General features: G+C 35.5%; 2 protein-coding genes, 1 non-coding gene and 1 pseudogene across 7 annotated transcripts; 2 read left to right on the top strand and 2 right to left on the bottom strand.

Annotated features, from left to right (window-relative positions):
- Positions 1-203,565: 203,565 nt before the first annotated feature.
- On the bottom strand, positions 203,566-204,164 carry LOC141503204 (proline-rich nuclear receptor coactivator 2-like). Its single transcript, XM_074208405.1, has 2 exons — positions 204,093-204,164; positions 203,566-203,922 (listed from the first exon to the last, which is right to left on the bottom strand). Exons 1-2 carry the CDS (start codon positions 204,162-204,164, stop codon positions 203,566-203,568), a joined length of 429 nt encoding a protein of 142 aa, XP_074064506.1.
- A 64,621-nt stretch (positions 204,165-268,785) lies between these two features.
- Positions 268,786-268,913, top strand: LOC141503837 (U6atac minor spliceosomal RNA). Its single transcript, XR_012473137.1, has one exon. It is a non-coding gene; the product is annotated as a U6atac minor spliceosomal RNA (small nuclear RNA).
- A 36,361-nt stretch (positions 268,914-305,274) lies between these two features.
- LOC141499066 (elongation factor Ts, mitochondrial pseudogene) lies at positions 305,275-306,599 on the bottom strand (annotated as a pseudogene).
- A 355,477-nt stretch (positions 306,600-662,076) lies between these two features.
- Positions 662,077-1,150,166, top strand: SETBP1 (SET binding protein 1). 5 transcript variants are annotated; one of them, XM_074208185.1, is made up of 7 exons: positions 662,077-662,341; positions 682,249-682,904; positions 903,317-903,370; positions 927,271-927,381; positions 1,008,408-1,011,882; positions 1,112,860-1,113,030; positions 1,149,481-1,150,166. In XM_074208185.1, the coding sequence occupies exons 2-7, from the start codon at positions 682,419-682,421 to the stop codon at positions 1,150,101-1,150,103; spliced, it is 4,920 nt and encodes a 1,639-aa protein (XP_074064286.1). In that variant the 5' UTR covers positions 662,077-662,341; positions 682,249-682,418; the 3' UTR covers positions 1,150,104-1,150,166. The 5 variants fall into 5 exon arrangements, with proteins under 5 accessions (XP_074064286.1, XP_074064289.1, XP_074064287.1 ...); XM_074208186.1 differs by lacking the exon at positions 662,077-662,341 and adding an exon at positions 662,349-662,491; XM_074208187.1 differs by lacking the exon at positions 662,077-662,341 and adding an exon at positions 671,943-680,440.
- Positions 1,150,167-1,153,433: the final 3,267 nt, after the last annotated feature.

The raw sequence follows: 1,153,433 nt of genomic DNA, 5'->3' as shown, positions 1-1,153,433 counted from the left end.
AGCAAATAAAATTCTTTCTGAGTCTTACCTTCCTCTCAAACTAAATTATCTAGTGTAATGGAATGAACAATGATTCTGTACTCAGAGTTAAAGGGTAGAAATTATTTCTATGACTTACTGTCCAGGTAATCTATTTTAATTGATACCTTTTGCTTTTACATTACATTAATTCCTCCAATTTTTTTTTCTCTAATGAGATTTCTCTTGGTTTAGAAAGAAAAGCAAAGTTCAGCAAAACCAACTTATATAATCAAGTATAAATAACCATTTTCACCCACAATTTCCCAACTCTTCAAAAAAGAATGGGCAACCTATTTAATCACAAGAAAATTATCTCTTCTTTCTGACTTTCATTTACCTCATAAGTAAAAGCTTCGTGCTGTACTCATTCTCCCGGAGTCATCAAAATCCAGTGATAGGACAAAAGTCAGGGTGACTGGCAATGGTGCAGGATACAGTGGAAGACCCTGGTTCTTTGATGTCTGACCAAGCTCTACGTACTCCACAAAACTTGTTTCAAGTGTTCTCCCATTGAGAAGGCAAGTAACATGATATCAATTTTACTAGTGAAATCATGGAAAGTATATTTCTAGGTAAGCCATGTCGCAAAACAAAAAAGCAAGAAAAACACTAAAAATTATCCTTCGATCTGCACTTAGAATTCATCAGTTATCTCTCTAGAGGAGGATATTTTTCATCATGAGACCTTCAGAATTACTTTGGATTATTGTGTTGACCAGAGTAATTAAGTCTTTCACAGTTGATCATTGTTACAATACTATTATTACTCTATAAAGCAATCTTCTGGTTCTGCTCACTTCATTTTGCAACAATTAATATAACTGAAATGTATTGAAAATCAGAAGGTATATAGCCCTTAAACAGGCTAATCCTCTTTTACAAAATTACTAAAAAAAAAGATTAGAATTGCATTCATAACAACAAATCATAGAGTGTTAGACCTGGGAAGATATGCCTTCATATCACTGAGGAGACAAAGAGAACAAGTGATATGTTTAAGTTACATACAATTACAGGCAGATTTAAGTGAAGAATACAAGTGGCTTGGGGTGGCTAGGTGGCACAATGGATAGAGCACTGGCCCTGAAGTCAGGAGTAACTGAGTTCAAATCCAGCCTCAGACACTTAATAATTACCTAGTTGTGTGGCCTTGGGCAAACCACTTAACCCCATTGCTTTGCAAAACAAACAAACAAACAAACAAAAAAAGAATACAAGTGGCTAGTTAACTGTTTTCTACCAATTCTTTAATCATGTCTTTTGGGGTTTGTGTGTGTGTGTGTGTGTGTGTGTGTGTGTATGTGTGTGTGTGTGTGTGTGTGTGTGTGTGTGTTGTGCATTTTACATTATAATCATTTCCCAGTATTCATTTAATACCTCCTATCCTACAAAAGAAAACCAACCAAATTTTACAAGCACATGAAAATTTCCCATTCATATTCTTCCATTCCAACTCTATACAAAAATGAGAGTTGTATTTTCATCATCTGTTCTCCAGAAATAAGTGTTCGTTGCAATTAATCCGAATAAAATTGCAGGAAAATTGCAGGAATTCAGGAAAATAGACTTTAAATGAGGCAAATGGAGTTGTTTTCATTTAGATGATAACCTTTTCTTGCCATTCTTTATGTTGTTCACTTAGATTTATGCCATCCTCTCATTTATTATGGCACAATAATATTTCATTAAATGCACATGCCACTGATTTATTCATCCATTCCTTAATCAAAGGGTACAAAACTTGTTTCCAGTTATGTGCTACCACAAAGAATGTTATTATGAATATTTTGATATATAAAACCCTTCTTTCTGTCATTGACCTCTTTGCAGGACATGACCAATACCAAGATCACTGAGTCAAAGGGTATGAAGAGTTTAGTAACTTATCTCACATAATTGCAAATTGATATCATAAATGATTTGATCAATTTTGTGGTTCTACCAATAGTGCATGAGAGTTACCATCTTTCCATAAATTTTCCACAGTTAGATGCTTTTTAAATGCTCTTTCACAATTCAAAAAATACATAATTGAAACCTACTATTTTAGTTTAGATTTTCTTATTATTGAAAAAATTGAATATTGTTTTCCTAAGCTTATTGAGAATTTGCATTTTTATTCTAAAAATCATTCATAACCTTTGGCTTATCATATTTAAAAATGGCATTTGCTCTTATATATTTAAACTAATTCTTATATCTTGGTTGCTGGTTTTATAAAGTAAAATGAAGTAAATAAATAAATATATAAAATAAAGTAAATAAAGTAAAATAAAGTGGAACATGAATCTTTAGAACACAAGTGTGCAGTGATATTCCAAAACATTGGAACTGTCATGGGAAAAAATAGTATCTCAGGAAATCAAGGATAAGATTACTGAAAACACTTCAGATGACATTGTAGATATTTTGATGAGTATATGATATGAAAAGAGATAATGAAATTGATATTTTTTCATAAATTTTCCAGACCAATAAATAGACTATTGTAAAATTTCAATTGAGAAAGAAAACAGCTATGGGTCCTATATCCTGATTACCATTTCTCTCAGAATAAGAATCAAGCTATCTTTGTTAGAGTAGGGATAAACTTGATCCCAGAGAACATACATTGTCATCATCACCATCACAGTTGTCTTAATGTGGTTGTGATAGTGATTGAGACTGGGTCTCCCTAGCTCACCAATGCTAGATTACAGTGACTACTCAATAGAAGCCCCCATCAGTTTTATTTCCTACAGTGCCATTCTGTACCTCCTCTAGCAACATGGTGGCCCTTTACTTTTGGGTGCTCATCATATCATTGATAGACAATGGGGACACCCATGATTGACTTAGCCCACTGTAACGCAGAACTCCAGAGCACAAGTATATGATCACGTCAGCCACATGGGTAGTAGAAATTTCATGTGTACACCAGCATGCTCAAAAAAATTAGGAGTAGTTAATAAGGCCAATTTTATATTTCTTAGAGGATGGTCTTCACTAAAAGACTGGCATGGTTCTTAGGAGAGGACTTATGTGCTTCTGGGGAGAAGCCATTAGGATTCCAGATAGGAAATGTCACTGAAATTTTACAGCTGTGTTTTGGAACTGATATGGACACAGAAAGGTGAAATAAAGCCTTGAGATCATTTAATCTCATACTCAGTCTTAATGTATCTTGAAATCTTGGTGCAGAAAATACTAGAGATTGAATTTAAATTTAGCCAAGTCTATGGCAAATTGTTCAAGACCTTCTAGAATAAAGGTCTGCAATTTGAAGATATATATGAACAGCCTACTTTAAAGATTGGGAGGTTTAAGGGTAGTGAAAATAATGGGTAAAACCTCTTGGTTTTTTAAAAAGTGATCAAGGGGCGGGTAACTAAGAGGTGTAGTGCAATAGAACACTAGTCCCAAGATCAGAAAGACCCAAGTTCACATTTGATCTCAGACCTTTACTATCTGTTTGATCCTGGGCAAATCACTTTGTCTCCATGGTGGGAAAAGTGAACCAATGAACTACTGGATAATAAAACTAAAAATTTACCTAAATGTTAATGTAGAAGTTCTACAATGAATAATATGAACTCCTGTTTTATTGAAAACACATTAGAACACAGAGATAGACAAAAAAGAAAAATAAAACTGAATATGTTCTCAAGTTCTTATTATAGAAATAAAGTGATAACTATCAGCATCCTAGGGCTGTTGTGAACAACAAATGAGATAACATATAAAGTGCTTTGAAAAATTTAAGCATTATATAAATGACTACTATTATTTGAACCTTTGTGTTATCAATAGTAGTATTAGTATTCCCTTAGTCACCTGGACTTAAGAAAAGGTTGAAGGGAAAGAAAAACTGATGAGAAATGGAAGAAAAAGAAATTCTTTAAATTTAAATTTAAAGAAAGAGAACCATTATTTTCTGAAAGACAAAGGAAGTTGAAACCAAGATGTCACAAGCAGATGTGAACACAGCTGGCAATGTTCAGTCTAAGAGGCAAAGCTGTACTTTTAATAATTGCGGAGTAGATAGACCCATGATTTTTTTATTGTGCATAATTTTGTAAAAGTAATTTGCAAAAGATATTTCTACAGCTTATGCAGGAACCATGATTCTGGGCACTAAGAAGCTCTTTTCAAATATGCACTACATTTGTGTGAGTCTCCTATGGAAAGTAATAATATTAATAATAATAATAATAAACATTTGAGTAATGCCTGCTATAAGTCAAACACTTTGCTAAGCACTTAAAATACATACATATATATATATATATATATATGTATATATATATATTTATTTATTTATTTATTTATTTATCTTGACAACAACCCTGGGAGGTAGGTGCTATTATCACATCCCCCTATATAGATGAGAAAATAGAGTTTAAATGAAGCAAATGGAGTTTAAAAGACTTGCACAACTAACTAATGAGGTCACAATGAAACTCAGATCTTCCTGAGTCCAGACCCATCATTCTACACATTACCCCACCTGGCTTTCTAATCATGGAGATCAGAAAGAGAATGGATTCCATGGCTCTGTTATGTCTAATCATGGCAACCATTTCTGGTGTGCCAGTATTGACTGCATCAAAATCCAACCTATTCCACCTAATGACTAGATGATAAAGGAAGAAAACTGAAACAAATACCTTGGCACTTTGATCTTCCCTGTCTTCTACATGGAAATTAGAAATGAGAGGTGGCATGAAAGGACATCAAGAATGCTGAATAGTCCAAACAAAGAGATATAGAGAGAAATGACTTTACATATGCTTCAGTAACAAAGGAATGAAAGGATCAGTTGAGAAAGAACCTCAGCACCAGGAACAATTCTCCTTCATTAAACAGAATTTGAGGTGTGTCCAAATAGCAGAACTAAACACAGTAGAGTTTATCAGAAAAGTCCTTGATTAGATTAGGGAGTTTTCTTAAATAACTTCATAATAATGGAAGAAGGAATTACTTAAACAACTTAATAAGAAAATTTGAAGGAGTTTCCTAAGCATAATAGAACATTTGCTGTGGGGGAAAGGAAGTAATGGGGCACAGGAAATTTTTAGTGATTGCTTGAGGATTGGCCATGTCTCTTGAGGTTTTAGAAAGAAAATTGGTGCACTCTTAGATAGTCAGTTTTTTACTTCTAATGTCAACTCTGAAGGAAGGACTGAGTTTTTGAAACTGAATTCTAAAAACAACCTTGAAAAAAGTGAGGAGGGGATCTCTTCTCCTCTTCCCCTACAGGAATTGTGACTTGAAACAAAAGCATATGGCTGGAGGAAACTTGCTTGCATACAACCTGAGAGAATAATTCAAGGACAGTCTTCCTGATCTCCAACTTTGTAAGCCAAAAGATTTGAGAACAGGCAACTTGGTGCCTGGAGCTATTATTCTGTTGCTTTGAAAATGACAGACTTCTTCAGAAAGTCTCTATGGGAGGCTCCCCTTTGCTACCAAGAGAGAGCAGAGTTGTTTGCTCTGTCCAAAGATTTCAGCTGATCCAAAAGCTAGCAGGAACAGAGAATACTGCCAACCATAGTAGTTGGCAAAACTTGCAAAGCAATGTGACCTTCAAAAAACAAGCACAATGAATACAATGGAGCAACTCACCCAGACAAGTTATGAGCTTAGAAAAAGCATCTTGTATATATATAATAAGAAGCTATCCAGAATCTGGTAATGTTATTCCCCAGGGATAGGTCTCTTAAAATTCACAATCTCAAAACATTAGCAGTCACTCTCTCTACTCCAACCCCTCCATGATGTCTATTTGTGGGAGATGAAAAATTTCACATACATAGTCTTGATATGAATACTACTGTCTCACTGCTCATGATGTTAAATATATCTAGGAGTATTTGGCACACTACCATATTCATACTATTTCAGCAAACTCAAAGTGTATATTGACTGCTTCTGTAAAATTAAAGAACTCCCACTCAAAGGATCCCAGTTCTGAAGCCATTTTTTTTAGATATAAGGAACCTGAGGTTCAGAAAGGGAAAGTTACTTGGTCTCTTAAGCAAATGAACTCATAATTCACTGCTCTTACTCCATCACTCCAGGTTCACTGCTTAAGCATTTGTGTCAGCTTGTAGGCTCCATGAAAACTGAAATTCTACAGATGGATTCATTGACTTTATTTTCACTAGTGCTTATCTTTTAGTCCACAATGCCAATGTTATTCAGAAAAATTGCGTTTCAAGTAATTCTATCCTGGTGTTTCCCAAGCATATTGCAAAAATTGAGATCACATTTCCTCATTAAGCATCTTAGAAGACAACATATAGTTTTTCATGAAAATAAAACTCTCTTAAATAATTAACAGTTAAAATGTATTTTTTTCCTGACGGGGATTTTCAATACTTAATTCTAAACTTTTTTCAGGAATTATTAAGCATAGTACAATAATAAACATGATTCATATATTCTTATAACCATATATGCAACCATGGAACCTGAAATTCAGAGGCTTTATGGATTACTGGTTAGGAGGAACCACAGTGATGATCTTGTCAAACCCCAAAATGGATCCAGCCTTTCTATCCTGAAGATACAGATCTTCACATCATGCATGAAATCTGTCCACACTGTTTGTGATCTCTTATGATGAAATCAGAAAATGTTGCCAAGGGCTTTCTTGCTGTACAACAAGGGTGTGGCTCCCTGATGGCCATGGAGTAGATTTAAGAGATTTTATCAAACAAGGAGCATGTCAGAGTGTAGAGGAAGCTGACTGAGAATCAAGAAATCCTGAGTTAAAAATGTGCCTTTTACTCATACTGACTGTGAAACCCAAAGTATGTCATTTTGTGTTTCAGTTCCCTCAGTCAGTAGGGTCAAATAAATAGAAACAGGGCCACTAAACCAGAAGGTTCCCTAAAGGCTCATAGTTACATTAAAAAGCACATATTAACATAACCTATGCTTTATGTTATTTCTATTGATTTTGAAATATTTCCCAATTATATTTTAATATGGTTTAGGTAGCACACAGGGGTATTGCAGGGCTGTATGTTCATTGTTAACTATAATTTCCTAGGCTAAAAATTAAATAATAAAAATTAGTTTTATAAATGAAGTTTTATTCTTTAGGATTTTATCAAACCAATGGATGAGTGGTATCATTACAAATACAAACCCTAAATCAAAATTTGGGGGGCATTTTAATACAGAAAGGACAAAGAATCATAAAACTGAGTCAGGCAACAAATGACATTTCATATAGATGACATAGTTCTACATATATGTTATAATATTTACTTCAAATTCCTTATTGATATCAATCCCACTTAGGTTGGGGAGGGAATGTTTATAAAAAATAAAGGATTTCTCTCTCCTCATTCAAGATATCTATTATCTTGTGAATTGTTGACTCAAGTGAAGGATTTTATTGGGGTTATTGAAAAACTGACCAGGTAGTATTGACACAGGCCTTAACATTTAGATAAAGGAGACAAACCTTGAAATGGCAGATTGACATGACAGAGGCAACAATTAGAATTATAATTATTAGTTGGAGGCTAAGAGAACAATTTTGATCAGAAATATAGTATTAAAGACATTAAACTTTGACAATTTCCCCCATATTTATCAAAAGACAACTCTAGTATCATCTGTGGATCAATCAGATCAAGATTTAGGGAGGTGATGGGAATATTAGAGGGAAAATGACATATCTTTGGGATATAAGTTTTGTCAAGAGATATGAGCAGGCTATCTAAGATGCTTAGCAATACATTTAAGTGGGTAATACAATTACAATATCAAAATTAATTACAGAATTTAAAGGGAGAAGTCCCCTTTTGATTACATAGACCATACAGATAAGGGCAGCAAAACAGAAAAGAGAAATTCAGGTCCATTTCTTCTGGAGCTATCTGGTGCAGTACTATGGCTTTGTATGCTTGTTTCAGAGATTTATTTTCCATTCAGGTTACTTATAGAGATTTTCCTTCTGATGAAAGAACTTCTTAACAAAGAAAATAAAATTCTGAAGTCCCTTAAATCAGGATGATTTACAATTTGTTTTATCAATTGCCTCATTGGGAATGACAGAAAATTCAGTTACAAATAGAGATTAATTGACATTGTTATTATTGTTTTATTATACCCCCATTTGGAGGATTGCTATTCCACTTAATAAAAGAAACTACCATATAAAGATGAAACTACAAAGATGATGATAAAAACCACACACAATTGGATTTTAGATAAATGTGGGTCAAATTACTCAAATTTCTATACCAGATTTTAATACTAATCACCTGACATGGTTGTAGCAATTTATCATAAAGATCAGGGACATAAAAGGATATGTTCCCTTATGTATTTACATGTCTATTCCAGGCAGAGGGCATGTAGGTAGCAAATGCCTTAAGATAGACTTTAAATTTGACAGGTGAGACATTTTCCAAATGTCATTCTAGGAAGCCAAGTCAGAAAGAGTACAATCTCAAAAACTGTTGAAAAATTGGTTTCAAATCTTATTCCAATGAGCTTTTCACCTGTACATTTCCACATCCCCTTGGGTTGTATAGTTTCTATAGATTATGGCCCATCAGCATTTCTTTGATGACTGGATTTCAGACTCAAGATAGAAGGCCAATTTCCAGTCCCATGAAGTCTTTAACAGAAATTTCCTATAATCAAATAGAGATTCATCTCTAAACTTTTTAGCTAAAAGATGAGAAAAATAATACTATGTACTGATTATCTTATGGTGCTAACAGTAAGAAAAAACATTACAAGAAAAAAAAATCACAAAATTTTATCAATGTTGCACAGGTGATTTTACCACAAGAGATTTGCAACATATAACATTTATAAAAGCAATTTTTACTAAACCTATGCTCATTTATTATCCTTTTTTCAAATAACCATAATCAATATACTATTGCTTCCAGAATCCTTTTAAACCTGCTTCTTAAACACCTGAATATATTTCTACAGATGTTCTGAATTTAAAATGTAGCAAACAACACATACAATATTGATATCTACATAATTTTGGCAGAAAAATGGAGAGAGAAAAAGATTAGTAATAAAACAAAGAAATTTTTTCTTTAAATATAGTAACTCCAACTTTTATGTATCTCTCTCTCTCTCTCTCTCTCTCTCTATATATATATATATATATATGTATATGTATTGTTGAGAACATTGTCTATAATAATATGGTTAATTATCATGGAATTAATACTACCATATTTTAAAATGCAAAACAACTGTAACAAATAATGCCAAAGGTCATACTAAATCTTACAACAATCCCCCCATTTTGAATTAAATGGGGCAAATAATGCCAGCTGCAGACTAAAGGAGAAAAAAGGGTCTTTAGAAATTTATATTTCTTCAAATATTGTTCATTCAACCTAGGGTCATTCATCTCTCTCATTTAATGGGATATGACTACAGATGTCATTATTCACCAAGGAAATAGAACATTTATTGGCTACAACCAGCTCCATGTGTGCTCCACAAAGGATGAGGGCAAAAATAACCAGTATCCCAGAAGCAAACAGAAGGACAGATCTGATCTAACTGCCTGTGTTCGAGGGTAGGACACAACAAATGTCAAAAAATTTTTGCTTGATGCTTTTTCTGTCAAACACCTGGCCCAATTCTGAAACATCTCTATACTCTCCTGTTATCTCTTGGGACTGAATAACATAAAAACATCATTTTTCACCAAGGAAAACACAGACTCCTCCCTCTGCTGCTGGAAGGGAATCCAATGCCAGTCAATTTTGCAACTCCTGAGGGAGTCAACTTCACCCTTCAGATTACTGACCATTCACTGCTAATTCCTCATTTGTTTCAGTCATCTCTGTAGATAGGTACTTACAGATCTCTTGTGAATTCACAAAGGTGTTCATTCCCATTCCCACTCCATCAGCCAAAACATGATGCGGGGCAATGAAGGGGGAATGTACAGTAGGTGAATACTGGTCAGACTGCAGGATGAGGCTCCACAGTTATAAAGTCAAGTAGTGGCAAAGGTATGAGGGTATCCTCAGCAATATAGTGAAGACCAAGCACTGCCCAGACACTTGTACATAACCCTGACCACTGAGGAAGAGTCTAATTGAGATAAGAATCACACATAAGAACAACTATAGAGGGGGACAGGGTGAAGTAAAATGAAATACTTCCTGGGGTCCTAATTAAGGATTTGTTCCCTCCTGTTAAATTCAAGATTATATGGATCCCTCAAAGAATCATTATATTTAAAGTGACTTTGAGAAATAATCATTCCGATGGAAGGATTTAAATAGGGTTTATTGGATATGCCATTGGAAACAGATCCATACTCTTTCTCTGCCCAGATGTAACCTTGATAGTGATCCTAATAAGTAACTTGATCTCCTGTCTTGTCAGTCCAGAGTTTTTGGCAAGCCTCTTCAGTATAGGTACCATTGATAAAGAAAAAGTCACAAAAGCAGGGGGTAGGACCTACCCAAGCAGGCTCACCATTACAAAATCTGGAGGCAGAAGAACTCCCTTGAATTGTATCCTAAAATGAATGGATCCTAAAATCCAAGGGTAGACCAAATTTTTAAAAAATGAGTGTTCTTTTGTCTCTCTACTGTCAAGTGTCTCCCTGGATGGACTCAGATGGTATAATTACAGAGGACCAGGTAAAGGCTTTCCACAGGACCTCCAGAAGTGTAATTTGCAAAATAACTAAAAACAGCAAGGGGTGCTGCTAAGGCCCATTTAATGTCAGAAATAAACTAAACTCATCATTGTATTTGAGCCTGGAGAGAAATGACTGTCTCTTAATCTTCTTTAAGAATGGAGAACTTAGGAAAACTCATACTCTGACCTTCCTCATACTCACTCTACTTTTAGCTGTCACGTTTAGATGGTAGGTTAGGTGATGCATCTTCAGAAAACTTTAGGGCATTGCACAAATGGGCTTGTGCTGTCAAGCAAATAAATCCTCAATCAATGGCAGAGATAGGATAAGCAGCAATGATTCTGAGGGGGTTAGCACATAACCAGGTTAAACAGTTTGGCTGCCAGGGCAGGTAGGTGGCACAGTGGATAAAGCACCAACCCTGGAGTCAGGAGGACCTGAGTTCAAATGTGAGTCAGACACTTAGTAATTGCCTATGTGACCTTGGGCATGTCACTTAACCCCCTTGCCTTAAATTAAAAAAAATATTTTAAAAAAGAGTTTGGCTGCCTTCTGACTTAGCTTTCACAAAGGGCTGTTTTGATACATGAAAAGAGGTATGGAGTTAATCCCAAAATGGTGATCCTCACATATAGGCAAAAGAAGTTAAATAATCATAAACTGACACAGGGAACTACCCATGAAGGGCAAGCGAAAAAAAAAAAAAAAACATATTTAGATGTAGAAAAAAGGATTATGGCTATTGGATATGTGTGAAAACAGTATAATTAATAAGGAAAATCACAGTAATGCACACACAAATTACTTTGTACTTATTAAAAGAGAGAACAGTACAAAGTATAAAAAGACAAGAATGGAAGATAATTGAAACCTTGTACCACATCTTGGGGATGATGGCTCCCCCAGTGTCCACTTTTTCTGTTCCCTTTAGAATAGTAGGTCAAGCTCTCTAAAACACCCTGTTGTCCACTCAGGTTTAGGGACTATCTTCAGGTATGACAATAATATCCACGTATCTATACCCTGGAGTTTAGCAGCAGTGGAAGTAATAAGTAATATTTGGAAAGGTCCTTCCCAGAAAAACTCCAAGGAGTGTTTTTCAGATGTCTCTTCCAGAAAACCCAATCACCAAGGGAGATAAGAAGGTTAGCCTTTAGTAGCAAACCTAAGGAACTAGACTGAGAAACAATATTCTGGACTTGATGAATCTACTAAATTTAACACAGTATTCTTGGAGACACTGTGATGCCTGAGGAAAGATTTCAACCAGAGTAAGGGGCACAGGAGAATGGCCAGCAGTTGTGACAATAGTCACCTGCTTAGGCAGAAGCAAACACTCCAAAGGCCTGCAGATTTGTTCGCTATTTTTAATGGGCTACCCAGTGGAGGTCAAAAAATCCCCTTTGGTTCCACAACATCCCAAAATTATGTGTCAGTCCAAAACCATTCCTATTCTCTGTGAAGATGTTGATTTTCAATCCTTTTCCTAATTTGCAGACCCTAGCAACTGTTTCCAATTCAGCCTACTGGGTTGAGTGAGCAGAGAATAGCTAACCAGATTCTAATATGGCATTTATGGTGGTGATGCCATAACCTGAAACAACTTTACCTTCAGAGTGCCTCAAGCAGGAACCATCTGTGAATATTGTGAGGTCAGTATCAAGGATGGGAATTTCTATGATATATTTCTAGGAGTCAATAAATGAGAAATGAGACAAAATCATAGTCAGAAGGTTTGGGTTCAAGGTCTCTGCTCACGAACTGGTCTGTTTCTAAACTAAGAGAAATTTCTAGAAGCCATGCATTAAGCCTTTTGATGGTGATGTTGAGGTGAATAAGGAACTGGGTTTCAATTTTTGCTAGAGAACTACTTGATAAATACTGAGAGGGATGTGAGTTGAGGAGTGCCTCAACTATATGGGATATCCTAGAGAATCAAGTATAATATCTTCAGTCTGTTAAAGAATCTCAGATATAGCAATGCCACTCCTCAGGCAATGGGGGGGGGGGGGCATCTAGGTACTGTGTCCAATCATTTACTATAATATACCACTGGCCTATATCTATCCCTATCCCTGTGATTTTGAACTAAAATTCCTAATAGGTTACCTTCCATCTCCATTGTGAATAGAACAAAAGGAAGTGAGTAATTAGAAAGACCCAGGGGTGGGGTAGAGCGGGGAGAGCTTTTTAGACTTGATAGCATCACACTGTTCTTCATAGATTCAGCAGTTTAATATTGCAGAGTTTTATAAAAAAGTAAAGCTCAAACAGAAAATTCAGGTAACTGAGGCCTACAATACCCCAAAACACCCCAAGAATGCTCGTAGCAGGGGCGGTTAGGTGGCATAGTGGATAAAGTACCGGCCCTGGAGTCAGAACTACCTGGGTTCAAATCTGGTCCCAGACACTTAATAATTACCTAGCTGTATGGCCTTGGGCAAGACACTTTACCCCATTTGCCTTACAAAAACTTTAAAAAAAAAAGAATGCTCTTAGCTATCTCTTTGAAGAGGGGTGGAAAAAATATGGTTTGGCTTGAATTGGGAAGGATGGAGGGAAACAGTACTCTAGAATATTAAATGTCCTAAATGTGAAGTTTTCCTAAGTTCTCCATTCTTCTAAATGTTTCTAGGACACAGAGAACTGACAAAATTATAGTTTATCTCAAAAAGCTTTATGACAATTTAAAGCAAGGAATGTGAGAAGCTCCACAGCAATCCTATCTCCTGAGCTTAAATCAAGGGAGCACAGTAATACACCATCAACATATTGAAGGAGTACTGAAGCATGGGGGGGGGGGTTGCAGGACAAGAGAAGAGAGGGAAAATTTGACAAAAATATGAAGGACTTTCTAAAACAAATCCTTCAGTAAAGCTGTTCAAATTGCTCTCCTTTCCATGTAAGGGAAAAGATATATTGACTATTGTGATGAACAGGAATGGGGAAAATAGGCACTGCATAGATCAACTACAAAAAGGAAGAATGAGAGATAACAGGGTGTGGGTACTGGGAACACTTGGGGATTGAGGTAAAACAGTAGCATCAATAGTTCAAAAATCATGTACAAGCACAAACCTTTGTTTCCAACCTTTCTCACTGGACAAAAAGGCATGTTACATAATAAGGGACATGTAATAATTAATCCCTTGATTTTTTTTGCAAGGAAATGTTATTAAGTGACTTTCCCAAGGTCACACAGCTAAATAATTATTGAGTGTTTGAGGTAAGATTTGAACTCAGATCCATCACCTAACTGCCCTGGATATGTAACTTGGGATCAAAGATCTAGCACCTTCAATGGCAGTGGGAAGAAGTAGATATTGAGCTGTGCATGGGAGAGGAAGAGAGGTATCTATCTGAACCTTTAATGAGGTTGCTGCAGTAATTCACCCCAAATGGATCTGTGACTCATAACTGAGTTGGGACTTTGGCAAGGACAAATGACTCCTTCCTGTCTGGCTGGGTCAGCAGAATCAGGGCTGCCACAGGAGTTCAGATAGGGAATAATTGTCTAACTGACATCCAGAAGGAGTGAGTCTGAGATGGCAGATAAGTAAGACAGACTATCAAGACCAAGAAGGAGACAAGCAACTATAAAACCTAGGAGGAAAGTTTGCTGAAAGTTGAGCTGTCCCAGAATGATAGAAAGAGAACTTTTAAATGCTCAAAAAGGTTTGTTAGATACCTCTACTAGAATCATGCTTTCTTTTTTTTTTAATTCCAATGTTTATTTTAATATGTAACCAGACGAAGTACAACTTCCTGACCATTAGTATTGTCGAAGCTATTAAAGCTATTAAAGATGTTGGTTGAATTGTATTTCTGAAGTTGTGGAATAAAAGAATATGTATAATCCAACCTATTTTCAATAAACTTATTATGTGTCTACTGAATTGGTACATACTTGGTATTACCATGTATAAAATCCAGTTGTGTTCACAACCCCAAAATTTCCCACTCCTTAAAACGAAATTATGTCAGATAATTAATTGTTATGTCAGGAGACTTAGAGTTTTCTGTATATTTATTGTTTTAAAGCAGAAGCACCCTGCTTTCTGAACTCTGAGGAAGAAGGAAAGGGATTTTACTAGAATCTAGAACTCATATGATGGTTCCAATGTCAACCAGAGCAGAGATAGGTTGACCATGTATTAGCATTGGAAACTCTCCTAGTTGGGAGATGAGCAGATATGGACAAATAGTTACTGGACCCAACAAATCTATCTCAGAGCACTCTAAGGCTATGGAAAAAAGACCTTTAATTTATGTTTTTATTTTTGCTGCTCTCTAAAGGGCTCTCTGACAATGGCTTTACACTATTTTTACAAGTGGCTTGATTTCTTGCAATAATAACAAATCTTTGCTACTAGATTCTCAAACTAGTAATAAACAATGGGTGGGATTTAAATGAGAGCTGTTAATTGTTTAAATTGTATAGTAAATAGTTTATCTTTTTTGACTTGTAATTCAAAATTTTCTTGGAGATATTTCCTCAAATGAGCTGGTTAGTTAGATGAGTAGTTAGTTAGCTATGAACCAGGGATGCTTAGTTTGTCATTCTGGTTGGGTAATTTTACTATTCCATGAGAGGGAAGGATGAAGATAGCTAATAAAATAAGAGAGAAATTGAATCTCTCTTCTTCCTTCCCAATCATGTTTCAGACGAGAATTTGAATCAAAAGTATCTGCCAGATGATCAAAAATTGAAATATTATCACATCTTGTTTTTGAATAACACTTTTGATTTTTGAAAAATCTACTGGTGAGGGAAAAAACACCCCCTATATATAAACTTATTGCCTTTGCTGTTCTGTATAATCTACCCAATCTGTCTCATGAAATTCTTCAAAAGTAGCTCTAATGTCAGCCTCTCCAAATCAGTTCTTTGTCTCTCCTTTTCCAATTAAAGACTATAGTTACCTGCTAAATGGCTGGGGTCCCAAGGCAAAAGGATTGTAGAATAATTTTATTTTTAAAATTTATTTTTTCAAGTTACAACAATCATGATGGTGTAAATGTAAACATAATCCCACACACACACACACACAAAAGAGAAACTTCAAGAAAATTAAATTGAGAGGGGAAAAAAATGTGTGCTTCAATCTGTATTTAGATACCATCAGTTCCAACTTTGGGATGGATAGCAGTCTTCATCATAAGTCCATCGAAGAAATTGCTTCAATATTTGCCTCACAGTTGCTACTGCTAGTTGTATTTCCCTCTATCCTATTCCTCCCCACCCACATTTATTCTATTCTATCGCTCCTTTCAGCCTCTTCAAAAGGCTATTGTATATATTTACCCTCTCCCACAATCTTCCATCTCTGCCTTCATCTAAACACCCCCCCTGGCCTTGTCTCTTTTCTCCCATCCCTTTCCACTCTTATTTTCTTCTAGGGTAAGATAGATTTCTATACTCAATTGAGTGTCTGTTATTTTGTCTCTGAGCCACTTTCAATGAGGGTGTAGGTTCACTCATTCTCCCTTATCTTCCCCCATTTCACTCCATTGTAAAAGCTTTTTCTTGCCTCTTTTGTGTGAAGAGCCCAAACCCACTCTTCTTTCCTTCTCTCCCAGTACATGTCTTTCTCACCCTTTAGTTCCAACTTTATAATATATTATACTTTCACTTTCAGCTCCTTCCTGTTCTTTGTCTATTTATGCTCCTTCTAACTGCCCTAGTAAATGAGAAAATTCATATGATTTCTCAGTATTATCATCACATACAGGAAAATAAGCAATTCAACATAATTAAGACCCTCATGATTTGCCCTTCCTGTCCATCTTCTCTATGCTTCATCTAAGTCCTTTACTTGAAGATCAAACTTTCTGTTCAGCTCTGGTCATTTCATCAGGAAATATTGAAAGTCCCCACTTCATTAAATATCCAATTTTTCCACTGAAAGAAGTTTTGCTGTATACTTGATTCTCAATTGAAATCCAACCTCTTTTGCCTTCCAGAATATCATATCCCAAGTCCTTCGAGCCCTAAATATAGACACTGCTAAATCCTATGTAGCTTCATGATTTGAATTGTTTCAATCATGAAGCTTTGAATTGTTTCTTCCTGGCTGCTTGTAATATTTTTTGAGAGTAATTTAAAATTGATCACTAAAGTCTTTTGGATTTTAAAGGGGGGCCTGTAATTCACCTCTGTCCCATGACTTAAATTTATATTGTGGGGCAGTATAAAACTTACTATCAGGTGTAACCCTTCCTTCTTCAGCTGTAGTTGGAATGGTCTGAGGATATAGTACAGTTTTTACCTTAAAGGGAGCAATAGATCGTGACAGGATCAGGGTTTGGATATTAATCTGGAACTGAGGGAATCTCATTCAAAACAGAATCTCTTTGAGCAAGAGAAGGAGGAGAGGTAGCAGAGATAGAAGGAGAAAGAGAAGAAGAGTAGGAGGAAAGGACAATGGGATATACTGGAGAAAATGAAGAGGATATGTGGGATAGGAGGGTAGGAAGAGTAAGTGAGCTGAAATTGAATCGATGAATAAGCAGAACCATGCGAAAGAGATAACACAAAAGAGAAAGTGGAAGAAACTGAAGGACAGAGAGAAGGGGTCACAGAGAAATTGGAAAGAAGGGAAATAGGAGCAGAAAGAGAGGGATTAGCACAAGATGAGAAGATGAATGAGAAAAGAAAGGAGAAGCAGAAAAACAAGGAGGAAGACTTTCAGGAGAGGAGGAGACAGAGAGGCAAAGGTGTCATTAAGACTAGGAGGGGGTAGGGGCAGCTACAGGTGCAGTGGACAGAGCAGCAGCCCTAGATTCAGGAGGACCTGATTTCAAATTTGGCCTTAGACACTTAATAATTGCCTATCTTTGTGACCTTGGGCAAGTCACTTAACTGCACTGCCTTAAATAAATAATTTTTTTCTAAAAGACAAGGGGTAGGTGTAGGGTAAGTTGGAAAGGAACAGATGGCAGTAGAATAAGATTCAGGTTGTCAAACAGGATGGAGTCACTAAAATTCATAATCTAGAGAAGGAGGAAAAGGCACTGAATAAGGGGGAGGAAGAGAAACCGAAGGGGGAAGATAAGTTGGAATTTTAGGGGAAGGGAAAGAAGTGAGGTTTAAAAGTCCTCATGACTCAGTAGGGAGAGAGGCTAAAACCAAGGCCAGAGGAGAAGCAGAAAAGAAGTATTTAGAAACTGCTATCTTATGTGGGGAGGAGTGGTTGAGAGAGAAGAATCCTTTTTTCAAACTTGAAGTGGAAAAATATTAGGTTTTTGCTCTCTTTGCAGCATCTAACTAAATCAGTGATGGAAATATTCCCATTCCTTTTTAGAAATCATTATTTTTTTCAAAAATAATTTTGTTTTAAGATATTTCACTTTAGTTTTTTTTTTTTTTTTCAGAAGATCTCCATCTGGACAATATCATTCAGGATCATAGATTGTTTGTTTACACCAAAGCTGACAGAATGCATAGTCATTAGAATCAGAAAGTTTTGCCATATAAAAAGCAGGTATCCTGTCTACTGGATCTCTAATACTAGATGTAGATGGTCCCTTGATCAAAAACCACAATTAATTAAACAGCAATAACTATAGCCAAAACCAAACACCAAAAGACACAATAAAACACTAAACAAAACAAAGAGAAAACCAGATAATAAATACTGGATATATGACAAGGATGCCAGACAAATTCCTTGCACTTTATCAAATGAAAGTTTCAGAGATCTAACCACTAGAACACTTCACCCAAAAAATGGCACTCTTAGATCTAGGAATAAAAATCCTCAGCACCCAGACTGGTTGCTTAAACCCCAGGTAATTCTCACCAACCTGTGAGAAATTCCAAAAACAAAATGTAAAATTCCAGACAAATTTCAACTTCATAGAAATCTTAACAGTTCAAAACTAGAACAATTGAGTTGAAAATCAGCAAGCTCACTTTCAGACAAATTACTCTATTGTGGCAGGCTCAAAATCTGTCCTGATTTCCTAGGGATCCCTTCTTGTGTCATTGTCTGGAAGGAAAGTTTATTCCTTTTCAAAATCAAGCATAGATCTCATTCACGGTACCATTATTGCTCACCATAATTTTCTTAGGCTAAAAATAAAATAGCAAAAGTTAGTTTTTAAAACTAGATTCAAAATTTGGAGGGGGGGTATTTTGTACAGAAAGGACAAAGAATCATAAAACTGAGTCAGGCAATGAATAACATTTCATACAGATGATATAGTTCTATATTACGATCTTCTCAGAAGTCAAGATATTTGTTTCAAATTTTTATTGGCAAGAATACCAATAGGCCAGAGAGAGAAGGCTTACATATAACCATAAGATTGCTCTCTCATCATCTAAGATGTCTCTTATTTTGTGATTTGTTAATCTAGCTGAAGGAATTTATTGGTGCTATTACAAAGCTGACTGGTAGTATTGACACAGGTCAAGTAAACATTCCGTTGTAGAAGACATGCATTGATATGGCAGATTGACATTTATACTCATAGAGACAACATTCACATTCATAATTATTCATTGAAGGCTGAGAAACCAACTTTGATCAGAAATATAGGATTAAAGTCATTAAACTTTAATAATATATATAGGTGCCACATCTCACATCTCTGCTCTAGACAATTCTCAAAAACTTGGCAGCAGAGAAAGTGACAATCTACATACAGATAAGAGGATTTTCCTCATTTGAGGATTCCATTTAATAATGAAATTTCAGGTCCCAGAATGCTCTTAAATCAAGGGTATTATGAGAATCATGGCAATAAATAACCTGTAAATTTAGGAAAGAATGGAGGGCATCCAGCATTAGACTGCAAACTCTTCAAGGGAAGGAACTTCTTTTTTTTCCTTCTTTGTATCACCATCATGTAGCACAATAAATGATAGGTCCTTACAAAATGCTTTTCTTTTGATAGTTTTTTGACTGACTGATTGAAAGCTAATGATTGGAGAAAAGCTAATGCATGGAGAAGAATGAAAGCTCATTAATCCTGATTGTTGTTCATGAGTAGGAAAGATCATTTCTACTTCAAAGACTCAATAATCTGAAAATTCCTAAAATCCAAGATGTGAAAACTGGGATTTGTAGCCTAGAAAGTGTTGTAGGTACTTAGTGATTGAAATTATGTACAGCAGAAAATTATATTGTACAAAAAATGAGGATAATAACAGTATATACCTCCTAGGTTGTTGTAAAGCTTAAATGAGATACCACATGTAAAGTGTACTGCAATCCTTAAAGCAACATATAAATGTTAGCTATCATTATTACTTTTTGCTTTTCCCAGGAAAAAATTCATCCTGAAAACTGACATTAGAGCAGTTAAGGAGTAACTTTCTCAATTTCTAGACCATGGGTATCCAGTCTTTTAAGTCTTTTAGGTTGCATCACCCAATAAAAGCTTGTCAAGTGTTTCAAAGTGAATTTAATATTTTTATTACTACAATGTAATCTATATTACTAAAGATTATAATAGTAAAAGTAATTATATAATAAAGTACAATAATGAAAATGAGTATAATAATAATAATAATAATACATTTAATTTTTAACAAAAAATAAGTACATGACATCTGTAATGTTACACTGTGCCTTCTTTTTCAATACCAGTCCATCTGTGTCTGATTTGATAGAAATCGTAGTAATGTGAAGAATATTTACAAGACACTCATCTGAAATTTTTGTTCTACTTTTACTTTTTTTGCTTCATATTGGAAAAAAAGGTTGCTTGTAAATATAGATAGCTCCCCAAAAGACATCATAACAGGACGTGCTTGTGAAATGTCAAATGTTTTTCTTTAGATAGGTACATCTTATAAAAGTTCAATAATGTTTTCTTAGTTATATATCTGATTGCAACTCTATAATTCATTTTTCATTTGTCAGTATTGAACCTTCAGTAGGTAATGTGTTGATTTCTAGGGAACAGAAAATATATTGACATTCAGGTCTTATCTAAATTCCTGAAATCTATTCTCAAAGTCCTGTGACAAAATACGAAATGATTCTGCAAATGATCAAGTTGTCTGTTGCAATTCCTATCAGTCATTTGAAATAAAGATCCTATGTATATCTTTTATTAAACAAACTCAAGTGATATGTGAGATCCAAAAATATTAATTACATGAAAAAGTTGAGACTTGTTAATTAAAGTTTAAGCACTCTTCAGAGTTGCAACATTGGCACAAGTGCTCACCCATTCCTTCATTTCCTAGGTTACTCAACAGGGGTTGCATGAATGGGCTTTGAGGGTCACATACCATGTGACCTACTATCAGATACACCTGCTATAGTGTGAGAATTAGATATTCAGCTCTGGAATAAATTATACCCTTTGGCTGACAGATTATATTCTGTTTTTTTTTTCTAGTTTTGGATTTTTGTTATCTTCATTATCACCATGTCTATCAACCCTTGATATAACTTTTTAATTATTTTTCAATTTTTTCATTATTTTTCAAGTCAATGAGGTTAAGTGACTTTCCTAAGGTTACAGAGCTAGGTAATTATTAATTGTCTGAGGTCAAATTTGAACTCGGGTCCTCCTGACTTCAGGGCCAGTGATCTATCCACTGCGCCACCTAGCTGCCCCCCTTGATAGAATTTCTGTATATAACCTGGTATAAGTTAAGAAAAATAGATACAGTTCTTACCCTAAGACAACTCACGATTAGAACCAACCAAAAGTTTCTCTACTTGTTATGATTAGAGGAATACCAGGAATTCTATGCAATTCAACAGATTTTTTAAGAACCTATTAGAGCAAGACACTATTTAAGGCACTAAAGATACTAAGAAACAAAACAGTATCTCTGACGTTAAGGAGTTTATAATGTACTATAGCCAGGAAAGCTCCCTGACCCAAATTTTTCTTTCATTACCTGCCACAATTTCTAAAATTCTATCCTTAGCACTTGATTCCCTAATGATAGCATTGACACCTCTAGGTATTGTATTTCCTAACAATGAATCATCAAACTAGGTGCTAGAGACAAAAAATGAATAATCCCTACCCTCAAGTATCCTACATTCCACTGAGGATTAAAACAGGTCTGGTATGTGGAAAAATATAGAAATAATATTTATATATTATATACATATATATATATATATACATATATAATATCCACAATATAAACTATATGTAAAATAAATACATAGTAATTTCAAAGATGGAAGACACTGGAATGTGTGGGAATGGAGAGTGAGGAGTTGTGTGGAATCAGAGTAGACCTATAACAAATGGTATATTAAACCAAACCTTGAAGAAAACTAGAGATAGAACAAATGTCCAAGGGGAACACCAAACCTGTACCTTCATGGTTATATCCTCCTTGAATAACCTTTTCTATTTCCCACTTCCATTTCTCCTTAATGAAATTCCTAAGAAAATCTTACAAAAGGTTACTACTTACTATTTCCAGGAACCTTCACTGATTCCTCTGCCCTTCCTTTCCCCACAAAAAAAACCTAACAAACAAAAATTCTCTCTTTTTCCCCCTCAACTCCTATATCACTTTGGACTTCTGTTATGGCACTGTTCTTGTAAATTTGTTTAATTAAAACTCCTGCTTCCTATTTCAATGCTCTTTCTGCAACAATTCATTGCCTTTTGAGTATATTTAGGAATTAGCATATGTGTTCAAATAATTATAATCTTTGCCATCCAATGACCAAAGGCATACTCTCATGGATGCATTTGATTTTGGGGCAGATAGTTATAATTAGATCTAGTGACCCATCCAATATAAACACCTATTAAATTTGTAACTAGACATTCTTCAACTGGGGCTAAACAGTTTGGGTTGGAGAGTGATTCAGAGGACAATCTGAAAAAAGTTACAAGGATGTCAGGAGAGGAGACAGGTCATACCTGTCCTGCAGGGGAGTGAGAAAAGAATGAGGAAAGGAGGAGTGTCATGGAAACAGGGCAAGATGCTATATGTCCAGAGAGAGGACTTAAGAAAAAGCATGAGAATATGGGACACTATAAAGTTGTCCATAACCCTCTTTAGTATTGGTTCTCTGTCTTGTATTCATTTCTGATCTGAACCTTGCATGTCCTAAGGCAAAGGCTGTGTTTGTACCCAGAATCCATCTCTTCCCAGAGCTCACAATAACAGTACTATCTGCTGGACTTTACTACATTACAAACCAAAAACAAAATATACTTTAATGCTAGATAGATGTGTTAATTTATGTCAAAACAAAATTAAGTTGGCAATTTTAAATATTGAACAGCAGTCAGAGCGAGACTGTGTGCTGGCAAAGGTTCACTAGGACTTGGTTTCCTGCTTCATAACAATAATTGTGATTTATCCCCAACACTATTAAGCTTTTTGAATGACACTAGTCTATGCTGATCTCTAGGCCAGCATTTTATTTTTTGTCATCTCGGCTGCAGTTGTAATACCAAAGACATATTTCTTTCTTTCCCCATCCCAGGCACCCGCCAGCTTGTTAATGGTGTACTTCTGAGATGGAGGTCATGCATGGTTGGAGCATTTGGGGGGAAAATCATGTTCTCTCTGGCCTGGAAGAAAAATAGCCACATGAGAGGAGGAAGAATCTCTGTGGAGATGGTGGCTTTGAATTCTAGAAGGTCACATGTTTGAAATGTTAATGTGATTTTTATGGATGAAAATTTTACCTGCAAAATACTTCTAAAATGTGTGTCTGTCAAATATCTTCCCTGCCAGACCTAGTTCTCTCTGGACATCAAAAGCAGTCCCTCGCCAGAGGCACAGTTATACAGAGAAAGAACTGAGCCCTCCAATAGTCTATGCCTTGAAGTGAAAGAAATATTCAATTTTTTCAATTAATAGTAAGACTTGACTCTCAGTTTTCCATACCTTTGCAGGGCTATATTAGTGTTATGGATAATGCAAAAAGATAGATTATGCAAAATTAATGTCTCTTTATTTTATTGAGTGTGTTGTAGGCATATATATGTATATATACAAACAAATATGTCTATATATATAATTATTAAACAAATCACTCAGTCTTTCTGAGCCCCTTTTCCTCATCTGCATAGACTTAATCTCTAAGGTCTTTCTAAGTCTAATATTTTATAAATATATTCATGGACTCAGCAACATTACCAATTCTCTTGAATCTAGGTTTTATATATATATATATATTATATATAATATATATAATATATATACATATATATATTTGAAGCTAGAGCATATATATATTATATATATATATAATATGTATATACTTGAAGCTAGGGCATACAAATATATATACACATATATACATATATACAAATATGTATATAGATATAAATATATGTGAATATGTAACTATATTTTGGAAGTTAATAATTAATAATTCCCTCCCCTCACCCCTTCATATTACAAGGAGTGCTAGATCCATAAATCTAGTAGGAAATTTCCACAAAGTTTAAACTGTCAATCAAAATACTGAACTAAGCAGACCATAATTCAGTTCAATTAACTATCTCTTCATAAAGTGTTGAAAGGCAGTAATCTTTGTTCTGTAATTAGAAGGACACAGGTAAGAATGTAGAGTTAAAGCGTTTGCACTGTACCATTCATTTTCATTATATAAATTATATTTCATAAATGATCTCCCCAACAGCTGATCTCACAGTCCAGATCTGCATCTTATCTGGTGCTATCTTAGCAAATCAAAAGGCATGGACTTCCTTTTTCTAGCTGTGTTTTTAAAAATGCTGGCATGAGGCCCAAGTCCTGTGTAGCAAACACGTTGATGTCTAGCTAGTGTTAATTTGGTCTTTACAAAGCAATGTGTCCACCTAGGGGGAGGCTAGATTGGTCTGAAAAGTTCAAACATAGCCTGCTTTGGAAGAACTGAGACAAGAGTTCCTTGTCTCTCATGCTTCACTCTCCCATTGATTATTCTTGCTGATAGCGATATCCTACTTCCTTCTACTTAGCAGTTACCCATGCAAGATTGGATTTAATTTTATCCTAGGTATAAGTGGGTAGATTGCAGGGTCTCAGCTCAAGAAGAGTCCTCTCCCTAAGTTCAAATCTCTCTTCAGACACACTAACTGGGTGATACCTATTTATCTCCGTTTCATCAACTAAATATAAACATGTATGTATATTTGTGTATATGTATAAATAAACATGTGTATATTCTATATATTGTATATCTATTGTATTGTATTGCATATATTATAATGTATATCTAAATATACATGTGTATCTTCTATATATTTCTACACGCATAGAAAATGATGATGAATTTGACAGTGTCTACAGAGAAAGAGCTCAAAGATTAGAGTTCACTGACCACTGACCCTTGAGGGTAAAAGATCAGATTTTTATTCACAAGCTTACAGAATTCATTATAGGCCTGAAGAGTACAAGGAGTTCACAGATTAAATTTTTCTGGAGAGACAGTAAGCTGCCTAAGGACAGGTTGAATAACAATGATTGAGGAAAGAATCTGAGGGAAAGAAAGGAAGAAACCATAAGAAAAGTCTGGGTTTGACTTGAGGAAGTCCAATCTTAAGGGGAAAGGGGCCAAAATTTATCTTTCCCACTGGCTATGCAGGGGGGTGAGTCAAGGAAGAAGGTCTTAAAGCATTACCTCCACCCTCAACATGAACGGGTCAGGTTCCCACCTTGGAAGACTGAGAGGCAGGAAGCTGGAGGAAGGGTAGAGGCATGGGCTAAGGTGGTTCTTTTCTTGGTGAATTTACATGTAACAAAGGAATTACATTGAAAAATTAGAGGGAATTTACAGTTGAGAGGGCTCATGTTGAACAATCTGAGTCTGAGGCTCACAGAAGCCATCAGAAAATATCAGTCATGCACAAATAATATTTCTTAATATTAAGAACTAGATAGATAGTTCTTCATTATACATGTTTGTGTGTGCATGTGTGTGTATGAGTATGGAGGGAAGGAGGGAGGAGAGAGAGAGAGAGAGAGAGGAGAGAAAGAACTTCTAAAATGTTCAGTCTTGATGTTCGCCTTCAGAATTTTGTGGGAAAAGTATTTCCCTTTGTCAAATTTTTATCTGTTTCACTGTTAGCCTGTAGGAGTTCAATTAAAAAGTTAACAAAGGTTTATTATCTGTCTACTCCCAGAAAGTCACTGCCATAATATACTGAAGATACAAAACCAAAAATGATTCTCTCCCTTCAAAGAGCTAATATTCTCTCATGGGATAAAGCATCAAAATAAGTAAATGTGAGACAATTTTTGAAGGAGAGAGCACTAACAACTGAGGGAATCACAAGAGAGTTCCTATAGAAGGTGGCATTTAAACTGAGCACTGAAGGAGGTAAAATAACAGAGGAGATAGAAGGAAAGAAGTATATGCAGCCTTGAGGAAGGGTCAGACTGAGAAAAAGCAAAGAGGTGGGAAAGGTGGTGCTATCTCCACTCTGGGAAACAATAATTTGACCACTTCAGTTGCTACATGAGGTGTGGTAATGCCAAATAAAAAAAAACTGATTGCTAAGTTTTCATTGTGAGCATTTGTATTTCAAAATTGGCAAAGAGTACAAATTTCATCTTATTATTTGTTTATTGTTGAGACTTAAGAAGTGATATATAAACTGTTAATTATGTATAATAATTATAATGTATAATATATGTATAATAATAATAATGGTTTTATTTCATCATTCTTCTTTCTTCTTTTTTGTGGGGGGAGTATGCCAGTTTTTAAACATTTACTAGCATACCTCTGGATTGCTCTATAATCCTGTCTTGAGTTCAGCCAAATTATAATAAGCGACTCAGAGAATGAAGTCATCACTTGGAGGACTGGTGACCAGTAGCTAACCACTACCACCATCACTGTAGACCACTTCCAAATTTATAATGTACTTTTCATATGTTATTTCATTTAAGCTTCACCATATATATATACATATGGAAGGAAGTGTGTGTGTGTGGTGTGTGTGTGTGTGTGTGTGTGTGTGTGTGTGTGTGTGCAGGTGTATTTGAGTTAGTTCTAGTATTCTTCTGCTTTCCTACACTTTTATGTATGTATATTATATATGTGTATATGTATATATATATGGCATGTGTATATACATGATTTTATATACATATATGTATGTTTATGAACTACTACCAACCAACATAAAGTTCATCAGTTTGAAAATGATTTGTACATTTTGTACAACTATTGTATACATTTGACCATCATTGCTATTTGATATAGAATAAAACTTGGCATTTTCCTCTATGAAGAAGGGAAATGGAAAGTCATTTGGATTCCAAGTCAGTCTCTATCTCTATAAGATCCCAAAGTATTCCTTAGATTATTTCATTACCCTGGCTTTTTTTTTTATATTGCCCAATCAGTTTTTGAAAAATCTAGTCTGATCATCTATATTTCCGTCTTGATTCAATCTTTTTTTAGGGTTTTTTTGCAAGGCAAATGGGGTTAAGTGGCTTGCCCAAGGCCACACAGCTAGGTAATTATTAAGTGTCTGAGGTCGGATTTGAAGGTGCTCCTGACTCCAGGGCCGGTGCTCTATGCAATGTGCCACCTAGCTGCCCCTTGATTCAATCTTACAAGTCATCCTTGCTCTGGTGTTTCCTGGAGGTCGCTAGTGACAAGAATAGAATTTGAATTTGAACTTAATGCTCTATAGTCAAGATTTCATTTCATCACCCTATACCAAAATAATGGATACAGGATTGAGACATAATGGGTGCCACCATTGATAAATTAATCGACCAAGAAATACTCTATCAAATCTATGGAAAGGGATAAATTTATGACCAAACAAGAACTAGAATCTAATATAAAAATGCAAAATGAATGATTTTGACTATATTAAATTTTTTTATTGTGAAAGTTCCCTTTTATTTTTGATGAAGTTAATTACTTTTTCTTCTTTCTTTTTAAAAATCAATTTGTTTGCGAAAAACCTTTTTGCTTTAATGTAATTAAAATTATTCATTTTATAATTTATATTGCTCTCTATCTCTTCTTTTTCAATTTATTTTTCTTAAAGATATTATTTGAATTTTACAATTTTGCCTCCAATCTTGCTTCCCTCCCCCCACTCCCCCACGGAAAGCACTCTGTCAGTCTTTACTTTGTTTCCATTTTATACCTTGATCCAAATTGGGTGTGATGAGAGAGAAATCATATCCTTAAAGAAGAGAAGAGAAGTCTAAGAAGTAACAAGATCAGACAATAAGATATCTGTTTTTTCCTGAATTAAAGGGAATTGTCCTTGCATTTTGTTCAACTCCACAGCTCCTTATCTGGATACAGATGGTACTCTCCTTTGCAGACAGCCCAAAATTGTTCCCGATCGTTGCATTGATGGAATGAGCAAGGCCTTCAAGTTTGAACATCCCTCCCATGTTGTTGTTAAGATATACAGTGCTTTTCTGGTTCTGCTCATCTCACTCAGCATAAGTTCATGCAAATCCCTCCAGGCTTCCCTGAAATCCCATCCCTCCTGGTTTCTAATAGAACAATAGTGTTCCATGACATACATATACCACAGTTTGCTAAACCATTCCCCAATTGAAGGACATTTACATGATTTCAAATTCTTTGCCACCACAAACAGGGCTGCTATAAATATTTTGTACAAGTAATGTTTTTAACCTTTTTCTTAATTTCTTCAGGGTATAGACCCAGTAGAGGTATTGCTGGGTCAAAGGGTATGCACATTTTCGTTGCCCTTTGGGCATAGTTCCAAATAGCTCTCCAGAAGGGTTGGATGAGTTCACAGCTCCACCAACAGTGTAATAGTGTCCCAGATTTCCCACAACCCTTCCAACAATGATCATTATTCTTCCTGGTCATATTGGCCAATCTGAGAGGTGTGAGGTGGTACCTCAGAGAAGCTTTAATTTGCATTTTGCTAATAATTAATGATAAAGAGAATTTTTTCATATGGGTATGGATTACTTTGATCTCCTCATCTGCAAATCGCCTTTGCATATTCTTTGACCATTTGTCAATTGGGGAATGGCTTTTTGTTTTAAAAATATGTCTCAGTTCTCTGTATAGTGTGGAAATGAGTCCTTTGTCAGAATCATTAGTTGTAAAGATTGTTTCCCAATTTAGGGTATTTCTTTTGATTTTGGTTACATTGGTTTTATCTGTGCAAAAGCTTTTTAATTTGATGTAATCGAAATCATCTAATTGGTTTTTGGTGATGTTCTCCAACTCTTCCTTAGTCATAAACTGCTCCCCTTTCCATAGATCTAACAGGTAGACTAGTCCTTGATGTTCTAATTTGCTCATAGTATTGTTTTTTATGTCTATGTCCTGTAACCATTTGGATCTTACCTTGGTAAAGGGTTTGAGGTGTTGGTCTAATCTAAGTTTCTTTCATACTAACTTCCAATTGTCCCAGCAATTTTTATCAAAGAGGGAGTTTTTATCCCAATGGCCAAAATCTTTGAGTTTATCAAACAGCAGATTACTATAATCAACTCCTGCTTTTACACCTAATCTATTCCACTGGTCTACAACTTCATTTCTTAGCCAATACCAAACATTTTATGACTGATGCTTTATAATATAATTTTAGATCAGGTAGGGTCAAGACACCTTCTTTTGCACTTTTTTTCATTAAGCTCTTGGCAATTCTTGACTTTTTATTTCTCCATATGAATTTACTTACAATTTTTTTCTAACTCATTAAAGTAATTTTTTGGAATTTTGATTGGTAGGGCACAAAACAGAGAGTTTAGTTTTCGTATAATTGTCATTTTTATTATATTAGCTCTACCTCTCCATGAGCACTTGATATTTGCCCAGCTATTTAAAACTGATAATTTGTGTGAGAAGTGTTTTATACTTGTTTTCAAAAAGATTCTGAGTCTGTTTTGGCAAATAGACTCCCAAATATTTTATATTGTCTGAGGTAACTTTGAATGGCATTTCTTTTTCTAGCTCTTCCTGCTGTTTCTTGCTAGAAATATATATAGAAAAGTTGAGGATTTATAACGGTTTATTTTGTAACCTGCAACTTTGCTAAAATTGCTAATTGTTTCAAGTAGTTTTATTTGGATGATTTCTTGGGATTCTCAAAGTAGACCATCATGTCATCTGCAAAGAGTGAGAGTTTTGTCTCTTCCTTCGCAGTTCTAATTCCTTCAATTTCTTCTTCTTCTCTAATTGCTGATGCTACCATTTCTAATACAATATTGAATGGTAGTGGTGATAATGGACACACTTTTTTCACCCCGATCTTAGTGGGAATGCCTCTAGCCTCTCCCCATTGAATATAATGCTTGTTGATCGTTTCAAGTAGATACTGCTAAATAATTTAAGGAAAAGTCCATTTATTCCTACACTCTCTAGTGTTTTTAATAGGAATGGATGATGTATTTTGTCAAAAGCTTTTTCAGTATCTATTGATATGATCATATGATTTCTGATAGGTTTGTTTTTGATATAATTGAGTATACTAACAGTTTTCCTAACATTGAACCAACCCTGCATTCCTGGAAGAAATCCTACTTGATCATAATGTATTATCCTAGTGATGACTTGTAATCGTTTTGTTAAGATTTTATTTAGGATTTTTGCATCTATATTCATCAGGGAAATGGGTCTATAATTTTCTCTCTATGTTTTAATTCTTCCTGGTTTAGGTAACATTTCCATATGGGTTTCATAGAAAGAGTCAGGCAGAGTTCCATCCTTCCCTATTTTTCCAAAGAGTTTATATAGGATTGGAACCAATTGTTCCTTCAATATTTGGTAGAATTCACTTGCGAATCCATCAGGCCCTGGGGATTTTTTTTTTAGGGAGTTCAATAATGCCTTGTTGCATTTCTTTTTCTGAGACAGGGTTGTTTAGGTGTTTAATCTCTTCTTCATTTAACCTGGGCAACTTATATTTTTGTAAATATTCATCCATTTCACTTAGATTATCAAATTCATTGAAAGAGTTAAGCAAAATAATTTTGAATTATTACTTTAATTTCCTCCTCATTTTTGGTGAGTTCACCTTTTTTCATTTATGATACTAGCTATTTGGTTTTCTTCTTTTTTTTTATCAAATTGAATAGAAGTTTATCAATTTTATTGTTTTTTTCATAATACCAAGTTTTTGTTTTATTTATTAATTCAATAGTTTTTTGCTTTTGATTTTATTAATTTCTCCTTTAATTTTTAGAATTTCTAATTTGGTATTTAATTGGGGATTTTTGATTTGTTCTTTCTCTAATTTTTTTAGTTGCATGTTTAGTTCATTGATTTCTGCTTTCTCCAATTTATTCATGTAAGCATTTAGAGCTATAATATATGCCCTGAGAGTCGCTTTGAATGAATCCCATAGGTTTTGCAAAGTATGTTGTTTCATTATTATTTAGGATACAATGGTTAATTCTTTCTATAATTTGTTTTTTGGTCCACTCATTTTTTAAAATGAGGTTATTCAGTTTCCTCTTTGTCCTGCATCTATATCTCCATGGGCCAGTATTGCATATGACTTTTTTTGCATTGTGATCTGAGAAAGATGTATTCACTATTTCTGGCTTTCTGCAGTTGATCATTAGGCTTTTATGTCCTAGTCCAATTGATGATCTGAGAGATTTATTCTCCTTTTGTATTTCTCCAATTGTACTTTCTAAGGTTTTGTTTTCTTGTTGCAAGGTATTAATTGTCTCTCCCAAATTTTTTAGCTCCTTCCTTATTTCTTCAATGAAGTCTTTCTATGCTAGAGACCATATTTTATTCTCCTCAGAGGTTCCAGGTCTCTCTGAGTTGGGGTCTTTCCCCTCCAAGAATTTTTCTATGGATCCACCTTTCTGCTCACCATTCCTCATTTTGCTTGAGTTGGAGAGGGGCCTGGTTCACAGGGGCTTGGGATCACTAAAGGCTTTACTCACTGAGTGCAACTTCTCTGGCTGGCCAGTAGGAGGTATTAGTTGCTTTCTCTGGAGTGTCTGTGACCTTGACTGAGGCCTTCTCCCTTTGCTTGAAGGCAGGGGTTGGAGCTATTCAATTCTTTTGCCTTCAATCAATGGTGGGCTTTATCCTGGCCTGAGGTCATTCCTCAGCTGGGCTGGTTCTTTTGCTCACACACCTGGGCCTGAGGCAGAAGTAGTTTGCATTTGTTTGTTTGGGAGGAGTTCTGAGTTGTAATGGGTCCAGGGGAGCCCAGGTTGGTGTCTGCAGCTCTCCTGCACCAGAACTCTCCCCCCAGCCCTGTCTGCAAGCTCCCGGGGGATAGCACCAACACCAGCATCTCTGCTCCCTAGTTGATTCAAGCCCCTACCATTTAGCCCCACAACTTATCCAGGAGGTTTGGCTCTTGGGCTCTCAGATTCCTGGTTCCAATTCAACTGCTAATCTTGCTGATTGGGGCTGATCCTCCCTCTGAGCCCAGACTCACTGGCCTGAATTCGGCCAAAGCTGAGGTAGATGTTCTTTCTTCTAGCTTTTCTTTCTGGGCTTTGGGGGTCAGATTGCTTTTAAGAGGTTTGTTTCATGTGATAGATGAGGAAGAGATCAGGAGACTTTAGAACTGTGCCTCTCTTCTCTTCGCCATCTTGGCAGAAAGTCTTAACTATATTAAATTAAAAAGGTTTGGCACTAATGAAGTTCTGTCAAAATTAGAAGGAATTCAGAAAGCTGGGAAAAAAATCTTCACAACTACAAGTTACGATAAAGGTCTCATTTCTAAAATATATAGAGAATTACATCCAATTTATGATATTACAAGTCCTTTCATCTTGATAAATGGTCAGAGGATATGAATTGACACTTTTCAAATGAAGAAATTAAAGCTATATATAAATCACATGAGGAAATGCTCCAAATCATTATTGAATAGAGAAATACAAATTAAATAAACTATGAGGATCACCTTACAGCTATCAGATTGACTAAGATGAGAAAAAGGGAAAATGATCAAAGTTGGAGAGGTTGGGGGTGGGACATTGATGCATTGCTGGTGAAGTTGTGAAAGAATCCAGTCGTTCTGGAGAATAATATGGAACTATGCCCAGTGAGCAATAAAGCTGTTCATTCCCTTTGATCCAACAATTTAAATACTAGGCCTATATTCAGGCCTAGAATTGGCTTGAAAAATGGGCAAAGTCCCACATTTTCCAAAATATTCACAAAAGCTATTTTTGTAGTGGCAAAGAATTGGAAAAGGAAGGAATGCCCATTAAATGGGGAATTACTAAGCAAGTTAGGGTACATGAATGCCATAGAATATTATTGTTCTATGAGGAAACCTAAATAGTCAGACTCTAGAGAATCATAGAATGACTGATGGGATCTGATGCTGAGCAAAGGGAGCAGAACCAAGAGAACAATGTATGCATTAACAACAACATTTTGGAATGATCACCTTGATAGAAGTAGCTCTTCTCAGCAGTTCAAAGAGTTAGGACAACCCTATTAGACTGGCTATGGACAATGCTATCCCCATCCAGAGGAAGAAAAACAAAACAAAACAAAACAAGAAGCCCTTCAGAATCTGATGAACATATAACACAATTTATCTCTTAGGCATCTCTTTCCCTTAATCCTAATTCCTCATACTCAAATGATCAATCTGTATACATGTTTATTAAAAATATGTGTGTACAATGCTAACTTGACTGCTCCCCATGGAGGGGAGGGGGGGTGGGAAGGGAAGATGTATGAAAATTTTGTAACTTAAAAATATACATATGAATATGAATGAATGTTGAAAAAACTTTCATAACATGTATTTGGAAAAATAAAATATCAATAGAAAAGAAAATTGTGTAACATAAATATGCTTGTGAATGAATCTGGAAAACCTTTCATAACAAATAATTGGAAAATTAAAACAAAATGAATAAGAAAAAAGAAGATTTCATTTAATGATCCCTGCTTCAGACCAGAGCTGGTATCTTAATATTATTAGTTATGAGCCCCCTGGAGGAGCCAGGATTTCCTGGGTGAGGAGGATGAGAACTCCACAAACCACCTTTGCTGTTTTTCACCTTTACTCAGTCTTTTACCGAAACTAAACTATTAATCATTCTAGGATTCATTTTGCCCCATCTTCCTTCTCCACCCATTTATGAAGACCATGAATGACTATCTCATCTTTTGCATGTTAGAACCACAAGGTCTTTCCAGATCTATACAACTGTGCATAAAAATGATCTCTCCCTCCTCAAATTTATTATAACATTTTATGTGATACTTTCCTTTCGCCTTAATATATTTTGTCTTTAGTAATGTTTTATATGTTCAGAATATATATATATATATATATATACATATATATATGTATATATATATATATATATCTGAAAACAGAGACTATTTTTTCCTTTGACTTTATCATGTCATTCCTAACAGTTCTTTTAACATAATAGGTACTTATTTAAACTGGTGGGATTGATTTGAATTGGACTGAATTGTGGTTATGCCTAGATCCTTCTTGCTATCCCAGCTGTTGGATTTTTATCTTATTTTGTTTTGCCCTATCACAATGACCTGTGTAAAGAGCATTCTGAATATATATTCAATTGAACTGAATTTTATAAGGGAACAGAGAGCAGAATAAGACATTTGGCAGTCCAGACAAGCTTTAAACACATTGCTAGCCTTTTGTATTACTGCCACTGTTTTGCAATAATGTGGTACAACCAGGCAGTGCAGTGGAGAGTGTCCTAGATGCAGTGTTAGGGTTCAAATCTAGCCTCAAACTATTGTGTGAACCTGGATAAGTCACTTATCCCCTGTTTACCCCAGTTTCCTCACCCATGTAATAAGAATAACAGGAGTAAAAGGGATCACATTTTTAAAGCAGCTCTTAGGAAATAATAGAAGGTTAATATTTGTTTCCCTCCCCGCTCCAAACAGAGATTTGGGACCTTCACTAGAACAAAAATTTGATTTATCAGAGAATAAAGCATAGCAGCAGAGATAAGAATTACTCTTACATAAGATAAGCACATTTCTACAAATTAATGTTCTTTTAAATGTTCCTTTTTTGCATTCTGTGTAGATTTTATCCTCAATAGCTGCTTAATTTCATTGCTATCAGAGACCAAAATTTTCTGACAGAAAGAAAAGAAAATCAAATAGATGAATTTTGAGGTTTCAATGTATATACTTTTAGTAAAAGCTTGATGTAAACTTTCTAGCCTACTTCTTTTAAGGCTAAAAATCCAGCGCAACCTACTAGGCTCCCCACTAAATTCCTGGGAAGTTTTCTATTTGCCTCGTGAAAGGTCAGGATTAGACTAGAGATTCCCTGTTTATTTGAGAGACAGAATGATAACCACCATTTCCATGAAGTCACCCATCTACCAGAAATTCTCTGGAAGAAATCATGCACCACAAATTATTGATTACACACCACGCCTGGAGGCTTTGTCATTCCATTGACAGTTTATCCAAGATCATATTAAAGCTGTGTCTACTCTGAGAAATATGATATTCATTCAACATTAAGTAAATTCATATATTAAAGCCAAATGTTGATAAATAATGTAGGCCAATAACCCCAAAAAGGCAGATTTCCATATTTCCTGGAATGGTGACAGGATGCTACTTTTTTTTTTTTACTGTCTAACACTGCTACTGTCTCTGAAGTGTGAAGGATGTGTTACTAGTTTAGCTCTGATTTATTAATTAGAATACAATTTTCAATGCACTAATATTAACATGAATTGAATGATAAGCATATATTTTAATCAGGGAAAGGAGGAGTGATTGAAAAATGATTTGGGCTACAAAAAAGAAAACATGGAAATGATAAGAAGGAAGAAAGGAAGAGGAATAAGAAGAAATAGGAGGAGAAAGAAGACAAAAACTGGGAAAGAGAAAAAAGATAATGAAAATCTACCATTAGCAATTTATTTGCATAAATAACAAAAGCAACTTCATCTTTCCATCTCTAAGTCTTATGACTGCCTCATCATCAACATCATTATATTCTGGGGAGTGAAGCATTTCCCTTTCCCCATGGGCCCTTATGAAAATGGAAACACATTATGTCCCTGACATCTTAGTGTAGTTTAGTTAATTATAACTTCAATTTCCTTTGTGACAAGGGAGACCTAGACCAAATGGAGAGTACTGACTTTCTCAGTAGGAAAGGAAGGCCCCAAAGGATTGGGGGAAGGAATGAAAAAGAGTGAAGAAAAACTTTACTCATATCTCAGTTTTGGCTGTAGGATGAAGCCTTGCATATGGAACCCAAGTAAAATTGATTTAAGAACTCTACTTTTTGGGGCTTTCTCAATTTTTTCCAGGCTTGAACCCAAAGAACCAGAAAGATATGTCTTAGAAAGAACACTAAATTTAGAATCATTTACACTGGTTTCAATCAAGGCCCAGCTTTTGCCATTTGTTAATTATGAAGCAGCTTTCCCTATCTTGAAAATTCTCTTTTGAAAATAGTTATTTTTATCTGGCCTCAGACACTTACTAATTACCTAGCTGTGTGGCCTTGGGCAAGCCACTTAACCCCATTACCTTGCAAAAAAAACCCTAAAAAATTTTAAAAAAAGAAAATAGTTCTTTTTTTGGCCTGGCAATTATGTGACTTGCCCAAGGTCACACAGCTAAGCAAGTATTGGGTTGCTGAGATCAGATCTGAACTCAGATCTTCCTGAATCCAGGGAAGGTACTCTATTCATTGGGCCACCTAGCTGCCCAACAATGGTTATTTCTTTTAAAAAGTAGTTTCAGTGACTTAAGGGAGAAGCATCAGATACCTAGAATAACATGCTATGGTAATAGTCTTTTATAAAGATAAAACATAAGAATAATGGATTGATGTTATATGCTATATTCTGAAATGAAAATAATGATAATGCCAATAATTCTTAGTTGATAACAGAGACAGTTGAAGAGAGTTGCAGTTCTTTATTTAAAATTGTATGATGTGCATAGATTAATTATTATTATTATTATTATACTTATTTTATAGATGACAAAAATGAGACTCTGAAAAGTTTCCTTTAACATATAAAAAAATTGGATTTGAAACTCAGGTCTCTCTCGGGAAAATATATGGGAAGTAATATTTGCTTTCACATTCGTGATTTCAAAATTCTCATATCATGGTGGATGGAATAAAGTAAAATTGTTTTCAAGCCCAGAACAACATTGTTCTTTCAAAGAACATTCTAGTCTCCAACCACTGGGCATACATACATTATGCATATTTCACTGTATTTAGCCTCAGCACACTCCATTAAAGTAAAACCAAGGAAGCATCCTGATCCACAGGTTCTTTCACTGAAAAAAATGTTGGAGAGAAGGGACATATTTGCAAATTATAGAAAAGAAATAGGGCTCAGAATTTCTTCCCAAGTTACTGTTTTGGACCCAGCTGACCATATGTGTTGAAATGCCTCCCCAAAAGTCATTCCAAGGACATAGACAAGGATTTTTTAATTCACTTTTGCTCCTTCTTGTTCACCATTTCTTTTGTTTCAAGTGAAATGGTTCTCATCTGAGAGCAACAGGTAATTCGTTGAAAGAATAGATGGATAAATGGATGAATAGATGGGTGAATGCCAACACTTGGATATGATATATATTAGAAATCTTGCTAAATGGAAAAGATGTATGCCTTAGTCCACATTTAGGTGAGAGATTCAAGAAATATCCTCTGTAATAGAGATAGTCCCACAATGGATAAGGGGTAGGGTTTAGCTTCAAGAAATTCTGAATTTGAATTTACCTCAAACTCTTATTAGTTGGGCTACCTTGAATAATTCAACCTCACTATCTTTATCTGTAAAAACTTAGCAAAACTAATGCCTACCTCATAGGGATGTTTTGAGAATCAAATGAGATAACTAATAGTATGCTGTCTAGTGCTTTTCCATGCCTTAAAGCACTAAATAAATGCATTGTTGTTGCTGTTGCTATCAAAAAAGAGGAATAATGTATCGAGTTATTGGTTCTTGGCAATATAACCCTTACGAACCAAAGGATATTTAAGGATCAAATTATTGCAGCTAGTATTCTTTAATGTAAACATAATCAAAGTCTCTTTTTTTCTTTGAAATATTTAACCTTTTAGTAGACTCCTCTTTATAACTGATTCCTGAAAAACATGTGAAGTAGATTTTATATCATAGCTTTCAAGAGTCCTTCAAATCTAATCAAACAAAAAACCCAAGGGAATGTATGATTTGTCCAATGTCAAACATGGAGTTAATGACAGAGATAATCTTTGAACAAGGCAAAGTTGATCTTTAAGATCTTTCTACTTCTTTTTGAACCTTTTTAACCTCTTTTTATTCAGCTATTGCTCAGTGATTAGAGTATTGGAACTGAATTGAAGAAAAGTTCAAGTCAAGCTGTGTGACCCTGGGTAAGTCACTTAACCTTTGTTTGCCTCAGTATCCTCAATTCTAATGTGGATAATGACAGCATCCATCTCACAGGATTATTGTGAGGATTATATGAGATAATGATAAAACAGAGCCTGGAACATCATGTACATTTTTTAAATTAAAATTTATTTTTTTAATTTATGAAATGAAACAAACATTTCCAGAAAATGGTATGATAAAAAAAAAATGAATGCACATTTAACCACACATGCATATGAACAACTTAGTATTCCTTTGCAATTCACAGGAAAGTTTTCCCATATATTTCCTTTTCCCCCAATTTTTCTTCTTCTTCCCCTGCTCATTGACTAAGAAATACAGATATCTAGTATCACATACTTGTTCCTTAATAATCCAGATAGAGTATTCTCACCACTGCACTCTAAAATCTAGATAGTCCCCAATGCTGTCAACTGCATTCCATTCTCTGAGCCTAATGAAGAAATTTTGTATTATTATAATAGAATATAGAAATTTTATCTTAATGGGTCAGCAACATAGACTACAAAAATTTTAAGCAATTGAGTGAAATATTTTTTGGTTTGAACTTGAATGTTGTCAAATAGATTCATAACTTCAAATACCTTTTTTATATTTTTCCCTTTTTATCTCTTTCAGAAAATGTGTGAAGGAGGTTGATGATTTTGTTTGGACGCTTGGTAATAATAAGTGCCTTTATGCTCTCATTGTTAAAGTGCCCTGCCTCCCTGAGTCCCATCACAGGATTCTCTTCACTTACAGACACTGGTATCACTCACTTCTTCTGTCATCAAGAAAGGAAAGTAAATCTTGAATATATGTGCTTTCAACTACACATTTGGAAGAGTACTTTATAGATAAAATCAGCTTCTAAGAATTGTAACAGACAGCCTAATTTTAGCATTTTCATCCTTTCTTTTTCCTTATCTATTTTTTAAGGCAATCCACTTTGTATATTCCATTAATTGCAGAATAAATAAATAAACAAACAAATGAAGGAATGAACAAATGAATGAATGAATGAATGAATGAATGAATAAAGGAATGGTTCAGGTATACCTGGTATGAGGAATTTTAATGACAATTACATTGTTTCCCCAGATCATTCTCCCGACCATGTATATAAAATGGCATATCAATACATATATTCTCCAGATTCCTGTGAGAAAGAGAGAGACATTAATGGCCAATCCTGAATAGAACCCAAACAGAGAGGACCTGGTTTCAGATATTTTCTTTTTTACAAAAGTGATTGCCTTTTAACCTTTTATTCAAACCACATATACATAAAAGGGGTCTCCCTGACTTGCATACATTATACACACAATAGAGCTACTCATGGAAGGGTAGAATTCAAAAGAAACCTTAACAACAGCTGCAATACAAATAGTACTGTTCAGAGATTTCCAAATCTTGGATTGTAGACAGATGAACATCTGGAAAACTGACTTCTGTCCAAACCCCACTTTAAAAACAAAATGCACCCTTGATTGTGTCTGCGAGATTTTGTTAAGTGCTTGCTTCCGAATGTAAGTGATAAAGTTGATTTGGGGAGTGTTGTTTTTTAAAGTCTTACATTATCATGGGATTTGCATCATATGGAAAACACTTGAATGAATCTGGAGAGAGATATAAGCTTGAAGTGAACTGAATCCTTTAAACTACAAGAAGAAAAACAGGGCAACATTTGTATGGTTGAATTGATATCCACTGCTCATCTTTCTTCCTCCCATCACTGGTTGGATTCACTCCAGGCTGGCTTCTATCCATCCTTACTGTTTTTTTTACGTGCATTGGTGATGAGGGGAAAAGCGTTTGGCCTCTTGTTTCGATCATCTTTGTCTTTAGGGACCTAACAGTGGACACAGAATTGTGTAGTGGAAAAAAATCTAAGACTTAGAGAAAGAAAATTTGAGTTTTATCTATAGTTCTGATAGTTGCCAACTATAAACTTGTCACTTGACTTCCCTAAGTCTCATTTTCCCCAACTGTAAGATAGGATAAAAAATAATAATAATATTCATACCACCTAAGTCAAAGAGTTGCTGTAAGGAAAATACTTTTCAAAGTGAAAATCACTAAATTAATTTGACATATAATGATTCAGTGTTCTGTTTATTTTTTTATTTTTATTCATCAAATATTTCTCAACTAGTACCCAGAAGCCTTATCCTAGTGATCTGAAGAGAATATAGAAAATAAGTTGTGATTATTTCCACCAAGAAATTAACAGACAGTGGAGAAATGAGATTTATGCACACAAAAGAGAGAACAAAATAAGGCAATGTATATTTAAGTAATAAATCATATATTATACTGATTATAAAGATTTTCAGAATTCAGAGAAATGACTGAATGAGTTAGGATGATGGATTCAGAGAAGGATAATAATAAATAACAGTAATAGCTTACTCTTATATAGTACTATGAGGCAGGAAATATACTGTGTTTTACAATTTTCATTTCATTTAATTCTAACAATAATGTTAGGAGTTAAATTTTATTGTTTTCTCTGTTTTACAGTTAAGAAAATTCAGGCAAACCAAAGGTAAGTGACTTTATCAGTCACACAATTAATAAATGTCTGAGGCTAGATGTGAACTTAGGCTTCCTGTTTCCAGGCTCAAGAGCTTTAATCCTTTGAACCATTCAGCTAGCTCATGTTACATGGAAGAAATATTCATTGAATTTGACCTTTCAAAATATCACTGTTGAATTGTTAATATATTTTTGGAAACCTAATTTTTGATAAGGTTCCATACATTTTTAGAGATCAATCATATATACCAAATTATATGGCAGTTCCCTGTTTGGATTTCTTGCTCCTCCCATATTCCAAGTAATCAAAAGTTTATTTTTCACTGTAGTTGTTTACACAGTAAAAAGGACAGTGTTCTACATGTATCAGGAACTTAATGTTTATTAACTAATTAAACTTTGGATAATTTTGCACATATGATTTTCTTAGTTTACAAAATTCCCAGTGAGGAAACTTCCTCTACCAACAAACATTAACACCCTTTTTTTGACAACTTAGAGAGTTGCCTGAGGAAAGCATCTATAAGTTTCATGCCCAGGATCACATAGCCAATATGTTCCAGAAGAAGAATTTGAATTCACATCTTCCAAATTACAAGACTGGTACTTTACGTTACACCATGTTGTATCTTTGAATAATATTTCACCCTTTATATGATCCCTCATTGATACCTTTTGCCTCATCACTAACACTTTCTCATTTTTTGCCATTCTCTTTTTTTAACTTTCTTTTCACTTTGACTCTTACCTTACTCTGTCAGAATTATATTTATTTGCCAAATTGTATATTTTATTTCATAGATTTCTATTTCTATGGTAAATTTTATGACCTGTTGGAAGGTGCTTTTTTGTCCCTTGACTGTTCATTCCTTTTCTGGAACATATTTCTTAGAATCTAAGATTTTAATATTTAGAGCTGAAGAGAACTCAGAGCTCCCTAATGGCAGTGTTGGACTTGGATGTTGAAAGACCTAAGTTCAAAGTCAACCTCAGACACTAGCTGTGTGAACCTGACCCATCTCAGTTATTTCATCTATAAAATAGGCATAATAATAGCGCCTACTTCTCAGGATTGTTGGTGAAAATAAAGTATCTACCATGTGCTTTGAAAATCTTAAAGTACTATGTCATACATGATGATGCTGATGATTATTACATCAATAAACACAGGTGCTCCATCAGCTAGTACCCTGACATCAGAAAATTGAGAAGTTTTGAAATCTGTGAATATATTCACTTCCCTTGGTAGTATACTTTTCAGAGACACACTGATAATGAGGTTGATTCACAGATTGTCAGAGTGATCTCAGTATTTGGGAGACTCTGAAAGTGTGGAGAGAAGAGGTAATAGACTGATTGCCAAACTGAAGCTCTATAGAGTTTTTATGCTGACCTCATTGTGGCATGCCAGTGAAACCTGGACAATCTACCAATGGTAGGAAACTGAATGGCATCCATTTAAATTGTTTTACCAAGATTCTGGAGATCAGAGGGGGGCAGTGCAAAGATGGCGATAAGAAAGGAATGTGTCCTAGGCCCTCTCTCATAAAACTTATAAGCTAAGGACTCTAAATTTTCGAGAGACAGAACCCACAGAGGGATCCAATGAGGCAGTTCTCATACTCAAAGTAACCTGGAAAAGAGCAGAAAGGCTCTGCTCCATGGGGTTGGAGGGGTGGCTTGCCAAAAGGGTGGCCCACCAGAGCAAAAGAACTTCAGCCTCCCAGAGGCAGCCCTAGGGTACTGGGAGCCATGGTTCACGGCAGCAGGGGAGTTTCCTGAGTTACACACTGGGGAGCATCAGGCACAAATTGGGGGAACAGCAGGGGACCTCTGCCAGAGCGAGCCCAGCCCTCAAGGCTCACAGCAAACAGCATGGCCAGAGCAGCTGCAGCCCAATTCCAGGAAACAGAAGCAGATGGAGCAGGTAAGCAGGATACCCCAGGGCATGAGTCCATTGAACCTAGGGAGGGGAGCAGAGAGAGAGAGACTGCAGAGCTCTGCCCCTGGAACAGGACTCGTGGGGCTCTGACTACATTCAGATCCTGATCGCAGTCTAGGCCCCCCTATAGAACAGCAGTGGCCCCCTCCACCTCAGCCTCATGGCAGAGGGGGGCACATATGCTCACTCACAGAACAGGAGGGAGGACAGAGCCTCACACACTGAGAGCCTTGTGGGAGTGTCCCAAAAGCTCAGGAAGTACCCCAAAACAAGGGTCAGCCTGAGAAAATGAGCAAGCATAGAAAGAAAAGGTAAAGCATTGAGAAATATTTTGCATATGAGCCCAAGAAGGATCAAAATACTCAGTATGAAGATGAAGAAGCACCAGCTCCTGCAACTAAAGACTCCAAGAGAAACAGAAATTGGGCTCAGGCTATGACAGAGCTCAAAAAGGACTTTGAAAATCAAATGGGGGAATTAGAAGAAAAACTGGGAAAAGAAATGAGAGAGATGCAAGATAAACATGAAAATGAAGTCAGTAGCTTAGTCAAGGAAATCCAAAAAAATGCTGAAGAAAATAGCATGCTAAAAACCAGCTTAGGTCAAATGGATTAAACAGTTCAAAAAGTTATTGAGGAGAAGAATGCTTTAAAAAGCAAAATTGGCCAGATGGGAAAAGAGATAAGAAAACTCTCTGAGGAGAACAAATCCTTCAGACAAAGAATAGAATTCAGGGAGATTGATGAATTTAACAGAAATCAGGAATCAATACTTCAAAACAAAAAAATTGAAAAATTAGAAGAAAATGTGAAATATCTCATTGAAAAAACAACTGATATGGAAAACAGACTTAGGAAAGATAATTTAAAAATTATTGGGATACCTGAAAGTCATGATCAGGAAAAGAGCCTTGACATCATTTTCAAAGAATTACTACAGGAAAATTGCCCTGATATTCTAGAAGCAGAGGGCAAAATAGAAATGGAGAGAATCCACTGATCCCCCAGAGAAAGAGATCCCCAAAAACCAACCCCTAGGAATATCATAGCCAAGTTCCAGAACTCCCAAGTCAAAGAGAAAATATTACAAGCAGCCAGAAGGACACAGTTCAAATATCGTGGAGCTGCAGCCAGGATCACACAGGACTTAGCAGCAACTACATTTGAAGCTCATAGGGCTTGGAATATAATATAACGGAAGGCAAAAGAGCATGGAATGCAACCAAGAATCAACTACCCACCAAAACTGAATGTCCTCTTCCAGGGAAAAAGATGGACTTTCAGTGAACCAGGGGAATTTCAAATGTTCATGTTGGAATGGGCAGAGATGAAGGTGAAGCATGGAGATTGGAGGAGAGGGGGGAAAAATATGAGGGACTTGATGATGAACTGCATGTATTCCTGCATAGAAAAATGATACTGATAATACTCATATGAACCTTCTCCGTTAATAGAGCAGGTAGAGGGAGCTTTTATAGTTGAAGCACAGGAGAAAGCTGAATTTGAAGATAAAATATGGTGTAATAATGCAGTCAATGGGAAAAAAAACGGGGAATATAATGGCAGAAAGAAAAATGAGAGGGTGAATAGGCCAAGATATTTCATATAATAAGATTTTTCTTTATTACAATGAACTATTGCAATGATATGGAAGAGGGGAAGACAAGGGAGAATGAGGGAATCTTTGCTCTCATCAGAGGTGGCTATGAGAGGAAACAGAATATATACTCAATGGGGTATAGGCATCTGGAGTAAGAAGTGGGGGAAACAGGGGGGAAGTGGGGTTGATGTGAGTGATGGAGGAGAGGATGGACCATGGGGGGAGAGTGGTCAGATATAACACATTTTCTTTTTTACTTCTTGCAAGGGGCTGGGATTGGAAGGCCTGTCCAGGACCATAGGGCCAGGTGGATGCTGGGCCTAAGGGGTGGTATGGGGGCTCAGGGCCTCTTGGCCCCAGAGCCAGGGATCTGTCTGCTGTGCCACTCAGATACCCTACAGCAGAGTCAGTGAAAGGAGAGAGAAAATATAGTACATGGTAGTAGAGAAATATGAAAGGAGGGAGTTGCGATCAGCAATGGCAATGGTGGAAAAATATGGAAGTAACTTTTGTGATGGACTTTTCATAAAGAATGCGATGCACCCACAACAGAGTTGTTGGTGTTGGAACAAAGACTCAAGCACATTTTATTATTATTATTATTATATTATTTGGGGGTGCAGTGCAAATGTGACTGGGTGGCCTGCCTGGGGCCACATAGCAGGGTGATCGTTGGGTGTCTGAGGCCGGATTTGGATCCGGGTGCTCCTGGCTCAAGGGCCAATGCTTTGTCTTCCACCCAGCCACCCCTACTATTATTATTATTTTATTTTATTTTGGGTCTTTTTTTTCTTATTTTGGTTTTTGCAGGGCAGTGGAGTTCAGGTGGCTTGCATGTCACATGGCTGGGTGATTGTTGGGTGGATGGGGCTGGATGTGGGCTTGGGTGCTCATGGCTCCAGGGCTGGTGCTCCATCCATTGCACTACCTGGCCATACCTACAATTATTACTATTATTTTTTTAAATATTAATTTTTTCTCTCCCCTTTATTTTATCACTCAAGCAAGTCTATATTTATGGGGGAGGGGGTATTTCATTTATTCTTAAACAAGAAAATTTTATTAATGTATAAAAACATTATTTGTACAAAATGAGAATAAATATTAAATAAAAATTAAAAATATGTAAATAAAAAATTAAAAAAAATTCTGGAGATTATCTGACAGGAAAAGATACCAGACCCCGAAGTCCATTCTCAAGCTAAACTGCCAAGCATCTGGGTGTTACTGCAGAGAACACAATTATAATGGGCTGGCCATATTATTCAAAGGGCAACAATATGCTTGCTAAAAAAGACTGTTTTGCAGCAAACTCATGCAGGGAAAGAGTTCACAGGGGTAATCAGCAAAAGTGATATAAGGACATTCTGAAGGTCTCTATTAAGAACTTTGGAACTGATTGTGCAGTATGGGAGACACTGACTCAGAACTGCCAAGCATGGTGTGTCTTCATCATAGAAGGTGCAATTATCTATGAACAAGGCAGAATTGAAGGGGATCAAAGGAAACCTGAGATGAGCAAGTATATAGAGTCCACCCCAGGTGTTCACGTTAACTATTTGTACTTGCCTCTGGTAGATCATTTTGAGCGTATATTGATCTGATCAGTTACAATCAGACATACTATAAATCATCTCTAACATAGTGATTTCATTTTGGTCTTCTTTATGAATGAAGTCAAGAACCAACCAATCAGTCATTTATTATTATTATTATTATTATTATTATTGTTGTTGTTGTTGTTGTTGTTGTTGTTGTTATCATCATTGTTATTATCATTTTTGCAGAAACTAAAGAATCAATAAATGAAGTGATTTGTTCAAAAGATCTATGTTTCCTTGTGGAAAATCCATTGATCTTTCTCCCATGTTGGTGTTCTGTCAGTGAGACCCAAAGTCCCTAAATCTATGTACCAGGAATAAGATAAGCCCTTTTAGTCTAAAAAATGTTAACAATATCTCATAGGCATTTTGTGAGGTCAGATGATCTTCAAATAACTTCAAAGATTACTGACTTCCTATCATTGCTCTTCTGAGATCATAGAAACTTACTAACTCATGCATATTAACTCCTAGGGATCAAATCAAAGAATATTTGTAAAACACAATATTGTCAAAGTATAACAATTGCTATAAGTTTTTTTATAATATGAGATTATATATATAAGGTAATAAGGTTAGGTATATAAGGTTTATAAAGTTAGCAATATAAAGTACCTGGAATACAGAAAATGATTAAAAAATATCCATTCTCTTTCCCCCTTTACCACCAGTGCTGGAGAAACACTGCTTTTGGTGGGGGGAACCTTAATTGATAGTTAAATAAGCTGAGTTCTAACCCCAGAGTAGATGAAATAGGTATCACTTTGGTGAACATTTCAGTAGAAGAACCACAAATGACATTTTTGTTAAATGCACCTTTTTATGACAAGAAAAATTCAGCTTTTCATGGGTCTTCTATATTTACTTAATATTTATTTTATTTAATATTTCTATATTTATTTAATTATTTAATTATTTATTTTTATAGCAAGTGTGAAGACTCAAAACCTTGAATAATACCCAAGAGAATCAATTTTAAAAGACAGGACAGCTCTATTTTCACATTGTGTCTCAGAGACAACCCAAAACTGTCTTGGTAACATTATTTAACTCTGTGACTTAGAAGAAGTTATTATCTGGAGCTTTGTTTCTTCATCTGCAGAAAGAAGAGCCTGGAGCAAGACCCCTTCTGTCTAAAATATAATTATCAGGCTACAACTTCCCCACTCTGCTGGTCCCAAATTGATGAATCCCTGTACTACTTGCTCATGTCCAAACCTATCCTTTCTTCTTATAACAAACAACACCTTTTCTGAGGCCAATTTTCCTTGCATAATAGCGTGAAACATCTAATATTCAGGGAAATATACAAGTTAGAGAGAGTACATTTTATATAAAATGCTTTTAGTATTAAAGGAATTGTCCCCCAAACCCTCTATTTAGAAGAGGTTAGATTAGACTCTGAGTGAATTTTTTTCCCTTATCCTATGCTAGTCCCGCCCCAACCCCCAATACCTAAAGATGAACATGTAGAGATGCTATGACTTTTCTGGGTTCAACTGCCTTAGCTTATGCCTTCTTCAAGACAAATGGCTATTGCACAGAAAACAAAGGCAATTTCACATTCATGGAGCCTTGAACTCACATGTGTCTCTAACAATCTTGAAAGAGAAGAAAAAGAAAGGAGGATGAAGTTGCTCAGAAAACAAGCAAGGTGAGATGGCTAGGTGGTGCAGTGGATACAGCACCGGCCCTGGAGTCAGGAGTACCTGAGTTCAAATCCAGCCTCAGACACTTAATTATCTAGCTGTGTGGCCTTGGACAAGCCACTTAACCCCATTTGCCTTGCAAAAAAAAAATCCTAAAAAAAAAAGAAAAGAAAACAAGCAACTTAGAAAACAATTCTGAGTCTAAATAGTCTTTTGGTCATTTGCTTAAAAAATTAATAATTATACAGTGGTCTCATTGGTGCCCTAGGAACCACTCTTGGTTTCAAACAACTTAGAGCCAGATCACTTTTCCATTGCACCTTTATAAAGTTCATTTCTTATGTCAATTAATAACGTACATTTGAAACTAAATAGTAAACATATATCATTTCAGGCACTCTTCAACCAAAGACACACAATGCCTATTAGTAAAAACGATCACAGTAGCATCTCAGCATAAACCAGGACCCTGAAGAGGATCAATTTATAAATTAGACTTTGATAAAACTCCCCTGAAGTCAGGAAGACCTGAGTTTAAATCAAACACTTTCTATTTCTACCCTAATTAGGATCCTCCCACCACCATGTTACCTACACCTTGGAGATCAAGTACCCCCTAAATTTGAGGACATGACAGGAGAGAGACAGGAGAGTGTTTAGCTGAGCAAGGACCTAGTCCAGGTTAGTGTTTTGCTGGGGTCTCATCCTAAGCAAGTTAAAGAGCAGATGCCCTTGGTTAGGAGTGATCTCATTCCTCAGCCAATCCTTGGTTCCGACTTATAATTCTTTAAAATTAGACTAAGAAATGAGTCAAAATGATGGGTGACAGAGTAAAATTTTTGATCAAATTCAACATAATATTAATTTTTCTCAGAACTAAGTAACCTTTGCAGTTTAATCTAGCCCTAGCTCTATAGTCTTATGATACTAGAATGGACATTTAGCAGTATTTAAATTTAATTAATGCTTTGTGGGTTTTAATCTAGTAAGAGCTCCCCAACTTTCCTCATGTGGAATTACTCTGACTTCCCTGAAATTTTTTAGTCGGTCAGTGACAAGCATTTATTAAGTGCCATTCAGACATTGTGTAAGCTGTGAGAGTACAAAGACAAACAGAAAGAAAATCACTTCCCTGAAGGAGTTTACAATAGTTAATGGAGGAAGATATAAAAAGGAAACTAAAGGGAGGTGGGGAAGCAGGGTATCTAATGAAATATAGAGGAAAAAAGTCAACTGTTCCAAATCATGAAAAAGGAATGAAGATGTGCCTAGTTTGGACTGTCTTCTTAAATGTAGTTTCTAGGAATAGAAAACTATAAATATTCATCCAATAAGAATCACAGGTGACCAAGGGGAAAGATACTTCTAAATGTGAAATTTGCAGGTTAAAATGAGATTTCAGCAGGAAGAGATTACTGGGGCATGAGTGGAGAATATCCAAAGTATAACATGGAGAGAAGCATAGAAATCCCCTGAGACTGACATTTACCCATCCATGCTATCATTGCAAGTTTCAAAAGATAATTATTGGACATACTTTCATCTAACTAACTTAATGATAATACAGATATCAAAAAAAGAATTTAGAGAATAATCTGGTAATGATTCCAAAGCTACTGCGAATGGTAATTTATTGGTTCTGGTTTTAGCATAGGTAGTCTTAATGACAAGAAACTTAGATAGGGCCATTGGTAGAGATTTTGTTGGGACAGAAAGTCTACTAAGGTTCCCAAAGTCAGCTACTTAAGAACTTGTCTTTGTTATCTAGGTTTAGGTTTCTTATATTTTCCAGATGGGCAGGAAAGAGAGAAAAACTATTCTTCTGGGGACAGGAGCAGCACAAAATGACCACAATGTGAAAAACACATAGTGGGCCTTTGATAAACCTTTTTTTAATTGAATGGAATAAAACAGATGACAATTACTTCCATGTCAGTTCTTTCATCCAAAATCCACTGCCTTTTCCCCAGACTAAGAGCAGCCTCTGAGTGATCCTTTCCACAGTTCATTTTGAAAGCCAAACTCATTGGTTGCTACCCTACTAGCTTGTTGCTCTGCAAAGATGTTTCCCTTTGATTCGTTTGGTTTGATAGATGGAGACATCGTTATTACTGCAGCAAGCTGTCCTCATGCCTCCTTCATCATAGTTATGACCGCAGACTAACAGGAACTTCACTGGAAATGAATGTTAGAAATCATAATGGCATTTTATTTCGTGCAGTTTTATTTAGGGAAATGCTATTCAGAACATAAAACAAGGGGCTACAGTAGAAAAAATCAACAACAGAGCAGCATAATATAACGATCTTGTGTCAGGCATATTGTTTTCTGGAAGGGTCTTGATGAAATTTTTAATTTATATTTCATCCTATCTAAGTTTGGTTAAAAATTAATCTATAGCATTCATTACTACACTAAGATTGCTGGGGTGATTAAAACCTTTTTCATGTGTAAACAGAAGGAATCCTTATTACAAGAAATAATGGCAAATGTATTTTCTGTTACTATCTTGTGATTTTCATTTACTCAATTAAATCCATTTATTAGTCAACTCCTTCATAAAAGACTCATAAGCTGAGCAAAATACATAGATATAGCCTCTGCCCTCTAGTAGGTTACATTCTAGAAGATGGATTGAATGGGATATACAAATTAGAGATAGTTAATATTTTAGGAAGTATTAAGTACAATTGAGTTTTAACTGAAACACTTGCATACTTGCCCTAAAACAACAGAATTAAATCTAATTACTTTCTGAACTATAAGGGCCTCTAACTTTTCTCTGGAATCAAACTCATTGGTTTTGGTGTCAGAGTATCTGGATTCAAATGCTACCTCTTATTGATTACAACCTTTTTGACCTTGACCAAGTAATTGTACAGTATTGTGCCTCTTTTCTCTACTACAAAATAATAAGATGAAATCTGAGGTCCCTTTCAGCTTTAAATCTATGATCGCATAAGTATATATCTGGTTTGAGTTATTTATCTTGCTATAGCCACTTGGGTGGAAAGATTTCTTGCCGACATGGGATTAGGCAAGTACACAAGGTAGCAAGATAAACTACATGACCTCTGAGGGCCCTTCCAACTCTAAGAAACCATGATTCTATAAAAAGGATGCTGGAAGTCATCTGAAAATGTTTACGTCTTTTACAAATATAAGGTAAAATTTTTGGTTTTTAAATAGTACCTTTTCAAAAAAAAAAGAAGAAAATAAATTAATTAAAATTAAAATTAAAAAAATAGTAGCTTTTCCACTGGGAAGCAGATGTTATTTTATTTTAGTCTAATATTTATCTCATTTCCTAGTACATAGTTAGTATTTAATAATTAATACCTATGGATTGATTGATGGGCTAAATGAATGGAGACAATGGCATGTGGAAACATATATAAACGTACTTTCATAATAAAACTGAAAATATTAAGGAATAATATTTTTTCTCTTAAGTCATTTACAGAGAAGAAAAGAACAAAAAGCTTTTTCTTAAGGGAATGGAATAAAAGTGATAATCCTAGATAACTCTCCATAGTCTGACCTCCCCCACACCTTCTCACTATGAAGAAAAAATTGAGATAGCAATGGAAAGGGAGAGAGTACCTTTGTTTAATTTTGTTCATTTTCAGGAATGAGGAATATGATTTGGGAGAAATAGATGTTTAATTCAAGAATGTTAGCCCAGTTTGCATTTTATGATATTTTTTCCTTGATCAAAATCTCTATAAATTTTGCTTGAAATTATTTTGGGGCAGAGTAATGCACGAAATAAACAGATAATTTTACCATCTTGGATGCAAGAAATGTCATGCACATAATATTAATGTTAAATAAAATAATTTCTGCCACATTTACGTATGAACTATAGAGTATAGTGTTAGTAGTATTAATATTGTTCTACAACAAGAATAAAAAACATGTATTTCCAGAGAATATCTGCTCTACCATTTCTCAGTAAGAACAAATGAAAAAAAGCACTGTTCTTGTACAGTTCTCACTCATAAATGAAAATATCTGTTTCCCTTGGGCAAAGTAAAGGTTATCTCTGGAAGTTGAATGACCTTTGTCAGGGATGCTTGGGGGGATATTTCTGTTTCCAATATCACTTGGATGAGATCAATGATTTTCATGCCTTCTTTCAAGTCAAATTTTCTTTAATTCTAAGATTTTATGAAATTAGGAGCTATATATCCAGAAAAGAAGCCAGGGCAATTGATTGGTGAGAGTGACAAGGCAGTCTTAAGGGCTTCATGAACCTCTATCCTAACCTTGAAATACCAGTAGTCATCACATAGAAGCTATATAAAGCAAAGTTTTATATTTACAAAAGCTGAGCTATTACATGCTATTATAGAACTGATTATATTTAAAGGATAAAGAAGTAGTGAACCAAGTAATACTGTCCTTCTTCAAGGGTGGAGTTCTTTGGTATTCTAGTAGGATTTCTCTGAGGATCACTACACTCCCCATGTTTTATGTGAGTGTCCTAGAAACTTTTGTATAATGAGCTGCATCACAAGCTGCCCATAGAGATTGCTGAAGAAATAGGTGGTATTGAGTCTATGACACAAGGTCAACAGTAGATCTGTCCTAGACAATAACTTCAGAAATATTTCCTGCTCTCTCAGAAATGTGATTCTGAAAATCAAAATCCATGACCTTTTCATAGAGTTCATCTAAACCAACCTTATTGTCTTATAGATGAGGTCACTGAATTCAAGAGAAGGGAAGTGATTTTCCTAAGATCAAATAAAAGCTCTATCCTTGAAAAACTGTTTAAAGAGAAGCAGTAGATACATTAGTCTCTAATAGGCATTGAATACCTAATGAGCTAGATGGTACTAGGTTATCTTGATCTCTGAAGAGACATCCATCTAATATAAAGTTTTTAAGATCAAAATCTCAGTCAACCTATTTAGACCTAAATGAATATCTTATTATCTTTTGTTTTTATTTTGACCTTTTAGAAATTATTACCTGTATAATATCAGTTTCATGACACTCAACTTCAGTTGGAAGGCAAAAAAATAAATAAAATAAAAGTTTACCACCTAACTCAATCATGGAATATTTTGGGGCAATAAACATACTCAACAGAGGAATCTGAGGTAAGGGAGATAAACGGGAGTGTAGTGGATAAATTTTGATACAAAATAAAGAAAATTAACTTTGTTTTCATGTTGAAAAATTGCTATATCTCATTTATCACTATATATTTAAGATTATATTTAATATTTTAGAAGCAATTATTTTAGACATCAAAATTATCTTGATTCACATCAAATGGAAGACTAGATTGCTGTAAAAAACAGTTTTGGAAACTCTTTCTCAGTCCAGGAAACTGCTTACCTTCTAAATTCACCATGGAGACAAAGTTGCACTATAAACCAACACCTTCATCAACTGCTTTTCTTCAAAATGCTTTAGATAAAAACATCATCCACTAGGACAAATAAAAATAGGATCCACTAGTACATACATAAGGATCTCTGTAAGCTAAATATTTATAGCTTTAAAATGTATATCACATAAGTTTTATTTGTATTTATATATATATATATATTATATCACATTAAATTTTAATTTAATCTGGTTATATTCTATAGTGTTGTGGGTTTCACAGAGAGTGAATGCTTCATATCTCTGTTCTAGGGCCCTCAGGTTAGTTATATGTAATGAAAAACCCTTAACTTTTCCCTCTTACTTTTTGAGAATTTGTACATCCAACGTGATGGAAAAAGAATCCAACTTATACTCTGGATCAACAGTAAGTATAAAATATCTGGAAAGTATTGTAAATGTTGGTGTAATTGATGAGCAATTGTTTTTTAATGAATTAATATCCTGTTATTCAGTTTGATAAGGGTGCATATATCTATTAGAAAGGTGCTTCTGCATAGATATTATGAGGGTAAAATGAGATAATGCATGTAAAGTACTTCATAAATATTAAAGTATTACATAAATGACAGGTATTATTGTTATTATTATCATTATCATCCTCACCATCCTCACCATCATCTCCCTTCAGCATAATAATAATTATTAATCATTATAAACCTACAATCACTAGGCTTGCAGTCTGGTGATGACTTTATATCTGAGCTTTCTATTAGAATCCTATAGTTCAAGCAAGGTTTATAAAGAAAAGCAGGAGTATGCTGGTAGATGTTTAACAACCAGTATCTTAGGCAGAAAAAAAAAGATATTCACATACTATATGTATTACTAACACTTTTTTAAAAATCTAGACAATCAAGAAAATAATAATCAAGTCCTGATTTGTAGTAATGGCTAATTTTTGAGTGTTAATTGCTTGCCATGATAGCTAGTTAGAGCTGTCTCCAGCACACTTTTCTGTTAACATCATAATCTTAGATACTGTTTTTACTGATGTGCACGTGAAAATCAGTTAATAAAAGTTTATGTGGTTCTCCAGAACACTGAGATGACAACACAATAGAAGAAGAAGAGCAAACCAGCATGTTGCCACTAAATGACTACTTTTAGACAGAGAAGTGACATAAATTGAACTATCCTCTTGCTCCACAATTATACTATGTTCAGGGACTTCCTAAGTTTTGGACATAGGATCACAGATTTAGAATTTTTATTGATGATAGATGTCCTCAAGTCTGAATCATTCATTTTATTGTGGAAGATAAGGAATCTGCAAGAGGCTAAATTACTTACCAAGGATTGTTTTTGTCCTTCTTTCTCCAAGAAGACCAAGACATAAGGCAGAAAAAAAATCATGCCTTGTAAGTGAATTAGAGTTAAAGTGAAAGGGGACTGTGCAAATTGAACAGCTTTCTCCTCCAGAGTCATCTGGGTCACTTGCCAAAGATTACCCATCTGGTAAACATTGACGTGGGAGTTGAATGGAGGTGATCCTGACTCCAGTTCCAGTACTCTATCCACAATGCCTCCCATGAAGAAATGGAATTCCAGTTCTTCTATTTATGCCTGTATAACCTTGGGTAAGACATTTCAACTTCTGAGGTCTCAGTTTTCTAATTGTTAAAATGAGAGGGTTGGGCTAGATGACCTCAAAAGCCCATTTCAGGTTTGAATATATAATCTTGTGATTCCACTCATTGCCTTCTTCCTTGGATTCATTTATTGATAAAGTTTAGAACAATGTCTTTATCGTTGTTGTGATTATTGTTTGTTTTCTTGTTTCTTAATTTAGTACAATGATTATAGTAGACATTATATATCTGCTTATTCCCTTTCCTTCCCTCTACCAATTCTACAAAATCTCTATAACCTGGTCAACAGTATTTCTTCGTGCCTAGGATCCCTAATCTCTCATGCTTAGGAGCTTACCATATCTTTTAGGAACATATGAGAATCTTTTATTCTGCAAGTTTTCAGGTTAAAAACTTCCAGATTTTTAGCTGAGGAGCATTTCTTGGCTTGTGACTATAGATTAAATTAGTCATATCCAACAAAAAAAAGAAAAAGGAACTTTCACTTTTCACATTCAACACCCTGAGCTAGCCTAAATCAAATAATGACAATGGAGTCAGAAGTTCCCAAAGCAGCTTCATTTGCTTAGCCTCATTAATTGATGTGATATAATCATGTGCTATATCCTGGGAGCATTCTTCACAAGATTCTCATGATTTACTTCTCCTGAAATAACCAGAAGACCTTAGCTACCTCCCTTATTGTACTCCTTCCTTGTGCCTCACAATATAGTTTTGCAAGTATGTTAGTCTCAGACTACTGTACAGTATTGGTGAACTGCCCTAAATTCCAGATATCACTGACTACACACCAACAGAATTAGTGGTTACTCTGATGTTGTCTGTTGTTCACTCATTTTCAGTCATGTCTAATTCTTTGTGATACTTTTAAGGCTTTCTTGGCAAAGATACTAGAATGATTTGCCATTTCTTTCTCCAGTTCATTTTACCTAGGAAGAAACTGGGACAACTAGGGTTAAGTGACTTGTCTAGTGTCACACAACCGGTGTGGCTAGATTTGAATGCAGGAAAATGAATCTTCTTGATTCCAAGCCTAGTACTCTATCCATAGAGTATCTGTCCAAGTAAACATCTATAATTACCCCTACGTCTCTCTTAAGTGCTCATTCAGTTATCTCCAATAATAAAAAATAATAATAAAGCTAGCATTTATATAGAACTTGAAGCTTTACGAAATTCTTTTTATATCAATATTGTCTGATTTTATCCTCAGAAGATTGAGATGGAATTACCTAGGAATTGTCTAACAAAATATGAGACTTAAATCCTGGTCTTCTTGCCTCTTAGACTGGTAGGTTCTCATTCCATCATACCAGGCTATCTATCATTTTGAAGGCCCATTGAAGATCAACAATCTAGAGCCTTATCTACTCCCTAGAGATATATAAAATTTGACTATAAATAGAAAATAGATAAAGCCTTGAGTCTCTTCTGTTATGTTATTTTATGTTTATGTTTGTTTTGGTTTTGTCTTCACTTGATAAGACTAGTTGATGTTTAAAATATGTAACTTTGTACATAGTAAGTACTTATTAATGATGGATGATGATATGTCTTTGAAGCAAATAATTTGTTGCTCCATGCTTTGCCAAAAATTTACATACCCAGAACATTGGAGTTCTGTCTGCTGCTATTCCTTCTCAGTAAAGCAAAGTTTAAGTAAGAGTTTGTGCCAGAAGTTTAATTATCAGGTGGTGATTTTCTTTGTGCCACAAAAATCCAGAAATTTCATGTACTACAACTCACAGGACTTGTAATTTACCATAGAAAACTAAGAATTAAAGATGAAAGACACCATCAATCCCTTCCATACACAATCACCTTTTCACAGAATAAAAAGGCACAAAATGGCTGAATGTGTTGAGAAGTAATTCAAAATTATAAAACTTGCCTCCAACTGATAAAGGGTTAAGGGATTCAGAAGAAACCCAGGTTATCAATATATCCATTTGAAAAAACATATTGTAAATAATTGGTGATTAGAGAAATGCAATTTCAAACAACTCTGAGGTTTCACCTTACACCGCTCAGATTGGTAGAACTGACCAAAAAAAAAAAAAAAACAGAAAATGTCTAGGGCAGAAAAAACAAAACCGTGGGGAAACATGTACTAAGGAACTAGTGTTGGAGTAATGAACTGGTCTAGTCATTCTGGAAAACAATTTGGAATTATAATCCAAAAGCCATTTAATTGTGTATAACCTTTTTGTAGCAACATACATACTACCTCTATACCCCCTAAAAAATCATAAAAAAAAATCTCTTTTGAGTACTAAAGCATTAATAGCATCTTTTTTGATAATGATAAACCAAAACTGAGAAGGTACTCCTAAATTTAAAATTGTTGAATAAGTTCCATATATATATTTGATGAAATAGCCTTGGGCTATAAGAATTAATGGAGACAATCTGAGCGAAATATGAAAAGATTTGTATAAACTGATGCAGAATGAAGTGAGCAGAACCAGTAGAATGATTTATGCAGCAATTACATAATTAACGACAAACAATTTTGAAAGACTTACGAACACTAATCAACTCAAGGTCCAACTGTGATTATAGATGCCTCATAATGAAAAATGATACCTCTCTTCTAAAAGAATTTATGGATTCAGAATGCCTATGAAGATAGTGTAGGAATGTGTTTTGCTTCACTATGGATTATATTGGATTTGGTTTTCTTACTTTCTTAATGGTATTGGGGAGGGAGTAGGGGAGAAAGTAGGTAGATTTTCACTTGAGAAAAAAAACTTAATTAAAAAATAGAATTTCTCTGCATGCCTTTTCTCTCCAACTGATGTTGCATATGCTGCATTATTTATACAGTTATCTTTCTGTCTAAATGGTTATCCCAAGTACTGCAGCATAAGAGTCAAATGAATTATATTTCATGTTTTTGGATACACAGTAAAATAAACTATCAACTCATTTCTTCGCCTCTCCAAACAGAACCTGTAAATCATACTTCCAATTCAATTAAATAAATACTTACAAAGAACCTTCTATGGGTAATGTTATCCTAAAAGAAGGAATAAATATAAAAAAAGTTGTCCTTGCCCTCAAATAACTATAAGTAAATATAAATATAGGTAAAGTAAATTCAGAGTATTTTCTGGGTAAAGGAATGATCAAGAAAAAAGATCATAAATAGCTGAGTGGTTACGGAAATAGGCAAAAGAGGTGGCATTAAAGCAGAGCCATAAACAGAGTGAAGGATTCCAAGAAATGAAGGCTACACAAAGGCAAGTAAATAAGATGTACAATATTATATTTGGGAAACACCAATTCATTTTCCTGAAACAAAAGTATGTGAGAGGAAATAATTTGAAATCAGTCCAAAAGTTTAGGACAGGTCAGAATCAGATCAAAAGGAGCTTTAAGTGCTATACAGATATTTTGTATTTTATCCTAGACAATAGGGAGTCACAGATGTTTCTTGATGAAGAGAATAACATTGCAGCTATGTGAGAGACAGACAAGAGAAGAAGAAAAAATAGAGGTGGAATCCAATAGGAAGTTATTGCAATTGCTTAAGTGAATGATGATATCAGTCTCAACTAAATGGAGATACTAGAAATAATGAAAAGGAACTAACAGAAGTGATGTTAGAAATATGATCAAGAAAAAATAGTAAATGATTAAATTTGAAGGGGAAATAAAGGAGAATGTTTCTATTTTCTAACCCTGAAAGAAGCTTTTTTATTTATAACTGCTATATATCATACTTTTTTTATTTGTTTTAGCTGTTTATTTGGTTTTTTTAAAATGTGTCTAGTTCATCTTGAATCCTATCACATAAGGAGCTAGCTATTTCATTTATCTTTGTGTCATCTTGTTTTTGATAAACATATCTTAACATAGCACAGATATCTCAAACATTCCACTCATGTCTGACTGTTATCATATAGATACATGGAAAGCCTGAGACCCTCTGTCAAAAGGTTTGTCTAAATGTATATCAATATTATTTTCTTGGTCTATCAATCTACTCTGCTTATCAAAAATGGACAAAAGTTTCATTTGACCTAGCATGCTTTTGATGATGCAATCCTGAGTCTTTGTGATTACTACTTTTCTTTCTTTACTTTTCAGCAAAAAATCCTATTAATACAATCTTTAGAATTTTCCAGTAACCAAAGTGAATTTCACTGGCCTAGAATTTGCAGATATCACTCTTTTATACGTCTTGAATATCAGGAATACCTTTGTCATTCTCAGTCCTATAGTACCTCTCTAGTTTACCATGAGTTTAAAAATCCCATGGACAATAATTTATCATTAAAATTTCCATATAACTATTGAGGGGGAAAAGTTCCACTTTATTTAGTTTGTTATATCACACTATTCAATGTTTGTGTTCATTTGTCCATTCTTGAGCAATATTAGTATTTAATCAAAGGAGACACTGATGTCAATTAATCTTGGCATCTATCTTTTAGAGAAGGTATATATTTTATTTGCATGGTATTAATATAATGTTTTACAAGGGCTCATAGTCTCATAAAAGAAGGCTAATTTCAAATGGCAAAGGCATTAGCACTAATAACTATCTTTTACATCTTTCTTCAAGAAATCCAAAGTGAATTACCAAGAACAGGCCAAATCTTGCAGTTATAGAAGATTCTCTCAGTGCATAATGGGAGCTCCCTTTGGAACCACTGTTCCCTACAACTTTCAGGATCATTTTCCCAAAGTTACAGTCCCAATCATTTTATTCCCTTGATCATAATACTTTGGTGAGTAGAGTAGCATTATGATGAAATTGAAGGAAAATAATTTCCATTTAAATAACATTAGAAGGATTATAAAGTGCTTTTTACATCTGAAGTGACCCCCTGGGGTAACATGCCCCAATTTTAACTTTCCTAGGGGGCAAGCATTGTAGGTTCAAGGTATTCTGTGAGTCTAGACTTATAAACTGGTAACTTATACACTCACAATAATATATTTTCCTTTAGATGGTTAGCCAGAGGTCACAAATAATTCAACATAAAGTCATTTACTAAAGATATAGTGTAAGAAAAATAGTAAAAAAATCTCTTCCATAAACCCAGGTAAAACTTTTCCACAAATATAAATATGTCCAAGGAGAGGGAATACCTATAGAGTTAACAAGTGGAGAGACACACATGTATGCAATGCATGTGACCAATATAACATGTTTGGGGGACCCCAGGTTCCTGGTTTCTTTTCAAAATATCTTCTAATACATTTTGGGTTGGCCTTATATTTGTTGAGTGAGTCACTGTACTAGGTCCCCTGAGCAGGAAGAGAAGATCTAGTGGATCATATCTCCATTTTTTCTGACTTTAATAAATCAATGGACAACCATTTATTAAATACCTACTATGTATAAAGACTTTGTGCTAAGCACTGGAAGCTCAGTTGAAATCTTGATTTAGAATCCTGATGCCCAACACCAAACAGGAGTCTTGGTTTTGAGACTCTTTCTCCCAAGAAGGATCCCAAATTCAGACTCTTGCTTTAATTCTCACCAACTCAGTTCACAACATCTGTATTCCACTGATGCAAATGTGCTTCTGCAGGAAGAAACCATATTCAATCAATAGAATCAATAGAAGAGAAGAGAATGAAACCCTCTCTACCAATTTACTACCCTCTCCCAGAAACACAGTGAAAAAAGATGAAGTCTTTCCTCAGTGCTGGATCACTTTAGGGTTGAGCCAAACTGCTTTTTAAATTGTACATGGAAGACAATGGCTTACTCCATTGAACAAAGTTTTGGAATTATATAGAGATGAATGAAGAACTCCATAGTTTGTTGTCAGGTTGTTCAGCAAACTCCTCTCGATTCTATTGTTGGGATATTGATGAAAACTCCTAAATTCCTAAGAGTCAAGGAGGAAGCCTGAAGTTAGAATGCTCCTGGAGCTTTTCACAACACAATAAATAAAGCCTCTGCACAGACACTAAAGCCATATAGCCCAGAAAAAAAGACAAGATTGAACCAATTTTCAATTGTAATCATCATGGGAGACCTTCAGTGAAGATCTATCTATTTGGAGAAAAAAGGATGTAAAACCCAGCTATGTGAGAGAGGGGGAAAGTCAGTGGGAAGCTTTTAGCCACAGTGCAGTCCAGGTCAAAGCGACTAGAAAACAGCACAGGTCCCAACAGCTAGATGGTAAACCCGCAAGAAGGATCCTAAGCCCAAACAAATTCTATACCCTGGGAACACTGGGGAAAAAGGCAAGACAGGTTTGGGAATAAAACACTGCATAGACAATGCCTGTGGCATAGGCAACATCTTGGTCAGAATCCCCAGAACAAAAAGCTTGGTTCTATAGTCACTATACACCAGGAGCAGAGCTCAAACAATCAAAATGAGCAAAAAAACTAAGAGTGCTAACCAAAGAAAGCTACTATGTAGATAGAGGTGATAAAATATCACCACAGAAGAAAACAGTGAAAAATGTCCTACATGGGAAGTCTCATAGGAATCTTTGAATTAGACTCAAAGCCAAAACCTCATAGAACAGATTAAACAATAATTTAAAAACCAAAGAAGTGAGGGGAAAAAATGGAAAAAAAGAAATGAAACCCATGGAGGAAAATTATGAGAAAAATTGACTAAAGTCAGCAAAGCAAAAATAACCAATTGGATAAAGAATAGTAATTCTTCAAAAAAATAAAATCTACTTATTGGAAAAGGAATGAAAGTCATATAAAACATAAATCACGAACTACAAAGGAAACACAACTCAGCAAAAAAGTAAAATTAATCAACTAGAAAAGGAAACACACAAATTGAAGAAAATAAAGCCCTAAAAATTATAATGGAAAAATAGCAACCAATGAATCTATTAAGACACCAAGATTCCACCAAACAAAGTAAAAAGGCTCAAAAAAAAAACCAAAGAAAATGTATATTTTACCTATTAGGGAAAACAACCTTGGAAAATAGATACAGAAGAGATAATTTCTGAGTTATTTGTCTACCAGAAAGCCTAGATTAAAATAAGAATCTGGAAAATATATTTCAGGAAATTATCAGGGAAAACTGATCAAATATGCTAGATCCAGAAGACTTTCACAGGAATTATCAGATTCATAAAAAGGTAAAAGAAAATGGTTAAAAAAAAAGAAATATTAGTCAAGCACAATAGATTTTATATATCTCTATAGGCAAAACTAACGCATAACTCTTGGAAATTTTATTTCTCTTAGGATAGTTAAAAATCTATCCTACTCTACAGGGAAGTGGGGGGTTAGGGAGGAAAGAAAAGGGAAGAAGGGATGGATAAAAGGGTAGGTGAAAGCATAAGTGAAAATGTAAAAGTTAAAATTCAAAAGAAAATTTAAAGGGGAAAGGGAACAAAACATTGGTGGGGCGAAACAAGAGGATAGGAAACAGAAACATATAAATGGGAAAAGAAAACATGGAGGGAAATACAGAATTAAAAATCTTAAAAGTAACTGTGAATGGGATGAACGCTCTCACAAAACAGAAACAAATAGTGGAATGAATTGAAAACTAGAATTCTACAGTACATTATTTATAAGAAACCCATTTGAAGCATAGTGATGCACACAGGGTAAAGGTAAAAGACTAGAGCCAAATATAATATGTTTCAGTCAAAGCAAAAGAATCAGTGGTAATGATTCTGATCTCATGACAAAACAAAAGCAAAAATAGATCTCATTAAAAGGGATAAGGAAGGAAATTACACCTTCTTAAAAAACACTGTAGTGGGGCCACTAGGTGGTGCAATGGATAGAGCATGGCCCTGGAGTCAGGAATACCTGTTCAAATCCGACCTCAGACATTTAATAATTACCTAGCTGTGTGGCCTTGGACAAGCCACTTAACCCCATTTGTCTTGCAAAAAAAAAAAAAAAAAAAAAAAACCTAAGAAATTTTTTTTTTTAATTTTAAAAAGGCACCAGAGGGAGTGAAGTTATATGATCATTAAACATATTTGCACCTAGTGGTATACCATCCAAATTCTTACAGGAAAAGCTGCATAAATTACAAGAAGAAAAGGAGAGCAAAACTGTAATAATGAGGGACCTCAATCTCTCTCTCTCTCTCTCAGAACTAAATAAATCTTACCACAAAATAAATAAGAAGGAAGTTAAGGTGAATAAAATCTTAGAAAATTTATATATCATATGTTGTGGTCCACTTTGGGCAGCCGGGTCTCAGTTTAATTCACACAACTCTTCAGGGAGCTCCGCCGGACATGTCCCGCATGTTCAATAATGAAAGTCAGCCAGTGAGAGATAAGCAAGGAGTTTATTGCAGGTATATGCTACATCTCTGACTCACATAGTTGAAATAAGGGTATATATAAGCCTAGTCCCCTTGTATCAGCATCCCTCATCTCCAGGCCTGTGGAAGTATAATGGGTATGCCACAAAAGGTCTGTATCCTGGAAAAATGTGGAATCTTCAACAAGATAAAGATGAAAGGTAGAGAGATAAGAACCAGAACTCCTTCCTGGGACACTTGAACAAGATGAGGATGAAAGGCAGAGGGATAAGGACAAAAGGTCCTTCCTGAGAATATTCAACAAGATAAGGATGAAAGGCAGGAGAATGAAGAGAGAGAAGGGCCAGAGCTCCTTCCTGAGTTCAGAGCACTCTGGTATGGACATTCCTGTTGTCCCAGGTCTCAATGACTCTCAGGATGAACTCCTCATGGCCACATACTCTGTCTTTTATCCCCTTACAATTCCCCTTTCTTGTTTAAGCACAAAGCGCCCTAAAGATTCCCAGAAAAGCTTTGTCTTGGAAGATCAACAAAAACATCAATCAGAACCTTTCTTATTCATGAGATGAGGACTTGCATCACAAGGGGCACACACAAGCAAAATAATAAAAGTCCAAAACCAAACAATATATAAGGTAAAAATATATGCAACAGACCACCAGATTGAGCATGAAAGAACTAATCAGAATCTGCTGCCTGGTCAATATAATCAGCTATTTGGGCTAATTTTGACAATTCTAATGTAACATTTTCCATACTCAATCCATGCAGCTGAGCTCTAATAACATTCCATTCTACTTGAGATTCATTATATTGCTCTTTGGTCAAACAATATTGATTATATCTATAATCACATTGTAACCTTTGTTGTAATTCCAAATATTGTACTTCTTTTCCCAAAAACATAGTGGCTTTATGCAATTGATATTATGCTTTATAAAATTGCTCATCTACCTGAAGCTGGTGTTTAAATCCCACTGAAACATTCTGCATTAATTCTTGTAATCCCTGTGCTTCAACTATCCAATTCTGAGTATTAGATATTGACATAGCAAGGGCTGTAGAAGCCACAATGGCTTCTACCAGTAATGTAATGCGCAAAATAACACAAAAAATATATATCTTCTGTTTCTCTGTTGAAAGGATAATATTTTCTCATTAATTTTCTCAAAAATATGATCACTATGTGTTCTATAACAATTTTTTTGTTTTTACAATAGTAAATGCATAATGTGGTCATGTTACTTTGAAAACTTTTCTACCTACAGCAAATTTAGGGCCTAGGCAGGTTCTTACTAAACAATTCATAAAGGTTAAATTGAACACCGCATCAGAATATTTAGTTAATGTAATATTAGATTTTCCTTCTACTAAAAATGCATATTCCTCACCCAAGCATACCCTGGCACTAATAGTGATATTACTAGTTATATTATTCCTTATATCAATATTAACCAATTCAGGCATTCCTTGCACAGTATGTCCCCCAACCAAGGCAACAAATGTTTCTATCCCTTTAACCTCTATTCCAGATCCATACACACACACACACACACACACACACACACACACACACACACATATATATATATATATATATTTATATATATAATATATATATATGTATACATATATATATATATATATATATATATATATATATATATATTGCAGTCAAGGATCATTTACTGCTCCTCTATCTTGCATGTCTCTTGTGGTATTATGACAGGATATTAAATATTCTGTATAATTCATAAAGTCTAAAGGTACTTTGATGCACTGATGAGTATGGCAATATTTAAAGGGCATGAAACCAGGATCATAATACATAAGTAAATAGAATTACAAGAACTTAACCTGTTTCCTTGATATTGTTTAGTTTCATTCAAAGGTATCTCAGTGCCATTTAATCTCCATGTATATAAGTGATATTTCCTGGTGTCAATTTGTATAGAATTCTTATTTGTTTTTACAGCAATATCCCACAAATATATCCTTCCATCCACAATTTGAGTACACCATCTATCAGCAGGTACAATACTTTTAGTGTAATTCCATTCAGTGCTCAAACAGATTCCTCCCATTTGTTTCTGGAAGTATACAGGAAATCCTTTAATCAATCCCATGAAAGTCATTTTTTGTTAAAGTTCTGTATGGATTCATTACTTGTTATTTCTTCAACACTCCCTTCATTGTACATGCAAGAAAGATTTCCATGTAAAATAAATTCTAGCATGGTATCTGTCCAGGATAGTGTTTTCAACCATGGTGGAGATGGAATGAGAGCCCATCAATGATCAGTCATATTAGCCTTTCCTACAGTTAACAAGTGCATCATCATAAATGTTCTTATGAGTATCTTTGTCTTTTATGAGCATGATTCTTTCTTCCTCTTTTGCCTTGCCTTCTCTTTTGTCGATTCTTCCTGAGTATCCACATTTCTTATTCTTTTTGCAGAAACCCATTTGTCTCCATGATTTGTGGAAACACAAAGAAAACCTGGACCCCATATTAATACTCTGTAAGGTCCATACCATGAGCCATCGAGCTCCTTTAACAATACCATAGATTTTATTTTCAGAATTATTTTCAAAGTATTTTCTTTCCAACTTTTTCTTAATTTGTATAAAATGTCTCATGGCTGGAGACAAATTGTCCAATTTAGAAATTTGTAAAAAATTATACGTATATATTGCTTTGTCTAGAATTCCTTGTGATAGATGTCCTCTTCCCCTTTCTTGTTTAGTGAGGATCGCCTTAATATTTCTGTTAGCATGTTCCACTATGGCCTGACATGTAGGATTGTAAGGAATTCCAGTGACATGCTTTATTCCCTAAAACTTTTAAATTACAAAGATTTCTTAAGACCAATTGTTGCTAAAAAATCCCTTCTTATGACTATAAGATTTTCTTCATACTTCTCTTAAATTCCAGAAGTCATATTCAAATTAGTTTTAAATCATCTTCTTTTCAAAAGCCTAAAAACTTTGCAAATTCTTATCTTTATCAGTGCAATACTAACTTCTCAATGCTTTCATTTATAAAAACTTTCTATCCTTACTGACCAACATTTCTTAATATTAAATTCTTATTATTAAATTAAATTCTTAATATTAAAACATTCTATATTCTAGGAATGAGAGATTCCCCACAATTGGAGATATCAAAGTGATATGTACTAATTCTTTACTTTTATTGTTTATCATTACTCACTCATTCCAGATTCTTCCCAGATACATGATCCACATTCCAATCAGTGTAAAATATTAACTTCCTCTTAGTTATTCTAAAGCTAACTCACAAGTCTGTCCTGACTCCCATAACTCTGGAGGAGCCATAAAACATCAGAATCCAAACTCAAACATATTCTTTGCAAACCCCTTAATTCAATTTACATGTATCTTTAGATTAGCATACTATAGGATCAATAATAACATAATTAACATTTACCTTACAATTGCTTTCATATCAAACTTTTTACTTTATGGGGTTTACTATTTTTCTAATCAATTCATTGCCAAACATTGCAAAAAATTACCAATTTAATGCAATTTTAAATGAGCCCAACCTCATATAAACCCATATGTCCCTATAGACTTACAGTTCTATGCTTTCTTCTTTTCTTATAATGATTTGTACACCATTTTCCAAAGTTCCCAAAATCCATTTTTTGTATACAAAGTCAACCCTGTTCAAACCTTTCCATACTTAACAAATGTTACAAAAGAAACCCCAATTGTCTCTAAGTCTGGATTTTCTTTCCAGTACTTTCAGAATCTCTTACTCAAAGTGTACCTCTCACATTTTTCCACCATTCCTTTTCTTTAGCTCTTCTTGACTTTAATTCATACTATTCCGAACTAGAGTCACATAACTTATACAGCTATACAACTACAGATATGATTCCACTTTCACAATGCATTTTTCCTTCCAAGGTTTTAATATTTAACATTTCTTGATTACAACTGCTAAAATCCTGGAGAAGGCAGTCATTCAAAAATCCCTTAGCCTAATTAGAATATTCCCTTCCCCCTTCTTCAAACAGAGTAAACTAAATAACTTTTATAGAGAGAGACCATCCTAGATTCTTTTTGGGGGTGATGGTCTTCTATTCTTCAACCCTTACATGTCCCATAATTTTCTGTAATAACTAACAATATCTGAATCTATATTGATAAACTCCTGAAGCTCTAATGATGCCATATCATTCTGGAAATAAATTAATTATTTAGTTTCCCCTATATGGGCATTTTGGTAACCACATTATACACTTTAGAATTAACCTGACTCTCTTGTCTTTCTGAAATTTATTTTCCCTATTTTCAAATTAAAATAGCATTTCTTTCTATGATTTCTTTGTTTAACATATTTGGTAATATTTGCTGTTTCGTTAACTTCAATGCCCTTTTTAACACTTACTTTACTAATTCTTCCTGAAGTAGCTCTCCCTCCTGAAAGTGGGAGGGAGGGGGAAACACTCCGGCAGCACAGAATCAAGGAGAATGGGACAGAGAAGGGAACATAAAAAGGAATGGGGGGGGGCCTCCTCATAATAGTAAAATAACAGGGTGAGTAGTTCAGCCTCAGTCAATTTAACATCAGAATCCATTCCTTTTTTAAAAATAAAAACAAAAAAATCCTGGAAGAGGAGGGGGATCAGATTACTCACAGAAAGCAGGCTCAAGGGGAGAGCCAGTGAGGGCATTAGATGTCAGAATAACAAAGAGCAGCAAAATGAGGCAACCCAAGGACAATTTTAGAGGAACTTTTCTCCCCATCTAGCAAATCAATAGAAGAACCCGAACACACAAGTAAACAGACAATCTAAACACATAAAGACAGACAAGGCACAAGCACAGCTTACACAAACACAATAGAATTTTCCAAACTGACAATCTCAACACATATCCACAAACACAGAACGATGGCAAATTCCTGACGTCTCAGGAATGCCGTGAGGGGAGATTCTCTCTTAAACTAGTAAGAAGGAGCTGGAAGGGGAGGAGGAGGCCAAATTTCATCCTCCTGTGCAACTTTATTTCTTTTCTTTCTTTTCTTTTCTTTTCTTTTTTTTATATATAGTTTTACTGTCTGTTTGGCTTTCTATAGAGAAATGTCAAGCCATTCCCTCAAAAGCATTCTTCACTATACTAATTATCAAGAAATCTAGTTCTTTAAGATAATCAGGGCATTCTTGTTCATAGCTAGTCATCTGTTCTCCTATTACCTGCCATTTATCTTTAGTTATTTCTATATTCTGGGCCCATGGTGATATAGTCTATATTTTTTCAATGAATGTCCATAAATCTTTTAGTTGTATAGTAATCCCTTGTTTCTTGATAACTTTGTATAACTGTCTGGCCCAAATTTCACTTTCCTCTGGCTTAACCATGGGAACCTATTCCCCATCTTCCCCGCCTACTCAAGTAGCGAAGGTACTTTCACTATCTTCTTGTCCTACTGACAAGGTCCTGGTTCTCTTTCCTGCCCTTACCTTTAGTCCCTTTTCAGGCACCAATTCTGTTGTGGTCCACTTTGGGCAGCTGGGTCTCAGTTTAATTCACACAAATCTTCGGGGAGCTCTGCTGGACATGTCCCTCGTGTTCAATAATGAAAGTCAGCCAGTGAGAGATAAGCAATGAGTTTATTGCAGGTATATGCTACATCACCGACTCACATAGTTGAAATAAGGGTATATATAAGCCTAGTCCCCTTGTATCAGCATCCCTCATCTCCAGGCCTGTGGAAGTATAATGGGTATGCCACAAAAGGTCTGTATCCTGGAAAAATGTGGAATCTTCAACAAGATAAAGATGAAAGGTAGAGAGATAAGAACCAGAACTCCTTCCTGGGACATTTGAACAAGATGAGGATGAAAGGCAGAGGGATAAGGACAAAAGGTCCTTCCTGAGAATATTCAACAAGATAAGGATGAAAGGCAGGAGAATGAAGAGAGAGAAGGGCCAGAGCTCCTTCCTGAGTTCAGAGCACTCTGGTATGGACATTCCTGTTGTCCCAGGTCTCAATGACTCTCAGGATGAACTCCTCATGGCCACATACTCTGTCTTTTATCCCCTTACATCATAGACCTCTGGAAACAAATGTATGGGAATAGAAAAGATTATACCTTTTTTTTTGCAGAACCTGTCACCTACACCAAAACTGACATGTACTAGGATATTAAAATGTTACAATCAAATGCAGAAAATTAGAAATAACAAATACATACTTTTCATATTCTCATGCGATAAAAATCAAGATCCATGGAAAGATAAACTTAATTTTAATGACTATGTGGATCAAACAAAAAATCATAGAATCAAACAGCAAATCATTTCATCCAACAAAAGGAAAGTAATGAGACATCATACCAAAATTTATGGAATTCAGCCAAAGTAGTTTTTAGGAGAAATTTCATTTCTCTAAATGCTGATATGAATAAAATAGAGAAAGAAGATATCAAAGAACTGGTTATGAAATTTAAAAAAGCAAGGAAAAAAAGCAAGTTAAAGATCCCCAAGAAAAAAACAAAATGAAAACTCTGAAAAATCACAGGAGAGATAAATAAAATTGAAAGCAAGAAAACCATTGCCTTAATAAATAAAAATAAAAGTTGGTTTTATGAAAAAAATAATAAAATAGATAAAAATTTGATTAATCTGATTTTAAAAAAAAGAAAACTAAATTTTCAGTATCAAGAATGAACTCACCACCAAAAGGGAGGAAGTTAAAGAGATAATTCAGAGCTATTTTACCCAACTATATGCCAATAAATTTGATGACCTTAATGAAATTGATGAATATTTACAAAAAATACAAACTGCTTAGCAAGAGGAAAGAAAAATACTTAAGTAGCCCCATTTTAGAAAAAGAAATGGAAAAACTATCACTGAACACCCTAAGAAAAGTTCTTCAGGTCCAGATGGATTAGCAAGTGTATTCTACCAAACATTTAAGGAACAATTAATTCCAATTCTACATAAGCTATTTTTAAAAATGAAGGAGTTTTGCCAAATTCCTTTTATAACACCAGTATGGTGATAATACCTAAATCAGAAAGATCCAAGACAGACAAAGAAAATTATAGACCAATCTCTTCAATGAATATTGATGCAAAAATTCATAAATAAAATTTTAGCAAAGGCAGCAAGTTACTACAAGGATAAGACACCATGATCAGATAGAATTTATACCAGGTAGGCAGGGACAGTTTTTAATAATAGGAAAACACTCAATATAATTGAATCTATCAATAATAAAAATGATGATTTGAATAGATGTTGAAAAAAGCTTTAATAAAATATTAACAAAATACAATATTAATTCCCAGAGGACAAGAATAAATGGTGCGTTCTTTAAAAATAAGCAATATCTACCTCAGCAAATATTATGTGTAATGGGGATAAACTAGGAAAATTTCCAATAAGATTAGGGGTGAAACAAGTATGCCTATTTTCACAATTACTATTCAATATAGTTTTAGACATATTACCCTTAGCAATAAGAGAAGAAAAAGAAATTGAAGACATTAAGATTGGCAATGAGGAAGCAAAATTCTCCTCTTTGAAGATGACATGATAGTATACTTAGAGAAGCCAAGATCATTGAAATAAATAATAACTTCAACAAAGCAGAAGGATATAAAATAAACCAACAGGATATCTATATATGAGCAACAAAACCAAGAGTAAGAGATAGAAAGAGAAATTCCATTTAAAATAACTGCAGACAACAAAAATACTTGGGAATTTACTTCCCAAGACATACCCCAAAACTGTATTAACACAATTACAAAGCACTTTTCACACAAATAAAGTCAGATCTAAACAACTGGAAAAATGTCAATTACACATGGTTAGTTCTAACTAGTATAATAAAAATGACAATTCTACCCAATCAAACTACCAAATATCTATTTTACTGAACTAGAAAAATTTTTTTAAAAAATTCATATGAACAACAAAAGGTCAAGAATATCAAGGAAACTGATGAAAAAATGTAAAGGAAGGTGGCTTTCTCTACCAGATCTAGAACTGTTCTATTAAACAGCAGTCATCAAAACTGCCTGCTACTGGTTAAGAAATAATGTAGCAATGGATTAGGATACGTTCAAAAGAAACAGTAGCAAATGATTACAGTAATCTACTATTTGACAAACACAAAGGTATTAGTTTCTATGATAAGAACACACTATTTGACATATATTCTTGGAAAAACTGAAAAATCATATGGCAAAAACTAGACATAGATCTACATTTCACATACTGTAACCAAAATAAGGGGAAAATGGGTAGTAAAGGATTTAGGCATAAGATATCATGGACCAATTCACAAGTTAAGAAATACTCTGTTGTTTTGATCAAACAAGATAGACAATACTTTACAAATTGCAAAATGTATGATTTTGACTATATTATATTAAAAATATTTTGCACTAATTAAACAAGTGCCCCCAGGATTAGAAGGAAAACAGAAAACTGGGAAACAATTTCCACGGCTAGGGGTTCTGATAAATGTCTCATTTCTAAAATATATAGAGAATCGAATCAAATTTACAAGTTATAAGTTGGTCCCCAACTGATAAATTGTCTAAGAATGTAAACAGGTAGTTATCAAATGAATTAAGTCAACTATGCATAATCAAATGAAAAAAATGGTACAAATCATTATTGATTAGAGAAATGTAAATTAAAACAACCATGAGCTATCAGATTACCTAAGATAATAAAAAGGAAAAACAATCAATCTTGGAGAAGTTGTGGGAGGCCTGGGACATTAATGCACTCTTGGCGGAATTATAGACTGATCCAACCATTTTGGAGAACAATATGGAACTTAGCTCAAAGAGCATATAATTGATCATACCATCATACCTTGTGATCCAGCACTACCAGTACTAGACCTATATCCAGAAGAAATCACAAAAAACAAGAAAATTCCCGAATGTTCCAAAATATTCATAGCCACTCTTTTTTCTAGTAACAAAGGACTGGAAGTTGAGGGAATATCCATCAATTGGGGAATGGCTGAAGATGTTGTGCTATACGAATATATGTCAAAGTCCTGCCTACCCTTCCCTGTTTTGCCCTGCCTTGCCCTGCCCTCTAGAAAGTGTCCTGAAGCCATTTTAGTTGAAAAGTCACTCCTGGTATCATAGATTACTTAAGAGAAATCTTTTATGTGTTTTGGCCAGATTTCACTCATAGGGTTTGAAATCTCTGTAAGCTTCTTCTGGAGATGCTTCCTAGAAAGCTATCCTTTCAACTCACCCCTGAATACCCTTTGAGCAACCAGCTGCCTCTCCTATAAGCCTGTTATTAATGGTCTCTTTTCAAAAACAGAGATAGTGCCCTGGAAAATACTGTATTGATTTTTCCCCCTACTCTCTCCCTGTTTCAATCACTGCTCGTTTGAATGGCTTTCATTTTTAGCAACAACAAGAGAATCTCCGAAGAAAAGTGGTTTATAGGATCAGCCTGAAATAAAATCACCGCTCAATTTAAGCTCTGAAAAATACTATTGATATTTTAATAGAAGTTTGGAGAGCCTATTGCTAGCTCAATAATAGCTACAAGGAGTTTATACACAGAAATCATACTTAGGGATCATTTTATTTCTTAGGCAGTACGTGTTAACAGCAAATAACAGTTTAAACCTTGACTCATCCCCATACTGTATACATCAGGAGTCTCAAAAGCATGAAAATGCATAGACCCTTCAGAAAGGAAAATGGTCTCTCAAACTATCTCAGAAATGATTCCAGCCAGTCAACTGGCTCTCCTTGAAGCAGTCTGAGACTGTTTCCTCCAAAGCACTCTCCTCACCTAAGGGAAACGGGGAAATCCAACAATCAAGAGACCAAGATCAATCAATTATTCCAAACCCCTTATTTTACAGATGAGGAAAAGAAGATGGTAAAGTAACTTGCTTGGGGTCACACAGATACTCCTTGGTAAAAGTGACACCTGTTCATTTTTTATCATTGAACTCCTTGGGGATTTCTCACATCTGTATACTCCTCTCTTGCAGTTAAAATTGATCATTGCTCTGGAGATTGGCAAAAGAAACTTTAAAAGCTGAGGAGAAATCAGAGGAAACTAGAAGGTGACGGGCCCTTCATTTCCTGGCACTGAAATATACAGAACTTCAAAGCAGCAGTGGCAGGCAAGTAAGTGAATTTCCTACCAAATAACTTGTTATAGCACTAACTTTGCTTGATTCCAGAACTTGCTTCATAAGCCCTCCAAATTTACTGTGCTCTTTGGGTGAACCCTGGCTTCTGATCTAGGTATCTCTTCACACCTTAGATCTTTTACTTCCATAACTCATCTCTCAATGACTGATGGTGACTTTGTCACACAATGTCTTCTCACCTTGCCTGAATAAATATTTCCTAATTGTCACACTCAGCCTCCTCCAGGGAAGGCTTCAAGCAGAACTATTCCATCAACCTAGTTAATTAATGCAGTTGTGAGGGAAATTTGTAGATTTCTTCCAGGCAATGGAAAGATAAAATCCTTGCCTTCTAGGGTTAGCTTTTGAACTTCTTGAAATTAATTTTCACGATAGACCTAAGACATTTTGGGAACATTAAAAAGGAGAAGGAGGAATCCCCGTATATATAGTCTCAGTATCTCTGCTAACCACTTCACAAATACTATATTTGATCCTCAGAACAACCTGAAAAAACTGAGACAGAGACAAAGAGGCTGGCTCAGAATCACAGTTTATTAAATATCAAAGGTTAAATTTAAACTCATATGTAACTCTTTATCCACTGAGCCACCAAGTTCCTTCTCACAAATTGGAGTGGGTCAAACCCATGGAGTCTAATGATTTTTCAGTCTTTCCCTCCATTAAATGAGGTCCATTAACATTCTCATCCTGAGTCATGGGGAGGCCTCTGACAGAAAAGAAGTTATTAGTTACTGACAAGTATTGTTTTAAAAAGAGATACTAGTTAGCTAGGGTGGCTCTAAGTTACAAAGAGCTTGACAACTAATGTGAGGAAATTTTCCTCTGAGATATCTAGGAAGACTTGTAGGAAATGAAACAAAGTAAAGTGTATGGAAACAGAAGAACCATTTATGCAAAAAACTGTCAAAATCAAAAAATTGTGAAAGACTTTAAAATTATTATGAATGCAGTGAGTTGTATAATTCCAGAGGACTGATGGTAAAGCTACCCATCTTCTGACAGAGGGAGACTGATAATGTATCCCACCCATCAAAACAACACCGATGGGATAATTTGTTTTGCTTGACTATGTATATTTATTATAAAGGTTTTGCTTTTGCTCCCCCACCACCAATTATAAGGGAGAAGAAAGAAGAAGGAGAAAGTGAAAAGGACAGAGTTTCTGAAAGAAAAAGAAAGAATAAATGGAAAAAGAAAGACCATTAAAGAAATTTTCTAAAATTAAGAATGGAAGGAAGGCTACAAGGAATTACAAACAAAAAGGAACACTTAGAAAGTTCCACATTGAAATTATTGTGTGTGCATAAATAAATAAATATATATGTGCAAATTATATACATGTATATGTATATACACAAAAAATAAATATTATATATATATATTATAAAGAGAAAGTTATACATCAGAGAAATTCATAGTTTTAGGAATAATTCTATTTAATTTTTGCATTATTCATGTGAAATTGATTGTCTTACTTTGTTTTTTAAGTTCTGAATAAAAGTAAATAAAATTTTAAAAGATTCTCATCCAAGAAATAAGCTATCCATTGCAGCTAATGAAAAAATAGACAGACTCATCTCAGAGAAAAGACATTCAGAGTTTGACTCTTTGTTTTGCTAATCTGATGACAGGAGATCTTTTCTAGAAAAAATAAGAGAAAAAAATAAATGGAACCAAAAAAATAGAAGAAGTGAAAATCGCTGAGCTTGGAGCTAAAAAAAAAAAAAACATTATGAGGAACATGTAGTCAACCTGAGGAATCTAGTTGGAGTCAAAAGCTGAAAATAAAACTTCATTTAGCGTACAAATGCATGTAGTAGACCAGGTAAGCACTACCAAATAGTCAGCCATCGTAGACCAGGGAGCAGAACTAATATCATTAGAAGACATTGGGGGCAGCTAGGTGGCACAGTGGATAGAGCACCATCCCTGGAATCAGGAGGACCTGAGTTCAAATCCAATCTCAGACATTTAATAATTATCCAGCTGTGTGACCTTTGGCAAGTCACTTAATAGCACTGCCTTGCAAAACTAAAAAAAAAAAATGACAAGACTAGAGCATCCTGCAATGACAGAAATGGGAGTCATATTCAGAGTAGATCCATAAGATGCTACAATCTCTTATGTTTCTTTAAGAAAGTCATATATCCACAGTAGGAAAAATGTATTCCTTCACAAAGTACTCTTCATTGGTCATACCAAAAGGAATATTTTTTCATTCAGTGACACATTTTAGGAACTGAATATTCCACTTTTCTTCAGCTGGGAAAGGTATTTATAAATTGGAAACTATCCCGAGAAAAGGGCTACTGAAAGGCATAAATATAATAAGGAGATATAAAAATAGTGGGCATGTATTGTCTAGACAATTGAAGACATCATGAAGATAAATAAATACCTGTATTCAAATAGTAAATGAAGTGTAAAGAATGAAATGTGCTCACAGTTAAGGAGGTGAAATTAGGCTTAAGAGGTGGTAGATGTAGGGAAACAAGATTAGGTCTAATAAAAGGAAAGGAAATAAAAGGGGAAAAATTTCCTGACAATGAGAACTCTCCAAAAATAGAAGTAACTGCCTCAGGAGGGAGAAGATGCTCACTCATTTGGTAGAAAGAATAGGTGACTCTTTATCAGGTCTGTCATTGAAGTGATTGTAACTCAGATAAGAAATTGACCTATATAACCTCTGAAATCCCTTTCAACAATGATATTCTTAGATTCTGGGCTTTTTTGTTTGTTTTATGTTTTTGATAGTGGTACTTATCTAATTCTTGGCACAATGATAATCAGGAAGTATTCTATCAAACTCTACCAAGGTATACATAATGATGAGTTTTGACTAGCTCTGCAGTCTGTTCAAAGACACAGTATTGTCTTCTTAGCACATAAGTAATACATACATACATAAGAATCCTTAGTTCCACTTTTGTTTAGGGATATCAAAAGAGTATTGGTTTCATAGTTGATTAGTCCAAGTGAATAAAAAAATTAGATCTGCCTTCCTTCCCTTTTCCACCCCTCCAATAGGTTTCAATTCTAGTAGTGTTCACTCATTGATACATGGAACTATTTCTGTAAACAGAGGACTAGCATCAGCACAATTGTACATAATTATTTAATTCTTTCCCAGGATAATATTTCTAAACTTCACTCTTTCCATTGATGCTTACTCACTGTATGACCTTGAACAAGTTACTTGCCCAAGTGATTGAACCTCCCTGAACCCCAATTTATAACAAAATAAGATCAAATTCAATGTAATTTTTACTTTCCTTCCAATTCTAGATCCATAATCCTGTGTTATCTATTTTTTTTTCTGTTTTGAAAGTTTCAACATTCCAAATGGTGAAGAGATGTTTCTTCTTATACTCAAATTACTTTTTAAACTCAAATCTTCTGTGATTGATAAGTTAAGAGGTGAACTATGAAGAAATCACAGTTCAACTACAAACAAATTCTTGGTGTCATTCAAATCATACCATATATACATTGCCTGTCATGTCACCTAACCTAGTCTAAATTTCAACCTAATTTGTTCCTAATTCTATGAAATGGGTTCCTTAGTGAAGAGGTGTGCTACTTATATGTGTATATACATTAATAAATCAGTTGTAAGTATGTAAAATCTTTTGGTTGAATTATATCATTTTTAGTAGAACAATATAATATTCATACATTGAAGAGAAAATTAGGATGACTTTACTCTCAGAAGCTGTTTCCTAAGTAAATGTAATGTTGCAATATATGATTCTATCTTCCTGATGGCAGCTAGGAAGTACAGTGGATAGAGCACTGACCTTGGAGTCAGGAGGATCAAAATTTGAACTTACTAGCTGTGTGACCTTGCACAAGTCACTTAACTCTGATTGCTTCACATGCAAGACCATCTCCAGGTATCCTGATTCATATCTGACTCTTGGACCCTGATGACTCTGGAAAAGAATGTGAGGTTCATGACTTTGCATTCAAAATCCCTCACTCAAATCTAATTCATGTTTTTGCTATGGTATCACTTTCCTGGTGTCATGGACTTCTTCAAGAATGAAGGACAAACATCATCATCATTATCTTCCTAATGCTACTTAATCAAGTCCATATTCCTCAACTTGGCATTTAAGGCCTTCTACTATTTGAGACTAATTTATCTTTCTTTTGTCCCATTTAGTCCATTTGCTAAAGTCAAAATGGTTCCACCATCTCCTTAAGATGTCTTCCTCTTTCCTGCTTCTACCATTTTGTCTAGTTGTCCTTCTCATCCAGAATGTCTTCTCTTTTTCTCTCTACCTCTACCTTTCTCTACTTCAAACCATACTTTATTTTATTTTATTTTATTTTTAGGTTTTTACAATGTAAATGGGGTTAAGTGGCTTGCCTAAGGCCACACAGCTAGGTAATTACTAAGTGTCTGAGACTGGATTTAAACCCAGGTACTCCTGACTCCAGGGCCGCTACTTTATCCACTTTGCCACCTAGCCACCCCTCAAACCATACTTTAAAAGACAACTGAGTTGTATAATCTCTGACTCTCCATAAATTCTTCATTACTCATTAATGTACCACTTTCTATTCATTGTTGTATTGTGTGGCTTAACTTTTTACTTATTTTAGGTTTCTGTCTCCAACTGAATTAATTGCAATATCCAAGAAGTATCAATTCTGATACTTCTTCAAAACTTAAACACAGACTAGAATCTTGGTAAGCAAATTGTAAATACTAAGGTGCTTTTTATGTGAAATATATATGAGTGCCCAAAGCTTTTTATCACATCTTTTGGTATATATCCACTACATTTCTCATCAGTCAACAATAACAACAATGATAATAATAGCTATCTTACTACTTCTAAACATTTTCTGTCTTGAGGGATTAGTGTCTGGATCTTTTTTCTTTTTCTGCCTCTGGTTCTCTCACTTCATACAAATAAGTGACAAAAGAACACATAAAGATAAAGCTGATTTTCCTGCCAGAAAATATTTCTTCCACTCACCATGTGCTCTGTGACTTCTTTCATTTGAGACCTTCTTTCCTAGTGGAGAGATTTTCAATGCTGCATCATAAAACCTTCACCTCAATATCATGCTTTAACCAAATTAGCTTAATGCTCCTAGAATATATCATATATTTGGGTACTGAATAAAATCCTATTAACATTTTGTTAGAACTCAACTAATCAAATTTTGACACCTATTATTATTCAGCTACTCAGCTTATGATTTTTCAAAATTATCTTCATACTTGATTGAGGGCACACCTATGACCATGCATTTAATTTGATGAATTTATAGATGAAAAACACATTTACAGAATGAATAAAATAATCAAAATATGGGGCATCTAGGTGGTACAGTGGATAGAGCACTAGCCCTGGAGTCAGGAGGACCTGAGTTCAAATTAGACTCAGACACTTAATAATTACCTAGCTGTGTGACCTTGGGCAAGTCACTTAACCTCATTGAGTTAAATAAAAAATTTTTTTAAATGATCAGATTAATCAAGCTATGTCCTCCTATGGAATTTAAAACATAATACTACAAATTCAAGATTTTTATATTAATTCAATAAATATTTAAGCAACAATTATGTGTGAGGAACTATACTGTTAAGATTAGAAAGATATGTGAAGCAGTCTTCAAACTCCAGGAGGTAAACTAATTTTTAGGAACAAGCTTTTGTTATTGTTGAGTCATTTTCTGTCATGTCCAATATTTTTAAGACCCCTATTTAAAATTTCTTTTGCTAAGATGCTGGAATGATTTTCCATTTCCTTCTCCAGGCCATTTTACAGATGAAGAAACTAAGGCAAAATTAAGTGACTTACTCCAGGTTTCATAACTAGTTAGTATCTGAGGTTAGATTCAAACTCAGAAAGATGAGTCTTCCTGATTCCATGTCTGGTACTCTTTCTATTACTATACCACCTAGCTCCTAGGCGGGATAATCAAAAGGACATAAATTGTATTCCCTTAAGAAAATTACTTAACTCAATTTACCTTTTATTTTTACAATTCCAGGTTTGTGGTCATGGTCTCTGTACTATGAACCACGATTAGTTTTACTATTTCTGATCATTCCTTCACTCCATAGAAGACTTAATCCATCATCTCATTATGACATAAAAGTGATACTGAATGTTGGACCAATTAACCTTGTTGAACTCTATTCACTTCTGATGATTCCTATAGGAGCAGATGATACTCCTCATAGAAACCTAGAAAATATTAAAAGTTTTCACATCTTACTCAGGAACTTGAAGATATGGATTCTTTATTTCCTCTGCTGGGATCTGAAAAGTGATAAAATGATTCAGATGATATAATCTGAGAATGTGATTTCTGGATCACATTATAAAAGATATAAGAATGCGAGACTCTTAGGGATGGAATATATCTAATACGAAAAAGTAAAAATATATTTTCTTGGATACTAGATCATCAGATGAAGAAATTTAAAATGGGAATAAAAGGGGAAAAATCTTTATATATAAGTAGCAAGTTAAATAGCACTGAGAGTAATAGGTACAGTATACACAGTCATATGAATGAATGAATGAATGAATGAATGAAGCATTTATTAATCAATTAGTAGAAGTCAAATACATTAAGAAACAAAAAGTCCCATAATTAAAATATTGTCTCATATGCACAGACATAAAACATAAATGAAAATTTTATTCAATAAGAAAAGAAAAATTTACTTGTGGACATTATGGGATGAGTCTTTTAAATGTAATATGACTATTAAAGGAAATAATGAAAAGATCACAATGAACATGGCAATTAGTCTAGGAAGGAACATAATACAATTTCAGAATTTTAAATATAAGAAAAGTAAGGCTGTGAAAGATTAAATGTTTTGCCAACAATCATGTAGTTAGTTAATTGGCGAACTTTCCTTTTTATTGGTACTATAAATTAAGAAAGACTTCTTTGAAACAAACTCATTAACTGGATAAATGAACTAGTGTAGAAATAAAGGGAAAAAATGGAAGAAGAGATAAAAATTTATTTTTGATGGCAAAAACATTTTATCTCTAATAATTCTATAAAAACAATGGATTGAATCCACTCAGAATAAATTTATTAATGATAAATGCAAAGTTCTATACTTAAGTTCAAAAATAATAATACAAACACAGGATAAAGACATATGACGTAACAGCCCATGTGGGAAAGGATCTGGGAGTATTAGTAAATTTCCAAGTTCAATAGTGGAAGACTTCAGTGGAAGTAGTCAACTCCAAAAGTCAACATTATCAGAGGCAACACTGCAAGAGGTTTACTGACTAGGGCAGGGATAGAGCCTCTATGTTTCCTTAGTCAGATTTAACTGGAGCATCACTTTCTGTTCTCTAAAAACTGAACTTAAGTTGGAAAAATATAAACACAAAAAGAAGAACATTATTAAGAAGAAGAAAAGGATAGCATATCACAAAATAAAAAGTTTAATAAAACAGAAAAATAGATATTTAATATGGAAAAGAGAAAAAGTAGGTATGGGAATGGAGAGAAGGAATATACTGTCTTTTAGTTATTAAAGGATTATCATCAAGGATGTGCTAATAAATGGTTAACAACAATGTGTCCAAAAGAAAATGTATTCAGGCACAGTTGTAAATTTAATCTTCAGCATTAGCATCTTCTGTATTTATTTAGTTCTAGACAAAAACAAAACAATAAATCAGGTTCTATTTTGTAGCATTTGGGATTCCCAATATACAAACTCTTATGCTGAAAATTTAACAATTTCTTCTAAACTGGTTCAAGTTACCTGGAGATGACTTTTTTAAAATTAAACTTTCCCCTCAATTTGAGTTAATCAGATATGTCCAAAAATGCTCACCAAGAATTAGTTTAAATTTGATAAGGACTTGTCACCTCACACTAAATCATTTCTTTTTTAATTATCTAAATAATTTTAATTTTTATATATTTTTTCTTAAAATCGCCTCATTTCCAAAAATACTCTAGGTAAATACCCACCCTTTGTAGCAAAGAAATGTTCAGAGAAAATTTAACCAACACAACAATCAAGTTTGACAAAACACGCAGTATCCCATACCCACAGTTCCCATAGTGCCTCACCTCTGCAAAGTGGAGAAGCATCTATATTTTCCTCATTTTCTTGAAAGCAAACTTGATATAATCGTTATGTAGAATAAATTTGTGTTAATTTTTTGAAATTTCTGTGTGTGTTTGTGTATATGTATGTGTGCATAATGGCTAATGAATTGATAAATTAGGAAAAACTAGTAGATAATATATCTAGATTACAATGCTTGACAAAGCATCTCACCTATTCTTATTAGCAAAGTAAAAAAAGATAAAAAGTTGAAAGAACAATTACATGGATGTGGGTTTAGTTGAATCATCAATTGAATGAATAGATATCAATGGGTTGATGTTGAATTGATGACTTCCTATTGCTTCTCTCTTCAATCAATCCCCTATACAACTCCCAATGTGATATTTCTCGGGATTGACTAGAACTTATGAATAAATGAATGGGTCTCTAGTAGTAGAGTATATCATTGCTCTCTCCTTGTACCTGTTCTATTCAATAACTTAAAATATAGTTGAAAGATCATTGAATTGTCATAAAAATGTTGACTAATATGGTTAAAACACTGAGTAACAAACAGGATTTTTTTTAAAAGTTGAACAGATTGCAATGGTGGTCTAAATCTGCATGATAAAACTTCATGAAGATAAATGCAAAATTCTATACCTGAATTCAAGTAACCAGCTTCCCCAATTTCACAAATAGAAGATGAGGGAGGTGTGGCCATTTCCCAGTTCACATAAAAGAGATTTGAAAAGATGGAGAATGAATAATTCTATTCCTTCATCCCGTATGGATTCGTGGTTTCTGTGTTATTTGTTCACAGGTAGATATCCATGACCTTGTTCTGTAAGGACAATGGTATAATATGCTAGGGGCTATGCAGCTCCTTATAGGACTAAAATGGAGAACAAATGGATTTCTGATTCCTTGTTGAGCAAAGACCATTCATTCTTGCAGCATCAATTGTATATTTGGTATTCTGTTATAATAAATAATAACCAACTGAATAATAATAATAATAATAATAATGATAGGAGCTTGCCTGGAGAAATGAACAAGAGAATTAATGGGGCAGGGCCAAGGCATAAGTTCTAGTTAGCTCTCTCTTTAAAGGGAGAATCGAAAGAGATATTTTCCACTTTTTTTGAAAGGTTGTATTCAGTCTTTTACAAGTGTCTTCCATTCATGACATGCCTATGAACTACTCAGATCTCACTGATTCCCTCTCCCTTAACAACTTCCTCTCTCAAATCTCAATATCTAATTATGCATGTGATGCAAAGATAAGCTGAAAACTCTGGAGCAAGATGGATTTAAGTGGGGACACTGGATGAAGGGGAACCTCTATCTCTCTTATCATATCATTTCAAGAATTATTACAACTTTGGTTTACCCACTTTTGAAAAAAAAAGCATGATAATAGCCTTGGCATCCAATTCTGACTTGTTTCCCTTTATACTTTACATATTCTATAACTTGCAAAAAATGAAAGTGTATTCTTTCTTCTGGCCAGGTTAGACTATATCTGACTTGTCCAGAGGAGAAAAGCAGTGTGCTGCCCAAGGGAAATACATTAATTCCGTGACAGAATCCATCAATTTGGACAAATAAAGATGAAGTTTCCACCTTGAGCCCTATGACCTGGCTTCAAGAATATCTGTGGAAATTTTTGTATTCTATGTTCTAGGCCTGTCATTTGCCTAGAATCTGAACCCTTTAATCTCCAGATTATCCAGAAGAATTCTGGATAAAGAAGCTTAAAAACAGGAGAAACATTGATGGCTGACAAGGTTTATTACTAGATCAAAAATCCTGCCCCTGGCATCAAATAAGATATTTGAAAGATTACTAGGTGTTGACCTTTTTGCATCAAAGTATCCATCCATGGATGAGCTTGCATTTTCATCTGATCTCACAACAACCCTATAAGGTAGTGGTATTGAAAATTTGAATAAAAAGACACTTTAAAAGGTTGCAAATTGAGGTCACCCTGCAACTGATTACTTTCCATATAATATAAAGAATACCATCCTGGAAGTCAAGAAATTTAGGCTTGAATCCCAAATTTGTGGTGAATTTGCTGTGTTACTTTACTTAAGTCAAGTATTTTCTTTAGGTTTCAATTTTGAGGAAGAAGATTTGAACTTAACTAGATAATTGCTATGGTCTCCTCCAGCTCTGGTGACTTATCAGTTGCTCAGCATTCGATTTCTTCAGAAAAGATCCACCCAAACTATTATGGAAAGTATGTTCAAATTCTCAGGGCAAAGGATTCAATGGAAACAGTTGTATTTTTTTTTATTTTTAATTTAGTCTTACTGCAAAAGTAACATAATCTCCCAATCCCCTTCAAAGTAGAGAAACCTCAAGAAAAATACAGTGAAAAAAAAAGAAAAACATTGTGCTTCAGTCTGTGTTCAGATAATATCAATCTGTCTCTAGGGATCACATTCTTTATCATAAGTCTATCAAAGGAGTTGCTTCAATATTTTTTCCCACAGTTACTGTTGTTATTTCCCTCCATCAATTCCTCCCTACTACGATTTATTCAGTTTTCTCTCTCCTTTCACTTTTTCCCTCCTCAAAAGTGTACTGTGGGGCAGCAAAGTGGAAGAGTGGACAGAGTACTGGCCCCAGGGTCAGGAGGACCCAAGTCCAACTCCAACTCAAAACACCCAACAATCACCCACCCACATTATGCCCAGCAAGTCAACCAACCCCACCAATCTGCAAAAACAATACAAAAAAAGGAATTATATCTGACTAGCCTCTCACATGAGCTTCCCTCTTCTCTATGACCTCCCACTTCTCTATCACCTCTATCACCTCCCTGTAATCCCCCATCTGCTTTCCCTGATTCCCTGACTCACCTTTTTACTCTAAGGTAAAATAGATTTCTATACCCAATTGAGTGTGTTTGTTATTTACTCTCTGAGCCATTTCAGATAAGAGCAAATGCTCCCTCCTTTCCCCTCATCTTCCCCACTTCCACTCCAATGCAAAAGCTTTTTTTGACTCTTTTATTTCCTTAGGGTTTTGCAAGGCAAATGTGGTTAAGTGGCTTGCCCAAGGCCACATAGCTAGCTTATTATTAAGTGTCTGAGATCAGATTTGAACCCAGGTACTCCTGACTCCAGGGCCAGTGCTTTATCCAATGCACCACCTAGCCACCCCTCTTGACTCTTTTATGTGAAATAACTTAGCCTATTCTACCTCTCCTTTCCTTTTCTCCCAGCCCATTGACTCCAACTTTATGATATATTATACCTTCATATACAGCTCCCTTCTGTGCTTTGTTCATAAATGCTCCTTCTAATTGCCCTAATAAATTAGAAGTTATCAGTTTCATCTTCCAATGCAGGAATACAAGCTGTTCAATGTTATTAAATCCCTCATGATTATCCCTTCCTGTCTACCATCTCCATGCTTCACCTGAGTCCTGGACTTGAAGATAAATTTTCTGTTTAGCTCTGGTTATTTTAACAGAAAAGTTTGAAATTCCCCTATTTCACTGAATATTCAGCTTTTCCCCTGAAAGAAGATGTCTAGTTTTGTATAACCCAAGCTCTTTTGCTTTCTGAAATATTATATTACATGTTCTACAAGCCCTTAATGTAGATGTTGCTACGTCCTATGCAATCATGATTGTAACACCATGATATTTGAGTTGTTTCTTTCCAACTGAATGTAATATTTTCTCTTTGATTTGGGAGTTCTGGAATTTGATTAAATATTCCTGGGAGTTTTACTGGGGTGATCTCTTTCAACACATGATCGATGGAGTCCCTCAATTTCTATTTTTCCCTATAATTGTAGGATATCAGGGAAATTTTCCTGAAGAAATTATTTTTTTCTTTTTTAATTTATTTTTATTAAAGATTTTTTTTGAGTTTTAAAATTTTTGCCCCAATCTTTCATCCCTCCCCCCACACCCCCACAGAAAGCACTCTGTCAGTCTTTACTTGTTTCCATGTTGTACCTTGATCCAAATTGGGTGTGATGAGAGAGAAATCATATCCTTAAAGATGAGAAGAGAAGTCTAAGAGGTAACAAGATCAGACAATAAGATATCTGTTTTTTCCTAAATTAAATGGAATAGTCCTTGCACTTTGATCAAAGTCCACAGCTCCTTATCTGGATACAGATGGCACACTCCTTTACAGAGAGCCCAAAGTTGTTCCAAATTGTTGCACTGATGGAGTGAGCGAGTCCTTCAAGATTGAACATCACTCCCATGTTGCTATTACGGTGTACAGTGTTTTTCTGGTTCTGCTCATGTCACTCAGCATCAGTTCATGCAAATCCCTCCAGGCTTTCCTGAAATCCCATCTCTCCTGGTTTCTAATAGAACAATAGTGTTCACTGACATACATATACCACGGTTTGCTAAGCCATTCCCCAATTGAAGGACATTTACTTCATTTCCAATTCTTTGCCACCACAAAGAAGGCTACTATAAATATTTTTGTACAAGTAATGTTTTTACCCTCTTTCATCATCTCTTCAGGGTATAGACCCAGTAATGGTATTTCTGGGTCAAAGGGTATGCACATTTTTGTTGCCCTTTGGGAATAGTTCCAAATACCTCTCCAGAAAGGTTGGATGAGTTCACAGTTCCACCAACAGTGTAATAGTGTCCCGGATTTCCCACAACCCTACCAACAATGATCATTATCCTTCCTGGTCATGTTGGCGAATCTGAGAGGTATGAGGTGGTATCTCAGGGAAGTTTTAATTTGCATTTCTCTTATAATTAATCATTTAAAGAATTTTTTCATATGGCTATGGATTGCTTTGATCTCCTCATCTGTAAATGGCCTTTGCATATCCTTTGACCATTTGTCGATTGGGGAATGGCTTTTTGTTTTAAAAATATGACTCGGTTCTCTGTATAGTTTAGAAATGAGTCCTTTGTCAGAATAATTAGTTGTAAAGATTGTTTCCCAATTTACTATATTTCTATTGATCTTGGTTACATTGGTTTTATCTGTGCAAAAGCTTTTTAATTTGATGTAATTGAAATCATCTAATAGGTTTTTGGTGATGTTCTCCAACTCTTCCTTAGTCATAAACTGCTCCCCTTTCCATAGATCTGACAGGTAGACTAGTGCTTGATCTTCTAATTTGCTTATAGTATAGATTTTTATGTCTACATCCTGTAACCATTTGGATCTTATCTTTGAAAAGGGTGTGAGGTGTTGGTCTAATCTAAGTTTCTTCTATACTAACTTCCAATTATCCCAGCAATTTTTATCAAAGAGGGAGATTTTATCCCAATGGTCAGACTCTTTGGGTTTATCAAACAGCAGATTACTATAATCATCTCCTGCTTTTACACCTAGTCTATTCCACTGGTCCACCATGCTATTTTTTCTCCAATACCTAACAGTTTTGATAACTGATGCTTTATAAAATAATTTTAGATCAGGTAAGACTAAGCCTCCTTTTGCACTTTTTTTTCATTAAGCTCCTGGCAGTTCTTGACTTTTTATTTCTCCAAATGAATTTACTTACAATATTTGGAATTTTGATTGGTAGGGCACTAAACAGATAGTTTGGTTTTGGTAGAATTGTCATTTTTATTATATTAGCTCTACCTATCCATGAGCAGCCGATATTTCCCTAGTTATTTAAATCTGATTTAATTTGTGTGAGAAGTGTTTTATAATTGTTTTCAAAAAGATTCTGAGTCTGTCTTGGCAAATAGACTCCCAAATATTTTATATTGTCTGAGGTTACTTTGAATGGGATTTCTCTTTCTAGCTCTTCCTGCTGTTTCTTGCTAGACATATATAGAAAAGTTGATGATTTATGAGGGTTTATTTTATAACCTGCAACTTTGCTAAAATTGCTAATTGTTTCCAGTAGTTTTTTGGATGATTTCTTGGGATTCTTTAGGTAGACCATCATGTTATCTGCAAAGAGTGAGAGTTTTGTCTCTTCCTTCCCAAATCTAATTCCTTCAATTTCTTTTTCTTCTCTAATTGCTAATGCCAACATTTCTAATACAAAATTGAATAGTAGTGGTGATAATGGGCACCCTTGTTTCACCCCTGATCTTATTGGGAATGCTTCTAGCCTCTCCCCATTGAATATAATGCTTGTTGATGATTTCAAATAGATACTGCTAATTATTTTAAGGAACAGTCCATTTATTCCTACACTCTCTAGTGTTTTTACTATGAATGGATGATGTATTTTGTCAAAAGCTTTTTCAGCATCTATTGATATGATTGTATGATTTCTGATAGGATTACTGTTGATATAATTGAGTATACTAACAGTTTTCCTAATATTGAATGAACCCTGCATTCCTGGAAGAAATCCTACTTGATCATAATATATTATCCTAGTGATGACTTGTAATCATTTTGCTAAGATTTTATTTAGGGTTTTTGCTTCTATATTCATCAGGGAAATAGGTCTATAATTTTCTTTCTCTGTTTTAACTCTTTCTGGTTTGCATAATAGTATCATATTGGTTTCATAGAAAGAGTTAGGCAGAGATCCAATGTTTCCCTATTTTTCCAAAGAGTTTATATAGGATTGGAACCAACTGTTACTTAAATGTTTAGTAGAATTCACTAGTGAATCCATCAGGGCATGGAGATTTTTTTTAGGGAGTTCAATAATGGCTTGTTGAATTTCTTTTTCTTAGATAGGGTTGTTTAGGTATTTAATCTCTTCTTCATTTAACCTGGGCAACTTATATTTTTGTAAATATTCATCCGTCACTTAGATTATCATATTTATTGGCATAGAGTTGGGCAAAATAATTTAGTATTACTTTAATTTCCTCCTCTTTGGTGGTGAACTCACCTTTTTCAGTTATGATACTAGCAATTTGGATTTATTCATTATTTTTTTAATCAAATTGACCAGAGGTTTATCAATTTTATTGGTTTTTTCATAATACCAACTTTTGGTATTATTTAGTAATTCAATAGTTTTTTGCTTTTAATTTTATTAATTTCTCCTTTAATTTTTAGAATTTCTAATTTGGTATTTAATTGGGGATTTTTGATTTGTTCTTTCTCTAATTTTTTTAGTTGCATGTTTAGTTCGTTGATTTCCTCTTTCTCCAATTTATTCATATAAGAATTTAGATCTATAATATATCCCCTGAGAGTCACTTTGAATGAATCCCATAGGTTTTGGTATGGTAGTACATTATTATCATTATCTAGGATAAAATGGTTAATTCTTTCTATAATTTATTTTTTGGTCCACTCATTTTTTAAAATGAGGTTATTTAGTTTCCATTTTGTTCTAGGTCTATATCTCCTTGGCCCAGTATTGCTTATGACTTTTATTGCATTGTGATCTGAGAAAGATGTATTCACTATTTCTGTCTTTCTGCAGTGGATCATTAGGTTTTTATGTCCTAGTACATGCTAAGTTTTTGTATCATGTACTGCAGAGAAAAAGGTATATTCCTTTCTATCCCCATTCAGTTTCTTCCATAAGTCTATCATATCTAATTTTTCTAACAATCTATTTACCTCCTTAACTTCTTTCTTGTTTATTTTATGATTTGATTTATCTAGATCTGAAAGCGGGAGGGTGAGGTCTCCCACTAGTAGGGTTTTGCTGTCTATGTCTTCCTGTAGTTCTTTCAGCTTCTCCTCTAAGAATTTGGGTGCTGTCATACTGGGTGCATATATATTCAATACTGAAATGACTTTATTGGCTATGGGACCTTTTAAGAGGATAAAATTTCCTTCCTTTTACCTTTACTCTATATGTATCTCTCTGCATCAAATGAGTTTCTTGTAAGCAGCATATTGTAGAATTCTGGTTTTTGATCCACTCTGCTATTTACTTTCATTTTAAGGGATAATTCATCCCATTCACATTCAAGGTTATGATTAATAATTCTTTATTGCCCTCCATGCTATCTTCCCTCTGTTTGTATTTTTCCCCCTTTCCCCCCTTTATCCATATTCCCCAGTATTTTATTTCTGTATACCACCCCCTTCAGTGTGTTTGCCCTCCTATATCACATCCTCCCCTTTCTTTCCCCTTTCCCTTTTTCCCTTTACCCTGAACTTCCTTTTGTTGTTTCCCCTTCCCCCCCCCCCACCAATCCCCTTTCCTTCCTCTGTCCCCCCGGCCCTTTTCTCCTTTTAATACTTGAAAGGTTAGATGTTTTATAAGTTAACTGAGTATGTGTAGGTTGACTTTAAGCCAAGTCTGATGAGAAGAAGATTCAGGTGCTTCTCCTCTGCTCCTTTCTTCCCCTCTATTACCATATGTTTTTTAGTACCCTTATTGTAATGAGATTTACCCCAGTCAATCCCCTCCCTCCTCCAGTCTCTTTCCTATCCCCCTTTTTAAGGAGGTAGTGATTTTTAGATCATTCTATCTAAGTCATAGAAAATTCTGAGTGTCTGTCTCTTCTAGTTCACTATATTCTATCGAATAGAGTAAAAATTCCTGAGAGTTATGAGAGTCTTTCTCCCAAGTGGGGTTAAAGCCAGTTACATCCCATTAGATAGCAGTCTCATGGTTAGGTCATGAATGTCCATCATTTCTGGCTAGGTGTATTCTCTCTTTTAGAGTTCCAATTCTCAACATTTATGAGAATCTTTTTTCCCCCAATGCTGGGATATAGCCAGTTTCAACTTACTGGATTGCATTTTTTTTCCTTTTACCACCCCCCCTTTTTTTTACCTTTTCATGTGTCTCACGAACCTCCTCTTTGATGTCCAAATTTTCTGTTTAGCTCTGGTCTTTTCATCAGAAATTTTTGGAATTCTTCCATTTTGTTAAATGTCCATCTTTTTCCTTGGAAGAGAAAGCTCAGCTTTGCAGGAAAGTAGATTCTTGGCTGCATTCCAAGCTCCCTTGCTCTTCAAAATATCTCATTCCAGGACCTTCAATCCCATAATGTTGATGCAGCCAGGTCTTGTGTGATCCTTAAAGTGGCTCCTTGATATTTAAATTGTTTCTTTCTGAATGCTTGCAAAATTTTCACTTTTATCTAATAGTTCTGGAGTTTGGCCACAATATTCCTTGGTGTTTTCATTTTAGGATCTTTTTCTGGTGGGGATCGATGTACTCTTACAATAACTACTTTGTCCTTTGATTCCATGATATCAGGGCAGTTTTCCATCACTAGATCCTGTAATATTAAGTCCAGGCTCTTTTTCTCTTCAATGTTTTCAGGAAGTCCTATAATTTTCAACTTGCCCCTTCTTGATCTATTCTTGAGGTCAGTGGTTTTGTTGATGAGGTATTTTACATTTGCTTCTATTTTTTCTATTTTTTGATTTTGTTTAACTGACTTTTGCTGTCTCATGGAGTCATTAGTTTCTTTAGACTACATTCTTTTTGGGGGAATGAGTTTTCTTCATTAACCTTTTGCAACTCCTTTTCCAATTACTCAATTCTATTTTTGAAAGAGCTTTCCATTTGACCAATTGAGGTTTTGAGAGAATTAATTTCTTTTTGCATTTGCTCATTTGAGGATCTGAGAGAATTATTCTCCTTTTGCATTTGTCCAATTGTACTTTCTAAGGTTTTGTTTTCTTGTTGCAAAGTATTAATTGTCTCTCCCAAATTTTTAAGCTCCTTCCTTATTTCTTCAAGGAAGTATTCCTGTGCTGGAGACAAGATTTTATTCTCCTCAGAGGTTACATGTCTCTCTGAGTGGGGGTCTTTCCCTTCCAAGTATTTTTCTATGGATCTACCTTTCTGCTGACCATTCATTTTCCTAAGACCTTGAGTTGGGGGGGGGGGGGGCTGGTTCACAGGGGCTTGGATGCTAAAGGCTTTACTCACTGAGTTCAGTTTCTCTGGCTGGCCAGTAGGAGGTGTTGTTGGCTTTCTCTGGAGTGTCTGTGACCTTGACTGGGGCCTTCTCCCTTTGCTTGAAGGGAGGGGTTGGAGCTATTCAATTCTTTTGCCTTCAATCAATGATGGGCTTTACCCTGCCCTGAAGTCATTCTTCAGCTGGGCTGGTTCTTCTGCTCACAAACCTGGTCCTGAGGCAGAAGTAGTTTGAATTTGTTTGTTTGGGAGGAGTTCTGAGTTGTAATGGGTCCAGAGGAGCCCAGGATGGTGTCCGCAGCTCTCCTGCACCAGAACTCTCCCCCTAGCACTGTCTGCAAGCTCCCGGGGGACAGTACCAACACCAGCATCTCTGCTCCCTAGATGATTCAAGCCCCTGCCATTTAGCCCCACAACTTATCCAGCAGATTCGGCTCTCGGGCCCTCAGACTCCTGGTTCCAATTCAGCTGCTAATCTTGCTGATTGGGGCTGATCCTCCCTCTGAGCCCAGACTCACCTGCCCAAATTCGGCCAATGCTGCTGCTGAAGACAAATCCCAAGGTAGATGTTTTTTCTTCCAGCTTTTCTTTCTGGGTTTTGTGGGTCATATTGTTTTTAAGAGGTTTGTTTCATGTGATAGATGGGGAAGAGATCAGGAGACTTTAGAACTGTGCCTGTCTTTTCTCTGTCATCTTGTCCCGAAGTGAAGAAATTCTTGAAAAATGAAGTCAGGACTCTTTTCCTGATCATGATTTTCAGGTAGCAAAATATTTTTTTTAATCTCTCCTGGATTTCCAGGTCAGTTGTTTTTCCAATGAGATCACATTTTCTTCTAGTTTTTCATTCTTTTGGTTTTGTTTTATTGTTTTGTGATTTCTCACAAAGTCATCAGCTTCCTTTGGCTCCATTCTACTTTTGAAGGAGTTACATTTTCTTCAGAGTGTTTTTGAATCTCACCTTCTATCTGGCCAATGCTGCTTCTAAAGGAATTATTCTCCTCATTGAGGACTGCTATTTCCATTTGACCTTAACTGTTTTTTCCCTATTTATTCATTCATTTATATTCATATATACATGTATATTCTTTAATTACAAAATAAAGGAATTATTCTCCTCATTGTGGACTGCTTTTTCCACTTGACCTTAACTGTTTTTTCCCTATTCATTCATTCATTCATTCATTCATTTATATTCATATACACATGTATATTCTTAAATTATAAAAATTTCTAAAGGAATTATTCTCCTCATTGTGGACTGCTTTTTCCATTTGACGTTAACTGTTTTTTCCCTATTCATTCATTCATTCATTCATTCATTTATATTCATATACACATATATATTCTTAAATTACAAAATTTTCTTCCACCCTCCCTTCCCAACCTGTTGCCCTGATCTCAATCAGGTTAACAACATACATAGAATTGTATATATTTTTATAAACCTGTTTATAGATTAGTAATTTTCATATGAGTAATTAGGATTAAGGGAAAGAGATATATAAAGGGAAAATTTTTATAAAGTATCCATCAGATTTTGAAAAAGATTGTGTGTTTGTGTGTGTGTGTGTGTGTGTGTGTTTTGTTTTGTTTTGTTTTTTTCCTCTGGATGGGGATAACATTGTCCATAGCTGGACTAATATAGTTGTTCTAGCTCTCTGGAATGCTAAGAGGAACTGCATACATCAAAGTTGTTCATCTGGCAAAGTTGTTGTTAATGTTTACATTGTTCTCTTGGTTCTGCTCCTTTTGCTCAGCATCAGATAATCTAAGTCTTTCTGTACTTCTCTAGAGTCTAACCATTTACGGTTTCATATAGAGCAATAGTATTCCATAGTATTCATGTAACCTATAATGTTTAACCATTTCTCAACTGATGAGTATCCCCTCAATTTCCAGTTCTTTGCCACAAAAAAAGCTGTTATGAATATTTGGAACATGGAGGTATTTTTCCCTTTTTTTTTAATGACTTCTTCTGCTATGTACACCTGGATTTGGAATTGCTAGATCAAAAGGTATGAACAGTTTTATTGCTCTTTGGGCAAAGTTATATATTGTTCTCCAGAAAGTTTGGATCAGTTCACAGTTCTACCAGCAATGCAACCCTCCTACAACCTCTCCAACATTGAACATTTTTCCTTTTTCTCATCTTGGACAATCTGATAGGTGTGAGATGATAACTCATTGTTGTTTGAATTTTCATTTCTCTAATCAATATTGATTTGGAGAATTTTTTAAATATATGACTTTAATTTTTTAATCTGAAAATGGTTTGTTTTTTTGATCATTTATGAACTGGGGAATGAGTTACAACCTTAAAAATTTGATGCAGTTCTCTATATATTTTAGAAAACATCAGAACTCCTAGTTGTGAAGATTGTTCCCCAGTTTTCTGCTTTCTTTCCAATTTTGGCAGCATTGATTTGATTAATGTAAAATCTTTATAATTTAATAACCACAAAATCATTCATTTTTGCATTTTATAATATGCTCTAATACTTGTTTGGTCATAAATTTAACTCCTTTCCATAGATCTGATAGATATTTTGTTCTATTAATTTATCTATGGTGTAGCTCTTTATGAATAAGTCCTGTACCCATTTTGAACTCATTTTGGTATAAGGTGTGAGTTGGGAATTTATGCCTAGTTTTTGGTCACACTATTTTCAAATTTTCCCAACAATTTTCATCAAATAGTGAGTTCCTATCCCCAGAAGTTGATATCTTTGGGTTTGTCAAATAGTGAGTTGCTATTATCATTTATTGCAGTTTCTTTTGAAGCTATCCTAATTTACTAATACATTATTCTATTTCTTAACCATTACCAGGCAGTTTTCATGACTGCCATTTTTGGTATAGTTTTAGATCTAGGAGAGTTGCATCATCTTCCTTTACATCGTGTTTTCATCATTTTCCATGCTATTCTCCCCTCTTGTCATTCCACAAGAATTTTGTTAATCTCTTTCATAGCTCAATATAGCAATTACTTGGTAGTTTGATTAGTATGGCACTGAATAATAATTTAATTTGGGTAGAATTGTCATTTTATTACATTAGTGTGACCTAACCATGAGAATTTCATGTTTTTCCTACCATGAGCATTTCACATTTTTCCAATTATTTAGATCTGATTTTATTTGATTGAGAAGTGCTTTATAATTGTTTTCATAAGATTTCTGGGTTTGTATTGGGAGGTAGATTCTCAAGTATTTAATGATTTATTTTTCTTTGTTTTAGATTTTTTCAAGGCAATGAGGTTAAGTGGCTTGCCCAAAGCCACACAGCTAGGTAATTATTAGGCGTTTGAGGCTTGATTTGAACTCAGGTACTCTTGCCTCCAGGGCCAGTGCTCTATCCACTGTGCCGCCTAGCCACCCTTATTTAATGATTTCTAAAATTATATTTTTAGGGTTGTTTTTTTTGCAAGACAATTGGGTTAAGTGGTAATTATTAAGTGTCTGAGGCTGTTTTGGAACTTAGGTACTCCTAACTTCAGGGCTGGTACACTATCCACTGTGCCACCTAGCCTCCCTTATTTAATGATTTCTAAAATTATTTATATCTTTAGGGTTGTTTTTTTTTTGCAAGACAATTGGGTTAAGTGGTTTGCCCAAAGCCACAAAGGTAGGTAATTATTAAGTGTCTGAGGCTGTGTTTGAACTTAGGTACTCCTGACTCCAGGGCTGGTACTCTATCCACTGTGCCACCTAGCTGTCCCTTCTATAGTTATTTTAAAAGAAATTTCTCTGGGCAGCTAGGCAGCACAGTATATAGATCACTGGCCCTGGAGTCAGGTGTACCTGAGTTCAGGTCTGGCCTCAGACGCTTAATAATTACCTAACTGTGTGGCCTTGGGCAAGCCACTTAAACCCATTGCCTTGCAAAAACATAAAAAAAAAATTTTTTTTTTAAAGAAATTTGTCTTTCTGTCTCTCGCTCTTGGGCTTTGTTGTTCATATATAGAAATGCTGATGATTTAAGGGAGTTTGTTTTAGATCCTGCTTATTTGCTGAATTTGGTATTTCAAAGAGTTTCCTAGATTATTTTCTCAGATCCTCCAAGTATACCATCATATCATCTTCAAGGAGTGAAAGTTCTTTTTTTCTCATTGCTAATTCTGATTCCTTCAATTTCTTTTTCTTCCCTAATTGCTACAGCTAACATTTCTAAAACTATATTGAATAATAATAGACATAGTGGGAGTCCTTGTTGACCCCTGATTTTATTGGAAATGTCACAAATTTATTCTCCTTACCTATAATATTTGTTGATAGTTTTAGATAGACACTATTTATTATTTTGAGGAAAACTCCATTTATTCCTAAACTTTCTGTTTTTAATGGGAATGGATTTTGTATTTTCTCAAAGGTTTTTTCAGTATCTCTTTTTCAGCATATGATTTCTGCTTATTTTGCCATTGATATGTTCAATTATGTTGAATATTTTCCTAATATTGAACCATTCCTCCCTCTCTGGTAAAAATCCAACCTGATCATGGTGTATTTTTCAAGTAATACGTTGTTATAGTCTCATTGCTAACATTTTATTTAGGATTTTTGCCTCAACATTCATTAGGGAAATGTCTATAATTTTCTTTGTCTGTTTTTGTTTTAGATCTTCCAGGTTTATGTATCAGCACCATGTTTGTGTCATAAAAGAAGTTTGTCAGAACTCTTTCCTCTCCTATTTTTTAAATAGTTTATGTAAAATCAGAATTAATTATTCCTTAAGTGTTTGGTAGAATTCATTTGTAAATCCATCTTGACCTGGAGAATTTTGATTAAGGAGTTTATTGAGGTTTCTTCAATTTTTTTCAGAAATGGGGGTTATTTAAGTAATTTATTTCCTCTTGAGCTAATCTGAGGATTTTGTATTTTTTAAATATTCATTCATTTCACTCAAATTATCCAATATATTGGCATGCAGTTTGGCAAAGTAGCTCCAAATTATCTCTTTAATTTCCCTCTTGTTGGTGGTTAGATCACCCTTTTCACTTTTGATACTGGCAGTTTCGTTAGCTTCTTTCTTTTTTTAAATCAGATTAACCTAAGGCTTGTCTATTTTGTTGACTTTTTAATAAAATTAATTCTTAATTTTATTTATGAGATCAATAACTTCTTGCTTTCAATTTTATTAATCTTTACTGTGATTTTCAGAATTTCTAATTTGGTATTTAATTGGTATCTTTAAATTGATCTCTTTCAAGCTCCTCTTTCTCTATTTTATTCACATATGCATTTAGAGTTGTAAAGTTTCTTCTCAAAACTGTCTTGGCTGCATCCCATAAAATTTTGTTATGATGTATCACTATTATCTTTTTATTGGATATAATTATTGATTATTTCTATCATTTCCTGTTTGATCTATCCATTATTTAAGACAGTTATTTAATTTCCAATTAGTTCTTGTTATATCTTTCCCTGACCCTTCTTTATTTACAAGTAATTTTTATTGCATCATGGTCTGAGAAGTGTATATTCATTATTTCTGCCTTCCTGTATTTGATTATAAAATTTTTCTGCCCTAGAACATAGTCAATTTTAGTATAGGTGCCATGTACTGCCAAGAAAAAGGTATATTCTTTTCTATCCCCATTAAGCTTTATCCAGAGGTCTATTGCATCTAAGTTTTCTAAGGTTTCATTCACCTTCTTAAGTTCCTTCTTGTTTATTTTGTTGTTAGATTTATCTAGTTCTGAGAGAGGGAGATGGAAATTTCCCATTATTAAAGCTGTCTATGTCTTCTTGTAATTCACTCAGTTTTTCTACTAGGAATTTGAATGCTATATCACTATGTGCATACCTGTTTAGTAATAATCTAGCTTCATTACTAAATGGTGCCTTTTAAGAAGATGTAATTTCTGGGAGGAGCCAAGCTGGCAACATGAAAGCAGGAATTCCTGGAAACTCGTTCCCTAAAAAACTCCAAAAGCCATCAAATTGTGACTCTAGCCTAAATTTAGAGGGGCAGATCCCATAGTAAGATTGAGTGATACCGTTCGCCAGTCCAAGACAACTTAGCAGTTCCATAGGAAATGTCTGTATCTTTGAGACTGGGGGTTGGAAAAAACTGCTGCAATTACAGTCGCAACACAGCACAGTTGGGGTGGTTGTCTAGATACCTGAGAGCACCTGGGTCTGTGGCAGAGGGAGAAGTTTCCAGACCTCCTGCCCCAGAGATCATTGGGAACAGGTTGATTGAGTGGTGAGAGAACTCTGTCACACCAGAGTAAGTGCATAGAGAGTGCCATCCTCAGAGCAGCCCTGAAATGAGAACCTGCAACAGGAATCAGGGAAGCCAGCCTGCACTCCAGAGTGCAGCCCACAGATGGTAAGGTTGTTGGGAGAGCCTGTAGAAACCTCTCTGTTCTCCCTGTGGCAGGACTCAGCTGTTTGCCCACACTCAGATCCAGATTACAGTCTGTACCCCTACACTACCATACCCGAGCAGGGACCATCCTCACAGCTTCAGAGCGGGGGGGGGGGGGGGGAGGGCTTATAGTCATCCACATACCAAAGCACAGGAAAGAGAGCAGTCAGAGACTCTCATAACACCTTGGAGGAATTAAGGTACCTGTGGGTTCTCCCAAAAAAAAAAAAAAAAAAAAAAACCAAAGCCTTGGAAGTGCAGTAAATCAATCATACGCTGAGGAAAGAAGAAAACAAAAGAAAAAGAAGAAACAGCATAGAAAATTACTTTTGTTCCATGGAAAATTCAGAAGATGAAAAAAATCAAAGCTTCTGTATCGAAAATCTCCAAGAGAAATAGAAAATTGGCTCAGGCTATGGATGAACTCAAAAAATACTTTGAAAAGCAATTAAGAGAGGTAGCGAAATAGGAGCAATGCAAATAAATCATGAAAACCAAATCAGCAATTTGGTGAAATAAATACAAAAAATACTGAAGAAAATAATACATTAAAAACTAGTTTAGGCCAAATGGAAAGAAGCAAGACAAAAGGCAAATGAGGAGAAGAATGCCTTAAAAAGCAGAATAGGCCAGCTGGAAAAGGAGATAAAAAAAGCTCTCTGAAGAAAATTACTCCTTCAAAAGCAAAATGGAATTAAAGGAAATTGATTGTTTTGCAAGAAAGCAGGAATAATCCAAAAAAATGGAAGAAAATGTTAAATATCTCATTGGAAAAACAACAGACCTGGAAAACATATACAAGAGATCATTTTAAAATTAGTGGGCTATGTGAATGTCACAACCAGGAAAAGAGCCTAGACTTCATTTTTTTTTAGGTTTTGAGGCAAATGGCATTAAGTGGCTTGCCCAAGGCCACACAGCTAGGTAATCATTAAGTGTCTGAGACCGGATTTGAATCCAGGTACTCCTGACTCCAGGGCCAGTGCTTTATCTACTGTGCCACCTAGCTGCCCCTAGACTTCATTTTTATAAGAAATAATGCAGCAAAATTAACCTAAAATCCTAGAATATGAAGGTAAAGTAGAAAACGAGTGAATTCCCAAATCACTTTCTGAAAGAAATTCCAAAATAATAAATTCCAGAAATATTACAGCCAAATTCCAAAATTCCCAAGTCAAAGAGAAAATACTAAAGTCTTCCAGAAACAAACAATTCAGCTACCATGGCTCTATAGTCAGGATTACACAGGATCTGTTAGCGTCTACATTAAGGGCTTATAAGTTTTGGAATATGATATTCCTAAAGGAAAAAGAACTTAGTTTACCACCAAGATTCAATTATTCAGCAAAACTAAACATCTTGTTTCAGGGGAAAAGATGGACTTTCAACGAAACAGAGGACTTTCAAACCTTACTATTGAAACAAACAGAGTTAAACGGAAAGTTTAATCTCCAGCTACAGGAGTCAGGTGAAACATAAAGAGGGTGGACAAGAAGGACTAACTATGAGGAACTGAATGATGTTAAACTGTTTGTATTCCTGCATGGGAAGAAGATATTAATAACTCATATGAACTTTCTCATTAATAAGAGCAGTTAGAAGGAGCATATCTAGACAAGGCACAGAAAGGAATTGAATATAATGGTATAATATAGTAAAAAGTTGGAGTCAATGAGTGATAAAGGAAAGTGCTGAGAGGAAGAGAAAGAAGAGGAAGGAGGTGCTAACATATTTCACATAAGAGTGAGGGAAAAGCCTTTTCAATGGAGTAGAATGGGGAAAATGAGGGAAAATGAGTAAGCTTTCATTCTCAACAGAAATGGCTATGAGAGGAAATAACATGCACACCTAATAGGGTATAGAAATATATCTTACCCAAGAGAACAATGAGAAGAAAGGGATGGGATAAGGGGGAATGGGGGAGGGAAGGGGAAATATGTGATAGAAGAAAGGGAAGATCGTGGAAGAGAGTACTCAAATACAACACACTTTTGAACAAGGATAGATTGAAAGGAGAGAGAGACTAGAATAAATGAGAATGGGAAGGAATAGAGTAGAAGAAAATACAGCTAGTAATAGCAACTGTGGGAAAAATACTGAAGCAACTTCTTTGGTGGACTTATGATAAAGAAGCCAACTCATCCCAGAGACAGAGACATTGGAATCTGAACACAGACTAAAGTAAATTTTGTTCTCTCTTTCTCTCATTATTCTTGAGGTTTCTCATCTTTTTTGGGGGGAGGGGGATTATGTTTACTCTCACAAGATTATTTTAATAATATAAAATAAATTTAAAAATATTTATTTTCCTTCCTTATTCCTTTTAATGAGATTGATTTTTGATTTGTGCCTCCTGTGCTTTACTTACCCTTCCCCCCCCACAAAGACACAGACCTTCACTGAAGATCCACCATAATGTCTACAAAAAGCTTCTTTGAATCATTTCTTTTACTTGGTGGAATCTGTAGCTGAATATCAGAGTGGAGGCTTCATTTATCTTTAGGAAAAAGCTCCAGGAGCACATTAATTTCACACTACCATCTTGGTTCTGCCCTGGAAATCTCTAAAATAGTTTTTAACATATTATTTCCTTTGTTACTTTTTAATATCTACTTGACCAAGCTTCTGACTTAGATTTCATGATTTTCTTGCATCTCTCTCATTTCTCTTCCCATTTTTCCTCTACCTCCTTTACTTTATTTTCAAAATATTTTTTTAAGTTCTTATGATTTTCTTGGAGACTTTGGACACAGAAGCATTGACTTTGTCATTTTGTAAGTGTATGCTTTTATCCTCTATGGGAGGAAAGTAATTATCTATGGTCAGATTCTTTTTTTTCCCTGTTTGCTCATCTCCCCAGTCTAGGACCTAGTTTTTAACATACTTCTCAAGCTTTTGAGTATTTTTGGTATATTCCCCCAAACCTCAATTCCTTCAATGTCTTATGAAAGCTCTGACTGCTCTCCTGAATTCTGCTCTGGTCTTTAGATGATTACATGAAAAAAAGAGAGGGAAAGAATAGTCTCCCTGAAAATGGGGGTCTTAAATTAATGCAGGAATGAAGTTAGTGATTTGGATCAAAAGCAGACACTGGGATACAAACTGATGTGCTGGAGTCAATTTAAACATGCTTTCAAGAGCTGATTATTAAATTTTCAGTGAATGTATATAAAACTCAGATATCAACAAATGCTATTAATCAGGAATTAATTTATTATTTTGTTGATCATCATGTTAAGAACAAGACAGAAAATATCAATAATATAGATTAAAATGTGTCATAAGTACATTTTTTTCAAAGATCAGTTTGTTTGTTAAATATATACCAACACATAGATAGTAAGATTACTTACTTAGTTAGAAAAAAATTCTGCTCTGTGATAGGTAGGTGGCAATGGATAGAGTACCAGCCCTGGAGTCAGAAGGAACTGAGTTCAAATCCAGCCTCAGACTGTGTGGTCTTAGGCAAGTCACTTGATAACATTGTCTTTCAAAAAGCCAAAATGAAAAAAAAGTCTACTCTGGTTGCCACTAGAAAAAACTGCATTCTACAGCCACCTCACCCTTTAGTGCCCAACAGCTAATCCCTGCTGATATCACAGTTTTGTCATGGATCATTCTATATCAAGGACAGTAGGAGGTATATTATAATACTGGTGTGAAATTTTCCTTTAAATATAATATCTGTATATTGTTTCTTTACATAGCATTTTGCATTTTATACCTTTTATTTCATAGTCAAATCATAACAGAATAAGAATGATCATAACCACCAACTCAACAAAACTAACTTCAAAAAAGAAATCTTACATTATATTCAGTATTCCATACAAATACCCATACCCATAGACCTATACCTACAGTTATAGGGGCAAGGGATTCTTAAATATCTTCTTTATGGGTAATTTGATCATCATGATTTTGTAAGCTTTGCTTATTTTTTTGAAATTTTATTCTAATTTTCCAAATGCATGCAAATTTATAAGTTGCACATTTTTCTAACACCCTTCCTTTCCTCTCCCTCCCCATGGCAGCAAACAGTCTGGTAAAAGTTTAGATGTATATTCCAGTTAATTAAAAGAATTAGTATGCATTGCTCTGCATTCAGGTCAAATAGTTGTTTTGCCCCTTCTGGATGTGGATGGTATTGTCCATAGCAGATCTTTCAATTGTTGAAAGGAGCTGTATCCATCATAGTTGATCTTCTCACAAAGTTGTTCTTAATGTCTACAAGGTTCTCTTGGTTCTACTCACTTCACTCAGCAACAGTCTTCTATGCTTTCTAAAGTCTAATAGCTCATGATTTCTTATAGAAAAGTGACATTCCATTAACATTCATAAACCATAACTTGTTCAGTCTTTCCTTGATTGTTGGGCATCCTCTCAATTCTCAGTTTTTTGCTACTACAAAAAATGTTTGCTATAAATATTTTTGAACAAGTGAGACCGTTCATGTTTTTTATAATTTCTTTTGGATATAAACCCAGTAGTGGTATTCCTGGATGAAAGGGTATGATCAATTTTATTACTCTTTGGGCTTCATCCCAGATTGCTCTCCCAAATTTGTGCATCAGTTCATCACTCCAACAATGTTCCAATTTTCCCTAATCCTCTCTAACAATGATCTTTTCCCTTTTTTGCTATCTTAGTCAATCTGAAATTGGTACCTGCACAGTCAAATTGCATTTCTCTAATCAGTAATGATTTGCAGAATTTTTTCACATGACCATAAATAGCTTTAATTTATTCTTCTGAAAATATCCAATCCATATCTTTTGACCATGTATAAATTGAACAATAGTTTGTAATCTTATACATTTGATTCAGTTCTCTATATATTTTAGAAATGAGTCCTTTATCAGAAACATTAGCTAGGAAAATTGTTTCCTAGCTTTCTGTTTTCCTTTCAATCTTGGCTTCATTGGTTTTATTAGTGCAAAACTTTTTTTAACTTAATATAGTCAAAATCATCTATTTTGAATTCTCTCTATAGACCCAATATCTCTATAGATCTAATAGGTCTCATCATTCTCAGTAATCACTTCTATTATTTCTTTCAGAAAGGAAAGTATCATAGAATCCATTTCCCACAATTTGTTTAACCATTGCCCAGTTGAAGAACATCTTCTTTGTTTCTAGTTTTGTGCTACCTCAAAAAGTGTTCCTATGGGGCGGCTAGGTGGCAGTATATAAAGCACTGGCCTTGGAGTCAGGAGTACCTGGGTTCAAATCCGGTCTCAGACACTTAATAATTACCTAACTGTGTGGCCTTGGGCAAGCCACTTAACCCCATTTACCTTGCAAAAAAAAACAAAACTAAAAAGTGTTCCCATGATATGTTGATACAAATAAGCCTTGACTTCTCTCAATTATATGGTTAGGAGGAGAGAAATGGACTTTTCTAAACACCTCAAATTAATTTATATTAAAATAGCCTTAAGGCTAAGGCAAATATTCATAATAATTTTCTAGTTGTAAAGATAATAACAGGGAAAATTTGTTGTCTATCTATTTCTATCTCTTACCCTTAAGTTTTAATGCTCATAGAAGACATTATTTTATATGGAGAGGAAGCTGAGCAAACTAGGGTTATGTGATTTGTCCAAAGTCACACAACTGTTTGCTGGATTTGAAATTAGACCTTCCTAAATGTAGACTCAATATACTCTATATACTATATCACCTATCTTCCTATATCAGCTTTGATAGCTATAATAACAATAACAGTAAAGTTCAATATTTCAATGACTTGTATTTGTCAATGTGGCACAATTTGGAGACTCTTGATGCATTATTTTTGGCATCAATCAATCAAGAATCTAGTAAGGGCTTATTTTATTTCAGATACTATACTAAGTGCTGGGAATAAAGATAAGATAAGGCAAATATAACCTTTATCTTCAAAGGAATATGTCATTTCTATTAGAGGCATCTATATGATATAGTGGAAGGAGCACTGGGTATGAGTTAAGGAGACAGAATTTCAGTTCTTTCCTCAGACACTTTCTTTGTGATGCTGGGCAAGAAGGCAACATCTCTGGCTGAAATTTACCTTGGTTCTAATATGAAGGTCTGCAAAATCTCTTACAATTCTAAATTAATGATGTTACAATTATTAGAAAAGAACCAACATGTTTATAAATACATAAGAAAAGGACAGAGAAGCTCAGAACGTACTAGCAGCAGGTGAAACTGAGAAAGACTTTTTGTAAAAGGTAGCCTTAGAGATAAGTCTTGAAGGAAACCAGGGATTCTAAAAGGCAGAATTTAAAGGTTAAAGCATTATAGCCAAAGATGATTATCACAAAGATTCAGAATTGGGAGATCACTATTACATTTACACAGCATTTGATAAATTTTAAAGCAATTTCTGATGTTTGATACCGATTTGACACAAATGTGCTGCAAGATAGTCAGGAAAGGGAAGCAATCAACATCCCACTTTTGCAAAGGGTATAGAAAAACTAAGGTTCAGAGAGTGTTAAACTTGTCCATAATTACATGACTAGATATCAAGTGAAATCTAGGATTTGTGAAATCTGTGCTAGGATACAGGATTCTACCCATTATGTTTGCTTGGCACCTAGGTACTCAGGTTGGCACAAATCCAAACAATTTATATGACTGTAGTGAACAGAACAGGACCCTAGCTATCAGAAGACTGATACTCTAAAATGTCTTAACTGTGTGACTTCAAGTAAGCTGCAAACTCTCTGAGCTAGATTTTATTTAATTATAAATGGGAGATGAATCTGATGATCACCCCAAGCCCTTCTAACTCAAATTTATGATTTGGTTTCTCCCAAACTTTTGTGCTTTCAATGCCCCATGTAGTCCACTGAAATGCCTGCAAACTACTGATGAGACAGTTAGATAAAAAGCTTTTTTAAATATAAAACATCATTATATCCAAATTGAATGTCTACTATATGCATGGTAGTATGTTAAACACTAAGATTTGGATGGAGGAGATGAATGCAAATACTATGTCAGATACTTACTAGCTTTGAATTCTCTGAGTTTTAATGACCTTATCTCTAAAATTAAGAGTTAGACAGGATGACCTCCAAGGTCACTACTAGTTCTCAAGCTATGATCCTTTAACTTAAAGACATGTTTTCAGCCTTCCAGGCTTTTATACTTTTACAGGGAAAATCAGATATTATGTATAATTAATGATGATACATGCAAAAATACAAATACAAAATAAGATGCATTAAGTATTACAAATTTCGATGAAGGAAACAGAAGCAACAGTATCAAATAAAATTGAATTACATTCAATGAGTATCAGTAGCACTGTGAATAGAGCACTGGCCTTGAAATCAAGAGAACAGGAGTTCAAATATGACCACAGACAATTGACTTAAACTATCTGTGTGACCTTGGGAAAGTCACTTAACCCTGTTCTCCTCACATTCAGGGTCATCTCCAGTCATCCTGATTCTTATTTGGCCACTGAACCCATGACTCTGGAGGATAAAGTGAGACAAGGGACTTAAAAACAGCATCCCCATTACTCAAGTCCAATTTGTGTGTTTGTCATGTCATCACCTTCCTGATATTGTGAACTTTTTCTAAAATGAAGGACAAAACATTATTATTTAGTGTCAGATATACATTTTTATGCTAAATGGTATGATCTATATATACATATAATCATATTTTATGCAAATGAATATAGATATATATATTATATTAATATATTTACATACATGTATGAATGTGTTCTATTTAAAATACATGTCCCTATTTCTCAAGTAACTTTCTCTCTTATTTGGGTACACTTGACAAATATATATTAAAAAGAGGACAAGAGACAAAGATACTCATACTTGATTATATGATACAGACTCCAAGGACTACAAATTCAGAAAAAAAAATGGGGGGTGGGGGAAGGTGATTTCAATGGCTTCCTTTGGAGTGAAAGATTTTATGACCCTCCCCAGGGGGAAAATTTTGACAGTCAAGAAATATATGTGGATTGAGTAGGAAGTAGACTAATGTTCTGAAACACATTTTGGCTTGAATTTCTTGTTTCCTTTTTGCCGTATCTAATTCCTCATTTCCTCAACTCCTGCTACATACCTTAGGGACCTTTAGAAGCCAGGCTAGCTGGCCTGTCTAGAAGAACTATTCACACAGTAGGGAAATATATCTCTAATTCATCCAAATTAAGAGGGAAATCAGCCTTCATGAATGACAAGCCCCTGAATTATAAACTGTGAAGAAATGGTGCTTTGTTACCTTCAGTTATATTCAATTACACCACAAAATTTGTTACACATTCAGTTGCAACAAAACAGGACAGATGAAGATGACCTTAGATTATCTGTAACTTTCCATCCTCTCTATGCTGTCCCATATACTAACCCTAGAGTTCAAGAATAACCCATGACCTCACTGCCAAGGTATTATGTCTGTGTTAGTTCTTGATTTGGTATAGTCCAGGCTCGAGAAAGCTGTCAATCAAAAGATGAAAGCAGAAGTCAGAATAAGATTACTAACGATGGAGAAAGTGAGGGAAAGTAGTTGGAAGGCCAAAATGGGGTTCAATATGTGGTCATACTAGTAACACAGGTAGACAGGCATGAAGATAGTCAATGATTATATATTAAGTATTTACTGACAGGCACCATGCTACTTGCAACAGATATAAGTATAAGAAAACAAAAGAAACTTATGCCTTCAAGGGGTTTACATTCTTTTTTTTTGTTTTTGTAAGGAAAATGGGGTTAAGTGCCTTGCCCAAGGTCACACAGCTAGATAATTATTAAGTGTCTGAGGTCAGATTTGAACTCAAATACTCCTGACTCCAGGGACAGTGCTCTATCCACTGCACCACCTAGATGCCCCAAGGAGTTTACATTCTAATGGAGGAAGACAACATAAAAGATAGAAAAGAGCCAGGAGCTAGGATCATAGTTAAAAAACTAATGATGCATAACCAGTTAAGCCTGTTTCAAAAATGTAGTCTCTGGAAGGAAATTCCCAATGGATAAAGGGACTGGTATGGTGAAGCAATGAAGTGCCAGGGTGGAGGTGCCATAATGTCAAAGAATGAAAAATCAGAAACACAGCTGGGAAGGGAATGGCAGATCAAGTCAGAACACTAAAAAAGACATTATAGCTTTAGCCACTAGGTGACGGTGGCACCTGCTAACCAGATCCTGGTCAGCAAAAAGAACCTGGTAATAGAATTGTTTTTTCTACCCCTTGGCATAGTAAATATGAAATAAAATAGAAGTACCCAGGAAATATAACCTTTCTAGGATTCTTAGGATGCCAATGGCTTTTCAGACACCAATTCTACCTCTCTCTTTGGGACAACCTAGATTCATTATCCAAGAGGGCTGTGGAAATATCCAATCAAAAATCTGCTCAAAGTCTGTTTCCCCACTCCCTTTCAAAATCTGCTTCTCCTTTGAAAGGACATATTTTCATGAGCTCTGTCATATATGTTAAACATGCTTATATACTGTATGCCATGTTTGGTGTTAGCATAGGAACAATAGAATCAATGAATAAAACATAACAGGCAAAGTAATGAATAATTAAACCCATATGTAGTCCCATCCCCTCTGCTCTTTAAGACCTCAGAAGCATTCAGACATAGAATCTATTTGAATTCAGTAGTTCTAGAAAATTTACCTTGAGTCTTCCTTGGAGGGTGCAAAAGAGTGTGAATAATACAATTTCCCAAGCATTAGTCTTTATCAAAATATTCAAACACTGAACTTGAGAACTCAGTAGTGCTCAGGATATAAAGTTTTGCATCTGGTATAAATTCAAACTTAAAATTGTTGCATTTCCTGATCTTGACTGTCCAGTTTCTGGCAGAGATCTCTGTTTCTGAATACAGATATCTTTCACAGAGTAGGGAGATAGAACAGTGCATGCTGGTCTCCTTCCCTTCTGCTATTCCCTGTTACTTTCTATCCTACTCTCCACCACCCAGACATCTCAGTGGGAGAGGCAGTTAAAGAGGGCAAAAGAAGCAAATCTTCAGGAGACAGGATAATGTCTGGAGATCCAGTTGCTGCTGGTAAGATTTTATCTATTACCTCAGTTTCCTAAAAGGTTTTGGGACTTATTGCCTTTTTCAGTTGTTGATTAATGGTCTGACAATTGAACTTCAACCAACATGGTATATCTCCTGTTCATAATAAGATGAAACTCGTTCATGTTCTTATAATTACATTTTACTGGACTTCTTTGCATAGATATTTGTTGAAGTCTCCTGCTAATATTAACATCACTTGGCTAAAGCTTGACTCAAGAAATGATAGAATTCTGAGGGAGTTTTTTTTTATGTTCTTCAGACAAAAATCTAAAAGGAAGCTTGTGGAAGATTTCTCCAGACTCTTTAGGCATTTAAATTCCCTTTCCATCAGTCCACTGTGAATTCTATGAAATTTGTAAACGTTGTTTAATCTGTAACCTGATTAAGTTTACCTAGAGTTTGTTTAACTAGACATGTTTCCTTCAGAGAAGTATGAGATTGTGATTCTGTTTAAGTTTATTCAGTCTTTATGACTGAAGGAAGTATGTGATCATGAATCTAGGGCTTTAAAAAAAAACTTTTATAGCCTAAAAGATTGCATGAGATTACAATATGTGAAAAAAATGTATTTCTTTGTCTCTCTAATGTAATTTCTCTATAAAATCTTGAGAGAAACTACAATCTGGGATGAGGGTTATTTTTCTGTCCACACCCCACCCCAGCAGCAAACCTATGTTTAAGCATAATAAAGCCTAGGTTTTTATCACTATAATTTCTGTTTTGTTGGAGATTTATTTCAGCAGCAGTAATTTACCATACAAAGTTAAGGAGATTTTTATCACCTAGTAAGATCATAGAATCTTAGAGATGGAGGGGAACTTAGAAATTAATCAATCCACACTTCTTATTTTCACTTGAGAAATTTAAAACCTAAAAGGGTTAAATGTTTTGTCCATAGTCACAGAACTTGTTACCAGCTTCATCACCTCTACTTCTTATCAATATTCTTATTTTTGCAAGATAATGGGGTTAAGTGGCTTTCCCAAGGCCATACAGCTAGGTAATTATCAAGTGTCTGAAGTCATATTTGAACTCAGGTACTCCTGACTCCAGGGCAGGTGCTCTATCTCCACTAAGCCACCTAACTGCCCCTGCAATATTCTTATCAATTAATTAGAATCAACTACAATCTGAACCTTGGTTATAATGATAACATATTTATAAAAATTCATTAACCACTACCTTGAGTGAGCAAAATATTTTTTTCATTATGTGCAAATAATGACTGGGACCATGCTTTCTTACTCAGGCAAAATATTAGTTCCTGTTATATTCTTTACACCATTAACTAATTTAGCAAATCATTTTCTCAGACATTGAACAAAGGCACATGTTCAAATCATGATAAATTTTAAATCTATGGAATCCCAAATCAAGGTTTTAATTCATATTTTCATAGTATTCAAAACCAGAGACAAGACAGAAGCATAAAAATACAATTTACCTTTCTCAAAATATCCCTCACTTAATTGGAGACAAATGGGACAAGATTAGTCAAACATCACAGTGGGCAGAGGTCTTGATGGGAGGTCTTTTAAGAAGGATTAAAATAGGAGACTGAAATACGGACTTGAAGAATGAATGGACAGATGATGGATGAGTTCCCATAAGTAAAGGATGGGTCACCTTAAATTCACTGAGTTGAAGTTCATGAAGTTTTTCACCAGACCAAAGTCATTCCCCTATTTTTCCCCAACTTCCCCTTCCCCACTCAACTCCCTTTTAATCAATGTTTATTTTATTCAGCTGGATGAAACATTTTTTTTGTTGTGTGCAGAGCTTATTGGTAAAGGTTGAAAACTGGTTTCCTCTCTGACCTTATAGAAAGTAAGATTTTTTTTTTTAATAGAATTTGGAACCACACTGAGCTAATTATAATGCCACCTGCGTATCTATTCAAATTCTTGAAATAGTAATTCCAGCACCATTTTGCTCCCAGGCTAATGGATAGACAAAATACAAACACAGGTTAGTAATGATATACAATATTAATGTTATAAATTCAAAAAAGATGTGAATTCCAGGAAGTTAAAATCTAAAGTCTTTCTACTTGACATCTAAAGTCTTTGAAAATCTAATTCCAATTTAGTTTCTTTACTCTCTTATTATATGTTTCTACTGACCACACACTTGAAGGGACAGTAAATTAGTCTTGTTTCCTTTTATACACAACATTCCATCCTTCTTTTTATCTTTGCCAAGGATTTTCCCCATGACTGAAATGCAATCTACTAATCAATTAAGAATTATTCCTTAAGGATTTATCCTGTTTCATACACTATGCTAAGCCATGAGGTTTCAAGTGCAAAGAACAAAACAATCCCTACCCTCAAGGAGTTTAGTTTCAAATTCCCTCCTTACCTCCACCCCTTAAAATTCATGCCTTCCTTAAAAGTTTAGCTCAGATGTTAACTCCTATGCAAAACATCTCTTCCTCCCAACACTGTTGTTTCTGCATTGAAAAAAATATTTTTTATTTAACTTGTAGATATTAAGTTATTCTTATTTGTACACATTATTTCCCCAAGAGCATAAATTCTTTTAAGGTCAGGGATTACTTCTTCATTTGATTTTCTATCACTAGGTACTGGAATATTATAAGCACAGGATAGATGTTTAATAAATACTTGTTGATTCATTCTCTGATTGAAAGTGTTGGTCATTATTGGGAAAGACATAAACTCTAGGATATAGGTCTCTAGGAATTTAGTATTTTAAAAATGAGTAAATGAAACCCAGATGCCTTCTGTCCAGAGCAACTGTAAGAATAAAAGTTTGGGGACAGAGGTTAGAGACAAGGATTGTTTTTATAATATCTAATTGTTTTCAAAAAAAATCTTATACAATGTAAGAAATAAATAGAGGCTTAGACTTCGAGGTAAATTCTGAAGATCATCATGGGAATGATGGTGATCACGATAGAGACAGCAGATCTGATGGAATTGGGGTGATTCAGATGCTGGTGGAAATGGAAGTGTTTAAGCTGAGATTCTGGAGTATAGATTAATTTTGTCTCTAATCCTATGTCTATATAAACCCAGGAACTCCCCTGAATATATCCTATTTAAAAGAATTCTATCTTTTTCTCCAAATTAGAAAAATTTCAACTTAGTATAAATTCCTTAGACACTTCTGACCCTAAAGTATAGTATGTTACTTCCCTTCTTTTCTTGAGAAGTTGGAATGAACCAAGAAGTAGGACTTAGCCACTTCACTTATGTTTCCCTCCTTTGCCTTTCATGTCACTTCTTTATAGCTCATGAGGAAACCACCATCTGGGAAATGTCTACAGTTTCTTTCACTCCCTTACAGGTCACCAATAAGGAGCTCCAAAGGCTTGAATCTCAGACAATTAACACAATTGGTTTCAGGTGGTTATGTTTTCCCCCTAAGAAAACTTTTTGAATTTGTGTAAAATGTGTTTGCTTAAAGAATGTAGAAACATTTTACAAGATGAATAGAAGAATTGTTAACTTTATTAACATCACAGTACAAGCAGGTAATAATCTCACAATTCTGTTTGATTTGGTCATCTCTTGACAAGGCCTATGTCTCAGTTCTAGTTTTATTTTGTCTAAAAAAAGGGCCTCCGTTCAAAGTTGTACCACTGCAACTCCTCCTTTGTCTAGACTTAATTGCTTCATATATCCTTAATTAGGAATATTGGGCCTAAAAGTCTTAATGGAGACATCATTTAAGTTTGAGGAAATATCTGATTTTGAAATTAAGCCCCAAGTCCCAGAGAATCTAGCAAAATAGTTTGGCTTTTAGAAATTTCACAGAATGGAGATAAGAGTATTCATTCCAATTTGACTTTAAACCACTTTGAATAAAATAAACTATATTAAAAATCTACTAAAAAGGGATTTCTTGGAGAAACAGATGAGAATTACAGTTACTACTTTTTATAACAGTATATTCATGACTTAACTGATTCAGAAAAGATTACATATTATGAGGAATAGAATTGGAAAGGACATTAGAGGCCATCAAGTATAATCCCTTTATGCAATGCTACTTCTTCAGTAACATTCCATACTAATGATCAACTAATACCATTTGAATACTGCCAGTGAGAATTCAATATTTCACAAGGGAGTCTTTTCCATTATTGCCTGCCTCTTCTCATTTAGAAATAACATTCAGAGGGCTTAACCCATAGAGCCTGATTTGACCAAAGAGGTCAAAAGTAGAAAGGTCACATATACTCTACAATATTCAAAGCAGTACTTTTTTATGATAACAAAGAATTGGGAAAAAAGTTGATGCTCATTGACTGGAATTGAAAAAACAGTTTGTGATAGGTGAATGTAATAGACAATCACTGTACTATAAGAAAAACAAAACTTTACTATTAACAATAGAGAAATCCAGAGAAAGAATTATGAGAACTGATATATAATGAAAAAGAACTTGGAAAAATCTCCAAAATGACTACAACAATGAAAATAGAAAGGATATCAAATAATTTCATATTGAATTTAATTTAATTTAATGTCCAAACATGACCCCACAGAAGAACTGATAAATTTATTTCATTACAAGGTTAGTGATAATGTATATTATACATTGCAAACACTGTCAAATATTGGATGTTTGGTGTGATTTTGATAAAAATATTTTTGTCCCTTTTTTATACTTTGTTATGAAATGACTTTCTGAAGAGTAGTGCTAAACTTTTAGGAAAGGTAGGAATTTTAAGGGGTAGGAAGAGGGAGTTTGAATATAAACTCCTTGAGAGTTTCTTCAGAAATAAAAGTGATATCAAAATGATGTAAAAAAACCCTAGGAAACAAAAAAATAAAAAGGTTTTCCAAACATAGAAACCCTTTCATTTTTACTGATGGATTTTAGAGCTTCTCTTTAGAATCATTAAGAATAAGTATATTCAATTCTTCATATAAATGAGTTAATTTATTTACTGAGAGGCTATATGGGATTGTAAATAAAGTGCTAAACTTTTTTTGAAAAATTTTATTTATTTTGAATTTTACAATTTTTCCCCTAATCTTGCTTCCCTGCCACCAACCCCCACAGAAGGCAGTCTGATAGTCTTTACATTGTTTCCATGGTATACATTGCTCTAAATTCAATGCAATGAGAGAGAAATCAGATCCTTAAGGAAAAAAATAAAGTATAAGATACAGCAAATGTTCATAATAAGATTTTTTTTAAATTAAAGGTAATCGTCTTTGGTCTTTGTTCAAACTCCACAGTTCTTTCTCTGGATACAGATGGTATTCTCCATCACAGATATATCAAAATTGTACCTGATAGTTGCACTGATGGAGTGAGCAAGTACATTAAGGTTGATCATCACCCCCATGTTACTATTAGGGTGTACAATGATTTTCTGGTTCTGCACATGTCACTTAGCATCAGTTCATGCAAAGCATTCCAATCTTCCCTGAATTCCCCCATCCCTCCTGGTTTCTAATAGAATAGTATTCCATCACATACATATACCACAGCCATTCCCCAATTGATGGACATTCACTTAATTTCAAATTCCTTGCCACCACAAAGAGGGGTGCTATGAATATTTTTCTACATGTGATGTTTTTACCCTTTTTCATATCCTCTTGATAGTATAGACCCAGTAGTGGTTTGATGCATCAAAGTGTATGCACATATTTGTTTCGATTTGGTCTTAATTACAAATTGCTCTCCAGAAAGGTTGGATGAGTTCACAGCTCCACCAACAATGTATTAATGTCCCAGATTTCCCACATTCCTTTCAACATTGATCATTTTCCTTTCTGGTCATAATAGCCAGTCTGAGAGGTGTGAGATGATACCTCAAAGATGCATTAATTTGCATTTTCTGTAATAAGTAATGATTTAGAGCAATTTTTCAGATGACTATGTATGTCTTTGATTTCCTCATCTGTAAATTGCCTTTGAATAGCTCTTGATCATTTTTAATTTGGGGAATGGCTTGTTGACTCAGTTTTCTGTATACTTAAGAAATGAGTCCTTTGTCAGAAATACTAGTTGTAAAAACTGTATCCCAATTTACTACATTTCTTTTGATCTCGGTTACAGTGGTTTTTGTGCAAAAGCTTTTTAATTTAATGTAAGCAAAATTATCTAGTTTATTTTTAATGATGTTCTCCATCTCTTCCTTGGTCATAAGCTGCTTCCCTTTCCATAGATTTGAAAGGTAAACTACTTCTTGATCTTCTAGTTTGCTTATAATATTGTTTTTTTATGTCTAAATCTTGTATGCATTTTGATCTTTTCTTGGTATAGGGTGTAAGGTATTGGTTACTTTGAATAGAATTTCTCTTTATAGCTCTTTCTGTTGCATCTTGCTAGTCATATATAGAAATGTTGACGATATATGAGGGTTTATATTATATCCTGTGACTTTGCTAAAGTTGAAAATTATTTCTTGTAATTTTTTGGATAGGTTTTTTTCAGATTCTCTAGGTATACCATCATGTCATCTGCAAAAGTGAGTTTTGTCTCTTACTTCCAAATTCTAATTCTTTCAATTTCTTTTTCCTTCTCTTATTACTGAAGCTAACATTTCTAATACAATATTGAATGGTAGTGGTGATAATGGGCATCATTGTTTCACCCCTGATCTTATTGGGGATTCTTCTAGCCTATCCCCATTGCATTTGATGCTTGTTGATGATTCAGATAGATATTGCTTATTATTCTAATGAACAATTCATTTATTCCTCTACTCTCTGGTGGTATATTTTTTCAAAAGCTTTTTCATCATATATTGATATAATTGATATAATCATGTAATTTCTGATAGGTTTGTTATAGATAACAATTTTCCTAATAATGAACCAACCCTGCATTCCTGGGATAAATCCTACTTGGTCGTCATGTATTTTCCTAATGATAATGTGATATAATCATTTGGCTAATATTTTATTTAAGACTTTTGCATCTATATTGATCAGGGAGATAGGTCTATGATTTTCTTTTTCTGTTTTAACTCTTCCTAGTTTAAGTATTAGCACCATATTAGTATTATAGAAAGAATTAGGCAGAGTTCAGTCTTCACCTATTTTCCAAAGAGTTTATATAGAATTCAAACCAATTGTTCCTTAAATGTTTGATAGAATTCACTTGTGAATCCATCTGGCCCTAGAAATTTTTTTTCCTTATGGAGTTCAATAATGACTTGTTGAATTTATTTTTCTGAGATAGATTTATTTAGGGATTTAATTTACTCTTCATTTAACCTGTGCAATTACTATTTCTATAAATATTCATCCATTTCACTTAGAATGTCAAATTTATTGGCATAGAGTTGGGCACAATAATTCCAAATTGTTACTTTAATTTCTTCCTCATTGGTGGTGAGTTTAACTTTTTCATTTATAATACTAGAAAATTGGTTTTCTTCTTTCTTTCATTAATCAAATTTACCAGAGGTTTATTAATTTTATTAGTTTTTTCATAAAACTAGCTCTTGATTTTATTTATTTGTTCAATAATTTCTTGATTTTGATTTTATCAGTTTCTCCTTTAATTTCTATAATTTCTAATTTGTTATTTAATTGGGGGGTTTAATTGGTTCTTTCTCTAATTTTTTTAGTTGTGGATTTAGTTCATTGATTTTCTCTTTCTTTACTTTATTCATGTAAACATTTAAAGATAAAATATATCCCCTTTCAGCCAACTTGAGTGTATCCCATAGGTATTAGTATGTTGTTTCATTATTGTCAATATCTAGGATGAAATAATTAATTCTTTCTATAATTTGCTATTTGATGAACTCATTCTTTAAAATGAGGTTATTTCATTGCCAGTATATCCATGGCCCTATATTGCATGTGACTTTTGCTACATTATGATTGGAGAAAGATGTATTCACTATTTCTGCCTTTCTGCAATTGATCATAAGGTTTTTATACTCTAGTGCGTGGTCAATTTTTGCTTAAGTGCCATGTACTGTAGAAAAAAATATATATATTCCTTTCTATCCCCATTAAATTTCCTCCATAAATCTATCCTAACTAGGTTTTCTAACAATCTATTTACCTCTTTAACTCTCTTGTTTATTTTATGGTTAGATCTATCTAAATCTGAGATTGGGAGCTTGAGGTCTCCCACTAGTAGAGTTTTGCTGTCCATGTTTTCTTGTAGTTCTTTCCACTTCTCCTCTAAGAATCTGGATGCTATACCATTGGGTGCATACATATTTAGTATTGAAATTACTTTATTGTCTATGGTACCATTTAGAAGGATATAGTTTCCTTATCTCTTTTAATGATATCTATTTTTGCAGCTGCTTTGCCTGAGATAAGGATTGTTACCCCTACTTTTTTTTTTTTTTACTTCAGCTAATGGAGGTTGCTCCAACCTTTTACCTTTACTCTATATGTATCTCTCTGCTTCAAGCTATAAATTATTAAATAAGGCTCAATGAGAATCTGGACATTACCCAAGGCAGTGCTGAAATGTATTAGAAAAAATTAAGTCATCCTGATCCTCAAACTAGTGGATCACCTAAGATGATTGATCACCCTAGGACTCTGGGGTAGCTCTGAAATTGATGCCATTTTGATTGGTCAACAGGAAGCTCTTTCCTTTATCTCTCTCTCTCTCTCTCTCTCTCTCTCTCCCTCCTTCCCCCTCCCTCCCTCCCTTTTCTTTCTCTTTCTATATTTCTCCCTTCAACTCACACATTATTACTAGAGTTGGTACAGTGGATAATGTGCCAGGCTTGGAGGCATTCATCTTCCTGAGTTCAAATCAAATCAGGTATCAAATGTGTACTAGCTATATGATTCTGGGCAAGTCACTTCACCCTGTTTGCCTCTATTCCTCATCTGTAAAGTGCGTTGGGAAGGAAAAGGCAAATCACTCCAGTAGCTTTGACAAGAAAATCAGAAATAAAGAAAAGAACTTAAATGTATAGGAATATTTATAGCAGCTTTTGTTCTGATGACAGGGACCTGGTTGGGGAATGACTTAACAAAGTGGATTATGTGAATAAGATGAAATATTATTCTATTTGGGAAATTCTGAACAGGAAGCTCTCAATAAAAAAAATAATTTTCAAGAGTGAATGCACTGTAAAGTGTACTGAATACAAAGTAAAAGCATTATTGCAAGATGTTCAGCAGTGAAAGATGTACCTTTTATCAGCAATGTTGTAAAATGGGAGAAATCTGAAGGACCTAAAATAAAGAATATAATCCATCCCAAAGACTGAGCTGATGGTGTCTCAATACAGATTGAAGCATAGTTTATTTTTTCACTTTATTTTTCTTGAGGTTTCTCTTTTTGGGAGGAGGGGGATTATGTTTACTTTTACAACATGACTATTGTGGTAATGATTTTCATGACTACATATTTTAACCTATATCAAGTAACTTTCTTTCTCAATGAGGGATGATGGGATTGCAGGAAGGGAGGGAATTTGGAGCTCAAGATCTTGGAAGTAAGGTTGAAACTAATTTTTCCATATAACTGGGAAACAAATAAAATAGAAATAAAAAAGATAAACATTAAAAAATGGGGTCAACAAGACACAGACATGACTGAAAAATGACAGGACAGAAGAAGGTTTGCTGTTTTCCCTTTAGAAGTTCTATTGTAAGACTAAGTTTATATATTTGTTAGAAATTTTGAGTGGGAATACCTCTAGCCAAGCTTTAAAGATTGCTATAAAAATACAGAAAGGGGGTCTTGAATGGTGGGAAGATTAAGTTTCATAAATAAAATAGCTCTTCTAGCTATCTGTAATATCTCATAATTTTGATGTTAAACTTTCCTATTAAGCAGGGATTTATTTCTACTGACATTTTGATTTGACTTTTAGTGAGAGATAAGGTTTTTAGAATAGGAAAAAATGAAACAAACAATTAAAAAATACAAGATATTATCTCTGTCTTCTCAAACCTGGTCAGGTTGGGACAGATAATTAAGAAAGGAATTTTTCTCCTTAATTGATAGAAATGTATGACATTATAAACTAATTAGAAATTAAATTTATAACTATAATGTCTTTACTGCAAATCTCTAAATTTTCTATTGAATATTTGATAAATTCTGAAATATCTTAGTGGATTGGGAGGAGGAAGATATTTGCAATTGCCTACAAATAAGATTGCATGCAAATAGCATTTATGGAATTTTTTCTTTATCATCTTTTCCCTAAGACAGTAACAGATTCATCATTCTGTGAATGATTCAGTATAACTTAACTGTTTGGGTAAATTGGAATAAAATTCATTTGAAATTGAAATAGACTATGCAACCCAAAAATAAATGTTTTGCAATTGATTAGAATAGTATAAATAGTATAAAGACATTTATTCAGAAGAGATTCAATTGAGTGTTAACTCATTTGTGAATACTAAATAAAGATGAGGTTGAATGAAGTGAAGTAGCAAAGGCAAAATAAAATTTTAAGTCTAAATATAATAAAAAGATGTAGTTTTGAAGGTATTCAATCAAAGTCTATTAGAATGAAAAAGAGAAGAGGTTTAATCAAGTAGAGATGAGAAGAAAATGAATTGAAATTTAAAATTGGAGTCCATTTGCAATGTAGTAGACTTCGAAAATAGGGTGTGAAATTTTGGAAAGAGAGGTTTAGAGGTATTTTTATCTTATTGAGATAAGAAGGATAGAAGAAACTTAGTGCACCTATAAAATTCTGTGGACCAGTAGGGCAAATTCCTCTTAGCAATTTAAGCTTTTCCATATTCTATCAAATGGAAACTTTAGAAATAAATTTGCAGCATGAAATTATTTGAGTAAAGTATAATAAAATGCTGACCTTAGAGGACTATTAGAAAGTTATTTTGTAAACTTTGGAGCCTTATGGGCCCCCAAAATAGAGAAATATGAGAATATGAGGTGGTCACTGTAATTCTTTGGAACTAAAATAAATGAAAAAGTGAGATGTTGGCCATTAATGACCCTTGGGAAAATTGAGCTTTTGATGAATATATTTGTATATTTCTGGATTTGATTTAATTTAATTTGTACTAAAACTAAATTATGTTGTATTTTCATTTAAAGTAAGATATGTTTTCCCATCAACATTATTGTGATGTTTGACTGCCTATAGGCAGACCAGGTATTAATGTAAAATACACATGATATCTAGCATTAAATCAATATACTTAGAAACTGCATGAATAAGAATAAAAATTGCTTTAAAATTACTCTATATTGCTTTTGTATAACATAAGAATAGACAGCCAAGTTGATCAATGGATGAAATAATTTTCTATGTAGGATAATTTGGAAATGCAATTCAATGATTTCATATTATTTAACTACAACAAGTTTTGTGTTGTATTAGAAAAATTCATAATAGATTTTGCTATCATTAGGCCCCACTTTTGTCTTATGACTTTGGGGAAATTATCGCATAAAAATTCTGTTCAGATGAAAAATAATGATACCCAGAGTGTGATACAATTGAATCATGAAATTCACTTCTCTTTTAATATGGAGACTAATAGATAATGAATTGAACTGTTAAAATATGTGATCAAGATATCTGAAAACTATTAATTGTGTTTGCTTTAAAATAAATAAAAAAAAGTTGTTTGTGGAAAGTATCACATTCCTCCTCATCAGTCAAGTTGTTTGGAAATTGATTTTTTCTCTTTTTTAATTTGGGCAAGTTCATAAAATTTTATAATTTTGTAAGATCATTTGATGAAAATAATGTTTCAAAACATTCATTATTTTAAAGGTCACTTACAATGATAGTCAAATTGGGAATTTTGAATCTTTGCTAATATATAAAGGCAATTTTTACCTCATGATAGATTGTTTAGTCATTGTTTATGAGAATTACAGAGCTGTGCCTGATTCAAATTCTATCATTGATAGTAACTACAGATCTTAGATTTAGAGATATTATTTTTGTCTTAGGGGTTAATAATGTTCATTACCTTAGCTCTGAATATTTGTTAATCTGGAGCTTTAGTAGTGAAATGTTTCAGAGTTTTGATTAAAGTATCATTTATTCACTATCTGTGAAATTACAGAATATGATTACTCAATTTCTAGGGATTGATTTCTGATTAAGGAAGCATTTAAGCTAGATATGAAGAATAAAATAAGGACTTGTATATGATTATTATTAGCTGTTATTGCAACAATCTAAAGAAATAATATAACTTTTCCTGGTTCTGGGCACTGATTAGTAAACTTTAAAATTTGAGGTAAAACCTTTTGATTTTACATGTATGTGTATATACTTATTTTCTAGAGAATATGTATATAAAAATATTTATATATATTCACATTACAAAGGAAATGAAGTGCTTCTATATAGACCTAATATTACATATAAATTCCCAGAAATAATATATAGTTTATTATATATGCATATTATATAAATTATACGACATAATTATATTTGTAAGAAATATATATGTATAGGCAATCACACCATCTTAGATTCACTAAAAATTCCCAAACCCCCAAACTAGCTCTGAAAAGCAACAGTGAGAAAAACCTTAAAGCTTAAAAAAAATTTCTTTCCTTGAAAGAAAACCCAAGAAGATATCTCAATATTAGCATAAAATTCCAAATCAAGAAATAGGATTGAAAAAAATGAAAAAAACAACAGAAAAATTTCCTGATCATAAAACTTGCTATAGTAGTCTTAAGGATAATTAAGGTGAAGTTACTACCCCAGATTCATATAGTTACTAAGTGCATGAAAACAGGTTTGAAACAAGATCCAACTTTAGGGTGAGCACTCTATCCATCATACCTTGTAACTATTTCCCCTTTTCCCTTGGCCTCAGCATTCTTTTTGGGAGCTAGGATTTTGCTGAACTCCTCCAGTCCAAATCCAAGTTCCATCTTTTTTAAATGAACTTAAAAGATAGCTTATCCTTGGAGACCTTTAAGAACTCCATGTCCTATCTCTCATAAGAAGCAAATACAGACTTCCTGGATCATATCTCTCACAAGTTTGGTATGTTTGTTTAAGCACATGTGGCAAGAGAGTGTTACAGCTTCAGAATGTTTTTGTTAACTTTGTGGCTGACCTTTACTAAAGCCTATGGCCATGGAGTAGTGGGTAGCCATGCCTGCAGTACCACTGTCAAGGGCAGCTGGGCACCACAGTGGAAAGAGCACGGGCCTTGGAGTCAGAAGGACAGGAGGTCGATTCCAGCCTCAGACACCTGCCATTTACTACACCTGGGAAAGTCACTTAAATCTTATTGCCTTGCATCTGGGGGCATCTCCAGTTGTCCTGAGACATATCTGGCCACTTGACCCAGATGCTCTGGAGGGGAAAGTGAGACTGCTGACTTAGCACAACCCCCCCCCCCACTCAAATCCAATTCATGTGCTTGTATGATGTCATCTCCCTGATGTCATTTGAGAATGAAGGACAAACAATAACAACTATTGCTGTCCCAATGGAAGCAAAAACAGAAGAAAACAATTAAGTCAAAATAGCACAAGCAAAGCCTTTAAAAAATGAATCAGATACAAATCCAAAAAAAAGTCTAGAAAAACTAAAAATTTGTTTTCAAAATCAAATAATAGCATTAAATAAATAAATGAAAGCAAAGGAAGAAAATTATGAAAAGATAATTAAAAGCTTGATAAGAGAATTATAGAAATTCTGGGGAAAATGCCAACTTAAAAAAACAAAATTGATCAAATGGAAAAAGAGCTACAGAAACTCCCCAAAGAAAGTAATTCCTTAAAAATTAAAATAAAAAGCATGAAAAGAAGTTGAAATATTTCAATTAAAAAACTAAAGTGGAAAATAGATCAATGAGATATAATTTAAGAACTATTGGATTATCCAATCAAGGGGAATATGATTCAAAGAGAGAAAATATATATTTACATACATATATTAGCACATTTACATAAGTGCATATATATGTATATAAACATACATTTACAGAGGGATGGGGGGGAGAGAGAGAGAGAGAGAGAGAGAGAGAGAGAGTGTTGTTGATTATGTTCCATTTTACCAATTAAGGAACTAGAAGAAGGAGCAGCAAGGTGGGAGAGAAAAGGGAAAGCAGATAAAATAATACAGTGGCCAGATGCAAAACATACTTAAGAGAAGGAACAGGATAAAAAGATAGAAAAAGATAAGCAGAAGAAAAATGTACAGGGAATTGCAGAGTTTTAAATCATAATTGTAAATGTAAATGAAATTAATTCATCAATAATTAAAAGCAAATAAAAAGAATTAGAAACTAGAATCCAACTTTATGTGTTTACAAGAAGCACACTTGAAACAGAGAAACCCTCAGAGATTTAAAATCAGGGGCTTACAGCAGAACATATTAAAAAACAGAAAATTAATTATGATCTCAAAAAATCCCACCAAAGTGCACATCCAAATTACCAAAGGAAAAAAGTCAACTAGAAGATAAAATATAAAATAAAATGATACTGTTGGGGAAATTCAACCTTCCCTTATCAAATTAGATAAACCTAAGCATGAAATAAAAAGATATAAATCAAGAAGGTGAGTAGAATTTTAGAAAAGTTAGACATAATAGACCTCTAGAAAAAACTGAATGGGAATAGAGAAGAGTATAAGATATTTTCAACTCTAAATGACACCATTCCAAAAACTGTGCATAAAAACCTAACAGGCAATTTCAAAAAAGCAAAAATATTAAGCAAACCATTTTCAGACACTAATGCAATAAAAATAGATATAATATAGGACTATGGAATTAGAGAATGAAAATTAATTGAAAACTATCCATCCTAATTGTAAAGAATGAATGGTCAAATAATAAACCAGGTAAATCATCAATAACTACATTGACAAGTGATACAATGAGACAATGCAGTCAAAATGTACTTGATGGAACATTTATAACTCAAGTCCAGACATCAATAAAAGAAAAAAAGAGAAGATTCATAAATTAGTTGGGCAATGCAAAAAAAATTGAGAAAGCACAAATTAAAATTTTGCTATTAAAAGAATTAAATGGAATGCTGGAAAAGCAAAAATTTTAGAAAAATTGAAAGTAAATAAAAATAACAAAAAACTAGAATAATGAATAAAACTGGTTTATTAACAGAATAGTTTAAGCATTGGTTAATTTGACTTTTGAAAAAAGAGAAATTATGAGTTAAAAAAAGAAAAAGGTGCATAGAATAGTAATAAAATTGACATTAAATTGAAATTAATGAATATTTATAAAAATATAAACTCTTCAAATTAATAAAAATATAAAAACTTAAATAACCATTTTTTTAGATTTTTTTTGCAAGACAATGGGGTTAAGTGGCTTGCCCAAGGCCACACAGCTAGGTAATTATTAAGGGTCTGAAGCTGGATTTGAACTCAGGTACTCCTAACTCCAGGGCCAATGCTCTATCCACTGCAGGACCTAGCTGCCCAACCATTTTTTTGAAAAAAAAAGAAATTGGACAAGCCGCCAATGAATTGTGTGGACAAAAAAAAACAAAAGAACCATGTAGATTTACAAATCAATTCTATCAGATTCTATCTATATAGGGAACAATTAATCCAAAAACATCATAAAGTATTTGAAGGACAATAAGTAAAGAAGGAATGTTACTTAGTTTTTATATGGAAACCTGTATTAGCTTGCTTTCTGGCAGGAAGAGAGAGAAGGGAGGAAAAGAGGGAATGAATGTCAAAAATTTCCAAAAAATATTATTGTTGAAAATTAATTTTGTAAGTAGTTGAAAAATAATTAAATAAAATATTAAAATGAAATGAATGACTGCTACCAAATTCATTTTGCAATACTGATATATTTTTTAAAATTTTAATAATTTATTTAATTATTTTTCCAAATGATATGTACATATATCAGCTATGATGCTGATATATAAATATATACCAAAGAGAGCAAGAAACAGAGGAAAAACTTATAGACAAATTACCTAAAATTATATTGTTGTAAAATTTTTTAATATACCAGAAGAGAAGTTATAAGAAAATTCCACAAGATCATGTAATATGAACAGGAGAAATTTATGCCAGGATTATAGGACTGGTTCAATATCAGGAAATCTATTAAATATCATAGAACCAGAGGGCAAAATAATTATTGAAAGAATACATTGATCCCCTCTGGAAAGACATCCTAAAATGAAAACACCAAGAAATGTTGTGGTCAAATTCCAGAACTATCTGATAAAAGATTCTGCAAGTAGCCAGAAACAATTTAAATACCAAGGAGCCACAGTGAGAATTACACATGACCTGGATACATCAACATTAAGGGATTGAAGGGCCTGAAATGTGATATTCCAAAGAGCAAGGGAGCTTGGAATGTCACCAAGAATTCACTATCTGGAAAAAACTTAGCCTTCTCTTCCAGGGGAAGAGATTGACATTTGACAACATAGGAGATTTCCACCTTTTCCAGATGAAAAGACCAGAGTTAAATAGAACATTTGAACTTCAAACAGGAGGCTCAAGAGACACATGAAAAGGTAATAAAAGGGAAAAGGGAAAAAAAAACTGCTATCCGATAAGATGAAACTAGCTATATCCCCACCTGGGAGAAAGATTCTCATAATTCTCAAGAATTCTGATTCTATTAGAGAGAATATACTTAGCCAGAAGAATAGACACTCATGCCTTATTTGTGACTCTGATAGAATGATTTAAAAACAATATCTCCTTTAAAGGGAGGGGGGAAGTAAAGAGAAGAGAAGATGGAGGAGACTGAATGGGGTAAATCATATTACATTAAAGAGGTACAACAGACATATTGCATTAGAGGGGAAGATGGGAGGAGGTGAGAACCTGCCTGAATCTTATTCTCTTCAGATTTGGGTTAAAGTTAATATACACGTACTCGATTAAGTTAAGAAATGTATCTTACCTTTCAAGTTTTAAAAAGGGAAAGGGGGAGGGAGGAGGAAAGGAAGAAATAACAAAAGGAAGGAAAGGAAGAAGGGGCAAAGTAAGGAAATAAATGGAAAGAGGTTTAGATACAAGTGGGCAAACACACTGAAGGAGGTGGTATTCAGAAGTAAAATACTGGGTAATATGGTTAAAGTGAAAAAGGGGAAAATACAAACAGAGAGAAGATAGCATGGAAGGCAATAAAGAAATAGTAATTATAATTTTGAATGCAAATGGGATGAACTCTTCCATAAAATGTCAGCAAATAGCAGAGTGGATTAAAAAGCAGAAGCCTGCATTATACTGCTTACAAGAAACTCACTTGAAGCAGAGGGATACATATAGAGTAAAGGTAAAAGTTTAGAGCAAAATATATTTTGCTTCAGCTGAAGTGAAAAAAACAAGGGTAGCAATCTTTATCTTAGATAAAGAATAATCAATTATAACAATAACAAAAATCATATGGCTATATTAATAGATGCAGAAAAAGCTTTTAACCAAATATAACACAAACTATTTAAAACACTAGAAAGCATAAGGATCAATGGAATATTTCTTAAAATAACTTGCATATTATATATATGTATACACACACATATATATTTATATATATATATACAGATATATATATATATATATATATATATATATATATATATATATATAAAACCATGAGCAAGCATTACGTTTAAAGAGGATAAGCTAGAAGCCTTCCTACTAAGATCAGAAGTAAAACAAAGATAACCACTATTATTTAATATGTACTAAAATTTTAGTTTTAGCAATAAGGTGAGAAAAATTAATTGAAGGTATAAAACATACAATGAGGAAATAAAACTACTATTCTTTGTAGATGTTATGATGTTTCACTTTGAGAATCCTGAGGAATCAACTGAAAAATAATTGAAATTATTAACAACTTCAGCAAAGTTTCAGTACAGAAGATAAACTCGTGTAAATCATCATCATGCCAATATGCTACCAACAAAAAACAGCAACATGAGATAGAAAGACTAATTCCATTTAAACAAAAATCACAAACTATATAAACTACTTGACTATCCATGTGCCAAAAGAAACTCAACAGTGAGATGAACATAATTACAAAAACCCTTTCACAGAAATAAAGCCAGGTCTATACAATTGGAAAATAATCTACTGCCTGTAAGTAGGCCAAGCCAATATAATAAAAAAATGACAGTTCTATATAAATTAATTTACTTATTCTTTGTTGTACCAAACTCCCAAAAATATTTTATAGAAACAGAAAAATTACCAACAAAATTTGCCCAGAGAGAAAAAGATCAAGTATATAATGGGAATCAGTAGAAAAAATAGAAAGGATGATAGATTAGAAATTCTAGAATTCAAACTATATTAAAATTTAGTAATCATCAAAAAATTTTATTGACTATGAAATATAGTGGTTTATTCATTGAATATATTAAGTACACCATACATAGGAGTAAATGACCACTGAAAATTAGTTTTTGATAAATCTGCAGACCCAAGCTTTTAGGATGAAAAATCAAACTGTTTGGAAAACTGAAAAGCACTTTGGCAGAAACTGTGCAAAGAACAATATCTCACACTACCTGCTATGATAAGATCAAAACGGAAAAATTATTTAGACATAAAGGATGAAAAAAATTAAGAATGATGGAAAAATGTACTTGTCAAATATAAGGGAAGTTAGTTTTATTTTGTTTTGTTTTGTATAAATCAAACAAGAGATAGAGAGCATCACCAGATGTAAAAAAAGATGATTTTGATTAAATTTAAAAAGCATTCACAAATAAAATCAATGCAGTGAAAATAAGAAGAAAAGTGGAAAGCTGGGAGAAATTTCTTTGGAGCCAGTGTCTCAGATAAAGGCCTAATTTCATAAATATAGAGAAAACTGAATCAAGTATAGAAGAATACATGTCATTCCCCATTTGATCAATGGTCAAAAGATATTAACAGGCAATTTTTCTAATGAAGAAATCAAAGCTACCTGTAATCATATGAATCATTATTGATTTAGATAATCAATTAGAGATTGCAATTTAGAAAAATGCAAATGAAAGCAACTCTGGTACTATCTCACTCTAATCATATTGGTTAAAATTTCAGGGGAAAAATGAAAATGTTGAAGGGAATACAGGAAAACTGGGAAGTCCTGGTGGCGAAATTGTGCATTGATCCAACCATGCTGGAGAGTAAATTATAACTATGCTCAAATGACTATAAAACTGCATACATTTTGATTCAACAATACCACTTCCAGATCTGTATCCTAAAGAAACAGAAAAATGGAAAAGAACTTATTTATACAAAATTATTTATAGTAGCTCTTTTTGTGTTGTCAGAGAATTAGAAAGCAAAATGTTGCTTATCAATTGGGGCATGACTAAGCAAATTCATCATATAATTATGATGAAATACTATTGATCTATAAGAAATGATAAGCAAGATGATTTTGGAAAAATATAGGAAGATTTATATTAACTCATACAAAGTGAAGTGAGAAGAATGAGGAAAACAATGAGCACATTAGTAGCAATACTTTTAGGATGATTCAACAGTGAAAAACAGCAACTCTGATCAAGACAATTGAAAACAATTCCAAATACCTATCATGAAAAATGCTATCTACTTCCTGAAAGGGAAATGACAAATTTTGCATGCAGATTGAAGCATACTTTTTAAAAAGTTTTTTTATTGTTTTCTTTTGCTCATGTTTAACTTTGCAATGTGGCTACTATGGAAACATATTTTACATGATTTCATGTGTTGAATCAATATCAGATTACTTGACTACTCAAAGGAGGGAAAACTGGAGAGATTATAGAATTTTAAATAATTTATATGATTTTTAATATTGGGGAATAATTTAATGAAAGAAGTTAAATTTGTAAAAATTAAAGAAAATGTATCTGAAAATTACATAGCTACATGGGACAGCTAGGACTCATGAAAAAATATGCTATTTAATGTTACTAATGATTAACATATTACTCTTGATTAATGGTTTTCTTGTGCTTAGGTTTGCCTGCAGAGGTATTTGCCCAAATTCCTTTTATTAATTTTTATTGTTTGAGTCTCAGGTTTGTTTCTGCACAAGTTTTGTTTAACTGAATACCTATATTCTATTATTAATAATCTCAACTGACCCAAAACTGACTCATGAAATAATAATAATCTCATTTCTCAATATGTCCATTGTGAACCATCAAAATGTAGTTTAATCTGAAACTTGATTAAGTTTAATTATAGTCTTTTTAAATTATAATTATTTTTATAGGGAATATGAGATTATGACATATCTGAATTCAATTTGCTCAACTTTTACATCAAAGAAGGAAGCATGAAATTTTCTAACTCTTTCTTGGTGTCTGTGTGTGTGTGTGTTTGTGTGTGTGTGTGTTTAACTTGGGACTATTTGTATTCTTTCCTTACTTTTTAAAAATTTATTTATTTTCATATATATATATATATATATATATATATTTCCAACTTACAAAATTTCCCTCCACCCTCCCTTCTCATCCCCCCCTCTCCTCAGCATGGAACAGCGAGGTCATCATTTTACATATATATTCTGTTAAATATGCTTAGAAATTAGTAATTTTTGACATGAGGAATTAGGATTAAGGGGAAAAGATGCATAAGAGATCATTTTTATAAAATTTTAATCAGATTCAGAAGGGTTTTTTTTTCCCTGTGTATTTTTTGTTTTGTTTTTCTTCCTCTGGCTGGGGATAATATAGTCCATAACCAGTCAGATACATTTTTCCTAACATTCTGGTCTGCTAAGAGGAGCTGCTTTATCAAGGTTGTACATCTCACAATGTTGTTATTTTGTGTACATTGTTCTCTTGGTTCTACCCCATTCACTCAACATAAGATTCCATAAATCATTCCATGTTTCTCTAGAGTCTGCCCTTTTATGGTTTCTCATAGAACAATTGTATTCCATAGAATTCATGGACCATAACTTGTTTAGCCATTTCTCAGTTGATTGGCATCCCCTCACTTTCCAACTCTATTCCAGTACAAATAGAGCTACTATGAAATTTTGGAACATGTAGGACTTTGCACATTTTTTTTTTTATAATTTCTTCTGGATACAGTTTTATTGCTCTTTGGACGTAGTTCCACATTGCTTTCCTGAAAGATGGAATCAGAAGATGGCAGAAAGAAAAAAAGCTCTCTGCTAAGGTCTCCTTATCTTCCCTCATATATAATATGAAACAAACCTCTTAACAGAAATTTAATCAATATAGCCCAGAAAAAAAGCTAGGAAAAGGCCATCTACTTCAGGGTTTGTCTTTGGGGATCATGGGTGAACTGGGCACAGAGAGAAGAGAGCCTGCCAGTAGGGGTGAGAGGTGGACTAGCCTAGGATCAGTCATGGAGGCATTGAATGTGCGAGCCACAGTCAATCCATCAAGGCTGGAGGTTGAGTCAAACCATGGAGAGTTGCAGACATTGAACCACTGGGCTCCTCTGGTCTGGAGGACATCCGAATCCATACCTTCATTTCAATGGTGTTCTTTTCCCAGAAAAAATACTGTAACAGCTCCCCTCCCATTCCCCCCCCCCCAGCCTCCACTCAGGCATGGGCAGAAGAGCTCCTTTAGCTGTGAATAGGGAGAGCAATTGCCTTGCCCCAGGGCATAGTCCACAATGTTCAAAGACAAAAGTATCCAGCAATGCAACCCACACCCTCCTGGCCACAGGAAAGGGACTCAAATCAAAGTCACCCACACTCCAGAGAAAGCAATCAGCACCTGCTCCTGGCTAGCCCACTTGGAATAAACTCAGTGAGTAGAGCCTCTAGTGATCTTACCACCAAATCTCTGTGAACCAATACTTCCCACAACACAAGATCTTAGGAAAATGAAGAAAGGCCATTGAGAGGGGGGTCCATAGATAAATACCTTGAAGGTAAAGACCTTAACTCAAAGAGATCTAGAACCTCTGAAGAGAATATAATTTGGTCACCAGTCCACAAATACTTCCTTGAAGAAATCAGGAAGGACTTTAAAAATTAATTGGAAAATTTGGAAGAGAAAATTAACACCTTGCAACAAGAAAACTCATCCTTGGAAAATATAATTTGACAAATGCATAAAGAAAATAATTCTCTGAAAATCTCAATTGGACTAATGGAAAAATATTTCAAAACTGGAATTGACCAATTGGAAAAGGCCTTGCAAAAGGTTAATGAAGAAAATTCTTCTCTTAAAAAAACGGAGTTGATGAAAACTAATGACTTCATGAGACAAGAATCTGTTAAACAAAACCAAAAAATTGAAAAACATAGAAAATGCCTCATCAGCAAAATTACTGACCTAGAGAACAGAAGTAGGAGAGATAACTTAAGAATATTTGGTCTCTCTGAAAATATTGAAGGAAAAAAAGCCCAGACTTAATATTACAGGACTTAGTGATAGAAAATTTCCCTCACATCATGGACCCAAAGGGCAAAATAGTGATTGAAAGAATACATTGATCCTGGGGTGGGGAGGGCAGAGCCAAGATCTTGATAGGAGAGGATCATCTCTCAGGGGATCTCTCTCAAAACTAATAAACTAAGGTCTCTAACTAAATGTTTGAGAGACAGAATCCACAGAGGGATCCAGTGAGGCAGTTTTCCAACCCAAAGTAATCTGGGAAAGAGTAGAAAGGCTTTGCTCCATGGGGTTGAAGGGGCAGCCCACCAGAACGAATGAACTTCAGCCTTCTGGAGGCAGCCCCAGTGTGCTAGGAGCTGTAGCTCATGGCAGCAGGAGCAGTTTCCTGACTTACACCCCAGGGAGCACTGAGCACAACTTGGGGGATCAGCGGAGTGACCTCCGCCAGAGAGAGCATGTGAAACACAAGCCTCAGGGCACTCAGTGAGCAACCTGGCCAGGCAGCCCAGATCCAGGAACTGAAAGCAGGCAGAGTGGGTAAGCAGGAGCCCCCAGGCGTGAATGCTTAGCCTAGGGAGGGGAGCAGAGAGAGAATGCTGAGTTCTGTCCTCTGTCCCTGGAATATGACTCTGCGACACTGACCACACTCAGATCCTGATCGCAATCTAGTCCCCCCCCATAGAAGACCAGACACCCAGCACCTCAACCCCAGGGAAGACAGGTGCGCATATGTTCATTCACAGACTAGGAGTTAAGACAGAGCCTCACACACAGAGATCCTTGTGTGGTATGTCCTAATTATACTCAAAATTTCAGGAAGCACTCTAAAACCAGGCACAGGCTGGAGAAATGAGTAAGAAAAGAAAAAAGAGGAGCACCACTGAGAAATACTTAGCCTGTGATCCCAAGAAGGATAAAACACTCAATCTGAAGATGAGGAGGTATAAGCTCCTGCATCTAAAGACTCCAAGAAAAACAGAAATTGGACTCAGGCTATAACAAAGGTCAAAAAGTCTTTGAAAATCAAGTGAGGGAGAGAGAAGAAAAATTAGAAAAAGAAATGAGAGAGATGCAGGAAAAACACAAAAATGAAGTCTTCAGCTTAGTTAAGGAGATCCAAAAAAATGCTGAAGAAAATAACATATTAAAAACCAGCATAGGTCAAATGGATAAAACATTCCAAAGAGTTATTGAGGAGACAAATACATTAAAAATCAGAATTGCCCAGATGGAAAGAGAGATAAGAAAGTTCTTTGAGGAAAACAAATCCTTCAGAAGTAGAATGGAAGTGAGAGACGCTGCTGATTTTATGAGAAATCAAGACACAATACTTCAAAAGCAAAAGAATGAACAATTAGTGGAAAATGTGAAGCATCTCATTGGAAACAAACAACTGATATTGAAAACACATTTAAGAAAGATATTCTAAAAATTATTGGAATACCTGAAAGTCATGAGCAGGAAAAGAGCCTTGACATCATTTTCAAAGAATTACTATAGGAACATTACCCTGATATCCTAGAAGCAGAAGGCAAAATAGAAATGGAGAGAATTCACCAATCTCCCTGAAAAAGAGATCCAAAATAACAAACCCCAGGAATATTATAGACAAGTTCCAGAACTCCAAATTCAAAGAGAAAAATGTTACAAGCAGCCAGAAGGACACAATTCAAATATTGTGGAGCTTCAGTCAGGATCACCCAGGACTTAACAGCAACTATATTAAAAGCTCATAGTGCTTGGAATATAATATTTTGGAAAGCAAAAGAGCTCAGAATGCAACCAAGAATCAACTACCCAGCAAAACTGAACATCATCTTCCAGGGAAAAGATGGACTTTCAATGAGCCAAGGGAATTTTAAATGTTCCTTTTGAAATGGACAGGGCTGAACAAAAGGTTTGATCTTCAAATATGGACTCAGGTGAAGGACAGAGAGTGGAGGAGAAGGGTGAAATATGAGAGACTTAAAGATGATGAACTACATGTATTCCTGCACAGAGGAATGATACTGATAATACTCATATGAACCTTCTCATTTAATAGAGCAGGTAGAAGGGGCTTTTATAATTGAAACACAGGAGAGAGCTGAATTTGAAGATGTAATGGTGTGTAAAAATGGAGACAATGGGTAAAAGGGAAATGTAATGGGAGAAAGAAAAAGGAGAGGTAGAATAGGCTAAGATATTTCATATCATAAGATTTTTTTATTACAATGAGCTATTGCAATGATATGTAAGGGGGAAGGCAAAGGGGAATGAGGGAATCTTTGCTCTCATCACAGGTGTCTAGGAGTGGAAACAGCATATATATTCAATGGGGTATAGACATCTGGAGTAAGAAGGAGAGAAGGGGGACAGGGGAAGGGGGATATGAGAGATAGAGGAGAGGATAGACAGGGGGGGGAGAGTGTTCAGATATAACACATTTTCTCTTTTACTTCTTGAAAGGGGCTGGGATTGAATGGCCTATCTGGAAACATAGGGCAGGGTGGATCCTGGGCAAAAGGAGTGGTATGTGGGCTTGGGTCCTCTTGGACTGGGCATCTGTGTACTGTACCACTCAGTTACTCTGTAGCAGAGACAGAGTGAAAGGAGAGAGAAAATATAGTATATGTTAGTAGAGAATTATGAATGGAGGGATTTGCAATCAGCAATGACAATGGTGGAAAAATATGGAAGTAGTTTTGTGTTGGACCTATCATAAAGAATGTGATCCATCCATGACAGAGCTGGAGGTGTTGGAACACAGACTGAAGCAAATTTTTTATTACATTATTTTGGGGGGGTTGCAGGGCAAATGGGGCTTGGTGGCTTGCCTGGGGCCACACAGTTGGATGACTCTTAGGTGTCTGAGGCTGGATTTGGAACTGGGTGCTGCTGGCTCTCTGTCTGCCATCTGGCCACCCCCACTATTATTATTATTATTATTATTATTATTATTGTCATTATTTTTTATTTTATTTTATTTTAGGTCTTTTTTTTTTGTTTTTGCAGGGTAATTGGGTTGGGCTGGCTTACCCAGGGTCACATATCTGGGTGATTCCTGGGTGTCTGTGGCTGGATTTGGGCTTGGGTTCTCCTGGATCCAGGCCAGTGCTCCATCAATTGTGCCACCTGGCTACAGCTATTATCATTATTATTATTTTTTTTAATTTTAATTTTTTCTCTTTACTTTATTGCTCATGCAGTTCTATAGTTTTTGGGTGGGAAGAGGTATTATGTTTACTCTTAAACAAGAATATTTTATTAATGTATAAAAAACATCATTTGAACAAAATAAGAATAAATAAATAAATAAATTTAAAAAGAAAAAAGAATACATTGATCCCTTCTGGAAAGGGATCCAAAAATGAAAACACCAAGGAATGTTGTGGACAAAATACAGAAATATGAGATAAAGGAGAAAATCCTTTAAGCAGCCAGAAAGAAACAAATTAGAGACCAAGGAACCACAGTAAGGATTACATAGGACCAGGTTGCATCAATATCAAGGGATGAAAGGGCATGAAATGTGATCTTCTAAAGAGAAAAGGAGATTAGAATGCAACTAAGAATTCACTATGCAGCAAAATTGAGCCTTCTCTTCCAGGAGAAGAGATGGACGTTTAAAAAAAAGCAAGAGACTTCCAACTTTTCCTGATGAAAAGACAGAGCTAAATCAAAAACTGGAATTCAAACAGGAGACTCAAGAGACACATGAAAAGGTTAAATGAAAGGGTAAAGAAAAAGAACTGCTATCCAATCAGATGAAACTGACTATAGCCTTACCTGGAGGAAATATTTTAATAACTCTCAAGAATTGTAACTCTATTAGAGAGAATATACTTAGCCAGAAGTGATGGACATTCACGATTCATCCCTGACTTTTATAGAATGATTTAAAAACAAAACTTCCTTAAAAGGGGGACAGTAAAGAGATGGGAGGATGGAGGAGCTTGAATGGGTTAAATCTCATTACATTAAGAGACACAAAGGACCTATTGCAATGAGAGGGTAAGAAGGGAGGACGTTAGAACTGCCTGAATCTTCCTCTCATCAGACCTGGCTTAAAGTTAATTTACATAAACACTCAGGTAAATTAAGAAACTTTTCTTACCTTTCAAGTATTAAAAGGCTAAAAGGGGAGGGGGGAATAAAAGGGGAGAGGAGGGAAGGGAACAAGACAGGGAAAAGGGAAAGAGGAAAGAAAGGGGAAAGGGTTTGGATATAGGAGGGCAAACAACACTGAACCCGGTGGTATTCAGAAAGTAAATATTGGGGAATATGGATAAATTGGAAAAAATGGGAAAAATACAAACAGAGGGAAGATAGCATGGAGGGCAATAAAGAGTAAGACTTTATAACTTTGAATGTGAATGGGATGAACTCTCCCATATACTGTAAGTGAATAGCTGTGTGGACTAAAAAACAGAATCTTACAATATGCTGCTTATAAGAAACTCATTTGAAGCAGAGAAATACAGATAGAGTAAAGGCAAAAAGGTTGCAGAAAAAATATATTTTGCTTCAGCTAAGGTAAAAAAAGCAGGCGTAGGAATACTAATCTCAGACAATGCATCTGCAAAAATGATATTGTTGAAGAGATAAGGAAGGAAACTAGATCCTTCTAAACTGTACCAATAAAGTAATTTCAATAATAAATTTGTATGCACCAAATGGTATAGCATCCAAATTCTTAGAGGAGAAGTTGAAAGGGTTACAGGAAGACACAGACATTAAAACTCTATTGGTGGAAGACAACAACCTCCCACTCTCAGATTTAGATAAATCTAACTATAAAATAAACAAGAAGGAATTTGAAGTGGTAAATAGATTGTTAGAAAACCTAGACATGATAGACCTATGGAGGAAATTGGGGATAGAAAGGAATATGGGGATAGAAAGGAATATACTTCATTTTTTACAGCACATGACACACAAAAAAAATGACTATGTACTAGGGCATAAAAACCTAATGATCAATTGTGAAAGGCAGAAATAGTGAATACATTTTTATAAGATCATAATGCAATAAAAATCATATTTAATACTGGGCCTGGGAGATATAGAACCAAAACTAATTGGAGACTAAATAACCTCATATTGAAGAATGAGTGGATCACGCAACAAATTATAGAAAGAATTAATTATTTCATCCTAGATAATGACAAAAATGAATCAACATACCAAAACTTATGGGATGCACTCAATGTAGCTGTCAGGAGATGTATTATATCTTTAAATGCTTACATGAATAAATTAGAGAAAGAGAAAATCAATGAACTAAATATGCAACTAAAAATTAAAGACCAAATTAAAAACTTCCAATTAAATGCCAAATTAGAAATCCTAAAAATTAAAAGAGAAATTAATACAATTGAAAGCAAACTTTTGAACTAATAAATAAAACCAAAAGTTGTTTTATGCAAAAGCCAATAAAATTGATAAATCTCCAGTCAATATGATTAAAAAAAGAAAGAAGAAAACCAAATTCCTGGTATCATAAATGAAAAAGATGAACTCACCACCAATGAGGAGGAAATTACAATAATAATTTGGAATTATTTTGCCCAACTCTATGCCAATAAGTTTGAACATCTGAATGAAATGGCTGAATATTTACAAAGATATGAGCTGCACAGATGAAATGAAGAGAAAATTAAATACTTAAATAGTGATTTGTAGCATTTATTCATATGACTATATATAGCTTTCATTTCTTCACTTGAAACCTGTCTGTTCATATCCTTTTACCATTTATCAGTTGCGGAATGACTTGTGATCTTTTAAGTTTGATGAAATTCTCTATATATTTTAGAAATGAGACTTTTATCAGAACTCCTGTTTGTGAATATTGTTTCCCAGCTTTCTGCTTTTCTTCTAATTTTGGCAGCATTGATTTTGATTGTGCAAAATCTTTTAATTTAACATAGTTAAAATCATTCGTTTTGTAGTTCATAATTCCTGTTTGGTCATAAATTTATTCCTTTTCTATAGATCTGATAAATGAGTATTTTTTGGTTTTAATTTATCTATGGTATTGCTCTTTATGTCTGAATTCTGTACCCATTTTCATCTTATTTTGGTATAGGGTGTGAGTTGTGAATCTATGCTAGATATTTTCCATGCTATTTTCCAGTTTTCCTAAGAATTTATATTAAATAGTGAATTCTTATCCCAGAGGCTAGAGTCTTTGGGTTTGTCAAATAGTAGATTTCTGTAGTCATTTACTGCAGTTTTTTTAACCTGTCCTAGTCCACTGATCCCTTACTTTGTTTCTTAACCAGTGCCAGATAGCTTTTATGCCTGCTGCTTTATAACATAGTTTTAGTTCTGGTAGAGCTAGACTACCTTCCTTTACACTTTTTTTCATTAGTTCCCTTACTATTCTTGCCCTTTTGTTGCTCCAGATTAATTCTGTTACTATTTTTTCTAACTTTGTAAAGTAGTTAATTGCTAATTTGATTCTATTGCACTGAATAAGTAATTTAATTTGTGTAGAATTGTCATTTTTATTATAATAGCTCACCCTAATCATGAGCATTTAATATTTTGCTCATTATTTAGCTCTGAATTTATTTGGGTGAGGAACACTATATCATTGTGTTCATACAGTTTCTGGCATTCTCTTGGGTGGGTAGATTCCCAGGTATTTAATGTTGTCTACAGATATTTTCAATGGAATTTCTCTTTCCATCTCTTGATCCTGGGCTTTCTTGTTCATATATAGAAATGCTGATTATTTATGTGGGTTTTATTTTATATCCTTCTACTTTGCTGAATTTGTTAATTTTTCCAAGATATTTTTAGATGATTTTCTCAGGATCTCTTGGTATACCATCACATGATCTGCAAAGAATGAAAGTTTTGCTTCCTCTTGCCAATTCTGATTCCTTCAATTTATTTTCCTTCATAATGCTACTGCTAGAATTTTTAATATTATATTGAATAGTAATAATGATAATGGGCATCCCTGTTTCACCTCTGATTTTATTGGAAATGTTCTGAATTTATTCCCAGTAAATAATATTTGTTGATGGCTTTATATAGATACTATTTATTATTTTAAGGAAAACTCTATTTGTTCCTAAACTTTCTACTGTTTTTAAAATGAATGGATATTGTATTTTTTCAGAAGCTATTGAGATAATTATATGATTTCTGTTAGTTTTTGCTATTGATATATATTCAATTATGTTGAGTGTTTTCCTAAAGCTGAACCATCCCTGCCTGTCTGGTATAAATCCAACCTGATCATGGTGTATTATCCTGGTAATAACTTGCTGTAGTCTCATTGCTAAAATTTTATGTAGGATTTTTGAACCAAATTCATTAGGGAGATTGGTCTATATGTTTTTGTCGTTTTGGGGTGTTCCTGGTTTAGATATCAGCACCATGTTGGTGTCATAAAAGGAGTCTGACAGAATTCTTTGCTCTACTCTTTTTTTAAAATGGTTTATGTAGATAGGAATTAATTGTTCCTTAATGTTTGGTAGAATTCACTTGTAAATCCACCTGTTACTGAAGCCTTTTTTTTAAGGAGTTTATTGAGGGTTTCTTCAATTTCTTTTTCTGGAATAACATTAAGTAATTTATTACCTTTTCTGCTAATCTGGCCAGTTTGTATTTTTGTAAATATCCATCTTTTTCACTCAAGTTATCCAATTTATTGGCATTCAGTTGAACAAAGTAGCTCCAAATTATCTCTTTAATTTTCTCCTCATTGGTCATTAGTTCACCTTTTCATTTTTGATATTGGTAATTTGGTTAACTTCTTTCTTTTTTTGAATCAGATTAACCAAAATTTTGTCTATTTTATTGACTTTTTCATAAAACCAACTCTTGGTTTTATTTATGAGATCAATGGTTTTCTTGATTTCCATGTTCTTAATCTCTCCCTTGCTTTTCAGTATTTCTAATTTTTGATTAATTGGGATTCTAATTGGGGATGTTCAATTTGTTCTTTTTTCAAGATTATTTAGTTGCAGGCCTAATTCATTGTTCTCCTCTTTCTCTATTTTAGTCATATAGACATTTAAAGATATAAAGTTTCCCCTCAAAACTGCCTGGGCTAAATTTTGGTATAATGTCTCATTATTATCATTTTTGGACATAATTATTGATTATTTCTATTATTTGCTGTTTGATCATTATTTAAGATAAAGTTGTTTAATTTCCAATTTGTTCTTGGTTTATTTTTCTGGGACACTTTATTACATGTAATTTTTATTGCATCATGTTCTGAGAAGTGTGTATTTATTATTTCTGCTTTTCTGCATTTGATTATAACATTTTTGTGCCCTATCATATGGTCAGTTTTGGTTAATATGCCATGTACTGTTGAGAAAAAGGCATATTATTTTATATCCCCATTAAGTTTTCTCCAGAAGTCTATCATATCTAAGGTTTCTAACATTTCATTCACCTTCTTTACTTCCTTCTTGTTCATTTTGTTACTCAATTTATCTAGCTTTCAGAGAGGAAGTTTGAGTTCTCCCATTATTAAAATTTTGCTGTCTATGTATCCTTATAATTCACTCAACTTTTCCTCTAGGAATCTGGATGCTATTCCACTAGGTGCATACATGTTTAGCAATGCTATAGTTTCGTTACCAAAGGTGCCTTTTAAGATGATGTAGTTTCCTTCTTTATCCCTTTTAATAAGATTGAATTTTGCTTTTAGATTAGGATCACTACCCCAGAATTTTTTGCTTCAGCTGAGGCACAATATATTTTGCTCCAACCTTTTACCTTTACCCTGTAGATATATCTCTGCTTCAAATGTGTTTTTTGTAACAAAAAAAGTATTGTTTTTTAATCCATTCAGCTATCTGTTCCCATTTTATGAGACAGTTCATCTCATACACATTTAAAGTTAAGATTACTAATTCTGTATTTCCTTCCATGATATTCTTCTCCATTTTTGTTTATCTCTTTCCTTTTCTTTTATTCTTTCTCATCAAAATTTTACTACCTTTCCACTTTGACGTTTCTTTTAAAAAGTTAGCTTTCAATTAATTTTCACTTATACCTTCCCTTCTCTTTTATCAGTCCCTTTTCCCTTTTTTTTCCCTTTCCCAGTCCCTGCCTTACCTGTACATTAAGTTAGATTTTTAAGCCCAAGTGGGAATATATCTTATTACCTCACTGGGTTAAATTTGTTGAATAGAATTTACTCAGAATTCACATGCTCCCTTCTTTCCCTCTAAAATTACAAATCTTTGTACCTCTTCCCTTGGTGTTATTTATCACTCTAATATTACTAATCAAGCATCATCAGCCATAATTTGATTATTTCTTTTCTTGATAAGCTCCTATTGTTATCAAGATATTATCACAGATTATTTACTTGATTGCTTGATAAGCAGAATTGATTCAAACTGCATCAAATTTTAATTATAATTGTATTCTTTTATGCTGTAGCGTTCAATGCCTGGAAAATATTTCTTTCCAAAAATTTACTCAATTTGATTCCTCTGACTATGAGATGTTGGGAGAAATTTGTCATCATATGATCCTATATCATTAAAGTAATTCTAGGAAGCTCTAGGTAAGATTAATAATGAAGAAGGCTTATCCACTGACTCCAGTTATTACGATGAACTTCCTTTGAAATCTTAACCTAATTCTCTCTTTCTATAATTATGCTTTCACTAGCATAAGAATGTTGAACTTTAAAAGTCCAAAACAAAGGTATTGGTTGTTGAGGGAGGACTAGAAATCTTATTATAATAACCTGTATCATAGTAACCTTTATTATGGAGAGAAATTGGGACTGAACCTTATTGAGGTAGTTTGGCTCTTCCTCAGATCTTGTTGGAATGTTTGGAGTTACATTTTGATATACATCTCATAACGTATGTGCCTTATCTGGAAATTTCTTACATGCAGGTCAATCACTGGTCATTCCTTGTGCCTTTGTCCAGTTCCATATAATATGATATAATACTTATAGAGATTCAAGGGGGCAGGACACATCTTTTTTTTTTCTTTTTTACTCTCCTTTATAGCAAATGATTTTAACAACTCCTTTTTAAAACTGTTTTTAAGTTTGAGTTTATTCTTAACTTATAATAAAAAATATTAATGAATCAAAGGCCATATTGAAAGAGAGAGATAGAAAGTGGCAAGGAGTAAGGGAGAGAAAGAGCTTTTCAAATACTATATACAGAAGGAAAAATCTTAACCAAAAGAGATAAGTAAACTTGAAATATAAACTAGGCAATATCTATTATATCAAATTAAGGAACTTTATACCAACAAAGAAATAAAGTTATGATAAGAGGAAAGGCTGTCAAAAATTACTGATAAAGATCTGATGTTTAAGAGGCACAGGGTACTGATACACAAATACAAGTTAAAGAACTAATCAACAAATAAATTAATGTTCATGAGTCATAATTAGGTAGATTTTTTTACAGAAAAAATAAAACCTGTCAACAATCAAGAAGAGGAAGATTTCCCAATAATAGTATTAATAGTAATAAAGAGTAAAAAGCAATACTGTGTTTATCTCACAACCATAATATTATCCAAGATGACATATGATAAAAAATAGGGTATGATTGAAAATGTATAGAGACATCAACACAAAAATGAATGTTAATAAATAGGTGTTTATTAATTACTTAGTCTGTTCAAAGTACACACTTAAAGAAAGGCAAGATACCCTCAACCATCCTAACTCTTCAGATACCCAGTAGGTCACTTCCCATGACCTATTCTTTCATTCAGTCTCACACAGAAATTGTAAGCTCTGGTCCATTAAAAATACTACATTTAGAGTGAGGAAACCTGAATTCTCATTACTTCTCAGATATTATTCTGACAATATTCAAGTTGTGTCAGTTTACTCATCCAAATAGATTTAAGATCAGTACCTGCTTCAAAATGATACTGTGGAGATACAGTGAAATAATAATCTAAATAGAGTGAAATAATAAATGCATAAAACTTCTCAATATTTACATCATTGTGTGTTTATGTATATATATACATATATATATATATATATATATATATATATATGGGGTTATATTTTTATCATCCTATAACCCACATATTCATATTCATGAATTATAAAATGCCCTTTAGCTGATCATAATGTTTTAGTATTGTATCTGTCCCTTTGCCTTGCTGCCCTTAATGCTATTCTTTATCTTCACCTTGATATCCAGTACCTCTAGCACTCATTTATTTTTCAGGCCATTCATCACTGAATACCCCCCTTCTCTTTTCCTGCCTTGACTTCATCATGAATGACAACATAACACAATGCAACCTCTCAACTCTTGCCAGAGATGTGCTGGGCAATATGTGAAGGATGAGCAATATATTTTGAGACATGATATTTATTTGCTTTGCAGAGCAATTTTTTAAAAGCATAAACAATTTTTAACAAAAATCTTCAGAATGTTAGACAAAGAGGGACCATTAGCTTTGTTTTGGTTTGTTTTTTGATGAGGAAATAACATGGTCAAAACTGTACATTCAAAGTACATTTCAGTAACTGAATGGAAAATAAATCCAAAGGAGAGAGGAAATCTAGAAGAAAAGAGATTAACAAGGTGTCTATTGTGAGTCTAAGTGAGCATCAATAAAGGACTTAAATTAGGTAGTTATATATGAAAAGAGAATGGGATGGATATAAGATATTTGGTAGAGATAGAATTGACAACATTTTGCAACTGCTTGTTTGGCTTAGAAAGAGAAAGAAAATAGTTGAGAATGCCTCTTGAGTTTTCCAATTTCTGTTCATGGTAGAAATGCCATTTATTTCCAATTCGGTGCATTTCCTCAAAAAAATCTAAGAAGTTCAAAAGAATTGGAGTAAGAGAAGAGGGTAATATAATGTATTTTATTTTTTCATTGAGATTTTGGCATACTGATAAAATTGCTCAATGGATGACTAGGAAGGAAGCTTGTGTTAGGACACTGTTGTTCAGAAAATAGAACTTGTAAGAACTGATGAGATCACTGAATGAGGATATATATAATGAGAGAAGAGGATCCAGGTTTTGAAATCATCCACACATAATGAATTAAAATTTTTTGATTTTCTACTAGACAAAACTGAAAAGGTAGTATTACAGGGATGGGAAATAGCAAATTATATTGCTATATAAGTGTAAGAGACTTCTTTCTTTCTATTTTAGCAGTTTTGTTGGGGAAAGAGAGAAAATGAAGTCATCGGACTAAAAATTAAGTTTTGTGTAAAGAAAGAAGTAAACCTATTTGTAAAGGAAAAGAAGCATAGTCACTTTTCATTATAATGGTTTCTGAAAAAAAGCCAGAAAATTAACTTTTTTAACAAGAAATTTTAAGTTGATATATGAAGAAACAATATGACAGATTTTTTAGAAGGACCAAAGAGAAAAAAAAAAGATCTGTTTGAGAGCAATGAAATGGCATTAAGGTGTTAAAGAAGTCAAGGAAGGAGAAAAATAACCAAAAAGGAGAGTTCTTAAATGTATCTTAAAAATTATAGAGAAGTGAATAGGATTAGGACTGCAAAGGAGCCATTGAATTTAAGATTTAAGAGAAGTTACAGTAAGTCTACTGCTAGAAACAATATTGCCATAAGCTGAGAAAAGAAATGGAATCAATGACTAATTTTAAGAGTGTGACAGATGAAAAAGACATATAAGATTATACCTTAAAGGGATGGCAGAGTCAAGTGAGGCTTTTCTAGGTATGTTTCTAGGCAATAGAGAAAGAGCCAATGAGTTAAAGATGAGAGAGAAAAGGGATAATTAAAGGGGCAAGTTCCAAGATGAAATAAAAGGTATCAACAATATGTTGAGGAATTGACTTTTGTTACCCCCGTCCTCAAATACTAGAGCAAAAATAGAGAGAAAAAGCAATAAAATATAGGACTTTTAAGATAATGAGTAAGGTAGAAGGGGGAGCACATGTCACGTGAAGTAGTTAATGTTTTCTTCAGCATATGGGGGGGAGGGATAAAGGAGGAGTAAGACTAAAAAAAAAGAGAAAGTTATGGAAAGTGTGGAAGGGAGTTAATAAGGAATTAGCCTAGATCACAGAAATTTCTAATAGGTCTAACCATCACAGTTGAATGGGTTTTTTCTAGTAGTATTCAGCATCATTCAAATAAGAATGGAGGAGTATGTTAATGACAAACCAGAAATAGAGCTTTGCAAGGTATGAATGACTTAAAAATAGAATATGAGATTATATTATAAATAGTTCATCTGGTCAACCAAAAGTCAAAACTGTGAATGGAGAAAAATTAGGTCATAGTACTAGGAGGAGAAAATAGAGGGATGAAAGTACTGGATGTCATGGTAAGGACAAAACATAGAAAGAAAGAAAAAAAGAATAGGGAAGCAAAGATAAGAATTTCAGATATCACAAATACTCAAAAAGAACAGGTATGGTTGATGTCAAGATCTATATAAGATGTGTCCATCTCTAAATGTGACTGAAATGGAATGAACTTATTATGAATAAAATTGACAGTGTTGATGAATTAGCACAGCAGAAGAAAAATTTGGAGTAGAAAAATGCCTATGATCTCAATATTTAATTATTTGAGAAAGAAAATAGAATGATGCCTAATACATTTTTAAGTTATCAAGATTAGGTAATATGCATGGTCACCTATCTATAACTGAGGGCAAATTTGAACTCCTGTCTCCAAGGCTAGGGTACTATCCACTTCACAAATATATTTTAGCCACTACGAATTAGACCAGATGATATAAATGGTTGGAGTGAATTTGAAAAGATTGGATTCTGGGGAATGGAGGTAAATGGATGGTCTAGAAATAACTGGAAAGATCATATAATATAAGTCCTTCTTCTATTGGCTAATTGTGTTGGGGTGGAGAGGGAATATGGAAGCATGAGAGAAAAACTATATTACATTGTAGTACCAATCATTTAGGAAGAGAGACAGATTTTCTGTGAGAACTCCCAAAAATGAGCAAAGCAAAGAATGAAGACTTTAAAATGAAATGGAGATTATTAACAACAGAGGAGCTGTACAGAACACACAGAGGAAGGTGTTGTGGTAGATCTAAAGTAGATAAGGATAATTATTGGGAGAGATTGAAAGGGAAGATTCGTTTTTTTGACAGCAGACAAGAACAGTGTGATGACTGAATTCCAGCCAAAATATACCCATCACCTTTACAAAATCATCTGAAATGTTAATGATATTATTGTCATCCTTTTTGTTAAAACATATAATTTTTGGAGTATGCATTAAATGAAGAATTTCAATGACCTTAGAATTTTCAACTTTTCTATCTCCAGATTTTTGATAGTTACTAAATTTTGTCTATTTTCCCTCTGATCTAGCCTAGGGATATAGGGTTTTTCATTTCTTTTGTTTTGTTATTTTTGTTTTGAAGGAGGATTTGTTTGTTTGTTTTAATTCCCTGCACTAGTAAAAAAATACATTATTGTTTGACTTAGAATTGAGGGTACCATTAACAATAAACACGATAAAACCCTTGCCTAAAACTGGTGAGATATGTTTCCAAATATAATACTTGCCATTAATGATAGTATTCATTTATTCAGTCCATTTCATGCAGAGTTGTGGTTTATGCATGTTAATAGTACCCACCATCTGCACCAAAGTTTGTTTTTCCCCCACAATGTGGGGTATTGGCATTTCTGATTTGCTTTCTTATGATACCAGAACACAGAATATCATTTGTTCCCTTGAAATACATGCCAAACTGATTATTATGATGGTTTTTAAATTGGGTTGGCCTATAGCCCTTTATCACCCCATCAAAATTTTTAGAGTGATAGGAATAGTTTCATCACACTGGTGGAATATAGTAATCAAATGACCAGCATTTCAAGGTTCTTATGAAGCTTTCACAATATAGCAGCAGTCTCAGGGCACACATTAACCTGATTATATTTAACTCAAGCTAACCCCTGGCCTCTTTACAGTTGAGGCAAACCTCAGGTTACAGGAAATTCTGTGGTAAAGAAACAATTCAAGCATGTTAGTACCTATTAAGGGATAGGCATGGGGAAGAGAAGCTGAAGAAAGAACACATCTTTTTTTTAAACATCCCTGTATTCATGAATTGGGGAGCAAATCTGTGAGCTTTAACCTTCTGTTTGAGTTAATTGTGAGAATCAAGTTCTCAGTGTCTCCTTTCTTCACCACAGCTCATTCCTTCTTTGAAACTACTCTTTTTCCTGTTGCCCCCATACAGCTGACTTATTTTTCTGGTTCAGCTCATTAAGCTCTGGTTGTGAGTAGAGGAAAACAAACCCTGTTGTTGCTGCTGTTCAGTAATTCAGATCTCATGTCTATTTCTTGCATTTTAAATCTATTTCTGTCTCTGCCTCTGACTGTCACTCTGTTTCTCTTTCTTTTTCTCTTTCTCTTTTCTTTTCTTTCACTACAGTTCCTTTTCCAGAGAAAATCAGACTTTCATCAAACATAAAACACTCTGGCCTCTACTTCTGATCCAAAGATAAGCACTCCCAAGAGCTTTATTTTTCTCAAAAGGCAGCCAAACATAGCCTTTCCAAATTATTTTCCATTCATTTAACAAACATTTATTTACAGTTTAATAACTGCCTTTGTATAGTAATAGATGTTAAGGATACAAAGAAAAAAAAGAATCAAATGATTCCTGCTCTCAAGGACTTTATTATCACTTTTGTCCATAGGACATGTACCAAAGTTAGAAGATGAGAAAGGAATTAAGAGATCCAAACATAGATAACTTGAAAATTTAAAGAAAAGTTCACTTTCAAGTAAGAGATCAAAGAAAGTGTTTGGAGAGAAATTATATCTAAGACTCTTAAGGTGGTAATAAAAAGGGAGTGCCCAAGGCCTGACAATAATGACTTAAACAAATATAAGAAGACCTGAGAGTAAAGGACAAGAAAAAAAATAAAAAGAAGGAAATGGCAATCTATTTAACTTTCTTTAAAGAAAAAACAAAACAGGGGCAGCTAGGTGGCGCAGTGGATAAAGCATGGGCCCTGGAGTCTGGAGTACCTGGGTTCAAATCCAGTCTCAGACACTTAATAATTACCTAGCTGTGTGGCCTTGGGCAAGCCACTTAACCCCATTTGCCTTGCAAAAACCTAAAAGAAATAGGCCAAAAAAAAGTTGAGCATGTCAATGTTGTCACGAACTATGATTTTTTATTGATTATGTATATGATAATTTAATTTTTAGAGTTCCTTTTCACAAGTAGACATTGAACCTGGGAAAACACTGAAAACAAAGTAGCCAAAGGGACACAGGTCCCTCGACTCTGCTTGCCTATATTAAGAGAAGTGAATCAGTATAAACTGTCCTATACAATAATAATGCACACTCAAAACTATACAATAATCTTAGCCATTTCCACAGGAATCCTTCTTGGATGGTCAATACAGTGGGACTTGTCCTGTAAGATTACTCAAGCCCCAAATTTGATTGTTCTTTCATTTATAAATTTCTGCCTGAACTGTATAGTTAAGACAGAGCTTCAAGGATGGAGTAATCCTATGATTTGAAAATCAATTCAGTACAAAGAAAAAAATTAATAAACTCAGTTCAGCACTCTGTCTCTGGCCTGCTCTGTCATGCACAGATTAGGAATTATTCAGTAAAAACTCACTTAACAATGTGTAATAAGTTTGGAAAGATAAACTGTAGCCAGATTTTTTTAAGGGAGTTGGATTACTTGTTGAAGAAATATTTATGATACTTCTTTTGTCAGAAATTTGGTTTAAGTGAAGGATACAATGAGAAGGCTCAAAGTAGATGGAAATATATTTAAAAAATCTTTTTCTTTTAAAAAATGTAAATGAAATTTCCCTATAGCAAATTCTACAACCTGAACCATGGTTGAGGCTTGGTAACCAGAGACCCTGCTGTCTAACAGGTTAGCTTAGCTGTTCCAAGTATTTAATGACAATAATTTATTTAATAAATAGCTTAAGACACTAACTTAATGACAATGAGAAATGAACTACCTAAACAACTTTTGATTGGATTCATTATTTCCAGGGGGAAAATGATTATTATATTTGACAATATTTGCATATGTAAACTACCATAATTTAATTTTTAGAAAAATCTCTTCATCCTAAAGGGCATTCATTGAAATTATTAAAAATTTCTATTAGCCATAATAAGATAAGATATTAGCTACAATAAAAATAAATGTGAATAATGAAGTTCACAATTTTAATTTGAGGGAGCAATAGAAATATTTTACCATGGTTAATATTAGACTCAAAGGCACTTTCTAAGTAATATCTTAAAAATGAAAAGAAGGCTACAGAATATCAATTAACTGTTAACTATTAACTAAGATAGGGGGGAAAAGGAAGAAAAGAAAATAATGGATTATAGGTATGAAAAGGAAAGGAGAACAAATTTGCAAAGCAGAAAAGTAAAAGAGAAAGAAAGGAAAGCCTGCCCATGTACTGACCTCTTGATTGAAAAGGAGTATGGGAAGAAAGGGCAAAGAGTAAGTACTGAAGCATTCAAATCAAGAATTCAAAAAAATGGTACAGAATTTGTTCCAGACTTAGAATGTAAACTTTAAACTTGTGGTCAGAGCACACCCATAATTCAGAAAGTAAAAGAGCAGGTAAAGATGAGCTTTACACACTCACAAAATAATAGAAATAGAGCCAAGATGATGAGTGAGAGAATGATTTTTTTTCTAACCTTAATACCCAAGTACACCTTCTAGGCAATAACTTAGGAAACACTCCAGACCAACGTCTGAAGAAAAAAAATAAGGATTAAAAATCACAAGGCGTCATTTTTCCAGATCACAGGCAGCTTAGAAAAGCAACCAGAAAGTTCAATGAATAATGATGTGAGAGAATATTAGGTACCTGGGGCAGAAGGAGAGACAACAGCAGGGAGTCCCAGGAAAGGAAAATGGTAGGGACTAAACACCAGGGCAGGGAGTATTGGGACAGAAAAAGAACCTAGGGATACCTGAAACACCATTGGGAGCAAGAACTGGTAGGTTTGTTGCTCATTATCCAATTCTGGGTCATTGATTGAGGATAGAAAGCAGTAGCCATGAGCTAATAAAGGATCCACTTAGTTCTGGGAATAGGATAAATTCCAGCAATTTAGCTACTTGGTTCTGAGTCTATGGACAGAATGGAAACTCAATTCTAACTTTTAGCCCAGAATATAAAACTGAAACAAAATAACAATGACAGGAGATGAATATCAAGGGAGAATTAACAGTTCAATCTCGCGGTACCTGCAGATCCTATCATCAGAATAAAATTAACTGTAGTGTTTTTGAAATTCAGCTAATGGATCCAATCTTCAGAATTCAAGAGGGTAAATGCACAGATCTCTCCCCAAATCACACCACGCTGAAAATACTGAAATCTTGCAAGTTTGCAAACTGAGCTGTGAAAGTAACAGAAGTAAATAACTAGACAGAAACTGAGGTCACATATCTCACCCACCCTGTCCCCAGAAGTAAAGATAATCCAATATAAACAAAGTACAAAGTAAAAAAAGTAGACTTGAATGATGAATAAACAAAAAAAAAGAACATGACTATTATGAGATAGGGTGACAGAGAACTTCAAGACTCAAACAGAGAAGGTAACAATTTGACATCTATGAACATATCTTTATCAAGAAAAATATTAAGACTGGACAATTAGAACAAGAATCCCTACATGAATTGAAGAAACTAGGTTCTATGAATATAATGGAGTAGTATTATAATATTAGCAGTGATGAAAAGGATAGTTTCAGAAAAACTTGGAAAAGTGTATTTGAAATAAGCAGAATAAATTACAAAGTATCCAAAATATTATAAAGTTAATGAACTTGAAAAGATTTAATTATTTCATCAGCACAATGCCCTATTACAATATCCACATATTTTCATGTTTTTCCTTTCTTTTCCTTACTTTTTTGAATGAACTCAGCTACTGAAGTGATTTGCTTTTTGTAACTATACATATCTGTAATGAGTCATGCTTTTCTTGACTTCTCAGTGTATGAGGAAGAGATAGTTGGAAGGAGCAAATTTGGAATTGCATGGAAAATAAAATTGATTTCTTGAATGGAAAAAAATATAAATAAAAGTGCAAAGTTCTTCAATTCCAGACATAGAAGGCACCTCAGAAGATATCTTTATCAACCAGTGTATTAAGTATGCTGACCATCTACACACTTTCAGAAAAGAAGTCATGAAATTTGTATTTGGAAATCTCAAATGAATCTAAAGTGTAACCCATTCTATTTTGAGGCAATTTTGGTTCTTATAGAATTCATTTGTAAATGGTTCTAAAAGATTAGCACCCTTATAATTTCAATCCATTTGTTCTACTTTTGCCCTTTTGATGATAAGTATGATGCTGACAAATACATTAAATTTTAAAGAATTTTTTAAAAGATAGTTCTTTTTTTGATTGATATTTTATTTTTCCAATTATGCTATAAAAGTTCAACATTCATCCACTTGCATATTTATGTTACACATTTTTCTACCACCCACCCTTTCCATCTCCCTCCCCTTAAAAGCAGTCCAGTAAAAGTTGTACATGTTCATTTGTATTTAACATGTTTACATATTCATCATTTTGTATAAGAATTATGCCTAAGGAGAAAGAAAGAAAACCCTAGGATAGAAGGGAAAACATGAAGAGAAGTTTATAAAAAAGTAAACATCAGATTCTGTGGGGCTTTTGTTTTGTTTTGTTTTGTTTTCCTCTAGATGTAGATGGTATTGTCCATAACAGGTCTTCCAGGGTTATCCTAGATCTCTGAACTGCTGAGAGGAGCTGCATCCATCAGTTGGCCAGTTATTATTAATACGTACAACCTTATCTTGGTTCTGCTCCCTTCAAAAAGCATCAGGACCTATAATTCTTTCTATGCTGCTCTGAAGTCCAGTTATTCATTTTTTTAGAATAATAGTACTTCAAAACATTCATATATCATAATTTGTTCAGTCATTCCCCAATTGATGGACATCCCCTAAATTTCCAATTCTTTGCCACTACAACAATGCTGCAATAAATAATTTTGAACATGTGGTACTTTCCCCAAGCTTTATGATTTCTTTTGGATATAGGCCTAGTAATGGTATTTCTGCGTTAATGGATATGACCAATTTTATTGCTATTTCATCATACCTCCATATTGCTCTCCGGAATGGTTGGATTGGTTCACAACTCCAACTTCAATGTATTTAATATCCCAATCTCGCCCATAACTTCTCCAACACTGATAATTTTCCCTTTTAGACATCTTAGCCAATCTCTTAGGTGTGAGGTGGTACCTCATAGCTGTTTTAATTTGCATTTCTCTAATCAGTAATGATTTGAAATATTTATTCATATGATTATATATATGTATATAGTTTTAATTACATTTGAAAACTACCTTTTCATATTCTTTGACCATTAATCATTTGAGGAGTGATTTATAATCTTATAAATTTGTTTCACTTTCCTACATATTTTAGAAATAAGACCTTTATTGGAACCCTAAGCTATGAAAATTATTTTCTAGCTTTCTGTTTTCCTTTGAATCTTGGAAACATTGGTTTTATTATTGCAAAGACTTTTCAATTTAATATAGTCAAAATCATCCCTTTTGCAATTTACGTTTAAATTCTGAACCTATTTTGACCTTATTTTAGTATAGTGTATGAGATGTTGAAAAAAAAAGTCTTAATCATGTGAGAAACATTGTATTAGTATTTTTATATCCATTTAACAGAAGAAGGAAATAAGTTATAAAGTTATAAAGTACCAGCACTGGGATCTATCCTCAGGAATTCTGATACCACAAATTTGGTTTTTATTAATATAATGTACTTTATAATTCCTCTTAAACATTGTAAAAGATATTGATAATATAGTCACCTTACTTTAGTATAGAAGAATTTTCTTTTCCAGGTTCAGCATCTTCATTCACTCCATTAACTGATGAGCATATGCCATAATTCTGATAACTTTTTCTATTCTGTTACCTTCCTCTGTACATGCTATGGTTTGCGAATCCCTGCAGAGTACAATATTAAGAACACATCCCTTGTTCTGAATATTTTTCCTCTTAATATAATTTTAAATGCAATTAAGTTTTTTGGCAGTTATATCAAAATGATGAGTCATATCAAACATAAAGTCCACTAAAATCTTTAGGTCTTTTCACATAAATTGCTAGCTTGCCCAATCTTTCTTTTCAAGTACTAGTATCAATGTTTTTTTTTAATACAGTGGATGAACTTTACATTTATCTCTATCTCTATAATTATATATATTTATCTTATAATATTTGACCCAATATTCTAGTCTATAAATTTTTTAAGATACTTATCTTTTAATTCAATATATCAACTAATCTTTCCATTTTCATGTCAAATGAAAATTTGTTGCACAGTATTAGAGAAGTCAGAAAAAAATAGTCAGTCAAAGCTAAGCTGGTAAGTTGAAATCAGAGTAATTGCAAATAGATATTGGAGAACAGGTAAGATAGAGCTTCTATTCTTATAGTCCTATCCCCGTAAACAAATCTTATCAGACAAATTGAACTGAGCAAAAGCATCAGATTTAAAGCTCAATGGAACTTTAAAAATCATTTAGCTCAAAATCCTCATTTTACAGAATAATAAATCAATTAAAGTGTGAGCAATGGCCTTTTAGTGGTGGTTCCTCATGAAAACATTCTTATACATAGATGAGGAGAATCACCTTTAAGTTCCTTGTTGTTCATTGGGGAAGTAAAAACACTATCTGGATTCTATAGCACCTGTGATTCTTGGAAGTTGAGGTAATTTTAAGAAGAATCAGACTGACTTTCTTTCTTATTGGATAGCTCCAAATCTGGTCAGAGGAAATATATAATGAGTTTTGTAAAACATCACTTTTAATAGGGTATATATTAGCTATGAATAATTATGGTAATAGGGATTGAAAACTGTAACTTTCTAATAGGTTAAAATTAGTTATGTATGATTATGATAATGAGGATTGAATTTGGTTTGCTCTAATTGGGTAATACTAGTAAAAAGATTGTGAGCTTATCTTACCAGCCAACAATGAAAATTTAGAGATTTTTTTTGTTACTATAAAAAACGTCCTATGCTTTTCCATCTTTGACACTTCCTGATTAATGCTATTTTGCAACAAGAGTATGTCCTTTTCCTCATGAGAAAAATAAACCCTTTCCTGCTCTCTGACTCAGGCTCCAGATTCTTGATTCCTGTCGTTGTTATCCCACACAAAAATTCTATTTATTAAAGACCTATTATATGCTTGTCCATGTTTTAGAACCATAAAGAAAAAAATGTCAGTCCCTAGAAATTTGCATTTCATCAAGTATAAAGAAAAGAGAAAGGGTGGGAACAACATGTTCAGATACAAATACCTAAAAATCAATATAAAGCCATTTTAGTAGGGAAAATACAATTGGAGGAATAAGAGAAAGTTTCAAACATTGGTCAATATTTTAAATACATACAAAACTGATAATTGAAGGAAGCTAGAGGTGTTGAAAGGAAAGAATATAGAGGGCATGCATTAGAGACAGAGGAGACAGTCTTTTTTCAAAGCCATAGAAATGGATGGAGTATTGTTTCTATGGAGCAAGAAGGCACTTTTGGCTGGACTATAAAACATATGAAATGGACTAATGTTTAATAAAGCTTTAAAGGAAGAATCAGACAAGTAATTTAAATGCTCAACAAAGATAAAGGTATTTGAAATTAGTGGCAATAGGGAGCCCCTAGAATTTCTGAGCAGTGGTAGGGAAAGAGAAGGAAAGGAATATGCATGCATTTTTGTAGTTACTCCTATGTTCTAATCACTATGTTAAATGATTATTTTTTTAAGAAATATGGTCTTATTTGGTGCTCAAAACAATCCTACAAAGTAGATACTATCCACTGAGAAAACTGAAGCAAATAGAGGTTGAATGACTTGCTCATAGAAGATGTTTATGAAGAGATTTGAACTTCCTGACTTCAGGCTCAGCACACTAGACCTATGCTTTTTTTTTTCTTAATTGAAATTTTATTTGATTTTTCTAATTATATACAATAGTAAATTTTCAACAACCATCCATTTGCAAATTCATGAGCTTCATATTTTTCTGTCATCCTCTTTTCCCTGTCTCCCTCCCCACAGCGGGAAAGTGTGGAAAAAGTTGTGCATGTACATTTGTATTTAGCATAATTACATATTAGTCATTTTGAGAAACAGGAATTAGAAACCATGAGAAAAGAAAGAAAAACACAAGGGAAGTTTTAAAAAATAAACACATTTTCATTCAAATACCATGGTTTTTCCCCTCTTTATGTGAACAGCCTTGTCAATAACAGGTTTCTCAGGGTTATCCTTGATCTCTGTATTGTTGAGAGGAGTTACTTCCATCATAGTTGATCATAGTTCTTAATAGTTCTACTCCCTATACTCAGCATCAGTTCACATGATTCTTTCAATGTTTCTCTAATATCCAATCACTTGTTATTTCTTACAGAACAATAATAGTACTTCATAGCATTCATATATCATACTTGTTCAGCTATTCCCTAATTGATTGGCATTTTCTCAATTGCCAGTTCTTCGCCTCTGCAGAAAGAGATGCTTTAAATATTTTTGAACATGTGAGACTTTTCATATTTAATAATTTCCTCCGGATATAGACCTAGCATTGGTATTGCTGGGGCAAAGGGAATGACCAATTTTATTGCTCTTTGGGCATAGTTACAGATTGCTCTCCAGAATAACTGGATCAGTTTATAATTCCACCAACAGTACCCAATTTTTCCAATTGCCTCCCCAACTTTGCTTTTTTTTTTATCATTTTAGCCAATCTTATAATTGTGATGTGTTGCCTCATAGTTGTTTTAATTTGCATTTTTCTAATCAATAATGATTTGGAGCATTCTTTCATATGACTACATAGTTTTAATTTCTTCATCTAAAAATTGATGTGTTCATATCCTTTGACCTTGTATCAATTTGGAAATGACTTTTAATTTTTTTCTAAATTTTATCAGTTCACTATACATTTTATTTTATTTTATTTTTAGGTTTTTGCAAGGCAAATGGGGTTAAGTGGCTTACCCAAGGCCACATAGCTAGGTAATTAGTAAGTGTCTGAGACCGGATTTGAACCCAGGTACTCCTGACTCCAGGGCCGGTGCTTTACCCACTGGCGTCACCTAGCCGCCCCTCACTACACATTTTAGAAATGAATTCTTTATTTGAAAGAGGAGCTGTGAAAAATTTTCCTCAGCTTTCTGCCTTTCTTCTAGTCTTGGATTCATTAGTTTTATTAGTGCAAAAACATATTAATCTAATATATACTATAAATATAAATGTATTATAGATAAATATATTAATTTTATAATTAATATAGATAATTTCATATATATTATATATTCATTCATTTTGAAAGTCGTAAATGTTCTCTAGCTCTTGTTGATCATAAATTTCTTCCATTTCCATGGATCCAACAGATAGAGAATTTCTTGTTCTCTTAATTGGTCTATGGCATCACCCTTTATGTCTAAATCCTGTGCCCACTTTGACCTCATTTTGATATAGAATAGGGGTGTGGTCTATTCCTAGTTTTTGCCTTACTATTTTCCAATTTTCCTAGCAGTTTTGTGGGATTTTGGGGGGGGAATATGAGTTCTTATCCCACAAGGTAATATCTTTTGGCTTTGTCAAACAGAAGAATACTGTAGCCATTTACTCCTGTTCTTTAAATTCTAATCCACTGATCCATTACTCTATTTCTTAACCAGAACCAGCTAATATAATAAAAATGACTGTTGCTTTCCTATATAGTTTTAGATCTGTTACAACCAGGCCAACCTTCTTTTTTTTTCTTCTTTCTAGCAATTCACTTGATATTTTGACATTTTTTGCTGATGAATTTGTTACTTTTTTCCTAGCTCTATAAGAGAGTTTTTGGTAGTTTGATTCGTATGGAACTGAATAAGTAATTTAATTTGGGTAGAATTGTCATTTTTATTATATTAGCTTGGCCTAACCATGAGCAGTTGACATCTTTCCAGTTGTTTAGATCTGACTTTATTTGTGTGAAAAATATTATGTAATTATGTTTATGTCGTTTCTGGATTAAATGGAATTTCTATTTCTATCTCTTGCCCTTGTGCTTTATTATTCATATATAAAAATGCTGATGATATATGTGGACTTATTTTATATTCTGCTCTTTGCTGAAGTTGTTGTTTCAAGTAGTTTTTAGCTGGTTTTCTAGGGTTACCTAAACATACCATCATATTGTTTGCAAAGAGTGAAAGTTTTACCTTCTCATTGACAATTTTAATTTCTTCTATTTATTTTCCATTTTTGTTGTTAAAAGTATTATATTTAACATGATACTGAATAGTAGTAGTGATAAGGGCATCCTTACTTCACCCCTGATCTTACTGAAAATGCTCCTAGTCTAACACTTTTACATATAATTCTTATTGGTGGTTTTAAAGAGATATTGTTTATTATTTTAAGGAAAACTTCATTTATTCCCATACTCTCTGGTGTTTTTAATAAGAATGAGCATTGCATTTTATCAGACTTTTTCATCATCTATTGAGATATTCATATGATTTCAGTTAGTTTTTTTATTGATGTGGTCGATTATGTTGATAGTATTCCAAATATTAAGGCAACCTTACACATACTAACTGACCATGGTATATTACGCAAGTAATAACTTGTAAAATCTTTACTAAAATTTTATTTAATATTTGCGTATCAATGTTAATTTGTCTGTTATGACTTCTGAGTTTAAGTATCAGCACAATATTGGTATCATTAAAAGGATTTGGTAGAACTTCTCCTATTTTTTAAAACAGCGCATGTAGAATTATGGAGAACTGTTCCTTAAAGGTTTTCTAGAATTCATTTGTAATATAAATTAAAGCATATCTGAGGTATTCACCTCACACCTCTCTGACTGGCCAATATGACCAAAAGAGCCAGTGATAAGTGCTGGAAGCAGTTGTGAGAAATCTAGGACAATTATACATTTTTGGTGGAGTTGTGAACTCACTTAACTTTTCTGAATAGCAATCTGGAATTATGCCCAAAGGGCAATAAAATGTGCATTCCCTTTGATCCAGCAATACTACTACTCACCCTAAACCCTGGAGAGATCATGACAAAGGTTAAAAACATAATTTATACAAAAATATTTAGTAAACCTGTTTGTGGAGGCAAAGAATTGGAAATTGAGTGAATGCCTAACAATTGGGGAATGGCTGAATAAATTGTGGTATGTGTATTGTATGGAACACTATTGTTCTATTGGAAACTGGGGGGGGGGGGTGAGAATTCAGAGAAGCCTGGAAGGATTTGCATGAAATGATGCTGAGCAAGATAAGAAGAACAAGAACATTGTACAACCTAAACAACATGGGGTTGATGATCAATATTGATGGACTTGCTCATTTCATCAATGCAACAATCAGAGACAATTTTCAAGTATCTGCAATGGAGAATACCATCTGTATCCAAAGAGGGAATTGTGGGGTTTGGAACAAAGACCAAAGACTTTATAAAAAATAGGTATCTTATTATGTAACTTTGATATCTGTTATAGGATATGATTTCTCTCTCAATACATTCAATTTTGATCAATGTATAGCATGGAAACAATGTAAAGACTTTCAGACTACCTTCTGGGGAGGGTGGGGGTGGGAACCAAAATTGGGAGAAAAAATGTAAAATTCAAAAGACAATTTAAAAAAGGATTCATTTGTGAATCCACCTGGACCTACAGACTTTTTCTTAGGGAAATTTTTGATGGCTTCTTCAATTGCTTTTTCTAAAATGGGAATACCTATGTATTTTATTCATCTTCCATTAATCTAGGTAGCTTATATTTTTTTGTAAATATTCATCAATTTCACTTACATTGTCAAATTTAGTGGCATACAGTTGGGCAAAATATCTTCAAATTATCAATGTAATTTTCTCCTCCTTGGTGGTAGTTTCATTTTTGATTACTGTAATTTGATTTTCTTTATGTTTTTAAATCAGATTAAATAGTTTTATCTCTCTTATGGGCTTATTCATAAAACCAACTCAATTTCATTTATTAAATCAATGGCTCTCTTTCATTTTTATCAATTTTATCTTTGATTTTCAGAATTTCTAACTTGGTATTTAAATGTAGATTTTAAATTTATTATTTTTCTAACTTTAAGTTGCATGCCTAACTCATTGATTTCCTCTTTCTCTGTTTCTTTCATATAAGCATTTAGAGATATAAAATTTCCCCAGAAATTCTTTGAATACATTCAATAAATTTTAGTATGTTGTCTCATCAATGGCATTGTCTTGGATTAAATTGTTATTTCTATGATTTGTGGATTGATACACTCATTCTTTAAAATTAGATTATTTTGTTTCCAATTTATATTGGTTTATCCTTCCATGGTCCTTTATTACATGTAATTTTATTCCAATATGGGCTGAAAAGCATGCATTTAATATTTCTGCCTTTCTGCATTTAATTGTAAGGTTTTTTGCACTAGTACATGGTCAATTTGGTATCAGTGCCATACGCTATAAAGAAAAAGGTATATTTGTTCATTTCACTTATATTGTCAAATTTATTGCAATAGAGTTGGGCAGAATAATTCCAAATTATTGTTTAATTTATTCCTCATTGGTGGTGAATTCACATTTTTCATTTAAGATACTAGTAATTTGTTTTTCTTCTTTCTTTTTTTTAATCAAATTGACCAGAGCTCTATCAATTTTACTGCTTTTTTATAAACCAGGTTTTGGTTTTATTTATTAGATTCAATAGATATCTTGCTTTTGATTTAATTAATCTCTCTTTTTATTTTTAGAATTTCTAATTTGGTATTTAATTGGGGGTTTTTAATTTGTTCTTTCTCTAAATTTTTTTAGTTGCATATATCATTCATTGCTTTCTTTTTTTTCTAATTTATTCATGTAAGCAATTAACGATATAATATATCCCCTGACAGCCACCTTGAATATATCCCATAGATTTTGGCATGTCGTATCATTATTGTCATTATCTAGGATGAAATTTTTAATTCTTTCTATAATTTGTTGTTTTATCCACTCATTCTTTAAAATGAGGCTATTTTGTTTCCAATTAGTTCTGCATCTATATCTCCCTGGCACAGTATTGCATATGATTTCTATTGTGTAATGATCTGAGAAAGATTTATTTACTATTTCTGCCTTTCTGCAATTGATCATTAGGTTTTTAAGTCCTAGTACATGGTCAATTTTTGTATAAGTGCTATATAGTGCAGAAAAAATTATATTCTTTCCTATCCCCATTCAATTTCCACCATAGATCTATCATTTCTAGGTTTTTTTAAAAATCTATTTGCCTCCTTAACTTCCTTCTTATTTATTTTGTGATTGGATTTATCTAAATCTGAGAATGGGAGGTTGAGGTCTCCCACTAATAGAGTTTTGCTCTCTATGTCTTTCTGTAGCTCTTTCAATTTCTCCTCTAAGAATTTCGATGCTGTTCCATTGGGTGGATACATATTTAGTATTGAAATTGCTTTATTTTCTATGGTACCTTTTAGGAAGATATAGTTTCCTTACTTATCTCTTTTAAAGCTATCTATTTTTGCAACTGCTTTGTCTGAGATAAGGATTGGTACCCCTGTTTTTTTTTTTACTTTAGCTGAAGGAAAAAATAAATACACACAGACACACTATATATATATATGTGTGTGTATATATATATATATATATATATATATATATATATAAATATATATATATTCTGGTTTTTAACCCACTCCACTATTCACTTATGTTTTTATGTTTTATGGGACAGTTCTTCCTAATCACATTCAAAGTTATAATTACTTACTCTTTATTGTCCTCCATGCTATCTTCCTTCCGTTTATATTTTTCCCTTTTTTTCCTTTATCCATATTCTCCAGTGTTTTGTCTCTGAATACAGCCACCTTCAGTGTGTTTGCCCTCTTAAATCTACCCCCTCTCCTTTTTCCCTTTTCCATTTACCCATTCTTCCCTTTCTTCTGTTAGTTCTTTTTTTCTCCCCTCCCCATCCCCCTCCCCTTTTCTGTTTTTAATACTTGAAAGGTATGATAAGTTTCTTAACTTGATTAAATATGTCTAACTTAACTTTTAGCCAAATCTGATGAAAGGAACTCTCAGGTGTTTTTCACCTCCTCCCTTCTTCCAGTCAATTACAATAGGTCTTTTGTACCTCTTGATGTAATGAGATTTACCCCATTCAGTCTCCCTCCAATCTCCCTTTTCCTGAATGCCCCCCCCCCTTTAAGGAGGCATCATTTTTTAATCATTCTATCTGAGTCACAGAAAAGTTATGAATGTCCATGACTTCTGGTTATGTATATTCTAATAGAGTTACAATTCTCAAGAGTTATGAGACTCTTTCTCCCAAGTGGATATATAGCCAGTTTCATCTTATTGTATAGCAGGTTTTTTTTTTATTTTTTTTAGGTTTTTTTCAAGGCCAACAGGGTTAAGTGGCTTGCCCAAGGCCGCACAGCAAGGTAATTATTAAGTGTCTGAGACCGGACTTGAACCCAGGTACTCCTGACTCTGAGGCTGGTGCTTTATCCATTACGCCACCTAGCTACCCCTATAGCAGTTTTTTTATGTGTATCTTGAGCCTCTTGTTTGATGTCTAAATTTTCTATTTAGCTCTGGTCTTTTTGTGATGAAATCTTTCCCTGGAAGAGAAAGCTCAGCTTTGCCCAGTAGTGGATTCTTGGCTACATTCCAAGCTCCCTTGCTCATTCAAGGCCCTTCTATCCTTTATGTTGCTGTTGCCAGGTCCTGCGTAATCCTTACTGTGACTCCTTGGTCTTTAATTTTTTTTCTTTCTTGATGCTAACAGGATTTTTTCTTTTATCTTATAGTTCTGGAATTTGGCCACAGCATTCCTTGATGTTTTCCTTTTAGGATCTCTTTCCAGAAGGGTTCAATGTATTCTTTCAATAACTATTTTGCCCTCTAGTTCTATGATATCAGGGTAATTTTCCATCACTAAGTCCTGTAATATTAATTCCAAGCTTTTTTTTTTCCTCTTCAATGTTCTGAGGAAGGCAGATAATTCTCAGATTCTCACTTATTGATTCATTCTCCAGGTCAGTGGTATTGCTGATGAGATATTTTACATTTTTTTTCTATTTTTTCAATATTTTGGTTTTGTTTATTGCAATCTTGTTGTGTTGAAGGCATTAGTATCCATCAATTCCATTCTTTTTTTAGAGAATATTTTTCTTCCTTTATCTTTTGCAACACCTATTTGTCCAAATGTAGTTTTGAGACAATCATTTTCTTTTTTGCATTTTCCCAGTTGAAGATGTGAGAGTTATCTCATTTTATATTTGTCCAATTATTTTTTCTAAGAATTTGTTTTCTTATTGTGAGATGTGTTTCTCTTAAAACATGTTAATTGTCTCTTGAGTTTATTTTCCAAATTTTTCCCATTGATTTTTAAACTCCTTCCTGATTTCATCAAGGAAGTCTTTTTGGGCTGGAGACCAAATTCATATTCTCCTCAGCAGTGCTAGATCTCTCTGGGTTATGATCTGTTCTCTTCTAAACATTTCTCCATGGGCCCCCCTTTTCTCTGGCCTTTTTTCCTCTTGCATTGGGGGCAGGTAAGCTGGCTCTCAGAGGTTTGCTTTTAAGGATCCTAGAGGCTTTGTTCACTTGGTTTAGTAATTCCAAGAGACAGCCAGTAGCGGGTGCTGGTTGCTTTCTGTGGAATGAGGTCCTCAGCAGCAGGGTCTGAGTTGACCTTGAAAACTGGGTTGGGCCCTGGGGGAGGGAGTTAATCTCTTTCTCTTGAGTGAGCTCTGACACCTTGAGGAGGTGGTGGTGGGGTTGTTTATTTGTTCTGGGCAAAGGGCTATATGGAAACTATGGAGTCCAGTCCCTGGCCCAGCTGGTTGTTCTCCAGTCCTGCTCTGAGATTCTGTACTGGAACTGACCCTCCCCTAGCTCCTCTCCCTGGCCAAAGACTCTAGCTAAAATTGGATCTTGCGCTTGCCACTCACTGAAGTCTCTGCAGCTGAGGCTGACACTGGCCTCCCCCAGCTGCCTTCCCCAGCATTGATCCTTTGCTCTCATCTCCCAGTTCACCCATGGTCCCCTGAGACAGACCTTCTTGGTAGGTGTTCTTGTCCTAGCTTCTCTTTCTGCATTTTTTTATCAAATTTCTATTAAGAGGTTTCTCTCATGTTATTTCTGAAGGGAAAGAGAGAGCACCCATCACAATGTCTGTCTTCTCTCCAGCATCTTGGCCAGAAGTCCCTTTTCACTTTTAACAATATCTATTTTTGCTTTTGCTTTGCTGAGATCTCAGTTTTCACCCCTAATTTTTTTAAATTCCACTGAAGCATAATATATTTTTTTCTGTACTTTTACCTCTACCTTGTGTGCATCTCTGTTTCAAATGTGTTTTTTGTAAACAACATAGTGTAGGTTTCTGGATTTTTAATCCTTTCTTCTGTGTTTCTGTTTCATGGAAGATTCCATTTCATTCAGATTTATGGTTAAGATTACTAATGCTGTATTTCCCTCCATGCTATCTTCCCCCTTTCTTTTCTCCTTAACCCTCCTCACCAATGTTTTCTCCCTTTACCCTTAAACATTTCTTTTTTAATTTTGACTTTAACTTTACTTTTACATTGGCTTTCACTTTGATCATTTCTTTTCTCCTTTACTTCTCTGTAGGGTAGGATATATTTTTAAACTGGGAATATATGTTATTCCTTCTTTGAGTCAAATCTGTAGAGAGTAGGATTTACTCATGTTCACACCCTCCCTTCTTTCTCTCTACTGTAATAGGTCCTTGTGTTTTATCATGTGGTATTATTTACCCTCTAATGCCTTACCTTCTCCTAGGATACTCCTTCTTTTCATGGTTTTATTGTTCTAAATCTGTCTTATCACACAACACCTCTGCTAAAATATACTCCTTCTACCTGTCCTGGTAGAAGTATAATTCTCATTGGTTGACTGATTGATTGATTGATTGATTGATTAATGTAGCAACATTGCCTCATAGTTCCTTCAAAGCTCAACCTCTTTTCAAATATACTTCCCTTCTGTACTGTTAGAAATATACACTTCCCAAGTTATAAATGACATCAAATTATAATCAATTTATACCACACTCTTTTTTCAAATACTCACTATGGACATACAATGCTTAAGAACTTAAATACCATGTAAAGCAAAATCATTTCATGAACCATTTACACCCTTCCCTTCTAAGTAGATTTCCTCTAACTGTAGCTAAAGGATCAAAACCAAATCATGATCTGTCTGTCCTGTTCCTTTAAAAAAATTCTCTTCCTCTTTTCCTATATTGCTCCAGATTTAACACTGCAACCCTAGTTAACTTAAGCATAGAGTACACTGTATCTTTTTATCCCTATGGTATTGCAATTATAGTACTACAACCCTTTTTTAACTAATGTATGGAATAAGGCAAGATAATTTCATGATCCTTTTTATGTCCAGCCCTTCTAACTATATTCTCTCCCTCTGTCCTGATTGTAGAACAATCCTCATTTAATAAAGTTTCTAGTAAAGTAAGATCATTTCATGATTTAATTATGTATTGACCTTCCAAGTATTCTGTTCATTTCTGACCTTTTTTATCAGAAAATTTTGGAAGTCCTCTATGTCATTGTAAATCTATCTTTCCCCCTGAAGTATATGCTGAATTTTGCAGGGAACTTAATTATTGTAAATGACCAATAGGTAATTTGAGTACAGAAACCAGAAATTCAGATTAATGGTAAATATGTGAATCTCAGACTTTTCTATATAAAGGTAATAATTGAAGCCATTGGAACTGATAAAATCAGAGTAAGAGATAGTGTGCAAGGACCAGAAAAGAGCCTTGGGATTAATCTGTAATTAGGGAACCTAACAAAAGAAACTGAGAAAGATATATGAGGCAGATGATGAAACTGAGGTCCAAAAATTTAGTTAGGATCCAAACCTACAGCTTCTGGCTCTAAATATACTGTCCTTCCTACTAGAATAGCTGGTGGCAACTTCAGAAACTAACACATTAGTTATTAATAATAAAACCATTTATATAGTTCTTAAAAGTTTGTAAAATACTGTACATTTTTGTTAACTCATATGATCCTTTCATTTCATGTAGGATTTACATTTTTTTTTTACAATTGAGATGAAATTAAGGAGGAAAGAAATGAAGTAACTTGCTTAGGTTTACAGTGAATGTCTGAAATGAATGTGAACCAAGTCTTCCTGACTCTAAAAGTAGCTCTACCCAGTTGCCTTTAAAAAGAACTATAGAATTTATTTTTTAAAAAAGGTCACATCAAAACATAGGATTGTTTTTCTACTATAGCTCTGAAATTCTAATCTATGATCTGAGGTAATAAACTATCTTCAAAAACATTTAAGGACCAAGATGTGTATTGGAACAAAAAGAAAAGCTTATCAAAGAGGCTTGAGATCAGAGAGAGAAGACACAAGACATAGCAAAGAAAATATAATTGTTGGATCAACCATCTCAGCTAACCGTATCTACTTCTTTCTGCAACAAGAACTGAACTCAAGACATTGAGCATCCAGAGTCCCCTAGGTTATATTATTAAAGTTAAGAAGAAGTCATTGAGAGATCAGATCCTGACAAAGAAAAAAAGGCAATGTTTATTAGGTTATGTATGGAAAAGAAATAGGGAAGAAAGAAAAGGGTTAAATAGAAGAAAAAAGAAATGAGGAATGAAGCTGATGGGGAAGAAAAGCAGTAAGGATGGGAGAGAGAAATGTAGGAGGAATGGCAAGTAGAAGATGAAAAAAATTAAGAAATTAAGAAAGAAAAAAAGAAAGAAGGAAGGAAGGAAAGGAAGGAAGGAAGGAAAGAAGCAAGGAAGCAAGGAAGGAGGGAAAAAAAGAAAGTTATAAGTATTCTACTATTCATTAATAGAATGGAGATCTCTCCCTTGCTAGATTGGCTGCCCACATGAAGGATTTTAAAACATTGGGGAACTGATTTGGGAGGAATTTTAAAACATTAGGAAAGTTGATTCATGGACATCCTGCATTGGCCTAGGACGTGATTTGGAGGGATCTTCATTGATAAAATAGTCAGGACTATTGATATCTTCAAAACTCCTTGAGTTCAAAATACCTACCTAAGGTGTTCAATACATTCCTATCACTCATATCTAGTCAGATCATGTGGTCTCCCACTCTCAGCCACACACTTTCCCAGGCTATATGAGTCAAACTAACAGGTTTGGATATTTTTATCTTTTTTTTTTAGTTTTTGCAAGGCAATGGGGTTAAGTGGCTTGCCCAAGGCCACACAGCTAGGTAATTATTAAGTGTCTGAGGCTGGATTTGAACTCAGGTACTTCCTGACTCCAAGGCCAGTGTTCGATCCATTTCACTACCTAGCTGCCCCAATCTTTTCATCTTTTAATTCATCTTTTCCATTCTAGGCACAGGATGTAGAATATTAACTGTGGGGTAGGAGTGATAGCCTATCAATTTAGGAGTTCAATCTAGGCTGATTATTACAGCCAATCCAAGTAATCAATAAATTAGTTGCCAAGGTCTTACACTTCCATCAAGTAAAAACCCTTAGCAGTACCAGTTTTGGCCATGTATATCGTAGAACTACTACTGTGTAGGGGATAAGTTGTGAGTCTTTTCCTTCCTGCTATATGAACACAAATAAGTTAATGAAAAGATTATTCCCCAAGATGATATATGAGTGAGGAAATTCTTCATGTTCTTACTAAACTGTAAAGAATCTATCCCTGAGTAAAAATATTGTTATCTAGTGGGTAAATGAAATTGAAAATAGTAGTCACAGTTTCTTTTAAAATGTGGATGGGATTGATAGGAGGGGAACAGAGTTGCAAGATGCTAATTCTGATAGTAAAAAAAGAGAGATACTCCAATTTTTTTTTAAATACCTGAGAACTCTGAGGGAGGGTGATGTGAAAGGGACAGAGAATGACCATTGCCTTTAATAATTTTTCTCTCCTATAACTTTATCCATGACTGTACCTTGAGAGGTATATCCTTTAGGGAAAGTATGAGTTTATATAGATAGGAAGGAAGTGTGAAAGAGGCTAAAAATTGAAATGATGCTTTAGGTAATTCTTTTGTGCACTAATCTGAAGAGAAAATTCTTATGTTTGTTTTAAGTGAAAAGGAATTCTTAGTATCCCCTGTCTGGTAGCAGTTGAACCTGGGCACTGAGACTGACCTGGCAAATTAAACAAGAAGGTCTGCTTTCTGTAAGGAGCGTGAGGTGCTGAAGGAGAGAGGAAAAGAAAAAAAAAGAAACAGCAATTACATTTTTATCTCATGTAAAATCTGTAATAATCACTGTAATCAAAAAGCTTTTAGGTCCAACTTTTGTTTGATGGTTGGATTTGCATTGACACTTGTGAAGAAATGAAGAGTAATATACCCTCCTTTGTGGTAATGGCTAGATGCAGTATAAAACTCTAAAGCAATTTTTACACTTCTGGTGCTTAGGCCTTGGGTAAATTAGTTGCAATATCTTAGACCATTAGAATGATTATAGGCGACTATAATATACAGTAATAGTCTGCATTGAGCTGTAAAATTCCTTGATAATGTTTAGTTATGTGCCATATTATAGTCCCTAGAAATAATTAAAGGAGTTGGTGAGAAATGGTATCTAACAGTTGCCTAGACATGTCTATTTCAATAAATTGGGGGGGGGGGTATCAAATTCCAATTGTCTTAACATTTTCTTGCAGAGACACCAAGCTGTGTTTGACACTAGCATTCATTAGCTTGTATATTCTTGAGTACAGTAGAAGAAGATTAAAGACTTATAGCTTCCTCACCATCACTAACCCAGGTTTTCACAGAGTTATATCCTTTTATTCTTTCCTTCCTTTTTATTTCCCTTATACACAAAGGAGAAAGAAAGAAAGAGCAAGAGAAAGAAAGGAAGGAAGGAAGGAAGGAAGGAAGGAAGGAAGGAAGGAAGGAAGGAAGGAAGGAAGGAAGGAAGGAAGGAAGGAAGGAAGGAAGGAAAGAGAAGGAAAAGAGGAAAGAAGGAAGGAAAGGAGGGAGAAAACTCGTAAAGGAGGAAAGGAAGGAAAGAAGAAAGGTTGGAAGGATGAACATATATACCTATAATACATACATAAATATCCATACATACATACGTACAAGGGATGATGAAGAGTTAGAACTGAAATGATTGATCACAGATTATCTATGTGGGAGGAGATAAATAACAGAGTCAGAAATGACCCTTTGTTTGTAAATCTCAGTGACTGAAACAACTGAGGTGGCCATAATAGAATTAGGGCAGTTTGGAGGAGGGGTGGAATTAGGGGGTATGATAATAAGACCCAAAGTGGACATGTTGAGTTTGAGTTGTTCATGGTACTATGATTTGGAAATGTTCATCAAATAGATGCTGATGCTAACAATTGACAAGGGACTAAAGCGCAAGAGAGATTAGAACTGAATATTTAGAGCTAGGAGTCATATGTAGAGAGATGGCAAATAGGCAATGAGACCTAAATCAGTGAACTTTAATTTGACTAGAAGAGGAGCACTGTAAAACACAAGGTGCCCTGGATTTGGCATTCAAAGATTTGGATTTAAATCTTCAATAGTTACCCATGTGACTTTGAGTATGCCTCAAATGATTTTCCTTCACACTTTCTCTCTACTAAGACCTCTCTGGATTTCCATTTCCTTGTTCAAAAAAATGAGAAGGCTATATCAGATGATCACTATATAAATATGAAAAAATAGCAATAAACTCAGTGGGTACACACACACACACACACATGCACACATATATGCATCCATTTAACACACGTGAAAATGAGTTACATAAAAGCCATCACTTTCTGAAGGTCCCAAAATGAATTAGTAACACAGTAAAATTCTCTTTGAGTATCACTAAACTATGTGGGTTTGGGGGATTACATAGAAGAAAAGTATGTCCTATCCTTCAGAGCCTTCCAGCTGCCTTTTTTTCCCTGCAGGCCAAGGAGAGAAAAGAATCTATTGTCTCTTTCCTAAGTACCCATTTTGTTAAACAATTAATTGAAACCATATATATTCTTAATGCACTGAACCAATTATCCTCTCAAAATAACCTTTGCTTAGTGAAAAAAGTGCAATTTCAGTGATCTTAAAACCAATTACTTCTAACAATTTGTTCTCATGATGTATTCCCTTTGAAAATCCTCATACACACAATGCAAAATGCAATTTTCTCCCCGCAGCATATCTCAAGATTCTCTATGTGCCAATGACTTCATATGAATTTTATTCCTATCGATTTACCTTCACCACATATCATCAGGTTCAACAAAAAGGGGTCAAGAAAAACAAAGGTATTCACATTTGCTTATGCCCTTCTATTCCAAATTTGAAATAGAAATAAGGAGGAACTGAAGATCATCAAAGATTATCTCTTACAACTCCCTTATTTTATAGATGAAAAAGGTGCAGATGAATTAAGATGAAAAAGCCAATGCTGAAGATGATCATTTTTTTCTATTTGCCAGGATTTGGTAAGAAACACAGGTACTTCTGAAAGAGATTTGGGCTGGAAATTGTGTTAGTTATTCCTTATTAAACATTTCCATATTGATATGTACCTTGATATCAGTCCATTCATTCAACTATACCAATGTGCCAAGACTCATAGAGATAAAACTGGAAGTGGCCACATAGACCATCAAGTCCAAGTCCTTCATTTCATACATAAGGAAGCTGAGAACAGGGGGGTTCAGTAATTTGCCCAGAGTCTCATATGTGACAAGTATCAAAGACACTGTTCTTTCGACTTGGTGTCTTAAAATACCTATCATAAATATGATTGCTAAGTCACCAAAGTAATATTTTAATGACTATGGAGAATTGTAAAGAGAAGTGCAAATATTCTTCAGGTGTTCAAAACAGGTAAGAGATGAGCCTTCATGGATACTCATGTATAAACCATGGACTGGTTGGAACAGTGACTTGATTTTGATTCCTGAAAAAAAAAAATCTAAAACTGATTATTGAGGAGATAGCTGGTTATTGCTAAAGGCCAACATTATGCCATAAAGAAACAGTCATACTAGACTACTCTTATTTGCATTTTTTATAGATTTCCTAAATTAGGAGGCCTTGGGAAAGGTTTAGCTAGATTTTTTTCAAACAATATTTTTTTAAATTTCCAAACTATTCTTGTTAATGAGATGAGATCATGTGTACTATATATATTCAGAACTGTCAAATGGCCAAACTTGATTGAAAGGAGTAGTTATTGATCAATTTGATATAAACTAGTCTGGATGCTTCCAGGGAAAAATTCCCAGGCATCTCTCTATGACACAGAACTAATGTTTTTTTATCAATGACCTGGACAAAGGTATGTGTGTTCATATATACATATGTGTATATACATACATATATAATATCTAAAGAGAATATGTATATATATATTTGTGTATGTATACACATATATGTGAGCCTTTACATAATACGTGCATGCAATAAATACATGGCTGAGTCTATGCACATGTTGTATGCATTATATGTGTGTGGATACATAAATACTATACTTTTAAGATTTATTTATGACTCAAGACCAGGAAGAATTGTGAACAAAGAAAATGACAAAGGCAATATTTTATAAAGTTTATGACAGGTTTAAAACTAGATCTGCTCTCCTGCTCTCCACTATTCACTTCTAGTACTCCTGAGCCCAGGATCTGATGGATGAATATTTCACTCTTATCTCGGCTCTACAATATCACTTCATTCATAAACTGGATGATTACTTTTTTGGATATATTATAATGGAAAAAACATGGGGATATAATTTTACCCATATTTTTGCAGGTAACCTCAGAGAAAGATGGTTGCCAAGATGTCTTCCAAACTTTCAAATTTTTTAGTTTTGATTTTGTTAATTGTCATCAATATTTGCAACAAGAAGATTCAATTTGTTTTTTGCCTGAAAACTGCAGTGGCTCATCAGTGGCTGATACTGGATAAACTAAAACTATAATATGATTTATTATTTTCATATTAAGATACACTGTAATATCACTAGTACAGTATTTATCTTTGGCACAAACTTGGAATAGCTTTTCCTTTTTGGGACTCTAATTAGTTGTATATCAGGTATTCATATGTCTGTGTGTGTGTGTATATATATATATATATACATATATATATATATAAGCTATAGTGTATATATAATATATACATATATATATATATATATATAGAGAGAGAGAGAGAGAGAGAGAGAGAGAGCCTATAGAGTACCATAAATTACAGAAGGTATACACACACACAGACACATATGCATGTAAAAAGTACAGTCATTTTCAGTCATAAGTGACTCTTTGTGACCCCATTTGGGGTTTTCTTGTCAGAGATACAGGAATGAGTTGCCATTTCCTTCTCTAACTCATTTTACTGATAAGTAAAATTTCTAAGGCTGGATTTTTTTAATTTTTTTAATTCTCCTTTTGTACAAATGTTTTTTTTACATTAATAAAATATTCTTGTTTACAAGTAAACAAAATACCCCTCCTCCCCCATGAATTTAGATAGACTTGCTTCGGTGAAAAAAGTAAAGGAGAGAGAAAAAAATTAAAATAAAAAAATAATAGTAATAATTGTAGGTATGGCCAGGTGGCGCAATGGACAAAGCACCAGCCCTGGAGCCACGAGCACCCGAGTCCATATCCAGCCTTGTAAACCCAACAATCACCCAGTCGTGTGATATGCAAGCCACCCGATCCCCACTGCCCTGCAAAAACCAAAAAAAAAGAAAGAAAAAAAAAAGACCCAAAATAAAATAAAATAGTAATAATAGTAGGGGTGGCTGGGTGGCAGGCAGAGCATTGGCCCTTGAGCCAGTAGCACCTGGGTCCAAATCCGGTCCCAGACACCCAAAGATCACCCCGCTATGTGGCCCCAGGCTGGCCATCCAGCCCCGCTTGCCCTGCACCCTCCCCCAAATAATAATAACAAAAAAATGTGCTTGAGTCTTTGTTCCAACACAACTCTGTCATGGGTGGATCTCATTCTTTATGATAAGTCCATCACAAAAGTTATTTCCATATTTTTCCACCCTTGCCATTGCTGATTGCAACTCCCTCCTTTCTTATTTCTCCCATGCACTATATTTTTTCTCTCCTTTCACTCTAACTCTGCTGTAGGGTCACTGAGTGGCGCAGCAGACAGATTCCTGGTCCTGGGGCCAAGAAGCCCTGAGCCCCCATACCATCCCTTAGGCCCAGAATCCACCTGGCCCTGTGGTCCTGGGCAGGCCTTCCAATCCCAGCCCCTTGCAAGAAGTAAGAAAGAAAATGTGTTATATCTGGCCACTCTCCCCCCATGGTCCATCCTCTCCTCCTTTATTCACATCTCCACCCCTTCCCCTGCTCCCCGCTCCTTCTTACTCCAGATGTCTATACCCCATTGAGTATATATGCTGTTTCCTCTCCTAGCCATCTCTGATGAGAGCAAAGCTTCCCTTATTCCCCCTTGCCTCCCCACTTCCATATCAATGCAATAGCTCATTGTAATAAAAAAAATCTTATGTGAAATATCTTGGACTATTCCCGCTCTCCTTTTTCTTTCTCCCATTATATTTCCCTTTTTTTCTATTGACTCCATTTTTACACCATATATTGTCTTCGAATTCAGCTTTCTCCTGTGCTTCAACTATAAAAGCTCTCTCTACCTGCTCTATTAACTGAGAAGGTTCAAATGAGAATTATCAGTGTCATTTTTCTATGCAGGAATACATACAGTTCATCCTCATTAAGTCCCTCATATTTCCCCCCTCTCCTCCAATCTCCATGCTTCACCTGAGTCCTGTATCTGAAGATCAAACCTTCTGTTCAGCTCTGGCCATTCCAAAAGGAACATTTGAAATTCCCCTGGTTCATTGAAAGTCCATCTTTTTCCCTGGGAGAGGACATTCAGCCTTGCTGGGTAGTTCATTGTTGGCTGCATTCTAAGCTCTTTTGCCTTCTAGTATATTGTGCTCCAAGCCCTACGAGATTCCATTGTAGTTGCTGCTAAGTCCTGTGTGATCCCGACTGCAGCTCCACGATATTTGAACTGTGTCCTTCTGGCTGCTTGTAATATTTTCTCTTTGACTTGGGAGTTCTAGAACTTGGCTATAATATTCCTAGGGTTTCGTTTTTGGGAATCTCTTTCTCTGGGGGATCGATGGCTTCTCTCGATTTCTATTTTGCCCTGTGCTTCTAGAATATCAGGGCAATTTTCCTGTAGTAATTCTTTGAAAATGATGTCAAGGCTCTTTTCCTGATCATGACTTTCAGGTATTCCAATAATTCTTAAATTAACTTTCCTAAGTCTGTTTTCCATATCAGTTGTTTTTTCAATGAGATATTTCACATTTTCTTCTAATTTTTCATTTTTTTTTGTTTTGAAGTATTGATTCCTGATTTCAGTTAAATTCATCAATCTGCCTGAATTCTATTCTTTGTCTGAAGGATTTGTTCTCCTCAGAGAGTTTTCTTATCTCTTTTTTTTCCATCTGGCCAATTTTGCTTTTTAAAGAATTCTTTTCCTCAATAACATTTTGAACTGTTTTATCCATTTGACCTAAGCTGGTTTTTAGCATGCTATTGTGTTCAGCATTTTTTTGGATTTCCTTGACTAAGCTGCTCACTTCATTTTCATGTTTTTCCTGCATCTCTCTCTTTTCTTTTCCCAGTTTTTCTTCCAACTCCCTCATTTGATTTTCAAAGTCTTTTTTGAGCTCTGTCATAGCCTGAGACCAATTTCTGTTTTTCTTGGAGTCTTTAGATGCAGGAGCTTGTCCTTCCTCATCTTCAGACTAAGTATTTTGATCCTTCTTGGACTCATTTGCAAAATATTTCTCAATAGTCTTCCTTTTGTTTCTTTGCTTCCTCATTTTCCTGGCCTGGGCCTGGTTTGGGGGTGCTTCCTGAGCTTTTGGGACTCTCCCACCAGGGTCTCAGTGTGTGAGGCTCTACCCTCCCTCCTGATCTGTGAATGACCATAAGCACCTCCCTCTGCCACGGGCTGAGGTGGGGGGGCCCTACTGTTCTATGGGTGGGCCTAGACTGCGATCAGTCAGATCTGGTCAGAGCCCCAGAGTCCTGTTCCAGGGGAAGAGGACAGAGCTCAGCAGTCTCTTTCTCTTCACTCCCCTCCCTCAGCTCAAAGGGCTCATGCCCTGGGGGCTCCTGCTTACCTGCTCTGCCTGCTTCTGTTTCTTGGATCAGGGCTGGGGAGAAACCATGCTGCTTGCTGTGTGCCCTGAGGGCTGGGCTCCACGTTCTAGCTCTGGCAGTGGTCCCCCGCTGTTCCCCCACTTTGTGCCCGGTGATCCTCAGGGTGCAGCTCAGGAGACTCCCTTGCTGCTGTGAGCTGAGACTCCCAGTGCCCTGGGGCTGCCTCCGGGAGGCTGAGGTTCTTTGGCTCTGGAGAGCCACCACTCTGGCAGGCTGCCTCTCTGATCCCGGGGAGCAGAGCCTTTCTGCTCTTTTCCAGGTTACTTTGAGTAGGAGCACTGCCTCACTGGGTCTCTTTGTGGATTCTGTCTCTTGAAAGTTTAGAGTCCTTAGCTGATGAATTTTATCAGAGAGCTCCTAAGACTAGATCCCTTCTTGTTGCCATCTTGCCCCCCCCCCCAAGGCTGGATTTCAATTCAAGTGTTCTTGATTCTAGGGATGATGCTCTATCCTTGTGCTACATAGCTACATAGATTGATAGATCAATAGAAAAAACAGTTAGAAAGGTAGAAATGCATGTATATGTATATATCAATATATGCACAAAAATGTGTATCTGTGTATATATGATCAAAAAAGCTTGAGTATCCAACAGTGTTTAGTTTAGGCAAGTAAGATTTTTGGCTTGTCCCAGCAATATAAGATGCACACAGATAAGAGAAAAATAACCTGCTACTTGGGGAAGCAAGAAGACCCTTACAGGATCTATCCCATAAGGTCCCTCTGGCCAAGATGGTTGTGAAAAACCCTTACAAAACTTTAAAAAGAAAAGCAGTTACTTAGTAGTTGCCATTTTGGTGGTGATGCCGCAATGGTTATGCCATTGATGTAGAAGGTATTTTTAAAAAGTTTGTTTAATCTCCTCAAAACCATTAAATTTAGAATCAAAAATCACAGTCTTCTGAAATTCTTTTCTGATGTGTTTCTGTATTTCTTTGTGTTTTTAAAATGTTAATAATGTTAAAGTCTTGGATTTACATAGGAGTTTATTCGATTTTGTCTTTGATCTTTTTTTAAAGTTTTTAGTTTTTGCAAGGCAATGGGATTAAATGGCTTGCCCACACAGCTAGGCAATTATTAAGTGTCTGAGGGCGGATTTGAACTCATGTACTCCTGACTCTAGAGCCAGTACTCTATCCACTGCACCACCTATCCACCCCTATCTTCTATCTTAATGAGGAAGATGAGTAGCATAGTGGACCTGGAAGCAATAAGACTTGAGTTCAAATCTAATCTAACAAGTTTACTAGCCATTTGACCCTAAGCAAGTTACTTAACCACTACTTGAATTTCCTTACCTATGAAGTGTGAACAATAATAAGATCCACCTACCAATGTAGCAATGAAGATCTAATGATTTAATATTTATGTAGCCCTTTGCAAGCCCTTATAAATCATGGCTGCTATTCCTATGATTTGATACTAAAGCAGGGCTATGAAGAATATAGAACACATCATGTTCCCAATTTATAATGATTTCCCCAGTACTTAAATGATTTACCCAAGGTCACAGAAAAAGTTCTTAATGGAATCCCAACTAGAAATTGGATTCCCTGATTATTACTTCAATGTGCTTTGCATGTAATATAAAGCCTATGTCAGACTGCTTTACAGGGGAGGATAGAAGGGGGGGGGAGAAAATTTGTAAATCTCAAAATCTTGCAAAAAATTATTTAAAAACTATCATTGTACGTAGTTGGAAAAACAAATAAAATATTTACATGAAAATGGACTTTACATAATTAATTAAAGGAATTTTGACAAATTAGGGAATTAATTCTTTTTTATATTTTACCAAACTACATGCATAGTTTTCAAAAATATTTTTTTGTAATTTTTTATGTTCACATTTTTCCAATTTGCTCAATTCTAGTTTTTAAGGTTTTATTTTCCTCAGTATGCTTTTGTTTCTTTTTTTCCAGCTGGCCAATTTTACTTTGAAAATTATTGTTTTCATCGATTAATTTTTCATAATTATCCTGCCTGCCTTTCATTTCATTTCCCTATTTTTCTTTCTTCTCTCTTCTTTGAATTTTAAAAATCCTTTTTTGATCTCTTGCAAGAGTTGGAATTGAGACCAGTTCATCAGTCCCTTAGAGACTTCACATTTTGTAGTATTTTGTCACTGCTTTCCTCTTTTGGGATGGTATTTTTGTCATTCCCTAACAGAAGAGTAGTTTTCAATGGTTAGTGAGATTTTTGTTGTTGGTGGACCTTAACTGCATTACGGCTAAAATTAAGAGCTGACTATCCAGCTCTCCCATCTGTACTGGGCTATATTACTAACCTTCTACCCACCTGACAAATCTTTTTCTGAAGTTGTTTGTATTGTTGGTGGATTTTGTGGCTTTATGATTGATCAGTTTAGAGGCTTCATTCAAAGTTGTTTTGGGAGCTTCCTAGTTTTACACCACCATCATGGCTTCTTTTGTGAAGGAATTCTTGATGTCAATACAAAATAATTAGAATTGGAACTAATAGTTAATAGGAAAAAAAAGTAATCAAAATATGGTTTTGAAGTTCAATACAAGTAAGGAGGTTTTCTAAAACTTCCAAGAAAAGGAAAATTGTTAAGGTTTTCTTTATTTTAAAAACATGATTTTGACATCTTAGTTTAAAAGAAAATCACATAATGCAAACCCAAAGAGATATTATTCTTTGCATTTTGTGTATCTATATGCATATGCAAGTGTATGTGTTTGAAAGAGAAATGTGGTTGCACTAAGGATGTATTATTAGCCACAAATTGTCAAATAACATGCCATGCACTACCTGCACCTTTAAAGTCTTAAAAAAATTAGATAACAAACTGAACTTCCTGTTTCTTAGCTTTCTCTGTAGTAGGGCATCTAATATGAAGACATACTAACTCCAAAGAGAGAAGGGAGGGATAGTAGAAGAGAGGAAATAGGAGACTGGGTAATTTTCCAAGTCTAGATTGTTTTAAAAGTTGTTTGCTTATGCCCTCTTTTATCATTCTTATATTTCAATATGATAATCAGAAAAGAGAAGGAGCAATACTTTTCATGTTCAATTTGAACTAAAATAACTCATCGTCAAATAGACATCTTTCCAAATCTATACTATTGTGTTTTACTAAATAATTCTTGATAGGGATTTGGGAAAATGCTGGATTTTCTATTTTTCCTAAAAAAAGGAGCATTGAATTCTATATATGGAAGAAATCTTAAGAATTCATCTAATTCATATTCTTTATCCTACCAATGAAAAAAGTCTTAGAGAAGGGAGGTGAGTTAGTATATAGGTTCAAACAAAGCAAGAAAACAACTTGTATCCTCTCCAGGGCAATATCCTTTACCATCACCACAGTCCTTTTACTTTGCTGATCCCCATGGAGATGACTTTACTGTTCAGATTGCCCATTGAATACAATCTTGAATGTCTTTCCCTACTTCAGAATTATGTGATTGTGTGATTCTAGTAGTAGCACTGGGTTTTTGCTAAGATTTCTAAATGGGCATTTTCCTGATCAGGTCTCTCTTTCTTCACACCTTTGAGTTCAATTTTTTATTATTTCTGATGTCTTTAACTCACAAGAGGCTATTGTTTTAAATCAAGGGTGGGGAAGGCCATTTGGATATTTATATCACATTATTCAACTGCTCAATGTGACCAAATATTTAATTAATTCACTTCTAAAAAAGCTTCTAGATTTATTGAATTTCAAGTTCCCTCCCCTGTTCTACCTGCAGTTGTCATGGCAATGCCAGACCAGTATGAACTGCAAGCCAGAGGTTACCTGCCCCATCTAAACCAAGAGATTTTATCTTTATTTTGCATTAAGGACTCATTTCACAGTCTTGATGAAGCCTATGAGACCCTTCTCAGAAAAATGTTGGGTTTATTAAAAATAATTTAATGCAATGCTAATTTTCTAGTTTGAAATTAATAAAAGAAAATATGCATTTTTCCCATCCAATTTTATGATTTCCTGAAATCTATCAATGGATGGCTGGTTAAGAATTTCTCCTCTAAACTATCATATATAGATAATTAATTCAGCCATTATTAATGAAAATAACTACATTACGCATAAGAGCATAGTGATCTCAAAGAGCTTGCAATTAAGTTGGAAAGGGAGAAATAAGCATAAATACTTCTAAATCATATAAAATGTGAAAATTCCTAAAATGAGTAGAAGGTTCTATGAAATCAGAAGAGGGAAAAATCATTTCTAGTTTAGAGTTGAGAGAAGGGTTATAGCATCATACAGAACTTCAAGGAAAAAAAGGAACATTTTGGATTAGATCCTGAAGGCAAGGTAGATTTTCATGTCACTTCTCTTTTGATTCACCTCCTATCTATCCAACCAATCCACTTTTACTGGATTTTCCTTCAGATTGAACCCTCTAGCATTAATCCTGGGTTCTGTCTTGGGTCATCTTTTCCTCTCCTGCTATTCTATTTCCATGAGTGATCTAATCAGCTTCCATGGAGTCAATGATTCTCTCTAAACAGGTGATTCTCAAATCTATTTCTTTATCCTTCAACTTTAAGCCAATTTAAATTCTCATATGCTTATTGAACTACCTAATCAACATTTGAAGCTTCATGTCATATAGAATCTTAAATGTAACATGTCCAAAACTGATCTCTTCATCTTTCTACCAGTCCTTTGTACTTTTAAATTTATATACTTATAATGGCACTAACATAAGCTCAAGCTCAACACGGGGAGGAGGTCCCCCCTCTATCACACTTATCAAGAAGCAGGTTCACTCAGCATCCCAATGGATATTGTACTTTTTCTGAAGCACTAAGATCTCCTTGACCAGTTCTATTTTTTTTGTATGTATTGCCACACACATAATATGAAGATGAATCTATTCTAGGGACTGTATATCGAAGAAGAAAAAATGAGGTCAAGGGCCAGAAATCAGAGCTAAAATTCATTCTCAGGTAACAGCTTATCTGAAACCACTTATAATTTATGAAACTTAGAGCATATGAAACATTTACCTAAGAATCACATGATAGATAAATTGATATATGTATATTATACCCATTATAGAGAAGGTGATTTAGATCGGTATATTATACCCATTGTACAGAGGGTAAAAACATACTGAACATGATGAATTGACTTGATTAGGGCTATAAAGCTGGAAATTTCATGTTAATCAATTATAGACAATCAGACTCTTCTCATTTCCTTCCTATTATCAAAGGTCAATATTTAAAATGGCTACTGGACTTAAAAATAAAATGTTTAAGCTGGGTTAAGAACTAGCTCTAATAGCAACAGTAGAAAGCAGACATTATAAAGCAACAATGGAGGAGAAAAACAAAAAATGAACCTGGAGTTAAAAAAAAAACTTAGTTGAGTACAAACTCTGCCTCCTGACACTTGATAGGATATGTACAGTCATAAGCAAGACTTTTTACTTCCCAGTCTCTGCTTCATCAACTATGAAATAGATATAATCATAGCTCACATGAGTAATGCACACAAAGTTCTTTACAAACCTGAAAAATATCAATTATTATTATTTATGGAACTAGTATAACCTATAAAGTCAGAGGTATATTGTAGAGTCCATCACTTTTTGGAGAGGCCCAACAAATGACCAAGTACTTGGCTACATTCAGCCTAGGCGACAAGTCAGGATTGATACAAGATTTATACCAGTTTCATGGGGTTAAGTGGCCAGAGAGGAAGGTACAATCATGGAAGGATCCCTGGAAGACATCATAAAATAATGGAATTTTGGAGCTGAAAAGGAATTAGAAATTATGTTTGTTCCCTTATTTGATTAGTGAAGAAAACAAGGCCCAAAATAAGATAATCAAATAATTTACCCAAGGTTACTGAATAAGTGTCAGAGAAAGAACAAGAATGAATTCTTACTTAGCTCACAGAGCATTTCACTTATACCATGCCATCTATTCCTCAAATAAAGATAAATAATAAGAACAATTTAGCGACAGCTACAAAGCACTTATAGTATATTAAGCACTTCCCCCACAATCACCTAATATGTACATTATGCCTATTGTACAGATAGTTAAAGCAGACTGAGAGAGATGAATTGACTTGATTAATGTTATAATCCTGGAAAGTTATGGAGTTATATGTATGACAGACAACCAACCTCTCCTAAATAGCTGAACCAATACGCCCCAAATATAGAATCCCTTTCTTTCTATCACATTGAGCTTTAGGTAATGATGGATCAAAGACATGATAATGGTATGACCCAGTTTCAGAAGAAATAAGACAAAAGATGTCAACAAAAAGAAAATCAGAACTTTGCAAAACCTAGAAAACCCATACAAATTAGACGTCAGGTAAAGTAAATACCAAACAAATAAATGCTTAGAGGTTAGAGACCTCAGAGAAACTAGAGGAGGAGAGAATAAGCAAGAGTTCTGGGAAGGAATGAGAAAGGGTGAGAAGAGTGTGCACAGGAAAAAAAGGAATGCTTACAATTAAAAGTGAAAGCTCTCACACAAGCCCTTTGATTCTTTCTCTTATAGAAAAAAATGAGGAGCTTTATAAGGACAAGTTGAAACAGGAATTGAGTTTGACAGCCTACCATTGGGCAACAGTTGCCATTTCTGATGTTAAACTGCAAAGAATACAACTCAACTCAATATAATGCAATCCAAGACAAGAATCAATTATGGCCCCTTCCAACCCCATGGAACAAAACCTTCCCACTAATTTCCAGGTTACCTTGGGATGGAGAAATGACTCACTGGATCTTCCTGTGGGTTCTGTCTCTCAAAAATTTAGTTAGAATCATAATTTTAAGGTTTTTTGAAATATTTTGGAGACAGCTCCTGGGAAAGGCTGCTACAATCTTGGCTTTGCCCTCAAGAAATTTCAGAAACTTGCTACATGATCGAATGTAAAAAACATTGACTTCATCTTTACAGAATTCTGTATTTGTAAATCTATATAGAGTTTCAGTCATATTTCTCATTGCAAATAATTTAGCCAATGATACTTTAATTCACAGTCTAAGCCATAACACCTTGGTTAACCAAAACTTATTTGACCCAGCCTAGTAAAATCTCTTATCAGTATATCCCCCCAGAATCTAATGTTGCTGGTTACAAACAGAGAACTTGAAACTCAAATAATGTTTTCAATTCTATTGCAGGCCAATTCATTGTAATTAAAGAATATTTTGGATAGGACCTTTTGATAACTATGTGTAGTTTATGAGCTAATGTCCATAGTGGTTTGTGGCTTCTTTGTTATGCTGGGTGTTCCTTTAACCATAGCACGGAAGGAGGAAATGACTTTAACCCTGCTTACCCACTTCCTGAACAAATAACAAACCCTGAAGGTCTTCCCCCAGCAGATAAACTTCATTACATTGTTCACAGGGACTTGAGGATTTACTAGGGTCTAGAGAATATTTTCTCTACATTAAAACCTTGGTAAGGACTCAGAAAATGCCAGAGTTGAGCAGAATAAAGAAGTCACCTAGATGGGGCCCCTTTAAGACTCCAACAAGGCCCCTACACCAGATTGTAAAGATATCTTGCTAAATAGAAGTTTTTATGGAGAACCTTTGTCTCTCCTCTGGAAGCTTCTTCTTATAAGTAACTGCCAAGCCATCAACTTATACTGAAAATCTCCTTGGTAACCAAGATATTTATTTATTCCTCTACAGTATTCATTCATTCAAATTTTTATTAAGTACTTGCTATGTATGATTATGCTGGGTACTAAGGATTCAAAAACAAAAAGCATAAGACTGTCTTTAATTTAACTTTACTTTCCTCATGAATTTCATTGGGAACAATTGACTTGTAGACCAAAAAAAATAAATCTGTAAGAACTATGTAGAACACCATCAATAAATAATGACTTTGTTTAAAAGTGAGTTTAACTGAAAGGTTAAATAAGAGATTATTGCCATATTTTAGGCATGAGATGTTTAGGGCCTTCATTAGAGAGCTGAGTAGGAGCTGAAAGAAGGAGGTGTGTGCTGGAGCATGTAGAATAGACAAAAATTGATAATTGATTAAATATTAGGGATAAGGGAGAGGAAAGGTCAGGGGTAACTTGGAGATTGTGAACCTAATTTATTAGAAGAATAGAGAGGGGGAAGAGAGAGAGAGAGAGGAGAAGAGAAGAGAAAGAGAGAGAAAGAGAGGAAGAGAGAGAGAAAGAAAGAAAGAAAGAAAGAAAGAAAGAAAGAAAGAAAGGAAGGAAGGAAGGAAGGAAGGAAGGAAGGAAGGAAGGAAGGAAGGAAGGAAGGAAGGAAGAAAGAAAGAAAGAAAGAAAGAAAGAAAGAAAGAAAGAAAGAAAGAAAGAAAGAAAGAAAGAAAGAAAGAAAGAAAGAAAGAGAAGGAAGCTTGGAAAATAAATTGGCTTCCATTTTAGACATGTTGAAGTTTCCAGAGTCCTGGAAAAAACATTGTCCTGGAAATCGTAAGCCCTAAATTTGAGTCCCCCATGTGATACTATTTGTAATACAACCTGTTCGATTTTTGACAAGTTAGTGGTGAGGGAGAATGATTAGCAATTTCAACATAACAACCCTGTGAGTTAGGTAATTATATGGTCATAATTATCCCCATTTTCTAAATAATGTAATTAAGTTTCAAAATGGTTAAATGAAATTCTTGTAGATGTCAATGGCAAGATTTAAATCTGCAATGCCAGCGCTCTTTCACCTATCCCATGCTACTCCATAGTCATCTTATTTATTGAAGAAAAGTTCACTTTAGAAATGCTGACAGATCTATTCCTTATCAGACTCTTTACTAGCTTCCTTCCAATTTAAGCTATAAATGCAATTGGGAAGATCAAAAGTTTAGCTACAGTCCACACCAGGCTTTCTATAAGCATATTTTCTATTCCTTTCCATTTTTGCAATTTCATATATTCATCATCTTCATAAATAATGTTTACCAAAAACTGTGTTTTATGAACTATTGCAAAGCAGCAGCATAGAGGCAAGAAAATCGAAGTCTAAATCTCATCTAAGATACTGAATGTTTTTTTGACCTTGAACAAGTTGATAATTCTTGGTAATTCACCTTTAGTAATTCTTTGAGACTACAAGTTACAGAGAAAGTACATTGGTAAAGGTAGTAACTACTATTGTATATAATTTGAAAACAAATATAATATTCATATAATAACAAAAAAATAAGTACATTGGTGAAGTGAATTTCCTCAAGTGAGGTTTCTATAAACATATGAAATCAATGGTCTCTAGACATCTTTAAATCCAACAAGGATAATCCTTTATGGACCCATTCTTTGCATTTCTAAGAGGAATAATTTTTGCTGATAGATGCTGTTTGTGGGATATTTGGCCTCCTCATTATACTGACTATTTTGCATTAGTTAAACTTCTTTAAGAAGTTTCAACATTTGTCAAATGAGCTATTCTCATCAAAGTAGGACTGCCCCATTTGGACTCAATACCCCATTATACTATGTGTGCTGAAGGAGGAATTTTAAAATGGAACTTAAGAAATCAATTTGGGAAGAAAAGTCATATAAAGAAAATTTTGCTGGAGGCAACACAATTTAATAGACAATCAGAGACTGAATTTCATGCTTTCTCAAAGGGGAATCACAAAGATTCAAAATTGATATATATTACAGATGAAAATATTAACACAACAAAGGCAACCAAGAAAACATCAGAAATTAGGTATTAATCAGCAATAATATAATAGCCTGGTTTTCTTCCTACCTGCTTTAATGTTCCCCATTTCCTTTGCAGAGTCTTCTTCTAGATCAGCTCAGTAGCTACGGGTATCCCTCACTCTATCCACCAAGTTACCTCCAAATGGTTGCTTTTTTTCAACTCTCATCCTCCTTGACCTTTCTGACATCTTTGATACTATTCATCACTTGCTCCTCCTTGATAATTTCTTCTCCCTAGGTTTTTAAGACACCACTTCTCCTAGTTCTCCTACTACAGAAGCAACACTTGTCTTCTGTTTCTTCCTCTATAAACAATATGAGTCCCTCAGAATTTTTTTCTGAACCCTCTACTCTTCTCCTTTTACTACTTCAATTAGTGATCTCATAAGCTCCCATGGATTCAATGACCATCTCTGCTAATGATTCTCAGATCTACCTATCCTGACCCAATTTTCTCCTGATCTCCAATCTTGTATTCTACATTGCTTTCAGATATCTCAAACTGGATGTCTACCAGTTGTCTGCTTTAAGTCTCTCCCCATTCTAATCCATCCTCCATTCTGACACTAAATTGATTTACCTAAAAGGCAGATCCAATCATATCAGCACCCTACTTAATACATTCTTATGACACCTTGTTGCCTCCAGGAACAAATACAAAATTTGCATTCAAAGTTCTTCATACTATAGTAGCTCCCTTTACTTTTCCTTCTTGAAGTCTTCCTTCACCTTATTCCCTTATATAAACTCTTCCATCCAGTGACACTAACCTCCTTGTTTTTTGAACAAGACATTCCATCTCTCTACTCTGGGAATTTTCTCTCTGGCTATGCACCATGACTGACTGTAATGCTCTCCCTCTTCTGCTGCAACTATTGACTTTCTTGGCTTCCTATAACCCTCAACTAAAATTCCACCTTCACTCTCCCAACCCTTCTTAATTGTAGTCCCTTTACTTCATTAATTATTCCCTTTTTGTCCTGTATATAGTTTGCTATGAATTAATTTGTTTGACTGTCATTTACCACCACTGGATCAAAAGTTCCTTGAAGACAAGAACTGTCTTTTGCCTCTTTTTGGATCTCTAGGAATTAGAACATTGTCTGCCTCATAAAAGGAATATCATAAATATTGATTGATTGATTAATTGATTGATTTAAAAAGTTCTTTGAGAGACAAATCATTATGTTTGCCTTTTTTTTAATCTCCAGACATTACCATGTTTGTTACAAAAATGTTATTAATAAATGTTTATTGACTGACATTAACTTCACACAATTTGTAAAAATCTTTGAGAGAACTTTCTATTTACTTACATACTTACTGACAATACAATGAAGGTTATAAACTTTGATAAAAACTTGCTCATCCACTTCAGAAAGATTGAAAAGGATAGTTAATTGTTAATAAAATGGTGATTCTGAGGAGATTTTTCTCAGGTATCAGTACTACCTAGATGGATAGGGAAAGCAATCCTGCACATTTGAATGTCTGGGGACTTAAACAATGGGAAAGAGTTTACCCAGTGGTAGACTTTCCAACATTAATACTACAGTTGTAGAGGTATCTAAGTAACAGCAGGAACCCCAAGAACATGTCAATTATCATATATAAGCTTAGGACTGGAATTTCAGAGCACAGGTCAATGGATGTTGATAGACATTCTGATTGAGCTATCCACAAACTCAGAAGCTGAATGTAAAAAGTATCTGGCCTATTTAACCAGTAACCAAACTCTTTCATGATTTCAGAAAATGAGAGAAAAAAATAATCATCTTGACAGATGAAGTTTTTTTGTTAGTAATGTATCAAAATACTAGTTATTTTGTGGTTCAATTTAAATTATACTTTGTTGAAGCTATTTGGTTTTTGTTATTTCAAAATTACTAGCTATTAATCATATCATCTGCAGTGGCACTTTTGCTCCTTCTTCGAAAACATTTGCTCTTTTAATTATTTTTCTTCTTATTATACCATAACAAGCATATCTAGAATTATGTTGAACAATAATGACAATATTAGGCATCCTTAATTTATAACCTAAATTTAAAAGGAGAGAGTTTAAAATCTCTCCATTATGGGGGGTGGTTAGGTGGTGCAGTGGATAGAGCAGTAGTCCTGAAGTCAGAAGTACCTGAGTTCAAATCCGGCCTCAGACAGTTAATAATTGCCTAGCTATGTGGCCTTGAGCAAGCCAGTTAACCCCATTGCCTTGCAAAAAACAAAAACCTAAAAAAAAATCTCTCCATTAAAAACAATGCTAACTTTTCATTTCAGAGAAATATTTTAACCATTTAGAGGAAAAATATTCACAGTCTCAGTCATATAGAATTTTAATAATGATGGTGATAATAATAATTAACTAATATGTCACATAAAACTTTAAGGTTTTCAAGATTTTTTTCCCTTTTTTAAGCTACCTCTCTACCATCACAATTTGTTGGGGGCAATCACATATTTTTCATATTTAATTCTCTTTCCAAAATTGATTTCTTTAGATTTCTTTGGTAGCTCAAAAAATATTCTGATTGAGGAGTCTACATGACATAAACTTAAGGTCTATAATTCTATGCCTTTTTGGATAGTATGGGTCTTTTTAAAAACATTCTTTAAGTACCAACATTGTTTTAACAGAATGGAAGAGTTACAAATAGGATGATTATTTATTTCCTGTTGCATCTAAGAAAAGTAAGTATTTTATTGCATGTATTTTAGTGCATATGCATCTATTTCTTTTCTATGTTATTTTGTTAGTAAAGAACTATATTTTAAATATTTTAAAATATTTAAATTAAATAAAATATTTGAATTAAAAATACTTAAATATTAAATATTTTAAATATAATTGTCTTTCATTTCTCTCACTTTGTTGTAATTTCCCCTATCTCTTTTTTATTTTTGTTGTTTGATCTTCCTCTATATGTTAAAAAAAATAAATTATCTCATGCTTTACCAATTTTATCTATATTCTTAGAAGTACAGTTTTTTTATTTTTTGAATTCATTTTGTTTTCAATTCTGTTTATTTTATCTACAAATTTTTCAAAATTCTAATTTATTGTGAAGATTTGGTATCATTAATCTTTTGATTTTCTAAGTTTTAAATTGCTTGTACAAATCACTGATTTTTTCTCTCAACTAAATGTTTCACATTTATACGTTTTTGTTTTGGTATTGTGTAAGGCCAGAAGGATGACTATTGAAAATTCATTTGATAGGGTCATAATTATACTTCAATTTTCTGAGAACAGTTTTAGAAGTTCTGAACTAAGTATTTCTTTTTTTTAATTAGTTAATGATCTGCAAATGTCAGGAAAATTGCTCATTACTTATGCCTTACTGATAAGAATGAGTGAAAAAATGATGAGACTTTTTTTTCTATCCATACCCATATATTGCATTACTTCAATTAAAGACATCATTTAAGCCTGAAAAGTGAAAATGATGGTTACTATAGTTGCTCAGGAGAGTAAATTCAGCTAAGCAGTAGATAAGCACAGAGGCATCAGAGAAATAGCCCAGAGGTCTGTTTCCTCCAGCTGAGATGTCATACCTATTGAAGTGTTATTCCAGCACATCAAGAAAATAATTTCTCATAGCAAAAGAAGAATTTGTTCAAACACAAGCTATACTGATTAGAAAACTCTTATGTATAGTTTCTGAAACAAAATGAGAATAATTAACACTATTTGTCCAGATTTGTGAGGTCCCCCAATCACATGTATTCCCTCTTTATGTCTAATTTATTTCCTTGGGTAATAGTACACAATCCCAATCTCTTCATGGGCATTATTTTGATTGGTGGAAGAGTATTTCCCAAATTTATGAGTGGTATGTTATGTAAATGTTATGCTTAATCGATTGTTACTTGAGTATTATTTGATTCTTAATTGAATATTAATGGTCAAATTATTCATGAGTAAGACACTACTGGGGCTCATGAGCTACAATAGTCACAAAGGTATCCCTGGGAGTTCTGAGGCTGGTGAAATGTAGCAACCACTCTCTCTTTAGGGAAATCTTAACATGACAGTAAGAAAAAAGACTAAGGGGAAGAGAGACACAGAGAAAGAGTGAGTGTTCTAGGAGGGAAGAAGAGAGATTGATAGTAAACTCAATACATAGTGACTTGGCTTTACTAAGCAAGTACTATAGTACACATGCCTTAACTGCCAAAGTCTTTAAAATTTCTGCTCCCTTAGGAGTCAGAAAGAGGAACTGAGCTCCTCCTGCCCAGACCCCGACCTTTGTTTTAGAGATGTTTCATCTTTTTCCCTTCAGAAACCCTGTCAGTGTAAAATGAACTGGAACTGTGCCCACTCCAGGCTCCTGACTGTTCTCAGAGATTGACTGTCCAGAATGTGTCATCCTGAAGCTACAAAGGCAATGTTATATGGTGGCCATTCTTCCATGCCTGTCAGAAAAAAAAAATGATCTACTCACCTCAGGAGACTGAAGCCCTCAGATTATGGCATTCAAATACAATTACATAAATGAGCACTTTAACGGGTCCTAGTCCTCATTACCAACAGAGCTATCAAAGTTTATCTACTGCCCTCCTCAAAAATTTAGAAATGACTTATGGCAGCTAAAGTTGTTGCTTAGGAATTGCAGGTTAAAACAAGTACCTGCCCTGTCAAGTACAAATTCAAGTACAGACAAAGAGACCAAAAGACAAAGACCCTTTAATCATCATGTGAACAATAATTCTGGAAGGAGACGAGAATAGAAAGCAATGCAAAATGGGCTCTTATTCCTTCCCATACAAAGAGAAATTATTTTGTCATACATCCCCTGGAGATGCTCAAATTATAATCAGCAAGCAAAAGTCTTTAGTTTGGGGACAAGAGATGGGCTGATAATCTAGAATCTTCTTTGCTGGCACATCTGGAAGATCTGAATTGGCATTCACTAGCAAGGGTTTATAAAATTAATTACATTCTCATGGCTTGTCACAAACAATAACGTGGTGTGCCAAACCCTGATCCTTCGTACTCTGCCAAATGTAGTGCATCTGCTTCTTTTTATGGTCTTTAATCTCATTTGATCAAAAATTTCTTGGAAAAATGGGGCTGGGGTGCAGGGGGCAGGTAATGGCAAAAGAGATATTAGTTTGGGGTAGATATGTTATCAGTGAGGTGTTTAGAAGCTGGCAAAGGGATTTTTATAAGTAAAAACACAAATATGTCCAAGAGAAGCGAAAAAGATGTGATTAAAATTAATTATCAAAGTAGTGATAGAGCCAGGACTAGAATTTAGGTCTGCTGGGTTGAAGTTTCCAGAAATATATAAATATATTTTAGATGGGGCTCGATACCATCATGGCATAGAATACTGAATTTCAGAGACCAAAATCAACCAAATGTTAGATTGGGCTTTCTAAGGACTGATTGTGGCCCACTGTAAATCTCTATTTAGTAATTGGTTGGTTCTGTAGGAGAAATACCTGTCTAGTTTTTAATATTAAGAAAATGTTAATTGTACCTATCTCTATTTTCTATAAGTGCAATCAATTATAATTTCCTCCTGTAGTTCAATATAACTTCATTTTTAAATGTAAATTTGCCAAGATAAGAGCAAGATCAGTCCATCTCTCACCTCTCCTCCAACTTACTGCCTTTCAGTCTTCCAAAAATCTGACCCCAGTCATGTAGAGGGAGTGGGGTCCCCCTTTTTATCCAATTTTCCCTGACTCTTCCCTGCACAGGAAGTAAGAAAGACTATAAAAGTTTGACCTACACTCTACCCTAAGGAGGACTCACTAAATCTAGACCCAGCCACTTATGGCTGTTTTCCTTTCTTTCCCACAGCTTTCTCACCCAGAACTTTGTTTTTCAGTCTGTTCTCAAGCAAATTACTGTCCCTCCAGGAAAAAAGTTTGCAGACTTGTGAAATTTGTGAAATAAAAAAAAAAAATCCTGAGCTTTCTCCCTTCAGGGCTAGTCATGAGTTTTTCACTTTCTAGAACTGACATCTTTGTGTGGACACCACGCATTTTCCTGTCATAAGATCCTCAAACTCAATATAGCTCAAATTGAACCTTCCTCCCCACACCCAGACCTTTCCTCTTCTCCCTGACTTCAATAATCCTGCTGATGGCACTGATAGGAAATTTGTAATTAGAAACAAATTTGTAATCCTTTATGTAGTTAAATTATGTAAAAGTGTATCTTTACTCCTGAGATGTATATTGACTCATTGTTTAATTGTTAAATATAAAATTTGTACCATTCTTCTCATTCCCAATCCCCAGCTTCCAACTTTTTACCTGATTCTGGTCCAGTTAAGCAGGGTGGAAATTTCCCTTTGCCCTGAGTAGTCAGAGAATGAGCAAGACTATAAAAACCTGGCCTAAACTACTGTCCTTGTGGGCATTGCCTTCACTGACTCTCCTTGGCTGTCTCTCTCTCTCTCTCTCTCTCTCTCTCTCTCTCTCTCTCTCTCTCTCTCTCTCTCTCTCTCTCTCTCTCTCTCCCAAAACAACCTTGCCTAGCCTTTTGTTATTCATTTCTATTTTCAAAGTTCTTCCTGTTTTTCTAGAAGGAGAACAGTTTTTAATCTCCACACTTTGTAACCTTCTTTAATAAATCCTGAACAGTTTCAAACCCCAGGAATTACATAAATTCATTCACTTTTTACTAACTCTCAATCTCTATTGGAGATATTGAATTTCCCACAACTGAAATGATTCTAAGCACCAAGATCCAAAACTTCAAATTTCTCCTTTGTTGTCATTTCCTCATCCCCACAACCATCCAACTGGTAAATTTTTTCTAATTCTAGTGGAATAGATAATTTCCACATTTATCTGTTGCTCTCAAATTATACAGTTACCAGCTTCATTCTGCCTTTCACCATTTCTTATCAAAATTATGGCAGCAACCTTTTACTTCACCTCTCTGTCTCCAGACTCTTGCCTCCCAATCCAGTTTTCAAGAGTCTGCTAAAATACACAGTTTTGATGATCTCACCCCCCTTATTAAAAAAATGGGGGTGCTCTCCATTTAGGCTTTGTACAAGATCAAAATCTTCAACCAGCTTTTAAATTTTAGTATCATCTGCCTCCAATTTAGGTCTATAGCTATATTTTGCACCATTTCCACTGGTAAATTGCACATTCCTATGAATCTAGAATATCTCATTCTACTCTTATTACATTTTCATGTATTCCTGTCAATCATTCTTATTCCTCTACCTCTTTTTCTCCTTTCAGGGACCTTCTCAGATAAATTTTCTCTCTTCACATCTGTTGAAAGTATTCTCTCCTCCTGAAGCTGCCTTGAGTCACTTGATCTGGATCTTTCCTTGCCCCTGACTCTTTTTCCTTACTATTGCATTTATTTGTATGTTGTTTGTGTCTCCTTATTGGGAGAATCCATTGACATTTTCAGTTTTCAATACATAGTGACAAACCCAGGACCCAGCATATAATTGGTGCTTAATACTTATGTTCAATTTTGATTTGAATACATATTACTGCTTTCAAAAAATGTTTCAATGTTTTCATCCATTTTTCAAAAGAGAATCATTCTGTAATTGTATGCTTTCAGCCAGACCAGTTCTTGGCAAAACTGTGGAGCAGATTAAATTTATTTCCTCTTTTCCTGCCCTTTGTCTCTTCACCTACTGATAAGGGACCTCCAGGTCCCTAGTGTTCTCATACCATTCCCTGAATCCCAATCCAATGTACTCATCCATTCTCCTTATCTACCTCCATATCCCCCAAACCTTAACATTAGAGAGTTATCTGTATTCCAAACCAAAACTTCCTCTTCCTTATCAAATTTCACCTAATTTTCAAGAGGGATGAGAAACCTATTCATATTGAAGTTACAACAAAATATAATAATTTAATATTTTATCTCACTCAGAAGAATGTGCATTTATTTCACTGTGGCCTTCTCCAAATACTTCTGTTTTACCTCCAAGGAGCGAATCTTTCATGGTACAATTTGATATATTGGGACAGGGCAAAGTACAACAGCCCTGGAAAAGGAGAGGGTTAGGGAGACAACAGGTCTTAGGCAAGTCATTAACCCCTCTGAATATGACTACTGATTTTTAAAATGATGCATTTGTTTTAGGTTACTTGGGTCTTTTTCCTCCTCTGAGAGTCTTCCAAGTCTATTGAGCTATTTGGAGATTAGTGAGACTTTCCCTTTACCACATAACCCTCCTTCTTCACAAGAAATCATCCCTTGTGGGGAAGTTTTATTAAACATAGTTATATTTTTGCTAAGCCAAGCTCTTCCATATTGAAAGCACTAAAGCCCAAAAGTCAATATTGGTATTAATCTGAGGATTAGTGATCTCCTGAGAGATGTGGATGTAATACAGTAATTAAACATGATCTCACCAGGCCCTTTTCCTTTTCCCATCCAATCTTAATGTTGGGAATCTACAGTGTCTCCCAGCCAGGACACACCCCCAAATCCCCCAAGCCCTAAGGCTCAGAGTTTTCCACTTCATCTCAGGGCTCCCCAGAGATATTTACACATGAAATAAACAAGGGCAGAAATATACTCGTTCTTTTATGTGCAAAATATCTATGAAATTGGGGCCAAATGCTACACTAAGACATCCTCTGCCTCCCCCGCCTAAGTGTCCATCAAGTCACAAAAACTGGAAATGTGCAATTGAGTCTTACATTTATATCTACATGACATTTAGGAAAATTGAAGACTGGAAACTTCACATACAAGTAAAACTGGTGATTAGAAACAATGAGATGCAGTCTGAGGAAAACAGTGATATTATTAAAGAGACACTGTCAAGTCCTGTGGGCCCCAAATATAGATTCCACCAAAAATGAAACAGTTTTAGAACTCATCAGAAATGTTAGCATGAATGTTATTAATCAACCAAAACATGTTTTCTTCTTTCCCGATTCCATTTTCTCACAAAAGCATTTATAACTCAAAAACTTGAAAATATAATTTAGAATTTCTCCTCAGTGCCTAATTCATGTATATTCCAGGGGAAGGAGGGGCTCTATATAACTGAATTTTCTGTAAAACTGAAGTTTATCTCTTCAAGGGAAAGTATTCTGTTTTTCTTTAAATGATGAGCACTTTTCAAAAGGCATTAGTCCTTTACCTGACTTCTTAAAAGACAAAAGCCATAATTTTTTTTTAAAAAATAATAATTCCAGGTCATAATTATGGGTCTTTAGTTTACACTAGAGAAGTTTAAGCACTAGTACAATTCAAACCAGATTAAAAATATTTAGAATAGTTTAACAAGATAAATAAAAATATAATAAAACATAGCTAATGTTAACCTGTGGTTATCTCTTTTTGTTTATGCAAAGCAATGGTACTGTAATGCAAGTGACTTGCACAAGGTCACACAGATAGGTAAACACTATGTGTCTGAGGTAAGATTTGAACTCAATCCTGACTCCAGGGCCAATGCTCAATCTACTGCCACCTAGATGCCCCAACATGTGGTTTTCTAAGTCAATATGCAACCCATGTCTTTTGGGGCTGAACATCACTGTCCTAAACTATAGATTTGGTTAGTTTATAATTCATGATATCCCTAATGATCATCAAAAATGATAATACCCTTTGTTCATACAGATCCCATACTATTGCTGTTTTATTCTTCCTATGTCTTCCTATGACTTTCTGTGTCCTTCCTTGTAGTGAAGCTATTTACTTACTATTTTCAGGGAATCTACTTCTGCCTTTTTAGTGCACCTTCTAAAAGGTAATTCTAAGTTTATATAGGCTAGTATATCTAATAACCAAGACTATTAGAGTTAGGGAAAGTAAAATCAAAATGACTGACAAAAGGATCTCCCATGGAATAGACAGATGATAGATAGATAGATAGATAGATAGATACATAGATAATAGATAAGTAGATCTAGATATATAGATAAATAGATATATAGATATATAAAACATATATATGTACATACATACATTTATTTTTTTTAGGTTTTTGTAAGGCAAATGGGGTTAAGTGACTTGCCCAAGGACACACAGCTAGGTAATTTTTAAGTGCCTGAGGCCGAATTTGAACTCAGGCACTCCTGACTCCAGGGTCGGTGCTCTATCCACTGCACTACCTAGCAGCCTCAATACATACAGTTTAGATTGCAAAACACAAATCTGTCTGTTTGAAAGACAATGATTCCCAAGACAAACCCAGAAATTGTATGAAAACAATGTTAAAGCGCTTCTCACCCAAATAAAATCAGATCTAAATAATTGGAAAAATGTCAATTGCTCATGGTTAGGTCGAGTTAATATAATAAAAATAATTCTATCAAAATTATATTACTTATTCAGTGCCATAACAATCAAACTACCAGGTAACCATATTACTGAGGTAGTTTTGCTACTATATGTAACCAAATTCATCTGGAGCACCAAAGGGGCAAGGATAGCAAGTGGACTGATGAAAAAAATATAAAGGAAGGTGACCTAGCTCTATCAAGTCTAGAACTATAATATAATATAAAGGGGCAGTCATCAAAACTGCCTGGTATTGGTTAAGAAATATAGTAATAGATCAGTGGATTAGGATAATATCAAAAGAAACTGCAATCAATCACTATAGCAATCTACTGCTTGACAAACCCAAAGATATCAGATTCTGCAATAAGAACTCACTATTTGACAAAAATTGTCAGGAAAACTGGAAAAGAATATTGCAAAAATTAGGCATAGACCCACATCTCACACTCTATACCAAAATAAGGTGAAAATGGGTACAGGATTTAGATATAAAGGGAAACACGATACATAAATTCATAGAACAAGAAATATTTTACCTACCAGATCTATGGAAACAAGATAAATTTATGACCCAATAATAATTATATTATAAAATGCAAAATGAATGATTTTGATTATATTTAATTAAAAAGGTTTTGCACTAATAAAATCAATGCTGCCAAAATTAGAAGGAAAACAAAAAGGCTGGGAAACAATCTTCATAGCTAGGAGTTTTGATAAAGGTCCCATTTCTAAAATATACAGAGAATTGTATCAAATTTATAAGGTTACAATTCATTCCATAGTTGATAAATGGTCAAAGGCTATGAATAGATAGTTTCAATTAAAGAAATCGAAGCTATATATAATCATGTGAAAAAAATTCTTGAAATCATTATTGATTGGATAAATGCAAATTAAAACAAATATCAAGTATCATTTCACACCTAAGAGACTGGGCAAGGTGAGAAAAAGGAAAAATTGATCTAAGTTGGAGAAGTTGTGGGAAGACTGGAACACTGACGCATTCATTATTGGTGGAGCTGTAAATGAATTCATCCATTCTGGAGAGAAATATGGAACTATGCCCAAAGAGCAATAAAAATGTTCATTCCCTTTGATCTAGCAATTTCACTAGATCCAGAAGAAATCATAAAAAAAATGGGAAAAGCCCACATGTTCCAAAATATTCATAGCAGCTCTTTTTATAGTGGCAAAGGACTGAAAATTGAGGGGATGCCCATCAATTGGGAAATGGCTAAACAAGTTATGGTACATGAATACTATGGACTATTATTATTCTATAAGAAACCATAAATTCCATGCCCAAAGAAAAGGATGGAATGACTTACAGAATCTGATGTTGAGTAAAAAGGAGAAGAATCAAAAGAACAATGTACACATAAAGAACAAAATTATGAGATGATCAACCTTGATAGAAGCATCTCCTTTCAGCAGTTCAGAGAGCTAGGCCAACAGTCTTAAACTGACTACTATGGACAACATTATCCCAATACAGAGAAAGAAAAACAAACAAAGCGAAAATAAAAAAAAAAAAAACCCTTCAGAATCTGATGAACACTTTATAAAATAATCTCTTATTTATCTTTTTCCCTTTATGGTAATTCTTCATACAAAAATGACTAATCTGTAAACATATTCAACACAAACATGTATGTACAATACTAACCTGATGATTTGTTACTGCGGGGAGGAGGTGGGAAAGGAGAGTGGAATGAATTTTTGTAACTTAAAAATATACATACGGGGGGCAGAGACAATATGGCAACAGGAGAAGATCCTCTCTTAGGTGTTCTCTCTCAAAATTTATGAAATAAGGACTCTAAATTTTCAAGAGACAGATCCCGCAGAGAGATCAGTAATGCAGTTCTCCAGCCCAAGGTAAGCTGGAAAACAGCAGAAGGGCTCTGCTCCACGGGGTTGTAGGGGCAACCCATCAGAGTGAAGGAACTTCAGCCTCCCGGAAGCAGCCCAAGGATGCTGGAAGCCCAGGCTCATGGCATCAAGGGCAGTTTCCTAACCTACACCCCAGGGAGTACCAGGCACAACTTGTAAGATCTATGGAGGGGGGCACTCTGCCAGAGCAAGTGCCAGAAGCCCAGCCCTCAAGGCATTCCATGAGCAGTGTGACCATGGCAGCCCAGATCCAGGAATGGGAAGCAGGTGGAGCCAATAAGCAGGAGCCCCCAGGCAACTCAGCCTTGAGTACTCAGCCTAGGTAGGGAAGTGGAGAGAGACTTCCAAGGTATGTCCTCTGTACCTGGAACAGTACTCTGGAGCTCTGACCACATTCATATCCTGATTGCAATCTAGACCCCCCATAGAACAGCAGCCCCCCCCCCACCTCAGCCCCGTGGCAGAGGTTTGTGCTTATAGTCATTCACAGACCAGGAGAGCAGTCAGAGCCTCACACATTAAGGTCCTTCTGGGGGTGTCCCAATAATACTCAAAAGATTAGGAAGCACTCCAAGCACAGGCTAGGGAAATGAGTAAACAGAGAAAAAAGAAGAACACCATTGAGAAATACTTTATCTATGATCCCAGGAAGGATCAAAATATTCAGTCAGAAGATGAGTAAATCCAAGCTCCTGCATCTAAAGACTCCAATAAAAATGGAAATTGGGCTCAGGCTATGGCAAAGCTCAAAAAAAAAGATTTTGCAAGTCAAGTGAGGGAGATAGAAGAAAAATTGGGAAAAGAAATAAGAGAGATGCAAGAAAAATATGAAAAAGATGTCAGCAGGTTAGTCAAGGAGATCCAAAAAATGCTGAAGAAAATAGCATGTTAAAAACCAGCTTAGGCCAAATGGATAAAACAGTTCAAAAAGTTATTGAGGAGAAGAATGCTTTAAAAAGCAGAATTGGGGGCAGCTAGTTAATAGTGAATAGACCACTGGTCCTAGAGTCAGGAGTACATGAGTTCAAATCCAGCCTCAGACATTTAATAATTACCTTTCTGTGTGGCCTTGGATGAAACACTTAACCCCATTGCCTTCCAAAAAAAAAAAAAAAAAAACAGAATTGGCCAGATGGAAAAAGAGATAAGAAAACTCTCTGAGGAAAACAAATCCTTCAGTTCTAGAACAGAGCTGAAGGAAGTAGCTGACTTTACGAGAAGTCAGGACACAATACTTCAAAACCAAAACAATGAAAAATTAGAAAACAATGTGAAACATCGCATTGCCAAAACAACTGATCTGGAAAACCAATTCAGAAAAGATAATTTAAAAATTTTTGGATACCTGAAAGTCATGATCAGGAAAAGAGCCTTGACATCATCTTTAAAGAATTCCTACTGGAAAATTTCCCAGATATCCTAGAAGCAGAGGGCAAAGTAGAAATTGAGAGAATCCACCAATCCCCTCTGGAAAGAGATAAAAAAAAGGAATATTATAACCAAGTTCCAGAACTCCCAAGTTAAAGAGAAAATAATGCAGCCAGAAGTACACAATTCAAATATCATGGAGCAGCAGTCAGGATCACACAGGACTTAGCAGCAAATATATTAAAGTCTCATAGGGCTTGGAATATAATATTCTGGAAGAAAAAAGAACTTAGAATGCAACGAAGAATCAACTACCCAGAAAAACTGAACATCTTCTGGGAAAAAGATGGACATTCAATGAACCAGGGGGATTTCAAATGTTCCTCTTAAAATGGTCAGAGCTGAACAGAAAGTTTGATCTTCAAATACAGGATTCAGGTGAAGGATAGAGAGTATAGGAGAAGGATAAAATATGAGGGACTTAATGGTGGTGAACTACATGTATTCCTGCATAAAAATGATACTGATAATACTCATAAGAAACTTCTCCTTAAATAGAGCAGGTAGAAGGAGCTTGTAGAAGGAGCTTTTATAGTTGAAGTACAGGAGAGAACTGAATTTGACGATATAACATATTGTAAAAATGGAGTCAATGGCTAAAAGTGAAATGTAATGGGAATAAGAGAAAGGAGAGGTAAAGTAGGCTAAGATATTTCATATAATAAATTTTTTTATTACAATGAGCTATTGCAATGATATGGAAGGGGGGAAGGTAAGGGGGAATGTGGGAAACTTTGCTCTCATCAGAGGTGACTAGGAGAGGAAACAGCATATATACTCAATGGGGTATAGACGTCTAGAATAAGCAGGAGAGAAGGGGGACAGGGGGATGGGGAGATTTTGAGTGATGGAGGAGAAGGTAGACCTCAGGGGACAGGGGTCAGATATAACACATTTTCTTTTTTACTTCTTGAAAGGGTCTGGGATTGGATGACTTATCTGGCACCACAGGGCAAGGTGATTGCTGGGCCTTAGGACTGGTCTAAGGTGGGCCCGGGTCCTCTTGGCCCCAGGGCCTGTGATCAGGCTGCTGTGCCACTCAGCTACCCTACAGCACATTTAGAAAGAGTGAAATGAGAGAGAAAATATAGTGTATGGTAGTGGGGAAATATGAATGGAGGGAGTTGAGATCAGCAATGGGAAACAGTGGAAAATTTTGGAAATAGCTTTTGTGATGGACTTATCCTAAAGAATGTGATACACCTGCAACGGAGCTGGTAGTGTTGGAACACAGCCTGAAATACATTTATTATTATTATTATTATTATTTTGGCGGGGGAGTGCTGTGGGGAGAATGGGTTTGGGTGGTTTGCCCAGGAAGGACGGATTTAGACCTGGGTGCTCCTGACTCCAGGGCTGGTGCTTTGTCCACTGCACCACCTGGCTGCCTCTACTATTATTATCATCATCATTATTATTATTATCATCATCATCATCATCATTTTATTTTTTTCTGTTTTCTGTTTTTGTTTTTTGCAGGTCGGTGGGGTTGGGGTGGCTTGCCCAGGGTCCCAGAGCTGGGTGATTGGTGGGCATCCGGGGCTGGATTTGGGCTTAGGTGCTCCTGACTCCAGGGCTGGTGCTCCATCCTAAGTGGCATTATATGCCACTTAGTTGACCCTATTATTATTATTATTTTGTTATTTTAATTTTAAATTTTTCTTCTTTCTTTTACTTTATTGCTCATGAGGGTCTATATTTTTTAGGGGCAGGGGGTATTATGTTTTCTCTTAAAGAAGAATATTTTAATAATGTATAAAACATCATTTGTACAAAAATAAACTAAATATAAAAGATTAAAAATATACATATGCATAAAGATGAAAAAATAAATAAATAAAGCAAAATTTCTATTTATGATCTTAAAAAAGAAAGATAATGTTTCTCAAAATTTTGTCCAGAGATAATTAGTGCTCTGAGAGTTTATGTCAAAAATGTACATTTGTCTCTTGCTAATTATATCAATCAATCACTGAACAAACATATTAATTATTAAGTAGGGGCCAGACACTTTGATGGGTACTAAGTATACAAATGTGAAACAGGACATCCTCCAAGTAATTTAGTCTACTACATAAATAATTGGGCAAAGAAAGGGAGGGAAGGTCATTAGCTTCTGAAGGGATCATAAAATGTTTTATGTAAGAGATAGTATTTGAGATAAACTTTGAAGCATTGCAAAGAGAAGTGAAGAGAGTGAATTTTAAGCATTATAAAGCTATGAAAAAGCACTGAGTTTGGAGACAGAAAGTCATTAATAGGTAACATCCACTAGGCATGTCTGAACTCTAGAATATACAAAGTGGACTATATTTAATAAGTCCAGAATGTGATGGAGTCAGATTTTGAAAGGCTGAAGATGCCAAACATGGCAATTGATATTGATCCTCAGGTCAACAGGGAGTTACTGAAGCTTTTTGAATAGAAAACAATGCGGTTATTACTGTTTTTTACGAAACTCAATTTGGCAGTATAGATAGCAAAGGCTTGAAACTGGGAAGGCAATTAGAAAGCTGTTGAAATAGTACAGATGAATGTTTTTGTTAGTTTCTATCATTAATTATTAGTACAATTATTCTACTGGAAAAATTAATTGGATAAGTATATCAGCATGAATCTAGCAATCGGTTTTACATCTGTCACCCAAGAATTATAACTCAAAAATATTCAGTCTCATTACCAGATGATTGACCATTAGGCATGAGTTTTTTAGTTCTTTTTTTTCCTTTAATATATCATCAACACAATCATTCAGCCTGTTATAGTGTACAGGATTTCCAATTTCTGTCAGCAAGGGAAATACTTGATCTTGGAGCCTTCAAATTCTAAAGTTTAACAGGTTGATTATATTTTAGTTTTTTCAAACAATTCATGAGACCATAAGAATTTATGAAGTTTTCTAAGTTTCCTTTTGAAACAGTTCTTTACCCCATTTAGAAGTCAAAATTCCGGTCTATATCACCAAATTCCTGTTCCTGATTCTTAATAGTCCAAGGAAAGGACTGCCAACTTAAAATGAGCAGAGGAAAAAGTCAGTCTGGAACTTTGACATATATCACAAGTGTGGTCTCACCTTGTCCAATCAGTCCTTGCAAGACTCCATTTGGTGATCTCAATTCTTTATCCTTGATTACCTTCTAGAGCAGAGCCTTTAAACACTGATTTCCAAAAAGCATACTATCATGCATAACCTTCTTCCATGTTCTAATAATTAGTCATTTAGTTCACTTCTCAGTTGTTTTCCAGAAAGGGCATATATATATATATATATATATATATATATATATATATATATATATATATATATGTGTGTAGAAACATATATAGGCATATAGCTATGAAGATTTTTCATTTGCCACTTGGATGTACTCCCCTGCTCTAGGAACCTTTTCACCCTATAGGATCAACCAAGCCCTGGAACTTGTAACTTGTCAGTGCATTCTGCTCCTGAGGCTCTTCTTTCTCTTTGATTGTAGGTTGGAAAGCAGAGATCTCCACATAGAATTCCATTTAACAACAATGCCCAGTTCATCATTTCTTCACTTTCTTCTTAGAGACAGCTCTCCAGGTTTCTCAAACATGCCCCCAAGAATAGCTTTGTCCTTCCCCAACTGTTTTTCAATCTCTTTTTCATATATTATCTTTCCCTATTGAATTCTAATCTTCTTAAAGGAAAGACCCTCTTTTGTATCCTTAGTTCTTAGCAGTGTCTGGCACATGATAGTCAATTAATAAATGTTTAATTGCCTTTCTGACCCAGTTCAAATATTACTTTCTGCAAGAAGTTATCATTTATCCATCCAGCCTTATAGAAATAATTTCTCTCTCCTTAGAGTCTCATACCTCTTTGTTTGTTATACTAATAACAGTTGATATTTTTGCAAGCTTACAAAATGTTTACCCACAAAAATCTGGGATATGGATATTTCAAGTACTATTTCATAAAAAATATTTTTGGATGAAAAAAGTGAGACTTCAAGAGGTTAAATAACTTGTGCAAAATTATTAAGCCAAAAATATCAGATCCGAGACTCAAGGTCAGACCTTCTATGTTTGAGTCCAACACCTATTCCTGTACTCTAAATGATTGCTCATATTTCTTTTATTTTTAAATAATTAATTTATTATCCAAGTACATGTACAGTAGTTTTCTTTTTTCTTTTTTAATATTTTATGTATTTTCCAATTATATAAAATAGTAGTTTCTACCTATCATTTCTATAAGGTTTTTAATTTTATAATTTTTCCCCCACCCACCCTTTCTTCTCCCAACTCCCCACAGAATGCATTCTGGTAATCTTTATATTGTTTCCATGCATTATACATTGATCAAGATGGAATGTGTTGGGAGAGAAATCATATCCTTGAGGAGAAAAAAAAAACTAGTAGAGATAGCAAAATTATGTAGTACATAAAGATACTTTAAAAAAAAGTAAAGGTAATAGACTTGGGTCTTTGTTTAAACTCCACAGTTCTTTCTCTAGATGGTATTCTCCATTGCAGGCACTTCAAAATTGTCCCTGATTATTGTATTGATGAAATAAGCAAGTCCATTAAGGTTGATTATCACCCCCATGTTGCTATTAGAGTATACAATGTTCTTCCTCTCCCCCAACATCAATTGATGAAAATCTCTCCAGGCTTCTCTGAAATTCCATCACTCTTGGTTTCTAATAGAACAATAGTGTTCCATAACATACAATACCATAATTTGTTCACCCATTCCCAAATTGATGGACATTTACTCAATTTCCATTTCTTTGTTACCACAAACAGAGCTTCTGTGAATATTTTTGTAGAAGTGATGTTTTTAGCCCTTTTCATGAACTCTTCAGGTATAGACCTAGTAGTAGTATTGTTGAATCAAAGGGTGTGCACATTTTTATTGCCCTTTGGGAATAATTCCAGATTGCTGTCCAGAAAGGTTAGATGAGTTCACAGCTCCACCAACAATGTATTAGTGTCCCAGATTTCCCACATCCCTTACAGCATTGAACATTGTCTTTTCTGATCATACTGGGCAACCTGATAGGTATGAGATGGTATCTCAAGAGCTGCTTTAATTTGCATTTATCTAATCGGTAATGATTTAGAGTAATTTTTGCTTTCTTAAAATTAATATTATATTTGTTTTCCAATTATATCCAATAGTAGTTTCTAACCATCATTTTCTGTATGGTTTTGAATTTTGCAATCTTTCCTCCACCATCCCTCCCCTCCTCCATCTCCCCATAGAAGGCAGTCTGGTACCCTTTACATAGTTTCCATGCTATACATTGATAAAAATGGAATGTGTTGGGAAAGAAATCATATCCTTGAGCAGAAAATAAAATGTTAGAGATAGCAAAATTATGTAGTATAAAAAGATACTTTTTAAAAAAAATGAAGATAATAGACTTGGGTCTTTTTTTTAAACTCCACAGTTCTTTCTCTGGATACAGATGGTATTCTCCATTGCAGGTGCTCTAAAATTGTCCCTGGTTATTGCATTGATGGAATGAGCAAGTCCAATTAGATTGTTTATCACCTGAAAAAGGGTAAAAACATTACTTGTGCAAAAATATTCATAGCAGCCCTGTTTGTGGTGGCAAAGAATTGGAAATCAAGTAAATATCCTTCAATTGAGGAATGTCTTAGCAAACTGTGTTATATGTATATCATGGAACACTATTGTTCTATAAGAAACCAGGAGGGATGGGAAATCAGGGAAGACTGTAGGGATTTGCATGGACTGATGTTGAGTGAGATAAGCAGATCCAAAAAAACACTGTATACACTAACAGCAACATGGGGAAAATGATCAACCTTGATGGACTTGCTTATTCCATCAGTGCAACAATCAGGGACAATTTGGGGCTGTCTGTAATGGAGGATACCATCTGTATCCAGAGAAATAACTATGGAGTTTGAACAAAGAGCAACGATTATTAACTTAAATTTAGGAAAAAACGATATCTTATTGTCTGATCTTGCTATCTCTTATACTTTATTTTTCTTCCTTAAGGATATGATTTCTCTCTCATCACACTCAATTTGGATCAATGTATACCATGGAAACAATGTAAAATTGCCTTCTGTGGGGGGACGCAAGTAAGATTAGGGCAAAAATTGTAAAACTCAAAATAAATAAAATCTTTAAAAAATTAAAAATATTAAAAAAAGATTGTCATCACTTCCATGTTGCCATTAGGCATAGGTGTGATTTAGAGCAATTTTTCAAATGAATATGGATAGCTTCAATTTCCTCATCTGTAAATTGCCTTTGCATATCCTCTAACTATTTGTCAATAGGGGAATGGCTTTTTTTTAAATTGAATCTGTTCTCTGTATATTTTAGAGATGAGTCCTTTGTCAGAAATACTAGTTGTAAAAATTGTTTCACAATTTACTACATTTCTTTTGATCTTGTTTACAGTGGTTTTGTTTGTGCAAAAACTTTTTTAATTTAATGTAATCAAAATTATCTAATTTGTTTTAATGATGTTCTCCATCTCTTCCTTGGTCATAAAATGTTTCACTTTCCATAAATCTGATAATTAAACTATTCCTTGATCTCCTGGTTTGCTTATATTTTCTTTTATGTCTAAATCCTGTACCCATTTTAATCTTATCTTGGTATAGGGTGTGAGGTGTTGGTCTAATCCAAGTTTCTGCCATACTAATTTCCAATTTTCCCAACAGATTTTAACAGAGAGTGTTCTTGTCCCAGAAGCTGGACTATTTGGGTTTATCAAACAGCAGATTACTATAATTGTTTGCTGATGTCTCTTTTACACCTAATCTATTCCACTGATCCACCACTCTGTTTCTTAGTCAACTCCAAACTTTTTTGGGGGGAGGGGAGCAATTTTTTATTTTCAATTTTGGTTCAAATTCATATACGTATTTAAGTATTTCACAAAAATTGATTAATTACCAAATATATTTGGACATCAGTTCTTAAGGATTTTCTTTGGGGGGGGAAAGTAAAATGCCAATCAGTTTTATAAAGATAGCTATCAACATAGAGGGAGCTATTGCTTTTGTATAAACAGTTTCTCAGACAAATTACTGCTTTAATATCCTAATTTTTTCCCTTTTTACTAAAATTGCTATTTAAAATTTTAAAAATCAGTGTTTCTATACATGTAATTACATTCATAATCTTACCAAATGATGCACCTATATTTAAAGGGGAAAAATGTTCATCATTTTGTGAATGATCTTTAGTTTGAAGGATTGAAGGAAAACAAAGCCAAAGGGAGTACCATGTTTTGTTTGAAAAGGGACCCTTTGGTAAAAAGATTTTCATTCAATTAAAATCACCTTGTTGACCCCTTTTTTGGAAAAAAAAATTATTAGGCCTGTTTTAATAGTATTCTTATCCAAACATCCCTTTAGGTGTTCAAAATAAGAGTACTACTCTGAACCCTAGCAGCTTTTCACAGTTCTGTTTTTTTTTTTCCCTATTAGCCCTAAGATAGAAGTCTCTGGCAATACAGTTTAGAACTGAATCAAGCATGTATATGCAATCAGGCAAGCAACTTAGGGCAAAGATACTGCTTCCTTTTAAAAAACATATTTTGAGGGGCAGCTCGGTGGCGTAGTGGATAAAGCACCCACCCTGGAGTCAGGAGTACCTGGGTTCAAATCTGGTCTCAGACACTTGATAATTACCTAGCTGTGTGGCCTTGGGCAAGCCACTTAACCCCATTTGCCTTAAAAAAACAAAAACCTAAAAAAAAATATTTTGATCACTTTAAAACCAAGCCATTATCTCAGTTCAATCCATGGTCTACATTATATTCAGCAATTTTGCATTAAAAATACTGTTTTTGAAGGAAAGGCCAACAAATATTGACATATGCTCACAAATTTTACATGTATTTACATGGCTTTTTCTTTTCCTAGGTCACTGACAACCTTACCCTACTTTAGAACTCCCATAGGAGTCTACTATTTGAGGTCAGAACAATTTTTTCAGCTTGTTTTCAGTCCCTTGATGCATTTTGAAAACTGTAACATGACAAATACTGAATAAAGAACTTTTAAGAAGATTTCTGGTACAATCTCCTGATAAAAAAAAAAAAACAGTACTTTTGTCTGTCCTTATGTATGTTCCTAAGGATATGCCTCATGTAGTTTTTTCAACATGGAGCAATTGAGATGGGTGTTCCTTAGAAAATCTGGCATATCTCCTCTACTAAAGCCAGGAACCCCTAAGGGATGGGGTAGAAATAGGGCAATGTTCTCTGCCCTACCAATCTCAATCCTTTCCTGTACTTGTCCCTTGTTGATTAACATTGCCCTCTTTATCCAACCTTTAACTTATTCATTGACGAAAGTTTCTTATCACCCATGCATTCCAGACAGCTCAAATTCTATTTGAAGTATATTTTGCTATTCCATTACAAGTGACGAGGGTTCAACCAATTCTTTTTCCCAGCCACAGTGAAATAGAAATGATTTTAGCTTGTTCTCCAAAAGTGACAAGTCTGCTGTTGTCTACATTATTGTTTTAGCCTAGAAATATGTTAATACATCATACATTTCTTTCCCCAATTAAGAAGAACCCCATAGATCTATACCATAAATCCTTTACAATTCAAACCTTGATTTGAAGTTCAAACTTAAAAGAGCAGTTGCTCAATTTAGGACAATTGACATGAAGTCCAAATAATCTGAATAATTGATTTCAAACAGCCATCTAATGCTACCATACATTTCCTTGGTCACAAGTTAAATGTACACAAACACAAATACATAAACATGATGAAATTTTACATCAAGTATTACCCATTATTATTATCATTCAGCTTGCCTATGTAGATGAAAGACAAATTACTTGCTGTAAAGTTCTTATGTTTAGGAAAAAAGATTGATTGGCTCCTCTCAAACAACAAAAACTTAGACATCAGCAATCTGATTATCTCACATCACAGTTGGACTTTAAGTAAGGTTTTCAGTTGAAAGATAATGATTTCTTTATCAGAAGGTTTCAGGGAAACTGGAACCCAGGGACTACAAGGTTTAGGTAGAACACTTGGTGATGGGAGCTCATTAAATTTGGCTGCTGCATAGTTCTGATTAGTTTGGGATTTCAACAATAAATTGGAATTTGCTAAAATGGAATTCCAATTTTGATTTTTTGAGAAATGCCCATTCTTTGTCCCACTTTGTATAACTTGCCTCACAGCTGGAGAGGAATTATAGCAACGTCCCCTTTCTTTTTTCATGTGAACAACAATCTTTATCTGGGGATATTGATCCTTGTTCTTTTGTCTATTAAGTTGCTGTTGCTGATTTTTTTTTCTTTTTTCTTTTTAGTTTTTGAAAAGCAATGGGGTTAAGAGGCTTGCCCAAGACCACACAGCTAGGTAATTATTAAGTGTCTGAGGCCAGATTTGAACTCAGTTACTCCAACTTCAGGGCGGGTGCTCTATCCACTGCGGCACCTAGCTGCCCCATGTTGTTGATTCTTACTAACATTTACAGATTGGGAAATTGGAATATTGAATTCTTCTGCCCCACCCATCTTCAGCTTCTACTTCAGCTTTCAGTCTGCTTTGCAGACTGTAAGATTTCCACCACCTGTCTTCTTCCCTGCTGCCAGGCCCAAGATAACAAGTGTTGTTTTTCTGCCAGACCTGTTTATCTGTCTGAGTATGGTAGTTTTCATGGGCTGATCTGCTGAGTCCATTATCAAAGTCTCCTCAGCACCCAGAGTGGGGGCAAAGTCCCAGCAACTCTGAGCTCTGTGAGACTGGGCAACCCCCTCCTCAAGAAAGGACAATGCTAGATGTTGAATTTCTTTTGTCATCTATTTTTGCAATGTTTCTATTTGATTTTTAAAATCCTTTTTCAGCTCTTCCAAGAAATCATTTTGGACTGGAAACCAATTCATATTCCTTTCACATTTAGTAATCTTTCTGCCATATACTTCTGTGATGTTCTTGTGCTCTTCCTTATCTCCATGGAAATTTTCTCTCATCAGGGCTTTTCTTTGACTTTTCTTACTCATTTTAGCTCTGTCCCTGTGCCATAGGAGCACTATCCCAAGTTTCTTATGTTGGAAGTGGGGTCCACTGGCAGAACTTCATTGTTGAGACCACTAGTGACTTGCTCACTGAGTGGGGTCTGTCCAGAACCCAACCCTCTGCATTGAGAATGCTAATGGTTTGCTCACTGGTCTGGGGCCACCCAAATATATACATTCCATGTTGAGAATGTTAGCAGTTTGCTCACTGGATGGGGATGCCCCGGCCAGTCATGCCCCATAACAGGTGTTCTGGAGTATCTGTATTGGCGCCTTCCCAGTTGACATACTGTGCTGCTGGTCTGCTGAGCTGGGATCAAGTGGCTTCGACTACAGACCTCTGCTGTGTTTGCTAGCTAGCTTCCTCCAGAACTTGCCCGTGCTGCTTTCAGCTCCTTGCACTGAGTTTGGCTCCCTCCACCCAAGACGGACTTTGCTGGAAAATGCTGCACTATTGTTCTTTTGTGAGTTCTGTCACTCCAGAATCTGTTTAGAAACTTGATTCATGTTATTTCTAAGGCAAGCCTGGGAGACTTTAAGAAAGTTCCTGGCTTCTGTCTGTTATTTTGGTTCTACCCCCAATCTCTCATATTTCTTATTGATATAAATATTTACACTGCGAACCTATCTATTCATCTGTCTATGTATCTTTACATCTGCCTCCCTATCCAGTTAAGGGTTTAATGTTACCTACTTTTTTTTACTAGAGTAATTTTTCTTTTAATCCCCTATTTCTTCCACTACAATTTTGAACAAACGTCGAATACTTCCTTGGAAAATAAAAAAAAAAAATTAAGCAAAGCTGATATGTCTATTGTCTCCAGCCTTATTTTTAAAAGTTTTTTATTGTACCAATAAACAATATATTTTGATTTGCCATTTTAGTGAGAGCTTTGCAATGGCTCAGCTTTATTTACGAAAGCATTTAGTAAACCCACAGGGGGCTGCATAAAATCACATTAAGGGCAGCATTTTGGACAGCCCTGCTCTGGCAGTATACACCACGTTTTACATTCATACTCCCCAGAATTATACTGTGAGATATGTCTTCTAATCAGTTTTCTGGTTATAAAATTTCTTACATTGATTTAGGGCATCACTATTTTTTTAGTATTGTTACTATTTACATTATTGTGTGTGTTGTTATACAGATTCTATTTACTTCACTCTACATCACTTCACATATGTTTCCCCAAATTCATCATGAGGTATCTAAGGGTACTCTTTCATTCATTCCATACCCACTCCAGACTCATTAGCCCAGATCAAAAATATACTGTGGGCTCATATTTTTGTTCAAAATTCCTTTCTCTTGAATCTCCAACAATGTGTTCAGATATCTGTTAATATAGTAAGGGCTAAAACAATATTGTTTAACTTCTGGTATGGTATATGGTATTTTTAAAAGACAAATTTCTCTAAAAGACTTGTAGGTCATAAAGTAAACTGTCCAGTATTTCTTTGTCTTAGGAAAATGATACTTTTTATAGATGCTTAAAAAGCAAAACAAAGAACTTGAGTTATTTTTATCAAGTCACAGTAATTTTAACAAAACAACAGGTATCAAAGTTTAGAGTACTCCCATGCCTTCATTTATCCTGTCCATTAATGAAAACTCAAAAATAATAGCACAATATACATAGATTTTATCTATCCTGGAGAAATGATTAGAAGGAATGAGCTTATAAAATATTAAACCACAAATATTCAGAGAGAAAAAGACATAGCTATGAAAGCATCACAATGCTTTCTTTTTCTTTTTTTTCTTTATTCATTAGAAGTTTTTTGTAAAGGATCAAATCTAGCCTACATAGCATAAATGGGATTCCCGTTTTCTTTGCTCTCTGCTTCCTTAAGAGGAAGATCTTAGAAATAATAACAAAGACAATGGGGTATTATGTGATCCAATTCCATGTTTGGGGGCCTATAAACATTTATCAGTTTCTCAGCATAATATCAGAAAAATCTTATTTTGTTTTGTACAAGAAGAATAAACAGGTTTAGGAGGAAAGGGATCCCTTCCCTCTGTAAAACATCAAGACAGGCAGTAGTTATTTTACCAAAAAGATGGAGTGAGACCATTTCCAAATTTTATGACCAGTTTTTAATTTTTTGTCACTCAGCTCTGATTAGGAAGCTATCCCATAAGATCTTAGGATCTATAGCTGAAAGGGGCCTTGGAGATCATTTATCAACACCGTCATTCCATTAATGAAGAAACTGAAACTCACAAATCAAGATTTTTTATAAAAATAATGTACAAATGTACATTATCAGATGAATAATTGAAACATTGGATCTGTAATTGTTTCTATTATGCATCACATTCTTGGAAAAGCTAAGATGGAAAATCAACTTAATCAAGGGGTAAAGTCCTTGAAGACCAATTTTAAGACATTTTGTTTCGTTTCATTTTTAAAGCATCAAATTCCCAGCCTTGGAAATAGTTGTTTCTTGATAAATGATTGTTAATTTGAACAAAATAGAACCTATGTGAAATAAGTATCATATGAGTCCATGACAATATATTTTATATTTGGCATTAACTCTTCAAATGCGGGAGCATGTTATGTTAAAAAAAATACTTGGAAGTTTTAATTTGTTTTCTAGTTGTTTAAAATCATTTATAGGGTAGTTAGAAAATAACAAACTGCAACTTTAATTGATCCCTTGTGAAATTCATATTTTGGTCTATATTTGACATCAAATCATCACTGGGACAAAAAAGGAAAAAAATTTCTCAGTACTGAATAATCTAAAAAGAAAAATAAAAACTAATTGAATAAATAATTCCGAGAGTAAGCTTCTAAGAGCACAGGATTTAGATCAGAAAAGAACCATATGGATTATTTATATTCCATATCTATAGGTCATCAGTATTAATTCAGTCATTTAAAACATTAGAAAAATGAGATTCCCTATTTCTCTTTCCTCAGAATTTTTTCCATTTGCAATCATACATTTTCACATATGACTTCTTCACATGGAACAGAAGTTATAGGAATGGGTAAGGGGACTATCTGAGAAAGTTTCTTTTACTTATAACTACTTCTCAGTCAGGGAACATGTTGAAGGTCTCTTGAGAAAGAAGGAAACCCACTGCTACCTTGCTGGCTCTTCCTTCCAGGTATAAACTCTTATTCCTCCTAGCTGTTGGATAATTGACTCACCCCCAAAAGAAATGTTTAAATAGCAACCAAAAAGGGAAAAAAGACAAAGGGATTTCAAATGCTAAAAGGATTCATTCCAGATCTAGGACTGTGAATTGTGCATGACCATACAGGTGGTGTCCAGGAAGTGAGATACTATATCTTCACCCAATTACAAATTACAGAGAACAAAAAGACTGATTAAAATTATAGAGTAGAGTTGTGCTAGGGGAAATTAAATTCAAATATGTTAAAGACCTAATGAGGTATATAGTAGGAAGATCATCATTTAATACAGATTTTTCACATTGTTGTTTTCCTGAGTCCAGTCAGCAGACTGGGGGTGGAGGCGGGGAAATAATGAAAGATGGCAAGAAGGTTAGGCAAAGGGATGTGGAAGAGTGAATTCTTTGGATTGACAGGAAGTACTAAAAAATAGTATTTGAGAATAATTGATTCATTCAAGTCTCATTATTTTGCTTTAAATAAAGGAGCTAATTATTTGTAGACTTATTGTAAATTTTTAAGGTAGCATTCAACATCAGCATCTCTATAAGAAGAAATGGTCAAAAAAGTTTGATATTGAAACTTTGATTGGCTTAAAGGATAGTAAATGGAGTAAAAACCCTGAGCAAATCTATGTGGAATGATCAGAGTTCACCTGTGGAGAGATAATTTGGTGTAAGCTATAACCTCTACAGTGGGAATAAGGGAGACAAGGATCTGAAAATTATCTTCAGTCCTTCCTTCCTGCTTAACTTTGCACAAGACAGTCACACAGAGTGCAAGTTAACTTCACGTGATCTCCATATCTTCATCTTTAGTTTGAAGATACCTATAATACCTCTTTTAAAGGAGTATTATGGTTCAGGTGACTTAAGTTATTTAAAATGTCTTATAAAACTCAATGGGTATTTGAATGTCATTTATTAGTCCATTTTCATTGCATATAACATGCCCATCAGGTTCAAAACCATGAACTTTTGGAGCAGAAAATTCATGATGACTACCTAGTAAGGAGCAGATGAATTTACAATCTACCTTGATGATAAGATATTGGTGGATTTATATCTCTATGTGTGACGATGTGCTCAGAATAGTATAAGAAAAAAGATTTCTAGACTAAGAAATTTTAATTTTAGTTCCCAATCTAATCATAAAACTGGTCATGAGATGCCATTTCAGCTGTCCAGATATGAACCTCTTAATTTCTTCATGAGCTTTTAAACCTCTTAGAATTGCTGTAAAGAACCAAAATTACTTCAAGGCCTTAAAATATGTATTTTAAAATCTATCCACTGTACACCTAGATTGAAGAACTAATTATCTCACATAATCAGAGTATATAAGACTTTGAAAATAATAATAATAACAATTTTTGTCTTTCATTCTCGAAGAAGATGCCAACATTAAGGAGGGGATGCCACGATAAGAACCTGAATTGGATTTGAGTGTGTGGGGGGGGTACTGGACTAAATCATCAGCCTCACTTTCTCCTCCAGAGTCATATGGAACAGATGGACTAGTGGAGATGGCCCTGGATGTGAGACAATCAGGATTAAATAACTTGTCCAAGGTCAGACAGCTAATAAATATCAAGTGTCTGAGGCCAGATTCGACTGAGTCCTCCTGACATCAAGACTAGGAAAAATGGAGATGCAAGAAAGTGGTAAAAAGAGAAAGGATTGACTTCAGAGAGGGATTAGTTGTGAGTCAAAAAAACTCAAAACTTGAAATGGGTAACATGGAAAGGAAAGGAAAACAGAAACAGAAAACAGAAAAGGTAAGAACAGTGATTCAGTTCTGTTTTGAGGGAAAGTTGTTGTTTACAAGAAATACACAAACTGTAAACAGTCATAAAATAAATAGCTGAGCAAATCTATTATGCTTCAACTGAACTAAAAACATGGAAAAATTGCAATCATGATTTCAGAAAAGTCAACAGTTTAAAGACTACTTAAAAGGGATAAAACAAAAAATATGGTGAAAGGTACCAGAGATACTAAATTAACCTTCATATATATGGCAGAAAATTTAAAAAGTTATATGAGCTATAGGAAGAAAAAGACAATGAAGATATCAGGGTATACCTTTCAGACAAATATAACAACAAAACTAACAAAACTAAAACAAAAAACCGAACAGCTTGACTGAAATTTAAAAAATAATATTGGCATTCAGTAGATCTGTGGCCATTACTGAATGGAAATAAGAAGGAGCATACTTATCTCTTAGCTATGTATTGTATGTAGATAAAACCTGGTCCTTTCTTAGAGTATTTAAAAAAAAGTTAAATTAAATTAAATCATGGGAGCAGCTAGATGGCACAGTGGATAGAGAACCAGCCCTGGAGTCAGGAGGACATGATTTCAAATCTGGACTTAGACACTTATTAATTGCCTAACTGTATGACCTTGGGCAAGTCAGTTAACACATTATCTTGCAAAAACCTATAAAAAAGAAATCATAAATAGCAGATATGCTAAACACATTATTCAATATATTTACATAAAACTCATAACAATAATTAGATTATTAATTGGATTGTAATCTTTTTGAAGAGCAGCTAGATGGCACAATGGATAGAATATCAGCCCTGAAATTAGGAAGATTCATCTTTGAGCATTGAGATCTGGCCTCAGATACTTACTATGTGGTCTTGTACATGCTATTTGCCTCATTTTCCCCATCTATAAAATAAGAAAAGGAAACTCCAAATGGGATCATAAAGATTCAGACACAATTGAAATGACTGAATAGGAACAAAGATTTTTTGAGAGAAGAGACTGTCTTTTACCTATATTTTTAATTTTTTTATATTCCCCAGGACTTATCCCAGTGCCTGGCATATGGTAGTCATTTAATTTTTTTTTAAATCAAAATGAGATTAACAAAATTCCTATAAAAAGCATCAAATTGATAAATAAAACTAGTTGGTCCTAAAAATCTAACAAAATAGAAAAATATTAGCTAAGTTGACATTTTCAAAAAATAAAAAGAAGAAAATTAAATTATTATTATTATCCAAAAATTTAAAAGGAAAAAATAGCAAATGGAAAAATGAAGTGATTAAAAATTATTTGGCACAATAATATGCCAATAAAATGAACAACTTAAATGAAATGAATTAATATTTACCAAAAATAATTTTCCCAGATTAAAAGAACAAGAAATTGTGAATATTTTGATAATATATGTGTGTGTATGTGTGTGTGTGTGTACACACTATAAATGAATTCACCCCTTCCCTCTATGCATTCCTCAAATTAACCAGAAACAAAAAAAGTAAATTCTCTCAAAAATTCAAGGAATCTTAAATTCTTCTTCAAACAAACAGTTGGAAATTTAGGAAAATACAGTATTCTACTAACTTCATATTTTGGTCTTGACAACTAAAATTGGATGAACCAAAACAGAAAATAACCTCCAGTTCATGATCACTAATTAGGATCCACACAAAATATTTAAATACAAATTTTTAAAAATAAAATAACATAGCACAAATGATCATATACCACAAAAATGGGATTCATAACTGAAATAAAAACCTGGTTAAATATTATTAAAACTAAAAGCATAAATATACCATATTAATTTAAGGACAAGGGATATAGGTTTATATAATGATAAAAAAGCTATTAAAATACAAATTTTTTATAGAAATACTAAAAACTGAGCAATGAATAGACCTCTCTTTAAACAAATATTTATTTAAATTCAAGATCCAGAATTATCTGTAATTCATATAAAGGCATATCCAATAAAATCAGAGGTAAAGCAAATATTTACATTATTACAACTACCATATTATATAATGCTTTACATTTTTCTATAGCAATAAGCAAAAGAACTTGAGAGTATAAATATATATATATATATATGTAAAAAGAAAAACATATTAACTCCTTTTGAAAATATAAGGCTTTACTTAACTCTTTTAGTGCTGAAAAAATTTCCTTTCATTCCAGTGCTAAATATTTTGTGCCAAATTTGGGCAAAATACACATTTCACAAGGGATCAATTATAGTTACAATTTAGGTTAGTTTTTTCCTAAATGTCATATAAATGAACCAGCAAACATGAATCTTTTCATTAAAAAAAGTTCCTATACTGAAAGAGTTAATGATTAAACTACAAATTAATATAAACATTAAAACTGTTAGAAAAATTATAACAAAATGGTGTAATATAAAATTAGTGAAGTTGCAGAATATAAAATAAATCCACATATGTCATCATTTCTTTTTATAACCAGCTATACCAAATAAAATGAAATAAAAAGTAAAATTCCATTTTAAATAAATATAAAATATATATTAAATACTTGGGATTCTACCTGCCAAGACAAATACAAGAACCATATGAATAAAACTAAGAAGCCCTTTATAATAATTAAAACATATCTAAATCATTAATCAGAAATAAATTGCTCATGGAAAGGATAAATCAATAAAAATATTATCAAATAAATTTACTTATCCAGTATATTACTAATTAAATTGTCAAAGAACTGTTTTATTAAACTGTATTTTTTAATTTCAAAAATAATTAAATTCTCAAGAACATCAAAGAAAAAAAAGAATGAAAATTCTGTAAAGGAAGGAAGCACATATACCAAAAATATATACCTAAATACCATAAAAACTATAATGATAAATATAATTTGGTACCAGCTTTAAAAATTAGTGCTTTTTTAATTAAGGGATATTGATCAATGAATCCAATTAACCATACAACTTGTAGAAAAGAACAAACTTGTTACATTAGAATTTGATAAGCCCAAAGACCCCATTTAAGGATTTAAGACAAAATTATCATAGTAGTGATATTACCTTGTAGTAGTTCATAAAGCTACTGTTGTGAAAAACCTGGAAAAAAATCTGTTTAATAAGTGAGTTACTTAATTTTAGAGCAAAATCTCATGCTGTATGTCAAGGTAAAATCCAGACAGTTACATGAATTAGATATATAAATATCAGCTCAAACAAGAGGTTATTTTCTGATCTGTGGATGGGAAGAAGTTCATGACTAAACAAGAGATTGATAAGATCACAGAAGATAGAATAGTTGAGTCTGACTACTTAAAATTATTGTTCTACACAAACAGACCAATTTAGTTAAAATTGGAAGGAAGGGACTTCCAGGCAATATGGCAGAAAGAAGCCAGGCACTGCTTTAAACTCACCTGACTTTCCTTCAGAACCAACATGAACCACAAATCTAAAGAGAATTTGGATCCACAAAACCTAGAGAAGAATATTGTAAAAGAATGTATCAATAAGTTCTGTCTCAGGGGAGCATGGGTGAGCTGGGGAAAGAGAACAGAGAAGCATCACAGGGGTAGTGAGGTGAGGTCCAAGGATTAACCTGAGAACAGAGGTGGAAGCATTTGTTGTGAACAAGGCAGCAGGGAGAGCTCCAGCCCAGAAGCATTAACTATGTTCTGGCAAGAAAACTCCAGTGTGGTAGAGTTCAGTCAAATCATCAAACATCATTCAAAACAGTTCAACTGGTCTGGAACATCAATCAAATCAGTTCTACTGGTCTGGAAGACCAGGGTTGTGAGCCCCAATGTTTTCAACAAATTCCCTTATTTCCAAGTTGAGTCCCCTATCCCCCATTTATGTGGGATAAAGTGATTCTTCCCAGAACACACACAGTAACAGTACCCCCAATAACCCAGACTCAGGTGTGGGCAGCAGATCTCCACCAGTGTTGATTAAGGATTAAGCATATTAACTATATTGACAGAGGACCCAGCTCACTATATTTGAACATATCCCAAACCCTGCTGCTATCCCCACCATCCCTGGGTCAATAATGAAGGTCACAGACACTCCAGAGAAAGTATCTAGCATCCCTTAATGAACAGCCCACTTGGAGTTACTAAGCCCAGTGATCAGAGACTGTAGGGATCTCAAAACCAAACATTTGTGAACCAGCCCTTCCCCAATATAAGACACCAGGATAATGATGAAAGGCCAGGGAGAAGCAGGGAACATAAAATGCTACCTTGAAGACAAGGATCCTAACTCAGTGAGAACTAGAATTACAGAGGAGAATATGAATTGATCCCCAACCAAGAAAGAGTTCTTGGAAGAGATCAGGAAGGAGTTTAAAAATCAATGGGGGGGGGTGGTTAGGTGGCACAGTGGATAAAGCGCCAGCCCTGAAGTCAGGAGTACCTGGGTTCAAATTTGGTCTCAGACACTTAATAATTACCTAGCTGTGTGGCCTTGGGCAAGCTACTTAACCCCATTTGCCTTGCAAAAAGCTAAAAAAAATCAATTGGTGTGGCAGCTAGGTGGTGCAGTGGATAGAACACTGACCATGGACTCAGGAGGACCTGAGTTCAAATCTGACCTCAGATATTTAATAGTTACCTAGCTGTGTTACCTTGGGCAAGTCACTTAACTCCATTGCCTTGAAAAAAATCAAGTGGAAAAACTGGGAAAAGAAACACAAGAAAAAATTAACACTTTGCAAAACAAAATTACCATCTTGGAACAAGAAAAAAAAATACAATTGGACAAGTGCAAAAATAAAATAATACTCTCAAAACCATGCAAATGGAAAACTCCTTCAAAAATAGAATTAACCAATTGGAAAAGGAGTGTCAAAAGGTAAATGAATAAAATACTTCTCTAAAACATGATTGTGGAAACCAATGACTTCATGAGACAACAAGAATCTGTCAAACAAAACAAAAAATTAGAAGAAAACATAAAATACATCATTGACAAAATGACTAACCTGGAGAATAGATCCAGCAGAAATAATTTAAGAATCTTTGGGCTTCCTGAAGACATTGAGGGAAAAAAAGCGAGGGCTCCATACTTCAAAATATAGTGAAGGAGAATTGCCCTGAAATCATGTAAGCAGAGGACAAAATAGTTATTGAAAGAATATGTCAATCCCTTCCTGAAAGGGATCCCAAAATGAATACAGCAAGTAATATTGTGATCAAACTCAAGAACTATCAGATAAAAGAGAAAATTCTGCAAGCAACCAGAAAGAAACAATTTAAAAACAAAGAAGTTATGGTAAGGATCACACAGGACCTGACTGTATCAATGTTAAGGGATCAAAGTGTCTGGAATATGATATTCTGAAGAGCAAGGGGGCTTGCCAAGTATTCAGTATCTGCAAAATTGAGCCTTCCCTTACAGGGGAAAAGATGGACATTTGCCAGAAATATATGTATTGCAGCAGAATATATTATGCTTCAGCTAGAGTGAAAAAGGCATGGATAACAATCCTTATCTCAGATAAAGCAACTGCAAAAATAGATCTCATTAAAAGAGATAAAGAAGGAAACCATATCCTCATAAAAGGAGGATAGACAATGAATAAATTCAATACTAAATATATATATGCCACATGGTATAGCATCCAAACTCTTCAAGAAGAAACTGCATGATCTACAGGAAGAAAGAGAAAGCAAAACTCTACTGGGGGAAAACCTCAACCACCCTCTCTCAGAACTAGATAAATCTAAGTACAAAATAAACAAGATGGAAATTAAGGAGATAAACAGAATGTTGAAAATCTAGACATGAAAGACCTTTGGAGAAAACTGAACAGGTATAGAAAGAAATATACCTTATTTTTCCTGCATTACATGGCACCAACACAAAAACTGACCATATACTAGGCCATAAATACCTCCTAATCAATTTTTTTTAGAAAGGCAGAAATAGTTATTCCTTCCTTTTCAGATCATAATGTAATAAAACCTACCTGCAATAATGGGCCATGGAGAGATAGACCTAAACTAGTTGGATGATAACTAAACTCATCTTGATAAATGAGTGGAACAAACAACAAATTATAGCTAGAATTAATGATTTCATCTATACAATAGCAATAACAAATTTATGGGAAACATCCAAAGCAGTTATTAGGGACTTTATTATATGTCTAAATGCTTACATGAAAAAAATAAAGAGGAAAAAAATTGAGCTAAGCATACAACTAAAAAATTAGAGGAAAAACAAATTAAAAACTCCCAATTAAATACCAAATTATATATTCTAAAATTTAAAGGAGAAATAAATAAAATCATAAGCAAGGAAAGTAGTGAACTAATAAATAAAACCAAAAGTTTGTTTTATGGGGAAAAATAAATTAGATATATCTTTGGTTAATTTGATTAAAAAAAAGGAAGATGAAAATGAAATTACTAGTATCAAAAATGAAAAAAGATGAACTCATCACCAATAAGGAGGAATTTAAAATAATACTTTGGAAATTGTTTGCCCAACTGTATGGTAATAAATTTGATAATCTAAGTGAAATTGATGAATATGTAAAAGAATATAGTGGCCCAGGTTAAATGAAGAGAAAATTTAATACCTAAATAACCCTATTTCAGAAAAAGAAATTCAACAAGACAACAATGAACTCCCTAAGAAAAAATCTCCCGGGTCACATGAATTTACAAGTGAATTATATCAAAGATTTAAGGAATAATTCTTTCCTATTCAATATAAACTCTTTGGAAAAAATACATGAAGATGGAACTCTATCTCATTCCTTCTATAACACCAATATGGTGCTTGTACCTAAACCATGATTAGTCAGAGAAAAAAAATATAGACTAATTTCCCTAATGAATATGGATGCAAAAAGCTTAAATAAAATATTAGCAAAGTGATTACAGCAAGTTATCACCTCGATAATACACCATGCCCAAGCAGGATTTATTCCAAGAATGCAGGGTTAGTCCAATATTAAGAATTAACTATATTAATAACAAACCTAATAGAAATCATATTATTATTATCTCTATAGATGTTGAAAAAGCCTTTGACAAAATACACACCCATTCCTACTAAATACATGGGAGAGTGTAGGAATAAATGGATTCTTCCTTGCAATGATAAGCAGTATCTATCTGAAATCATCAACAAGCATTATATGCAATAGGGATAAGCTAGAGGCATTGCCAATAAGATCAGGGATGAAATTAGGATGCCCATTATCACCACTACTATTCAATATTTTATTAGAAATGTTATTTTCAGTAATAAAAAAAGAAAAAGAAACTAAAGGAAATAGAATTGAGAGTGAAGAAACAAAACTCTTGCTCTTTGTAAATGACCTAGAGAACCCTTAAAAAATCATCCATGAAAACTACTGGAAAAATATATATCAAATTTATCAAAGTTACAACATATAAAATAAACCCATCTAAGTCCTCAGCATTTCTGTATATTACCAGTAAGATACAGTAATGAGAGCTAGAAAAAGAAATCTCATTTAAAATAACTTCAAAATAATTTTATAAAAATAACTTCAGACAACTTAAAGCATTTGGGTGTCTACCTGCCAAGACAGATTCAGAAACTCTATGAAAATAACTATAAAGGGACAGGTAGATGGTGCAGTGGAAAGATCGCCAGCCCTGAATTCAGGAGTCCCTGCGTTCAAATCCAGCCTCAGACACTTAATAATTACCTAGCTGTGTGGCCTTGGGCAAGCCACTTAACCCCGTTGCCTTGCAAAAGAAAAAAAACCTAAAAAAAATACTATAAAACACTTTTCACACAAATAAAATCAGATTTAAATAACAATAAATTTCAACTGTTCATGCATATGCTGAGCTAATATATTAAAAATGGCAACTTTACCTAAATTAAACTACATATTTAGTCCCATAGCAATCAAACTTCTAAAAAATTAATGTAATGATCTAGAAAAATTGTAACTAAATTCATATGGAAAAACAAAAAGACAAGAATAACAAGGGATATAATGCAAAAGGTACAAAGGAAGATGGTTTAGCCTTTCCAGATCTAAAATTACATTATGAAGCATCAGTCATCAAAATTGTCTGGTACTGGCTAAGAAACAGAATGGTGGATCAGTGGAATAGGCAGAGTGCAAAATGAATGTAGTAATCTGCTGCTTGATAAATTCAAACAGTCCAGTTTCTCGGATAGGAACTCTCTCTTCAATAAAAACTGTTGGGAAAATTGTAAGATAGTATGTCAGAAATTTGAGTTAGACCAACATCTCACACCTTATACCAAGATGAGATCAAAATGAGTACAGGATTTAGACATAAAAGGCAATAAAATAAGCAAACCAGGAGACTAAGGAAAAGTTTACCTGTCAGATATATGGAAATGGGCATAGGTTATGAGCAAGGAAGAGATAGAGAACATCATAACAAACAAACTGAATAATTTTGATTATATTAAATTAAAAAAACTTTTTCATAAACAATGTAGTAAACTGGGAATCAATTTTTACAACTAATGTTTCTGACAATGGACTCATTTCTAAAATATAGAGAGAACTGACTCAAATTAATTAAAAAAAAAACAAGCCATTTCCCCAATTGATAAATCAAGCATATACAAAGGTAATATGCAGATAAGGAAATCAAAACTATCTATAGCCTATGAAAAATTGCTCTAAATTATTACTAATTAGAGAAATGCAAATTAAAGCATCTCTGAGGTACAACCTCACACCTCTCAGATTGACCAATATGTCTAGCAAGGACAATAATCAATGTTAGAAGGGATGTGAGAAATCTGGGGCACTAATGCATTGTTGATGGAGCTTTGAACTTATCCAAACTTTCTGGAGATCAATTTGGAATTATACCCCAAGGGCAACAAAATTTGCATACCTTTAGATCCAGCAATACCACTCCTGGGTCTATTCCCTGAAGAGATACTGAAAAAGGGTAAAAATATCACTTGTACAAAAATATACATAGTAACACTGTTTGTAGTGGCAAAGAATTGGAAATTGAGGTGATGTCCATCAATTGGGGAATGGTTAAACAAATTTTGGTATATGTATGTTATGGAACGCTATTGTCATATTAGCAACCAGGAGGTATGGGATTTCAGAGAAGCCACAAAAGACTTGCATAAACTGATGCTAAGCAAAATGAGCTGAACCAGAAGAACATTGTGCATCCAAACAGCAAATGAAGCTGATGATCAACCTTAATGGACTTGGTCATACCATCAGTGCAATAAACAGGGAAAATTTTAGGGTATCTGTGATGGAGAATAATACCATCTGTATCAAAGAAAGAACTGGGGAATTTAAACAAAGGCCAAAGATTATTATCTTCAATTTCTCAAAAAAAGTTGTCTTACATACTACATAATTTTGCTATCTCTCACATTGTATTTCATCCTCAAGTATATTTTTTTCTCTAAACATATTCAATTTTGATCAATGCATAGTATGGAAACAATGTAAAGATTATTATATTGCCTTCTGTCAGGGTAAGGGGGAAGAGAAGGGAGGGTGGAAGAAAATTGTAAAACTCAAAACTTTACAAAAATGATAGCTAGAAACTACTATTATTTATAATTGGAAAGCAAATAAAATATTTATATAAAAATAAAATAAAATTAGAAGGAAAAAAGTAACTGAAAAGAACTTTGCATTAAAGACCTCTGATAAATTTTTATATCACTATATTCATATATAGAGGGGGGAGGGAAAGAGAGAGATGAAACTTATCAGAGGTATTTGCTATAGATAAAAGTATATATATATATAATATATATTTACATATATTTGTATATGTATTTGACTTATAATAATGAGCCACTCACCAATTGATAAAGTCAATAAATATTAAGAAAAAATTCTCAAAGAAAGATATCCAAATATCAATATCTATATTTTAAAAGTGTTACAAATCACTACTAAAGAAATACAAATTATAGTAAATGAAGCTAGTGGTAAAATAGATAGAGTGCTGATTTCAAATATTTTCTTAGACATTTATTATCTGTATGACTATGCAAATCACTTAACCTTGTCTGCCTCAGGTCGTTATCTTTAAAATGAAGTGCAGCAAAAAAATGGAAACCCCTCTGGTATCCTTACAAGGAAACCTCATGTGAGGTCACAAAGAGTGAGACATGACTGAAATTATTCAACAATAACAACAGCAAAATTAAAACAACTGTGAGGGTTTATGTCCCATCAAGTTGATAAAGGTAAGAAAAAAAGAAGAAACTTCCAAATATTGATAGAATTGTGGGAAATCAAGAACACATTATGAATTTGCCCAGTCATTCTAAAAAGCATGTTGGAAGTATTCCTCTATGTTTATTAAACTGTTTACCTCCTTTGACCAAGCAAGAAAATAATTTTGTCCTCACTTTCCACAAAGAGAAGAATGAATAGGAGGAGGAGAAGGAGGAGAAGGAGGAGTGGAAGGAAGAGGAGGAGGAGGAGGATGAGCAGAAGCAGAAGAAGGAGTCAGAGGAGGGGGAGAGGGAGGCCAAGGAGAAGAAAAAGAAAATGTTCTATGTTTACATTATTCTTTCTTACTTATGGCTAATAATTTAAGTCTCTGAATATTAGTTTTTGTATTGTTGTTATAGTACAAATTATTCTCCTGATTCTTTCATTTCATTCTGCCTTAGATTATATATGCCTTCCCAAGTTTCTCTGATTTCATTATTTCTTATTATGTTGTAATTTTTTCATTGTAGTAACATATTCTCCTTTGTTTAGTCATTTCATAAGTGATACCTCCTCCCACCCCAGCAGTTTCCAATTCGTTATCACTGAAAAAGAGTTATGATATGTATTTTTGCACATTTTCTTCCTTCTTTGGTCTCTTTGGGGGTATTGACCTAGTAGATTGTTTTATTTCTGTGTAAAATAGTATGCGCATTTTAATAAAATTATAGATGTAGCTATTTATATGTATTATATATATATATGTATATATAAACACAAATATATTATTGAGCTTGATGACCTGGGATGGAGCAGAGAGAAAGAGAGACAATGACTTAAAATTAAAATTATTGAACAAAGGCAAGGTTATAGTAGTGGTCTGGAATTAACAAGGAGGAACATTATACCAATACTTCCTCTTGACCTTGCAGATTAAGAGAAGTGGAAATAGGGATGACTTCCTATAGAACAGGGATAACTTATTTAGGGTTCACAGGGGGAAAAAAGTTATCATTTATAGAACTGAACTACAAGGAGTAAGATCAACTGTCAAAAGTATTTCAAATACATAGAGGAATTTGTTGAGAAAAGATCTGGGTATTCAAATGATTCTGTAAGGAGTGACTTTATAGATAGGCAAACCTAATTGTAGTGATTATTGGGAAGAACAATGCTAATTTCAAAAATTATAACTAATTAAGAGGAAAGAGTTAGGACAAACAGTATATCACACTGTAAGCCTGTAGTTAATATGGGCAGTAAATGGGTAATATTATGACCTTCATAGGGAGGTGAAGTTCTTGAATGAAGACAACAATGAGCTCATCTGGATATAGGTTTTGATGATCACTTCCTCTCAGATTTTGAGTATGGAAGAGTGGATGAAGGAGAAATCCTCATTGTAGCACTATGTGGAAATGTATTGTAATTGTGGGAAATATGAGTTTTAGTTAAGATAAAGAGTTAAAAAATAGTTCAAAAAAACACACAGTTAAGCAAAGTTAATGCTAAAATGAATGCAAACTGTTCAAAACTGGGCTCAGACACTTTCTAATGGTACAAACTTCAGCAAATCAATATTGACTTGTCTCAGTTTCCTTGACTATAATATGGGGATAATAATAGCATCTACCTCTAGGCATCATTGTAAGGATAGAATAAAATAATATTTGTAATATGCTAAGCACAATGCTTGGAACATTAAAAGTGCTTTATAAATACTCACTCCCTTCACTTCCCCTCTTACAAAGAAAGCAGTAAGAGGAGCTGGTAGAAGGGTGTACAAAATTTAAAAATATTGATTATATATTATATATTGTATGTTGAATGTAAGAGATAAAATGTTTAGCCAAATTTCTGTTTCCTACCCTGATAGAGCTTATTGTTTAATAGGAAGAGAGAAATTGAGTGGATTGGGGATAGTGGTAGCTAAACTAGTTCCACTTGAAAATACTGGAGAAGGTGGAGAATGAATTGTTTTTGCCTAGGGCATTGTCTTATTTGATGGAATTTGGAGGTGAAGGAAGATATAGGAAATTAAGTCAACATAGTAGCAAGAGTGGAGGAAGTGAACAAAAGAAGAAAAAAGCAGAATATAATCTTTTGCATTTTCCAAATAGAATTACAATAGAATTTTGGGAAAAGATACATCAACTTCAAAATTCACTAGATAAAAAGTTTTAGGGAATCACCCTCTAGAAAGATCTGTATTGAAATCAGAACTAAGCTTACCCCAGTAAAGATCCCAATAAAGAAAGATCTTTACCAAATTTCTCTAACTAGCACTACTTTTAGAACTCTAAATTAAGTCCCAGAACTTTAGTTCCCAACTCTATTTATTGCAAAAATGATCTTTGCCCTGTCATTTAACCTTGATGACTATCAAAAGGGAGCTTTGAATTTGGTGATTTCTTGTGTTCCTTTCAGCTCTTTATTTATGAGTCTTTCAGTTTGGAAAAGATTTGCACCAAAATATTTATCCACTATTTAATTTCTGGTAGGTGATTATTAAATCTTCAACTGAAATCACATAGGAATTTACAATATCTCAAAGAGGCCCATTTAGATTTTTCTTATTTCTGGAAAAATATTTGCATAACTTTAATGCAAAATTTCCTATAATTTCTATCCATTAAGCCTAATTGTTACTTTTGGGGATCAAGTAAAAAATACCCTAAATTTTCTTTCATGTAACAACATCTCAAACACATTAAGACAAACTTTCCCCAATTCTTCTATAGGTTCAACATTTCTAGTTTCTTCTTTCAGTTACATTTTGCATAGTACTCCAGTTCTCTCACCTGTCAGCCAACTTCTGAAGCTTTTCCAGTCAATTCCCCTTCAAAAATTTGGTGCCCAAACCTGAAGGTAGATTTGATTAATGCAGACAACAGTGGAAATATAATTTCCTTACTCTAGATACCACTCTTCTATTAAGGCATCCTAAGATCTATGTGAACTACAATATCACACTGTAGATTCATATGAATTTTAAAAACATGATATGTGCAAGTTTTCAGTAATAGGTGACTATTTCTGTGGCTATTTACACCTCCATTCCTCCCAAGGACTCCCTGCTATGTCTGGCAATCTGAGACTACTCTATCTTTAAAATCACCCAGAATATAAGTTTGTCTTCTTTTGGTGGATTTATGATAAGGGTCTCCAGTTCTTCATAAAATTTTTCTTAGATTTCATCAGGGTTCATCATGGTGGGAGAATAGATACTGATGATGGTAGCATGGCATTTTCCTATAAGTGGCAATTTCATTGTAATAAGTCTTTCATTCATTCCTTTTGGTGGGCATAAAAGCTTGTTAACAAGTTAAGTTTTGATTATAAAACCTATCCCAGCTTCAAGGCATACCTCTTCACTGTAGCCACCCAAGAACAAGTATTTCCCTCTAATTTCAGAAAGCCTGCCTTTATTTACCAACCCTACAGAGTTGAATTTTGGATATGATTTCTGCTGAATTCTCTTGCAAAAAGATCTATTCTTCTTTCAGATCTATTGTTATCTATTGGATCTTGCCATGAGTATACATATATTCTATACACTGATGATGAGTAGAATCTTCTTTGAAGAAGTTTTTGTACATTTTATTGTTTTTCAACCACAGGTTGGGATCCTCATCTGTTGCAGTAATCAGGTCAGGGTTGGATAAGCAGACAATTTTAGGACACATTTTCTAGTCCATTCTTCACACCAGGAGGTGAACAGTGTAATTCGTAAAAAGTTGCTAAGACACCTAAGACTGCCGAATCCCACTGCTGTTTCCAGTGTGTAGTTACCCTATAACCTGGGCTGCCTGTGGGCAGAGTTGTGACTACAGCATCCACTGCTTCAACACTTGCCTGTCATCATAGAACTTTAAGATAGAAATGGTAAAGTAATATGGGTGATGTCTTTTGATTCATATATAAACTGTATTTAAATGAGGCAGAGTTGCTCGAAAGTCCAAAACTCTCTCTAATCCAAAGTCATCATTGTCCAATGTCAAGACAACATCAAGATAACTGGTGATGGCTCCAGATACAGGAAATGGTATCTTCAACGTCTAACCAAACTCTAAGTGCTCCACAGCATCTGCTTCAGTTGCTTTCATGGAACAAGTACTCATAGACCCATTCCACCAGTGGAAGAATGCAGATGCTTGGAGAAGACAACACCCCTCCCCCAACTAACCAATGGGTTTGAGACTCCTCAGTTACTCTCAGCCTAGTTTAGCCTATTTGCCCAGTTTGCCCAAACAGAGTGTGGTGGCTTGGCATGCAAAACTTATTGGGGCCACAGGTGAGAGTTACTTGATTCAGGTGAAAATCAAAGGTAGAACATAACCCTGAAAAGGACTTGGCAGCCATCACAACAGAAGTACTAGTCTTCCTTGAGTTCACCCTATACCACTATATGTATAAATGGAAAAGTTTCTTCACAGACAATATTAATGCATCTAGAATTGGAAGGTAGTAGCCAAATGGAAAAAATATATTTGAATCAAATTTACAATTTTTTTCCCATTTGGCTATATAACTTGTTATTCTAGATACATTAATGTTGTCTGTGCAGAAGCTTTTCCATTTCAAGTAATCAAAGTTATTCAACTTAACTTTTCTCATTGTCTCTATCTCCTGTTTGGTAAAAAATATATCATCTACTACTGTGAAAAGTATCTGAATTGTCCTTTAATTTTTATTATGATTTTAATAGGTCACTTAAATGTTTAAAGTGCATTGTTATGTTGGTGTAAGATTAGCTTCTGTCAGGTTACTTTCTAGTTTTCCTAGCATTTTCATCAAATAGGGCATAAGAATTTCCTTTAATTATTTGTATATTACTATAGCTAAGTAATGTAATAATATTATGCAATAATTAAATTATTATTTATTATTAATGTTCCCTCTTTATTCTTTAAGTTTTACTATTATTGAATTCTATTGATTTTTAATCTCCCTAGTCTAGTCTGTTACATTGATCTCTATTTTTAACCAATATCAAATGGTTTAGATGTTTGCTATTTTTATAGTATAAGTCTGAAGTCTGGGAGAATTAATTCTTCTTCATCTACTTCTTTTCATCATGTCTCTTGAAGTTTATTTTTCTTTTGCAAATGAATTTTGTAATTATTTTTTCAAGCTCTCTAAAATGTTCTTTTGGAAATTTGATTGAATAGATTTGAAAGTGTAAAGTAATTTTGGTAGTATTGTAATTTTTATTTTATTGGCCTGGCCTACATTTTAGTACTTTATATTACTCTATGTTGGTTGTTTTTTAATCCTTTAGGGAATGATTTCTAATTGAAACATTATAAGTCTTTTTTGTGCTTTGGAAATTTGATCCCCACAAATTTTATGGATATTATAATCATTTAGAATAGCATTTTCATTTCTATTATTGCTCCCAGTGTGTGTGTGTGTATATGTGTTTGTGTGTGTATGTGCATGTGTGTGTGTGTGTGTGTGTGTGTGTGTATATATGTTTTATATATAACAGGTTAATTTTTTGTGGCTTTATTTTATAGCCTATAACTTTACTAAAAGCTATTCATTGTCTTTATTTGTAGCATTGTTGATTTACTGGGGGTTTCCAAATGAACTATTGTACCATCAGTATATAGGAATAGTTTTATTTCCTCCTTATCTTTATTCCTTTAATTCCTTTCTCTAGTCTTATTGATATTGCAGGCACTTCCAAAGTGATATCAAATAATAATGGGCTGAGCTGGCATTCTTGTTTCAAATTCCTATTTATTGGAAAAATTTCAGTGTATCCCAATTTTCTCTGATACTGCTACAACCCTACTATAATCCCTCATATCTTCATTCCTGAACTATTTTGGTAGCCTGGGGTGGATCTTCCTTATCTTCCACTAAGCTACCAAAGTAAATTTCCTAAAGCACAGAACTGACCATCACTTTTTTTATTAAATAAATTTCAATAATTCCTTATCATGTCCAACATAAAATATAAAATCTTTTGGTATTTAAAACTATTCAAAACTAGCATTCTTCCCTCATCAACCTCCTTAGTCTTCTCATTACTTCTACCTAAAAGCTCTTTGACACAGTGACACTGCACTCCTTGTTGTTTCATCAACAGAACTTTCCATCTCTCAGCTCTATCCATGTTCACTGGTTGTCCTTCATGACTAGAATACATTATCCCACCTCATCTCCACTCCTAGCTTTCTTTAAGTCTTTAAAAAATTCTACCATCTATTGGAAGCCTTTCTTGACTCCCCTTAATTCTAGCTAATTTCCCTATTTTGATCATTTCCTATTCATACTGTCTATAACTTGTATTCCCCAATAGATAGTGAGTTCTTTGAGGGCAAGACCCCATGCTCAACCAGTGCCTAACAGAGAGAAGGTTCTTAATCAATGCTTATTGACTGTCTTGTTTTAGTGGTTTTTGTATCTATAACCATGAAACCTCTTTTGAATCCCTAGGCAAAATTCCCTAGCATTTCCTATTTTGGAAATGCCTATTCTACTACTACTTTTATATTCTTTTTGGAAGACCAAAGTTCATTTATAATATTTTTCCAAGAAATCTGCACTGAAGTCACCATTGTAATATAATTGTAATTGTAATTGTAATTGTAATATAATTGCTAAAGAAAAATGAATCAAATTTTTCCCCTACTAGCCTCTCTAAACAAATAAACAAATAAAGGGCACTTGAAAAGCATTCCTTAAAGCTAGGCTGTCCAAAATGCAGTAGCAGTGTGCTTTTATGTAGCCCCCTGTGGGTTTAGTAAATGCTTTAGTAAACGAAGCCGAACTACCACAGAGCTCTCATTAAAATGGCAAATCAAAATATATTGTCTATTGTTTCAATAAAAAAAAAACCTTATAAAAGTAAGGTTGTATAGCCCTGCCTTAAAGCATTGTCTTTTGTCATTAGTAGTAGTAGTAATAATGAATAGTATTTTATATTATATCTACTATTTGTCAGATACTGTGCTAGGCACTTTATAAATATAATCTTAAATGATCACATATATCATTCCCATGCATTTTTCCTTAAAAAGAAAATCCAGCTCCAAAGAATTCTTTGTGAAAAATTTCCCCTCAGTGCATGCACTGAGAGATTGTTGCTCATGCTTTCTGCGTATGTGTTTTTGAGAGTTGTTAGTGGTTCAAGAGTTGCTGACAAACACTGTCATGAATTAAGCATGGGATGTTTCCTTGCCTTTTAGTCTAACTTTGTGATATTCTTTATTCTATCCCACTTATTTACAAAATCTCTTTGGATGAAAAAATCCAGAACAAGAGAGGAAGAGACAAGCTTTGCCATTTGTTCCATAATGACTTAATACTCTCACAAGGGTTGTGGGCACCTCAGTGGACAGAGGAATTTCTCCAAGCAAGCTCTACTCTTAGGGAAGTGCCATTGCTCCACCATGAATTATTGATCAACTCACTGTGCAGGAAAACAACAGATGTGATAAACAATGCAACCAATGTGAAAAAAGGGAGTTTATAGTTTATTATTTTACTGACTATTATTTCCCTATTTGTGAAGATGCCAAAAGCACAGTTATCCAATCTCAGCTTGGGGATATAAACATTGTGACAGGCAAAAAAAATAATTAAACAATTTAACACTAACTGCATATTTCTGAAATGGCCCCTTTGGATCCTGCAGAAAATCTGAGTTTCCAAAAGAATACACAATCCTTGTTCTCTAATGAAAATAATCTCCAGTGTTCTGTTCTGCAAACCTCATTTTCACAATTCTATTCATCTCCATTCCCCATGCTTTAAAGGGAGATTTAGAGAGCTACCAAGTGTCCAGCATAGAACAATTAGAATTGAGAGTGAGTTCCAAAATATGTCAAAGGAGAAGCGTTTGAAGAAGGTATTTAGGAAAGAATTAACGGGAGGGAGACTGCATAGGGAGGGGGAGGATTCATGATAACTGACTTCAAATATTCCAGTTTTTATGTTAGTTGGTTTTACCATTAAAGAAAAAAAGGTTATAGTTTGATCTTGTGCATCATTTAAAGTCTTTAGTTTGACCAGTTATAAATACCCTCCCATTCCAATGACTAGATATTGTTTTGTTTCTGATTTTATTTTTTTCTCCCAGGAAGAGCCAGAATGGTTTATCTCTTCTCCTGCATCCTTCCTAGAAAATTTTTCAAAGAATTCAGTTTCATTTTGAGTCTTAGAACAACCAAGCTTCTTTCTCCCTGGATCTCTAATAGGCAGACACAAAAGAGCAACTAAACAACCAAAGATTTCAGTGCTGCTGAATGTATTCTAGGTTGGAAACATTTGACTTCTAACTAAGAGAAAGCTAGGTGGTTAGGAATATCTGAGTTCAAAATCTGCCTCAGAAACTTATAGCATATGTGATCCTATACAATTTAATTACATATACAATTGGCTTTCATATTTAGAAATTAAAGTCTCCTTGGAGTTGAAGAATGTGTTATAAATTCATCATCTTGCCTGGGGAAGGAAGACTATCTTCCACTTTCCATTGGAGATCATAATCTGGCTCAGTTTGGTACCCTGGTCATTATTCTTTAGACCAGAGCTTTCCAAACTACAAAGCCACTATGTGTTATTGCTGCAGATATATAGATCCCGAGAAAGACCATCCAGCTATTCAGTCTTAAAGAGGAAGAGCAACTTCCTCCTATGTGCACTGACCATCTTTCTAGGTAAAACAATGACAAAGGAATCTTGTACCTATATAGGTAGCTACCAGATCATTCTTCCCAGTACAGTTACTTTCATGGTGTAATTCTCCTATTCAAAGACATTCAATGACATTTCATTATTTAAATGATGATATCCTCACATTTCTGGAGTTCAATTGCATTCTGCAGTCTGGAATTCAAGACCATACACAATCCAACAGCAAAAGTAAACATTTTAATGTTAACTACAACTCCTCCCTTAAATGATATTTCCATTCCAGTCAGATTGTTGTATTGACAGAAATCCCAGTTCATAGCTTTTGCTTTCCCATTTTAATGGCCATACTGTCTCCTTCTCTATCCCCTCCATTTCTGCCCATTTTATTCTTAGTTTATAGTATTTAGACCTGAGAGGTACCTCAGAAGTCATCTTACTTAATTTTCAGAAAAGAAAAATGAGGCTTGAAATGACTTGCTTGGGTTTACACAGGATAAGAAAGATTTTAACTCATGTCCTCTGATCCCAAATCCAATATTTTTCAAGTATACAATGCTACTCTCTCTAGCAAGGTTCAATTCAAGATTTCACCTCTTCTGTGAAAGTTTAATACCTACTTTGAATGGAAGTGATTGCTCCTTCCTCTGAACTCTGAGATCATTTAAAATCTTTACCATTCATCTAAAATATGATGAACTGCTTTAGGTAAATATACATATATATATATATATATATATATATATATATTTATATTTATATGTATGTATATGTAAGTATATGTGTATTATAGTTCTGTGTTTATATATATATACATACATACATACATACATAAATGAGTATATTGTATATATGGTATAGAAATTTCTTGAGGGAGAAGGTCTAAGTCTTAGAATTCATTGTTATCTAAAGAGTACTCAAAAGGTCCTTTACATACACAGTGGTCACTTAATAAATATTTTTAATTATATTCATAGCAGAAATAAACATTCATTCCCCCTCCCTTTCCCACCTAGAGAGATGAATGCAAAAGCAGGGACAGATCACAGAAGCTCTGGGGGCACCTTTGGCAGGAAACCCAGTACTAGAGCTAGCAAGATGATTAGTAAAACATACTTGTTCCCTTTACAAGATGTGTGTGCATCCTGATTGTAATAAGTGAGCTTGGAAGGCTAGATAGACTCTTTAATCTTGGGAATGACAATATGAACTCCAGTTCACCTGCTTGATTTATTTACATTGCTTTTGCCCACTAACAAATCCAACTCTCTATCAGATTAATCAACATCTATCAGCCAGCGGCTGGAGCATCATTTCATAATGTAAGTAAAATAGAGCAGGAGTGAAATGGAATGGAGAGAGAATAAAACTCCCATTACTCTCTGGCTATTTTATTTTAAATGTATTTTATTCACATAATGAATGATGTACTTCTGAATTTAACAGCATAGCAACTCTAAGTTGTATTTGGTGTCTCCCTCCTCCCCTCCCCAAGGACAGATGCAATCCAATAATATGCATAGGAAGAGAAAATCTAGGAGAATGAGGTAGCCTGGGTTCTTTGACCCAGCTATAACTCAGTGACTGGAACTTTAAAATTGATCAAGCAGATCAAAAGTAATGTAAGCTGTTTATTTATATTCAATGATCACTTTCTGAGAATATACTTTCTACAAAGCGCTATGTGTACATGAGGTGGGCGGTTAAGAATTCCATATCATATAAGATATCCATACAAATAATTACAGGTATTGGAGTTTACTGGAAAGTATAAAGGACTTCCAAAGAAATGGTCATTATGAGGTCCTAGCTTTGTGACCTGGAGCAAGTTACTTAACCTTACTAAGTCTCAATTTCCTAATCTATAAATTAGGGATAGTGATACCCACAGTATTTACATCATAGGGATCATGTAAAGAAAGTTCTTGGTATAAAGTATAAAGTAATATGTTATTATCATTTATTATAATATATATTGGACTATAAATATATAATCTATAATCAGCACTCTAGTGCTAAAAGGTGCTTCATAGGCCATCTGTACTTCACTTTACATTGAGGAAACAGATTCAGCAAGTTGAATTAACAGCATTAGTATGTGACAGGAGTAGGATTTTCCCCCAAATCCTCCTAGTTAGAATTTATATAGCACTTTAACATTTACAAAACACTTCATTAACATTTTCTCATCTGATCCTCACAACAACCCTGGATAGTAGGTATTATTATTATTATCCATAGTTGACAGGGAAACTAAGGCATTGGAGATCACAAAACTAAGGCAAAAACTATTTTATTAAGTGTCTGAGACTGTATTTGAACTCTGCTTTTCATGACTTCAGGGCCAGCACTTTATCTACTAAGTCACCTAGCTGCTTTCACTCTCTTTACTCTATAGAGTGATATCTTTTGACATAACTCTTGCATCATGGAATTTCAGAGGAAGGGAAAGATCCTTTCTACTGAAGAAGATGAGAGAAGGTTTCATAGAGGAAATGATATTGATCAAAACTTAAATCATAGGTTGGATTTCAATAGAGAATAGTAAGAGCTTGAGAAAAAGTCTTTTAAGCCCTGGGAATAACATGAAAATAATATGTGGAGGTAGGATAGTTTGAGGGAGGCAAGAAATTGATTTTAGCTAGAAAAATGAGCTTGGGTCATTATAATTGTTTTCCTTTTTGTGTTGGTATAAATGTCTTGATCAAACAAACAACCAAGATTCAAGCAAAATTTGATTAGGCAAGCATGAAAATTGATTATAAAGATCAGAAGGATTCACTATGATCTCACTCTCCAAATCCTGGAGCTGGTTCCTGGAGGCAGAGAATTCAGATGGAGTCTCTCAGGAGGCACTTCTTTCCTGTACTTCAGTAACTATTCTGAGGAGATATGTGTCATGGTACTGAACAATCCATACTATGATCAAGCTATAAAGTATCAGTGGCCGCTATTTTTATAAAACTTCTAACTACATTATATTATAGTTTCTTCATACAGTATCTACTTTAGGGCAATCAGAATTGTGTTACGCAAGTCACTTTGTGTCTCTAGGTCTTTGTTATTGCTATTGTAAAATGAGAAGTGTGGTCTATGTGATATCTAAGATTCTCTACAATTCTAGCATCCTATGATTTTTTTGTTAGGTACTGTTAAGCCTAAATCCTAAAATCATTGTCCAGAGATTTGGATTAGGGTAATCTTAAACATAAAAAAGTAAAGGAAAACAAAAATAACAAAAAATAATAAAGATAGAGTTGATTGGATGATATGAATGATTGTGGGGAAAAGGTAAAGTGAAAGAAAGAAGAAAAAAGAGATAATTGGGTTTACAAATAGAGTGACCCAGTGAAAGGTGGTAAAGTGAGTAGAGTCTTAGTGGAGAAGAGAACACAACAGCTTCTTTTTTTCTTTTAAACTGAGTTTTGGATAAACTGGGAGGTTTTATAAGTAGGTCAGTGTTAGGGCAGAAGGAGGGATTGATGAATGAATGAAAAGTATTATTTAAGCATATTTACTGAATTTTAAGGATGTAAAAATGTGCCCTGTAGGTGAATTTCACTTTATTCTTAAGAACTTTACAATCTAATAGAAAGAGATAATCCATGAAGAACATGTGCCAATGAAGGGTATTTTGCTCTGAGAATACACAAAAAATTTTAGTAGAATAATGGGGCAATCCATTGGCATAGCCTTTCTAAAGTCAATAGTATAACACTCTGGATAAGAGTATAAAGGGAAAAACTTTGCCAAGTGGACTAAAATGGTTGGGATGAAGATGAGGATCCCTGGTTTCTGGGATTTTCAAGCTCAGAACATTGGTTCCTCCAAGACATAGTCTCTCATAGTTCCATTGGAGAAATATAGTGCAGAACAGAAAAATCAGAAATAGCTTTTTTTAAGGTTAGAGATGAAGCACTATCATAAAGGTAAAAACAACCTCAGCCTCTCTTATACTCTGGCACTCTTGCATTGATCACCACTGTGTTTTTCATCAGTAGAGATACTACTTACTGATTTAAAAATTATCTGCACAAATGTGATCATTAAAACCATGGGTGATAATTAAAACCATGGGTCACCAAGGCAGGCGCCAATTTGCCAACATTAAGCCCAAATGAATTACTTGTAACAAAACAATTAGAACACACCCAGTCACTTGACTCTTAAAACGAGAGAATCCATTTTCTTTCTCTCCTGCCCAATGTCACCCAATAAGATTGCAAATTCTTCCAGAGCAAGAACTATATATTAAAGCTCTTCTTATCTTTAGTTTCTTTAATAGAGTCTTACTCTAGATGTTTGTAGATGGAACCATTTAGCACATGCCAGGGTACTCTTCACTCAGACAGCAACTGAAAGACATTATATGAACCCATAAGAGACAAAAACTCATAGAAGAGGCTACTTAATGGTTTTAAAAATTTGGCTAATGTGTTGAGTCCTCAATTTCACTATCTTCAAAAAAAGGTGACAATTATCTGAGCATTGACAATCCCATTTTGTCAGGAATAATTTGGTTATCATATATTACCTAGTTTGACTTCTGCTAACAAAAGAAATATAAAATCATAGAATTGTAGTTTTTAATATAATATTTTATTTTTCCCCATTATATTTTACAAGCAACAATAATGGGTTTATTAAGCACCAACTATCAGTTAGATAATGTACAAAGTCCTGGCAATTGTTGCTATTTGGTTGTTTCAAAAGTATCCAACTCTTTGTGATCTCATTTGGGTTTTCTTGACAAAGATGCTGGAATAGTTTGCCATTTCCTTTTTCAATGCATTTAACAGATGAGGAAACTACAGCAAACAAGGTTAAATGACTTGTCTAGGATAACACAACACGTAAGTGCTGAGAGCTGATTTGAACTCAGGAAGATGCTATGCCCAGCACTCTGTCTATTGTGCTAACTAGCTGCTCCATGTTCTGAGAATACAAAGATAAAAATGAAATATTGCTAACTTTCAAGAACCTTATATTCTACTGGAGGAGATAATTCATACATGTATATATCATTATAAGTCTTCATATATATATATATATATATATATATATATATATATATATACATATATATAAATATTGCCCACATGCAAGAAATTCAATGTCCTACATTGAGGGGACATCAATATAGATTTCAGGTTGAAGAAGGTACTTGGGGTAAACTTTGGTTTTAATCAATTACAATGTTGTCATGGTTTAATAGTGTTATGTGGGAACTAAAAAAATCTCCTGTAATCTTAATCTGAATTTATTAAGAGAAATAAAACAACAGAATGATGGAGATATTTCATATATACTTAGCCCTGATTAGGTCACATACAGAGTTCTATTTCAGTCTAGGATTCTTCATTTCAGAAAGTATATTTACAAAAGGGAAAATACCCAGAAACAGATAACCAAAAGGGTAAAGGTCAAAAATGAACTGGTTGAAGGACCTGAGATATTTTACCTAGCATCCCCTTTATCTCCTCATATAATTATATTGCCATATAGTATTGCCCACTTTCTTCCTATTCCATTTTTACAAGGTGAATTGATGTCCATGAATTCAAATGATTTCCAAAGAAATGGAAGGAGAAAAGTTGTTGACTTTTGAAGAAGATGGAGCCCTAAAGTAGTAGAAATCAAGCTATATGTAAGATTTCTTTGCCATTATCTATCTATCCATCTGTCTGTCTGTCTATCTGTCTGTCTGTCTGTCTGTTTGTCTGTCTGTTTAATGCCCTGGTTATAACTCAGATCACCTTCTTCCTTCCCAGGTCACCAAATCAATCACCAGACTGGGCTATGTGACTCTTTGGCTTTATACCCTTGGTAATTTTGGATCTCTGATTCAGTTTTTTTTCATTTATAAAATAAATGAAATGAAATTTGCCTAGACGACTCCTGATGTCCCTTGATGTGTTGCTTATGTCCTGAGTTGCACCAAATGATCATAATGAATTCTTGTAGATCAAATGAATATGTGTAAAATACTTGGCACGGTGGTTGGCACATAATAGACACTCCCTAAATGAATATTCCTTCCTCATTTATATACTTACAAAGTTCTGAGATCTTGATTTATGAGATTATGAGCTTGAAAAGACCTTTGAGATGAGGAGACTGAGGTTTAAGGAAGTTGAAATGAGCAGGCAGAGTACCCTAGCTAGGAAGTAATAGGTTCAGGATTTTAATATAAGCCTTTAGAATATGCAGTGCTCTTCCCACTACCCCATAGACTATTTGGACCTATTAGTATATAGATAGATAGATAGATAGATAGATAGATAGATAGATAGATAGATAGATAGATATAGATGATATAGATAGATATAGAGATAGAGATAGAGATAGATATATAGATAGAGATGGAGATAGAGATGATAGAGATAGAGATAGAGATAGAGATAGAGATAGAGATAGAGATAGAGATAGAGATAGAGATAGAGATAGAGGTAGAGGTAGAGGTAGAGATAGAGGATAGACATAGACATAGACATAGACATAGACATAGACATAGACATAGACATAGACATAGACATAGACATAGACATAGACATAGAGATTATATATATATATATATATATATATATATATATATATATATATATATATATATATATATATATTATTGGGACCTTGACCTTGATTAGCCTGGTGTACTGCTGCTGAGAAGTGATCCATCAGGTGACATTCAAGTATGCCAAACAGGGGAGCTGATCATAATTGCTAATTGTACACCAATGAAAAAAATGCTGGATAAATGAATCTGATGGAATTAGTATGAGGCTGAAAGCCAAGGCCAAGCTACCAAGGAGAAGGAAATAAATGGTCACTAATATGTTGTAATGAAACAAACTGCATGGCCCCACCTCAAACTCCTGGTATGAGAACTGTTTTGTTCATTGTTACTGAAGCTTTCATTGTGAGCAGCCACTTTGGCCCATTGGCATAATGGACAGTGGAAGGAATTACATATTACATTTAATTGTCACACTTAGCAGCCCAGCAGTGCAGACTTTCTGGAATTTAAATAGAGTGACCTGCCAAGCTTGCCAGTTAATATACAAGCAATTTCCTAACTATTTTCTTTACTGCTGTCTTGATGACCTCAAATGATAAACTCATATGACCCTTCTCCCTTTAATTTAATTTGTTAGACATTTTAAATTGAAATAAACTCTCCCCCCCCCCCCCACAAATTGATGGCAAATGGAGGGAGAGGGTGTTTCCCCCTCCCCTTTTTTCCTCCAGGAAATATTAGCATGCAATGAACTGGAAAATGACTGGCTTAAACTGCATGGGTTTCAGCCTTTACTCAGAGAAGGAAGTGAGCAATGACACAAAATAGTACCCTAAAATGTTTGTGAGTCTGACTCAGAGGAACACAGATGTAGGGCTGGAAGGAACCTTAGAGGCCATCTAGTCCAAACTTTTCATTTAACAAATGGGTCTACTAAGTCTTAATTTAACTGATTTGATCACATAGATCATTTTATCAAAGACCGAATTAGAGTAACCATTCATGGTTTGTTATGGAACAATAATACTACATATCATTCATATACCACAACTCGTTCAACCATTCCCCAAGTAATAAATATTTCCTCAATTTCCAATTCTTTGTCACTACAAAAAAGCTGCTGTAAATATTTGGGAACATGTGGAACTTTTTACATTTTTAATGATATCTTCTGGATATATTAGTATTGATATCACTGGATCAAAAGGTATGATCAGGTTTATTGCTCTTTGGCATAGTTCCATATTGCTCTCCAAAATGTTTAAATCAGTTCACAACTCCACCAACAGGGCATTAATGTCCTAATCTTCCCACAATCTCTTCAACATTGATCATTTTCTCTTTTTGTCTCTTAGTCAATCTGATAGGTGTGAAATGGGTCCTCATTTTCATCTGCACTTCTCTAATAACTAATAGTTTGGAGCGTTATTTTATATGATTATATTTAGTTTTAATTTTTTCATTTGAAAACTGTGTATTCATATCATTTTAATTGGGGATTGATATATAGCCTAATAAATTTGATACAATTCTCTATATATCTTGAAATGAGACCTTTATCAGAAACCCTAGCTATGAAAATTGTTTCTCAACATTCTGTTTTTTCCTCTAATCATTGCATCATTGGTTTTTTAGTGCAAAAATTCTTTAATTTAAAATAGTCAAAATCATCCATTTTGCAATTTATAGCTATATTTCCTGTTTGATCATAGATTTTTTGGCTCTCCATAGATCTGACAGATGGAAAATTTCTTGATCTGTGGCATCACCCTTTATATCTTAATCCTGTACCTATTTTGACATTATTTTGGTATGAGGTAGGAGATGTGAGTCTATAACTAGTTTTTGCCAGAGTATTTTTCGGTTTTCCAAAAAATTGTTGTCAAATAATGAGTTCTTATCGTAGAAGCTAATATTATTTGTCAAACAATAGATTATTATAGTCATTTAATATTGTTTCTTTTTGTATCCATCCTAATCCACTGGTCCATTATTCTATTTCTTAACCAGTACTAGGCAGTTTTGATGACTGCTCCTTTATAGCATAATAATAGATCTTGTAGAGCCAGGCTACCTTCCTTTACATTTTTTTCATCACTTCCCTTGATATTCTTGACCTTTTGTTGCTCCAGATGAATTTTGTTGCTATTTTTTCTAGATCAGTAAAGTAGCTATTTGGTAGATTGATTGGTGTGACACTGAATAAGTTATTTACTTTGAGTAGAATTGCCATTTTTATTATATTAGCTTGACCTAACCATTAGCAATTGACATTTTCCCAATTATTTAGATCTGACTTTACTTGGGTGAGAAGTGCTTTATAATTGTTTTCATACAGTTTCTGGGTTTGTATTGGGAAGCAGATTTCCAAGTATTTAATGTCTATAGTTACTTTAAATGGAATTTCTCTTTCTATCTCTTGCTCATGGGTTTGTTCATATATAGAAATGCTGATGATTTATGTGAGTTTATTTTATATCCTACTTTGCTGAATTTGTTAATTATTTTAAATAGTTTTAGATGATTTTCTAGGGTTCTCAAATTATGCTGTCTGATCATCTGCAAAGAGTAAAAGTTTTGCCTCCACATTGTCAATTTTAATTTTGTCGATTTCTTTTTCTTTTCTTATTAGTGAGTAGTAGTAATAGTGATAATGGGCATATATATGTTTCATCCCTGATGTTGCTGGAAATGCTCTCAGTTTATCCCTATTACATATAATATTTGTTGATGATTTTAGTTATATATTGCTTATTATTTTAAGGAAAACATCATTTCTTTTTTATTTATCTTCATCCATTTGTATGTACATATTTCCAAGTTACAGAATTTCTCTCCACCCTTCCTTGCCCTGCCCACCTCCCCTCAGTAACAAAACAGTCAGGTTAGCATTGTACATACATATTTTGTTAAACATGTTTGCCAATTGCTAATTTTCAACATGAGGAATTAGGATTAAGTGAAAGAGATATATAAAAGATAATTTTTATAAAGTTTCCATCAGATTCGTTTAGGGGTGGGTTTTTTTCTGTTTTGCTCTGTTTTTCTTCCTCTGATTGAAGATAATATAGACTATTACCGGTCTAATACAGTTGTCCTAGCTTTCTGTGCTGTCAAGAGGCGTTGCTTCCATCAAGGTTGTTCACCTCACAATATTGTTGATGTGTACATTGTTCTCTTGGCTCTACTTCCTTCACTCAGCATCAGATCTTGTAAGTCATTCCATGCTTTTCTAGAGTCCCCTGCATTTATGGTTTCTTTTTTAGGTAACTCTTCAGTTGTTTATCCAGTGATTGAATTTTCTGTTCAGTTCTGATCTTTGTGTCAGGAAATTCTGGAAGTCCTGTATTTCATTGAACATCCATCTTTTTACCATTTATTTCTATACTCAATTTTTTTTAAATAGGAATGGATGTTTTATCTTGTCAAAGATTTTTTCGGCATCTATTGAGATAATCATATGAACTCTGTTGGTTTTGTTGTTGATATGTTCAATTTTTTTGAGTGTTTTCCTAATATTGACCCATTCCTGCCTACTTGGTATAAAGCCTATGTGATCAAGGTATATTATTCTAGTAATAACTTGCTATAATTCTTTGCTAAAATTTTATTTAATATTTTTGCATCAACATTCATTAGGGAAATTGGCCTATAAATTTGTTTTTTGTTTTTGACTCTTCCTCATTTAGGTATCAGTGCCATACTGCTGTCATAAAAGTAATATGACAGAACTCCTTCTTTCTCCTATTTTTTTTAAAAAAATTGTTTATGTAGAACTGGAATCAATTGTTTCTTAAATGTTTGATAGAATTCACTTGTAAATCCATCTGAACCTGGAGACTTTTTCTTAGAGAGTTCATTGATGGGTTCTTCAATTTCTTTTTTCCCAAAATGAAAATATTTAAATATTTTATTTCCTGTTCTGGTGACATGGATAGTTTCTATTTTTGTAAATATTCATCCCTTTTACTCAGTTTATCAAAAATTTTGGCATACAATTCAACAAAATAGCACCAAAATATCTCTTTAATTTTCTCCTCTTTGGTGATGTTCACTCTTTTCATTCTTGATGCTAAAAAGTTAATATTCTTCCTTTTTTTAAAAATAGGGAAATCAAATGCTTGTTATTTTTGAATTTTTCCATAAAAATCCAATCTTAGTTTTATTTATTTTTTAGGTCAACTTTTCTTGATTTCAATTTTATTAACCTAATCAAATCCTTGCATTTTCAGAATTTCTAACTTGGTATTTAATTGGGGATCTTTAATTTGTTCTTTTTTCTGGCTTTTTTAGTTGTATACCCTACTCATTGACCTCTTCTTTCTCTATTCAATTTATATAAACTTTTAGAGAAATAAAAGTTCCCATAAAATTGTTTTGGCTACATCCCATAAATTTTGGTATGATGTTATCATTTTCTTGGAAAAATGATTGATTATTTCTACGATTTATTGTTTGATAAACTCATTTTATAGAATAAAATTATTTAGTTCCAAATAATTACTGATTTTATTTTTTTAATTTGGTTTGATTTTACCTTTTTTGATTTATCTTTCCATGTAAGTTTTTATTGCATGAGAATCTAATAAGTATATATTTTTTATTTCTGTTTTTATGTATTTGATTGTAAGGGTTTTATGCACTAGTACATGGTCGATTTTGGTATTGGTGCCATGCACTGCAGATTAATAAAAAGAATATTCATTTCGATCCTCATTCAGTTTTCTCCAGAGGTTTAAGATTTTCTGAGTTTTCTAAGATTCTCTTCACCTTTTTAACTTCCTTCTTGTTTATTTTGTAGTTAGATTTATGTGGTTCTGAAAGAGCAAAATTGAGGTCCCCAACTATTACTGTTTTGTTGTCTATGTTTTGTTGTAATTCATTCAACACTCTAAAAATGTGGTTCTATACCATAAGTTCATATATTTACATAATGTTATAACTACATTTCCTATGGTACCTTTAAAGAAACTGTGGTTTTCTTATCCATTTTAATGAGATCTATTTTTGCATATAAATCTAGATCACTACACCTGATTTTCATTACTTCTGATGAAGCATAATATATTTTTCTCCAGTCTTTTACCTTTACCTATGTATATTGCTTTGCCTTCAAATGTGTTTCTTGTAAGCAATATATTGTAAGATTATGGTTTTTAATCCCTTCTGCTCTCCACTTCTGAATTATGGGGAAAGCTAATCCCATTCACATTTACAGTTATGATTACTAATTTTGTATTTCCCTCCATGCTATTTTTCCCTATTTGTGTTTTTCTCTTTCATTTCCTCTTATTCCTTGTCATAAATATTTTGCTCCCTTTTTCTTTTAACTTTTCTTTTAATTTTAGCTTAACATTTACCTTTGTTTTTTTTTACCTTCCCTTTTATCAATCCATTGTTGTTGTTTGTTTCCTTTTTTCCAACTCTTGTTCCCTGTTGGGTAGGATAGATTTTTAAAACAAATTGGGAATGTATGTTATTTCCTCTCTGGACCAATTCATTAGCATTTATTCAGTGTTCATACCCTCCCTTCTTTCCTCCTACTATAAAAGGGTTTTTTTTTCCCTCTTCACTTATGTTATTTATCCAATAATTCCTAGCCTTCTCCTGGTATAATCCTGCTTTTATGTTTTTATTGTTCTAATCCTGTCTGGAAAGTAATCTTCTTCATCAAAATATAATCTTTTTATCTGACCTAATAGTATTAACTTCAAATGTTGATTGATTGATAAGCAATATTGTTTTATAGTTACTAAGTATCCTCCCTGCTTCTATTTCATTACAAATTTATTTTCAAGAGTCATGAGAATCACATAAAATTATAATCACTTTATACTTACCCCATGTTTTCATGTCTAGTCTCTCTAAGTATACTCTTCTCCCTCTATCTTTAAAGTAGTCCAACTCTAGCCCTATAACCCTCTTTACCCAAAGTATCAGGTGCAAATATATCTGTTCCTCTATGCCTTTAGCACTAAACCCTGCTACTGAAAACCTTGTTAACTGAAAAATAAATTAAGATAAAATAGCTTCCTAATCTCTCTATGTCCAACCCTTCTAAGTAGTTCCCAACCTCTGCTATCTTGTACAACAATCCTCTAAGTGTCTAGTAAAGTCACTTCTGATTTAATTGTGTATAGAGGTTCTAAGTACTCTAAGTACTGGGAATACCTGAAGGTCTCTCTTAAGAAACTTAGAACTGATTGTAAATCATAGCAGACACCAGCACAGGACTGCCCAGAATAGGGTGTCCTCATGAAAGAAAGTATTAAGTTCTGAGCAAGGTAAAATGATAGTAGCTCAAAGGAAATGTGAAATACATAATTTTAGAGTACCCACCCCAGGTATTCACCTATTTGTGCCAGATCTGTGATAGAACATTCTGAACTCACATTGGTCTAATAATTTATCTCAAATATAGTGATGGCATTTTGTTCTTCAATAACGAAGTAGAAGAATTATATATGTATCCTGTAAGTACTATCTCTTCAACTATATTCAACCCTTTAACTATCCTAAGAAAAATAGAATTTTCAAGAGTTACAAGCATTAATTTACCTTGTAGATTTGTGTACAATTTAGTGTTCTTTTATAAAACATGTTGTTTTTACCCCTTTCCATTTACCTTTTCATGCATCTCTTGAGTTTTGTATTTAAAAACTAAATTCTCTGTTCAGTTCTGGTCTTTTTTATCAGGAAATTTTGCAAGTCTTCTATTTTATTGAACATCCATCTTTTCCTCTGACAGAACACTATGAATTTTGCATGGCAGTAAATTCTTCAATGTAATCCAAGGTCCTTTGCCCTCTAAAATATTGTATTTCTGGCCATCCAATCCTTTAATGTTGAACCTCATAAGTCCAGTGTGATTCTGATTTTGCTTCCTTTGTTAATAAATTGAATCTTTTTTTGTTTTTATGAAGTATTTTCTCCTTTACTTTGGAATTCTGGAATTTGGCTATAATAGTCCTTGAAGTTTTGATCCTGGAGTTTCTTTCTGGAGGTCTTCTGTGTATTCTTTCAAGGACTATTTTTCCATCTTTATCTAGTATTGAAAAAGTTTACCCTGATAATTTCCTGGAAGATATTTTCCAGGCCCATTTTTTAATCTAGATTTTCTGGTAGATGAATAATCCATACATTATCTCTCCTGGATCTATTTTCCAGGAAATTTGTTTTTACTAAAAAATACTTGTGTTTTCTTCAATGATTGTCATTTCTTTTTTTCCCTTTTCTTCTTCCTCTCCTCTTTGGCTTTTAAATTCTTTTTCAAGCTCTTCTCTTAGGTTTTGGATCTGAATTCAATTTATAGATTGACTTTAGACTTCTTATGTAATTTGTCACTTCTGAGATGGCATTTTTATCATCTCTATCTGCATAGTAGCTTTCTATGGTGAGCACTCTTTTACTTTTGGGGGGTTTTTTAGCTCATTTTGATTGTTGAGCTCTACTTCTGGATTGCAAGGAATATAGTACTGAGTTTTTTTGTGCAGGGGCTAGGATCTGATCCTTGACTTATCGCTGGCCAGGATGTTCATCACAGAGCCCAAGTGGTGCCTATACAGGGATTTGTTCCTAATCCTATCCTGTCTTTACCCTAGTATTCCCAGGGTTCAGACTTTCTTTGGGTATGGAGCCCTCCCTGTTGGCTTGCTATCTAGCTATCTGAACCTGGGTTGCACTGTGGTTAAAAACTTCTCACTGGGGCAGCTAGGTGGCATAGTAGATAAAGCACCAGCTTTGGAGTCAGGAGTAACTGGGTTCAAATCTGGTCTCAGACACTTAATAATTACCTAGCTGTGTGGCCTTGGGCAAGCCACTTAACCCCGTTGCCTTGCAAAAAAAAAACCTAAAAAAAAAACTTCTCACTGACTTTCTCACTTTCCCACCTGGCTGGGCTTTATTTCCCTTCTTCTACCCCCACCTCCAAGACATGAACCTTCATCAAAAATCCTCCATGATGTCTTCAATTGAAAATTTGTTTTGATCTTTGTTTGTTTCTGTGGGATCTAGTAGCTTTAATGTCTGTATACAGGCTTCATTGTTGTGTAGGGAAAAGCTCCAGGAGCATTCTAGCTTCATTCCACCATTTTGGCTCCACATCAGAAATCTCAGGGATAGTATTCCTATGGATACTGTTCTAACATCTTGAACTTGTTTACTAGCATTCAGGGGACCTTAGCAATAAATACTCAAAGGATTATGGCAATTTTATATCAATAAAATAGAACAATATTCCCCTCATCATTCCAGAAGATTTAGGAGGGATTATAGAGTCTAGGGTAAGAATTGAAAGAATTATACTAGTAGAAGATGATGGCAAGAGGAATGACTTGATAGTCTCTCTCATATCTTTCTCATTAGCACTTCTGTTATGATTATACCATTTTGATACTATCCTTCTCACTTTCTGGAAAAACTGGGGAAAAATGAATTATTAGCTTCCCTTGGACAATGTAACATTTTCTTTGAAGAAAGACTTATCACTAGGAAATTTTTGAAGGACTACATCTGATAGGGCTGACCTTCCTGGAGCATTATCAGCATAATACAGTTGAATGGTTGATAAATATTCTCAGAAGAACTGTTAAGTCACATTATTATTTTTAGGGTGACAGCAGGAATGACACTCCTGTCCCTATATGTTAACAAGTTATGGTATCTGAGGACTATTTTGAGATATAGTTAATGTTGGTAGAATTCTTTATGAAAATTTAAGAGGGGTTATAAGAACTTCCAGGATCCATTTGACTCCAACAATCCAATTCTATTTTATGAGGCAAGGCTGAAAGACATACTTGTCTACCATGAATTATTATTTAGAATACTGAGTGCATAAGGAAATGGGCTCATGATCAAGGGAAGTAGAGGCAGGTCAGAAATCTCTGAGTTCACTAAAAAGCAGCTATGCTTATGATTTCTGGCCCCTGCCTTTTCAGCATCAAAGAGTGGTTGTTTAAAAATCAACTGAAAATATATACGGAAAGGTACTTCGGAAAATATAGTCAAATTACACAACTCCCAAATTTCTTCCTGCAGTCAGTCATTAAGGCACTTTGTTTATACTCCTTCTAATCACATTATCATAAGATTAGAGATTTAGACAGAAGGAACCCTGGAAAATCATCTCATTTGACAGTTCAAAAAATGATGTACAGTGGGAATAAGTAACTTACTTACTCAAGAAAATAGCACCTTGAAAACCCACATTCTACAGCTCTAGGAGCTAGTACTGTTTCCATAAAACCATAACATCTACTATGTATTATAGTTACATATACATATGTATATATATATATATATATATGTATATACACACACATATATCTATATATACATATATAGAGAGAATTATAAGATCATTGATTTGGAGCTGAAAAGGAGCTTTATGGTCACTGAATGCATTTTACAGATGAGGAATATAAGTAAGTGACATATCCATGATTATAAGTACTAAGTGGCAGAGCTGAAATTGTGATCCAGGACTTCTAACTCTAATCTGACAATTTTCTACAATTCAAAACTGCCTTTTTAATTAAGTGATTCAAAGAATCAGGCAGAGACAAAAATTCATTAGAAATGTATAAGGGGTGGAGGGGTGCAGCTAGGTGGTGCAGTGGATAGAACACCAGTGCTGGAGTCAGGAGTACCTGAGTTCAAATCCAGCCTCAGACACTTAAGAATTACCTAGCTGTTTGGCCTTAGGCAAGCCACTTAACTATTGCCTTGCAAAAAAACCCACTTAACTCTATTGCCTTGCAAAACAAAACCCGACAAAAATAAAGAAATTTATAAGGTACAGAAGGGACAATACTGGTGGGGCTTTCTTTCCTAGAGGTCAGTTGAATTACTGGTAAATATCCTCAGAAGAAATGAAAAATCATATCATCATTTGTAAAGTTATAGCTAATATTGATACTGTTTTTCCTATATGTTAACAAGTTAAGGCAGCTGAGGGACACACCCCCTTTGGGTATGAATCATATTTTATTTATCCTTTCATCTGAATAAAAGACATGGCAGGCAATACCTGAAGAATGACAGATCTCAGAATGAGTAAAATACAAATCCCACCTATGCAATTTATTCCAGTGGTTCTCTATTACCTCTAGCATCAAATGCAATCACCCTTTGATATTCAAAATCCTTTCTGATCTGATTCCCCCTATTATTCTAGACTCATTTCACATTTCATGTTACTCTCCTTTAACAGTATTTGACCAATCAAAGTGATCTTATTGTTCCTCACATGTGATATTCCATCTCCTATCTCTCACCATGGAATGTATTCCCTTCTAACTTTTACCTTGTAGAATCCTTATTTTTCCTTAAAAGTTCTGCACAATCACCACTCCCAACATTAGACAACTTGATCTTCTAACTAATTTTTCATGTCCCCCTCCCTCTATTTATTTAGTATATGTAATGTGTGATACAAATCCTCCACAAAGAAGAATATAGGGGAGTCTGCTTCAAGAGAAGCATGATACTATTTCACAGAATTTCCTTGTCTACATTCAGATAAATTGAAGAAATTATGTGACTTATTCTGTTCTGCTAACCATATACTTATGAGAAGCATTTTCAATTGACTCTGTAGCTGGAACTGGGGTATATTTCAAAGGATAGTAGTCAATCGGGACCTTTGGGTCTGACTCTTTCATCACTGATTGCAGTCTTGTGAGATAAGAGAGATGGTGCTGTGATGGGAGAGATCTTGAATTTTCCTAATCTGAGGCAGGCAAGTAGTCCATGAGTATCCTTGTTTTAGTGTTTGCTATTTGTGGTTTCGGCAAAAGATTAGAAATAACTATATAACTATGATCTTGTGAACTTTGTAGGGAGAAAGAGCTAGAGAGACAGATAGATACAGACATAGACAGAAAGACACACAAGGACAGAGAGAGAGAGAGAGAGAGAGAGAGAGACAGAGAGACAGAGAGACAGAGACAGAGAGACAGAGAGAGATGGAAACAGAGATACAGAGACAGACACAGAGACAATGACAGAGAGACATAGGTAGAGATAGAGACAAAGAGTCAATAGGGAGATGGAGGTGAAGTCTATGTTGGACTTTGCAGCCAGCAAATCTAGTATCTCCAATCCATCAGCAGTTGGTAGGTGTAGAAGATTTAGCTATAGGAGAGTAAGGTCAGAGAATCACTACATTGTGTTTTAAATATGCTTGCATGTGTACAATATTGTTTACCTCAATAGAATGCAAGTATCTTAAATACTGGGGCAATTTCATTTTTGAGGGCCTAGAATATAGTAGTTAGTAGCTTAATAAATGTTTAAATGATTGATTGATTTGATTGACTTAACTTTTTTGGTGACTAAAGTTCAGCAACCAGTGCTCTAAGAGTTTAAATTGAAAAGATGTCTCCAATCTTGGTTTTTAGAGAAAAATTTATTTACTGACTTCCCTATGATTATAAAGTTTCTCATTTGAACATCCTACTAGTAATAACAGATTATTTTAGTGTCAAAAGATAATATAGTACAGCAGATGAAGACACTGATACTTAGGAAATGATTTTCCTAAGATCATAAAATTAGCCATTTGACAGTGTTGAATCAGGAATCCAGTATCCCTATTTCTAGAGCTATGTTCCTTCTTTTATTTTATATTTCCTTACCCCCTCAGTACTTTAACATAGTGTCTTGTACATGGAATGTACTACATAAATGTTTTTTGAAAGATAAATCAAGTGCTGTGGAAACGTTTATTGTCATTGCTATTAAAACTGTTCCCCCTCACCCACATTTCCTTTCTTATGGTTACTATTGTTATTCCCCAAATGGAAGCTGAGATGACTGTTATAATCCCTCTGTGTTTCCCTCCTGAAGATAGCAGACACATAAACTATCTAATTCCCCATTGCTGCTAATGGAATTCCAGCTTCACAAAGTTTAACAGTTATCAGATGGGCTAGCCAAGTCACTGAAATGTCTCCTGCTTAGCCAGTCCAGAGTTCCATTATCTAGGAAATATTATAGCTCAACATATTTTTCCAGTTGTTTGCTTTTTTTATTTGCAGTTCAGCAGCCATTAAGCTCTGTGGTCACAAAAAGCAACAACAACAACAACAACAAAAAAGAGCAGCTTAATAACCAAACTTAAAAACTAAACTACTCAGCAGTGAATAATGCCATGTCAACATTTCTAAATGGAGCAGAAAAATGGCAAGCCAAAAGGACAGAAGAGAGGGCAGATGTGAGGAAGGGATGGTTTCTGATGGATGAGTGTACATAAGCTTTACATGTAATGGCTAAGAATTACAGAGTTGCTGTGTACTAAAGAGGAAAAAGAGAAGAAAAACTTTGTAGATAAGATGTGCAATACTATGAGTCTAAACTTTGCAAAGTAGAGAAGGTCTTGAAGTTTGTCTCTGGGGCATTCCATCTTTTCTTTTTGTGTTCCTTATCTTCCTGGTCTGTGTCTGATTCATTTTATCTAAATTTTAAAATTGTAACAAGAATCTTAATAGTTCCTGTCTCTCATCAAATGAGTCAATGTTTGTGAAGTACTTAACACAGCGTCTAGCACAGAATAGGCTGTAAATAAATGATTTCCCCATTTCTCCTTGCTTCCCTTGTCTTTCCCTAAGCAAAGAATTTGTACTTCATTTCTGCACTTCCTTAATATCATCTCAATAGCGTTATCTCTTCTCTACTGTGCCAAGCCATGGTACTTGTTATGCCCCAAATCCTTTGGGTTTTGAAAGCTTTTCTACTTCCAAAGGTGTTCTTTAACAATGAAAATACATCTCTTTCAGTAAACAATTTCAGAGCACAACCATCATTGTGCAGATTTCAGGCATTAAAGGACAACTAGCATAACGAGTTGATAAACATAATTCTTCCATGGTACTTTAGGATTTTCAAAACACTTTCAATACCCCTCTAAAATATTATTTCCACGTTATAGAGGACAAGCCTCAAATGGGCATGAGATATGGAATTTAGAGCTGAGAGATATCTTAGCAAATAAGTTCTATCCTCTCAACTTCCAAATGAAAAAATGAGGTTCAGTGAATGAAAAGAGTTTGTAAAGGGTCATGTCACTGATTACTGGCAGAGGATTAAATACAGAATTGATGACTCCAGATCTATTTTCTTTCTACTAGACCCAGTTTTGCCCATGGTCCCATATAAAAGACAAAACCATAACCCGAACTGAGATCATTGTACTTCAAGAATAAATCTAATGTTCTTTGTTTTTAAATATATTTAATTCATTTAAAGCTTAAATAATACAAAATAAGAAAAGGACATCTTCATGTGTACAGAACAAAGGCAAGATTCAATATTTCAAACTTTACTTTTTTTTGAAAAACTTTATAATAAATACAAGTTATTGTTTTCAGAGCTATGTAGCTTTTCTGTACTCCCTAAGTTTCCTTTTGTTTTCTGCTATACATTTTTATTTCATTTTTCCTCCCTTCCTTCCTATACTAACAAAGGCTGCGATTACACATGAATATACATATCTGTGAAACCATACTACATATATATATATATATATATATATATATGTGTGTGTGTGTGTGTGTGTGTGTATTTCTATTTGTCACTTCTTTCTCTAGAGGCACATAGCACCTTCCTTTGTATAGCTAAGTTTTTTGATGGTTTTTCTTTCTAAAATCAATCAGCTCATCTTTTCTTACATCAGAATAACATTCTACCACAAAAATTTACCACAATTTGTTTAGCCATTCTCCAGTTAAAGGGTATCTATCATTTTAGCCAATCTGACAGAATTAAGATGATATCTCAAAGTTGTTTTAATCTGCATTTGTCTTATCGATGATTATTTAGAGTATTTTACATGATTATACATATGTGGAGAGAAAGCATATTAATCCTTGGGGATGGGTAGGGAGAAACAGAAGGAGGCACTTGAACTCAGTCATGAAGAAAACCATGATTCCAAATGTCATAGGTAAGAAGAATTATCCCAGGCTTAAGGGGATAACAAATACAAAATCATAAAGATGGAGAGTTATGTATGAGGACCAGTATGCATGAGATTATGATTCCTGGTTATGATATGGCTAGAGGTCAGTAATATTAAAGGAGTAAAGAGAAGCATGAAGGGGCCAGAATGTGAATGCCAGAACAGTAAGTTTCATTTGATAATAGAGATAAGAGGGAATCACTAGAATTTAAGGAATTTTAAGTAGAGAATTAAAATTGTAAAATGGATAGGATCTTTTAATTATTTACATTGAAAAAAATTAGTGGCATAACTCTTTTTCATGACAACAAAAACTTTAATAATCTCTCTCTCTCTCTCTCTCTCTCTCTCTCTCTCTCTCTCTCTCTCCATTTCTTCCTCATTCTTCCTCAGTCACCAAGGATATGCACCATATATAACAAAAAAAGACAGAATATAGAATCAACCACCAAATTCTGTCTGTCTTGGACTATTACAGAAAAACAGTAATTCACAAAGAAAATGTTATCCAGGAAGTGATGATCACATATATTTTGAATTCTTTCATTGAAAAGACATAGAAGGTGATACTTCTAATCCATCCTCAGTAGAGCATTAATTTTGAGTTGTTTCTCCACTTTTGGATTTATTTTTTACTGAGTCATCCATATGTTCTGAAACAGCTCTCCTTTGTCCATCTACTCCATGTAACATGTATGACTATGATGTGCTATGCAGGTAGATGGCATCATGAATAAAGTACTGGACATAGAGTCTAGAAGACTTGAGTCTTCAGATATTGACTATCTGTGTAACCCTGAGCAAGTTATTTATGCACCATCTACCTCACTTACATCTCAGTATTATTGTGAGAATAAAGCAAGAAAATGTATATGAAATAAATTATTTTCAAACCATAAATTACCATATAAATGCTAGCAATGTTTCATAGCAAAGGATTTTAGAACTCTGAACTTTTTTTTGAGATGTTCTGATCTAAGCTCTATATTTTGCCAAAGAGAAAATTGAGTCTCAAAGCACTGAAGTAACTTATCCAAGGTCACACTAGCTTGTAGAAGAGATGGGAAAAGAACCTAGAACTCCTGACAACCACCTATGTGATATCCCAGGAGCCATTTGTGACTACAGGGCTTTGCACATAGTAGATGCTTATTAAATATCAATTAAATTGATTTTATTGAATTTGGAAGAGAGAAAAGGATCTTGTCTAAGAAGAGATCCAAGCTATGAAGTTATATCTTTACACCCAGTCAGCAGCCAAAACTAGGCTTATGTCTGTACACAGCTAATTACTAATCCCAATTTGAACTCGTGTGATTTTGATACTGATAATAAAAAAGTCCAAGTATTTATGGCCTGTACTATCTGACAACACCAGTAGGTGGAGCGCTGGTACCTAAATCTACAAGTAGCAATTTTTCATAGAGATGGAAGAGGGCTTGGAGATCATCAAATTTCAGGTTTTTCAAAATGAGAAGGAACTTTAAAGAACCCCATTCATAACTACACTGATAATTTAGTCCAAAGTTCCCATTTCATATATAGGGAAATTGAGAACCTACATTTAAAAGTGATACCACATTAACCTTTTTTTTATATTTACTTCTACTAATTTAAGTGAATCAATATTTACTAAACAGTAAATTGTGTGGCAGTGCGCTGTGCTAAATTATGGGGAATATGCAAAAATTCAATAGTCTATATATTAAATGCTTAAAATCCATAACAAGCCAAGGGCAAGTGCCCAAAGAAGACAAAAGCAACATATTTAGAAGTAATTGGGTGGGTAAGATTAGAAACAATATCAAGAACTAAGGGATTAAGGGGTATCACATAGTCAGGCATAGGGAAAAAGTGGAGGAGGTTTCAAAACTAGAAAGTAGGATAAAAATATCATCAAAGTGGCAAAGCTCAGGACATTTATGAAAGACTATGATTAATCTAGTTTGGCATTCAAAGGAATTCGTCTCAGTGTATAGTTACCTCCCATGAGAGAAGACTCATAGATTAACTGGAATCCCAAGTAATTCAATAGTCATTTCTTTGGCTTAATGTATTTGTGGGTTTATAGTCAACATAAATGTATATAATAGGGGAATATTATTATACTTCAAATCTGGCTTATTTGATAGAATTTTTCTAGTGACCCAAGGAAAGTACATAAAAAATATAAACTCATATTTGTTAAATTGTAGAGTTTAGAATTTTAAAAATAAAACAATGTTTTGCCATATCTACCCAAAGCAGTTTCTGGAACTAAGTAGCCTCACCACCATCTAAAAAGAATTTGGATCTATCCAGTTCTACCATGAAAGCAATCACTATTGCTGCCTAGTGTGAGCCTTTCCTTATGTGCCTCCAAAGAGCACTCCTGGCTCTTTTTCACTTCATAACAGGTACCTTCTACAGGGTTTCTAGACATCACATAACATCCTATTTGGAAGGTTCCACTCATCTACTACTCCAAGTTGAGATTGATGAAAATGATTCCTGTCTCCCCAACCAAGGAAAGGTTCATTCAGGGACCCTTATAAATGGCAGTGAGTGCTGTCAATATAGTAAACACACAGGATCAACCATGTATTGTGCCACTGACACATTTAAATGATAATTTCATCAGAAATGAGTTGGATTGGAATAGACAGAAGTAGAGAGGAGTTTTCATTCTGATGAAGTAAAAGTGCAATGCATGCTCAGTAAAGAGTGTGAAAAAAACATTTAGATTAGAGTGGCATGTCTTAGCAGAAAAACAGAGAAAACTCAGGATGGTAGATCGTCCCCAGATTAAAGAATAGGATATTATAATATGGCCTGATGGTAAGGGAGTCATTGAAGCAGCATGGGGGGGGGGGGGAGTGGAAGGGAATCCCTGAACTTTAAGTCAAAAGACCTGAATAAGAATTCTAGTTCTGCCACTTAAATACCTGTTTGACCTTGAAAAGTTATTGAAACACTGGAGCTCACAATTTCCTCATCTGTAAAATAAAATATCTGTAAAATAACTGTAAAATAAGGGGAATGGAGAAAGATGATCCCCATTGTCCCTTCCAATTCTACATAGGTGATCCAATAATTCTGTTTACCTCTGATCTCAGGAACATAGAAAGATTACGTAAGATACAGAATATAAACCTAGAATATTGAGCAAAGTTAATTGCAATCAATTTTGTAAGTAAGAAAGTAAAAAAAGGGTAGAAGAACAACTTCTGCATGTGGGGAGAGAGTTAAAGGGAAATCAGGGGTTCTGCTTATATTGAGATGCAGATCATGGAGCCTCTAGGATATCTGGTGCATATTAAATAGTGACAAATGAATAATCACCTTCATCATCATTGTCTCAGGAGGAAATGTAACTTTGTTTGAATAAATTTGAATTAAAATGGTCATGGGTAATACATTCTACGTAAATCTATTCTGGTACTAATTATGAAGGTTGCAGAATTTCCTTTTCTGGAAATTGAAAGAAAATGGGTAATGGAAAAACCACTGTACAGTTAATTCAACAGATTAAAAGATGTATGAACTTGGACAAGTCAAGTGACTTTTATAAATTTCATTTTCCTTATATATGAAATGAGGTGAGTGAAGGAGAAATTAGTTTTAAAAATATTTATTCATTCATTCATTCATTTATTTTCATAAGTATTATTTCTCTCCCCCATTAAAACTGAATGATTAAAAAGAAGAAAGTTCTCATGATAATTCTCAAATACCTCAATAAAATAACTCCCTACATTGGTCATATTTTTTTTTAAAAATCTCATTTCTTAATTTAAAGTCCATTATCTCCCTAGAATGAAACAGATAATTTCCAATTCTCTAGATAGTAGCTTATTATTGTACTTATCAAATTTCTTAAGTTGTTCAAATTTGTTTTTCTCCATAATACATTTCAGTACAGTACAACATTCTCTACATGTTTTCCTGTGTGAATGTATTTCTGAATGTGAACAAGAGCATCCCTTATGTCCCCCCTTACTTTGAAATGTGTTGAACTTTTGCAAATGGCTTGAAGCAGCATGGTGGAGGGGGGGAGAAGTGGAAGGGAATACCTGAACTTTAAGTCAAAAGAACTGAATTAGAATTCTAACTGCCACTTAAATACCTGCTTGACCTTGAACAGTTATTGAACCTCACTGGAACTAACAAACATACCTTGAACCGGAAGTATGTATGATCTCATCAATTTTCCTAAGGAAATAAAAATAATATACCTAATTTTTCTATAATAGACCAATCATCTCTTTCCTTGTAACCTTATAACGTTGGTTTTAATATACTTTTTGTTGGCTTTTTTGGTAGGATGAAGAGCTGGAAAACAGGCAGAAAGGCGAGACACAGAATTCAGGAAGGGAGGATTTTTGTTATCATTTATTGGTTTGTTTTTTGTAGTTTAGAGGTATAAGTCATTTAAAACAAGTACTTGGAAACAAAATGATAGTTGAGTTAAAATTGTACAGTTAGGGAGTCCTCTTAGGGAGGAAAGTTGCAAATATGTGATAGGTTATAATATATTAATATTTACAGTGTTATTTAGTTTTTATGTAGTCGAGATATTATTGCAATGTCATTGATTAGATCATCAAGTGGTGAGAGCTTTTATATATACAGAGACAGATAGACAGATATGTTGGGTTTTGCAAGGAAATGGGATTAAGTGGCTTGCCCAAAGTGTCACATAGCTAAGGAATTATTAGTGTCTGAATTTGGATTTGAACTCAGGTCCTCCTGACTCCAAAGCTGGTGCTCTATCCACTGTACCACTTAGATGCCCCCATCTATATATAAGTTAACTGCAATAGAAAAAGTGCTACAGAATGGTAAATATACTATAAACTCATGTTCTACAGATGGATGTTTCAGAAATACTGCATCTGATGACTTTTGGAAACTCTGAGAACTACACACAATGAAAAGCTAGAATTGACTCAAATGGGCATATGAGGATTTGTTTTGAAATTTTCATTGTGAACATGGGAACCTCATAAATTGGTAAAGACCACGTATCAAAGCTAGAGCTATTGTTTTGTTGATTGTAAGAAGGTGATGAAGAAAACATTAATAATTAAAATTAAACTTTAAAATGTGCTGCATATATTTTTATTTCCAGAGTCAGTTGTTAAACATTTACCCACTATCAACCTGACTACCCGGAGATTTTTTGTAATTTGTGTCTCATGTTATACAGCATTCATTCATCCAATGAATGAATGCTGGACAACATTCATTCATTGGATGTTCCTTCAAAGATAAGTGTTTATAATTTCTTTTTAAGCAAGGGAAAGATGAAGATACTTTTGTAAAAGAAGATCATTTTTCAATGTCAAAATAGCTGTGATTTTCTATGTTACAACCCCTCTACATTTAAAAAAAAAAGATGGTTTCATGAATTGTTCTTGCCAAATACATATATACATATATACACAAAGATACATATGTCCATATTGTATGCATAGTGTATATGTATTTAAGTGTATATATTATATATATATATATATATATATAATATTATCTTAATATATATAAAGATATGTCTTAGATACATATATGGGTATATACACATACACATAATATATATCATCTTCTTTTTAGGAGCTATTCTAATGACAAAAAATATTTCCTACTTTAATTTTCTGAGGTTATTTCACCAGTAAAGGAGATAAATAAGTTTCAGAATTAAATGTATGTAATTTCTGGGCTTTAGGATCAATATATTCATCTTTAAGTTTCAAGTGTTAAAAAAAAAGATTTGAAGAACATTAACATTCCCAGTCTTGTTAAAGACTACCACTTTATTCTCCAGTGTTTCCCTTTGCATGGTTTGAAGGTTCTGTAAGTTGTAGTGAGAGTCTGTAAAGCTAGGATGAAGAAGAGACGGAATGTTGGACAATTTTCTATAAATGCTCTAATACTCCCCACCCTTGCATTTTGGTCTTGACTGTAAATTCCAAGTCTCCTGAGAGCATATATGGTTCTTCTTCTGTGTTTCTTTTTTTCCTAGAATTCAATCATACTTGATTAAGTACTTAATAAATATTTGATTTCACCTAAAGGATTTAGAGCTTAAAAGGACCTTAACTATCATGTAGTCCAATATTTTCATTTTACAGAAGAGGAAACAAAAATCCAGAGAACTGACATTGCTTGCTCAAAATAGAAGGAAATAAACATCTATTATATCATCTGTTATATGCCAGTCACTATACTAAATATTTTGCAAATATTGTGTTATCCTCACAACAACCCTGTAATATAGATACTGTCATCACCATCATCATCATCAACATCATTTTATAGTTGATGAAACTGAGATAGGGAGAGTTTCAGTGACTTGCACAAGGTCTCAAAGTGAAGAATTTGAGGTCTGATTTGCACTCAAGACTTCTTGACTCATATCTAGGAGTTTTACCACTGTATCAACTAGCTGCAGCTGAGATATGAAACTCAAACCCAAATACTATATACAATATACAAAATATACAATATACAAAATACAACTCAAACCTAAAATACCATTTCCGATATTATTGCTCTACTTAGTAACTTCTCTCATTTTTATACCATGCTTTAGAAAGTTCATTCCTAGAAAAATCTCATTAACCTACAAGATCCAGTCAACTTTGGTACTCATATCTAATCAATAATCTCTGCACCTCTGAATAAAGAATGGAAACATGAATTCCAAAAACTTTATAAAAGGAGATTCAGAACAGACATCTCATTGTCTATTTACACCACTTTAGTACTTCTCTGGCTTCTTTACCCTCCATCTACATTCTATATTCCCAACTTAAATTATTCCCCTACTCATATCTCTCCTCCCATAAACTTACTCCCGTATCATCTTGCCCCTTAAATTGTTAACTTTAAGGAAGAGTCAGTTTTTTCGTTCCATATTTGTTTCCCCAGTGCTTAACATAGTACCTGAGACACAGGAGGAAATTTCTAAATATTTATTTACAGATTGACTCTCACTTCATCTATTTTCAGAATTATATACTGCCTCATTGGAGGACAAGTTCATATAGATATGGTCCTTTGAGTAGGAAGTAATTTGGTAGGAGGTACTTTTAAAAGAAAATGTGAAATGAGAAAGCAATGGTTATTTTGTTCACTTGATGTTAAGCCCTTCTAAGTCTCTCTCTATTGAATTATCCTGGAGTGAAGATGAGCCTGAGTTCTTGAAGGTCATGCCCTACTGGGCACTGAATCAAAACTCTGGCAGTTTCTCCTTAGCTGTCTGGATTTCAAGTATTATCCTAGTGTTTCTCTTCTGATGACTGATCTAGTTAATTTGGAAAGTCTTATCATGGACTGATTAGGTACATTGTGTTGATTTTATTTGTTTATTTGTTCATTTATAAGTATCATTATTGTGGGAAAATGGGAGAAGATGGGCATAGAAATTCATAGAACTCCCAAGACATGGAAAGATTGTAGTGCAACAATTGCAAAGTAATATCATAGATGTCATACAGCTGCTATAACTGCTTTCACTGGACTGGATGACTCATTTGATATCCTAGATAACCCCAATAGATTGAATTCACAACTGAACAGAGAAGCAAAATAAAACTTGCCTATTTAGATGACTGGTGTTAAATAGTGGTTTAATGAATGGCAGGAAGAAATAACTCCAAAATAATTGATTCCATGGTTATCTACAAATCTGGCTCAAGTAATTGTCTCAGGTTCTTATATTTTGACTTATACTAGACATCTCACAGAATTGATATGACATAGTAGATAGATATCCTCAAACCTAGATAAACCTAGGAGCAGTTCCTATCTCTGCTTTATTCAGATTGGATGATCCTGCTCAAGTTGCTCAACTTCTCTACACAATTCTTTATGACTATAAGTTCCAGAGAAGGTACCTACTTCCATTGGCAGTTTCTGCAGAAAAGCATTTTATATTCCCATAAAATAGTATGTTCAATTTCTATCCCTATTCCCATGCCTTTATATAGGCATCCCTCCAGGATGAATTTGTAAATAAATTTTCCTATATGTGACTGGGCTATTCAATCTCGTTCAAATCAGAAAAATATCAAATATTTTTTGAAACCACCTTAAATATTTACTCTTTGAAAGAGGACCTTCCACAAAGCAAATATGGAGTTGGAGATGATAATAACAAATTAAAAAGCAAAACAGATGCCTAAAATACCAAAAACTATTTAAAGGGGAAATTTTTGAGTACCTATGGTCATAACATCTTGAAATCATTGAAATAAGGTAACATTCAAGAGGGCATCTAATTCCCTCCATTTCTTGCTTCAGCAGTGATTACATTAACCCAATACGCAAAATATCTGCAGAATTACAGAAAGATAGGTAGATGGCTGGATAGATAATTAACCTTGCATGAAATCTTAAAACATCATCTCTTCTAGACCTAAATCTTCAGATAGAGAAACAATTATATAAATTTTATAAAATAAGCCACCAAAACTGAGTGAGGACAAGAATCTTTCCAAAAGTGAGATATTGTTCTTGGAGACCTTTGCTTTGATCTCCCAGAAAGGCAGGAAGAATCAATCAGTAGAACCAGTTTTCATTTGGTCAAAAATTTGTATAGCCTACTTATCTGAAGCAATGAAGTAATGTGGTAATGAGAGCTTAGACAGGGTGGTGGCAGTGGGAATGGATAGGAGGGAACAGATCTGAGAAGATATTACAGAGACATGATTTGACAAGTAGAAATAGAAAAAAGTGAGGGCATGGAAGGAATCAAAGCTGAGTCTGAGATTACCAGCATTAGTGACTGAGAAGATAATAGTGTTGTAAGAGAAATAAACAAGAAGAAAAAGGAACTATATTGAGTTCAGTTCAAGAAATGTGAATTTGTCATTCAACTTTGTATAAAGCAATATATTTGGCCACTTGGCTATAAAATGAAAAATAACAAAACCTATTGTTAATACCTTGCACTATAATAAGTGGGATGACACCTGAATAAATTTCAGAGAAAAGTTCATAGAACAATATAATTTAATAATTGGTAAACTCCTCAGTGTTTGCCTTATTCAGAAATTCTTAATCATTTTTTGGAAGAAAGGTTTCCGGGGGGGTGGGGGGGTAGAGGTCAACACTTTTGCCAGCCTAGTGAAGCTAAAGAACTTATTTCTGGAATAATATTTTAAATGAATTTAATAGAATGTATAAGATTACAAAGAAAACCAATCATTATCATTATCAAATATAGTTGTAATTTTTTTAAGTTCACAAGCCACAATTTAAAAGCCCTTGTTTGACTAGTCAGATAATACTAAAAAAATATCTGCTACAATATGCCCTATAAATTATTAATCACCCTTTGATTGGTGATCTCCAATAAGGGGGAAATCATCAATTTCTCAAGCAGATCATCCACTTTTATAGAAGAAAAAAAGGAGAAAAAGAAGAAAGGAAGGAGCAGCAGCAGCAGCAGCAGCAGCAGCAGCAGCAGCAGCAGCAGAAGAAGAAGAAGAAGAAGAAGAAGAAGAAGAAGAAGAAGAAGAAAAGAATGAAAGAAAAGAAAGAAAGAAGAAAGGAAAAAAGAAGGAAGGAGAAGGAGGAAGAAAGAAGAAGTAGGAGAAAAGGAGAAAAAAGAACAAAGAAGAAAAGAAAGAAGAAAGAGGAGAAAGAGGAGGAGAAGAAAGAGAATGAAGAGATAAAGAAGTGTTTTTAACTTGTTTCATTAGATTCTCACAAAACCCAGAATGTTAGATGAAATCACTATCCTAGTTTTTAAGGATGAAAAAAATTGAGATGCAGGGAGGTTAAGTCACTTGCCCAGGGTCACACAAAGAGCTATTATCTAAAAGAGTATTTGAACCTGGATTTTCCTGACTCCAAATTCAGCTCTAATTGTTAGGAAGTTTTTTTCTGACATGAGTTCAAAATTGCCTGTTTGATAAATCTATACAGTGCTCTAATTTCTGCACTATGAAACTTTAAGTAACATTTGCAAAACAAATGGATAGTTTTGGCATATTAAATTTAAAAAAAATTTGCACAAACAAAATCAATTCAACCAAGATTAGGAGAAAAGCAGAAAGCTGGGAAGGAATTTTTACAACATATGTCTTGACAAAGACCTCATTGCTCTAACACATAGAGAACTGAGTTGAATTTAAAAGCATACAAGTCTTTCCCCAAATGATAAATGGTCAAAAGAGATGAACAGGCAGTTTTCAGATGAAAACAAAGCTATCTATAGTCTTATAAGATTGCTCTAAAGCACTACTAATTAGAGAAAAGAATTATAACAACTCAGACTAATTAGATTGATTAACATGACAGAAAAGGAAAATGAAGGGATGTGGGAGAATTGGAATACGTGTATATTGCTGGTTGAGTCATGAACTAATCCAACCTTTGGGGAGAGCAATTTAGAACTGTGCCCATAGGGCAATCAAATTGTGCATACTCGTTGAACTAAGTATACCACTACTAAGTCAATATATCAAAGACATCATAAATAAAGCTAAAAAGGTCATAACACTATTTATGGCAGTTCTTATTATGGTGGAAAACTATTGGGAATTGAGGACATGCCCAATCAATTAGGGAATGGCTAAGCAAGTTTTGGCATATGATAATAATGGCATGCTATTGTGCCATAAGAAATGACAGAAAAATCTGGAAAGGCTTATAGAAACTGATGCTGAGTGAATAGAAACAGAACATTGTACACTAATATTGTGTAAAAAAAGAATTGTGAATGACTTAGCTTTTCTCAGCATTACAGTAGTTCAAGAAAATCACAAAGTATTGATGATGAAAAATGCTATCTCCAAAGAAAGAATTGATGGAGTTGATTAAAACTAAATACAGATCAAAGTATACTATTTTCCACATGCTTTATTATGTTCATATTTTCCATGTTTTCATATTTTTTATTTTGATCAATTTCTTCTTTTATAACATGACTGAAATGCAAATATGCTTTACATGATTACACTCATATATCCAATATCAAATTACCTACCATCTAATGGAAGGGGAAATTAAGCAAAAAAAGAAAATTTAGAACTCAAAATTTTAAAAACTTATTCAAAATTTTTTGCATTTAATTGAGCAAAATAAAATATTATTCTAAAAATAAATTAAGTAAAAAAGATTTGCAAAGGAATTTAAATGTATTATCTCTTCTGATCCTCACTACATGTGAGACACTTGCCATTGTTATCTCCATTTTAAAGATCTGACAACTGAGACTAAGAGATACATGATTTGCTCAGTCACATGACTACTAAGTGCATGAAGCAAGATTTAAACCCAGGTTTTCCTCAATCCAAGTTCAGTGCATTATTCAACATAGTAAAATATCTCTATGCTGAGTAGAAGACTTTTTTTGAATTGTTGAGAACAAGAAAATAATTCCATTTTATTAAAAAATTAAAGAAACCATGGTATAGTGGATAAGTAGTCTAAGCTCAGATCCTGGAAAAAAACTGGGTTAAGTACTTTTTTATGTATGCAGGTTATATAACCCTGGACAAGTCATGTAACCTTTCATTTCTCTAAGCAATTATTTTAAGAGAAAACCTGCATTGTTCTTTTTTTTGCAAGGCAAATGGGGTTAAGTAGCTTGCCTAAGGCCACACAGCTAGGTAATTATTAAGTGTCTGAAGGCAGATTTGAACTCAGGTACTCCTGACTACAGGGCTGGTGCTTTCTCCACTGCACCACCTAGTTGCCCCAAAAACCTGCATTGTTAAAAGGAGTTCCCTTCTGTGGAAGTTTCTGGTATCAAATCCAAAGATCCAATCTCTATCCCTAAAAAAAACTATTTTCACTCTAAAAGTATATCAGTTAAATGCTCTTATAAATTTCTATGTAAAAATTTGCAACCTACTCATGGTCAGATATAGATGATTTTTTTTTTAAAATGGTTAACTGCTCATATTATAAATGAGAAAATTGAAGCCCAGACATGGTTCTTTAGTCCAAGGTCACACAATTCATCAGTATCTGAGGCAAAATTAGATTCTTAAATTTTAATGACTTCAAATGGAGTACCCATATTAGGGAAGGAAAAGAGAACCATAACTTGAGGAAGAGAAGCATGAATTGACTCCAATATTTGGGAAAATGGGGGAGGAGGGGAACTGCTTCACATAGTTATCTGCTTCATTTATGTAAAAATAAAAGCAAACACATTTTCTAAGGTGTCTCTGATAAGCTGAATTTCCTCCATAATAAGCTACATTTGCTAGCAAAAAAAAATGGTGAATTTAATTTCCATAGTTGTTCAATTCAGAGAAAAATTCAGTCAATTTATTTATTTGACAACAAAACAATCACTGCATTTACTGACCAAAGTGTTTTGTTTTTCCAAAAAACTACATTGATGATCATAATGGTCATGGTGAACCTCTCTCCTCAAAGCCATTCTTTGTTGTGTAATTCCTAAATATTTTTCTTATCTCATTAAAGTGGATGGAAGATTATTGAATGAAAGCATAAAATAGTATGTACTAAGCATTTACTATATGATAACCTCTGTGCTAAGAGATAAACAAAAAAAGTAAATGAGATATCCCTTGCCCTTAAAATATTTTCATTCTAATAGAAGTAAATAATACAAAACATGGAATAGAAATGAAAAGCAGGGTGAAATGGGAGAATGAATTGTATGGTTTGTAGTTGGCTGGGAAGTCAGGGAGATTTGGCTCCATAAGATGAAGCTCACCTTCCAGAACTCAGGGGCCCAGGGGCAGGAATCTGCATTCTGGTGGGAGATGAAGGGCGGAGTACTGCCAGCCTGGAAGATAGATGGGAACTGGTACCTAAGGATACCTTATGATATCAAAAGTTATGAAACATCTCTATCTTTGGTAGATAATTTTCCCAGAGTTTCTATTCAAGTTTCCAACAATAACTCTGCACTAGGTTCCATGAGAATCACTTTCATTGTAGTTCTACCTTCTTCAGTTTCCAGGTCCCATGTATTTCAATCTTTCACTTCAAAACTCCATACCTTCTTTCAGAAATAATGATTATCTCTATGTGTTTCCAAGTTACCATAAAAGAAGACCAGGAGTTAAAATAGTATATTATCTTCTATGTTCTGATTCCAATTTAGAAAAAATTCAAAGAAAAAAAAGAAACTGATGGTTGACTATGACTGCATACAATCCTGTCTTACATTAAGTAACATAATAAAATAATCCAATATTATATTAAGTAAAAAGAGAAAAATAATATTTCAGTGAACTAATCTTTCAATATATTGTGTTGATTTAAACTTTGCCAAAAAAATTGATGACTGAATATTCCATTTTTCAAAAAGTCTTTTTGACCTGTCCTAGAAGTAGCTATTAACTTCCAAAATAGATTCCTGGGTATTAACTATGAATGAAACCTCAAGAGATCATCATCATTATCATCATCATCATCATCATCATTATCATAATCATCATCATCATTATCACCATTCCCATCATCATTACAGCTAGTTAATCTTAGAATGAGGAATATAAAGAAAGACTATAATTGATATATCCTGATTTTCAAGGAACTGCTTTTTTTCTCAACCAAATTATCCTGAATTGATTGTCTTTCTGGAAAAGTGTTATACTGTGTTTGAGTGGGGAAGCAGGTCTTTCTTTTCCTTTTCTTCATTGATGTTCCTTTTGAGAGGTCTAATGTAGTAATTCTTAGTCATAGACTTTTGACATTTACCCCTCATTCCCTTTTTAAAAAGATACAACCTAACAACAACAAAGTATCCAATTATATCAGTGTGGGGTGACCAATATCTCCCCAACAAAAATAATAACTATAAGATGTACTATTGAATAATTTATAGGAGAAAAGATAGTATAACATTTTGATACTACAGTGATGTAAGATTCACATCCATATTATCCTTTAATATATAAATATTCTTCTGAGATAGAAAAGACTAATATTATTAACCTTATTATGGAGATAAGAAGTTAACTGATGTAATATCATACAGGTGACAGAAAAAGACTAGAAGATAAGTTTATGAATTCCTAGTTAAGATTTCATTCATTAACCATGATGAATCTATTGATTCTCAGGTCATAATATAACCCACCAGAGACCTGGAATATTAATTTAATAATCTACCATTTCCTTTGTCTTCTAAGGTTTTGAATAATATTTGCTTCCCTCTGCTTCACTTCTTTGCCTTTTTCCTTTATTTAAACTCTATTTATGCTTAAAGCACAAATTTACCTAGAAACAGGTATCCTCAAAAGCAAGGCAAAAAAAAAAAATAGAGGACCGTAAGTCTCTAGACATATTCTGTTGGAGGTGTTAGGCCCAGATACCACAAAAACATTTTATTAGTTGTTGTTATGGTGTTGGCTGTTTCTGCTATTCTTGAGGCTTGTCATATACTGGGTATACAGTGAAAGTTTATAACCTCTAGCATCTATCCAATTCTAATCTACCTTTCCTACTCTTTAAAAACTCCCTCCCTGTGTCAACGGGCTTCAACTTTACTTTTCTTTTAGTTGACCATCCTTATTTGCATGAGAAATCAGTTAAAATGTTCCTCAGAAGCATCAAGTAAGCCAAAGAACTTTGGTGAGATTCATGGGGCAGAAAGGAGTGAGTAGTGAGAGAGACAGACACGGATATAGAGAAACAGAAACTAAGAGACAGAGAGAAAGACTTGCTGATGCTTCAGTGGATTGGAGTCCCCTCAAACCAGTCTCTGAAACTGATAATATCAAAACTCTTTACTGATTGAGCTGGGGGCGGGGATAGGAGGCAAGAAAAGTTATTTCTGGAGTCCTTTGAATGTAGTGCTATGAAAAGAAGGTAAGTGAAAAAGGTCGCTTGGTGGGTCAGCTTAATTTATAAGGTTTATTTGTATCCTATAACATTCAGCAGGAAACCTAGTAAATGATGTTTGCATGCACTAAACTGTGATAACTGAACTGATGAGTTAAAGACTTGACTGAACATTTAATGTTGCTTATTAAATAATTATGACTAGGTTTGATGAATAGCCCTGATTCCCTAAACTTCCAACTGAGCTTTTCAGCATGAGTTTCATTAGACAGACGTGGATGGAGCCTGCTATAACCCAGCTGCAAATGAGTTTACAAGTCTTCCGAACTGGAAACCTTCAAATGTGAATAATTCAGGTGTCTTGGCCCATTTTTGTTGGTCCCCAAACTAACATTTCATTTATGTTTTGAAGTCAGACTAGAGAAAATTATCCCATGTCGATTGTATTTTAAAAGTATTATTTCAAGAGAGCTCTATATAGGAAGAATAAAAATTTAATTTTATGGATGAGGAAAATTTTCTGTACAGTTTGAAAGAAATAATAGGCATAAGCTTCAGAGGTTAAAAAAGAAAGATTTTCCAGATCATATAGTCCAGTCTTCTCATTTTACAAAGAAAGGGAAGCCCCCAAAGCAGAAGACAGACACAGCTAGGTAGTAGAGTGGATGGTATTAGACCTGGAGTCAGGAGGATTTGATTTCAAGTAGTCTCAGAAATTTAATAATTGTGTCATCCTTGGCAAGTCATTGAACTTCTGTTTTCCTTAAGTTTCCTTTTGTGTAAATTGGTGAAAATAATAAATACCTCCCATAGTTGTGAGGATCAAATGAGATTATATTTGAAAAGTTTTTTATAAGCCTTAAAGTATGATGCAAATATCATTAGTATTATCATTATCTTTAAAATTATTATCATGGGTAGTAAGTTTTGTAGACAGGACCATACCTAGCACTTCTACTTATATAGTAAGCATTTTTTCCATGATTCTCTATTTCCCTTTTCTGAGAAATGGATTGCTTTTTCCATGAAATCAAAAACCTATTTTCACTCAAAGTAGTTAAGAGATTAGAAATACTAAAATTTGGGGGCAACTAGGTGGCACAGTAGATAGAGCACTAGTCCTGGAGTCAGGGGGACCTGAATTCAAATCCAGCCTCATACACTTAATAATTGCCTAGCCGTGTAAACTTGGGCAAGTCGCTTAACCCCATTGCCTTGCAAAAACCAAAAATACAAAAAGAAATACTATGATCTATGAGTGAGAAGTTATATTTGATAATAGGATCATCAACTTGTAAGTAGAAGCAACTCAGGCACCACTGAGCCAGAGATTCAATGAGATGAATAAATTTATACTCTTATGTTACTTATGTCCTCTGAAATATCCATCATTTGCTGGTCCAAGTGGTATTCAAATATGTTTTTTGCAAGGCAAATGGGGTTAAATGGCTTGGCCAAGGCCACACGGCTAGGTAATTATTAAGTGTCTGAGGCTGGATTTGAACTCATGTACTCCTGACTCCAGGGCTTGTGCTCTATCCACTGCACCACCTAGCCGCCCCTGTATTCAAATATCTTAGTAGTGACTACAGTTTAACTGCTAAAACAAAGATGGAGATATTGTCTGACAGCTTGCAAAACAACTTGTCTGCCTTGGATGACAGAATCAATTTGAGTACCCAAACGCAGTACACTGTCGCTTATCTGTTCATTTCTCCTTTGTGGATGAAGGTAAAGAAAATGGTATAAGTATTGTATGTAAACCCAATTAGTTAATCAATCATAAAAAACTATTTATTGATGATGCTCATTGATTTACCAGTTTTAGTATAGAGAACTTAGGTCATACAAAGACAAAATAAGACCTATAAAAGAATATATTCACAATTTTACTGTAAGGCAAGTAATATTATCTATTACTTCATAGTGGGAAAAGTGTGAAATGATTTGCCCATGGTAACATATGACAGTATTGTACTATCCCCTCTTCTCTATTTCATGCATGGGTCCACACCTCTAGACATTTTAGTAATATGAACACATCCTTTATTAATCAAAGTGAAAGAAAAATATATTTGACACATTTTCAACAAATTAAGGAAAGCATTAAAAATAACTACAGAATAAATAACTGACCTTTGGGTTCACAAAGGAAAATCTAAAATGATAATTTCTATAGAAATAAATACATAATGAACCAACTAATAAGGGTTTTTTTGGATGTAGCCAATACAAGCCTTAGGTAAAATTTAACATTTCTCAAAACTTTCATTCACAAAGGAAAAAGAACAACACATTGCATTTTTCATGCAATTAGAAAAAACTTAGAAAATCAAAAAATTTAAAAAATAAATATAACAATATAAATTCTGAAATTAAAAGCAGAGATTAAAAAAATTTAAAGCCAAGAAGCAAAGGTTCATTCCTAAAATAAGAAATTATCAGTTACTTTAAAAGAGAAAGACAAAGGCCAAATGAACTGATTAAGAACAATTTGATTGAACTATAGAATTTGTGGAGAAAATTCAAAGATCCTGGAAACATAAAATGGAAACAAATCATAAAGGAATTTAAATGCCACAAAGGGAAGGTTATATTTGATGCTAGAAGTAATGGGGAAGCCCTATAATTTACTGAGGAAGAGAATACATGGTCCCATTAGTGGATCTGAGTGAAAAGAAACTTAAGCTAGTGCTATTTGGAGGCTATTTCAACAGGTCAAGTGAGGGATGATGGCCTGAAATAAGATGAGAGAGTGAAGAGAAAGATAATATACAAGAGATGTATAGTTATATGTTTAATTGACTGAGGTTCATTGAGGTTGTTGATTGAGGTAGAAAAGACATGATTTGGCAGCTAATTAGATATATAGATTAAGTGATAGGTGTCAGGAGGAGAGGAAGTCATTGAGTATGACACAAAATTATGAATTTGGAGTAGTGGAAAGATGAGTATTTCCCCAACTGAAATATTCAGAATAGAAATAATATTGAATTCTGTTTTATTTAATAGTAGAAATAGAAGATATAAATATAAATAAGATTCATATATAAAATAAATATATATTTCAGAGAGCTTTTGCTCTCCTCCAACTGGCCAATTCTGCTTTTTAAGGCATCCTTCTCATTTGTCTTTTGGACTGTTTTTTTTTTCTATTTGATCTAAACTGGTTTTTAACATCTTCTTTTCTTCAGGTTTTTTTTATATCTTCTTCACCAAGCTGCTGATGACATATAAATAATAAGATTCATATAAAAATTTAGTTTGAAATATAGATAACTAGTGCTGTAAGACTCAAATTCTTGAAAAAGACTATACTTGGAGATGAATAACTTGCCATCAACACAGAACTAATAATTAAAACTGATAAGTTCATCTAAAGAGTGCTTGTAGAGAAAAAAAGGGGGGGGGGGCAGTGGAGCCATAGTATTATGTCTCTATAACCATATTTTTAGAGGGGTAGACCCAACAGAAACACTGAGTAAAATAATTTCCCAATCCAAGACAACTTGGTAGTTCTTCAGTAGGTGTACCTAGGATTGTTAAAAGACCCAGCACATCCAGGGTCTCCGTGTACTGGAGCAAACCAGCTCCAAGCTTCCAGGAACAGTCTCCAAGGTGCCTGGGTCCCCAGGGCACAGGAGTAGTTTCCAGACCTCTTGGCCAGGAGATCTCTGGGGATGGCTTAGAAGGTTTATGACACTAGAGTAAGTACAGAGTCTAAGTCAGCACTGGCCTCAGGGCAGCCCCACATTAGAGAAACTGTGGAGCAAACAAGCAGCTTCTTCCAGATTGCTCAGTCCACAAACAGTAAGGGAATGGGGAGAGACTGCAAAGATTTCTCTGCTATGCCTGGAGTAAGACTCTGCTTTGTATATATTCAGGTACAGGTGACAGTCTGGGCCCCATACTACCAGAGAGGAGCAGGGACCCTCCAGTCCAGAACACAGGCCAGAGGGTCGTCAGATGTTCTCAAAAGACCTTGAAGAAATTAAGGTCAGGAAGAGGGTTCCCAAAAACCCCTCAAAATTTGGAAATCGGGTAAAGCAGATCATAGGATGAGGAAATGAGCAAGCAACAAAAAAGCATAATGTGACCATAGAAAATTACTTTGGTCCCATGGAGGATGAAAATATATACTCACAAGGTGACAAATATCAAAAATTCTGTATCCATAGCTTCCAATACAAATAGGAATTTTCTCAGGCTATGAAAGAGTTGAAAAAAGACTATAAAAAGCATGTAAAGGAGGTAGAGTAAAAATTGGGAAGAGAAATGAGAGAGAAGGAAAATCATGAAAATCAAGACAGCAGCTTGGTGATGGAAACACAAAAAATACTAAAGAAAATGACATGTTAAAAACCAGATTAAGTCAAGTGGAAAAAGGAGTTCAAAAGACAAACAAGGAGAAGAATACCTTAAAAAGCAGAATTGGTCAGGTGGAAAGGAGAGAAGAAAGCTCTCTGAAGAAAATAACTCCTTCAAATGTGGAATGGAGCTACAGGAATATGATGACTTTATGACAAATCAAGAAACAATAAAACAAACTAAATGAATTAAAACCTAAAAGAAAATGTGAAATATTTCATTGGAGGAAAAACAGCTGACCTAGAACAAAGATCCACAAGAGACAATTTTAAAATTATTGGGCTAGCTGAAAGTCATGACCAGGAAAAGAGTTTAGACATCATTTTTCAAAAAGCAAAAGTTGCTCTGACAACCTTGATGGACTTGTTCATTTCATCAATGCAACAATCAGGGACAATTTTGGGATGCCTGCAACAGAGAATACCATTTGTATCCAGATAAAGAACAATGGAGTTTGAACAAAGTTCAAGGACTATTCCCTTAAATTTAAAAAAAAAAACTGATATCTTATTGTCTGATCTTATTATCTCTTATTACTTTATGTTTCTGAAGGATGTGATTTCTCTCTCATCTCACTCAATTTGGATCAATGTACAACATGGAAACAATGTAAAGACTAACAAATTGCTTTCTGTGGGGGGTCGGGGAGGGAAGTAAGATTCAGGGAAAAATTGTAAAGCACAAAATAAATAAAATCTTTCATAAAAAAAGAATAAAAGTGACAAATATCTGGAAATTGCATGGAAATAGCAAAAAACTTGCTCTGAGTGTTGTATGAAAGGAGAGAAGGTTAGCACTCCCCTTGATAAGGATGAAAGAGTTCCTAGTGGCCTTTATAACACATATACAGTTAAGGCATTGCCACCTACTCTGTGGCATCTAACCATGATTTAAAAAAAGCTTTTCACAGATAAAAACACTGTAACCAAGATCAAAAGAAATGTAGTAAATTGGGAAACAATCTTTACAACTAATGATTCTGACAAAGGACTCATTTCTAAAATATACAGAGAACTGAGTCATATTAAAAAAGCTATTTCCCAATTGACAAATGGTCAAAGGATATGCAAAGACAATTTAGAGATGAGGAGATCAAAGCAATCCATAGCCATATGAAAAATTGCTCTAAATCATTAATTCTTAGAAAAATGTAAATTAAAGCTTCTCTGAGGTACCACCTCACAACTCTCAGACTGGCCAATATGACCAGAAAGGATAATCATCATTGTTGGAAGGGTTGTGGGAAATCTGGGATACTATTACACTGTTGGTGGAGCTGTGAACTCATCCAACCTTTCTGGAGATAAATTTGGAACTATACCCAAAGAGCAACAAAAATGAGCATACCCTTTGATCCAGCAATACCACTACTGGGTATATACCCTGAATAGTTGATGAGAAAAGGTAAAAACATCACTTGTACAAAAATACTCATAGCAGCCCTATTTGTGGTAGAAAAAAATTACAAATCAAGTAAATGTCCTTCAATTGAGGAATGGCTTAGCAAACTGTGGTATATGTATGTCATGGAACACTATTGTTCTATTAAAAACCAGGAGGGATGGGAATTCAGGGAAACCTGGAGGGATTTGCATGAACTGATGCTGAGTGAGATGAGCAGAACCAGAAAAACACTGTACACCATAACAGCAACATGGAGGTGATGTTCAACCTTGATGGACTTGCACATTCCATCAGTGCAACAATAAGGGACACTTTTGGGCTGTCTGCAATAGAGAATACCATCAGTATCCAGATAAAGAACTGTGGAGTTTGAACAAAGTTCAAGGACTATTCCCTTTAATTTAGGGGAAAAACTCAGATATTTTATTGTCTGATCTTGTTATCTCTTATACTTTTTGTTTCTTCCTTAAGGATATAATTTCTCTCTCATCACACTCAAATTGGCTCAATGTACAACATGAAAACAAAGTAAAGACTGACAGATTGCTTTCTGTGGGGGGATAGGGGGGAAAGTAAGATTGGGCAAAAAATTATAACACTCAAATAAAATCTTTAATAAAAAAAATTGCTCTGAGTTCCTAGAAGCAGAGGGTACAATAGAAATTGAGGTGAACCACTGACCACCTCCTGAAAGAGATCCCTACAAAATACCCCAAGAATGTTATAGCCAAATTCCAAAACACAAACACACAAGTCAAACAGAAAATACTACAAGCAGACAAAAAAAGAAACAATTGAATTACTGTGGTGCTACAGTCAGAATTACATAGGATTTGGCAGTGTCAACATTAAGGTTTCATAGGACTTGGAATATGATATTTTGGAAGGCAAAAGACCTTGGAATAAAACAGAGAATCAACTACCCAGCAAAACTGAACATTCACAGGAACAGCTAGGTGGTATAGTGGATAGAGCACTGGCCCTGGAATCAGGAGGACATGAGTTCAAATCCAGTCTCAGACACATGATAATTGCCTAGCTGTGTGATCTTAGGCAAATCTATTAATCCTATTGCCTTAGATAAATAGAAAAATATTTTTTTAAAAAAACTGAAATCCATTTTCAGGGGAAAAGATGAAGATTCAATGAAACAGGATGACTTTCAAACTTTCCTGGTGAAATGACCACAGCTGAACAGAAAGGTTGATTTCCAAGTACAGGACTCAGGTGAAGCAAAGAGAGGGTGGACAGGAAGGACTAATTTTGAGGAATTTAATGATATTGAATTGTATGTGTTCCTGTATGGGAAAAAGATATCGGTAACTCATATGAACCTTCTTATTTAATAGAGCAGTTAGATGGAGCATGTGTAGAAAAAGCACAGGAGTGAGTTGAATATAAAGATATAATATAGTATAAAGATAGAGTCACTGGGGGATTAAGGAAAGCGATGAGAGAAAGGGAAAATAGAGGTAGAGTGGCCTAAGGTATTTCACATAAAGGAGTCAATAAAAAGCTTTTGCAATGCAATGGAAGGGAAGAAAATGAGGGAGAATGTGTGAGCCTTCATTCTTATCAGAAATAGCTCAGAAAGGAAATAGAATACACACTAGATAGGGTTTAGACAGCTATCTTACCCTAGAGGAAAAATGTAAGGAAAGAAATGAGAGAAAGGGAGCAAAGGGAGGGGAGGGTGGAATAGGTGATAGAAGAAAGGGAAAATCATGGGAGACAGTGGTTCAGATACAACACAGTTTTGAGGAGGTAAAGGATTAGAATAAATTCTGAAAGGAGAAAGGGAATAGAATAAATGGGAGAAGAGAGGAATAGAATGGAAGATAATTCAATTAACTATAACAACTGTGTGAAAAAATATTGAAGTAATTTCTCTCATGGACTTATGATAAAGAATGTAATGTATCCCAAAGACAGAATTGATGGTATCTGAACAGACTGAAGTATACTTTTTTTCTCTTACTTCATTTCTCTTGAGGTTTCTCTATCTTTTTGGAAGGTATGGGATTATGTTAACTTTCACAATAAAATCAATGTAATAATGTGAAAATAAATTAAAAATAGGACGCAGATAGAAGTTTAGAGTATAACTTTTTACTTAAGTATATAGTGTTATAATTATCCAGCAGAGGAGATTGTGCAGACCAGCAAGTAATTGTTAAATGTTTAATATGTACCAAGCATTGTGCAAAAACATTAGAGATGCAAAAAAATGGATTACAAAAAAAAAAAAAAACAAGAAGCTAACATTCTATTAGAGGGTTCACACATAAATACCTATGTATAAATAAGATAGGTACAGGAAAAATTGAAGATAACCTCAGAGTAATCATATGGCATTAAAAGGAAACTAGGTAAGATTTGTCATGTGATGAACAAAAAGGAGTTCCATACCACTGAGTCATGGAATAGTTTGTCAGGAGAATTGGACAAATTGGATAAAATTGGATAGATAAGAAGGGACCAGGTTATCATAGGTTTTACAAATCAAATCAAAAACTTTATATCTAACCTAGAAGATAACAGAAAGACACTGAAATTGATTAATAGGAAGTGGAATAAAAAAGTAATATCTGCACTTTAGAAAGAGATAGGTCTTATATTTACATGAAAAAATAAACTATTCTTTTGGGTAGTCAAGTACTGATACTAGAAGACCAACTAGAAAGCTAGTCCAGTAGTCCAGGTGTGAGTTGATGAGAGCTGGCACCAGGGTGGTTAAAGTGTCAAAAGAAAGAAATGTGAGATGTTTTGAAGGATGAATTTGAAAAACCTAGCAATTAATTGAATATATATGTGGAATCACAGACAATACCTAGGTCAAGACCCCATGTGACTGTAAGGTTTGTGGTACCTTCAACAATAATACAGAAGTTCAGAAGAGACAACTGTTGACAGGGAAAGGTAATGAATTCAGTTTGGGCATGGTGAGTTTCCGATATCTAATTCAAGATGTCTGATAGGAAGTTTGACACATGAGACTAAAGAACAGGGGAGAAAACTGAATAAATAGTACTGAGAATCCTGTAGATAGTGATGCTCTTTCACTCAATAGGAGTTTATGAGATCACCAAATGAAATATTATAAAGGGAGTTCCGGATCACATGAGCAATAAGATAGTAGATCTCTGATCCTTCAGACCTCTCAAAATTCACTAAAAGAGAAATTATGTGCCAAATAAAAAGCAAATTCAGGTATTTGCATGGTCTAGGACACCAAAAATATAAAAAGGAAAAGTTTGAACAAATTGAAACCTAAAAACCATTACTCACTAACCCTGATTTCACTCACCAATTCTCCTTTACCTCCCATGCAACTAGCAGCAAGATTATACAAGTAGTAACCATCCAGACCTGCTCCAAAATCCATACCTATATTCCTATCCATATTCCCCCTTTCCATTACCAAGAGACTGTCACACCAGTCTGTGGAAATTTCCTCATTTCTCAACAACCGGCCTAACAAGAGTACTTTGGGAGTAAACTGGGGCTCCAACTCCATAGAAGCAATGCTGCAAAGTTCTGACCTTCTACCAACTCTGAACTGGAAGTGGTGAATACAGAGGAGTAGGGAAAGATCCATATGGAATTATGTAAAGTGCAGTAAGCAAGGTCAAGAAAACAGTATGCAGTATAAGTGGAAAGAACAGCCAGGCCCTAAAAAAATAAAGCAAATATAATAAAATTCAAAAGATCAAGTGGGGGGGGTGGCTAGGTGGTACAGTGGATAGAGCACTGGCCCTGGAGTCAGGAGTACGTGAGTTCAAATCCTGCCTCAGACACTTAATAATTACCTAGCTGTGTGGCCTTGGGCAAGCCACTTAACCCCATTGCCTTGCCAAATAAATAAATAAATGAAAGTTCAAGAGGGACTCAAATAGAAATATGACAAGATATCCTTAATCTACCCCTTGGTGGAAGTTGGTGATTCACAGGTGTTACCCAATACCCAAGTTGAAAGACTTTCCTAATTGTATTTATTGATAAGTTATACTTATTATTTCCCTCTATTTAAAACATACACTATTTGTTATATGGGATAGATATTGGGGGGTGTTATATAGGATACAATGATGATGGAAAAAAGAAACATCAATAAAATCAATTTTAAAGTAAAATCAATTGAATAATGTATGTAAAGAGAAATTTTCCCCACAATACTGGTTTGGGTGTTATGAGAAACAGTAAATATCCATAAAAACTATTTTAAAAGGAGAAAGAACATAGAGAAAGAAAAGAAGACAGTCCAGAATGGAGCCTGAGGGACACTACCATTAGTGGACATTGTCTGGAGGAAGATCTAGCAAAGTAGACTGAGTACTGATCTTGTAGATAGAAGCAGAACCAGGAGAATGGTATTCTGAAAACCTAGAGACAAGAGAGTATCAAGGAAAAGATAGTAATCAATAGTGCCAAAGTTTGCAGAGAGATGAATGAATCATGAGTATTGATAAATGACCATTAGATTTCCGTCAATTAAGAAATCAGTGGTACCTTTGGAGAAAGCAGTTTCAGTTGAATGATGAGATTTGAAATGATAAAGTTAATAAGAGAGTAAGAGAAAAGAAAGTGGAGATATCTATTGTAAATTCTCTTCTTCAGAAGTTTAGCCACAATAGGGAAGAGAGATATGGACAATATCTTACATGAATGAATAGAATAAATCAGGACATAAATGGATAGAATAAATTTGATGATGAAGGAGATAAGGACATAATTGTAGGTGGGATAGTAGTCAGTAGGACTAGAGTGCCTGATGATTAATGCAAGGATAGATGATAGAGCACTCAATTTTCTAACCAGCACCATAGAACAGGATCATTGTGCAGGTAAAGGGTTTTGCGTTGGCAAGAGAAGGGAATCCCTCTTCATTTGAGACAGGGATAAAGGACATAATGGAGAAAAGTTTTGATTTTTGCATAGCTGATTTGCAGTTTCATATGCAATCATCTTTTTATTATGCTATTTTGGGAATGCTTATTTTATTCCATAAATTAAAAATAAAATAATTTTTTTTTAAATTAGGAGGAGGGGAAAATAGAGAGCTCTCAGAGAATGGCTTCAACTTTGTTCTATGAAGCATAAACAAGATTCCCAGCTTGGGTGGGAGGGGATGGGGAGAAGGGAGAGCTAATGGAATGTTTAAGGTGCTATATATTTTATACTATTATTGTGTTAATATGCTGTCAGCGATTTATGTTCACTATCTCCTTCCTTGTCCCGTTTTCCAAGTAATTTTTATTATCTCATCATCTGGAAAAGAGACATTTAAATATTTCTGCCTTCCTTCAGTGAATTTTGATACCTTTTGTCCCATTTGACAATTCTTCTTTTCTAAGGTTTGCCTCAATGGTCTTTCTGTGTCTCTTTCAGGAGATAATGATGGAGTCTTTCAATGCCTATTTTATCTTCTGATTCGAGGATATAAGGGCAGTTTTCCTTGATGATATTTTGAAAGATGTTGTCCAGGCCCTTTTTTGACCATGACTTTCAGGTAGTTCAATAAATTTTAAATTTTCTCCTGTGGATCTATTTTCCAGGTCAGCTGTTTTTCCAATGAGATATTTTACATTTTCTTCCATTTTTCATTTTTTTTTAAATTTTGCTTGACTGTTTCTTACAGTCTCATAGAGTCATTAACTTCCATTTGCTCAGTTCTAGTTCTTAAGCAACTATTTTCTTCAGTTGCTCTCTTTATATTTGGCCAATCATATTTTTATATTTTTAATTTTTTTGACAAGGCAATGTGATTAAGTGACTTGCTCGAGGTCACACAGCTAAGTAATTCTTAAGTGTCTGAGGTGAAATTTGAACTCATGTTCTCCTGACTCTAGGGCTGGTGCTCTATCCACTATATCACCTAGCTGCCCCACCAATTGTATTTTTAAAGAGTTATTTTCTTCAGCGCTTTTTTTTTAATTTGGTCAATTATATTTTTAAAAGCTGTTTCCTTTTGCATTTGTCCAATTCTATTTTTCAAAGATTTCCTTTCCTTTTTCATTTGTCTAATTGTATATTTAATGGAGTTGTTTTCTTCAGTTTTTCAGTTTCCTTTTTAAAATGTTGGATTTCTCTTTCATCTCTTTTCCAAATTTTTTACTTGACTTTTAAAATCCTTTATGAGCTCTTCCAAGAAGTATTTTTGAGCTAGAAACCAAGTCATATTCCCCTCTGGGGTTTAATGGTAGTACTTTTTCTGCTATTCTCCTCTTCCTTGCCACCAAAGGAGGGCTGTACTTTCCCTTTTTTTTTTTTTTTTTTTGCTCATTTTGAACTTTGCTCCTGGTCCACAGTCCCAAGCAGCAAGGATGAATTCTCACTATTGATCTTTGCTGTAGCTGAGAACCTCCATCTGTCCTCCCCTCTACCACATGTAAGTTGGTCTCTGTACCCTACATTGAGCCAACCTCCCCCTCCACATGTGTGAGATAAATGTTTCCCAGTATCCTTCCAAGGAATCCTCTGCTGGAAAATATTCCAATCTATCTTTTCCTGGTTTCTATGACTTTAAAATCTATTTAGATCCTTGATTACCATTGTTTCTAAGGGAAACTGAGGAGAACTTCAGGAAGTTCCTGGTGTCTCTTCCACCATCTTGGCTCTGCAACTCATAAAGTCTCAATTCTAATTTTTAAGGAATTATTTTCTTCAGTGAGCTTTTCTACCTCCTTTTCTGTTTAGCCAATTCTACTTTTTCAATTTTTTTTCTTCAGTGAATTTTTCTGATTCTTTTCCTATTTTGCTAATTCTTGTTTTTAAGGTATTCTTCTCCTCACTGGCTTTTTATATCTCTTTTATGATTTGGCCTTCTCTGATTCATGGGGGGGGGGGTGTTTGTTTTGATTTTTTATCATTGCGTGAGTCTTTTACCAAGTGGTTGACTCTTTTTCACTTGGATTTTTTGCATCCCTCTCATTTCTCTTCCAAATGTTTCTTCTACTTCTTAGTTGACTTTTAAAATCATCCTCTTTGAGATTTTCCATGGCCTGAGACTAATTCATATTTTACTTAAAGACTTTAAATATATGAACTTTGAGTTTGTTATGTTCCTTATATTGGTCAAATGCACAAATATTTGTCTCCCTCTATACCCCTAGTACATTACCTCTCCTTAAATATGTGGGGAAGCATGCTTCCTCAGTGAAATTTGAAATCTAGAAGTTATGATCCATGCAAAATAAACATAGCTAAGTGATATAGTGTCTAGGGAGTTGACCAAGTCAGAAGAACTTGACATCAGATCCTGTCCTAGGCAAGTCATCAAACTACTTTGTCTCAGTTTCTTCATCTCTTTTTATCCAAGAGCATGTCTGCGTGGAGACCAAGTATCTATTACTCCTCAAAATTCTAATCCATAATCAAAAAGTCCTGGGAAGAGCCAGAGCTAAGATGGTAGCATGAAGGCAGGAATTCCAAGAAACTCATTCCCCAAAAGTCATCAAATTATGACTCTAGCCAAAATTTAGAGGGGGCAGAATCCACAGAAAGCCTGGGTGATACAATTTCACAGTTCAAGACAACTTAGAAATTCTGGAAAGGTCTGTTTCACTGGGACCGTGGGCTGGAAAGAACCACAGCTGTAGCACAGTGCAGTACAGCTGGGTGAGGCACCTGAGTCCATGGCAGAGGGATGGTTTCCAGGCCTCTTGGCCCAGGGATCACTGGGTACATTTGGAAGGGGAGGTGAGAGAACTCTGCTGCAGCAGAATGGAGCTCCAACCTCAGAACAGCTCTGTGGTAAGAACCTACAGTGAAAATCAGCAAAGACACCCAGCACTTCCAGAGATCTCAGGCAACAAATGGTAAGGGGGTTGTGGGAGACTACGGAGGTCTCTTTGCTCTCCCTGGAGCAGGACTCTGCTATTTGCCCACCCTCAGATCCAGATCCAGGTTGCAGTTTGGGCTCCCATACTACCATAGCCCATGCAGGCCTCATATGTGGTCATCCATGTCGCAAAGCACAGACAAGAGAGCAGTCAGAGGCTCTCATAAGACCTTGGAGGATTTAAGGTCTCTGTAGGGTGTTCCAAAATCCTCCCAAAGCATTGGAAGTATGGTAAATCAGTCATAGCTGAGGAAATGAGCAAACAACAGAAAAAGAAGAATCTGACCATAGAAAATTACTTTAGTCCCATGGAGGACCAAAACACATTTTTAGAAGATGACAAAGTTAAAGCTTCTGTATCCAAAACATCCAAGAGAAATAGAAAATGAGCTCAGTCTATGTATGAACTCAAAAATACTTTGAAAAGCAATGAAGGGTGGTAAAGGAAAAATTGGGAGAAGAAATGATTGCAATACAGATTAATCATGAAAACCAAATCAGCAACTTGATGAAAGAAATGCAAAAAAAAATATTGAAGAAAATTACATATTAAAAACCAGTTTAGATAAGATGGGAAAAGGAATACCAAAGGCAAATAAGGAGAATAATGCCTTAAAAAGCAGAATTGGGCAGCCAAAAAAGGAGATAAAAAAGCTCTCTGAAGAAAATAATTCATTCAAATGCAAAACGGAATTAAACGAAGTCGATGACTTTGTGAGAAATCAGGAAGAAATAAAACTATACCAGAAAAAAATTAGAAGAAATTATGAAATATCTCATTGAAAAAACAACCAACCATGAAAACAAATCCAGAAGAAATCATTTAAAAATTACTGGGCTACCTGAAAGTCAGGATCAAGAAAAGAGCCTATACTTCATTTTTCAAGAAATAATACAGCAAAATTACCCTTGGAAATCCTAGAATCAGAGGGTAAAATGGAAACTGAAGGAATTACTTAATCACCTCCTGAAAGAAATTCCAAAACTCCCAAGATAAAAATAATACTAAATGCTGACAGAAACAAACAATTCAACTACCGTGGTTCTATAATCAGAATTACACAGGATCTGGCAGCATCTACATTAAGGGCTCATAGGACTTGAAATATGATATTACAGAAGGCAAAAGTTCTTGGTTTGCAACTGAGAATGAACTACCCAGCAAAAGTGAACATTCTCTTTCATGGGAAAAGACAGAATTTCAATGAAATAGAGGAATTTCAAACTTTCCTATTAAAACAACCAGAGCTGAATAGTAAGTTTGATCTCCAAATTCAGGACTCGAGTGAACCATAGAGAGGGTGGACAAGAAGGGCTAATTATGAATAACTTAATGATGTTGAACTGTTTGTATTCCTGCATAGGAAGAAGATACTGATAACACATATGAACTTTCTCATTTATAAGAGCAGTTAGAAGGAGCATATATAGACAAGGCACAGGAAGGAGCTGAATATAATGATATAATATAGTAAAAAGATGGAGTCAGGAGTCAATATGTGATAAAGGAAAGTACTGCGAGGAAGAGAAAGGTGAAGAAGAAGGGGCTATTTCAAAAAAAGAGTCAAGGAAAAGCTTTTACAATGGTGAAACAGGGGAAGGCTAGGGGGAATGAGTGAGCCTTCATTCTCATCAGAAATGGCTCAGAGAGGAAATAACATACACACTTAATAGGGTATAGAACTCTATCTTACTCTAGAGAAAATGAGAGGAAAGGGATGGGATAAGAGGGAATAGGGGGAGAGAAGTAGGGAGAAGAGAGGGAAGATCATAGGAGAGGGTACTCAGATACAACACACTTCTGAACAGGGACAGGGATGAAAGGAGAGAGCATGGAATAAATAAGAATGGGGAGGAATACAGTGGAGGGAAATACAATTAGAATTAGCAACTGTCGGAAAAATATTGAAGCAACTTCTATGATAAAGAAGGCAACTTATCCCAGAGACAGAGCAATTGTAATCTGAACACAGACTGAAGTACACTTATTTTTCTCTTTCACTATTCTTGAGGTTACTCATCTTTTTGGGGGGGTGGGGAGAGAGGTTTAGGTTTACTCTCACAAGATTATTGAAATAATATAAAATTTTAAAAATTCTCATCCATATTTGAGTCATGGCACAAATAGCTGTGAACACTAAAACTGTAAACCTTAAAGCTTAGGATTAAAATAAAACAATAGGAAATATAAGTTAGAAATAAAGTTTTATTCTCTGGGATTTACCGTTAACCTATAGGTAGAGGTCATCTGTCAAGGTGACCACCCCTTTGCCTTTTTTTTTTGTTTTTGCAAGGCAAATGGGGCTAAGTGGCTTGCCCAAGGCCACACAGCTAGGTAATTATTAAGTGTCTGGGACCAGATTTGAACCCAGGTACTCCTGACTCCAAGGCCAGTGCTTTATCCACTACGCCACCTAGCTACCCCTCTTTGTCTTTTTGATAACCTGCTATTTTGTTTCTTTGAAAGGTGGTACAATGATAAATTTAAACACAGAAGGGATGACAGAAATTATCTTCCAATTCTGTGTTCCTATCCTACACCCTATTTTTTTCAGACACTGAAACGAGCGTCAAAGAAAGATTACATGATTTGCTCAAGGTCACAGAGGCAATAAGCAACATAGCAGATCTGGGATTTGAATTCAGTTTCTTTGATTCCAAAAAATCCATTGTTTTTCCGCACTATATCATAAGAACCCAAGAGCTCTTGAATATATTCATTGTCAGATAATAAAAATGTTTATGTGTAAGTGATATATAGATACATATATGTATCTATATGTCATTCACATACACACATATATATATATATTTTTTACAAAGTAAATATGAGACATTTTTTGAAAGGTAAACATTATTATGTATACTTAACTTATATCACTTCTGCTTAAAGCATGTAATTACATTTTGATCAAGGCCTTTATTTTCTTTTCTCATTTTCATATAAACTGTACCTCACACTTAATAAATGCTTAATGATCAACTGATTATTAACTGATAATAACTAGGTAAGTTAAATGATTTAAAATGTTCCAAAGTCTCAAAGAAATTAGAAAAACGGGAATTACAGAATGCTAGTGCTATAAAATTTTCCTCTTGTTTAGTAGTCTTTCATTTGTTACTAACTCTTTAGGATTCCATTTGGAGTTTTCTTGTAAAGATCATGGAATTGTTTGCCATTTCCTTCTCATTTCCCAAAAAAAAAAAAGAAAATTGAGGCAAACTGGATTTAAGTGATTAGGCCAGAGTCACACAGGTAGAAAATGTCTATGGCCAGATTTGAACTCATGAAAATGAAGCTTTCTGATTCTAGCAATCCATCCACTGTGCCATCTAGTTGCCCAAATAAGCAAGCTAAGAGGTTTTTCTAATTCAATTTCTCCTTTTTTATAGATGAAAAATGGGAGCCAGGAAATGAAAAGTGACCTGCTCAATTCTCATAACTGGTAAGTGGTGGAACTGGAATTCACAACTAGGTCTCCTTAACCCATTCTTTCTTCCTCAGTATCATCAGCCTCACACAGACAAATACAAGCTCAGTAAATGCATCTGTAGGAATTGGTCTATTGATATTCTGCCCTTAGAACATAACTGACTCCTCATCTCCCATCCCAATAAATAGAATGGCCAGGAAGTAAAGTACTTAATTTAAATTATGTTCTCATCTCACTGAGTATGGGACACAATTCTCTTGTATTTTCTGATAAGGCTGATAATGAAGTGATCAGTCTATAGGATTCCCATGTGGCAGTGGACCTGCATTTGCATAATGATATTATAGTGTCTGTTGAACATGCTAGCAGTGACCCATCTGTATTCGAGAAATATAGGTCAGCAGAAAAGAGTAGCAATGAGGAAAGCAAGGCCAGTCAATTGTTAGAGACAAAAAAAAATCTTCTCTTAGCTAGGCAACACAGAAATAAATGCAGCAAAATGTCTCTGGCAATTGTGAGAGAATTTGTCCCAAAAGGTGGCATAATTCTATCTAAGGGTTCAGATGCCATTTTCAATCTATGGAGCCCTTTCATTTCTTCTACTTGGGTATGCCCACTTTGCTCTTTTTCTGCTACTCATTTCAAATGCTGTTTTTACCAGAAGTAGCAGCATTTTGTAATGGAAATAATATTGCCATAGGAGTCAGAAAAGTTATTCTCCATGAGCAGCTTAGATACAGTTGACTGCAAGTAACTGACTAAATATCCTTGGTTCTCATTTTCTTCATTTGATCCCTAAGGTCTTAAGTAGATGAAAATACCCCCATGGTTTTCTTCTTGTTGGCCTTATTGCTTGTGCCAGTCATAATGGCCTATGATAATAGTCACCATTTATATAGTACTTACCATGTGCCAGGTACTCTGATATGCACTTATAATCATTATCTCATTAGATCCTCACAAGAAATCTCTGTAGGTACTATTATTATTGTTATTATCTCTATTTTACATATGAGGAAATGGTGGCAAATTGAGGTTAAGTAGCTTGCCCAGAATCACACACAATGAGTAAGTAAGCAAATAGATTTGAACTGGGGTCTTCCCTATTCCATGACTGGTGCACTACACATTCTGTTCTTTTATTTAATTATTTTATATGTGTGATCCTTTTGTCCTCCAAATATTTCAAACTCCTTGAAGAGAGGGACCTTTTTTGACTTTTTCTTTTCCTCTACCCCTAGCAACTAAGATAGATCCTTTACAAATACTAGGTGAATATTTGCTAAATCAAATTGAATTGAATACCTTATTGCCATCATAGTTAAAGTTTTAAGAGGCCACAAAAATAAATTCATCTAACCTCTGTGACTGGAGAAAATAATTTTTCAATAACCTCAGAAACATATATCATACCAAAAGCTTTCAAGTGAAGATTTTATGTTCTTTCACAACATAATGTATCACATTAATGTTTACTGAATTCTAGCATCAGTCAACAACTATTTGTTAATATTTGTTATAAGCATTAAATTTCTTTTTTAATGTTTTATTTTACTCTAGTTTTTCAAATTACATGCCAAGATAGTTTTCAACATTCATCTTTTTGTAAGGTTTTGAATTCCACATTTTTCTACCTCTCTTCCATCCTTCCCTCCTCCCCACAATAGCAAGTAATCTAATATAGGTTACACAAGTACAATAATGTTTAACATATTTGTAATTAGTCATGTTATGGAAGAATAATCAGAACTAAAGGGAGAAAAACCCATAAGAAAAAAATAGTACCAAAAACAAGTTTTAAAAAGTGAAAACAGCATGATTTGATCTTGCATTCAGACTCCAATTTTTTTCCCTGGCTGTGGATGACATTTTCCATCACAAGTCTTTTAGAATTGTCCTTGATCACTTAACTATAAGTATTCTATTTCATTAATTGCTGTATATGTGCAAAGATACATAAGTAGCTTATATAATGGATAAAAAAATTCCAGGTCTAGAGTCAGGAGAACCTGAAGTAATATCTGAGCTTAGATACATACTATGTGACCCTGGGTCATCTATAAGATGAGCTGGAGAAGGAAGCATCAAGCCACTCCAGTATTTTTTTCTATGAAAACCCTAAATGAAGTCACAGAGTCAGGCAACTGAAAAATGATTGTAATGCACCAGTCATAACAAGCACTGAATATGATCACATAATCTTAAGGAGTGTTTAGTTTATAATGATCAACTAGAGAGTTGTATTAAAGCCTGTGTGTATGGGGATGTGAAAAGTGAAGAGAGGGAAGAGAAATTGGGGACACTGCAGAAAAGAACAGTTAACATACACTGTCACCATTCCACCTTAATTCATAGTGACAAACTACTCTGAAAAGGAATGAGTAGGGGAAGTTACACTCTTTAAACTAAAGTTAACTTGAAGATGAAGGGAAAACTTGGGGTTAACTTCAGATGAAGCTTTTTATTGCCTGCAAGTGATTTCACTGTAATGGTTTTGTGGGAGAGACTGGAATGAGGATCATTGTTTAGCAACAGGGTTGATTTCAAAGGTAATGAACTAACCATAAAAACCCAGGTCTTGGCTCTAAGCTACAGTACCACTCAGACTTAACTAGCTCAACTTGTGGCAAAGAAAAGGAAATTGAGGTTTAGATCAGTTCCTGGGAACTCTGAAAGCTTGCTTATTTCAAATGAAAGAGAGTGGAGCTTTAAAGGGAAAAAAAATAAAATCAGGAGCTCATTTCTCTTCTGGTTTAGATACCAACATCCATCCATTCTTTCTTCTTGATCTCTGATCTCAAGTTTTGGACCCATCTTCTACAGTCTTGTAATAGCTTTCTCCAAACTGGGCCTTGTCAGTAGCTGAAGTCAATAAAGCAAATTCAGAGCTGTTGGGATGGGATTCCAATGCCAGTGTAATCTAAATCACCTCCATTGAAGGAAATTGTTTTTTTCCCCTTTCTTTCTTATGATTGGAGATTCTGTTGTTGCATGTCCTTCTGAACAAACTCACTGTCCTGAAATTTTGCCATTAGGAATTTACCTGCCGACCCATTTTTTTTCTGCCATAGTGGTAAAAGCATTTTGCACATATGTCCACCATGAAGTCCTTCCTCATTTGTCCACCATGAAGTCCTTGTCAAAAGGAACCACAGGGGCAGCTATGTGACTCAGTGGATAGAGCACAGAACCTGGAGTCAGGAGAACTGAGTTCACATCCAGCCTCAGACACTCAATAATTACCTAGCTGTGTGACCTTGTACAAGTCACTTAACCCCATTGCCTAAAAATAAATTTTTAAAAAGATAGAATTACAAAAGGAACCACATACCATTGAAAATGAACACCAGCAAGATACCAGGTCAAATATTTTGAGATGTAGCTGGGTTCGGGAAAAGGGGAAATACTGTGGAAAACAGTTCATCTTTCAAAGGAACATGTTTTCAGATTATCTTGAAAATCACAGTATATAATCTAAATGACTATTATTACTGTTTGAGTGCCTTGTTTCAGAAAACAAATAAAAAATGGGATTGGAATGAGCATATAACTTCCATTCATTGATTATCTACAAAATAAAAGCATTTGACTCAGAAACTTGGAGCTTCAGAAATGGAACCTGAAGCTTTCCTATGAAACACTTCCTTGGGTTTTATCTATTGTGTGTCAAAATCATTGAAGCAACTTAAATTCTACCCACCATTTTCCTTAGAGTAACATCAGTTGCTATGGTCATCTGGTTCTGTTGTTTATTATTGCTGTTATTGTTGCTTTCTTTCCTCTGATGTTCTTTATTTCTCAATTTTATATTGCCATTTCAGAAAATTTTTTATGATCTTGATGATAACAGCAAGTGAAAATACTTTGTTATTGAAACTTACTCTTAGAACACCTTTTCTGGCCTTTCTCCTTTCTTTACCTTATCCACTCATCTCAAAACCATTTGAAAACTGCTTCCATAGTTCCTTCAAGGCTTGTTCTGATTTTGCCATGACAATAATGATACGTTGGGCTAATATTTATGTAGCACTTGACAGTTCATAACTATGCAGCAATGTCCAACAAAGGTTCATTTGTTAAGAAGGAAGAAATGAAGAAAGGAGAAGAAGGGAGGAAGGGGAGGAAGGAGGAAGGAAGGGAGGGAGGGAGGGAGAAAGGAAATTATATATTGAATAGCTGCTATATGCGCTGTGTTAATCACTTTAAATATTATATCTTTTGATCTTCATAGGAACCCTGAGAAGTAGATGGTATTATTCTTAATTTGACAGATGTATAAATTGAGGCACACAATGATTAAGTGACTTGCCCCATATCTAATGTTGAATTTGAATTCAAGTCTCACTACCTCTAGATGATGTGCTCTATCCATAGACTCAACTAGCTGCTTTTAATTAACCCCAAGAGTAATGGGGAGAAAGGATGGGGATATGTATTAGATTTGTATGTATATTTGTTTATATATATATATATATATATATATATACACACACACACAAACTTTTCTGTGATGATAGTGCAGTCAATGCAACCTCTGCAGCTGAGATGCAACAAATCATGGATCAATTCTCCGCTGCTTGGCCTAATTTTGGCATATATATTAGGTTTGGGTTTTTTTGCAAGGCAATGGGGCTAAATGGCTTGCCCAAGGCCACATAGCTAGGTAATTATTAAGTGTCTGAGGTCAGATTTGAGCTCAGATACTCCTGACTCCAGGGCCAGTGATCTATCCACTGCACCACCTAGATGCCCCTAATTTTGGCCTATACATTAATACCAAGAAAACATAGGATCTCCATCAACCAACACCACATCATCCAAATGTGGAGGCATTGACCTTTGCAAATGGAGAAGTTTGGAATACTGTATCTAAGTTCAGTTCCTTTGGCAGTGTACCTAACAAGGAGATACACATTGACAATGAAGTTGATACACTGATTGCCAGAAGTAGCTAAGTATTGGGGGGGGGGGGCTCTAAAAGAAAGTGTGGGAGAAAAAGGGTATTGGATTGACTACTAAACTAAACATCTATAGAGCCATTGTGCTGACCTCATTGCTGGATGCCTGTGAAAACTGGACTGTCTATAAGTGTCATGCCAAGACACTTAATCACTTCCATTTAAATTGTCTTAGGAAGTTTCTGAAGATCCTCTGGCAGGATAAGAAACCAGACACAGAGGACCTTTCTTGAGTTAAACTGCCAAGCATTCAAATTTTACTACAGACTGTGCTACATCCCACCTCACCACATGCAGTTTCTCTTCCTATTTCCAACCCTTCCCTTCCCACATAATACCATTTCTTTTTTAAAAAACTCAGATTACTTACCCCTTCAAATATCTGACTTTCTCAGATCCATGAGTTGTTTTTTTTAAGTCAGAAACCAGATTCTTCATGACTTCTTTTTAAATCCAATAGTTATTATCTTTCTACCACCATGTCAATCAATTAATATTTAAGTTATTTCTATTTGTAGCTTACTGTGATTTCAAGCTTTATCTCTTTCATTTATTTCCTATACATTATATATAATATATGTATATTATATATATATATATATTTCTTTACATGTGTCTCTCCCTTTGGATTGTAACCTGCATGAGGGCAGACATTGTCTTTTGTTTCTTTTTGAATTCCCAATGCTTTGAAAAGTTTTTGACACTTAATAGGCACTTAATAAATGTTTATTGATTGACTATATGATGAATAATTGAGATTCAAATACAAAACTGAAGAGTCTCTGTGCCACATATATGTATATATGTGTGTGTGTATTATATATATACATATACATATATATAGCCATTCTAAGCAGTTTATGAGGAGCAAAGAGGAGGGGAGCAGCAGAGAAAGAGAAATATTTCTGGCATAGGGGTCAGATCAATACCATGTGCAATCAATTCATAAAGATGAGCTAGAACCTTTAAAAATCAGATAGAAAAGTTTGTTTTTCATCCAAAATCATTGTTGAATTTCACTGAAACTTCTTGAATAAAAGAGTAGTATGGTCAGATGTGGCCTAGAAGAAGCACTGACAATTTGGAAGTTACTACAATATTTCAGCAAAGGGGATGAGGACCCAGAGTAGAGTATTGGTGATATAAGCAGAAAGGAGAAGTGATTCAGAGATGTTGAACAGAGTGAATTAGAAAGATTTAGTAATTGGTTGGAGATGGGGATGGGGAGATGTGAAAGCAGAGTCAAGAATGAATTCTGGGTTGCAAAATAAATGAAAATTTAAAAAAGCAGGAGGGATAGGTTTAGGAGGAAAGTGGATATTAGATTGATTTTGGAAATGCTGACTTTCAGATGCTTCTGAAATATCCAAATGCACATGTTCAATAGACAGATGTCTGGAGAAGACAGATTACCTTAAGAGCTCAAATGAAGATTTTTTTTAATTAGCCAAGGCATGTTTCACAGGAATTATTTCATTATTGGTAAAAGAAATATAAAAAAGTCATCTCTTCTCCAAATGATAATACACCAAAACCAACCAAAAATCATTTTTCATCTTTCATTCTCACTTTTTGTGGTCTTATATAAGCAGCAAGAAACTTTGTCTAAACTCTAAAGCAAAGAGTCACGGAAAACAAGGCAGTCACATGATTCAGCATAATAGAAAGAAAGGAGTGTTACATTTGGATGTCAAGAAACTCAGACTTTCATCCTAGTTCTACTATTTAATAGTTTTGTGGCCTTGGGTAAGTTCCTTTGCCTTCTGGGGGCATCAATTATTTTATTGTACAAATGAAATGATTGGACTAGATGCTCTCAAAGGTCTATCTCAAGTGTAAACATCTGTGGCTCTACTTTGGTCTCTCCATTTCTACAGACTGGTTTTGAAGGAGAGATGTGAATTTTACACAAAAAAGAACAAATCATTATTAGCTATGTGTCATTTTTTAGGTAGATTTGCTAAATCTTCTTGCCCCAACTAGTCTGCATGTGTAATTATTACTGCTTCTGAGATATTTATCATTTTGCCTTCTTTCATGGAAATACATTCAAATACGTATGTAACTTGTTTTTCAGTGACAGAAGGGAGATATAATATTAGAGCTATTTACTAAGGATTTTTTTCCATTCTTAATCTTGAATAAGTCTCTTCCAGTAACACTCAATAGTAAGTGTTGAATGTAAATGGACTATAATCAATATTCTAGCTAAGATCTTGCATTTTTATATGTCATATTTAACAACTTCATTGGAGTACTCCAGGCATATGAGGTTAACCTTGTGCTATTTCACATTTTTATCAATTTGTGGATGAAGACATCCACAGATTCTCCATTGGTCAGAATCTAATAAAATGAAATACAATAGGATGAAAATATACTTGGATGCAAAACTCAATGCAACATAAAGGAGGCAGGGACAGACAGTAATTTTTCTGAAAAAGATCCAGAGAGGTTGCTGAGGGGTAAAATTTATACTGGTGTGGAGGAAGCAACTATAGAAGGACCAAAACTAGTATTTCATTACTAGGAAGCTTCAAATGAAAAAAAAAAAAAAGATTCGCTTAACAATTCAGCCCAGCACCTTCTCTTCCACTTTTCTTGGAGAAATTATGATCATGCTTAAAGCACTAGGAGGTTAAGTGACTTGCCTACATGGCTGGTATGTGTTGAATATGGAATTTGAAAATAGGTCTTCCTGACTTTGAGACCAGTCCTTCTTGTGGCAACCAAACAAAATAGTTCTATCTTGAGTTGCAATAAAGAAATAATTTTCTTTGAGTGAATATCCATCAATTGGGAAATGACTGAACAAATTGTGGTATATGTACATTGTGGACACTATTGTTCTATTAGAAACCAGGAGGGATGGGAATTCAGAGAAGCCTAGAAGGATTTACATGAACTGATGCCGAGCTAGATGAGCAGAAGCAGAAGAACATTGCACACCATAACAAAAACATGGGGTTGATGATAAACCTTAATGGACTTGCTCATTTAACCATTGCAACAATTAGGGACAATTTGGGGGTATCTGTGATGGAGAATAGCATCTGTATCCAGAGAAAAATTATGGAGTTTGAACAAAGTCCAAAGACCATTATGTCTAATTTTAAAAAAACCCATTATCTTATATAATTTTGCTATCTCTTATATTTTATTTCTTCCTTAATGATATGCTTTCTTTCTCAGCACATTCAATTTGGATCAATGTATAGTATGGAAACAATGTAAAGACTATCAAACTGCCTATTGTGGGGTGTAAGGAGGGAGAAGTGAGATTGGGGGAGGAAATTGTAAAATTGAAAAATAAATAATTAAAAAAAAATAATTTCTAGAATGCGGAGGTGAGATACCAGAATTTATTTTCACAATAATTGAAACTAAAGAAGCTTATGTGATCATGTTTGTCCTGTCCTTCATCCTCGAAGAATACCATGACATCAGGGAGGTGATGCCATGACAAGCACATGATTTGAATTTGAGTGACAGACTTCTGTACTAAGTCATCAACTTCATTTTCTCCTTCAGAGTCATCTGTGTCCAGTGGCCAGATATGAATCAGGATGACTGAAGATGACTCAGAATTGAAATAAATCAGAGTAAAGTGACTTTCCCAAAGTCACACAGCTAATAAGTGGCAAGTGTCTGAGGTGGGAATCAAACTACCATCCTCCTGACTCATGGATCAGTGTTCTATCCACTGTACCACCTAGCTACCCCATATTAGATAAGAATCAGTTGAAAGAAGTAGAGATGTCAGCCTAGTTTAAAAAAAAGAGGAGGGGGTAAAGATAATACCTAGTTTGAGGTTTTATAAGGGCTCTCCTATGAATTATGGGGCATTATGTTTTCTTGGAGGTCTTTAAGGAGATTCGAATTGACTACCTATCAGTACATTATAAAAGGAAGTCCTTTTGAGGTATCTCTCAAAGTTTTCTTTAAATAAAATGTAATTATCAAGCTATTTCTATTTATGTCCTTAACTACAATTCTAATTGTTTGCTTCTCCCTTAAATAAAGATCCACTCAGGTAAAATTACTTGTCCAAAATTACAAAGTTATTGCTAGAACCAGAAGGTACATTCAAGTCTCCATGCTCTGTAGATTGCTTCATTTCTTAAACATGAGCTCTCCTCACTGAAAGATCTGCTAACCTGAGTATAGTATCATACACAGATTGATTTTAGTTGTCTCTAATTACCTAATGAGCTTTGTCCTTTATGTCAGTCCTCAATGTAAAATGAACAAAGGTTCAGAAAACCTCAGCAAACACTTTCAAATGTTAGCAGCTGATTTCCTATTATGGGCAGATTTTATTTAAATAATTGGTTCAGAATTGTAAGGAGCAAAATAATTCCAGAGGCAGGAATATGCTTTTGCTTCCTCTAGAAGAAATCAATGTGTCTTGAGGTAATTGAGGTAATAAGTACTACTTCTAGAACCTGGAACTTTCAGAACCAGAATTTTAAATTCTGAACCTTCATCCAAATGTAAAAATCGATATTGCACATACAAATTAATGAATAGATGAATAAATGAACAAATGAATGAATATCATATGTAAATATTCCAATGGAAAAATGAATAAGTGATCTCACCAATTTGGGTGTTCTCTCCAATGATGAAGAGAGTAGTCCATCCATCCCTAACCAGTCTATGAAACTCATATGTATATATTCCCATGAATTTACTACAGCGAATCCATCCAACATATTTGAGACTTTCCTCTATTTCTCCTGACATTTTGGGGTTAACAATATAGCACATTGATTGTCTTTCTGACACACTGACATTTTTTTGTTTCAAATGATAGGGATGTTTGTAGTTATGTATATATAACATATGTATAGTACTTTTAACTCAAACTTACAAAGCAATTATTAACTATTATGGAGATTATAGTTAAAGGTTCCAAATTTTCAGTGATCCTTGGAGATAACAAGTCTTGATCTGCATACCGAAATTAATAAAATATTTGGATTGGCAGAGTGAAGAATCTAAGGTATAAGGAGTTACCTTTATGGTGTTGTCAGACCTAGAAGGTGCAAGGAAGTCATCCAGGGAAATGAATTTTGAACTTGAAAAAAAAAGGAATAAAAACAAAAAGTGAATCCAGGAATATGGAATTACTGAAGGTACTGGTCTTGTGGAATGAGAAACTATACAAATTCTTTTCAATTCAAAATATGTCACCAACCCATAGTCTCTGAAATTCATATGATCTCAAAAGCAGAAGAGACATTAGAGACCATCATTTAGTTCTGTACTTTTGCTTTACAAACTGGGTTTAAGAAATGTGAATGGACTTGACTGAGGTCTCACAACTACTAAGCAACAGAATTAAGATTCTGGGTTTTCTCTCTCTAAATATGTTTTTTCCTATATCAAAATACATTTTTATCCTCCTCCTCCTCTCTCCCTTCCATCTCACTAGCAAATTCAGTTCAATTCAACTCTTTTTTCTTTTTTTGGGGGGAGGGGGGCGTTGCAAGGCAATGGGTTTAAGTGATTTACAACTAGGTAATTATTAAGTGTCTGAGTTCACATTTGAACTCAGGACCTCCTGACTCCAGGGCCAGTACCCTATCCATTGTGCCACCTAGCTACCCCCAATTCAACCCTTACTAAATACCAACTCACTAGTGCATAGTGCTAAGTAATAAAGGAGATACAAAATATGCATGCACATATACATATATACATATATTATATGTGTATTATCATGGAGCTTTTAATCTGCCTTAACATATAACATTTATCTAGTGCTCAAAGTTTACAAAGTACTTCATATTTGGTTTCTGATTTGATTTTCACAACAAAGATTCTGTCCTGAAGAAGGACATTCCTCATGACTATTGTTTGTTCTTCATTCTCAAAGAGGATCAAAGTATGAGGAGGGTGATACTATGACTTGCGAGATCATTTTCCAAGTCAGGAAAATCTGAGGTCAAGAACTGCCTTTGACATATTTCTATGAGGACTTAGGGCCCCAAGTAATTCCTTATAACTGTATCCAGAGAAAGAAATGATAAATAGAAGTATGTATAGAATAATTTTACACACACACACACACACACACACACACACACACACACAAACAAGGTTTATTTTGTTGACCTTTACTATATATTTAACAGGAATAGTAAGTTATACATAATAAATTTGCAAATTCATATTAAAAAGACTATACAGATAATTTATCATAAAGCCAATAGGTTCCAGGGATGATGTGGGCAAATAAAAATGTATCAAAGGCTATATCTTTTTATGTAGTGCTATGGAATATCATGATTTTACTTCTAATTAGTTCTATCAGGAATGTCAAAATGACACTACAAATCCCCAGCAAAGTGGGACTGAGTTAAGTGGAGAGGAATGGGGGTGGCAGTAGGAGGTAGAGGTAGGGAGGCAGGGAGGAGGCAGAGAGGGAAATTTCATCAAGCATCAATCTCTTTCTTCTAAGGATGACTTCAGATGTTCCAGGAGTTACCTGATTTCTTCCCTGTGTGAGATTGTACTCTTCTATGAATTTTTTCTCTGAATGGAAAACTCCTAACCTAATATTTAAGACTCTAAACTCAACCATCAAGTTAGGAATCCACATGGGGACCTCTAAAACCTATGGAGAGATCAGGATAGACAAGAAGCAAGTTGACAATGAAGCCAGAGCATAGGTAGCCACCCCTGGGGAATTGGAATTGTTACAGACCTCCTTGATGGTTGCCTCTTATATCAGGCCAAACCAGGCTGAAGCTTCCCCAAAACCATGGCTTGCTGTTTTAACTCAACTCAAAAAGAGAGAAGTTTTGGGATTTCTAGTGAATCACTCTACCATGGAACTCTTGGAAACATAGTTTTCAATCTTCCCTTCTTTCAGGTATTTTGCTTTCAGTTGGATAAAACATAAGGCATAGTAAAAACATTCCTTCTCTCAGACAAATATACACAGAAATACTGGTCAACCAGGGTTTTGGGTGGGTTTTTTTGTTTGTTTATTTTTTTTATTTTGGCTAGGCAATGGGTTAAGTGACTTGCCCGAGGTCATACAGCTAGGTAATTATTAAATGTGTGAGGCTGGATTTGAACTCAGGTCCTCTTAACTCCAGGGCTGGTGCTCTATCCACTATACTACCTAGTTGTCCCATCAAACATGGTTTTGACCCTAATAAGGCAAGTTTTGGTAGCCTTTACTGAGGGGGAGGAATGACCACGGAGGAAGGAATGTTTTCTTCATTGAAGTGCTTAGGGAGGCTCAAATTAATATGGAATAATGTCCTTGTACACAAAGAATCTAAGAATCCTTGATGGGCAAAGAAAAGACTTGTGTTAGGTTAAACAGCATGAGCAAGACAGATTTTGTCAATAATGCAATGCAGTAGTAGTTAACCTTTTTTAGGTTTTTGCAAGGCAAATGGGGTTAAGTGGCTTCCCCATGGCTGCACAACTAGGTAATTATTAAGTGTCTGAGACCGGATTTGAACCCAGGTACACCTGACTCCAGGGCTGGTGCTTTATCTACTATGCCACCTAGCAACCCCCAGTTAACCTTTTTAAAAAAAAAAAATCTAATATTATGGACCCCTTTGGCATCCGAGTGTAGTTGATGGATCGATTCTCCCAATCGTTATTTTAAATGCATAAAGTAAATTTGCATAAAATTACAAAATAAACCAATTGTATTGGAATACATATTATCAAAATCAGTTTAAAAATCAAGATCAAAGTCTACAGGTTAAGACCACCTAAAATGATACAAAGTCATCTGGAGACAGTGCTGTACAGTACAGAGCACTGGGTTTAAATTCAAAGAATATGACTTCAAATCCTTTCTCAGCTACTTGATGCTATTGATCCCTGGCCAAGCCATTTCACTTTTAATATGTCAGTGTCTTCTTTGTTGGTAACAAGGTGATACAATGGATAGAGATGGAGTCAGGAAGATGTGAGTTCAAATCCAACTATGTGCTTCTAGGTCAAGTAATAATGTCTGGTTGACTCAGTTTCCTCATCTGAAAAGGAGGAACAATAATAGCACCTATCTTACAAGGTTCAAATGAAATAATATTTATAAAGCACAAGGAACAGGACCTGGCATATAACAGGTACAATATAAATATTATTTTATCATTATTATTATTGATGTTATTTTTTAAAATGAAGACATTTTACTTGATCATATCTAAAGTCCTAACTATAAATCATAGGATTGAATCCTGTGTTGAAATCTACATGTCCTATGATGCTTTTCCTTAGTCTCTTCTAGATTCCAGCTGTCATTACCAGGTCAGGAGAGAAAAAGAAAATTTAAAAACAATTACATTCAATCTAAAGTCCAGGTGGAAACAATGTCAGTTATAATTAGTGGCAAATTATGCATCTTTGTCCTATACAAAAAACTTCCAAAGTTTTTTACATACACTTAAGGAGAAATGGGATTTTAATGATTTAACTGATCTGAATATAGCAGTCAGAAGCTCAGTCCAAGTCAAATCTTTTAGTTCTGAATTGATGAGCCTATGATTGGAACTGGATTAAATTAGATCAAGTTCCACAACAAGTTAAACCTAAATGAACTGTCACAAACATCCACATATTTGGAACCCCTTAGGATCCTAATAAAAAATGTGATTCTTGAAAGTCAAAATTATTTCAATCTGCCTCAAGAATGTACTCGCTATATTATTATTTACAAGTCATTGTGGCAAGTAAAATGTCTTGGCCAGGGATCAATAGTAATAAGTAGCGGAGAAAGGATTTGAAGTCATATTCTTTAACTTTAAACCCAGGGTTCTGTACTATACAGCACTATCTCCAGATGATTTTGTATATTTTAGGTGGCCTGGTCTTAAACTTGATTTCTGATCTTGATTTTTACATCAATTTTAATAATATATATTTCAACCCAATTGATTTATTTTGTAATACCCTTTGCTTCTGCCTCTTGACCTCCACTCCTTCCTCATAGATTCACAGTTTGAGGCAGGAGTATCCTAGAGATGATCAACTCCAATTCCTTTGTTTAATTGATGTAACTTTATTTTATGCATTTAAAAACCATTATGGGGGGGGGGTGGAGCCAAGATGGCAACAAGAGAGGACTTGACTTAGGTGCTCTTTCATAAATCTTCAAAACTAAGGACGCCAGAGCAGTGGCCCACCAGAGCAGTGGCCCGCCAGAGCGAAAGAACTTCAGCCTCCTGGAGGCAGCCCCAGGGTGCTGGGAGCCATGGCTCACAGCAGTGGGGGAGTTTCCTGACCTACTCCCCAGGGAGCACTGAGCACAAATTGGGGGAACAGTGGGGGACCTCTGCCAGAGCAAGCACATGGAGCCCAGCCCTCAGGGCACACAGCAAGCAGCATAGCCACAGCAGCCCAGATCCAGGAAACAAAAGCAGGCAGAGCCAATAAGCCAATAAGCAGTAGACCCCAGGGCATGAGCCCATTGAATGTAGGGAGGGGAGTGAAGAGACAGAGACTGCAGAGCTCTTTCCTCTGCCCCTGGAACAGGACTCTGGGGCTCTGACCACATTCAGATCCTGATCGCAGTCTAGCTCCCCCCCATAGAATAGCAAGGACACCCTCCACCTCAGCCCCGTGGCAGAGGGGGTTGCATATGGTCATTCGCAGACCAGGAGGGAGGACAGAGCCTCACACACTGAGATCCTTGTGGGAGTGTCCCAAAAGCTCAGGAAGCACCCCCAAAAACAGGCTTAGGCTGGAAAAATGAGCAAGCAGAGAAAAAAGAGGTGAAGGAAATCTAAAAAACTGCTGAAGAAAATAGCATGCTAAAACCCAGGTTAATTCAAATGGATAAAACAGTTCAAAAAGTTATTGAGGAGAAGAATGCTTTAAAAAGCAAAATTGGCCAGATGGAAAAAGAGATAAAAAAATTTCTCTGAGGAAAACAAATCCTTCAGACAAAGAATAGAACTCAGGGAGATTGATGAATTTATGAGAAATCAGGACACAATACTTCAAAACCAAAAAATGAAAAATTAGAAGAAAATGTGAAACATCTCATTGAAAAAACAACTGATATGGAAAACAGATTTAGCAAAGATAATTTAAAAATTATTGGACTACATGAAAGTCATGATCCGGAAAAGATCCTTGATATCACTTTCAAAGAATTACTACAGCAAAATTGCCCTGATATCCTAGAAGCAGAGGGCAAAATAGAAATGGAGAGAATCCACCGATCCCCTTGAGAATGAGATCCCAAAAAACCAACCCCTAGGAATATTATAGCCAAGTTCTAGAACTCCCAAGTCAAAGAGAAAATATTACAAGCAGCCAGAAGGACACAATTCAAATACCGTGGAGCTGCAGTCAGGATCACACAGGATTTAGCAGCAACTACATTAAAAGCTCGTAGGGCTTGGAATATAATATACCAGAAGGCAAAAGAGCTTAGAATGCAACTGAGAATCAACTACCCAGCAAAACTGAATGTCCTCTTCCAGGGAAAAAGATGGACTTTCAATGAACCAGGGGAATTTCAAATGTTCCTGTTGGAATGGCCAGAGCTGAACAGAAGGTTTGATCTTCAAATACAGGACTCAGGTGAAGCATAGAGATTGGAAGAGAAGGGGAAAATATGAAGGACTTAATGATGATGAACTGCATGTATTCCTGCATAGAAAAATGACACTGATAATACTCATATGAACCTTCTCAGTTAATAGAGCAGGTGGAAGGAGCTTTTATAGTTGAAGCACAGGAGAAAGATGAATTTGAAGACAAATTGTATAAAAGTGGAGTCAAAAGAAAAAAAAAGGGAAATTTAATGGGAGAAAGAAAAAGGAGGGGGAGAATAGGCCAAGATATTTCATATAATAAGATTTTTCTTTATTGCAATTAGCTATTGCAATGATATGGAAGGGGGGAGGCAAGGGGGAATGAGGGAATCTTTGCTCTCATCAGAGGTGGCTAGGAGATGAAACAGCATATATACTCAATGGGGTATAGGCATCTGGAGTCAGAAGGAGAGGGGGTGGACAGGGAGAAGGGGAGTGATGTGAGTGATGGAGAAGATGGACCATAGGGGGAGAGTGGTCAGATATAACGCATTTTCTTTTTTACTTCTTGCAAGGTGCTGGGATTTGAAGGCCTGTCCGGGACCATAGGGCCAGGTGGATGCTGGGCCTAAGGGGTGGTATGGGGGCTCTGGCCTTCTTGGCCCCAGGGCCAGGGATCTGTCTGCTGTGCCACTCGGTGACCCTACAGCAGAGTCAGAGTGAAAGGAGAGAGAGAAAATATAGTACATGGTAGTGGAGAAATACAATAGGAGGGAGTTGCGATCAGCAATGGCAATGGTGGAAAAATATGCAAGTAACTTTTGCGAGGGACTTATCATAAAGAATGTGATTCACCCATGACAGAGCTGTTGGTGTTGCAACAAAGACTAAAGCACATTTTTTATTCTTTGTATGGGGGGGGGGGATACAGGTCAAATGGTGCTGAGTGGCCTGCCTGGGGCCACATAGCAGGGTGACCGTTGGGAGTCTCAGGCTGGATTTGGACCCAGGTGCTCTGGGCTCAAGGGCCAGTGCTCTGTCCACCACCCCTGCCCCTACTATTATTACTATTTCATTTTATTTTGGGTCGTTTTTTTCTTTTTTTTGGTTTTTGCAGGACAGTGGGGTTGGGGTGGCTTGCATGTCACATGGCTGGTTGATTGTTGGGTGTATGGGGCCGGATGTAGACTCAGGTGCTCATGGCTCCAGGGCTGGTGTTCCGTCCATTGCACCACCTGGCCATACCTACAATTATTACCATTATTTTTTTAATTTTAATTTTTTCTCTCCCCTTTACTTTATTGCTCAAGCGAGTCAATAGTTTGGGGGGCAGGGGGTATTCGGTTTACTCTTAAAGAAGAATATTTTATTAATGTATAAAAACATTATTTGTACAAAATGAGAATAAATAAATATTAAATATAAAAAACATGATTTGTAGAATAATCAGTTATGAAAGGAATACTATCTCAAAGTGCTATGAAAATCAAATGGGATGGAGCAGGTAAGATATTTTGTGATTTTTCAAATTGCTACAAAAATATCAACTATTTTAATTATGTTAGATGTCAAGGCAATGTTTGTGGTGATCTGAAAGGGTTCTTCATGTTCCCTTTTTTAAATGAACTGGCCAATATGCTGTCATTGTACCTCTCAAGTTTATCTTAAACCTTGTCAATCTCTGACCATTTCATGGATTATTTGAATGATGCTATTGAATTATGGACAACTGGAGACTACTACCATAGTTTTTTGTATAAATGAAATAAATTTAAAAGATAAAATACCAAAATTCCTAGTCATTCTGTTTAATAGGAAAAAAATTTGAAAAACTCTTACTTCCAATCTTCTTTAGAATAATTCCATTTCACTTTAGCAAAGTTCATTCTTATTCTATAATTTCTTTTATTCAAAATAAATGTTACTGATTTTTTCATTTTATACCCCTTGTATCATCCACTATACTGCATACCCTCCTCCTTTCAAAGAGTCATCATTTTTAATAAAGAATAAAAGAAAGGACAAAAAATAAAGGCTATACACTCTGTCATATGGCAAAGGGTAACTTGACCTTTAGTTGAAAAACTGTACAGAACATTCCCATTCTACTAATTGCATGAACAATCCTGTTTTTGATGAACAACTCTGGTTGAAGGGCATAGGGGAGGTGGTCAGAATAATTTACTCAGCCTCAGATTTCTAAGGATTGGTTGTGGGGAAAAGAGTAAAGAAAGAAGTTTCTCACTTGATTCAGTATACTCTTACCTGGCCTATATCCCCTTTCCCACCCTTTATCCCTGCCTCCTGACCTAAACTCCTTCCTCACAGACTCACAGTTTGAGGCGCAGGTACCATAGAGATCATCAGCTGAAAGCAGCTGAGGTCAAGTACAGGATGCATTCCCAGGGGACTGAAGGACAGAAAGGAAAATTGGAACCATGAGGATTTAGGGTGTTCCGAGGGCCCCAGCCTATTTTGAGTTACTCCCAGGACCCACTATTACTATGGGAATCGCTGGGATGGGCTTGAAGCAGATCAATTTTGGTAAGGCTCTCCATGATTGGTCCCTTCACTCCCAGACATGTGGGCTTCAGGTGCTGTCCAGGCAGATTTAGGGAGATAATAGTAGGGGCAGGAGAGAGAAAGAGAGAAAGGGGCTCCAACATGTAGCTGCTACCAGTCACAAAAAAAAATTGCTTCAATAGACTCTCCTTGTCTCTGATCTTCCTTGACTCTTCACTCAAGACTGTTGCTGGTCAACAGGCCCTGGGACTCCCAGAAGGAGCATAAGTCTCAGGTAAGCTCCCCCATAGAGAGCTGGGGTTATGGGACCCCAACAATCAATTCCAATTCCTTTATTTAATTGATGGAAAAAAAGTGAATCCAAAAACATGGGCATCAAAGAGGTGAAGTATTTGGCCCAAGGTCACAGAATATTCATAACTAAAAATAGACACAGATCTTTCTTGACAATAAAGCTAAACAATCTTTCTACTACATCATTTCAGAAAATGCAAGTCTATTAGGGGTTACACTTGAAATCATAATGAACTTTTTCACACTCAGCTTCCACTGACCATGTAACTTTGTGACCATAGACTTCTCTGAACCTCAATTTCCCCATCTGTTGTACTTACCTTACTGGGTTATTGTGAGATAATGTAAATAAATCTATATAAATAAAGATTTCTATATACATATATTGCTATAGTATCTATATAAATATAATTATAAATCTATATAATATGTATAGATATTTATAGATATTGCTATGAAATAGAATATAATAAATTTTCAGCTTGCTACTTTTCTTTTAAATATGTTATATATTATTTATAATGTATATATAGTACTATATAAATATGAGCTATTATTATTACTTGCTGCCAACTGCTTCTCTGAATAGCCAGTCATGAATCATTGTTATTTGTTGTTGTTTCCTTGTTTTTTAGAATTTCACTGCTTTATCTCACCTACCCCTTCAAAATCCACAGGTTATCACACATCTTTATTATTGTTGTTGTTGTTATTATTATTATTATTATTATTATCATTATAAATTCTATGAATTAGTGTTCATTATATTGTGAACTCCTGGAAGGTAAGAAGTATCTTTTGCTTCCTTTTGTTTTCCTAGAAATTTACACATTGCCTAGGTCATAGCAGATGCTTAATACATGTTTATTTTATTAATTTTTGATAATATACTCTTAGCAACAACTAATATCAAATTTTTCATTTAGATATAGCTCATGGACTCAATATTCAATTCACTTCAACTATACTTTATTTCGCATTTAGCATATCCAAAACACTATTCTAAGTGATAAATAATATTAAAAAGATAGCCCCTGCCCTCAAAGATCTTATATTTTATAGAGAAGATAATATAGCTACATTGAAATATAGAGTACATAAAAATTACAAGAAATATTTTCAAAAATAAGAGAGAATTATTAACTGGAGGTTACAGGTGATGGCCTCCTATAAAAGGTGGCCCTGAGTGTGCTTTGAAAGAAGCAATGGAGGGGCAGTAGGTAGTACAGTGGATAGAGCACCAACTCTGGATTCAGAAGGACCTTTGTTCAAATCTGATCTCAGACACTTAATAACTACCTAGTTGTGTGAACTTGGGTAAGTCTCTTATCCCCATTGTCTTGCAAAAAACCCAAAATAAATAAATGAATGAATGAATGAATGAATAAATAAATAAATAAATAAATAAATGGAGTAATGGATCTTAAAAGTTGGAGGCAAAGAAGGAGTGCATTTGAGATATTGGAGAGTATATTTCCTAATGCAAAGAGGCAGGATAGGATGTCTTTGTGAAGGGAAATAGCTAGCAGAGTATGCATGGATTATGGCTAGAACCTTGAATTCTGTCTCAAAAGTAAGCTATTCTTTAGTCTTTTAAATCGGGTGTGGGAGGAAATATCTTAGGAAATCCCTGGCTTAAGACCATTTTTTTTAGGTTTTTTGCAAGGCAAAGCGGGTTAAGTGGCTTGCCCAAGGCCACACAGCTAGGTAATTATTATGTGTCTGAGACCAGATTTGAACCCAGGTACTCCTGGCTCCAAGGCCGGTGCTTTATCCACTATGCCACCTAACCGCCCCCTACGTTTAAGACCATTCCAAGAAATGAGAAGAACGTTATTTTAGATGGGCCAACTGAAGACCTAATAAAAACTTCCTTGCATCATCCCTAGAAATGGAACAATTCAAATGGAAATATAGTTGGAAGATTGAATAAAACGCAAGACAACATAGCTTCTGTGTATATGTCTGTGCTCATGTTTGCTTTTTCGTTTTTCCAAAACTCTAGTGGTGCTAGGCAGCAGCCAGGATACTAAATTCTTACCTCAGTTAGCAAGCTAAGCAGATAGACCTTGGAAGGCATCCGGGAAATTACTCTCCAATGCTACTGCCTGCATTGTCAGATCAGTTTTGCTACTCATAAACACACTTCATTGTTCACAGTGGTTTCTTTGTATCTATAAAGCAGTTCCATTCATAATCTGGTTTTTGAAATCTCAATTTGATTTCTGTCCCCAGGTGGTTGTGTATTAGTCACCAACACTGCACAAAGAAATAACAAGCAGAAAGTAAAGGATGGGGAGATTCAATAAAGATCTGCAGCAATTATTGCCATGACCCAATTGAAAGATGGGCTCCTAGTCTAGTATTCTTTTCTCTGGATTTTCTAAATCAATCTCTATGGGATGGTGAATCTCAGGCACCATCTGACCTCCCTCTTAGCAACTTTGTCCCTCCTGCATATGTTCTCTTCCCAAGGATCAAAAGAAATCAATTTAAAAGAAAGGTCATAGAAGCACTTTGGATTGCTGCCTGTCAGGACCAGGTCAGAGGGAAAAGAAAGTTTGAAAACATTACAATCAATTCAAGGTCCAGGTGGAGACATTGTCAGTTGTGATTAATGGCAAATTATGCATCTCTGTCATAAACAAAAATACCTACAATTTCTTTTTGGATCCACTTGAGGAGAAATTGGATTTAGATGACTTGGCCACTCTGAATTTAGGAGTCAGCCCAAGAGAAATCATTTTTTTTTTTTTACCCAAACACTAGAAAGTCCACAGATTTGCAGTTGTTGAAATCATTTATTATTTGTGCTTTATAAAAATTTCCACTTTCCCTCTGTTCCTTTTAAATTTATTATTAATGTCCAATGTCCTTAACAATTAGCATTCATTCCTAAGAAAGGATTTTCGCCCATACATTTAGAGCTGAGAAGAAAACTTAGAGATCACTCTATACAATTCTTTTGATTCATAGATGAAGAAGCTGAAACACATTGGGGGAAGTATTTTTACCTTCATATTCAGGGACCCCTTAACATAGATTTCAAGGCCTCTACCGCTTGGTCCCAATCCACTTTTTCAATTTTATTTCCCATTGTTCTTTGTACATCCTATATTTCTTTTCCTTTTTATGTTTTTGCAAGGCAAATGGGGTTAAGTGGCTTGCCCGAGGCCACACAGCTAGGTAATTATTTAGTGTCTGAGGCCAGATTTGAACTCAAGTACTCCTGACTCCAGGGCGGATGTTCTATCCACTTCACCACCTAGCCACCCCTCTATATTTCAATTCATTTGAACTATTAGCTATTTTCAGATCTCATCTTATCCCTTCCTGTCTCCATGCATTCTCTATTTTTAATAATTTTGTTCTTTATTTTTAAAAATTCATTTATTTTCACAAACGTTGCTTCTCTCTCCCTCCTGCTGCCATTCCAATGAAAAAATAAAGGAGAAAAAGAAAACCCACAACTGAATAAGAAGCCCTCTAAGATCCTTCATACTTCTAAAATCTACAGCTTTCTAAATTACTCAAAGAAATACAAGACGTTAGTGGAAAGACTACATTGGAATCCAGATCCCCTGATTCCAGTCCACTTTTTCCACTGTAGCAATATTTCTTCTCTAAAAGTAGAATTTCTTCTCTAAAAGTGGAATTGGCTAGAAGTTGATACAGCAGATAGAGTTCTAAGCTTGAAATTAGAAAAATTCATCTTCCTGAAACCAAACCTGACCACAGATATTTAATAGCTGTGTGACTTTGGGCAAGTCACTTAAGATTGTTTGCCTCAGTTCTTCACCTGCAAAATGAACTGGATAAGGAAATGACAAACCACTCTAATATCTTAGCCAAGAAAACCCCAAATTCTATGACAAAGAGTAGGACACAACTGAAACAACAACCACAACAACAATAATTAACAGAATCATATTCAGGTTTCTCATATGAAAGGTGAAAATTTTCCTCCTGACCTACCAAGAACAGAACAAAGAGAATCAAAATCTCCCCAAAAAGAAACTGAATCTCCCTCCCCCACCCCTTTATGCAAAGAAAACAATAAGGACTTGCTCTTGCATTTTTCTGTCCTTAAAAAGAAATATTATCTCAAACATCAAGGGTGAGTGTGAGGAAGGTAAGTGAGAAAGTGCTATATAAATATAAGTCCATAATTGTTTTTATCATCACCAAATATTATAATCAACAGTTAATACTAGACCAAAACTAAGTCAGACCCATATAACTTTAGCTGAGCTAAAATAAGAGTGAAGGACAAAGATTCAAAAGTTCATCCTTCTCTTCATCTTCTTTTCTTGTCTTGTTCCTTCTCCTTTTCTTTCTCTATCCTTGTCACTTCCTTTTACTCTTTTTTCTTATTAATAAATATATTAATTATATATTAGCATTTGATAATATAATTGTAGATAATAATAATAATAATAATGCTTCCTCATGGAGTTTTTAATTTATTGAAATTCCAGAATGGAATCAAAAGGCACTCCACTGGTGATATCCACTTAAAGACAAGAAAAAATATGTTGACAAAGAAGCATCAAATAAGTGATTTAATCATGAGAATTTGTCTATGGAAAGTTTATTATGGTAATACAGGTAATTACCATGAGAAATTTTAAAAGTGTTTTTTAGGCATTTATGAGTTAGTGATCATTGTAAATTATGTAATAAAACAATGGAGATAGTGTAGCATATTACTGCAGGCTAGAAATATTTAGTATGTACCAAATAACTAGCAAGGTATGAACAGGTGGCTGGAACAATATGTTAAAAAAAAAACTATTTCTTATGGCATATAAACCACAAATACAGACCTCAAGATATTCTGGAAATCTCAGCCAATAAACTGCTGGAACCATGTCATTATCATAGACTGAACCTGTTCTCCACACACTGATACACAAAAATTTAAGACTATCCTTTTAATAGATGTCAGCATTCCAAATACTCATAATCTCCAAACTAAAGTGAAGGAAAAACTTTTAAAAATGTAGCTAGCAGACTGCTGAGAAAGGGATGAGGTCCATATATTGTTTCTTTTGTCCTTTTAGAACTGAACTTTGTCTATAGAGGATAAGCTTCCATCCTAACACTTTCAATCAACTAGAAAAGGCTGTTACTTTATCCGTTTGTACAATACTGCAGAGGACGCTGAATGTATAGGAATCCTGGCATGATAGTGACTTTTCCTAGCACCTTTAAAAAGAAAATGAAATGATTTTAATGATACTAATGATTTTTTAAGGTTTGCAAGGCACTTTAGATTAATTACCATATATATATATATATATATATACACATCTATATGTGTGTATATATATATATATAATATATATATATATTTTATATATATATATATATATATAAAATCTTCTTGTTTCTTCTGAGACAGGGAATGGATGAGCTATAGGGCAAAGGTTACAATGAAAAGAGTCTCTTGACTTTTCATGGTCTCAGTTTCCTCAACTATAAAATAAGGGATTTGAAGTAGATGATGCCTTAAGTTTTCTTCCCTCCCTAAAACCTATGACTCTATGAACAAAGTCCCCAAGGATTTAGCAAAATACAGGTAAGATATGGGCTGTCATTTCCAAGTTTACAGTACTAGAATCTCTATGCAGAATGAAACTGCGTAGAGAGGATCTGTGAAGGCTCTAATACTAAGGAGCTGGATCTCTTTGCTGAAGTTTTATGCAGCAAAATTTTCTGCAAGATTTAAATTTTTTTGGACAGGGAGCAAGGGGAAAGTATCTTATGATGAGTGGATTTAGAGTTAGAAGGAAAATTAAAGGTACTTCTAACATTAATTCTAACTCTCATTTTATAAACAAGGAAAATAAAGACAAAAGTTTATTATGAAAGATTATTATAATTATATATAAAATATATTAATATATGAAAAAATACCAAAAATATTATTATTATAAAAGATTAAATTATTTTGAGTCACATAGCAATTAAGTGTCAAAGTGGCTATTTGAATCCAAGTCTTGCTGACCCCAAATGACCCTATTTTCCCATACTACCTCTCAAGAAAGAGATAATCTTCTAGTCACCCTACATTTCCTTTCCATTCTGCTCTATTATTTTTTTTTACAAGGAGGAAAGCATCTTTATTTAGAGCTGCTGCATTGAATTACCTTTTCAGCTTTACTATAAACACAGAGAGAAGACAGCTCACATGTGTTACTGAAACAGTGACCAAACTAATCTCTTAGGACATAGCATGACTCAGTTACTAATTTTTTAAGGTCTAGGATATCCCTGGAATCTATTCTGCTTTTGCTGCCCCTAAATCTTCTCCACATTCAAATCTCAAAAAATCTACCACAGACACACCCTGAGGCTTTACATACTGTCCCAATGTTATGCTAGGATCCAGCAAATAAGGCTGGGCAAGCATCTTTATTTCCTCTTCTCCACTGGGCTCATCTTCCATTGAGCCTACAGACAAGGGAGCCAACATGCTGCCCGAGTCCGCGGCCAAGGTCTTCTAGGTTTGCTTTCTCTTCAGGTGCCTGGCAGATGACTAAAGCACCATATTTCCCAAGCATCAAGTGACAGAGAGAGGGGCTGTGCACTGCTCCATGGACATAGGAACCAATGTAGTATCCTTTTGGTACAGTCACCCAAGCAGCTCTCTTAAGAATCAAATTTTCTCCCAATTTGCCAATAAATAATGTCAACTGATCCTTGAGAGAGTCTTCTCTATTAGGTCCAACTCTAAGCTGAGAGAGCTCAGCTGTCTCTAGAAAACCCTTGCTATAAGTGGAGAGCTGTTGCTTCAGATTCTGACAGTACAACAAGGTTCCAAGGGCCACTTGCTGGACCAGTTGTTGAAACTTCAAATTTCTGGAAACAAAATCTGTCTCACAGTTCACCTCCACTATTAAAATTAAATTCCCTTCCCGTAACAATCCAATCAGCCCTTCCTCAGTTTTTCTTCCCTGAATTTTTGTAGCTTTGCTCCATCCTTCCTTCTGGGCCTGATTATGTAGCCAAGCTTCTGCCTGGGCCAGGTCGCCGCCGCATGTCTCCAGCGCCTTCTTGCAGTTGGTGAAGGAGTAGCCGGTCTTCCGCCGCAGCTTCTTCAGGCGCTCCTTGCTGGACGAAGCCTCGGGCCGCAGGGCCCTGGCGTGCGAGGGGTGGGAGCCCAAGGGCACCAGGTCATAGTCTTCAGGAATCACACAGTGGTCTAGATCCCAGGCCAAAGCTCGGACCTTCGCCTGTCCACCAACTGGCATATTAGCTCGTACATTTCACTGAATTTGCTCCAAAGCCAGAGGTAGATCAGTGATGGTGACATCTCCTCCTTGCAAAGCTTCCAGAATGCCCACAATTCCAGTCCCAGGGTCTAGCTCAATCACCTTCTTTCCTCGGAAGTCGAGGTTCTTCCTCTCAAAGTAACTGCACAGGCTCAAGGCCGCATCCCTCACAGGCGCAGCCACCCCGAGTGGAGCCCCTGAAGCTCTGTTTGATGCTCAGCACATGACCGCAGAAGTGGAACTGAGTCTCTTCTGTGTAAGAATCAGCGAAGACCCGGTTCTCCAGAGGGAAGACGGACTCCAACTCCAGTTGGGAGTCGGACTCCAACATCCCGGACAGGGAGCGGAGCAGCAGCCCCACAGTGGCACTGGACTCCGCTGGACTCAGGCCAGAGCGAGGGGTGGCTTCCACTTGGCCGGGCAGGAGGGAGACCCTGCTGCCTCCAACTAGGAGGAAGGGGAGGTCAGTCCCCCTGGCACCCCCCCCCCAGCCTACTAGGTTCCTGAACTCTGGGGAGCAGGAACCGAGTGGTGCTCTATTCTTTTTTTATAGTTCTGGCTCTCGTTGTCCCTTCCTTTATTAGTCTGGCTCTTACCTCTTTTTCTTCATTCTACTTTTTATTTGTAGTTGAGATTTTCTGGACAATCAAGGAGAGCTGAACTTCTGATGTTCATAAGGTCAAATATGACTGGGGATGTAAATGAAATCCAGAAAAATCAGTTGGATAGAGATTTCTTACTTGAGTCTCAGTCAGTAGTCAATTAAGTATTTATTAAGGGATTACAACATATTAATAAACACTGAGACTAAAAAGAAAGGAAATCTTAGTACCTGTCTAAAAGAGTTTACAATCTAATATGGAAAATAAATATGAAAATATATAATATATTGTATATACTTAAATAATATGTGCGCAGGTGTCTATGTGCTGTATATATGTGGGTGTGCATTCCTGTGTGTATTTTTATGCGTATATCAGAAAGAATTACCTTTCAGTAGGTAGAGGCTTCCTGCAGAATGTGAGATTAGAACTGAACGAAGAAGCCAGGAAAACTGAAAGATGAAGGTGAGGGGGAAAGTATTCCAAATACAGGCCATATTCTGGGCAAAAGTCTGCAGACAGGAAATGGAGTTGTATACAATGAATAACAAGTAACTAGATGCTGGAATTCAAGAAGGGAGCAAAGTGTGAAAAAACTAAAGAGGAAATAGATTGTAAAGAGCTTTAAATGCCAAAGAGGGGATTATATTTGCTTTTGAAAGTAATGGGGAGGGGCGGCTAGGTGGCTTAGTGGATAAAGCACCTGCCTTGGAGTCAGGAGTACCTGGGTTCAAATCCTGTCTCAGACACTTAATAATTACCTAGCTGTGTGGCCTTGGGCAAGCCACTTAACCCCATTTGCCTTGCAAAAACCTAAAAAAAAAAAAAAAAAACACCAAGAAAGTAATTGGGAGGGGCAGCTAGGTGGCAGTGGATAGAGAGCACTAGCCCTGGAGTCAGTACCTGTGTTCAAATCCAACCTCAGATACTTATAATTAACTAGTTGTGTGGTTTTGGGGAAGCCACTCAACCCCACTTGCTTGCAAAAAAAAGTAAAAAAAAAAGTAATGGGAGCCCCCAAAAATCTATCAAAATATCAGTGACTTGATCAGTCCCAGTCTTTAAGAAAATTATTTGGCAGCTGAGTGGAAGATGAATTGGAGTGGAGAGACACTTGAAGCAGAAGAAAAATCCCCCTTTATGAAACTTTAGGAATTCTCTAGAAGATCTGTTTTGAGGGTTGTGATTTTATAGTACATTTGGAGTCAACAAAGGAATGTGATCATATACTACCCACAACTTACTAACTATATGACCAAGAATAACCTACCTAAAATGTTTGAATTTAAACTTCGTTCTTTATAAAAGGGAAATAGAAATCTCTATATCTCAAAAGATTGTTGTGAGAATACTTTAAAATTATGTATATATGTTTTGTGAGTGATTTTCTTGAAGCACACAATGGACCATGCTACCCCTGTACTCAACAAACATCAACGGTTCCCTATCAATCCCCCAGGATCAAATAGAAAATCCTTTATTTGAAATTCAAATCCTTATAACCTAACCTGAGATATGTACCTCTCCAGTCCTATACCTTGAACCCCACTCCCACCTCCTCCTCTTTCATCCAGTGACATTAGACTCTTTTCTGTTCTTCTCCGAAGCATTTTCATTGACATACCCATGCCCAGAATGCTTGCCATCCTCATCTTTACCTCCCTTCTTTCAAGTCCAAAATAAAATTCCAGCTTTTACAGAAAATCTTTTCCATTCTCTCTTGTTTCAAGTTTTTTCTCTTTATTTATTATTTCCTATTTATCTTGTATCCTTGATTGTATATAGCTGTTTGCATGTCATCTCTTTCAATAGATTTTAAGTTCCTTGAGAGCAGAGACTTTCTTTTGTCTTCTTTTATACCCATCTCTTAACTCAATACTTAACATATGGTAGATATATAATAAATATGTATTGACTGAATGACATTCAATGAATGCTCATTATTCAGAATGAAACTGGAACTGCATACAAATAGAAGCTCTGGCCTCATGTTCTTAACCACCACTTTAGAAACTAGATAGAGAAATAATACCATTTCCACAGTCAGGGAACATGATATGAGACACTTCAACTTCTTTTGAGAAAATTCCTTAACTGTTGACCAAGCTCATATGATCGATAAAGCTATGAAAACTCACCGACAGAGAAGGCTCTAGGATGTCTGGTATGAGGAAAGGTGATAAAGGTACAGGTCCTCCTCCAAATATGCCCACAATATAAATGACTTATATTTATGAAATAATTATATATTTGTACACATATGGCATAAAGATAAAGGTGGGAATATTTGTGAATAAATATATATATACATACATACATATAGAAAATTATTGCAAATAAGCATCTGTAGTATTTATACATATTTAAGGTTCAAATAACTTTAAACTACATGAGACTTTTGGAATACCTTGTAGCTATCTATGTCTTCCCCTCCCTCCTTCTCCCCTCCCTCCCTCCCTACCTCTCTCTCTCTACCCCCCTCTCTCTCTACCCTCTCTAATATTCGTTAAAAGAGAAGTGTCAAACATGTGGCCTGATGCAGCCTAAGCTGAATTAAAATATAATCAGGAAATATTTAACAAAGAAATAAAAACATAATAAACTTTGATGTTGTTACATTTTAAAACTAAGTATGTGGCCTTCATGTTTAATTATGAATGGCTCAGTAGCCCCCTTTCCTATTTGAGTTTGACATCACTTCCTTAAAACCAAACTTAAAGAGCAGATACATTTTTCTTTTTTGAGTACATATACTATTGGGGCAGGTAGCATGATATAGTGAATAGAGAATCAGTCTTGAAATTTAAATGATCTTAGTTCCAGACCTACCTCTGACAAACACTGTCTATGTAATTCTGGGTTATACGCTGTTTTTATTATTAAAGATATTATTTGAGTTTTACAATTCTCCCCGCAGTCTTACTTCCCTCCCCCCACCCCCCCACCCCCACGGAAAGCAATCTGTCAGTCTTTACTTTGTTTCCATGTTGTATATTAACCTTCCTTATAACTCTTCAATTTGCTAACCTGCATGGACTAAGGGAGTTTCCTCAAAAAAGATTTTCCTAAACTAGTAAAATTCCAGTTCCCAACCCTATATTCCAAATAGTATTATATAATAAGTTTTTTTAAAAATCCATTGTATGATCTGAGGTAAAGCAAGTAGAACTCAAATTAATGTAAATAATAACAATGGTAAAGATAAACATTCTTGTAAAAATATAAGAACCCTGATTAGTGCAATAACCAACCAAGATCCAAGAGGATCAGCAATAAATAAATACTCAATGATTGAAAAATACAGGAGATAATGCATTTTCTGAAACAGCTAATGTGAAAACTTGTTTTGCTCTGCTATACATACACATACTGGTTATGTTACTATGGCCAAGTCATTAACCTCTAGGTGCCCCAGGCAAACTTTAAGATTGTAAATTATACACAAGTTTGCAATTTGCATAAGCAGAAGGGATTTTCACACTTGGGTTTCTCTGTATCAGTGAAATGATAGGTCTGGACATTGATTAATGTGCCAAGCACTGTGCCAGCATTTTGTTTTATTTTAATTTTCTTTGAGAGGGGAAGTAATAATAAGCAATAACAAAAAAGTAACTCTCCACTCTGCCTAACATCCACATAAAAAGAAAAGAGGGTCATTAAAGAATTCTTTGAAAAGTACAGATGGGAACAAAAAGGAATAACTTTGAAAGTTATATACTAAAGTTATTATATGCTATAATAGAAAAAGCAGAATCACAGTTTCATGGTTAATCTTCCTTTTTGCCTCTATACATATGGAAAAAATGTTTATTTATTTGCCTTTTGTTGTTTAGAAAAAAATCATTTTTTAAATGAAAGCAAAAAATTAAAGATCCCACATTGGCTGGTGAGTTGTCATTCGTTATTTGATATTTTCTGATGCCATTTTCATCATCACCACCATTAATATCAACAAAAAATCATCAGAAATTGGTCTAGGGTAAAATGAGTAAATAATTGTGAAGAATGGAATGACAGACACTTTTTAACATAGATTTTTACAAGAGCAGAAAAACCTGTTCCCTGTGGAATATAAGTACTTACCATGTGATATGTCAAGTTACACATCACATCATTATGGGTTAATTCTAAATTTGGTTTTGTCAAAAGGGTTCAGGGTTGCTTTTTTAATAAAATAAGATTTCTTAAATAAAATTTAATTAAAATGACTGATAATTGAATATTAAAATACAATTTAAAAATCAAAAGGATAAAAAGGTAATATAGAGTCACTGGATCAGGAATTAAAGGAAGTAACTCATAAGCAATTAGAACTTAAGAAAGGATACTTTAAAACTGTCCCTGACTTTATGCTTATTCTTTTATAGTTCATGTCACAAGGAGAATAAAATAAAGACAGGAATACTTTAAGGAGTTAAGTAGAATCCAGTTGTGACCACATTTGTAACATCTCCAAAAGCTTGCCCAAGTTCCAACTATATCCCACTCGCTTTTGACAAGATTCTAAAATTTTCTGGGGAAGTTTTCACCCCCAAAATAATCTCAAAACATCTTTAAAAACTAGGGGAAGAGCTTAAGACAAATATTTAATTTTTGAAAATCATGCAAAGCAATGTAAGCAAAATCATTTTAAAACAGTAGGGAAGTGATGCCAGAGTCAACTAATAAATATCTTTTCAAATGTACAATCATGGTGTCTAGGAATAACAGATCTCCCAAATGAATGATTATGTATCCACTAGTATCACTGATCTTTTCCATAGATCTGGTCCATTTGAATTAAAACATCTAAGAAATCAAAGACTTATTACATGCAAGCAGTCCTAGGGCTTATGTTAATCCTGCACCACACTCCATATTTCCACCCATTCAGTGTTCCCAGGTCCAGAAACCAAATCTTACCCCTCTATAGGAGCATCATCTAAGGATAAAGAAAAATTTTGACCTCTTTAAAGTCCTTATTTGAATGATTACTAATTTCTTTGATGAATTAGGTGAAGAGTTTCCATCACCTTTAGCCAGTGACAAAATCATTACGAAACTATCCAAAGTATCTTCTTTACAGCAAGTAAATTCCCAGGTACCATGAGCATAAATAATATAATTTTACATCCTTTATGTCATTAAAAGGCTATATGCTACCTCTTGGTCCCACAAAATCCTTTTGGGAGAGAACTGTCTAAACTATCCCAGAAAGACAACATGTGGTAATTAATAGTGGCAAATATTAATAATATCAAAAAATAATCAAAATAACAATAACTAGTTTTACATAATTTATATACTGTCTACAGTTTTCCTAGGTACTGTGATAAGCATTTTGCAACTTTTATCTCCTTTGATGGTCATAACAATCCTGAGGGGTACATGCTTTAATTATCTTAAATTTACAATTGAGAAGATTGAGGCAGATTTAAATGGCTTGTTCTAAGATACATTGCTAGTAAGTGTTAAAGAATGGATTTGAACTCATTTAAGGGGACTGTGCTGTGAAGCTGCTAACCTGAACTCTCAGGTTATATACATTCAAGGGTCAAGGGGGTGAACTCTATGCCCAGGATTCTAGTTGATCCAAGCCACCAACAAAGACTATTTGTAAGTTCAAACTACTCAGTGAAACAGCCCCAAGGAAATATGAGCTTATTTTGTCTCTAAGAGAATTGAACTGAATCCTAACTGGAAACTTGTTCATCAAGAAGGTTTTAAGGAGTTTTCTGATGCTAATATTTGTCCTTAGTTCTCAAAAAAGGGAGGTGATTCCATGATAAACACATGAATTAGATTTGAGTGAGCAGGTGCTGTGCTAAGAAGAGGATAAGGAGAAGAAGAAAGATGGAGGAGAAGAAAGAATAAGAAAGGTAGAAGAAGAAAGAAAAAGAAGAAAGAACAGGAGAAGAAAAAAGATGAGAAGGAGAGCAAGAAGAAAAGAAAAAAGATGAAGAAGAAATAAAAGAGGAGAAACAAAGAACAAGAAGAAAGAAAAGCTAGTATTTACATAGCATTTACATACAAGCATACCTACTATGTGCCAAACACTGTGCCAAATACTTTATATTATTTCATTTTAGGCTCACAAAAACTTTGGGGAATAAAGTTCATTATTATCCAGACGAAAAAATTATGTGATTGAAAAAACTGAGACAAATAGATTTATTTAAGATCACACAGCTAGTAAGTATCTGATGGATAATTTGATCTCAGGTCTCCCAGTTTCCAAGTTCTACACTATGTCAACTATCTTCTAGTAAAGAGAAATCTACTATCAGTCTGTTCCATACTTATATAGCTCTAGGTGCTAGTAAATATTCTATACAACATTTTTAAATTTGCTCTTAGCTCTGCCCACTGGGAAAAATCTGAGCAAGTTTATTATTTCTTTCACAAGATCATACTACAAATATTTGAAGAGGATTACTGTGTTAGTTCTCAACCACTGAATCTCCTTCATCTCTTCTTTTAAATTATCTTTTCTCCAGGCTCCATTTGTTCCTTGGCTTTAAATGCAAACACTTCTGTTAATTGATCCAGGAAATGAAATTAATACACTGATAAAAATATAGGAAGTCCACTCTATGGAGTTCAGCAAGGCCTCCACTGATTGAAATAAAAGAGAAAAGAGATCTAAGTCAAGGTTAAAGCTAAAATATCTTCCTCCTACCAACCCTCTCCAGAATTTATCCTAAGGGTTTTTTTTTTTGGTAACACTTCATTTTCTTCAGATTTTCTAGTGAATCAACTATGATTAACTCATTTGGTAATTTAGAAATATCCCTTGGAACATATTCATATTTCCTCAACCTACCCTAGTTAACTATAATCTAGTTCCAAGGACATTTTCCATTTAGTCTAAATCTTATGAATAAATGACTATTTGAACCTAGAGTCTATGATTGATATTGACTGACTCCTTTCCTTTGGTTTAAGTACCAGAGCATCTTATCATTTACTTTAAGTGGAATGATTTGACCTGATTAGGTAAATCAATCAAGTCTAGCTTAACAGGAACACTTGCATTTCTCTAAACCTTGAATAGTATCTCTCTAGTCTTGAGAGCTTCAAGATATTTGAAAGATTTGTGGTTCAGCAAATCTAACAATTAATTATTTGAGTGTCATAGATGTAATTATTAGGAGCTTGATAACTTGAGTCATCAACAATAGCCATATACTTTCCTTGAATTTTTACTCAGCATTTGTCATTTTTTCCCTTGTCCTTTCCAGTTCACGCATAATTTTCCTTGGCAGAGAAAGCAGATCCCCAATAAGCTTTTAATAGCTCTACCTATCTTCTGTCATATTTTATGATCATCCTATACAAACCAATAAGCAATTCTATTTCTCCTCTGATTCTACTTTTTTTCTCTACATAGAGGTTTTTAAAGTTTTCTTTCTTATCCTTGACTTTCCTGATCAATTTGCACTCATTCTGAACTGACACTATTCTTATATGTCTGCTCCATATTTTTCTATTCATCTTATTTCCTGTTCTTGCTTCTCTTTTTTGTATACATCTTTTAAAAATCTTAGTTGATCTTTGAGTTTATTATGTTCACATACTGGGCATTTTAGATAACTCTTCCTTTTTCTCTACATCAGAACTAGTTTTCTTTGGATCTTTAGAATTTCTTTTTTTTTTCAATCACACTTCCCATTTCTTTATCTAAATTTCACTATAGAATTGAAGTTCCCTTTGCAATTTGATGTCCCAAAATCAAGATTGCTTGCCAGACTGTGTCTTACTTCCCTTTTCTTTTCTATCATATTTTCTAAGGTGGAGTGGTCAGCTTCACCCAAATTTCCCAAAAGTTTTACATCAGCAACCACTTTCTGGTCATAGGTCATATAAATGTCATTTCTTACTACCTTTTAAAGGATGAAATTGTCATCAATTATTAAACTGGAAAACAGAATGTATAGTTTAAATTTTAAAAATTCTTCCTAAAAATATATCCCTCAAATCCCTGAAATTCAGAGTTAGAATGTATACAAGAGGCCATCTTATTCTAGCCATAATTGAACAGGAATTTCCCATATAAAATTTCTGAAAAGTTGTCAGATTTTGCTAGAAAAACTAGGGTTAGAGAATTCATTAATGAAGAAGAAACAAACTTATACTCTGCGCCAATCACTGTACTTAGCATTGTATACATATTGTTTCATTTGATTATCCTGGAGATAAGGGCTATTATTATCACCAATTTATAGTTGAGAAAAGTGAAGCAAAGGGAGATTAAGTGATGTGAACAAGATCATATAGCTAGTGTCTAAACCAAGATTAGGAAGTTTAGTTAGTTCATCAACAGCCCCAAAGCTAGGAGGTACATGGCCGGAAAGGGACACTCTGAATCCAAGATTGACAATGCTTCCAAGTCACCAAAGCTAAGTGGGGCAGATGAAGTCTAAGATCATAGGTGTTTATGCCACCTATAAAATGAATTAATTATATAATAAACAATCTTTTATTTTATGTTTATTTTGAACTGAAATCTACTGTGTAATTTTCATTCATTGTTCTTTATTCTTTTCTCTGGAGCCAAGAACAAATCTAATCTCTTTACTATATGGCTGTGCTTTATAAACCTGAAGAGAGCTTTCGTGCCTCCAATCCTCCAAGACTCCTTTTCCTTAGGCTAAATTTCTCTAATTCCTTCCACTATCATTTACAGTGGAAACCAGGTTTTCAGTTTGCCCACCATTCTGGAAGGAGATACCTCATTTTGCCATTATTCATCCTATCCTTGAATTCATGAAAAGTCGAGAGTTTAGTATAAAAAGCATTATATTAGGAGAACAGTAATCCCAGATAGTTTGTACTGGACTTGTTAACCTATGGCTCCTAGTTATCTAATTTCTAAACTTCCTTTGTAAGCTCAAGGCAGAGGAGGAGAAAGAAGAGAGAGGGCAAAAGTGAAAGTGAAAGAAATGAAGGAATAGAAAAAAGCAAGGTAATAAAGGAAAGAGTAAGATTGATAAAGAAAACAAATAAAGAAGTGAGAATGAAATCAAGATACAAAAAGAAAAAGAGATATTCATGACATATTAAAGAAATTAAATAATTTTCTCGAAGACTAGTCTGAGAAAAATCTATATTTATAATATGTGACTCATAGTAGATATTAGTCATTTTAAAAGCTAAAAGTATGAAACAAATCCAAAGAACTATTATTAGTAGTAATAAAGATTGTTATTGATATTATTATCATAATCTTTTATTTAGTTCTATGTATGAACCCTATATTACAGTTAAGCTGAACACAGTATCTTCACAGTATATTCACTAATTATTTTCCCTCTCTAGTCCCATATTCAAATAGTCCCTCTGTAATGCTGAATTATGATGAAAAGTAGAATGGAACTGAGTCTCATTTCTCCTGACCAAAATGACATTGATGTCTATGCCACATCTGGAAATAGTAGACTGCAAGCAAATTTAACAGAGTATTAGAGCTTAGGCTCTAGACACTCTGGCCCCATTGCTAACTCCCATGTGTAGGTGGGCAAGTCACTCAGCTTCTATTGAGCTCTGTACTTGTGAAAAGAAGATGCCAAAAACAGGGGAGGCATGTTCATAGACCCTAGGATCTAGATCTGACTGAAATCAAGAACAATTTCTTGGCTTGTCTTAATAATTTCATCTTTGAAAAGGTGTAAAGGAAATGTCATTCTGGACTTGATTCTGACTGATGACAAGGAAATAGTTGCTGAAATATAAATGGAGGAAAATTTGGAAGAAACTGGACACTGGGCAGTTAATAAATGCTTGTTGAATGGAATTGAAAGAAAGTAAGGTTGGCCATGTATGGAAGGCTGCAATTTCATGCATCATTAATAGAGTCTTCTGTGGTAAGGAGGGTATGACCATGCCTCTTCAATAATAGGAACCAGATGATAGGAACTTAGTGTTCATCAGTACCTTTAATGTGCACTACCTAAAATGGATTTCTGAAGGTGCCACCAGGTTGTGACTGTCAAAAACCTGACTACCTTCTCTCTTAACTTCTATCCTTTAATTGATAGCATTATTTTTCTTGTTGCTCAGGGGAAGAAGTTCTTAAAGTGTGGTCTATGAACCTTTAAGTGGGGTGCTCAAAGACAAAATAATTTTCATAATAATAAGATTTTTGCCTATTAAAATATCAATCAATATTAATTGAAAGGACCCATTATATGGCAGGCACTGTACTAAAAGCTAGAGATACAAAAAATAACAATAGGCCATTCCCTACCTTCAAGAAGCAAATAGTCTAATGGGGGAGATAACAAGTAAGCAAATAGATACAAACAAATTACCTACAGAATAAACAAAAAATAATTAAGAGGGAAGGCACTCAATTCAAGAGGTAATGAGGAAAGGATACTTGTGGAAACTGATATTTTAGGTAGAGATTAAAAAGAAGTCAGAAAAGGCAATAAGAAGAGATGAGGAGGAAGGCATCCTAGAAATGGAAGACAGAGAGAATACCCCAAAGAATCATGATAAATAATAGGTATAAGAAGGTTGGAGGAGGTATAGGAGAAGGGTAGATTATGAAGGATTTTGAATGCAGAGAATTTTGCCTTCAATCTTGGAGGTGATTAGGAGTCACTTGAGTTTACTGAGTAGGGGATGATTTAGTAGGATCTGTACTTTAGGAAAATCACTTTAATGACTAAATACAGCAGAGAAAAACTTAGGGCTAGCCTACCTATAGCCAGACCTGCACTAAAGTGATGACAGTGTCAGAGGAGAGAAGGTATATTGGAGAGATGCTGAAAAGGTGAAACTGACAGATCTTCACAACATGTGAGGGGCAAGAGATTACCCCCCATAGAAATATGGATGTTGGGAGGAGTTAGAGAAAAGATGATGACTTTCATTTGGGACACTTTTAATGTAAGGTATCAATGAGTCATCCAATTTGAAATGTCTAAAAGGCCTTTGGAGATGTAAATTAAGAGATCAGCAGAACCTAGACTTCATTTTACAAGAAATAATACAGCAAAATTGCGCTGAGATCCTATAAGCAGAGGGTAAAATAGAAATTCTCAACTCCTGAAAATGATCCCAATAGAAAAACTTCCAGGAATATTATAACCAAATTCCAAAAACTCCCAAATCAAAGAGAAAATTCTAAAAGCTGCCAGCAACAAACAATTCAACAACTGAGGCTCCATAGTCAGGATTACACAGGATCTAACAGAATCTACATTAAGGGCTTGTAGAAACTGGAATATGATATTCCAGAAGGCAAAAGATCTTGGTTTACAACTGAGAATCAACTACGCAGAAAAACTGAACATCCTCTTTCAGGGAAAAAACAGGGGACTTTCAGATTTTCCTATTGAAACAACCAGGGCCGAACAGAAAGGTTGATTTCCAATTACAGGACTCTGGTGAACCATAGAGGGAGTGGAAGCAAAGGATTAACTATGAGGAACTTAATGATATTGAACTGTTTATATTCTTGCATGAGAAAAAGATATTGATAACTCCAACTAACTTTCTCATTTATAAGAGCTGTTAGAAGGAGCATATATAGACAGGACATAGGAAAGAGCAGAATGTATTGGCATAATATAGTAAAAAGATGGAGTCAATGGATGATCAAGGAAAGTACTGGGAGGAAGGGAAAGTAGATGAAGAAGCTAAGAAATTTCACATAAGAGTCAAAAAAGCTTTTTCAATGGAGTGGAAAGGAGGAAGGCAAGAGGGAATGAGTCAGCCTTCATTCTCATCAGAAGTGGCTCAGAGAGGAAATAACATACACCCTAGTAAGGCAAGGAAATCTATCTTACTCTAGAGAAAAATGAGAAGAAAGGGATAGAATGAGGGGGAATGGGGGGAGGGAAGGGGTGAATAGGAGATAGAAGAGAGGGAAGATCGAGGGAGAGGGTACTCAGATACCACATAATTTTGAACAGGGCCAGGATGAAAGGAGAGAGAGAATAGAATAAATGAGAGTGGGGAGGAATAGAGTGGAAATACAGCTAGTTATAGCAACTGTGGTAAAAATATTGAAGCAACTTCTCTGGCGGACTTATGATGAAGAAAATAACTCACCCCAGAGACAGAACCATTAGAATCTGAACACAGAGTGAAGTACATTTCTCTATACATTGGGTCAAGAGATTGGCAGTCATGGTATGGACAAAGAGTAGGGCTTAGTAAGGGAGGACATAAACATGGAAAGCTGATAGATTATGATCAGCAGAAGGAATTTCAGAATTCTTGAACATGGAGATGATACATTTCTAAGTGATGGCAAACCACCTTTGCATGTGCCTGAGATTCAGCAAAGGAATAGGTCATAGGAAGTGAATTTGCAGAGAAAACAAAGCAGAAATGAAAATCTATTTGTCTTCTAATAAGCTGGACTTTTAATAGATTTGCAATGCCACCCCTCACACTTTTTGTTTCAGAAAATATTGTTTTTTTAATAAATATGCTCAAATATAATGAGCTTGTTATTTTAAAATTAATATACATATTTAAAATTTATCTATTTTAAATTTGAATGTTCTAAATATTAATAGATATAACCAAAAAAAATAGACATTCTTAGAGGTTCTCAGTAAGGGTGTTTTTTTTTTAGTTTTTGCAAAGCTATGGGGCTAAGAGACTTGTCTAAGGTTACTCAGCAAAGTAAGTATTAAATGTCTGAGGCTGGATTTGAACTCAGGTCCTCCTGCCTCCCCAGCTAGTGTTCTATCCATTATACCACCTGGCTGCCCCCTAATGTCTTTATAATATAAAAAGGTCCTGAGAGCAAAAAGGTTTAGAAGTCTAGGTTTTACATGTATATATTAACCAGTCAAATATCTTAACTTCTTGCCATCTTCTTTTAGTAAATAATCTCTTTGATTACTTCTCTTGATCATTACTATATTTCCTATCACCCATGCATAATAATTTCACTGGAGTAATAAAAGCATCACAAGGAAAAGAATTATTCATAATGATCATCATCAACCATTTACACAATCATAAACTTTAATCTCCGACTCAAAACAACACGTTTATGTACCTTTCAAACATATTTGTGCACTTTAAGGGACACACTTTATTCTTGCACGGTGAATAATAAAACATTTTCACCATGGCAATTAAGAACATTGGATATTGGACTAGACCTTGAATTAAAAAGATTTTTAAACCCAATCTCAAATACTTACTAGATAACTCCATTGCCATGGACAAGTCATGGAACATCTCTTTGCCTTAGTTTCCTCAACTATAAAATGAGTATAATAATATAATAGCCCCTATCTCTCAGGGTTATTGTGAAGATCAAATGAGATATTTGTAACATGCTTAGCATAGTGTTTAGCACATTGTAGGAAAGGAATAAATAATTATTCTCTTCCCCTCCCCTTCTATCATGAACATAGCATTGTACTTTGTCATAGGAATTCTCATCCCAGTGATCTATTTCTGGACTCCTAATTTTCAGACATGAAAACCTTCTCTGAGGTTGAATACAGTATCAAGGTCAGCTACTGCACTGATGGTAAATTCTTCAATATGAAAAGGCTACAAGCCAAGACCAAAATGGAAGAAGTGTTGGTGCATGATCTTCTATTTGCAGATGATTGTACACTCAATGCAGCCTCTGAAACTGATATGCAACAAAGTATGGATTCTCTGCTACTTTTTCTAATTTTGGTTTAAATATTAACACCAATAAAACACAGGTACTCCATCAGCCATCCATATGTGAAACTATTGATTACAGCAAATGGAGACATTTTGAACACAATTTCACTTACCTTGGCAATGTTCTTTCCAGGGAAGTAAACATTGACAATAAGGTTAACACATTTATTGCCAAAGCAAGCTCAATATTTGGGAGGCTCTGAAAAAAGCCAAAGAGAAGAGGTAATAGACTGACTACCAAACTGAAGGTCCACAGAGCTGTTGTGCTGACTTCATTGTTACATGCCTGTGAAACTGGACAGTCTACCAGCACGTCTGGAAACTAAATTGTTTCCATTTAAATTGTCTTAGGAAAATTCTGAAGGTGACCTGGCAGGAGAAGATCCCAGACACTGAGGTCCTTTCTTGAGTTAAACTGCCTAGGATTCCAACATTACTACAGAGATTTCAAGTGCAATGGGCTTGATATGTTGTTAAAATTCTAGAAGTATGCTTGCCAATACTGGAACTCTCACACAAAACAAGCTCGGGGAGGGTTCAGAAGAAACAATACTAGGACACGCTGAAGGTTGCTCTTTAGAACCTTACAATTGATTGCACAGTATGGGAGACAGTAGCACACGGCCATCCTCCATGGTGGGCCCCTATCAGTGAGAGTGTTGCACTCTATGAGGAAGGCAGAATTGAAGCAGCTTAAAGGAAATGTGACATCCGTGAGTTTAGAGTATCCATGCCAGGTGTTCATATCGACTGTTTATACCCAAACTGAGGCAGAGAATTCCTAGCTCATATTGATCTGCTCAGCCATGGCTACACACCCTCTGATTTGTCTGAAAAATAGTGATAACATTTTGGCCTTCTTCATTAAGGAAGGACAAGCACCAACCAAACATCTAGTTAGTGATGCTGCTAAGAAGCTTTTGTGTGCACATGTATGTGTGTGTGTGTGTGTATTTGATATATGCATGTATGGAGTGTGTGTGTGTGTGTGTGTGTGTGTGTGTGTGTGTGTGTGTGTGTGTTTGGCGTTCCTAAGGCCCTCAAACCAGGTCATGTAGACAATAGTATATGGTGCCTACAGGTACTCTCCCCTATCACTCCACTTCTATGTCTTTTCTGCGGTTTCTGATATTGATCAAACTGTCACATGTGTATAATTTTGGAGAGAAAGATGATGAATAGCTGTCCTCTTCTGATTTCATTTGCTGCTAGGAGATCTTTGACCCCTAAAAGTTTAGTAAAGATCACATCACATCAAACGTGATTAAATGGCAGTGCAAGAGACTTTATACAAAGAAAGAGAAATCAGTAGTTACCTAAGTTTTGAGATTTAAGAGAAGTGCAGCTGAAATCTTCTCCATTTCGCCTTCTGTGACCCAAAATATCTTGGTTATAGGGTTCACTATCCTACACTTAGTACTGTTGGTTCAGAATTATCCTGATGGGAAGACAACAGCTAGTAAAATCCATGAAAAAAAGGCATGGTGTTTGAAAGCTATAATAGGGTTGCAGGATCATGAAGATAACTAATTAGGTCTATTTCACAGTTTTTAATATAACTAGCCAAGGTATCTTGGATGTATCCAATACACACTTACTGAGTACCTACTGTATCCAAGACACAGGTCTTGTTCTTCTTAGCAAGGAAAAGAAATAAAACAGGGTGTTGGCTGGGAGAGGGATGTGGGAACTGCAATCCTAGAATTTAAAGAGAAAGAAATCTGATTAAGTCATGCAGGCCATACCCTGGGGCCCTAAGAGAGGATTACTTATTACAGACTGGATTTTGGCTCAGCTGGCTGTATTTCAAATATCTTTTCTCTGGGTGTGTTCTGAAAGCTTGGTGAAATGCAGGCTAATAGTAACACAATTTAGAGATTGATAGAATGTTGGGCCTGGAAAGAACCTTGGATATCCTTTATTCTATACTCTTTATTTTATAGATGAGAAGACTGAGATCAAGTGAATTTTTTAAGTTCACATAGTACTTTTTATTATTTTCTATTTTATGTATATATATATGTATTACATATATTATATAAATATGTATATATATATTACATATATAAATGTACTGAAAAATCCATCTTTATGTATATATAGTTGTATGTGTTTCTGTGTATGTTGGGTTTTTTAGGTACACATTAAATTTAACAAGTTTAAATTTAATAAATTTAACAAGTATTCCTTTTTTCCTGTGCATTTAAAAAAAGGCAATATTGATGATCTTTTTCTTTTATGAAAACTTTCATGCATGGGCTGGTTCATTTCTGAAAAACCCACTTTCTTTTAAATCACAGGTCTGAAATGCATGCTCATTTATATAACTGCAATAGAATCTCCCTGGGCTTCATTCTTCATAAAAAAAAATCAAGGCCATTTAAAAAGAGCTCCCTCATATCACTTCCCCTCACATCACTCAGACATCTTCCGCTACTGTATCTTCCTTTATTCCTGTCTTAAATGAAGAAATGACTATTTTCCTTTCCAAGGCAAAATCTTCTATATGCATGATTAATTCCATCTCCTATCCTCTCCAGTAGATTGCCCCCATGTAATCTCAGTCTTTGTTTCTCTATGCCTCTCTTTGTCTCTCTCTGTTTCTATTCTTCTCTCTCTCTCTCTCTCTCTCTCTCTCTCTCTCTCTCTCTCTCTCTCTCTTTCTCTCTCACACACACATATGCACACATGAACACACACAAAGACACACATACATACACAAGCACATACACACACAAACACACACACATATCTTCCATTTCTCCTATCAGTTTATCATTTCGTCCTTCCCTGGTGCCCACAAATATGTCCATGTCTCCTCTATTCTTAAAAATGTTCATTTAACCTATCCAATTCCCCTAGTTATTATCCTGTGTTATTCCCCCCTTCTAGTTTAACTCCAAGCAAAAGGCCCTATCCTAGAAGCCTCAACTTCCTCTCTTCTCTCTTGCCTCAAAACAATCTGCAGTCTGACTTCCAACATTGATAATCAAGTGGATCCTCTCTGTAAAGTTTCCAGTGAGCTCCAAATCTCAAATCTAAAACTTTCCAGTTCGCTGTCTTTTGGACTTCCATTGAAATCGAAAATTAACCTATTCATCAAATTCTCTCTTTTCAGAGTTTTTCTATTTTTCTTACTACCTGTATGACTGTTCTTTCTTGTTCTCCTGGGATCTTCTTCAAGATTTCTGCAAAAATGTGTGAATTTCCCCCCAAGATTCCAAAGAGGCGCCTGTCTCCTTCTATTTATCTCTCTTCATGATCCCATGGATTCAATTGTTGTCTCAACTCTGGTAATTCCCAGATTTACATACCTAAACGTAATCTCTCTTCTGTTCTTCATCCCTGAATCATCAACTGCCTTTTGAATGTCTAGAATGCTCTATAGGCATTTCTAACTCAATATGTCCAAAACAGAATTAATTTTTCTTCCCAAAAAATCATTTAATTCTCCAAATCCCTATTCTATTGAGGTCACTATTATCTTTAGTCAAACAATAATAATAAACAGTAATATCTTTAAATATTCATTCTCAACCTGATCTGTTGTCAAGTCTTCATTTCCAGCTTCACATCATCTCCTGTATATACCTCCTTCTTTTTTCCTCCCACATAATCACCATCCTGCTACAGGCCTTCACGAACCTCACGTCTGCACTCAATAGACTTCCAGATGGTCTACCCCCTCAAATTTATTCTTCACTCAGTTACCAAGGTGATTTTCCTAAAGTACAAGTCTGACCATGTCATCCATCCTACTCAATAAATTCTAGTAGCTCCCTATAGAATAACATTGAAAATATAATATTTTGGATAGCAATTAAAGACCTTCATAAAATGACCCCTTCCTACTATCTCTCATTCAGATATAATGACCAGCTTGCTCTTGTTCCTTGAATACTACACTTCATCTATCAAGGCCCTGGAAGCTTTTCTCACCCCTTACAATCCAATTATCTTACCCTTTATTTTCAATACCTTTCCTCTGAGATTAGCTTCCATTTCATTATATTTATCATTTTTTGTACATAGTTATTTACATGCTGTGTCACTTATTAGAATAAGAGCTTATTTAAAGTAAGGACTGTACACTTGCATTTTTTTGTAATCTCAGCTCTTAGTAAAGTTCCTGGAATATTATAAGTATGTAATGAAACACTTTTCAACCCTGACTCATTTCTAGGATTTAGAACTGTAAGATATTCTTAAAATGATCAATCCCAACTCATTCAGTTTCACATTAGGAAAACAGTACCCCTACAAATTAAATAAATTGCTGAAGGTCAACCAGTAAGTAAAAGAGACTTTAATTTAGCTTGCATTGAGTTACAAAGAGAAAGTCAGAAATGAAAATGTAGCTGTTCTCAGACGGTGACTCTGGTTGAGTCTATGTGGGCACTAGCAGCCATGCCATATATAAATCAGTAAAAGAAACTTAAGATGCTTAGACTGAGAAAAGAGAAGACTTACTTGAAAAGCTGTACAATAATGGAATAGACTGGCTTCCTTGAAGACTTAATGGGTTTCTCATTAATTGGGATAGACATGAAAATATTGCATTTATGTTTGTTATGAATCTTGTAGACAGAATCCATGCGAATATTATCTAAGATCTCTTAACTGAATTTCCATGATTCTTTAATTCCAAGTGTAACATATTTTTGTAGGTACAATTGGATGCAATAAGTCTTCATAAAGCCTAGGCTCTGCAAATAGAAAAATGACTACCAACCTTATCCTGACTTCAAGGAACATTGTAACAAAATGAATAGTTTTGGGTTTGGAATCAAACCTCAGTTCAATTCCTACCTTACAAACTTATAAACCATGTGACCCTGGGCTGTATTGGCCATTGCTTTGTGGGTCATTAGCCTTACTTGCACAATGTGGAAGGAAGGGGTCAGGGTGGACTTGATGGGCTCTCAGATTCCTTCTGGTTGTAAATCTATCAATCTATAACTTATGATCCTGTGAACTTACATTCTACTGAGAGTGATAGGGAGAATAGAATATATTAAATGACAAGTAAAAGCAAAAAAGAAATATATAATTTCAAGTATGAGAGATAGAAAACTATCAACAGATGGGATTAGGAAAGACTGTGCAGAATTGATCCTTTGGTTTTCCTCTGAAGGAAGTGATGGATTCAATAAAGTAAATATGAAAATGGATCAATACTAGACATGAAAGATCACCTGTGGGCCAGTAATGAGGCAGGAAATGGAATGTCATATAGAAGGAATAGATAATAGGACATTTTGACTAGAATGGGACATTTGTGAAAGGGAGTAATGAAATGTCTGGAAAAGTAGGTAGAGTCCAAGTTGTAGGGGAGCCTTGAAAAAAGATAAATATTTTGGTCGACAGGTTCGCTACACTTTTTTTGTTGAAAAAGAATCCTTTGATAATCCAGTGAAGCCTATAGGTCCCTCCAAAGAAAAAAATTCATAATATATGACATAGTATTACAAAGGAAACTTTATCTACATTTTAATAAACCCAAATTAGCAAATTTATAGATCCCAAGTTAAGAATTCCTTAAAAGAAATTAGATTTTTTTTTTATTTTTGCGTAAATTCAATGGTGAAAAACCGGACTAATGAATAGAAATTGAGGAAGCAGATTTTAATTCAAATGACAATAAAATAAAATGTTCCTAAAACTTTAGTTGATCATTAATGGGTTTTCTCAAAAGGAAGTGAATTTCTTCACAAGAGGTGTTGAAGCAGGAAAATTTCTAGAAAGTAGACTTCCAATATCCCTTTCACTCCTAGGATTCTGGGATTCATTTACATGTAAATTTTAAAGTCCCAGCTAAAATCCTACCTTTCTCAAAAAGCCTTTCCCATTTTCAATTCTTTGCACACTTTCCCTCTATTGGTTATTTCCTATTTCTTGTTCTCACATATTTGTTTGTCTCCATCATTATAATTTAAGCTCCTTAAGGACCTTTTTCTGGTATCCTCTAAGTTAACACAATATTTGATGTAGGTTCAGTACTTCTTAAATGTTTATTGACTACATAGCCAAATGACTACTTCTGAATATTATTGTTTATTAATGTATATGTCTATTCTAAGTTTTCATGAGGGTCCATAGATAGTCCTCTCCCATGATAGGTAGACATATGCCAGCAAGCAGAGCTAATTTAAGTCACATGTGACTTTTTCCCTCTTCCTTTTTCTGCTATCCCTTTGCATGTCTTCCCACTCAATAAAGTACTTTATTCCAAAATTTAGGTTCCCTAGAAGAATGAAACCTCCTCTTGAAAGCTACTCTCTAGAAGATTTTTCAAGTTCTTTCTTGTCCCCTTCCTCTTTATTAATTCTTTGTCCTTTGTTTTGGTCTTCAATCTTGGCTCTGCCATTTTCTATCTGTGGGTCCATGGGCAAGACATTTAACTTCTTTTGGCTCTGTTTCTTTATTTTTAAATTTGGTTATAAAGAGGCTGGACTAGATTGTAGGAGCATATATTATGAGCTGGAAAGGACTCAGAAGTCATCCAAAGCCCCCCATTAGACAGTTGAGAAACCTTATGAGTTTCATAAGGTTACAGAGCTAGTATCTAAATCAGGACTGGAACCAAAATTTTCTAAAGATAACCTTGGAGGTCATCTTCTATCTATAAATAAATCAATATCTTTAAAAGTAAATAAATAGGTAAATAAAGAAGACCTTCTATCTATAAATCAGGAGTGATAAATCTTTCTTTTTTTCAGGGACCTCATTGGTAATTTGATAAAGTCTAAGACCCTTCTCTAAATCACATTTTTAAAGGTGATTACAGGAAACCAAGCATATTGAAATAAAAAAAAACTATGGACCACAGATTAAGAAACCCTACAAATTATAAACTTATGGCAAAGTTAAAACTAATCTGCTTAGATATCAATAAATGGTAATGACTCAGTGGGTATTGTTCTTAACAATACCAACAACAACAGGTCTATATTTTTATATAGACCTTTACAGATTTGATATTATTCTCTCCATTTTAAAGCTGTAGAAACTGAATGGCATGATAATTTGCTAAAAGTCACACAATTTATTAATGATAGAAATAGGCCTCCAAAGCAGGTCTCCAAACCAGATCAGTGCTTTTTGCTTCTACAGCAAAAAGCTATTCCAGAAATCAAATTGGCATTTTTTTCAAAGGCTTTCTCTAGCCCTCACCCTAAAGGCATATTTTTAATGTAAGAATCTCAGACATTCCTGCGAGAACAAACCTCTAAAATGCCCCACTAAGTATGTGGATGATAATCTACCCATTTGAGAACATCCATTTGGATCAGGAGGCTCTAAAGAAGTCAAATGAATATGAGATTTGAAGTCAGGAGAGCCTATTTTCAGTCCTGTTCCTACCACTCTATGACCCTAGGCATTCATTTCATCTCTTTGTTCCTCAAAGTTGTCATCTGGCAAATGGGGATAATAACACTTGTATAATTAACTTCACAGGTTGTTGTGAGGATCAAATAAGATATTATCTGTAAAGCACATAAAACATAAGTTAAGGGGTTCCTTGGCATAATGAATAGAGACGAAACCTTGAAGTCACAAAGAATTATTTTTGAGGCTTGTCTTTAACACATACATGTTCTAGAGAAGTTATTTAATCTAATCATTTCCCAAGCAACTTGATGAAGAGTTGTTTCTATAAGTTTCAAAGAATTGTTACTATAAAGTGCTAAAGATGCCAAGGGAAAGATGAACATTATTAGATGGAGTTTTTACACCTGATGGACTACACTGAGACAGTCACAACTCTGCCCTTCCTCATTAAAAAAAAAAATAGACCTAGGTTCTAATTGATCAAAAATGAATGGCACATTCTGTAACTTCTAATCAGTAGGAAAAATAGGGAAGCAGTGAAAGGACACTATTCTAGAACTTAAAGAGTTATTCAATGAAAGGACACTAGTCTAGAACTTAAAGAGTTATGGGTTCTATTCCTGGCTTTTCCATTATCTAGATGTATGATAATTTACAAGTTACTTCAACATTTGGGGCCAGAGTTTCCTAATTTGTAAATGAGGTGGTTGAATTCCTTTATCTGTAAGGTATCTTTAAACACTGTAAGTCTTAGATTCTAATATTCTTCCTTACCCTATTTCCATCATTTTATAATTCCCAATTAATTAAAATGAGATAATATTCATCAAGCTGTTAGCAAAGTGCCCAGCAAATAATAGGGACTGAAAAATACTTAGTCCCTTTCCCTTTCCCACAAAGCTTGGAGACTTTCTTGCAAGGAGGAAAGTTTAGGGGCATGTTTTTTTCTAATGTAAAGAGATGCATGAGATGATGGTAACCTCTTGTTTTTTGGCTTTTGCTTCCTGAAGAATGAGTGGGAAAAATGATCAGACCTTCTGAACTGATAAAAAGAGTAGATGGGTGAAATAGTTTATTTTAATTTACTCTATCAACATTCTTTTTTTGTCTATGACATAGTAGAATATAATCTCCTGTGGACAAGACTGTTGCAGAATGTTTTTGTATCCCCAGGGTCAAATACAATGCTAGTACTAAGTAAGTACTAAATAAATGCTTATTGACTAACCAACACCATTCCACCATAGAAGAAATAAGCATTATTTTGAATCCTGGTTTTAAAAGTGTTACCATAAAAACAAAAACAGATATATCACAACAGCCTACTTTTCAGGGAGCTGTCCTCAATGGTCCATTGCATAAGGCAAATGTGAAATTATGAATTGATGGGCAACTTGTCATTATGTTGCTTTAGTCCATTGCCGGATTTTTGAGATGCTCCCAAACAAAGCTTAGGGAACTCTATAAACCTATTCCAAAATGAACTTCTTGACAGGTAATGGAGAAGAATGAAAATAGATGCATTACCCAATCCTTTAATGTCTTTTCCTGGAAGCACCAAGATTTCTGTGCATGCAAAATTTAGTGCATGCTGAATCGGGTGAACCAATGAAATAATCTAGAAAGGAGCTACTCCCGTCCTATATTATCCAGATTTAGAGAGCTTCTCTCCTGACATTTCTTTCGGCTGCTTCACAAATGCCATCATCTTTATGGCTGTAGCCTTTTTACTTCTTCTTACTGCTATTGCTTTCCCGCAGACTTTATAGCAGCTTTGACAGTTCCCCTCTTGATTCATTCAATCCCCCCCTCCTTCCCTTGGCTGTCTTTTTCCTCTGTCTATTTTAAGTTACAGGGGAGAGACAAGAAAATCACAGCCTAAAGGCTTTCAGCATTTAACGTTTTTACTCTATGGAATATATGAATCACCTATTTGCACATTCTGGGGTTTTATTTATTTATTTACCAGGGAAGGGAGAGATCAAGTGGAGGATTTTTTTTAGTGAATCTGAAAACTATTGAGCTTGGAAACTACCCTATGACTTTAATATTTTCTCCCTCTTTCTTACACCCTCCTAATCATATGCAACATCTAAACAATAAAACAAATTATAGTATGATCGTAGAGTTTGGCCTAATTCAGTCCAGCTTCTTTTTCACCACTGGACCACAGTACACTGGCCTGTTGATTGTGTGGGTGCTCTTTCTCAGACAAGATACCAACAGGGCATCTCAGCAGACAAACCAACGAGGACATCATAGATTAAGTACTGGCAAAAATCGATTGTCTATGTCAACAGCGTTAAGGATCACAGCAAGAAATGAAAATGAGCCATGTTGGATCTTCCTAAGGCAGCAGAATTCAGGGAAACAGGAAGAGTCAGCAAAAATTCAAATAAATCACATAGTTCAGAGTCAGTGGAGTCAAAGCACCAAAAGGAACCCCAAAAGAAATGACCACTGAATAGAGAAGATCAACTGTGTCAATGATAATCTTGAGCTTTCTGAGTCCTTTTACTTGTAAGTAACCTAACTATATTGTGGATGATTATACTCACAGAATGTTAGAATTGGCATGAACTTAGCAATCACCTAGATATACTACCTCATTTTTAGAGGGAAACTGAGATCCAAGATGAAAGGAATTATCAAAGATGACAGTCGGAGTGTACCAGAGCCAGCTCAAAATGATTTAGAGATCTAACTGCTAAATTTTCAATATAAGCTTTCAACATCTATCAGCAAACATAAAAAAATCAGGATTTGATTTTTTTTCACTTCTAGACTCAAGAAGATGATAGAGAAAGTGTTACTAATTCAGATTAAACTTTAAAAATGTATTGTGCTGGGGCAGCTATGTGGCACACTGTGAGAGGTAACTGGGTGGTACAGTGGATAGAACAGCGGCTCTGAAGTCAAGAACTTCCTGAGTTCAAATTAGAACTCAGATACTTAATAATTACCTAGCTGTTTGACCTTGGGCAAGTCACTAACCCCATTGCCTTGCCAAAAGAAAAAGAAAGAAAAGTATTTGGCATACTTCCTCCCCTTCCATCAAAGAAACAAGTGTGTTAAACATTTACAAGATACCACTGGGCACAGAACAATAGCTACGTAGAACTGTGTTTGGAACAGTGTGCCTGGAATCAAGTTCTGAGTTCACATAAAATCCCAGACCCCTATTAGTGGACAAGTTATTTTCCAAAAGTCACTTGACTTCTATTTGTCTCAGTTTTTTCAACTAGAAATTGGGGATACCTTACAGAGTTGTTGAAACAATCAAATGAAACAATATTTGTAAAGTGCTACACTAATCTATTGTAAAAGGTATATAAATGTTTGTTTCCTTCTCCCTTTTCCTTTCTCTCTCCCTGAGGGAGAACCAAGGTCTGCTGATTCCTACATTCTTTCCACCTCAGCCTTCTTCCTATGGGTCCTAGGGCTATGTGGAAGTGACTGAGAAGTGAACCTCTCAGTCAGGAAGAGATTCCATCACACACTTAACCTCTCTTAATTTGTTCCTCTATCTGGAAAATGTGGTCAGTACCTATAATGTCTAACTCTTATTGTGAATTTCAAATGAAGTAGTTCGTATATAGCTCTTTATAAACTTTAAAAAACAAATCTCTTTCTTAAATTCAACACTATTCCTTAATGACTAGAAATTATTTGTGTTACCCCAAAAGCATAAGTAATGTCTGTGACCTCAAAGAGATCAAAAGTATCAGATTCCAAGATATGCAACAACAGTAGGGACTGAGTTCTTCAGATTTTGAGCATGGTGGACTCCTATGGAAACCTACATAAGCCTTCACAGTCACTTCCTGAAAATATAGTTTTTAGATGCATAAAATACATTTTAAATGCATAAAATAAAATCCATTTGATTACAAAGGAAAACAATTGTTTTTAAATACAGTTATTAATTTTTGTAAGTCACAGACCCTCCCTAGACCCTAAGTTAAGAACTCCTTCTACTATAAGAACTGCTCCCAGAACTCATGTTTTTTTACCTTCCAAAGGGCAATTCTTCAACTGCCAGAATCCAGACCACTACTCACAATGAGACCTCTCATAATATGAATGAGAAACTGAGATTTCATTTTTTCCAATGACATGTGCTCATTTTTCATCAATTGGGACTAGTGAGAGTTTTATCTTATATACATATTGTGCTATATTTAAGACCATGACTAGCCCAGGGCTCAGAAGACTTTTAGCCATATATGTAAGGCACTTAAGTCATTTGAGTCTCAGTATCCTTATAACCAAAAATGGGACAATAATATCTCCCCTACTAAACTTAAGACTCTTAATGAGAAATATGTGTAAAAACATTATTACAGAGTGCCTCACACAAATTTAGGGCATTAAAAGTCTATGGTACAAACAGAAAACTAAATTTGGAAATTTTCCCTTCAGACTCACTACTCTTGATTTCTCTGTTTCTTCCATGATCATACAAGTATCTTATTACCCAAACTGCCACCTTGGCCTCCTTCCTCTCTAAAGAACATCAAGTGCAGTCATCTATTTCTCTTAATTCCTCCATGACTATATATTTCTCAAGCTGCAGCATGACTAATAGTGAGAAGACTAAACTTGGAAATAAAAAGACCTAGGTCCAAATACAACTTCTGGTACACCCTGACTATGATGATTGCCTACTGGACTAGCCTCTCTGTGCCCCCAGGTGACTTTAGGGTTAACATTTGCCAGAGAAGTGCTGATCTGCATTGGTAAAGGGAGTTTCCTCACTAAGAGTTTCCAATAACACTAAAATTACATGTCTGGTCCAAAAATATAATGTCTCTCCAAACTGTCCTTTCCTTATGACTTCTTGATATTAAACTTTATTACTACAGCCTAAATCTCAGCATTTGAGATTTGAATAAGACAAATTGAATAAGACAAAAGAGATAACAGGATATGGTAAACAGAGCATAATATGTAGGATTCTGGAAGACAAGCCTTCTAATCCTTCCTGAGATACTTAATTTCTAAATGGCCCTGAGGTTCAAATTTCTCTGGAACTTAGGTTCCTAATTTATAAATGAAGAGTATGGTATGAAATAGCCTCTGTAGTCCCTTTCAGCTCTAAATAATGGAAGAGTCAGTATGGCATAGTAAATGAGACATTGAAACTGGAGTCAAGAGAGCCTAGTTCAAATTCTGATGCAAATACTAGTTTGTTGTAGAGCCTTAGGTAGGTGATTTAACCTTCCTTTGACTCAGTTTCCTCATTGGCAAAATGGAAACTGGGGATAAATAGACTCAATGGATTCAAAGTTTCCTCCTAGTTCTAAATTTATGATCCATTTCTGAGACAGTTAATTGCTCTGTAATTTCTTCATCCTATTAAAATATCTAGACAAGTGGCGGCTAGGTGGCACAGTGAATAAAGCACCGGCTTTGGAGTCAGGAATACCTGGGTTCAAATCCAGACTCAGATAATAAATAATTACCTAGCTGTGTGGCCTTGGGTAAGCCACTTAACCCCATTTGCCTTGAAAAAACACACATATATATGTGTATATATATATATATATATATATATATATATGTATATATATGTATGTATATATACACACATATATATAGACAAGCACCCTATTTTAAGTGGCATTTACTTCCACTTCTACTTCATCATATTGCATTTTAGAGCTAGCATCTGCAAACAGAAACTCATACAAAGGGGTCTCCAGTAATGTAATATACTAAATAAAATATTATTCTAAATGTTTTGGGAGAGCTAAATTTGAAAAAGTATGGTGGGGCATGCTGGTCCTCAGGTTCCTTCGTACATACATGCTGTATACATACATGAATACTTCTGTGTGTGTGTATGTGTGTGTATAAAATGTAATAATATTGAAATGTGTAGAATAATCACTGAAAAAATACCTGGCTTTATCAGGTATATTTTTCAAAATTATTAAATTTGTTTAATATACAAGAAGCAAATTTTTCAAGAACACTCTGAACTGATCAATATAACATTATCAAGTCACAATTGGTTTCTGAAAAGCAAGCTACTCACTACCCCCCACACACACACTTGAGAGCCAAAAAACTCTATTCAGTATTTCACATGCTAAGTATTTCAGAGCTAGAAGAGACCTCAGAGACTATCTAGATGTAGAAAGAAGTCTATAAAGGAATGCAATCTGGAAACAGCAGGCAATTTTTAAATTGAATTCATTTTCCCTTGCTTTGCATCATTTATATTATTTTTATTTATTAAGAAAATGATAAATTATTGTTACCGATATAGCATGTGTTCTATTTCTCTAGTCTATTAAGTGAGAAATAACATTGATTATAGTTTCAAAAAAAATTTAGTTAAATAATACTTACAATCTACATGATCTTAGAAAAGTTGCTTGCCTTCCTTTAGTTCCCATTCCCCTATCTATAAAATGAAGAGTTTGACTAGATAGCTGCTAAGGTCAGTTCCAATTCCAAATCGATGAGCCTATGAATGTTTCATACCACCTCCTATGGCCTTTTTTTTCTCTCATTTCCTGGTAAGATTCACTTAACAGACTTCTGGCTAAGATGGTGGAGAAAAGCCAGGCATTGTCTTAAGGTCTCCTGGCTTTCCCTCAGAACTAATATGAATCAAGTTCTCTTAACAGAATTTGGATCCACACAACCCAGAAAAGAAACTAGGAGAACAACTACCAACACGATGTGATTAAGGGAGTGTGGGTGAGTTGGAGGCACAGGACAGAGAGCCATCACAAGAGTGGCAGGGTAAGGCCTGGGGACAAACCTAAGAATAGGCATGGAAGCTTTGGATGTGTGAGCAGCAGACAGGAGAGCTATAGTGAGGTGGGTGGCAGAGTTCCAATCCAGTGTTCAGGAGAGTTCCAAAGTGTGGCTAAACATCTATTGGGTCAGTTCCACAAACCCCTTATTTTCAGTGGAATCCAAGTGTTTCTAGGTGAACCCCACCCCCAATCCCTGTGGGAGAAAGTGACTCTTCCCAGAATAAAGTCAGTAACACCCCTCCCCCCCATTCAGGTGTGGACAGCAGAACTCCCTTGGTACTGAGTAAGGATTAAAGAGATTAACTATCTAGCCTGAGGGCCCAGCCCTTATTGTTCAGGGATAACAAGTATCCTGCTGCACCAACCCCCACCCTGCCTAAGGAGGGGGCCACTAATCAAAGTCCTGTGGCTCCTAGATAATGACAACATACCAAAACTTATGGGATATGGGCAAGGCAGTTATTAGGGGATATATTATATTTTTAAATGATTACATGAATAAAATAGAAAAAGAGGAAATCAATGAAAAAAGCATGCAACTAAAAAAATTAGAGAAAGAACAAATTAAAAAACCCCCAATTAAATACCAAATTAGGAGCAGCTAGGTGATGCAGTGGATAGAGCACCAGACCTGGATGCAACTGATTACCTAACTGTGCCTTGGACAAGTCACTTGTGAAACCATCTGGTCATCAATCAATCAATCAACAAACTGTTATTAAGTCCCTACTGTGCTGGACTATATGAAACAAAAATGCTCAAGGAGTTTACTTTCTAATAAGTTACATGATTTTTGCTAAAAAATAATAATTCTATAGAATAATAAAACCTTGGACAAACAGTTGCACAAGGGTATATCTAGACTTTGCCTGAAGATCTTTAGGGATGAGATCTTTTGCTTTGCAAAAACCAAAACACCAAGTAAGAAATCCTAAAAATTAAAGGGGAAATTAACAAAATGAAAAGCAAAAAAACTATTGAAATAATAAATAAAACCAAGAGTTGGTTTTATGAAAAAACTAAGAAAATGGATAAATCTTCAGTTAATTTGATTCAAAAAAATAATGAAGGAAAAATAAATTGCTAGTATCATAAATGAAAAAGGTGAACTCATCACCGATAAGGAGGAAACTAAAGTAATAATTCATAACTATTTTGCCCAACTATATACCAATAAATTTGACAATCTAAGTGAAATAGATGAATATTCACAAAAATAGAAGTTTCCCAGGTTAAATGAAGAGGAAATTAAATACCTAATTAAACCTATCTCAGAAAAAGAAATTCAACAAACTATCATTGAACTCCCTTAGAAAAAAATCTATGGGGTCAGATGGTTTCACAAGTGAATTCTGTCAAACGTGAAAAATTGGTCACAATTTTATATAAACTGTTTGGAAAAAGGTGAGGAAATCAAGCTATACTTAGTCTTAAAAAAAGTACTCTAAATCATTACTGATTATAGAAAAACAAATTAAAATATCTCTGATAGACCTTTTGTTAATATGATTTTTTTAAAAAATGAAGAAAACCAAATTACCTCACACTTCTCTGATTGGCCAATATGACCAGAAAGGAAAATGATCAATATTGAAAGGGATGTGAGTAATCTGGGACACTAATGCATTTTTGATGGAGCTGTGACCCAACATTTCTGGAGAGCAATTTGGAATTATGCCAGAAGGTCAACAAAATGTGCAAAATCTTTGATCCTGCAAGACCACTTCTGGGTCTATACCCTGAAGAGATCATGAAAAAGGGTAAAAATATCACTTGTACAAAAATAGTCATAGTAGCTCTGTTTGCAGTGGCAAAGAACTGGAAATAGAGTGAATGTCCATCAAGTGGGGAATAGCTGAACAAATTCTGATATATGTATGTCATGGAACATTACTTTTCTACTAGAATTCAGGAGGAATGGGATTTCAGAGAAGCCTGTAAAGACTTACATGAACTGATGCTGAGCAATACAAGCAGAACCAGAAGAGCATTGTGCATGCTAACAGTAACAAGGGAGTGATGATCGACTTTAATGGACTTGCTCATTCCATCAGTGCAATAATCAGGGACTATTTTAAGGTATCTGTGGCAGAGAATACCATTTTTATACAGAGAAAGAATGTAGAGTTTAAACAAAGACAAAAGACTATTATCTTCAATTTTTTTAAAAAAGATGTCTTAAGTATTACATAATTTTGCTATCTCTAATATTTTATTTTTTCCTCAAGGATATGATTTTTCTCTCAACACATTTTGATCAATGTATAGCATGGAAAAGTGTAATGATTATCAGACTGCCTTCTTGGGAGGGGTAAGGGGGAGGGAAGGAAGGGGGTGAAATGTGTAAAATTCAAATCCTTACCAAAAAATGATAGGTAGACACTACTATTGTATATAATTGCAAAACAAATCACATACTTATATAATAAGAAAATATTCGCTTAAAAATAATTCTTCTGTGAGAAAGGGCTCACCACCATTACCACTCCATGCTCTTTTCTTCTGCATTGTCCATTGCTATCCATTCTATTTTTTTTTATTCTTTTAATGTTATTTTCATCACTTCTACCCCTGAAGGACTGGGTTTTGTGAGGAAGTACATGCGTATGTGTGTTTGTGTATTGGTGCATACATGTCGATGAAGCAATGTGTTACCAAAAAAAAAAAAAAGACTACTGAATTAGAGATCAGAAATCCTGAGTGAATTTGTTTTGCCTATGTGACCAAGAACAATTCTTTTCTTTTCTTCGTGTATAATTTATTTCCCTTATCTATAAAATTAAGTTAGTGGACAAGATGTACTCTTAGGTCCCTTCCAACTCGAAATCCTATGATCCTGTGAGAATGTCTATGCCTATGTATATATACATATGTGTCTTTGATGTGCTGGTATGCATTATGACCTAATTACTCTTGGGCCTCACCAGGTGCAATCCCAAGGTTCACTACTCTAGTTGCTCTATTATGTCCCTCCAATGCACCAGATGTTTCTTACATTGCTCTCACTCAGTAGATTTAAAGAGTTTGGGGTTTTTTTTGTTGTTTTAATTTGTCTTCTTCCTTTTCAGGCTCCTAACACAGCTGTGCACCCTTATAACCCCTTTGGCCCCTCTGTGGCAATCTCAGAATCAGGTTCTAAAGTTTCATTAGTCCATGCAATCCATCCTGGAAATTCTTTTAAATTATTTTATACTACATGAACCCAGATGGGCTTTAATTCTATATTGTTGATAATTTCATTTCTTTCTTATCAGGATGTGTGTTTGTGTGTGTGTGTGTGTGTGTGTGTGTGTGTGTGTTTAAATATTTCTGACTTACTATTGTAGGTGTCTTCCTGATATGATTGAGATTCAAGGGAATTTTCATTATACCTTTCTCATGCCCATTTCAGTTTTCAGTTGTCTCTTTCAGGGTAGTCTACTCATGGACCATTAGCTCGAAGGTCTCAGGTTTTTTTAGATGGCCAAGGAATATCATGATGTCCTATGCATTATCTCATTAATGTCATCAATTCAGGCCATTTCCCAATGAGCCAAATTATGATGGAATGGGAAAAAAATTCTAAATTAGAAGTCAGAAGATCTCCCCAAGTTTTAGCTCAAATAAATTGGATGATCTTGGGGAAATCAGTCACTCTGCCATTCCAATTCCTTTTTTACTGAAATTAAAAGATTAGATTACTGAGCAATCTCTCAAGTTCATCTTAACTATAAATTCTGATTATGTGTTCGATATCCTTCATAGATCTTACCAGCCACTACATATATGAGGGTGAGGATTATAACTTATATATCTTTGAATCTCCCACAACATAAAACCTAGCATAATGCTGAGTGCATTGATTAAAATCGATCAATCAATCAACAAACTGTTATTAAGTCCCTACTGTGCTGGACTATATGAAACAATTCTTATGCTCAAGGAGTTTACTTTCTAATAAGTTACATGATTTTTGCTAAAAAATAATAATTCTGTAGAATAATAAAACCTTAGACAAACAGTTGCACAAGGGTATATCTAGACTTTGCCTGAAGATCTTTAGGGATGAGGCACACTCTCTTACCTCCCAAGGACCCTCCTTCTATGACTGAATGGTTCTCATTGTTAGAATCTCCTTCCTTCTACAGACTTTCCTCCATAACTCCCTCCCACTGATCCTTCTTCTGCTGTCTGGAGCCAAACAAAACAAATTTAATCCCTGTTCCCCATGACAGCCTTTCAAATACTTGAAGACAGTGATCATGTCTTTCCTCATTCTTCTCTTCTTAAGGCTAAAGATGCTCAGTTATTTCAACTTATCCTCTTATAGAGCAGCTTTGTTCTCTCCTAGTCACTCTCCCCTGGATGCACTCCAGCTTGTCAAAATTGTTCTTAAATGTGGTAATGGAATTGATCACAACATTCCAGTTGTGGTCTGACCAGGGTAAACACAGGGATGACACCCTGCCTCATTCTCATTCTGTCTCCCATGAAGCCTAAATAATACTGTTCTGTGGGGGGGGGGGGGGGGGGGGGGGGGGGGGGGGGCGGGGCTGGGAGAAGGGACAATTTGCACATCCTACTGTTGGTTCACATAGAGTCCACCAAAACTCAACTTTTTTTGACTATAGAGGTATAACCAAGGGTAAAATGATAGGGATCACAAAATCATGAAATGTTCAAAGGGTGAAGAGATCTTGGACATCATCCAGCCCCTTTCTCTGGTTTTCTACAAGGGAAAACAGGTCCAGGATGGGGGTTTGTCTTGCCCAACTTCACAAAGCAAGTTTGTTACAAGGTTAGATTTGGTACCCAATTCTCTTGACAGTTCAGTGCTTTCCTCATTTCCATACCAAAATGAAGAGTAATCTCTGCCTATCCTTCCATGAACAGGACATAGGTGTCTGAACCAGTTGGCTGTGTCCCCTAGGGATTAGATGCTTCCTCTTCAGCAAACCACATCATCTGTCTGAGGTTATTATTGTAACATTGACCTTGGGCACTGTGGTTTTCAATTCACAACTTTTTCACCACCAGTACTTACTCTTCTTTGAAAAGAAAGAACTCTTGTTTAAAACATTGGCCTCAACTCTCTCTTTCTGGTCTGTAGAGAGGAGGATGCTTTTTAGAAGGATCCAGATATGTTCAGAAGCTAAGTTCAGGAGCATTAAATGCTCAAGACATGCATGAGGTTAGATTAGAAATTGGGGACTGTCCAAGTTACTTGACATCTGGCACAAATTACTTCCTTTCTTCTAAGAAAAAGAAGAAAACATGCTTTAGAGTCTTCAGGGAGACCCAGACTGCTCTGGTCAAGTAAGCTCTCCTTGATTTACTCATAAGTCATCCTCAAATGTATTTAATGTGTTTCCCTCACAATTTAAAGAGATGGGAGAGTCCGAGGAAAAAAAAAAAACAAAGCCATCAGAAATCCACAAATCCAAAATGTTACAACCAAAAGGAAATCAGCCTCAGTCCAAAAGAAGCCATGTGATCTTAAGTAAGACATTTCTCATCTCTGGACTTCAATTTTGTAAAATTGATGAATAGATTATTTCTTCTCCAAAGTTCCTTCTAGATCTGACATTCTAGAAATCTGGAGAAATCAACAATGAGTTTAAAAGACTAAGGAGCAGGTGCCAGTCACTATGATCTTTCCCTCTTGGCCTTTATGTAGGACTTTGCTTTGAAGCTCCTAAATGAATTTCTGTGCCTATTAGTTATCTATTTGTCATTTTATCTGTAAATCTTTTATTTATAAGTTCCAAGAGGGAAAGAGTTGTTTATTAACAAAACCAATAATGAGAGTACCTGGAGGAATGTGTGTTACACAAAAGATTGGCTCAAATAAAATTCTCTAAAACATCTTGGGAGGGAACACTTACAATTGGACTGGACACATGATGGAAGATGGAACTTAAACTGGGACATGAAGAAAGGAAAGAATTTTAATAGTTTGAGATGAGATATATTTTAGTTAATGCTTAGGAGCAAAAAAAAAACGAGAATCATAGACCTAGTATTAGCAGGTACCTCAAATCCTTTAAGTCCAAACCCCTCATTATTTTGTGGAAGAAACTAAGTCCTATGGAGGATAAATGGCTTGCATCAGTCAGAAGATAGATTTGAAATCAAGTGTTCTAACTTTTGAGTCAGTGTTCTTTTCACTGAAGCTCATTGCAGAACCTAGAGAAGAGCCCCAAATGTTATTCAAAGGAGGAGTCTTGGTTGGTTTGTTGTTTCTTGTCAATTGTAATTGAAGATCAAAACAAAATCACTATGCTCGAAACAAATCACAATGTGTCCAGCTGTGGCTGATCAGACCAATTTGAGCTCAGAATGCTCTACCACAGGTTGGGCACAAATAGTACAAATGAGCACCTGGAATGAGCACTCTAAATTTGCAGATGTCACTTGTCCTTTGAGCTACATCAATTCTTCCTTCCTCATAGAGTGCAGTACCCTCACTGTTGAGGGTAGACTATGCTGGATGATCCTGTGTCAATGTCCACCATGATATACAATCAATTCTAAAGTTCTTCAATGAGACCTTCAGAGTGTCTTGGTCTTCTATTAACTGCCTTGTGAGCACTTGCCCTGTATAAGTTATCCATAAAATTGTTTTTTGAGCAAGTGTATATCTGAAATTTGTGCAGCCCATCGTGGTTGCCTTCTCTGTGTAATGTTGGAATGCCTGGAAGTTTAGCTCAAGCATGGACCTCAGGGTCCATTATCTTCTCCAGCCAGGTGATCTTCAGAATCTTCCTAAGACAATTTGAAAGGAAAATATTCAGTTTCCTGACATGGTGCTGGTAGACTATCCAGTCTTCACAGCATATAGCAATGAGGTCAGCACAAAGACTTAGTAGACCTTCAATTTGGTAGTTAGTCTAATACTTCTCTCCTACACTTTCTTTTGGAGCTTCCTAAATACTGAGCTAGCTCTGGTAAAGGGTGTGTCAAACTCATTGTCAATGTGTACCTCCTTGGAAAGGACACTGTCAAGGTAAGTGAACTTGTCCAAAGTATTCAAAACTTCTCCATTTGCTGTAATCTATGGTATCCCATATGGATCATGTAGTACTGGTTGATGAAGCACCTGTTTTCTTGGTTTTAATTGTGAGACAGAGCAGCAGAGAATGGATCCATACTTTCTTGTATCTAAACTTCAAAGGCTGCATTGAGTGCACAATCATCTGCATGCACCAACACTCCCTCCACTTTAGTCTTAACTTGTAGCCTTTTCAAGTTGAAGAATTTGCCATCAGTGCAGTATTTTACTTTGAGGTCATGTTCATTCTCAGTAAAGGCATTTGATAACATGACTGAAAACATAATACTAAAAAGAATGGGAACAAGGACATATCCTTGTTTCACTCCAGCCCAAGAGCTTTGTCTGCTATCTAGAACTCATGCAATCATGCCATCATGAAATCGGCATACAATACTGATAAACTTCTCTGGGCAACTGGAGTCATGACTGACTATTTCAAAGGCTTTGGTCAGATCTATAAATGTTATATACAGACCTGTGTTCTGTTCCTGGCATTTGTCCTGTAGTTGTTGGGCAGCCAACACCATATCAGCTGTTCCTCCACTCTTTCTGAAGCCATACTGACTCTCAGGGAGGTGACCATCTTCCAGGCGAAGAATCAGCCTATTGAGAAGAACTCTGGTAAGAATCTTCTGAGCAATGACTAAAAGATAAATACTCCTGTGATTGCCACAGGACACTCTATTCCCTTTACCTTTGGATTATTGGGGGTCAACCTCTTCATGCTATATTTTCAATTAGTTTTTGGATGAGCCATGAATTCCACACCATGTAGATCTCAACTGGAATAGAATCAACACCAGGTACTTTGCCACTTGAAAGGAGCCTAATTGAACTCAAAACCTCTTCTTCAATTGCAACTTCATCCAGGGACTAATTGACTTCAATTCTTATATCTCCAATAATCCACCAGTACCATTGACTTCAACTTGAATGGTCAATAGTTTCTGCATTGATTGATGATGGTCTATTAAGAATACTGTGAAAGTGTTCAGCCCATCTCTCCAGGATAACATCCTTATTGATAATCATTGTGGATCTATTAACACTGAGCAGTTGATAATCACCATATGTTTTTGGCCCATAAATAGCCTTCAGGGCATCAAAAAGCATTTTTGTTTGTAGTAATACTGTCTGCATAAAATTATGAGGAGACTATAGACTAGAGATAAAGCCTTAATATATATTGTGGGGATTCCAAGCTGGTCCTCACATGATTTATTGACTTTGTTGAAAAAAATCATTATGCTATATACATTCTACTGCACAGAACTACAAGGGATTGCTGAATCTAATTATGGTGAAAGAGTTGACCATCAGATATGGCAATAGAATAAGATGAGTCAGATATTCTCCTCCATCCTATTTAAGACCTTAATTCAGACAAATTTCCTTTGATTATTAGGAGCTTCCTTTACTGTTCTGACACCTTCTTCATAGAGGCTTATATTGAGAATAGGTTAGATGAACCAGAATAACCTAGAGAAACATGGAAAAAGTGAGACTTGATTCAAGGGTTATTGAACATTTAGGCCCACATCATGGGGACATGGAAGACAAATTCTGACAAGCTGTTTAGTGTGATGAACCTATCATCCCCTTTCTGTTGTCCCTGATGCCATACTACAGGGAAGAGAAAGCAACAGAAAAAGTGTCCCAGTTAAGGACTCATCTTGTATTTTCAAATACAAAGCCCATCTCCTGACAATCTGATCATGGAGGAGATTTCTGAATTGTGTTTTCTGCAGTTTGTTCAAGGAGCTCAGGCACAAGTCACACTGATTTCAGATTTCTGAGAAACAAACAGCAAATTGATCTAAGTTCACATTTTAGCCTATAAAACAGAAAGTTTTTTCTTAAAAACAAATTCACAGAAGATAACAATCAACAACTACAGTATACCTCCCCAGAGGGAGGGAGGGTTGCACAGTAGAAAGCACCTAGTTTGAGTCCCATCTGTAATTTTGATACTTTTTTTACCTATGGTCCTTTTATGAATGTCACATGTTTTCATTATATTAGATATTGAAATAATGCATAAATGAATGAATGAGAGTTAATGTATTTATTAAGTTCTTGCCATGAGAAAAACATTAAGCATTGGAGCTATAACAGAAAAACAAAAATAGCCCTTTATCTCAAGGAGTTTATTCCATTTGAAGGAAAGAAAATTCAGAGATAAAGACAAAATTTAATTATCATTCTATAGCTAGAAAAAGGAAAAAGAAGAAACCCTACAGTATTAGATAGTTAGAATGATAGGGTTAAGTATGGGTGGAGCTAGTCTTAGATGGGAAGGACAACTAGGAAAACAACTGATCAGCAATCACTTTCCAGTATAGTCTAACTAGATGGAATACAAAGCCTCTTCCACCTCTAAATTCTATGATCTTTTGTCTTAATGGGTCATAGCCAGATAATTTAGTCCACTTGCCACTAGGTATCAGACTGGTCTCCTAAGGAAGGAGCCACCTTACATTTGAAATTGGCCAGCAGGGTACCCTATGGTCACAGAAATCAGTTCATCTTTCTTGGGAAGGAGAATATGTCATTCTTCCCAGATGCAGCTGAGTTAAAATTTTAAAAAACTGAGGGAGATTCAATAGTTCCTATTTAGGGCTGTCAATCTCTATATTCTTAAGCTAAGGGTTTAAGACCCCCAAACAGAGATTCTCCTATGAAACAAATATATTGTTTCAATTATACAATCAAGAATGATAGGAATGACAAACAAATTTTCCCCATATCCCTCTTCCTTGATTAGGGTACCTCTGAATGAATTTATAATCTTTCTAAATCATGACAGTCATCATGTCATTTGTCATAACATTTACTCAATACAATAGAACAATTAGTTTATCTTTTACCAAGTGCTGCAATGACAGGTTTAAGGTGAACCAGAAAAACACGAAGTCCAAATGACTATTAATAGCTCATCTGTCCCACAGAACGAGAAAACACAGCCAACTTTCATAACACCTCTGAGAACCAAAAGCATAACATATAAAATGCATGTTACTGAATTGTTTGATTGTCTTGTGTTTTGAAAATTCTCCCACATAATGAATAAAGAGCATACAATATGTATTGACCTGACAACCACAATTCTAGGTATACTGAATTCATTTTTATAAGTAATAGGAATTATATTCTTTATCATTACTTCTTATTTAAAAATTACTAATTTTATGACAAAAATCATGTAATTTCAAAATTCATAGCTGAAAGCACAAAATATTCACAATCATTTTTTTTCAAATAAAGTTATATGACTAGTGTCCCATCTGACATCTAAGTATCCTCCAATCCTGACCAGACTTATTTTTGAAGATCAATATCCATTAGTCCATAAGACCCAAAGAAGTTCTATTATATTTGGTGACCAATACTTGCTGATATATTTTTATTTTTCCAACATGATTCACATTTATTCAATAAGTCATACCTTATAAAAGAAAATAAAAAAGAAAGAGAAAAACAATAAAACATAGGCAAACATTATATCTATTGAGTATGACAGAATTTGCAATGTTCCACAACCACAGTTTTTCAACTTTTCAAAGAGGGAAGGGAGATATACCTGTTTTCATGAGTCAAAAAATATAATTATTTAATATTTAGATTTTATTGTTATTGTAGTACTATTTATATGATTAATGTCATCATGCATATTATTTTTCTAGGTTTTCTTTTTTTTTCTTAACTTTACATCAAATCATGTCATTCTTCACAGTCTTTACCAAATTCATTATATTCACCCTCTTGCTATACAATGATATTCCATTAAATTCATGTACCACAATTAATGATCATAAATATGAAATTGAATAGGCTTTAAAGAGTATCTAGTATAATTCTCTCATTTTCCACTTTACTTAGATGAAGTATCTAAGGTTCAAGGAATTTAGGTGACTTACATGAGCAAGTGCAATAGTGGGTATTTAAAGGATCTGTAACTAGCAATTCAACACTCTTCATACCAGACATCAGGCTCCCTCAAACTTTACCCATTCTCTAATTAATGGAAATTTACTTTGTTTCTTGTTCTTTGTTACCAAATATAATATATTATCAAAATATTCATGTATATAGAATCACTCTTTGTATATTTGACCTCCTTGTGGTATATGAGGTTTCTGCTTCAAAGTAGTAGAGGATTATACAGTATTACATACATGATCATATCAAGATGCTTTTGAGAGAGAAAATATATTTGCATCTGGTATACAGTCATCCCTGACTCCCAGGACTCCAAAGTGTGAGAATCATGATGTTATGGATGTTATCAGAACTTTTAACAACTACAAATACCAAGGCACTATTTGGGGGATTATTTATGCATACATAAAATCCTTGAAGACCACATATTGACAGGTTAAATTGATATTATCTGTTTTGTTGTATTTTTATTTATTTTATTTAATATTTCCCAATTCCTTTTTTCATTTAATTTTGGTTTTATTTATCTCAATCATGCATGAACAAGAAGTTCAGCATTTTTGAGTTTCATATTCATTCCCTTTCCCTAATCCTTCCTGCTTCCTTGAAAAGGCAAACAATTTGATACAGATTATTCATGTGCAGTCATTCAAAACATTTCAGTAATTGCCATGCTATAAAGGAAAATGAAGATCAAAAATCTAACAAATAAGACTAATAAAGTAAGAAAAAATATGCTTCATTCTGCATTCAGAGTTCATTAGCTCTTTCTCTGAAGATGGATACCATTTTTCTTTATAAGTGCTTTGGAATTCTCTTGAATTATTGTATTGCTAAGCATAGCTAAGTCATTCATGACTTACATTATATAATATTGACTTTACTGTGTTAAAGATTCTCCTGGTTCTGTTCATTCCACTTTACATCAGTTCATGTAAATCTTCCCTTATTTTTCCTAAAACATCCCCCTCATCTTATCATATAATACAATGGTATTCCATCACAATCACATACTATAACTTAATTTAGCCATTGCCCAATTGATGGGTATCCCCTCAATTTCCAATTCTTTGTCACTACAAAAAATACTGCTATATTTTTGTACACAGTGATACTATTCCTTTCTCTATGATTTCTTTTGGATACAAACCTACTAGTGAATGACTGAGTCAAAGGTATTTCCACATTCCCTCCAACATTTGTCATTTTTCTTTTCTTTTCTATTAGACAATCTGATAGATATGAGGAGATATCTCAGTTGTTTAAATATATATTTCTCTAATCAATTGTGACCATATGACTATACATAGCTTTTATTTCTTCTCCTGAAAATTGCCTGTTCATATCCTTTAAATATTTATCAATTACATTTTAATCTGATTTTCACTGCATCAGGGATTATTTTCAGACACATGCACCTGTGGGTCACATGTTTGACACATCTGATGTACATTGAGGATAACCAGAAAAATGAGACAGACCATACAAAATATATAATTAGCAAAGATTCTATTCCTTTCAGTATATTAGAACTGAAAGCAGAAAATAAATTCAGAGGAATATCTACTAACATGAAAAAGAGATATTCACTGGCAGAATAACTTGCTATTAATTTTAGAAGGATACCCCCCATCCCTTTCTCAGATGAAGAAAATACAACTATGAACTTAGACACACAAACAGGGGAATAATACTTAAGAATTAACATATTACAAAACCTAGAGGACTATGAGCCATAGAGTACTGGACTTAGCTTATCAGAAAGATGAGAATTCAAATACAACCTTACAAACTTACTAGCTGTATGACTCTAGGGAGTTTATTTCATCTCACTGGGCCTAAGCTTCTTCATCCACAAAATGAGACAGTTGAACTCATTGATATCTAAGGTTGTTTTCAATTGTGATCTATGATCAATGACAATTGAACCTTGAAGTTGGCATCGACTTCAACCTTCAATATGACAGGTACTTCAACTGATAAATGGTCATATATTCTTGAAAGCTTCAACTGATGAAAAATTCACTACTTTGAAAACAACCTTTTCTACTTTTGGATAGTTCTTATTGGTAGAAATGCTTTCCTTGTATTCAGCCAAAAGCTGTCCATTTACAACTTATATCCATTCTTTTAACAATATATTCTAAAATTTCTTTGGAAATTAAAGTCAAATTCTTAAACCTTTAGTTTCAGGTCCCACTCTCTTCCTTCTTGGAATATTTGTCTTTTTCCAGTTCTGAGGCAACTATGATACTCTCCATGCATTTTCAGAGATCACTGAAAGCAGTTCAACATTGTCTTCTATCTGATATGAGATTGTTTATATGAAGTAGAACTTAAAACACAATATAAATGCCTGTTGTTGTTAGCATTATTAATATTTCAGTGTCCTAAATCAGGTTGTACTACTTTTCTGTCTGGTGTTTTGAACTCACTGGAGAAAGCTAGATATATACACTCTAATATTTTTTCATTTATCTTGTCTCTCAACTCTCTTTCTATTATTTTTGTCCTAGAATTTCCACTTAGTAGAATATTTTCCTTGATAGAGAACACAGAAATAAAAGAAGAGCAGTGTAGTTTTCCTTTTTACTCTGTCAAATTATCATTGTGCTTTCTGAGGATTGTGTAACAGTCCATTAGGTTCTTTGATCATTTTCTTGAATATGGGTGGATGGATGGTTGGGTGGGGGGATTGATGGATGAATGGGTGAATAGACGGATAGATGGGTGGGTGGAGTGATGAAACTAAGTAGATGGATGGATGGATGAATGGATGGATGGTTGGGGAGTGCTTGTCAGAAAAATAAAAACACTTCAAGCAGAAAGATCTTAGGAAAACGACATTGGAGTCATAATGATATTGATACAGATTTTCCTCTTATAGTAATGCTGATTTAATTACTGATCTCAGAACTATATTTAGAAGAGAGGGTGAGATTTAAGAAAGGTACACATGGCAACATAGCATGGAAGCAACTGGGAAGTGGTGTGCTTGAGGTTTAGGCAAGACAAAGCAAATACTCACTAATCAGAAGCTCTGGAGGCCAGGAGGTGAGGGGGATGGAATCTCAAGTTCCAATCCTAGGAGAAGGCTGGAGCAGGCTGGTGGCAAAGCCTGGTAAGATCCTCTGACAAAACAAAATAGTATTCTTATGACATAATATCATGCTTTTATACTAAATTTCCATGACCACATTGATTTCCATCTTCACTCACTGCCTTTGAAAAATTCTGAAATAGTAAATTAGGTTGCTTTTGAAACCTTAAAGAACTATGAAAATATTCCCTGTTATTTTTATTTAAACAGGTCTTCCATTCTTCTTCACCATGTCTTCATAATTCAATTTAAGAGCTTTGCAACCTCTTGGATTTTCTTCAATTATTGAATTTTAGGCTGTAGGACACTAAACTTCCTTTCTCTAAATCCACTGGAATTTGCTCACTAAGAGTTAGGGTACATATCAGACTATGCCTAGTTTTATTTTATTGAGAAATATAAAGTCTTTACTTCTTCACAAAGTTTCTCCATCATTTCCACTTAAACCATCCATATTTCTTTTCACATATGAGACAGCAGCTTTTTTACATTTTCTTTTCTTTCTTAAATAATTAAGCAAATATTAAGGAAAGTTTAAATTTTTTCAACTGCTTGAAAAGTTGTCTTTATAAGTGACAGTTCCCATTATCTATCACTTCACAGGCATATAATTTTTTCAAAGTCAAACAGGTAATAAGTATTGTTCACAGAATTTGAAACCAAATCCTTTAAATTTAGAGCCAGTACTCTAAATTTATATCCCTCTGTGGGGAAAAGTGCTGGTGTTACTGTCATGAAAATTTACAGTGATGTAGAGAAAACTCTGGGTTTTTAGTCAAAGGACCAGGATGTGTGTTGCTATCTGGGTGACTATGAACAAGTCATTTTCTTCTTTAGACTGAGCATTTTGAACTAGGTAAATCTCTACATTATCTTTTAGTCCAATCCTGAATCAGTTCTAAAAAATACAGTGGGAAAACTCATATCAGTAGGGTCCTCTCATCATATTGATATAATCAGGTTTGCCAGTATAAGGACATGATCCCTCATAAAGAGTATTGTTACTTTCCTAACTTCATCTGATCCATAGCTCCAACAACCAACTGATACATCTTTGTGAAATTTTAGAGACAATAAGGTAATGAAAGGTTAGATCTCTAATTCTTTGGTAATCCTAAAGAGCCTAGAACTCAATTAATACTGCTATATTAGTGGTGCATGGGCAAAACTCCAGGATGAAGATGGAACTCTCCAGGTCCACTTGGTTAAATGTTGAAGAGTTAACACAGAATAGTTTATCAATATACTCCTAATGAATTGAATTGAATTAAAATGAAATAGCTGGAAGTTAGGGAAATAAAATATAACTTTGTTAAGTTACATATAATCCTTGCATCTCAATTTATTCTAATATTAAATGAAGGATTTGGATTAGAAAATCTCTAAGACGCAGCTTTTGTCTCTGATGCTCTTATGAAACTATGGTGTGTCTTTCTGGATTTAAAGACTTTGAGCTTTATTGGTGGATAATAATCTGGAAATTCCATAAATAAAGCATTGCATGGGAGCTAGGTAAAAGAAAGTATTTCTGAAAAACTGGTGCCACATTAGATTAGAGTAATTGTCATGATTTGCAATAATGTAGCCTTTGGAAAGCTGATACCCTTAGAATACAGGAAGAAGAATTTGTTCTTTCACTTTGAGTGAATTTATTATGAAACCACTGTTCTACTTCTCTCATAGGAACCTTGAACCTAACTATCAAACAAATTCCTAAAGATCCAGATCATTAAGAAATTCTTCCTCTCGATGAACTCACAAAATATTTTCACATCAATTAGTCTTTTCTCCAATAGCTCCAGGTAGTATGAGCTGAAGTTGGGAAAGTAACAATACTATTTATGAGGGGTCATGTCCCTAACCTTGTAAGTTTGATTATATAAATCTGATAAAAGGACCCTACTAATATGAGCTTTCCCACTGAAATTTTTAGAACTGATCCAGGATTGGACCAAAAGGTAATGTAGAGATTTATCTATTCCAACATCCTCAGTCTAAAGAGGAAAATGACTTGTTCATGGTCACCCAAATAGCACACATCCTGGTCCTCTGACTCCAAACCCAGAGTTTTCTCTACATCACTCTAAATTTTCATGATAGTAACACCAGCACTTTTCCCCACAGAGGGATACAGATTTAGAGTACTGACTCTATATTCAAAGGACTTGGTTTCAATTTCTGTCAACAATAATTATTACCTGATTGACTTTGGAAAAATCATGCCTTGATTTTAGTATCTTCATCTTTGAAATAAGAGGATGGATTAGTTGTCCTGGGAGACTCCTTCCACCTCTAATTCTATCATCCTATTCTCAAACTGCTATGAATTGTCATGAATTGAAGCCCTATTAGGTAACCTAATATTAGGCACATACAAGAGAAGGAGAAGATTTGGTTTCTTCTCAAAGGGAGCTTTCTATGAATTTGCTAATATTGCATAATAGGAAGATATGTATCAGGAAAAGGACCAGTAGAATACAGAAAATAATATTTAAAAGGAAGCCTAGAATAAAACTTGTGGCTTTATATAGATAAATGCATACATTACAAGTAGTGGAACAAAGTTCTTACTGCATGAGGTAAATTCTGTTTCATAGAAGTTACTTAGTTTTGATATAATAGGACTAATGTCTATAGCATGAATATTCATGAATATAGCTACTGAAAAGAGATACATTATATACATTCAATAAATCCTCAAGTATTTGCTAAGTGTCTACTTGATACCATCTTGAGAAGACAAAAAAATGATCCCTAGTCTCAAAAAGTTTGCAAGTCTAGGGGCAGCTAGGTGGTACAATGGATAGAGCCCTGGCACTGGAGTCAGGAATGTCTGAGTTCAAATTTGACCTCAGACACTTAATAATTACCTAACTGTGTGGCCTTGGGTAAGCCACTTAACCCCATTTGCCTTGCAAAAACCTAAAAATAAGTTTGCAAGTCTATACAGAGCAAAAGAGCATCTTTTTACATAAATATATATACATATATATATATAAATACATATATATGTATATTATAGGAATTCCCAGATTATTATCCATCCATAGAACCCATAGTCTTTAAATCCAGAGATACATATCATAGTTTCATAAGAGCACGAAATACCAAAGCTGCAAGTGCCTTATAGAAACATTCTAATCCAAATCCCTCATTCAATATTAGAAGAAATTGAGATGCAGGGATTGTTTGCAACTTACCCAAAGTTACATTTCATTTCTCTGAATTCCAGGTATCTATTTCATTTTAATTCAATTCAATTCATTAGGAGAATATAGATTAGCTATTCTGTGTTAACTCCTCAACCTTTAACCAAGTAGACTTGGAGAGTTCCATCTTCACCCTGGAGCTTTGCCCATGCACCACTAATATAGAAGTATTAATTGAGCTCTGTGCTCTTTAGGATTACCAAAGAGTTAGAGATCTAACCTTACATTACTTTATCCTCTCTAAAGATTTTTCAGCTGGTTGGTGGCACTATGGATCAACCCAATAAAAATTATCTCTGAATCTATACTCCCTATACCCCAGGAATGGAGCTAAAATAACAAAGATGAACAAAAAAGCTAAAAGAGCACTCACTATAGAAAACCACTTCTCAGACAAAGATGATAAGGAATTCCATCTAAAGTCACTATGAAAAAACATTAAATATTTGGGAATCTACCTCCTAAGACAACCCCAAAAACTATATGAACACAATTATAAAGCACTTCTCACCCAAATAAACTAAGATCTAAATATTCAGTAAAATGTCAATTGTTCATGGTAGGTTGAGCTACTATAATAAAAATGACAATTTTACCCAAATTAAGTTACTTATTCAGTGCAATACTAAACAAACTACCAAATAACTACTTTATCAAGCTGGAAAAAAATAGTAGCGAAATTCCACTGGAGCAATAAAACGTCAAGAATACCAAGGGAACTTTGAAAGAAATGTAAAAGTAGGTGTTCTAGTTTAATAGATCTAAAACTATACTATAAAGCTGTAACGATCAAAACTGCCTAGTATTGGTTAAGAAATAGACTAAGGGATCAGTGGATTAGGAAAGATTCAAAACAAACTTCAGAAAATGACTACAGAAATCTACTATTTGAGAAACTCAAAGACATTAGATTCTGGGATAACAATCACTATTTGATAAAAATTGTTGGGAAAACAAGAAAAGAGTACAGCAAAAACTAGGCATAGACCCATAAACAGTAACACCATACATACATTAATAGACCAAGAAAAACTCTTATCTATCAGTTCTATGGAAAGGGGATAAATTTATGAGCAAAAAAGAATAACATTATAAACTTAAAAATGGATGATTTTGACTTTATAAAATTTTTTTTGCACTAATAAAATCAATGCTGCCTAAATTAAAAGGAAAGCAGAAAGCTGGGAAACAATCTTCACAGCTTGGAGTTCTAATAAAGGTCTCATTTCTAAAATACATAGAGAATTGCAACAAATTTATAAGGTTACAAGTCATTCTCCTTTGATATATGGTCAAAGGATATGAATAGTCAGTTTTCAAATGAAGAAATTAAAGCTGTATATAATCATATGACAAAATGTTCCAAGGGGCAGCTAGGTGGTACAGTGGATAGAGCATCGGTCCTGGAGTCAGGAGTACCTGAGTTCAAATCTGGACTCAGACACCTAATAATTACTTAACTGCGTGGCCTTGGGCAAGCCACTTACACCCATTGCCTTGCAAAAAAATACCTAAAAAAAAAATGTTCCAAATCATTGATTGGAGAAAAGCAAGTTAAAACAACTATGAGGTAATCAACTCACTCCTATCAGATTGGCCAAGGTGAGAAAAAAGAGAAAATGATCAATTTTGGAGTGGTTATGGATGGATAGGAACATTAATTCAATGTTGGCGGAGTTGTGAAAGAAGCCAACCTCTCTGGAGAGTATTATGGAACTATGCCCAAAGAGCAATAAACCTGTTTATACCCTTTGCCGAAGAAATTCCAATTCCAGGTCTATATCCAGAAGAAATTTTAAAAAAGAAGAATTTCCTACATGTTCTAAAATATTCATAGCAGTTCTTTTTGTAGTGGCAAAGAATTGGAAAATAAGGGGATGCCCATCAATTGAGGAATGGCTAAACAAGTTATGGTACATGAATACTATGGAATATTATAGTTCTATAAGAAACCATAAATGGTTGGACTCTAGAAAAGCATGGAATGTCTAACACAATCTGATGCTAAGCTAATGGAGCAGAACCAAAAAAACAATGTATACATTAACAACAACATTGTAAGATGATCAGCCTTGATGAAACCAAATCCTCTCAGCAGTTCAGAGAGCTAGGACAACCATAATAGACCAGCTATGCACAATATTATCCCCATCCAGAGAGAGAAAAACAAAACAAAGCTAAAAAATAAACAAAAAAAATCAACCCTTTGGAATCTGATGAATACTTTATAAAAATCATCTCATGTATCTCTTGCCCTTAATCCTAATTCCTCATACTGAAAATTACTAATCTGTACATGAAAAATATTTATGTACAATATTAACCTGATTGGTTGCTGCTAAGGGGTAGGGGGTAGAAAGGGAGGGTGGAAGGAAATTTTGTCACTTAAAAATATAATGTGATGGATTGAAAAAAATAATTAAAAAAAGAAAGTAGAGCCAGATCTTGAAGCTAATAAACCTCTTGGTTTGTAATACATACTTGTATCAGATTGGCTCTTGAACTTTCCCCTCTCTAAATTAAGTTTTCATTCAAAGTTTATTTATTCCAACTTTGCTATTTTACATATAAAGAAAATAAGTCCCAGAGAAGTAGAGTGACTTTCAGAAGTCATAAGCAGTACTCTTCTCACTTCTTACTTTACAATTTTGCTTCCAACATCATCATTCAAATGAAACATATTTCTCCACAGTTACCAATAATCTCTGCATTGCTAAATATTAATCCAATGATCACCCTCATCTTCCTTGCTCTCTATAGAATTTGTTCATATTCAAAGCCTTCTCTCTTCTTTGGCACTCTCTTCTTTCTTGATTTTTCTTGGTTCTCTTTTTGGCTATCTGACCAATCCTCTCATTTTCTTTCCAAAGTCATCATATACAGCCTGCCCTTCAAATGCATTTGTACCACTAAGACTCCATCCTTAGTTTTCTTTTCCTTCTATTATCTCATAGTAGTTTCAACAACTTTCATGATTTTAATTATCAATTCTGCATAAACTACTTCTCTAACTTATTGTATATGTATTTATCTATCTGTCAAATCTGTCACCCTAGCATATCTCCTGAGCTCTATTCCTATATCACCAATTGCATATTTTCAAGAGATTTTCCCATAGGAATCTCAAATTCAGCATGTCCAAAGTGAAACTCATTATCCTTTCCTTGATAATAACCAGTCTTTTAAAATTCATTATTACTCTCAAGAGCATTTTTCTAGTCACTCAGGTTCCAACATTAGGTATTCTTAAGGAATAATTTCCTTACCCCTCATATTTAAAAACATTACCACATCTTTTCAATTATATCTGTATAGAATCTCTTTTGCCCCCCTCCTTCTCTTGAATCATTAATTCACTATCATAGGTGAAGTTTTCATGTCTTCACACCTGATCTACTGAAATAACTTCCTATTTGGCTTTCCTACTGCAAACCTCTCCTTTTCCCAAATTCATTGTCCATTACATTTCCATAGTGATATTATTTCTTTTTGCTTTGTTTTGTTCTTGGTTGAAAAAGCAAAATGATTATATGCTTACATTTTTTCATCATCTTTTTATTTTATAAGCATTTTTTCTCTCTCTCCCACTGCCTCTATCAATATATTTATTTTTAAAAATTGTCATATTAAATATTCATAGTAAAAATTCTCACATTAAACTTATCTAAATACGCCTGTTCTTAGTCTGAATTTTAAGTCCACCACCTCCCTGGCAGGAAGCCATCTCCTGTCAGTAACCTTAGCCCTCTGGAATTAAGTTTTATAATTTCATTAATAAGTGTCATAAAATCTTTCAAAATAATTTTCTCTATATATTGCTGTTCTTGTATAAATTATCCTTTTTCTATTTATTTCACTCTACATCAGATTAAAATGATCTCTTTTTTATCATTTCTTATGGTACAATAATATTCCATTTTATATGTACATTTTCTTTAACCATTCTCCAATATGTGGCCCCACCTCTGAGTTTCAATTTTAGAGCTACTATAAAAAGAACTGCTATAAATGATTGTGCATAGGTTCCTAAATGATATTCTTAAAGTACTGATCTGACCATGACATAAACTTACTTTCTGGTTTTTCACTCATGAAATTCTATATCCTATTTCTTCACCTTTATATAGTCTCAACTATACTTCCTCCTCGCTTTCATCTCATAGAAATCCTAGTTTCCTTCAAAACTTAAGTAGCTCTCTCCTATGTGTTCTTTCCTGATTACTTCAGTACATATGGGCAGAAGTGTCAGATTCACTGCAATGTGATTAAAATGCAATTGGAAAATATTTAACAAAATAAATAAAAACACAAAAGAAAGTAAGTTTAATTCATGGTATTAGGACAATATACTGCATGCAGGATGCATTTTTATTTCAATTTGAAACCACTTTTCTAACACATCCCAAAAATTATCTTATATTCATTTGTCATATGTTTTAAACAAATGCATATAAGTTGTTCTCTACACCCCATAACAAAATATAAGAATCTTAAGAACTAGAAATTATAATATTCTTTTCTAAATAGCATGAAAAAAATTATTGATATGGGAATGATTTTTGAATCATTTATAAATGAAGAGTCAATCAACTTGCTAGATTAAAATTTAAACTATGAATAAAAACATCAGAACAAAAATAAGATTGAAGTATTCCAGTATGTCAATTCTTGTTGAAAAATATGGATTTTTTAACTAATTAGCAACAGAGACTAAGACCATTTCTTAAGAAAATATAACCACTATGACACAAAAAACAAAAGATTGTTGAAATTGATTCAGTCACTAATTATTTACTCTGTTTACTGACTAGAAAGATATGAAGACAACAATAACAGTGATTTAGAAGAAAAGTTTATTTGCAAAATCATAAAGCTGAAGATAGTAGAAAATTATAAGCAATGATGTTCCATAATACAATGATAAGCAGTGAAAGAAAAAAAGAAGCATAAAGTTTGACAAGAAATCCAATTAATCTACTACATCCTGTAAGCAAGCATGAACAATGATTATAGAAAGGGAAAAAATGAAAAAGATCTGTCAAGATTTCAATAAGACCAGGAAAAATAGCCATACAGTAACAACAATGTAAAGAAAAATAACTTTAAAAGACTTCACAACTCTGATCAATGTAATTGATTGCTAAGCACCAACAATGAAAAATATTAGTAAGAGACTAACATGGGTGACAGAATCAAGTTGTAAAATGAAATACATATTTAGACATGATCAATATGTGGATTTATTTTACTCCTCTATTCATATTTTATTACTTTTATTTTTCTTTTCTTTTTGAGTTAGGAGACATTTCCTGAGGGATAATGGGGCAGGAATAGCCTTGCCAGGTACATTTCTCTCATAAAACCAATCAGCTTTCTTCTTTCTTCTTCAAGTTCCTTGAAACTTCTATCTGGTTTCTTATTCTATGATTTGGTTCCATTCTGGATAATAGTTCAGCTAGGTGAGTAGTTACTCCTAAAATTGCCATGGAAAATGAATGGGAAGTGGAGACAAAATTTCCTTTCTTCCTTCCACTCAGATAAAGTCAACTCTCCACAAAACTGCTTTCTACCTCAAATGTCTCTGGAGCTTACATTAACTTTTTAGGGGCCATCAAAGGGCATGACAATTCTTCACCCAACAAAAAGAAAACTGCTCTCTCAGTTCTATCAGAGAGTTTCCTACTTCCTGAAATTTGCAAATTCTTACATAATATTTTCTAGGTACAAATATCCCAATTTTGCTGCTAAGAAAATTGTGCTCTGACAGTTAAAAGGACTTATCTCTAGTCACACAGCTAGAATTGCCAAAGGTATAATTTAAATCCAGTATTTTCTTGGCTTTTGACTCCAAATCCAAAAGGCATTCTGTAATATCAAACTGCCTCCATAATTCTCAATTCAAGGAGTAACGAGCACAGTAGTGCACAAGTGAAACCAGAGTTGAGGGATTCCAAGAATGGATTGGGCAGAAGATGGTGAAAGTGGCAAGAAACCTGATTTGCATATGGGAAAGGAATATAATTCAGGAACTGTTTCTTAGGCCTCCAATCCATCAGTTCTCATAAAAATCAAAATGTGTAATGAGGTCTCCATATACTTTAGACTTCTTTGTGATCAAGTCATATTCTTCCCACCCAATATTACAATCTACCCTTCAATCTATCATTCAATTAATAAATATCTGTTATGCTGCATCTAGATAGAATCAACAGTTAGGAATAATCTGAAGACAGAAGAAATGTCTAAGAAATCTGAAGTTGAGTTAATCAGACAAAGTTTTAAGACTTGATATCATCTACCCTTACTTCCTTATTTTACAAATGAAGAAATGGAGGTCCACACAGAGGAAATTAATTTGCCCGAGGTCACAAGGGTAGCTGGCCCAAGACTGAAAGCTAAATAAATAAAATGGCAAAAAATCAACTTGTAGCTACATGCTGCATAAGAACAGGCTTAACTTGACCGCAGATTTTCACATCAGACCTAAGCTCATCCATTCCTGTTCTCCTTGCTCTCACTTGTTGAGCAGTGAGACTTTTCTCCCAGCAGTCTACCCTATGTCTGTTTGACAAGGCTGGCAGAGAAGGAGCAGAAAACAGGAAAGCGCCTATTACATTTTACCTCTATTTATCAGTCCACCCTTCAAAAAAGGGAAATAACAAAGGCAAATTGTGGGAAGTCATTTTATCTACTAAAAAAATATGCCCTATGCCCCAGTCACAAAACAAGTGGTTGTGGAGTAACCACATTCTTTAGAGCTACAAGGCAAACAGGAAGAAGCAGACCAAACAAGCAGGCCCTGAGAATTTCCCACAAGTGCACCCCATTGGCTCATTTGCAGTAAGGACAGCCGTGTTCACAGGTCCCAAGGTTGCCATGAAACCAGAGAGTACTTGGTGAGAAATTAAAATAAAAGTGCCAAATCTTCTCTAGAAAATCATTTTGGATGAGGCTACTGATTCATAATAATCATTATGATTTTTTAAAATTATACACATATAACACACACACATGCACACACAATCTACAAAAACTATAAAAACTAAAAAACAAAATCATTACCAGTCTTATGTTCTTCACAATAAAAGAGAATGAAACTAATTTGGAGATGAAAAATTGAAAATTGAAAGAAATAGAAATTAGCTTCAATATGATACAATAGGAAAGGTACTTACTCTAGAACATGGGACCTATGAGAATTAATATATATATATGTATATATATATATATACATATATATATATATGTATATATATATATATATATATATATATGAAATCTTAGCTAAGGTTCTTATCTTCTCTGGGACTCAATTTTCTCAAAGGTAAAACTGAGGAGGTTTGAGCTAGATTCCCTTTGAGGTATAGCTCTATTTCTATGGTTCTGTGTTATGTAGCCACTTAACCTTCCTGGTCCCCAATTTTCTCATCTGTAACTTAAGAATATTGAATTAGGGGACCTTTGAAATCTGTTCCACCTAAATATCTGTGATCCTAGGAACAAATCCTGACTAGAAATAGGAGAAGGATTCTCCTGTCCAACTGTAGAATGAGAATTTTCATGTCAATAAATCTGAGACATAGAATCTGTGCATATCTATGCATAACTATATTACTAGATTTTCATTTTCCACCATAGGTAGTGAAGCTTTTGATGCGCTGTTCTGAAAGTATATGTGCCCAGGAAATGTTTTTGCATGCCAGCTTCCCCAGAGAATGGTTATGATGGGGGATAGACTACAATATCACAGATTAAACCTAAATTAGTGAAAGGATATTTCATAAACCAGTCCCAGTTCATCAACCAAATGAAACTGCAGATTCCTTGTATGGAGCACAGAGTGGAAAATGAACTATTTAGCCCTAGGGAACTTGTTATTTCATGAGGTAGACCAGGCTCATAATTGGAGCTATCCAGGAGTAGAATGAGCTCCCCCAGGAGAGTTCCCATCTCTAGAGATTTTCACACAGAGTCTGATCACTTTTCAGGGTGCTCTAGTTGGGAATTGTGCCTCAAGCAAGGGACTGTACAAGAAGATTAACCTTTGACATCTGGGCAAATTCTAAGATTCTCTCCTTTTAAAAATCAAAACTACCCTATGTCCCCAGAGACAAAATGGATTTTGAGATAAATGCTGTGTGTAATTCAAGTCAAGCAACAGTTTTTCCTCAGAAAAATATATTTTTGTGATCATATGAAAAGTTAATCTATTAAAAGAAAGCCTGAGATTGTGTCTTTTAATATATTTTGCTTAATGTTATAAACACACATATACACATATAGTTTGAGTTTGTTTGATATTTTAAAACATTTTATTATTTATAAGATATTATTTAGAAATTGTTTCAAGAAGATGATTATTTTTTTGATATATAGTGGGATGCTTTGTAAAGCTCATATTATTCCAGCCCTTGATCTCCTACTGATTCATCTTGTGACCTTTAGTACAACTTCAATTCTTCAGATGTTAATGTTGTCATCTCTAAAATGAGGGATGTGGAATGGAGAAACTTAAAGTATCTTTGAGCTCTGATAGTATATGACTATATGCTTTTAAATTTAAAATAGAAATGTGGGAATAGATTTATCTCTAAGGAACCTTCTAACCACCCTTCTAATTGAGAACTTATATAAAATAGTGTGTTTCTATAAATCAAGGAAGACCCCAGTTCAAGTCTTATATTGATATTTAGTAACAAAATTCTTGTGATTCTTTCTGGTCTCTCTCTCTCCTCCTTTGTTCCTTTCTTCTTTCTCTCTTCTGCTCTTATTAGTGACTTTCCTCTGAGACTACCTTCCAGTTTCACTGTGGATATATATGTGTAGATATAGATATAGATACATATGTGTATCTCATTTGTACCTAGTTATACACACATACACACACACACAAACATACACACAAATAAATGTATTCATTAGAATGTGAAGAAACTCCTTAAGGATAGGGAATTTGTTTTTGACTTTCTTTATATTCTCAAGTCTTAGCACAGAGCCCTGGAGAACTCTCTTAGACTATCAGTTGCAAAGCAGGTACCAATCTACATTTGTTAGATTCCATCTCTGGTAATCACAGATTTTCACACAGCAACAACAATAACAAAAAGTGGCACTACCTACCTCATTAGGTTATTTTAATTAAGTCTGAGGGCACTATATAAATGTGAATTGTTAGTTATATGGGGTTATATGTTTGGTAACATGGCATAGTAGATAGAGCTGACCTTGAAATCAATGAATGGTTTAAGTCCTGGCCCTGACAAACTGACTGTGTGAACCTCTGCAATCACTTACCATCTTACTGCTTTTAGAGCACTCTCTGAGACTACAAGTTACAGAGACTTGTTCACTTGTTCACAAGCATTGGTAGAAAATATTTTCTCATCCAGGAATTCTTAACATCAATGAAATCAGAAACCCAGTTCTTATTCCTACAAAGCTACATATGAGTATAGTCTGTCAGCTTTGACTGATAACAATCAGGGGCACCAGGATAAAAGACAAAATTTTTCCTTGCAAAATACAGGAAACTCTTTATTCTTGTAGAATTCCAGGGTAACTACAGCAAGGATCTTTTGCTGTTTAAAGGAGGAAGTTTCTCTCCATACGGTTCTCAGGCTCCAAGGAGCTCTCTACAAGGTAAGGAGCCAAAGATCCTCTCTCTCTCTCTAGAAGTAGATTACTGAGAAAAATGTTCACTTTTGCTGACAACGATATTATCGTGTGTTTTCCCATTTCTCTAACCCCTCTGACAAGATGTAGTGTTGAGCAAAACCAAATTAACACACTGGGAGGCTTTGTCATTAAAGAAATACAAACTCGCTTTGGTTATTACTGGCAAGAGAGCAAAGTTTGAGGTGCAAACAGCAATACTATTCTCAGAACTAATATCCGTCCAGACAGCACAGCTCTGTCTCCAAGTATCCTGAATTGGGAGACAGGGGTATAATTTGTCAAATCCAGAGAGACAAAATGATTTCCAAGCTAGGTACTTAAAGGTATAGCCAGTCATAGATTGCAATGCACATAGCTGTCAACGTTGCCATAATCATAAAAAGGAAGGGGGGAAAATGAGCAAAAAAGCAGAGGAAATCAGAAGTGTTTCTAATATCATTGTGTGAATAGACTGAATTTCCTCATGAGGAAAAATCACCCAATGACAGTTAGGAACTTCCAACAATTGGGACAGAGAGTGGGGGGTACTTGAGTCAGAAGTTTTACTTTTAATGAAAAATTTTTGCCAAATAGAATCGAAATTTTTTTGTCAAAAGAAACTTTAAAAATCAACTTTTGTTAGTGGGAGAATTTTCCCCCTTGGTGGGAGGATTGAGTTAAAGTTATACTTTTGTCATTTTTTCTTTTCTTTTAAAATTCAGTATATCTATCTATCTATCTATCTATCTATCTATATATATATATATATATATACATATATATAATTGGAAAGGGTCTTGAACTAGGAATTAGAAGAAATGATATTTAATCCCTGCTCTTTCATTAATTTATTATGTGACCTATGAGGGAAGTACTTTATTCTTCTAGGCATCATTCTCCTCATCTGGAACAAGGAGATGTAATACACAGAGCTCCATTCAGTTTTGGCCACATATCCTGTGGTCTCACACATCCATACAAGAACTGTATCCCCAACGTGACTTTTCAGAATGATTGAAAGAGAGGAGATGATAATGGATGGGATAGATGGAGATCAGTTCATTTTCTTCACAATTCTCACACACCCACCATCAGTTTGCTTTGGGAAGACCTCTAATATTTGAGCTTTCTGTAAGAGAAACCCAACAGACATTTTTTTGCCAAAATCAAAAGGAAAGAGATAGAGAGAGAGAGATCGAATCATGGGATCATGGAATCCCTAGAAAGCAGATATCACTGACATAAGACATTTAAATGATCAAACATTATATCTTCCAAATGGTATGCAGTTATGTAGCAAAAGGTCTAATATATCTAAGTCATGGCCTCAGGCCTCTCACTTGGACTATAGCAATAATTTCTTTATTGATATCTTTGCCTATAGTCTCTGCTCTCTCTAATCCATTCTCCAAACAGATATCAAATTTATAACCCTAGGGCATAGATTTGACCATTTCTCTTCACTCCTGCAGAAGTTCCAGTGGCTTCCAATTGCTTCTAAGATAAAATATAATGTCCTCTGTTGCTATGTAAAAGCACATATCTCCAGGCTTATTACACAATACTCTTTTTTTAATGGACTCTGTTGTTGCTGTTCAATCAGTTCAGTGATATCCAACTCTTCATAATCTCATTTGGACTTTTCCTGGCAAAGATACTGGAATAATTTTCCATTTCCTTCTCCACTTCATTTTAGAGATGAGGAAACTGAAGCAAACAGAGAGAAGTGTATTGCCTAGGTTTACACAGCTAAAAATCGTCTGAAACTAGATTTTGAACTCAGGTCCTCCTGACTACTTGCTGCCTTTTATGTATTCCATATTCTAATCAAATTGACCTGCATGCTGTTTTCTGAACACAATATTTCATCTCCATCCTCAGAGCCTTTGCATAGACTGTCCCACATGCCTGGAATTTCCTGTTTCCTTTCCTTAATTTCATGGAATCCAAATCTTCCTGTCAAACTTGGCTCAAAGTCACTTCTTAAGAAAAATCTCTCCTGATCCCGTCAGTTACTAGAAACCCTTTTGCATAAATTTTATATTTATTTTTCTTGAATATGTTCTTTTCCTTTACTGGATATAAGCTCCTTAAGGGCAGGAAAGTTTCACTTTTTTGTCTTTATACAGCTATTGCCTCATGCATATTAGATATTTACTAAATGCTTATTAAATGAGTGAGAAATGAATGGATATTTGGTAGGTAGCTCATCAAAGACAGGCAGCTCAAGAGTTGCACATCATTACAGTCTGAATGGGAAATGTGGGTTCCTATGATGATGATGTTTTTGTCCTTTATTCTCAAAGAAAACCATGACATTAGGGGTGGTGATACCATGGAGCAGGTGAACTGGATTTGAGTAAGGGGTGCTGTGCTAAGTTACCAGTCTCACTTTCTCCTCTAAAGACATCTGGATCTAGTGGACTAGATATGAATCACAAGAACTGGAGATGGCCCTGGAGGGTCATCAGGTAATCAGAGTTAAGTAAATTGTCCAAGGTTACACAGTTAGAAAGCTTCAAGTATCTGAGGTTCCTGACTCACCAAAGGAACACAAAGGTGCTAATCCAAACTGCTCAAACCTTCATATCACTGGACAGGAAATCTAGGTAGGAAAACTGGGCAAGAAGAATGAGTTTCTCCAGTGATTGCATTTCCAAGACTATTAAAAATAAAACAAGAGTCTTTATATTTCTCATCATTGTCATTGATTTTATTCTGACAAGAAACACAGGGAACATCTTAACACCAATAGAAGAAAACCTAACAGGATACAGCTACACTGTACATATCCCACAAAGAATCAGTTCTGGTAATGCACCAAGTTGAGATGGTCATGAGGATGTGTGCTTGGTAAACAAGCAATGAGTAAACAAATATTTATTCAATGATCAATATAAAGAATTATTCTGCCTTCTAGAAAGACAGATAGATAGATGGATAGATAGATGATAGATAGATGAGTGTGTGTATATAATATAAAAATATATATCTGAGGAAATAAATTAAAATTAAAAAATAGTTCCTGATTTCAAAGAGCACACATTCTAATGAAGTAGACAAAATTTGTAATTCAGAGCATATTAAATGCTATGCCCCTATACTTCCCTCCTCTTTTCAGGCTAATATACTATTCAATGTCTTGCATCTTCTAATGTGTTGCCCTTGACATAAGCATATCCTAGAAATGGCTTCTATCCTAGCAGAAAGAAGATGCATATAGGCAAAGTATTAGAAAAGAAAAATACCTGGATTTAAAGCCAAAGAATCTGAATTCACATTCGGACTCTACAACCCCTGAGGCATAATTTCCTCAACTTAAGCATAAGCAAGTTAGTCTGGATGATTGTTTTGCTCTTTCGTTCTCTAAGTCTGAGTTGGTGACTCATAAGGAGATATGGGAAAGAAAATTATTTCACTGACATTATCTAGTACTATCATAGGCAAGTTACAAATGCTTGTGGAACCTCAGTTTCACAATGTAAAAATTAGGGTTGCCTATTTCATAAGATTGTTTGAGGAAAGCATATAAATGTTAATTTTTATCATTCCTGTTTGAGTTTCCTTTTTATCTTGTGATTTCTATCCTAACTGGATTACTTGATATCTAACCTTGCATCTTCCTTTTATATCAGATACCTGAATATTCTCCATCTCCTGTCTCCTTTTCTGGTCAGTGATCACTTTCTTCCCTTAGTCATGTTATCCATGTGCTTCTGCCTGATTCTATCTTTTGTTCCTTAACTCTAAACCTGTCTCTATCTTCTCTACTCTTCCTAAATTCATCTCATTCATATGTCTGGTTATTTTTTCCAGCCCTAGATTTTTATCCTATCTCCATGAGATTATCAAATCTAACTGTCATGCAGTAGCATGAGAGTTAAAGGACAATTTTCCTTGACCACTAATCCTAGAGTCTTAAATGTGAGAATTCATTTATATTTGAAAAGACTACTACCTCTGTGATAGAAAGTACAATCTAATTTTCTTAACTTCTCAGAATGGAGGGAAAACCAAGATCTTCAAAACTTTACGGATAAAATTGCTTCCTTCCCCTGTGAAAAACAATATGGTTGACAGGTCTTTTAGAATCAATATCTGGTCAAGCCCAACATTTGGCTCCCTGTATGATAAGGTAAGTGTGAACATACAGCTTGATAGGCATGACTATACTCTGGTCAGTGAAAGAGATGCTTCAGATGGCTCAGATTATAATCTTCATTGAAATAAATTAGAAAGTCCAAGCAGGAGAATTCTCCTGACATTTCTGACTGAGGGACAAATGAGAAAGTGTTTTCATGTTTTAACCATCAATGTTGAAAATTTTATTTTAATGAAGAATCATAGAATATTAGATATGGAAAGGACTTAGTATTGTTTCCTATTTTGTCAGATTTTCCTCCTAAAGATTTCTAATGGCAAGCTAAGAAGCTTCTGTTCAAATAGTTCTAATAACAGAGGGTTCAATACCATACTAGGACACCTACAGCACTAACAGACAGACCTACATGTAACAGAATTTTTCTCATATTCAAGTGAAATATGCCTCTTTCTAGTTTTTGTTCATTAGTCTGATTACACCTTCTAAAGAAGCATAGAAGAGACTGTCTATTTTTCAACTTAACAATTCTTCTAATATTTAAACTCAGATACACACTTAGTTCATTCATTCTTCATGAGACATGATTTTCAAGATCTCTCAAGGCCTTCCAAAATCATCCTTTTCTGAAAAGTCTCCAGTTATTCAATGTCCACTTTTAAAAAACAGTACAAAAGAAAATGAGATTATTATTTCCTGTCATCCAGACATAAAGCTTCTATTACTTCAACCTAATAAATTATACAGGGATAAAACAAAACTTTTCCTGGATTACTTGGACTGGATGACTATTCCGTCAAGTAAATATAGTACATTATAGAGCAAAGATAAGATCTGCAGATGAACAATAAGTTGGGCCCAGGAAGAGAAACTGCTTTTAAGAAACTATAGAGTATTTCTAAAAATCTTCAAATGCTTACAAGAACAAAGATTAATTTATATATTTAATCTTTTTTCTTTAATATATTTTATTTTTTCTAAATTACATGAAATAACAATTTTAACATTTTTCAATTGTTTTTCAAATTCTCTCTCTCCCTACACTGAGTAAGCAAACAATTTAATAAATGTTATACATATGTAGTCATAAAAATACCTTCCCATGCAAATCATACTATAAAAGAAAACACAGACAAAAAGCAAGAAAATAAGTAAATAAAATTAGCTACATTCAGACTCCATCACTTCATTCTCTGGAGATGGATAGCAACCTTCATTATAAGTCCTTCAGAATTTTTTTGATCATTATATTGCTGGGAATAAGTAAGTCATTAACAACATCTTAAAATATTTATTCTCCTGTGTACAGTATTATCCTGGTTCTGTTTATTTCACTTTGCATCAGTTCGTGTTAAGACTTTCTATGTTTTTTCTTTTTTTTTTCTTTTTTCCAATTACATGCAAAGGTAGTTTTCAACTTTCTTCCTTTTGCAATTTTTTAAGTTACACATTTTTCTACCACCTTCTCTTCCCTCCCCAACTCCCAAGGCAGTAAACAAATCTATTCTAGGTTACACATGTAAAATCAAGTTTAATATATTTCCACATTAAGCATGTTATGAATGAAGAATTAGTATTAAGCGGGGTGGGGGAGAACATTAGAAAGACAGAAGATGAAAAACTATTTACTTTCCTTTATCGTATCTTATCCCCTTTTCCCTTATCCCTTCTCAACATTGTTTTGCTTCTAATGACTGCCTGCCTTACACTGTCTTTTTCCCTTTTCCCCCAAATTCTTGTTGGGTGGTATAAATTTCTAAATCCAACTGGGAATGTAAATCATTCCCTCTCGAGTCAAATCTGTTAAGAGCAAGATTTACTCACTTTTTCCCCTCTACTATAATAAGTCTTTGGTGCCTCTTCATGCAGTGTCAGTTATCTTCTACCTCCATCTACTTCTCCCAGTATAAATCTTTTTTCATGTTTTATTTCATACCTATCTTGTACCCCACTCTCTATCAAAGTAAATTCCTTTGAACTATTCTGATACAAGTCCAGTTCCCAAGAGTAATAAGCATTTTCACCATCATTATCAATTCATAGCCACACCCTATGTTCAATTATATTCCTTTCAACTTTCCCCAATAGCAAGATAACTCTTATGAATTAAAGTATCATCACTTCATGATCAATTTATACCCACACCCCCTGTCCCAGTACTCTACCTCCAACTATCCCAATAGAAATGCAACCCTCATGGACTAAAGTAAATCATCACAACATGACCAATTAATACTACCCTCTGTCTAAATATGTTTCTTTGAACTGTCTTAGGAGAAATATAATTCTCAGAAGTTATAGGTATTGTCTTACCATTTAATCTTATTGACAAACCAGTTTTTTTCTTGGTCATATTGACTAACATTTCTTTTATTTCCATTTACTTTTTTACACATCTGTTGAGTCTTGTTTTTCAAGATCAAGTTTTCTGATTAGTTTTGGGCTTTTCATCAGGTAAGTTTGAAAGTCCTCATTGAAAATTAACCTTTTTCCCCTGAAAGAACAGGCTGAATGTTGCAGGATAGTTGAATCAACTGTAATTCAAATTCCTTTGCCCTCTAGAATATCATATTCCCAACCCTCTGATTCTTAAATGTTGAAGGCAATCAGTTCTGTATAATCTTGTCTGTGACTCCCTGGTATTTAAATTACTTCTTTTTTGTCAACTTGCAGTATTTTCTCCTTTAGGTGAGAATTCTGAAATTTGGCTATATTACTTGGAGGTTTAATTTTGGGATATCTTTATGGTGGAAGATTGATGGATGCTTTCAAAGACTGTTCTGTCTTTTTGTTCTAGAATATTAGGGCAATTTTCCATGAGAATATCCTCAAAGATGTTATCCAGACTTTCAGGTAGACCAATAATTTTTTATCTATTTTCAAGATTTGTCATTTTACCTGAGAAGTACTTTACATTTTCTTCTATTTTTGCAGCCCTTTGATTTTGTTTGTTGGAATCTGGGAGTTTCATAGAGTCATCAGTTTTCATTTGTACAATTCTAATTTTTAGAGTTTTGGGGTTTTTTCAGTTTTTGTGTTTCCTTTTCCAATTGGTTAATTTTAATTTTAGAGAAGTTTATTTCTTTTCCATTTGGCCAATTTTACTTTTAAAATTATCTAGTTAATCAATTTATCATAATTTTCCTGCTTGACTATCATTTCCTTTCTCCATTATCTCCTTCCTCTCTTATTTGATTTTTAAAACCCTTTTTTGAGCCCTTTCATTGAATTTGAGACCAATTCTAAAACCTCTTTAAGGATTCACAAATAATCAGTTTGTCATTACTTTCCTCTTCTGAGATGGCATTTATAATGTCCCTACAATCCATGCTTTTATAGATTTTTAATTCATTTTGATAGCTGAGCTCTGCCCTTTGAGAAAAAGGGGAACAGTCTCAAGTTTTTTGTTTGTTTGTTTGTGTGTGTGTGTGTGTGTGTGTGTGTGTGTGTGTGTGTTGGGACCAGGGCTCTTGTCCTTGGCCTTACTACTTGCCTGTGGTGTTTTAGGTGTTAGCATAGCAGTGCAGCCTGTTAGATTAGGGTGCTCAGGGCTCCATCTTTGTCTTCCTAACTGGGATTGGGAACCTCACTGCTGACTTGTTCAACTGCTGACTTATTTAGTCCATACCTGAATTGTGCAATGGTCCCTCTCCTGTGGGGGGCACTCTCTCCTCCCTACACAGGACTATGTGAGACAAACTTTTTCTGATGTTCCTCCATGATATGTTATTTCACTCTTTTATTGCGGGTTCTGTTACTTTAGGATCTGTTTAGAGGTTCTAAAGTTGTTTCAGGAAAAACTCCAGAAGCTTCCTAGCTTTGTATTACCATCTTGTCTCCTACATCTATCTATTTAAAATATGTTACCTAGAGGATCAGAGTGTCTAAAGTGCCAAATTCATGGGTGATACAAATATTAGCAGAGTCTAGTCCCTATCTCTTTATGCCTACCCAATTTGCACAAATGAGGAGGAGATGGAGACTGCACATATAATTAAATAGGTATTAAAAAGACTAGAGTAACCAAACACCCTCTAACAATGTCCTTTTACACCTTTATAATATATACTTTTAGCACTTTTCTAGAGTGCTTGAGATCTTAAATGATGTTCTTAAGGTTGTACAGTCAACAAGTGTCAAGTATGCAAATAGAGTCAGAAAGAATACCATATAGATATTCTAATTTTAATATCCATTTTCTATTATAATACATTCAGCTTTGTAAAGTACTTTACAAATGATAACTCACAACAATTCTGTGATGTAGATGTTATTGTTATTGCTATCTTACATATGGGGAAATTGGGGTAGACAGCTATAAATTGACCTATCCAGGGTCACTCAGCTAAGGAGAATATCTAAAGCTAGATTTTAATTCTGAACCCTAGCTCTTACCACAATTCCACTTAGTAGCATGCACTAAGCAAAACTAACATAATTCATAGGTTAAGTTACTTCCTTAAGCTTTTAAGTAGCAAAAATAGGATGAAAAGCCAAGTCTTCTGAACTTAAATCCGCAATCCTAACCACTTAACCATATCTGCCTTCTTCAAAAAACTCAAACTAAAAATTTTGCTACATCAAGTCAATGATTATCAGTAATTTATAAAAATCCAATGAAAGAAATATCCAGTAAGAAATGGAATATACCATTATACCAAAAACTGAAAAAGTTATATGAGAATTCAAGAGAAGATACAACAGAAAGTACAAGAAAAGTAACCATTTGTGTTTTTCCACTACCTTGCCAAGATGGCACTATCTTTTGTGATGGCCAATATGGTGGTTAAGCCTCCTCCTCACTCTGTTCCTTTCAGTGCTACCATTGGCTTAGAAATCAATTGCCGCCACCCCCCCCAGGATGAGTTGCCCAAATTCTGGGTCTTGGATCTGGAGGATCATGCCAATGAAGGGCACAGACCTATTCTTTGCTGCCTCCTGTATCATAAGAACATAATGTGATAGGGATTGGGATGGTGTTTTGATTTCATTGATATAGGGAACTTTCAGGAGAGGAGAACCATTCTACCTTTGCAAGTGATCATGTTCTTTGCAATTTCTAATCACAGAGTACTTCCTGCAGCATTTTGGGGCTCAGGGACTAGCCCTGATTTCCATAACCAATACGTCTCAAAAACCACTTCAATCTGATTTTTGCTAGTTTCAAGAATAGCTCTCTATCCGATATACTACATTGGGAGCAGCTAACTGGTACAGTAGATAGAGCTTGTCCTAGAGTCAGGAGGATGTGAGTTCAAATCCAGTTTCAGACATTTAATAATTACCTAACTTGTGTGATCTTGGGCAAGTCACTTAGCCCCACTGTCTTGTAAAAAACAAACAATGATTGTGAAGACTTCCAGTCAAGATGGTAGAGAAAAGCCAGGCATGGGCTAAGTTCTCCTGATTTTCCCTTATGAAATAGGAAATAAACCTCTTAAAAGAAATTTGATCAACAAAACCCAGAAAAGATGCCAGGAGAAGAACATTTACCAATGAGGTTCATCTCTGGGGAGCCTGGGTGAACCAGGGACAGAGAGCACAAAACCTACAAGGGGTGGTGGGGTGAGACTCAGGACTACCCTAAGATCAGCTGCAGAGGCTTTGGCTATGAGCAGTGGTCTGTGGAGCTCTAGAAGGGGTGGAGGGTGAGTTTCAGCACAGACTGCTGCAGAGAGTGGCTAGATATCTATCAGCTCTGCTTGGCTGGTCAGGAGGACCTTGGGATCCATACTTTCACTTCAGCTGAGCCCTCTTCCTAGAACAAACACAGTAGCAGCCCTCCCCCCTCCCAGGCTCAAGTGTGGGCAGCAAAGATCCCCTCAGGTGAATAGGGAGATTAAATACCTCACTCCAAGTCCCAGTCCACATTTTTCAGACTCTGCTACTCTCCCTCACCCACTTCAGACCTAGGGAGAGAGCTTCCAATAAAGGCCACAGATACCCAAGAGAAAGCAACCAGTACCCTTACTGGTCAGCCTACTTGGGGTTACTAAACTCAATGAGCACAGCCTCTAGGATATTCAACACCAATCCTCTGTGAACCAGCCCCTTCCCTGACACAATATCTTAGGAAAATGAAGAAAGGCCAGTGGAAAGGGGGGGGGGAGTCAGTAGAAAACTACCTAAAAAGCAAAGACTCTAACAAAGAGATCTAGAACTTCTGAGAAGAATATGGTTTGATCTCCAGATCAGAAAGACTTCCTTGAAGAAATTGAGGAGTTTAAAAATTAACTGGAAAAATTGGGAAAAGAAACTCATGAGAAAACTAATACCTTGCAACAAGAAAACGAATCCTTGGAAAAGAAAATTGGGATGAATGCAGAAAAAAATAGTTCTTACAAAACCTCAATTGGGCAAATGCAAGAAGAAAATTATTTTCTCAAATACTCAATTGGGCAAATGGAAAACTCATTCAAAAATAGAATTTAGCAGGTGGAAAAGGAGTTGCAAAAAGTAAATGAAGAAATTCTTCACTATAAAAAAGGAATAGAGTCTGTGGAACTAATGAGTTCATGAGACAACAAGAATCTCGTGAACAAAACCAAAAAAATCAAAAAAATGGAAGAAAATGTAAAATACCTCATCAGCAAAACCACTGACCTTGAGAAAAGATTCAGAAGAGATAACTTAAGAATCATTGGCCTCCCTGAAAACACTGGAGAGAAAAAAAAGGCTTGGACTCAATATCATAGGATTTAGTGATGGAAAATTGCCCTGACATCATGGAACCAGAGGGCAAAATAGTTATTGAAAGAATACATCGGTCCCCTCCTTGAAAGACATCTCAAAATGAAAACACCAACAAATATTATGGCCAAATTCTAGAACTATCAGACAAAAGAGAAAATCTCCAATCAGCCAGAAAGAAGCAATTTAGGTATAAAGGAGCCATAGTATGGATTACACAGGACCTGGTTGCATCAACATTAAGGTATAGAAGGGTCTGTAATGTGATATTCTGAAGAGCAAAGGAGTTTGGAATGCAGACAAGAATTCACTTTCCAGCAAACTGAGTCTTCTCTTCCAGGGTAAAACATGGACATTTAATGAAAAAGGAGACTTCCAAATTTTCCTGATGAAAAGACCAGACCTAATGAGAAAATTTGTACTACAAACAGGAGACTCAAGATGCATGGAAAGGGAAAAAAGGGAAAAGAAAAAAAAACTCTTATACAATAAGATGAAGTAGGCTATATCCCTACATAGGAGAAAGGCATAACTCTTGAGAATTGGAACTCTATTAGCGAAAATATGATCAGCCAGAAATAATGGACACACATGACTTGTCCATGACTCTGATAGAATGATTTAAAAAGAATACCTTCTAAAAAGGGGGGGACAGTAAAGAGATGGGAGGATGGAGGAGAATGAATGGGATAAATCACATTACAGAAAGAGATACAAAGGACCTATTGCAATAGAGGGGAAGAATGGAGGAGGCAAGAACCACCTGAATCTTACTCTCATCAGGTTTAGCTTAAAATTAACATAAACACACTCATTTAATTTAAGAAATTTATCTTACCTTTCAAATATTAAAATGGGAAAGGGGGGGAGGAAAAGAAGAAGAAACAGGAGGAAGGAAAGGAAAAATAAGTAAAGTTAAAGAGGAAAGAAACAGGAGGGGAGTTAGATACAAGGGGCAAACAAATTAAAGATGGTGATATTCAGAAAAAAATACAAGGGAAATATGGATAAAGTGGGGAAAAAGTGGAAAAACAAAAACAGAAGGAAAATAGCATAAAGGGCAATAAAGTGTTGGTAATTATAACTTTGAATGTGAATGGGATGAACTCTCCCATAAAACATAAGCAAATAACAGAGTAAATTAAAAACCAGAATCCTACAATATGCTGCTTGCAAGAAACTCTTTTGAAGCAGAGAGATACATATAGAGTAAATGTAAAAGGCTGGAACAAAATACACTTTGCTTCAGCTGAAGTAAAAAAAAAGGAGGTATAGCAATGCTTATCTCAGACAAAGCAACTGCAAAAATACATCTCATTTTTAATTTTAACTGATGCTTTATAACATAATTTTAGACCTTTATAACATAATTTATAGCAGCTCTGTTTGTGGTGGCAAATTAATTTAGGTGGAATTGTTATTTTTATCTTTTAGAGGTAAGAAAGGAAACTATATCCTCCTAAAAGGCACCATAGGCAATGAAACAATTTCAATACTAAATATGTATGCACAGAGTGGTATAATATCCAAATTCTTAGAGGAGAAGTTGAATGAGTTACAAGAAGATACTGTCAGCAAAATTCTCCTGATGGGAGACCTCAACCTCCTGCTTTCAGATTTAAATAAATCTAAGCAAAAAATAAACAAGAAAGATATTAAGGAGATAAAAAGATAGTTAGAAAATCTAGACATGATAGACCACTGGAGAAAATTAAATGGGGATAGAAAGGAATATACTTTTTCCATACTACATGGCACTTACACATAAATTGACCATTTACTAGAGCATAAAAACCTAATGATAAAATGAAGAAATGTAGAAATAGTGAATACATCTTTCTGAGATCATAATGCCATAAAAGTCACAATGGGCAAGGGAGAGATAGAACTAAAATTAATTGGAAATTAAATAACCTCATTTTAAAGAATGAGTGGATCAAATAACAAATTAATGATTTCATCCTAGATAATGACAATAATGAGACAACATACCAAAACTTATAGGATACAGCCAAGGCAGTTGTCAGGGGACATATTATATTTTTAAATGCTTAAATGATTTATAAAGAAAAAGGAGATCAGTGAACTAAATGTACAACTAAAAAAATTAGAGAAAGAACAATTTTAAACCCCCCAATTAAATATCAAATTCTAAATTCTAAAAATTAAAAGTGAAATTAATAAAATTGAAAGCAAGAAAATTATTGAAGAAATAAATAAAAACAAGGTTTAGTTTTATAAAAAATGATAAAATTGATAAATCTCTGGTTAGTTTGATTTAAAAAAAAAGAAGAAAACCAAAATGCTAGTATTAAAAATGAAAAAGGTAAACTCACCACCAATGTGGAAGAAATTAACATAATAATTCAGAATTATTTTACCCAAATATATGCCAATAAATTTGGTAATCTAAGTGAAATGGATGAATATTTACAAAAAATATAAGTTGCCCAGGTTAACTAAAGAGGAAATTAAATACTTAAATAGCCATATATCAGAAAAAGAAATTCAACAAGCCATTATTGAATTCCCTAAGAAAAAAATCTCCAGAGCCAGATGGATTCACAAGTGAATTCTATCAAACATTTAAGGAACAATTGGTTCCAATTCTATATAACCTCTTTGAAAAAATGGGTGAAGATGGAACTCTGCCTCTTTCTATGACACAAATTTAGTGTTGATACCTAAGACCCAAAGAGTCAAAACAAAGAAAGAAAAATTACAGCCCTATCTCCCTGATGAATATAGATGGAAAAATCTTAAATAAAATCTTAGCAAAGCGATTCCAGCAATTCTCACTAGGATAATATACTATGACCAAGTAGGATTTATCCCAGGAATGCAGGGTTAGTTCAATATTAGGAAAGCTGTTAATATAAATAACTGTATTAATAACAAACCTACAGAAATAATATCAATATATTAATAGATGTTGAACAAACCTTTGAAAAATATAGCACCCATTCCTACTAGAGAGCATAGGGATAAATGTATTGTTCCTTACAATAATAAGTAGTATCTATCTGAAACCATGAACAAGCATTATATGCAATGGGGATAAGCTATAGATATTCCCAATAAGATGAGGAGTGAAAGCAGGAGGCCCATTATCATCACTACTATTCAATATTGTGTTATAAATGTTAGCTTCAACCATAAGAGAAGAGAAAGAAATTGAAAGCATGAGAATTGGGAAGGAAGAGACAAACCTCTTATTCTTTTCAGATGACATGATGGCATACCTAGAGAAGCCTAAAATAAACTAAAAAACTACTAGAAACAATAAGCAACTTCTTCAAAGTCATAGGATATAAAATAAACCTTCACAAATCCTCAACATTTCTATACATGACCAGCAAGATACAGCAGAAAGAGCTAGAAAGAGAAATCACATTAAAAGTAATTTCAGACAATACAAAATACTTGGCAGTGTACCTGCCAAGGCAGACTCAGAAATTCTATGAAAACAACTACAAAAAATTGCTCTTACAAATAAAATCAGATTTAAATAACTGGGCAAATATCAATTTCTCATGGCTAGACCAAGCTAATATAATAAAAATTACAATTCTATCTAAATTAAACTATTTATTTATTGCCCTACCAATAAAATAGCAAAAATGTACTTTTAATGAGCTAGAAAAAATGGAAATAAATTCATATGGAGAAATAAATACTCAAGAATTTCCAGGAATTTAATTAAAAAATACAAAAGAAGGTGGCTTAGCCCTCCCAGGTCTAAAATTATGTTATAAAGCATCAGTCATCAAAACTGTCTGGTACTGACTAGGAAATAGAGTGGTGGATAAGTGGTTTAGACTAGGTTCAATAGCAGGAAATGATTATAGTAATCTGCTGTTTGATAAACCCAAAGAGTTAGGCTTTCAGGATAAAAACTGTCTCTTCAATAAAAAAAAAAAACTGTTGGGAAAAAGTGGAAGTTAGTATGGCAGAAAATTGGATTAGACCAACATCTCACACCCTATACCAAAATAAGATCAAAATAGGTACAGGATTTAGACATAAAAATATAATAAGTAAATTAGAAGATCAAGGAATAGTTTACCTGTCAGGTCTATGGAAAGGGAAGCAGTTTATGGTGAAGGAAGAGATGGGGATATCATTAAAAACAAACTAAATAATTTTGATTGCATTGAATTAAAAAGCTTTTGCACAAACAAAACCACTGTTACCAAGATCAAAAGAAATGTAGTTGGGGCGACTGTGTGGCACAGTGGATAGAGCACCAGCCCTGGAGTCAGGAGTACCTGAGTTCAAATCTGGCCTCAGACACTTAATAATTACCTAGCTGTGTGGCCTTGGGCAAGCCACTTAACCCCATTTGCCTTGCAAAAACCTAAAAAAATAAAAGTAATGTAGTCATTTGGGAAATATTTTTACAACTAGTATGTCTGACAAAGGACTCATTTCTAAAACATATAGAGAACTGAGTCAAATTTATTTAAAAAAAACATTCTCCAATTGACAAATTGTCAAAGAATATACAGAGGCAATTTACAGATAAAGAAATCAAAGCAATCCATAGTCATATGAAATATTACTCTAAATCTTTCCAGACTAGAGAAATGAAAATTAAAGCATCTCTGAGGTAACACCTCACACCTCTCAAGCCAATATTAGCAGAAAGGATGATGATCAATATTGGAGGGGATGTGGGAAATCTGGGACACTAGTGCATTATTGGTGGAGTTGTGAACTCATCCAACCTTTCTGGAGCTCAATTTGGAATTATACCAAAAGGGCAATAAAACGTGCATACTCTTTGATGCAGCAATACCACTACTGGGTTTATACCTGAAGAGATTACAAAAAAGCGTAAAAACATCACTTGAACAAAAATATTTATAGCAGCTCTGTTTGTGGTGGCTACAAATTGGAAATTGAGTAAATGTCCATCAATTGAGTAATGGCTGAATAAATTGTGGTATGTGTATGTTATGGAACACTATTGTTTTATTCGTAACAAGGAGAGATTGGGATTCAGAGAATCCTGGGAGGATTTACATGACCTGATGGTGAATGAGATGAGCAAAACCAGAACATTGTACATCATAACAGCAATATGTGGTTGATGATCAATCTTAATGAACTTGCTCATTGTCAATCAGGGACAATTTGGGGGTATCTGCGATAAAGAATACGATCTATAACCAGAGGAAGAATTGTGAAATTTGAACAAAGACAAAAGACTATTACGTCTAATTTTTTTTAAAAAAAGTTCTTTTATTATATAATTTTGCTATCTTTTATACTTTATATTTTCCTTAATGATATGATTTCTCTCTCAACACATTCAGTTTTGATCATTGTATAGCATGGAACAATGTAAAGACTATCAGACTGCCTTCTGTGGGGATGGGGGGGTGCGAAGTGAGATTAGGAGGAAAATTGTAAAATTCAAAAATAATAAATTAATAACAAACAAGCAAGCAAGCAAACAAAAATGCCCAAAACAATGTACTATACTTTTACTAGGTTCTTAATAAAATATTTTTAAACTGAACATTTTTAAAAGAAATTTATTTATTTTTTGAATTTTACAATTTTCCCCCAATTTTCATTTGCTACTCTCATTGTTTGCATTGATCTAAATTGAATGTATTGAGAGAGAAATCATATCCTTAAGAAAAAAAAGTAAATGTAAGAGATAGCAAGATTGCACAATAAGCTAATGGTTTTTTTTTTTAATTAAATGCAACAGTCTTTGATCTTTGTTCAAACTCCACAATTCTTTCTGTGGATACAGGTGGTATTCCCCATCACAGATAGCCCCAAATTGTCCTTTATTGTTGCACTTATGAAATGAGCAATCATTAAGGTTGATCATCAACCCCCATGTTGTTGCTATTGTATACAATGTTATTCTAATTCTTCTCATCTAGCTCAGCATCAGTTCATTCAAATCCCTCCAGCCTTCTCTGAATTCCTATCCCTCTTGGTTTCTAATAGAACAATAGTTTCCATAACATACACATACCACAATTGATGGACATTCAATTAATTTCCAATTCTTTGCTACTACAAATAGAACTGTTATGAATATTTTTGTACAAGTGACGTTTTTACCCTTTTTTCATGATCTCTTCAGGTATAGACCCAGCAGTGGTATTGCTAAATCAAAGGATATACACATTTTTATTGCCCTTTGGGCATAATTCCAAATTGATCTCCAGAAACATTGGATGAGTTCACAGCTCCACCAATAATGTACTAGTGTCCCAGATTTCCCAGGTCCCTTCCATAATTGATCATTCTCCTTTCTGGTCATATTGGTCAGTCTGAGAGGTGTGAGAGTCTGAGAGCAATTTTTCATATAACTATGGATAGTTTTGATTTCCTCATATGAAAATTGCCTCTACATATCCTTTGACTATTTGTCAGTGGGGAATAACTTTTTCAAAATAAATTTGACTTAGTTCTCTATATATTTTAGAAATGAATTCTTTGTCAGAAATGTTAGTTTTAAAAAATGTTTCCCAGTTGACTACATTTCTTTTGATCTTGGTTACAGTGGTTTTGTTTGTGTAACAGCTTTATACTTTATGTAATCAAAATTATCTAGTTTGTTTTTAGTGATATTCTCCATCTCTTCTTTGGTCATAAACTGCTCCCCTTTCCATAGATCTGATTCCTTGATCTCCTAGTTTGCATATAATATTGTCTTTTATGTCTAACTCCTGTATCCATTTTGAGCTTATCTTGATATAAAGTGTAAAGTGTTGGTCTAATCCAAGTTTCTGCCATACTAACTCCTAATTTTCACAACAGTTTTTATTGAAGAGAGAGTTTTTATATCAAAAGCTGGACTCTTTGGGTTTGTCAAACAGCAGATTACTATAATCATTTCCTTCTCTTTGTACCTAGTCTATTCCACTTATCCACCACTCTATTTCTTAGCCAATACCAGACAGGTTTGTGTGTGTGTTTGGTTCAGTTTGTGTTCTGATATCATCAGCTCTGTCTCCAGGGATCACATTCTTTATCATAAGTCCATCATAGAAGTTACTTCCATATTTTTCCACAGTTTCTGTTGATCATTATAATTCCTTCCATCCATTCCTCTCCACTACCATGTATTACATTTTCTCTCTCCTTTCACTCTGTCCCTCTTCAAAAATGTGCTGTGGGGCAGCCAAGTGGCACACTGGACAGGATTTGATTGCTCTCCTGGTCTTTTGAATGGCCACAAGCTCAACCCCTGAGTCCCCAGACTGCAACCAGGGTCTGAATATGGTCAAAGCCCCAGAGTCCTGTGCCAGGGACAGAGGACAGACCTCGGCAGTCTTCCTCCACTCCCTTACCTTTCATGGGCTGAGCCATCAGGGCTGGCTGGGTAGCTCGGCTGGGCTGCTTCCATTTCCTGGGATTATGGGCTGTGCTGAGGGCCATGGCCTCTCTGAGTAGGGCCATGCTGGCTTGGATTCATGCTCACTCTGGCAGAGGTCTCCCTGCTGAACTTCCAAGTTGTTCTTGGTGCTCCCTGGGGTGGCAGGTCAGGAAACTGCTTCTGCTGCCAGGAGCTGGGGCTCCTTGGGACCATGGGACTGTTCCCAGAAGCTGCCAGATAGTTTTGAAGGCTGATGCTTTACAATATAATTTTAGATATAGTAGGACTAAGCCACCTTCTTTTGCATTTTTTTCATTAAATCCCTGGAAATTCTTGACTTTTTATTTATTCATATTAATTTACTTACAATTATTTCTATCTCATTAAAGTTTGGGGATTTTAATTGGTAGGGCACTAAATAAGTAGTTTAATTTAGGTAGAATTATTATTTTTAGCGTATTAGTTCGGCCTATCCATGAGCAGTTGATATTTGTCCAGTTTTTTAAATATGATTTTATTTGTGAGAGAAGTATTTTTAGTTGTTCTCATAGAGTTTCTGAGTCTGCCTTGACAGGAAGACTCCCAAGTATTTTGTATTGTCTGAAGTTATTTTGAATGAGATTTCTCTTTCTAGCTCTTGCTGTTGTATTTTGCTGTATTAACATATAGAAATGCTGAGGATTGATGAGGGTTTATTTTATATACTCTGACTTTGCTAAAGTTGCTAATTGTTTCTTGTAGCTTTTTAGATGATTTTTTAAGATTCTCTAGGTATACCATCATGTCATCTGCAAAGAGTGAGAGTTTTGTCTCTTCCTTCCCAGTTCTAATTACTTCAATTTCTTTCTCTTCTCTTCTCTTATTGCTGAAGGTAACATTTCTAAAACAATATTGAATAGTAGTGGTGATAACAGGCATCCTTGTTTCACCTCTGATCTTAATGGAAATGCCTCTAGCTTATTCCCACTGCATATAATGCATGTTGATGGTTTCAGATAGATATTGCTTATCATTCCAAGGAACAATCAATATATTCCTATGCTCTCTAGTGTTTTTAGTAGGAATGGATGTTGTATTTTGTCAAATGCTTTTTCAGCATCTATTGATATAATCATATGTAAATTGAACAATTGAATTAAATGGAGGGTCAATGGATGTGATTTGTATTAAGAAGATGAATACATTAGAAGTACTATAGGTTCTTAGTATTTACTGTAATGTGGGGCTGCTTTCCCTCAAAATGGTGCCTCATTTACTAAAATGAGGCTTTGACTTGAAGTTTCTTCTCTTTTATCACATGTTTCTTTGCAACATTTAATTGCCATTCCTAGTATAGTTCATAGGCCACTTTATTTGTGGATAAGAAAAAAAAGTGCCCATGGGTGCAGGTGGTATAGTCTGGGAGAACAGCTATTTTCTTTAATCTGCACCAGAAATTGTTTCTGTGTGTAGATGAAAAAAGACAACTGTAATTCAGGTCTTCAAATTGTTACAAAGACATTCTACTTCTGGCATCTCTGGAAAGTTTTGAGGTGTTATAGTCAGGGGAGAAGAGTTAGTATTTGATAGTAAACAGAAGGTCTCCCAAGACATTAAGTACAACTTCAGATCTTTTGTCAATGCAAGTGTCCCATATTCCAGGAAAGCCCTGGCCTCAAGAGGATTTTTGTAAACCTCTCCTTTCCTGTTATGCATCCCTATAATGGCACATTCCCAATTTGGTATATAAATAGAAATACTAGAGGATGGTTCAACATATATAGCATGTTGGATGGAGTGACGGAAGGCAATAAATATAGTAATAACTGAAATGTATATAGTATTGTAGGAATTGATGATAACTTGTCTTTATATAGTCCTTTAACTTTTACCTTTGTGGATCCTCCCAACAACTTTGGTAAGTGGGCAATAGAATAGAAGTATCATTATTTCCATTTTGCAGATGAGGAGATTGAGAAACAGAAGAGAAATGTAACATTCCTATAGTTATATAACTAGATAATATTATTACTGAGATAGAACATCAAATACCACCCCTATTCCTGTAGTTCTTCAAATGCTAATTTCATGAGTCTTTGAAAGTTTAGAGGCAGTGTACATTGTACAGACAAAAGCAGAACTCATAAATGCCAAAGTAAACCTGGAAGACTGTCTTTCATTCTGGTCTTTCAATATTTAAATCAGATTGCATTCATCAATTCAAAAAATGACTGTTGAACATCACCACCCCCTCCCATGAAATTCAATACAGTAAGTATTATGGACAAATAGTGATGGTTTTAAAAGTTTCAGAGTCATATCAAAGTTTGTTCCTTAATCTTCTTAACAAATAATACTAAGGCTGTACTATTGTTGTTATTCCTTTTTTCCTCAAAGAGAACCATAACATTTGGAAAGTGATGCCATTACTTTCAAATAATTTTTTTAAGGGAGTGCTATACAGCATCACCAGTCTCATATTTACTTCTATAGTCATTTGGGTTTGTTGGCAAGATATAGATCAGTATGACCAGAGTTTACCCTGATTGCAGTGGGAGATTTTGGTCTTTTTAAGATAAGGTCTGGACAAATGCTAAATGCTATTATTACTTTGGAAGCTCCTGCTATCAACAATCTAATCAACTTTTGGAACTGATCTCTTGGGACTAGGTTAATCACATAATCCTATGGATTACATGAGGCTCACTTTTTTGCCTCAACATCTCTCAAAAATATATATAATTGGGAGGTACAGGAGGTCTCTAACTTTGGATCTGTGAGGGATCCTAGTTAGATCTGACACAGAACTTCTCCCTATAGTCATTCCAGAAATACTAGTAGAGGATTATATTGAGGCTTAATATGATTTTTGCCTTCACTTATATTTCCAAGGACTTGATCTCCTGAATGGTAGATACATAATATCTATGAGCATATATGTATAGTTTCAACTAGCATTAGAGATCTTTCAGATTGCAGGGTTTCCACTCATATTGTATTAACACTGAGTTTAAAATGTACACATACACTCTGAGACCTATTAAACTAGATTCAATGAAATAATATAGGAAAAATTCTCTGTAAACCTTAAACCATCATTAGCCATTAGCGGTATTATCATATCATCATCATTATCACCAACAATCATCATCATCATTAGCAGTAGCACTTGCAATTGGTTTTGAAGGTGATATCTAAGGAAAATCAGTCAACAAGCAATTTTAAGCTCCTACTCTATGTCAGACATTGCATTAAGCACTGGGGAAACAAAGACAAAATAAAATAGTCCTTGCCTTTAATGAACTTATTTTCTATCAAATTAGGATCATTCAATCAATAGAGCCTAATATGAACACTGGTCAAGCTCAGGGAAGACAGGAAGGAGAAAGGAGATAAGCAGCAATGTGGAAGCTTACCTGCAGTAGTAGCAAAGGCATATTCTCTGGAAAATCTTGTGAGTGAGAGGCACATAGGACCTGACTATGAAAAGTAGACTTAATATTCCAGGAACTATACGAGCTTCCATCATATTTCAAGCAACTTGTGAGAGAGTTTAGGTTATTGAGAAGACTGCCAGGCTGAAGCTGTTTCAATAATGATGCTTCCATCTTTCAAAAAGTATAAGAATTAATAAAGGAAACAACTATTATACACCCAATTCTGATGAGTAAGGAGGAAGTAAAGATGGAGTAAAAACTAAACCTGAGTCTTATTCAATTAAGGCTTTTCCTTATTCCTGATTCCAAGTCCGAGTATTATTTTTATCATTAAAAAAAACCTTCAAAATTTTAAGGCATTCATTATAGAGAAGGACATCAGACATAGTTTGCAATGGACCTTAATTTTGATGATGAAAATAGAACAAAGCATTGAAGGAAACATTAGTGGGATTCAATGGCTTAAAATTCTGCAGGGAAAGTCAGTCTAAATAAGATGGAATAGCTCTCAAGAAAAAAAAAATTCTGAAGCAGCAAATGGAGATGATTATATGAGGTATAAAAGAAAGAATTATCCAAAGAGATGAATGCAGATGCACATTTAAAAGTCAGAAGGTGAAATAAGGATGAGTAATGGAGGATGAATGCAGAAGAGTCATAAGATAGCAGCAAGAAGGCTAAGACAGAACGGTAACAAGGAATAATAAGAAAATTATTTTTCTTTAGGGATATTAAGACAAAAATGATTTTCAAAGAAAGTGAGACTTCTACGTAGAGTGGGTGGGATGATGATAACCAACAAAGAAAAGGAAACCATTTAATATAATTCATATTTCAGTCCTGTTTTCTTGTCAAAGGAGAATAATTCTTGGAATTGAATGAGCATAACAAGAATTGTTACTAGGTAGTTGAAGTCCATTCTAAATGAGGAAATAGTCACAAGGACCCAATGTTCAGCAATCCAGTATCATGAAAGAGAGGGTGAAAGTCATATGCATTCTACCTTTGTGGAGAAGAAGAATAGTAGCTCAGATAATTAGTATTGTTAGGTGATTTAGAAGTGACTAGACGACTAGATTCTAACTAGGCCCTAGTGACTGTACAATCAACTGGTATTCTCTGCTGCAGAAGGCTGATTTTAGTCCTTTGCTGTTTAACATATGATGACTTAACCAAAGTATAAATAGCACAGCTATTAATTTTGCAGCTACCCAAAATTAGGGATAGTTAAATAGATCAGAGATGTTTAAATGAGAATAAATATAAAATCTGATGCTTGGGTTGAAAAAAAAGTTTGCTTAAAGGATATAAGTTGTGTATAATATGGCTTCATAATAAATGAAAAATATTTTAGAATTTTAATGGACTAAATGCCTAACATTATTCAAAGTCCACATCACCCTCATCCTTAAAAATATTTCTGTTTTATTTCTTCTCCTTATCATATTAAATATCTTGGAGAAACTCCATGAGAATTATATTTATAATTGGTACCTCCTCTTCTCTTCTTCTACACTTTCTGTAATCTAGCTGTCAGCCTTATCATTCAATTGAAAAAGCTCTTTCCAAAGATATCAATAATCTATTTGACAAAACTAAAGGCTGCATTTCAGTCTTCATCCTTTCTAGTATCTATTCAGTCTTTAATGCTGCTCTTCACCTTCTCCTCCCAGATATTCTTCTCTCCAGGTTTTGTACAGTCTCTTCAAATTGTCTTCAGTCTTCTTTGTTACTACTTCATTTATGTCATGTCCATTAATCATTTTTTCCTTCCAAATCTCTCTAGGAGCCCTCTTCTCCTTTTACTCTATTCTCTCACATGAACATTTCATTGTTTCCATGAATTCAATTAATATTTCTATATGGATGATTCCCAGATATAGATATAGATATAGATATAGATAATATAGATGTAGATGTAGATATAGATATAGATATAGATATATAGATAGATAGTTGCATATGTAGGCAATTCTAGGCTTTCTACTACAACCATGCTTCACCAAATATTTTGGGACATGTAAAACAAGCTATGGGAATATCAAAAAACATCAAAACAAAATACAATGTCTTTCCCCAAAAACCACCTCTTCCCAAGTTTCCTATTTATTTTCAAGGCTACTGCTATTATAGTCATCCAAACTCATCTTTGAGAGTTTAAGGAGGGAATAAGGAACCTAACGTCCTTATTCTTATTCACTCCTACATAACCAATTCATTACCTTGTCTAATCGTAGCCACCTTAATAATATCTCTTGCTTTAACTCATATGGACAGCTCAATAGCAAAGATCCTTAGAATCTCTCCTATGATTTTTACATTACCTTCTAATTGGTCTCCTTGCATCAAACTTCTTGCCACACCAGTTACTGCTCCACTCAGTTGCCTAAAGTGGTTTTCCTAAACCATATCAGTCTCCATTCCCTGCAGTAGTTCCTTATTGCCCTTAAGTATTAATAAATATTCCTCTGTTGGAAATTTAAGAATATTTACAACATGGTATCTTTCTACACTTCTCAACTTTATACCTCTTTATATCTATATCTCTGTGCTTTGTCATGGATTGGTACCTATGTCTCAGTTTTCATGCAGTCTTTCAATAATCAGCACAAATTTGACTTTCCCTTGGTCCTTTCTCAATCTCTGAAGCTGCACGTTTTTGTTGTTGTTGTTGTTGTTGTTGTTGTTCAGTCATTTTTCAGTTCCAACACTTCATGATTCCATTTGGGATTTTCTGGGCAAAGATACTAGAGAGGTTTATCACTTCATTCTCCAGCTCAATTTATATATGAGGAAACTGAGATAAATTGTATTAAGTGACTTGCCCCCAAGGGTCATACAGCTAGTAAGTGTGTCAGTTCACATTTGAATTCACAAAAAAAGAGTCTTCCTGAATCAAGGCCCCACACTCAAACTCACTGTGCTACCTAGTTGTTTGTGACTACCTTCTTGCCAGTCTGTATATATCTTATGTGTGACTAGTTATTTTCATCCTTTGTAATGTAAATACATTAAGGACAAAAACAGAATTTTCTTTTTTGTATCCTTATAAATCAACAATTATTAAATGCGTATTGAATAACTGATTGATTTTTTTCTGCTGGAAGAACAAAGACCATAATCCAGCCAAATTTTGTTCCAAAGAACCCTTTCTGGTTTATTACTGATAACATATAGAGAGTATCCAGAAGGTCCAGGGATTGGAGAGCATGCCAAATGATGAATGGTTGAAGACCTGTTTGACTTAGTCTAGAAAAGTAAAGATTTAAAAGGATCATGATAGCTGTCTTATCATATTGGAAACATGGTAAGATAGCCCCCATACCCTCTATTTTGGAGGTCTAGTCTTTCTTTATAACTGGCTATCTAAAGTAGATATTCTGCTTTAGATATATTCCTTGAACAATACCCTTTCCCTTTTCTTAAACATTCTATGCTGTATACTATGATAGAAATTCCCATGGTCCTCGAGTCAATTGGCACTTACTTTATCTGTGACATTATAGTTAGGAAATTAATCAGATGTATCTGAGGGAAACCCATCATCTTTGCAAATTCTGTTTCCTCATTTACATCTCTAAATTCCCCTGTTGTTTCAGAAAACTTCTGTGCATTTATACTTCACTAGAATAATGAGAAGAGCCAGGAAGGTACAAGGAGAATCACTGATACTTTTCCTCCCTGATACTTTGAAAATCATCTAACTGTAAGTGTTGATGTTTCCTATCTTGTCCCTTCTAAGATCTAGTTGTATCTTTTCTTTTAGAAACTTATTTGACCATATTCTTGTCAATTGTTTGCTTTACCCTGTTGTGAAATAAATCCATCTTTTGAAGATTCCCAACCTCTGTAGAGGTGTGGGTCAGGAAAGAGGAATACTTTTTGGATTACTTTTCTGACTAGAATTGATACCAGAGACAAATTGTTCAGTGTCCCCACCAAAGTCTTGAGGAGATCTGTGAGTAGTCCAAGGAACCACTGGAGAGGATTCATTCCAAGCTCTTAGGAAGCAAAATACTAGTCCAGAGAAGGAAGAAGCATATTTTAGGACAACTGACTTCTCATAGCATTTTCAAATCTGCCCTCCCCAGAACAAAAAAGCAGAGAGTTAAAAGTGATACCCGAGGAGTACAAGCTTGACAGGTAGCTGAAAGGCTCCAAATAAGTTCAGCTGTTCAGGTGATGCCTCCATAGTAATCCAATCATGCTATCAGTTCCTATTCTCACTCACAGAATCCTCCTGATACTTGTATTGCTTGCTGGATTCATTTGCTAATCAATTTTCCTAATGTTTGATCTTTGGCAAAAATATAGTTGTCCCCATCACCATCAGATAACTTCAATGACCTGGAACAGGTTGTCATGTAGAAGGAAAATTAGGCTGCTTCTTTTTGATCCTTATTGCAGAAATCTAGTAGTGAAAGGACATTACCAAGAGATAGTATAAAGTCCAATGTAAAGAGATATTTAATATTAATTTAATCCACTTCAAAATGGAATCATCTTCCTCATTTGCCAGTGGATTTCTCTCTTACTAGAAATTTTCAAGGAAAGGCCAGATTGTCATAAAGAAATTTTTTTTATTCAAGTACATGCAAATGAAATGATTTCTAGTATCCTTTCCCATTTTGGGATGTTGTGATTCTTCTATTTTGTGCACACATTGCAATAAAAAGAAAGCCAGTAGATACTTTCTACCCAAGCTAAATTGTCAGGGATAGGGTTTTATGACCCTTATAAATACTTATCTATCTGACCCCTGTTTATATCTCTTAGTTGCCATATTTATTTTTCCATGAAATAGAAAATGGTTAAGAGAAAGCCTATTCAAATAGATGGTGAAAAACAGACTCATTATTTCCTCTCTGAGGAAGTCTTACCTTGGAGGGCCATGAACAATATGGCTCTTGCAAGGATCTTGGAGGGTCTATTTTCTTTCTGGTAAAATAATCAAGATGACTCATTAAAATTCATGATCAATTGTCCCTACCTGTTTCTGAAGGACAGTTTACATTTACAGAGCAATGATTACTTCCCTAAGAGAACTGTCTTGTACAAATGTCCCAATCCAATTTACAATGTAATACTTTATCCTTAAAAACTATGTCAGCTAAGAGATTCAATGCTTTCACCAATAGGGGAAAAAGTTTAGATTGGGGGTATATGAAAATTCTGCCACCCTTCACCACTACAGACAGTCAAAATGATAATTGGTGCCAATTTCAATTACAAGGAGAAATATTAGATATAATCTTGATTCTATTCAAGATATAGGATTCAAAGCTGAGTGCTAACAAACTCAATTTGGCAGTAATACTCATATGAGGAATTCCAAAGCTTGCTATTGTTCTCATAGAAAGGACAACTTATTATCACTCATATTCTTCCTCTTTCTGAAATATTAGGATATACAAATTGTTCCAACTACAAATCAGTTCCTGAACCCTAGTCAATGAGTAAAATACACTCCTAACTTAATATCAATATATTTAGGTAAATCCTCATTACATAGCCTTAGTATAATGGAGTCACTCCCCCACAGCATTAGATTTGATAGGGAAAGATCTGTAATCAGGAAGACCTGCATTCAAATCTTGATTCAGAAACTAGCTACCTCTATGAGCCCTAGCAAGTCACAATTTCTATTTGCTTCTGTTTTCTTCTCTATAAAATAAGGACAATAATAGCAACTATCTGCTAGAGTTTTTCTGTGGATAAAATGAGATATTTGTAAAATGCTTTCTAAACCTTAAAATGTTATATAAATGCTAACTGATATTATTATTATTAGATCTAGAAAAATATGCTTAACTTCACATGTGTTTTATCATTGATCTAGAATAAGATAAAATGATAACAGTAACATATATTATCATAAACAAGGAATAATAAAATTTTAGTTCTTCAGCTGTTACCCTAAGCCAGTCCACTGTAGATCTAAGATAGCACATTAACTGCTTTGGACTCAGGAGTCCCAGGGAAAGCAATTAGAATGCTTTTTTCTCAAACTTATTTGTTCAGTTAAACATTAAAGGAATGGGAAAAGTTCAAAATGATCCCCACTTGATGCTTGCCTCGAACATGTAGCATAACCAATTATCAGATGAAATTCAGAAACTCTATAAGAACTCTATGCCCAAAAATTATTAAGGATATATGATTTGGAGATCCAGTAAAATCAGACTTTTGAATTTTTCTCTAGGGCAGGAAGAGATGGACACTCACATGTTCAGTACTTTTTTAGGGTCCTGTTAGACCTCCTAAATTTTCTCATCAGAGCTAACAAATTACCCACAGAAAAGAGTGAGTGAACACAATGGCCACTTTTGTAAAACAGAAGTTTGTCATTACAATGACATCATAGTAGTACCCTGACCTTCACTACCACAACTCCCTTCGTCTGACTCTATAGGAAGTCAATAGCTTTGATAGACTTTCTCCCTGGCTTCTCCTTCCTACAGGCTAACTGCTTAAAGGCAGAAGTAGAGGTCCTATGAAGTGACTAAGACCAATCATGAAGGCCCAAGGAAAGTCTTATCCAAGGAAAGGTAGTGTGGTCCAATGATTAATTGAAGAGAGATCACATTGATGCCTGATCAGGTTGAGATAAAGTTCACCAGGAAAGACAAATCCAACAAAATAGTAGGGAACTAGTAAATATGATGACATAAGGCCCAGAGAGTTAGCTAGGTGACTAGTAAAACAAGAAAACAAAACCAAGCATTGAAATTGAAGTTTTTCTTATGTGACTTTTTTTTTTGTCCAAGGCAACATTTAAAAATAATAATATATCCCACTATTTCCCTTCCCCACTGTATCAAACCTATTGTGGTTTCTGACAGATATGAATAAGAAGCATTAAGAAAATTTTTCTGGCTACTATGAATAGAACAGGAGACACTAGATGCAAGGAATTCAAAATAATAAATTTATTGTATTAGTCTAATTGAAAACTAATGTGAACTGAAGTGAGAATTGTGATGGCCAGAATGCAAAGGAAGTTATTAATATTAAAAAAGATAAAGGAAGAATAAAGAAGAGTTAGTTACATTTTAAATATCAATAAGTATAAGTATATTCAAGTAAAGAAAGAAAAATCAAAGGTTATTCCAATATTAAGCTTCTTCAGTAGAAAAATGCTTCATGGGATCAGTGATAATAGAGCTGGAAAGGGAACCTACAGACCAGCAAAGGAAGTGAGATGGTTTTATAGTCAAAAGAGACAACCAGGATGGCTAGGTGGCACAATGGATATAGCACCAGCCCTGGAGTCAAGAATACCTGAGTTCAAATCTGACCTCAGACACTTAATAATGACATAGCTGTGTGGCCTTTGGCAAGCTACTTGACCCCATTGCCTTGCAAAAAAGACCTAAAAAAGGAGAGAGAGATAACAGATGGATACCCTAAAAACCATCTGTATAGTCACATAATAATACCTAGTTCAGTAGACATAGAAGAAGGTCTACAGTGTATGAAATGAATCCATTTTGAAGGGAGGATGTAACGAAGAAGAGGAAAATGGTAGGAATATGTTGCAGTCTGCATCATTATAGGGAGATGTTTCATCCTCCTTAACACAAATTCACTAAGGTAGTGAGATAATAAGGAAGAAGAAATTAAGGTTGGTGTACCAAAAGGCAGGAAAAAGAGAAAAGTAGATTTAAAAGTCAATTACAGCTGACCAAAAAGAAAATCGGGTTGGCAGAATCTTACTAGCCAGAGGTCTTTAAGCAGAGACTGTTTGACACCACATTTTTCATTATGCTATAGGGAAATTTCTGTTCAAATATGGATATGACTCTTCCATCTCTGAGGTTCTGTGAATTTATGATTATATAACATCTTACTTGAATTAGTTCATTCAATTAGTAAGAGTTTATTAAGGAGCCAGGGTGTATTAGTGTACTAGCAGCTCTGCTATGAGAGCTTTCTGAACCCTATTCAGAGCTTCTCATCTACCTTTGCTGTCCATTTATCACCCAACTTTCACCTGTGGCTCCAAGGTTTAAACATGCAAAACTGCTACACCTTGATAAACAGTCTTGACAGACTGAGGGTAATCAGCAGATCTCAAAGCAATTAATGAGTTAGGGGTTATTTCCCCCCAAGCATATGAAGACTTCCCATGGTGGAATGGGAAAATGAGAACAATTTGTTCCATTGGCCATAAAGGCAGTTGAAGCAGATGCTATGTAATACTGAGAGTTTGGCTAGACATCAAAGACATCAAGATCATTCATTGCTTCCTGGATCATCACAAGTCATCTCAACTTTTGTTTGTCATTGAACTCCAATGACTCTGGAAGAAAGTGAGGTTGATGACTTTGCACAACTTTGCTTCACTTAAATCTAACTTATGTATGAATTAAGATAGCACTGTACTATTTTATTATTTAACTTTTTTACTATTTTATTATTTTACTAAGCTATAACTTTACTATTTTAGGTATCTTAAAGTCCTTTGGCAACTAATGAGTGACAAAACATGTGCATATGCACTGGAGCTGTAATCACAACTCTTCTCACAGGCATCCTAGGGCTTAAGGTTATCTTCCCCCTGGAAGACTAAAAAATGCTGCGGAACTAAATTAAGCATCCATGGGATTCTGCAACCCCCTGGATATCTGAGCAGATTTTTAAAAGGATTGAACTGTTCAACTCCTGCTGTGAGGAAAAGACTAGAAAAGAGCCCTATTTTTTCTGTTTCATCCAACCCTCATTTGTTTACCACTTCAGTCACTATTTACACCCTGTGGTCCAAACACAAATGTATAAAATTTTTTTGGCAAAAATGATTCTTCTCACATGGAATGGGCACATTTATGGACAACCTGAAATCTAGTAGACCTGAAAGACAAGCCACTCGTGTTGTGGAAGAACACAGCTAATTCACATTCAAATAGCAGGTCTGAATGGAAAAGGACAAATTAAGGTGAAATTATCAAAGTCAGAACTAGATGTCCTTTTTTTCTTGAATAGCTGCTATGATGAGGAAGATCATGAAGCTGGTGTAGGTATCTCAATCAGGCCTAATCTAATCTGCAAACTTGTTTGCCTCTTCAAAAGGAGACCATGCAGGAAAATACCACCACCATCAAGCCATGTATAGCCACTATGAAAACTTGGAGATTTTCTCCATAAATTTGACAAAAGAATACAAGCTTGTAATTTTGAGAGACTTAAATTACAGAATAGGCACAGATTATCAAACACGGCATAGTCCTTGGGAGGATTGTAGTTGGAAAAACAGGGGGTGGAATCAACATGGCAAAGTGAAAGCTAGACTCCTAGGAGGTCTCCCCAAGACCACTCCAAATGCCTTTAAATAATGATTCTAGCCAAATTCTACAGTGGTGGAATCCACAGAACGACTGAGTAAAACAATTTTACAGCACAAGATAATTTGGAAATTCCAAGGGAAGGATCTATTGCACCAGGGTTAGAAAGAGTCTATAGCTCAGCCTGGGTTGCACCAGAGAAAACCAACTTCAGCCATCAAGGAACACACTATGGAGTACCTAGGTCCCTGGGGGAACCTGGGTGCATGGAAGTGGTGGGGATTTCCAAAACTCTCAACCAAGGGGATTGCCAAGGATGATTTAGAATGTCAACAAGGAAAACACTGCCACAACAGAGTGAGCACAGAGCCCAGACCAGAACAAGTCTCAGCACAGACTTGGCCCCAGGGCATCAGGAGCAGACTTGATGAGGTACCAGGCAAGGAGCCACCAGGCAGCGGCTCCCAGAGTGTTCATCCCACTGATGATAAGGGATCAGGGGAGATTACAGAGATCTCTTTGCTATCCCTGAGGCAGGTATTTATGACTTTGCTTGTACTCAGAACCAGGTTGCAATCTGGAGTCTCAGGGGACTCTCCTCATAGTTCCAGGGCAGAGGGGAGTGAGTGTGATAATCCACAGATCAGAGCACAGACCAGGAGAGCAGTTAGAGCCTCTCAAAAGTCCTTGGAGGAATTGAGGTCCCTGTGGAGGTGTCCCTGAAAGCAGCTGCAAAAACCCTCAAAAACTTGGGACAGAGCATCCTCCACCTTGGAAGCAGAGTCCCACTTTAACAAAGGGTTAAAAATTAAGTCATAGACTAAGGAAATGAACAAACAGCAGAAGAAAAATATTCAACCATAGGCCTTTACATTGATCCCATAGAAGATCAAAATAAGACTCAGAAGATAATGAAGTCAAAGCTTCTGTATCCAAAGCCTGCAAGAAAAACATGAATGAAACTCAGGCTATGGAAGATTCAAAAAGATACTGAAAATCAAGTAAGGGAAGTAGAGGAAAAATTGGAAAGAGAAATGAGAGCAATGTGGGAAAATCATGAAAACCAAGTCAGCAGCTTTGTGAAAGAGATACAAAAAATTACTGAAGAAAATGATCTTAAAAACTAGTGTAGATTAAATGGAAAAAGCAGTCCAAAAAGCCAATGAGGAGAAGAATGACTTAAAAAGTAGGATTAATCAGATGGAAAAGGAGATTAAACTCTCTGAAGAAAATAATTCCTTAAAATGTAGAATGAAGCTAAGGGAAGCTGATGAATTTGTGAGACATCAAAAACAATAAAACAAAACAAAAAGAATGAAAAACTAGAAGAAAATGTGAAATATTTCATTGGGAAAACAAATGAACTGGAAAATAGATCCAGGAGATAAAATTGTAAAATTATTAGGAGGCAGCTGGGTGGCACAGTGGATAGAGCACCAGCACTAAGATCAGGTGGATCTGAATTCAAATACAGCCTCAAATACTTAATAATTACCTAGCTGTGTGACTTTGGGCAAGTCACTTGACCCCATTGCCTTAAATTAAAATAATTTTAAAAAAAGAAAGGGTGGACAGGATGGGCAAATTAGTAGGGACTTAATGGTTTTGAACTGCTTGTATTCCTACATGGGAAGATGATATTCTTAATAAATATGAATTTTCTCATTTATTAAGGCCATTAGAAGGAACATGTATAGACAAGGAGTTGAATTTGAAGATATAATATATTAAAAAGATGGAGTTAATGGGCAAGAAAGGAATGTACTAAGAGAAGTATAATAGGATACGTTATTTCACATAAAAGAGGTAAGAAAAAGCTTTTGCAATGGAGTAGAAGAGGGGGAAGGTGAGGAAAAATGAGTGAGTCTCATTGAAAGTGACTCAGAGAGGAAATAACATAAACACTCAACTGGGTATAGAAATCAATCTTTCCCTGTAGGAAAAGAGGAGAGGAAATGAGTGAGAGAAAGGAGACGGGGGAGAGGATAAGGGGTGTAGGGCATAGAAGAGAGGGAAGATTGTGGGAGAGGATAGTCAGATACAATGCACTTTTGAGGAGGGACAGAATGAAAGGAGAGACATAATAGAATAAATGGAGGTTGAGGAGAATAGGATGGAGGGAAATACAACTAGCAATAACAACTGTAGCAAAAAAAAATTGAAGCAATTTCTTTAATGAACTTATAATAAAGAATGCTATCCATACCAAAGAAATGATGTCTGAAGCACAAAAAAGAAAGAAACAGTAAAAAAGTAATAGTACTGCAAGTGTGGGTCTCATGACTAATAATGTCTTCCAATTATCTAAATGTACAAAATGTCACTGATACACTCTTGAAGTAAAAATTGAATTTAATAGGCTACATGACAGCATCATTGTAAGAAGGATATGAGTGTGATGAATGTGCATCAATAGATTAGAGCAATTATCCATGTGTGAACAGTTTTTTCTTGACCTGGAGGGACGGGCAGTGAAGCAGGAAAAGAGTGGGTTGCTTTTAGAGATTTGTACATTGGCTCATCGGGGCCAGAACATGCACAAACCTCAGGATTGATCTGATGAAAATTTTACGGAAATTCAGAACCTACTAAATGAAAAGTAAGAGCTCCACAGGGTTTACCAGCAAGACAGTTCATCCATCTCTAATAAAGCAGCATTTAATTCCATCAAAAATAAAGCATAAGGGAAACTTTGAGAAATTAAAGATTCTTGGTTCCGTAAAAGACAGATGAGATTAAGTTTTAAGTTTATAGCAACAATGCAAAGCAATTTTGCTTTGCTCTGAAAGCTATTCACGTCCCAAAGACTTCTGGTACATCACTCCACACTGACGTGGTCACACTGATTAGTGATAAAGACAGGATCCTGGATAAATGAATTGAACATTTCCATGATATTTCTAAGAGATCATCATCAACCAATGCTGAAGGCATTGATTATATACTTCAGATTGAAGTTAATCTCATTCTGTTCACACTTCCAACTGAAGAAGAGTCATTGAATGCCATTAGGTTCCTCTCCTGTGGAAAATGCCTGACACTGATTCCATTGTAGCAGAGATTTTCAAGGCAGTGGGTTCAGTACTCATACAATAGTTCACTGAACTCTTCCAGGTTATATAAAAAGAGGAGCTTTTATATATATATATATATATATCCTGGTCATTGCTGCCAACATTCCTGTCAAAGTCCTTATTAATAGAATGATCTTTCATCTGGAAGGTGGTCATCTACCTGAGAGAAGTGTGGTTAAACAAAGGATTGGGGAATTGTTTACATGGTATTTGGCATTTGTTACTCAACAACTCAGGAGAAATGCTAGAACCAGAACAGAGGTCTGCACACCACAATAATCAATCTGACTTGTCTTTGATACTATAAGTTGTGAGGGAATTTGAAGATCATGACAAAATTTTGTTGCCTAGAGAAATTCATCAGTATTGTACTCCAATCTCATGGTGGCATGTTTGCACAAGTTTTGCATAAAGGTCAATGCTTTAATGCTTTTCTAGTCACCAATGTTGCGAAGCAGGGCTGTTTTTGCTCCCATTCTTGTTAGAATATTTTCCATAAAATTGTCAGATGCCTTCAATACAGACCAAAATGGCATCAAGGTCAGCTTCCACATTGATATTAAACTATTCAACTTGAAAAGACTATAAGCCAAAACTAAAATGGAGGGAGAGTTGGGGCAAGATGTTTTGTTTAGAGTCTCTGAGATTGAGATACCACAGAGTATGGATTAAATCTCTTCTACTAGTACTAGTTTTGACCTGACAATCAATACCCACCCCCCACAACAAAAAACAGAAATTCTCCACCAGGCAGCAATACATCAATCATTTATGAAACCATTGCTTATAGAAAATGGTGAAATTTTGAATGCTATGAATAAGTTCTCTTATCTTGACAGTATACTCTCAAGGGAATTTCACATTGATGAAGTTGATCACACATTGTCAAAGCTAGCTCAGAGTTTGAAACAAAGTGAGGGAAAGAAGTGATATTACGTTGCCTACCAAATGGAAGATCTACAGAGTCACTATGCTGACTTTATTTCTATGTACCTGTGAAAACTGGACAGTTATCAGTATCATGCCAGAAATTTAAAGACTTGCATTTGATTTGTCTTAAGAAGATTCCAAAGATTATCTGACAAGATATTGTTCCAGACACTAGGGTCCTCTCTGGAGCTGAACTGCCAAGCATTCAAACCCTACTGGACACAACTGCAATATGCTAGACATGTTTTTGGAATGCTGTTTACCTAAAATGTGTTTACCTAAATGTGTTTACCTAAAAGATTATTTTAAGGCTACTTTAGACAAAAAGATATTGTGCTCTATGAGCAAAGCAAAAATCACAATTGCATAAAAAAATCATCAGATGCACAATCTAGAGACATCTCTATCCCAAGTGTTCAAACAGGTTATTTGTTCTTGATATGTGGTAGAAACTTCCAAGCTCATGTTAGTCTGATCAGCAACAGACAAACACACTGTATTTTGAACCTTTCTAGTATGAAAGATGGATAATGAAACAATTAAGAAAGCAGATACGTATCAAGCACAAATATAAAGAATGAAACAATTCCTAGAGCCACAGGTGCAATAGTCCCATGATTTTGAATGTCTTTCTTTCAACTTGTACGTGTTTCCCCTAAGCAATTTACTTGGGAAATCATAGCCTTCAGTTTTCTCATCTGTAAAATGTAAATGTTAGATTACAAGATCACCAGCTAAACAGCGTGATATATTGGCAGTAAAGAATGGGTATTTGAAGGTACATGGCAAAATTGAGTTTTCTGTGTCACAATATGACTGAGGAGAAGGGAAGGAATGTGAGCAGCCACACAGGTGGAATAGTTTTACTTGGAAAAGAGGGAGGTTCATTTTATTCTGAGATAGGCAGAATGCTTGAAGATACAGAGAAATATTCAGGTAAAGAAAAGAAGTAACAAAACACATAATGCTTGTCTTATTGGGTTGAGAAGAGGAGAAATGCAAGGAAAACAGAACAGAGAAGTTTTGCAGTGACCTGCTCTGGTCTGTAACCAAAGGGAAACAAGCTATTTTTGTGAACTACCCACCTGCTACCCTTTGATTCTTCCCTATTTCTATGCACTTCTTTGCAATCATGTATACCGATTTGAAGTTAAATTGCAAAATTTGACAAAGAAGTAAATACTCACAAAACCAAGAAAATCAGTTGCTATGGTTTAACCATTTGCCCTTATTGTCCAATACCCAACATGCCTAATTTAAAAAGGGAGAGAAAAGGGATGGACTCTGGAGTGAGTCTTTACCTTCTGGGGAAAATCCCAGCATATAAATTTTGTTTAAATCCCATGTGTTTTCCAATGTGGTTTGGAAACATTTACGCATCCCAGATAGGTATGTAAATTGGGGAATTACATCACATTACACACAGATGTAAACTTCATCAGCTCTGGGGCCGCCCTCAATTTTCCCCTTTCCACAAGGGAATGTTGCCAAGGAACTTCTGACAAGCAGAAAGGGCCATGGGCCTTAAAGGGGAAATGCTGCTCCCTCTCCTGCTTCTCTTTGCCAACAAATTAGACAAGAGCCATATGTAGGCATGATGTTCAGTTCCAGCCCATTTCAGATGTCAGCATCTCAGATGCCAATGAGGTTAGCTAGCCCATTTCCCAGTTGCCAGTGGCTTCTGAAATATAAGATCATATCAGTGAAGTACCAAACCAAATTTAAAAAGGAGGAAATTAAGATTGCAAGTATAAATATAAATAATGATAATAGTAGAATGAGTGCCAGATTTGGGGACAGAAGACCTGAGTTTGAATCCTTATTTCTATTTACTTTGTGATCTTAAAATAGTCACTCAAATTGTGAATTTCATTTTTTCTCATTAAAAAAATGAGGGGATGGTACTACTTACTAGAGACCCTTTAAGATGCTTTATAAATCAAAATCTATGATCTTATGATATTTTTTATTTTGGTTTTTTTTTTTTTTTGGTAAGGCAATGGACGGTTAAATGGCTTGCCCAAGGCCACACAGCTGGGTAATTATTAAATGTCTGAGGCCAGATTTGAACATAGGTACTCCTGACTCCAGGGCTGGTGCTCTATCCACTTCACCACCTAGCTGCCCCAATCTTATGGTTTTTTTTTTAAACCAAGACAGTTTAGGAATGCTCCAGATGAAATTTCTTCTCTCAATGCAAATTTGCACCTTCTTTGACCCTTCGGATCTTCCAAGGTTTTTCTGGAGCACCAAAAGGTTAAGTAATTTAGGGTCATATAGTCAATGAATGTTAGAGGCAGGACTGGAATCTATAGTATGTTTCACTCCAACCTAAGATTTCTGCCCACCATCCAAGACTGGTTCATTGAAACAACTCATCAAAACTTCTACTATCTTGTTAGATTCTCACCACTGTCCCTTAGATATAGAGGATATTATTGTTAGTCCTTGCTTATAGGCAGAGAAACTGGATCCCTTGGAAATGAAACATTTTCCCAAAATTATTCAACAAGGAAATGAAAGCTGAGTGGTGCAATGGATAGAGCACAAAGTCTGGAGTCAGGAAGATATATCTTCTAGAGTTTAAATCTAGTCTCAGACACTAACTGTGTGACTCTGGGCAAGTCAATAAGCCCTGTTTCCCTCTGTTTTCTCATCTATAAAAAGAGCTGGTGAAGGAAATGGCAAAACACTCCAATGTCTCTGTGACCCAATAAGGTCAGACAGGACTGAAAACAATTTAACCACTTTCTAACCAAAGCAGACTACTCTGCCCCTAAACAGGGTCCATATTTTCTGCACTTTTACTCACATTATTTTCTACATTTGAAATATTTTTCCTTCCTTTGTTGACTTGTTTTGTTGAATCTCTGTTGAATTTTTACTCATTCATTGAAGTCTGCCTCATTACAAATCTATCCCTGATGCTCACACTTAGTAATCATAACTTTCAGACCTTACTAATACTTTATAGATTTTTGATTACTTATCATATAATTATAAATATCATACATTTAGACTTCAAAGCTCTATGAGGGTAGGCAAGGGCAGCAACATTTGGACCTCTGTCAATAATTAATATAGTGTATATTATATATTATATGTATATATAGTATATTATAGATTTCATATAAATGTTTCTTGAATATATTGAACTCCTCTTGTCCCTCTTCCTCACTTCCTCCCCCCAACTTTATGAAGAAGCAATGCTTTGGTCTAGATATAGTGAAAGTGTGCAATGATGAGATATATCAGCAGAGAGAGATGCTTCTAATTAAAGGTCATAAGGTTGGAAAGATGACAGACTGGAAGGGCAATAGGCTGCCTTTGCCAAATAATCCCAGGTCCATGTGAGTGACAGAGAACAAACAGTAAAGCTCTGACCTTGAGCAATTCCTATCATAGCTGAGAGTAGTCCAAAATCACAAGTGTTTCAGTCTTCTTTGAAAGACTGAAGTTATTGAATGTGTGAGTTGACCTCAGAGTGAATCAGATTAAATAGTCCACACTTATTTTCCTACATGCAGAAGAACATTTGAGTAGGTCAAATATCCAGCTATAGATCACAACCAACATTTATGCCATCTGCGATTCCTATATTGCCCATTTCCACAACCTCAATGCTTGATCCCTAGATTTGGAAATTGTAATCAAAATAATACAACCATAGCTTCTGGAAAACAAAAGGCATTTTAATTGACTTTCTTCATTTACAACTCCTGGAACTTTCCAGACCAATAACCATTCCTTGGCCATCATTCCCCAATATTTGGTGACTGACTTCATTAGAAGGTAAGCTCTTTGGTGACAGCTAGGTGTCACAGTGAAAAACAGCCCAACCCTTGAGACAAGAGGACTGGAGTTCAAAGCCAGACTCAGACAATTAATAATTACCTAGATGTGTGTCTTTGGGCAAGTCACTTAATTCCAATCACACACACACACACACACACACACACACACACACACACACACACACACGTAAGCTCCTTGAAGGCAAAGACAGTGACTTTTCTATTTGAATCCCCTGTATTTAACATAAAGATTATCAAATAGCAAACACTGTTTCTCTTTCAAAAGCAAACCTAGCATTTTCTAGAAAACTTACACATCATCTGAGATCTTCTTCAGTCTGAGAAAAGTTATGAGAATCAAGACATGAAGTTTATGTTTGATTATGTATTGCTTTATTTTCTTTAATGATTCTGTTTGAGAGTAAAATGTTGCACATATTATTTAAGCATACTTTGTCTCTTCTTGTGGAAAGACAACTTCATTATGCCAAGATCCCATGAGTAAGATTCTTTGAGATTTGGAAACAAAGAAATAAATTTGGTCAGGTAAAGCCACAATAATAATCATAATAATAAGCCCTACATACTGTGAGTGTGGCAGTCATGGAAAGAAACAAGGACCAGACTTAGAATATCATCTATTTTTTGGAAACCATTGAAATTTTGGAATTACTCTAGTACTTATAACAGTGGTATAGAGAATCAAAATTCTCTGATTGAGCATGCATCCATTCAATACTTTATCCTTCCTATGAAACAGGACTAGGGAAGTGACAATGAATGTCTCCCGGTGTTTGGAAATGTTTGAGCTTACAATCATATACTCAGTCAACTTAAAATATGAAACCTTGAAAACTTTGCCAAATGACACTTAAATCCCATATCCTATATGTTCTAGGCTGGTAGATCTGTGCCAATACCCAATTATATTTTTATAAATAAGGTACTCTTTACCTTGAACTATATGCAGAAGAAGGAAACAGATTATGGATACACTTTTCTCATCCCACATTTATGCTTTGTTTTTTCCTCCCATCATGCTTTGGACCCTCTCCCGACCAAATATTAGTCAGTATATGGAAGGAAAAGATACCTTATTTGATGGCAAGGGGTGGATTAAATGAAAAAAATCACATATATTCCAAAAATCAAAATTCATTTCTATTCCACTTTAATCAGTGAATAGTACTAAAATGTGACTGCATTATAACAATTCAAGAGTCATCTCTCAGTATTTTGTGTACTTAATAATCAGTACATTTGATTTCAGAGATAAATATTAGTCAAAGAAGAAAGATGAGTAATATTAAATCTATTAGAAATCTTTAATTGAAAGAAGGATGACCACTTGTTAGAGATATTTTAGGATGGATTCTTGGTTAAATATGAACTCAACTAGATGATCTCTGAAGTGCTTCATTGCACTGATTCAATGAATTCTCTTTAGATACATTAGTAGCTATGGATCAAATATAAATATCCTTCCAAATGAATAGTCTTTGAATGCATGATGTTCCCCTATTAAAATTTTCCTAAATTCAGGAATATCACATACTTACATGATCTGACAGTGCTCAAGATGACCTTATCGAATGGATTTAAATGTTTAGTCTTGCTCATGGAATAACCAACTGCTCTGTCAATCAATAATATTTATTGAGCCTCTTTACTAAATGATGGGGAGTAGGGAAGAAGATTTTACAAGAAGTAAAAGATATAGTACCTATCTTTAAGAAAATTATAATTTATCTGGGAGACAATAGTAGGACTGAAAATAATGAGTGAAATTATATGTTTAGATGCATAGGGTCACTTATAAATTAAGAAAATGAGGGATTAGTGTGACTTCAATAAATCAAGGAAGGCTTCCTGCACAAGGGGAGAATTTAGCTGGGAACTGAAAGGCACTATCTACAGCATATCAATACATGTACCAAAATTTTTGGCAGCATCTCTTCAAGGCCTCTACTATTTTAAAAATATATTTTTAAATTTATTTCATTAAATAATTCCCAATTACATTTTAATTACTTTTTATGAGTTTCAAATTCTTTTCCTCCTGCCTCCTATACCTCCTATATGCCATTAAGAGGCAAGCAATGTATCATTTATACATGTGAAGTCATGCAAAACGTTTCCATATAACCTATGTTTCAAAAGAAAATACACATACACAAAAAAAGAAAAAAAAACAAGAAAATTTTAAAAGTATCCTTCAGTCTTTACACAGATTTTATCAGTTCTCTTTCAGGAGGTAAAAAGCATTGTTCAACATAGGTTCTTGGTAATTGACTTGGATCATTGTCTTAAACCAAATAGCTAAATCTTTCACAGTTAATCATCATTAGAATATTGCTGTTACTGTGTGCAATATTCTCTGAGTTCTGCTTTGCATGAGTTTATATAAGAATACAAAGGGTTTTTGGAAATCATGAAGACCTCCACTGTTTCCACACATCTGCTATTCACACCATGGATCTGTTTTTAAGCTCTTCTACATCCTCCTTTCTTTTAGGTCAGAGGGAACCAATGTCCAAAGTAAGTTGATTCCCCAGTGAGCATCAAGCACTGCCAAACAGGGTAGATTTTTAAAGTAAGTAGTGTAGAATTAGACTAGAACATCCAAAACTCGACTTACCCAGTTCCCTTTCCAGCATCAGATGTTGGATAGAAACCATATGTGGTCCCAATTTGTCTAACACAGAATAATCTTAGTGTCTTTTCACACTTTCCTTCATATTCACAACTATTAATGTAAAACAGGAAAGATATATCAGCAAAACTTCATTCATTGGAGGGGTAATTTGTCCCCATCTAACTACATGTATACAAATATACTCATATCTCCAAAAACTTACATATTTTCTTGATAAAATCATAGATTTTAGAGTTGAAAAAGAACTAAAGGACTGCCTAAAATAGCTTCATCATTTTAAAATGCAAAAAACAAGACCAGGAAGGTAATAGGACCTCAAATTTGAAAGAATACTTGAGGTTATTTCATCCAATGCCCCACTGTTGCATAATATAAGGTGTCACATGATAATTATAGTTTTTTTTCCCTAAGGAATCTCTTTGTCACTCTAGCTCTAAGTTACTTAATCTGTGTGTGTGTGTATACACACACACACATACACACATGTATATATCTTGAGCATATATATATATGTATATATGTATATATATATATATATATATATATATATATATATATATATACACATGTGTATAAAAAATACATAGATGTCTTACCTCCCAGGGGATGTTGTGAGAATCCTATCTACTGAGCAATTAGTGTCCATGAGGACTTTAGGAAAATTTGAGGGACCCTAATTTTTTGGTTGTTAAAGACATTTTATATAGCTGAATTTCTAACATTACCACACCCTTACTTAAACTCTTTTTTCTAATTAATAAAGTCATAAATGTAAAGTTAAAAGTCTCCTTGGAGATCATCTAGTCCAATTTGTTTGTTTTACAAATAAGAATACTGAATAGCTGAGAAGTTTAAAGACTTTTTTTTGAAATTATAAAAATATTAAATAGTAGACCCAATACATAAACCTAGATTCTGTGACTCTAAATCTAGATATATTTTATGACACTATTTTGAGAAATACACACATACACACACACACACACACACACACACACACACACACACACACACACACCCCAAACAGGGTTTGAACTAAATGACCTTTAGCATCCCTTAAAAATCTGAGTTCCAGTGTTTCTATGAAGTTGAGCATAAGATTCTAAGAAATTCTATGAGTGTTTTCAGGCTTCTTCCACTCCCTCCACCCTTCCTGTTGGCAACCAATTAAATCTGAGTCAGAAGGGATGAGTGAAGGTGCCCAGATTGGAAAGGTATATAATAAATGCAAATACATTCCTTCTAATGCTAACATTTCAACTATAACTAAAAACACATTGAAATCGACATGGTCTTTGTATTCTGCAATGGCAATGAATAGGGACTTGCTCAATGTGTATGCCCTCAGCACTGTTTAGCATATCCAAGGTGTGCATCACTCCATATTATACAGTACATAACACAAAACCTCTTAAAATTAATAATGTTAATGACTCCTGCCTCTTTTAATCATGAAAGCTATGTAGAGTTTATCCTCAGCAGCCCTACTTGCCCCTATAGCAAAGGAAACAAAGAAAGTCTACCATTAGTAGCTCTCTCTGACCCCCAGATTAGCTTTCCAATGGCTAACACAAAAGGCATGTTTCAGATCATCAATACCCCAGCCTGAAGGTACCTGACTGGAGCTGGGAGCTCATCCAGTCCAGACAGAAGGAAAATATTACCCTTCCACTTAGCAAGGCAGTGCCGAAGGATTAATCATTAAATAAATAGAAACAAGCCAGGAGTTTTATAGGAGGGGCCAAGGTCCCACCCCGTGTTCTCAATGTTTACTAAGATTCAGGATGGAAAATATTACAAGATTGTTTGGAAGGGGCTTCAATAACAACCACCTTCCAAGTCCAGACGGAACTGTGCATGAAACCTCAAGTCTGACCCTAGCCAAGAGAGAAGTTCATTTTCATATCCCTCTGGGGAGCATAGAAAAGTTTGGTCTCACAGCCAGAGTCTGGGGATAAGATTCATGAGACCTGGATTTTATTCCTAGCTTGAGCAATACATTTAACCTTTCTAAGTTTAGTTTGTTCATCTTTAAAATGGACAAATGATCATCTACATATACATCTATATCAAAAGTTCATACTTCTCTGATTCATTCTTGAAGAACAGATGCTACATAAAATCCTTAAAACACTCTTTTCCCTTCTTTGCATACAAGTCAGTTGTCCCACTCTTGGACCAAACACAGAAATGGAGAGCCATCAAGACAGGAAAACTTCCTGGAGGGAGGAGGATTTCAAGAGGCCAAGAGGCCTCAGGGAAGAAGGGTTTAATGGGAAAGTGCTTTTCAGAAGGCTTTAAGGTGGGTGTTAGACAAGGAGTCAGGCTATTGCTGTAAGTAGTGTGATGATGTCAAACCAAGAAAGTGATCTGAAGGATATTAGGTTTGCAAACTCAAACTATTTTAATCATTTTGATACTTCTCTCTGTAATATCTCAGTGCAATTAGTCACCAAGAACTGCTATTTCTTCCTTTAAATTGTTACTTGGAGCACCTTCAAGGAGTGTCACATAGTAAACAAACCACAGGCTTGGAGAAACAGGGTTCAAGTCTAGGTCTGACGTTTCCTAAATTTGTGTCCCTGGATGAGTCACTTAATTTATCTATATCTCTGTTTCCTCATGTATGAAGTGGAATAGTGCATCTTGCATTACTCATATCACAATGCCATTGTAAAGAAAGCAGTATATTAACCTTAAGGTCTGTACAAAGGTGCACTATTGGTACTTGCTAAGTCCTTCATTAAAAAAAAAAAGCCATGGAACTTTCAAAGGCCCATTTTCAGTGAGGGCAATTAAGCAGAAAAAAGAGAGATGGTAGTACTTGGGTAATACCCTGCCAGGCTCACTACTCTTCTCCAAGCTACAAACCACATGCTTCCTTGGCAAAGTATTTCTATGGTATACCAGCTGGCTAAAGATATTGTCCAGGCCTCATTTTTGCCTTGTCACATTTATTACCTATTTGCTGAACAGGAAGCCACCAAAAGATTTTTTTCTTTCTGCCAATCTCAAAGTGTCAATGGAATTATTCATAACTGGAGAAGTTCAGCTCCTGTTCATTTCTCCTTGTTTTGCCACCTCTTCTTATGTAAAATATTAAATGAATGAGAGGAAAGGCTAAAATTACTCAGCATAATTGAAGAACGGATGCATCTTTAATCTGAGCCAGTAGAACTAGGGCACTTGTGTGACATCTTTCTCTCAGATACACAGATCGGACATCTCATAAATGATGTCCTTTTCAGGTTGAAATATACCTTGTCATAATAAATATTAAAGTAATAGTTTGGGAAACCAGGTTGATGACTAGGAAATTTGTCTTTTCCAGGATGTTGTATTGGGGGTAGATGCCTTAATAGAGAGGACTGGAAAAAAAGAGAGAATGCATGTGTTCCCATCTGTATTCACTCATGTAAACGATTCTCTGTATAAGTTTTATCCCTTAATTTATTCAGCAAACAAGAATTTAATGAGCTTCTATCACAAGCCAAACATAGTGCTAGATGCTGTGAGGGACATAAAGAGAAGCATAAGACATGATTCGTACTTTAAGCAACTTCATGATCTCATAAATAAGTCTCAGCATTGTAACTGGATAGGATTTTTTTTGAGTTTATCTATGTCAATCCCTTCATTTTCCAGATAAGGAAATGGAGGCTATCATAGCAGGATAGATTTGTTTTTCTTAAGAGATATTGATATTTCCTTGATATTTAATTAGTCCAGGGTGAAATTAAGGCCCAATCATTAATTTAGCTTTTGGTCACCTAAGTAAAAATGAGATCAGGAGGAATCAGTGACTCTTCCCTCTAGCTTGACACATGTATAACACACATAACTAATTATCATTGTACCTGTGCAGATATAGAGCTGCACCTCATTGAATCCATGTTTGCTGATTATCTTACCCTCATAATTGTTGATGAAGTTTAATATCATAGCTAACTGTTAAATATCTTAACACATGTTTCATTTTATTCTAAAATTGAGCATAAATAATCTGACTAGTCTGAGTTTAACATGGATAGCTTAAAGCATAGATTTGTAGAGGAAGAGTAATTTTTCCAAGATCACACTGCTACTGAGTAGCAGAAACAGGGTTCACATTTGTCATTTAGCTACAAATTTATTTATTTTCTCAGATATCTTACAACCTAGGAAAAATATAAAACTAATATTTATATATATATGAAATGCAAATAAAACTATAAGACAGTATCTGATGAAATGCTAAATAAACATTATAGAAAATATGTGCCTCAGGAAAATATCACAGAGAGATATGAATATGGACGAAAGTCTCTAGAGGAGACTTTCTGAAGTATATTAGCTTTAATAGAGTTTTAAAATATGTGTAGGTTTTAAAAGTAGTGTAGTGGAGGGAAAGGAGCACATATCAAGCCAAGTAACATGAATATCATCATCATCATTATCAAAATTATTATAACTGCCTTCTCATTCTTCTCATCTTTCATGATGGCACTCATATAAATGGCCCAACATAAGTCCACTATTCTGTCATTATTTTATATTTAAGTTCTGAAGATGATTATGCAAATGGATATAATGACAGATTTTTTTAAATTTTATAGGAATGTGCAAGCTCATCCTCTAACAATCTTAATTTAGAAAGGTCAAGGTCACTCACTGCATCCTGCGCCATTGCCAGTAATCCTGAGTTTCATCTTTTTTTTTTTAGGTTTTGCAAGGCAATGGGGTTAAGTGGCTTGCCCAAGGCCACATAGCTAGGTAATTATTTTGTGTCTGACGTACTCATGGCTCCAGGGATGGTGCTCTATCCACTGAGCCACCTAGTCACACCTCTGACTTATCTTGCCACTGAACTTCTATGACTAGAGGAAAGAGTGAGACTGATGACTGCACAACTCTGCCTCACTTCAGTTCAATTTAGGTGTTAGTCAAGACATCATACCATGGTGCCACTGGTCGTCTTTGAGAATGAAAAGCCATCAGCAACAGCAACAACTCACTGAAAGGATTTATAAAACAACCCAGTGGTAGGCAACATGACAAAGATTTCATCCTGTTACCATGTGCTTTCAGGTTCTTCTGCCAAGTCTCAAATATTTCAAAAACTTTTCTCCCCTTGAATTTTGGAGATGATGCTCCATTTCTGGTACACTTTTATTTTCTGAATCCTCAAGGATATTTAAAAGAATGGACTCATAAAATAGGTATTTTATTAACTTATTAAGTTCCTATCTCTGGAACCATGCCTGCTCAATATCATATTGATAATTTTCTAACTTTTTGTCATATACATACACCCCTTCTCTCTGGCCATAATTTTCATAGCTATAGATAGATGATTGATATATCCTTTTCTCGTGGTTGTAATTTAAGGAGCCAGTAACATCTGTACATCTGTACAGAAACATTTGCAAAAAATGAAGTATTCATTTTCTAATTTGTTCAGATAGTTGTCAATTAACATTTATTAGGCACCTACTATGTGCCAATCACTGAGTTAAACAAATTTGAAAAATAAAGGTATTCCCTGTCCTCAAGGAGCTTACAATCAAATGGGAAAAGATATCATGCAAAAAAAAGATTAAAAGTGAAGTGGAGATGGGGGAAGAGGAAAAGAAGAAGACATGATGAAACCAGAGAAGACCAAAGCGGACATAGCTGAATGGAAAATGAAATTTATCTCCTCTAGTACCAAACACAAATGAATACTACACATTTCACTGATTTCCTTGTCAAACTGATCATCACAACAACTTAAAATCCCATCTAGTAACCCTGTTCCATAAATAAGTCACTCCTTTCAGATTCAAACAGTTTTTCTGGCTACCCCCTCCCCCATGCCTAGAATGCTCTCCCTTCTTCTCTCTGATTACCTAGCTTCCTGGCTTCCTTTAAGTTCCAATTAAAGTCCCACCTTCTATAGGAAACCTCTAATACCTCCTAATTCAAGTGCCTTCCCTTTGTTAATTATATCCTTCTTAACCTGATTATAACTAAGTTTATATGTGTGTGTGTGTGTGTGTATTTACATATTTTCTCCTCCCTTATTTGAGTTCCCTGAAAGCTGAGACTATTTTTTGAATTACCAGCACTTAGCACAGTACTTAGTATACAGTAACTATTTAATAAATGTTTATTGAATTGAAATGATATGCTATCACAGCTGTTTCTTAGATTTATGATTACTGTTTTTTCACCCTTGCCAGGACACTAATCCTATCAGTGGTATCATAAGAGGCTAATTTATATTTGTAGGCTGAGAAAAAACAGGGTCCCCATTAAATATCACCTAGGCTAACTTTCTCCTATTTTGACATTGTTTCTCATTATCTTTTTATGGATAAAAGGATTATCTATGGGGTGAGGGGGTGATTAGTAATTAGTAATAATGGTCATTATATAATTGAGTAATTATTTAATATAATTGGACTAATTAGAATTAGTTTAATTTGACTTCATGGTATTGTAACATAATTGAATTATTTTACAGTAGTTGAACCAATTACAAATGACCCAATTTGACCTCATTTCAAAAAGTACTTTCTTTCAATCATTTTCATTTGGGTTTAAGGTAGAAGTTACTATCCTGGTATTATTCTTTTAAATTTATTTTTCTACAGATTATTGTACAGTTTGATAAAGTAATTACTTTTAATTAAATAGGAATTCTATTAAAAACAGATTACGAGTTATGTTATATATCTTGTGATTGTATATTATGTCATTATCCTCTGTTAGATCTTTTTTTATTAAATATTTTATTTATTTTTTCCAACTACATGCAATGGTAGTTTTCAAAATCAGCCCAAAGGTTTTGATTTTACATGTTTTTTCCTTCCCTCCCTCCCCTTCCCACTCCCTCTGACAGAAAACAATCTAATATAAGCTATACATGTATAACCCAGTTAAGCATAGATCCATATTAATCATGTTGGGAAAGAAGAATAAAATCAAAACAGAAAAAGCTACAGAGAAAAAAGGACATAATACATATGACAATTTTAAAAAATTAAAGATATTAAACTTTAGTCTACATTTAAACTCCACAGTTCATTCTCTAGAGATATTTTCTATCACTAGGTCTCTCTATTTTGAAATTTTTTCATTCCACCTAGCATGGAAATTATGAGTATTTAATATGGTAACATCTTTCAAAAACATATTTTCATAAAATTTTATGACTTTGTCTTAGGTCCAGGAAGTTTGGAGCACCAGCTCTATCTGTAATGATGCTCCAGTTCCAATTCAGTTTGTTTGCTGAATTCTCAAGTAATCATTGAGGATTTTGTTTGTAAATCAATTATTTGGTATATATTTATTCATAAAAGATACAAAACTTTCAGGGTATAATTCTAGCTACCTAATTGTGTCTTTCCAGGTATCTACCATCTGTTTCATTATTAAATATACTTTCTGGAATTCACATTAAGTGAAGATTTTCAGTGACCTCAAACTCTTCCATTTTTCTCTCTTCAGATTTTAGTAGTAATCTGCTTTCATCTAATCTAAGATTAATGGTAGTAATAGTAAAAGCAATAGTATCATATATATTATTAGTATCTTATATTTGTAATATCTTATATAATGAATGTTCACCAAGATTCTGTTGTCTTTCTTTCCATTCTTACTCCTCAATCACTCCTATGACTTCAATATCTCTAATGCAGATGAAATTGAGATGTCTATCTCTGGCCCTGAATTTTTTTCTAAATTCCAGATAATATTTCAACTGCCCACTGAACTTCTCTAGCCCTCTGTCCTTCTGGCACTTCAATCTGGACTGCTTATCTGAGCTCTCTCTTTTTTCAAAGAGGATTTTTTTCTTGTCCTTCAGCCACTACTACCTCCATGACCCATACCACCATTCATGATGTCCCATGTTCAAATTATTCATATTTGAAATCATCTATATAAAATCATTTACCAAGTTGTGTCAATTCTAGGCCCACATGGTTTCTTCCAAATATTTGCTCTCTATTCTTTTTGCTACCATTCTTGATAAGTTCATATTACTGTTTGTTTAGTGTATTATAATCATAGCTTTCCTAATGAGTTAAGTGACACAATAGAAAGAGCTCTAGGCCTAGAATCAGGAAGGCCTGAGTTGAAATTTGGTTTCAGACTGTGGGCAAGTCACTTAACCTCTTTTTGTCTTGATTTTAAAATAAGGATAATAATAATAATAATAGTATTTACCTCCCAGGGGTGTTGTGAAAGTCAAATGAGGTCATATATGTAAAGTGTTTCAAATCAGAGAATATTCATCAAGGTTTAGCCTCCCTGCCCCATGATATTGAGGGGAGGGGGTGCTTGATAAATTCTTGTTCTCTTCCCCTCCTTGTAATAGTTCTAGATCAGTGATCCTACAAGTTCTTTCCATCTTTATTCTTTTCCCCATTTCAATATATCCTGAGCAATGCCAGATTATTCATTAATTTCATACATCTAAGTAAATTACTTATCTTCCTAGCTGGAAGTTCAAACTCCTCAGTGAAACATTCCATTTTCTTACTGCTTTTCCAATGTATTAATCCATACTATTCAACACACTCCATACCCACCCAACACTTTCCTATCCTACCTTTCCTCATTCTATCCTTTTACATGAAACTTTTCCTTTCTGTTCACATCTGCTGAATTCTAGCCTCCTTTAAATCCTAACTTACATGCCATCTCCTTTATGAAACTATCCCTGATTCCTATAGCCATAAAAGGTTTTTCCACCTCTTTTGGTTCTTTTGATACTCTTTTCAGCTTTTAAATACTAATTTGTGGTACAGCTACCCGTGTATATACCATATTAATCTAGTGGGCTATTAGTTTCATAAAAAGAGCGACCATTTCTAAACTTTCTTTCTCTATGTCTATTAAGTAAGTACTTAATTATTGTAAAATTCTTTGTTTAAAAGATTTCCAAATGTAAGATCTTATAAGATCACAAACTTGAAACTAAAAGAGACCATATCTGTAAGCCAATCAAAAGTCTTCAATTTGTAGGAGAAGAAATTAGGCCCATAAAGATTAAGTGAGTTGACAAAGGTTTCACAGGTAGTAGAAAGCAGACAGAGGTACTTTAAGTCAAATTTAGTCTTTTTTCCACCATGCCATTCTGCATCACATTTGATTCTCAAGATCCAGTTTTGATACATGCCTTATTGAAATAGTTTATATCATGGAATAATGAGGTATAAGCTAGAGAATTACATGGGGTCAGATTGTAGAGGACCCTGAAAGCTAAGCTAAGGTAAAAATATTATCTTCTTTTATAATAAACTTTATATTTTATTTATCTTATTTAGATATGATTTTATCCTCCAAGTAATGTAGAATTATTTAAGGATTTTTGAAAAGGAAAAAATGTGATCAGTCCAATCTGATTCCCAGTTGCCAGATCTTCTACCTAATAAAGTTTGCTAGAGAATATCATTAGCACACATATGTGGTCCCTTCACTTTTTATTTCTTTCTATTGACTTTGAGAGAGGCAAGGAGAAAGATTGCCTTTGAGTGGAAAAGACCCTTCCAATTTCACCTTTTTCTGCTCTCCTTCTTACTAGAATTCTTAATTCAAATGTCAAGTAGCTTCATGGACTGATCTGTGTACATAGGCAAGTTTTCCCTGAATGGAGACTCTCACTCTAAAATTATAGTCTCTATCCTCTTTCAAAATTTCAGATACCTAAAGGTCCTATCCTTAGTTCAATGTCAAAAAATAGAGAAGCCCAATATATAAATTCACACTAAGGTATGAACACACATTAAGAAATGCTCAAGATGACAGAGTCTACTGTTTACTGTAACCATATCTATATATGGCAAATATGTTTGCAAGTGAGATCTGAGAGATCACACAATTAAACACATACACACACACACACACACACACACATCCCTCCATACCATCTCCAGTTACTCTTCAAAGGCACTTGGAAAAGAAAAAAAATGTACTTAGAACACATCAGAGTTCACAAGCTCTACTCCCTTTGCTCTTGCTGCTCTCAAGATGAGATAAGATCCCTGGAATGGGAAGAATCTCTATTGATTCTGTATCATTGTAACAGTGGAGGAGTGACTGATATTGGGACAAAATAGGAATCAGAGTAAATTAGGGATGCCACTGGTTCTCATTTCCTGCATGAGCATAGTTGATGTGCATAACTGTCTTTTTAAATTGATTTTCCATTTTATTTTTCCAATTACATGTTATGATAGTTTTTCAACATTCACCATTTGCAAATTTATGTTACCCATTTTCCTACCACCCTCTCTTTTCTTCCCTCTTCCCATGGCAACTAACAGTCTGGTAAAAGTTGTAGATGTACATTTGTGTTTAATGTATTTACCTATTAGTAATTGTCTGTAAGAAGAATTACAACTAAGGGGAAATGAAAGAAAATCATGAGACTGGAAGGTAAAACATAAGAGAAGGTTTAAAAAGTGAACATAGTATACATTAAGATTCCATGGTGATTTGTTTTGTTTTGTTTGCCTGTCCATAGCAGGTCTCTAAGAGTTACCTTTGATCTCTGAGCTGCTGAGAGGAGTTGCATCCATCATAATTGATCATTTTATAATATTGCTGTTAATGTGCACAAGGTTCTCTTTGTTCTGCTCCCTTTGCTTATCATTAGTTCTTGTAATTATTTCCATGTTTCTGTAAAGTCTGACCACTCATGATTTCTTATGGAAAATTACTGCTCCATAACATCATATACCATAACTTGTTTACTCATTGCACAATAGATTGGTATTCCCCTCAATTTCCAATACTTTGCCATTAAAAAAAGTGAGCATAATTGTCTTAAATGTCTTCAGTACTCTGTTAAAGATAATAAAGGAATTCTGTACATTTTTGAATCAGAAATTGCCCCAACCTCATTTTATTAGTTTATTTTTCTACCTATATTCTCAATAAGGTTCTCCTTTAAGACATTAGTACCCATAAACATATAGTAAAAATACAAACACAGAAGACTTCTAAAGCTTTTTTGGATCTCCTGTGGGAGATATAGAAAAAAATTACACTACTTGGAAAGATTACAATCTGTAACAGTGAAGGCAATATCCACACAAGGAGGTATTTAAGCAGGAACATAATATTTCATTTTGAGATTCATTACCAATATTTTTTCATATTCTAATTACATTTTTTATTTATGTACAGTCTTTTCAGTTATAACTAACTCTCTGTGATCACATTTGTAATTTTCTTGACAAAGATGCTAGTGGAATGTCATTGTCTTCTCCAGCTCATTTTATAGATGAGAAAATGACTTGTCCGGACACCCACCTAGTAAGTGTCTAAGACCAAATTTGAACACAGGTTTTCCTAATTATCAGAACCACTCTTAAACTCTATGAATATAATTCCTTCATTGTGATTTCTACGTATATTCCCTAACCACATGTTCCCTTCATGTATGCTTTCTATGTGCATTTTCTAGTCATGTGTATTTTCTATATATGTTTTTCCTAAATGATACCATAGTAACTTTTGGAAGAATGTACCCAAAGTATACATAGAGGGGTCATTTCTTCTCAACTTAATTTGATTATTCTATTTCAGACTGTAGTACAGAAGTTCTTAATCTTTGGGATAATTTTTTCGAAGCTATCTCACAAACAGATTGGAGATTGTAGATATCAAATTGCAAAGGATCTCAGAGGCCTCTTCATTCAACTCCTTAATTTTACAGATTAGGGAACTTAGGCCCCATGGAGGTTATATGACTTTATACAAGTTCACAAATTATATGACTTGTTATATGTATACAAATTATATCACTTTATACAAGTTCACAAGAAATAAGAATAAGAGATAGGATTTGAATCCAAAAATCTTAGACTTTCCAGTGTATGACAAAAACATGAAATAGGCAAGTCACCCATTATTCTCTCTATTTCACAAATCATGATGTTAATTATGAAAAGAGGAAAGGGAGTAACTGACTTTCCCAAATTGGTGGCAGAGTCAGGGTCAGAACCTGAGTGTGAAAATTTAACATTATACTTTCCATCTCTGAAATATTTTATAAATAGGAAAGAAATAAATGATCGCAAGCACTCCTAATAAACAGAGAAGAAAATCAAAATTCTCACAAATATCTAACTTTATGGGAGGCTTCAAAGGCAGATAAGACCTGGAACTAGGAATTTGCTTCTCTTATTATTTCATCGTATTACTTCATCTTTCAAACAGCCTTTGCCAGAGTATATTGTCTTAGGGAGACATTTAATTTTCTTTACAAGTTATCAAAGGACAGGAACCCAATTTACATGAGTTCTATTATGGAGATTTTTACTTTTTACTGGTATCATGGACTTTCAATAAATACCTAACAGTAACAAGATTATTACTTGAGAATGATAATGCTCCCATGTACATAGAAAGATCTTTCCCAACTTTAATTACTGTTGTTTTACTCATCATTAAATAGAATTTCTTAGATAATTATTTGCTTCTTTCTTAAACACAGAAGTTGTTATAGCTTCTCATCTCCCCCCAAAATTGTGAATAATAAGAGGTACCAGAGTTTATGGGATTTAGGTAACCCTTTATCCTCCACGGTCTTCCTTAGATATATCATGAATGGAGCTATTTCTATAGATCCTATGCAAGTTCTCTTAAAAAAAGTCAGTTTTTCCCAAACTAAATTACACTGGAACCTGATACGTGTATTGGGACTAGATGGGTAGGTGTGTTTCAACATATTATTTTATTAGCATAGAAAACTCTCATTGAGGGAACCCCTTTACTATTGAAAATAAGCAATTTAATGTCTTAGAGAGTTATTGACAGAATTTGGACACAAATCCTCTAAATTCAAGACTGTCTGGTTCCCATGTCACTGTTACATTGCCCCTCTATTACTCCCCCTCCTGAAACCTTAAAGAGCTCTTGCCTACTGAGAGCCAAAGAGAAAGATGAAATTGGGAAAGTGAAAGAAATAGTGTTCCAAGTGTGTGGATTTTTAGGCAAAATACTTGAGATATGTATATACATATGTATATATACATATATGTATATATGTATACATTATGCATGTATAGTTTTAGTTATCGATATGAATTTTGATTTCTATGACAGTCATTTCAGTTTCTCTGTCTCTTCCTCTCTCTCTCTCTCACACACACATACACACACACATATACACACACACACACACACACACACACACACACACACACACACACACATCTCATTTGTAACAAACAAGAACAATTAAACAAGAGTGTTGAATACAATGATTGCCTCTAAAAATATATACAATATTTATCCTAGAATTCCTCCTCCTCTCTGGTAATGTTACATTGTGTTCCAGGACTTCTATTGGTTTTTCATTACTCAAAACTTGAATTCCTTTCAGTGATCTTTTCATTGGCAATGTTGTCTTTAAACTCTTCATTTTGCTTATTGCATCTGTATCAGCTCATACAAATTTTTCCATGTTTCTAACAACTTCTCATACTTATCATTTCTTAGTCTATAATATTAATCTACATAAATACTTCCAAGATTTTTTAGGCATTTCCAAATTGAAAGGCACTGAATTTCTAGGTAATCACAATCACATAATTATCAACATTTTCTTAAATATTGACCTTTCTTTCACTTTTGGGGGATCATAGGTCCCAAGAAAGGAGACTGTTGAGACAAAGGGTATTTGATAGTTGTCACCTACCTTGTTAAATAAAAATAGGGAGAAAAATTAACTTGCTCTTCTTTTGTTTCTAGCTGTGAATACATTTAGTAATTTTCCATTGTAAGCAGTAAAAGCTCTTGTTTTTAAAGATATCCTTCAAAACGTATTAAAAGTTCTCCTTCTATACCTGCGATTTTTAACATTTCTAACATAAATGATTGTTTTACTTTACCAATTTTTATTCCTCTGTTGTTGTAGTTTTCTCTCTAAGCTACTTCCCCAATGTATACTTGTACTCTCATGTCCCCAGAGATCTGCTGCTTCTTCAATATTTTAAAATTAAACTTTATTTGTATGTTATTCATTTTTCAGGTATTTTGCAAGGCAATGGAGTTAAGTGGCTAGCCCAAGGCCACACTACTAGGTAATTATTAAGGGTCTGAGGCCAGATCTGAACTCAGGTACTCCTGACTCCAAGGCCGGTGTTCTATCCTCTGCGCCACCTAGCCTCCCCATGTATGTTCTTCTAATACTAAAGTTCATGAACCCCAGCACTATACTTTCCATTAACAATTAGCTAGGACATTCTATTATTTCTTATCAGTGGCCCTTTCTAAGACAACAAAGTAAAACTAGAAGCACACCTTTCAATAAACCTTTGACAGACTCTCCCAAAGATAAGCACAGTTAAGAAAATAGACTCAAAATCAGAGCTCACAGTTTGAGTGGTAATGAAACATAGTATGTGTCAAAGATAATATTATCCTTTGCGAGTTCCCTTTGAGCAAAACATCTCTTCTGGGCAGGTCACTAAACTAAGTTTCCCAGATTGACTCCTCTCCACAGTTCTTTTCTCTGCTGCCATGATTCCTATTCTTCTATTCTAATTCCTTCCTAGGATGCCTTCCTGTCTTTTCTTATCTGCCTGAAATATGTCTCTTTGCATATTTGATTATGCCTAGTCTCTGGAACAAATGAATTGGTGGGTGGAGTGTCTCCATCTGGGCCAATCATTGCAAAACTACTACTGATAAATGGAAAAGAAGTAGGAAATACCATTTACTTCCCAGAGAGATTCTATTTAACAAAATTCTCAAGCACTTACACCACCTGAAATTGAACTCATTACCTAAGAAATTAGCTATTTAAAATACTACAAAGTCATGTATAATTTTGGTTTATTCAATGAGCCTGCTTTTTTTTAAATTTTATCAAGAAACTTCCAAGTCAGAACAAAGATGGTGGTGCAAAGCTGGGAAGCTCCAGGAGTTTCTCATGAAACACCTTTAAATGAAGCTTCTACACAGACTTTAAAAGTACAGATCCCACTCATGATATTTTGGAGGATCTTCAGGTCTCTTCCAAGGTAAAGGGGAAATGTAGCCCAGCATAGATGGGAGAGCAGGGAATGTGGGAGGCTCTCAGCTACAGCATAGCTCAGGTCTGGGCTCAGCAAGCCAACAAGATAGCAGGCCAGCAGGGAAGGTTACAATCCCAGATCAGAAGACAAAAACCAAGCCCTGGTAAGTCTCTTGAAACACATGAATTGTGTTGGGAAGAAATCACCATACATGCTACATAGTAACATGAAGGAGAATACAAACCTCTGCAAAGGCAAGACCTGGGTCATGGAATAAATCCTGGCCCTAGTACAAGAAACCTGAAGCTATATTCCCTATACTCCAGGAACAGAGTTCAAAAACAAAAAGAGTGCTAACCATAGAAAACTACCATTCTAATGGGGATGATAAAAATACCATTTCATGAAAGGAATACAGTGACAAATTGTCTACATGGGAAGCCTCAAAGGTGTTTTTGAATGGTCCTCACAGCCAAAATGTATTAAAAGAGTTCAAAAAGGATTTTTAAAAACCAAAGAAGAGAGAAAGATGAAAAATGGAGAAAAGAAATGCAGTAGAATTATGAAATATTGACTGAAGAAATCAATTCATTTTAAAGTTAAAATGACCAACTGGAAAAAGAATATAAATAATCAAAAAGTAAAATCAACCATCTAAAAAGGAAAGAAATTCATTAAAAAGTAAAATTAAGACTCCCGGCCAAGATGGTAGAGAGAAGGCAGGCACAGATCTAAAGTCTCCCGATCTCTTCCCCATCTATCACATGAAACAAACCTCTTAAAAGAAATCTGACCCACAAAACCCAGAACGAAAAGCCAGGAAAAAGAACATCTACCTCAGGATTTGTCTCCAGCAGCAGCTTTGGCCTAATTCAGGTGGGTGAGTCTAGGCTCAGAGGGAGGATCAGCCCCAGATCAGCCAGATATAACAGCTGAATTGGAACTGGGAGTCAGAGGGCCCGAGAGCCAGACCTGCTGAGTCAGTGGTGGGATTGGACAACAGGGGCTTGGGTTGGTGGGGAAGCAGAGGTGCTGGCGTTGGTACTGTCCCCCTGCAGCTTGGGGACCAGACTGGGGGTAGATTTCTGGTGCAGGAGAGCTGCGGACACCATCCCTGGGCTCCGCAGGTCTGTGGTACTCTGAGTCCAAGCCTCCACTGGGGCTGAGGCCTTTCCCAAGCAAACAAATGCAGACTACTTCTGCCTCAGGCCCAAGTGTATGAGCAGAATAAGCAGCCCAGCTGAGGAATGACCTCAGGCCAGGGTAAAGCCCACCATTGATTGAAGGCAAAAGAATTCAATAGCTCCAACCCCTCCTTTCAAGCAAAGGGAGAAGGCCTCAACCAAGGTCACAGACACTCCAGAGAAAGCAACCAACACCTCCTACTGGCCAGACAGAGAAACTGCACTCAATGAGTAAAGCCTTTAGAGATCCCAAGCCCCTGTGAACCAGCCCCTCCTCAACTCAGGTCTTAGCAAAACGAAGAAAGGGTCAGCAGAAAGGTGGATCCATAGAAAAATTCCTGGAAGGGAAAAACCCTAACTCAGAAAGACCTGGAATCTCTGAGGAGAATACAGTCTGGTCTCCAGCACAGAAAGACTTCCTTGAAGAAATAAGGAAGGAGCTTAAAAATTTGGGAGAGACAATTAATACCTTGCAACAAGAAAACAAAACATTAGAAAGTACAATTGGACAAACACAAAAGGAGAATAAATCTCTCAGATCATCAATTGGAAAACTACAAAATGAGAATAAATCTCTCAGATCATCAATTGGACCAATACAAAATGTGAATAATTCTCTCAGATCCTCAAATGAGCAAAATGCAAAAGGAAATTAATTCTCTCAACACCTCAATTAGTCAAATGGAAAGCTCTTTTGAAAGTAGAACTGACCAATTGGAAAAGGAGTTGCAAAAAGTTAATGAAGAAAACTCCTCCCCCAAAAAAAGAATGGAGTCTACAGAAACTAATGACTCCATGAGACAGCAAGAGTCAGTTAAACAAAATAAAAAAAAATAGAAAAAAATAGAAGCAAATGTAAAATACCTCATCAACAAAACCACTGACCTCGAGAATAGATCAAGGAGGGGCAACCTGAAAATTATGGGGCTTCCTAAAAATATTGAAGAGAAAAAAAGCCTGGACTTAATATTACAGGATCTAGTGATGGAAAACTGCCCTGATATCATGGAATCAGAGGGCAAAGTAGTTATTGAAAGAGTACATCGATTCCCACCAGAAAAAGATCCTAAAATGAAAACACCAAGGAATGTTGTGGCCAAACTCCAGAACTATCACATAAAAGAGAAAATACTGCAAGCAGACAGAAAGATACAATTTAAATATCAAGAAACCACAGTAAGGATCACACTGGACCTGGCTGCATCAATATTAAGGGATTGAATGGCCTGGAATGAGATATTTTGAAGAGCAAGGGAGCTTGGAATGCAGCCAAGAATCAACTTTCTTGCAAAGCTCAGCCTCCTCTTTCAGGGAAAAATATGGACATTCAACTAAATGGAAGAATTCCAAAAATTTCTCATGAAAATACCAGAGCTAAACAGAAAATTTGGATACCAAACAAAAGGTTCAAGAGACACATGAAAAGTTAAAAATCAAAGGGGTGGGAGTGGGGGGTAAAAGGGAAAAAAATGTGATCCAGTAAGTTGAAACTGGCTATATGCCAGCATGGGGGGGAGAAAAGATTCTCATAAATGTTGAGAATTGTAACTCTAACAGAGAGAATACACCTAGCCAGAAATGATGGACATTCATGACCTATACATGAGACTACTATCTAATGGGATGTAATTGGCTTTAAACCCACTTGGGAGAAAGACTCTAATAACTCTCAGGAATTTTGACTCTAATCGATAGAATATACTGAACTAGAAGGGACAGACACTCAGAATTTTCTATGACTTAGATAAAATGATCTACAAAACAATACCTCCTTAAAAAGGGGGACAGGAAAGAGACTGGAGGAGGTTGGGAATTGAATGGAGTAAATGTCATTACACTAAGAGGTACAAAAAAAAACCTATGGTAATAGAGGGGAAGAAGGGAGCAGAGGAGAAACACCTGAATCTTCTTCTCATTAGACTTGGCTTAAAGTCAACCTACACATACTCAGTTGACTTATAAAACATCTAACCTTTCAAGTATTAAAGGGGGAAAAGGGGAGGGGGGGGAAGAGAAAGGGAAGGGGTGTGGGAGAAAAGGGGGAAATAACAAAAGGAAGGGAAAAGGGAAAAAGGGAAAGAGGAAAGAAAGGGGAGGGTGTGATATAGGAGGGCAAATACACTGAAGGGGATGCTATTCAGAAACAAAATACTGGGTAATATGGATAAGGGGGGGAAGGGGGGGAATACAAACAGAGGGAAGATCTCACTGAAGGCAATAAAGAATTAGTAATCATAACCTTGAATGTAAATGGGATGAACTCTCCCTTAAAACATAAACAAATAGCAGAGTGGATTAAAAACTAGAATCTTACAATATGCTGCTTACAAGAAACTCATTTGAAGCAGAGAGACACATATAGAGTAAAGGTAAAAGGTTGGAGCAAAATATATTTTGCTTCAGCTGAAGTAAAAAAAGCAGGGGTAGCAATCCTTATCTCAGACAAAGCAGCCACAAAAATAGTGTTAAAAGAGATAAGGAAGGAATCCTTATCCTCCTAAAAGTTACCATAAACAATAAAGTCATTTCAATATTGAATATATATGCACCCAGTGGGACAGCACTGAAATTCTTAGAGGAGAAGCTGAAAGAACTACAGGAAGACATAGAAAGCAAAACTCTACTAGTGGGAGACCTCAAGCTCCTGCTATCAGATCTAGATAAATTTAATCATAAAATAAACAACAAAGAAGATAAGGAGGATAATAGATTGTTAGATAAATTAGATATGGTAGACTTATGGAGGAAACTGAATGGAGATAGAAAGGAATATACCTATTTCTCTGCAGTACATGGAACTTATACAAAAATTGACCATGTACTAGGACATTGAAACCTAATGATCAACTACAGAAAGGCAAAAATAGTGAATACATCTTTCTCAGATCACAATGCAATTAAAGTCAAATGCAATACTGGGCCAAGGAGATATAGACCCAGAACAAATTGGAAACTGAATAACCTCATTTTAAAAAATCAGTGGACCAAAAAACAAATTATAGAAAGAATTAACCATTTTATCCTAGACAATGATAATAATGAAACAACATACCAAATACTAGGTGATTCATTCAAAGCAACTCTCAGGGGATATATTATAGTTCTAAATGCTTACATGAATAAATTAGAGAAAGAGGAAATCAAAGAACTAAACATGCAACTCAAAAAATTAGAGAAAGAACAAATCAAAAATCTCCAATTAAATACCAAATTAGAAATTCTAAAAATTAAAATTGAAATTAATAAAATTGAAAGCAAAAAAACTATTGAATTAATAAATAAAACCAAAGTTGGTATTATGAAAAAACCAATAAAATTGATAAACCTCTGGTCAAATTGATTAAAAAAAGATGAAAACCAAATTGCTAGTATCATAAATGAAAAAGGTGAGTTCACCACCAATGAGGAGGAAATTAAAGTACTAATTCAAAATTATTTTGCCCAACTCTGTGCCAATAAACTTGATAATCTAAGTGAAATGGATGAATATTTACAAAAATATATGTTGCCCAGGTTAAATGAAGAAAAGGTTAAATACCTAAACAACCTTATCTCAGAAAAAGAATTTCAACAAGCCATTATTGAACTCCCTAAAAAAAACTCTCCAGCACCAGATGGATTCACAAGTGAATTCTACCAAACATTTAAGGAAAAATTAGTTCCAATCCTATATAAACTCTTTGGAAAAATAGGGAAAGATGGAACTCTGCCTAACTCTTCCTATGAAACAATTATTGTACTGTTACCTAAACCAGGAAGAGTTAAAACAGAGAAGGAAAATTATAGACCTATTTCCCTGATGAATATAGAGGCAAAAATCCTAAATAAAATCTTAGCAAAATGATTACAACAAGTCATCACTAGGATAATACATTATGACCAAGTATGATTTATTCCAGGAATGCAGGGTTGGTTCAATATTAGGAAAACTGTTAGTATACTCAATTATATCGACAACAAACCTATCAGAAATCATATGATCATATCAATAGATGCTGAAAGAGCTTTTGACAAAATACAGCATCCATTCCTATTAAAAACACTAGAGAGTGTAGGAATAAATGGACTGTTCCTTAAAATAATTAGCAGTATCTATTTGAAGCCATCAACAAGCATTATATTCAATGCGGAGAGGCTAGAGGCATTCCCAATAAGATCAGGGGTGAAACAAGATGCCCATTATCACCACTACTATTCAATATTGTATTAGACATGTTAGCATCAGCAATTAGAGAAGAAAAAGAAATTGAAGGAATTAGAATTGGGAAGGAAGAGACAAAACTCTCACTCTTTGCAGATGACATGATGGTCTACCTAGAGAATCCCAAGAAATCATCCAAAAAACTACTGGAAACAATTAGCAATTTTAGTAAAGTTGCAGGTTATAAAATAAACCCTCATAAATCATCAACTTTTCTATATATGTCTAGCAAGAAACAGCAGGAAGTACTAGAAAGAGAAATCCCATTCAAAGTAACCTCAGACAATATAAAATATTTGGGAATCTATTTACCAAGACAGACTCAGAATCTTTTTGAAAACAATTATAAAACACTTCTCACACAAATTAAATCAGATTTAAATACCTGGGCAAATATCAATTGCTCATGGAGAGGTAGAGCTAATATAATAAAAATGACAATTCTACCAAAACTAAACTATCTGTTTAGTGCGCTACCAATCAAAATTCCAAAAAATTATTTTAACAAGTTAGAAAAAAAGTTGTAAGTAAATTCATATAGAGAAATAAAAAGTCAAATTGCCAAGAGCTTAATGAAAAAAAGTGCAAAAGGAGGTGGCTTAGCCCTACCTGATCTAAAATTATATTATAAAGCATCAGTGATCAAAACTGTTTGGTATTGGCTAAGAAATAGAGTGTTGGACCAGTGGAATAGACTAGGTGTAAAAGCAGGAGATGATTATAGTAATCTGTTGTTTGATAAAACCAAAGAGTCTAGCCAAAAACTCCCTCTTTGATAAAAATTGATGTGATAATTGGAAGTTAGTATGGAAGAAACTTAGATTAGACCAACACCTCACACCCTTTACCAAGATAAGATCCAAATGGTTACAGGACATAGGCATAAAAAACAATATTATAAGCAAATTAGAAGATCAAGGACTAGTCTACCTGTCAGATCTATGGAAAGGGGAGCACTTTATGTCTAAGGAAGAGTTGGAGAACATCACCAAAAACCAATTGGATGATTTTGATTACATTAAATTAAAAAGATTTTGCACAGATAAAACCAATGTAACCAAGATCAAAAGAAATGTAGTAAATTGGGAAACAATCTTTACAACTAATGATTCTGATAAAGGACTCATTTCTAAAATATACAGAGAACTGAGTCATATTTTTAAAACAAAAAGCCATTCCCCAATTGAGAAATGGTCAAAGGATATGCAAAGGCAATTTACAGATGAGGAGATCAAAGTAATTCATATCCATATGAAAAAATGCTCTAAATCATTAATTATTAGAGAAATGCAAATTAAAGCTTCTCTGAGATACCACCTCACACCTCTCAGATTGACCAATATGACCAGGAAGGATAATGATCATTGTTGGAAGGGTTGTGGGAAATCAGGGACACTTTTACACTGCTGGTGGAGCTATGAACTCATCCAAGTCTTCTGGAGAACTATTTGCAACTATACCCAAAGGGCAACAAAAATGTGCTTGCCCTTTGAACCAGCAATACTACTACTGGGTCTATACCCTGAAGAGATGATGCAAAAGCGTAAAAATATTACTTGTACAAAAATATTTATAGCACCCCTGTTTGTGGTGGCAAAGAATTGAGAATCAATTAAATGTCCTTCAATTGGGGAATGGCTTAGCAAACTGTGGTATATGTATGTCATGGAACACTATTGTTCTATTAGAAACCAGGAGGGATGGGATTTCAGGGAAGCCTGTAGGGATTCGCATGAACTGATGCTGAGTAAGATGAGCAGAACCAGAAAAACACTATACACCCTAACAGCAACATGGGAGTGATGTTCAACCTTGAAGGACTTGCTCATTCTATCAGTGCAACAATCAGGAACAATTTTGGGCTGTCTGCAAAGGAGAGTGCCATCTGTATACAGATAAGGAGCTGTGGAGTTTGAATAAAGTGCAAGGACTATTCCCTTTAATTTAGAAAAAAACAGATATCTTATTGTCTGATCTTGTTACCTTTTAGACTTCTCTTCTCTTCTTTAAGGATATGATTTCTCTCTCATCACACCCAATTTGGATCAAGGTACATCATGGAAACAAAGTAAAGATTGACAGAGTGCTTTCTGTGGGGGGGGGAAGCAAAATTGGGGGGGATTGTAAAACTCAAATAATATCTTTAATAAAAATAAATTTAAAAATATTATGACAAATTCTGGCTGCCTGATCCTCAATCTGCCTCCTAGGGACTTTCAACTGCTTCAGCTGCAGAGTCAGCACCTTGTTTTGTTTTCTCCTTAATTTCCTCTTTTCTTGCAGATCTTTTTCCTTTTGCTCTATTAAATTCTGACTCAATTTCTGAGCTAATTCTACAATGTATTGAGGATGTTTATCTTGTCAACTCTGCTTAGTTATCTGAATATTCCTAGATAAAATAGGCTGCAGATTGTTAACAAAATAGAAAAAAAAAGTAAAATTAAGGGCCAACTAGGTGGTACTGTGGATAGAGCATTGACCCCGGAGTCAAGAGTACCTGAGTTCAAAGCCACTTAACCCCATTTGCCCTGCAATAACCTAACAATTCATTTAAAACTAGAATTAACCAACTAGAAAAGGAAAGAGAAAGACTGAGGAAAACAAAACCTTAAAAATCAGAATTGGACAAATGGAAATTAATGACTTTGTGAGGCACCAAGATATCATCAAACAAAACCAAAAGATTGAAAAAATAGAAGATGCTAAGTAACTCAAGAAAAGATACTAACGTGGAAAATAAATCCAGGAGACATAATTTCTCAATTATTTTTCTACCTGAAAGCATTGATCAAAAAAGAACCTGAAAAATATCTTTCATTAAATTATCCTGCAAAACTGTCCTAATGTTCTGGAACAAGAAGACAAAATAATCCTTGAAGGAGCTCATCAATCACCTCCGGAAAGAGATCCAGAAAAAACTACAAGGGATATTAGAGCCAAATTTCAGAAATCTCAGTTAAAGGAGAAAAATGCTACAAGTAACCAAAAAGAAACAATTTAAATACCAAGAAATAACAATCAGAATTGCTCAGAACTTATCAGCTTCAACATTAAAGGATCGGGGGCATGAAATGTGATATTCGAATCAACTACCCTGCAAAATTCAACATATTCTTATAGGAGAAAAGATGAATTTTTCAATGAAATAAAGGACTTTCACATTCAATAAAATTCTGATAAGACCAGACTGAACAGAAAATTTCATCTTCAAATACAAGATTTGAGAAACATAAAAAGGTAAATGGAAAGGGGTAAAAATGCTATTCAATGACATTAAACTGGATTTAACCCTATAAGGGAAGATAATACTTGTAATTCTTGAGAATAGTAATTTTCTTAAGATAGTTAAAATAAAAATAGGGAAGAGAGTATGGCTAAAGGATGATCATGAAAGTTATGAGTCTTTAGCCAATATTTTAGTTAATGAATGTCAAATATACAAGTACTTACAACTTGTAATTAGGGTTTATAGGTATAAATGGATTATGAAGAGATTTTGCTTGTGAGGATTTCAATTAGGAAAGAAAAAGGGAGTATACTTATAGGGTCTGTACATAAATCTAGATGTGATCTTGCTTTACTTGGTACTTTAATTAATAAAGGTTGTATTAATTTAGGGACAGAGTGAGTGAGTGTTCTTAGAACAGCTTGACATAAATGGATTATGAAGTGATCTTACATTAATCTATACTTTAGTTAATGAGGATTATAGAAAAAGAGAGAAAGATTGTAGAAAAAGAGAGGTTAGAGGGTCAGACATAAATATAGCATGAAGTGATTTTCAACATTAGGAAAACTGTCAACAAAATTGACAATATCAATAACAAAGCTAAAAGATATCAGATGATCATCTCAATAGATGCTGAAAAAACCTTTAACAAAATACAGCACCTATGCCTATCAAAAATGTTAGAGAAATAAGGAATAAATGGATTTTCCCTTAAAATGATAAGTAGTATATATCTGAAACCAACAACAAACATTATATACAAAGGAGTAGAAGCATTCCCAATAAGAACAGGGGTGAAGCAAAGATGCCTATTATCACCACTTTTATTCAATATTATATTAGAAATGTTAGCTTCAGCAATAAGAGAAGAAAAAGAAATTGAAGGAATTAGAATTGGAAATGAAGAGACAAAACTCTCACTCTGCAGATGATATGATGATATAACTAGAGATCCTAAAAAAATCTTCTCAAAAGCTACTAGAAACAATTAGCAACTTTGGCAAAATCATAGGATATAAAATAAACCCACATAATCCTCAGCATTCCTATATAGTACTAATAAGATATAGCAGAAAGAGTTTAAAAAAATCCAATTAAAATAACTCTAGATAACATAAAATACTTGGGAATCTACCTGCCAAAGCAGACTCAGAAAATCTATGAAATTATAAAATACTTTTCACACAAATAAAATCAGATTTAAATAACTGGGCAAATCGCAACTGCTCATGGCTATACTGAGTTAATATAATTAAAATAACACTTGTACCTAAATTAAACTACTTATTCAGTGCCATACCAATCAAACTTCCAAACAATTAGTTTAGTGAGCTAGGAAAAATTATAATTAAATTCATATGGAGAAACAAAATGTTAAGAATATCAAGGGATTTTATTGAAAAAAATGCAAAAGAAGGTGGCTTAGCCTTTCCAGATCTAAAAATTATATCATCAAAACTGTCTGGTACTGGGTAAGAAATAAAGTGATGGATACATGGAATATGTGCAAAAGAGACAGAAGGACATGATTATAGTAATCTGCTGTTTGATAAAACCAAACAATTTAGCTTCTGGGATAAGAACTCACATTTGGATAAAAAATTATGTCAAGAAAACTGGAATATAGTATGACAGAAAGTAGAATTAGACCAACATCTCTCACCCTACACCAATATAAGATCAAAATGGGTTCAGGATTTTGACATAAAAGACAATATTATAAGCAAATTAGGAGAACAAGGAATGGCTTACCTCTGAGATCTATTGAAAGGGTAGCAGTTTGTGACAAAGAAAGAGATGGAGAACATCATTAAAAACAAACAGGTTAATTTTAATTACATTAAATTAAAAATCTTTTGCACAAACAAAATAACTGTAACCAAGATCAAAAGAAATATAGAAAATTGAGAATCAACTTTTACAACTAGTGTTTCTAACAAGAGTCATTTCTAAAATATAGAAAACTGAGTCAAATTTATAAAGGAAAAATAAGCCATCCCCCAACTGACAATTGGTCAAAGGATCTTCGAAAGCAATTTTCAGATGAGAAAATCAAAGGTATATATAGTCATATGAAAAATTGCTCTAAGTCATTACCAATTACAAAACTACAAATAAAAGTATCTCTGCTGTACCACTTCCCACCTCTCAGATTGGCCAGTATGATCAGAAAGGATAATGATCAGTGTCAGAGGGGATGTGGAAAATCTGGGACACTAATGCATTGATGCATTGTTAGTGGAAGTGTGAACTGATCCAGCCTTTCTGGAGAGCAATTTGAAATTATGCCCAAAGGGCAATAAAATTGCGCATACCCTTTTATCCAGCAATAGCACTACTAGGTTGAAATCCAGAGTCATCATGAAAAAGGGTAAAAAGCCACATTAACAAAAATATTCATAACAGTACTATGTATTGGCAAAGAATTGGAAATCAAGGGGCAATTTCCCTTGATTAGGGAATGTGTGAGCAAATTATAGTGTGTTTGAGTGTGTGTGTGTGTGTGTGTGTGTGTGTGTGTGTGTAAAATTGAACACTATGGTTTTATTGGAAATCATGAGGGATGGGATTTCAGGGAAACCTGAAAAAAATTGCATGAATTGATGCTGAGTGAGATAAACAGAACGAGATGAACATCGTACACTTTAACAAAAACATGGGGTGATGATCAAACTTGATGGATTTGCTCACCCTATCAGTGAAATAATCATGGATAATTTTAGGGAATTTGTGATACAGAATATACCATCTGTATCCAGAAAAGGAACTATGGAGGTTTAAAGGAAGACCAAGGATTATTATCTTCAACTTTTAAAAGTTATCTTATATATTAAATAATTTGCTATCTCTAATATTTTCTTTCTTCCTTATGGAAGTTTTTTTCTTTCAGCACATTCAAGTTTTGCCTATGCATATCATGAAAACAAATGGAAAAACTATATGAGATTACCTTCTTTTAGGGAATGGGGGAGGAAAGAGATGAAGAGGAAAAAATAGTAAAAGTCAAAATCTTGCAAGATGTGATTAGTAGAAACTGTTATTGTATATAATAGGAAAACAAAATATTTATATATTATTTTTAAAAGAATAAAAAAAGAAAAAAATCTGACCATAAAACAAACAAGAAGGAGTTTAAGAAAGTGATTAGAATTTTAGAAAAATTAGTCCTCTGGAGAAAATTGAATGGGGATAGAAAGAAATATACCTTTTTCTCTGCAGTACATGGTACCCATACCAAAACTGATTATGTATTAGGGCATTAAAAAACCTGATATTCAACTGAGAAGGTAAGAAATATTAAATGAATCTTTTTCAGATCATGATGCAATAAAGGGCTATTGAAAGTTAAACCAAAAACTAATTGGAAATTAAATGACCTAATTTTTTCCAAATGAGTGGATCAAACAATAAATAAGACTTAACAATTACATCCAACAATGACAACAATGAGACACCATACCAAAATTTACAGGATGCAATGAAAACAGTTTTTAGGGGAAATTCTATATCACTAAATATATGAATAAAATAAATTCTATAAGATGAAAAAAGTGTTTACACATCATAAAGGGATCAAGTATAGATGAGCCTTTTAATTCCATTTGCACCCTTTGACATCTTGTAGTTTCAATCTTGAATATGGTTTAAAGTTCAACTTTTCTTCAATATCTTTGTTATTTATATGATAGAATATGTTAATTTTTTCCTAATGTTAAGCCTTTATCAATTGGGCGTCATGGAACTTTCTCTTTAAAAATTCTGATATATGTATTTCAATGTAATTCCTTTATAATTCTATGTATTTTATTTTATGCTTTAAAAAAAATCATACTTGGAAAGGGGCTATAAGCTTCACCTGAATACTAAAAATAAATAATGTGCTGTGTATATCAGTTATTCTAAGTACATATAATATTCATTTGCTTATTCAGTTCTGCCTTCTACAACCAGTCTTTCCACAGTTTAGGTATGTCACTGATCTTTAACCAGGTTTTCTCTTTTTTCCTCAGATTTTTAGCCTTTTTTTACTTAAAGTTTGAATTCCAAATTCTATCTCTCCCTCCTCCTTCACCCCCTCTCTGAGACAGTAAGCAATCAGATAGAGGACATACATATGCAATTATGTAAAACATTTTCATTTTAGGTATTTTGTGCAGCATGACTCAAAAGAAAAAATTTTAAAAATGAAAAATAGCATATTTCAATCTATGTTCAATCAATTGCATCATTAGTCCTTTGGGATTGTTTTGGATTATTCTCTTACTGAGAATGGTTAAATTCTTCATCAAACAATATTACTCTTATTATGTACAAAATTCTTTAGTTTCTGTTCACTTCACTCTGCATCAGTTTAACTATGTCTCTCCAGGGTTTTTGAAATCCACCTACTCATCATTCCTTATCCACAAAAATATTTCATTACAATCATAAATCGCAGCTTATTTAGCCATTCCCCAATTGTTTGGCATCCCTTTGATTTCCAAGTCTCAGCTACCACAAAAAAATATTGCTATTAATAGTTTTTTGTACAAACATTTTCCCTGTTTTGGATTTTTTTAGCCAGGTTATTCTTTTTTTTGTTGATGTCCTTTTTTCTTTAATTTTTTCCCCTAGATACATGCAAAAGCAAGTTTCAACATTCCTAAACATCGAGTTCCAAATCCTCTCCCTTTCTTGACTCTATTTTCTCCATTGAGAAAGCAAGTTACTTGGTACAGGTTAAAAGTAGCCATGAAAAACATTAGTACAATAGTCATTTTGTAAAAGTAAACATACCATCCCCACAAAGAAAGAGAAACCTCAAGAAAAAATAAAGTGAGTAAAAAGTATGCTTCAGTATGCATGTATTCAGATACCATAATTCTATCTTTTGGATGGATTAGTATTATTTATCTTAAATCTATCAGAGAAATTTAATATTTTGTCCCACAGTTGTTATTACTAGCTGTATTTCACTCCATCCTATTCTCCCCCCTCGCCTTTATTCTATTGTCTCTCTCCTTTTACCCTGTCTTTCCTCAAAAGTGTGTTTTATCTGACTACCCTCTTACAATCTTCCCTCTTTATCACCTACACTCACTCTCCCCTCCCCCATTCCCTTTCTTCCAACTCTTTCCTCCCTTATTTTCCTCTAGAGTAAGATAGATTTCTATACCCAATGGAATACATATTTGATTCCCTTCCTGAGCCAATTCCAATGAGAGTAAGGCTCACTCCCTCCCCCTCACCTTCAATCTCTTCTACTCCATTGCAAAAACTTTTTTCCTGAACATTTTATGTAAAATAACATACCCCATTATACCTCTCCTTTCCCTTTCTATCAATAAATTCCTTTCTCCCACATTGACTTGACTTTTTAATAAATGTACCTTCAAAATCAATTCCCTCCTGTGCCTTGTCTTTATATGCTTCCTCTAACTGCCCGAATAAATGAATAGGTTTATATGATCTATCGCTATCATCTTCCACACAGGAATAAAAGTTGTTCAGTATCATTAAGTTCCTCATAATTTGCCCCTCTCATTCATTGTCTCTATGCTTCACCTGAATCCTGATCTTGAAGAGCAAATTTTCTTTTCAGCTCTGGTCATTTCACCAGGAAAGTTTGAAAAGTCCCCTATTTCATTGAATGTCCATCTTTTCCCTGAAAGATTATGTTCAGTTTTGCTGAATGGTTGATTCTTGATTGCATTCCAAGCTTTTTTTTTTGCCTTCTGGAATACCATCGTCCAAGTCCTAAGAAACCTTGTAGTAAAAGCAGTTTAATCTAATGTTATCCTGACTATAACTCCATGACATTTGAATTGTTTCTTTTTGGTTGCTTGTAATATTTTCTCCTTGACTTGGGTGTTTTGAAATTTGGCTATAATATTCCCTAGCCAGGTTATTCTTAGGGGTGTGTATTCTCTGGAAATGTTACTTTTTCAGTTCAACATAGGAGTTTAGAGTACTTGAGAAGCTTGAAATACTAACTCCCAACATCCTTCAAACTGTGGTTATTATGCTATGGGGATTAAATGGATCTATTTGTAAAATAAAATGCATATTCTCTGATCTTCACCCTCAGGGTCTATTTTATACTCTAATTAGAATGACATGACTAGATAGATATAGATACAGATACAGATACAGATATGGATAGATATAGATGATATAGTTAAAAATAGCTATGATGTAGACATAGACATAGATGTAGATGATAGATAGATAGAGATAGAGATAGAGATAGAGAGATAGAGAGATAGAGAGATAGAGATATAGATAGATATAGATGATATAGATATGGATATGGATATGGATATGGATATGGATATGGATATGGATATGGATATGGATATGGATATGGATATGGATATAGATGATAGATATAGATATAGATATAGATATAGATATAGATATAGATATAGATATAGATATAGATATAGATATAGATATAGATAGGTGTAGGTGTAGATGTATAGATGTAGATGTACATATACATATACATATACATGTATATATGCATATGCATATGCATACGCATACGCATATACATATACATGTAGACATAGACATAGAGATAGATATAGATAAAGAGATAGAGATAGATATAGAGATATAGATATATAGTTATATATGGAATAGACAATACTATATAGTAGCATGTAAATTAATGCCAGCATAAGTGATATAATAATTACTCTAGTTCAGATACTCAGAAAAGGAAGATATAAATATAGACAGGAATGATCAGAGAAGATCATGAAAGAGCTATGTATTGATTTCAAAGATAAATAAAATATGTATCTTTAAAGAGGTACAAGAAGGAGATCAAGGATGGACAATTAACATGAAAGTGTAAATAAATGTGATGTGTTTTAGGGATAATATAGAGACCAGCATGACTAAAGTGGAGAGGATCTTGTAGGCAAGTGATATCAGACAACATTTTAGAACAAGTGAGCAGCAGGATAAAATGTTCTGTATTCTGGAAATATTTATGTAGCCCTACTAGGTAAATAATGCTTTAAGATCACTTTGATAATGAAACAATTGGTGCATTGGAGGAAAACCAAGTAAAAGGGCATTTCAATCAGGATGGTAATAGGCAGGATAAAACCATATTAGAAAGAACAACCTGAAGAATTTAAACTTTAGAGGTAGTAAAGTATAGTAGAAGTATATTACTAGAATTAGATCATTGACCTGGATTCAAGGATCTGTTTTGCTAGTAGCCATATAGTCATGGATAAATCATTTAAATTCTAAGCCTTAGATTTCTCGTACATATATGAATATTGATATGAGTGCAATAGGGTTAATATTAGGAGTCCCTTATCAATTTGATGAATTCACACTGATCAGTTTGAAGAGATTTTTATCTGAAGGTTACTTCCTATGACAACAGACTTATACCCTGAAATTCTATTAATTGTACTTCAATGCTTGTGTTTAATTTTTGAAGATTCTGTAACTTATTCCCAGGAGGATGGACTATTGCCAGAAGAACCAATCCATCCATTGTCCAGAAAAAGGCCAACTATGACATGGCTTGCTCTTTTTATGCATTTTCTCTTCCCTTTTCCTGTGATTTTTTTCCTTTAGAATTCCAGGCAGGGTTACACTTGATCAATTCCCATTATACTATATTCCAAAAGTCACAGATTATGAATAGAAGAGTGCTTCCTAAGTCTCAAAATGTTTTATAAATGAGAACTGTTGTTATTATTATCATCATCATCATCATTATTATTATTAATTATTATTAATTCAATAAACAATAGGGATCCCTTATAGGTTATTGTACAACAGAGTGTATTGCTTAAGAAATGCTAACTTGATTGATTGAAACTGCTTTCTAGGAAAAATTAGCCTAGCCATGTCTTACAGAACTGATTAGAGAAAGGAGAGATAATCTGTAGGAAGGAAGAACAGCTATGAGACTTTTCTAAGAATTTAGGTAAAAGAGGGGCAGCTAGGTGGTGCAGTGGATAGAGCACTAGCCCTGGAGTCAGAAGTACCTGAGTTCAGGTTCAGCCTCAGATGCTTAGTAATTATCTAGCTGTGTGTCCTTGGGCAAGCCACTTAACCCCATTGCCTTACAAAAAAAAAAGAATTTACATAAAAGAGTGTGGAATTCAAGATGGCAGTGAGGAAAATAAGTAATAAGAGACTAATCAAATAGACATTCTCAAAGAATTTAAACCACCTGAAGACTGATAAATGATGGGAGTTAAAAAAAAAGTTGTCTTAAATTTACAAGTAATACAAAATCTTAAGGTATATGATAGGAGATGGCAAGTGATTCAAAAAGACTAGAATAATATAAACAATGTAAAACAATGTAATGTATAGGGATAAATATAAAGTCTTACGCTTACATTCAAAAAATCAACTTCACCAGAAAAAAAATGAGAAAATAATTAGTAGCTAATAGTTCATACAAAAAAAATGTTCTAGTTGTTTTGTTATTCTACAAGTCCAATATGGATCAACAATGTGTTATAACAATCAAAAATGCCAATGTAACTTTAAACTAACTGAGAAGAAGCAATGTTTCTAGGGAGGCAATAATTCCATTGGAGTCTTCCTTTGTCAGATCACATCAGTAGTATGGTCAATTCCAGGACACTCCTTTTAGAAAAGCAACCAGGATGACAAAAGACTTCCAATTCAGGCCATGTAAGGATTGATAAAAGAAACAAAGGATGTTTAACATGATAACAAGAAGACCAAGCAGCAAAAGATGGTTATCTTCAAGTAGGGAAAGAACTACCAAAAAGAAAAGGAATTCCATTCATTTTGCTTGACTCCAGAAGGCAGTACATGTTGTATATTGAAAAGAAGTGAATTTTGACTTAATGTAAAGGAGGGGTTGGGGATGGGGGTGAGGATGGGGGTGGAGGAAACTACCACTTAGAATTCTCCATACATCTAATAGGTTGCTGCTTTTTGAGACAGTGGGGCTCTCCCTCATTAGTCTTCAAGCAAAGGTTGGATGACCATTTGCCCAATACATCAAAATGTCCTTTTTAGGATAGGAATTAGAATACTTGACTTCCAAGTTCCTTTCCAACTTGAAAATTCTGTGCTTTTATGATTAAATAAAAAAAACAAGACTTGGGGGCAGCTAGGTGGCACAGTGGATAGAGCACCAGCCCTGGAGTCAGGAGTACCTGAGTTCAAATTTGACCTCAGACATTTAATAATTACCTAGCTGTGTGGCCTTGGGCAAGCCACTTAATCCCATTGCCTTGAAAAAAATAAGACTCCTTGATTCTGCACTGTGTAAAGTTAAAAAAAATTCCACTACCAGAAGTGGGAAAATTAGAAAAAAGAAGCTGGAAATTGAATGAGAAATTGAGGATAGGAGAACAAAATATTTGTTAGCACAGGGAAGAAAATCATTCTCTCCTGGGGAAATATAAATAAATAAATATCCTGAGGTTGAAAATTTAGGTGAAAGGAAGGGAAGAGTCAAAGAGAACTTTTGAAGACAGTGGCCATACCATTAGAAGGCTGAAGTTTTTGACAGTCACTGAAGATGACAAGTAATTCAAATTAAACAAGAATTGTTTTAAAAAGCAAAGCCACCTAATGAAACTATATAAGGATCTTTCATCTGTGAAGAAACATGGCAAGGGTACTCCCACTTAATGAATAAGTACATGGATACACATGCTTTAGTCAATCCTGGAAGGAGCTCTCCCCCCACTTTGTCCATACCAAATGTCAGGAAGGATTTGAGGACTTTACAACCCAAACTCAAGATGTCAGTATTTTATCCACTGAATTCTTTTCAACTTGGCTAAAAGGCATAGAACTGAAAGCAACCTTAGAGATCATCAACCCATCCTCATGCCTGCAGTCTTTGTTAAACCCTGACCCAGGACTACCTCCATCATATGTAATAATCATAATAATCATAACCATAATAATCCCATTTATATAGCATCTACTATATCATAGGCATTGTGTTAGGATCTTTACAAATATAATCTCATTTGATCTTTACAACCATCCTGGGAAGTGATATTATTATTATTTCCATTTTATAATTGAAAAACTGAGATAGTGACTTGCCAGTATCACATGGTTTAGAAGTGACTGAGACCAGATTTCAAATCAGATTTTCCAAACTCTAGTTGCATTATTTATACATTGTGCCACCAACATACCTCTTATCCCTCCTACCAATAAAAGCCTTCTACATGGTAGGTAAGAGACCCCTGTGTCCAGATTTGGACTCCATACTTTCTCCTGCTCCTGCCTGCTGTGAGGTGGTCCTTCTAAGACATAATATCACCACCTGCCACAAAGTTTAAAATCAAAACTTCAAACAGTTTAATTATGTATCCTTCAATGAATCTAACAATTTATATTCTGCCTAGACTAACTCTTGATTAGTTGGCATGTTCCCAATTCATTATAGCTCCTTTATCCATTTCAGTCATTCTGACTGCCTAGTACATTTCCCTCCCAGACTAGAACTTCCCTTACTCCTAATTTAACTGATGTTACCCACTATGATCTAATTAAAATCTGCCCACCTGTTCCTTCTGAAATGCCTGTTCCACAACTAACAAACTTTTGTTTATTGTAAACTTCTTCCTTTCTCAGAGGTAATTAATATTAATCAATTTATTAGCCAGCATGAATATAATACTTACAATGTTCCAGGAACTATGTTAATCATTTTACAAATATATTATTTGGTTCTCACAACAACTATGGGAGGCAACTTCCATTATCCCCATTTTGTAGTCAAATGACCTAAGGTAGATAGATGTTACATGACTTGTCCACTTGAAACTAGTAAGCATCTGAGGTTGGATTTAAATTTGGCTTCTTGATTCCAGGTCCAGTACTCTATCCATTGAGGCATCTGATATTTATTTCATCTTTTGTGTCACAGAATTTTTTTTAATCTTGAAAGGGGTTGAGAGAGTGTTGCCTTATTTTTCTTACTCTTAGTTTTTTTAAATTTCATCTTATGTTTAATTTATGGAATAAAACAAGCATTGCTAGCATTAGTATCATTGACTTAATTTTCATAAGTGAAATTTGTCTCCTAATCCTTCAGTGACTTCATTTATGTAAAATGAGTACTCTATTTCAGAGAAGGATGTTACAATTGTAAAGATTGTTTTATTTATTAAAGTAAGACTAAGAAAAGGGCAAGATTCTGAAGGTACTATTATAGGAGCTCAACTTTTGTCAACACTTCTTTATTCAGTTCTCCATAGGTATTCTAAGGTTTCCTAGGTGGCACAGTGTACCAGGCCTGAAATCAGAAAGACTCATCTTTCTGAATTCAAATTGACTTCAGATGCTTAGTAACTGTGTCACTCTGGCAAGTCACTTCACTTTGTTTGCCTTAGTTTCCTCAACTGTAAAATAAGCTGGAGAAAGAAGTGTCAAATCAGTCTAATGTCTTTGCCAAGAAAACTCCAAATGAGATCATCTATAGACATGACTAAAAAGACTGAACAATACGGTGTTCTAAGGAGGACAATGCAAGCATAACATTAGATAAGCTTTCCTCTTTACCACACATTCTGTCTGCTGTTACAAAGAGGGCACAGTCAGTGGATGGGAAGGGGCAGGACTTAATTGACTTGTGCTGCATACTCCTTGCTCCTTCAGCAGAACTGCCAAGGATACAATAAGAAGGAATTGCAAGGAAGTTGGGGTATAAAAAAAAAATGAAACCCAGGTGAGAAAAGGTCAGACCAGTCTGAGATTTTTCTTCACTGACTATAACAGTTCCTCCACTCTCTATTTAACACTGTCACTCATCAGTCTATCCTTGCCTGACCTCTGTGGGAGCCTGAATGTGCCCTAGATTTTCCTTGCTTCAGCATTAATTCTCCCTTTTATTTACTTAATCCACCCACAGCAATGGTTAACTTTTCATAGGAACAGAATCAAGATCAGAAAGGATTGTAGAGCCCATTGAGATCAACCTCCTCATTTTACAGATGAAGTTACTGAGACACAAAAAAATCATGGATCCTGCACAAATTCACACAGTAATTAGCAAGTAACTAAGGTGGATATTGATTCCAAGCTTTCCAGGTTCCAAAGTCTAGGGCTCTAGTCACTACACAAAATACACAAAGTTGTTGCCAATAAATAAGAATGAGCTTGATTGAAGGGACTTGGAAGATTTAAACTAGAACAGAGGTAATTAAGCTAGGATGTGATGACTGTCTTCAGGAATTGAAAGGAATTTGGAAGAGGGTTGAGTTCATTCTGGCTGGACCCCCCCCCCCAAAAAAAAAAGAACCAGGAGAAGTTGATGAAAGATTCAGAAGTATCTGTCTGAATTGGGTGATGATTAACCATAATAGATTTGTTCATTTCCACATTACAATATAATAAAGGACAATTCTAAAAGAATATAGTATTTTTATCCAGAGAAGGAACTATGGAGTTCAACTGCAGACCAAAGCTTACAATCTTCAATTCATAAAAGCTGTCTTAGGTATTATATCTTTTTATCTCTCTAATTTTTTTTTCTGTTTGGATTTGATTTTTTCTTTCACAATATGATTAATATGTATCTATGCTTAGCATGGTTAGATATTTATTGACTAGTAGATTGTTTTCTATAGAAGGAGGGGAGGAAAGTGAGAGAGGGAAAAATTTAAAACAAAAACCTTGAAAAAACTGATTGTTGAAAACATATCATTCCATGTTATTGGACAAATAAATAAAATGTTAATAAAATGAAATAAATGTTTGACCTAGATGTTAAGACAGTCTTCCTAACTATTAACATTTTCAGTAAAAAGAAGTACCATAAAGAGGATGGCTAGGTGGTACAGTGGATAGAGCACCGACCCTGGAGTCAGGAAGACCTGAGTTCAAATTCAGCTTGACACTTAATAATTACCTAGCTGTGTGGCCTTGAGGAAGCCACTTAACCCCATTGCCTTGCAAAAAACTAAAAAAATTGCACTAAAGAGGACTCAGGATTTGGACTGACTGGTTCTATGTGTGAACAAGCTAGGAATGCAGTTAGGTAGGCAAAAGATAGATGATTAGGGTGTTGTCCCAGACTTCTCTGACAAGAAAACTTAAGAATTGAAAACTGGAAAACGCTAGGCAACACTGCTACTTGGTCATCATCAGACAAATAACCTTTACCAGGTTTAAAGTTTAGCCCTCTAAAATTATGTTTAGGAGGTATATGGGGTTTTCTCTATACGTTGGGGGCAAGTCTCTAAACTAGTAACCCAAGGACCTAGACTAGGAAGAAAGACCAATCCTGAGAGCATCAGTAGGTTATGAGATGTTTCAGTATGGGCTGAAGGAAGAGGAATTTTCCTTTGCTTTATATTTGGTGTTTTTATTTCTTTTTCTGGATTCACACAAAAGTTTCTAAACAGGACTATACAAAGAAAAAAATAGGGATTTAAACTGAGTACACTAGAGGCCACTCTTCCCTTGGGTCACTTGCCAGACTCTTTACTAAGTGCTAGAGATATGCAAAATATAACCTCTTCCCTTGGGGAGCTCACAATCTAGGCAGATATTGCCAAGGATCTCAACAGAGTCAATAGCTAGAGGGGTGGTACCCCATGTGGGGAAAAAATCAGCAGATATTAGTATTTAGCAGAACAAAATCTGTCAGAGAAACAAGGGGAGTAACAAAATTCTACACATCCAGCTGAGCAATGTATAACCAAGAAATATCTTTAAGAGTGACTATGTTGTCTAACTGAGGGGCAGAGATGGATAGAATGCCAGTCCTTGAGTCAGGGGGACCTGAGCTCAAATCCAGCTCCAGACAGTAGCTATGTGACCCTGGGAAGGACTCTTAATCTTCTTTCCCTAAATTCTTTTTTCTAAAATAAACTGGAAAGAAAATGGCAAACCACTCCATTATCTTTACCAAGAAAACCCCAAATGGGTCCTAAGAAATTGAATACAATTGAACAACAAAATGCTGTCTAACTGAGTAGCATTCAGTGAAGGTTATTCATCCTACCAATGAGTATCTGTGAACAATATATCTCCAAATGAGTTGCAAGTTGGTGACTATGAGGCTAGCAGGAAGCAGAGGAGCCCCATAGAAAGGAACAGTATGATAATACCACTGGAAGACAATAATCCTGCTGTATCAGGCAGAACACCCTTCCAAATGTGTCAAAATGATCACATTGTTCTTTGTATGTACTCTTCTGTATGCATTCCCTTAAATGTCACTCTTTCTACTGGGACTGAATTCATGATATAACAAGATGCAAGAATGTAGGAGGAAACTTTATGACTTCATTTCTGTTTTTCTGATTATTCCCTTCCCCTAAATGTCTTTACTTTGAGCTAATTGTATCTTCTGATTGTAAAAGGTAAATGCATTGGTGGAACCCCATGATGTAGTGTTGAAGGGGATAAAGACTCATAGAATTTCTGGAAACTGGGGTAGCCATGCCCTAAGGGGCCATCTCTGATATTAGGAAAATACTTTTGATCCCTATGTTTCTTAAAGTAGAACTATCCCCCCCAGAACATAGTAGGTTCTCTCTCACTAATTATCTTTAAATTAATTTACTTCCATATTTATTTTTCCATAGTTAGAATTGCTAATTGTATTTCCCTCCAACTACTCCTCCCCACTCCCATTTATTCCATTCTCTCTCTCCTTTCACTTTGTTCCACCTCAAAAGTATGTTATGGGGCAACCAAGTGGCTCAGAGGACAGAACACCAACCCTGGGATCAAAAGGACACAAGTCCACATCCTGCCCCAGACACCCAACAACCACCCAGCCACATGATCCCAGATAGACCACCCAACCCCATCACCTTGTGAAAAAAAAATAGTGTGTTGTATCCATCTCTCCTCTCCCACAATCTTTTCTCTCCTCTATCACCTATACCCCTTCCCCTCCCCCCTGTCACTTTTCTTCCATCCCTTTCCTCTCCTTTTTCCTCTTCACTACAGTTCTTTAATAAAAGGGTAGGTATTCTATAGAAGTGATGTTTGTTCCAGTATGAGTTATAAGAGATAACTCTGAGGTGCCTTAAAACACAGTGTTTTCTGAGCCAAAATCCTCCAAACACCTCCTGAATGGAGTCCTAGCTCTGCCACTTACTCCCCTGATCATTTGGAAAATTCATCAGACATTTTCAGGTCTCAAATACTCATGTACAAAATGGATATAAAGCTGTATTTACAGTATGATTGATAATCACTATAATCTAGTGATGTTCACCATGTTTCCCTTCAAGCTTCAGAAATCAACAAAATATTATTTCTCAGATCCTCAGATTATGGATCCTTCTTACCTTGCCTTTGGCTATTTAGCTAGTCAAATTATAGTGCATGCTGTCTAGATAACAACGAAATGGAAAGACAAATTTGGAGGCATTTATACTAAGAAAAGAAAACCCAAAACAATCGTAGTATGTTAGAGCCAGCTGAAATCTTGTACATCATTCAATAGTTTCATGTTACAAGTGAGGAACTTGAGTCCCAAAGAATTCTAATGACCTGTCTCAAGTTATACATTTAGCAGGTAGTAAAGTGAATGTTAGAACCCTTGTATCTGACTCCCAATACACCATTTATAGATCTTGACCAAATTTTCCTAACTCTTAATTTTTATGTTTTGCTTTAGATGGTACACAGCAAAACAGCTGGATTAATTCAATTGATTGGAGGAAATCACTTAGACTGGAGGGAGAAGGTGGTATCCTAAGTGTCAAAACAATGAAGGCATGCCTAAAACTGGTGATTTGGGTATCTTATCATCTATATCCTCTGTATGCATATCATGAATCAATTTATTATTTATTAAGGTAACTGAGTGCCCTCTTTTCTGGTTTCAAGCTCTAGACTTTTAAATGTCTCACATTTTTTGATAGGCAAGAAATAAACTCCACAGTCCTTGGGAAAGTTTCTGAAAAATAATCAGTTCCATCTCTAACTTTAGTGATTGTTCTTGCTTCCCAGCTCATGAGTTTTGTCAGGAAACTAAGCAAACTGTCCCTCTTTAGAAGCAGGTGCAGCAGCCTGACAATAATCCAATAAAAAACCTATTAGCTGTGTCTCCATGACACTCCTGGTATCCATGGGACCCACAATATCTTTAATGTAGACAATAAATCCAGACCATTTCCTTCCTCAATTGCTCCCAATATGGCTCCACTCCTAGGACTATTCCCCTAACCTTTTGTTACAGCATTTTCTCATGAATGCTGAATCACTCTCTAATCTTTCCAATGAAACAAATGCTGTCCCTCTCTGTGAAACCCATCAGACTGCTTTCCTCACCTGACTTCAATTGCATCCTGGGTCATTGCCACATAGAAAACACCAGCCCTCAACATGACCAAGTGGTAAAATAGCCCTTGTGTATTTCTTTCTCCCAAGCTGGGAAGAATGTTTGTGGCTTAATGTTTGTGGCTCAATCCAAACAGCTTGTGCTAACTCTGGCATGCATATCTCTAGTAGCAGCATTTTGCTTGGAGTGTTAGAGTAAAATAATAAAGTAGCAACAACAAAGTAAGAAACATAACACTAATAGTAGCAAGGAGATAAAGATTGACTGCAGTTTTTGCTTCCAAAAGAGAACAAGGTAACTCAAAAGGCAATTAGGTTGTGAAAGTAAGTATCCTATTGTTGGAGATAATTTTTCAGAGATATTATGGATGGGATAAATGTTCAGCAATGATTTAATCTAAATGACCTCATATCTTTTCCAACTCTGACACTCCATGATGAACAAAAATATAATTATTATAATAAAAATAATATAACAGCAATCAAATATGATGACAATAGGAATAGCAATGGTTAATATATGTATTTCATATATATATATATATATATATATATATCACATTAAGGTTTATAAAGGATTTTTTGTCTACTATTTAATTTAATCAGTATAACAACCCTATAAATAGGAAGGTGAGTATTATCATTCCCATTTTGTAGATGTTGAACCTGAAACCTAGAAAACGTAAATGACTTACTGAAAAGCATTATTAAGGGATAATCATATTAAGAATTTCAGGGGCAGCTATGTGATTCAGCCCTGGAGTCAGGAGGACCTGAGTTCAAATCCAGGCTCAAACACTTAATAATTGCCTAGCTATGTGACCCTAGGCAAGTCACTTAATCCCACTGCCTTCAATAAACAAAATTTTTTAAAAAAAATAATTTTCTATGCTTCAATTCAATCACCATCCAACACACTGCTGCTGCACTGATAATCCTAAAACATTGCTTTCATATGTCATCTATTGTTTAAACATCTCTCAATATCCCCATTACTTTATGACGTAAGTTCCAAACCCTCTTCCTGTTTTTCCAAGTACTCAACTGTCTGGCTCTTCACTATCAATCCAAGTCTGATTGTTTTCACCTCAGTGTCTCCTTAATATAAATCCTATGTTCAAGTCAGATCATTTCTTTATGATCCTGCCCATATATTGTCTGTGTCCCTATTTCTGGATTTACTCATTTACCTTCCCTAGAATACTCACCTTCTGCTTCAGCCTATCTATATCCATATAGCATCAACTTTAGTTTCCACTAAGATGATAACATTTCAGACTGAAAGGGAACTTGGGGATCAGAGAATTTAGAATTGAAGGATACCATGGAGATGCCATAGAAGTACATAGTAGAGCTCAAATTCAAACCCAGGTCCACTAATTCCAATACTCTTGCCACTGGTCAGCACATAACATCCAGGAAGCCTCCTCACTGATCTCTGTGTTCTCTGAATTCCTTCTGTACTTGTAGAAAGCAGTACTTCTTTTATTTAGCCCAAGGTTCCTTTAAAATTCTCTCATATTTGTTAGGTTTGTCTCCTGATTAGACTATAAACTTATTGAGTGTAAGGGACATATTTTCCTCTTGTCAATTATCACAGGATCCCCATAATTAGTTAACTCAATGCTGAGCACATAGTAAGGGTTCCATAAGTACTTATTGGTTGATGAAATGATCAATTTAGATAAAAACAAATAAAATGGAAGTTAGAAATCTCAATATTTTCAATAGATTTAGACAAAAGCCCCAAATGACTTAAAGGCTTCTGAGTTTCTTCCCCCTTTTCTTTACAAAATAAAGCCCAGGCCCACCTCTATCTATCTAAAAACAACAAAAGCAGCTGGCTAGCTATTAAATGTCTTTCAAGCAGCAGCAAATTAGCAGCCATCAAAATCAATACTCCTCCTGGGAGAGCTTTTCCAGTTACCTGCAGAAAGTCTCATTTGCAAAACATATCCAAAAGCAGTGATGGGGACCCTGAAATAGTGGAGAAAGTCAAGTGGGAATGGGTAAGAAGTCTTTTCTTAGAGCACAAAAGGAGATTAGGGAAAGAATACTTGAGTATTTATCTCAAAAGAAATGAGACAGGGAGACCCAGTTGTCTTTCAAACTTCAATGCCACTCAGATAACCCTATATGGGTTGGTCTTAGATGCTGCTGCATTAAATTTAAGATTCAGTTTTAGATTTAGCGGTGTGTGTAGGGGTGTGTGTGTGTGTGTGTGTGTGTGTGTGTGTGTGTATGTGTGTGTGTGTGTATGTTTGTGTTTGTGTGTATGTGTGTGTGTGTGTGTGTCTTTCTGAAAGACCACAGGGAGGTATGGAAGTTTACAAGGAACAAGTTTAGTGTAAAAACATTAAATTATGGGGTTGGGATTTACCCTACCGGCAATAGGGATCCATTAAAAGGTTTTTGTGCTGGGGGGAGATGGTAATAAAAAAAATGATGTTTTCAGGTAATAAATCTGGAAGCAGGGAGCTGGGCAAGTTGTAGGGGGAAAGAAACAAGAAAATACAAACCAGAGGAATGATGGTTGCAATAATTCAGAAGGGATTCTAAGACTATCTCTGTCACTGACAAGACTTGCATATGCCTTTTAATTGCTCCCCATGTCTTAATTTCTTCAAATATAAAATGGGAATAACACTGAACTCAAAGTTGTTGTAAAGAACAAATAAGATCACATATATGAAAGCACTGTAACAACCCAGAAAGTGTAAAAGATGTAAGTAAATGCTCTTTTTGGGGGAGGGAGTCCAAAAATGGCAAAAATGCAATTCCAAATAAACAGACCTTGCTCTTTTAAGTGCCTCAGTAGATTTGTGTTTGGGGACTTACATGGAAAGTTACACTGCAAGATAATTTAAAGGCCATCAAATCCCACTGCCTCATTTTACAAATGAGCAAGCTGAGGTACAAAGAGATTGAGTAACTTGCCTTGAGTCACATGGTGAGCAAATGTCTGAGGTTGACTCCAACTCAGGTTTTCCTGACTCTTAATCCAGCACCATACCCTCTATATGACACTGCCTCTCAGGATGCAAATTAAACTTCATTTAAAAACTCCCATATATTAATTCATGGATCTCCTTGAATTCCATGGTCTGAAACTTTATTTCAGTCATTCACCAAGCTACACCATCTCCCATTTCTGGCTTTGCAACCCATTCCTGGGTTGTACCCCATCCTTATCTCTGCCTCATAGAATTTCTCTTTTCTTTTTTGCTGCAGCTCAGACTCCATCTTCTGATTTACTCAAGTACTAGTTCTCTCCATCCCAAACTACCTCATTTTTAGCTCTTCTGTATACATTTCTGTTTAATGACTTTATATTTGAATTATATTTAAATTGTTATATTTAATTCTATCTTTGTGACATATACAATTTCATCTGTCAACGTCTCACCAATTAGAATGTAACGTTCAGGGACTTTTTTTTCATTTTTATATTTGTATTTCTAAAATGTAGCACAAATCATGAGTATGGCAGGCATTTAATAGTTGGACAGTATTGATGTTATCTGTAACAGAAAATTATTTATGATAATATTACCATTCTCTTCTCATAATTTCTTCTAACAGACCCAAGAAATATACAGTTTATTCTCAGAAAGATAAGCGTATTGTTTCAGGCAAGTTAGAAATTCAGTGGGATACAGGAGAATCATGGTTGTTGTTTCTTCTTGTTAATGAATTATGATATTTTTCACAAAGTTCTATTTAGAATTTTCTCTTTGGAAATATATTAAACATATGAGACCTGTAATGCAAAAAATTCATTAATGTAACCTTGGGCTCCATTTAAAGGTAGAACTTTCAGGAGTAAGGAGGTCATGGTCGCTCTGCACTCTGCCATGAGCAAACCATACTAGCATTTAGATTTGAGTAACTCAGTTTGAGAGAGATATTGACGAGCTGGAGAGAAGAAAGGAGCCAAGATGTTCAAAAGACTTTGAAAACTAAAAGAAATGTGCACTGTAGCATACATTATAATCAGTTGGTTTGAAGCCTCTGCTTAATTGCTACCAAGAAGAGGGAACCCACCACCTCTCTAAATAATTCATTCCATTTCTAAACAGATCTAATTGCCCATAAGTTTTTCCCAGACATCCAATCTAAATCTGACCATTGGCAACTCATTTATCCTGATTCTGAACTCTAAGGCTAAGTAAAACAAGACCACAATGAAACAGCCTTTCAAATACTTGAAAATGACAATCATGCTCCATGTCTTTATTCTTGTGGCCTCATATTCCAAGTTTCATTGACTGATCCTCAGAGGTCACAGACTAAAAGTCCTTCACTATCCTGGTTACCCTCCTCTTATTACTCTCAATCTTATAGATATCCTTCTTAAACTGTGATATCCAAAAATAAACCCAGTACTCAAGATTCATTATGACAATGACACAGTACAATGAACTATTATCTCTTTCTTCCTGGAAGCTATACCTCATCTTAATGCCACCCAAAATTGTATTAGCTTTTCTGGCTGTCACATCACACTACTTGCTCACATGGAGCTTGGAGTCCACTAAAATATAAACCAAGAGTGATTAGATTTTGTTCTTCTTGGCCACAGTATATGGAACCAGAAGCAATGCATGGTGGATTTGGTGTAGAGGGAAAAAATTTAGACTTGATGACATGAAAAACTTCAAAACAATTAGAGCTATCCAAAAATGGAACTGGCTGCCTTGGAAATTGGAATGTTCCCCAAACTTGGAGGCCTTCAAGCAAATGCTGGGTGACCACATGTTGAGTATGTTTAAGCACAGACTCCTTATGGGTTGGGTTAGATGGTCACTTAGATCTCTTTTAACTATAAAATTATGTGATTCTCTGAGAGTCTTTAATATTATGTCATCTTCAATATAGATTAAAAAAACAAATGATTTTGTCCAACCATTCTTCTTGACTTCATCCCCTTTATTGCATTTCCATTTCTTTAAATAGCTCAAGAAGTACTCTGGCAGAAAGTTTCAAATACAGTATTTCCACAAGCATTACTTGTGAAAAAAAGAATTCCAAAGACTACATTCAGATGGGTTTCCACCTTTGCATAGAGTGTGCTTAGGAAGGCTCACTTCACTTTTCTCCCTCACTACATTTCACACAATACTTGAAACTCAGAAAATAATCTTTATCAGGATAGGATCTGAACATCATATTCCAGAGGATATGCAGAAATGCATAACCCAAAGATATCTGAGCTGAGAAGGGCTTGAAAGAGAGATAGAAAAGATAAACTAGAAAAAGAGAAATATTATGGTTATCATGTCTATTCCCACCAAGAACTGTCATAGTCAACAGAAACAGTAGTAGGGCATTGAAATGTGGTGTAATGCTTGCTTCCCTCTCAAGAAGATTTCTCCTACAGCTGAAAAAACCTCATGTCAGAGCAATGAATCCCTGGGAGAGGGAGTTGGTAGACTGCTTTTCCCCTTACTCTTTTCTTAGATCTATGACTTCTTTCCTACTGTTTTTGATCCTGAAATTCTTGTTCAGAAAAAATTGTGATGCTTAGTTCAGTGCTTAGAATTTGCAATGTTGAAGTTCTCAAAGCATTTCAAGATCTGTAACAAGGTTTCCTATCACCTCCGGTAACTGAGTTAATCTCTCATGGGGAGATTTATTTTGCTATCTGAATTTCTGGTATAGTCCTCCCATGGTGGGAATTTTCCTTGTCATCTGTTTTGCTATTCTGTATAATTATCTTTTGATTAGAAGTCATCTTTCTTATATTAATATGTTAAAAAAGAAACATTGGTAGGGACTTATGAACTATAATATTGAATGAGTACTGACTCAAAGCATGCCCTAAACCTAGGATAGCTTTTGAAAATGGGACTTGTCTATATATGTACTTGTATAGAATTTTTTGGTGTTAATTTTTTGATGATTTTCATCTGTAAATAACCTTATACTCAAATACATCCTAGTGCTTTTCAATATTTTATGAGGCATTATTTTATGAGACAATATCTTCTGTCATCCTCTTTTATAATGTTTTACATATGAACTTGTACTCAAAAGCATTGCTTTACTTGGCTGCAATGTCTGTCACTTGGCAAAGATATGAAGGATACACCACATGAATTAGTTTCTTAGATCTTTTAGGCTACTCATTCTAGTGACTCTTTCTTCAGTTAAACTTTCTAAAAAACAGTGGGTGATAGAGTAACTATCTTTATTTTTATCCTTTCACAACTTGGTGGTGTCAGCAGTTTCTAAAAGCAACCTGAGAAGACCAGATTTCTTTTTCTCTTCTCTTTTCCTTATCTCCCATTTCTTTTTCCCATTTATCTGCTTTTCTATACTTTCCTTTCTTCTTTCTCCTCTCCCTTTTCTCACATTCGTTTCTCTCCTTCTATCACCTCTCTCACATTTTATCTCTCCCCAGCCATCTAACATTCCCAACTCTGTCCCTCATTTTTCCTCTTACCACATAACCTCTCTTCCTCTCATCAGATGATGCCTTGGTGGTGATGACTAAAGAGGTCATTGAAACCCCTGAAACTAACATCATTCAGTTATGCTGTCTCTATGGTCAACTTTAAGCAGAGATACAGAATTCTGAAAATTATGAGTCAGCTGAACAGCTTGAAGTAACAGAAAAGTAATGGCATTCCAGTAAGCATTAACTAAAACCAGAAGGTCACAGCATTTCTGCCTCATTTGAATGAGCTCACTTTAATTGAGCTTTTCTTGAGCAGGTAGCATTTCCTGAACAGACTGCCTAAAAGGTAGAATCATATTTAGAGAACCTTGAAGGAAAAGTTAAGCAAGAAAATAAATGAATCTGTTATTTAGTACAAATATGTATTTGTTAAGATGTCAGAAGATTTAAAAAAACTGAAGTATAAGTAAAATGGAATTTATCAAATATTTATTCTTCAAATCCATAAAGTAAAGCAGGATGGCTGATCCAAAGTTCCTCACAAGTACTGAGATTTGATTGCCTCTTGAAATGTTCTAAAGGCTCTTCACATGCAGCTTCCTGATTTCTACTTGTCTATTTCTCTGTGTGCCATGGACAAAGACTGGGAATTCAAAATCATCTACCATCTTTGTGGCAGATATGGATGAGAGAGCCTGACTCCTTTGGTCACATTCTAAAATTATTGCCGCAATGATTTCTGGGTCTGCTGAAATGGAGTCAAATTTCTTTTTGTGATATTGTTCAGTGTTCACCACATCCAGTGCCTTTCAATTCTCTTTTTGAAGAAAATATTCCTTGCTTTATTTGGCCTCATAGCTTGGGTTAAAGCAAAAACCTGGGTCTGGGAATTTACAGGGAACTGGTACTTAGGAAGCTGATGCAAACAAGAGCTCTATTATTATATGACACAGCAAGCAGACAAACAAAAACATACACATACACACACTATATGGCAATTAAATCAAACAATTTTGTCCCCATGGATGCAAGAAACTCACACTCCATAAAGGAGAGGGAGATCTGTTTTGGGGAGGAAATTCACTCATAATAGGGGTTCATGTGTTGGAATTATATACCCTCAAAATGGACTTAGTTGAAAATAGGCAATCAATGGAAGATGTAGGATGGGATATTCCTAATCAGACCCAGATGGGGTGGAGAAAGTCTCAGGGTCACTTATCAACACCAGGCTTAGATAAGTTATGGGAATGAAACTAAAACTAAACTAACTAAACTAACTAAACTATTTTTCATCAACCACAGGTAGCATGAGGGAAATGATTCAAGATCTCAGTTTAATTTCTGAACATTGCCTGATACAGATCATAAGAGTGGAAAAGTACAAAAGTTGTTTGTCTTTGCCTACATTCTTTATGGAAATTTGAATCATTTACTTAAGTATTTCCATATTGGAATCCTATTATTTTCACTGTAACATCAAATATAAAGTTCACAATGATCTTATTCTTGGTTTGTGCTACAGACATGAGACTCCCGAGTATTTGATTTTCTTCATTTCTTGATTTCTGTATGCCAGCTTTTTTATAGTTGTGACAGTGGAGGTAATTTCACCTTGTTGCTAACAAGAATTAGAATATCTTCTGATTTAGTTTGAATGTTGTCACATTTATGAAATTTCTCTTAATCCTCTGTAACAGATATTGATAGATAAGTTCTAGTGATCATTTGTGGTGGCATGTTTGTCATGAGGATTACAAAGTATAAGATGCTCAAGTGTTTCCTGCAAGGATAATTCTTATTGTCATTGTCTTTGGAAGATTAAACTAGCTATACCATCTCCTTAAAGAACTTTTATTTTAGTTTTTGCAAGGCAAACAGGTTAAATGGCTTGCCCAAGGCCACACAGCTAGGTAATTATTAAGTGTCTGAGACTGGATTTGAATGAAGGTACTCCTGACTCCAGGGCTGGTGCTCTATCCATTGTGCCACCTAGCTGCCCCATTAAAGAACCTTTTTGAGGAAAATTTCTTAATGATCAGGACAATCAGCTAAAACCTCTTTCTATCTTTTTATTTCACTCATAAGAGTAGCTAAATGACAGAGTTAATAGACCCTGGAAAAGTCACTTAAACTTTGTGATTACATATATATCTCTGTGTGTGTATGTGTGTATATATATAATATACATATACACACATATAATATATATATATGTGTATGTGTATGTTTACATGTATGTACATAAATATAATGTATAATATAGGTATGTAAATATAATGTGTGCGTGTATATGTATGTTTATGTGTGTATGTAAATACATGTATGTATACATATACAAATTCATGTGTGTGTGTGTGTGTGTATATATATATATATATATATATATATATATATATATATATATATATTAAGCAGCATGATGTCTCTTCCTCTGTCTTCCCCACTCTTTCACTTATTTTCAGTTTCTCTCTCTATCTCTCTACTGGCTCTCTTTCTACTCCCTTTGAATATCATCACATCTTCCTTATTCTAAAAAAAATTACCCTTCCATTATTGCTAGTTACAGACTCCTGTCTCTTCTGTCCTTTGTAGTTAATTTTTAAAAGGCTGTATACCAAAATGTTCCTACACTTTTGCTCCTCTGACTCTTCTTTATATAGCCTGTCTTCTTTTAATCTGTCTTCAGAGTTCAGAATTCCATAAAAACCCCCCTCTCCATAGTTCCTAATGATCTTTCTTTTAAGATTTTTGCAAGGCGAATGGGGTTAAATGGTTTGCCCAAGGCCACACAGCTAGGAAATTATTAAGTGTCTGAGCTTGGATATGAACTCAGATGCTCCTGACTCAAAGGCCAGTGCTCTATCCACTGTGCCACCTAGCTGCCCCTCCTCATGATCTCTTAAATACCTAATGCAACTGCATCTTCTCAGTTCTCTCTAGGTTTGTAGGACATCAGTCTCTCTTGGTTTTCCTCCTACCTATTTGACTGCTTTATTTTTCTTTTATCTTTACTGAATCTTTCTACAGTTTATGCCCAATAATCATAGATGTTCCACAGAATTCTGATCTGACTTCTTTTCTTTTCTCCCCCTATACTGCTTCACTTGGTGAATTTCATCATTTCCTATGGATTTAATTATCTCTATGTTGATTCTCAGATCTACCTGCCCCACTCTCACTGTTGACCTCCAATCTCACATATCCAATGACCTTTCAGACATCTCAAAAATGCATATTAGTGACACCCGAAAGGCAACCAGTCCAAAACAAATTCATTATCTTTCTCTCTAAACCCTAATTCCCCCACCAGCTACCCTTTTACTTTACAGGGCAACATCATCCTCCCAGTCCCTCAAGCTCACAACCCAGGAGTATTTTGAATTCCTCATTAATACTCACCCCACACCCACACCTACATTCAATCCCTTGCCAAGATCTGTTGATTTCACCTTTACATTTCGCTAATACACCCCTCTGACACTGTACCACTCTATCATAGGCCCTCATTACCTCTCACTGAGATTGCTGCAATAACCTGCTACTGGGTCTGCCTGCCTCAAGTCTCTCCTCCTTTTAATTCATTCTCATTCATCCACAAAAGTCCTTTTTCCTTAAACACAGGTCCACTCATTAAACACACACACACACACACACACACACACACACACACAATGAATCAATAAACTCCAGTTATTTCCTGTTGCATCTAGGAACAGAAAAAAAAATGTTCTGTTAGACATTCAAAGCCTCCATAATCTAGTTCCCTTTCTATCTTTCCCGTCTTCTTACAACCTATTCTGTAACTCTCTCTGCTCTCTGACCCAGTGACACTGGCCTTTTGGCTGTTTCAGGAACAAAACATTCTATCTCTCTGCTTCAGGTATTTTCTCCAGCTGTTGCCCATGATTGAAACACTCTCTCTCTCGTCTATTTAAACTATTGACTTCCCTGACTTCCTTGAAGTACCAACTATAACCTTCTATTGGAAGCCTTCCCTAAATCCTCTTAATTCTGATACTTTCCCTCATAGGGGTCTTAGGATATGATGAACTTTTCTATTCTAGGCTATATTTATGAGATATTATTATTAAGAATGTATACTATATTAATATAAAATATATTATTACATATTATATATATTATTTATTCTATATTTATACATCTTAAAATACCATATAAATCTTAGCTATTATATTTTATATTACAATGTAATATATGATGTTACACATGATATATAGAAAACACCTTATACTTTTTTTTAGGTTTTTGCAAGGCAAGGGGCTTATGTGGCTTGCCCAAGGTAACACAACTAGGTTATTAATAAGTGTCTGAGTCCGGATTTGAAGTCAGGTACTCCTTACTCCAGGACCAGTGCTCTATTCACTGTACCATCTAGCTGTCCCCTACCTTATAATAATTTTTTTAATTTTAGAAAGGTTTATTTATTTTGAGTTTTACAATTTTACCCCAATCTCACTTCTCTCCCCACACACCCCATACATGGAAGTTTGTTAGTCTTTACATCATTCCTATAGTATGGATTGATCTATGCTGAATGTGATGAGCGAGAAATTATACCCTTAAGGTAGAAATACACAGTATGAGATATAGCAGAATTACATATTAAGACTTTTTTTTTTAAATTAAAGGTAATAGTCCTTGGTCTCTGTTCAAACTCCACAATTCTTTCTCAGGATACAGATGGCATTTTCCATCACAGGCACCCCAAAATTGTGCCTGCTCGCTGCCCTGTTGGTATGAACAAGTCCATATTCAGGGAAGCCTGGAAGGATTTGCATGAATTATGCTGAGCAAGATAAGCAGAACCAGAAGAACTTTATACACCCTAACAGCAATATGGAGGTGATGATCAACCTTATACTTCTTAAAGTACAATATAAATGTTAACTATTTTTATTAATATTATAAATATTCATATTATTCAGTTTAATTGATTATCAGAAAAGATTTCACAATTATAATAGCATTAGTAATTAGTGTTTATCAATATTCTTTAAAAAAATTTGTAACTTTTAGCATCCATTACACTTTGTTGAAATTCTGCATCCTGCATTGAAGAAATATAAAATGAAATAGCAAAGAAGATAGTTTCACACTGAGCTAAGGACTAATTTAATATTTCAATCTATTTTATGACTCATCAGTACCCAATAGACAACCTTTTCTGGATGAAATTCTCCAAATTTAACTCAGTTGATTTTTTAATTGTAAACATAGATTAACCCTGGCTTTTTAATTAATTCCTTTCTAGTTTAACAAGACCTGTCAGAGTTTATACCAACGTGACATAAATTTTAGAAATTCAGGGTCAACTCTATACTATAAAGAAATACCTGAATAGAACTTCTGTGATGTCCCATACCTTTAAAATTCTAATCTATCATGAGAGCCACTGATACACTAACCTCTCCAAACATCAATTTTATCATGTTACTCCCATGACTTAGATAAAGGTTTTGCATATAATAAAAATCCCTAATAATCACAAACAAATAAAAAATTGAAGATAAGACTATTTCCTAGGCAAATCTCATCACCCATTAGCAAGATATTCTGGTTGTGTCTGGAAGCAAGAAGTTTGGAGCCTAAGTTATCAAGATGATGGTCTCAACCTTCACTTTGTTTTCCTATAGGGGCCTTGCTTTGATCTCAATAGCCCAGTTACTTCCAAGGAAGTCTAAGAGAATTGTAGTCACCTTTAAACCCAGATATCTTGACAACCAGAAGTGACTCATCAGAACCTAACAAAGAATAAACAGAGTATAATGCTAGCTTTAGTCCTCAGATTCAAGCATTCAACTGAAAATGCTGTGTTGCATTTCCGTATTCCCTTTCATCCTTTCTCAGAAATAAAAATTTTGTTCATATATAGAAGTAAAAGAGTGATTCAGTATAAATATGCCCAAAACGTAATTCAAAGAGATTCACAAATGATATCATCATTATCCATGCCCAGATAGAATTACTATTAAGAAATCATACCAGGGTTTAACCCAAGCAGGTTATTGAACCTTCAACGCGGAATTTAGTAGCTCAATATGTCCCCTGGGAAAAAGGAGTGATAAGTCAGCTGAGAATGTGGTCAGGGACCTAACTATATTTGTAGGAGAGGAACCTAGAGATTGGGGGATGGAGCCAAGCTATACAAGAAGTTAGAAGTCAATGCCAAGATGCAAGCTAGACTGAATGATGCCAGAAAAATAAATGGAACAGCTAATGTAAATGGGACAATACAAAAGAATTAGGATGGAAGCCAGCGGTCCACTTACCAGAAATTAGTAGAGAGTACATAAAGCTTAGAAATCTAACAGGAGACAGGTTTCCTGTGTACAGTACATGTCCCTGCTTCTTCCTTTAAATACACAGAGAATCTGTGCCAGTCACCCTTCTATCTTTTTTTTTTATTTTTTCTTCTCAGAGAGAAGATATCTGCTGATAATTTGGAAAAAACTATCTTCATATTGAATCAAATGGCGAAAGCCTATTTCAAAGCACTTGCATTAAAGGCAAGTGGCAGGTCAAGTTCAATCAATGTTAACAGGGTATTCTGTTCTTCCTGTCTTTTAAATTTATACTATAGGGAGATTCTTCTATACCCTTAGAGTGGAGTTAAATAATACTATATTCACGTTGATCTGTCCTTGAATCAACTTACATTTGTTATTTATTTTTATTGCTTGTTTTATTATTGCTCATTTTGTTTTTATTATTGTTATCTATTAGTTGTTATTTATTTATTACTATTTGTTAAGGATATGGGCTCTACCTGTCTCCCAATTTTAGTATTGGTGAAATATGTTAATTTCCCAGAGGTTCATGTCTCCATGAGTATGTTTTGATATGCCAGATTTAGATACCACATCTGGGTCTAGAAGACACTGTCTGATACTTCAGTCCTCCACTTTTTTTACACTCCCTTCTTGAGAGTTATCTTCCATTGAAAATTTTCTTGCTTGTAAATGATCACCTGGTCAACAGCATAAGCAATATGCATAAGATATAAACATATGCTACAAAATATATACATATATAAATAATGTTTATTAATATATAAATCATTATTAATGAAAGGAATGGAAATTAAAATAAATTTGAGATATTATCTTACATCTATCAGATTGGCTAAAATGATAGATCTCCTTCATTTGGAGAATAGCTAGACAAGCTATGGCATATGGCTGTGATGAAATACTACTGTGATATAAGAAATTATAAGCTAGTTAATTTTAGAAATACATGGAAAGCCTTGGACTGATGAAAGAAGATGCTATCCACCTCCAAAGGAAAAAAACAGACAAATATTTGTATATTTATTTATATTTTTGTTTATTATATTCTTAAAAAGATAGATAGCTACAGCTAAACATATATATATATCATACATATATAGATACATGTGTCTGTGTATATATGAGTGAATATATTTTTGTAGATAAAGATAGAGACAGAGACAGATAGATATAGATGTAGATAGAGATAGAGACAGAGACAGAGACAGAGACATAGACAGAAGCGGTAGAGGGAGAGGGAGAGGTAGAGGTAAAGGTAGAGATAGAAATATATATATATATATATATATATATATATATAGAGAGAGAGAGAGAGAGAGAGAAAGAGAGAGAGAGAGAGAGAGACAGAGACAGAGACAGAGACAGAGACAGAGACAGAGAGACAGAGACAGAGATAGAGATAGAGATAGAGATAGAGATAGAGATAGAGATAGAGATAGAGATAGAGATAGAGATAGAGATAGCTATAGATACACATGTTTAATTCTAGCCTTCTCTAGGGCAAAGTGGGAAGGGAGGGAGAAAAATAAAATAAAAAGTACTCAGCAAGGAACAAAAGAAACAAAAGAAAACAGAAAAGCTGGGTAGTTTAGAAAAAAATATGTAGTATTTACTACTTAGATTTTTTTTAAAAGTAAAGTTTAAAATAGAAATTTATTGTTTTATATTGAATCCTCTTCTTATATTCTGCCACATACATGAAAGTGTTCTTTCTTTTCTTGTTTTGTATTTAAGTTTAAAGTGAATAATTTAAAAATAATAAAAGGAATCTCACATCACATTTGTGTCCTAATAGCTGATCAATTATGGTTAAATCACTAAACCTCTCTGAACTTGTTTTCTTGTATGGAAAATTGCTAATTTTTTTCTATAGTACAGACCTGATAAGTTTGCAATGAAAATAAAATTAAAATATGAGTAAAGACATTTGTAAATTTAAATGTACTATATAAATATTAGTTATTATTATTATTCAATAAACTTTTTAAAAGAGGTTTAATTAATAGGAGTGCTGAATTGTAGTCATATATTAGATAATCGGTGCATGATATAAGCTCTGGACTTACAAAAAGAAAAACAATGCCCAGGCCCTCAAGGAGTTTATTTTCTTTGGGGGGGATAAACATAAATATGAATAAGAACATATCAGAGGAAAGAGAGAAAAATAATTTTTAAAAACTCAAATAGACAATTTTGATGAGCTAAAATTGAGAAACTCTAGCAAAACAGTTAATCTAGAAATAGAAGGAAAATAGACTAAGGAAATTCTCTGAAGAAAATTTCCCAATAAAGAATAAGTATCCCAGATAATATACAATTGATACAACTATATAAGAACAAGATATAGCCTACAATTCATAGTGAAAATAAATATAAACAAGCAGTTTATAAATGAAGAGATGTGGAATAAGGTGACCAGGATCAAGAGAACAATTTATAATTATATAACATCATAATGTAAGGGAAAACCATAATAATTAAGTATGTTTTCTACCTCTTGACAGAAAGTTGATGAACTAGAGGTATAGAATGAAACCTACATTTTAAGACACATTCAAAGAATGAATTTGTTTTGCTTAAGTCTGCTCATTATTTTTTTTCTGGTTTTTGCAAGGCAGTGGGGTTAAGTGACTTATTCAAGGTCACACAGCTATGTAATTAAGTGTCTGCGGTCAAATTTGAACTCAGGTTCTCCTGACACCAGGGCTGGTGCTCTATCCATGGCACCACCTAGTAGCCCCTAGCTCCTCATTATTTTTAAATCTGATGGCTTCTGTTTCTGAGGGAGGAGAATAAAGTTGTCTGACAGAGTGTTGTATATTTTTTAAAAAGAAGAAAAAATATTAAAGAAACATTTCAGTATACATAGAAAACAATACATGGAAGTTCAGAAAAGGATGCAGTCCAGCAGGATATTTTGCTACTGTCATATTAAATTTAATATAATTTTTAAATTACTGAGATAATAAAATTTTGCACTTTTATATTTTTCTGTTCTCTATTTGGTGAATTGCTTATATTTCTTAAAGGCATAAAAATATTTCTAACAAAAGAAATAGATCAATAACTTTAAAACAACTAGAGTAATATTGAAAGGTAAAGGAGAAATAAATTTGAAAATAAGTTAAAATCATATTTAAAACAATGCTCTCCCATTCTACCTGATAATATGTTTTTAGCAGTACTAGCTGTGTGCAGAATTCTTTTGCAAACAAGTGACAGAGTCAAATTCAAATGAGAAAATAGATTGTTTCAATTTTATGAAATTAAAAAGTTGTTGCATGAACAAAATTGATGTAACTAGGAAAAGAGGTGGTTGATTTGGGGGGTATTCTTATATCAATAGCTCTGACAAAGATATTACATTCAAGATAAACAGTAGCAAAAGCAAACATGCACGACTTAACCCTAGTGCTTAAGTGGCCAAAAGTTACAAATATTTTTCAAAAGAATAATTATAAACTCCTGCCAAGTATCAAGAAAAATATTCCAAATGACTTATAATAAGACAAAAGCAAACCTTGAGTTTTCACCTCATGTTCTGATACCTGGCAATGACAAAACTTAAGAATAATCTTTACTGAAGAAGCTGTAGAAAACAAGGCATTTTAATACATTGTGGTTCAGTTATGAGTTAGATCAACTAATCTGGTAAGAAATTTGGAAATGAATTCAGAAAGTGATTAAAGTCACTATAACTTTTGCCAGAGAAATTCTGTCAGACTTAGGTCATTGATTAAAAAACAAAGAAAAGTTTCATACATTCCTGAAATATATTCAATCATGTATTTTTAGGATCAAAGAATTGGAAACAAAGTGAATGTCTATTGATAACAGAATTGCTAATAAAGCTCTGGTAGATGAGTGGAATATAAAAATGATGAATACTATAAATACAAAGGATATAAAGACATGAACAGGAGCAAAGTCAAATAAACAGGAGCAGTAAAGCAGTAATCAAAAGAACTATTGAACTGAAAATGTATAGAACAAAACAAATGAAACTGAACATCATGATTTATAAAGAATTAATCTGAATTCAAAGAAAAACCATCAGAAAGTACCAGACCATTTTCTTGGAGAAATGACAGATTTTAAGTATGGAATACTGAATGTATTAGACTTTTCATTCTATTTGATAAGTTTTGCTGAATTGTAGGAGTTTTTTTTCTTTTTAATTTTGTTATTATAAGGGAAGGGTTACTAGCAAGAATCAAGAAGAGAAATATTTTGGGATATGTCAGCAATATATAAGACAAAAGAGATAACTAAAATATTTCTAAATAAATCCTATTTTAAAATAAAGAGCAAAAAGCTAAAGAAAGCTAAATACTGAGAAGACAGCAAATTTAATCGTTGAGAAGTCAAGTCAATTTAAAGTATTACAAATTTGATTTATCTTATTTCCCAAACCAATTACATTCTTCTACCAAGTTCCCATTTCTGTCAATGGTAGAAACATCCATCTAAGTATCCAGGTTTGAAAATTCAGAGACCTTTTTTGAATCCTTACCCTCCTTCCCTCGTACTATGTAATCAATCTCAAAAATCATTTCTGTCTCTCTTTATTCCATCTCTAAGATCTGTCCCTTCTTTTCCAATCTCCCTGCTATCATCTTAGTTGAAGCCTTCATTACCTATTGCTCAGATCACTGTTGGCTCCAGTCCTGCCTTTCTTCAATAATTTTGATATATACTAGCTGCCATGCTAATCTCACTAAAGTATCACTTCCATCTTATCACTTACCTGACCAAGGAGTTACTTTGGTGTCTCTTTGCCTATTGGACCACATCCAAATCTTGAAGCATAATATAGAAATCCCTCCATAATCTACCTATCTGACCTGCTTCCCACTCAGAGGAACCAACTTGAGTCATGTATAAGCAGTTCTCATTTCTTCATCCACAGTTTGACATGCAGTTATCCCAGGCCTAAAATGTTCTCTCTGTTTCCTTTTTTGTCTTTCCAAATACTGTCTAACCCCATTTACCCCATGAGAGTCATCCTTTAAGATCCTCTCTGGAGCCCTCCTTGACTATTCAGGTTCATGTTAATTTTTTCTTCTTATGAATATTTGTGATTTTCTAGTCTAATATGTTAATCTTATATTGCTTCTAGAATTGTCACCTTCTCCAGAATAAACCCATGTATTAAATCAATGTCAATCAACATCAATCAGCAAGCATTTATTAAGTATTCACTATGTACCAGACACTATGACAAGCATAGGGAAATAGAAGGAATAAATAAAAATAATCAAAGACCTCAAATTTTAATGAAGAAATATCTATCAATGAAGTCACACAAAATAACATATAGTATATGTGGAAAATAACCTTCAAGAGGAAGGCAACTAGCATCTTAGGGAGCAAGGGGACAATAAGGAAATTTCTTCTCAGGAAGTAGTATTTAAGATGAGCCTTAAAGGAAACAATGGAAACTAAAAGTCAGAACCCGGAAGGGAGAGCATTTAAAGGAATGGGGACAAGTGATACACGGACATAAAGACAAGAAGTATGGAGCATCCTGTGTGAGGAACACCAAGGAAGAAAGCAAGGTTGGACCATAGTGTGCGTGGAGAGGAGAGATGTATTAAAAGACTGTAAAGAAAGGAATGCTCTGGTTAGAAAAGCATTAACTATCAAACATAAAATTTCAAATTTGATCCAAGAATCTGGAGTTTATTGGGAGAGGTCATAAATTGGTCAGATATGTTTAAGAAAATTACTTTAGCAGCCATAGCGAAGAAAGATTACAAAGTACCATAGAGACATGAGTCATTTACTTTATGCTTATTCAGTTCAGTTCTACAATTGCTTGTCAAGCACTGACTTTGGACTACATTGGGGCATCTGGGGGCACAGTGGATAGAGCTCTAGACCTGAAGGAAAGAAGACTCACCTTACTGAATTCAAGTCCAGTCTCAGACACTTACAGTCTGCATAGCCCAGAGCAAAGACCCCATTTGCCTCAGTTTCCACATCTATAAAATGAGCTGGATAAGTAAATGACAAACCACTCCAGTCTCTTTAAGGAGAATTTGGACACAAAAGGGTCATGGAGAGTTGGATACAGATAAAAATAAATGAACAACCACAGATGGACTGGACCCAAAGGAAATAAAAGCAAAAATGAAACAGTTCATGCCCTCAATGAGTTTTCATTCAACTGGAGCAATACAACATGTATATAATTGGGTAAAGAAATACAAATCCAATACAGGAGGGTAAGAGCACTAATACCAAGAACTAGAAAAGACCTCATGGGCAAGGAAACACATGAGCTTTGTTTTAAAGGGATTCTGTGCAGCAGAAAATAATGAGTAAATTTCAGTCTGAGGGTAGATCTGGGCAAATGTAAGGATGGAGGAGATAATATGTCATGCATGATGAATAACTACAATTTTCTTGGAGTAGAAAGTTTCTGAAGGAAGGCCATAAAAATTCTTCAGGGTTTGTAGGACTTTAAAATCACAATATAATGATACTGAAGAATTTTAGTAAAGGAGTGACTATTAGACTACGGTCTAATTTGTTTTAAGAAGTAGAATATGGAGACTGTGCAGTTTGAAAGAAAATAAATTAAACCAGTTACTATGCTAAGTATCAAGAATATAAACAAAAAAGGGAAAAGAGAAGAGTCAATGAGAGAATCAGTGTTAAAATGTTAGTTTTTGATACCATCAACAGAAATGGGGATGTTTCAGAGGGAGGACTTGGCAAGGAGAGGTCAATGTAATAATTAAAAAATTAAAAGAGTTCCAGCCACTATGGTGGAGAGAAGCCAGACATTGTCTTAAGCTCTTCTGGCTTTCCCTTAGAAATAACATGAACCAAACCTCTTGAAAGAGTTCGGATCCATAGAATCCAGAGAACCAAGGAGAAAAATATCTACCAATAAGGTCTGCCAAAGGGCAACCTGAGTGAGCCAGAGGCAGAGAGCAGAGCTATCCTAAGGCAGTGGAGTGAGACCCAGGGACTACCCTGAGAAGAGCTGTGGAAGGCTTTGCTATTGTATCATTTGGGAGAGCTCCAGCACAATAGTTGGATATTGATCCACTCAGTTCAACTGGTCTAGAAGACCAGGGCTGGGAGCCCTCATGTTTCCAATGAAGACCCTGTTCTGCCATTTGAGTCCTATCTCCCTAACTGTGGAAGAAAATGACTTTTCCCAAAAACAACCCCCCCAACCCCCCCCCCAGGCTCAGGTGTGGGCTTCAGACCTACTTCAGTGCTGATTAAGAAATAGGAGATAAACTATATAACCTGAGGGCCCAGCCCATATTGTTCAAGTATAACCTAGATCCTGCTACAAACCCCCCCCACCCTGCCCAAGTCTAGGGAGAGGGTCATAAATAGAGGTCACAAACATTCCAGAGAAAGTGTCTAGCACCACCTTCTGGCTAGCCCATTTGGAGTTACTAAGGCCACTGAGCAAAGCATCTATGAACTTCAACACCAAAGAGCTATGAGCCAGCCCCTGACTCAACAGAAGATCCTAGAAAAATGAATAAAAGCCAGCAGAAAGACTGGGGTGGGGGCGTTCATTGAAAGTCACCCTGAAGACAAGGATCCTAACTCAGAACTAAAATTTCAGAGGTGAATATAAAATGGTCTCCAGTTCAGAGAGACTTCTTAGAAGAGATAAGGAAGGAATTTAAAAATCAACTGGAAAAAAATGTGAAAAGAAATACAAGAGAAAATTAACACTTTGCAAGAGAAAATTTTCATTATGAAACAGGAAAATGAAAATACAATTGGACAAGTGCAAAAAAGAAAATAATTCTCTCAAAACCACAATTGGACAAAAAGAAAACTCTTTCAAAAATAGAATTAACCAATTGGAAAAGGAGTTACAAAAGGTAAATGAAGAAAATTCTTCTCTAAATAAAAGATTGGAATCTGTGGAATCCATGAGACAACAAGAATGTCTTAAATAAAACCAAAAACTGGAAAATGGGAGAAAACGTAAAATAACTTCATGAGCAAAACAACTGACCTGGAGAAGAGATCAGGAGAGAACTTGAGAGATAATCTGAGATATGACTTGAAAGATAACTTCAGAAACATTGGGTTTACTGAAAGCATCAGGGAGGAAAAAAAGCCTGGACTCTGTACTTCAGGATATAGTAAAAGAGAATTATGCTTATATCATGGAACCAGAGAGCAAACTAGTTATTGAAAGAATACATCGATCCCCTCCTAAAAGGGATCACAAAATGAAAACAGCAAGGAATATTATGGCAAAATTCCAGAACTATCAGATAAAAGAGAAACTCCTGCAAGCAGCCAGAAAGAAACAATTTAAATATCAAGAAGCCACAATAAGGATTACACAGGACCTGGCTGCTTCAACATTAATGGATCAAAGGGCATGGAATTTGATATTCCAAAGAGCAAGTGAGCATGGAATGCAACCAAGAATTTACTATCTGGCAAAACTGAGCCTGCTCTTCCAGGGGAAAAGATGGACATTAAATGAAATAGGAGACTTCCAACTTTTCTTGATGAAAAGGCCAGTTAAACAGAAAGATTGAACTTCAAACAGTAGACTCAAGAGATACATGAAAATGGAAAAAAAGGAAAAAGAAAAAAAATGTTATCTAATAAGTTGAAATTGGTTATATCCCCACCTTGGAGAAAGAGTCTCATAACTGTTGAGAATTGTAACTCCATTATCGAGAATATACTTAACCAGAAGTAAGGAACACTCATGTCTTGTTTGTGACTCTGATAGAATGATTTTAAATAGTATCTCCTTTTAAGGGGGGGGCAGTAAATTGAAAGGAGGAAGGAGGAGATTGAATGGGATAAATTACATCACACGAAGAAGAACAAAGGACCTATTACAGTAGAGGGGAAGAAGGGATGAGGAGAGAACTGCCTGAATCTTACTCTTATCAGATTTTACTCAAAAAAGGATTAATACGTACACATTCAGTTAAGTTTAGAAACTTAACTTACCTTTCAATATTAATAGAGAAAGAGGGAGAGGGGAGGAAAAGAAGGACTGACAGAAGGAAGGGGAGAAAGAAGGAGCATTTGGAAAGGGGAAAGAAAGAGGAGGGGAGTTAGATATAAGAGGGCAAACACACTGAAGTCAATGGCATTCAGAAGGAAAATACTGTGGAATATGGATAATGTGAAAAATGGGAAAACAAACAGAAAGAAAATAGCATGTTGGGCAATGAAGAGATAGTAATTATAACATTGAATGTGGAAGGAATGAATCCTCCCATTACACAAAAGTGAAGAACAGAGTAGATTTAAAATCAAAATCCTACAATATATTGCTTACAAGAAACACATTTGAAGCAGAGACATACGTAATAGAGTAAAGTTAAAAGGTTGGAGCAGAATATATTATACTTAAGCTGAAGTGAAAAAGGCAGGGCTAGCAATCCTTATCTTAGACAAAGCAGCTGCAAAAATAGATCTCATTAAAAGAGATAAAGAAGGAAACTATATCCTCCTAAAAGATACCATAGACAATGAAGCAATTTCAATATTAAGTATGTATGCACCAAGTGGTATAACATCAAAATTCTTAGAGGAGAAGCTTAATGAGTTAAAGGAAGACATAAACAGCAAAACTCTACTGATGGGAGACCTCAACCTCCCTTTCTCAGAATTAGATAAATCTAACCATAAAATAAGCAAGAAAGAGGTAAAAGAGGTAAATAAAATGATGGAAAACCTAGGTATGATAGACCTTTGGAGAAAATTGAATGGGATAGAAAGGAATATACCTTTTTTTCTGCAGTTCATGGCACCTATAAAAAATGACCATGTACTAGGGCATAAAACCCTTATAATCAAATGCAGGAAGGTAGGAATGGTGAATAATTTCTTCTCAGATCATAATGCAAAAAATATCATATGCAATAATGGGCCATGAAGAGATAGACCTAAAACTAATGGGAAACTAAATAAACTCATTCTAAAGAATGAGTGAAACAAACAATAAATTATAGATAGAATTAATGATTTCATCCTAGACAATGAGAATAATGAAACAACAAAATAAAACTTATGGGATGTAGGCAAAGCAGTTAATAGGGGATATATTATATCTCTAAATGTTTACATGAATTAAATAGAGAAAGAAGAAATCAATGAATTAAGTATGCACCTAAAAATTAGAGAAAGAACAAATTAAAAGCCCCTAATTAAATACCTAATTAGAAATTCTAAAAAATTAAAGGAGAAATTAATAAAATCAAAAGCAAGAAAAATAATTGAAGTAATAAATAAATTCAATAGTTGGCTTTATAAAAAACAATAAATAGATAAATCTTTGGCTAATTTGATTTTAAAAAAGAAAGAAGAAAAGCAAATTACTACTATCATAAATAAAAAAGGTGAACTCACCACCAATGAAGAAGAAAGTAATTAAAGGAATAATTTGGATCTATTTTGCCCAAATGTATGCCTATAAATTTGATAATCTAAGTGCAATGGATTTATATTTACAAAACTAAAAGTTGCCCAGATAAAAGGAAAAGGAAATTAAAATCTATAGCCCTATCTCATAAAAAGAAATTCAGCAAGCCATTATTGAACTCCATAAGAAAAAATCTCCAGGGACAGATGTATTCACAAGTACCAAACATTCAAAGAATAATTGATTACAATTCTATATAAATTCATTGGGAGAATTGGTGAAGAAAGAACTCTACCTAACTCCTTCTATGACATCAATATGCTGCTGATAGCTAAACCAGAAAGAGTGAAAACAGAGAAAGATAATTTTAGATCAATTTCCTAATGATTATGGATGCAAAAAATCTTAAATAAAATCTTAGCGAAGTGATTATAGCAATTTATCACTAGGATAATACATTATGATGAAACAGGATTTATCCCCAAAAATGCAGGATTGTAGGAGAACTGTTAGCATAATTGACCGTATCAATTACAAAGCTAACAGGAATTATACGATTATCTCAATAGACACTGAAAATCCTTTGACAAAGTATAGCACCCATTCCTATTGAAAACACTAGACAGCATAGAAATAAATGGATTGTTTCTTAGAATGTTAAGCAGGATCTATCAGAAACCATCAACAATCATTATATGCAATGGGGATAAACTAGAGACATTTACAATAAGATCAGAGGTGAAACAAAGATGTTGTTATCAACACTACCATTCAATATTGTATTAGAAATGTTAGCTTCAGCAAGAAGAGAAGAAAAAGAAATTGAAGGAATTAGAATAGGGAAGGAAGAAACAAACTCTCACTCTTTGCAAATGAATGGTGGTATACCTAAAGAACCCTAAAATATCATCATAAAAACTACTAGAAACAATTAGCAACTTCAGCAAAATCACAAGATATAAAATAAATCCACATAGTACTAGCAAGGTACAGCAGCAAGAGGGTGAAAGAGAAATCTCATTTGAAATAACTTCAGACAACATAAAATACTTGGGCATCTACCTGCCAAAGTAGACCCAGAAACTTTTTGAAAACAATTACAAAACTCTTCTCACACAAATAAAATCAGATTTAAATAACTGGATAAATATCAACTGCTCATGGATGGGCTGAGCTAATATAATAAAAATGGCAATTCTGCTTATTTATTGCCATACCAATCAAACTTCCAAAACTTACTTTAATGAGCTAGAAAAAGTGCAAATAAATTCATATGGAGGAACAAAAATTCAAGAATATCAAGGGATTTAATGGAAAAAAAGGGCAGAAGGTGATTTAGCCTTACCAGATCTAAAATTATATTATAAAGCATCAGTCTTCAAAACTGTCTGGTACTGGTTAAGAATTAAAGTAGTGGATCAGTGGAATAGACTAGGTGCAAAAGAGGCAACAGTAAATGGTAACATTAATCTGCTTTTTGATAAACCTAAAGAATCCAGTTTCTTGGATAAGAACTCATTCTTTATTAGAAATTGATGGGAAAATTGAAAGACAGTATGGCAGAAACTTGGATTAGATCAATTCTCACACCCTATACCAGGATAATAAAAGAAAGGGTGAAGGATTTAGATAAAAAAGACAATATTATAACAAAACTAGGAGAACAAGGAATAAGTTTACCTATCTGGATAATTTTGATTACATTAAATTAAAAAGCTTTACCACAAACAAAGCCATTGCAACCGAGATCAAATGAAATGTTGTAAATTGGGAAACCATTTTTACAACTAGTGTTTCTGTTAAAGGACTCATTCTAAAATATATAGAGAACAGAATAAAATTTATAAAAAATAATTTTCTGACTGAGAAATGATCAAAAGATATGCAAAGGCAATTTGTAGATGATGAAATCAAAGCTATCCATAGTCATATGAAAATTTGCTCTAAATCATTACTGTTTAGAGAAATGCAAATTAAAGCATCTCTGAGGTACTACCTCACACCTCTCAGATTGACCAATATGACCAGAAAGGACAATGATCAATTTTGGAAGGAATGTAGGAAATCTGGGACACTGATGCATTGTTGGAAGAGCTGTGAACTAATCCAACCTTTCTGGAGAGCAATTTGGAATCATGCACAAAAGACAATAAAAATGTGCATTCCCTTTGATTTGGCAATAACTCTACTGGGTCTATACCCTCAAGACATCATGAAAAAGGGTTAGAAACATCATTTGTACAAAGATAGTCATATCAGCTCTGTTTGTGGGGGCAAAGAATTGTAAATCTGGGGAATGTCCATTAATTGAGGAATGGCTGAACAAATTGTGGTATATGTATGTTATAATAAACTATTGTTCTATTAGAAACCAGGACAGATGGGATTTCAGAGAAGCTTAGAAAAATGTTCATGAACTGATGCTGAGATAGAAGAGTAAAACCAGAAAATTATACATCCTAACAGCATCATGGGGGTGATGATGAACCATAATGGACCTGCTCATTACATCAATACAGTAATGAGGGACAATTTTATGTTTTCTACAATGGAGAACACTACCTGCATCCAGAGAAAGAGCTGTGGATTTTAAACAAAGACCAAAAATTATTACCTTCAATTTCTACAAAAAGTTGTCTTATGTAGTACATAATTTTGCTATCTCTAATATTTTATTTCTTCTTCTATGATAAGTTTTTTTTTCCCTCAATACATTCAATTTTGATCAATGCATAACCTGGAAACAGTATAAAGATTATCAGATTGTCTTCTATGTGGGAATGGGGGGAATAGACAGAAAGGTGGAGAGAAATTGTAAAATTCAAAACCTTGCAAAAATTATAAGTATAAACTACTATTGTCTACAAATTAGAAAACAAAATATTTCTATAATAAACAAGAAAAAAATAAAAACAGGCTGAGTTTGAGAAACTTCCAGGACATCAAGATGGAGATGTCTAACCACTACTTGGTATAAAGGACTGGAAGTCAAGAGAGATTAGAGCTTCATATCTATGCTTGAAAACCATTTACTTGGAGATAACTAAACTCATGCTAGTTATTGATGTTGTCAAACACAAGAGTAAAAAGAGAGAGAAAAAGATTTAAAAGAAAGGAATCCAGCAAACATGGATTATGATGAACCAGCCAAAGAGCCTAAAGAATATTCAGAAAAATAAGAGAAGAATCAAGATATAGCAGTTCCATGGAAACAAAAAAAGATACAGTCTCCAGGAGGAATGGTCATTGACAGGTTCAAAATGCATATAGAATTCACAAAAGATAAGAATCAAGAGAAGGCCATCAGATTAAAGGGATAACTTTAGGGGATTCTGGAGTCAAGCCAAGATTCTAGAGTCAAGCCCAGCTTGCTCTTAGAGCTTTTCCCTCACAACTTCAAATGAAGCCTCTACACAGACCTTAAAGCTAGAGATTCCACTAAAAACAAACAAAGGAAGATTTTAAGTTATCATGGAGGATCTTCAGTTAAGGTCTTTCTCTTTGATTGTAAAGGGGAAATATAGCCCAGTATAGATGGAAGAGCAGAAAAGTCATTAGGAACCTCCTAGCCACAGCACAGGTCCCAGATCAGCTACATAGTAGCCCAGATCTGATCTCTGACATGTAGCAGCCCAGCTCCTGGTTCAGATAGATAGCAGGCAAACAGGGAGGATCCCAACCCCAGACAAAGTCTGAGTCCTCAGAAGACTGGGGAAACAGACGGGGGGAACAAACTGCTTCATTGGCAAAACCTAAGCATAAAGGAGGAAACAAATGTCTACATAAGTAATTCCTGGGCTGCATAGGTAATCCTTGGCAAGCACTAAACCAAGGAACAGTTGTCCACCGCACAAAAACTTTGAAACAATATTCCTTGTACTCCAGGATCAGAACTCAACTATCAAAATGAGCAAAAACAACAGAAAGCACTTATCATAGAAGGCTATTATTCAGATAAAGATGACAAAAATATGGCATCTCAAAAGAAGAAAGTAGTGACAAATTTACTACATGGGAAATCTCAAAGAAATTTAAGAATTGCTTCAAATTCAAACCTCATGGTAGAACTTAAAAAGGATTTCAAAACCAAAGAAGAGATGAAGAAGAAAATTGGAAAAAAGAAATGAGAGTCATGCAGGAAAGTTATGAAAAATTTACTTGAAGAAATCACTTCCTTTAAAAGTAAAAATGACAACCTGGAGAAATAACATGACTCATCAAAAAAATAAAATCAACCAACTCCAGTTGGTTTTCCATTTTCCAAATTCATTTTCCATTCATTTCCCAAAATGAATCAATTTATCAAAAACTAAAATCAACCACCTGGAAAAAGAATGCAACTCGAACAAATATAAAATTAATCAGCTAGAAAAGGAAAACAATTCATTTAAAAGTAAAATTAACTAATTGGAAAGAAACAGAAAAGGTAACTGAAGTAAATAAAGCCCTAAAAATTAGAATTGGATAAATGGAAACTAATGACTCTAGGAGACACCAAAATTCCATCAAACAAAACTAAAAGGCTGAAAAAATAGAAGAAAACATAAAGAATCTTTAAAATCCTGGAAATAGATCTAGGAGAAATAATATAAGAGATAACCTTGAAGAGAGCAGTTTCAGACAAGTAATGAAGTTGAAAACCAAGTTACAAAGAATTTGGTTGTGAAAAGGAGCAGAGATATAGAGTGTTATCATGAGACAATAATAGGATCAAATGTAAGATGGAGAAAAATTGGATATATCTGTAGAAGATGGGAAAGAACCCATAGTCAAAGAGAGTACAGGAAGCATCTAGAACAGTATGTACATGAATACAGATATTCATGTTGGAGTAGTGTAGGTGATAAGTTGGAAAGGAATTCAAAACTTATAGATTTCACCTCCACAATCTTGCTGGTGTCTCTCTCTCTCAATTCCAAATCTATTTCTACCAGTTTCATAAAGACCATTCTTTTGCCACTTACATGGACTGTTACAATAAACCTCAAATGGACCTTTCTATCTGTCTTCTTTGTCCCTGAATATCTTTCTATAGCACTATCAGTATTATCTTTCTTTTATATGCATCAGGGTGCATCCTCTCCTCTATGATTCCATATCACTTATCATCCAAACTTAACATCCAAACTACAATCAGGTTCAATCTTTCCTTTTCATATTAATCTTTGGGTTTTTTTAGGGTTTTTTTGCAAGGCAAATGGGGTTAAGTGGCTTGCCCAAGGCCACACAGCTAGGTAATTATTAAGTGTCTGAGACTGGATTTGAATGAAGGTACTCCTGACTCCAAGGCCAGTGCTTTATCCACTATGCCATCTAGCCGCCCCTCCTTTTCATATTTATCTTAATCATTCTCTAGTATGCTTCAACCAGACCAACACTATAGCATATATCATAACCTAGCTTGGTGCCTTTCCTACCTCTCTCCTGCTCATTGATACCTAACTTTTCAAATTCATTTCAAAAGCTACTTCCTCCATGAAGTCTCCTGTGATTCCTTCTCTGTAATGTCCTTATCTTTGGGTCTCAGTCTTTTGTTTTATGCTTTACCAATGCACTTATCATGAAATTACAGTTATTATGGTTATATAACTGTATCTCCATACCATACTAGACTATACACTCCTTAGATACAGGATTTTATCTAAAATGCATCTCTTCTCTAACTGCTAGCCCAGTGCTTTTGTACAGAGTAGAGGCTTGATAAAAATGTGTTAAATTAACTGGAAGAATACTGGGGTGAATAACCTTAGTTAGGAACAAAGACATGCTTTCTTTGATATTATATCTCTGAGATCTATGTTAGGGTTTAGTTGTTGTTGTTGTTGTTGTTTAGTTATTTCCGATTCTTCATGACTCCAAATGGGTTTCTCTTGGCAGACACTAGAGTGGTTTGTGATTTCCTTCTCCAACTCATTTTACAGTTGAGAAAACTGGGGCAGACAGGGTTAAGTGACTCACCTAAGGACATATAACTGAACTCTGGCCTTCCTCACTCCAGACTTAGAATGCTATCCACTGTTCCACCTAGGTAGTTGTATTTATGTAAAGCTCTATGAACACTTTAAATTTTGTATCTTTATATAATACCTCCAATACTATTACCAACTTTTGGCATCTTTGCCAATATGCTGGATGGAAGCCAAAAACATCACGTTTGTTTTAATTCAGATTTTTCTTATTTTTAGTGATTTTGAGCATTCTTTCATAGGGTTAATACTTGCCCATTATTTTCAGAGATACTTGTTCATACCTTTTGACTACTTCCCTATCACTTTCATAAAGGCCATTCTTTGCCACTTAACGTGAACTGTTACAATAAACCTCAAGTAGACATTCCTACAATAGATTATGATCTTATAAAGGGTGTCCCAGAAGTTTTAGGGTAGTTTTAAGCTTTAATATATTCAGAAATATTCATCTAAATAAGTTTTAGATACTAGGCAAATGGCAATATTTTACAGAATTAATGAATAAGAAGGATCTTGGATTCAAATTATGGAGGATCTTAAAAGAAGTTTGCTTCATTTTGCTTTTCTCAACTAAGGGAAATGGGAAACTACTGAAGTTTGGAGAATAAGATTGATGTGATGAAAGCTGTGTTTTAGGAAGAAATTGGACTAAAGTGTACAAATTATGGGAGAACAAAAAGGGATTAAAGGAGCTAAGAAGGCCAGCCCAAAGGCTATTATAGTCATTTAAACATGAGATAATGAAGGCCCAGGGAATAAAGAGGAAGTGACAAATGCCAGAAAGTATTCCAAAGTAGAAATGTCAGGATTTATAAACTGTTTAGATTGAGGAGATAAAGAGGACACTAAGGCTTCAAGTCTATGTGTGATAATAGAGTATCCAAAGGCCTGAGATCCAGCCCTAGTTCTGACACATACTGTATGAACTTAGGCAAATCATATAATTGCACTGAACTTCAGAATCTGCCTTTAATAAAACAGAGATATTGAAAACTGTGCTACCAACTTTAGAGGATAGTGACACTTTATAAAAAAATATTAGAATGATATATCAATATGTTCTTTTGGTGCAATAACAACAATAGAGCAATTGAAAAGCAGAAGAAAATTTTAAAATTTGGTTTGGTAAATATAGAGTAGAAATTGAATTGAAAATGTTCTGTTAAATCAAGAATACGCTCATAATTAGGTTTGCATAAAATAATGACTGACTTAGGATAGGTGAAGATATTAGAATGTCTTCATACACACACACACACACACACACACACACACACACACATATATATATATATATATATATATATGTCTAATATATTCTTCTTGTGTGTGGAAACTCACAGGAAAGATGAGAGGAATCATAGAGCAAAGGACATGTTCCAGGGGCATTTCCTTTTTTCCTCTACTTGGCAGGTAGGTAGTGCAATGGATAGAGCATGAGGTCTAGAGTGAAGGATAATTGAATTCAAATCAAAGCTCATCAGCTATGTAATCCTGGACAAATCACTTAATCTCTGCCTGACTCAGTTTCTTTATCTGTAAAATGGTGATAGTCATAATGCCTGTCATCTGGTTGTGGCAAAGATTCAAAAAAGAGAAGAAAAAAATTATTCATTCTTCAAAACCCATACATGCTAGTTATTATATGAAGGCTAGCCATTATTTGTAATCATTATTCTTAGAGTGAGAGATGGAAAGGACCATGGAGAGGATTATGTCAGTACTGAAGGGTGGTGGGTTTTGAATGTCTAGATATGGGGAACTCTTCCATAAGGATTATAGGGTTCAAGGTTGGCACCTGGAGTGTTGGCTGGTGGAGGAAGAGAGAATGCAGCTTCATGGAAAGATGATGACTAGAGTGAGAATTAGACTTACATATATGAAATAGGCAAATAAAAATTCAAAACAAAATAACAGATATTATTAAACATGTACTATAAATTCTAAATGCTCATATTCAAGAAAGGGAAAAATAAATGGGGGTCTAAGAAATCAGGGAAGGTCTCATGGAAGATGCTTGCATCAGCTTCAAAGGTTGGAAAAAATTTCAATATGTAGAGGGATGAGGCAGGGAGTATATCCAGACAATGGGGAGTGCAGAGGGAGTGTATCCAAGCTCACTTAATTATTCTTGTGACCAAGAACACACATTTGCAAGTTAGTTGACCTAAGTATGGGGTATATGGTTTAGTAATGGTATTTCTCTTTGGGAAACTGAATAGCTATTATAGGGATCAAGGTCATAACCTTGACCTCATTAGACCAATGCTGTAACCAAGTTAATCCCCCCAGTTGTAAAGGAAATAGTCCCTGCATTAAAGCATCAAAATCCTTAGTTACTTGGTTCTCCTTCCCCCTTTAGTTTGTCAATAAAGAGACAGGCTAGCCTAAAGTGTTTAATTGCCAGAATTATGTTTCCTGTTACAATTCGACCTCATTTGTCCTTTTGCTCCATCCTTAAGGCAGAAAGCAGCTGTTTGCCATCCTATCCCCTACACTTGGAAAAGCATTACAATTAATGTGGACAGCTTTAATTAGGATACCAGTTAGTCCAACCCTGGAGGGAAAAAACTTAGGTTGGAAGGAAAGAGAACCAGGATGTATGAACTAGGCAAGAATTCTATTTGATGGACTCCCTCTGACTTAATTTTCTTGCCTAATCCAGCTACAGCCCTGTTATTTGACCTTAGACAAACCTGTTAAGTTCCATCTTTTCCTATCTGAAATATGGAGATTATAATAACTTCCTCTCTACCTTTTAGGGCTGGTATGAGGATAGAGGAATAGAAGGAATTTGAAAATGCTCTAAAAATTATGAAACTTTCTAAAAGTGTAAGGAAATTTTTTTAACCATGATAAATCAGGGTAGCTGAGTGGACAAATCACAGGAAGACTAGAATCCTTTCCAAGCATTTTCATTGACTGGATGGTGAAAATTTGAGAGGGAATGGAACAATAGTGTTTCTGTTTTCAACTGTATTGTGTGCATGCTATATTCTTTATATCCATTTCTATTTGAATAACACAAATGATGGTATTTGTCAGCTCCTGAACTTAAAAAAAAGAAATGAGATATTCATAAAATACCACATGTGTGTTTAGAGGCATATCAATTTGTCAGCAATCATTTATTGAGCACCTATTGTATAAAAATTTTACATTACAAAGTCTGGGATAGGGAAAATGACACTCTCACCATCCTCAAGGTACATACATTCTAGTGAAGGAAACACAAAAACAAATACAAATTAGATAACTCTATAGCATAGGGTATAATACAATTATGGAATTCATAGTTGTGGCAGCCCAGAAATCCAGAGGGTTTTGTTTTTGTTTTTGTGATCACTTGCCTCTGCTCTAATGGCCTAGTAATATTCTCCCTACAACCTTCCCTTACCATAAACTGAGGTCCCTGGAATATTATTTATCTGGAATCTACCATCTTCCTAGCTAAACTACTTTTTGACTGATGTCAGAGATAGGAAACAAATCAAATGGGCCTGAGCAGAGACCCACTCCTACTCATAAAATGCCAGATTCTTACATTATAAAGTGTACTTGTTGTGTAAGACTGGCCCAGAAATAACTGGACCAAACTGGGTAGGAATTTTAAAGAAAGATGAGAACCGGTTATAATCTATATGTTAGATTCAGAGTAGAGGTATGGTGGTTCTTTGGGCACAACACACTTCAAAATTTCAATTTGCATTAAAATATTTTCTCTATTACAGTTTAAGTCTAATGGATAGAGAAGTTTATCCATGCTTGGGGTAGTTATCCACCTAATTCATGATGAATTTGAGTAATATTGGTTACCCTCAACTTGGTTTAGCTCATTTGTCAAGACAGTTTTTCTAAGGTATGGTCATTAAACATGTTAAAGCTCCTTAGACCCTCAGGTGAGTGCAGTGAAGATTGTGATTGAGAAACCCTGAAAAGGGCCCAGCAAGCTCTCACATCAGAGATAATAGTCTTCATTAATAACCCATACACCACAGCATAGTTAATAAATGTTTTAGAGAGTTTAAGAAGGAAGAAATCAATGAAACCCATTATATCAGGAAAAGATTCATGAAAAATTTTGGATTTAAGTACATCATTGCAGAATATATAAAAGTTGAATAAGGACAAAGGACAGAAGAAAATAATTCTTTATGAAAAGAACATAACTAGAGCAATATATAATATCAATTCTTAAATCCCCTGCATGACTTTACCAATACTATTACCCTAAAGAGACATAGAGGAAACAAGTGGTTGAGTGGAGATACAGGGTTGAATTTGAAGTAAGGAAGACCCAAGCTTGAGTCCTTCCTGAATCACTTACAAACTGTGGAAGCCAAAATAAATCCTTTAACTTCTAACTCAGCCTCAATTTTCTCATGTGCAAAATGAGGCTAATAATGGCATATACTTAAGAGGGGTTACTATGAAGATCAAATGAGATAATAAAATTGAAAAGCACTTCTCAAATCTTAACACAATAAAGATATTAGTTTAATAATTATTACTTCTTTCAATTAAATTAGTCTACATAGAAAATATGTATTCAATTTTTACAATTAAGATAAAAATGGGGGTAAGGGGAAGAAAAATAAATGTGTATATTTTCCAATTATTATCTCCCTTTGGCAAAATTTCATGGATATAGCTAAATCTCACTTGAATCAAATCTATTAAAGTATGATAAAGAATTCTAATTCCAGCTGGTATGAGAGAAAATGTATGGAACAGGGAGTCAAGAGACCTAGGTTCATGAATTGAAAGCAATCCCCATAAGGCAGGTAACAAGATATCTACTTCAACTTTGTCATTCATAGTGTGAATACAAACAGTTAAGACAAATTCAGTTAAGTGGGAAGAATAATGCTACTATAGAATCTTAGTAAGTAATATCTCAGAGGTGGAATCAACCAAGAGGCCATCTACTAAAACTCACAATATTTGGGATCACACATTCTTTCTTCTCTGTCAGAGAAGCCTCAGGACAGAAGACTGGGCTTGGATCACTACTAGCCTTTTCTTTGGAAGCATCAACTTTGGGTAAGTTGGAAAGCAGCTGGAAAGCAGGGATAGAAGAGAAGAGAAGCTTTCACAGATTTAATCACAGAATGGAGAAATGTGGATAGAAAGCACACAGGCTATTTCTAGTCCACTGTCCTGATTCAATTACTCAATCAATATGCATTTATTGTGATCACTATACAAAGGCATGATCAGATACAAAGATAAAAATATAGAGAGTACCCCCTCCAAGGAGCTTACCTTCTAATGGGGGAGACAATATGCACTTATAAAAGTATATATAGACAAGGCATTTTTTAAAGGACAGATAAATTATCCTTGAAGGGGAAGGTAGTATTTGAAGGAGGCACCAGGAAAAGCCTTCTGGCAAAAGATGGCATGTCCTAACTCTTGGCAAAACAGAGGAATTTCAAGAGGTAATAATGAAAACAGACATGGGGGAACATTTAATTTTTCAATAACAAGGAGAGTGTTCAAGGGTCAGGTTTCAAGCAACATCAGTAGAGTAGGATGATAAAGTGACACTAGGAACACAAATCTCTTCATCACTCATTGAACCACAGTTGAGCTCCTGCTCTTTTTAAATCCTTCTACTCTGAAGAAGTGAATGTCATATACTCATTACATTTCCCAGAAACCCTGCTGTACATAATTCTAGATTCAGGTGCTATCTCTTATAGTTATGCTCTCTAGATACTCACTTAATTTTGAGTCTTTGCTTTCTCATCCATGAAATATGGATACTAATATTTGCCCTGGCTATCTCAGAGGATCATAATACCAAGAACCATAAGCTTTAAAACACTAAATAAATTTTAGATATTTCTGTTAAATCCCTTAAGCTTCTCTGGGTCTTGTTTCTACATCTATAAAATGGACAATTTTGGCTACTTCTCAAGGATCCACAGAGACAACAGATATAAACAAAATGTTTAATGACTCTCTGATCTCCTTCAGGGACATCCCCAAAACACACTCTCTCCACGATTCCACATGAACTGCTTCCCAGGTGCCTTCACCACTGATTAATGAACATTTGGTTGTAGCTACTTCCTGTAGCTCCTAAACCCTTCTCTCACAATTGTAAGCTTTGACTTCCCTCTGTCTTTACCCCAACATGGCAGTAGGAAGGGAAGGAATGTTCCCTAAGAAACCCCATCTGGATATCATTTCTCTTTCTCTCCCACAATGTCTGTCCCAATCTCCTAATATCAAAGGTTTTTTTTATTATTATTGAAACATTAAAAAGAATGACTATGACCTTCCAAAATTATTGTTATTGCCAATAATTATGATGATGATATTTATGTAACACCTAGTGTGTGACTGGCACTATCCTTATAATTTTATAAATTTTTTCTTATTTGATTCTTCTAACAATGCTAGGAGGTAGGTGATATTATTTATCTGCATTTTACAGCTAAGAAAACCAAAATTAGCTAGTAACCATTTGAGGCAAGATTTGAACTCAGATCTTCCCTACACCAAATTTAATATGCTATACAAGGCCAGCTACTTTGTTCAGTAATTTTTTTTTTCAGTTGAGTTTGACTCTTCATGACCTCATTTGGGGTTTTCCTGGCAAAGATACTAGAGTAGTTTGCCATTTCCTTCCCCGTATATTTTACAGAAAAGAAAGGTGAACCAAAAAAAGAGTTAATTGACTTTCCCAGGGTCATGCAGCTTAGTATCTGAAGCCAAATATGAATTTAGTAAGATCAGTCTTACTGACTCCAAGCCCAGCATTCAATTCGCTGCATTACCTAGATGTGACATAGTTGCATATCCTTTTAGGAAAGGCAGGTTCTTAGGGCACATCTATATTCAGCTTTCTTTCACCCTCTCTATATTTTAAAACCAAGGAACTCCCAAAGGGAACAATTTGGAATCTGTCCAGACTTGAAGATTGTAGCTACTTCAGACTATAGCTGCTCTGTCTATTCCTATGTTGATAAGTCAGTTTTTGCCAGCAATGTATTAGGTTACAAACTGACAGGGACTTGAAATTGATTTCTGTAAGCATGCATGTATTTATTTATTTAAACCAAGAATAGGCATTCTTCCCATTAGTACATATTACTTAAAAGTTGGATCCTCTTTCTTGTGATTTAGCCCTGGTGGATAATTAGTTTCTCTGCCTGGCTGACCAGTGGCTGATAATACTGCCTTGTTTATAGCCAATATTTCCACACATAGGTCAGAGTTAGAAAGTTTATTATGCTTCACTTGGTGGACAAACTAAAGGAATGGACCTTCACATAGGAGATTCCTTTGAGCCGACTTTGCAGTCTTGGGTTACCCACTTGGGGACAGTCAGGCTATATCTCTACAACACCCACACAACCAAGCTATTCAGAAGGTTAATTCAAACAACCAATCAATTCATTGGCAAATTGCAGTTGCTTGACTGAATTGCATGGTTGTGTGAAGGAACTGCTGGTTAATGGAGGCAAATTTATTTAATAGTTGCATGAAAACAGACTTTTCTTTTATGAGGTGAAATGCAATTCTTCACCTGAGGAAACTAGGCTTGGAATGGGTTTGGCTTCCTTTATGTATAGATACAGATTTTATAGCTGATTTAAGATCTATATGCATGTTTACAGTAGACTATGAAGTTAGGGGCAAGATCATTGGCTAAGGAGAGCACAAAACTTAAGAAAAAATGCAGGGAAAAGTATGCATACACATGTATATACATATATATATATATATATATATATATATATACCTACATACATGAGTAAACATGTATGTCTGTATAAGTATATATGTATTATTTATATATACACTTGTATATATGTGTATCTATATGCATATATATTTATATATACATATGCATACATATAGCAGAATAAGTAATGTGGAAAGAAATCTGAATATGATTTATGTTCAACTCTCAGATCTATTTCTGATTAATTTTTTTGTGACATACAGTGAATTACTTGAATTTTCTGGGTATCAATTTTTCTATCTGTAAAAGAATGGGAGGAGGCATGGAAATGTAGGACAGAGTGGTGAAATACTTTTTTAGGACATTCTACCTCAAACATTCTATGATTTGATGGGTTGAGAGGCTAGGAATTCTCCTGCAAGTCTTTAAAAATGTTACAACAAGGTACAACATACTAGACTGTGTTCCCTTGGCACCTTGATATTGCTCTAAGTCAACCTGAATTAGATATACATAAGAGATAGTAACAGAACATTTTATTCAATCTACTTCTTAAATGACCATAATTTTATGAATGGAGAGAAGGGAATTCCTCATATTCATAATAGACTATAGTCTGACAAAATTCTGGTAATGGTACTTGTCAAGAAAGAATATTGAAGAGATTCCTGACTGGTAACTTCATAATGGTCTTTATTGTTAGTGCTTCACATTAACTTGTCACCCTATCTGACTGAAGAGTTGACTCACTTGATTGCACTGTGACCTCATATAAATGGACAGTTTAATTTCTTTTCTTCTCAACCCCTGATCTTACTATTTCATTCTGACCTCTGGTAACCAAGTAATCTTTGCTTCTGCTTAGTCACAAAGAAAACTGCATATGGTAAACTTATAGAGGAGCTATGATCTGCTGAATCAGTAATGGATCTCTAAGTGTCATTTGTGACCTATATTTAAGTCAAATACTTAATCTTGAAAAAATATATAGTAATTTTGAAACTGGCATTCAACATTGTCCAAGTAATTTTGTTTTCCAAAAATCTAGAAGTAGAAAGGGTTGGTGTTTGGGATGGTTTCTTTTTTTTTTTTTGATGGTGAGGGGGGAACACATGATGGTTATCCTGAGAATCTGAGGAGTTCCTGTATGGTTGAGGATTAGACTTGCTATTCCTGGCTTTAAATCATGAGATCATAGATATTAAAGCTAAAATGGGTCTTGATGATAAGGAAGTTTAAGTCTTGTATTTTACAGATGTAGAAACTAAGGCCCAGAGAGGTTAATTGAGTTGACCAAAGTAACACTGATGAAAACTGGCAGAGTCAGGATTCAAATTCAAATCCTATGACATACTTTTCACTTTTCTTCCTATTGTACAATGTAGGAAACAAAGGGGCAGAGAGATAGATGTATCTTGATGTTCAATATAAGGGGAAACTTTCTAACTATCAAAATTATGTAAAAGTGCAATAATTTTTGCTATAACAGATTTTTAGAAAGATATAAGATGACAACTTCCCAGGGATATTGTAGAAGTAATCTCCATTCATAAACTGATATCTGCGGTTCCTTCAATTTCTAAGATTCTGGTATTCTGGCTGTCTAATGACTGACCCATTAACTAATGCATTAGGCTGTTCTCTCACTGTCTTTTAACTATCATCAATTATCAATGATCAATTATCAGAGCATTGTGTGCCTATTTCCTTATTTTCTGACCTTTGCTTACCCTTTCAAATCTCTTACTTATGTATTTGGCTATCACTTCAAAATACTATATTAGCTTACCCTTATTTTTGCATCCTGACTAGTAAGTTGTTGGATCAATAGCTAGAGGATCAATGATGATACTATATACCATTGAGATAATACCTTAATTTTTTCAAAGTGCTTTACATATGTTAAGATACTTGATTGATTTATGATATATGACAGATAAGAAAAAGAGGAGAAATAGATCCTATAGCCACAAATAAAATGTAGATATAGTTCTAGATGAATATTTCCTTCCTATGAACTATTTCTAGTAAGGATTTTTGGAATTTCAATAAAAATACTTTCACATAATTTATACAATTCCACCAGGTCACTCTTTTTCACTGAAAACTCTTTAGGAAAATAATCCTTTAGGTAAAGTATACCTTTTCTCTGTCTCTATATTAGAAATCTTTTTTAGAACTATTTTAAGTTGATATATGAATTACATTTAGATAGAAATGAACTTAAGCCAAAGGAGTGAATGATATAGGAATTTGGAACATCATAATGTGGGTAGAGAGAGGTATTTAGAGGAAAGGTGTCAAAAACATAGCAATACATGATTGAGGATCGGAAATCAAAGAAGGGCCATTGAATAAAAGAAAATATAAAACAAAATGGTTAAAAAAAACTGTGAGCCATTGAAGAAGTCATAAAAAATGTTCTAATGTAGAAAAAGGTGAAAAAGAATTCTCATTGTAAATGACCATTTGAATTAAATTCTATTAAATGAGATCCTTGCTAAAAAGAAAATATAGGCTTCAGATGATGGGTTACTTACTTCAATCGTTATGTTATGCTGCAATATTCTCATCAAACCACAAAATTAGTACATCTCTGAATGAGATTTGTATTAAATACTAGAATCACAGATTTTTCAGAGTTCACAAGAATATCAGATATTATTACAAACAAACTAGTAGCTACATAGGCATCCCTTTCTACTATCCCCAAGAAAAGTCCATCTAGTTTCTACTTGAAGACATTTAGAGATGTGGAACCTGTGATCTTTCAAAGCATACTATTATTTCCTTCAACAATGTACATAATGGAATTGGGTTCTTAAATGAAATCCAAATCTGAACTGTGCAATTACTATACATTGATCCTCATTCTCTGTGGCCCAGTAGACTAGATTTAATATATCATGTCCCTGTTACGTCTTCTCTAATATTAATCAAATATTTCTTCAGCTAATTTGAAACTGACATGATTTTCACTACTCTTATCCTGGTCCTCATTCTCTGGTTCAACTGATCAATGTTCTTTCCTCAAATTCATTGTCCTCTACTGAATACAATATCTCTGCTTTACTTGGCCCTTATAAAGCTACATCTTAATGTTGTGAACAATATGATTCATTCTCAAGTAACTTTAAATTTCTTGGCCATCTTGTCAAATTGTTGACTCATTCTGAGCTTGTGTATATGGTTCTACAAAAGCAATCAGTTTTTTCTCATACAAAATATTGTCTAGTCAAAGTTCTTCAAATCTTTTTTCATGCAGTTGGTTTTTTGCACTCTAAGTATAGAACTTCATATTTATTTGTCATGTGCATATCAATAAACCATAAGAAAAAATTTTAATCCCATCAATTCTGCAATGTTTTTAGTGAATAATTGTCTTACCTGATATGGAGGTTTTGGAGAAAAAAGTAATCTATGAATAAGAAATTTCAGATATAGAAAATGGATCTTCTAGATGGGAAGGAAGGAATAGTATCAGGAAATATTCCTAGGTAGCATTGATTTCCTGTTTATAGAAAATCTCAATTTACTTTCAAACTCTCTGAAACATTGAGATAGGAAGAGATAAGAAAAAAAACTGAAGATATAAAGAAGGGGCCTTAATGGAGAATAACTTTTCCTCATTCTTCCTTCCTAGGGAAGAATTCATTGAGTTAACTATTTCATAATCCTTTGAAGGAGGAAAACAACTTAAGAAAATGATCTCTTGAATATTATGAATAGATGTGCTCTCCTAAGTTCCAATATAGTCTTCAGTCATCCAAATGGAACTTGCTGCATACTTTCTATGGTAATCAACCTACTTTGGAGACTATTGACTTAATAAATATTTCCCGTATGGTAGGTAGGTAGATTGGTTGTTGTCCTTTGTTCTCAAAGAGGACAAAAATGACATTGGTAAAAGTGCATTGTGTCCAATGGGTAACTGATCAGACCAATAAAAACTTGAAGGGCTTATACACAGATTAGACACAGTCCATATGACTAGTTAGGTGGTATAGTGGATAAAGAACCACCCTGGAGTTAGGAGGACTTAAGTTCAAATCAGAACCTCAGACACTTGACATTTTACTAGCTGTGTAATCTTTGGCAAGTCACTCAACCTTGATTGCCTCACATCCAGGGTCATCTCCAGTAATCCTAATTCATAACTGGCCACTGGACCCAGATGATTCCATAGAAGAAAGTGATGTTGATGACAGCACAATGTAGTGACTCAGTCAAATCCAATTGACTTGTTTATCATGGCATCACCTCCCTGATGTCATGGTCTTCTTCAAGAAAGGGCAGGCTTCATCATCATTATCATTATGCCAGCTGATCTTCAGATTTTTCCGAAAATAATTCAAATTGAAGTAATTAATTGTCCTGGTAAGGCACAATAAAGGCTTACAAGTATGAGGTCAACACAATTGCTCAGAGTTTATAACCACTGATATATCTCTGGCAATATGTATATCAACAATATCATATATGTGTATATCCCTGAAAAGTATGCTGTCAAGGTAACTGAAATTATCCACAGCATTCTAAATTTCTCCACTTACTATAAGCAATAGCTTCACATATGGATAGTATAGTGCTGACTATTTTCTTGGTGTTAATTATTAGGCCAAAAGTTTGCAAAAGCAGAAGAGAATCAGTTCATACTCTGTGGTATTTCTGTCTCAAAGTTGTTAGGGACTGTACAATCATCACCTGAGAGAGCAAAAGTCTAATCTTAGTTTGTAATCTTTTCCAGTTAAATAATCTACCATCAGTGTGGTAACTGACTTTTATGCTGATTTCATCCACATTGTAGCTATCTAGAAATATCATTGAAAACATCATACTGGACTTCCAGGGAGGAATCAAGATGGTGAGTCCCAGAGCTTTTCCATACACAATGTTAATGAAACCTCTACAAAGACATTAAAGATACAGATCCCACAAAATAAAATTGAAGCAAGTTTTCACCTATAGACAATTTTCAGTGAAGGTCTATCAGCAGAAATCTTTTACCCACAGTGCAGCCCAGGTCCAAGTGGTTCAATAGCAGACCAATAGTGAGGATCTCATCCCCAAACAAAGTTGGTAGCCTGAATAAAAAGAAGTAAACAAACCTCTATAGAGGCAACACCTTCACTTCAAAAGCAACACCTTGGCAAGCAATAAGCCAGAGATCAGACTCCCATCCTATTACAAAAAGTTCAGTTCTTTACTCCCTGTACCCCAGGAGCAGAACTCAACATTCAAAATGAGCAAAAGAAACAAACAAGCAAAAAAAAAGATAGCATTAATCATAGCATTACTATTCATATAGAAATGATTAAAATTCCATTTCCAACTACATGGGAATTCTCAAAGGCATTTACAAATTGGAATCAAATATAAAGTCTCTTAGAACAAATTTAAAAGGATTTTAAAAAAAAGAGAGTAAGAAGAAAAATGGAAAAAAAGAAATGAGAATCATGCAGACAAAATTATAAAAAAAATATTGACCAAAGACCTCAATTCCTTTAAATGTAAATTTGGCTAGCTGGGAAAAGAATGTAACTCGTCAAAAAATAAAATGGAAAAGTAATACAATTCATCTAAAACTCAATCACCCAATTCCCCAAAGGGAATGCAACTCAGAGAAAAGTAAAATTGATCAAATAGAAAAGTAAAAAAACTTACTCAAAAGTTAATTCTGGAAAAGGAAACAAAAAAAATTAACTGAAGAAAATGACACCCTAAAAATTAGAACAGGACAAATAGAAACTAATGAATTGATGAGAAAGCAAATTTCATCAGATAAAATCAAATGGCTGAAAAAATTTATGAAAACATAAAGTGCCTTTTAGGAAAAAAAAAAAACAACAACCTAGAAAATAGGTCCAGGACAAAAAATTTATCAAAGAATGTCAAAAAACATCACTGTATTTGAGACAAGTTGAAATGTGTCTGACTGACTAATCAGATCAAGAGGAGTACAGTGTTCTACCATAGGCTGAGTACAAATAGTCCAGGTGAACAGGTGAAGTGTTTACTCTGAACTCATATAATTCAGGTTTCCTTTGATCTACTTTAATTCCATCTGAGCTCATAGAGTTCAGGACATTCTCTGGTGAAGGCACTTTATGCTGGATGATCTGGTAGTGTCTCCTATGCCTTACAATCAACTCTAAAGTTCTTAAGAGAGAGCTCAGGATGCCCAGCTACTTAGAGTACTTGAAGGCTCTAAACACAATTAAACCAGAAGTGATTTTAGTTAAGGAAGGTTGGACTATCATAAGGGCAGAGGGTAGAAGAATCCTTAGAAGAGCTGAACATAAAGAGATTCAGAAGTAATCTTGCCTTAATCCATACTTTAGTTAAAGAGGGTTTTAGTACCATGATTGGGGTGCTAAAGGGACAGAGGGAGAGAGAATATTTGATACTTCGGTTGGGGAGGGATGTAAGGCTATGGTTGGAGTACTATAGAAAAGAAAGGAGAAATGTGCTTAGAGGGAATTAACATGAAACTTCATGAAGAAATTTTGATTTGCTTGACAACTTTGGCTAAAGTTGGAAGAAGTGGGTTGGGAGGGGGTGTTCAAGTGGTTCATGAAATGATTTGATTTTACATGATTCTTTGCTCATAATAATTGTGTGTTCATAGAGGGTACTTGAAAAGAGGTTGTGGAATAAGTTAATTTGATGTGATTTATGACTCTTGAGAAATGTATGTCTAATGAGATAGAAGAGGGAAGGGTACTTAGAGACTATAAGGCAATTCTGCTTATCAGCCAGTCAAGTAATCAGACAAGGTTAAAAATAAAAACATAAAAATAAGGACTATACTAGGAGAAGGCCAAATATTAGTGGATAAATCACGCCAGCTGAAGAGGCAAAAAAGAATTTTATAGTAGAGGGAAAGAAGGGAGAGTATGAACACTGAATAAAACCACTCAATATATTTGGCCCAGAGTGGGAATAACATCCATTTCCAATTGGATTTTAAAATTGAACCCTATTACTGAACTTCTGGCCAAGAAGGCAGAGAGAAGACAGGTATGTGTAATAAAGTCTCCTGATCTTTCCTCATAAATAATATGAAACATACCTCTTATCAGAAACCCAATCAACAAAACTGAGAAAGAAAAGCTAGAGGAAGAAGATCTACCTCAAAGTTTGTCTTCCAGGATCATGGGTGAGCCTGTTGAAGAGGGCAGACTCTGCCAGGAGTAGAGAAGAGGTTGAGAGCCTGAGAGCCTGACAACAGGACTGGCCTGATATGCTGAAGGGGCATGGTCCAACTGGTGAGAAGAGGCATTGGTGGTGACACTGAGGGCCTGGAGCTTGTCTGCAGGGCTGGAGGGTGAGTTCCAGTGTGGGAAAGTTGCAGATATCAATCCTTGGGCTCCTGTGGTCCAGAGGAACTCAGAGTCCATACCTTCATTTCACCTGCAGCCTTTTACCAAAACAAACACAATCACAGCTCACCTATGCCCCAGACTTAGGTGGGAGCAACAGAGCTCCCTCAGTTGTGAATAGGGAGAGCAATTACCTTGCCCTAAGGCAAAGCACATCATTGTTCAAACATAAAAGTATTCAACAGCTTTTACTACTACCTACATGCCAAGGGGGAGGGCCTCAAATTAAGGTCATAGATACCCCAGAAAAAGAATTTCCCTGCTACTGGCCTGCCCACGTGGAGTTACTAAATCCAGTGAGTAAAGCCTCTAGGGATCCCAACACCAAACCTCTGTGAACCAGCCCCACCCCAACACAAGGTCTTAGGAAAATGAAGAAAGGCTGTTGAAAAGGAAGGTCCATAGAAAAATTCCTAGAAGAAAAAGACCCTAACTCAGAGGGACATAGAACCTCTGAGAAGAATATGAATGGTCTCCAGCCCAGAAAGATTTCCTTGAAGAAATCAGGAAGGAGTTTAAAAGTCAATTGGAAAATTTGGGACAGAAAATTAACACCTTGCAACAAGAAAACAACTCCATGAAAAATACCAGTAGAGAAATACAAAATGAGAATAATTCTATCAGATCCTCAATTGGGCAAATGCAAAAAGAAAATAATCCTCTCAAAACTTCAATTGGTCAAATGGAAAAATCTTACAAAAATAGAATTAACCAATTGGTAAAGGAGGTAGAAAAGGTAAATTAAGAAAAATTTTCTCTTAAAAAAAAGAATGGAATCTGTGGAAACTAATGACTTCATGAGACAGCAAGAGATTGTTTAAAAATGCAAAAAATGGAACAAAATATAAAATACCTCGTCAGCAAAATCATTGACCTCGAGAATAGATCAAATAGGGACAACCTGAGAATTATAGGTCTTCCTGAAAACATTCAAGAGAAAAAGGAAGCCCGGACTTAATATTTCAGGATTTAAGGGATGGAAAACTGCTCTGATATCATGTAACCAGAGGACATAATCGTTATTTAAAGAATATAACCATCCCCTCTGGAAAGAAATCCTAAAATGAAAACACCAAGGCATATTGTGAGCAAATTTCAGAACTATCAGATAAAAGAGAAAATCCTGCAAGCAGCCAAAAGAGAAACAATTAGATACCAAGGAGCCACAGTAAGGATTACACAGGAACTGGCTGCATCAACATTAAGGAATTGAACAACCTGGAAGGAGATATTCTGAAGAGCAAGGGAACTTGGAATGCAGCCAAGAATACACTACCCAGCAAAGATGAACCTTTTCTTCCAAGGAAAAAAATGGACATTTAATAAAATGGGACGTGTTGAAAATGTCCGGATGAAAAGACCAGAGCTAAATAGAAAATCTGGACATCAATCAGGAGGCTAAAGAGGCACATGAAAAGGTAAAAAACTGCTTTCCAATAAAATGAAACTAACTATATACACACCTGGGAGAAAGATTCTCATAACACTTGAGCACTGAAACTCTATTAGAGAAATATATTTCACCACAAATGATGGACTCTCATTATTTATCCATGAGTCTGGTACCCAATAAGATGAAATTGACTATAATCCTACCTCAGAGAAAAACTCTAATAACTCTCAAGAATTGTGATTCTATTAGAAAGATTAAACTTAGAAAGAAGTGGACACTCATGATTTTTCTGTGACTCAGACAGAATCATTTAAAAACAATACCTCCTTAAAAGGGGGTAAAGTAAGAAGATGGAAGGATAGATGAGATTGAATGGGGTAAATCTCATTACATTAAGAGATAAAGAAGACCTATTGTGATATAGGGGAAGAAGGGAGGAGGTGAGAAGCACCTGAATCTTCCTCTCCTCAGACTTGTCTTAAAGTTAACTTACACAAACACACAGTTAAGTTAAGAAGTTTATCTTACCTTTCAAGTATTAAAAGGGAAAAGTGAAGGAAGGGGATGGGGAGGGGGAGAAAAAGAGGAATTAATAGAAGGAAAGGAAGGAAGAAGGGGTAAAAGGAAAGGGGAAAGAAAGGAGAGCAGGGTTTGTAGAGAAGGGCAAATACACTAAAGGTTGCAGTATTCAGAAGCAAAATACCCGGGAATATAGATAAAGGGGAGAAATAAAAACAGAGGAAAGATAGCATGGAGGGAAATAAAGAGTTAGGAATTATAATTTTGAATGTGAGTGGGATGAACTCTCCTTTAAAACGGAAGTGAATATCACAGGGGTAGTAATCCTTATCTCAGACAAAACAGCTGCCAAAATGGACAGCATTCAAAGGGATAAGGAAGGAAACTACATCCTCCTTAAAGGTACTAAAGCAATAAAGTAATTTCAAAACAAAATATGTATGCACCCAATGGGATAGCATCCAAATTCTTAGAGGCAAAGTTGAAAGAGTTACAGGAAGACATAGATAGCAAAACTCTACTAGTGGGAGACCTCAACCTCCCACTCTCAGATTTAGATAAATCTAACCATAAAACAACCAACAAGAAAGTTAAGGAGATAGATTGTTAGAAAACCTAGATGTGATAAACGTAGGGAGGAACCTGTATGGGGATAGAAAGGAATATAATTTTGTTTCTGCAGTACATGGCACTTACACAAAAACTGACCATATACTAGGGCATAAAAACCTAATGATGAATTGCAGAAAGGCAGAAATCGTGATTACATCTTTCTAAGATCATAATGCAATGAAAATCATATGCAATATTGGACCAGGAAGATATAGACACAGAACTAATTGGAAACTAAAAACCTCATTTAAAAAAATTAGTGGATCGGGGGCGGCTAGGTGGTGCAGTGGATAGAGCACTGGCCCTGGAATCAGGAGTACCTGAGTTCAAATCTGGACTCAGACACTTAATAATTTCCTAGCTGTGTGGCCTTGGGCAAGCCATTTAACCCCATTGCCTTGCAAAAACTAAAAAAAAAATGAGTGGATCAAACAACACATTATAGAAAGAATTAATTATTTCATCCTACATAATGAGAATAATGAAACAACATTCCAAAACCTAGAGAATTCACTCAAGGCAGATATCAGGGGATATATTATATCTTTATTTAAATGTTTACATGAATAAATTAGAGAAAGAGGAAATCAATGAACTAAACATGTAACTAAAAAAAATTAGAGAAAGAACAAATTAAAAGCTCCCAATTAAATACCATATTAGAAAAAATTAAAGAAGAAATTAATAAAATAAAAACAAGAAAAATGTTGAACTAATAAATAAAACCAAGAGTTGGTTTTATGAAAAACTAATAAAATTGATAAACCTTTCATCAATTTGATTAAAAAAGAAAGAAGAAAACTAAATTGCTAGTATCATAAATGAAAAAGATGAACTCACCAACCATGAAAATGAAATTAAAGTAGTAATTCAAAATTATTTTGCCCAACTCTCTGCTAATAAACTTGATAATCTAAGTGAAATGTATGAATATTTACAAAAATATAAGTTGCCCAGAGAAAATGAAGAAATTAGGTACCTAAATAGCCCTATCTCAGAAAAAGAAATTCAACAAGGAAAAATTCAATAAAACATTGAAGGAACAATTGTTCTAATTCTATGTAATCTCTTTGGAAAAATAGTTGAAGATGGAATTCTGCCTAACTCTTTCTATGACACCAATGTGGTGGTGATACCTACACCAGGAAGATTTAAAACAGAGAAAGAAAATTAACTCCCTGATGAATATAGATGCAATAATCTTAAAGAAAATCTTATAAAAATGATTACAACAAGTTATCCCTAGGATAATACAATATGACCAAGTAGGATTTATCCCAGGAATGCAGGGTTGGTTCAATATTAAGAAACCTGTTAGTATAATTAATTATATCAATAACAAACCTATCAGAAATCATATGATTTTATCAATAGATGCTGAAAATGTTTTTGACAAATTACAGCACCCATTCCTACTAAAAACATTAGAGAATGTAGGAATAAATGGATTGTTCCTTAGATAATAAGCAGTATATATCTGAAACCATCAACAAGCATTATATGCAAAGGGGATAGGCTAGAGGCATTACCAATAAGATCAAGGGTGAAACAACGATGCCCATTATCATCACTACTATTCAATATCATATTAGAGATGTTAGACTCAACAATAAGAGAAGAAAATGCAATGGAAGAAATTAGCATTGGGAAGAAGACATGAAGATAACATGATGATATATCTAGAGAATCCCAAAAAATCATGTAAAAAAACTACTAAAAATAATTAGCAACTTTAGTAAAATCACAGGATATAAAATAAATCCTCAACATTTCTATATATAACTAGCAAGATACAGCAAAAAGAGATAGAAAGAGAAATCCCATTCAAAGTATACTCAGAAAATAAAAATACCTAGGAGGTTATCTGCCAAGGCAGACTCAAAAACTTTTTTGAAAACAATTACAAAACACTTCTCACACAAATAAAATCAGATTTAAATGACTGGTCAAACATCAAATGCTCATGATTAATAAAAATGATAATTCTACCAAAACTAAACTTCCTGTTTAGTGCCTCACCAATCAAAATTCCAAAAAATTACTTTAATTAGTTAGAAAAAGCTGTAAGTAAATTCATGTGGAAAAACAAAAAGTCAAGAATTTCCAGGAATTCAATGAAAATAAGTGCAAAAGAAGGTGGCTTAGCCTTATCAGATCTAAAATTATATTAGAAAGCATAGTCATCAAAACTGTCTAGTTTTGGCTATGAAATAGAGTACTGGATCAGTAGAATAGACTAGGTGCAATAGCAGGAAATAATTGTAGTAATCTGCTGTATGATAAACCCAAAGAGTACAACTGTTGAGATAAAAACTCTCTCTTTGATGAAAACTGTTGGGAAAATTGGAAGTTGGTATGAAAGCTCACCCACAATCTCAGAGGACAAACCTTAAGGTAGATGTTTCTCTCCTAGTTTCTCTTTCTGGGTTTTGTAGAACAGATTTCTGTTAAGAGATTTGTTTCATAATATATATGAGGGAAGATAGGGAGACTTTAGCACTGTTCCTGTTTTCTCTCTGACATCTTGGCCCCAAAGGACTCATTTCTATAATATACAGAGAACGCAGGCAAATTTTCAAAAAAAAAAAAAAAGCCATTTCCCAATTGACAAATGGTCAAAGGATATGCAAAGGCAATTTACAGATGAGTAAATCAAAGCAATACATAGTCATATGAAAAATTGTTCTAAACAATTACTTATTAGAGAAATGAAAATTAAAGCATTTCTGAGGTACAAACTCACAACTCTCAGACTGGCCAATATGACCAGAAAGGACAATGATCAATGTTAAAAGGGATGTGGGAAATCTGGGACATTAATACATTGTTGGTGGTGCTGTGAACTCATATAACTTTTCTGAAGAGCAGTATGGAATTGTGCCCAAAGGGCAGCAAAAATGTGCATACCCTTTAATCCAGCAATACCACTACTGGGTCTATATTCTGAAGAAATTATGAAAAAGGGTAAAAACATCACTTGTACAAAAATATTCATAGCAGCCCTGTTTGTGGTGGCAAAGAATTAGAAATTAAGTAAATGTCCTTCAATTGGGAAATGACTTAACAAACTGTGATATATATATATATATATATATATATATATATATATATATATATATATATGTGTGTGTGTGTGTGTGTGTGTGTGTGTGTCATGGAACACTATTGTTCTATTAGAAACCAGGAGGGAGGGGAATTTAGGGAAGCTTGGAAGGATTTGCATGAACTGATGCTGAGTGGGATGAGCAGAACCAGAAAAATCATTGTACACCCTAACAGCAATATGGGGGTGACGATCAACCTTGATAGACTTGCTCATTCCATCAATGCAATAATCAGGCACAATTTTAGGCTATCTGTGATGGAGAATACCATCTGTTTCCAGAGAAAGAACTGTGGAGTTTAAACAAAGACCAAAGTCTATTAACTTTAACTTAGAAAAAAAACTGTAACCTTATTATCTAATTTCACTATCTCTTATACTTTATTTTTCTTCCTTAAGAATATGATTTCTCTCTCATCACATTTATCTTAGATCAATTTATACCATGGAAACAATGTAAAGACTAACATTACTTTCTGTGGGGGTGGGGGGGAGGAAAGCAAGATTAGGAGGAAAATTGTAAAACTCAAAAATAAATAAAATCTTTCTAAAAAAAATTCTACCCTGTAGGAAAGCAGGTAGAAGTGGGGAGGAAAAGAAATGACAAGAAAGAACTCATAGAAGGGAAGGGGAACTTAAAAATGAAAGTAAAGTTAAAGGAAAATTTTAAAGGAAAAATTAACGGGGAAAGGGAGCAAAACATTGGTAAGGAGGACTAAGAGGAAAGGAAAGAGAAAAGTATTAATGGGGAAAGACAGCATAGAGGGAAATACAGCATTGGTAGTCTCAATTGTAAATGTGAATGGGATGAACTCTCAAAAACATAATGGAAGCAGATATCAGAGTGGATTAAAACCAGAATCCTACAATATGTTGTTTACAAGAAATAGCATTCAAAACGGGGAGATGTACACAGGACAAAGGTAAAAGGCTGGAGCAAAATATATTATGCTTCAGCGGAAGTAAAAAAAATCAAGGATAGTGGCACTAATCTCTAACAAAGCAAAGGCAAAAATATATCTCATTAGAGGAGATAAGGAGGGAAAGGCACCATAGGCAATGAAGTTATATCACTATTAAACTACATGCACCAAATGGTATAGCATCCAAATTCTTTTCTTTTAATTTTTTTTTAAATTTTTAAATTTTTGTGATTTTATATGCATTACTAAAATATTTTTGTTTAAGAGTAAATACAATATCCACTCCCCCCAAAAATATGGAACCTCATGAGAAATAAAGTAAAAGAAAGAGAAAAATATGTATTTCAGTCTGTGTTCTGATAGCATTAGCTCTGTCTTGGGTGGATCACATTCTTTATAAGTCCATCACAAAAGTTATTTCCATATTTTTCTACTGTTGCTGTTGTTGATTTTAATTCCCTATATCCATACCTCCCCACTACCATATATTATATTTTCTCTCTCCTTTCACTCTGTCCCTCTTCTAAAATGTGCTGTAGGTTAACTGAGTGGCACAGCAGACTGATCACCGGCCCTGGGTCAAGAGACCCTGAGGCTACATACCACCCCTGAGATCCAGTAATCACCTGGCCCCAAGGTCCTGGAGCGGCCATCCTATACCAACCCCTTACAAGAAGTAAAAAAGAAAATGTGTTATATCTGACTATTCTCTCCTATGATCTACCCTCTCCCCTATCACCCATATCTCCCCCTTCCCCCTTTCCCCCTTCTCTCCTTTTTACTCTAGATGTCTATACCTGTATGGTATTTCCTCTCTGAGTCATTTCTGAGTATCCAAATTCTCAAAGAAGTTGAATGAGTTGCAGGAAGACAGAGAGCAAATCTTTACTGCTGGGGCCCTCAACTTCCCTCTCTCAGAATTAGTTAAATATGACCATAAAATAAATAAGAAGGAAGTTAAGAAGTTGAATAAAATCTTAGAAAACTTTGATTTAATAGACTCTGGAAAAAAACAGAATAGAGATAAAAAAAGAATATACCTTTTTCTCTTCAGTACATGACACCTATACTGAAATTGACCATGTACTAGGGCATAAAAAAACCTTACAATAAAATGCAAAAAGACAAAAATAATAAATGCATTATTTTCAAACATGATGCAATAAAAATTATATGAATTAAGAGTCATGGAAAGATAAACCAAAAATTAATTGGAAACTTTAAGTAAATGTAAAAAATGAGTGGATCAAACATGTTGTGATTTGTCATACAGAATGGGACTCAGGAGTCCTCACACCAGAGGAACTAATATTCCCTAAAACTTTACAATCCTTCTGCACAGCAAATCCCTTAATTAAAACTCTATTATTTTCAAAATTTAACTGACAGTGGATGACTCAGAAATCACATCTGCCAGTTTCAGTTAACGGATCTAGATAAGTAGACTTGAACTCATCAAGGCCATCTTAGTTCTACTTCAGCATCTTGTCATTTGTCTTGGCTTTGAATACTCAGGCAACTATTTTCATTTAATTTATTTTTAATCTAGAAATCATTCTCCTCAGTAGACAAAGGCAGAAGAAAATAAGATTTGAGTTATTCTTCTTCACTTCATCACCCATTAGTATCAATCCATCAATCCTAAGCATCCTGTCTGTTGGCCTTGACTTCATGAGTATGGATTTTTTCCTGAACTTGGGAGATTCTTATTCTATTTTTTACAGATCTGTACCAATTTTATACGCCTTTTTCTCCACTTTCACTTCTATTTAAATTCCACTTACAATTTACACACATATACATTGATAGTCTCTTTGCTTTTGCTTTATATTTACTTCATAAATCAATCTCTCAATCTCTTATCTATGCCTGTTTCTATATGATCTTTCTCTCTTTCTCTCTCTTTCTCTTGGTGTCTTTGTCTCTCTGTCTCTCTTTGAAATTCTTTGTCATGAGTTCCTCAGACCAAAGGAGCCCAGGGATGGTGTCTGCAGCTCCTGCACCTGAACTTTCCCCCCAGCACTGTCAGTAAGCTCCAGAGGGTCAGTGCCAACACCAGTGCCTCTACTCCCTAGCTGACTCAAGCCCCTGCCATCTAGCCCCACAGATGATCTAACAGGTCAGCTCTTGGGCCCTCAGGCTCCCGGGCTCCAATTCAGCTGCTAATCTGGCTGATTGGGGCTGATTCTGATTCGCCCTCTGAGCCCAGACTCACCCACCTGAATTCACCCAGTGCTGCTGCAGGAGACAAATCCTGAGACATTTTTCACAGGGAGAAAGAAAAAAGAAGCTATTAATAACCTGAATTTGAATTTGTATGAAGGGCAAATCACTGTTCTTTTAGGACATAATGGAGCGGGGAAGACCACTACTCTATCTATACTCACAGCTAAAAGGATTGCCCAAGGAAAGGTGCCCAGAGGAAATCGATCATATCTTGGGCATTCTTGATATGGAAAATAAACGCTGTACTCTTTCAAAGTCATTGAGTGGGGGAATGAAACACAAGGTTTCCATTGGCATTGCACTCATAGCAGGCTCCAAGGTAGTGATGTTGGATGAACCAACATCTGGCATGAATCCAGTTTCTAGGCGGGCTACCTGGGAGATCCTTCAGCATCAGAAAAATAAACGAACAATAATGCTGACCACTCACTTTATGAATGAGGCTGACCTATTAGGGGACCACATTGCCATTATGGCCAAAGGGGAATTGCAGTGCTGTGCTCTTCACTTTTCCTCAAACACATATATGGTGCAGGATACCACATGACCATAGTGAAGGGACCCACATGTAACATTGAGGAAATTTCCAATCTGATTTTAAATCATATTTCAGGTGCCACAGTGGAAAGTAATGTTGGGGCTGAATTATCATATATCCTGCCCAAAGAGAGCTCAAACAAGTAAGGTCTCAGAGGGAACTAGGTTGATGAGTTTTTTATTTTTAAAATATGTTTATTATTAACATGATACCTATGACGATTTCTATATACAAAGAAAAGGAAAATGGGATTGCATATAAAATCATTTATCTCTATTACATACAGCTTTATTTTTTTTATTTTGTTTTTGCAAGGCAGTGGGATTGAGTGACTTGCCCAGGGTCACACAGCTGGGTGGTTGTTGCATGTCTGAAGCGAGATTTGAGCTTAGGTCATCCTGATTGCAGGGCTGGTGATCTATCCACTGTGTCACCTAGCTGACCCTCATACAGCTTTCTTTAGTATGTATTAGTATCTTAACTTTAACATAGCAGTACCAACCACCATTTCCCTGCTTTTCTCTCTTCATCTCTAAAATTTCTTATGCTCTCTTCTATATTTTTAGTGTTTCATCAATATTCTTTACTCCTGTTTGCTTCTTTTTCCTTTATCATTATTAATTCCCTGTCTACCTCCTTTTGGTTCAGTCAAGTAATAAAAGACATTGGCAGTGTATGAAAATGTTTGTGTCATTCTTCACCTGAAACTTATTACCTCTCTGCCAACACATGGGAAGCATGTTCATTTATCAGTCTTCTACAGTTGTGAATTGGTTGGGTTCTTAAATCCTTCAAAGATGTTTTCCTTTATAATGTATAAAGTATTCTCCTGCTCTTGTTCACTTCACTCTACATCAATTAATTTAGCTCTTCCTATGTCTCTCTGAATCTGTCTTCTTCATTTCTCTTTAATTTCACAGTAAATTTTATTATATTTTTATATCAGAATTTTTTAAGTATTCCCTAATTATACATATACTTGATTTCTAATTCTCCACTACAATTAAATGTGCTAAAAAAATTTGTACCAAAAAGCATCTGTATCAGATCTTTCTTTGATCTCTTTGATCTCCTTTTTGCTAAATTATAAGGCTAGGTAAAAAGTTGTACACAGAGTTTAATAAATTTTTTTGTATAATTAAATCCAAATTGTTTTGACCCAGTTGAAATGGTTGGATCATTCCAAAATTCCACCGAAGTTCAAGAATGTTATTATCATCCCATATCTTTCCAATAGTTGTTATTTTGCTTTCTTGTCATATTTGCCAAAATGATGAGCATGAGGTAAAACCTAAAAGTTCTTTTAATTAACTTTGCTCTTATGTTATGATTTGGAGAATATTTTCTTATGTTTGTGCTATTCATTTTTTCTTTTGAAAACTGCAAGCTTATATCCTTTGAAGAGTTATAGGAAAATGCTTTTGGGTTTTCAGTATTAAAATACTATATATCTTACATATCTGACATTTACCAATTAAATTTTGCTTATAAAGCAAAAAAAAAAAGAAATTCTTTGTCTCTGTCTATCCCTCTATGCTTCTCTATTTCTGTCACTATCATTCTGTTTCTGTCTCTTCTATTTCTCTCTCTCTCTCTCTCTCTCTCTCTCTCTCTCTCTCTCTCTCTCTCTCTCTCTCTCTCTCTCTCTCTCTCTCTCTCCCTCTCTCTCTCCTCTCTAGCTTTCTCTTTTACACACAAACATATCCACTTGAATAAACTCTAAATGATGTGTAATTTATTTCACTGCTCTTTTTTGACTTAGTTGAAATTAATTCTTTTTCTGTTTTTCTGTTACATGAATTTAAAAGTTGAATATTCTGATTTTATCTTTTTTCCCTTTTTCAGAAATATCTCAAATGCCTCTCTGTTAAACATTCAACTTTTTTATGATAAATCTCAGTTTTTTTATGTTATGTGATTTCAAATAGCAGCTTGAATTCCTTTGTTTTCTATAACATATTATTCCATTTCTTTTATGGTTTCCCATGGAAATATTGTGCTATTTGTGGAACAATCTTATAATCTTTGAATATGTTGTCTTCCTCCTGATCACTTAAAGAATTTATCTGTACTCATCAAATTTGTGCTATTTAATTTACTATGATTCATAGCATGGAAAAAATAAGAAGTCTATTGTTGATTGTGTTTGGTTTTTGTTTTGTATCTCATTTTCCTGGTTTTGTTTGCTTGACTGCAACAATTCATGTGTTTCTTCCTATATTTCTCAATATTCTTCATGCTATTCTTTGCTTAGTATGTAAAAAACAGTACATTGTGTTCACTTTCCACAATTTACTTAGATAATACCTAATCAATGGACTTGTATTTTGTTTCTAGTACTTTACTACAAAGTCATAATATGACTATTGTGGTCTATTTCTTTGACCTCCTTAGAACATTTTCCTAGCAATGACATCTCTGACTAAAAGATGATAGATATTTTAATCATCTTCTGCTATATTTCTAGGGTTTTTTAAGGTTTTTTGCAAGGCAATGTGGTTAAGTGGCTTGCCCAAGGCCACCCATCTAGGTAATTATTAAGTGTCTGAGGCCGGATTTGAACTCAGGTACTCCTGACTCCAAGGCCATTGCTCTATCCACTGCACCACCTAGTAGCCCTTCTGCTAAATTTCTAAGTAGTTTTATATAATCTACTAATAACTCAGCAAATTCTGTATTATTACACCTATTTTCCACATAATTAATGTTACATATTTTCAATTTTTGTCATCTAAGTCAATATTCTGGTCATTTGTGAAACCACAAAGTTGCTTTTATTTCCATTTGTCTTAGTTGTATTTCACATGGTTCCTGAATTTATCTATGTATTTATTGCAAAAACAATTAGTATATTCCCATTGCTTATGATGTTTGACTTTTTTGTTATTAGGGACTTTTCTTAATATTAAAAAAAGTTTCTTCATATTTCCCTTTGTAGGACTTTTAGCTTAAATGAGTATTGTATGTAGTCAAAGGGATTTTTTGCTGCATCTACTGATATAATCATATGATTTTACATGTTTTTTGTTATCACTTATTTTGCATGTTTCCCCAATATTGAACATTCTCGAATTCCTGGCATTAAAGCAACCTCTTTACATTGAGTGTTTTCTTGAATGAATCACTAGGGTCTATTTAATCATTAAAATTGTATTTAAATTTTAAAAGATATTCTTTAATAATATTGGTTTATAACTTTATTTCTGAGGTTTATTCTTCCATAGTATAAAAGAATTCCAGTAAGGTACTTCATGCCTCAGTTATTAAGAACAGTATATATATATATATAATATTTATCACTTTTATTTAAAAGATTGAAGAAATTTTCCTATAATTCCATTAAAACCAGAAGGCTTTTATCTCTCTTTAGTATTTGCTTTATAAATAATTATTTTTTGATAATATTGTAAGATTTGCATTTCATTTACTGTTAGTTTATATCTCTGAAAGCATTCCTCTATTTGAATGTATATTCATGGTTATGTTGTGTTTAACTGTGTACAGTGAGTTCTGATTGTTCTTTTATATTTTCTCTGTGGGTTTTTCTGATTTTACTTTATCCATTGTGATTTTTCACCTCTTCTTATGACTCTATTGGCTAAAAATTTATATATTTTATTGCTATTTTCAAAGAATTGGCTATTAGTTTAACAATTCCTAAAGATTTTGTGAGAGAGGCTTCCAGTTTACCTTTTAGCCTAATATCTAATATCTTCCTTTAAGAATTTTTAGATTGTGGGTGTGGCTTTCTATTTTTTAACTCATATTCAGTTTTTATTCCTCTCTTTTTCTACTTTGTGCGTGTGTGTGTGTGTGTGTGTGTGTGTGTATACACTTTTAGAGATATATTTCCCCTTTTAAGGAATGTCTTAGTTTCATCCCACAAATTTTTATGTTATTTATTATTATACAATGATTAGTTATTACTATGACTTGATCTTTTATCTATTCATTTTTAAATATTTCATTTTAAATTTCTTTCAGGTGTGTTCATTTTGTTTTGTTCACTGATTAGTTGTTTTTGTAACATTTGGGATTTTTTGAAGACAATATTTTTCACATATTTCATAAAAATTTATTTTTTCCCTTTACAATTCTATCATTTCAATTCATGGCAGTTTTTTTAAAAACAAATATCATTGCTTTTTACAAATGTGCCAAAACATGATAGAATACTCAGAATAATTTTCTACAAAGTTAACACTCCCTTATCTCATATTCTTATAACTTTGTTCACCCAAACTCCTTCTTAAGTGGTTAACAAAAACAAAAATCAAATGTAACTTTATATTTTTTAACATCATGATTTTTAAAGTTTTATTTTTTATTTTTTAAATTATATTTTAGCTACTTACACATTACTAAAATGGACTTGTTGTAACAATAAGCATAACTTCCCTCCCCCTACAAAAATGAAAACCTCATAAAAAGTAAAGTGAAGGAAAGAGGAAAAAATTGTATTTTAGTCTGTGTTCAGATTCCATCAACTCTGTCTCTGGGGTGGATTGCATTTGTTATCATAAGTCTACAAGAAAAGTTACTTCCATAGTTTATCCTACAATTGCTATTATTGATTGTATTTCTCTCCATCCATTCCTCCCCACTCCCATTTTTCTATATTCTCTCTGCTTTCCCTTTGTCCCTCCTCAAAAGTGTGCTTTGGGGGCAGCTGAGTGGTGCAACACACAAAGTACCAGTCTGGGGTCAGGAGGACTGAGCCCAAACCCCACCCCAGACACCCAATAACCAACCAGTCATGTGGTCCCAGGATGGCCACCCAATCACTGCCACCTTACAAAAAACAATAGAAGTGTGTTCTATCAGACTACCCTCTCCCACGATCTACCCTCTCCTCTAGCACCTACACCTTCCCTCCACTCTCCCTGTTCACTTTCTCCTCTACCCTTTCTCTCTTTTTCTATAATAAGAGTGTATGTTGTTTTCTCTCTGAGCCATTTCTGATGAGAATAAAGGCCCATTCATTTCCCCTCACCTTCCCCGTTTTCACTCTAGTGTGAAAGCTTTTTCTTGACTTTAATTTACCCTACTCTTACAAGCTCTCTAAGCTTCACCTGAGTCCTGTACTTGGAGATCAAATTTTCTGTTAAGCTCTGGTCATTTCAACAAGAAAGTTTGAAATTCATTTATCTCATTGAATGTCCATCATTTCCCCTGGAAAATTGGACGTTCAGTTTTGCTGGGTAGTTTATTCTCAACTGCATTACAAACTCTTTTGCCTTCCAGAATATTATATTCCAAGCCCTCCAAGCCCATAATGTAGATACTGCTAAATCTCAGGTAATCCTGACTGCAGCACCATGATATTTGAATTGCTTCCTTTCTGGCTGATTGTAATATTTTCTCTTTGACTTTCAAGTTCTGGAATTTCTCTGTAATATTCCTGAGGAGTATTTTTTGTTGGATCTCTTTCACAATGAGACCTCTGCTTTTAGGATCTCAGGGCAATTTTCCTATAGAAATTCTTTAAAAATTAAATCAAAGGGGCAGCTAGGTGACTCAGTGGATAAAGCACCAGCCCTGGAGTCAGGAGTACCTGGGTTCAAATCCAGTCTCAGACACTTAATAATTACCTAGTTGTGTGGCCTTGGGCAAGCCACTTAACCCTGTTTGCCTGGCAAAAAAAAACTTTAAAAAAATGAAATCAAGGGGCAGTTAAGTGTCACAGTGGATAGAGCACTGGCCCTGGAAACAGGAGGACCTGAGTTCAAATGTGATCTCATACACATAAAAATTGCCTAGCTGTATGACATTGGGCAAGTCACTTAATCCTGCCTTGTAAAAACTCTGCCTTGTAAAAGTCAAAAATAAATAAATAAATAAATAAATAAATAATGAAAAAAATGAAATCAAGTCTCTTTTCCTGATCATGATTTCTAGGTAACCCAATAATTTTTATATTGTCTGTTCCCAACCTGTTTTCCAATGAGATATTTCACATTTTCTTCTAGTTTTTTTTTTTATATATGGTTTTATTGTTTCTTGATTTCAGGAAAATTCATCAGCTTCCCTTAGCTCCATTCTACATTTGAAGCAGTGGTTACCTTCAGAGAGCTTTCTTAACTTCTTTTCCATCTGCTCAATTCTACTTTTTTATTCTTCTGATTGAGTTAACATTTTTTTGGACTGCTTTTTCCATTTGAACTAAACTGGTTTTTAACTTGTTTTCTTTGGCATCTTTTTACATCTGTTTGACCAACTATTGACTTGGTTTTGATGTTTTTTCTGCATTGCTCTCATTTCTCTTTCCAATTTTTCCTCTATCTCCCTTAGTTGGTTTTAAAAATCTTTTATGAGCTCTTCCATTGCCTAATCACAATTCCCATTTTTCTTGGAGATTTTAGATACAGAAGCTTTGACTTGATCATCTCCTGAGTGTGTGTTTTGATTCTCAATGGGACCAAAATAATTATCTATGGTCAAGTTCCTTTTTTCTATTTATTCATTTCCCTAACCCATGCCCAGTTTTGATGTGCTTACCAAGCTTTTGAGGATTACTGGGACAACCAACCCATAAGAATGTCAGTTCCTTCAAAGTCTGATTGCTGATTGTCTGATTGCTCTCCAGGCCTGTACTCTGGTTTGTGCATGAAGACAAGCACTCTCTTATAACCTGGAGTTGAGAGGAGGGTTCCTGCTCCATGACAATGCTGTCTGTGACCAGGGTGGATAATGTGGATAAAGCACCAGACTCCTGCCCCAGGGACAGAGGAGAGACTTCATCAGTTTCCTCCCACCCCCTTATCTTCCATGGGCTCAGCATTCTGGTGGGTGGCAGCTGCTGGGGAGATCCCTGCTGGGTGGCTCCACAGATATGCTTCCATTCCCTGGGACCAGGGCAGCACTGAGGACCACACTGACCTGGAAGGCTAGAACTAGTTCACTCTGGCCCACATAATTTTGGCTGTGGTGCTACCCCTCCACCTCCAATCCCATGGATCAAAGCCTTCCCTCACTTTTTGAAGTTTCCTTGGGCTGGAAAATTGCCTCACTGGGTCTTTCTGTAGATTCTGCCTCTCGAGATTACAATTTTAAGGTTTTTGGAATATTTTGGAACAGAGCTTCTGGGAAATCCTACTCCTGTTTTAGTCTTGAAATCAGGAAAATGGGAGTTCAGGTCCAGGTTCAGTCTCTGGACACTTACTAGCTGTGTGACCTTAAACAAATAACTAAAACTTATTGCCTCACATCCAGGTCCATCTCAAGTCATCCTGCTTCATATTTGGCTACTGGGCCCCAGTGGCTCTGGAGGAAAAATTGAGGTTGATAACTCAGCACAGAACCCCCTCACATAAATCCAATTCATGTGCTAATCATGGAATTCACTCCTTGATGTCATGATCTTCTTCAATAATGAAGAACAAACATCATCATTAGTCTCAGTATTACACAGGAAATTAAAGGTGCTAAGGCCCTGATTTGGGGGCCTTCTCTATTCTAAATATTTCCTATTTTATAGCCTTGAAGAACTTGCTGCCTCCCCACTCCTCATTCTTCTGCAGTGCCTCAATCTTATAAATTTCAATTTCTTCAGGTGATAGAGAGGATGGAATTATTATCCCCTCTTAGCAATTTTCTTGCACAATCAGATGCATTTCATTACTATCATTTACCTTTTTCACTGTCATTTTTATATGAGCACTTTTTCCTATTTTCCATGAAATCATCCCTCTGTGTCCATGTTCTCCAACTTACTTGGATATCATTTGCTCTATGAGATCTGGTTCCTCATCATCTGAAGCAGAATGTGTATTATCTCCAAGTATCAAATCCTTGCAGATAACATCCACTATAAGATCCTCATCTTCAATTGTAGAATATCTCTCTTTTATCATGGATATGTTTTTCAGTAGTAATCCCTCCAACCACCAATACAAAAGTGATCTCTTTTCCAATTCCTTTGCCAACTTGTCCATTATCCTGTAGACTCTCTTCATCCTAAAACACTGGGATTATGTTTCCTTCATTGCCAACTCTTGCCTTACTTAGGGCACATTACTTCCTCACCTCTATCTCCTTGCTTGTCCTTTGTGCATTCTCATTCTGGAATTTATTCCCAACCCACTCCCCATCAAAAAATATGATTTATTTAATTAACCATGGTGTAGTAAGGTTTAATTTTGCTTCTATAGCATCTCTGCTTCTAATTTTCCTTTTCATTCTTTTCTAGTCATGTATTTGTTGTTGCTACTGTCGATGATTATTCTTTAATTATTACAATAATTTATGTGGTTTGGTATGTTTCAAAAATAAATAATTTATTCAGGTTATGTTTTCTTTATAGAAATGGCAGGAACACCTCTTTTTATGAATATTCAATTTTGTACATTAATGGCTAGGCCCAGGTTTGCAGGATAGATCACCTTGGATTACATATTGACAATCTTTGCTCACCCATTATTTAATTCCATCCTGAAGTTCCTAATGAATGCAGAATTGTCTTGTTTTATGTAAAACACTGGAGTAGAATATATTATGCTTCAGATGAAGTGAAAAAATGCAGGAATAGCAATGTTTATCTCAGACAATATAGTTGCAAAATAGATCTCATTAAAAGAGATAAGGAAGCAAAGTATATCCTCCTAAAAGGTACCACAGACAATGAAGAATTATTAATACTGAATATGTATGCAACAAGTGATATAGCATCCAAGTTCTTAGAGAAGAAACTGAACAGTACAATAAGACATAGCAAAACTGTACTGACAGGAGCCCTCAACCTCTCTCTCTCAGAATTAGACAAATCTAACCATAAAATAAACATGAAGGAAGTTAAGGAGGTGAATAGATTCTTAGAAAGTTTACATATCATAGACCTCTGGAGAAAATTGAACAGTTATAGAAAGGAATAAAACATTTTCTTGTGCAGTACATAGCACCTACATAAAAATTGATGCTGTATTAGGGCATAAATACAAATACAGAAAGGAAGAAATATTGCATACATCCTATTCAGACCATGGTGCCATAAAAATTACATGCAATAAAGGGCCATGGAGAAATAGACTTAAAACTAATTGGAAACTAAATAACCCCATTTAAAAGAATGGATCAAACAACAAATCATAGAAAGAATTCATGATTTCATCCAAGACAATGAAAATAATGAGACAACATCCTAAAACCTAGGGGATACAGTCAAAGCAGTTATTAGGGAGATATATTTTATCTCTAAATGCTTGCATGAATAAACTAGAGAAAGAGGAAATCAATGAACTGAGAATGCAACTAAAAAAGTTAGAGAAAGAATAAATTAAAAATCCCCAATTAAATAAAAAATTAGAAATTCTAAGAATTAAAGGTGAAATTAATAAGATCAAGATAAGAAAACTGTTGAACTAATAAAATAAAACCAAAAGTTGGTTTTATGAAAAAAATAGTAAAATATATTAACTTTGGTTACATTTATTAAAAAAAGAAGAAAACCAAGTTACTAGTATCAAAAAAAAAGTGAATTTACCACCAATGAGAAGAAAATTGAAGTGATAATTCAGAACTATTTTGTCTAACTATATGTCAATAAATTTAACTTTTTAAGTGGAATAGATAGATTGTTACAAATGTATGTTTATGTATGCTATCAATAAATGCTGAAAAAACATTTGACAAAAATACAGCACTCAGGGGGGCGGCTAGGTGGTGTAGGGGGCAGCTAGGTGGCATAGTGGATAAAGAACTGGCCCTGGAGTCAGGAGTACCTGGGTTCAAATCCGGTCTCAGACATTTAATAATTACCCAGCTGTGTGGCCTTGGGCAAGCCACTTAACCCCCTTTGCCTTGCAAAAAAGAAAAAAAAACCTAAAAAAAAATATACAGCACCCTTTCCTTCTAAAATACTAGAGTGCATATGAATAAACAGATTATTCTTTAAAATGATAAGTAATATCTATTTTAAACCATCAATAAGCATTATATGGGATAGAGATAAGCTAGAAGCATAAGATCAGGGGTGAAAAAAAGGATAACCATTATACTCAGTATTGTTCAGTATTGAATTAGAAATCTTAGCTGTAGCAATAAGAAAAGAGAAAGAAATTTAAGGAAGTAGAATTGGGAAGGAAGAAACAAAACTTTCTCTCTTTGCAGATGACATGATGGTATACCTAGAGAACCCTAAAAAATCATCTTAAGAACTACTAGAAACAATTAGCAACTTTAGCAAAATCTCAGGATATAAAATAAACTCACATAAATACTCAGTATTTTTATATATTACTAGCAAGATACTGCAGCAAGAGCTAGAAAGAGAAATCCCATTTAAAATAACTTTAGACAATATGAAATACTTGGGAATCTACCTGCCAAGGCAGACTCAGAAACTCTATGATAACAACTTAAAAAAACCCTTTTCACACAAATGAAGTCAAATTCAAATAACTGGACAAATATCAACTTCTCATGGAGAGGGCAAATTAATATAATAAAATTAATATTAATATAATATAATAATATACTATAAATATAAGACATTATTTATTATATTATTGTCTGTATATTATATTATTATAATATATAATTTATCTAATAAAATTAATAATATAATAATAAAATAAATATAATAAAATAAAATGCCTAAATTAAATTACTTATTTAATGGCATATCAATCAAAGAGCCAAAAAATTACTCTAGTATTTTTGAAAAAAATTAGCAACTAAATTCATATGGAGGAAGAAAAGCTCATAAATATCAAGGGAATTAATGGGAAAAAAATATAAAAGAAGACAGCCTAACCATAATAGATATAAAATTATATTATAAAGCATCATTTATCAAACCTGCCTGGTACAAGCTAAGAAATAGATTGGAGGAATATTGGAATAGATTAGGTACAAAAGAGTCAGCAGGAAGTGACAATAGTAATTCACTGCTTGAAAAACCCAGAGTACAGCTTCTGGACTAAGAATTCACTCTTTGATAAAAATTAGCAAAAATGGAAGATAGAATGATAGAAACTAGGATTAGACCAGTATCTCATACCCTATACCAAGATAAACTCAAAATGGACAGGATTTAGAAATAAAAGACAATATTACAAGGAAATTAGGAGAACAAGGAATAGTTTACTGTCAGATTTATGGAAAGGGGAGCAGTTCATGATCAAAAAAGAGAGAGTAAATATTATAAAAAAAGCAAACTAGATAATTTTGATTGCATTAAATTAAAGGTTTTGCACAAATAAAACCACTGTGACCAAGATCAAAAGGAAAGTAGAAAATTGGGAAAGAATTTTTATAACTACTGTTACTGACAGAGGACTAAAATATATAGAGTATTGAGTCAAATTTATAAAAAAAAAGTCATTCTCTGATTGACAAATTGTCAAAGGATATGCACAGGCAATTCTCAGACAAAGAAACTATAGCCATATGAAAAATTGTTCTAAATTATTACTGATTAGAAAAAATGCAAATTAAAGCTTCTTTGAGTTCCCACCCCATACCTCTCAGACTGGCCAGTATGACCAGAAATGATAATGACCAATATTGGAGGGGATGAGGGGGGAAACTGGGACATTAATGCATTATTGGTGGAACTGTGAACTGATCCAGTCTTTCTGGAGAGCAATTTGGAATTATGTCCAAAGAGTAATAAAAATGCGTATATCCTTTGATCTGGCAATACTACTACTACTACTACTACTACTACTACTACTACTACTACTACTACTACTACTGGTCTGTATCCTGATGAGATCATGAAAAAGGGTAAAAATTCCAAATGTACAAAAATATTCATAGCAGCACTTTTTATAGTAGCAAAGAATTGGAAATTGAGGGGATGCTCATCAATTGGGGAATGACTGAACAAATAGTGATTTGTGTATGCAACGGAACACCATTATTCTATAAGAAATCATGAGGGAAGGGATATCAGAAAAGCCTGAAAATATTTGCATGAATTTTTTCTGAGTTATATGAGCAGAACCAGAAGAATATTATTCACTGTAACAACATGGGGTCATGATCAAACATGATGGAATTGTCATTTCATCAGTGAGATAATCAGGGACAATTTTAGGGGATTTGTGATGGAGAATACCATCTGTATTCAGTGGAGTTTAAATGAAGATCAAGCATACTTCAATTTTTAAATAGACTTATGTAATTTTTCCTGCCTTACATGTTTTCTTTCTTCCTTTTGGATCTGATTCTTTTCTCATACCACATTCAATTTTGATCTATGCTTATCATAGATGCAAATGTAAAGCCTTTATCAGATTGCCTTCTGTTGTGGAGAGGGAGAAAGAGAAGGGAGAGGAAAACATTGTAAAACTCAAAACCTTGCAAAAAATGAAAGGTAGAAACTATCACTGAAAAACAAAATATTTATATAATTAAAAAAAATTATCTTTTTTGTATTTAGTTTTTTTCTTTATGTTTGAGGAGCTTTTTCCTGGTCACTTGGAGAATTTGCTTTAATTTTTACCATTATATGTTTTGTAATTTAAAATATTGGTTTGTTTCCTGGAGGTGATCAGTGTATTCTTTAGATTGACACTTTGTTTTCTATGTTCAGAAATTCTTGTCAATTTTCTTATAATATTTCTTGCATTATATTTTGACTTACTATCTTCTGGAAGACATTTTTCTTAAATTTTCTTTACATACACACACACACATACACACACACACACACACACACACATACACACACACACACATATATATATATATCTATATATATATAGATATATATATATATATATATATGCTATTTTAAGATAAATCTACCTTGCTTGCATGGACTTGATGTTTCTTTTAAAGTTATTATGCTTTGCTTTCCCAATATTGTCCATCATTTTTGTGAATATACATTCCCAGTTATTCTCTCTTTTGTTTCTTTGAAGAGGTTTGCCACTTTGTATTCAATTTTTCCCTATTCTGTTGATAATTTCTGCTGAGCAAATCATAAATTCTGTTTTCATAGCTCTATTTTTAAGAATTAGAATTAAGGGGGGGGTAAAATATGGAAAAGAAACAAAAAATAAAAAATTTAGAAAGCAAATATAGTATGCTTTGATCTGCATTTCAATTCCAAAAAGTTTTTTGCCTGTATGCGGATGCATTTTCCATAGCAGATCTCTCAGTATTGTCCTTGACCACTGAACTGCTGAAACTGAATGATAGTTGATCATCCCATATTGTTTTTTCTAATGTGTACAATGGTTTCCTGATTTTGCTTGCTTCACTTAGCATCAGATCATGCAAGTTTTTCTAGGCTTTTCTAAATTCTGGTCACTCATGATTTCTTACTGAAGAATAGTACACCTTCCTATTATTATACAATAACTTTTTCGGCCATTTCTCAATTGATGGGTATTCTCTCATTTTCCAGTTCTTTGTCACTACAAAAAGAGTAGCAATAAGTATATTTCTACATGTTGATCTTTCCCCTTCTTTGGGATATTGACCTAGCAGTGGTATGTTGGAATCAAAGGGTGTACACAGTTTTATTACCCCTTTAGTATAGTCCCAAATTAATGTAAAAAAAAAACTGGCTCAGTTCACAACTCCACTAACAGTGCATTAGTGGCCAAGTTTTCCCATATCCTCTCCAATATTGTTCATTTTTCTAGTTTTTTAATTTCAGCCAATTTGATAGGTATGCAATGGTACCTAAGAATTGTTTTAATTTACATTTCTGTAATCAAAATGATTTGAAACCTTTTTTCATGTTACTATAAGTAAGAGAATGCTTTGTATTATTATAAATTTGATTCAGTTCTCTATATATTTTGGAAATGAGTTTTTAATCAGAAATGCTAATTTAATGCATTCCTTCTAATCTTGATTTAATTGCTTTCAGTTGCACAATAACTTTTAAATTTAATGTGGTCAAAATTCTCCATTATGCAATTTATATTGTTCCCTATTTCTTCCTTGGTCATAAACTTCTCCCTATTCCATAGACTTGACAGATAGAATACTCCTTGTTGTCCTAATTGGCTTATGGTATATTACCCTTTAGATCTAAATCCTATGTCCATTTCAATGTTATCTTGGTATAGGGTATAAGAAGTTGGTCTATGCCTAGTTTTTTCCATCCTATCTTCCAGTTTTTCCCAGCAATATTTATCAAAGAGTGAGCTTTTATCCCAGAAACTTGTGTCTTTGGATTTATCAAATAATAGATTACCATAATCATTTACTACTGTTTCTTTTCAATCTAAACTTTTCTACTAATCTACCACTCTATTTCTTAGCCAGTTTTGATGACTATCACTGTTGCTTTGAAATAGAGTTTTAGATCTGATACAACTAGACCACCTTCCTTTGCATTTTTTCATTAACTCCCTTGATATTCTTGATCTTTTGTTCCTCCAGGTGAATTTTATTTCTATTTTTCCTAGCTCTATAAAAATTTTTGGTAGATTGATTGCAATGGCACTGAATAAGTAATTAAATTTAGGTAGAATTGCCAGTCTTTTATATTAGTTTGGCCTACCTATGAGCAATTGACTTTTTTCCAATTGTTTAGATTTGATTTTATTTATTTGATAAATATTTTGTTATTGTATTCCTATAGCTACTGGATTTGTCTTGGGAGTTAGTTTCTTAATATTTTATGATATCTACAGTTGCTTTAAATGGAATTTCTCTTTATATCTTTTTCTGATGGTTTTTGCTGATCATATATTGAAATGCTGATGATTTATGTGGGTTTATTTCATATTGTACTATTTTGCTAAAATTGTTAGTTGTTTCAAGTAGTTTTTTAGTTAATTTTCCAGGGTTCTCTAAGTATACCACCATATTTTCTGCAGAAAGTGAGTTGTTTTTTCATTGCCTGTTCAAATTAATTTAATATATTTTTCTTTCTTTGTTGCAATAATAAATAATAATTGTGATATTGGGCATGATCAATTTATACCCATATTTTCTATTCAAATGTACTCCCTCCTGCTATTCCAAAAGAAATACAACCCTCATGAGCCAACACATGATGATCAATTTATTTAACATCATGATCAAATTATGTTCTTTTTAATTGTCCTAAGAGAAATATAATTCTCAAGAGTTACAAGTATTCTCTTTCAAGATAGGAATGTATACAGTTGAATCTTATTGAATAACTTTTTCCTTTCTTTCTACTTACATTTTTCTGCATCTCTTATGTCTTGTATTTGAAGATCAAATTTTCTGTTCAGTTATTATCTTTTTATCAGGTTTGTATGAAAAACCTATGTTTAATTGAAATGTCCATCTTTCCCCCCCATGAAAGAAAATGTTGACTGTTGCAGGATAGCTGATTCTTAGTTGTAATCACAGTTCCTTTGCCCTCCAGAATATCAAATTCCAGATGCTGCTATCCTTTAACATTAAGGTTGCTAAACCCTATGTAATCTTAATTGTGACTCCCTGGTATTTAAAATGCTTCCTTTTGACTGTTTGAATCCTTTTTTCCTTTAAGAACTCTGAAATATGGCCACAATATTCCACAAAGTTTTTATTTTGAGATCTCTTTCTGGGATGATATATAGATTCTTTCAAAATCTATTTTATCTTCTTATTCCAGGAAACCATTCAGTTTTCCATGATAATTTTGTGAAAGAATATGTCCAGGCTCTTTTTCACATGACTTTCAGGTAGACCATTAATCTATAAATTATCTCTACTGGATTGATTTTCCAATTTGATCATTTTTCTTAAGTGGAACTTTACATTTTTCTTCTATTTTTTCCGACTTTTGATTTTGCTTGATGAAATCTTGGAGTCTCATACAGTTATTAGTTTCCATTTGTCCACATAGTTTTTTTTCTTTCTTTTTCCATTTGGTTAATTTTCCTTTTAAAGGAGTAGTTATCCTTTTCCAGTTAGTCAATTTTCCTTTAAAGGTGTTGGTTTTTTCCATTTGATCAATTTCACTTTTAAAATTGTTTTCTTCAGTAGATTTTCATAATTTTCCTGCATGACTCTCATTTATTTTCCCAATTTTTCTTCTTCCTCTCTAATTTGTTTTTTTAATACTTTTTGAGCTTTTCCAAGAGGTCTTTTTTGAATTTGAGATCAATTCATAAACCCTTTTGAAGCTTCACATGTAGGAATGTTACTGCTTTCCTCTTTTGAGATGGTGTTTTCATTGTCCCTATCAGAATAGTAATTTTATATGGTTAGTGCTCTTTTTTTGCTCATTTTTATAATTTAGCTCTGGGCACAGTGGATGTAGTCCCAAGTTTTTGGTATTGTAGACTGGGGATCTGGTCCCTGGCTTGCCACTCAGACATCTCAGGTGTTCACAATTTATTCCTGCTGACCTGCTAAACTGGGACCTGAGCTATGCTGTGTCTAAGAGCATCCTGATGATTTCCCAGTTTTCTTGCTTTCATAGGTACATTCCCCTCTTACCCACATGAGACAGATATTTTCTAAAATTCTTCCACAAAATCTAGAGTTAAAAACACTTTCACTGTTTTTTGTGGCTTCTGTAGCTTTAGGTCTGTTTAGAAGCCTCATTTACAGTTGTTACAGGAAAAGTTCCAGCTTTTTGTACCACCATCTTTGCCCCACCCAGGAAGATGACCAATTACTATTATTATATTATTTCTTTCTCCCTCTATCAACATACTCTTCTCCATGTTTCTCCCTTCTTTTTCATAGTTTTTTTTCCCCACATTATCCTCCTTTTAGATAATACTGCTTCATCTCCCCTTCCTTCTAATCTGTTGCTTTTGAACAAATTATAACCCTCCAAAACCAGTCTATCAATATTTTCATTCACTTCAAGACTCTGGGATACTAAATGTGGTCAAGATTATCCTCTTTCACTAAATTCTTTAATGCTATGACTTTTATTTCTATTCTTCTTTTTGGATATTATCCCCTACAAGTTAATAATTTTCTCAGCAAAGATGATTCTTCTTCCTTTATTCCACCTATTACCCTCAATTGCATCTGGTTAAGTGAATATATGTGGGCAATTTTTCCTCACCATTCATATGAACTCTACATATGAGGAAAATGATGTTATGTACCACTATAAGATTTGCAAATCACTGTCTCATTTAATCTTCATAATAATTCTGGAAAGTCAGTGTTGTTATTATACAAATTTTAAAGATGAAGAAACTGAGGCAGATAGAGATAAAGAGATTGGTCCAAAATCACACAATAAGTTTAGTAAATGTCTGAAGTCAAATTTGAACTCATGTCTCCCTGTGTTGAGAACAAAGAGCAATAGAATGGAGGAAAGAAAGAAAGAGTAGAAACCACTGTGACACCCAGGTGAGAAACTGAAAACAAAGAAGACAAAGAGATGTGACTATAATTTGAAAAGTGCCATGAAGAGCACCCCTCTTCCCAAACATTACCTCCAAATGTTTTCTCCATCAATCTGCCACAAAATTGATAGTTCTACTGTTAGAGATCTATTTCTCTAGAACTTGAAATCTTCAGTATTTCTCTCTTCAATATGTAAATTCTTCTAGGAAGGCTAATTGCTTAAATGATATCTTGTTAAAAAGTTAGCCATTATTGCTTTAAAGGGTAGTATTCCAGCTAGAACAGGTAGCTGAGAAAAAAGAGCCTGTATTTGAAGTAGAGAGGAAATAGGGACAGAATATAAGAAGACAGATAGGAACAATGAAAAAAGGGGGGCACTTTTCAAGATTCCCTGTGCCTATTTTGGACCATGGTTCTTACCCTTAAAATTAATTTTAAAAACTTTTCCATTTCAAAGAGAAAAATTTCCTTCTCTAACTCTGGAAATGTTTTAAGTAACCACTCCTCCTCTACAATTTAGATTCTTCTCAAAGCACTGGATTATTCATTTCAATGTAGACTAATTTTATTTCATTCTTTTTTCACTTGTTTTCATTCTTCCTCCCTCAGATATTATATAAACAAACAGCCTAAGTCTTGGTTTCAAGCTTTATCATGGAGCAGACAAGGTTATCAAAGAGTTACCATAAAAATGGTCACAAAAGACTCCAGTATGGCTATTAAGGGTTAGGCTAACACAAAAGGGGTATATGACCTACTAATGGTCTGGTCTGTTTCTCTTAAAGAAAATTCATCTAGCTCAATAAAAAATTGAAAGTCACAATGGTAATTTATTTATTTGATATTATTTTGATATAGATTTAAGGGCCACCCCTACAATATAAGATTTCCTAAATACAGATAATTTGGCACTTATTCAAACTGATAAAAATGTTGAATTCAAAGATCTCATCATATTTGTCTTGTCTACTTATTCATGCCCCTAGTACTCAAATTTCTTTCACTACCATACACACTCATATCTTTATCAAATACATATGGATACCTTTCATTATTTTATTTTTATTATTTTCATATAGCCTGCTAAAGTTACTTATGCTTTATCTGATTGACCTTTTAATTCCTAAATTGTAGACATAAAAGAGAAGATGGTTAGAATCAGAACTTATTCTGAAAGGCAGTTGTCAAAGTTTACATTCTGATCATGCTCCAATGGGACATTTTCTAAGTTGAATTATCTCTTAAACTTTCTCTAATTTCTCATGGTTTATGTCTCACCCATTCAGGTCCCTCTAAGAAATTTTTCACAAAATCAGCCTGCTGAGATGCCAACCTCCAGATTCATATAAAGAGTAATCAAGTGCAGTCTCTGAAGGAGCAACACCATGACCTGGAATCATCATTACTAATAAAAAGAGACATGGTGAGCAATAAGATGGTATATTAGAAGTCCTAACCATCCTCTTTCAGTTTCTGAGGGAGAAAATATTGCAAAGTACTCATTTACATGAAAGGCCTTTGGGTGCATCTAATCTATGGTATGTTGAGAACAAAGAGCAATAGAATGGGGGAAAAAGAAAGAGCAGAAATTTAGACTCTATTCAAGTGGATATATCTACTCATGAATTGTAACACAAACACAATTTACTAATTTTTTTCTTTAATTATTTCCTTCACCTAAATTCCCAACTATTTCCTTCACCAAATTATTTGGAGCCATTATGATAAAGGAAACAAGATTAGGTACCTTAAGCCATTTTGGTCTGGAGTCATTACTAAAGGATATGATGCTAAGGGACTAATTTTAGATGCCTAGATTTGAATTCAAACTCAGAATATTTAAGAGTGTCTAAGGTCTAAAGCTTTATATGATAATTTTATATATCTTTACAGTGAGCTGGTATAACTCAAGCCGTAAATCCACCTTGTGCTTTGCACTTATAGCACATCTCATGGAAATGGAATAGATGAAATATTTATTAAGTACCTACTATATACTAGACACTGTGTGAAGAAGTTTACAAATATTGTCTCATTTGATCTTCACAACACCTCTGGGAGGTAGGTACTAATATTACTTTATAATTGGGTAAACTGAAGAAGATAGATTTTAAGTGACTTGCTCAGTTATATAACTAGTAAGAATTTGAGGTCAGATTTTCACTTAGGTCTTTCTTACTCCAGGTCCATCCTTCCATCCTCCATACCAGCAGAGGAAAATAATGTCATACATGTGTCCATAGGTTCACAAGAATTAAAGTATTATGTAATCATATTCCTACTTCATAAACTCTTAGCTTTAGACAATGTTATTATCCTACAGACTAAGTCCTTTCATGTTAATAATGTGCTTAGGACTATAAGAAATTAGAAAGTATGAATTTTGGTTCTATCTCTGATTTAGTGTGTGACCTTTGGTACACTATCAAATCATGTAATTAAAGCATTATGTAATGATGCAATACATTAGCGATCACCTGGTTCTTTCTCCTGTCTGATAAATGAGCAAACTGGGTCCCAAAGAGATAAAGTGATTTTCCAAGTTCTCACAGGTGTTACCTCATTAATGAATCAATCCATTGCTTTTCTATTATTATTTATCATTTCATTTGTCCTTTACCATAATGTAAACTTTCTGAGAGCAGAGGTGAAGTTATCTTAATCCTAATCTTCTCAACACAATTTTACCAGGCATATGTAGGTAATAAATATTGCTTGATTAACTATACAGAGGTATCTAATATAAGTAATATATGACATTCCTTTCTTCCAGATACTTCAGTTATTTCTCACAAACAGCCAAAGACTGAATTTCCACATGAACCAGGGACTTTCACAAAGAGAGAAAAAACCTATGTACTGAATTATGTCTTTAATTTCAGCCAGATTCATCAATGCATGCCACTGGTCACAGGCAGAATGAGGAAATGAAGGAAGCTAGGTAACACATAATACAACTATTGAAAAAAGATATGAATGCTTATGCCAATACTACCAGGCTACTTGAACTTTATTTGTATCTCCAACAGATATATCCAACCATCAGTCTGTGGGCCACACATGGCCCTCAAAGGTAAAGCATACAACATTATTACATTTTATTATCATACTCATTGGTAATATGGGCTACATTGTAATAATAAATAAATATTAAAATAAATATGCATCCCTTGACAAGTTTTAGTTTGGTGGTGCAGTCCAGAAGAGCTAAAAGATTGGACAAGCATGAGATAATGATATTTTCAGGAGGAAGTGATTAACTTATTGGAGGTTGAAGGAAGATCTAGAATTGATTTTCTCAATTTGACGGACCCCCCCAGGATGAAAACTTCTTCTACCTACTTCTCTATAACTTATAGTTACAGTGGTCCTTGGAGCACCAAGAGTTTAAAGGACTAGTCTGTATTCACATAAGACAATATTTATCAAAATTAAGACTTGAATACACATCTTTCTGACCCTCAAGATCAGGAAGGTGGCATTGACCCAAGTACAATGCCAAAGACTGGTCTTTTCATATCATGAATGATATGATAGGTCTTTCTGTGGTCCTAATATTCTCTCTTCTATGTTTCACAGGAGATCCACATGTTCTTATGAGTGATCTCAGCAACCAGATTCCTCCTTATGGGAAGGACAGAGAAAATCAGGTGCTATTGGTGATAGTTTGAGAATTTTCAACCATCCTTCATTCTAGTATATTCAGCAGTCTAAGTGCTGGTATGTAATTTTCCTTATCTCCCTAATTTTCCATTTCTAATCTTATTTTAATCTGAAAATATGGCACTGTCCCATTGTGTATAAAATTAAAATGCTGTTTATTTACAATACTTTGTCCTTTGAACTTCAAAAAATTCATGAGTCATTCTGTCAATTCAACAGTGGCTGTCAGTGACAGACAACAACATCTTGATGTTTTCCCCCATTTATCGCACTTTGAAATGTTCTTTCTCCCATTCTTGGTTTTCTCTGTCTATCAAGTGAAATGTTCTATTAATTAGCCCTAAGGATTTTCCTCCAGATACAATATACCCAAGATTCATGGAATTGTGACATAGTGTTTCTGTGGTCATCACATTCATTTCTCAGTAGCTGATGAATTTTAACAGTCTGCATTTGTAAATGCCAAGAAAAGTAATTTTCATGCCAGAGTTAAAATGGAAATATAATTTTCTTTAAAATAATTTATTAATAAATAATAAATAAATAAATGCAGCTCCTCTCAGCAGTTCAGAGATCAAGGACAACCCTAAGAAACTTGGTATGGACAATGCCCTCCATATCCAGAGGGGGGAAAAAAAACACAGAATCTAAATTTATACTATGTTCAATTTTAAAACTTCCCTTCTGTTTTTCCTTTCTATCCAATGGTTTTCTTTCTTTTCCCTTAGTCCTAATTCCTCTTACACAAAATGCTTAATATGTAAATATATTAACCATAAATGATCATCCACAACTTTTAACAGACAGTTCACTGCCTGGGGAGGGAAGGAAGTTAGTTTAAAAAAATATGTAACATTAAAAAATGATTGTTGAAAATTATTTTTTCATGTAGTTGGAAATATGAATAAACAAATAAATACATAAATAAATACATGAATGAATGAATTAATGGACTAGTGAATGAAGAAATAAATAAAATAATTGATCCTTCATCCAAGAACTGTACAAAACAACAAACAGGCTCACATAATACTTAATCCAAGATTTCTAAAGTGCTGTCTACATTAAAACCATATCTGTAAAGAGGATAAAACTTCAAAGATTTATGGCTCAGAATATGGTTGAAAAATAGTATTTTCACTAACTAAATGAGATGAGACACTGTTGTTGATATCTTTAATACAAACTTTAATAATCTTTGATTTCATTTGCATAGATGTTCTTCCTATCAACCCAATTCAAAGCCTTCTTTATGGAATCAATTTTAAGAATTAATGGGGACAGAAGAATCAACTTTGGGTTACCAACCTTGAGAAAATGTACCTCAGAATTTCAGCTAGTTGCCTAATGAAAAAAAATTCTCCATTATCAGTACTTAAGAGGTTGGTAAGATATGCTGGAGTGTGTTACTTTGGTATATATTTTTCCTTTTTTCTTATATAAATATTTTATTTTTTTCTAATTATATAAAATAACAGTTTCTACCTACCATTTTGGTAAGGTTTTGAATTTTACACTTTTTCCCCACCCTCCCTTCCCTTCCCCTTCACCCCAGAGAAGGCAATCTGATAATATTTTTTAGAAAGATTTTATTTGTTTTGAAATTTACAATTTTCCCCCTAATCTAGCTTCCCTCCCCCCACCACCACAGAAGGCAGTCTGTTAGCACTTTACATTATTTCCATGGTATATATTGATCCAAGTTGAATGTGATGAGAGAGAAAGCATATTATTAAGGAAAAAATACAAAGTATAAGAGATAATAAAATTATATAATGAGATAATGTTTTTTTTTTAATTAAAGTTCTTTGGTCTTTGTCCAAACTACACAAATCTTTCTCTGAATACAGATGGTATGCTCCATTTCAGATAACCAAAATTTTACCTGATTGTTTCACTGATGGAATGAGCAAATCCATTAAGGTTGAGCATCATCCCCATGTTGCTATTAGGGTGTACAATGTTCTTCTGGTTCTCCTCATCTCTCTCAGCATCAGTTCATGCAAATCCTTCCTGGCTTCCCTGAATTCCCATCCCTCTTGGTTTCTAATAGAACAAAAGTGTTCCATTTCATACATATACCACAGTTCGTTAAGCCATTCCCCGATTGAAGGACATTCACTTAATTTCCAATTCTTTGCCATCACACACAGGACTGCTCTGAATATTTTTGTACAAGTGATACAATTTGATAATATTAACATTGTTTCCATGCTATGCATTGATTAAAATTGAATGTGTTGAGAGAAAAAACATATCCTTAAAAAAATAAAACATTAAGAGATAGCAAGTAACACACAATAATTTAAAAAAAAAATTTGAAGGTAATAGTCATCAGTCTTTGCTTAAACTCCACAGTTCTTTCTCTGGATACAGATAGTATTCTGAATCACAGCTACCCTAAAACTGTCCCTGGTTATTGCACTGAAGGAATGAGAAAATCCATTAATACTGATCATCGCCCTCATGTTGCTGTTAGTGTATATACTGTTCTTCTGGTGCTGCTTATCTTTCTCAGCATCAATTGCTTCTCTCAAATATTATCCTTCCTGGTTTCTAATAGAACAATAGTGTATAATAACATACATATACCACAATTTATTCAGTCATTCCCCAATTGATGGACATTCCCTCAATTTCCAATTCTTTGCCAACAAAAAGAGACCTGCTATGAATTATTTTATACAAGTGATGTTTTTACCCTTTTTTCATGATCTCTTCAAAATACAGACCCAGCAGTAGTATTGCTGGATCGAAGTGTATACTCATTTTTATTGCTCTTTGAGCATAATTCCAAATTGCTCCCCAGAAAGGTTGGATCATTGACAGGTCTACCAACAATGGATTAGTGTCCCAGATTTCATACATCCCTTCCAATATTAATCAATGTCCTTTCTAGTCATAGTGACCAATATGATGGGTGTGAGGTAGCACCTCACAGATTCTTTAATTTTGCATTTCTCTAATCAATAATTATTTAGAGTAACTTTTCATATGACAATGGATAGTATTGATTTCCTCATCTGCAAACTGCCTTTGCATATCTGACCATTTGTCAACTGGAGAATGGCTTGTTTTTTCATAAATTTGAGTCAGTTCTCTATAAATATATATTTCAGAAATGAGACTTTTGTCAGAAACACTAGTTGTAAAAAATATTCCTCAATTTAATAAATTTCTTTTGATCTTGGTTACAGTGGTTTTGTTTGTGGAAAAGCTTTTTAATTCAATGTAATCAAAATTGTGTTTAATGATGTTCTCCATCTCTTCCTTGATCATAAACTTCTACCCTTTCCATAGACCTGACAGGTATACAATTCCTTGTTCTCCTAGTTTGCGTAGTATATTGTCGTTTTTGTCTAAATCCTGCACCCATTTTGATGGTATCTTGGTATGGGGTGTGAGGTGATGATCTAATCCAAGTTTCTGCCACACGAACTTCTAATCTTCCTAACAATTTTAATCAAAGAGAGAGTTTTTATCCCAAGATATCCCAAACTCTTTGGGTTTATCAAACAGCACATTACAATAATTTTTTTTCCTGCTATCTCTTTAGCACCTAATCTATTCCACTGACCTACCACTCTATTTATTCATCAACGCCAAACAGTTTTGATGAATGATGCTTTCTAATATATAATTATATGTGGTTGGACTAAGCCACCTCCTTTTGCACTATTTTTTTCAATAAATCCCTGGAAAATCTTGATTTGTTATTTCTCCACATAAAGTTACAATTTTTTTCTACCTCATTAAAGTAATATTTTGGAATTTTGATTGGTAGGGCACTACACAAGTAGTTTAATTTAGGTAGAATTGTCATTATTATTATGTTAGTTCAGCCTATCCATGAGCAGGTAATATTTGCCCAGGTATTCAAATCTGATTTGATTTGTGTGAGAAGTTTTTTGTAGTTGTTTTAATAGAGTTTCTGAGTATGCCTTGGCAGGTAGAATCCCAAGTATTTTATATTGTCTGAAGTTACTTTGAATGGAATATAACAGCTCTTGCTATTATATCCTGCTAGTAATATAAAGAAAAGTTGAGGAATTATGAGGGTTCATTTTATATCCTGCAACTTTGCTGAAGTTACTCATTATTTCTGGTAGTTTTCCAGATGATTTTTTAAGGGTACTCTAGGTATACCACCATGTCATCGGAAAAAAATAAGAGTTTTGTTTCTTCCTTCCCAATTCTAATACCTTCAATTTCTTTTTCTTCTTTTATTGCTTTAACTACCATTTCAAAAGAAATAATGAATAGTAGCGGCGATAATGGGCATCCTTGTTTCACCCCTGATCTTATTGGGAATACCTCTAGCTTATCCCTATTGCATGTAATACTTGTTGATGGCTTCAGAAAGATACTGGTAATCATTCTAAGGAACAATAAATTTATTCCTATGCTCTCTAGTGTTTTTAGTAGGAATGGCTGTATTTTGTTAAAGGCTTTTTCAGCATCTATTGAGGTAAACATATGATTTCTGATAGATTAGTTATTGATATAGTTAATTATACTAACAGTTTTCTGAATAGTGAATAAACCCTGCATTCCTGGGATAAATCCTGCATAGTGTATTATCTTAGTGATAACTTGCTGTAATTGCTTTACTAAGATTTTATTTAATATTTATGCACCTATATTCTTTAGGAAGATAAGTCTATAATTACCTTTGTCTGTTTTAACTCTTCCTAGTTTAGGTATCAGCACCAAATTGGTGTCATAGAAAGGGTTCGGCAGAGTTCTATCTTCACTTAATTTTCCAAAGAGTTTATATAGAATTGGAACCAATTGTTCCTTAAATGTATGATAGAATTCACTTGTGAAGCCATCTTGCCCTGAAGATTTTTTCTTAGGTAATTCAATGATGGTTTGTTGATTTTTTTCTGAGATTGGGTTATTTTGGTATTTAATTTCCCCTTCATTTAATCTGGGCAACTTATATCTTTTGTAAATATTCATCCATTACATTTAGATTATCAAATTTATTGTCATATAATTGGGCAAAATAATTAAAAGTTATTACTTTAATTTCATCATCATAGGTGGAATTCACCTTTTTTCATTCATGATACTAACAATTTGGTTTTCTTGATTTTATTTATTAGATGAAATTTTTCTTGCTTTTGATTTTATTAATTTCTCTAATTTTTAGAATTTCTAATTTGGTATTTATTTGGTGGTTTTTAATTTGTTCTTTCTCTAATTTTTTTAGTTGCATGTTTAGTTCATTTATTTCCTCTTTAACTAATTTATTCATGTAAGCATTTAAAGATATAATATATCCCCTAAGAACTGCCTTGGCTCCATTCCATAAGTTTTGGTATACTGTCCCATTATTTTCATTATCTAGGATGAAATAATTAATTCTTTCTATAATTTGTTGTTTGACCCATTCATTCTGTAAAATAGGGTTATTTAATTTCCAATTAGTTTTAGTTCTCTATCCCCATGGCCCAGTATTGTATGAGATTTTTATTGCATTATGATCTGAGAAATATGTATTCACTATGCCTACCTTTCTGCATGTGAATATAAGGTTTTATGCCCTAGTACATGGTCAATTCTTGTATAAGTGCCATGCACTGCAGAAAAAAAGTATATTACTTTCTATTGCCATTCAATTTCCTCCAAAGTTCTAACATGTCTACGTTTTCTAACATTCTCTTTATCTCAGTAACTTCGTTGTTGTTTATTTTATGGTTAGATTTATCTAAATCTGAAAGCAAGAGTTTGGGGTCTCCTACTAGTAGAGTGCTGCTTCTATGTCTTCCTGTGACTCATTCATCTTCTCCTCTAAGAAGTTGGATGTTATACCACTTGGTGCATACATATTTAGTATTAAAATTGCTTCATGTCTAAGGTACCTTTTAGGAGGACATAGTTTCCTTCCTTATTTCTTTTGATGTTATCTATTTTTGCAGATGCTTTGTCTGAGATAAGGATTGCTATCCCTGCTCTTTTTTCCCTCCAGCTGAAGCAAAATGTATTTTTCTCCAACCTTTTGCCTTTGCTCTATGTGTATCTCTCTGCTTCAAATGAGTTTCTCATAAGCAATATATTTTGGGATTCTGATCATTAATCCACTCTGCTATTTGCTTTTGTCTTATGGGAGATTTCATTCCAACCACATTCTTAGTTATAATTACTAACTCTTCATTGCCCTCCATGCGATTTTCCCTCTTTTTGGATTTTTTTTCCTTTTCCCCCTTTACCCACAATCCCCAGTATTTTGTTTCTGAATACCCCACTTGCAATGTGTTTGCTCCATTATATCCAACACCTATCTCCTTTTTCCCCTTTTGCCTTGCCCCTTCTTCCTCTCCTTCCTTTTTTGTTATTTCTTCTTTTCTCCCCCCCTCCCCTTTTGCCCTTTTAATACTTGAGAGGTAAGATAATAAGTTTCTTAACTTACCTGAGTGATTGTGTGTGTGTGTGTGTGTGTATGTGTGTGTGTGTGTGTGTTATCTTTAGCCCAAGACTGATGAGAGTAAGATTCAGGTGGTTCTCACCTCTTCCCTTCTTCCCCTCTATTGCAATAGGTTCTTTGTACCTCTTTATGTAGTGTGATTTGCCTTATTCAGTCTCCTCCATCCTCCTATCTCTTTACTGTCCCCCTTGTAAGGAGATATTATTTTTAAATCCTTCTATCAGAGTATTGGAAAAGTCATGAGTATCTACCACTTCTGGCTAGGTGTATATTCCCTCTGAAAGAGTAACAATTCTCAAGAGTTATGAGAATCTTTCTCCCTGGTAATGATATAGCCAGTTTCATCTTATTAGTTAGCAATTATTTTCTTTTTCCCTTTTTTATCTTTTCATGTGTCTCTTAACCCTCCTATTTGAAATCCAAATTTTCTATTTAATTCTGGTCTTTTAATCAGGAAAAATTGTAAGTCTCCTACTTCATTAAATGTCCATCTTTCCCCCTGGTAGAGAAGGCTCAGTTTTGTGGAATAGGGGATTCTTTGCTGAATTGCAAGCTTCCATGCCCTTTGGAATATCACATTCCAGGCCCTTTGATCCCTTAATGTTGATGCATCCAGGCTCTGTGTAATCTTTACTGTGGATCCTTGGTATCTAAATAGTTTCTTTCTTTTTTTTAGGGTCTTTTTTGCAAGACAAATGGGGTTAAGTGGCTTGCCCAAGGCCACACAGCTGGGTAATTATTAAGTGTCTGAGACCAGAATACTTTCTTTCTGATTTCCTTCAGGATTTTCTCTTTTATCTGACAGTTCTGGAGTTTGGCCACAATATTCCTTGGTGTTTTCATTTTGGGATACCTTTCCAGAGGGAATCTATGTATTCTTTGAATAACTATTTTGTCCTCTGGTTCCATGATGTCAGGACAATTTTCCATCACTAAATCCTGTAATATTGAGTCCAGGCTCTTTTTCTCTTCAGTGTTTTCTAGAAGCCCAATGATTCTTAAGATTCTCTCCTACATCTATCTTGAGGTCAGTGGTTTTGCTGATGAAGTATTTTATATTTTATTCTTTTTTTCTATTTTTGCTTTTGTTTATTAGATTCTTGTTGTCTCATGAAGTCATTAGTTTCCACAGATTCCATTCTTTTTTGAGAAAATATTCTTCATTTACCTTTTGCAGCAACTTTTCCATTTGGTCAACTCTATTTTCTTTTTAGATTTCTTTTGCAAGGCAAATGGGGTTAAGTGGCTTGCCCAGGGCCACACAGCTAAGTAATTATTAAGTGTCTGAGACTGGATTTGAACCCAGGTATTCCTGACTCCAAGGCCGGTGGTTTATCCACTGCGCCACCTAGCTGCCCTGGTCAACTCTATTTTGAAAGAGTTTTCCATTTGCCCAATTGAAGCTCTGAAAGAATTATTTTCTTTTTGCCTTTGCCCAGTTGAGGATTTGAGAGAATTGTTTTCTTTTTGCATTTGTTCAATTGAATTTTCTAAGGATTGGTTTTCTTGTTGCAAGGTGTTAATTTTCTTTTGAATTTATTTTTCCATTTTTTCCAATTGATTTTTAAACTCCTTCCTGATCTCATCTAAGAAGTCCTTCTGGGCTGGAGACAAATTCATATTCTCCTCAGAAGTTCTGGCTCTCTCTGAGTTAGGGACTTTGCCTTCAAAGAAGCCTTCAATGAGCTCCCTTTTTGTGATGGCCTTTCTTTATTTTCCTAGGATCTTGTGTTGGGGGAGGAACTGGTTCAGAGACTTTTCGTTTTGAAAATCCTACAGGCTTTGCTTGCTGGGCTTATTAACTCCAAGTGTGCCAGCCAATAGGGGGTGCTAGAGGCTTTATCTGGAGTGTCAGTGAGCTTGATTTGTGGTCCACTCCTAGGCCAGGGCGATAGGAGGAGCAGCAGGGACTAAATTATCCTTGAACAATGTCAGTTTGGTCCTCAGGCTATTTAGTTGATCTCAGTACTGAGAGAAAGATGCTTCCCACACCTGAGCCTGTTTATTCTGAGAAGAGTCCCCTTCTCACCCAAGGATTTGGGGGGCTCAACTGGAAACATGGGTACTGTGCTAAAATTATGGGGCTCATGGCCCTGGTCTTCCAGGCCAGCAGAGCCAACTACATTAATTTCTAGCTGCCACACTGGAGCTCCTCCACCCACTGAACTGCTCTCTTGCCTGCTTATAATGCCAAGGCTTCCAATGCTGCTCTGAGGTTAGTCCTAGGTCTCACCCCACCACCCCTGGGCTGACTCTCTGCTCTCTGTCCTTTGCTCACCCACTTTGCTCTGAGACAGACCTTATTGGTAGATTTTCTTCTCCTTTCTTTCTGGATTTTGTGGATTTGAATTCTTTTAAGAGTACTAATTCATATTAATTCCGAGGGGAAGCCAGGAGAACTTAGCACAGTGCTTAATTTCTCTCTACCATCTTGGCCAGAAGTAGAGTTCACCTTTTTCATTTATGATACTAATAATTTGGTTTTCCTATTTTTTCTAAATCAAATTAACTAAGGTTTTCATGTTTTTGCTGTTTTCTTTCATAAAATTATTTGGTTTTATTTATTATTTATTTATTATTTATTTATTAGTTCAATAGCTTCTTGCTTTCAATTTTATTAATTTCTCCTTTAGTTTTAAGAATTTCTAATTTATATTTAATTGGAGATTTTAATTTTTTCTTTCCTCTAATTTTTATTTAGTAGCATGCTTAGTTCATATGTGTATACATATATATGTATATATATATTTATGTATATATATATATATATATATATATATATATATATTTAGTATTGAAATTGCTTTATTGTCTATGGTACTTTTTAGGAGGATATAGTTTCCTTCTTTATCTCTTTTAATGTGATCTATTTTTGCAGCTGCTTTTTCTGCTCCAACCTTTTACCTTTATCTATACATAACTGTCTGCTTCAGATGAGTTCCTTGTAAGCAGCATATTTTGGGATTCTGGTCTTTAATCCACTCTGCTATTTATTTATGTTTTATGAGAAAGTTCATCCCATTCACAGTCAAAGGTATAATACTAACTCTTTATTACCCTCCATTCTATCTTCACACTGTATTTTCCCCCTTTTTTCCACCTTATCCATATTCCTCAGTATTTTGCTTCTGATTACCACCTCCTTCAGGGTGTTTTCCCCCTTATATCCAACCTTCTCCCCTTTTCTTTGCCCTATCTTCCTTCCTTTTCTTCTGTTTGCTCCTATTTTCCTCCTCATCCCCCATTCCCCTCTTTAATATTTGAAAGGTAAGATAAGTTTCTTAACATAACTGAGTCTGTATATGTTAATCCTTCTATGAGTGAAATTTGATGAGAGTAAGTTTCAAGTGGTACTCACCTCCTCCTTTCTACCCCTCTATTGCAATAGGTCATTTGTACCTCTTCATGTGATTTAATTTACTCCACTCAATCTCCTCCATCCTCCTGTACCTTTACAGTCTCCCCCCACCCCACCCCTTTCAAAGGAGATATTCTTTTTAAATTATTCTATCAGTCACGGACAAGTCAGTACTGTCCATTACTTCTGTCTAAGTATATTCTCTATAATAGAGTTACAATTCTCAAAGAGTTATGAGGATCATTCTCCCAGCAAGTTTCATCTTATTGGATAGCAATTTTTTTTCTTTTCCCTTTTTAACCTTTTCATATATCTCTTGAATCTCCTGCTGATGTCCAAATTTTCTATTTAGCTCTAGTATTTTCATCAGAAAAATTTGGAAGTCTCCTATTTTATTAAATGTCCATCTTTTACTCTGAAAGACAAGGCTCAATTTTGCCAGATAGTGAGTTTTTGACTGCATTCCAAGCTCCTGTTCTGTTGAGAATATTGCATCCCAAGCCCTTTGATCGCTTAATGTTGTTGTAGCCAGGTCCTCTGTAATCCTTACTGTGGTTCATTGGTATCTAAATTATTTCTTTCTGGACACTTGCAGGAATTTCTCTTTTATCTGATAGTTCTGGAGTTTGGCCACAATATGCATTGGTGTTTTCATTTTGGGATCTCTTTCAGGAGGGGATCAATGCATTCTTTCAATAATTATTTTACCCTCTGGTTCCATGATGTCAGGGAAATTTTCCTTCATTATATTCTGAAGTATGGAACTCAGGCATTTTTTATCCTAAATATTTTCAGGAAGCCCAAAGATTCTTAAGTCATCTCTTCTGGATCTATTCTCTAGGTCACTTATTTTGCAATTGAGGTATGTTACATGTTCTTTCTTTTCATTTTTTTGGTTTTGTTTAATGGATTCTTTTTGTCTTATGAAGATATTAATTTCCACAGATTCCAAACTTTTTTTTAAAATAGCATTTTCTTCATTTACCTTTTTCAACTCCTTTTCCAATTGGTTGATTCTGTTTTAAAGATGTTTTCTATTTTCCCAATTGTGGTTTTTAGAAAAATTATGTCCTTTTTGCAATTGTCCAATTGTATTTTCATTTTCTTGTAGCAAAATGATAATTTTCTATTGAAAAGTATTAATTTTCTTTTTCATTTATTTTCCAAATTTTTCCATTTAATTTGTTTTAACAGGATGAGCAGTCTTTATTTAGTGTGCCTGCCACCCCTTCTCTTGGGGCTGGAGGTCACTCCTTTGTCATGATTCAGGCTCAGCTTCTCAAAAAGATAGTTGCCCAGTCTGGCCTTGGTCTCAGCCTGCATGTGGCACAGAGTAGTCAAGTGGTCATCTAAGAGCTTGAGCAGCTTCACCTCCTAGACCTGGTAGTGGCTCTTCATGAAGTTACAAAGCTACAGATCCCCTTGGTCAGAGCCCAGGGCATGCAGCTTCAGTAGGGCCTGCTTCAGGCCCTTCTCCAGGTCCAAGGTGGCTTCCATGGAATCCAGGCTCCACTCCCACTCATCACAGTCAGGCTTCTGCACAGCCTGGAGGAGGACCCAGGCCCTGTACTAGTTCTGGAGCTGCATGATGCATTTGGTGCCCTTGTGTTTGTACTTTGTGAGGTCCCAGGGAAAAAAATGCAGCACCCTGAGCATGGCAACATCATCTTAGTCTAAATAGAAACCCAGGGACAGGTAGGAGTAGGAAGCCTGCAGGTAGAGATTGGTGAGGCTGTTGACAGCAACCTTGGCCTCTAAGGAGAAGTTTTGACAGATCTTGGAGGTGTAACTCATGGTGGCAGGAAGAGGCAGCTGGTACTAAAGGTGACTGGTTCTGGAGGCAAAGGGAAGGTGGTCCCAGGAGCTGATGGGCTGCAGAGATCTGTAACTTTTGAAGCAAGAACCAGAGGGGGTGAAGTTGTGACTCCATTTGATTTTTAAACTTCTTCATGATCTCTTCTAAGAATTCTTTCTGGGCTGGAGACCAATTCACATTCTCCTCAAAAGTTCTAGATCTTTATGTTTTAGGATCTTTGTCTTCAAGGTAGATTCCAATGGATCCCCCATTTCTTCTGCCATTTCTTCATTTTCCTAGGATCTTGTATTGATGGAGGGTCTGGTTTACAGTCATTTGGTGTTAAAATTCCTAGGAGGTTTGCTCACTGGTTTTGGTAACTCCAAGTTACCAAGTAGGGTATGTTACATACTTTCTCTGGATTGTCTGTGACCTTGCTTTGTGGCCTACTCCCTAGGCTTGGGGAGTTGGGGGATGCAGTAGAATCTGATTATCCTTGAACAATATGTGCTGCGCCCTCAGTTTATATAGTTAATCTCCTTAATCCTCAGTCAGCATTGAGGGAAGTCTGCTGCCCACACCTGAGCTGGGGTGGGGGTGGGGTGTGTTACTCTAATTGTTCTGGGAAGAGTCACTTTCTCCCATAGGGCTGGGGGGTGGAGAGGGCACTCAACTGGAAACATGGGGAGTCTGCTAAAAACAAGGGGGCTCCTGGTCCTGATCTTCCACATGAGCTAAGCTGACCAGATCAGTGTCTAGACATGGTGCTGGAGCTCTCCTGCTGTGCTAGAACTCTCCCTCCAGCCTACCTGCAACTCTCCTGCCTTCCACTCACATAGCCAAAGCTTCTGTAACTGTTCTCAAGTTAGTCCCTGAGTCTCACCCCATTTCCACTGCACTGGCTCTCAGCTCTCTACCACCAGCTCACCCACACTTCCCTGAGACAGACCTTGCTGGTAGATGTTCTTCTCATTTGTTCTTCTCTGATTTATGTGGATCTATTTTCTGTTAACAGGTTAGATTCATGTTAGTTCTTAGGGGATGCCAAGAGAGCTTAGGAAAGTGCCTGGCTTTTCTAAACCATCTTGGCTGGAACACTTTGGACTATTCTTAAAGAATTCAAGATCCTCTCCAAGCTAGAATGATTTATTGGAGGAGGACTCAGTCCCAGAATAAGAATTACACATTTATATCAAGTTTTATTTTATGTACATCATCTCATTTGTTCTTGGTATTGATATTCATAAAATTCTAAATGATCCTTCAGTTTCTCAGCCCCATCAAAAATAGACAATTCATTCACTCTTTGAGTGTAATGTATAATGATTATAATGTTTTAGTAATTTAACTTTTGCAAAAGACTTTCTTACAATAAGCTGGGAGATAGTACAGAAATGATCACCCCCATTTTATAGATGAGAAAACTGAGGCCCTAACAATTTAAGTGACTTATTCATAATCACACAGCTAATAAATATCAGAGACTGCATTCCAACTCGATGTCTCTTGCTTACAAGAGTTCTTGTATGTGTATCCAATATTCAGTGTCCTATCCAATATTCTATACTCCAAATGACTCAAGAGTAGAAAATTATTCAGGAACATTCCAAATTATTAATGATATTTGCTCTGTCTTCAACCAAATAAAATGACAAGTCCACTGCCCAAGTTCTATTACCTTTAAAAGTTATGGGAGGAACAGTGACTTTAAAATACTTATGCGAGGGATTTGGGTATAGAGCAAAGAAGTCAGAGAAAAGTCAGGAAGGTGCCTTAGTTCTTCCCAGTTTCCCTTATAAACAATATCACATCAATAATATAAAATAATTCTGAGTGATATAAGCCAAAAAAGACTGAATGAAGCAATTTTTCAGCTCAAGATTTCTTAGAAGGACTTCAGGAAAGCTGTGACTCACTTTGATAAAAGGGGAGTGCAGCCCAGTATAGTCAGAGTGCAGAGAAAACAAGGGGAGGTTTTTAGTCACAGCACAGATCAGCAACCAAGGTCCCTAGATCCCAACTCAGAAGGACCGTGGCATGGCAAGTCAGCTCTAAAGCCTCTAGTTCCAGCACACAAGTCATATTGCAAGTCCTAGAACTGACACAACAGGTGAGATTAAGCCAATCAACCCCAGTGCAGGGAGCAAGCTACCATAACCTGAGACTCCAGAATAAAAAGTCAATGATCAAACCCCTGATTTCCAAAACAATAAATTTGTGACTGTGCCCCAGAAGCAGAACCCAACTTTAAAAATTAAACAACAATCAAAAAGAGCCCCTAATGACCGAAAGATACTATAGTAAAATAGAAGAACAAAATATGAACTCCAAAGGCAAAAATGGCAAAATTGCTACATGTGAGACATCAAAGGAGAATATGAATTGATCTCAATTCCAAAGAAGTCTCTTGGAAGAACTCAAAAATCAGCTCAAGGATAAAATATGGCAAGCATTGAGAAAGAAACAATTCAAATATCAAGGAGTCACAGTCAGGATAACACAGAACTTAAAAACTTCAATGTTAAAGGAATGGAGGACTTGGAATATGATGATATTCAGGAAAGCCAAGGAGACTGGATTACAACCAAGAATCAACTATTCGATATAACTGAGAATGTTCTTTCAGGGGAAAAGATGAATGTTCAAGAAAATAGGAAACCTTCTAACTTTCCTGTTGAAAATACCAGAGTTGAAAGAAAGTTCCATCTTCAAATAAAAGACTCAAGATATGTATAAAAAGGTAAACAGGAAAGGAAAAAATGTTATTCAATAAGTTTAAATTGTTTATATTCTTAAAGAGGAAGTTAATACTTGTAACATAAGAACTGTATTTCTATTAGGAAAGTTAGAAGGAGTATATTTAGGGGGGGGGGGTTGCAAGGCAAAAGGGGTTAAGTGGCTTGCCCAAGGCCACACAGCTATGTAATTATTAAGTGTCTTAGGTGATATTTGAACTAAGGTTCTCCTGAATCCACTGAGCCAACTAGTCATGCTAGAAGGAGTATATTTAGACAAAGACTATAGATATAAGTTAATTCTGATGTGATGATATTAAAAAAACAATTCAGACATGACAAAAGGACTGTATTGGAAGAAGAAGAAAGGGGGAGACAAAATAAGAACTATATCACATTAAGAACAACAAAAGACCTATAATAGTAAAAAGGAAAAAAGGAGGGGGATTGATTGAATTTTTCTCTTATTGAATTTAACTCAAAAATGGAATAACATACAATCTCAGTTGATCTTAGAAACTTTCCCAACCCTGCAGGGAAGTAGAAGGGGGGAAAGGAAAACACAAAGGGAAAGAGCACATGATAGAAGGTAAGGAAGAGGAAAAAAAGAAGCACCATGGGAAAGGGGAAAAAAGCAGGGTGGATTGAGGGAGATGGTGATCTAAAGTAAAACAGTTGTGGGGAGGGATGAAGTAAAAGGAGAGAGAAAAATATAAATGGGCAAAAATAAGATGGAGGGAAATATAGAGATTGTAATCATAACTGTAAATGTGAATTGGATGAACTCTCCCATGAAACAGAATAATATAGCAGAGTGGATTAAAGACCACAATCCTACAATATGTTCTTTATAAAAAAACACATTTGAAGTAGAGAGAAACATGTAGAGTAAATTTTAATTTATTATATTTCAGCTAGCTAAAGTTAAAAAAGTCAGGAGTATTAATCCTGATCTCAGGCAAAGCAAAAGCAAAAATATGTCCAATTAAAAGCTATAAGATAGGAATCAATATCTTGATAAAATTTACCATAGACAATGAAGTAACATCAACATTAAAAATATATGTATCTAATATGTTATCGACATATACATGCTTAATATGCTATATGCATATAAACATATAAGTGGTATGGCTTACTAATTCTTAGAGGAGAAGCTAAGTAAGCTACAAGAAGAAATTGACAGCAAGAATGTATTGGTAGGGGACCTAAAACCCTCTCAGAATTAGATACATCTAGTGACAAAATAAATAAGAAGTTCATAGATGAATAGAATTTTAGAAAAAATCTGATATGATAGACCACTGGAAAAAAATTGGATTGGGCTTGCAATTGAGGAGACAGGATGCAAATTTTAAATCTAACAATGAAAGATAGGAGTCAATTTACATTTCAAGATCAAAGAGCCTTCTACCCTACAACAAGATTTAACAGAATTAAAGATTACAGAAATTATTTCTGAGTATAAATTTTCTACAATCATAATTCTCTGCATCAGTATATATAACACCTACCCAAAAACTCATCATGTATTAAATATAAAAACCTCACAATGTAATGCAAAAAAGTAAATATGGTAAATGTATCATTCTCAGATTATGATGCAATAAAAATTGCATGTAATAAATGGCCATTGAAAGATAGAATAAAAATTATTTGGAAACTAAATACTCTAATTTTAAAGAATGAGTGGATCAAACAAGAAATTATGGAAAAAATCAATAATTTCATCAAAAAGAATGACAAGAATGAGACAACATAACAAAAATTTTGGGATGCAGTCAAAGTAGTTCTAAGGGAAAAATAGAAAAAGAAAAAAATTGATGAATTGAACATGCAAATAAAAAGCTAAAAAAGAGAACATTGCAATCTCCAATCAAATACCAAATTAGAAATTGTGAAAATCAAAGGAGAGATTAAGAAAATTGAAAGTAAGAAAACTATTGAACTATTAAATAAAAATAAAAACATATTTGATAAATGTGATTTTTAAAAGGAAGAACAAAACCAAATTGTCTGTATCATAAATGAAAAGGGTGAATACACCATCAAAGAAATGGATATTAAAGCAATATTTTGGACCTATTTTGCTCAACTGCATACTAATAAATTTGACAATCTAAGTGAAATAGATGAATAATTACAAAAATATAAATTACCCAGATAAGTAGAAGAGGAAATAAAATATTTAAATAACCTCATTTTATTTTTTGTTTTTACTACACACAAAAGCTACACACAAAAGCAGATTTCAACATTTAATTTCAAAACCTTGAGTTCAAATTCTCTCTCTTCTTCTCAACCCACTCCTCCCTTTGAGAAAGGAAGATACTTGGTATAAGTTAAATAGGTTAAATAGCCATGAAAAACATTACTTCAATAGATGTATTGTTAATATAAACAAAACCCATCATACAAAGGGAAATCTCAAGAAAAATAAAGTGAGGAGAAAAAGGTATGCTTCAGTCTGCATTCAGACACTACAGGGAAACAGAGGGGAGAAAAGGAAAACACAAAGGGAAGGAGCACATGATAAAAAGGAGGGAAGAGGAAAGATAAAAGTAGGAGGGGAAAGGGGAAACAAAAAGGGGGACAGTAGAGGGAGGTGATGGTCAAATACAAAACACGTTTAAGGAGGGCTAAAGTGAAAGGAGAGAGAAAAATATAAATGGGGAAAAATAAGATGGAGGGAAGTATAGAGATAGTAATCATGAGTAATTAACATCTGTCTTTGAGATGGAGAGCCTTCTTTATCATAACTCCATTAGAGAAATTGCTTCAATATTTTTCCCCACAGTAGATACTGCTAGTTGCATTTCCCTCCATTCTATTATCCCCACCTCATTTATGCTGTTCTCTCTCTTCTTTCACCCTATCCCTCCTCAAATGTATTATGTATCTGACTACCCTCTCCCAAGGATCTTCCCTCTCTTCTATCACCTAAATCCCCCCTCCATTCCCCCTGTTACCTTTCTCCCATCCCTTTCCTCTCCTCTTTTCTTCTAGGATAAGATAGATTTCTATACGCAATTGCATGTATATGTAAATAACCCCATTTTAGAAAGAGAAATTGAATAAGCCATCAATGTACTTCCAAAGGAACAAAATCTCTGGGGTCAGATAGATTTACAAGTGAATTCTACCAAACATTTAAAGAATAATTAATTCTAATATTGTATAAACTATTTGAAAAAAATAGGTAAAGCAGTCCTACCAAATTCCTTTTATGACACAAATATGGTGCTGATAACCTAAATCAGAATGAGCCAAGACAGAAAGTTATAAACCAATCTCCAAAATGAATATTTTCACAAAAATTTTAAATATAATATCAGCAAAGAAATGACAGCAATTATCACCAGGAGGTTACTCTATGATCAGATAGGATTGGAATGCAGGGTTGTTTCAATATTAGGAAAGAAATCAACATAACTGACCATTTAAATAACAAAGATAACAGAAATCAGAAGATTATCTCAATACATGTTGAAAAAGCTTTTAACAAAATCCAGCACCTATTGCCATTAAAATATTACAGAATATAGAAATAAATGATTTTTCCTTAAAATACTAAGCAGTATCTATCTAAAATCATCAGCAAGCATTATAAGTAATGGGGATAAGTTAGAAACATTTCCAATGAGATCTGATATGAAACAAGGATGTCCACTCTCACCACTATTATTCAATAGTGTACTAAAAATATTTGATATAGCAATGAGAAGAAAAAGGAATTAAAGGAATTAGGGCAATGAGGAAACAAAACTATCATTCTTTGCAGATGGTATAATAGTATGCTTAGAAAATCCTAGAGAATTAACCACAAAACAATTTGAAACAATTAACAAATTTAGTAAAGTTTCAGGATATAAAATAAACCCACAATTCTATAAATTACCAACAAAGTCCAGCAGTAAGAGATAGGAAGGGAAACATTATTCAAAATAGCTATAGAAAAATAAAATATAGAGGAGTCTACCTACCAAGATAAACTCAAGAACTATACGAATACAATTACAAACATTTTTGACTCGAAGTCAGATCTAAGCAACTGGATAAATGTCAATTGCTCATGGATAGACTGATGTAATATAATAAAAATGACAATTCTACCTAAAATATTTTACTTATTCAGAGTCATACTAATCAAACTACCAAAAATTATTTTACAGAGCAAGAAAAAAATAATAACAAAATATGTCTGGAAAATAAAAGGTCAACATGTCAAGGAAATTAATGAAAAGAAATGCAAAAGAAAGTGGCCTTATTAGATCCAAAATTATTTTACAAATCAGTAATCAACAAAAATATTTGTTGCTAGCTAAGAAATAGACTGGTGGATCAGTGAAATAGTTTAGGTATACAAAACAGAATAGTAAGTAAGTATAATACTCTAATGTTTGATAAATCCAAATTCTCCAGTTTCTGGGACAAGATCTCACTATTTGACAAAACCTTCTGTAACAACTGACAGAAATTAGGCATTGACCAATAACTCATAATTATACCAAGATAAGGTCAAAATGGGCACAGGATTTAGACATAAAGAGTGATAACATAAGCCACTTAGGAGAGAAAGGGAAAGTTTATCTTTCAGATCTATGGAGATGGGAATACCTTATGACTAAATAAGAAATTGAGAAAATTATAAATACATAATGGATACTTTTGATTACATTAAATTAAGAAGACTGCAAAGACAAAACTAATGCAACCAAGATTACAAGGAAAGCAAAAACTGGGAAACAATTTTTACAGCCAGTATTTCTGATAAAGGTCTTATTTTAAAAACATATAGAGAAGTGAGTCAAATTTATAAGAATACATATCACTTCTCAGTTGATAAATGATCAAAGAATATAAACAGGAAGTTTTCAGATGAAGAAATTGCAACTATCTATATCACATGAAAAAATGCTCTAAATTGCTATTTAAAAATGCAAATTAAAACAGGTGAGGTATCACCTCAGGAAAATGATAAATGTTAGAGGGTATGAGGAAAAATTAGGACACTAAAACACTATTGATGGAGTTGTGAACTGATCCAACAATTCTGGAAAGCAATTTACAACTATGCTCAAAGGGCCATAACCCAGTTATATTCTTTTTTCTTTTCTTTTTTCTTTTTTTTTTAGGTTTTTGCAAGGCAAACAGGGTTAAGTGGCTTGCCCAAGGCCACATGGCTAGGTAATTATTAAGTGTCTGAGACTAGATTTGAACCCAGGTACTCCTGACTCCAGGGCCAGTGCTTTATCCACTATGCCACCTAGCCACCCCCAGTTATGTCCTTTTGATCCAGGATTCTCACTACTAACTCTATATCCCAAAATGATCATATAGAAAGGCATAATGATTCAGATATACAACAATAGCAGCTCTTTTGTGGTAGAAAAGAATTGGAAATTGAGAGGATGCCATCATTTGGGGAATGGCTGAACAAGTTCAGTATATGAATATGATGTAATACTGATGAACAGGAAGATTTCTGAAAAACTTGGACTTTCATGAACTGATACTATGAGAAGTAAGCAGAACCAGAAGAATGTGATCCCAGCAATAGCCATTTTGTGTGATAATCAACTTTGAGAGACTTAGCTCTTCTCAGCAACACAATGATCAAAGGCAATTCTAAAAGACTTAAGATGGAAAATGCCATCTAAATCCAGAGAACTATGGAATCTGAATGCAGATCAAAACATACTATTTCCACTTTGGGCTTTTTTTTCTTTCTCATGGCTTTTCCCCTTTGCTCTGTTTTTTTCCTTCACAGCATGACTAATATGGAAATATGTTTACCATATTTGTGCATTTATAGCCTATATCAAATTATTTGCTGTTTTGTGGAGGGGGAGGGAAAGTATGAAAAAGAAAATTTCACAAAATGGATACTGAAAACTTTCTCAACAAATAATTGGAAGAAAAAATCGCTAAAATATAATACAAATTATGGGAGCAAGTTCTAAATATTTGGTCCCTCTACAGTATTTTGTTTGATTGGTTTCACTCTTTTGCCTATTTTGCTTAACTAAAATCAGAAAGAATCTGTCATTTGTAGTACTGTAATCCCTGTTTTAAAAGGTTGTAATGACCCTTTCATTGAGGTTAAATTGCATTTAAATAATATTTTTTAATCTATGCAGGGCCCATATAACTAATAGTGAATAGAAGATAATAGTGAATGGAACATAATTTCCAACAATGGGGCATGGAAAACATCCTAGAAAAGTTTCTATTTCCTCTGTTCCTCTTGGTAACTCAGTCAACTCCTACTGTCTAATATCTTTTGCCAAAAGGCACCCAATATATAGAGAGCTTCATATAGTAGAAAGAGCTTTAGTTTGGACACAGAAGGACTTACTTCAGGTTCCTGATCTGATGCCCATGACCTCACAGCTAGCATAAATCATTCAAATCTCTTCTGTAGACCTGGGTTTCATCATCTATAAAACATGTCTAGATTTGTTTTGGACTCATTAAATTCTGAAGTCCTTTCCAGCATGAAAATCTGTGATTCTTACCATAATATAATATCTAAACAGGAGTAGAGTTGTAGAAATTTCTGTAACTAATGAATCCATAAAGAAAATAAAAGTTTTATTTTCATTTTTAATGAGAAATTTGAATAATTCTTAAATATATGCATTATACTAGTAGGTTTATGTCCTTTTACATAGTGTTATTTAGCTGGTTTAGATCCATCAAATTCACTATGCAACTTACCTTGCTCATTAAAATTTCATGCCTGGCATAGTAAAAGATATGAAATGTTTGTATTTGACAATGATTGTTAAATTCATAGTAAAAGAAAATTTTTAAATAAAAATTTACAATAATTGTCAAAATAACTATTTAAACTTAGATGACATTATTAGGAGGATAATTCCCAGAAGAAAGATTCTTCTGTTCTACTCTTTAGTAGCCTCATATATTTTTTTCAGTTAACTTACATTTATTTTCCCTTCCCAGGCCCCCACATTTTATCGAGAAAATGATCATAAGCGAACTGAAAAATCATGCTTTACAAAGAACTTGTGATCTTTTGCCTGAAGAAGGTATTTATAGGAAACATGATTTATAGAAAACATGATATCTTCAAGCATTTAAAGGACTATCACATGAAGAAAGAATTAGATATTCTCTTTTTAATTTTTTTTAGGTTTTTACAAGGCAAATGGGGTTAAGTGGCCTGCCCAAGGCCATACAGCTAGGTAATTATTAAATGTCTGAGACCGGATTTGAACCCGGGTACTCCTGACTCCAGGGCCTGTGGTTTATCCACTGCACCACCTAGCCGCCCCTCTTTTTAATTTTTAAATAGGCTTTACATGAGGAAAATATTTCCTATCAATTCAAATCATCTAAAAGTAGAATTGATCACCTTGGGAGGTGATAGATTTCCCTTCAGTCAACATCTTCAGATAGTCTTTGGTGATTTTGTAAGAGCTTCCACTTCAGGGACAGGTTAAATGATATATCTTTAGAAGCTCTTCCTGGGATTTTATTATTCATGGTAGAAAACACACAAATGGAAATGATTCCACTATTAACAGAAATGAATGTGCCCCTTAAATTCTCCTGTCTGTTAATCCTGAAGCATGGCTAGCAGCCAGCACACATGATCTGTGGCTACATGTGGCCCTCAGGATTGGGGTGTATACAGTGTTCCCTCTTCTTATTCCCACCCTTTTTCTCTTCTTCCACAAAGACTATTGTTCCTCCCAACCTCCTCCATTTGCTCTCATAGCTGATGATTGAATCTGATCTAGTTTATCTTCCCAAATATCAGAGGTTGTCTGTGTCAGAGTAGAGATTCCCAACTGCGAGTAACTGATAGAATTGGGGCTTTATCCAGCTGTTTGGCTTTGTTGCTTACTGCCTTGCTTTTGATTGAAACACAGACTATCAGCTCAAACCTTTTTCTTATCTTCTTTGCTTGCTTATGTATTGGCCCTTATCATTTGCTTGTCAGCTCACAGACTACAAGAAAGATTATATATCTTGTATGCAAATCCAAGGCTAGGTTCTAGGAAGCTTTATTCTATGAAAACATAAAATCAAACAAGTATGGTATGATGCAAAGAACAAGCAACAATGGAAATTTTGCTGGGATACTGAGAAGGCACCTATCATTTTTTTTAACATCAACTCCCCTAACTCCCAAAAGGAGCAATAACACCTGTCTATGTTTTTAGGATGATAATACTGCAATTGGATGGAACCATGAGACAATCTAGTCAATCCCTTAATTAATAGATGCAGAAACTGGAACTCAGATTAAGAGACTTCTCCATAGTAAACTAAGGTAATGATCAAACAAGGAGTCAAATTGAAATCTTTATGATGCTATTTTTATTATGAGTCAAGCATTACATTAAGAATCAGAGCTGTATCCAATGTACATTACTATGGGGTTATAAAAAGGATCAATTTTCCCTGGAAGAATATATAGTAGGGACAAGATTACATAGAATATATAGTAGGGACAATTTCACATAGATGAAATGTTGTCACATGGCACTCAAGTTGGATTTGGATTTGTATAATTCCAGAGGTCACTACTAGAAACAAGGAAAAGATACAAAAAAGCAGCTAATAATTCAAGAGAATTTTGTTGACTCAAAAAATTTGCTATCCAAAGGATAATGTTATCTCTAGATCTTAGATTTTACATACATATTAAACATCTCTTATATTATGAATATATATACATATATTTCAGGGAGTCACCATGCATAAATATATGTTTATTTGAAAATATATGTGTCTACCCATATACAAATACATATACATACATGTGTGTGTGTGTGTGTGTGTATGGTGTATGTGTGCACAAACTTTTTTAAAGGCAGGCTGGCATATCCACAAAGCATTAGCAAATGTTTATTGAATTGAATTCCCCTCCCATTTAACATTGAACGTATTTGAATGCCATTTTCCTCCTGCATCTTTTGTTTATAATAAATATTCATTGATTGATTGATTGGGAGACAATGAGTTCTTGAGTTCCTCAGGAGGGAATAAGTTCCAGATTTTGAAAGGGTCATTGAATCCAGGTTCCTTCATTTAATATGTTATGTTAATTATTTGGCAACTTCATGCTGTATTTTCCCTTTCTATGTCCCTAGTGAAGGCTAAAGTGGCCACTTGATGACCACTTATGAGATATAAGACAGTGGAGATTCCTTTTTTGGGTCCAATTTAAATTAGATGACCCCTGAGCTTCCCCTTCCCATTCTGAAATACCCTTTTTCCTCATTATTTTTATTTTATTTTTACTATATGGAATAAAAGAAGATTTCTCATATTTTTAAATGAGAAGAGGTAAAAAAATATTAAGGGGACAAAGTGTTAAACTCTATAGGACATTTTTCGCATTTCTAAAGTGAAAGGATTGGACTAGATCAGAGCTTTCAAATATGCATCCCCTGTCTGCTTGCAGTCCAACATTCTCTAGTGTGGGCTGAACCAGATTAAAATGTAATTGGGAAATATTTAACAAAACTTTTAAAATGCAATAAAATTTAGGAAACTTTGCATTTTAAAACTACATCAATGTGCTGCCCACAGGGTTTACTGGCCCCTATAACTATTTGATCAGATGATGTCTAAAAGATAATTTTCTAAAGATCTAAGATTTTCATGGGGAGAGGGAATGGCAATTGAGAAAGGAAAGCAGAAAGGGGTTAGGGACAATAAGAGGTCACGTAGAATTCAATTCAACAAATATTTATTTACTGTGCTAGCACAGAAGGTTCTGTAGTTTACCTTAAGTATTCCTGGGACATCATTTCCTTCAAGGTGCAGTTCAAGCATTATCTTCTCCTTGAGGCATTTCCTCATCTTTTGCATCTTACCAGCTAGGTGACTCAGTGGATAGAGCTCTGTCTGGCCTTGGAGTCAGGAGGATGGAGTTTGAATCTGATGTCAGACACTTGACAATTACTATGTGACCTTCATTGCCTCTCATTCAAAGCCATCTCCAATCATCCTGATTCATATCTGGTCACTAGACCCAGAAGACTCCAGAGGAGAAAGTGAGGTTGGTGTCTTAGCACAGCACCCCCTCATTCTAATCCAGTTTATGTGCTTGTCATGGCATCACCTCCCTGATATCTTCTTCCAGAACAAAAAACAAACATCATCATCAATCATCAGCCACCACCCCAAGCTGCTACCTTCTCCCCAAAATTACTTAGTATTGATTTGGAATATATGCCAAAATATGGTGCCTACATAATTACCTACATCCTTCAGCTAGATTATAAACTCCTCATGGGTACAGAATTATTTTTATTTTTGTCTTTGTATCCTTATACTTACCACAGTATCTGGCACATAGCAGGTACTTAATAAATTTGTTAATTGATTCTGTTTAGCAGATTAAACTTAGTCAGTTTTAAAAAATAGTTAAGGGAAGCTTTTTTCAAAACTTATTTTCCCCCTCTAAATTCAATACCCTTTCAAAGACTTATTTATCCTAAGAAATGTTTGTCTGTAGTGACAAAAATTAAATAATTAGTTAGTTGGCTGTTTCCTAGAAGTTTAGAAGTTGGAAAGAAAATGAAATCATTGAACAATTTTAGTAAGATAACAGCATGGAAATAATAACATCTGAAGACAGGCAGTCATATCTGTACCATGTTGTTAGAAAAAGAGGTGTCGAGGAAGCTAGGTGGCATAGTGGATAAAGCACCGGCCTTGAAGTCAGGAGTACCTGGGTTCAAATCCGGTCTCAGACACTTAATAAATACCTAGCTGTGTGGCCTTGGGCAAGGCACTTAACCCCATTTGCCTTGAAAAAAACCGGAAAAAAAGGTATCCATATAACATCGGAATAAAAACAGAAGTGATCTACACATTATGGCAAAGGCATCCCAGGGCCTCCCAAATCTATCTTTCACTGTATTTTTCCAATTTCACTCCTTGTTACCCTGCCCTCTACCTATGCTAGCTAGAGTAGACTAACCACCACCCCTCCCTTGGGCCTTGTACTGTCCTGTCTAAATGTCTTTGTTCATGATGTCCCCTTTATGCTGGAATGTCCATCCCAGCCACTTCAATCTGTTGAAATTTAACCCATCCTTTTGTGTCTGACTCTAATGTTATTTCCCCCCAATCAGTAATGATCTCTCAAAGCCCTCAAATCTTTTTATATAGACATTTTGTTAGCATCTGTCATGATTAATTTTATGTGTCATTATTTTCCTATCCATTCACTTTAACAGATTTATTGTGCATCCACTATATGCAAAGTATTGTATTATGCATTGATGATACAAACAAAAATTAAAATTAATCCCCACCATAGTATTCCAAAAGAGAGTGAATCCCATGAAAGGAGGAATTATATCTTACTAAATTTTATATCTTCCACATCCTCCCTCTAAGATGGGAGCTCTGAATTCAATGTGTCTTATAAACACTTATTTAGTTTAATAATTTATGATCACCTGGTATGCAAAGGGAATCAAAAAAATTCAAGTTAACTTTTATTAAATATGTTCTCTAAATCAGACACTGTACTAGGATCTGGGAATATAAAGACAGAATTGAGTGAGACAACATCTGTCCTCAAGGAATTTAAAGGGAAGAAGTCTGACTGGTTGGACAAAATAGAAATTTTAAAAAACCCAGAATTGTTCATTGTGGTGTTCCATGAGTTGGTCATCTTGTCAAGTGCCAAATATAGTCAGATAGAATAAAATAATAATTGATTAGTGCTACAATAAGTTTAACTGAACATTAGTGCTTAACAAATGCATTTTTAAAGTAGATTAGGTAACCAGTACTTCATAATGGCAAAAAGTCTGACATTACTTAAATATAATTTGTTATTTTTATTATTTGTACAGAATAAATGAAATAATTACATAGAATCATACAAGGTCAAAACTGGAAGAACCTTGAGAATAATTGTTCTAAAACTAAACTCTCATTTTAGGGGGTTAGAAAAACTAAAGCCCAGGGAGAACTGATTTAAAATAATAGTTGAAAGTTACAAGGGACCTCAAGGGTCATACCCTCTTTGGTAATGAATCTGAGACCCAAAGAGATGCAGAATATGAACTCAGATCCTATGACTCCAAGCATAAACCTATTTCCCCTATGCCACAATGGCTAGGCAGTTAGTAAATAGCAGAAATGAAAATCAAATTTGGGTTCTCTGATGCCAATGCTATCTTCACACATAGATAGGTGACAATGGAAGATAGAAAAGTCAGCCTCTAGAACAAAGCTTACACTTGAAATGACCTTTCCAGCATATTAAAAGCAGGGATTTCCAGAATGGTACTCCAGAGCACCTATAATTCTACTTCAGGAATTTACTATTTGTGACCTTAAGCAAATCACTTAATATTCCTATACCCCATACCCCATTTCATCATCTGTAAAATGAAGGGATGAGTAGATGAAGATTTGGTCTCTTTGGTCCCTTCTCTCTCTAGATCTAAAATCCTATGAGAACTTGATCAGCTTGGTGTTATGGAAAGAAGATCAGTTTAATAATTAAGAGCTCAAGGTCCTAGTTATAGATTTATGGACTTATACAACTTTGCATATTTGTCAACTGAATGGCTCAGGCTAGGTGTTTTCTACATTCTCTTCCAATTAAACCATCTCTGTGGAAAGACCAGAGTGGTCTCAGAGATGATTCATTTTAGAGAATCAGAAGCCAATTCTCTCTTCTCAGTCTAATTGTGGAACTTCACTCAACTGATCTAAATTGGCTGTAAATTCTTTTCCCAGGCATCTATGCCCCACAGGCTTCTGGGCACCTGAACAAAAATAACTAAGTTTATAACTGAACACAACAGGGACAACTTGCCCAAACATATCTCTGCGCCAAGGCTACAGAGAGAGGAAAAGAAATAACTTCTATCAACACCCATAATCACTATGAGATTCTCACTTCATAACTACTTGCCAAATGGTAGGAACAGGATGATGGTGAGCAGTGGGGGTGGAAAGGGTGAATAGATGGATGGATGGAAATACACCAGCAACAAGACATACCAGAATAGCTTGAATTTAATGGCAAAATGGCTACATTGGGACATCAAAACCTGAATCTTCGACTTGTCCCTTCTGTGAGCTAGCAGTTTGACCATTAGACTAGTCATAAAAGTTGTATAATGTAAGAGCTTTGAAATAAGCCAGTCATAAATCAATCAACAAGTATTTATTAATCATCTACATATGCTAAGCACAGTTATAGGCACTGAGGTAAAAATTTTAAATTAAACAGTTCTTGCCCTAAGGAAGGTTAAATTCTATGGGGGAAATAGCACAGACACATATAAGGAAATGCAAAATATACAATAAGTCTTTGTGTAATTTAAAAGCTTAATTGCTAAAGGTAATTACAAAGCAATTTGTGGAGCAGATTCTAACAGTTAAGGAAAGAGGGGATGGAATCAGGAAAAGCTTCATTTAGAATGTAGTGTTTGAGGTGAGCCCTAAAGAGAAGTGAGGAATGCCATGAGGCAGAATCTAATACCCTTATTTTAGAAATGAGGAAACTGAGACTTCCAGAGATGAATTGATTTACTCAGGAATATGTAGTGAGTCAACCCAAAAGGCTATGTGGTCAAATGGAATCTCATTTCATTTAGGAATGCAAGTCTGATGCTGGGACGATAATTAAATTCCTAAATGAAATTAAATTCCACTGTACCACACAGTCTATTTAGAATACTTGTTTTCTGACAACCATCATAGTTAACTACATAGAGGTACATCACTAGGAGTCTAGTTACCTGGGGATGAATTATTTGAAAGTTACAACCCAAGAAAAAAAATAAAATTTTAAATGCTTCTCAATCTCATGTGCTCCCCTTCTACTTCTTTAGTGATCATTGCAAAGGGACAGGAAGGGTGTTGGCAGTGTTAAAAATCAAAATTTATAGATTGTCAATAAACTTTCATTTGACTATTAATACTCAAAATGTGAGATCCTTGACCAATAATCAACAAATGGATGTCTTGTGGAAAAGCTTAATTATATTGATCTTAAAATTCTTGCTATAAACAAAACCAGATGGAAGATACAACTAAACAAAAGGATGACTCACTGGTCCTCCTGGAAAAGGAAAAGACAAGAGTTGGCAGAGTAGGTTTTACCACATACCCAAAGGCAACAAGGAACCTTATTTCATAGGAGAGCTGGGATAGTTGATCATCACATGTTTCAGTTTCATTGAGAAGTATGTCCAAAAGGCCACCATGAAAATAATTACAACTTAAAAACCAATATCAATTGCTGAGAAGAAACTGGTAAAAAAATTATACAAAAAATTTGAAAATATGTATCTATAAATTCCATCATTATATAGTTGGATATATAAAGTGACTTCAGTTGAAAGGTAGGATAAGGTAGAGTTGTGGAGAATTATATGAGAAACTTGGTTCAAGAAAAAAAGGGAAATAAGAGACCACTGACCTATAGATTTCAAGAAGCCTTGTTAAAAATGAGTGATAAGTTAGGATTCTACAAAATCAGATACCTCTATGTCATGAATATTTTCTTCAAGAAAAGAGTAAGCACTGATGATAATAAAATAACAGTATAAGAAAAGAAAATATTGTTTTTAACAGACAGAAAGAGACCTTTTATTGATATAGAACCCTTCCAGACCTAGTATTGTAAATTCCATGTCTTCTTATTACACAACTAGTTTGGTTTTCACCGTACTATGTTGCCTCACAAGTTATTTTCTTTGAGACTATATTTTCTAATCTGTAAAATGTAAATGAGAATAGCTGACCTGCTTAATACAAGCTGACATTTATATAACACTTTTAACATTGCAAAGTATTTTACATTCATAAATTTGTCTCCACAACAATCCTGTCAGGTAAATACTAAAAGTATTATATCTAATTTATAAAGGAAGAAGTCACAGATCTTTGCTAGAAGTTCATAGGATCCTAGATTTAAAGAAAGAAGTCATATAAGAGGTCTTCTAGTTTAATCCCTTAATTTTACAAATAAGGTCCAGAGAAATTAAATGAATTGCTTCATAGTTACACAGGAAATAAGGCAATATGACCATTTAATTCATGATAGCATTTCATTGCTCTTCTCTCTGTACCTTCCTGATAAAATGATTTTTTTTATTGTTGTCAGTTAACAAATGTCAGAGTTTGATTTGAACCAAAATTCTATTGACACCAATTGTGACATATTTTCCATTATATAATTACCTTTCTTTGTTATGTTTGATTAAGTGAAATAATAGAACCTGGAAGTTCACCAGCCAAAGTAGATGAAGAAACACTAACCTTTCCTTTGGCTATTTGTGGTTTCCATAGGCTTCAATAACCAATACTCAAAAGATCCCAGGAACAGAAAAAAGATCCATAGAGAGAAACATATCTCTTAAAGTAAACCAAAATGGTAAAACTAGGAGTAATGGAACAGAATTATGGGAAATTTGAATGAAGATGGAAGGAAAAAATAAAAAGGACGTCTGGTAGACTGCAGTGTAATCTCCCCAAGGAAGAATTGAAAGCTCCAGCACTTGAATCATTTAAAACCAGACTAGACAGAGCACTCAGGAATGCACCAGAGGGAATGATCCAACATTATCAAGGGGAACATGCAAGATGACCAGATAGTCCTTTTCCATCTTTAATTTCTAAGAGTATTTGCTCATGTATCTCTCCTGCCTCTTTGCCTGAGCATAATTATTCCCAAAAGGACTGCACATCTCTGACTATTCTAGTCAGCTTAAGTTTTAAATAACTTTTTTTTAAAACTTTATTGCTCTCATTTTCCTCATCAGCCATTCTGTGCTATTTCTAAAATGTCCATTCATTAAAAAAAAAAAAACTAAATCTGAAAGCTTTCTTAGCTCAACAGGTGCTCAAATTCTATACCCACAAATGGACTGAGATCTTTTTTCCTTAGATTGACCCTTCCCTTCAGAAGTTGGAAAAATCTTTCTCTTAAGAGAAATAATTTCTATACATTTACCAGTTGTAGTAACTCTGTGAGAGAATAAGTGGGGAAAATACAGTTTTAGTTATTTTCCAGATGAGAGTTCATAGATATTTTAATATCCAAAAAACCTAACATATGGAAGATAGAATACATGTACATTTGTAACCTTCAAAGGACAGAATTAGGACTAATGAATAGAAAATAACATGAAAGAGATGTATTGGTTATATTGGATGGAGTCCTCAAATTACAATCAAGGCACCTTAATTCAAAATCTAGCTCCATTTTTTTGCTTTCCTTGGACAAGTGGCTAAGCCTCTCTAAGTCACTGTTCTCACTATGCCAGTACTATGACACTGGAAGTATTCAATCAAAGGCTGAATAACCATCAGAGCTGTTAGAGAAGGCAGCATGATAATAATTGGAATAAATTATTTTAATTTCCTTTTAACTGTAATATTTTATGATTTTTATAATCAGAATGCTTAGGAAACTGACCAAAAGTGAAAATACTAAAAAAATAGTCCCAGCCTTATCACCACCTTACCTTATGATTCTAATCAACTAGAAATAAGCCCATATATTAATATGATTCAAGCCATTCACATTAATCAATTTGTAACAAAGATTTCATCTTTGCATAACAATATTTATTCTGAAGTTCTTATTTCTGTTACTAGCATCCAAATGTTATCTTTAATAATAAAAAGCAGCTTCTATGTAATTATATTCAAGGTTTACAAAACACTTTAGGGGTGAACTAGGATGGGGTAAGGTAATAGTTTCTGTAGTGCTGCTTTCCTTTTATACTCTATAAAATTGTTCAGAAATTGGTATGAAACTTTTAGTATCCACCTATTTTGACTAAATCATTTAAAAACCCAAGATACATAATAATGTTTTTATACTAAGTATTATGATATGAAAAAATACACCAGACACATGAACTGTCAACCCTTCAAACATTTTATAGCTTCCTAATATTCCCCCCATTCTCTGCTCAAAAAATGAAAGACCTGATCAGGGTTTAAAGCACTCAGTTAAGCCATATATGTGAACAAACTCATGTACAGATATGATAGGTACAACAGCAATTCTCTGCTCCACTAGAAGAAAAATGAAAAGTCGTTCTATGTGAGCAAATTGTGGTGAAGAAGACTCTTGTATTCCAATGACCATTATCTTCTCTTCAGTTCTTGGTCACACAAATTCACCAACGCTCTCTATAAATTCCCAACTAGAACTTCCAAACTCAGAGGGTAAATGTACTACAGGGTTGTCTGGGTAAAATTCTATCCAGCATAACTGTTGGGAATAAACTATCAGTAATTACTATACCAAAACAGGATGGGAAATGGTTTGAGGAACAACCTAGGCAAAGAAGCCAATCATCTCTTAATCTGTTTTCTTTGTTTAAAAAAAAAAAACCTACTGCCATTCATTGTATACACATGACTATAATCAGGGGTAATAAATAATGTGATCAACATACATATACTCAGGTATGTGTGTATTACATACTGGCCTCATGCACATTATCTCATTTGATCCTCAAAACAAACCTATAAGTTAATTTGCTTAACTTGCACCATGGAATCTACATCCATAATGTCTTCCAGTCATACCTCTTTAACATCATGATTCCTGAAACAAATAACTAAATTTAGGCTCCCATCACTTCTTTCCTAAACTATTGCACTAATTTCAATAACCTACCAACTGATCCCTATGCCTCCAACTATCTTCCTACCCCAATTCAATTCAATCTTATTACAGCAGTCATAATAATCTTCCTAGGTCTTAACTTTTATGTCATTCCCTTGATCAAATATCTACAGGCATTGTGATCCCATGCTCCATACACAATCAAGCCTCTATCATTCATTAATTTTACCTAATACCAGTCAGACTGATTTTTTTCTGAATGTATCTCAAATCTTTGTTTAAACTGTGCTTGGTGAAGAGGCAATGCATTAAAAAATATCTTCTGATCCCACCAATAAGAATTACTAACTATGAACTCTTGGAGAAATTACTTAATTTTTCTGAGTTTTCTTATCTTTAAAATTGAGATAATAATTCCTGAACTACCTGTTTCATAGGGTTGTTTATGAAATTGTATTAGATTATTTGTGTTCAAAAGACTTGAATGCAAAAAACATATCACTATAAAGGAGGTTAGAAGTAAGGCCATTTCTTACCATTATTATTAGAAAGCATAGGGACTGGGATTGGATCTGTGATTTCATTAGTATAGAAAACCTGAAATAAAGGACTCCCTTTAATTATACAGGTTTGTTCTTACATAGCAATGTATAACTTCAGAGATTGCCTAGAACACTGAGAGATTATATGACTTGTCCAGAGACACTAAATATATGACACAGGTGAGAATTGAACTTGTCTTCCTAGCTTTCTAGTCAGCTATCTACTACACTATAATATTGACTCTCATTAGACAGGATATACACACTAGATAAATTGACATGAGAATATCTTACCTGAGATTATAAAGAACAGAAAGTGATAAAATATGCTATTAGGACCACTTAAAAGAAACTATTGGCAGCTAAGGACTGGGAAGGGAAAAAGAAAAAGACATTGATGTCTATAACTATCTCATATAGAATAAAGCAATCATGACATCAAGGAAGCCAAAAGATTCCAGAAATTCTTCAAGCAACAAATATTTGGTTTTCATAAAAAACAGCAAAACATTGTAATTAGTCAGGTAATAAACAAGCATTTTAAGGATCTGATAAGTGCTGGGCACTTTTCTGGACACTAATGATCATATAAATAAAAAGACAGCATGAGTACATATTTTATTCTAAAAGCAATATGGAAACACTGCAGCTTATAGACCAAGAGAATAATTTTATAAGATCTGTGCTTAAGAAAAACCATTGCATGGGGCAGCTAGGTGGCACAGTGGATAGAGTATCAGCCCTGGAAACAGAAGGACCTGAGTTCAAATTCAGCCTTAATACTTACTTAGCTATGTGACCTGGCCAAACCGCATTGCCTTACCAAAAAAAAAAAAAAAAAAAAAAAAACTTGCTCCTGGAAGTTCATGGTATTATCCATCAAGAATATAAACTCAATTCTAAAAGATTTATAGAGAAGGGCAATCACCTAAAAAACAATAAAAATCAGTGGGAGGTCAAAAAAAGTCTGCAGATAATGTAATATGAGATCCAATTAGGTCAACTCAGTCTAAAGAACATTTAAAGATAAAACTGGAAATAGAACAACAAACAGATTAAAAAACAGAAAAAATCTGTCATAATTTATATAATTAATTATTTTCCTCATCAGTAGAACTATTAAACTAATGCTTGAGTCTCTGGTTGACCATTCAAGAAAAAGGAATTATAATGAAGATGTGGTTGGGGAAAAAATAGACAGAACTGCCTCTGAAGACAGAAGAAACACATGCAAGGAAGATATAATCTTGAAAGAACTGATAGGTTCTCAAGTTATCAGTAGGAAGGAAAGAAACACTAATTGAGTAGGAATCATTGTCAATATTAATTTGAAAAAGAAAGTGATCAAAAAGACATAGAAAAGCAGTATGCCATTAGCCTTAAGTGATGGTGTCACCCTAGGCATATATTAGCTGTGTGACCAGCAAGTCACTAAATTTCTTTGCTCAAAGAAACTAAAAATCTATTAACCTAATCAATTATATTAATAATAAAAATAACCCCAAATCATCTGATTATATCAATCAATATAGAAAAACATTTGCTAAAGTATAACACTCCTTTCTATAAAACCACTTGAAAATATAGGTATGGGGACAGCTAAGTAGCATAGCGGATAGAATACTGGCCCTGGAGTCAGGAGGACTTGAGTTCAAATATAGCCTTAGACACCTAATAATTTCCTTACTCCATGACTTTGGGCAAGTCCCCCATTGCCTTGCCAAAAATAATTATAGGTATGAAAGGATTTTTCCATAATTTGATAAAAAAATAACTAAAACCACCAATGAGCATTATTTATAATGTGAATAAACTAGAAACCTAACAAAAACAATAAAAAGCAAAAGGCAATAAAGGAGCCAAAAATAGAAAATGAGGTAGAAAACTATCTCTTTTACAAGGTAACATGATGGCATATTTGGAAAGTCTCCAAAGACTCAACTAAAAATTTATTTGAAACAATTAATTTTATTAATATAGCAGAACATAAAAGTAAATTCACATATAGCATCAGCATTTCCATATATCACATATATCACAAACAAAACCCTGAAAGAAAAGAGAATGAGAAGCCCAATTTAAAATAACTTGACAGCATAAAATTCCTTTGAATACACTGCACCCCCAAAATACAAGATTTATAGAACAAAATTATTTTATAAAGTTTATTTTAAAAAGAATCGGGTTTAAATAATTGGAGCAATATTAATTGTTCGTGGATAGGCAGACCCAATATAATAAAAATAGCAATTTTATGTAAACTAATTTATATATTCAATACCATCCCAATTAAATTACTAAAAAAAGTGGAAAAATAAAAGGTCAAGAGAAATTAGTGGAAATTAAAGGAGATTTAGCAGTAATAAGGCAATAATTTTCAAAACTATCTGTTACTGGCTAGGAAATGGTAGATCAATAGGAAAGAGTAGATATACAATTTATGGCAGCAAATAAATAAGTAACCCTGTATTTAACAAATGTAATAATAAGATTTGGGGATAAGAATTCATTATTGTTGGGAAAGCTGGAAAGTAGTCTCACAAAAATTGGACATAGACCAATATCTTACAACACTTATAAAGATAATGTCAATATGTATACATGACCTGGATAAAAAGTGAGAGATTACAAGAAAATTTGAGGAACATGAAACAATATTACCCATCAAACTTATGACTAAAAAAAGCTCTATGAACAGGCAAGAAATAGATGGAAGTGTGAGGTATAAACTGGATAAATTTAATTATTATATTGGAAAGGTTTTGTTCAAACAAAACAACTGTAGCCAAGATCATAAGAAAAATAGATAAAAATGATGAAAAATTTTATACATAGTTTTTCAAATAAAGGTCTCATATCTCGAATACAATAAAAAAATTTTCAAACCTATAAAAATACAAGTCATTCCTTCATTGATGAATGATCAAAGGATATAAAAGGTAGTTTTCTGATGAATAAATCAAAACAATTCTTAGCCATATGAAAAAATGCTTGAAATATTCATTGATCAGAAAATTATATATCAAAATAATGTTGAGATGTCATTTTACATCTATCAGATTGGCTAAATTTGAAAGTAAAAGTAAAAAAATTTCAAGGGAATATGAAAAAATTAGTACACTAATATGCTCTTGATAGAACTGTGAACTAATCCAAACATTTTGGAGAGCAACCTGGAATTATGCCCAAAGATTTATCCAATTATATCCTTTGAATCAGCAATACCACTATGTGGTCTGTTTTCCAAAATGATTAGGGATAAAGTAAAGAAAAAATCTTTATGTTCTAAAATCTTTATATCCTATCTTTATAGTAACTATCTTTGTGGTGGTAAAGAACTGGAAACTGCAGAGATGCCCATCAATTGGAGAATGACTGAACAAATTGTGCTATATGATTATGATGGAATATGTGCTGTAAGAAATGACCTTAGAAAAACATGAATATACTTGCACAAAATAGTGAAAAGTGAATTAAGCATAACCAGAAGAATGGTGTATATAGTAATAGGATATTCTTTTAAGAACAACTTTGAGGGTTGGCTAGGTTGCACAGTGGATAGAGCACCGGCCCTGGAGTCAGGCATATCTAGGTTCAAATTCGGCCTCAGACCCTTAATAATTACCTAGCTGTGTGATTTTAGGCAAACCACTTAACCACATTTTCCTTGCAAAAACCTTAAAAAGAAGAACAACTTTGAGTTACTAAATAATTTTTATTATTATAAATAACCAAATTAATTATAAATAATTTATAAAAGAAAATGTTATCTTCCTCAAGAAAGAGCTGATAAATAGAAGTGTGCATAGAACAATTTTACATAATACACACACATCTGATGATAGCCTTCTCTAGGGTAGGGGACAGAGAAAGGGAAAAAAGGGTAAAAAGAAAGTTACATGATAACATAATTAATTAAAAGGAATAGAAAGTTGTACATAATAGATTTGCTGTTTCATATGTAATCATCTTTTTTCTATTGTACTATGTTATAAAATGTTTTATTTCTTAAACTTGGAGTAAAATAAATACATTCAAAAACAAAAAGTGAGGTGGTACAGAAGGAAGAATATTGGACTCAAGGATTTATAAGATTTTTCTAGGTCTAAAGAAGAGAAAAAGTACTTTCCATTCATAAAGGACAGTTCATGCAAAATTGAAGAGACAAAAGATGGAGTGACATGTATGAGAACATCAAAAAATCAGGTTGGTTGAGCATTGTAATACAGGAATGGGAATTATGCATAATGAAATTGGAAAGGCAAGTTATGAACAGAGTATTAAGGACTTTAATAATCAAACTGAGGGACTGAATTTTATCCTGAAGGCAACAGGGATCTAATGAAGTTTAATAAATATGAGAGTGACACAATCAGACTTATGTTCAAGGAAAATCACTTTGGCAACTGTGGGGAGAATGGATTGGACTGAAACAGGAAGACCAGTTAGAAGGACCTTATTATCCAGACCGAGATATGCAATTAGATTTAATGCCATCTAAATAAACTATATAACTTGAACATATAGTTCAGTGGCCAATAGTTGACCTAAGTATTAAATATGATGAAGAGAGGAGATTAAAATTGCATTGATGAAACTTTGGGCAGTATCTGTCTTGAGGTTGCTTTCAATGTAGTCTCAAGTTTAAGACTTTGAATTTCTAGCATTTTAGATAAAAAAGAGTTACTGAGCAGCAAGATTCATGGAGATAGAGTAGAATAGCATGTAGGCACCCCTTGCAGCTATAGGAGTAATAACAGATTAAGTCGATGACATGGGACAACAGAAGGTTTTAACTTTATTCCCTCCTTTTATTGAGTCATTAAGACAGTACAAATCTGAAAGCAAGTGAGCTGTCTGTCCAGAAACTGCAAAGTATCTTTGTCTTCCAGGGGGAGTAAAAGCTAGAAGTTGGGGCTAAGAGTCCTGGACAGACTGGGAAGAAGAGAGAAATGACAGAGTGCTGTCCTACTGGCAATATTAACTTTACTTCCCTTTTGATGGGGACTGATGGGTTACTTGCAAACTTTGTTTCTGTATCTGTTTACAGATTTCTGAGGTTTTTAAATGTCTTGCATTTTCTGTGTTGTGAAAGAAAAGCTGTACTCTATCAATATGCATTTATTCATTTGGGAGCTTAAGACCATGTTATCTACAATTCTAAAAAACATAGATATTTGGTATGTATTTTTTAATCCCACCTATAACATAGGAAGTAATGTGGGTAAGTCTTTGGCCAGGATTTATACAGTTAAAAATATTTCAGAAACAAAATTAACCCTGAAATCTCCTTATTCTCTACTATAGCGTGTTGTATCACAGACCTAGAATGTACAATAACTATGGGATGTCTTCAGTAATTTACCTGAGTAAGCTCTAGAGGAGAATAATAGCAATCTAAAGAGAATATTACCATTTGGAAGGAAATCTGAAGATCTGACATGGCTCCTGTGGCTCCAGAGTGTATAGGAACCTTGGGCCACAGATTATACCTCCGCATTTCTGATGATGGAATCAGTAAGACAATTTACCTGACCAGCCTCAAATATATCCTGTGTATCCTTTTGTCTTTGTTCACATTATTCTTTCCAATTGAAGTGCCCTTCACCTGATAGACATTCACATTAATCCTTATCATCCTAAAAGGTCCAGTGGAAGTCCCCAGTTTGCAATCATTTTTCTTTCCCAGAACTCCTTCAGTTTTTATTATATCAAATGTAAAGATATTTTTAAGTAATCCAAAAACCAATGATTCAAATGGGGTTTTTTCTATGACAAAATGTGATTTTCCTAATTTTTTTCATTAAAGTAAATGTGCTGATGTCTTTTTAAGCCCTAGTATTTGGGCTCACTCTGCAGTATTTTATCTTTTGACTGAACTTCTGCAGTGGATAACTCATGGATGGTGATAGTATTTTTAAAATGGGAAATATCTGAGTTTCCATGGGAATGGACATTCAAAACTTTGAGTGTAGCTGTAAAAGGAAGTGAAGGAAAACAAGTAATCAACTCCAGAATGTTGATTGGGTGTATATTTGTGCTGAGGTAAAATTTTTAACCTATGTAACTATTAAGTCACTTAGTTACAATTTATTTTGTTAAGCTACTAGGTCACTTAGTTATATAGTTGCTATATATTATTAACAATGTGACTGAAAAGTGACTCAGATTTGATCAAAAATCACCAAGTGTTTATTAACCCCCTACTATGTGCTAGGATGAAGATACAAATATAAAGAATGAAACAACACCTGTTTGCAAATAGTTACATTCCAATGGAGGAAAAAACAAGTACGTATAAGAATATAAAGTATAAAAACAAAGTGAATAAATGCTTATATATACAAAGTAGTTAAATACAATGCAATTTGATACAAAAGAAGACTGTTGCATAGGGACTACAAGTAAAGTCAAATAATTGTATTTATAGCAAAATTTTTTCCTGAACTTTGCAAATGCCTGCTATACAAAGTCCCATCCTACAGAGCTATAAGGAAATATAAGATAAGGAGTGACCTGAAGGTTTAGGTCACAGAATCACAGAATTCAAAGTTAATAGGGATGCTAGGAACCATAGTCCAAAGCAGCTAGATGGCACAGTGGGTAGGGTGCCAGCTATAAAGTCTGTAGGATCTGAATTCAAATCCAACTCAGATACTTACTAGCTATATGACCTTGGACAAATTGCTTGACCCTGCTTGCTTCACATCTAAGATCAATGCCAGTGGTCCTGATTCAGATCTGGCCACTGAACCCAGATGATTGGGATGGAGAAAAGCAAGGCTTCACTCACGTTCAATTCATGTGTATGTCCTAGTATCACTTCCCTGATGCCATGGTCTTCTTCAAGAATGAAGGGCAGTGGACAGATAAGTGGGAATAGGACCTGAATTCAAATCCAACCTCAGACACTTAATAATTACCTAACTGTGTGACAATGGGCAAGTCATTTAACCCTATTACCTTGCAAAAACAAGGGGAAAAATGGACAAACTATCATCAAACATCACCATCATCATCATCATCATCATCATCATCATCATCATCATCATCAGTCCAATATCACCCCAGAAAAGAATCCTCTTTAACCTATGTGGTCAGGGGGCATCCAGACTCTACTTAAAGGATTCCAGCAAATTTCCATTACTTTCTTTCCAGTTTTTGCATAGCTCTGCTGAAAAGTTTTCTTTCACTTTTGAAAATGTCCATCTATTTCTTCCACTATAGGAATGGGAAGTGAACCTGTGATTTCATGGTTCAGGAAATTTCTAGACATGCAAACTCTCTGCCCCAATGAAAGCCAGCACCTTCAACACAAAGTATATTTCTATTGATATTGTTCATTTGTTTCAGTCATATCTGACTCTTGATGACCCCATTTGGAGTTTTCTTGCATTGTTTCAACCTGTGGCAGTCATTATATAAAGATCACTGTCCATTTTCCAGAAGAACCCCTTGAAGACATAGAGATACATCAGTAACTTGGGCCATGTGGAATAAACAACTGTGATACAACTCCTTTTCATCACCTTCCAAAGAAACCTTCACCTAAAAAACTGACTAATAAGCAAGTCAAGTTTGAATAAGGACATCCATGGGTTTAAAATAATGGCATCTTGGAGGTAAGCCTCTAATTTTGTGCCCCAAAGTGTTTAGACGTGCCTAAAATAAAAGCATCAATATGACATAACAAATTTGTCAATGACCCAAAGAAGAATAGCTGATATGTTAGATGGCAGTCAGGATCCAGAAAATACACACAGGCCTGTTTTAGAAGTTCTGTAAGGAGGACATAATGACAGTTTTTTTTAAAAAAGTCTTGAAATTTTTTAATGTACTATAAGCTTTATGTGAGATAACATCATAGCATGGCTGGTAGTTAATAATAATTATCATAAACTATAACCTGTATTAATAGAAATTAATGTCAAGAAGGAAGTTATAGACCCCTGGTATTTTGTCTTACAAAGATCACTTTTGAAGCATTGTGTTCATTTCTGAAGCCAATACTTTATCAAAGACACTGATAAATACGGCTATTTCTAGATGATGACAAACTTACTTATGAGGAGTCAAGAAATCATATAAAATAAAGAATTGGGTATATCCTGAAGATTAAATAGATTGAAAGTATAACATAATTGTCTTCAAATTTGAAGTACAGACATATGGAAAACTCAACATATTTTTTTCACTTGGTCACATATATCTCTATGTATACATATATTTATAAATATATATTTAAATGTATATAATATATATGTGTATGTATGTGAGAGTATAAAAAAGAAAAGTTATAGAGAATATGTACATATGGTTATATAAAGAGAACATGTATACATATTTGGTATCTATCATTTACCTATCTATAACTATATCCACACACATACACACACTCATAATTAGGACTATCTAAAATTAGAATGGGCTAACTCTGGAGGCAGTGATATCTCTAGCACTTGAGGTCTTTTGGGAAATGTCAGGGATGTATAGTCATTATTTGGTAATGTTAGAGTAAGAATTCTGCTTAAGGATTAATAAAACAAGATAATCTTTGAAGTCTCTTTCAAATCCAAGATGTTATGAAACCTATAAAATACAGGCAGTGAGAAAAGAAGATAAACACAATTCCAGGTGATTTAGAGTGATTGAGTTGAGCTTAAGAATGCATGCTTTCATGACTTCCGGACAAGATGGCAGAGAGAAGACACACAATGTGTTAAAGTCTCCTGATCTTCCCTCATATATGTGTGTGTGTGTGTGTGTGTGTGTGTGTGTGTGTGTGTGTGTATAGATATATATATATATATATATGTATATATATATATATGTATATATATATTATGAAAAAACCTCTTAACAAAAATTCAATTGAAAAAATCTAGAAAAAGAAGCTAGGAGAAGAACATCTACCACAAAGTCTATCTTCAGGGATCTTGGGTGAGCTGGCAGGGAGCCTGCCAGGAGGGGTGAGAGCCACACTACCCTAGGATCACCTCCCTGATAAATACCTAGAAGGTAAAGACCCTAACACAGAAAGATCTAGAACCTCTGAGGAGAATATGATTTGGTCTCTAGGCCAGAAAGACTTCTTTGAAGGAATCAGGAAGGAGTTTAAAAATCAATTGGAAAATTTGGAAGAGAAAATTAACACCTTGCAACAGGAAAACAAATACTAGGAAAAGGCAATTGGACAAATGCAAAAAGAAAATACTTCTCTCAAAACCTCAATTGGCCAAATGGAAAACTCTTTCAAAAATAGAATTGACCAATTGGAAAAGAACTTGAAAAAGGTAACTAAAGAAAATTCTCTTTAAAAAAGGAATGGAGTCTGTGGAAACTAATGACTTCATAAGACAACAAGTATCTGTTAAACAAAACCAAAAAATCAAAAAAAATAGAAGAAAATGGAAAATATGACATTGCAAAAACTACTGACCTGGAGAATATAAGTAGGAGAGACAACTTAAGAATCATTGGTCTCCCTGAAAATATTGAAGAGAGAAAAAAATTATAATTACTACTCTTATCAGATTTGGCTTAAAAATAACATACACTCAGTTAAGCTAAGAAAATTATCTTAGCTTTCAAGTATTAAAGGGCAAAGGGGGAGGGGAGAAAAAAGAGGAACTAACAGAAGGAAGGGAAGGAAGAAGGGGCAAAGGGAAAGAAGAAAGAAAAGGGAGGGGGTTGAATATAGGAGGACAAACATGCTGAAAGTAGTGATATTCAGGAAATAAAATACTGGGTAATATGGATAAAGTGAAAAATGGGAAAATATAAACAGAGGGAAGATAGCATGGAGGGCAATGAAGAGTTAGCAATTAAAACTTTGAATGGGGATGAGATGAACTCTCCCATAAAACATAAGCAAATAGCAGAGTGAATTAAAGACCAAAATCCTACAATATGCTGCTTACAAGAAACTCATTTGATGCAGGGAGACACATATAGAGTAAAGGTGAAAGGTTGGAGCAAAATATATTTTGCTTCAACTGAAGTGGAAAAAGCAGGGGAAGCAATCTTTATCTCAGACAAAGCATCTGCAAAAATAGATACCATTAAAAGAGATAATGAAGAAAACTATATCCTCCTAAAAGGTACCATAGACAATAAAGTAATTTCAATAATAAATATGTATGCACCAAATGGTATAGCATCCAAATTCTTAGAGAAGAAGTTGAAGGAGTTACAGGAAGACATAGACAACAAAACTCTACTAGTGGGAGACCTCAACCTCCTACTCTCAGATTTAGATAAAACAACCCATAAAATAAACAAGAAGATAGTTAAAAAGATTAATAGATTGTTAGAAAACCTAGACATGACAGATCTATAGAGGAAATTGAATGGGGATAGAAAGGAATATACATTTTTCTGCAGTACATGGCACTTACACAAAAATTGATCATATACTAGGACATAAAAGCCTAACATTCAATTGCAGAATGGCAGGAATAGTGAGTACATCTTTCTCAGATCAGGATACAATAAAAACTGTATGCACTATTGGGCCAGGGAGATATAGATCCAAAATTAATTGGAAACTAAATAAACTCATTTAAAGAATGAGTACATCAAACAACAAATTATGGAAAGAATTAATTATTTCATCCTAGATAATGGCAATAATGAAACAGCATACCAAAACTTATGAGACACAGCCAAGGTAGCTGTCAGGGGATATATTATGTCTTTAAATGCTTACATGAATAAATTAGAGAAAGAGGAAATCAATGAACTAAACATGCAACTAAAAAAATTAGAGAAAGATTAAATTAAAACTGCCCAATTAAATACTAAATTAGAAATTCTAAAAATTAAAGCTGAAATTAATAAAAATCAAAAGCAAGAAAACCATTGAACTAATAAATAAAATAAATAGTTGATTTTATGGAAAAAATAAAATTGATAAACCTCTGGTCAATTTGATTAAAAAGAAAGAAAGAAGAAAATCAAATTGCTAGTATCATAAATGAAAATGGTGAACTCACCACCAATGAGGAGGAAATTAAATAAAAATTCCAAATTATTTTACCCAACTCTACACTAATAAATTTGATAATCTCAGTGAAATGAATGAATATTTACAAAAAATATAAGTTACCCAGGTAAAATGGACAGGGAATTAAATACCTAAATAACCCTATCACCGAAAAAAGAAATACAACAAGTCATTATTGAACTCCCTGAGGAAAAAATCTCCAGGGCCAGATGGTGAATTCTAGACATTTAAGAAGCAATTGTTCTAATTCTATGTAATCTTTGGAAAAATAGGTGAAGATGGAACTCTTCCTAACTCTTTCTATGACACCAATATGGTGGTATCTAAACCAGGAAGAGTTAAAACAGAGAAAGAAAATCATAGAGCTATCTCCCTGATGAATATAGATGTAAAAATCTTAAATAAAATCTTAGCAAAATGATTACAACAATTTGTCACTAGGATAATACATTATGACCCAAGTAGGATTTATCCCAAGAATGCAGAGTTGCTTCAATATTAGGAAAGCTGTTAGTATAATTAATTATATCAACAACAAAGCTATCAGAAATTATATGACCATATCAATACATACTGAAAAAACTTTTGACAAAATACAGCACCCATTCCTACTAAAAACAATAGAGTGTAGGTATAAATGGACTGTTCCTTAGAATAATAAGCAGCATCTATCTGAAACCATCAACAAGAATCATATTCAATGGGGAGAGGGGAAAAGCATTCCCAATAAGATCAGGGGTGAAACAAGGATGCCCGTTATTACCAATACTATTCAATATCATATTAGAAATGTGCAAAATACAGTGGCTTAGCCCTACCAGATATAAAGTTATATTATAAAGCATCACTCATCAAAACTGTCTTGTACTGGCTAAGTGTGGTGTATCAGTGGAATAGACTCAGTGAAATAGCAGAAAATGATTATAGTTATCTGTTGTTTGATAAACTCAAAGAGTCCAGCTATTGGGATAAAAACTCTTGCTTCAATAAAATCTTTTGGGAAAATTAGAAGTTAGTATGGTAGAAGCTTGGATTAGACCAACACCTCACACCCTCCACCAAGATGAGATCACAATGAATACAGGATTTTGACATAAAAAACCAAAAATATTATAAGCAAACTCGGAGATCAAGGAATAGTTTATCTGGTGGATCTATGGAAAAGGAAGCAGTTTATGATCAAGGAAAAGATGAGGAACATCATTAAAAACAAACTAGGCAATTTTGATTACATTAAAGTAAAAAGCTTTTGCCTAGACAAAAACCACTGTAACCAAGATCAAAAAAGATGCAGTAAAATTGGGAAACAATTTTTACAACTAGTATTTCTGACAAAGGACTCATTTCTAAAATATACAGAGAAGTGAATCAAATTTTTAAAAGAACAATTCATTCCCCAATTAACAAATGGTCAAAGGATATGCAAAGGCAATTTACAACTGAGGAAATAAAAGCAATCCATAGTCATATGAAAAATTGCTCTAAATCATTATTGATTAGAGAAATGAAAGTTAAAACATCTGAGGTACTACCTCACACCTCTCAGACTGGCCAATATGACCAGAAAGGACAATGATCAATGTTGGAAGGGATGTGGGAAATCTGGGACACTAATACATTGTTGGTTGAGCTGTGAAATCATTGCTGGAGAGCAATTTGGAATTACACCCAAAGGGCAACAAAAATGTGCATACCCTTTGATCCAGCAATACCACCACTGATCTATACCCTAAAGAGATTAGGAAAAAGGGTAAAAACTCACTTGTACAAAAATATTCATAGCAGCCTTGTTTGTGGTGGCAAAGAATTGGAAATTAAGTGAATGTCCATCAATTGTGGAATGGCTGAACAAGTTGTGGTATATGTACATTATGGAACACTATTGTTCTATTAAAAACAAGGAGGGATGGGAATTCAGAGAAGCCTGGAGGGATTTGCATGAACTGATGCTGAGAGAGATGAGCAGAACCAGAAGAACATTGCACCTCCTAACAGCAACATGGGGGTGATGATCAACCTTAATGGACTTGCTCTTTCCATCAGTGCAACAATCAGGCACAATTTTCAGGTATCTGTGATGGAGAAAACCATCTGTATCCAAAGAAAGAATTGTGGAATTGGAACAAAAAAACATTATTATGTAATTTGTTCTATCTCTTATACTTTATTTTTTTCCTTAAGGATATGATTTCTCTCTCATCACATTCAACTTAGATCAATGTATACCAGGGAAACAATGTACAGACTGCCTTTTGTGGGGGTGGGTTGGGGGAGGGAAGCAAGATTAGGGGAAAATTTGTAAAATTCTAAATAGATAAATAAAAAGTATGTATGCCTTCCAAAAAATTTGGGAATTTAGAATATACCCATCAATTGGGGAACAGCTGAATAAATTTGTAGTATATGAATGTGATGGCATATTACTGTTCTATAAGAAATCATGAGCCGGTGGATTTCAAAAAAACCTGGAAAAACTTATATGAACTAATGCTCAGTGAATTTGAGCAGAACCTGGAGATCATTATACACATTAACAGAAACACTCTGTGATGACCGACCATGAGACTTAGCTCCTCTCAGCAGTTCAATGTACAAAGACAATCATACAAGTCTTGTGATGAAAAAAATCATCCACATTCAGAGAAAAAAAAACTGTGGAATCTTAATACAGACAAAAGCATATGATTTTCACTTTTTAAAATTGGTTTCTTTTTTTCTTTGTCATGTTTTACATAGAATCCCAGAATTTCAAATTTAAAAGAGACCTATCAACCATTTATCCGAACTCTAGAGCAGTCATCTTCTGGGTTTTATTCAAAGACCTCCAATGAAGAGGAATCTGCCACCTCCCAAGGCAATACATTACACTTCTGGACAACTCAAACTGTAAGAAAATTTTTTCTGACATAAAACATGAATTTGCTACTTTGTACTATCCACCCACTGCGTGTGGTTTAGCCCCTTGGGCCAAGCAGAACAAGACTAATCCCTTTTCCACGTGACAGCCCTTAAAATACATGAAGACAGCTATCATATCCCCTGAATCTTTTCTTTTCCAGGGTAAATATCCCAAATTCCTTCAGCTTATACTTATATGACATGGATTCAAATTCCTTCACATCCTGGTTGCCTTTGCCTGTCTTAAGTTTCATTAACAAAATAAAAGCTAGACTACATGATAAAACTACAAACCATATGAATTCATCAGAACTCAAACCAAAGTCTTTTGACTTCAAGTTTGGGGTTCTATTCACTAAGCTTCAATGCCTATAGATTGATAAATGACATATGTAAATTTTTACAAATTGATCAAAATTTTACATTATATTACATTTCTAAATAAGGCTCCATAACTAATTTCTGCAATGATGAACATAATTAATTGTTATAATGAATTATTTGCAATACAGGTGAGGATCTCACTGACAGTCTCACAGACCACAGTGACTTTAAGGTCAAAGATTCCATGTGAAATGGGTGCATAGGTCTTTGAGAATTCAAATCTAAGCTCAGTTATCTTCAGGCACACTTCATTTGCATTTCCATCTTGAGAGAGGAGGGAGGGAGGGAGAGAGAGAGAGAGAGAGAGAGAGAGAGAGAGAGAGAGAGAGAGAGAGAGATTCCCCAAAAGGTATCATCTTCCTCATTAAATAAAAGAAGGAAGTTACACAAGGAAGCATAAAAGCTCTTAATAAAAGTTTGATGATTGACTGACCTGGTCAAAACAAATTACCAACACCACAGTGAAAACAGCCTAGTGAATAGGTATCACAAAAGAGGAGGGTATCTGTGTCCTTGCATAGACATATTTTGTGTATGTTAAAGATGAAGTGCTGATCATGAAGTCATATCAAAGAAAACCATTAATTTGCCTCACTATTCTGTCACCAGTCTGGGAATTAGAACTCCCATTTTTTCCTATTTAAATCAAAACCCACCAATTGATAAAAAAAAAAATCAATGGTGGATCAAGTCTCTTTAGGTAGACAATCACCCTTCATTTTCCCGTCTCAGGTTGTATCTGTGTGTGTGTGTGTGTGTGTGTGTGTGTGTGTGTGTGTATCTTTGACTATGTGTGCATGTGTGTGTATGTATGTGTTTGTGTGTATTTCTGTGTGTGTGTGTGTGTGACTAACCCTCATGACTAGAACTAGGAAAAAACTAGAAATCAAGGAATTGTATCTGATTAAAAATAGGCTTCCTTGGATATGGACATTTAGCAGATTGTTTCACAGAAACAAACTCTTCCTTTTGAATAGACTAAAAAGTTTTTGATTCACCAGTGTATTTTGACAGAATGCCTGTCCCTGTTGGATGTGACCTGTCATCAATGAACTTTGAATATACAAAACCTTGCTGCCCCCCACCCCCAAATTAGCTGAAACACATCTCTCTGTTTTGACTGCAGTGAGATGGTTTCTACTGCACTTGAAAAGGTTGCAGCTCACTTCCTGGCACCATTGGACAGGTTGCAAATCATAACTGCACTAATTAGCAAGTGGGGCTTCTAGATTTTAAAGCATGTCAGGCAAGAGGGAATGGAGGAGGCAGGGAAGGGTCATCAAGGGGAGAGGAAGAAAAAGAGAAGAAAAAAGAGCCCCCTGTAGAAGAAATTTCTCAAGTTTTATTCTCTGGAGCCCATGTAGAATCAATGTCAGGGAAATGAAGGTGAGGTGTCTCAGCATTCTTTCAAGTTGTTTGCTGCATTCCTGGAAGGGGGTCATCCAACCTCTTTTCCTTTCTTATCTACTTTGGACTGTGAAAATTCAACAAGTTTTCCTTCTAAAATTTTGAATTGAATTATCTCAGACCTTACTTTCTACAGCAGTAGAGTCAATTGCAATCCCAACCCTTCTGTAAATGAACTGAAGAAAATTGTTCTTTGTTTCCTCTGCTTCCTCTATGTGAAGGGTCTGCAAGCTGCTGATCAGAGACAGGCTTGGCTCCCTTAGCAAGGGCTAGAAAAACAGCAACACAAATACATATGTATGCTCATGTGTAATACCCATGAAGATATATTATCTATTTGCATATATATGCATATATATTCAGGAGTGTAATATTTTGCTCTGCTAGTAATAACTAACTCTCTGCAGTAATTAACATGTTCTTACAATGCTTGCTGCCTTGCATAGGATAAATGGTCCTTTGTTAGATAAAAAAGTTCTATTTCCCCCATCTTCCCCCAGTTCCCACTCATGATGCCTGCCCAATACCAACTCCAGAGGAGAGGGTTAAATTCTATAAATAAGTAACCTTTTCTACCTCCATTGAACCTTTAAGAAGCCTTTAGCCTATCCCTTCAGCATTGTACACTCTGATCATTCTCCAAGGACAAAAAAAATTGAGATCTAATAAGAGCAAGAAGACTGGGTAAGAAGACTCTTCTTTTCTACCCTTCTCTACCATCTCCTTTTCTCCTTTAACTCACCTCATCCTTAAAGACACTATGTGGGGGCAGCTCAAAATTAAAATAAAAATGTTCATTTGGATTACAAAGATAATTGACAATTAGGAAAGACTATGCCTTGAGCTCCCAGTCAGGGTACAGTGCTCTTAGACAAAGTACTCTTTCTTTGAAGCCCTACCCAATGCTGAATGAGTCTAACAGGAATCTGCATCTATTTATAATTGAGACCTGCTAGAGTCAGTGGCTAGAGATTTCTGAGGCAAACTGCCTTACCAGCTGTTCCTAGATAACATCAGTGAGTCAAAAAACATGTAACCAAACATTTTGGGGTTTCTCTAGTGAGAATTTTTAACTCTTCCTCCCCAGCACAGAGGACATGACATAGTTAGATTCTTCCAACAAGGCCTGTTGCTGGCATCAGTCTTCCTAGTGAACAAGACTCAGGAAGTCTGGATATTCTCAAAATATCACATTCTTAAGTCTAGGGAGTCTGTAAACTTTTTTTTCATATGTTGATCAGTGTATTTTGGTGTGACTGATTTCCTTGGGATTCCTATTTGTTTTATTTTATTAATTTAAAAGCATTATTCTAAAAGATCCATAGGCTTCATCAGACTGCCTAAGGTGATCTCTCTCTCTCTCTCTCTCTCTCCCTCACACACACACACACACACACACACACACACACACACACACACACACACAGATTAATAACACTTCTTCTCTTTCCATTCTCTTCATTATGAACCCCTGAAATTTAAAGTGATTGCCCCAAGGTTGCAACAAGGAAAGCTAGGGTTCAAATCTAGATTTTTTGGAATCCTAATCCAGTGCCATCTCCACTAAGAAAGACAATCCCCATCCCTTACATCCACCTCAAAGTTAAGGTACAACCCACCTTCTCTTTAAAATTATTAGCTGCTCTGCCACTCAACAATGTATTCTCCCCTTTTGGATCATGACTTCTTCCATTAGAGTCTGAAAGGAGGACTCCCAGTCATGATATCCCAGGATTTAATGAACAAATATGTGTTCATTTAATCACTCCATAATGACTTTTATAGAGTTCAACCTCAGTCTTCACCTTCTGGACTGAAGACTTCACCTTTTTAGTCTTTCCATAATCAACAGTTCCCAAAAAGAAGTCTTAAAAAGCTCCATCTTTATACAAAAATTGGAGCTCCTCACAAAAAACAATTATGGTCATTTCTCATCCTATAGGAATCATGAGTACATTCACCTTCTATCTGAACTCTGGTTCTAAGGCATGCATGGCATTCCTGAGATAGTTTCACTGAAAAAATTGAAGTCTTAAGAAGAAATAAAAATAGCAGGGAGGCAAAGAGGGCATCAAAAACCAGATTTACAAAAGTCACTTGGGACAAAGAGATTTCACCAAAAAGAAAAACAATGAAAAAGTGTTTTTCCCCAAGGGGATAAATAGGCTCAATCTTAACAGCAGTGATATATAATCATGAAGAATCAGAGTGATATGAACCTTAGAACTGAGAGGAATCTTGGACATTTATTCAACCAAATGAACTCTGCTAGTTGCAGATGGTGAAACAAAGACCTGATAAAAAAAAGAGTTGTGTGGAAAAAAATCTAAAAGTTGTTCTGAGCTGTGAATTCAGTAAACGTTAACACACTGATCTAGTTAGTCAATGTGCATTCATTCAGAACCTGTTCTGTGCCAAGTGCTGTGGATAAAAGAAGGGCAAAAAAGTCTCTGCTCATAAAGATCTCACAGTCTGGTGGGAGAGATAACATGAAAATAATAATCTATTCGGAACCTGGTCTTCTATGGATGTGTCTAGTTCTACCATGGAGACACCCTTGTGGAATCTTTGGAGTATGCCCCATTTATCATACATAGAGCTCTTGGCTTGCCATACCACTTGAGCAAGGATAGCCTCTTTTGATTGATTGCTGATGATTTAAAACTAGCAAAACTGAGTCTTTCATCTTTTTTATTTCAGTTATCCTTTATGCTACATTCTTTTCATCAATTTTTATCTGCTGTGCCCAGGGTGGACACCATAAACTAAACTTGGTGAGGGCAAGGATTTGACTTCCCCTACTTATTTCTCTTATACTCTGTTATTGCAAGAAGATAGTATAGTGAAAAGAACAACAGTCTGGGAAACAAGAGATATGTATTGTAGTATTAGCTTCACCATTTGATAATTGTGATCATTTAGTAAAGAAGGAAGCAAATTCTTATTAAATGCCCACTCTGCAGTGCTTGGGGCAGCTAGGTGCCTCAGTAGCTAGAGTACTGAATCTGAAGTTAAGAAAATCTCATCTACCTCAGTTCAAATCTGACTTCATACACTTCTTAGTTGTGTGACCCTGGGGCAAGTCACATAACCCTGATTGCTTCAGTTTCCTTATCCCTAAAATGATCCAGAGAAGTCAATGGCAAAACTACTCCAGTGTCTTTGCCAAGAAAACCTCACAAAGAGTCAGATACAACTGAACTATGCTCACTATATGCTAAGCATTTCAGAGATATTATCTCATCTTTTCACAATGACCCTGGGTTGTAGATGCTATTATTCACACATAACAGTTGAAGACACAGAGGCAGATAGAAGTTAAGAGACATACCCACAGTCACACAGCTAGTGTCTTAAGCCAAATTTGAACCCAGGTTTTCCTGACTCTAGGTCAAGCATTCTATCCACTGTATCTATCTTTAACTTAGGCAAGTCTTTCCCCCACTCTAGGCCTCAGTTTCCTCATTTTTCTTAATTCCTCATTCCTGTAAAATCTGGAAAATTGGGTGCATGGACTAAATGTTTTATGAGTTTCCTTCTAGTTCTAACAATATATGCTTCTTTTCCCAATCCTTTTACACATTCTTTGCAGTTAATCTCCTTCATCATTTTTGGAAATTACTTCTTCCAGTTCCAACCCCTTTTGCCTGGTCTCAATTCAAGTATAAATTAAAATAATAGAGAAAAGGAGTTGAGCCACTGAGCTAGTTCTGCATTGTGGGAAAGTTGGAAGCCTGCAGAGGCATTGATAACTCAGAGCCCATTGAAACTTAAAACCCTACCAACTTGGCCTGAGGCAGACCCCCCAAGTAGACGGGCCTCTGAAGCAGAGCTAAAAGGAAAAATGCAGTTACAAATGACTGAGGAAGTGCTTTGAGGATGCTGAGTCAGCTTAAGCAGGACCACTTACTGAGCTCAATGAATTTTCCCTTGTTGCTTGGTAGTGGCCAGATCAAGAGTTGCTGGGCAGACAATTTCTAGTTCATCAATGTGTTTGATTTGGGCAGACTGCCCTGATACTTAGAGCTCCACGTTTTGAGGAATGAAAGGGAAAAGGAATTTGAGAAAAGTCAAGAGAGCCGTGATTCTGGTCAAAAAAAAAAAAGAGGGTGAAAAGGGACCTTTATAACAAAAGGAAACAGAGTGAATAAGAAGTTTCTGTAACAGTCCTACTTTGGTGTCTTATATCTGTGTAACTGTTCCTGACTTGCCATCTTGGCAGCATTCTTAAGATGCCAAAAGTAAAACATCTAAGCAGACATTTTACTGGACTCTATATTCGCATTGGCATTAAAGATGCTGGAGAGATAAGAAGCATGAAGAATCCATTTTGACTAGCCATGCCAGGGGCAATGAGAAAGTGGAAAGATATTGTTGCCAAGTTGAGAGTCTGATCTGGATCTAGGATTGCCTAGGTGTTATTTGGACAGAGAATATCTGCTGACATAGTTCATAACAAGGAGATAACAATAACAAGATCTGAGTAGTGCAGTAGACAGAGTAAGACTAGAATCAAGAAGACTAGAGTTTAAATCCAGCCTCAGATTCTTACTACCGGTGCAAACCTGGGCCAGTCCCTTTAGTATCTCTGTCAAGAAAATCCCAAATAAAATCACAAAAAAGTCAAACAAAACAGCACAATAATCACAATAATAACTAACATTTATATCACATTTTAAGATTTGCAAAGCATTTCACAAGTTATCATATTTAATCCTCACTATAATCATATACTATTTTATCCCCAATTGCTAGACTTTGAGCTCATTGAAAACTGCTTTTTGTCTTTCTTTGTATCTCTAGTACATCATAAGTGCCAGGCACACAGTAGGCATTTAATAAATGTTTATAACTTGACTAGAGTGACTTACCCTGGGTCATACAACTAGCAAAAGCCTAAGGCATCATTTGAACTTGGATCTTTCTGACTTCAAGTCCAACAATACTTTAGCCACTGCTCTAACCAAAGGGCAACATGAGGCTAGAACTAGGAGCTGCACCAGTAGAAGCAGGATGTAAGTCACATAAAAGGAGTTCCTAACACCTTTCTTTCCTTTCATTCTTGGCAAACAAGTAGTCCTCCATTCACTGATCACTAATTAATCTCTTCCTGAATGCATTCCTTTCAAGAGCAAGAAAGACTTAAGTGGGGGATAATTATTTTCTTCCCTATCACTGGCTGGGCAAGTAACTTGTTGGCAAATGAACACTTCCTCAATTGTTTACTATTTTTTCATTGCTTATTCTTATGGGATATAATAGAAAAACTTATGGCTCTAGATCCTGATTGGTAGAGTTAATAATAACACCTGATGTGAAACTGGGAAAAAGGGAAGGCTGTTTGGGCTTAGACAAAAAAAGAAAATCTAGTTGGTATTGTGTTGCTGTCATGCTTAATTGCATGGGTTCTATTGACATGAGTGGCATGTACTGCTGTGGTATGTGCATGTAACATGTTCATATGTAATTTAGAACCAGTATCTCCAAAGCAGGCTATGTCTTGCTTTGATCTGTGCTATTTCATCAAAGGCTTAATTTTGATTTGTTAACAAAGTTAAGATGAAAAGCTAGAAAAATAAAAGTAAAATCACAAATCAGTAAGTACCCTGAACTAAGGTGTACTGAGGGTGTAAAATGAAGACAATTTTAATTTCCTTTTTTTCCCCTGAGAGGTACTATTTTGCACCCTTGTATTTGAAAAGGAAGCTTTATCCCTACCAAGGGAAATGAAAACCATTGAGGAAAGGAAAAGACATAGCCTTGAAAAACTGTCATCTACCAGGATAGTTCAATCCACACAAAGGGAAGGGCAGTGAACTGTCTGAACATGTTTAATGAGCTCCTCTAGGTCACTGGATGATTGATAACTTAATCTGCTTTGATCACAAGCACTTCATACTGCTTACAGTATAATTTTGTTTTCCTGCGTTTTCTTACTTTATTTTGCATCAATCCATATAAATCTTCCCATTTTCTGAATGTCTTATATTTGTCATTTCTTACAGTTAGTAATACCCCATTACATTCACTTACCACAGTTTACTTAGCCATTTTCAAACCAATGAATAAAAATTTAGTTTCCAGGATATTTCTATCATAAAAGGTGCTGCTATGAGTATTTTAAAATATAGACAATTCTCCCTTCTGGTTTTGACTTCTTTGAGGTGATCCAGTTTGCAAAAGTGAATGGAAATCATGGTGCTGAACCTAAGTCTGGTCCTCCTCCAACTGAGAAAAACAATCTGAGAATGACTACAGAAGAATACGGCCTACTGAAAATATCCCAGAAGAAGAAGACCACGAGAAGCAAGTCAGCCAAATGTCCAGATTTAGAGAGGGAACTGAAGAGATGGATTGAATAGCAGAGGGAAAATGGAATTTCTGTATCCACAAAGATTGTTCAGCAAGAGGCCAGAAGAAATGTTAATGAAAAAGAAATAACTGATTTCAAAGGACACGATTAGTGCTTCAGGTTCAAGAAATGGAATGGACTAAGCATATGTCCATGCATGAGACTTGTTCAGGGAATGCTTGTGTTCAACCATAGAAAAGAGCACAGGCAGGAAAGCAGGCAGAGCTTTTCCTAAGACAGTGATTCATCATCAAACACAGATGAGGACAACCTAAGGAATGGGAGTTTTGAGAGTGATGAGGAGTTATATGAGTTTTATGATGAATAATACTTGAGTTCATAACTTTATGTAATACTTTTTTTTTCAAATTTCAAGCCCCAAAATTAAAGTGTTTCTTATACAGAGGAAATGATGTACTTTTCTGTATTTTATATGTACTGGTCTTAGATCTCTTTGGTGGAACCACATAGACTATATATCTTCTTTTTTTGTTTGACTTGTCAGTCGATGTATATTTAATGCAAATGTAGGTGCCAGTAAATGCAAATCTATATTGGGTAAGATTTGTTTGGAGAAGATCCCACACTAGACATCATGATATGGGATAAAATTGTTGTACAAGGAGAATTGTGAAGAAGAGAATAGCTTAGATAAAAAAAGGTGGGCTGGGATGGAGGGGAAGGTGGGAAAGTAAGAAAGAGCTTGGATGGAGTATGAAAACCTTTAACTTGAGAAGGAAATCTGAGAAATGAAAGAAACTTCTTCGTTGGAGGAGTAAGGAAAGCTTGTGGGGACTGAGTTGTTGGAAAGCTGCCTATAAAGCAGTTTCAATCTAAACTCAGGAAATATACCTCAAGAATGAGTCAGAATAAATTTTATATTCTGCTCCAGGGAACCTGGGAGAGAAGATTTTAGTATGTACTAGGGGTGACTGGACAGAGAAAATCAAGAACTGACAAACCTTTAAACATGACCTTGGCTAAGCATGTTTGCATGACAGAACTTTTACAACTACTTGTGTAAAATTTGGTAGAAAGGATACTGGATTTGGATGCAAGAGGGGAGGGCAGTGGAGCCTAAGGGTAAAGCATCAGTTTTCTCTTATAAAATAAGAATAAATTACACATATCTCATAGATATGTTGCAAAGATCAAATGTGTTAATGTATGTAGATGCTTCACAAATCTTAAAACTCCATATAAAAGTAGTTATTATTAGCTATTAGCAACATATGCTTTAAAGTCTAAGATGGGCAGCAAAATAACTTCGTGCATTCTGATGATGTGTTTGGGAGAATGAATACAAAAGAGTCTAAAGAGGCTGATATAAATACTTATGAGCAGAATCTATGATAACAATGATAATGGAAGTGATTATCAATAAAAGTAGGGATCCTTGAAGACTCATCTAGTTTCTACCTTAATCTTTCAGGTATGATAGCCTCTGGATAAATGTCTAAACATCTGGAGATATCACAGAATATCATCAAGGTCATAGATTTATAGCTGAAAGACAAATTAAAGATCATCATCCAGATGCCTCATTGTACAAATGAAAAAAATATGACCTACAAAAAGAAAATTACTTGTATATCACATGAGTCAATTAGCAGAGCCAAGATTCAAACCCAAGTTCTTTGATTCCAAGTCCAATGCTCTTTTTACTATATTAAATTGACACTCAGGACTAAACACTATAACTAGACATTATACTTTTGTGTATTATTTATAAACAAGTAGTTCTTCCTTTACTTCCTTTACTTCCCCTTCCCTGGGACTCTTGTGTGCATGTATGAACCACTTTTTAAACTGGGAATTGGATCACATGGAATTAATTTGCATGCCTTGCCCTAATTTGTAATTGGAGAGAATTGTCAGGAAGAAACTGAGCAATAATTTATATCTATAACATATCTGGGAATGGAAGATAATGTACAGATATCCAGACAAAATCTTATTAGTGGATATATGACAGACATTATTTTTACACCATAGAAAATTCTCAAAATTTTAAAGAGTAGAAATAACTCATCTTTAATCCAAGTAAAGACACTCACATATCCCAGCACTCCAGTCAGAAAAGAACTAGACTTTACATTAAATTTTATATTCAGTTCAATACTACCTTGCATTTTCCATGATTATTTCAAAAATGTTGAATAATGTTTGAAAAATGTTGAATAATATCCCCAAAGAGATCTTGAAATTCAAAATCAAACTGAAAAACTCATTAATACCTCTAATACTATACCATGCATGTAGGAGGTATTTAATAATGATGATGGGTCCAGATTTTAATTTATTAAATATTTCTATGTACTAAAATGAAGTCATTGCTTCACTTCTTTCTTATGTAATTCATGTGATAGTTGGGCCCCACACCTCAACAAAAGGACCCATGTACATTCAAGGGGGTAGTTCTCTTATAAAATCTTTCTGTTATGTACCCACTCTGGAAAATACTAGGGCTGTTTATTTCTAGCTAATTTTACTCTCCCCCAAAAGTCCCTTACTTTCTGTGAAAATTAACAAGACATTAAATATCAGAAACTCTTTATTTCTACAACAAAAAATAGAAAGGTTTTATAATCCTTCCAAGAAAATGCTTTTGCATTGCCCATGGGGAAAGAAACTTGGGACACTAGAGAACTCCACATTCCTTCTATCTCATACCTCTTCAGTCCACATGATTGTTTATAGCATCAAATAAATAAAATGACTTCTTGATGCATGTTATTTTTTCTCCTTATGGTTGGTGTCTATATAGATGATATAGGAGATAGAGATAGAGACAGAGAGAGAGAGAGAGAGAGAGAGAGAAAGAGATAGGTATAGGTATACAATAGACCCAGCAGTTATTTACTAATGGGAGAGGGGACCAACATCATTTCTAGGTCTATTTCCAAAAATTATTAGAGAAGTCTATTTCTAAAGATGATTAGAGAAAAAGGAAAAGAATGGAAAGTGGCTTAACCTCTTTTTATGGATGAATTGTTGCTGCTGCTCATTGCATTTCAGTGAGGCTAAAGTCCAAGGGTTTTCAACTCCCCTGTAAATGGGAAGATGAGATTCATTAGAGGAAAAAATATCCTGATGTTTGGAAAGATTGAAGGAAAAAAGAAAAGGGGATGGCAAAGGATGAGATGGATAGATAGTATCATGGAGAAACAATGAACATGAACTTGAATAGACTTTAAGAGATAGATAGGGCCTGGAATGTCCATGAAGTCATGGAATCAGACATGTCTGAAAAGAACACCATCATGGTTCTGTGCCTTTTCTTTGTCTGGTACATGTGATTCCTTGCTACATCTATTTCATAATGAAACTCCTTTTCCTTTACTTCTTTCCCTCATAAAAGTTCTGTCCTGCAACAGCCTCTTGACAATAAGCATTCCATTTAGGACTTGAATAGACCACACACACAATCCTTAGTTCAAATCAGTGTGCACTTGAAGAAACTATTGTTTCTCTCTAGGTTTTTTTCCACATTAAACATGTCCAGTTTCTTTAACTCCTTCACTTATTGATGAATTAAGAAACTTTTTAAAAAAACCTTTGTTGTCTTCTGGGTGAATGTTCTCCAGTTTATCATACTTTTTCTAACAAATGATAGATAGGTGGTACAGTGATTAGAATGCCAAACCTGTAGTTAAGAAGACTCACCTGCATGAATTAAAATCTGGCTTCAGAAACTTAGGAGCTGTATGACCCTGAACAAGTCACTTAAACATGTTTGCCTTACTTCCTCATATGCAAAAAAAAATAAGAAAATGGTAAACCCTTCCAGTACTTTTGTCTAGAAAACCCCAAATGCAGGGTAACTAGATCCTGTCCTCAAGAAGATCAAATCTGACTTGAGATACTAGCTGTGTAACCCTGGGCAATAAATTTAACCTCATTTTCCTCGAGGAAAAAAGAAAATCCCAAATGAGTTTACAAAGAATTGGACATGACTGAAACAACTAAATAGCATCAATAACAAAAATAAATGTTACCTAAAATTTAATGCATTATTCTAGATATGGTTGGACCATATCTGCTTCTCATAAAGTTTCATGAGTATACCCTTTTATGTAGCAATATCATGACTAGTTCTACTTCCAAAGATAATTAAGGAAAAAAGAAAAGAACAAAAGAACCTGCATATATTCTAAAATGTCTATGGGAACTATTTTTATGTAACTGAAAAGCACAGGAATAACCATTAATTGAGAAATGGCTAAACAAGTTGTGACATCTGATTGTGAAGAATACTACTATGCTGTCGAAAAACATGGAATGACTTGCTCAAAATAATGAAGAATGAAATAAACAGAACCAAAAGAACACTGTGTTCACTAACAGCAATATTGTTTTAAGAACAACTTTTTAGCAAATAGGCTAATTTGCTTATTATAAATTTCTAAATTATCTATAAAAGATATTTGAAGAAAGATATTATCTGATTGCAGAGGAAGAACTGATAAATTGAAGTATGTATAGGATAATTATATATATAGATAGATAGATATATACATACACACATAAGCACATACATATCTACACACAAAATAAATAAACATATATACATAGGTTTAGAATATATTCTAATATGGTCATCTCTAGGGTATGTGAGAGAGGAAAGAAAAAAAGAAAAAAGAAATTTACATAATAATTTTGTTGCAAAATTAAAATAAATAGCAAGTTATATATGGTAGATTTGCAGTTTTGTGTACAATCATCTTTTTTATTATAATGTGTTATAAAAATATTATGTTATTTTATAAACTAAAATAAAAATAAATTTTTGAAAAGTTGCATGAGTACTTTTGGTTGGCATCTCACAGTGTTGAATATTATTGACTTTGAATGGGCTTATGAAATCATACAGTTGTATAAAGGTGAGTGGTTCTATTAATAGTTGATTGTGGAATGAATTCAGATATGGAAAGCTATTGGCAAGAAGGAGATCAAGAAAGGGAGGATCCATCACACTTTTGGTTTGGCTGACAAAATAGTAGTGAACATTCATTTTTTTCAACTACTTTCTCTCTCAAGAATATATTCAGATTGGGAATGACTAAATTAAAAAGAGGTAACAGACCACTGATAATCAAGAAATGAAGAGATGGCTAAAAAAACCTAACTGTCCTAAATAAGTTCAAATAAATTGGGCTAGGCAAATTACATCTTAGGAATTAAAAACAAAAATTTTAGATGTACTTTCAGAGAGAACAAAGACATGGAGCTGCAGAAGGATTTAGCTACTCAAACTACTAGATTTCTAACATAGTAGATTTGACCTCTAACTTTTCCTATTAACTAGTTCTATGACCTTAGGCAATATGCTTACCATTTTGGACTTCAGTTTGCTTAACTATAAAAATGAGGAGATTGGGCTACATGATCTCTATGATACCATCTAGCTCTATGAGCTCATATTACCTTTGAAGCATTATAACAATAAGAATTGTTTCAGGAGAGGACACAGACAAATGCTATTCTGATTTTCAAAAAAGAAGCAGACTAATACCTTAAAATATGTATGTACCAGTAGGTTTGATCTTTATTCCTGATAAAATTTTGAACTGGTCACCAAAGTAAAGTTTCATAAACACAAAGGAAATAAGCTATTACTAAGAAAGATAATAAAAAAGCCTCATGCAAGATCACCCCCTTTTCCTTTTTGGGCTAGATATGGGGGGAATGCTTCAGAGAGACTAGTATATTTGGATTTCAGCAAAATTTTTGGCAAAATCTCTCTTTCATTCCTGATTGACAAAGATAGGATAAGTTAATAGAATAAGAATACAACTGCATATATTAGAAACTAATTGAATGCCCAGAACCTAAAAGATGATCAATTCCTAAATGTAAACCCAGGGGACCCAGAGCATTGTCCAAGCCCTTATTTGGGCCAACATATCTATTAATAAATTTAATGAGGATGCACTTGGCAGACTTTTCAAATTTTTAAGTGACCCCAAACTATAAGCCCAAGCATACACTGAATGATAGGATCAGAATCTTTCCTCCAAAAAGAAATTGGCAAGTTGGCTTCCAAGGCTGAAGCTCTCAAAGTAAAATGACTTAGTGATGCGTGTATACTGCCTTCATTTCAAAAATTTAATTATACACTTAAAAGAAAAACAGAAGTGACTGATGAGTAGAACAAGAGTTCATGAAAAAAAAGGTCTGGATTGGAAGCTTAGTTTCTGTCAGCAATAGGATATGGCAACCAAAGGAGCTATTTTAAAAGAAGTATAAAATCTATAGGAAAGATGGTGATAGTGTTGCTATAGGATCAGCAGAGTTTTCATAGCAAGTCAAAAATTCTTGGTCTGAATACCATCATTGCTACTTATATACAGTCTTACATACCCTGGTTCCCTGTTCTGTAAAATGAAGTTATCTATACTACTTACAGAAATGTTCGAGGATTAAATGCGATAATGGGTGCAAAGTGCTATAGAATTGCCATGTTAGAATTATTACCATGTCCTGCTCAATCTGCATTTAAGATATCATACAACATATTAGAAGGGACATTTATAAAAAGAAGAATGACCAGACCTGAAAAGAAACTTTACATTGTTCCATAGGAGCATTGGGTTTAAGGAATGGGGTGATACTTCTCCCAGAGAAGATTTCCTGAGTGAAAGAAAGATAAAGAAATGTGGAGAAGAGGTATGATAGTAAACTTTGAATATTTAGGGATTTGTAATGTGGAAAAGGAATTAGAATTCTAATTGGAATTAGAAAGGGTGGAGTGAGTATTTGAAGGGTGGAAATAGAACAAAGGGTTCAAGGTATAAGGAGGCATATTTCATTTGAACAAAAGTAATAACTTCCCAAAAATTGGAATTATGAAAAAAAATATGCTGTCTTGAGTGTTAAAAATGTCCCTGTTACTCATGGAGAATGGATAACCAATTGTCATAAATATTGTTACTAAGATTCAAGATTTGGATTAAATTTTAGACCAGATGACTTTTAAAATGCCTTTCAGTTCTAGGATTATGTTTCTATCCCCCACAAGACCATAAATTCAATTAGGGCAAAGAACATATTTTATCTAAAGTTCATATCAATATAAGTGCCTAGTATGGTTCTCTGTACATGTTTAATAAATATAGTATATTCTTCTTGTTGTAACAAACAATAATATTTATGTATTTCTATAGTATTCTGATTTGCAAACGCTTATATAAAGTTTTCCAAATATTATCTCATTTTATTCTCACAAAATTACTTTGTGACTACCTAGGATATAGAATCTCCATTCTCCATATGAAAAAAACTGAAGCAGAGTTTGAGTGACATGATCAGCATCACACAACTCATAAGTATCTCAGGCCAGATTTGGACTCAGGTGCTCTTGACACCAGATCCAGAGCTCTAGTCATTCACTGTACTGCTCAGATATCATATTATAGTATTCATACTCTACTACCCCATTGCCCCATGATGAACAGAAAAGAAAAATAGGCTTTTCCCTAATAAAAGTAACATTTAGTTATAAGGAAGAGCTCTGAAAATGTGAATTCCTTAAGTAGTCTCCCTACATCTCTACAAGTCTACTTATCCCCAATTCTAAACCATTCTGTAAACTATTGCCAGACTACTCTTTATAATAACCTAATGTTATCATGACTATCTCTTATTCAAAGGCCATCAATGATATCAAATCCAAAATTCTTAACCAGAATTCATGGTCTTACACAATTGGGTCAGAACTTCCACAGGAAATCTTTATCCCCCCCATTATGAATAAGGTTCCACCTAGATCATCTTCTTCATTACTTCTACCCCCCCCATATCATTTTCTTTCTGGTCTTCACATCTTTGTTCAAGCTATGCCTCTTGATAATGTTTTCTTTTTCCTTCTGTCTTCCTATCCAAATCTTTATTCATCCTTCAAAGTCCTATTATAGATACAATTTCTACATAAAAACATTAATTTTTCTAAACTTCAGTCTTTCCATAGGTTTTACTTTATCCTCTGATATTATGCACTGATTATATGCTTTTGTTTCTCTACATTTTTGCATATATCTATATATTCATATGTTCATATAGACTTGGCAAAGATAATACAGATATCTTGTATTCTAAAGATCATAAAGTCCTTGAGGACTGATAACATGATCTCTTTATCTCTTATATTATTAATTCTGGTATGTTGTAGCAATTGGTAAATACTAATTTTAATTAGACTAAATTCAGTTTCTTTAGTCCTATTTATCAGGGGAGCAAATGATAGATTAAAATTATGGGTGACTTGGAAGGACATGATTCAATCACACTAATCTAATTCTTTTCATACAACACCTCACTTTCCCTTCCATGTCTTTGTACTGTTTTTCCCATATTCTTAGATTACTTTCTATGAGATTCAGATCGTAAAACATTATCTTTAGTAGGACTATTATCAATCACTCAAGCTGCTAGTACCTTTCATACTCTCATATATTTTGTATACATACATGGATGCATGTATATAGTTACATTCTATCATATCTATATACATATATAAACATATATACAGATATGGGTATGTGTCTATGCCTGTATGTATGTATACATATATGTACATATATATATAAATATTGCCTTATTTACTACTACTTTAAATATAAGCTCTATGAGTGCAGAAACCATTTTGGCCTTGTTTATATCTGCAATACTCAGCACAGTGCCTGACAACAATAAACTTGTTGATCAGTTGAAAATTTGATTCATATTCTTTTTTTTTTGCCTTGCAAAAGGTGTTAAGTGGCTTGCCCAAGGCCACACAGCTAGGTAATTATTATTAAGTGTCTGAGGTCACATTTGAACCCAGGTACTCCTGACTCCAAGGCCAGTGCTCTATCCACTGCACCACCTAGCTGCCCCCTTATTATTATTCCTAAAATGAGAATTAAACAGATTAGGCTTTGGAGACAAAGTACATTTTCATGTGATTCCTGAGTCTAACCTTGTATGTCAGGTATAGAGAAATACTTATTCATCCATTGGTTAATTCCCTGTTTTCCCATAAGAACTCTTTTCATTTTGTTTTTCTAATCTTCCCCCAGAATGGTCAAATATGCAAAGATAATCCAACTGTCTTTCTGTGAATATATGAAAATCTCTAGATATATAGCCTCCTCCTAAAGGGAACAAAACTCCATTTTCATTCATATCTAAACCTAGAAAATTATGCCATGGTAACTTGCATTTATATTACACTTTAAGGTCTACATAAAATTTGACATATATTTTCTCATTTGATCCTCAAAATAGCATTGTAAGGTACAGGCCAATTCTACTAAAATTGGAAATTCATTCCCAAAAAGCATCGAACCACTATTCAAAGTCTCACAGTAACAACCACATTATTTATACGGAAAATGGGGTTAAAGAAACATACTCAAAAACTATGTCAGTGATATATTAAAAAGAAAAGATACTGAAACCAAGAGGGTGGATTTGAGTCAACCATTCAGTTGAACTTTCTTAGTGTTCCCTTCCAAACAACATTAAAATAATTCCTTAAATCATTCTGGAGTAGTAGAACCAACAAAAAAATTGGAGTGAGATATTGTTTCTGCCTGACAAACTTAAGAGACTGGCAGAAGTATGTGCACTGTGATGGATACCTGTCTGGAGTTCCCAAACCACAGAGGCAGGAGCAGGAGCAGCTAGTCAGAAATACATTGTAGGGGATCTTTTACTGCATTTATTACAACTGGCTCTGATTGACAATTCTATTGCACCTGTGTAGTCCTGAGTCACAGTTTCAGGGCAGAGAAAAATTCTTATGGTTAGACATTATAAAGCAGGGGCCATGATCACACTTACAAAGCAAAGAGGAGCATTAGTCCATGCCCTTGTGAGGGACCAGGGGCCTTAGTGGGTAAAGAACATGATGCATATCAGAAAAGACTCCCATGATCATACCAGGTTGGAAGCATCAAAAACTTTCAACCCCTCAAAACTAGATCTGTAAACAGTAGAATCCCCATGTGAGCAAAGTTTAACCATCAACAAGCATTATATGCAATGGGGATAAGCTAGAGGCATTCCCAATAAGATCAGGGGTGAAACAAGGATGTCCGTTATCACGACAACTATTCAATATTGTCTTAGAAATGTTAGCTTCAGCAATAACAGAAAAAAAGAAATTGAAGGAATTAGAATTGGGAAGGAAAAAACAAAACTCTCACTCTTTGCAGATGATATGATGGTATACCTAGAGAATCCTAAAAAGTCATCTAAAAAACTACTAGAAACAATTAGCCACTTTAGCAAAGTTTCAGGATATAAAATAAACCCACATTAATCCTCAACATTTCTATATATTACTAAGAAGATATAACAGCAAGTGCTAGAAAGAGAAATCCCATTTAAAATAATGTCAGAAAACAAAAAATACTTGGAAGTCTACCTGTAAGGCAGACTCAGAAACTCTATGAAAACAATTATAAAACACTTTTCATACGAATAAAATCAGGTCTAAATAACTGAGCAAATATCAACAGCTCATATATATATATATATATATATATATATATATATATATATGCCAAACTAATATAATTCTACCCAAATTAAACTATTTATTCAGTGCCATAGCAATCAAACTTCTAAAAAAATTACTTTACTGGTTTAGAAAAAATCGTGACTAAATTTATATGGAGAAACAAAAAGTCAAGAATATCAAGGGATTTAATGAAAAAAATGCAAAAGAAGGAGGCCTGGCCTTATCAGATTTAAATTATGTTATAAAGCATCAGACAACAAAACTGTCTGGTACTGGCTAAGAAATAGTGTGGTGGATCAGTGGAATAGATTAGGTACAAAAGAGACAAGAGGAAATGATTATAGTAATGTGCTGTTTGATAAATCCAAAGAGTCCAACTTCTGGGATAACAATTCACTCTTCCATAAAAACTGCTAGGAAAACTGGAATACAGTATGACAGAAACTAGGATTAGACCAACATCTTATACCGTATACCAAGATAAGATCAAAATAAGTACAGGATTTAGACAAAAAAGATAATATTATAAGCAAATTAGGAGAACAAGGAATAGTTTACCTGTCACAGCATTGGAAAGGGGATCAGTTGATGACCAATCAAGAGATAGAGAACGTTATAAAAAACAAACTGCTTTATTTTGATTATATTAAACTAAAAAAGCTTTTGCACAAACAAAGCTACTCTAAGAAAGATCAAAGGAAGTATACTAAATTGAGAAACAATTTTTAGAACTAATGTTTCTGACAAAAGATTCATTTCTAATATTTATAAAGAACTGAGTCAAATTTATAGAAAAACAACCCATTCCCCAATTGACAAATGGTAAAGGATATATGCAAAGGCAATTTTCAGGGGAGGAAATCAAAGTTACTTATAGTTATATGAAAAATTGCTCTAAATCATCTCTGATTAGAGAAGTGCAAATAAAAACATCTCTGACATATCACTTCATATCTCTCAGATTAGCCAATAAGAACAAAAAAGGACAATGGTCAATGTTGAGAAATATGGAACACTAATGTATTGTTGGTGGAACTAGGAAGTAATCCAACCATTCTGGAGAACAATTTGGAATTATGCCCAAAGGGCAATAAGAATATTCATACTCTTTGATCTAGCAATATCACTAAAGGGCAAAAACCATGCATGTACAAAAATATTCATAACAGCTCTGTGTGTAGTGGCAAAGACAGAAGAACATTGTATACCTTAACAACAACATGGGATGATGATCAACTTTGATGGACAAATTCACTCTATCAGTGCCATGATCAGGAACAATTTTAAGGATCCATGATAGAGGAATACCATCAATATACAGAGAAGGAACTATGAAGTTTAAATGAAGACCAAAGATTATCTTCAATGTTTTAAAGGTTGTCTCAAGAATTATATAATTTGGCTGTCTCTAACATTTTCTTTCTTCTTTAAGGATATGTTTTTTTTCTCACAACACATTCAATTTTGATCTATGCAAACCATGGAAACAAATGTAAAGACTTTATCAGATTGCCTTTGGGGGGGGGTGGGAGAGAAGGGAGGGAAGGAAAAAAAATTGTAAAGTACAAAACCTTGCAAAAAAATAATAATTGGTAGAAATTAACATTGTATATAATTGGAAAACAAATAAAATATTTATATACTTTTTAAAGTTTACTATGAAAAGAGAATCAAGAGCTTGATAAAGAAGGCACAAAAATTATGAAGAAAATAAAATCATAAAAAAGCATAATTGATCAAATGGTGAAAGAGGCACAAGACTTCATAGAAGAAAGGAACTTCTTAAAAAAAGAGGGAAGGAGGTACAAAACTTTGCTGAGAGAAAAAACCTCCTGATCAAATACAACAAAGGTACAAAAATTCATTGAAGAAAATATTTTCTTAAAAATTAGAAGTGAGCAAATATAAGTTAGTAATTGAAACATCAAGTTTCTCTAAGCATGGCCTAATTTTTCAAATACATAATAAAAAAATCAAATTTATAACAAATTAAGAGCTATTTTGCAGCTGACAAATGGTCAACGTATATAGACAGCTTTCAGAAGAAGAAATCAAAGCTATCTAAAGATATATTTAAAAAATTACTCAAAAAAGTTTTGATTAGCGAAATCCAAATTAAAATAAGTATAAAGTACCACCTATACCTGTAAACTGCTAGGGGAGTAGTAAACTGGTCTAATCATTTCTGAGAGCAATTTGGAACTATACCCAAAGGATTATAAAACTGTGCTTATCCTTTGATCTGTAGCCCAAAAAGATGAAAGGAATAGGAAAAAGAGCTTTATGTACAAACACTTAATATAAGTTAAGAGGTCACTCATCAATTGAGAAATTGCTGAATGAGTTGTGGTGTATGATTGAGTTAAAGTATTATGCTATAAGAAATGACAAGGGTGGTGGTTTCAAGAAAAAACATGGGAAGACCTACATGAACTGAAACAAAGTGAAATCAGAAGAAACAGAAGATCTTTTGTGCACAGTAACAGCAATATTGTAATGATGTTCAACTGTGAAAGACATAATTACACTGCTACAATGTATTATATAAATACAATAATCCATAATAATTCCTAAAGACTTGTGATGAAAAATACTATCTACCTTCTGACAGAACTGATTAAATTTGAGAACAAATTAAAGTAGTTTTATAATTTTTCCCTTGCCTTTTTTTCTGGAAATATGGTTAATAAGGAAATGTATTAAAATATTTCATATATATAATTGATATATTACTTGCCTGCTCAGTGGGTGGTGGAACAGTGGGAAAGATACAGAGGAATTGTAACTCTCAATTGTAAAAAAAATGCTAAAATTAAATAAATAATAAATTGAAATGGAAGAGAACAAGATTGAGAAAAAGAGCGAGCAAATTAACAAACTAAGGTGATACTGAATAGATGCTGATCCCTATTCTTCTGAACCTCAGGACTCAGAACAAGGGACAATAATGGGGTTGAGGACATGGACATCAGCCTAGAAAGGGAATCTATCTTTGGGAGTGAGTATATAAAAGGAATAAGAAATATATATTATAGATGATAGATAGATAGATAGATAGATAGATAGATAGATAGATAGATAGATAGATAGATAGATAGATTACAATAAACGGTCACTTTCATGGCCTCAGATTTCATGAGTGTCTAAACCTCAACTATGGAAAAAGGAGTGCATCAGTAAGAGTGATGCAGAGCTCCCCTCCTCCCCTTACATCTTCAACTACACCAGGCAATATATAATTCATATAATACTTGAACCTGGGCAAAGACTTGAAGTTTACTTGTAAAAACCTGCAAAACTTATGTGTCATTGTGAAGTGGTACAATTTTCTGTCTTCTCCCTGTTTCTCACAGAAAAGAATGACACAGAAGCAAATTTGAAATTCATATTGCATACAAAATATTCCTTAATATTGCAATCCTGTTGGAACACATTTATGTTTTTGAAATGTATGCTATAATAGAACTGACTGTACAAATAAAGATGACACCTCTCACTCTCCAATTATGGAACCACTAAAAGCTACCTGAGGATCAAGACACACTTTTGATCAGTATCCATTCAAAACCACAGTTGACAATCATATTTCATTTGGCAGATCAATCAAAGGACACATTAATTCAAAGCAAAAATAACTTACTTAAAATAAAAACAAAATATACAGCAAAATTTATTTCAAGCAGAAGCGTTTTCAATATCCAATCCCTCCCTTCCCCCCAAAAAAAGCTGCCTCATTCCCATCTTTTTCCTCAGTTGTTAGAAAGAAATGCTATTTTTAGTATCTGTTGCTGTTGCCAAAACACAGCATAAGAATTCAACAGATTACAAGTCATCCATGGTCCTTCAATTTTAACTATGCTTTGCCTTTTTCTACCTTTCCCTTCATTCTTAGCATGAAAAATTATTTAAGTGCTTTCTATGCCAGGTATTGTAGTAATCACTTAGGGTACAAGTACAAAAGAGAAACAATCCTGTCCTTTATTAGCTTATATACTAATAATGGGAAATAATACAAAGTAGGGTATATTGGCTGAAAAAAGAATGTTCTGGTCTGAAAAGTCACAGGGATGAAAAATGGAACCATAGGGCAATGTTCTTTCTACAAATAATAGTGATGATTTGGTCACCATTTGCAGAACAAGAAATTGAAAATTAGTGGCAGTAAGGCTGACAATTTGTGACAGGATATCATGACAGGAAGATGACTCATATGAAGAACAATCAGGAGTCTGGGCTCAATGAATTACTGAGGGTTCTCATCAATGATGAGAGCATAGGCCTTGCTCTCCACCCAATTAAGTACTTATCCCCTTACCCATTTAAGTGTATGTGGTAGGATTACATTATAGTTAATTCATGTCTTGAGTATTATATTATGCTATTGTTATAAGGTCTTTAAAAGTAAGAATCATGTTTTATAGATCTTTGCCTCTTTTACTACTAGATCTATACCTTGAAGAATCAAAGAAAAAGGAAAGAAACTCATACATACAAAATTTTAGCAAATTTTTTTTGCAGTGGTAAATAATGAGAAAATAAGAGGGGATCCAAAAAATTGGAGATTGGTAGAACATATGGAATATGAATGCAATAAATACTAGTGTGCTATAAGAAATAGTAAAAGAAATGGTTCAGAGAAACATAGGAGGATGCAGAGTGATGTGAGCAGAATCAGGAAAAAATTATACAATAACAACATTATAAAAATGAACAGTTTTGAAAATTTAAGAATAATGATCAATCATGATTGCAGAGGAGCAAGAGACTCCAACAGCATTTGGACCATCCCCAGAAGTCTTGTTTCCTATCAAAACAGTTCATGGGGTGAAATCATGAAGCAAAATAATAAACTTAGGATGTATATTTTGTACATGGCTATTAAGAGAATTTGTTTTGTTTGACAGTACTTATTTATAAAGAAGAGTTTGCTAGGAGTAGTAGGAAGGTAGAAGGAGAGAGAACAAATGTTTGTGAATTTAAAGGAAAAATAAGTTCAAAAAGATCTTCATAAACCCTTACACTCATCTAGTTGCTCAAAAAGAATTCTTTATTGAATGACTAAATAGATGTTTCTTTCTTTGTGCCCTATGTCCTTATACTTAAGAATATGTTGACCAGAGAAAACCAGTAGCATGAGGGAGGTGTGGAAAAGTTATAACACAGCACCTAAGAAAGAGCTACCACATTCAGCGAAGGTAGCAAGCTCATAATTACCCTTTCCCAATCCAGGGATTTAGTGCCAAAAAATAACAATACAAGATTCTTTCAAGACCTTGTAACTGAAATAAGTATACTTTAAATCCTTTAAGGAGGATCCATTGGAGGTTAGTTTTGGTGCCTCCAGACTCAGTAATTCTAGCTCCAATAGCATATATTAAAGCTGCTGCAGTAAAAAAGTGGGTAGTACAATCTTGGGATTGAGCTGGCAGTTCACTGCAAGTCCAGTCACTGTGTCCTAGCCCCTGCTTCTCAGTACCCTGGTTGCTCTTAATTAAGTGTTCTTGGGGCCCAAAGCATTTACTTTGAAAAAAAATTAGATTGTTCAAGGCAGACCTGAGTCTCCTGTATCCCTCAGCTAAGAATAATGGAATAGGACCCCGATTCTGTTTTGTTGGTTTTAGGAACTGTGGCCATGATTAAGAGGGAGTCTGGGGGTGACTAGGGGGCATAGCGGAGTCAGGAGTACCTGGGTTCAAATCGGTCTCAGACACTAAATAATTACCTAGCTGTGTGGCCTTGGGCAAGCCATTTAACCCTGTTTGCCTAAAAAAAAAAACCTAAAAAAAAGATGGAGTCTTGGGGCATTAATATTGTGCCACTAGAGATGAAATTCTTGAACTAGAACAAGATGGACCAGAGTGAAAGTATTCATCAAGAATGTTTTCATTAATCAAAAATGAAAGTGGAAGATCCAAAGATGATCAGATACCATTGTAATTCTGACCAGGTGATACAATTCCACAATTCCTATTCCCATGACCCCCTGGGAAGAAATCAATGTCTTTGGGTTCCAGGGAGAGTATGGCTCAAGGTCTGAAAGAAAAGGTCACACTGATGATTAGCCTGATGAGAGCCAGGTTCAGATGTACCATGTTGTCATAGTCCAACATTGCTGAAATGTCGTTTGAGCCTCACTGATATGCTAGGAAAAGATCATATTGATGATTAGTCCATCAAGAAAGAGGTTTGCAATAAGATCAAAAAGGACAATGATCAATTTTGGAAGGAATGTGGGAAATCTGGGACACTAATAAAATTTTGGTGGAGCTGCAAACTCATTGAACCTTTCTGGAGAGCAACCTGGAATTATGCCCAAAAGGCAATAAAAATGTGCATACCCTTTGATCCAGCAATACCACCACTGGGTCTATACCCAGAAGAGATCATGAAAAAGGGGGAAAAAACATCACTTGTACAAAAAATATTCATAGCAGTCCTGTTTGTGGTAGCAAATAAATGGAAATTAAGTGAATGTCCATCAATTGGGGAATGTCTGAACAAACTATGATATATATATATATATATATATATATATATATATATATATATATATATATATAATGGAAAACTATTGTTCTATTAGAAACCAAGAGGGATGGGAATTCAGAGAAGCCTGGAAAGACTTGCATGAACTGATAATGTGTAAGATGAGCAGAACTAGAAGAATATTGTATACCCTAACAGCAACATGGGGGTGATGATCAATCTTATTGGTCTTGCTCATTCCATCAGTGCAATAATCAGTGACAATTTTAGAATACCTGTGAAGGAGAATACCATCTGTATCCAGAGAAAGAACTGTGGAGTTTAAACAAAGATCGAAGCCTATTACCTTCAATTTTTTTTGCAAGGCAAATGGGGTTAAGTGGTTTGCCCAAGGCCACACAGCTAGCTAATTATTAAGTGTCTGAGGTCGGATTTGAACTCAGGTACTCCTGACTCCAAGGCCAGTGCTCTATCCACTGTGCCACCTAGCTGCCCCCCAATTTTTTATTAAAAAAGTATCTTATGTACTACATAATTTTGCTATCTCTAATATTTTATTTTCTCCTCAAGGTTATAATTTCCCTCCCAACACATTCAATTTTGATCAAAGTATAGCATGTAAACTATGTAAAGATTACCAGATTGCCTTCTGTGGGGGGATAGGGAGGGAAGGGGGGGAAGATTGTAAAATTCAAAACCTTACAGAAAATGATGGGTAGAAAGTAGCGTATATAATTGGAAAACAAATAAAATATTAATAAAAAAAGAAACAGGCTTGGATATTCCTTTGTGTCATCATCCTGTTGCTAAAAACTACATACTAAAACTTTGCTTGGCATTGTTAGAGCACCAAGGTGCCTCACTGATACTGGAGAGGAAACCATACTCAAAGGCCAACGGACTCCAACAGCATTTGGACCATCCCCAGAAGTCCTGTTTCCTATCAAAACAGTCCATGGGGTGAAATCACTCTGGAGAAGGCAAGTGAGAAAGATATCATTGTACAACATCTCCCTCAGTATAATAAACATGATATGCAAACCATGCTTCCATTAATTTTGTTGAGAGGGTCTTCTAAATCAAAGGACAATTTATTATGATTATGATTATTATTATTATTACTATTATTATTGGTGAGAGGAAAGTAATCATCATGAAGGTTTTTAACTAAAAATAATTTTTGTCTATTTGAAATACCTTCACTTATAATCACTAAGTACATTAATACTCTGTTGTCCTTGGAATATTCTTTAAGGAATAGTGTAGTTGTTTTAGTTTCTTGCATGAAAAAAAAACTTCATTATTTGAACCATGGATTGTAGATAGGATGGCATAATGGAGATGTGACTTTATTCATAAGCTAATAGCACATGGAATCTAACCTAATAATCCAATCAAATCCAATAATCTGATCAAATCCAATAATCCGATCAAATCCAATAAACATTTATTAAGTGCCTACTACTGGTTAAGCACTATGCTAAGCATTGGGAATAATTTTTTTAAAAAGACAGTCCCTGCCCTCAAGGAAGGGACAACATACAAAAGTAGACAGGAATAAGGTGAGAAAAACACTAAAGGGTGTATTGTTCCATGAAGTTGAAACCAGGCAGAACAGCAGATGAAAAGTAGAATGGGCCCTCTATAAAGGAAGGCATTGGAAATAGTTTAGTATGCCACCCCCCATTTATCCAATCGGGGGGAGAGGAGATGGAGAGAGATGGTGTCAATCATGGTTTGAGCTAGAAATATGATGGTGATTACTATATTTCCCTATGCATAAAGTTATTAAGCTCAAGTTCTATTCATCATGAAATTCAAGGACCTTCTGCTCATAATTTTTAGGCATCTTTTAAGAAAGTCTGGTGTAAAAGCCCGAAGCATCAATTATGTTATCCTTTGAAATCAGTCACTTCTTTTTCATCAGCAGTTCTTGCCTCAAGCTAACCATCTTTGTGGTCACAGGAATTCCACTTGTCCTTTGCTCTTCAATCCATCTCTCTTCAGTTCCCTCTCTACCTCAGGACATTTGGCTGACTCACCTTTCATGACCTTCTTCTGCCAGGGCATTTTCAGGGTGGTTTCTTCTTCCTGTAGCCAGGCTCAGAATGTTTTCTCAGTTGTAGGAGGACTAAACTTAGGTTCAGCAGCATGATTTCCATTCACTTTTGCAAAGTGGATCACTTTAAACTTGAATTCAGCACCATAAAAAAATCTTTTTTGAGCCATTTCTGGGCAGAACATGGCAAAACATCACCTAATATACTGGTAACAAATGGGAAACAATGAGCACAAAGACAACAAATGAGAGAAAGTGGGAAATTCAAGTAAAAAATCTAAAACAATGAGCACAAAAACAAGTATGAAAAAGATACAACCACTGTATAAGTTGCTCCCAGTTTTTAGACCCCAATTTTTTCAAAAAAGGGTATATCTTATACATGAGGAAATATGATACAGAACTGATGAGTTCATCCTGGGAGGGACATCTTGTTTTGTGGAACTGAACTCATCTCCAAGAAGCAGATGCAAAATGGATGCACAAAACTTAGTGCTACCTTAAAACTAGCTCTTAATAGCTTAGTGGGAACCAAAGTTGAGCAATGGCCTACTAAGTCCTTGACAAAGAAGCTTCCACTTGCACTAGCATTGATAGAAAGAGAAAAGCAATACACTTCCACCAGTGGTCCCTGAGTCCCTGTTTTCTTCCATGTTTATGTCTCCATGGACCATAACTTCACTTCTAAAACAAGATGTGCTCATTCTAAGCTACATTTTTTTTCATGCTTTGTACAGGGAAATGTGAAGTTCAGGTGTAAAAAAAAATAACAATAATAATAATTATGAGACCAGCTCCACATGACAGTGGCAATAACAGCTTTCAAAACCCTTTGAGTGTAAAAGTCTTATTTGTTTTATGAGCCGGCACATGGAGCTAGTCTTAAAAATAAAAAATAAGAAACGTTCCTTGCAGCTTAGATTTCATAAGAAAAAAATTGCATCTTTAATTAAGATTTATGGGGCTCAGTAGGGCCCAGCAAGAGAGAAGAAATGGTTCACGATTGTAAAAACTAACACTTAAAAATGGGGAAATATGATTAAGGGCCTTTAATTCCTCTTGCCTCTTTTACAGGGTTTCTGATGGCCCCAGGCAGAAATAGGCACTTATTGTCTTTAAAATAGCATTATTCTTGGCATAAAATGTTTATGGATCAAGATGAAACTCGTTTTGAGAAATAATAACACCAGCCACACTTGAAAGGCCTTTGCCTTTGGAAAGAGAATGAGAGAGAAAAGAGAGACAGAGATAGGCTGATAGAGACAAAAAACTATATCTGTATATACATACATATATATATATATACATATATTTAGCTTTATTACTTTAAAAGAAACAGCTTCATATGTATCACATACTGCATCTATGTTTGCTGATCTATGAATAGATGTACCTATTTCAATTGTTTTTTTTGAATTTTTAAATTTAGCAGATCTTTCAAAAGTTAAACTACTTAGAAATCTAAAACTATGTTATTTATTTAAAGATTCAATCTAGGCAAGAAAAACTATACTATAAAAAGGGGAAACTATATTGTCTTACACCTTTGAAAATTACAGTGGAATTTACTATCTCTACATAAGCAATCATTTAAACCTCTCAGACCCAACCTGTTCCCTCACCCATCTCAAACTGACACACTGCTTCAAACACATACTGAAATCATTTCTATCCCTGTCTTCATTCATATCATATTCTCAATCAACATTTACCTCATTCATCCAACAAGCTACTGACCTATATGATTCTGACCAACCTCCAATGGTTGACTTAATTCCTTATTCCTCCTCTATTTCCTCCTTTACCATTCAAGGCTACAATAATCTCTTCTTCCTCTGAGGTATTTTATGTTGATCTTTATAAATGACATATCTCTCCTACCAAATTTTAAGTTTTTTAGCTTTTTGTTCTCTTTTAAAGTCAAAGATCTTTTTATGTGGTACCATGGGAAAAAACTAAAGGACATGAAATTAGAGGACCCTTGCTCAAATCCCACCTTACCCACTTGGATCTCAGAATCTCAGTTATCTCAGAAAATTCCCTAAAACTCTGAGTTTTAATTTCCCCATTTACAAACTAAGGGAGTTGGGAGCTGTAGATTCTTAAAGAGGAACTTTTAGGTCCCTTTAAAATCTTCCTATTTTGCTATGATCTTTATATCTGCTCATAAAGGACGTTTAACAGATATAGCCAAGGGGGCAGCTAGGTGGCAGCTAGGTGGTGCAGTGTATAAAGCACCAGCCCTGGATTCAGGAGTACCCGAGTTCAAATTCGGTCTCAGACACTTAATAATTACCTAGCTGTGTGGCCTTGGGCAAGACACTTAACCCCAAAAACCTAAAAAAAAAAAAAAAACAGATATAGCCAAGTCAGTGACTCTGAATACTTATTTTAGTGTTTGATCATAGATGATACTGTTTGTTTATTTAACCATTTAAAAAAATGATTTGGTTTAGGTTGACAACAAAATTGTATACTCATCTTTCTCATAGAGCCTATCATAAGACAGGTCAAAAAGTAACAAATATCTCCCTATTCTAGTCCCTTGGCATTTCTCTAACCATGTTGTAAGCTCTTTGAGGGCCAAAACCTTGAATGATTCATTACTCAAATAATGAAGTTGATAATATATACTAAATGAAATTAATAGATGAAGTAATCAACAAGGGTATATGGTTTATAAAGTATAATGACATTATGTCTGTAATAAAATGACTTCTTTGATCACTGAAACATTCTCCTTCCCTCTGCATTCTAGGATTTACTGAACAATAAGAGATTCACAATAATCTTTGTTTTTGTCAAGGTCATTGGATACTATTAGGTGTCTCTTCTACCTGGAACTAAGAAATGCTTCTTCTTACATGTTAATCTTTTAAAAATACCACTTTGATCAAATAACTAATCCTACTTAAACCCCTCCAGTGGCTTTCCATTGACCACCAAAACATTCAGAATCATCCACAATCTAACCCCTACTTAACCTTCTCTGGAATTATTCCTTTATATGAAATCCATTTTTTCCCTTAGATCCTCAAACATCTTCATCCAGGTCTTTTCTCATGGTTTTCCCTCCAGGGATTTGCTCAGGACTCTGCAATGATGTATACCTTTTAAAACAGCTGTGGCATCATGAAATAGTCTTGGATTTAGAGTTAAAAGTCCCACTTATTTGCTCTTCCACTTAGGACAAGTTGCTCCATTTTTCTGAACCTCAACTTTCTCATCTCATCTATTAAATGAGTTTTATTTTGTGAGCATCAAACCAGATAATGAATATGGAACACTTTAGAAATCATAAAGTACTTTGTAAATGATAAATATCAATATTATCCATTTATTTTTCAATTCACAGTACCTCCATGCATTTTTTCCTGGTGAGCTGGAAATTAGTTCTTTATTCACACAACTACAGATAGAATTTTGTCTGTGTCTGTATTACTTCAGAGACAGTTTATTACATTCTTACTACCTTTTATCATATCCATTTATTTACATACACATCCTGTAAACTCTAATCAATTATAAACCCTTTTAGGGCAAAGACCAAGCCTGTCACATATTTAAATCTCTTCTTTTTCTATCTCTACTCCCACATAGGTGCTCAAGGAATATTTTAGGAATAAATGAAAGATTTTTTTACCTTGTATTATACTTTGTTTACTTGGTAAATCTTATTTTCTCAAATAGATTATAAATCTTTCAAGATCTTTGGTCCCTGTCATATAACCATCTATTAATAATATGAATTGTTGATTAGAGAAATTATTTTTTAATTGAATAGAATAGTCAAAATTATCAGACTAGTCAAGACAAACTTTCTCCAACTCCTATGATTTTCATTGCAGCAGGGATATTTGGAAAGGATTTGGTAAAGTTCTCCAGAATCCCTTCTTATGAGTCCTTAATAAGGTGTGAGATTGTCTTGAAAAGGTTACCTCCTTGTCCTAACACTGATGAGTCTCTTTACTAAGGTATGAACTCACCTTGTACTGAGTACTCTTGGCTCAATGATATCAAATTAAGGGTGATTAATTGATTCATGACAGGTTTCAGAACATCTGGGCTAGGTCATTGGAGGAGACCTTTAAAGGGGAAAGCTACACAGAGAGAACAGGAGTTAAGACTGACAGAAAGAGGCCAGGTAGATTCAGATGGAATCCAGTTCCCAGAATGGTTGCCTATAAACCAACATGACCTCACCCATAGGGACCCATGCACATTGGGACCCAGAAGAGGAGGGAACTATACAGTTCCAAAGATAGCAATGAACAGACATAACAATGGAACAAGCAAGAGTTTCTGAGACAAGCCAGAAGCTTCATTAACATGAGCTAACAGAGGTAGTATGCCAGGGAAAGAAAGATGGAGGAGTGCCTGAACAAGAGAGGAGAAAGCAATGAGGAAGAGGATGTAATTTAGCAGAGCAAGTCCTTCCCTGGTCCTGTGAGTCATGTAGACTGTTCAGGAATGGAGAAAAGGAGGTTATTATTCTTAAGCAAATCTTCCTCCATTTCCCCTTAATTAAGGAATTGCAGAATTTTAGTCTGCAGGACTAAATATATGTGTATGTGTATGTGTGTGTGTGTATGTGTGTGTATGGATATATAATATTTATATTATATATATTTTATATTATATATAGGTGTGTATGTATGTATATAGTATTATATATGCATATGTTCATATGTATATATATATATATATATATATATATATAATACTAGCCCTTTAAGCATTTTTTTACATATTAACATTAGTGTTTTGTACATGATAACTTTTGTGATCCCCAAAAGAACTACTAGGAAGGAGCTATTATCGCCTTTTTGCAGATGAAAAAACTAAGACAGAGAGGTTAAAAGATTCATTTGAATTTAATTCTTCCAGGCTCCACATGCTGGTTTCTAGCCATTATAGCACCTAATTGCCTATCTCCTGAACAAGGTTCCCAAATAAGGAGAGACAGAGACACACAGAGAGAAACAGAGAGACAGATACAAGGAGACAGTCTTACTATATGGGTTGTGTTGTGAGTTCTTTGAATTTTTTTCAAGCAAAATAAATTGATTTATTGACAGACTGAACATTTTCATGGAAGCAGGGGAGGGGTGGGTCCTTTAACCTTTCTGTAGTTAAAATCAAACTGATATTTCCATAGAAAATTCTGAGCATGAACCAAAGAGAGTATCTGTGACAGAGAGACCCAAGAGAGAGAATTCAAAATATGTAAATCCAGATCTTTGCTCCTGGGTCACAAATTTCCTGATATTGATAGACATGAAACTCATTAAAATTAATTTTTAATCCATGTTACAATTTCCCAATCTTTTCACTCATATCAAGTTGTCAGAACCTGGAACTAGGATGTCTCTATCACTTTTCCTCTGGACTTTTCAGATCAAAGACCTTCATACTCTCTCTTTGCCCCACCCCACAAAGTCATACAGTACGCCTAACCATCTTAAAACATCTATATTTCTGGGGTAGCTAGGTGGTGCAATAGTGGAGTCAGGATCTGGCCTCAGACACTCAGACATTTAATAATCACCTAATTTGGCCAGTCACAACCCCCATTGCCTTGTTTTATACAAGGTAAAAAACAAAAAAATTATCTATATTTCCATCATTCTACCATTATACCAAGGGATTTCAAGGAGGAAGACCCCAGAAAAAAATGATTCCATACCATTGTCACCAACACAACCACCACTAAAAATATACATGCTAGGTTTCACTTATTTACTGGCATTGTATCTTGAAATACCTATCGAATAAGATCCCAGAATTCAGAAGAAGAATGATAGAGATATTTTAATTCTGGGCCTGACTTTGCATAAGTGAATAGATTTTGAAAATGTATGAATGTTTAACATACCAGAGGAGAAAGGTTAACAGAGGATGTGACTAAGGTTCTTAGTATCATAAAGTGCTGCCTGAAAATTGATTGGCCCTTCCCTGAGAACTCGTTCATTATAGGAGGGATGGGGTGGAGAGCAAAATTAAGGGCAGTAAATTTAGGATGGCGAAGGGGAAAATATGAAGTGCATAATCAACCTGTGGAATAACCTGCCCTGGGAGTTAATCGAGATAGATGCCTGGCTTGAATGTTTAAACAGGCCCAGATAATTATTTTATGACCACTAATAACATTTGTCTCTAAGACCATGATAAGGGAAATCAGATTTCCCAGGCTCCAGGGCATGCACTAATAACTGGGGAAGCTAAAGAGAGATTCTTGTCCCCTAGGTGCCTCAGCACATATACTGACACAGGAGATGGGAAGGGTGGGGATGACGATGATGGGCACCCCAAACTCCAAAGGGAATCAGACAAAGAATCCATTGTCTGGGCATCCTGTGTTGATCCCCTCCTTATCCAGAACAATGTTGAAGTTTACAATCACAGATATTATCAACCTGTCAATAAACCAGAATGTCCCTCTTACCTACTAAGTTTGAGGGACTATTCGCAGTGTGCAAAGAGAGGAGGATACAAAGAAATGTATAACATGGCCTCTGCTATCAAGCAGTTCATAATAATGGGAGGCAGAAGGATATAATAGATCAAGCTTCAGTCCTGGAGGTAAGAAGACTTAAGTTCAAATCTTGCCCCCCAATACTTAGGAGTCATTTGACTCCAGAAAAGTTACTCAGTTTCCTCCTTTAAAAAAGGAGAAAACATCTACAATTGTTGTGAGGATTAAATGAGATTATATAGGCATGAATAGACATAAGAGTATTTTTTCAAACCTTAAGGCTCCAGGTAAATAAAAATTTTGTTGTTGTTATTATAGAAAGTTAGATCATCAAAAGAGAGAACTAAAGATACAAAAGATTACTTGACAAAAGCAAAAAATCCTGCCTTATATTTGGGAGACCTGTGTTCTGCTCTCAGTAAAACCAATTAGCTGTTTATTTGGTAAGTCACTATATTTCTCTAAGTCTCAGTTTCCTCATATGGAGGAATTGGATCTGGTGATTTTCAAGATAGTTCTGACATTTTGTGCTGATGTGAAGTGGTAAATGAAGAGATACAACAGCTAATAAGCACTTCAGGAAGGAGAGATCCCTGTGGCTGGGAAATCACACAAAGCAAACAGAGATGACACAAAGAGCATTCAACATAATTCATAAATTATTGAATTACTCCCACACACAACACCTTCACCTTTTTCTGACCTTTCTCATTATCACTCTACTTCTCTAAAGGGGAAACAATCTACGTTCACAAACCTATGGTCTTCTGAAAAGTCAGTTTGAGCTTTGAAAAGAGAATACCAGAGGCCTCCGGACAGGGGTGGTGAAGAATGCAATTCTTAGCAAACCTTTATTTCATATTTATTGAGCATCTACTGTATCAGCAGTAAAACTAGGCACTTTGGGGATATAAAATTATATAATACATGACCTCTGCCTTCATGCATCCCTCTCATAATCTAGTTAGGAGACAATTCTAACATAGGTAGAACTACTTATTAGAGAATAAGAAAAGATGTCAGAAAGATATGAAAGAAGTACGAAATTGTATAGGACAGATTAGGATCAAATGTTATCACAGGGGCGGCTAGGTGGCACAGTGGATAGAGCACCAGCCCTGAAGTCAGGGCCTTGCAAAAAAAAAAAAACCTAAAAAAAAATGTTATCACAACAGAAGGAGATCTGTTTTCTTTGAAATATTGAAGAAACCTTAGAAGGCACCTAATCCAAACTTTTTACTTTATAGAGGAAGAGACTGAGGCCCAGAGAAATGATGTAAATCACCTAAGGTTTCACAATGAGTAAGAGCAAATACTAGATTTAGAACTGGGGTCATACAATACCAATTTGGCTTCAATTTTGTTCAGCATCTAATCCTCCCACTTTCTTACACAGTTGAGATGTGAGCTGAGCCTTCAAGAACAGGAAGGCAGGCCTCAACTAATCAGCAAAAGAGAAGACATTTGGGAGCAATTAGGTGGCACCCACCAGCCCTGGAGTCAGGAGGACCTGAGTTCAAATTCTACCTCAGACACTTAATAATTACCTAGCTGTATGACCTTGGGCAAGCCAACTTAACCCCATTTCCTTGCAAAACAAACCAACAAGCAAACAAAAAAGAGGAGAACTTTTAGGTATGGAGAACAAAGAGCATGAGGAATACTCAGGTGAGTATATTTGGAGTGGAGGGGGAACCAGAATCTAATTGAAATGGGTGGGGGGGGGTGCACCACACATTCGAATAGTTATGGGGCCATATTATTAAAATAGAAATAAGAAGTTGGTTAGTCAAAAAATATATGATGTTGGGGTGGCTAGGTGGCGCAATGAGTAAAGCACAGGCCCTGGAGTCAGGTGTACTGAGTTCAAAAGACCTCAGTCACATAACAATTACTTAGCTGTGTGGCCTTGGGCAAGCCATTTAACCCCATTTGCCTTGCAAAAACATAAAAGAAAAATAAGATTTTTTAAGAGTAAGTTACAAAACAAGTTTAAGAGTAAGTTGCAAAACAATCATTATAGATACTATAACTTTTCTTCATAGTCTAACAGATTTAAATACTGATCATACAAAGGATGATGCTGCTCAAGTAAAGTACAAGGAAAACTTTGTTGAAATTTCCTCTCATTAAACCTAAATTATATTCTGTTTTCCTTCCCCAAACTTTACTGGCATTTTTATTGTGCCTAACTTATTGGGAGACCAAAAAAAACAAAAAAAACAAAAAAACAAACAAACTTCAGTCTATCTACTGAAAAAAAAAATCCAGGCTATATTCCAAGTAGTCAGCTTGTCTTATTATCCAGTCAATTCTTCATGCTCCCATTTGCATTTTTCTTGGAATGGTATGCCATCTCCTTCTCTAGTTCATTTTATAGATGAGAAAATTATGGCAAACAGGATTAAGTGATGTATCCAGGGTCACTCAACTAGTAGGTGTCTGAGGCCAGATTTGAACTCAGAAATATGAGTCTGCCTGAATAGAGATCTGGCATTATTCATTGCATCACCAAATTGCCTCCTCTAGTTTGGCCAGACTAGCGTTTTTGAGACGGCAGGCAAATTTGTTTGGGACAGAGGATTCAGATTAAGAAAGGTTTTGAACATCAGTGTGAATTTGTCTTCTTTATTTTAGCCCAGAGATAAACACAAATCAATAAATGCAAAAATAAATAAGCAGGTAGATAAACATACATATATGTATGTATATATGTATGTATTAAGTGCATTTTTGTGTTTTTAAAAATAATTCTAGAGTACACACAAAATCTGAAGATCTTGAGTTTCAGAGAGCAACCATTTTTAACTAAGAGTAGGCCATGGTACTTTTACTTCATAGTGACAACATAATACCAAATAAAAATATAATATGCATTTACTTTGCAAAGTCTGTTGTACCAGCAGATGATCTTGTAAGGCATCTTTTGAGCATGTTATCTCTGATTTAGTAAGCTCCTTGAAGGCAAGGAGTAAATCATTTTTCATCTTTGTCTCTCATTGAAATTCTGTTCATCTGGGGCGGCTAGGTGGCGCAGTGTATAAAGCACTGGCCCTGGAGTCAGGAGTACCTGGGTTCAAATCCCGTGGCAGGCACTTAATAATTACCTAGCTGTGTGGCCTTGGGCAAGCCACTTAACTCCATTTGCCTTGCAAAAAAAAAAACCTAAAAAAAAAAAGAAATTCTGTTCATCTAGGATGTGTTAATAAATGCTGTATCAAATTACAAAGCCCTGCTCTGTGAAATCCTAGAGGACTCTGCACATTACATCAAGATTAGACTTGGGAGTCACAAAGTAACTTCCTCAGGGCAAGGGGAAAGAAACTTGGGCTATGAGTACTATGGACAATGGAGACATTGGTGAGCCCTTCTAATAAATTTCCTTCACATTAATTTGAGGTTCTTATCCTGGGGTCCAAGATGTTGATAACTGCATTCCAATATAATTGACCTATATATTTATTTTCCACTCCTCTGGACTTCTACTATCATGCCTTATCATTCTCACCCTGAAAGATCACTTCAGCCAGATAATTGATATCTCCTCAGTGCCTGTACCTTTGAGGGTTTGCCTGGAGGAGAAATGGGTAACTCTTTCTAGAATCTCCATTGTAGAAAGCTGGGGGGGTTTTGCAAGGCAATGGGGTTAAGTGACTTGCCCAAGATCACACAGCTAGGTAATTATTAAGTGTCTGAGGCCAGATTTAAACTCAGGTCCTCCTGACCCCAGAGCCAGTACCCTATCCTCTGCACCACCTAGCCACCCCTAGAATCTCCATTTTAAAAACCTTCCCAGGTCAGACATTTCTTTATTTCCTATAAGTTTGCATCTCCCTGCCTCCTTCATCATGCCACCTGCCTTTCCTTACCCTCTTTCAGCTTATCTCCATTAGACCATGAGCTTCTTGATTACAGTGGCTTACCAAAGGTTTCTTGACTGACTTATGCCTTTAAAAATATTATTCTAAGTATTCTATCAGCTATGCCAGAATTATCTATGATTCCAAAAAAAGGGTGAAGAATCTCTGCCCTAAGCTTTTATGTTTTCAAGTTGACTGCTTCTTTTGATCTAAAAAATATCTAACATTTACAGTGTCTTAAGCTTTACTAAGCAGTTTTTGTCAGCAACAGTCCAGTGACCTAGTTTGTGATGTATTATTTCTCCCCTTTTACAGACAATGGGAGGGAAAAAAAGGCAGTTAGACTTTGATATATCATCATTGCCATTTATAGAAGCTTTAAGTTTCCTAAAACACATCACATAGCATCTCATTTTATTCCCTGGTCAACACTATGAAGTAATCATTATAAGCATTATTATATCCATTTCCCTGCTGAGGAAACCCTGGTTCAGAAAGATTAAGTCACTTTCTAGTTGATGTGAGAATTAGCCCAGCTTTGTTGAAGTCTCCCAGTTTACTAAATTGCTGCCTCTTTAAAGCAGCTTCCCTAAGGAAAATCTACCAAACTGTTGCTATATACCCTAGGGTGAGTTTTAGCCATAGGCAGATCACTAACCTTTACAATTTAGGGGTAACAAGGATCCCCACAGCAGAAAAGTCTTTTCTTTTCCAGTCCTATAAGCCTATCTTTAGAAATTCAAGGAACTGATTGAATGATCTTTTTTAAAATAGAAATAACCACAAGGCCATTAACACCTTGTTGTAAATTAGTTAATTTGCATATAAGTAGTTACACTAAAGAGAAAAGGGAAGACAGTTATACAAGGCTTAAAATAAAAAGAAAGATTCAACAAGGAAGCAGCTTCTGGACCCTGAGGACAGTGACTTGCAGGAAGAGGGTTGGTGAAAGTAATTAAGAAAAAAAAAAGAGTATAGGAAAGCCAAGAGGACAGAAAAGCACTAAAGTGGAAGATGGGAGTATATCAGAAACCAACTTTCCCAATTTCTGTTTTGACATGAACAAGGTGTGAGATCAAAAGGAAGCAGGAAGACCAGCCAGGTCAAGCTATAGCATCTGTATTAGGAGTGGAAGGAAATGTATTTGGACAAGGGAAGCAGGATTAGGTTATGGCCTTTCCATGGAAGGAGGAGAAGTTTTCTCCACCTTGTTATATGAAGATAGGAAGGAGGGGAAAAAAACAAATAGGCAAAGTTGGAACACCACACCCTGATCCTCAGAGAGCCAGCTAGGGACTTACCTCTGAATCTCCTGTGATCACACCATGGAGAAAGCTCATTAGTATTTTAAAGTTGGTGAGGCTTACCAAGGCTTACATGGTTTAAAAAAATTGTAATTTTAATTGACAACTTGTGGGAACTGCAGCATTTTCCTCCCATTGCTTATATGTAAAGCAGAGAGATATGCCTGGCATCCCCAAGGGAGATGGATAGTTAGCACAGATAAGCTTATTTAGGGAAAGGAGCCAGCCATGGGGTTCAGGCTGCTGCCTTCTGGGCTGGTCAGAGTCTCCCTAAGGGTTGCCAGGAGGGAACACTTTCATTTAGGTGAAAATTCAGTGAGCCTGGGAGGAGTTTGCAGCTAGCTATTGGGCTGTCATACTGCTTTGGGTTTTAAGCATCCCTGGGGTCCTTGAACTCCTTATAGCTTTGCTGTTTGTGACAAAAAAAAGAAAAGAGACAGTGGATTTCAATGGAGTTGTGCAGGAAAGGGGCAGGATAGGGTGCAGGAATTAATTCTAAATGAATCTCATAGAGTCCCATAGGGTTGAGGCTTTGAGTAATATGTGCTTCCAGAGGAGTACTTGTAAAACAGAGGTCATCAGCAATCCTAAATGTAGGCTCAGTTTATGGACAAAAATCTTTCTCACAACATGCCATGAAAACAGCTCACTAATGATGCAAAGAGATAATACAATCCAGATAATATACTAAAAGAACTTTCACCCCTTGTTGTAAGGAGGCAGGTGTCCTTATCCCTGTTTCACATACCCAGGACAAAGAAGGTCAAAGTCCTTGACATGACAAGTGATGCAGAGAACCATAGGCATGGGAGTATTGAAATAAATTGGAAACAGAATTTGTAAATCTTTCATTTGAACTGTTTAAAAAAAAAGATCTTTATTCTTCCTGCCACTCTGTTGAGACATTCTGCCTTGACTTCCAGTCTGACTGTGGCCACCTTCTCATGGTCAGGGCAAGCTAGATTATGGAGGCACTGAGGCAACATCTGAGACCACCTAAACCAGAATCTGAGACCCTTCCCCAAAAAGCAAATTCTCTAATACCAGACTTGAGCAACTTCTAAGTTACCACCTTTTCCCATGGACCCTGAGGGGAAATTTAAGGAGATTCCAGGAGGGGCTCAGGCTTTCTTTCCCTGTAGAACTTCTGCTTAACCTGGCTGCTGGCCTGCCAAGATTAATTAGCAATCCAGGTAGCTTTTCTTCAATCTCTTCTTGATTCTTTATCATTTTCCTTTGTGTTGTAGCTTCTTTTAATAAATCTCTATTTTCTTTTTTACACCTGCACTCCTGGGTCAAGTAGTGCTGGATTCTTGCTAACATCAGGACAAAGTTTAGTTGATTAGATTCAAGTTACTTAACTTGGAGTATGCTCTTTCTCTTATACCATTTTATCCCTAGTTTGAAAGAGAAGTGTATTCTTCTCCTTCTCCTCCATGCTTTAGAATGTTTTCATAACACCTATTGAGAGGGACCTGGAATGATCTTTTTATCTAAACCTTAAGTACCCAAAAAGAAGGTAGAGCTAAAAGAGATTTTACAAAATATTTAAATGGAACTCCCTCATTATGATGAAATAGTTTAGGAAATAGAGGTCAGGAAATGACCTTTAAGAAGTGATCTCCAAGCAACCTAGCAAATCTAGATTTCTCTGTAAGTCTTTTGTCATCACACAAACACAAAAATCCTGGATTCCCTTCTTGGGAAATTGGGCTGAGTCAATATTAGAAGTTCATTCTTCTTACCCTGTTTAATCAACAGATAGTATCTTGTCCCAGTATAGACTGTGTTAGTGATGCCTGGGAAATTGGTGGTGCCTTCATAAAGATGAGAGTTCTTGAAAGTGAAAACTCATGATTAGCCAAGGAGGTTGAAAAGTTCAGGGTTTTTTTTTTTTTTTATTTTACAAACCTGCAAAGTTCAGTTTAAAGCTTTTTGCCTGGAAAGATAATAAGTTGCTTGAGGACAGACTGAATAACAAAGGTCTAGGTAAGAGTGCCTTAGGTAAAATGACAAAGAAAACAGCCCTAAGAGATGGCTAGGTTCAGACTCTAGTGAGTCTGGTCCCAAGGAGCAGAGACCAAAACTCTACAGGGGCACAGGTTGGGAGCATGTCAATTCTAGCTTAGAGAGAGAAAGTGGCTATCTTGCACAGAAAAAGAGAGCTCCACTCTGTTATATCTGGCTAAAATGTATTTCCACAGTGGGTTGGACAAGGGTGGTGCTTGAAAATTAGTTTAGCTCCTAGTTCCAGGTATTCTCCAATACAGATGCCACCTGTAACAGCCCTCTACGCATGGCTAAGATGATACTCATTGCACATTGGTAACTTTCTACTCACTAGTCTTTCTTGTCCCAAAAGGTATGACCTTCAAGTCCAACATAGTCATTTCCTGCGCCTGCTTCATTAGACATTATGAAGGTAAGAAATAAAGATGACATAGTCTCTGCCTTCTAATGAGTGGGGAAGGGAAGGAAAAAAGTATTTTCCAAAAACCCACTAAGTACCATGGTCATGCAGCCATTGTCCCTCAATTGGTATGGTACCATGGAAAGAGTGATAAATAAAAATAAATAAATAAATAAATAGAATTTGAATATTTATATTTCAAAATAATAATAATAAATAAAAGTTAGATTTGGTTTCAAATCCTGATTATACTGTTGTCTATAATTTTGGGCTAATTATTAAACCTTTCTGAGTTTAGTTTGTTTATTTATAAAATGAGGGAATAAACTGAGGTTTATTTCAGCTTCTAAGTTATGATTCCTGTGATCCCTAAGTGTCACAGTTGTAATTTTAGCAATACCTCCACCACCATCACCAATAACATCACCATCACCATCATCACCATCATCAACCATCATCATCATCATCATCATCATCATCATCATCATCATCATCATCATCATCATCATCATCTCCCAGAACAAAAGTCCCAGTAAGACTTTACTTCCCTCCATATTCTGGTAATCTCTTCCAAAATTGCCTTGTGATAGCTTCTTGTTATTATTGCTGTTTGTAACTTCATTTTCAAAGAGGCCCAAGTCAGGAGGGTGATGTCTTGATTTGCAAGTGAATTGGATTTAAGTGAAGCAGAGCTGTGCAAAGTCATCAGCCTCACTCTCCTCCAGAATCATCAGAGTCTAGTGACAAGACTTGGATCAGGAGAACTGGCAATGATTCACGATGCAGTGGGAGATCTTGGCCTCTTTTAAACTAAAGTCTGTCCGGGGTCCTAGTTTGTTCAAGGTAATACCCATTCAGTATTTAAAGGCTAGGTAAGAAATGTGGCCAAAAATATGCCCTAGATTTCCTTCACAAAAGAATCATACTGGGAGGGGGAAAACCCTCAAAGTTTCTGACCATAACAGAAACAATTGCTATTTAAACTCACTATGAGCTATCAGAACCCAAACATTCTATTTTCTCCACTCTGGCTCTCCAATTCTTGGACAATATCAATTCTGCCATCATTCTTTCATGGGCGATATCACTTTATTTCTCTGTGATCCCACTCACTATATCTGAATTCTGAACCAAAATGATCCCCTCTGCTCATCATTCTCCCATGTATCATACCCTTCATAGCAATTATAAGCTCCTTGAGGACAAGAGACTCTTTCTGGCTTTTTTAAAAATTTATATTCCCAATATGCTTAGAGCATGTCACATAGTAGTCATTTAACAAATTATTTGCTATTCATTCATAATTTTATATAATACCAATTGGTACTTGGTTTCTGAAACTCAATGCTTATTATAAACATTCTTTGTCACTATGTATGTAGCATTCAAGTATTCATTTTGTCTGTTGGAGGAATCTTACCCAAGGTTTTTCCCCCCTTTGATTAGCCAGGGCCTAGTGCCAGGTGTTCACTTAGCTGAATGGCAAACATTATCCTAATAAGGATCTACCACAGACATGACAGCAACTGCATTACCAATTGGGTAAAGTACATCATTTAAAAGGACCAATTAGGTGTTGCCATGGTCTCCAAAATGATTATATGAAATTATCTCTACAATGGTCTAGTGAAGCTTTCCTTGGTTTTAGGAACTAATCTCACTATCTAAAAAGGTGATAACTCCATGACCATTTCCCAACAACATATATTTAGAAATGTTTTCTAAGTAGATAGCTCTGGGTTGTACATTGCCACCTGTCCACTAAAAAGTTAGATTAAAAATTATCATATAACTTAATATGAGGTGGGATTACTGTTGGGGGGGAGGAATGGAGGAATGGAGTAATTTTATCATTTAGTACAGACAGGTTCCATGCTAATGGAGAAGAGTGCTAGAATATTCTGTCTGTTATTCTTCCTGGGCTTGTGCTAATTCCTTAAGTCTTCATATTGATGATGAACTCTCATATCAGTGTAGAACAGGCAATGATGATGTTTTAACAGTAGCACAATTTGAGTCAGTTGCTCTTGCTATAAAGAAGAAAACCCATGCTTTTAATATAACATCAGTAATGTTTGGTCAATTGACCTTGAAGGATTGGAGAGAGTTGGTTGACTAGCTTCACAGCTGATTCTTCCATCCCCCTTTGCTTCATTTAGTTATATTGGTCAAAGTTTTGTCAAGTCTTTCTCTACAACATTCTTCACTTCTTTCCTCTTTTCTCCATTCACCTGGCCCCTATCCTCATGCAGTCCCTCATTACTAGGACTCAAACAAATCAATAGTTTTCTCACTTCTATTCTCTTCCTCCTCTAATCCAATCCTCATAAAACTCCAAAAACTCAGATCTGACCGTGAAACTCCCTTGCTCAATAAGTTTCAGTAGTTCACTACTGTCTTTATGTTGAAATATAAGCTCCTCTATTTGGTATTGAAAGTCTTACAGTGGGGTGGCTAGGTGGCATAGTGGATAAAGCAACAGCCCTGGAGTCAGGAGTACCTGGGTTCAAATCCAGTCTCAGACACTTAATAATTACCTAGCTGTGTGGCCTTGGGCAAGCCACTTAACCCCATTTGCCTTGCAAAAATACCTTAAAAAAAGTCTTACAGAAGTGATTCCTAACCTATCTTTCCAAGTTTATTGAAAGTTACAATAGATAGCATATTCTATGTTCCAGTCAAATTGACCTGCTTGATATTTCCTGTAGATGATGTACAATTTCCTGCATTCTCATATTCATATAGGCTAGCTTCCCTCCCCCCTTTGCCATGCCCAAAATGCATTCCCTTCTCATCTCTTCTTTTTAGAATTATTTTCCTCAAGGTTCAAGTCAAATGCCTACAAGAGTATTTGAGTCCCCCAAACTTTGAAATTCTCAAATTTGATCATTACTTCTCCATTAAATTACTTTCTATATTTTTTACATTGACTTATCTATGTACTGTTTTGTAATTCTCCCCTTAAGTAAAAAAATACTCCCTAAAAATAATTACTATTTCTTTGTAAATACTAGCTTTGAAAGAATGAATGCCATATGAGTGTTATCCTTGAGACATTGATATTTCATTTACTTTGAAATACATCTTTTGCCTCACTATTAAAGTAACTAGATCACTGGTGAGCACATGAAGTTTAATTCGAAGAAGATTCTTATCCATAAAGTAGCCAGAATATATTTATGCAGATAGTTACAAAACCTTTGAAAAACAAGTCATAGTTAAAGGGGCATAGGTGGTTATTTTAAGCCACTTCATGTTTCTAACTATATCTGATAGATCTCTGGCTTCACAAAATCATTTAAGTGATAACTTTGTGTTGCTAGAACTTTTCAAGCTCCTAATGAATATGTTTGGAGGATTTTGATAGCTAGCCCACTCATTACTTTCAATATCTCAAACCAAAATAGAATTTAATTAACCAAAACATAGAATTCACATTGCCTTTTCATATTGAAGACATGTAACTTGAAACATTCTTTAACAACTATAAGAACATCCCAGAAGGTCTAACCTACTACCCCTTACTTAAACAGGAACAAACCCCCATGGAGTTCTCTGTCAATCCCTCCAGCTGCCAATCCTGCCTTCTCACACACACAGCAGGAAGTTTAGATTGAAGGAGGCAAATAGTCTCTGACCTAGGGTCAGCTCTCACTTATTTACTAGTAGTACCATTACTAATTATCTAATTTCTTGAACCCAAGTCCCTGATTGAATAGACTCAGGGATGATGCTTCTTATTTTTCTTTCTTTTACTCAAAGTCATTCTAGTTGACTTTTCTAATGCAGTGTTAATACCTGTACTTAGCTTCCTACTTGACAACACTGCCTTTATTTGACCCTTGAATTATCAGTCTTGTCTATAAGAGGTTTGGTATCTAACTGTTCAGCACCTCCAGAAATATATCCCAGATTCCAGTTACTTTGTGGATGAGATTCCTCTCCAAACCAAAGTTCATGGCCTTCCCAATGATGTGGTTACTTCTACTAGTGAGTCAGAAGAGATAGTTCAAAGCAAAATGCAAATAATAAAATATTATTAGTAATAAGATGCCAACAAGACATTCTCTCCGTAACTCTGGAGATGTCTTTTTCACACACACACACACACACACACACACAAACACACAAACACACATAATGGGAAGAGTGAACATTCTTTTTTTTTATTTTTGCAAGGCAAACGGGGTTAAATTGTTTGCCCAAGGCCACACAGCTAGGTAATTATTAAGTGTCTGAGACTGGATCTGAACCCAGGTACTCCTGACTCCAGGGCTGGTGCTTTATCCACTACGCCACCTAGCCACCCCAAGAGTGAACATTCTTAAGCAGCATTTATGTAGCATACATATAAAACTCATGTATGGAGAGTATTATCAAAAAGACTGCACAGTTTCCAATATCTTCTGTTCTCTGCTAAATTATTATGTTTTGAGTGTCCTATCTGTTATGTCAAGAATATTAATCCTGCTCCAATTGATCTTCAGTTTTCAGAACCACTTTATATTCCAACTTCCAACTACTATCCCAACTACTGGCAGATGTTTTGGTAAGCAAATCTATTCTGTGAAGAGAGGACATTCTTCTCAGTCACCTTTATTTTTTAATGATTATAAAGCCTCTCTCCTATAGAGTGCTGCCCCACTTTCAATGAACTCTTTTAGCCTCTCACTCAGCCCTATCTATAATCCCATCAGGGGTGGTGGTTGTGCTATGAAATTTTTCCTATCATAACATTGAAGTCCTTTTATTTTCAAAGCAACATCATCAAAGTATTAGAAAGAATCTAGAGGTCGCCTCTAGTTCTACTCCTCATCAAAAAAATCTCAAATACATATTGATTCCAGCCTTGCTTAAAATATTTCAGTAAAGAGAACTGAAATGAATATATATATATATATATATATATATTATGCTGTATCCTTTCTATTTTATGTATATCATCTTTCCCCAATAATTATATGAACAGGCAATCACTTATTTATCTATAGGTAACTGACTTTAGCATAATAGGTTTCCCCACACAGAAAATAAAAATCTCCTCAATCATCTACTGTAGAGTCTTCCCCTTCAGCACAGCATTGCTCAATGGTGTTTCTGAGAAATTAAGAAGGTAACTTAGGAGTTAGTAATGAGATAAAATTTCCACTAGGCCCTTTAATTCATTAGCCTGAAAAGGCCAGAGATATTAAACTTATACTTTAAAGCATGTCTGACTAGATGAACAATGTGATTCAATGCACTCCAACACCAGATATAGGAATACAGAAATAAGATATGTAATTAGAACAAATTTGAATTTTCTTTTAAAATATAATCAGGACTTACATTTGAAATTTTTCTTATCAAAAGGGATTTGGATTAGATGGATAACTGATTTAGGATGAATACCTGTTAGATTGGGAAAAAAATCATAAGTACCATATCATTTTAATTTAGAGGTAGCTAGGGGGTCACAGTACATAGATCACTGGACTTAGAGTCAGAGAGACCAGAGTTAAATTCATTTTCAGATACTTACTATTTGTGTTATCCTGAGCAAGTCATTTCATTTATCCCCTCTGTGCCTTCATATCTTCATCAATAAAATAGGTATCCCAGGGTTCTTAATGAAGATTAAGTAAAATAGTATTTCTAAAGTGTTTTGCAAAACTATATAAGTGCTATATAATGCTAGTAATTATCATTTTAGCCCCCAAATCTCCATTGTAAAGTAGGTAGGGCAGGTTACAAAGGAGAACATTGATACTCCCAAGAAAGGTTAAGTGATGACTAAGTTCACACAGATAATCAGTCACATAACTAGGACTAGAAGCCAAATCTCCTGAGTCTTAGTTCAGATTTTTCCAATAGACCATGTCATGTGAGAATGGATGCTTCACAATATTGAAAGTGAGAGCAAGCTGGGAGTTGCTTTATAAAAGTGACTGACTAATAATACTCCTACTAGCTGTTATCTCATAAATTTGCCTTGGATCAAACTGAAAGATCACACATATATAGTATGGACCTGTCAATAGGGCTCCTGGCCTTTCTTTTTTTTTCATAAGACACCTAACTTAAGGATGTAAATTTGACTGGGTGACTAATAGACCCTCCCCTCTAGGGAGGAGAGGGGATTAATGGAGTTAAAGAGAAATAACAATGCTGACTTAATTCATAAAAATCTAATTAACTAATTAGCAATTGTAAAGAGCTTAGAAGACAAAGAACTATATTAGTGCTAAGTAATATTAATACTAAAACTAATTCACTATTACTAGCCATATCAAGTTTCCCAGAACATTAATATGAACATGTCTCACTTTGCTTGCCAACTCCTAAGATGTTGCTCTTAGATAAGTCAACCTCATTACCTTTTATTCATTGCTCCCACACCTCCTCCTGAATTGGTTTCTCTTCTCCAAGTCCTATTTTTACTAGCTGGCATGATCGAGTATCAAAGGGTGTGGGATTAATTACTCTGGTTTCATTCTAGTTAATCAAACAAAAAATAGAAAAGTCAGTTTACCTTATACTTTTTTTGTTGAATTCCTTTTTTTTGCAAATGTCCTGATGGAGTTCATCATATATCATAGCCCCTGTCTCTATGGACACTAAAAAAGTAGCTCTGTCTATACTGTGCAGTCAAATAGCACTTTCAATTTTTCAGAACATTTTCATTTTTTTTCCCCTCTAGGTCCTCACAGTAGACTTGAAATTGTAACATATTTGGTAAGGGGATTGTTATCCCATTTCACCAAGAGGAACCTGAGACACAGAGACTAGGTAGTTTGCCTGGCTTCCAGATTTCTATTCTCTCCATCAGATCATCATGATAATAGCATTATAGCTTAGACAAAAGTCACTTGAATACCTGACAGTTATTTTATGTGTGATCATAGAGGTGGAATACTTCTACTACCACACATCCACCAGGGTTGAGGAGACTCATTTTAATTCTATGGCAATAATATAGCAGTTCTAAACTTGAAGTCATAGGTTTGCCATAGTATTTAGAATTGGAAAATATTATAAAATTTTTATTTTTGGTTTTTGATTCCCCAGCTCCTAGCACAGTGATTTTAGCATATAGGTGCCTAATAAATAAATAATAAATAAATTCAAGTGCAATTCAATTAAAACAAACCTTAGTTATCATCTTAGTATAAACCCATAGAAATTAGGAGACTCAGTGGTAGACCTTTTATTACTTTTAACACCAAAGCAAAGATTTTATATTTGATCCTGGAGGTGACAGGGAGTCACTGAAACTTAACTGAATGAGAGGTATGATCAGCATTATGCTTTAGGAACATCACTTTGACAGTTCAATGAAGATTGGTTAGAGAGTGGAGAGACTTTTGACAGGGTGACCAACCAAAAGACTATTGCAATAATCCAGGTATGAGGTGAAGTGCTCAAGACATGTATTGAGGTGGTATCAATGTCAGATGAGAGGAGAAGGTTTAAAGGAGATAGGTTATGAAGGTGAAATCCAAAGGACCTGGCAATAAATTAGATGCATAGACAGAAAATGAAGAGTCAAAGATGATACCCTAAGTTGTGAGCCTGGGAAGGGAAGTTAGAAAGGTTTCAGAAGAAAAGATAATGAATTCAATTTCAGAGTCAACATAGACATGATAACTAAATCCATGGGAGTTGATGAAATTACCAAATGAAATATTATACAAGGAGAAGAAAAGAGAACCCAGAACAGATTTCTGTGTAACAGAGTTAATAGGCATTACTTAAATGAAGATCTAGCAAAGTTGACTAAGGAGTGGTCCTATTGGTAGGATGAAAATTAGGAGTTACCCTGAAGACAGAGAGAATTTAATATCAAAGGAAGATGGTGTTTGACAATTTCAAAGGCTGAAAAGAGATCAAGAAAGATGAAGATTAAGTAAAGATCATTAGATTGGGCAATTAAGAGATCCTTACTAACTTTGGAGAGAACAATGTCAGTTGAATAATGAGACTGGAAGCCAAACTGTAGAATTAAAGTGAGAAGAAAGGAAGGAGAGGCATTTATTCTAGCTAATCTTCTCAACAACATTAGTCACAAAAGTGGAGAAAGATATGGAGAAATAGCTAGCAGGAATGGAAGTATAAAGTAAATGGGTGGGGCTTTTGGGTTGTTTTTTTGTTTCATTTTGGTTCATTTTGGGTTTTTGAGAATGGGCAAGATGCCAGAGAGAGATGAAAGGTAAGTGATAGAGCAGGGATAAAAAATGGGGCAATGCTGGAAAAGATGGGATAGAATGAGATCAGTTGTTCATGTAGAGGGGTTAGCTTTGATGGGGAGAAGGGCTACTTCATTATATGAAACAGAAATAAAGGTTGAGACCCTAGCAGAAAGATCTGAGAAATGTAAATTGAGAAAAAGGAGGAAGGAGTTCTCAGCAAATGACCTTAACTTTTTTTCCCAGAACAATGAAGCAAGGTTTTCAGCTGAGAAGATGGAGGGAAGGGGAGCCATGCCATTTGAGGGGAGATGAAAAGTTTTAAAAAGCTTCTGTGAAAAATGGGATAATGAGCAAATTATGGTAGTATAAAGGATTGTCTTACAGCAGTGAAAGCCCAGTTGAGATTATGTAGCATAAATTTGCAATAGACCCATCTAATACAGTTTCATGATTTTTCTCTAGAATCTTTCAACAAAGATATAGAAGTAAAAGTAGAAGATGGTGGGAGTGATTCAAAGCTAAGACTTGTCAAGGCATGACTCATATTAGCAATAAGAAAAGAGGGTAAGAGACCTAAAAGGACAATGTAGAGTTGAACACCAAAGTGTCATTATGGGGAAGGAAGAAGAAATAAAGAAATAAAGCAGCTTGAGAAAGAATTAGAGGATCAAGAAATTAGAAATCTTGGTATAAACAAGAATAGAATTTAGAATGGCTAGGCAAAGTGAGAGGTTGGATGGCAATGGATTTTGATCTGATAAGGTAATTTCAAAGTTTATGATAATGAAAGTGATGGATTTTTAAGTGTTAGAAAGATCAAGGACATGACCTTCTATGTCATTGCTGAGGTGAGGTGAAGCAGTGGAACATACATAATGAGGAAGTGAAGGAATTGTGAACTTGAAGTATTTGATGGAGTATCAATATATGAGTACAGGAATTGTATACTGGAATTTTTATTGGTTGGATTTTTTTTGTCAGAAGATTGGTGTTGCCATTTAAGATTGAGAGTTGGTAAAAGTGAATGAATTCACATTTTAGACCTGGAGTTTTAAAACCACTCATGTTTTATTATACTAGTCTGCCAAGTTTTCAAATTGAAACTTTTCTCCAGGAGAGTTAGTAAACTGCTTGAAGACAGGTTGAATAACAAGGCTATTAGCCTGAGGGAGAGATAGTGAAAAGGGAAGCAGCCAGGAGACCAGCCTGAGCTGAGTGTGAGAGGGAAAGGGGAAACAGCCTTAAGAGCTGGCTTAGACTCCATGGAGTCCAGCCACATGGTTCTCTAGAAATCTATATGGGTAAGCATGATCCATCAGATAGCATGGTCAAGGTCAGATTGAATTTCAAAAGTACCCCCACCATATAGACAGAATTTTAACAGTGTAAAAGACTACAAAATTTCCAATCACATCTGCTATGTCCATAACTCCCTGCATCATACTGAGTGAACTTTAAAGGAGAAGTTATTGAGTCAGGGTAGAAATAGAGAACAAGCTGTATACTAATTCCTTACTCCAAATGGTGAATTGGAAGAATGAGAGAAAACAGCCAGAACCTATAATGTAAGGGGGGGGGGCAGGGCGGGAAGGATATGACTTCAAAAAGGAGCCAGGTCTTAATCAGAGTGAAAAGGAAGGAGTAGGAAAGGAAAATATTTAGGATCAAAGCAAGTATCTTACCTATGGAGCAGACATTTCAGAAAGCATAGTGGAAGGTCTGGATAAATTTAGCATGAAATATGGAAGGGGATTTGGGAGGGAAAGTAGGGTTGAGAGGAATTAGAACAAAGGATCAAGCAGAAAGACACAGACAATAGGATTTGCGTGATGACAGCCAGCCAGGGGTTTAGAATTATTACAATGAGGAGCATATAGGCAGTGAAGAGTTTGTTAATAATTGAGAATTGAGTTCAGGTAGGCTTTCATGGTAAATAGAAGGCTCCAGGTCTCTCAAGAGACTTAAGAAATTCTGTTCAGGGAACAAATGCTAGGAAATGAAGAAATGGCAGTACATCCCTTTCCCCAAGGCTTAATGGCATAGTCTTTCCCCTTTTCCCTGGAAGGGAGTAATCTTATTTTAAAAGAATGATGTTTCTTAATAAAATAAAAATTAGGTGTTAAACAAAAAATTACCTTCCAGCTATGCTTTATATGTTTTTATATATCTTGATTATATGTTGTTTTTCCCAATTAGAATGTTTTCTGAAGGAAGGAATCATGGTTTGCCCTCCCTCTCTCTTTTTGTTTTGTATTCCTAAAGTTTAGTATAGAGTCTAGCACAAAGCAAGACCTTAATAAATGCTTATTGATTGACTAGTTGGGAAAAAATGGTGATTCTCCTCTTTCCCAAGAGGCTGTTGGTAGATCCATCAAAATGGAATGGCCTTTTCTGTCTTTAATCTCTGAGTCAGAAGACTGATATATATGAGGGAAGGGTTGAAGAGGGCAGGATGATATCTGTCTTTAATTACCTTTCCAACCTTATACATCACTTACCTTCCTACATAGTACAGTCTAATCTAGGGGGCCTTTTTGTGGTCCTTCATACAAAATTCTGCATTCCTATCTCCACATATTTGTTCTGAATGCTCCTCTTACCTGGAATTCATTCTCTTCTCTCCTTTGCCTTTCAGACATCCCCCCCTTCAAAACTCTAAAGTAAACTCTACTTTCTATAGGAAGCCTTTTTCTGAATCCCTATCCAAGATAGTAACAGTTTCCCCTTTCCCTCCAAAACAAAATTTTATCTTGTGTATTTTGTAAATATTTTAGCTATTGTTTCTATTATGACCAGAGACCCTGAAGATTGTTCCCCTCCCAGATTGATTTTTTTTAACTACAGAAAAAAGGCTTTTACTTGTTTCATTTCTGTTTGATCTAACATAATCTCCAAATGGGCTTTGCCTCAATCAAATAAAGACCGTAAGGTATAAAAGTCAGTCAAGATCTCCCACTGAATTCAGGGCCATCTCCAGTCCTCCTGATCCATATCTGGCCACTGGACCCAGATGGCCCCAAAGGAGAAAGGGAAACAGGGGACTTTGCATAACCCTTCTCACTTAAAATCAATTCACTTTCTTGTCAAGAAGAGATGTTGTGGTTCTTTTCAAGGAGGAACAAATAACAGTTATTTACATACTGTCTTCTCTGCTAGAACATAAAACTACTTGAAATCAGTGATTATTTCACTTTTGGTTTTGATTCCCAATATCTGAGGATATATTGTCTGGTACACAGGAGCAACCAATGGATTCATTCCTTTTTAATGGTCTTTTATATGAAGGAGGAATTTAATTCCTTTTGACTGACCCTAGAAGACAAAATTAGGAGCCATGAGCAAAAGTTGAAAAGAAGCAAATTTATTTATATGAAAGGAAACCTTCCTTTTAATTAGAGTTGTCCATATATTCCCCATCACTGGAGGTCTTCAAGAAAAGAACTGATGACCATTTGTCAGGTTTCGGGTAAAGGGAGTTCTTATTTAAGTCTAGGCTGAACTACATGGCCTCTGGGTTCCCTTTCAACTTTAAGATTCTGTTATTCTGTTTCCCTAGGGTACCCTAGAGGCAACTTACCTCAGGCAGCATTCCATGCTTCTGATCTTTTTCATCCCAATTAAATTTTCTCTGACCTACATCTAATTCCTGAATCTCAGGTTCTCATATATTCTGGCTTTTTTGTAATGCTTCATAGAGGGTAATATGTTCACATGTCACTGTCCCCAATAACATCTTATATTTTAAGAAGAAATTTCAAGAGAAAGTGGTTTAAAAACAACTGAATTATAAGAATTGCAGGCACTTATAGGAAGTGTATGAGAGAGAAAGGTAAACAAGTTTTCAGCATCTCTTAAATTAAGGGGGCAGCCACCAACTTCACCAGAGCTTTGGGCTGTTCCAGCCCTCCCTTAATGATTCATTATCAAAGGAATAAAGTGTGCTTAATTTGACTTTTCCCACTTTGTAAACATTAGAGGAAGATGGGGGAGCACAGAATTTTAGGGTAGTGGGTTTATGGTTACAAATTGCTTATCCATCAAGTATCATTTTCCATAGCCTCCAAATGAATTCAACAAGTAGCTTCTATACTTCAGACAAGTTTCCTCATTTCACAGCTTCTCCATTACTTCTACCAAACCTTGGCTCTGCTTCCATTATTTTAAAGAAATGATTAAGAGATCTCAAGGCACTCACCTGTGGAACAGTGATGTGGGGAGTGCATTTTCTGATCTTCTCAAAAGAAAATGACCATTCTCAATTCTGTAGGGAAAAAAATGCTTCCTGAATTAGAGGGAGATTTCTTTTCAAAAATTCTTACTCTGGTTTAATTCTAACATCATATTGCCCTGACTCAAAGAAAAAAGAAATCTACAGAACAATTTACAAATTGTACAACCTATAATATTTAGAATGCCCTCAGTTATTATATGTCCAATTAAATTCTACCCATTCCTCAAAAATGAACTTAAACAGCATTTTTCTTTCTCATGGAAAATGCCTTGATTATCACAATTGGAAATAATGTCTCTTTTCTGTGAACTCATATACTATTGTACCACATTAATATGAATTTTGACACATTGTCTTGTTTTATGGCTATTTTAGAACACATTAGAAATTTTAAATGTTCTTAAGTGTAAATGATCTACCTATATTTCTCTATAATAAGAGCTGTTCATAGACCCCCATCTAGCTCTAAATACAACTGAGATTATTAAGTTAAAAAAAACATGCTTTGTGAATGATGAAACTGAGGCTATGATGGATAGGTAAAGTAATTCAACCAAAGTCATTTTTTGAACAGCTGGTTCATCATGATCCTGATACTAAAGCTAATCCAAAGCTCATTCCAATATATCATGTTATCTCCATGTTTTATTTCCCTGTTGAAATTGTAAGCTACCAATAAGATCATAGACTTTTAGAGCCAGATGAGGCCAATGAGATCATCTTGTTCGTTCTCTCATTTTACAGTAAAAAACTGAAGCCCAGAATAGTGACTTGCCCCAAGTGGCAATGGTTCTAAGGCATTCAAGTAGCTATCTGCTGACTTCCAATCTTGTGTTCTTTCCTTCTGGCAGGTATTGTATTTTATTGTCCTTTTTTGACCAAAGTGCTTACTTCAGTGTGTTGCACAGTAATCAGTATGTGGGTTCTGTGTGAATACATGAATGAATAGATTTGGAAAAGCTTAAGGGAGGGATGTAGGCAGTATACTACTGGAGTCAGCTTCTATCTCTTAGTGTAAAATCTTCAGCTATCAATCAGGGCTTGATTTATTGTCTTTTTGATTACCTGGCCTTAAGAAAATGATGGAGAAAGTGTGAATAATGCAGATTAAATTTAAAAGTGTGTTGAGCCTGGAAAACCTTTTTTAAATAGTATCTTTCCAGGCAATTAGAGGATCTCAGGAATGGATCTTAGAAGTCATCTTATTTAACCCATACTTTAGAAGAATTCCCTTTGCAGCATATTAAACAAATAGTCATCCAGTCTTTGCTTGAAGAATTCATTTACAGGAGTCCAGACTGTTTCTGAAGCAGTTCATTCTAACTTTTGGATACTACTAATAGTTAGAAAACCCAACCTTACATTGAACCTAACTGAACTCTGCTGCTCTAATTTCCACTCATTGTTCCTAGTACTGTTTTCTGAAGTCAAAAAAAAATTAGAATCCTGTTAGTACTAAAGTCACCTTTAGAAGAAGTCTTCTAGTCATCAGATTAAACATCCTAAATTTCTTCAATTAATTTTTGTATGACATCTGACTACCTTGGCTGTCCTCCTCTGTACACTCTCCAGGTCATCTGTATCCTTCCATAATTGTGGTGTTCTGTTCATTGAACACATAATCCAGATATAGTCTAGTCAAAGAAGATTAAAGTATGACTATTACATCTCTCCTTCTTGATGATTGCTATGCCTGCTTTAAATGTAAACTAATTATATTAGCTTTTAAAATTGCTATATTGCCCTATTGATTCATATTGAACTTGCCAAATACAGGAAAAAATCCCTCTAGATCTTTTTCATAAGATCCACCCTCTCTTAACTTGTACTTGTGAAGTTTATTGCTTGAGCCTAATTTTAAGGCTTGATATTTATCCTTAATGAAATATGCCTTATTAGCCCCACCTCAATGTTGTAGTCTATCAATATATTTTTGGATCCTAGAACTGTAATCCGTTCCAAAACCTATTAAATGTTACATCCACTAGCCTTCATCTTTTCCAAAAGGATAATTCAAGTGACTTCATCAAATGATTTAGTGAAGTTTAGGAAGAATAAAGTAGTTATTCAACATCCGATTGATGTTGGAAAATTTTTTTTCAAAGTCTAGAAAACTTCTCAAAACTGAAAATGAGGGGTGGCTAGGTGGTGCAGTAGATAGAGTGCCAGTTCTTGGAGTCAGAAGGACCTGAATTCAAAATCTACATTAAACACTTAATAATTACCGAGTTGTGTGACCTTGGGAAAGTCACTTAACCCCATTGTCTTGCAAAAAAAAAAAGATGCCTCATAACTGGGATTCTGTGAAGGAACAAGGAACCCAGTGCATAGAGGAAAGGAGCATTTAAAATGCTTATGAAGCTGAGTAAATGTCCATAGCAAATGTAGAAGACCATGATGGCATTCTGTGGGGAAATCAATGGAACAGGCTCAGGCAGTAGTAATAAGGTTTGTTGTTTAGTCTTATCTAAATATTTATAACCCCATGGACAGTAAGGTACAAAGTTATTCTTGACAAAGATCCTGGAGTGGTTTACCATTTCCTTCTCCAGTAGATGAAAGCCGACAGAGATTAAGTGACTTGCCCAGAGTCCCACAGGTAGGAAGTGTCTGAGACCAGATTTGAATTAGGTTTTCCTGACTTCAGGTCCAGTACTTTATCCACTGAATCATCAAACTTCCCTTAGTAATACAGAGAAGACTAGAAATTGTAGTGAAGATGATATGAATAAGGATGTTTAGCTTAGATTGCTTTTTTATTGGTGACAAAATTAAAATTAATTCTAGGTATTAAGCAATAAGGGAAACCAACACCTAATTATAAAATAGGGAGAGAGGGAGAGAGAGAGAGAGAGAGAGAGAGAGAGAGAGAGAGAGAGAGAGAGAGAGAGAGGATAGATAATAAAAATAAAATAAATTATAAAATAAAACATGTATTTTATAACTGTCAAAGCACTTTCCTTCCAAAAAAATTCATGTTATGGGTAGTACAAATATTATCTTCTTAATATCCAGTAGAAAACCAAGTACATGAGAAGCTTAAGAGATTTATCCTGAATGTATGACTACTAAATAAAAGAACTGGAACTTGAAGCTAGGACTTAGACTAATTCTTTTACCAGCAATTTTTTTCAATGTTGTTTGATAGAACAATGTTGTTTGATAGAATGATAGAACATCTTTTTTATAATTTTAAATATTTTCCTCCTTTGCAAAATAAGTTTAAGTGCTAGCCTATCCTAGATTCAGACCAATACCATACAGATACTTGAAACATTTCAATCCATTTTAGTTGACTTCATTCTAATGCAATGCCCAAAGGTTGGAATATTAGATTTTATCAAAACCTAGTGAATCCAAAGAAAATGTCTAATTCATTTCTGCTTGTGGGAGGTTTGTGGGAAAAGATGGGTTTGGAAACTAAAATATTAATTCCTGTTTTGTTGCATTTGGTAAATGCCTTTTTTTTCTAATTAGCAAGCTTGGATAAAAAAAAAAACTATTGTTGCTATCACTACTATTTCAATATATCAGCTCAAGGTAGAAAAAAATCAACACAATTATGCCATTGTTCTCTTTTGAATCTGGCAAAAGAAAATTAAATAGTATCTCTTGGAAAGGGACTTCAGGAATCCCAGAAATCTCAGATAGAATCTCAATGGCCAACTAGTTCAATCCTTACAAAAAAAATTCTCTTTAAAATATGGGCTGTAAGTGATCATCCAAATAATGCCAGACTCTATCCTGAGGGCAATCTATTCCACTTCTGGTTAATTGTTAGCATGTTTCTTCTTAGATCTGAGCCTAAATCTGCCTCTCTGAAACTTCCACCTATTGCGCCTAATTCTACCCTCTGGGACCAAACTACAGACATCTAATGCCTCTCATGCCAACAAACCTTCAAAGTCTTAAAGGCAGAAATAATTTCCCTCCCCCCCCCCAAAAAAAAACCTTTTCTTCTCCAGGCTTAAAAAAAAAAAACTGGGTCTCTCTCTCTACAAACCCTTAAATATCTTGAAGGTTATTCCCATTCTGGTCACCATTTCTGATCATTTTCTTATCAATATCCTTCCTAAAATGACACACTCAGAACCAAACATAGTTCTCCAAGTGTGATCCAATCAACATGCAGTATAGTGTCACTATTGCTCCCTGTTCTAAACACTATAACATCAATAAAGTTTTGTGGCACATTAGATTTTTTGGGTTGCTATACCACACTAAGCCTAATATTTTGATGGAGGATTCTTAGAAATTCAATCATTGGGCATGTAGAAAAAAGTCAATAATTAATCTGTAGAAAAGAAGACCAGAATGGATTGGAACTAAATGGAACTTAATAGGATGGAAAGAACTGAATAGAATGGAACTGAATGAAACCTTATCTGTACTACTGCTTGTCTGGGTGTTGGTAGGAACTTGGAGGCTATTTACATGACACTGAATTTCCTCTAAACTCAATAGTATCACAATGTTCTCAAAAACCCTTGCCTTTCCCTGTGAGCAGGGAAAACACTCATTAAAAGATACAACTAGGGAGTCCCTGATCCTTTGAAAAAGGCTTTTCAGTGAAGAACCTTGTTTTTATGGTGAATCATGGGTGAGATGGGGTTGTGGGTGGACTTAAAAGTTTCATAAGCAGTCAGGGCTGTGATACAGGGTGGAGGGCAGGGCAGAGATCCAAGACCAGCAAGTCAATGAAAGGTGCTGATGGAGGAATGAATTGGCTTAACTTATGGGAGGGTGTGGTGCCAAGTGAGCCTAGGCCACAGGGCCAAGCACATACTGAGAGTTTTTACACAGTCAGAAAACTGGGCTTGACAAGGAAGCAAATCATAAAATTCCATCCAGGAGTTTTGGAAAGATTTACTTTTGTGCCAGCCCCATCCCAAGATAATGACCTAGACAGTGAATAACTGAGTACTGTTGGAATTTTAAATATGACAAATGATTGTCAATTTTTCTTGAAGTCCATTGTCATGCTGAAGAAAGACTAGTCAGGAGTTCTTACTACAGGACTTTATCTATAGTGAAAGACTAAACGTGTAATGACTCAGGATTGTATTATTCCATAGAGTTTTTCCCTGACAGTAGAAATGGAAGAGTCTCAAGGTCCAGTTTCTATCTTATGGTTTCAAATGCCCTTTCAACCATGACTAGGTAAGAGGCAGGGCCTCAGTACCCCTTCTGCTTACCTGAAGATAGAGATTTTGTAAGGACTTCAATCTCTCTGTAGCAAGACAAAGGGTTCTGTCATCTTAGTCTTGGATCTGTGGCAACCTGTGGTTTCTAAGACGATTGCTGGTTGTTAAATATACAGAAGTAGAATGGGATATTAGAAAGGCTACTAGGTTTGAAAAAGAGGATTTGGATTCAAATCCTGCCTCTAACATTGAATCTCTCTATAACCATAAGCAAGTCACTCCCTTCTCGCCATAGCCTCCCAGAGTTTCCTCATCTGTATAAGAAGTTGAATTAATTAGCCTCTGAGGTCTGTAAAATGCCTAAGTCAACAATACCATTATCTCACGACCCCTATTGAGGAAGAGTAGTTTATTAACCTGCTCCCCAAACTGTTTTATAGTCCATGAGCAATTCCCCTGGGATCTTTTTTAGTACAAGTCTTGTGAAATCACCATTCAGTAAACTATTGGTTTCCTATTTCCTACAGAATCAAGCATGAAAAGATCTTTGGATGAGTTTTTAAACTTTTCATAACCTGGACCTATCCTATCTTTCAGTTATCCTGTATGTTACTCCTCTACTCTGCAATCCAATAATGCTAACCTCCTGGCTATTCCTCACCACAGGACAGTCTCCCAACTCCAAGCATTTTCACTGGCTAGAACTCTTTCTCATGTCTACCTCCTTGTTTTTTTGACTTGCTTCAAATCAAATTATAAAATTTCACTTTCTTTAAGAAAGTGGGGGGAGGGAGACTTTCCTTGTATCCCAGCACTTAGCGCAGTGTGGTTGGCACTTAAATGTTTATTGACTGTTTAAGCTGTCTCAGTCAGAGGTTTGGGATTTATATTAATTAGTTAGTCCATGAATTTAGATAGGGTTCCAGATTCCAAAAAGTCACAGATAATCAAACCAACAAGAGTACCACTACTGTATTTTCCCCAAAATAAGACTGAGTCTTATATTAATTTTTGCTCTGAAAGATATATTAGGGCTAACTTTCAGATGTCTAGAGATAGGCAATCATTCCCATAAGAATCATTATTTGAGGGGTGGCTAGGTGGAACAGTGGATAAAGCACCTGCCCTGGAGTCAGGAGTACCTGGGTTCAAATTCGATCTCAGACACAATAATTACCTAGGTGCTTGGGCAAGCCACTTAACCCCATTTGCCTTGCAAAAACCTTAAAAAAAAGAATCATTATTTGATCTATTCTTCTCTATGCAAGGAAATTCTTCAAGTCTTTAGTATGCTGAGTGCTGACTGAATACCAGTCAGCAGATCTTAGCAGACTTCTGGCTGCATTAAATGGACCCACTTCCTTATAACTGCTTGTGCACACCAGGCTTTTTTGATTTCAAGAATATAAATGTCTGAACATCTTCAATCTTATCTTTCTTGTCCTTAGTGATGATTAGAAAATAGGACTTTCTTTCCAACCAGACATTATCAAGTTAGCACATTATTCAGGCCGTTGTATCTGTACTCTGACTGGTCATTTGGCAATAATTTTCGAGTTCATTTGTTTACATTGGCATTTACCTCTCATTCAAAGCAACACACTTGGGTATTTACAAATACTTTTTTACAATATATTATCATATTATCATTTATTTTAAGTATTATGTCAATAATGTTTATTTATACTTAATCGTATAATATTATTATTTTATAATTCAATACATCCCTCCTGTGTTGCAATAGACATACTTTGGCTGATTATCTTAACTGGGCTTATTTTGGGAGGAGGGCTTAAATTATGGGCATCCTGAAAAAAAAAGTCATGCTAGGTCTTATTTTCAGGGAAATAAAGTGCTAAGCAAATATCACTTAAAGTATGCTCCAGTTCGAGATCAAATACTATTTTTTATCTTGTTTCTCCTTGTTCTCTTATTCGATTTGAGGTTTATAAGTATCAATTATAACCAAATGGAGATGGAATCCTGCAATAGAAGCTTGACTTAATTCTTCTGCAGAGGGGACTTGAGTCTTGGTTAAAAGTAGATAGATGTTTCAAGCTTTTTGATAACTTAAATATAGAAAGTTCTAGGTAGTCAAAGATATCAGAGAGGATCTGGGTAGCTTTTGTAGAGAAAAGAGAAGACATCAATAATGTAACTAGTGGTCTTAATAGTGTGGTGAATCAGGAAAATAACTCAGGTTTTCTTAGCCACAGCACAGTGAATTTATCATTCTACTAAACAGACTCCATTCCCCATCCCTAGACCTGTCCACATATCTGAAGGTTTTCATTATCTCAATAAGATCTTTATCTGAAACATGAAAGGATGATGTAGTATAGAATGTTGAATTTAAAGACAGAGAGATTTTGGTTTAAATTCCATCTTTTGACACTTTCTAGTTGCATAACCTTGAGCAAATTACTTCTGATCAGTCAATTAATTTGTAGATGTCTCTTAGAACTTCCAAGGAGATGGATTGCTCTTGATAGGTATACAGGAAAGGATTCGATTAGATAATCTCTAAGGTCACTTTAAACTCCCATATTACATATATATATATATATATATATATATATATATATATATATATATATATTATTTCTAAGGGTCTTTTAGAATTGTCTTCATCGACACTAGAAGTATTTTTGAAAAATAATATGGCTGGTTTGCCCAAGTCTGAGCCCTATGAAGAAGTCACACTTCTGGTGTGTGGAAGAAGGAGTGAATAAAGAGGAGTTTCACTTATGGAAATAAGCCAACAGTCAATAGACTAGAATGGCCAGAAGGGATCAGACTGAGTCTGCTAAGCAAAAGTAGTAAATCAAATATTTTACTTATAGACAATGAATGGAGTTCAGATAGTACACTGAAGATCTTCCCTGTTTCTACAAGTAGGACTGGGGGGGGTAGGAAGAGACTAGAGCAGAAGTCAAAGAATCGGCATCAGCAAAATTAGTGAGCAGGGTTTAACTCAAACCTAGAAACAGAGAATTATCTGTTCAGGAAAAAGAGGGCTCATGATGTAATTAGAAAAATTTAAACTTGTAAACAGCAGGAACTTGGGTACAAATCCCATCTCTGAGGGCCATAGAGAAGTTATTTAATCTTGTTGAATCTCTCAACTCTAACCAACCAACTAATAGCACCTCCCAGGGTTTTTCAAGGATAAAATAAGATAATGTGTTTTACTTTTCAAATCTTGTGTGATTTCATGACTAAACCATTACTGAAAGATCCCCAAAACAAACTACCTACCACAAAACTTTGTTGAGACTCTTTCTTTGCCTTCATCACCTAAAAGTTATAGACTAACTCTTGTATTACAGAAGGTTTGGCATAAGTAAGGGGATAAACCTCATAAATACTTCCACATATCCCATACAAAACCCACTTCCACACTATATGTGACTCCCTGACTGTGACTGCTTTCATAAATACCTCTCAGGTAAGGAAAAACCGGTCCCTGAGATCAAATCTAAAGTGAAAGCTAAGGCAATTGAGTATGGGAGAGGTATATTATATCATAAAATTTCAATCACTCCATCCTCTTGGAGATTACATGTTTTCAATTGATAATAATTAAATAAAACAAACAAAATTAATGGGTCAAAATCAAAACTTTTCTGGCCATACTCCTCTAAAAGGCCTATGAAATCATGATATGTAAATGAAGTTGAGTAAGACCAACTAAAAGAAAGTCTATTCCTTTCCCCAGCAAGATATATGACTGAGCAAATGTAAATGCAAAGTCTAAAACTCTTTCTAGGATTCTAATAAAGTCAAAGTTGTGAGGTTAAATCTAAGGGAGGGGAGAGGTAGCAAAGAAAAGGAGAACAGTTCACTTCTGTCTGACCTCAGATAGCACCTGTAACCTTAGTTACTTAGATCACTGAGCTAGGAGATAGAAAATCAGAGATCTAGTCTAGACTCTAATCCTAACTAGATGTAAGACCTTGGGCAAGTCATCAATTTATCTTGAGTTTCAGTTTTGTATTTATAAAATGAGGAGATTTAGACTAGATCATTTACAGGTCCTAACATTCTATGTAATTTTAATGGCAGACCAGAAGTCTTTTCTTTGGATTCAAAGAAAATCAATGTGTAGAAACTGCCAAGAAAGAATCATCAGTAGTACATGTCTTGATCTTTTCCATTCTTCTTCTTCTTATTATTATTATTATGCACAGGTATTTTCATAATCTGTATTTATTAGAAATAGCTAGGCAATATTCTGATTTCCTGATAGTCAAGGCTGTGGTACTATGGGTCCTTGTACTAAGAATTAATTCACATTTAGAAACTACAGTGTTTGTGAAATAAAATAAGAGCTATATGTACATAGCTTTCAAGAATTGCATCTATACAAGGCTAAAGATGCAGAAGCTGATGATAGAATTTAGAAGGATAATATGCTATTAGGTATCCTCTGATTTATATTAATATTGTCAAGATCTATTTGAATTGAAGTCAAGGAGGAGTGATCTTTCCTTTTTATCTAATCCCATGGCTTGGAAAGAAACAAGGATGACTCAAACACCTAGGAGTTTTGTCAAGTGAGACTTTTGCTTGGGCTTCTCTGTGAAGGGCATTTCAATCTTTCCCCAGGGTACAACTTGCCCTCTGGCAGGATCTGGCCAGGCACGTGTCCTTTAGCTATGAATGTTGATTATTTCTATTTGTACCTGGTCCTGTATTTATGGATAATCTATTGAGGAAGGAAATATGGCTCAGGTGAGTGGGAGTGACAGGGCTGTATTTAATGGTTATGGCAAATAACCCTCTAACGGCCAAAGGAGCATCATATCTCACAGTTATGATGTCTTCAAAAGGTGATATTTCTGACTGTGTCATCATAGCTGTGAAAAGCATTTTCTCAGCAGCTGAGAAAAATGGAAAGAACGTGGTGTGATGGAGGGGTGTTACAGACATACTAGTATTAATCACCCCACCCTCAACTCCTCAGGTGTCACCTACGTACTACTAGATGCCGTTTTCCTAGGATATACACTGCAAAGCACCCAGAGGGAAACATTTTGAATAGAGGACTTGTAGTTACAATGGAGCTGACCCAAGGCAAAACTAGGATAAGACAGGTTGTTGTTTTTCTCTAATTTCTTTTCACCTCTTTTCTTTACACTGTCCTATGTTTTTTGTTACCACCCATCTACCACATCTAGGCATCGGTTCCTTCATGCTGCACCTGTTTCCCGGATTGCCTTGGTCTACTCTACTCTGTCTTTGTGCATCATCCAACCTCTTTTCATTGACTGGAAGTACAGTATGTGCTTTTATTTTTGTTTTTACATAGCTAGACTCAGTCCAATCTCCCAGTGCTGGCCTATTGAATTTTGGATCATTTCCAAATATGATACTATTTCTTTTCCATTCTTCCTTTCTGCCTAATAATGTGAGAAGCATGGCTGAGGAAGAAACAATACCATCCTAGGGAATAAGGCTTTGAGGAACCAGCCAGTTGGCTTAGCCAATAGAACGATGGAGGTAAGTTCAAATCTGACCTAAGATATTTATTAGTTGTGTAACTGGGTCAGTTATTTTACCCTTGTTTGACTCAGTTTTTTTCATATATAAAACTGGATTAATACTAGCTTTTACTTTCCAGGGTTATTATAAGGATCAACTGGAACTATTATATCACAAAGTATATCCTATATAAATTATTATTATTACTTTTATTCTTGTTTCAAATGCTCATGAAAATAAATCTAAGGTGTGGAAATCATAGAATTACAGAGAGTGATGATCAGAACTGTACCTAGTCAAACTGGTGTGACCAGACTATATTATTTCCTTTTTCCTCAACATTCTGTTTCTCCTAATTTCTTATGGTATGGCATTTGCTTTTTTAGTTACCAATCCCTTTTTTTTTGCAAGGCAATGAGGTTAAGTAGCTTGCACAAGACCACACAGTTAGGTAATTAGTAAGTGTCTGAGACTGGATTTGAACTCAAATACTCCTGACTCCAGGGCCAGTGCTCTACCCACTGTGCAACCTAGCCGCCCCCAATTACCATTTAATCTCAATGACATGCTGCAATTATAGTAAAACAGTCTTCTTTTCCAGAAGAACTTTTAAAACAACAATTCCTTCTCCATTCTATGCTTGTACAATTGATTTTTTTGACATGTAAAATTTTTCATTGACCTTTATTCAATATAGTCTAACTTCTCTTGGCCTGTCATTCTGCTCAGTTGATATTTTGTAGCACCTTAATTTTTCCATACAGTATGGTTGCTATCAAGTTATAAATGTAATTAAAACAATTCTATCTGTATCTTTATCTAAGTTGTTGATTTTAAAAAGAAGTTTTGAACAGGGCAAGGTCAATGGCAGATTCCTAGGGTGCTCCATTATAGACTTTCCTCCAAACTGATTTTGAACCATTTAATCAACTTCATATCCACTAAGAGGAATATGATCTAGTCCATGGTTCTATAGTTTATTGGAAAGCACAGCATGAGAAACTTTGTCAAATGTTTTTTTTTCTGAATTATTAGGATACTCTGTCTTCTTCATTCTCATAATCTATCAATCTTGTTACCCTGTCAAAAAAAAAAAAGGTATTGAAATTAGTTCAACCTGATCTCTTCTTGATAAAACCATGATAGATTTCAGGAAAATTGCTTCCCTTACTAAGCAATCAGAGATGATTTCCTTATTAAATGTGTTCTAGAATTTTGTCAAACATTCCAATTGATCATGTGTAGAAATCATCCTGTTCCGTTAAAATTTTTTTTCTCTTCCTTCTCTTCCTTCTCTTCCCTACAGATCATTTCATCTTCTTCAACCCCTCTGAAAGATTCCTAAGAGTAGTTTATCAATTACAACTTCCCCTTATTTTCTTATTTCAGAATATTATTCCATAAAAGTTATTTTAATTTATCCTTACCAAATGCACAATGATCCTTTTGGGGGAGGGAAGAGAGAAGAGGAAAAGGAATATGAAAGCAAATGAGAATTGAGTGGCCCAGCCTCGCAACCTTTACCATTCTATCATCTATCCAGGGAAACAGTATAATTTCTTCCTTGATTTTCCTCTCCTTGCTTTTCCCTTAGCATGAAAATCCTTTCTTGCCCTTAGCATGCATCCTCGACTTCAGTTTATAATAGGCTTTAGTGCTTGTGACAAAATTCTCATACAACCAAGTTACACATATATTCATGCTCAGTTACCCTTGCTTCTATCTTCTATAGATAGCTATTTCAAAACTGAATTGGGCATGGATTTTTCTGTTCATCCATATTGTTCTCTTTAGTCAGTGCTCCCTTTTCTCAGAATTCCTTTTGATTGCATTTCTCAAATTTTATTTTGAAAGTTTCCCATTTCTCTTAAATTCACTTCCCCAGCAGAATTCCCTACAAAACATTAGGCCATTGAATCCTATTTGAATTTATTCTTAATCATTTTAAATCAATTCTCCCTAGGTTTAGACTGCATTTCTAACTACATTTAGATTTTCTCCTTCTCTTTCATACTTTATGATGAAATAATTATTTGCCTGTGAGATCTTATGGTAAATTAAGAGCTAGAAGTGAACTCAGAAGTCATCTAGTCTAATGCCTTCATTTTATAAATGAGGACACTGTGAAAGGTTAAGTGATTTACCTATGATCACATTCTTTGGGAGTAAAAATTCAAACTAGTTCTTCTAGTTCAAAATCTTTTATTCCTTTTCACCATTCTGCATTTTCGTTCCTTTTCCTTGTTCAAAATCAGGTTCAGCATAACAATTCTCCATATTCTTCCTTTATCTTTTGAAGGATGAAATCATCATTAAGACAAGTCACAAATGTATCAGCTGCTCTGCTTTTGGGAAAGAGAGTGAGTGAGAGAGAGAGAGAGAGAGAGAGAGAGAGAGAGAGAGAGAGAGAGAGAGACAGATGTTAGGGACTGTTGTGTGTAGGAATACTGTAAATCATCATCACCTGGTGTCCTTGAGCAACAGAACATTGTTTTACTAAGTGCCAGGGGAGTGGGAGTGGATTAGGGACTGGGGAGGATATTTAAGCGCTTGTATTTTAGTAAATAAATGGAGACCTTGGTGTACAAAAGGAGAACTTGTCTTCCTTGTCTCCCACCCCTTCACAGTTCATCCGGGGAAAGGCTCAGTGAGTCTGGAAAGGGACAAAACAGACAGAAACATACAGAGAGAGACACACACACAGAGAAAGAGACAGAGAAAGATAGAAACAGAGACAGAGACAGACAGCGTGTGTGTATGTGTGTGTGTGTGTGTGTGTGTGTGTGTGTGTGTGTGTGTGTGAGAGAGAGAGAGAGAGAGAGAGAGAGAGAGAGAGAGAGAGATGCATGTCTACTTAGTTGAAATGTTCCATTATGACAATATGGCAATGTCATGGATCTATGACACGTTTGTGATTTGTTTCCCAAACTTGTCATTTAATTCCTTCACCTTTCCAGGTGAGGTATAACCTAAGAAAAATATTGTTTCTCTCTTTGTTCATCCTTGCTCAGATGGTCTCCATCATGTCCCTACCTTCAGTTCCAGGTTTCCTCACATAAGGACAAATTCTTAATATGTAATGATATTTGAACATCCCTTTATATACACCTTTAAAATAAGGTATACCCTTCCAGAACCAAATTCCAGGTCCAAATCCCATCCTACCAAGTTGCAATGATGATTATCATGTCAACTTTATCTTCTTACTTACATTTCCATTTAGTTATACCCCATGAACATCTATTAGACATCTAAGAACACAGGTTTCTTTACTCTTTTCTTAGATATTGTCTCCTATGAATAACTAGTCCTCTATTCTACGACTGAGATTTATAGAAAGTGTTAAGTAATTTATCTCATTTGATCATCATATCAAACACATGGGTGTACTATGTACAATAGATATTATTAAGTCCAGTCTACAAATGAATAAACTATGGCTGAGAGAAGTGATTTTCCTATGAACTTTGTTCTAGGACAAATTACAACTTATGTCTCTTCTGACAATGAGTTCACCTCTCTTTCTACATTATGTCATACCATTATTCTCTCTGGTATGAGACTTGCCAAATTCATGTAAACAGTTTTCTGGCTCTTCCTCTATTTTCATTTTAAAACTTTGTATATTAGATCTACACCACTCTAGATAATTATAGATGTCTCAAAAGTTTTAATGTACTTTTAAGTAAGCATAGCACTCAAATATTTATAGATTTGAATTGAATTAACTTTATATATGTATCATTTATTCCCAGTTAACTACTTCAAACTCATGCAGATTAGAGCCCACAGAGGCTAGCTGACTACCATTCTCAGAATTCTATGGTAGCCTTATGGGACTATAACACTGTAGTTCATGAGCCCCCACCAATGTACTTCTCAGTAATAATCATACAGTCGTTTTAATTAGTATGTGTAAAGGAACTTACTAAAATGTAAAGCCAGAAACAGTAGTTATAAAAACATTTTACCAAAAGTCTGGTATAAATTCTCCCATACATATAAATAGCATCCATAAGATAAGTGGACTCAAACTTAAAGTTCAGTGATAGTGAGAAATATATGTAGAGAATACATGTGGCAAACTCACAATCACCACTACAGGTAACCTTTCCCTTCTTCAATGTAGTCCTTATAAAGTTCCCCTTAGGAAACTGCTGAATTCTTAGAATCAGTCCTTTCCCAGAATCTACAAATGGAACTTCTTTTAGCCACAGGGAAGTGATCACATTTTTTGAAGCTGCTTTTCCTCATATCACCTGGAATGGAAAGTACTTAATCATTTTATATCTTTTCACACATACATTTGACTTTATTGGCTCTCTCCACATTGTCTTCTTCTGAAGCCTTTCTGATCCCAGTTCAATTCATTATTTCCATCTTCTTTTGTTCATAGTCCAGTCTCTCTAATGATATGGTCAGTGGGATAGGAGGAGGTAGGGAAAGAGAGAGAAAAAAAGGAGAGAGAAAGGTGGGGGGGGAGAGGGAAAGAGAGAGAGAGAGAGAGAGAGAGAGAGAGAGAGAGAGAGAGAGAGAGAGAGAGCCAGAGAGAGAAAGAAAGAGACAGAGAGACAGAAGCAGGGAGACAGAAAGAGACTGAGAGACAGAGAGAGAAAGAGAAAAACCCTCTCTCCCCACCCTTGCTATTAAAAACAACAATAACAAATAGGGGGATCTGGCTTCACTCTTGAACTGTAATACTCAGTTCCTATACTTGAAGTTTTCAACTGTGGATTGGTCTACCTTCTAATAAGTCTATATACACACACACACACACATATATATATATATATATATATATATATATATACACATATATATACACATATATATGTATACATATACATTTATTTATATACATATATGTATGTATATATATCTGTATATGTGCCCATACACCTACACATACATGTGTATGAATACATGTATACATACAAACATACATATACATACAGAGAGAGAGAGAGAGAGAGAGAGAGAGAGAGTGAGCAAGGGACATGCCTGATTCTCTCAACCAACTACAAGATGTTTCTTGTTTCTTGTGTGGTGTTGTGGCTTTATTCAATGGCCAAAATCCTCTGATTCTCTAAAAAGTGATTATGGATTTGTTTGCAAATTGAAGTGGGATCAATGAAAAATTTCTAAATATCTACTTTACAGGGTTGATTGAGGTATTGATTCAATTGTGGTTTCTGGGACTTCTGAGACTACATTAAGTAAGGAAGATGAATGGTGGAATCCCTCCTCCATTACATATTATATTATTTAGAGTATTTTCATAAAATGAAAATCCTCATTTAATACTCACAGAAACTCTATGGAATAGGTAGGACAATTTTTATTACCTTTATATTTTATAGATGAGTAAACTTAAGCTCAGAGAGATAAAGTGACAGCCAGCAAATGGCAGAGCAAAGAGTAAAAAAATCACAGTCATTTGACTCCTTGTCAGTACTTTGTCCACTGAATGCATGGAGCTGGGGGAAGAAATATGGATTTCTCATCTCCACTATTGGAAAAATTACTCCAGAGACAATGCACCAGTAATCTCCTTTATAGGAAGTAGTTAACAAATAGCCAGCAAGAATGTGTTGACATTACATAGTTATTATTCTTGTTAGTTTTTGTTGTTAGTCTTCCTTCATTGCACACACACTGACATTAATTGACAATTTTAGTTGCTCTAAGTTTTAGCCACTGTAAGTGATATTAATGTTTGCTGAGTTAATAGGTCACCTCACTGTCCCCCTCATAGAATCCTTCTCTTCTTTTACGGCATAGATCAAGTATCATCATCATCTTCAGGGAAACGTTCTTGATTTCCCCCACTGCTAGTGTCAAGTCTCCCAAGTTGACTTGTATTCAGCATTTGCATCTTATATATGCATTGTTCATCTATTTTTTTGAAAAGGCAATGGGGTTAAATAACTTGCCCAAGGTCACACAGATAGATAATTATGAAATGTCTGACTTAATTTGAACTCAGGTCCTTCGGAATCCAGGCCCAGTGTTCTATCCACTACTCCAGTTAGGTGCCCCTGATTGTCTATTTAGATGGGAACTCCTTGAGAATAGTTTTTTCCTTCTGTGTAAATGCATTACCAATGCCTATCATTGTACCTGACTTGTGTCAGGTGCTTAATCAATACTTCATGCTGGTTTGATTGATTCAACAAAGAAAATACCAGACAAAAGTAGCCACATGGCAGAGAGATCAATTTCTGGGATTGGCATCAGAAAGTCCTAGGCTCCAAGGTGATTTCTGACTCTTAATGGTGGGATGACTGAGCAATCATTTAACCACTATCTGCCTCAGGCATTCCCTAGGGCTTATCTACTAGGTCAAAGACTAATGGAAATAAGAATTTCTGAATAGAGTGCTCATACCAAGAGTTTTCAACTGTGGATGAAATCACATCTACCCTAAGTATTTGAGAATTGTACAAAAGAAAAAAGGACACACGTCGGAGAAAAATATGTAATGTAGAAAGGAGTAGTCCAGAGTTTTGATTACTCCTAGTTCAGAAATAGTAGCAAAGTTTTTGTCTCTCTAGCTCCTAGTATCCTGATTGAATGATGATGAACTCTCTGGTGCAGCAATTTGGCTCCCTTATTTGTTGCTATAAACTATTGCACAAGAAGAATTCCAAACTCTATATCAAGGTGCCAAATAAGAGCATCATTTTCTTAATTCAAGTTTGTTTTATTTTCATTCCAAACTCTTCCTCTGTCTTTCTCGTCCACTTCCCCCATCACTGAAAAGGCAAGAAAAATTAGAAATGTGGGATACAAAACAAAAGCTCATCACTTTCCATTTGACATAGGCTTGACTCTAGCATGAACTTTTCTTTTTTTATTTTTTTTCTTGACAGAGGTCAAAGGTAATTTGCAGCTTGTAAAGATAGTTGCTCAGCTCTTGGATTTAGCTTTCTTGGACAGAGAGTCAAACAAGTTGGATTGACTTACTGAGAGAAATTCTAACTGATGATACATCATGGCCCACTAAGACTTTGCCAATGCATGATATATATTTAAATCTTAAATCATAAGGCCTTTAGAAAAGTAAGGTATTTTAATTCTGTATATACATCTGTGCCACCATGTGTACACAGAGACGAAGTCCTATATATGGTCTAACTCTCATTTATTTTTGCCTAAGATTTTTTTCTTTATGTTCTGTCTCTCTCATCTGCTGCTCTGGTGAGCTGATTTTGGTGTAACTTCAGTTACCCAGAATTCTCAGTTCATGATTCACCTTGAATAGTTCAGAGTTTTTGAATTTTTTTTTGATAGCTTTGAAGTTAACCCCTTTCAGTATCAAAATGTTTTTTTCAAATGTTAATCATGTTGGATGCAAATATTTTAATGAAGTTGGACTTCTTGGGCAAACTATGAGAATAATTTAGTCTTCTCTTGTTGACTACGGATCATCAACATGAACATTAATAATTATACTGCCTATGATTATGATGATGAACTAAGAATCCTTTGATGATTTGACCCCCTACACTACTTTTTGCAGTATCTTTTTTTCTACATTACTCTTACACAATCAATTGTCACTTTTCATTACTGTTACTATCCTTCGTCTAGTAATCCCTCTCCTCCCACCTAATTTTCCTCTTCTAATATGCTTTGTGTTCAGACACCAGGTGACCAAACTTGTTAGAAATGTGAATAAAATAGGAATAAACAGCCTCTGAAAAAAAATGACCTGAGAGGCCATTTTTCTCTGAGGAAATTGCTCAAGTTTTAGTGCATAGATTTTGTAACACCTGTTTTGGCGGCTCAGAGATCTTTTTTGGCTTTCATCCTGGTTCTCAGCTGTGTTTTCTATAGAAGAGAGAGAAAGCTAAATTTGTATGGGGAGTTTTCACTCTCCTTTCACTGACTAAATATGCATAGTCTTCATTCTGCAAATTTGTCTTCTCTGGGTAGAGCCATCACATAAAACTACACACTGGAAAGCAACCAACAATGGAACCTATCTTACTTAGCCCCTACTATAGCCCCTCATTTTACTCTTTAATTTCTAGATCAAACTTGTTCTTAATATAATATTTACAGAATAGGTGGTAGTAGGTTCTTTATTTTTCCAAAACACGCACAGGCAGAAAATAAGCCTGAAGTACATCAAAAGAGATTCAGAGTAAGGAAATAAATATGGTAGAGAACTCCTTCACTTAAAGTTATAGAAAAACATATTGAATTTAGAGACTCTTCTCCTCCCACAGTTTAAGAATATTTGATAATTATGATAAAGATATTGATGATAATAATCAAAACAAATATTTATAATGTGTTTCCAAAATATTTTATGCTCAACAATAATATGAGGCAGGCAAAAAAAAGGTTGATTATCCCCATATTGCAAATGAAAAAAGAGTGGCTTAATGGGTCATGGCTAGTAAATACTGGATCCAGGACTCCTAACCAAATTTACCTTGCTCCAAATTCAGTTATTTTCCCATTAATCTTTAATATATGGCTGATCTTCTGAACTCAAGACCCTTAGTGATGAAAAAGAGCACTGAACAGGGAATCAGGAGCTAAGGTTCAAATGCCATTCTTTAAGAAAAGATTTTATCATTTTAGTACCCACCCCTCCTATATTCCACAACCTCACCACACCTAAAACACCCCAATAACACTCTATTGACTCCAAACTCAAATACAGACTTTCACTGATTGGCATTTAAAACCCTTCAAGATCTGGATTCAATCTCTTTGTTTCCAGGTTTTTTAGATATGGTTTTATCTTCATGTACTCTGTGGTATAGAAACACAAAATTTATTTGCTTTTCCTCTTGCATGATGCTCCACCTTCTGTCTCTGTACCCCTTACAGAGGTGATCCTCCATGTCTGGAATAGACTTTCTCATCTCCTCTGATTCTCCAAAACTTTAATTTCCATCAAAGGTCATCTCAATTGCCATCTCTTATGTAAATTCTTTCCTGATGTCCTCATCTACTATCAGTTTGTATTACCTTTTCTTTGTAAGTAATTTTAATCTATGTATCCATGCACACATTCCTTCCCCAGAGAAAATGTCAGTTCCTTGAATTTCTTTTTATTCTTTATTTCTCCAGCACCTAATATAATGCCTGACACAGAGTAGGTACTTAATGAGTGCTTATTATTATTGAATGATTGACACAAGTAATTTCTGGAAAATTACTTATGTTTCTATACCTCAATTGTCATTTATAATATTGCAAATTTGGATGGTATAGACACTAAGATCATTTCTAGACCTAACATATTATGAGTCTAGAATATCTGGTTTCTTTGGAGAACCATTTCTAATGTGACTATTCTTATAAAATTCAGTTGCTGGGAGAAGTTAATCAGTATTGTACATCAATTCCATGACAGCATGCATACTCAGGCTCTGGATAGTGGATGATGCTCTTAGGATTCCCCAGTTACCAATGGAGTAAAACAAGAATGTGTCCTTGCTCCCATACTTTTTAGCATGATGTTTTCAGCCATGTTATAAAACACCTTCACTGAGGATGAACATTGCCTCAAAGTCAGCTACTGCACTGATGGAAAATTCTTCAAATCGAAAAGCCTGCAAGCGAAGACCAAAGTGGAGGGAGTGTTGGTGCATGATCTTCTGTTGTGCACTCATTGCAGCCTCTGAAGCTGAGATGCAACAAAGTATGGATCAATTCTTTACTACTTGTGCTTATTTTGGTCTAACAATTAACACCAAGAAAACACAGGTGCTCCGTGAGCCAGCACCACACCATGTATATCTAGAACCATCAATTACAGTAAATGGAGAAGTTTTGAGTACTGTGGACAAGTTCATTTACCTTGGCAGTATCCTTTCCAAGGAGTTACACATTGACAATAAGGTTGACATTCACACTGCCAGAACTAGCTCAGTATTTGGAAAGCTCTGAAAGAAAGTGTGGAAGAAAAGAGGTATTAGACCAACTACCAAACTGAAGGTCTACAGAGCCACTGTACTGACCTCATTGCTATGTCTATGAAACCTGGACAGTCTATCAGTGCCATGTCAGGAAACTGAATCACTTCCATTTAAATTGCCTTAGGGAGATTCTGAAGATCACCTGGCAGAAGATACCAGACACCAAAGTCCTTTCTTGAGCTAAACTGCCTAACATTCAAATATTATTGCAGACAGTGCAACTATGATAGGCTGTACATATTGTTAGAATGTCAGACAAATGCTTGCCCCAAAAAACTATTTTATGGAGAACTTATACAGGTCATTCACAAGTGGGTCAGAAAAAATGATACTGAGATACCCTGAAGGTCTCATTAAAGAACTTTAGAAATAAGAGACACTGGTACAGGACTGCCCAGCAAGGCGTGCCCTCATCAGTGAGGGTGCTGAGCTCTATGAGTTAGGCAGAATTGAAGCAGCTCAAGGAAACATGTGATCTGTAAGTTTAGAGTACCTATATCAGGTGTTCACCTAGACTATTTGTGCCCAACCCCGTGGTAGAGCATTCCAAGCTCATATTTCTTTGATCAGCCAGAGTAGAACACACTGTAATTTGTCATGATGATGTCATCTGTGGCTTTTTCAATAAGGAAGGACAAGAACCAACCAATTATTCTTATTATCCAACTCCCCCCCACTTATCTGCCTTATTTCTTTTATTCTTCAATAGATCCCAATGTCAAAGATATATAATTATTTCCATTGATTAGTCAATTAATAAACATTTGTTAAACTTCTTTTGGATGCTCTAGCTATTTTAGGAGCAGTCCTATGGAATTATACTACTAATACTATAGATCACAAGTCCCCACCAGTGTAGTTCTCATTAGTTGAATTAATTAATCTTTTTTTTTTATTTTTGCAAGGCAATGGTATTAAGTGACTTACCCAAGGTCACACAACTAAGAAGGTATCGAGTGTCTGAGGCCAAATTTGAACTCAGGTCCTCCTGACTCCAAGCTCAGTGCTCTATTCACTGCACTACTTAGCTACCTCAAATTAATTAATATTTAGCAAATATATTTATTAAAGAATATTCCAAGATACAAAAACATTTCCCTTAAAGGTACAAGACATTATTCAATAATTAAGTAAATGAATGATTTAAGAATAATATAAGCAAATAATAAATGGAGAGATAAACAAATTATTAAAAGAATAATAATGATCATCATCATCTTTTTAAAAAAATTTCCATCAGAGATATAACATTCTAAGGTGGATAAAACATTTATAAATTTGACTATTCTGGTTAAATGGAAGTTAACTTATATTCTATAAAACAATCAAGGAGCTTTTATGATTAATTCTAGATAAAGTAAAATGAAATTATACTGATTCTAAATAAATCATTCTTTGATGATTAAAAAAATACATTCTAATATTCCACATTGTTTTCAAGATAATATTTCTAAATATGTAAACCTTTTATTAAATACAGAAAATGGAAATAGGGAAAGTATTGGATGTTGGATTGAGACAGCTCTGACCCTAAGTACATAGGCAAAAAAGTTGCCTTTTAAAAGAATTCTTCAATATGATTTATCTAATCCTCATTTATTCTTCACAGAACTACAATGTAAAGTTTTAATTAGTAGCCACATAAGGTGTTAAAGGGTATATTGCTCAATTTTTTTCAGTTCAAAGTGAATGAAAATTCATAAAACATTTTTAATTCTGTCAGTAGATGTACTTTTTAATGTATCTGCTTCCTTAATTCTACATTCCCCCCCTCCAACAAAAAGAATTAGATGTATTTGGCAACTCAAAAACTCTTTTCCATTAATCATTTTTTCCTAATATCATTTGTACTAGCCTTCTTTTGGTCATTAAATTTCATCCTCATTCTCCAAGAAACCAAAGATCTTAGAGCTGGGACAAAAACATTGGAAATCATTCAATCCAACTCCCTCATTTTACAAATTATATAATGGAAACCCAGATAGATCATACGACTTGCCTAAGATTATAGACAGCTAATTAGGAGCTGAATCTTGGCATAACTTCTTATCTACCACTCCTGTTTAGAATCACTCCATCCAAACCAGAGGCCATGTTTCCTTTTCTGGCTAGAAACTTCAGCTTGGGACTATACTATGGACTGACTTGATTCCCCTGTGAGTTATAAGAGTTTTATTTCACCAGTCCCAGATCATGCTTTACATTTATTCATATCTTTGGACATCCTGCTACCTGCCCTTGCTACCACATCTCTATTATTCCTCTCCCAAAGATAATCACAATAATACTACTATTTTTTGACTTACTAGTCTTATGACTTTTCAATACTCCACTTCCTTGGTCACCACTCCTATATATGTATTGTCTGCTCCCATTATAATGTAAGGTCTATCTTACTCTTTGGTTTTGTGTTCTGATGGGTTGAAATAGTGTCTGTCATATATTAGATAATTAATAAATGCAGTTTCCTTCCTATCTTCGTTCTCTCCTTTTCTTTCTTCTTCCTTCTCTTTCCTTTCCCCTTCCTTCCTTTTTTCTTTATTCCTTCTTTTTTTCTTCTTTCTTTCTTTCTTTCCTCCCTTTCCTTCCCTCCTCTCCTTCCTTCCTGTACTCTACATCTAACACACTATCCATATCACCAAGCTGCCTTTCTCCTAAAATGAACATTGTCATTGTTAAATTGAAAGAAATATACTTTCCTGCCTCATAACTCTGTCCTTACTAAAATATGCAAATATCAAGCTCACTGGACCCAATGCTACAGAACAAAGGTCACCCACTTTCCCAGTTGCTCACTGGAGTTTAATTGAAGGAATATGTATCACATACTTACTAGATGAAAAATAGGAAATATACCTTGGCATGTTAATTTTTTAAGTTAGAGAACTTCTGTTTACAAAAAAACTTTTTGACAGAATCATTGAAATTGGATTTTCTAAAGTTATTTTTGTAATGCTGAATATCAAATAATACAAATTAATAAACAACAACCACTCCAGTATATTTCATGATTCCTTGAAACCCAATTTTAGACAGTTTGACTTTGTGAATAAAAAACTTGTGTCAGAGTCAGGAAGGATCAAGTCTGGTATCTGACATATATTGGTTATGTGATCTTGGGCAAATCATTTAACCTCTCAGGGCTTCCAGACTATTCCTAAGATTACATGTAGCAGAGTTGTTACAGATCTGCATTGGTAGACAGAGTTAACCCCCTAGGATATTCTTACACTAATGAAATCACAGTTCTGGGACTTGCTTTTTTTTTTTTTACTTGGTCTACAATGTGCAAAATATTGTTCAATGAGTCGAGGGAATGTAAAGATGCAAGTGAATAAGTAGTCCCTGACTTCCAGGATCTTACTTTCTCCTGGGAGATATTGCATTTGAATTAGGAGGGAACACTAACAAGGAGGAGCAGAAAAGTTTTCCATTTGAAAACCATATATGATTAAAGTCTTTGAAGAAGTTTAGGATTCTCAGAGGTGAAATGAGAAAGGAGGGCATTCCACAAATGTGAACAGTCAGGATTAAAAACACATAGAGAAGAAGTGAAGTGTTGTCTGTTAATAAGAGCAAGGAAGTCAGTTTGGCTGAACTAAAGACTACAGAAAAAAGAGATAGAATTCTTAGGTCAGAGAAACAAGAGTCTCCTTTGTTTGGAATGTGTAGAATACATAAATGGGGAATAGTGGGAAAATGTGTCTAGAAAGGTAGACTAGCAATGAAGTATGAAGGTTTTAGTTCAGGAATTCATCCTTTCTCCTTGGGGCAAAAGGATGATATTGTAGCCCTTTAAATAAGGAAATGACATAGCCAGACCTTTGCATTGAGAAAATTATTCTGATAGCCACAGGTAGCACAGATTAGAAAAGGAGAGATACCATAATCAGGGAGAATATTTACTAATTGTGACAATAATCTGATGATGATGATGATGATGATGATGATGATGATGATGATGATGATGATGATGATGTTTGTCCTTCATTCTTTTTTTCTGGTTTTTTGGGGGGTATATTTGATAAGGCAACGAGGTTAAGTGACTTGCCCAAGGCCACACAGCTAGGTAATTATTAAGTGTCTGAGGCCGGATTTGAACTCAGGTCCTCCTGACTCCAGGGCTGGTGCTCTATCCACTGCCTCACCTAGCCACCCCTTATCCTTCATTCTTGAAGAAGATCATGACATCAGGGAGGTACTGCCATGACAAGCACATGAACTGGATTTTAGAGAAGTGCTGTGCTAGGTCACCAGCTTCACTTTCTCCTCCAGAACCATCTGGGTCCAGTGGCCTGATATGAATGAGATGGGAGGTAATCAGGGTTAAGTGACGTGCCTAAGGTCACACAGTTAGTAAGTGTCAAATATCTGGGTTTCAACTCCCATCCTCTTGACTCCTAGGCCAGAGCTCTATCCACTTCACCACCTAGGTGTCCTTGACAATAATCTATGGACTAGGATGATGTCTATGAAAGTGGAGAGGGGGTAGATGTGAAAGATGTTGTAGAGATTGAAATTCTGGTCCTTGACAACTGATTGGGTATGGATAGTGAAGAAGAAAGGGGAGGACAAGGATGATTCTAAGATTATGAACTTGAGTGCCTAGGAGGGAAATAAAAGAGGAGGTCAGGTTGAGGAAATAAAGATAAAACTGAGATGTTTAACCCATCTGTTCAAATAACATTCTCAGCAATGCAATAGTCAAATGATTTCTTCTTTATTGTTGGAAACAAAATAAACAATACCTTGTATTTTTACTATACTTTATAATGTCTGAAGCATTTTATATCCATTATTATATTTAATCCTCACAACAATCATTTTACAGATGAGAAACATGAGGGTTAGTGTAGGGAGGAAGGATTTGTCCTCCACTTTGACTATTTTATTGACTGATCTAGCATTTGAACCCAGGTCTTTTTGACCATTTCTTTACCTCCTATTCTATACTTCTTTCCACACAAAATTACAGAATGTAGTCATCAGAGTGGCGACAAGAATTGGATTCACTAAATTCCTAATATCCTGAATAAACAGACATATCATCAGGTTATAGTTACTGAACATAAACTGGACCAGACGTCAACAACAATTATTCAAAAACATAAAAAAAGAACAAACAGCTGTAATAGACTCTTTAGGGGTTGTCTTAAAGCAAGTCTTTTCCCTGAAGTAGACCTTAGGGGATGGGCTTGAATCCTTAGGCTAAAGCTAAAAGGAAGGGTTCTTAAATGGACAAAGTCTTCTTTGCTGATCCCTATATCACAACTCAAAGTGGTCTGATTCTTCTAAACAGCAAAGCAGCCTAAGCTACCAGCTACTTCTCTCCAGGGAATTGGAAATACTTACCAGCATCTCTTCCTTCAAAGATTTCAGTCTTTCTTCAGCTTGTGTAATAGGCCATTGAGCCAATTTGCCTACAGTCTACCAGTATAGTAAAATATTATGAGATGCTACATCACATCTATTGGCAAAATGCAAATATAAAAAAGCAACAACATAGCCTTTATCCACTAATTTTATAATTCTTTTGAGACAAGCTATAAAGTTTTTCTTTTACTCCCTTGGCATTATTTCTACTTCTTTTTACATCTACATAACATTTCTTATTGTATTCTTTATGTTTATAGTTATTTGCTTTGCTCTATTACTTTCCTAAATCCAGGCAAAATCACTTGCAATGTTTTGCTATTTGTTTGGGGTTTTTTTAGGACCAAAACTGTGGTAAAAAGTGGAATAAGTAGCAAATTAGGCATGAAGGTGGCCTTTAAACAAATTTACTTCAATGTGTAATACAAATTTACTACTCCTGAAAGTTGTCCTTCCTCTGACATTAACAGAGAGTAATAATAATAAATCATAGGATCATAGTTTCATTTCACAGATGAATATACTGAGTTCCAGGTTGATTAAGATATTTTCCAAGGTCAAACAGGTAGTAAGTATCAGAAGCAAGATTTAAAACCAAGTCTTTTCACTTTAGAATCAGTCCTCATTACATTATACCACTGATTTGTTGCCAGGTTTAGCTCTTTAAAGTGTTGTTACTTTCATTATTTCACATGTTTATTATAGCAACTTTGATATGTAATATGAGGATAATAATTGCCATTCTGAAGATAAGGAAATAGAAGCCAAGAAACACTAAGTGATTTGTTCAAGCAGACTGGTTGCAGTGAAGGACACTAAAAGTAAAACTCAGATCTACTGACTTAATCAGATAAGCATCAAAAGTAGAGTTGTACCCTTTAAAAACTGCATTAGGCAAATTATGGTAGAGGAGAGAGTTATGTCCTTGGAATAACTTTGGTTTGACTCCTTGGTTCTCCAATTTGTAAAAGGAAGGGTTCAGATTAGATTGATCTCTCAGATCCCTTCTAATGCTAACATCTAAGACTGTATATCAAGTTTATGTTTGATATCTTGTCTTTTATGGTCTAATCAACAGATACCTAGCTATAAGTAGAGAGGTGGAGTGGGAAGAATTCTAGGTTTGGAGTCAAGAACAGCTTTGCAATTTGCTATCTAATGAATTTTGGGTAAGTTTCTATCCTCTGCCTAAGTTTCCTATCCATGAAATGAGGAGGCTTGGACTAACAGAACTCCTGGATCCTTTTGATGATCCCTACATTTCTAAATCCTCATATTGCAGTATCCCAGACAGATTTGACCTTTTGGGTAACTCAGTCTACCTATATCTCAAATCTTTCTCTTCTCTCTTTTTTCCCCCATCAAACCTTAGCGACCTTCTGTTTATCCTCTTTCTGTCCTGCTTTTAAGTAACCCATGATAAAGGCAGCTAGATGGTACAATGGATAGCATGGCAGACCTAGAGTCAAGAAGCATCATCTTCATGAGTTCAAATCAGACCTCAGACACTTACTAGCTGTGTGACCCTGGGCAAGTCACATAATTCTGTTTGCTTCAGTTTCCTCATCTATAAAATGAGCTGGAGAAGTAAATGGAAACCACTGTGGTATCTCTGCAAGAAAACCCCAAATGAGATCACAAAGAGTTGAATATGACAGAACAATAACAGCAAATCTATGATAGTGTGATTGGGACTAGATGTGTGATTTTATTAGAAGAAAAAAACTTTCTCTATCAATGTAGGTCAACAGTTTCTTTTTTGCAAGACAACGGGGTTAAGTGGCTTGCCCAAGGCCACACAGCTAGGTAATTATTAAGTGTCTGAGACCAGATTTGAACCCAGCTACTCCTGACTCCAGGGCCAGCGCTCTATCCACTGCACCACCTAGCTGCCCTGACAGTTTCTTTGTAATAAATGAACCTTAGTGCATTGGGAGGATAAGCAACTGCCCGGAGTCATATAGTCAATATGTGTCAGAAGCAGGACTTGAATCCAGGTATTCATAGCTTTAAGTTCTCTTCTCCATCAGCTACCCCATATTGCCCCATGACTTGTAAGTTTTTATCATATCAACAATTTATAACAATATGCAAGCCTAAAATTTGCTAAGCAACACTGGGTGGTAGATAGTACAAATATTACTATCCCTATTTTACAAATGAGCAAACTGAGGCTCTAAGTAATTGAATGACTATTGGTTACATAGCTATTATGTGTCAAACCCAGGTCTCCTGACTTAGGGCCAGTGTTTTTTCCACTGCATCATGCTTTCTTGCATACTGATAACCTACATACCTTCTGTCATTTCTTAGGTAGAATGCACATTGTAACAAAGAAGACAGCAGCAGAAAATGTCATCATTCAGATATTGATTTCTAATGGTGGAAAGAAATTTCCACCATTAGAGAAGGTCTAAGGAGAAGATACCTGGTAAAGAAAAAAGAACTGAGTCTTGCTACAACAAATGAGTAGACAGACACAGACTTCACCTAAACTGATGATGAGACACCTAGTCAGGCATCCACTCTTCTGAAAGTTCAAGCCTTGCATCTTGACTGTAGCCTTGTCTACAATAATCCTTTAAATAAACATAGCCTTAAAGAGCTCTAAATAAGGTCAAACTGGGTCTCAGAGTAGGAGAGCAGGCCTGGTTTTCTCTCAGGCTAAATTTACTCAACAGGAAGTGGTGACAGCTAAATAGTACTGTCTTAGACACATGAAGAGAGCCATAAGTTTTCTGCCCAAAGAATTATAGGATACTGAGGTCCTCAGGAGACCATCTATTCACTCCACTCCTTTGCTTGCCAAGTTAAAGCTGATTTGTGCCCAAAGAAACTTTTAGCTTCACCATAATTTCAAGTTATAAAGATGAAAATCAAGTCTATTTCAGTTTTGGTGCAATGTCCAAGCTTCCTGACCTCATAAGCAATATGCTTGTATTTTCCTTTCTGACTGACTAAAGATGTTGTTGCTTAAAGAACAGTAAGACATAGTGTCTGCTCTAAATAGTTTTCTATTCTACCATAACTCTATGTTGGACATTATAACAGACTTTAAAATGAATTAAATCAACTCTTTATAATGCCAATGAGCCTACACAACTCACTTGTATGCAGAAGATTGAACTGTAAAAATTCTCTTTAGATCAATATTGTAGGAGCATTAAAACAATAAATTAAACCTAAATATTTACTCAGATGCTATATATCAGAATTATATCTCATGTAGATTAAGTGATATAGTATCATTATAATTAAATAGCATTTATTAATCACCTCCACATGAGTAATCTTGAGTTGGGCTCTCTATAATAGAATTCTGAGTTGAAAAGGAAGATGAATTTGAAGTGAAGGATAGATAAAGTTCCCTTCTTTGCCTCATGGGAATTGTAGTTTAAATCAGTGTTTGGATAGAGGGGAAATGAAAACCTTTTCCTAGACCATTTGGGACTTTCTGGCAAAGCAAGTTACTATGTGTAATATATGAAAATATTTACACAGAAATTCTAGTGGTTTCTAAAGTCAGGCACCCAAGACAAAAAAGGTAACATTCTGAAAGTCTCTCCTGCCTCTTCTATCTTTCATCTTCAACATATAGGCCATGGTTAGAAATGTACCACTAATGGCATGACCAAGGTAAAGTAATATTTATACTCTTATTGTTAATTGCATCATTTGTTTGAAAGATCACCCTTTAATTCATTACATTTATTGATACCTGTCAATAAGAAAAGATTGTGTGATTTTATTTCACAAGAATTTTATTTGGGGGACATTTTACAGATCTTTGAGTAAGCAATTTGCTAAATGCCTAAGAAGGAGAATCTGATGGACTCTAATATAACCAAGAACCCAATATAACCAAAGAATCTAACCTAAAGGCCTGTCATGGCAACTCATCATTAGAATCATTAAGAAAAGTTAAGTATTGTCTCTAGAGGATCTATATGAAAATGAAAGGGAGAGGGGGACTGATATTCTCCATTTACACACCATTACCTATGAGCACAGAAATTTAGATTCATTTACAAGACAATTAGCCTTTGGAAGTCAGAGAAGAGTTTAAAAGGCAAGGAATACAAGATGAGAAAATGTGGATACAAAGATGATTCCAAAAAGTTCTGTAGAGTATCATATTTTGATGAAAGGCATATGAGAAGTCTTTTGGGAGAAACTTCAAAAAGAAGAGATGGGGAAGGCTTAAAACCTCTTCTTTCCTTCCTTTTTCAACATGATCTAGCTTCCATCATCATTTGTATATAGAGAACTGAGAGCAAGATACAGTTTCGTAAGTTAATAAATGATTGTCATTCAGTCAATATTAATTCAACAAATATTGATTAAGTCTTTCACAATAGGACTATACATAAGACTCTAATTAACAAGTTAGTTTTTCTTCTCCCGAAGGGCATTTTAACATCTCATGAGATTGTGAATTTTATGCCAAGAGGGCACAAGCTCTGGCATGTCCTACCAAACTAAGTATATTCAGAAGTGGACCCCATGATAAACTAGATAGTTTTTGCCTAAAACACAGTCAAGATTGGTTCAGAGACTCACTCTCAGAGATTTTTGCTATGAGTTGAAGTTTTGTTTCTGTTTTGTTTTGTTTAAATCACAGCTTTTCAGGAAACTATCGTTTATACAGTTGAATGAAAGTGTTCATCTAAAGTTTGAAGTGCAGCCAACTCTTCAAAAACTAGTGTCTGGATTGTAATGATGAATCTGCCATTAAAGAATCAGAAAGTTATTTCTATTGTTCTTATTCAGTTATGGGGATCACCAGGAAAGCAGTCAGAAGCACCCTATGTCATACCAGCAAGCCTCTTCAAGGAATCAGAGCTGGATATATATCCAGCTCTGTGGGAGATTCTCCAGTAAGGAAAATAGCTGGTTACCTATCACCCTTTATATACCCCTATAAGAGCTACAACAGCCATTTGTTTCTGAAGCACAGTCAATACCTAGCCTTCAATGAGTTAGATTTCTAGTTTAATTTGGATGACCAGCAAAGTGCCCCACACATAGTAGGCATTTAATAAATGTTTATTAATGAAAATTTTTGTTTAATTTTGAGAATCTACATTAATAGATATCAAGGACTTGCTATTTCTTGTCTTCTTTGGGATTCACACTGGACCAATAGATAACAATTATCATTGGTGAGATATGAGGTTATATTTGCTTTTCAACAGAAAAAGTATACATTGGGCATAATATCTTCACTTGGTTTGAGTTAAGCATAAACAAGCATGATGAAGATGAAGGATAAGTGAGGGAGGTTGTGCTAAGTCCCCAGTCTCACATTCTCTCCAGAGCCATCTGGGACCAGTGGCCAGATATGAATCAGGATGACTGGAGATGACCCTGAATGTGAGGCAATAAAGATTAGGTGACTTGCCCATGATCACACAGCTAAGTAAATGTTTGAGACTTGATTTGAACTCTCATCCTCCTGACTCCAAGGCTAGTGCTCTATCCACTTTGCCACCTAACTGCCCCTCCACATTTACAGTATGGAAGACGAATAACCATTCCTGGGGGATGTGGGGTGGGAGAGAAAGAAACCTAAAAGTTTTAGCAGACTAATCAGGATAATCAGTATCGAAGAACTAAAGGGAAGACCCCCTCAAAAAAATGTGATCTTAGACTGCAATGAGAGAGGTGAGTGATGAGAGAGGTTGTAGTCTTACTGGACTCTGGTCACTATTTTTTTGTAAAAACATTAAAAATCACAAGGCATCCAGAGGAGGCTGAGCAACATATTGAGTAGTTTTTAAGCTCTGTTATAAGAGGATTGTTTGCAAACACTCCAAATATTCAGCTTGGAGAAACTTAGGGAGGTCAGTCATAGTTGTTTAGAAGTATTTGAAAGAATATCAAGTGGAAGAGGTATTTGACATGATTTCATTGTCTTGAAACAAAACTAAGAGCAATGGATAGAAGTTGTAGAGAGACTGATTTAGGTTTGATGTAAAGAAAAATCTTATAACTAAAGTAGAAGTCTTAATTGTTTTATGTAACAAAAGGCCCCTCTGACTTTCCATAGACCCTTCTTAAGATAATGTTTTTAAGTAAAAGAAATAAATAGGATGACAAAGGAAACCAATTTAATTGAATGCAATTATCATATTATTTATTTTTTAAATGCTCAAATCCCAAGTTAAGAATCCCTGAACTGGCCAAGATGGTAGAGTGACTGAAGGAACTAGCTTGAGCTTTCCCCACAAATTCCTTTAAATTATGATTCTAAACAAATTCTAGGATGGCAGAAATCATAAATACATAGAGTGAAACAGTTTTCCAGTCCAAGACAATTTACAAGATCTGTAGAAAATTCTGTTACACCAGGGTGAAAGAGGAATGCAGGTTGTGCCAGCATAGCCCTAGCCCCAGCAAACCAGGAGCAGGCCTTGAGAGTCACTGAATCAACAGTAGCAGCAGCTGCTTACACAGCTCTCAGTCTACAGATTGTAAGGGGATCTAATAACTTATCAGAAGGAGATTATAGGGGTCTCTTTGTTATCAGTGAATCAGATCTGGGTCACAGTCATGCCTGGCAGTTCCAGGGTGAGGAGGAATATCAGCACAACAGAGCTTATGGTCACAGGGGAGCAGGGATCCTCATCTCAGTTCCAGGGCAGAAAAGAATAGTTGTGACAATTCATAGACAAGAGCACAGGCCAGTAAAGTATTAAACACATCTCCTTAGTACATATTATTTTGGAAGGACTGAAAATTTGCAGGAACCTAGAATTATCTCTGAAAACAGTTGCACAAAACCCCTGAAGTTTGGAACAATGAACTGTCTACCTTGGATATGTAGACCTACTTTAACAAAGACTTAAAAAAATCAAGTAATAAATTGGGAAAATAAGTAAACAACAGAAAAAATTCTAACCATTGAAGGGACAGGATAGATCAAAACATACATTAGGAAGAAGATAATAAAGTCAAAGCTTCTTCATCCAATGTCTTCAAGAAAAGTATGAATTGGACACAGGCCATGGAAGAGCTCAAAAAGGATTTTGAAAATCAAGTAAGAGAGATTGAGTAAAAATTGGGAAGGGAAATGAAAATGATGCAAGAAAATCATGAAAAAGGAGTCAACAGCTTGCTAGGAAAACATACTGAAGAAAACGACACCTTTAAAAACATACTAAGGCTAGTAGTAAAGGAGGTATATGAATCCAATGAAGAGAAGAATGCCTTAAAAAAGCAGAATTGAACAAAGGAAAAAAGAGGCACTGAATTATTTCACTGAAAATAATAATTCCTTAAAAATTTGAATTGAGCAAATGGAAGCTAATAACTTTCTGAGGAATCAAGAAACAATAAAACAAAACCAAAAGAATGAAAAAAAATAGAAAAGAATGTGAAATAGCTCATTGGTAAAAAAAAAAAAATAACCTGACCTGGAAAATGGATCCAGAAAAGATGACTTTAAAATTATTGAATTACAAGAAAGCCATGATCAAAAATGAGCTTAGACATTATCTTTCAAAAATTTTCAAGGAAAACTGCACTGATATTCTAGAACCAGAGTATTAAATGGAAAATGAAAAAAATCCACTGATCACCTCTTGAAAGAAATCCCAAAATTAAAACTTTCAAGAATATTAAAGTCAAATTCCAGAGCTCCCAGGACAAGGGGAAAATAGTGCAAGCAAGCAAGTAAGTAAGCAATAAACAGTTCAAGTATCCAGAAGCCATAGTCAGGAAAAGACAAAATTTAGCAATTTCTGCATTAAAGGATAAAAAGACTTGGAATATGATATTCCAGATGCCAAAAGAGATAGGATTACAACCAAGAAACAATTACCCAGAAAAACTGAGTATAATCCTTTGGGGGGAGGTGAGAATGGATATTCTAATTAAATAGAAGACTTGATGAAAAGACCAGAGCTGAATAGAATATATGACTTTCAAATACAAAACTCAAGAGAATTACAAAAAGGTAAACAGAAAAAGGGAAAGCATAAAGGACTTAATAAAGTTAGACTTTACATTCCTACTTGGCAAAATGATTCTGGTAACCCATTTGAACTATATTATTATTATTATCATTATCATTATTATTATTATTATCATTCATTTAAAAGAAATATATATATATATATATATATATATATAGTCAGAGGGCACAGGTTGAATATGAAGGGATGATATATAAAAAATAAAATTAAAGGGCAAGAGAGGAATGTGCTGGGAAAAAGGGAAAGGAAGATGTAGAATGAATTAAATTACCTACATAAGAGGTAAGGAAGAAAGGGAAAGTGAAGGGGTGGGAGTGAAAAATATTGGGGAAAATGAGACATTAATGCACATTGGTAGAGTTGTGAACTGATTCTACCATTCTCCAGAGCAATTTGGAACTATGAATGAAGGGCTATAAAACCTTCATGCCCTTTGCCTGACCAATTCCAATCAATACTAGGTCTGTATCCCAAAAGAGATTAAAAAGCAAAAAGAAAGAGGACTTATATGTACAATTATATTTATAGCATTTCTTTGCTGGTGGAAAAGAATTGGAAATTAAAGGAATACTCATCAGTTGGAGAATGGCTGAACAAAATGTGGTCTGTGATTATTATGGAATACTATTCTGCCACAAGAAATGATGAGCAGGATGCTCTCAGAAAAATTTGGAAAGACTTTCTTGAAAGATGATCAGCTGTGAATGACTTAGCTATTCTCAGCAATACAGTGATACAAGACAACTCTGAAGGCTTTATGATGAAAAATGCTATCTATTCCCAGACAAAGAACTGATGGTGTTTGAATATAGATTGAAGCATAATTTTTTAAACTTCTAATTTTTTCTTGAGGTTTTATGCATGTATGTTGGGGGTGCTATTTTTCTTTCAGAATATAACTATTATGGAAAGCTTTTGTATGACCACACACGTATAATACATATATATGCATGTATGTATATATGATGTATGTATGTATATATATATATATATATATAAATTGTTTGCCTTTTCAATGCAAGGGTAAGGAGAGGGAGAAAGTGAGAGAGCTTGAAACTCAAAGTTTTTAAAACAAATATTAAAAATTGTTTTTACGTGTAAATGGAAAAAAGAAAATACAAAATACAAACAAAAACAAAACAGAACATAGAATTATTGAAATAAGACAATTCAAAAAGAAATGAATTGTGTTGATAGTGTCCAAAGGGATAGCCTTTCCATTCCTGGAGGTCTTTGAGTTGATAATTGATATCAAAGGTATTGTAGGGGGAATTGCTATTTCAGAATGGCATAGACCAGATGGCCTCTCAGAATTCTCCCATTACCAACATTTGGGGACTGTAAGGCAGATTTCTGTCTTTTGCATTTCTTTTTCTCTCATTTTAAAGTTTTGTTTTCATTGTGAACTTAATCATCAATGCAAACATTGCAATAAACAAAGAAGAACAAAGAATAATGTATAAGAAATAGAACTTTATGTTTTATTTTAAAAGACATATAATTATACTATTTAACTATTTGTATTCCTTTCTACTCTTTATTTAATTTTTTTCTGAGTATTTAAAAAGTATCTTATTAGTACTCTTTTCTGCACCCATCCCTCCAAATAAAAACTTTTCTTTGTAATTTAGAATATGTATGCACACACACACACACACACACACACACACACACATACACGAACACACAAACACTTATATGTATAGTCAGAAAATCAGTATGTTGACCATGTCTGTGAATGCAAGTTTCATTTTACACCTCTAGTCTATCACCTTTCTTCAAAGAAGTGGGAGGCATGCTTCATCTTCTGCTTTCTGAAGTCATTATTGCTCACTGCTTTGATCAGATTCTGAAGATTTTCAAAGTTGTTTTCCTTCACATTAATTTTAGCCATCTTGGAAATTATTCATCTGCTTCTTCTTTGCATTCTACAACAATTCCAATACTCATTGTACATTTCTCTGAATTCTTTACATTCATACTTTCAATAATGTAATATTCCATTCTATTCCATTCATATCCCTTATGTTGTCATTTTTCTGCCATTTATTTCTTCAAGGCATTTTTCTGTAGTTCTAGTGTATTTCATTGACCAATGGAAATATGACATCTCCCCCAAAAGAGAGTACCTAAAGCTTTGGTGACTAAATTGAACATATTCCAAATCTCACTGGGGATTTGAGGAACTGTGAATTTACTATAAGAAAAACCTGCCAAAATGCTGAAAAATTAAAATCCACTCTCTACCTCCTTACTTTTTAAATAGTGAAAGCCAGTTTGTTGAGACACTACTTAGGGATCCTTCCAAATGAAAAGCACCAAGGAATCTCACTAAATGCATTTTTTGCCCTGCAGAAGGGATAGACTCCAGAGCTGTAGTTGAGTCATTTGTACAGAAGCTGGGAGTCCCTTCCTGGGCCATTCTTTTTTCCCCCATTTTCTTTAGTTCTTTGATCGTTACTTGTCACAGCAAAAGATAAGAACTCTGATGTAAAGAATTGCATTGCAATTATAAAGCTATATTCTGAGAATCTAGGACATGAATTATTTCCTTTTCAATAACAGAATATTTGTTGAATGAATAACTCTGAAAGGTAGGTAGCATGATTATTATTTAGCCATTTTATGGGGAAGGAAACTATGAGTCTAATTTTATTGGTTTGGGAGTCTCCCAAATATAGAATCCCCCTTTGCTGTTATAAATCAGCACTTTGTCTGCAATGTATATAGACAGATGAGAAATTTCCTAGAGCACACAGAGTTTAAGTGACTTGTCCAGAGTCACCCAGTAAAGGATGATTTTACTGGCTTCACTCTTCCAAACTGCCTCTCATCTATTTTGAGGGTAAGGAGAACAAAGCTCAGGGAAATAAAATGAATTGCCTAGCATTACCAATCTAGGAAGAATAAGAAATGGACCTCAATATTATGAACATGTGGGGAGAGGGAGTGAAAGTAGAAATTTTAAAAAACTGTCTTTATGGGGAACCTGATCTTTTACAACTGATTTTAAAGCTAACTACTAACATTTGCATAGCAAATTTTCATTTTTCAAAGTTCTTTCCTGTTTGTTTTCTCATTCTACACTCTCTAAGACCAACATGGCAGAAATTTCTTTTCTTTTTTATTTTCCGTTTTAAAGATGAAGAAATTCAGTCACACAGAGATACATGACTTACCTACATTTGTACATTTGGAGTAGCAGAGGAGGACTAGAACCAAGGTGATTTGATGCTAGCTGTATTTGTACTCCTAAACTCATTTCTAGCACCTTCACTGAGTCAGGTAGTCAATTAACATTTAAGTGCCAGATACTGTGAGAGGCAAAAGATAATTCCTGATCTCAAGGATCTACAGTCTAATGGAGAAGACAACATGCAAACAACTATGTACAAAAAGCCACAGACAGGCTCTAACTAGGAAACAATCAAATCAGGAAAGATGTATTGTAGAAAGTAAGTTTTTAGCTGAAATTTGAAGGAATCCAGAGTTGCTAGGAGAAAGAGATAAAGAGGGAGAAAGTTCTAGGCATGTGGGACAGCCCATGAGAAATGTGTAGAGTTGGGAGTGTCTTGAGTGTCTTATTTTAAGAAAGAAGACTTTCTGGTCACTGAATCTGTTTGTGTACGTGTGTGTGTATGTGTGTGTGTGTGTGTGTGTGTGTGTGTGTGTTTGTATTATATCCCCACTCCAATCACATTAATGCTGAACCCAGTTAGATAGCCCATTGCAGCCTGGAACTCTTGAGTTCAAGAAATTTGCCAGTCTTAGCCTCCCTGGCAAGAGGGTTTAATAGACATGAGCCAACACACTCCTGTGATCATTTTTCAGTGTTTGAAAGAAGTTCCTCATATTTGTGTTTACATATATAAACTAGTAACTTTTATCCACCTGTATTAGCTATTTAAACCCTCTCATACTCACATATACACACATACACATACATACATCTTTCCACATGATAATCCTTTCAATGTTTAAAGACAATAATTGCCTGGAAACATGGATAATAATACCTACCCAACCTATCTTACCTTCTATTGTAAGGATAAATGAAATAATGTACCTAAAAGACTTTGTAAACTATAAAGCATTATAAAAATGTTAGCTATTATGGTAATTGTCATGTCTCCCCTGTTTTCCCTTCCATGTTCTTAAATACCCCAATTTCCCAACCATTCTTCACAGGACATGATTACAAGACCCTTGGAAAGTCATGTTCTCATGCAGAGATTGTCAAATTCTTTTTTTTAATTTAGTATTTTATTTTTCCAATTACCTGTAAAAACAATTTTCAACATTTGTTTTTAAAATAGAATTTCAAATTCTCTCCCTCCTCACCTCCATCAAGTAATTTGATATAGGTTATATATGTGTAGTAATGCAAAGCATATTTCCATGTTAGTCATGTTGAAAAAGAAAACATAGATCAAGATAACTCCCCCCCAATAAAAAAGGTATTCTTTGATCTCAGTACTCAGTAGTCAGACTCCATCAGCTATTTCTCTGGAAATGAATGACACTTTTCCATCATAAGTCCTTCAGAGTTGTCTTGGATGATAGTAGTGCTGAGAATAGCTAAGTCATTCACAGCTGATCATATTATAATACTGTTATTACTCTGTACAATGTTTGTTTCTGAGGTGGAGAGACTGCCCCTGACTCATGAGATTTTGGGTAGAAAAGAAATGGTTAATTTCCCCTCACTTTTTCTTGCTTTTACACTATAAAATGTGGTGAAAATGAGTGGACCTGTCATACTTTGAATCCTATTTTGAAATAATTTCAGAGGAATATGGATTTAAAGCTGATAGAAAATTTAGAGGTCATCCTTAGTGGTACTCCCTGATTTTATTGGGAGGACTATACTCCTCCCATTGCATTCCTTTATAGAGGGAAGAAACTCGACTTTTCATTCCACTTTGTATCTGCTACTCTGTCTGGTTTCAACTTCATGGAACCAGATATCCTTTGCACTGGGTACTCTTTAGTGTCCACCTCTTCCGTTTCCCTGACTCCTTTTGAATATTGTCTCCCCCTTTAGAATAGGAACAGTCTTTTTATTCATTGTAGCCATAGCATTTAGAATAGTACCTAGTATATAACAGTTGATCAATAAATTATTATTGGTTTGTATTATATTATAGGTGAGGAAACTCAAATATAAAGAGGTAAAATGCCTTGTCAAGAGTCACAGCTAGTATCTAATACAAGAGTCTAATTCATAGTTTCCTACTCCAAGAACAATGCAACATCCACAATGTCACCTATACTTACTTCTAAGCTTTAATGGAATTGTTCACATCTTCGGGTATTATTATATCACTCATATTTATAACATATTTGAGTGGGGAATAGGTAGATAAGCAAATATATTATTATATTTACTCTGTAGATAAGGCAGAATGGTGATATAGATGGAGGTCATTGGATCATAGATTTAGAGTTGAAATAGGACTTTGAGGTCATGTAGCTGAACTCTCCTCATTTTACAGATCATGAAACTAGGATCAGAGAAGTTATGTGAGTTTCTCAAGGTCGCATGGCTAGTCAAAGACAGACATGGGATTTGAATCCTATGATTCCAAATCTAGTTTTTCCAATTTTTCCCACTTTGTGTTGCCCAGTAGCTTAGAGGTTAAGTGTTTTTGTTCTAATCATGAACAAATATCTGTCTAGTAACTATTATGTATAAGGTACTTTGTCAGGTTCTGGGAATGCAAAAAAGTACACAGCATATTCTTTGTCTTTAGGACACTAAGTATAGTGTGGGATACAATTCAAGTGAACAAAGTACCTTTTACTTTGAACATGGGAGTTGATGAAACACCATGAGAGGTGTGTGTGTGTGTGTGTGTGTGTGTGTGTGTGTGTGTGTGTGTGCATTTATGTAGCTTGCCTCAGTGTATACAGAGTTTAACTCTAATCCTGCTGGACTTTGATACTGACTTCGGGAAATCATTCAACTTTTCAGTGCTTTAGGCAATTTATTAAGACTATAGATTTCATTATAGACACATACATACATACATACATATGTATACATATGCATATCTCTCTCTCTCTCTCTCTATATATATATATATAGAGAGAGAGAGAGGATGATGATGATGATATATGTATATTTTCCTTTCAGGAAGTTCATAATCTAATGGGGAGCCAGGTAGTAAGATGGCTAGGAATGTTGGGCATAGAGACAGGAAGACCTAAATTCAAATATTAACTTGTTGCATGACCCTGGCCAAGTCACTTCACTTCTCTGAACTTCAGTGTCCTCATTTGTAATTTCAGGATAATAAAACACTTACCTTGCAAGGTTATTGTGAGGACTATGTGATGTGTGTATATATGAGTGTGTGTGGTGTGTGTGTGTGTGTGTGTGTGTGTGTGTGTGTATATGTACGCTTCCTTCAAATTAACAGTAATTGGGAAAAGGCCTGGTCCACTGAAGGTAAAGCTAAGGAGCTGAGCACTGGTACACCAAATTCCCATGCCTGAGGAAGCTATAGCTTGAATTAGACCATGGGGGAAGGGGAATCAACATCACAATTCCATCGAGAGGCATTGCTTTGCAGAGGTTAGAACACTATAAAAATAATAATAGCATTTCTGTAAATTTATAAGTTTACAGTATTTTGTAAATATTATCTCATTTCATTCTACAGGAACCCAGGGAGATAGGTGCTAATATCATCAATATTCTTTAGAAGAGGAAACTGAGGTTGTGACTTACCCAAAGTCTGAGGTCCATTTCCTGAAACTAAGTCCTACACTCTATCTGCTGAACCACCACCTACCTGTCTCTTAAATAAATGCTAGCTTTCACTGTTGTTGCTACTAATAAGTAAAAAAGGACAGGTACTCAAATAAGTCTGATATAAGGGGAAATTCCATTTGAGGAAGAAGAGGATACTTTGAAGTTCTTTCATTTAATGAAGACAGGCAAGGTTTTATGGAAGATAAAGCATTTGAGTTGGGTTATGAAGTTGGAATGAATGATTTTCAAACAATCCAGAGAGAACAAAGACATAAAAAAGTAACAACATGTGGTATAGTGTCAAAAGTGTGATCCAAGCAATAAGTGCCTCAGGAGCAAGGGGTTCAGTCAATTTCTCAGTCAAGGTTTCAAGAAGATATGACTTACTCTGGGCCTTGAAAGATGGATAAAATCGAGACTCTTTTCTCTAGCTGCTTCTACCTCCCCTTTTTCTACCCTGAAGTTCCAGATCAAGGGGCTACAAGGTACTGCTATTTTAAGGCATTATGCTTGATATGTCACTGATAATCAAATACTAGTTTCTGAATCCAAGACACTTTAGTAAGTGGCCCACTAGGGGGAGAAGGGATCCAAAGAAATTCAGTAATCCCAGGAGTTAGAGTTTCATTGAGATTTGAATACAAGTCCTTGTTCTGTCAGAATTTGGATTTTCCTTTAACAAAAAGAGATTTCATTTTCCAGTGATCCTTCAGGAAAACTTTGAAAAAAATCCAAGAAATATGAACATATACATACATGCATGTATATGTGTATGTACATGCACATTGACACACATATAAATGTGTGTGTGATGGAAAGTAGAAAGTTAAAAAAAAAATTAAAGGAGCATCATGAAGGGGAAAGTACATTAGACTGAGCCAGAAGATGGCTCTAACTCACTGTGTGAACCGAAATCAATCACTTTGCCTCTTTGTGAGCTAGTTTCCTCATCTTAGAAATGAGGGATTTGAGCTAATTCATAGATCCTAAAGCAAGAAGGACTCAGAGATCATCTAATCCAGTGCCTTCTTTTTGAAGGAACTAAGGTCTTTGGAGATTAAAAGATGGTCACAGAAACAGTAAGTAACAGGGACACAAATCTGACTTAAGTGCTCATGCTTCAGGCCCCTCCCCCCCAAACATCAAGTCTAGCTCATTTCTGGGGTTCATTCCAATTTTCACATTGTTTATATATTTAATTTCATATATATATATATATATATATATATATATATATATATATATATGTTGAATTCCCATACTACTTATATATTGAATTTCCAAGAATGTATAGTTCATCAGGCACAGACTCTCAGAGCTGGGACAATGGAAAAGGCATGAAATTTGGAGTCCAGAGAATCAGGTGCAAAAGCAGGTTCTCTTACTTGCCAAATTGTGATCTTGTGTCAGTCTCAACCTCTCTGGGCCTCTTTTCTCATTTTTAAATGAAGGGATTTGCCTCTATGACCTTAAAGTTGCCTTCCACTTCTAAAACTAGGTTCAAAAAGGGAGCTCAGAGACCATCTAGTTCAACTGAGCAAAAAACCTCTTAATTTTACCTGATAATCATAGAAATGAGAACTATTTACCTTATTTGCAGAAAAATACCATATAGATCTTTAAGATCTCTCCTAGCTCTAGCAGATTTGGCTGCCCATCAGAGAGACTTTACTAAGTAGGGTGTTTTTTCATGCCACATCTGACAATACCAATTATCATTTTGTGCCTGATCTTGTACAATGTCTTCAGTTTATTAGAGACAGACTATTGCCAATACAAAGAATTTTGTTTTTAGAATCATGGGCTGTAGGTCTGCTCCTTCCTGACTGTGAATAAGCTATGAACTTTTCAGTTTCCTCATCTATAAAATGGGTACAATAATATTTGGATACATAGATTCCAGAAGCTAATTAAGAAAAGAAAATTAAGCACTTGCTTATCAATAATAAGAAAATATCAGTATGAAGAAAGACTGAAGAAAAAAATAGAGATCAGTTTAGCTGTTATAAAACTAAAAGAGGAAAGAGAACTTCTGTGAGTTTTATTAAAACCTGTGGTTTATAGGGAGGTGAGCTCTATTCTGGAGGAGCAAGTACTCCAGAGGGACACACCAGGAAGTGAGGGAAGAAGGATCATATGATTCAATTCCTCTTAGCCCTTCACTAAAGTGAAAAGGTGGTTTGGGAGTGAAAGAACAAGATCCTTTCCTTTAGGTGATTAGCAATACAACAGCTCTGGAAATTTTTAGGTGTCCTCTCTCCTCCAAACTTCCATGACATCCCCTTTCCCATTTCTCTCAGAGGCTGCCTTAAGTTCTTCATATCATATAACTATGCTCAACAAATAAAGTTCTTCATAAATTAAATTTTCATATAAATAAGTTCACAGAAGGGCTACCTTAATGTATATTATACTGTAAAAAATATCTTAGGGATATTAGGTTCCCTAGAAAGGGACCTCTGAGGTCATTTTGTTTTCTCTTGCCCTGCCCCTAATCAGCATCCAGAGAAGTCGGTAAGTCATGCCAAACCTAAAAGTGTCTACTAAAGGATGTGTCCTTTTTGAGGTTGTCCAGAAAAGGACTTTTGCAGCCCAAATGCAAATTTCAAAGAAATATTTAAAATGACACCACATTTTGGATGAACTGAAGAGATTTCAGGCTATTCATTTCCACCGCTGTTGAATACAGAATTACTCGTGAACATACATTTCTAATTAATATTGCAATATTCTAACCCCCTCCCTTCCTCCACCAACTCTACCAACAGAAGGAATTAATCGAGATCATAAATAATGAGAAATTGCAAATGAGCATCTGAATGCATCCATGTATTTTTAAAATAAACCCCTGAAAGTGAAATTTAATTACCAGTTTAAAAAAAATGCAACCAATTTTATAGCCTATCACATTTTGTCTCTCCCTTTTCGCTCTCTCCTCTCCCCCCTCCCAACAGTGCTTCTGTTGCGTCAGGTAGTGGCAGTGTTGAGCGCGGTAACCCAGCTCTCTCAGCACAGCCGTCCCTGGGCCTGATCATTCCCATTTTGACTACCGCAGGACTCCGAGAAAAACAGACACAGAAGAAGCGCGGGGGGGGGGGGGGGGGGGGGGATGCAGGGGGGTGCAGGGTGAGAGACGAGGGGGGAGGACCGAGGGGAATGCGAAAGGAAGACAGAGCTTCCAGATCTGATTTAACAAACTGTTCTTTCTCTCCCGCTTTGAACAACAACTCCTTCCAACCCCCCTCCCCAATTCATCATTTAGGAAGGGGAGAAAAAAACCCGGGGATTTTTCCTCCCCACTTAGTCTCATCTATGAAAGGGAAGGAAGCTAAAGGGGAGCGGTTTGCTAAGTAGTACACTCCAATGTTTCACTCCAAGAGCAAAACCCGGGCTTGGAACAGCACGCTTGATTTTTCTGTAGCCTCCTCTCCAATTCTCTCCCCCCCCCACCTCCAACCCTGTGGCTCGTTCTCCCCCACCCCACATCCCCCCTTCCCTAAAGCTCCAGGACTTAGAAGAGGCTAAGAGGCAAGAAAAGGAGCGGGCGACTGGCACACACGCACAGACACACACACACACACACACACACACACACACAGACACACAAACACACACACAGAGGATCGGAGGGAAGGGGGGAGAGAGAGAGAGAGAGAGAGAGAGAGAGAGAGAGAGAGAGAGAGAGAGAGAGAGAGAGAGAGAGAGGCTAAGGGGGAGGTGGGGGTGGGGGGAGGTGGATCGGTGAGCAATGGAGCAACAGCGGCAGCAGCAGCAGCACTAGCTATCGCCGGCGAGAAGAGAGAGACAGAAAGAGAGCTGAGGAGGGGAGAGGAGAGAAAAGCAGAGAGCAGAGGAGAGAAAAGCTTCGGCGCAGATTAAACTGCAGAGATCAGCAAAACCTCTTTCGTTCTCCGTGCACCGCCTTCTGCAAGCCAAAAAAAGGGGGAAGAGCATTTTTTAAAAAGAAAAATCAAATCAATTCTACTATTAAGGAAAAAATTTGCATTGATCAGAGAGACTGGAATATTTTTTTAATGGGCTTCTGCTAAAATTAGCTCAGTCTGCTGTGCTGTGTGTGTGTGGTATGTTTGTATGTGACTGAGTGTGTGTGTGTGTTCGTGTGCGCGCGTGTGTCTGTGTATGTGTGTGTGAGTGTGAATTTGATTACTCCAGGACTCCTCAAGCTCCGGAGACGCCATTTTCCCCCTTGATATCTCTCTCTATAAATCTATCGAGCGGAGCTGGGCAGCGTCGGGAAGCCGCCGCGGCGCTGGGCTGCGGGGCTCGGGGGCTCCGGGGGCTCCGCGCTCGCTGCCGCCGCCGCCGCCGCCGCCTCTATGCGCTTTCTGCCCCCCTCCTCCTGCGCCCCCCGTGCGTGTGTAGCCCGCCCGCGGCTCCCTGTTTGACAGATGGTTATCGCGATGGAGTTGCCGCAACAGCACCTTTGGGGGCTTGGGCGAGCGATTGAAACCGGGATCTAAAAGCCGAGAAAGAGAGAGACAGAGAGACAGAAAGGAGGAGGATCGAGCCGAGGCGACAGCCCCCCTCTCGCGACGCGCCGGCCTTTTGGGATATGGGTTAGTAAATACCATCGACCTTGAAAAACAAAAAACAAAACAAAACAAAAAAGCTAACCCCTCGGAGCAGGAGAGGAATCCTGAAACCATCGCCCGGGGGTCCGGGGATCGCCTGAGGAGTAATTTGCCTGAAAAGGATGTGAATGAGGAGTAGGATTATTATTATTTATTTTCCAGCATGCAAAAGTTAATGTCGCCCGGAGGGTGGGTGGGTGGTTGGGGGGTTGTTGCGGTTGCACCAGAGTAGGGGCGGCGGTGGACAGCAGGATGCTGGTCTTGGCTGGGAGGGTTAGGGTGGGGGGCGCGATTCTTGCGGGATCTTGGGGGTGGGGAGCAATGCTAGGCTCCATTGGAGTGTCTCGGTGGCGGTGGAAGGGTCAGGCTTGGCGGGTTGGGAGCTTTTTTGAGTTTTGCATAATCTGGTTTCTCTCCAACCCCCCCCCCCTTCCTTTTTTCCACCCAACCTCGGTCGTGCTGCCTGCTGATGGTGGCTGGCGTGTTTGGTGTGGGTTGGGGTGAACTCAGAAGAAGGGGGGAGGGAGTACAGAAGGGGGTGGGAAAGGAGGTAGGGTTTTTTTTTCTCCCCACCGCCCCCTTTGTAACTTGCCGGTTAAGTGGATCTAGAAAGATACATTGTAACCTAGTTGAATTTTTTTTAAGGGGGGGCGTGGAATGTATCAGAATCTAACATGTCGTTAATAGAAAGAAGAATCAGTCAAGATATGGTCCAGTTCTCTTAAGGTTGGTGTGTGGTTGTGTATGTGTATTAGTGTCTTTCTCTTCAAATCACATTGAGTGGATTTACGTTTGTTTCTCCCTTTTTTCATTTCCTTTGACACTGAAAGGACAGGCATTCCCTAAAAACAGCAATTTGCTATAATAAACTCTGTGTTTGTGTCTGTAAAGAGATAGAGGGCAAGAGAGAATGCTCCGAAATTAATGGCAGAATTACTCCCTCTGTGATTTTCAGAAACAACTGACCATGAGAAACCTCCCTTCCATTTAAAAAAAAAATAGATGCCTTTACTATTTGGCCAAAATAACCTTTTAGAAGCTTAGGCATGAATTGATTGCACTGATCATGCAGCTATTTTAAAGAATGATGATAATGGTGATGATAGTTTTGGGGTTGTATCTATGATGGCAAGGATTGTTTAGAAATCTCTGTTCCATGTAATACTGATTCTTTAAATGAAGTTACTGCTGAAATCTTGCCTTCCAAAAAAACAAAAAAAAAATCCACTAAGAAAATCAAACCAAGCCACTGCAACCCTCCCTCATTCCCCTCCCCCCCACTCCATAATCTGATCCGAAGTGGAAATATTTTCATTGGAGATCTGAAAGTTTGCTTGATTGGTAGTAGAAGATCTGTCTTGCTTATGGTACCTTAACCTATTGCCTCCGGGGTTTTTCCTATTGCCCCCCGATGTAGCGTTTATTCTTTACATGTGTCTCTGTGTGATTCCGAGTGTGCATGATATCTGTCTAAAAAGGCAGTTGAGAGAAAGATTTCCGATTCGTTTCCGCTTCAAATAAACTCTACTGATAATCTCATGGTTGACATCTAATGCTAAAAGGGCAATTTGTGTCTTCTTATCCCTAGAGAAACTCTCCCCAAAAGAACAATTTCTTCCAAGGTGGAAATGTAATCCTCTGCCCTCGCCCCCCCCCCCACCTCCAACTCCCTTACCTCCCCCCCCCCCCTTAAAGTTCTGGGGAAATAGAGTCTACAGGAAATGTCAAAAATTATTGCCTTGCTTAACTTTCACTTCCCTTCCCTCTCCCCTTCCCCCTTCCCTTCCCCCTTCCCTTCTTCCTTCCCTTCCCTTCCCCCTTCCCTTCCCTTCTCCCTTCCCTTCCCCTTTCCCTTCCCTCTTCCCTTCCCCCTTCCCTTCCCCTTCCCTTCCCTTCTCCCTTCCCTTCTTCCTTCCCTTCCCTTCCCTTCCCTTCTCCCTTCCCTTCCCTTCCCTTCTTCCTTCCCTTCTTCCTTCCCTTCTCCCTTCCCTTCTTCCTTCCCTTCCCTTCTTCCTTCCCTTCCCTTCCTTTCCCTTCTCCCTTCCCTTCCCTTCCCTTCCCTTCCCTTCCCTTCCCTTCCCTTCCCTTCCCTTCCCTTCCCTTTTCTCTGGTTTTCTGTCAGTTAGAATTGATCTAAGGGGGCACTTCTCTTCTTTTGAAATGTACAAGTGTAGGATATGACAGAAGGTTGATGGAAACTGGTATTCCAGTTATTCCAATTTGGACTGAGAGATTAGAGTCCACTTTTCATGTTAGAGTTGTTAGAGGTTTGGCATCAGATTGGAGTAGGGTAACTAAAGGGTGAATGAAGGGTGTGCCTAAGAGGAGGGGACTTGGGTACTTTAGAAAGGTAGCTAGTGCTTTTATAAGTTTCTGACCAATTTCTTTCTTTCTCCTCTCTTCCTTCCCTCCATCTCTCTGACCCTTAAACTCCCAGAGAGATGAAACACATCTTTTTTTTTTTTTTGTACAGTCAGCTTGGGATGTTTGAGAGAGAAAGAATGAGAGAGAGAGAGAGAGAGAGAGAGAGAGAGAGAGAGAGAGAGAGAGAGAGAACAGAGAAACAGATGAAGAGAGACTAGTGTTAGACTGAAGGTGCTGTGTTTTCTTTGGACTGGCTATTGAATATCAAGATATAAGAAATGCCCCCCCCTTAAAACTTTAAAAGAGTTTCCAGAGAGGATGAAGAGTTATGGTCAAAAGAGTGTGCTGGCTCTTGTCTGAAGTCATTTTTGATTCTTAGTGTAGGGCTGTTATTGAACCTAGGCTTTGGAAGATGGTAGTAGCAATGTAACCTGAACTGAGATCAGGGAGGAGGAAGTAGAGAACAAATGTATTAGGGATTCATAGAAAGGAGAAAATGGCATTTCTCTTTTACCTGGGAAAGTAGATGTCTTTGGAACAAGCAAGTTGATTGGGAGGTGGGGGTCAGGAGAAGAGGTAACCTGAAGGTTGATTTTGCCTGAGTAGTAGTATACTTTGTTGGGAAGGTGACTGTTGGTGGCTTGGGGGAAATACATACACAGTGTGTCTATATATATATATATATATATATATATATATATATATATATATATATACACATGTATACATATACACATAGATATATACATATGTGTGTATATATTTCTATAAGTTCATATCATATGTGTACATTGATGCCATTTCTAAGATGATTTAGGTGCATGAAGAGTTGTAATTTGATCCTTCGTATGTTAACAACAGGAACTTATACATTAAAAAGTGCTGGGAGTTCCCATCTTGTACTTTACCCAGCAGACATCAGTAATGGTCCATTATTGACCCAACATTCTACTCAGCTCACATCCCTTACAGTAGAATAGGAATTGTTTCCCTTCATAGTGCCTAGTTCTTGGTGCTTAGGACAAAGTGGATAATTAGTATACATTATTAACTTACTGAGTGTCTAGAAATGGGGTGGGGTATATGGGGAAGAAGGGGAACATCTAGGACAGAAATAAATCTTTGATAGGCAAATTACCAACAGGGAAACAGAATTTTGCTGAAGAAGAAATAAATAGGTATGCCCTTCCCTTCAGATTTCCTATTCAATTCCTCTTGTTATCTTGGCTTTCAATTCCATTAGGGGCCCAATCGATAGTTCCCTGGCACTAAAGCTACAGTTAAGGAAAAGAGAGTTCTGTCAAGAGTGTCCTTTCATCTATACTCAGAAGCTACCAGCATGTAAGCAAAAGGAGAAAGATGAGAAATAGTTGGAGGGATGGGACATCCTTTCTGGGTTCCTGTGGAGCCACTGACTCTTGGCTCTCCTTCAGCCTCCCAGAATGCCAATTTTTCCCTTGGAGACTTGAAGTTTTAATTGAAACCAGAAAGCTATTGAGAAGGGAACCAGCCAATAAACCTCCCCCCTCCCCCCCCCCGTAATTCAGGGATGGGAAATAAATGATTTTTTGCTGATGGTATTTTAAGTTTCTTCAGCTTTGGTTCTTGCCAAAAGGAGGAGGTAAATTATTATTAACGCATTAGCGTTTTTAAGGAAATGTATTGTCTTACAAAGGAAAAAAGATGAAATGATGTATTGGTTTTGCTTAGAGACCTACAGTGTTGAAGATTCTGGCAGAAGAAAGGAAATTGCTTTGGTTTTAAATAATTATACTCCTATTTATAGTTTATCAGACAAATGCAGATCAGATTCAAAGTAACCTTTAAATTTTTGTTGATATTAGCTGTCTCTGATTTTCCCTGGACCTCAGTTTGCTCTATAGAATGGGTCTATTAGTACACCTTCATTATATGAAATAATATGAACATTAGCAATAACTAAAAATTATATTGTAGCCTTTAGAGCAAGGTACTCTAATCATATAAATATTGTTTATGGCTATTTGGTTTCTTTGTGGTCCTGCTTCTAAGCACCTCCTTTGATTCGTAGGAGTGCTCATGAGGTCACAAATACTCAGATTGGCCTAAACAAAAGGGTTATATGCTTAGAAAAGAAAACATCAGACATCCCCTGAGCAGACTACATGCAAAAGGAAAAAAAAAATGTAACCCTAGGATGTTGATTTGGCTCTGAGTCTTCATTTCCTTTTTCCTTCTCTCTTTTCCTTGGGTCTCAGACTAGAATCTAAACACCTCCAAGCTCTGGAAAAGTAACACTGTGAGACAGTTCTGACCTTGGATGACAAGATCATGGAGAAATCACTGACTCTTAACAGGCCTTCTCCATAGGGTTCAGTAGTTCAGGACAAGGTTTTCCTCTGCTGTTTGTGTTTTCCTTTAGGCAATTTCCCTTCCCCAGAACTGAAACAAGGGGAAAGAAAAAAATAAAAAGCTTTGGCCTTTGGTTTGAAGACCAGCACTTGGGTGACTCCTGACCTAGACCAGAATGAATGATACTGGTGTCTAATGAACCACATAAGCAGCCCTGAAGTCCAAAGGGTTTCTCTGGCTGGAGGAAGCGGCCCCTCTCTGCTCAGGAACTGATGACTGATTATGATCAGCAGGCACAGATTAACTCCCTCAGATCCTTGTAGAATAATTACAGCAAACAGAGTTGAGCTGACCCCCAGGTTACTAAAGGTGCCTTGATTCTTGTAGTGCTGGAAACCATGAGGGGATGGTGAACAGATGAGAGTTCCAGAGCTCTGTCAAATTGGAGGGGAAAAATAATTCTCACTGCCCTAACATATTCTTATATCAGTGACAATCCCTTATATTTGAATGACACTTTATAGTTCTCCAAAATTCAGTCTTGTAATTTATCACACTTGAGCCCCAGGTTGTTTATAGGGGCAAACACTATTATTATATGACAGACTGAGCAAACAGAAGCACAGGCCTATCAATGGAATTTCTCAATGTAGCACTGAAGTTCATTTGCTAGAACTTAGTCAGGGTCTAGAGGAGAACCCCTGATGTCAAATCTCTTTCCATCACATCGTACATCCCACATGGACTCCCAGATGCTAAGAGCTTACTCTTCTTAGATCCATAAGGAAGGAACAAGAAATACTCAGAAGATCTTTGGACAAGTCCAAGACAGAGGCAGGACAGAAGTGGAAAAGGGAAAGACCTTTTAAAGGTCTTTATTTGATCTGTGTAGTTCTTGTAACTCTTAAGGTACAAGAACAATTTGATGAATGTGTTGACTTGTGGGAGAGGAGGTGAAAAAGGAGTAAAGAGAGGTGTCCATGATGGCGTAAGTGAGAATAAGAGCTCCCAGAAGTAACCCCATAGGCTGCTCAGTGGCAGAGATAATAATTTCTTGCCTTAGCTATATTTTATAGGTCTGAATAGGTATGAAAGGAAGAAGAAGTTAGCATGATTAGCCTATACTTCTAGATTTTTGCTTGTAACAAATTTCTTGTTCCCTCACACTTGAATCAGGGATCAGGAATGCTGAATTTTATAGTCAATACTAGCCTCTCTGCTACTGATCTACTTATCGTTCCCTGAATATACCATGATCACCCCTAAAATCTTTGCTTTTTCTGCTATAATTTCCTACTGGAATTCTCTCATCCTTCATCACCTATCCACATCTTACTCATCCATCATATCTAAGTAAAATTTCAATCTTCATGAACTGTTTCCTGATCACTTTAGTCTGCACTATCTTTCCTTTTAGAATTATAGAACCATGGTCTTAGAACTTGAAGGGACCTTTGCTGCTAATGAACTGTGTGACCTTCTACAAGTTGCTTGACCTCTCTGGGACTATTTCCTCATGTGTAAAATAAGAGGGTTGGACTGGATGACCTCTAAGGTCCTCTCAGCTCTAAATCTATAAGTGACTTGACTGAAGTTGAATAGCTTTCAATCCAGATTGTCTAATAGAAATTATTGCTAGTATCACTCATTTGACAAATGGACTACTTTGTGACATTTCTTCCATTATTGTCTACTATTGAGTTATTAAACTTTTCATATATATATATTGTTTCATTAACTAGATTCTAAACTTCTTGAGAGAAGTGTCTTGTCTTATTTTTTGTGTACTCCGGAACATCTGTCCCAGTGCTGTTATATTTTAAGCATATTTGGGTAAGTGATATTTTAAGAAATTCCATGGCATATCCATTTCAAAAGTGAATTACTATTTCTTAATTTTTAGGTCTAATATATGAGGGGATTATAAAAATGAGAGTGCTCAATACAATATTCTTTCAAACTCATTTTGCTAAGTTGAAGTACAGCTAAAGTAGATCTGGGGTCCAAATTAAGTCCAAAATCAATAAAGTGATCCCTAGAAGAGTAGAGGCCCACACATTACCTAAGAAGGAGCAAAAAGACCCTGATCAGAAATAGAGCTGATCAGAGCTCAGTAGTGGGACTAAGTCCAGGAGTTGCCCCTATACTTCCAGTTCAGGGAAGGAAGGAAGGAAGGAAGGAAGGAAGGAAGGAAGGAAGGAAGGAAGGAAGGCAGGCAAGCAGGAAAGGAGGGAAGGAAAAATCACAAATGCAAATCCTTTATATTCTAGTCAACAAGCATTTAACTCAGTCCATATCTATAGTTGTTTTAGTGAGCTAGCAATAGATCTGGACTGTTAAAAAAACAAACAAACCTGATGACTTAACCTCCAATAGTTAACTTCTCATATCTGTCTGTATTCCACTTTCATCCTAAAATTTCTCCAGTTCTAACTCTATGAAATTATTTTTCAAACCTATGAGAAAGTAATTGATTTCAATAATTGATTTTTAAATATCTTAAAACCAGGAATTGAGTCATTTTTTTTTTTAGTTTACTCTTTGCTGCCATAGTTTCTTGTCCAGGGTTTACTTGCATAGTTTGTATCCAGTAAATGTGGGCCCTTAGAGGGAATAGAGCAGCTGATGGCTTCTCCAGTACAGAGAGAGGATTTGAGGCCTCTTAAAAGTTGAGAAATCATAACATACTTCAGAAACAGAAGGATTCTCCTACATATCATTAATAAGTTTTGAGTATGTGATGGGTAATGGAAAGAACTTGGAACTTGGAATCAGAAAACCTGGGGTTTTGGAATTAAATTTAAAAAAATTATTAGGGAGTGAAATGGTACAGTGAATAGAGTACTTCAATTGTAGTAGCAAAGTCTTAAGTTCAAATCCAGCCTCAACAATTTACTATATGATCCTGGGAAAATCACTTTATATCTCTGTGATACAGTTTCTTTATCTGAAAATAGAGAGAATAATGTACTTGGTTCCTAGTGTTGTTATAAGGATAACATGAGATAATATTTGTAAAGTGTTTTGCAGGACTTAAAATACTTTATAAATGCTTATTATCATTTTTATAATTTATAATCCTATATTGGAACTAAAAGGAACCTTAGAAATTATCTAGTATTTTCAAATGAATTCTTGTCATTTGTTGGTACTGTACCATTGTGGGAGCTGTCACAAAGTATTATGGTCCAGTTTCCAAATCGGGATTTGTCATCTAAAATGTTTCTTCTGTAGGTCTATGATCTTTAACAGGTTAGTTATCTAATCTCCCTGGGCCTCAGTTTTTGGTTTTTTTTTAAGCTCTGAAATGGGGATTATAATAACTGCCTTAGTCAAGCTCAAATTATTATAGTAAAGTTTAAATTATCAAATGTATTGGGAAGTAACTGTGAAGCATTATACAAACATAAATTAATATTATTAAAGACTTGGGGTGGAAGAGATGGGAAGGTGGGAGAGGGAAAATAAAATAATACCTTTAGTTAAATTTAACTAATATGAAGACTTGGATTTATTCATTGTGCTTGCCAAGGGTGTGTATGAGGGGAATGGAGCTCTGTGGGGAATGGGCATAGGCCTGATTGATTTGGATTGAATTGGATGAACCTATCTGGGCATAGGCCAGATTGATTTGGATTGAATTGGATGAACCTATCTGTCCTTCATGGGAGTATAAGAATTTCTATCTAAAACTCTTAGGTTTTTAGTAATGTGGAGTAATTAAAAGTTGGAAGCAAGACAATAGGATCATTAGTAACAGTATCTTTTGAGTGATTTATTATTTCTGTTTTGAGACCATTGAAATGCAAAAAAAATGATCATTAATCAAAAATCATAAAGGTAATGAGATATAAGGGTTTTGCATTTGTGATTTTTCCTTCCTTCCCTCCCTCCCTCCCTTCCTTCCTTCCTCAACAGAACTGGAAGTATAGGGGCAAATCCTGGACTTAGTCCCATTACTTATCTCCACAGGAGCTCTGATCAGCTCTATTTCTGATCAGGGTCTTTTTGCTCCTTCTTAGGTAATGTGTGGGCATCTACTCTCCTAGAGCTCACTTTATTGATTCTGGCCTTAATTTGGACCCCAGATCTACTTTAGCTGTACTTCAACTTAGAATTCCCAAGCTCAAGAAATCAACCATCCTTAACCTCCCCAGTATTAGGGCTTAAGAGGCATGAGCTATCATATCTGACAACGTAGTTTCTACAGAGCTATTGAGTACCAGTCACAGTAATGTTTGTTCAGCAATGTGCTTGGTGCTGTGAGATAGGTAAAGAAAGAATATAAAGCTTTATTAAGAAGGTTACAATATCGTTGGAGATATAAGACTAACCACAAGAAACAGTTAAAGAATAGCACTGAATAGTAGGTAATAAAAGGTTTGTATACTTTAGACTATGTGGTCCATTCCAACTATAGAAGAGATTATGGAAGTTCAGGGAAAGTCTGGAGTGGTCAGGGAAGGCTCCATGGTCATGTTAGGATTTAGGGAGAGATGGAAAGAAGATACATTACAGGTAGAGCTGATAGGAAAGTGAATTAGATCTGGGAATCAGAAGACCTGGATTTTACTCACCACTTTGACATGTTCTTTACTGTTTGACCATGTGCAGGGTACCCTACTCACATGTGAAAAAAGTATAATTATACTTTTCCTATTATTTGAAGGGTGGTCACAAGGAAGAGATGTTATAGAAATGTGAGTGGCTTTAAAAATGCAGGTTTTGAGATTGTGCTCCCTATATGTTACTGTTCTCTATAGTCTTTGAGTCTGTGACAATAGCCCAAGCCATTTGACTTTTCACAAAATATTGACATTGGACATTGGAATTTCCTGAAGTAAATATATATATATATATATATATATATATATACATTGTTTAAAAAAAGGAATATTTTCTTGTCCCTTCTTTCAACATGGAACAGTTAGGTGATACAGTGGATAGAATAATGGACTTAGAGTCAGGAACACCTGAATTCAAATTTGATCTCATTCACTAGCTGTGTGATCCTGGGCCAATCCCTTGACCCTGTTTACTTCTATTTTTCTAATCTGTCAAATGAGCTGTGGAAGGGAATGGCAAACCACTCCAGTATCTTTGCCAAAACAATCTCAAAGTAAGAGCATGAAGAGTTAAATATGACTGAAATGATATAACAATAGCAACAAGCACCTCCCTGCATCTTATTGGGAAATTACTCATCTTGCATTAGAATCAGAAGCATTAGAATAGGAAGAGCCTAGATGGATTATTCTGGGCCACTACAATGAAATATGACCTATTCTGACCCAGTTGAGAACTGAATATGATCTGGAATCAGGAATCATTTTGATTGTTTTTATTTTTTTGATTTTTTGCAAGGCAATGGGGTAAAGTGACTTGTCCAAGGTCACAGAGCTAGGCAATTCAAGAGTATTTGAGGTTGAATTTGAACTCAAGTCCTCCTGTCTCCAGGGACAAGACTCCACCCACTGTGGCATCTAGCTGTCCTTCAGGAATCATTTTGGATAAGTCAATATGGTATAGTGTGGTGGTCTTGGAATCAGAAAACTTCTGCATATACCATACTGTTTCTGGTATGAATAAGGATGTAGTCAGTTTGTATGTGTGAATGCATGCATGTATGCACACACATGTATTTGAAGGGACATAGTCTTTCTCCCAAAAACCTACGGGGTAGGTCTTCAAGAGATGCTCTTATACTTTTTCCAGGATCAGTGTCTCATCTATAGAAGGAAGTGAGAAGACAATATAATACAAACCTGATCTCTCAAGTCTTCTGGTATTCACTGAGATTTAGGTACTTGATTCAAGGAATATATTAATAGCAAGGAGTTTCTAGTCTTCTTTCATAAGGAGAATGTTGGCCCAGGCTTACTATTTATTAACTTGTTGGGAAAATCCCTTGTGCCTGCCTTGCTCCCATTTCCTTCCGTTATTATGTAGAGGAGGGCCAAACTTTTTAGCACCACTCTGACTATTCAGTGTTTCTGATGTAGTTATTAATTAATTTATTGATTAATTAATTAATTAATCAGAAAAGTTATTGAGTGTCTATTATGAGCCAGGTCCTGTATAATTTTGTGAAGATACAAGTCATTGTCCTATAGTCAGGAAAGTTAAAATCCCCTTGGGGAGCCTAATTTAACATAGGAGAATTAGAAAACAATATGAGACAGAATGTTAAGTGTTGAGTGACATTTTCCAGACTCTAAGTGCAGTAGGAGGTCAGAGAGGATGGAGATCACTGGGGTTGGGGCACTGGGGATCAAAGTAACTTTTGTGGAGAGGTGGGGCATAAAGAAATTTGGTTAGGAGAAAGGGAAGTAGGCATCTTAATAGTATAAGCAAAGGTACAAGAATGAGAATAGTATTTTAAGCAGATAATGAGACTGATCTTATAGGAATATTATCATCTCCCATTTATTTAGTGCTATAAGACTTTGCAAAACATGCATCCTATCATTTGATTGACATTTTCTGAAATAGATCTTAATGGTATCTCCATTTTAGCTCATAGCTTTTTAGAAGTGATCTTATAGCTTTTCTGGTTCCAATTCCCTCAATATACAGATGAGAAAACTGAGACCTAGAATGATTAACTGTTTTAGCCAGGGTCTAAGAGCTAATAAATGTTGTAAAGGTAGTATTTGAAGTCAAATCTTTTTACTTCAAATGCAGCAATTTTTTCATTGTTCCATAGGAAACTGAAGCTGAAAAGTTGGGAGTTACCCAGGTCCTAGTGTCAGAAGTCAAATTTTAATGTTGGTGTTCTATATCCCCATATTAGAAGAAAATGGTGACTTATGTAATTCTGAATATGAGGTTCATTCCAGCAATTGATGATACCTATGAGTCTCTTTTCAGAAAACTATTTTTCTTGAAATTGAGGATTCTCTATGAGCATGGAAAGGTTCCTTTGAAAAAAAAATCATGCCATATCAGTCATTTATGTCCTTAGGGACATGAGGGGTCCCCCTTTCCATTCTCAGCTATTAGGCTGCTAGATAGAAGATGACTTAGGAAATAGGGTTCTGCTGAGTGTGTGGTCAGTCATATGGTTTCCATCAGCCCTAGGTATAAGACTCTGTAGACATGAGAACACTGACCAGGCTTCATTTCCTTCCAGCCACCATCTCTTGTGATCTGAAATGTTATGAGAAAAGATTCATCCTGATTTTAAAGTGAATCTTAGAATCAAATCTTAGAGCTAAAATAAATCTTAAGACATCAGATAAACAACAGATAAATACTGAGCATTTTCTCTACTTGTGGAATATTTCTATCTGAGGCAATGAAAAAAAGACACTTATATGCTAATTGGTGAAGCAGGATATAAAGATGTAAAAAGGCAAAGCATGTATTGTCAAAGTTAAGGTCTAGGACCTTAATACTCAGTACCCATTCCTTATAGTAGGTGTTGTTAGCTTTGCTGACTCTGAGACATGGGTCACTGATGGAACCAACAGAGAAGCTCTCTTGGCCCATTACTTCCATTCTGTTTCTTTTAAAGTAGTACACTGGATTTTCAGAGTCCCTGATGACAGTCAACAGATACCTTCTGTGTGTAATCAAGATGTTAGATTGTGGAAATACAAGAATTGGAATTCTTCTTTTGAATATATTTGTGTGTGTGTGTGTGTGTGTGTGTGTGTTGTATGTGACACACTAACATAAGAAAGGATGATGTGTGTGGGTTTTTGTTTTGTTTGTGTGTTTATTTTTTTAGTGAGAGAGCATTAGCAGCAGCATGATTAGGAAAGGCTTCATCTATTCTAGAAGGTGTTGTTTGAGCTGAGTACAAAGACAGAGATAGAAAATAAAGATGGTTGAGTATGAAAGATATCAAGAAAGTTAGTGTGACTGGAGCAGAGAGTATAAGAAAGGGAATAATGTATAATAAGGGTCTTCAGCTGGGTTAATAATAAAAGTTAAAATATTGAGTCACAAGGTTCCTAGTTTTTGTTAAAATATTATTGAATATTTGCTCATTCTGCATGTTTTATCTCTCTATTATCTCCAGTTTATCCAGTATATATCTTGGTTGTACATATTTTTTGCATGTTGCTCCTTAGACAGTGCTTTTTTTAATCTCCCATGCTTAGTTTAATAGCTAGCTTAGCACATACTAGGCACTTAATGAATACTTATTAATTGACTGACTAGCCTGTCAATTGAGTTGGGGCAGTTAATCATTTAAGCAGTATTCATTGAATACCTACAATGTGCTCAATTCTGGGAATGATGCAGAGTATAATCTAGATGACGTAAAATAGTACATTTTTAAGGTGGAAAGGGATCTTGTTGATCATCTATTCTAATTTTCTTATGTTAACTGAGGAAACTGAGACTTAGCTACTATTGTCCTTTCTATCTCTAAATGCTAAGGTCCTGAATAACTGGACAAGAGTCACAGTTAGTTAGAAGCAGAATGAGAACTAACCTTGTTATCCTATCTACCAACTCTGTGTTCTTTCTACTCTCTCAGTTCTTTCTCCTTCAGTGAAGGTTAATTAGTAGTTGGTTTCAAGGGGAGAAGTTAGAAGATATAATAGACTAATAAGGACTAAGAATATTAAAAATGAATTAAAATTATATATAATAAGTATTCTTTACAATTTATCAAGGGAAGGATGTAATTCTATCAAGGGCAAGATTGATTCATAGATTCTCGGAACTAAAAGGGTTTTGGTTCAGTTCAATTCAGTTGCCACTGTAAGTTTTTACTGTATATAAGGCATTATGCTAAGAGGGTTGAGTATAGAAGTGAACAAGTTTCTGCCTTCAAGGAACTTGGAGTCTGTTAGACCTAGATTTCCTAGTTTAAAAACCTTCATTTTCTTGATAGAACTGGGGTTGTTAACCTAGAGTCATTGGATTTGTTTTTAAAATATTTGGAGAATGGTATTTCAATATAATGAGTTTTTTTGGAATTATATATAATACACATATACATATATTATATCTTGAAATATATTATTCTGAGAAGGACTTCATGGGCTTTATAAAATTGCCAGAGAGGTCCCTGACACAAAAATGCTTAAAAATCTCTGGCATAGAGAAATGAAAATATAGAGGAATTAAATGGTTTGCCCAAAGTCAGAGAGTTGCAAAGAACAAAGTAGTACTATTACCAAGGCTGCTGACTTCTGTACTCTTTCAGATAGTTATTTAGTCAACAAGCACTCATTACATACCCAGTCTCATTGTAAAGTACAGGGTATACTAAAAAGGCAAAATCCAGCACCTTTTCTCGAAGGCCTCTGTCAGAAGGTAGGATTGGACCTGAATCTTGAGAGAAGCCAGGGAAAGTCAGAAGCAGAGGTACAGAAGAAAGCATTGCAAGTCTGGGAGATAGCTATTACAAAGTCATAGAGTCAAAACCATTTAGAGCATCAAAATTCAAGGAGGCAAAGTGAGACTTGAATTAGGTCCAAGGGATAGAGTAATAATTGCAATAGTTGATGGAAAACTGACTGAAAATGCCACTTTACATGAATAATGTAGTTGAAAGAGTGGAAAATGTCATGGTTGGGGTACTGTGATTTCTCCAGGATAAGTTAGCGTTGGAGGGGACCATTTCATTGATCTAGAGAATTCCTGGTATGGAAACTCCTTCCACATATTCAGATCATCAGTTCGAAATTGTAACTCAGAATTGTAGAGTTGTTTGGAACTTGTTCATAGTCACAAAGCCAATTAAGTATCAGAAGCAGGACTCAAACAAGGTTTTGTTGGACCCAAAGCTAGCAGTCTATAGGTTATTCTGCCTTTTAGATGCAGAAATAAGAATGGTTTATTCATAGGACAGTAAGAAAACTAGTCAGAATACAAAAGAAGACACATAATACACAATAGGGAAAAATCAAGTTTTAACAAAACAGTAGAACCAGGAAAGGATGATGCCTTGATAAATCCAGTCATATATATTTTTGGTTTGATGGAATTGGAAACAGTATTTTCATCATCAAAGGATTTGGAAGAGTGTGACATGATGAAGACAGTATTTTGGGAAGTTAAATCTGATGTTTTTATTCTGGGTGATTTGGTATAGTTGATTAAAGTACTAGATCTAGAGTGAGGAAAAATTCAATTCTGTCTCATACCCTTGGAAGGTGTGTTTTCCTTGGAAAAATCACTTAACTGAGATTCTGGATTCTCCCTGTCCTCACTAGCTTGAACCTCAGAGGTCATATAGTTCAATCCTTGAGGACACTGCAGCATCCTTATGTGACTCAGGCAGACTTGAACCCAGATCCTCTGACTGAATTTCTTTTCACTGTATTAAAAGCTATGATCTTATAATCCTAAGACGCAGCTGTGGTAGTAATAATGTATTTATATATGATTTTCTGGTTTTTAAAATGCTTCCTTTGACTTTCACATGAGGGCAGGCTAGGAATCCTATACTGGAAGTGTTCCTATCCCCATTTTATAGAGACCATGGAGTTTCAAGAATGCAGGTGACTTAGCCAGGGAAATGGTAGACTGAATCTAGGTCTTTTGACTGTAGTTTTCGATTTTGCTGTGATGTCATCTTTTTTCTAATTAAGGCATAAAATAAGGAGACCTTAGGTAAGGTTGTAGTTTTAGTAATGGAAAGGAATCCAGCATGGATATGTGTAGATATGAAGAAAAGGATTAGGCACTCTGGACTACTGAGATGTTTGTTTTGGAAAGCCTTTAGAGGTTGTGTGGTCTAGTGGATAAATCTCTGAACTTAGCTTTGAATCTTGCCTTACATATTAGCTGTGCACTCTGGTAAGACTAATAAGTCACTATTTTCTTAGCCTCCAATTCGTCATCTGATAAATGGGGATAATAGTAACATATGCTGCACAACTTTGTTGCAATAATCCTATGAGCCAATGGATATAGAAAGTGCTTTAGAAATCCCAAAATGCTATATAAATGTTAGCTGCAGTTTGCATGATATTTTGGAACCACTGTCTTCCAAATTCTTTCATCCTTTCAGGTGGTGCTGTGCTTTGGCAATTCATTTTGGTAATTCATTTTGATAATTCATACACACATACACACACACACACACAAATAAAAACCTCATCCATCCCTCATCTCCAGTTAGTGAAATCACATATGGAGTAGTCTTGGAAAGAATGCCAGAGTTCATAGGATCTACATTTTGAATCTTTGTTACTCAATGTATGAACAACTTCTCCGAATCTCTATTTTCAGATCTTATAAAGGGGTTGAACTAGATGATTTCAAAGCTCCCTTCCAACTCTGAATCCTGTAAAGCCTCTTGCTTTCTTCCTACTCCTATTTGAGTTTACCATTCAGTTATTCTGAGAGGATGCCCTAAGAAATCATCACCCCAAACTTCCAGGGTTCACTGGCCTATTACCCTAGAAAGGGTTAACCTTTCTTTAAATCTAGACAAGAGAAAAACACAGTGTATTCATTGTGTTCTCTCTCCTAGAAGTAATAGCGGACTATTGGAATATGACAAGGAAAAATATTTTCACCTTGTGTTGATATTCCTGCACATTATATGTGTGTTTGTCTATGCATATGTGGATGTGTTCGTTCATAGGGTCTTGTATCATCACATCTGGACTTGGCAACTCTTTCCCATTCCTTGATAGGACATTGGCTAAGTCATTGCAGTTAGAGGAGGTATAGGAGTCCTATGCACTACTGAAGTGAACAGACAGGTTAAATTTCTTTGTTTGGGGATTCTTTCTTTTTTCTTTCTTTTTTTCCCCATCCAGCTGGTGCTGGGGCTGCTGGGGCTATGTATATTTGTTTCTGTGTGTGTGTGTGTGTGTGTGTGTTCAAGGGAATGAAGCATAAGGCAATCTAAGCAGAGGAAGCCCAGACTATTGCTTTGTGGCCACTGTATATTGGATTGAAGCTTCTCAATAATTGGCAAGAGTTAGATTAACAGTGTGGGGGGTACTTCAAGAACCTAGCTGTGTACTGAGGGTGAGTACTGTAGGAATGCAAGCATAGGTAGAGGACATGTTTCCTGACTGTAAAGGAATTTCCTGGAAACCAGATGGGAAACCAAGATCAATGTTCTTGAAACAGTGGAAAAAGCACTGAATGACTAGTAGTAATCAGCTGTTAAAATGTATGTTTTCTTCAAGAGTGGGAGGGACAGGAGTGGAATTTTTCTTAAAGGATGAGCAGGATGTAGCCAGGAGAAAGAGTCTGCATGAGTTTGAGCTAAAAGTTGGCAATGAACTTATGGGACAGTGCAGACACTGAAATGTTTTGTGCATTACATTGTGCATGGTCAGTTAGTGAGCTGTGAATTTTGTGTTGTTCATTCTAGTTGGTATAGATTTTTGATTTTAGTGGTGTGGGGAATTCCTTGCCAGGAACTTATAGTCTTAAAATTTCTTGTCTGGGACTCGTGAGAGTTTGTGGCTTGCCCATAGTTACACAATTTGTTTTGTGTCAAAGGCAGAACTTGACCCTAAGTCCTCAATGCTACTAGCCCTTTTTTTAATCTAGTTTTTTAACTGGACTGTGATTTAATTTTTAAAGGAAAGTCCCAAATTAAAAACTCTCTCTACTGCCAGTGATGTAGGTCTGCATCTGCTTCTGCAACTTATAGTTTTAGGGAGTTGCCTGGGTTGTCAAAACTTTAAATGACTCCTCCAGGATCCTGCAGCCTGTGTGTGTGTGTGTGTGTGTGTGTGTGTGTGTGTGTGTGTGTGTGTGTCAGAGGTGAGACTTGAATCCAGGTCTTTCCGACTCTTACTCTAGCTCTCTATCCTGTACCAAGGCTGTCTGTAATTTATACATAAATAAACACTTCAGATTATGATGGCATCACCTTGATTCAAGGCATTGTAACTCAATCCCCTATTTAAAGTGAAGAATACTTCTGCAATGTTTCTATCATCTTGCCCAGACCATTCCAACCAATTCATTCATTGTGGGTCTTCCAATTGCTGTTCTTTTGAATATGCTCCTGCATAGTATAATGTGATACATAATACCCTGAACTCTAAACCATTTTAGTTTCTAAGAATTATTCATAACATCCTCTTATACATTGTCACCAAGTATGATATTATAGGAAGCTCCAGCAATTTAGATTCAGCTTTAAGATTGATACTGGACTATAGAAGAAGCATTGGAAAACTCTACAAATGAGAAATTGCAGCTTTCAGATAATACTGTCCCTGGGGTCATTACACAAGATAGGAAAAGTTCTGAAATTTATTGCCAAATTTTGTTTTTTGTTCTTTATGTTTTTGATAAAATCCTCAGCAGAGAAAAATGGACAAATGAGCAACTCAGGATCTATGTAATTCTGGAAGTGACTGAATCATATCATCCAAGAATTGGAAGAGACCTGAGCTATCATCTAGTTCAGCTTTGCAATGAAGGGAAAAATCCTCTACACCTGAGGTGCTATGCAATCCACAACACTAGAATGGGGCAGAATCAGATTATAATGTAACTGGGAAATATTTAACAAAATACATAACAATTGGGGCAGCTAGGTGGTGCAGTGGATAGAGCACCGACCTTGGAGTTGGGAGGACCCGAGTTTAAATGTGACCTCAAACACTTAATAATTACCCATCTGTGTGACCTTGGGCAAGTCACTTAATCTGATTGCCTTGCCAAAAATACCCTATAAAAATAAAATGGATCATAAATAACATTACTATGTGGTTTTCTAAGTCATTATATGGCCAGGGGAGATCCTTATGTATGATTTCTTGACCTTTGAGTTTGACACTCTTCCTCTACACACTTCACTGCTGAGAGATTCTTTTATGTTTTAACTTGAATTATTTTAGTAATCAGGTATTCCCCCCACCCCCTCAGGGCAGCAGCCTATTATAGATAGTTCTATTTATATTCTTAGTGGTGATAGGTATAAAGATAATGCTTTTTTTTTAAAAACCAAACTAAGATATTTCTAGGAACCAGAAAGTATGTCAGTGTCCTTGGGGAATTTGGGCAATGCTGAAGTCAAGGAAACTTTCCTGTCTGACATCCCCCAAAACCCCCTAACCAAGGTGTCTGTTAAGAGTCACTTGATTCCAATGAGGGGGATAAACAGAAAATCTTTTCTCTGAATTCCAGCGATTGAATGCTTTTTTGGCATTTCCCTAAAAGTGAACTCTTTGCCAATCAAGTCTTTAAGACAAATTTAAAGCCTAATCAACCTTTGCCTCTGGTAAGATGTTTAAGTATGGTCAGACTCTGGGGGGGGGGGGTGAATTAACCAAATGACCTCTTGAGAGCTCTTTTAGCCTTGGGGTTCTCTAAAATTTATGCCAAGTGCAGATTTTATTTTGTTGGGGGGGGGTGAATCTTTAGAATTATGGGTGGGGAAGAAAGGGAAAGCCCAGACACTGGACTAGGCGCATGTATGATTTATATGAACAATTAATGGTCTGGATGATACCCAAATGTCTATCAGGAACAAGTGAGAGAGTAGAAATGCTGGGTATAGCTATCCGTAGCTCTGTGGGCTGTTTATGTGTAGGAGGATTTTATTTAGGGAATAAGGAGAGAGTTAAACAAATTTGTGTCAAAATACTGCAACAAATAGATACTTTCCCTTTTAAAAATAGAATATTTTAAATGTTTTCCAGTATTTAAAAAAATCAGTCCCCCAGTAAAAGGTCAACAGTTTCATGCTGGATTCTTTTTCTCTTCCTTTACCAGCCTGAAATCTAAACTTCACATTGCTTTCAAGGAGTAAGGGGGAAAGGTCAGTTAAAATGTTCTTCTTCCAAATGGAATAGCTTTTGAGAAGGGGAGGCCTCAAGGTAGAGCTAAGTTAACCAGTCTGTGCACAATTTACTGAAGGTCAGGGGATAGTAGTGGAACACCTGAACAAAATAAACACTTATATTAACCTTCTTAAACCTGACTATCAAACTTCTCTCCTTTTGAGGTTCAGGATTTAGCTGTGGCAATGCCAGATTCAATGTGAATAAAGGAATCCTCCAACATGGAGTATCACCTCCTTGCACCTTTCAATTCTTATCTCCTGGCAGTCAGGAATCAGGAACAAATCCGAATTTCCTCTCCTTCACTGCTCTTTTCTTTTCTCTGGGGTTGTGGAGAATCCAGTATGGTTTTCCTAAATCTGTTTTCTAAGACCTTGGTTAGGTGGGATGGGGTAGCCTGATTATTCTATAGAGAGGTCTTAGTTTAACTTGCTTTCACTGCTGACTTTTCTCTCTATTTCTCAGTTGTAGATCTGCTCACTTCTGAACATCTCGACGTGTCTGGACCCCTGGGACTCTGAACACAGTATCTGGACAGTTCTCTCCTGGAACTTGGGGTGTTTTCTCTCTTCAGTTCCCCTCCCCCCTCCCCTTCCCCTCCCCCCTCCTGAGAACTCCTCTGGGGTTGGATTGTCATGGAGTCCAGGGAGATTTTAAGCAGCTCCCGCCAAAGGGGGGGTGAGAACGAGTTCCTATCTGTCACTTCAGCCAAGAACTCAGGCACTCCAGGCTGTGCAGGGGAATCTTTGCTCCCTACGCCAGCATCTGGGAAAGGTATCCCAGTAGGGGGAGAGCGAATGGAGCCAGAGGAGGAGGATGAGCTGTGCTCTGGCAGGGATGTGGATTCCAACTCTAATGCTGACAGTGAGAAGTGGGTGGCAGGAGATGGCCTGGAAGAGCAGGAGTTTTCTATCAAGGAGGCTAACTTCACAGAGGGGAGCCTGAAACTGAAGATCCAGACCACTAAGAGGGCTAAGAAGCCACCCAAAAATCTGGAGAACTATATTTGCCCACCTGAGATTAAGATCACCATCAAGCAATCTGGGGACCAGAAGCTTTCACGTGCTGGGAAAAATAGCAAAGCTGCCAAGGATGAGGAGCGAAGCCACTCAAAAAAAAAGGTAAGATCAATTTGTGTCTTTTGCAGACATTGCTTAGGCTTCTTCAAATGTAAATCTCAGAGTCATTGTAGAGTTAAGACTTTTAGCAAGGTTCCAAAGGAAAAGAACTGATTTCTTACTTAGTTTAACTTTCTATGTGCCTCTCGCCCACTTTTCTCTATGAAGGACAAAAAAAATCCAATAGCACTGTCTCCCTGATATAAGAAGGTTTGTTATCAGAGTTTTAACCAACCAATTGTAAAGCCTCTGATGACTCTATTAGTCCCATGTAATAATGCCTCTGACTACAACTGAAATTGGAAAGGTCTTCTTCTGATAGAATGGTCATAATGTAGACAAAGAAACTGTGGCATTTCCATTCACCAGAACATTCCATTCAACATTGAGGTTGACAAGGAGTTCTGATGAAGTGAATTTTCTGGTTAAATGAGTTGGTTTTGATCTTTATTACCAAGAATCACTCCTAAGATTTTCCAAGCAACTGTCTATAACATTATGACTATTCAATAGTTCCTTTCCTAAGTTTATTTTGTTGAATAAAATTATATTTTGGATAGGTGATCTTTCAGAGTCTTAAATAGGTCCTTTTGAACACCAAAGTGATGATTTTTCTGGATGATATTGGATATAATGAGAAGGTTCAGTAGTCTATTGACTGTTCTAATGTCCTCGCTCCAGGATATAACTTGAAGTTGAGTTTTTAAACTAGATTCTTGGTATGCACTGATCTTTCCCTTAAAGGTCAGTACTTGAAGGAAGGCTTGGTATATTCCACTTATTAGAGGTTTCTTTATGCTGAGCATGGGTTTGTAGGAGTTGCAAGTATATCTGTTATTTAACAATAGTTTGACTTTCCATTATTATGGCATACTCATCTGAGCCATGATTAACTTCCATTTCTTTTTTTTTTTGTAAATACATGTTAAGTTACTATCTTTTGTTTTTATACCACTTATGTTATTCTCAATGTCTTTCTTCTCTCTTTTCCCAGAAAGCCATTTCACATAACAAATAATTCTATTGCCATCCATTCCAGGCTTCTTTGTGGTGTCAGTTTTTCTGAAATAAGCCCTTCTGACAGAGCCAGAGTATTGTGTAGGTCAGGAGCTCACTCTCTGCCCCATCTCCATCTGTACTTAGACTCCTCTTTCTCTGGTGATTGAGGACACTAGAAGAGATAAGTGTCCCTACTCAACCAGGTTCTAGGAAATCTATCTCTTTTTTATAGTCTGTGGTACACCTATAAACAATCTTGACCTCATTGGTTCTTTAGTGTCTGGTGTAGCACTTTTTAACACTGAGCCAACTGCCTAGTTAAGAACCATTTTACTTCATCAGTCTGAACTTGGTATTCCCAATGCTTGAGCTTGTTGCTAGAGTGCTGTATTTTATGATCAAGAGAAATAGAATAGCAGAATCTTTAAATTTTTTGAATACATAGGACCCTTGAGAATCATGATTTCATGCCAATAGATTAAAGGTATTTCTCATTTCTTTCATCAGATCTTTTTGATCATTTCTGGATTTTCTTTGTATTAAGCAAACAAACAAATCAAAGAGAGAAAAAAGCCCAACCCACAACCAGTCTCAACTAATTTTGGAAACTTTATAGAATCATAAATGGCTCCAGATGGGAGTGCATATCTTCTCTGAACTTGGGGTTTCATGATGATGGAAATGTGCACCACTGACTTTAGGAAGGAAGGCAAAGGTACTTTGTTAGTAACATCTATCATGTTGCATTCTGTTGTGGGGAAGGAAAGGATCTTGTAAATAAATGTCTCAGTCAGTTTCCCTCCATTCTCACCAGAATGGAAGGATTTGAATAGCTGTCCACAGGACAATTTTATTCTATGCCCTGACAAAGGCCAGTTAGTTGTGATTTAGTTGGGTACCTCTGCTACTTTCCTTAAAGCCAAATGAATTGCCCCCAAGATTCCATTCTGCCTGTTGGAATGCCTCAGTGTACCACAGGCTGCCCCTTGGAATCTGAGCCTTGGGACTGATTCCAATGATGACAAGTGCCAACAAGGGCTGCATAGCATATATTTGTGTATGCCAGTGCTCAGACAAACCAGTTTCACCCATGGATCTGGGCTCCCTCCTCTAGGTACTGATGTGTCTTAATTGAATCTAGGATGGATGAGTTCTGCATCTGAGGGCTCATTCTGATATGTGATCAGACAAATGAGGGTTTCAGCACTTAGCAGGGACCAGAAGGAATGGGGAGCCGTAGGAATTTAGTGCACAATCCTGGATCAAGCCATCATTGGGGGAAGATCTTCTTACCCAAGATAGAGGAACATTTGGGGATTGATTCTCATCATGCTTCTCAATCTGACTTCTTTTTTTCTTCCTGTGCCTGAATTTTCTGATTCCTTGGGAAGGGAAGACCTAAAGAGAGCTGATAGGGTTCTCAATGGGGTAGGTGAGCTGCTGGTCTAATTTCCATTACATTGTGGCCAGACTATTTGAAGGGTAATGGGAGCCTTTTTGTGTGTTTTGTGTGAGTGTATGCTTAGGCAGTGGGCCCAGTATTACTGTTAGACATTTTCCATTGGTATGCTTTGAAAATATGTATTTAAAAAGCAAAACAAAACAAAAACAAACCTGGGACTAGACAGGATCTTGTAAAGGTAGAAAACATTAATTGGTATTTGTGAATTTAAAAGCTCACATTTTCATTTTTGCATAAAATTGCAGATAGTCATTTGTTTAGAGGGAAGAAACAATTTCCTTTAAATAGTCCGAAGCATCAATCTCTCTCCTCTCCTGCCCTACCTCCTCTCCTTCCCCTTCTCCTCTCCTCTCCCCTCTTCTCTCCTCTCCCCTGTCCCTCTCCTTTTCGCCTCCAACTTCTTAGATCCATAACATACTAGTCTTTTTTCATGGAAACCTTGAATTGCATAGCATTTGATTGATTTTTGTGGTTCATTCTTCTAATTAATCTCTTCTGTAACCAATCCCCTGCCCCCCCCAAATAATGACCATTTTTGAGCAGGATTGATTCATTAATTTAATTAAAATGGACAATTTAATGCAGTGAAGTTAATTCTGCAAATAGAGTCATAAGATCTGAGTTTAAATTCTGGCTGTGTTATATTGGATGATTAGTTAATTTTCTCAGGCCTCAGTTTCCTCATTTGTAAAAGGAGGGTGTTGAATCAAATGACTTCTAAGATCTCTTCCAGTTTGGGGTTTATGATCCCACAGACCTTAGAGACAACCAAAGTCATAAATGGATTGCCATTACTTTAAATCAGTAAAAAGAAAACTCTGGAGCAGAAATGACAAATCTTCTAAGCTCTCTGAAGTGCCATATATATCCTCTCAATTCAGTCCATTACAGGAATAAAGATGTGGTAAATACTCATGCCACAATTTAGTCTTAAAGCATAACCCTTCAACAGAGTTAGACTTACCTATAGGTGGTTCATGGGGGAAAGATAAGGGAGAAAGAGAATGTGAAGGGAGAAATAAGTGATTATTTTATAGTTTCAAAAAAGTGCTCTTGTGCATGAAAACATATATCTGCTCCCTACACCCCATGCACAAACAGATGTATACTTGTTGGTCAGTATCAGAAGTTTCTTAACCAAAGTCTTTTATTCTAGTTTGAGATGACTGCAGTCATCAATCTCCTGGGCAAGGAGCACAGTGAGTTCCATTCATTTGGGCCAGGACTGCAATAGATCCTCTGTTCTTCAACAGTATCCTAATGACCCCTCCTCATCCTTTGCAGTTCTTGTCTTTATCTCCTTTATATATTCTAGAGGAACTAAGTTGTTACTGGACTGGAGACTCTTCTCTAGGTCTTTAAAAAACAAACAAAGAAAAACATTTTAGAGGTGTCACTGCAGCCCTTAGCCTACTCTTGCTGTTATCTTTTCTCCAGTCTCTGTGATCTGGAGCTTCCCACCCTCTTTTTCCATTAATCAGTAAACATTCATTAATTGGCTAGTAGGTGTTAGGCACTGTGCTAAGTGCTTGGGAATACAAAGGAAATCAGAAAACTCTAGTATCTCACAGCCTAATGGGGGAGGCAATATGCAGACAACTTTGCTCATAGGATGAATTGACAGATGGAGACACTAGGATTAAGGAGTATCAAAAAAGATTCCCTGTATTTTACCTGGGACTTGAATGAAGGAAACTAAGTAACCAGATAGTTCTTTGACATCCATATCCATCTATAAATGACAATGTTGAAATATTTTGGTAAGAACAGGCCAGCATTATTAGTGCCCACTCTTTGTCAGTCTCTGTTCTCAGCACTTTACAAATTCAATCTCATTTGATGTTTACGATTGCCTGTGAGGTAGGTGCTGTAATTTTCCACTGAAACTGAGACAGGTGGAGGTAAACCAACTCTCCCAGAGTCACACAAATAGTGTTTAAATCTGAATTTGAACTCATATTTTCATGACTTTGAGTCATGAAGCCTGGAGGGGCTTCAAGGGCCATGAACTCATAAAAAAAGATCTTCTAAAGGTCAAAATATCATAGTCCTAGTGCTAGACAGACTTTAGAAGATATATGGTCTAACACCTCTCCCCCCACTCTGGACTTTACAAAAAAGGTCCAAGGAGGTTAATTGACTTGCCTGAGGTCATTTAAAGCAGTATTTGAATGAATTTGAACATCTTCCAATTATCCAGTTATTCCAATTATCTTTTTACTGTAGAGTGCAAGATCCAAAGGGTACCAAAAAGTTAATCTGTAGAGATCTAAAGTCTTTATTGACTTTAAAATTTTATTTCAGGCTAACCTTGTACATAGGTTTTTATTTATGGGACTCTTCTGAATCATTCTCTAGATAGGGTAATTTTCATTTCAGCCAAAGTTGAGCATAAAGCCAGTTTTAGACTTTGTCAACTTGATTATGTCCCTGGGGACTAGTTAGTGTTAGACCTTCTTGGGGTTGATGATAAGACACTGAGACAATTCTAGCCACCTTTGTTTATAGAGATCTTCCTCCATAGTCCAGTTTGTCCCCAGCATGCTTGTCAAAGTATCTTTACAAATAGCACAGGATTTGGATAATAAAAACTTGAAAGCAACTTCACTGATAAGATTTTGACAGAAAAGTCTTAAGCAGTATCACTGGGGTCCAGGTGAGGCTTTCAAATGGATCTTATTTACATTGTATCATGGCATAGCCTATTCTAGCTTGAGATTGGTGAGAAGCTGTTATAGATTCTACGATAGCCTATAGAAATAAGGTCATACCTTAGATTAAAAGAGCAAGAAACTTTTGGTTCTAGGTCTTACTGTCATAGACATAGGAATATGTAATATCAGTGCAATTGTAATATCTCTGGAGTCTCAATTTCCTGTTTATCGTTGCTTTAAAAGAGCCTTTTTTTTTTCTATTTGATGTGGGTCCTCCCTGCACCTCTTCAGATAATAATCAACTAACAAGCTTTTATCTTACAGCTAAGCCCTATGGACAAGACAAGAGTAAAGCAAGGATTTCCCCTTTATTTTTAATAAGTTAACTTCATGTTTTATCAATGTTTATCACCCAAAGATCTCCTGTCTTCTGATGAGGAAGCATATCCTCATTTCTCTAGGCTGGTAATCTTGACAGTAACACCCTTTGCAGTTTCAGAGGTCCAGACTCAAAAACGTTTACAGCTTGAACCAGGATCGGTTAGATCTCGTATGTTGCTGCCACTTTGAGAATGCAGGATTGTATCTGTGCTACAGTGAGTCATCAGAAGACGACTTTAGCATGTAGAGGAATAAAATTAGGGAGGAACTGAGAGGGTTTGAACAGAGTATTGAGATGATCCAGTCATTCTTGAAGAAGACTTAGTCTACAGTGTGGTAAACAGATTAGCTTGAAGGGGAAAAGGTAGGAGGCATGGAGACTAATTAGGGAGATTGTTGCAATCATTGACTATGAGATTAATTAAAACCTAGACTAGGGCCAGGACTAGTCCCTAGGAAGCAGAGAGACAAATTTCTCTCTCTTCCTTTTGTCCTTCTGCAACCATTCTTCTCTCTGATTTTCAGGGGTTTCCCTTTGTATGCTATTAAATTCATGCCCACATTTTAAAATGTAATCTATATCATTAAAATATTTTTAGGTTTTTGGTTTTTTTTCAAGGCAATGGGGTTAAGTGGCTTGCCCAAGGCCACACAGCTAGGTAATTATTAAGTGTCTGAGGCTGGATTTGAACTCAGGTACTCCTGATTTCAGGGCCGGTGCTCTATCCACTATGCCACCTAGCCACCACCATAATTAAAATATTCTTTATCAATTTCTTAAATATGTACAGTCAACTAAACAATAAGGAATAAATAAATAAGTAGCACTTGGCTGATTTCCAAGGTGTTAAAACTCATTCTGAAAATTTTACAATTGAGTCTCTTCAAATTGTTTGGGCTAGTTTCAGCACATCCCAAGTTGTCTCTGAGTTTGAGGTGCTTCTCAGGGTCCACTTCCTTTGAACTTAACTCTTTTTAGATTTTTCTCCCACCCATAAGGTGGGAATGTTCGTGCCCCAGTGATTCTCTGAATTCCCAGCCCTGTTTGTTTTACCCACTCAGGATCATACAGTCATAGAATCCTAGAATTCCATGGTAATTGGTGGTTATCTAGTTCAACCTCCACCTTTTATTTCATCAAGAAGTCATGCACACAGGGAGATGCATAAATATCCTTCACTTGTCTGGGACCTTTCATCCATTCAAATCTTTAGGGATTCATCACATGGATTTTTTGAATCCCTGCAATTGTAAACTTCTTTCTTTTCAGAACCCCTCAGCCCATCTCACTACATTTCTTTGTCAGATGCTTATTTTCTTTATTTTTTTCCTCCCCAGAGCATTTGTCTTTTGCCTCAGTTTTATATTTCTTCTATGATATCTCCGCCTTTCTTCCCCTTACAGTGACTGAAAAGTTTCATTTTTTTTTTCTTTCTCTTATAGTTAAAATAACAGGTTATATTATAGGGTAAAAATTACCTTAGAAAAAATGTTTCTAGGGGTGGCCAGGTGGCATAGTGGATAAAGCACCAGCCCTGAGAGTCAGGAGTACCCGGGTTCAAATCCGGTTTCAGACTCTTAATAATTACCTAGCTGTGTGGCCTTGGGCAAGCCACTTAACCCAGTTTGCCTTGAAAACCCCCCCACAAAAATGTTTCTGATGGGCAACTAGGTTTAGTGGAAACAGCTCTAGGTTGGAAATCAGAAGAATTTATATTCTAACTTAGATTAGGGATAGTAAGTAGATATATGGCCTAAGATAAATCATATTTTTAGGCCTCAGTTTTCTTGTCTGAAAGAAATTGGGAATGGGAGGCAAGAAAGTATTGAGCTAATATGGTATTTAAAGTTATCTAGTTCCAACATTTTCTGATTCTATGCATTATGAAGGTTTATTTTATATGTGGCAATTAATTTTTTCTTTGTTTTTAGCTTGTCTCTCTTTTTCCCTCCCAGTGGGTCAGTTAGTTGTTATTGAAAGGAAGCAAATAGTAGCAGAGAAGGCCCTAATGGTACCAGTCTACTCCCACATTTGGACAGTCCTTGTCATAAAGTTGCTTAATTGATGAAAGGAGATTAGAATCTAGATTTCTTGGCATTTCCCTGCAGTCAGTTAGAAAGTATTTATTAAACATTCCCCATAAGTTAGGCATTTTGCTAGACACTGGGGGAATGCTAATTTGGAAAAAGAAAAAAAAACTCGTACATTGAAGGTATTTAGAGTCTATTGGAAATTCATTGCTTTGAAGTTCTTCATTCTTAGACTGGTAGCTGAACATCTTTCATTTACTAGATCCACTCATGATCCTCAGACTTCCTGGCTTCAAATCTGGCCTCACACATTTCCTAATGGTGGGACCCTAGGGAACCCATTTTACCTCATCTAACTCATTGGGAAAATGAGTCAGAGAAGGAAATGGCAAAACACTCTAGTATCTTTGTCAAGAAAACCCCAAATTGGATCACAAAGATTTGGATAAGATTGAAAAATTATCCCATGTGGGGGCCTGACCTGTGCAACTTTTTTTAAGAAAACTTGATCTTGGGTTTTTTTGACCTTACTGTAATATTATATGTGTAGTAAAAGTACAAGGTCTTAATTTCTTTTCTTTTCTTTTTAAATTTCACCTGGAGACATTTTTCTGCTAATGAAGAACTCAAGTTGTCCTTTTCCTTTCAAAGCCTTGGTTCATTTGCATAAAATTAACCTTGGGCCTTAAAGCAGATAGTTCATTGGTACAACAGATAGAGCACTGACCTTGGAGTCAGGAGGATAGGAATTCAATCCAGTCTTAGACACTTACCATTTACTAGTTGTGTGACCTCAGGCAAGTCAGTTTTCCCTGATTGCCTGGAATCTAGGACCATCTCCAGTCATCCTGATCTATATTTGACCATTGAACCCAGAGGAGAAAGTGAGGCTGGTAACTTAGCAGAGCATCCCCTTACTTAAATTCAAATTATATACTTGTCAAGGTCTCACCTTTCTGATGTCATGATCTTCTTTGACAATGAAGGACATCACCATCATCATCATCATCATCATCAAGCCTTTGCCAAACATTAGCTTTCCTGGTGTAGTAGAGGGCTCCTTTTCAAGCTGTTTAGGGGCTGAGTGCCCCTTAATTTAATACTAATTCTCATGCTTCAGAGTTTAGCTGAAATCCTACCTCCACATGAACTCTTCATCTCTAACTCCTCTTGGTGCAGGAAAACATACTCTGTTTGGATTCAGAGGACTTGGATTTAAATTCTAGCCCTGTCACTTAGCAGCTGTATGAATTTAATCAAATTTTGACCTTTCTGGACCTCATTTTTGTCATGAACAAAATATAAGACTTGAACAAGATGTCTTGTAAGCTGTCTTCCAGCTCTCTGTTTGTGACTATTTCTAGCCCTTAGTCACTTCTCCTTCCTCTAGGCTCCCTTACACTTATTTTTGTACTTCTTATGATGGTGCATATTCTTAAGAGCACTGGATCATCTTGTTTGAATCTTAGGCAGTTGAAGTGATTTACCCAGTCATCAAAGGCAGGGAAACTGAATTACCTGGAATATGAACCTAGATCTCTGATGAATGCCCAAACTTTCTTTAAAGTCAGATCTAAAGGCAACCTCCTCCTGGGAAGCCTCTCCTGATCTTCCTGGGAAATAATATCCATCTTCTTCTGCCCTCATATAATCTTCTCTTTTGTACCTTTAAATGCATTTACCAAGTAGTATTGTATATCATAGTTTCCCCATGTGCCTTTTCAACTTATTAGCTTCTAATTCCATAAGAGCAGAAACTGTGCCATCAAAGTGCTATATATACAAGTAGATATTTAATTTTTTTCTGAATGAATGAATCAAAATCTAGTGCTCATTCCACTCCATTATCCCATCTCATTTTGTTATTTATTGATAGAATGTGAAGATGTCCTTTCATTCTAAGGAGATTGTAATCTTTATCTTTTTACTTCCTATTGATAGATAACTCTGCCTCAAATAGGTATGGGCCCAAACCAACTACTTTATTGGTTTGAACTGACTCAGGAGTCTTGTTGCATTAACCATTTTCCCCTTGTTTCTACCTATTTTATTCTCTCAAATCTTCTTGTTTGACTGTATTGGATGAGGACAGGGCAAATTACTTTGATTTTTCATTTTTCCCCAAACCCAGGACTTGTATCTTTCTGAACAACCAATTTTTTTTTTATTTATGTAGGGGGAAAACATTGATTGACATTTTTGATCTATTTAGACATTTTCAAAGTTATTTGTGGTCATTTATCTGCCAAACCAATACTTACAGCTGAGAACAAAGGATGACTCAAATCGAAAGTTTTAAAGTTATGTAAAAGGAGCCGTGTACTGCAACTGAACTGAAAGCTGGTTCTGCCAGCTAACAGCTGCCATTCTTTTATTGTTTGAACAGGATATTCCCCCCTCATTCTTTTCCAGCATTTTTTCATTTATTGCCTCAAAAAGTCTACTACATCGAGGCTTCCTTGTTGGAACTCAGTTAATTTAAAAAAGTGAATAAATATATTTCTCTCTCCTTCCCTCCATGACTAGCTTGTTGGTGTCCTGTACCTTTAAGATGGAAGCTTTCTCTCTTCAAAACACAACAATGCGGAATGGTCCCACAAACTGCCTTGCATGTTTATTAGACACAAGTGGCTTTGGCCAGGAAGTAATTGGAACCGGTTAGGGGCAGCTGGGGCAGAGAGCAAAGGAATTCAGCAGAGTAGTTCAGAGATACTGTCTTAGTGGATTTGATTTAGCTTTCATACCTCACTAATAGAAAATGAAAGTCTGAGAAAACTAGAGTAGGAAGCTGAGGTGAAAGGGAAGAATTTTTTATCTGTGTATTTGTTTATTAATTTTTGTACTTGGATATGAAGTAAAATGATGAAATATTCCAAGGTTAGAAATTGTTTTTATTAAATACGTTTGAGTTGTACTGTCATTAAAAAAACAGAGATACATGTAACTTGGAAAAAAAGAATTTAAAGCAGATGAAAGCAAGAAGAATAGATGGCCACAAATTTTCAGAGAAGACAAGCTTGCCCAAGAGGGGTCCATTTGTATGAATCAGACAAATTCTTTGGTACCCCCAGGAGATTGATGCATCTGGGAATAAATAGCTGAATGCTCATATTCTCATGGGTGCTTCAATTGCACATGCCCTCACATACACATTGATGCACACAAAATTGTACAGCATATAAAATTACTGAAGTGCTTACTTGTGTGTGGTATTTTTCTTGTCAATGAAAGTAATCAGCCAGAGGTTGGATAAACACCTGTCAAAGATGCCATTGAATGTCACTAGTTTTGGGTGGGAGGTAAAACTAGATAAACATGAAATCCCTTTCTTACTCTGAGATTCTGTAATTCCAAGGTGGTTCATATTTTTGGAAACTGCCTCCCAAGTAGTTTAGTATTTCCATGCGAGGGTCGTGACTTTTCTACTTTTAGCCATGCCTTGTCTTTAAGCGGTGCCCTCCTGAGGGCACCTAGGCCTTTGGACTAGGACTTCATCAGAACAGTGGAGGCTTTTATTTACTTTGAAAAGTTTAAGTGTTCCCACTTTCCTGGCTGGCCCAGGAAGCTGTTTGATAACCATCATCAGTATCAAATGCAGGTTGTTTCAGTGTGTTTTGTAAAGCTTGTGTTTCCTCTTAGACTTTACTCTCTGACTTGCACAAGATTCCTGTGGCTTTCACAGTATGGGCTAGGACTGGTTGTGGAATTCTTTTTTCTGGGTGGAGGGAGAATTGTGAAGGGGCATGTCTATGTCTATGACCATTCCTTAGCTCTTTGCAGATGGGAATGTATCCTTTCTGATAGCCGCTTGCCTAACACTTGGTGGTTTATGCCAGGCTACTTAACTTAATTGGTTATAGCATGGTGCTAATGAGGCCAAAGTCTCAGTTTTTTCCCCAGGTGGGCCAATTACCCTGTCTGCTGTAACTTCCATAGACTGGGTCTATATCTGCTCCTGGGAGTTAGAGAGATTGAAACTGCTTTCTTCTCCCTCTGACAAGTGTTCAGATATTTAAAGAAAGCTATCATGTCTCCCCATAGTGTTTTCACCAGGTACCATCCCTAGTGCTGTCTCTTGTAGCTCTGGTTCCCAGTGGTTAACTTCATGTTGCTCTCTTCTGTGCCTCATCTAGTTTGTCGGCACTCTTACTTCAATGTGATGCCAAGAATCACCTATGATATCCCAGCTGTTGTTTGATAAATGGAGAGTTTAGTCAGCTTATTGCTTCCTCTCTGTAGGACATGATAATTTACTATCTCACATGTTTATATTACTATATATTATATAGTTTGATATACTGTATCTAGACAATATACTTGGTAGAATATAGTAGAGTATCCTAAAGTATGAAATAATATATTTAATATATTTTACTATATTATATAGTATAGTTACTTTAGTACAGTATATAATATATATATATATATATACACACACACTCAAGAATATAGACACTTTATGGTTTGTACAACTATATATTATAAAATCACATACATTAGATAGTATATATACTATGCAACCAAATATATATATATATATATATATATTACTAGTTATATATATAATGTGTGTGTGTATATGTACATACATATGTATATCTATCTAAATAGCTATTTATCTAGTAAACAAAATCACCATTCCTTTTTTTCCTTGGATAATTTTGTCATTAAAGTGACTCATATTAAACAGATAACCAATGAAAATCCCAAAGATTAAAGCAATGACCAAACTGGATTCTGCCATTCTGGTCTGGTGGAATTGTATATTTGTTGCTGCTAAATTTCTAGTCAAAACAGAACTAGTGGTGTGATCAAAAGCCAAGTAGGAAGTCAGGGACCAGGGTGTACACAGGAGTTTGAGGCAGAGGTATAACAATGTTAACTGAGCCAGCAGAACAGTACATTAAGATAGAAAAAGGGAGCTTGAAGTCAGGCAAGTCCTGTTTCAGACATGGAGATATCACCTATTTGCCCCTCTCCAGTGAACCCTGTCCAGAACAGGGGTTGGTATGTAGGGTTAGGATTTGACAAATTCTGTTAAGAAGAAGCTGGTAGGATTGAGTAGAGTCTGTGTGGTTGGAAATAAAAGTAGATGGTGACACCTGGGAGTCATCTAAGTTCCTTGACTCAGGATCGGGATCTTGCCTTCATAATTCCCTCCAGCTGCCTGACACAGGTGAAGAGTGTGAACTCATCAGAACTAAGTTGTCCTTGACAGTAGAGTTCGGCATCAGAGCTTCTGTTTCAGTCTTATTCTTCTATAGAATACAGGAACAAGTAAAAGACAAAGTACTTTGTGGTATGGGGGTGGGGGAGAGAGGGTGTCAGGGAAGTCTCAAATCAGATGTGAGGTGGTGGGGCAGGCAGGGCAGTCAATCTTTTAAATCAATAGAATCATAACATTTTAGAGACTCTTCACTGAAGAACACATTACTCTTGTCAGGGTAATATGACAAAAATAATTTAAGAAAGGAATGAGATCATGAAGGTATTTGAGACAGGTGACAGTTGCATGATGGAAACTCTTGAGTTAAAGCTGACTGGATTCAAACAGAAGATGTTTGAATAGGAATAGGAAGAAACAAGAATAAATAGCTCTAGATTATGGAGGACTTTGAAGGCCAAGTACATGATTCAGGAGGCAGTAGAGCACCATGGCAGGTTCTTGAACATTGGAGTCAGGGTTGAACACTGGGGTCTAGTAATACATAGTGTGGCTTGCCTGGGACCTTACCTGGTTGTCCTTCTTGCATAACAGGCCACATAAACATTTGAGACAGAAGATGCCTCCATATTCCTGGACTCTCCCTTCTGTAAAAATAAGTCTGACATTTACTTCGCAATACAGATTGAGAAGACAAATTGACTAAGAGCTTCCTTTACCCATGAAAGGCAAGGATTTTTGGATGATGGGGTTATGGTAGATGAAGATGAGACAAGAACAAGATAGAGGAAGAGAATATAATTTGAATTTATTGATAAATTGATTTGCTTCCCCCCAAAAAAAATCTTTGTCAGTTGAGGAAATCTGTTAAGTGAAAATAACACCTGCTTTACCCCCTTACTTCACAGGATTAGGATAATAAAATGTAATAATAAATGGGAATACTGCTCCAAAAATACAAAGCACTGTATTAATGTTAGGTCTCATAATTATCTTATTAAGAAGATTATAAGCTCTACAAGAGCAGTAGTTTTGGTTTTAATTTTTTTATAAAATTGGTTTCATTTGGTTCTCCCACTGATTCACATAGATACAAACATACATTTTCTTTTATGACTGGCAGGACAGCAGTGTTAAAAATGAATCATAAAACAGAACAAAAATAATCCATCCCAGTTAAAACTCCTTCTTACATTACATACTATTCTGTATCCTTACTTTTGCCCTGCCTACCAGGAACTATCTGAATTATTCCTTCCCAGTTTTGCTTTCTTCTCTATCCAGGTGCAACTGATTCTATTCAGTCTCTTCTAGCCCTCAAGGAGTTTATAGTCTTATCTTGGAGTCAGAATTTATACCCCAATCATTTGAAGAATCACACCAAAAAGAGTATTATTAAAGTGCCCACAGATGAGGGATCCATGAATGTGTGGATAGAGAATTCCACATCAGGTGTTCCAATATCATTTCCTTAAGAAATGAGTCATTTACTTTTCTGTTCCTGTTAGATTGCATCTCTACTAGACACCAGTAATTGCTAGAGAGGGAAGTTGGGCTCTGTGGGCTAGAACATTAAGTCCTAGTAGAGTCAAGAAGAGAAGGATATCTCTCTGGATCTAGAAAGTGTTTTTGTTAGGTTATCTTCCATTTCTCCTCAAACATTTTGCTTTGATAAGCATTTCATTTGTTCAATCAATAATAAACATTTGCTGAACACCTTTCCTGGGCAAAGCATATTCAGAGATGATTTGGCAGTTCTCGCAATAAGCATTGAGGACAATGAAATATATGTTCACCTGGACTGTAAGAGATGGCCTTATAAGAAACAGGAGTTGAACCAGATCTTGCATAATGGGTGGATATGAGTACAGAAGATGCTTCAGGTCAGGTTTGGAACTACGAACATGAAAGGTTATACAGATTGGTAAACATTTTTTTCCTGTTTAGATGAATATGGAATAACTAGGTTAGTGAAAATCCCACAGCCTCACTTTCTGGGCAAGAAATTGCCACATGGCAATTGGGGTGGTGCCACAGAGCATTCTACCCAGGTGTGTGTGCACCCTATATGTCCTAGAGTTTGAATGTTTAGCCTCAGACACTTAGTAGTTGTGGACAAATCACTTCATTTATGTCTAACCTGGTCTGTTCATTTGTAAAATGGGAATAATACTACCACCTGACTCACAGAGTTGTTATAAAGATCAAATAAAATGATATTTGTAAAGAATACCTTTGATATAATTAAGTTCTTCTAGGAATTAAGCTATTATCTTCTTCATCATCATTGTCATTCATCTCTGGCGGAGTCAAGCCTGGTCCTCACTACTGGTGCTTCTCACTACCTTTCCTAGCTCCCATTCTTCAAGTCTTTTAGAGCTTTCCCTACAATCCAATCCTCAGCAGGCCTCCAGTAGCAGTGAGGCATGAAGCAGGATGGTCTTGAGGCAGCACAGAGCTGAGTGTGATTTTTATCCTTAACCATAACTTAATCTGGTAGTGACAACTGAGGTGCCTTGGGAGTTTCTGGATTCAAATGAGAATTTTCTGTTGAGGAAAGGGTTTCACCTCAAGTTAAGAAACTCATTTTTAGGAGACTTCCTTCTAGGATTACTATATATAAAATGCCAAAAAAAAAAAAGCAAACCCCAAACTTCCATAACACTAGGAGATACAGGTTTTAGCCCTGACTTTCTCACGAACTCTCTTAGTCATATTCCCTCACTCAGTTTCTTCAACTTGCAAATGGGCAAGGTAATTCTTACTGAGTGAACAGAGTGGTTAAGGATGATAAAATGAGATAAAAGCTATGAAAGCACCTTGAAAAGTTAAAAGTGTTATATAAAATGTAAGGTATAATCATCATCATTATAATAATTATTGTTATTATTATTATGTGACTGCAGTCTTGACAGACATACTCTTTGGAGATGTCACCTGGTTTATTCCTAGCCAGTTTCAAGTCCTCATTCAGTTTTAACATGGGGATTTATGATCTCTTTCTTCCGCCTTCTTCTTTAGTTTTCTTCGTCTTTTCCCAACCCCCAACATTTGTCTTCCCCCCCTCCCTTGCTTGCCTCTCTTTTAATAAAGCCTGCAGACTGGGTTGTGATGAACAACAGCTGCAGGTTGGGTGTAGTCGGCAACAGAGTCCAGATCGCCTACACATGGTTTAATTGCCCTTTGTGAAGCCGCCGGGTTAGAGGTCAGCCCACTTTGCCCATCTTTGTCACTTCTCAGTCATCTGTATCCTGGTGGCAGTTGTGTTCCTCCCTGATCCCCTCCCCTCCCCCCTCCTCCCCACTCCCCCTTTTTCCTGGTATAGCCCAGGAGGGGGAAAAAAACCATCTGCTGAGTTGGCTTTCAGAAGAATTTTTTTTTTTAAATACCAATTTCCCTTTGTTCCAACGCAAACTCCAATCAGGACTGGTGTCTGCAGGGTTTGGAGAAGGGCTGGTATTGTGTTTCAAGCTCCCTGAGGAAAGGTTGTCCACTTTCTTCTTTTCTCTTTGATTGGATTCCCTGCCATTCTGTGAGTGAGTCAGAGGTTGCAGCTGCTGCTGTCAGCTGTGGAAGGGGGGACCCCTTGTTTAAGAACCTACGTGTTAATCCTTTGCCAGGAAAAAAAAGCAAACCACCAACAGCACACAGTTTTCCACACCCTCAGTGTCCCCCTCTCCCCTCACAAGAAATAGACAGTCTCCATGGTGGTTGGAAATACTTGGCCACTTCAATTTTGGCCTTCCCACGTATTAGAAAGGTATGGCAATAATTCCTTTCTGACTGAATATTTTGGATAATATAATTCCAGGTTGCCTTTGGTGCTTTATAGCACTACTCTCCAGATTCCTGGGTAACTTGGGGCCAATTCACAAGTCCATCACATCACAGGCTCCTTCACAGCTAACCTGGCAGTAGGTCTTGGGGACTCTAGAGATGCTCCTCTGCCTTTATCCCTGCTCTTGGGCAAGGCAATTAACACATGCCTCTGTTCATCTGTCTGAAATATCTATCTATCTATCTATCTATCTATAGATATATAGATATATAGATATAGATATATATACATATATACTTTTATGTATATATATATATATAATATCAAAACTATCAAAAAGCACTGATTGGTTAAAGCTTAAGATGGGTCTAGAAGATAGAAGGTATAATTTTAAGTCTAGCAGTAGAAATCTATATTATTCCCCTTTTTATAGTATTCTATACTTTATACTCTTTCAGAAAGTTGTGACAATTTCTCTGATGACATATTTGGGATATTTCGGTCAGAGCTCTTGAGACTTTTTTGTGGGTAGCATTGCTCAGACTGTGCTCTGGACCTTTAAAGGAGGCTAAAAGCTCTTGACAGTGTTTTAAAAATTCTCGGATGTTTATAAATAAGCAAAAGTTCTATTTTCATGGAGTGAAGGAGAGTGTAGAGAATGCCAGTGCCCTAGATTTCATTAATAATCAGTTCATAAAGGATTCTCTAGAGCAATTACCTAGGCAGGGAGAAATTGTCATTCCATTATTGATAGAAGCAGGTGACCCAGAACTTAGGCAATCTAAGTAGAATATTCTTAGAAGATAATGGGGGGAAAAAAGCAGCTAGGTGTGATCCCTGGTATGGTCCATGGTCTTTCTGCTGATTCCATCATGTACCTTGCTGAGATGGTACAGCAGCTTTCACTTACAACTCCAGGGATCCCTCCAGTTACATTTGGAAAAACACAAATGATGACATCAACAACAGCACCTCCGTTCCTTTGAACTTGCTGACTGAGAAATGTGCATGTCATGACCGGTAAGGACCTTCTTGAGAAATTTACTTCAACTAGTCATCTAAAGCAGTTTTGTCTCTTTTTCTATGAGGAAGTCTATTTAGTTTGAAGCTTCCCTCGTACCCTTGTTGTATGAAACAAGACACTTGAAAATCAAATGTTACTTTTCTTTCCTAGATCCTTGCAAAATATACTTGGGAAGATAAGACATTCAGCATTCAGACAGGAAATAGTTGGGGAGTAGTAAGAGGCAGTAGGATAATGAAGCATCAGGTTGTGTGATACAGATGAAAGAAAGATAACAGGAAGGTATCTATAGTCTGCTAGGAAGAATCCTGTCCAACCTAGACTCAGGCTCTCTGGGTCCAGTCCCAACTCTGCTACTAACAATCAACAACCTTAAACCAAGTATTTAATCCCTCTGGAATCCAGTTTCCCCATATTGGTAAAACTATAGTTTTATCTTTGCATGACATTTAACAATTTTGAAAGTACTTTCACTTGAATTTTCTCAATCAACTTTCCCTACAGCCTTGAGGTAGATGTGACCACCACATTCCTTTCACTATGTATTCTTTTCCATTTCATTCCCCATCACAAATGAATATACATATATACAAAACTCTGTATACCTTAAATCTCTATGTTAATACTAGCTTTTAATTCAGAGGAAATGAGAAAACTTCCAACCTGTGTGGTCACATAGCTTGTGAACCTAGAATCCAAATCTGTTGACTCTTCATCCAGAATTCCTTCTATTATACAGTACTAAATCATTTTCTACTGAAAAGTTTTGTTTTTCCTGTATGCTATGAGGATTAGGTAATTGTGTGTAAGGTTTCATTTGAGTCTTGTGATGCTACTTTTGCTCTTACTTTATCTACTTTTTTAAGGCATGTTGTATATCTGCCTGCCCTTTAAGGGGGAAATGATAGTTGAAGATAATGGGGAGACAAGAAAATATATGAGTCATGTGCCAACAAGTAATAGTTAATGCAAAGATACCCTATTGATTACAAAATAAAACAAAAAAGTGGAAACATTCAGTCATAAAGACTATAGAAAAAGAGAAGAGGAAATAAGAGAGTTAACTGGGGGAGGGTAACACTGCTTATACAATTTGGAAAGAACTAAGAGATGAGAAAGAAGAATGAAGGGCAATCCATTATAATTGCTATGAAAAAATGGTTAGATTCTTAGAGATGTAAGGGATCTTAGGCACCATTTGTTCCAATCCATCTGTTTTACAGATTAGAAAACTGAGGCTCATAGAAGTGATCAGTGCTACCCAGCAACTTACTAAGAGGTCTGGGGTGAGTAGGATATTCAAGGAGGACTAGCACCTCCAGTGTGAGGGCTTGCTGAGTCCTTTTCAGGGCTGCTCACCACCTTTGGTGGCTCCAGACTTTATGTTTCTATACCTCACTAAATTGTCTTGGCAGAAGAGCTAAAACAAGCTGAGGGTAACCAATGGACCTCAAACCCATTAAGTGGATGACTACCCTGAGCATGTGAAATCTCCCTCTGGTGTATTAGGAGGACAGTTTGTTCCAATGGCCATGAAGGTGACTAAAGGGACAATATGAAAATTATTGTTTGGTCAGGCATCAAAGATTCCAGGTTCATCAAAGATACTGTATCCTGGTCTAGCTGCAGTTGTCTTCACTTTTGTCTTGCCTTTGGACTTCACTGACTTAGGATGAAAAAGTGAGACTGAGGACTTTGTGCAACTTTGTACCACTTATATCCAATTTTAAATCCAAGAAACTTACTTCAACTAGTCATCTAAAGCAGTTTTCTCTTGTCTTGCCTTTGGACTTCACTGACTTAGGATGAAAAAGTGAGACTGAGGACTTTGTGCAACTTTGTACCACTTATATCCAATTTTAAATCCTAGAAACTTACTTCAACTAGTCATCTAAAGCAGTTTTCTCTTGTCTTGCCTTTGGACTTCACTGACTTAGGATGAAAAAGTGAGACTGAGGACTTTGTGCAACTTTGTACCACTTATATCCAATTTTAAATCCAAGAAACTTACTTCAACTAGTCATCTAAAGCAGTTTTCTCTCTTTGTTAATAAGGAAGTTTATTTAGTTTGAAGCTTCCCTTGTACCCTTGTTGTATGAAACAAGACACTTGAAAATCAAATGTTACTTTTCTTGCAAGTCAAGACATCACTCTGTGATGTCATTAGTCCTCTTTGAATATGTGGGATAAGGTCACCTAATTATCCAATTAGTACCTTTGTCATATCATAATCATGTCATATATCACATCTCATATATCATTTTTTTCCTTTGAAGAATCCTTGAGAATACTGACATGGCACAGAAGAGTGAAATGGAGAGAGAAAAAGAGTACTGAACACCACGTATAGCTAGGGTATTCAGAGTGACATCTATATGACATATATCTAGAGAAATCAGTTGTCATCTCCATGATACAATCATCAAGGGAAATCTGGTATCATTTTACTTGAGGTGAAAATAATGGTTCACTTACTTCATGTATGACTTTGAGCAAGTCACTTAAAATTCCTGGACTTGACTTGAAAAGGCAGGAGTTGTATTAGGTGGCTTCTGAGGATCCTTTCAGTTCTAGTTATCATAGAAACTAGCTGGTTCAGTCTGTGGAAAAGATGAGGGTGGGCAGGACCAGCAATACAGCCATTGAAGAGTCAAATTTGCCTCTCAGAAATAAACAGTGATTATTTCTCTACTTTCCCTCTAATTGTTTCATAGGGACTGGTCTTGTGGTTACAACTTTTAAGATGCTGAGGATAGTGACTATATTAAATACTTTCACTTTCAGGGCACTTTGTTGCAATCCTGAATATTATTTAGTGTTCAGTAAATATTGATTGATTAATCAACTGGTTGATAATCAAAGCTACTGATGAACTAAATGAAAAGACATCAGGGAGTTCGGTTTTATTTTGTTTTAAGAACAGGACTAAATTTGGGTAAAATAAAGTACAAAAGGATCAAGGTCATTTGGGATGTGGTTCTTGAACTGCTGGGTCATTGCTCTAAGGAATCTCTCTAGCATAATAAATAGGTAATTGTGAAAGCTAGCAAAGAACTTTGCAAATATTACCTCATTTGATCCTTACAACCAGTCTGGGAGGTAGGCATTATTATTTATATTTTACAAATGAGGAAACTAGAGCAGATAGAGGCTGAGTGACTTGTTCAGGTCACATAGTCAATAAATGTCTGGAGTAGAATATATGTACTCATGTTTTCCTGATTCCAGGTCCAGCATTCTAACCCTTGTGCCAACATTCTGCAGAAAAATTTTCACCAGAGGTAGAGAACTTGGGAGGTATCTCTGTTGAAGCTACAGAGCCCAGAATGAGCAGTAAAGGAGATAGATGTGAAGGAAAAACAACACAAAGGTCAATTACATGATTTTAAGGTTTATATAACACTTTATAACAAAATGATGAAGGAAGAAGTGCAAATCCCCATTTTCCAGAGAGAGGAATTGAGTCTCAGAGAGTCTAAGTGATTTACCCTGTGTTCATGCTGGTGGTAAATCTTATAGTGGGACTTCTCATTAAGGTCTCTTTCTGCTATAACTTATGTCTCCGACTCATTTTTGCTTTGTTTGGGATTATGCTGATATCTTTGTGTTTCTCTAATATCATGTCTTTCTCACATGATATCCCTTCATTCCTTGGAATGATGGATAAAATTATGGATATTTTCTGTACCCTGATTGACAGAAGAGAATCCTAGTTGATTAAAGAAACTGTGTTGAAGGACAGAGAAGATGTTCACATCAGAGATATAGAGGAAGAAAAAGAAGGAAGAGGGAAGGGAGCCTGGATTCACAGGAAAAAATGTCCACTCAGCAAGATACAGTTGATATATCAATGAGAATGGGTGAAATGTCCTGTGACAATAGAGGTTACTGCAGATGCTGAAATACAGAAGGGAAAATGACATTAAGGGGAATATAGAGAAACTGATAGAACACTGGCCCTGGAGTCAGGAGTACCTGAATTCAAATCCAGCCTCAGACACTTAATAATTACTTAGCTGTGTGGCCTTGGGCAAGACACTTAACCCCATTGCCTTGCAAAAAAAAAAAGAATCTATAAAAATACCAACATGTATATGTGATAGAATCATGGGGTTTTAGAATTGGAAGGGATCTCCTTAGACTCTCTAGCTTAATCCCTTCATTGTAGGGAAAAGCAAAGTAAGGTGAAGATCACACATAAAGTTACTGGCAGAGTGAGGATTAGAATCCAGGTTTGTTTTTTTTTTTTTATACCTGTTTCACCTGTTTTGATACCTGTGGTACAGGGAGGCCAGGGATCAAAATCTGCACTTGATGGCTACTGTGTGACCATGGTCTAGTCTTTTGCACTTTCTAGTGACAGTTTCTTCTTCTGCAAAATTGGAATATTTGTAATAACCATTTCAGAGAGTGCTTGTGAGGCATGAAGAGATAATTTATATGAAGTACTAAGTAAACTTCAAAGTTATACATAAATATATAATTATTTATTGTTTTGTCGGTTAGAGGTGTCCAACTCTTCATGATCTCATTTAAGGTTTTCTTGGCAAAGATACTGAAGTGGTTTACCATTTTCTTTTCAGTTCATTTTACAGATGAAGAAACTGAGGCAATCAGAGTTAAGTGACTTGCCTAGACTCAAACCATCTAATTAAGTATTTGAGTCAGATTTGAATTCAGGAGCTTCTGATTCCAAACAGTCCACTGTACCACCCACCTGCCATATTTTTATTTATTAATTTCTCCAGTGTTCTCTGATACCAGGGCACACTCCTGTGCCCAAGTCAGTGGATATTTGCTGAGTATCCATTGTGTGAATCACAGTGTCTTAGATTTGGCTTACTGGGATTCTGCTAGGAATGTGCTATGTGACCCAGGTCTGTTGTTCAGGTCAACTCTGCCTCTGAGGAGCCCATCGTACAGGTGGATAGTAGCCAGTTGCTGAGGGGCTACCCTGACCTGGTTCACCTGCTTTTTGCCTCGAAGGAGCAGGCCAGTGCTGACCTTCTGGTTGACTGAATTTCTTTTCTGCCTTACTCTTGGATGACAAGTGACCTTTGCTCCCAATTTTAGGCTTGCAAATTAACTCTTGCACCAGATTCCTCACAATCTGTGGCCTCGACCTGGGAAGCAGCAGTGGTTCCCTCTGTTCATCTCATTTAATACAGAGAGATAATTGTTGGCCCTTGGTGGCCCTCTGCTCCTCCCTAGGGCAACCCATCTGTGTCCTGCTGCAAGGGAAAAAGCATAGAATGCCCAATCAATAGTAGGGAAGAGCTGGATCAACAGAGATGGAGGAGAACCCTCTCCAGAGATATGTAAGGAGACCAGTGCTATTGCTATAATTCACCTATATAACTAGGCAACATTGATTTCTGTAGATACATATGTAAGACTCTTTCTGGGTTATATAATGTATTTTTCAGACTGTTCCTAGAGACATACAAAACAAACACATATTCAGTAACTCATGTTTTCATTGGAAACAGGTATCAAAAAACTCCCCTGGATTCTAATCCCCACTCTGCCACTAACTTTATGTGTAATCTTCACCTTACTTTCCTTTTCCCTACAATGAAGGGATTAAGCTAGAGAGTCTAAGGAGATCCCTTCCAATTCTAAACTTCCATGATTCTATCACATATACATGTTGGTATTTTTATAGATTCTTTTTTTTATTTTTGCAAAGCAATGGGGTTAAGTGACTTGCCCAAGCCCACACAGCTAGGTAATTATTAAGTGTCTGAGGCTGGATTTGAATTCAGGTACTCCTGACTCCAGGGCCAGTGCTCTATCCACTGCCTCACCTAGCTCTCCCCGTTTTTATGGATTCTTGTACACAGTCTGTTTACTTACTTCCAAGAATCAATCTATCTATAAAGCAATAATTGTACATTTTCTATTCTAAGAAGCTGAATATATACTCTTGTTAAGGGGAAAGACTTTTAATCAAGTAACTATATTTCAGTTAAGTCAAAGTTTATGTGTAGAAATCAAAATAGCATGACAATAATATGGAACTGTCTTGGTGCAAGGTAGTGAACATGTGTATCACTAATCACTCACCTTGGCCCTGATTAGGGTTGGAGGGAATCAATACCTAAAGCAAAAAAGCAAAAGACTAGTGGCACATGGATGTATTAAGTGTGAGAAGTCAGTACCCTCCAAGGAGTTTAAAGTCTTGCTGGAGATTTCCCACATTTAAATAAAAAAATAGTTACATGAGGAAATGTTTGCCAGATGAAGAGTTTTAAACATGGAAGTGCTAGAAGAGCAAAGACCAGGAGATAGGAGAGTGGTAGACAGAGATGGCAGGAGTAGAAGATTTGTCTTGGACAGTAGTGGAACATCAGGTTCCAGAGATGTTTAAGGGCTGGATTTTGGAAGGGTATTGAAGGCCAGATTAAATAGTTTGAAGTTGATGCTGTAGACAGTCAAGGCTTTGGAATAGGGAATCCTCCTCCCCAGTTACTGCAGTAAAAATCTTCATCTGGCAGTTGACTATAAGGCTGGACTGGAAGGCAAAGAGAAAGAGCTTAGGAGCAGAAAGATAAGTTAGCAATTAATGGAAAAACCCAGTCATATGGTGACTGTGTGGTAAAGATGCTGCTTTTGCAGTGATCCATCAGGATTAGTCTTTGGGAACTAAATTTCAGCAGAGTTAAAGAAGGGTCTTCATTTCTTTAAGAATCCATCGATTTTAGCCCGACTTATATCATTTGTTTAAAAAGGAGGAATTAAAAAAATAAAGATTCTTCCAGTGAAGTGAGAAAAAGTCTTAGAGGTGATACTCATCTTATAGTATGGATAAAAAAATTGTTAGCTTCCAACTTCTTATTCCATGTGTTAATAGTTTTCTTCTTCAATTGATATTTCTGCTACTCTCTTCTACCCTTATCTTTGTTAAGGAATTTATCAGATTTTTGCTAATTTTTTTTTCTTTCTAGCAAGGAACTACTTCCTGTTTTTTAATTAGCTAGATCCAAGGAAATGAGGGATTGGAACATTTAATGAGTAGTTTCACTTTCTTTTTTGTAATCCATTTCACTTTTGCTGGTCTTTGGCTCCCATGCTCTGGCTTCTGTTGAGTTCTCTAGCACTGCAGGGATCCCTTTAAGCCTCTCTTCTCCACTGCTTCCCCAAATAAGCTTTTTAGCAAAACAAAATAAAAACATCCATCAGTCTATGTATACTTCCACCTTTACCCCTCTTGAACCCATTTTAACCAGCCCAAATAGGAACCCTCCCAACACAGCTTGGGGTGAAATATTTCCTGTGTGAGAAGGAAGCCAGAAATACATATGGCCAAGCCTGGAATTCCCAACCTCCTTCACCCTCCCCCCCCCCCCCAAGGTGAGGGAACTGGGTAATGGTGTGAAAGAATGAATTAGTTATGGCAAATCTTGTTAGTGTCCATTGTAAGCAGAGAGGCTGAGCCATCTGGGACCACTTGCAAAATTGTTCCCTGTTTGTTCAGTCTCCTTACCAAAGCAAATCTTTGTGGCTTTTAAGAATTTGCATACTGTCACTTATTTGCCAACTGGAGGGTGTCTGAATATGTGGATATATGAGAAGGGAATCTGTGTGAACCTGTATGTGTGGGGTGAAGAGCTCAGAGTGGGATACTCCATTAAAACTTATATTTTAGTAGTTGTTTTGTTTGACTCAAATCTTTGAAAACTGTGGGGGGGAAAAAGAGGAGCAGACTATTGGGAATACTGTTTATTGTTTGGAGGGGACATTTTCATACAAAATCTGAGACATATTCATTTTGTCACTCTTTCCACCTATATCTTGTGTGTGTGTGTGTGTGTGTGTGTGTGTGTGTGTGTGTGTGTGTCTGTCTGTCTGTCTATCCGACTCTCTTTGTGTCTCTCTAGCTGTGGCTGTGTGTCTCTCTGGCTGCTTCTCTATCTCTCTGTCTCTCTGTCTCTCTGTCTCTCTGTCTCTCTGTCTCTCTGTCTCTCTGTCTCTCTGTCTCTCTGTCTCTCTGTCTCTCTGTCTCTCTGTGTCTCTGTGTCTCTGTGTCTCTGTGTCTCTGTGTCTCTGTCTCTCTGTGTCTCTGTGTCTCTGTGTCTCTGTCCCTCTGTCTCTCTGTCTCTCTGTCTGTCTCTCTCTCTCTCTCTCTCTGTCATTTCCCATCTTTATTTCTTACTTTCTATATTATAGATCAGTGGTTTATATGGTCCAAGGGCAGGGTGTGTTTCTCTTGGTGGTTTGAATAGGGGTGGATGACTTGGATGAAGTGTTTTTCCTGTTCCAAGAATGCATCTGATTCATATGTATTTATTTAAGAGATCCTCATTAGGATTTTGATATGCTGATAAGATGACATAGTGGATAGAGCACTGGTTCTGAAGTCAGCAGATTTCAAAATTTTCCTCAAATACTATCCATGGAGGAATCCTAGGCAAGTTGTTTGAACTGTCTGCCTTAGTTTCCTCATCTGTAAATTGAAGATTATAATAGCACCTTCCTTCCAGGGCTCTGTGAGGAGCAAATGAGATGCTATTTATAAAGAACTTTGCAAACTTTAATGCCCTAAATAATACTTGTTTTTGACATTATTGTATGAAGTAATGATAACAGTAATAATGTTAATAATTGTTATTATTATAGTGAAAATATTTGTAACACAAAGTCCCTGGCCACATGGAGCTTCAGGGAAAATTTTATAGACAGAAGTTTGTATGTACACATATATACACATACATACATATGTAGATATATGATTTTCTTATATTGTGTTTGTGTGTATATATACAGATTACTGTGACACAAGGAGGCTAGTGATATGTGAGTGATTATCTTCAGAGTACTGTAAAGAGGAATTAAAACTACTTCTGATTAGATTGATCATTTCCACAGTCTCTTAGACTCAAGATCTGAGCGTGGTATTAGAGTGGGAGGAATAAAGCGTTCTAAGGTTTAATGGCAACAAAAAAATTGATTCTATGTGACCTAGGGTATATCTATGGAGATCATATTTCCCCAGTGTAAAAAAGTGAGGAAATATGGTCTGATACAAGATATTAATAAACATAAAACATAACTATTGTTTTATGACTATTATATAATTTCATATATTATAAATAATATGTTAATATGTTTTAATAATTGCTTTGTGTCTTGAATAATAGTAATGATATTCATAAAGTTTGACATATATATATATATATATATATATATATATATATATATGATCTTTCCATCTAATTTTATCTCTATCTTTCTCCCTATCCCTGTCCCTATCCCTGTCCCTATCCCCCAGGGATTGGGAATCTTTTTTTTTCTGCCAACAGCCATTTGGATATTTTTAGCATCATTTGTAGGCTATAGCTGGTCAAAAGTTTAGTTAATTCACCTCTAATAAGCTCCTAAATTTATTGAATTTCAAGTCCTGCCTGCAGAGGTGCCTGACCCCTATGCAAACTTCATTAATAGGCATATTTTCTTTTTTTCTTTTTTTTTTTTTTAGGTTTTTGCAAGGCAAATGGGGTTAAGTGGCTTGCCCAAGGCCACACAGCTAGGTAATTATTAAGTGTCTGAGACCAGATTTGAACCCGGGTACTCCGGACTCCAAGGCCGGTGCTTTATCCATTGTACCACCTAGCCGCCCCGGCATATTTTCTATTATTTGAATTTTTCTGCGATTAATAATTTCTGAACCTCAATTCTCCAGTCTGCAACATTAATATGATTACCAGTCCTTGGCTAATTCTTCTTAATGCTGAATTTCAGTGGAGTTATTGTAAGAAAATTTGCCAAAGCCTTTGAATTATATAAAAGATACATATAAGGGAGCTCCATAGCTTCCTGGGGAATAAATCTGTGGTCTCCCTAGATAATGTATCCTCTGCTGATTAGATCATAGGCAAGCAACATAGATATTTATGGAGAAAAGAGATAGCAAAGATCCCCTTTCAGTGTATCCAGACAATTAAAATATGTATTGTGTGTCCCAAGTACTGTGCTAATCACTGAAGAAACAAAGGGAAAGTAAAAACAATCCCTGCCCTCAAGGAGCCTAGGTTTTAGTGAGGGAGAAAAACTGTATATGAATATATACATATAAGATGTCTACAGAGAAGATGAAAAGGTAGAAGTTTACCTTAGAGGGAGGAGAGGAGGAGCCAGAGAATAGCAGAGGCCTCCTATAGAGGGTAGTCAGTTGAATCTTGAAGGAAATCAGATATTCCAAAAACACATGTGAGAAAGGATGCTGTCTAGCATATGAGGGACAGCTAGTACAAAGACCCAGAGATGGGGTGTGGCTCCATAGTTCAGGTATGGCATGGCAAGGAGGCCAGTATGGTGGATGCCTTGTGGAGTGCATGCTTGGGGAGAGTGATGTGTAAGAAGACTAGAAAGGTAGGAAGGGCCTCCCAAATGGAAGAATAAATTAAGGCCTTCAGAGAGATGTCTTTCTTAGACAAAATCCAGGTTTCCTGGCTCTTCTTTCTTCACCCTTTCTACTTCACATACTTCTAGCGATATCTAAGATAAACAGTAGCCGTCATGAGATTGCATTTGCCAGCCTTGATACTTTCCTGCATTAAAGTCAAACTCTAGAATCAGTGAATATAAATGACCAGAGAGGACACTGAGTCCAGTCTACACCCAAGCAGGAATCCTCTCTTCAGCATGCCCAGTCAACAGACCCAGGACCTGTCTTCTCTAAGGAAGTTTGTCCAGTCTTTTCTCTTGGCTTGTCTTATCAAAGTTTGGCACTTCTCTGTTGAACCCTACTGTACATGTCACCCATCTACCCTGGAGAACAAGAGAAAGGAGGCTTTTATTTCCCAGCTGCCGTATGCAGCATTCACAGGGTAAGCAGAGGGAGGGAAAGAGGAATGGGGAGGGGGAGGTGGGGAAAACATTTGTCTTTCAATATGGGCCTGACATGAAAGCCTCCCTGACTGGCGTTTTGAGAACCAAGCTAAGTAACGGTCTCAGCAGAGACAAAAGACAAAACTGACCCACTAGTTATGCAGTTACTTAAACATGATTTACTCTGCATAATGCTTGCTGGGACCTGGGGGTCTTATTTCTAACGAGCCAAGAGACAGCACAATTAATTATATGTGAAGGACAGATAACAGACAGCAAACTGTCCATTGCAGCATATAAAAAAATCCAAAGCAAAAATCCTAACACCATATATTCCCTCCCCCTCCTAAAATTTATATATATATATATATATATATATATATATATATATATATATACACACATACACATATGATATGTATATAAACTTCATACAGATACCAGGCATACTATTAAGAGTGACCAAGTTTATCTAGGGTTAGCAATTTCTCATCAGCTTGGCATAGATTGGGGGGGAGGGGAGAAGAATGACAAAGGTGATTGGGGGAGTAGACATCTGTACTCTTTCCAAATACTGATCCTGGGACTGAGGATCAGGGATAAATTGCCTGGAGATGGAGCAGAGGGTTTATGGTAGGCTCTAAGTGACGGCCTTTACTGCCATTATTTTCATCCTGTGTTTGTGACTCTGAAAGCCAGGCCAAAGCGAGTAATCTTGATGATATGCAGGAGCTTGGGAGGGGAGATGGGAGAGCCGATGGGAGGGGAAGACTGGGAAAGCAGAAAGGGGACTGGAGGCCATTATTAGGCCAGCTTCAATATAGGATGCTTCCCTACCTACTTAATGTGTTAATTTTCCTAATCATCTTTTGAACATGCAAGCAAATCCCAGCAGCGTGTTTATTACTCTAATTGAATTATGAGGGGGTGTTGTCATTTTTCCCTTTGGCTAAACATAGTATGGAGAAGAAGCTCACACCAGTGTGGGGCCCTGCTCTGTCACTACTCTGGGATGGGAAGATTAGAAAATAAAGGTCACTGGATTAGAGGATAGCAGGGTCAAAGGTTAAAGGAGAGAGGTTAGCAGTAGGCAAAGGCCTGGGATTGAAATATTTGCTGAATGCTGACAGGCAACAGAATAGAGGCAGACAAGTGGCAAATTCTTGTTTTCTCCTCTAATTGAGAAAATATTTTGAGTGGTATTCAGCAGACTGCATAATGAGCTTGAGAGAAAGAGGGAAGGAGAGAGAGAGAGGGAGGGAGGGAGAGAGAGAGAGAGACAGACAGGGAGAGAGAGGAAGAGAAGGAGAGACAGAGATGACAGGGAGAGAGGTGTCACAGGGTTTAAAATTTATCATAGGGTAAAATTCACCACAACTTCTAGAAAGGGTGATAAGTGTGTTGGATCACTTCCTTGTATCTCATTTTGGACCACTCATTTACCCCTTCCACCTTTGGGCCAAGGTAGCTTAGGATTCCAAAAGTACCTGGTACGTGTGCGATTTCGAATTTTTCCTTCCAAGTACAGGTTAGAAAGCATTGTAAATATAACATTATAATAAATCCTGAGGATTTGCCTTCTCAGTCTAGATAGAATAGAAAGCAACTCTAGGACTTTAAGGGTTTATGGTGATGAAGACAATGATGAAATGATAATAAAGATGAAGATGACGATTATCATGATTGTGTGTGTGTGTGTGTGTAAAACATAGAAGAAAGCATTTTTCAAAACTGTGTGCTCTGCCTAGTGAATTGTGTTTGGAGAACATATGAATTCTTGTTGGGTGCTTAGAGAAAAGGAGTTAGGCTGACTATCCCAGAAGTATTTGTGTGTGTGTGTGTGTGTGTGTGTGTGTGTGTGTGTGTGTGTGTCAAGGAGTGATAAAACTGCTTATTCACCAATCACTCCAAATAGTTACATACATTAGCTCGGCCCTCCTTGCTCTTGGACATAGAAGATTACAAAAGATATTTCAAAAGAAAAATATTCCATTTAGTTTTTCTGGTCATAATGGACCACCTGCAGCTGTTCCAGTCCTAAGAAACCTTTGGTAATCACAGAATCTTTAAATTGTAAGGGAACCAAGATGATCTGATTCTGTCATTTTGTAGATGAAGAAACTCAGGTCAAGAGAAGGAAAATGACCAATCCTAATGTCACATGGTCACACAGCTTAAATTACAATAGAGGCAGTACAAACAATTGTCTCACTCCCAATATATTTACCTTTTCACTCCAGATGATTCAGATTTCTGATGATCTCTGATGGCTCTTCCAGTTTTGGTTATCAACTGGGCTCTTTCTCTTTCTTTCCCAAAGTTGCCAGATCTAGTAATATGCTAAAAAAATTTCCAGTGTTAGAAGGAAAGAACATTTTTAATCTTTTAAAATTTATTTATTTATTTATTTAAAGCAATGGTGTTAAGTGACTTGCCCAAGGTCACATAGCTGGGCAGTTATTAAGTGTCTGAGGTTTGACTTGAACTCAGGTCCTCCTGACTCCATGGGCTGTGCTCTATTCACTATACCACCTGGCTGCCCTCCAAGAAATAATTTTTAACTTAGAAATGTATTTTTAGTGAAGGGTACTGGGGTGGGGGGTAGACCCAGAGTAGTGAGGCCAAAGGGACAAACTATCCTTGTCTTTAATCCCTTAACTGTCTTGTGGCAGGGGAGCCTCATTCCAGTTTATGTGAATTCCTATCATCTCAGGCCCTGGAAACCTAATAATCTTTCTGGAAGATGCAACATCCCATCATCAGACTGTAGCCCAAGCACATTTGTCACAAAGCAGGATATTTAATGGAAAGAACAGTTGTTTTGAGGTAAGAAAACCCAGATTAGAGTCCCAACTTTGTCTATTACAAGTTTATCTCTCTCAGACTTCTCTCCTGCCCACCTCACAGGATTGTGGAAAGATTCAAATTGTTTGTGAAGTTCTAAAGAAATGTGAATTCTTGTTAATAGTGTATTTTAGGTAACATTAATTATAGTTAATATTATTCTTTGCATACAAATAGATAGGGCAGTACAATCTATTGGACAGTATGTGGACCGAGAGGCAGAAAAGATGAATTCTAATTCTGACTTGCCAGTGGTTAGTTGTAAGACCATGGGGAGGTCATTTTACCTCCTGGGTTCCAGGTTCTTCAGCTGTAAAATTATGTTGCTTAATTGAATGATCTCTAAAATCTTTCTAAACTTCCCCCCACTGCCCCCAATCAACAACAATTCTAAAGAAAAGACAACAAATTATCTTTGCTCTTTTAAATTCAATCATTGAGATGATAGAAGGAATTTATAAATGACATTTTTAGAGATAAATTGAATTGTCACATCACAGCTGATAGAGACTTTCTGCTTGCCAGTGGACCCGTTTTCCTTCTTGTCTGTGGTTACCATCTTTCCATTGTGGCAGAGCCTGAAATAAGAACCCATCGTACTCAGTTACATCATATGATTGTCCTAAACTAATAAATCTTCTTTTAAATGCTGTTTACAGATTGTTTCTGCCACAACTACAACCTAAGTATTCAAGTTAAAAGTACACTAGGATTTTATGAAAATCTTTGTTAATGAGTGTTCTTAATACACAAACGATCTGTGAATTTAATCAGTGTGCATTATCTATACATCTACCAAACTCTCAGCTCAGCCTACAACTTAGTAGATGGCCTGCCTGTCTGCTGAGCCTTTCTGAATTCACTTAGGCTAATCATTGTGATTGAGTGAGTCTGTACCGAAAATCTTTTCACCTTAATGAGACTTGCCAGACTTTCTACTTTAATGCCATGGTCTTGAAGATCCCACAATTAACTCCAGACTTCAATGAGTCATTCTAGAAGGATGGGAGTGGAAGTTGTTATTCTTAGATAAATTAAAAAATAATCAGCATTACATTATCATAAAATCCATGCTTGTAACTAAGACCCTCCCCTACTGTCAAATGGAATATTGGACTAAGATTCTAGTAGTTTTGGCTGAATCATCTATTATGTATGGTGTCCTGGGTTTCTCCTTCCTGATTTGTCAAATGGAGATAATAATTCTTGCCATTGCCTACCTCATAAGGGGAATTGTAAGGATCAAATAAGGTAATGAATATAACAGAATTTTGAACTACATAAGCACTATCTAAAGGCATTGCAGTTGATACATAAACAGTAGTAGTCTAAAATTGTCCGCTGCCTGAGTCTCTCTCCTTAAGGCCTATTGCCAGGCTATTAATTTGGTGCTGAAATAATCCATATCTACTTGGTATTTGTAAATTGTTATTAATTAGTTGAAAGAAGGGGAACATTGGACCCAAATCCTAGATTGTGGTGTCTATGTGATATTTTTTCTTAGTCACCTACATAAAAACAATTAAGAAATGTTCATTCCTCAGGGCCTGATTTCACCAATAGAGTATGAAGATCATGATAAATTATACAGATGTGGGTTAGTTTCTTTCAACTGATAACATTCTAAGGGATCCTTTCTGTGATAACTAGATAGTCAATAAAATGGAAACTCCCTCTATTAAAGTCTAGCCTACTCATTTATATAGTCATCTTTAGCACCTTGAATGATTACTTTTGTACAGAAAGGTTACTTTCTGAGCCCTTACTTGAAGGGAGGTGATAAAGAACTGCTTCTCCCTCCCTTTCTCCTCTCTCCCTTACCTCCCAGCCTTCATTGACAGATGGTGAAAGGGAAGCCTTGAAGAATAACATATAGAATTGACTGTATGTTGCAAAAGTTGATAACTGACAGAATATCAAAGTTATTTGTGCTTCTTTATCCCCTCCCCAACTTACCAATAGTCATCCCTACCAGCTTTACAAAAGTGAATGGGGCATCTAACATTAAAATCACCCTTTTATGGTGAGTTATTGTTTCCTTAATGAGGGTGAGCAGAAACTATTGAAATAGCAGCAAAGAGCCTTGAGTCTGGAGGCAGTCAACTTGAAACTTTAATATTGACTCACTGCTCACCTTTTGTGAAAATGGGCAACTCACTTCTGGTCTTTGGACCTCAGCTTCTTCAGGGTTTAAAAAAAATTTGGATTGATGACCTTTAAGATTCCTTCCAACTTTACAATTCTATTAAATACAGACATAATACTTATGAAAACAATAGCATCCACTGAGGGTTTGGGTTTGTCAGATTAGTTTCTATCAGATAGACAGTTTATCAGATTAATTTGAAAAAAAACCCTGAGGGGGATAGAGATGGGGTAGGTATACTTCTATAACAGAATGGAAAGTAGAAAAGAATGCAGCAGATGGGATTCTGAGAAGAGGGGAAACTTGTGTTAAGGAGACTACCAGAGATGATCCTGGCCCTTGAAGGTAGAGGGAGACCTCAGGGTACCCTAACAGGGGTATTCTTTAAATGGTCCTAGATGTCCCTGGCTTAAAAAGAACACATTTTCTCACGAGGGGGCCATAATTTTTATCACGAAAATATCAAAAGCTCTTTTCAAAGGATAGAAAGAGTGGGAGGAATAGTGCTGTGATCTGGAGGAAGAGCCCAAGGTCAGGTAAGGAATGATGACTCCTGAGGCACCCATCGAAGAGGGTGGTCTGTTGAGCAGCCTTTTGGGCATGACCACAGAGTGAGCTATTAGTCGTGTTGGAGCAGGGACCATAATGTTAGTGCAACTCTTTGGACCCATTGTTGTGGGTTGAGTGTCTCCAACATTAAGTCATTCTGGAAGTATTTATTGCTGCCTACCTACCCTCAAGATGCTGACCAAGACAGTCCTGGACTGTTTGTGAATAAGGGCTAATGTGAGCAGTAGGGACAGTGAGTACTGTAAGAGATAAAAGAAGAGATACCTTTGAGAGCACCAGTAGTTAGGGAAAGTTTCATGAAACTGGTTAGGTGATTTGAGTGGAGCCTGAAAGATTTAATTCAGTTCGATTTGTGTTTATATTGTGTCTCCTTTGTTCAAGATGTGGCCCTAGTTTCACGGGGTACAAAGACAAAAAGTGAAAAATAGTATGTCTTCAAGGAACTCATATGTTCTTCTGGGCAATAGTTAATGTGAGTCTTTCAATTGGCATATAGGATTGGCAAAGATCTAAAGAGACAGGTAAATATGGAATGAGTTGGGGTGGAGAGGAGCTCCCAGAGCTAGACTTGAATTTCTCAGGTTGACTGCTTGCCTCTCACTGTCATCTGCCTGTTCTCCATTTCTACTTTTTGCCCAGCCTTTCTCTGACGGACTGTCCCAACTACCTGTATTCCTATGCCTCTATCCAAGAGGTTCTTGGTATGTCCTAGGCAAATGTCAGGTATTGTGACCTTCCTGGGATGAATTGGTCAATCAATCAGAAACCATTTAATAAGTTTTTACTGCCTGCCAGGCAGATACAGGAATGGCATAGAATAGTATAATTGGTAGAGGGCTGAAATGATCAAGAACTGGTTTGAAATCACACTTCTTACTCTTATTAGCTGTATGGCCCTCAATCACTTCATTTCTGAGTTCTAGGTCCCTCATCCATAAAATGAGGAGGGGGTACTAGGTGACTTTTAAAGCCCCTTTCCTCTAAGATCTATAATCCTGCCTAAAATTCTTATGCTTATGTTGTCTCAGTAGATTCCTTCTTTCTACTTAAGTTCCTTGTTATCCCAGAAAGAATTTTTAGGGAGGAAATGCAAGGAAAGAGAGAAGAGGTAAGGAATAAACATGGAGAGGAATAGTGAAGATTTGGTGATGTCTAGAGTAATTAGTGATGGGGTGGCACTAGAATCCCCTCTTAAGAGACACAGGAGTGCTTCTCTTCTTTCCTTCTGATTACATGTGAGAAAGGCACTGCTTTGTGTTCATTAGTGAGCTCATCCTCCTCTTGTAAGCCTGCCAGGAAACAAGGCAAGCACAACTTGGTGAGCCTTTCACTATCAGAATTGGTCATGGGAAGGGTCCTTGTGGTTTGTGGGTGTTGAGTCAGCACAGAAGCATGGTGCTATGAGAAAAAAAACTGGGGGAGGGGGCAAAGAGGTCTCAGGTCTACCCAAATCTAGTATTTGTAACTTGTTCTGTTTGTAATTCAGGCTGCACAAATTTACTGTCACTGAGTAAATCACCTAGCTCTTGTCAGTTTCTGCCTCCTTAGATCTTATTTACACCCCTACTGCAATGACTTTTGGAGCTAGTTGGCAAGCAATATATGAAATTGGGCAAATGGTGACTATGGACAAATGGGCTGATTTGAAGTAATGGATTCCCTCTCAACTCGATGTCTTCAAGTAATAGCAGGTTATTGTTGAGGTTGTTGTCGAGGGAATTTGGGTTCAGATATGGATTGGTGTAGACTGTTTCTGAGATACCTTTCCAATTCTGAGATTCTGTAGTTCTGTAAAGTTGCTTATGAAATCCTGAGAAAAAGGAAAGGGGAAAGATAAAGAGAAAAGACATGATGATGTGCTCATCTCTCTCTTTCTGAAAGCCTGCCCATTTCCCAAACCCCAAAGAGACTACTAACCTTTTCTTTTCTATCAGCATCACTATTCATTATTGATCTCATAAAATCTTAGACTGGAAGGAAAATTTGAGATCATCAATCCAAATTCCTCCCAGGGAGATTGGAGAATGGAATTTCAGGGAAGTGGAATAACTTGCTCTCAAGGTCACCTAAGTAGCAAGCATTAGAACTAGACATTAAGCCAAATCTTCATATTTTAAATGTTTGTCCTTGAGGGATTAAATTTGCCCTTTGAGATTGACTACAGACTTAGTAGGTCTCAGGGTGTCCCATTCCTTAACATAGTTGGCAGATCTGGTTTAAGAAGTGGGATCTGGTAAACCAAGCTGCTTTTAGAAACTCAGGATTCCATTTGTTATGTTCTGTATGGTTAAGTCCTCACTCTCCTTTTTCTTCATGATTGGCACCCAGAGAAAAATGATGATTATAGACTCAGGGGAAGGGCCATTTCAAATTTCTTTGTGATTGACTTTGCATAAAATGGTTACATAAATGTTTATTGAAATGAATGATTATATTTGGCACTTTACTAACAGAGACAGAATCTTTTTTTTTTTTAGTAATGCAGGATAACCTATAGATGTTCAGAAAAGATCCTGGTTAATTGATAGTGGTCATAATTAGAAGGCAGTCTGATGGTGACAGATTTATTCTGGATTGAGAATTGGGAGTCATTTACATCTCCATTACCAAGTAATTAGCAGTGTGACCTTGGGCTGGTTTCTGTGCTAGTGCTTTCTCACCTGTAAAATGGGGATAATGATATTTGTTGTCAAGAAGACACTTTGCAAACAGTAAAACACTACATTAAAGAGAACTATTGTTATCTCCCTGGAGAACCCACAAGTTCTGATCCTAGGGAGTTTGTCTTAGCATTTTATCTTGTTTGTTTAAGATCATGAGTTGAATGTTACTAATTTGTTCACATAGTGAATATTTATTCAAGCAGTTGTAGTACATTCATAAATTTTATATTTATTCTGTTAGAAAAAAGGAAATTTTCCTTAGTATTTTTGACCTATCCTCTTCTATACCCTCTTTTTAAGCTCCTGTTATGTTCTTTGTCTTCCTATATGTGAAAATAGCTATATATTAAAGTTCACAACCTCCTACATAGGCAACTATGAAGTAGTGTCTAAAGAACCATCTTTAGAGCTAGGAAAACCCCAAGTTCAAGCACTATATAAGACGAGGAGTTAGTGTGACTCTGAACAAATGACTTATCCTATCTTATCCTCTTGGGGCCCTACATATCTATGTTAGATTCTAAAGTGCAGAGCAGATGCCAATTTGCATTGATAGAGGAAGTTTCTTTACCAGTAGTTCCCAACATGTATGAAATCACAGATCTTGCCTTTGATAAAAATGCTAAAATTGTTCTGTAGAGGGGAGGAGGAAGGAGGAAGGGAGGTATGACAGTGAAAGACTGAAGGATATAGGGTAAAATTTGACCTTCGTAAAAAAAAAAACCCAAAACAACATACTGTATCATTTCCTCCTTCTGACTCTTAAGCTATTCATAGTTTGTTTCCAAATGTGATATTCTCAGAATTTAGCTTGTTTCCCTGTAAAGATGAGCAAGGCTTTGAGATTCTGTTGTATTTTTTTTCCTCCCAGTTTTCTTAAACTTGTTGAAACTTGGCTCCAGTCATTTGAGTTCCCAAGAACCCCCCTTCCATCCCCATCATGTATAACCACAAACTTGTAGGCTCCAAGAAGCTCCCACGCTTGGGTAGGCACCAGAAGTGAGCAAAAACTCCAAACTTGTGAATTGGCAGGTACAGAAATGGGCACAGTTGTTCCACTAAGTGGAAATGCATAAATATATTTCTAGACTATACCCTAAGGCAAACTATGATACTATACTTTGTTGACTACTTCCACAAGGAGGTTGACATCTTCCACAAACATGATCTCTTTATTTCTTCCAAAATACTCTTGTAACAACTCTGAGATGTTAATGCATCACCCCTGCACCCCCCCCCAAAAAAAATGTTGCTTTAGAAAGAGACTCTTGAAGACTCTTAGAACCATAGAACTGAGAGCAAGTAGAGATCTTTCTAGGCACCAGAAGGCAAGAGACAGTTTTTGTTTTGTTTTATTTTCTCCAGGAAGACATGTACAGAAAGAAGCATTGACCTACTACTTTGACTGGCACTAACCTAGTGTCTTACTGGGACTTATATTCTCGGAGTTTGTAATATAAATAAAGCTTGTCTTGACTCTGGTCCTACTCTTTCCTCAGTAGCCCAACATTTTCTCAAATATAGTTTTAAACTTTGATTTACTAACGCCCCCCCCCCTTTGGCTTTCTGATTTTGAAGAAAACATTCTGAGAATCGAAGAATAAAAACTTTATACTTCCCCTTTCTCCATTTGAGTTCCTTAGTGATCTTCAAAAAGATCATTTAATGATGGTAAAAAAAAAAGATTTTGCTAGGTCATTACAGTTTTTTTTTCCAACAAGGGTGGAAATGAAAGGAGTTTCAGTTTATGAGAATTTACATTCTGCAAATTTACATTCTAGTTTTCTGGCTAGAGTTGAGCATCTCATGATGGTAATGGCAGACCTTGAAGAAAGCTAACTAGTGAGGTTCTGTCAGCTATCCTAATTCAGAGGAATAGATTAGCTACTCTTCTTAATGCTCACAGTCTCAATGACATTGTAAATTATATCCAAACTTTGATATAGTATTATATAATAAGTTGTAAAAGACAACTTACAAAGGAAAGCATCCTGGATTTGGTATCCAGAGTATAAATAGGTTTGTTACTATTTGTGACTTTGTTTTTTGGTTTTTTTTTTTTTTTTTTTTTTTTGGATTTTGCAAGGCAATGGAGTTAAGTGGCTTGCCCAAGGCCACACAACTAGGTAATTAAGTGTCTGAGGCTGGATTTGAACTCAGGTAATCCTGACTCCAGGGCCAGTGCTCTATCCACTGCGCCACCTAGCTACCCCTATTTGTGACTTTGGATAAGTCACTTACATTCCTAGCTCACAGTTCCCTCATCTGTAAAGTGAGGGTGTTCAGTTATATGACTTTTGAAACCCCTTCTACTTCTGAATCTATGATCCTATAATCCATAATTCTATTAATGTAGCTCTAAAGTGAAGGGTGATGTGATGATAGTTTTGGTGTATGAGTTGTCCCAGGTCAAGTTAGTCTCTTTGGGACTTGAGGAGGTGAACAGATTATTTTGAAATACTAATGTAAGAAATGATTATTTCTCTCTGATATTGATAACAAAAATTATTGTATTAGGAATAAAGTATGATCTCATCACCCACTTTGAGAAATTTCTCTAAAAGTTTTATCCAGTTAGGATGATTGAGACTTAATCAATGACAATAAAAGAAGTTCTAAGTTTGGTCCAATTGATGCATTCCTCAATGCATGCCTATTGTATTTGCTCAGACAGTTCTGGGAAAAGTGGGGCCGTCTTTTTGTCAGAGAAGTGATATGGAAAAGTTTCTTTGACCAAAACTTGGGTGATCCAAGTCCACCCCCAGGATCCTAATTGTAATACAGTTCAGACTCTCATTGTAATATTAATTTTCTCATTAATTATTAAGCAATCAGGAGTTAATTGTCACTTTAGAACTGCACCGTGAGCCCAACATTTTGTGGGGTCTTTGCTTTAAGAGAGAGATGGCCAAATGATCAATCTTTTATTTATAAACATGATGGTCTTATTAATAAAATGATTAAATTACTCAAAAACAATGTCTCTTGAACCTTTTTAAATATCACATTTAAATGCCACACAACACTGTATCAACTTAAGGTTCTGCCTTGCTATTTATTACCTTGGAGATGAAGCTACTAAGGACTAGAAATACTTGAGTAAGAGGAGACTTTTGTAGTAGAGTCTTTGCTTAATAGCCTAGGACTTACTAAGTGTTTACTGACTGTGTTATAAGAGGATCCAAAGAAGTGTGCCACAGGGTCTCAACCCTTAGGAGTTAATGATATTTTTAAGGAGACTCACTGGAATCCTATCTATTTGAATTTTATACCACTGATTTAGACAACCAGCTCAATGGGTACTCAGGAGAAGGAGGTATATCATGGCATCATAAAACTTATGGGATTTTGGTTAGAAATATTCATTCGGTTGGCATCAAGAGGAAGGAAGAATATCATGGAAAATATCATGAAGAGAGGTGAAATAAGTTTGGGGGGGTCAGTGAGAAAGTCAACTGAATTGGAGGGGAGGAGTGGGGTGTGTGTGTGTGTGTGTGTGTGTGTGTGTGTGTGTGTGTGTACATACCTCCAGGACAAGGAAGAGACCCTTTGAACCTTCTTTCAATGTTCGACAGTCTGATTATTCACCCATAGAGACCCAGAAAAAGCATAGTTTTACTTGTTTTGATAGCTGAACACCATTGTCCTTTTTACACAGTGAAATCATTTTTGGGGGTCAAGTTGACATAATTTGGAGAATTTGACCTCTCTTTCCTCAGTGATTGTCAGGTATAGAGACTTTGCATTGTAATAGCTGAATTTTAAAATGCTTTTCTTACCTGAAAAGAAAACAACACTGGGTGTTTAATCCCTGATACATTTCTTCCTCTGCAGGTAAATTACAAATGATCTCCCATCATAGTTTCCATCAGAAATAGCTTAGCAGAATCTCTAGTGGGTAAATAATTAATTTGGAAGATGGGAGATGTCAGTGGAAAAGTCAGCCATAAAGGGATCAAATGACAGGACCCAAATGTCAGTATGGTCCTGTTGTATCTACTCTTAGAGAAGACTGTGTCTGTCCTTTTGGATCTCAGTGAAGCCAGATCTTGTTTTCTTTGCTTAAATTGTTAAGGAAGTGAGTCTCTATCTCTAGAGCTCCTGTTCCCAGAAGTATCTGAATATGCTGATCAAAGGGGGAGTTTCAGTATGAATCTGTAATAGGAACATATGAGTCCATATAATTCACCAAAAGAGATGAATCTCTCTCTATTCTGATACCACTGTGGGTTTGGTTAGGGATAAGAAAGTGAATAACTCATTACATGACTGGATTCTATCTCTTTTCGTTTGCCACAAAAACCTCAATTTCCCCTTTTGTGGAAAAAGAAAACCCTGTCTTGGTTTCCAGCTGAGGGGCCTGTGGCCTTTAAATTACAAAGTGCCCCAGCTGAATTTCAAAGGTTAATAGACAGTTTGCTGAAGAGGCTGGGATAGTCCTTCTCTTCTATCAGTAGAACGATTTTTCTCCATATCGATCCCCTATGACCTCATGGCCAGCCTTGTTCATAGATGAGGAAATTGATTGGGATGGGAATGATTTGAGAATTCACAGCTGTATGGTTGAAAGACCCCCAGGACACAGCCCACTGCATTCTCTGTGTCAGGAGACATTCACATCTTCCCCCTTCAGCGCCCCCCTTTCTCCATACTTCCTGGTACCATGATTCATTTATTGGAATCATAGGACCTAATAGTTGAATGCTTCGTGGGTTGGGGAGTGATGGTGAATGTAAAGGTCATAAATTACACATCATAGATTGTTGGAGCTTGAAGGGATTGTAAGAAGTCATCTGGTATAACCCTGTCATTTTAAACATGAGGAAACTGAAAACTAGAAAGTTTAAATGATTTATCTAAGGTCAAACAATGAAGTAATAGCAGAATTGAGGACTAGAACTCAGGTCACTGAGTGACTCTCACTCCAGGTCATTTAATGAGGTCTAAAAATAAATTACCAAAAAAGTCAAAAATTTGGGAGAGTTCTATGAGATAATTATTCTTAAATCTTCTCTCACTTATTCCAACTGTCCTGTTAGTTACAAAATTCTCTCTATTCTATGAAATTGTTCCCATGTTTTCTAGTTTTGGATTCTATGATCTTTTGCTCTGAACCCTCCTTTCCATTCCTACTGTCATTACCCTAATTCGGGTCTTTGTTACTTCTTGCTTATTTCAGAATTCAGGTCAAATCTCCCAGTCTCTAGTGTTTTTTTCTCAGTTCCAATTCATGTTTCATACCAAAATAATCTACTTAAAGCCTTCCTTTGATAGTTTTACTCTTTCATTTAGAAATATATAATGTTTTTCCAATGTCTATCAAATAAACATAAAATTCTGTATTGGGGCATTCAGAACTCTACAATTGGGCTTTGACCCACCTTTCTATCTTTCCCTTATGTTATTCATTTTATTCAATTTTTTTCAGCAATTAACTTCTATGATCCATAGTTCTTTCATATACTAGGTTGACTGGGAGACATTTCCCCTCTCAGTCCTTCGGGTAGAACATCTTACATGGTACTCTGAGGTCTTTCTCATCAACATTCAGCATTCACTAATTAGGAAATATCTGCTGGACTGAAAGTATTGCATTCAAGGAACTTTTGTACTCTTGTCACTACCAGTCTTCGCTCCCATCATTTCTCATATGAATACTTTGCCAGAGGCAAACTGGTTTACTGATTTACTCAGGTTTACTGAACATGTTTTATATATTTCTGTCCCTTTGCTTTTGTTTACAGTATTCATATCTGTTCCTCCCTTAAAGGTCCATTCTGGTCCTATGCCTTTTGAAAATCCTTGCCTGAGTGTGTGTAGAGCAAGAGAAAGAGAAACTGATTATTTGGGAATCAATAATAACAATAATAATAACTGATATGAAATATCTAACTTGAACATTACAATGATCCAAGGAGGCAGGTACTTCTAATATTATTATTTTTAATAGTAGGAGCTTAATAAATGTTTTGAATGAGATTATTTTCAAATGAAGAAGCTGACTAACTTGTCTGTGGTCAATCAGCTTATAAATGCAAAATTCTAAACTCAGTTTTTTCATATTTCATTTTTAACCCTCTACTGTTTCACACTATAGTTTAGGCCACCTATCTCGTCCCTGGATTCTTTAAGCATTTTTTTTACATCATTTGCCAATAAATCACATACTAATCTGTACCAGCTTTTCTGCTGTTGTCTTGAGATATTATTAAATCTTTTAAATCAATTAATCTTCATATTAATATCTCATCTCTTTCACTAGATTATAAATTTCTTGAGGGCAAAGATTGGGATGTATTTCTCTATATTCCCTAGAGTACCTTGTATAGTGCCTTGCCCAGAAGTAGATAATAAATGTTTGATTTGATTTCGCTTGGACTTGGTGGAACTTACTGAATTCTTAGGTTCATAAATCTCTGCTGAAAAGACCTCTGAGGCCATCTAGTCCAAACCTTTCTATGTTATAGAAGGAAAAAAAAATGGTCACCCAAGTAGTAAATGTCAGAGATAGGTCTGAAATGAAGTAATCCTCCAGAGCCAGTGCTTACTACATTTTACATTATACATGTGGTCATAAGGAACTTTAGTCTTAGGGAGTGAAGGAGGAAAGGGGGACATGGGAGAGTAATAAAATGGAGTGCCCCAAACAAAATTTATACATTCTTTACTTAGAGATGTGTGCTAACTTAGCATATCATTAAGGCTAGACTATTTGAAAAATGTGGGTGGATTGCTTAGTATTAAACAGGGGAGGCAGATTTGGTGCAGAGACAAAGGGAAGAAGATATTGAACTCTGTTGTGAATATTCTCAAGAGATCCTCAGATGGAAGACCTGAGCAGTAGTGAAATTTCCAAGCAGCCTTTGGCCTGTCAAGTTATCCAGGAGTGTTGAGTTAGACAGTGCTCTCCTTGCACATTGTCATGTTCTTCTCTGAGAGGGAAAGATGATAGCTGCTGCCTGCTTCTTTGTGAAAGATGAATAATTTAATTGATTGTCTGGTTTTTAAACATACTCCATTCACAAAAATATCTCCCATTGTTGGAAGAGAAAATGTTGAGATCTAGCAATTTGACCTGACAAGTGACAGCTGTCAAACATACAGATGTTCAAATGAAAGAGAAAGTGGCTGGAACAATTAAGGAGAGGATAATGACCCAGCTCCCATCAGCTCTGAGAGCTCTGTGCAAAGGACACTTTGGATGGGGACTCAGAGATATAGGATAGCCATAGGTATGAACAGGATTCTAGGATGGTTTCTGGTTATCTTTGTAGGACACAAAAGATAGGTATTTGTATTGAGGGGAAGTGTGAGGGATCCTGACTTTAGAGCTACCGAACTTGGATTTGAATACCAGCTCTATTACTTGCTACCTGTGTTAGATTAGATAAGTAATTGCAACTCTCTGGGCCTAGATTTCCTTCTCTATAAAATGAAGGAGCTATATGAAATAACCTGTAAAGTTTCCTCTAGTTGTAGATCTTTGATCATCTGGAATGGATTAATGGGAGTATTTTCTGAGAGGCAGAAAGATCAACTAAACCTATCAATATCTCCTAATTTATTTCATTTTTTGGTCCAGATGTGAAGAGGAGATGAGAGCACATTGGATTATATTTTCTGGGAGTCATTTCAGTGCTTTCAGTGAATTCAAACTTCTCCCTGCTACAATCCTTCCTATAATCTATATCACATCAATATTTTCTCCATGATGCTACATGTGGCTGCAATTATGAAAAGATGTGTCATCTCAGGAGACTAACTTCAGGTGATCAGAAAAACAATAAGCAGAAATATGGAGGGTGGGAATGAATTGGGAAGAGAGTTTTTTTTTGCAAGGCAAACGGGGTTAAGTGGCTTGCCCAAGACCACACAGCTAGGAAATTATTAAGTGTCTGAGACTGGATTTGAATCCAGGTACTCCTGAATCCAGGGCCGGTGCTTTACCCACTATACCACCTAGTCCCCCAGGAAGGGAGTTTAAATAGTTCTAGCCTGTAACTTCTGTTGAATTGTGTTTGAGAGATAGCATTAAGGACATCATAACTAGATAAGGAGTTGGACCTGGTTTAGAGGGAGAGTTGTGTTGAAATTCATGATTCATTGGAAGAAGGCTGACCTTCTTTGAGTGGCCCTGGAAAATTTATAGAATTCAATGGAAAAAAAAACAAAACAAATTCTGAGATAACCAGTTGAAATATAGTTTGAACACCCACCTTTAGTGTGTATGGCTTAAATAAAGATCAGTAAAAGAGCAGCCATACAGATAGGAGAACTAGGAGAGAAAAGTTCACAAAAACCTAGAGAGAAGAGGATACCAAGGAAAGGGTAATCAGTGTTAAAGCCTGCTGAGAAATCAAGAAAAATGAAGATTGACAAAAGGCGATTAGATTTGGAAATACCATTGGTATTGGAAATGTCATTGGTAACTTGAGAGAGAGAATAGTTTCGGTTGAATGCTAATTAAAAAAAACAGATGTAGAAAATTAAGAGATCCAGAGGAAAGGAAGAAGAGTTGCCTAATGTAAATGATTAAGGAGGTTAGCCACAAAAGAAGAGATATTTTGGATAGAGCGATAGATGATTCAAGTGAGGATTTTTTTTGAAGATGGGGAAAACAGGGGCATGATTGTAGGTAGTTGGGAAGGAGCTAGTGCACAGGAAGAGATTCAAGATGAGTATGAGAATAGGGATGATAGAAGGCAATCTTCTGGAGAAGCTATGTCTGGGGATCATGTGCATGTCGATGGGTTAGCTTTGCTTAATGTAAAGTATGGGACAAGGAGGCAAAGAGAAAACTCCCTTTTGTCTTTGACCTATGGATCTAGGTTCTTCATTAACCTTCATTACCTTTGTTAATCTTCTTGGATTTGATCCCTAGCCTGTTTGAATTTCCATGTCCTTCATTCCTTCTTTGAGTTAGTCAAGTAGGTCTTCCAATACCTAAGCTTACCCTGCCTGGTTACCACTTAGGATCTGGCATAGCATTAGACTTGATATTGTTCAAACAGAACTGAAAACAGTCCTGAGCAGAGTATCTGGGTTTGAAATCACTTGCTCTCTCTCCATTGTGAAAATAATTATCATGTCACGTTTTTATCTCCTTTAGGACTTGTTAGGATTCTTTGAGAAATCTTCTCCCCCCAGGCTTTTTGGGTTCCCTACAGAGATAGTGAGTAGCCTTTTAAACTTCCAAAACAGTCTCTTGAGTAGAATTTGTGGAGATCTGGTCTTTTCTTGGGGTTGTTTGTGTATTCAAATACTTTGTTGGCTCACCCACTGTTTAGTAGCCTGTGGGCACATTCACAAGTGGTTTAGAAGAAAAGACAAGCCTTGTCAAGGCATTTGGTCTAACAGACGACTGGAGAGCCAGAGGAACATACACGTATACACATGAACATACCAACTAAAGCACTGCAATTGTATCAGGAACAGCAGTACACTTAGTTTTCAGAGCAGTGCAGTTTCTTAGAGGTCACTCTTGGATCCTGTCCTCTTGTAGTTGATGGTTCACATGTTACTTTAATGCCTGTTAACCCCTGTCTATAAAAATAAATCTTAATCATTCCATTTCTAGGCTCTTCTTCAGAAAGATTCACCTTTGATCACATCCTAGTGAACTAGGGAAAGATAAGGACAAGCATTCTATTCCATTTACAGAGTAAGACTCTATGACAGAGAGAGGTTGAGGAATTTGCTCAGTCACATGGCAAATAAGTGACCAGGAGGGGACCAGAATCCCTATCTCTTAGCTTGTCTGTTAATCCATTCATTGTATGTGGCCTCTACCAGATGCTCAAGCCTGGGTTTAAAAATCATTTGGGATATTCACCTCCAAACCTCCATTTATGGAGAGAACGCAAGTCAGGCATCTCCTCATTACTCACTACTTTGAGATTTCTCTAACTGGCTGCTTCTCCATGATCCCAAGGCTGGTACATTCTGCCCCCAACCCCCAGCTTCTTTTGTGTGAGTTATCTTCTCTTATTGGATTGTAAGCTTCTTGAGGGAAATGACTTTCTTTTTTGATATAATATTTGTATCCTTATTTGTAGCATAGTGCTAAGCTCATAAAGGCAGTTATAAATGTTTATATATTAAACTCAAATGTACATGTACAACTTTTACCAAACTGTTTGCCACCATGGTGAGGGGGGAGGGAAGAGAGGGAGGTAGAAAATTGTGTAACTTACACATTTGCAAATAGATGAATGTTGAAAAACTATCATAGCATGTATTTGGAAAAATAAAATAAAATTCCAAATAAAATATATCTATTACAATTTAAAACTGTTTATTGACTGTTATTGGGATTCATTCAAAGAGAAAATATAGAAGTCCTTTTGTATTAGTGTTATGGGAGAAGTATAGACCTCAGGGAATATTCATTTTAGTGTAGAATTAATGTAGAGTCTTTGATAGCAATAAAGAAAACTGGCCCCACTGATGTGCTATCACTTCTGGAGCATCATCCCTTATGATGTCAACTGATGATTTTATATGTCTGTCTGTCTGTCTGTCTGTCTGTCTGTCTGTCTGTCTCTCTCTCTCTCTCTCTCTCTCTCTCTCTCTATATATATATATATATATATATATGCATAATATTGTTTTGGTTATTGACTGCATTAAGATTCTGAATTTTTGGAGTCATGTCTTTTCTTGTACTCATCACCAAACCCAGCACAGAGGTTTCCCCCTAAAAAAATTCTAGGTGATTGCTGTTTATATAATTGTTCTAATATTAAATTGGTTTGTCATCCTGGGAAGTAAAACTTCATTGCCATTTCTGGACCTCAGAGAGCCTGGCTTGGGCACCTTATGAGAACTGGAGAGTAGACTTGCTCTGAGACTTTGGTTGTGAGTCTGGCAACTCCTCAAAGGTTCATGCCTGTCGCCAAGCCTGCCCTGCTGTTCCTCACCAGGGGTCTGTCTGGGCCAGACTTTTTGGGAAACCACACTTATTTGACATAGCAGATAGCAGCTTTCACTCCAGCAAGTGGCTCAGCCTTCTTGGCTTCCTGCCTAGGCAAGCAGCATGCTAGGCTTCAGCTATGTGATTGGATTGTGAGGTGGGATTAGGAAAGACCACTTTGTATGTTTGGAGACAGCTCTCAGAAATCAACAGAGGAATAAGGAAACCAGCATTTTTCCAGTCATTTGACTGTCAGAAAAGACAGGATTTTGATTTGACTTTGGAATGTATTATACCATTTTCCTCTCTTCTCTTTTCCCCCTTTCCTCCTTTCCCCTACTCTTCCTCCTTCCCTTTCTTCCCCCCTGCCCTTCCCCTCCTTTCTCCTTTCTCTCCCTTCTCCTCCTTTCTCCCTTCCCTCCCTTTCCCCCTCCTGCTTCTGTTCCCTCTCCCCTCCCTTTTCTTCCCCTCTCCTCTCTTCCCCTCTCCTCTCCCTCTTTTTTGGTGATGATAAGGATTAATTTATCTTATGAAACTGTGGAGAAAGCATTAGACTAGAGTCAAGGTAATCTGGTTTCTAGTCCCAACTCTGCCAATAACTGGATATAGGACTTAGGGCAAGAGATTACTTCTCAAGGCCTCAATTTTTTCCTCTTAACAAAGCTGACTCAGTTGTGAAGTTCCCTTCCATATCTAATGTATAACTAATTTTCATATTTTAGTTAACCAAGGTTAACAATAGAATCAGTTCCATCTTTTTTTTTTTTTTTTGATGGATGTGTTTCCTACTGGTGTCTGGACAGAGGTAACTTAAGATGAGACAGATAAGAGGAAAACATTAAGAATTGGGTAGAATATTTTGCCATTTCCTGTATTTTACACATATTCTCTCTCCCTCTCTTTTTCTCTCCCTTCTTCCCCTGTCTCTGTCTCTTTCTGTGTCTCTGTCTCTCTTTTCTTTCCCTCTCCCTCCCTTTTCCTTTCCCTCTTCCCCATTTCTTTATCTCTTTCAAGAACACTGCACCTGTGGTCTTTTTTCACTTGGTTGCTTAATCTGTTGTTGAAGGCAGAGACCAAGGGCATCTCCATCTCTAACTGTCTTCCACAGCAGGAGTCCTAGCTACCAGGGTCTCCTACAACACTTAATGGTCTAATTGCCATTGTTTGGTGAGTGACATCAACCCTGCAGTCAAATGTGCCTTGTTTTGACATCTCTTTCTACTCTTTCAGAATACAGTCTGGGTGTCTTTGCTACTAGAGATCTTTATTAACATTAAAACTCTGCAGTAGTCTCACAGATCAGGGAAGTGAATGATACCATCACCTCTATTTTACTAAATTTCAGGGTCCTAAAACAAATGCATATTTTGAAAAATCCTTTAAATTTAAATGACAAATCCAAGGAGGGTATTTGTGGATACATAATACACATGCTCAATTATCAATAATTACAAGAACTTAAGTGATGGAACATTAAAAGTTTATTCTCTTTTAACTCAGATTTTTTTAAAAGATTTTTTTCTAGTCAGTTTTGATTCCTATAATTTGTGATTCCTATAATACCTACTCTATGGAGTTTGGAAAGACTCCATACATTTACTTTCAAGGAATCTTGTCATAATAAATCAAGTCAAATCAATAGACATTTATTAGAATCTTATTATATGTCAGACCCTGTGCTAGATTCTGAGAATTCAAGGGCAAAAAACAAAAATAAAAACAAAGGCAAATGGTTCCTGCTCTCCGAAAGCTTAGATTCTGTTGGGAGAGGAGTGGAGCTAGGCTCTGTCTGCAAACAAATGCAAAGGCGATACCAGAATTGTATTTTGAAGGAAACTAAATGCAAGTAATTTTTTTAAATCCTAGAAATCATTTTCATTTATAAATGAATCGACAGATTCCTCTGAAAATCATTTTTTCACCTTGAATAAATATTTGGATTTTAGGTAATACCTTCAATATTTAGAAGGGATTTTATAAGAAAATTTACTGATTACTTTCATTAAGTCAATCATTAAAATACAGAAGAAATTGAAAAAGTATTTGTGAATGCTTATAAAACCGGTTTGATGGGTTAAAAGCAGGTAAGTACACAACACGTTTTGACAGGCTAAAAAAAAAATTCTGCCAGGGAGCTGATCTAGTGATTGGGTAAATACTTGACATCAATGGAAGTCAGAAGCCCTCATAGTCAAGAATACAATTGGCCCGTGGAATTTTATGGATATGTGTTTTTTTGGCTTAGTTGAGTAGCAAGACCTCCCAGAACTCCTTTGGCATGCAGGAAATTAGATATTTCTGCTTATGTGCATATAATTATTTAGAAAAGACACAGTGCCCTGCATCTCCCTGGCAAACAATCCTCTTGCTAAAGGACATTCAGAGAAGCTTACATATTCATTAGGGTGCAGGAGTGAATGACTTTTTTAGTTAATTAATTTGTTTATTTAATTAATTATCTTTAGAAAGAGTAGTAGATGCATCAAGACAGATGGGTAGAAGGTAACTCTCTTGTCATGGTCTCCTTTAGACATTTAAGACAATTATAGGAAAGCCTCCCATACTGTGATGAAGGCTTGAAGAAGTTTTTCTTTTCTTATTGTCCTGAATAATGTAGAAAATAAGAAAAAACTATTTTTGTTTCTGTAAAATTGGTTAATTTTTATAATATCTTCCTTATAGGGTTAGGAAAGTACTTTTTAAACCATTTAGCTCTATGTATGTCTGAGTAGCTATTACTATTATTATTGTTAATTATTAAATAATAGGAAATGTTAACAATAACTTAAAGTTCATGAGATTTTGATTAGATGTCAATTTATATTCATCTTGTTTCTGAAATGTAAAACTCCTATACTCTACGATCCAGTCAGATTGGGCTATTATTTCCAGTCAACCTTCCTGATCATACTGTTTCTTCTGACTGAAATTCTATCCTCCTCTACCCCAATATCAGTTATATAATATTTGTATCCTATATAGCTCAGCTCAAACAGAACCTCACTCATCCTCCAATCAGTTGTGATTTCTCCCTCTTCCAAAGTTCCATTGTACTTTATATGTCTTTTATAATAGTTATGTTCTTCCTTGTATTATAGTTATTCCACTACTTAATTTAATCTTTCCTAATGAATTATATGTTCCTTGAAGTTAGGGAGTCTACCTCAGTCCTCCTTCTTTCCTGGAATAATACTTAAATGTAATAGATGCTTTATAACTTCCTGAGGAGACCAGGGAGGATGGAAGGAAGGCAAAAAGGAAGAAGGAAGGAGAGAAGGGAGAAGGAAAAGAAGGAAGGAGAGAGGGAAGAAGGGAAAATAGGAAGGAAGAGATAAAGAGGAAGAAAGGAAGAAAAGAAGGAAAGGAGCTAATACTTAGATTTCTTTTAGAAATCTGAAGCTATCTACCTTCTGAAAAGAAAGCCACAGACTTTTAAACTAATCCTTGGTCTAGTGCTTCCTGTTTAAGGGTAATTTCTTTTTATCAACTTTTTGGGGGAAAAAAAGGTTTTTTATTAAAACACTATACATTTCTGATTTGGGCTCTCCACCTATTATAAAATACATTGATTCCTTTCTGAAACAACTGTAGTATACCATATTTTGCAATTCACAATTTGTCACTTAATGTCTTGAATTACTGTTTGATTGTTTCATTTGTGCATTTACAGTTTGCCTTTGCTCTGTCCTGTCTTCTCCTTGAAAATCCACTAGTCTTTGTGGGCAGGAACTGGATCTTCTTTTGTATCCCTCAAAACCTAGTATAGGATTGGACACCTAGGTAAATGGTATTAATAAAGTCTCGCAAACTTTTTGCTTCTCCCAGACACACCAGAGATAAAAGTTTAGGATTATTCTTAAAGAAATAAGATTTCAGCCTTTGAAGAGTTGAGAGCTGGGTTTTCCAATGTATAGTTTTGGGTGAGCTTAGCCTCCAAAACATCATAAGATTACAGAGAGTTGGAAAGGACCTTGAAGGTCCTCTAATCTGAATTTTCATTCTGTATGTGTAGGAGCTGAGGCTCAAGGAGGTTATATCATTTATTCAAAGTTGAAGGGGAGATAAGGGACAGAATCAGTGTGAATCTAGGTCCCATGGTTCCTGAAAATGTTTGCTTTAAATCAGATTTTTGTACATCACATTTTTAAAGTATGCTGTACAGTGAAGCCTTAAAAATATGCCCCCTACACAGTTAAGCAGATTTTTGACTTGATATGTTTATATTAATTGGGGACTCAGATGTTTAACTGTTGTTTAAACACTAGGTGCAGCTCCAACTTAGCTTTAGTCTTTCTTGTTGTCAGTGCTAAATCTTAAAATAGGAGTAACATCAATCAGCATAATTCTCCTTTGATATTTCAGTGTTCTCTTTTTGCTGTTGGAGTATTTTATACCAAGCAGATACTGAGAATTATCTATTTAAGCCTTGGTTTTCATGTGTTTTTTGGTATATAGCCTCCATCCTGGGAGGAGGTCCTGGGTCCACAAAACTTTAGATAGGGATTCTTAAACTTTTTTTATGGACTCTTTAGCAGACAACGACAGTTCATGGATATTGTCTCAAAATATTTTTAGATGCATAAAATAAAAGACTTAGAAGTATAAAGGAAATCAAATTATATTGAAATACGGTTATCAAAATATTTTAACATAGTTTAGAGAAATGAAATTTAAAGCCCTTGCTTTAAAATATTATTGCTGCTAGAGGATTATTATAGAAATAATAGTTAACAATAACAACAACCAGGGCAGCTAGATGGTGCAGTGGATAGAGTATTGGCCCAGGAATCAGGATGGACCTGAGTTCAAATCCAGATAAGATACTTAATAATTAACTAGCTATGTGACTTTGGGCAAGTCACTTAACCCCATTGCCTTATATAGAAATAGAAAATAGAAAATAATAATAATATTATAATAGAAAAGAAATTTAAAAAAGAATTATGGACAAAAAACCACAAGCTTATAAAAATATATTCAAATATAATAACAACTAACATTTATGTTGTGCTTTAAAAGAACTCTGCATGTTATCCTATCCTATCCTATCCTATGCTATCCTATCCAGTCCTCACAATAATCCTGTGAGAAAACTGCCACTATTAACCCCATTTTACAAATGAGGAAACTAAGATTGTGAAAGGTTAAGTGACTTCCTCAGGATCATCCAGTTGTCCTGATTTCTAGTCAAGGCACTATACCATCTTCCTACCCCTACCCCTATTATTGCATTACAATGTTTGATTATCTTAGATCTTAGTAAAATTTAATATGCCTCTCTTGGACCTTAGATTTATGGTTTTAGTAATGGGAAGGATCTTGGAAAAAAAGATAGGATAGAATTGGTTTTTCCATGCTTGAGACAAGAAAGAATAGGTCATTCACTCACCACAACTATCTGCCTAGATCTTCCTTTAGATGATTAAAAATGACCTGATTTATTGATTCAGTGTCTCTCTTTTTCTTATACAAATCTATATTTTCAGATCCATACTAATCCTCAGTTCTGAATTCCCAAGATTAGTTTTTATCATCAGTTTTGATTGTTATTATTTATGATCATTGTTTTAACTGCTCTAAGGAGATAATTGCCTTGGTTGCTAAGGCAACCCAACATATTGGATATGAGAGCAGCCAGCAGACAGGGTTTGCCAAATTGTAGGGCTGGGTGGGAGGTGTAGGGTGGGAGAGCAAGGGAGCTCAGCTGTAGGAGCTTGAAAATCGCCATGTTCAAATTATCTCTGTGTTTCTTCCAGCAAAGAGCATGAAACCATTTGGAGCCCTATTCCAGCTCTTCACCCATTCAAAATGCAACATTTCTCCAATCATGAGAAGCCAATCCCACCATGATACCCTTTTCATTTGCCCCTATGCATTCAGCCAAAACTCTTTCGGGTGCCAGCTCCCCAAGTCACAGCTCATATCTGTTGTGTCTATGCAGTCCTAAGAATGTTCTCTCTCTTTTGAGGTACAATGTTCCAGGAATTGAGAGAGAGAGAGAGAGAGAGAGAGAGAGAGAGAGAGAGAGAGAGAGAGAGAGAGAGAAGTATGTTTTCTTTCTTTTTCATTCTTTGTGGGCAATAACATTTTCTAAAACTCTGGGGCACAAACCCCACAACTCACTTTAAAAGGTACAGATTCCTTGCTGGTAGAAAGTCCTTTTTGTGAACCCTCCAATACACAGTAAAATCACTTATGTGTATTACAAATATATATTTAAGGTCTATAAATATGTATGCTTTTTCAGATACTGTAAAAAAATCCTTACAACTGTTTCCCATTTAGCTGATGAGGAAACTGATATACCTAGAAAATGGTGGCAGAAATGGTGCTAGGGCTCTGTATTGTCCTAGACATGTACTGCTTCCTCCTATGCTGAATATCATTTTGATTAGCAATGCTCCCTTGGAATGCTTTACTCTATAAGCTCCTTATGGGCAAGCTGTTTTTTTTTGGGGGGGGGGTGTGCCTACAGTTTTAACATAGTACATAGTAAGGCTTAATAAATAACTGTTTATTAACTTACCACTTTTGACTTAAAGAAGGTCTCAGCTTTCATAGTCAGTTTGGACCTCTACCCCCAATACATGAATATATTGCAGCCTACCTTTCTCTGATTTCTGGGCATTGTCTAGGACATGACATTGTTCTGAGTGAGTTTAAAGGGAAGATATTGAATGACTAGGAGAGCTCATTGATTGTCTGTGTTTTGGGAAGCCATCAGTACAAAAGCAGACTGTGCCAGGAGACAGGAAGAAGGTAAATGAGGAAGATGAGGAAGAAAATTTTTCAGTTTCTAGAAATCTTGAGGGGGTTTTAATTACTACTCTTCAGGAAGAGGGAATTTACTTCCTTCCTTGCCCCTTCTCCATCCCAATATAATAATATATTTCCTGTCCTTTCCTGATTTCTTGGAAGTGGTACCTCCTTTTTCCTCTCTTGCTGCCTCTCTTAGTTATTCCTCAAACATGTCCAAGGCCTCCTCTGCTAGAGAGCAGCCTCCAAGGCGATCTATCTGAACAGGTTAAATAAACAGGTCTGTGTTTGGGTTAATTATCATTGGTTCTGTTGCTCTCCATTACTGCTCTATCCGGGACTCTGGCCAAGGAGCAGATGGGAGAGACAGCGTCATCACCCCCTGCCTCATTGTGTCTAGCTCTCCCTTCTTTTACATTCTCATTCATTCTCTCTCTCTCTCTCTCTCTCTCTCTCTCTCTCTCTCTCTCTCTCTCTCTCTCTCCTCCCTGCCTTCCCCCCCTCTTTCTTCCCCCCCCCCCCCGGCTGAGCAAATAGGCCAGATGGTAGCAAGGGGAACAGACAACAAGTGAGGCATGGCATATGGGAGCTTGTTTAATTTCAGCTCCTGTTGGGAAGTGGGTTGGAGGAGGTGAGCTACAAAAGCAGAAAATGGAGAGGGGAAAAAGGGGGGGGACAAACAACTGACCTTTCCTTGGGGGAAAACAGGTTCAATTTACTATTGTTAGCCAGCAGAATCTCTTGGGTGAGAAGCGAATCTAAACGAGAAAGTTACACTTCTAAGCAACCTACTTTCATCCAGCCCATTCTGTTCCTTTCCCTCAGTCCTTACCTCCCACTGGCACTAAATATTGTTGAGGGGATTGGCCCTGAGTTGTTGATTGGGGGTGAGGGGTGGAAACGGCAAATTTTGGCCTTCTTTCTTTCAAAATAAAACTTATTTTCCTGTTAATTTCAGGGAGAAATGTGGTTAGTTATTTTGGGAGAATAAAGATAGAACTATATGTCCTAAAAATGAACAGTGTTAGGGGTAATAGGAGAAAAGTCCCATTTTTTTGGTTCTGTTTTGTATTTGGGTCCATTTCTTCCATTTTCTTGAAGTCAAGAAACCTTCATGGTCGGTTTTACTTCTGCCCTCTGTAAGGACAACTGATGGGCATCTGACATTTGATGTTCCCTTAGACTATGTTTACTCTGAGATGTTCATGCCCATTTGCATCAGTTCTTCAATTTTTTATTAAGTTCCTACTTTGTGTCTGGTACTGTCTGAGGTGCTAGGAATACAAACGGTGTGGTCCCTGCCCCTAAGGATCTTACTTTCTGCTTTGAGATTCAACATGTGCTCAGGAAATTAAACATAAGACAATCTGAGGAGAGAAAGAATAGCAATGATAACTGTTTATGTTTTTTTGTGTGTATTTTTGTTTGTGAGAATGAGAGAGAGAGAGAGAGAGAGGCAGACAGATAGAGAGATAGAGATAGAAAGACAGAGACAGAGATAGACAGAAACAGAGAGACAGAGAAGAAAAGAGAAGAAAAGAGAGGAAGAGAGAAGAGAGGAGAGAGCAAGGGAGAAAGGTACTTCTTAAGGAAAATGGGATTGGAATTGAAACTTACATGAAATTGGTGTTCTAAGAGTTAGTTGTTTAAGCAGAGAAATATACTCAGAGTTGGAAAAACTATGATTAAAATCCTGTGTCTTGTACTCAATAACTTTGTGATCCAAAGTAAGTCTTTTCATCTCTCAGATGCAATTTCCATATCTGTTAAATAATACTGGTAATGAAACCTTTAGTACCTAAATCATAAGATTGTTGTGAACATCAAGTGAGAAAACGAATGGAAAGCATTTTGTAAACTTTCATTTTATATAAGTGCTAGTTATTATGAGAAAGAGGGAGTGTATATGGGAGAGAGAGAGGCAGAGGTTTAGAAAATAAAGTTTTAAAATAAAGACCTAAAATAAAAATCTGAATCTACTTTGATTTTCTCTTTAAACCTAGAAAATGATTTAACATATTTAGTTAGCAGTGTTAGTCAAAATCCTTTGCTCCCAAGCAGGGTGATTCAGTGAGTAAGAAGAGGGTTGTAATTGGGAGACCAGTGAACTATATTAACCTCCCAAATATGCCTCTTACCAGCTTTGGAACCTTCAATTTTTATCCTCCCCTTTCTCTACCATATGAAATAAAGTCCTTGGATTAATTGATCTCTAAGGTCTTTCCTCATTCTATATCTTCCAATCTTAAACAATCAAACAAAAACAAAGTGTATCCCATTGCTCTCCTAGTGTCCCCCTTTTTCCCCTTCAGATATCTCTATGCCCACTGTACAAAGAGTGTATTTAGCTCCTGTCCTGAAAATGCAACCAATGCTTCCTGTTTTATGTTTAATCCTAATTCAAACCAAGATAGATTTTATGTGACTTTCATCAACTCTTCACATTGGTCCTAGAAAACTGACAATGATTATCTTTTAGTTGTTGTAGTCAATGTGGAAAAGGAAAATTTTAGAATTCCTTTTTCATTTTCTACTCAATTGTCTGAGAGTTACTATCTCTTCACTTAACTCATTAGTGGCAGCAAAATGTTGCTGTTTTGGCAGAATTTGTTACAAGTAGATTTGTCAGTCTGTCATTTAGGTAGTCAGTAAGCAAGTGTTGGTTGACTCCTTTCTTTGTGTTATGCATGTAGTAGATGTTCCATAAATACTTCTTTTCCCTATATCATGTGACTTGAACTGGGAGAAGAGAAAATGGAACTCTATAAAATGATAAATGACCACCTATTAATGAATAACAGAAATGCCTTTTAATTCTTTTGAATGGGACCTCACAACAGGGGGAGTCTCAATGGTCGATCCTTGAGGATATTGTAAGATTGACCTTTGTCTATTTGGTTTCTTACTCTGAGACACTGAAATTCTCTGTGAGCCCATTTCTTTGCCAGTGACACTGTGGGGCCCTCAGTTGTTTTCTCCCACAATAGATGTGCCCTATAGTGACTTTTGATCAATGGAACATTCTGGGTTGTGTTAATCAAGCAACCAATCATCATTTGCTGAGTCCTATTGTGTGTACAGAAAGTTTTGGTTTCTTCTTTTTGTTACTTTAATATAATTGGATGGGCCTAATCATCCTAGTTACCCCTTCTGTGAACATAATTTAATTTGTCAATGTCTTTTTAAATGTTACACTAGAGAAGACACTACTCTGTATGTGAACTGCTCAGGGTAGGATATAGTGAAGTATCATGCCTCCCATTCTTCATACTATGCCTCTATTAATTAAATTGGGCAGCTGGATATATTGGTGGATCTGTAGTAAAGAAGACTCATTTTCCTGAGTTCAGCTCTAGTTTCAGATATTTACTGGTTGTTTGATTCTGGTCAAGTCACTTAACCCTGTCTGCCTTAATTTCCTCATCTGTAAAATGAGCTGGAGAAGGAAAAGGCAGACCATTCCAATATGTTTACCAAGAAAATATCAAATAAGATCTTGAAAAGTCATATACAACTGAAACCTTTGAACATTAATTTAATCTAGATTTGTGTTAGCTCTTTTGACTGCCATACTGTATTATGGACCAATCTTGAGTTTACAGTTCAAAAGTTGCTGTTGATCACAGTGAAGAAAGGGGTGTTTTTAGGCCTCTGTGTGTGTGTTGTGTGTGTGTATGTGTGTGTGTTTTGTGTGTGGTTGAAAAATGGGGGATGTGGATCAAAAGATGCTATTATCTTTCTCAGTAAGTCCATAAAGATGGATGATGATAGATGTTGGGAAGAATCTATTAAAGCATGTTTGTAGCAAGCATTTAACTCCTTTATTACTTTTTGACTGGGAAAATATATTCCTCCCTGCTTATAATTTACAGAGAAACCAAAGAACAAACAAGATTAGGGATCCAAAGCTTTGGATTATATAAAGTACTATATACACATAGTTATTATTATTAGCTTAATTGTTGTTCTTTCTGAAATAGGACCCAATATCAGAGATGTGATTCTATGACATGCAAGTGAATTAGATTTAAGTGAGGGGTGCTGTGCAATGTTACAACCTCCCTTTCTCCTCCTGAGCCATCTGGATCCAGTGGCCAGATTGGGATCAGGACAACTGGAGATGGTTCTGGGTATGCTGGGAGACCTTAGTCTTTTAATAAATCTCTGAACGAATTCTAGACATTGCACCCCTTCCCCCTCTACCTCCCTCTTGTTTATTTTTCCTGTTCTTGCTTAATAACCCCCTCATTTCAATTTCATTTGTTTCTTTTTCTTTAAGAAGGGACTATATGGGCATAGGATCATAAAGAGAGGGACACTGGGCTGTGGATGACTGGGTCTGTGCCAGGGGCCCTGTGGCTTCACTGGAAGGTTATTTAAGTATGTTGGGAGCTGCCAAGTATTTTAGGGCTGCCTTATCCAGGACTTTTCAGGAAGCTCTGGCAACTGTGTTTATCCTGACCTGTGGCTTGTCAATTTTCTCTGAGTTTGCCCCCCAGGAAAGCCAGGATCAGATTCATTCTATTCTTTAATAGCCCAGAGCTTGGCATCCTTGCCTTAGCAGCTGGCTCACTGTCCTGGGCAGGTGACATTCTACTATTGGTGACAGGCTTCCTGGGGTGTGTGTTGGGTCAATGACCCATGAGTTCTCTTGGTTCTCCAATGCCGGGGGCCCCTGGGAAAGGGGGAGAGAAGATGCAACAATAACCCTAGGGGAGGAGAGAGTGTGCTATCTCTACCTTCCTCTCTAGTTTCCCCCTTACACACACACACACAGCCCCCAATAAAGCTCACATAAACTGAACCAGGCAACTGAGTCTGCAGCTGATAACAGGATTAAGCAGTCCAGAATGGTGCAGATAATTACCCTGAGGGCCTTGCTTGGGGAAGAAGTGCCCCCATCTGTGTAGTGTGAGAGACATAGGGAAAAAAGGTTTTGACTCTTAACACCCTAAGCTGTTAGTGAAATTTGCATGTGTGTGCTTGTGTTTGGGTAAGTACTGTACTGTACAACAACTGATGATCCAGTGGGAAAGAGTTGCTTGGAAGGTTCACACAGAGCATTTCTGAATAAGCCAGGGAAGCTAAGGAGGAAGATGAGCCTCCTTAGGAGATATTGGCACATAACATAGTTACATATTTATATATGCATATATATATATATATAGATACACACACACACACATATATATGTATTGAATACACATACATACACATGTATGTATTTGTGCACTATTTTATAATTTTCTTGAAACCCAGCAAAATACAACCTTTTAATGATTGTAGCCAGTGGTAGAGGAGCCAGTCCACAACCACTACTGTTAATAAACAGGGGCATTCTTTTTTCCTCCCTCTCCTCCCCCACCTCTTTTTTTTTTTTTCTTTTTGGCCTCCCTTTCAATGTCAGGCCGGCAGTTTGATCTCTCCTGAATGCTGTCCCCTCGTTTGAGACTTCGATTCTGAGAAGATTTGGGGCATTGTCTGGGGTGGCGGGATGTCGGATTGATTTCGAAGCTTTTGTATTGACTTGGGGCTTCTGAATGAAGCTGTTATGTGTGTCTGTGGCTGGCTAGCGGGCTGTCCGGCTGCAAGCTGGGCCTCCCTTTGTTGTTTAGGCCTCATTGAGTCCACGGAAGAGGCTCATTTCAGGGTGATTTACTACCACCCAAACACCAGCTGTCTGTTATGCTGCTGCTGCTGCTGCCCTTACCTCCTTCTCCTCTTCTTCTTCTCCTAACTTAGGTTGACTGTACCAAACCAACCTAACTACCCTTCCCCCAACACTTCCTTTTACCTTAAATCAAACTCTTGAAGGTTGATGAGTGTGTGTATAAATATATATATATAAAATTCTTTTTTTCAAATTAAAGAATATGTACATATATGTATATGCATAGTCACATATATACAAATGTGTGTGTATATAAAACACGCACATTTGTGTCTATATATTTGTACATATATAACTTACATATAGTGTGTACATATAGACTCACGTGTGTATGTTTTATATATAATGTGTTTCTGTGCATGTATTTACATATATGTGTGTATGTGTAACTTGATGTGTGAGCTTGAGCAAACCATCACATGGCTCTACACCTATTTCCCCAATTGTAAAATTAGAAGCTTGACCTAAATCACCTCTCAGATCCCATTTAGCTAATTCTTTGATTCAAAGCATTTAAATTGGGAAACATTTTAGAGACAGTCAACTAAATTGCTTTGGAGGGTTGGGGAGTGGGGATTTGAGATACACACACACACACACACACAGACAGACATATATAAATTCTTCCTTAGTCTTGGGGAGCAGGGAAGGGATTGATAGATATGGTTCCTCTTTTGTTAGATGTCTTTAAGTGAAGACTTATGACTACCTGTTGGAGATGTTGGAAAAGGGTATTCCTCTTCAAATACAGCTTAGACTAAATGGTTTCCAAGATCCCTTATATTTCTGAAATTCATTGAATCTGATAGAGATATATCTCTCTCTATAGTAAATTCAGTGAGGATTGCAGGACAAACAACAAGAGTCCAGTACTTTGGCAGAATAATGATATCTTTGGTGTAGGTCCATCTGACTCCAAAGCAGATAACGACCCCTCTTTGTCTTGTCATCATTAGTAATTCTGATTTACATTTCCCTATAAATCTTTTAAAAATCATCTATTAGTCTAGAAGGTTTCTTCTTGTTCTGTCATTACTTAGAACATAACTGGATCATAAGATTTACAGCTGAAAAAGACCTTAGGAAACATCCAGGAAGAAAGAAGAAGAATAATTACAGAAGAAGAAAGTGATATTTGGAGACATTGAGGGACATCCAGTAGAATGAGCCAAGATGTGATTCAAATAAAGTAGACTATAGAAGGAAGAAGAGTAAATCCATGTGCTTGCTCTGAGAGATTTAGTTTTAATTTCTCTCATATGTCCCCTAACTTTCCCCCACCGATAACAGTTAGTTGGCCATGATACAAAACTGTGAATATTTAATGGATAAGAGATAGTAGGATACAGTGGTTCCAGTTCATGAGTTTTTGATCCTGCGAACTATAAGGGAGAAGAAGAGATTCTTCTTCTATAGTTCAAGGGCTAACAACAATATGGACATATGTCACACTGTTATTCCTATTTGAGTAAAGGAAGGGCCCAGAACAAGAGTGAGAACAGAAATGCCCTTGATGACTCCTCAGAAGGAAGTATTCAAAGAACATTGGTTTGGAAATCATAGGTTATTTTCTATGGATGTACTGGGTTTTTTTTCCAGTGACTATTCTGCTGAGTTCCATGTGTAGGAACCTTTCCAGCAAAAGCTATTAAAGGTCTCTTCCCTTTGAGAGCTTTGTTTAATTCTCAGGTGAATGCTCCAGTATCTTTGATTGCCTTTGACATTAAGTATAGTTGGGGTTCTGGGTAGCAGTCCAAAGATCTCAACCAGGCAAAAGTTGATCCATTGGCCTGATAGTTCACTCACTGCCTATTTTTGTATGGCCCACAAGCCAAGAATGACTTTTTAAAAATCTAGAGGGATGGCAGCTGGCACTGGAAGAAGAGTGGGAAGAATCCTATGTCTTTGCCTCACTGGATATTTTCCACTATTTCTGAGACATTTAGAAGCTGAAGGGGAAGGATCCTCAGACCTTTGAGGAAAAGAGGCACTTTTGGCTTGAACCAAGAATTCTTAAATGTGCACATCTGTCTGGGGTGGGGGGTGGGGGAGGAGACGGAGAGGTTTCTTTGTGCTAATGTATATATTTTCAGGAAGCAGACATGGTCTGAGCTCATGGAGAGGATCCAAAGTGCAACTCATGTTTGTTTTTTAGGAGGGGAGGAAGAAGGTGCTAATTAAAATAGCCCGTATTAAAATGGTCCTGCCATTATGTAGACACCTTCTGTTTTAAAAATAAATGTTCATTGATAGTTTTTCTTTTTACATTACACAAATTTCCCCTATAGCTTTCCCCTCCTTCCCATATAACAAGCTTTTTCCTAAAGAAAAAGAAAAAATAATGGAGGAAGAAGAAAATTTTTAAAAATCTAGGGAAAAAATCACTACATTGGAAAAATTTCTGAAAAATACATTCAATATTCTACACCTTCCATCTCTACCAAATGGGTGTGTGTGGGGGGGGGGGGCTGAAACCACCTATAAAAGAAAAAAATATGAATTGTCCACAGTTCCAGCCAAACCACAAGTAACACAAGTGCTTTTTGGAAAACACTTTGTTACTTGATGTGTTTAAAGTCTAACTCTGCTTAGTAATATCCCTGAGAAGGAACACCCTGAAAAAAATTCATGGTGGTGCTCATAGTAGCCTTGTGATGTGCCCCTGGGTGCCTATGGATGTAGGCATGTGGTCCATGGTGCACAAATGTATGTCTGCTTTCACATGAACTATTGAGGTGAAGTGAATTGTGTCCAGATCTAATTTACCTTCCATGCTAAGTGGTTTGGTATTCTTGGACCTGTGGACCTACATGTTAAAAGTAAACTCTGATAAGCTGCTATTGCCAGCTTAAATTGAGTCTTCTATTTATTTGGAATGCTGCAGTGAGACTGGTATACCACACACACACACACACACACAAATCTACTTGGAGAAAAAGTTAAGGACATTCAACTTTTGGCAACATTGCCCTAAGCCACTCTCTCTTCTATTCCACTACATATCTGCTTTGCCTCTGCCCACCTAGTTGGATCATTTCTTTCCCTTCCTTTCTCCTGAGCACCCATCTCATCCCATGAGCCTTTCTTGATATGTACTCAGAAAGAATATTAGTTATTCTAGAGGGATAAGTGGGCAAGTAGTTGTGGGTCATAGTAATGCCTTCTATTTATAGAGCTTCTATTAACCTAAAATTTCAAAGTACTCTCCTTAGGCATCGCACTATATCCTTGGGGCAGGTGTGTTAACCCTCCACATCCTCCTCTTAGGCATTTATATGTTGCCAAATAGTCATTCATCTATTTAACTGCTTATTCATTTATATTTCCCCAGGAGGCTAAATATCATTGGCTCCATTTTATAGGAGAGAAAGCTAAGGCACAGAGATACTAAAACATTTTCTAGTCTAGAGAACCCTATTGCAAATTCTCAGATTGTTAGACACACACTTTTTAGGGCTTTTTTTCAAAACAGAGGATACACATTTGGATAAACCTAATTATACGAAGGCCAGGTTCTTGGATACAAAGGAAGCAAAGATCTAGAACTGAAGGAGAGATGTGTAAGAAAAGTTAAATCACAAAACAAAATTAAGCAATAATGCAAGAGATGGCACAAAACTTCATCAGATTATAAGCCACGTAAATGAGAAAGGGAGAGAAAATAAGTGCTTTGAGTTTAGATTTAAGAACATTTGCTACAGACTGAAATGGTCGGGGTAGGCTTCTTGGAGGAGTTGGGAATTAAGAACCTCCAAAGGTAAATGGGATTTAGAAAGACAAAGAAGAGGATAGAAGGCATGACATAAATAAAGATGCAATGTAGTAATGGTAATAAGAATGGCATATTTGAAAACAGAGAATAGACCAGCACCACTAGCATTATTCTTTATGGTGTCTCAGCTTAGTTGAATGGAGATTGTTAATAAATCCAGCAAACTGAATTCAAAATCCATTTGGAATATATCGATAGGCAGATATTATGGCCACAGTTTGCCAACCAACTTGTTGATGCATGGTGATCATATGAGGAAAAAAGGATGAGGAGTATAGATAGATCAGTGCACCCTCTCCCAGGTACTGGTATGCAATTAAATATACATATTTTATACTCACTGAATCAATAGTACAATCTTTATGTATTCAGAAGGTATGGACAGATGGATTTTTTTCATCTAATGACCCTCATTTAGTCTTCTGAATAGATACAAAAAAGACAGTAATATCTTTTGGAAGCAGGGTTCACAGTAGATTGGATAAAATCATCAGGCTCATTTAGTCGGTCCTCTCACTTTAAGAATGAGAGAACTGAGACCCAATAGGAATGCAACCTGTTGGAGATACTTCTGTCTCGCTTGCTTTCTTTCTTAGAACTCTTTCGATTATAATGTAGAGACTGTTTAAGTAATTACTTTCACTTTTGGATTATTTCCTAAATCTTGCTGAGGAGGATGAGCTGTTAAGAGATTATGGATTGATCCCCTGTTGGGAAGTCTTATCCATTCAGGTTGTGTTGAGAGTATATCCCAAGCGAGAAGACTGTAGAGGTTGTCTTTAGGGCCTGGGAATTTAAGTGTGTGTTGCTAGATCTTTTCAATGCCTCTCTGGCGCCTGCCTCTTCTATAGTCAATATTTTTCAGAGATGAGAAGATTAAGTACCCAGGACTGGCAACCACTTACTTTTGGGGGTGGAGATTCAGATTGGGTTACTGCTGCCAGGATGAAAGAGATAGGACAATAAATTCTTGAGTAGAGCTAGAATCATGACCCAGATTCTAGTTCCAGTTCCAAGTTTATAACCTGAGACTAGAACATACTGCATTAGGGATTGTTTAGATTTTCTAAGGTAGGATTGCATGTATCACTTTATTCTTTTGAATCTGTAATAGTTGATCATTTCTTGAATTCTTTGATTTTCAGGGTAATTAAAACTTCAGGACATTGTTGCACAAATCTAGCATGGGAAGTTCTTACTTTATGTCTTTAACTTCAATGTCTTGGTCCTAGTCCCTCCTCCAATGGAGCCTAATGGAATTCCTAATGGAATAAGACTCCTGCCCATTCTAATGTAGCAAACATTTGAATAAATGATTATGAACTTTCTGTCTTTTCTTTTTCCTCATGTAATGTGAACCATCCCAATTTTGACCACCTAGATTCACTCCAGTGTGATGTGGGGATATGCTAAACAGCAATTAGACAAGGGCCATAATTCTGTGGTCTAATTTAAGCTAGCTCAGGGTAGGCATTATTTCTTTTTTGTCTTTATATCCTAGCCCAGTGACTACCTTATATTGTATGCTTGCTGTTAGTTGATGTTGGTGGATTGTTTTCAGTTGTGTCCAATGCTTTGTGACCTCATTTGGAGTTTTCTAGAATAGTTACCATTTCCTTCTCCAGATCATATTACAGATGAGAAAACTGAAGCAAGCTGTTAAGTAACTTGACCAGGGTCACCCAAGGAGAGACAGATTTAAACACAGGAAGAGGAGTCTTTCTGACTCCAGGCTCTTTATCCACTGAGATGCCTTCCTGCCAATGGTGGATACATAGAAGATGTTTATTGATTGATTTATATGCCACTAGAAACCTCCCTTTTGGGGTACACAATCCATTTTCACTGTTCTGTTATTTATGGTTATTTCAATCAAAAAAAAATACTTTATGATCTATTTAGGATTTATGATGCTGCATTTCCCCACTTTATGCAGGAAAAAAATAGCATGAAATACTGCTCTTACTTAGCTGAAATTCACATCTATTATTTTTATAGTATTATACTGATAATAATAATAACTTGAGATAGTGACCATGAGCAAATTGCTTCACTTCTGGAGCCTCAGTTTCTTTATCTGCAAAAAGGCACTGAAGAGTCACTTTCTAGTCTAGAGATTGATGTATCTAGTTAGATCCCTAAGGGTCCAAGGCCATATGTGAACTGGGTTGTCTGTGGCCAGTAACTTAGGTAGACTCCAGAAGCTCACCAGGAGACCTGGAGCTTATCCTTCTGTTGGCAATTATCACCACCAGGAGGCTGCCTGGAGACCATGCCTGACATTGAAGAATAGATGCAATTCCCTTTAATTGTCTCTCTCTTCCCCACCCCTTCCCCCAATCCCTCCCCTCCCTATCATTCAGGGCATCTGCCTTGCTAAGCTCATTAACCTCTTTAATGATGCAATATCCTTTTTCCATATAAAACCACACAGCTCTGAAAATTTGCCATTCTTCAGAGTGTCTCGGTTTTGCTGGCTGGGGTGCTCTGTGAACTGTAACATACTCCCCTCTCCATGGGGAAGTGTCTGGCACGTTGTCTCTGGGGTGGGAGTAGGCTTGTGTTCATAAATGAGATGGGAATGGAGGTAAGGAGGACAGCTGTGTGTGCTCCTAGGGAGAACATCTTGCTATTCTCTTCCTGAATCTCTAGAAGTATTTCCTAGACTCCAGTGAGATACTCTCTATCTCTGATTGGATAATCTGGAGGCAAATTAGACAGGGCAATTCAGCTGTCTTGTCTGATTTTTTTAATAGGACCAGGATATGGGCAGCATTCACCCCAAAACATAACTGTTTGTTATTGTCCATAAGGACCATGTAATCAGGAAGGGAACTGGGCAAGTGAGTATTTCCTAATTTGACTCTATTTTACCTTTTTTAATCCTGGAATTAATCTAATTCTCTATACCTCATTAGAAGAATAACATGTATCTTGTTTTACATATGATTGCAATTCAATTTCTTTAAAATCACAAAATATGCACATCCAATGAGATGATAAATGTTTGTGTACTCATTATTTCATAAGATGCTCTTTTAAACCCTTTATAATAAATTGGGGGAAGTTTCACTTTCCCTGTTTTATGGAGGAACAAATTGAGTTATCGTACATTAATTGATATTCCTGCGATTACCCAAGTAGTTAGATGGACAGGCTATTTGATCTTTCATCTTTTACTCATTCAACAATATTACCAACTATAGTTACTTTCTATGACCTGGGCTTAGAGTTTAATAACCTTAACCTTCCTAATGTAGCCTCTCTCCAAATTCCTTTGTGAAGCAGCCCTCTGAGTCAGAAAGTTCTTAGCTTTTTCAGACCTAAATCCTTCATGCATTGACGGAAGTCTGTGAGCCCCTTGAGAGCAGGGACTGTATTTTGCCTTTCTTTCTGTCCTCAGCTCTTGCATAATGTCTGACATATAGTAGGTGCTTACTATAACTTTTGATTTGTCAAGAGACCAATATCCACTTACTCTTTATTACTGGGATACTCTCTTCCTTAATGTACCTTGGGGCTGACAACAAACATTGATAGTTTCCTTCCCATTTTATTTTGTGTGATAATTTTTTTCTTTTAAGTCTAGCTATGCTTGATAGTTTATGCAAGAAATGCTTATCTCAACTTTCTGGAATAGGAGACAGTTTTCAAAATGGAGGACATAACCCCCATTCAAACCTTAAATTATTCAAATGACAGTGTTTTTCCATGGTCTAATTGGCTTTTCATAATAAGATGGTTTGTTTTTGTTTTCTTCATTTCTTTTCTTTCAACCAGTGACCAAAGTTTAAATGGTTTCGTTCCTATTTAAAGCTAGTTTCACCTCTCAGTTCCTTTCTAACAGGTTAGCACTATGAGGTTTCAGTTCCAGTAGGAACATATTTAAATCCACAATAAAAGTTGTTTTTTTTTATTCATGTATGAAAAAAGAGAAAATATAGGAAGTAAAACAATGAGCTATTACTCTTTAAGGAATAAAGCCTAAGTCTTACTCTACCTTTTATAATTTTGGTCAAGTCATTCAACACCTCTGGACCTACTATTAATTAGATAAAATGATTTCTTAAGTCTCTTTCCAGCTCTTACATCCAGTGATTCTATAAAGTCTTAATCTTTGAGACAACTGAAGTAACTTTCTCATAACAGAATTCAATTAGCCATGTAGATACTCCTAATGTCATTGGTAAAATTTCTTATTTAGCCACTTTATTCATGTATTCATTGAGTTCATATGTGAAAGGCACTTTGGGGGTTGCATTGATGAATAGGGCATAGCCCTATACCTTAGGAAGTTAAACTCCATTTTGAAATTATGTCCCTTCTTTTAAAGGTAGTCTTTTCTCATTTTAACTTTGCCATTATTTCTGGACTCAGAAGTGATTGAGAGTCAGAGCAAGTGGTGATCTACGATATGAAGAACAACTGGACATCACTAAGCTTCACAGAAGGGGAAACTTTTGAATTAGACTTTAGAAGAGAAGAAATATGTGAAGATTGACTAAAGGGAAGCATATTTGGGGTGATTAGAAAGTGAAACCATTTGTGGTAATAGTAAATAGATCAGTATGATTTGGAGTAGAGGGTTCATAAAGGGGAAGAGATGATTTGGGACATGATAGCTACCATGAAACATTTGAAGGTTTATCTCATAGAGGAATGATTAATAGTCTTTTTTTAGCCCTTGATGGAAGAACTAGGAAGAGTTGGCATAGGTTTTAAGAGAGTAGATTTAGGCTTATTTAAATAAAAACTTGGAACTAGTAGAACTGTACAGAGATGAAATAGGTTGACTTTGAAAGTCATGAGCTTTCTATCCATGGAAGTCTGACAATGGAAACTGGATTTTTTACTTCTGCAGGTTGTCCCAGAGAGGATTCCTGCTTCAGGTAAGGGTTACACTACATAGTCTTGGAAGTATTTTTCAGCTAAAACTGTGGTTCTGTGGTTTTATGAATGATGGAAGATAATATTAGAAAATTAAGTTGGGGGAATATTAAAGGATACTTGGTGTGTTCAGAGAGGAACTTATTCCATGAAGGCTGACCACATGTGGACACTCAACCCAGTCTTTATATTCTTAGGTAGGGCCTTAGTTAAATAGACTGCTTCTTCTAATGTAATCCAGTCTTTCAAACTGTCAGTTGCCAGTAAAAGTCAAATTTTCATCGAGTTGAAGTGCCCTAATTTGAAACTCTGCTGATTTCATTACCTTTAAAGTAAAATGCCCAGTCTGGAATTTTATTTTAATGCTTTCCTTTCTTACATACTTTTTCCTCCAGGACCCTTCCAACAAAATAGCAAATTCACATGTGATCCAAATCAAAGGCATCACAATTGGCTAATATTGTTTGACTCATTTGTTTGTTTCATAATTAATAGATTTGACCATAATTTTATTTCAAGACAGAGATTTGTATCAGGGTATCAGGATGACTGTAAAAGTTTTCCACTCCCATCATTATTTATTCTTTGCTAGCTTTGATAGAAAACTGCTGTAGAGAGAAGAATAAGAAGACCTCTCTTAATGACTAAAGTTAAGGTGTCAGAATTTCCTTGCTAAGGTCCTAATCTTATTGAAAGATATTGGACAGACTGTCAATTTTTGATAGTCAAGTTAGTCATTCATCAACTCCTTAAAAGATATAAATAAACTCTTTTTAAGGACCTGTCAGTCCATTAGTAGAGAAATGATGTTCACAAATAAGTGCAACATTTGATAAATACCTTATGAGTGACATAGGCAATGAATTAGTACTAGAAGAGCTCCAAGGAAGTGGCATATTTGAGCTGAACCTTAAAAGGTGGACAGAATTTCAGGACATAGTGAGTTGTATGAAGATGAGGGAGTGAGAAACCTAGTAGAGATGGTACAAACCAAGATGTGATAGTATGAAACTGCAAGGTATGCCTCTCAGAACAGCAAGCAGACTAATTTGGTTGGAACAAAGTCTTCAAATATGGGTGTGATAGAACATAAGTCTGAAAATATAACTTGATAGCAGATTGTGAAGGGACTTAAGCTAAGGATGATAATATTAGAAGCTCATTAGTCCTAGAGCAACTAGGTGACACAGTGAATAGAGGACCAACCTTCGAGTCAGGAGGACCTGAGTTCAAATTCTTCAACAGACACAATATTTTTTTTAACTGTGTGATCTTGGGCAAGTCATTTAATCCCATTATCTTGCAAAAGCCCCCCCCCCCCAAAAAAAAAGCTCCTTAGTCCAACCAACTCATAGTATAGATGAGACAATTCTGGTCATGTAGGTTTTAAAGATCCTAGGAAAGATTTGAACCCACTGTCTTCAGTCTCCAGAACTAATGGTCTTTCCATAGTAGGATGATTACTTCTTTTGACTTTCTTTGTCAGTCAGTGGGGAATATTTGTAAACAGGGGAATGACGTGATCAAGTAGTGAAGGATTTCTTAAATATGTACCAACTTGCCTAGCCTGCTGTTTCAGGATGCTCTTATCTAAACTGGGGGTGTGATATAGAATATAGGTTAAGGATTCAAGACACATGGCAGAAGGGTTCACCATCAGAACCAAGCATGTAGTAATAAATGCTGTTTTTCTTAACATTAAAGACTGCTTGAGCCATTGAGAAGTTCTTAGCAAGCAAAAATCCCTTCCTTAAACAAGTGGCAATCCAGAACTGAGGAACCAGGATTCTACCATCTTCCTGAACCATTCCATTTGGAATTGATAGCTGTAATTTGCTCCTTTTGAGCAAATTTTAGTTTTTGGAACACTTCTAAACTTTGAAGGTTCATGTTATTGAGTGGCCACCAAATATTCCTACATGTTACCCTTTGGTTCCCATATCAGAGAAAGGGGCTAGTGCTGTTTTGTCTGGACTCTAGTGTGACTCAATATGTCCTTTTTACATAGGAGGGTTATAAATGACATTCGGGAGATAACTTTGTATAATGGAAAACACCTAAGATCAGGAGCCACTGAAAACTAGTTTCTAGCTTAACCCTGGCCCAGACTTGCTCCATGACCTTGAACAAATAGTTCAATTGCTTTCAACCCCAGCTATCAGTCCAATGGGATTTCATCCATGTACTGTGGACATCTGATACTGAAACAACCCTGTAATGACAAACTCTAAGGCATAGATTCACAAAGTATTGTTTTGGTTACTCTTATATTATTATTGAATTTGCTTCCCTCAAAATAACCCAAATTCTCATTTCATAGGTAAATACTAAACTATGTGAGGTTGAATAGACTGTATTTCGTCTGTTTTGTCTTTGAAAGGAAAAGAGAAGGACTTTTCCTGTTTTCAGGAATGTGAGAACATGTATGTCTGTCACAGTTTGTCTGATATCAAAATAGATTTATTCTTGCTCCTATTTCTGAACCATTATTTTAGTTTAATTTCATATGAATTTCCCTCCTTTTATACCTTCTCTCTCTTTACATAGATTCCTATTTTGTTTTTCTCATATGATAAGGTTAGCACTGAGGGCCTTGGGTAGTCAGGATGCCAGCCTATAGAGTAATTATTTAGTGAATAGTGGATCCAACTTAAGTTGGTGAAGATCAGATTAACTATTATTAATCATGTCCTCTCTGACAGTAACCTCATCCCTTCTCTCAAGTGCTACTCTTTATTAAGAAGTAATAGCCATTAGGAATTGTTGGGCCCCAGCTCTAGTTACATTGTTGATGGTAGAAGGGAGACCAACACACACACATCCACATGAAAAATAAATACCTGTGAAACATGGTCCATTGCTGAAAGACTGGAGTTTGCATATTTCTTCTCCTTGTGGTTATCTTTATTATCTGATGTGCTTTTCTTTACTTTGAATTAATAAAGTGGCCTGAGAATTTGAGTTACTTCAAAGGAAACATTATATAAAGTAACAATAGTGATTTTTAAAAATACTTAGCAAGGTCGCTGCAGAGTATCACTGATCACAAGTCTTGAAACCTGGGGTTTCTACTCTAGTTGAGAAAAATATTGGAAGATTGTGGTTAGTTGACTTGGGTTCAAATCTTTCTTAATATTTACTAGCTGAGGGAGTCTGGTTAGTGGAATTACTGGAGCTCCTATCAGAAGCAGTGAATAGAGAGACCTCCACTTTTATTATTGTTGAGTCATTTTTTTTCACTCATAACTAACTCTTCATATCCTATTTGGGATTTCCTTGGCAAAGACACTGGAATGGTTTGCCATTTCCTTCTCCAGGTCATTTTACAGATAAGTAAACTGAGGCAAATAGGGGGTAGTAACTTCCCCCTGGTCACAAAGTCAGTAAGTGTCTGAGGCCAAATTTGAACTTATAAGGATGAGTCTTCCTGACTCCAGACAGAGCACTCTATCTATCCACTGGGCTTCTTAGCTGCCCTCCTAAGTTGCTGCCATCTTCTCCTAATACATGCATATTGGCTTGCAGCTCATACTATACTAAGGTCTTTAACTTTTCCCTCATGGTTACTTATACCCTTAGAATTAGCAACAAGTGATTATCTGTTTAAAATGCTAGCAAAAAGTCTAATTTTGGCTTTCCGTTATTTACTCTTTACTCTGTTGGCATCAAATTTGACCTGCGAATGAATTCTAAGGTCTAACCTTGCGATCTGCCCTGGTTATATCCACTAAGCTCCACTGGACCTTTCCCTTTCTCTCAAAGGAGACTTTTGTTTTCCCTATTAGAAGGTAAACTCTTAGTCAGTAGGGATACCTCCTTTATTTTCTGTTTGTATCTCCAGTGATTTGTAGGGTATTTGAAACATAGTAAGCATAACCCCCCGCCCCAACAGATAGTACAGTAGATAAATCTTGTCCCCCTGCCCTCCAACCTGGTGTCTGTAAAACCTGAATTCAAATACAACCTCAGACAGTTACTGGTTATGCTACCCTGAGCAGGTCATTTAACTTCTACTTGCTTCACTTTTCTTAACCATAAAATGTAGACAATTAACAGTATCTACTTTCCAGAGAACTCTCTTTTAAAATAAAAATTTGCAAAAGAAAAGAATGAAAGGAAAAAAGTAGGAAAGAAAAAATCTATTGTGTCTAAAAAAACTGACATTCTATTCAGTAGTCTACAATGTGCTCTTCTGTTTGAATAGAAGTGTAGGGAAGTGTCTTCTTATTTCTTCTTTTGTCCAAACTTATTCTTGTAATTTTACAATATTCATTTTTACAATTTTGTCATAATTGTTTTTTCTAGTAGACGTTTTTGTAGTCATTGTCTAACCTGTTTTCTTGATTCTGCTTAATTTACTTTGTATCAGTTCATTGCTTTTTCCTTACATCTCCCTAGTTATCATCTTGTTTATTTTTTCTGTATGACACTACTTTTTCATTAGTTTGTATGCCACAATTTGTTTAGCCATTCCTAAATCTATGGACATCTACTTTGTTTTTAGGTCCATTGTTTCTTCAAAAAGTGCTTTTGTCCATACTTTTGCCGGATAAGGTAGCTTTTGAGTTTTTTCTAGTCAGTGATCTCCATAGGGCATATGCCTAGGCTATCAACATTTATCTGTTTTATTTGCATAATTTCAAATTGTTTTCCAAAGTGATTTTCCTAATTTATAACCATCAATAAATCACTATTATACTTGTTTTTTCAGCATTTAGGCTTATTGAATTCAAAGATGACAAAGTCATGATGAATAATCAAGAGAAACAAGCAGGTTTCAGAGGTTGGGACATATCATTAATTTTCAGAGTTGATACCAAGGAAGTTTTGCTCCATATTTTAATGCATCTGACAGAATCAGATTTGCAGCCTGAATAGACCATGGATCTGAACCAATATCACTGTGGGAATCAACTATCTGGCTTTATTGGTTTAGGGAAATTGATTTTCATTAGATACCATGAACCCAGTAAGCACTTTATAATTTTGTTTCAGTATCAATAAATGCCATTTATTTAGTTCTTTAAGGTTTTCAAAACAATTTATTTCATTTGCTCTTCATAAGAGTCATTGAAGGCAGGTGCTATTATTATTGTCCCCATTTTATAGATGCAAAGCCAAAGAACAAGAGAGGTTGTGTTGAATTACTGACTAATGTATTTAAGATGAGATTGCATGGGTACATATACTCCAATCTTCCCTTCTCCTCTTTCCCCTCCATTAAAAAAATGACTGAAACTCCTAATATGTACAAAGTGTGCTTAAAGGTTCTATGAATACAAAACCTAAAGTGATCTCTGTCTGGAAGGAGCTTCTCTTTTCATTTCTCCCCTACCTTCTCTTTATCACTCTCTTCCTCACTTCTTCCTTCCATTTGCTATTCTCTCCCTTGATCTGTCTTTCATTTTTGATGAAAGAGACTATTTTGAAAATTCTGGAAAAAAGGTTAATTTCTCACCAACTTGTTCTCATGCTCAGCAATCTTAGGTTGTAAGTTACTATGGTTACATTACCAATTACCCCATTAGGGCTCTGTTGAGACCAGCTAAAGATTCAGTTCATATTTACTGATTATTTTCAGTGATTACAGTGTGTTTTGTTCTTTTTCTTATAAAGAGGTTTAACTCTGCCATTAATGGATTTATTGTGATCATTGCTTATCCCCATTAAACGATGACTTATGCACAGAAACTACTGCCCTTCTTGAAATGTTGCAAACCCTATTCAAACACATTGATGTTTCAGAAATACCCTTCAATTACTTTGACAGTCTCTATTGGTTGCTCTTGAAAATCTTATGGAAACCCTTAGGGATGAGCCCCCAAATCCTTCTTGCCCTGCTCTTCCTCATTTTCCATACCCACAGGGGAGTGACAAGAGTGGGGAGCAAATCTTGAATAATCTTTTGATCTCTAGAAAGAGCCCATGAGAAGAGTTGGGCAAAGCCACAGGGAAGTATAATCCACCTGCTGCATTCCTTTCACTTTAGCAGAAGCTAAGGCAAGAGAAAAATGCGATTTAGCCAACGATGGAGAAAGCCAACATGTTTTTTTAAATAGCTAGTCTGCTGTATTCAACTGATTCAGCAGCATCCCAGCAGAGAAGGCATGAGGTTCCTTAGGCTGGGTTTCAGTTAGGTTATTTTGGCTTCTCTCCACCTTCTCCAGTTGTATTCTGCTCATTTAGAAGAGAAGCCTCAATGCATAGAGAGATCAAGAGAGCAAAGAATTGGAATCCAGCCTTGAAAACCCAGTCACAACCTTGAAATATGCCTCCTTTTTGGATAAAAAAAATTGGAAAGGAATGGGATGAGGAAGCTGAGTCATAGTCCTTTACCAACTGATTCATGTTCCAACTCTCAAACACTCTTTCATTAAATAGACATTAGACTTCAATGATATAGGCAATCAGATTGTGAGATACTATACATTCCAGACTGTCTCCAGAAATTTCAAGTTCTTTGGGGCATAAGAATGGAGGTGTGTTTCCATGTTTGCATAGACAAAGAGTAGTTTTCCAATGCTCTCTTTGTCTTCTCTACTTCTGGGTGGTGATTTTCTTAAGAATAATTGAGCCTAAAGAGACCCATCTAATTCATCAGTCACGGCCAAAGTCAAATTTCCATGGAAGGACTAGTCTTTTTTTTTTTTTTTAGGTTTTTGCAAGGCAAACAGGGTTAAGTGGCTTGCCCAAGGCCACACAGCTAGGTAATTATTAAGAGTCTGAGACTGGATTTGAACCCAGGTACTCCTGACTCCAAGGCCGGTGCTTTATCCACTACGCCACCTAGCCGCCCCAGGACTAGTCTTTTCATTATTTCATTTCCCTTCTACACTGAGAATTAATTTATTCAAGGTAGAGGAGGAAGTAGATTTCAGATCTGATTCCTTCTTTATATATCACACTAGAAGAAAACCTAGAGAAAACTCCAATCCTCCCTTCCATAGGACCCTTCTTCTCTACATGATGTGGGAAAAAACCCCATAGAAGATGGCCTGTTGATCCTTCTATCCATAGTTCTTGGTGATAGGGGTCATCTTTGAGGACAGAGGATAAGGATTCTTACGTGCCTTTTCAAGCTACATGTAACTTATGCCATATGAATTGAAGCAAACCACAGTTCATAAAAGTACCAGAGGACTACAGATGATTTTAGGGACAAAAGCTCTTCATGCCTTGTAAAACAAAGGAAAACAAAGTAACTTCATCAGTCTGATCTGTGAAGTCATTTTAGCCAGATAGTCCTTTTTTCCCTTAATATAAAGCCCACTCAGGGAGAATGAATTTAACATTATATCCATCCCAAAGACTAAATGATTTATATAATATTTTCTCAGAACAAAGTTTGATAAAGTAAACTGGTTTCCTGAAGTTTGAATAAAGGGGAAAAAAGGAAAAATATGATAGATGTGAGAGAAGGGTTCAGAAATGGGATTGGGAATATGAAAACTAAACTTTATATTACCAAAAACTTAAAATAGATGCACAATTAGAAGAAATCTCAGAGATCATCTGGTCTGACCCTCTCATTTTACAGGTGAGGAAACTGAGGCTGTGGAATGCCAAAGCACTTACCCAAAGTTACATAAGTAGAAAGAAACAGAGTTGGAAATCAAGTCCAAGGTCTGATCCAAATCTTCAAATCTAGAACTCTTTCAATAGCACCTTCCAGAAACAGTTCCTAGAATTCCCAGAAGCCCTAGAATGACAAAACTGGAAAAAATCAATAAGGAACCACTGATTTAGAATCAACTATGTCTTAGGAACAATGATAGAAATATAAAGAGCTTTACATTCCATTGGGGAATGCAAGGATATAGATTAAATATAAAATTAATAAATGAACACAAGATAGTAAGGAAGGGCTTCTTACAGATGGGGTGATCAAAAAGACCATGTAAAAAGCAGCTTTTGAGTTGTGTTTTGAAAGAAATGAAAGATTCTAAGAAGTGTATCTAAGAAGGGAATGCATTCTAGGTATGGGAAGCTGGTGAGAACAAAGGGACAGAAACAGAAGATGTTGTGCTTTGTGTGAGTAGAGAAAAGACTTCATTTATTTTAACCCTTTCATTTTATAGATGGAAATACAGGTCTAGATTATCTCATGACAATCATGATGCAAATATCAGACTCCTTGATGTCTCAGCAGGATCCTCAAGGATAACGAGTATGGAATTCTTCCTACTCTTGTAAAAACGTCAATTTGGTTCCCTGGTGCCCAGATAGTTTTAAAGTTAAATCAACCCTCATTTTGAAGAACCTACTATATGCCAGACAATCACTGTTCTAACAGGAGGGGAATTAAATGAGATATGCATGTTATCCTGCAGTTTCTCCCCCCTCCAAGGGACAGATATTGTGCTCTATAGATTATATGGTAGAATACATCTCCTGTGTGTATGATTCCAGGAAAAGAGTTAATAAAACCTCTTGATACCTTACCTCCTTGCCAACATTTATTTGTCTAGCTGTGAAGCTACACACTGTTCATACAGTACTAGTGTTAGGTTGACATTTGTTCTGACCTTTAAACTTTCTGCTTCCTCCTCCTCTGGTCTCTCCTCCATGCTCCAGCCTCCCCTACATCCCTCCCATCCCCTGTTGTTCCTGGGTATGTGAGTCTGATCTTCTTTGACCTGGGCTTTTCCAAAGGCAGTTCCTCCTTAGTTGGGACTGGGTGGGGAACACAGGCTTTTCCTCCTTGCTTTGCATAGAGTTCATTGTGTGACTAAAAAATTATTATCTGGCAGAGGTTTGAGTGGTATTTCACATGTGGGGAGGGCAGTGGGCTTTGTTTTTTCTTTAAATAAGAGAAGGAAAAGAAAACACCTCTGCAGCTCACATCTGCTGGAGAAGAGGTCTTGTTGAGGCCTCAGGAATGGTGTATTGGTGGCATTTTGGCAAGGAGGCTACTATTTCTTTGGGGTCCATTCTACCCTGAGGGCCCAGTAGGGAGCCAAGGGAGCTGGAAATTCTATTGATTGTCAGAAAAAAAAGAGAAAATTCATGACTCTTGAGCCCGCCAAGATCATGGGGGTATTTTCATAAGGGTGTTGTCCCAGAGAGGAAGGAAAATTCCATTCTTGGGCAGTACATTTTTCTGCCTACCCAGAATCCTTCTACCTCTCCTGGCAAGAAACTCTTTTGGTCCCGCTGTGCATCTCCTAGAGTCAATAGAGATAGCTTGGTGGTGTGAAATGTGAACCTTCTGAATTCATTCAACTGAACAAGAACAATGATAAATGGAAATCTTACTTCCTATTCCATATTTTTAGTTCCTCCTTTAGTTTCTTGCAGTTGATTGGGCCCACAACCCTCCCTTTTAGAGGCATAGTTAGTCTTCTTTTATGTATTCCTCCTACCTAAATTAATAGGTCCAGAAAATTTGGATTATTCATATGTCAATCCATTATTGTGTTTCCAAATCATTCCATAATTGGAATTCCCCTATCCTGCTTTTTCAAAAAAAAAGGATTTGTAGGGGTGACTAAGTGGTGCAATGGCACTGGCCCTGGAGTCAGGAGTACCTGAGTTCAAATCTGGCCTCAGACACTTAATGATTACCTAGCTGTATGACCTTGAGCAAGCTACTTAACTCCATTGCCTTGAAAAAAAAAAAGGATTTGTTAACTCTCATCATCAGATTCCTGACACTGACTTATTTCTTTCCTTTCAGCCAAAAGATACTAACTATACTATACTATAAGGGTATAAGCATATATTTTTTTAGAGATGGGCAATTATTTATTTACTTTGCTTAATTGTATTTCTTTATTAAAGGAGAGATGTGTTAAGAATGGTATAAGGGAGATATTGAGTAGAGACAATGATGTAAAAATAATATCAGTAAAGTTTTAAACTAATATGGCATTTATATAGTGTTTTATGGTTTGCAAAACATTTAAAAATATTATCATGATACTATTATTCCCATTTTACAGATGAGGAAACTGAGGCAGATTGGTTGTATAATGTGTTCTTAGTCACATAGCTATTAAATGTCTGAGACTGGATTTGAACTCAGGTCTTCCAGGCTCCAGGTTCAGCTGGTATCTGTGTTGGGTACCTAAACTGGAACCTTCTTTTATTATTATTTACTAAAAAGTAGAATCTTCATTCCAAAAGCTCTTAGTAAATGTATACTTATTTATATGGTTTGGGGGTGGGGTATACAAAGACAAAACCAAGACCTTTGGTGACTTGAATTCTACTGAAGACTTACAGGGTATAGAAAAGATGTATAACAACTATGTGATTATCGGAGAATACAGAAGACATTAACAACTGGGTAATCAGGAAAGTGACTGATAACGAGATGGAACATGAGCTGAATCTTGAAGGGAGCCTATTACTCTAAAGAGGCTGCCTGAGAGAGAAAGAATAGAAGGATAGGAGAGGAAATCGGACAGGTCCAACTAATGGATGGGTGTATAGGTTATTAAATATGCTTAAATGACTATAGGAGTAAGTGTGGTAGTCTTCTCAAGCACAGACACTGAAGCTGTTTGGTTCTTTTTTTTTCCTTTTCCACCACTTGCTCTGGAAATAATAATCCGATTACTACTTCTTTTACTTCTGTAAATGGTGTGCTAATAGACTCTTGGCTCTATTTTCTACCACTTTTACTTTGCAATCCTGGAATATACTTCCCTAGTAAGTTTTCCCCCAATAAATGATATACTTCCCTAGTAAGTTTTCCCCAATAAATATTTTGTTTTGGTTTTTTTTTTCCACTAGAATGTAAACTCCTTGAGGGCATGGACTCTTTTGCATTTGTTTCATCATTGCTTACAAATTGCCTAGCACATAGCAAACTTAATTTTTAGTTTGTTCTCGTTCGTTCTCTCTCTCTCTCTCTCTCTCTCTCTCTCTCTCTCTCTCTCTCTCTCTCTGGACTTCCTTGGCCTATCACCCCAACATAGAGTTTCCACTAGCCATGAGGTGTTTGTTATGTCTGAGTACTTCGTTTCTGCACCAAATGCAGCAAAGCTCTCTCCTTGTTCTCTTGTCTCTTGATAGGAAATGGTAATGTAGATGCATTTATTCTTCTAAGTACTCACTAGAATGGTTGTTAGACTGTTTGGAATTTTGAAAATCTCATCTGTACTTGACATATGCCAAAGGAAAAGACAAGAAAATGACAACAACAACAACAACCAGTCACTGGGATGTTTCCTGATGCCTCAGGAAACTAGAATTGCTTCAGTCTTAAAATCAGTTTCATGCTTCAGATTTCAAGTTCACATTAATCACTTTTCTGTATATAGGCTTGTGTGCATATGTGTGTTCTACTTCATCAGTTTCTCAGCACAGTTAGAGTGACAGAATTTAAGGCAAAAAGCACAAATCCTAAATGGCTGGAAGCATATCTTTATAAGTATCAAGAATGAGTAGACTCACTGAATCAGATGAACATCCAAAATTTGAATTTTGGTTTATTTGCTTAAGTACCTAAAATAAGTATAAATGAGCATAAAGAACCTGGGTTGGATAGAGTTGTAGGCTTCAGAATACTTACACTATTTGAAGGAAACGTGATCGATGATGGATACTTGGGTACTCAGGTTTGTGAGACATTTTGAATTGTATCCTAGGTTCATAAGGGTGGAAAAGATTCCTGGATTAAGTCACTTTGGCTCCATAAATTGTTGCAAACTTGTCTTAAAACAATTAGGCATAAGGTACCACAAGCATTTTATTGATCTGTCATCTTTTGATTGTGGTACCTACCCATTAGTAAAATCCATTATCTTTTACTATTCCATAGGAAGCAGGGAACATAAGCATATGTTTCTAGAAATACATGCAGTTTCCCCCAGGCAGATTCCCATGAAAACTAAATGTGAAAGCCTGGTTTAGGATATTAATAGTAAACTTCTATTAACCAAAACTCAATGAACAAGAGCAACAAATAAGGTGGATTCCTTTAACATTGTGCTTTTTTAAATTTTTTGTTTAATTTTGCAATTTGCATATTTGGAGATATATGTATCTTTATTTTATATAACATATAGCTATATAACAGTGCAATACAAGAGGTGGAAAAAATCCTAAGAAAGCTAATCAGATAATACACACACACACACACACACACACACACACACACACACACATATATATGGATAAACTGAGGCCCAAAGAAATTACGCAATTTACTCAAGGTAATAAACTTTGCTAGATACAATTCTAGGTTTCTCAGTTTTCAGACTTTCTGCTATTTGTATTGTATACTTTTGAATCATTGAATTGCAGAATTGGAAGAGACCTAAGAGATTATCTAGTCCAAACTGTAATTGGGTAAGACTCTTCTGTCCAACATATGACAAATGATTCTCTAACCTCTATTTAAAAGCCTCCAATATTGGAAAAATCACTGCCTCAAAAGGCAGTTGGCCCAAATTTTGGACAAGGCTCATTGTTAAGAAATTTTTTCATGATATCAAACAAAATCTTCCTTTCTGCAGCTTCTACCCATTGCTCCTAGTTCTGATTTCTAAGGCCAAACAAAACAAATCTAATCTCTTTTCCACCCAACAACCCTTCCAGGACTTGAAGGCAGCTATCATTTTCCTTCAAGTTGTTCCTTTTCCAGGCTAAACAGACCAGTTCCTTTAAACATCATTTCATATGGCATGGTTTCTCTCCCTGCTTACCCACTTCTGGATGAACTCCAAATTATTTACTTCTTTCCGTAAAGATGGTGCTCCAGAAATGAACAAAATGCTAATATTTTGATTTTCATAAGGATGAACCAAATCACTGAAATACTCTCAACTGTAAAAGAAACACTTATGATTTGCAAGAATTCACAGAAAATAAAAAAAATGTTATTAATAAACATTGATTCTTTTTCTCTCAATTATTAAGGAAATAAATATCTGATATTTTTTCACTTTAATGTTTATAAAATATTTTAGTTGAATTGTCTCGTGATTTGAAAGCATTATTACTTCCATTTTTATAAAATAAGAAACTAAAAGCAAGGGAGGTTAATTGACTTTCTCAGGGTTTCATAGAAAGTCAGTTTCAAAAGTAATATTAAAACCCTGTTCTTTTCTGGCTCCATGTCCCATCACACCCTCTTCTAATATTTTAGTTAATTGATTCATGTACCTATTTTTATAATCTGATCTAGCCAATTTTCTTTTGTTTAGGTGGTTTGCATACAAACTATTTCAAACAAACTGCCAATCATGTAGTTAAAAGTTTCCCAGGGAAGAAAAGCAGGAACTACAACATGGATGAGGTTCCCCTAAAGAAAGGCCATCACTGCTTTTATTTTTAATAACAATACCAAATAATTTGATAATAATAGTAGAGGTGTTAAATTTGAAAGAAAAGAAAAAAGGAAAAAGTGCAATTATGCCCCAGAAACACCATAAAATCCTGTAATTTCTTCTCTATATGCTTACAATTCCTTGGAATTTTAGTTTGTCAGTTTTGACCTCAGTATGCTATAATGCTTAGTTGATGAAACAAGTGATTGTTATCAGATAACACTTTAGATATGGTACTTGACAAAATTATGATATAAATCCTGATAGATAAGACCTCTTTCACTTCTCTTGATTCTTCTGAAAGTGTTTCCCCATTGTCTAATGTATAAGGTAACTCGGCACCTGACCAGGATAGAAACTTGTCTGGTGAACTTACTTTAAACCTTGTGGAGTAAACTTAAGCTTATTTGGGATTTATATGTCTTTCTTTTATGAAAGTTTCCCTTGGCTATATGGGGTGAGCCAGTTTTGTTTTTTTTTTCCCTGTTTTTTCTTGTGTACCTTTAATGAGTCACCCATTGATCCTAGAAAAATGTAGTTTTTCTTTCTTCCCTTTGTTCTTTAACCTTTTTGCCATCAAAGCAAAATATAGCTACCTACTTAGGTATTTCTAGCTGTATTGCTTCACCTCCAGTATTTGTGGCTGTTTCATTCATCACTTATGCCACGTCAGCCAAGATGGAACTTGACTCTTGGGATCAGGTTGGGTTTTAGATTTCCTCAGCATGGGAACACCACCTTAGATAATTTATTTCACTGGCTGAACTCTAGACTTAAGGAATGAAAAGTATGGTTTAGCCTGGGAATCATAGAATCATAGAATTTAGAGCTGAGAGGGAATTTCGATATCATCTACTTCAGTGATCGTATTTTATAGACCAGGGAATTGAGGGGGGGGGGCTTATTTAAAGTTATAGGACTTGTTAGATATTCCTGGGACTTCTAAACTTTATCCTAGACTCAGTGACCTGTCAGTTCTTATGTCTCTTTTTTGACAGGTAGGATAGAAGGATTGGTGAGTATTGGACCTCTTTTTTTATTGGCTTAGGAATTCCAAATACAGGTGGAAACTTGTTCTGCAACTTAGTCTTAGAGACTAAGTCTCTGGGGCAATTGGAGATTAAGTGACTTATCCAATGTCATAGCCAGTATGTATCAAAAGGAAGACTTGAATCCAGGTCTTCCTGTCTCCTAATTCAGCTCTGGATCCACTAAATTGTGGGTGCTCCACCATCTCCTATGTAAGCTGATCTTAATGTAATTGTCTCATCTAGGAATTTTTGTTACAATGTACCCACATAAGTTTCTTTCACTTTGATATTCCCTCACCACCCATGAACATAACCACATCTCTTGTAAAACCTACTAAAATAATTATTACTTACATATTTGTTTTTTAAAATATTCTTGCATATGCAATTTTTTTCAGGCCTTTTAGAAAAGTGACGCTGTCTAGTCTTGGTATGTGTCACTGCCAAAAACCTTATTTGGTATCAGTCAATGTTGTCATTGCTCTCTTTGCTCACCTCCCCTCTCAGACTTATTTCTGGGAGTTTGTCACTCTGCCTAGGTCTCCATCCTCCCTACCCTCCTGAGTTGTAGATGCTCAAACTAAATTTAGCTTTCATCTTTCACTCAGGCTGGTTAGATGGCTCCAAGTGCATGAGTCAGGTGGGAGGAATTCTTCTCTTTTCACTCCCCCCCACCCCCCTGCCTTGCTGTTCTGTTCTCCCAAGGAATGTGGCCATGCAGGATAGAAAGGAAGGAACATAGCATACTTTCCTTCAGATTTCTTCCTGGTCTTTGGTCCTTTTCAGGCAAACCAGTTTTCTTCTGAACTAGTAGAACAGTATTTCAGGAGGCAAAAGAACATTGTCAAATTTAATTGATGGCAGAGGTGGTATGGTAAATAAAGGACTGAGCTTTGAATCAGGAAGACTCATCTTCATGAGTTCAAACCCTCACTTCAAACTCTTACTTGCTATTGTGATCCTGTACAAGTCACTTAACAGTGTTTGCCTCAGTTTCCTCATCTGTAAAATGAGCTAGAGAAGGAAATGGCAAACCATTCTAGGATCTTGGCTAAGAAACCCCAAAAACTATGGGAGAGGAACAATTTGGGTGAGATGGAAGAAAAGAGATTGATTAAAATGCCTGTTCTAAGGGAAATTGTTCAGTATAGTATTAGAAGAATTGTATTGAAATTCAGACTTAATTATTTGCTATTTTATGACATTGAGTAAATTACTCAGCCTCTCGGTCTTAAATCCTTTGTGTATGAACTGAGCGATTTAGATGAAATGATCTCAAAGATTTCTTCCATTTCTAAATGTGATCTTATGAAATAAAAGAACAAATTTTTTTTCAAATACATTGTATGAGATTAGTGATTCCCTCCTTAGTCATTTCACTACCTTCATAAAGGTCATAGGATCATGCATTTAGAGCCAGAAGGTACTTCAGAAACCATAGTCCAAAACTCTAATTTTGTAGATGAGGAACTGGAGGGTCAGAGAGTTTAAATGACTTTATTAAGGTCACAAGGCAGTGAGGGTCACAAGATGTCAACCAATGTCTTATGAGAAAAGAATCAAAATAAATTTTGCTTGTCCTGTTTGAGTATTTAAACAAACTACTGGAATACTTTTGAAGTATTCTAGCAAATGCAGAATTTTGAATTCTCAGTATGGAAAGGGAATACATCTTTAAAGGGATGGCTCTTCATGTTCTTTATTCAAGGATTTCTCTCACTTCAGCCTTCTCTAACCCTCTTCATTATCTTAGAGTGATTGAATGGTTTCTCCCTCCCAAAAGAATTGTAAACTTCTCATATTCCCTATGAAAAAAATATAATGAACTAGTTCCTAATCACATGGTTTATCCCAATACAAGATTGTACTTAATGGGCAAGGTGGGATTAAGTAGTCTAACCACAATTGTGAGAAGTCACTGAAGCTACAAGGCAAGTACCTCTGGGTGCTCATGACTCTATCAGATTTTTTTGCTCCTCTACACATTGACCTCTATAGCGCTGCTCACTAAAGCATTCATATGTTATATTTTAGGTACCCAATTCAACAGACAAATCTCTTATTTGTTCTAAAATTCTCTTGTGTCTCACTACTCTAAAATTTGTATTTTAGATCCTAATAATAATTAAGTCAAAGTCTGTGCAGAATATTGAAGGGAGGGAGGAGGCAAAGGTGGGGGAGGAGAGAGAGAGAGAGAGAGAGAATTAGAAAATGAATATTAGTAATTCTTTAAAAAAAAAAGTCAGTTTCTACTCTGGTTTCCCCAGGATGACTCTGAACTGAGACTGTCAGGATAAGAGACTATATCTATTGAGCTAGAGGCTTCCAAAAGTCAAGGGACAGGAAATTTTATAGTAAATTTTTAAGCATCTGGGCCACAGAGCAATTGGAAAGACTTTTTTAAAGAAGCTTTACTCTTCCTCTTTAATTCTCTATATTTGTCACTTAAGCCCCACCATTTGGACTTATCTTTTGTGCCCTGCAGTGATACCCAAAGAAGCCCATCCATTTAATCCCAGAGCTAAAAAATAAATAAATAAATAAACCACTGTTCTTGGGAGATAATGCCCCTGAAGAAGTTTATAGCTAAAAAGTGCCAATCCAGCTTTATATATATTTATTAATATGATGCCATTCCTGTGGTTAGAAAGCATGGTGTCAGGGGCAGCTAGGTGGCACAGTGGATAAAGCACCAGCCCTGGAGTCAGGAGTACCTGGGTTCAAATCCAGTCTCAGACACTTAATAATTACCTAGCTGTGTGGCCTTGGGCAAGCCACTCAACCCCATTTGCCTTGCAAAAACCTTAAAAAAAAAAGCATGGTGTGATTGAAAAAGGACCAGATAGCTAATCAGGAAATCTGGTTTCTCTATACTCTTGGCTTCACCATAGACTATGGAAAAGACCTTGGACATGTTACCTCTCTGGGGCTCAAGCTTTTTTCATTGTAAAATGAAGTTAGAAACGAAGTCCTTTCTTGTTCTAAGGGTATTTGAAAACATGAGATGATATCCCTTTTGGAAGTTGCACTTCAAGTTTATGAAAGATTTCCAGGTGTTCAAATTGATGAATGGTGGATTTCCAAAGATAAAAAAGAAGAAGAAAATGAATTGTAGACCATTCCTCTCCTATCACTCTACACTTTGTCTTATTCAAGGAAGTTGATAAGCAGGTGAGAAAATTCAAATACAGGATGGAGACCCTATATTATTGATGTTCAGCCTTCTTTAAACTTGCTAAGTTGAATCCACCTTTGGGGAAAGTATATCTGTTTTCTCAAGCACACAATTCTATTAGTCTGTTGAATCAGAGTAATAATAACCATAATCTTTCAATTTCCTCCTTTTGTCCAAATAGATTAATCATGGTTGTGTTAGTTTCTGCATTTTAATTCTGAATCAAACCTCTTCTACTGAACTGTAAGAGTTTCACTCCTAATTTCTTGGGGGGAATGCAATCAATTTATTAAATGACAATTGTGCCAATCAATATTTTAGGCACTGGGAATACAAAGGCAGAAAAAGAGCAGGAGATTGTACTCAAAGGGCTTATATTCCATGAGAAAAGCCAAATGTGTATACATGTGTGTGTGTGTGTGTGTGTATGTGTATATATATATACATACACACACACACAAATATACACACAAACTAATTTTGAGAGAAAGTACTCTAGAGTCTGGGAGGATCAGGAGAGTCTTCATGAAGAAGATGAGACTTGAAGAAGGAAGGAAGAAATTCTTTTAGATAAGACAGAGGTCTGAGTTCTTCAAAGCATCAGGAATGTTTGAAAGCACAGAGATAGAAATTGGATTATTAAATTTACACAGAAATACAAATTTCTTGTGGCTGGATGGGCTAGAGAACTTACTGGCCAGTCACTTTTGTCAAAGCCTTTTTCTTTTAGATTTTTCAAGGCAATGGGGTTAAGTGGGTTAAGTGGCTTGCCCAAGGCCACAGGGCTAGGTAATTATTAAGTGTCTGAGGCTGGATTTGAACTCAAGTACTCCTGACTCCAAGGCCAGTGCTCTTATCCACTGCACCACCTAGCTGCCCTGTGTGAAAGCCTTTCTTTAAATGTCCCTGTGCCTATGATAGGAATAAATAATTTTAAGACTTTGTGTCTTAGTTTGTCCTGAATTTGGAGATGTTGAACTAAAGCAGCTCTTGTGGATGCTCTTCAGGCTTCTCAGATATGCCATATCCTCTCAAAATCAAGGAATGAACCTTCTTTGTTGGGGTCCTAATTTCGCAATGAACAGGACTGATGTTTGGTTGATATAAGGAACTCCTGGACAAACACTCCTGATTATATCCTTCCACCAAGATCTTTATTCTTAGATATTTTTGAAGCTCTTGCTTAACATTTGGAAGTTGATCAGAACACTTGGCAATGAGGATTTTCATTTGTTTGACATCCTTTGATGAAGCTAACATACCTGCTATTCCTTAACTAAAAAACAGTTCTCCATTGTTCAGAGCTAAGAACTCTGTGTCAGTCCGAATTCTGGAGGAATGGAGCTGGAGGATCAGTAACAGAATAATGAACAGAACTGGGATTCTCATAGGTTGAAATATTAAACTGAAGCTATCAAAATAAAAATTATTTAAAGAGAAATGTAAAGCTCAGCTCTTGGGCTCAGAAAAAATATGTTATAAATTAATAAAATTTATATAGGAAATTCATGTAAATTTAGATCTAGAAGTTACCATGAGCTTTAAGTTCAGTGTGAATTAGCAGTTAGAAATGGATGCCAAAGGAACTAATACCATCTTAGACTGTATTAATAGAAATATAGGGTCCAAGAAGATGTTCACATCATTTTTTACTCTGGTCAGAAAACATCTAAAGTATTTTGTTCAGTTCTGGCCTCAACATATTAGAAAGGACATTGACAAACTAGTAGTACTTCTGAGATGGTAAGAAAAATGGAGACTATCTCATGCAACAAGAATATGGAATATTTAATATGAAGTTATATCAGGTGTGGAGGTGTTACACAGTACACTAAATATTTTCAAATATTTCATCATGTATATGCATGTCAAAGATCATGCTAACTCTTCTGCTTAGCACTCTGGGGTTGAACTTGTGATAGAGATGGAGGGTGAGGGCAGACTAGTAGCAATAGTGGAAATTAACAGTAGGCAGATTTCAGCTTTACTTAAGTAACAAAACACTACCCTCTTCCCCCCAAGAAGACAGAACAAAAACAAAAATCCACTTTCTTGACAAATAGGGCAGATTGATCCAAAAATGAAACAGACAACCCTTGGTAGGTGAATGTGGAATAGAGGGAGACGGAGAAAAGAGGGGTAAAGATAGAGTGAAAGCATGGAAATATAGAACACTAGACATGAGGAAACAGGTTTGAGTATTAACTGACATTAACTAATTCTATAAGTCCTTTTTATGTACTCTCTGACCTTTGAATTTTTCATCTGTAAAATGGGAGTGATAATCCTTACATTATTTAAGGAGCTTACATCCTAATAGAGGATAACAGCACATAAAAGAGAGCTTCTTTGATGGGACAAGATAATTGATGTGGTGCACTGGTTCTGGGAAAGATAAAGAGAATATTCACCTACTAGAGCTTGGGGACATTTGATTGATTTATAATCATAACATTTAAAAAGATAACAATGCATATAAAATCCCAAACCCCAAAACTCTATCCCTGACTTGTCTACTTGTAGAATTATGATTGGAAGGGTATGGTTGGAACCTGCATGGTCAAGTCCTTTATTTTCTTTTTTATTCTAGAGTTTCTCATTGTGGTCCTTGACTTTTCTTTTTCTTAACAACCAAGAGGAATAGGAGCAGAGAAGATCTATAAAGGCTGTCAGCAGGTCTCTAAATTTGACTCGTGGGTTCCAGAGCAAACAAAGGCCCTAGAATGGGACCCCAGACTTCCTCAGTGGAAACTTCTGGAAGGAGCTGCCTGTTAGAGTCTGTTTACTTAGCCTCAGAGTATTTCATCCAGTCAGGGGTGATGTCATCAGATCAGAAACATGCAAGCTGGGCAGCTGAGTGGAAGGCTCAGTGGGGAACTTGACTGGTGAGCCCCCACATATTTGGGTGGCCACCAAATGGCAGCAGAGAGGCCTGCCAGTCCTCAAGATGTGTTGATTTTGCAATGAGATCATTCTCTTTTCAAGGTTGGTATATGGGACTTAATCTTCCTTAAGACCAACTGGACAATGTAGCTTTTGTGATTTCTACAAGTTGTTAGACAGGTTAGAGGAGGCAGGGTTTGGGGAGTTTTATGAGGGGAAAATAACAACATCTAGTGAAGGGACTGAGAGAATATATGATGCCTCTTTATTCCTGGGTGTGTTTTCTATACTTCATCAGTATTTGTGTGTGTGTGTTTGTGTGTGTGTGTGTGTGTGTGTGTGTGTGTGTGTGTATGTATACTGTGTGCGTTAATGGTTAAGATTTATGGAACTCTCTTAAGGTCAAAGTCATGCTTAGGACTATGAATAACTTCTGTGGAAGCCCAGCCACTTATGTTGGATAGCTGCAGATGGTTGCCATGTCAGTGAATTCAGGTGCCAAAAGTTATATAAACTCATCACTTTTAAAGTCAATTCATCCAATGTTACTGCTTTGGAATGAAGTGAGATATGAGGAAGAAATAAACATATGGAAGGGTTGATACTTCTATGTAATTTTTAACTGGAAAACACAATGGATAGGCCACTGGACCTGGATTCAGGAAGACTCAAGTTCAAAAATGGTCTCAGACACTTGCTAGCAATGTGACCCTGGGCAAGTCACTTAACTTCTGTTTGCTTTAAACCACCAGAGAAGCAAATGGCAAAGCACTCTAGTGTCTTTAATGTCTTTGACAAGGCAATCCCATGGACAGCATTAGCATACTGTGGTCAACAGGATCAGGATGAGTTGGATAGGATTGAACGACTATGACTACAACCACACCAATAACAAGATTTGTTTGATGTGTTTGTTTATGCAGCCTCTTTGCTATTCCTTACTCTATGTCTTATATTCACCTTTTTTTTTCTTTTTTCTCAGAACATCTTCCTATTTCTGTTAATCTATGTCAGAAAAGGCTGAAATTCTTGACTGTTTCATGTGAGCATGTTTCTTCTAATATGAAGCGACAGTATTATTATTTCCTCATCTCTTCCTCTGAAATTGATGTGGTCAAGTGAAATCTTAGTCCCTAAGATCTTTATCTCTCAACTATCTGATTTGAAACCAACTCCATTTCTACTTGTAAACAGGGAAATCTAGAGCTAAATGATTGATTGACTTTGGGCTTTCCCACCTACTCCCTGGACAATTGTCAGTAGTAGTCACTTCCTGATTAACAACATTAGAGTACCATCAGTGAATGCCATATTGACTTAGAACACATTTGTCCATCCAGCCCAGTGTTTTACTTTGACAATGATAGTGATCCTTGACAGGTGGTAGAAGGGTATCTGTCTTCTGTGACAAAATGTCCTCAAGATGTTACAGAGAAAGGTATACCATTCCCTATTTTTTTGTTAAGCTTTCCTGAATTTACTTAAATATTTTTGAAAGTGATACATATTTTCAGCCAGTACCATTGCTTAGAATATTGAGTTCTATAAGAGTTCTAACTCTCATGAGTAGTTTTGTTTGATTTGTCCCACAATTATAACTTTCATAATTTTGTTCTAGTATTCTAGCAGTTGATGAATATGTCCAAACAATCCATTCTTTTTCATAATATTTTATATTTCATTCACATGTCCTAGACAACAGTCTAATTGACTATTGATTTGGAATTTTCAGGGGCATTCTTTTTTAACTTAATTTAAAAAAATTTCTCTTCATTTCTGTTTTAACATCACCAAAATTTCTCCTCCTCCCATGCCATTCCAGAAAACAATATCTTATAGAAAAAAGAATTCTGTAAGAAAAGGAAAAAAGAGGAGAATTTTTTAAAAATCTTGATATTACATATGATATTCCATACCTGTTAGGAAACTATTAAAACTTTATTAAGTGCCTCCTGTATGCCAGATACAATATCTTGTTCTTAAAGACTTCCCAGTCTAATTGGAGGGAAAATAATATATAAAAGGAAACCGAGGGAAAAATGTGGAGTTGGAAGGGAAGTGGAGATATCTAGATAGAAGGAGGAAGGATAAAGTCATTCAGTCACTCTCCTTAAATGAAGGATATGAGAGGAGTTTCTCCTACCTTCTATTCTTACTAGTGAGAGGGAATATGATCTTGTGGAATGATGAGATTTTGAAGGGCATGATAAAAGTCCCAGAGTTCTATCAGATGAGATATATGTATTCCTACTTCTGTAATGGAGAGTTTCATTTAGGATGGAGAAATATCTTCCCATAGTTCTTTGGAGTCAAGCTTAATCTTTTAATTTTGTCACTAACTCCATTTTTTGTTAGGATGCTGTGATTTTTATTCATCATGCGATAATCTATATGCACATTTATTGTCTGTGATGTATTAAGATAACATTTTAGAAAGCTCAGATCATGTTTTTGAAGGGACCTGTGTCAAAGCAAAGCAAGCATTCCTCAAACTTCCCATCCTTGAATGTAGGCCAGAGTGGAATCTGAGAAGTCACTGTTGATGTTAGATTAATTATAGGAATGGCACATGCTAATGTCCCAGTGACCAACCTAGTCCCAAATTTCTTTACGCTTTAATTATCATTTTATATATTATCCCTTTGAACAGAATTCAAAGTAGTTGAGAGATTTAACAGGCTTAATTCAATTCTAGTCTTAACTCTTTAGAGATGACATTGATAAGCTGTGGACATCGTTAGTTCACCAGGATGGTGAAAAACTTCAGTATCATATATGTTCAGTTGAGGGAACTTGTGATATTTTTTCTAGAAGAACAGTCATGTAGAAAAGAGGTTAGATTAATTCTATTTGCTCGGAGGGGAGAATGAGGAAAAGTGGATAGAAGCTAAAAAGATACAAATTTAGACTTGATGTCAGGAAAGACTTTAGAACTATTAAAAGTATATTAACTTCCTTTAGAAGCAGAAGACTGGATTGCCCTCATTGGAGGTCTTCAGAGGGAAGGAATATATACTTGTCATATTTGTTGCAATGGGTGTTATTTTTTAAATATATGTTGGACTGAATGACTATTGAGGTCCTTACTACTCTGAATTTTATTATTCTGCAATTCTTTTCCAAACTTCTCTTTATTAAATACTTGAAGTAAACTACATGAACTAAGTCATGTGGTGGGAAGACATTCATTTTTATAATTATAATTAGTAAATTTGTCAAGAGCGAAGGAGAAAATAATAGAATTCCCCAATTAAAAAAAATAAAGCATGAGCGGCTAGGTGGTGCAGTGGATAAAGCACTGGCCCTGGAGTCAGGAGTGCCTGGGTTCAAATCTGGTCTCAGACACTTAATAATTACCTAGCTGTGTGGCCTTGGGCAAGCCACTTAACCCCATTTGCCTTGCAAAAACCTAAAAAAAAAAAGACAAAACAAAAAAACAAATAAAGCAACCAAAAAGTTTCTAAGAGTTCATTTATTTCAATCAATTCATTTTACTGATGAGGAAACTTTTTACCCAGAAAGTAACTAACATGTATAAGTATTTATGTTGGCAACGATTATATGAGAACTGTGTTGTCCTTGAAAAAATAATGGTGGGACAGGGAAGTTTTGAGGCTAGAATAAAATAGATTATCTATATTCAGAGCTGTCTTTAGGGTACACAGAATAGGGTAGGCTACCTTACACATTGTGCTAAGAGAGGAAACTGGTCAGGGGAAAAGAGATGTATCTGTTAGGTATTATAAAAAAATTTGAGGATTTCTTACAGTTAACTTATAAACTCTGCCACAATGACCAAGAAAAATTTAGAAGGACTGACCCTTATCACATTAAGAAATATCCTTCAATTGCCTTTTACATCAACTATTCAAGTGACATTAGGCTAGGTGGTTGAATATTCAAACTTCCATTTGCTTATTTTTATAAAAGGAAAGACTGGGAATAGATGTTCTCTAAAGGTTCCTCAGCCTTAAAGTTCAGTGAAAAGACTATGACTATATTGATGATAATAAAATGAAAATGAGTTTCATTGTTGGAAGTTGGAATTTCTTCCAATTTCTTAATGACATAAAGATGCACAAGGTGGGGCCAGCTAGGTTTGTGTAGTAAGTAGTAGATAGAGCGCCAGCCCTGGAGTCAGGAAGACCTGAGTTCAAATCTGGACTCAGGCACTTAATAATTGCCTAGCTGCGTGACCTTGGGCAAGTCACTTATCCCCATTGCCTTAAATAAATAAAAAAATTTAAAAATTCAAAAAAGATACATAAGTTATTGAGGATTGAAAAATCAAGCCTTATATATCTCTATAACCTACAGTGTACTCAGGTTTGTAGGAAACATAATAATATCATAATTATAACACCAAAGAAATGAAAATAGAAAGAGAAGGTTATGTTCTGCAGAGAAAACTAATAGAGGAAAAAATGAGAATGGCAAATTAGCAACTTTTCTGGCACTTGGTAGTTGCTAAATGCTTGTTGATTGACTCAATTATGAGTAGAGAAGTTTTCCTCTCCTTTCTTTTGTCTGGGGAAGGGGGATGGAGAAGGGAAAAGGAAAAAACTAAGACTTGAGCTTTCACTTCTTGATAAGAACTTCCCGGTGTTTTTAAAATGTAAAAGATAAAGTTTTTCAATTGAATCAAACTTGGTTAACCTTACACTTTTGGGTGATGTGTTGGGGGTAGGAATAAAACCAAAACAACAGGAAAAGAAGAAAACCTTCTAGCATTTTGATTCTAATAGCTGCAGTTCAGGGCAAAACAAAGAACACCAAACTTTATTTATTTCTAAAATATTTGTCTAACCCAAGAGGACAGAAAGACAAATGAGGAGAACAAAAAGAAAGGAAACTGGGTCAAAAGTCCTACATTAAATAACTTTACCAGGAACTGTGTAGAAGTTGCCTTGCTTAGTTATGTGTTGTTTTTGTCACAAGATTTCAAAAGAAACCCATCTTTCCAAAGCTTGGAGTACTCTCTGAAGGCAGGGGAATGGTTTATGTTACTTTTTAAAAATTAAAAAAAAATCAAGAAATATTTAGTTGTTTTTGACATGACCAGCATGGTGATAAACTATAGAAAATAAAGGACAGAAAAATGCAGTGTATGTATATAATGCAGTGTATGTATATAATTAAATAGAGGGTTTTATGGACAGAACCAGAAGTGCTAGGTAGTGTTCTGAGGGTTTCAGTAAGGACTGAATTGGAAAAAAAAAGCAGATTGAATAAATCAAAAGGTATTGACTGAGCTTGTATCATTTTCTAATTCTATGAAAAGGGAACCTAACTTGTCTGGGGATAATTAATTGTAAAATATTATCTCTCCTCTATAATAGGAAAGACATATTTACAAAGCAAAATATGGTACAACAAGGGCAAGCAAAAAGGTTCATAATGCTCTAGCAATAATAGTTGTTTTACCCTCTACTAACTCTTTCCTTCCCTTTACTTACCTTATACCTATCCCAGAGAGCAACATGTGAATTACTTGGGAGAGAAGCAATAATTTCATTTATAATTTCATTTGAATTAATGAAACTTAATTTATTAAATAGTCAATAAGTTAATTTATCTATGATTTCATTTATTTTGATAACAGTAATGCTCATCTATGTGTGTACTTTATTGACATATGACACACTTAGAACTTTTGACCATGACCATTTGGATTAAGTGAGGAGCGTGGCAGGGTGGCACAGAGGATAGAGCACTGTCCCTGGAGTGAGGAGTACCTGAGTTCAAATCTGACCTCAGACACTTAATAATTACCTAGCTGTGTGACCTTGGGCAAGCCGCTTATCCCCATTTGTCTTGCAAAAACCTTAAAAAAAAATTAGATTAAGTCAGCCATTTTCCCACATTTAGTTCTCTGTCAGTTACTTAGGAGAGCATTTTATACCAAATATATATATATATGTATGTATATATATATATATATATAATATATATATACCAAATATATATATATGTATATATATGTATGTACATATATGTATATGTGTGTGTGTTTCATTTCAGGCTGTTTTAATTCTATAGTTTTTTAATAATGAATATTGCTCCAAAAATATGTAAAAATGCGTATCTCTTAAAAAGAGCATTTTGATGACCTAGCAATATTGCAGGGGTTAGCGACTTGGGAAAAACAGGATCAGATGTACAGAAGTTCAAAAGAAACTGAAAACAAAACAAAAGAAAAACCCAAACTGATCTCTGTTCTTGTTCATTGAGTCCATGACACACTTTAGGTAAAAAAGTTTTTCTAGCTCCAAGGATCTTCTGAAGGTCATTTATTTTTTTCAAAAATATTAATTAGGTTATTTTGTAATGACTATTTGTTAGTTCTTGACACTGTTTTTATAGGAAATTCAATTCAGAAAGAATCAAAAAAGAGAGTGATTTTTGCAGATAACTGATGCAAAAGGGCCAGGCACAAAGAATGCTATAACCACAGACCTAGAGATAGAGCAGGTGACCTATGTGATTATCAGTAAATAGTCTGATTTGATTTTTAAGTTGAGTATGTGAAGGGGAGTGACCATATAAGGACTTTATGCTTTACTGGTTAGGCAATAGGAGACACTAAGAGTTTTTCAGTAGAGAAGTTTTGTGTTTAGGTGCCTGGTTTAGGTTTCAGTGTTAAGGTTAGACTAGAAAAAAATAGACAATGGCTTCATGTAACTGTTGATTTGAGTTTGAACTAGAGTATTTCCAAAGGAAATGGAAAGATCAATTCAAGATATTGTGACATAGAACTGGTAAGATTTGGTATTTGTTTTGATATATGGATTGAAAAAGGAATTGTTAAAGAGAATGCTGAGTTTAGTCATTGGTAGGATGGTGGTTCTGTCAACACAAAAAAGAAAATATAGTGTAAGAATAATGTTTGGGATACAAGGTAAAGAATTCACTTTTAGCTATAGAGTTATTTAGATATATCAAGACCTTGTAGTAAAACAAACAACATATTTATAAAGCAGTTGGAAACAGGGTTTAAGTTTAGGAATGGGGCTAATAATTAGGGAGTAATCTGGTGAGAAGTGATAATTACAGACAAAATCAATATTGCTTAGGAAGAAGTAATAGAAAGTAATAGAGGAGTAAAGTCATAAGGAACATCCATTTTGATTTGTGTGTGTGTTTGTGTGTGTGTGTGTGTGTGTGTATGTGTGTATGTGAATGAGAGGAAGATGTGGAATTAGGAGAGATTGAAAAGAAATGGTTTAAGACAAAGGAAAACTAGTAGACTGGTGTGTAGATGAAAGGGGGAAGAAAGCATCAAAGAAGAAATAGTCAACAGTGTCATCTTGTGGAGAGGGCAGTATGGATGAGAACTTTTTTAAAGCCTTTGGACTGGGTAATTTGAACAATTCTATTGACCTTTGAGAGAACAGTAGATTACTAGAGAACAAAGCTAGATTACAATAGATTAAGGAGTAGATATTGTATAAGTAGAGGCAGTTGATGTAAATTACTCTTTAGTTCCAGGAAAAGAGCAGTTTTACTCCTATTGCTACTAGAGGGTTTTTCTTTAGGTTTTTTTTTTTTTGTTTGTTTTATTCTTGTAGCTACTTCTCTGTCTCTTCAAAAAAAAATGACCTATCCAAGTCTCGGTGACTCCTCCTTTCTTCTTTTTACTTTCTTCTGCTTTCTCTTCTTTAGTCTCTTCTTCTTTGCCTTCTCTCTCCTCCAAAGGAACTCCATATGTGGAACATGATTACTCCAATGTAGAAAATGGTTTTTGTTTGTTCTTGCTCACATTTGTACTTACCCTCTCAAGTAATGCATATATATTAGACCTACTCTGACTAATGTAGAGATTTGCTTAAATTTGGAATGGAGTTGTAGGACACACAGATGTACACACCTAATATTAATTTTCTTTAATTTTTTAAAATTTATGTTGCAACTTAATACTATTACCGCCTGCTTATAATGTCAGTGCTTGTTTATTTGCTTCGGTGCTGCCAAAAGTGGAAGTCCATTGGCCTAAGGACAAGAGGCAGATGAACCACCTGTGCACCTCAGTCATCTTGTTTTTGGACAAATGGACCTTTGTGGTAAAGGACATTGGAAAGAAAACAACGGTGTAAAGCCCACATAAGAGACCTTAGGGGAGGAGAGAATATGTTTGAAGCTCTACCTAAGAAAACAGTGGCTCCATTTGGCAATGAACAGATGTTGTTGGCAATGAGAGAACCTTTGGGCAGTCTCAGCTGAGTAGCTACTGCAAGGAGGCATTTGTGGTGGAAAGTACAGAGTGATACTATTCATGTATGAATCTTAGTTCTGTTACTTAACTATCTATGGAATCTGGAGCAAGGGCCTTTAAAGTCTCTCTACCTCAGTTTCCCAATCTACAAACTTATTAGTTCTTTCTTAAGTCGTTTCTGATTCTATACTTTATTAAATTTATGAAAGCAGCTATCTTTTTTTTTTGACTAACTAGTTCATTGACCAGGGTTGCAAGAACAGAATAGAACCTAGGAAAGGAGTGGCAGTACTGACTTTCATTGAATTCACCGAGCAGTTGAAATGGGATCAGTTCAGTCATTCTAAGACATTCTTGTCACCTTGTCAATAGCTTTAAGTTTCCTATTCTCCTTCACATGTGCTTCCTGCTAGAACATCAAATGAAAAGATGTTCTGGGTAGCAGGCGGAGTTAGCACTTGGAACAAACTACCTAGGAATCAGTTTACAGACTTCAAAGCCCTGTCAATTTAATTCTGATATCTGTAGTAATGTACAAAGGATAATATTACTTTTGAAGGTAATTTAGATTTCTCTCTTTAGGAATGATTTTATTTATGAGGAGATGGGTATGAATAGAGGTAGGATAAGGAAGGCAGCTGATACACAGACTGACTTGTTTCCTTAGTTATAGGGATAGAGTTTAATTCAGTTTAGTACAGTAGCAGTAATTGGAAGGATATTTCATTTATAGAGCACCTGTCAACCTGAAGTGCTTTCAGATTTTGCAAATCCTGGGGTTGGTTTTCCTGGCACTGAAATGAAGCCATTTGTAAGAGGAAACGTGACAAAGCCACAACAAAGCAAAAGACCATAAGGACTGTACTGGTAGAGAATCTTAGGAAAGTTGCCCTTTATATTGTGTGATGGATGTGTTCTCAAAGAGATTTTGGATCTCATGATGTATGCACATCAAATTTCATTTTAAACGCTTTTTGGGAGATTGTTGTCCAAAAGAACTGTATAGCCCACATTCTGTAATTTGGATAAATCTCCCAAAGCAACATTTCCTAAAATGTTAGCCATAGTATATTTTGGTCCATTTAAAATATACTGAAATTATAAATATTGGTTTGGGAGTACTCTCCAGGAAAAGAAGAATTAGGGAAACTTTGGAACAAAATCTTAAATTTCCATACTGAGAAGTTGTTCTACTTTAAGAACTGTTCAAGATATTTCCTTAATTTTGTATTTAATATTTTAGAAGGAAAATATTGCTAGCACTGGAGCTTTTTCTTAACTATGCTGTTTATTTTATGCAGATCACTAAGGTTTCATGGAATATAGTAGAATGAAATACTTGAGGGCAGGAACTAGGTATAGATAACCAGTCTTAAGCCAAGATGACCTAAATTCAATCCCACCTCTGACATACTTACTTGTATGACCTGAACATTACACTTAACTTCTCAGTGTTCTATGCTCAGGGGTCCTTAATAATTTTAGTGTCATAGACCCTTTTGATTATCTAGTGAAACCTATTAATCCTTTCTCAAAATGATGTTTTAAATGCATAAAATGAAATAAAGTATATAGAATTATAAAAGAAATCCAGCATATGGAAATAAAGTTATCAAAATATTTTTTAAAAACAAGTTCATGAACCCCAGGTTAAGAATCCAAATCTAATGGAGAAGGTATTGACTGGCTTTTGGTAGAAAGAGCTCTTCATAAATTAATGAAATTGCAGTTTCAATCCCTAATTCCTGTACTAGAAATAAATGATTGTTTAAAATAAAATGAAACAAAACATAGTTTAAGAACACTACCTGTGGGGCGGCTACGTTCACAGTGGAAGCACAGGCCCTGGAATCAGGAGTACTTGAGTTCAAATTCGGCCTCAGACACTTAATAATTACCTAATTGTGTGATCTTGGGCAAGCCATTTAACCCCATTGCCTTGCAAAAAAAACCCCAACAAAACACTGTCTTTTTGTTGTCTGTGTTATACCATTTCCCCCCTTCATAATACTATTTTCCTAAATTCAGACATAGTTTATTTTAAAGAGAGGAGGGAGACCAAATACATTACCATTTGTAGGTTTTTAAGAAAGGAGAATCTAATTCTTCACTGGATAGTTGGGCAGAGGATAATACCCATGCACTTGTGAAGATGGACATAGCATCCTTCAGACATAAATCTGCATGGTGATCACATGATCATAATCATACATTTTTACAGTACTGTACCTCAGTTAATTTATTAGGTATAATATTTCTTATATTTGGTGAACTTCTGTGATGAGCTTTGATTAATCTGTGAGGTTCTTGAAAGGATTCTGGTATAGTCTAAATATGGCATCTAGCTTATTCACCATTGAATCTTCAGCGTAGTTCCAACTTGTCTTCTTTATATATCTTTGTTTCTTTCTCTTATTGTAAGCCATGGCAGATTATGAACTTGTTCCCTAAGGATGTCATGAACTCAGTGTGCAAAAGGAGGGAAAGATTGCTGGGTTTCAGTTATACTCTTCTGAGAAGCTGTCGAGAAGCTCATTTTATTGGGATCCTATGACCTCTCATATATACCTTTGGGGGAATCATAGCTCCCTTTCCTCTATTTGTTAACCTCCAAAATAGTAATAGGAATAAATTTATTTATGAGAAAGAAAATAAGTCAGTGTTAATCTAGTTAGTAAAAGTATCAGTTATAAAAATGATCATTTAGAAATTATCTAACCATAAAAACTCCCCTGAGCAGAACTATAATGAGGTTGCATGCTTAGAATTCTGCCCCAGATTATTGTAGTTCAGAGGGAGGCAATTACTTCCCCAGCTTTGACTATATGTTGCTAAATTCTTAAGTTCCATTAACTGTATTTTTTCTTGAATAATATTTACTCAAATTTAGGTAACACTTTATAAAGAATGATTGACAGGGGTCCTGTTATCACTGATTATGAATTCAGAAAACTTGGGTCACAAATTTACTTTTTTTTTTTGCAAGGCATTGGGGTTAAGTGGCTTGCCCCAAGGCCACACAGCTAGGTGAGTGTCTGAGACTGGTTTTGAACTCAGGTACTCTGACTCCAGGGCTGGTGCTCTATCCCCTGTGCCGCCCCACAAATTTACTTTTGAGGGTTATCATCTCTATGCTTTTTTAAAAGTTTTTGCAAGGCAATGGGGTTAAGTGGCTTGCCCAAGGCTCCCCCAGCTAGATAATTATTAAGTGTCTGAGGTCACATTTGAACTCAGATCCTCCTGACTCCAGTGCTCTATCCACTGTGCCACCTAGCCGGCCCTGGTTATCATCTCTGTGACCTGTAAAAAAAAAAGTCACTTAAACTTCCCTAGGTCTCAATTTCCTTATATTGATAATGGAAGTATTGTACTAGAATATTTCCCAGGTCATTCCCAGCTCTAGATGAGTTTCTATGATCTTGGATAGAAATTAAAATATTGTTATATCTATTTTATAGAAGACAAAACCAAGACTCAGTGATATTTCTGGGATTCAATAATAACAACAATACTAGTTAAAATTTACATAGTGCCTTCTAAATGAAAAACACAATAAATATTGTTATCTTATTTGATTCTTACAACAACCCTGAAAGGTAGGAGCTGTAATTATCTGCATTTTATAGTTGAGGAAACTGAGGTAGACAGAAATTAAGTGTCTTGCCCTAGGTTACATGGCTAGGTAGTGCCTGCAACCAAATTTGAACTTATCCATGGTCAGTAGCTAGTAATTGTCAAAGCTGAGATCCAAATCCAGGCTTCCTAAGGATGGGTCACATTGTCCCTCAGGGAGGGAGTTTAAATTGGACATCTCCTGAGGAAACAGAGGATCATTCATGAGGAATTGGTCTGATTAAGTCAGATTCACTGAATATCACTAAGGTTTGGGTGACAAGAATTCATTTTCTACCCTCCTCTTAAAAATTATTACTTTCAGAAATTCACTGAGAATTAAGGTAGATCTTGAATGTCTCTGACTTTATTTTCATGGTCTCCTCATGTTAGTTCATTAAAAGGCAGGGTGTGAGGCAGAACTGACACAGATCTTTAACTACTAGACTAAGTCTGTCCCAACCTGCATGTAGAGTTAAACCAGCTCCTCCCCACATTCCTGAAATTTAGTGGGACCAACCACAACATGCCTGACCCAGGTTACTTTTATTTCAGAAAGTACTTTTCCACACGGATTCCTACTGATAAGAGTCTAATCTAAGCACTGGTTTTCCTGTTTCAAAAGTGTGAGAAGTTCTAGAACAACAAGTAAGATGAGCCCATAGGCTGGACAAAACTAAAAATGATATCATCCACTGAGGTCTTTTCCTTGAAACAAATCCCTATTGGGACATTTTCTCAGCCTTTGTTGACCCTTTGGTAATATATGCTGAAGTTCCCTTCCTATGCTTTTAATGGTGATGGACTAGAAAGGGAAAGACTTAGAGCCCTTTGTCACATTATTAGGAAGATAGTTATATTCACTTCAGAGTCTCCAAATCAGACTATCACAGCTAGAAGAGGCCTTAGACACTGTCTTGTCCAACCCTTCTTTGTATAAATACTCAGGGAAGTCCAGGACCCTATTCAAGGTCAAGTAGCTTGATCTTTTGCTCAAAACAGGATGTGCTGGGTCCCTGTTTTCCTCTCCTCAACATCTTCCTAAGAACTTGGAGTGTTTATTTTAACACGCATAAGACATATTACCTGCTCAATGGTCGGGAAAATGATAGTTGCATTTACTTATGAATTAGATGATAACAAGAGACTATAACCTAGCACAGTAGTACTCAAATCTTTTCAAGTCCATGGCACAGGCATATTCTTTGCCATTAGGAATCTTGGTATGCCACAGGAGACTGGAGATACTTGACAGTTGTGCTTTTAAGTTCCATTTAGTTAAGCCTCACCTGGCAGAAATTGGTATGCTACATAGAATTCCTGGGGGACAACCTACCTAGGATACTTTGTGTGGTGCACACAATGAATTCAGAAAAGGTCATTGAGAGCTTGTGTAAGTAAGGCAAGGTTTCCTGGAATGGATAGGACTTGATCTGGGCTTCAAAGCAAGGGTGGGGTTTGGATAAAGATATGAGATTGGGGGACATATTCTGGGTAGATGAGTAATAAGTGGTATATGTCAAAGTAGACAGGAAGTTAAATGGGCCATAATAATCAGGCTTTCGGCTAACCACGAATCATTCTCATAATCCCTTAATTCTGAGACCAGGACTATGCCATCCTAATCAATTAGAACTGCCTGAGCATCAATTATGAATTTTGGCTTATAAGATTGCTTGAAAGCGGATTCCAGCCATATACCTTTGGATGACTTCTTCCCTAATTAGCACTGTTTGGTACTGGGGTTATCCAACATGGAAACTTGCTTTTAAGAGCTGAAATTTACAAGTAAAAATAAGTTTTCTGGGGCTACGCCTCTAATTTTTTCTGCTTTCACAACATTTTTTTAAAAAAATAAAATTATGAAAACTCTACTTAGATGCTACTTCTCAAGGGAAGTTTGTACTTCTCAAACAAGAAGTTTGGTCTTTCCCGTAATAATCCCAAAGGCAAGAAGTATTCAGAATTTCCCTAAACTACCATCATTCCCTGGATTTGCTACATTTTCCACATTAGAAAAATCCCTTGAAGCTGGGTATTTTAATTCACTTCAGATAACTGGGCCTGGACATAGGGCTAAGATGGAGGAGGGAAAAAAAAACCAAGACATTCTATTAGGGGATGAGAAAGAGAAATAATTGTATTCACCAAAAGATCAGAACTTTTGAACTAGGGGCTAGAATAGTAATCATGATAATAATAATTACACATATATTTATTGCTTTAAGGGTTACAATAACCCTGAGCAAGAGGGAGTGCAAGCATTATAATTCTCATCCTGTAGATAAGCAACTGTAATAATGTACAGATGAAGCCCAAGGCAATGAAATTAGTTAATAGCCACAAGGATTTTGACTCAAGGGGAAGATAGGGAAATTCTTGTGATGCTGAGTTATAGGACCAGGTTTCTAGGAAAGCTTTTCATTGCCTCTTCCCAATTGGAAATCCCCAAATAAAATAAAGGACCCCTCCCCCCACCACAGGCAGGAGTTCTTTGGTTTGCCATGAAACCTGAGTTTTTAATCCTGGTTTTACATTTAATTGAGCAAATCATTTTATTCTCTGCACCTCAGTTTCCTATCTGTGTCATTATGTAATTGTCTGCAAGGTCCCTCCTGAAAACTCTTTAGGATATTTAGTGTGCCATAAAGTAATCTTAAAAGTGGGGAAGAGATAGGAGATTTTGTGTGTGTGTGTGTGTGTGTGTGTGTGTGTGTGTGAGAGAGAGAGAGAGAGAGAGAGAGAGAGAGAGAGAGAGAGAGAGAGAAGAAAGAGAGAGAGAGAGAGAGAGAGAGAAGAAAAGCATTAACAACATTTGGGTATAGATCTATGCTTTTTGCTATAAGCTTTTATAAAGTTGCTTCAAAGTTATTCCTCCTGCTGGGAAGAGCAGCAGGATCTTGAGTCTGGGGTTAAAAGTTTCTGTTCTGTGGATTAGAAATGGAATCAGGACTGTAACTGAGATGCCCCATGGGTAGCTCCCTCCCCCACTGCACACTTTTCATAGGACTTCTTTCTACCATCAAGGTCAATATAGGTTGAGCTAGTTAGGTCCACAGGACCCATTGTCAGGGCATACTGGGGCATGTAGTTTTCTCTGTAGTCCTCTGTGATTTCTAGTAGGTTAATCCCAATCTCTTTTATCTCATCTTTCCCTTCTCAAATTGATGGTATCGCTACATTCTCATTGTCTTTTGTTGAAGCTCTCCTGGATGAATCCATATCTCTCTCTCCCCTCTCTACATACACTACAAACACCACATATACCACACACAGCACAACACCACACACACACAAACCACACACACCACACACATCACAGACATGCCACATACACCACTCTCTAACATATCAGATAAGTCATTTTGATGTTTTTTGATGTTAGAAAAGTGATTGTCCTCCCACCTTCTTTTCCCTTTCCAAATGGTGTTCAGAGTACCACCTGAATACCACACACAGTGTAATCTACTACTGCTTTGAAGAAGAATTTCTCCCCTTAGGCCTGAGTTCCCGGTATAGCAGCACAATGTTCTGGGACAAAAAATAACAAACAACAAAGGGTTATACTAGGAAGTGAAAACAGCCAAGAGTTTACTCATAGTGTTGGACTGTCTAATATATTTAGTAATCACTTAGAGACGATGGGGGGGGGTGGGGGGGTAGTGCATAATTGAGAACTTCCAAGAAAGTGTGGTTATATTTCACCAACCTTTGCTTACCTAAGAGTGACCAGGTAAAGTTTGTCCTTTATTACCTCTTAATCCAACATTCTTTCTCTAGGCCACCATATCCTCCGTTATTCAGGATTTTGAAAATGTTTTGTCTTTTTTGTGATTTTGGGAGGTATTGAGGAAGGAGGTTGATGAGTTTAAGGGGGGGGCAAAAAGAAAATAAATCCAGGAATTAAATAATTATAGAAACAGAAGTCATAGAATATTTGATTTGAAAATGACCTTACAAATGACTTATTCACAGTTTCTTCATTTTATAGGTGCTAAACTGAGGTCCAAATGACTCTGCCAAGGTGGCACATCAGGTGGTGGGAGCCATGGCTCAAGAATCTCAATCTTCTGAGTTTCTAATCCAGTATGTCATCTCCTTCACCACTAGAAAGACGTTTTAGAACCTAGAGAGCAAGTTGTTTTCATCCCACTTTGCTTTCCTGAATGAATTTAGCCTTCTCTAGTCCTAGAATTGTGGAGAAAGTGCTATATATAGCCAGTGGTATACCTGCAGCATATGGAATTTAATTGGCAAAGAGAAATTATTATTCAATTCCTAGGCATGTCAGAAGGGGTGAGTCAGAGGCACTTTATAGCTCGTTAGCCATTTCCTGGGCTCCTATTGCTGCTGTTGCTAAGAAGAGATTTTGCTAGGGCTGTTAGTCTGATGAGTTTATTGGCTAATGACCAAGCACAGCTAAATGTGGAGAGGTGATTGGCAACCAAGATAGAGTGGGGAATTGAATGGCACTCATCTCCTTATAATACCCCAGAAGTTCTTTTGGCTCTACTTAAAACACTTAAAGAAATGCAGTGATTAGCTCATGTTTTAGTAGTGATGCCTTCTTGATTTGTAATTTTTAAATATACCTTGCTTTTGGTAATTCCAAGAATGAAACAAAAAAAGCAATGCTCTTAAGCAAAGATTGGGATACAGGAAGATAAAACAAAGAACCAGAATTACCTTTTCTTTCTCTCTTTCAATGATAAATTTTTTTTTCACCTCCTTTTCCATCTAACAAGGGAAAGCTTTGCGGGTTTTGAAGAGGAAAAGTATAAAATAGATTCACATTGAGTACTGGAGCTAGAAGGTTCCTAGAGTATTCATTCTTATATTAAATATTTTATATTTATGTTCAAAGTTCTGTCAATAGTAAGATTAAGAAAAGTCTTTGTATATAATTCAATTTATTCAACTATTTCCTAATCTCTTACTATGTTCTAGATAGTATGCAAAATACCAAGGCAAAGCAGCTTCCTTTAAAAAGTTTACATTCTCTCAGGGTTGGGAAGGGAATAAATTGTACAGATATAAGTAAATATGTAATATATACTTTGAAATTTCAAGATACTGAAGAGATCAGACTTCCTATTTACAGAAGGATCGGTCATCAATTCCCTTAAATGATAAAGAAAGAAACTCTAAGGAAGGTCTAAAGAGATTGAGATGTCCAAAATATGAAATAGCATCAGGACTGGAGAAGTCTACTAGGGTATGATTGTACACTACCAGAAGTATAGTGGATAAAGCCACTAGAGTTGGAGTCAGGAAGACATGAGTTCAAATTCCACCTAAACAGATATGTGACCTTGTGCAGGTCTCTTAAATTCTTTGTGCTTCATTTTCCTCATTTGTAAATATGAATATTAATAGCACTTATTCCTAGGATCCTTATAATGATAAAATGAGGTAATGTCTATAGAGTACTTGCTATTTAAATATAATTATTATTAATACAAATTATTATTATTCCTTTTCTGAAACTCCATCAAGACTTTTTCCAGGAGGGGGTAGAGAGAAAGAGAAAAAACAAGGAGACCACTATGGAATGATATATTCCTGCTTTGAATTAGGGTGATGGGTAGAATTTCAACCACAAAATTAATAACTAAACACATTTTTCTTCCAGCCCACCTCAAACAGTTGCTCTTAGGCAAGCAGAAACATGAAGCTTCTTGACAGGACTGGGTTGAGTAAGAAAAGACTGCAGATTAGTTATTAAAGATTGGAGGTGGGAGTTGTGAAGCAGAGGGGTGGCTAGAAGGAGTATATTTGTCTACTGTTCTGGATGTTAAGGATCTGAGGAAAAGATTGCTTAGGATGTTTGCATCTGGTCCTTTGGCCGCATTTCTTTCTTCCCAGCTCTGCCTCCCCAGGGAGCAAAGAAGACCCTTCTCCTATCTCTCTTATCTGCTCCTGACTCACTGAAATGAGGGTTCCAGTGTTCTTGGATTTTGAAGTGGACCTCCACTATCAAGCTAAGTCTGACCCCTCTTGTAACAGAAAGTCAAGCTGATAAGTACTGAATTAAATACAATAGCCTTGGTGTATAAATAGATGTCGTGTCTTATCAGGAGGCATTACTGCTAATAACTTGGCACTGCTGTGCCTGGCATCTAATGAATTGTTCTTGGATGGTCTGATGATTTCATAGCTCTTTTCCCATTTGCCATTCTTGGGATACTCCTGCTTATTAAAGGGCTGCAAATTATGGAGAATGTGACTAGGATATCAGATGTGTCCCTTTAGCTCTTCATGCCATCAGTGCCCATCCTTGTCTTTTTTCTCTTCCCTCTCTTCTCTGCTCCTTAGGAAACCACTGACTTTCAGTTCTCCAGTTTGCATGCACACATTCTCCATGTGTGTTTGTGTGTGTATCTGTGTATATGAGTATGTATGTATGGGATATATATATGTATATATATATGTAATTTTTTTTGCACACCAAGATAGCAGTGAGCCTCCCCCATGAACTCAGAATATTCAGTTTAGTACAAAGATTTCTTCCTCACAATGGAAGTAAAGTGGGAAGTAGCCTGGCTCCCTCCATTAAAGACTTACCTTTATTAAGATCCTGACAGACCACCTGTACCATGGGTTGCATGGGAGCTAGATTTGCCTCTTTATTTCTCAGCCTGCTATAAATTCTAAGGCATCAGATACTAATTATTGGACATCTTTATTCTCTTCATCTCTTGGTAAGAGCTGGCTGGTAAAAGTCTGGGGAGTTATTTTCTGATGGGAAACCATAACTACTTTATTCCCAAACTGTAAACACAGCAATGTTCCATTTCTCTGGCAACACTATTGAATGGAGTGTGTGACTTAAGTGAATTTCACAGGAAATTGAATCTTTATTCTTTTAAGTGAAAAAGAAGCTCTCTTGCCCCTTCCCAGTCTAAAAATCTTTCCAAAATAAGATACACTTTTCTCTTTTAAATAGAACCCATAAGAATCTCATAACAAATTTCAGTGGTGAAAAAAATCATAGAGGTAATCGAGTTCAATTCATGAGGCACAAGATCAGGTATCTTACCCTAAGAAGCATTCAAGATTCTGCTTTGATACCTTTTCTGGGTGACTCATGGATATCCTGATCAACTCCATTTATTTTTATTGTCCAAGGATACCATGGAAGCAGTGTGGCAGAATTGATAATATTGGACTGGGATTCATGAATTCCTGGGTTCAAACATTCCTCTTTGCTTACTAGTTAAATAAGTCTGAGCAACCTCATTTAACTTCTCTGTGTATAGTTCAACCTCCCATTTTATGAGTTTTGTATCCAGGCTGAGAAAATCACTGATCATTCTTTCCTTGGAAGCATTATTTATCTATCTTACTATGTATAGGAGATAGTGGAGTGGTAAGAGCACTTTATCTTATCATACTAAATAGTTCCAAGATAATTAACTTTTTATTTTCTTTTATTCCCATTTTCCCCATTTTAGATCATGGTACTTTTTTAAAATTGGAGTTTTCATCTTTGTTTTCCAAAAACTAGATAGAAGAACTGTTTTCATGGTTCTGAAGACAACATTAAGATTACTGGACTGCACTGAATTTTACTACCCCTTCCACTTGGGAGTTGTCCACTGTCTTAGTTAATGACTAGGGAGCAAACAGAGAGAATTTCATTCATTTATTTATTTTGGAGACTGGTATTGTTTTCATACATGAACTGACTTTCCACCTGGCCAGTACACCTGGTTTTAAAGATTTATCTGTCTTTATGACCTGGAGGGATGCTTCCCTTCTAACCCATGGAGCATGGGACTTGTGAAAAGCAAGAGAGCTTTCTTTAGTTATTTGGTCAAGAAGGCTTCTGAAGAACTCTCTACACATTGAGTCTCTTCATTGCTAACCCAGAATATATGGCAGGCCTTTGGGTGAGAACACTTCCCAAATCCTTTCTCCCTCTCCCCTTTTTGGTAAGTGCTGCCAACAGATGGATGGACTATGCTCCCTTATGATTTGGGGGGGGGGGGGTTAGATATTTTTCAAGGCAATGGGATTAAGTGGCTTGCCCAAGGCCACATGGGCTAGGTAATTATTAAGTGTCTGAGACTGGATTTGAACCCTGGTACTCCTTACTCCAAGGCCAGTTCTCTATCCACTACGCCACCTAGCTGCCCCTCCCTTATGATTTGGATGGATAACCATGTACGCATATTCCAATGCTAGAATAATGGAAAAAATCCACCCCAGGATCAATGTTATTGGAATATTGCTATTATTATTCTGTGAAAATTTAAATTTCTTTTCTAACTGTGCATGATCATCTCTTCCTATGGAAATGCTCATGGTTATGTATCATATTTCCATATAATATATTATGTTTTTATATATGCACATATTTATACACATACATTTATATTTTCTTCCCTGTATATATATATATATATATATATATATATATATATACACATACATACATACATACATAAATTAATCTTTCCCTTCCTGAACTACTGTTGAATTTATTGCTTGAACTATACCATAAAATATGTATTTGTATTCTTGAGTTAGGGCAGGTAGGTGGCACAGTAGATAAAGTGCCAGAAAGAGTCAGGAAGACCTGAATTCAAATTTAGACTCAGACACTTCAAACTGTATGCCCCTGGGAAAGTCACTTAACCCTGTGCCTTGGTTTCCTCAGCTATAAAATAAACTGGAGAAGGAAATGGAAAATAACTTCAGTATTTTTGCCAAGAAAACAAAATATAACAACTTAATATGGAAATATTTCAAGTGTGAGACTGTGCTATCTCTTTAGGATGATTATAAGCAAATTAAATGTCAAGAGCTATCTTAAATTTTGATTCTCAAGGGACATTATACATTTTTTATACCAACCTCATTATCAAATCCTAGGATCTTCTTTGCATTCCTTACAAAACTCTGTCCTACTTCTTGAAAATTTAATTGATGAGATCACTAATTTTCAGAAGATTCTATTTTATTAGCCAGCTCTGTTTTATTAATAGGTCTTTTAAAAATATTTATCCCAAATCTGTTTTCTTTCTACACGAAAGTGCCCTACCCTAATCTTAGTTTCTCTTCTGCAGATTAATATTCTCAGTTTCTTTCAAGGCTTGACTTTTTCTTTTTTACCATTCTTTTTTTTTTTTTTTATTTTTCTGTACTCCAAAAGAGGTTATATAAGGCCTCTGGAATTCCCTTATTCGTTTTTTTTTCTCTTGTCTTGATCTACCAGTAATATATTAAATAGCCAGAGCACTCACTGCACCTTAACAAACAGGTTACTGGTAGATCCTGTTGTGGGTTAATGCTTAACCAGAGAAGCTTAGTAGTGGTCCTTTTCCTCCTCCTTTTAAGAAGAATGACCCATATAATTCTTTTTAACTTATATTTAAACTATTTGTTTAATTGTGATCTTGCTAACTAACTTAGGTGTACTTTCTTTCCCTATATGTGTGTGTGTGTGTGTGTGTGTGTGTGTGTGTGTGTGTATATATATATATTACATAAATATATCATATATGATGTATCAACCTCTATGCATTCACTTTTACTATGTTATATATTTAAAATTTATGTACTTTTTACTCTATATGATTTGTTATATATTTTTACATAAACATATCATATATGATGTATCAACCTCTATGCATTCACTTTTACTATGTTATATATTTAAAATTTATGTACTTTTTACTCTATATGATTTGTTATATATTTTTACATAAACATATCATATATGATGTATCAACCTCTATGCATTCACTTTTACTATGTTATATATTTAAAATTTATGTACTTTTTGCCCTATATGATTTGTTTAAATATTTCTACTTACATGAGTTAACTCACATCTTATGACCTCATTTAATCAAAAAATTTTATATCTGGAAGTCTCTTTAATGATCTTGATGACTTCCAGTGACCTCACTTTGTTTGAGGACACTGAGCTTAAATGATTTCAAAGTACACAACTAAGTCCATAGATTTAGATCTGCAGGTCACTTAATCTAAGTACTCTCCACTTTTTGGGGTAGATAAGAAAATTCAGGCCTTGTTTAAGTAATTTCCCAAAAGTTTCACATAAGTAAATCTAATCTTCTCTCTCCAAATCCAGAACTATTTTTTTTTCTAATTGGCAGAAGATTCAGGACTAAAATCTTGGTTTTAGGATTCCCACTTAATTGTTCTTTCTACATCACTATTTTCCCAGGTAGATAGTTTTCAACATCCTCTTAAAAAAGGTGAACGTAATGATATCCATTTTACAGTAAATTCAAAGCAAATACTTCGACTCCAGGTGTCTTCCCATAGCTGTCTTACTGAAATTGGTACCTGTTATAACTTGCTCTTTTCCTTTGAAGGAAAAGATCTATCCCACCCCCATGCCTGCTTACTGTTGTTAATAATCTGTAGCCTTCCAGTAAACTTGAGTAACAACATCTGGACCAAGCTTTATTCTGAGGGACTCAGAATGTCACCACAAACCTCTGCCTGATTTGAAGTGCAAATTAAAAAAGAAAAGCAAACAACAAACTAGAACACTTTCCTTCCCCCAAACAAAACAAAATGAAACTCTGTTTTGTCCTGAGATTTATTGGATATCATAGTAGTAGAGAAGGGGATGTGGTCCCCAAGTATGCAGAATAGGTAGGGAATTAATCCTCAATGAAACTAAGAGCTTATTTAATTGAGAATGAAACATTTACTTACCCCACATTTTCCAGTTACACTGAACATTATCCTAACAATGCCTTCCCCCTGTAATTACCTTAAAATATCCTTGCCCTCATTCACCTACTCAAATCCCTATCCATCTTTCAAGGCTCATTTTCAAGGCTCTTTTAAGGCTGACTAACCCCATGAAGCTTTATTTGGCTGCTGTATCCCACCAGCATCTCTCCTGGATTCACAGGAAATCTTTGCATTTCATCATATTTTTTCTTATGATGTCTCTGGAATATTAAGAATTTGCAGTTATTTATAGCACCTTAAAATTTTCAAAGCACATTCTTCAGAATAACTCTGAGATAAGGAGTGCAAATTTTATTATCTCCTTTTTTACAATATCTAGAAATGGGATACCATAGAGGTTAAATGTCTTGTCACTAAAATATCACTAACCAAAAAAAGAGGGAAATTCCTCAAATAGTAAAGGTCTCTTGACTTTAAAGTTCAACACATTCTCTGAGAAGCCACACTGCTCAGATTTTTGGTTTTTGAACTTATGTTACTCACTTAACTCTAGTGGCTCCCTATTGCCTCTAGGATCAAATAAAAAAGTCTTGTTTGTCAATCAAAGCCCTTTATAACATAGCCCCTTCAATTTCCGCTAGCTTTCTAGTCTCCTTAACACTTTCTCCTGGGCATATACTCCTTGCTATTCTACTAATTAAATACACCATCTTTTAGCTCTTGATATTTTCTATATTTCCGAAGACTGGAATATTTCCTCTTGATCTCAGCCTTGATTAGCCTCCTTGGCTTTCTTAAGTCCCAAATAAATATTTCACTTTTTTAGGGGAAGCCATTCTCAACTCCTCTTAATTCTAGTGCCTTCACTATTTTAATTCCTATTTTTTCCTGTGATACAGCCTCTTAGTACATATGTGTTTGCTTGTTGTCTCTCCCCTGTTAAGTTATGAACTTTTTGAGGGCAAGGGCTGTCTTTTGCCTTTTTGTTTTCCTATTGTTTAACATCATGTCTGGCTCAGAGTAGGAATTTAATAAATGTTTAATGACTGAATGACTGGATCTATATATATATATATATATTACTACTACTTAGTAGTAGTATATCCATGAAATGCTAAAATCTGTAGGAAGGCCTTTAGATTGAGCAGATTCTCTGTGGAATGAATATCTGTGAGAGAACTAGGACAAATAGTGTTCAGGTGTTGCTACCTATATGGAGAGAAGCCATGCCTATATTGATAAGATTCTAGGTCTAATGTAGGTGAAGAGTATTGTTCTTTTAGTTGTTACTTGCCCCAGCTGACTTCAAGGATCATATAATCCAAAGACTAGTTTTCTATGTCTTTGAATTTCCATTGTATGGGACAGAGCCCTGGGCCTAGAGAAGCTTATATATGTTTGTCTGTATGTATACACGTACACATATAGAAAATAAATTATTTTAGCAAATTAATGAGTACTGCTTAGAATTATAAAGCATCAGAACTGAAAAAGAATCTTAGAGATTGAGTCCAAACCTTTCATTTTATGAATCATGTCATACCACTAAAAAGTTGTAGAATCATCACTAGAATCAGCTCTCTTGATTCATAGTCCTGTGATTTTCTGATGTCTTTCAGTAATATGAAAGTTGTTTTCTCAGATCTCTTTATTGTTTCCAAAGTATCTTAATCAGGAATAGCAACATACTTTTAGTAACATTAAGGGAGAAAAGGGGAAAAACCCTCCCAAATGAAATATTTTTTAAAACAAAAGGAACAAGTCTTTCTATTCATGCAAATGCCTTCGGGTTCTGGAGTGGACTGTTTTTAAAGTAGTCCATATTGTTAGGGCCCAAAGAGATCTCTCACAATGAGGTCAAGCTTTTTACCGTGTGAGTTTTAACCGCTGATATCCATGGATATAAGGAGTACCTGTAGTGCATGAGAGGTCACAGTTCTGGTGCCATTTGCTCTTATGAACATTATAAGCCCCTCTTCTAAAGTTAAAATAAATCCTTATCTGCCATCTCAGAGCTCTAAGACCTTTTGAGACATGAAGAGAAGTGTCACTTGTCCAAGGTCAAACTAAAGTTAGCTGTAAGTTGATTTGCAATCTACTTCCAGGTCTGAATCCTATGATCCAGACTTTTTGTACCTTCATTGGTGCTTAGCACATAGTAGGTACTTAGTAAATGTTTGTTAAATTGAATTGGAGTTATTATTTGCCTTCAAGGGAGAATACTAATCCTGGATAATAGTTTATAGATCTTGATCTGAAAGGAACCTAAGGAACCAACTGATTCATAAGGTTTGACACTGATCCACAGGGCACTAATCTTGTCATTTCCATTAATCTATATATATTTCCATTTCAGTCCCTTTCATTTGTGAGACTCCTTGTGCCTGGTTCAGCTCAGAATTCATAAACACTAGAAACATTATTTTGAGCATCCACTCACTGGAAACTTTGTTGGGAGTCTTACATCTGTTTTAGGGGAATATCTATGCACTACTTTATGTGATATTTGCAGAACTCGGGTCCTAAATCTCATTGAATTATAATTCCCATTGTTGCAGCACAGAAAAGTTGTACTGTGAAAAATATTTCGTTTTGATGTTTCATGGGTTTCCATGCCATTCTCTGGGACACACACTATGGATTGGGATTAGAGATGAACAAGAAGATGAAAGAGGGCTGGATTGTTTTTGAAAAATGACAAAGCTCCTATTATGACCAAAGCTTCCAGGAAATTCACAGCCCTTTAAAAAAAATCTAGCTTTTAATGATATTGCACTATTCCAGTGAAATGTGGTATAATATAGTAATAGGTGAAAAAAAGTTGAAATGAATGTCACCCAGAAGGCAGTGGAAAGGCTAATAGCAATAGGTTGTAAGTAGACTTCAGTACCAGAGACTATTGAAGAATTAGGAGGAATAAGAATAATAGATGTCATGAAGAACTGAATAATAAGAGAAGAGTGAATTGCTTTGTGTTGAGTCCAGAAGAGTAAAGGTAGCAAAGTGCTCTACTTGTACCTTTTTATGTCTGGAGAAAGCAGAAAAGGTTTTCAGCACACTGAGTAGACCTGTTGTGGTAAACCTCGAGAAGGACAAGAGTAACACAGCCTAAGCACCAACATATGGATTGCATTTTTGGAGGGAACTTTCCAATCAAATCACAGATGCATTTAAATATTTTAGTTTGAACAAGAGTTCCTGTTGAGGTTTCATTTAAGTTTTCTTTGCTAGTATTCTGAGTTACTTAAAACAACAACATTGAAAATAATACTTGCAAAGTCAATTTTGCATTTCTTAAATAATTAATACCCTGAAATCACCCAGATGGAGAGCAGAACAAATATTATTACCCTGATTTAACAGATGAGGAAGCTGAGGTTCAGAGAGGTTAAAATACTTGCCCAAAGTTACACAGTAAATTATTATAGAGACAGAACAACTAGATCCACTAGCCACTAGATTCAGCATCGGAATCTGGATTTTTTCTTTTGCTTCCCTGAAAAGTATTCATTAAGATCCTGTACCCTTTCTTTTATATTCAAAATCCATACATATATATATATATATATATATATATATATATATATATGTTTTATATAAATAACTATCCATCACCAACATGATGCTCCTTTCACAAAATACAGATAACCCTTCTATAATTACTCAAAAAATGCAGGGTTTGTAAATTTAACTGAATGCTGCTACTAGAGTCAGGATAAACTTGTCAGAATTCTGCCTCTCACACTGATTATGTGACTATGGACAAATCATAGTCAGGCTTCCCTGAACCTCAGTTTCCTCATATACTAAATGAGGATCATAATGACTATAATACTTGACTCACATGGTTTTGTGGATCAGAATTAGATAATAGGTGTACTAAATATCAGCTATTATTGTAGCTCTCTAGTTGAATGGAGTTGAACATCAGGTCTTCTACCTGAGAGCAGTCAGCTTTAGCTTAAATCAGTTCAGGATTCCCTAGGGACAGAGATGGAATTTTCAGGGCATTGTTGTACTCCTCCATCTCCTCAGCTAGCATCTCTTCCTCATTCAAGATCAATATATTGTTATGTGTGTGGCTGTATGTCCATGTGGGTGCTTCTTGGTACTGAGAAATATTAATTTTCCAAAGTTTTTATCAGATTTTCTTAATTCAATCTGTTCAGCAGTATTTGTTAAATATCTGCTAAATGCAAGATACTGTGCAAAGCTCATCCAATGGTGATTAAAACCCAGATCCTGCCTTAGAGGAGTTTATGGAGTAGTAATGTTGGGGACAGGGGGAGGCAGGGTATGACTCAGGTATAAAAATTCTACATGCATAAATATTCTACCAGTATATTTCATTATAAATATTTTCTTTTTTCAAGTTTAGTATTGGCCTGCTTATTGACCCTGCTGCTCATAAAGAAAGAGGTGATGAAATTGAGGGTGGGGAAAGAGCTTAATTTAACAGATTATCTGCTACACAACCTTTGTTCAGCATGCTACATTTATGTAGACTCTAAGAGGGCCATTTTCCACACCATAGCTGCTGTTAACCTTTCCAGTCCTACATGTCTATAAAGTCATTAATGTGGTGTATATAGGGCATACCATCTGTCCATTGGAAATGATCTCTTTTATATGGGACATGAAGCTCTGTCCTATCCACCTCTTGCTCTTTTCCTGATAAAATACAGTATACAACTAGTAGATGCTCCAGACTGAAGCAAAATCAGCAAGTTTTATACCCCAGAGGTGATCTGGTTACACTGCATCTATTATTTTAGCTTTCTGTGCTCTTGACTCTCCATAGTCTGGGTGACTGGATCTTATGTCCAGAATTATAGCCCTGAAAAGGCTCTCCAGCCATGCTCCCTTTAAGGGAGCAATGTCCCTGTGGCAATTTTCTTAATCACTTTTCCTAGTGATGATTAACAAAACAGGAAAAAACCAGGAACTTTGTGGGGAGCCTAACTTCTTTTGTATCCCTTCACACTCATCTAGAATTATAGGCTTGCTAAAGAATCATTTAGAATCTGGACACAGGATGCTTGGTGAGGAGACTTGTTCCATTCAAGAGACTTTGTCCTGCAATTCTAAAAGACATGTGATGAAAAATGCCATCTACATCTAGATAAAAATAACTATGGAATCTGAATGCAGACCAAAGTATATTATTTTTATTTTTTTAATTTGTTTCATGTTTTTTCTGATTTCTTTTTTTTTTACTTTTTGTTCTGATTGTTTTTTACAACATGACTTATATGGAAATTTGTTTATCTTAATTGTAAATGTATAATCTATATCAGATTAATTATTATCATGGGGAGAGGAGGAAGGTAGAAAAATGCAGAACACAACATGTTACAAAAATTGAATGTTGAAAACTATATCTAATACATGTAACTGGAAAAATGAAATAAAAATAAAAATTTAAAATAGCCTTTGCCCTGGTGGCTTTTGTACTATTAAGAATTGGCCCATGTTTGACGAATGAATTAGTAGGATTGAGTGGGACTCTTCCAGGATTTTTCCCCATGAACTACTATGGATCTTGATCTTACCAAGTGGTATGACTTTTCCTCCATCTCAGGTTTTCTGAATCATCTTTTATGACTTAGTTCAAACTAGACTTCCCTGGTCTTGTGGGCCACAGGACTCTTCCCTTTTTTTTGTATTCCTGTAGTACTTATCATATGTACCATTCATTATCTGCCAGCCAGTAAAAATGTATGAACAGAGAACTCTTGATAGTTACCTAGAAATCTTAAGATCAATTTCTAGTTGGTACTGTTGTACCAACTTCAGACAAGTCACTTCATTTTTGTGGACCTCAGTTTCCCCATATGTAAAATGAGGAGATTGGACTAGACAATCTCTAAGGCCCCTTTAATAAGACTTTAAAAAAAAACCTTCAAAAGGCATCAGGAGTGTCTGGCTCTGACTCTGCAGGCCAGGCAAGAGGAGGCCCGAGTAAGGGGTACAGGATGATCTTCCCTTCTCCCATGTATGATAGAATGTTCTCTGGAGTCAATTGGAAGACCAGGAGATAAGGCAAGTTTTAAAGAGAGAACATACCATAAACTGTAAGGGGCAATATTTACTTGGATTGGGTCTTAATACTCTCAGGAGTTGGGACAGAGGGCCCTGATCTTTGGAATATGCTGCTGGGTTATATACAGCAGACCATTAAAGTATGTTAACATTCATATCAGCTCTGTTCAAAACTCGACTCTTTTGTATATAAACATGGTGAAGTTCTGGAGCGGCGAGTGTCCAGGCTCTTGACATGGCTGAAGGGGAGGGTGTGTAGCTGTTCAGGCAACAGCAGCAGCAGCTCCCCTAATGGCTTTCTATTGACTTTAGTTACATCAGGAGCTAAATATAACCATTCAGTAACAGACTCAGGATTGCATCTAATAACCAGGACGGAATGTGCTCTTCAGATGGGCAGATTTCTTAGGTTGTTTCTTCAATATTAATGCAGCCTCTTGTTCTCTTTCTCCCTCTCCACCCTTTCCCCTCCCTTCCTGTTTTCCTTGTCTTCTTTCTTCCTTCATATTTCAGGTGTTTTTTTCTTATCTCCCTCCTGCTTTCTAGATCATAATTTCCTCATCTGTATATGAAAAGGATCAGACTTCTTGAATGAGTGTCCCTTTTTATCTGCTCATAGTTTTCTTTCTGCCTTCTTTCCCATTTTTTATCTTTATCTCTTCCTCCCATCTCTTTTAAATTGTCTTTTACTGCTAATTATCAGATAGTTTGAAATTTCAGAAAAACAAAACAAAACATACTTTTAGTAGGGATGGATATTAATTGCTAAGTTTATTGGGTAAAGGTAAGGGAGAGAGTTGGGGAATCAAATTATGATAACCAATTTTTAACCTTCCCCCCCCCCCAAATCAATAAAAGTGACAAAAAAGTGAGAGAATGGACTTGAAATTTGCTTTAGGAATGAGTGGATTGGGAAATAAAATGTTTACAGTTATCACTGCCATCTTTACAAACAACCCAGTCTCCCAGAGTGTGAGATTATAAGAAGACAAGTCATTACTAAGAATGCTGATACACCTGAATCAAATTAAAAAGAACTAGTGTAGACACTAGGGGATCAACTATTCCTTTTAGAGTGAATGTCATTGTGCAAATGTTTGTTTATGTATGCATAAAGATTATGATAGTCTCATTCAGGGAATATATTAAGCAAAAGAACAAATGGGTTGGTTAGTGCCACTGAAGCCCAAATGGCAGGGTTTTTTAATATGCTGGTTTAAGATCATATGTATTTCACTTTATGAAATCATTGGGGGATTTTTTGATGGGTCAGGGGGGAGCTCAGAAGGACAATGTGATGTGCAAGGAAAGGAATCCAGATCTATGGTTTCATCTTTATAGGAAACTCTGGGTAGAAAACTCCCTTTGCTGATGCACATGGGAGAGATAGGAGAGGGGGAAGGAAAAAATATTTATTTAGGATCAACTTATAAGTACCAGGCAAGTACTTTCCAAATTTTACTTCATTTGATCCTGACAAAAACCCTGGGAAGTAGGTACTATTGTTATCATCTACATTTTACAGTTGAGGAAATGTGTAAATTGAGATATTCTTACCCATAGTCACCCAGATGGTAAGTATCTGAGACTGCATTTGAATTCAGATCTTCCTGACTTTAGACAAGGTGTCATATTCACTACACTACCTGACTATGGGTCTACTTTACCACACTCTTGCTCATAGTTGAACTATTGTAAAAATCAAAGATGTATAAACTGAATTTTAAGTATATTCACATGTTAAAAGCAATAGTAATTCAATTTAATGGAGGCCTTTTGATGTATCCCTTTGTAAAACAAATAACAAACTCATAATTTAATTGTTTTGATTAGGTAGAATTCCAATATAAAAAATTTTCATAAAATAAAGATACTTATTTCACTGATGGAGCTCAAATGACACTTATTGCATTGATGGAAATCAAAACATTTTAATCATTCATTCTATTCCCAAATGAGAGGAATTACTGAAAGGAAAAAGAAATCTGAAACCCAGTAATACTGATTAATGCTAAAAGTTACCAGAACACAGAATGTTAGGACTAAAAATTTGGAGATCGTGTTTTATGCCCCTTTTCCCCATTTTACAAATGAGTAAACTGAGACTTAGAGAGGTTATAGAATCATACATTTAGCTCAGCAAGGGATTTCTCCTTTCTCTGAACTTTTGATTTCTTTCTAGTTTATTCTATATAACTTAGCATTTGATTATATACTTATTTATATCAGGAATATATGGCTTATATCCTAATCTAATTTGTAAACTCTTTGAAGGTAGGAACTGTATGAAGAATTTAGAATTGCTTCCAGCTCCATATTAATGTATTTTTCCCCTATGACTTATGAAAGTTCAGCCTCGTTCATAAATTATCTTAGACCCAGAAGAGACCTAAGAGATTATTTGGTTCAACCACCTTATTTGACAGATGAATAAACTGAGGACCATTAGGAATTGTCTATGCTTACTTAGGTACCATATTTTCCCATGTATAAAGTGCTCCCATGTATATGATGCACCTAAATTTTGGGGCCCAAAATTTGAAAAAAAAAGTATCATATAAAGTTATTTAACTTGAGTTTTATTCATCAGAAAATTCATACACCTCCTCATCACTGTCCAAACTCCCATCCATTTGCTCACCTTCATCTGTGTTTCATGAGGAAACACTGTCTTAGAAGAGGTTCTGACTGCTTTCCTGCCTGTGCTCTGGTCTGTGCTTGACCATAAGCACTCTCTGGGCAAGTCTGGTGCATGGATATATGCTTAGTCCATTATGTTTCATGACCCTGAAGCACCAATTGTGTCTCCCCTTTGAAATCAGTCTTCTTTTTCATCAGCAGTTCTTGCCTCCTGCTGAACCATCTTGGTGGACACAGAAGTTCCACTTGCCCTTTGCTCTTCAGTCCATCTCTTTGGTATCCTCTCTATCTCAGGCCATTTGGCTGACTTGCCTCTCGTGGCCTTCATCTGCCATGGTGTTTTCAGCAGTTTTTCTTCTTCCTGTATCCAGCCTTGGTTTGTTTTCTCAGTTGGAGGAGGACCAAACTGATGTTCACCAGTACAGTGTCTACACACTTTTGCAAACTGGATCATTTTTCACTTGAATTCAACACTGTATGAAAACTTTTTCTGACTCATTTCCAGGCAGAATGTGACATAATGTAATACACCGGTAACAAATATGGAACAATGAGCATGAAGACAAAAAGTTTGAAAAAGCTGAAAATGCGAGTAAAAAATCTGCAACCACTGTATAAGATGCTCCCAGGTTTTAGACCCCTTTGGATTTTTCAAAAAAGGGTGAAGCTTATACATGGGGAAATATGGTAATTAGTGCTAAAGGTGGGAAATAGGTCATGAGACAGAGTGGTGCTCTTTTCACTATCATGGTGTTGATTTGATTCACTATTTATCATCATTATCTAACTACAAGATAGTCATCCTTTTCAGAGACATTGGATTTTTTTCTTGGAAAGTACCTTTCTTTTATGTATTATGGTTAATGCAAAGAAAAGAGAAGACATTTCCTGTCCACAAACTTACACAGTAAGGAAGCTAAGGGATGGTGGATAGAGCACTGGTCAGGAACACCCGAGTTCAAATCCAACCTCAGACAGTTAATAGTTGCGTGACCTTGGGCAAGTCACTTAACCCCATTGCCTTGCAAAAAATAAAAAAATAAGGGGCTTAAAATATAGATAACTATTTTTTTAAAAACTTACACTGTAATGGAGAAGAAGAGAGTCCACATAGAAGTTAAAGAAATGAAATAAGGCAGATCGGGATTAAAATATACATTCATGCATGAGTGTTTATGCATATATGTGAATGTATATGCTTATATGGTTGGTAGAAGCAATGTGGTATGTTGGGAAGAATACTCTAAAATTCCCTATGCATTTGTGAATATATTTTTAAGGGTATAAGTATATCTATAGTTTCATTAAAGGCAACATGTAATTGATAGCGGATCATCCTTGGAATCAGGAAGTTATGTGTTCAAGTTATGTCTTTTATACATATCAGAACTGTGACTCTGTGACTTAATATCTGAGGGCTGCAGAGAAATCTTTAAGACTAAGTTATAGAGCAGTGACTGATTTGCTGCAGTGGAAAGAGTTACTAGTGATGAAATCACAGTCCTGAATCAAAAAAGCAAAAAAGCAAAAAAAAAAAAAGAGGAAGGAGAGAGAATGAGAATTAATTTCTTAATAAATACCTAGAAACATACATAAGTATGGTATTTATAAATAAATGCAATTATATGAAAATGAAATTATATATACATATATTCATGTATATAAACATTTTTAAAATTGCAACATATAAATTAGCACATATTTCCATTCTCAGCCAGTAAAAGTTATTCTGGTCTGTCATTCTCATTCTCTTAGGGAGACAGAAGGTTTTGAATCTTCCCAGTGCTGAAATGGGGGAGGTGGGAGCTAAATGACTCATGGGTCTAAAGTGAATTCAAATCTAGCCTCTGAAATTATTAGCTTTACGACCCTGGACAAGTTAATTTGCCCAGTTTCCTCATCTGTAAAATAAGCTGGAAAAGAAAATGACAAACCACTCTAGTATCTTTGCCAAGAAAACCCCCAAACGGGATCATGAAGAATACTGAAATAGAAATTTGCTTATTTATTTACTTTTAAGATATTGAACTAGAAATAAAGTGATCTTGGTACTAGTTCAAGCTAAGTTCCTGAGAGAAGTTTGCAGCACAAGCACCTGAGATGGCCATTATCTTGGTTCCTTTTTTGTGAAAGATACTATATGTCTAGGAAAAGTAACATAAAATTGTGTCCAGACTTCTACTTCCTTCTCTGACTTCCTTTTGTATTTCTATTTTTTTCTGAATTAGATGTGAAAATAAGAGCTTGTTTTAAAATAGAAAGGTGCTTTTTTGTGGTGGAGAAAAATAGTATTCGCTGAGTAAGTAAAAGAAATATGTGTGAAGGGTGGGGGAGAGTTTTTTTTGAGATTGACTGAATAGAAATATATATAGTCATCTCCTGTCTAGCAATATTTTTTTTGTTGAACCCTAGGATTCTTCCTTCTGCTTTGGGGTGAGCATTTCTGCCTCATTCTTTCTTGCTATGAAGGATATTTTATTTTCTTTTAGGAATGATTATAAAATCTGCTTTTCATTGGTCTCATATTTATATCCTCTCTCTAATGTTCTGATTCACCTTCTTTGTTGAAGTGTTGTTCTAAGAAATGCATGAATGTATGTGTTTGTTTCAGAAACAATACTAAGATAAAGATCTCCTATATCTATCTATAGTTTTTGAGATCTTTGTCTAGATATCCTTATCTGTGTGATTAATAATAGCCTTTCAACATTGACAAGAATATTTACTTGTGATTTCTTTTTCATGGTGGTGCTAAGCCCAGTATGGGTAACTTCTCTTTCTGCTGAACTATTTACAGTTGTGAAACATTGAATCATTGAATGTTCAAGCTGGGAGGATACTCTGAGGGCTCTTCTAATCTAACATTTTTGCAGGAGAGGAAACTGTGTCCTAGAGAGAAAATGTTTGCTCAGGATAACTTAACTAGTTACTGGAGAAAGAAAGGGGGTTTCATTCAGACTTGTCAAATGCTACATATCAGTCAATCAACTAACCAACCAACAAGCATGTATTACTTAAGTATGCATTAATTAACATGTGACAGGGTAGATCCTAGGGAGGCAGATCCAAAGAGTGAAATAATCCTTGCCCTCTAGAGGGCCCAAGTTTCTCAAAGGATTTCTTTGACTAGTCCATGTTGGTTTCTAGTACCAGGCATGACTAGTACTTAATTTCTTTATTTTACAAATAATTAGACTTATTTCCTTTAATCTTCAAGCAATTCAAGGGAGAAGCATGATGCCTTGTAGTCCTCTCTCACAATACTTAGTATAGAGCTAGTGCTTAATATATATATAAATATATAAATATATATATATATATATATATATATATATATATATAAGAAGACTACACCCATACACCCTAAAAACCAGTTCATATTAACAGTAAGATGTTTTATGTCCTGATGCCTTTATCAGTGGGAATATCTATTTGACTTGGTTACAGAACCAACCAATCAACTGTAAGTATAAACTAGGTGTGAGTAAATCCTTAATAAAATTTGGAGAAGGGACCCATCAATCATGGATCAAAATCAACTGCAATATGTAGGTCATGCATTGGGATTAGCAAAAGAATAATCAGAGAACTTCTAGCAGCAAGGCAGTCCAGTAATAAGAGTGCCTTGAGGTGGCAGACCACTTGCACTGGGTATCAGAAGGCACATAAGGGTAGGGAGTAAGAAAAGAGAGATCTTATATATCCCCCGCCCTTCTCTGCACCCTTTTGTCCTTTTCCACATTATTGAATATCTGGATTAGTAATAATTCATCCAGCCAAGAAGTTGGAGAAAACAAACTAAAACACAGAAGAAGGTGTCTTCAAGTAAAAGAAGAAGTACAGCTATGATCTTTATATAACCCTGAACCCCTTGATACCACTAAAAGGGAATTACTATATGCTTTAACTCTAAGCTTTATTTCACTTTCCCTTGGTGGAGATGTTTGTGGGAGAGGGTATTCCTAAACTGGAGCTTTGTTCCCACCAGTTCTTAGAATAATACCTTAGTAAATATTTCTATTTAAAAGTAAATTATGACTGGTTAACTGATAATCAGCATGGAGCATATAGGTCAGAGACTCATGAGTGATAGTAGTAGAATGCTACCTATAGCCTTTCAAGGTTTATTCCTAAAATTTGAAGGGTAAAAACTAGTTACTCATCTTCTGGGGACTCATCAGCAAGTGCTTATGGATATTGGGAGAATGAAGTAAGAGGATGTTCTACCCACACAACACTAATTGAGATTATTTTGTATAGCACATATCAAATATAAAAGAAATGTTGTTTAATGAGTCCTCTCACCCCAAATTTCTCCTTTTTTAACATATTTATATTTTTCATATTTAAAATGTTTCCTTTTCCCTCTCAAAAATCTTCCCTCTGAAGATATTTTTTTAGAATCTAAACCACTGAGAAAAGTGCTAAGTATATTTTACTTTTTTTAGATTTACTGTTTTAAAATAACCACCCACCCTCATCAAGACATTTCCATTCATTCCGGTGTGTATGTCGGCTTTGTTTTTCTTTTCTATGTTTTAGGCCAAGAATCCTGATGTTTTCATTTTGATAGCCAAAGAAAACCACTAATGTTAATAACATATATTCTCTGAGACCCAATCAGCATCTTATCATTTTCTATTTATTTACTTCAAGCCCAAAGCCTCCTTACTTTAAATTATCAGTCATTCCTGCCTGATGTCTTAAGAAGGGGGAGGAGAGGTCCCTTCATTGCTGAACACATTCAGATGAGGAAAGTTGTGTTTTAGAGTTCAAGAATTCCTCTACTGTTGCTATTAAGAGTGGTTCTGTTGTCATCTGGACTGGGATCCTTCATTAGGAGCTATCACAAGGAAGGATGAGAGCTTGTTCCTGAGCATTAGGAAATCTCCAAGTGACCATAATTCATGTTGCTGCTCTCAATTTTTTTAAGTTAGAGAAAGTGACTCATTTAGATAACTATAGTAGTAGCCATGGTAGGAAAATCATTTCTGCATTATCTTGGTCAATAAGGTAAAAGAGCTCTGGATTTGGAATCATAACTGGGCTTAAATCCTAGATTGACGAACCTTTCACCTTTATAACCTTGGGCAACTTATTACCCTCCTCTAGACTTCTGTATCCTCATGTAGAAACTGAAAATTGAAGGACCTGAAATCAAGTTCCTAAGAACCATTCCAACTGAAAAATCCTTTTGTGATTTTTTTTCTAGCGAAACATTACTGTACACTTGTGCTTCATTCAGATAGGTTCAATTCATCAAACATTTATAAAATATCTAGGGGGGGAAGCATTGTGCCTGGGAAAAAAATGGAGAAACAATGACAAAAATCAAGATTACATTCTATGGGAAATGACCTGTAGGAAATAATTTTGTACATTTCCTAAGGGCATGACTCTCACTTGTTGGTTTTTATTTGGACTGCTCATGCTTTGGTACCAAAAGTCTGTCAAAACTCAGGTTCATTTAAATTTAATTTAACTGTGCTTTTAAAAAACAACAGGGGCACCACTAATAGTAGATAACTCCAAGTTGTTTGTTTGGAACTTTGGCACAGATTCTGAACAAGTCTATGATTATAATTGTGATATTATATGAGGGAGGAAACTCTGAAAGTTAGCTGGTATTGAAGGAAGTTGAGTGTTGAGGAAATGGAGGATATATCGAAGAAAGGCAAGATTTTGTATTCATGTGGGATTTCCATTGTGAAGTATTGGCTTCTCTTCCCCCATTTTAGGGGCATTTAATAAGTTCTTGGTAAACTGAAATATTTCAGGGAAAAAACCAAGACCAAAGGAATCAGGTAAAACTTCCTTGAGATTTCATTGTTTTAGGGCCTTGAAAAATTAGTATAATATCAATAGGGGGAGATAATGGGGAGGCTAGCTCCAAGAATCATTTATTACGTACCCTTTCTATGCAAGGTAACATGCATTCTAGCTCTAATGAATAATATGTACAATGAACCCAAATCTAATATTAGTGAATTATGAGGGACTTGAGGGAGAATAAATAGGGTAAGATAAGGTATGAAAACCAAATTGAAGCCAGACTGGGGCTATCAACTACTATAGAGACTTTGTGGACCGTACTTTCTTAGTCATTCTGTTTTATTGGAAATCACTATAATGAACTATATGATTCCTCATATGACAAAAGAATTCTTGGATGGAAAAAATAACTGTAACTTCTAGTTTCTCTAAATTATAAGTTCCCTATAACCTTCCTGTCACCAATAGGAAAAGGAAGGGGCCAGGATGAAGACAGAGAAACTGAAAAAATGAAGTAGTAGGTGCCACCTCCCATTGAAGGTCAGTTGAAAATGAACACAAAGCAACTTTGAAGTGATGTAAGTCAGTGGGAAAATAGGGTTCAATTTATAAAAATGAAAATGCATGAAATTTTCAAAGAACACACCTGCTCCTGTTGGCATGAGCTGTCTCCTTATAGTAGTGAATGAATCTTCTTTTTCAGTGGAAAAAATCTCATTGACCTTGTTTATCATCCCAGCTGGCCTTGACCTTCTTGACTTTACACCCTCCATACCCCCCCCCAGTACCTATCTCTTTCCCTTTCCACCTCTTCCTGCCCCTTTCCCTCCCTCTTGGGTCAAGTCGCTTCCCCTTTCCCCTTCTCCCCTCCTCTTTCCCCTTTTTCCTCATCCCTTTCTCGTCCCTCCCTCCCCATTCCCCTTTCTATTTTTTCTCCTTTTCTCCATTCTTTTACTTCCTTTCTTTTCCTTTGTAAGACTTAAGAAGTTAGTATAAAATATGTTAACATAGAAGAATGGAGACCTGGGTTCTAGTCCCATCTCTGCCACTTAACTATGTAATTTTGAACAAATTGTTTCAACACAAGTAGTTTAATCATTCATTTGGTCCATTCCCCTATTGATTCATTAGGCAATATACTAGACTTGAGTTAGTAAACCTGAGTTTATATAATATTTCAGATATTTCCTAGCTTATGACCTTGAGTTATGATCATGAACAAATCTACTTGTCGTAGACTTCATTTTGTCACTTGTAAAATGAAAATAATAATACTGGCATTATTGATCTCATCATTTGCTTTATTAGTCAATAAATATTTATTAACCATTTATGGTATGAGGAAAGCAATTCAAAGAGTTACTTTGGGAGATTCTAGATTATAATCAGCTCCATAAAAGGAGGAATTGTCATAATTATCTTTTTATTTCCCCCAGTGTCTATCACAATGTTAGTTTTATTCATTTTAAGTATTTAATACAGTGGCTCTTAACCTTTTTTGTGTTTATTGTGCCTCTTTGGACCAGATTCATTTTTAGAATAATATTTTAAAATACATAAAACATCAGATTACAAAGAAAGGCAATTATTTTAAAATATAATTATCAAAAATCATTTTAAGAAAGATTAAGAAAGGTGAAGAACAACTATCTTATAGATGCATGTTGAGTGGATAAATGAATGGAACAAAAATGAATAAAACATGGTCTTGTGAAATTAGGTCTTTGGGTTAGCCGATAGCTAGATATCCTTTCCATTGCTAGCATTCCCTGATTGTACTGACAGAATGCACAGTGGAACTCTTCCTGAGAAAGGGACAGAATCAAAATGTTTGTGATAATCTGAGTTCTATTTGACTCTGATGTTTGAGGAAAGCATGGTTTATGTTATACCTGCTTTTATTTTACTTGGAATAGAATAAATATCCAATATTTATGTAGAAAATGATTACATTGCATATATTAATTGTCTTCTGATCTTCTTAAGAACATGGTGGGGATAGATAGTACAAGTATCACAACTACTTTGCAGATGAATAAACTAAAGGCCACTGAGACTAAGTGAATTGCCTAAGGTTACATATTTACTTAATGGTGGACCCAGAAATCTTGGGTTTAAATGTTGCCTCCACTATTTGATATCTTATGTGGTTTTGAGCAAGTCATTCACCATCTCTGGATTTCAGTTTATTAATCAGTAGAATAAAGTAATTGGAAAGAATGAATGTGAAATTCCTTTCTATCTTTAAATTCTATGAAGCTTTTGTTTTCTAGAATGACACAGTCCAGTGGCATCCTAATGATCCCCTCTAATCAGAAGGCTGTGAAATTTGAGGTAAGAACTTAGAAATGGTAGTAGTGGGTGTAGGGATCTTATAAATTTCACTTGATTTGTATGGAATCAAGTCAGCCTTGAAACATTCCATCCCCCCCTTTCCCCATGGAATTATGAAGATTGCTGACATGGAGAATGCCAGTTGATGGCTATTATTTCCCCCTTGCTTCTATTTAGCAATTCAATTCAACAGGCCTCTGTTAAGCACCTACTAAGTTCATGTAGTTTGAGGAGAAGATTTTGATTATTTAAATATTTGTGGACTGATCAATTATTAGTGTTGGCTTTACAAAGTTTGCTTAAGGTTTCTTTGAAGTGTAAAATTATTTTCCCTCTTTCAACATTGTTTGAGTGCTTTTCTACCCCCTAAAGGCTGTGTGTATAGAGTCTATTTTATCAAGCAGAGAAGGTATTTAGGGAATAAAATGTTCACCATGTCTGTTGAATAGATCGTGAAGTGATAGACCCTATGGAATAGTGGAGATGGAAAGCTACTCTTACAAAAAAGATTTCTGCCAGAGTTGCAAATAAAACCTTTGTATTGACGTATGTCAGTTTCTGGACACTAAGTATATTTCTAGGCATTTTGTTTCTTCTTTTTTTCCTACTAACATGAACAAGATTAAAGCAAGTAGGTGGCTTGTGCCCCCACACAGCTTGAAAATCATCCTTTGCTCCCTCCGTGTTTCTCAGAAAGGCCTCCAGTCACAATTTGTCAGCTTGGTATTCTTGATAGAGATGTGCATTCTTAGGATGGCAGGCCCAAGTACCAGCAGAAGAGCAAACTGGTCTGCTTTTCATGCTCTACAGCCTCAGCATGGCAGCTTCCTCTGAGTTCGACAGCTGGGCGGCTTGCTCACCAAAGAACAACAGCTTGATCTCACACCCATTCAAAAATGGGCTCAGGCACTACTGATTATGGGGAATTATTACTTGAGATCACTGAATGAATATTGTTCCTATCCACAGTTCAACAGATAGTTACTAAATACTCGCTATGTGTTGAGCCCAGTGTTGGTGAGGAAAAAAACAAGAGCAGCTGTGATGTAGTTGGATAGCAGTAGTCTTGGAATCCCAAGAGTTGGGTTCAAATCTGGTTGTTACTTATTAGATTTGTTGATATTGGCCAAAATGTTTTATTTCTCTTCCCCACTCCCTTTTTTTTTCTTCTAAAATGAGAGGATCTTTTAGGCCATTTCTTGTTTTAATTTCTGTGATTCTAAATAAAAGTGCTCCTTTCAATTCAAGACATTTATGTTGCTGTTGGAAACAACATAGCTATGCCCTTGAAACTCTTAAAGACATAGATATTTTATGACTGGAATGTACCTAAGAGAAGAGTCCAGCCTTTTAATTGTATGATTCTTAGTTGATGTGATGCATTTTTGTATGGGATTACAGTACTTAAGTTGGTTAGACTCTTTAGACCCCTGAACCCATCCGGCAAGTTTGTACAAAATCAGTCAGTTCTAAATCAGTTAAACTACTTCCTTCAATTCTGTTGTAGTCTGTTTTATACTTTTCTTGGTTACTTAATGTGTATCAAGCATTTCACTAAACACTATGCAGAGAATATATGTGGAGAAGAAAGTTGTTATTAAATAGGATTTTATAGTGTAATGAAAGATGAGACTAACATATAACTCATAGGATCAAAATCTACAAGGAGCCTCAGTGGATCTGAATTATCTCATATTGCAGATAAGGAAAATTGGGTTCAGAGAAGTCAGAGAAGTTACTCATGATTATACTGACCTTGGAAGAACCATTAGAAACACATATTATAGGTAGGTAATATATTACATATTCTGATAGAGTTTTCAAATCCATATATATGTCTTCCATATTGATACTATGTATGAATAATCCCTAATTCATAATTCAAGAAATGAAATGTAGCATAATGGCTAGTGAATTGTTCTTATAGCCAGGAAGATCTAAGTTCCGTTACATCCTTTGATAGTTTTGGCTGGGTGACCCTGATAAAGTCACTGAATCTTCCAAATCTCTAGGCAGATTCTTCAAATATAAAGGAATAAGAGGTTTGATATGCCATTCTCCATATATAGAAGATGTTACTTCATTTGGGAATTTCAAAATCACAGATCTAGGATCCATACTAAAAGGCTATAACATTTATATTATATATTATTGTGTATATGGAAAATACATAATATATGTAATATGATTATCTAATAACAATATTGCCTTTGTCCTAATACTATATGAGAAATATTAACAGTAACAACCACTTTCCCATTTTTCCATCTAAATTGCTTCCTGTGCTGTACTGATTTTACATTTAATTTTAACAACTGATGTTAGCTGAAGACAGAAACAATCATGTAATTCAGTCAGAATGCATGTATTAAGCAGCTACTGTTTGCCAGGTACTATGGCTGATTGCGTCTCCCCCTGGAAGACTCAACAATTAGAGAAATATTTAGTTCTGACTTTTTACACAACAACCTTACTCATGAAAAAGAAATTATAAAATTCCATTTTTTGTAAATAAAACACTATTGTCCTACCAGTCAATTACTTTTCAGTTGGGACATGGAACTTCATTTATGATTGATCTTCATTGGTACCTAAAACTTGACTTGTGACTTTCACACTTTCTAGCACATAGTTAAGATCCTGTAGATAAGTTTTGAAATGCATGGAGGGTACTGGCATTTAAATGAAACTCGCAGGGAATTCTTGGTGAAATGAAGATAATTTGTATAATATGATTAATCCCTTCCTTATTTTTCAAGATGAGATTACTGTATCAATTTTGCTTGATGAACAACCCAACTGTATGTTTCTTGAGGAAATTACAGCACTATTCCAAATGTCTGAAGCATCATATTCCTTTGGGCTTTATTTCTTAGGAACTTAGGTTGCTTTCTAAAGGGAACCTTCTGTTCTGAGTTCAATGAAACATAACTGCTGAAATGTCAGTTGATTGTATGCATAGTGTAATGAGCAATGATTCTATATTAATAGAAACTGAATTTACATCCCACCTTTCATGTTACTTCCTGTGTGACCTTGGAAAAATCATTTAACTTTTAAATCATTTAACATTTAAAATCAGTTTCTTCATCTATAAAATGAGGGGTTTGGGTTAGATGATCTCTGAAATCCCTTCTAGCTTTTACTATAAGATATTACACTTGTTTGCTTGCTTTGCTGCAACCCTTTGACAATCTCTTCTCTAGGTGTGGCTGGGGTACATTGGAGAATTTATTATCATTTCAGTGACTCAAGTTAGAAAATGACAACTTGTCACTTGGATTTTGTTCCTTAGAGGGATGGCCAGGATACTAACTAAGGCTTATGTCTTTTAGTTATCCCAGTACCCTTCCCATATTTGTTTAAATGTCTTATTTTCTTAATCTTCACTATCTGGGAATGCTTCCAAGTTCCTTTCTTATTCTGGATTCCTAATAGGTGATCACAGGAGCTATCTTCAGGCCTTGGTTAGTGACTCAATCAACCTGAGCATCAAGTGTTTACAGAATATGGAGAAATAGGGACACAATCAAGCAAGGGAGGTATTTAAGACAGTGGTTCAAAGAAATAGCTAAGCTTCCTTTCTTAGTATGGTTTCCTACTTTTCTGTGGAGAAGGTATAAGTTCATTCATCCTCTGTGCTTCTCTATAGGAAAACCCAGTTTACCACAAACAACCTATTTAATGGTAAAATGTTTCTTAATAGGCCTCTTAAAAGGCCTCCTATATTTTTAGTCATTGTGTATGTATGCCCATACATACTAACATATATATACATGCATATGTAAATACATATGTAAATGTTTACAAATAAATGATATACATTTATACAACATACATATACACACATATATGTATGTTTGTCTAGTAACTTCAACTGGGTATTTACCTACTGTTATAATAATTATAATTAACATTTATTGAATTCATCATGTACCAAGAATTGTGCTAAGGGCTTTACAATTATTATATTAATTGATCCTCACAACAACCTTGGAGGCAGGTAGCTATTTTATAGATGAGAAAACAGAAGCAAATAGAAGTTAAATGTCTTGCCCAGGTTCACAGATTATTTTTGAACTTAGTTCTTTCTTTCTCTTCAGTGCCACTGAACCCAAGAAATTATTCAGTATTTAGTGATGATAAAACCAATACATTCTCAAATCTGTGTATTTACTTCTATCATCCAGTATCTCACTTCCTGCCCTACTTCCTGCCCTCCTTCCTCCTCTCTTTTCTCTCACATACACAAAAATAATTCTCCAAATCATACCTTATCCTTCCAACCCTACTTTTTTTTAAGGAAACTTCACCTATCATCCAAACTTTCTGATAAGCCAGTCCACAAACCAGTGATCATCATATCCTCTTAATCCTTCACTGTCAGCCCCATCCCTTTGGGACATAGGTTGTTATTTAAGGTAGGTACAGCTTAGGATGCTTAGCCTGCTGCTCTGTGAGATACAAGGTTGACAGGAAATCAAAGAACAGAAAGATCTGTAGTATTAGATCCTTTCACCCATTCCATGGCCAGGTTAAGTGGTTTAACTCTTTCTGGTTTGTATTAACACAAAGAGACAGAGACGTTGGATGGGGGGCAGGGAGTGGGACATTTTTCTTTGATAAGCAGAGCAGCTGACAGTAGTCAATAGCATTCTGGACAATACATTCTGGACCCTGCCTTTTTTTCTGGAGTTTTTTTTTTCCTGGGTTTCCACAAGTATTCACTAAATACTTGTTGAATTGAATTGTCTTTATGTTCCTGAACAGCCTCAGTGGCTTTGAAATACCCTGGCTTTGAAACTGAGGAAAGGGCTTCTCAGGAGGCAGATCTCTGCAAAACAGCCACCTGCTGTGGGGTGGCAGATAGACTCGGAGTCTGGGACTTTCTTTCTATTTGGCTTTCCCAGAAGGAATCATTTGATATTAAAGAGGGACAGTTTTGGTGGGGGGAGGTGGGAAGCCAAAGAACCCACTTCCTCAGCAGTCCCTGAAGGACCTTGGGATTCCCTGCTTCTCACCACAACCTTGTTAAACCATGCCCATGAAATGAGGAAATTGGATCTTTAAGGATTGAGGAGGTCTAAAGTTCTCTGATCCCACAATTCTTAGGAAAATGCATTCAAGGTCTGACATGGTGACACATACCTACAATCCCTGCTTCCTGGAGGCTGAAGTTTATGGACTGTTTGAGCTGAAGCTATCTGAACCACCTTAGGGTTAAAGTTAATTGGGTGCCCATATTATGTCTGACATCAATATGGTAAAGCACCCTGGAGCAGAAGGCCACAAAGTGACCAAAGGAAAGAGTAGCTAACACAGGACAAAAACAGCAAATTCAAGCTTATGTAATGATCAGTACTGGAACTAGACCTCTGAATGACCACTCAACTTCAGACCTGGGGGATTTAGGAAGACTCCTCAAAACCAAATCAAAACAGAGCATCAGTCACCCCCCAAAAAACCCCCAAACAACACATTCAAATGATCTTACTTCAAGGAAAGAAAGAGCATGGTTAGATATTAACTACAGTGGGGATAGTAGCCCAGCTTACCTCATTCATTCCCGAGGTAATATTTGCAAAGTGCTTATTAAAATAATGCCTGCAATATAGTAAGTGTTTAATAAATGCTTAGTCCCTTTTGCTTCTTCTCTTTCCTAAACTATTTAATCAGAACTGACCTCTGCATAGGAGGTATCCCTCTTACCTTTTCTGATCCTAGAAATATTGGAACACTTTTTTCCACGTAAGCAGCATAAAGCTTCCAGGGAATCTCAAGAGTATTTTTCAGTGAGGTTCTTTATATGGCCCTGTAGAATTTCTTTCCTAAATAATCTCAGATTCTCAGGTCACAGATAGGGGCAAAAGGGAAAGAGGAGCAGTACTACTGGGAGAATAACTGAAGTCTGAGTTAGAGGGGTGACCTATACAGTCCAACAAAGATTCAACTGAATTCATTTTCTTAAGCATTTATTGAGTACCTTTTATGTGTCAGCTACTGTCAGGGAGCAGCAAAGTCAAAAGTAAAAGCAACCCTCGAGAACTTTGGGGTGTAGAATTACATGGATATGGAAAATTTAATACAAAATATAAACAATTTACAAAGAAAGGACACTAGCAACTGGCTATTGATCAGTTTATTAATTAATGTGACTTGTACTTCTTAACTGAATTCTCTCAAATCTCTCCATTCTCCTATTCATTCTCCACATAGCTACTAAAGTGAATATTATTATTATTAAATGAGCACAAGCCTGAAAGACTTTCCAACTTAAAAAAAAATAACCTTGAACTAAAAACAAATGATAAAGCAAAGCAGAACAAAAACCCCTGGTTCATTTTGCTTCCTATTGTTTCTGGGATAAAATACAAATTCCTCCATTTGGATTCAACCTACTTTTCCTATTTATATATTTCTCCTTTTTTATAAACCCCAGTTTCATGCCAAAGCTGGTTGTCTTCTTCTTCTCATATGAATTCCATTTCCCTTGAATGTTCTCCTACCTCACCTCCATCTAGTAGAAGTATAATCTCTTACATGAGATCTTTTCTGATTGTCATGGCTAAGAATTCTTACTCCAGCATCTGTGAGCTTATTTACACTTACACACACACACACACACACACACATATATGTGTGTATGTGTGTTTATGTATATGTGTGTATTATTTTATATACAACTATTTCAAAGATAATTGATTTTCTTTGCAACTCTATTTTATTTTAAATTTTATTTTGTGAATAGGCATAAAGATGAAGAATCATTTTGCTAGCTTGCTGGTGCCTTTACAAATTACTTTGTATGTACTAGGTTTACCTGTTGTCTGTGTGTACCAGTTGTTTAGCCTGAAGAGTTACAAGCTCATTGAGAACAGGGGCTGTTTGATTTTTTGTCTTTATAACTTTAGTTCTTGGTACATAGGACTTGTTCAATAAATGTTTTTGATTGACTGAATAAAGTACAAAAAATGATTGGATACAATTGTTATTTAAGTAGATCAGACTTACTTGGAGAATAATTACTTGGAATAATTAGCGATCTGTACAGGAGAGTACACACAGACAAGTGTTGAAATTAAATATTGGCAAGTGGTGAAGTAGTTGATACAGACAGAAATATTCTGGGTGGTCAGGAAGAGAAGGGGAGTGAGGCCTTTTGTCTCTGAATGGATAAGGTAACAAGGGATGACAGGGAGAAGAGGGGGAAAAAAATAAGATACATGGGATGGACTGAAGGTTAACTATCTCTCCTCTGTTACCATGACTTACTTACATGTGTGGAATTGCACCTCAGTTGGATTCCTTTCCCTTCTTCCTTACTTTCTCACATCCTCTTCCTCTCTCTCTCTATCCCTTCCTCCACATTTATATTTCTTTCTCCTCAGCCTCTTCATTTGCAGACTTCTGATTAAATATTTTGCATGTGACTAGAGTTTGGTTTAAAAGGAAGTGGCCTGGCATTGTTTGCTCCTAAGATAGGGGGTTGTTTATCACAGTAGATGATAAATTAGGCATTCTGCCTCCTACCAGAAGCAAGAAAGCAAGGAGGAGATGAAGAGTAAGGGAAGTATTGTAGGAATGGTGAATTTCTTTTTTGTTAGATGGTCTGTATAGGTACAGAAAGGACAGGCCGTAAATGTATGAGGAGACTGGCCAGTAATTGGGATGTGTTTGAATCCTAGCAGATTATCCAGGTTCTGGCTTAGGAAAATTTCACTCATAGAGTCAACATGGACAAGCAGTATTTCTGCCTCTTCTGCAGTACTGGGAATTCTGGCTGCCAGGTTCCCACCTGAAATGATACCAGACTTCAGGTGAGTGTGAAGTGATGGAAGCTTTTAGAGGCCAATAGAGACTGTCTTGTCTCTAAACCTCATTGTCAAATGTTGAATCATAGTAGTCCCCATAATTAAGTGCAAAAGGAGTCTAGAGCAGTGAAAGCAGAGTAGAGACCAGATGAGTTGAAGAAACTTGATGAAAGACATGGGCCTTGATTTGAATGATAGGATGTGTAGGAGAAAATAATATAGGGATGTCTTCCACTGACCTGGAATGCAAGGGTCTCCATAATTTGGTGTCAAACTGCTTTTCTAGCTTTATACTATTTTATTTTTAACTTTTACTGTTCCCTCACAAGTACCCTATGTTCCAGACTACTCGTTATTTTTTTCTACATATTTAATCCATGCTTTCCTAAACCCAGTTCTGATGCATAAGACAGTCTCTCTCCCTAGAATATCCTATTGTCAATCAGTAAATCAATAAGCACTTAAAATATGTTTACTCTTCAGAAGCTTACAGTCTAATGGGGGAACACAAATACATATGTACAGAATATATATAAAGAGAATAAGTACAAAGTAGTTAAATAAAGGTTTCTACAGTGATTAGAGTGCTATTCCTGGAGTCAGGAAGACATCTTCCTAAATTCAAATCTGACCTCAGCCACTTACTAGTTGTGTGACTCTGGGCAATTCCCTTAACCCTGCTTGCCTCTGTTTCTTCATCTGTAAAGTGAACTCAAGAAAGAAATGACAAACCACTCCAAAATCTCTGCCAAGAAAACCCCAAATGGGGTCACAAGAATTGGATGTGACTGAAAAATGATTGAACACAAAGTTAAATACAAGGTAGTTTGGGAGAGAGGACAATAGTAGTTGGGGAAATCAGGAAAAATTTGAGCTCTTGCTGATTGATTTTTCCCATGCTATAAAGGCTAAATTAAATGCTGCCTCCTAAAAATCGCTCTTGGAACACCTCATTTTAAATCATATCTTTTATGCATCTATCATATACTATTTTGTATTGTGGTTCTTTGTGTTTATATCATGTTCCCCTACTGTCCTGTAAACTCTGTGAAAAGGAGATAATGTATCTGAGCCACATTTTGCTTTTCTCCAAGTGCCTATCAGTGAATGCTGTATAGACACTGCACATTTCAATGCTTATTAAACTATGTTGCTTAAATTTCAAGTGACAAGACCAGCCCAAGCATAGACCAGATCTGTGGGTATGGCATCTGTGGGATTCAGGATCTTTATCTCTTCTTCATATAGCCTCTAGATATACTGGAACCATTTGATGCTTTGTAATTTAAGACCTCCTGTCTCTCCTTCTTCATAACTTCCTCCTTGGTAAATCTCATAACCACTTTAACCCTCAGTTTCTCCTTTTCAAACAAGGGATTAGATTGCATCGGCCTTCAGACTGGCTGATATCTTATAAAGTTATATTGAAATAACTCCATTAATTAACCTTCACCCCCCACAAGCACACTTCCTTTTCTTATTCTTAGAGAGAGAATGTCTCATAGGGAGAGTGATATATTTGGTAATGAAAATGATATATATGTAAACAAAAGATAACAATAGTATTTTTAAAAATAAGTAAAATAGTGAGTTAGATAAGACAATTCCTAAAGTCCCTTCAAATGCTCTCTTTCTAAAAGGAGTGAGGGGGCTTGAGCAGTACCTTTAAGTTTTGGAGAGGGAAGAGCATAACTTCTCAATCTGTTCTCTGAAATCACTATAAAATAATGCATTCACATGAGATGGCAGGAGTAAGTTCCTTTGAATTCATGGCCAAACCTCCTGGCATCCCATAAGGCTCTGGCACAGACATTGAGAAACCATTTCCTTATACAAGGTGAGGAAGGGAAATGGGGTAGGATATAGAAATTAACGTTGTAGGTATAAAGTATATTAATCAGTTTTTATTTGTCATTATTTGTTTTTTCTCTGATCCTTTGTTGTAAGCAAGAAGATCCCAGAAGCCCAAATTCTTATATCATCACTCATTATCTCCTTCCTTTGTGTTTCATTGTTAACTCTGAAAGTGATAGGAGTGAATAGACTTTAAAGAGTTTCATGAGAGTTAAAGCAAACAAAAGTGTTACTGTAGTCAGAAACAAATCCATGACTAGCAAAAATCTGAATTTTCACCCAGGTCTCACCTCCTTCATAAAACCTTTCCAATATACCTCAGGCTCATCCTGACCCTTTCCCTGAGCCCTTGTGGTATTTGCTGCCCTGAGTCTCATGTTTGGTAACTTATCAGAAACCATTTTGAGTTAAAATTATACTTTGTTGTATATGAAAGTTGTAGCTCTCCCTTTAAAGCAGGGGGTTTTACTCTGGGCTCTGTGAATTTTTTCATTCTAATATTTTGATACTTGTATTTCAGTGTAATTGCTTTTCTTTGTAATCCTATTTTATGCATTTTAAAACATTATTCTGAGAAGAGTTCACCAAACTGCCAAAGGGTCCAACAAATAGAGAAAGGTTAAGAACCCAAATAGTAAGGACCTTGAGGACAGAGGACATTTTACCTGTCTCACCAGCCTTTTTTTCTAATTTTGTGACCTCAGGCATATTTTCTAATCTCTCTCAACCTCAGGTTTCTGCATCTGTAATTGAGGATTAGACTTACTGTACCTACCTCACAGGGTGGTTATAGGGAAGATACTCTATAAATCTTAAAGAGCTATAGGAATGGGAGCTGATTTTTATTGCCATGACTATTAAGATGTTATAAATGGGAATTAAAAATTAGTAGAGGATTATTTCTATTGAAGTTCTACCCTGGTGCTTCATCCTGAACCATAGGTGACCCTAGGTTCTCCAAGGGAATCCTAGCAGGATGCAAGTGCTTGCAGATTTTCTAAAAACTGGACAGGTTTAAAGAATGAAGCTTGCAATGAATTATGTGTCTTTCATCCCTGAATCAACCCAGCTAAGTTTAGAGAGGCTTATCACCAGAGGGTCAGTCACTAAGTGATGAATTTTTTTTGGCTCACAGTAATTTAGGAAATAGGCTACAAAGGCATGGAGAGTGATTTGTGTCAATGAAGGGACTGCTGCCACAGAGGAAATCATGGGTCCATGAAATAGCAAAGGATCATCATCCTCACCATTATTTCTAGTTCAATTCTGTCTCTCATCGTATGTAATATGAGTATTGAGCCTGAAGTAGGCCCACACTCAGTATTCAGATTCATAGATTCATGGAATGGTAGAGCTTGAAGGCAATTTGTACATTCTTTAGTCCAACTTCCATATGCTTCATTGGATTCATTGGAATGGACTTCAAAAGTCTTCTAGATCATTTCATAGAGGAGGAAAGTTTGTGGGGGTTTTTTGTTCATTTTTTTAACTAACGAAGAAACAGCTGCAAAGATGGAATATAACTTTCTAAAAGTCATATAGCTAAAGCTCAAGGAGATATAAGATTGGAACCCAGATCTTCTAATTCTTAGTGTAGTACATTTCAAGGGTATCACACTTTTTTCTTTTATTCATTGGAGAACTCATCAGGGAAGCTGCCTTAGAAAGCCTGGGATACTAGGCTTTATGCTGATCAGACAGTAAGGTTTTAGAGGGTCAGGTTTGGTGCTGGGGATAAGAGGGAGGGAGGTATAGGGGAGGAGCAGCAGATAAAAGCCAACCAGACTGCTGAAAGAATGGCCTCCTTAGAACAAACCAGCTTAGAGTGACTTCCCCGCCCCCCCCATTCAACTGCATCTGCTTCAGAACCTGGACAGGCTGCTAATAGGAGTTAAAGAGGCTTCATTGGGATAGAGTAAAGGGGGCGGAGGGACACCTTTAGAGCAGGTGCAAGAAGAATCTAGAATGTATTAACTGGGAAGGATAGAAGGGGTTTGGCTAGGGGTGGGGGTAGGGCTTTGCAGCAAGATACTAGTGTTTGCAGCTGGCTTCAGGAGAAGAATGGAGCAGGTGAAATGAAGAGATGCTGAGGGAACCAGACATTGGGACTTCTAATACTAAATAGGAGTCCTTTTGGACATATGTGATATCTGCCATCCCAGGTTGTATAAGAGGCTGAAATATCTTTTAATGGCCAATTATCACTTCTATTACTTCTTCTATGTAAAATACAGATATTAGTCTCAGAATATCTTTTGGGCAAAAAGCATCTATAACACAAGATGTCCTGCTAGGAACTTCAATAAATGGGTTTTCAGTATCCAAGAGTAATAAATGGTGTTTTTATAACCTTTCAGGGGCCCTATGCTTGGGTACACAGTGAAAATGATACTGTAGCAACATCGGCCTCCAGGTTGTAAAGACCTCCTTTTTATTTTTATTTTGCTGGACACTACTTTAACCTTAAAGTATTTCCTATTAACTTGTAATAGCTGTTGGTCTCCTCCTCCTCCTCCTCCTCCTCCTCCTCCTCCTCCTCCTCCTCTTCTTCTTCTTCTTCTTCTTCTTCTTCTTCTTCTTCTCTCTCTCTCTCTCTCTCTTTCTATATATATATATATATATATATATATACGTATATATATATATATATATATATATATATATATATATATATATCTTTCTGTCTATCTCTGTCTCTTTCTCCTTCCCATTCTTCCTCTGTCTCCCTCTTTTACTCTCTCTATTTCTCTTTTCTCCCTCTGGTCCTTCTCCTTACTCTGACTCAGAGTACTGTATGTCTTGTACAGAATTGAAGAGAATGCATTAAGTATGTATTTCAAGCACCAATTTAGGGGAACTGATAACCTTATGGGGCTTGTTCTGTCCTGGTTCACAGGATAATGTTGTCTCCTGGGCTAAGTTCAGACTACAGACAGGGATATTGGAACTCACTTATAATGAACATTTCTTCAGATGGCAGGAAGTGGGTCTGGAAGTTATAGACCCAGAGTCAGAGGTAGGTTTGCTCCAGTGCGGGTAAACCAATATGGTTAGTGGTTGAGGTTAGAACAAGCAAGAATTTCCTAAGATTTATGAGTAAGCATAGAATCATAGGATAGTATCTGACCTTATTCAGAGGTCGTCTTTCAGAAAAAGACCCAGGGGGAGGAAATTATATTCTCAAGGTCATACTGGCCATGTCATATCCTGACATAGACAGGATAAACCCAGGCAATCAAGCAGAGAAAGGAAAGGAAAAGAGGTCACAGAATCCCAGAACCTCAGGATTGGCAGAAAACTCAGAGACTATATATATCTCACTACTTCCTACATTAGCCCATTCCCCTGTCAGAAAATTTTCATTTATTTATTTGAAAGATGATTATTTCCTTATCTGAAGCCTATATTTCCCTCTTTCCAACTTCTGCCTATTTCTCTCATTTTTTCTTACTGTGCGCAGGAAAATGGTCATATTCTTTTTGTACTTTTCAGTCTTTTATTTTTGAAGACAATGATCATTGCCTCACTCTTCCAGTCTCCTTACCCCAAAATCTTTTTTCCCCCTTAGGCTAAACATCACTAATCCTTAAATCATGCTCATATGGTATGGTCTTAAAACTGTTCACAATCCTGTTCTATCTTTAAAAATAGTATAGATCCTCATTAGTTTGGATTGGTATAAGTGCTATCCTTTGCAATACTTCTGGCCTCTTATCCACTTCTGTTACTAAGAGCTATATATGTCAGATTTCTTGGAGGGATTGGTACTTTACTGATTATAACTCAAAATCAGTGCTATTGTATGAACCATAATTACCTTTCTACTATTTCATTTTAAAGGTATCATCTCTAATGGGATTTTATAGATTCATCTGGAATGTTAGAACTGGAGAGGTCAAAGGGGTCATTAAGTTAAATCACTTGATTTTATCAGTAAGAATATTGAGACCTAGAGAAGGAAAGTGACTTATTCCAAGTCACACAGCTACTTTATGACTGAGCTGGAACAAGAACCCACTAATGGCCAGTACAGTGTTCTTTCAGCTATACCACATTGACTCCTTGGATTTAGGGTCAGAAATATAGTCTCCAGCTTACTGCTAAAGACTCCACCAGCATAGATTTCCTGGCATAACTGTAGATTGTTCTCTAATATCCCAGCCTCTTTCAAAGAATATATATTTATATTCATCTTGTCTTTGACTGGACTGAAATTATGTCTGTGGAGCATTATGAGACTTAAGATGTAGGGATGTGTGTGTGTTAGAGAGAGAGAGAGAGAGAGTCAGAGATAGTCACAGAGAGGGAGAGAAAGTATATGAGTGTATGTATTTACATTATACAGAAAAAAAGAGCAGTGATGCTGTTGATTTATTAGGTCTTTTGGTGAGTGTAACATTTCTGGTTCTGTGGGACTAGGAATTATGTTGGTATCATGATGCTGTCAAAAAGCATTGATCCAGTCATTTGGCTCCTCAGCCACATCCTGGCCAGCCTGGGGAGATTCCTGGGCTCTGAAGCAATATTCTCCTTAATCTTAGTGGAATAATTATAACAAGGGTTCATTGGTTTGGAAAGCACAGGGACACATCTATTGCTGGACTCTATATTATATTGTGAAACAATATCCCAAATTCCAGATCAAAGCAGCAGATCAGTAATCGGAATCATCTATTGAGCACAAAACATCTTTCTGTCATCAGCTAGGACCTGTGAAAAGTGTGGAGAAGTAGCCAACCAATTCCTACCTTTGATGAGTTTAAAGTATAACTGGGGAGACAAGCTGTGTGCATGGGAAGCAGTTTAGCAACTTTTTTAGGAGATGTTCCAAAGTGGGGTATGTCCAAAGAATAGAATAGGTTTTAGAGTTCTCTTAAACATTTGCTCATTTATTTTAATTTGATTATTATTAATTCAGTGGAGAGAAAAATAATTCTGACAGGATTGATTTAGGAAATTTTAATATGCTGAGTTTTGAGTTCAATTCTTAATCATAAATGGGACTAATTGATTTTTGATTATTTATAAAATACTTTACTATTAAACTTAATAAAGGTTCATTTGCAACCATTTACCTTTAATGAATTTATATATGCAATATATCTATAAAAATTAGTTACTATCTCTGAATCTTTATTCTCTATTTGTCTCAACATTTGTTGCTTCTATTTCCTTTCAAATAATCCTAATCATTTGTAGATCACTCAGTTAGTTACTAATACTTTTTTTCCTTGCATTACTTCATTTGACCTTGGATTTCTTAATTTTATTCCTTGATATCAAAGAAGTAGGATGGTGTATAGGGATAGGGACTTGACTTTGGAGTCATGAAAACGGGTTTAGAAAATTCTGGAGATGATAGGAAGTCACTGAAGTCACTTAAATTGTAAGAAAATGACTTTAGTCTGAGTGGTGGATAGATCATCGTAGGAAGTGACTTGAAGCAGGAAGACTAAGAAACTTAGAATCATCTAGATGTGAGATGACAAGGGCATAAACTAAGATAGTAATTATATGAGTGGAGGGAATAGAATATATATAACACTTCCTCTTCTATAAAATGCAAAAAGAACTGGATCCAATTCTTGCCTCTCTATCTAACAAGCATGTTAGGAGAATGAAATAATGAACCGAAGAAGACTTTACCAGGGTAAGGTGCTGTGAGAATCTGAATTGTGATTTATTTGCTTGATTCTGGTTGTGTATATCTATGAGAAATGGTGGGAAAATTGGGAATGCTTAGACTAAAAATGGGAAGACTTATTTTTTGAAATGATTTATTAGTTTATTTTCACATTACTACAATGGTCTTGTTGTGAAAGTAAACATAAACCCCCTACCCCCCAAAACGACAGAGAAACCTCAAGAGAAATGAAATGAGAGGGGGCAAAAGTGTACTTCATTCCGTGTTTAGATACCAGCAGCTCTGATTCAGTGGTGGGTTGAATTCTTTATATACATCCATCAGAGAAGTTATTTCAATGTTTTCCCCACAGTTGCTTTTCTGGTTCCCTCCATTCTGTTCCTCCCAACTCCCATTTATTCTATTTTCTCTCTCTCTTTTCACCCTGTCCCTCCTCAGAAATGTTTTATATCTGACTACCTTCTCCCATGATCTTCCCTCACTTCTATCATCTACAACCCCATTCCCCTCCTCCTGTTCCCCTTCTCCTGTCCCTTTCCACTCCTTTTATCCTCTAGGGTAAGATAGATTTCTATGTATTCTATGTATTGTATTTTATTTCCTCTCTGAGTCATTTTTGATAAGTATGAGGGTTCACTCATTTCCCCTCACCTTCCCCCCACCATTGCAAAAGCTTTTACTTGACTCTTTTATGTGAAATATCTTAGCCCATTCTACTTCTCCTTTCCCTTTCTCCCAGTAAATTTATTTTTTGGCCCATTGACTCCATCTTTATACTTTACCATTATATTAAGCTCCCTCCTGTGCCTTATGAGAAAGTTCATATGAATTATCAGTATCATTTTCCCATGCAGAAATATACACAGTTCAACATCATTAAATTCTTCATAATTAGCTCTTCCCATCTACCCTCTCTATATTTCATCTGCATCCTGTACTTGAAGAGCAAACTTTCTGTTTGTTCTGGTTGTTTCAACAGGAAAGTTTGAAAGTCCCCTGTTTCATTAAAAGTTCATCTTTTTCAGGGGCAGCTAGGTGGCACAGTGGGTAGAGCACTGGCCCAGGAGTCAGTTCAAATCCAGCCTCAGACACTTAATAATTACCTAACTTTGTGACCTTTGGCAAGTCAATTAACTCCACTGCCTTGCAAAAAAGCTCATCTTTTTCCTGGAAGAATATTTTCAGCTTTGCTGGGTAGTTGATTCTTCTAAGGGCAAAGAGATTGGTGTCTTTAGATATGTGAAGGATTAGCATGTAGAAGAGAAATTAGCTATGATACTCTCCAGCTCTTGATGGAGGAGCTAAGATCAATGGACAAAGGTTAGGGGACGGCTGATTTTAGAATCATCCACTGGTGGAATAGATTCCCTTGCAAAATAGGGACATTCTTATGAAAGGAGAGGGTTTAAGAATAGAGAGCAACTGGATGACTATGTAAGTAACTGTGTTATAGAAGAAATTCTGGGGAGATATTGTACTAAATGGCCTCTAAGTTTCTTCCCAAGTCTTTGTTTCCATCTTTCTATGGCCCCTTCTTTTGTAACACTGCTGATGTGAAAAGCCAGCTGCTGTTATAATCATAAAGCATGAAGCAGTTCTAGAGTAGTGAAAGATAGGATGGTCAGTATATCCTTCTGCATCAGGTCATGGCTAAAATATTCAGATCTTCAGTGATATTGGAAATGCAAGAGAATCAGCTAATACTTGATACCTGATGAATAGATTCACTGATTGAACCTCTTTGTAGCATATAAAATGAAAGTGTCTTCTAGTTGGAGAACATACAGAGTGACATATTTAATGAGGAGTTTTATAGCTCCATTTATTCTCTCCAGATTTGTTTCATCAACCCCACCCTTCCCTTAGGAAGAGAAAGGAGTTACTTACTGAAAGAGAACTTAGCTTCTGTGTTATAATCTGCCCTAGATCCATACTTTAAGAACTAGGGAGAATGTTCCTCGGAGGCTTTTGAGAGTTGAAACCTGGGCCATTAGACGGGTTAAAAATAACAGTGAGTCTTTTAATGGTGTTGGAGTAGAAGGCGGGGGGTGGTAGCTTCCTAAAATTCACCTTCCTTAATAGTTCATCCTTTTCTACCCACTGGTTACTTCATTCACTGAAGTATGTATGCTGAGAAAGTTTTAAACTGAGAAAGATTAAAATAAAAGCAGAAATTAAAACATGCACTCCCCTAGAAAGTAGTTGGGGGGGGGGAAGATATAGTCTAAAACAAAATACAAAATACTATATGATTAAACATAAAAAGGAGGGATGCTGATATCTTAAAGTATTGCTGGTTTTGACATTGTACCACCAGTGCCTGGTATGTGGCAGAAAAAATACTTTTCAAATTATTAATTAGGTTGTGTTCAGAGAAGGAGGAGATTGTTGTGTGTTGAGATGGCCAAGTAAATCTTCAGGAGGTCTTCTTAGCACTTGGGAAAGAAAAGAGAAGGGATTGACATTCTGGGAGCTGAACATCTTGAAGAAGTCAAAAAATTTAAGCTGAATAATATTTAGGCAAGATGCTATTAAAGATATTGATCATATTGGTTCCAGAGAAGTATGATAAGATGGCAAATATAAGATAATAAACCACTTCCTTGTTTTCCTAAGAGGAATAACTTTAATTTTGGTGAAAACAAAAACATTTGGATCATGATATTTTCCTGAGAACATTTGGGTTAAAGATTTTATTTATTTTGAGTTTTACAATTTATCCCTTAATCTTACTTCCCTCCCCCACAGAAGGCAATTTGCCAGTTTTTACATTGTTTCCATGATATACACTGATCCAAATATTTTTTTCTAAATTAAAGGGAATAGTCCTTGATCTTTATTCAAACTCCACAGTTCTTTCTTTGGATACAGATGGAATTCTCCATTGAAGAAAACCCCAAAATGTCCCTGATTGTTGCACTGATGGAATGAGCGAGTCCATCAAGGTTGATCATAGCCCTCATGTTGCTGTTAGGGTGTACAGTGTTTTTCTGGTTCGGCTCATCCCTGAGAACATTTGGAATAGTAGTAATTTTGTATGGGTAGTTTATGCCATTGGCTGGTTTGCCATTAAGGGAGAGTGGATTAGTCCTTTTCTAGGAAGAGCTGGATTCAAATACCATTTATGGGGGACAAAGCCAAGATGGCGACAAGAAAGGATCCTGTCTTAGGCACTCTCTCATAAAACTCATAAGCTAAGGACTCTAAATTTTCGAAAGACAGAACCCACAGAGGGACCCAATGAGGAAGTTCTCCTACTCAAGGTAACCTGGAAAAGAGCAGAAAGGCTCTGCTCCCCGGGGTCGGAGGGGTGGCCCGCCAGAGTGAAAGAACTTCAGCCTCCCAGAGGCAGCCACAGCTCACAGCAGCCAGGGAGTCTCCTGAGCTGCACCCCAGGGAGCACTGGGCATAAAGTGGGGGGACAGTGGGGGACCTCTGCCAGAGCGAGCACGTGGAGCCCAGCCCTCAGGGCACACAGCAAGCAGTGTTGCCAGCACAGCCCAGATCCAGGAAACAGAAGCAGGCAGAGCCAGGAAGCAGGAGCCCCCAGGGCATGAGCCCATTGAACCTAGGGAGGGGAGTGAAGAGAGACTGCAGAGCTCTGTCCTCTGCCTCTGGAACAGGGCTCTAGGGCTCTGGGGCTCTGACCACATTCAGATCCTGATAGCAGTCTGGGCCCCCCCAATAGAACAGCAAGGCCCCCCCACCTCAGCCCCGTAGCAGAGGGTGGGGGGTGCATAGGGTCATTCACAGACCAGGAGGGAAGACAGAGCCTCACACACTGAGACCCTTGTAAGAGTGTCCCAAAAGTTCAGGAAGCACCCCCAAAACAGGCTAAGGCTGGGAAAATGAGCAAGCAGAGAAGAAAGAGGAACACAATTGAGAAATATTTTGCAAATGAGCCCAAGGAGGATCAAAATACTCAGTCTGAGGATGAGGAAGCACAAGCTCCTGCATCTAAAGACTCCAAGAAAAGCAAAAATTGGGAGCAGGCTATGACAGAGCTCAAAAAAGACTTTGAAAATCAAATGAGGGAGTTAGAAGAAAAACTGGAAAAGAAATGAGAGAGATGCAGGAAAAACATGAAAATGAAGTCAGCAGCATAGTCAAGGAAATCCAAAAAAAAAAAAAAACGCTGAAGAAAATAGCATGCTAAAAACCAGCTTAGGTCAAATGGATAAAACAGTTCAAAAAGATATTGAGGTGAAGAATGCTTTAAAAAGCAAAACTGGCCAGATGGAAAAAGAGATAAGAAAACTTCTGAGGAGAACAAATTCTTCAGACAAAGAATAGAATTCAGGGAGATTGATGAATTTACCAGAAATCAGGAATCAATACTTCAAAATCGAAAAAAATGAAAAATTAGAAGAAAATGTGAAATATCTCATTGAAAAAACTGATATTGAAAACAGACTTAGGAAAGATAATTTAAAAATTATTGGAATACCTGAAAGTCATGATCAGGAAAAGAGCCTTGGCATCATTTTCAAAGAATTACTACAGGAAAATTGCCCTGATATTCTAGAAGCAGATGGCAAAATAGAAATGGAGAGAATCCACCCATCCCCCTGAGAAAGAGATCCCAAAAAAATCAACCCCTAGGAATATTATAGCCAAGTTCCAGAACTCCCAAGTCAAGGAGAAAATATTACAAGCATCCAGAAGGACACAGTTCAAATATCATGGAGCTGCAGTCAGGATCACACAGGACTTAGCAGCAACTACATTGGAAGCTCGAAGGGCTTGGAATATAATATACCGGAAGGCAAAAGAGCTTAGAATGCAGCCAAAAATCAACTACCCAGCAAGGCTGAATGTCCTCTTCCAGGGAAAAAGATGGACTTTCAATGAACCAGGGGAATTTCAAATGTTCCTGTTGGAATGGCCAGAGCTGAACAGAAGATTTGATCTTCAGATACAGGACTCAGGTGAAGCATAGAGAGTGGAGGAGAAGGGGAAAATATGAGGGACTTAATGATGATGAACTGCATGTATTCCTGTATAGAAAAATGACATTGATAATACTCATATGAACCTTCTCAGTTAATAGAGCAGGTAGAGGGAGCTTTTATAGTTGAAGCACAGGAGAAAGCTGAATTTGAAGATAAAATATGGTGTGAAAATGGAGTCAATAGAAAAAAAGGGAATTGTAATGGGAGAAAGAAAAAGGAGAGGGGGAATAGGCTAAGATATTTCATATAATAAGATTTTTCTTTATTACAATGAGCTATTGCAATGATATGGAAGGGGGGAAGGCAAGGGGGAATGAGGGAATCTTCATTCTCATCAGAGGTGGCTAGGAGAGGAAACAGCATATATATACTCAATGGGGTATAGGCATCTGGAGTAAGAAGGAGGGGGTTACAGGGGGAAGGGGGGGGGTGATGTGAGTGATGGAGGAGAGGATGGATCATGGGGGGGGGGAGTGGTCTGATATAACACATTTTCTTTTTGACTTCTTGCAAAGGGCTGGGATTGGATGGCCTGTCCAGGACCATAGGGCCAGGTGGATGCTGGGCCTAAGGAGGTGGTATGGTGGCTCAGGGCCTCTTGGCCCCAGAGCCGGGGATCTGTCTGCTGTGCCACTCAGCTACCCTACAGCAGAATCAGAGTGAAAGGAGAGAGAAAATATAGTACATGGTAGTGGAGAAATATGAAAGGATGGAGTTGTGCTCAGCAATGGCAATGGTGGAAAAATATGGAAGTAACTTTTGCAATGGACTTACCATAAAGAATGTGATCCATCTGCGACAGAGTTGTTGATGTTGGAACAAAGACTCAAGCACATTTTTTTCATTATTATTATTTTGGGGGGAATGCAGGGCAAATGGGGCTGGGTGGCCTGCCTGGGGCCACACAGCAGGGTGATCGTTGGGTGTCTGAAGCTGGATTTGGACCCAGGTGCTCCTGGCTAAAGGACCAATGCTCTGTCTGCCACCTAGCCACCCCTACTATTATTACTATTTTACTTTATTTGGGTCTTTTTTCTTTTTTCTTTTTTTTTTTGCAGAGCAATGGGTTTCCAGTGGCTTGTATGTCACACAGCTGGGTGTTTGTTGGGTGTATGAGGCCAGATGTGGGCTCCGGTGCTTGTGACTCCAGGGCTGGTGCTCCATCCATTGCGCCACCTGGCCCTACCTACAATTATTACTATTATTTTTTTTATTTTAATTTTTTTCCTCTCCCCTTTACTCTATCGCTCAAGCAAGTCTATATTTATTGGGGGAGGGGGTATTTCGTTTACTCTTAAACAAGAATATTTTGGTAATGTTTAAAAAACATTATTTGTACAAAATGAGAATAAATATTAAATTAAAAAAATACCATTTATGTTACTGTCAGAGTTAGAATGTTTCCTGTCTGACATTGCACAAAACCTCCCCCTCTATGAAACTCGGTTTTCTGATTTATGGAATGAGGGGGCTAGGCTAGATGATCTCCAAGGCCCTTTCCAACTCTAAATCAATGATCACTCTTTTCTTTCACAAATGAATCAGAACAAATCTGTATTCTACCAAAATCTCTAATAAAGTAAATGCTTGTAGTTCAAGCAAATAAATACAAAATAATTTACCTTCCCATAGATCCTTCTAAGTTATGCATTAGAGTAGATTGCTACCTACACAAAACATCAAGCATACTTTCAATCCTAGAGTGGGATATTAGTTACTCAGAAACTTAGTACTTTAGAAGTTAGCAAGGAATACATATCCCTGAGTGTTTTGTTATGGGGTTTTTTGGGTGTTTTGTGGGTAATATCAATGAATTTCTTGCATTTTTCACTCCCATTCATCTGTGGAGGGGTGCTTAACAAAACAGCAGCAGTTCCTTTCCCCCATGTTTTCTAGCAGTGCTAGATTTCACAATACGTAATGCATAAATAAATAAATACAGCTAAATTTTTCTTTTTAGCATGACCAGATGATATTTGTCTTACTTTACAACCCCATAATATGTTGTAGGAGACAAAGTCTTATCTCTTATAATTAACCTGATTGCATATGATGATTCTGTCCCCTTGTTCTAGCTAGGATTTCCTATGATGGGGGAATGAAGGGGGAAGAGGAGGTGTCCTAAGCCCTGTCCCATCAATCACTTTATATGTGGGGAGCCATTCAGGGGACTGAGGGTACCTGGCAGAGTTATTTTGCTATTTATGGACCAGGGGAAGGAACAAAGAAGTAAAGAAGAAATTTTTAGCATGTAGAAGATAAGATGAAATAAGGAAGAAAGTTGTCATGGAAGTGATTTTACAGACTAATAGAATACTTATAGATTCCCTAGCCCAAATAGTTGTAAGTTTGAGCCACTTTCATAGAACTCCCCAGTACCATCTGAACCACATTAAAATGTAATTGGAAATTGCTGAACAAAATAAGTAAAACTATCCTACCACATAGATAATGTTAATTTGTGGTTTTCTAAGTTACTATGTAGCCTATAAATATTCATTTCTACTTGAGTTTGACTACATTTCCCTGGCTTAATTTATCCTGTCTTTATATTGTTAAATTTCTGAAACACAGAAAAGTTAGTTACTTGGCTTAAATGTGACATAAGTGGTAATTCTGAGCTTAGAACCCAGGTCTCTGACTGGTGACTATTTTTTCCAATATGTCATGCTATTGGCACGATTCTAAGGTGGATAAACATAGTACACCTATATACTGATTTATTTTTACTTGGAAGAAAATGTAGATTAATGATGATTATTCTCTGGTGTTGTTTAACTACTAAATAGTGACTGTAATAAACAACTACTTATTATCACTTGTGCTAGCCTCCTTTAAAGTCCTGTTCAAATGTCTCAACTTCCTTTGAAGATGGGTAGCCTTGATTGCTGAAGGTTATGCCAGTGAAGTAAATGTCAAGTAAATGACAAGTCCTACCAAGCTGGCATGTGGAAAGCAAAAGAACCTATAACAGATTGTTTAGCTGTTGGTTCAGGATAAGTCCACTAAATTCCAAAGGACTCATAACAAGGATGGCTGCCAAGTGATAGACTCTTTGGCCAGAGCAGCTCATGAAATAGAAACCATAAACAAAGGTGTTATAATGTTGTATTGGTAGAAGGCTTACCCATCCACATGAAATCAAAGTTATTATTGCTTTTTTTTGAAGAACTGAATTATATGCTTTAGTCGGAGTTATTTTACTTATTGCCTCCTCTCTCTCCATACCTAACTCCATAATGCTAGAAATGCCTGCCTCTGAGATCTTGTATATCTTTGCATCATAACTTCTCCTGTAAGAAAGGAGTGTAGACTCTTCTTCCCTCTCCCTTCTCCCCCTTTTCTCTCTTCTTTCTTCTCTTACCAATGTCTTTCACTTTCTCCTCCCCTCTCTCCTCTTGCTTCTTTCTTGTCAAATTATATTAACTCTTCAAGGGTGAGCTTCCTCCATGAAACCTCTAATAACCTACCCCAGCTGAAATATCCTCTAGCCCTTCCATTCTGGGGCCCTATTGCCTTAATAAATGAATGAATGTGTTTAAACTCAATTCTCTACTGTATGTAAGAGGTTATCCCTCAAGAATTCAAGGTTGCCTCCTTCATCCATCTCTATAAAGGTAAAGGGAATAGATTGTCCTGTGACAATCACAGGGGAATTTCTCTTTTAGTCATTGTTGCTAAGATTCTTTCTGGAGTCCTTCTCAATAGACTGATCCTTCACCTGCAAGATAGTCACTTTCTTGAGAGCCAGGGTGACTTCAGAAAGCATGAAGGAACATTTGATATGGTTTTTGCTGCCCATCAACACCAGGAAAAGTGTCAGGAACAGAACAGAGGTCTATCTACAACATTTTTAGATCTGACCAAGGCCTTTGATACAATCAGTTGTGAGGGTTTGTGGAAAGATGTCAAAATTTGTTTACTTGGAAAATTTTATCAGTATTGTATGTCAATTCCATGATGGCATGCATGCCTGGGTTCTAGATAGCAGATGATGCTCTTGAGATTTCCCAGTCACCAATTGAGTCAAACAAGGATGTGTCCTTGTTCCCATACTTTTTAGCACGATGTTTTCAGTTTCAAATGTGTTCACTTAAGATGAACATGGCCTCAAGATCAACTACTGCATTGATGGCAAATTCTTCATCTTGAAAAGACTACAAGCCAGGAACAAAGTGGAGGGAGTGTTGGTGCATGATCTTCCTTTTGCAGATGATTGTACCCTCAAAGCAGCCTCTGAAGCTGATATGTGACAAAATTTGTATTGATTCTTTGCTGCTTGTGCTAATTTTGGTTTAACAGTGAACACCAAGAAAACACAGGTGCTCCATCAGCCAGCACCATAATATCCATATATGGAACCATTGATTACAGCAAATGGAGTACTGTGGACAAGTTCACTTCCCTTGGCAGTGTCCCTTCCAAGGAAGTGCACGTTGATAATGAGGTTGACACATACATTGCCAGAGTTAGCTCAGTATTTGGAAGGCTCTGAAAGAAAGTATGGGAGAGAAGAGGTATTAGACCAACTACCAAACTGAAGGTCTACAAAGTATCATGCTGACCTCATTGCTATATGCTTGTGAAACCTGAACAGAAAACTGAATTGCTTTCATTTAGATTGTATTAGGAAGATTCTAAAGATCACTTGGCAGAAGAAAATACCAGACACTGAGGTCCTTTCTTGACCAGTTACTGTCTAGCATTCCAATATTACTACAGAGAGTACAACTATAACAGTCTGGACATGCTGTTAGAATATCAGACATACATTTGCCCAAAAAAAAGTATTTTATGGGGAACTCATACAGGGCACATGCTCACAAGAGGGTCAGAAGAAGTGATACTGGGATACCCTGAGGGTCTCATTGAAGAATTTTAGAATTGATTGTACAGCATGGGAGACACTGGCAGAGGACCACCCAGCATGATGTGCCCTCATCAGAGAGGGTACTGCACTCTATGAGGAAGGCAGAATTAAGCAGCTCAAAGGAAACGTGACATCCATAAGTTTAGAATACCCACCCCAGCTGTTTACATGGATTATTTGTGCCCAACCTATTGTAGAGAATTCCAACCTCAAATTAATCTGATAAAACATAGTAGGGGACATTGTAATTTCTCTTAGACATAGTGATGTTATTTTGGCCTTCTTCATTAATGAAGGACAAGAACCAACCAACTACCCCCCCCCAGCAGACCATCAGGCAATGTTTCAAATCATATCCAGTGATTTATAGTTGTCATCTTGTTAACCACCAGGGACACACCATTTCTTCAATCCCTTTCTATTTTTAGCTCTGTGCTCAGTAATATTAGTCCCCCCCTACACACACCCATATACATACTCCTTTCAGTCAGTACTAATCCTGTGTATGTCTTGTTTCAATTGTGTATTTTTACCACCAGCTCCTACATGGCATATAATAAGCACTAAAGAAATATTAGTTGGTTCCTACCCCTCCATGGTTCACTCAACCCTCATTCACATTGATCTCACCTCGATTTCCTCTATATTTGTTTTTTATACAATACTTATAGAAATTCAGGTTTAGTTTATTATTCTTAATTTATATTGCTACTGTGTGTAGATGATTGGGAGCCTATCCTAGAACCATGAAAATCACCATCTAGTCAGGAGTTAGACTTTGTATACAGATAAGTTTACATGCATATATAATGGATATAGATAGATATAGATAGATCCATATATACTTAAGATATGTATAAATTAGAATACACTTAGCTGAAAAAACAGAAATAATTCCACTTGAGGGAGTCAATGGAAGGAATCATTTGTAGCTGAGGGTATGGGCCTTGAAGGAAAAGGATTTCAGCAGGCACAGATGTAGAGAAAACCTGTTCCAAGGATTGGGGACAGCCTGCAAGAATTTATGAAGGCTAGAGAGGGCAAGATGAAATCAAGGAAAAAACCAGTTGTAGAGCTGGGCTGGATCTTAGACCATGAAAGGAAACAGTGTGAAATATGGCTGAAAAGTAGGTCACAGTCACATTGAAAAGAGCCTTGAATACCATGCTAAGGAGTTTAGGAAATGGAGAACCATTGAAAGCTTTTGAGTAGGGAAGTGAAGTAATGTGATCTGCATACACATTAAGAGGCTTATTTTGGCAGTAAAAGAGGGTGGATTGGAATGGGGAAGAGACTAGAAGCAGGAAGAAAATATCAGAGGAGATTTGCCCAGGCTACAGAAGTAAGGTAGACTGACTGGAATTTAAGTGGAGAAGAGGAGAAGTTATGGCAGATATGTGAAAAGACATTTTACAATTTAAGTTTTGAAGGGGATTGGGGTAGAAAGAGTTAAAAGGACTGCCAGAACAAGGGGGAAAGCTACAGGAGAGAAAGAGGATTAAAAAAGTAGAGAGAATCAGAGGGTCCTTGGGACAAGTATCTGTACAAAAGAGATAGGAATCCCTAATGAATACTTCAGAGAGAGAAAGGAACAAGGGAATAATAAATGTGCAAAGCAGAGATGGTTCAATATATAGACTACTGAACCTGGAATCAGGAAGATCTGAGTTCAGATTTTGCTAACTGTGTGACCTTGGGCAAGTCACCTAACCTCAGCCTTAATATATGAGAGAATGAAATGGGAAACCATTCTAGTATTTTTGCCAAGAAAATCCAGTGAATGTATAGCCCTCAGCATCAAGAAGATTTGGATAAGACTGAACAACAATGGCAACGGCATAGTGCCATACTGTGCAAAGCACTTTACTTACATTTCATGCTATTATCCCTATTGAGTTGAGGAAACTGAGTTAGGCAGAGGTTAAATGATTTGTCTGAGTTAGGCAGAGGTTAAATGATTTGTCTTGCACCATATAGCCAGTAAGGTCAGATTTGAAGTCACTGTGCCACCCAGCTGTGCCTCTCTTATGGGACTGCCCTTATCAGTTATGTCTAACTCTTTTAACTGCACTTGAGGTTTTCTTGGCAGAGATAAGAGTGCTTTGTCATTTCCTTCTCCATCTGCTTTTATAGGTGATGGAACCAAGGTAAACAGGGTTAGGTGACTTGCTTAGGGTCACATAATTAGCAAGTGTCTGAGACCAGATTTGAAGTTAGGAAGATGAGACCTGTCACTCTATCCATTGTAACATCTAACTGTTCTTATGTAGTATCAAACAATCTTTTTTTGTTTTGCTCAAAGAAAAAGAGAGATCTGACCAAATAAATTTTCTTTACCCAATCTTGCTCAAAGTCCTTCTGTGGTTAAGGTCAATAAGCAAGCTACTTGTCAGGAACTGGTTTCTACATTTTCCCTTTTAAGAAAATGCTCCATCTTAATACACCTTCTTTACATTTGGAGAAGTTGGGGTTCTAGAAGAATATATAATTGGCCCAAATCAGGCAGGAGGGTCTGCAGCCAGATCTATTTACAGCATTCAGATTGATACCTCAGCCACTTTAAAAAGAATCTGTGGCAGCTTGCAAAGTTAAAATGTAATGCAAAATAGGACAATTAGGCCTAAAACAACAGGGGCAGGCTAAAGGAAGCAGAAGGAGTAGAAGCTAGAAGGTACCTGAAATGAGCTGATAATTACATTTGGCTAGAAGTTCCCTGGCAGCCAAGAGGGAAAAAAAAGAAAAAAATGAAACATGTTCTGTTACATAGTTTGTATTTTTTTTAACAAAAGAAGGCAGAGTAAGTCATGTACAAAGACAAACTTTTCTCTGTCACTAAATGCAAGCAGGAGATTTATTGTGTGGGTTCTTTTACATGGACCATTGGTTAAGAGAGTGCAGGAAGACTTCACCTACATTTTTAGAAAAGACACACTAACCCTGTTCAAATAAATGTTTCTCATATTGACCCCTGTCTTGGGAGATAATGGGCTCCCCTATCATTATTGGAGGTTGTTCAAGAGATAGCCTGGCTAATTGATCTCCCTGTCTAAGGGCTCTCCCTTCTTTCCAATTCATTCTTTACTTGGCTACCAAGGTGATATTCTTAGAGCACAAGCCAGGCTATGTCACTGCCTGCTCAGAAAAGTGACTTTCTCTTACAATTATGAGAAAATGCAAAGTGTTCTATTTGACTCTTTACATTTGGTACCAACCTCTCTTTCCTACATTTATCATTCCTCTTTTCATACTTTAGTTTCAGGTCCAAAAGGTCTATTTCCTGTTTATCATGCTGGACATTGCATCTCATATCTTGTTGTCTACTTCCTCTGTCTTTCCTTCTCATTATTCCTCCCTCCCCCAACCTGAAATACCTAGCTTTATTCAAAGTTCAGCTCTTGTGCTACCTCTTAGATGAAGAGAAGTATTTCTTAAATGTCTAATGTATCAGACACTTTAGTCCACTTTACAAATATTATTCCAAATACTTTTTGATTATTTGATAAAATTGTGGTTTTTGATTTCACCACTCTGGGAAATAGTTGCTGTTATAATCATCATTTTATGTTTGAGGAAACTGAGGCAAATAGAGGTTAGATGCCTTGCCCCTTTAAAAATCTAATCTGTGTCTATTGTCTTTAGAAAATAGACTTTCGGGTTTCCTTTCCAACAAAAAGATTCTGTGAACTCTCTTGAATGAGTAGTGGCATACTTTTATATCATGTATAATTCCATCAAGAATACTACAAAGAGCAGAACTAACTGTGGTTTTCCTATTTGGGGCAGAGGGAAGTGCACAAATGTCTAGTTTGAAAGGTCATCCCTTAGCTCAGGTTAATCCCCTTATAAGGAAGGGGAAAGAACATCTAAGAATTATCTCACTAACACTCCTTCGCTAAGAAAGTACATTTGTACTACAAACAAGACTGTTGGGCTTGGCATCAAGAGAAATCAGGTTCATATCCTAATTCTATCACTTCTTCATTTTATGAGCCTTGAACAAGTCACCTATTCCTTCTGAGTCCCAGTTTCCATGTTTGTAAAATGAGAGTGATAATATTTGCACTGTGGGGTTGTTATTAAGATAATGCTTTGTTAACCTTTGTTGTTCAGTCTTTTCAACTATGTCTGACTCTTTGTGTCCCCATTAGGTGCTTTCTTGGCAGAGATAGTCATGGTTTGCCATTTCTGTTTCCAGCTCATTTTATTGATAAGGAAACTGAGGTGGGTCACACAGCTAGTAATTGTCTGAGACAAGATTTGAACTCAGGAAGATGAATTTTCCTGACTCCAAGTCTGGTACTTTATTTCCTCTGCCACCTAACTGCCTCTTAATTAAACTTAAAACTGATAAAAAATGCTTAGTATTTCTTTGGAAACTACTGTCATTAAAAACCCTTTTGGGAAAAATAGATCAATATCAGGTTTATATCATCTGTAACAACAATAACTGATTATTTCTAGAGAACTTTAGGATTTATAAAGTACCTTACATTATTGCATTTGAGTCTCACAAAGAAATACATGAGGTAGGTATTGACAGTATAAACAGTTTGACAATGGAAAGGGGACAAGATTTGCTTTTAGAGGACTTGAGTTCAAATAACTTCTTTCCTAGTTCCTCTGCTAGGGGACTTTCTGCAGACATTTAATCTTGCTAGACTTTAGGTTCTTCATCTGTAAAATAACTTTTGAGGTCCTATCTAGCTCTAAATATGTGATTCTGTGTGATTATATCCACATTTTTAATGTTTTAGGAAACTGAGTATCAATTTTGTAACTTTATGTAGATGACCATCTAAGGCTCCAGTTACTTATCCATTAGTTTCTTCATTCTGCAAGAATTTCCTGCATTTGTTATGTCAAAAGCATTGTTATGGTTACTTTGAAGGATATAGAGGTGGGAGACATAGATGGTTCTTGGTCTCAAGAAGATGATAATGTGAATGGAAAGACAAATCACATTTGTCCTATGTCCATCTGTTATTTCTCTAGCTTTCTTCTTTTATTCTGAATCGTTCTGGGCTCTGAGTGCAATGCCTTGCTGATTTAGAAGGGTTAGGAAGTTGAAGGAGTGTTAATGAGATAATTCTTAGATGTTCTTTCCCCTTCTTTATAAGGGGATGTTTCATATAGTGTCCTAACTTTGACATAAGAGGGGAGAGAAGCAATGCTCACCAAGGACTATTGTCATTCAGCTGCATGTTTGCTTTGTACCTGTTGGGCCTGTCCTAACCTCAGCCCTTTCTCTGGCCCTTTCTTATTTTTCTCTGAAAAGAACGGAAGGGGGCCCAGGGCCTAGTGGCTGGGCTTCCAGTTTGCACCACAGAGGGCATTCTGTTGCCCAATAGAAAGGCACTGAATGCTCCAGAGTGAGAGAACAGGGACATTATCAATCATTCAGTGGGGGGGGGGGGGGGAGAGAGAGAGAGAGAGAGAGAGAGAGAGAGAGAGAGAGAGAGAGAGAGAAAGAGAAACATGCAAATAAAGTGGATGATTTAAAAAAAAAAAAAACTTTTTCTGTTGTTGTTATTGAAGGGAGGGAGCATTCTTGGACATCTGCCCAGACACATGCCGAGTTAAAGAAACTGGATAGATTCTCTAAGAATGAATTGGGGGAGGGAAAAAGGGCAAGGGAAGGGGGGGAGGGTAGAGGGAGATGTGAAGGAGAATGAAGGACTATAGGCAGTTGCAGCAAACCCCAGACAAAGAAAACCTGCAAAGAGAGCAGGATGGCTTCTTCTGTGGCCAAATGGTGGTTTGTTTAGGGTATAATCCAGCAGTACCCAGATGCCCAAACTTCTGCTTTGGTTTCCACAAAGAGGCCATGGAAAAAAACCCACAATTTCTTTATCTTTATTGTCTTATCCTGGGCTAGGGAATGGGAATTCCTCACTTTATTGGCACTATAGATCTCAAACAATAAATTTCATTATCAAATCACAATGATAATGATAATAGATATAGTTACTACTAATACATAAAGTTGTTCTGATGATGGCAATCAAAGATAACAAAGAAATATGTATCATCAGGGCTTCTGATAAGATTCATTTCCCAAATGCAAGAGAGTTAATTGCAAGTTGTTTATGGTTTTCTCCTGAGATGTCTGGAAATAGATATTTCAGTAATGACCAACTTTTTTCATTACACTTGTAGGAGTTGGCGCTGGGGGCCTTGATTATAGATCTCCCAACTATGTCTCTCTCACACACACACGTGTCTACACATGTATATGCATATCATACATGTGTGTACATATATACATATATGCACATGTGTGTGCATATATATATATATATATATATATATATATATATATATATATATATATAAAACCTGTCCACACTACCACCCTAAAAAATGCCAACAAGAGCACTGATTCCTTCTTCAAAGGGATTAATAATAACAATAATAATAACAATAATAACAATAATAATAATAATAATAATAATAATAATATTTGTCCTTCATTCTTGGAGAAGACCATGACATCAGGGAGATGACGCCAACATAAGCACATGAAATGGATTCGATTGAGGGTGTGCTGTGCTAAGTCATCAGCCTCACTTTCTCTTCTAGAGCCATCTGGGTCCAGTGATCAGATTTGAATCAGCATGATCAGCGATGGCCCTGGATAGGAGGCAGTCAGGGTTAAGTGACTTGCCCAAGGTCATACAGCTAATTAGTGTCTAAGGGCAGTACTCTTCCCACTATGCCATCTAGCTGCCCTTCAAAGCAATTTATAGCCATTTAGGGGCTATCACATTTACCTTCTGGGGGATTCTTGTAATCATTCATTCAGTTAATATTTATTGAGGGCTACTACCTATAATTTTAGTGTCATTAGAAAAAATGGGGTTCTGATTATTGTGCAGAATTCCTCAAATTGTGAAGTCTATATGGAGGAGGTTAGGGAGCCAACTTGTAGGAGAGTCATCATGACTTGGAATGAAAGTGCCTTGGATAGCTGTAGAACATGTGTAGACATTCTATAACAGGTTCCAGTCTGTTAGCTATGTGGTTTAGAGAAGGCTTTTTAGATTAGCTTCATAGCCAGAATTGATTTTCTCCAAAAAGGCCTAATTCAGCTTTAGCCATTTCTCCTTATTTCATTCAGAGACTTATTTGCCCACAGCTTTTGGTGAGACACTATGGGAGAGGCCTTAGGGTGTTCTTCCCTTCAACACCATGTGGCCTCTATGTTTGTTCTTTTCTATTTTGGATAAAGGGAATGGGGCCTTGAGAATCTGAAAGGTCAGGAGGACCCTCTGGTATATTATGTTCCAGGATTTAGGTTCCAGAGCCAGTATGTCCTAAGGATCGTGAAGCATCCTTTAAGGATAACTTTCTAAACCCACACTAATGGGAGTTGAATTGAGGACTCATCTGGCAGTCATGCCTCATTGGGACATGAACCAGATGGGACAAAATTGAGCCTTTTCTCCCCAGAGACCAAGGTGACATAGGTGAGTAATAACCCTTCAGGTTATGGTGGAAATGTTTGTAGTTTGTTCTTTTTTATATTTTCAAATTAAATAGTGCTTTTGTATAAACTACTCACAAAAACTTTTTAAACTCTGCACTTTTAATGGTCAAACAGGACAGGACATCTAATAAGTGACACCTAATTAAAAGGGATGGGGAGGGAAACACAGTTGGTGGGGACTTTTATCTAGCTAGTGTTAGCAGGGAGAAGAAAAATATATCTAATCCCTTTGGAATGTATTAGAATTCTGAGAGGGAAACATAACAGGTTGTCTCTGGGTAAAAGAACCCACCTGAAACACTAGGAACTATAAGTGTTTCAAAGAGGCATTAAATAGTGCCAAACTAATGCAGATGACTTGGTATGTTGCTGCTCTCTGCAATTAATAGTAACAGAATGTTCTTTAGTTGCATTAATTAGAATGCATCAAATAAATTAAGTCCTCATTTCAAAGTTATGGAGGCTATACTTCCCACAATTACTCACCATCAATGAAAAAGAGAGAAAGAAGGTGAGAGTAACTAATGGCATTGCCAAAGGTTTAGGTTGAAACTAAGGTGGATTCCTGCTGATCTCCTTGTTCCTAACTATTGCAGTTGAACAAATATCCCAGCATAGAGGAATCCATATTGGTTGAGGAAACATTAAAATAGAGACTGACTTTCAGAGTTCCTAGACTCTGACTTTCAACAATAAACCAAACTTGAACTTTGAATCCTTTGTCTGACAAATTTCTAGAAGAAGAAGTGATGTTCTCCCAGGAATTATTTAAAATAATTTACTTAGATTTAGGAATCCTTACTTAACATGCATCTGTAAACTTGTTTCTTAATAAAAAATTTTGATAACTGTTATTTCAGTGTAACTGGTTTCAGTTGATATCCTGTGCATTTTATTTTATAACTTTAAAATCATTATCCTGAAAAAGGGGTCCATAGGCTTCTCCTGACTACCATGGAGATTCATACACAAAAATATATAGACATCACTGACTTGGAATACCCCAAGTCTTTATCATCATCTTGATTTTACTAATAACCAATATTTACACTAGGTGTTACTTGAAATGTATCAAATGATTAATTTATTATTTTTTCATGTTCATGGTAGTTTGTATAAACATTAGATTATAGATGAGGAAATTGAGGTTGGGTGATTTGTCAGAGATCAGGTGAATAGTAACTTTCCATCATGCCCTCCTGTCTTTCCTTAAAAGAAGCTGAGTTTTTATTAAACTAAGAATAATGAAGTTGATATATGATACTTAATCTTACCAACATTTCATTTCAGGGTAGGGTGGTAGGTACTGAAAGAAGCATATCTGACCCTCTTGACTTCTTGGCAAGAAGACAAGTCTATTTTGAATCTTGCAGTAGTAAGCTTGGGTCCTTCCTACCATGTAACTCTCAAAAGAGAATGAGTTGGAATAAACATTGTCACTGAAGATAAGTAGGCAGGTGATGAGACATACATTTCCTGCATTCAATCCCTACATATTGTGGGACTTGAATATAAGGATAATTTATTTTGACTTATGAGGTCAGATTGGAGGCTAAATTGCTATGTGTACTTGTATTAGAATAAATTGCTAATAATTAAACATTCACTCAAAAAAAAAACAGTCTTCCTCATTGGAAAAATAGCTTATATATGTTTGATACTTAAGGATTTACAATTGCTTTCCCTACAACTCTGTGAAAAACTAATATGAGTATTCTTATTGTATTTTCCCAGATGAAAAGACATGTTTAGAGAGATTTTGGATTGCCCTCATACCAGTTTAGAAGATAAATAATTGATTCTCCAAGATAAGACCAACTTGACTAAAAAAAAATGAGACTGAGAAAACATGCCTTTACATATACATCCAGTTGAGTGGTTGGTTTGTTTTGTTCTCTCAACAGAGTCCCCTTGAGAGTTTATGCTTAATCCATTGAGACCATAGGCCATATAATCATGAAACTTATCTTTAGGAAGTGTCCCCAAAACGATTTTTAAGACCCTCAACTGCAAGAAAAAAATCAGATGCTGGGAAGCAGACATGCTCCTCTCCCTTCATCTAAAATAAAAGGGCAAACACCAAGGACAGCAAAGGATATGAGTCTAAATTTACAGGGTCACATAATTCTTGGTGGGGAGGTCCAAAGACCTCTATTTTTTTTTATAACATTAGGTTCACCATTAGTACAGCCAAAGAAAAAATGTAAACAGGCTTGGTTCTATATAACCTTTGGTTGTTCCCTCAAAACAAACCCATCTTCCAAATGGTAGTAATTTGCCACTTCTGCAGACATTTAAAATAATATGCCACAGACCTCAGAAACATTCTCAAAAAAATATTCCAAACAAAACTTATACTGGAAAGAACAGTGGATTTGGACTCAAGTGACCTGGGTTCAAATTCAAGCTTTTGCCATTTGCTACTTTTGTGACCTTGGAAAAATCATATTACTTCACCTGTTTTCTTTCCTTTAAAAACAAGGGCATTGTACTAGCTGTACATCTCCAAATCTATGGTTCTGTAATTTGAACAGTTGTAGGATTGATGAAATAATATTGTATAGACTTTCTTAAGGTGATTCATTTGAACTAACAGTATTCTTATTAATGTATAGGTTCTGTTGTGTATTTGTTAAAAAAAAAAAAACTGGACACATTGTTTGATAATCACACCTGATACAAGTCCTATTCTCTTGTCAAGATAGGAAGCATTTTCAGAGGACTGTTTAAAATAGCAATGGAAAAGCAGTGCTCTTGCCTCATGCTGAATTCACACTCTGAGAATGTGTGGTTCCCATCCACAGTTCTGTTGCCAGTGATAAAATCCTCAAATGAAAGCTCCTAAAATGCTGCGAATGGGTGGGGGTGGGGTGGCAGGCACTTTCCCTTCAATGGGGTGAGGGGCATGCTTATTGATGCTCACTCTTCTTTTCTTTCTTCACTAAAGTAGAATTCAATCCTGCTCCAACATCACTATCCCCCCCAATTTTGTGAATGTAGGGAAACCACACACAGTTTAAAAAAAATACCAAGCAGGAAGACTAAAGGTTACAGTGTAAGATTAGGACTAAGAAGGGGGGGCGGGGGGGGGGGGGGGGGGGAGAAGAAACCCTATACATTGAGAACTTGAATTGAATCCAAAGCCTGGATTCACAGAACAGTACATTGTGTTTCCTCCAGTGTGATTTGTTTCCTTGGTGTCTGTGTTTCTTTGGTGGGGGAGGAGTGAAGGAGTGAAAGAGAGAGAGAGAGAGAGGCATCATTCCACAAAGATTGTCTAGGGAAGAGAGGGTGGGGAATGTGTTTTGTTGTGGAAAAACAGAAATTCAGTTTACCTGCCCAGTGAATTTCCAGAGTGTTTATTTAGTAAACCTTGCATCACAATTAATTTTTTCCTTCTTTTCTCTTTTCTTTCTTCCCTTTTTTAAACATGTGTTGATCCCATTATATATTTCCTTAATTCAGTGAAGGAATTTTACAGCTTGTAGACCCTAAGAAGTTTTCTATACTGGGCTTATATGATTGAGAATAATGGGTAGTAGGGGCAGCTAGGTGGCTCAGTGGATAGAACACCAACCCAGGAATCAGGAGGACCTGAGTTCAAATTTGGGTTCAGACATTTAATAGTGATCTAACTATATGACCTTGGGCAAGTCACTTAACCCCAAAACAAACCAAAAAAAAGAGAATAATGGGTGTAGTCAAGACATAAACTTTGTGATATCACTGGTCCTCTTCAGGAACTAAGAACAACAAAACTTTAGATTGTGTTAGGCATAATTCAGTGATTTCCCTATTGTTATCTAGCTTCTCTCCCATATAAAAACATATCAAATTAATGAAAATATTTCAGAGGATTTTTAGAGTTATCTCAAATCTCACTTTATCCATGGTAGCTTTTCTATGCTGTTAAATTATGTTGACCTATCTTTGGATTTACTGTCTAAACTACACATTTCCAACACTCAGTAATAGTCTATTTTATAAACACATCTTACTTTTTTTACACCTTATTTTTTTGATTCTTACAAGAGTATAAGTTCCTTGGAGGAGAGGCAGAAGAGGGTGTGCTATAAATGATTAATGAATACTGATTTATTTATTCATTCATTCACTTATTCATTCATTCTCTTGAATTCATTCAAGTGCCATCACAGTTCCTAGGCACCTAGAAGTCTTTAAAAAATGTTTGTTGGAATTATAATAGACAATATTTAGACTGTTGTTACATTGGAATAGAATATCAAATCTGTTCAATAAATTGTAAATTTGTCCAATATTTAGAAAAGTTGGGCAGCACAAAACAATACTCTTTTCCATCAGTGGATATGTGCAATTAAACATGAATATCTTTCAAGGTAATTATACATTTTATATACATTTTTATTGTCTGTACCATTCTTTCAGACCTTATTCTGACTTTTTTAAAAGAAAGTTATTATTTTATATAATTAATGTAGTCTCTCAACTAGATTGTAAGTTCCCCCGATGGATAGGGACTAGGTCATATTCATAACACATCCTTTAACATAGTTGGCATTTAGTATGGTCATTGATAGAGACACACAATGATGAGTAGTTGATTTAATGTTCCTTTTTGAATTAAAACATCTAGCCCTGGGGTGTGCAGAAGGCAAATCTCTTCTGCTTTTTAATTGCCCATCCTGTCTTTTTTTATCCAGGCTCTTGCCAGCATGGTCAAACTTGTCAAGCTTTATGGCTTTCCGATTGTAAATGGAGTAGTCCTTAAAGAACAGGAGCCTGGGTATCTGGGCATTCTCATTCCCTCTGAGCCCCATCTCAATGTGGGCAGTCTGCATTTGGGGCCATGTAAGTGTAAAGAGATGCTTTTAAGCATCCCTTTTATGTTTATTTGAGTGGGGTGGGGTAAATAATTTTACAAATGAAATCAATGAATACATAAATACTGTCCTAACAATTGAACACAATGATTTCATGGACAGGAACACATCTTAGTGTGTAATTTCCTTTTAGTAACTGTGTTATCCAAATGGATTCAGGTTACAAGAATACCAAGGACAGATAGAAAGAGGAAAATCTCTAAAGGGAAAACCTACAACTGCAGAAGAGGGAATAGGACTGGAATTAGGGCTGACAATGTGAATACTAGGATAAGTCTTGGATTTGAAATCAGGAAAGCAAGATATTAATTTCTACCCCCTCTTGTGAGCAGGGACAAGTTACTTAATTTACAGGCTTTCAGGCCTCTTTCCCCATTCATTAAAAAAAAAGAAAAAGAATGATAATGATATTATAAAAATTATCTTTCAGAGTTGCTGTGGTCAGATTATATATATGTTATAAAATACTATGTGCATGCAAGTTTGTTTTTATTTGTTACATGGGGACCACAGGTGTTTGTAAATGTAAGTTGGGAAATTACTTCTTTCTCTCTGTTGATTGAGAGATGGGGGAGGGAGCACAGACTGAAAGCCAGAGGTCATCCTCCCAGGGATAGCTTTAGTTCTTCCTTTTCCCTTATGTATTAGAAGCTTGGGGAAAATTGAAGAAGTTCCATTTTGCAATCCAAGCCTTCTATATCCTTTGTAAAATCAACTCACTTTGGAGGAAGAAAAACAAATTGATTACTGTCTCTTTATCCACATCCTATTCCTCCTCATATTTGTTTCCCCTTTTCCCTGCTCCTCATTCCATTCTCTGACTGAAATGGATTGCTAGTGTTTTGGCAGTAGTGAACTCCAAACAGTTTCATCAACTTTGCATTAATGTGGCCTATGACTTATTCAGTGGTTTTTGTTTTTTTGGTAGGAAAGAAGTCCACCAGAATTTCAAATTACTTTTTAATTGAGTTAGAGATATATTTCTTCCCCTTGCCAGTTGTTCCTCTGGGCACTTGTTGACCTGACATAAGTCCTCATGCCTCACTGGGCACCCCTGGTGTTCTTCAAGAGTCAGCCAGGAAAGGGTTGACAACACCCTGACCTAAGTTCTTGTTATACTGCTGCTGGAAGAACCATAGTTGTGCTTGGCTTCTGATTTGCTGGGCCACAGCAGCCGTTGAAATGAAAAACATCTGGCTAGCTCCCCACACTCTCTTTAGGCTGGTTACACAAAATGCATGATATTATGCAAGCCAGACCCCCAGCTCTCCAATTTCTCCCTCTTCTGAAGCATTTTATATTTGGTTTTTAATCACAGCAGACAGACTGCTGGCATAACGCCAGGTGTTGTTTCTCAGAGTGCAAGGTCTTGGTCCTGACCCCATGCTGCTGGGTTAGCTTGCCACCAGTTCATTGTTCAGTTGCATACTGAGTGTATTTGGGGGAAGGGAAGAGAGAGTGGTCCAGAGCCTCATGCAACTTAGAGGCTGATGGAACTGAACAGTCAGTTTAAGTGAATGTCAGAAGGCCAATGGTATGAGCTAACAAGGTCATTCTTGAAGTGAGAGAAGTGACCTAGAACAGGTGTTTCAAGTAAACCACATTTTTATCTGGGTTACAGAAAAATAAAAGAAAACAAAACAAATTTCCCCTGGAAAGAGAAACCCATGAATGTTTTTGATGAGTCTCTTGAGGAAAATGAGAGCCATGTGATACTTATGTGGCAAAGATAAACTGGGATGCCTAGAAGAATCCCAGGTGAAGGATTTGACTGTTTCCTGAAAAAGGGAAATGTGGATTAAAGATGAACTGATATACTGAGCAGATCTTGACATTAGGCTATATTATAAAACAGGGGTGAAGATTTGGGAACATTAGGACTTTCATGGGCCTCTAGGGTCATTGAGGTTTCTAATTCAATCTCAACTGACTAAAAACTGGGAATAAGAATCCTCCCATCCAAATCACTTATTCTCTTAACAAGTAGCCCTTTAGCATTATATAGTAGCAACAAAGGAAATATAAACAAAGCAAAGCAAAACAAACAAATTAAAGGGCTCTTTCCCCTATATATCTTAGAGTTTGGTTAAAAAGATGCAGTAGAAGTGAGAATTAGAATCACAGGGTGACAAATCAGATCATAAATCTATACAAGGGAAGTCAACCAGAAGTATCCTTAAAGGAGAGGTTGAGAGGTCAGTGACTACAAAATATGAATGTGGAATGGAAGAATTAGGGCAGACTGCTAGGGACTTTTTAGGGTTTAGTTAGATCTTGAAGCACAAATGTGATTGAGATGATGGAGAAGGAAATACAGCATTAGGAGATATAGCAGGCTATAGTAAGTATTCATCTTCTAAAATAGCCCCAAGTTGATGAAACCATTGGAAAGATAACTGGCAGGGGACCATTTCTCACAGGTGAGAGACTATCTCATGCTGACAAAACTGTTCCAAATGTTTAGACTCAATTATTCTTTGAGGTTCATAGTTTAGAAACTTGTCTAGACTAGCTATTGATGGAATGAGAAGATACTTGTCTTTGTATATTTTTCCCCCTTACAATATGCTTTTCCTACCAGATAGAGTTCTCACATTACCCTTGGTCTTTTTCAGTTTCTTTTTTTTCTCCATAAGGATGAAAATAGATTGGATAAGTCATCTTTGGAAGACATAATTTTTCACAATCTATATCCTCTCTAAGAATCAAACAAAAAAACTATTTCCATAGACATTAAAGTTTTCAATGAAAATGATAAAATTATATTTTTATTAACTTATCTTTTCTTTCTCCCCTTTGTAAGTATCTTGATCTTCTATCATTTCCTCTTCTGATTCTCTTCTGACTTTGTTTTTTTCATTTTTCATTTTATTTATTTATTTATTTTTCCTGACCTTGTATGTTTTAATGTTTCTGCTACTCAGAGAGTATTCATGTCCAAGATTTTAGTCATAGTTGTTTTAGAAGTGGAATTGAGATATTAAAGATCCATTAAGCTAACAACTCTCATCTTTGCTTTGCAAATGGAAAAACTGGAACTCAGGCTAAGATAATTTACAAAGATTGCATAGGCATTTTTTCTAAAATAGGTCTTTTGACTCACAAACTAACAGTCATTGACCAAAGTCAGTGTTTGTGGACTTCCTATATAGTTGAATATAAACTGACACTTCTAGATCTCATCTTCTGTTTCCTGTCATAAATATCTTAAAATGCAATTTCCGGAGAATTCCATAGACTTTCCTTAGGGGACTCAGAGATCTAATAACCCTTGAAATAGTCACTTTTGTGGACTCCTCAATACCTGAAAAAGAATTTGATTATCTACTAGCTTTTATTTATAAAGGCATATAGATAGAAGTTTCCTTTTTTCCAAACAAGACTCTAGGCAGTAGGAAGGTATGTATCATCTCCAAAGCATCTCTTCTATTTCCACTGCTTCTATGAGAGTATTAGGCCCTCCTTACCAACTGCTAGAATTGTTACAATAAGTTCCTTAAAAGGAAGATCTAATGTTGCCTGCAATACTCACTACCCATCAAACCTATATACTTCTGACTGAAAAATCTTCTTTAAATGAAATTAGATCTAGTCATTTTACTCTTATGTCATGAAAAAGAAGTGCTATCCTATTGCCTAATAAGAAAATATTAGACCCTCTACAACCAACACTACTACCTTACTAGGCTCCCTATATCCTTTCTGGGTAAGCCACTATACTGTTTGGTCTCCAACTTGCTTTGTTGTCTTTGTGACTTTGGTAGCACTGTTTCCTATTCCTATTCTAATTCCCCCTTCACACCCACTCCCAATATCACTTTTGTATTCCATTCTCATCTTTCAAAGTTCAACTCAGTTATGCTCAATGAACCCTTCCCTGATCTCCTTGATCATCAATGACATTTCCCTTCTAACCCTACATAGCATTTCAATTTTAAACATTCCAGTTCTTTTATGCACATTATATACATTTTGGCTATTAATCACATTCAATTTGGTTAGCTTAGCTGATCATTTGTAATTTTCACTGTTTTCCTATGTGTAAATATTCAATATGTTAGACATGCCTTCTACGTCTTCAGAGCATAGCATAGTGTGTACTGAGCATGTCTCTGGTGAGTATTTGTTCCTTTAAGTGAAATTGCAAATTATAATACAGTGATATAAAATGGGATATGTTTTCATTTTGCTTACACAATACCTTAAACCCAACATGCTTCCCCCTGCCCCACCTCCTAGAGTGAGGAAACAATGCAGAAATTGTTTCTTATGATTTTAATGTAATTTGAAATTTAATGGAAACTTTAATGAACTTGGAGTCAGAAGGGTATGGGTTTGAATCCTAGTTGTGTAACATACTGTCTCTGTGAATAAAACTAAGCTGTTGGGTTGAGGAATTTAACATCTCTAAATCTCATTTCCCTCACTGTAGAAGAAAGGATTTAGACTGAATTTTATGAGATGATTTTGGAGTTCCATTGCCACTCTGACCTCTGATATTATGGTAACAGCCCTCTATAACCTGTTGCTGTAACATTATTCTTAACTATGCCTTTCTATAAATCTCTTGTAACAAATCCTTTATAAGACATTGAAGGCCTTCCCCTGACACTTCTCATAGCTCAAAGGTCCCAGTATAACCCTCAAAAAGTTCATTAATTGGCTCTCATTCTCTCTAGCAATCATTTCAACTTATTTTTCAATCATGCATATCATTGATAATGAACATTCTAATGTAGTTTTATCAGTCAACAAAGATGTATTAAGTGATTTCTATATACCTGGTTCCATGCTGGCTTTAGGGAATAGAAAAACAAATGAAAGTAATATATAATAAAGTTGGAAAGGTTGATTGAGGTCAATGTATAAAAGAATTTAAATGACAAGTTAAGAGTTTGTATTTTTTCCTAGAGGTAATAGGGGACATTTGAGTTAATTGAATAGGGAATTGACTTTTGCTTTGTGAAAATCACTTTGGCAACTTCATGGAACATGGATTGAGGAGGGGAAAGTCTAGAGTAAGAGAGGCCAATTAAGAGGTTGTGGTGATAGTCTGGAGGAGTAATGATTAGGAACCGCAAGAGAAGAGTAGTTGTATGAGTAAAGAAGAAAGGATATAAGAGCTAATATGGAAGTAAAATAAGATTTGGTAATATATTAGATATGTGGAATGAGGAAGAGTCAGGATTAGAGAACATCACTGACACTGCAAATGTGGTTGACTAGAACCATGGCCATAACAAAAACAGGAAATTTTGGAGTAGGAATGAATATATTGAATTCTGTTATAAATATATTGAGTTTGAAATGTCTTTGGTTCATTGAGTTAGAGACATCTTCAGTTCATTCAGTTTGAAATCCACAATACATAGTTGGAAATGCATGTGTAATGCTACATATATATATATATATATATATATGCATATATGTATATATATATATATATATATATCAGAGGAACATATGAATAAACATACCAATTAAAAATATAAGAATTGATGAGATTAAGAAAAAGTACAAAGGTATGTTTTTAGTTTGCTTTTTTTAAGGTTGAAGATTGAGAAAAGGCTTCAAATTATATATGGGGTATGGCAATAAGTTTAGGTGTTCTTTTATATTCAGTGTTTCATGATGGGACAAGGATTTTGTCATGAACCTTCAACAGTTCTACCATTTATATGATTTCTGACAGCAACATTTTTGATGATACCTTTTATTGTCACCCTATGGAGGAGGAGGGAAGTTGTGCTTTTCTCTCATGTATTTCTTGAGGAGCACCTAGGAAAAATACGTTTGCAAAAAGGAAATAGGAATGTTGGACCCATGAATTACTCAAACTCTAAGTGTTATTGTTTTCTCTCTGATGGAGAGAAAAAGGTTTAATACAAACCCTTTACTGAAGGTTATTGTGGCATTCAGGAGAAAGAGACAGATGTGATGAAGATGAACTGATCCTATTTTTAATAAGATGAAATAAACTCTTTAAAACTAATAATTGGGATCTCCCTCAAATTGATTTGCACTTGTCGGTTTGAAGGATGAGACCCTGATGTGGCTTCTCAGCAATGAATTATTTTGTTGATATCTTAAACATACACATGCATGTATACACATGCATTTGCTTCATTTCAGATAATTAAGTATTACAAAGAAAAAAATTAGGCATCTTAGAGGAAATATTCCAAAGGAGCTTGAAATTCTTATTTGGAAGGATCTTATAGAGATTGGGCTGGTGAATGAAGAAGCAAAAAATGTTCTCATCAAAAATATATTCCAATGAATAGGTGGATGGGAAACAGGGAATTGGGAGGGAAGTGCCAGTTTTAAACAAAGGCCAGATATTGCTATATTTAGTTCTTTAGCAAGTTTTTTTTTAATAGTAGGTTATAAAAAAGTCATTACTAAGCACTTGAATGATTCCTTTTTCTAAAATGAAAAAGTATCCTCTCAACAATTTAATTAGCATAGCCCTAAATCTGTAAATTTAGTTGGCTGGAGGTAGTAGCAGTAGTAGTAGTAGTAGCAGTAGTAGCAGTAGTAGCAGTAGTAGTAGTAGTAGTAGTAGTAGTAGTAATAGTAGTAGTAGTAATAGTAGTTGGTAATAATAGTAGTTAGTAATAGTAGTAGTAGTAACTGGTAGTAGTAATAGTAGTAGGAGGAAGAGGAGAAGAAGAAAGAAGAGGAAGAAAAAAGGAAGAAGAATAAAGAAGAAGGAAGGAAAATGAAAAAAGAAGGAAGAAGAAGGAAGGAGGAAAAATGAGGAAGAAGAAGGAAGGAAGAAGAAGAAGAAAGAAGGAAAAAGAAAAGACAGCTGGTGGTAACATCTGTTTCAATGTGACATTTTCATTTGATGCCCATAATAATTCTATGAAGTAATTGCCATTGTTATTTCTTTTTTTTAGAAAGATTTTATTTATTTTGTTTTACAATTTTCCCCCATTCTTGCTCTGCCCCCATTCTATTAGTCTTTACATGCATTGATCTCAGTTGAATACAATTAGAGAGAGATCATATCCTTAAGGAAGAAAAATAAAGTATAAGAGATAGCAAAATTACATAATAATATAACTATTTTTTTCCTAAATTGAAAATAATTGTCTTTGGTCTTTGTTCAAACTCCACAATTCTTTCTCTGGATACAGAAGGTATTCTCCATCGCAGATAGCCCAAAATTATCCCTGGTTGTTGCACTGAAGGAATGAACAAGTCCATCAAAGTTTGATCATCACCCCCATGTTTCTGTTAGGGTGTACAATGTTTTTCTGGTTCTGCTTGTCTCCATCAGCATCAGTTCATGCACATCCTCTCCAGGTTTCCCTGAATTCCAATCCCTCCTGGTTTCTAACAGAACAATAGTGTTACATGACATACATACACCACAGTTTGTTAAGTCATTCCTCAATTGAAGGACAGTTAATTTCCAATTCACTGCCATCACAAACAGGGCTTCTGTGAATATTTTTGTACAAGTGATGGTTTTACCATTTTGCATATTCTCTTCAGGGTATAGACCCAGTAGTGGTATTGCTGGATCAAAGGGTATGAACATTTTTGTTGCCTTTTGGACAAAATTCCAAATTGCTCTCCAGAAAGGTTGTATGAGTTCACAGCTCCACCAACAATGTATTAGTGTCCCAGATTTCCCACATCCTTTCCAACATTGATCATTGTCCTTTCTGATCATATTGGACAGTCTAAGAGATGTGAGGTGGCATCTCAGAGATGCTTTAATTTGCATTTCTCTAATAAACAATGATTTAGAGCAATTTTTCATATGATTATGAATGGCTTTGATTTCCTCATCTGTAAATTGCCTTTGCATATCCTTTGACCATTTCTCAATTAGGGAATGGGTTTTTTTTTGAAAATTTGACTCAGTTCTCTGTATATTTTAGAAATGAGTCATTTATCAGAAATACTAGTTGTAAAAATTGTTTCCCAATTTACTATATTTCTTTTGATCTTGGTTACAGTGTTTTTGTCTGTGCAAAAGCTTTATTTTTAATGATGTTCTCTATCTCTTCCTTGATCATAAACTGCTTCCCTTTCCATAGATCTGACAGGTAAACTACACCTTGATCTTCTAGTTTGCTTATAATATTTTTTTATGTCTAAATCATATATCCATTTTGATCTCATCTTCGTATAGGGTGTGAGGTGTTGTTCTAATCTAAGTTTCTTCCATACTAACTTCCAATTTTCCTGACAGTTTTTATTGAAGAGAGAGTTTGTAATCCCAATAGTTGGACTCTTTGGGTTTATCAAACAGCAGATTACTATAATCGTTTCCTGCTATCAAACCTATTCTGCTCCATAGATCCACCACACTATTTCTTAGCCAATACCAGACAGTTTTGTTGACTGAAGCTTTATAAAATAATTTTAGATCTGGTAAAGCTAAGCCATCTTCTCTTGTACTTTATTGAATCCCTGGAAATTCTTGCCTTTTTATTTCTCCATATAAATTTACTTACAACTTTTTCTAACTCATTAAAGTAAGTTTTTGGAATTTTGATTGGTAGGTCACTAAACAAGTAGTTTAGTTTTGGTAGAATTGTTATTTTTATTAGATTAGCTTGACCTATTCATGAGCAGTTGATGTTTACCAAGTTATTTAAATCTGATTTTATTTGTGTAAGAAGTGTTTTGTAGTTGTTTTCAAAAAGTTTTTGAGTCTGCCTTGGCAAGTAGACTCCCGGGTATTTTATATTTTCTGAGATTACTTTGAATGGGATTTCTCTTCTAACTTTTATATCTTGCTAGTCATATATAGAATTGTTGAGGATTTGAGAGGGATTATTTTATATCCTGCTACTATGCTAAAGTTGTTAATTATTTCTAGTAGTTTTTTAGATGAATTTTTGGGATTCTCTACATAAGCCATCATATGATCTACAAAGAGTGAGAGTTTTATCTTTTCCTTCCCAATTCTAATTCCTTCAATTTCTTTTTTTTTCTGTTATTGCTGAAAATAACATTTCTAATAGAATATTAAATAGTAGTCCTCATAATGGGCATCATTGTTTCACCCCTGATCTTATTGGTAATGCCTCTAGCCTATCCCCACTGCATATAATGCTTTTTGATGGTTTCAGATAGATACTGCTTATTATTCTGAGGAAAAATTCATTTATTCCTACACTCTCTAGTGTTTTTAGTGGGAATGGGTGCTGTATTTTGTCAAAAGCTTTTTCAGCATCTATTGATGTGATCATATGATTTCTGATAGGTTTATTATTGATATAATTAATTATACCAGCAGTTTTCCTAATATTGAACAAACCCTGCTTCCCTGGTATAAATCCTACTTGATCATAACGTATTATCCTAGTGAAAACTTGTTATAATCATTGTGCTAAGATTTTATTTAAGATTTTTATATCTATATTCATCAGGGAGATAGGTCTATCATTTTCTTTCTCTTTTTTAACTCTTCCTGGTTTAGGTATCAGCACCATATTGGTGTCATAGAAAGTGTTAGGCAGAAATCTATCTTCACCTGTTTTTCCAAAGAGTTTATTTAGAATTGGAACCAATTGTTCCTTAAATGTTTGTTAGAATTCACTTGTTAATCTGTCTGGCCCTGCAGAGTTTTTCTTAGGGAGTTCAATAATGGCTTATTGAATTTATTTTTTCTGAGATAAGATAATTTAGGCTTTTAATTTCTTCTTCATTTAATCTGGGCAACTTATATTTTTGTAAATATTTGTCGATTTCATGTAGATTGTCAAATTTATTATCATATAGTTGGGCCAAATAATTCTGAATTATTACTTTAATTTCCTCCTCATTGGTGGTGAGTTCACCTTTTTTTCATTGATGATACTAGCAATTTGATTTTCTTCTTTCCTTTTTTTAATCAAATTGACCAGAGGTTTATCAATTTTATTGGATTTTTTCATAAAACCAGCTCTTGGTTTTATTTATTAGTTCAATGGTTTACTTCCTTTAGATTTTATTAATTTCTATTTAATTTTTAGAATTTCTAATTTGGTATTTAATTGCAGGTTTTTAATTTGTTCTTTCTCTAATTTTTTTAGTTGCATATTTAGTTCATTGATCACTTCTTTCTCTAATTTGTTTAGGTAAGTATCTAAAGATATAATATATCCCCTCACAGTTGCCTTGAGTCTATCCCATAGGTTTTGATATGTTCTTTCATTATCATCATTATCTAGGATGAAATCATTAATATTTTCTATAATTTCTTGCTTGATCCACTCATTCTTTAAAATAAGGTTATTTAGTTTCCAATTAGTTCTGGGTCTATATCTCCCTGGCCCAATATTGCATATGATTTTGATTGCATTATGATCTGAGAAGGATATACCCACTATTTCTGCCTTTCTGCAATTGATCATTAGGTTTTTAATGCCCTAGTATATGGTCAATTTTTGTGTAAGTACTGTGTACTGCATGGAAAAAAAGAGCATATTCTTTTCTATCCCCATTCAATTTCCTCCATATTCTATCACATCTATGTTTTCTAACAATTTATTTACCTCCTTAACTTCTTTCTTGTTTATTTCATGATTAGATTTATCTAAATCTGAGCACGAGAGGTTGAGGTCGCCCACTAGAAGAGTTTTGCTGTCTGTGTCTTCTTATAGCTCTTTCAACTTCTCCTCTAAGAATTTCAATGCTATACCATTGGGTGCATACATATTCAGTATTGAAATTACTTTAATGTCTATGGTACCTATTAGGAGAATATAATTTTCTTCCTTATCTCTTTTAAAACTATCTATTCTTACAGTTGGTTTGCCCAAGATAAGGATTGCTACCAATGGTTTTTTCACTTCAGCTGAAGCAAAATATATTTTGCTCCAACCTTTTACCTTTACCCTATATGTATCCCTATGCTTCAAATGAGTTTCTTATAAGCAGCATATTGTAGGATTCTGGTTTTTAATCCAATCTGCTATTCATTTACATTTTATTTTTTTAGGTTTTGTTTTTTGAAAGGCAAATGGGGTAAAGTGACTTGCCCAAGGCCACATAGCTAGGTAATTATTAAGTGTCTGAGGTCGGATTTGAACTCCTGACTCCAGGGCTGGTGCTCTGTCCACTACGCCACCTAGCTGGCCCTTCATTTACATTTTAAGGGAGAGTTCATCCCATTCATATTTGAAGTTATAATTATTAACTCTTTATTGCCTTCCATGCTATCTTCCTTCTGTTTGTATTTCCTCTTTTTTTCCCTTTATCCATATTCCCCAGTGTTTTGTTTCTGAATCATTGTACCTTCAATGTGTTTGCCCTCCTATATCAACCCCCTCCCCTTTCTTTCCCCTTTCCCTTTTCCCCTTCTTCCCTTTGTTCTGTTAGTTCCTCTTTTTCTACCCCTCCCTGTTCCCCCTCCCCTTTTCCCCTTTTAATGCTTGAAAGTTAAGATAAGTTTCTTAACTTAACTGAATGTGTCTAAGTTAACTTTAAGCCAAGTCTGATGAGATAAAGATTCAGGTTGTTCTCACCTCCTCCCTTCTTCCCCTCTATTACAATAGGTCTTTTGTACCTATTTATGTAATGAGATTTACCCCATTCAGTCTCCTCCATCCTCCCGTCTCCTTACTGTCCCCCTTTTTAAGGAGGTATTGTTTTTAAATCATTCTATCTGAGTCACAGAAAAGTTATGAGTGTCCATCACTTCTGGCTAAGTATATTCTTTCTAATAACATTACAAGAGCTATGAGACTCCTTCTTCCAAACGGGTATATAGCCAGTTTCTTCTTATTGGATAGCAGTTTTTTTTTTTCTTTATCCTTTTTTAAAGCTTTTCATGTATCTCTTGAGCCTCCTGTTTGATATCCAAATTTTCTATTTAGCTGTGGTCTCTTCATCAGGAAATATTGGAAGTCTCCCATTTCATTACATGTCCATCTTTTCCCCTGGAAGAGTAGCCTCAACTTTGCCAGATAGTGGATTCTTGGCTGCATTCTATGTTCCCTTGCTCTTTGGAACATCTCATTCCAGGCCCTTTGATCCCTTAATATTGATGCTGCCAGGTCCTACTTAATCCTTACTGTGGCTCCTTGGTATTTAAATTTTTCTTTCTGGTTGCTTTCAGGATTTTTTCTTTTATCTGATAATTCTTGAATTTGGCCACAACATATCTTGGTGCTTTCATTTTAGGATCTCTTTCTAGAGGGCATCAATATATCCTTTCAATAACTATTTTGCCCTCTGGTTCCATGATATCAGGGCAATTTTCCACCACTAGATCTTGTAATATTATGTCCAGCCTTTATTTCTCTTCCGTGTTTTCAGAAAGGCCTATAATTTTTAGGTTGTCCCTTCTTAATCTGTTCTCAAGGTCAATGGTTTTGCTGATGAGTTATTTTACACTCTCTTCTATTTTTTTGATCTTTTGTTTTTGTTTAACAGAATTATTATTTCATTTAACAAATGAGGAAATAATCTCAGAGAGATTTAAATGACTTTCCTAGACATGTAGTAAGTATTTGAGGTTATATTTAAACTTAGGTCTTCCTAAATTAAAAGTCTGGCTTTCTATCATTCCAGTTAGCTGCCTCAGTGATTGTTGTTTTATCAAATTGACATGATCCAACCATGCACAATGACTTCTCAATTAAATGTCCTTCTTTATTTCTATAAAGTATTCAATCTTCAGTCTCTCACTTTCTGCTGCCTACTTCCCTGATGCCTGCAAACCTGTCCATGTCTCCCCGAATTTTAATAAACGTGACCCCCCCCAACAATGCTACCTATCATTCTATATCTTTCCATCATTTCATGGTTAAAGTCATTTAGAAATTCCAGATCCTTCTCTACTTTTGTTTTTTTTAATTATCTAAAAATATTAATTTATTATTTTGCTCTCTCCAGAAACCAATAATCTCTTAATTGTCAAATATTGTAGCCATTTCTTATTCCTCATTCATCTTAACTTTCTTTAATCTTTGACACTCTGGATCAGAGATTTCAAACATTCAGTTCTCTGTCATCTTTGATCCACAGTATTCTCAGTGCAGCTAGAACTAAATTGAATGTAATTGTGAAATGTTTAACAAAATATATAATAATAAAATATATAATATTAACATGTGGTTTTCAAATTCAATATGCAGCCCATATGGATCTTTACATATGATTTAGTGGCCCCATTTCTATTTGAGTTCGACACTTTTATTCTACATAACCATTTTCTGAATATTTTCTCCTTTCCAGTTTTTTGTTTTGTTTTTTGTGACATTATTCTCTCCTGATCTCCTTCCATTTGTCTGATGATGGTCCATTCTCCTTTCCTTGATATTTCTTCAGGTCAAACCACTGACTATATTAGCCCTTCAAGGGTTTTATCCTGGATCCTCTTTTCTTCTCCCTCTATATCATTTGGTAATCTCATCTTCTATCATGGGTTCAATTACCACCTCTATTCAGATGATTTTCAGATCTATTTATTGAGCTCTAACCTCAGTGCTGACCTTCATTCTCACATCACTGTCTGTTGAATATTTCACACTGAATGCTCTGTAAACATCTCAGATTCAACATGTCTAAAGAAAACTCATTATTTTTTCTCCAACCCCTCCCTCTTTTGAATTTGTCTTATGTACAACACTAGTGTCATCCTTAGCTGCTTACGTACAATCACTCCTTATTCTAGACCATTGACTAAATTTTGTTATTTCTACCTTCATGAGCATTCTTACCTCCCCCCTTTTTAGTCACACAACTGCCACCCAAATTTAGGAACCAATAATTTTATCCTTTAATTATTGTAGTAAGCCTGCTGGTTATTCTCCATACTTCAAGTTTTTCTCCACTACAAGTCATCCTCTATTTAGCTGCCTAAGCGATCTTCCAAAAGCCCGGGTCTAACCATATCAATCCCTGTTCTCCTGTTTAATAACTTTCACTGAATCTCTATAACCTCAAGGATCAGATCTTCTGGTATCTTCACAACCATTGATGCCTTTTTACCCTTCCAGTCCTTTTCTTCCTTCCATGTACTCTGGTTGGTTCTTGTTTGTGATACTCCACCTTCCAACTCAGTGCCTTTTTAATGACCATCTCTTATTTCTGGAATTTTCTCCCTCCTTATCTTCACTGCCTCACTTCCCAGTTTTCCTTTGTTAGAGGCCATTCTTAATTTTTCCCCTCCCATCCTAACCTCCCCACCCTCAATATCTTAAACTCTATAATTTATTTTCATTTATTCTTTATGCAACTTCTTTATATGAGTTATTTGCATATTGTCCCCTGGTTAGAAATGAGATCCTTGATGGCACTGTGTTTTTGTGTTACTTTGTACTTCGCCTAGTGTCTGAAACATCCTTGTTGACTGAATCATTGATGAATATTTGATTGATTGATTGATTCTCTCTCTCAGATACTTTATGCTATTTGTAGTTATTTTGAAAGCATTTTCCCTTATTAATATTTCTTTCTGGGTTTTTTGGCTCATGCTTTAACATTTTGGTTTTTTAATGGATTTATTTTTATATTACTACCTTTCTGAACAGAGCAATCATTTTGATAAGTTTCTTCATTGATTCTTGGGAATTTTCTAGCTATGTCATCATATATAAATATTGATAGTTTTGTTTACTTTTTGCCAGTGTTTATAATCCTGATTTTATTCTCTTATATACTAGTTAAAGCAATAGCTGGTATCTCTGACTATAACAATAATAGTGTAAAGGAGAAGAATTCTTACTTCACTCATTTATAATAGAGAAAGTTTTTAGTATTTCTCCATTTTAAACAGTATAATAATTATGTGTTCATTCTTAGAAACTAAATATTTTTATAAAATTGAGTCAGGATTTTTTCATATTTATATATTTTAGAACTTTTGCATCAACATTCATTACTGAGATTAGATAAGAGTTTTCTTTCTTTGATTTGTCCCCTTTTGTGGGACACTCTGGATCAGAGGTTTCAAACATTCAGTTCTCTGTCATCTTTGACCCATAGTATCAGGACTATATTTGTCTTGCAAAAGCCTTTTGGATGAGTGTTTCTTTCTAGTTTAGAGGGTTATTGAAGATATCCATTGCATAGGTATTAATTACTTGTTAAATGTTTGCTATTGATTCATTGGTAAATTTGTCTTTGCCAGGGTTTTTTGTTTAGGATTTCATCCATCATGCACTATTTCTTTTTCTGATGTTGGAATGTAAAATTCTCTATCTCTTTGATTCTTGGGCATTTATTTTACTAAAGATTCTCAATATTGTTGATGTGTTTCAGAGTTCTATATTTCTTCTCTGAGGACTGCTGTCACAAAAGTTTTGGCATGTTGCTTCATTGTTATCACCATTTTTTGGAATGATTATTATTTCTAGAATTTATACATTTACAGAAGTATTTGGAATGGGTTTTCCTTCATTTGTTACTATTTTTTTGTGCTGTAAAGGAATTTTGTTTTATTGGTTTTTCCCTTGTTCTTTAATGAATGATCAATTTATATAAAGATACTCAGCTATGATAAGTAATTAAAATATTCTTTAATTACTTTTTCAGAATCCATCATTTCAGTCAAATGTAGTTTTTCAAAAAGTTTTCCCAATTCTAAATTTTCATTCTTATCTTTTTATTGAATTAATCCAGTTCTAAAAGAGTAATATTAAAGACTCCTATTTTGTTGTTTCTATTATTCTCTTTGTTGCAATTTACCAAACTTTTCTTTTAAAAAAATTGGCTTCTATACCTTATGTTGCACAAATATTTAATACTCTTTCTCTTTTCATTACCTATATAATGTTTTTAATTATAATGTATTTTCTCCATATGCATCTCTTAACTTTACCAATTTTTATTATAATTTTATATCAGTTTTGCAACTTCTGCCTTTTAGAAAAAATAATTGATTTTGTTTTACTATCTTTCACTTTATAAGTTTAAGCAAAAAGGTTTTTAAATGTTTATTTATACAAAAGACTTTTATTTTCTTATTTTTCCTTTTTTGTTTGTGAATTATGTAATTGATTCCTATTTAGAAGTATAATTGTTAAGCTTGTATTTTTCCAGTAATTATTTATACATAAATTGTTTGTGTAAATATATGTATGCTCATATATATGTGTGTGTGTGTACATGTTTGTATATCCCCACATCCTTAATCTGTTTTTAAACTTTAATAAACTTTAATAAGCTTAAAACTTAACAAAGATTTTTGATCACCTTGTATATACCTCCCTGTCTTTTTCCAAATGAGTGTCTGTATGATATTCATATATAATTTTTTTGATTTATTTACCTTCTCAATGGTTTTTTTTAACTCATTTCTCTTTTTCTAATGAGATAGTTATCTACTGAGATATTTTTTTCTTTGAACACTTCTCCATGTCAAATCTTTAATCACTCCCTTTATATTTCTGTGGTGTCTGTTAAAAATGTACTTACTCTCAGTCTTTACCATCAGAAGCTCCAGTGCCCTTATCCATACCTAGCCCCATTCCTTGCTCCTACATAAATCTTTTTCTCTTGTTTGAACCTAAAGTCCTTTGTGTTCATCTCAAAGTTTTATCCTTCTGGACATTTTGAAAATGATTTTTTCATATCTAGACTTTACATCAAACTGTACTAGACTTTTCAAAACTCTATTTATTATGAAACTTCAGCCAGTTCATCCTTATTGGTATAAATGAAGTGCAGCAAAGCAGTTCCCCCCTATTTTCAGTAATTTCCTGTTTTAAAGAGTGTGATCATCAAAACAGATCAGAAATTTAATGGATGTTTTGTTTTTAAGAGAGAGACAGAGATAAGGCTAAGGAGTGGTAGTAGCAACTCTGACAGCTGTCTGGTTAGATGAAGTCTTTTATGACTATTGCCTCTTTGATAGGGTTGTAATCTACTTAGGAGTCTCATCTTATCTTTTTGTCTTCTGACTGGAGTGATAAGTTGCCCTATGGAATCTAAGTGGCACAGTAGACAGAAACCTGGAACTAAAGTTAGGAAGACCCAAGTTCAAATATGACCTTAGATACTTCTAGTTATGTGACCCTGAGTAAGTTACTTAACCTCTCATTCTCATTTTCTCAACTATATATTAAGTTAATAATAGTGCCTACCTCCCATGGTTGTTATGAGGATAAAATCAGATAATATTTGTAAATCCCTTAGTACAGTGATTGGTTTGTAGATGATTGATAAATACTTGTCTTTAGACTTCCATTCTTCTCCAGGTAATGTTTGGGAAGTGAGAAAGAGAAGCTTTATTATCATATCATTATATGATACATATAAATACTTTCAAATTAAATTTGTTGTTATCAGTAGCAACATTGATTGCTTCCAGGGGCATATACATTATGTCAGGATAGAATAATAACCAAGTCATGAGTCTCCATTAAGACAAATCTCCCACTCAAAAGATAATAATAGCACAGGGGAAGAAGACCCAAGACATTCAGTGATCCTACTATCATATTTGCCAAACTCAACACTCCTTGAACCTTTTTTGTGTCAAATAAAACATTCCTCACAATAACCATTAGGTCTCCTACCACACTGTAACCTTGCATGAGTCTTGACCTCCATTATTATAAACTAGGAATCTGCCTAATTCCTGGCACTTTTAAATACATCTCTTGAACTGTAATCCCATGCTTCCATATCTATTCTTTTATGCCTTAAGCTCCGGACTGAACTTTCCCAAACTATAAATGACACAATCTACCCACTTTTTCCACCCCTTAATACTATCACATCAAAATCTCCTAATTATAGCCTTGACTATAGTACTGCCATAGTATCGCTTCTGTTTGTGCTTCCCTTGATCCTCACCCAGATGCTTTCTACCATGATTAAATAATAGAAGATGAAATAAAAAGTGATATTATTTTAAAACTTGGCCATGGTTAAGTGTTGCTGCTGTAAATAGTACTAAGTTCTGTATATAGGGAATGGTTAAAGAAGGTTTTGCAATGTGGACACATAACATATATGTCATTTCACAGTCCTCTTTGTTTGGAAAATAGCAGAGGACCAGAATGCCATAGAACTGGAGGAAAAAACTAGGTTAACAATATACTAATAACTATCTCTACATTGTTCTGAAAAATGTTTAACAACCAGCTCTCCAGGGGGAAAAATATGTTCAAGTTATTTAAAGTTCATTTTGCACTATAAACATTTTCTCCATCACTTCCTAAGCAATTGACAGGACAATGGATCAAACCCTAATTTGAAGTCTTTAGCAATTTTTGAAATAACACACAGAGAATTTAACAATCAATTTTCCTAAGCTGGTTTGAACTGACTTTAGCATACCCATTTATACTAACCTAGTAGTCAGTAACTGAGAGGTAATTTTTTTAAAGTCAGCTATGTATGACAAGGGGAACAATCAAAGATTATAAACCTGGTGTCTTCATGGGGCATGAGTCTGGAAGGAATAAATATAATGTCAAGAGCCTAGAAAGGAAGTAACTCAAGATGTATCTCTTCTTTATTTCATAGTCAAGTTGTTGCTTCAACAAATCAACAAATATTTATTAAGCACTTTCACATATCATACATACACTATCATACAAATTCAAATTCTGTTGGAGGGGTGGCTATAGGTGCTTTATGTGCAATTAGAAGAGACAGCAGACCCATGTGTAAGAATATAAAGGATAGAGGTATGCTAAATATATACAAAATAAATGTAAGGTAGTTAATACAAGGTAGTAAATGAAAACTCTAGCAGTTGGATGGATCAGGGAAGATTTCAGGTAGAAGGCTATGCTTGAGTTGTGTCTTTCAAGAAGTAAGAGATTTGATGAGATGGGAGTGAGGAGGGAGTGCATTCTATGCTCTGAAGAGAGCATGAAGATGAAAGAAAGAGTGCTGTGTTTGAAGAACAGAAAGAGATCTAGCTTGGCTAGACCATAAAGAGCAGGAAGGAGAGTAATGTATAATGAGGCTGCAAATACATGGTTCAGTTAAAGGGTGTAATAAGCCAAACACAGGAATTGATATTTTATCTTTATAGACAGTAAGGAATTTGAATAGAAATAATTGGATAAACAACATGATGCCCAGGTAACAGAATTCATCTATAGATTTGGGCTCTGTCCGGCCAGAGAAAATTTGTTAGTGTTTTAAGTTTTCCAAAATATTATTTAGAAATCACCATTAGTTGATAGTTTATAAATAATCGTATGAGGGGTGAAATTTTTGATATAATACTGTATTTGGGAATTGAATATAAGTAATCAAGGCTATGTAATTTCTTACCTTAGCAATCAATGTTCATCCCCTCAGTTGTGTATGTGCCATGAGGCACATCTCTAGAGTTGGACCTCTTCTTTTCTCACATATCAATAATCCAGAGTGGATATAGTGGTGCTGGAAGGAACCCAGCTCCAGGTATGCTCTCCTGAAGAGTTGATCATTTTTATTTTAAATTTATATGATACTTTACGGTTTACAACAGCCCACTTCATATGAAAGATCTCGTTTGACATTTATAGATAATGGAACTATTATTATACCCATTTTGTGGAGAGGATGCTGAGGCTCAAAAATACTACAGGATATCACAACTAATAACTGCAAGAATCCATACCTTTCTTAGCCCATAAAGTTTTTGAAATGTGACTGTAACAACTCAGTAATATAAGGGAAAGAAATCACATTGAGATTGATCTAGCTCTGTTATATTAAGGATTCTTAATGTCTTCCCTCTTGCCAGAGTCTTGTCTTTCCTATAGTTGTTTCTTACATCCTGAAATGGAATTTTTTGTCATAAACCAGATTTTCACCAGCTGCTAGTGAAGGAATTATCTCTTAACTTATTTGGAAGGTGTCCAAGCATCCCAAAGGAGAATGAAGGAGAATCATCAAGAAGAGAAATATCCTAGTTCATATCTTCATGGTTCCTGTATCTTCTAAAGATTGCATAAAATTGAATTTTTAATTCACTTTTTTATTGATGAGAAAACTGAAGCTTAGGGAGGGGAAATGACTAGTTTAAAGTTCAGCTCATTAGCTGAACTTTAGCTCAGTAGCAAAGCTGGAACTAGCTACCGGTTTTGTTTTGTTGTTGTTTTTTTGACTCCAGACCTAACCCTGTCCATGGTACCACACTGCCTCCTTTGATTATTAAAGAGGGGGAAAAATCTACGTGGGATTCCAGAATTTGTTGATTTTTTTCTCCCTGTGACCAAACTGATTTCTCAGTGTTCAGCCACAAGAGAAGACTCTATGGTTGTTAGTTGTTTGAACCACGGTCCTATGTTCACATGAACATACACATAGATGGGTGGACACAGATGCATGCACATGACTTGATTCACTATCTCTCTTTTCCTCTTTTCACCCATTAGTGTCCTTTGAAGGATCGGATTACCTTGCCAGTGGAAATATATGAGCTCCCTGTGTGATATACCATAACTGCAACAGCAGATCATATAATTTTCCCCGAAGGCTTGTTGCAGCCTATGTCGAGTCATTTGTATTTATGACAGCTCGGAGGTGATTTAGTGCGACCTCACTTTGATAAAAGCCATTTAAAGCTCATAAATATGGGTGACATGCTGCCTTGCTGGCTTGGGTTTTAAGCAGAGAGCTAGATTTGCATTGCCATTCAACTTTTATTGTTCAGGAAAGAGAAAAGGAAAGAAAAGACATGAAAGAGAGAGAGAGATAGGATGGGGGACAAGGAGGGAGGGAGGGAGGGAGGGAGAGAGAGAGAGAGAGAGAGAGAGAGAGAGAGAGAGAGAGAGAGAGAGAGAGAGAGAAGAAAAGAAGAGAAAAGGAAGAAGAAAAATAAGAACAAAGATTTCCAATTTCTTTTTTCTGTCTTCTTTTTTTAAATATTGAAGAGTGCAGGAAAACTCTCCTAAGCCTTCACTAAAGGTTATCTCTGGCATTTACCCTGAGAGGATTGGAATATGTAGACCCTTCTGGAGGGCAATGGCTTTGAAAACCTAATGAAGCACCCAGGAGTGACTAGGTTGCTAGACTTTATGAGGCATTTACTTCCCCTTTTAAAAGCATTGTTAAATCACAGTCAAATTAAAGCAAATCATCGATTTTTATTGGAATGGGAAAGTCCTATAGCTTTTCTTTCTGCCCTCCCAACCCCCAACTTCTTCCTTGGGTTTGTAGAGAGGAAGAGTGGGCAGCTGCCTACATTGTATAATTTGAAAGGTATTGGGCTTGGCCCTTTCCCAATAATGTCTCCCAAGCTGCTGATCATTACACAAAAATTCTATTATTAGAGATTCATTCCTTTGGCTTTACACCACTATTCAAGAATCTCCAGGGAAAGACAATGTCATAAGCCAGTATTACCCAAACTGATTTGTTTATGATGCATTTTTGTGTTTCATATGTTTTAACATGACCTATAAATGTTATTAGATAAGGGGAAGATTTGGACTGGGGGTATTAACTGCCAGCTGGATAAATGAAGATCAGAGGAATTTTTTAGTTCAAACTGAGGAAATTAAGGCAGTTTTCACATTGATAAATTCACACTTCTAATAATAAGTATTTTGATTCATACATATTCATATTTAGCATTTTAGAATGAAAAATATTATTTTGCTAATTTTTAAAAAGCAATTCCCTAGTTAGATTATATAAAATACCAGGGTTCTGAAAGATGGAATTTCACAACATCCTCTTAAATTGTGGAGGCAGGGGACTCTTCATAGCGAAAAGGGCATAAGGATACAGAAGGATCAAAGAGATGGTAGGTTATGACCTTGGTGCTTCTGGGAGACTGGAAGAAAGAAGAATGTAGGACTTGGAAGATAAATTCTTCAACTTTAAAGTTTTGAGGTCTACAGAACCTGTGTTTCTCCCCACCCCACCTTCTCACTTTCCAGTAGAAGGATGGAATTTCTTAGAAGAATGGTGTCTCCCACTGTTGAGTTCTACTGGGCTTCTCCAGTCTCATGGAGGAATCACTTAAAAAAGTTGAATTCTCAATGGAGTTATTTGAAAATGAATCTAGGCAGTGTCTTTATATAATGTTAGGTATCAATTAATCCAATTTTTTAAATCAATAAATGAAGTAAATAAGACCGAGAAAGATTAAATAATTTGTCTAGGTTAACTTACGGACATGGTTATTAAATTGAGACTAGACTCCAGTTCTCACCATATTTATAGGATTCTGATAGAAAAGAAATCATCAAAGTTATCTAATCCAACTCTTTCATATCTTAGATAAGGAAATTGATTCATCAAGAGATGATTTGCTCAAAATCACTAAGATGGCAAATAAGATTCTAGACACAATTCCTTTCGCCTCATATTCAGTATTCTTTCTCTACATGCCTGAGGGACGAATATAATTTCAAATCCTGCTTCAGAAAATTGCTAGCTATGTGACTCTGGGCAAGTCTCTTAATCTCTCTCAGCCTCTGTTTCCTTATCTTTAAAAGTAAGATAATAATAACATCTGCCTCACAGGGTTATTTTGAACTTCAAATGAGATAATATATATCTATATATATATAAATTTGTAAATTTTGAAGCACTATGTAAATGCTATTATTATTATTATTATCTTCATGATCATGATGATCATGATCTTCATTCCATTTGTAGTGAGAAGGAGATAGTAATTGACCTATACTGGATTCGGATCACTTTCTGTTACATATAGAGTGGTGGACTTGAAGTTAGGAAAGCTAAATTTTTGTCATTAAACTCTTCTGAACAGCAGTTTATTTATCTGTAAAGTAGGAATAAAAGCACTTCCCTCATAGGTTTATGAGTATCAAAGGAGATAATATAGGTAAAGTACTCTGTAAACCTTAAAACACGGTATAACTTACTATAAATTATTATTATTGTTATTATTTATTATTGTTATTATAAATTATAAATGCGGTGATTAATTATTTTGTGAATTCACTTTTTGAATTCTCCCTTGATGAATAGTGAGCTCACATATCCAAAAGTGTTCAAGTAGTAGCTGGCTAGGAATCTGTGAGGGGGTACTGTTGAGGTATTTATGCCTAGGATAAAGGGAGAATTAGATGACCTTTAAGTTCTTTTCCAACTTTCAGGTTTTTTATTCTAAGGGACTATCACACTAAAGAAATAGATGAGTACAGGCAGAATCACCAGACACAAAGTATTCATGGTTAGTGGAGCAGATTCCCTGAAAAGATTTCATAGCATTATTCATGTAAGCAATCAATACCAAAGCTATTCAGTATATGTTGTTGGCTTAGCCCTGTATGAGGAATGGTGAGTGATTAATATGAGTTCTCTCTAAGAAGTTCATGAATTTGATGGGGGAGTGAAGATTTAAAAGAAAACTAAGAAATACAATACCTGAAACATGAGAGCTGCTTAATAAATTTTTCAGTGAATGAAAAATTATAATTGATATATGCCTAATAGATGAATGAATGAAAATAATATAATTAAGGACTACATTGTGTGGTACTGATATAAGTGTTATGGCAGTTAGGATTAGGAATAGATCATTTTGATCTAAAGTAGTTGGGGAAACTTGTTGGATGGAGTACATTGGGGTTTGAGTTTGGCCTTGTAGGATAGGTAATGTGTATGGGAATGAGAAGAGAGGACTAGGGAAGAGCATTACATGCTGTAGAACTATTGAGAGCATTACATTTACAAAGATCACTTTAAAAAGCAGTATCTAACTATTTTTTAATGAGCACTTTGCTGACAGAGATAGGATGAGAGTGGGAAGAAGGGGCAACTTTTACCTTAGCTAGCATGTTATATGAAAGAAAATGTTGAGTCTTAGTAGGGTACTTTGTAGACATCAGAATATATCACTGTCATAGAATCCAGTTTCTCCTTGGTCCAGCTCAAACTGAAATCTTTCCTGTCAAATATCTTCCTCTTCTTGAACCTCCATTCTCCTCCCACCAATTCATACCTAAACATTTATGCTTTTGAACTTCCAAAAAACTTATAATCTACCCTACTTGAAAAATTAATGATAAACTTCCATAGATACATAGTATATGGTTTCCTATCAGGCAGCATGATGGAGCACAAAGAACTGTATTTAGACATTCCAGCTCTGCAATTTAATAGTTATGTGTCCTTGGGCAAGTTTCTTTATAGACCTCAGTTTCTCCAACAATAAAATAAGAGGTTTTGACTAGAGGACCTCCAAGGTTTCTTTTTAGTTCTAAATCTATGATTCTATCATTATATCATGGGCATGAATCTCATCTTCCCCCCCAAAAAAATTAATAACTATTCCTGTGAATAGTTTGCAAAAGGGCTTCTTCTCACTAGTTGAGGTAGGTACTGAAAGCCAATTATTTCTATCATAGTCATAAAATAAAATTGTGCCCAGGGTCACATGGTCTCTAGGTGCCTGACTTATGTCACCTGACAGACACTAAGTTTTATGTCTTTCTTTTTATACTATTTGGTTTCCTGGAAAATGAAAGGTTTTGAAAAGCAATAGGATTCAAATCTTAAATTTCTTGAAGTCCTCCACTGTGTTGAATAAATGACCTATGTCCAGAAACCTAGAGCCACCTTATGTTATTGCTTTTCACAAGCAGCTGTATTAAAGTGGTTCCAAAGGCAGACAGATTTGTTGGAGGATATTTTCCCACAAAGAGTCATCAATTGGGCCCTGTTGACCTCCAGAGCCAACAGTCTCTTCTCAGATACTTTGATCCATTTTCTACTTTTCCTTTCTCCAAAGGCTCAATTTCCACTCCTGTCATGCTTTCAGAGGAGGAAAAATAACAGATGAGTCCCTGACTTATAATACAATAATTTAGTGCAAGGGAATTTTCTCCTTTTCTGAATAAATTATTTGTTAATTAAGGCTTTTTGATGTAGTGGCACAGGCAACTATATTTGATACCAACAGCTGTATGCTGTTTGATTTATAGCTGGTTTGAGTGTTGTCAGGAAATTCACCCCCCCAAAAAAAACCCTCCCACTCTTTGCTGGGTTAACTTCCACCACCCCCCCATTTACTCACACTTCAAAGACTGTTAAGCCACTGCTGTGATTTCAATTAGAGGGAGATTCTTTCTCATTTTCACTTTCTATGTTGGATAATGCAGAGATGCAACCTTCAGAAGACTGGAGAACAGAGATGTGTAGGATTTCAAAGTTTGGGTTGGAGGGGAGGGATGTAGTGTTCCCTTGATTTGTTATGGGCTTTGCTAATGATTTGAGGTGGAGGATCTGTCCTGGGATGTGATCTCATATCAAAGAAGTGAATTAAAGTAAGTAGAGATACTGCCTTGACATTTACCCAAGTTATTACCTCCTTGGAATCCACTAGATTCAGACTGAAAACTGATAAAAATAAGATTCAGAAGATATTTCCTAAGCTACTGCTTGGGACAGATACAAGTCAGGAAGAACATATGTTACATAATTCTGGGAGCCTAAATGAATGGTACAGACAGTTCATCATATAGGAGTTTATTGTGAGTGGGACTGGTCTGAGAAGGCATTAGGAAATGAATGAAACACAAACTTGACCTTATAGCATTAGTAAGATCTGGTTAAACACAGAAGACAACTGATTAGTTTGAGTCTAAGTTGACCTGTTGGAAAATGAGAATTTAGGGGACCCTAAAGAAATTAACAAACTGGAGTCTGGTGAACAGAAGATGAAGTTGGATTGTTTGGTTGAGGTTTAAATGGTATGAACTGTCCTTTATCACATGAGGTTGTCATTGGACTTTTCCATTTTTAGAAGATAAAGAAGAATAAGTGGGATTTCTTTGAATTTCAGAACAGAGTGGATTTGAGTTTGGATGATAACTTGGGTTGATCATTGCTTCTTTTGTCTAGGCTTCTTCCCTATGCTGCTTTAAATATTGTCCTCATAATATTATTGTTTAAGAATTGATTCCGCTTAGCACATAAACCCCCAGTGGTCCCAGTTTTAGAAATTCATTAATAGTTTGTAAATACCCTAAGGTATCTTAGAGATTCTTTTTTGAACCTTCTCATGGCCAGAGCTAATTGTTCTTAATCATTTAAAGGTAGAGGGAATAAGATGGGCCTCATTTCTTTGTAAGTTTACTTCAAGTCTTAATATTGAAAGCTTATAGAGAACTTGATTCTTGTTTGTGGAACAAGGTAGTTGATGTTCTTCTCTGCCTAATGCCTTTCTAGTTATTGGAAGATTTCTCTTATGAGATCTGCTGTTACTTAGGAGAATTCAACTATTTTAGCTGAAGATGCCTATAGATGTTCCCAATACTGCTGTTTCCTCTGGCATTGTCTCTCATTCTTGTAATTTTAGGAGCCTGTAACTAGAATCTAATGGCTTACTTCTTTCACCAAAACCCATTCTAGGCAAGGATAGCCCTGCTGCTGTTTTCTCATTTATTTGAATCCACTAGGGAGCCTGTCTCTAATTAATTACTGTCTACTCAAGGCTCAAGAGGAAAACCTGTTTTGGGGAAAAAAATAGATATATAAATGAAATCAAGATCTGCAGGTTGCAAGCCCCATTGTTGGCAGCAGGCCTCCTTCCTGAAGTAAATGAGAACAGGGATCCCAGCTCTCTGAAGAGCTACGTCACATTTTGGATTTCCTTGGCTCCCCCAGGTGCTCCCTTGAATGAGAGCCCAGAGGAGACTGAGAATTTGAACCTCCCTGAGCCTCCACATAGGAAGCATAGGCCTCATCAGATTTAGGATCTGGAGAAACCACATTCTCACCTGCAAAGCTTATTTTAACCCTTTATCTACCATATTCTCTTTTTCTGTTGTTTAGTCATATGTAATTTGTATTCAACTCAATATGACCAAATTTGGAACTTCCTTGGCAAAGATAGTATAGGGGTTTGCCATTTCCTTCTCCAACTCATTTTACAGATGAGGAACTGAGGCATACAGAGTGAAGTGACTTCCCTAGGGTCACATAGCTAGTTAGTGTCTTAAACCAGATTTGAATTCAAGATGACTCTTTCTGACTCTAGGTCTGGTGCTCTATCCACTTCACTACATGCATGCATTGCTCTCATTTCTAGAAACTGTCTGGGAAATTATTTAGGCTGTTTAAAAGAGACATTATAGAGTAATCAAAGAAATTCTGGGTTTAGAAGTGGAAGACATAAGTTTAAAATTTCTGTTTCTGCCACATCCTAATTGGTTGATCTTGGGCAGTGTACTCATTTTGGTTAACTGTGGCTTTAGTATTCTTTATTTTAGTTTAATTATTACAACATATTTATTATGTTGTAAAGTCTTGTAAGGTTCCATCCATCTCTTGATCTTATAATGCCCCTTCTGTCTTTTCATCCTATGAAACTTATGCCAAAAAAAGAATTTATTTCTCCTTCCTATTTCTAGGTTCTCTTTCTTTTAAGAGAAAATTCTCACTTGAGAATTATAGTTAAGTAAATAAAACAGATCAGTCTTTGAAAAGAATGGAAAAGGTGCTCATGAGACATAAATGGGATCTCAAAACTCCATCATGATTGGGATACAGTTGTGTTGGCTTTTAGGCAGAGAAAAATAGAAGAATCACTCTAGTGACTCTTGTCATAAAATGGACATTACATCATTTCAAAGTTGGTGGTAGGTAGTGATGACAATAGACAGTTCAGGCAGATTTTTTAATTATTTAATTCTATTACATACCTACATTTCCAATTTTATTGTTATTAGATTCACTCTTATAGTTCAGAAAATGGTAGTGGATATAGTGAGGGTACGTGGAGGAACCTGCCTGGGCTTTGCTCTTTGAATGTTCTACCATAAAAGGAATGGGACAATAAAGTATTAATTTAGAGATGTAGCCCAAAAGTGAGGGCATAGAGAAAAGGGGGAACCTTTCCAGTTAGTGATAACTCACTCACTCACTCACTCTCTCTCTCTCTCTCTCTCTCTCTCTCTCTCTCTCTCTTTCTCTCTCTCTCTCCTTCTTCCTCCTCTCCTTCCTCCTTTCCTTTTTTGTATCCCTACTGCTTAGCACAAGGTCTAGCACATAAGGGTCTAATAAATGCTTGTTGAGTGATTTTAAAAGATTCTGAGTCATAGGCATTTGCATACTAAATATATATGTATGTATGTTTACATTTATATATGCATATATATATATATATATATATATATATATATATATATAAAATCAGTCCACAATCCCTATATCCATAATTATAGTCTGAATGTTGTTTTGGGATTTCTTTTCCTCATGATATTCATTTTAATCTGTTTTTATTTAACCATATAAGTTAGGGAAGAAGAGGTATACAAAAAGATATTTGGATGACCCTGGGCTCTCAGTCCAATTTAGTATAGCCCTGACCATAACCATTCAACTTGAAACAGAAACTGCCCCTCTGTCCATACATATACTGTGGAGGTTCTTTGAAGTAAGTCATAAGGACCAGAGCATTTTGAGACATCTGTAGTAACAGCCACCTCAATGAATGGGCTTTAATTGAAATGACTGGACTGGGCTCTCCTGGGTGTTCCACAACTAAGGTTCTGCTAATGTTAAACAGTGGGAATGAAACATGAGCCCATAAACTGTTTCAACAGATGTTACAATTGGGGGCAGTGAGGGAAGGGAGATTAAGAGCAGGCAAACCAATCTGATATATTAGAAGTATATATCTCTGTTTTTAGACTATATTGTTTGTGGCTTGGTCCAGCCTTGCTTTCCTACGTCTTTGGGTTGCCTTTATAATCATTTCTTATATGCCAAGTTAGCCTGCTTTTGGTATCTGACAACACTCCATGGTTCTATCATGTTTTCTGGCATGTGCTAGCTAGTGTGAAAATATATTTTGGTATTCTCTATAGTTACTGTGCTTAATAGGCATCATGGAATAATTATCCCAACTCCTGATGCTTTGAATGTTTTTTCAATATACATGCACCTTCAAAGGTAAGAGCAAGGTACTAAGAAACCAAAGTGAATGGATAAGAGAATAGGAAGGAAAGATTCAGGAGAGACCATTGTCCAAAGTCTATCACCCCAATCTTTGCCAGTCTTTACACAAATGTATGTTGAAGGGAGGAAGGGAGATTAGGTGAGAATGTGGATGAATTGGCACAAAACAAATTCTATATGTTATTATAACCACAAGACCCTTGGTCTTGGATACAGAAAATAGGGACCTTAGTCTTAACTCCACTGTTTAAAAGATTTATGACCTTGAGCAATTAATTTTTCTGGAGACTCAATTTGATATGTGATGCTCTCTCCTGACTCAGTGTGATTGGGAAAGTAAACTGATACCATATATTTAAAATACTTTGTAAATATAAAATTATATATTGATATTAGTTATTTTTGTGATTATCGATGTGACAACTCAAAGTTTATCCTAGGGGGTCCAGAGGATCACTGTTGTCAATATAGTATATGTAGGATACTGCTGCATTTTTAGATAGATTGTCATAGTGGAAAAAGTCTTAGACTTGGCTTGGAATACCTGGTTGCTAATCTAGCCTCAGTCCTTAGACAACTCTAAGACTATTGAGGGAATTTGAAAATTCTGAAATCCTATGTTGCTTATATAATGATATATTTTTAAGGAAAATGTTTTATAATAATTCCTATATATGCTTTTTTATTGATAAAAATTATGTAGTAGTTTCTTGTGGTCCTATGACTCATTTTATTCACTGTATAGAAGAAGAATCTTTGACAAAGTATACATTAGATGTCAAAATAAAGTACAGGTCCCTTAATTTTTATCTCATCCTAGGTTTTTATTAATTTAATCTTTGTCACAATGTGTGTTTTTTATTTCTGTGTTCAAATCTTGAAGAAATGATTTTTTTGAGAAAAAAGAATTGTGGATTATATTTCTGACAGCACCTAATTTCTTGGCTTGTTTGAGCATCTGTCATTATGAGACCTTACCATTATTCTAGCAGCCTCTGTTGCCAACTCCCCATGGACAGTAATAGGCATGAAGAGAATTACATTTTTCCCAGGATGGGGCAAAAGGTCATTCCATGCAGTGGACAGCTGGGCCTAGTCAAATCAAAGTAAGATTGCCTCAAGTGAGACCAACAGATAGCTGATAACCCTGTTGTCAGTTCGTTTACACTTGCATTCTATTACAAATTAAACTGAAATCCTTGATCTCCAGAGGAGCAAGGGAAGTAGGGTTGTTACTTTCCTTTCTCTCTATCAAATGACACTTTCCAGGACTGCCAGTTTGTACAGGCGACAGGGACGCCACATTGTTAGTGTTGAAAGCATGCCTGAGACAGCCACCCAGATCAGCTGCCAAGGGAGGAGATCTGTCATGATGCCAGTGTCTAGAAGCATAGCTTTAAAATGCCTTCAGGCTTAAAGGTAGTCCCTTATTCTTGCTACATTGGCAATAGGAAGAGAGAGAGATCCATTGTTTCTGGCAGTAAGTGACAGAGGTGAACTCCCTTCATGTCTATTTAGGCTGTGACATTTGAGGCCCCCATCAGGTCCAGGAACAGATCAGATGCTCAAAACCAGGCTTACTGTCTCATGTATCCTTTAGAAGGATAGTTTAAGGTTTGCCAGACCTTCCTTGACCACTGTGTACAGGGGTAACTTCCCTAATCTGGCTTGGCTCCTACCTCCATGGTTGAACCTGAACCTTTTCTACAAAGCTTTCCCTGTATCCTCCAAATGTCAGTGATTTCATTACTTTTCAAACTCTCATAGAAAGAATTTTTAGCCTATATATAATACTTTAGTATCACATTTCATATCATCCTGCACTTCTGTATTCTGTGTGTATCTTGTTTCCTCAATTTAAATATGAGTTACTGGAGGATCCAAACTATAGCTTATAAACACATGTGTAGTAAGAACTCAATAAATACTCATTTAAAAATTAAAATAATGATAACTCATTTTAAGAAGCTGTAGAATGAAGGAAAGAATTCTGGATTTGGAGTTAGAGACCTGCCTTCTAAATCTGGCTTTGTTGCTTAGCAGCTATGTGTTCCCCTGACCTCTGTGATATTTTGTTGTCTGCATCTGTAAAATGGGAATTTGAACTAAATGATGTCTGAGGTTCTTTTAGGCTCTAAAGCTAAGATCCTTAATAGTAGAAATTGTATAAAAGGTACCAGGCAAAGGCCCTTTTGCCTCAGTGGATTATGTTCTGTAGAAACCTATAGAAAACCATCAGATGCTCTGAACCTTCTCTTTTCATCTACTGTTCAGCATCCTTTGCTTTTATTTACCATCTGCTCTACATTCAGCACTTTTTTTGATATTTTGGTAGTGAAATAAGACCTGCCCCCAAGGTGGTTATTTTCAATTTGGGAAGGCAAGTAATATCTATACATTCATCCCTCTCAGAGTCCTGTGGGGATGAGGGATTGGGACCTTTATTTGATACCAATGCCATTCATTCCTAGATAGAATTTTCTTGAAGTCATGTAGTTTTCAACCTTGATTATGTAAACTCTTGGGGGGATTTGAATAATTATATCTCTTCATTTAATTGATTTTATTTGAAGCTCTATGTATTTTATTTTTTATTCTGAGAAGAGTTCCATATACAAGTTTCAGCAAACTGCCAAAGTAGGGAAGGGGTGTAAGAATTAATTTATAATGGTTCACAGCTCCTTCATTAAACATTATGTGAGATATGTGTGTGTATATATATATATATATATATACATATATATATATATATACTTGCTATCAAATCTTGGGTATAAATTACAACAAGGTGCTTCTGAACATAGCGGCACAGTCATTTATTAATTGAAAAGATGGTAACCACAGGGGATACCCTTTCTAGAGAGCTTTCTTTTGTAGTTGGAGACTTGATCAGTAGGTCAAGATGTAGAATCAGCAACCCTAATTTTGGTTCCCAAGGGACCCTACCCTGACCTGGATACAGCTAGCTGATGGCCTAGTAGACAGAGTGCTGAGTCTAGAGTCAGGAAGATTTGATTTTTTTCTCTGGTCTCAGAGACTTCCTAGCTTTGTGACTCTGGGCAAGTCATTTAACCTATGTCTGCCTCAGTTTATTCAACTGTAAAATGAAGCTCTTATACTAACACATACTTTACAGAATTGTTGTAATAATTAAATGAGATAATATTTATAAAAAGTAGTCCAGTGTTTGGAACATAGAAAGTATTTTATACCCATTTCCTTACCTAGTGAAAAGCTATAATAGATGAATGGGAAAATGAATGAAATGCCAAAAATCCCTTGGCATAGCAAAAACATCTTCATGATGTAAAATTCTCATTTTCTCTCTTTCCCTATTATATCCCTAAATATCCCCAGTGGGAATAGAATTGAGAAATCTATAAAGGCAGTTTTCTTTTTTCTTTTTTTCTCTTTTTTAAAAAATTACAAATGACAACAACATTGAGATGTTGTAGAAAGAACACTGAACTGTTAAGAGACCTAATCCTTAGTACAAAATCTTTCACTAAGACTCCCCATGACTTTGAACAAGTCTTTCTCCTGTTCTGTAGAAATTCCTCATTTATAAAGTGAGTCCTGTATATGAAAGGGACTTCTAAAGTTCCTTTCTGGCTTTAATATTTGAGGAACCCATGAATTACTTCCTTGGCAGTAATTCAGTCAAACCAGAAGATGTATGACTCAAGTCAAGAAGTATTTGCAAGGGCGGCTAGGTGGCATAGTGGATAGAGCACTGGCCCTGGAGTCAGGAGTACCTGAGTTCTAATCCGGTCTCACATGCTTAATATACCTAGCTCTGTGGCCTTGGGCAAGCCACTTAACCCCGTTTGCCTTGCAAAAACATAAAAAAAGAAGTATTTGCAGAACTTCTTCTATTTTATGTCTATCAATGTACCAGGATTCATGGAGTTTATGGAGACCATGGTTTCTCCCCAACATCAGCCTGTGGTATGATGTAAGTTTAAATCTTACTTTCTTGCTCATGCAAAATCTGGTCACAATGGACATTGAAGAGGAAAATACAATCACAGAAAGGCCATATTGAGCAGTATGGAGTTGTGAATAGGTAATTGAAACAAATTGTGAGCTTATTGAGAATTAAGTAATAATTAAATGAAATGACTAATATAGCAATATAAAACATTAATAGAGTGCCACAAGACAATAAATAATATATTGATTATAAGCCAAATAAGTGGTAAAGTCTGCAGATAATTTTAAAAAAGGTTTTATTGATATTCTTTTTTCCCATTCCCACCATTTCCCAATAACTTACTCACCCCGATTGAATTGAATCCTTTCTCATAATACTTAAATAGAATCAAAGAGGGAAAATCTTCTACTTTGGCCATGACTGAATATAAATAAATATATATATATATATATATATATATATATATATATATATATACACACACACACACACACACACACATATGAATGTATATGTATGTATAGGTGTGTCTTTTTCATTCTGTACCTGTAGTCCAACATCTCTCTGTCTAAAGGAGTTGTGCTTCCTCAGCAGACCTTCTGAAGTCAATAAAGATCATTGCAGTGATCAGAACTCTGAAAATATTCAATATTATTTTCCTATATACTGTTATAGTCATTGTGTTCTGCTTAAATTGTTCTGTGTCAGTTCCTTGCTAAGTTTCTCCAAATTCTTGATATGCTTCCTTACTTATTGCACAATTCCACCATTCCCAGTTGATGGAAATCCATTCACTTTTCTTCCAATTTCCTGCAGTTAAAACTTAAAACAAAAAAAAGTTAGTATTATATAATTAGATGACTTAGGAAGAATTTAGCTAGGGAGAAGATAAATCTTCTGGCAAATGTAATCAAGAAAGCTTTCATGGAAGAAGTGAGACTTGAGTTGAGCTTTGAAGAATGGGTAAAATTTGAATAAAGAAAAGAAATATAAGCATTATTTATTGATAGAGTCTCCTTAGTTAAAGAAAAGAGATGTAAGGCCTTACTGTTCTAGATGGTTTGGTGAGCTGTATGTTTTGGGACTTGGTCTGGAAAAAGAAGATATGTTTACACTTTATATAAAAGAAATTTTTAGGATGATTTGATTCCTTTTTTAGATTTTTTTCATTCAGTTGATTCTCTTCTTCAATGGGCCCCACCTGACCCTGACAGATAGGCCATATCTATCCATCCCATGGGGTGCCCAGGAGCTTTCCTCAAAATTGACTGGGTAAAGAGCCATAAATAAGGCTAGAGATCTTGATCTTACTTCCAGCCATTGCTGCCCAGCACATGATGTTATGATCCTTTGCTCTAGCCTTAGCTCTCCTACTCACTTTGCCCTTTCTAATAGCCATGTGGGTTTGGGAAGCTAGGCCAGAACCTTCAGTTTTGATATCACACACAATAACCCTAGCATCCGACATCTATGCTAATCACTTTTGATTATGAATGGATTAAATGGGACACCAGCTGCACTAAGACACTTTGATTCCAGTCCTTGCTCAATAATGAGATGCATAGGCACAGGCAGTGAAGGCAACAATTATAATTTCTTGCCCCACTGATATTGCATCAACTTAAGAAAAGCACCACTAACCTGACTTCAGTCTGAAGAATGGGGGAGGGTGGAGTGGGACTGAACCAATTCTCTCAAAGGTACAAAAGGCTGAAGAGTACCTTAAAGCCTCTAATCCAGTCAGTAGACTCTCAACCCTCCCAATAGAGTGAATTTACTCATCTTTCCTGCTGGTCTCATCAAAAAAAGGCCTGAGTTCAAGTTCTCTCTTAGACATGTACTAGCTATATGACTCTGAGAAAATCACTTCACCTTTTTTGTCTTCAGTTTCCTCCTCTGTGAAATGGAGAAAATAAAAATACCTCGTCATAAGATTGTAAGATGTCACACGCAAAATTTTTCATGAAACTTAAAACAATGTATAAATAATGTGGTGGTAGTTGTTTTTGTCTGGAGGTAATATTTGTAGGATTGTAGTTGGTGTGGTCTTCTCAGATTTCCCCTAAGAGAAGTTGTAAAACTCAGACTGTCAAAAGTTTAAAGAATGGTATTTGGAGGAAGTCTAATTTTCATCCATCTGTTCCAATTTAAAAACCCACCTATAATATAATCTACTGTCTGCCTCTCCAAATTCTTTTTTTCCCCCTGAGCTCAGCTCCAATCATGCCTTCTTTTTGCATGAAATAATAATAGCAGCTTAGATTTACATAGTGCACTTATGAAGGTGGTACTTACTACATGTACATTAAATTGAATTACCCCTACATTGTCTCCCTCAAAATTAGGTAATATAAGTATTATCATCATGGTTTTCCAGATGAGGAAGCTGAAATTGGGAGACTTTTTAAAAATTTTCCCAATATTTTGTAGTTAATAATTTGCAGACTCAAGATCCCTCTGTAATTCCTTACAGGTGTCTTCCTTGAAAAATATGACAATGTTAAACAGGAAAGGCAACTTGGAAATTACAATACAAAAACATTTGTGTAGTACCTTGCAATTGACAAAGTGCCATACCTTCTTGTATACTCACAAAAAAATCTGTGAGTTAAGGAAAGAAGGGTGTAATATCACCTATGATTTCCATGAAGAACAAACTGAGACCTAGGTGGATTAAATTCTTATCCAGATTAATATTCAGGGAGATACAAGACCTGTAACTGCAAAGCAGATCTCTTAATTTCTTATCCAGACTCCTTCCACTAAATTTTTATCCTTGTTATTAGCTCACAAATTATTTATATTTTTCTATTTCAATGCTCATAAAAATAATAACCCACATTTCTCCAACCTTTCAGTATTTCCAAAGGATTATAACAGCTTTGTGAGGTAGGAAGTACTTGATGTTACTTGATATAAAAGAAAACAGAAACTTAGGAAAGTTTAAGTGATTTGTTCATTATCACACAACTGGTAAAATTGTTGCACTTGAGGCCTAAAACTTTCATGCCGCACTTCTGTGTATTTTATCTGAAAGATTGGAATACTGATGAGGTCAGGAGCCATATGTAAACCTTATACATGTCTCCTTCCATTTCTGTCACAATGCTGACACAGTACCCATAGGTTCTTGGATTTAATCTTCTTCAGGACTGTTAGGGAGGATGTGAGTGGCTGCTCTGGCTGATTTGGTTTCAGAACTAGAGATCCCTGACTGGGTTCATTTGTTGTCTGATCTGTTGTTGCCTTTTGACCTTGAGGCACTTTATATTCTTCCCAGATAAATGGGAAAAAAATGGAAAATATTATATTGGAAGGGGAACTGCCATACATGAACAGTTCAATATTCTCTTCTCTCCCCCACCCCATCCCCACACTCTGAATCTGATCATCAAAGAAATCCATTGGTTGAGGAAGTCATTGAGCCTATTAGACTACTCCTTAGATGCCCCATCAGTAATAATAATTCACATGCATATGATGCTTTAAGGTTTTTAAAGATTGTCAAAATAAAAGTAAAATTATCTTGATTTTACAAATGAAGGAAACTGATAAAGTTCTGAGAGTTTATGACTTTTCCATATTCACATAGTAATTATCTAAGATAGGGTTTAAAATCCAGCCCTCTATATACATGGTGCCACATTGTCTCTCTCATACATCTAAATTGGGTTAAATGCTTCCTAAGCAACTCCATAGTACTAACTCTCCCAGCCCCCTGGGTCCTAGATGACAAGGAGAATTCTGTCTGTGTGAGTGTGTGTGTGTGTGTGTGTGTGTGTGTGTGTGTGTGTGTGTGTGTGTGTTGGGGCAGAAGTGTCAGAATGTATACAGTACTTTATAATAACAATCTCTTACATTTCTCTAGTGTTTTATCTCCACCAAAGTGCTTTCACCAACGTATTCATTTTGCAATGAGTTAGAGAGAGCTGTTACCACTTCCCCAATTTTTCAGGTGAAGAATTTTGAGGGCAAAAAAAAATTGAATGACTTATCCAGGGTCACAAAGCAAGTCATCTATAGACACAGGCTGAGAATTCTGTGACCAAATGCTATTGTATGGACAATGGCAGCATTAAACAGCTGTCAGTGACTATCAGTGTTGAGAGTCAGTTTTTGTAATTCAGGTACTATTGCTCATTTTGTTCAAGAATAAATCTGGGATGGGGCGGCTAGGTGGTGCAGTGGATAAAGCACTGGCCCTGGAGTCAGGAGTACCTGGGTTCAAATCGGTCTCAGACACTTAATAATTACCTAGCTGTGTGGCCTTGGGCAAGCCACTTAACCCCATTTGCCTTGCAAAAACCAAAAAAAAAAAAAAGAATAAATCTGGGAGAAAATTTGTTTTGCATTGTTGATCTTTAAAGTAGATTCAAAGGTTGGTTATAAAAGGATGGAGATTCTAAATCAATATTTGGAAGAGATTCTTAACAATGAGAGCTGTCCAACAAAAATGAGCTGCCTCACAAAGCAAAAGAGTTCCCTCTCACTAAAAGTGTTCAGGCAGAAGCAGAATGACTTCTGTCAAGAATTTTGATAGAAGTACCCACATTGAATGGAAAGTTACAGGTGGTGACCGCTGAGGTCCTTTCCAATGTCATTAGTGTGACCTTAGGCACAACATTTACTGTTTCTGGGCCTCATTTTCTTCTTCAGTGGTGGAAATAATGTTTCCATTTTTTGTCATTATGATCCACACTGATAATTCTCAGCTTTTCAGAATAATCCAAAGCTTTCTCCATGATTGTAAGAGACAGACAGAGAGAGACAGAGACACAAAGACAGAGACAGAGAGAAACAGAGATATAGACAGAATCAGACAAAGAACCTCAAGAAGAGATGCAGGGGATATTCTAGAAGTATGAAAAGAACATAGGAAATGAAACCAATGTTTCATTTGAATTCTTTGCCAAGTTCAAATGTGGTGAAAATTGGTTTTACTTGAATTATTGTCTTTACTACTCACTCCTTTATTCCTTAACAAGTTTTCCCTTCCAAGTCTATCCTCTAGTTAATATCCATGGAGAAGTAGCACATCAGGTAATGGCTATTTATGTCTATGCCAATGAGAGTAAGTTTCCTATCTATCTCAAAGCTGAGCATGACCTTGCAGACCATTGGGAAATTTTTTTTTAAATCTCAGAGCTGGAAGGAACTCCAATGACTATCTAATCTAATCTGTGTTTGAAGCAGAATTTCTGTACATCTTGTTCTATCTATCTCCATCCCTGACTCTTCCCATATCCTCCACCCTAGCCATCCATCCATGATAGATCTGTAGTGATGGGGATCTCCCTTTATCCTGAGGCTGCCAATTCTACTTTTTGACATCTCTAATTGTTAGGAAGTTTTTCTTTATATCAGTCAACCTCTCTCTAACTTGTGCCCTCTGGGGCCAAGCAGGAAAAAAAATCTAATCTGTCAACCATATATGATAACTCTTCAGATGTTTGAAGGCTAAACTCATGTCTCCCTTTTAAGTCTTTTCTTTTCTAGACCAAGCATTGCCTGTTCCTTTGATAGAGCTTCTATGACATTGTCATTACCATACTGGTTGATTTCTACTGGATGTATTATAGCTAGTCATTGACGTTCCTAAAATATCCTAAAATAATTCCCAAATTTAGCACAATATTGCAAATACATCTCAAGCAGCAAAAAAAATATAAAGGGACAATCACCTTCCCTTTTCTGGACATGAAGTTTTTATTTGCTCTTGTTGTTCAGTCATTTCAATCATATCTGATTTTTGTGACCTCATTTGTAGTTTTTTTTTTTTGGCAAAGATATTGGAATGCTCAGCCATTTCCTTCTCCTGCTCATTTTACAGATGGAAAAAAAACTGAGGTAAACAGTATTAAGTGACTTGTCCAGTATCACACAGAAAATATCTGAGAGAAGTTTTCTTGACTCCAGGCCTGGCACTCTTTACATTGTGCCACATAGCCATATTCAAGTTTTTATTAATGGAGAATCACAAGATCACATTTACATGGAACTGTAGAAATTATGTGTTTATAGGTACCTGAAAGCTTAGGAATCATCATTTCAAACACCCAACCCCCCATTTAGAGAAGCTAATCCCACAGTGATTAAAGCAGCTTGTACAAGATCACTGTAGTTTTAGTTTTAGAACCCACGTCCTCTGACCTCTTCAGAGCCAGTTGTCTCCCCATTGCATGATGATATTTATTGTCAGATCATGAAAAAACAAAAAACAAAAACAAAAAAAAACTTTTCTGGTTGTGGTGGTGGGTCTTCATTGTAATATAAATAAAAAAACTTAAGAGTGTGAGTACTGAAGCAACTATAGACTGAGATACCAGTTACTTTCCATCCTGTTGATGTAGTGCGTGGGTAGTCCATTCATTTTCAATGGAATCAGTAAAGCATGAATAGACAAATTCTATGCTAGTCAAGAATTCCAACTAGATTTCTTCCAATCCAGATTAGACCATCAGTCACATGTATGTTTAAAGCATGGCAGATTAAGGAAATCAGAAGAAAAGAAATAAAGTACAAACTAGATTGGGTTGATTTGTCATAGATTGTAGAGGCAGGGCCTATCTCTTGAATTCTGTGAGTTCAATCTTTACTATGGTGTGAAAAAAACCACATTAATGATTTCAGTTAATTCTGAATTGTGGTATTTATGTATATTGTGAAGATATGCATCTATACACCCACACATATGCTCCTTGTAACCTCAAGTGAAAAACTTAGTACAAAGTAATTGATATCATAGTTTCAGTACAAATACAAGATTTGATTATCTAGTGATGTGACTGCTGTCTATCCCCCCAAATGTATGTCTGTGTGTATGGACAGTTGAGTCTCCTAAAAAGACTTTGATTTCATTGGCATTACATTATTCAGAGGGGAACCCCCCCCCACTATTGTTGGTTAGCATAGCAACCTTCTATATTTTCTTGTCTTTGAAAGTTAGTTGGGACAATGAGAGGCTAAGCAGTCACCCTTTGTCACATAGCCAGGATATATCAGAGACAGAGGAGCTCAGATTTTCTTGATTCACATATATTATAAGATTTCTCTTACCCTTGATCTGGATAGGTACTTCATAAAGATTTGTTGAATTGAATTGAAGTGTTGTTCTATATTGATGGCATGAGCCTAAGGAAGAGGAGAAGGCAATGATGAAGTTGCTAGCCTAGCCATTGACTAAACTTAACTAAAGGGAGGGCAGAACATAACAGATCTAAAGAACCTGGTAATTTTGGTGCACATGTGACTATTCATAATGTAGCCAGTATGCAGTCTTCTCATCACTAAGGGGATTATCCTAAGAAGATGGAACTATTCATGCACTGACCTGAAGTGGTATGTAGTGGAAAAGGAAAGGGATACAGTATATCTGGAGGAGAAATTATGGGGTAAATGTACCTATACTGTCTAGAGAATGTATATCATGAAATGCATTCCTGTCCATTCCTGTCTGTTTGATCATGAAGTTTCTTTCTGAGATCAAGTATATTAATGGAATGCATCATCCTTATTAATAAAGATAATGATATAAAAGACTATAGAAATAGAGTATGTTGAGATCATTGTTAGATATGGCATTATGAACAAAGTAAGAGAACTTCACCTGTCATTCCATTTCATCTTTAGCTTAAAGCACAACTATAACTATGATGCGTATGATCTAGAGGTCTGTCTTTTCTTCCTACTGTGCTGACGTTATGCATTTTGAATTTTAAATTCAGTCCACAATTAATTATTATATATTTAGTCTATTGCAACCCAGACTTCCCACAAATTAAATCATCAAATGATCAATTTAGAATGGGAAGAGAACTTTAGATGTCATCTTGTTTAATCCTCTCATTTCCAAGGTGACCCAAATTGGAAGAACCAATATGTGAAGCCAGATTCTTTCTATTATATAACAGAGCTATCAAGAAATAAATTTATCTTTAACATTTAGGTGATCTAAGTATCAGTTAACTTTAAGTTCTCTAATTGTCTTTTTTTTATTTACATGTATGTGTGTGTGTGTGTGTATATATATATATATATATGAAATTTGTTTTCTAGTTATGTGTAATAGCATTTTCTACCAATCATTTTTACAAGGTTTTGAATTTTACAATTTTTACCCCTTCCTCCTTTCCCTCCCCCTCCCCCCAACAGAAGACAATCAGATTGTATTCACATTTATCAAAATTGAATGCATTGAGAGAAAACATATCCTTAAGGAAGAAACTATTAGAGATAGCAAAATTATGTAAAACATAAGATGACTTTTCTTTAATTGAAAGTAATAATTTTTGTTCTTTGTTTAAACTACACAATTCCTTCTCTGGATCCAGATGGTATTCTCCAACACAGATCCCCCTAAAATTGTCCCTGATTATTGCACTGATGAAATGAGCAAGTCTATCCAGGTTGATCATCACTCCATGTTGTTAAGGGTGTACAATAGTCTTCTGATTCTGCTCAGCTCATTCAGCATCAATTCATGCAAGTCCCTCCAGGCTTCTCTGAAATTCTATCCCTCCTGATATCTCATAGAACAATAGTGTTCTATAACATACATACACCACAATTTATTCAGCCATTCTCCAATTGATGGACATACCCTAGATTTCTAATTCTTTGCCACTACAAACAGAACTACTATAAATATTTTTGTATATTTTTTCATGATCTCTTCATGGTATTGACCCAGTAGTGGTATTGATGGATCAAAGGGTATACATATTTTTATTTCCCTTTGGGCATAATTCCAAATTGCTCTCCAGAGAGGTTGGATTATTTCACAGACCTACTAAAAATGCATTAGTGTCCCAAATTTCCCACATCCTCTGCAACATTGATCATTATCCTTCCTGGTCATATTGGTCAATCTGGGAGGTGTGAGGTGGTACCTCAGAGAAGCTTTAATTGCATTTCTCGAAAGTAATGATTTAGAGCAATTTTTCATATGACTTCAGATAGCTTTGAGTTCCACATCTGCAAACTGCCTTTGCATATCTTTTGATGATATGTCAATTAGAGAATGGCTTGGTTTGTTTTTTTTTAAATAAATTTGACTCAGTTCTCTATATATTTTAGAAATGAATCTTTGTCAGAAGTACGAGTTGTAAAAATTATTTCCCAATTTACTACATTTCTTTTGATCTTGGTTAGAGTCATTTTGTTTGTGCAAAAGCTTTTTAATTTCATGTAGTCAAAATTATCTAATTTGTTTTTTATAATGTTCTCTATCTCTTCCTTGATCATAAACTGCTCCCCTTTCTATAGAACCTACAGGTAAACTATTCCTTGTTTTCCTAGTTTGTTTATATTATTGTGTTTTACGTCTAAATCCTGCATCCATTTTGATCTTATCTTTGTATAGGGTATGAGGCATCAGCCTAATCCTAGTTTCTGCCATACTATCTTCCAGTTTTCCCAGCAATTTTTAATGAAAGAGTGAGTTCTTACTCCAGAAGCTGGACTCATTGGGTTTATCAAACAGATTACTATAATCATTTCCTGCTATCTCTTTTGCACCTAATCTATTCCACAGAACCACCATTCTATTACTTAGCTAGTGCCAGACAGTTTTAATGAGTGATTCTTTATGATATAATTTTATGTCTGGTAAGGTTAAGCTGCCTTCTTTTGCAATTTTTTTTTCATTAAATCACCTTGATATTCTTGACCTTTTGTTTCTCCATATGAATTTAGTTACAATTTTTTTCTATCTCACTAAAGTAATTTTTGGAAGTTTAATTGGTCTGGCACTAAATGAGTAGGTTAATTTAGGTTGAATTGTCTTCTTTATTATATTAGCTCAGCCTATCCATGAGCAGTTGCTATTTGCCCAGTTATTTAGATCTGATTTTATTTGCGTGAAAACTGTTTTATACTTGTTTTCATAGAGTTTCTGAGTCTGCCTTGGCAGGTAGATTCCTAGGTATTTTATGTTGTCCGATGTTATTTTTAAGTAGGATTTCTCTTTCTAATTCTTGCTGCTGTAGCTTGTTGGTAATATACAGAAATGCCAAGGATTTATGTGGGTTTATTTTTACTAAATTTGTTAATTGTTTCCAGTAGTTTTTTAGATAATTTTTTAGGCTTTTCCAGATATTTCATCATGTCATCTGCAAAGAGTGATAGTTTTGTTTCTTCCTTCCCAATCTATTTCCTTCAATTTCTTTTTCTTCTCTTATTGCTGAAGCTAACATTTCTAATATAGTATTTCTAGTGCTATCTATATCTATATCTATATCTATATCATCATCTGTATCTATATCTTTATCTATATCATCATCTGTATCTATATCTTTATCTATATCATCATCTGTATCTATATCTTTATCTATATCATCATCTGTATCTATATCTTTATCTATATCATCATCTGTATCTATATCATCTATATCTATATCTATATATATTTTTGCAAGGCAAATGGGGTTAAGTGGCTTGCCCAAGGCTACACAGCTAGGTAATTATTAAGTGTCCGAGGTTGAATTTGAACTCAGGTACTCTTGACTTCAGGGCTGGTGCTCTATCCACTGTGCCACTAGCTGCCCCCTAATACAATATTGAATAGAAGAACAGGCATTCTTGTTTCACCCCTGATCTTATCGGGAACCTTCTAGCTTATTCCTATTGCATATAATGCTTGCTGATGGTTTCAGACAGATACTAATTATCTTTTCTTAAATTAATGGAGTTTAAGTAGGCTATCAGGTTTGATATTAAGGGGGGGAAATATCTTTATAATGAACTGTCTCCAAGTGAAGGGTATGTAGAGAGTTATGACTCACTGAAGGTTTTTAACCAAAGTTTAGATGACCACTTGTCATTTATGTTGTAAAGGGATGAATGAGCCCTGGATTTCCTTTCAACTCTGAAATTCTACAATCTTTGTGAAACTTTGAATTAATTTCTTGAAGTTTGTCACAGGGATGAATATTATTCCTCGGTCAGAGTTAGGAGATTATCTAGTCATGTTACATGATAATTTGAAATGAATCAGAAGAAAAAAGAAGCAGAGATATTTTCCTGCTATTAAAATTCTACAATATCTTGACTTTAATGGGAACTTCTCTTCAATTATTGTTGTCTTTTGGGGGATTTTAGGGAAATTTCACAGAATCCTGAAGTATTTTTTTTATTCTTTCTTTGAAGTGATAAACAACTTGGGTGTCTGAGAAGACACGCTCATGCCAGTACATTCATCCAACCTTTGTTAAACATCCAATGCAATTCATTTGAATTTATGGATAAGAGATATTTAAATGCAAGAACATATGTGGGGAAAGGAGAAATGATATTTATATGGTAAATGGTTCATGACAGACACACCTCTTGAAGATTATATTCTCACAATTATCCCTATTTAAAGTCGGGAATAAAGTTAACAAGTTAACAAGTTTTGTAAGTTTGGAAAGATGACCTTTTTGGTGCTTCCCCACTAAAGAAAAGGCATATACTGTAAGTACTGGCATGTCTCAACACCCCATCTAGATCTCTTGTCCTATAGAACTCAAATCCTAGGTACAATTTTCGAGCATTTTAAAAATTAATTTGTCCCTTTTACTATCTCCCAGTTGAACAAATGCAAGTGATAAAACCCTCAATTATATTTTTGTACATCCAGCAAAATAAATTCCTACATTAGCCTTGTCTGAAAGGATATGTTTGTTTCTGCATTCTAATTTTATCGCTTCTCTGTCAGGATATGAATGTGTTTCATTTTCATCCTTTTTGACCCATAGTTTTTCATTGTATTGATCAGAGTTTTAAGTCTCTTAAGTTGACTTTTCACTATTAGAAAGAACTGTTATTGCATAAATTATTTTCTTAGCTCCACTTACATCTTCTGCATCAGTTCATAAATGTCTTCCAATTTCTTATGAAATTTCATCATTTATTTTGGCACATCAATATTCTTTTATACCTGTATTCCATAATCATTTAAGCAGTCAACAAGAATTTATTGAGGTTCTGTTATGTTCAAAGTCCATTGCTAAGCACTGAAGATAAAAATTATCCTCAAGGAGCTAACATTCCAATGAGGGAAGACAGTTGTTAAAGGGAAGCCCTCAAGTCTGAGACAAGGAACAGTACCCAGACAAAATGTAACATGAGGATCAAAAGAGGTTTAAAATCTATTGTGGACATAGTATCTAGAAGTGGGTCTCATTCATCTAAATGTATTATGTCACCTTCCTTAAAGGCAAACTAAGATTTGAGCACCAACATTATTGGCGGTATTTCTCAAACTTAATATTATTTGTTTGAAAAGTTAATACTTTCTTGAAAGGATTCCTGTTTTAAATACAGTCTGGGTTAGATCCTTTCTATCTTCAGTAATCTATGATGTTCTGATGATCTTGAAGAAGAAATTCATGCTTCTGGTAAAGGATTTAGACAGAAGACCTCTGGAAACGTTCCAATTCAGATATTCCATGATGCTGCAATGACCTTATAGACATTTTCTACTTTAGATAAGAAGTCAGACTAACTCACCTCCAACATCCCTTCCAGCTCTGTGATTTTGTGATTCTCTGGCAGCCATGTTCTTTGCTCTTCCAAGAGGAAACATCCCAAGAGCTGAGATTGGCACTGTCAGTTGCTTCAGATTTAACCTTTAAAACTCCACTAGGCTGAAGGGATTTAGCTGAAGGACAAACAGCATCGCTAGGATGGCAGCTTAAAATGTGTAACTTGCTTATGTTCCCTGGCTTAGCTTGGTCAGAAACTGTCTACTTGACATCTGTACTGAACACCCCAAATGCTTTGGCAGTTAAAATTAATGCCTTTTGAATTGGAAGGTTGTTTACTTTCAGCTCAAATGTGGATTTGCCTTCAGCCTCATTGGGGAAGCTAACTGAAGCTGCAATGTGAGCAGCCATCTGTCCAAAAGGGTAGTATTCCTGTTCTGGAGGGGGAAAAGCAAAGTAATAACAAAACAGGCAACAACCAATCATGGAGACTCAATAGGGAAGGAAGCTCTCTTTTCCTTTCCACCCCATAAGGAATCAGTGGTAATTTTTAGGAAATATCGTAGGTTTGGGGAAGGCCAACTGAATGCTCCCTCTTTCCTTGTTCTCCTTGGGACACATGAACTCATACAAGGAACAAGAATTAAATTAGATTAGATGAGAGAAAGCATTTATTAAGCTTCTTTACAAAGTACTGCAAGTACAGACCTATTTAAAAGCTAGACAGCTCCTGCCCTCAAGCAGTTTATATAAATGAGACCACATTCATCTAGGTACTGAAGCCATAGTCTCTGACTACTGCTCCCATAGTACTGGCAGTGATGAGAGAGAATTCAAGAAAGTAAAGTAGACTCTTATAAGATAGTTATGAACTCATGAACTAGACAGGGATATGGAGATCATATGGAACACCTTTTATAGATGAACTTGAGATACAGGAAGGAAAGGTGAAATGTTCAAAGTCAAAATATTGGTTTTGGTGGTGGTCCCCTGAGTTTTAGGGGTTTTTTTTGTCTTTACCCTATAAGTACCAGTTCTCTTCTATTCCAAGTTTTGAAATTTCAAAGCAAAAATTTCAGAGGGATTTCATTGTATCATCAGCCCTCTGGTAATTGTAAAATAAATAGAATTCTACCCCGCCTCCTTCCCTAATTCTGTGCTGTTTTTGCAAAGTCATTTAAGGGGAAGCTACAGTTTTGGCCCTACCTTGAAAGGAGGAACTTAAGGAGTGAGTGAAGATTGTTAAGAGAATTGATATTATTTCCCCAAAAGGCTTTGCTTTCTACTTAGCAACAGGAAAAAAAGATTCAAAATTTTTGGTGAATTAAATCAACTGGAAGTATAGCTTACTAGTCAATGACCTTCTGAGTTGGTTCCACATTTTTGTTTCTTCATTGATCCTTGGCAAATTAGCCCCCTGGAGTTGTCCTCTCTCTAATTTGTAGACATCTCTTATCTCATCCCAGTTCCTGGATCAGGAGCACCCTGAGGTGAGCTGTTAATCTTGCATCTTATCCAAATGACACCTTATCCCATTGCTAACTTATGACTGTATAGATCTTCTAGTTTCAAAATCTTTTAAGTATTGCATGGGCATGTAAGGAATTATATAATTTAAATTTAAATGTAATTTTCTTTCTAGTAATTATAGTGGAAACCCTTAAAAATACAAAGGACAACCCAGAGTTTTTGGTCAAAAGATTTTCTGCTTGGCTAATTATTATCTATTATAACTTATACTTATGTAAGGTTAGGCTCTTTTTGTCTCACAAAGGATTTCTTTACCTTTCCCAGCTCTTACTCCTTCCCCTTCCCCTACACTCTTTTTTTTTTATGTTTTTGCAAGGCAAACGGGGTTAAGTGGCTTGCCCAAGGCCACACAGCTAGGTAATTATTAAGTGTCTGAGATCGGATTTGAACCCAGGTACTCCTGACTCCAGGGCCAGTGCTTTATCCACTACGCCACCTAGCTGCCCCTCCCCTACACTCTTAACCATGAAAGGGAAGATCCCTGTTTTGACTTTAGGGAGATTGATCACAGAGTTTAAGGGAATATGATTCATAATGCTTTTATGGAGTGATAGTGAGATTGATATATATTGGTATGGAGTGGGCTCTGCTATCTATCCCATGATTATATATTGGTATTGATTATTACAGTCTTTGTTTTCCCTCTGACTACCAAATTGTATGTTTTCTGCATAGAAGTCATTGCAGGATCTACTCTATGCCGAAGTAGGCTACCTCTTTACCTTCAGTCCTCTCAAGAGTATTCATTTTAACTGACTTTAGTGTTTCTAACAGGCTACATCAGTGACTGTAGAGCAGGGAGACTCATTGGAAATCTGAGAAGACAACTATTCCTGGACATTGGCCATAGAGAACAGATCAGTAAACTCATTGGAAATCAAATATTCCTGGGCATTCTAGAATATTAGTTTCCTCATATGTAAAATGAAAGTTTTAAACTAGATTAATTTCAGGTTATTTTAACAATCAACTACTACTATGAGTAGGAATCTGTTAGGGGTTGTAAATATGAAGACAAGAGTTCATAGTTTACCCTAAAGGATCATATACGTTCTACTGGTTCTACTGGAGGAATATGACAGTGACACAGTAATCTGGGGACTAAAGAACTGCTTCTAGCCAAATTAAATGTGAAAGAAAAGATTCTCAGGTTCCTTGCTTTGTTCTTTGTCTTTTAAATGTAAATCTTTTCAGGTCAGTCCCTGCTCTATCCTTTTACTCTTTTGCTATATGGAGATATAGTGATCCTGGAGAAAAGGTTGTATCCTTTACATTAATAACTGACTCAAATTCAAAGAGTTCCATTTCAATTTAATTTTTCCTTCTTCCTTCTTTTGATTTTTTTCCTGACTGGTGGCATCTTCAGAGAAGAAATAGATTTCTAATAGTCAACACTGAAATTGGCAATAGGGTTGGGATTGAGTTGTTGAGCAGGGTAGTGATAGTTGTTTTGAAGAGAGTTGCTTTTTTTACAGTGTGTCTCTCATTCTCTCAGTAAAAAGTTTAGATGCTGTGCCCATACTGTAATTATGATAATGTCTGACGCTTTGTAAGGAGGTTGACATATCAGGATTTTTTCCTGTTGTAGTCAACAGGTTTACTTGAGTGGCAGAGCTTAAAAGAAAGGAAATTAAGACAAATAAAGAAAATGGGGTTAGGGAAAGAGTTTAGGAGTATCTCTGGTAAAAGATTTCTTTAAAAAGTTCACAAACTTACAGTTGATAATAGAATAACCTATATACATGTAGATATAAAAGGTAGAATGTGAGGATGTTCTAAATTCTACCCTTAACATGATGAGTAACCCAGGAAAAGAAAAACAACAGCAATTCCAGGCCTCATTATTCTCATTTAAAAAATGAAGGATTTGGACCAAGTGATTCTTAAGATTCTGTAAAACCTAATCCTATTTTTTAAATTATCTTTCTGTCCCTCATACTTTGTTCTTCCTCAATGGGGTACAGGAAGGAAAATTCCATGAGGACTTTAGTTTTCTTCAGCTTGATCCTCTCCCTGATAATTTTTAGTATCCAAAGAATGCTTGTTGACTTGAATGTTGGGTGGTGGTCTTCACAGTCTTCAAGTTCTCTGACTTTACTCAGTTGCAGAATACATGGTGATTTGGATAATAATTAATTCTGGACAAAATGATGTTTTCTTAATGCACTTTCCCTGGTCTTTCTCCCCTAGAGATGGTGGAATGGTGCTGTGGCAAGACAAGTTGGAGAGGGGCATTGTGTGTTCATTAATTATGCATATTGCCCTGCTTTCAGTTGGTCTCCATAAATACCTGGTGACCAGTTCTAAAGTCTCACATTTTGTATCTGACTGGTTCATCTGGTGAGAGTGAGGGTGATTGTCTTCTACATACAACCTTCCAGGTTTCTCTGAGAAGAGAAGGAAGCATTTTCTCAAAAGAATGAAACTGTAGGGATGTGATTCCCTGAAATAGCTTGGTATTCCTGAGATCAGAAAGACTTACAAAGCATATCATATCAATCAATTTCCCAGATTTTATATGAGAACTAAATGGTTTTGAACATATGACTTATTTGCCTCTTCCCGGTTTGGATATTTTTGAGCTTAATTGTCTCTTTCCTAAAGTCTCTGTAACCCCAGTTCTTTTAGGACTCTTCTTTTTCCTCTTCTCTGAATCCTCTGGACATTGTTCTTGTGCTCTTGAGTTGATAATCAAAAATTTTAAATCGAACAACTGTTTTGTGAATAGCACAATATTGTGCCAAGTTACCCCTTCCCTTCTCTTTGAATCTCCATACTATTCACAAGTATAAGACCTCATCCTACCCTCAAACAAATTCCAAATTCATTGAGGAGGCTGTGAACAATACTTAAGTATAAGGCCTGACGCTTGCCCCCAAAGAGCCAACCCCAAGTCTAGTTGAAAAATAAAGAAAGCTAAGTATTAGGTTAATATTCAGAGGAGATGAATGAGGGCTGGGGTTAGTTAAGGAAGAATCTGGAGGAAAGTGAGAATAATCTCAGTCTTATACAGTTAGGAGAAAAAACAAAACAGAATGATAAAAATGTTATCTCTTTATCTTTTATTTACCAAATAGATTTGGCTATTCCTCAGTCACAGAACTGCTGACATAATAAAACAGCACATTTCTAAAGTGACTGAAAATTTTTGCTCCTATTCTCAATTAAGAAATCAGTGGCAGGATGAGCAACAGTTATTGCCTTATGAAATCAATCAGCCCAAGATTCTTGGTTGAAGGGTCAAAGAAATGGCCATTCCTCCATGGCTCCTCATCATGACTGCAGAATTTGAAGCCAATTCCCAGATGGTAAAATGAACATTGGCCTATTTGCCTCTCCTACTTTGCTCCTCCCAATCCAACCTCCTTTCACTCCCCCCCATAATTCTGCATTTCTGTCATGAACACAAGTTGTGCTACTAAAGATTAGCAATGGGTCTGAATGAAGTATATCAATTAAATAATGAATATATTTAAAGAGTAATTAATTGGCTGTGATACTGTGATACTGTCCTTGGGAAATTAATCATGGAAGAAAAATTCTAAAAGTTTTGTCCACAGAAGAATGGATAGGAATGTACCATGTGTCTTATAGAATAGGCCAACTCAAAGGTTGTATAAGATCACCAAATGTGATCAATTTGGGATAATTAATCAGGGGTTATATAGAGAAAATTATTAATTTTCCTATATTATTGCTCTCAATATGATTAAAGCAAACTCCTTGTTTCTTTAAGACTTTTGTTAATCTGGTGCTGGTCAACTTTACTAATTAGATTTCATTATTTATAGTTATCAACGTGATTCTGAAACTCTGGTATACTCACTGTGAACTACTAGATTATACTTTGGTTATTATTGTCTACCCAATTTATTTGGTTCGGAGCCTCTTTCAACTTGTACTATTCATTTTATGTTTATCTATTTTATCTTCCACTAGATAGGGAAGAAGTGTGGTACAATGGCAAGAGGATAGAATTTGAAGTCAACAGATATGACTCTGAAATTAGGATCTCCCACTATTTTGAAAACGTTATTCACTCTTTGGACATCAGGTTTTTATTTTCCTTTTTAAAGTGATGGAATAGAATTAGATAAGCTTTTAGACATCTTTTTAGCCCTATTGCTGTCTGAGTATAAAATCCATGAGTTCAAGTTCACAACTTCTTTTATAGATTCACTGTTCATATCTTTATCCCCCCACATTGCCCCCCCAAATGTAAATAAACTTCAGGACTCTGTCCCTAGGCATCTCTTTTAATATTCTTTTTCTTTGATCTCATCATCTCCCATATGTTCTCTAATGAATCTCTAATCTAAATGGATAACCCATAGGCATCTCAAATTATACATTTGAAATCAGAACTCTATCTGTATCCTCCAAATCTATTCCTCCTCCTAACTTCACTATTGAAAACCAGGGCACTACCATTTTTCTAGTTAACTAATTTCCCAACAGAGGAGTCATCCTTAATTTTTCATATTTGACTAACTCATCTCTCATGTTCATATAGTTGCCAAATCTTGTCAGTTCTATATCTGCACCATCCCACAATCTCTCCCCTTCACTCTATTCTATTCATAGCACAACTTGTCTGGATCAGACTCTCATCATCTCTCAGCTGGACTATTATGATAACCTCCTGATCAGTCTTCTTGCATCCAGTCTCTCATATCTTTATCCCATACTCCACAGAGTTACCATGTACATATTCTTATAATACAAGTAGTTCTGATCCTGGTCCTCTTCTTAAGAAACTTTCATAGTTATTCCCAAGTCCACCCCCACTTCATTGCCTTAAGATTAAAATATGTACTCCTGTGTTTAATGGTTAAAGCCCTTCACAATTTGTCTCCAAATAATATTCCTTCTCTGATATCTATAATGGCCAATCCTCACCCCCTCACCCCAGCTTCTTTGCTTCTACCTCTTGGAATCCCTAGCGCTCTTCAAAGTTCTATTTAAGTGCTACCTCCTTCAAAAGTCTTTCAATGATTCCCCTCTATTAGTACTCACTCTGCATCTCATGTTATTTTATTTTTCCTAATTAAATACAAAGATAGTTTTCACCATTCATCTTTTTGTAATCTTTCAAGTTTCACATTTTTCTACTGCTCTCTTTCTCTCCCCCTCCGCATGGCACTGAGTAATATGATATAGGTTGTTCATGTACAATCATTTCCATATTAATCATGTTGTGAAAGAAGAATCAGAAATAAAGGGGAAAACATGAGAAAGAAAAAGTATAAAGTTTAAAGAATGAAAATAATATGCTTTGCTCTGCATTCAGACTCCATAGTTTCTTCTGTGGATTTGGATGGCATTTTCCATCACAGTGTTTTAGGATTGTCCTTGATTATTGAACTGCTGAGAGGAGCTGAGTCCACTATAGTTGATCATCTCACAATGTTCTGTTAATACGTACAATGTTCTCCTTGCTCTGCTCACTTCACTCAACATCATCAGGCAAACAAGGCATTGAATATTAAAAAATAAATGTTTTCTATATCTATACTAAATTGAAAGCTCTTTGGGGATAGGACTGTTTCACATTTGTATTTATGTTAATAGTTAACAGATCCTAGTCCATAGTAGGCATTTAAAAATGATTGTTGATTGATTGCTAAGTGTACAAATAGAGAATGGAGAGAGAGATGACAATTTTTTTAAATATGTTGGAGGTTTTTTGGATTTCAGGCTTAATGTTGGTCATCAGTGGAAAATGGCCACCCAAAAAGCTAGAGTGATTTTAGACTATCAACAAATTACAGCATTAGAAAAAGGGCCTAACAGTACCACTGTGTTTTGTTCTAGTCACACTCTGGAGGGACTTGGTTAAGACCAAGGAGGATATGGGTAAGGATCTTAAATAGATCTTAATTTCCAGGATCTCTTTTTTTTCACCTCTAAAACAAAGCCTCTGAAGGATGCTTCCAATCTGGGTCTAAACCTATGTGATATATGTGCCTGGAATGTTGCTTTTGGTTAGGAGCATCACATTTTGAGGACATTTTTGGTAAATTTAAATGTTTACTGAGGAAGAAAATAGAATGGTAAAGGGTCTGGGTTACGTAATAATGAACAGTAAAAGAAACTGGGAATATTTGCCCTCCAAAACTTCTGGGGATGTGACTTTTGTCTTTATATAGTTGAGGGGCTTTCTATGACCTCTTTTCTGTTATGCTAAAATATGTAATAGTTACAACTTCTCATAGAGATGAGGAGGACAGAACTTGGTAACAGACTGAGATTTCCAATTACAGAATATTTCAGAAGTACTTTGGTTCTGGTTCAGAAATGAAAAATCATATCATAATAAAAGTGTAAGTCTTGATGATCTCTCTCTCTCTCTCTCTCTCTCTCTCTCTCTCTCTCTCTCTCTCTCTCTCTCTCTCCCCCCCCCCACTTATCTCTTCCTCTCTTTTCCTTTTCCTTCCTTTCCCAAAAAGTCCTCTTACCTTTAACTCTTAACTCTAGGACACATTGCTAAGAGGGAGGTGGAGTCTCTACATTTTTTATAAAATTTTAAAATGAGATAATATTTGTAGAACATGGTACAGGGTCTGGCAGATAGTAGATATGACATAAATGCTTATTCCCTTTCCTTCTCCTTTGTCTCCTGCTTGAAGTTCTTTTCCAGCTTTAACACCATTTAAGCCTCATCATCGATGTCTTCTTTTGGGGAAGCTGCAAAGCCCAATTGAGCTTTTGAAATGGCTGTAGGCATTGATGCCCAGCATGAATTCCTTTCCTTCTTGAGTCAAATAAAATATTGTTACAGCAAATATGAAATCTTTCCTATTTCCACAGATTCTCCCTAGGCTTAACAAAGCTAACAGTAACACTCTTGGAATCAAAATAAGCATCTGACCTTTTTTCCCTACTCCTGGTCATGGATTTTGTTTTATTTTTTGCTTTTGTTTAAACCACATGCTTGCAGGTATTTTATCAGCAAATCAATAAATCATCCAATTAACTAATACATTGCTAGAGTGTACAAATTATTAGGAGCTATTCAAAGGCATAGTTCTCTTTTTCCTTCTCTACCTCTGTCAATGAGATATTTGTAAAGTACTTAGCATGGTGTTTGCAACAAAGTGGATACATAATCTTCCTCCCTTCTTTCCTTCCACTCATCCCTGTCTATCAATCTTTCTATCTAGATGATTGAGTTTAAGACTCCAGGGATTTCCTTTCTACTTTACAGGGGCATGAGATTTCTTCAAAGACTCTGTGACAGCAAAACATAATATAAAATGGTATAAATAGACTGCAGGACTTAAAGTGAGGACAACCTGAATTCCAATTTGACCTTATATTTACCAGCTGTATGACCCGGGCAAATCACTTTCCCTGTGTCTCCTTCAGATTTCTCATTTATAAAATGTGGCTAATAATAGTACTACCTCCTAGCATTGGTGTAAGGTAAAGATGAGAATATTTGTGAGGTAATTTGCAAACCTTAAAATTCTTTATTAAGTGATAAGTGTAAATTGAATAGTATAAATAATATATAATATTCAAATTCAGAAGAAAGAGAGATCACTGAAACCCAGGTGATAGGGAAAAATTTCTTGAAGAGAGAGGGTAGTTATTTGAACTAGACTTTGAAGAATAAGTAGGATTGAAATAGGTTCAGAGAAAAGAGGATGACTAAAGCTGAGGTGATAAAGTAACTACTGTGGTCCACTATTCTAGCCCTGTGTTTTGACTTGAAGAAACTGAATCTAAATTCTCTCTTTGGGGAAAGTTGCTGCACCCTCTTTGGGCCCCCATTTTCTTCTTTGTCAAATGAGGTCTCAGTAATCTGGGAGGTTCCCTCTAGCTGTAAGTCTCATCCTTTGATAGATTTTAAGGGCATAAAACTTTAGTTAAGACAACATCCCTTTGGTGTTTCAGTCCTTTGCCTCCAAGTTGCAATTTCATGTAGTAATATGAAGATCAGATGTCCTGAGAAGACTATGCACAAAATTTTTTCTATATCACTTAAATAGGATTCTTTTGTCTTTCCACAGCTTCTTGCGGGCAATGACCACACAGCCAGTGACCTCAAAGGATTTCAGCCACAGGTAAATTCATTGACTTTGCTGTATGTTTTGGGAAAAGAGAACATCAACCACTTTGACTTTGTCCCCAGTATGGATATGGAAGAAGGAATTCTAGTCTAAATCCTGTCCGTTGACCCAAGACACTATTTGATGGCAGTCCCTGGTATATGTGTGTTTATGTCTTTCACTCTCTTGCTTTGATTATTATTATTATCATCATCATCATCATCATCATTATTAACAGAACACAGTCTTTTCCCTCTCCCTCTTAACAGTATGTAATGAGAAAAACTGGGTGTGAGGTGCTATCAGATGGTGACCAAGCTCTGTGAAGGGTTAACCCAAAAGAGCCTGGGGGCCTATCTTTTTTTTTTGTACTCTCCTCTTTAAATAGTAGACTAAAATTTCTGTAATCTAAATGTGCAAATGCCTTACAGTTATGGTCCAGTGGCTAGGTTAATCTCAGACCCCTGCAGTGACAGATGGTTGATTTGCTGCTGATTCTAGTTAGGGAAATGGGCCACCTATTGTCTCTAGCCAGGCTGCTGTTTGAAAGGATGCCTTGGGCAAACTGATAGAAGAGGAAGAAGTGGGCAGCTATTCTATGTGAGCTTCCTTTTGAGCAGGTAAAATATAAAAATATATTTCCTTCCCCATTTTTGTTAATGAAATTGTACATGTGGCCTCATTATATGTCTACACATGCAAACACACACACATATATACATACATAGCTTGTATGTTCATACATACATTAGCATATGTTCATACATGGAACCCTGCTTTCTTACATGAGATAAATTTTGAAGTGAGATTGTTACTTTTTTAATCTATTCTTTACCCCAAACTCAGTAGATAGCAATCATTAACATCTGCCACCGCCACCCCCTCTTTCCCCCACACACAAAGTGCTTGCTTCCTCTTATTTTGAGAAACATGTCAGATATAATAGCAACTGCAAGGGGATGAACAAATTATGATACTTTTATATCATATCATACACTATGGAAGAGTTGTTAATTTCCTCATGCACTTGTACTTAAATTGTCTCATCTATCCCTTCAAATACTATTATTAGATTGGTAAGCCAGGGGTTATTATTCTTATTTTATAGATGGAGAAACTGAGGCCAAAAAAAAGGTTAGGTAATCTATCATGCATTTAATTACGATCATAGCTAAGACTAAAACCACTTCATTACCTAGTGTTTTGATGTTAAAAAACATAACTGGTTTTCATCTGTTCAATTTTTCTACTGTTCATTTTGCCAAATATTGCCCCCCCCAAAAGTGGATGTTGGGTTAACCCTTGACCTCAGCATAGCTCTCACATTTTCTTGTGATCTTTTTGATGAGATTTGGCCCATATGCCTTTTGAGGAAGTAAATAGCACACTTGTATTACTTCATCTTTTCTTTGGATAAAGTCTCTTTTTTAATGTTTTATGGAAAGATTAATGTTGTCTACCAATTAACTAACTAAAATTGCTCGAGATCCATTTATTTAAATTATTTCAATGCATAAAATATTCTAGAGAATTGAAACAAAATAGGCATAATCATCCATCACTAGAAAAGTGCAATCACCTGACAAGCATTTGTTAAGAACTATTACATTCTGGTTTCTTTTTTTAAAAAAAATATTTTATTCTGAACTTCAGAAATAAAACAAGCATTTCTATAACTTAATAGAATAGATTTTTAAAAAGATGATTGTATATGAAGCTGTAAATCTATTGTGTACAACTTGCTATTACTTTAATATATATATATATATGTATATTAGAGTTATCATGTAACTTTCTATTTTTTCCTTTCTTTTTCTTTCTTCTCCTTCACCCCTATCCTAGGCTACTCATCTGCCCTCCAGGAACTTTTATTCTGTTGAGGGTTTTGTATATAATATATTCACCAATAATTAAGTACAGAACACTTAAAAAAATTTTAAAGACCTTGGACTGGGGCTTTAACAACTGATAAGACTGGAAAAAGCCTTGGGCTGAAGGGAACTAAGGATACAAGAGATAGAGTGAAGAGGGAGAGAATTTTAGGCCTAGGGACAAGCCTATTGCAATGCCTAGAATCAGGAGACAGAATGCCAAGCCCAGGGAATACCAAATAGTGCAGTTTGACTGGTACATAGAATATGTGGATTTCTGGGGACCTGGGGTTAATGTTCATTTTATCTGGAAAGCTAATAGCAAGAAGCAAGTAGAAAGATAAAAGACAAAGAGAAGAATGTTTAATCCTTGGGATTCTAGGGAGCCATTAATTCTCCTTGAGAAGGGGACTGATGTAATCAGATTTATACTTTGGTATTTTCTTTTGGCAAGGTAATAGGGTTAAGTGACTTATCCAAGGTCATACAGCTAGTACACTGTATCTAAGACAGGATTTGAACTCATGTCCTCCTGATTCCAGGGACAGTGCTCTATCCACTGTGTTATCTACCTGTCCCAGATCTATCACTTTTGAAGCTGCATGGGGATGGATTAGGGAGAGGAGAGAGACTAGAGGAGGAGGAGTCCAATTAGGAACTATTGAACTAATCCAACTTAGAGGTGATAAAGGCCTCCTTGTAAATGGATCAAAAGGAATGAAGGGAGAATTATATGGAAGAATTAAAGATACTTGGGAACTGATTGAATATAGGGTGTGACTGAGAGTGAAGAGTTTAGGATAACTCCTAGGTTGAGTCTGGAACAGAAGCAAAGAAGGTTGATCATGGAAAAGTACAGTTATGATATTGGAGGGACTGAATAGTGAAAGAACAAAGGGATATCAAGAGTAGAAGACAATGTACACTTAAACTAGTATTAGAGGTTGACTGCTTGGGAAAGCACAAAGTGGCAGATTGACTAAGATATAGTAGATTAGATTAGTAGAGTAGATTCCACAAAGAGAGGTGGAAGGACAGGAGATTATAATCAAGTAAGGAAATTTCACACTTTGACTGAGGAGTTGGAATCTTTGTGATTAATGAATAGTTCACATATAAAACGATACTCAAGTATGACTAAGGATTATGTAAAAATACAGGTCATAGGAGTTGAAAAGGTTAATGAAACAAGGAAGAACAAATAGCATTTGAAAGGTTCATCAGCATGTAATTTGAAGCCCTCAATTATAAAGGTAGGAATTGGGGTGGAAAGAAAGACAATGAATCAGGTATTAAACACCTTGAGAAAGAAGGGAGAGTGATTTAGAGCCAATAGTCATCAGGTGCCATGATATAGAGAATATATGGAGGGAATAAACCTCATAAAAGAAGAGGTTCTTGACTTACTTTGATAGGAGGAGGGTTTATACTTGCTAGCGAAGAATTAAAAAAAAAAATCTCCTCTCCTAGCCCAGAGTAATGTGAGCATGAGAAAAAGGTGTTGAAGACATTGGCAAAGAATGCAGGTTATAATGGAAGGAGATTTCAAGGAGATAGAGATTTAGGAGGTGGAGGTGGAGCATCCTGCTTTGAATTTTTTGAAGGAATGTATGGTTAGAATGTGGTAAAGGTAGAGTTGTGTGTGTGTGTGTGTGTGTGTGTGTGTAAGAGAGAGAGACACACACACAGATACAGACACAAAGAGAGAGACTCACAGAAAACATTTTATGATCATTGAATGAATTTAGAATGATAGATTTAAATCAAATCATTGAGAAAAGTTAAGGTTGTTAAGGTTATTTCCCCAATCACTTTGAGGTCATGAAAAGGAAATTAGGAATGTTTTTTGTATTTTGGAACTATAAAGAGGATATGGAAGATGCTCACCATTCTGGCCTGACTTGGTCACTGGTATAACTCAGTTGTGCATTTCTTATATCATTATATCATTGACACAAGGCAATAAATGCCCAATTATTTCCTCTCCAGGCTAATGCTACAGAAACCAAAAAAGCCCTGGGAATATTTTTTTGAGAATAGAATGCCAAATCAGATGCTTCTATAGTCTTGGATAAGAAAGAACCAGATGAGTCTCAGACCAGCATTGTCCTTTCCAAATGGAAATAAAACCCCCCACTCCAATCCTGTGCTGCATCTTCCCCACCACCACCACTCCTTTCCAGCACCTGGCTTACTTCTTACCACCAAAATATTAACTGTTGTATTTTCTTTTTCTTTTTTTAGTTTCAAAATGAACCTGAGCTCCACATATCCTGGTGTCTGTAATAATTCACCAACATGTTCCCTTCCAGGAACTGTCACTGCCTTTCAGAAGGGAGGTTACCATGGGCCTTTCACTATGATAACTGTAATCGGGCCTGTCAGCCTTCACACAGTCCACACTTATCACCTGCATTTAAGGGGATATTTTTTCTTGAAGCATGTTACTACTGCAGCCTCTTAAGGAAAATAGTCATGGTTTCTTCACTAATCTTTGATGACTTTCAGCTTTGAAAGTGTAGAGAGTCACAAATTTTTTACCAACTGGATTTCAGTGCACTATCTGTTTATCTTTATGTTTACATTCACATCTTCAGGTTGGGTGGAGAGACAATGAGAGTATAAGGTCTGATTTTTTCAGTTCTGTTTATTTCCAGTACAGAACACTTATCAGTTCTCAACAAGCATGGAACTTGCAAAGAGAGCTCCACTAAAAAACCTCTGCTTTTGGAGGGAGGAAATTCCCCTAGGGAGTAGGGTCTGGTCCATTTTATTGCTTATCTGAAGAACATCTCAAAGTGCTTGCAGTGACATTCAAGTTCATTTTTAAAGACAAAATTGGAAAAATTAGTCTACTTCCAATGCAAAATACCTTCCTTTGCCTTTTCTCCTTGATCCTCCAGGGGATCAAGTCCTCTTTTACTATTCAACCCAGAGCATATGTTCTCTAATGTTTCAGAAAACTCATTGAATCTTATTTTATTTTCATTTCTTTGGACAGGTATGAAGAAGGAATGGTCTGTACAACTTCTTACTCCACCATTATGCTTTTTCCCACCTAAAAAAAATGGAGGAGTAGATTATGGAATATCATTTTGACTGAAAATAAAAAAATAGGCATTTCCTTTCTTTTCAAAAGTGATATTGAGAAAAAAGGTATTACTGTTCTAGTTGATTTAATGAACCTATGTCTTAGAATTTGGTCTAAAGGTTTAGATTTTATATAAAACATTAAAGGTTTAGGCTTTCTTGAACCTTTCCCAGATCACTTCTATGTCTCTTATTTTTCCCACTTTTTCTTTTTTAGATCCTTCAGTTGAGTCTCAGGTATGCCTGGTTATGTGACTTTGGGCTAGTCATTCTACTTTAGTTTTTTTTCTTTGTAAACTGAGCAGATTAGACTAAATGACTTCTAAACTGCTTTCCCTCTCTTAATATTCACCCTTGCCATATCCCACCTGGCTCTGCCAGGTAGACCCTATCCATCTCTGTACTGTGGGAGTGCCCAGGAATCTTCCTAAAGATTGACTGGGCAGAAAGCTATAAAGAAGGTTAGAGGTTTTGGCCTTTCTCTTTAATTCTAGCTGCCAGCACATGATAGTATGACCATTTGCTCCAGCCCTAGTTCTCCCTTCTAATAAACCAGGTGGCTCTGGGAAGCTAGGCCAAAGTCTTTGACTGTGATTTTTTTTAAAAGTCTTATTGATCCAATGGTTGTCAGGTATATACATGAGTAATCCAGGGCAAATGCATGAGGTCATGATTATTATCAATGATCCAAATAAATCTGATGTTTTTGTGTTTACCATTTCTTATAATTGCTACTTTTATATAGAAAAATGGAAATGTGTGTGTAGCTATATGCATATGTGTTTATATAGCTATATAAAGCATATATATGTATATATATACTTGCAGAGGAATCAACTAGAATCCTGAGAGCTGATTGTTAAATTTTCTCTGTGCTTATCTCTCAAAATTCAGCAAACACTATAAATCAGGGCTTGATTTATTATTTTGCTAACTGAGAAAATGGAGAAAATTTTATTAATACAACTGAAACTTTAAGGTTTGTATTTATCAGCAAACTATTGTGATATGTGTGTATCTATATCCATTCAGTCTTAAATCTAAAACTACTTTTGATTGATACTACTTAGAAACTATATACCCTTTTAATTCCCTAAGAGGACAAATAACAATGAGGAACCATGTGACTGATCTAAGTTTTCTAAGTCCCCCTTTCAGTTTCCTTTATGCTAGAGAAATCTATTGTTTTCAGAAAGATTTGCTACTCACCTGAGCATTATGCAATTATACAGAAAGTTTTGTCTGCAACCCTAATCTCTTTTAGCTACTTAGTACCAGGGACAAAAGCATTTGAATTTGAATGACCTTTCCTCCTTTTAAGAACCCATGACATCTGTTGCTCCAAATCTCCACATTTCTCATTTAAGAAGTGATTATCTGTGAACTGTTTACAGAGAACTCCTGAGTTAACAGAATAGAAATGCACCTATTATTGAAAATCAAGTATACAGTAGGTTCTTAATAAACAAACACTGATTTTGTGCATGAGAGCTTACAAAATCAGAATATTCTTAATTTTTTTGGAAATAAATATGGACCACCTACTCTTAATGGTAGAAGGATCTATAGTGGGTAACCTTGAGAAGAGATAGACATTAAAAAAAATTCAACAAATATTGTTATGTCATCTGTCTAGTTGTTTCATGGAGCAGACCTATACTAATATGTACAACAGTCTCAAAACATAGTCCACAATCTGATATTTTCTAGGAGAGTGGGGTGGGGGGAGTGGCAGAAAATGACTCTAATATCATCTGTAAGGGAAAAAATTACCAAACCATTTCCAAGTCTCTTAAAAAGGCCTATTTTCTCAGTTGCAGGGATAGGATCTGTTTATCTTGGACAAATTCTTGACAACTGTCACCAGCTAAAAGATAGCAAATGTTTTTCCTTTCTTCCATTATAACCTTTTATCTATTCCATTTCATAGTAACCACTCTGATAGATTAGAATCCATTTCTTGGCCTGGGGAACAGGATCAATATAATGATTATCTAGTTGCTAACGTTTTCTAGGGGCAACTATATCCATTAAAGTAGATGCTTTCCCCCAAAATATTAGGCTTCTAAATATGAACTTCAGAAGTTCTTTGAGGATGGATGATGACCTAGCAAGACCCTTTTATTTTCCCTAAAAATTCTTACAATCCTGTCATCTCAGATCAAGAGAAGTCCTTCATTTATTGGTTGAATCACAAAATGCAAAACAATTTAGGTTTCCATTTTTAAATTTGTGATACCTCCAAGCCCATTGTACTTCTTCATCTCCTGCATTACCAAAGTGTTAACCCCTTTCCTGGATTCTGTGAATTGTCTCTAACCTCCCTGTGCACTTAAACTGACATTTTGGCAGCCTCGAAGAAACCTGTGGATGAAGAAGAAAAACTCATTTTGTAGTTAAGTTTTTAAGTGAAACCAATCTATACACCAGTCAGTAAGCATTTATCAAATACCTCATGTGTTCAAGAAATCATACTTGGTACTAAGAGGAATCCAAAGAATAATTGGCACTTGCTTTGAACGAAACTAGAATCTTGTTGAGATTAGATTCTTGTCTGGATATTATACACATGAGGACATTTAAAGGATACTTTAAAAGGATACATTACAAGATAACATGAATTTAAGTATCCAGTAAATGATAGGGGTAATAAGTTTGTTTTGAACTCAGGAGAAGTCACATAGCTAGGTGGTACAAGTGGATAGATGGATAGAGCACCAAGACTGGAATCAGGAAGATCTGAGTTCAAATCCATCCTTAGAAACTTAATAGATGTGTGACCCTGGAAAAATCACTTAACAACTGTCAACTTTAGTTTCATAAGCTGTCATATTGTCATTGTAATTTCACAGCATTTAGGTTTGATCATTGTATTCATACTTTTCTTCACTCATATTATTGCAATCATGGTCTATTATACACAAATTTATTACTGTTGTCATTGTATATGTTGTATTCTTGATTTTGTAGGCATTTATAAAAAATGCTTGTTTCTTTCCTTCTTTCTCTTCCCCTGAAATTATCAGGGAATGCTCCTTGAAAGAGGTGGTTTTGAGTTAGCCTTGATGTATAGGAAGGATTTGGTTAGACAGATATGGGAATAACTAAGGAAGTTCCAAAGAGATCTTCATGTATTTGAAAGTGTTATTCTTCTCTCTCTCCTACCTTAAACATGAATATAGTTAGTTTGGTTAATCTCTCTCTTGGGAGTTTGTTGCCAAATTGGGATACTTTTTGGTGCTGAATGTGACAGTAGGTTAAAAACCCAAGGGAAATTCAGAGGAAAAAAATATATTTGCTTTCCCCAAGTCTTTGTCATTTAAAAGATAACTTTAATTTGTGGCCACAAAAATCACATTCCCTCAGCATTAGAAGGAATCTCTGAGGTTGACCCCTCAAATACTGGCAGGTAGTGATTATGTTCCCCCACTTCTGGTGATTTCTGCTCTTTAGACTAAATAACCCCAGTTTTTTCTACATATGTTCATATAGCTTGGTCTTAAAGATCCCTTGCCATCCTAGCTATCTTCCAACTCCCTGTCCTTGCAGCATCCTTTCTACAGTGTGGCACTAAGAACTGAGTATTGTATTCCTGATGACTTCAGATATGCTTCAGTCAAAGGATCCTTTCTCTTATCCTAAATACTATGTTACTCTTAATGCTATGTGAAATCCCTTGGTATTGTGCTGTCACATTGCACTGTTGACTCATGTTGACATTACTGTCTGCTAAGGACCCCAATCATTTGAATGTTTTAGAAAGTAATCCATATATAGATATAGATACAGATATAGATATAGAAATAGATATAGATATGGATATATAGATATAGATAATAGATATAGTTATATATAAAACAGAAGATAACCTGAACCTTGCCAATTTCCAAGAGAAAGTGTTGTTTATATATTTATTTTCTTAAACATTCCTCAAGAACAACAAAATGATCCAAGGGATTTCTGGTGAGCTCTCATGATGCTCATTGTCTTAATAAAAAGATTATCCGGCAATTAATTATTTTTGTTGATGTCTTTTGCCTTTATATTACCTACATTTTCCTGTTTACTCCTCCAGTTCCCCACCTCCAAGAAGCGATTGTTTATAACTAAGACAAGAGTGGGGTGGGATGGTAAGACAATTCAACAAACCTAACATGTCAAAAATGCTTGAGACTATCTCAAGTTTTCCATTGCACCTCACCTCTGCAAAGAAGTGTATATGTCTTGTGGAAGGGGAGGCTCTCATATCTATTTTAGGGGATAAATTTGGTCATTGTAATTTCATAGTATTCAGTTTTGATCATTTTGTTCATATTTTTCTTCATTTTTTTACATTGCAGGCATAGTCTATTATATTATACACAATTTTATTATTGCTGTTGTTGTTGTGTATGTTGTATTCCTGGGTTTTTTATGTTAATTTCCTTTAGTTTGTATAAATATTTTTATATCTCTCCATATACATTATAATTCTCATTTTTTTTAGTTGTTTTAGTTTATATTTCTTCTGCAGACTTCACAATTAGAGGTAATATTGTCTACTTTCTTTAGAAACTAAAATGTAATAATGGTACAGTAAGTGAAGAGTGAGATAGATTTAGGTCCTTTACCCAAGGTTACTCAGCAGATGATTAAAGCCATGATAGTCATTTATTAAGCATTTATTAAGTTTCTACCTTATGCTGAGAATACATATTGAGAATAAATACTGAGAATATAAATAAAGGTAAAAGATAGTACCTGCCCTCAAGTAGCTTACAATCTATTAAGAAAGACAATAAGTAAACAAATGTTTCCAGACAGTTATATTCAAAATAAATTGGTGATAATCAACAGAGGGGAGTTACCAGCAGTAAGGGAGATCAGGAAAAGTTTCATGTAGAAAGTAAAATTGTAGCTGGGATTTAAAGGAACCCAGGAAAGTCAGGAGATAGAGATTTGGAGGCAGAGTTCTAAATATGGACAATTTGAAAATGCCCCAAATCCACTAAACAGGTTTTTGAATGATTAGCTATCAGAGGCTTTTAAAAGATCCCATTTTTTAATCTTCTTAAGCTGCCCAGATTTACTTATAAGCCTTTACCCTCTACATTGCTCTTTCAACAGTGGTCCCATCTTGTGCTATCCGGAAGTACAGTGACTATTCAAAAGTCTAGTCCTACGGCTGATTGGTACAGAGACTTTGACCTACCACATTTAGAACCAGGTCTAATTAGCCCCTTTGTGGGCAGTCTGGTCCTAGTGTCTCCTCATAGTGGGATCAGATTTGATACAGCTACCCAGTCAGCTCTTAGCCCTCTGTAATACAGGATTATATTACTTAACCATTAACCTCAGCCTCCCCAGTTCATAAAAGGGAATGGAGGAACATTCTGATTGAAGACAAAATAAAAGAGAAATGATTTGCTGGTGGTGATTTAAATAATTCCTGGCTGAACTTGATATATTTTTCCTGTTATGCCACAATAGTTAATCATTGTGTGACAAATTAGAAATATGTCCTGAATAGCATGGAATTTACTGTCATTTTTAAGAAAAAAAAATATTTTTAGTGTGTTTCCTGACTCTGTAAAGGACTAAGGCTTATAAATGTTTTAACACAATACTCTCTAGTAGTTGGCTAATTCTGGAATATTCACATAGCTTATTTAGCCAATCCTCTTGCTTCTAGAAAGATCCTCTCTCAAACCTCAGATTGTTTAGAAAAGTTTCCTCCTCTTCATCTTTTTTTTTGATTCCCCTTTCAAGTATTAAATCTATAATTCTATGGCATATGAACCTTTGTTCTAGTCATTTATTTATTTATTTGAATAGTGGTCTCATATGCATCAGTGATATTTGCTTAGTACTGACTGGTTGATATCCTGTGTATATTTGTAGGTTTTCTGTGTGTGTGTGTGTATACACAGATGTGTCCTGGTGGAGGTAATGTCTTCATTGAAAGAAGATTTTCCCTTATAATATACTTACTATTTTTCTTCCTTTCAAACTGATATAGCAGAGCATTCCCTCATTCACTTTTCATGGGAATCAGTGAGCTCTGAAGTCAAATGATATGTTGTTGGGTTTTTTATTGAACTAAAAGACCATGAGGTAAGCTACATTTGAGGAATGAAATGAAGTGGAATATGGTGCTGATGATGAAGATTCAAAAATTAGAGCAATTCAAGCTCCATCACCATTAATGCTAACATTAATTAGTAGCAGTGGATAATTTGGTTAATGTTATATTACCATTTTTAGGAAAAAAGTCCTAAATTCTGTGCTAGCCCCCATTAAAAATAATTACAATTTTGGAAGTCAAACTTGGACCACCATGAAAGTGCCAAAGGGGTGTGTGTGTGTGTGTGTGTGTGTGTGTGTGTGTGTGTGTATACACATGTATCCCATAAAAAGAAACATTTTTCCTGTAATCCTGTAAATTTTAGAAGTTAGAAAAATGGAACCAGATATCCAAATTCTTTCCATTGGGTGCCTTTTGTGTACACAGTATTGTTCAATAGACCACTTCCTAGTTGAAAAGTAGTTTCAGCATATAAGAGATGGGGGGGGGGGAATCAAACTTCATCTTCACTAAAAGAAAAATAAGGTGACAGAGAGTGCCCATAATTATAATGACACACAGTGACATGTAGATATTTTATCAAAGCTACAAGAGATGTCATATAAGAAAATGTTGAGTAGTCACAAGTAAAGACTGCCAAGTAAAAAAACTGTTAGCAGCTTTAGTGGTTCATTGGCTGATACCTTCCTTCAAGTCAGCTGCTCCTGTTTCTTGCTTCTATTTAAGGACTGATTTTTCTAAATCTGTCTTGCCATGTATATTATCCCTAGATATGTCTTTGGTATGTACTGTCATCTTTTGTGAGCTCATGGGAACATGAGTAGTGGATATAACATTTTTCCTCTGATGTGATTTCAACTTTGTGGTAGATTTCTTAAGGAATGTGTAATAGTCTCAACTCCTCTATCTGTCTCTTTATCTCCTAGGGCATGGTTGTCATTTGTTTTCTTTACTGTGGAGGAGCATGTAAAAATTCTAAGAACTCAGTTGCTATCGAATAGTTCCATAGTTTTTTATATTTACACACAGTACCAATCTGCTTAATCATTTTTTGATGGTCAATGCAACATAGATATTTAAAGCACAAGTGATTTGTTGCAGTTGATTTATAAATAAGAGCTTTTTCTTAGGGAAACCATGTTTTCACTGGGAAGTAATGAAATCACTCAGTATCCACCTTGGCAATATTTTTATTAAATAAATTTTATTAGTGCTGGCATTTATTCATGGAAAGAGAAATTCTGCAGGTGTTTCCCAGAGAGTCTGGCACTTGAATGGTGTATCCTCAATCATAATAAGTTCTCTTGGGATTAAAGAACATCTTCAGACAGTACTGTGGAGGTATTTCTATCTCACTAGATACACTAATAATCCAATTAAGTGCTTATTGTAGGTATGGGTGTAATGCACAATCCTGGCCCTCCAGAAATTTATAGTCTTAAAGATACAAAATATAAACATGCATAACATTTTAATTACACATTAATACTGTTTCTAATGTGACCAGCCACTGTCTCTGTCAATGACAGAGTTTGACTGATGGGGACTACATCATTGACCACAATGCCAATCTTAACCTCACTCCAATCTACACTAAAAATGATTAGGAAGTTGAAGAGTTTTGCCCTAAGGTACCAGGTAGTCTTCAAAGGTTCTTGAACAAACAAATATTGCTTTCCTTCATAGTCCTAAGTGTTGAATGATAATCTGTTGTCTGTCTATAAGCAGGTTTAGCTGAAGAAGTGGAGAAATATCCTACATGTGCATTAAAGCCATGTCCCACTTCGTCCCCATGTTTATGAAAGCATAAGCAATTTCTCATCTAAAGATTAGCCTTTCACTAGCTCACACCTCCACTCCGGCATCCACCTGCTCCTTATACTACATTTCATTGCAAATACTTTAATGAAGCAAAAAGCCCTCATGAAAGCTTCTAATTGCTAATGATCAGGCAAGCCCTCTGTCTATGTGATTATGTAGCAACTCCACAAGGTCCTATCATTTGACCCAACCTTCTACTCTGCCATGGTCTTTATAAGTCTTGGAATCCATCTACAAGTCTGTGATGTAGGGAAAGGAACAACAGGCTATTAGTCAAAAGACTCATGTATTCTAGTTGCAGCTCTTTCTGTGTGATTTTGGGCAAGTAACCACTACAGTTTTCTTATATGTGTTGTGTTAAAGAAGTGTCATCAAACTCATTAGAAATGAGAATTTTCAGAAGAAAACTACATATCGGCACGATCTATCTTGCAATGTATTCTTTGTTTATCTTATAATATAATTCCCAATTACATCTTAATCTGCTTTTCTAGGTGCATTTGGTAATATTGTGGGCTATATAGACTCTCCAGGACATAGCTTTAGAGCTGTCAGAGACCTCAGATACTATCTATCTATTCCAGTCCTTTCATTGTATAGACAAAGAAATTGAGATCCAGAAACCATTACATGTTTTTCCTAAGGTCATATAAGGATTTGAACCAAGATGCTCTTGTTCCAAAAGCAGCATAGAGACTCTTAGTTTCTTTTCTGTTCTAAAACTTCTGTAACCTTATAATTTCATAAATCATCTTCCTAATTTTTTTTCTATACTAAAATTTGATCCCTTTATAATTTTACCAATAAGTCTATATACATCTCTCACTTCAGTCACTGAATCTCAATGACACTCCCAAGTTTTAAATATTAGGTATTGATCACCATTTTCTGTTTTATTGACTTTTGCAAGAATCATTCTTGATGAAGAAGATATTTTTCAAGTCTGACCATTGAATGTATTCTGGCATTCCTGAAGTATGTATGACAATGTTGCTGGGGAAAAATGTAGTCAAATATATGTTCAGATGGAACATGAAATAATTCCCATAAAAGACTGACTCTGACCCAGAGGAAATTTTAGGAACAAAAAGATGTATTTAAGTGTTGCTATCATATAAACAAACATTTAAACTATATCTATTTATAATTTATATATGTAATATAACAGAAACTAAGGGAAAGAAAGAATAAAAGCAGTTGGAAGCCAGCACCATGAGAGGATGAAGTAGTAAAGAAAAGTATAGGAGCTCCCCAAGATAGGCTAGCTTCACCAGAAGACAAGCAACTCAACTGAGTAGAAGGTAAACTTTTAAGGAGGATGTAGGGAACAGGATATGTATGTGGCCAGCAAGTAGTTTAGAGAAAGAGATTAGGTAATGAGGGATATGTTGATGAGCACTAATTCAAAGACTTAATCCTTTAAGACTAGGGCAGGAATCTATTGTTTTGATGATAGGGGCTTGTCCTTGCCAGGGAGGGGCAAGATACTTTACTAAAAGCTCATTGACCTCATCTCAGTAACTTGAACAATGGAATGTAGGTAGGGCCTATGCCTTTAACAGTGTTAACTGTAAGATACATGGTCAGTGCAGAGGGAACAGATTAATCATAAAACATATTTCTTCATACAATATTTCTTCTACTTCAGCAAGAACATAGGTACTTTTAAGTAAACATGAAGGAAATGTGAAAAACTTTAGGGAAAGATTTGTCCCAATAGAATTATCATATTCAAAATTTTCTCCATAATAAGGTCATAGGCAATTTTCACCTTACACTGGGAAACCAGTTGGCCAGATTACCTTCAGGATCATAGGAAACTTTCTATTCCCTTTTTCTTTTGTCATGTTGAAAGAGTCTCATCCTTCAAATGAACAAATCCATTCTCTTTTGGGCTCTTTCTTTGTGTCTCCTTTTGCCACCTGCCTGCTTTCAGAAAGGAAGCCCCCACATAAATATCCAGTCTTGTTTAACTCTACTCTCCTTCATGACTTTGACCTGTCAGCCATATTTTTGTCTTCCCACTCTGCATTCACAAAAAGCCATGTTCCTCCATGTTTAGAAGATTACATTTCTTTTTTCTCATTCTTGTATGAAGCTTTATCTGTCTTCAAGGTTCAACTCAGATGCCACTTTTAAACTTATCAGCATATATCTTTTACTTCTATCTCTAGAGGACTATAAGCTACTTCAAGTCAGGTCAGTTTGGTTGCAAATTTTTATTTTGTTTTTTATGACCCCATTTTTTGTTTTCTTGGCAGAGATACTAGAATGATTTTGCCATTTCCTTATCCATGTCACTTTACAAAAGAGGAAAGTGAAACAAACAGGATTAACTGGCTTTCCCAGAGTCACACAATTAGTATCTGAAGTTGAATTTGAATTCATGAAGATGAGTCTTCCTTCTATGCCACCTGGTTGTTCATAGAAAATACTTAATATTTCTTCATTTGATTTCCATTGATATGAATCAATAAGTATCAGAAGGGCCTCCAATGAGTCCAATTAAGTCCAAACTTAACAGCTTGCCAGACCTAGAAAAAAATTCCTTTTAGCCATCTGCTTGCTTGGGCTTACAGACTGTGTTGCTTTGAAAAGTCTGCAAACACTCTCCACCACAAATTTTCTGATGCTTCCCTGATAATGGGAACTGTTTTAGTTTGTGTGGGTGCACGTGTGCTCATGTGCTCGTATGTGTGTGTGTGTGTGTGTGTATGTGTGTGTATAATAGCCCTTATACATAATTTCCCTTTATCCTTCCATAAAGCCTGTAGTATAGCCAAATTCTTAGTATGTACCCAAGGCTAATTGTGATAAGAGTAATTTTTTAATATACTTATTTTTACCCTGATAGCAAACTTTAAAAGAACCCCTATCACTCCACAGCCCAGGCCTACCTTGGAAAAAGTAACACCTGCCATTACTCATACCTAGTCATATAATCATATAATAAAAACTAACCAAGGCCCAGTGAAGTCAGGGTAGAGCATGGTCTTTCAGCTAGCCTCCCAAGACAGTGTGGCAAAATTACAGCACTGCCCAAGAAAACTATAGTAATTCTCTTCTTTTTCCTGATACACTTTGTTGGTGGTGTTGCTTAGGATCATAGGATCTTAGATTTGGAGTGAGGATACCTAAAGGTCATCTTATCAACCTTCTAATTTTACAGATGATAAAACTGAAGCCAAAATGGTTAATTAAATTGCCCAAATGTCAAACAAGTAGCTAGTGGGAGAACTTTGATTCAAACTCATATCATCTTACTTTTAATCCAGTGATCATTCCACTTCAAGGTATTGGAGGGAAGCTCAAACTGGCCACATCATCTATATAATATTTATTTCAGAATGTTAAATGCAATGGCAATTGAAACTTTTGGAGAAGGTGAAATTGAGGTTTGTTTAGCTCTGAAAAGTGAAAGTGTGGGGATAATTTTGATGCTTTATTAATTTTTCTTGTTGTAAGTAAGGTTTTTTCTGTATTTAACATTTTGGGATTTAATTTACATATAAATGGTGATTATGAGGCTATGGGACTGATATTTTGACAAATGTCTCAAAATTCTTACTGCCAACTGAGTGTTGCTACCTCTAAATAATTTATTGTAGAGGCAGTGCTGCTCAAAACTAGTTTGACATTTTTTTTTTGTTTTTAATTTTATTTATTTAAGACAATGAGGTTAAGTGATTTTCTTAAGTCACACAACTAGGCAATTATTAAGTGTCTGAGGTTGAATTTGAACTCAGGTCCTCCTGACTCCAGGACCATGCTCTATCCACTGTGCCACCTAGCTGCCCTCAAGTTACTCTTTAGAAAATGACTTTCAAAACATTTGATGAAATTGCCAAAAATAATCACTTTGGAGACTTAATAATTGCCTCATGTTAAAGTATTGCTACCTACCCCAATACCTAATTGACTAGATTAAGCTCCAAATAGTTATTTTTGTTATTATTTTTATAATTGCATCTACTATCCAAAATCTGTGTATTTCAATCCTATCTGAATCACCAAGTGATACATATCTGTGTGTAAGGCACAAGGCATAAGGTGATAGAAAGGAAGGAAAGAAACTCAGCTGAAAGAGACTTTGGAAACCTTTTAGTTCAATCTGTACCTAAATAGATATCTTCTTTATAATATCTAAAGACACTGGCCTTTCATTTTTTTCTTGGAAACCCTCAGTGAAATGAAACCATAGCCTCCAAAGGTAACCCAGTTCATTTCTGGAAAGCTCTAATTTTAGGAAGATTTTCCTTGTGTCAAGTCAAATCTGTCTCTCTGAAACTCTGACAACCAATTGTTCCTAGTTCTGCCCTCTGGGACAAGGCAGAAAAAAAATAGATTCCTTCATACATATATACATATATACATACATGGTCTTTCTAGGGCAGAGTACAATGAAATAAGTAACTTCTTCCTTCAATATACTTTCTTCTGTTAATGTTTCCTAATATTAATTTGATTTTTTTGGGATTCCACATCACACGATTGTGAAAGCTTAGGAACTTTCAGTCCACAAAAACCCCAATGAATTCTCTTGTGGTTTTGTCTTTCATACTTTACTTGTAGAGTTTTGTTTGTTTGTTAAGACTAAAGCATTGATCTTTATATATTTTCCTATTAAATCTCATTTCTCTAGATAAGTGGCATCATGGTATAGTTGATAGGGAACCAGGCTCAGAGCTATTAAGATGTATTGTTTATACTAGTGCTAGCAGTTTATACTAGTACTAGTATTTATGCTAGAAGCTAGTAAGATGTATTGTTTATACCACTGCTTATGTGATTTTTAGTAAGTCACTTAACCTTCTAGGGCTCCACGCAACTTTTTAAGACTGTAAATTATAGAGAAAGAGAATGTGCCAACCTCCTTTAGGAGAGAGAAATTCCTCATATGGGAATTCCCTATATCACTGAAATGACATTGAAATCTATATCATTTATTAAATGTAGTCATTAACATTTTGTGGAATACTGTTTCTCTTATCCATTGTCTTAGCTCTTTCACACAGTTCCATATCACAGATGAACCATTTATTTTTTAAGCTAAATTAATGTGTTCTGAAGGTGACACTTTTAATTTCCACTTTGTAAAGTCTCTCTCTCTTGCCCAGCTTGCCTTTACTGAACATTTGTTTGCATTTTTTCCTTCCTTTCCCCTTTCATATGAAAGTAATATTTCCATTATCAATATTTTTGCCATACTGATCATTTTTTCATTATAGGTTTCTCATTTGAATTTATCTTATTCACCTTTATATCACAGCTATTTGTGTACATCTTTCCCTTCTTTAGTCTGCAGAGTCTTTGATAACAGATTTCATGTTTTATACTACTCTTATCTGTCTCATGGTTAAGCCCATAGAATTTGCTTCATAAATAGCTGTTTTCTGAAATAAATTTTTTTAAATGCTTGTGAAGAAGATGCTACATATGACAACTTCTACCTATCTGCTAGGGAAATACCACAGAATGTAATTGAATATTCCTAAGACTTGAACAGTTTTTAATTTGCTTTGGAGAAACCTCAAATGAACAGCTGTGCCGCTCAGTGAATTGACTACTGAACTTGGTATCTGGAAGACCTGAGTTCTGAATCTACATCTGACCATTACTAGTTGCATGACCTTAGGCAAGTCACTTAACATGGTTAAGTTGTGTTGGTTATAAGAGGATTAAATGAGATAATAGATTTAAAGCACTTTTCAAATCTTCAATTACTCTACTAACACTAGTTCTTATCAACATTATCATCAGTATTAGGGAAAGTATGTTTGGGGTGAGGTTTTAAAGAGTAAGTTTCCATTTCTTCCTATTCAGTCCCTAAGTAGATAGAGTTCAATCCTGAATTACCCACCTATCTTTTTCTCTTATACTTTAAAAAAAAATCTTGGCCTTTAAAATGAAAATTCAGGAATTTCCTGATTTCTTCCTTCTTATTTGATGCACCAGTTAATCAATCAGTTGCAATTTTAAAAAGCAAAAACATTTACCATGTGCTAGGCAGCTTGCTTGGTCCTGGAATACAAATCCAAAAATTGAAACTCTTATGCCCAGCATACTAGCTTGAATATTCATATGGGAAAAGCAGAAGTTCAGTGATTTATCAGTTAGGAAAATGAGACTTGTATTGTAAAGTGGATGAAGCCCTGCTGAGTAGTAAGGATGGCTTACAGTTTTTGAGAAGGTTTTTAATTCCTTTTCTTTCAGATTTTACACAGTGACCTTCACACCCCTAAACTCAGTGACTCTTATTTGTTTCCATTGTCAGCCCTCTGAAAGTGATACAAAGGGATAGGTTCGGGGCTCTTTTGGGTTTAGGTTTAATGGAACTTGAAAGCTAAGGTGCCACAGTTACAAATCAGTGAATGGACTACTGAACTTGGTGGATAACTGCCACGTGAATAAGGAAAACTATTACATCCAGTGAGAAAAAGTCCTTAAACTCAGATCAGATCCTTTTTGAAGAATCCTGATTTGGGATAAAACCAAGAATCCTAAAGTGAACTGAAAATGCCAAGAATTATAGGAGTTTCTGGGGAAAATGTTGACATTCAATAAATATTGGTTGGTTGAATACAGTGGAATCAATCACAGGGGATGTGTTTATTCTAGGGATCAATCCTGTCAATTCTCCCCTTACATACATATAAACACATCCAACAGAAATCTAATGTCATAGCATCAGAATAGGGCTTATTCTTGGTTCTTACTAGTTTTATTGGACATTGTCAAAGAATTGACATTGAATATCACTCATCTTACTTTTATAAAGAGCAACATGAACACTTTTCTTCCAGCTGAACCTGAGAAATACAGAGCTTTGGTGACATCTGAATCCTTACTATCCATAGTTATTACATCATGAGGACCAATAACTATCTTGAAATGCTGGCAGGCTGGAGGGAGAAGGGAGCTTTAAGGGGGAAAAAAGAATATAAAATCTTAGTCCACAGAGACAATCCGTTTCATTCCTGATAAACTCCAAAATAAAAGAGCAATCAGCCCAATGAGAACTGAACAAATTAAATAGCTGAGTATTATTTCAAAAGGGGAGCACACAGGCAGCATCAGAAATTTCCCATCAGCTGTAATAACGCCAATTACTTTGCCAATTGTAGATTCCATCGTGACGTTTTTAGCCCAATCAGGTTTCGGACCCTTGCCGGGGCCTGATGGGTTTTGTTTATTCAGAATGTTCATTTTGCAGTGAGTCTCTTGCACCAAAAGGTTTAAAGCTGCAAGTGTTCTCTCTTCCTTGTGTTCATTTGCAGTCATTGGGAAATTATCAATGGAGAGTTGAAGGGGTGGGGGGGTAAGAAGTCTGCTAAAGACTAAATTCTCTGTCCTACTGCAGTTCCCCTGTTGATTTTAAATGGCAAGGTACACAGCTTAGCAGTTCTCAGTGAGAATAGTGTTCCCTCAGAAAACCTCTCCATAGATTAACCAGTCATCAATAAATACATATTTCTGATGACTGAAAAGGATTCTTGGCATGTGTGTGAATTGGACAGCTCACCATTAAATAGTAATCATGAAAATTTAGCTCTGGGAAGACAGAGCCCGCCAAGAATTCATTAAATCTTAAATACTGACAGTGAGAGAGAGATGGGACTGAGGTAGAGGGAGATGATACAGATTTTCTACTTCTGGTTGAATGTCAAGCAACTGGTACCTTTCAAAAATGTTACATGTTGGTAAAGGGGAGAGAGAGCCTCATTCTCCACTTCCTCCCCCTTCTTCATCCCCAGCACATACATTTTGGCAGATGAAGCTAAATGCATAAAATATAACCTTTTTGGAAATTTTGCAAGAGCATCATTTGCTATTTATATTCATACTATGGAAATTGATGGGTGTGTCCACTTTGGGAAAAAACTGTGATTTATCTTTCTCTAATTTAGGAAAAGAACTAATCATGAACATTTACAATCTGGCCTCTTCTTGACTGACAGCTTGGGTATAAATTATTATCTATGGCTACTTCAGGCAGGAAGTAGAAGAACCTGAATGATGATTTGAGAAAAAGGATGGTCAAATTCTTCCCCTTCCTTATCATCTACTCATGTGTCCCACAGTTTTAGAGCTTGTTTTTCTTGCCTCATACCTTTTTGCCTCTTCTGCTTTCAGTGCCTGGTGTCCTGAGCTACTGGCTTCTGATCTTACTGCAGAAAATTCACTTGGTCTCCACAGCTACCCAGATTTTGTGGCCCAGGCTGAATCCCAGCTCCACTTGTCCCTGACTTCTGTGCCCTACTCTGGGTTCCCTTGCCTTTTAAGATCTGGGCTCTCTGCCAGAGCTTTCATTCATGCTGAGTTGCACCGCACACCTGGGTATATCTGATTTTTAGTCTAACAATTTCTAGGGTAGAAATAGGTCCTATTTAGAGAGAGAGGCAGATGGGGACTGGCTGGAAGGGATGGAAGGGAATATCAGATTGTTAATGGCAAGACTCAAGCTGTGGCAGGACTTGTAGAGAAGCTCTGATAAACTACAGATAATGCCTGCTGGGATATATTTTACTCTTCTCTCTTCCCTCTCCCCCACCTTGAAAAGAGATACTTGAGGCCATTTTGTTTTGACACTGTCCCTTCTTCCATCGGCAGCTGTTCAGGTAATATGTTGGGTTCTCAAATAAATGTGTGGAGGAGATTGTCTCACTGTAGAGGCCAAGCATAGCCCTGAGGAATCCCAAAATAATATGAAGTATCACATTAAGATGAGAGTATTAGATCATAATGCTGTTGCCTCAGTATCATTTGCTGTGCAACAGACAGGTAGTTGTCCTAGCCTTGACTCTTATCATGAATTGGTAGAGTTTTACGGGTTCAGCTTAGACTTCCTCCATTTTAAAATGAATGCCAAAGAGGAGGGGATAGCTTAATTTACATTAGCATGAAATTCTCTAATGGGACACAGTCTTCTAAGGAAGACTTGGATATTCTGAGAAGGAACTTTAAAAAGGGATCCCTTAGGGAGGCTGATGTATTTATTTTCTTCACTGTGGGTACCATCTTTAAGACTCTTAATTAGCAATGGCCTTGCAAATAAATCTGACCTACTATCCCTCCCCCACCCCCAACAAGCAATAGCCCACTACATACTCCATATTTCATTCAAGTCTCTTCTCCCAAATCACTACTATGGATATCTCAGAACTTTAAAAATTATATGATCAATCTTAAGACACAGTGTCATTTAGGGACTAGAGAACAGGTCTCAAAGTAAGAAAGACTGCATCTTACACTTAATGACTGTGTGATCCTGATCAAATCAGTATCACAATTAACTCTGTAAAACTATTAGTTACTAATATGATGAATCTACCCATTTCTCATTTTTTTTTGAAGGAAAACCCACAGGTGGCATAGTGAATAGAATACTGAACTTGTATCCTTGAATTCAAGTCTTGTATTCAAACCCTGCATCAACTGTACAAGTCACTTAACCATTCTCTTCCTCAGTTTCTTAATCTATAAAATGATAAAAAATAGCACCCATATCCTAGTGCTTTCCAGATCTTAAAATGCTATATAAATGCTGTTATTATTATTAATCATAATTATAATGAACTTTCAACCTTATATTATGATTTCAGTCAACAGTAACAAGTCAGTAAGAAGAGTGATAAAATCTTGATAGGTATGGATATTACTACAAGTTTCAAAAGAGATATTAGATATTGTTTTACAACAACCTAGAAACTAGCTTTAAGGAACTTATCAAATGAGGGAAACAGAACAAAGTAAAGATAAGATAGAGAGTTCTGTCTAGGAAAAGGATATATAGATAGGCAAGGGCAGTAATCTAATGATGTCAAGGAACAAAAATGCTTCTGTGTAGATTTGTAGTTTGCTTTTATAGAAGTTTTATGAGTTTGTGTGGTAGAGGATGTTAGGTGGGGAGCAATGCCTGGATCAATAATTTCTGAACCCTTTTGTTAAGGTCAACTCAGTGAGAAGAAGTTACATTTCATTAAATTATGAAAAAATATCTTAACTAAGAGATGTGGACTGAATGGGAATGAGGTTCTATCATAGATCCTGAACTTCCAATCATTGGAACTGCTTGAGGAGAGACTAAATGACCACCTATTCAGGATGCTGTGTAGAGATTTGTGGGATGAAGTGGGAAGTTAGTCTGGTAACTCATAATGTAACTTTACGCACTAAGATTCTTTGAATTGGTCATTAAAATATATAAGCCAAGTGAATCTGTGCCTATGAGAAAAGTGGGTTATCTCTCCCAAATCATCATGAAGTTTGAAGGGAAAATCTGAATTTCACAGGCTGGGATCTTCCAGTCCTGTGCCCAGAGACTGTACCATTAGCTGCCTCTTACTCAGTTCAGATTGTAGGACCTAAATGAAGGTCATTTTAACCTAAATGAAATTAAAATCCCTTTGCAATTCAAAATGTCCAGAATCTTGGACAGAGAGAGTGATAGTTTCTCAACTTTTCATAGCTGTTGTTACATGTAGAATATGCTAATGGAAACTTCTATAAGAAGAAAATATATTTCCTTCAAACATTCCTCAAGAAATGAATGGTAGAGAGATCATTATTAATGTATAACAGCTATAATGCCTAATATTGGTCATATAATACTGATTAAAAAATAGAGAATTCTATACTAAAGATACACAGAGCTGAATTTGTTGCCATTAAGAATTTGAACTGAAATTTGTCGTTAAGAAATTGAACTGAAAATGGATTTTAATCCCTGCTTATACGTTAGTTACCTTTGTAACCCCAGGCAAGTCACTTTAACCCTCTGGATCTCAATTTTCTTATCTTCAAAATGATGGGTTGGTACTAAGTGATCTCTAAAGTCATTTTTTTTGTGTGTGTGCATTACTGTCACAGCTAATCTCAGAGGTCATGAACATATCATAATGGGAAAACCAAGGCTGTTGAATTTGTCAACTGGGAAAGAGTATGTGTATTTTTAGAAGTTGGGTTGTTCATTGTTACCAAATATTTTTCATTTATATCTATATCTATATCTATATATACATATACATCTTATACTTCAGAACCTAATCATATTATACCTCATATTTAAGGTCAAAGAAAAGCTCAGTATGGTTGAGCCAGAAGGAATTGGCCGAGCTCCGTGTATTGGGTCAAGAATTGGTTGTCCTCAGAGAAAATGTCCATCCTGCAAGAAGAGTTCGGTAGGTTCCTTTATAAGAATTGTCCTGTCACTTTGATTCCTTGAAGAACTTTGATTTTTATCTCTTTATTTTATTCCTTCTAATTGTTTTAAACTTTATGAAGGTGGCTGCAGATGTTATTCATTTTTATGTTTTCCCCAACATTTGCAGAATACTTTGTTTTTATATAGTAGGCCTTTTATCCACGTTTGTTAAATTTACTAAGAGTTCAGGAAGACCTACTTCCTTCCCCCCCTTGTGTGCTTATCAGTTACTTCTCCCTGCATAGAAAATTATATTCTTATTGTCTCCAGTGAATTATGACTCCATATCACCCTGACATCTACCACTTTATCTCTGTTCATCTTTTTTTTTTTCCCTCAAGGAAAAGAGCCAGGCATTCCACCAAATGCATAGTTACTAGTATTGGGCTGGTATAATTTCCCCCCTCAAAAATGGCTTAGGTATAAAGGGGCTTGCAAATAACATATTAAGCATTTAGTAGGAAGATATCAATTCTTCTGGGACCATGATATGTATCCAATGTGTCACCTCCAATGATAGATATAACAACTATATAGTTAGCAACATGAGCCTTGACAGGTTTTGCTTTTCTGTTTGATTGTCTGCCTAGAGAAGGTCAGGGTCTCTTTATCAGCTCACCTATACATTATACACTAGGTTAGAATTTGTTATTTTACATGGTTAGAATCCTTAAGAAAGTCAGTGTCTTTATGTTCCATCCTCATGGATACAAGTTGGTATACTCTATCCCATTAAAGGTGGTTCAGGCTCATCAAGGCTGAAATGTAAATCATTTTGTGGATACATTCTGAAATTTTGTATCAGTTGAATGGCCAGAAGTCTTTATATAGATCCCTTCGAATTAAACCTTCTTGGGGTGGCTAGGTGTCATAGTGGATAAGCACTGCTCTTGGAGTCAGTAGTGCCTGGGTTCAAATACAGTCTCAGACACTTAATAATTAACCTAGCTGTGTGGCCTTGGGCAAGCCACTTAACCCCATTTGCCTTGCAAAAACCTAAAAAAAAATAATTAAACCTTCTAAACTGGACCTATTTCCATTGTAATTTGCCTTCCAGCAAACCTCACAAATTCATTCTTTTAAATCTATGCCAAAAAGAATAGGTTTCATTCTTGAAACAACTTAAAAGGTTCTACAGCAAATAAGGAAGCTTTGTGTCATTCTAAAAGTTGTGATTATCAAGTGGTTTATTTTCCCAAATTTTAACTTATCATTCAAGTTCTAATGTCCTATTATATCTATCCATCTTCAGTAGGAAAGTTATGAGAAAGAAAGGAAAGAGAGGACTTCTATGAGTGGTGACTGTCATTGACATGAGCACTAGAGATTAATAATATTGATGGCACTGATAGTTTCCCCAAGTGGCTCAGAGCATGGTCACTGATTGAGAGAAAACCAGAGAGAATGCCCAAGAAAAGGGGCTAAGAAAGACAGTCAGGGGAGAATTGACAGCTAGCCTCCTGAAAGATATCAAATCTGATGGTATTAGTTTGAAGTCATTCTCATTTAAAGCCAATGGACATATTAGACTTTCAAACTCATGAACACCTGTTCTTTCCTTACCAATTAGCAAGACATGGTGTGGGGTCATACGAACTCTTCTTTGATGCTCCCTGAGAATCTTTATTTTCTATATAGGCTATACTTGAGATTTTCTCCATGTACATTCTTTAATTCCTCGATTCAAAAGAAAGCCAGGGAGGTGAGTTAATTTATTTTGCCTTCAGGGTCTGACCTTGACTTTATCCCTCCTTCTAACCCTTTGCATTGAACCTCAAAACTGGGCCTCTTTCCTGGCCAAATATGTCAGTCTTTTTTCCCTGAGCATAATAGTCTTCATTTTTTTTCCCTTCAACTCTTGAAAGTGGAATTGAATAATATCTTTGATGTGTTGAGGTTCTGTTTTAGTCTGAATTTAGCTCCAAAGACATCAAACAGGCCACCACAGATTTAAGAAAGTTAAAATTTCTTGCCAAACTATTTGAGAAGAATCAAATGCGGGGGGGGGGGGTTGAGTGATCTTTATAAAGTCCATTTCAGTTCTTAAATTCTGTGATCTAAGCCTAAATTTATTTCCTCTCTTTAAACCTTGAGCCCCAAGCAAACAAAACAAAAAGACAAACTATTTAACCTCATAGCTATGAATTTGTGTGTTCCCAGTAAGAAATCCAGGAAACACTCGGAATAGTGGGGCTCTGGTTACTTGTGAAAATCCATCTGTCCTATAACTTATATCAGTGGCAGTTCTCAGGTGGACTTCAAGTGTAGCCCCATCAACACTGCAATGTTGATATTTGAAGAGCCCCCCCCAACATAAACTTAGCCAATCTATTCCTCTAGGAGACACTGTAATTGTAAAATTGTATAACCACATTTACAAGATTTCAACATGCTGCTATTAGAAACTTTCCTAACGGATCTATTGAGGCTAGACTTTTGCTATACAATTAAGACAAAAAAACTTTGTGTGTGTGTGTGTGCATGTGCACGAGCACATGTGTGTAAGTTTAAGTGTGCGTAAAACAGGAATCAGAAAAAAAGGCACCAGGGAAGTTGATTGACAACAATGTATTGACATTTACAGACTGAAGACATGTACGTGCATTTCTCAGCTCTTCTTAAATTTTTGCCTGTAGAATCCCTTCTAAAATTGGGAGCCTTCTTTCAGGAATTCTCTTTTTCATTTAATTTGAAATTTCTTTAATTTGATAGGGGTGTTTTAAAAATTTTCTATACTAGTAAATCTTCCTTAAGAAATAAGAGGGAGACACATAAAATAAAGAGTCTTCTTTATGTCTTTGCTGATGACACCATACTGACCCACATACCCTTCAGTTTAGGGGACTAATCTGTTTCCTTGTACTTCCATAAAAATGAGGTAAGCAGTACCCTGGAAAAGTCATGAAATAGTGACTTTCTGCTGTAACTTCTTCTAGTTACAAATGATTCTGATGGGTTTGCAAACGTCTTCAAAACATTCCTGACTCTGGTCTGCAGTTCTTTACACTTGTATATGTATATGTATATGTATATGTATATGTATATGTATATGTATATGTATATGTATATGTGTATGTGTATGTGTATGTGTATGTGCACGTGCACGTGCACGTGCACGTGCATGTATATATATGTGTGTGTGTATGTGCATGTGTGTATATACACATACATATATGTATGTGTATGTGTATATGTATACCCACATATATGTATATATGCTAAAAGAAAAAGAGATACTTCAGAAACACTTGCTTAAAAGTCAACTGATAATCATCTGAAATATTACAGGATCACATATCATGTCTCTTTTTGATAAGATGAAGAAGAAAACTGGACTAAGGAAAACTACATTTACACTATGCTTTAATAAAAATTAAACTTGAGGGTAAAAGGCTATTTGCCATGATTGTTCTCTTTTCATTGAATAGACTTATAACTTGTATTATTATAAACAAAAATCATCCAAGAAATGACTTAGATTGTAAAATAAAAACCAAACTGAAAGGCTTAAATGTGTAGTTGTAGATAGATCTCTGGTGTTAAAATGTATATAAACTAACAGTAGCCCTTCCTACCTTCCTCTTGATAATATCATGGAGACAATTGTCAGGTAGGGCAGGAGGTAGGGATGGAACAAATTTACTAAGCACTTTATTATTTATTAAGCACTTACCATTGACTAGGCACTGTACTAAATGTTTTCCAAATATTCTCTTATTTGATCCCAAATTGGGTCAAATTTGAGTAAAGTAAATAAGATCTGATCCATCAATATTGACTGAATGCCTATTAGATGTCAAGCATTTCATGTGGTATGGTGAGATATATAAAAATTGATAAGATCCTAACTGTGATCCCCAAAAGTTTAATAATGGGATTGGATTTTAATACAGGAGAAATTAAATAAAATAAACAATAGTTAGGATAACTTACAAAATATCAGAAGAATTTGACTTGGAGTTGAAAGATCTAGGCTTTAGCTACCACCCTTTTCCAAGCTATGCTTTTCACTGTCTGATCCTAAATTTTCTTCCATTTCCCTAAGACCATTGTGGTAAGAATCAAAGAAGATAATGGATTTTGAAAAGTACCCTGTAACTATAAAGATATAAGGGAAGAAGTGGTGATGGTAAGAATCATTGTCACATGCATTTTATGGACTAGAATTGCTAGATTCCAAAGGATGGAGAGAATATAGACTACAGTAATCAAAAAGGACTTTGCAGAGGAGTTTGAAAATGGAACTGTACCTTGAAGGACGGTCATGATTAGGAGACAGAGAGAGCATTCTGGTTGGTAGACTGTTGTAAAGATGCAAACTGAGAGTAGAATGTTCAAGACTTGATTGTGGACAATATAAATCATTATATGACAGCTAGAGTCATCTGAGGAGATCTGGTCAAACCAGAATGATAAAATTCCAGGTATAAAATAAGAGGAGACTGAGAAAAATAATACTTCTGATACTTAATTACATTTCTAACTTTGGACAAGTCACTTGACCTTCCTAGGACCTCAGTTCATGATTGGTTGAGATGATCTCTGAAGTCTCTTCCTAACTATGGATCTGTAATACTGGGAACCTCCTGAATGACACATTTGGAAACCAAAACCCAGGAAGTGGTGTGGCTTTACCTAAGCTTGTATGACCTTGGGAAAGTCATTAATCTCCTTGGTGTTCAATTTCTTTAGCCACAAAATGAGGTTGAAATAGATAATCTCTGAGTACCCTTTCCACTCCAGATCTATGATCCTATGAGTTTTCAATCCTCTTCCCCCATTCTGTGCATCATTGTATAAATTGTATACAAGGTGAATCCTGTTAAGACCAAATATGTGGTATATCAAGTTGTATAATGGGGTTTTCTATTGTCATCTGAAGAGAGAATTTTTTCAGAGACAAAATTCAGGTTGTTCAGGGCAGACAAAGCAAAGTGAATAGGAACATGTCTGGGTGATTAGCTTAGCTAGAAAAGAAAATCTCATTTATTACTGAAAAAAAAAGAAGGGTTCAGGATTTGAATGATATTAATTTACTTTGGACAGAGATAAGAGCCATTAACTATTGCTCAGTTCTACTATTAACTTCATTAACTGATCCAGATATATTCAAAGCACTTTTTTATTTCCCAATTACTTAGTGATCAGCTTTGGACAGGGTCATGTTTTTTTCATCTTTAAGTCACATTATCATTTCACAATCATTTTATAACTTTAGGTTCTGGGGATAAGAATAATTAAATGTAATTTTTTTCCAATACTGAAAGTTGTTGGAGCTTTTCATTGTCCCCTTTCCCCCCAAAGAAGTTGAAAAGTCATGGTGGGTAGGTACTGAACTTAGATTCAGAAAGGTCTGAATTCAAAGCCTTCCTCAGAAACTTTTTAGATTTAAGACCTTGAACAAGACCTTTCAGAGCCTCAGTTTACTCAATTGTAAGAAGTGGGAGTTCAATGACCTCTGAGATTCTTTTTTACTCTCTATGGTCCTTTTATAGATGCATTTACATTATAGATGCAAAACTCAACTCAGATATTAAAAACTGAGTTTTAATGCTTAGTTGAAAAAGAGTCCTAAGTTCTCTGGAGTGAAGAGAAATAGCTGAAAATAAGCCCAAATGTCTCATGAAATGAATCCCAGATAATCCTTTTACATTCAAACATTTTGACAGTTTTTAGGAGTTCAAGATTGAGTGTGTACTTTATACAGAAACTGAATTATCTCCAAATTGTTCATTTGCCAGTTAAAGGGCTAAAAGAAAAGGGGAAAAAATAACAGCAAGAACAAAAAAATAAGACCTGCTCAAAAGCTGTCCATAGGAAATAAGAGGATGCTCAGTTAGGTCCAACCAGAGCTCGTTTTTACTATATGATTTGTGATGGTGAATTCATCAGTGGAAAGAGAGAAGATAGGAGATGGGGTAGGTTTTGGAGGGAAGATGAAGAGTTCAATTTGAGTATGTTGAATTTCAAGTCTTTACAGGACATTCAGAAAGAGATAGGTAATTGGACAGAGGGAAATGTAATTCAGGGGAGACATTGTGGTATTTTATTTAAAATTATTTAAAGCCCATCTTATAAAAGTAATATAGTTGAATCCATAGGGTGAGTTTATCAGTTGACAAAGAAACTATCAAATGATTCAATGGATATGGTTTAATGAATAGAAATAATGCTTCAGGAAATACATTCCCATTTGCTTTCCAGCTGAAGCCTCAGGACCACTGAGCTCTTCCATCTGACTTGTGACTGAAACATACCATTTATGTTGGCTCTTTTTTTTAAAAATGTGAGCACCTTGAGAGCAGGAACTGTCTCCTTTTGTAATTCCAGTGATTAGCACATAGTTAAGTGTTTAATGAATGATTTTCATTCATGAATATCTAAATCTTGTTCCTATCTGGCTACTCTAGTTAAGCATGAGGGAGAGTTGTAAGAATTAAAATGAGAACTGAAACACTTTAGTAAAGTATCTATTCAAATCTTTCTAATCAGAGGGGCAGTAAAAAAAGGCAGAATTGTAATATATCAACAACTTTTTGAGGACAACAATTTATGCTTTTCAAAATGCTTTCATAAATGTGATCTTAAAGCATAAGAAATGAAAAGAGTTTCTTGGGTCATCTAGTTCAGCTTCCCATTCCACATACGAATACCCGCTATCCCTGGAAAGATAGATGGTAATGCAGCCTCTGCTTTGAAACAATGGGAACTCATTAATTTTCTAGGAAGGTCATTGTATTTTTGAATAATTTTAATGGTTAGAAAGTACTTCTTTATGTTAAGCCAAAAGCCTGCTTTCCTTTAACTTCTATTCACTTAACTGTTATCAACCCTAATTCTCTTCCCTGGAGTAGCACAAAGTAAATCTGAACCTTTTTCCAATTGATAGCCCCTGGAATGTGTAATGATATTTAGATTGTACCTCTCCACCATACAAACAGACAAGCAAGCAAATCAAGTCTTCTCTTGGTCAGTCTGCAATCATAGTAAAGTTTACTTGACAAGTTTTCCTGTCATCTGGACTCTCTAGTTTGACAATATCCCTCACAAATATGATACTTGGGCCTAAATACAATATTCCAGATTTGTTATGATGAGAAGTGATTCCAGTAGAACTTTTCCCTTTGATTTGGACTCTACCAAAAGATTGCATTACTCCTTTAGCAACCTCTGTTTCTTGGTTGATGTTGAGTCAATAAAAATCCCCTAGGTATTCTTCATATGAACTAATATAAGATTATATTTTTGAACTTATATTTTTCTGATTTTAATTTTATTTTTTTTCATTTTGGGCTCACTCTTCCAGCCTTTTGACATAGTTTTGAATCCTGCTAATTCATCCAATATTAACTATTCTTCCAGTTTCATGCTAAAAATGGTGAAAGAATCAAAAGACCTGAGGAATCACAATTCTTCCATTGGCTAGTCATTATTACCTGTCCAAACTTCAATTTCCTCATCTGTAAAAGGGGATGCTATTTGTATTATTTACCTCATGGTATTTTTATGAAGTTTCCTCATCTATAAAATGGGGACATTTGTATTATCTAACTTATGGGTTATTTGTGAAGTTCAAGGTCTACAAAGAACTTTGGATGATGCTATATAAATGAGAGTTGCTGCATCATTGGCTGCACATTTGTTAAGCCCGTTTTGTTCCTGGAAGTCATTCAAACAACTGTTGAGGATAGCTCTCTCTGAGTCTCTCTTCTTGACTTTCACTAGAAACCCTTAGATTTTTTACAAAGTAATCTTTGTCTATAGTGGTTTAACCAGAGAGAAATTTATCCAACCTAATTATCATTCTGTTTATAGTCACCTGGTCCATTATGAAAGATCTTCCATTTCGTTCCTATACTGACCTCTAAGGAACTATCAGTTATATAGGAGAACTATAGACCAAACTCCTAAAATGAGATCTCATTTGAAGGAACCAGCTACAAGATATGAAAAAGAGGTTTACTTGTGAGTATACACCAAAAAACATGTTTATGGTTCCACTCAAGATATATGTCAGATTTGAAGAAAGTCAGGGAAGGAAATGTGGCCTTAAATTTATATATGGTATTATCATCTCCTATTTTCTGGAAAAGTAAAGAGTTAAAGATCACAGAGATTATTTTTTTAATTAATTAATTTATTTTGAATTTTATAATTTTTCCTTTAATCTCACTTCCCAATCTTCTGCCTCCCACAGAAGGTAGTTTGTTACTGTTTACATTGTTTCCATGGTATACATTGATTTAAATTCTAATGGATCACAGAGATTCTTCAAGAATTAGTCTAAACTAGAACTCAGATCTCCTGATCTTTAAACCACTTGCCACTATGCCATGCTTTCTTCCAATCAAAAGTAGTTACAGTGATTCTCAGACCTCAACTCTCAAGCATTTCAACAAAGAATATGCCTAACGGCATCTTGTATTCTTGACTCATTTCTGTTAATTTTGTATTTTATGAAAACCTATTTTAGATGCCTTCATTAATCATTTAATGTAAATTTTATAAAGATACAAAAAAGGTATAGTTTCAGTTTTTGTCAACATTTTGTAATAATGAAAGAGTAACATTTTTCCAAGTTTTGGTAAAACTCTCAAATGAACATACACCTTCCCAAAATTCCTACATATCTATAGGTAAGCAGATCATTTCAGTGACACAATTACTACTGGGGCCCCCTAGAACTCTTAAGGGCCTTGCTTTTGAGCTACATTGCCCATGGACAAACAGGCAAAGTTTGGAGCAGACAACCTAAGGAATGCAAAGATGATTAAGTAATGGAATTAAAATTAAGGACTTTTTTCAAAGTTGGTTAACACTTTCATCTAGTATTTTTTTAATAATTCCAAATAATATCAGACTAGTCATCTTTTTAAATACTGGAGTCAGATAAGGAACCCTGGCATTCAATATGCCCTTTTGTCCCATGAGAGGTTTGGCAAAATGGTTCATTACGGTTGGCTACAGTTTCATGTGACTGTGACTGTGAGATTTCCGTTAGCTTTTAAAGACTTTCTTCCTGGAGGGGAGGGGGGAAACTGCTTATTACTCTGTCCTCAACTGTGTTGAAACTGAGAAATGAATAGCCTTGGATTTCTAGTGACCTTATTTAGATTCAAGAATCACAGGCTCTCTGTACTGGACAGAATGCCTGAGGCCATGTGGTTTGGCCATATATGAACAAGAATTTCTTTACATCACCACCACCACCACCATCATCATTGATATTTCTGTAGTCCTTGTCATATGCCAGTCACTGTTCTAAGCACATTGCCATAAAATTTCTCATTTGACCATACATCACACTCGACAAGCAATCATCCATCATTTCTTGAAGATCTATACTGATCAGGTGCTCAAATATTAGAGAATATATTTCCTGCAATCTTTTATTTATCAGGATAGCTAAATATGAATCCAACTGAACTATTATGGAGTTTAATTTGTGTTTACCAAAATTGTCTCTCAGTCTCAAGTTAAAAAATAACCTGTAAAGCGGGGGGAAAGCAGATATAAATTTTCTGCATTGGTAGAGAGAGTTCTTCAGCAGGAACTTCCTATATGGATAAAGGCGATAGTGAAACAGACAACTACAGAGAGACATAAGAAGTCAAGAACTCACAAAACTGTCTGTGATGTACACATGTGTGACCATTGTTAATTTACTTAATCCTTCAGTAACTCCAGACAACTGTCTAAGAGTATACATCCTCAGAGTTAACTGCTATTTTTCTTTTCTTTATTTAGTGCCTGAATGATCAAATAATAAAATAAGATATAATTCAGGCTTTTGGGATACTATATACATCCCTTGTCTGTTGATAGTTTCCCTACACAGATAAAATCACAGATCCAGACCCAAAAGGGAGAAGAAAGAGGGAAGCATTTTTGAATTTCTATGCATATATTAAAAGGATAGCAATGGCTAGTTTCATAAAAGCTTACATTGACTATGGTATGGCAGCTATTAATCCTTAGTCATATAGTTATTGTCAAGCCTTTTTTCCTGGTTTATTTCTTATTATATAAATTTTAGGTTCATATAAAAACATATCTTAAAGATAATAGCATTTGTAAACCATACTATATTATAGAAATATATTATTCTTTTGACTGCCATTTTGTCTATACTTCTGAAAATATTTTTATTCCTAGGTTTTTAAACTAGAAAACTGAGGACCAGTAACATATCATAGATATACAGCTGGAAAACATTTTAGAAACCATTAAGTTCAAACATTTGATTTTGTAAATAAGGAAACTGAGGCACAGTAATGTTAAATGATGACATCTAATAAATATCCGAGGTTTGATTTGAGTCTTCCCAATTTTAAGTCCTGGGCCCTATCCATCGTTACATGCTGTCTCTCTTCAGTTCATTGAGTTAGCAAGGGTCAGAAGTGATATTTGAACCCTGATTGTCTGACTCTTCATTCAGTGTTCTTTCTACACCACAGTTATCCCTTTGGGGGACATTAATGGATATCATCCATTTAGAACAGAAGACAGTTTCAGTCAAGTCCATTGGTGAAAATTTGACTGGAAAACCACAGTTCTAATGTATGTTATGTGGGAGAAAGCTTGTTACCTAAGGTTTTTAGAATCCTGAAAAATCCAAGACTAGAGTATATCAAACACCAGTTCATTTTGAACAAATGGTTTGAAGCATAACTAATCCATCCAAGATGGTGACTCATTCCTTTCACTCTCAGCTTTAAACACTGCCTGCAAATACATTTTTGTTATCCCTGGTGATCAGACCACACTGCTGTTCGTAACCAGAGGTGGCCTGCCACTCCTGCTGTTTTACCATTGTTATACTCATTTTCAGTCTCATTTTTTATATCTGCTTTATACTTTTCATGGAATTTTCTCATGCATCTTATGTAATTTTCATTCTTACATTTTCCAAATTAATGGACATTTATTTTCTCTCCCTTCTACCTTACTTTCATTTGGAAAAAACAAAAAAGAAGAAAACCACAAGCCTTGTAACAAATACCATTAGCAACAAACATAGTCAAGTAAAACAAATTCTCACATTGACTTTGTTCAAAAAAAAATATGTCCCATTCTGCATCTGGAACCCATCACCTTTCTGTCAGGAGGTGGTCATCATGCTTCATCATCTTTTCTCTGGAATCTTGCTTGGTGATTACATTTATCAGAGTTCTTAAGTCTTTCAAGTTGCTTGTCTTGTTATTGTATACACTGTGTTCCTGATTCCATTTACTTTATTTTCTATCAATTCTTACAAGTGTGACTTGTTCCTTATAAATTATTCCATTTGATCTTCATGACAGTTACTGTAAGATTGCTCATCAAATACATGCTATTACTCAGAATTAAATGTTGGGTTAAATAGAAATACAGAGAACCTAAGTGACTTGAATAAATCCCAGAAAGTTAGTGACTGAGGTCATCCCCTTCATAATACTTTAGACTCTCAATTATAGTACATCCCCTTTCAATGAGAACTATTCTAGTTAAAGGTAACTTTAATCACCTAGAGGTACAATGTTGGACCTCAAGTCAGAAAGACTTGTGCTTAAATCCATTCTTACTAGCTAGATGATGACCCTGAGCATTTGCTTCTGTCTACCTCTGTTTCTCCTTAATTGTAACTTGGATGTAATAATAGCACCTACCTACCTCACAGTGGGTATCATGAAGGTTAAATAAGATATCTGTAAAGTTCTTGACACACAGCAGGCACTTAACAAATGCTTATTTTTCTATTTCCCCTTCATCACCACTTTGTAACTTCCAGTTTAACCAGCAATGCTTTAACATGATAAAGAAAATCTCAACAAAGTAAGAAACAGAAGCAGTACTTTAAAAAAATAATTTAGGACCAGATGTTATTTTCATAAGGAGAAAAAAATATATTAGGTATGTCTTGCTTTAACCAAGAAGTAGACAAGCAAAACAATAACAAAAAAAAGTACCACTTCAGTACTTTCTGGGTATTATGAAATATTTTGTTATACTATATGGGTTAGCAACATGCAGTCACTGAATTTTCCTCAGTGGAAACTGCATATCAGACTACAAAGAAATTCTTTCATGTATGAACACCAAGATTTTTTTTGGTATTTCACAGTCTGACCCTAAAACATCCCAAAGGAACAGTGTAGTATCTTGCTTGAGGTTAGGTTCCAAATTCAAAGACCTTTGAGTAGAGTAATTGATATGCTATTTACCATAATGGTAGGGGAAAAAAAAAAACAGTTTTCCCATAGCTTTTCTTTTTCCTGTCTACCTACAAAGGGTATTATCACTCGCAACAGTGTAACATAGTAAAAATCCTATACTTTTACACTGGAGATTTCAAGGACTTTTCACAAATTCAAATTCAAATTTCTTTACATATGGGAAAGAAGAATGAAACATTTCAGTTTGTTATCTTCATTTATTAGTTTCCATTTTTGAAGAAAGCTTAGTTTTCAACCCAGTTTTATAGAATCTTTCCTCAAGTTGGAAGATAAGTTAGAGGGTATTTAGTGAAACTTCTCACTCTTTGAAGGAATTTCTTCTACAAATCTCTGGTAGATGGTCACCTTGCCTTTGTTTGAGGCTAGAAATAAGACAGCAATATTAAGGAACACTTTCCCATTATTAAGCAGTTCTAACTTCATCCTTATTGTACATTATAATATATATATATATATATATATATATATATATATATATAGTGGATTTATTGTTTCATTCTTCTTTCTAATTTAGTCATTGATTTTTATCTTGTAAGATCCATTGAACATGAGGATTGGTGATTTCATTCTTCTACTTCTATTGTAGTCCAAATAACCAAAAACCATTGACTCATCTGATTAAGTCCTTTGCCTCCCTTTCAGTCATTTCTTGTCCCTTGGGATCCAGTGTGTTAGTCTGTCAGACAATCTATGGTCCATCATCCTTACTATGTTATCTACTCAGTTCCTTTTCTGATCATATACTGTCTCCAGTCAATACAATCTTTTTTGACCTTGAGGAAAGCTTTTCATTTGTCATACAACCCTATCATAGGGTTTTGCTTATTATCCTCTGCAGGTGCTCCTGTTTCATTGTGAACCAAGGTTGTGTTAATGTACAGATAATTGAAGGCAGCACCTATTTCTTCTCCCATCTTTATGGTCCTTGTCTCATTGATCAGTGTCCAATGGATGCAGCTGAAATGAAACCAGAATTCTTTGTGTGTTCTTGTATATCCTCCACCCAGTCTGTCATCTTGTAATAACTGGTTACTAAATTACATATATTCTACTAACTCCTCAATCTCCAAGTCATTAATATAGACTATATCTTGCCTGTAATGTTCATTTAAGAGCTACTTTGCTTTAGTTTGTTAAGTGCAGCTAGGTGCCATAGTGGATAGAGCACCAAGCCTGAAATCAAGAGGATCCAAGTTCAAATGTGGTCTCAGATACCTGATATTAGCTGTGTGTGACCTTGCACAAGTCACATAACCCTGATTGCTCCCATCCAGAGCCATCCCCAGTCATTCTGATTCATATATCTGATCACTGGACCATGATGGCTCTGGAGGGAAAAAAGTGAGATTGGTAACAGTACTGCATCCCCCTCACTCAAATTTAATTCATATGCATGTTGTAGTATCAACTCCATGATTTCATGATTTCTTCTTTTAGGATGAAAGACAAACAACAACAGCTTTGTTTTTTGAACTTTTGTCCATAAGCTCTTAATTCCCAATGTCCTTTGCATTTTTTGCAACTTTTTTTGGAGCTGAGGGGTGACATTTGCAAAAGATAAAGAATGAAAAGAAACAAATGATTTCTAAGAGTAAGTGTTTAAGATAATGCCATCACTTATGTTTCCATTTTTCCAGGAAATATTCTAGAACAGAATGTACAAAATAGCCATGAATAATTTGGGAGAAGTTATAACATAATAGGAGATTAGCCCTAGAGCTAGAAAGGAACCTCAGAGGCTAATTAATCCAATTCCCTCATTCATATGAAGAAACTGAGGTTCAAGGAGGTTAAGTGACTTGCTTAAAATTACACAGGTCTTAAGCATCAGAGACAGGATTTGATTTTTATCCTTTGTCAAACTTATGACTTGATGAATTCTAAAAATTACTTGACATAGCCCAGTAGCTGATATGAACATTTATTGGATTCATTCTACTGCTATGTAATAAATTCAGTGCTGACATAGTTTCTAGTTAGTCAAACACCTTTTGGTGCTCATAGCACCTGGAAGTTTGACAAATTTTACATTTTTCTTACTGTTCCTGGACTTAAAATGAGTACTACTTTCTGTTATAAACCTAATACAGAAACATGTGTGCTTATGACTTATAGAATTTTTTAAACCAGTAGTTTCTCACCCAAAGAGCTTTGATAACTAATAAAAATACTGAAATATGCTCATATTATTTTGATATAATGTATGAGAAAGAGTCTGTTAGAATGGTTAGACTTGATATCTAGGTTAGGAAGATCTGGGTTCAAGCCCTGCTTCTGAATTTCATGGAATTTTGATCTGGTAAAGTCACTTAACTGCTCATTTGTAAAGCAGTTGCTGCTCTCCATTTGGTAAAGATCTTTTCCTTTTTCTTTTTCCCCTTTTTTCCTTTTCTTTTCTTTTTTTGGGGGAGAGACAGTTGGGATTAGATGACATAACCAGAGTCACACAGCTAGTAAGTGTAAGAAACTGAATTTAAACCCAGGTCCTCCTGACTCCAGGGCCAGTGCTCTGTCTACTGTGCCATCCAGCTGACTGATAGAGATTTTTCCTATGAATAAAGTCAGAGGTAAAATGAAATAATAATAATAGTAATAATGATAATGATATGTTTTCTTAAAAATAGCTATTTCATTATTTTAGGTACTCTATCCACTTATGCTCATTGTAACAAATCATCATATGATCGTAGTAAATCATTTTTGATCATTTTGGTGACTAAGATATGATACTACTACTACTAATAGCAACAATAACAATAATACCAACAACCCAGAAACTTGTTTTCCTTTACTTAGGCTTTCCAAGCTTTGCTGAATTGGTTTCTAAATGACAAATATAGAGTATTTCCCTGGGCTTATATTTAAAACCTTTGCAACTTGGAAGTGACTAAATAGAGTTTTGGATGTGGAACCAGGAACATTTGAATTCAAATCTTGCCTTAGGTATTTATTAGTTGGGCAAGTCAGATAACCTCTTAACATTAGTTTCTGTGTCTGTAAAACAATAGCACTTTCACTTCATGGCTTTTAAAGTCTCATAACCAAATGGATGTTCCTAGGACTGTTTAAGAAATGACCTTAGGGGGCGGCTAGGTGGTGTAGTGGATAAAGCACCGGCCCTGGAGTCAGGAGTACCTGGGTTCAAATCCGGTCTCAGACACTGAATAATTACCTAGCTGTGTGGCCTTGGGCAAGCCACTTAACCCCGTTTGCCTTGCAAAAAAAAAACCTAAAAAAAAAAAAGAAATGACCTTAGGAAGACACCTGGGTTCAAAACTGAACTTTGACATGTAGTGGTTGTATATCCCTGGGCATATAACTTAACTTTGTTTTCCTTTAGGCAAAGAAAGTGCTGATCTGCACTGGTCCTGGAAATTTCTTTGTCAGTAAAATCCAAACTATCCCTATCCCCTGCCATTTTTCAGGCAAGTCCTTTAAGAATTCAGGAATTCTTACATGCTAAAATGAAACTTAGGAGTATAATTGTGGTGGCTGTAGAGTTATATTAATTTATATTGTTGAGATATATATGAATTCACAGTTTCTGACCAAATTATACATGCAGAAGTAATTTTAAATTTAAATTTAATTTATTTTTAATCCCTGAAACAATGAAAACCTATATCAAGAATTCATATGTAAAGATGACACACATATCAAATATCTATAATGGCTTAAAACTTATGTAAATTAAAGATAATTATGATTTTTTTCACTATTTTCCTATACTTATTATTTCATATTGATTATTTGAATTAGAACAGACTCACACACCAAACAATTTCTTACTTTGGATTTTATTATTACTAAAATGTTTTCTTTCTCAAAACTATTTGAAAAGCAATTAAATTTAAATTTTTATAAGTGAGTTTTTTAAACTAATAAATATTTTAAAACAATTCATTTGGCAATTCAAGTCATTTCTTTTCCAAAAATTAACTGGTTTATGTCCTGATTCTGAATGCTTTGTCTTCAAACATCAAGAAAGCTTTACGAATTTTAATTTGGCAAAATATCTCAACAAACAACATGCTATATAGCCTTGCTAATTCTCTGATCCAGGCTAAGCAATGTAATAATTGATATCATTCGTTGGGCCAAAACTTACTCTTCCCTCCATTCCAGATGAACAATTAAGTTCCACATCATTCCAATTTACAAATAAGCAGACACAACAGGTGCAAATTCTTACCCAGATGTCTAGTCACAGTGACTCTCATAGTTTTAGGTTCCAGGACTATGGAGAATAAAAGTTTTTTGAACCAGTAAAAGTTTGCTGAGTTGTTCACTGGAAAGCACTCCATTTCTGGGGTTTTTTCTGCTTCCATCATTTCGTCTCATATCCCTTGTGGAATCTCTTCTTGGTTGGATGTGTTATGCTAGTTGTGATAAAAGTGGTTTAGAGATGAAGGTAATTCTTTTCATAGACAATATTCATTTGGTTCATTGCAGTGATTTGAAAACTGCTTTTATTTAGCTTATACATTGATTCTAATTCTTAACTTTGAAATTATGTTTAATAGATTGAATCTATTCTTTACATGTCAGCCTTTCAGATATTTGAAGACAGCCACTATGTCTCTCCTTTCTCCAATCTTTTTTAATAGTTTCCTAATAGAATTTCCCTTACCTTTCTGGTCACTATACTACGGATGGTTTTATTTAGTTTGTCATTATTCTTTTTAATTAATCACCTTTCTACATTATTTATCCAACTACAAATCTACCTAACCCACATTAGGATCACAAAATTCATAGAATTAGAGCTGGACAGAGATTATCCAGTTCAACCCCTTCATTTTACAGATTAAGAAAATTGAGGCCAAAGGAGAGCAAGACAGTTATCAGTGTTGCACTAGTAGAAGAAGCAGAGAAAAGATTTGAACCCAGATGCCCCAAAGCCAAATCCAGTACTCTTTCTTATCACATACACACACAAATGCATGTACACACAGATGGTTCTATCATAACTATAAGACTCTATCTAAAATGTTTACACAGCCGTCATCCAGACCAAATTGGCTGACTGCCATGCATGCTTTGCATGATTTCTGGCTGGGCAGCAGCTGTGTCTTCTTTACTTTTGATGTGTCTGCCTTAGCTGGGAAGTAGATTTTGAGATAAGATCTCTTTGGGAACCTGGAACTCCAAAGTTTTTAACTTTACTTTCAAACTTTTCTTTGCCAGTTTCATTTTGGAGAAAAATGTTTTTAAACTTAGAATAAGGTTATGATGAAATTGACAAGTCTAAGGAATAATATTTCTGTCAAAGTGAGGATTTAGAAAGACAAGAATCAAAGGGCTTGAGTTCTAATTTGGATTCTCTGACATAGATGGCAGCACTGAGTTATTTAATCTTTATAAAATTCATTTTCCTCCTTTGTGAAGATAAAATAGGATGGTGGGATTAACCCTGAATATATTGTCTAAGGGCTAGCATTCCAATCATGGTTCTACAATTTATTACCCATTATTTTAGGCAAATCATTTCATTTCTCTGTGATCTTTATAGGATTCCCAAACCACTCTTTATTCACAATATTTTGTCTCTTTACTTAGGCTTCACACCTCACTGGAATTCTTCAAGCAAAAAAAAAAAAGATCAACCACTTGTTGAGTAGGATGTAAAAGAGATGGTCTCTGAGGTCCCTTAATTCTCTGAGATTCTGTAATTCTGTAATTCTGTTAGCTCTGCTTATTAGGTAGAGCTGAGTGTGCTCAGTTGACTTCCATGTATGACATTTATCCACATGCCCCAGTCTAGTGCATTGGCTATTCATACATCATGTAAATGGAATATACATGCATAATTGGCATAAGATGGGGCCCACAGATTTCACCTGTGGCTCACTTTCTCACCAGGTAGTTAGTTACTACAAACATCTGGAGCCATATCCCCATCCCCCTTTCTGTTTCTATTCTTCCCCCAATCACCCCCACCTCACCTGAGAAGGATCCAGGATTCCTCTTTTTTCCCCCAAAGGCTCTGTTGAATGATCTCTAGGATATACAGTATTGAGCTTTCCCACCCCCAAAGCTTTGGAAGAGAATAAATTCCTATAAGGATTATAGGATTAAGACCCTGAAAGGTGATTCAAATTCTTCCTTAAATAGAAAGAGCATATACCTCTTTTTCAAGGGGAAATGCTAAAGCATTTGTGTCACTCCAGTGTGTTTTCCCTGCAATTAAAGAAAATGATTGAAAAATATTTGAGCAGATTAAATGCTCAGGGTACACAATGACCAAATAAAATAAGAAGCTACATTCCTCAAATAATCAATTACATTAGTTTTCATGTAGAGATTAAAATTCCTACAGTTAATTGTTTCATTTTTACTACTATAAGGATGGAATATCCAAAAGGACACTGATCCATGGGAGTCACATCTGTAATAGTGGTAGTGAAGTTTAAAAACAGGACTGTATGGGAATCAAAGGATCTGAGTTCCAGTCCTGGATTCTCTTCTAATTCGTTTTTCAGTTGTCTAATCTCTCTGTAGCTCCCTTTCTTCCTTCAGTGGATAGAACAATGGCCTTAGAGTAAGGAGGTCAGGAGTTTGTCTCTAGCACTTACTAACTCTGTAATCTTGGGTAAGTCACTTAACCCTGGTTGTTTGGCATCCAGGGCCATCTCTAGTAGTCATTCAGATCTGGTCACTGAATCCCGATGGAATCCCGATGGCTCTGAAGGAGAAAGTGAGGCTGGTGACTTAGCACAGCACCCCCCCCCCAAATCCATTTCATGTTCTTGTCAAGGCATCCCTGCCCTGATGTCATAGTCTCCTTCAAGAATGAAAGATAGGTGTGGCTAGGTGGCACAATGGATAAAGCACCGGCCCTGGAGTCAGGAGTACCTGGGTTCAAATTTGGCCTCAGACACTTAATAATTACCTAGCTGTGTAGCCTTGGGCAAGTCACTTAACCCCATTTGCCTTTCAAAAAAACCTAAAAAAAAAGAATGCAGGATAAACATCATACACACACACACACACACAAACACAGCAAAGATGCTTTCTTTCTCTTGAAAGACATGAATAATGGGAAAAGGGACAAAGCACTATCAATATATGAGGTATTGTTTTTTATCTTTGTTAATCTACTCCTCACTAACCTTAGGAAAAAATGGAGTTTTTTTAATTCCCATTATGATAAAAGAAATCATTCCTTTCTTGGAAAACTTGTGTCATTAGAAGTGGGGAAGAATGTCAGCAGGAAGGACTGGGAAGGGTGGGGAATCTTTCTTCTACCCTGAGTCCTTTGCCTTTTTCTAACTTCACTGGAGAACTGTACCAAACTCATTCATAGTATTTAGTGATGAAATTGTGATATTTCCCACAAAGGGGAGAGACACTGTCTCTCAAAAAGAGAGACCACAATATCCCTTCTGTATTTTTTGCCTTTCTTTAAACTTGTAGAAGTATTTTTTTGGCAATCACATTTTTTTTTGACACCCATCTCAGAGATTTTCAAATTTTTCCATGACTTATCTTGGATCTTGTCCATATATAACAGTCCCTCAACAAAACTGTAATTTTCATAAGAGAAAGGACTTTATTCCCCTTTCCTTTTCTTCTATCTTCACAGAACTTTGATCAGATTTGGGAACATAATAGATTTTTGGTGAATAAGAATATGTGCATGAAAAATAAAATTTCTGTATCCTTCAAGCACTGTTTTTCACTGAGTTATCAAAGGATTTGGGGGGGGGTTAGTTTTATTTGCCCAACAGAATCTGGCTATAGAGCTCCTCTTGGAATGACCCTAGTAAATTCTAGGTATATTAATCCTGTTGGATTGAAATGAAAGTCATGCTTCTCTCTTCCTTCCTTAGAGATGCAAAATCATTTCCTTCAATTGACAGTGAATGATTGGGTATTATTAAACATAATAACAGTGATCATGATAATAATGATAATTATAATGATGATGATGATATCTAACATTTACATAGTGCCTATGGGCCAAACACTGTGCTGAGTGCATTCTTTAATAGTTTGTTATTATAAGCATTATTTCACTTGAACCCCACAACAGCCTCCAGGTGCTGTTATCCTCATTTTAGAGTTGAGGAAACTGAGGCAAACAACCATTACATGATTTGCTCAGGATCATACAGATAGTAAGCATCTGAGGCCAGATTTGATCTTATGTCTTTCTGACCCTGGGCTTAATGCTTTGACCAAAGCACCACCTGGATCCCCTATGCAAGTCAAGTCTATTTTTTGCCATTGGCACTGTACCCATAAAGAGGAGTGAATGTCATACTATGAATGAGAAACCTTTGAGCTTCGGGAGCTTTGAGCTGTAGTTTACTTACTTGATTCCCATGGGTTCTATCTCTGCTTCCATTCAAGATCTGGGTGATGTTAGGTAATTTATTTAGTCTCTCCCTGGGTCTCAGTTCTCCCTTCTGTAAAAAGAAGGGATTCTAATTAAATTATCTTGTAGATCCTTCCGGAGTTCAGTTTTTATCATTCTTTGTCAAACCAAGAGAACAGGGCTTGTTCAAAAGAAGAATTTCCAGTTATGCCCCTACTCAGAAGCATTAATAGAATGGGTTGGAAGGATTGATTAGTTAGATATTTTTGCACAATCTTGCTTTGGTAGTTGCAAAAATGAGAGAAACACAGTTTTGTTTATTTCTCTATCCTCCTGCCCCACTTCTTTTTTGTTCCACAAACAGACTTAAACAAACATTCTTGTGGGTCCCACAAATAGATGTTAAGGTTATTGGATTAGGGGCCTTTCAGTTTGGAGAATCTCATGGAGACACACTTGCACAGGGTTTGTCAGTAAGCAAATATTTGCTCTGCTGCTTTTTTTGCCCCTTTTATATCTCTGAGTATATGACAGACCTCATTGGAGGTTGTTGAATGTTGTGAGAGTCAACAGAGCACTGGTTAGGAAGGTAATTAGCTTGGAGCTGTCAGAACTTCACATACCAGTTTGGAGAGTGTGACTTGGAGGACCATTGCTGTGAAAGAGCATGAAATGTCCCCTGTACAAGCTACACATACTCTCTTTGGAATTGCCTTAAGAATCCAAGGAGACATAGAGAGGAAAGCAGCCAGAGCTGAGGAAAGAAAAGAAAAAAATTGATTTGGGAGCAACAACTCATTCTTTCATAGAGTCAGCAAACATTTATTAGATGCCTTTCTTCCTCTTATGTTCAAAGCAGTGCACTAGATGCTGTGGGAGATACAAAGAATGAAATCCTGATCCTCACTACCCTCCCCCAGAGAAATTCAGTTTTAATAGAGGTGCTGATATGCATCAAAAATCAAGGCAAGATTGGCATTCAAGATAGAAGTGGGGAGCTACAGCTAAATAAGGTGCAGTTCCCTGAGAGGAAGAAAGCAAGGACAACACACACATATAGTATCAATGTACATATTACCAACACCAGAAAATTCAGCTTCCTGGGATACAGAAGTATTTATTTTGTCATGTCAAATATCTCAGTGTGATAATGAATGCTTAAAGTCTCCAGCAGGCAACCATACATAGTGGGTGCCATTTTCAGATTAATGCCAAGGGTAAATCCTCTGATATTTTGTCTTATTTCTAGGCTCTTATGTAATGTAATAGTGTAGGAAGAGAACTCTAAAATGCTCTGACAGTTTAGAGAAGAGAGAACTGACTTCACTGGAGGTCAGATAGAGAGCAAGGAGTGTTTTGGGAAAGAGATGACCTTTGAATGGAATTTTGAAGGATGGAATTGGATAGGAAGAGTCATCACACTGAAGATTCCAGGCAGAAAAAAACAGTCCAATGAAAGAGTTCTCTTTCTCTCCCCTTTCTTTCTCTCTCTTTTCTTCATTTCTGTCCTCCCCTCTCTTTCTAACCCCCACCCCCATAAGATTAAGGAGACTAGAAGTTACACTTTTTTAATAAGTGGAAATGAGTAGAAATGTCTTAAGGGATAAGCAAAAGTAATTTTGAGAGAGGAAGGACATTGAAAGCCTCTTGATGCCATCATTATGCTTGCTTAGGTTTCATTCCTCCAAATACTTTTCAGTAGAAGCTTCCACGTTTCCATAGCTACTAAAATGTGCTAAAGAATGCAATGGGGATATGATACTGTCGAATCTATCACTACATCTTTAGACAAAAATCATATATGAACTATCCTAATTCATTGGGAACATAGTTTCCTAGACGCTGTAGATAAGATGTAGCAGGTGACCTCGAGCAAGTCACTTAACTTGCTTTGTCACAGTTTCTTCATCTATAAAAATGAGTTGAAGAAAATGGCTTTTATTGAGTTGTAATCAAACATATAGCACCTCCTATACATACTGCCACATACTACTAAAGTGACAAACTTTAGAAGTCTTAAGTTCTGTTGTGTTCAGTTAATATGGTCTTTCCCCATATGTAGTATTTTGGGGATAGTTTTCATTTTTCATGACTTAAAGTTACAAATACACAGTAGCAAATTATGTAAATTATTTTCCCATCTGAATTTTCTACTTGTCCTTCAGGTTTTTGTTTTTCATCAGTTCATTAGTACAGCTGGCAGATAAAAGGAAGGATTCAGAACAAATTGAAGATTAAACTCAACTCCTCATATATTTTGTTGGGAACTTTGATACCTTGTATCTTTCACAGGCTAGGGCAACTTGGGAAAATGTGTGATTCTCAGTTATCCCATTCAACCCTTCCTGATTCTTGAAGATAATATCTATTAAATAAGTTGAGGAGAGAACTGATTCATTACAAAGCAATATGATTAGTAGATAAAAGATAGAAAAATAATTTTCTAAATCTTATCTTTAGCAAAAATATATTGTGACCATGCTAAGCAAGTCATTCTACTAGTCACTGTAGAGTGGAAGAATTCTAAGATACTTCCTGATTTCAAAGTGTTTGCATTATAGGCATTATAATAATAAATTTAAAACAAAGTGGAAATATTGGAAATAATACAATCAGTCTTATTGTTTGAAATATTCTATGTTCTTCCTTTATTGATTAAAATAGTTTAATAATGGTATTCAATTCCTCTGTTCTACTTCTATGGTATAACATTTAAAGAATTTTTATTTTTAGCATATAAATATGGACAAGTACCAATGACTACAAATGATAACCCCTAACTTTTTTGAATTTGACCCTGTTGGACAGTCAGAGAAAAATGCACCATGGTACTCCAGATAATAGCCCACATTTCTATAGTGCTTTATTATTCACAATGTATTTCCCCTATAACTATCCAGCTTCATCTTTTTTGTTTTTTTTTTTCTATGATGATTTGCTCAAGTTTTCCATCTGGTAAGTATTAAAGCAAGGTTTTCTGACTGTTCATTATTCTGTCTACTCTATCAAACTACTTTTAATCAAAAGTATGATACCATTTGTAAGTCCATTACACTTCTTTGATTGAGTCTGTGTCATGGCTAATGTCTATCAAAGACCCACTCCTGTCAGCATTAAACAAATTAGTCAGCTTTCTTGACCCTTTTCTTCTTAATCCAAAGAACTGATTATTTGAAAGATTCTAGTGGCTCTTAGCAATATCAAAAAAATATTTACTGTGTTGAGACCGGGAAGATGATAAATCAGTTCTTGCTTTGTTTAATCATTTGTTTTCAAAGGCAATTGTGAGGTTGTGAATGTTTCATTAAAGACTTCTCTAAGTGATTCTGTGACTCAGTCATATTATATCAGTCTCCAAAAAATTAAAGTTGTGGATCACCTAAAGGGCAGCAGAGTGGTACACTGTGTGATTATATATGTGTGTGTATATATATATATATATATATATATATATATATATATATATATATATATGTAGAGAGAGAGAGAGAGAGAGAGAGAGAGAGAGAGCACTCTGAAGCAAATATTAGAAAAACACTCATGCAGGAGAAATGTTGCAAATGAGATAACAGAGGTATACTACTTGAAAAGCAGGTGAGCAGGAGTAAAGACTAATTGATGTCTGACTTTGTTGATGATGTCTAGTGTCTACTAGTCTGAAGAAGGCGTCACAGTGCATTAGATGGAACCCCTGTGAAGAACTGATGGAAGGGCATGTGCAGAATAAAAAGGTCTGATTAAGTTGTGATCTTCACTAGTGGAGGGTATACCCCCATCAGTGATAACAGAGATGTTACCCCTTGGAGAAGAGCTTTGAGAGTTTTAAAAACAATAACAAAAAACATCAAACTAGATCTAGGTCAGTAGTTTTGTATCCAGGAATAAACTATTTATTTGTTGATCTTTAAAGGATGTCAAAGAACAAAGGTAATGGTATCTGGACATGGAAGCCAATCTGCTATTTTTAAATTTTTGAATAGGAGTGTGAATCAATGGTGATAACGTTTCCATGTAAACTTTTTAAAAAATATTTTACATTTGTACCTAGACAGGTGTGTGTGATCACTCAATAACAGATATGTCAAATAAATTCATTTAGCACAGGGGAAGGGAAAGGCAGGGGTAGGAAAAAATAGTGACTGAATACAAGAGAGAAGGTCATAGACTGATGGAAATTGGGGGATATTTAGAAGTCCTACAACTGAGAAATGCAGGTATGGCAGTTCACTGCTCTGACCATAGAGCCAAATTCAGTAGCAACTGTGATATTGAACCTTAAAAGACAAATAAACAGAATACTTCCAATTTTTTATTCCATTTTATCTCAGTTTCATGAACACCTTTTCACATGAACTTTGTCTCCTCAATTATTTATTTAAAACTGTTACATCTGACACCCTAGGATCAGTTTGACTTCTTTACTTAGGCTAATGCATTTTGGATTATGTTTGTTCTGTTTCCTTTCAGGTGGCATTCATTGTGTCTCACCTTGCACTTATACATTTCCTTCACCTCTATGCCTCCCTAATTACTTACCCTCCCTTTTCTTCCATTTCCCTGATTAATTTTCATTTGTTCTCTTATGTATGCAGGAACACTGTGGGTTGTAGACTTTTCTCCTGGAATGATTCAGACTTTCTTTAGTATAAGTATAAACAATAAAATCCAAGTAAAAAGAAAGGTCACTTGCATATAAACTTTGAAGCATTTCTGGTTTCTAATGCTAAGCATTTTCATTAATGAATGTGTGCCCTCTCCATTTGGGAAAGACCAAGAAGCCATTTCACAGGGTCACAAAATTCTTGTAGTAAGGTGAGTCTTGCCATGATTTCTAGGGCAATTCAGCTCTCCCTATGATTCCCCAAGTTAACAACCCAACCAAGTATTTGGGGGGGGGGATAGAGGGGACCTAGTCTGTATCTGCATCATACAGTCTATATAACAGGCCTGGAGAAATAATTTTTTTACTTACCTTAATCCCTCTCCATCCCCTTACTCATCTCATCATCTTTACCTACTCTTCTAACCAATGCACCTTTTTTTAGTTTAGTCTTGTTTTTCAAGGCAAATGGGGTTAAGTGACTTGCCCAAGGCCACACAGCTAGGTAAATAGTGTCTGAGGTCAGATTTGAACTCAAGTACTCCTGACTCCAGGACTGGTGCTCTATCCACTGTGTGTGTCACCTAGCCACCCCACCAATGCACGTTTTAAATAAATTTTAGCCTGAATTTAACAAACTTCAAATAGAATAAGAATGGCTATATAGCAGAATAAATTTTTTAAGAGTTACATGGAACTGGGAAACTTATGTTCAACTTTGTTTTATTTTTAAATATATCATAAATTCAGCATGTAACCTTGAAAGCTTATCCTCCTTGATTGAAATTCTGCCTAGTTTTTCCTAATTCTCTTCCATGAATTTTTAAAAGAATTCTTTAAAAAGTATTTCAATAACCGACTCATTCTGCCTGTTTTGGCCTTTTCTCTGGCCTTGCTTTTTTCCAATTGGAAAAAGAAAAGAAAGAAAGAAAATCCAAATTCCCACATTGCATCATGAGTCTGTTGCCTTTCTGTCAGGAAATATGCATGTGAATATAAATATCTATAGATTTATATATATATATATATATATATATATATATATATATAATTTGTTTTATAAATGGTAAAACTATGACTTAGAAGGATACACATAGACACACACACACATTCTCTCTCTCTCTCTCTCTCTCTCTCTCTCTCTCTCTCTGACTCACTCAGATGACTGACATGAGCCCCAAAGGAATGGCCTGTATGCAGCTCTGATCAGAATAGTTAACATTTCTACATTGTCATTCAAAGCATTCTACTGACATATCATTTGCTCCTTATTATAAATGCTAATAATCTGTACACATAGTATTAATAGCTAGCATTTATATAACACTGTAAGGTTTCCAAAGGGTTTTTACCAAAGTTCTCTAGAGATGAGAGAGACCTCAGTGTTCAAGTAATCCAACTCCTTTATTTTACAAATGAGGCAACAGATTCTGGGAAGATAAGTGACAAGAAAAGTAGGGAGGTCACAAGCTGAAATATTTGGGCATGGGAACCCATATTTCATCCTGTGGCAGTCTCCTATCACTTCTGCTCTCTTCATTTCCAAAGACTCCCATAACTCCTTTCATTACTGCCACTCCAAAAACACACAAATGAAGTGTCCACTTCTCCAAGAGGAAAGGACCAAAACAGTAGCATCTATCTTATAAGATATTGTGAGGATCAAATGAAATTCTATATAAAATGTTTTGTACACTTGAAAGTACTTTATAAATGCTAATAATTATGATTATTTCTACTTTAAAAATGAGGAATCATCATAAAGATTAACTGTCTTGCCAGAAGTTGGCATAGTTAAAAAGTAGGAGAATCAGAACTTCATTTCAGGTGCACTGACTCTATATCTAATATTCTCTCTGCTAGATTAGACTACCTGGTTTTCTTATAATCATTAAAAAAAATCAGAGCTGGCACGTACCTCAGAAACCATTTAACTCCCACATTTTACAGGCAAGGAAACTGAAGAGGAAAACAATTCCAAGTTTTCTAAATAGGAAATGGTTGAACCAAGAATTCAGTGAGCTGCCCATGAGTTGAGTCACCTGAGATTCACCTGTTCTTTCTACATACTTATTGAGTACAAGAATGCATGAATGGAGTTACTGTCATTTTTTAAGAATGATAAAGTGGCTGATAAGAAATGAATTGATTTAAACTTTTCTTCCCATTAACAGACGACTGAATCATGTTATGGGTCTAACGGAAAATCCTCTTTTCATTTAAGGGGGTTAAGCAACACTTCATGCCAAAAACAGCACCTGACTCCTTGAAGGAGGGGAGAGACTTCAGAATATACAGATTTGGGGGAATCTAGACATGAAAGATAGTTTGAGCAAAGGTATGGAGGTAGCAAAGACTAGACCAGAAAAGGGTTGGAGATAGACAGTACCACATCTTGGCCAAAGTATAGAAAACAATAGTAGGAATAGTCTAAGGCTGTGGTTGGAGTAGAGGTGGGAAACTTTTTTCTGCCACGGGTCATTTGGATCTTTATAACATCATTCTCAGGCCATTGAAAATTATTAACTTAAAAATTAGCTTGCTTTATCAGGTTAAACATTTAAATAATTCACCTTCTAAAAAGCTTTTAGATTGATTAGGGTTTGAATCCCACCTGCAGATGCCTTGACAGCACCAGACCAAATGCTTTTTCAGGCCAGATGTTCTCCACCCCTGGTCTACAGTATGTATTGCAGTCATTTTATTAAAGGACTTGTACACCAGAATTGCTAGTTTATTACAGAAATCAGTGGGGCCACTGAAGTTTTGTTTTGTTTTGTTTTGATTTTGTGTAAAGGAATGACAAGATCAGAGAAGGCTGCAATATGGAACATATTCTGTAGGAATTCAGCAGGAGATAGGAAGACCATTATGAGGTTAATCTGGTAATTTAGACAAAAAGACACCAGGGCCTGAAGAAATGAGGTTGCTGTTGGAAAAGAAAGGAAGGGACTTATGTAAGAGAGATCCCTGCCTGAAGTAGAATAGGCTTAACAATTATTTTGAATATGTCAAGTGAAAGAGAGCAATCACCAACAATGGAAAAAGAAAACTGTGGAGACCAAGGACATGGGTTAAAATTCAATCCCTGATTCTTATTGTCTGTGTGACTTGGGGTAAAGTTACTGGAACTTCCTGGGTCTCAATTTTCTCATTTTCAAAATGAGGGGAGTGGACTTAGGTAGCTTTTATGACAGTTTGATTGTAAACTTGCTTTGGTTTTCAATGAGGACCAAATGATATCATGATGTTGTCCATAGCAAGGTACAGTGTGTCCAAATGTGGCTAATCAGACCATTACAAGCTTGAATACTGCATCACAGGTCAGGTACAAATAATCCATGTGAACATTTGAAGATGAACTCACTGAAAGTCTTAAGACCCCTTGGGTTGCCCTCAACCTCATTTAGACCGTCTGCTGAAGTGGTTTACAGAGTGTAACCACTGAACATACTACAGTTTGTTGGAACCACAGGTGAGAATTGGGTGTATCAGATAGAGAGAAAACATGGATGAGCATCCCTGAACAGATCTGGGCAGTCCTCATACTAGAGGTGCTTGTATTTCCTGAACATAGCCTATAACCTGATTGTTAAGTCACTGAAACAGGGATACCTTGAACCTAAATTAAGAGATTTGGGAGAGCAACTGAGTTGAAATTCAATTCATTAAATCTTTTTTGAGCAATACCTACCTTATATTTGCATTATGAGAAGATTTCTAGGCAATACAAAAGAAGGGATAGTCCCTTTCCTGAGGAAGCTTATATTCTATTTGGGGGAAAAAACATGCACAAATAAAACAATTGATGATGATAATGATATTTGTCCTTTCTTCTCAAAGAAGATAATGAATTCAGGAAAGGTGATACCATGACAAGCACATGAATTGGATTTGAGTGAGGGGGGCTGTGCTAAGTCACCAGCCTCACTTGCTCTTTTATAGCCATATGGATCTAGTGTCCAGTTATAAATCAGGCCAATTGGAGATGGCCCTGAATGTGAGGCAATCAGGGTCAAGTGACTTGCCCAAGGTCACCAAGCTAGTCAAGTATCTGAGATCAGATTTGAACCCCTGTCCTCCTCACTTCCAAGGCTAGTTCTTTATCTAGTGAACCACCTAAACAATTAGAGAAAAATGCAAGGAAGGATATGGATGGGGTTGACACTCCATATGTTGAGTAGTCCACTTAGTAAATGACTAAAGCTATTAGGGCCCTTTAAAACCTGTCGTGTGTGAGAGAGGAAAGCCTTGCCAAGGCTGCTCCTCAGACATGCTAATTATCATACTAGAAATGTTGGTGGCACTTAAGCATTCCTACTGAAGTATAAGAAAGCAGATAAGTTTTCTTTCTTTTCCTTCCTTCATATTCCCACTATGATCATCCATTTGCCTGAATGTGGACATGCATTCTCCATATGCTTTCCCCAACCAATAAGAATGCATCAGTTTTTTCACTTTTAAACTCTCCTCTGTAGTTGAGGGTTGTTTTTTTCACCACTGTGCCAATTCTAGGCCTCTGCCTATATGTAATCTTGACCTTCCCTTTCTAAGATTGTGTCCCTACTTGGAGCTCTTTCCCTTTCTTCCTATCCAACTGAACTTTCAGATCCTTCACCTCTACTGAAATATTCAAAATCAAACCAATCAAACAAACAAACAAAATTACTGACAATGCTCTCTGGTATCCAGGTACTTCCCAAGGATGTGGGCATTTTAATGGATAGGCCACTTAAAGTGAAAACATCTAAGCTGAAATACTATGATTTTACCTCTAAGATGGAGTTAATTATATTCTTCTAGGAGGGAGAACAAGAACAAGTAAATCTAGATATGTGTGAAATCAATGTAAAGCAGTTTTAAGGTAAGGGGTGCTGCTCTTAGGTTGGAACACATTATTGCCTAGATGGTGATCACTACAGCTGCTCTCCTACAAAAGAATTCCAGAGCATTTTGTCATTTCTCAGATTCACAGTGATAGCAGATAGCAGTGACAGAAATAGATCATGGTCTGTCAGTACTGACAACTAGATCTCCTTCACTCATTAGCCATTAGAATGAAAAAGTAGCACCCACTGAACAATACCCAGCTACCTGGTGAGATAGCTTTTGTACAGAACATGGGCTGCATAATGGAGTTACAATACAAAGGAATTGATGTTGTAAGAACCAAATAAGCATTGCCCCAACCTGCTTCCAAAAATGTATTAAGCATCTGGTTTTTGTCCAATTGAACTCCTGATGAGGGGAATGAGAGAAAGAGGGGAAGGATATCCCATTTTTCTATACAAGCATGGAGGCAAATGACAAGGGATAATATATATGAAAGAAATATTTAGAAGCATTTCCAAAGCAACCATATAAACAAGTGCCATGAACATATGTAATGATTGGTAAATTCTTGCTGAATTCAATTGATTAAATTTCTTCCTATGAAATTCTATGATGTTTACTATATCTTATAGCTTAGTCCCTATTGGCATTTAACCCTTGTGCTGCTAAATATCTTCTCATAAAATCATAGCATATTATAGCTTGAAGTACCCTCATAGTTACTCTTTTTCACTTTACAGATCACAAAACTAAGGCTTGTAGAGGTTTAGGAGGCACACAGTATAAGTCACTAGTGAGCCAGGTTTTCATACTAGACCTTTTCCTTTTCATTCTACAATGTGCTTTCTGTTATACTTCCTTTGGTACTTCTGTTCTCTTCCTGTGTCTGTTCCTTCTCTCTCAACATATCCATATATACATATATATGTACACATATACATGTGTATATTTACATATATGTAAATCACAGTTGAATATATAATACATATACATACTATGCACAGTTCAGGGAAACATGTCCCTAATTATATTCACACACCAGAGAATATGATAAATATTGAACAAAATTTGTCAAGTGGTTGAAAAAAGAATTGAACAATGCAAACATGAAAGCTGATCTTATTCGATCTTGAGTGGACCCAATGGTCTCAGAACAACTCCTGAAAAAGTGTGACAGCAAATGAATGAATTCCCCAGTTACTGCCCTTTGCTTACTTACAGCTATTTCATTGGCTATATACTTGCTTGTCAACTCACATCTCCCTTCTCCTCCAACAAAAAGTAAAGTTCGGCATTTCCATTAACAGAAATCACTTGAATAAGGACACATTTGGGATGTCTGACAACAATAATTCTTATGACAGAGATCTAGACCTTTTAGTTGCCTGCAAAACTCAGTGTGAGCCAACAGTCTGACTCATCTGCCAAAATGTTAATGCACCACAGATGCGTAGATGGAAGAATAGGGAGGTCTGGTAGCCCCACTGTACTCTGTGCTGGTTCGATCAGAACTGAACATATTGTGTTCAGATCTGAGATCTAAATTTTAAAGGGGATATTAACAAGTGGAGCATGTCCAAGAAAGAGAACCAGGATAGTGAAAGATTTGGAAACATTATTTGAAGACTATCTGAAGGGCCTGAGAATGTGTAGTCTTCCAAAAGGAAGACATACTTGTTTAGAGGGATTATTATATGGTTGAAGGTATAGCTCCTGGGGCCAAACTAGGATTAATGGAGCAAAGTTAAATTTTGGCTCCATAAAAGACAGCACTTTCTAAATGATCAGAGCTATTCATTGTTGAAATTGTCTGTATTGGTAAACACTGTCATCAGACTTTTAGAATACAGAGTTTGGATGACTACTTATCCAATACTTTGTGGAAGAAATTAATGAAATCAGATTGATTGGATTGGATAACCTCTAAGGGCCCTTTTGACTGAGATTCTAAGAGGATTTTGTATTATCCCAAATCTAATGGAGGAGTAGGTGATATTATACAGCACAGAATCCATCCAGTAGCATCAACAGGAATATAAGTAAGTTAATCTGGTTATTAGTTATGCAGAGAGGGAGATTCTTTCACTTTGAATTTATTTGGGAAAATCATCTCACCCCAATGAGTATTTCCTGACTCTGCTTCAAACTTTGGACCTTGACTTTTCCAAGAGGGTTTTATTACTCCTTTATAAATTTATATATATATATTACTGAGAATATCCTGTTCTTCCTGTCTTTACATGGTAACCTCTCCCCATCCTCCTACATTGCCAGAAATGACCTTTCTGAGCAGAAAATTAAATGAAAAGAGGAGATAAGAGAAATGCAGGCAGAAGAAATGATGATACTTCTTGAATTATTAGTGTATATGAAGAATTTGGCATCAACCTGGTTTGGCCTCTTAGACATCCCGGTGTCTGCTGTAGGAGGTAGTGGTGAGAACAAGACCCTATTCCCTTCTCACTATCCCACTGTATTATTGGATGCCAATCCCATGCCAGTTCCAGTTGGAACCCTCAAGCTAGGATTTTTATGCCCTCCTTAACAGGAAAACAGTGTCACTTGATTTTTTTTTTTTTGCTATCAGCTTAGGGACTCCTTATTCCCCAACTCTACCTGTACTAAGTTGGAACTCCAAAGATGTTATGTCTCTCATGGTATACAAATTTGCCTAAAAATTGGTCATGATCCTCTCTGAGCTTGGGTTACCTTTCAAATCTAGAATTTCAACCACAGGGAGAATCTCACCTTCATTGGCTCTGGGGAAGCAATTCTTCTTGTTCTTTTTGGTCACTGCCAATAGGAATATATTAACCTCAGTATTTAAGAATCATAATATCTTTTCCAATTGCTTTAATTCTCTCCCCCCCCTCCCATCAATGTATTTTTTTTTATTAATGTAATAGATGTATTAGGAAGGAAAAACATGCCTGGTTAAAATAATGTCTGCACAAAGCTCTTTCTCCATTTCTCTTCTTGAGACAGGTTTTTTTTCTTTATGTTTCTATCCCCTGACAAGGATGGAAACCAAGGATGGCTTTATGGAAAGAACTTTCAGTTGAAAGTAATGAGATTTGAAATAGTCTGTTTTTTTGTTTTGGAGGAGGGGTTTTACTAGCTAGGTGTGTGACTATAAACCAGTCACTTGTCTTCTCAGTAACTCCCATTCAAATGTGAGCTTTTTGAGAGGCTTGTTCTTGTATGCCCAGTGGTTAGCAGAGGTCCTTGCATAGAAATGCACTATTCATTAATTCATTCTTTTCAGTACTTGTTTTTCTAAAAATTCTTGACCTACCTACCTACATATAGCCATTGTCTAGATAAAATGGATAATGTATATGATGCTTTGAAAAGTTAAAGATTCTAACTGGAATTAAAATTCCCAAATTTAAAAAAAAGTTTCTCTCACTTATACCTGGATGGGCCAATAAAGTACAGTTGCAAATGTTTCTTTATGTATCTGTGACTTAAGTATATCCATCTCTATATATATTATGAAAATCAAAAATCATATCTCACATCTCAGCTTAAAATTTTGACTAATCCTTTGGGTTCATAGAAAATAAAAATTTCTTTTTTTTCTTTTTTTGTTTTAGTTTTTTTTGTAAAACAGTGGGGTTAAGTGGCTTGCCCAAGGCCACACAGCTAGGTAATTATTAAGTATCTGAGCTTGGATTTGTACTCAGGTACTCCTGACTCCAGGGCTGGCGCTCTATCCACTGCACCACCTAGCCACCCCAGAAAATAAAAATTTCGAGTGACTTTAGAGATTATCTAATCACTTGTCAGTGTGATATAGTAGAAGCATCTTTGAGTTTAGAATCCAAAGAATTAAGTTAGATTGTTTATTCTGTTTGATCCTGGTCAAATGACATAATCTTTTTGTCTTAACTCTTCAACCATTAAATGGAGACAGTAATACTTATACTATCTCTAATGTTATTGTAAGAAAAAAATGCTTTACAATCCACTATATCAATGTAAGCTTTATTATTATTGCTACCATCTTGCCATATTGCCTTCCTTTGTGTCTTTCTTCCTCATTTCCTTTCTTCCCTTTCTTTTCCTCCTGAGAACTTTTTGTCAAAACACCAGTATATTTGGTGTTATTAAAAGCCTAAAGAATACAGCAATAGATTAAATTTACAAGCCTGGCCTAGGTAGAAAAGAAGGGGAATAGCTGTCTGTTTTTCATTTGTGTCTTTACCTCCCTGGCATCTGTCACAGAAGTTGACACATGATAGGTTTTTTAATCAATACTTGTTGATGTGATTGATAATTAGAGAGCATAAAAATATAGACATTTATTGGAACACACCTGTACTGGAGCAGTTCCTGTTTCCACAGGGCTTTTTAGTTAAGGTCACATTTTTGAATTAGTGTTATTAGTTGGCCATCAGGATTACTTTGAAAAGTGTGCAATTATTCCACTGCATGTTGGATTGTTCCTACATATTCTCTCTAGGGTACTTAAAAGTTCTAACAATTGTTCTCTCTCAGCCAAGTTGCTATGTTTTAAGACAGGAAGAAGCAAGTATTCAATGAAGAAGAAGGGAAATGGAACTAAGATTGGAAAAAGTGTGGAGTCAGAGGGCTTCTGTTCAAATCCCACCTCTGAAGTTTACTACCTGTGTGATTTTGGGCAATTCACTTAACCTCTCTGCCTCAATTTCTTCATATGCAAAATTGGGGGGTGATGGTGAACTTGATGACCTTTGAAATCTCTTCCAGTTCTAAGTCTCTGATTCTTTGATCCTATAATTCTCTCTCAGAAAGGTTCTATAAGATCTTTAGATGGCCATCCTAATATTGTGTCCTCATGACTACTCATCTGGGAGGCATTACTATCCTGAAATTGGGTTTGATCACAACTGTCCATGACTTCTGTAAACATGTATCATGGTCCAACTACTGAAGATATATCACATTGCCCGAAACTTGACTTTAAAATATCTGAACTTTTCAATTACCCCTCTGAGCAATGAGGAGGGGGTAATGTGAAGATAGAAAGAAGAAAAGAAAAGATAAGAGAAATGCAGTCTAGAAGAAATGATGATACTTCTTGAATTATTAGTGTATATGAAGAATTTGGCATCAGCCTGGTTTGGCCTCTTAGACATCCCAGTGTCTGTTGTAGGAGGTAGTGGTGAGAACAAGACCCTATTCCCTTCTCACTATCGCACTGTACTATTGGCTGCCAATCCCATGCCAGTTCCAGTTGGAAGCCAGTCATTTGGATAAGTTTGCATATAGCAAGAACTCCCTTCCTTGCCTTCAGCCCACAGTCCCCCAGGCTCCTTTTGGCTGGCTTTTATCCTGCTGGCGAGCTCTACACTTAACTTGGGATGGTCAGGAGGGACGCTTTCTTGGTCAAGGTCCAAGGCTGTGGAGTTGCTTAATGAAAGATGTCTTTCTGAACTCACAAAGAGATAGATCAGCTGCTCTTGTTATCTCTCCCAAATGACTTATATGTCTTCACCCTTGGTGTGGACCCAAAGCAGCCTGAGGCTGAGAGCAGCACAGGGGATCCTTCTTCCCATTTTATTTCCTCTTGATTTTGGCTGAATGGTATCTTGTTATAGTTTTGAAGAATGGTAGTTAATGGATGAACTTATGGAACTAGAAACTAATGATAATGCCCAGCATTTATATATTGCTTATTTTTTGCAAAGACCTTTATTTATACATTTTCTTATCCTCATATCTTAGGCATTATTAACCCCACTTTACAAAGGAGTAAACTGAGGTGCAGGCCATTTAAGTGATTAATCCAAGTTCACAAAGTAGGTAAACCAGGAATTCTGGGTTGTTTTAGGCCATAGAAGTGTTTTATTTGTAGTTCCTGCATCCTTTTAATATAAGAAAGAAACTAACCAATTTTAAGTCTAGAAGCATTGGGTACCATCTAGTCCAACACCTTTATTTTACAGATGAAGAAACTGAAGCTTAGAGAGGTCAAGCAATTTATTCAAGGTCACATAGTTGTTAAGTGACAGAGTTGGTACTCTAGCCCTTATCTTCTCAGTTTTTAGACTTAAATCCTATGTCCTTTCTATATTCCAAGAGACCACTGCTCTCACCTCATTCTCTTTTTCTTCTTGTGCTCCCTCATCCACGTTTCATTCATAAAGGTCTTAAATGTTACCATTATAGTACATAGTGAGCTCTTAATTGCACTTATTTGATCTATCCCAAATATATTACTTTTTCTTTTTATTCCACATTTATCACTTACTATGAACATGTCACCTTGCTAGGAACTGAGAATATAAAAGAACAAACCAAAACTATCCTTTTTACCACTTTTTCCCTACTGTGTAGTGCTGAATAAAATAGATAAATAAATACAAGGTAATTTGTAACAGGAAAAAAGTGTTCCTAACTAGTAAGAATGTCTATGGAGTGACTATTACAAAACAATTCAACCCAGGAGTCTCTTATCTTTTTCTTCATGAATTTGTTCATTATATTCACTGGGCTTCAACTACATTCCTAGACACCTTTATTTCACCTAAGCCTATTAAAATTATACTTTTTTTTAGGGTTTTTTCAAGGCAAATGGGGTTAAGTGGCTTGCCCAAGGCCACACAGCTAGGTAATTATTAAGTGTCTGAGACCAGATTTGAACTCAGGTACTGCTGACTCCAGGGCCGGTGCTTTATCCACTGTGCCACCTAGCCACCCCCAAAATTATACTTTTTACTCAAGGCTCACCTGTTCCATAAAATTTCCTGATCACTGCCTCTCCCTAGCAGCTGAATAGGATTTTCCAAGATTTCTTGTAGTGCTTTGAGTCTCTCCAAAATGCTCATCATGTTCTCTTTTGTTTTATAGTATTTATGTATCTATTTAATTTCAGTTACCATAATCTGAGCTTTTTGAGATTAGGAATCCTGTCTCATTTTTCCGTGCTTCCTTCAGTCTTCAGTGCAAGTCACACACATATTTGTTAATACATGTTTGTTGAATTTAAATAAATGTTTCCCAACAAGATATTTAGCTGCTCCAGTTCAGGGGCCATGATTTCTTTTTCTTATTTCTCTCCACAGGGGACTATACAAAGACTGTAAACATCCTTTGTATTCACTATTAGTCTTTTTGACTTGACACTAAGGTCTTCTGGACTTAAGATGCCTTTGGACAGGAAATGAGAGAATAAGTTTGTGTTAATATTATCCAGTAATTCAAGGATAGTCTGGAGAAAGGGTACTTCATTGGATAAATTTCATGGAGAGGAAAAAAAATCGCATCTCTATTTTTACTAACTGAAATTTAGTACTTTTATCAGGTATTAATGTGAGCAACAGTTATTTCTTACTTTGTCACAAGTATTTTTATGTCATATTGTTGTAAATGTCTCAAAATGTCATTTATGCTTATCATTACTTTGTAGTTATATATGATCACTGTCTACAGACTGTACTTCAGTATAATTAACTGGTTTCCCAGGTAATCCTTTGTCTATTTAAACATTTAAAAACTTTATTCTGAAAATGGTTCCATGGATTTCACCAGGTTTCTATAACACACACAAAAAAAGATAAAGAGTCATGGGTCAGAGATAGCGTTGATCCTGTTGAATCATTAGAATGTACCCTCATTAAGAGTTGGGAATGTGTCAGTCTTTGTATTTCTATACCTACCACCCAGCACAGTATCTTGCTCATAATAGGCAGTTAATAAATGCTTCTTGATTGATTGATTCTAGAATAAGTCTTTACACATAACTGTGTTTTTTTCTTATATTCTTAACCACAGTGATCAGTGAGATTGCTGTTACTAATTATTTCCCTTTATTCCCATTGTATGGTCAGTCCTTCCAGAAGAGTAAGACAGAGGTTGTTGCTTGACAATGTACATCTGTGTTGACAATGCACAGATTGTTTTTGCATTCTATGTGCATTGAATTCAATTGATACCACCCATATCTTGACTGAAGAGAAAATTGAACCCTCCTGATACTAAGGTGTTCTTGTTCTGTTTGGATATTGATGATGCCACTACTAACTTGTTGGTTAGTAATCTGCATCAGGGCCATATTCTTTCCTGTTCTTTTAGAGAAAGCTGACAAAACTTTCATTAATATTGGAGGCATTGTAGGAGGCTTTTAGGAATAGGTAACTCATAACCACATAGACTAAGCTATTTATAACCATCTCTCTTGATCCTTTAAATAAAGACTCCTTCCTTCAAATGCACTGAAAACTTAGCAAGGCTTTTGTCCTTGTAATTGTTGTTTAAATCTTACTAAGCAGTAGATTGAATCGGTTCCTTGTTCCTAAAACTAGAAAGGAGCAGCAGTCAAATTGTAAGCATTCATCACTTCTCTTGAAGTTCAGCCTATAGTCTACTGGAAGAACAGTCCCAAAGCCACAGAGATCCAAATGAGCCAGAAGTTAAGAACCACAATATCTTTAGAACTATACTGTCTTAAATATAGTCATCTTTTGAAACTTTAGGAGATCGTTGGTGGAATAGGTATTAGGGTTTATAGTTGTTAAGCTATAAACCCTAGATTTACTAAAGAATGATTTACATATGATTTTATATTATACATATTATACATAGATATAGATATATAAATATTTAGATATATCTGTGTATAATGGTAGCCATCTCTTGGGCAGGGAGATGGGAGGGAAGAAAAAAAGGAGAAAAAAGAAATTTACATAATATTATTATGTTTCAAAGGAACAGCAATTTATACATGACAGATTCACAATTTCAGGTGCAATCATTTCTTTTTTACTATACTCTGTTTTTGAAATGCTTTTTTATCCATAAATTAAAATTAAATAAAATTAAATAAAGATCAATGTCCTTTTAAATCAATTCTTGTCCTTGAATTATCCATGTCCTGAAGGTAAAAAGGTCAAGACACTCTCCTGATAGAGACAAAACCTATCACAGAATTTTAGAGCTGGAAGAGATATTAGGAAAACCTCCTATAGAAGAAACTAGGACCCAGAGTTAGTGACTCAGTTATCCAATCAGTTAGTGGCTCAACTTTGCGCATAGGTCTCAATGTTCCAAGTCCAATGTTTCTTCCACAGCCCTTTGTTGCTTCCTTTGCAAACATAAAATATGCAATAATACATAAAAGAAGTGATTAGAAGTCCTGAGGGCCACATGAATGTCACAAGAGGTAAGACCTTTATTGACATAGGGAACAAAGAAAAATATCAGAAAGAAGGTGTTATTTTTAAATTTTGCTTTGAAGGATGTTTAAATATAGAAGAGTGAGAAAAGAGTGAGAAAAACATTGCTAATGTTTTGAGCAAAGAAATGGAAGGAAGAGAAGATTGTATTTTCTAAGAGATAGATTAGTCCAGTAAGATTAGGCTAGAGAACACATGAAGAACAATAATAGAAAAGAAGTCTAAAAGATATGAGTTAGTAATTATTTCATTCTGGAACACTGGAAAGATTTCTAGATATGTAGTGTTGAGAAGTACCTCCAGAGCTTCCTTTAGGTCCAACTTCCTAATTTGACATTTGAAGAAAGTGAGACTCAGAGAGATAAAATGACTTGTCCATTGTCACACAGCTAATTATCAAAGATAGGATGTGAATCAACATCTTTGACCCTAGAATTACTGCTCTTTCCAGATCTACCTAGCTGTGTGCCAAGAGAGAGCAGGAGCCCTGGAGAAAAACTTGGCTCCTACATTTGCTGGCAATTCAGGTCAAGGAATCTCAGTTCTCAGAGTCTCTATTTGTGTGTCTGCAAAATGTAGATAGTAACTTGCCTCACAAAGATACTGAGAAAAAAAATGATTTATAAACCGTGGAGTTCTATATATAGCTGTGAGCAGTTATTATTGAATGGCATGGAACTTAATTCAATTAAATTGATTCTTTGAGGGTAACTTTTGAAATGTTGTCATGGGGACCATACTGTTTGTCCTCCTTCTGCCAGAAGCCCACATTATATAATGAAACACACTAAGCACATAATTATAGTTCCAAAGGCATGATATCAGACCCATGGGGAAATGTTTTGGGTGAAAGTTTCCAGTTTCTGTGATAATCTTTCCAATATAACTCCTTGTCCCCCATACCCTCCATTTGACCTTCCTTTGCCTTTAATGGGTAAATTTCCTTCTTTTCTCTATGCATGGTGAATTCTTAAGTTGACTCTTGAAGAAGGACCAAGATAATAATGAGAAACAGTAACTGGAAGAGAACCCCCTCAAAGAACTGTGGAAACAATTTAGATCTCTTTGTTTTAGTATAACTAGAAAAATAAATTGGCAGGCTTTGAGTTTTCTGCTTGATAGTCACTAGAACTCAAGCCAAGGACATGAGTAGGTTAAAAATTTTCACTGCCATAATCTATCTGTGCCATATTTAGTGATATTATTCTATTGGTACTTAGCCGGATTAAATAGATCACAAAAAGACTATCCCCCCCACTGTCATAACTTAAAGGAATTTGGACCTGGGGAACTCATCTCATGGAATGATTTCTAGATTTCAGATGGCAGCCAGAGGTCAATATGACTCCCCATTTTTCTCCCTTCATAGATTCACTTGAATGTTTTCAACTAGAAGATTTCCATGCTCAAATAGGAGTAGATAAATCACTGCATAGAGAGAACCAATAGTATATCAAAGCTCACCTAGCTTGTATGAGTAGCTGAACTCCATCCAGAAACTGAGAATGTGTCTTGTTCATGAATAGTATTTGATACTAAGTAGAGAAACTGACCAGAGTAATTATGTCCCCACATACCAGGGATTCTTAACCTTTTTCTGTGTGTGTAGCAGTTTGATGAAATGTTCAGATCTCTTCTCAGAATAATGTTTTAAAATTCATTATGCAGGATTGTAATAGATACCAAATTCTCCTGAAACACAGTTATCAAAAAAAAGATGAAAAACAAATTCCTGGAAGCCAGTGAATCTCTCTGTTAATAATTTCTCCTGTGATGTCTTCTTATATTATCTCACTTCATCATTGCACATATTTATGATTCTATTTAACTACTTGTGTTTGATTATATTGAATATCACCCATTGAGTTGCCTTTAGCAAAAGTAAGGGGACAAGGAGAGTGGAAGATGGCAAATAGACATTGGGTGCTTCTGTCAGAAATATTTATGTAACCTTTTGTCTGAACATGGATTTGTCTTTTCAGGTAGGGAAAGAAAAAGTTAACATAGAAGGAAATCTTCAGTTGTTGGGTTACAGTTCCCAGCTTAATATATTAAAATGATTCTTTTCAGATATTTTAATACTCTTCCTTTTTGAAACCTTGTGCAAGGAATCAAAATATCCTAAAAGTAAGCCACTTGACCTGAGTCTGAGCTCCATCTTGGATAGATACTAGCAGGATGCCGCTAAGCATACTTTCAATATTCTAGACAATTCTCTTAAAACTATATGTTGCAGAAAAGATATTGACCTGCCTTGATGATGATGTTTGCCCTTCATTCTCAAAGAAGACCATAACATCAAGGGAAATGTTGACATGAAAAATACATGAATTGGATTTGAGTTAGGGGTTGCTGTGCTGTCAGCAGCCTCACTTTCTCTTCCAGAACCATCTGGGTCCAGTGACCAGATATAAATCAGGACGAGTGGAGATGGCCTTGGATGTGAGGCAGTCAGGGTTAAGTGACTTGCCCAAGGTCACACAGATGGTAAGTGTCAAGAGCCTGAACTGGTTTTGGATTTGTGTCCTCCTGACTCCAAGGCCAGTGCTCTATCTACTGTACCACTTAGCTATCCAGTGATTGGATGGCAAAGGGGATCCTTTACCTGCAAGTTCCCAATACCAATTAAAATCACATATCAAGTCCCTATCCCTAATGTCTAGCCAGTTAAGGAAGAATCCAAGAGGTATTTCCATGCTTCATGACATAGATCAAGCATTTTACATTTGTACTAATTTCCCTATTTTCATTGACAATATTTTTGCAAAAATACACTGGTTGGGGGGGGCAGCTAGGTGGCACAGTGGATAGAACACCAGCCTTGGAGTCAGGAGTACCTGAGTTCACATCTGGCCTCAGACACTTAATAATTACCTAGCCGTGTGGCCTTGGGCAAGCCACTTAACCCCATTGCCTTGAAAAATCTAAAAAAAGAAAATACACTGGTTAGCTAGAAAGACAGAATCTAATCCCAGCTCTACTTCTCATTAGCTAAGTGAGCTTGGACAGATCATTTCCTTTCTCTACCCCATGATTTCTTCATTTATAAAAGGTTGGACTGGACTAGATAATTCATTATGGAATTCTGTGAATTGAGCTGTTTCTTCACAAGTAGCTAATAATCTCATAATGAAGCAAAAACTTACATATAAAGTGATAAAATAATAATGTAAGACAGAAAATTGAATCCTATATTGCATGTTTCAAACTCTTAAATGCTTTGGAAATTCAGAGAAGAAAGAAATCCATGTGGAGTATTCAAGATAAACTTCATGAAGGAGGCAGTTATTGAGCTAGGATTTGACATATGTTTGAATCTAATATGAAATTATATTCAACATAATTTTATAAATAAAACTTTTACCAGTTTTACCAGTTGTAAATATACAACATTTACCAGGTAAATGAAGAGGAGAGAGGGAAGAGAGAGTGGCAGAGAAATGTAGAACTCATAAACTTACAAATGAATGTTAACAACTACCTTTGCATGTAATTGGGAAAGTTAAATAAAATTTCAATAAAGGGCATATAGTATAAGATTCTGAGCAAAAGCCTGGAAATCAAAATGGAATTTGTACCTATCCTGTATATTCCCTCCCCCAACTTCTTGTTGAGTCTTTACCCAATGATAGTTTTAAAACTACAGCAAACATCTCTGTTAGTGGTTAGGGGGGCATCAAAGCAGATCACCCTCCTAATGTAGTTCATTCTGAGTTATATTTTCTAATGGTTAGTCTGGAAGCTCTACAAAGAAGCATTTATAGCTGCAGTGGAGATTTCTTATTTTTATCATTGATGACCACCTAACTCTGTGTGTGTGTGTGTGTGTGTGTGTGTGTGTGTGTGTGTGGCCTTGTGTCTTTAGTATTCCTTGGCTTGGGGCATATTCACAATAAGTGGGGCCAGAGTTAGAATGGAGTAGATTTCCCTTCTAATAAATTCTATCTTTTAATAGCAAAAGTTGATCTCATGAAGTTACTAGACCAATGAATTTTGTAAAGGGCTTAGGGAACCTTAAAGTACCAGAGTTTGCTAATAGCATTATAATTATCATTTTAGTTTCCTTGCCATCCATCTCTGCCTTATTGAGTTGGTATGGCATCAGAAAATGAGAATTTGGAGGTGGATGATTAGCTGGCACCTGGGATGCTGGAGCCATACTTTTCAGTGTGGATTCATTTTTATTCCCAAGATTGGGCAGACAGGTTGGGGTTCCTTGTTTGTGATAGCTGAGGTTGGCATCCCCTCACCAAGAGAGAAGGCCTTGCTGTCTCTCCCCATCCTTTTTGCTTCCCTGAACACTTCTTTAATTTTCACTGTGGTTTCCTTCTGCCATTTGTACAATCTTCTTCCAAGCATCCCCTCAGAACAAATTGCAGTGTCATGCCTGGCCTGGCTTGGAAATTGCCATCATTAATATTATCATTACCATCCTAATATTTGCAAGTATGCCTCAGCCAGTCACAAAACTGAACTATTCTAGACACAGCCTTTCTCCCCTAGAAGGCACTGCCATGGTCCCATTGGAAACAGCTTGCAGTCAGTTCACATAACAAAATGTAAAGGTGAAACCAGCATATAATACTGACCAGACTGGAAACTAATTGAGGATAAGAGATTGTGCTCCTTATATGCCCTTCACATAGAAGATTCTCACTTAATGATTATTGAATTTGAATGATAATATTATTGAATTTGAATGATAATATTATAGGGTTATTTTTACAAGTATGCTTGTTGAATTGCTAGGGAGGTTATGGTTATGACTTTAGGAAAGTGAGAGTAGACAGTGAAATGATGTCTTTCTTTAAGGTAAAGAAAAGAGGTGGAAGAGTAATTCAAAAAGGTAAGAGAGATCAAAACGTTTGGCAGAGATAGATGGGAATGAAACTATAATTGTATTGCTAATAGCAAACTGTAGCTCTTTAAGGTTCCCAAAGCCCTTTACAAAATACATTGCTCCAACAACCTCATATAACCCCATTTTACAGATGAGAAAAATGAGCCTCAAGAAGTTTTAAGCCTGAATTTTAGCTATTAAAAGACAGAATTTATTAGAAAGGAAATATCCTCCACCCCAACTCTGACCCCACATATTTGTATATGGCTCAGGTGCCAGGGAATGCTAAGGATATAGTCTGTCAGAATGCTGATTGATGTGGGATGTACTATCTAAATTTTCAAACCAAATTGCCTCACTTTACAAATTAAGACATATACTACAATAGAAATAATACCAGACTGGAGTCAGGAGACCTAGATTATGTTTCTGGCCTTGCCAATGACTTACTTTGCAACCTTTGGAAGGAAAAAACAGAAAAAAATGCCTTAATTTGTATAAACCACTCTCAGGTTCTTTATAGCTCTGTATCTGATTCTAAGACTTTTTTGTTGCTATTCAGTTGTGTCCTATTCTTCATAACCTCCTTTGAGGTTTTCTTGGCAGATAGTAGAGTTGTTTTCCACATCTCATTTTACAGATGAGAAAATTGAGGTAATAGGATGAAGTGATTTGCACAGGGTCACAAAGATTGAAACCATCAGACAAGATTTGCACTCAGGAAGATAGTCTTTCCAACTTCGGACCTGGCCTTTCTGTTGTGCCACCTAGCTGCCCAGTGATTTTGAAAATAGTTCTTAGCTCTAAAGTTTTGTACTATTGAGACTCGGGGAAATAAAGGGATCATAGCTCTCTCCCTTGATGCATAATTTATTCCCATTGAATATATTACATGCTTCTTGTTTTTTGTTTTTGTTTGTAAAAATCATGGTATCATGGGATCATAAGTTATAGAATCATAGCTCTAGAAAGGGAAGGAAACTTAGAAGCCACTAAAATTCAGCCCTGACATTTTATAGATGAAGAAAATTGTGCCAAAAAGAAGTGACTCATCCAAGATCACTAATAAATAGGAGACCTGAAAGTTAAACTCAGATGCTGTGACTTCTACTTCACCTGATTCGCAGTGAAGTTATTATCAGTTAGCCCCTAACACATTTTTACATTACATTATATTGATCTAGTTTTCCCCAATCTTATTGTATAGTTCACATTAACCTATATTTAATGCTTTTGCTTTTTTTACATTTATTCCCATTAGATGTAACATACATCTAGAACAGTGAATTGCATTTAGATGCTTACTAAATGTTCACTGAAATAAATTTCATCTTTGAGTTTGGTAGGTGAATGTAGAAAGATGTGTAAAAAGGCACTATATGTAGAAAGATGCCAGTAGAGTTGCTGTTGGTTTGTGTAGGACTTCTTTACTTAAGGCAGTGGCACATAATGCCCAAAGAGTAATAAAACTGTTTGTACTCTTTGACCCAGAAATTCCAATTCTAGGAATATATCCAGAAGCAATTATAAAAAATAGGAAAAGTCCTACATGTTCCAAAATATTCATAGCAGTTCATTTTGTAGTGGCAAAGAACTGGAAATCGAGGGGATGTCCATCAACTGGGGAATGGCTAAATGAGTTATGATACGTGGATACTATGGAATATTATCTTCTATAAGAAATCATAAATGATCAGACTCTAGAGAAGCATGAAATGACTCATGGTATCTGATGCTGAGTGAAGGGAGTAGAGCCAAGAGAACGATGTATGCATCAACAGCATTATGAGATGAACAGCATTGATGGAAGCAACTCCTCTCGACAGTCCAGGGAGCTAGGACAACATTATTAGACTGGTAATGGTCTATATTATCCCCAACTAGAGGAAGAAAAACAAAACAAAACATACAGAAAAGAAACTCTACCAAATCTGATGAACACTCTATAAAAATTATCCCTTATGTATTTCTTTCCCTTAATTCTAATTCCTCATGCCAAAAATTACTAATTTGTATATATGTATGTAAAGTGGTAACCTGACTGTTTCTTACTGAGGGGAGGGGGGGTAGGAAGGAAGGGTGGAGAGAAATTTTGTAACTTGGAAATATGTACATACAAATGGATGAAAATTTAAAAAAATTTAAAAGGCAGCTACATACACACACACACACATTGCCCATGTTTCTCTCCCTCCATTATTCTTTTTTGACATCTTCAATTTTCTTGTGGCTGCACAAAGAAGAGCCCTTTTTAGGTATTTTAGTTTCTGACTATCTAAATTGCTATAGTTGAGGGTCAAGAAGACCTGGGCCAGTCACTTAGCACTCTAAATCTCACTTTTTTCATCTCTAAAATGGAGATAACAATATCTAGTATCTACATCAGTTGAGAAGGTCAAATGAGTTTATGTATGCAAAGTGCTTCACAAACTTAAAGTGCTGATATTATTGTAAATGACAGTTATCAGTTGAGTTCTGCTTACCATAGTAGTAGTATCATCATCATTATTATTGTTATAGCATGAATGCCTCCTACCAACAATCCCATTAATCTTTTCAAGCCACTTGGAAGTAGGAAGTGATGTAGAGTTACAAAAATTGGAAGAAATAAATTATTTTATTTGTACAACTGGTTTTAAGGTTGAAGTGGGTCTACTTTCTCTTGAATTTAAGGAACCTCCTCTGAGATTCTATTCAAGGAACCCTTCTCATTAGCACATTGTTAGAAAAGAAACATCAGGACTTGTCTTCTATAGAATAATCTCTGAGTTCCAAAACTGAGTTCTGTTTTTTCTTCTTCAGGGAGTTGAGTCACAATTAACAATGGGAGGCCATCAAGCAAATAATAAAAATTACAAGAAAAAGGGAGGTCAGAATTTTAAATGTGTAGGTGATACATATAGCATGTGCACGTGAAATTAATGTAAATATAAATTGATCATTTCCAGAGAACAAGTCTACTTCTATATTGGGAAGTCAATTTAGATGGAAGGTAAATTGGAATAACTCACATTGGTATTAAGGGGAGATATCTGTAGAGATTTCAAGATTATAAACACATAATATTTTTTCTTCTTCCTTGCACTGAGTCTTTCAAATGGTGCTTCTAACTGAGATGGTATACTCATTAACAAAACTTCCAAGGATTTTTAGAGTATAAATTGGTGACTCCTTGGTGATTGTCCTGACAGCAATTTGGGTAGTTAGTTGGCACAGTGAATAGCATAGCATACCAGCTTTAGAGTCAGGAGGACTCTACTGACTGGGTGACCCTGGGAAGTTACTTAACCCCATTGCCTCCAGAAAACAAAGAAACAAACAAAAAAAGACAGCTATTAGAGGTCCCAAGAGCTTATATTATCAGTCAATCAGAAGATATGTACTAAGTACTTTTTGTGTTTCACATCCTATGTTAGGCACTAAGGAATGCAAAAAAAGTATAATCAATCAGTCAACTAATTGATTTATTAATTCTCATTTTTGTGCTAGCGACCCTGAGGAATACAACCAAAATATAGCATAAGGTCCCTTCACTTGAGAATCTTGCTAATTATGGAGGCCACATTCACAAAGGAAACAAATAGAAGATAAAGAATATAGGGTGTAGCCTTGACTTTGTGTTAAAAGGAGTACATAGAAAGGAAAAATCCATTTACACTATAGTAAAGGCAAGTGTAACTGAGGACAGCATTCTTGAGCTGAGTCTTGGAGAATGAATAGAATTTGAACAGAGAAGGAAATATTTATAGTAAATTTGGTTTCAAAACTTTCACCAATTAATACCTCATTTCCCTGGGCAGTGGTTTCCATGAATGAATTGGAATAGATGGAAACTGGAGTAATTGGTTTTAAGGTGCCTTCCAGCTAAAGTCGTTTCATCCTATGAAAGGAAAGCATTCTAGGCAGAGCAACAACTTAAATTTAGGCAAAGTTTAAGTTTCTAAACTTAAACTTAAAGTTTCTAAACTTTCTAACAAGCTTGATTGTACTTTCTGACATTGAGAAGACTAACTTTCAAAGAGTGTGGATTGCTGACAGAGAAGAGATTATGAAAGACCTTGTATGTAGAATCATTTGATATTGTATCAATGCTTATGCTTTCTGGAATGACTTTTATCTCAAAGAATTTTAGACCCGAAGAGAACTTTTAAGACTTATTTATTTGAACTTATTTAAAGCATGGTGAAATTGAGACCTTGAAAGATTAAAAAAAAAAAAAGGAAAATGCAGTGACTTATATTTCTGTGTTGCATGATAAGGGTTGAAATCCTGACTATTCATATATAACCTTGGACAAGTCAAATAATCACCCTGAGTCTCAGTTTCTTCATCTGTAAAGCAAGGATATTGAATAGTCTCTGAGTCACCTTCCAAGATTAAAATTATATTCTTAAATTCATATATCCACTAAGTTATATGACTTAGTTTTCAGACTCCCAGTCCTATGAAAGTTGTATTTTAATACTACTAATCTGATCACTAATCAATTACTAAAATTCAAGATCGATTGAAACAGATAGCACCTGGTGTCTGTTGTGATCAACTAGAAGTTATTTCATTTAGTCAGGCCCTTGAGTAATAAGGATCTGGACTACAGGGAGAGCAGTGAATACAACACAAAAGGAAAAATAAAGATTGAAGTAAAGAGTTCATTTATCAGGTAATTCCCTTGCTCATTGTCCCTTAACAATATTTTAGTCTAGATGTAGAAAATGGCAATCCTTGATATAGTTCCTATATATAAACTTGTGGAGTTATTTCATTTTGCAACAGTGTCCAGATCTGATTGGAATAAGTTAGCCATTGTCCACATCTCCCTAATCATACATATTTATCCCTCCCTCTTTCCTTCCCATCTTACTTCCTAGTCAGATTAGGAATTTACAAGCTTAAGTGAACATGACTTTTCTTCACATGCCAAGTGAGCATTTTATTATTAAGGTAAAAAAAAAGAGCACTGGGCTCAGGACTGCTCTCCCTGCTTGAGTTTATTTTGATTCCTTGCCCATTCTCATGTCCATGGCTACCCAATGTCCCAGCCCAATTCTATTTTGCTTAAGGGATGGGGTCCTTCTGAAACTATTGTCATATAATCAGACTGTAGCTTTGTTTTTACTTGCCTCATCCTGTGAGTGGTCTTTGTTCCTGTGTGAGAGAACTATAGTTTGGTTTCTTCTAGTTTTACTCTAAATATAGATCTCAAGATTTATGAATCACATGAGGCGTGATGTTGCATAAACAGCCAGTGCAGGGAGTAGAAATGCCAGGCTGCTAGTTCTAGTTTGACCAGCAACTAACTTTGTTGCCATGGGCGCGCGCACACACACACACACACACACACACACACACACATATATATTGCCTTTGTATACATCTTGAATTATACCTAGTTATTTATATGTTGTATCCCCCTCTAGAATGTATATTCCTTGAGTATAAGGAATGTTTTTGCCTTCATTTGCTGCTACTGCTTATAAGTATTTAATAAATGTTTGTTGATTGAGATGTTCTAATCTGTAAAAAAAAGGAACATGAGCAGTTTAAATTCTATTTCATAGAAACCGAGATATGACAGGAACAATAAAAATCATCTATCCTAAACTTTCAGTATTATAGATGAGGAGTCTGAAGTTCAGAAAAGGAAATTGACTTGCCCAATATATCATGTTTCAGGATGGCTAGGTGTCACAATAGATAGAGCACCAGCCCTGGAGTCAGGAGTACCTAAGTTGAAATCTGGCCTCAGACACTTAATAATTACCTAGCTGTGTGGCCTTGGGCAAGCCACGTAACCCCATTTGCCTTGCAAAAACCTAAAAAAAGTAAAAATAAAAATAAAATAAAATAAAATAAAAAATATATCATGTTTCTAGGTTACTCAAACAATACAACTTCCTTGTTGTTGTTTTGTTGCTGTTGTTTATCCTTTCTTCTGCAAGAGGACCATGAGGTGATGTCATGACATGCAAATGAAGTGGATTTAAGTGAGGTGGGGCTGAGCCTCACTTTGTCCTCTGGAGACATCTGAGTCAAGTGGCCAGATATGAATCTGAACAAGAGAAAATTTTCCTAAATGCCGTGAAAGACCTTGATCTTTGAAGCTCTGACCTAAGGTCTGGTAAAATTTCTTGGGGCAATGTGTCCTTATTTTACAAATGAAGAAACTGAGGCCCTAACCACTAATTCAGTCACCTTTTCCCTTTCCAATATCAGGGTTTCAAGAGACCTTTATAGTGAACTTGTGATGAAGGACCCTGGTGAAGGCACAATTTGTCAAATATTACCTGACCCCCTCTAATATTTTTTTTGTTCATGATTTCTTTCTTTCATTCATTCATTGAACAAATATTTATTGAGTTCCTTAGGAACACTCTTGTTTCTAAAACACACCTTGTTAAATATTGACAAAGACAAAAGGCAAAGTAACTAGGGTTTGCCACCTTTACTGCTGCTCCCAAAGTCTCACTCTTTATGGGGCAGGTGAGAGGTGAGCCAGGAACAGTTACTTCTTTCTCTGTTTTTCATAAAGTTAAGAACATAGTAAAATATCTAAGTATAGCTGAGTCTTGGAGGACATAATTTTGAAACCTGAAGTGTGGTGTAATAGAAAAGATCTTAGATGAAGTTTAGGAACTGGGTCCAAATTCAAATACTCTTATTAACAATAACTTCCTTCATGATATAGGGCAAGTCACTTGAACTCTGTGGACCTCAGTTTCCTTATTGTTGTTTTAGATAACTGTCAGAGTTCAACTATAATTATAAGAAGCTAAGTAGAAAAATGATAGGAAAGTTTTTTTAATGAAAAAAGAAAAATCTCATGTGGAAATTTGAAGAATCAAAATAGAAGTGTTTGACATAATTATCTTAATCTTAATTTCATGAGGGATATCAGCTATATTCACTTTATTCTCATTCTTCAGACTGCGTCATGTCCTCATTAGTAACCTTACCCCTATGTCAGTTCCCTTTTCTCTTCCCCTGTATTCCAGCTCTCTTTAATATTTTTTCTTCCCCTGTAAAAAGTGAACTTCTTGAAGATAGGGCTCACATTGTTTTATTGTCTAACATTTAGGTCTCTTCCTAGCACATTTTTAGTACCCAATTATAGATATCTATCTATCATTTGTCTATTATCTATCTATCTATCTATCTATCTATCTATCTATCTATCTATCTATCTATCTATCTATCTATCCTGTATCTTTCTGTCTATGTTTCTATCCAGTCAATCAGCAAGTAGTTGTTGTTTGTTTCCATGTGGTCAGCATTGTGGTAGGTATATAATGAATTTGCTATCCTTAAAAAGTGTTCAAATCAAGATGAAAAAATAAGACTTAGAACATGAAATAACTAGAAACCAATACAAGGTGTTCCAAAAGTCTTAATGTAAACTTAAAGTTATAATATTATTTGGGGGGGATACCCTGTATAGTATAGTAATCACACATACATGCATGCATGCATACAAGCATACATATATTTGTGTGTATATATATTCTATGTTAATATGTGTGTACATAATATTGTGTGTATACCCCTAAAAACATATAGATATAATAGATGTGTGTATACACATACATGTCCACATACACTCATTTTACAAAGAATGAGGTTGAAATTCAAAGAGTTTATATAACTTGCCCATAATCACAAAACTAGTAGGTGTTGGATGTAGGATTTGAACCCACATTTAACTCCAAGTGGACCATGTTTTCCAGTATGACAGCCCATGGTGTTAAAAAAGACTAAAGAACAATTTGAGGCATTTCCTCTTTACTTTCACAGCTCCCACCTTACTTCAGAGCCACCTGATCTCTCTTCTCAACTGCTGCAGTGACCTTCCTGTCTGATCTTTCTTCCCAGTCTAATCCATCCTGTACTCAATTACCAGTAATTTTCCTAAAGCTCCTATATAACCCTGTCATCGGGGTTAACAAACACCAGTGGCTCTGTTACTTACATATTTAAAATCTTTTGGTTTGCTTTAAAGTCCTTCACAAATTGAGTCCTTCCTACCTTTCCAAGTCCTTATTTATACCCCACCCTCCTCCATGTGCTCCACCATTCACATTGGCCTCTTTATTGATACTCTCACATGAGACTGTCACCCAGTTCCTTGTACCTGGAATTCCTTCTCTCCTCACCTCTGCTTCATTGCTTCCTTGAAAACTCAACTCCAATCTCATCTTCTTCAAGAAACCATTTAGACTTTATTGGTTCATTCCCTCTGAGATTACTTTTATTTGGGGGCAGATAAACACTGACCTTGGAGTCAGGAAGATGGGAGTTTGAATCCATCCTCTGACATTTGACTCTTAACTAGCAATGTGACCTTGGGCAAGTCACTTAACACTTTTTGCCTCGAATCCAGAATAATCTCCAGTTGTCCTGATTTGTATCTGGCCATTTGGACCCAGAAAGTCCTGGAGTGAGTAAGTGAGACTGGTGACTTAGCACAGCTTCCACTCATTCAAATCCAGTTCATGTGCTTGTCATGGCATCTCCTCCCTGATGTCATGATCTTTTTTGAAAAGAACACACATTAATTTTATTTATACTGTATCTATCTTGTATCTACATAGCTAGCTATGTATTGTCTTCTTGTTTGCTCCTTGTGACTAGGGAGCATGTTTGCTTTTGTTTCCTCAGTGCTTCATCAGCACTTGGCCCATACTACAAACCTAATAAATGATTATTGACTGGCTAGTTGACTGTGTTGGTATAGTAGAAACTCAGAAAGGGTGAGGAAAGGAATTTGATTAATAGAAGGCTTCCTTGATAAATGAGATTTGAATTGGATCTTGGAGCCACAGTCTTAAAGTGTTTGCAGGAACTGGGTACCTCACCATTAGAAAGAAGAGTGACACAGTTAATCCTTCCACATTTGTATACAACTGTGTCATAAGAGGATCTTTACCTCTTTATTGGACTCAGACAGCAGTGAATGCTTCCATGGCATACTCAAATGACTTTCAACAGCATCCTCATGTTGATACCTATTACCTGTGTCTTACTGATTTTCAGTGCTAACAGGTGGGAACATAGTTTTTCTGAAGTATCTTCTGAAACTAAGCAAATGGTTACAATTAAGTACATTGAAGAAAAGAACTGGGCTTGGAGTCAAAACCTATGAGACATAGTTCCATCTCTGCTGTAACTAGTTGCATGAACTGAATGAGTCAATTTACTTCTTTTGATGCCACTTTCCTAATTTATAAAATTAAGGGCTTGTACTGAATTATATCTAGTGCCTTCGCTACTAATAATATCCAATGTTTTTTATCAATTCATTTGTTATTCTCATTATCTGTAGCCTGTCTGGTACTCTGCTACTCTCTCCTGTGCACATTATTGCCCTCTATTGGACAGAATATATCCAATTTTTCCAGGGGCAACTATTTATTTTCTAAGTTAAGGATTTTTTTTAAATGGGTATACCTCCACATGCTACTTCTCTTAAAGCCACAAACATACCCCAAAACTATGATGCTGTAACATATTGTGGATGGCAGTGATTAGCAGCAGCAATATGACCAGGACTGATGCATCCAACAACTTTGGACTTAACATTGAATGCCAAAGCTAGAAGACTTAGATTTCTCTAGTCCCCTAGTTTTTTTGGATGAGGAAGTGGAAATCCAGTGAGATTAAATGTTTTAGCCAAAGTCACTTGAGTTAATGTTAGATAGGACCCAGGCTTTTGAATTAGAGTCAACTACTTGTTCTAGAGTCTATTGCTATTTCTACTATATTTTACTGCTTCCCAGGAAGGGTGTCTACAGGACATTTTAGCTCTCGGGAACAGAGGAGCTGAGGGCTAGATAAAATGAAGCAGAGAGGGAGATGTTAGCCCCTTTGGAGAATGACTTTTGCATATCTCAGGCAATTCCTCAGGCTACTCTTTCCCATAAATGGATCTATACCAGAAGTGTCCGACCCTTTGTTGGAGAGCATATTTTTGGACAAGAAATCAGAATTAGATATTTGAAAGCTGAGTGTTTATTCCAGCACAAATCCATGTTAGAGCTGCTGACCCATCAGCACCTTCACTCAATAAACAGCTGTCAGGGATTTGATTAAATGAGTCTCCCTTTCACTTTCCCCTCCCTTTTTGGTTATTTGTTTTATTACTCTTTCCTTGGATGGCCTATAGTTTTAGTAAGCTCATGTTTACATTGGAATTATAATGTAGTGTTCCAGTTATAAACCCTATATCAGGGTCCATTCCAAGGCAATGATCCCGTTTTACCAGCTCAGCTGCTACTGGAAGAAACAGTGCTGAACTAGAGAAAAGGGCTAGAGTAGGAATTCTTAATCTGGAGTTCATGGTTTTGTTTTGTTTAAAAAATTGATAACTCTTGATCTTATTGTTCAGTCATTGTAGCTGTGTCCATTTCTTCCTGACTCCATTTGGGGTTTCCTTGCCCAAGAGGCTGGAGTGGGTTACAAATTCCTTTTCCAGCTCATTTTACAGATGAATAAACTGAGGTAGACAGGGATATGTGACTTGTACAGGGACACACAGCTAGTAAGTTTCTGAGACCAAATTTGAACTCAGGAAGATGAGTTTTCCTGACCCCAGACCCAACACTCTCCTCATCATGGCACCATCTAGCTACCCTATTATTACAGAAACTGATTTCCTTTGTCATCCATTATTTATTCATTTAAGAACAATATTTTGATGAGGGGTTCATAGACTTCTCCAAATGGCCTAAGGAGAGACCATCCAACACACACACACACACACACACACACACACACACGAACTCACTCACTCACTCACTCACTGGAACCTCTTAGAGATCCTAGAAGTTGGCTTCCAAGGGAATAGAAAAACCCCAAACTCAGAGATTTTTCTTACTTTGACCCTATAGGATGGATGGTGCTAGGGATCCAAAGCTGACAATTCTAGGTTTGTTTACTTGAAGTGTGATTATGCTTTAGTGTAAAAGATCCAAGTTCTTCTTTCTGCCCTATTATCTTTGTGACCTTGCACAAGGAATTTATTTTCTCTTAGATTTAGATTCCTCATCTACAAAAAGACTGAATTAGATGATCTTTAAAAATCCCTTCCAACTCCCAGTCTGTGATTCCAATACATTAAGTCCTTTGAGCCTCAGTTTACTCTTCAGCTAAATGATTATCATTAACTTTTATCTCCCTACCTCTTCAATTGATTGAAGAAACTAAATCAGATAATGGGCTTAAAAGTACTTTGAAAAAAATTGAAAAAAAAAAAGCAGTGAAAAAACACTGTATAAGTGTTATCTCATTTGATCCTTACAACAACCCTGGAAGGTAAATATTGTTATGACCCCAATATTATAGTTGAGTAAAGGGAGGCAAACAGAAGTTAGGTGACTTGCCCAGGCAAAACTGTATTTGAACTCAGATCTTCTTGACTTTAGGTTCAGTGCTCTCTCCACTGTCCCACCTACCTGCCACATCAGAATTATAATTAATCTGGGATGAGGGTCATGGAAGACCTTGTGAAATGTCTATATTGGGGTCTCTAAGTTTCCTTAAATGAGTCCATTTAGAATATTTTAATATTTGTTTACTGAACAGAAACTGTCTTCAAGACAGTAAACCTAAAGTACCATAGGGATAGCATACTAAATCAATAGGAAAATAGATTTTGATTGTCCAAATTGTATTTATGGACACACCTTTCTGGGGAACTGAAGCAGGTAACTTGGCACAGAAAGAAGCATATTTCAGTCACATGGGTGACTGACTATAGTTTGTCAAAACTAGGGATGAATGGGGCTGCTACCCTATCCCTATTTGTTTCAGGAAACAGTATCTCTTTTATTTCCTCTTGGGTATCTTTTTACTTGAAAACTACTACTACTCTATTCCATTTCAGTTTGGGATTCAAGACTACTTTCTGGGATGAGAAAATCTAGGGCAGAAGTGGAAGGGGATTTGTTCTATCTCCCATGAGCTGTTGCTTCCAAAAGCAACAAGGTCATGTTGCAGGTAGGTCTGTGGAAAGTCAATGTAGATTCCATTTAACACTCTTAAGCAGACTGTTATGCAAAGTCAGATTCTGAAGACTCCTTTCATCCCATGTGTTTTCCAGATATCTCAAGACCAAACTCAAATGATATCTCTTCCAGGAAATCTACCCTAAAACTTCCAAACCCTATTAATCTTGGATCTTTACTGTCTTACAGTAAATATTGTATTTTTATTATTGAATTTCCTTCATTATTTATACATCTATCCATCCATTCATTCATTCATTTACACCAACTCTATTCCCATTTGGTCCTGTGAAAAATACATAAATGGATACTTCTGTTTCTCTGCTCAAAGAGTTGATACTTTATGAGGACAAATACTTAAATACTCAATTGTTTGGACCAAAGATCATAAGATCATAAGATAGATTCCAAGTACTATATTTTATTTTTACTCACCTAAAAATTTCTTGCTATAATAAACCTTTTCTACTACCAAACATAGTTATTTCTTTGGGGAGAATTTAAAATGTTTAGCACAGTGCCTATCAAATAATAAGCAAAAAATAATTCACTTCATTATTCCCTCTTCCTTCCTCATTTTTTATATGACTCAGCAGAGGTATAGTTACATAGCATTTGCTCAGCAAAGTCCTTTTGGATTGAGTCAAAACACACACACACACACACCCACACACACACACACCACATTCCCCTTACCTTAATCTTTGAAATTAAATATGTGTTTTTTTGTTTTAAAATGTCTCCATCCCAGATAGGAACTTCCTGGGATTTTTTTAAGCTATGGCTTATTCAGAATAGATGAATATTATTTGTAAGTACTTAAGCTATTAATAATATATATATATATTTATATATTTTCCTTTCTCCCTACAACTCTATGAGGCAGATACTACTTTACTCAACTGAATGTGATTTCATTGATGTAGATAATTCCTGATAAAATGGTAATCATAATTCACCCATGCATTCCCATGCTGCTTGAGTCTTGCCCATACCTTACATAAATCTGCTACCCAGCCTGCTAGGAACCTCCCTAGAAGTTATTCCTCACTTAACCTGACTGTTTCACTGGTCCTTTTTTTTACATTCATTTCTAATAAAAGGTATCCATTACACTCCTCCTGGTTTTAGTCCTAGTTTGTCATGTTTCAATCTCCTCATAGCTACCTTTGACTACTCCTCTGCAAGATTTATTTTCTCCATTTTGCAGATAAAGGATTATTACAATCCCCTAGATAGCAAGCACCTTAAGGGCAAGACCATTTCATTTTGACTTTTTGCCTTCGCTGTCCAACATTGTTCTTGGCACCCAAGAAAGTGTTGAGTGAACATTTTTTGATTGATTGTTAACTGACAATTTGCCTAAAGGACTTCATCAATCTAATTTTATCTTCATAACCTCATCTTCTGTAAAATGAAGGGGCTGGACTGGGTGCCTTTGGTCTGTGGTTCTGTGATCAAAGGAAAATATATATGATTTGAACTGAGCATTGAGGAATAAAAGCATTTCATACCATAATCTAGACAGGAAGAGGGAAGGTACTTCAGACAGGAGGTATTAAAAATAATTCAGAATAGCAGAAGTCTAAGGATTATTAACAAATGAAGAAATATACCATCTCGATTCTTATTTATCATCATATGGGTAGTTTTTATTTGTCAGCAGTTATCCTTTGTAGTTTATGGCATTTTGCAGTATTTGCTACAATGATGAGTCTCCCTGATTTATGTCAAATCCCTGGGGGGGAAAGGGTGGTGTGTGCAGGAAGTTGATGGAAGGATTCTCCATATGTTATAATTTATAAGAAAATCCAGATCCCAAGGCCTTTCATCCCCAAGAGTAGTAGCTTCCTCACTATCAGCACAGTTGAGAGATCAGTGCAAAATTAGATTCAGGCTGGGAGGCAGAATATTTGGATGTTTTTTTTTAGTCCTCTTATAGATTTCTCATATTTCTCCTTCCATTTCTGGCAGTTCTGTATCATATACCTTCATGATCAGAGTAATTATTATTTTTCTTACTCAGATCATCTTCAACTTTCCAACAAATTGTGTTCTAAACATCAATTTCTAAGTCAGCTGTTGGGAACTCAAAATGAGTCCAGCAGGAAAATTGTTATACATCAATCAGTTAATTAATAGATATTTATTCAGCTTCTTCTGTTTGAGCCCTGCCAGACATTGGAATCAGAGTACAAGGAATAAAACAATCTCTACCTTTAAAGAGCTGACATTCTCATAGGTTTTATAACATATATAATATAGTATCTACAAAATGAACACAAGGTAGTTGAGGAGGGAGAAGGAGAGCACTAGTCAGTGGGTGGGTGAGGACAAGTTGTAAGTAGAAGGTGGTATGGGAGCTTCGAGGAAGAAAGGGATTCTGTGAGACTTAAAAGAGGGGGAGTGTCTTCCAGATTGGGGGGCAGTGGATAAAATTAGTCAGTACAAAGACTTGGCAGTGGAGCTGATGTTTTTCAAAGACTGAGAAGGACTTTAAAAGATAAACAGAATAGTTTATATATGTATATATTTATATCAATTTATATAATATTGCTTATATTTCTATAGAAGCAAAAGTGAGTTTCAAGAAGAGGGGAGAGATATGGTTAGCCACATAGTTGGTAAGGTATCCAAATCAATCTTCAGAAGACTTCTTTAACCTGGAAATGAATGAACCATACAATTAATAGTAACTCAGATGATTACTGTCCCCAAAAGAAAATTCTCCAGGAACTTAGTATCCCTAAATCCATACTAGCTTTTACATAAGGCTTTAAGTTTTGCGAAGTTCTTTGTCACACTATTGGGAAGAATCCTTTGTGAGAATCAAACTCAGGTAGGTCTTCTTGACTACTCTATCTACTGTGTTACCTAGTTTCTTAATCTTCAAGTTCATTATTCATTGAAAGCAACGAGGCCTAAAGGACTTGAAATCTAATTCCAGATCTATTATTAACTCACTGGGCAACTATGTGGTACAGTGGATAGAGCACCGTTCTTGGAGTCAAGAGGACATGAGTTTGAATTATGTCCTCAGATACTTGATACCAGCTTTGTGACCTTGAGCAAGTCACTTAAAACTGATTGCCTCATATCCAGGGCCATCTCCAGTCATCCTGATTCCTATCTGACCACTGGACTCTGGAGGAGAAAGTGAAGCTAGTGACTTAATGTAGCACCCCCTCACTCAAATCAGTTCATGTGTTTGTCATGACATCACCTCTCTGATGTCATGATCTTCTTCAAGACAAAGGACAAATATCACTATGTGACCTTATCTCTTTGGGGCTCAAGGTTTTTATTTATTTTACTAGCTCTCTCAAATCAAGATTGAAGGAGATAATCTTTATCACTATTTCCCTCTTTAACATTTTGTGGTTCTTTCTTGGCTATAATAGTAGAACTAGGAATGGTATATACCAACAGCAATGCTGAACATAGAAGTATTGACCATTAGTTGACACATTCTTTCCAGGAATGATCTGAGCTAGCAGTTTCAGAGCTAGAGATTGAAAATAGATTGCAGTGACATGCAACAAACACCATCCCCTTTGGGTTCAAGGTATGGTGAGCTCTCACCTTACAGATTCTTCTTAGGGTCCCAGGGAAGGCCCTATTAGGAGCTATTAGCCATTATCCCATTGAATTTCCATGAGATTGTAGACTTCTTGAGGAAGATAATGTTCTTTGTCTTTTTTTATTATTCCCATGAACTAGCACTTAATAAATATTTATTCATTTAATATGTACAATGAAACTACAAGTAAAATTAAGGTACATGAGGTTTATCATTCTCATTTTTTAAGATAGGAAAATCAAGGCCCCTAGAAGGAACTTGCTCAAGACTACACAACCATTTACTGACAGGTCCAAAACTTGAACCCAGATCTCTTGACTCCCAAGCTTTTTTTTTCCTTTCCATTTAGACCAGCTTTTTAGATGAGAGAATGGTGCTTTATGTTGCTTCAAGTGCCATCAGTGCGAAATACACAGCCATTGTTGGACTATGAAGTGTGGACAGTTGCAAATTATCTTTATAAAGAGTGGAGGGTAATTCACTTTTCCCCCCTTTCCCAATGACAGGGGTTAGAATCTTATCTTTGTGTTTATTCGTTAAAAAACTCTCTTTTCTCTAGTTCTGTTGAGCAGCTGTTGAAAGTACAAAGGATTCATTTTAATTACAGTGCTTTCCCTGCCTAGCTAAAGTGAAACCCTAGTGAGCAGTCAGACAGCCTTGCGACACTGAAGCTCTCGTCCCCTGTCTGAAGTGTCTCTCTCTTTTCAAGCTGAAGGAGTGCAGCCGTCGGTAAGGCAAGGAAATCTAATTATACGGCACGTGTTCTAATTTAAGATGCTGTAGGTTGCTAAAAGTTGGAGAAGCTTCACATTAGGGCAGACACTCACCAAAGACCACTGTGTCCTTTGAACTGATAAGAAGTGGATGTGGCAGAACCCTCCCACTTCCTCCTTCTAACCATCCCCCTCCTCCCCACCTTGAGCTAATTGATCCAGGATTGAAAGGTTTGGCATTCAGAGCTTTGAAGCAGGGGATTCTCTCAGTCTTGGAAAAAGGCACTTGCTTATGTGCCATACATTGGCCAGTGAAGTCACAAAAAGGGCAAGGTTATGGATTCCAAAAACTATAATAAAATGTTACATCTCTGAAGGACTATAGGGATCATCTAATCCAAGCCCTTCATTTTTCAGATACAGAACTAAAAACTCATCAAGGTGAAATGATTTGCTCTTAATAACTAAGCTTTCAAGTTGGGGAGCCAAAACTCCAGCAGCCTTCCTCCTGCTAATTCATTGTTTTCCCTCCTCCAAGAGGTTTCCCAACTGAGCTTGCTAAGAAGGAAGCTTGGCAAGCTCCATGTTCCTTGTAGAGAAGAACCTAGAAATTAATAGAAATCACTGCCTCCAGAGATACCAGTACACCCAGCTGCATTTATCTGATAATTTGGGGAGCAATTCACTCCCAGCCTGTATACTACCTAACCCCTCCAGGAGAAGAGACTCAGCCAAGGTTACCCATTTAGCAAATTACCTCTTCCATTAAATTAAATGCTTCCTCAGGTGATAGAAAAGAATTCATTTCTGAGGTGGGTGAAACGGAGAAAGACCCAGGACATTGTTCCAGAGAAAAGCTTAAAAAAGATTGGGAACCTTCAAATTGGCCTTGCTAATTTGTTCTCTTTTTTTTCTAACTAGAACCTTTAATCAGAATGATCCAGACCTTCTATATAGCATATGTAATGACTGGGAAAATTGTTATATTCCCACTTGTTTTTTTCTTTTTGTTTTGTTTTTTGCCCAAGTGACAGAGTGGTCTGGTGTGTAGCCATGAGGCAATAACCAGAAAATAGAGGAACAATTAAATCTTAGTTTTACTCCTTAAAATGTATACTTTTTTGGCTACAAATTCACATGTAATAAAATGTGGAAAAAATCACCTTTTATTTTACTTCATAAATACTTGGAGGTGAAGGAGAGGGAGCGGTCATGAAGAAGGAAAAGATGGGTTACAGCCTGGAGACCATAACAGAGACCCACTCCACAAGAAACTCATTGCAGCAAAATGATGCAGTGCAGTCAGGCTCCTTTTATGATCAGAGAAATGACTGTTTTTATAGCACAGTAAATAAAACCTGCTTTTGGAACTCTAGGTTTACTGCCAAAGGGGGAGGGGAAAGGGTTTTGTTTTTCCTTTTTCTCTCCCTCTGCCCCTTGAAACTAAGAAAAAGAAAGATGGATGAAAGAGTTGAGAGGATAGTGGATGGATAATCTTAAGAAATACCAAGATGGATTGAAAACCAGACAGACATATAGATAGTTTGGTCTGGACCTGTGATTTCATTACCAGGGAAGAAACCACCTCTACAATTCTGTCTTACAAAATTGCCTGGGCCACTGTGAAGTTAAGTGACTCATCCAGGGTTGGTTACATAGGCAGCATATGTTAGTGAGATTTAAACCCAAGTTCTCCTGAGACTAGGAAACTCTATTCACCATGCCACACTATATATAGGTTATATAAACATATATGTTTGTGCATAAATTGTAGCATATACATTTTATCATGTGTATATAAATACATATATATACTTAATAAAACTAACAATAGTAATATCATTAATAATAATTTAAAGTTATTCCTTTGACTAAAACCCTCCTTCAATCTCAAAGGTTATGCCAGTGGATTGAAAGCTCTTGGTAGGGAGTCCAAGTCAGAATAGCAAGTAAGAGAATGGTGATTATATGTCTGCCTGTAACTAATTATCTGTGTATCTGTCTATCTATCAATCATCTATCTATATTTTCATTCATGCGTTTATTTAGTTACAACATCCTAAAGACCATTTATTTGTTAAGATGTGGTAGAATTTTAATGGCAAAGAGATTGGTCACAAGAAGGAAATTACAGATTTCTAAACTACTCAGGTTTACAGTATTTGAATCACCTTCACAACTGAAATTATTTGATTACATTTTTTATTTGATTGCTATATCTCAATAAGGTAAAAAGGCACTCATTATTTCATTAGAAGTTAGGTAATTGAGGCTTAGATAAATGAAGATACTGGAACATTGTCACATAGATAGTAAGTGAAAAGATCAGTACTAGGTATGTATTACCTACAAATTCTGTTAAGGACACAGCATAGCTAGTGGAGAGGGTAGAGAAAAGGAATAAGTTCTCAATTTACACAGAAGACTTAATCTCATACTTCTAGATCAACATGGTCATGGCTTCAATAGAGACAGAAAGCTGGGTCCTGTTGATCTGGTAGTAGCAGATGAGTCATTTCTTGATCTTAAATTGCAAGCTTTGTGAAGATAAGATTCAGGATGTCAAGGAGATGTAAAGATCTATGGAAGATAGGGTGCCTCTCAAGAACTATTTCTAGATTGTTAATTCTATGCATGATGATGTTTTTAGTGAATTTTGATTTTGATGTGTTTTGTTATCAAATGTAACCATTGTCTTCCAAATACCTATGTAAATTGGGATAAGATTCCATCCCCTTTTTGAATCTATTTTCTTTCATGTAAAAGGAGGGAGTTGAATTATGATCTCTGAGATCTCCTCTAGGCCTGACATTAGGGCAGCTAAGTGGCACAGTGGATAGAGCACAGACCTTGGAGTCAGGAGGACAGGAGTTCAATCTGACCCCAGACATTTGACCCTTTACTAGCTCTGTGACATGAACAAGTCACTTAACCCTGATTGTCTCGCATCCAGGGCTATCTCCATTTATCCTGATTTATATCTGATTACTGTACCCAGGAGTACATGAGGCTAGTGACTTAGCACAGTACCCCCTTACTCAATTCCAATTCATGTGCTTATCATGGTACCACCTCCCTGACGCCATGATCTTCTTCAAAAATGAAGGAAAAAAAAATTAGGCCTTACCTTGCCCACATAGATAGATAGGATCAGGAACTGACACGATTTAGCCTAGTTCTATGAATTTCTCCCTGCCATTGAATTCTACAATCATCAGCTAGGGAAGACTGTGGTTCTAGTCTAGTTTAATCTAGTTCAACTGTCATTGAAAATAATCAGTATATTCAATCCACATGATTTTATGACATGTATTATACATCTATTGTCAATATGCAAAATGAACTGTTTGAAATGAATTTAATTTTGCATTTTAACATGTGGAGCAGCTAAAATGCATCCATAAGTGTAAATCATATTTGAGATAATATAACTAGAAAGATTATATAAAGAAAATAAGGGCACCCATATTTCATTTTATTGAAGAACTCCCTCTGCCAATGAACAGTAGTATAGTCTGAATTGCTACTTATAGTTGCTATATATATATATATATATGTGTGTGTGTATACATATGTGCATATACTTACAAGCATAAATACATACATATATATATATATATATATATATATATATATATATATATATATACACATACATACATGTAGTTGCTGAATTGCTATTTTTGGTATGGAAGAAATCCCTAGAACACTGAGGTGACTTATCCAAGGCCACACAGTCAGTTTTTGTCATATGCAAGATTTAAACTATGACTTCCTAACTCTAAAGCCAGTTTTCTACCTACTCCCGGTTACCTTTCACTTAAGTAAATACCCAACTTAAATAAGATAGGTTCCTGTCCCCCTCTATAAAAATCTGGACAAATGGTGATTCAGCCTTGACTGAAGACCTCCAGAGAAGGGGGAACTTGCTATGTATCATTTCAGCCAATTCTACTTTCAAACTTTTTCTGGTCTAGTTAGTAGAAAGTTTTTTCCTTCATTCAGCCTAAATCTGTCTCTACAATGTGACCGTTGCTCCTCATTATGACTTCTAGGGGCCAAGAAAAGCATTTAATACTGCTTTTAGATGACAACCTTTCAAGTACTTGAAAACATCCATATTGAGAAGATAAGCTTTCTAAGGACCATTCCAGTTCTGAGATTCTAAGATTCATTCTTATGAAGCTGCTTGGCTCCAATTTCTAGTTCATGGATGTTTTATAAACACTTTTTTAAAGCATCCAGCAATCAGGAAAAAAGCCCCATTTTGTATGAAAGACAAAACTAAAATAGCAAGAGTAGCAAATTCTACAGACTCTTAAGTAGATTTAATGTATTTCATAGACATCTCAAATTCATCAGGTACAAAACAAAACTCATTATCTTTTCTCCTCAAGCCCCACTTTTGAATTTCCTATTTACTTTTAAAGGCACCAATATCCTTCTAATCAACCAAATTCATGACCTCAATATTATCCTTCACTGCTGAGTCTCACTATTAGTATTTATCCAATTATTTGCCAAACTAATAATTCAACATTTTCTTTTGTCTATATTCCCTTCTCATTCACACAGCTATTACCTTAGTTGAGGTCTACATATATCTCTTGCCAGGACTAAGACAATAGTTTCATTGATCACCCAACCTAGAGGTACTCTCCATTCAAATTCATCCTTCATACAGAAGCCAAAGTGATTTTTCTAAAACACAGATCTAACCCTGTCACCCCTCCCTCCAATTATTAAATCCCATTGCCTGACACCTATTTTCTCTGGGATGAAATATTTTGTTTAGCATTTAAAGATTCAGCGAACTCTACCTACCCTATAGTTCAGCCTTATTGACCCTCCTCAGAATGACATGTTTCTAATGAACTTAGAAAACTCTAACCTTTGCTAGCTATGATGATGATGATGAGGAGGAGGAGGAGGGCACTCCATGTTCCTTCACTACACCCTTGTATCTTGAATACTCTCTCACTTTAGTTCTATTCTCAGAATCTTTGGTCCACTTCAAGAGCCAGGTTACTAGTTACTATGTGAGTGCTTATTCCATCCTCTACCCTCACCTCCCAGCTCTTTGTAGCTACTCATCTTTTATCTTCTTTACCTTTAACCTATATCTAAGTGATTTGTAATTTTCCCTGTTAAAATAGAAGTTTTGCCTCTGACACATCCTGGCTACATATGCTAGACCAATTGCTCAATCTCTTGGTGTTCCAGATGGGAATATTCTTTACAAAGAATATGATCTCTTGAATGGGTAGAAGGAGTTCTCTCACTTAAAGCATTTCCTATACCAATGAAATTATGTATCCGAGCCTATCCTTTCTCTGGTCATAAGACAGTGCTTGGAAATGCAGGAGATACTTAATAGATGTTTGTTCCCTGGTTTAATTGCTCTACATTCAAGATCAGTTCTATTACTCTGTTGCAAAGGTCCATTTCACAAAGGTGTAGTCACAAAGGGGAGGAGACAAGAGTATTGATGCTCAGTACAACTGGTCACCCGCTCCAAGAGATGCCCAGTAGCATTTGTGTATAGGAAAGAAGCCTGACAAATCATAGCAGATCTGGAGCATTCATTGTATTCACCACAAAAGTCTCTTAAAGTCAGTTCAGATGTTAGAATTAAACAAAAAGGACTGTGAGACCTTGTTCAAAGGCATTTTATAAGTGCTCAGTTTGTAAGAAGAGTTATCTGGACAAGGGTCCTGCATGACTGCCAAATCAGGAACGGCTGGCTGCTCCCTGGGACATGTACATTACTTAACCCAGAGCTTTGTGCCTGCTGAGAAAGCATCCACACCCCACAGATTCCCTGGTGCTCTGTTATCCCATCTTTTCCCAGCCCCACCCCAAGCACATGCTTCCTGGAACTGATTTGGTTATTCTCAGACTGGATTCCAATAAGGCTCAACCTATGGGAATGGGGCAATAAGGGTCTGCAGTTCACTGTGTTTATGGGCTGCTTTAAAAGCAGGGTTTTCAAGTGATTTCAGTGTCCTCTTGACTTTTCAGATTCAGTTTATAATCAACAATTCTTTTAGTACTAGTGACAAAAAGCCCCAGTTTTGCAGGGGATAAAAAAAAACAGAGAGAGGAGGAGAACTAGGAGGGAGAGGAATGCTGTAAGTGACAGGTAAGGATTTTTTTTCTTTTTCTGACCTTGTAAGCAAATGATAAAGGAGATCACAGAACATCATTAGTTCTTTCCTACTTCTGGTGAAGTGGAAGGCAATAGGGTTATATTTTATTATTTAAGTCTTCAGGGACCCAGTCTTCTCTCCTGGCCCCCCTCTTGTGCTTATTTAAAGACTCAGAGGTGTAGTACTTTTTTTCCTAATACTTTTTCCATAAAAGAAGAAAGGTTGAGGCCAGTCCTTTGCTGATGACCACATAAGTTACAAATGATAGTGTTCCCATCCTGTCTCTCAGAACTTTCCAAATTCAGGGAAAGAATAACTCTCCAGGCTCCTGGCTTGATCCCTAGGCTGTTTATGATACTTATTCTATGAATGTGTAGTCTTTGGAGTTTTATGAGAGGCAGGGTGGCATTGGTTAGAATGTTGGCTCTTCAGTTTGGCATGCCTGGAATTGTATTCTCTCTCTGACACTTAGAAGCTGTATAACTATAGGTGAGACCTTAAAACCTCTCTAAGACTCACCTTTAAAATAACAAGTCTAATACTTGTGGTGATTGAGTTTAAATGAAATAACAGAGGGTATCCCAAAAGTCAGTGTGGGGGGCAACTCAGTGCTACAGTGGATAGAGCACAGGTCCTGGAGGACCTGAGCTCAAATCCTACCTCAGATATTTAATTCCTACTAGCTGGTGACCTTAGGCAACTCACTTAATTCCATTGCCCCACAAAAACAACAAAAGTCATTGTGGCTTTAAACTACTTAAGGTATTAAAGCTTAAAACTGCCCAGAGACTTTTGAGACACTATATAGTCAAAAAAAGATTTGTTACCCTTAAGGATCTATTATTATTGGATCTTGTTTTTTGACATGCAGATGTTTTCCTCCATCTAGTAAGCCAAATTCTGATCTTCAATCAAGCTGTTCCCCACAAATCTCTAGCTGTGGCATGCCCACTTGTGTTTCTACATCTTTGTATTTCCAGTCCCTTGAAGACCTTTCTCTATCATAAATACAGACTTGTGTAAATCACATATGCTTCAAGTCCAAACTGGCCTCATCCTCTGAGAAGCTCACATCTCCTACATTACTCTCCTCTGATCTCTTACTTCTCTAGACTTTTGTTGTCCATGAAGCCTATGATGCAGGATAGTTATTTAGTTTTTCTGTAGGACAGGTTTGTCCTGCCCTGTTCTCTCACCAGTATTATGCAAGGTACAATATAAAGAGTGCTGAACTGGAAGGGTAAAGTCCCAGGTTTGACTCCCAGATGTATCCCTTATTAGCTATGTAATCTTGGGCAAGTCTCTTTATCCTCTGGGGCCTCAGTGAATAAATAATAAACTTAAAGTATTGGGGTAAGTGCCCCTAAGGACCCTTCCTGTGCCAACTTTCTGTAGTTCTATGATTTTTCAATGAATGTTGGCATTATCTTTCCCTTAGATTATAAGATTCTGACACACTGAAACATTTAATAAATGTCAACTTGACCCCATGACTGATCTCTCCTAAGAGGATTCTCAGTGAAGGATGACTCAGATGCTCTAATGACCAAAGACTAATGGCAGTTTCCATTTTCTCATGTCATGGTGTCTGTATACACCTATCCACATGGCCAGTTGCAAAATGATTGTTATTAGAGAAAGAGAAGGGAAGTCAAATGGACTAAGGGAGATGTTCTATGGGTCATATGACCAGAACACATTATGAAAACCATTTGACTTTGTTGTCAACAACTACATTATTGTGGAAATAAACCAACTTACTTGAAGCCAGTTCTAGAGGGTATGATTTTGGGCTTGAGGAACCCTCTCTAGTCTGAAGACTGTTTAAATAGGCAGATGCCAGAATGTTGAAGGCAGATCCAAGTATGAGAAACTGTTCACTTTGCTCATAGCTTTTTCCTAGATGTTTTGAGTATTACAGACTCCCTCCACATTAGAGGGTAAGCTCATTAAGGATAGGGATAATATAAAAGTAGCTACTGCTTCTCTTGTCTCCTCCAACATAAGTAGTACAGGATAGAACTACATCCAGGTTTTCACATATGGTTTGTTAAATGAATGAATATAATGAATGGATGAATTTATAGATTAATTTAAATTTTTTCAGCTTAGTTGGCATATTGAAACTTTTATAATGTCTAATTAGCTTGACTCTAGTCAGTAAACAAGAATTTCTTTTTTTCTAATTTAGTTTTTATTTTCATGTGATCTTTTATAGATTTTTTTCTGTAGTTTTGACTCTCAGTAAAAGGCAAAGAGCAGGGGCAGCTAAGTGGTTCAGTGGCTAGAGTACCAGCCCTGGAGTCAGGAGGACCTGAGTTCAAATCTGATCTTAGACACTTAATAATTACCTAGCTGTGTGACCTTGGACAAGTCACTTAACCCCCCCATTGTCTTGGAAAAACAAATACAAAAAGGCAAAGAGCAATTAAAAAATTCAAAAAGGAAAAAATGTGTCCTTACTCTTGGTCAAGGTCTATTTACTGGATCTTTCTTTGATATTAAATCTGTAGCTGTTTTATCTTTTACTTAAGTATTAATAAACAAATATACATATACAAATCCTAGAGGTGAAAAACTAAATTTATTTATTTTTCTGGCATCCAGTCCAATTTGATTTACTTTTAAAAATCATTGTGTTCTGGATTTTAAATAAATATTTCAAGAGAATTGAATGTAACCACTCAAAACCAGTGTAAGAAGCAGTCTCTGTTTTTGAGCAATTTACCATTAACTTGAAGAGCTAAGAATAAATACACAGTCTACATAGAACTATTAGGAAAAAATTAAACAATATAAACAATTATGTGCTATAATCTGAGTCCAAGACTTTAGCATCAAGTTAATAATATTAAGGGGTGGCCAACTCATGTTTACCAAAAGAGAGGGCACATCACAAGTTTCTAAAACACTTTTAAGACTGACAGAATTTTTCTCATGGAAAGTAGCCATTAACTTCATAATTATCAAATCTAAAATAGTCCTATTTGACTCATTTATGCATTTATCTCTTTTGACTCTACTTTCTTGATGCTCCCTTGTTTCATAGCTCTAGAGACCTTGAGACCTCTATCATCATTTCTTTGTCCTTCTCCTTGACTCTTCTTTAATCTACCTATGGGGAGTAAGAATTCTCATGACTATTTTATCAGTCCTAGATGGATATGTTCAATTTGATACTGGAAATTTCTACTGGAAATATGGCACATCAAACACAATATGGTTTAACTAAACTCATTTTATTCTACCCCCAAACTATTTATCTTCTCTTCTCTTTATCTGTTTATAGCACATTCACTATCCTATTCAAAACTTCAGAACTAGTCTTGCCATCTCTGTATCCCCTGACTGCTGCCCCAATTCTATGGATTATACACTATCTTCTACCTCATTCTCATTCCTGGTATCACAGGATCATAGATTCAGAGCTGAAAGGGCTAGCAGATGTCATCTAGCTGAACCCTCTATTATATAGATGATGAAAATTAGTTAAATAACAAGATCAATATCACAGAAATATTATTGTCAGAGGATGGATTTGAACTCAAGTTCAAGCATGTTTTCTGTTGCAATCTACTTCCATCAGTCCAATTCAGTCTTGCCTGCACCATTGCAGTGACATTCTATTAAACAGAGACCATGTCCTCATAACACCTCCACAACATGTGGCATAGAGCTGGGAATACAAGATTTTCAGAAATATTTGTTCAGTCTCTCTATCTGTATTTCTCTGTCTCTGTCTCTTGTAGTCTGTCTCTGTCTCTCTCTCTCTCTCTCTCTCTCTCTCTCTCTCTCTCTCTCTCTCTCTCTCTCTCTCTCTCCTCCCTCCCTCCCTTTCTCTCAAGGGAATTGAACAAAAACAGTTTGTGTAACTTGACAGAGAAAGGCCAGAGAATGCTTTTTTCCTCTCCCCTTCATCAGTTGCTGGTACAGCAGGTTCTCAGAAATTGAATAGTGCAATTAGAAAGCATAGTGTTTTAACATCATGAATGGATGCAGGTGATGCCACACGCTAATTAGCCTACTCTAAGCCAATATTGTGGCAGCTTCTTAAGTGGTCACCCTGCTGCTCCATGTTAATGTTAATCTCAATCTCTCTCCCTCCCCTCCTTCCCATCCCCCTTTCCGACCCTCTTCTCCTCTCCCTCCCTTCTTCCCCTGTCCCCTTCTCTCTCCCCATCTCACTCACTCCCTTTCCCTTTCCTTTCCTTCCCTTCTCTTCTTTTTCCTTCCTCCTCCTTCCCATTCCACATCCTTTCGTCCTTCAACTTGCTTCTACCTTATCTCCTGAGAACCTGGATTTGTTTGTATGCCACCTAGTAGAATACCTAGGTTTCTTTTTTCTCTCAATAATGTACCAATTTCCTTATAAGAACAACCAAGTGAAAGATGAACTGGCCGACAGAGAGTGCTCTTCATATATCTCAGTCTCATATTAACAGGGTTCCTTGTGGATTCCATTTTTGTCATCATTCCTCAAGAAAGGGAGCTTTCCATTCACCAGAAGTAAGAATATCCTAACAGCTAGAACTGCCCAAATTGTAATGGATTGTCCTGAGTGGGTTGTGGGTTTCTTGTTAATAGATGCCATAAGAGGAAAAGCCAGTTCAGAACTTTTGTACTGGGATTGTTGTACTTAATAACAGTAATAGGTGATTTCTGAAGTCTCTGATTATAAATAGGTCCTAGGTCTTCAAATTTCTCAAAGTGCTTAACTTTTAGGATTCTTTTCACTTCTATTTTTCTTTGTATCATGTTTTTGTGGTACCCTTTACCAAAACTTTGTTTTTAAGTAACTTGAAAACAGGGTCTATGTCATCTATCTTTGTATCTCCAGTGGTTAATGCAGTACCTCAAAGGCTGCCCCCTCAGTCTAGGTTTCTTATTGAGATTCTTTTCCCATCAGATTGTGCTTTCTGATAGGACAGTTGCTCCCAGGGAATCCTGAGCCCATCTTGAAAGAAGTCATGGTGTTTCCACCTGCCAAACAAGCTTTTGATCTACTGCTCCAGAGGAACCTGTGAGCAACAAGAAACAAGGATGGTTTCATTTTTCTTTTGTGGTTGTGAAAAGGTTCAAGTTAGAGAACAACTAAGAAATTTTTAGAAATCAATCTTTCTTTCATAGTCTTTGAAAGCTTGTCCCCTCTGCATACTCCCTACCCACTACAACACACAATTATAGGAAAAGATGGTTTTATATTGGCATGCAATGGGAAAAGTCTTGGGGCTGGACTAGATGATGGCAGTGGTCATTTCTTTCCAGATGAGAGAGAAAAATTGCAAACATATATTACAGAATGATATCTTTTTCTGTTCCTACATTTACTTCCCAGTCTTCCTTACCTGCATCTTTTCCTCCTACTATGTGGTACTTTGCTCTTCTACTGAATATAACAAAGGACAGCTCATCCCTCGAGGAGAATCCCGATGTCACTGTACATGTCAGTCCCTCCAGCCGCTACCGATGTTATTAATTTTTAAAACAAACTTCCTGATTGAGGTTCTGACTGCCTCTAAATTGTCTCTACAAGGAGACTGTGTACTAATTAACCCATAGAAACAATCAGCGATGTACCTTTTTCAAGTTTCAGGGTGATTAGAATATGAAAATGAAGAGCACAATGGTGCAGATGTTTTAAAATCACAGCAGACAGCAATTAGTGACACGGAAACCAGCTGCTTATCTCTCCAGATAAAGCCTCTTAATAGGGAATTACACTGGAGGAGTCATTACACAGATGGATCCGCAAATGATTTAAAGAGGAGGCGTTGCAGTATTAACTTTGATTGGTGAGCCAGGTTCTTGTCAGTCGTTCTGTATTACCTCTGCAAGAAGGTGGGTTTGTAGCTGGGCCAGGGGGTTTCCCAGAACTAGTCATAGTTCTACCTGTCTGCTGGGGCACAGTATATATTCTCCTTAGAATAGCCCAAGGAGGAGAGAAGAAGGCAACCCTGATCTGTCAGTCACCAGGGGCACCTGCGATTTAGGAAATTGGTTTCATTGTTTGAGGATCAAGACAGTCAGCTGTCCCTGAACAGAGGAGAAGGATTTGGGGTGTTGAAAGGAAAATAATTAGGCAGTTGATTGGCCGTGTTAGGTGTTCCACTAGAAAAGAAAAGACTCATTGTATTTTGCCAAGTGATTCTTGGGGCCTGTGAGTGTGTATGTGTGTGTCAGATGGGGGAGGCTCATCTTGGTAATCATTTTTAATTATGGGGAATTACCCTCTACTTGTAGAAGTGTATAGTAGGAGCCTTTGTTTGGGGGGTTAGCGGTTACTACCACCAGCAATGAAAATCACTTCATCATCCATGGGGTCTATTAGATACAGCAATGCCACAGGGAAGAGATGGATCACATAGCTGTCCCCTTGATCAGGAAGGGCCCAGAAAGAAGAAAAGGGTAAAATGATTCTAAGGGTTTATGAAAAAGCTTTGAATTTGTTCATGAAAAGGCTTTTTTCTCTCTTGTGTCCTGGGGAAATTCAGGCTTGGGCTTCCCTTCCCCAAAAATTCCAGAAACAAAGTCACTAATATTTAAGTGGTGTGATGGAAAGAGCACCTGGTTGCTAAGAGCAGAAGATGTGAAGTCTGCCCTGGTTCTGTTGTTAGCTTATTGGGTCCACCTCTGTAATTAAGCATCACAGGGTGGTACAAATCATTTGTTTAATACTATTCTAATACATCCACTCTATGCTGAGCAATCCATCAGCAAGCTTTCATTAGGGATCTACTATGTACTAGACCCTGTGCTGAGAGTTCACAATACAAAGTCATTAATTAAACTGTTCTTGTTCTGAACATGCCAATAAAGTATGGGTAGCATTCTAGGCTATATAAAATGCAAAATATTGGGACTGGCAAAGGCCAACATGGATATTCTATATACATATACTACACATTATTTCTCTGTACAAAGTCAGAATATCCCCAGATAGATATGTGTGGTGTTTCTCGGGATAATTAATTGGATGCCTGTCCTCAGTCTCCTAAATAGAGGTGTTGCCTCTTTGGTCACCTTGAATCTGCACCCTTTGCCTACTATGGGCACTTATTTGAGACATCTCCTGGATTCCACCCAAGCTGAGGTCCATGTAATAAGGAGGTGGAGATCCTCTGCTTGGGTGTCTCTGTGTGTCTCTGATAATTCTTGATGCCTGGCCTGGGCATTCATCCAGATACCTACATTGGGCCATCTGAATTCATTCTCCTTTTGTATTTCTGCTTTTAGAACTCAGGCTAAACTGGGAAATGATCCTGCTTGGTGTTTTGACTTCCCTAGAAGTAATCCTTATTAAGATTATTAGGGGAACCTGATGGTCTATAGGACTCACTTTCTTGCCTGTAAACTATGGGAATCAGACTGTGATCTGAGTTTCCTTGAGCAATAAGCTTAGCAATATCTTCCAAATGACAAGGGTTGGCAGAGCTTTAGTATTATGTAAGCAAATCACATGCCTTAAGAGTCTGAAACAAGACTGAGGTGCCAAGACTTCCAGTCCTAGCTCTGCTAATTTGCTGTTTGACTTGTTCTGGTCACTTGCCTGCTCTGAGCTTCAGTTTTTTCTTCTGTTTTCATTAGGTAATTTCTAAAATAGGGGTTTTGATTAGGTAATTTTTGGCATCTTTTCCATCTTTAATGTTATTTTTATTCTAAGAAGACCCTGAGAGTTATATAATATTAAATATAATTCAATGGAAGAGTATTGAATTTGGAGTGAATGAATCTCAACTCTGTTAATATTATCAAGGTAACTATAGTTGAGTCACTTCACGTAGACTCTGAGGATGTTGGACTAGATGACCTCTAAGTTTTTTGTAATTTTTATAATCCCATAGAAAGCGATATAAATATCATGGCAGTCATTTAGGACTTGGAAGCTTCTTTTCTTATAACAATTGTTTTAAGTTTATAAATAAGTAAGTTTTAGATTAAGATCTAGTTCATACTTTTTTCCCTTCATTATTATGAGTAATAGATCTTTGGGAAGGGAGACAGTAGAGATTGGGAGATAAAAATGATGCAAAAAGATTTTTTAAAAAAGGAAATGGTCCACCTATAGGCAATGAAGTGACTGAATTATTGAGCCTCAAATCAAGAAAATTTGAGTTCAAATCTGGCCTCAGAGAGCTGCTGATTGTAGCTTTGAACAAGTCACTTTACTTTGTTTGGTCTGTCTCAGTTTCCTCCACACTAAATGGAGATAAGACCAGTACCTTCTTCCCAGGGTTGTTGTAAGGATCAAATGAAATTACTACTTGTAGTAGTGCAGTGCCTAGTGCTTGGTTGTCACTGAATAAATGTTTCTATTCCTTTCCTTTCCCTTTCCACCTTTCATATTCTTTACATATGTTTTGCTTCCTCTACAAAACCTATCACATGCAATTATATGAAGCTATCTTTGCCAATGGCTGATAGAATTTTAAAAAACATCCCCTCCAGAAAATATTATGTGGCCTTCTGAATGTGCATTAATTTCCCCCATCAAGTAAAATTGTGACTATAATTCCTTTAGACTAACTTTCCTGTAGAATAACCTGGATTTTCAAAATGGATTCATTTTCAATAAAATAATAAGCAAACATTTGTTTATCAGCTATTGTGAGATAGGCATTGTGTTAGAAAAAAAGACAAAAATGAAACAAGGCCCTACTCTCAAGAAGCTTACATTCTGTTAGGAGAAATAGCATGTTTTTACAAATTACTGGTGTGTATATGTGTGTGTATATGTATATATATATATATTATACACACATACATATATAAATATGTATATATACATATATAAATATACATGTACAGAGATGATCATATCCATGTACATTTCTACATGTTGTTACATGAACATATAATGTGTGTGTGTGTATATATATATATATATATGTATAAATGTATTCTTTCTCTCTCTCTCTCTCTCTCTCTCACACACACACCCAATATGTGTATATAAAGTTTTTCTTGCCGAAGCCCCAGGATATTATTGCCTTCTCCTTGCTCCAGATCATCATGTATTTAGATGTAAAATAACTACATGTTGATTTGGAGAAGACACTAATATCCTGGGGCTCAGGCAAGGAAGACTTCAAGTGGAAAGTGGGAAGATGGAAATTGAATTGACCCTTGAAGGAGGCTAAGATTCTGCGAGGCACAAGGAGAGGCCAAATGGTACAAAAGTGTGGAGGTGGAGTTTGCCACAAGCCTCCTTGAAGTAGTAAATTTCCCTAGTGCTTTTAAAATAAGGATACTGTGAGTTAAAATTTGTTTTACTCTCAGGACATAAAAGGGCATATTTATTTCCTTAAAGTACAGCTGAATTAAAATGTGAACTCTAAGCACACACACCAACTTGTTATGGAGTGACAAAAAAAAAATACTGTGGGTCCCTTCATAATTTAAAATTCATGATGGTTAACACAGGACAAGGAAAATAATGGAAAATCTAGTTTATAATTATTTTATAGATGATATTTAAGGATCCACTGTGATACGATATTAAAAGATATAGGTTCTGTCCCCAAGGAGCTTATAATTTAAATGGAAAAAATAAAAATATGTCTAAAAGCAAACAAAAATCACAAAGTACCAAAAGAATGAGAGTAATATTTGTATTCTCACTATTCTTATCTCCACCCATACTTCAGCCTGACCCCACATCCCATTTCTTTTTTCCACACTCTTCAACTTAAACTCAGTTCTCAGGGCAGGATATATTGGAACTGACAGCCTTGCCCCCTGTGTACATAATACATCCTAGTTGACAGATTAAAAAAAATGGGATTTAGTGAAGTACAACTAGATACAACCATCAGCCAGGGCTTGTGAGGAGCCAAGCTTCCTCTGACTCCATTGAAATCTTCTCTTCTCCTTTCTGTCTCTCCTTCACTTCCCATCTGACTAGAGGGTTTCCCCTGCTATTCCTCCCGATCATTTGTTGTGCTTCTCTTTTGTCCACCATGCCCTTTGATTGTAGTGCTCTCTCAGCAGGGCAAATTGAAGCAGAGACATTAGGAACAATGGAACCAGGCAGTGATCCAGATGGATATACTGAGAATCAAATACACTTAACTGCATTACTTTCTGATGATCTGCTAGTCCTTTTAAGTAACCAAGCCCACCTATCAAATGAAGGCAGTGAAATCCACCCTGCTCACAATCACATAATCTTTGTCAAAGGAAGAATTAACTGGCAAGTGAAATAATTAGGAAGTGGGGAAGAGCTAATAATGCACGGGAAGAAGAAATTTCTTACAACAGTATTAAGTTGTTAAATACTAGCAAAGGTTTGTATTTTGCCTAGAGTCTAACAATTTTAAGCACTGTGTATTGTTCTCAACCTTCAGTTGAATGCCAACATTCCCACTCTTAGTGATTTATCATTGTTATCATTCATCCATTCATCCTCCACAAGTTAAAGATTCCCTGGTCTCATGCTATAGCTCTTACATGATGGGAAAAAAAAAAGACATGCCATTTTGCATACTCAAATTAAAAGGAGGTCAAAACTCATTCTTCTAGATGTTAGACTTATCATATAATATGTCTGACTCAAGCCTTTGCTAGATATAATGTAAGCTCATTGATGGCAAAGAATGCTTTAATTTTGTCTTTATATCCTCAGCACCTAAAACAGTAGTTTATCAATAAATGCTCGTTGGTTGAATGATAGATAATCATTAAGAACAACACCCTCCAGAAGACTAAAAAAACTCCAAATTGACCTGAACCAAATTAAAATATATTTGAGAAGTATTTAACTATCTAAATAAAAATACATTTCAATGTAGGCAATATTAATTTGTGATTTCCTAAGACAAAATGTGACCTACCTCCCTCCAGGCATCTGTTCCTGTTTGAGTTTGATGGCAGTGACCTAGGCCATTTCCCCACTCAATACATGGATCATAAGATGTTACAAAAGTTTATTCTTCCAACATTTTGAAGATCTTCAATGAAAGGGAATGAATTGCATATCAAAACTTAATCCTTTTATTGTTGGACAGCTCTCATTCTTAGGAAGCTCTTCTGGTTTGTCTGCTATTATTAACTGCTTCATAATTTTTCCTTACTCTTCTAAGATAAAGAAGAAAAAAGTCTAATCTTGCCTTATCATAATTAACAGGATTGTAATTGTTCACTTGTGTCCGACTCTTCATGACCCAGTGGACCATGAGGTTTTCTTGGCAAAGATACCAGAGTAGTTTATCATTTCTTTCTCCTGTTAATTAAGAAAAAGAGAGGTTAAATGGTCTTGAGGTAGGATTTGAACTCACGTAGGATTTGAACTTGCTTTTAATTTGAGTATGCAAAATGACATGTCTTTTTTTTCTATCATGTTAGAGCTATAGCATGACTTGACCCAGAACTCTAGCCACAAAGCCATCTAGCTATATCAGTAGTTAGGATATGCGCCCTCAATTCCATTATTTTATATGATATAGTTTTACATATCCTCTTCATCCTGGTCAACCTTCTTGGAATATAATCTAGTTCATTAATGTCAAAATATTCTTCCAAACCAGTTTAAAAAAATGAATTATCATATTGGGTGCTTTCTCAATAGAGAGGGCAGAAGAGAGGGAGAGACTTTGAAACTCAAAAGGTTAGAAAAATGAATGTTGAAAACAATCATAAATAATTTTTAATACTTTTTTTGCCATTTGAATTATATTCACTTGCTTTATAGTTTTACTTTATTGTATGTATATTTTTTCTCCCTAGTTTGTGTTAGGCAAGGATAAGGGATTTGAGTTTTTAGTTCTACCTCCACAACATATCCCACACCTCTACCTTTCTCTCTACTCATATGGCCACCATATTGGCTTATTCTCTACTTATCTCTTGCATGGATCATTACAGTAGCCTTCGGACTAGTCTCCCTGCCAACAGTGTGGCTTCTCAAAATCATCCTCTACAAAGCTTCTGTAGTGGTATTGATAAAACACAAGTTGAACCAACTCATTCTGGTACTCAATCAATTCTGTTACTCTCTTTTTGTCACCTTTTTGTCACAGACTTCTATTTTTAGCATTTAAGCCCTTTCACGTTCTGAATCCAGTCTACCATATAGGCTAATTATATATTGCTCCCTTTCATGCTTTTTGTAGTCCAGCCAAGCTGGATTTCTTAGTTTTGTTCTCACCACACTTTTTTTATGACTTTGTACTGGCTGTTTCTGATACCTCAAATCCACTCACCTCTGCTTCTTATAACACCAAGCTTCCTTCAAAGCACAGTTCAGCTTCCATTCATCTTCATTATTATTCAGGTAACTCTTTGGGACCCTATTTGGGGTTTTCTTGTCAGAGATACTGGAGTGATTTTCTATTTATAGAGGAGGAAACTGAGACAAGCAAGTTAAATGACTTGTCCAGGATCACATAGCTAGTGTCTATGGCCAGATTTGAACTCAGGAAATTGAGTCTTCCAGACTATAAGCTGTCTATTCACTATGCCACTATTCATCTCCTATATTAGACCTACTACTACTACTCCCCTGTAATCATCTTGAATTTATTTTGTATATTTGTTTTCCTATATATGTATTTGTTGTTTATGGTGATAGAATGTTTGATCCTTAAGATCATCAAAAAGATTTTCTTTTTGGGAGTCCTCTGTGCCTCTCATAATGCCTCCCAGAGAATAGAGACTTTATAAATCTTTCTAGACTGATTTATTGTATTTCTACAAATACTCAGATAGTGAAGCATGTTATTCAGAGATTTCAAGAAACAGCTTTCCCTAAAATGCAGAAAATGTAAGCCCCCAAAACTGGATCTACCCATGTGACATAAAGGATATTTAAATATTTGAGTATAATTTTAAGCTTTGATAACTTAAAAATCATATATATATATATATATATATATATATATATATGTATTATATATAAAACCTCAAAAGTCTAAGCAGCTCAAATACCCATAATGCCTTTTAACTTTCCACCATGATTAACCATAATTTGACCGAAACACTCTTGCCAAGATTTTTGCTTGAATAGGTAGTTTTAGTTTCTTCCTGGAAAACCTTCAAAAAGCTGTAATTTTGAGAATTGTCTCCCATTAGGACTTCTTCCTCCTGCCCCAACTTGTTTGTTTTTCCTCTTTAGTCCTGTCCCTTCTAGTCAAGGTGTGCTTCCCTGATCTTAGCATGTTTCTTCACCTGTAAAATGAGGGAGTTGTAGTATAAAAATGTTCAAGTACTTACCTAGACCATAAATCTTTGATCCTATGATCATTTCTTAATTGATTAATTTCTTAATTTAATTGAAATAATTTCTTAATTTGATTCTTAAATCTTTGATCCTTTGATCACTTCTAGGACCTGTTTATATTTTCAGCCTCCCACCTTGGGGGAAATTTATTCTTTAAATTTTCTATCAACAATCTAAAATCAATTTTTGCTATAGTTATCTATGTATCTTTAATGCAAACTTTAAAGGCTGTTTCTAGTGTTTGTGAACCTGATGCATTCTCTCATTCATTCATATTGATTCTGTTTACCCTACCGTTTAATGTTCAACCTCACTTTTCCATCTAAAGAATTCCAAGGATGCTTCTGAAGTCCTGAATTGATTCAGTCAAGGGTAGACTTGGGATGAAGCTGGGCTGGCAAATTTCCAAGTCAGTATCCCAAGAGGGATATTGATTTTCCTAGAATAGTCCATTCCCAGGGTGTGCCTCAGAATATGAAGAACCCCCTATGGTACTATAGGAAATTGTCTTAAGAGGTTAAAGTAGCCCCATTAGAAGTGAATTACAGTAATTATTTTTCTTAGCAAAAAATGTAATTATTAATGTTAATAGCTTATAAAGGGCATTACCATTTAAAGCACCCTCTGGGGGTGGGGTATAGAACCTAAAATAAATCCATATACTGGAATGATGGGTGTTTGAAAATTCTCATTCTTTCATTCTTTCTATTTCTTTTTTTTTTGTTCTCTAATGGTCTCACCTATTCCATATGTGGCAGACTCCTTGTTGGGTTTCTAGGCTTCATACTTTAGAATTTCTTTTGTAATCATCTATAGAGAGTGCTTACTTAATGAGTTATGATGCCAGCACTTTAGTGAAATGTGAACAACATTATAATCTATTAAAGTATCAAGGAAAGACTTGGGAGGGGAAAGAAGTGCATTTTTAGGAGGAGGAGGGTAGAGAGGACAAAACCATAAGCTAGGGTTCAAAAAACCCAGACTCTGGTCCTTGCTTTGCTATTGAACGGCTATATGACCTTGGGCAGAACAGATTTTCACCTGGGCTTTCTCATCTGTAAAATGAGAAGTTTGTATAAATGGCTTTTAAAGTCCATTTCAGCCCTAACATTCTATGATTCTAATTTCAAACTTTAACTAGTTAGACTATGATTTTATTTTATTTGAAAGCAGAGCTTTGAGATTAGACCTCATTTAAGGTTCATTTGAGAACAATGTTAATATAGTTTTATCACTGCAGTTTAAGGAACCCTTATAAAATGACTTGGAGTTAGAAGAAGTTGTTAAACTAGTCATTTGCCTCTAACTTTCAGATAATTAAGAGCCTCAACATTAACTTTGTTAATGGCACCAATATACTCATCCCCCCCCTTCTCTTTCTCTCAGGTTTATGAGAGGCCACAGAAACACTCAGCCCTCCACTATGATTCCAGCCTCCAACAAGATTTCTCTGGAGATACCTTAAAACCAAAGCACCAGCAAAAAAGCAGCAGTCAGAGCCACATAGATTGGTCTGTTAGCTCGGATAATGGACCCACCTCTCAGAATTGCTTTATTGGGACAGAGTCTAGAGGAGAAACTTCAGGCACCACCAAGATTCCAAGCCTTGAGCCTGTGGCGTCCTTTGCCAAGTCCCAAGGGAAGAAAGGTAGTTTGAGCAGCACATGGAATCAGTTGTCTAGCAGTAGCAAAGATCTGCTTTTGGGTAATGTGGTCCCAGCTCCAAGCAACATCAGTTCACCAGCCCAGACCACCAGCTCAGCTGAGTGCAATGGACTTCCGCCTTTAGTAGACCAAGATGGAGGAGGATCAATGGAGCCCCCAGATCCCACTACAGGAAACATCAAGAAGAAGTCAAGCAAAAAAGACTTAATAAATCAAACCATACAAAACTCAGACTTGGACTGGGTCAAGAATGCCCAAAAAGCATTTGAGACCAAAACCCATGATAACTTAGAAGGGAAAAAGGAAGGCTACTCTACAGATAACATCCAAGAGGTATCGCCAGCCAGGCAGAATGTGAGTTCTATCAGTAATCCTGAAAATGATATGAGTCACGTCCGGATTACTATTCCCATCAAGACTCCTACCCTAGATCCATCTAGCCATAAAAGAAAGAAAAGGCAATCGGTGAAAACAATAGTGGAAAAAATCATACCAGAGAAAGCCTTGGCTTCTGGAATTGCCATGAGCAGTGAAATAGCTAGCAGGATACTCTCTCACCCTGAAGGAAGTAAGAAGGATCCTCGTACTATCAAACTTGCTAAAATTATGGAGAATGAGCCCTCCTCAGTTATGCTGGAAGGTGTTGGAAGTGCTGAAAAGGTTCTCTCTAGTAATGCAGCCAGACTGAGAAAAACTCCTTTGGTCATGACTTCTCCTCCATGCACAGATCCACCCCTCTCAAGCAAACTGCCAGAAATTCAGCACCCTAAATTTGCTGCAAAACGGAGGTGGACCTGCAGCAAACCAAAACCCACCAGTATGCTGCGGGAGTCAGCCATGACCACTTCTGAAAAACTTATGGTGGAACCACCTTCTGCATATCCCATCACCCCATCTAGTCCTCTTTACACAAACACAGACAGTCTCACTGTGATCACACCAGTTAAAAAGAAGAGAGGACGACCAAAGAAACAACCTCTACTCACTGTTGAGACAATTCATGAGGGAACTTCTACCAGCCCAGTCAGCCCAATCAGCCGGGAATTTCCTGGCACTAAGAAGAGAAAAAGAAGGCGTAATTTAGCCAAACTGGCTCAGTTAGTGCCAGGAGAAGAGAAGTCCATGAGCGAGATGAAATTCCACAAAAAAGTTGGAAAGCTTGGTGTACTGGACAAGAAGACTATCAAGACCATCAACAAGATGAAGACCCTTAAGAGGAAAAACATCTTGAATCAGATCTTGTCCTGCTCTAGCAATATTGCCCTGAAGGCAAAAGTACCACCCCAGACCAACCCTGGGGGAGCAGCCATTGACAGCAGACTGGGTAAGCAGATAAATGTCAGCAAGAGAGGGACCATCTACATTGGCAAAAAGAGGGGCAGAAAACCTAGGGCAGAGCTGCAGCCCCCATCTGAAGAACCTAAGACAGCCATCAAGCATCCAAGGCCTGTTTCTAGCCAGCCGGATATTCCAGCCGTGCCTTCCAACTTTCAGTCACTTGTGGCATCTTCACCAGCAGCTATGCACCCACTTTCCACACAGTTAGTCGGGTCTAATGGCAACCTGAGCCCCGCCAGCACTGAAATAAATTTTTCAGAGTTGAAAACTATGCCAAATCTTCAGCCCATCGGTGCTCTTCCTACCAAAACCCAGAAAGGATTACACAGCGGAACCTGGAAGCTGTCACCTCCCAGGTTGATGGCCAACTCACCTTCACACTTGTGTGAGATTGGGTCCCTGAAGGAAATCACACTGTCACCTGTGAGTGAGTCGCACAGTGAGGAGACAATCCCCAGTGACAGTGGCATCGGGACAGACAACAACAGCACATCTGATCAAGCTGAGAAGAGTTCAGAATCCCGCAGGCGGTACTCTTTTGACTTCTGCTCTTTGGACAATCCAGAGGCCATTCCATCTGACACCAGCACAAAGAACCGACATGGCCACCGGCAGAAGCATCTCATCGTGGATAATTTCCTCACCCACGAAAGCATCAAGAAGCCAAAGCACAAGCGGAAAAGGAAAAGCCTGCAGAACCGTGACAACCTCCAGTTCCTTGCAGACCTAGAAGAGCTTATCAACAAGTTCCAGATGTTCAGGATCTCCCACCGGAGTTATACATTCTATCATGAGAACCCGTATCCTAGTATTTTTAGAATCAACTTTGATCACTATTACCCGGTGCCATATATACAATATGACCCCTTGCTCTATCTTCGAAGGACCTCAGACATGAAGTCCAAGAAGAAGCGTGGTAGGCCTGCCAAAACCAATGACACCATGACAAAGGTGCCTTTTTTACAGGGGTTCAGCTACCCTATCCCCAGTGGAAGTTACTATGCACCCTATGGAATGCCTTACACATCAATGCCTATGATGAACCTTGGTTATTATGGTCAGTACCCAGCTCCTTTGTACCTATCTCACACTCTTGGCACAGCTTCGCCATTTATGAGGCCAACAGTGCCACCACCCCAGTTTCATGCAAGCTCCCATGTGAAGATGTCCAGCACTGCCAGGCACAAAGCAAAACATGGAGTGCATCTACAGACCCCTGTTGGCATGGGCCTTGGAGACATCCAGCCCTCTCTCAATCCCCCAAAGGTGGGGGGTGGGGGGTTGTCTAGTGGTCGCCTCCACAAAAGGAAACACAAACACAAACACAAGCACAAGGAAGACCGAATCCTGGGGACTCATGATGACCTGAGTGGTCTCTTTGCAGGCAAGTCCACAGGCTTCTCCAGCCATGTCTTGAGTGAGCGTTTGAGCAGCGCTGACAAAGACCTCTCTATGGTGGGTGAAAAGAGTAGGCATAAGGAGAAACAGAAACATCAACACAATGAAGTCAGCCACAAAGCTTCCAAGAGCAACTTTGAGGTGGATACCCTGTCAACCCTGTCACTCTCTGATGCCCAACAGTGGACGCAGGTAAAGGAAAAAGGAGACACCAATGGAGATGCTGACTCGTGTACAAAGAAGTTCTCCAGTGCCAGTAGTGGAGAGAGCAGCAGCACAAGGTCAGAGACCTTGGATGTGTTTGGCAACATGAACCCATTGAATGACAAGTGGGACAGTGAAGTGAGTGGGAGTAAAAGGAGGAGCTTTGAAGGTTTTGGAACATACAGGGAAAAGGACATCCAAGCCTTCAGGATGAACAGAAAGGAAAGAAGCACCTATGACTCCTCAGTTTCTCCAGGTAAGTACTAAATGAAGGAGAAATAGGCCACTACAGATATCTTTTAGATTGGCCACCACAGATAAAGTTTAAGCCAATTCCTTACTTCTCAGGCTTTGGATGTTATAATTTCATCATCTTTGTCATTTTTATGTTCACTTATCAAATTTTAGGCTCATGTGAAAGCCAGTTTTCTCTTACTGCTGGTTTAGTGACTACATAGCATTTCTATCCATTTTTTTTAACTTCCATATACTTCCCTGTATTTGTTTTCTTAGGAAATTATTTAAATTTCATGAACCTCCAGTAGTTGTCAGATTTTTAATTGTAAAACTCATTGGCATCATTGCCTTTCATATGAGAAATGAAAGAAAGATACAGGAGATATGCCCTGTATTGTCATTGATTGGGGCAGAAAGGTAGAGCCTCAAAAAATCCTGTAGGTTTCTCCAGTTCCTCAAAATGTCAAGGCTCCTATTATCCCAGCAAAGAACAGAGACTTAACCTGAGATGTCTCATTCCACAACTAGGACCCCACTCAGGGATTCTCAGCAGGTAAATTCTGATCAATCAGCAAGTCACAGACCTTAGCCAAGTGAGATCAAGGCTTTAGTTTCTGAACACAGGGCTTTTCTTTTACCTTCCAGATATTTAAAGTGGTGGCAAGGCTCAAGGAAGATGGGGAAACCATAAACTAACAGCATCCTCTCTCCATTGAACTTTTTGTATTTAAAAAGCAGGTTTGGGAGAGCCCCAGCAAGGGGATGAGGCTCACAGCTCTCATACTTTTAGGCTATAGGGAGAGAGCATGGTTGGGGGAGGGAGGTGGTATATATGTCTGATGGTGCTATAACTCTTTTCAATATGGTACAGTGGAAAGAGTACTGGCTTTGTAGTCAGAGGACCTAGAATTCTAATTCTTTCTTGATCACATACTTTCTGAGTAACTTCATTTAACCTTTCTTGGCATTAGTTTCCTCCTCTGTTAAATTAGAGGAGTGGGCTAAATGATCTTCATATTCCTTTCCACTACTAAATCTATCCTGAGGACATTTCAATGGAGAGGAAAATACTGTTTAAAATTGCTGAAGTTGATGTGCCATAGCAGCAGCATTTATCACATCCCCTCCCTGCTACCTGTGGCTTCTTAGAAATAGCAAAGAGTATTCTGTCATTATCCCCCTCTCCCACATTTCATCACCAAACTCATCTCTCCCCCCAGTCTTCCTGCCAGTATCTCCCACAAGTCACTGGATGGGTAATAAGGCTTCCAATGAAGAGCCCAGTAAGTAGTTCCTTAACACATAAGCATAGGATTCCTGCTTTAAGTGTCAAGACAGTTATAATAATATACAACTCTTTATCCCAAAGCCTAGAATTAAAGAACCCTTCTCCCATGACTGAAAATCTGAAGGATTGGGGGAAGATACAAATCCCTGGGACTTGCAAAGGCTTTCTTATCCATTCCCTCCTCACAATTCTTCTCAGGAATGACTGATTATAGAAGGTGGGAGCTGTCCATTAATGAATAATTAGATACATTTTCCAAGCAAACAGATTTCAGAGTGAAATAGTAATTAGTTAAAAATCACCATTTAAGGAAGCTTCATATTTCCCTTTCAAACATCCATCCTAATCTCTAGCATGGAAATTGTTATGGTGGTAGCTTCTTGAATTAATGAAGGCCAATTAGCTTCCTTGTCCTTTTTGGATATATTATGGATGATAAATGATCCAAACTTGATTTTCTTCCCCAATGTCAATCTTTCCCCCAAAAAGTCTTTCACTTTCATCAACCTTTCTTGTGGATCCTTTGCATTGGTCAGAATCTGGATGGTGAAGCCTACCCTATGAAAGGAGTTAAATTAATTCAAACACAAGGATGTTCTTAATTTCCCATTTAGCCTGGCAAAGCTGAACCTTGGAACCTCACCTAGACAAGGATGGAATCAGTTCTTCCTTCTGCGTTTTCTAAGCTTTGGTTAGATGGAAAACATTGTCATGATTAATTCAGAAGAATCAATAAACAAGAAGCATAACTTGTTGGAAAATACAAGGGTTATTTTAGGGCAATTAAGGGGGTAGTGGGACCTGTCACCATGATCATACAATAAAGAAGAAATATGATTAATATTTCCTAAATCAAATTTTATTATTCTGGTGTTGACTTGAGCGTCAATAAATTTCCCAGTTTTGAACCCAGCTCCTGTCATTTTCAGGGACTCACAGTTGGCTCCCATTCTTGCCATAACACTTTCCTTGTATTTTCATTTGTACATCTGTGGTGACATTTTTGTCCAAAGTGCCTTCACATCTAATCGTTCCCTCTTTATCTTCACACCTCCACAATGAGACAGAAAAGCAGACAGCAGTGTGGATAGTGAAAGATCATAGACTTGGGAAACATGAGAACTGTTTCTACTCTTACATTTTTATTTTAATTAAATTACTAAGTTATTGATTATCAGCAGACATTGTAGAGTGGTTGGAACTCAGGAGTTGTAATAAGATGGACCTGGGTTTCAGTCTCACCTGAAATATTTTCTAGCTGGTTTTGAATCTGAGTGAATAACTTTAATTCTCTGAGTCACATTTTCCTCATCTATAATGATATCACCTGTCCCATGGGATTGTTGTGAGATTCAAATGAGATAACATATCAAAAGTTCTTCTCAAACCTTAAGATGCCAGTTAAATGTCACCAAGATTATTGCTATTCTCTGTGTGACCTTGGGAGAGGTTCTTCACTGTTCTGACCCTTAGCCTCTTCCTCTATAAATTGAGAGACTGGGGCTAAGTCACTTGCAGGGTCCCATTCTGTTTCTCAAATTCTGTTTTTTTTTATTTTTATTTTACCCCCTAAGAAAACCAAGGCCCAGACAATTAAAGTGACTTTATCAATGTCAAAAAATTAATCCACAACAAAGCTAGCACCAGAAAGAATAAAGATCTCCAGGAGATGCTCAAACCAGTATTCTTCTCACAGTCTATTCCTTTCAAAAACATATCCACCCATCAAATTACTAGTCTTCCCCTAAGGTGTCTGAACAGTGATTATACAACTGATCAAGAGAAGCAGAGTAATTAAGAAGACATTCTGTTACTTAATTCAAAACCAATGTAGAATCATTCCTTACAGCCTAATATCCTCTAAATGTCAACCCTTTTATGTCTCTAGTGATGGGTCTTCTATCCCTTTCTTTACTGAGATTCAGTTTGCCAAGTATTTGTGAAATATTTAACTGTGTTTAACACTGGGTTATGGGAGTATATTGCCTATGTTTGAAAGATGTTGTGACAGCCTCTTGAGGCTTTTCTCTTTCTTGGTTATCTCATTGGAATTAAGAGAGATTTGAATCATTGATGCCCTCAGTCCACTTCTTGCCTTCATCCTCGGTTGCCCCTAAATATTCTTTTGTATTCAGAGTACCAGAGAATGGTCTTTAAAAATAGCCTGGAGAGCTGTATTAAAAAATTCAAAATGGCCACTCTGGTGACCCAGTAATACTTGAGAAGAGTTCACCTTAATTTGTGCCATCTTTTGATATCAACATGGAGAGTTAAGATGAAACTTTGGTTACAAAAAACCATTAAGAATCCTGATTGATTTTATCTGAGAGTTTTTGCCTTGACTAAAGTATAATGTGAGTGGAGATTTCAAATATAAACTGCTTCCCTTCTCCATCTACCCCTATTTCAGAGAGATTTGGAGAGATGTGCCTCCTATCCCACCCTCAACCTTCTGTATTTCCCAATAGTTAGTTTCACATTAAAAGTACTGTGAAATTCTACCCTATGGAGGCCTAACTTTTTAAATGAACCAATAGATGTGTTTGGTTTTACCTCTGAGACACTTCTTTGGAATTGGGCTGGTGAAAGATGCTCTATAAATGTAAGTCATTATCATTATGGAGAGAGGAATTAGAGACCCCATTTAGCAATAGCAGCAGTTGCACACTTCATTTCCCCTTCAGCAGTCAGAAAATCATTTATTTCCCATCCCTCTGCCCCACCAGATGGCAAAGTTATCTTTCTAACCATCTCTTATCATATCTACAATTCATACCCATTTCCATATACCAGCACTTCCTTCTCCTTCACTTTCTCCTTGCTTCTTCCTCTTCTCTCCTTTCTGTATCCTGTTTCAAAGATGGTGGCTATTAGAATTTGTTTTTGAGGTGTAAACCAACTGCTATGTAGCCATTTGTAGAATCACCAGGACAGATGAATGACTTTAAAGGCCAAATACTCCAACGTTTATTTAAGCTACTATAGGAATCTCTTCTAAAGCATCTTGAAATATTGTCATTCATTTAGCTTAGAGCACTGCACTTTTTATCGCTAGATAAAAAAGGTGATTATGGGCATTTAGAGAAGCCCATATGAGGATGCAGAAGCAGTTTATTTCAGTCACAATCTTTTTTTTAATACTCAGTGTCCCCATATATCTTAACCAATAATTATGCAAGAAGCAGACATAATTCTTCAAGTTAGTAGAAAGGGAACAAACTTCTATCAGATAAAGGACAAGCAAAGAGCATGGTAAATTTACACACATTAGTCACATGCAGATATTAAGCAATGTAGTTATCATCAATTTGAAAATGTCCAAGTATTCACTCAGATACTTATGACCTATAAAATAATACTGAGCTCACCTGAGAGACATCAGGAGCTGGTCCACTGGGCTTTGCCTCTGACTATAACCAGACCTTAAATATTTGGTAAGTAGGAAGGGAAGGGAACATCTAAGCAGCCATCCATAGGAGAGTTTTATCTAGGAGGACAAAAGTTTTGAGAAAGATGAAAATGATATATCTGTGGGAAAAAATGACTACAAATGAATAACAAAGGAGAATAGGATTCATCTTCAAAATAGAGATTAATAAAACTAAAAAGAATTAAAGGAAGAACACTGATTAAATTTAGTATGTTACATTTTTATCCACCTTGAATTTTGCAACAGAGGGAAATATGAATTAACTCTGTATATAGTACCTTTAAGTGAAATGTACTTGAGGGATTATGGAATCTGAGTTCTAATCTTTACTCTGAAATTTAAGAGCTATGATTTGTAGCTGATCAAGTCATTTACCTTTTCTTGAGTTAATTAATTCATCTTTAAAAAGGGTTTGGAGTAGATGATGTAGTCAGGTAGGTTTGGAGTAAGGAAAAATTTCCAGCCAATTTGAGGAATGAAAGTCCTCAGGAGAGAGTGGCATACCCATTCCAGAAGGTTTTTAGTCAAAGACTGACTTCTTTTTGGTTATGGTTTGACTGTGATGTCTATATAGGTTCTGGTTGGTCTCAGTGGTGTCTTCTGACCATTGCAAGATACATTACCTCAGTTTCCTTACTTGTAAAATAAGGTTTGATTTCATAATCTCTGAGGTTCTTTGGATACTACATAGAAGTGTGTGTGTGTGTGTGTGTGTGTAAAGGAAAATTGGAAAGATGACTGGAGTGAGAGATAAACTGTACAGTCTTTTTTTTTCTATAAACTCCTGTAAAAAGGTAAGTATCTCTCTGCCAATAATTTAGTTATCATATAGTTCCTCTGAGAACTGATGTATGAGACTGAAGATCATTTTTTTTTGGTTGACTAACAAAGTCTTTTTTCCCCTTCTCCATTTTAACTAATGCACATATTTATTTTATTGAACCTTCTAAGATTCTACATAGAGCCCTTTTGGAAACCTAGTATTTATCAAATTAAATGTTATAATCATAACTTTTGGGGAATTTGGAAAAAAAATGCATTATCATGGCCATGTTGAAGCCAGTGTTCAAGAAATTATACCTTCAGAGCATGGAGTCACCGGGCCATTTTTCTTCCCTGGTTTGGCACAGATTCTCAAATTCTCTTGAAACTTTTTATTTAGACCACTACAGGATTGGGGAAGTATGCACATTCAGGATTGGCTGTGTAAAAATTGTGGTTTTGACACATTTGGCTTGGATATGCCATTGAACCATTCTTGGCTAAGAAAAGTAGCAATGCTCATGGCTTCCCCAAGAGTAGCCAATCATGGGGCAAAGATAAGCAAAAGAAGGGCTGTGTGGAAAGAAATCTGGGCACACTATTCCTTCGCTCCAGAAATTGACTTTTTGGAGCCACCGTGAAAAAGGCTTGAATGGAAGAATCTTCCCCAGGATGAAATGACCTGAGATGATTTCACCCTGCTGGATACCTTTGGCAAACCTGATGCTTTTCCCCAAATAACATATAAATGCCATTGGCTGAAATTAGTGAATAGAAAGGGATAAAGAAACCAGGAAATCTCACAAACTCTCCCAGCTAAAAAGAGATTTCAGAGGTCTTTTAGATCCAACTCATATGTGAACAGCTATGCCTTCTAAAACATCTCCAAGAAGCAGTTATCAAATCTCCTTTCAAATAAACACCACTCCCTGCCCCCCCCCCCCCCCCCCCCCGGTGATGGGAAACTCATCACCTTAAAGGTATACCTTTTCACTTTTGGACAACTGTAATTATTAGGAAGTTTCCTCTTACATCAAGTCAAAATTCATTCCCAGGCTATGCTGTGTACCTCTTTTGTCTATCATACCTCTCAGTAAATATTCCTATGTTAAAGCTTTGTCTTTTGTTTGAGCAGAAGTCATCTGACCTGGAATAATGAATTATAGACTTCCCAAGAGCTGTGGAGAAGAATATTATGTTCCAACATGATCATCACCTGAAACAGACCAAATTACAGTTTTTGTGAACTCCTTTACTCACTTACAAATGAATTCATCTTATTTTTGTAACTCTCTGTAGACCCCATCTTGTCCTGTGCCAAAGTGCATAATGAAAGGTTTTTTAAAGGCATATTCAAGGTGTGGCACTGTTTGCATGCATTTGGTACAGAGGAGGATAGTCTACATCCATCCCCTTTTCTTTCCCATCTGCCATTACTCTAATCTGTGGGTACGATGCAATTCATTTACAAAGTTCCAACAAATTATCTACTATGCTTATGTAGAAGAACCCACCCTCATAGATGATAGAAATGAATGAATGGATGCTTAGATGGATGGATGAATGAGTGATAAGATTTAATTATTTACTATATGCAAAGGATTTTGCTAAACATTAAGGATACTAAAACTAAAAAAGGAAGACAGGACCTCATTTTCAAATAAGGAAGACATTATTACCAAAGAGTTCAACCATGGTCAAATGGAAAGACCCAGTGGTAATTAGGGTGCAGGAGCAAAGCAGATGATAATGCATCTGGAATGTCATTTTTGCTAAAAAATACACACTTGTGTATATACATATAAATATAGGCATCTGTGTATATATATATATATATATATATATATATATATATATATGTATATATGTTTACTATTTATAAACCATCTGACAGTACCAAGGACATTGGTGGTAAGTGAACTGCTCTCCACTCTCCTGATTTTCCTCTCCTTCTTTGTGATCTTTAGAAACTGTGGCTGCTGTGGAAGCAGGGCAGGTAGCAGAACTTGGGTTGCTAGATCTCCATAAGGCTTGCTCCCCTGGACAAAGGCTGAGGGGCTGAGCTGGTAGCAGGATTATTATCCAAGGATGGGATGGGATGAGGGAAAAGGATCACTTCTTTTTTTCTAAGGGGTCTTGGACTTCTCATCAAAGGCAATTGATCAGCTGTTGTTGATGGTGAGGTCTGTGTTCCTATAAATTTTTCTCTATAAAGTTTTCTCTCTTCAATGACTGTGGGGAAAGTATAAAAGCTTTTAAAGGACAGTAACCAGCACAAACCAAAAAATCATCAAAGCTTTTTTATAAGGAAATTTTAAAAAAAGCTAATTAGGCATTAAAAGCTAATGAAAGAAAAGTCCAAGAATTCTGTATATTTTCAGAGAGAAAAATAACAATCATCTTTTGGAGTAAAACTTGTATGTGATGAGTAGACTAGAAAATAGGCAAAAATAGAGAAAGTTTCAACCATAAGAATTCAGCAAGTCCTGACAGAATGTTAGAATAAGAGAGAGCCTCATTGGTTTGAGAAATGTTCATGGCTGGCTGTCTCCAAATATACCTTGTCCATCTGACCTCATCAGTTCTTGTTGAGCATGATCACTCTTTGGATATGTTTGAATCAGATTGTTAGTGATAGAATTTGTGATCTTTAAAACCACTGAGTTAATTTGGTTTACGCCTCTTTTCAAATGGCCTTCCAAGTTTCACAGCCCCTCAGTATAGCTCTGTAACTCTCACAGTTCCCAGTGAGTAGACAAGACAATGGGGTGGGAAGGTGACACTGATAAAAAAAAATATTGTTGGGGCAGCTAGGTTGCCCAGTGGATAGAGCACCAGCCCTGGAGTCAGGAGTACCTGAGTTCAAATCCGGCCTCAGACACTTAATAATTACCTAGCTGTATGGCCTTGGGCAAGCCACTTAACCCCATTTGCCTTGTAAAAAAAAAAACTTAAAAAAAATTGTTCCTCTGTGGTAGATGGGAAGCCAAAGGGCTTAGGGGAGTGAGAAGTTTCTTTAAGGAAGTGGCACACTTTACTTGGGAAAGAATTTTGTACTTTTCAAAATGCTTTTAAAAAGGTAACATGTCTCATTTGATCTCTATAATAACCCTGTGAGGTAGGTAGACTAATATTATTCTTTCTTTGACAGATGGGAAAAAAGACAAGTAGATCAAATGACTTATCTATGGACACATAACTACATATAAATGAAAATGTCTCTATAATCTACTTTTCTATACCCCTAAACCATCATTCATTCCTTTAAAAAGTGTTTAATTGGGACATTTTATTTTCAATGCCATCTCTTTCCAATACTTGCCCCCTCAAAAACAAAGAAAAAAAATTGTATAAATAATAACAAATAAAGAAACTACTCATATTAACCTCACTTGTTAGCATATGCACAATTCTGTACCTGTAGTCCACACCTTCTACAAAAATAAGGAAAGTAAATATATTTTATTATCCCTATTTTTATTTTAAAATAATCTTTACATTTAATTCCACTGCTTTTTCCAAGTACAAAAGTACCACTTCTTGTTCAAACTACCTCCCAAATCATATGTACCCATAACCAGAATTTGGTCTCTCAACCTTCCTTCAAGCACCTTCAGCAGCATGTTAACTTGAATATGGTTTGTTTAGAACTTTTAAAAAAATTCATAACAAATGGGAATTTTTCTCCAAGTGATCAACATCCCTCAAAGTGAAGTTGTTTTAACCCTCAATGACAGCCAGAGAGGCAAAGGTTGAAAATGGATTGAAGTCAATGAAAGCATGAAGGGGAAGTCAGGGGAGTTGTAACACAGGTTTACTAACTGATCCTGTAATACTTGGACAATGGGAATTCTATGGTTTTGAGGAAGTCTTATGCATTGAATCAACTTCCTACTTGTGTATGGTTGTTAAAAACCCCATGTCATCCTTTCCATCCCAGACCCACTTGGGGAATCTGCCATATTAATTAGATATTTGTGCCAGTCAATGATTCTAGAAAACTAAATCCATGTAGATTTTTTTAAAAGTATGTTTATATTATAAAGCATTCATTAAAAGTTATATTATTAGTAATTAGTAATTTCCTCCCCTTTGTATAGTGACATTTGTGAACCAGTAGACATTTGTCATAAGCAGAAGTATCCTGGGGTGGCTAGGTGGTGCAATGGATAGAGCACCGGCCCTGGAGTCAGGAGTACCTGAGTTCAAATCCAAATCTGATCTCAAACATTTAATGATTACCTAGCTGTGTGGCTTTGGGCAAGTCACTTAACCCCATTGCCTTGCCCCCCATCCAAAGAAGTATCTTGATTGCATTTATAGCCTGGAGACCCAGGTTCAAATTCTAGCTGTTGCTCAAAGCCTATGCAGTCTAAAACAAGTCACTCCATCCTTAATAATCTTAATTTTCTCAGGTGAAATGGAATGTGTATGGGGTGGGAAAAGATTGGAATAGATAATAAGGTCCCTTATCTCTAAAATTAAGATTCTAACAGGTGACACAATTTAATCAATTACACACACACAGCCACCTGGGGCCCATAATGCTTCAAATAAGACTTGGACCAGATTAAATGTAATTGGAAAATATTTAATAAAATAAATAAAAATAAAACAAAGCAATATAATATTAATATTTGATTTTCTGAATCAATATACAATCCACAGGGATCCTTATTATCTACTGGTTACTTGGCCATTTCTATATGACACCACTGGTTTTCTGTATGAATGGTCTAGTTTAAATCCCAAATCATTTACCCACTATGTGATCATAGATAAGTCATTAAGAGTCTCAATTCCCTTATATGTAGAACAGGGCTAATGATGTTTCTTCTCCCTACTTAATATTCAGAAGGTATTTTGAACAAACACTACATACCTTGGAGTACTATAAATGTCAAACCTACTATCATGAACACTAGGTCTAAAGACTTAGATTTGAATTCTGTATTATTTATATTTATTAAACTAATTATGTAAAATCTCTTGATTTCAATTTCTTCATTTAGGAGACTGATTTTAAAACCTCCAAGATCTCTTTCAAATCTACTGAAATCCCCATTTCATTTTGATCACCACAGTAATCTTTTCATTATGTATTATCCTTATTTTATATTTTATATATGAGGAAATTGAGACTAGATAGATAGTTTGCCCAAGGTTATACAGGTTGGAAATAGCAGAGCTATGACTAATCTTCTGATTTCAGGTTGTTAGACTTATAGGAAGCAGCTAGATAGCTCAGTGAATTGAGGACTGGGTCTGGTGTCAGGAAGACCTGAGTTCAAATTACTAACTGTGGGACCCTAGATGAGTTGCTTCATCCCTGTTATCCTTAATATACTAGAGAGAGAGAAATGGCAAATCCAATATCCTTGTCAAGAAAACCCCAGGACAGTACGCTCTATAGAAGCACAAAGAGGATGAGGAAACTGAGGCCTAGAGAGGCTAAATAACACAACTGGGGTCAGCTAGTTAACAAATGTCCAAGGCAGGATTTGATTTTGAAGTTTCTTGACTCCACATCCCACACTCACCTTCTGCACTTTTCACTGTCCATTCCACCTTCTCTTCCCTTTGGGGAGCTCTCTTTCTCTTTCCTCTTTCACACCATGAGCCTTCATTACTTTATACCTTTCACCTCCTTTCACCAGGAAAACAGTTACCTCTGCCTTCTCTAGCTTATGGCACCACCCAAACAATGACATAAATGTAAAAACAAACCTGGGTCCAATTGGACCTGGAAATTTTCTTGATTTCCAGTCTGTTCTATTTAAATAAACCTCAGAAACCACCCTCTACAAGCATCACAACCTCAAGGGATTGACCAGAAGATGGGCAGAGCCTCTGACCAGCTGAAAGACTACAAGAAATGTACTCACAAGTCAACAGCATATGTCTTTGCAGGGTGGCCCCCAATGGTGGGAGAGGCTGTTAACAATCTGGAGGAGCAGAGCCACAACTCTACCCCCAGAACTTAAAATACAACCAGCCACTTTGTCCCCTGAAGCTAACCTAGTGACATCATCCTTATGGGGGTGAGGGCTAGTTGGACCCCAAAGTAATCCTGTTGATGAATTGTAGGAGGAATCAGGAACCAAAAACTAGAACATCATTCTTGTTTGGAATTGATTTTGGGTGCAAGTAGTTTCGGGGGCAGGGTGGAAGGGGGCATCTTTTCATCTGTTCCCTGGAAAACCCAGACCCAACCTTCCTTGTAACCTCCATTCTGCTACTTTGAGATATTGGATGAATATTTAAAACTTTAGTGCTGTGGGGAGACAACTGAATGCTTCTACCAAAGGAACAAAGAAAAAAATGGAAACCTTGTGCTCCAAGGTAAATGAAGAGACTGGGTGGCAAACTCAGAATGTTAGAACTGGAAGGAACTTCAGAGATCCAGTCCCCACGTTTTACACCTAAGGAAATGAAGAACCAAAGAGGAAAGATGGCTGACCCAAGATCGTGCAACTGATAAGTGCAAGAGGATAATTCAAACCCTGCTATCTTTTCTCCAAGGCAAAAATTATTTACACCCATATACATCATTGTTATTCTGGTTTCTTCATAAACTCGGATGAATAGATATTTATCAAGTGCCCCCTCTATAGAAAGCTCTATTTTTAGGACAGGAATTCTTGGATACCTTTGGCAGTCTAGTGAAATCTATGGACTTCTGAGAATAATGTTATTTTTTAATACATAAAATGGAATACTTTTGATTTCAAAAGAAAACATTTATATTGAGTTCAAATCCAGTCTCAGAAACTTACTAGCTGTGTGACCCTGGGCAAGTCACTTAACCTCTGTCTTAGTTTCCTCATTTGTAAAATGAGCTGGAGAAAACTCCAAATGAATGGGACACAATCAAAAATGACTGAACAAAAGCAGTTGTTATGAGACAATGAAAAGAAAAATTACAAAACTTCATAGAAGCCAGGTTCTGGTAAAAATCTCTTTATTTTGCAGATGAGGAAACCAATTCTCAGAGATGATGTGACCTTGTCTGAGTTCATACAGCTACTCAGCTGCAAAGCCAGGACAGAAATGGAATGAGAGGGAATAGAATTTGCAGATGTTTGCCTAAAGGCAGAAATTGAATTCCTGAATTGCTTGGTCCCCCCACTTATCTTTGGTGAAATTGGTTTAGTGAGGTAATAGGGATCTTTATTGGTTACATTTCTCACCAATCTAGAGATTTGTGAATGCTCTGTGCCATGTTAATTGGTAATCATTATTGTTTTTCAAATTGAGTGTGCTTGAAGATAAAGAGCTAAAGTTTCTTTTCTGTTTGTTATTCCTAAATTTACTTACACAATATAAATTCCCAATCCCTACATATGTATGGATATTCTTAGGGCTTCTTTTGGATCTAAGGTCATCTCAAATTATATCTCCTTGCTTATCTAGAGTTAGTTTACTGTACAGGATTCATAGCTGGCTAGAACAATAACTCTTTTCCAGAAGACTTCCCAAATCTTTCTTGACAGTGCCATACATCACAGATGGTTTTCTCAAATAGCTGAAATTTCTCGTCTCCTTGGCTTTTTCTACTCTGTTTCTCTAGTTCCGATTGATGCTAATTATAGTTTAAAAAACATCCATCTTAAGACATCTAAGAGAAAAGTAACTCATTTCTGAATGCCTTTCACTAAAGTTGGCAGAGATTTTAAATACTGAGTCACAGGCGGAAGTGCTTCACCACACTGGAATAGCTCATTGTGCTCCCCGTTATTTGACTTTATTTTCATTAAGAAACTTTAGTGTAGGGTGCAGTCAATCTGCTCAGCCATAATGTAACTTTTTCTCTTTTGGTGATTTGCCAAGTTATTTCATTTCAGAGAATTTTTTGGCTAATAATTCTGTGGAACACTGGCCTCATCCATTTCCCTTTACCACTCCAAAAAGGAAAAAAAAATGCTTGCCAAAGTGAAAAGGAAGAATGTTGTTGCTTCATAGAAGAAATAAAAAGTCTGTCTATTCCTACTGAATCAAGTTTAAATTGCATTGCCTATTCTCCAAGGCCTTCCATGATCTGGCTTACCACACTATTCCATTCAACCTTATTTTTAACATCCCTAACCTGAACATTTTTTCCCATGGGCTGCTTCATAAGTCTACCATGGTTTTTCTCATATTTATGCCTTTGTTAACATTGTTCTCTATGTCTGTATTGCTCTTTCATCTCATTTCTCCCATTCCAAAGTCTGCCATCTTACCTTTCCCATAAAGTTTGCTAGTCCTAACTCATCTTTCCCTGTTTTAAGATGTAAAGTACTCAGAGCATCTGCCACACAACTAACTTTGAATTATGGAATTTTATATATTGTTTGCTGTTGTTTCTCCCCCCCAGATCATACTTTGAAAGAAGGACCCAGATTTTATTCAATTTTATTACCACAGTGATGATGAAATAATAAATACATGTTCATCAGCTACATGACTTATCACATGGGGAAGGAAGTAAGCATTTTAAGTGAGGCACTGTACTAATCACTTTTTACAAATATTGCCACATTTGATCTTCACAATAGTTCTGAAAGACGGGTGCTATTTTTATCACAGTTTTATAGTTTGGTAAACTGAGGCAAATGGAAGTACAGTGATTTGCCCAGGATCCCACATCTTATAAGTGTCTAAGACTGGATTTTAACTCAGATCTTCCAAAACCCAGGTCTAACACTCCATTCACTGTACCACTAGCTGTCTTATGTTCACCAGATATACAAGTCATAATCAATATATTTTTGGAACTATTGACCTAGGAAAATGAATTCAGTCACTAATCGTCTATTTCCTCATAGAGGAGAGAAAGGTTTCTGATCAGTTAAAACCATGGAGAGTACAATGGGCTTTTGGATTTAGAAAAAAAGACTGTCTTTTTATTAAGCAAACAATTCCCTCTTAATTATGTTTTACTTAAGATAAAATCCCATTTCCATGTATATTCATTCTCAGAACATACAAAAGACTTATAGTCAGATAAAGATCCAGAAGTCTGATGGAGTTAAGGGAGAGTAGAGTCAAGGTAACATAGAATGATGATATATTTGCTCTGTATAGCCCACCTGTAGATAATTGAAACTTGCCTCCCAAAGCCCCTCTCTATAGGACAGAAAGGGTTCTTTAAGGAAAGGAGGTTATGGCACTGTCTCTATTCATCTCAATCCTCTGACACAAGACAATAAATGCATTTCTGAGTAGACCCATCAATAGTTTTTACCACTAACCAGTGATAGCTATATCATTGGCCAATTTATCTCTTAACCCCATAAGTGGAGAGGCCAGTAATGTATAAAATATTTCATGACTATTACTATACAAGTTCAATAGACCCCTTTACTAACCAGTTCTTTACCAAGGACAATTTTATCTGATTTCAAGAGATATGGATTCTGAAGTATATGAATATAAATCCTCAATAAGGGTTATGTTTTCAGGGAAACTCTAATGTGCTAAGCAAGATTTTGAATGGAAACTGTGGGGGCCCTCCAATCCTCATTAACATTAAGTATTTCCTACTGGAGAATCATTTCCTAAGCATATATTGTCTGTATTTCACTGGGTCATCCGTTACTCTGCCTTTCTGAAGCCCCCCCCATAATTAAATTACACTAAAGGCCCCCAAACAACATTCTACTTAGATTAGGAAGAGCTATTGTATTTCAACTTCAAGAAGTACATATTTCCTCTAACTGCTATCTACTTTTATTTGTTTTCTGCTGATTTTGAATTTGCTTGTGTTTTCTCTAGCAAAATTTTGTCATTTGATGAGCAAAAAGTAATGCTAAAGTCCATGTGAGCCCTTTAAGGGTTAAGTTACTCTTTGGAATAAGATATGCTTGTCTGTAAGAGTGCAGTAGCTTGCTCTTTAAGCCAGCAAGTCAACCAACAAGTATTTACTGAACCCCAGCAAAAGTGCCTGGCACTAAAATAGGGTACCATTGTGTCAGCACATGGACAAATAAGGGAGTAGTTCATGGGTATGTATGGGTGGACATGTGAGTTTCTTAATATGGTAATCTTATCTGCCCTAGAAAACTTTCCAATTGATGTATTCTGCCATTTTGATGGTAAGTAGGAGACTCTAGTTTCAATACTGATTTGTTGTTATATTTCTTCTGTGGATAACCTTTAAAACTCATTATCCACAAATTACTTGAATTTAACAAATTGATGGTGGTGTGGAAGAAGAGAATAAACATTTTTGGTGGCATAGGGGCTGGTGGGGAGGAACAGTGGAGGAAAAGGAAAATGTGAAGTACTTTGAGAATGCAGTACAACTTCATTGCCTGAATCACTTGAATGTGAGGCTGGTCAGAACAGAACTAGTGAAGAATCTGTAGGATATTTGTAAAGAAATAAAATTTGATTGCCTTCAAGAATGGTCTTGATAATTATAACTATTATTTGAAGACAACAATGTTCTTTTTATACATGATTTCATTGAATCCTCAAAAGAACCCCAGGAGTTAAGTATCATTGGTGCCATTGTCACCCTATTAAAAACAAGTAAAAGAGGCCCAGAGAGAATACAGGCTTTCTTCAGGGTTAGGTGAACCTGGAACAGGATTTTGTTAAAATTGTTAAAAGATTGTCTATAATGACTAGATATGATGATTTTTAAGAACATTCATTGTATATATTTGAGTGGATGCTTCTCAAATGTTCTGAAGGTATTTGTTTTAAGTACAAGCATTTTTAAGCACAATGAGTCAGACACTGTCCTAAGTGCTGGGCAGACAAAGAAAGGCAAAAGTTTGTTCTCTGCCCTAAAGGAGCTCACAGAAGTCTAATTGGAGAGACAGCATGAAAACAACTTTGTAGGAATATGATGTACATAGGAGAAATTGGACATAATTTCAGAAAAGCCTGGGAAAAACTTTTTTGCAAAAGGCAGGATTTTGACTGAAATTCCAGGGAAGATAAAGGGTAGAAATATAGTGGGAGAGAATTCAAGTATTGCCTTTGTCCAAGACTGTCCTTTATCCCATGAGCTTACAATTAGTCCAGTGGTTGGGATAGGAGAAGGTGAAACGAATGACGAATGAGACAATTTGTTTGATCATCTCCTTAATGGAGATGAAACAGGAATTAAATGCTTAACTTATACATAAATAAGAGAAATCAGCAAGGGTGGAGTTAATCTGGAAAGTTTCCCAAAGGAGAGGTGATCTGAACTGTGATTGAAAGATGACTAATTTTGGCCAAGTAGAAAGGGAAAGGTTCATTCAGGGAAAGAATTAAGGTCTTGGAGACCTTAGAACATGGATAGCATTGTTTTGCATGGAGAGTATTGTTTTGCACCAGGGAGGAAGGAGTACAAGATTGTATGACTTTTCTGGCAGTAAGATTGGATAGGGAGCGTATGTATAAAGAGCACTTTGTTGAATGAGTGTGTGTGTGTATGTGTGTAACAAAGGGAAAAAATCATTACATTTAGAACAAAAGTACTCGAGGTTAAATCTCTGCTGTGTCCCCATTAATGACATGAACTTGGTCAAGTTATTACAATTCTATGAACTCTGATTTCTTCTTCTCTATAATGAGGAGGTCAACTAGATGAGCAATTGCATTCTGGGAGTCATTGTTCTTTCTTGAGGACAGTGGTGCTATGGGAAGATTAGTAAAAGCTATGAAAAGGGGAGGTATTAAGTCTTATTCCCTTTAGTAGTTTAAAATCTACCCTTCATTCTTGTTATATAAATTAATTAGTAAAAGTATCCATCATGCAGAAAGAGGTAAATTTCAATACAATATGTAGCTGAACTGTCAACAATTTCACATTAATAACAGCTAAATCATTGAGATTTATGTATTTGCCTTAAATGAAGATTCTATAAATGCACTGAAAAATTAAGTTAACCACTGAAAGCTTACAACTTATAAAGGAACTAAAGCCCAAAGACTGGAACAATCTGAGTTTTAATTTTTGTAGACAATTTAAGAACTGAGTGCCTCATTTTTCAATTCAGCAACACTGAAAGGCACACATTTTCATCATTCTGCATCTGTTTTGTGGCTTGTCATGGCCAAAACAGTTACATGGTTTTTCTTTCTCCATGCTTAGAGTCTATTCTTCATACAATAGTCTGTTGCCCCCAATACCATCTCAGTCAGCTAAGTAGGACCTATGAGCAAGTGCCCCCTACTAGCCTACCTTTGAAAACACAGGGTCTCCTTTCCATGATGAGGCATCAGAGTAATGCAAAGGAGCTTGCATTGTTAGTAAGCTGAAATATTTTTTATTTAACTGTTCTTCACAACTTACTCTCTGGATCTCATTCCTTATTAGTCAGTGATATTAATCTCTTCCTATTTCTTCTTGTCACTCTTCATTTGGTGGGGAGATTTTCCCCTGTCCAGAGATTCTTATTGTACATCCTGGCTCAAAAGGTTTTTTTATAAAGCTATTAAAACATGTAATTTGTGTTAAATTCCCAAAAATGCCCTTTCTTGTTGATATGTCTAAGAAAATTTCTCTCCTCTTCTCTTCCCTTACCTTCCCCCTCTCTGTCTGTCTGCCTCCCTCTTTTCTCCTCTCATGAAATAAAATTTAAGTTAAACTCGGCATCTTAAACATTCTCTTGATTTAAGGGGAAAAAGTTCTTCACTTTTCCTAATATTATTACAGTTTACTGTTACTACCAGAGGAAAGAATGTTCCTCTCCTCCCCCCCCAAAAAAAAGTTAGATGGACTGAGGAATCTTGATATGTGGAGGGTATTTGTATTTCTTTGCCATCCCCCCCCACACACACACCAAAAAAATCTGTCATGTCTAATGTTTTGGAATGCCATGTCTTATCCAACCCACAAACCATTGGCAAAATAATAACATTACACAGAATGTTCTTTTAAGCTTTTTGCCTACCATCCCTTCCTGTGAAGTTATAAATCAGACCATTTAGGGTTTTTGAATTATTTTTTTCAAATTTAAGTCTCGCCTTAAGTTTGAATCTCCTGGCATCTTTTCTCTAGGCCATATGTTATAGATGTGATTCCAAGAATGGTTGTCATTTAGCTGACCACTGCTTTGCTTTGGCCTCATTCAAGGAAGCTAAGTAACCCACCTTACAGAGAATCACCTTTTTTATGAAACTATGCTCTAACTTCTCAGGGCTAAGGGGGATTCATCCCATTTGAGCTAGAAGGGTCCTTTGATGATGTTCAGTCATTTCATTTGTGTCCAATTCTTCATGACCCCATTTGAGGTTCATAGCAAAGATACTGGAGTGCTTTGCCATTTTCTCCAACTCACTTTTACAAATGAAGAAACTGAGGCAAACAAGACTAAATGACTTGATAAAAGTCACACAGCTCTGGGATCAAATTTGAATTCAGGGCTAACTCCAGAACCCAAGTCTTTCAACTGTGCCACCCAGCTGCTCCACTTAGAGATCTACTTGTCCAACTCCTTTATTTTATAGATGAGGAAAAGAAGACCCAGAAAAACAAAATGACTTGTTTAGCATATAGCATAACCGAGATTTGAACCCAAATTGGCCAACTGTACATATTATACTCTTGCCTCTATGTCATACTTCCTTGGGCATTTAAGTTTATATTATCTTCTACTCCCCTGAGTGGAATTGTGAACCACCCTGACTTCATCTTTTCTGCCTCTGGTCCTACCTTCAGTTTGGATCTGAGGCAGTGATCAAATATTTGTAATACTCATAGGCTCATTGATTTAGATCAGGAAAGGACCCCAGAAGTTAACTAGTCTGATTCCCTCTAGGCTTTACAGACTTAGAGTCCGAGGTCACATAAATAAAAAATGATAAAATCAGGCCTTGAACTCAGTTTCCCTGATTCTAGATGAGTAAGAAAGCTTAGGTTTTTTGTTGTCGTATTTGGAAATATTGAGTATGGTGTGAAAAATCTCAGTCCCCTATGGAGCTAATATTGATACCAGTTCAAAGTTAGAATTGACTCTTTCTGAGCCTAAGCTTAACTTTAAAACTGTGAAATGGAGTTTTAAAATATATTACCTGGAGCATTGGGTCTCCCAAAGTTGTATAACTGAGGAAACAAGTTAATAACTCAACTTCCCTGTGGTTGCTTGTGATGGGAGAAGTGGAAAAATTTTCAATTAGATGTGAATGGCAACCTGTACATCGCACACCCAAATCTGAGGGAGCAAAAGCAAAGAAATGTCCAGAATTGATTTTCTGTATTCTAAAGGTTCACAATTTCCAGGATTATTCCAGCAGGCATTTTTAAAATAGAATTATAAGATTTGGAAAAATTCAGCTCAATTGGCCTGGTTTCTCAAATGGAATTGCTCTCCATAGTCTTAAGAGTTCGGAATCAAAACCTTAAAACTTTGAGAGACATTTTGCAAGAGAAATGGTTAGATGTCCTGGCCTGTAGTTCTTGGCCATGACTGACACAAAAAGGAAGACCCAGGATCAGTGCTTCTCTAGTGGTCGAGGGCAACAGACAGTGTACATTGCTATTCACAGTGGCTAAGAACAAAGTGGGCAGCATGCCAAGTGCTCATTAAGTAAAAGTACCAAAGCTGGTCACAAAGATGGACTTCAACCACTTGTCAGTAGCCATGAAATGTAAAGCCCAGGGTTCCCACAGAGGATGCATTGAAGTTACTTGTCACAGCCTTGTGACTCTCATTTCTATCCTGGTGGCTGTAAATGTGTCTTCCACACTGCCCATGTTTGTCCAGATGCAGAGATAATGAACTATAGGATGCAGTCCAGACAGCTGTCCTTCTCTAGTCTCTGAGCCAGTGCCAAAATGTCTACTTAGCATCACCTAAAATATTCTCCAAATGTAACATCTGAGAGAAGAGTGAGGAGGAGAAAACAGCTGTGTAACCAACCCAGCTAAGAGCTCCAGCATCATTTGTTCATTTGTTTTCAAGACATCAAGTGGCTTTGTTCTGACTGGTTTAGAGGACTTAGCCATTGTAAATGGGATCCAGTGCAAAGGGACCATTAATAATTTTTTAAAATCATTTTCCTTGATAATTCCCAACTCATTTAAATACATGGATTCTATCAATGTGTAAATGATTATGTTACACATAAATTTCGAAAATGTTCTTGAAACAATTTCTTCTTACTACATGGCTGTGACACTTGCATCTCTTAGAAAAGGTAATAGAGGTTTTGGCATCAGTCCTGGGGGTACAGGTCAGGTAATTTTTTTAGCCTTTTTCTGTTATATGGACACCTTTGGCAGTCTAGAGAAGCTTGAGGACATTTTTCCCAGAATCATATTTTTAAATGCATATAAGAAAATACATTACATTACAAAGGAAACCAATTATACTGAAATACAGTATCAAATATTTTAAGTGCTCTGTAAGAGGGTCTCTAAATTTATTCCCATTATTCTTCCTTCACTTCTGATAGTAATGCCTCATTAGAATAGTATAGATAGGAGCAGTTGGACTTACTTCAGGCATGTAAAGCTAGGGAAACCAAAGGCATTGTATTTAATAAACTCATGGCTTCATAAAATATTATTTACTTGAATAATAACTTATAAATCATAAAACTTAACACTTTGCTAATAAATGATAAAGGAGTCTATCTGAAGAAAGTTAAAATAAATGTTTTTAAAAATCTAAGTAGAACTAGTACACCATGATGATAATAAGTTAAATTGCAATCAGTATCCTCTTTAAAACTCTGACTTTTCTTTCTCCTACTATAGCCTACCCCATGGCTATTTTCCCTTCTTTCCCTGTCTGTAAATTTGACTTAACACCTGCGTCTACATTTTCTTTATTTTTAAAAAATATCTAATTTTAGCATTCATTTTCTTAAAAAATTGAGTTCCAAATTCTCCCCCTCCTTCCCACTCATCCTCTAGCCATTAATAAGGCAAGGAATGTGATATCAATTATGCATGTGAAATGAACCTAAACGTTTTCATATAAGCCTTGTTGAAAAAAAGGCAACAAAAATACAGAAAGTGAAAAATTAATGCTTCAATCTGCATTCAGACTCCATCATTCTTTCTCTGGAAATGATAAGCATTTTTCATCATAAATCCTTTGAAATAGCTTTGGATCATTGTATTGATCAGAATAGCTAAGTCATTCACAGTTGATCTTCGTACAGTTTTGTTATTATTGTATAGATTGTTCTCCTGGTTTACATTTATTTTCAATTCTCCTGCCAATCCATCTACAAACCAGTATTTCCCTTTAGTGGCCCTCTCTTCCCTTTCTCTTATAGCCTCTCTTTATTCCTCCCTATGTTACCCTATTTTTCCCACCCCCCTTTCAAGCATCAATATGGCCTTTTGGGGGGAATGGGAAAAGAATTTCACTATATCTGTTGAGATAACTGCCCTCACCCCAGGGTTCCTCAGAAAGCTTGAGAATTAATGTTTGGCACTAATGACTGCAAATGGATTTCCCTTCTGACCCCCCGCCTTCCTAACCTATAACAGCTAACCAGGTTATAATCCCTTCACCCCTGGAGTTCATGGTATTACTTGTCTAATGACTGAATTTCATCCCTTACTATAAAGCTAACCAATCAGATAAAATTTCAAGTGAGCTAAAATAAGATGGTAGGAAAATTAGGAGTTCTATATTAATGAAGGGAAAATCATTAGAATGGAATTCAGGAGAGCTCATTGTATGACAATGAATAGGTAAATCACTTTTCCTCTCATACCTTAGTTTCTTCATCAATGGATGATGTTTTATTTGATTTGCCTGGCACGTACTACCCTTGTGCATTTCTCTTCCTCAATGTGCCTATAAAAGAAGAGAGCTATCTATGTAAACTGTGAAGATCCCTTCCAGTTCCAAAAATTCTATTCTGTATTTCTAGCATGGACTAATAATTCAAAATAAAAGATGCTCTAGAATACTTTATTAAAAGAGGAGTGGAGTGGGAAAGTGTACAGATTTTGGTGTCTGGAGGACAGTGGAACTAAAATGTAGTCATCAGCCCAGAGCAACAAAGGAACAAACCAAGGGTAAATAGTAGCCTGCTTATTACCCATCTTGTTCTTCAGTTGTGTTCAAGTCTTCTTTAATCCCATTTGGGATTCTCTTGTCAAACATACTGGAGTAATTTGCCATTTCTTTCTCCAACTCATTTTATAGATGAAAAAACAAGATATAGATATAGATATAGACAGACAGGGTTAAGTGACTTCCCCAGGGTCACATAAGTAAGTAAGAGACCATTTCTGGACTTAAAAAGTTGAGTCTTTCTGACTCCAGACCTGGTTCTCTACTCACTGCACCACTGAGTCATCTAAATGACCATTAATTGCCCTTATATTTTGATATTCAAGCATTAATTATTATCTTTTATTATGATAGACACCTATATGGTCTGAATAGTAAGCAGTATAAAATACTAAAAGGTCTCCCAGTACCCATATCCATCTTGCTGACCATAGCTCCTGAAATTCCCACTGAGTCATTCTTGAGTTATTAAAATACAACTTAGAGCAGGAAGAAGTAATACATTAATCAGTAGGTATTTACACATTAGCCTGGACTCATTTATCAGATTCTATTGTCCTTAGAAAGAAGACCAAGAAATAGGAAATAAAAAATAAGTTTTAATGGAGATGTCCCTAGTCAATTTTCACTACTTAATTCTAAGCTTTGAGATAAGTCCAGCTTCTTCCCATTTAGAAAGGAAGAACCATCTTTTGGCCAGACACAAAGTTATTGGTGTTAGAAGACAAGGTGAGATAAAACCAGAATACCTAAATTTTGAACCTGGGCATGCCTCTTAGAATCTCTGTTCAGAAGTCTGTGAGCAAGTTACCCTTGCTAAGCCTCGGTTCCCTCATTTATAAATTTGGGGGAAAAGCACTTGCAATACCTGAATCACAATATTGTGAAGAAAACACTTTGTAAATTTTAAAACACTCTAAATATGCTTGTTACTGTTCAGTCATGTTCAGCTATTTGTGACCCCATTTGGGTTTTTCTTGGCACAGGTACTGGAATGGTTTGCCATTATTTCTCCAGCTCTTTTTATTGATGAGGAAACTGAGGCAAATATAGTTAAGTGACTTGCCCAAGGTCACACAGCTAATAAATGTCTGAGACAAGATTTGAACTCATGAAGATGAGTCTTCCTGATGCCATTCTCAGCACTCTTATCCACTATGCCACACTTGCTAATTAGCTGTATATTCTTAGGCATCTCACATCTTGTAACTTCATTTTTCTCATTTGGAAATAAGGGTGATCAACTCTAGTTTCCAAAGTCCTAAATAACTTTAACCTTACAAATTCATTATTCTCCTTTCCTTTATGAACCTTTAAAATATATGAAGAATCCCCATGAAAGATGAGGGCAAACTGTAGGGTCAAGATATAGAAAGGTCCTTTTATAACAACATTTTAAATTCTTAGACAAATATGAGATCTTCATAAAGTCTTTGTATAGTTTTTAAGGTCTTTGCCTTTTAAACTTTAATGATTTCAATTGTGTATATAGGAAAAAAGTAGCCTCAATCTTTCTAGTAATGAATAATGAATTGTCTTTTCACTGCTGACAAGGAATTAATTTCTACTAATCATAGATTTCTTGGCTCCAGAAGCTATTTTAGTTGATAATAGAATCTAAACTAAAAACCCATTGTATATAGTTTCATTACAGTTTTCCTAAACTGTGATCAATCTTTAAAAGTCCCCTATAAAACTTGTTTCTGTCAAAGAAGTAGTCTTAGTTGAGTTTTAAAGGAGTAAAAAGAAAATGAACAAGTTGTCCCTTTCCAGTCTCCTTTATTTGGGGCTAAACTTTGCCCCCCGCCAAAAGCTAGCAAAATTCTAGAACCAGAAGTGAATTTAGAGGTCTAATCTCCTTTTCCATATTTATGGGGATACTGAGGCCCAGAAAGTGAAATGATCAATTCAAGATCAGGAAGCAAATTTATAACAGATAGATGATTAAAACTCACTGTCTCCTGACTCTCAGTCTTTTTGCTTTCCATTACACTATTACTATAAGCAAGATGGAATCTGTGCCACATAGCTAGGCAAAGCAGAGGAGGGAGAGGAGAGTAAAGACATGTTTAGCTCAAACCCCCAGGGAGTTAGGAGGCCCTATCACAAAGACCAAGAAAATGCTGTTGGAAGCAAGTATAAGGGGAAAAGGAGACATAACCCAAATGAGTTTTGGAGACACTGTTGTTTGTGGTCTTTATTAACCTGGAGCAGTTGTAGTGACAAAAGCTTGTCTCATATTTGAAACTGGAAGTTTTGACATTCAGGAAGTTCCAAGGCAAATAAACCTGAACCTATAAGTAATACATGCATGTATACCAAAGCTCTGCATTAATATATGTGTGTATATGTGTGTATGCACACACACATACATACCTATGTAAATGTGTGTGTTAGAGTCTTCTTAAGGCCACAATATCAATCCATTCAGATTTAATCTGGTCTTTATTTCCCTTCTTTTGCTCATTCACGTAACATGTTAGAAGCTGTTCAAGAGACAATTCATGTTTGGGGACAGAATGCCTTGTCCTTTCTTAACACAAGATGCCAAAACGTGAGGGGCAACTTTCCAAGAGTGCCAAGTGGATATTTGATGCAATTGGTCAAAACAAAGTCCACACAGAACTTCTCTTTCATGCGCGTGCTCTCTCTCTCTCTCTCTCTCTGTCTGTGTCTCTCTCTCTCTCTCCTCTTCATCATATGTAGCTGGGGTCTCATTTCATTTATATAGAAATAAGCCTGAGGCTGAATTCAAATGAACTATTATCTACTGTGTACACAAATGGCCACCAGTGCCAGTCCACTTAGGGGATCGGCTTGGTAAAGCAAAAAAGAGCTCTGACTCTGAAGGCAAAGAGTTTGGGTGCAATTAGCACCTTGTGACACTATCTTGAAACTTGGGCAAGTCTTCTAATTTCCTTGAAACCCAATTTTCCTATGTCTGAACTAAAGGAATTGAGCTAGATAACCTCAGAGGGCCCTTGCAACTCTGGGACTATAAGATTAACCCCGCTGAAAGATGCCCCTTTTGTAGTTGTAGAGATGTTACTAAACGTATTTGCACTTGTGGTAGACACTGTGAGGGGTCAGAATGAGTATAATACTCATGCATTCTTGAGTATGGTGACACTAGTTTCTCCAAAAACAGTTCCAGTTTCACCAAAAAAAATATTCAAGCAAATGATTTTTTCATCAAGGTTTTCCAAAAGGAACATCCTTTTCTCCCAGATCATATATCCCAGTTTCAAATTCAGAAAGTATGTTCACCTTAAGTTTAAGAAGTGTTCCTACCTTCAAAGAGCTTGACTTTGATTTCTGACAAAATTATTGTTGTTGTTGTTGTTAAATATTACTAATAAGTTAAAGTGTTATTATTGCCTATTATTATTAAAGAGATAGTAAACATCTAGAAAAGGAAGCAACAATCACCAAGAGGCCTCTCAGATCAGCTCAGAACAGATTAATCCCATTTCCTTTTTTTGACGGAATTGCTAGACTTTCAGATTGGAAGAAATATATTTTGCCTGGATTTTGACCAAACATTCAACAAAGTCCATTTTGCTGTCCTTGCAGAAAAGAGGGTAAGATGAGTTATTAAGGTGGGCTTTTTCCATAGCCCCTTAAAAGAGCTAGAAGAACTGGACTCAATTGAAGGCTTTTTTAACATTCCTTTTCCCACACAGTGGTTGTGAAAAATAATTTTTTTCACAGTACACATTGCTGTACAAATAATAAGGAATTATAGGCAATAGATCAAAATAAGAGATGATTAATAATAATAGAAAATTGAATAATAGTAGTACTTAGAAGGTTTCCAGTGGCATGCCCCAGGTTTCTCCTTGACCTTCCTATCAATGACTTGACTAAAGGGATGAATGACTTGCTTTAAGAACTTTGCCAAACACACCACAGGCCAGAATGGATTTAAAATATGTCAGTGACAGTGTCTGTCTGAAAAGCCCTTAATAGACTAAAGCAGAGTGATGAATCTAATTTGAAGATTCGTATTAAGGAAAATGTATAACATTACAATAGGGTTTAATTTTTTTCCCTCTGCAATTTCCTTTGTATATGATTAAGAAGGTACAGCTCTTTAGTAGTTTACCTGAAAAAGAGTTTGGTGTTTGAGTTGACAGAAAACTCAATGTCATTTGACATTTTTGCATGATTGCCCAGAAAAGTTACTCCCATATTAAGCTGAATGAAGATCGGTATTGGTGTCAAGAAAGAAGGAAGTCATGGTTCTAATCTCCCTCTCCTCTGACTTTTCTGCTCCCTTTTGTGTATAAGATGCCAGAGGACAGGGAATTATTTTCTTTTTGCACATATACATACACACACACACACACACACACACACACACACACACACACACACACATATATATGTAATATTTATGTTTATGTTTGTTTCAAATTAAAGTACAAAACAATGAATCTCTTGACCCAATCCCCAAAGTGGGGATATAAGTTGCCCCACTCTGCCAACTTGCTAAAAGAGATAATAGTTTGTTGTTTAGTTATTGGACCTCAGCATTTTAGAGCTAGCTTCCCGGTGTATACATTTGGGTGAGGTCTTTCAATTCTAAAATCTATTCATTAAACTTTTTATTAAATGCCTATTATTTATCATATACTGAACCAAATGCTAGGTATTTAAGCATGCAAATATAGCAGATTTTCTACCCTTAAGGAGTATTTAATAAAATAGGAAAATGAGACATGTGTACAAATGCATGTGACTCAGAATGGAATACAATAAGGAAACACGCAAAGTATTCTAAGTGATTCTTGGAGGCTGTGAAAGCACAATATCTCAGCAGTTGAATATGTGAAGAGACTGTTTTCCAGATATTGGGACAACTTGGTCCTCACCCAGAGATAAGAGGGAACCTTATTAAGGAACTCTTTACAGTCTAGTGTGGCTACAACAAGGTACATCAAGTGAAGTGCCTAAGAATAAAGAAAGAAAGGTAGAAAGTCTCCAGTCTTATACCCAAAGACCAAATTTTCTAACACCCAAATGACAGGTTATGAAGTTAATTTTATATTCTAGAACTGGTGGGAAGCCACTGTTTTGAGAATCTAGTCAAAGGCAATTTCTACTCTATAACCTTCTATATTTCTATTACCATGTAACATTATCAACTGAAAGTACTTTTGAAGTTTATCATTTTCAGGTTCATGTTAGAAGAGGCATTTCTCTGTCATCCATTGTTGAAGTAAGATAATAAGGGATCAGGGGACTGAATTTTTATTGGTTTAAAAAAATTAAAGTAATAAAGCTTTCTTGAGCCAATGAGAGTTTCACGAGGCAAAATGGTACAAATATGCTATATTTGGAGTCAAAGGATATGAATTTGAATTCTGGCCCTGCCATATATACTTCCTATATGATGTTGGGAACCTAATTTAAGCTCTTTGAACCTCATTTTCATTATTTGTAAAATGGGAAGGCAATAAAAGATGCCCATTAATGTCTTTTCTATCTCCAAATATTTGATCCTGTCACTCTTCATGATTTGTCTTTTTTCTTTAATCTCATCTTTCAAGCCTCACCTCCATGAAGCTTTCTCAGACCATTCAAGACCATGCTAATGGCTGCTTCTTCTCAGTATAGTCTGGTTTTCGATTTAGTATTTACTTGTTGAGTCTTTTATTGCAATAGTGGCCTGAAACATCCATCCTCCATTGCCAGATAAAGTATAAATCCTTGAAGGATAGAACTGTCCTTCTATCACACACAGTGTGATGTACATATCAAAGGTATTTAGTAAATACTTATTTATTGATTAAACTGCCAAATTTTTCAGAAAGATTATGAAAAAGATCTCAGAGGAGAGTTCAGATTCAGCTGCCATGATTTATGCCTTTAAGTAACAACATCACTATATAATTTCTTTATTCCTGTGATCCTATGACAACCCTGTAATGTTTGCTTATAAAATGTAAAACATCTGTAAAATTATAGGGTATTGAATTTGATTCCCTCTAAGGTCCTTTCCAACCTTGATGTTATACAATTCTAACTTTCTGTACCTGTCATAAGGGCTAATCATCTTGCCATTTTGACACTTCACTAATTGTATGCTGCCCACAATCATTCCCCTTCTCCCATTCTTTCTCCTCCCTCAATTAAGCCTTAATCTAAACTAAGCCTGTTTCACCTTTTTTTTAATAATATGGGCTCCTTTGGAAGTCTGATGAAATCTCCATGCTACTTCTCAAAATAATGCATAATATAGCATGCATACGATTCCAAAAGAAACAATGGTTCATGAAAATGTAATTATTTTCCCCTTCCAAGTTTAAAGACTGAAATCTATCTAAGGATTCTTTTAAGGAATCATCAGATGACCTCACATTAAGAATCTCTGATCTAGAAATTAAAAAGTTACTTTCTTTGGTGGGGTTAATATGATAGTGTCTAATCCCAAGTAGAAATTTCTTGGGTTCATGGAGGGAGGGGTGGGAGGGAAGAGGAGGAGAAATATGTAGGGACATTTAATATGGGAAACTGGATTGAGAGGTGGATGGAGAGATTTAAAAAAGAAAAGAAAAAACTTGCTTTCAAGTTGGTCCTTAACATAAGCTAAAGTTGAGACAATGAACAGTCAGTCTCCATCCAGAAAAACTGGACACATTGGTGCATGTGTCCTTAATAAGCAAAATAAATGGAGAGAATAGAAGAAGGGGAAATGTTGCTTGATAGATGGATTGGTTTATAAATAAAATGTTGCCTTCAAGGCACAAGCCTTTGAATTACCCTGAGATGTTGATTTAATTCAGATCCTTGATGTTTTTCTGAACATTGAATTTTGTACTCTAATTGCCTTCTGATTTATTAGTGGGCCATCATGCTTCTTATGTTTCCCTGATAGAAGTTAAAACCTTACCTCCTAGAACAGCCTCACTAACTCACTGCTTTAAACCATGTTCATTTCACAGAGAGGGATGCAATCTTAAAATGTTGACCTCAAATAGCCTCCCAAAAGGAACTGAAGGACTGAGGGGAATCTGGCCAATAGGGCAAAGAGGTTAGGAAAACCTAATTCTTCTCAACAGTTAACTTTGTGACAGTGGGGTGAGTGTGAAAAGTTCCTATAGTGGCTCTCCCTTCTTTCCTCCCCACCCATCTCCCACCACTTTATGCTTAGGAGAGAATGCTAGGAAGAACAAGACTTTGCTTACAGGAGAGAGATGAGTTACCAGTGAATCTTTATAAATTCTCCTTGTGACCTCCCTGTGAATTATACTATGAATATCAAATGATCCCACTGGAATTATGTATTTCTTATGGATAGGGTCATTGTGCCTTTAAAAAATATCAAGGTAATAGAGAGCTATTATGAGAATGCCCCTACCTCTCTTTATTGCAGAGGTGGGGACAATGGGTATAGAATATTATATATAGTGTCAGGTGTGATTGATGATTTGGTTGTTTTTGCCAAACTGTTCCTTATTACCTCTTCTTCTAGTTTAATCATGGTTTTAAAGGAATGACTTTAGGGAGCAGGGAAAATCACATATTCAAGAATAAACATGTTCAAAAAAAGACATCAATACAATTTCTATATGTGTGTTATCACATAAGCAAACATATATGTATAAATTTAGGTTTACATTGCTACATTTGATTCTGTTGCCTATATACATGTATGTAAATGCTTGTATTTATATAAATTATATGTATTCAAAGTAAGCAATATCCCCTAAAGCAAATGGTTGAGCAAATATTAATAATATACCATCATCAGAAAAGTCTCCTGATTAAAGAAACAGAGCTGTCTTCTCTCTTTGGCAAAGGTTGCTTTTTAGCCTCTGAGCCAACTCCAATAGGAGAAGGAAGGAGGAACAACAATCCTGTTATTCTTCAGCTCGCAAAGAAAGCTGGCAGGTACAATCGATAACATAAAACATTAAGACAGGCTCATATTTTAAGGGCTTCAATGCAAACATCACCTTCAGAGGCCATGATCTTTGATGTGTGTTGTACTGCATTTGGTGGAAAGGTTACTTTTCTTTCATGTTCCCAGCAAAGACTGAAAAAATCAGAGAAGGCCCAAATGTATTCAAAGAATTGTAGAGTGATGAAATGTGAGGACTGGAAGCAATTTGGGATGTCATCTAGTCTAGTTCATTCATTTTCCAGATGAGAAAAGACCTAGATGATAATATCATTGGATCATAGATTAAAAACTTCAAGAGACCATAGTGATCAGAGATTCTTAACCTGTACCTTTTATTTTTAATGGTTTGATAACTGTCTCTTATATAGTATTAATATATGTATTCATATATATTTTGTTTTTATCAATTTAGAAACATTATTTTGATAAGGTTTCATAGACTTTGCCAGACTGTCAAATGAATCCATAACATATTTCATATAAGTATGTATATGTACACATATATAAATTGCTTTATAATACTACTTGCCTGTATTTGCATTAGAATTACTTTTTTGAAAGTATGTTATATATGTTTTATAATAATTACAATAGAGTGTGGAATATAGTGTTTAAAACTGAAAGAGACCTGTAAATTATCTATTCCATTCCTCTCATTTTATAGTTGAGGGACCCAAGACCAGAGGTAAACATCTTTTCCGAAATTCTACTTCAAAAATTCAAAAGATCTATGATTTCCTATATTTTGCTAGTTAGTCCTTATGAGTTGCTGTAGGCAAAATATTTTCATTTCATAGCAGCCATCCTGGCCTCTCTGCACTTAACCTATTTAGATCACTAGAGAAGTAGGCAGATGAAAATAAGGATAATGAAGATGATGGTGTTCACCACCACCACCATCCTTATTGAGATACCTAGTATTTTGTAGAGTTATACACTTTTCAAAGCATTTTTATACTTTTTATTACAATTGGTCTTTAAGATAATATAATGAGCTAGCCAAGGGTAAGTACCATATAAACATTATGATCCTTAGTTGCCAGTTGGGGAAAGTAAGGTCCAAAGATGTAGTCACTTTAGTCAAGGAGAAGGAACATCATATAGAATTGTCATAGGTCTATGTGCTGAGAAACGAAAGATCCACTCCACTTTCCACAATTTATAATTGTTCAATATCACACTGGTTTTAAGAGGGAGAATCAAAATGAACTCTAGTTCAGTGACATAAAGTTCAACACTCTGCCACTGAAATCCCTAAACATATCTCACTCAATTCCCAAAGATGAAAAGTTATGGGAAATAATGACTCTTTAAGGGCAGAAACCCTTTCTCCTGTTATCTTAAAGCTCGCCTCTGGTTCCTCACATGTGATGCCTATTCAATCAATGCTCTTGGTCAACATTTTTTTAAAAATAAGAATGCCAATGGGAAAAATATAGTTAGATAATATTCATAAGGCACCTTTGTGACAATAATGAAAGACTAATTCTCTGTAATAGCTGATGAAAGTTGTGATAAAATGACTACTGAAGAAACTATCATTTAATAACATTATTCCAACATCTTACTACCTTGTCTCTTTTTTGAGATGGTAGTATTTTTGGCATCCTTGATTTCCTTAACTCCTTCTAGACTAGTTCTAAGTCCATGAATGAATAAGAGATTGCCTGGATTTCAAAATCAAGTGTTTTTTTGCCTTATTATTATTTAATGATTCAGAAAAATTCCCATAGCCTTCTAGTAGGCTGTTAGAGTACAGAGTGCTAAATTCATGTTCCTTATTTATAGATAATCATGAGTTCTAAAGATGCAAAATAACCCTTCAAGATTCATAGCTAGTAACTGTGCCATTACAAAAACCTCTTAAAATGAATTAAATACTTTTGTTAGATAGTACCTTTAATCTCCTTAAAGGTGTTATACCTCAATAAAACATTATCTCTTGTGGATACTTCAAAGTTTATTTAATATCCTTCAAGGAAGGAACTTACTTTTTTTTCCTTTTGTATCTTCAGGATCTAGAATAATGTCTAGCATCCAGTAGACATCTAAACTGGTTTTAATTAAATCCAAATGAGCATTTCCTGAGTATTATATGTACTCAAAGGAAGAAGAGTAAAGGGATTTTCCCTAATTCTGAGTGAACTTAATCATTTAGATAGGGGAACAAGTTATTCATTCACACTTGAAATGGTAACTGTTAAGAAAGAAGCACAGAGGGAATGCTAAAGGAGGCGAGAAAAGGAAGAGTTCAATATAAATGTTATCATAACCAGGGTAGGTCTTTTTTGAGGTGGCCTTTTGAGTTGTAACCTGATGAATAGTCAGGATTTGGGTAGGTGGAAATGTGGGCTAAGTCATTACCAACTAGTTTGGGAAGGACTTGACTGATTTAATAAAGCATGTCATATAAAGACATTCATCTCAAGCTAGATCTTAAATTCAACTTGTACTTATTCTATGGAACCAAGGCTCATCTGGGTAATAAACACAGTTCATAGAATCTTGAGATTTTCGAGATTTAAAGGAGCCAGAAATGTTGATCACTGTTTTTTTAGAAAGTATGCCCACAACTCAGTCTACCAAATGATGTGATTACTTATAGAATACAATGGTTTGGGCAATAAAGTTCTCCAATGTGCCAACATGCCATTGAATAAATCTTATCAATCAAAATAATTCACATTTCTATGAACACTTTGTATTTGACAGGTGGAATCCTAGCTGCAGTCTGGTGAGGAAAGTGGTCTTATTGTCATCCCCAGTTTTGTAGAACATGGAATCTTTGAAGGGTCCTCAGGAGCTATGTACTCTTAAATTTTACCTGACTAGGAACCCCATGAAACATTCCCATTAGTGAAAACCCAACCTTCTCTTGAAATTCACTCAAGAGGTGAAATAGAGACCTTTGAGATAGTTTGTTTCATTTCTCCATAGCTCCAATAAGAAAACAGAGACTCAGGATCATTAGTTTTTGAACCATGGTTTGTGAGTAGCAAGGTCAGGAGTTTAAATTCAAGTCATCTAATCCCAAATCCAGTGAATTTTGTGCTACAACAGTCACTATGTAGGCTGTTTTGACTATGAGGAGCCAAGACTGTGGACTGAACAGCCAATGTAACCTGGCATAACATTTCCTGTGTTGAGTATTTCTTGCTAGTATATATAGTAGACCAGAGATATTCAAAATGTGGCCAGTGGGTCACATGTAGCCCACAGAATGATTTTATGCAGCCGCCTGTGGGTTTACTAAATGCTTTAGTAAACTCAGCCAAGCTACCACAGAGCTCTTATTAAAATGGAAAATCAAAATATATTGTTTATTGTTTCAATTAAAAACTTTTAAAAGTAAGATTGGACAGCCCTGTAGACAATCAGGGGATTTTGTTCTATTTTTATCAGTCATGCCTAACTCATTGTGACTCTACTTGGAGGTTTTCTTGGCAAAAATGCTAGAATGGTTTACCATTTCCTTCTCCATCACATTTTACAGATGAGGAAACTGAGGCAAAGAGAGTTAAGTGACTTGCCCAGGATCACACAGCTAATAAGTGTCCCAAGACAGATTTGATAGGCCTTGTTATATCCACTGCACCACATAGCATTTCCTGAGGATTTTGCAATTGAACTCTTTCCATTCTCAGTTCCTGCTAATGCTACATAATAGCTTTATAAATACTGTGAAACTTCATTGATTTGAACTGAACAAGGAGGAAATTGATCTGAGTCAAAATCTGAATTATAGGATACTTTTAAAGGAACAGTTGCATAACTTTCAAGTCCACAATATAACAATGCCAATTTTTGACAATTTTGCTAGTGCTACAAAAAGGAGGTCCTGCCAGACATGCTTTCATGAGTAGAGAATGATCATATAAAATTAGCATTTTGATTGTTAAAATGCAAATGAGTATTGCTAGAGTACTTAAAAGCAGGTTATAGCTTAAGCAAATTAACCTCTTTTCCCCTACTTATTTGTAAAACTTTTCCTTATCTACTGCAAAGGTAATGTTTATACCCCTTGAGAATCAATGAAGAAACTAGGGGGTGTTTAGTGTAGAGAAGAGAAAACTCAGGGAGGAAAATAGCAACTGCTTTCAAGTAGATATATAAGCAATTGAGATTTTTCTATTTGACCCTTGAAACCCAAACTAGAAACAATGGGTAGAAAATAAGTTTAGGCTTCTTCTGGAGGGGCGGGTAGGAGGTAGGGAAGAAACAATAACATTACAATGCATTTGTAACAGAGCTCTCTAAAAGTAGAACTAGGGAATAAATAGTAAATAGAGCACTGAGTATGAAGTTCAGATATCTCCCCAGATACTTAATAGTCATGTGAAACTTCTCAAGTCACTTGATTTCTGTTTGCTTTAATTTCCTCAACTGTACAGTGGCAATAATATCAGTACATACCTGGCAGGATCATGGTAAGAGATAATATTTGTAAATACTATGTAAATGATTTATTCCTTCCCCCTCCCCAGTGGGTTACTCTTCACTAGTGGTCTTCAAGCAAAGACTAATTGACTGCTTGGATATGGGATAGATCTTCTGTTCAGAAATGATTTGGATCAAATGATAACTGAGATCATCCCCCTATAACCCCAATTCTGTAATTCTGTCATTCTAGGTAGGTCAGCCAATGCTAGGAATTTTGTAGGCCGTATCTTAATGGTATTTGAATGAATAAAATTTTATTTTTTAGGAGAATCAAATTCCAAGTAGAGTGGAAGTATAGCTGTAGTCTTCATATATTGGAATACTTATATTGAAAATGTGACAATTAAATTAAATTGCATTATATATTGTACTAAAATCAGCAAAACCCAAAACACAACCCAAAGAAGACTAAGAACTTTGTCTCTATTCCCAAGGGCTTCCTCTTAATCCTCTAAATTATATATTGTGTTGTTATTGTTGTTGTTAGGTTTCAGAATTTGTGCAATTCTGCCTCACTTAAAATCCAATTCACCCTCTTGATGTCAGGTCCTCTTTGAGAATGAAGGAACAACAAGCTATTCAAAAGCCATTTTCCAACCTTAAGTTATTCCAGAGACATTTGTCACTTACAGATATCCGATCTTTTAAAGAACCAGTGAATATTGTCACCTCATATCTAAACTAATTGAATAAAACTAGGAGCTTGGACAAACCTACTTATTAATCCCAAGACAGGAAAAGTGCCTTTCAACAAATCTATGCTACTAGACAACTTTGTCAATAGCATCTTCACACTGTACAGGAGAGCAGTTTTAGAATTCATCTTTCTGATGGTAAAGTGAACATTTTAAATTCAGAAACTTCTAGAGGTTTTTGTGTCTTGTTCCACATTTCCATTTTAACTTACATAAAGAATTTGCATCAGTATAAAGAAAAATATAAAAACCTATTAGACATACTTTCAAGGTTGCTTCTCTGCCCCACTTTTCTATATGGAAGGCAAGCAAATACTTTTCTTTCTTCAAGAAAAGAAACTCTTAAATTTAATAGCTGATTAGCCCACAATAAGGTCAAACTTGTGTTTTCTTTCTAATTAGCAATTAAACCACTAGGGTGTTAGGTTGGCAGTTGCCTCATCTTATCATTTTTCAAAGATTTTCAATTCACACTGATAAAAAGTGCCATGGGCATCAGAAATGTCTGTTTATATCCAGAGCTGCTTTATTTTAAGAGGTAAGTTTGGAAGCACTTAGCCAAAAAATACCTATAAAGTGTAATCACTCTGGAGAAATGTGGGGGGAATGGGGGGGGGGGAATAAAAAGGAAAAACCCTTGAATTGTTTCAGTATGTAAATTATAAACTCCGCTACAGTGAATTTCCCTGCCCTGTGTTACAGTTATCTAGAATAAAGGAGGCTGAGTGCAAACATTCCTGCAGACAATTGTAAAATAGACACATTGGATGAGGAAAATGGGGGGGGGGGAACCTTTGAAATGCACAGTGGTAGAAAATCTTAAAAACAGATGGCAGAGAACAGGGTTACACTGTCCTGGGACTGCAGGCTGAGAGTTTCTCACAACTTGTCTTTCTCAGCTCTTCTCCACAGGGTACTGAGAGAATACACCCTGTATCCATATTGAATTGGATACATCTTTGTTTATTATATTATTTAGAGTATCCCTGGGCCTTGATCATCTTGTTCTCCCTTATTTCTGCTTATTTTTAATCTAACTATTGTTAAGACTTTTGGGTTTTCCATCTGTTCTTTAAGGAAAAAGGGTTCACCATTAAATAAGGAATCTCTGAACCATGGACCCAACTAAAATGATAGGAAAAAAATGAGTATGTTGGACCTCAGTTTCCTCATCAGTAAAATTAGATTGGTGAATTATCAAACATATAGGTTCTTCTAGAACAGAGGCCTGAGAATTTTCAGACCTCATGTAATATTCTTACCTCCACTTTTCTTATGTTCATAGCAAATAAGGTAATTCTTTTCTAGCTTTCAAATTGCACTTTTGAGAGTCATTTTCTTTTTTGCCTTTAGTCTGAGCAGGTGAAAAAGTATGGTGGAAGAAGCTTAGGCTAAGTCATGAGTTCTGCTTTTCTTCTTTGTTTAAATTTTTGTTTTTTATATAGAGAAAAACTTAAATATATATACTTAATGCAGTTTGATTGCAAGTTCCTTAACTTTAGCCTTTTCTAGATAGGTAATACAAACTACTGATTTTGGACCCAAGACATTGCCACCCCAGTGATGACTTGGAATCAGAGCTAAGTTCAAATCTCACTTCAGACACTTAGTAGCTGTGTGATCCTGGATATTCCACATGACTTCTTTGGACCTCAGCTTTGCTCATCCATTAAAGGAGGAGTTTGGACTCTATGGTCTCTGTTATCCTACCATGAATCTTTGATCCTCTGATTTTTTCTAAGAATTTGGAGTTTCACTCAGGGCCCTTATACAAGAATTTCTTTTTAATGGACTTGCTTTCAATATACTGTTTAAATACTATTTGTTTATTTTTAAGGGCTAGATATTTGGTCTCTAAATTTGTCAGCAATTAGTTGACATTTTATAATTTAGCATCTACTTTTAATCAACTTTTAGGGCTGTGATTTTTTCCATGTTCATTTTCATTCATCAGTCATTAACTAGCTCCATTTTTATAAGTATTCTAATTGCCTCCACTTGCCATAATAGTTAAATATACAAAGGCTAAAATGCAGTAAGACTTTCTGTTTATATTTTTTAAAAAATCTTTATAAATGATAGTGGAACATAATGGATCTCCATTATGATACTTGTGTTAAGTGACCAAAAAGAAGTTTACCTACTTTATAGAATTTTCATATTATAACGGAGAGAGGAAGTAAACTTAATATACCGCAATTAACAAAGTGTGGCTATAAAACTGTGGAACTTTGTTTTTGACGTTTTGTTTAACAAATGAGCTAGAATTTATGTATTTATAGGAATGTTTTTACTTCCAAGGATCCCCCTGAGAGATTGTGCAGGATTCCATTGATGACAGTGTTAACTCAGCATATGTGTGGGATTTCTCTTTGAGGCACTGCCTTCAGAGACCATTTACAAACCAGAAAAAGAAATTTATCATTCAGCTCTTTAGGCACACCTCCTTTTTTACTCTTTCAAGTCATATTTACCTCCCCTCCCCAGAAAATCCAAGGTTTGCTTCCATTAAGAATATTTAATGTATTGTATTTCAGGAATTAAAGATGATTTCTAACAGGAATTCCCTAGATATCATAAGCTGTAATGCCAGTATTAGAATAAATGTGTGGCCTTGCAAGGTGACTACTTTGAAAAGATCAAAGATTGTTAAGATGGATGCATTCTAGTATATCTAAAAATGCCATTCCATATTATATTCATATATATAGAATTACATATATATGTAATTAATCATTTCATTGCCTTCCAGAAATTTCCTTGTCACCTTTTCAGTTATGCTTTCCAATTTACTCCTTACTGTTGGATTTTTCCAACAATGTTGGATTTCATCACAGTTACCAGACCTCACCTTTTCTGTTTCCTTTTTTGTATCATTTATGTTCTTCTTTCTGTTCATGGATATCAGTATTCATTGTCTCTATCCTAGGCCCTTTTCCTTGGTGATCTCTTTAGTTCCCATGGGTTCAATTATCATCTCTATGTAGGTAGCTAGATGGTGCAACAGAGAGAGAGCATAACCTACACATAATAAGCATTTTATAAATTATTATTATTATTATTATTATTATTATGTAGATGACTGCCATGTGTATAATGTCCATCCTGAGTCTCTCTCCCGAGCTCTAAACCTGGCTCAGTAGTAGACTGTTTGTTACCTCCAGCAGGAGGTAACCTATTATCTTCCCTTCTAAATATACTTCTCTTTCATATATCCCAACTTCCAGTCATCCAAGAGAGCACTGACCTGTCTCTAACTCTTCCCTGTCTATCCCCACCCATTGCAAATCAGTGCCAAGTCTTGCTGATTTTCATCTCACATGTGTTTCCTTCTCTCTCTACTTGAATATCTTCCATTCCTCATTCAGGCCCTTCTTACCTCTGACATGGATTGTTACAACCACCTTCTAAGAAGGCAGTTGGCCTTCAGCCTCTTCCATCTCCTTCCTCTGCCATCTTTAGCCTCTACTCATCATGCTAAAGTACAAGTCTGTTCATGTTATTTAATTGCTTAGAAACCCATTAGTACTCCCTATTTCCCATAGCTAAGACATAAACTCGTCAGCTTAGCATTTAAAACCTTTTGCAATGTTGCTTCAGCATTCTAGACACTGTTCCTCCAATCTCCTTCATGCACTCTGTATTCTCGCCAAACTCATCCATTTTCTCATCTTCATATTCAGCTTCCTACCTTGTGCTTGGAATATACTTTTCCCTCTTTTTGCCCCTTAAATTACCTAACTCCCTACCAGCTCAACTCTTGTAACACCTCTGTGGAAAACCTTTGTTTACCCACTCCAATTTATTTGTTTCTTTTACATGTCATATCCCTTTATTCATCTTCCCAATTCCCAACTTCTTGGGGATAGTAAAGAAGGAATTGATGTTTAATTTTGCTTTGGCCATCCCCAGCACAGTGCCTTGCTCATAATAAGCACTTGATAGATGTATAAGAAGTTCATTTGAATTAAAAATCCTTTTGTTTTTATCTTGATAAGAAAGGTTATTTTTAACTCCAGAAAAAATTGGAGGAGCCTGGAATAATAGATGGAACACTGAATTTGATGTCAGAAAATTTGAATTCACATCTGAGTTCTTTTTATTTGGTTTATCAATCAGGCCTGGGAATACAGACTGACTCTGTGATATCATTGATATAAGAAACTCCCTGAGAAGGAAACTCCCTCTACCAGTACTAGTCAGCACCTTTTATGAAACTTAGAAATTCATTTGCCTAGAACTCTTAGAGTTATGGGACTTACCCAAGCACATTGCCTTTATTTAGTCGAGCTTGGTCTTGGACCCAAGTCTTCCATTCTTTGAAGTTCCACCTCTATCTTCTCCACCAATCTGGCACTGAAGATACAAGATAAAAAATAAAAAGCATCCCTACTCTCAAGATGATTCTGGAAGTTGTGTGGGGATGGATAGGAAAGGAAACCATATTTCAGTTGCCTGCTACCTTTTCCCCTTAGTGCACTCTTCCTGGAATCTCCAATTTGGGAATGGACCTAGACTAACTATCCTTCATTCCCCAGACTTCATCATAGTGGCCCTACATGGGTAACTTTCTCTCCCTACCACATCCTACTCCCCTTTATGTATTGCTTCCCCATTAGAATATAAGCTCCTTGAGGGTAGGGACCAATTTTTTGCTTGTATTTGTATCCTCAGAACTCAGCAAAGAACCTGGTCCATCATAGGCATTTAACAAATGCTTCTTGACTTGACCCGAAAGACTGAAATCAAATTAGGAGCTTACAGTAGAGTCCAAGTAAAAGTCGATGAGGGCCTCAATGAAAATTGCAGCCATGTGAGTGGAGAGAACCTTACTTATCACCTTTGTATCCTTGGGCAATTCATTTCGTTCTTTTGGACCCAGATTTCCTCATCTATAAAGTGAAATGGGTTAATTTGATGTTGGCTGATAACCATTTGTCTCTGAATCCCATGGCCTGAGTTCCATTTATACCAGCCAAAATAATTTCCTTTCTGGTTCCCCTTAAGGTGGTCAAGAAATCTCACTGGTCACCATCTTTAATGGTTTGAGATTTAAAAAATGGGAGGAAAGAGTTTTAGATATATATATATAGATAGATAGATATAGATCTATACATCTATATATCTATATATATATAGATCTATACATCTATATTATATATATAGATCTATATCTATATCTATCCATATATATATATATATATGTATATATAACTGAAAGAGACTTAATAATATCATGTTGGATCCTTGTTAATTCCAGTGACCTTTCTTTAGAGAGCATTTTGATTCTCAGTCAATAACATGGGTACAATTTGTCCCAAACCAGGACTAACCATATTATTTTCAGTTCCAAATATCATGTTCAATTTTCTATTTTTAAAAAAAACATGAGTACACGTTACTATATTTTGGTCTTCACTGAAGAATCCCTTTGGCCTTCTTTATATATTTGAGATATAAAGCATGAAGAGCATTATCCATTTTGTGAAGTCCTTAATTAGCTAAATTAAAAATTACCTGGAAAATTAAACGACCTCTCTGTGTGTGTATGTGTACAGGTTGGGAGGTGGAGTACAAATTAAAGTATTCCAAAGTAGTAACTGGTTAGTACTTCCCTTTTTAAGAATGTATACAAATTTTCACATTTTACAGTCCTTTTTTTTTCACATACATACTGGGTAATTTCTAAGGCAAGCAAAGAGTAGAACCTGAGCTTTCCTTATTCAACAGTGAATCTCTCTTCTAATAAAAAAGAGTACCTTGCTACTGAGCATAATTATTTGAATTGATCTTTATCCAGAAAATGCCATTTGCCCACAGTGAGAAACTGAAGTGTAGTGGGTCTGGAGTAAAAATTCTTGAATGGAACCTTCCCCAAAGAGCTGAGACAGAGCTTGTGTTATATTGGAAGCATCAAATGTCTACTGTCTTGTTTTTTCTCTCTCTAAAAATATAAAATACTTATGAGGCCACAGAAAATGGCATCTTTAAATACATCACAGTGGCCAAAGACAATGTTTGTCTAGGAAGATGAAAAGTCTTCTGAAAATAATCTGTCAGAGGATCATGGAAACTAAAGACCTAGTTATCTTGGCCCAGACCTCTGTCAATAAGGTTAACAGTGTATAAAATGTGCTGAGAAGTCAAGAGGCCTTGGGACATCAGTGTCAGAATCGGGAGGGAGGGAGCAAGAATCAGAACTTAAATGCTGTTCTTGAACTTACAAGATGAATTTTTTTGGGGAAAAATCTCTCAGGTTTTATTGATGTAACAGTTAAAAAATAAAAGCTGTCACTTGTTTTGTCTTTTTCTTTTTTTACAGAACTTGCTAAAATAATAAAATCATAAATCTAGATAAATCTAGATCTTGAAGTGAACTAACTCTTTTGGGTTTGTTTTTGGGTTTTTTTTTTGATCCAGCCCTTACATTTTGTAGAGGAAGAAGTAAGGCCCATGAAAGTGAAATGTTTGACTTAAGTCCCAATGCAGATGATAGAAACAGAATTCAAACCCAGGCTTTCTGACCACAAATCTGACCCCTTTCCCACTATAGCACACCCATATGGTTAAACTTCTTGTAAATGAACATTACATGTATTGTGTGTGTGTGTGTGTGTGTGTGTGTGTGTATATATGATATTTTTCATTTGAGGCTCTGAAAGCCCTCTATGTTAAAAAAAAATACCAAATACTACTTTCATGGCTATTTTGCAGATGAAAAAAATGAGGTCCAAATAAGTATAGTGACCCAAGAGTAGATATCACTTATTACACAAATTCATGATGCTACTGGGACCACAGACAAATTCAAAGGGCAGGAAGGACAACAATAAAAGTGGAACAGGAAAAATAGAACTGCAAAACTTTACAACAACAAAAATTCAGTATATTCTGGTACAGAGGACAGAATGGATGAACCTGAAGTCAGGAAAATTTGAGTTGAAATACAATCTCAGATATTTCCTAGCCAAGTGCCCCTGGTCAAGTCATTTAACTTCTGTCTGCTTCAATTTCCTTATCTATAAAAAAGGGGTTATAATGGTAGTACCTAACTCTCAGAGTTGTTGCGATAATCAAATGTGAAAATATTTGTAAAGCAATTAGCAAATAAGTCCCAATTTCCTTCCTTTCCTAAATCTTTCTCTCCTCTCTGTTCTTCCTTTCATCCTTTCTTCCTTTCATCCTTTCTTCCTTTCATCCTTACTTCCTTTCATCCTTCCTTCATTCCATCCTTCCTTCCTTCCATCCTTCCTTCCTTCCTAATGAGCAGGAAATGAGATGAGGAAAATAGAGAAGATAAGAAATCAGATGAAAAACAAAGAAAAATGTGTATGTGAAGGGGAAGAAGGAAAGAGAAGACAAGATTATTAATAAGAGGGCATAGGACAATGAAAAATACGACCACGGGTCATACTACTCTAGCATTAGGAAGTCGTTGAAATTAGATAAAATGACCAACAGCTAACGCAGAATGAATTACCTATTTTGTTTTAGTTATCAGAGTGCAATTTTTAGTTCAGGCCAACAAACCTCTATTAAACATCTACTTTATTGTGCAAAATACCTTACGCAAGATACTATAAACACTAACACAAAAATTAAAAAAGAATGTCTCTCTCAGGGACTTTGTGTTATTTGGCAAGAGGAAAAAGATCCAGAAAAGAAACAGTTAAGTAAATTCAAGATAATTTGAGGAGGGAGAGAACTCTAATATTAAGGAAGTTCATTGAAATAATATGGTATTTTAAGATTTGCAAAGCTCTGAACAAGTTATCCTAGTTGTTTAATAACCTTGTTACATAGGTACTAGTATTATAAAATATAATGTATGTTTTAATATGTATTACAAAATATAGAATATAATGTATAGTATATTATATAGTGTTAATGATAATGAATTTATATATAGCATTATTATATGATATACTGTATCATATAAACAATGTTATATATGTTGCTATATAACATACACTAAATAGTATATAGTATTATGTGCTATGTAGTATATCATATGTCATATTTTTTATCATCAGTTATTATAAAATATTTTTGAAAGTAAATAGTCTTATTCAAATATACTGTTGTAGTACCAATTGTAATCCAGTTCTAGGTTTACACTGACAGAGACTGGTCTTGGTGGAACCTTATAGAAACCTCTCTTTACCCCATTCCCCCCCTCAGCTTTCCCCTGTGAACATCAGAATGACTTATAGCTGGGTCTAATTGTATTAATGAAAGGAAACATCTTAGCGCTTTGTTGATTTTTTTTTTTACCCTTGCTCCCCAGCTTCGACTCTTCCTTCTTGGTAACTGCCACAAGAGCCCATATCAGTCCAGGAATTTGTCTTTTCTCTCAAAGGGTTGATCTAAGAAATCCCCTATTTTTTATTTCATCTACAAACCATTCTGTGCCTTCCTATCTATTATTGCCTTCTCTGGGTCCTGAGTTTTCTAATGGAATGGAAGGAAGAAGAGGGAGTTAGTGGGATAGCAGTAAGTATCATGAACAGGCGTTTTCTTCCTTCATTAGGGACAAAAGTCTGCGTTCTGTATTTAGCTCCTTTCCTAACTATATTTCTCAGCTTTTGTCTTTAGGTACACAGTTTGTTTATGAACCTTTGAACTGTTTTAGCCTGACTTGCTTGTGGGAAGCACAGTGGATATGTCAATGGAGGACCCAAGTTAGAATTCTGCTTCTGCTACTTAACTATCTTTGTGACCTTGGGTGTGTCAATTAATTTCTCTAGTTTCATCATCTTTTTTAAAAAAAAGTTGAACTAGATGACCTCTAAATAGTCTTCCAGTTCTAAATTTATTAGTCACTGCCCAAACAGAGCCTGGACAGGGGAAAGGTGGGGAAGTCATGAGAGAAGGAAAGTCATCTCACAATTTTGCTTGGACCCTTGGGATAGCTTTTGAGACAAATTTATTTGCTTCTCTGTACTAGCATAAATTCTGTGCTCTCGATGAAACTAAACTTTCAAGAACTATCAATTTCCCCAAGAAATAAGGAACAGACATTTTTAGGTTTCTTTCCTGAACCCTACTTTCTAAAGAGCTTCAGAAGCCATCCCAAGGGCTTTGGACATCATATGTTTGCCAATTGGCATCCAACAGTGATCCAGTCTAAGTTTCAGAACCTGACAAGATGCAAGTCAGGGAATCTACTCCCCTTTTGTTATGGTTGCTGTATGATAGTACCTCTTGGCATCTGAACGGTAATTTTTCTTTTTGGTGGGGAAGAGAAAGGAAGGAGAGTGAAATAGGGCAGAAGAACTAATGATTTGATCTCTATTGCCTTCTAGTAAATTGGAAATGGATACCATATCTTTAATGCTAATTAGGCATTGCATTACTTAGTCTTCCAGTCCTCATGTAAATAACAATTAGCAATAATTTAGCAGTTGTACATGCTGGCATCTTCTAAGCCATACCATTGTATACCATTCCAAATTCCTTTGCATTAATTAGGATCATAAGCCAATCAGTACTAATTAAGAAGAAAATAAGTATAATAATAAATGAAACAAAGCTAGTGATTTGTATCTGTTCAGTAGTTCTCTTTCCCTCAGCAGTTCATCAAATAGTCGTAATGCGTAGGAACTTCTTGTAATTGAAACTAATTATGAGGTTTCCCCTGCTACTTTGAGCCTCATGTTCAAATCCCACGAAGCTCATTAAATAAGTAACAAAACCAGAATCTTTAGCACATATTGTAACTTGGTTCACGTTAATTAGCACCACACGCAAAAGGCGGCATGAGGCCATTCAGCAGCCCAGCTCTAGCCAAAGGGAAGAGAGATTGAGATCTTTATAGTTCTTTGGGACATCTGAGAAGCCCTGGTCAGGTACTGGGGGGGGGAATCATCATGGATAGATAAGACTGAGTGGTTTCATCACCATGCACAGGATACTGAATGGTAAAGGACAGTCTAAATCCAACCTGAATCTCCACACATCCTTGCCTCTAAGTGAATACTTCTTGTCCCATTTGTTTTTTGTGAAGATACATGTGAAATAGGCCAAATGAAATGATTATATTATAAGAGATTGCATATTTAATGTGTGGTATATCAGAAAAGCCCTGGAATTGAAATTTCAACACCTGGATTTGAATTCATTTCTATGCTACTTATAAACCTTGTGATGTTAGGCAAATTCGCTCATCTCTTTTAGCTTCAAGTTCTTCATATGTAAAAACAATGGGGGTATAACCAGAATGTCTCTAAAGTACTATCTTGCTTTAAATCCTTTTATCCTGTAACTTGCTACCCTGGAATTGGGTTTATGATGACAATGATTGCACTTATATTATGTCTCAATCATATTTATTTTTCTTTTCAAGGGTGACTGGTGAATATTTGGGACCCCAGAGAATCCTTGCCCTGAAACATACTGAAATTATATCCACATAAATGCTTGTGTCTGTTTCAGTCAACCATATGTACCCTTCAGAAGACATATTGACTGTATTCACAGCTTCCAACTTTTATCTCAAACTACTGCCGTTCCCTCTACTTCTATGGTTAGATATATAGAGAACTGTTTGTCATAATGTAAGGAGGCTATAGAAATACACACACACATACACACATGAGTCTATTGCATCCTCCTTCAGTGCTCTTGAGCAAATGAACATTAAACACTGGAGAGAAGGGTACACAAGATTGGATGCAGAGGAAGAAATCCACAGGGATGTTGGTTTATGGTGTATCCAAATACAGTACTAGGACTCCATAAACAATATTATTTACTGCTGTTTTATGAGATGTACTTCTAAAATAACCTTAGCAGGGAACACTTGTTACCTTACTACTACTTGTGAGGTTTTCTGGATTGACATGGGGAGGGGAGAAAAGCTAACAATTGACTTTTAGAAACTCAACTGAGACAGAGGTAGTAACATGTTAAATATGAATCCTATAACCTTTCTGGGAAAGTTCTTTTGGTTCCTAGTGACTAAATGAGTAGTAACCCTTTCCATTTTTCAAAGCTCAGCTCAAGTGCCCTATCCTTTGTGTAACTTCCTTGGAACCTACTGATGGCTCCTTTCTCTGAATTGTTATCCCCATCACAACCCAAAAGTCCATGCATTCTTATCATCATTCAGTACTTTGAGTATGCTTGTCTTGCTTTTCATTTATATTATAAGATATTTTTGCTTCTTATATTGTCCTATGGCACCCTGTATAGACCTACACATCTTTTTATTTTTACCCACATCTGTAATTCCCCTTTCCCCCCTTGTTGGAAACTTCTAGTAAGGAAACTCTTTGCCAGAGCAGACCAAAAACTCTTTTGCAGTTTATAATCTTAAATTGCTTATTACACTAAGAACTTAAGTCATTTGGCAAGGGTCACACAGCCAGTGTGAGTCAAAAGTGGGATTTAAATCTTGGTGTTGCTGATAATGAAACACTCATCTATTACTCTGCTTGCCTCTCAACACACACATTGAGTGCTGAATAAGTATTTCTTGACTGATGCTAAACAACTGGCCAGGACTTAGAATGATAATGGATTGTATGAGACATAATCCTTATAGTAGCACCAAGGGCATCAGAAGACTTAGGTTCTAGCAACAGTTTTACTACTTTGTGGCTTCTTCATTAAGCAACCACAGCATTTTGAAATTCCTTTTCTTCATCCGTATAGGAGGGATTCCCTCTCCTACCTACTTGACAGGATAGGTATAAAGATCTAGTAAGCACAACATATCAACCCCCTTTGTCAATCATGAGGAACCTTCAGTGGTGGAATGAGTAAAGAAACTATGGCACATTAATGTATCGTAGATTATATCTCAGTGATTTGAATGTCAAAAATTCAGAAAAAATGGGAATTTAGGTGAACTGAAACAAAATTAAACAAGGAAAGCAATATAAATTATGACTACAATAGAAAGACCAAGAAACAAAACAAAAAGCTGTGCAAAGATAATGATCAAACTGGTACCTGGAAAAGAGTTGATGAAATGTAAATGCCAGGAGAGTAAGAGTCTGTGGTTATGGGATATTGCATATATTGTGCATTTTTGCTTGAGAGATTAGGGAGAGATATTGCTTGAGAGATTGATTGGATTTGTTGAAATACTTTTTTCCCCCTTGTGTAATCTTTTTCATTAGGAATGATTTGTGGGTAAGGGGAAGAAATGAATTTATTTAAAATGAAGGTAATGTAATAAAAGGTTATCAAGAAAAATAAGAGACATTATATACTATACTGTATTATTAAAGGTGATATTTTTGTATTGTTTCATATATATATATATATATATAGTTAGATAGATATAAATATAGGTTGTACTAATAATTCTGTAGAAACAGAAAGAAAAAAGAACACTCTCTTTATAATTCTTTTTATTAAATGATACCTGGAAATAGCCCTAGGAAGTAAACACTTTGCTTTTTTCTCATTCCCAGGAGAATCTCCCATAACAAATGGTAGCCTTTAACCTATAGCTACACAGGACAAATGAAAAAGATCTCAGGAAGATAGGTGGGAAATTGATGCTAGCCCCTACCCTTCAATCTGCTCCCACCCTATAGGGAAGAACTATTATTTAGGAGGCCTGTTTTACCAAGATCAACTAACTCTATTGATCTCACTGACATCCCTCCAACTTCACAGAAAAAAAGGAATTCTGAAAGGAGAAATTGGGCTTGGCACAGAGATTGCTACTGTTCAAAGACAACCTCCTATCTGTGGTTTCTAAAAGGAATAGTTTATGATTTAGGATAGACCAACATGTGTCCTGTGGTTGTTTCCACAGGAAATACATACGGGAGATTAAAAACTTTAAGAGAAAGCACATATGTCAAAACTAAATGTAGAACTTGAGTTGTTGTCACAGTCGAGTCTAGCAAATTAATTTACTTTTGGTTTATGGATAGTTTTTTGGGTTTTTTTTTGGTCAACAATGCCCATTCCTTTGTTGAGGTTGCCTTAGTTTATTTGAATGCTTATTACAATGCAGTAAAAGGCAGTGTGCTTGCATTTCACAGGTAGAGGTGAATTATACCCTGCCAGGCATTTTTTTTTCACAACAGCTTCAGTCAGTGTTTTATTTAGAATAGCAGTTTTCAATGAGGCAGAGAATAACTTAAGCTACAAAATGATCTTTTCCATAATAGGACTACAAAGAGAACCCCCAATTAAGCTCTTTTGCCTGTATAAAGACATTAACTCTCACTTGATGTCCAGCAATAAATCAAAAGAGGCAAAGCAAGGTTAAAATTGTAGAGAAGGATAGCCTTGATAATTGCAGACTGAGAAAACTCATCACTTCTCTATTAAATCCAGGAATGCCTCATGATAAAGAAGGATATATCCTGTAGTTTAAAAGGGTTTGGATTGTGAGTTAAAAGTCAATGACATGATAAAGGCTCAGATAGCATGCTTGTCAGATTTGCAGATGACAGGAAGCCTGGAGGGAGAGCTAACATATTAAAGGACAGACACAATCCTATAAGGTCTCAACAGGTCCAAGCTATAGGTCATAAGCAAGAAAATAGAATTTAAGAGATATAAATGTAAAACTTTACACTTAAGATACCAGAAAGAAATCAACTTCATAAATATAGGATAGGGCAGCATAACTAGAAAATAATTCCTTGAGGAAAAGATCTAAGAATCAGTACTGTTAGTATACATGTATAGTCCCCACTGGGGAAGCTGAAGCTGTTGGTTCAGTTGAGTCTGCAGTGGGCTAAGCCATTCAAATGTCTGTACTAAATACAGCATCCATATTGTGAGACTTTAGGGATCAGCAGTTTACCTACAAGGAAATAGACTGGTCCATACCAAAATCAGACAAGCTAAATCTTCTTTGTCCATCAATGATGTGATCAAGCCCTTGAAGAGCTCCTCTGTACTTTCAACCAGGGTGAGAGGGAAAAAAAATAATCTCAGGCTGTTTGTGGCCTACAATTCGGTGAGTCCAAACTGCTGTAAAAGACTATTGGTCTTTCTTTTTCCCCCTCGCATTGAGAAGCATAGTATTCACAAAGAAGAAGAAAAGAATTCCACTGTACTGTGTCCTAGGTCAAATCATATCTGAATAGTATGAGCATAACTTCAGGAGGACATTGACAGACTGGGCAACCAGGATGGTAAAAGAACTGGGGACTGTGACATGCACATCAGTTGATAGAACTGATGAAATGAAAGTTGTCATATTGAGGAGAGATAATAATTAATGCTTTTCATCTATACTTACAGGATTTTATTCATGTATTCATTTATTGGCAATTACTTGCCAATATTTCCATCTTCTGCAGGTATTTTTTAAAAAGCCACTCTGATCACCCACATTGGTATTTTTCAGTAGCTTGTCTTTTTTTCTTCTTTTTTTAATAAGAATTTTGTATATCTTTTGCCATCAAGATTTCATTTTTGAGAATACTCTTTCTCCCTTGAGCCAACTGAAGATATTGTTTTTAATCATAGTGTCCTGTCCATACCATTTTCTTGCTTGAACTCTTTGAAACATGATAGCTTCCTTCAAATATGTGAAGGTTTGTCATGAAGAAGAAAAATTATCCTTGTTTTGTTTGCCTACAGAGGGCAGAATTACAAGGATTGGGTTGAAGTTGCAGGGAGAAATTTTTGTCTCAATAGAAGCAAGTACTCCTTAAGACTTTCTAATTGTCCAAAACCGAAATGAGTTGATTCACTATGTTGTGACATCACTAATGTCTTCAGAAAGAAACTAAATGACTGATTGAAGATGTTATAGACAGAATTTCTACTTTCCCGATTAAGTAGGCATTGGAAAGATGACTTTTGAGATCCTTTCTAACTTCAAATTTGTTTGAGATTCCTGTTCTGGAATGGACTAATTCTGAGTGAGTCATGTGGAACTTTGCTCATTTTGGTAAAGATAACAATGAATTACATTTATTAGAACTCCAAGGTTTAGAGAAATTTCAGCTTTCCAACAGTTTCTTGTTTTTTGCAAAGCAATAGGGGTTGAATGACTTGCCCAGGGTTACACATCTACTAAGTGTTGTGTCTGATGTCAAATTTGAACTCAGGTCCTCCTGATTCCAGGACCAGTGCTAGAATGTACCCTAAATGTCCCTATTTTCTAATAATTCTTTGCAGTAGGTGGTATAAGGATTCCTGTACCTATTTTACAAACAAGGACACTGAATCTCAGAGAGGTTGAGTGATTTGGGCAGAGATGGGATCTGAATAGAAGCTTCCCCAGTTCCAAGGTCAGCACTTTTCCACTGCATCAAATACAAAAAAAAAAAAAAAGAAAAATCAAAGGGCAAGATACAGACATAATTCCTTGATAATGTAATGGCCCTTGTTCCACTAAAAGAAGTGTAAAAATAGAAGGACTTGAACCTGTCTTATAATAAAATGAGGGCTTTTAAATAAGGGGGTAGTTTAACATCTTAGGTAAACTGCTTTTAAATAAGAATTAAATTCTTCAGGTGACAAGTGGTAAAGCCATTTGGGTAATCATATGGAAGCTAATGATTTTTAAAGTGGAGGAAGGAATTCCTTCATTCAAAAAAATGTTAGTGTGCCTGTTTTGTACAAGGTATTTTGTAGATGCTTTGGGGATGACAAGATGAGTAATAATTCTTGCCTTCGAGGAATCTGTCTAGTTTTTTCTATTTGAATCCCCAGTGCTTAGCACAGTACCAGAATATAATGAGCATTTAATAAATGCAATTTCATTTATTCATTTATTCAAAGTTGAGAAGAATTTGTGAACAGATAGGAATATATAGGAGGAAAGATCAAAGGATGGAAAGGTAGAAGAGGAATCTGACCAAGACCTTAGACTCACATCCTTATGTAGCATTCACCCAGTATTTCCAAGCAAACTAGTGTACCAAATCTTGTAGCCAGATTCTATATTTGCATTCATAATTTTAACTAGAATGCTGAAAAAGTGAAGGGCATCCAGAAGTTAGCAATCAAGAGAGTTAGGATTCTATACTATCAGATAATGCATATGTTAAACCTAAAGGAGAGACAATTAAGGAGATACTTGATAACAATATACAAATATTTGGAGGATTGCCATGTCTAAGGAGGACCAGTTCTGTTTTATGTTGCTTGATAGTACAAAATGGAAACTAGTTGAGAATGTTATCTTGGCCTAATGTAGGAAGAAACTTTCTTACTCAGTAGTGTGATAGGAACAGGCTATACCAGGAGATATTGAACTGCTCATTGGATATCATTGGATATCCAAGAGTGGATGGCTATCTTCCTGGGTTGCTGTAGATTGGGGATTAGTTTTGGGGAATTTTATGATAAAGGTACTTTCTTGTACTCAGATTTTCTGATTCTATGATCCTTTCTACCTGGACATGTTTATCAATAGCCTGATAGATCGCAGGAAAGTCTTAGAACATAGAATGAGAAAATTATGTTTGCAAGTCTCCCCCAGGCCAGTGTACCTAATCAGTGTGTCAGTGTGCCACTTGACATGTTCAGAAAGTAAAAAAACAAAAAACCTTTCAGAGAAGAGTGTGTCATTTGGCAGAGTAGAAGATGAGGAAGAAAGAGGAGAAGGGGAACAGATTTGTGTGAAAATATTTAAAGTCTAAAAGCAATTTCTTAGGCAACTTTTTAAAAAATCTTTTCCTCTGTCTAGTGATGTCTTTTTTCAAAAGAATAATGTAATCTTCTCCATGGTTCAACTCTTTGGCACTATGTCCCTTCCACCTATACCTGCTGATTCCTCTACCCCCACCACTTCCCCAGCTTTATTGATGAAAGACAGGCAGAGACTGAGTATTCCAAATATTCACAGAGAATCCCATCTTTCAGATCTGGGGTGGGGGTGGAGGGATGTTGGGGGTGAAAAGCCTCTTTTTAAAAAAAAAAAAGAGGAACAGATTACATTCTTGAATCTTTTGCCATGTTGTAAACACCACTGAACACACAGCATTCCTTTACATGCATATATATCCCTGTTTTCAAAACACAAGTCTGGTTCCTTGGAATTTAGTGTTTGTCTCAACACAGTTCTTTTCTTCATCTGGGATTTAGTTTAATACTCTAGTATTAATGACAACGAGGTATGAAACAGTTCTTTCATTCACCTCACTTTTCTTCTTCACCCTTTCCCCACCCCATATCTTTTATAATTATGCTTTTAAGCCTGTAAATGTTTCCGAGGGCAGTGCCCAAATCTAAGTGCTGCTGATTATTACAATGTGTGGGTGGTTTCACCCTGTGTCTTCATAGCCTCCAGCTTGTATCCATCTTTTCCCTGTTACTCCTCCAAAATATTCCTCACCAAAGAAATGAGTGGGGAAGAAGTTATTTATCTTCCTTAAATGGTGTTCCACTGTTTTTGGTGGTTGTGGTGTTACTGTGTTCACCTTTTCAGCCTTTTTGTTGTATTTATTCAAAGGTGAAGGAGATATAGAGGAACAGTTGGAGCTTTTAAACCTTTCAGACCTGGGGTCCCAAAACTCTTCCTCGCTATTCCTGAAGGTAGGAGGATTAAGAGGCAGATGAGAGTTCTGGAAAGGAATTAGTGAGTGGGTACAATTTAGTTCAACTTGACAAGTATTTGTAAATATACTGCTCTGCACTGAGTTCTATACTGATTGCTAGGGAAAGAACAGCAAATTAGTCCTAGCTTTCCATGTATTCTTCCTTCTTTCTATGTTCATTAATAAAGCATACTTTTGTTCAACTACCAAGGAAATTTCTAGTCATCTTGACCCACTTAATCCACTGCCCCAATGAGGCTATGTATAATAGAAACTCATGCAAAATGATAAAGGTTCTGATAAAAAATATTTATAAAATAACTTTTACTGTCATTGAATAGAGAGAGAATCATGAATTTTTTCAGTCACTTATGACTTTTCATAAGCCCACGTACCATTACTGTCCATGGGGTTTTAGTGGTAAGGATACTAGAGTAGTTTGCCATTTCTTTCTGCAGTGGATGAAGGCAAATAGGGGTCAAGTGACTTGCCCAAGTTGACATAGTAAGTATCTTAGGTCAGATTTGAAAGTGGGTCTTCCTGATTCCAGATCCAGTGCTCTATCCACTGAGCTATCTAGCTGTACCCAAACATGCATATCTTGAATTAAATTTAGTCTTTTAAAGTCAAATCAAAGCCAGTATTAATATTGTCTCTTAACTCCATTATTCAAATAGAAGAGAATGCTCTGTATGGTAAGAACACATAAGCACTTTAAAATGACTTCTTTAGTTAATTATTTGGCTATCATCTATATATATTTAATATTGTATTAAATAGAAATAAATTAATTTGGTATAAATAATGCACTGTGAGTAAATTGCATTGTGACATATAAGCCTAACAATAATTAATAGTGGATAATATTATTGTAACACTTCAAACTTTATACTTGATATCTTATTACTGGAAATCTGTCCCTCCAGTTACATAGATCCTAACTTATACAAGTTTGTCTATATTGTGAAACTTTTGTCCAAGCCCTCCTATAGATGTAGGAATCTACCAGTAGTGTCCTGGACCTTACCTTGCTTCCTCTTGACATTACATAGAGGTCAATGGATACAACCTATCCAGCTATCCTTCATTGTTACTACATGACTAGCCAACTCCTTTGCTATGACTATGTTCTGTATAGTATTTTTGCATTGGTTCTCATTCATAAGTCCTTTGAAACGTAGAGTAGTCTGATCACATTTGTCATATGCTTCTGTATTGCTTTTGGGGTGATAATCATTTTTAATTCTTAAGACAGTTGTAAAATTCTATGACTTATGACCATACAACAAAACTGGGAAAATATTAATATCAAAAAGATGTTTCTTTGTGTCAGAAATAAATGTGGGGTCATTTTTTTAAAAAAAAATGCACTTTCCAAATAACAGTCTACCCCACTTTTGGTCCTGTTCATTTTGGGCCAATGCATGAAATTTACTACTATGCTTTTTTAAAAAATCTAAATAAAATCAAGGATTTTATCAGTGTAAAGAATCCCATAATTTATATTTTTTTTGCAGAAGAAATTTATTGTACCTTATAATAAGAGAGTTGCCTAGGGCGCTGAGGTTAATTGACTTGCTCATGGTCATAAGGCTAAAAGAAGAAGAAGGACTTGAACCCAGCTCTTCATGAATCCAAGACCTGGATCTCTATCAACTATGTCAGAAGGACTGAAATCCAACTCTTCGGGACTCCAAGATCCATCCTCTATCAACTATGTCATGCTAGCTCTTATACTTGTTATTTTACTCAAAACATCTTTGGAACTCCTTTGGGCAAGGACCTGCAGAACAATGTCAGTAATTTTAATATTTTCCACTAGGGAAAGGTCTACATCATTTAATAGAAGATTTGATTTGGAGAACATGAGAAGCTTAAGGAGAAATAGTACAAAGGAGGAAACTCACTTCAGCTGTTTTACCTTTCAGTTTACAACTTTATGCAAGATTGTTCATTCATTTATTCATTCAACAATCATTATTGAGTACTTATGGATGAAAGATCTGACTTCTTCAGGCAAAGGCTGGATAAGCACTTATTAAATATAGTTATAGATACAGGCTAGATTAAATGGCCACCTAGAACCCTTCTTCTTTGAGTCCACAAATCTAATTCCATACCAATTCTAGCAAATAATGTAGGAAATCAAGCCAGGGTATTCTTCAGGTAGTAAAAAAAGGAGATGTAAGAATAAAGTAATGGACTTAATTTTTCTGAATAGTTCTTCAACTGTGTCTGAATGCTTTCTTTGTCAAGAGAGATATTCCATAAATATTATGACAGTGGACAGCATCATGGGAATAAGTCTAATTTCCCAAGGGGACTGATTTGGAGATTAACACTCACAATTCCAAAAGCCAGATTAATGGGTATCTCAGTGGTCATCAGTTAAATGCATATGATATAATAAATGCATATGATATAAAACAAACTCATACTTAGTAGCCACTGTGTATATATGGCCTTTACTTATATGTTTAAGAAGACATGAGTTGGACAAGTCTATATGTAAACCAATACTTTAACAAATAACATTATGGCACAGGGGAAAAGGTTAACCATATGGTACTAGCAAATATACCTTTCATTTTTTTTCTTAAAAAAAGGAAGTCAAGTAACAGTCATTAGAGTACTCAACTTGGTAACAGAAAGACATAAGTTCTCAAGTAGTTATTTTCTTCCTTAAGATTTTGGACCTCTTTTTCCAATTGGTTAACTTTCTTTACATAATTTTCTTAGATATTTTAAATTTTTTCTAATTTTTCTTGATATTTCTAATTTAATTTTTGAATTCCTAATGCTATATAAGATACCTACTATGACAGATATACAAATTGCTTACTTTGTCAGCCACAGTTTCCTCCTCACTGTATGGAATTAGAAATAGTACTCAACTCAAAAAGATTTTTTTTAAATCTCAACTGAGATAAGATACAGAATGCTTTGCAAACCTTAAAGTATTATGTAAAGTAGTATATAAATCTGAAAGTGCTATAAAGTATGTTATTATTATTATTATTATTATTCAAACCCTTCTTAAAAAGCATGCAAATATTATCAGCACCATAATGAGGTAGTATTATGTAAACATAAAACTAGATTATCCAATTTCCTCTGAATATGAGTAAAGAGGGTACAGACTTTTCTTCAAGCATGAAACCTTTTCAAATATCCAGTACCAATAGAAATTTGATCTGGTAGTTCTCTCCTACAAGTTAAAAGTGGCGTTTTTGTGAAGTTACATCATTCCCTCAGCCAATAAAACAAGTCCTGTCCTGCCAACATCAAAGCAGAAATGCAGCTTACAAGTAGAAATAACTCTGGGAGGAATTGGCTAGGTACCCTATGAATAACGAATGTTCACCAAAGATTATTTAGAGTGAATAGTAAATGTAACTCCATTAAATATGCCCTACTCTGTGTACTCTATAAACAGAGGTGCTTTTAAGACTCAGAAAGCAAGAACATATTGTTTCTTATGTTTATATTAGCCATGCACCAATAGGTGTTTTGAATGGTTTTATTCTGTCATTGTCAAGGAAAAGACATTGAAATTCCTTCAACACCTGGGTTTTTATATAGAAATTTCACATTCATTTATTCAACAACTATTTATTAAATATTTATTAAATTAATTAACTATGAATCCAGTGCTACATAAGGTATTGGGAAAGATTCAAGGGCAATTAAGCCATGTCCTGTCCTTATGGAGCTTACAGTCTAGTTGGGGTTTTGAGATGAATGTGGATATGTGATCATACACAATAAACTGCCTTATCTGTATTATAAGATTAGATTTTTTTTGAGCATGAGTAGTATTAAGGAAAGGGATGGCCTGGTCACAGAGAGAGGATAGTGAGCAGTTCATTTTAGCTGGAGCATAGAACATGTAGAATGGAGACAAAACTTGAAAGCCAGGGCGGTGTAGGTTGTGGAAAGTCTTGAATGCCATTTCAGGAGTTTTAACTTTATTCATCAGGCAAGAGGGAGCCATTGATAAATTATGAGTGGAGGAGTAACAGTTCAAGTAATGCCAGGATTTGTGCTGAGGATAAATATACAAAAAGAAAAACAGTTGTGGCCCTCATGGAGCTGGGTTTTTTTACTAGAGAAAAAAATATGTGCAAATGCAAGAAAATGCCAGTTAAGATTGGATGTATACATAAAAAAAAGATTAATCTGACAATGAAATTTAAGAGTACTTTGGAAAGAGAGAAAAGTAGAGTAAGAGGAAACCCTCTAGAAAGTAGAGTGGATAAATGAGAATGCTTTTCTGAGTAGTAGACATGCCAACAGCAATATGATGATTATAGACACTTATCTATATCACCATTCATCATCAAGAGTTTCTTCCATTTTAATTGATCATCAGATTGAGTGATAAGAGCTGAAGCATACCTTAGAGAAAATCTGTTCCATTTACTGCCAACACTCCAATCTTCTCTTTCATTTTTAAATGAGGATAGTCCACAGAACTTAAGAGACTTAGCCAAGTTCACATGTGGTGAAGTCATAGAACCTGTCCCAGAACCCAGAACTTTTTACTCCTTCTGTGCCCAAGGCTTTTTCTATCACACCATGACACATAGATGTGATGAACCAGAAACCTCAGAAAACATGCAGCAAAATTTTCCCATATTCAAACCTAAGTGCAGCTATCTCCAGTTGTCCCATGCAGCTTATCAAGGGCCTGTAAAAAGGTACTGAGTCCCCGTCCTTTTTTAAAAATTTCTTTTAAAATTTTCTTTTCTACATATATTGATATTTTTATTTATAAAGAAACAGCATTTACATCCAAATATATCACTCAGTTCTCTTCTTCCAAAGAGCTGCCTTTTGTCACTACGAGTACAAAATACAGAAAAAGATTTTATTTTTTTGGTCTTGGGCTAGATTTCACTAAAAGCAAATAACTTCTGGGAACTTAATATATTACTAGATAAGAATGTAAAAGTTATTACAGTAAAACATTATGACATAACCATAAATACAATGTTTTCTAACATATAATAATAATTTATTTTAACACTGCTATTTTGTTGTTGTTATTATTATTATTATTATTATTGTATTCAGTACCTTAATGTTTAAATAACACTTTACTTGAGAATTTTGATTTTTCAAAATAAAACAAAGTAGTGAATTTGTGTCAGCTCCAGTATTCCACAATATCTTATTGAGGGAACATACCTAATATTGTGACAAGACAGATGCCTCCCACCACAGATAATTTCATAGGTAGCATATATGCCCTCACTAGAACAACTAACCATATTTTCTTACTTTAGAATTCATAAATGTAAGGGAACTCTTGGCTGGCTAATCACTTCAAAATCTGAGACTTTCCAAAAGAATCTTGGACAACATATTATGTGATGTTATACTCATTTTCTTCATGGGAAAATGAAGCCAAAAATAAGAAGGGTATGGAAAGGGTCCTTTTAGCTTAGATAAGGTTGACAGTCAAAGCTATTACCATTCAAATAAAGATTGGCCTATGCATTCACTTTAAAAAGTCTACCTAGGAGCCAGGGAATTGCTCAAGTGAGAGTTTTGGTTAAGAATTAGAATTAGACAAGGCAAAAATATGGGATAAAAACATACAACTTAGTCACTTAGGACTCTCATCCTAAACAAAAAATGAATCTTAGAGAAGTCATATAACCCAATTTCCTCACTTTATATATGAGGAAACAGATTCCCAAAAGGTTAAATGACTAGCCCAAGGTCACTTTGGCAGTAAGTGGCAGTCAAGTGTTCAAACTTAGGTACTGATCAATGCTCTTTCCACTGCAAAATAATTCTTAAAAAGCATTAAGAAACCTACACATTACTTCAGAAACCAGCTTCAGAATACCCTCTTCTGTTAAGCCTCCTTCAACTACTCCAGTCCACACTCATCTCTCCCTTTCAAATTGTAGAAGAGAGCTACAAGAATAAGATTTCCAGTGGTATTGGCTACTTGGATATCTGCAAAGGGTTTCATGTTTACAAAATATTTGGGTAGAGAGCTTTTTAAAAAATATTTGGGATCATAGAATTTCAGACTGGAAGCAACTATGGAGATCATCTCATTCAAAACCCCTCATTTGACCAATGAGGAAACTAGAGCCCAGAAAAGGGTGCTTTATAGAAGCTTGTTGAATTCAATTGTATTAGAACTAAACCCCAGCTTTCCTGATTTCTAGTCCATTCCTCCATTACCAAAGCTATGCTTCCTCATCTTGAACCTGTTTATTTTCAGCCTATACATTTGTTGTCATGTTTGTCCATAGCTTAATCAGAATTATTTTTACCTCATCATAAGAATATGTTAAGATTGTTAATAATAAGAATTACTATAACATGGTTATATTAATAACAGTACTAATAATAATACAATGTTTAGTATTTTTAAGATTTATAAAGCAGTTTGCTGTAATGTCCTTATAAACTGAATAGTGCAAGTTTTATTATGCCCATTTTATAGTAGAAGAGTCAGAGGCTCCAAGAAGTTTAAACAAACAACTAGTAAATATCAGTACAGAGAATGAACCCCAGATTTCTTGCCTACAAGTTTAATGTATTCTGTGCTATATTTTGCATTATTCTGATCTGACCTCATCTTTTCCTTTTTTGATTGGCTCTTATGGGAAGCTGTCTTTAAATGTGGAGAAATGTGTACCATTGGGCTATGCTTTGATTCAAAGCATGAAGAGATGAAAATGGTCATTTACTCCTTTGCCCTTAAAAATTCCGTGGCTACCATTACCTTAGAATAAACTTCAAACTGTTTGGTCTGTGAGTCAAGGCCCTCTAAAAGAGAGGTTTCACTCTCAAACTACAAGCTGCCTGAGTAAGGCCAGAACATGATTAAAATGTATTAGTGGTGGGGCACAACTAGGTGGGGCAGTGGATAGAGCACCAGCCCTGGAGTCAGGAGTACCTGAGTTCAAATCTGACCTCAAACACTTAATTACCTAGCTGTGTGGCCTTGGGCAAGCCACTTAACCTTATTGTCTTGGAAAAAACCCAAATAAATGAATGAATGAATAAAAATAAAAATACACTGCACACTAGATAATATTAATTTGTGGTTTTCCAAGTCAATATGCTGCCTACAAGGATCCCTTTCTATTTCAGTTTGATGCCACTGCTCTAAAATCCAACACCATTATATCTTTCTGTCTTCTCAACAAATAAATGAACCCTCTACTCCAAATAAACAAATTGGTAACACAAATATTCCCTGACCTTTCCTGTGTTTTATCATTTTTGCTACCCAGAATGCTCTTCCTCTAAGTCTGTCCTATCTAAATCTTACTTTTGTTTCAAGGACCAACTTAGTTTTCACTCATTTATTGAATCCTTCCCTAACAACTCCATTCAATAGACTTACTACCATAATATATTTTTATCTGTAGGACTTAGTTTACACTTAAATTCTGACATTTTTAGTGATCTTTCCAGTCATTATATGAAATGCAATGGAAACAGAATCGGGGAAAGAATAGCTAAAATCACAAATTATAGCATGGTAGAGCTAGAAGGGACACTAGAAACCTAATCACCTCTTTCTGCAACTAGACTTTAAGGTTCTGGTGTGCAGGGGACTGTGTCATCCTTAATATATGTGCATTTCGGCAATGCAAAATCATTAGTAGCCCCCTAATACCTGTCCATAAAGCTAATTCACAACATTTAAAGCAGAGACTTTAACATTTAGAAACACCCAGAGAGACAGATCAGGAGAGAGAGGATCATAGATCTGGAGCAAAACCACGTCCAAGTGATTTGTCCCAGGTCAGACAAATAAAAAGTATTCAAACTGGGATTCGAACTCAGGTTGACTGGTACCAAAGTCAAATCTTTTCCACTGTACCATACTGCCTCCTCTCTGTATTAAACCTCTTCAATGTTATTGTCTAAGTGAAGAGTACATATCTCATTAAAGGCAAGTTTCTAAATGCATTGAATAATCTATTCACAGACTTTTGAAAGCAGTCTTGACAAGCCAGAAAGAATCATAATGTAAATCAGTACTGATCCAGAAATTGAGAAGTCAGGAACCCTAGAGGGCAGCAGTTGGTTGATTTGAATCTTCTAAAGCCCCACATGGATTATTATACCATTGGAATGACCCCTGAAATTACTACAACTTCTTAAGAGATCTTTTAGTACCCTCTAATCCTCCCCAGAAGAAGAAACTTCACATTTTCTTAATTCCAGAGAATAACATTGGCTATTACTAAACAGCTAATCATTGAAAATTCCTATGAGTTAGTTCTTGATGAAAGATCCTTGACCCAGTCCTTTTCTTCCTTCTCAACTTGCATAAATAAGAAAAGAGGACAGTCAAAATAGATCTCTGAATGTCCTTAATTTGATTTTTCTTTTTCTTACATCTCAGAGAATTCAAGCAATAATTGCTATTGTACAAACTTCTGCTAACCCTCTACATATGCATTCATTATAATGTAACTGGAAACATTAAATTCTATGATGAGTGGGAAGGATAGAACTTGATAATAAGTATCCATCAAGCCCCTATACTTTGGTTCCATGTATAGTTTCAGTATCCCATCACAATAACATAATCCAGGTTTGCATCGATTCTATTTTCCCTGACTGGGTTTGCTTCTGGAATATTAACAGCAAAGGCCAGACAGTGGTCTCCTATTTTTCTTTCTGGGAAAGAAATCATCTTGATGAAGACAATGATGACAGGACGTACCTCTCAGATCATTCCCAAGGACTTTGAAAGAAACTAGATTTGAGACAATAGAAAAATAAGTCAAGACATATTAGCCAAGCTGCCACAGGAAAAAAAAAAAGAAAGCAAGATCATCTCATTCCATGCATGTTGATGGTGAAGAGAAGTTGCAAACTTCCCTTAGGAAGTTGACACAATCAAGCATACAGCTCTAGTAAGAAGCACTAGTAAATGGATTTGGGGAAAATGGTAAAAATAGAATGAGAATCTACTTGGGATATCATCTTTTGGGAAATCTTATGCTTCTAATATTCTGGACTCAGAAATAAATTCATCATTGAATACAATTTATATAATCATAATGAGGAAAATCCCAGAAGAATTAGAGTCAGGATTAAGAATTATATTAATAATAATGATAATAACTCACATTTAAGGTTTGCCAACTGCTTTGCATATATTATCCCATTGGTTGGAAACTGCAGGAATCCTTATGCTCTCACCATAGGGAACTACTTAATTATATTAGAAAACTGAATGGACTAGCAGAGGACAGGCTCAGCTGCCTGAAATGTTAGATTCAGAATCTTACAAAATTAAGTTACCTGGATTCCAGAATCATTTCTCAAAAGAAACAATCAAATGCTGTCCTTAGTTTCCACTGACCTCCACAGGACACTCATTCAGTTTACCTTCCACTTTTAGTTTAGGACTAGAATAACTCAATTTGACAATTTTTTTTCCATCAACAGTTCTTCTAGTTTCTCATGAGCTAAATATGGACACCCAAAACCCATTGGCACATATTTAAAGTTCATGTATTAATGACTACCTCCCCCTACCCCCCCCACTCAAGCATACTACCCCTTACCAGGTAGAAGGCTCTATGGGCAATGGAAATGGAACCATGGCACACCAGATCCTATAGTCTGTTCCCTCCAGTATGTTTCTGTTCAGCAAGGGCTCTCTATCTTTGCTATAGGGTATGAGGTCACCCAGTACTGAACTGATGCCTATTTGTTGGGGGGGGGGGGGACTCAGAATAAGATGGCCAAGGGGTACTGTAGAATGTACAATGAAAAATCAATACTAGCTTTGTTGTGGTATCAGATTGTAGCCCAGGCTTACAATAAGCCAATGGATCACTTGAAGGAAAACAAACTTAGTTCATATTTAGCAGCTATTAACCTGTTTGACCCCATAGGTTTCTCTGTTCCTATTCCCGAGAGCCCTTTTATAAGACTGAGAATCTACTGTAGACAAAATAGTGTGGGAAGGCTAAAATTGCCCAACCTCTGGAATAATCTAAACTAGATTTAAATAAATAATACAAGTATATTCCTTTTGCATCACACATTATGTTTTTCAGATAGCTCACACATTTAGCATTTCATGTGATTCTCACACGACCACTATGAGATAGGTTAGACAGGTATTATTATGTTATAATATGCATAAACAAGTTATACCTCATTTTCTTCATCTATAAAATAGTAATAATATTTCTAATATCTACTATTGAACATTCTAAAGAATATAATTTACAAATTTTAAAAGGTTAAATAAATGATTTTGTTATTATTGTTATTTTCCAGGGATAGTCTCCCTGGTTAATGCCAGAAAAGAAAACAGAATTCAGCAGCTCTTCCTATAGATTCCATTCCAATAAGTCAGGCTACCTACAATTAGAATTTAGCATTCTATTTCTGTCTCATGTATTTAAAAAATGATATGTTTTGTTTTTTCCTGGCTCAGTTGATTGAACCCTGGACTAAGAATAAAGAGGCAGTTTCAAAGCTCAGGAGTCTCACAAATTTAGCAGCTAAAGAAATTCCCTCAAACTCCTATCAGCTTTTCTTTGCCCTACTGTAAAATGAAGGCAAGGGCCTTTCCCCATTGATTTCTTTCTCTTTTTTTTTAGTTTTTTTTTTTTTTGCAAGGCAAATGGGGTTAAGTGGTTTGCCCAAGGCCACACAGCTAGGTAATTATTAAGTGTCTGAGACCACATTTGAACCCAGGTACTCCTGACTCCAAGGCCGGTGCTTTATCCACTATGCCACCTAGCCACCCCTCCCCATTGATTTCTAAAAAGATAAGTGGACTACATCTAGGCACAGTACAATTTTTTTAGGAAAAAAGACGAGAGAGAGGGAAAGTGATGAAGATCCTTTTATTCCTGATGACATTTTCTGACACTAATATCACTTATACCTCGAGCTCTGGGTACATTTACTCCCCCTTTCCTACTATGGGAGCTCTCTTTTCTTGTGACTCAAAATTTTACCATTCAGATATGATACAGAATCCAATTGGGTTTCTCATCTTGGCTACCACTGTTGGCTTTTCTTCTTGGGGTAGGGGGTGTGGTTGAGGAACTTCCTCACATATTTTCTTTGTTATTAGCCTAATACAGACTCCACTAACTTTCATGCTTGTCCAAGCCCTTTTTAATTTTCATAAGTATTCTCCCTAAATTCTCTTTTCCTTGCGTTTTTTTCTACTTGTTCTCCATCCATAGGCTACAAATTACTCCACTGAACTTGAATTCTCTTGCATCACATCAATTCTTATCCTCTTGGGAGCTCCTCCTGCCGTGTTTTAGAACACCAGCAGGGTATCTCTCCATACTTCCAAAATGGCCTAGGGGAAAAGTGACAGCTGTGAACTGGCAAATTCCCTGAAGCCTCTGGTTACAGCTGTTCATCCTAACAGCATCCCTGGGGTCTCTTAGTTCAGAGGTCATGGCTAGTGCATTTCTACTATGTCTTGATGAACTGGAAAAGAGGAAGCTCATTTGAGCTGCCATAGGAAGAAAAGGAGTATTCTGAATTTACTGGCAGGAACTGAGTATTTCTTATGTTGTCCATCCCTGTATTAAGGAGTTATAAGAAAAGAAGACTCTCTTTCTGCTCTGGGGAGATTCCCTTTGTAATTAAAGAGACATCATACATACACACATACACATAGGAATTCTGAATTGTGTGCTATAGACTATAAACATTGGAGGATTTCAGAGAAACATAAATCCATGAAGATCCTTATTTCCAGTGGTAGTGGAGGAGGTGGGAAGGATGGATTAGGCAATCAGAAAGTGTGGGCATTGCAGGTGAGGAAAGGGACATAGATAAGATACTGAGACAGAAATTCACAGGATGTATGTAGGTGTTCCTTGTTGAGAAGCAGGAAATAAGATTAGATGATTCAGTTAAGGTGAAAACTGGGAGGGCTTTACCAGATTTGCAGAGGAATTTAGATTTAAATGACAGGGTTAAAGCTGGTACTTAAGGAAAATTAATTAGAGAACAAAGAGCCTGGAGTCAGGAAGACCAATGGAGGATGTTACCACAGTTATCTAGACATGAGGTAATGAGCATATAATATAATGAACAGGACCTTGGATTTTAGATATGAGGACCATATTCAATTTGAATCCAAACCATGTTATTTAGTACTAGCACACAATTTCTACCTTAAATCTTTACTCATAGCATTCTTATTTGGAATGCCTGCATATTTTTGGCATCCTTGCTTATCCTTCAGTTAGCTCAGGTCTCACTCCCTTAACCAATCAAAGATTAAATAGACATTTTAATGATGTATCATTTTAAAGATTCTAATAAACAAAATCAATTCAGAGCAAAAAGGCCATTAATTAGAAAAACATTTTCACAGCAAATATCTTCCATAAAAAGCTATTTAGATATTATTTTTATAAATATTGTAGTGATTATTTATGAACTGATATAGATATATAACAAGAGCTATTCCCAGATTGCTAAGTGATCAAAGGATATGATCAGTTTTCAAAAGATTGCCAACGGCTATGAGAAAGAATGCTACAAATCATGAAAAATAGAATTATAAATTAATACAACACTGTGATTTCATGTCACATCCATGAGAATTACAAATATGCCAAAAGACAAAAATCTTAAATGTTGAATATATTGTAGAAAGACAGACAAATCAATAAATTGTTAGTGAAGCTATGTTCTTATCTGACAGTGCTGGGATACAATTTGGAATTACCCTACAAAACACATAACTAATAACTCAGAATTACCATTACTGGGCATACAACTCAAGGAAGTTAGGTTGGGTTCTCTGTAAAATAGTGGAAGGGTCCTCGACAGAAAAATATCTAGAAGCACTTGGCAAAGAACTAGAAATAAAAGTTGGGTCCTTGAAATGAGAGACTGCTAACTAGCTTCCTATGATAAAAATGAATTTAGAGAATTCAGAGAAACTTTGGTAGTCCTATGTAAATTGATACAAAGTAAGTTAGCAAAACCAGAATAAATTACCAAGCCATCACTGTAATGTTAGAGGAAAAACAGTGAAAAGCATGAAAACATTTTACTGATCAGAAGTTCAGTGAACTGATAGTGAAACGTGTTTTTCTCTGATTGGCACAGAGGTGGTAGACTATAGTGGCAAAATGAGGCTCACGTTGGCAATCATAGACAATATGCCGATTTGTTTTCTTAAATGAGCTTGTTTGTTTCAAGGGAGCATCCAGAGAAAGGAAAAGTAACAGTAAAGTTGTTGGATTTTTTTTTTAAAAGCAAATCAGGAAAACATTTACTTTTTATGAAGAAAATGAAATGATTAGAATAGATGAGTTCATCCTTCCATCCTCTAAAGCTATGACTTTGAAGTGGCATCATGGCAGAAAGAATCCAGTTTAAAAACATTCTTAAGTGCCTGCCACTACACTAGGTCCTGAGGAAACACAAGCCAAAATGAAAATTCTGTCCTCCAAAAGTTTACATTCTCTTGGGAAATGCAGCACAAAAACAGATATGTTAACATACAGAAAGAGCTTAGTAATTGGAAGAATCAGAAAAGGTTTCCCCTAGGTGGTAACCTCTGAGATATACCTTAAATAAAACTTAAAGGAGACCATAAAGGCAGGGATGGGAAGGGTTTGGGGGCAGAGTATTCAAAGCATCAGACTCCAAAATGTAACATTGACTCTTGAAGACAGTGAGTTATGCAGTTTACCTGGACTTTAGAATGCTTAGAAGGAATTAATATAAAATAAATCTAGAAAGGTAGCTTGGAGTCATATTTTGATAGATATAGAAATAGGAATTAGATTTGTGGCTTTATCTCTCCATAGGAAACTTTTCAAATGAATAAACTTCTGCCAGAGCAACTTAAGTAACACAGTAGGTAGAGTACCAGCCCTGGAATCAGGAACACCTGAGTTCAAATTTGACCTCAGACACTTACTAGTTATGTGACCCAGAGCAAGTCACGTAACCCTTATTGCCTCAATTTCCTCACCTATAAAATGAACTGGGAAGGAAATAGCAAATATCCAAATGACTTTGCCAAGAAAACCCCAAATGTGATCATGAAGAGTCATACACAACTGAAATGACTGAACAGTCATGCAGGTTAGCTCCTTCTCCCCAATTTAGAGTCATAGAAAATTTTCTACAGGAGAGACTTAAAAATACAACCTCAGTATTCCTGAGTGTAGTCTGAACTAGATTAAAATGTAATTGGCAAATATTTTTTACAAAGAAATAAAAAAATACATTTAAAAACTAAAATAATGTGCAGTGAGCAAGGGATCCTTTCCTTGTGGCTGAAGATAAGGGAAAGGAAGTGCCAGGATACATACATACACACACACACACACACACACACACACACACACACACGTGTGTGTATATGATGGTGGTAGGGAGAGGGAGTTCAAAGTCCAAAATAACTCTTAACAGATCTAGATCACTCAACAGGAATGACAGAGTTTGAAGTAGGGGTAGGTTTGGAGGGGTGGGGGTGGGGAGAATGAGTTTGTTTTTAGACATCTTTGGTTTGAGATACCTAGAGAAAAACCAAGTAGAGATGACCAATTTGCAGTTGGAGATGTGGAGATAAATTTCAGGAAAGGGATTATCACTGGATGTAGAGATTTGGGAATCATCTACTTAGAAAAGATAGTTATACTCACAAAAATCTAATAAGATCATTGAGTATGAGCATAAGAAAAGTAGAGAAGGGGGACTTGACAGCTTGGAAAGGTCACTTATAGTTAAGGAGCAGCATAAAGAGAAAGAGACAAGTATGAGAGGAATTTTGAGGGAAATATTGATAGAAGTTGGTGCCTGTTTGGGATGTATGAGAGAGAGAGAGAAGAAAATGCTTCCAAGGATTCTCTTTTTTACCATTCCAGACAGTTCTGGCAGCTGTTGAGGACAGCCTCCTATGAGAATGCCAGGCAGAAGCAGCACCCGGCCTGAACCTGGCGATTCACTGCTCTGCTGCACAGGCCAAATGAGGAGGTAGTCAAGATTGTCCTTTTCTTTCTGCTCAGACTGGATATAGAACAGTTCTGAACAGCAGGATGTTAAAAGATGAGAGGCCCAGACTACAAGCATCCCCTTCCCATTGAATGCTACTTTATGGCTTGGGTTGTATATCTTATCTCCTAGACATGTTTCCATGAACAAGGGAAGTTGAATAGACTGTTGGGGGCATTTGTCCCATTGCTCAGTAATGCCATTGTCTTTGAGAAGCTCTCCCTTGAGTGGATGCTCCCAGAGGGAAGGTTGCTGGCAAAGCTGCATTTCCACCCAGCCTAGGGTAAAAGTACTCTTTTCTTCACTGAACTGGGGATAGCAGATTACTTTGCAAAGCAAAGTTCAGGAATTTTTGTTTTGTTTCCTTGTTTGTTTTTGCCAAGGGAGACATAATTCATTGCCACAGTGACTTGTCTGGCAGACAGGTTCCCTCTGGAAATCCAGAATTGCCCAGTTAACAGTTCTACTTCTGTTTTGATTTCATGTAGCCTTACATGATGTAATGGAGCAGGGGAGTTTCAAATAGTTTAGGGTCCAAGCAACAGCTAGATGACTCAGTAGAGAGATTGATGGGTCTGGGTCTGGAGTTCAAATCCTGATTTAGATACTCACTAGCTATGTGAACCTAGATAAGTCACATAGCCTCAGTTTGTCTTCTGTTGAAGAAGGAAATGTCAGACCACTCCAGTATCTCTCCTTAGAAAAAGCCCATATGGGATCACAAAGAGTTGAACTCAATTGAATGACTGATCAACAACAGGGACCAATAGTCACTTTGGCTTCCTTCTTTGTCTTTCTGTCCTTAGCACCTAGGACAGTTCTGATACATAAATATGTGTGGATCAATTGATTATTGTTGTTCAGAGACATGTAGGCCATTCTTTTACAGATGAGGAAACTGAGGTTCAGAGATACTAGTGAGGGAGCCAAGAAGCAAGAATTTCTTCTTTTGTTCCCACCTTAATGTTTTTTATACACCATTCTTCCTTTCCTGTTGGGTCTCTTATAGACAAAAAAAAAAACCAACTTGTTTAATAGTTATTGCCCTCTAGTCTCCTTCCTTTGATTATGTTCCAGTTGGTAGTCAGTTTCAAATTTTCTTTGACCTTCTTAACAGTTATATCTTGTATTGGTATAGCATTTGATGCTTTTTTCAAAGTGATTTCTGATCCAAGGCTCAGGGAAATTCTGTAGCAGTGAAAGAGTGACTCTGGTGACAGTCTTTTTAACAAAAAGGGAAAATAGGATCCAGGGAGGTTAAGTGACTTCTCCAGGGCCACACAGCAAGCCATCATCAGAGCTAGGAATAGAACCCTGTTCTCTAGACTCCTAGTCTACAGTTTTTTCCTACTATGCTATACTATAAAGTGCTTAAAAATTCTACCTGAACCCTTTAACCCACGACAAATTGCTTAATCACAAGTTCTTTCCTTCTATCAGTTGTGGCCTTTCTCTTGGTACACAGATCAATCCCTCTTAACCACAGAACACTGTCTCAGAGGATCTGTTATTGACTAGCTATCTGAACAGGGGGAGGATGGAAACCTGAGTCCTATCACCACTGCCTCTCATCCCTCTTCCTTTCTATTCAGACCCATACTGTTCCAGCCTTCTATGTTGTCATCTAGCTCTAACTCATCCCCAGGAGTCTGCTAGGGGAGAATTGACTTATAGCCCCAGAGCCCTTCTCCATTGACTTGGAGTCAGAGCTTGTTGTTGCTTCCCACAAGGCTTTAGCCACAGGTTAGAGAAAAGAGGGTTAGTGACTGATTAGGTAGTATTTTGGTCATGGGATCATTAATAATATCATGGCCTACTCCTCGGTGTAATATTTTAGAAGATGAGTGTGGTCTAGGGCTGCCTTAATAGAGCAGAATGTTCAGAAGGAGGAAATTGATTTTTTAACCACATTCTATAAGCTTCACCCTATGGGTAGTACTTTACCCTCCCCATGGGTTTTGAAAATCTGGAGCCAACCAAAGGAGGGTAACAACCCTTAAACGTGTGCCTAGCCAACAATTCATTCCAATGGTAGATATAGTATTAGTATAACGTAGTATAAAATAGTATAATGGAATATTATACCCTGTACATAAAGCTACAGAACCAAGGCAAGTAAATGTCAACACTTTTCTACTCTGTGTTTAAGAGGCATGGTGTGGTAGAAAAAGTCCATGGTTTAGAGTTGGGTCAATGGGGTGGCAAGGAGAAACTTGGAAGAGTCAGAAGACTAAGGTACCTCATCAAAGGCAAGAAGAAGAAAGCAGATGTAGTAACTCCAGAGAAGTGAGTAGATCCCAACTCACCTATGAAACTAAAGAGATCATAGTCATGTAAATTTGGCATCTTGCTCAGACCAGGGTTAAGAGAATAAACATACTTAATAAAATCAAAGGGAAGGATTCCAAGTGGCATTGAACTGAGAACACAATGAGAAATGTCTTGGAATAGTGATAATGTTGCATACATGCATGCATACATATGTGTCCATATATATGTATATGTATATATATATATATGCACACACACAATACTTTTTAAAAATTTTATTTATTTAAGGCAATGGGATTAAGTGACTTGCCCAAGGTCACACATGCAATTATTAAGTGTCTGAGACCAAATTTGAACTCAGATCCTCCTGACTCCAGGGCTGATACTCTATCTGCTGTGCCACCTAGCTGCCCTTATATCAATACTTCTATATGATTTGAATATACAATAAAAAGACAGATTGCCAAAATAGAATCCTGACCTTGGAGTATAGATTTGGATTCAAATTAACTCCAAATATTAGCTATCTAAACCTTATCAAGTTACTTATTTTCTTTCTGGCTCAGTGTACCCATATACAAAAAAAGGTATAATAAAGGTGTCTACCCCACTGTTACTATGAAGATTAAATGAGATACTTAAAAAGTGCTTTGCAATTCTGAAAGCACAGTGAGCCATATAGCTATAATATCTGACTCTTAGGACAAATCTGTTATTGAAACAAAAATCCTTAAAGGCCCAAGTTCAAGTTCTGGCTATTCCACTTAAAAACTGTGTCATCTCAAGCCAATCACTTAAATTCTCAGTTTCCTCATCTATACAATGGGGGTTGGACAAGACAATCTCTAAAATCTATTCCATTTCTGTAATTCTATGTGAATGATTAATAGATCTTGATCCCTGCTGCCCCCCCCAGCCTCCCCTGGGGTTCACAAAAGAGAATACAGGAAAAGAAGTAAACAAGCCACTGTTGAAAGCCTTCAAGGCTACTACTCTGCATCCTTCCAATAGGGACAACGTATCCTTAGTGTTCCAGGGTATAGGAGGAGCTGATTGCCTCCAGTCAACAGGGATTAGTTGTGACAGAACTGCTTCTAAAGGTGGAAATCACTTAAACCAAGAATGTTGGAAAACAAAAACCCTGGAAATCAATAGCTGATTGTTTTTTAGCATCAGCCACTTACTGGTATTGCAGTTGAGGGTCATTTGCCATCACTATTACACAAAGCAGGTCTGTAGCTCAGCTATTTTAGTCAACAGAGAACTTTCAGTCGAACACTATTTTCTTTCTGTTTTTTTAAAAAAAGAAATACATGTGATGTTCAAGGTCCTCAAATATATAAAGATTGTTTTTCTTCTATCTTTTCCTCCTTCCCTCCTTCTCTCCTTCTTTCTTCTCCTTCTTTTCTACCTTTTCCTTCTCTCCTCTCCTCCTTCCTTCCTTCCTCCTTCCTCCTCCTCTTCCACTCCTCCTCCTCTTCTCCTTCTTCTTCTTCGTCCTCTTCTTCTTTGTCTTCTTTTCTTCTTCTTCCTCCTCCTCCTCTTCATCTTCCCCTCCTTCTCCTTCTTCCTCTTCTTCCTCTTCTACTTCTTTTTCTTTCTTCTTTCTTTCTGATTGTTTTCTCTCTCTGCCTGCCTCTGTGTGTCTCTTTTTCACTGTCTCTCTGTCTCTCTGTCTCTCTGTGTCTGTCTGTCTGTCTGTCTGTCTGTCTCTCTCTCTCTCTCTTCTCCTTCTCTCTCTTTCAGTAATTATGAAGTTCTTATAAAGTACAGTTGAAGATCTGGAAAGAGATTCATACAAAGTTTCCACCTTTAAGGATTTTACAGTTTAGTAATTTGGTTTCTTCTCTAAAATTTCCTTAATTTATTGTATAAGCAAATAATGATCAAGGGGAAATCTACCCTCCAATCCAGGTCATGTAGTAGATAGGATATTTGAGCAAAGGAGTTTTACTTCCCCAGAATAACAATAGCTACTAAAATTAAAATCAGTTTGTTTTGTTCAGTTGAAGTGCAAGAGTGCCTTGAGCATATTGGACAATTGATAGATACTTGTTAGATTGTATCCCTTAGATTGTTGTGAGTACAGGTAGTAAAGTCAAAGAGACTATGCTGAGAAATCAAAATTTTGTAACCCATTTATAGTCAGGAAGTGGCTAGAGTACAGTGTGAATGAGACCAAATACCAGGGTTTGATCCTATGTGGAACAGTTAGATTTACTCAGTACTGAGTCTGTAAATGTCTTCCATGGACTTGCTTAGCAGTCTCACAATTAAGAAGGAGCCAAGAAAGAGAATGTGAATGACTTAGTGCATGTACATCCCCATAGATAGAAAAATAATTGAAAGCAAATGTTTCACTGGTAATAGGTTAATGTTGTTATATTCACATATGAAAGATGACCCAATTTATTTTAAATATATCTAAAGAAAGGATTTATATCATGACAAAAAAAACTGACTCCCTGTCAAATAGTTAAATAGTACAAAGTGATGAGGCTGGGTTTGAACCCTCAAGACTTTTTCTTTTGAAAAAGATAAACATTGTTAACATATCAAGAGAGCTTGTTTATAACTTTTGCTGCTATTTATGAAACAAAGCATATTTTTAAAAATGCATTTGTTCCAAGGGGATTTACAAGTATCAACCTTCTGATACCTGTTGGAAATGGCTATTAAGTAAAATAATACTTCCTGCTTACATTAAAAGAAAACTGGTCCCGGAAAGTGAGAGGGCCTGCATTTAAATCCTGCCTGGCCCTCATGCTTATTCCTTGTGTGACATTGGTCAAGGCAGTACAACTCTGTGCTCATGTCATCTTTACAATAAAGAGAGATGACCTAAGATTACCTCAGATCTTAATCTATGATCTTGTTATCTATGATCCAATGGCATTTCTGAAAAGGAATTAATACAGGAGCTCTTCTGTGGAATCTTAGTGAGTAAAGCTTCTCTTAGAAGCCTAAATAGTTCTAATTAAAATTAGATAGTTGTAGACCACTTAACACAGTGCCTAGACTATAGTAGTAAAAATATAAATGTTTATTTCTTACCTTCCCTCCTAATTCTATGCCCTAAGCCCTGTGTAGGGGCCAACAAACACTACCTTATTGGCTAATTTAACTTTCCTATTAGCATCTCTTATCCTAACTGAATAGTAAATCCCATTCTGGGAAATCAGAAAGAAAGAGCAATATAAATCAGGGCAGTTCAGGACAGAGTTGTCTGGAAACTTGGTCATGATCAACAGACTGAGGCCAGGGAATAGGCCAGACAAGACCAGATACATCTATGAAATGACCTATCTGAGTTTTCTGCCTCCCTTTCCCACTCGGCATGGCTAATTCCAAACCAAAGGACTGAATCTGAGTTAAAACAGATTGTTGTTAATGTTCAGTAGTTTCGGTTAGGTCCAACTCTTCCTTGTATGGTTTTCATATTGGAGAAATTTGATCATTTTACAGATGAGGAAACTGAGGTAAAAAGAACTAAGTGACTCGCTCAGCATCTTGTGTCTCAGGCCAGATTTGAATTCAGGAACATGAGTCTTTCTAACTCCACCAACTGCACTGATAGCCATAGCCAGAACAAGACAGAATATGGAGCTCAAGGGACAGAGTGTGGTGGAATTCATAAAACCAAAATCATATTTGGAGATACCGTCCGAAGAATTAGATTTATTCAATATGATTAATACCTTAATCAAATATTGTCCTATGATGGTAGCTGTTACTTTCTATGTATTAGTTTTGTCTCCACAATGAGATTGAATGCTCCTTGAGGGCAAATGTTATCCCTCTGAATGAATCAGTTCTATTGGTCGATTAAACTTAGACCTCTATACTGGACTGAGAACATACAAGTCTTAAATGTTTTATTTTTCAAGGTGCTAATGTTCTGTTTCCTTCATTGGTAATACTTCATTTACATTCATCATCTCATTGGGCAGTCAGAACTACTCTGCAAGTTAGGTAGTATGAGTCTTATTATACCCATTTTTCAGATGAGGAACTGAGGTGAAGAAAGATTAAGTGAAATGTCCAAAAATCATAGTCTCCATGGCACAGATGCAGAATGTAGAACCAGTTCTCCTTTTGCATCTCCAAATGGACTTCCTGAGACTATGCTATTCAGAGCTAAAAGTATCATTAGAGTTCATCTAGACCAATCCTAGCAATTTTTATTGGAAGATACTGAGACCTAGAGAGTTGTGCGTCACCCACAGGTAGTATAGAATAGAGCAAAGTGGATGAACCAAACATGGGCATTCTAACTCCAAATGCTCATGACTAATCATAAGGGCCACTATTTACATAGTGTTTTAAGATGTTTTTTGATATTGGCAAGGCAATGGGGATAAGTGACTTGCCCAAGGTCACACAGCTAGGTAATTATTAAGTGTCTGGAGCTTTATTTGAACTCAGGTCCTCCTGACTCCTGGGCCAATGCTGTGCCACCTAGATGCCCCACATATCAAGATTTTTAAAGGACTTTATATATACCATCCTGTTTAATTTTAATCTCACAACAACCCTGGGACATAGGTGCTGTTACTGAGACTGAGAAATATCATATGCCCATAATTGCAGCTAAGGGTTCAAGATAGAATTCAGTCTCAGTTTTCCTGATTCCAAGTCTAGGACTTGATGCACTCCACCTTGTAGCTGCTGAGGTGGAATTTCTGTTATGTCACAGTTCCTAAGCAGACTAATAGCAATCAATGATGGACTTCCCCTTGACAATCTCCTTGGAGGTTTATCATACCACAGGGGTTAGTGGGAATTGACAAAGATTGGAACAATGGTGATGCAAGTTAGCTATCAACTTCCAATTCCCCAAATGATGGTCCATTTCCAAAATCAATCCAGCCCTGGAAAAAAATGTTCTTAAATCCTAGGTCATCCCTTGTTCTAAATACCCCTAGGAGACTCAATTCAGTCCTAAAGTAGTAGGTCTAGACAAGCTCCAAGACTCTTAGAACAAAGTAAATATTTAGATAGATCCTATGGATGTGTACCCACCTTGAAGGGTTTTTGTAAGCATCAAATGAGATAATAGTTCTAAAAGTGAAAGTGGCTGGCACATTGTAAGTGATATTCCCTTCTCTTCCCCCCCCCCCCCCCCCACTCAGAATCCATCTAACCTCTTGGCCTTAGGTCAGAATAGAGCTTTCAGGGTACTTTCCCCATACTCCTGAGTATATTAGAAAAAAGGCCTATAGGGGATTAGGTTAAATAAAGCAATTGTCTATCAGATTTTTATTTAAGCCCTACCCTTATATTCTAAATTCATAGATGACCCCTACTTCCCTCACAAATTTAAGATGTAAGGGATTCCATCCCCCACCCCACCCCCATTCCTATCCTATCCTATACAGAGCTTGGGAGCTTATAGTTCAAAGAAGACACAATTATATAGACCAAGATATAAGGGACATTAGACAATAGAATGCAATCATAGCCCAAACAGACAAGTTCAAACTCAGAGGGTATTTTATTTTATTTTATTTCATAAAGGTACATGATTAACTTGGGCTCTGGCAGAGAATTCCATGGGTAAATGCTGAAGGAAGTGAAATGCAGAGCAGACCACTATTTCCTGATATACTATTTTAGGAAACCAAACCAATTCTGTCCTAGTCAGAACAACCATCATTGAATCTTAATTTCTGCTATTGCTTGCTATTAGAAAGAAGGATCACGTCATCATCAGCATCTGGGAAAGGATGGAGAATTACAGAGTGGCACCCTGTTAAGCCAGGGTGTGAGGAGAAGGGGCCCAAGAAACCAAATAGAATTGGGACTGGAGGGGATTACAGGGCCAGGCTCCAGCTGATGAAGAAAATGGTGGCAGAGTTTAGCTACGGCAGGACCTCAGACTTTAACAAGCATCTTAGAGAGTTCCTTTAAAGGCAGAACCTTCTGTATCTTTGTTCTCCCTCAGTCTCGGCTTGTGAGTATTAGCCTGATGTTGTTTACTTCTTCTCCCAATCTCTCCAAGGAATATGATTCACACGTTTTCAGATTTATTTGAGCAAAATGCAATAAATATGCTGCTTCAATTTTAACTGCTGGACTGTAGCCAGGGTTTTTAATGAATCTGGCCTGTGCTACTGAAGTGTTCCAGGATCTCCAAAGCTCTGGGCACTGTTAGATTACACACACCCATGCACACACACACACACACACACACACACACACACACACACACAGTCTTACTGGGTCTCCCCCCTTTTCCTCCCTCCCATTCTCTACCTTCTATTCCCGTGGGGTCCTGTGACTCACAGGCAACTGCAGGTTTTTCAGAGTAGGCTCTGGTTAAAATTAGCAAATGCCTTTATTATTCAAGGAAAAGGAAGGATTCCTCCATCTCCTTCCATAGCTGCATAGAAATGCTAGTTTTGTTTCCATCCAAATTAATGGACTTACCTATAATCTACCCTCCCTACTACCTTTCTTGTCACTCCTTGGGCATTAATACAGTAGTGGTCCTCAGATTATTACCTTCCTTATTTTATAGATTATTTTCTTATTATGGCATTTCCCCCAGTAGACTACAAGTTACTTGAGGACAAAAATCTATTCTTGTCTTTGGATCCCCCAGTATTTGCTATATAATAGATGTTGAATAAATGTTTCTTGAATTGACTTGCTGAGTTGAAAATTTTGGTCAGTTTGTTACCTTTCTACCCCTTCTTGGTTTAATTATCAAATGGTTAGTATTTTGACCAGTCCTGGCCTCAAGTAAAAACAAAAAATAGCACATATTGTTACAACTAACTGTGCAAATAAAAGGAGCCCAACTAGTTTCCAGTTCCAACCACAATTATTATTTGAGCCTTCATTCCTAGAGCCTTGGAGGAGAGGGGATGGAAAAATGCCCACACAGTGAGAGTGAAGCCCCAGAAACAGGAATAAACATCATAGGACCAGTAGATTTGGTCAATTTACCAGTCAGCAAACATTTATTAAATGTTAATAGTTCCAAGCACTATACAAATGTCTGAGATACAAATGGAGAGAATTTTTTTTAAAAAAATGCTCCTGCCTTCAAAGAGAAAATAGAAGAGAAAAGGTATAAACAATTAAGTACAAGATATATACAGGGTAGATGAAGATAATCTGAAGGGGAGAATAGAGCAAGCATTTATTAATCACCTATTATGTGTCAGACACTGTACTAAGCACTTTACAAATATTATCTTATTTGATCTGAAAGTATTAAGTTTTATGAGCATGTAGGAGGATTTAGAGCCAGGGCCATGTTAATGATTCCTTGGTCTAACATGTTCATTTTCCAGATGAAGTAATAGAAGCCCAGATAAATTAAGGTACTTAGACAAATATGTAGTAAGCTAGGATTTGATCTTAGTTTTCTGATTTTTTCACCCAGTGCTTTCTGCCTCTCATACATAGCCGTTGAATACAGAATTAGAAGATCCATGTTTTTCACTTCTTTAATCAAAGTATTGTTTACTTGGCATATGGACCATGGACCTTTTACATATGAGTGATCAGGGCAAGTATCACAAGTGGGAAGTTGACAGAATTGGTTTCTTGGCTGAGGGCATCCCCCCATCTTTAAAATCCACAATCTTTTCTTTCAAATCCCCTTTCCTTTCCCCATGTCAAAGCTTGTTCTTGGGAAATTCTCTGGTATCAATCATTTTCACTTTTGTGTAAATTTACACCATTTGTTTTCCAAGCAGGACTTGCACTGTAAGCTTCATCTTTAATTGTGAAATAACAGTCTCAGAGAGGGACTGCTCTTAAACTATATAGGATCATTGATTTAAAACCAGAAGGGACCTCAAAGTCCGTTTAATACAAACCATCTATTTCTACAGGAAAGGAAACTGAAAGTCAAAGAGGGCAAATGACCCTTGACTAGGTCCACATAGCTTTCTAAGAATTAGAGGCAGAATTTGGACCAAAAGTCTTCAAATCAATCGTATTTTCACCTTGCAAGATTGCTACTTAGTATGAAGAAACTAACCCAGGTGGTCTGATTCTGAATCCAATGATCTCTTCATCTGTATAAGTATATTCATTGTTCTAAAACATGTACTACATTTATTTAATTGTAATAAATTTGTGGGTATCTATGACAATATTTAGGCTATTACTAGGTTATAATTAATATTCTACTTCTATAAGAGTGATGATTTTGTTCTATAAAAAAGAATGAAACTAAAATATGAATCATCAGAATAATAGATTTAGAGTTAGAAGAGACTCTAATGATGATTTAATCTATCCTGCCCCCACCATTTTTTAATAGATGAGAAAACAGAGAGACCCAGAGTCAGCTAGGTGGGAAAGTGAATCAGGAAACCCTGAATTCAGCCCTGGCCTTACTAGCTGTATGATCATGAGCAAATCACTAAGCCTCTGTCTGCCTCATTTCCCTCATCTGTAATATGGAAATGATAATAGCACGTAGCTCCCATAGTGGTCATGATGGGGGGAAAAAAAAGTTATTTGTAAAGCATTTTGCAAACTGTGCTATGTAAATGCAAGCAGTGATGGTAATGCTGATGGTAATGGTGATGCTGCAACTTATCTGGGGACATGTAGTTTATAAATGACAAAGCCTGAATTTGAACTTAGGTCCTCTGATTCTGAAACAATCCTTCTTTTCATTGTACCACGTTATCTCTTGCATATTATAGGACAAAATGTGATGATGCAAAAGAATGTAAGTTTGCCACTGGTTCTAAGGTTTCCAACCTAGAACTAGATAACTAAAAGGGACCTCAGAGATCAAATTTATAGTCTTATCACTTCATTGTATGGATCAGGTAACTGAGGCCTAAAGGAAAGAAGACTATGGTCCCTAGAGCAGCATCTGGACATCATTGCAAAGGGCAGGTACAGAACATGTAGCTTGATTTTCTTTTGTGCAAAGATTTGGTTGCCCAAGACCATCACAACAGAGTTTGTGAGAGACTAGAATTTTAGAGAAATTGATTATTTACTTTTTCTTGCAGAATCTACTTCAGGAGATGAGGAGAAGCAGAGTAGGCACACATTAGGCAGACATTAGGGAGGAAGAAATCAGTGATAAGAATAGAATAGAACAAAGGTGAGAAGTAAATGGGGAAGGAGGTGGGTGGGCAAGATTAGAAGAGAAAGGCAGAAAGGGAGCAAGCTGTCCTAGAGACAGAGAGGAGAGAAAAAGAATGGGAAAACAGTATTAGCTGATCTACTAGGGAGACTTCATCCGATAATACTACAGTTCTGCATTCATTCATTCATTCATTCATTCAATAAATATTTATCCATTGCCTACTGTGTATTAGTTGTTGTACTTGATATTGGAGTAGAAAGATGTATGAGATATTATTCCTTCAAAGAGTTTGTGAGGTATTTAGGAAGACAGAATATATAGACAAAGAACTTAAGTACTAAAAGTTTCCCAGTATGCTGTACAAAGGAAGGAGAGACAGAACATCAGGCTGAACTCTCCAGGGAAGGCTTCAGGGAAAGGGTGGCAGTTGAGTTAAATCACAAAGATGTCCATAATTTCTGTGGCAGAGATGGAGAAGGCATTCTAAACATGAAGAACTGCATGAGTTGATTATTAGAAACCAGAAGTATGTAAAGATATGTTTGGGAAAAGATTGCCTTGCTTGAATCAGATTATTTCTGTAGATTAAACATAGGAAATAAGAATGAAAAGTAAGTCAGGCACATTTCCTCTGGCCCTTGAAGATCAAGCTAAGAAATTTGTATGAGTGTGTATGTGTATATATGTGTATGTATAAATATATATATATATATATGTATAATATATGCATATATGTATATATAATATATGAAGCATGTATAAATTTACATATAGATATATATGGATTGTATGGTATGAAAGGAATATGTATATAAGGAAGTTTTTATGTTGAATGTGTCCAAGGAGAAAGGGGCATTTTATACAAAAGAAAGATATACTGTGGATATTTTTAGTTCACAAATGAATAAGTAAGTTCTAAAACTACTTTTAAAATGTCCAGTGAAGCTATATGATCCCATAAGTACTGAGAATCAGATGTAGAATTTAGACAAAGTCTTCATTGGGGGACTTGTAGACTGGGAGTCAGAATACATGGATTCTCATTTTGGGTGTGTCACTATCTGAGGGTCTCTGTTTCCTTGTCCATAAAATATGGAAGCTAAGCTAGATGATATCAAGGCTCCTCTTTATTCTTAAAGATTTTATGACTTTTAGGCTTACATGTTGAGAACAATTGTATTTTGGAATTTGGCCCAGAAGCTCTTTAGGAAAAATAATATCATTTTCAGAGTCATATTTTTAAGATTTGATGGGCTGTTTCTCCACTGGTGACAAAGACAAAGAATAGTCTCCAAAGAACTCACATATCAATATGAATATTATTTCATTCCTTGTATTAATAGACAACACCATCTATTTTTTTCCCTTTGAGAACAAACTATACTCTGATCATATTGCCAGGGATTTTTATTGATGGTAGTTCCCATTTATTTCTCCTGGTAAAAATATGCTTGTTCTGAAGTTTTGTTCCCGTGTTAATAAGGAATAAAGCAAATGGAAAGGCAAGGGATTGCCAGAGAAGACAGTTAATATAGTCCTTATCTCACCCATTTAGGTAGTTTCAATGCATGCTCAAGAGGGTGGGCTCAGGAGTCAAAGAACTGAGTTCTCTGCCACTGACTAGTCATTTCACTTTTCAGAGGTGAGAGAGAGAGAGAGAGAGAGAGATTTAAGAGTGAATCTGTGATGTAAATCCAAAAGGAATGAATAAAATTTGATATTTTTTTCTGTCATTAAAATTTAGTTGAGGGGCAGCTAGGTGTTGAAGACCTGAGTTCAAATGAGGCCTCAGACATTTAATATTTAGCTATCTGACCTTGGGCAAGTCACTTAACCTCCATTGCCTTACAAAAACAAAAAACGAACAACCCTCCCTCCCCAAAAAAACTTAGTTGAAAGCCAGTTTCTCAATTTTTGTGCTTTTGGATTAATTCTTTCCCCTCTTCAGGGGAACTTTCTTCTCTAAAATAAGGGAGCTGGGCCTGATGAACTCTAAAGTACCTAGGTGAAAGAGTGAATAGCTAAAGCCAGAGATGTCAAACTTGTGTCCATGAGCCCATGCAGTAGCAAAAACAAACCAGATTAAGATGTAATTGGGAAATGTTTAACAAAATAAATAAAAATTCAATGGTTATTCAATATATCCAACTCTTTATGATCTCCTTTGGGGTTTTCTTAACAAAGATACTAGAGTGGTCTGCCATGTCCTTCTCTTTATTTTGCAGGTGAGGAAACTGAGGAAAACAGGGATTAAGTAATATGCCCAAAGTCACACAGCTAGTAAGTGTGAGAGAACAGATTCCAGATTTAGTAAGATGAACCTTCCTGATTCTGGAGGTCATACTTTTCCCACTAAACCACCTGGCTGCCCTAAAAATACAATACAACATAGATAATACTCTTTTGAGGTTTTCTAAGTCAATATGTAGAGGGATCCATTTCTATTTGAACTTGACACCTCTGATCTAAGCTATAGTCTTAGCATCCCAAGATGCAGTTTCCTTTGACTCACCATTATCACGTAGACTTTATCTTGTCTATGCTTGTCCTTCTTTAGAACTGATGATACTTGCAATTACATGCCTCTCTACATTTCATCCATCCTAAAATGGACTCATAAAAGCACTTGCTTCTGTGAGGATTCTCCAAATTATAAAATTCTTACTGTCTTGATTATAATATTCATTAAATTGGTGAAAGATTTATTCTAAGGAAAAAATGCAATGTTGTTTCTTTTTCAAATATTTGGAGTATATGTGTGGTTTCTTTTCTTTCTTTCCTTCTTTTTAAAATTTTTTTCTGGCATTTTTAGCCAAAGAACCTTATGAATAAATATTAATAGAACTCAAAAAATATTGATCATATACCTTTTCTGGGTCTAGTCCTTGGCTGTTTGTTATATGTAGACAATTTGAAAGGAGTATATGTTGTACTTTTTGACTTTAAGGAGCTGAGTCACATGAGGAATATATAATAACATATAGGTCACAATTAGAAATTTGGGTAGCTAGGATAAATTCATGCAATGTATATGTGGTAGTTATGCATATATGTGGACCTTTCAGAGTAGGAAGAATGACTTTCTACTCTCCTGGTGTGTAATTGAGCCAGTCACTTAATCAGTGAGCACTTACTTGTCCAGACCCAGTACTGAGTACAGGGATATAAAGAAAGACCACAACAATTCCTGCCCTCAAAGAATTCACAGTTAAATGGAGGAAATAACTAGGTGCAACAAGATACAGAGTCTGTGGAAGGCAGCCAGACAGAAAGGCCATAACAGCTTGGAGAAAGTAAAGGTGTTGAGGTAGATTTGGGTAATTTGGAAAGAATTTGAAAAGAAAGTTTATCAATTGCTAAATTTTCAATGTGAGCATTTTCAAATTGACAATACAAATTGAAGTTTAATTTGTTGTTTTACTGATTGTCTAGAATTAGAGTGGTGAAGAAAATGCTACCAATAATTCATATTAAATTTTGTGTGTCAAAGTTCTTGTTAAATATTTCCCAGCAGATCATGAGAGTTGATGATGTTGATGGATTGTTTGTCAGAGTATTCAAAGGAATTTGGGACATGGACGACTGTGAACCAAGTAGGGAAATTATTGGGGGTGTGGGAACTTGAGAGCTATAGAGAGTAAATGTTAAAGAAGAAAAGATTATTTCTTATTGATAATGACTAACTGCATAAAATAAAATATATATGATTACAAGGGAAATCATTTTTCAAAAAATTTATAGTCCCCAAGTAAAGAACTCCAGATTCAATGGACAGGAGGACAACAGAGAATAGAAGCTAAGGAGGGAGAAAGATGAGTTTACTATGGAGGGGGAAGGGAAAGGAACTAACTGGTATATTGTTGGTCCTAGGATAAGGAGTGGCATGGATCTTCAGGATATTAGTACCAGTCACTCAGTGTTCTAATTCTGTCTATAGATAGGTAAAGCAAATTCAGAAAAATTACCATCTTTGAAATCAGAGGATCTGGTTTCAAATTCCATGTTTTTACTTTTTTTCTTTTCTTTTTGTTGGTGACCTTGAGCCTCACTTATTTATTTTTTAAAATGCCCAACACATTTGATCTCTTTCACTTGCTTCAGTTTGGAGAAGGAAAATAACATTGCTGGTTTCAAAATCTGGAAATCTTCAGAGTTCCCCAGTCCATTGGAGATGCTGCCAGGGGTGGCTCATGGAATGAAAAACAACATTGTCTCTACTGCATCTTTTAGAAAGTACTATGTATGCTTCAGTGACACCTCTTGGCCATTCATTTGTTTCCTAAACCCTGTTGTTATTTTCCCTTTCTCTCTTCAGGCAGCTTATAACTCAGGCTCACAAGGAACCTGGAAATTATGTCTTAGCTCTGTGCATTTATAGGGATTTTCCACAGTTTTGTGGCCTAATCAAGAATTCAATCAGAATTAGTATTTCAGCAGGTTCTGCCACTTCTTAATCCTGCATTAGACTATTATGTGCTTGCACCCAAAGCTACAGAAATGGAATTAAGAAACAAGCCAGCGACTGACAAAGAAACTATCTGTGAATGATTCTCTTACTCCATCTTCTTTGTCTAAGGGAAATGCATAGGAAACTTCATGTCCCTCTCCCTTCCCCACCTCTCTCTTTTCCTTTCTGACCTCCCAGGGGTTATGGCATGGCCTGTAACTGCAGGAAAAGTCTCTGGGATTTAAATGAAAAATCCATATTAGCTCCTCAGGAAAGTATAAAGAACAAGATTTAGAAGGAATAATACTAACCCCATCTTCCTCACCAAATACTTTTTGAACTATCCTAGATGCATAGAAATCTACATACCACTATGGTGCTTTAACAAACACATACTACATTCTCTTGATTTAGGAAAAAGTACATTAACATCTCATTCTAGTTCTCTAGTTGAAGATAATTCAGCCTAACTTGGTATAGTCTTGGAGCTGGAGTAAGGACATGAGGTTGGTACAGAAGTGACCAAAAGTTACTAGAAGAGTTTTATTTCTAAGACCCAGAGCTTCATGACCCAGAGCTCCCAAAGAAAGTATTTGAAACAAAACTCTCCCTTTTTGAAGCATGGTGGCACAATAAGACATGAGTTCAAATCCTGTCCCTGCCATTTAATTATCTCTCTGACATTGATAAAGACAGTTTGCCCTTGTTTTCCTCCTCTTTAAATTGAGGGGTTTGAATTAGATGACCTTTAAGTTCTCTTCAACACTAAATTCATAATCTATACTGTTTTGATCTTTGGCAAATCTTTCCCCCTCCTAAAAATCTCACTATCTCCCCTCTGTAAAATGAAAAGATGATTCTTGATTTTTGTGGAGTGCTTAGAGATGGGATAGATGGGCTAGCACAGCTTGCTCTATATTCAATGTAAGCCTGTGATAACTTCTAAGGCTCTTTACAACTCTTGAAGTCTATCATTTTAAGTTGGAGGTGACAATGGCAGAACAGAGAACAGTAATTAATCACTCTGAAACAGAAATTTTTCATTTTATAGAAAGATTTTTTGTAGTATTCCTTTAATTACTAAATAACTTTGATTTAAAATAGAATTTAATTTTTAACAATAATTTTCATACAACTCTAAGCATCTTGAGGACAATGGCCATGTTGAAGGCATCTTTGAATAATAGAGTGCTCTGCACATGCTTAGCTATTATTTATTTATGATATAACAAGCACAGATATTTTAGAAATTGAATGAATAGCACTCATACTTGGTGTTCATTTTTATTATGCTTAAGATGCTGGCATTCCACCTCAGCTATCAAAGCAATGTGTGTTACTTCTGACAGCTGTATCAATTCCCACCCCCTCCAAGAATAATGTGCTCATTACTCTTCTTCTGAGCAGCAAAGGTTAGCAGTCAGCACCCTGTTCTCATTGACTAGGTGTCTATCTCTAGCCAGGTGACTGGCTGAGGAAGGAGTTAGGGAAAAAAAGCAACTTACCTTGTTATACTGGACTGCAAATCTTCCATTCTCCTTGATATGCAATGAGAAGTGATTTGAAAACAAAGTCAATAATATGATTTCATGACAATTACCTAGATATTCATTCCTCTTCTTATTTCCTGTCTCAGGATTCCTGGATAATCAATCTCCTATATTCCTATCTCATGCTGCAAGAAGGAAAAGAAGAAAGACTAATGAAAGAATGAGAATAAAATCCATAGATTTATATAGAGGAAATTTATCAAAGAAGTGCTAGTGTTTTGGGTTTGGAGGTTAAATGGGGCATAAATTTAGTTTGCACTAACTTAATTTCATTTTGTTTATACTATCTGTGGGTCTAGAAATCCACGAATCTATGATTCCTAGATTCTTTTTTTTCTTACTTTCTTATATTCATTTCATTATATATTTCCTATGATGTTTTCTACATCAATTTATTAAGCATTAACTATTGCAATACCTTTTATCATTATTTCAGACCAAAATTTTCCTGCTTTTCCAGGAAAGCTTGTTGCCAAAATTACAGTGTATATGGGAAATACTATGTGATCTTGAAATTAAGTTTTAAAGTTCAAAGCAAAACAACTAAATGTAAATGTATGTAAGTACAGGAAAAAATGTAAAAACAGGGAAATTTCTAGGGTAGCACATAAAAGGAAAAATTGTACCAATGCACATTATTTTAATATATTAAAAAGTTTAAGTACTGGTTTCTAAGACCATTAGTGCCAATAAAGAAACTTAACAAGTCCTGTTACCTGTCTGTATCAAAGCACCTTGCAACTTACTTTTCCTATTAGAGTTTCTAGAATTAATGGGAATTTAAAAATTACTCTAATTTAAATTGTATTAAAAAATGAATAAATTCAGGTAACTGAGGAGGAATATCTAAGCACTGTATGGTACTCTAAAAATAGTGTCAGAGAAGGCAAAGGGGCCCTCATTTATTTTTAATTTAATTTCTTTAGTTATTTTTGAATTTTACAATTTTTTCCCTAATCTTGCTTCCCCCCCCATAGAAGACAGTCTGATAGTCTTTATATTGTTTCCATACTATATATTGATCTAAGCTCAATGTGTTGAAAGAGAAACCATGTCCTCAAGGAAAAAAAAATGAAATATAAGAAGCAAAATTACATAATAAGATAATAGTTTTTTAAAACTAAAAGTAATAGTCTTTGGCCTTTGTTCAAACTCCACAACTCCCTCTTGGAATCAGATGGTATTCTCCATCTCAGATACCCCCAAACTGTCCCTGATTGTTGTACTGATGGAATGAGCAAGTCCATTAAGATCGATCATCACCCCCATGTTGCTGTTATGGTATATGATGTTCTGCTCATTCTGCTCATCTCACTCAGCATCAGTTCATGCAGATCCTTCCAGGCTTCTCTGAATTCCCATCCCTCCTCATTTCTAATAGAACAATAGTGTTCCATAATGAACATATACCACAATTTGTTCAGCCATTCCCCAACTGATGGACATTCATGCAATTGCCAATTCTTTGCCACCAGAAACAGGGTTGCTATGAATATTTTTGTATAAGTGATCCCCCCCCCTTTTACATGATCTCTTCAGGGTATAAACCCAGTAGTGATATTGCTGGATCAAAGGGTATGCACATTTTTTTTTTATTGCTAAAAGGGCCCTCTTTTAAAAGTAATATTCAGGGGGTTGGCTAGGTGGCGCAGTGGATGGAGCACCGGCCCTGAAGTCAGGAGTACCTGAGTTCAAATCCAGACTCAGATGCTTAATAATTACCTAGCTGTGTGGCCTTGGGCAAGCTACTTAGCCCCATTGCCTTGCAAAATAAAAATAAAAAGTAATATTCAGCAAATGAAAATCAAAGAAGGGATGGGTCTACTGCATGGAATGAAAAATGATGGAAAGAAAGGAACAAGAGAAAGAGAGAACTTTTCAGTTTTCATTTTTCCCACCATGGAGAATTATCTTGTACTAGAAAATGACAAAATAGAAATACTTCACAAGAAGTTACTAACCAAGATAAACAAGCAAGAACATCCTGGGTTTCCTTGGGGAACTGATGAATTCAAAGAAAGGAGAAAAGCATTTATTAAGTGCTTTCTCTATACCAAGCATTATGATAAACAATTTACAAATATTATCTCATTTGATCTTTTCAATAACCCTAGAATATACTCACTATTCTTATCTTCCTTTTAAAAATGAGGAAAAATGAAACAACTGAGTTTCCTTTGGCAGTACTGGAAGTCAGGTCTTCCTGACTCCAGGGCCCAGTGTTCTAACCATTAGTACCACTTAGCTGGCTCTGAAGTCAGATTATTTGACTAAAATAATTTATATCTTCAGGTTCTGAAAGCATGTTATTTTTGAATATGTTATTTTTGAATATATTATTTTTGAATCTCAGTGATAGTTGAAAGATTTCAGCAAATAGAATGGGTATCACAGGCTTGGAAAGGAGCAGATGCCCTAACTTTCTTTCTTTTTTCTTTTATTAAAGATTTTATTTATTTTGAGTTTTACAATTTTTCCACCAATCTTACTTCCCTCCCCCACCCCCCCCCACAGAAAGCAACTTGTCAATCTTTACATTGTTTCCATGTTGTACATTGATCCAAATTGAGTGTGATGAGAGAGAAATCATATCTGTAAGGAAGAAACATAAAGTAAAAGAGATAACAAGATCAGACAATAAGATATTCGTTTTTTTCCTAAATTAAAGAGAATGGTCCTTGAACTTTGTTCAAACTCCATGGTTCTTTATCTGGATACAGATGCTATTCTCCATTGCAGACCACCCAAAATTGTCCCTGATTGTTACACTGATGGAATAAGCAAGTTCATCAAGGTTGATCAACACCCCCATGTTGCTGTTAGGATGTACAGTGTTTTTCTGGTTCAGCTCATCTTGCTCAGCATCAGTTCATGCAGATCCCTCCAGATGCCCTAACTTTCAAAAAAGGGAAGAGCTCAGAGTCTAACCTTTAAGCCAGCCAACTTGACTTTGATTTCTGGGAAAATTCTCAAACTGGTCATTGAAAAAATGATTAATGTATATCTAGAAAGGATAGTTATGAAAAGCTGATATGTGCCATCAAAAAAGTTGTTGAAGCCAAACCTTATTTCCTTTATTGACAAGGTAACTAAATTAATAGTTCCAAAGAACATTGTAGATATATTTTGCCTGTTTTAGCAAAATTTTTAATAAAGTATCTTGTAGATGGAAAGATGTGAACTAGATGATAATACAATTAGGTGGTTTTGAAACTGATTAAATGACTGTTCTAAAAGAGTAGTTATTAATGGGTCAGTGTCAACTTGGCAGGAGGTCTCCATGAAAGTTCCCCAGGGGTCTATGTTTAACCATGGTTGGTTTAACATTTAGATTAGCAACTTAAATTAAAGACATAAATGGCATGCTCATCAGATTTTTCAGATGACAGAAAATTAGGAGGAACAGGATACTTAACACTCTGGATGACCAAGATTCAGAAAAGTTTTGACAGGCTAAAATATAGTAAGATGAAATTCAAAAGGGGTAAATTTGAAGTCTTATATTTGACTAAGAAAAATCATCTTCCCAAGAAAAGGATAAGAGGCAAAGCTAGAGAGTAGTTTTCCTGAAAAAAGGATGTGGGTCTTTTAGTGAACTCTAGATTTAGCATGAATTATAGCATTATGTGGTAGCCTGGGCTGCCTAAAGAAAAACAGTGGCCAGGAATGAGGCCCTCTGGACCCTGTCTTGGTTAGGCCACATATGGAGTATTGGGTTCAGTTCTCAGTTCTGAGTTTGCTTTTTAAAGGCATTGTTAAGTTAGAAAGTGTCCAAAAAAAAGTCACTGAAATGGTGAAAGGCCTTGGCTATGTCATAAGGCATGGTTTGAAAGAACTGGGGTAATCCAGTGTAAGAGAAAACTTGGAGGAACATACCTTTAAGTATTTGAAGGATTTCTTATGGAAGAGAGGTTAGATTTGTTTTGCTTGGCCCCAGAGAGACAAAACTGGGATGTTAAGGAATTCCTTTTCAGTTATGAGTTGGTCAGAAGTCTCTTCAAACTCAATATTTTTGATCATCTTGATTTTGACCCTTTTTGTCATTGACTCCTTCTGAGGTAAAATGTGTTGTTATTCCTTCCCTTGAAAGTCTCTTTCTCTACTCAAAGCCTGAATTCTTCTAATGGATTAAAACCACCAGAGAGATTTTGAAATTTTATTTTTAGCTTTCTTTTTACTGTCACCTATCTGGCACCAAAGTCCATCATGTGCTGAGGCTACCTCTTGCAAAATACTTTTTTTTATATTTTAATAGCATCCTGCCTTGGCTATTTTTAGCTCCCTTTTCTTAGCCTTCCAAATGAAATTAGTGGGAGATGGAAATCTGCAGCACAATTATTTACTTCTCCTATGAGACTATAACCCCGGTTATCCTGTGCACTTCCTATGAATTTTGAACTGGAATTTTAAAATTACCTTCCTAATTTCCAAAGTCCTCTGTTCAATAAATTTCCTTTTTGATCTTAGAGTTATAGTAATTCAAATCAAAATACTCCAAGATTTGCAAAGTGCTGTCTTTCCAATAGCTATTAAAATAAATACTGCATGTATTAGAGATCCCATTTTCCAGATAATAAAACTAAGCCTCAGGGAAGTTAAGGGATTTGCCCAATGTCAAACTGCCAATATTTGTTGTACGCCAAATTTGAACCAAAGCCTCCTGATTTGTAAGAGTACACTCTTTTCAACCCTATCTTAATGACTCCTATCCTTTCAGCATCCCTACCACAAAAATTCTGATCCTCTGATCATTTCCCCTCCTTCCAGAATTATCTGGAAGCCACCTTTGTTCCTTTGTTATTCACACTTTTTAAGCACCTTTTCTTTTAAATCAAATTGGAAAATCAATTTCTTTTGACCATGTTCTTTATGCTAGATGTCTGTTAGACACTTTAATAAGCTATAAGCTATGAGTTCCATTCTAACATTATATTGTGTCTAGTTGGAGCTAATGTAGCTCCCAACCAACCCAGGGCTTACTTAGTTCAAACCACTCTCTTGTCTGTCAGTAGAGAAATTATCTAGGACACTAATTGTCAAATGTACACATACTTGTACATAAACACAGATCCATATATATTTATATGTATGCATGTGTGTTTATATGTATACTGCCTCACATTTTTTGAACACAAGCTTACAGATCCAACCAAGTAGAAGAGAATAGTGAAATGCACTTTACCTTATTAGTTTCAGTAAGACTGACTTTCTCCAATCCATCAGTGCAGAGAGACATTGGAGAAACTCAAACTATTTCCACATCTCATTTACATAATGGATGAGATGTGAAACAAGACCAATGCATGAGGAACCACCCGGAGGCACTAAAGTTTATCACAATATGTAAGAATTCTTTTAGATCATTGCATTAAATTTCCACTAACAAGATAAATTAATTGCATTACTGCACTGGTCTCAAGATGATCAACTGTAAGCCTTCATCAGAGGGAGTGCAGCTGTGGGACAGCTGTGTGGTCCAGTGGCCCAAGAACACCTACACTCCATATCTTGCCGTCCCTTTAAGAAATTCTGGGCTCCTCCGTAATCTGATGGTGGACTTTGGCTTTATTAGTGAGGTAACTGAGGATGAGTAAATCAACTGTATCAGACAAGCCTCAGGACATCTAGGAATTGATCATTCTGCCGAAATAAGCACTCTGTGTTTATTAGCTGGGAGTTCATCACTATCGCTTCCCTTCATCCAATTCCTAAGAGATTTCAAAGCTATCATCATGGTATTAGCTCTTCTGACTGAACTACTAGAGATAAAGAGTGCAAGATCTATGTAATGATGGGTCTAGGTTTCTGTGACTTTTTTACCCCCTTTTTATTCTGTCTTGGGCCTTCTCAGGACACAGATTGTGTGTGTGTGTGTGTGTGTGTGTGTGTGTGTGTGAGAGAGAGAGAGAGAGAGAGAGAGAGAGAGAGAGAGAGAGAGGCACAGAGAGACAGAGAGAGAGAGAGAGATTATTCTTTTTTTAGATCAATTAAAGTGAGTGGTATAAAGAAAGTCCATTGATGGCAATGTTAAAACAACAGAGCTTTTCTATATATTAAAGAGACAACCATTTAACAAGGATAATGTATGCTAAATTAATGTCTCTAGCCAGATAGTGACTGATACTGCATTAAGAAGAATAATTAGTTTCCATAACTGCATTTATCATGATACAGTCCTAGCATCCCTATATGAACAGGCTCCTGCCAGTTTGTCCATGAGAGGAGAGCAAGTTTTGACTGATTCTCTCAAATCAGTAAATAGGTACTTATTTATTTATATGTGTATATGCATACACACACACACACACACACACACACAAGCTGGTGAAATCAGACTTCTCTCCCCCCCCCCCCCACTTAATGCATCCTCTGAATAAGCAGCAATCAAAATGCAAATAATGTGACCCAGTTAGCAAGGAGATCTACATTACCATACAGATGCAACGTGTGACTAAACACATACACAGGATATAGATGGAAGAGCTTGTGTGAGAATCTTGCATTAGCTTGTATTGAGCTCTGTGCATTAGGGGACAATATAGGGAAATACTCTTTTTATAGAGGAGGGCCAGGGACCTCAGGTCTGCAACATTTGGTTCATTAGATGCACTGATTTCCAACCTATTCAGTGACAATAGAATTAGAAATATGTAGTTGCATAGTAAGGACCAGTACTCTAATATTTTTAATGTATTCTAGTATATTTAACCCTAGGACCATAACATCTACATATTGGTCTTGGATTTCATTATTAAGTACTACCATGCTAGTCTGGACATAAAAAGATAAAAATGAAAATGTCTCATCTTCAAGGAACTTTACAGCCTGCTACTTATCAAGTAAAGCTTAATGGTATTGACAAATGTACCTGCAAACATCGTTGGGACAGGGCCCTCACCTATGATTTCCAGAGTTGGGACATAACTTTTTTAAAAGTGAAAACATACCTCGGTTATCCCTTTTCAAACTGCTCTTCACAACATCCTAGTGGAAAATTCCATGTAAATTCCCTGGAGTCCACTGGTCTGGCCTTTACTTTTATTCTGTGAAAGGAATTGCTACTGACTAAGACCGTCTGACTTAGGTCATACATAACTGGAACTCTCAAGAGAGAGAAAAGGTTGAAATTTCTGTTGTAAGCCCAAGGGATGGATGTATGTATATGTGTGTGTGTGTGTGTGTGTATGTACATACATACATACATATATGTCAGGGTTAAAGAAACTACTAAAGTCTAGGCAACTCACTTCTTCACCCCATTGAAATATATAGAAAGACAAGGAAGCTTTAATGAATATCTATGATTCTGTGTAAGGTTCCAAGTGAAAGTTTCCAAGTCATGTAATCATTTTAGGCCATATCTGCCCATATTTCAGAAGTAATAAGATGCAAAATAGAAAAAAGGCAAGAGAATAATTATTTGAAAGTTTGTATGGATAAATGGTTGAGAATTATAGTTGAATAGTTATTTGGAAGTTTGAATGGATAAATTAATGAATGAATAAAGTATTTATTAAGTACTAATTATAGATTTGGCAAGTGTAGAATGAAAAAATTAAGAGTTATGAGAACTTAGAAACTGCCTAGTCCAATTTACTTATTTTAGATATGACAAAACAGAGAAAATAGGAATTAAGGAACCTACCCAAAGACTCAAGGAATAGAGTTTTTACTATCTGTTCTCTTGGCTCCCAGTCCAATATGCTACATATTAGAAAGGTTCTACTTGGCATCTTTGGTCAGTGAGCAAGTGTTTATTGAGCAGCTTCTATGTGCTCACCCTTGTGCCCAGTGTATTGCGAGCCATAAAGAGAAGACAGTCCAAGAAGCTTGTGGTTTGCAGGAGATGTATGGAATAATTCAAGGGTTCAATTTTTGTGCTGTACAGATGAGCACAGATTATTAATTGTGGCTGCTTCTTGAGTTTGATCAGAAAAAAAATTAGTGAAAGACAGAAGTAAGACTTGGATTAAGTTAAGTGTTGTGTTTCAGTCCCCTCTATTGAGGGGAACATTTTGTTGAGCAGATAGAGTTCACATCAAAGAGAGGAAGACAGGGGCGGCTAGGTGGCGTAGTGGATAAAGCACCGGCCCTGGAGTCAGGAGTACCTGGGTTCAGATCCGGTCTCAGACACTTAATAATTACCTAGCTGTGTGGCCTTGGGCAAGCCACTTAACCCTGTTTGCCTTACCAAAAAAAAAAAAAAACACAAAGAGAGGAAGACCTGAATTCAGTCCTCACCCCACTGGTTGTACATTCCTGGACAAGTCATTTAAACTGAATGCTAAGAGCAACTCTAAAATTGTTTCTTCTATACGTCCTAAATATCTGTCCCTATATTGAGTCTAAAACTGTTGTCATTATGAGACATCTCTAGTCAGAGATGAAGCAAGGAACATTGCACAAAATAAGTGATAACCAGTGGAAACTGAATTAGAGCAGATTTGCTTGATAATTTATTGAAAATGTTTTCTGTGAGCTTGTCCACTGACAGAAAAAATTCTTAAAATGAGATCCATTCTCAGACTCTTACTCTTACTGTCTTCATCTTAGAATGTAAAATATATGTGTATGTATATGTGTGTATGTCTATATATGCACGTACGCATATGGGATTATGTGTGTGTTGGTATGTATGTATCCCCTAATCTCTAATCACATAGCCACCCCCCCATATAGACTATCATCACCTTTCACCTAGATGATTACAGTAATCTAGCTGACTTCCTTGCCTTGCTTCTTCCACTCCAATTCTTCTCCACTTATCTGCTAAAGTTATTTTCCTAAAAAGCAGGTATGAACATGTCACTCTCCATCCCCTACTCAATGAACTCCAGTGGCTCCTTCTTACCTTTAGGATGTATATCAATTCCTCTGTTTGCTGTTTGAAGTCCTTCACAAACTAGTCTTTTCCTTCAATTCTAGTCTTACATATGCTTCACTCACCTCCAAAAAACCTATGATCTAGCTACATTATTCTTCATATATTCTGTATTCCCATATGAAATGATCTCCCTGCTCAGTTCTGCCTCTTCAATTCTCCAGCTCCCTCAAGGCTTGGTTCAAATCCTGTCTTCTACAAGAGACCTTTCCCATTTTGTTTTTTCTTAAGTTTTTTTTTCAAGACAGTGGGGTTAAGTGACTTGCTCAGTGTCACACAGCTAGGTAATTATTAAGTGTCTGAGGCTGGATTTGAATTCAGGTCTTAGTGACAACAGGGCTGGTACTCTATCCACTGTGCCATCTCCCGATCTGTTCTTGCTACTGTTATCTTCCTTTTATGTTCTTCAATCTATACCATATTACAACTTGTATGTACATGGTTATTTGCATGTTGGTTCCCTAGCTGGATTGTGAGCTCCTTGAAGGCAGAGACTGGGGTTTTTTTTTTCCTTTCTTTATATCCCCAGAACTTAGCATTCTTTATACATTCTAAGTGCTTGATAATGAAATTCCATTGAACTTAAAAGTCATTTGTAAGACTCTAAAAATTAGATTCAACTCCATGTTATCAAAAATTCTTAAGGAGTAGACTAACAATACTGTTAAAAAAACTCTTTTGAAAGCTATAAGGACTCTGATCAAAACAATCAGGATTCATGATTCCAGAAACCAGAGATGAAATACACTATTCATTATAGAGAGGTGATGAATGAATTAGGGAATGGATTGGGAGATATATATATATATATATATATATATATATATATATATATATATATATATATATATATATATATATATAGTGTACAGCCATTGAGGGAATTTATTTTTCTTGACTCTGCATATTTGTTATAAGAAAATTGTTTTTCTCTTCTTTTTCCAATTGGGTTAGGGATGTAAGGGAGAGAAAATAGATTTCTGCTATTTTTTTAGAGAGGAGTATTACTACAGATATAAAATGTTTCATGCATTTTAAATCAAGCCACTGTATCATAAGTTTTACTTAACTGTTTTACCTTGTTAGAAGAGACCTCTTACAAAGTAGGAATAATCTCTAAACATTGTATTATAAAAACAAAACACATGAATAAAACTTAAATAAAAAATAACCAAAAAGGAAAAAGAAATTGCCATATCAGTCCCTTATTCAATGCTTTTCTTCTCTAAACAGAATAAAACTCAGGTGCAATTACCTTGGGATTCAAGGTAATATATGTATGTGTATATATATATATATATATATACACACACACACACACACACACACACACATATATTCTACTTGTATCACATGAACCCTCTTTTCCATCTGGATTGTTCCTAAACATACCTCATATGCACTGCCTCAGTTTATGTTTATCTGTGAGCTGTATTACCTTGAGCAGATCACCTGCTCTCTGAGCCAGAGTTCCCTTATATATATTTTCAGTTCTGCTTAAAACTTAACAATAAGGTTCTAAGTCTAAAATGAGATTTTAAGCATGACATTTCAAGTGCTATCTAAGGAAAAGGTGATGCTGATATCCTCCTCCATCACCACCACCACCACCACTTTCCCCTTCCACCCACCCCACACTTCCCCTACACTACTAGTTAACAATACCTTGGGCAAGTCACCTTACCTTGGAAGTGAATTCTCCTCCATGATCTGTGTGACCTCAGTAAACTTGGAGAGAAGGTAATTGAGCTGCAACTACTACTTGGGAAGAAACAGAACAAAAATATTGAAGATATTGACTCACCCTCAAGGCAGTAAACAGTGCTTTGGTCTTTGACCTTTACACATCCTGGGGTAGTCAATAAGCAGGCCGTTAGAAGCTGTGCCTGCCACTGATTTTGATTTGGGAGTAGTTTAACCTTGAACTGAGATCCAAGTAACCACGGCAACAGGAAGTAGGCCTCCCTAGCACAAGAGTAGGAATCCATAAATCACGGTCCCTAATGCAAACACTGTGTGCAGGTAGAGATTTGAGGGGATAAGTGGTTTGTGAGAGATTACCTTTGAAAAATGAATGACTGTCCCTTGATATGTTGGAGCACAGTTTCACAGAGACTTAAAAAAAAATTATCAATAGAGGTCACTGGGTTAGAGAAGCATGTTTTCATATAGGTTTCTTTCTCCTTCCCCAACGCAGCCCCACTTTAATTATGAGCAGATGTTGGATCCACAGGATTAATAGCATTATCATCTCCACTTTTTAAAAATTGCTTATTTCAAATCAACAAATATTTACCAAGCCCCTGTTCTGTATGGTCATTGGACTAGTAATACAACTATACAAACAATACACTGTCATATAACTATAAATAAACACACACACACACACACACACACACACACACAGATACAAATAGGAATCCTTTCCCTCACCATACTTGCCTTCTCCTGGGGATTACACATATAAATTGATATTATAAGTAAATGTAAGATAAGATAATTTGAAAATAAAGAAACTACTGACAACTGGAAGAAGGAGTTAAGGCTTTCTATTTGAGGTAGCTCTTGAAGTGAGTCTTGAAAGAAGCTAAGGAAGGACTTTAAATTATAAACTTCCCTGATTTTTCTTTTGGGTCAAGTTGTTTGAATGTCCTGATATTATATGATATGTTTACATTTGTCCCTAGTGTGCTCTGATCTGGTCTTTGCACTTGGGATGCTCTTCAACCAAGGTGCTGCTTCCTCCACTATCTCAGACTGTCTTCATTCCCAGATGAAATGATCCTCTTTGAATTTCTCAGAGCTCCTCTCTAGGGGACTTGCCCATCCTGTATGCTTGTCTCACTGTTCCATTTATCATCATCATTTGCATATAAGTCTCCTAGATAGCAGTATCATGGGCTATATCTACCTTTGCCCCACTCATATCTAGTATAACATCTTGCTTTTAAACACCTTTTGAAGTGATGTGTGTTTAATTCATTGCTCAGAATTTTTTTTTTTAGTTTTTGTAAACCAGTGGGATTAAGTGACTTGCCCAAGTTCACACAACTAGGTAATTGTTAAGTATCTGAGGCCAGATTTAAACTCAGGTTCCTCCTGACTCCAGGGCTGATGCTCTATCCACTCCACCACCTAGCTGTCTCCAATTGCTCAGAATTTAAAACAGAAATTAGTCTTTGGATCAAAGGCTACCATTCCCTTTTCTAGCTTCTCAGTTTTAGTAACCAAGCTGTCTAGTCACATGCAAAGCATTATAAAAGGGAGAATGCTATTTCTGAAATAATGGTTCACTGTAGGGCATTTCCCTTTCCAGAGCTTTCACTCCCATTGAGAAAATATCTGCTAACTATCTCTCCAAAATACTGCCCACCCATTCTGCCCTTTGCAGTTCCTTATTGAGTGCCATGGCTAGACTTAGAAACCATTCTACCTTCTTCAGGGTTTTTTACAACCTTTCATGAAAATATCTCCACCCTACTTGCTTCTCAGTAGCCTCCTGGAATGAAATAAAAACTGAGAATTTATATGCCCTTTCCAGTTCTCTCAGTAGTCAACTACTGCCTCCCTGAGTGCTGTTCTTTGGCCAGTCTTGTGCCACACACATGGTCTTGCATTAGGTACTGGGTGCAGCCACATCTGATATTCTTACACAGTATTTTACTTCTTGAACTGCTATTCCATTCCTTGCATGTAAAAAAAAGAAAGAAAGAAAAGAAAGATTAAAAAAACTGTGGAGATCCAGGGTCACTAAGCCTTCCTTTTACAGTTTGCTTTCAGGGTCTTTGGATGATCACTAGCACCAATAATTCCACACAACTAAGATTAAGTCAGAGGAAATGGATCGGTATAAATTGCTGAAAAGTCTGACTTAGAGATTTTCCCAAAAATATAGTAACTTAAACTAATATGTTTAACAGAGTGTACCTGATAGAGGCCCTACTTTCATGAGTAGATGAAGATTATTTTGAATTTAGAATTGCTAAGGACGTTAGGAATCACCTAGTCTTAATTAATTGTTTTAAAGATGGGGAAATTTTGGTCCAAAGACCAATGAAAAATAACTTGATCCAAAGGTATGTGCATGAAAGTAGTGGCTGCTGAAGCTTTCCAAACCCACTTGTTCTTTTTACATAATTCTACTTCTGGAATGGGTTCTAGCTTTAATGTTCTTCACAAATCATAATGATTATAAAGATAAATTTAGTTCTGCATCAAACCTGTGTCTAAAATGCTACTAATTCTACATCATTGAGGTTCAATTGATGGGAGTCTACTTACACAACTTCAACAGCCATTGGTGGGGAGAGAAGTACATTCTAGGAGGAAAAAATACCTGCTTCCATTTAAAACAAATGTTAGTGATGTTCTAAAGATTACTAAAGCATTGGTCCTTAATCATTAGACCCAGATTCTTATCATTATCAGAGTTAGCAGCCATCAATTGCAACCATCCATCTATCTAATGCCTTTATTATCCATTCAGCTCTTGAATGATCTTCCATATTTCCCCTCCTTTGTCATTCAGAATTTTATTCTTTTTCCTTTGTCTTATTTTCTTTTTAGGGTGATTTAATGAAATTTTATTTTTTCACTCCCCTTCAAAATGTAATAAAGTCTCAATTTTAAAATGAACTTTTTTAAAAGTTATACACTGTTCCTATAAGCTTAACTGAGGTTGTGATCCTGCTTTCTTAGTTAGAATTAAGGAAGCCACTTTCCCCAATTATATCATTGTTAATTGACTGCCTATTCCTATTAGGATTGCCAACTATTGGACATCTTTTAGACAGCTATAAATAAGTATGTCTTTTTAGATACCAGTCTCCCCCAGAGCAGGACTGAGGGTTGCATCAGTTTGGTAGAGTGATAGAAATGAACCAAGTGTGACTTGAAGGGTTTAAATATGGTCTCTGAGCACATGTGGATGAAAACCAGGTCCTCTGACTCCAGAGCAAAATTTTTTATGTGTCTTATTACCCAAAAGACTTGAGAGAAAATCATGTACACACCTTGAAGCACAAAGTACCTACATTTGATGATAAAGATAATATCAATGACTATTTGAACTGATACTCAGTAGACTTTCAGTAAATATTTACTAACACCAATGAACAAGTTTGGATAACAGGTTCAAAAGAAAAGAGGAGGCAACAGGAGTGAAGGTCAGTGACTCCATACATACATCTCAGAAACATGTGAATGAAAACTAAAGAATCCAGGTAAATTATTTATAGCTGAACAGCAATAGTTTCCAAAATTCAGCTGGTTAGCATTTTATAGGCAATTCTTAGGGTAGCTTGGTGGTGTGGTGAGTTGTGTCTTACTCTTATCCATAGGGTTTTCTTGAAGAAGATATTGGAGTGGATTGTCATTTCCTTCTCTGATGGATTAAGAGCAACCAGGAGATTAAGTGACTTGCCTTGGTTCATACAACTAGTAAGAGGCTGAGGTTGAATTTGAACTCAAGTCTCATTGACTCCAGGGAGTGCTCCACTCCACTGAGCTACCTAGAAGCTTTCAGGGTCAGGAATACTTGAGTTCAAATGTGACCTCTCACTTGGACTAGTTGTGTGACCTTAAGCAAGGCATTTAACCTCTGTTTGCCTCAGGTTTTTCAATTAAAAGGGGGGGTCATATCAGTACCTACCTCACAAGGTTGTTGTGGGGATCAAATGGGATAATATTTGTAAAGCAATCAGCACAGCTCTAGCTATTATTGTTGTTGTATTGACTATTGGTATTATTAATTAAAGAGGCATGGTCATGTTCTTGGTCCAGATATTAAGCATTTCCATAGACTGGCTTTACCCTATAGAGTGAGTCTTATCCAGTCCTAAAAAGTATTTATCATGTTCAAGTCATACTCTTCAATAATATATCCCTTTCACTGGTCACTTCATACTCTCTCTTGAAAATAGCCATGTTTGTTTCCATCTCCATACATTTGCTCATTCTATACCCCAGGCCAAGAATGTCATCCATATGTTCGTCAACTTTTATCCATAGCCTTCCCTAGTTATCTTAGTCCAAGCAATTCTTCATTCTCCATAATTCTTACAGAAATCAAATGCATTGGCTACCAGGGAATTCTTTGACCTTACTAATATAATCTTAGCCTCCCTATATGGATTATACATGGATAATACATAAACATACACACATACATATATATTCTCCCTTTGGAAGAATGGGCTTGCTCTACTGTCCCCTCATCAAGGGTTAAGTCTTTAGTGGAAAAAAAATGAGTAATTTATTTTCCCTTTTTAATATTCTTTAAATGATTTTCCTCTAAAAAATTAAAACACCCCCAAAACACCCAAACTATTAAAACATCCAAATACTCTATTTTTGTATGCATATCTATATATACATATGACATTCTTAAGTCATTTCTGGCTTCAAGATCTGTTTTTCTTTCTCAGGACACATGACATCAATAGCCCAGGAAACTCCCTGGTTTGGAAACTCCCCATAACTTAACTGTCGTAAAGAATTTTCTGGACACTGAAACATACAGCATCTTGCTCATGATCACATAGCTAATACATATCAGAATCAGAATTTGAACACATCTTCCTGATTCCAAGGACAGCATTCTATCCACTGTGACACTTGCAATCTTTAATTATTTGTTTTATTGATACATTTGTCTTTACATCACTCTTACTTTCTAGGAAAAAAACCCTTCCCCCACACTAACTTCACCCATCCCTTGAAACAAAGAAAAACAAGCAAAATGATCCAACACCATCTGACTCTTTTCTAGTTTCAACTAATTAATCTATTGTGTTTATGGTGGTATCATTTTCTAGGAATTGCAAGTCCCCATTTAAAAGCAGACCAGATTTCAGTGAATAGTAAAAACGAGGGCCCAGCATCTACCATGATGACCAGGAGGAAGCCAGCCTCGATTGAAAGTATTGCAATAGCCCCAACACCAGTATTATCTCTCCTTGCTTCAACAGCAGCAGCATCTGAAGCAGGTGAGTCCTAAGGGAATCTGTCCATGTTGTCTATATTGGAGACTATGTGGAGCAAGCTAGGAGTGTTCCTATGTGACCTTGATCAAACCATCCAGCCACCTGGAGCCTCAGTCTTCTCCTCTGTAAATTAATGTAAATTAATGGGCTTTGGGAAAGGTATTCTGTAACATAGGTCTCTTTTAGGCCTAACATTTTGAAAGACTGAGAATTTGATATAGTTTGTCTTTGAACAGATTATCTTTCATTTATAGCCAGGCTCATGTTGATGATATTGATATTTACTAGCACATATAATTATAATGACCAAAATTGGCCCAGGAGAAGGGATTTTAAAAGGATTTAATCCTTTAAAAAGGGATTAAAGGGGCAGCTAGGTGGCAAAGTGGATAAAGCACCAGCCCTGGAGTCAGGAGTACCTGGGTTCAAGTCCGGTCTCAGACACTTAATAATTACCTAACTGTGTGGCCTTGGGCAAGCCACTTAACCCCATTTGCCTTGCAAAAAAAAATCCTAAAAAAATAAAAAAGGATTAAAAAATTAAACTCTGATCATGTCTTTACAGTGGTGGAAAACTCTTGAGTGTGAAACATTGCCTATACTGTCAGACTTGGTTGATTTGCTGATCAGTTCTACTAAACTGCCTTTCCTCTTCCTCTCCCTCCCCTTTCCCTCCCTTCTCTTTGCCCTCTTCCTCCTTCCTCTTCCCTCTTTCCTCCTCCTTCCCTCCTTCTCATTCTTTTTCTCACTTTCTTTCTCTCTCTGATACAAAAGATAGATCCTTAGGAGAAAAGGTAAGAAAGGACAAATGATGCTAATGTAAAAACAAAAGATAACAAGAACTATTTTTTAAAGGAAGTTACCAGAAGATGATTACTGAAATTGTTTAGAAGTCATGGACCCTCTGTCTGTCTCACTATACTTTGCTACTTTTAAAAAATACATTATTTTATCCGTATAGACCATGTCTTAAATGTGGTTCATGGATAGATTTCAGATCTATAAATTGGATGGGGAAAATAAGTTTATTTTTGTTAGCCTTTAGTTTCTTTTGCCATCTTATATATTTTGTTCATTTAAAATATTATTCTGAGAAGTGTTCCATAGGTTTCAACCGAATGAGTATGTGACACAAAAAATTAGGAACTCCTAATGTAGATATTGCTCCATGCTTGCAAATTGCAGTCTTTCTATGTCTTAGTAGACATTTTTTATAGCTTGATATGGCCCAAAATTTGTTTTGTGATTGAGTCTCTCTTTGCTTTTCTTGGCATATTGATATTTCATATTCTGATTCTTTCCAGTTTGGTAAGATCTACCAAACTTGATCTCCTCTTCTTCTGGAATAACCTTCACAGAATCTGAGAATTCCAGAGTTGGAATGAAATTCAAGATTCTGGTAGTATTAATAATGTCCTTGACCCTTTGTATTAATGTAACACTTTGTATTTCTTTTATGCACTTAAGTGTCACTTTGTTAGGATGTAAGCTCCTTGAAAGTAAAGATTACTAATAAAAAAAGAAAAAATCTAATAATACAAAAGTAGAGTATGAATTGCTTCAGTCCTTTAAACTAGTATCTCTAGCTCCTAGAATAATGCTTATAGTAGGTGCTTAATACATACTTATTGGGTCAGCTAGGTATTGCAGTAGACAGAGCACTGGCCCTGAAGCTAGGAGGCTCTGAGTTCAAATATGGCCTCAGACACTTATTACCTAGCTGTGACTTTGGGCAAGTTACTTAACCCCATTTCCTTGCATAAAAGAAAAAAAAGAAAACAATACATACTTATTGCTTTGTTGATTTTTCCATGTCTTATATCACTATTAGAAGGTAAACTCTAAGGTTTATTTTGATTAGCCTTGTATATTCTCCGGAGCTAGCACAGTATAGATACAGTGCTTATTATGCCTTGGCTAAATTTGAAATCCATTCCCCTCTCTTTGAAATCTCACCAACCCACCAATCTCTTCATCTGAAGTCATGGAATTCATTTTCTGTATCATTTACTTTCCATTTAGTCATATACTGCCTTGAAATAGTTCTTGTATCATTGTCTTTTATTATATTGCCATTTGATTTTTATGTGGATATCTATTCTTCTACAATTCAATTATGAGTGCAGGGTCCCAATCTTATGTTTTGTGTGTTTGTTGTTTGGTGTACTTTAAAGCATTTACCTCCTAGATGTGAATATAATGGATCTAGAAGAAGGTCCATAAATAAATGTTGAATGAATGAATGAATGAATGAACAAATGAATGAGTGATTTCTGACCTTAGTAAGAATTATAGCCATCAAATTTTAGAAATCATAGAAGGGAGTTGTCATTCTGGAATTCGTTTCAATCACAGCCCCTGATGGATTGATGCATTTTGTCAAGTAAATCAACCTGTCTATACCTCTCTATAGTGATGTTTCTTTAGACTAATCAGTTCTAAAAAAGCAGTCATTGATTCCAAGAGTTGTGCATTATCCACAAGTTTGTGGCTTGACCCCAAGGAGTTTGTTTTCAGAGGGTGAGGAAAAGATTACATCCCACCCTCTCCAAGACAGAAAGGCATGGGAGTTGTCTCCAACTATACCTACTCTTCACCCATTATATCTCAATAATCCTCAACCTTATTACTACTGAATAAGATATCACCCTTCTCCATTTTGAGCCCACTATGAATTTCAGAGATTTGATATCACCCACCACTTGGACTAAATTAGTAATATCTGGGATTCAGTTCTTCTGAAGGAGGGAAATGAAATATTGTCATTCTTTTAGGGGAGCATCACTTTGCTTGCTCTCTTTTTGTGAACTTTCTTTTTGGTTTTGTTTTGTTTTCTTCTCCTGTACTGTTTGTTTTTTCTTTTCATTTATTGCATTTTTATTTATTTATACATTTCTAAAATAGTCTTATTGTAAGAATAAACATAATTCTTCCTTCCCCTATGAAAACTGAAAAGCCTAACAAAAAACAAAGTGAAAGAAAAAAGAAAAAAAAGTCCTTCTGCCTGTGTTCAGATACCATCAGCTCTGTCTCTGGGGTGGATCACCTTCTTTATCATGTCCATCAGAGTAGCTGCTTCCATATTTTTTCCACAGTTGCTATTGCTGATTGTATTTCTTTCCATTCATTCCTCCCCACTCCTATTTATTCTATTATCTCTCCTTTCACCTTGTCCCTCCTCAAAAGTGTATTGTAGGGCAACCAAGTGGTACAGCAGACACAGCATAGGACTCTGGGCTAGAAGGACCTGAGCCCAAATTCCACCCCAGACATCCAACAACCACCCAGGCATGTTGTCCTAGGAAGGCCACCAATCCCACCACCTTGCACAAGAAACCCAAAAAGTGTTGTATCTGACCACCTTCTTCTATGGTCTACTGTCTTCTCTATCACCCACACTCCCCCTCCCCTCCCCATCCCCTTTCTCTCATTCCCTTCCTCTCCTTTTCCTCTTAAGATAAGATAAATTTCTATATACTATTAAGTGTGCATGTTGTTTCCTTTCTGAGTCATTTCCAATGAGAATAAAAGCTCATCCATTCCCCCCTCACATTCCCTCCTTCCACTCCATAAAATGTCTTTTTCTTGACTCTTTTACATGAAATATTTTAGACCATTCTACCTCTCCTTTCTCTTTTTCCTTTTCTCTTTCCTTTTTCACCCATTGACTCCTTCTTTATAATATAGTGTATCTTCACATTCAACTCTCTCCTGTGCCTTATTTAAATATGTTCCTCTTCACTGCTCTATTAATTGAGATGGATCATATGAGTTATCAGTACCATCTTCCCATGTAGGAATACACATACTTCAACATCTTTAAATATCTCATAATTTGTCCTTCCCATTCACTCTCTATGCTTCACCTGGGTCCTGTACTTAAAGATCAAACTTTCAGTTCAGCTCTGGTCCTTTCAACAGGAATGTTTGAAATTCCCCTATTTTGTTGAATGTCCATTTTTCCCCTGAAAAGAGGTGTCTACTTTTGCTGGATGATTGATTCTTGGTTGTGACCCAAACTCTTTTGCTTTCCAGAATATTATGAGCCCTTAATTTAGACGCTGGTGAGTCCTGTACAATCCTGACTGCAGTGCCACAATATCTGAGTTGTTTCTTTCTGACTGCTTATAATATTTCCTGGGAGCTATTGTTTTGGCTCTCTTTTGGGAGGAGATTGGTGGATTCTCCCAATTTCTGTTTTACTATCCACTTCTTGAATATTAGAACAATTTTCTTGTAGAAATTTTGTTTTGTAAAAATGAAGTCAAGGCTCTTTTCCTGATCATGAATTTCAGGTGGCCCAATAATTTTTAAATTATCTCTTCTGGATCTGTTTTATAGGTCAGTTGTTTTTCCAATGAGATATTTCAAGATTTCTTCTAGTTTTTCATTATTTTGATATTATTTTATTGTTTCTTGATTTCTCACAAAGTCATCAGCATCTGTTAGCCCCATTCTACATTTGAAGGAGTTATTTTCTTCAGAAAATAACATTTTGTTATTTTTTTTTCCATCTGGCCAGTTCTGCTTTAATAAGGTATTCTCCTCATTAATCTTTTGGACTTTTTTTTACATTTGACCTGTACTGATTTTTAACATGTGGTTTTCTTTGATTTTTTTTAAATCTCCTTCGCCAAACTAGTCACTTTTTTATCATGATTTTCTTGCATTGCTTTCATTTCTCTTCCCAGTTTTTCATCTACCTCCCTTACTTGATATTCAAATTCAATTTTTGAGCTCTTCCATTGACCTGAGCCCAATTCCTATTTTTCTTGGTGGTTTTGGAATCAGAAACTTAGACTTTGTCATCTCCTGAGTATGTGTTTTGATCTTCCATGGGACTAAAGTAATTATCCGTGTCAGGTTCTTTTTTTTCTTTTTTCTGCTTACTCTTTTCCCAGTCTATGACTTGATTTTTGAAGTGATTCCGATCTTTTGAGTGTTATTGGGGCACCCCAGCAAAGATCTCCATTCCTGAAAGGTCTTATGAGAGGCTCTGACTGCTCTTCTGGTCTGTGGATGATCACAAGCACTCCACTCTGCCCTGGAGTTTCAGGAAGGTCCCTGTTATGCTATGGCAATATGGGACCCAAGACTGTGACCAGGGTCTTAATGTGTATAGAACACAAGAGTCCTGTCCCAGGGATAGCAGAGATATCTCAACAATATCTCCCCACCCCCTTACCTTCTATGGACTTGGAGTTCTGGGAGCAACTTCCAGAGACTCCCTGCTGGGTGACTCTGCAGACTGCTTCCGTTTCCTGGGACCAAAATTGCACCAAGGTGGCTTTGCTAAAGGCCACACTGGCCTGGGCTCTTTACTCATTCTAGTGGAGGTTTCCCCAATGATCTTCCAAGTTGTACTTGGTGATCCCTGTGTGACCTCCGAGAAAAATAGGAATTGGGCTCAGGCCACTGGAAGATCTCAAAAAAAGATTTGAATATCCAGTAAGGAAGGCCTGGAAACCTCTCCTGTTGTCATGATCCCAGGCAACCCAGGTCTCAGGCACCCCATGGGCTGTTTGTGGAAGACTGGAGCTTGTTCCCTCTACTGCTGCAGCCCCCTCCAGCCTCAGTGGAACAGAGCCTTCCTATGGATCTTCAAGTTACTTTGGGCTGGACAGTTGTTTCACTGAGTATTTCTGTGGGTTCTGCCTCTCCAAAATTTAGTTAGAGTCATAATTTTAAGGTTTCTGGAATATTTTGGAAGAGAACTTCTAGAAAATCCTGCCCTCATGCCGCCATCTTGGCTCCCCTTCTCCTGTATTGTTATCTATGCTAGGCTTCTCATTTCCTGAGGGTAGGATTTTCTGAAAATAGGCCTAAGACCATTAAATTGTTGAAAGATCCTGTAGGAGAATTTTAGATCCCTCAGAAGAGTTGTAGCCTAATTTCCACTAAAACTACCATTGGGAAAATCTTTCTCCTTCTTCTCTTTCTTTTCCCTTTTTCCCTACTTCCCATCCCCTCTCTGGTGTTTTTTTTCTTCACTGATAAGAATGTATAATCAATATTGCTTTAGAGACCCCTGTGCTAGGAAATCACATCAACTGGGAAAAAGAAAACCTGAGGCCAAAATCCCTGCTAATTTCACAGAAATCAATTTCATTATATCCCCCTGAAAACAAGGATTTGTATTCTACCTCTAAGAAATTATTGAGTTCTTGGCACATTGTATATGTTCCACAAATATGTATTTGTTGATTTCCACTGGGGTTAAGGAAAAGCTTTGAGGTCAGCATCAGAAAGGGTAGCTCCTATTCTTTTTCCCATAAACATTCATGGACTGTTTACACAGATAGTAGTGAAGTGAATATCCTAAATCCACATATTTCTCATGACTTTCTGATGTTTTTATGCCTTCACAACTGTGGGAGTGGTCTTTTGAGATCCTTGTGCAAAGCAACCCATCAGAATGCTATCTCATGAAGTCCTTCTGTTTCCTGCCTATGTAGTTGACTTGCAGCTATATATACAAAATAGTCTATGTAGATTAGAGCCAAAGGTCCAACATGAAGAGGAGCAAGATCTAATCCACTGAGTCTGGGTTGGTCAGGTGGGTGGGTAGCCAGCAGCAGTGGCAAACATTTTTGTGCATCTAATAAATTTAAGGCATGATTAAAAATACAGAGGATATGAGAAAGTTAAAAATTAGTCCCTAATCCCCAAAGAACCTAACAATCTATTTTTTAAGACAGGATATGTAAATAACACAAAATAATTATATATAGACAGGCAGCATTACAAGATTTATTCAAAAGACAAAAAATATTTTTGTATATTCTTCAAAGTTATTGAATATTTGTTTATCCGTTACTTTCTGTTAGTGGAATCCTAGCTTCCATTATCTAAATAAATGGTCCATAGCTTTCAGTATAACTATCATGTCTATATTAGAACCTGATTCAAAAGACTTCCACTGTGTAATACAGTGGAGCATATCCATACTTGGTTTCCTGGCATATACTTTATTGAAGAATACATGAAGCTAGAGAGAAGGGAGAAGCTTCAGTTTGACCTTAAATAGGTATATCTACTTTCATGTAGTATCCCTTTCTCCACCTACCTCTTTTCTCCCCAACCCCTAGTCATTCTTGCAACTCAGGGATCTAAATGACCAGTGTCAAGAGTCTATAGTATAAGGTGGTAGAATTTATGTTAATTCCAAAGGACCTTACACTTTTGGAAGGATTGGGAGTGAGAATGATGGAGCAGACACTAGTGGTGTAGGGCATGGTGTTGTAACTTAGATGAATTTCTTGTCAAAGTATCAAGTGTAGAGGAAAGTAGCTTCATTTGCTATTTTGGCATTGTTGGGGGTAAAAGGGATTTAAGAGAAACAAAACAAAGTCCCTGACCTTGAAAATCTTCCAATCTAGTTAGTGAGATGGAACATGATAAAAATCAGCATAATTATAGGCAGGCAGCATATTATAGCAGTTTCAAGAGCAAAGTAATCATTAAGGACTGGGGCAGACAATGAAGGATTCTTGGAATAAGTAGGGAATGAATTAGATCTGGAAAAGATAGATCTTAGACAAGCAAAGAAAGATGAGGGTTAAATGGCATACATTTGTCTGGCAGTACAAAAACCAAACTCCTCATAAGGCTTACACAGATTCAGACAGAACTTAATTTCCTTCATTTCTGGGTGGCATGACCACTGAACAACATGGTGGAAAGAGAAAATGAGGGTTATTTAACCTATAGACCCTAAAGTGGAGATTCTTCATGAAGCATTTCATGAAGAGGTTGCTGTAAAAACCTGTAATTCCTTATCACAATAAGACCTAACTTCTACTTTTAGAAGAATAGTTAACTATGGATTTCATTTATAAGGATCTCTTTACTAAAGACCAACAGTATTGAGTACCTTATAGAAATTTAATAACTACTTATTTAATGAAAACAAATTAAACAGGATGTAATTTAAAAGGGCATTTGTTCAGTTGTCATAAAGAACTTGATGCACAGCTTACTCAAATCCACTTTACTTAGCTTCCTTTCTTCTGATCTTATATTTGCTTCTTTGTGTTTTCCATCAGACAAGCAGGGACTCTTTACTTATTTCCAGCTAAATGTATAAATGTTGAACTCTTATAGAAAGGTATCCCAAATTGTACATAGAAAACCACTTGACACTTGAAAATCACTGAGTCTTCAATGTGTTACACATACTTGTTATTGTTCAGACGTTTCAGTAATGTCTGATTCTTCCTTACCCAGTTTGAGGTATTCTTGGCAAAGACACTGGAGGAGTTTGCCATTTCCTTCTCCAGCTCATATTATAGATCAGGCAGGCAAAATTAAGTGACTTGCCCAGGGTCACATATCTAGTAAATATTTCAGGTCAAAATTGAACTCAGGTCTTCCTGACTCATTCACTGTGCCATCTAGTTTCTCCTGTCAGCACTTTCAGGAACCTATTATACTTTTGACCTGCTCAAATTATTAGAAACTTTTTCTCTACATCAAGATAAAATGAATCTATCAGCAGCTTTCACCCTGTGCTCTTTATTGTGTCTTCTAGATCCAATTAGTACCCACTTCTGGCAAGCAAAGCTATCTTTAAAAAAAATTGTGTGTGCCTAACTAGATAAAAATAAAAAAAGGAAAATTGACTCTGGAATGAAAAAACAATAAATTTAATTTATTAGTCACTTAAAAATGATTTAAAAATAATGTTAATTACATTTTCATTTTTAAGTCTATTGGGTTCCAGTTTTTAAAATGTTTCAGAATTTTTAATTCACTGTTGAATTCACTACTTTATATACTACTTAAATTCTCTTAATTAAATATAGACAAATGCTCTGCTGTAGTGGAAGGAGCAATAGATAAATAAGCATGAGCAGAAATCTTGGGTCAGATCTTGACCTCTGTGCTCTGCTTATAGGAATAAAGGAAATAAGAATTTATAGACTTTTATTTATTAATAATAAGGAAAAGATAGATACAGTTTTATGTATTATAAGCATTTATAGTCCAGTGTAATTTTCACTATATTACTTTCTCATTTTTAATACATTGTGTTCATATAACAAGGAGAAAGTAATAAGAATGTATTAAGTACATATCAAACATAAACTAGATCCTAAGAAAAGTGATTTGTAAATATTATCTCAATTGACTCTCACAACAACCTTGGAAGTTTGGCAGGATTATTACTCTCATTATGTGGTTGAAGAAACTGAGGCAGACAGAGGTTGAAGGACTTGCCCAGGGCAAAACATATACTAAGTGAAGTCAAATTGGAACTCAAGTCTTCTTCGCTCTAGGTTCAACATTCCATCCAGTGCATCGCTTAGCTGCCTCTTGGGCAAGACATGTAGACATGAACTAGATGCTAATATTGTAAAATGAATCAATGACTCATTAGGTGGCTGGACCCTAAGAGTAGCAATTGCTTCATTATGATCTTCAAATATCTCCTCTTGAATGTCTCAGGTATCTACTTGCTTCTGGGTTTCTCAGTGATCTGGATGAAAGTATAGATTATATACATGTCCAATCTGCAAAGGTTACAAAGCCAAAAAGGATCTTTAAGTCATTAGATGAGATTCAGAAAGATTGCAGAACATCAAGACATTTGGCCAAATCAAAGAAGATGAAATTAAATAATAATGATTGTGAAAATCTTACAAGTGTACTTCACAAGTACAAGATGGAAGAGACATGGCCAAAGATGATTCTGCAAAGTTAGTGATTTAATGTAAATTATTGATCAAAAAAGCCAGTGATATTTTGAACTATGCTAAGAGATAGAATATGTAAAATAATGTGGACTCCACCATACTCTACTTTCCTTAGACCATAATTGAAGTTTACATTTGCTTCTGGGAATCATATTTCATGAATTATATTAACAAACAGAGCAGACAGAAAAGGGAATACAATGGTGGTATACTTCATATCATGTAATGATCATATGATTGTCATGGGGATGTTTAACCTTCAAAAGAAAAATATTTATTAGAGAGGTGGAAAGTGTCATCAAAGGGGTTAGAAATTCTGTTATCTGAAAGAATGATTAAACTTGTTCCACTTGGCACCAAAAGACAAAACTATCAACAGTAGGTAGAAGTTGCAGAGAAGTAAGTTTACATTTGTCCTAAGGACAAATTTCCTAACTATCAGATCTATCTCCAAGTAAGACGACCTACTGCATAAGGGACCTACTGCTAAAAAAGACTTTTAAGGACACCCCCCCGAGATGACCATTTTTCAGGTGTATTATTAAAAGGAACTATACTTTGTACTTGACTGCTACTAAAAATCTCTTCCATTGTGAAATTCGTTCATATTTGTGTGACCTGAATTTGCCTGAATTTGTCTTAAATTTACTTATTTGGAAAAAAACTGAGAAAATGCCTTTTTTGAGGCTATTTTAACTTAAATAATTTGATTAACACCTTACAGTTGTGGAACTAGGTTGACGTAGAAGGGATTTGTATTATATTGTCCTAGATTTAGATGAAGAATGGACCTTGGATACCATCTAGTTCAGCCTCCTTAATTTGCAGATAAGGAAACTGAACCAAGTGACTTGCTCAAGGTCACATAGGCAATAAGTGTCAGAGCCAGGATATGAATGGTTTTTTTTTTGTTCAGATTTTGTTACTGTTTTTTCAGTGCCCCAATTGGATTGAGCTAGGCTTCAAAACAAAACAATTTAAACAGGGTGAGCTCAAATATGGGAAGAAGGCTCAAAAGACCTGGATTCCAACCCTGATTATGCCACTAACTGGACAAGTCACTTTAATCTCAGCTTGCTCAATGTAAAAATGAATTTGGCTAGATAATCTCAAGAAACAAGAAGTTCCTTCCGATTCTAAAGTCTTATGACTTTAAGTCCTAAATCAAACTTAACTTTCCACTTGGGCAAATCATACCTGATCATGCACATTATCTTTAAATGGCCATATTTTAATAATAACCCTAGAAGTAGCTTATCCTGTTAAAATCTTCCTGTTAAAGTCTTATTCTGTTTCTATAAAGTGCCAAAAAACATGGAGAGAAATTGGAAAAATGCATTTATTCATCCAAATGTTTCCAAATACTCAGGCATTTGAAAAGGAAAGACAAAACATCTGGATGATTGACTGAGTTTCTCACTATCCATCTGGATGTTTGGCATCTTCTTGACTCAATCATAGTGAGATTTTGGAATAGGATCTTGATGGATTGTCAGTCAGTGCACAAACATCTCCTGAGCCCTAGCTGAAGTAAAATCATGAAGCAGTTGTCAGAATTGAACACAATGACAATGTATTCTTTTATTGGGCATAATATATATGTCTGTGTGAGTGTGTCTATACAAAATCATTTGGAATCCCATTACCAAATATTTTTGAAAACCTTTCCATTTAGTCACAAGTTCTCTAAATGTCCAAACTTACTGAAAGATATCAAAGTGCTCAAAAAATATCTCTTATTTATGTGACTAATTGATTCCTGCCTTGTTGGAGTTTTTTTCTGTCAGTGAAATAGATTCATCTCCAAGTTATTTTATATCCATTATGAAGCATGGGAAAAATTTGGGGGGTCAATGGATTAGAAATACTAGTTTAGGGTATGAGTGCAGTGTGCAATTATGCACATGTATGAGCATGCTTACACAGGTGTGATTAGGAAGGGAGCCCTCAGCCCTCTAATAGAAGCTACTCTTTTAGTTCCTCAAAGCATTGAAAACAGAGGAGACAAAGTAAGACAATAGATGTATGTTAATAGTATGGTGATGCATGGAGTTAGGCAGTGACCCCACGGAGAACAGTGGCACCTGCCACTTTATGGGTTAGACTTTCTGCTGCACTGGCCAATTACAGTTCACAAGGTGGGGAGTCATTGGTCAGTATGATTCAAGAGAGCTTTAGCAAATTGCTTCTGCCTTGATTATCAAGGGCAATCATCTTCAAGCTGAAAAAGAGCAGCAAAAGAATCTACAAAGAAATTCAAATGCCAGCAAGTGCCCTCAATAAATTAGTCTTCTTGTCCTAATGAACTACATGCTAAAAAACATGGCGTAGTTGCTAAAGGTCTATGCATTACATTTTAAATATAATGGAGGGGTGGCTAGGTGGTGCAGTGTATAGAGCACTGGCCTTGGAGTCAGGAGTATCTGAGTTCAAACCCGGCCTCAAACACTTAATAATTACCTAGCCGTGTGGCCTTGGGCAAACCACTTAACCCCATTGCCTTGCCAAAAAAAAAACCCTAAAACTAAAAAACAAAAGAAAAAATAATGGAGAATAGAAGAAATTCCAAAGGACTGAAGATGAATAAATGTCTTAGTTTGGGGATAGGAAATGAATTTGAATTGCATAAGAAGTAGGCCAGTGAATTTGACCTTTATCTCAGGAATAATTATTGCATATATTGTTAAATAAACAGTCTGTGAGCACTTAAATGAGAAGCAGTGATCACTGTGAGCAAGCCTAGGTTCCTTAAGAATAAGTCATCTCAAAATCATCTCATTTCCTTTTGTCAGTAGAATTACCATAGTGTAGATCAGAGATAGATAATGCACACAAGAAACCTGAGTTTCAACAAAATATTCTCCCCACTTTCTCACTGTATTCTTGTGAACAAGATTGAATGATAATGAAATTAAGTAGATCTTGCAATTGTTGAACTTAATAATTAACTTCTGGATCCAAAGAATAATTAATGTTTCCTGTCAACTTGGAACAAAGTCTCTAGAATTATGCCATAGGATTCTGCCATTGGCTCTCCTCCAATTAACCTTTTGGTCAATTATTTGGAGAAAGGCATAGATTGCATACTTATCATTCACATATGACAGCAAGTTAAGAGGGATAGCTAATACAGTAAATGACAAAACAAAGATTCAAAAAGATTCCAACAGTTGGAACTCCTAGATCATCTCTTATAAAATGAAATTTAAAAACAATGACTACAAAATACTACACTTGGGCAATCAAAAATACTACTTTATGAATTTAGAAAAAAAAAAAGAAATATAGTGTAAAAAGCAGTAGGAAAAGATTTTAGGGTTGTAATGATCAGCCGGCTCAATATTAGTCAACAGTGTGATATGGTAGCCAAAATTTCTAATATCTTAGTCTGTAATGACAAAGTAGTTTCCAAAACAAGGGTTATTGTAGTTCTGCTGGGTGTCTATAGCTTTGTGATTATTTCTGGGTACCCTATTTTGGATGAGACATTCACACATTGGAGCTCATATAGAGCAAGATAGTCAGAATGATGAGGAATAGAATATATTATTTAAAGGAAATGTAGTTATTTCCCCTGGAGAAAAGAAAACTAAGGAGATCATATTTACTGTCTTTAAATATACTAATGCATAGAAGAAGGATTAGACTTATTCTGTCTTGGGCCATAGCCAATAAGCATAGATAAAAATTGTAGAAAGAAAAATTTTAGAATAATTTAAGGAAGAATTTTTTAACAGTTGGACTGTCCAAAAGTAGAGTGGAATGCCTCAAAAGTTAGTATATTACTTATTGCCTTGGATACTCAAGCAGACAGGATGATGACTTCTATCAGATACTGTAGAGAGGATTTATGATGTTAAATCCTTCTCTCTTCTAACTCTGAGGTCTCTAAGATTCTTTGCTCTAAAGGTACATGATTTTCATTAAAAATAAAAAATTTGGGGGCGGTTAGGTTGTAAAGTGAATAGAGCACCGGCCCTGGAGTCAGGAGTACCTGAGTTCAAATCCACCCTCAGACACTTAATAATTACCTAGCTGTGTGGCCTTGGGTAAACCACTTAACCCCATTGCCTTGCAAAAAAAAAATAATTTTTTTTAAATCTCATGTTTCAGAGATAAAAGTCAATTATTGGAATTTACTATTTTCAGAATAGTTCAATGTTGACTACTTTTCTGCTCTTTATTTAAACATAGTCATCATATATGACTAAATTGCCCTTCACTTTGGACTGAGAACTTTGTTTACCAAAGAAAACAGAGCAAATCAACAGGTTTTCAATATCAGTAAAGCCTCTTAGTTCCTCACCGATAGGCATGTAGATGGATGGCATCTTGGAACTCAATAATACATTTCTAAAAGTCCATTCTCTTCATCTAAACACAATGGAAAACATCACGTTCATTTAAAAAGCAAACCACTATTTTACAAATACTTTTATTATTTTTTGTTAATTTTTTATTTTTATTTTTTGTATATCTACTTATGAGTACAATCTTAATCATTCCAGAGGGACTAGAAACATTTTGAGCCTCATTTCTGTACTGCTGAATTTGAACAGGCTATTCTATGAGCTCATCCACAGTTCAATCTACAGGATAGGGTTTGAAGCAGCTTTACTGATATTAAAAAAAAAAAAACATTCACACCAGAATGTTTTGAAGTTTTTCTCCACTTTTTTCCCATTTCACACTTAGTTTGATTAAAACCTAATTTGAGGAAATATTTTATTTTTTCACCTTAAAAATAAACTTCTGTGTTATGGTATGTGTATACATGTAATTGGAGATAGCTAAGTGAGGCAGTGGATAGAGTACTGAGCCTGAAACTTCTTTTCGTGAATTCAAATCTGGCCTCAAACACTTGCTAGTAATGTGACCGTAAGCAAGTCAAGAAACTGTTTGCCTCAGTTTCCCTCATCTGTGAAATTTTCTGGAGAAAGAAATGGCAAACCATTTCAATAACCTAGCTAAGAAAATACCAAATGAAATAGATCACAATCAGATAGAACTGAAGATGACTGAACAAAACATATGTAGATGTAAGTATATATGCAAATGTGTCCATAAAAATATCAATTCATATGTGTTTTTGGTTCAGAGTGAACACTTAATAAATGTTTGTTGCCTGACTGGATATGTGTGACTTTCTTTAGGAATCACAGTCAAAGCTATGTAGTCAAAACTATTTATGTTCCATCCAACTTTATTTTGCTTTCTTATGATTTTATGAGTTAGTCTTTCCCTAATAGCTTTATTGTAAAAGTCCCTTTAGAAAAAGAATTCCATATTTTTTCATCTTTTTAATTCAGCAAGTATGTATTCAATACATGCTCTATGACTAACTCCTGATAAGGTGCCTTAGGGAATAGAAATAATAAGTTGAAGATTCCAGTGTTGCCCACAGAAAAGTTACATTTCTGCACAGACCTGAGGACAGAAAAGACTCAATATTTTTTTGCTAAATTTGGCCCACTGTAGTTGGCCAACAACAACAACAACACTAGTCTTCAAGTCACTGAATAATGGAGTTGGAAAGAATTTTAAGAGACCATCCAGTTCTATTTCTTTCTTTTTGGCAAGGCAATGGGGTTAAGTGGCTTGCCCAAGGCCATACAGCTAGGTAATTATTACTGAGGCTGGATTTGAACTCAGGTACTCCTGACTCCAGGACCAGTGCTCTATCTACTGTGCTACCTAGCCACTCCTCTATTTCTTTATTTTACAGAGAAAGACCATGGGCCAAGATTATTGAAATTGTTTGGTAGAGGTCACAAAGTTCCTTTCCAGACTGGAATCACAGTCTAGGTATCATAACCCCTGATCCAGTTTGCCATACTTCCTCCCATATTTGGGGAAGTAGGAAGGTTTAACAGTTTTTAACAAAATTTTTAGGAGCTTCTGAAGAAAAAAAAATCTATTCCATATACACCATATATCAGTTATGTGGGAAACCTCTTCGTCTCAGATCCTGTTTGAAATTAAGTAATGATCAAAATAAATTTTTATCTGTTTCCTTGTGATATGATCATTCATAACTACTGAAGCCACTCAGCAAGGGGTTTGGATGGAAGGCATCATATAGTGGGATCACCAGGTGTTGTTATTGAAATGAGCACTCCACACTCAGATGAAGTCAGAAAGAGAAAAGATTCTATGCATGAAGTGATATCTATTAAGATACTCATTTATATCAAATATTCAGGGCTCCCTTTATGAAGAGGAGAGAATGAAAGAAGTCTTCCAAGGACAAGCTTTTTTTTCAACTGAAAAGGAAAGGGCACAAATATTTTATGATTAGTTTTGAGATGAAAGGTTTGCTTGACTTGCTTGCTCTTTCCATTTCCAGAAGTCTAATTAAATTGTTGGCTTAATGATAGTGAGATAATTTGTGGCCACCAAAAGCAATTGTGTTAATGGGAAAGGGGGACAATGCTGTGGATTTCCTGTAATTAATGATGAGGTCTTTGAAAAACTTTTTGATTCCAATGAAGTTGGCAAACTGAACCCAGCTGTTGGGGGGGGGGGGTCTTTCCTGCTCAGCGCTACAGGAATTGGCCTTAAGTAACTCAGGCTCTGTAATGACTGTCATTAAGAATGATCTTTAGTGGTCAAGACAAGCCGTGGCTGCTCTGAAAAAGGAGGAGTTAGAGGGAAGAAGGAAGGGGGGAGAGAGACAGAGTATTCTTTTTAGCTACAACTTGCCTTCTTACCATCACTTCCTTAGCTGGTTGGAGCTTTTGTCATTGGATACCTCAGGAATGGAGTTCTTGAAATGGACTTACTACAAATAGGTTAAAAGGTGATTTTAGAATAGAATGGCACAGCTGAGAAGAAAGGAAGCTTTCTTCAGATCCCTGTCTCTAGTACATCTCTACCGTGTGGCCCCCAGGCGACTCATTTAATCTCGCAAGATTCCAAATAGTCCTCTAAGATTTTAAGTTATAGAGTTGTTGCTGATCCACACTTATGAAAAGAATTTCCACACCATGAGTTCAGCCCGACTAGTGAAAGGCCCTAATCTAGACTTCTTCAACATCATCACCATCACCCTGCAATATAAAACTGGACTATACCAGGACTGGTACAGCTTCCAAATATAGGGAATAAAGAAGCTGAGCTACAGAGATTGGAAGTGACTTGCCCATGCCCATATAGCCAATAAGTCACAAGGGTGAGGTTTAGAATCCCAGTCAAGAGAATATAGCATCTCAAATTGAAAGGGGAACATGAGAGATGATCTTATCCAATATCCTCTTTTTACAGGTGAGGAAATTGAAATTCTAAAAATTTCAAGACTTGCCTTTGGTTTCAAAAGGAAATAAAAGAAATTGAATTCATTTCTTCTGACTCCAAATTCAGAAAGTTTAGAAATAAATGGAGTTTTCCTTAAAATAATAAATAGTATTTATCTAAAAGCATCAACAAATATTATTTGTAATGGGAATAACCATGAAGCATTTCCAGTAAAATCAGGGATGAAACAAGGATGCCCATTATCACCATTACTATTCAATATAGTATTAGAAATGCTAGATATAAAAATAAATGAAGAAATTGAAGGAATCAGAATTGGCAATGAAGAAGCAAAGCTTTCACTCTCTGCAGATGATATGATGGTATACTTAGAGAACCCAAGAAAAATCATCTAAAAAACTCCTTGAAACAATTAACAAATTCAGCAAAGTTTCAGGATATGAAGTAAACCCACACAAATCAACAGTATTTCTATATATAAACAACAAAGCCCAAAAGCAAAAGATAGAGAAATTCTATTTAAAAAAATTATAGACAACACTTAGGAATCTACCTCCCAAGACAAACCTAGAAACTGTATGATCACAATTATAAATAACTTCTTAGCCAAATAAAGACAGATCTAAATAATTGGAAAAATGTTAATTGCTTATGGTTAGGTCGAGCTAATATTATAAAAATGACAAGTCTACCCAAATTAAGTTTCTTATTCAGTGTCATACCATTCAAACTACCAAATAACTATTTTACCAAGCTAGAAAAAATAGTAACAAAATTCATCTGTAGCAACAAAAGGTCAAGAATAACAAGGGAACTAATGAAAAAAAATATAAAGGAAGGTGGCCTAATTCTAACAGATCTAAAACTATATTATAAAGTGGCTGTCATCAAACCTGCCTGATACTGGTTAAGAAGTAAAGGAATGGATCAATGGACTAAAAAGGTTCAGAAGAAACCCACAGTAAATGACCACAGCAATCTACTGTTTGACAAACTTTCTGGGATTAGAATTCACTATTTGACAATAATTGTTGGGGAAACTGAAAAACAGTATGGCAAAAACTAAGCATAGACCCTCATCTCACATCCTATACTAAAATAAGGTTAAAATGGGTACAAGATTTAAACATAAAGGGTAACACCATAGATAAATTAATAGACCAAAAAATACTCTAAAATATCTATGGAAATTTATGACCAACCAAGAATTAGAGTAGATTTTAAATTACAAAAGGAATGATTTTGACTATATCAAATTTTAAAAGTTTGTGCACTAATAAAATCAATGCTGCCAAAATTAGAAGGAAAGCAGAAAGCTGGAAAACAATTTTCAGAAGTAGGAGTTCCAATAAAAGTCTCATTTATAAAATATAGAGAGAATTGCATCAAATTTATAAGGTTACAAGTCATTCTCCAATTGATAAATGGTCAAAGAATAAGAACAGACAGTTTTCAAATGAAGAAATTAAAGCTATATATTTATAATCATATGAAAAAATGCTCCACATCTTTATTGATTAGAGAAATGCAAATTCAAACAGCTATAGGGTAGCACCTCATACCTATCAGATTGACCAAGATGAGAAAAAGGGAAAATGATCAATGTTGGAGAGTTTGGGGAGGATTGGAATATTGATGCATTGCTGGTGGAGTTGTGAATGAATTCTTTCTGGAGAGCAATATGGAACTATGCTCAAAGAACAATAAGACTGTTCATACCCTTTCATAAGCAATTCCAATTCTAGGCCTATATCCAGAAGAAATCATATAAAAAATGGGGAAAGTCTCTCATGTTCTGTAAAGGCACTCTACTAAATTTTGAGCGTCTAAGTGGAAAAGTACATAGAACACCAGACCTAGAGTCAGAGAAGAGTCCTCTTCCTGAGTTCAAATCCAGCCTCAGACAGGGGCAAGTCACTTAACCCTGTTGGTCTCAGTGTCTTCATCTGTAAAAAGAGCTAGAGAAGGAAATGGCAAACCACTCCAGTATCTTTGCCAAAAAAACCCTAAATGGGGTCACAAATAATCTCAACAAGAACAATCTTTTCATTTCTTAGACTGGTATTCTTTCCTCTCTTCTAATTCTATAAACAGTGTCTTCTATCTGTACCTTATTTTGTCTGAGGCTGTAAGATGGAGACTTCTTTGGCAAGATTATCCCTCCTCTCTTCTATTCACATATCCTAGTTCAAATCTGACTAATCTAGCCCATATCAACTTCACCTTTCTCTGACCAACTGGTATATTTGAAATCAGAAAATATATAATTAAGTGATACCTATGATCAGACACTCTATGAGACACTGTGAGAGTATAAAATATTAGACAAAAACAGGATTCCTGTCCCTCTAGGAGTTTATAAACTACTTAAGGTCATAGACCTAAAGAATTTTTTAAAATCAAATAGTTTGTCCTGTTGTCTTAGATTGCTATTAAAAATCTTAAGATGTCACAAGGTAGTACATGTTTTATTGGCAAATGAATTGTACATTTAGTAATTATAGTCAGAGTTCAGATATGGGAGACATCACTTTAGGTTAGAATGTATTCCCAAGTGTCATTGAATCAATAAAATCTTTGGTAATTATCTACTATGTGCCAGTGATTGTAGAAACAGAGACATAATTGCAATAGCTCCTGCCTTCAAGGAGCTCATATTTTATCAGGGAAATCACATATTATATTCAAATATAGTAATAATAATTCATGATAGTATCTATTTAGGACTTTAAAATTCATAAAGTATTTTATAAACATTATTTCATTATCCTCATAATAATCCTGAGATGGAAGTACTATAATTATCACCATTTTACAGATGAGAAAACTGAAGCAATCAGATTAAGTGATGCAGCTGGAAGGTTTCTATAAAAATATTTGAACTCAGATCTTCCTGATTTCAGGGATAGTGTATTGTTGACTATCACATCTAGATGCCAATGTAAAATATATCTTAAAATTTTTAAGTGCAAGATAATTTGAAAGATGAGACGATCAAGCTGAGAAGATCAATAAAGGTCTTATAGAGATGAGAAGTTTGAACTGAACTTTGAAGAAAATTATTCAGAAAGAAGTAATTACATGACAGGAATAGGAAAAAGAATATTGAGTGTCCCTTGTAAGAAATGGCAAGCAGACCAGCTTGGTCAAGTTGTAGTTTAAATAAAGGGCAGTAATATAAAAGAAAATTAGAAGACATCATTGGAGCTACATGTGAAAGACTCTAAATAGACATTTTATTTGACCCTAGAAGTAATAGGGAGTCACTGGTGTTCATTAAGAACTGGAGTGACACAATCTTGCCTGTGTTCTCAGAAAATCACAGCAACTTTTTGGGATCGATTGAAAAAGGGAGGAACTTGAGACAAGGAGTCAAATGAGAAAGCCATTTCAAAAATCCTTGTAATGGGGGTCACTAGACACCAGCAGAAGTGGTGTGAGGCCAGAAGTTACTTGACCTTTCCCTTTCCCCTCTTTATCACAGTGTTCCACTATCTCAAATTGCTCTTAACATGTTTAAGGTATTTTAGTCTTCTCCTTCTAATTATACTTTTATCTACTTCTAGACAATCACCTTACCTTTTCCTTCCCCCTTATGCACATTTGCCACATAAATGAATTCGTGATTTGATTCAATATCTCTCTTTCCTACAATAGCTTTCTCCTTCCTATCAAACAGAAAACAAATCTTACCTTTCTCTTTCCAGTCTTTCTAAAATGGGAAATCCAAAGACTTTTTTTAGTGTATCTCAGGATTTTGTTTATTGTCTCCCCTTCTGAAAAAGAAAGCCAGAAAGGGCTCCAGTCTTTTTCCCCATTTCCCTAGTATTTCTTCACTCTGGCTAAGATTTTTTTTCCTCTTCACTTCCTTTCCAAGTTTGGGAAATATTCAGATGCTATGCCATTTTTTTCCCAGGTAGCTACAATTTACTTTGTAATATAGACACTCTAAATGACACCTTTTGACCATAAACTAGACTAAAAACAGAAGAGAGACATCCTTGAGCCATGAGGCATAATCTAAATACTATGCACAAGACCTTCTTAAGATTTTAATTCATATTACCAGTGGTCCAAGCTCATCAGCAATGTGTAGAGGATGAATTGAAGAAGGGAGAGACCTAAAGATTAGAGGCCCAAGTAGCTCCTACTGCACTATGAGTCTGCTAGGGTGCAATGAAAAGAATGCCAGTCCTGGAGAGAGGAAAAATTAATTTTCTGAACTCAAATTTGACCTCAGACACTTGCCAGCCTTGTGACCCTAAGCAAGTCACCCAATCCTGTTTGCCTCAATTTTCTCATCTGGAAAATGAACTGAAGGACATGACAGACCACTGCAGCAGTATCTTACCATGAAAACCCCAGACAGGATTGTGAAGAGTCTGGTATGAATGAAAATGACTAAACAATAAAAAATCACTGTACTGTGGGATAAAGGAGGTAGGGTGAGGGTGTGAATTCACATAGCCAGTCACTAGCAGGAGGCAGAGCTTTGATACATGGAGAGATCCTGAATGTGGACTGTTTTTTTGATAATGCTGCTTTGCAAGTTTCCTAATAAAATGATCATGTATAGTTTCCAATATTAGAACCCAATACCTGACCCTAAAATATGACAGAACCCATCACCCAAACATAGCCGAGTCTCTAGATCAGTCATGAAAGCCATGATGGAGGCTCTTTTAATGTAATCTCTTTGGAGGAAGTACATCTGGGGCTGCATCACACTGGGTTCTCTAGTGTCAGAAAACATTGGTGGCCTTTGAGCTTTTATATATTTTCAAGACTGGCTTTGTTTGGGTACCCAAACACTTGAATTCCTGGCTTTTGTCTTCCAGAAGTCACCAAAATGAAGTGATTTGGGGTTTACATATGGAGAATGCATTTTGTTGTGTAATTAATGGGAAGCAGACTTTGGAAAACTGGCGATCCAGGCCCTTATTTATATGAGCACATATGTCTGTGTTTTGTTTATGACTCACTCTCTTACTCCTTGCATTGTAACCGGTTTGTTTATTCTAACTTTTCACAGAATCCAAGCCACATGGTGCTATATGAGCCAATAAGTTATAGTCTCTAAAAGGAAAAAATGATGAATGAGCTTTTTCCTTTTAAATTGTCAAATCTCAGATTGAGATTGAGGAAAGAGAGTTGGTTGATTTGGGGCTGTCCAAACTTTATGTTTAAATGATGTTAAAGCAATACCCCTTTTCCCCCAACCACTGCTTGTGTATGTAAAACCCAAATATGTAATAACTAATAAGTTACCCCACCCTTTTACCCCCCAATAAACTTTGCTATAAATATCAACTGCTTTTGAGGGTTTTTTGTTTTTTTTCTGTCCAGATATTTTATGATAATAATGATAAAGAATGGAGATTGTTCCATTTTTTAAAAAATTCTTTTGAGATATGATACTTGATAAATTCTTAAATACATATTTTTTCAGATACAAATATTTTTAAGAGTAGAAATACAGGATAAACTTGTTTCCTTTCTCCACTTTGTTATTTTCTGGTAGCTTGAGGTGAAGATGTGTTATAGGAAATTAGTAGTCTTTGGCCTTCTTCTAACTCACTGCTGATCACCTCATCCTTAGGGGCCTAATTTTCTTCATTTGTATTTGGAGGGATTGAAATTGGTGCCAAAGCAGTCATTCATCATACTTTTGAATTCTCTAACAAAAATTAGATAGGGTAGTAGAGATCATTAGTTTTATTTTTCAGATAAGGAAACTGAGATTTGCAGTATTTTCTTAAGTACCTCAACACAACTAGGTTCTAAATTCAAGCTTCATGAGATTTTCACCAGACCTTAGACTCTGCTAGAGGACATCAGACCCAATTCTATATGCAGAAGCAAAATCTGACAAGTTATTGCCTTACTAATGTGTAGGTCCAAGTGAGAACAAAAGGGTAAGCTCAGAAAGGACAGTAGATGATAAAAGATAGTACTTGAAAGTTTTACAAAATGTTTTCCCCATAACTGCCCTTTGAATCCCCCATTTTATAAATGAGGAAACCAGAAGCATGGTAGCAAAAACTACCTAGTCAAGATTACATGGCTAGCAAGAGGCAAATCTCAACCTCAAATGCAGGGTTATTTCCACCACACCACATTAACTAAGTTTGAACCTGATTAATTTTTTATTGAGCACTCAGTCTAAATTCTCACAGGTTTGGTACACTTGTGGAAAAGCTGAAAGGATACCTAAGGACTGATTGAGGCAAAGTCTTACTCATTTGGGTGGAAGAATATGAGTCCTTCTTTGAAAACAGTAGAAAACATATCCAGGCTTTTCCACCAAGGGAAAAGAATTGCCTCTGGATTAAAGGAAGATGCCATTTGTATTTTTAGTCACATGACAGAAGCAGCATCTTCCCTGTCACTCAGAGAAAGATCTCTAGCACATAAAATGCTATAAAAAAATTCTATATCTAGTAGTACATCCATCTCCTTTCCAGGAAGAAATGAAGATATTTGTCATTTTTAAAAAGCATTTTCCTTTACCCTTCTTTTCCATATCTTGTGATGTCAATACCCCACTGGTTTACTGTCCTTTTTTAAAAATAGAAAATATCTTTAGCATCCAGAAGAATGATTGTTTGCAGTTGATGACTTGGATATGGTCTCAAAAGGGAATTAAAGGAACAGTGATTAGTTGGAAGAGACAGAATACAATATAACCCTTTGGGGAACTGCTGACAAATTTCAATACTTCTTTTTACTAGTGATCCAATCAAGATTGAAAATATTCATCATGAATTTGAATTCAGGATCAAACACAAATAAAGTTAAATAAAAGAAGGATGAAGCTAAAACCATACATTTAGGTCTGAAAAGTTCAATAGGTAAATTCAAACTCAGTAGGTTAATAGGATAAGTAAAATAGTTCATGTGAAATAAATTCCTGAGGGTTTTGGTAGTTCCTGAACTCCACATGACTCAGCAATATATAGCTTTATATAATATAAATAATGTAACTTTTAAAACAAAGCTAACAAAATGTTGACCTATATTATTATAGTGTCTAGAACTAGAGCAATTAATAGGCCCACTTGACTTTATACTAATTAGGTTACATCTGTATCAAGGGTTCAATTATGGCTACTTTGTTTTAGGAGGAATATCGATAATCTAGACAGAAAATAATTGACTGTAGGGAATCACATACCAGAAGTTGCTTGAAGCCCTCACAACTGATATTATGTGTCCTTTTGTATATTGTTCAGATGAATATAGGAACAAGTTTTGTGAAGAGAAACAAAGATTTAGATAGTAAAATGTAAAGTTTGAGAATAGGGTTTTTTTTTTCCTTTTTAATTTGTTTGGGTTTTTCTTTGATTTTCCAAACTTAATATAATTCCTGAAACCCAAGAAATAATCTATAAATAGTTGCTGAATTGTGTTGGCTAGTAGTAACACAAATGCACCAGTTCTACAAACTGAAAGCATTATAATAATTGTAATTTGAATCCCAAAAACCTCCTTTTATAGATGAAGAAACAGGCGTGGAGAGATTAAGTTACTTAGGCAAAATTAGAAATGGCCAGACCTAAAATTTCAGTTAGTTCCCAATTTATTTTGTCTCTTTATTTTGACACTATATTTTGTCTTTAAAATGTATGGTGTTCTGCCAGAGATTTTAAAGGGAAGAGAATAGATATTTTTTATGTGTTCCCCTAGAGGACAGAGCTGAGATCAAAGTAGAAATTGTAGGGTGGCAGCAGTTCATAAAAAACAACTTTCTTGCATTTCAAAGTGTTCAGGGAGGGATAACATCGAAGAGATGCTTGCATTAAATTCCATACCCCAATGACTAAATTCTTATATTCCTCCCAGCACCAAGCCTCTAAAGGTCTAAATATATCTGCTGTTGGGTGATCAGACTCTCTTCTGGTACTTTTTTTTTCCTTAACAAATCCTGAAAAATAGTCTGCTTTAGTAAAGAATTCTTTGCAAGAAAACTTCTCTCAAGCTCTTCCTTGAAGTAAGATGATCTATCCATCACTTCATTCCACAAACAACTTTCATTGTTGTAGTGCTTTATATAAATCATATGATTTAGAACTAGAAGGGCTCTTATAGACCATTTGAGATAATCTTATTTATAAATGAGGACACTCATGGTATTCTCTTTTTATTTTCACAATTGTGAAAATAAGTCAAGGTAGAAATTATTAGTTTTATTTTAAAAATGAGGAAACTGAGGTTTGTGATACTTCCATAAATAACTTCTTCCCCATAATGGCAGTAAAACTTGAATATACACCCACAGTTGCCTACTTCAATGTTCTTTCCCTCAGCCTCTTAATGTGAGGGCAAGAAGAGGCCTTTCTTCAAGCTTAAATACTTTAATGACTTTATGAAGGAGATAAACATAAGTAATAAAATACATAAGTAATAAAAACCAGCAAGGAGACCAAATGTGGAGATCGTATAATGTCATACCCCAAATCTTGGCATTCACAGTGGGAATATTTTTGAACTGTTTTCATTTAAGCCTGTATTATGACAATTAGGAAAGCTCCTCATTAGCAACAATAGTTGGAGATCATCTAATTATTTAAGGAACAATATTTGTGGTTCATGAAGAAGCTCTGCTACACTCTGGGTGGCATGGAGGGAGAAAAAGTTGTAACAATGGGTTGAGTCCAACAAGATGACATTTACATGGGATAGGTGTAGCATTTTGTGCCTGTGTTCAAAATAACTACAGCTCCAATCCATGATAAAAGGGGTAGATAGATATAGGTTCAGATAAAGATGTAAATTTTAGTTGGTGATAGATTCAGACAAGTCAATAGTACAATGTACCTAGAAAAAAGGAGATGCAGTTTGAGGGAAGTAATCAGTCCCATGCTAGAATTTAGACTGAACCTGAATTGTTATATTCAGTTTCACTAATGAATATTGACACAAAATCTTTAAATATAATCATAGTAAAGAGATTTTAACAGTATATACAAAAAATTATTCATTATGACCAGGCTGGATTTATCCCAGGAATGTAAGGGTGGTACAAAATTAGGGAAACAGTGAATATAATTAATCATATAAGTGATAGAAATAATAAAAGCTACATTAATTATATCCATAGATGCCAAAAGAAACTTACATAAAATTCAACATTCACTTTTATTAAAATTCTTAAGAAGTGTAGGATCAAAATAACCCATCTTTAATATGATAAAAGTACATCTCTTGATGCTCTGATTAGGAGAGAGTAGCTTAAAGTGATATATTCAAAGAATTTTTAAATAACCAAAGGATCAATCAAGATTTTTCTAAAAAATCCAATTTTACATTTTCAAATTATTACATTAACTACACAGAGGACAACATTAAGATCAGAAAAGAAATAACAAATGGGAGAGTGCAGGTAAAGGGGAAAGAGTGGAGAACAGCACAGACTCCCAGATCATGGTAAACTTTGTTCAGACAAAACTATTTTAGAATGTGAAAGCAGTTGAGTTTGGCCTTATTGATCTTGAGAACTCAAATCCCAGGAAGGAAGATTTAACTTTCTTAGTAGAAGCACCTAACAGAATTAAACAACTAAAGAACTGTAGAGATATATGAGAGGTCTAAGATTCTTAAGTCTGGTCCTTAGTGGGATTCATGCCTCAAGTAGACCATGTTTTGTTTTCCTTTCAAAAGGGATATTTGACAAATGAAACTTTGGCTTTTACTGTTCTACTCATCTATCTGAAGGGGAAAAATAAACCAGGACCTATAAACCAAACAGTCTAATTCATTTCAAGGAGTTCTGATTGAGGAACCATTCTTCACTTTATTCATAAAACCTAGGAGATGAACCAAAAAGTCAGAGGACTATAGAAGACATAGTAATTTCTGTACACATTTAGTCAAGTTTTGTTTTTATTATTTAAATGTTTTTCAGCCCTATATGTCTCTCTTTCTTATCCCTTTTGGGATTTTCTTGGCAAAAATGCTAGAGTGGTTTGGTATTTCCTTTTTCAACTCATTTTACAGATGAGGAAACTGAGACAAATAGTGCTAAGTGATTATTTGAACTCAAGAAAATGAGTTTTCCTGATTCCAGGTCCAGTGCTCTAGCCACTGGACATAACTACCCCTAGCAAACTATTCTACAATTTTTAAGAAAATATTAAACCTATAGAGAGGTCAGCTATAAACCAAAAACAGTTCTTTAATTCACAAAGAAATTTAAAGTACAGGTAGTGCCTAGAAGATGATATGAATTGTAGGAGCAAGTTCACAGTTTGCCTCATGCTCTCATAATTATTCTTGAAAACTAATGAAGAACAGGCTATAGATCACAAGATTAGAGAAGAGAGAAAGCAAATGTGGAATCAATCTCCCACAAGAGCCTAGAAATTACTATCCAGCAAAGAAATGATTTGAAGAGAGAAAATCTGCAAGCATTTATAGGACAGTGAAACCCGGAGCAGTGAGGAGAATCATTTATAAAGAATAAATCCTGCCAAACCAATGGGTGCCCCTTTGCACTTGAATTTCCTTCCAAAGTACTGGCTGGAGTTTTGCAGAATACTGTACCAAGTGATTGGGCATAATGGTATTTGTGTAAAATTTCAGAGAGCACCCAAAAGTGACAGTGAACATAGAAAAAAGAGTTATTTAGATTTTCTAGGCTATAAAGGACTCTAAAGAGTATCTGGTCCTAAGAAGAGGAAGTAAGTTACCCAAATTCACACACCTAGTCATTGGCACAGGCAGGATTAGAAACTACCAGCTCAGGGTCCTATCCATTATCCCTCCTTCTGTGCCTCAATGCCTTTTACTAGAGACAGGAAGCAAGAAGCAATCTCTGATGACAACATAAACAGGCAAGACTCTTCTGGATCTGATCACATCTCTGAGCATCTTTAGGTTCTGGTGCAGTGGATAGAGCCCTGACCTTGGAGTCAGAAGGATGGGAGTTCAAATCCAGCCTCAGACTCTTGACACTTCCTAGCTGTGTTACCTTGGGCAAGTCACTAAACTCTGATTGCCTCTGCTCCAGGGTCATCTCCAGTCATCCTGATTCATATCTGGCCACTGGACCCAGATGACTCTGGAGAAGAGATTGAGGTTGGTGACTAAACACGGCACCCTCCACTCGAATGAAATTCAAGTGCTTGTTAGAGAATGAAGGAAAAACATTATTGTTGTTGTTGTTATCATCATCATCATCATTATTAATTCTGTGTTAGGCAAGGGAGGAGGCTGGAAGACTTGAATTCAGGGAGACAGAGACCACCCCACCCCCAGGCTCCACAGTGACAAGACCAGAGCTATAGGAATAGTCATCCCATACCTCTTAGCCTCTACCAGTCTTTCCCCTAGGATGATTCCTTCAGTTTTTACCATAGCATCCACTTTCTCTCACAAAGCATTCTCACTTGTTTTCTTTTGCCAGAGGTGATAGAGTGGATCAAGTACTAGGTTTGGCTTCAGAAGGAGCTGAGTTCAAATGTAGCTTCAAAAACTAGTTGTATGGGGGTGGCTAAGTGGTGCAGTGGATACAGCACCAGCCCCGGAGTCAGGAGTACCTGAGTTCAAATTCGGTCTCAGACACTTAATAATTACCTAACTGTATGACCTTGGGCAAGTCACTTAACCACTGCCTTTCAAAAGTAAAAAAAAAACTAGTTGTATGACCCTGGTCTAGCTTCTGTCTACCTTAGTTTCCTCAGCTGTAAAATGTCAACAATAGTGCCTACTTCCCAGAATCATTTTGAAGATCAAATGAAATAGTATTTATAAAGTCCTTGGTACTTGTTCCCTCTCTCCTTTCTTCCACTTTCCTCCCTCCCTCCTTTTCTTCCTTCTATCATCCCTTCCTTCCTTCCTTCCTTCCTCTCTCCCTTCCTTCCTTCCTTCCTTCCTTCCTCTCTCCCTTCCTTCCTCCCTTCCTCCCTTCCTTCCTATCATGGCAGGCTTATGCCACCACAAAACTATTTGTACTAAGGCAGTCACCTTCCTATACCAGTCATTCCTAAATATTTCAGCAAAAAATGAATCCCCCTCTATTCTGTCCAAGCAGCCCTGAAACCATGGTAGCCAGAGGTTTGCAGAAAATGTCATTTGACCCTCTTCTACCACCAATGGTACCTCATTGACACAGATAAATTTATACATGCATGAAACATTTACATGGAGAAAAGAATAGGAAAAAAAAGTTTGGTTTTGCCTAAAGACAAAGTTAAATTCACAATTTAAAAGAAATAACTCTGAAAATGGTAAAAATGAAGAAAAGTTGAAGCAGGTGGGTGGTACAATGGAACAGCTCTGGAGTCAGAGGAGGACCTGAGTTCAAATCTGGTTTCAGACACTTAATAATGACCTAGCTGTGTGACCTTGGGCAAGTCACTTAACCCCACTGCCTTGCAAAAACCAAAAGAAAATGAAGAAAAATTCAAGGGGCCAATGGATTAGTTAATAAAGTCAGAGAAGTCAAACCAACTTTTTATAATCTTGCCAAATGACAGGAAAAGTAACATGCTCACCAGGAGGTTTCTCATTTAACTAACACATACATAAATCAAGTTAATTTAAATCCACATACCTATAGTACTTTAAGATTTACAAAGTACTGTCTTGAAATCTTTTTTTTAGGTAGTAAGTGGTACTGGTGTTACTGTTTTGCTTAATAGATAGGAAAACGAGTTTAGAGAAGGGATGTGTCTATGGTTACAAAGTGAGTGTAGTGTCTGAATCAGGACTTTAGTCAATTTCTCCTGACTTCTAAGTCCATTCTGCATTATGAAATTTGTAATAGAATTATCTGGGAGAAATTATGGAATCCTTTCATAAGAAGCCTTAATTTAAAATATACAGTCTTTCATCTTCTAGGATGGGGGGGTAATAAATTTTCAAATGATGAGTGGATTGTGTGATCTTTCAAGGTCACGTCCATGCAATTTAGCTAGGTAAGTCCATCACAATGCCATCTCATGAAGAGTGTTATCCTAGACAAGAATTTATTAATCTGGAATTCACAGATCTCCTGAGCATTCTATGAAGAGATTTCAAGGGATCCGTGAACTTGAATGAGGGAAAAAATACATCTGACTTTTGGTTTTCTTTGAATTGTATTATTTTATTATTTAAAAATATTCTTCCGAAGAATCTACTGTCTTCATGGGACTGCCAAAGGGTCTTTAATACACAAGACCATATGAAGAACATCTGTTCTAGACTAAGGTTGAGAGTATAAAGAAGGAAAATTGTTGGATGAATTTTTACCCACCTAATCTCGAAGCTGATTGTTTTCCTTTTTAGCAAGCATTTTTGGACTATTGAACAGGATAAAAGAGAAGCAGCAAGATATAGTGGGTAAAGGGCAGGATTTAGAGTCCAGAAAACCCAGGGTCAGGTCTAGTTTCTGAAATATATTAGAAGACTGGCAAGTCAATTAACCCCTCAGTGCCCCCAGGCCACTTTCCAGGACTAGTAGATACTGATGAAATCACATATATTTTTATATACACAAACATGCTCAAACACACATGCTGCACTATACACATGCACACATGAATGGATAAAATTGGAAAATGACTCAATACCCCTATTTTCCTATTCCTTCCCACCCCATTCCCTCATATATATATATATATATATATATATATATATATATATATATATATATGTGTGTGTGTGTGTGTGTGTGTGTGTGTGTATGTGTATATATGTACATATATACACATATGTATACATACATACAGAATAAGCCAATGTGTTTAATATGCTGTATTGATATTCACCTTTAACTACTGAAGGGAAGGAGGGTAGGGAATTTGGGGTGAATATTTGTGCTAGAATAATACCCCCAAAGATATTCCTTATACTTGAAGTTGGCATATTTGTTGATTTTAAAGTCACTATTCGTACAGGCTTTGTAAAAAAAATTGGTGTCAAACTGCATTGGACACTATATTTAAAGCAATTAATTGGGTGTTACATTGGTCTGATGCCATCTATTAAAAAATTAACTCTGAAATGTTGCCATTTTTGCATCCAAAAACTCACTCCAGTTTTGTTCAGTTTGGATCATTATAACTAATTTTAAAGATTCTACCATATCACATACTACTCCTGTAAGACTTGCCAATGGCAATAAAATCTGACCCAACCAATGGAACCTGGAGCCAGTAGCCACACAAAAGTTTACTGTTCCCCAGGCTTTAAAGGAAGCCCTGCTTGGACATCTGTACTTAGTATGGAAGAAGTGAGGGGAGGAACGTGAGGGGTTACCGGACTGGTTTTGCCTGGGTTTTATTCAGATGTAGGTGAGACTGAATTGAAGAGAGATCCAGCATCCCAGTCCCTGCTGTAAATCCTGCTTCTCTTCCAAATCCCTTTGTTCAGCTATTTGTTGTACTTTCTCACTATTGTGTGAAACAAGAAAAGAGTCAACAAACCACAATGCTAAAATGAAACACATTTGTTCCCCTCCTGTGGGGTTTAAAAATACTATGCAGTCTACAATGGGCCATGTTTGAGGGGGTTGCCCCATTTGGGGAAATAGTTACCTTTAGTGAGGACAAGTTGACACCTGAATCATATCACAAAGGAATGGACAGTGTGAAAATGGAGCTTCCAAGACTGAGTGTGTATTAAGGGGATGATGCACTGGCATAGGGAAGGGGGATGGGATGTCTCTTTCACTATATCTTGAAGCTATTCTCATTTTATGGTTTCCGTACTTCAAAACAACAGTACTGAGGGCCCTTTAGTGGCTAGAACAGAGGGCTTCCTGAGTCAGAAAATCTTGGCTCATAAAATAGAGACGCATCTGGTCACTGGTACTTGAAAAGAGAACAACCCAGTGGATGGAGTGTAAATGAATCAGAAACACTTGGCTGATATCCTGTTTAAGGAGGACATGGTTAAGGTGGACATTGTCTGAGGTTTGAGTAGCCCAGAACATCTGAAAGATTAAAAATTCACTGTCTTACTGATCAACCTTCACTTGAAAAGACTGAAGGCAATATGTGTTCTGGTAATCGATGGGATCAGCATGAATTAACTTCCCACTACTGAGATATAAAGTAGATTGTTAACTTATATGGAATTGCCATGAAACTAGTGGATGTGAAAACCCATGTGTCATTGTTTTAATGAGTATTTGCTGATCACCTACTATGTACAAGATGGTAACTACACCCTACATTTATTGTATGTTATAGTTTTAGCTGTATTTTTGTCTCTGTCTCTTTTTGATCTTGACAAACACCATATGGGGTAAACAGGGCAAGTATCATTCCCCATCCAGGCAGCTGGATGGTACAATGGATAGAGTCAGTACTAGGCTTGAAATCAGGAAGATGAATCTTCCTGATGTCAAATCTGATCTCAGGCACTTACTGTGTGACCCAGGACTGGACACTTAAATTTGTTTGCCTCAGTGTCCTCATCTGTAAAATGAGTAGGAGAAGGAAATGGAAAACCATTCCAGTATCTTTGCCAAGAAAACACACCAAAAAAAGGCATCTTGAAGAATCAGACACAAATGAAGAACAATAACAAATTATCCCCCATTTTTACGATGAGAATACCAAAATTTAGATAATATGGATAACTTTCCCAAGGTCATACAGACAGATTCAAATCTAGATTTCCTTACTAGTATTCTGACTTAGGATACCATGATAAGCTATGAGCCATACCCTCTGGCATTTTAATCATCATATAGTTAGGTAGGAAGGGTATACATAATGTTTTCTTTTGTTCTCAAAGAAGACCATGATATCAGAGGAGTGATGCCATGACATGCACATAAATAAGATTTAAGTGAGGGAGGACTGTGCTAAGTCACCAGCCTCACTTTCTCTTCCAGAAACATCTGGGTCCAGTGTCAAGATATGAATCAGGACAACTGGAGATAAATCTGGATGTGAGGGCTTGGGGTTAAGTGACTTGCCCAAGGTCACATAGCTAGTAAGTGTCTGAGGCTGGATTTGAACTCAGGTTCTCCTGACTTCAGGACTGGTGTTCTACCTACCATACCAATCTGGAGCAAGTTCCAAAATCTACTGCATTGTTGAGCTTTTAAAACTTAAGAAATTATGCAACAAATTTACTTAAAAATAACATTTGAAAGGTTGCAAATACTATAAACTGAATTTTTTTAGTAAAATTCAACATCAACACTGCTTTAGCAATCCATCTCTCTAGTCAGTTTTTGAACTTTGTAAAAACTTTCATTAGCTGCTGAGTAACTAGATTGCATTTGAAATTCTAGTCTTAAAATCATCCAAAGAATGTTGTCATGCAGATAGAGAGGTTTTCATTTGACTCCACAAGAAAAGGTCTAATGGAGATGGATCAGGACACTGAGGAAGCAAGGAAAGAAAACCTCCTCTATTGACCCACAGGTCTGAGAAAGTATCATTGAAAAATTGTAGCAGATACAATGAATAATCATAGAATGCTGCATTTGGTTGAAATTAAAATTAACTTTCTTTTCAGAATTTGCAAAAACAAGTATAAAATAAATTAAAATAATTAGACTGTCAAATGAGATTTTTGTAAATTTATATTTCTGAAGTTATTAAAGCTTAAAAGTGCACTAAGACTTTTCAAATACCTATATTATCAGATGTTAAGCAGAATATTATTGAGTGCTGAAATAGATGAAAAGCACAATGAATAATAAGGAAAGGAGAAAGAGGAATTCTTATATGATATGATGCATTCTAAGCATGCTACAAGAGTTCTGTAGCTAATGAAGCTAATTTAGATTTGATAATGGCCCTGGATGCAGTGAGAGATCTTGGACTTTTGGGGAGAGCCCAAAAGTACAGAATATTATTTAAGAAAACACCAATAATTGGAAACCACATAGCCAGCTTATTTAATGTATGTAACCCCTAAGGGTGACTGCTTTAGAGGATACATAAGAGTGACTGGTCATCACCATAGTAGTCATCTGTGCCTTTTAGGGAAACTTTTGCAGTTCAATGATGAATGAGCACTGTATTTGAAAAGTGAATGACAACCAAAAACAAAAATAGCTTCTTCATAACAAAAAAAGTAAATGATCTGAGTTCAGATTCTGCATCTATCTGCATATAAACTGTGTCACTATGGGCAAGTCATTTTACCTCTCTGGGCCTCAGTTACCTTAGACTAAGTGATGACTGAAGTTACCGTGAGCTTTAAATTAATGTTCCTCTATGCATAAAGATACTTTATTTTCTTAATCACTTTAAACATCCCTTGCTGCTTACCATTAATTTACCCTAGGATTTAATTCTTATGAGACAGTACAACTGCAGGAGTCAACCAGATTTTTGTCTCTCTTACAAATTCAGAATGAAAGGAGGATTTATGGATGAGGTTGTATGGTACCCCAAACTGTATGGATTGTCAAAAAGCAAAGATCTACTCTCAAGAACAATCAGGTGGTGTGGATTTAGAAATTTCAGAGATATTATTTTTGTTTTCCATACCTCCATCTCTTCCCCACTGGCTCATTTTCTCTACCTTTTAAAGGCTTCTCCTCCCACTCTTCTGTTCAAATGACTGCCTACAATGTTATCAATGGATTGTTTTTTCTAGTGACTTATTCTTCAATCTTCATCCTTTCTGACTGATGTATTGCTTTGGGTCCTATTATCTATCCCCTCCTCCTAAATGTTCTCTCTCTCTTACTCAGTTCTCTTCTTACATCAGTGGGCACTCATTTTCAGTGTTTCTTTAGTTTCATCCTCTGTCACCTGCAACTAAATGTAGAGGTCTCCTGAGGTTTTGAACTAAACCATCTGCTCATTTTTCTTTCCGATCTTTCCCTCAATGAGTTCTTTTATTTTCATGGGTGCAATTGTCATCACTATGTAGAATACTCCTCACCTTTAACCAGAGCCCTAAACTATATCTTGAATTTAGTCCTACATCTCCCAAGTCACTGACCATCTCCATGGTCCCATAAATACCTTAATCTCCACATTTCCAAATGGACCTCATATTGTATACTTTTCTTCCAAATATCTCCACTTCTGAAGAAGGCACTACCACACTATTTACCCAGATTTGGTTTCTTCTATTCATCCTATATTCTTCCCTCCCCCCCCCCCATATTATTCAGTCAATTCTCAATTTTGTCATTTCTGTTTTTATAACATCTCTTAAATACATCTTTTTTTTTTTCAAGTAAGCCCTAGTTTACCTCTCACAAGGGCAGGCTTTTGTAATCATTTTTTAAAATTAGCCTTCCTGGTTCCAGTCTATGCTCTTTTCAAACTATCCTTCTCATAGCTGCCACATTAATTTTCCTAAAGGCACAAGTCTGAAAACACATCATTCCTGTAGTGCTTGGAGGGTTGGGAGAAGGAACTTTTTACCTAGACATTCAAGTCCTTTTTCCATTTCTATAATCTCACCTTTAAGGTTGCTCCCCATCACACATTCTAGACAGAACGACTGGCTGTTCCCTAAGTTTGGCAGTTTATTTCCTCATTCCATTTCTTTTCACAAATGGTTTTCCCTGAACATGAACATCCCCTTCCCTGACATGAACTTCCTTCTCACTGCAACCTCTCAGAATCTTTGCCTTCCTGCAAAGTTAAACTCAGTTTGATAACTGCCCTCATTCATGAAGATATCTTTGACATCCTTCCCCACTTGTTAATGCCATCACCAATTTCAAGTTACTTCTTGTTTACTTCTGTATACATAGGTTATATCTAGTCCATTCCCCCCCACCAAAAAATATAGGCCCCTCAAAGTTGCATTCCCAGTGCCTAGGACAAAGTACCTGATCCATAACAGATACTTAATAAATTTTTGTCACATTAGCACATGTAATGTAAAACCCATGAGAGTATTTGTGTTTTGTGCTAGGTTATATTTATTGATGTTTTAATTTTTAAAAAAATTAACAAGCACTTATTTTCTCTCTTCTGCCTCCCTGTTGGGAAAGAGTAAAAAAAAAGAATCTTTATAACAATAACAAAAGTCAATATACCAGATTCCCACATTAGCCATCCAAAAAAACTGTATGTCATAGTCTATATATTGAGTCCATTCCCTCTCTGTCAGAAAGTGATCTGCATCCTTCAAAATTGTTCATCAAGTCAGTTCATTGACTATAGTTCTTAAGTCTTGTGAAGTTTTTTTTTTTTATTTTTTATGTTAACTGTTCTGGTTCTGCTCACTTTTTAACTCAATTTGCCAAATTTCCTGGTCAATTTAAAAGACACAGTAAATATAAATAAATCAAAAGTTCCCAGGTGAATTTTGGTTGATTTCTTATTATTGGTGGGGTCCATTCCACAATCAAAATGTAAGGAAGAAGTGGATTTTAGTGAAAAGAGCCCTTGGGAGTCAGAAGACCTAGCTGGATTGCAGTCCCAGCATCACTATAGCCTTAGAAAAATCATTTAACAATTCTGGGCCTCAATTTTCTTCATCTCTACGGTGATGAGATTGGAGTAGATAATCTGTAAACTACCTTCCTGGTAAATATCACTTGAATACCCTAGAATCTCAGTTTCCATTTTCTCTCTTTCCACAGCCAGCTCATCCCTGAAGAAACGCTTCAAGAGGCGGGAGATTGAAGCGATCCAGTGCGAGGTGCGTAAGATGTGCAACTACACCAAGATCCTGTCCACCAAGAAGAACCTCGACCATGTGAACAAGATCCTGAAGGCCAAGCGGCTGCAAAGACAATCAAAGACAGGCAATAATTTTGTCAAGAAAAGGAGAGGGCGACCCCGCAAACAGCCCCTCTCATTCGATGAGGACTCCAGAGACCAAATGCCAGTTTTAGAAAAATGCATTGACCTCCCTAGCAAGAGGGGTCAGAAACCCACCCTAAACCCTTTGGTGTTGGAACCAGTGGCCAGTCAAGATGCCATCATGGCGACCATTGAGGCTGTCATCCACATGGCCCGGGAGACCCCACCTCTGCCACCACCCCCTCCCCCTCCACCCCCTCCCCCTCCTCCACCTCCTCCACCTCCTCCCCCACCACCTCCTCCTCCTCCTCCTCCACCTCCTCTACCACGCACACCCAGAGGTGGCAAGAGGAAACATAAGCAGCAGCAGCAGCAACAGCAGCAGCTGCAACATGAGGAGGAGGTGAAGGCCAAGAGACATCGAAAGTCAAAAGTAAATGAAAGTGAAGCCCTTCCTTAGAGCTGGGGATGGCAAATGGGAACACAGGGGTAGGGTAAACTAAGGCATTGAACATGCAAGAAAAGCAGGGGTGAGGGTTGGGAAGGGGTGGGGTCAGGGAGGGGGTTCTGGCCACAGTCACTGACTTGCTTTTTCCTCTAGTAGTCTCATTATTAGTTTCTGGGGGGAGGGATCAAAAGAAATAGGGTAGTTTGCTTTACAGAATTTCCCAGCCAATTGGCATTGCAGGATTGTCTATCTTTAAACTATAAGAGCATCAAACAGCCCAACAGAAGAGAGTAGGTGGTCTACTCAATCACCTAATGAGATAGAGAATCCAAGGCAGACAGTAGTGGTTCATTTGCTGGCCAGTCCAATCACAGAAGAACCATCTTGATTAGGGAGAGCTCTAAGGGAACAGGGAGGGCTATGATGGGTTGGGGTATGGGTGGGAGGGGGGGTTGATAGCTATAAATCCCTCAACTGTCTTGGCTGTAATCTATTTGATTAATTTTTATTTGCTTTATTATATCAGTTTTAAAACCCTACTAGGTTTTGAGGCGACAATGAGCTTAAATCTTGCTATGATGATAAACTTTTTCAGTTATTCCAGGATTACAAGGTTGAACTTCAGCTACAGGCACACACCTACCTATACACACAAACACAGCAATTAGATCTTTTCTTTACTTTCTCACACTCACTCAGATTCTAAACTATTTTCATACCACATCTTTCTCATCCTCAGGTATACACACAAATATATGACATCACTTCATCCTTCTTTTCCTCTCCTTTCTCACCAGCCAGTCATCAATTCCATCAATTCATGCATCTTCATCTTTGTGGATATACATCTGAATCAAATAGACCACCTATCATGATTGCATACCCCATCACCCAAATACACATACCCACAAACACCCCATCACACAGCATTATGCTTCTGTTACTGTCCCTAAAGTATTATATGGAATTCAGTTATGGTAGAGCCATCTTATTAAGTGACATGGAATATCTGGGGATATGGTGACTTATGTGTCAACCATGTTATTTTCATGCTTAAAACATCAGGAGAGAACAGCTGGAAATTTCTTTTTAAAACCCCACTGCAAATGAACATGAAGATTTCACCAAAAATAAAAATAAAATAAAATAAAAACCCGAAACCAAAACACAAGTGTGTATCAATGCCTTGGTATGTGGTTTTCTTTGCAAATAGCTATTGAAAATTATTGAAAAGATATACCCAAACACACCCACACATACAAAAAAAAGACTTGAAGAAGTATGTTATCTCTTGGCAATTATTTCCTAAAAGAAAAAAAAAAAGGAGTAAGTGTTCTTATATGAAAAAAAAATGCTCCAAGGATAGCACCACTGCAGTTTCATCGAGCCACCTTGGGCAAGTTATCCAGGTTGTGGTTGCCTTAATAAACTAAAATGATTTTTTGTACATAATGTAATTATAAAGCTATCAGTCTGCATGAATGCAAACTGTGTGTGACAAATTGTCTTTAAATGGTCAGTTTCAAATGTACATTTCTCATTGGAGTGGTACCTTAGCCATTGACTTAGTGTGGACAGATAGCTCAGCTCCAGTAATCATTTATGCAGCCCCAGTTATACTGTTAACAAGACTGGGGCTGAATGTGAAGCTTTTCCATTGCTGTAGATGTTTTCTAAAAGTCAGATGTGAACGTTTCAAAAAGACATAGAAAGCTTCCTCCTCCTACACCACATCCTTCTGCACCACTTTTCCCCACCCTCCAGAACACCTATTTCCAGATATGGGGAAAAAATCATAAAATAAGGAACACAAAAAAGAAAATTTAGATTCCTTAGTGGGAAGGGAAGATTCAGTAAGTCCCCAAGTGATATTTCACAACTGAGAAAGGTCAGCAGAAATTGAGGCAGGATATGATTTTCATTCTCAGTTCAGAACAAAACCTTTAAATTGCCCAAATGAAATTGACAGTAGGTTTTGAAATATTGCAGTGTCAAATATTATGAACAAGTTTGAATTTACCCCAAATTAATCTGTTCTATAAATCAATCTCTATCTCTATCTCTATGTGTAGAAATATAGATAGAGATGTAGATAAAATACAAGTGCCAGATGTCAATGGGGACAATTCACCCAGGGAAGCCCAATTGACATTATCAATATGGTCCTGACACCATTTATTATTCCAGTGTGTCAATATACCTTCATTCCTTGCCAAGGCTGTAATCAGCCTGGGGAATTTGAGGACATTGCCCCATTTGAGGAGGTCCAGACTCCAGATGGAACTTCTCATTCCCCACTCATCCAATTATATTGTCTTTTTTGCCCTATAGTCTTTCTGGGGCTAATGAGTACAAAATTCTCCCACATATTTTCTAGTTGTAGAGATATTAAGGATTGTATTTTCCCATACTTTAAGACTTTTGACCCAGAGACAATATTTCTGCCTATTTTTGATCTCCATGTTGAACAGCAAAATCAAACTAATCAATTTAAAAGTATCTTTCCCAAGCCAAATCTGACAGAAGCTGAAAACAGGTGCAGACAATTTATATCCCCTCATCCTTTCCCCCACACACTTGTCAAGCCACCACATATCAAAGATCAACTATTCTCCTTTCCTTTTCTCTCCCTCCTGGATTTTGAACATAATTCCTGTCATTGTCTGAGGTCATTCAGTTAGAGGCAGAACCAGAACTAGTATTCAAATCTCTGGATGCCCTGCTCCAATTTTTTGGTTTGTGAAGCACATCTGAATACTCCACATTTCTTTTTTGTATTTTGGCTTTTAATAGGGGAGTAGTTCAAGAAACCAAGGGAGGTAAAGTCTATAGTGGGATGAGAAGAATATCATTAATAACTATACCATCTGAAGCAGTCCAAAAACTTCTGTTTAACTTTTAACTTAGATTTGATGGAAGAAAGAGCTACATGATAAGACTTTGGTATAAGAGCCAACACCCCCTTCCCCTAACCTCTTTGGGACAACTTGGGATGTATGTCCTCTTTACTAATTTGCATTTTAAACATGAATGCACCCTGAACAAGTAGAAATGAGATTGAAGATCCTCTGCCCCCTTTTAGAGCGGGATCAAGGTTTTGAATAATTCCCAGACCATGTACAAGGACTAAGTTTCAGGGCCTGGGAATTAGGTTGGCAGAACTCTGGTTAAAGAGCAGTGGCCCAATGACAGCTTGGTGGTGGTAACTGGGGCTTGCAGAGGATTAGCATGTTAACTTGGTTGCAAGCAAAATGGGGAGATGGGTGTTAGGCAGCAGTCAGAATTGGAGTTCTACATATTACTGGGTCTATGAATATGATAAGCAAGTACTGACAGAATAAT

Source organism: Macrotis lagotis, chromosome X (genome assembly GCF_037893015.1).
Source record: "Macrotis lagotis isolate mMagLag1 chromosome X, bilby.v1.9.chrom.fasta, whole genome shotgun sequence".
In the NCBI taxonomy this organism is placed as follows: Eukaryota; Metazoa; Chordata; class Mammalia; order Peramelemorphia; family Peramelidae; genus Macrotis; species Macrotis lagotis.
Note: the sequence above shows the minus strand (reverse complement) of the source record. Positions and strands in the feature narration are given on the sequence as shown.

What these genes read in the sequence shown, in the direction of transcription:
- SETBP1 (XM_074208185.1), top strand. Translation starts at nt 682,419, where the DNA reads ATGGAGTCCAGGGAGATTTTAAGCAGCTCCCGCCAAAGGGGGGGTGAG. An exon ending in CATCCTGCAAGAAGAGTTCG is followed by an intron (nt 927,382 to 1,008,407) that starts GTAGGTTCCTTT and finishes TCTTTCTCTCAG; the next exon opens with GTTTATGAGAGGCCACAGAA. An exon ending in TGACTCCTCAGTTTCTCCAG is followed by an intron (nt 1,011,883 to 1,112,859) that starts GTAAGTACTAAA and finishes ATCATTTTCTAG; the next exon opens with GAATTGCAAGTCCCCATTTA.
- LOC141503204 (XM_074208405.1), bottom strand. Translation starts at nt 204,164, where the DNA reads ATGGGTGGGGCAGAAGAATTCAATATTCCAATTTCCCAATCTGTAAAT. An exon ending in GTAAGAATCAACAACATGGG is followed by an intron (nt 203,923 to 204,092) that starts GCAGCTAGGTGC and finishes AATCAGCAACAG; the next exon opens with CAACTTAATAGACAAAAGAA.